General features: G+C 39.4%; 7 protein-coding genes and 1 pseudogene across 22 annotated transcripts in view; 5 read left to right on the top strand and 3 right to left on the bottom strand.

Annotated features, from left to right (window-relative positions):
- The window catches only part of EHBP1 (EH domain binding protein 1), a 255,661-nt gene extending 226,077 nt beyond the window's left edge, over positions 1-29,584 (top strand). For all 7 annotated transcript variants that reach the window (XM_084901054.1, XM_084901056.1, XM_084901055.1 and 4 more), the window contains 4 exons: positions 20,778-20,877; positions 22,020-22,093; positions 28,209-28,323; positions 28,519-29,584. In XM_084901054.1, the coding sequence (XP_084757180.1) occupies positions 20,778-20,877; positions 22,020-22,093; positions 28,209-28,323; positions 28,519-28,609 (380 nt within the window). In that variant the 3' untranslated portion in view covers positions 28,610-29,584. The remainder of the gene's footprint in view (positions 1-20,777; positions 20,878-22,019; positions 22,094-28,208; positions 28,324-28,518) is intronic.
- A 4,124-nt stretch (positions 29,585-33,708) lies between these two features.
- OTX1 (orthodenticle homeobox 1) lies at positions 33,709-39,353 on the top strand. The gene is made up of 4 exons (XM_084900937.1): positions 33,709-33,753; positions 35,832-36,036; positions 36,966-37,117; positions 38,381-39,353. The coding sequence occupies exons 2-4, from the start codon at positions 35,940-35,942 to the stop codon at positions 39,209-39,211; spliced, it is 1,080 nt and encodes a 359-aa protein (XP_084757063.1). The 5' UTR covers positions 33,709-33,753; positions 35,832-35,939; the 3' UTR covers positions 39,212-39,353.
- Positions 39,354-70,864: 31,511 nt separating this feature from the next.
- WDPCP (WD repeat containing planar cell polarity effector) lies at positions 70,865-432,850 on the bottom strand. Of its 3 annotated transcripts, XM_084901081.1 has the most exons (19): positions 432,016-432,850; positions 365,160-365,495; positions 237,040-237,124; positions 232,178-232,225; positions 231,308-231,358; positions 229,699-229,769; positions 229,355-229,414; positions 209,750-209,864; positions 207,355-207,488; positions 203,708-203,899; positions 189,631-190,240; positions 178,366-178,554; positions 174,634-174,757; positions 154,721-154,784; positions 135,208-135,310; positions 91,330-91,492; positions 82,849-82,928; positions 79,282-79,313; positions 70,866-71,576 (listed from the first exon to the last, which is right to left on the bottom strand). In XM_084901081.1, the coding sequence occupies exons 2-19, from the start codon at positions 365,175-365,177 to the stop codon at positions 71,526-71,528; spliced, it is 2,190 nt and encodes a 729-aa protein (XP_084757207.1). In that variant the 5' UTR covers positions 365,178-365,495; positions 432,016-432,850; the 3' UTR covers positions 70,866-71,525. The 3 variants fall into 3 exon arrangements, with proteins under 3 accessions (XP_084757209.1, XP_084757207.1, XP_084757208.1); XM_084901082.1 differs by lacking the exons at positions 365,160-365,495; positions 432,016-432,850 and adding an exon at positions 291,351-291,565; XM_084901083.1 differs by lacking the exons at positions 79,282-79,313; positions 82,849-82,928 and having other exon boundaries at positions 70,865-71,576.
- Positions 292,055-311,268, top strand: MDH1 (malate dehydrogenase 1). The gene is made up of 9 exons (XM_084901122.1): positions 292,055-292,193; positions 297,307-297,405; positions 297,966-298,062; positions 300,049-300,224; positions 302,287-302,409; positions 308,635-308,811; positions 309,291-309,404; positions 309,927-310,016; positions 310,927-311,268. Exons 1-9 carry the CDS (start codon positions 292,191-292,193, stop codon positions 311,050-311,052), a joined length of 1,005 nt encoding a protein of 334 aa, XP_084757248.1. The 5' UTR covers positions 292,055-292,190; the 3' UTR covers positions 311,053-311,268.
- Positions 379,687-381,099, top strand: LOC311630767 (heterogeneous nuclear ribonucleoprotein C-like; annotated as a pseudogene). The gene is made up of 2 exons: positions 379,687-379,998; positions 380,078-381,099. The product of its transcript is annotated as a heterogeneous nuclear ribonucleoprotein C-like (transcript).
- A 92-nt stretch (positions 432,851-432,942) lies between the features above and the next one.
- Positions 432,943-478,289, top strand: UGP2 (UDP-glucose pyrophosphorylase 2). 4 transcript variants are annotated; one of them, XM_084901104.1, is made up of 11 exons: positions 432,943-433,178; positions 447,270-447,519; positions 453,816-453,943; positions 454,752-454,859; positions 469,089-469,274; positions 470,763-470,896; positions 471,995-472,292; positions 473,496-473,693; positions 474,246-474,488; positions 476,070-476,174; positions 477,263-478,289. In XM_084901104.1, exons 2-11 carry the CDS (start codon positions 447,282-447,284, stop codon positions 477,368-477,370), a joined length of 1,746 nt encoding a protein of 581 aa, XP_084757230.1. In that variant the 5' UTR covers positions 432,943-433,178; positions 447,270-447,281; the 3' UTR covers positions 477,371-478,289. The 4 variants fall into 4 exon arrangements, with proteins under 4 accessions (XP_084757230.1, XP_084757231.1, XP_084757229.1 ...); XM_084901103.1 differs by lacking the exon at positions 432,943-433,178 and adding an exon at positions 434,540-434,952; XM_084901105.1 differs by lacking the exons at positions 432,943-433,178; positions 447,270-447,519 and adding an exon at positions 434,531-434,952.
- Positions 478,290-478,763: 474 nt separating this feature from the next.
- Positions 478,764-562,889, bottom strand: VPS54 (VPS54 subunit of GARP complex). 4 transcript variants are annotated; one of them, XM_084901062.1, is made up of 23 exons: positions 562,304-562,887; positions 542,435-542,590; positions 539,589-539,794; positions 538,600-538,678; positions 535,863-535,897; positions 533,095-533,226; positions 528,492-528,877; positions 515,647-515,773; positions 514,315-514,422; positions 511,045-511,100; positions 508,500-508,596; positions 502,785-503,125; positions 498,543-498,672; positions 496,149-496,330; positions 495,452-495,564; positions 493,076-493,139; positions 490,897-491,002; positions 489,902-489,989; positions 489,259-489,380; positions 489,065-489,145; positions 484,462-484,569; positions 481,848-481,942; positions 478,764-479,868 (listed from the first exon to the last, which is right to left on the bottom strand). In XM_084901062.1, exons 2-23 carry the CDS (start codon positions 542,568-542,570, stop codon positions 479,763-479,765), a joined length of 2,898 nt encoding a protein of 965 aa, XP_084757188.1. In that variant the 5' UTR covers positions 542,571-542,590; positions 562,304-562,887; the 3' UTR covers positions 478,764-479,762. The 4 variants fall into 4 exon arrangements, 3 of the variants coding, with proteins under 3 accessions (XP_084757188.1, XP_084757187.1, XP_084757189.1); XM_084901061.1 differs by having other exon boundaries at positions 539,589-539,830; positions 562,304-562,885; XM_084901063.1 differs by lacking the exon at positions 562,304-562,887 and having other exon boundaries at positions 539,589-539,633; positions 542,435-542,587.
- A 43,655-nt stretch (positions 562,890-606,544) lies between these two features.
- Positions 606,545-656,507, bottom strand: PELI1 (pellino E3 ubiquitin protein ligase 1). The gene is made up of 7 exons (XM_084901117.1): positions 656,139-656,507; positions 621,072-621,214; positions 618,557-618,686; positions 614,799-614,900; positions 610,765-610,962; positions 610,478-610,666; positions 606,545-609,004 (listed from the first exon to the last, which is right to left on the bottom strand). The coding sequence occupies exons 2-7, from the start codon at positions 621,140-621,142 to the stop codon at positions 608,438-608,440; spliced, it is 1,257 nt and encodes a 418-aa protein (XP_084757243.1). The 5' UTR covers positions 621,143-621,214; positions 656,139-656,507; the 3' UTR covers positions 606,545-608,437.
- Positions 656,508-827,500: the final 170,993 nt, after the last annotated feature.

Here is an 827,500-nt window from a genome sequence, read left to right on the forward strand (position 1 = left end):
CAGTGCTGATTTCATTAATTAGGAACAACAGCTAAGAAAGAGTATTCCAAAGAATTTTAAGAGTTCCTTACTAAGCCTTGTATGAATCTTTTTTTTAAATTGAGACTATTATGAAAGTCTGCTACTGAATGTTAATTTTATGTAATATAAATTTGTACTATTTTATTCCCTTTTTAAAAAATATGTTTTTATTGGCCCTAACTTGTGTGGCCTTAGTTGGTTGAACCTTATCCAATGCATTGGGAGGTTGCAGGTTCAATTCCCAGTCAGGGCACATGCCCAGGTTGCAGGCTTAATCCCTAGTATGGGGTGTGCAGGTGGATGTTTCTCACATCCATGTTTCTCTCTCTCTCTCTCTCAATTAATAATAATCGGGAGGGAGGGAGGGAGGGAGAGAGAGAAAGAGAGAGAGAGAGAGAGAGAGAGAGAGAGAGAGAGAGAGAGAGAGAGAGAGAGAGAGAGATCCCTGGGGATTGAGCCTACAACTTGAGCCTGTGCTCTGACCCGGAATCAAACCAGTGCACCAAAAGGAACAACACTCAACCAAGTGAACCACACCAGCCAGGGCTACTTGATTCACTTTTCAAAGCATTTGTGGAGTAAGGAAGGCTCTAACAATAAAATTTTTAATAAATTCCAATTATTAACTTCTAATATTATAAGTTTGTTTGGCATAATTAATACCCGGTGATATAAATGTTTGAAAATGTCAAGTCTTAGAGATCATCTAATCTAGACCTTTTATTTTACTGATGAAAATACTAAAGCCAGAATAAGAGACTGGCTCAGAGCTGTTATTTTCTGACTCCCATCTCAGCATGTTTTCCTTCTCTTAAGCAATACTGTTTGATATGCAGTTAATTTTTTTAAAAATTGAGTAACTAAATGTTTCACGAAAAGCAATGTAGGTTTTTAAATGTATTTTTAAAATTGTATTATTTGCTTTAGTGTATACAGAGCTAAATGAAGCCCTAATTTGAACCTCCTAAATAAACTAAAATTTTATAGTCTACTTTATTTAGCTCACATGAAATAAATATTTTATAGTTTAGACTCTGAACATTAGAGAATATAAAATATCATATATACAATAAAAAATACGTATTTTAAGATTCCTATAAAAATGGCATACTTTAATGTACTAAATTTGCACTGATTTTGTGATAATGGAATGCAATTCTTAGGTTCTACTTGTTTCTGCTTTTTAAAATAGATGGCTGAATATTGTTAAAATATTGTTGGAAATAATAACATTAGTCTTGTACCATGAACATTATATTATAGGTTAATTATAATGTGTGTTGAAGTCCTTACTAAGAATACTCATCTATATTGATTCTTTTTGATTCTTTTCACTTATTTTTCAAGCTACATATGTGCATAGTTCCTATTTAGCTTAGTAGGTTAATAAAAATTCTAGAACATTGCATTTATTAGTATGTAAATGCATTTACATAGGAATAAGTCTAGGTTTCCTTAAAGAGGGCAACAGAATTGAAAACTGAGGCCAACAAATAAATGAAAGTTTCTCTAAATCCATTGGATAATAGAGGCAGTGTTAAGGCTAACCATAGTGTTGAACTAAACAGAGGGATTACTCCTGGGTTTTGCATCAGTTGTTTTCTGCAGGGTGGCCTGCCTTGTCAAAAAAAAAAAAAAAAAAAAAAAGTTTAACAGGCAAACATTCACATAGGCACATTGAGAAAAGAAGTATGCTTAATTCCATCAAAGCTCTAAAAAAATCAATCATTAATTTATTCTACAATTGTTGGTCATTTGTGAAAAGCATCTGGCCTTTAAGTCATAGGATCCCAAACACAAGTACAATGTGAACACTTGAGAAGAAGCTTCAAATTTGGTATCATGTAAAAAAGTATATGAGTGTGTGTGTAGCTGTATCTCACTGTACTACTGCATTTGCTTAGTCATAATGCTTTCATTCCATTTTGCTTTTTGGATTTTGAAGTTATAAATGCAAATGTAATGTGCTTTAAAATTTAGAAAACTCTTAATTGGCAGCTTTAAAAAGTCCTGCTTTTTTACATGTCTTTTCATGGTTATTTAGCAGAGTGATACTTCAGCAGTCTTGGCATTGCATGTCAGAAATGGTTTCTAATGAAATTTAAATTCAAGATAGTAAATATATTTTTTAAATAGTTTCAGAAGAGACGTACCCTATTTTCCATATGGCTAAGTAATTGTTAAGATGTTTGTTTTAAAGCTGGACTTAGACACTCCTGACTGCTCTTTAATTTGATATAGCTAGTCCAAATGATATTTTTCAAGAAACTTTAGTAGAATGCAGTGAAGTAGATAAATGATTTTGCAGCTATACTCATATTGCAAAGTATAGAACTAATTCAGTCATTATAGGAATAGCATTTTTTTAAAGTAGCTTTAAAACCAGCAGTAGAACACCTTAATGTTGGGATACATTTAAATATTAAGCGTTAAGTTAGTCAAGTTTAATTTTCTAACAATACATAATAGGTTCACACCATAACCACAGATTTATACATAGCAGGGTTTTGGTTTTTGTTTTTTTTTTCTGTTTGTTTATTTATTTATTTATTTATTTATTTATTTATTTATTTTTAAAAGAATGTACCTTTAAATTGTAGAAGGCCTAGGAAAAGCCTTAAGGGGTGAAATTTAGAACCTAAAATAGAAATAAAGTTGCATCATTTTAATTGTATGCTTTAATATATTAATAATATGAATAGTTAAGTTATAAAAACTGTACCTCCCCATGACACATACCACTTAATCCACTGGTTTGTTACGTACCAAGGGAATAAATGTGGTATAACCAAATGCTACTATGTCAGAGACTTCATACAGAAATTATCTATTCTCTTACTGTTAAAATTTTACCAGATTACACATAGAATATATATTTTACTCACCACTGCTCTTTAACTTTCCCTGGACTTTAACAATTACAAATTAAGAAAAAATATAAATACTACTCATAAGATTTGATTCTAAGCAAAATAACGACTAATAATGAAAAAGTACTTTTCACAATAGGAAAAAATATAAATCTTTTGACATTTATCTCACTTATAAGTATGTTATTATAACAAGATGACCATGTTTTAAAATGTATATTGAAAATAAATCTAAATATGCATATGCCATATGTAGAATTCCTGTGTAAACCTGTTTAGCCCTCATTTCAAAGGTACTATTGCTATCCTAAGTACTATTAGAATACTAGAGATGAGAGAAAAATCACTTAAAACTGCATGTGAAATATAATGTTTGAAATGGTTCTTTGAGAATGTGCAGATCATGGCTTGCATAGGGACTCCTTCCACTCTCTGGGGAAATGAACTGTTGACATTCTTTTGGGTCATCATTCCAGATAGGAGGGCAACCACAAGGATTTAGCAGATAAATTCATCCCCATAGACCTTTATCCATTTCACTGCAACTGGAAACATTCATGTTGAATAGTAGCATTAATGTAGCCAATTTACTGTTCAAAGTGAGCTGTATGTTTAAAAAAGAAAGAAAAGAAAAAAAGAAGATGACGATGAAGAAAATCAAATGACTAGGGTAATAACTTATTTTAGTCTTCTAAGAGGTATTCTTTATTTACATAATTCTAAAGTACAAATCATTTTTTTCCTCTATTATTTTCAAAAATAGAATTGAGGTCTATTATAGTAAGCAGTGAGCTTTTGAATTTTAACTAACTAAATGAAATCCTGCATGTTGCTTGTTAGTCGCTTATAACAAAGATCAGAAAATAAATTATTGTTTTAATGTTGTGTTCTGAGGTGAATGGTAACATTTTTTAAAAATTGAAAATTATGTCATATAGATTCTGTTTCTGACTCTTTTTGGACTGTATGATTCAGGCAAAAGAGAAAAGCAAAGCTCTGGTAAATGCCTTGAAGGAATTCACTAAAATTCACACACATCTTCTTTCTTATAAATGATGGGGGGAAAAATATTTTTATTCCAACTGGAATGATACTATATGGGGCTGAATGTGTAGGAAAGGTTCCCACAATGCATTGTGCAAACCTAGAGCTAGCAAATACCCTGCTGCTTTGAACCCCTCCTCCCCCCCCCAACCCCCCCAAAAAAGACAAAAGCACAATAAAATAGAAAGCTTACCACCGGTAGCTTTCAAAACGACAAACTAGGCAAACTATACATCTCCACCACTCCAATTTTGTCAGAATGCTAATGAGCTTGCTCTGATCTTTACTCGGCTTCCCGTGTTTTCTACATCTTCAAGGACCACATGGCGCTAGCAAAATAAAGACAACTAAATGAGAATTTCGAATGCTTTTTGTGTTAGGACCTGGTGCTTTTCAGTGGACGCACTCGTTGAATATTCTCAACTTAAAAGAGTACAACAGGGGGTTGGGTATGAACTTTTTAACAGGAGGAAATTTGTACAGAAGTAAATTAGTGAGATGAGGAAAATATGAGAAAAATTTCTAATTAATTTCCACTCCATAATATCAATGACACCTTCAGCCCCACTCATCCTCTTCTAACAAGAGATGCTGATAAAAGATGAATGATTCTGTGTTGTTCGCAGTGAATGTTTAGTGGTTTTTTAATAGCAGCATTCTACATAAAAGGCACCAGGAAGTACTCCGCATTAGCAGTTGAGATCACTAGTTAATAGGATGATGTCTTTTAGCTTTTGTCACAAGATTATTAGAAAGGATGGGTTTCTGTTCTCATCGTTGCATAGTTTGGAGTGCCTGTTGAGTACAAGTGCTAAAATACAGGTTTCTCAGTATTGTTTCACATGTAAAGCAAAAAAGGCTTTTAATACAACACCTTTTTCCCTTTTTCCAGGTGATTTTGTTATTGATCTCTAATCTGCCCCTTTAGCTGTATTAAATGCTTGAAGTGTTCTGCTTTTCACTGTAGCCTTGATGCTAGCTATTTGTGTTTATAAATTCATTAAGATTAAAACAGGACCTATATAAAATATTTGATTCTATGACTTAGGTAATGGCAGATTATGTCGTTTTTATGGCTTAGGATATAGATAACAAAAAGTTAAAATTGTCTGAGTAGACACTATAAAAATATATTCTTTGATTTTAAGAAACATACTTTTATGAAATTTAAATTACATATTTATAAGAGACACTTTCCACTAGCTCTCTCTCTTCTCTCTAGCATTCACTGAACACTTACAAGGAGATTAGAAGTAGTCAGCTCCATCTCTCTTTAGACCCATATCCAGGAGGGGAAAACGAAAACCAAAACTGGGGACACTTTTATATACAAAGATATCAGAACTTAGAGTTAAACTGATTCAGTACAACTAATAAATAACCAGGAAAGAAAGTTTGGTATAGTAACACTTTCAGGTTTTGTGTGGAGAAATAAAAAATTGGCAATGTTTTTCACATTTAACACATGTATTTCTTTTTTTAAAATTAAGGTATTACATAAAACACATATATTTCTAATATTTCTATACTTTTAAAGTTTTATCTGACCCAGGAAAATTATATTTTTGTATGTTGAACTTTGTTCATATCACTTAAGAAATTGCCTCTTAATTTAGTCACACTGCTAACAAAATGAAGGGGCAGAAACCTTATAGTAATAGGAATAACTTGGACAACCATAATCAATAAAATCAACAAAAAAAATAAAAACTATTTTATATAAAAACAGAAGTTTTCTTAGCATCTGGTTATTCTATATTTTCTGTCATTTAACACAATATTTCTATGCTCTTTAAAAGTAAGAGAATTAGAATTCATGTAACAAAGTGTCTCCATTGTGTAAAGGTTCTTTTTTTTTTTTAGACATAGTATATCTGTTTTTACACAAATTATAATAAGAAAATAAGCCATATCATTGAAAAATATCCATTAAACTAACTGAGATGTGTATTTTGACATTTGGTTACAAAACCAAAAAAAAATTTTTAACTGTAATTTTCAAGAATGACATTTCTTTCTAAAATCATATGACGTACCATGGTAAAATAGAAAATAGAAGTTTTTAGCATATAAAATAGAATGTTTCCATTTGATCTCTATTAACATAAAATATGAAATGAATAGGCAAAATTATAATGTCTTTGCACAGGAACTTTTCATAAATAGAAACAAAATAAGTAAAGGAATTCGGTGCTATAAAGTAAGTAAAATGACCTTTAAGATTCTATAATAGTATTGATTTAGCCTGTTATTCCCCACTAAAATAATCACTACTGACAATTCATAGGGCACTGAATCCGTGTCATAATAAAGAAATCAGGTGGGGTTTTTTTGGTGTGTTGGAAAATTTTCTACAAAGTGAATGTTTAACACAATTTCCGGAGTCTATTCTTCAGTAGACTCTAAGAGTTTATAAAAATCCATTCCTCTCTGGAAGTAAAATGCTAACATAATTAGCGTAAATGTGGTGATGCAAGTCTAGTTTGAGAGTCTGTGTGTTTTCAACGATGTCAAGATTTTAGTCACTTTGTGTCATCTAACTCCAAGAATGCAAAATAATATAAAATCATTTTCTAATCGCAAGAAGTGACTCTATTTCATACAATTACATTCTAATTCAATATCCCGAAAAATAAAAAGCATGAAAGAACATGTCAAACAATTGGTCTTTGTCACATCCATGATTAGCAGAATCATAGCCAGGTGGAAGACATTCTAGTAGTGAGCCAAGGCCCAGCTTTCCAAGGTCTCTGTGTAAGCCTTCTCTCCCGTGCTCCTGTCCATTACGACCAAAGCCCATCTGTCTTCCTTTGCTGTTAGCATAATTATAGGAGAGGCTTTCTTCAATATTTAATCCTCAGTACACCATCATCTGAAAACACAGGCTCAGCCCTTCTAGTGGTGAGTTGGAACCTTGACTGGAATTCTCATTCTAATCTTTGCTATATTAATTCCTGCTTACTAGATCAGCTTCATAGCTGTCATACTCAGTTTCAACTTTAGTAGAATGAGGAGAGTATGGCTTTAAAAATGAAAATTGGGACAAGGAACCTAACTGCATAAAGGATGAAATTCATTTAATCTTCTGTGTCTTATGATTTTCATTTATTCAACAAATAGTTTTGAGTCTTATTATGCCTAAGGCACTATACACTGAGAGTAGAAACTTAACCCTGGTTAGTGAATATAATTAGTTAAATTTAGTAACACTGAATCAAGAATATAATATGGTATGGCAGCTAAGAGAATTGGGAGAATTAAGTTAGATACCTTATACCAAGCATTTGCACAGTGCCTGGTTACATATACCAGGTTCAGTAAATGTCAACTATTACTATTTATATGATCTGTTTAATACTTAAGCTTGTCAAGGTCTCCTTTAAAATAAAATAAAAAATACTAAAAAATGAAAAGAAAAAAAAAGCTAATCTGTTAGGAATGTTACCTATCACCATCAAGCATTAAATAAAATATTTATAGTAAATATTGAATTTTTTGTACATTTATATAAGTATATTGAAATAGGCCTTTGATTATTAAAAACAATCATGAGTAGAAATACAATGTAAAGTTTGTTTTAAAAGGAGTGTTTAGCCGAAACCGGTTTGGCTCAGTGGATAGAGCGTCGGTCTGTGGACTGAAAGGTCCCAGGTTCAATTCCGGTCAAGGACATGTACATTGGCTGCGGGCACATCCCCGGTAGGGAGTGTGCAGGAGGCAGCTGGTCAATGTTTCTCTCTCATCGATGTTTCTAGCTCTCTATCCCTCTACCTTCCTCTCTGTGAAAAATCAATAAAATATATTTTTTTTAAAAGGAGAGTTTACATAATTTAAAGTACTTGAAGTGCTTTTGCTCTTTACTTTTTTACACCTTCAATTTTAAGAATTGGTAATATTCCTAAATTCTTTTATTTCTATAGTCTTTTCCTTGTGTCCTACTTCCAGAATTTCTTTACTCTCAAAATTTGTTCTAATTCAAACATCTTTAATATCTGTTTCTATCTACATTTCATTATTTTTATTATTTAAAGAAGGAAAGTGTGTAAATTGTATCTAGAAGTAATAGAAATCAACTTTTATTGAATTATTCTCATTCATGCAATAGAAACGTATTTCTCCTCTCCTTGATACTCACTGTATTTCCTAGCTTTTTACTATCATAGTCTTTAAATATATAGGTAACATTTTCATCTGCTGACTCATGTTTGTTCATTTATCCACAAGAACAAATGTATATCATTTTTACCCATGATATTTAGAAACTATTTTCCACTACCAGAAATTTTGAATTGGAAATATAAAATATGATTTTTGAACCTAAGGAATTATCACCAGAATTTTTAGTTTGGAACATGTCTATTGCCTAAAGTGAAGTACATTCTTATTCTAGACTGCAATAAAAATTTTAACACTTAAAAGAGAAGAAATTCCAGGAAAATGTGTTTTTCTCAGCAACTATCTATGAAAAGAAATTTAAGCATTTGAACTGATTTGGCAGCAACATGTTTTTCTTCTGCATGTGAAATTAAAATTAAAATTGTATAATATCATGCCAATGCTAAAATAACATACATGGAATATCACCCCTTCTTTTAAAAAAAATCTTAGTGATTTATTTGTAAAAGGGCTAAGACAGTGGTTCTCAAACTTTTGTCTGCATAAAAAAACACTTGAGGAGTTTGTTAAAAATAAAGATTCTCAGGCCCTGACTAAAAGATTCTGATTCAGTGAATCTGCGGTGGGGCCCATATTCTAGATGATTCTAATATAGGTGATCCGCAGACCACATTTTGAGAAACGGGGGCCTATAATATGCTAAACTCACAATGTTACATGTGCCAAGGAAGTAGTAGAGCATAGATTTAAGAGCATAGACTTGAAAATCAGCAAGACCGTAGCAATTTGTCTGGATGGTCTAATATTTTTAAAGGCTGGTAAAACTTATTCCAGAAGCCTATTGGGCCCTAGCCGATTTGGCTCAGTGGATAGAGCATCAGCCTGCAGACTGAAGGATGCCAAGTTCAATTCCAGCAAAGGACACATGCCCGGGTTGCAGGCTCTATCCCCAGTAGGGGGTGTGCAGGAAGCAGCCAATCAATGATTCTCTCTTATCATTGATGTTTCTCTCTCTCCTTCTTCCTTCCTCTCTGTAATCAATAAATAAGTATATTTAAAAAAAAAAAAAAAGAAGCCTATTGGTATTTAAAATATATTGATACAGATGTAAATAAAATTTATATGTGTTCTTAGCACAGAGCCTGGCAAAGGGTTAGCTATTAAAAAGAGTAGTTGCTACTATCAGTTATAGTAATAATTTTATTATTTATTACTGATTTTATCTTTAAATTTTTCCTTAGCTGCTAAGAAACATTATACACCTCCCATTCTTTCATAACTCTTCTCTTCCCTCAACACACACACACACACTCTCTCTCTCTCTCTCTCTCTCTCTCTCTCTCTCTCTCTCTCTCTCTCTCTCTCCCTCCCTCTCCCAAGATGCCTGAAGAACTGGTTTGGCATAAGACTAGAAAGTTATGAGTTTCTTTTTTTTAACCCTTGGCTTATATATAAAAAGTAACTGATAATTGTATGAACATTTTCAAGTCCCTCTATTGAAATACTGAGTTTTGTAAAACACATACAGAAACAAACAACTTAAACATTGTATTTTAAGCCCAAACCGGTTTGGCTCAGTGGATAGAGCGTCTGTCTGCAGACTGAAAGGTCCCAGGTTCGATTCCGGTCAAGGGCATGTACGTTGGTTGCGGGCACATCCCTGGTAGGGGGTGTGCAAGAGACAGCTGGTCAATGTTTCTCGCTCTCTATCCCAGTCCCTCTCTGTAAAAAATCAATAAAATATATTTTAAATTTATAAAAAAGAAAACATTGTATTTTAAGAAATTTATTTTAGTACATCCATGTAGGAACCAACTTTACAAATGCATTATCTCCTTCTTGGTTTCATCCTGACACTATCCTAAGATGCTTACCCAAGATTTCTTTTCTTTTTTATTCTTTTACAAAGAATGGCATCAGAGATGGCTAAACATGTATGAATTGCCTCCTCAGTCCAGAGTTAAAATTATGGGAGTTTATGGAAGGATGCAAGCTCTGTTCTAAAACCTTTCTCCCAGTTTCCCAAAATGGACACCATTAAGAAGTACAGATGTTAATGTACAGAGACAATTGGACACATACTGACACTAACTCCTTAATCTTTGAGATAGAACTATCCAGTTGAATAGCAGGAACTTTCTTTTTATTGTTTATAGGCTTATAGAATTCTGCTTTCAAACCATTGTTCATTCCATTGTAGAGACATTACCAGTTTTTCTTGTAGTGGATTGTAAATTATGTCTTTCTTTTAGCTAATAGTTATGTTTTTAACATTTTTCGTAGACCTCCCAGTGCATTGCATAAGAAAACTAAACACGTATAGTCATTGCATCTGTTCCCTGTCCACATGTCATGTTTAAGCTGGAATGTGAAAGACATTCAGCCACTCAGAGGAGCTATTTCCTCAGGAAATGGTTACAGTAAAAGTTAAGGGAAAACTGTTGAGCTAATATCTATTTTTAATTAAATTAGATATTTTTAAATCCTTACTAGTACTGATTAATTTTTAATGTTTATTGATGGAGTCATTTTTTTTTCTGTACAGGTTTTGTTTTATTGGGGGATTTAGATGAATGTTGTAGAGGAAAATTAATAAAAATTCTGTGATTATTTCTACAACTGAAAAGATAACATTATATATATATATATATAGTGAACCATCAAAATCAAAGTATTAGGCCCTAGCCAGGTGGCTCAGTTGATTGGAGCATCGTCCAATACACCAAAAGGTTGTGAGTTCAATTCCTGGGTTGTTTCTCTTTTTCTTTTTCACCCTAAAATCAATAAGAACATATTCTCAGGTAAGGATAAAAAAATAAATAATTAATTAAAATTAATGTGTATGATTCTCCTGTTTTTACGCTGGTGCCATTGCGGGGGAGAGGATATGTAAATTCACAGTACACAGAGCTATGAGTATCTAACTTGTGAGTCCTGCTTTTACTGACTGGTTATTTACTTTACCCACCCCAAAGCCACCCAACCCCACTCCCCCAAGGCCAGTTCACTCTGAATTAATAGCACCACTTGGTGGCCAAAGCGAGGAATTCTGTAGAGCACCAACATTTCTGCCCCACCAGGAAACATGTTTCCTCCCACTAGACACTTCTGAACTGGAATTTGACAGACCTGTCCCTAAGTTTATCTTTTATGCTTTGGAAGGATCTAGTTCTCTAAGGAAAGTTAAAAATATACATGGAAGATACTTAGGATGATGTGATTTTTTTAAATTTAAAATAGAAATCATTTTGTATTTCTGGTATAAGGTAACTTCCACAAAAATAACTTATTAAAGTAATCATAATATTTTAATTTCTTGTGAGAATAAAATTAGAGGGAGCCAAAATTTAAAAGTTTTAATACAGTTTCTTTTTATTCAAGTTCTTGTTTTAAATCTCAATAAAGAGTTAAATAAAATTATACTGAATATTTTTAAATTGTTAGTGTAGACAAGGAAGCTATTTTGCAGAATTCTGAACTTTGTAATATCAAAAAGAATAAACAGACTTGGAGCTGACCATGATTTGGGGTGGGAATGTAGGCTAAAGTGTTTTAGATATGATAGCTCTGACTCTCTTTTTAAGTGAACTGTAGCTTTAGAGAGAGGGAGAGAACATACATAACAGAAGGACATGCAGCTAACTGCTGGCACTTAAGATTTATGCCAGAATCTGAGAATCTGAGAGGGACTCTTAAGGTAGCATAATATTCTTCAATCTAAGGAGTATCTAAAAATGTGTATCATGTTAAAAGAGGGAATTGAATTTATCCTAGGGATTAAATTCAGGAGAAAATCTGAAAATAACTATAACTTTAGTAATTCTAAAGATTCTGTAAGTCACACATTAGATTTTTTTTATTTCCCTCTGAATTTCTGCTGAAGGAACTGCTTTTAGCAAGAGAACCTTTGGAATAGATTTAACAGAACATGTGTAACCTTGAGAAAAGGGATGTTTCATAGAGGAGTGTCTCATTTGAATAGCTCCTTTAAGAAAGAAAGATGGATAATGGGCAGTTGATGGGCATCCATATTTGAGGGTAATGAAAAAGTTAGTGATGGTAGGATATATTTTGGTTGATTGGTCCAGTAAAATAGATATGTACAGGCATTGCTCAACGGAACTAACATCTTAAGACTTGCACCACACCGAAAACGGTTTAGCTCAGTGGATGGAGCGTCGATCTGCGGACTGAAGGGTCCCCGGTTCAGTTCCGGACAGGGGCATGTACCTTGGTTGCGGGCACATCCCCCGTGGGAGGTGTGCAGGAGCCAGCTGGTCAATGTTTCTCATCAATGTTTCTAACTATCTCCCTTCCTCTCTATGAAAATTCAATAAAATACATTAAAAAAAAAAAAAAAAAAAAGGCTTGCAGAGGCTGTCAGAGAAACTTTAAGATTCAGCCAGGAGGAATCGCTGTGCCTTGCTCCAGCAATAATTCTAGGAATCAGACAGGTAGGGGGAATCCTAAAGCTTGAATAAAGAATATGGTTCTGTACTGTGTGTGAGAGAGGTGGGGGAGGGGAGAGGGAGATGATTGTATGTATGTAGGGATGTTGGGGTGAAGAGAGAGAGAGAAAGAAGAAAGGGGGAGAATATAACAATAACAACCACTATTACATTACTTATATAGCATTTATTATAGGCCAGGCACTGTTCTAAATGCTTTACATATATTAACTCACTTAATCTTTTCAAAAACCTTTGAAGCAGAACTATTATCTTCATTTTACAAATGAGGAAACTGAAGCATAGGGAGATTAGTAATCTGCCCAAGTTCCCATAGCTCTTAAAGAGCAACACTGGAACTGGAATGTACCCTGATATTTCAGTGCTAGGCAGAGCATTCTTGTTTGGCCATTATTGAAGAGTCCTAAATGCTCAACTGGAGTCATAGTAGCTGATAGTTGCCCAACAAGTGAGCAGATCTATTCCTGGAATCGCCTGTTTCTGGAAAACATCAACCCCAAACTATAATTCAAGGATCTTACGGACACATCTGCACAGGAGGAAAGGCAGAATCCCTTTGACATCCCTTGATGTCCTGTTCTGAGATCATTGTCAAGTTCCAGTGGCCTTCATGGAAAGAGTAAACAAAATCCTTTCTACTAACTGATGAACTAAGTAGACAGAATGGGGATTTTGTTTATTTTTTTATCAGAAGTTTGAAGGTTTGCTTTTTGTTTTTATTTGTTTTGCTTATCAGAACCACTCTGAAGGCTTTGTCAAGGTTGACCTGAATTCTAAATAAAGGGCCTATTCTGGTAAGACTGGTTACCTATGAGTGTCAAATAGGATGGCTAAGAGTGGTGGTTCACAAAACAGACTAGATTAACTAACCACTAACTAGCTCTATTACTTTAAGTAAGTTCTATAACCTAATGTTATTGTCATCATCATTATTATTGCCAGTCTATGAGGAAGTTATTGGTTGTTAGTGATCTAATAAGAGAGATATATAACATAGAGTGGCCTTCTTAAGATGCTGTTGTTCCCAAGGCTTTAGAAACAGCACTGTGAACACGAGTCCAACATGAGTGTCTCTTGTGGATCCTTGTGAAAAGAATGGCTTCATTGAGACCATGAAGGTTGAGGGGCATCGGATAAGTTTGTACAGAGCTGAAACTCACACTAGTCACTGGCCTGCTCTTGAAAATCAGCATTCATTGCATTTGATTCAGTGTGGTGTAGCTATTCAAACCCTGTGGTGCAGCTTAGAAGGCTGCTTTCATTAGGCTTCTATGTTTTAAGAATGGATGTGGCCATAGACTAGAAAGGAATAGGCATAATTCCCTTCAGCTTTCCCTTACCAAATAAAGATATTTAAGAAGGTACAAAGGGTTACCTGGTGTCTGAACCCAAGCATGATCAAAGAAGGTACAGAGTAGAAGTTACTGTGCAGATAGTACATTGGGGTTTAGGGGAAACTGGAAGCTGGGGGGACACCCTGGGTATGATTTTTTAGGGACAGGTAAGGACTTTAAACAACCCAGGAGGAGGTTACCTAAAGGAGTAGCCAACTGACTGCATAATACATCTTTGAAGAAACTATTAGAAAGAAGTGTATTTGGAGCCTCTCTACCTGTTTATCCTTCTATATCTTAAAAATTATGTGTATTTAATTTTCCACACTCTCAACAGAACCTATTGTTATTCTCACCTGGCATTTAGTAAGTCAGCTATTTTGTCTATTATATAATTTTCATAAGCTGATTTTAAAGATGCTCTCTTAACATCAAAATCTTTTTCTGTAAAAATGATGAAAACTTACATTCTCAGTGAAGCTTTTTGTTTTATAAATATTTGGTTTTTCTTGTTGAGGATTTTCTCCCCCCTAAAATACATCAGTTTGTACTTCATATTGTCATTTTTTTAGCTTTATTTTGATAAGTAAATTTTTACATTTGTTCTATTAGCCCATAATTATTAACCTTAAAAGTTACCTTTTTCGTTTTTTAAAGAAGTATTAAGTAGTATTCAATGATCTACTTTGTTCTTATGTCTCTAAAACTCATTGCAAATAGCTAGCCTGTAGCTACATGAAGCATAGCCACATATTGTGCCACCATGGCTATGGATGTCTCTCACATGCACAAGTGACGCTGAAGACCCATTAGGGCATTCACTTTGTTTTTCCAGCTACAGGGAAGAGTTTGTACTGATTCACCCACATTTTACCTATCTCACTTATGACCAGTGACTTACTATAGACTTTGTTATAACTAAGAAACATTTAAAATATAATTTGTGCCCATAGAGTTTAGAAATTTACCTTCACCCTAACTATTCCTAATTACATGTCTGTCTCCACAGTACACTGAGCCCTTTTGAGAAAAGGGACCACATCCTAACCTAGTTCCTAGCTTTTATCATGTCATCATCACACTTGTCATTATTATCATCATAGTTAGCATTTTTAGCTTTGAGCACTATGTGTTTACATTTCTCATTTAATCCCTCTAATAACCATACGAGGTAAGTAACATAGTTATTCTTATAGAGATGGAGAAACTGATGTTTAGAGAAGTTCATTCATCTAAGATCAAAGGGCTCAGTCCCATTTTTAAATCAAACTGGGGGAAAACCATTATGGATGCAGATTCAGTGTTCATCTTATTATAAAACAACAGATCTAACTAGTCACAGTAACTATAGATGGTAGATAAATTTGACCTACCAGAATTGATAATGTTATCCACAAGAGTATCTTGGAATTAATGTAAGTAAACACTCATAAAGGTAGTCTTCAATTCAAAGCAGATATTTATTCTAATGTTCATTTATGAGTCAGGTGCTTTTCCATAAAATTCTTAAATTATAGATTGTGGCCCCTACTACTCTATACAAAACTATGTGCCAAGTAACAAAAAGAAAAAAAGAGAGCCCTTTTTCTTCTTAGATGTTCTACCAGAAAGTCTCACCTACTTGAATATATAAAAGTTCAGAAAGATCCCTTATATAACTTAGGTACCTGTGCATACATATTTAAAATCACAGATCTTAAAATACATTAATCTAGAAATATTTTTTTCTCTCCACTCCTTTTCAAGAAATACTTTTATTCAGTTCTTTGTGGTCATCTTTGACATTAATGTCTCTGTTCACTTTTAGAACCAGTCTTTAAGTCATTCCCATGACATGACAGTGAGAAGGCTCTAGGGCAGAGAGAGGATAGAGAGGAATCTGCCAAGTGCAGTCCAAACAAAAAGGGCTTCAAGAGAGGGGAGAGGTGACTAGGGAAGCTCTCCGTCCGTAAGCATGGCTCACAATTCACATTTCCCCGTATTGGAGTATGCCTAATGGGTTTTCCAAGTAGACTACAGTTTATTTGGTTGAATGATGCCTATAAAAGTGACTCACTGATTTATTTTACTTAACAAATTATTTTCAATGTACCTTAGAGAGACACAGTCTCTTAAGGGCCATGGATCTGATCACTAGTCAGCCATCTCCATCCACTATGGGTCCATGGCAAGATTTCAGCACTTCTTAATGTTTTCATGGTAGAAAACTTTGAGTTTGTTTATATACACAAATCTACATCTTTGTGTTTTCATTTTTTTCCTTGGATTCATCTTTTCAGCTAAAATTGTATTGTTTATTATTTTGTGTTTATGTAAGAATTCACTGTCTAAAATATATCTTTCTAAATAGATAACTTTATATGAAAGCTTAATTAGGAAAGTTAATTAGTAGACAGTCTTTTAAACAATTTTTCAAAAATTTAGATTTTTTACATCACTCATATTTATTTAAAAATTTACATCAAAACATTGCTTCTGAAAAATATAAATGAAAACTACATACAGATTCCTTGATGAATTCTTGAATGAAATTAAATCTTGACTTTAAGTAATGTGGGTTTTTTTAGGAAATGGAATATAAAAGTGGTTTCTATAGTCAGCTAACATGTATTAAATGTGTAGTGTTCTGTTTTATGCTGTTTTCTATTAAATGGTTTTTGTTTATGTTAGAGGAAGAATGATTTTTTAAAAATATATTTTTATTGATTTTTTTTTTTACAGAGAGGAAGGGAGAGAGATAGAGAGTTAGAAACATCAATGAGAGAGAGTCATCGATCAGCTGCCTCTTGCACACCCCCTACTAGGGACGTGCCCGCAACCAAGGTACATGTCCTTGACCAGAATCGAACCTGGGACCCTTCAGTCTGCAGGCTGATGCTCTGTCCACTGAGCCAAACAGATTTCGGCGAGGAAGAATGATTTGAAGTCATATTTACATAGCTACTTTTCCTGCCATTATCATTATTCTTGATTGTTTATAAATTTTTATAAATTATACTCCAGCTATAATAATTAAGAGAAAAACTGACAGTAATTTAAGATATTGTGATGTCAGAAAAGATGTTGCATTTCTGGAGGCAAAATAAAAAAACGTAAGTCTTTAAGAAAACAAAGTAGAAAAAAATATTTCCAGAGTTTTTATTAGTCTATATTTTTAAATATATATGATTGATCGACTGCCTCCTGCAATACCCCCTACTGGGGATTGAGCCCACAACCCAGGCATGTGCCCTTGACCAAAATCGAACCTGGGACCCTTCAGTCTGCAGGCTGACTTTCAACCAAACCAACTAGGGCTACTCTATACTTTGAAATGTTATGAGGATGTTTTTATTGGTTGTATAATAAACATGAGGCTATGTTTTAAAATAAGTATAACAACTCAGCCATGCTTTCACATGTATACTGAACTGTATTATTTTGATTTTTTTTTATTTCAAAATGGTCCGTATTAAATTTTTCAGTTTAATGCATATTAAAATTTTCAGTTCATGAAATTTAAAAAATTTAAATTTAAAAAAGTATTTGTGTCTGCCTCTTAATGTGACAAAAAGGTAGCTGGTAAGTACAAATAAAAAATAATTTTAAAATAGAAGTAGTTTAACCAGGTAAGGTTAAACAAGAAAAAATTATTTATGGCCATTTTATAAAATAATGATAGACTTCATTCTAAGCTACAATGTAAAGTGCTTTCTTCTGAGATTATGTATTGTGGCAGAAGCTAAAACTGCCTTTTTTTCTAGCAGTGCCAGAATACGGCCTCTTTTTCTTTTTTGCACTAACAAGACTGCTTTACCACCACAGCCCACTCTAAGTAATTAAATCAATCCTTTGTACTTACCGTATTCTCTTCTAGTGACGGTACTAGATCTGATTATATGCTTCATGCATATTCAAAGTACCGCACTGACAGCTCTTTAATGAGCTCTTACTTAATCAGTATGAACAATGTTCATCTTGTTCTTTTTTTCCTCATGCATTAGAACTAGGAACAGTTGGGAAAAATGAAACATCCAGCATTCATTTGAAAAATATATTGTACTTTGAAAAGTGTCTAAGCTGAGGAAGTTGCATTCTGCCCTTTAAAAGTCTGATGGACAAATTGGATTACTAGTATTGGATTAAATAACAAATGGTTAGAGGAGAAATGAGAAAAGCTCACTGTGATCACAGGCTTTAATATTTTTTGTTACTTATAAAGCTAAAGGGGTCTTTAACCAGTTATTAAAGTCAGGATTAATTTGTAATGGTTCAACTTACTGGCTTTTAAAAGCTTTTTGAATTTAAAAAATTTCAAATCCCTGAAAACAATAGTGTAATGATGTGTTAGAAGAAAATTTAATTTTTTTTATTGCTAGGCTAAGTATAGATTTCCATCATTGTGTACAATCTCAGATAAGGAATTTGTGGTACATAATTGATTTAACCTTAAATATGCTTTCTTTTCTTTTCAGTTAATTCATATCATCTATGTTGAAATGTATAATGTGTCTTTACATATTATTGTTAGGCTTATTTACTTTTGAAACATAAAACTCTGATTATTAGTTATTTCCTAACAATTAGGAGAGAGGGATTTTATCCTTACCTAGGCATGAATTAAAGTGAAAATAACATAGGACCACATCAGTATTGTTATTATCAAGGAAGCAGTCTTCCATTGAAGAAAATGATGCTAATTTAAGAGTAAGCTAGTTGCTTCTAGTATTCCTGAAAGCCTCAATTATAAGTTAAGTTAAACTCAAAACAAACTTTTAATGTCTGCATTTTTAGAAGCTACTTAGGTTATGAACACAAGAATTAAGTCTTTCATTAGAAAATAAAATATCATAGTAACTGCACCTATTAATATTGTACACATGTGTGATTTCAGTGATCAAAAAGGCCTTCACCAGGGTACAATTGGCCTTTTTCCAAATTGCAAGCTTTTCCCCAGCTTTTTCTTTTTACTCTTTCTTCTTTTGTTGCTACCCAGGGACTTGTTCCTATCGCAGCCTATGTCACATGACTAGTGTCAAGCCATCACATGGTCTAAAGTGAATACAAAACCAGCTACCCTAAAAGAGAGATTTAAAATGCTGTAAAATAATAAAGACTTTTGTTCATAACTCTAAAAGAAGCTATCTTATCTGCTCCCTACCATAAAGTTTTAATAGCATTTAATGAAGACATATATCCTCACTATTCTCCCTAATGATGAACAACAGATATCTATTTCACAAGGATGCTCTGAAGTGTATGTTTAATCTTTGCACACAGAACAGTTCTTTATACTCTATTTTCATTCTAAATTTCTCTTCAAATTTATATCAATGTGGAAATAGTTAATTAAATGATACATTCATAATTTAAGTATTTAAAAGAATGAAGTAGACCTTCAAGCAATATGACAACAGTACATCACTGGGTAATATACAGGGGTGGGAACAAGTAGGTTAATAATAATAAGTAATACAATAATCAATAATAATATAAGAATAAACTTGTTTCATGTACTCATAACTGTAAGCCTACTTTTGCCCACCCCAGTATGATATGATCTCATTTATGTTAAAGAAAAACCTGTACGTATCTATAGATGAGGTATACATGTGTGTGATAGACAGCTATCTCTGTGGTGTGGAAGGAAACATGCTAAACCTTACCAGTACTTACCTCTCGGGAAGGATGTTGGGGTGGGATTGGTGAAAGAGGACTTGACTTTTTACTCAGTTATACCTCTGTACTGTTTAAATTTTTAAAATGTATTTGACAGTTAAAAGAAAATATCTTCTCACAAAGAAAATATAATTTAAGGAATTAACTGGAATATTGAATCTTAGCTGGGATATTTATTTTTTTAAATATATGTTTATTGATTCCTGAGAGGGAGAGAGTGGGGGGGAGAGAGAGAAACATCAGTGATGAAAGAGAATCATTGATCGGCTGCCTCCTGAATGCCCCCTAGTGGGGATCGAGACTGCAACCTGGGCATGTACCCTTGACTGGAATCGAACCTGGGACCCTTTTCAGTCCGCAGACCAACGCTCTGTCCACTTAGCCAAATCATCTAGGGCAAAATTTTTAGTATGACCATTACTATATGAATAATATCAAATATATACTGTATATTATAATCCTTGATACAGTAGCCTTGGAGGGGGGGGCAGTAGTATAGATGATGGAATGGATATTAGCAAAAGTGAATTTGAAATGTGCAATTAGTAAGTTTATAATCTAAAATGTTAGACCATCTCTCTGTTCAAATGTTTTCTGATTTACTGACATTATTATGTTTATTGTTATGTGTTTTTTCACAAATAGCTATAGGCATTTTTTGTAATTTGGTCATTTAAAATAATTTGCAAGTGTTTACTGTATTAGAGATGATAACTTCCAGAGTGTTATATGCACATATGTCTTAGTTTACTCTGGGGGAGAAAAAGAAGAGAAGAAACAGGTTGTTACAAGTGGAAACTTTCACAAAATCTCTGGACTTCTCTGATCTTCCTGCTAGTATTGTACTTCTCATAATGATTTTTTAATATTTTTTCTTTATCATGACCATATGTCTGTCAGCACCATGAGTTCCTCACTGAACTATAATAACAAATCCTCTGGGGAGGATTTAAAAGTTGGAACACTTTTCTTTTAACACTAACACTATATTAGTGTCAGTATGATCTGTAGACATGTTGGGGGGGGCAGTATATTTAGACATGCTGCATAACAGCTTTAGAAGATTGAATTTTAGAAGATTATGAAATTTTAAATATCAATTTCTTTTTTCAGGCCTTGGACTTTAATCTTATGTTGTTATAAACTTTAATATGTACTGTCGGGGTAACTAAAATGTTTTCATGTTAGAAAAAAAAACATTTGTGCTAAACGATTATCTGCCTGCAAAAGTCATGTAACAAGAAATAACTTTTCCTGAATTATAGGAAGAAACACTGAAGAAGAAGAAGCTATGATGCAGGAATGGTTTATGTTAGTTAATAAGAAAAATGCCTTAATAAGGAGAATGAACCAGCTCTCTCTCCTGTAAGTACTCATGACTGCTTTTTTTCCCTACAACATCAGTGGATCTTAGGCTTTTGGATACTAGTTTCTTAGGGTTTCATATTTATTAGACTTACCTTTTTCTTTCCTTAGAGATTAAAGTCTATTTTATGTAAAAATGAAAAATAGTGTAAAAACAGTTTTTATCTGAACAGTAAGAATTTTAAAAATAGGGTGCTAGATACTGAAAAAAAAATGTTGGCTATACAGAGAGCCAATGAATATGAACAATTTTTGTGTTTAAGAAATAAAGCATTGTCTATAAAAAGACTTGGTGTGCCTGTTAAGTAAGGGTTAAAAGGGAAAGGAAATAAAATTGAAGTGTATTTAACATCTGATTCTAAGTTAAAAATTAAAGTAACTCTTAAGGACAAAAGTACCTTTGTCTTCTACAGATGATGTTATCTTAAATTTTGGGATAAAAGATGAGTGAGTTACAGAGAAGTGATCTTTTTATAATATAATTGCAAGAATTACAGTAAAGTGTAGACTAAACCAAATGTAAGCATTCTTAGTCTTTAGCATTTAATTTACTATAGGATCTAATGTTTGTTCCTTTTTGCTAACTAGCGGTGTTCTTATATTATGCCACCTAGTGTGGGAAGAAACAGGCTTATATGTTTTATTTTAGTGAAAACAGCTATTTCTGTCATTTCTGTGATGCCTGAACTTGGAAAAAGAATTATAAAGAAACACCAAAATTAACCAATCCCAGTTCTATAACCGTGTCCATATTAGATATGCACTTGTGGGGCTGCCATGCTTCTGTGTTCTTTTCATACGGAGTTCTAGACAAAAGCATGTTTGTTGTGAACTATGAAAACTCTTTGACAAAATACTCTTATACCTGGCACTTAGTACAAGAAGCATTGAAGAATGAGACTATTTATTTTCAGATTAAAATATATCTCTGTGCAATTCAAAATTGAGGGGGAAAAAATAATAGCCTTAGTAGATATTCAACCTGAGGAAGGTTTTAGATTTGTGTATCATTTGTTTGGAGTAGCTTAAAGTTAAAGAGAAAAGTCAGTTATGAGTCCTAAAATCAATGTAACCTAAAGGTTCTTTTAAGTGTTTAATGATTTAGTAATTAGCATATTGATGAACTTTTGCAACTTGCCTAGGGAAAAAGAACATGACTTAGAACGAAGGTATGAGCTGTTGAACCGGGAATTGCGGGCAATGCTAGCCATTGAAGGTAAGAAATGCTATGGTGGAGTGGAGGTATGTGAGAGACTTAAAAGAGTGTAATACACTTCTTGTCTCCCTAGGTGTGATCTGACTAGGGACCTACAGAATTTGCAAATAAATGCCTTAGATTAAAAAAAGCATTAGTCATATAAAACCTAACTTCCTTACTAGTAATTCAGATAGATAATCATTATACTTGCTATTAAACATCCGATATTCTTAACTTTTGTCAGTAAGCTTAAATTTCAATAAAATGGAAAATATAAGGAGTTAAATGATTTAATTACATAATATTATGTGCAATTTAAAGTTGTTTACACTTTAGAGGTTTGGGTAAGTAAGATTTACCATTTTGATTTTTCACATTTCAAATCTAAATTTTACCTTAATATTTAATTGATGTCAACACTGAAATATGTCACTGTCAGTCTACTATAGCTCCTATTAAGCGATTATTAAGGCAAAGATTGGCATAAGAGATAAGTGAAACACTTTCATACTTTTCATAAAGCTTTTAAATGAATTAGGTAGTAATCCTAAGCATAGTTCATAGTATCAGTAAACATTGGCTGTCTTGACTATAGCATTTACTATATGTGATTTTTTTTTAAATAATTAGGTGTTTTAGAATGCTGTTCTCTTTATACTTATTATTTGAAAATGTCTCATAGTTAAAGATGTCTGTCTGCTTAAAAGCTAATCCCTTGGGCTCTGTAAAATGGACCTTTTGTCTAATCAATGCAAATTGATTTTCCTATTCTATATTGACCTCTTAACCCATTGACTGTCCATGGTAATTTCCTTCTTTACCTGATAAGGTACCTGATCCATAATAAGTCAATTCTAATTAGTTCAAAAACTAGAAATTTAAGGTTATAAAGGGGAAGGCAAGTGAAAACATTTTTAAAATATTTTAATTATCACTGTTATTAGATAAAATACATGCTATTTATCTAAATAGCATCTTTTACACTTATAGAAGTTTTATTTTTACTTTTATGTACATTATCTCATTTGATAAATATGACTAACAGTATTTATACATACTCATTAGAAATCAGACTCATTTTAAAAGGTTTCAGATAGCTAATTTCCTTCAAGTGGCTATCCAAATGTATCAAATTATACCACAGATAATGAAAATTGTGTGTTTAATAGCAAGCATAATGATTATCTAAATAAAATTTGTCAAAAATATTTAAGAAGTTCTTTGAAACTTGTCATTGAAATAAAAAATAGAAGTATACTAAATGATATTTTTTCCTCTGGATATAATTTTTATAGTCATTGTATAATTTTTAAGAAATTGGAAAGCTGAATAGTTAGTGAAAGGTAGTTACTGCAGATATGTTTACATGGAATGTATATATATGTACAATTTAAAAATGTTTGTGTATATAGTATATGTAATATATAACTCATTATGCAGTTTATTCTTTATAGATTCATTATACATTACACTCAATACAGAGTATTAAGAATTTACCCACTCTTTCATGTATAATAATTCATCTCTAAAACACAACTTGATACAATACAGTGGACTTTTAAGGCAGAGATTGCTTCTATCCCAAAACCAGTATTATTACTATATACCATCTTAAAAGGAGGGCCATGAGACATCTAGAAGATCCCGTTTTCATCAGCAGTCCTGTCCCTACATATGAGACATACAATCTTAAATAATCTTACTTTTTTTCCTGCATGCTCCTGTACATATGGAAGACCGGTAGAAAGCCATATGTTTTTAAGAGGGGGAAAACTAATGTTTTTCTTTTTCAAATGATTTTGATTTATTTAAAAATAACATAATTGTCCTATATGTGGTTGTGCCTCAAATCTCTCAGCGAGTTTCTGTTGCTGGTGGAGGGGGAAAAGGAGACTTGAAGAAAGCAGCAGCCTGTTGATTACAGACAGAGACCCTTTTTTAGAGAGAGGCCTGTTGCACCCGCCTGGGCAGTACTCGGGTTGAGCTGTCCTGGAGAGGTACTGACCATCCTGATAATCAGTCCTGTGAAGACAGTGTCCCCTGAGCCAATCCTTAGAATGGACACACATGTGATTGGTTCAGTAGCCTTTTGGAGTGTTTAAATACCTAGAAAAACACACTAACAGCCAGCATTACTTGGTTTTGTTTTGCTTTGCATTGTTCTTGCCCATCTCTTTTTAAAAAAATACTTAGTAGTCATACAATGGTTTTTGTAATAAATAAACTAAAATATTTTCAAATAAATCTGCTGCTGAAACCAGGAGAAAAGCACGGAATATTAATAGCCATAGCACATGGAACGAAATATTAACAGCTTGGTTTGAAAGCAAAATAATAACATTCAACATATTAATTCTTCTGAAATCCATAATTACTCTGGTCTGTGTTTTACCTTTTTTTTCTTAAGTTTTTTTTTCATAGCAGGAGTTTCACTTTAATGTGCTAAGTTATAGCATCCCCTAAGCTAACAAACATCATTCAGATACTTTTCCTATAGTTTTTTTTTGTTCCAGATTACTTATGCCCCCTTGGAAAGGTAAATTCATTTCTGCGCACATTGGGGTGGGCTTTTAGAAAGTGGTGTGTGCATTTTCTGCACAAGAAATGGATCTTCTCTAGGATTTTGTACATCTTGATTTATTCTTGGCTTAGAGTTTGAAGTGGGTGCTCTTCTAAAGGGATTTATGCATAGGTTCACTATTTTTGTAGTTATGGTTTATATGATAAGCTTTTTATATTTAAAATCAATATGTAATCCTGTGGAGGAGCTTATCCCCTAAAACCCCATTTGTAAATCTATTTTAGCTTTGTTGCACAGCACAGCCACAGTCTTCCATAGATTGATTAGGTACAGAGGTAGAATCCTATCAAATGGCCTGCTCTGATGATGATGCAAACTCTTTCAGGATTGCTAGTTGACTGGAACTAAAGATAAGACTTGACTGCAATCCCCGAATGTGCTCTTTACAAAACTAGTGTTAATTTTCATCAAAGTGCCAGGCTTATTTATAGTGGCAAGGTGGAAGGTTTACTACAACAACTGTAGGTCCTTTCTATTAAAGTATTTATAGGTATTTCTTTTGCCTTTTTTCCAAGGTGATTATCAACTTCAGCAAATAAACTGAATCGGGGAATAAATAATTAACTCTATATATAAAAAAGAGGGGTTTTTTTTCAAATTAACAAAACAGCTCATTGCACATGGACATAAACAGAATCTTTTATTTCAATACTTTGGCTCAAATGCAGCATCAAAACTTAATCCTATTTGTTGTGAGGATATGGCTTTTGTAGCAAAAGTACATTGGAATCTTTAAATTAATCAGAACCCACATTGTAGTCTGTCCAACCCAAAGTCACCTCGCTAGCTAGCTGTGAGTGGAGCTATAGGTGAATAATCCTTTCTTAAAATGCAGAAGAGGTAACACATAAACTTACATACAGGTTTTTAAAACATAATATTATGTCTGGATGAAGCTATTTTAAAAGTTTTTTTTTTAATTTTTAAATTTAGACTTGCACATACAAATGTGATTTTGATCAGTTTTAAATGTATTAATTTTTTTAAATCATCAAAATAGTTTACTTAATTTCCCAAGCTAGCATTCAATTATGTATGTTTGTATAAATTTACTCCCATGAAAAGCAAGTACAAAATAAAAATAGTTTGCCACTGTAAAATGTACTCACTGCACATAGCTATTTCCTCTACAATTTAAATTCTAATATCAGTTAAATTTAACTGTGAAATGATAAAAATTACCTAAATATTCATAATTTTAAAATATTTTTGTTACAGTTATGGGAAATTCAGCTTGAAATTTTTTTTTAATTTTTCAATATATCAAGGGTTAAAAATTTTTCTCTCATGCATTTTGTTAAAGCCTTGTTTTTTAAAAATTAAAGAAATCTTGATATTTCTAATTATTGATTAAACCCTTAAAAGTCACTGGTCAAGTGTAGAGAAGGGCTAATTCAATGTCTGTTGTTAAAAAAAAAATGTTATTTAAAAAAAATGTAAGTTTCAATTTAATTATACTTTTTAAGTATATGGTGGAGAAAATTTCCCAGTTATAAAGCTCTTATTAAAATGTTTTGGAAATAAAAATTATAAATTAAAGCTTATAATCAGCATGATTTCTACAGGTTGGAATGGAAAATTAATATTCATCAAAACTAGTAATCTCAATAATTATAAAATTTAGTTACAAATCTTTTACAAATTTAGTGGGTTTTTCTCTGAGTTAATATTTCTAGAACTACAGTTACCTGAAATTAGACTAGATGAACTTTAAGATCTTGCACCCTGGAGAGCACTATTAAAATATCTACTATGTAGAATGAGACTGATTAAGAACAAGAACCAGATTAGAAAATTGTCCAGCATTCCTGAAACTCAGTAGCATTTTAATTCAAAGAATAAAATTATGATAAAATATGACCTTTCTTCAGTCTTGCTTTTCATTTCAAATTCTTACATTTAGAAAAAACTTGTCATATTAATAATTTATTCCTCCATGTTATAGAATATTTTATTTCTTTTTTAATGAGAATGCATTGTGACCATTTATTTGTGTGATGTTTTGTATCGGATGTGGATTATTAATATATGGTATGATTTATATATTTGTATCTATGTATTTGAGCTTATAATGAAAGGAATAATGATAAAATTGAATAAACCATACTAGCTTCTTGCTGCTATTCTAACCTTTATTGCATGATGATGTATCTAATTTTTAATTTGTAAATACAAGATAGAATTCCCTCTAGCACCATTTGCTTTCATAAAGCTGCTGAGCAGTTTGCTGTCTTGAATAAATTTTGCTTTGGAGGGGGTCGGAGGGATTTGAACCAGCACATTCTTGTGTGGTTTGTGAAGATTCACATGGTAACCAGCGGTGTGCATTGTTAGGTTTATCTGAATAAGCACCAGCCATGTGAGTTTTAACATGATTGCCCAGGGCAATGGAGAGAGGAGAGAAACCCAAAAGGATTGCACTTCTATTTTTTGGAAAGTGCGTTTGCTGGGGGAGGGGCTGCTTGAGTCAGTGGCCAGGATTGGGTTTTTTTGTTTTTTTGTTTTTTTAAGCTGGTGTCCTGTTTCCCTCTAGGTCCTCATTTGTTCTGCTATCTGCCTCATCATCTACTTCTTCTTTTCATTGTTTACCTTCCTAATGAGGGAGGCGGGGTAGACTGGGGATTGATTGACAGCTACAAGCCCTTACAGTCTGGCCAGAGAGCTGTTGGCTTTGGTTACAAAAGTGCTTTAAATGTTCGATTAGGTTCTGTTTTTATCAAACCAAGCTGCTGCTCATCTTAAGAAAATAATCAGACCAGCAAAGATTAGGAAATATATTACTGGTACCTAAAACCTTCAAAAAAAACTGCTCCTACCCATGTAAAGAACACTGCTCATCGGATTTTCTAACCTTTAACATGGGGTTTCAAAAAGAAGTATGAAATTTTGCCCTAGCAAAAGTGCTTTGATTTGAAATCACCCAGCCAACCTCTCCAAAAGAAAACTGGCTGTGATGCGATCGAGAGCTGCAGTGTAATATTGCAGAGCAAATTTATTTTTTACTTCAAAGAAAAATGCTAATTAGCCGATTCACTACTTTTAAAGTTATTGTGAAGCATATGGCGCCCAGTGTGAGATACATCCAACTGCTAAAACAGAGCGCAGAGGAAATTGGTGAAGAATAGGCGGAATGGGGTGAGGCTGGGGGCGGGGAGCCGGACAGGTTCTCAGGCAGATTCTAGCCCTTTCTGGAGGGTTTTATCGCCATCTCTGCTTCCCGCCCCTCGCTTACCCACATCCCCCACCGCCTAGCCTCAGGCGGCCTCCTCGGCCTCCAGCCCCCTCCCCCCGTGGCTGAGAGCGGTGCGCACCTAGGCCGGCCCGGCTCACACCTGGTCTCTCTCCGGTCCCAGCCCGCCATAGCCGGCTTCATCCGCGGGACATTTTAGAAAGCAGGGCTTTAGGGGTGAACCCTTATCTCGATGGCAAACTCCCCACAAAACACTAGTAGTTCTATAGAATGGGTTGTGGAGAAAGTCCGGGAGACTGGGAAAGGCGGGCAGGGGGGAGTGCCAGAGGTCCCGCGGTGGATAACGCGCCTCCCGCCCGCAGACTGGCAGAAGACGGAGGCCCAGAAGCGGCGCGAGCAGCTCCTGCTGGACGAGCTGGTGGCCCTGGTCAACAAGCGGGACGCGCTGGTCCGGGACCTGGACGCCCAGGAGAAGCAGTGAGTGCGGGCGGGCTGGGCGGAGGCTCTGCACCTGCTGAGGGGCGAGAAGTCTTCTCAGATTGCGGTCCAGAGGGTGGGCCGGGCGGCCTCCCGCTGGCCCCGAGGTATCCGCACCCGCTGGGCCTGGGGAGCAGGGGAGTGCCGCTCTGCCCTCCGCGAAGAAAATAATTTCCTTTCCTGTTTGACTTCCAGGGCCGAGGAAGAAGATGAGCATTTGGAGCGAACTCTGGAGCAAAACAAAGGCAAGATGGCCAAGAAGGAAGAGAAGTGTGTTCTCCAGTAGCAGCCGGCCCAAACTATATCCCAACATTTCAGTCTTGGGTCCACAGACAGGAAAATCAGACTCGTCGTCGTCCCTTGATTTAAAACTTAACATTTCATTTGGCTGAACTGTACTTCTTTGCTACACCACCACCACCACCCCTGTCCTCCCGCCTTTCCGATTTAAATATACAGAGCTCCCACATAGCTTTGTGTAAGGGGTTTTGTGTGAGTTAATCGTTTCCTTGAAATCATGTGAGATAGATTTGCACAGATAGCTGCCTTGTGAGTGATTGGTATTGGGAGTGTTCGAGAGACCACTCACAGAAGAAAGAAAGGAACACCCCTCCCTCATTTTTTGACGAGAGAAATTTTTAAACATTTTTTGTTGTTAATAGCATAATGATGGTGGGAGGGGGGTCCGAGGGGAATAAGAAAAATGTCATGAATGATTTTTTTCAGTCCTGCCATATGTAACCCTGACTCTGTTACCTAAATTTTATAGCTAGATCATATTCAATTTACTTATTAAACTGTTCTGTTTGCCAGTGGGATTTTCTGCAGTTGTTTTGCATTTCACTGTAAGGATAATAGAGTCCCTTTCCTCTGCTCTCCTCAGAGGATGGCCCTTTAACACAGCCCGAGACAAGTCCTGTGACTTAAAGGTGAGCTTTGAGGACGGGGCTAATTGACATGCATTAGTTTACAAAGAGCTCTTCTGAGAATGTGCCATCTTTTTCTCTGGGTAATTATTTATTACATCTCGCTTGGTTCCTACATTCTGTTGGCTCTCAACATTGGCTCAAGAATGCTGTTAATATTTATTCTGTATTGATAAAAAGTCTGTCTTGCCACTATGCACAAGTCTCCCAATTAATATTTTCTTCTCTAGCATAGCATTGTCATTTTTTGTGTGAAAATGGTTATCTGTTTATTTATTACAATACTGAAGTCATATATAAATTTTCAATAAAAGCAGAAACTTTCTTACCTTAAACACTCTGCTGCTTCCTTGCAATCAGAACAACACTGATTTGAAGAAAAGCTTGTGTATCTGTGAGACTTCATGTGGGAAAAATGGTCCTTTTGAACACAGGGTGTGACACACCATCCTGGAGGGGCCCTGCTGACACAGGCACTGGATTTGAAAAGCAATTAGTCATATTTTCCTGAGCAGTGTAAACTATCATCTTACGTAAAGGGTCATCTCTTTTAAAGGTATAAGGAAAATTTTGATTCCACAGCACTGGGGGGAAAAAAGGTAATATCTTGATGAATTTTCCACACTATTATTTTAAATTGTTATAATTTTGCACTCCTGTGAAGAACTATGACTTCTGATAACTGGCGAGTTCGTAGATGCTGAAGTGAAAGGAAGAGAATTGTTGAGGGGAGTGAGTGCATTCAAGTGTGTGTGTAAGAGTGTGTGTGTGGGAGAGAGACGGAGAGAGAGACACACAGAGACTGAGGGAAAAGGAACTTTTAGCAAGTTCCAGGCAACAGAAATTGGCAATTTTATGGTAGTTTCCCATTACTCCTCTAGAGAGGTGTCCGAGACAAAGAAGGCTAATTCAACAAGTCAGGAGACAGAGAAAACAGTTCCCTAGCATTTACACTTTGGCCTAGATCACACACGTACACACACGTAGTTACACATGCACACATACACACAAATTCCCCTCAAAAGTGTGCAGCGCCTTCAGTTGCCAGTCTTTCAAAATGGCAAAAACTTGCTACGGTAGAGTCTCTTCAGGGCAAGGATTTTAACAAGTTGTTGAAAAGTTATCGGACTCGGTGAGATCGGGTTGTGTCCTCTCTATTGGAGCAGGAGAAGAGAGGAGCAGCCCTCCCTGGGGAAGGCTCTCGGAAGCCGCTCTGAGCCGGGGAGGCGGCAGACGGGAACCGCCGGCCCGGAGCGGCCCGAGGTTCGGGCGGCCGGCGGGCCCACCCCATTGGCGCTGGATTCGGGGAGCCTTCCCTTCCCAAAGCCCCCAGAGAGCCAGCTCCCGGGCCGCTTCCGACCCCCGGGCTCCAGACGTGCCGCCCCGGCCCGGCTTCCCGGGCTTTGCTTTGTGGCGCCCGCACGCCCCGCAGCGGCGGCGGCGCGCGGACCCCGGGCCTGGGCGGTCCGGCCTCCCCCAGCGCAGGCGCCAGCCCGGAGCCCAGGAGGCCGGACCCGGAGCCGGGCTGCGGCCCAGGAGCCCTGGGCCCGGGGGGGAGGAGGGTGGCGGCGGGCTGGCCTGGCACAGCCCTCGGGCCCGGGCAGAGCTGCCGCGCCTGGCCCGCACCCCACGGCCCCTCCCCCGCCCCGAGGGTCCCCGGAGGCTGACCGGCCGCGGGTCCACCTGGATGCCGGGTCCGGGCCCCGGAGCCCAGCCCCACGCCTCCGGCAGGCCGGGCGGGTCCACCTGCCCGCCCCCTGCGATGCCCCTCTCCTCCTCCCGTGGCTGGAAGGGCCGCGGCTCCCACCTGGGCAAGTGCTAGTGACGCCGCCTGGTCCTCCACGCCGAGTACAAGAAACTTTCTCTCTCTCTCTCTCTCTCTCTCTCTCTCTCTCTCTCTCTCTCTCTCTCTCTCTCTCTCGTCTCTCTCTCTTTCCCTCTCCCTCTCTCCCTCTCTCCTCTCTCCCTCTCTCTCCCCCTTCCTCGTCCCTCTCCCCCTCTCCCCTCTCCTCTCTCTTTTTCTTCTCTTAATCCCGGGGTTTACGGGTTGAGCATTAGGAAAACTCGCCTGCGATGTGGGGATTAGATAAACACCCTCATTAGGGGTGTGTGTGGAGGAGGGATCCTGCGCCTCCATTCCTCCCGCTCCTCCGGGCCCCGGCGGCATCTGGAGCGGGAGCGGCGGGCCCCGCGCCGGGCCCTGGGGACCGAGCGCCAAGCGCATTCCAGCGCCCGCCGCGCCGCCCCGAACGCGGCCCCGGCCGCCCCGCCGCGGGCCACGGGGTCGGAGGAAGCGGGAGCGGGCGGGCCTGACTCCGGCCACGCACCGGCCCCGGGGGCGCACCCCGAGCCCCGCGCGCACGCCCGGGCCGGGCGACTCCGGGCGCGGACGTGGCCAGGACGCCCCTCCTCCCCCCGAACCCCGGGCGCCCCAGCCCGCGCCTTCCCCCCGGAGGGAAGGAGGGGGTGCATTTCGTTTTCTTTCTTTAAACCTCTGCGCCCGCTCCCAGCGGGGCGGGGTGGGGGCGGGCGGCGAGGGGGTGGAGGGCTCGGGCCGCGGCCCCGAGGGCGGCTCCCCGCCGCGGCCTGCGCGAGCCCGAGGTGCGTCCCGGGCCCGGTCCGTCTCCTCCTCGTTAAACTTTTCTTTCCCGCGTTCTGCCCTTTCCTCCCGCTTCTCTGATTGTTTTCCCTCCGTGTCTCTGACGCTCCCCCTTTTGTGAATGGGCCGCGGCGCCTTTGTTCCGAGGAGAGACGCCCGTGTCGCTGACTTTTGTGAACCAGAGAAGGATCTTGTAAAACCTCTTTCTCTCCCCCGCACTCCCCATTCACACCCCTCCTCCCGGCCCCTTTGATTCGATGTTCCCTCCTCGTCCAAAAGGAAAAAAAAAAAAAAAAATGTAATTTCGTGGGTCCGGCGGCCACTTTCTTTGAACATTAGCTCGCTTTCAGCTCCAACTTCAATTAGAAGGAGTTGATTTTGAGAGATGGACAAAAGGACCGGCCAAAGCCTTATTAAAGGTCCTCAGAAGATCCGCCGGGCCCTTTGAGAGGCAGTTACGGAAACAGTGTGCCCTCCATCATATTCTGTTACCGTATTTTATCCGGGCTCCAAAGGAGAGTGTCGCTGGGGGGGAGGGGCAGCGCTTTGATGAGCGGCGGCCGCGGCCCCTGTGCGCCCCGCGGGCTCCCCCTGCCCCGCGCCCGGCGCCCGCCGGCCCCGCGGCCCCGGCCCCGCGGCTCCGGGCCCGCCGCAGCCACTCCCGCCCCAACTTTCCTCCCGCCCGCAGGGCTGCAGGGGAGCGGCGGCGATGCGGGAAAAGGGCAGGAATTCCTCGAAAGGCAGGAAAGTGCCTCATATTCAGGAGGAGGTGCCACTGAGAAGAATTGCCTTGCTCAGGATGGCGCCCGAAAACACTTTTTTTTTTCTTTTTTCTTTTTTTGCGCTTTGCAAAAAAGTCCACCCAGGTGGATGCGCCTGAGAAGTTGTGTTCGGCTGGGACGCGGGCTTCTCCTGTACGAATAACACGGGGAGACCGGCCCGGAGGCGCCCTCCGCGGCACGGGGGGAGAAGATAAAGGCGGGGGGGGGGGGTCTGTGGCCGGGGGTCCCCCCGGGCTGTCCCTGGCCGGAGGAGGAAGAGTAGGAAAGAGAAAGTTTCCGATCAAAACCTTTCGATTGATTCGCCAGTAGTGTGTGTGTGCAAGGGGGAGGAGACGCGGGGCTCCGATGTTCCAGGAGAAGCGTTAAGATTTGCAAATATCCTCCATGGGGGGGGAGGGGGGCTGGAAATCCCAGGAGACACGGAGGACCGGCACGCGGCGCGGGGGCCGGCGGCGCCGGGCGGAGCTCGCACCCCGGGCGGACGGAGCAGCCTGTGCCGGCACGAGCCGCCCGCGGCGCCGTCTGCAGGTGGCGGCGCCCGAGACGACGCCGGGGCCCGCGGCGGGACGCGCGGGGCCGGGGCCGGGGGCCGGGGCCGGGGGCCGCTCCCCTCCCGCACGCGGCGCCGGAGTCCCCGCGCCCACACCCCGGTCCACGAGCCGGGTGGGCAGGCGCCGGGGGAGCGAGAGGAGAACCGGTTCTCCCGCACCTCGCCTCCTCCCGCCACTCCCTCCGGGGCGCAGAGAGGGCGAGGGGAGGGCGGGGGCCGGGCGGCCCAGGGACCGGCGCCCCGCTCCGCGCCCCGGGCTTCCCAGCCCGGCTCCGAGCGGCGTTTGCCAGCCGAGCCCCGGACTGAGCGCGGCCGGGGCGGGGCGGGCGGGCGAGGGCGGGGGGCGGGGGCGGGCGGGAGGGCGGGGGCGCGGAGGTAACCCCGGGCGCGGGCTGCCATTGCCCGGCTCCCTGTCACTCAGCCCGCGCGGGGCCCGGGATTGGCAGCCCGGCCCCGTTACGCACTCACCTCGCGTTCACATACCCGGGGAGGGCAGCAGAAAGGTGATCAATCTTCATCAGGCTACATTTCCAATCACCTAAACAACCGAGCAAGACAAGCCGCTCCGACAAGGTAAAGCGCTTGATTTATTTAGTTTGCAAAGTGCCTCTGCAGGACTCTCCCGGCCCCCCAGCCCCCCAGCCGCCTCCACGCTGGACCGGGAGTGCAGCGGCCACTGCGAGCCGCCCCCCAACTCTGCCCCTCTCACCCCCACCCTTTCCCCCCACCCCGAGGCCCCTCGGCGGGGTCCCGGGCGAGGTAGTGTCTGTCTCGGGAGCGTGTGGGGCTTTGCAAACAAAGTGTCTGTGCAATAAAGTGAAACCTGGAGGGACAGGCACAAAGCCAGTGGGAGAGAAGAGAGGGAGGAGGAGGGAAGTTGGGGAGAGAAAGAAGCCCGGGGGTCCCAGAGCCCTGCAGGCCGGCGGGTGATGGGTCCCCGCGCTGCTCCGTTTTGCAGGGTGGCCGCCGGCGGGTCGGTGAGGGCGCGGAGCGGATGGTGAGCGGCCCCGGCGGGCGGCGGCGGGCAGGTAAGGAGGGAGCCGCCGCGGGGCCGCCCTGCGCTCCGAACACAAGCGGGGCGCCCTCGCCTCCCCCTCTTCAGGCGGGTCCCCGCTTCCCAGGTTCCCGGCAGGTGGGGGGAGAGAATGGGGGGGCGGGCGGCCTGGCTCGCGTCTGGGTGCGCCCGCCGCCGACCCCGGGGCTCCGCCGCGGCCCCGCGCCCCCGCCTGCGCCGAAGTCACCGAGCAGAAGTCAGTGCTAAGTTTGATCAAAGTCTCTGCAACTCACGCTGCAGCCCAGCAGCGTCCTCGTGGCCCGAAGGTCCCGGCTGTTTCCCTTTCTTCCCCTTCCCTGCAAATGGGGTTCCCCAGCCGGGGGTCCCCCAGGAGCCGAGCGGGAGGCGCGCTGAGCTGGGACTTCTCACCCTGCGCTCCCCGCGCGGCGCCCGGGCCTGCGCGCAGCTGCCCTGCAGCTCAGGGAAGCGACAGGTCCTCCTCCAGGGCCCAGTCCGCTCCCCCGATCCACGCCGCTTCCTGGCTCCCCAGAGCGGTGCCTCGGGCTCGGGGCAATCGGGGGAGCCCAGCTCCGACCCCCCCGACCCCCCAGTCCGGGCCAGCGCGAGCGACGCCGCCGCCGGGCCTAGTTCTCTGGGGGCGACAGGGCGCGGGGGCCGCGGCTCAGCTCGCAGGGCAGGCGGGGAGCGCGCGGGACCTGCTGCCCTCCCGCCTCCCCAATCTGCCAGGCTCTTCCTTCGGGGCACAGTCCCCGGCCAGACCCCATTGCCCACACCAGGACCCCCAGGAGAAATCAGAAAGAAATCAGAACCGCTGGAGTTGGTGGAGAAAGGCCTGGGCTCGGCCCTAACCGGGCGCCCCTAACCTGGGGCCGGGCCTTAGAGCCGCCCGGGGTCCCGTGGCCCCTTCTGCGCCTTCTGGCCGGCTCTGGGGGACCTGGGCCAGTGAGTGCGGCCGGGGTGCAGGGGGATTTGGGGTGAGCACTCTCTCAGCGGCTAAGCAGAGAGAGAGGCCCACTGGAGGGCTGGCTGTGGGCTCCGGGCCGGCACAGCCTCCGCGTCCTTTGAAGAACCGTCCTCTCCTCCTCTGCGCCCTGCGTCTGGGGGAGGCCCAGGTGCTGCGAGCGCCTCACCTGGGTTCTCTGTCATCTCCATCGTGTCTTCTCACTTTCGAAAACATTTCAAACAAAATGAAACAACAGCCCCTCACCCCTGGGCGCCTGCCGCAGGGCCCGGTGCACGTTTGCTGTGCGGTGTGGGGCCGGCTCCGGCCCGCCCGCCCGGCTAGAATTTCCCTAGTTTTGGGGCCTCACACACTCCGAGGTTCAGACTCCGACCTCCCCGGCCCAGTCCAGCTTTTACCTTCTCACCCCTAGCGATACCCTCCGTGTCTCTCTGGCCCGTCCCAAGCGCCAAAGGAGGGGCCGCCGCCGGCCCAGGAAAGTTAGCTTGTTGGAGAAGTCTTGGTCTTTGGACTAAGAAAGGGCCTTGTCGAGCGGAATGGACCGCCCCGCGCAGTCCATAGCCCGTGTCCCCTCCCCACCCCGCGGCTCCTTGCCTCGGACAAGACCAGGAAGCCGAGAGAGTGGGCTGCGAATGAGAACCAACGACTCTGTCCTTGTGTCTCCTGTCTCCGCAGGCCGAGCCCCAAGACCCAGCAGAGCCTGAAGGACTGACAGCGCGGTGGTCGCCCCGCCTTGCGCCCGGCCCCCTGGATCCGTCGGGGCGCCTTCACCCGGCTGTTAGCATGATGTCTTACCTCAAACAACCCCCCTATGGCATGAACGGGCTGGGCCTGGCCGGGCCCGCCATGGACCTCCTGCACCCCTCCGTGGGCTACCCGGGTGAGCACCAGCCCCCACCCAGCCGCAGCCCCTGCACATCCCTGGGGACCCACAGGCTCTTGGGTTGGAGCACACAGTTGGCTGGGGAGCAGGCCCCGGCGGAGCCAGGTCTGTTTATCAGGCAGGGCCCGCTGCAGGCTCTCAGGGCAGAGTGCGCAGGGCGGTGAGGGGGGCCAGGGCGGTGGCAACTGGGCAGCGGGCACACTGGGACGGGGCCGTACCGACCCCCCTGCCTCCTGTTGCGGCCCCACCGCCAGCAGCAGCACAGCCATTCGTTTCCCCGTGGCTTTTTCTGGGGTGTGCACGTGTGAATCTCTTCCTTTGACCCAACGCTGAATGAGGAAACTAGACACTCTCCCAGAGCTGTCCCAGGAAGCGACTGGGTGAGCTGGGGGCTGAGGACGGGGATTCTCTCTCCCTAAATTGTCCTCCAGACCAGCCGCCTGCACCAACTTTTGTGCCGCTGATTGGATGGTGGGAGCCGGATTCTGGCTCTCTTGTCCAGCGCCGCTCTTTCGCTCCCATTTATTCCCTTGAAAAGTGTTTTCCAGGTGGTGGTTCTGTGCACCCCTGCCCCAACCTCCAGCCAAGGAGTTTGTTGGTGCGTGTGTGTGTGCGTGTGCGTGTCCGTGTGCGTGTCCGTGTGTGTGTGTGTGTGTGTGTGTGTGTGTGTGTGTGTGTGTGTAAGAAGGAAAACTGCATAATTCCTCTTCCTTTCTTAACCTGAGAGAGTTGGGGCAGGGGGCAGCCCAGCCTCAGAGAGGGTGGCTCGCACACACGCACTCTCTGCCACCTGTGGCCTCTGGGGCTCGGCCTCCTTTGCTGGGCGCTCGGCTTTCTTTTCCGACGTCTCCGCTCGGGGCCTGCCGGGGCCTGTCCAGCCCTCCGGGTCCCGGTGGCCGGCGCTGACCCGGCCCGTGTCCCCGCAGCCACCCCGCGGAAGCAGCGGCGGGAGCGCACCACGTTCACGCGCTCGCAGCTGGACGTGCTGGAGGCGCTCTTCGCCAAGACCCGCTACCCCGACATCTTCATGCGCGAGGAGGTGGCGCTCAAGATCAACCTGCCGGAGTCCCGAGTCCAGGTGCGCACGCGGGCGCTCCAGGTCAGGATAGGGGTGCGGGGCCTGGGGTCTGGTTTTGGGGCGGGCTTACCAGACGGGGCGGTCCCTCCCAGACCCCCACCCCCACCCCCCTATTCCCACTCTGGCCCTGAGCCTGGAAGAAGGGGAAGGGGACAGAGTTAAAGGAACTAGCTTAGAGCCCCGGATTCGGCCCTGGGCCCCAGGGCGCTTTGGGTATCAAAGGTCCCTTTTAGGATTGCGGGAGAACAAAGAGGCTCCGAAGGCAAAGTGCCCCGAGGGCCCCACACTGGCCCCAGTTCTTCCGCCTCCCCGGGCTGGGCAGGCTCCCCCGGGGTCCTGAATGCGGCCTCCGCCCTCACCCTGCACCCCGGGAATCCTGAAAGCAGAGGAGTGGCGCTGGGCCGGAGCCTGTGCCCTGTCTGGGAGGTGGCTCCGCGGGTAGTTAGTGCCGGTTTAATTAGACGCTTCCTTAGATGCCGAGTGCAAAACCGGGCGATGGGCTTGGCGATGAAAGAGCCCCCCAAAATATTGTTTGGATTATAACTCAGAACTCCCCTCGGGGGGCCTTGGGGAGCCTTTTATCTCGCCTTCTTTTCTCGGAGGAGCCTCGAGAAAGTACCAAGGATGAGTGCAATGCCAAGTACCAGGGCCTCCAAGATGAGGGAGAGACTCCTGATTGTACCATTAGGTCCCCCCCCCCCCCCCAGCCAAGGAGCCCAACGAAACTCTGCCCAGGCCTCCCTGCCTCGTCTCCCACTTCAGCTTCCTCCTTTGCTCCCACTCTGACCCCAATTCTCGCCCTGCCCACCCCGGGCCTCCCTCCCGGGCCGGCCCACTGGCTCAGGCCTCACACTTGGGGACTGCCCCCCACTTCCCGGCCTGCGCCTGCCTCCCGGCTGTTTGCTGCGCCCCAGCCCTGGCAGCCAGAGCTCCAAACCCACTGGGCTGCGGGAACAGCCACAGCAGCAGTCCAGAGGTGGCTGGACTTGTGCTGGACCCAGGCAGCTGTCCCACCCACGAGCAGAGTTGCTGTGTCACATCCCTGCTGGGCCAGAGGAGGTCTTGGAGCAGTCGGAGGGGGGCGGGCGGAGGAGCTGGAAGGCAGGGGCTGGGGCAGGGGCTGGCCAGGCCGGAGATGGGGAGGGGCGGAGGCCTGGGTAGGAGTTCCAGGCGCGATCCGAGGCGGGGTGGTGGGCCCGGGGGCGGGGAGATTCCCCAGCTCTCCTCGGCGACTGACCCTCTCTCCCGCCGGCCCCGCCGCAGGTCTGGTTCAAGAACCGCCGCGCCAAGTGCCGGCAGCAGCAGCAGAGCGGGAGCGGCGCCAAGAGCCGGCCGGCCAAGAAGAAGCCGTCGCCGGCGCGGGAGAGCTCGGGCTCGGAGAGCAGCGGCCAGTTCACGCCGCCCGCCGTGTCCAGCTCCGCCTCGTCCTCCAGCTCGGCCTCCAGCGCGTCCGCCCACCCGACGGCGGCGGCGGGCGGCCTGGGCGCGAACCCGGCGGCGGTGGCCGCGCCCGCGGCGTCCCTGAGCGCGCCGGCCGCCGCCTCGTCCATCTGGAGCCCGGCCTCCATCTCGCCGGGCTCCGCGCCCGCGTCCGTGGCGGTGCCCGAGCCCCTGGCCGCCCCGGGCAACGCGTCGTGCATGCAGCGCTCCGTGGCGGCGGGCGCGGCCTCGGCGGCGGCCTCGTACCCCATGTCGTACGGCCAGGGCGGCGGCTACGGCCAGGCCTACCCCGCGCCCTCCTCCTCCTACTTCGGCGGCGTGGACTGCAGCTCCTACCTGGCGCCCATGCACTCGCACCACCACCACCCGCACCAGCTCAGCCCCATGGCGCCCTCCATGGCCGGCCACCACCACCACCACCACCCGCACCCGCTGAGCCAGTCCTCGGGCCACCACCACCACCACCACCATCACCACCACCACCAGGGCTACGGCGGCTCGGGGCTCGCCTTCAACTCGGCCGCCGACTGCTTGGATTACAAGGAGCCGGGCGCCTCCGCCGCCGCCGCCTCCTCCGCCTGGAAACTCAACTTCAACTCGCCCGACTGTCTGGACTACAAGGACCAGGCCTCCTGGCGGTTCCAGGTTCTGTGAGCCCGGGAGCCGGAGAGGAAGAGGAAACGAAACTACCTGCGCTCCCTGTGGTCCCCCCGACCCGCTGCTGCTGCTGCTGCTGCTGCTGCACCCCCGCCTCTGCCTCGGCTTCCCCACACCTGATCGCTACGCCCCTGGAAGATGCCCACTGCCTGCACCGCCGCCCTCGCCTCCTGCCGCTGGCTGGGGCCGGAGGGGCAGATGCGCCCGCCCCCTCGGATGCAGGGACCTTGGATGCTTTGCGCTTGGCCCACAAGGTCTACTTGCTCCCACCGGACCCCGGATGCACCTCCTCCAGTCTCTCTGGACACTTCGCACGCACTGGCAGCCTTCGGAGGCTCCTGGCTCTGACGGGCTGATGGAGCCCCACACTTTTTATTTATTCTTCCTGGACCCCGGCGTCACCAACTGGCATGGGTTTGCCCATCGGAGAGCACCCACACTCTCCTCCCAGACAGCCACCGAGTGTTCTTCCCTCCTCTGCCCCGCCGTCCCTTCCTCTGCCCGGGGCCCGCTCCCCGCCTGCAGGCCGGAGCTCCCGGGCTGCTGCTCCTCCTCCTCCTCCTCCTCCTCCTCCTCTTCCTCCTCCTCCTCCCCCCTCCGTAAGATGGGGGGCGGGCAGGCCCAGGGGGAGCAGTCCTGGTCCCCCGCCCCGCCCTGCGCGCGCTCCCGCCCCCCCAGCGGGAAAGCTGTACAGAGTCGGTCCGTTGCAGGGACCCCTGAACTTTTTAGTTGCTGTTGGTTGATTGAACTGAAGCCTATCTCGTTTTAGCGCCCAGGAAATAGAACTTTAAGATATATATAAGCATATATATATATATACCTATACACACACACATATATATATAAAAAACAAAAGCAAAACTATGTCCCTCTGTTCCCCCTGCTTCCCCAAACGATGGCGCGTTTACTTCTTCAGTTGTTCAGAGCTGCCCTGCCCTCACACCTTTCTCCTGTTTGTATTTATTAAAACACCCTTTGGGCGCTGAGGACCGGAGGGAGGGCCCGGGGATGGGGAGGACGCAGCCAGGCCGGGTTACCGGGGAGGGGGCTGGGCTGGGCGCGGGGCTGTGTCCTTCAGGGTCGCAGTTCAGGTTTAGAGACAAAAAAAAAGGGGCGGGGGAGAGAAAAACATTTTATGGAAAAACGGAGGACAGGCCCAGGTCCCAAACCCCAGATCCCATCCCGCCAGCCCCTCCCGCAGCCCCGTCTTGTCTGGTGAGTTCCTAGTGCTCCTTCGCGCTTCTGGGTCCGCGGGCCGCCCGCGCCCGTGTGTCCATTCTGGCTTCGGCCGTCTCGTCCAGTAGGTGGGAAAGTAATTTGTAAATTTAATTTGTCCGATGTGAAGACCACAAATTACTTGTTGAAATGTGAGGCAGCCCCCCCCCCCCCAATCCCGTTTATCGACACGATTTCCCGAAAATAAACGCAAGTTCGTGACCGGCTTGTCAGTGTGGCTCTTCTGCACCCGGGTCTCCGGGCCCTGGGGGGCGGGGGAGGGGGAGGGGGTGTGAAGCCCGCGTGTGAACGGTCGGTGTGGAGCTGGAGGCCACAGGGCAGGGCGGGGGACGGGCAAGGGGAGTCCCCAGGAACGGGCCTCTCCCCCTCGGGCGGTGTGACCCCGCATCCCCTCCCGCCATCCAGGGCAGAGACAGGTGTCAGGACTCAATCCCCGGAGCCATTCCTTTCTCTTCAGAGGCAGGAGCCTGGCAATGATTTCTTCACCCTAATTGCTCGCACCAGAAAGGAGAGGGGAGGGGAGGGGAGGGGAGGAGGAGAGGGTCCGGAGGCGGGAAGGGATAGCTCTGTAATGCTCTCAGAGCTGAGCCAAAAAGAAAAAGAAAACAAAACGACAAAAAAAAAAAAAAAGAAAAAAAAGAAAAAGAAAAGAAAAAAGAAAACACCCAAGTGATCCGTGTCCTGCACGTTGGCAGCAGACACCCTTCCCTTCTGCGGAGCCGCGCCGGGGAGGGGGGGGGCCCTCGGCAGGCCGGGGGATCCTTGGGAAGCCTGGCCCTTTCCAGAAGGAGCCAAGGGTCCCGGTGCGACCTGTGAAGTTGGAAACGCAAACATCGACCACCGTGGGCGCTCAGGCTTGCAGCAGGAGGTCGGAAAGGAAGGCCCCCCTCCCCCAGGGAAGATGGGAATTTGTGGAGGGGGAGATGGAGTGGGGTGATCCCCCCAGAAACTCAGAGCCCAGCTCCCCCACTCTGGCCTGCAGCCTCCTGGGCGGAAGGCCGAGAAGCTGCCCACCTGTGCACGGGCAGGACGGAGATATGGAAACAACGAAAAGCTCCCCGCGGAGGGACCCACACACCCGGGTCTTCTTATTCCGAGTGCGGCCCTCGGGGAGGCCGCGTGTGGAGGCCGCCGCTCCTCCCGGGGCCCCGCGCCGGGCCCCGCGCCGGCGGAGACCCCTTCCCGCCGCGCTCCCTCCGCCGGCGGCCCGGCCCCTGCGCTCCCCCGACCGCCCGCCGCCCGCGCCGCAGCGGCCGCTGGGGGGCGCCCCGGGGCCCGCCGCCCCGGAGGGAGGCCCCGGGCGCGGCTCCTCCTTAAAGCCGGGCCCGGCGGACCTGCGTGGGCGCCCGACCCTCGGTGCGCGGCCGGCACCTGGGGCGCCCAGCCCAGACGCGCCCCGGCCTCGCCATCGGAGACCCCGGCGCCGGGCGCCCCGCGGGCAGGGCCCAGGCCGGTCCCCGCGGCTGCGGGGCGGGAGGAGAGCGGAGCCGGCTTTGCACCTGCGGGAGGGACGGCCGTGAGGCCTCGGAGCCAGGTACCGACCCGGCCTGGCTTTGGCCGCATCTGCCATGTGCCCACGGGCCCGGGCGGTCCGGACCTCATGCCTGGAGGCGGGTCCTGTGGCCCCGGCACCTCTTCTCAGTACCCGGTGCCCGCGCCCGCGCCCTCGCCGCAGGCCTGGAGCCGCAGGCCTGGCGGGATTCAGCCCGGACGGACGGACGGGGCTTCGAGAGGAGCACGTGCTGCCCGGGCCTCCAGCCTGTGCCAGGCCCCGGCAGCCGGCCGGGAGCTGGTGCGGGGCCTGGGGACGCGGGAGCTGGAGGGGGAGGCAGGGCCGCCGGGCGGAGGGGGCCGGGCGGACAGGTGAGCCCCGGAGGCGGAGGGCCTCCCAGCCCGGCCCCCTGGTCACCGCCGCCGCAGGTGGTGGGAGCCCCGTCCTCAGCTGCCCCTGCTCCGGAGGGAGGGAGGGGACGTGTGGGGTGTGGGGTGTGGGGTGTGGGGTGTGGGGTGTGGGGTGTGGGGTGTGGGGTGTGGGTGTGGGGTGTGGGTGTGGGGTGTGGGGTGGGTGTTCCTGGCGCATGGGGCGCAGGTAGAATGGGAGCAGTTCGAGGAGATGAGCAACTTGTTAAGACTCCGCAGTTTTCTCGCTTTGGGTTCAACGAAATCTTCCCGTTTCCTGTTCACAGTGGAGGTGCAGCCTGAAGGGAACGTGGGTGAGGGCCTGAGGGGTACAGGGTAGGTCCTATTGGGGATTAAAAAAAACATTAAAACCATCTGGAGAGAGCACCGCATTAACTTGCGGAAACTCTGCAAGGGTGGGCGCAGAAACCCGTTTGTGCGCTAAGGCTGTGTGGAGACATTTCCCTACATTGAGCGCGTTTTTTTCTTTTTAAGAAAAAGTCCTCTCACCTGCGAGGAAACACAGGTGAAAAGACTCTGAATTTAGTCAGCAAATTCGTGCCTGTTACAGAAACAAAAAACCCGAGTGGTTTCATTTATTGTATCGAAATGACTAGTTTTTCATGTATTTTGCTCAATATAGCAGTTTCCCAGGAAAGTTGAGATTTTTTTTGAAAGTTGTGGAAATAAATGATAAAATCCCTACTCCGGCAGCATTAATTAATGCTATTGATGTCAATAGGCACTGATAGGGACTAAGAATTTAGAGATATGAAAGTAAAATACATCTGGTATATGAAATATAGTTAATATATACACTATTGGTAAAGAAAATCTGTATCATTACTATTCAAGACCAAAAAAAAAAAAAAAGTCACTTGGCTTCTGTTGCAGAATTAATTTAAGATCCGCAACAAGATAGCTTTATAAAATCCCTTAATTGAAACTGAACTTCTCAAGTTATTTTATGTTTTCCACACTTCTCTCTCCTTTCCCCATACATCTTAATGTCTGCAACGAGAATGAAGAAAGTGCTTAAATTTAACCAAGGAATATTTGTATTCAACAATATCATACTTAAAGTAAAAACCACTAGCTAGAAAATGAATACCAAATAGTAACAATACTTTGCTTGTTTGACAACAAGAAACCTGATTCATTGTCTTTAAGAAAGAATAATTTAATTAAATTTGTGGGTCACTGGAATATACTTATTGAAAAGGAGAAGCTTTGGGGACACTCTGTTTAAGAGATGGTTCCTGAAAAAAGCAATTATGCCTCATAATCATCCTGTTAACATTTACTGAAAAAAAGATTGATTTTTTTTTTTTTTGGTGGAGAGAGAACATGCCATTTTGACACAATGATTATTTATTTAACCATACTTTATAAGTGAGTTAGATTTTTACTTAAAACACATTAGGTTCAGTCTTTTCAAAAGTTAAAAAAAATATTTCCCAGGAAACTTCTAGTAATTTAGGTAAAATGGCAATTATATAAGATAGCCAAAGTGTAAACTGCTTTTAAATGTATCCATTTTTTCCTTAGGAAAAGAATAAAGCAAGGAAGTGTATCATGTGCTCATAACTACAGTGTATATCCCTCTAATTATGAAATTATACTTTCATGTTTCTAGGACTATTGCTTCAAAGATTAGGATATGTTTAAAATATTCTAGAGTTTTTTTCTGATCAAGTAGGATTTAGGCTTGATTTGATTAATGTCAACCCACCAATATTTTAAATGTTGAAAATCTATTGTGTTTCTAAAAATTGTACTTCTCCTATCCCCTTTGGATAATTTACTTGGTGGCTAATATAATCAGAGACACAAAATTCCATTCCATTCCAGAGATCATAACTACTTTGTTTTCCAAAGGTTATTCTTTATTGAATAGCTTATGAAACTATTTTTAGAAAATTTTAGAAATTCTTTTAAAGTAGACTAAAATTAGTATTTAAGGAACTTGAGATTTTTTATTTTCAGGTTTGGAGTATAAACAAACAACTATTTTTGACATTTGGGTTAAATTAATTTAAATGTAGGGTTAAATGGTCTCAGATTCAACATCTTGGTGTCTAAAGAGCTCATAAAATATTTTAGGATGCAAATATTCTTATGTATATTCAAAGCTCTAAATACTTATAAGATATACCATTATCTGTCATAGATATTTAAATACAGGAATCATTTTCTTTTTAAAGTTTCCTTAAAAATTTTTATTGTGAAATAAACATACAAGAGAAAGTATAAGACAAATATATACACTTTAAAGAGAAAGGAGAACTATTAGGAGCAACAAGTTCTTAATACTTGAAAAGGTGGATTTGGAGTTGGTTACAATATCAGTGTTTAAATTTGATGTTACATAAATTATGTCTATGTTTTAGGGTTTTGTTAAATCCTTCAGAGTAGTGGCTATTAATATAAGAACACCTTTTTAAGGCAGAAAAATAATTAACATCATAGGATATAAACGTTTGTGTTTTATATTTATTTATAATTTTAATAAAAATGCACCAAAAAACTATCTTCTTGTTTCCCAATCATGGTTATTTGATTTTATCCAAAGCTATAGAGCTTCAGCTCTCGAATTTATTACTGATGACTCTCAAATCCATGTTTCTAGGTCAGATCTCTCTGTTGGACTTCAGATACCTATACATACACTAAAAAGAGGCCTTTGGATTTGAGCTCTTAGGAAGTTAATGATATGATATTAGGATTTGCTTTAAAATGAAAGAAGAAGAGAGGGGATGGGTGAAACAAGATTAGTCATGAGTTAATTGTTTGAAGCTGAGTGAGAATACATATAAACTCATTAAAGTATAGTTTTGTATAGTTATTTTGTGTCCTAGCTGGTTTCGCTCAGTGGTTAGAGCATTGGCCTGAGGACTGAAGGGTCACAGGCTCAATTCCTGTCAAGGGCACATGTCTCCATCCCCAGCTCCAGTGGGGGCGTATTGGGAGGCAGACAATCCATGCAACCAATGGATGTGCCTCTCTCATGTCAATGTTTCTCTCTGTCTCCCCCTTCCTTACACTGTATTTAAAAATCAATGGAAAGGTGAAGATTAACAAAATGATAATAATAATTTGGTAATAAAAAGTAAATATTAGTTTGCAGACAGCGGCTGTAGCAGTGTGTTGAGGAAATTGAGTTTCCTGTGCTTTGAAGCCCAGGTGGTATTACTCACAGGTACAGTATTGTTTTCTTCATCTGCTCTCATGCCGTGTGCGGTTGGTTGTTGTGAGGCTCAGAGTGGTTATTTACTCAACGTTGCATGGTTGGCGAGTGGCAGAAAAGATTGATACTCAGTCTTTTCTTTATTTCTCTTATTAGCATTTATTTTATGCTGAACTTACTCTCAGGCCATAAGTTTTTTGTTGCTTTTTAAAATATATATTTTATTGATTTTTTTTTTTTTTTTATAGAGAGAAAGGGAGAGGGATAGAGAATTAGAAACATCGATGAGAGAGAAACATCAATCAGCTGCCTCCTGCACACCTCCTACTGGGGATGTGCCTGCAACCAAGGTACATGCCCTTGACCAGAATCGAACCTGGGACCCTTCAGTCCACAGGCTGATGCTCTATCCACTGAGCCAAAACGGTCAGGGCATAAGTTTTTGTTCAGTTTCTTCTGATATATTTTTTTCTTTTGTGCAACCTGCTCTCAGGTTTAGGAAGAATCTGCACGTTTTCAGTAGGATCATCTCAGTGTGGCTGGGGGAGTTCACATACAGGTTAATCTGCACGTGAGCTCTGCAAGGTCTGCATCACGTCTTGGGAATATGTTCACCTGAGTGTGCTCAATGACCAGAGACTCTGCAGCTGCACCCTTAAGTTCAGCGTGACCCTCTGCTTCTGTAAGCACTTGCAGCAAAAAATGAAGCTCTCTTTGGGGTCACCAACCCTGCATCCAGCCCCACTATTTTTTGGCCTGGGCACACTTACCAGCTCCGCCACTGTGACAAAGGAATGCAAGGTGACCTCCTTCAGCTATGCATACCCTTGATGGCCTGGGCAGTTTCATGATTGTTTTTATTTTTTATTTTTTTAATGGGTTTTATTTTATTTTATTTTTAATATATTTTATTGACTTTTTACAGAGAGGAAGAGAGAGGGATAGAGTTAGAAACATTGATGAGAGAGAATCATCGATCAGCTGCCTCTTGCACACCCCCCACTGGGGATGTGCGGGCAACCTAGGTACATGCCCTTGACCGGAATCGAACCCAGGACCTTTCAGTCCGCAGGCTGACGCTCTATCCACTCAGCCAAACCGGTTTTGGCTCATGAGTGTTTTTAAAGTGAACTCGAAAATTTGATCCTCTTGATTTTGCATGATTTTGTGGAGTTTTCTGAGTCAAAGGAAGAGCGAACCATTTTCAGAAGTCACCTTGGGCTGCTTCTGAAAGAAGCTGGTGCTTGTCTTCCTATCCAATGTTCTCTTTGGCGATGAGAGCTACCTAGAATATATTAAAACACATCAATAAAAAAACCCCCATAAAAATCACTTGAGAATCAGATTAACAGATACACATAAGCAAAACATGCTTTAACTTCAAGTTGTAAAATTTGTTTTGGTAACTGGCTATTATTTCCTGGGTCAGTTATGCCTTTATATATGTTTCTAGACATCACCTCAATATCATCTTTATGAGTGTTCAGAAAAATATTAATAGAACATTAAGTGAGGTTAGTCTGATATCAGGCATTTTAATTTCTTACTAATTTTAGTTCTTTACTAATTTTAATTTCTAAGGAACTTTAAAATTCCTTACTGGTTCGTTTTTACGCATGGTGCTTTTTGTTTTCAGCTGAGGCTTTTTGCTCCTTAGAATATTGCTTTGCTACATTCTAGGGATTCTAATCCAGAGAAAGTTGTGACCAGATATGGAGTTGAGGTTAGATTAATATTTCTGTAGATGAGGCATCATTTGTTTGTAAGTAGATATTTAAAATCTCACTGATCCTCGCAAATCCGTCTTTTTAGGGTATATTTTCTCTTTCAGAGATCACATCACTGCACACATCTGGAATTTTTTTTTTTATTGAAAAGCAGAAGTCTCATTTATATTGTATCTTTTTAAAAAATATGTTTTTATTTGTTTTTTTTGTTTGTTTGTTTTTTTAGAGGAAAGAAGGGAGAGGGAGAAGGAGAGGGAGGAGAGAGAGAGAGCGAGAGAGGGAGAGAGGGGGGGAGGGAGAGAAATATCAATGAGAGAGAACATCAATGCGTTGCCTGCCTCTGTACACCACCTACTGGGGATTGAGCCTCAGCCCAGGCATGTGCCCTGAATTGAACCTGTGACCTCTTGATTCCTGGGATGGTGCTCACCTCACTGAGCCACACCAGCTGGGCTAAATTATATTTTTCTTTCTTCAGTTTTTAAGTGCTCTTTTTAAAAAAAATATACGGACTTTTGTTTATTGCTTTTTTCTTTTTTAATCCTTCCCTGAGGATTATCTTTCCATTGATTTTTAGAGCGGAAGAGGGAGGGGAAGGCAGAGAGAAATATCGATGTGAGAGAAGCACATTGATTAGTTGCCTCTTGCACAAACTCCAAACAGGGCCTGGGCCAGGGAGGAGCCTGCAACCGAGGCACATGCCCTGGACCAGAATCAAATCCAGGACCCTTCAGTCCACAGGCCGATGGTCCATTCACTAAGCCAAACTGGCTAGGGCAGTTTTAAGAACGCTTGATCTCATGCTTCTATTTCTGTTACTGACTTCTTCAGTCTTGATCTTACCTGACATTCAAAAAAAAAAAAAAAAAAAAAAAAAAAGGTCTGTTTGTTTGGAGAAGAATATTAGCAACTGGCATATATTTTCTCCCTATTTCCCCTCAGTAGAGGCGTAAACCTTATCATATACTTGGCTCAGCACCTGGCAATTCCTGATTTGTTCATTTTGGAACTGAGTTCACCCGCCCCCATATTATATCCCAGTCTATAAAATAGCTAAATCTTCATCCCAAGAGAGATCAGAAGTTTGCCAGGTTCCTAACGCTCAGAGGAACCTAAGAGATAAGCCAGCAGGTCCTCAAACAGAGTTGTTTTGTTATAACATTGATGATATGACATTAACTTTTGTTTAAGCCAATTAGCTTGTAGTAAAATTGGTTTCCTTCGTTTTATGTCGTTTCCCTTAAAGCTGCAGAACCTATAGCAAGAATGAAGAAGGACTCACTGTACACCGGGACCTGGGCTCAGTGGCGGAGACAAGGTAGGTCCCAACAGTGTTTGTTGATGAATGAAAGAGTGAAATCCAGTCATCAGCCTTGAAACAGATTTAAATGTAATTCATGTCAGATCCATTTTCTTTGTGGTATTTGAAGTTTTAAATGGATTGAATAGCCTGTTTTATTAATCTTTTAATCACTCTTAGAACCAAAATCTCTGTAGTTACTTCTCACTATTACATCTCTTGTTAAATGTAGACATTTTCAAAATTTTGTTCGTTCACATTTTGTTACAAAATATAGTTATAAGCCATAAAAGTTATATGCATGTTTTATCAAATGGTTATCAACTTAACCCCTGTAATCACTACTGCTGAGGTCAAGGAGTATAAAATTATTGGGATCGCAGCATTCCCGTGAGTATCCCTTGCCTGTTACAATCACCGCTGTGTCCCCAGAGGTAACCACTGTCCTGTCATTACAGTAATTGTTTCCTTTTCTCTTTTCTCTTAACCACCTGTATATGCATTTCTTAAATTTTTTTTGTGTATATATATGAATTTTTATGTATATATATATATATACAATATATGAATTTTATATGAATAGGATTATATTGCATTATTTTCGTATCTTTTTTCCATTTAATGTTATATTTATAAGGTTCATCCATGTTATTGTGTATATCTTCTTAATATTCTTTGCTGTATAGGATTCCATTGTGTGAATAGACCACATTTATTGATTTGCTTTTACTGTTGACAGACATTTGGAATGCTTCCAGGTTAGGACAATTACAATGGTGCTGCTCTGAACATTCTTTTATGTATATCCTGGTGCACATAAAGATGCAAATCTCTAGAGTATATGATTGGAGTGAAATTTTTGAGCCGTAGGGGACACATATTTCAACTTGACCAGACACTGCCACAGTTTTCCAAATTGGTTGTTTTAATTTATATTTCAAATTATGTATGAGAATTTCAGTTGCTCCATATCTTTGTCAAAGGTTAGTACTGTTAGACTTTTAAAATGCTGCCAAATTTGGTGTGTAGTAATATCTTGTGGTTTTGATTTGTATTTTCTTGATTACTGGTGAGATTGAGCCTCGGTTCTTACTTACATTTGTTGTCTATTTGAATACCTTTTTGTGTGTGTGTGTGAATTGCCTGTTCTTATATTTTCTTCTTTTTCTAGTAAATTTTTAACTTTTTGATTTTTAAGAGTTATTTACCTATTCTGCATTGTCAATTACAAATGTTACAGGTATTTTTCACACTTTGCATATTGTCCCTTCATTCTTTCTTATGGAATTTTTAGTAGCCTTTTGATTGGTGCCTTTTGTGTGTCTTATTGAGAAAATCCTTTTTTACCTCATGATCAAGAAAATATTTTCTCATTTTTTAAATAAAAGATTCATTTTTAAAAGACTTACCTTAAATATTTATCCTCTGACTTTTAGTTATACCCAGTATTTGGCAATGCTTCCTCCTCTCCCTTTTTGAAACTTCTGTTCACACGACTATAAGTATTATCTTTGTTTCTAATTCTAAAAATCTATATTTTTGGTATTGACTATACTTCTTAGCTGAGGTTCTTATTCCCAACAATCCCCTGGATCTCTCTACTTGAATATCTTGCAGATGTTTGCAAATATTTTAGTTTAAGCTCATTTAAAAAATACTTATTTTTATTTTTTTGGTTTAGATTAAATCATCATATAAGCCAAAACACATGGTGGAATCTTAAATTCTTATTTCCTTGCCTTCTCCAATCACATAGCCATCATGTCCAAGTGATTCTACTTCTGAGATGAATGTCAAATCCTTTCATTCCCTCCTGTCCAGTTCCTCCGTTACTACCCAGAGTTCCTCCTGGTCTGGTACAATAGCTTTCTAATTGGTTTTCCTGCCTTCTCTCTATTCCTCCGCTCTAGTCAGTCAGTCTCACTGCCACAGAGTCTTCCTTCGAAGACACAAATCACATCTCTTTCCTGCTTTTGTGGCTTTTCATTGCTCGCATTGTAACAAAATTCAAATTCCTTCACATGGTTTCTACCATTTCTCTACAGGAATCTCCTGTGTTAGTCACGCTGGGCTACTCTGTATTTTCCAAAGAAGCTTTGCCTTATGTCGTGCCCTTTTTCATGTTGTTCCCTCTGCTTCTTATACCTCTTCCCACTGGGAAAATCCTATTCTTTCCACCACCATTCCCAGAAGGAATTAATCCTGCCTGCCTCTGCGCTTCTTACAGCACTCTGTTCATACCTTTTCTGCAGTACTTATCATACTGCTTTATACTTATTACTTTATGTATCTGTCTCCCATGCGAGGCCATGAGGTTTTTGAAGGCAGAGAATATGTTCTACTTATCTTTCTTTCTTTTTTTTTATTAGATTCTAGCAGTGCCTGGTACAAAATAGTACTCAACAAGTGCTCAGATTAAAGAATTGTACTAACTTTAAAAGAGAAAATAGAAATGTGTGCACTGACTTAACAGTTGTGAAGCGGGAAAAGTGTTGATGGGGTACACTGAGCTTGGTTCCGCTGGAAAAAAAGAGAACATGCCCAGCCAGTGTGGCTCAGTGGCTGAGCATCAACCTATGAACCTGGAGGTCACGGTTTGATTCCTGTCAGGGCACATGCCTGGGTTTCACGCTTGATCCCCAGTGTGGGATGTGCAGGAAGCAGCCGATCAATGATTTTTCTCTCATCATTGATGTTTCTCGCGCGCTCTCTCTCTCTCTCTCTCTTTCTTTCTCTCTCTCTTTCTCTCTCTCTCTGTCTTTCTCTCTCTTGCGCGCGCCTTTCTCTCTAAAATCAATTAAAAATATAAAAAACAAAATGAGAATGTGCTGCTCTGACCCAATACTAACTGCAGGGGCAAAAATAATCTAAAAAACAAACAAACAAACATACAAACAAACAACCCACAAATCAAAATCGACTGAATTATCTTTATTTAAAAAATGGGACTTACATTTCAAACAGCCTTTGAATACAAAGTTAAATGATCTAAGTTTGTAAAAAGCAAGGAATTCCCCATACTGCTCAATAAATTTGTCTTTTTCAGAGAACATATGAATGAGCATGGTGTATCCCATTATGAGTTTTATAAAACCATGAACTTATCTCTGTTTAGACGGTGCTTGTTTGCTTTTCCTCTGGAAGGTGCTGGTAAATCAGGTACTCCTTAGGTTTAATCAGAGCAGTGACAGGTTAGCATTCCTGCATGTGTTAATTCTGCAGAGTCCCGTAAAAAATAAATAAATAAATAAATAAATAAATAAATAAATAAATAAAGATGAAAACTGGTAACTAGAGTTCAAATATTTACTTAGGCTCACTCAACTCACACAACACCACTGAACTGGGATTGAACATTTTTTAAAATAGTTCATCTGGAGGAAGCAGGGTTAGTGCTCAATAATTTTACTTTTCTCTCCTTTTATGCCAACATAACGGATTCCCTGTGTGCACAAGAGTATTCTAAATACACAGTGTTATTAGTAGAGGTATTTTAAGAGCAAATTGATTTTTCACGAAATTATAATATATTGTTAATAATCTAGCGTTCTGATTGCAGTAAGTCTTTAAAGAAGGTTGGAAAAGCCGAGACTGGTTTGGCTCAGTGGATAGAGCGTCGGCCTGTGGACTTAAAGGTCCCAGGTTCGATTCCGATCAAGGGCATGTACCTTGGTTGCGGGCACATCCCTGGTAGGGGGTGTGCAGGAGGCAGCTGGTCGATGTTTCTCTCTCATCGATGTTTCTAACTCTCTATCCCTCTCTCTTTCTCTCTGTAAAAAATAAATAAAATATATTTTTAAAAATAAAATAAAAAAGAAGCTTGGAAAAATTTGTGTGCAGATGAGTTAACTTCTGATGACGAATTTATAGATTTTGAAATAAATCAGCCCCTAATCCTAAAAGCAATTTTCAGATAAACATGGTCAGTTGGATATATGTGTTTATTTTCATTCTCTCTTGAAAACACACTGAAATGAAAGCCAGGGAATAAAGAAAGGCATAAACTCCATAAGGATAAAGAAAACATGGGAGGAGAAGTCAACAGAATGTTGGAAGCTGGGACATGGGTCGAGTGGTAACTGATTTAGTAAAGACAGTTGAACCTGCAGTTCCCTTCCACCTGCCACACCCGGCTGGCGGAGAGCGGACATCAGCCAATGGCTGCGTAGAAACTGATGGTTTCCGCCTGAACTCCGCAGGGAACCAAAGCTCGGTCTGGGTTGATCTAATGACAATACATCTGGTTAGACACTCTGAGCTTGGGAGTAACTGAACATTCGCATATGAATTATGCTATATAAGCATACATTATGAATGATTATAGGAATAAGATGATAGTATCTAAGGAAGAACCTTAATGGCTCTGTTAATTCAACAAGGGTATTATAATTCTGGATATTATGCAAATATATTATCTGGAGCTACATTGTCCAGGACTGTAGCTACTAGCCACAGGTGACTTTTGAGTTCTTGAAATATGGCTAGTCTGAATGGAGATACAATGTACGTATAAAATTCACCCTGGATTTTGAAAACTTAGTATACAAAAAAGTAAAATATCATAATTTTTTATATTAGTTGCTTATGGAAATATTTTGTATATATTGTGTTAAACTAAATGTATTAAAGTATTTCATTTTTAAAAAATTTCTAATGTGGATACTAGACAATTTAAAATTACATATGTGGTGCTTACTGTTTTTTTTTTCTTTTAAAAAAAATTTATTTATTAAGGTATTACATGTGTGTCCTTATCCCCCCCCCCCCCCCCACTCATGTCCTCACCTCCCTGCTGTCTGTGTCCATGGTTAGGCTTATATGCCAGCATACAAGTCCTGTGGTTGATCTCTCCCCCTTACCTTCCCCCTCCCCTATCTTCTCTCTGAGGTTTGATGGTCTGATCATGCTTCTCTGTCTCTGGATGTTTTTGTTCATCAGTTTAAGTTGTTCATTATATTCCACAAATGAGTGAGATCATGTGATATTTATCTTTCACTGACTGGCTTATTTCACTTTAGCATAATGCTCTCCAGTTCCACCCATGCTGTTGCAAATGGTAAAAATTCCTTTTTTTACCACAGTTTTTTACCATCGTGTAGATGTACCACAGTTTTTTAATCCACTCATCTGCTGATGGACACTTAGGCTGTTTCCAAATCTTAGCTATAATGAATTGTGCCGCTATGAACATAGGGGTGTATATATCCTTTCTGATTGGTGTTTCTAGTTTCTTGGGATATATTCCTAGAAGTGGGATCACTGGGTCAAATGGGGGTTCCATTTTTAGTTATTTGAGGAAACTCCATACTGTTCTCCACAGTGGCTGCACCAGTCTGCATTCCCACCAGCAGTGCCCGAGGGTTCCCTGCTTTTCTTTTATACAGCTGTGAAGAGAGGTGTTGACCCTTGGAAGTGGCTGGTTTATTAAGGTATTACATGTGTGTCCTTATTCCCCCCCCACTCCCACTCATGTCCTGGTCTGTCTCTTACAGGGGCTGTTTAAAAAGAAGGATCTCTATCTGACTTGTTTCCCTTAGCATAATACCCCCTAGGTGCCATCCATGCAAATGGCAAGATTTCATTCTTTTTGGTGCGGAGTAGTATTACATTGTATATTTATACCACATCTCTATTTATTCGTCTGTCCAGGGACATCTTGGTTGCTTATATCTTGGCTATTATAAATAATGCTGCAATGAACATAGGGGTGCATCTATATTTTCTAGTTAGTGTTTTGGATTTTTTTTTTTTTGTTTTTTAGGTAAATACTCAGAAGTGGAATTGCTTGGTTGTATGGTAATTCTGATTTCCATTTCTTGAGGAATCTTTGTACTGTTTTCTATAGAATCTTAAAAAAAAAAAAAAGACTCATAGAAACATCGATGAGAGAGAATCATCAATCAGCTGCCTCTTGCACACTCCACCACTGGGGATGTGCCCGCAACCAATGTACATGCCCTTGACCGGAACCGAATCTGGGAGCCTTCAGTTCGCAGGCTGATGCTCTATCCACTGAGCCAAACCGGTTTCGGCTCTTCCTGTTCTTAAAAGCACACCAGTCATACCGGATTAGGGCCCACCACATCATCTCATTTAACACTTATTACCTCGTTATTTGTCTTAACTCTAAATGCAGTCACATTCCGAGGTGGACCGGACGCTAGGACCTCAGTGTGACTTTTGGGGAGATACAGTTCAGTTAATAACAACATTGAGATCCAGCTTCCGGTTATTTCGGGTACAATGCACAGAACTGGAATTACTGGGTCGTATGCTAATTCTACGTTTAATTATTTGGGGAACTGTTGTACTGTTTTGCATAGAGGCTGCATCATTTTACATTCCCATCAACAGTTCACAAAGGATTCAATTTCTCTACATTTGTTATTTTCTGTGTGTATGTGTGTTTTAATAATAGCCCATCTTAATAGATATAAGAAATATTTTACTCTTTTCAATACTCTTATGAAATTGTTTTCTTAATGTTTTGAGATTGTTCAATGCTCATATATAGAAATTCAGCTGATTTTTGCCTGTTGATTTTTGTATCTTGCAACTTGGCTGAATTTATTTCTTGGATTCTTTAGAGTCTTCTAAAGAATAGTCTCCTAAATTCACTCATCTGTGAACAGGGAGAGTTTTATTTCTTCCTTTTCAATATAAATGCATTTATTATTATTATTTTTTTATGGCTAATTGCTATGGCAAGAGCTTCTGGTACTTTGTCAAATAGAAGTGGCAAATGGAGGCATCCTTGTCTTGTTTCTGATTTTAGGGGAAACCAAAGCCTACTTTTTTCTATAAAGTATAATCTTCCACATATGGAGAATGGCCTTTCATATTTGGATACATTTTCCTTAGCTTGGTTTGAGTGAAAACACTGAAGAGCTTATTACGAACAAGAGGAAAAAGGTATGGGATGGAAGGAGCTGGGATGAAGCTGAGAGGTGGGTATAGGAGAACATTACCAGGCTTGACAAGATGTTGAAACAAGGTGGGGCCAGGGACATCCCACCACTAGGAGGCAGTCCCTAGCTTCTCAGGGCTAGATTATTTTAATAACTTGTTCATAGATTATGACATGTATTTTTTATAAACTAGGAATAAACATAAGGTGAAAATTAAGTGCAATTCGTAAACGTTTCTGTGTGCTTGGCTTCCTTGACATAGGGCCCATGCAATGTATTATCTAGATTTTAAGAGTGTAAGAGGGTGCTACTGATGTTCCTGAAAAGCAGGTGTGAACTGACTGCCCCAAGCAAACTGAGGCATAGATTATCCTGTTTATAGAGCTCATCACATTCCTAGATTACAACTGTAATTAGCACTTCATCTTGGGACTGTTTCATCATGATGGCATATTGATCAATTTCTGTAAAGAATTGGCTGCTAAGACAATCTAAAGTTGTGGGTTTACAACTTTAAGAAATGTAAAATGAACGTAGATCATGAAGGATCATTTATGAAAAACACAGAGATCCCTGCAGCGATGACCTCTATTGCTGCATATAAGTGAATCTATTCTCTAAGGAGCGTGCCCTGTAGGCAGCCTTTTTGCCTGTTACATTGAGCCAAAGTAATCCTGACAGTGATGCAACTTTTTTTGTGATGATTGATGACAAGTTTATACTCCTTTCTGCTTACTGTTATCTCCTGAGACTTTATAATACCCTGTTTCCCCGAAAAGAAGACAGTGTCTTATATTAATTTTTTCTCCCAAAGTTGCGCTAGGTCTTATTTTCGGAGGATGTCTTATTTTCGGGGAAACATGGTAGCATCTCTGAGCCAATTTACTCAACCTGTATATGACAGAATTCATTTTCTGTAAGTAGTCTTTCTTTCTTATAGTGAACCCTCCTTTATAGGAAGATGCATGGGCGCCTTATATATAGGGCTGTAATCTTGGATATCAACCTAAAAGTGTAGGGATTTGTTTCATAATATACTAGTAAGCGGTCACGGCTCTGTGGTCTATAACATTTCTCCAATCTTAAAAAACAATTAGCCGATATTCCCAGGTTTTATCACCTACCTGGCAAGAATGAAGCTTCCTATCGTTTGTATATAAAGTAATACTCATCTTTTTTTGGCTGCTGGTTGTTCCTCCAGTCCTGTGGATGTCTCCCAACTGTAATGTCTCAATATTTGTTGCTTCTGGGAGTGAGCTCATTCATTTGGTGGTGAGAGATTCAGCTGTCACCTGTGTTGGCTTTTAAAGATATTCAAACTGATTGTCTCAATTCCATCACATCTAAAACTTAACTCGTCTTTGTAAGTCACACATCCCCTCTTTGCAACTCTGTGAGGCCATTTCTATCTGTCATTCTCTCTGTAAAACTGTCTGTCCTATATGCTATTGTCAGTCTTTTTTTTTTTTTTTTTAATTTATTGATTTTTTGTACAGAGAGGAAGGGAGAGAGATAGAGAGTTAGAAACATCAATGAGAGAGAGTCATCGATCAGCTGCCTCTTGCACACCCCCTACTGGGGATATGCCCACAACCAAGGTACATGCCCTTGACCGGAATCGAACCCCAGGACCCTTCAGTCCCCAAGCTGACGCTCTATCCATTGAGCCAAACTGGTCCCGGCTATTGTCAGTCTTAATCTTTACTGTTCTCTCTAGGAGTCTATACAGGCCTCATTTTGTCTCTTACTTTACATATAGGCTCCGATGCCTTTGGAGGCTTTTCATCATCTAGTTCCACCCTTCTCACTGATCCTTCCAGGATCTAACTTTCCTCCTTTCCTCCTCCTTCGGCGAATAGGTTGGTCTCCTCTTTCATGGTCATGCTGTTCAGTCAGTTCTGGACTGTATGACAGAAGGCCTACCGTATGCTGAGCCTTTCCTGACCATCCTCGCCTCCTAAGACTATTGCCTAATCACGAACAAGTGTTTCACAATGTTTAGAAGGTAGCTGGCATTCAGCTGTTTGTTTGGTGTTTCCTTCACTAGCCTGCCTGTTTTACCCCTCTTCGTGCTTTAGGGTAATCAAGTGCTAGGCATTTAACAAAAGGCTTGTGGTATGTTATGTTTTAAGCACCATATTTTCCAGCATTTACCTTAGCCACATCGTACTTGTGATTTGTTTTAATCTAATCGTGTTGTTGGTCAGTCATAGGTTGTTCTAATTCAAATCCTTATCTTCAGGGAACCAAAGCTTATACATCAGTGCTTCTCAATCTCACCAGACTGAACACTCACTTAAAAAAAAAAATGCTTTGTAAAATCCACTTTATTGTCCTCAAGTAAAATTTATAGACAGTACAACCTAACTAAAAATTTAATTCCAAAACACAATAAAGTGTTGGAAATCATAATCAGCAATAAAGGAAACTGATTTATAAGATATTAGATATTTACATCTAATATATATTCAATGTATATACTCAGGCATAACTACACTGGACATCCCAAGGAAGTAGTCAGATGCTTGCACTTGTAACAAAATCACTCTTGAAATGGACAGCTGTGTATGCAAACTAGAGGTGAGTTGTGTATATGTTTGAAATACCATAAGTGGTGTTTCATAGAGTGTGACTTTCTGAGATGGTGAAGTAGTCTTTAAAAAGTTCCAAACTTTGCATTCCTGAAAAATCCAGCACATGTCAATACCATGCAAGAACAAACTGTGCTTATATACGATATGGAGCTAGAGTCTAGGCTCATATAATTGTAAAGAAGTTTTTCCTTATGTGGCTTTCAGGAGTGTGGCAGTCACGGAAACGGCTCTTTTTCTATGGAACTGTGCTACTTCCACTTGCTTCTTGCCCCTTAGTATCAGTAGCACCTCACCCATCTTCATAATTATAATAACCAAATTGCCCCACAAGTTTCCAAAGATATATAAAAATTTAAAAATTTTCACACATTAAAAAAAAATCCCTTTTTCTAGGGAATGCTGCCCCATTGCAAAGAATGTTAGAAATGATTTTCAAATTAAATTAACATTTCTCAAACTGTGTTTTGTGATAAACTAGTTTTGGTAAGTTAATAGACTACCCAAGAGGGAGAAATATTCTATGGTCGAAGCAAAAGTTGTGTTTTTTTTTTAAAAAAAATCTGAGCTGCATGGTTTTCATAGCCTTTAATGCAGTGGTTCTCAACCTTTCTCATGCCGCGACCCTTTAATACAGTTCCTCATGTTGTGGTGACCCCCAACCATAACATTATTTTCGTTGCTACTTCATTTCTGTAATTTTGCCACGGTTAATGAATCGTAATGTAAATATCTATGTTTTCCGATGGTCTTAGGCTCTACAGCAATGGTTCCCACAGGTTGAGAACCGCTGGCAGGGTTGCGTCTAGTTGTTTATGAAAACAAGTACAGGAACATTCCATTGTCATGCAGAATCTTCTGCTTGATAGTTTCTCTAAGGTTACATAAGGTACAAATTAAGGAGGCGCAAGAAGCAATTACTATAAAAATTCCTGCACATCTATAAAATCCAAGGGCTGTCAACTAAAACATAGTCAAGTGATTTTAGGATATTTCTTTCAATCTGACACACAGGGTGGGGCAAAAGGAGGTTTACAGATGTTCGTATGGGAAATACCATAACTAACAAATAATAACACAAGAGTAACTGCGTTTTGTGTACTCACACTGTAAACCTACTTTTGCCCTGTCCAGTATAAGTATTCAATTTCAAATAATAAGAAACAAAAATTAGATTTTTTTTTTTCCTTTATAGAAAAATTCCAATAAAGTGACAAACTTGAGATTTGGGTCTTTAAAGATTTTTGTTGTTGATTTAAAAAAATATTTTTTACTGATTTCAGAGAGGAAGGGAGAGCTATAGAGAGATAGAAACATCAATGATGAGACAGAATTATTGATTGATTACTTCTTACACACCCCACACTGGGATGGAGCCCACAACCTGGGCCCCAACCACGCTGTGCGTTTTATTTTGTGTGTGTGTGTGTGTGTGTGTGTGTGTGTGTAATGCTTCATGCATACCTCTGCCTCAGGCCCATTGCATTGGCTGTTTAGTAATCCAGAAGACTGTCTAGGTAGCCACAGGCCTCTCTCTTTTCTACTCTCAGTATTTACTCACATGCCATCCTCTCAATGAAGCTGACTCTGATCACCTTACTTAAACTTGCTGTGACCCTTATATTGATACTTTTTCTTGCTATATTTTTTCCATAGCAATTATCACCTTCAAAATACTATATAATTTTTTTATTGTTTAAAGTGTTACACAGAGTAGTACATATATCCTTTTCTTTTCCCCCCACTGGCTTTCCCCCAGCCTCCCCCTATCCCTTATTTGCATGCCTTCATCCTAATTTATTTATTATATTTATTGTCTGCCCATTCCTTCCCCATTAGGATATAAAATTCATAGGGATTTTTATTTGTTCTATTTACTGATACAACCCCATCACTGGAACATGGCTGGCACAGAATAAGTGCTTAATATTTGTTGAATGAATGATTAAATGAAGAAATAAGCTCTTCTTATTTCATATGCAGCAAGTAGTTTGAAGAATCCCTTAGTGTATTGTTATCAGACAGTGGGCCTGGTAAATAGTGGATAGATATCTCAGTGACAGTATAGTTAGTCCATTTTTTTATGAGTTTATGATGGTGGATTTTGAATTAACATATATGAAAGACAAGCCTTGTGCTTTTTAAAACATTTTATTCAGTATGTATGCTAGTATTTTTATATGTTTTGGTACATTTTTCTTTGTATTTAAAATATTTTGGATATAAACTAAAATATAGAAATATAGTGAACCCTATGTACCTATCAGCCAGCTTCTATTGGTAACACGTGGCTAGCCTTATTTTGGTGATGTTTCTTCTTGTTCACTGATCCTTTCCTAAGATTATTTTGAAACAAAATGCAATGATGCAAAGACAACACATTATTTCATTAGTTAATTATCTGAAAGGTTTTTGATGAAGTTGAATATTATTACAACTCTTAACATTGCAGTTTATGATTAGTTTCAAAATATAAAATCTCTTCAATAAATGGTGCTGGGAAAACTGGACAGATACATGCAAAAAAAAAATGAGACTAGACTACCCACTTATACCATATACAAGAATAAACTCAATATGGATAAATACTTAGATGTAAGATCCAAAAACCATAAAGCTACTAGAAGAAAACGTAGGTTATTGTTCCTGATAAATAGTACCAAAATATTACTAAGAATAAAACATTATTCTTAGTAATATTTTGGAACTATCTCCTTGGGAAATGAAAGAAAAAGTAAACAAATGGGTCTGTATCAAACTAAAAAGTTTTTGCACAACAAAAGAAACCATTAACAAAGTGAAAAGTCTACCTACTGAATGGGAGAAGGGGAGAAGATATTTGCCAATGATAATTTGATTAGGGATTGATATCTAAAATGTATAAAGGGGGGGCAATGTCAAAATATGTACACAGATAATTTAATAAATAAATAAATAAAATAAAAAATAAAATGTATAAAGAACTTACACAACTTAAACCCCCCCCCCAAATCTAATAAAAAATGGACAGAGGACCTTAATAGATATTTCTCCAAGGAAGACATACAGATGGCCAATAGACATATGAAGGGATGTTCATATGCACTAATCATCAGAAATATAAATTAAAACCACAATGAGATACCATCTCATACCTGTCAGAATGGCTGTCATCAATAAATCAACAAACAATTGTTGGTAAGGATGTGGAGAAAAGGAAACCCTTGTGCACTGTTGGTGGGAATGCAGATTGATGCAGCCTCTATGAAAAACAGTATAGAGTTTCCTCAAAAAATAAAAAATAGGGATCAAGCCAGCAGCATGCGCCCTGATCGGAAATCGAACCTCCATCTCCGGGTTTATAAGCCAATGCTCAACCACTGAGCCGTGCTGGCCGGGTGAAACATTTGAAAGTTTTAAGTGTTGACTAGGACATTTAAAAATGTTGTATTATTTAAAAAAGATTTCTTGACAGACGAATCAGTATCTCTGCCAGTTTTTGCATCATTATTTTGGCAGGATAATATGCTTTAATGCCAGGATTCAGATATATGGTAGTTGGAATTATAGATGATCCAAAAATTCATTCGGAAACTGTGATCTATCTCCCACCCATAGGAAGTAGGGTGTGGATCACAAATAGCTAGGTGTATACTTGGTTTTAAAGCTACCCAAAATAAAGACAAGTGGTTCCTCCCAAGGGGCGGGGAACTTTTGAACTCCTGTAACTTTATGTATTTTAACAACATTCAAAGCCTTAGCACTCTATCAGGCCTTGGCACTGGATAGTGGCAAATACACAATAATGCTCAGCACTTTTTGAGGGGAAAGGCATAACTTTAAACAGTTCCTGACATACATGTTCTTTGCTTACGAGGGAGTCAGAATTACAGAAGAGAGGGGTTTGTTGGTGGAGTATGGCATCTGAGGAGGTGTCTGCAGGGCCTCCTTCAGTAGTGATGCGTACGGACGCTGGGCCACGTGGGTGAGGAGCGGCTGACATCCTGTGCTTTGCTAATTCATACCCTGTGCAGGGACTGCACCTCCTAGAGGAGGCACTTTTCTCTTGTGCAGGGGACCCGTGAGCCATCAGAGGCTGGTGGGTAGAGATGAGCCCCAGAGCTCAGGAGAAGTGATTCCTATTCCATAATTAGAGTAGGAACATAGCAAAATATTCAGTATTTATTTTATGGATGATGGGAAGGTACTTTAGTAAAACAGTTAACGTCTCATTATATTCATAATGAAAGGTTTACCAGATGCACAGAACACACTGAACATTTTAACTTATATATTGTAAAAAAATTAGCTTTCCTACTACTTGCAACTAGATAGTATATTTGTTCATACTCATTAAGGAGGACTGAGTGTTCCACAGAGCCCTACTGGATCTGACTTCTCCCTGCCTGTCTGCCACCGTCTCCTACGATTCATTTTCTTGCTCTTTATATTCCATCCACAGACAAGTCTTTTTATTTATTCTTCAAAGGCCAAGCTTGCTTTTGTTTTGGGACTTGTATTCTTTCTGCTTAGGGTTTTCTGTCCTCCCCTACCTTTCAGGTTGGTGTCTTTTACCCTTTAGGTCTTTTGTGCCTCAGTGTGGTCTTCCTTTCTTTCAGTCCATAACAGCAGCCTCTCCAGCTCAGTCTTTTCTACCATCACATCTAGTTTTTAAACACAGTGGTTATTACTATATATTACCATTTAAAAACAGTACTTATTGCTGTTTATTATCCGCTTCTCTTAGAATTTAAGTCCCCAAGAGCAAGGACCTTGAAGTTCCCACATAATTGATACTCAATAACATTGTTGAGTAAGTGATTAAAGTGGGAAAATATTGTTCAAAATATATTTTAAAGTTATTTTCCTTGTTATTTTAAATATATATACTTTATTGATTTTTCACAGAGAGGAAGAGAGAGGGATAGAGAGTTAGAAACATCGATGAGAGAGAATTATCGATCAGCTGCCTCTTGCACACCCCCTACTGGGGATGTGCCCGCAACCAAGGTACATGCCCTTGACCGGAATCGAACTTGGGACCTTTCAGTCCACAGACCGACACTCTATCCACTGAGCCAAACCAGTTTCGGCTATTTTCCTTGTTTTTATGTTGGCAGCATGCTCCTCACTTTTCCATATTTGGGTTCTGTAGTCAGTTTTCTTACGCTGCTTCTGAACTAGATAGCTTCCTGCGAGGCACATTAAAGGTTTCAAATTTAGGTTAAAAAAATGAATTGTTCCTGGTAAATAGTACCATGCAATGCATGGCTTAATTTCAAATTTTCTGCAGATTGTGACTGTGAATTTCAAGTGTCCATTGGCCGTTTGGGTCAGGGTTGGTAACTTGCAGTAGTACCTACAACCTGCTAGATTTTCCGGAAATATTGGTTGGCGATAGGTTTGGGCTGGTAAGAAGTACTTAAACATTTCCTAGCAAACGCTGTCAGCTTTGGTGGTTTAGAGACCAGTGCACACTTGCCTGGTTTTGAAGCGGTTACTTTAAATGGCCCCTTTGCAATTTATCCCATTTATCCCAGTGATGTTACAGACTGACGTCATAGTGCTTCTTGTAGACCAGCTTTCAAGCTCAGCTTCGAGTATCTGGTCAGGCAGCCCTTTAGCCAGCCTGGGGAACGGCTAGGCGTGGGGACAGGTCAGCTAAGGGCGCTGGAACGAGTTTGAGGAGCTCCTGGCTGATGCTCCTTATCGGTGAATTACGTAGGAGGGAGAGACATCTGCTCAGACTGAGAGGAGAACAGCAGGGTGTGAGGTTTGAGGACAGTCGTGGAGAATGGGAGGGGATTGACTAGAAAAGAGAAGGGTTGCTGACTGGGTGGAGTTGAGGGTCAAGCTGAGGTAGGTATAACACATTTCAGTGGGACCTGTCTATGTGTGTGAACAACTGGAATGGTAATAAAGAATTCCTTTTTTTTTTTTTTTTTTTTTTTTTTAATTCTCTACTATATGTTTGACAGTTGAAATTTTGAAAAACACTGTCAAATGGGGTTTTCAGTTCATGTTGATATGATATGAGATAAAACTACAACACAACGAGCAAGGGTAAAGGAACTATACAGTATATGATGGTAATGTTTCTACATTCCACTTGAGTTGTTAAAACAGTGATTCTAAAAAGACTGTGAAAAGTTGTTAGTTCACTGTAATACCTAGAACAGTGGTTCTCAACCTTTCTAATGCTGCGACCCTTTAATATAGTTCCTCATGTTATGGTGACCCCCCCACCATAAAATTATTTTATTTATTTTTTTCATAAAATTATTTTAGTTACTACTTAATAACTGTAATTTTGCTACTGTTAATGAATTGTAATGTGAATATCTGTGTTTTTCCGATGGTCTTAGACAACCCTGCTAGCTGTTCTCAACCTGTGGGTTGACCCACAGGTTGAGAACCACTGCTGTAGAGCCTAAGACCATTGAAAAACACCGATATTTACATTATGATTATATTTAAACTTTATCATAGATATGTATAGTAAAAAACATAGTATATATGTTTTCCTTGTTTTTGAAACTTATGAATATATATATATATATATATATATATATATAGTTTTTTACTATACATACATACCTATGATAAAGTTTAAATTACAAATTAGGCATAGAAAGAGATTGACAACAATCTATAATAATAAAATCATAATATGCTAATTAGACCTGACAGCCAAACAACCTTCTAGACGTCATTCTGGACGTCTTTCCGGATGAAGCCACCATGGTGGGGGGGGCTGAGGCAGAGGCAGATAAGGGCGATCAGTTAGGGGCAATAAGGCAGAGTGGTTAGGGGCAATCATGCTGGCAGGCAGAGGGGTTAGGGGCAATTAGGCAGGCAGGCGAGGGGTTAGGAGCCAGCATTCCCAGATTATGAGAGGGATGTCCAACTACTGGTTTAGGCCCGATCGGACATCCCCTGTGGGGCCCGGGTTGTGGGAAGGTGCAGGCTGGGCTGAGGGACACCCCCCCCCCATGCCCAAATTTTGTGCACCGGGCCTCTAGTAACCTATAATAAAATAAAACAATTATAATAATATATTGTAATAAAATTTATGTGAATGTGGTCTCTCAAAATACCTCATTGTACTGTACTCATGTTTTTTACCTAAAGGGAGCACTTTATGGCTTCTTAGCATCACTCCTCTTGTGCTCCGGGACCATTAAGTAAAATAAGGGTTATTTGAACACAAGCACCATGATACCACAACAGTCAATCTGATAACCCAGTTGGCTAGCAAGTGACTAATGGGTGGGTAGCCTCTACAGCCTGGAGACACTGGACAGAGTGGTGATTCACTTCCCAGGTGCAGTGGAGTGGGATGGGGTTAGATTTCACCACACTCCTCAGCATGGTGTGCTGTCCAAAAGTTCTGGATTATCTCTGGAATTCCTCATTTAATATTTTTGGGCCAAAGTTGAATGTATGTAACTGAAACTGTGGAAAGCGAAACTACAGATAGGCGGGGACTATTGTATGCTCAAATGATAGAAAGAATAAAATAACCTAAGATTAAGAGATTTAAAAGATAAAATTATACTACTGTGGAAGAGATAGGTAGATACTCAAATGGAATATTGGCATTAATATCCTGTAGGAATAAGAACAGAAAGTGTCTTATGGGCAGTACCTTGCTGAGAATTGCTGGGGCATAGAGGATGTAACTATTTACCGGTGCCATTGCTCTCCTGCCTTCTCACTTTTGAAAAATCTGTAGTTCTCAACGTTTTAAAGGAGATTTGAAAGATTTTTTTTTTGTTTCTTTTTCTATCATGTTTTTGACATATTTTATGAGTAATTTTCATAACCAAGGAATGTTTGGTTATAAAATAGCTTTCTAGCTATTCCTAATTTTCAAATAAAAACGTGGGGAGAATTGATGTAACAAAAGGGCATTTCATTTTATGTAATTACTGGCAGCCTTGAGGAAGCAGCCCTCTGGGACCAGCTGGCTTGACGACATTTCTCTTCCCATCCATTACAGACCGACTCTCCTGCCCACACACTCACTGGTACATGGCCTTATCATGACCATCTCAGAATGATAGCCTGAGACCCGGAGTCTATGTGGCTCTGGCTCTTCTTCCCACGATCAGTTTCCTTGTTCTAATTCCAAATTCCCAGGAGAGAGGAATACATTGCTTCAGCCGTGTTCTGGAGGTAGGGTTGGGAGTGGAGGGTTAGGATTAAATGGCACAAGGGTGATGAGCAGGGCACGTTTTCAGAGAGGAAGTTATTGGCATCTCTTGTATACATCCTGACTAATTTCTTTTCTTTTTTTTTTTTTTTCTTGGTAAATCCTCACCTGAGGATGTTTTTCATTGATTTTTTTTTTAAGAGGGAGTAAAATGGAGAAACATCTATGTGAGAGAGACATATGCACTGGTTGCCTCCCACTGATGCCCCAACGAACCAAAGGTGCCCTTGACTGGGAACCTAAGACCCTTCAGTCCGAGGGCCAACACTCTAACCACTGAACAACACTTTCCAGGGCAGTAATTTCATTTTTTTAAATATATATAATGTGAATGTTTACAGAGTAAAGCAAGGGCTCTTCTTTTTAGTCTGACAAGGTTTCCCTTATATGTGAATTATGTGAGCACGTCTCTCACAGAAGGAGAACATGCTGATTTCTAAGTAGAGCCCCCCTAAAGTGGATCTCTGTACTTAAGATTTTATTTTTTAAATTTTACATAAAATGTTATCAAGTGAAGACTTTTAATTCCACTTCATAAAAATTACATGTGACATTTATTTGACATTTATAAATAAAGAAGTTTATTCATGTTACATAGACATTAAAACCTATTTCAGGAAAATCATTCTTCTTCTATGTACATTTATAGTATTGCTTGTATAATTGTAAAATTTGAAATCCTCTTAGCATGCAGAATAGATTATGATATACTGAAGGATTAAGCTTCACTGTCTTGTGTCAGATTAATTCCTCATATATAGAGCAACACTTGAACTGACAGAAATATGGCTGCAATTCAGCAAAAAAGGCTCAATGGATAAATAATTTTATGCAGGATGAATGACATGCTTCTTGACTGGTTGATGTATACTTCTCCAAATTAAATTTAAATAAACATCATAAACTTTTTTTTCTCAGACTTTCATAGAGATTCATGGGAAATGTGTCTGTCGATTTATGTGGTGAAAAAGTGCCATTAAATATTGTTTGGATTCTTCCCCCTTTATTGGAGTAACTCACTTATTAAGAATACCTTTTATTTTATATAAAAGTTTTTATATTATTTTAAACTTTAATTTACTTGTCAGACAAGTACAGATGATAAGAACATTGTCTACTTGCTTGTGAATATGTTTTGAGTGAAACAGGTAAACATTATACATGTATAGGTGAAAGTTGAAATAGGGCATGGAAAATGAAGACAGCTGTTATTGCCTGGGTATTATCGTTTGCTGAAAATGTGGCAGCAGCTTCTTTATTGGCAGATGCAGCCTCTCCAATAATTTTTATATTTTCAGTCCAAACCTGTTCCTGAATCTGTGTAGCCATCGCTTCCTTGCAGTAGAAATGCTTGATGTCATTTGTTGAGGGGGATCCCTTGCTGAAGTTTTCCTGTAAGAGGCTCAGTGTTTTCCAGTTTAACACTACCGTGAACCAGAACACGCTTTCTGTCCATGCCTTCCATTCACAAATGTAATGCTTTTCCATCTTAACTAAGCACTTACCACGTACTGTGCCCCCAATATTTACAGCTTGAGGTGCAAAATAGCAAAGATTTCTTTTTTTTCCCTAGTTTCATGGATAGATTTATTCTTACCATCAATCTTAGCATCCTCAGCATATTCTTTCCCCCCCCCCCCCATTTCTAAGTCAAGAACTTTCACCTTATCAGTTAAAGAAAGTGCTTTTCAGCATCTCTGCCTTCCTTTGGCATATCAGAAATGCCAGCATCATGACTCCTGAGCTTTGGGGCCATTATTAGTTAAAATAAGGGTTATTTGAACAAAAGCACTCTAGTAACTGCTAAGAGATTGGCTACTAAGAGATTAATTGGCAGGAAGTGTACAAGGTGGGGCAAAAGGAAGCTAACAGTTGTTTGCACAGAAGATACTACTATATAATAAAAGGCTAATATGCAAATTGTCCTGTTGGGAGTTCGACCAAATGGGAGTTTGACCTCTTGCTATGACATGTGCTGACCATGAGAGGGCAGTGTGGAATTAAGGAAGGCCTTGGCCTGCAGTCAGCAGCCAGGGGAAGGCCCCAATCAGCCCTGATAACTGGCCAGGTCTAGGGACCCTACCCATGCACAAATTTTGTACACTGGGCCTCTAGTAATCCTATCTAATAAAGAGGGAATATGCTAATTGACTGCCATGCTCTTAAAGATGGCAGCTCCCACAGCCACAAGATGGCTGTGCCCAGTGTCCTCAGCCCCATTGGGGCACCTGTCTCTGGAATCCCCCACTCCACTAGCCAACCAGGGCCAGCCCAAGGTGCAGGTAAACCTTGGATGGTGGCTGCCCATCTGCTCAGGGCCACTCAAGGCTCAGGTAACCTTGGCCAGCAGAGGCAGCAGCAGAGATGTGATGGGGCATCACCTTCCCCTGATTGCCAGGTCACTTCCCACCCCTGAGGCTCCCGGACTGTGAGAGGGAGCAGGCTGTGCTGAGGGACCCCCCCACCCCCCGCTCCAGTACATGAATTTTCATGCACCGGGCCTCTAGTAAATAATACAAGAATAAACTCTGTGTTTTACGCACTCACAACTGTGAAACCACTTTGCCCTTCCTTGCATATAGTAGGTTGTTGAATAACATTGTTCACTATCGTTTCATTATAATATTGATAAGATGTGTAGGAACTTAACTCTTGTTTATATCAATAAGCCTACAGTAAAAGTGGTTTTGTTATACATCGTTTTGCTTAAAATTGCAGAAGCTATTGACATTGTTAGGTGAAGACTTACTATACAGCATGGATACACTAGACCAATGGTTGGCAAACTCATTAGTCAACAGAGCCAAATATCAACAGTACAACGATTGAAATTTCCTTTGAGAGCTAATTTTTTAAAACTTCTTCTAACGCCACTTCTTCAAAATAGACTTGTCCAGGCCGTAGTATTTTGTGGAAGAGCCACACTCAAGGGGCCAAATTGCCGCATGTGGCTTGAGAGCCTCAGTTTGCTGACCACGGCACTAGACAAAGAGCTGATTCCAGGCAGAGTAGGAGAGTGGGAGCATAATCTCAGTTTTGGTTATTTGTCTTATTAATGAACCCAAACCATTTCAGGTATTCCAAGCATAGTTTACTCTAGTAGCCATAGCTGATATGAATTATTGTGGAATTGTTTGGGGCCTGGGAATTTTGGCAAATAGCTGAAAAAGCTTGTGGATGTATTCCTTAAGGAGAAACGGTGACCTGTCAGTGCTAGTGCAGGCCAACCTTGGTATTCTTGTCTTTGCCACTCTTCTCACTTTAGAGCTGTGGTGGCTCATTCGTGGTCCTGCCAGTTCCTAGCAGAACAGGAATATCATTTTAGGGGAATGTTTAATAAACACTCCCAGGTTCCCCGCATTTGGAAAACATATTTATACACCATGTACACTGTGAAAGAAACTTGGTTTTCTATATTTTTGAGTTAATTTTTCCAGAGGCATGGGAAGTGGAAAAATGGGAAATTTAGTTAATAATTAAGTTTTACTTAGTTTCACCCAGACAACTGGTAAACTTATTATATAGAAAATAGTTTTATTGATATTATATTAATATCTCATTTAAGTGTTTACTTTTTAGTATAGACTATGATCTACTCACATAGGACCTAGAAATGGCACTGAACTTTTTTACTAGACTCTTTTTTACTAGTTGAAGAAAACAGTAGCTAGAAAAACAAAAGGATATGGTAGATCAAGAAATGTGGTTTGTATTTTTGGTTAATGATCATTTTCTAGAAAATCTGTAGAAAATGTTGCCATTTGACAAAAACCATATCTTAATACAATTTTTCTTTAAAAAATTAATTACCTTTTTAGTATGGCTCACGTACTAAATACAATATTAAAACTTTTGCAGAGCAGTAGAAAACTGAAAAATGTAACTTGAGCTTTTTTTTTTTTGTCATACCCTCAGGAAGGATACAGATGAATAGGAAATAGGGAGAAAAACCTAAAGTCTATAAAGCCTTCAGTCTAATTAGCTTTTAACAATAGATTTCAATTAGAATTTGCTACATATACAATATTTGAAAAAGATGTTCATTATTATAGGCTTATACTAATGAATGGATATCCAGAACTTTGAAAGGTCTGAAATGTTTACTCTGCTTGCAAGATAAGTTATCAAACTACAGTTTCATGCTGGCCTAATACCTGAGGCTCCTTGGTCAGAGATAAAAGACACTTTATTGCTCACAATAATAGTACCTAAGGTGTCAGGTTTTTTTTTTGTTTGTTTTTTTAAAATATATTTTATTGATTTTATACAGAGAGGAAGGGAGAGAGATAGAGAGCCAGAAACATCGATGAGAGAGTCATCGATCAGCTGCCTCTTGCACACCCCCTACCGGGGACATGCCCGCAACCAAGGTACATGCCCCTAACCGGAATCGAACCCGGGACCCTTCAGTCCCCAAGCCGACGCTCTATCCATTGAGCCAAACCGGTCCCGGCTAGGTGTCAGTTTTTTGGAGGGAGAAGGGACGTCCTGATTTCGTGGGCACCATTACTATAGAGCCGTGATCGGCAAACTGTGGGCTCTTTGGCCCCTTGAGTGTGGCTCTTCCACAAAACACCCCGGCCTGGGCAAGTCTATTTTGAAGAAGTGGTGTTAGAAGAAGTTTAAGTTTAAAAAAGTTGGCTCTCAAAAGAAATTTCAATCGTTGTACTGTTGCTATTTGGCTCTGTTAACTAATGAGTTTGCCGACCACTGCTATAGAGTGATGGGGGGGGGGGGGGCAGGTGCTGTCTTCGCACTCCGGGCTGTGTACAGGACAGGTATTGTGGACCTGGCAGTGCCTATCTTTTATCACCGGGTAAGCCTGCCTGCCTTTTGCTCACCAGGGGACAGAACCTGTTCCAAGGGGAGCAGTAATTCAAGAAACCCATGGAAAACTGTCTCCCAACAATGGGTCTGAGCTGGAATTTTTGCTTAATACTTTATTTGTGATGCAAATTAATGACATAAACAAGATCACAAGAGCAAATGTTTAAAATACTTAGAAGAACTAACTTTAAATATTCTACTCTTGAAGCACCAAATAATGCATAATTTAAGAACTTTCCAACATTTTACATTACTGAAAATAAGTAAAGCACCATAGCACTTTAATTAGGATCATTTGCCATTATGCTACATGTTTTTGAAGTAAATAAAACTTTATTTTGAAAATACTGAATTTAAACTCTTAACTAATTTATACCGTCTTTCCTCTTTTTTAATCCATATAGGGAGGTTTTTAGTCAGTAAAACACAAATTTCATATTATTTACACCAAACCAAAGTGAATCAATCTGAGAGAACCACCATCTCCAATTTCCTGAAAGCAAACAAATAAAAATAATTAAAATGATGTTTAAACAGAGAGTAAAAGTGACTTAATACTTATATTTTAAATATTTTTACTTTTAATATTTAAAAACAGTGAAACAAAATAAAAGTATAAATGCATTATACATGCAAACAAGAGAACTGTATGTTTATCTTACTCTTAAAATTTTGACACAGCATTCGTAAAAATCAGTGAAAGGAAATAATATTTCATGAGGCATGAAATGGCAAAGGAAGGAAAGGATGGCTGTTGAAACTTGGACGATTCTGAAGGCTCCTACAATGAAAAGTTGCAAATTGTGGGTCCTCGTTTCTGATCCCGCCTATTTGGTTTTACAATATTATCTGTTCTGCAGGTCCTATATCGCATATATTTCTTGATTTTGGTGTTTTACCAAGTATTTAACAGTGGCTCTTGAGGTAACGGTTCATAGAGAAGATAATGGTTTTTCAAGCCCTATATAAGATTTTACAAAGCTGCAAAGAGCTACCAACAAGAACCTCATCCTTTTCTCATTTCTTTTTCTTTCTCCCCCCAAAAGGATTTCTATTTTTTAAATTTAATTTATTGATGTGACATCAGTTAATAAAGTTATGTAGGTTTCAAGTGTACAGTTCTGTGATACATCACCTGCATGTGATATTGTGTGTTTACCACCCAAAGTCAGATCTTCTTTCCTCATCATACATTTGACCTCATTTACCCTTTATGACTCTCCCTGCCCTTTCCTTCTGGTAGCCACCAAACTGTTGTCTGTATCTGTGTTTTTGCTTTTGTTTTTCTTGTTTGTTCATTTGTTACTTCTAGTTTTATATCCCAGATATGGTGTTTTGTTTTTTTCCTGTCTGACTTATTTTGCTTAACATGACATTATCAAAATCCATCCATGTTGTCACAACTGGCAGTATTTCATCCTTTCTTATGGCTGAATAGCATTCTAGTTTATATATGTACCACATCTTCTTTATACAATCCTTGACAGAAGGACACTTAGTTGTTTCCATGTCTTGACCACCATGAATAATGCTGCATTGAACAGAGATGCAGATAGCTTTGCAAATAAATGTTTTCAAAGTTTGTAGGTAGATACCCGGAAGAAGGCTTGCTGGGTCATATGGTAAGTGTATGCCTAATTTTTAAAGCATCTTCTATGTTACTCTCCATAGTGGTTGTACCAGTTTACACTCCCACCAGCAGTGATTGATAGGATCATATGGTATCCACAACCTCTCCAACACTTGTTATTAGTCTTGTTGATAATAGCCAGTCAAACAGGTATGAGGTGGTATCTCATTGAATTACCATAGACACCACAGACACCACCGAAAAACAAAGGATCATACTAGAGTACTATGGAAGATTGTATGTTACCAAACTCAATAACCTAGAAGAAATGGGTAACCCTTTAGAAATATATAACCTTCCTAGAATGAATTGAGAATAATTGGAAAATATCAATATATATAGATGGATCGACAGTGAGGAAATTGAAACAACCACCAAAAAACCCCTGAAAAAGTAAAAGTCCAGGACCAGATGGCTTCACTAGTGAATTCTACCTAATACCGTGTTTCCCCGAAAATAAGACATCCTCCGAAAATAAGACCTACTTACAGGCTTCCTTCTGAGTGAAATATAAGGCATCCCCCTGAAAATAAAGGCCCTCCCCTAGGAGTCACAAGAAATTCACCAGGAAACTCAGGAATTGGATTGTTATGATGATGTTCCAGAAGATGATGACATGATTGTCATTGAATAAATGAGTAAATTCTTGATACTGTAGGATTCACAGTTTGTCTGGTTTGTGTTGACAACTACCGTACTACTGTACCGTATACAGGTAATAAATTTCCTTTATTTTCATTTAACAATAAATGTGTACCGTATTCTTCTTCATGGAAAAATAAGACATCCCTTGAAAATAAGACCTAGCACATCTTTGGGAGCAAACATTAATATAAGACACTGTCTTATTTTTGGGGAAACAGGGTAGTCAAACAGATTTTGTATTGATAGTCTCAAACTCCTCCAAAAAATTGAAAAGGCAATATTTTGCCTTCCTAACACATTCTATGAGGCCAATATAGTCCTGATACCAAAAACTTGACAAGAATAACACACAAAAAAAGAAAATATCTGATGAATACAGATGAAGAAATCACAAACAAAATACTAGCAGATCAAATATAAAATACAATTAAAAGAATACATCATGATCTAGTGAGGTTCATTACAGTCACAAGGATGGTTCAATCTACGCAAATCGATCAATGTAATACACTACACACATTAACAAATAAAGGATAAACACCATCTGATTATATTAGTAGATGCAGAAAAAGCATTTGACAACATTCATTAAAACACTGAGTAAAAAAGACCATATACGACAAATCTCCAGTTAGTATACTAATGATGAAACGCTGAAAGCTTTTCCTCTAAAATCAGGAACAAGACCAGGATATCTACTCTTATCACTGTCAATCAGCCTAAAACCGGGAGGTCTTGGCCAGAGTCCTCAGTCAGGAGGAATAAATAAAAGGCATTCAATTTGGAAATGAAGAAGTAAAAATGTCACTTTTTGCAGATGACATTGTTCTTTATATAGAAGAACCTAAAGACTCCATCCCCAACAAGGGTTTTCTGACAGGAGTGGAGAGAGGCCCGATGCACAGAATTCGTGGAGGAGGAGGCCTTCCTCTCCCCAGCGGCCAGCACCAGCCTCCCTCTGCACCAGGACCCGGGCTTCCTTCGCAGTCCTGGCTCTGTCCGGAAGAACATCCAGTCTAATTAGCATATTACACTTCCATTATTATAGATGATTATTATAGATTCTGAAACTGGAGGATGTAAGACTAACAGTGAGTGATATTATTTGAAAATAGCACAGTGGGGACATTTAAAAAATATATATTTTTATTGATTTAATAGAGAAAGGAAGAGGGAGAGAGAGAGAAACATCAATAGTGAGACAGAATCATTGATCAGTCTCCTGCACATCCCCCACCGTGGGGATCGACCCTACAACCTGGGCAGGAATTGAACCGTGATCTCCTGGTTCCCAGGTTAATGTTCAGCCACTGAGCCATGCTGGCGGGGCACAGTGGAGACATTTTTGGAAGTTTGGAGATAGCCTACTTAGAGTGGAAGAGGAAAAGGAGAAAGATAAAGAAGAGTAGGGCTGAGGGTTGAACTTAAACTAACATTTCATAATTGGAGACATTTTTCTTAAAGGTTATTCCTCAAGTTATATCATCAAAGTTCTTTTTGCTGAGAAGCCTTTCAGAAAGACATTAAATTATAGTATTTCAAATAGTTGTACCTCAAAAAACCCCACAAAAAACAAGTGTGGCTGGCAAGTAAGGGAAACATGTATGCAAGAGCTTGTGGATCCTGATGTACAGAAGAAAAAACCAAAAACCACACCTGGAGAATGAGTAACAAAAAGAATGAGTAATTTAATATTCCCTGGGGCCTTTGTGTGCGTGCTGGCTTTAGCTTTCAATTTTATTTTTTTAGCTTTCAATTTTAAAATAAAAAATTTTTATAAGCACTGGGATTTATAAAAATACATAAGATCCAACTCATAGTTATAAGCTACTATACCAAAATGTATTTTTTTTACACCACTCTGACAGTCATTGAGAAATGCGGGCTTAGCTTTTGGTCTTGTGCAGTAACTGGCAGAGATCCGAGGTAAATTATTTTCCTAAGAACTGGATGTAATTGTTGCTTGAAAGCCAGGTTTTGCCTATTCGGGAAGCATTGTCTGTTTAAGCAGAATAAAGAATTCTTGATATTCTTTAGTGTCTTCCTTCTCTCCAGGCCTTAATACTTCTCTTACGTTAGGAATTACATTTAAAAACGGTTAGAGCGTCATCCTGATATATTAAGGTTGCAGGTTCAATCCTCGTTCAGGGAACATACAAGAATCAACCAATGAATGCATAAATAAGTGGAACAATAAATTGATATATCTCTCTTTCTCCTCCTCCATCCCTCTTTCTAAAATCAATGAAAAAAAATAAGATTAAGAAAATTAAAATAAAATCTATCCTATTTTTAAAGAAGACTTCAGAGTATTTCTAGGTTTCCATGAAAGTCTGTTTCATGCTATAACACTGACCGATACTCTCTGTACTTTATAGCAATTTTTGATGATCAATGAAATAATGTATACTCAATTAATAATTAACAATAAAGTATATTCATTAAATTTGGGGAAACAGAAAGATACAAAATTTATCCATAGTCACACCAGACATAAGAAAACTATGGTTTCATGTGTATTTGCTTCTAGTCTTTTTTTTCCCCCCCATGTATACATTTTGTTTGTTTTTAAAACAGCAGAAATCATATTGTATTTACAGTTCTCTGTATTTTTGGTTTACGTTTTTTGGCTTCACTTTATTCTTCAATGCTCCCACACAGTCTTCGTTTTTAATGCCTAAATGTTATTTCATTAAATACTATAGTGCTCTTTAATCCTTCCTTTTATTTTTGTTAAACTTATACTGTTTCCATTTTCTTCTTTTTTTTTTTTTAATAAATAATACTATGAAAGACACTTAGGCATGCAGTGTCTTCTTTGTTTGGGAGTATTTCCTTGCTGTAGAGAGTTAGCAGTAGAATTAAAGGATAAAAATTTACGAAATTGTAGGCCCCTGGATGAACAGTATAGAAGTGGTAGTTTTGGTTTGTTTCTTTCCTAGTTCAGGAGGAGGTGATCATGTTTGGTAAAGGAAGTTGTAGTTTCAACAGAGTCTGCTTTTCATTTGATTGAGTTTTGAAACTGTGCTCACCCTGGACTGAAAGGCAACATGTTAATTCATGCAATAACTTCATACAACAAAAGGGTTTTCCCCAGTCCCTCGTTGGAGCTCTGCGTTTAGTTAAGTGTGTTTTCTGAGCCACATCCTGTTGCTGTTACCTAATGTTAGGCAATCCCAGGTCCCCTTTCTTTTTAAATGTATACAAACTCTCATAAGCAAACTCTGCAGACAAGTGAAGGTTTGCTTTGCTACAAACTGGATTTTGACCTGTTGCTCGTTTAATACAGATAGCTTTTATTTAAAAAATGTAGAAATTGGCAAAAGACCTAAATAGGTACTTCTCCAGAGATGAAATACAGATGGCCAACAGACATATGAAAAGGTGCTCAATGTCATTAATCATCAGAGAGATGCAAATGAAAAGCACAATGAGATGTCACCTCACACCTGTCAGATGGGTATTATGAAGATATCAATAAACAAGTGTTGGCGAGGATGTGGAGAAAAGACAACCCTGAGGATGTGGAGAAAAGGGAGCCCTCATGCACTGTTGGTGGGAATGCAGACTGGTGCAGCCACTATGGAGAGCAGTATACTAGTAGAATTACCTTGAAAAATTAAAAAATGGAACTGCCTTATAACCCAGTGCTTCCACTTCTGGAATCTATCAAAAAACCCGAAACACTAATTTGAAAGACTATATGCACCCCTATGTTCGTTGCAGCATTATTTACAATAGCCAAGACGTGGAGCAGCCCAAATGCCCATCAGCAGATGCGTGGATAAAATGGTGGTTCATTTACACAATGGAATACTACTCAGCCATAAAGAAAGAAGGAAATCTTACCCTTTAAAATAGCCTGGATAGACCTGAAGAACATCATGCTTAGTGAAATACGCACATCCGAGAACAAGTACCATATTATTTCACTTGTATGTGGAATGAACCAGATAAATGAACAAAATAGAAACAGACTCAGAGAGAAAACAGACTGACAGCTGTCAGAGGGGAGGGGGTTGACAGCTGGTAAAAAAACAGTGAAGGGATTAAGCAAAAAAGAGCTATGTGAATAGGATTTTTGTCTTTTTTTTTTTTTTTTCCAAAACCCTATTTGAGGACATGTTTAGTTTATTTTTCAGTTTTCTAACACAGCATTCTTGAGTGTGAATCAAGTGCAAGAAATGCTTCTAATTAGATAAATTTACTATGTGCATGTTTTGAAATATTAAGTCAGTAAGAACAATAATAATGTTTTGGAATTTATAAAATGCTTTCACATGACCTAATTTGACATATTCCTATGATATTACTAAATATAATTATTCCCATTTTACAGATAAGGAAGTAGGTATACAAAATGTGTGGCAGCCGAAACCAGTTTGGCTCAGTGGATAGAGAGTCAGCCTGCGGACCAAAAGGTCCCAGGTTTGATTCTGGTCAAGGGCATGTACCCTAGCATAGGGTGTGCAGAAGGCAGCTGATCAATGTTTCTCTCTCATCGATGTCGCTAACTCTCTATCCCTCTCCATTTCTTTCTGTAAAAAAATCAATAAAATATATTTTTAAAAAATGTGTAGCAATGAGGAAGGAGGGGCACAAAACTGGGACTGAGACAGTTGGCCTACAAATCCTGCATTCTTTCTATTACACCATTATGCCTCTCAAAGTACTCCCATTGCCTTTTTTTTTGTCTTAGCCTCTCCAAATCAGAACTAAAACTCAGTTTCAATATTGAAAATCAATAGTTGTATCCATAAAGAAGATTGAAACAATGATATTGATGATTATTAGTAGTATTAGTAGAAGTGAATTTAAGTTTACATACACTTTGGTATAAGTTTGAAATTATCCAGAATTAAGTTTAAAAATGTATTAGTTCCATACAATTAATAAAGTCCTACCAAATACAGTTTCCTAAGTTCAAATAGTTTCATGAAAATCCTGTGGTGAATGTGAAATTATCTCTATTTTGCAGATGAAGAAGTTGAGGCTAACAGAGATGCAATGATTTTTCCAAAGTTATAATGCTAGTAGTTGTGGAACTATCTTTCAAATTCAAGTTTCATAGTGAATCAGTCACTATAATCCACTATGGGTTTTTAATAAATGGTGAGGCTTCTCTGATTTACACCCGAGCTTTCTGAAATTACAGGTCACTGTTATTGTCTCTCAAAGTGAACTTCAATTTAATGTCAGTGTCATAATATGGAGAGGGACCTCACACGCATTGCTTATTAATATTACACATCAATGTGATAAAAGTGACAAAGATAACTTGTCATGATTACAAACCTTTCCTTTTTAAACTTAATCCTGGATAATTTCAAACTTATACCAAAGTATAGAGAATGGTGTATGTAAACTGCTATATTACTCATCACCCACTTTCATCAATTATCTCACATGACTTAAATTCACTTATACACCTCCTCCTTTCTTCTCACGAGTTATTTTGAGGCAAATTTCAGACATATAATTTCATTTGTACATAATCAATGTACACAATTTTATGTTTCAGAAATAAATATTTTAGGAATCACAACTTTGAAATACTGAAAATCTGAGTAGTGTTCTAGAAAGATGCTTCCACTTAATGTATACCAGTAGGCAGTTTCCTAAGTTCAAAACAATTACATACAGCCCTAGTTGGTTTGGCTCAGTGGATAGAGCATTGGCCTGCAGACTGGAGGGTCCTGGGTTTGATTCCGGTCAAGGGCACATGCCTAGGTTACAGGCTTGATCCCCAGTAAGGGGGGCATGTAGGAGGCAGCAAATCAATGATTATCTCTCATCATTGATGTTTCTCTCCCTCTCCCTTCCTCTCAGAAATGAATAAAAATATATTAAAAGACAATAATTACAGTATGCTTTTCTCTTGGAATTTAATTCCTACAAGAAACAGAAATAGAAAGTGTTTTACCTGTCCTATGCAGTCTTCTCTTATTTCTCCTTCTAAAGTAAAAGAGCACAACATTAATTATCTTAAAATCTAATAATGGACCTTAACAATATTTTTAATAAAATCTTTTAACACCCTCACTAAACAGAGAAATACTTAAAACAATCATAATGTAAACACATTAAAATACTAAAAACTCAGAGAAAGCAATAATCAATCTTCATAATAGTAATCAAGTAACAATTATTCTCCTACATACATGTTATGGCCAATATCTACAGCCTGTATTGTGCTTTTTCTCATTAAAATGGTGCCCTAAAACTCGCATAACAAGTAAGTTTCATCTCCGTGCCAATTCTGGTTGATTAGTGGTGGTTATCCAGGGAAACTGTGGAACTGTGTTGAGAAGTTTTAAGAGGATTGTTATTTTGTTTAGTGGAAAAGAATACTATGTTTGATTAATGGGGATGTGTTCTCAAAGCAGTAATATACCTACTGACCCTGGCTTAGTACATTAAAATGATGCTTTTAAAAGAGGCGTCCTTACTTAAATTTATGTCATTAGGCTAAGAGAAAAGAAGTGTAATTATGGCCTCAATCTAACGTCTCACTATGGATGGACATCGGGCAGACATCCATGCGCATGGTCTCATTCTTGAAACCAGTAACTGCTGGTATTTCTAAGTCCCGGTACAGTGCTCAGTAAGTGCGTGCATGCACCACCCATTTGGCACTGTGCTTACGTTAACTTGTACGTTTTCTAAAGCTCACCAGCAGCACTTTATTCCTCCTCGTAGTCCTAGCACCAGGAAGTGCCTTGATGATGATCACATTTCTATAATAGTGTGCGTCTTCTCTAAGTTGTCTACCCGTGTTCTCTCTTAACTGACTAGCTTCTTTACATGATTTTTCTGAATTCTTTGTCAAGCAGTTCATGGATCCCTTTCTGTAGGGTCGCTTACTAGAACTTTATTAATTTCCTTTGACGATGTTCTATTTGCCTGAATTTTTACGATGCTTATAGTCTTGCAGTGGTGTCTGTGAATTTGAAGGAGCAGGAGCCTCTTCTGTTCTTTACAGATTATTTTTGTCAGGTAAGACCTGCTCCTGCCAGGCAACCAGACTGACGGGCTTGCCTCCGGGATGGCGGCTGAGCAGGGCCAGGGCCAGGGCCAGGCCAGGAGGCTGCTTCCGGTCTCACAGTCACATCCCTGGTGGGCTGGCCTGTTACTTGTGCCGGTGTATCTCATGCCAGATCCCCAGGCGACTGGGGCTACGTCTGGGTCCATGCTGGCAGGCTCATTACTTGGGGTGCAGATCAGCATGTCTCTTCCCAGGCCCCTTGATGAGACTACCTCTGAGATGGCGCAACTGGAGCTGGTCATAGGGTTGCTTCCAGGTCCAAAGTTGGTCCGCAGATAGTGGACCTGTTATGGGGTCATACATGATGTGGTTCCTGCCAGCGCCATGGGGCTGGTAGTATGACCATGAGTGACAGGGGCTGGAGCCAGGATCCCAGGGGGACAGAGCTGTTCCTGGGTCTGCAGTCAGGTCTGTATTCATCAGGCCTGCTACCGGGGTGTGGGTGCGTCTTGGTCTTGGGCTCCACTAGGGTTTGCAACTTCCTACCTGGATTTTGAAGCTCTTGGAGTGGCCTTTTTGTTCATGGATGTTTGCCAGTGTAGTGTGGGGGCATGGGGGTCTCATATTCTGTTATGTTGCTAGTAACCATCAACTTTCAATTTCAACTTTAGTGCTGGCCTTGTTGTATACAATTAACTTTGCTTAAAATTCAAGGGAAAACAAACTTAAGAGGGAAAAATATCATTTTTTTTTCCTACTGAGAATCCCATATCTTTAAACCATTGATACAAAAAAAAAAAAAAAATCACTTTAAATTATTTACTCAAGGGCCATCTTTTATGAGAATCATTCCATTGAAATTGTGACTTCATAGGTGACAACAACTGAATAGTTGGAGTGACAGTATTTTGAGTCAGAGATGGGACCATATATTAACCCTTTGCACTCCGAACCATTCTGGACATTGGCTACCAGCTACTCGACGCTACTTTGCGAAACGTGTGTTGAATTAACTCAATTCCCCGTAATCACTAATAAACTGCAATGTCCCCTGAGAGGGGACATCCGAGTGATATGCTAGAATTCCTATGTCCCCTGAGAGGGAACAGCGGAGTGCAAAGGGTTAAACAGGCATTGTGACATATAGTAACTACCTTTGTCTTTTCACTGCCAGTCATCTGTGTGTTATTCGTGCTTCCATTTTCATAGTATCTCACCCAATTTCTTTTGCATGTTGAAATTGTACTTTGCGGGCCACCAACTCAGCTTGACTGGAGGTGATTACTTTGTTACTTTTTCATTTTTTATTTGGCACCAGTTTTAGGGAGTACATTACATGACTGCCTATGTTATGACTAGAGACCTGGTGCACAAAATTCGTGCACTGGCGGGTGTGTTCCTCAGCTTGGATTGTGAGAGGGCGCAGGCCACACCACGGGACTCTACTGGTGCATGATCAAGGCCAGGGAGGAACGTGGGAGGTTGGCAGGGCATGTCCAGCCCATCTCACTCAGTCCAGGTCAGCTGGAACCCAGCAGCAAGCTAACCTACCGGTTGGAGCATCTGCCCCCTGGTGGTCAGTGCACATCATAGTGAGCAGTTGAGCAGACTTAGCATATAATTAGCATATTACACTTTGGTTGAATGGCTGATTGGACAACCAGACACTTAGCATATTAGGCTTTTATTATATAGGACTAGTGGCCAGGTGAACAAAATTCATGCATGGGGGGGCAGGTTGTCCCTCAGCCTGGCCTGCACCCTCTCCAATCTGGGACCCCTTGGGGGATGTCCAACTGCCAATTTAGGCCCTATCCAACCAGCAGTCGAACATCCCTCTCACAACCCAGGACCGCTGGCTCCTAACCACTTACCTGCCTGCCTGCCTGATCACCCCTAACCACTCTGCCTGCTAGTCTGATCAACCCTAATTGGCCCCCCATCCCCTTTCTGGACTGATCACCCCTAACTGCCACTCTCCCCTGCCGGCCTGCTTGCCCCCAACTACCCTCTCCTGCTGGCCTGATCACCCCTAACCACCTCTGCCTCGTCCCCACCACTATGGCTTTGTCCAGAAGGTCTCCTGGTCTAATTAGTATAGATACTATGTACATTTCTCTCCTATAGAATTGGGCAAAAATCAGGTCACTTTTCTCAGTGACCTTCAGAGCCTGGTTTCTCATTGTAATCTCCAGGCCAGCAGCATATACATCACTTGAGAGCTTGTAGAAATTCAGAATTATGGGCTCCCCCCCCCCCCAAGGCCTAGTGAATGAGAATTAATATCATAGTAAGAGCCTCGCATTTATTTGTATGTTCGCTAAAATTAAATTTTTGTTATAAGCAGGTATTTTGCATTATACCAACCAAGTCCCAACTTATAGCAAACCAACTAGAAATACCCAGGGCTTTCTTATTTTTACTCATTTACTGAAAGCTCTCGCCAGGTGTAATCCCGCTTTTCTGTTACACTGTGAATGCTCTGGGTTCCGTGGATACCATTACCTTTCTTAAAACAGGCCTCATCCGGCAAAGCTTCAGCACAGGCGTCTTTGTCAAGCTCATTCCTTCTGTCAAATACCTGTCTGTTGTGTAAAGTTTTTTTTTTTTAAATTGGTAAAGGGTAAAAAAGAAAATTATATATAGTTAAATATGTTACAGATTTTTAAATATTAAATATTTTCAAACTTAAGAAGTCTAAAAAAATGTAATTAAAAATTTCCTTGGAACATTTCAATGATGTAATAATTTAAATACCATAATGTTAAAAACGGATTTTAATTTTCCCACCACTGAGTATTGTATAGGACATTTTGAAGAGTATTAAGTCCAACTTTAATATACAAATATTTTGTGCATAATTTTCAAGAATGTCATATAATTTGAATCACACATTATAATGTTTGTGACTAGCTTCTGTCACTCAGTATAATGCCCTTATATTCGTCCAGGATGTTACATGTGTTAATAGTTTGTTACTTTTTATTGCTGAGTAATACTTTATTGTGTATAAATGTACCGGTTTGTTTATTCACCTATTGAAGGATATTTATTTTCCCAGGTTTTGGCAATTATGAGTAAAATGGCTATAAACATTCATGTACAGGTTTTCATGTGACATGAATATTTGCTCTCCAGAAATTAAAACGCAAGAATAGCATTGTTGAATTAGATGATACCTTATGTTTATTTTTGTAGGAAACTGCTCAGTTCTTTCCTACCATGGCTGTTCCGTGCTATGTTCTCACCAGCAAAGTCTGAGAGTCCCATTGCTCGGTGCTTTGCATTGTCAGTATGATTTTATTGTACACATTTTGATAGGTACGCGGGGGTATCTCATTATCGTTTTAATTTTGCATTTCTCTCACGGCTAATGATGTTGCATATTTTTTCATGTGCTTATTTGCCATCCATATATCTCCTTATCAAAGTGTCTGTTCAAATTCTTTTGCCCATTTTAATTGTGGTGTATTTTTTTTGTTTTTTTTGTTTTTTTGTCTTATTGAGTTTTCAGAGTACTTTATACATTCTGGACACAAATACTTGATCTGTTATATGATTTGCAGATATTTTCCCTCACATGTAGCTTGTCTTCTCATACTCTTAACAGTGTCCTTTGAAGAGCAAAAGTTGGTAAAATCCACCTCGCCAGGTTTGTTTTATCCTCAGCCAAGGATATGTCTACTGATTTTAGAGAGGGGAAGACAGGGAGGAGGGGAGAGTGAGAGAAAAATGCTGGCAATTGTCTCCCCTATGTGCCCCGACTGGGGACGGACCCATAACCTAGGTATGTGCCATGATTCCTATCCCTCAACCCGTCGGTGCACCAGATGATGCTCCGACCAACTGAGCCGCCTGGCCAGGGCCTTTTACCAGTTTTTTAAATGGTGTCAAATCTAAGAATTCTTTGACTACTTCCAGATCAGGAAGATTGCTTCCTATGTTTTTTTCCCCCCTAAAAGTTTTACATTTTCTATTTCTATCTGTGATCCATTTGAGTTAAATTCTTTTTTAAAAAAATATATTTTATTAATTTTTTACAGAGAGGAAGAGAGAGGGATAGAGAGTTAGAAACATCGATGAGAATCATCGATCAGCTGCCTCTTGCACACCCCCTACTGGGGATGTGCCCGCAACCAAGGTACATGCCCTTGACCGGAATCGAACCCAGGACCCTTTAGTCCACAGGCCAACGCTCTATCCACTGAGCCAAACCGGTCTCGGCTAAGTTAAATTCTTGAATAGGGTGTTAGGTTCTTGCCATACAGATTTTGAACATGTTTTGTTAGATTTGTTACCTAAGTATTTGCTTTGTTTTGGAGCTATTGAAAAATGGAAAATTTTCATTTTCAATTGTTCTTTACTAGGATATAAAAAATATAGTTGACATTTGTGTGTTGGCTGTGTATCTTGTGACCTTACAAACTTACTTATTAGTTGTATGTGTTTTTTTGTAGCTTCCATGGGATTTTCACATAGACAGTCACATTGTTTGCAAATAGGGATGGTTTTAACTTTTCTTGACCAAGCTGTATGTTTTTTCTTTCTTTTCTTGACTCATTTCACTGGCTAAGACTTTCAGCACAAGATTGGTGAGGGTGGACAACTTTGTTGTGTGCCCACCCGTGCTCCCAATCTTAGGGAGAAAACAGTCTTTCTTGACCAAGTATGCTGCTAGCTGTAGTATGTTTTATCCTTTTTTTTTTTTTTTTTGTAGCTGTTCTGTAGATTGAGGAAATTCCCTGTTATTCCTTGTTTTCTGGAAAAAAATATTTTTAAAATTATGAATGGGTATTCAATTTGGTCAAGTGTTCTTTTGTGCACTAGTTGATTTAATCAACTAAATTTTCTTTAAATTGTCAGTATAGTAATTAATTTCATTGATTGATTTTTGAATTCTAAATGAACCTTGCATAGAAACCCCAATTACTCACAGTGTATTTTTTTTTTTTTTTAATATTAATGAATTTGTCTCTGGGAAGGGACATGCAATGCTTGGTGTACCTTGAAGCACAGGTAACAGGTCAATAGGTTGGTCTATAAAGAAAAAGCAGTCAAAACCGGTTTAGCTCAATGAATAGAGCATCGGCTTGGGGACTGAAGGGACCTGGGTTCGATTCCGGTCAAGGGCATGTACCTTGGTTGCGGGCATATCCCCAGTAGGGGGTGTGCAAGAGGCAACTGATCGATGACTCTCTCTCATCGATGTTTCTAACTATCTCTGTCCCTTCCTCTCTGTACAGAATCAATAAAATATATTAAAAAAATAAAAAATAAAATAAAATGCATGATTCTTAAAAAAAAAAAGAAAAAAAGAAAAAGAAAAAGCATTATAAGGTTGAATCAGGGCTTTTCAGGCCCATTTAGGGAATTTCCCTGCAGATCTGCCATATCTGCAGAATGCAATTCAGCAACCCTGTCCAGCTCTGTATTCAGTTGTACATGAAATAGCAAAACCAAAGCCTATTATTTAGTTACTAGAGGCCTGGTGAACAAATTTCATGCAAGTGTCTTTTTTATTATTTAATATGTTTGTATTGATTTTAGAGAAAAAGGGAGAGGGAAAGAGAGATAGAAACATCTGTGAGAGAGAAACAGTGATTGCCTGGGTACTACTGGGGATATAACTCACAACCCAGGCAAGTGCCCTGACGGGGAACGGAACCAGTGATCTCCTGGTGCGCGGGCTGATGCTCAACCACTGGGCCACACCGGCTGAGCCATGAAACAAATTTTTTGTTTTGTGCAAAATTTTCAGTTGTTTTGAAATCTGTCTGCATTATATGTTGGTTGTTTACATAGCTGACAATCAGTGAAAACATTGGTGAATTAACAATAGGTGAAAAGAAATGCTAGTCTTCAATGGGAGTATGGACTAAGTTTACAAGTACGTAGTTTTTTTAAAAAAAATCTTTACTGTTGAAATTATTACAGATGGCTCCTTCTTTCCCCCATTGACACCTTCAAGCCTGCACCCGCCCCACCCTGGCCTTCACCACACTATTGTCTGTGTCCATGGGTTATGCATATATACATATAAATTCTTTGATTGATCTCTTCTCATCCAACCACCCACCCCTGCCTTCCCTCTGAGATTCAACGTTTGCTTAGCATAACCCTCTCCAGGTAGAATATTTCGCATTATGAGGACTTTAACCACAGTTTTAGATAATAAGGATGTTCTATTGCTTAAGTTTTATGATATTTTCAATACAAAGTTATGAAGTTTCAATGCTCTAAGTTTTATGGAAGAAAAATACTAGGCAAATAGCACATTATCTCATGAAGTCCACTAACAAAGGATATAGGTTTCAAAATATATAACATTAACAAGGCTTTGTACATTAAATTATACTTCCATGTTTTTCATTTGGCTTAGTTAAAAAAAAAAGTACATTCCAGACCCAAACACTGACAGGATATATACATTTCGGAGTTTGGATTTGCTAGTTGTATACTGGAGAACTCCACGTCACGGGAGAGCTGTGAGTCTCCTCTGTGTCTCAGAGCTTTTCTTGAGACACATTAAAGGAACAGCAACATGTAACTTCTCTTCACCATAGGATTTACTTAGCGGGCCAGAAAACAAAGATAAGAAAATTCATAGGAGACCAGATTAGGCTGAGAGGAAATGGAAATCTTCTTTTTGTTTTTCAGCTCGAATTTTCTTTCTCACATGATCTTGATCAGCTTTCTGAAACATAGAAGTTCAGTGAAAACCTGTAAACATATCTAGGCTGTCACATTTTATTTTGACTTAATTCTCATTTGGATGCCTTGTGATTTATTTTTCATTTCTGAGGTAATACTGTCTTCTTCTTCCTTTTCTTTCTTGAGTTCAATGAACTTCATTGCTTCCTCCCTCCCACCATCCACATCCTTCTCCTCCTCTTAGTTTTTTGTCTTCTAATTCAGAGGCATTTCCATGTTGCTTGTTATATTTAATTTTGCCTCCAGTGTTGCAGTATTTTCCTACTTCCTGGTGGTTGTTTTTTGGGGGGTGGGGGTAGAATTTTCCTCAATTGATATGTGTAGGTTTTCATTTTCTGTTCCTTTGTAGTAACTTTGTATGGAACTGTTCATCTTTCTACTGTTTATTTATTTATTTTTATTTATTGTCTAAACTTTTACATGTCTCCTTTTTCCCTGATTGACCATCCCCTCTCCCCTCAGCCTTTCCCACCCTGGGCATGCCCCCACCGCCCCAGTGTCTGCGTCCATTGGTTATGCTAATATGCATGCATACAAGTCCTTTGGTGGTTCTCTTACCCCCCCCCCCCACCTTCCCTGACATTTGGCTCTGGATCTATTCATGCTCATCAAATTATGTTTATCATTATATCCCACATATGAGTGAGATCATGTGATATTTATCTTTCTCTGACTGGATTTTTGTGATATTATGATGTATTTTGTGATACTGGTTTAGTACAGCCTTCCATAAAGCAAAGTCTAGGCTCTTGGTGGTGTAAAGATATAAATAAATGGAATAGAATGGCGGATCCAGAAATAAGCCGTTCCACTTAGGGGCCAACTGATTTTTTGACAAAGATGCCACAGCAATGCAGGGGGGAAATGAGTTTTCCTGGGAAAATTGGATTTCCATGAACAAAATAATGAACTTAGATGCTTATATCACATTACTCACAAAAATGAACTCAAAATAAACTCAAACTACTAAAACTTCTAGGAGAAAACAAGAGACAAATTTTGTGTCTTTAGGTTAGAAAAAGAATATTTATATATAACACAAAAAGTACAACCAATGGAAGAAAAAACAGCTAAAGTGGGCTTTGACAAAATAAAAATTTGCATGTCAAAAGGCACTGTTAGAAATAAAGAGGCAAGCCATAGACTGGGAGAAATTATTTACAAATTGTAAATCTGATAAAGGACTTATGTTCAGAATATATAAGGAACTCATAATTGAATAAGAAGACAACTCAATAAAAAATAGACAAAAGTTTTGGATACTTCACTGAAGAAGATATACTAATGGCTAATCATCACATAAAAATGCTCAATATCATTAGTCATTCGGGAAATACAATTAAAATCGTAATGAGATACCACTCCACACCAACTAGAATGGTTATAAAAGACTGACGATGCCAAGCAAGGTGAGGATGTAAAGAAACGGGAGCCCGCATACATTGTTGGTGGGCATGTAAAATGATACAATCACTTTGGAAAGACAATTGGGAAATTTCTTAAAACTAACAATATAAACTTACAACATAACCCAGCATTTTCACTCTTAGATATCTGCCAAAGGGAAACAAAACATAAAACTATACAAACACTTATATGTGAATAGTTATAGCAACATTATCCATAATAGCCAAAACCTGGAAATAATTCAAATATCAATCAGCTGATTAGTGGGTATACAAAATGTGTTATACCAATGCAATATCATACTATTCAGCAATTAAAAAGGAATACACTACATGATGTGACATGCATAAACCTCCAAAATATAATGATAAGTGAAAGAAGCCTGACACACACACATACAAAATTGTGGACTCCATTTATATAAAATTTCTAGATTGTATGATTTTTCATTTATATAAAATTTCTCTAAGACAGAAAGCATACCAATGGTTGTCTTGGCTGGAGATGGGAGTGAGAATTGATTAGAAATTGACACAAGGGAACTACGTATATGGAGTGATGGAAATGTTCTAAAACCATACTATGGTAGTAGTTGCAAATTTTATAAATTTACCATTCATCACTGAATTGTATAATTAAAATGGGTAAATTTTATGGCATATGTAAATTATACCTCAGTAAAATTGTTTTATTTTTAAATTACTTTTAAATTTAGAAGAGCACACCAATTAAAAAAAAATATGTATTTTATTGATTTTTTACAGAGAAGAAGGGAGAGAGATAGAGAGCTAGAAACGTAGATGAGAGAAAAACATCGACCAGCTGCCTCTTGCACCCCCCTCCCCCCCACGGGGGATGTGCCCGCAACCAAGGTACATGCCCTTGACCGGAATCGAACCCGGAACCTTTCAGTCCGCAGGCCGACGCTCTACCACTGAGCCAAACTGGTTTCGGCAAAATTGTTGTTGTTTTTTTTGTTTGTTTGTTTTTTAAGTAAATTGGGGAAGGACTTCCAGGTAGCTGAACATATTAACAGTGGCTGCCTTCCTTTTCATATCCCAATACTTCCTCTAATAAACAGTATAAAGCAATATATAAACAGTACAAAACAGACTAAAGGGAGAAATGAAACTTCATGAAAACCACACTTCTGTCATGACTTGAAGATAGGATGTCAAAGATTCAAAATAATTGTAAATAGAATGGAATAAAACACCAAAGCCCAGTGTCTGATCTCTCCAATTCCTGGTGTTCTTGCAGATCAGAGCATGGACTGCATGAAAGGCCTAATATTAAAAGTACCCTCCAATTCAAAGGGACAAGTTTTTAGTTTCTGCTGAGGGGAGATAGGTGGGTGATCAAAGGCAAAAAGAGAGAGGCACCTTTGATGATGGGTGTGAAGGAGGAAAGAAGTATAAGGGAAATTTTAGGGTTCTGCAAGACAGAGAACCAAAAAGTGAGGTCACACAACTCTATCAGGAATGTGCAGAGTTTAATTAGCTTCTCTTTGGTTCTCTCATTCCCAGCATCTTCCTGTTCAATTTCTGGCTAGCCTGCATTCTGGCACTTGACCTAATAAGTAGAACTGTGGCCTTCCCTGTTCAATAATTATCAAGTTTGTTACTTTTGCCCTAGCTGGTTTGGCTCAGTGGTAGAGCATTGGCCTATGGACTGAAGGGTCCTGGGTTCTATTCCATTCAAGGGCATATGCCTGGGTTGCACGTTCGATCTCCAGTAGGTGGGCATGCAGGAGGCAGACGATCAATGATTCTCTCTCATCATTGATGTTTCTATATATCTCCCTTCCCTTCCTCTCTGAAATCAATATATATATATATATATATATATATATATATATATATATATATATATATATATGAACTCCAAGTCAAGTCAGCTATTGGTTTTCACAAAGCCTGTCATTCTTTACAAAAACTATAAGGTTTTGAACTAGCTTTGGGTGGTGGGAAGATGGGCGCAGTCTCCGAGAACACCACAGGTTGCCATATATTGTGTATTTCATATGATATAGACCCCATATTGATATCCATCACATATGATATATATGAAAAATGTGGTCTTTTTATAATTATTGCATAGAGTTGGGATCTTTAAGGGCAGCTGTATAAATTACAGACCAAACTATAATTCCTGCCCACTTCCTGCTTTGTAAATAGTTTTACTATACAGCCAATCTCATATATATATATATTGTATTTTGTGTGTGTGTGTGTGTGTGTGTGTGTGGCAGTTACAAGTAGTTGTGAGAGTTTATATGGCCTTCAAACATGATATATTGCCTTTTACACAAAAAGTTTGCTGACCTTTGCTTCAGAGTATGGTCATCATCATCAAATTATTATTTTCATTATAAGTAACACTATTACTTTATCTAGTGTTTTTAATTTCACATTTATTCTTATGTTTATTTTCTTAATAACCTAATGTAGCAAGCTGAATAGATATTAAATTATCATCAGATTTCAAAAACTAATGGCTAGCTTGCATAATTATAACATACAAATTATAATTTAAATTAAGTATTCAAAATTAATATCTTAATCTAATAATCTAACAATCCTAAAATTTAACAACAGAATACAAACAATTCAATACATTAATTTTATTTTGGCTTTAAATAACATTAATTCTAACAGTATCTTTTCTACATTCACTTTTGCCTCCATCTTGCCTGCTCTTGCATGACCAAAATACTGCAAAATCTTAGATGTGAGAAAACGCACATTTTTCTCTTTAACATCTGAAATTTCATTTCTTAACTCTTAGTTTGCATTTAAACAGGGAATGTTTAAATTGTTTAATACTAAATACTTCATGCAGCAATTTTCTTAGTTCAACATATTTTACCTGCTAGAAGAGACATTCAGTGTTCTTTGTTGATTAATGTGTCTGTGGATTGAACAAGAGGGAGGGAGTTTTTCTGGAAATGTGTCTTCTTCTTGATGTGTTAAAGATAGGCCAACAAATGCTTCATTTAGCATATCCCCTCTATCTAAAGGTCCCAGGAGTTCTGTTAAAAAATGATAAGACATGAGTCAAATACAGATACAGTGTGAATATGATTACAGGAAAGCTTTTATATGCCCCAATGAAACATTAAAAAAATTTTTTTTTAAATTGGCAATTTACAGTGTAGTGCACAGTGGAAAACCTATAGTCACACCCCCTATTACTTTTGTCATTCTGATATTTAGTTCAACCAGGGGTTTCTGATAATTAAATAATGTTTTTTGAATTCACATTTAAAAAATTCATTTCTAACTTGACTTCATAGTGTATCTTTTGTGCTGAGGTGGGTCTCTTGCGGACAGCATATATATGGGTTGTTTTCTTATCTATTCAGCTCCCCTATATGTTTTGATTGGAGCTTAGAATTTGTTCACATTTAAAGTGATTACTGATAGGTACACATTTATTACCATTTTATTCTTTATATCTACCCCCTCAATTTATTTTCCTTTTAAGGCCCTTTAACATTTCTTGCAATATTGGTTTGGTGGTAATAAACTTCTTTAGCTCATTTCTGTCTAGGAAGCTTTTTATTTTGACTTCAATTTTAAATGATAGCCTTGCCATGAGTAAGTAGTCTTGGTTGTAGGTTCTTGCTTTTCATCACTTTGACTATTTCATGCCAATCCCTTCTGGCCTGAAATGTTTCTATTGAGAAGTCACCTGATAGTCTTATAGGAAGTCCTTTGTAGGTAACTATCATTCTCTTGCTGCTCTTAAGATTCTCTCTTTACCTTTAACCTTTGAAATTTTAATTATGATGTGTCTTGGTGTGGGCCTCTTTGGGTTCATCTTGTTTGGGACTCCCTGTGTTTCCTGAACTTGTGTCTTTTTCCTTTAACTAGGTTAGGAAAATTTTCAGTCATTGTTTCCTCAAGTAGGTTCTCAATCCCTAACCCTCATTTACATATTGTATTTCAGAGGCACAAATGGAAGTCCAACAACCTAGATGCACACTTATGGGTGCTACTTTCCATTGTCATATATTCATGTGTTAGACCCAAAGAGGATATTTTTTCACTACAATGATTGTGAAAAGTGAAACAAGCGCCCAGCTGGTATGGCTCAGCAGTTGAGCATCGATCCAGGAACCAAAAGGTCATGGGTTTGATTCCCAGTCAGGGCACATGCCTGGGTTGTGGCCTTAATCCCCTGGGTTGTGCAGTAGGCAGCCAATTGATGATTTTTCTCTCTCATCATTGATGTTTCTATCTCTCTGTCCCTCTCTCTTCCTCTCTCTTAAAAAAGTATCAATAAAAACATATTTTTTAAAAGTAAAGCAAATATCCTTTTACTTGTGAATCTGTTAGAAGCGGGTTGGCTTGCATTCATAGTTGCAATTATGAAATCCATCCTACATAATGAAAGATTAATGTCGAGATTTTTTTCCACATGCAAATGTACTTCCTCATATGTGTGTATATGTATGTATATACAGGGTGTCCCCAAAAATGTATGTACACTTTGAATAAATTATTAGTTCCAATGGGTTAAATCTGAAAAGAAAGAAACATCAATTGAACTATTAGCCATTAAGTGTGTATACATTTTTTGGGACACTCTATATATCTGTAAGTTTCTTCTTGCCTTTCCATAGTTAATGCATAAATCAATGTCATAGTATAGCCCAATACTACATCATATACAATAAATAACCAAGTGAACTGTCTTGGTGCCATCACTGAATAATGTGGTACTAACACTTAAGTATCTAACGTTGTTATATATTGTGTGAATAAGAATTCTTTCATCATCTTGAGCACTGGAAAACCATAAGAAATGGTTTTATATGTCTGGTCACTTTATACTCTGCTGGAATTGAATTTAATGCAGTGAAGCTGGGTTTGGAGATTGTGCCTATTTTGAATTCTATTTACTTGCATCTTTAATAAGTTTCTTTCTGATAGCATTAACAAGACCTCTTCATCATGAATATCACAGAGAGTTCTTTTAAGTAACTGTGATGGTGCTGCATTTGTTTCTTTTCTGCATGTCATTTTAATCTATTCAGTGTTTTCCTTACTACCCCATCAATATCAACATAGTGCTGATGTTTTCCTGTCACATCTTTAATGACTGTAATGGTATCCACATCCTAACTAGTTGTACATTGGGCAGAGAAGATTCTCCTCTCTTTTATTCCTACCTCTGCTAAAGGAATAGGAATGGTAACAAAAACCATTATGATGTAGCATTGGCTTTTGTTGTTGTTGTTGAGTATCCTACTTCTGCCATATTCCGCCATGATTTTCAAGTAAAGATTTTCTATTGCCAAGTAAAAGAAGGGTTGCTGTTTTTCTGTTGTAGCCATCTGCCCAATGGTTGCTGGTTTATTGATAGGGGAAGCCTCACTAATGTCCTGTGGATCTGACATCCAGTTGGGCAGCACTGGAGCAGCCAGTAGGTGGAACCAGCCAAGGGTGTGGTGGTCCCTGCCGACTGGCAGGTAAGTGTGGAAGGCACATCTACTAAAACCCTCTCCAGTAATGTCCAGATGCTTCCTGCCTTCTATTGCAGTTTTCAAGGGAAACATCATCCATTAGCCCTGGGTGATGGGATAGTTATAGGGTATTTAATAGATACCTGCAAAACCCCTCATTGTGGTTGTTACATCTGGCTGCCAAGCCCGTTCTCACTCCTGACAAATAGGATGGTCTGTAAAATGTTCACCATCCCTTTTACTTGGCAGCTTGACTAGCTCCTCCTTCCAAATTCCACCCTTATTGAATGACCCAGACAAATGCAGTGACATATTAATATACCGTGCATTGTGAGATCCCATCCTTGACTTGTTGTCCCCTATGCATTTCTCTAACTGTGGGATTCTTGCTATGTAGTATGCATAGCAATATAAATCCTCCTCTTCTGCAGTGTTTGAATCCACACCTATCTACCGAACCCCAGGTACCATTACCAGCTAGGCTACCAACATAAGAAGGGGTATTATTGGCAATACAGCCACAGCTATTGGATTATTGGACTAATAAAACACGACTGTATTTTTTTATTAGAGAAAGCACGCGCGCACGAGAGCTGCTGTTACACCTTTTTATGCATTCATTGGTTGATTCTTATTATGTGCCTTCATTGGGGATCACACCCACAGCCTTGGCTATCAGGACAATGCTCCAAACAACTGAACTAACCAGCCAGGGCCATTGTGGTATTTTTAATGTACTAATTTTGTAAACCAAAAGCATTAACAAACATTATGAGCTGTTTGAACCTGGAGGTGTTTTCGACGGCGCCAAATCCCCAGGACCATTTGGCATGAACCAAATATGCTCACGAATGGTTTTGATAGGGACAGATTTCAAGGGCCTTTTGGTGTGGACCACATGTCTCACTGGACAGTGTGGACAGGACCAAAGGTCTGCTAATCTCAATTAAGGAGCAAAAGAATCGAGGTTCAGATCTGGTATGTTTGGCTCAAAGCCAATACTGTTCCATTTCTTCAAACAGCCCAAAGAAAAAGAAGTGAGCTAAGAGAACTGACTGCTTTTATACATTTGTCTTCTGAAATAAATGGAACTATTTCCTTGGTGATCTTACACATTATTCTTTAAATCTAGCTATGCTTTTGTTGGCCTTGTGCATTCTAAGGAGACATCTTTCCAGTCTGAAATCTCCAAAGGATTTTCAGGGTAAAACACATTTCAAGATATGCAATCACATGGAAGAATGAAAATCTTTTATAATATTGTTTGCAAAAATGACAGCTCTACTTAACAGAAGCCATTAAAATATTTACAAAGTAGCAGCTGCTCTTGTAAAAAAAAAATATGGCTTTTTGGAGGCATAAAAATAAACAAGTTGATAAGTACAAGATAAGCCATTTGTCGGCTTCTTTGTGTACATAGCACAATATATAAAAAAAATCTGATATTTACAGAGCAATTATTATATAAAGCCTTTTAAAGTTAAAAGAACACAGACTGTGAGAACTGTTTACAAGAATTCTTCATACTGATCTTTTAAACAATTTAGGAAGCCCACAAACATAATTTTTTAAAGAGATATTAGGTTTTAGATGTGTTTTTTAAAAATAAGTTTTGTTCTTAAAAATAACTTTACGTTCTATATATGTATGTATGAAATTCTCTCCCTATTCGCATTCTTCATTGAACTAGAATTTCATCCAGTGGTCTTATGAAAATAATTACAAAAAAAATCATAGGAAGCAGATCAAGAAAACCAAAATGGTTAAAAGTAACTGAACATTTGCATTTTTATTACCAATCTGACATTTTGTAGGTAAACTGAGTGGCTGACTTTGTCTTTTTAAAAAAGCAAACAATTATTAAAAATCAGTATTGTTGGTAATTTTTATTAGTTTTCTCAAAAGAGAGCAATGATGTGCAATTATTATAACCCTAGATTATTTACGAAGAAAGTGAAAAATATAAGAAAGTGGCTTTTGGCAAAATCTTGACAGTTACATGGAAGAGTGACTTTGGACATGTTTCCTTTGATATGAGCTTGTTCATTTTATTTAATGACTTCTACTTACTGGTAAGAGAATTATATGGGAAGAAAAATCTTCTGGTAATGGTTTCTAAATCTGTGGTATACTATTAATAGCTTGAGAAAACTACACATGAATTTCATTATTAAAATTTCAATTTTATTCCAAGCCTTTAAAAATATTTTGAGACTATTTTCCCTCCTTTCAAGTTCATTTTTTCTTGTACCTCCAAAAACAAGATCTTCCATGCTATTCTTAAGGAAAATAATACTTTTCTATCTTTTAGAAACTGAAAAAGACATGAGATTATTATGGTAATGGGGGAAAGTGTTGGGATGCTCAATTGTCAACAGCATGTCAAAAGTAAGAAAGAACTGGAGGAAAAAAGCCAAATGGTTAAGAGGTCAGCATGAGCAACTTTCAGGGTTAATGTTAAGGGGTTCACACTGCTAGTCTCAGTCATTTCAAAGTGTTGATATGATCTTTATGAAAGTCATGCCATCCATGTAAGAAATACGGAATACATTGATTTGAACAGTTATGTTTTCATTAGAAAATATGAAAGCACAAACAGAAAAAGCATGCACATTATTGATAATGTGTTATCACAGTGTTTTATGAATAAAAGTTTGCCTTTAGCATTGGGTCTCTCTTGTTATCTTTTGAGAGCTTTGATATATGCCTTCAATGGAAATAAATAATGAGAACTCATTCTTTGGGGAGATGTAAATATAATTGACTGTTGAGCAACCAAGCTTGAACTGCACGGGTCCATCTATATGTGGATATTTTTTCAGTGAACTACTGTTGGCTCTCCATGTCCATGTGGGTTTTGTGTCTGCAGATTCAACCAACTGGGGATCAAAACGGTATCTTCCATTTGGGGTTGGGAATCAGAAGAAGCTAAGGGTTGCACTGTTCTATGCCATTTTATATTAGGGACTTGAGCATCTGTGTATTTTGTTATCCATGGGAGTTCTGGAACCAGTTCCCTTCATATACCAAGGGCCAACGATAGTTAATTTTAGGGGTTATCAAAAGTTGTATGTGAATTTTCAACTGCATGGGAGTTGGTGCCCCTAATCTCGATGTTATTTAAAAGGCCAAATATATACATATATCAGGGTGTCTTTGGGCTAGATTTCTAGAAGTGCTAGTTCCATAACTATTACATCTTCATTGTGAATTGTATCTTTCAGCATTATAAAGTTATCTTCTTTGTTGCTCTTTTTGTCTGGATTCTCTTATCAGATTTCAAATATTATATATATTTGATTTCAAAAGAAGGGAGAGGGAGGGAGAGGTAGAAAAACCAATAGAGAGAATCATTGATTAGCTAACTCCTGCATACCCCGTACTGGGGATCGAGCCTCCAGCCTGGGCATGTACCCTTGACTGGAACTGAACCTGAGACCCTTCAGTCCGCAGGTCAACACTCTATCCACTGAGCCAAGCCAGCTAGGGAAAACTGTTCTTTTAATTTGTCTTTGTCCACATCTATATTTATCTTTTTTTATTTTAATATTTCTAGGTCACTTTCCTTCTCCCTCCAGTCCTTCCTTCTCTTCTTGACTGTGTGTGTGTCTGTCTATCTTGCACACATCATAGTGTTGGGATTTGCTTTGTTAGCTAATCTGAACTTTCTCTTTTTATGAGTTAAATTTACTCATATTTTGATCTTTATGTTCATCCTCAGATTTGCCATCTTGTTTCACTGCATTCACTCAGAGTCTATGTTGTCTGCCTTATTTAATATGCAGATATAATTTTTTAATACTTAGAAAATTTTCTATTTATTCCAAAAGTTTTATTTTATATCTATACCTTTATAAATTATTCTCGACATTTACTTGTTTTAGGGAAGCTCTGTCTGTTTGCTCCCTACTGTGAGCAATATGGGAATTAGCTACTTGTCCATTTTCCCCTTTATTCCTCTCCACTGTCAGGTTTGAAGCAGTATTTATCTTATTTCCAGCCAATACCAACAAGGCAATCATTATACTTATTCTGCTTTTGTTCTACTCATTCACCCCACATTTAAAAATATATATATTTTATTGATTTTTTACAGAGAGAAAGGGAGAGAGCTAGAGAGCTAGAAACGTCGATGAGAGAGAAACATCGACCAGCTGCCTCTTGCACACCCCCTACCGGGGATGTGCCCGCAACCAATGTACATGCCCTTGACTGGAATCGAACCTGGGACCTTTCAGTCCACAGACTGACGCTCTACCACTGAGCCAAACCGGTTTCGGCACACCCCACATTTTTTGATAATTGTACTATGTCACTGTCTCTATAATAACTATCATTTTTTAAAAATAGTGATAAAATACATGACAATTTATCATCTCACCATTTTCAAGTAGAGTCAGTCAGTTCCCTATTTAAGATGGTTCAAGTTATGATTTCTCAACTTTACAACAGAAAGAAAGTGATACTCCATCAATAGAAACCTGATAGACTAAGTTATGATATTTGGTAGATTATAAATGCATTTGATACATTTATTCAACTAATTACAATATTTTCAACTAAGGGTTTATTGGGATGTAACCCCATTATAAGTCAAGGAGCATATGTATATAGTTCAGTACTGTTAGCATATTCACATTGTTCTGCAATCTAGAACTTTTTCACCCAAGAAACCTGAAACTATATACTCACAAATGCCACTGCCCTTCCATCCCCTAACAACTATCTTTCTACTTTCTGTTTGACTGCCTTCAATATTTCATTATGAGTAGAGTCATACAGAATTTGTACTTTTGTGACTGGTCTCATTATTTAGTTTCATAGGTTGATGTATTTATAATGGTTATCTTATGTCGATGTCATCAGTCATTTTGGTTGCCTGAATCTCTTTCTTTAGATCTCACAGTAAAGGCTCATGGGAATAATAGGTTGTTTTGGCTGAATATAAAATATTTGGTTCACATTTTCTTTTCTTGAGTATCTTAAATATATATTCTGGAAAAAAATATTGCTATAAAAATTATCATAATCTTATTTCCTGGAATAAAGTGTTAAAAAAGTGATCATAATCTGATTTTATTTCCTTTATCAGTACTTAGTCTTTTTGTCTACATACACAAAGGATTCTTTTGCTTGTTTTCTTTAAAGTCCATGAATTTCCTTAATATATGTCTTGATATAGAAAATCTCGGGCTAATGTGCTATGCCCTTTCATTTTGCAGTTTAAAGTTTCTTCATTTCAGGAAAATTTTCTTTAGAGTTTTTTAGAATTTTCTATTGTGTTGCTTTGGTTATTCTTTTTTAGGAATTCTTATTAACATATTTTGGATCTTCTGTGCCTATTATCTCTATCTAGTACTTTCTCTTCAGGCTGTTTTTTAAAATCTTTTCCTCACTTTTTTCAGATTCAATACATTTTATTTAAAATACTCTTTTATTATTGAAGTATAATTGATATAGCATTATATTTATTTCAGATGTATAATGTAATATTTGATATTTATGTTACAAAATGATCACTACAATAAGTCTAGTTAATATCCGTAGTCTATTGTACATAGCTAACATTTTTTTCTTATGATGAGACCTCTCAAGATCCACTCTTCTATCTGATCTCAAACATACAATACAGAATTACTAAGTACAGTCACCATGCTGTACATTATGCAGTCTCCATGCTGTACATGAAACTGGAGACTTATACCCCATTTATCCTCACTCCTTTCCCCTCCCCCAGCCGACTTAGGCAATACCAACCTGTTCTCTATATAGATGAGCTCATTTTCATTGTTTTTTTTTTTAAAAAAAAATTCTACAATAAGTGAGATCATTTAATATCTTTTTCTGTCTGACTTCAGTTATCATAGTACCCTCAATCTATCCCTGTTGTTGCAAAGGGCAAGATTTCGTTCTTTTTTGTGTGTGGCTGAATAATATTGCAATATATACACACACATACACACACACACACACACACACACACACACACACACACAAATTAGCCAGGACACTGTAACATCATGACCAAACAGCAGAGACCTGAGGCTGCCGCGCCCCCCACCCGGCAGGACTTGATGGGGACACAGGCTGTGCCTCCTGCCCCTGGCCCCGGGAGACCCCAGGCTGCGTCCCCTGCCCCAGAGGACCTCAGGCACGCCCCTCACCCAGCAGGGCTCGACGGGGCCTCAGGGTTTGACAGGGCTGCGCCTGGCACCAGGCCGGGAGACCTCAGGCCATGCCCTCCGCCACAGTGCCAGGCCAGGGGACCTGAGGCTGCGCCCCCAACCAGAGGGGCTTGACAGGAGTGGGGCCAGCCAGGTCTGGGTCTCACCCAAGGGGTGGGGCCGGACGGGTCTGGACCTCCTGTGTTTCCAAGCATGTGCGAGTGATGAGCAGGGACTTGACTCTGGGTACCATGGCGTGCCCCAGACTCTGTCAGGAGGAAGATTTTCATATACATTTTACTAATTTTCTTCCTTTCATCTCTGACACTTCTATTATAGAGAAAGGGCAAATAGCAATATTAAGATATTTCCTCTAGCCCTAACCAGGTTTGGTTCAGTGGATAGAGCATCAGCCTGTGGACTGAAAGGTCCCAGGTTCGATTCCAGTCAAGGGCATGTATCTTAGTTGTGGGCTCATCCCCAGTAGGGGGTGTACAGGAGGCAGCTGGTCTATTTTTCTCTCTTATCGATGTTGCTAACTATCTATCTCCCTTCCTCTCTATAAAAAATCAATACAATATATTAAAAAAATATTTTCTTTAATTAATTCCCTTCTAATATGCACAAATTTCGTGCATCAGGCCACTAGTGTGTGTGTGTGTGTGTGTATCACATTTTCTTATCCATTCATTCATTGATGGACACTTAGATTGCATCCATGTCTTGGCTACGGTAAATAATGCTGCAATGAACATGGAGGTACATATATATTTAAAAATATATATATATTGACTTCAGAGAGGAAGGGAGAGGGACAGAGAGATAGAAACATAAATGATGAGAGAGAATCATTGATCCGTTGCCTCCTGCACACCCCTCACTGGGAATTGAGCCAGCAACCGGGCATGTGCCCTTGATTGGAATTGAATCCAGGACTCTTCAGTCTGCAGGCCAACACTCTACCCACTGAGCCAAACCGGCTAGGGAGCAAATATGTTTTTAAGTGAGTGCCTTTGTTTCCTTCAGATAAATACCCAGAAGTGGATTTACTGGATCATATGGCAGTTCTATTTTAAATATTTTTGGGAAGCATCACACTGTTTTCCATAGTGGCCACACCAGTTTACATTCCCATAAATAATGCAGAAGGGTTCCCTTCTTCATATCCTTGCCAACATTTGTTATTTCTTCTTGTTGTTTTTTTCTTTATAATAGCTATTTTCTCAGGTGTGGGGTGACCTTATTGTGGTTTTGATTTGCATTTCCCTGATGATCAGTGATGCTGAGCACATTTTCATGTACCTGTTGGCCATCTGCATGTCTTCTTTGGGAAAATTTCTGTTCAGATCCTCTGCCAATTTATTAATTGGATTGTGTGTGTTTTTTCCTGAGTTGTATGAGTTCTTTATTTCAGATATTAACCTCTTACCAAATACATGATTTGCAGACATTTTCTCCTGATCTGCAGGTTAGCTTTTCATTTTGCTGATGGTTTCCTCCATTTACTTTTTATTTTCAAGAATTTCCTCCTTTTTTCTAGTTATCATAAGGCATTGTGTTTTTGGTCTTGTGATTATTCTAGTTTGACCTTCATCTCTGAAATTATTTTCCTCTCTTTTTAAAAATTATTTTCTTTGTTCTTTCATCTTTAAAAAATCTTACTCCTCTAATTACCACATTTCTTAGTTTCTCTAATACTGATTTATGATGTTCTTTCATAACTGCTATCACTACTAATTTATTTAAGCTTATTTTAGAATATTAGGGTTTGTTTTCATCTGTTTGTGGTAATGTCAATTTGTAGTTTTTTCACTCTTTGTAGGGAAATCATTCTTCTGTTTTTTAACAGTAACTCTGTAGTTAATTTTTTAAACTGAGAAATTGGGTTTTCTATACATTTAAGATGGCAGAATGGGCCAAGATGACTTTATCTTCATAGAACTGGAGCATATGAGTCTGTTGTGTTCATCAAGTAGTCAAAAAATATGGTTTCCTATTGTCTTAGTCCATTCAGGCTGCTATATCAAGATATCCCAGACTGTATTGCTGATAAATACTAGGAATTTATTTCTTACAGTTTTGGAGGCTGAAAGCCCAATAGGGTATCAGTATGGTCCTATCCTGGTGAAGGCCCTCTTCTAGGTTGAAGACTGCTGACTTCTCACTGTCCTCATGTGGTGTAAGGGGGTGAAGGATCTTTCTGGATCCTGTTATAGAAAGGCAGTAATCCCATTCATTAGGCCTCACCCTGGTGAGCTAATCACCTTCTAGTCTACCATCACCTTAGGGGTTATGATTTCAAGGTATGTATTTTTGGGGGACACAAATATTCAGACCATAGCATCCATATTCTTCCCTTCGATTTCAACTTTCTTTTTCCTGTGGCCTAATTGTGCCTGTTATGCTGAATTTGGGTTCTTCTCAGTTTGGGAAATGTATCTAAAAATGGTTGATGTGTTATTTTTAAACATTTGTAGGACCCAGGATCCAATCCATTCCAGTACCTCCATACCTGCCCACAGTTCTATTGTATCCACAAATTACAACCATCAGTGACGTCTCCCGCTTCTGGTACTGTTCTGAGAATGGCCCTGCAAAATCATTCAATTAGTAACTGAGTTCTCCATCTCTCAGGGCCCAATAAAAGGCCCCTTGTTGTTCCTCTGCTTCTCCCGTTAATTTTTTTATTATGTGTGCACGTGCATGTCTCCCCACTTTTCTAGTCTGTATTCATACTGAAAATCAAGATTAAGTGAGCTTTTGCTCTTCTGCTCCATCAGTAGTTTCTGTCCTCTGTGAGCTTTACTTAGGACACCTACATTACCATTTCACAGGTGTAGATGCCAGTTCAACTCCCTAATTGTCAATGTCCTTGGAGTGGGTTGTGTCTGGCTAGTGTGACTGGGTGGTTAGAGCCAGAAGCAAGAGCCCCTTTGGCCTGTGGAAAAAACAGAGTATTGCTATTTCACAGGTGGCTATAAGGCTGCCCCATCCCCACCCTTTTGAGGCAGGGATGTGTAATCAGGGTGTGTGTGCACTTGTGCTGGGAGCCTCCCACTTGTTATATTCTACTTGAGTCTCTTCATTGTTCCAGAGTTGAGCTCAGCAAAGTCATTTTCCTTGCTGATTCTGCCAACCCGGTTCTCTTGGTTTGGTTTTGCTGGATAGTAGGTAGGGACAGTAGGAATCTTGTTCATCCATTCATGCATGCCACTAATTAGATGATGAGGCATTTGACAGCCTTAACAGAGTTGTAGTTACTCCCGTCATTTATCTGTGCTTCACTGAACTTCTGCACTTTGGCATTTAGTGCTCTAGGAAGAAATCAGATTGTGCCAACACCCATCGTGGGCCTTCAGAGTCCCATGAAGTTTTTAGTGCATTTTGTATTTGTTGGTGTTGTGTCCATACCATTATATTTTGGATAAGAGTATGTTTTCACTATATTTTGCTGATGTTGTCTATGGACTTTTGGGATTATTAGGGGATTCAAGGAGATTCAAATACTACACTGCTGCCATCTTCCCAAAACCCTCTATAAAAATAGGGAACAATCCAAACATCCATTCATTAAAACAGGGGTCTTCAAACTACGGCCCGCGGGCCACATGCGGCCCGCAGAAGAGTCTGATCCGGCCCACCAGGTTTTTTGGGCAGTGAGCGCAGCCGAGGTGTTATAGTAGGAATTAGTAGTTCATATAGTCCGGCCCTCCAGCTCTCTGAGGGACCGTGATCTGGCCCCCACTTTAAAAAGTTTGAGGACCCCTGCATTAAAACAATTATAGTATGTCCATACAATTGAATAGCTGTTGAAAAAAAAAAAAACTGTAGTATGTTCACACAATTGAAAAGTAGATGTTAAAAAAGAGAAGGGGTCAATCTACATATACTCACATAAAACTTTGCAAAATACTTTAAGTTCCTTTTAAACGGTGATTTGTAAAACAGGAAGTAACGAATGACCCCCATTTTGTTCAAAATATGTGAAAGGGGAAAAGCTAGGAAAATATGTATTACTTCTTAGTGAAGTGATGGGTTGGATAATACAGAATTTTTATTTTCCAAATTAAACATTCCATCAATGTTTGAATTTTATAGTATGTGTATGTATTATTAACTTTTGTCACCAGAAAGTACAATATATATATATACTGGTTATACTATAAAATTACATAACATAAAATTAACATACATATACGATTATAAATGTAATACATAGTTTACCATGTAACAAATCAATACTACTTGCCTCTGAAGAGAAAACTGGTGACTATAGAGTAGGCTTGAGATTAGAACTTTTCGCTAGATACTAGCGAATACTGAATCATGTTTGTATTTATTTTAAAAAATAATATGAGTAAAACTAACATTCTTATATATCCAGATTACTTAATTTGAAGATTCTTTAACAGGTCAGAGCAATGTTTGTTATAAAACTGTTATGGTGTCTTCAGAGACTTGAAAAATACACTAAAATAGAATTAGTCACTTGTATTCTGTATTTCAATTAGTTGCCAAAAGGAATGGGGTTAATATTAAACTTGTTTCCATTCTCCTTCATATGGATCTACATCCCCTTGCTTTACTGACACATTGAGGGCTCAGTTGTGTGCTTCAATATTTTATTAAAGAAAAAAAATGCAATTTAAAATAAAAAAGCACATACATTTAAACCTCCTCAAAAATAGGTAATTTAAGAAATGGCCAAACTTAATGGCTTTTCCCCCCCTAGAAGTGTATTAGCATAGGAAATTTTTAAACAGAATAAATGGAACCAAAGATTTTATATTAAAAACTAATGTTTTCTAATAAGGACTAACACAACAATAATGTGGTCTAAAGATATTGAATTAGGTTCATCTACAAGATATATTTTACGAGTAAATGGCATCACTTCCACATATTTATTCTGGCAAGTCATTGATAGGCTTTAAAAAAATCAATCAAATACTTTAAGCACGATTTTTAAAAAATCTCAGCGACATGTTTTTTCTTTTGAAGCATAGAAACCCACCAAACAAGAACCAAAATAATCCCTTAGAACAAGAGTCATAAACTATGGCTAGGCCAAATCCAGCTTCTGTTTTTCTGCAACCTATAACCTAAGGATGATTTACATGGTTGGGAGAAAGTCAAAAGAAAAATAATAATTTGTGACATGTGAACATTATATGAAATTTATATTTTAGTGTTCATAAATTATTTTATTGGAACTTGATTTCGATCATTCATTTACATATTGTCTATGGCAGCTTTTGCACAAGGGCAGAGTTGAGTAGTTGTGACAGAAATGACATGGTCCACAAGCCTAAAATATTTACCGTCTGGCCCTTTGTAGAAAATAATTTGCCAACCTCTGCTTTAGAATACTTCATTAACCTAGAAATGCTAGGTCCATTAGAATCATAGGTTTTGAATCATCTCTCCAGTTTTATTTTAGTTCTGACAGAGTGATCAACAAAACAATTGATCCTCAAATAGTAGTTTTTCATTCATGACTTAGGTACATTCTTGAGACCAATAAGTAAGGTATTTAAAATAGCTTTCTTTCTCCTGAACTAAAATCTTCCCTTAAGCTGTCATCCTAGAGTAAAAAGGAAGAATAACATATCATTTGGTGCTGGGCCACATAATTAATGGACCAGTGCACACATTGATAGGTTCAGATGAAAAGTGACTGAAATTTGAACTGTTAGCTTTCCCTTTCGTGTTACTTCAAAACTAGTCTGGGCTTTAAACTTCAGCTTACAGGTGTTTGTCTCTCCTTCCTTGTCACATAAATAGGCTTCTTGAGACATAGTTTTGTGGTTTGGTCCACCTCAAAAAAACAACAAAACAAAACAAAACCCCAAAACCCCAAAATCCTACAATTTAATCCAGATAAAGACTGGCCACTAATGTCCCTTAAAGTTGCCTCCATGCATTGACACCCTTCATATGCATTCACATATGAAAAATTAGAAGTGTCACTACAGAATACTAAGTTACCAAGCAATTACACAGAAAGGTCTTTACCTCAGTTTGAGCACTGACCAGAATTCAGGTTGGAATTCATGGTAAAAGGATTAAAACCTTTAATACTTATCTAAAGACTTAGACATCTGGATTATTACTTTATTGAAATTAGATCACAAAAGTTATTTTATTGCAAGTAAGGTTGTTGTTTTTTTTTAATCTAGAAAGAAAGAGATGAGGCATTTTCAAGGATTATATTGTACTTTTCAGTAAATTTGAATTTTTTGATGAGTTAATATTACTTTTATTATGGAGACTAATTAAGATTAAATTATTGAATATTCAGGACATTTGAATATTGCCAGTTAGAAGTCAGTAAACTGTAATACTTGTTTTCATCCTTATTTTGGTTCAAAATTGTGCAGTTGTTAGAGAAGTATGATGTAAATATATATATATGTTTTTGCATTAATTTTCATATTTTAATGTAAAATTAAGCATTTCTTATAAAATATAGCATGTTTGAAAACAGCGGTTGCCAACCTTTCGCCAGTGGTCTGAGGACTACCAGTTGGCGACCGCTGCTGTGAAACACAGATTTTTGGATATTTCTTTATAAAGATGGCAAGGGTCTCTAGTGAAGCTTTTGGTGTTAATGGCAATTTTTATTTAGTATGTATATTGTCATACTGGAACAAATTATTAAGATATTTTAGAATACGGGTTACGGGTTCAAAATCTGCCAACAATTAATAAAATTATATTCTTTGTCCTCAATCTGAAATAGTTGCTGATATAATAAAGGCTGAATTAGTTAATTGTGATGTCTAAATATATAACTTATATGCATGCAGAGTGTCACCAATCTTTCTTGCTTTGTTCTTTACATTTGGGTTTTATTATTTAGTTTTTTCCCAGATGGACACTTTTATGAGCCACAACATAGGAGCATTTTCTGAATTTACCTTTAGGCATTAAGAAAAAAACCCCCAAAACTAGCAGTATTATAACCTGACTTGTTTCAAATGTCACTCTGCTACTTTGAGTGACAGTTTATAATTTACAGTAGGGTGTGGCTAATAAAGTCACTGAAGCAGACATAAGCATAGGTTTTCCCTCATACACACTTCTGGCCTGTCAGTCACCTCTCCCAAACGCTCTGTTGCACAGGCATGCCAATAACCAAAACCACATTTCATCATCTTATACCCAAAGGCTTTGAAAAAGCCATGCAGTCCTAGTAGTGTTTGAGAACTCCAGAGTAAAGCTGGAAGTCCTCAAGCCCAGACTTCTATTCCATCTAAAGAGTAAAATTTCCTTGTGACTCATACAGTGTATTAAAGAATGAAAATTATAATTTAACAAAACTTTGGTTTTAAAGTACTAATTCTGCCTTGTTTTGTTATTTTGTTATTTAAAAAAAATGATTCTTAGAAATATTACATATGCCCCTTTTCCTCCCCATAAACCCCCTCCAGCCCGCCCCTTCCTCCAACCACATGTTCTGTGTCCATGGGCCATGCACATATGCAGAAAAGGTCCTTGGTTGATTACCTTCCACCCACCCTCCCTCCCTCCCCTGCCTTCCCTCTGAGATTCTGCACTCTGTTCCATGCTTCAAGTCTCTGGATTCACTCCGTTCATCAGTTTATTTTGTTACTTAGATTCCACAGATGAGTGAGACCATGTGATACTTGTCTTTCTCTGACTGACTGACTTCACTTAGCATGGTAACTCTCCAGGTCCCTCCATGCTGTCTCAAAAATTACCCTTTCTTTGAGAAGATTTGGATTATTACCTTATTGAAATTAGACCACAAAAGTTATTTTATTGCAAGTAAGGTTTTTTACCCTCGAAAGAAAGGGACGAGGCATTTTCATGGATTATATTGTACTTTTCAGTAAAATTTGTATTTTTTTTTTTTTTTGAGTTGTGAATCAAGTTTATTTGAAGTATAATTTATGAACATTGCTGGTAAGGCCAACCAGTGGCTAAGTTACAGCACAGCCTAAAACTTGAGTTTCATTTAGACCTGAGAAAGGATGCAAAGCTGATATTTCCTGCCCTGTCCTTCTGGCAAGGGTGTCTGATCAGTCCCCTGTATAAATAGCTGACACATTGTACATATGTCTGCACACAGGCCAGTACTTAATTAAATCATGAAATTATAAATGGTACTCTAGAGTATTATCTGCAAGTATTGTGCCCCATGAATATTTTATCTGGAGTTAAGAGCCACATTTACAGAATGTCTGAGAGAAGAACAGACATCGTAAAGCCCTTGGCGCATAGATGGTAATAAAAAATGTCAATCATCTTCATATTCTCTATTTTACTAAAATAGTTCCTCTAGTGTATAGGTTCCTTCAGCTTACTAGTTCATAACCAGTGGTTTTCCAAAGTAGTCGTATTGATTTATTCTGTCGCCACCATTGATGAGAGGCTAAAGCATGTGAAGGTCTTCTCCATATTTTACCAATATTTAATATTGTCAGACTTTTTTTTTTAAATTGCCAATCCAACAGGTAAAATGATATCTTATTATTGTTTTATTTGCATTTTTTAGGTTATTGGTGAAGCTAAAAATGTTACTATATATTTAACAATCACTGTGCTTCTTCTTCTGTGACATGTCTGCTTAGGTCTTTTATTTATTTTTCTATTTAAATTGTTGTTGTGTTATGTTTTCTTTATTTTTATTTATTTATTTATTTATTTTTTACATATTTTCTTGATTTTTTTTTATTGCCCCCCTCCCTCCCTCCCACACATCCCCTCCCTCCCCATAGTTTTATGTCCATTGGTTGTACTTATATGCATTTATACAAGTCCTTCGGTTGATCTATTATCTCCCCCTGATATCCCTACCCTCCCCACTGTAATTTGACAGTCTGCCTGTTGCTTTACTTTCTCTATATCTGTCTCTTGGTTCATCAGTTTATAAAGATCTTTATCATCCACCGATGTGTGAGGTCATGTGGTGTTTCTCTTTCGTTGATTGGCTTATTTCACTCAGCATGATGCTCTCCAATTCCATCCAGGTTGCTGCAAATGATGAGAATTCCTTCTTCTTTATGGCAGCATAGTATTCCATTGTGTAGATGTACCATAGTTTTTGGATCCAATCATCTGCTGACGGGCACCTAGGCTGTTTCCAAATTCTGGCTATTGTAGATTGTGCTGCTATGAACATAGGGGTGCATATATCCTTTCTGATTGGTGTTTCTAGTTTCTTGGGATATATTCCTAGAAGTGGGATTACTGGGTCAAATGGGAGTTCCATTTTCAGTTTTTTGAGGAAACTCCACACTGTTCTCCACAGTGGTTGCACCAGTCTGCATTCCCACCAGCAGTGCACGAGGGTTCCTTTTTCTCCGCAACCTCGCCAACACTTGTCGTTTGTTGATTTGTTGATGTTGGCCATTCTGACAGGTGTGAGATGGTACCGCATTGTTGTTTTGATTTGCACCTCTCGGATAATTAGTGACTTTGAGCATGTTTTCATGTGCCTTTTGGCCTTCCTTCTGTCTTCTTTTGAAAATAAAATTTGTATTTTTTGATGAGTTAATACTACTTTTTATTGACACTAATTAAGATTAAATTATTGAACATTCATGCTATCTCAAAGGTTACCCTTTCTTTTTTTACTGCTGCATAGTATTCCATAGTATAAATGTACCAAAGATTTTTAGAAATATATATATTTCTAAATTATATATAAAAATATATATAATTGATTTTTTTTACAGAGAGGAAGGGAGAGGGATAGAGAGTTAGAAACATCGATCAGCTGCCTCTGGAGATGTGCTCACAACCAAGGTACATGCCCTTGACTGGAATCGAACCTGGGACCTTTCAGTCTGCAGGTTGATGCTCTATCCACTGAGCCAAACTGGTTAGGCTGTACCACAGCTTTTTTATCCACTCATCTACTGATGGGGACTTGGGCTGTTTCCAGTTCTTAGCTATTGTAAATTGTGCTGCTATGAACATGGGGGTGCATACCTTCTTTACATTCTTTCTGAATGGTGTTTCAAGTTTCTTATGATATATTCCTAGAAGTGGGATCACTGGGTTACATGGTAGTTCCACATTTAATTTTTTGAGGAATCGCCATACTGTTTTTGATAATGGCTGCACAAGTCTGCATTCCCACCAGCAGTGTACTAGGGTTCCCTTTTCTCCACATCCTCGCCAGCACTTCTCATTCGTTGATTTATTGATGTTCTGACAGGTGTGAGGGATACCTCATTGTTGTTTTAATTTAATTTGGTGTCATATCTAAGAACTCTTCACTGAGCCCTAGTGCCCCCCATTTTCCTCTGTCTTATCTTTAAATCTATAATCTGTTTTGAGGGTTTTTTTTTTGTTTTTTTTTTAATAAAACACGAGTTTTAGTTCAAGGCACATTTGGAGGAGGGTGGCTATGGCTATCCAGTTGCTTCATCACCATTTGTTGACAAGGTATCCTTCCTCCAATAAGTGGTTTTGCACCACTGTCAAAAGTCATTGGGCATATCTGTGTGGGTCTATTTCTTGGTTCTTTATTCTACTCCATTTATCTATGTCTATTCCTCCACCAATACTAAGTCTTGATTACTGTCTATAATAATAAAAGTGTAATAGGCCAATTAGATCGGACAGCTGAACGACCTTCTGGATGTCATTCTGGATACCATTCAGACAAAGACGCGGCAGAGATGGTTAGGAGTGATCAGGCAGGCAGGTGAGTGTTTAGGGGCACTCAGGCAGTCAGGTAGAGTGGTTGGGGCAATCAGGCAGGCAGGAGAGTGGTTAGGGGTGATAGGCAGGCAGAGTGGGTAGGGGCCACCAGGCAGGCCAGCAGTTAGGAGCCAGTGGTCCAAGATTGTGAGAGGCATGTCCGACTACCGGTTTAGGCCCAATCCTGGGGCCTAAATCGGCAGTTGGACATCCCCTGAGAGGTCCCAGATGCGAGAGGGTGCAGGCTGGGTTGATGACCCCTCCCCGCCTCCTTCCCCCGTGCACAAATTTCGTGCACTGGGCCTCTAGTAGCTTATAAGCCTTGAGAAAGGTAGACTGTGTCTATGAGGTTTTTGTTCATTTATTGCTATCATATAAAAATGAAAAAATAAAAATCCCACATATGAGTGAAATCATGATTCTTAACTTTTTCTGACTTACTATGCTTAGCATGATATTCTCAAGATCTATCTATGCTGTTGCAAATGGTAGTATTTCATCTTTTCTTATGGCTGAGTAGTATTTCGTTGTGTATATGTACTACATTTTTTTATCCAGTTATCTATTCAGGGACATTTGTTTATTTCCATGTTTTAACCACCACAGGTAATGCTGCAGTGAACATAGATAGTGGTACATATATAGCTTTGAAAACGTTTTCAAAATTTTCTGGGTGGATACCCAAAAAGAGGGTTTTCTGGGTCATATAACAACTGTATTCTTAACCCTTTGCACTCCGAACCATTCTGGACATTGGCTACCAGCTACTCCGAACCATTCTGGACATTGGCTACCAGCTACTCGACGCTACTTTGCGAAACGTGCGTTGAATTAACTCAATTCCCTGTAATCACTAATAAACTGCAATGTCCCCTGAGAGGGGACATCCAAGTGATATGCTAAAATTCCGATGTCCCCTGAGAGGGGACAGCGGAGTGCAAAGGGTTAATTTTCTGAGGAACTTCCATACTATTTTCCATAGGGGTTGTACCAGTTTACATTCCCACCAGCAGTGATTGAGGGTTCCTTTTTCTCCACAACCTTTCCAACACTTATTACTTGTCTTGCTGACAATAGCCAATCTAATAGGTGTGAGGTGGTATTTCATTATAGTTTTGAATTGCATTTCCCTAATACCCTGTTTCCCCGAAAATAAGACAGTGTCTTATATTAATTTTTGCTTCCAAAGATGCGCTAGGTCTTATTTTCAGGGGATGTCTTATTTTTTCCATGAAGAAGAATACGGTACACATTTATTATTAAATGGAAATAAAGGAAATTTATTATCTGTATACGATACGGTAGTACGGTAGTTGTCAACACAAACCAGACAAACTGAATCCTACAGTATCAAGAATTTACTCATTTATTCAATGACAATCATGTCATTATCTTCTGAATTTCCTGGTGAATTTCTTGTGACTCCATTTCTTTCAGAATCAGTGGACCAAATCTCTCATGTTTAGCAATAACATTCTGAGACAGAGCCTAGGGGGGGCCTTATTTTCGGGGGGATGCCTTTTATTTCACTCAGAAGGAAACCTGTAAATAGGTCTTATTTTCGGAGGATGTCTTATTTTCGGGGAAACACGGTAGCTAGTAAAGTTGACCATCTTTTCATATATCTGTTGGCCCTTTGTATGTTTTCATGGGAGAAGTGTTTATTCAGGTCCTCTGCCCATTCTTTAATTGGATTGTTCGTTTGGTGATGAGTTGTATGAGTTCTTTATTTAACCCCATGCCAGAGCTGTTGTTTGTGCAAATATCTTCTCCCATTCAGTCGGTTGCCTTTTTGATTTGTTGTTGGTGTTCAGAAGCTGTGCAGAAGCTCTTTAGTTTGATACAGTCCCAATCATGTATTTTTACCTTTACTTCCATGCCTTTGGGGTCAAATTCATAAAATCCTCTCTAAGACCAATGCCCTTAAGTTTAGTATCTATGTTTTCTTCTACATAATATATTGTTTCAGGTTTTATATTTGGGTCTTTGATCCATTTTGAGTTAATTAACCAATGTCTCCCCAATAAATTTAATTAAAAAGAAAAAAAAGAGTAAAGGTTAACTGAAAAAATAGATTTAATGATACTTTTCTCTTTAAGCTTTTTTTTTTTTTTTTTTTTAAATTGTTAGCTCTTCCATATACATTTTAGAATGATCTTATCTCCATCTATCATTAATGTTGCTGGGATTTTGATAGGAATTGGGTTAAACCTGAAAATAAATTTACTATATTGAGTCTTACAATCCAATGAACACTGTGTCTCCACACTGATTTAGACATTTGACTTTTGCATAAATATTTTATAGTTTTCAGCAGACAAGTCTAATGTTTGTCACATATACAACTAAGTTTTATTGTTTTGAGCAACTGTATATGGTATCATATTTTTAATTTATTTCAGTGTCTGTGTCCATTGCTGGTCTATGGAAATATTTGATTTAAAAAAATTGATCTTTTACCCTGCAATCTTGGTGAATTCATTTATTATTTCTAGGAGGTATTATTTGGTTAAGATTCCTTGAGGTTCTCTTTGTCGACTATCATGCCATTAGAAAATAGAGTTTATTTCTTCCTTTTCAGTCTATGTGCCATTTATTCCCCCCCACCCCTATCCCTTTTTTTTTTGCCTTATTGCACTGGCTAGAACTTCAAGTACTTGATTGAATAACAGTGGTGAGAACTGCTATCTTTACCTTGTTCCTAGTCTGGGAAGAAAACATTCAGTCTTTCATTATTATGATGCTTACTGTAGGTATTTTGTAGATGCTCTTTATTAAGTTGTAGAAGTCCCTCTTTTTCTCCTATTTTTTCTGAGAGTTTTTATCATGAATGGGTGTTGAATTTTGTCAGGTGCTATCTGCACTGATTGCAATAATCATGTGATTTGTTTTCTTTAGTCTATTCTTTATTGGATTATATTGGTTTTCAAATATCGAATAATTCTTTCATGCCTGGGTTATCCCACTTTATCATGGTATATATTTTTTTTAATAGATTGCTGAATTCTATTTGCTGATATTTTGTAAAAGTTTTTTATTTACATTCCTGAAGAATACTGATAATGGAGTTTTCTTTTTGTACTCCACTTGGCTTTGGTGTCAGGGTAATAACTGCCTTAATAAGATGGGGTGGAAGGTGGTCCCTTCTCTATATTCTGGAAGAGATTGTGTAGAATTGGTGTTAACTCTTTAAAAGTTTGGTAGCCTTCTCTAGTGTAGTCATCTAGACCTGGAGTTTTCTTTTTTCTGCAGTTTTCATTTCACATTGGGTTCTGATAGTTTGTATTTTTGGCCAAATTGACCCATTTCTTCTAAGTTGTCAAATTTAGGTGTAGAGAGCTATTTGTAGAATTCCTTTCTTGTCCTTTTCATGTCTTCAGCGATACTCCCTTTTCATTCCAAATAATGGTGTGCTTGGTTTTGATTTGTGTGTGTGTGTGTGTGTGTGTGGGGGGGTGTCAGTCTTGCTAGGAGTTGCTCATTTTATTGAACTTTTCAAAGAACGAGAAATGTGTTTCTTTTATTTTTTGTTTTCAATTTTATTGATTTCTGTCCTATTATTTTTTTCCCTTTAGCTGTGGGTATATTTTGCTCTTCTTTAGTTTTCGGCTCTTATTTTTCTCTTCTTCTGGAAGTGAGAACTTAGGTTATTGATTCGAGATTTTTAATATAAGTGTTCAGTGCTATAAATTTGCCTCTTGGCATTTCTTTAGCTGTGTTCCAGAATTTTCAATATATCATATTTTCATTTATATTCGGTTCAATGTATTTTTAAATTTTCTTTCATATGTCTTCTTTTTTGACTCATAGATTATTAAACAGTACCCTTCTAAATTTCGTTGTGTTTGGAGACATTCCTGTTTTATTTAGCTTATTTTTTATAATTATTGATTATTATTGATTTCACTAAATCTCTTACTATTTATTTCACTAAATCCAGAGCATGCAGATTATTATTGATTTCACTAAATCTCTATTTATTTCACTAAATCCAGAGCATGCACATTATGTGATTTCAGTTCTTTTAAATTTGTTGAGGTTTGTTTTTAAGCTCAGAATATGGCCTATTCTGGAATATGTTTCATGAGCAATTGAGAAGAATATGTTGATGTCCTTGGGTAGTTGGTGGTATTGTTTGACTTCGATATCCTTCTCCATTTTCTGTCTAGTTGTTCCATCAGTTACTGAGAGTGGGAGTACTGATATCTGTAACTGCACTTGTGGGCTTGTCTATTCTTCTTTACATTTTACAACTTTTAGCTTCACTTATTTGGAAGTTCTGCTGTTTATTGCATACATACTCGTGTTCTTGGTGGATTGCTCTTTTATGATAATAATGTCTATGTTCTTGGTAATTTTCGTTGCTCTAAAGTCTAGCTGACAATAATACAACACTTCTGATTGCTATATTTTTTCTTTCAATTTTAGTTTGTAATGGTTTTAGATGTACAGCTTAGTGGTTAGATACTCATATCCTTTACATATTGTTTTGCTTGATTGATATTTCCAGTACTCCACCTGTCACCATACATAGTTATCACAATATTATTGACTGTATTTCCTATGCTTTACTTACTTACCCATGCCTGTTTTGTAACTATCAGTGATTCTTAGTCTCTTCACCTTTTTTTACCCAGTCTTCCAAATACCTTCTCTGGCAACCATCAAATATATCTGTTTCTTTCAATTTTGTTTGTTCCTTTATCTTTTTGTTATTGTTGTTCATTTATCTTGTTCTTTAAATTCAACATATAAATGAACTAATAATAATATATTAGTTTTTTTTTGATTGACTTAATTCACTAGGCATAATAACCTCTAGGTCCATCTGTACTGTTGCAAATGGTAAGATTTCATTCTCTTTTACAGCTGAGTAATATCCCATTGTACACATGTACCATAGCCTTTTATCCACTCATCTATTGATGGATGCTTGGGTTGCTTCAATAGCTTGGCTATTATTAATAACACTGCACTGAACATAGAGGTGCATATAGCCTTCTGAATTCATAAGTTAGATTTTCTTAACTAAATCCCCATAGGTGGAATCACAGAAGCTTTTTAGTTTGATGTAGTCCTACTTATACTTGTCTTTGCCTTAACTTCTGGTGCCAAATTAAAAAAAAAATAACAACAGCAAGACTGATGTCAAGGAACTTGCCATATATATAAAGAACTCCTTAAAATAATAAGAAAAAGGATAACTCTATAAAATAATGATCAAAGGTCTTGAAAGACACTCCACAAAACATATATCCGTATTTCCAATAAACTTATAAAAAGATGCTTAACTTCATGAGTCATCAGGGAAAATATAAATTAAATTTACAATGAATAAAATGAGTAAACAGTGTTGAGAATAACAAGTATTGGCAAGGATGGTGATGAAGTGGAATTTTCATATACTGATAACAAAAAGTAAATTGCTTCAGTTACTCTGGAGAAATCTTTGAAGGTATCTACTAAAATAGAATGTATGTAGAAATGCATAGGTGTATTCATGAAGGCCATGTGGAAGAATATAAGAGCCTCAAACTGGAAATAACTCAAATGTCCATCAGTGACAAAATGAATAAACAGACTGTAACATATCTATGGTATACAGGGGAATATAATAGTAATATGGGCGTATTTTAAAAAACATAATGTTAAGCAAAATACATCAGGCCTCAACCCTTCTCAAAAGACACTCTATTAGTCATCTGTATACATTACTGACAATACATATATTTATGAGTGCACCTATTTCTAGATAAGGATGCATGATTTTCTTCCAAGTAAAATGATTTGTTGCATTATAAGTCAGGAATGTTTATACTTTGTTGGTACAAGGATACAAGGGAGGTTTTTGGGGTGGTGACAAAATTCAGTTTAATTATCTATATGCTTGTTATATGAATGTGTTCACTGAGTTGCAGATTTATTAGTAACATGCATACTCGTTCAAATGTACATTATACTTTAACATTTACTTTAAAAAGCACACACTCATTTTCCTATGACAGAAACAATATTTGGCGCTTTAGAAGCAAATCTTGTGATCTAACCATATCCTTTGTTGAAACCCCATGCTCTGGAACAGGAGTTTGTAATGACAGCTAAGTAACTGCAAAGACTTAAGATAAAAAGGAAAAGTAGGTGAAACATAAATTTATTGCTTGAATTGTCTGGTCATAGATATGTAAACTAAATAGAGTACCTACCAACAGATACATCTAACTTGTTCATCCAGAAATACCCACTGGATGAACAAGTCAATTTCCTTTAGTTCTAGAGGAGTTGAAGAAATTTACCATATAAAGGAATAGAAGATTCTTCCCAGACCCCAATTTCTAGATATATCTTATTTCCTGAGCAAAAGACTTCCCTAAGCGTTTAAGCAATTGAACTCCATTCTTTGACAGATGATAGGAAAGAAAAAACGACATACTCCACAGGTCTTTAAAATATTGTTTTCAAGATTTCTTGAAATTCCTGACCCGAGTCCTCTTTGTGATATGTCACACCCTGTCACATCAAGTTACCTTACGTTGAATATACAGAAGAAAGGTTATAAATTCAGCATGCATACCACCTGACAAAAAAATATTTGCCAGCTATTTTTTCTGCTTAAATGAATGCTTTCAGATATATACATTATCAGCTTAGAAAAACTATAAATTTTATTAAAAAAACAAAGTCATTTCTATGTAGTATTACAATGCATATTTTTAAATACCTCTCTTCTAGAAGAGGAAAGAGTTTTACTAAAAATAACATGTTTCCATTTCACATTTTGTCTTCTTTTGCCCTGGCATATGACTGTATGTGCAAAAACTTGTTTTGCTTTCTTCTTAGAAACAGTCTTACCAGGAACGTGGTAACTAGTAATTTAGTCAGAAAATACATTAAAAAGAAAAGAACTAATTTAATTTTAAAAGAAAAGTTGCCCTGGAAGCATGTATGGTGGTCAGGTTACTATACCATTTATAATTTTAAAAAGTTAGGAAGATGTAAACACTTGTTTTTTTTATTACTAAGGCCAGATAAAGTGAGTTCACGAGGATAGTTAGGTAAGATAGGAAAAAAGAATCTCACAGAGGATAAGTAATTACTTTTCATACACACACACTCAATACTCTCCAGTAATATAAACTGTTTAGCTACATTAAGCAGATTTGCTAAACAATCCTTAGTTCTCAATCTCATATTTTGTTACAAATATAGCTTTAAATAGAAATACCCACTGGATGAACAAGTCAATTTCCTTTAGTTCTAGAGGAGTTGAAGAAATTTACCATTTAATAAGTGAAGGAACTACTTTGCTCAAAATCCAAGGTAAAGAAGTTCAGTTCCACATTAGTATTATTACCTGCTAACTTACTATTCAAAGGTGTTAGAGACCACATGAGATGGTGCACAAAACTATTTCCCCGCAGTATGCTATGAAAATGCTGTAAGTATGTACTTCTGACAATGTTAGTATACGATGGTGAACAAAGACAACAAAGAAAAGCTTTCTTACTATCCTTCTTAAATTCAAAAGACAAATGAATGAAATCCAAAGCAAAAACAAAACAAAACCCTCAAAAACAACAACAAAAACCTAACAAGCAGTTTTGGGGCAGCAAGTAATATGGAAAATAGCAGCAGACTTGATATATAGATTTTTAAAAAAAAGCAGAATGGCAAAGTGGTTCCAAGTATGTGATTTAAAATCAAACAGGAATTGTTTTAAATTCTGACTCTGACACCTCTGACACTTTGAGTATGTGTCCTTATTTATAAACTAGAAGCCCGGTGCATGCATTTGTGCACCAGTGGGGTCCCTCAGCCTGGCCTGTGGGATTGGGCTGAAACCGGTCCCAGATTGCAAGAGAGTGCAGGCCAGGCCGAGGGACCCCCCACCAGTACACGATTGGGCCTGGGGAGGGACTGTAGGATCGCTCCAGGATGAGTCCAGCCTGTCTTACTCAGACCCCAGCAGCAAGCTAACCATCTGCCCCCTGGTGGTCAGTGCATGTCATAGTGAGAGGCTGAGCAGCCTTAGCATTCATTAGCATATTTCACTTTGATTGGTTGAATGGCCCACTGATCGATCAGACACTTAGCATATTAGGCTTTTATTATATAGGATAGGAAAGATAATACTTAACTCTTACTATTGTAAATATGAAAAAACAGTAATTGCAGAACTTAGCACCATGCCTTGCAAATAATATGTGCTAGTAAATATCGTATTTTTCGGACCATAAGACGCACTTTTTCACCATAAGAAGTGGGGGGAAAACGTCCCTGCGTCTTATGGTCCAAATATAGCCTACACATATACTGTAAAAAAAGTTTTTTTACTTGCCCGGCTCTGTGTGGTCTCTGGGTGCTTGCCCGGCTCTAAAATGGTTCTAAATGCTGCTGTTTACTTTACAGGGTTGATTACATGTGTTTATGACTGTGATGTTGGGTTTTAATGCACATAAAATATTTTAGGACACTATTTATTTCAGAATCTTTTTTTCTTCATTTCCCTTCTCTAAAAACTGGTGCGTCTTATGGTCCGGTGCGTCTTATGGTCCGAAAAATACGGTAGTAGTTATTTTTATTTTTAATTAAGATTAGTCCCACATTGGCCAGGTGGCTCAGCTGGTTAGGGCATCATCTGGGTATGTTTTGGGTTAGATCCCCAGTTGGAGCTTGTGTGGGAGGCAACTGATGTTTCTCACATCAATGTTTCTCTCTCTCTCTCTCTTTCTCTCTCTCCCTTCCTCCCTCCCTCCCTCATCAATAAAAAATACCCTTGAGTGAGGATTTTTAAAAAAAGATTCGTTCCTTTCTTTTCTAACCAATAATATTTTATTTTTAGATTCAGCACAGTAGAGAAGTTAAAAACATGTTTTGAGAATACAAGAAAGACCTATGCAGCTTTCTGCATTATACTTTTTTTCATTTGTAAAATAGATACATTTGTGATAAATGTTGAGACTATTAAATGAGGTAATGCACAAAGTGTTCAACACATTCCCCAACAATAGTGAGCACTTGACAAATGGCTAAAATCATAACTCATGGGGTTTGCCTCTAGCTCTTGTACTGATCACTGTGCAACTTTGAGCAAGTCACCTAGCTCTTCTTTCCTTTTCTTTAAAACGAATATTTCAAAGTGGAAGGGAGAGAGGGAGAGAGGGAGAAGAGAGAGGAGAGAGAGAAGAGAGAGAAGAGAGAGGAGAGAGAAAGATCGATGAGAGAGAATCAGCAGCCTCCTGCACACCCCCTACTGCGAATGGAGCCCACAACCTGGGCATTTGCCCTAACTGGGAATCAAATCATGACCTCCTACTTCATAGGTCAACATTCAACTACTAAGCCACATTGGCTGGGCCAACCTTTCTGAATTTAATTTAAAAAAAAAGGGGGGGCGGTTATAGCAACACCTGTCCTGTTTATCTAGGGTTGCTGAGACAATAAAAGAACGAAGTAAGCACTTTGAAAACTATAAAGCCAATTAACAATGGATGGTGGTGTTACAGTTCTTGTGGAAGTTTTAGAGGTTAAGCACCATAAAAATAGGAATTTAAAAATCTAAAGGAAGCTGTGCTTGACTTTTGTTAGTTTTGCAGACAATACACAAGTGATGAACATTATAGAAGCAACATTTTTCTCGGTTGAGATTACTTTATTATGGTACTAAGGACCAGAAAAGTTACTAAATAAGAATATTTTGAGTACTCAGGAATAAGATATTAAGACTTGAATTTATGTACATTATAGTGTATGGTGAGTGTATTAAATGCCTTATTTGACCTCAGGAATTCACTTCTAACAGGAATGATATTATGTTTTTAGATTTAAAATTTGTAAAACATTTTAAAGATGAAAAACTATATAAAGTGGTTCCCAACATGGGGCACATGCCCCACGGGGGAGGGGAAGGGCAATTTGATTTTTAAGGGGGCAATTTAAGAATGAGTTAACAGTGAATTTTTTGCATTTCTTATGGTTCTAGGGGCCTCATATACAGTTTATAAACATATATTGTGACATATTTATGCACTTCAGTTCTCTGTTATGTTTTGAAACTTTATTTGCTGTTTTTTCATATCACTGTCGTTTCATTCTTCTATTTTTCTCTTTTATGGATACCATGCTCTTTGGAAGCTTGTTTAGACCAAGTTAATGGCCGTTAAGGTTTCCTCTATGTGAATAGGAGTTCACTTTTTGAATAATAAGAATTATATGTCACAGGGGGAGGGCATTAGGATTTTAGAGATGCTTAGATGGATATGGCCAAAAAAAGGTTGGGAACCACTGTTATAAATGCTTAGCATTTATTGCTACAAATGCCTAACAAGGTTAAGTTCCTCTTCAAAATGCAGCGACTTTTTGATGAGCTAGTTGTTAAAATAACTTGGCATGCCAAAAAGAGAGTTTCTGTATCACACCAGTGATTTCATGGATATAGCAATCATTAGAACTTACTAATTATAACCATTAATCATTCTTCTAGGTTATTATTGTCTCTCAAAATTGAGGCACTGAGAAGTGAAATAACTAGTTTGATTCTACGCTTCAAGCTGGAATAGAGTAAAGCCCAAGCTTCCTGAGCAGCACTAGTGCTGTAGAGTTGCCATCCAATATGGTAACCAGTACTGAGTGTGGCTATTTAACTTTTGACACATGGCTAGTATGACTGAGGAACTAATTTTTAAATTTTATATAATTTTAAATAATTTAAAATTTAAAACTGATACCGAGTTTAGTAGTTATACAAACTTTAAGAACATTTAGATCAAACTAAATAGCCCCAAAGTACCTATTAAACTAATTTAATGTAAATTTTATGAAATCTAAATATGAAGTATTTCCAATGAAAACTTAAAATCTTATCTGATAAGTGTTTTAAGATGTAGTAGTGTCCAGCAAGTGTGGCTCAGTGGTTGAGGGTCAACTTATGAACCAGGTCGCGGTTCGATTCCTGTCAGGGCACATGGCCCGGGTTGTGGGCTCCATCCTCAGTCTGGGGCATGCAAGAGGGAGCCGACTGATGATTCTCTCTCATCATTGATGTTTCTATCTCTCTCCTCCCTTCCTCTCTAAAATCAATAGAAATATATATATTTTAAAAAGATAGCAATTTTAAAGTTAAGTAGTTTGCATTATATATTTTTTAAAAATATATTTTATTGGTTTTACACAGAGAGGAATTGAGAGGGACAGAGAATTAGAAACGTCGATGAGAGAGAAACACCGACCAGCTGCCTCTTGCATACCCCAAACTGGGGATGTGCCCGCAACCAAGGTACATGCCCTTGACCGGAATCAAAACCGGGACCTTTCAGTCCACAGGTCGACACTCTATCCACTGAGCCAAACTGGTCCCGGCTGCATTATATTTCTATTAGATAACACTGCTATACAGATTTAAAGATATGCAATAAATTATATATGGACCTATTCCCTCTTGTATCCTTTCAATTCAATTATAGGAAGTTGAAGAATACTTGAATGTTAAAAATTCAGTTCTGTAGTTATAGAATCAGGAACAGTTACATAGGTCTTTCTTTGATATGTAGAGACTTGGCCTTCAGGAAGCATAATCTCAGAGACGTGTTGATAAATGTTTAACAACTAGAACTAGATCATCAAAAACCAAAACAAAATATTATAAATAGGGGCATGGCTACATGGTACAGACTGACAACTGTCGAAGGAATGGGGGAGAGGAGGACTGGCTGAAAAAAGGTGAAGGAATCAGCCAAAGGACATAACCCATACTCACAGACAGCAGTGTGATGAAGGCCTGAGGGAAGGGGGAGGTGTATCCAAAAAATATTACTAAGAGTGATGTCAAAGAGTTACTACCTATGTTTTCTTATAGAAGTTTGAGGTCTTACACTTAAGTCTTTAATCCATTTTGAATTAATTCTTGTATATCATATAAAAGAATTATGATTCTTTCTTTTGCACATATCTGTCCAATTTTCCCAATACCTCCAACTCTCTTCTTCTTTCTCAAGATTGCTTAGCTATTTGTGTGGTCTTTTGTGATTTCAGATAAATTTTAGGATTATTTTTTTCTAGCTCTATAAAAAATGCCAATATTTTAAAAAATATATGTTTTATTGATTTTTCACAGAGAGGAAGGGAGAGGAATAGTTAGAAACATTGATGAGAGAGAATCATCAACCAGCTGCCTCTTGCACACCCCTACTGGGGATGTGCCCGCAACCAATGTACATGCCCTTGACCGGAATCAAACCTGGGACCTTTTAGTCTGCAGACTGACGCTCTATCCACTGAGCCAAACTGGTTTTGGCAAAATGCCAATATTTTTAAAGGGATTGCAATGAATCTGTGGATTGCTTTGGGTAAAATGGACATTGTAATGATGTTAGTTCTTTCTATTCATGAGCATAGTGTAATCTTGCATTTATTTGTATCTTCTTCCAATTACTTTTTTCAATGTCTTACAGTTTTTCAAGTATAGGTCTTTTACCTCCTTGGTACAATTTATTCTTTGAAATTTTATTCTTTTTGATGCAATTATAAGTGGAATTGCTTTTTTAATTTCTCTTTCGATAGTTTGTTACTGGTATATAAAAGTATAACCATATTTCTGAATATTAATTTTGTATCATGCTACTTTACTGAATTTACTTTATAGTTCTAATAGTTATTTGGTGGATTCTTTAGGATTGTCTCTATATAGTATCATGTCATCTTCAAATAATGAGTTTTACTCCTTCCTAATTTGGATGACTTTGTTTTTGTCTGATTGATGATGACAGTGATCGTCCATGTGTTTCTGATTTTTAAAGAAAAAGCTTCCAGCCTTTCACAGTTGACTATGATGTTAGCTGTGGGCTTGTCATACGTGGCCTTTATTATGTTGAGGCATTTTCCTCTATCCTCACTCTGCTGAGAGTTGTTGTTTTTTAATCATAAATGGATATAGATCTTTGTCAACTGCTTTTTCCATATCTGTTAATTATATTGTTTGTGGTGTACCATGTTAATTGATTTACTGATATTGAACCAACTTTGTATCTCAGGAATAAATCCCACTTCATCATGATGTACGATCTATTAATGTATTGCTGTATTTGGTTTACTAATATTTTGTTGAAGATTTTCACATCTATTTTACAGTGGGCTGTAGTTTTTTGTAGTGTCTTTGGTTTTGGTTTCAGGGTGATGCTGACATCATAACGTGAGCTTGGAGCCTTCCTTCATCTTTATGTTTTGGAATAGTTTGAGACAAATGGGTATTAATTTTTCCTTAATATTTGGTAAAATTCACCTAGGAAGATGCCTAGTCCAAGGCTTTTGTTTGTTGGGAGATTTTGCTTACTGATTGTTTTATTAGTAGTTACCAGTCCATTCAGATTTTCTGTTTCTTCTTGATTCAGCCATGGAAGATTGCATGTTTCTAGGGATGTTTTCCAATCTGTTGACATAATTGTTCATAATATTTCCGCAAAAACTTCTGTATTTCTGTGGTATTGGCTGTCATTTCTTTTTTTTATTTTCACTTTATTACAGATATCTCTCTCTACTTCCCACTCTGCCCCCCTCCACCTGGCTCCCATTCTCCCCTCCCTCTGGCCACCACCACACTGTTGTCTTTGTCCAAGGGCTATGTATACATGTTCTTTGGCTAATCTCTTCTCCTTCTTTCATCCAGTCTGACCACCCCCCTCTACTCTGACACCTGTCAGTCTGTTCCCTGTATCCTTGCCTCAGGAACTGTTTTATTTTGTTAGATTCCACATATAAGTGATATCATATGACATTTATTTTTCTCTGACTGGCTTTCATTTCTGTTTTTATTAATTTGGGCCTTCTCTTTTTTTTTTGATGAGACTGGCTAAAAGCTTATCAATTTTGTTTATCTTTTCCGAGAACCAAGTTTTTGTTCCACTGATGTTTTCTATTGATTTTTTAAAAATACTCTTTCATTTCTTTCAGCTCTGGTTTTATTATATCCTTCTACTCACTTTGGGCTTGTTTCTTGTTCTAGTTCCTTTTGGTGTTAGATTGAGATTTTTCTTGCTTCTTGAAACAGGCCTATATTGTTACAATTTTCTCTCTTAGTACTGCTTTGGCTTTGTCCCTTCAATTTTGGGGTTCTTGTGTTTTCATTTGTCTCAAGGTAACTTTTTATTTCTTCCTTGATCTTGGTATTAACCCATTCATTAGTAGCATGTTATTTAGCCTCTGTGTTTGTGTATTTTTCAATTTTCTTCTTGTAACTGATTTCTATTTTCATATCATCGTGATCAAAGAAAAATGCGTGATATAATTTCAATCTTAAGTTTACTGAGACTTGTTTTATGATGTAACCTGTGGACTATATTGGAAAATGTTCCATATAAGCTTGAAAAGAATGTATATTCTGCTTTCGGGTGAAATGTCCCAAAATATAAACTTTTTTTTTTTTTATTGACTCTATTGGTGTGACACTGGTCAACAAAATTATACAGGTTTCAGGTGCACAATTCTACAACACATCCTCTTACACTGTATTGTGTGTTCACCACAAGTCAAGTCTCCATCTATCACCGTCTATCACCTGCTTACACCTCTCCTCAAGCACTCCCTGCACTGGTGTCTGTGTCTATGAGCTTTTTTCCACACAATCCTTCCACTCCACTTCCTCCCCCGCCCGTGACAACTGTTGACCTGCTATCTATGAGTATGTCTCTATCTTGCTTGTTAGTTTATTTTGTTCATTAGTTATTATTGGGTCGGCAACTAAGTAATTGCGGATTTTTTAAAGAAAATCAAAGACAATTTTTTCATGGAACTAAATAACTTTATTCTGTAATGTATTGCCCATTTTGATCAATGACCTTTTGCCATCTTTCAGGCAGCATCATAATCCCACGTTCAAAAAACTTCTGGTTTTCATTAGCAAAAAACTGAATCAGGTACGATTTGACATCATCATCATTATTGAAATTTTTACCATTCAAGGAGTTTTGTAAAGATCGAAACAAAAAGTAATCAGATGGTGCAAGGTCAGGACTATATGGTGGATGTGGCAAAACATCCCAACCATAAAGCTCCATTAATTTTTGCCGAGTGACCAAAGATATGTGTGGCCTTGCATTGTCATGATAGAATACAACACCTTTTCGATTTGTCAATTCGGGCCGCTTTTCTTCAACTGCATTGTTTAATTTCGTTAGTTGTTCAATGTAGACATCAGAATTGATCGTTCAGTTGGGTGGTAAGAGTTCAAAGTAGACAATTCCTTTGTAATCCCACCAAACTGATAACAAAACCTTCTTTTGATGAATATCAGCTTTTGATGTTGTTTGAGTTGGTTCACCTGGCCTGCTCCACGATCTTTTCCGCTTGATATTGTTGTAAACAACCCATTTTTCATCGCCAGTTATCAGTCGTTTTAAAAATGGATCATTTTCATTACGTTTCTTTAGCAAATTGCAGCTGCTAATGCGTTGCGTTAACTGTGATTCTTTCAGTTCGTGAGGAACCCATGTATCGAGTTTTTGAACATAGCTAAGTTGTTTTAAGTGATTTTCAATGCATGTATGTGATACATGAAGCTTCTCTGCAATCTCACGTGTTGTACTGTGACAGTCTGAATTGATTATTGCTTTGATTAGGGCGTCATCAACTTCAACTGGACGACCAGAGCGTTTTTCATCTTTGAGTGAAAAATCACCAGAACGAAATTTGGCAAACCAATTTTGACACTGCCGTTCTTTTAAGGCTTCGTCACCATAAACAGCACATAACTTTTTATGAGCTTGCGATGCGTTTTCCCTTTGCGGAAATAAAAAAGCAAAATATCAATATGACGAAAATGTTCCTTTTGATTTTCCATTTTTCAACGAACGCCAAACGAAAACTACAAAACAGATCAAAAACTTTTTTTTACTGATTAACAGCTGAATAGCCAACTATCAAATAACAAAATGTGTTTTACATTTGTACTACGTCTGCAAACTAAAAATTCAACTGAAGCCATATATGTGTGAAACCCGCAATTACTTAGCTGCCGACCCAATACATGAGGCAAATTGTATAGTACTTATCAAAAGAGCATACTACTGTCAATCTCTTGTACGAGGTGCCCTGTGAGGCTCTGGTACAACCTCCCTTTCCACCGGAGCAGGGTGCTCTGGGGACGTCCCTTTTGTGGCTGTGTGTGCCCTTCTGTTGAGGTTGAGTTCTGACTGCTGTTAGCATGTTAGTGATGGGAATGATCCTGAGGCTGATGGCTGTGAGGATTGGCCATGACTATGCAGCACACAAGTTACTGTGTGTAAATTGACCCCATAGACTAGAACTGTGGTCAGCAAACTGCGGCTCGCAAGCCACACATGGCTCTTTGGCCCCTTGAGTTTGGCTCTTCCACAAAATACCACAGTCTGGGCGAGACTATTTTGAAGAAATGGTGTTAGAAGAAGTTTAAGTAAAAAATTTGGCTCTCAAAAGAAATTTCAATCATCGTACTGTTGATATTTGGCTCTGTTGACTAATGAGTTTGCCGACCACTGGACTAGGAGATGCTTTCATGGACTAGGAGATGCTTTCATAGGGCTCTGCCAGCTGAGTCTGCCCTTTGGGTGTGTTGTTTTCAGAACTGATTGGGTTGTAATCTGGTGTAGTCTAAAGCCAGCCACCAGATGTATTAGTATTGGAGACTCTTGACAGGGGCTCCAGTGCACGCCAAGATTAGCCACAATTTGTGTCAGCTCAGGCCACCTCGTGGGATATAAAGTAATCTGCCATTGGCTAACACTTGTACTGGGCTTGGAGGCCACTGAGAGGATGTGCTGCAAACTGAGGCCAGATGCCACCAGTTCCATGCTTGGTCACACTACCATAGTGTGACCGAGGTAGAGGACTCTTTAGCCAGGTTTGTGGCTAATTAGCTGAAGCCATGTTCTAGGCCAATACTGGCCACAAGTTGTCCAGACTTGGGACCGTCTGATAGGAGTTACAGTGCAAGCTGAGATGGTCGTTGCTTGTGCCAGGCTTGGAGATGCTTAGCAAGTGGCTCAGGGCATGCTGAAACCAGCAGCTGCTTGTTTGGGGTTTGTGAGGCCCTGAGAGATTCTAGGGGTGTCTGTAGCACAAGCCAAGGCAGGTTGCTTATGTGAAAACTGCTAAAATTGGCTTGGGTGGTATCTCAGAGAATCACCAGGGCAGGCAGAGAATGTTAGGTTAACTCTGAACTCAGATTTGGTGCTCACCTGAGGCTGTCAACTGGAAAGAGGACTTAACAAAGGAGTAAAGGTGCCTCCCAGAGCTTTTGTCCTGGAATGCTGTCCCAAATCCGGCCCTCACCCTGGTTCCACCCATAAGTCTCTGGTGCTCTTTGCGCTGCAGTGCCCACACTGGAGCCCAGGATGAGTGAGCCTGTGTTCGGCCTCTCAAGAAGAATGCCTAGAACTTAAGCAGCCCTTGGTTTCAGCCCTCTGCAATCCCCACTGATTTTCATAACCAGATTGTGACTGCTCTCCTCAGCACTGGGGTCCCTTATTTCACAGGAGGGGCTGCCAGCAGAGATTCCCTCTGAATTATTAATCACCATACCAGTGAGGTGGGCCCTGCCTGGTTCACATCTCCACCCCTACTACAAATCTGTCAAAACTTTTTATACCCTTAGTTACAGGACTTCTGCTCAGCTAGTTTTCAGGTGGCTCTCAATAATGGTTGTTCTATAACATAGTTGTAATTTTGATGTGGCTTATGAAGAGGTGAACAGAGTGTTTACCTACTCTGCCATCTTGACCAAAAGTTACCTTAGTATTCTTAAAGTTTGTAGCATATTACTGTACAAATTGATTTGTCCACTACATTTTATGATTATTAATAGAATATATTTTTAGTGCACTACACACTAGCCAAGTTAACACATATTCTATGTATTCTTCATGGTTTTATTAGTTACTCTTAATGAAGGTTTTTACTTGAAAATTACTATATTATTTACCTGTAGAAAATCTAATTGCCAGTGATTTTGTCCTGGATCAGCCCAATTTACTGGCCCATCTGATATGTAAAGCAGAGGAGGTTTGAGGCATTGACTCCTTTCTGGAAAGGAGGTTTAAAGCCCAAGTAATTTAATGTTTATACCTTCCCCCAGGAAAAGACTTATCTTCTGTTAGCAACTGACAATTTTTCATAGGGTGAGTTCTGAAAAGATGACACCTTATTTCATAATATAGTGATCTAGTATTTCAGAATTGTTAAATACTTAAACAATGGTAAAGTTTGATCTGAAAGTAAGTACCTAATTTAGAGAAACTTAAGGTTATTAAAAACTGGTATTATTTAATATGTCACATTCTATGATTGACAACATTATGTCACCACAAAGAAAGGAACAAAGGTTGAGTAATCTCGCATTCTTAGGAAATTACTGAACTATAAATCTCTTTTAAGTTATACAAGTAATGTAGTCTTGTGTAGATCTGTGTAGCTAAGCAAAACAGTTAGTCTTTGATGTACTTAAACTTACGAAAGGTTTAGGATTATGTCTTTAGGCAAAGATGCCTAGAGGAAGGAAGGTATAGATCAAAACTGACATCATGACACAATAAATAGAAGATTGGAATGAATATATCTTCTAAGTCAAACAAGTAATGTCTCTCAAGCACAGTGTAAAGTGAACAGTTAATCACAATTTTAATTGGAGAATTCAAAACTTGTTTTGTATCTTAATTTTAGATAAGATACAAAAAAAAGCTCCCCATTACGCTGCCACCAGTATATGCATACTAGAGAATTTATATTAATGAGATATTTAAATATTAAATATAAGAACAAATCTTTACCTTTGTCCATGTATTATCTACTGAATAATATTTTCCCAATCATATCATGATTTTACACTGAAACAAAAGAGGCATTTAGGAAGAAGATAACTTACTAAAAATCATTTTTTGAGTGATTTTTTTTGACGCTGGGTTACAAAAATCAAGATAAATGATTCAAATTTTGTTAAATATATGCATAATAAAAATCAGAAATAGGATGATAATTAGTATGTTTTTAATATTATGTAGTTTTCCATTAAGCACAAATAACCTTTTATATCAGAATTTAAAAGATGTTAATTTATAGTTATAGCCTTTTATAGAATAGTATCTGCAAGCATCTATAAATATAAAAGCCTAAGTGACCATTTGACCAGTAGCTATGACACACACTGACCACCAGGGGGCAGTTGCTCAATGCATAGGCATGGAAACATGGAAGTGGGAAGAGATTAACCCAAGTTCGTGTATGCATACCAGAGGTCCAGTGTATGAAAATTAGTGCATTTCGTAAGGGAGTGGGGTCCCTCAGCCCAACCTGCACCCTCTCGCAGTCCGGGAGCCCTCAGGGGATGCTCGACTGATGGCTTACAGTCTGGCCTCCCTCTGAGGGGGGCAACCAGCAGGCCAACCCTGTCCCCCATCGCCCTGACACCAGTTGCCTCCCTTTGCAGGAGACAAGACCCCGCCAACTAGTCGTTCTGCCAGTCAGTCGATTTGCATTTATTATATAGGACTAGAGGCCCAGTGCACAGATTGGTGCACTGGTGGGGTCCCTCAGTCTGGCCTGAGGGGATCAGGCCAAATCTGTGTACCAGGCCTCCAACATCCCCGGAGGGATCCCGAATTGCAAGAGGGTGCAAGGCCAGGCTGAGGGACCCCAATGGTGCATGAATCCATGTACTGGGCCTCTAGTATGTGGTAAGTGTATTTGGAACTACAGTGCATTTGGAAGTGTTTCCTACCGTAACATGTGAATGTGTAGACAGTCACAGTAAGTGCAGCCGGGAATTATCTTTGAAGGTGGTTTTAAAAATATTTCTATAGAGGAAGGTGGCTTGGTTTTCTTCTTCTAAATACTATTCTTCAAATCTCATTGTAACAGATGAAGTGCTGGCTAACCGCCTCTACCACTCCTTCTCCCCCTCGGAGTTGCTATAGCCTTTACAGTAACAGACATTTTGCTGGCTTTGGGGACACCTCATTAAAGATTTTCCCAGACTTTCATTACAGTTAGTGGTACACTTATGAGCAGGTTTTGTCCAATTAGCAGAAGTGATGTGTAACTCCTGTGTTGTACCTTGACCAAGAAAAGAGATTGCCTTCCTTTTTTCTCCTCCTCCTTAGAGGTAGGGATGCAAATTTTCAAACATGCAGGTGAAGGCTATACCCTACAGATGACAAAGCAACACGATAGAAGGAGCCTGGTCATCTGACGCCAGGATACCTTACCAGTTTTGGAACATCTTCCAGGATTATATGTAAAAGGAAGAAAATTCTTTCAAGTCACCATGGTCTCCAAGTCCATTCTCTCTCACACCTAACACACATGTTGGCATTATCGCACCACTGGGGATGCAACAGTGAAGCTCATTTAACCCTGGTTACTCTGACTGACATTTAACCCTGGTTACTCTGACTGACATTTAACCCTGGTTACTCTGACTGACATTTAACCCTGGTTACTCTGACTGACATACTGCTCGAGGTCCTAGCCAGAGCAATTAGGCAAGAAAACAAAATACAAGGCATCCAAATCAGAAAGGAAGAAGTAAAACCTGTCTCCTTTAGCAGGTGAGACTAAAGTTGGAAGATACAAAATCAATATATTATTATTTTTCTATTACACTAGTAATGGATTAGCAGAGAAGTTATCAATAATAATGCAATTCCATAAAAATAATCTCAAAACATATTCAACTAAGGAGGTGAAAATATCTGTACACTGAAAATGACAACCCTTTGATAGATGATGCAAACAAATGGAAAGATACCCATATTCATGGATTGGAAAATTAATATTGTTAAATATCCATACTACTCACACCAGTTTACAGCTTCAATAGAACCCCTATTAAAATTCCAATGGCCTTTACACGGAAATAAAATAAACAGTCCTAAAATTTGCATGGGATCCAACAGACCCTGAACTGCCAAAGCAATCTTGATAAATAAGACACAGATAGAAGTATCTTTCAAATTTTAACACGAAGCGACAGTAGTAAAAACAGCATGCTATTGGGGTTTCTGGTAGAAGTTCAAGATGGTGGCAGAGTAAGTGGAAGCTATACTCATCTCCTAGGACCAATCTGGAATTACAACTAAATTAAAGAATAATCATCCTGGATAACCAACTGAAGACCAGCTGACGAGGAGTCTTATTAACCAAAGATTTATAGGAGAAGCCATATCAAGACTGGTAAGGGCAGAGACTCAAAAAAGGCGGGGCCTGCTCCCATGGGCAGCGGCTGAGGTTGTGGATGGACATCTTACCTGTGGGAGGTTCCCCTGAGAAGTGTGGGGCCCAAATCCCTAGCCCAGAGATGTGAAGAGGCGCTCACATAGCATCCAGCTGTGAAAAGCAGTAGGGTTTCTGTCTGCCAGGGGGAGACAGAGTCTGCTGCAGACACAGGCACCCTCTTAAAGGACCAATGCACAGAATTTCATTTGCAGCCACTTACATAGGACTCAGGTGGACTCAGAGTCGCCTGAAGAGGGCCAGGACCCCTGTGCTGAGCCATTCTTCATCATCTTGGGACGTCTACATAGTGTTCCCGATGTCATTCCTAAAGCTGTGAACTGACTATGAACCATTTTATCATGGTTTAATATTGGTATGCTTAATAATACTCTTTTAAATCATCATCATTCTTGATATGGTTAGTGTTAATGACACATCTGTTCTACTTATTCTGGCATATATTTCTTATTTTTAAAAACTAAATTTATTGGGGTGACATTAATTGGGGTGACATTAGTTAATAAGGTTATATACACTAAGTGGCCAGATTATTATGATCTCTGAATGCATAATAATCTGGCCACTCAGTGTATATATATATATCTCTGTGTGTGTATTAGAGGCCCGGTGCATGAATTTGTGCATGGGGGGGAGGGGTCTAGCCAGGGGGAGGGGACTTGGGCAGTTGGCCGGCCTGCCCGAACTCTTGGTCGAGGGGACAATTTGCATATTAGTCTTTTATTTTATAGGATATACACTGAGTGGCCAGATGATTATGCGTTCAGAGATCATAATCATCTGGCCACTCAGTGTAGGTTTCCAGTGATACATGATCTTTGCATTGTGTGCCCACCATCCAAAGTCAAACACTTTCTGTTACCATAAATTTGGCCAAGATATGGAAACAATGCAGTGTCCTTTGATAGAAGATGTGGTACACATATACAATTAAATATTCTTTCGATATCTTACATAACTTGTCCTCTTGTTTGAAAGCCAAAGCTTAATTACTTTCTGCTTTTGGAAAAGTTTGAGAGACCTAAGTTTAATTAAATTCAGGTAATCTGAAAGAAAATTAGCTTTCCCCAGCATGATCTGGGCTGTAAGGAAGAGACTATAATGAAGCCAGATGCTCTTTCCTAATTCCACTGGGAGACACTCCAGTTTTCTGGAATAAAGCTAGGGTAGACCATTCACCTTTTGATAGTTGCTGTTGTTATGGAATGCTATCTTTGTTAAGGGATAGTAATCAAGGCCAAAGAGTAAGTTCTAAAAACACTGAAAACTGGGGAGTAACGAGGTTTCAGTGAAGAAGAAGTAATTGGCCAGAAATAAAGCAGAGCTGAAACGGCACACCCAGCTCTCTGGCTAGGAGTTACCAGCTGGCCACAGCAACCTGACTGAAGATGCACAAGGTATGTTTGGTGCACAATGGAGCTGCTGCATTTTTCTGGTGTCTCATGGCAATCTCTCCATATTCCTTTTTACCCCTGGTAAATTCAAATAGCTTTTACTAGTAAATGCAGAGATGAACCCCCATTATATCTGATACCCTGGTGGGAAAGGAAGGTTACCTAACTAAGGAAAATTCCCATAGAATTTGCTAAGAATTAACCTTTCTCCTGTATTTTCCCAAATGGCTAGAGGGATATGGATGGAGGATATTTGTAACCCCATCATATAACATCATTCCTATTAATGTGGTATGGTCTCATTATTTAGTTAAAAGTGACTTCGCATAACAAATATACCTATCTCACAGAAATGTAAAGATTAATTTAGTTAATATCTGTATTTTTATATGTGTCTGGCCCATAGTAAACATGTAAAAAAATATTAGCTATTATTTGGAGGCACATCAATATAGTTAGGAAGTAATGAGATATAGTAATAGGTCAATTAAAGTTATATAGTATTGTATTAAAAGTATGTAATATTATATTAATACTATTTCTTATTGATTAGGAACAGAGATTTTGAAAGTGGTTTATGCATCAATCTGGAAGCCCTTCAGGGTTAGGGTAGATTGGAATCATCTTTCTGGTAAGCAATTGTCAGCTTTGGTATTAAAATTTATAGCTACCCTGGTGGTAATGGCTTTGAGCCCTCCAGTACCACCTGGAAGGCTGGGATAGGTGGTGGTGGTATTAGACAGAAGCTGAAAAATGCTCCCTTTTTCTGCAACAGCATTCCAAAAAACATACACAAAATGAGCTATCAATGGAGAGGAACTTTGCAGAAGTTCCACAAAGAAATGAAATCTATTACAGTTTTGAGGGTGCTTTGCCTAATCTGGGAATAGGAAATACAAGAAGAATACGAATGGGATGTCTAGAGATCAGGACTTCTAGATTTAGTCCCATTAGATAAACGGAATTTAGAAAAAGGTCACTGCCAAAACCGGTTTGGCTCAGTGGTAGAGCGTCGGTCTGCGGACTGAAAGGTCCCGGGTTCGATTCCGGTCAAGGGCATGTACCTTAGTTGCGGGCACATCCCCAGAAGGGGGTGTGCAAGAGGCAGCTGGTCGATGTTTCTCTCTCATCGACGTTTCTAGCTCTCTATCCCTCTCTCCTCCTCTCTGTAAAAAATCAATAAAATATATTAAAAAAGAAAAAGAAAAAGGAAGGTCACGTTGATATTATAATAGTTTTTAAAAACTATCATTTTTCTATATGATGAAGTTTTGAATGGTCCTTTAGATTCAAGTTAGGCTTTTTTATTTGTTCTCTTTGGAAGACTACATTGTAAAATGACTCTAGGAATTTCTAAACAAAAACAGGTCACCCATCAAATGTAAAATCCCATATGAAGAACTTTGATAGAGGGAAGAATTCTTTTGAGATATGTCATGTCTATGTGTATAAATAAAGGATTATATAAATTCCTGTTTTGGGCCAGGAATAGCTGATGACAAACTCTTTTTCTCTCAAAACCATATGAAGAGAACAAAATCCTTTTTGCTAAGTGGTGATTATTCACTGATCATGTTTTATATTAACACAATCCCAACTTACATATTTATATTGTACTACTTAGCCAGGCTTAATTCTTTTGTGTTTTTTTTTTTTTTTTAAAGACACTATCTTTACAAAGAAAGTAATTCAAATTAACCAACCATGACCTACAAACATAAACAGAAATGATACTGAATAAGTATTGATTAAAATAAAAAGCACTTAAAAAAACCCCAGCATGAATTCTTACCTACTCCAGAGGTTATTGATTCTGCATCAATGTCTCGAGCTCTTTTTCTTGCCACTTCAGCTAGTGCCAATTCACCCTTATCTAGTGCAAGGTAATGGATGTCCTTTGGAAAGAAAGCAAAAGAAAAGATTAGTTCAAAACGAATGTTGGTTAAGTTACAAAGGAGATTTTGAAAGGAAGAATTTATTGTTCAGATTACAAAGCAGACATGGCGTATAAGTGTTTTGTTTTTTTGCATTTTAATTATATTGAAATGGAGATTATTGCTGTAACTAATGACAATTATTTATACAAATCATTTTAAATCTTTAAATCAAATGTTTGACATACTCAGTTTTCTCAGGGAATAAAAATCTTAATTACTGTTTTCCCTGTAAGAAGATTTTAATGAAGAAAAACCTCAGCTTCTTCAAGATTCAGTTGTTTGGAATACTAGTACCAAATTTGTCTCTGATATTTATGTGCCTAACACGTATTACTTTAAGATTATTAATACTACTATTTGAATTCATTCAGTCAACCAATCATTGCCTCCTAAACTGCCAGTGGTTTTTGAGTACACAGCTCAATTACAATACCGATTTCAAAAAGCCCTGAGCACAGTGGGGAGGCCACTGTGAGTAACAGTTAATGAATTAAAGTGCTATGGAGTGAAAGAGAAGGAACTGATCCTTGATCTGAGTCTTGAAGGATAAATAAAAGTTATACTAGGCAATGGCAGGTCTCTCAATATGAGAAGAGTACTGGATGGACTTAGAACATTTCCAGAATGATTATTGGAATAATAATTTTACTGCAATCAAAAGGGAAAAAGAATGAGCAGTCAGTTTATCATGAAATATAAATAACCTGTAATCATGAAAAAATATAATTTCAAATTAAAATTTTAAATATATTTACTATTTGCAAAGTCTGTGGGGAGATAGGCACTTTACATTTACTGGGAATGTAAGAATTTACTATGTGGACCAGTTAAGAATGTGGGTTTTGTAACCAAAGAAAACACATAATCTCTAGCTACACATTTTCCCCATCTTTCAGGTATAATAATTTGTGGATACCATCCCAATAGAACTTTTCTTGTTTTGAGGCAAACCATTCAGAGACCCAATTTTCCACTTCTTCATACATTTTGAAGTGCTGCTCAGCAAGTGCGTGTGCCATTGATCGGAACAAGTGGTAATCTGCAGGAGCAAGATCTGGTGAATACTTTGGGTGAGTTAATACTTCCCAGGCAAGATCTTTTAACGTGTCTTTAACTGGTTTTGAACTGTGTGATGATATGTCATCACGAAGCAAAATTACTTTGCCGTGTCTTTTGGCATATTCTGGTCATTTTATGATCAAAGTGTGGTTCAAATTGATTATTTGTTGTTGGTAGTGATCAGTATTAACTTTTTCACCTGGTTTTAGCAGCTCATAATACTCCACACCTTCCTGATCCCATCAAATGCAGAGCATTTTCTTCCAGAAGCGATTTGGCCTTGCAGTAGATGTTGATGGTTGACCTGGATCAACCCATGATTTTGTGTGTTTGGGATTCTCAAAATAAATCCGCTTTTCATTGCCAGTCACAGTTCGATGCAAAAAAATACTTTCTTTTGTGCATTGAAGCAACATTTTACTGATGACTTTTTGGTTTTCCATTTGTCTTTTGTTCAGTTGATATGGCACCCATTTTCCTTCCTCTAAAATCTTTCCCATTGCTCGTAAATGATCAGAAATTGTTTGCTGAGCAATGTTTAATCTTTTTGCAAGTTGTTTTTGAGTTTGACATGCATCTTCATCAAATAATGCTTACAATTGTTGGTCTTTAAACTTTTTCAGTTGACCTGGTTCTTTTGTCTTTCACATTGAACTCATCACTTTTAAAGCATTTAAATCAGCTTTCACAAGTATTTTGAGATGGAGCATGTTCATCATAAGCTTCCCGAAGTATTCCATAATTTTTCTTCAAAATAAAATAATTAAACTTCTTGCAAATGCTTTTAAGCATAAAAATATCTATGATGTTAACACCTTCAGCAAATTTGACATATGAAGTTTTGAAGCTCGCTCTTAATACAACAAAATAGCATACATATCAAATCGCATATATATCAACATATGTGTAACTCCATCTATTGAAAAAAATCCACATTAACTGGTACATCTAGTATATAGTAGGGGTTGATAAACTATGGCGTAAGAACTAAAGTTGTTCCAGTGAGAACTAACATTGTCTGACTTAAAAGTAATGTCAGGCTATTATACATTTCCTGCACTGTCAAAGGTTAAAAAAAAAAGTGAGATATCCATTTCTACACAAATTCCCAGTAATATATTTTCCAATTTTAATTCACAGCAGAGTTTCTCAACCTTGATACAAGTGCAAAGAAATTTCCATATTCCAAAGTCTATTTAACAGTGTAATTGAAGAACTTTAATGGGAAGTGATTAATTTGCAATGTAATTATATGCTAAAAGGCAGACTAGTCTTTTAGCTAATAGAATTCCAAAAATGACCTCTCATAGATTGATATCAACATATAGCAATACCTATCTTTGAGGAAATAAATCTGTAAAGGTGAAATATGTAAAATCTCATCACAGATCAGCATTAATAAACATTTGCAACAGACTTTGATAACAAAGAACACAGATTTTCAACCCTAATTGAAATGTTATCTCCACCAAATTCAATTATTCACATTCATAGGCCTGTCTTACAAAAATTATACTCAATTATTTTAATTTTATCAGGAAAGATTTATGGAAATTTATTTCTTGGTATATATGCATATACTAGCATATACTATATAATAAATTTCAATTTTTCCTCTTGTGCCATAGCCTGCAACATTTGCTATCTGGCCCTTTACAGAAAAAGATTGCTGATTCCACATTTTAACAACATATCAGAATTTAAAATTTGCCTACATATTTTGGGAAATCTTCCTAAGAAAATTATATGACATTATATGTCCAAAATTGGTGATGAGAGCATAACTTATATAACAATGAAAAATTGGAAACAATGTAAATATACTCCAAGTATCATGATACTTTCATAATAGGTCCCTATATTCAATGAAAAAAATTAATGATTTAAATATGCCATTGTATTCAATTTGCTAGTACTGTATTTAAGACTTTCGCATCTATTTCATAATTAAGAAAAGTCTATGCCTTTTTTTATTTTTTTCACTGCTAATAATCCCTTAGCTGTTATCAATCATTGCCGAGTGACATAAATAAACACCTGATTAAAACAGACATATCTGTTTATGTCTGGAAAGATTATACACAATGAAGATATCAATTCTGAGCCCAATTAATCTGTAAAAATCAGTGGAACGTCAATCAAAATCCCTTCAAGGTAGTTATGGGACTTACTTCAAATTTAAAAACAAAGTCAAGATTATCTAAAATTTATTCTGGTTAACATTAAGACTATATAACACTGGTAGGCAGACATATAAACCAAAGAAAAAGAAATATACCCATATAAAAATGCTTTTTTATTTTGTGAGTGATGTAAGTGTTGGTTCTAAAACCTGTGGAACACAAATTACTTCTGGAACATTTCTCTCTTTCACTCTGGCTTCTTTCTCAATTCTATGATTACTCCTCTTTTTATTTTTTAATTGTTATAAAGAATTGGATCATTAATTTGAAGAAGGTAACCTTAACACTTCTGAAGTTATTATATCTATTCCATGAAGGTTTTCATTTCTTAATCTTTCCATTTGGAACATATTATAGTACAGTCTATTTACTTGGTTATACTTGTAGGCCTCTTAACTATTCATAAACAGGCATATCTCAGAGATATTGAGGGTCTAGTTCCAGACCACCACAATGAAGTAAATATTGCAATAAAGCCAGTCACACAACATTTGGTTTCTCAGTGCACATAAAAGTTATGTTCCAGTAAGTGTACACATTTTAGTTAATGTATTAGTTAAAAAACACTTTGTTGCTAAGAAATGCTGAGCATAATCTGAGTCTTCATGAATTGTAATCTTTTTGCTGGTGGAGGGAGGGTCTTGATGTTCATGGGTACCGACTGATTAGGGTGTGGTTAACTGAAGGCTGAAGTGGCTGTGGCAATTTCTGAAACAGGACAATGAAGTTTGCAGCATCCACTGACTTCCTTTCACAAGGGATTTCTCGATAACATGGGAAGCTGTTTGACAGCATTTTACCCACAGTAAAACTTTTTTCAAAACTGGAGTCAATCCTCTCAGGCCCTGATGCTACTTTACCAGCCAAGTTTAAATACTGTTCTAAACCCTTTGTTGTCATTCTCCACAGCATCTTCAGGAGTAGATTCCATCTCAGTAAGCCACTTTCTCTGCTCATCCATCAGAAGCAACTCCTCAGCCATTCAAGTTTTAGCATGAGATTGCAACAATTCAGTCACTTCTTCAAGACTCCACTTCCAATTTTATTTCCCTTGCTATTTCTATGATATCCGCACTGAAGTCTTGTACCTCTCAAAGTCGTCTGTGAGGGTTGAAATAAACTTCTTCCAAACTTCTGTTAAGGTTGGTTTTTTTGTTGTTGTTAATCCTCATCCAATGATATTTTCCCATTGATTTTTAGGGAGAGTGGAAGGGAGGGGGAGAGACAGAGAGAAATATTGACGTGAGAGAGACACATCAATTGGTTGCCTCCCATTCACACCACAACTAGGGGCAGGGATCCAGCCTGCAACACTTCAGTCCATGGGCCAATGCTATAACCACTTAGAAAACTGTCGAGGGCAAGGTTGATATTTGATAGCTGAATCAAGCATATTCTGAATGGAATCTAAAATGGCAAATCATTTCCACAGGTTTTCAAGTTACTTTGTCCAAATACATCAGAGGATTCAGCATCTATAATCTTACAAAATGTATTTTTTAAGTAATAAGATTTGAAAAATCAGATTTACTCTTTGGTCCATGGGCTGCAGAATAGATATGTTAGCAGCTTTGAAAACAGCAATAATCTTGTATATTTAAATTAGAGCTCTTGGGTAACCAGATGAATCGTCAATGAGCAGTAATATTTTGAAAGGAATCATTTTTTTCTGAGCAGTAGGTTTCAACAGTGGGCTTAAAGTATTCAGTAAGCCATACTGTAAATACATGTGCTGTCACCTAGGCATTGCTGTCCCATATATAGAGCATTGGCAGAATAGGTTCAGCATCATTCTTAAGGGCCCTATGATTTCTGGGATGGTAAATAAGCACTGGCCTCAACTTAAAGTTACCAGCTGCATTAGTCCCTAATAAGTGAGTCAGCCTCTCATTTGAAGCCAGACACTGAGTTCTGCTCTCTAACAATTAGGATATTTTGAATTAAAAACTTTAAGTAGCCAAACAGTGTGCTTAGCATGCTACTAAAACAGAGGTTTTGTTAAAAAAAAAACAACAGGGGCATAGATTATATGCATATATATTTTCTATAAATGAAGGATAAACCAAAGTGACAGCTTAAGGGAGGAGAGGAAAAATGTAAAGAAAGCAAAGACTGAAACTAGACTTAATGGTATGCACCATTTTTATTTTTTTTTTTATTTTTTTTTTATTTATTTATTTATTTTTTTAATATATTTTATTGATTTTTTTTTTTACCCCCTCCCTCCCTTCCACACATCCCCTCCCTCCCCAGAGTTTTGTGTCCATTGGTTGCACTTATATGCATGTATACAAGTCCTTCGGTTGATCTATTATCTCCCCCAGATCTTCCTCCCGTCCCCACTGTAACTTGACAGTCTACTTGTTCATATACTGTCTCTATATCTATCTTATGGTTCACCAGTTTATAATGTTCTTTATTATCCACAAATGAGTGAGGTCATGTGGTGTTTCTCTTTCATTGATTGGCTTATTTCACTCAGCATGATGTTCTCCAATTCCATCCAGGATGCTGCAAATGATGAGAAATCCTTCTTTTTTATGGCAGCATAGTATTCCATTGTGTAGATGTACCATAGTTTTTGGATCCAATCATCTGCTGACGGACACTTAGGCTGTTTCCAAATTCTGGCTATTGTAGATTGTGCTGCTATGAACATAGGGGTGCATATATCCTTTCTGATTGGTGTTTCAAGTTTCTTGGGATATATTCCTAGAAGTGGGATTACTGGGTCAAATGGGAGTTCCATTTTCAGTTTTTTGAGGAAACTCCACACTGTTCTCCACAGTGGTTGCACCAGTCTACATTCCCACCAGCAGTGCGCGAGGGTTCCTTTTTCTCCGCAACCTCGCCAACACTTGTCGTTTGTTGATTTGTTGATGTTGGCCATTCTGACAGGTGTGAGATGGTACCGCATTGTTGTTTTGATTTGCATCTCTCGGATAATTAGTGACTTTGAGCATGTTTTCATGTGCTTTTTGGCCTTCCTTCTGTCTTCTTTTGAAAATATTCTATTTAGGTCCATTGCCCATTTTTTAATTGGATCATTCATCTTCCTTTTATTTAGTTGTATAAGCTGTTTGTAGATGTTGGAGATTAAACCTTTATCAGTGGTAACATTTGCAAATATGTTCTCCCACACAGTGGGCTTTCTTGTTGTTTTGTTGATGGTTTCTTTTGCTGTAAAAAAGCTTTTTATTTTGATGTAGTCCCATTTGTTTATTTTCTCTTTAGCTTCCATTGCACTAGGGGTAGTATCAGTGAAGAAGTTTTTTTGGCATACGTCTGAGATTTTGTTGCCTGTGGATGCTTCAAGTATTTTTATGGTTTCCCGTCTGATGTTTAAGTCCTGTATCCATTTTGAGTTTATTTTTGTGTATGGTGTAAGTTGGTGATCTAGTTTCATTCTTTTGCATGTATCTGTCCAATTTTCCCAACACCATTTATTGAAGAGACTGTCTTGACTCCATTGTATATTAGTGCCTCCTTTGTCAAATATTAATTGAGCATAGTGATTTGGGTTGATATCTGGGTTCTCGATTTGATTCCATTGATCTATATGTCTGTTTTTGTGCCAGTACCAGGCTGTTTTGAGAACAGTGGCTTTGTAATACAGTTTGAAGTCTGGTATTGAGATACCTCCTACTTTACTCTTCTTTCTCAGGATTGCTGTGGCTATTCGGGGTCTTTTATTGTTCCAAATGAACTTTTGGAGAGTTCTTTCTAGGTCAGTGAAATATGCCGTTGGTATTTTAATGGGGAGTGCATTGAACTTATAGATTGCTTTAGGAAGTATGGACATTTTGATGATGTTGATTCTACCAATCCATGAACATGGTATGTTCTTCCATCTGTTTACATCTTCCTCTATTTCTTTTTTCAGTGTCGTGTAGTTTTCCGCAAATAGGTCCTTTACTTCCTTAGTTAAGTTTATTCCTAGGTATCTTAATTTTTTTGGTGCGATCGTAAATGGAATTGCTTTTTTAGTCTCTGTTTCTATAAACTCACTGTTGGTGTATAGAAATGCCATAGATTTCTTGGTGTTAATTTTGTATCCTGCTACATTGCCAAATTCATTTATTAAGCCAATTAGTTTTTTAATGGAGTCTTTTGGGTTTTTTATATACAATATCATGTCGTCTGCAAATAAGGATAACTTTACTTCTTCTTTTCCAATTTGGATGCCTTTTATTTCCTCCTCTTGTCTAATTGCAATGGCTAGTACTTCCAGTACTATGTCAAAGAGGAGTGGCGATAGTGGGCATCCCTGTCTTGTTCCTGTTCTTAGAGGGAATGGTTTTAGTTTTTGCCCATTGAGTATGATGTTTGCTGTGGGTTTATCATATATAGCTTTTATTACGTTGAGGTATGATCCTTGTACTCCCACCTTGTTAAGAGTTTTTATCAGGAAAGGGTGTTGGATTTTATCAAATGCTTTTTCTGCATCAATTGATATGACTATATGATTTTTATCTTTCAACTTGTTTATGTGATGTATCACGTTTATTGATTTGCGGATATTGTACCAACCTTGCATTCCTGGTATAAATCCTACTTGGTCATGGTGTATGATCTTTGTGATGCTCTGCTGGAGCCGATTTGCTAGAATTTTGTTGAGGATTTTGGCATCTATGTTCATGAGGGATATTGGCCTGTAATTCTCTTTCATTGAGTTGTCTTTATCGGGTTTTGGTATTAGGGTGATGCTGGCTTCATAGAAGGAGTTTGGAAGTGTTCCTTCCTCTTGAATTTTTTGGAATAGTCTGAGGAGGATAGGTTTTAGTTCTTCCTTGAATGTTTGGTAAAACTCTCCTGTGAAGCCATCTGGCCCTGGGCTTTTGTTTGCTGGAAGCTTTTTGATGACTGTTTCAATTTCTTCCCAAGTCACTGGTCTATTGAGATTTTTAGATTCTTCCTGATTGAGTTTTGGAAGTTTGTATTTTTCTAGGAATATGTCCATTTCCTCCAGGTTGTTCAGTTTGTTGGAATAGAGTTGTTCGTAGTATTTTGTAACAATCCGTTGTATTTCGGTGGGGTCTGTTGTTATTTCACCTCTTTCATTTCTGATTTTGTTTATTTGGGTCCTCTCTCTTTGTTTCTTGGTTAGCCTGGCTAGAGGTCCATCTATCTTGTTTATTCTTTCAAAGAACCAGCTCTTGGTTTTGTTGATCTTATGTATTGTTTTTTTGGTCTCTATGTCGTTTATCTCTGCTCTGATTTTTGTTATTTCCTTCCTTCTGCTTACACTGGGTTTTTCTTGTTGCTCCTTTTCTAACTCTTTGAGTTGTAGAGTTAGATTATCTGTTACTATTTTTTCTAGTTTTTTGCAATAGGCTTGTAAGGATATGAACTTCCCTCTCAAAACTGCTTTTGCTGTGTCCCAAAGATTTTGGATTGTTGTGCTTTCATTGTCATTTGTTTCCAGGATGTTTTTAATTTCTTCCTTGATTTCTCTGGTAACCCAGTCCTTGTTTAATAGCAAGCTGTTTAGTCTCCATGTGTTTGATTTCTTTGGATTATTTTTATTGTAGTTAATTTCCAGTTTTATGCCATTATGGTCTGAGAAGATACTTGATATGATTTCTATCTTCTTGAATTTGAAGAGACTTTGCCTATGTCCCAAAATGTGGTCTATCTTTGAGAATGTCCCATGTGCACTTGAGAAGAATGTATATTCTGTGGCTTTGGGGTGGAGTGTCCTGAAGATGTCAATTAATTCCATCTGGTCTAGTGAGTCATTTAGGATTGATATTTCTTTGCTGATTTTTTGTTTAGATGATTTGTCGAAGGGCGACAGTGGGGTATTAAAATCTCCTACTATGATTGTATTGCTATTAATCTCTCCCTTAATGTCCTCTAGCAGTTTTTTAATGTATTTGGTTGCTCCTGTATTGGGTGCATATATATTTACCAGGGTTATTTCTTCTTGTTGGATTGTTCCCTTTAGTATTATGAAGTGGCCTTCATTATCTCTTGTTATGTCCTTCACTCTGAGATCTAATTTGTCAGATATAAGTATTGCTACCCCAGCTTTTTTTTCATTTCCATTTGCCTGGAAAACTTTTTTCCATCCCTTCGCCCTCAGTCTGTGTGCATCTCTTTTCCTGAGGTGGGTTTCTTGTAGACAACAGATGTATGGGTCTTGTTTTCTTATCCAATCTGTTACCCTATGTCTTTTGATTGGAGCATTTAATCCATTTACATTTAAGGTTATTATTGATAGGTACTCATTTGACGCCATTTTTATTCTATACCCGTGTTCCTTCTTCACTTCTTATTTCTTTATTTTTACAGTAGACCCTTTAGCATTTCTTGCATTGCTGGTTTGGTGGAGATAAATTCCTTCAGTCTTTTTTTGTCTGTGAAGCTCCTGATTTCCCCTTCAATTTTGATTGATAGCCTTGCTGGGTACAGTATTCTTGGATTCAGACCCTTCCTTTGCATGACTTTGTATATTTCATCCCATTCCCTTCTGGCCTGATAAGTTTCTGTTGAGAAATCAGTTGCTAGTCTGATGGGGGTTCCTTTGTATGTAACTTTCTGTCTCTCTCTGGCTGCTTTTAAGATTCTTACTTTGTCGTTGTTGTTTGCCAATTTAATTATAATGTGCCTTGGAGTCTGTCTTCTGGGATTCATTTTGCTTGGGACTCTGCGGGCATCTTGGATTTGTGTGGGTTTTTTCTTTTCTATTTCAGGAAAGTTTTCTGTCATTATTTCTTGAAATACTTTTTCCATGTCTACCTCAGTTTCCTTTCCTTCTGGAACCCCTATTATTCGAATATTATTTTGTTTTGTTTTGTCCCAAAGCTCCCGTAGGCTCTCCTCCTGCTTTTTAATCTTTTTTTCTAGAAGTTGCTCTACTTGGGTATTTTTTTCCATCTTATCTTCTAGCTCACTGATGCGGTCCTCTGCTTCATCTAGTCTACTCTTGATGCTTTCTATTGAGTTCTTCATGGTAGCGATGTCACTTTTCATTTCTTCTTGGTTCTTCTTCAGTTCCTCATGGCTCTCCTTCATTTCCTCATGGTTCTTTCTCATTTCTTCTTGGCTTTTGTCAAATTTCTCTTCCATTCTTTTTAGCCATGCTATGATCATTACTCTGAATTCTTGCTCTGGCAGGCTGCTTACCTCTGGCTCGTTTACTTCCTTTTCTGGTGATGCCTGCTTTTCTTTCAAGTGCGGACTATGTTTTTGTCTCCCCATGGCCTCTCTTTTCAGGATGTCTGGTTATGTGGTATTCCTTCTCCTGCGTTGATTTTGAGGTACAAAATACAACACTACCAGGTACAACACAAGCGGCACTTAACAGGAATGTATTTACAATATTAATAACCTCTAATAAAGGTGACCACTAGAGAAAGGCAACTTAGGGGATAGGAGAGAAGGAATAAAGGTAAAAATAAAATAAAGAAAAATTAAAAAAAATAAAATTAAAATTAAAAAAAAAATTAAGTAAATTAAAAAAAAAGAGGGATAAAGAGATAGAAAAAGAAGAAGAAGAAAAAAGTAATGACAAAATGAAGCTGGAAAACAGGGAAAAAAAGAAGAGGGAGAGAGAGAGAGAGAAAGAGAGAGAAGAAGCAAACTAAAAGAGAAATGGGAAACAAACTATATATATGTGGAGAAAATTGCCATAGAAAAACCTCTGGACCCAGCCAATGCCAGTAACAATACTTGGAGATTAATACAAACTACAATATCCACTATTATTAAGTAAGGCTATGATATACAGAAGTAAAATAAACAAACAAAAACAGAGGATTTAAAAAAAAATACAAAGCAACAATAACAATACAGGAATAAGCATAACAATTTCACTAAAAGGCATAAAAATTCACAATAATCAACCTTCACACATACAATGCGAAAAGGATAGAGGGGAGAATGGATTTTTTTTTTTTTTTTTTTTAACTAGTTAATATAGTGCAGAGATTGGTATTTATACACTTGGATCAGGGGTTGGAACTTAGGTCTATAAGTATAGTGAGAGCTTTAGCAGGGGGTATAGAGAGAGAATAGAGGAAAAACTAAAGCCGGAAAGGGATAGGATAAACTGTAGACTAAAGGGTAAAGTTTAGTAAGAGAGTGATAGTGTAAAGGTTGAGTTGAGATAGGGTTGAATGATGCTATAGTAGAGATTAAAATAGAATGAAGGTTACTCCCAATGTAAAATAAAGAAAAAATAAAATGGTACTAGAGAGAGAAAAAAAAGAAAAGAAAGAAAGAAAAAAAAATAAATAAAAATTTTTTTTTAAAAAAATTGCAAAATAGCAGTAGTAATAGTGATAGAGATTGAAAAATGTAGTAATTGAAAAGGTAAAATCAAGTAAGGAAAAAAGAAAAAAAATTGTTTCTTAAGTAAAAGATATGAAAAATGAAAATTAAATAAAAGATGTAAAAAATGAAAATAAAATAAAGTATAGCAAAATTAGCATAAAAATGACCAGTACTGGTCACTCACTTCCTCAGTTAATGTATTTGGCACTTCTGATTCTCGGACCAGACAGTCTTGCAGTTCCCAGCTTTCCACTGCACCTCAGTTTTGTAAGGTAGTCCTTAATTTTTAGTAGACTATATCTTAGATATTTGTGTCCATTTATTTTTGATTAATTAAAAGACAAAAGAAAAGAAAGGAAAAAAAAAAAAAAAAAAAAGAAGGGCAGTTTGTAATTCAGCTCTTAGGTGTCAGTGTTTCCGGTTTGACCTCCCAGTCTTTTTGGTTGCTCCGGCCTTCTTTCTCTATGGCTCTAGCTGGCAGGGTGCCAGCTGGCTCCCAGACTATCTCTTCTGGCTCCGATCCCTTGTTTCCAGGGAGGCACTTTCTCCCTGCAAATTCCCCGGATATGCCCAACTAGGCTGATCTTCCCTAGTATTCCGAAGCTAGGGGGTGAAGGGGATCAGGCGCCGAGGTGTCCAGATGTTCCGCCCTTGGCGGGACAGCCGCGATTCTTAACACTCTGTCCCGTGTCCCCTGGCTTTTTAAAAAAAAAAAAAAAAAAAAAATTCCCGCTTCTGGGGAAGCTTATGCCAAACCCAGCACTAGATGTCGCTGCAGCCTTCTTAGGGCTCAGCTTTGCGGGCGCTCCATGGAGGCGGGGCCGGAACTCCCCGGCTACTGTGGCTGCCTGCACCGCGGGACCGCGATCTCTCAGGCTTTCCCCGCAATTTCTGACCTTTCCGTGGGTGACCGAAGAACTCCTTTGAATCCACGCGCCAGCGCCAAGTCGGGCGTCTCAGCTACTGGATGGACCTCTCCGCAGTGGGCTTTCCAGGCCTCAGAGAAGCCACTCCTTTCTCACAGCACCGCCGCCGCTGCTTCTGCCGCCGCCGCAGCCGCCGCCGGCCGCCGCTGTGGCAGTGTTGGCCACCGGCTGGAAATCCTGTCCAGCGGATCGCTGCCTAGCTTCCTTGAAACCTCTGCTGCCCCTCAGCTGCCAATCAACCCTCCCTGAGCGACTCAGATGTTACTTTTATCTGTTCTGGGACCAGAGTCAGAACAAGTCCGACTGTTCGGTCGCCATCTTCAAGCTCCGCGCCGGTATGCACCATTTTTAAAGATCTCATTTTAGAACCAGTTATAAAATAAAAACAAAAAGTATTCCACAAATATCAAAAACAAAATTAATGGACTCAGTATATCAAATTTATGGCATAACTTCATGCATAAAGCTATTTCAAGTCTATTTAAAATATAGAAATATTTTATCTTTTTGGGATATCTTTAAGAACAAAGGAATTGCAAAAAAAATCTTAAAATGTTTTCATGATTATGATAATAGGAATAATATTTGTAGAAATATTCAGCAACCATTTTCTATAAATGTTGTATAATAAGGTCAGCAAATTATAGCTTATGAACCAAACCCAACCAACAGTGAATTATTGTAAATAAAATGTTATTAAAATGCAGCCATATTCATTTATTCATATATTGCCTGTGTCCGCTTTCAAACTACAGTGGTAGAGTTAAATAGTTGTAACAAAGACTGTGTGGCTTGCAAAGCCTAAAATACTATCTGGTCCTTTACAAAATCCTTGTTCTAGCTTTTTTTCCATGGAAAACAATAGCAACTCAGTGAACTTAGTACACTAGCACCCATTCTCTGAACCTTATTGACTCTCTCCTACTAAAATCAAAACAACTTGTAGATACATATGGTTGATTCCAGGTTGGGGGTGCCTTGTCATACAACACTATCATACTACTGGAGTCATCCCAACAAAACTCAGCATCAATTTGGAAGGGATTTCTATGACTAAAGATGAGTGCAAAAATATTCCCAACTTTATACTATTTAATGGAATACAACAAAATCCAGCTTCCAATAGATATACTAGACATGAGAGTAAAAAAGAAAATGTGACCCTAACCACGAGAAAAATTGGCGAGGAAAATTTGTTCAGTTTTATCAACTATAATATAGGTATATAATTATTCAATAGAGTTATTATACCTATTAGGATTATTATGGAAATTAAATAAGGTAACTTATAGAAAGCCCTTGGCATAATGCCTGGCAGTTTGCAGGTGACCAAAAAGAATTAACTCCTTTAATTCTGTGATATAAAATGATTTTTTTTTCTTTTTTGCTGGTAATTACAAAGCACCTGGCATGCCCTTGAGCAAGACAGACTATAAATTTTAAGCAGGCATAAACACCAATATCTTCTACTCTTATGAAAGGAGGAGACTTGCATTGTTAATCTTACAAGATTAAAACAATTATTAAGGATCTGAAAATGTTTTTACTTTCTGGAAAATTAGTTAAAATGTGAAAAAATTAGGTCTTTTGGTTTAGCACTTTCAATATAACCAAGTGATAAACCCTAGTAAACACACTTTATATAATTTCATTTGATCCATTTTGGCATAAAATTGATGACATGTCATGCTTAAACATAGAATTTATGGCATTTAAGTCTCTAGTAATTAATGGTTCAAACATAATAAGTACCATACAGCAGGGAGTTATCTAGCCTTGGGAAGCAGCCAGTGCCGAGTTTAATACTTCACTCACCTTCCAAAAATATATTGCAGAGCTTCTGATTCTAGTTATCCAGATAAGGATATATCAGACCAATACTCTTGCTGAGAGCAACTAGAACAGTTGGGTGAAATACTTTTAAAAATTCTGTTTTTTAAAGGCATGAGAGAAGTACAGTGAGTATTTAAAGGACCAAGATCCCAGGCAGAAGCAAAACCCAGAGTATGAGCTTGACATTTGGTGCTGCTTTGCTTTTCGAAGCATTTGCCAATTTGTAACTGGTGGCCAACAGGCTGAGAAACTTAGCAGAAAGTAGTGTCTGAGAAGTTAAGAAACTGCAGAAAATTTCAGGTAGAGTCGTTGGGCTGAGGGTACAAAGTTATACGTCAGGGCCTGTGGAGGAGGCTGGGCTTTCAGCTAGGATTGCTGAGGGGCTACCCTCTTGATATAAGTATCAAGTGGAAACAAACCAGCTCTCAGACTGAAGCTCGGGTTCAAATAAACTCAATCCTAGAATGGTGGTGTTTAACCTTTGCCCTAACTCTCTGCCAGAAGCAAAGGAAAATTCTTTCTGAAGGTAAAATAACACTGTGTCCAACATTCAATTTTTTTAAATTAGCAAAACAAAAGCAAACTTAGAGAAACAGAGACCAAACGGATGGTTGCCAGAGGGAAGGGTAGCAGAGAGGTGGGTGACAAGGATGAAGGGGAATATAGTCAACAATATTGTGATAAGTTTGCATGGCAGATGGTTGCTAGAATTAGTAGGGTGACCACACTGTAACGTATAAAAATGAAGAATACTTATGTTGTACACCTGAATCTACTATAACTAAGATATAATATTGTATGCCCAAAATACTTAAAATCAAATAAATATATTAAAAGAGAGGAAAGAAATAAAGCCAAATGACCTTAAACAACAACAGAAAGACCCCTCAAAAAGACATTAATCAAGAGAAAAAAAATTATAGGCTTCCATTCTAAGATGGTGGCATAGGAAGACCCTGAACTCACCTCCTCCCGAAAACATTTAATTTACACCTACAGACAGAGCAGTTCCCCCCGAAGAACTGAGGTCTGACTGAACAGCTTCTGTACAACAAACAAAAGACAGAGCACACAGAAACATCTCCCTGCCACTTCCAGATGTGGGACTTGCCCCCTGGGACTCCCCTCAGCTCAAACCCTCCTTAGTTACAACTTCCACCCAGGTGTGGCTTGTCCTAGGACTTCCTGAAGACCACACGGGCTTCAGATACATCTGGAGGCTTACCTCTGGAAAGTCCTACAGCTCGCACCTGTTCTATCTTCAGCTTCAGGTCCCAGTGTGGCTTGCCATAACGACCAGTCGCTATGATACCCACTGTGACATAGTCTGCCCCAGGGGGTGGGGTTGACCGGCCAACCTTGCGGCCCCTCCCGACAGCCAGCTTGCCCCTGGTTGGACTCTCCAGATCAAGAACTGGCCTCCGGCAAAATGCTCCCTTCCTTCCCTGGCCAGCCCTGCCCTCAGTCAGCCCGCCCCAACATGATAGGCCCGCAGCCCCTCCTCCCGGCTGTCCATCCCGAATTGCACCCCCCCTACCCGAATAGGGGGTAGGGCTGGTTGGCCAACCTCCCGCAGCCCCTCCTCCCAGCTGACCTCATCCCTGATGGCCAACAGCCCCCCCCCCCTAGCACCCCCTCCCCCAGATTTGTCCCCTCCACCCCATCAAGGGCAGGACCAGCTGGCCAACCACCCATGGACCCTCCCCCAGGCTGCTGGCCCCCCATCGGCACCCCTCACCCCATTTGCGGCTGGGGCCAGCCGACCCACTGTCCACAGCCCCTTCCCATGACTGGCCCTACCCCCAATCGGCTCCCCAATCCCAACTGGGGGTGGGGCCCGCCAGCCAACTGCCCAAGGCCCATTCCTCCAGCTGGCCTGGTCCTGATCAGCCAGCCAACCTCCCGCTATCTCCGCATCCTGATAGGCCCAGCCCCCATCCGCCCTGATTGGGGCCAGGCCGCCAGACCCCACCTGTGCACGAATTTGTGCACTGGGCCTCTAGTGGATATATTATATAGGAAGGATGTATGAAGCATATGCAAGCTGAAATAAAGCTGGTATAGGTATACTACTCTGAAGTGAAGTTTTAAGACAAGAGTATAACTAGAAAATAGAATATTTCATAACAATAAAACTTACCTAATATTTTTAAAGAATGTTTTTATTAATTTTTAGAGAGGAAGGGAGAGGGAGAGAAAGAAACATCAATTGGTTTCCCCCTGCACACCTCCCTACTTGGTGAATATCATATACTCTTAAGTGTCATGTAATACAAATATTTTCATATGTCTCGGAGATTTAAAACTATGAAAAACCATTCCTGGGGTGGACCTGGCTGGCAGGCCATAGTTTGTGGACACCTGGTTCAGATGATCACATAGGCTACCCTGAAAAAGGAAGTACAATAAGTGCTGGGTCATTTCAGGCCCATTTTCCAAGGTCCAGAATGTTCATATTGATTTTTGAATATTCAAGGTCTGTGGATATCATGCTATATGTCTTTTATATCTCTGCCACTAATAGATGCTAATGCAAAAAGACTATTTGCAAATTATAGCTAATCCATATTTTTGGTGACCTTTTTGTGTTCCGTGTGGTGTTAATTTTAGTCTTTCAGGAAAAGATATCTTGGGAATAGAAAATAATTTATATTAGGGATAACCCTCTTTATTTTATAAACTTTTAAATGCAAAGAGGTGATATCTCTCAGTATGTAGGCTAGACCTATAGACCTCTGGCTAGATAATGATTTAAATAGGAATAGGTGATCTATTAGAAAACATGCTTTTAGCCGAAACCGGTTTGGCTCAATGGATAGAGCGTCGGCTTGGGGACTGAAGGGTCTCGGGTTCGATTCCGGTCAAGGGCATGTGCCTTGGTTGCGGGCATATCCCCAGTAGGGGGTGTGCAAGAGGCAGCTGATCGATGACTCTCATCGATGTTTCTAACTCTCTATCTCTCTCTCCCTTCCTCTCTGTACAAAATCAATAAAATATATTTAAAAACAAAACAAAAACAACAAAAACAACAACAACATGCTTTTAGACAATTTCCATGTGGAGCTTCAAATGTACATAGAAGATTCATGAACCTAAATGGGAATGTTGAGGCCGTAACGCTCCCTTAAGGCTCATAATGCTTACGATATACCTTGGGCTACAAATGAGTTACATTTGAAGAGTAAGGATGCAGCTTTCTGACAATGATTGTTCACTTTTACACATAAAAAGGGAAGGACTAGTAAACTTATTTCTCTCCTTCCCTTATTTTAGGTTCTTATCCTTTTCACATAAAATCCCTTAGGGGTTAGGGTTAGCCTTTCTGTAGAAAGATTTGGACTAGGAGTTCAAAACAACACGAAGACTTTCTTTATATTGTTACCGATTGACCTGAGACTAAATGCTGAAACAGGTATGATTAAAAAAAAAAAAAAAAAAAGTTTAGAAGATGGCTTTGATGATTGTGTATTAATTGTCAAAGCAGTAGAAATTACACAACAATGTGATATATTGAAAAAGTCTGCCAGACACTATTAAATATTCAATCTCTTCCATTCTTATCTCGGCTAGAAAAAGATTGGGACTATAGACATAAAAAAAATAAATAAATAAAGACATGAAGGAGATATATCCTACTGGAGTGAGTAGTAGCAGAGGTGAGAAGGTGGAGATAAAGAGGAAAAGTCAATACGATCTAAAAATTGTTGTAATTAAATTTCAGATACTGCGATGTCAGCATGCATAGATTTTGGGGAAAATAATAAAACCTTATCTCAATATACTAACATGCCTACTCAATTTGACATAACAAAATACAAATAACAAATAACAGAAGGTTCATAGTTTTGTAGAAATTAGAATTTTTTTCATGATCAGTGAAAGCACAACTTAATTGATAGAAAGTTAGAATTTAAATAATAAACTCAATCCAAAGACAAATGACCTAGTGTCATCCTATATAATAAAAACCTAATATGCAAATCGACTGAACAGTGGAATGACCAGTCGCTATGATACGCACAGGCAGACACTCAACGCAGGAGCTGCCTCCAGCCCCAAACGCCAGGCCAGCCACGGTGAATGCCAGCGCCCTCCGCCCCAGGCGCCCTGCGTAAGGAGGTGACCGGCGGTGGCGGCGGCGGGGGACAGGGTGGTGAGCAGGCAGCACCAGGCTGGCCAAGGCAGGTGCTAGTGCCTCCCCCACCCCCACTGCCCGGCCGGTCACCCCACAGACCAGCCCTGATTGCCGGCCAGGCCTCTAGTGAATTCATATTTAACATTCATTAAAGCATCAAAGCTTAATTTAAACTACAAAATGTCTTCATTGTGCAGAAGACTCAGATAAAAGAGCCTTCCAGTTTTTGTTGTTTTCAAGAAGCTTTTGTTTTGTTTCTTTGACAATGAACACACTGAGAAACCAGGAAAGGAACCCCACCTTTTTTGTTCATGTGATCTCACTGTGACATTGTGGTGAAAGATCTTATAAAATAAGAACCTAATATAGAGCACAAGGATCTGTAAAAAAAAAACCAAACAACTAGTAGATTTTACTGTTTGTAGCTAATAAATGGGAGGACTAAAGTGTATGTGAATTTATAACCTCTTTGGTCTACTTTACACAGTGGTCACTTTAAAAATACAAGTGAGAACATTCAGAATTTGTTACTTTGCACTAAAATCTAAGGGACAGACAGCCCGTTCCAGATGCATGGGAAATGTTTTACCCCATGTCCTGGCTTCTGTAGCTGTACTTCAGAGAACGGATTAGAAAGACATTTAAGCTTATTAGATGGAAAGGTGTCATCTCCTCACATCAAGGTACACGAGGAGAAAAGTTCAAGAATTATAAATTCTTAGAAAACACAAAAAATCCATTGGGCTCTGGCAGGGAAAATGTCAACAAGTCAAAAAAGACTGGATGGCTATTGACCACTTTCGTGAAGGCAAGGCTGCAAGCCAGGATGGAATAATGCTTCCCCACCATGCGTCTCAGGCACAAATGACACTAATCCTTTTTAATGGTCACAAAAGCTGACAACTTACTCAGCCTTAGAACTGAAGGCACAAAATCATCTCTGGCAATGACTCACCATAAACAGGTCTCGGGCACCGATGTCAACAGCTAACAGAAATGCCTTTTCGAATCTCTGGTACCTGTAAGGAAGAAATGTTATCTGTTAGTTGCAAGGAAAGAGCCATCTGTTTAATGTATTTATGTGATATTGTTTTTGTTCTTCTGGTGGCAAAAATATTTTCAAACCGTGGAGCCTTTGTCCACTGGGGCCTTTGGTGTGTGAAAGGATGGTGTGCTAAGGAGGCCCGGGCCTGTGGAGGCCCTTCAGGGCCACTTTCGAGAACAAGCATAACCTTAACTGGAGTGAGAGCTGCTGAACAGAGAAAAGATAGCTTAGGAAATACTTTTTTCATAACTTTTTACTATATTGTGCCTTGTAAAAGTCTGAGAACTTGGAGACTATGGCAGGACAAGAGTAATTAACACTTTAATTGTACTTTGTGTTCCTAAATTAGAAGTTGACAAGTCAAATACTGCATTATAACAAGAGTCATTTGTGAGTTTTAAAAAAATACATCTTAGGCTGCTGTAAAATGACAATAGAAGTGGTTTCAAACTGGTTTTAAAAAATAATTTTCTACACTCTTCGATCATTCTTTTTCCCTAGAGTATAATTTTGAGAATTTTCTTTAATTTTAGGCTAAGATAAATGAGAAGAAACTGCAATTTAAATCAGTTAGCTTTATAGAAAGTTTAAGATCTTGAGGGAAATGTCATGAAAACATACAGTTGATGAACAACTCGGGGGTTAGGGATGCCAACCCCCAGAGAGTCAAAAACCCACCTCTAACTTCGATTTCCCCAAAGCTTACTACAGTTGGGCCTTGTTATCCATGAGAAGACTGGTTTCAGGACACCCTGCAATACCAAAATCTGCAGATGCTCCTGTGTTATATAAAATGGGGTCATGCATATAGTCAGCCCTCCACACCTGCAGATTCCCAACCATGGACAGAAAATATTGTTTTCAATCAGCAGTTTGTTAAATCTAAGGATGTAAAACCCATGGAGGACCCACTGTATTTATTGAAAAAAAATTTGCATATAAGTGGACCCCTGTGGTTCGAAGCCATATTGTTTAAGGATCAACTCTGCGCAGGGTTTTGGAAGGGAAGATCTTTATTTTGCACGAAGGCTGAGACTTCCATCGGTAAAACTGTCAGTTTTCCTGACTCTAGAAATAAGCAGGTAAATTACCAGGTTCTCTGTTCTCTATTTTATCAGATTTCAAATAAAACATATAAGAAGTATGGAATATTAACAGATTACATAAATTTTATTAGTAAAATAGCTAAATTAATTACAATTCAAGCAAGCAAGGCTTATCTTATAACATATGAGCTGGACCATAAACACTTCAGTTTCCATGTTATGTTTGAGGACTGCTATCTCTTCCTGGCCCTTCTTACTAGTTTCTCCAGCATTTACCTGAATACCTTTCAACTACAGGAGATCAGAAGGCAATTGTGTTTCTTTTTGTTCCTGGAAGCTCCCGGTTCCTTATAAACCCAGTGCAGGTGGGATGTAATGAGGCAGAGGATAGAGGATAGAGGGTGAGCAAGTTTTACTACTTTCCCATACATTCACTGCCATTTTGCATTTACTCCCACCCCAGTGAAACTTTCCTGACAACAGTAATCATCCCTCTTCTAATGATAAACGTAAAGTTCACTTCTTACTGTGCATGCCCTTGGGCCGCCTCTGATCCTCCTTGAAAGCCTCTCTCTCCTGCATTTGGAGGTGCTATGCTTTGTTTTCTCATTTCTTAGATTTCATCTTCTTCATCCTCTTTCCTAGTTCATTTTTCTCTGCCTACTCCATGAGTTGGCAAACTATGGCCCTCTTTAACTTATATTTACTCAGTCCAGTCTCCCAATAGCGTTACCCACTCCCAGGGCACGGATAATTACATCAGCGAGTCACAAATCTCGAAGATCCATTTCTCCACTGAACTACAAACTCTTGTTTGCAGGCAGTTAAAATTAATCATGGCTATCATGTCCACTGGTACATCAATTTGGCAACCACATGTATGACTCGTTGAAATTCAAGAGATTGAACTTAAGGGGGACAAGTTAGGATGCACTCTTCATTCTAGGTGAGAGGTAATGATAAACATTATGATAAAAATGAAAGAAATAGCATTGGTATGTGGCCGCATGGTTAATCAGAAGTACCAAAAGAAGAACCCAACTAGATTGCCATAAAATATGTTAGAATATATCATAGGACTCAAAAAAAGAAAAAAGAAAAGAAAAAAGGAAATCTTCAACAAAATCCCTTGATTGAAACTAGAGTAAGGATCCCTGAGCAGAGAACAAATGGGGGTTGAGAAAGGAAGGAGGAGCTACACTGAGGGCCATCACCCTCAGGAAACTGACCTTGAACAAGTTTCAAGGTTAAAGGTGCTAAGTCTGAGTCTTCTGATTAAGGCAGGAGCAAAAATTTTCCTATGTTATTAGTGCCTCTAACTTTTGCAGAAACAATTTTAAAATTCATGTCTAGATTAAAGTACTTTTAAAAAAATATATATTTTATTGATTTTTTACAGAGAGAAGGAGAGAGGGAGAGCCAGAAACATCGATGAGAGAGAAACATCGATCAGCTGCCTCCTGCACACCCCCCACCGGGGATGCGCCCGCAACCAATGTACATGCCCTTGACCGGAATCGAACCTGGGACTTTTCAGTCCGCAGACCGATGCTCTACCACTGAGCCAAACCGGTTTCGGCTAGATTAAAGTACTTTTGATAAAAGCTCCCAGGATTACTATAAATTACAACAAATATGAGCTCACAAAGATCATCAAAACCACAAGAAAACAAGCTACCATAATGGAAAATTATAAAGTAAACAGATTTATATATCCATGGATTTCAGATAATTGAATTATTAAAGTTAGAATATAAAATAACTCAGAATATGACATTTTACTGAAAATAAACACATAACAAGAAACAATAAAAATTACCAGGTAGGTTTTTCAAAGAATAAAATAGAACTCTTACAAATGAAAATATTAATTACTGAAGTTAAATAACTTGGTACAGTTGAGAAAAATAACAAACTAAAATATATATAAATAAGGATTTACAATGTTATAGAGACAGGAGATAAAAATATAAAGAGTCTGAACAAGATAGAAATGAAAAGGTTTAACATGTCTACTCAGGGAATTCAATTAATGGCTGAGATTATATGAATCAATAAACACAAGCAGGATAAATGGAATGAAATATGTAATTATATGTTTGTAATGGAAATGCAGAACTCCAATAATAAAAATTCTTAAAAATTGCCAAAGAGAAGACAGATCACCTACAAAGGAACTTCAAATAGACTGACGCTAGACCTCTTTATGGCAACAATGGAAGGTAGAAGACAGTAGAAAAAGATCTTCAAATTATGGAGAGAAAATAAGCATCAATCCTGTATGATGTAACAGTGGAATTCTCTTACAACAATGAAAGCAAAATAAAGACCCTTCCAGATATACAAAAAAACTGTACACATTCAACCGATTTTCAATAATGGGACTACTAGGGAGCATGCTTCAGGAAAAAGGAAAATGACTTTAGGAAAAAAGTCTGAGAAGCAACTGCCTTTAAAAAAAGGATTCAGTTAATACACAGGTAGATAAATATGCACAGCACATAGACACACAAATGTTTTGATGTTTTTTAAGGTCAGACAATATTAATTAGCAATATCACGGAACCGGGCCACCTGGCTTCAAAACTTGCACCTTCTACCGTAGTGCTGCTCTGATGCTGCTAGAAAAGAATGAACTGTGTGCTCGAGGCCTATAGGTTCCTCTTCAGAGCAGGCCTCTGGTTCTTGGGTTTTCTGAGTTCAAGATAAGCAATGCCATGTTGCATTCACTGAAAAGGAATGATCAAATCCTACTTCCATGTTTGGTTCCATATCAGAGAGGAGATCAGCCAGCTCCCTGTTGACTGCTACAGTATGTTAGGAACCCCAAATTCCATCATTCTGAACCCTACAAGTTTAGAACTAATGTCATTCAAAAGTTATCACAAGTACATTTTCTCTTAAAGGGTTCTTACAAAATACCTCTAATGCTTGAAGTTCTGTGTTAGGAATCAAAGGGTTGGAAAATTGTTGGTATTAGTCCTTGATCTTAGGCAACTCAGTCTAGTAGGAGAGACAGCCATAAATAGTGATAACAACTATCACTTATTAAGTACTAAAATTTTATTTTCCTAAAATTTTACCATTTTAATTAATTTGAAACCCAACTAAAATTTCCTTCTACTTTGTATTGTGTGCCAAATTAACCACTGGATATAACTATTTTCTACCATATCTTTTTCTCTATTTATAGACTATTTTTAAAGATAAACCATTTCTGATTAGCTTATTACTGTTCAAAATAAGATATGAAAAAATGAAAGTTTTTTATTTGTTTTTCATTTTTTTGTTTTCAAAAATAAAGGTTTTATTAGGTTTTTTCATTAATCAATAAATACTGAGTGGTAGTTAGAAGCCTCTGGAAAGAAAACTTGAAGTTGGTTCTCTCCTTTTATCCCCCATATAAAAGATATATAAACGTACACTAAAAGGACACATTTGAAGTCATTTGGCTTAGGAATAAACAGGTCTATTTTCATCCTTTGAAGGGAAGGAGTATGTTTGGAAAGAGGAAGGCTCATAAAAATGGTGACTGAGCGGATCACCTGTGTGCCCGGGGGTTGCTCACTCACAGAGGCGCTCCTCTCTGTTCCACAACAGCAGGGGCTTGTGTTTGAGTTGTGAGCTCTCCTGGATCACACTCAGGGACTAGGCTAGATCAGCGGTCGGCAAAATCATTAGTCAACAGAGCCAAACATCAACAGTACAAGGATTGACATTTCTTTTGAGAACCAATTTTTTTAAACTTAAACTTCTTCTAACGCCACTTCTTCAAAATAGACTCGCCCAGGCCGTGGTATTTTGTGGAAGAGCCACACTCAAGGGGCCAAAGAGCCACATGTGGCTCATGAGCCGCAGTTTGCTGAGAACGGGGCTAGATCCCTGCCATTCTTTTTCTAAAGGCGGAAATGCAGGAATTTAAAGGTAGACGATTCTCTTCCCTTAACACTGTGTGCTTCTGCTTTGTTCACGCTTCTTTTCTGACAGCTCTATCTACCTCCTTTTCTAACAGCTCTATCTACCGTATCTCTCACCAGTCCCTGGTGGGTATGGGTTTGATGCTTACACTGGGAGGAGCTGCTCTGAGGTCTGGCCTCTTCCTTTGCAGAGCCCAGAACGGGGTGTGCTGAGGAGGAGGGGCTGTGGTGGAATGGGTACAGCTCTGCCTGCCTGATTCATTTTGGACCTAAACTGGACTCTATTTTATGTCGGGAAGTGTGAAGGCTTTAGAAACCTCCTGGCAATTCACAGGCATTGTTGAGGCATAATAAGGCAAGTTATAAGCTTCTATGATGCTGTTTACCTAACAAATTCAAATCGTCAATCTACATACTCTTTTAGACCTTTCCTTTCTCCTGGTCCCAAGCCCAAAATTTGGTTAAATAATAAAAACTGTTTTGAAACAATATAAAATGCTAAATCTCTTTATTTAGTTTAAAAAGGTGTTGGAACAGTGTTAAATATGCAACACTTTTCTTATAGATAAAAACAATATAATTTCTTCTATCCAACTTTATGGGATTACAGTGACAAGTAAGTTAATATATGGAAATAAATCTGCTTCAGACATTAATATGAAGCCATTTTCAATGTTTACTGCTGATACATTTTGAATGGTATTATAACTCAGTAGTAAAACAATATACAAACTGAGTAGATGTTTAGTTATATCATGAAATGAATAAATTTGAGGAGTCACAGAAAGCTATACTTGAAAATATAACCGCTGCAAGGTATAATAGAATGCCATTTAATATTCTGATTTAATCTGAGCTCAAAAGCAAAGAGGAAAGGAGCCTAGCAGCAGTGTCTCCTGCAGTAAAGAAGGCTGCTGAGCATAGCCTCCTGCTACGGTTTGAATGCTGCCCACCCCTCCCATTCATGTTTAAAACCTAATTCCCAACATTATGGAGTTAAGACCATCATGAGAGCAGAGCCTGGTGAGTGGGATTAATATGAAAGAGGCTCCCTCACCCCTTCTACCAGGTGTGGACACAGAGAACCAGGAAGAGGGTCCTCACCAGAATGTGACCTTTCTGGTACCTTGAGCTTGGACTTTCCACCCTCCAAACCATGAGAAATACATTTCGGCTGTTTACACCACCCAATCTGTGGTATTTTGTTACAGCGGCCCAAACGGACTAAGACAACCTCTGCCTGCCATACCCTTTCCCTAGCCTCCATCAAGTCCAGTGACACACACAGGAGCTCCGGGCCTTGGGAGCTTGTGTTCCTTACAAATAAGTTGAATCTGACACGAATATACTGATTCCTGCTACATCTGCATCCTAGCGTACCAGCTCTTTCTAATGAAAATTGGTGAAGTACTTCTCTCTGCAAAAATAATTTAAAGCATTCATTTAATATTTCAGTTCTGCTCCTATTTTACATGGATTTTTAAAAATTACCATTCATAATTTTTATTTGTGGACTACTTTACAGATGTAAAAATTTCCCCAGGAATTGCTTTATTGAATACGGTACTCCCGAGATATGAAAGGAAGATGGCTTCACTTCCCATTTTACAGATGAGAGCTTTTCGAAGATCTCTTAGTGTTTGGTAGAAAGTCATATTCCTTAAGTTCCACATGTAAGTGAAATCCTATGGTGCCTGTCTTTCTCTGACTGGCTTATTTCACTTAGCAATAATACTTTCTGAGTCCACCCGTGCTGTCATACAGGGTGACATTTTCTCCCTTTTGTTGGTAGAGTAGTATTCCGTTATGTGACTCTACCATGGCTATTATCTACTCATCTACTGACGGATTCTTGGGCTGCTTCCAACGTGTGGGATTTAATGAACAAACTGAACTACCAGGCAAATAAAGAGACTCATAGAGTAGAGAGCAGGCAGACAGCTCTGGGGGCAGTGGGGTTGTGGGTGTTGGGAAATGGTGGAGGGATTGGACAACAAAGAAAATAAAAAGAGAGAGAGAGAACTCATGGGCATGGATAGCAGTGTGGTAATTTCCGGGGTGGGGAGGATGCATGGGTAGAGGAGGAAGAGGGCATAGAGGGGATAAATGGTGATTGGAGCTTCGGGCAAAGTCACATTCCTTTACTCCAATTAACTTTTGTTTGTTTTTAATCCTTACCCAAGGATTTTTTTCCATTGATTTTTCGAGAGAGTGGAAAAGAGAGGAAAAGACAGAAACATCTATACGAGAGAGACACATCAATTGGTTGCCTCCTGCGTGAGCTCTGACCAGGAATCATACCCAGGACCCTTTGGTCCGCAGGCCGATGCCCTATCCACTGAGCCAAACCGGCTAGGGCTACTCCAATTAACTTATAATTCCACCACAAACAGTTTAGATACAATGCAAGTTCAATCCATCACTTTGTAGGTTACAACTCATTAAAAACAAACAAACAAACAAACAAAAAAACAACAACAGAAAGTTCTATATGGTCTACCTCAGTCTCTTAGAGCCACTTTCCAGACCCTGAGAAAAGCCCTTGTTCTGACAGAGCACTCAGCTTTAACATACCAGTACTCCTCATCTTCTCCCTGGGAGTGGCTACATCTCTTATCCCCTTTCTTCATTCTGCCCATCATCTTTATCCCATCTCTTCCTTCTTTTTTATAATTTCCATCTCTCTTCTGCCTCCTTTTCCCCCTTCTCCCTCCCTTCTACATTTATATATCAATACTATCTCCTCAATGTTGGAATCTTAGCATAATCTGAGCACATCATTCTGGCTCCTGCATCTACATTTAAACATCAACAGCGCCATTAAAAGATATTGCAGTATTTCTCTCATGCTTACAAAATAAAAATTTTCATTTCCAAAGCACAGCCACAAACTTTAAAAATGTATATTTTCAAACAATCCAAACAAAAATGTATATTTTCAAACAAACACAAAAAGATATTTCACCAGAGCATACAGATGGAAAATAAACACATGAAAAGATCCTCAACATCATTGGCCATTAGAAAAATGCAAATAAAACCACAATGAAATATCAGCACACATCTTTATAAATAGCTAAAATTAAAAATAGTGTAAATGCTGGCAAGGATGAGGAGAAACTGGATCTTTTATACATTGCTGATGGGAATGCAAAGCGACACAGCCACTATAAAAATAGTATAGCAGCTTATATAGTACTAAACTCACACTATTAGCATATGACAGCAAGCACACTCCTGGGCATTTATCAGAGAGAAAAACTCACATCTGCATGAAAACCTGCATGAATGTTCACACAAGCTTTATATGTAATAGTCACATCCAAATAACCAAAATGCCTCTTGATAAGTAAAATTCATGATTTTTAAAATTGTACTTGTAGAATAACACTTGTTTGTAGAGTCAGTTTGGCAGCTTTATGATGCCTCCTGCATGAGCTCTGACCTGCACCCTCTCATAATCCGGGACCCCTCAGGGGATGCTGGACTGTTGGTTTCGATGCAACCCTCACAGGCCAGACTGAGGGACCCCACCAGTGCATGAATCCGTGCACCTGACCTCTATTATGTATGTAAGATCTTTAGTTAATCTCTTCCCGCCCTCCCTCCTTCCCTCTGATTCATCAGTCTGTTCCATGTTACCATGCCTGTGCATTGAGCATCTGCCCCCTGGTGGTCATTATGTGTCATAGCTACCGCCCAGTCACTTAGGCTTTTATATATATAAATGTAAAAAGTGGTATCCATTCAAACATTTCCCCCCAAACAATGCTAAACAAATCAAGTTTTGCATCAAACTAAAGGGCAAATAATGGAAGTTTGTGTCTTCGTGCAACTTCTGAGTTATGAACTAGTTATCTGGAGAAATTTAAGCACTTGATATCTTATGGTTAGAGTCTCAACTATTAGATGATGTCAGTATATTTTTGTAATCATCAAAAGATAATCAAGAAAACTACTTTTCCTGCCTTATTTAAACCCTTATTGCCTTTCATTTTTTTATTTTCTAAATTCTTTCCATTTATTCCAACAAGAAAAATGCTTTAATTGCCACAATATGCCAAGCATACAGATTTCAGTTTTTTATTCTATTTTAATTATGGACTTAATACACATATATGTTCTTTTCAATATTCAACAATGAAGATACAGCAAAAATACTTTCAGAACCACCTCCAAGTCCCAAGCCCAGGTATAATCTGATGTGAACACTTTTATTATTATTATGAATTGTGACTTTTCCTACGTTCCAATTACATATTAAGCTTAAAAATAAAGTATTTAAAAACATAATAGTTTTAACAGGGGTTCCCCTAGAAATCTATATCCAGTGAGCAAACCTCCATTATTTCTTCCTCTCAAGGAAAAACTTTCCGTTTTAATAACCTCTTACTATTTAGCAGCTTCTCAATAGTCGGTGTTTATCTCTGAACACAAGCACAGTACAGCATTCTCAGCAAGGTGCTTCGGCTAAAAACAGATGTTAATTAAAAATGCAGATAACAACCCAGACACCTGTTCTTTCACACCTCTTGTGCTCAAGCCCCGGTCTGTCAAATCCCATCCTTTATTTCAATAATTCTCTGTAACCTCTCTTCCATTCCAGCTGTAGGTCTTTCACTGTATTGATCATTTAAACTGTTCTACTGGGCGAACCTATCAGGATGACTACACAGTCAGCTCAGGGAACCGGATGTGCTGCACTCTAAGGATAACTGTCAATTGTCCGGATTTGATACCTAAACAGCTTTAACTATGGGAACACGAGTTTAGTCAATCAGTTAAAATTGTGTATGTCCCTCTTCCATCTCTTGCAGATCTCAATAGTGTGTGCTCATGGCAGGGGAAGATGAAGGAAAGGCAGGCATGTATCCAGCACTGAGAAAGGCCAGGTCAGAATTTATAGTGACCTGCACTGTGATTATCTCAACTATACCTTTTTTTGTTTTGTTTTGTTAATCCTCACCCAAGGATGTTTTTCCAATTGATTTTTTAGAGAGAGTAGAAGGGAGGGAGGGGGAGAGAGAGAAACACTGAATTGAGAGACACATCAGTTGGTCGCCTCCTGCATGGGCCCTGTCCAGGGCCGGGAACCCAGATACATGTCCTTGACAGGCATCGAACCCACGATCCGCTGGTCTGTCGGCTGATGCTGTAACCACTGAGAACCCACACAGGGCTGAAGTCTATCTTGATTTTCAGGATGTCTGTTCTGCCTGCTGCTGTTTCTATTTTATTTAATTGAAGGGTTTAAACCATTTAGATATAATGTGATTTCTAATACATTTTTATTTTAAATCTACCACATTACTATTTATTTTCCATTTGTCCCATGTATTATTTTTTCCTGCTTTCCTGGCATTCTTTTGGATCAAACATATTCTAAGATTCTATTCTATATCCTTGAATATTATCAATATTTTTCTCCTCTTCTACTCTAGGAATGAACCTAAGGTTTTAAATGTCACTGAAAGAATTATGGGTGGGGCAAAAGTTGTTCATATGGTAAATAATACAATCAATAAATAATAATACAAGAATAAACTCTGTGTTTCGCATACTTACAACTGTAAATCTACTTTTGCCACACTCTGTATTTTACCAGACAGAAGGAGACATTTATTGGATGAAACAAAAACATTTCCCAGTAACCACCTGCTAGCATTTTATCTATGCAGAACTATTTATTAAACTGACTTGCTGCTCCACATGCTCACAAGGCAAAATTCTCAAACAACACAAAAATGCTTTTTCCCTAGCAAGTCTGACTAATGCCTTATTTGAAAAAAAAAAAAAATTAATCTAATCTAATGTTGTATGACTCATTCTCAATGCACCATTTTAAAATTAACACTGTAATTTTGAATGTTTATAATATTTTCGCCAAAATTAGATTTTACATATTGATCAAAGTTTGACCTACACTGATGACACACCTGAGAATGAGAAAGAAAAGAGCTGCGATTTCCTATCAAGCTACATGATCTAAAAAAATCTATGGACTCTACCATATATCATCACAGCAATCTGGCACATCACAATGAAAGAGGAAGGGAGAAGTGTGAAGACCCATGCTTTGGGTGACATTGAAGACAGTAACAATGATAGTGATCATACATGAAAGGAACTTGTAGCTTCAGATAAATCTTCTTGAATGCTTACACCTGGTAGAGAATTCATACGTAGGCCTGTGGGCTCCTTAAATGCAGACTGCCTTAAGACAGCTATGACCTATTAGAGAAACCCTTCAGGCCTCCGGGAAGTTATAGAAGGACTGTGTTTAGGTGAAGTTCTAGACAGTTTCCCTTTTCATTGAAAAGGCATTAGCAACAGTGGATGGGCTTTTAGGGTTTAAAAAAATGTATTAAGAGGCTTCTACTTCTAAGAGTGATAGAAATACCTTTTCCAATCCCTCCCTCTAAGTACAATTTTAAAACCTTGACTTGTATATAAAAAAAGCAAACATAAGAATATGAAAGGTGGAGAGAAGGCAGGCCAGCTTAGGAACCTGGGGACCCAAGGAACACCAGTTCTTTCTGCCTCATGTGTTCCAGAACTGAGATTAGAGAAGTCAGTGACCCAAACATGCCAATGGGTACAGAGAAGAAAAAGAGCCCAAACAGAAGTGTGATTTCTCTGGCCAAAGGACCAGGCAATGGACAGCACAGTAAGAGAGAAAACTTTCTGGAAATAACTGCTTTACACCAGCCAAACACCAAGCAAAACTGTGGCCTCACCCGTGCCGACAATAGCTGGTGACTTCCAACCTTGTCGGACTGTAACAGGAGTCCCACCCCCTCCCTTACCCGCCTTCCCTCAATAAGATGATGCCAGAGAAGGCTGAGTAGAAAAACAGAACTTGCATCCCTTCTAGGCAATATGGTACTGGGAATATTGGATAACCACATGTAAATGAATGAATTTGTATCACTACTTCACACCATTCTATATAATAAAAGGCTAATATGCAAATTATCCCCTCAACCAGGAATTCTACCTGGAGTTCAACCAGGGGGCAGGGCTAGCCAGCCAACCCCCCAAAGCCCCCCGCCCCCTATTTGCCCCCCAACCCCAAATGGGGGTGAAGCCAGCTGGTCAACCACCCATGGCCCCTCCTCCTGGCCGGCCAGGATCAATCGGCTCTGATTGAGGCGGGCCAGCTGGACCCCACCTGTGCATGAATTCATGCACTGAGCCTCTAGTCTATATAATAGAAGCCTAAGAGACCATTATGGCAAACAACCAGAACGACCAATTGCTATGACATGCACTGACCACCAGGGGGCAGATGCTCAATACAGGAGCTGCCACCTGGTGGTAAGTGCACTCCCACAGGGGGAGCACTGCTCAGCCACAAGCCGGGCTCACAGCTGTGGCTGAAGTGGCAGGAGTCTCTCTTGCTTCCATGGCAGCACTAAGGAGCAGTGAGCTGAGTGGTAAATAGCAGCGAGCAGGCGGGTGGTTAAGGAACAAGGGGTCCTGGACTGTGAGAGGGATGTCCAACTGTTGGCTTAGGCCCACTCCCCAGGGACATCCCCTGAGGGGTCCCAGACTGCAAGAGGGTGCAGGCTGGGCTGAGGAACCCCACTCCCAGTGCACAAATTTTATGCACCGGGCCTCTAGTATATAAATATTAACTCAAAATGGATCAAAGACATAAACATAACAGCTTAAACTATAAAATTCATAGAATGAAATAGGAGTAAATCTTCCTGACCTCAGATTAGACAATGGTTTCTTTATTTTTTAAAAACACTCACCTAAGATTATGTTTTCATTGATTTTTATAGAAAGAGGAAGGGAGAGAGAGGGGGAGAAAGAAACACTGATGTGAGAAAGAAAAATTGATCAGTTGTCTCTTGTATGCGCCCCAACTAGAGTCCACGTAGGTATGTGCCCTGACAGGAATCAAACATTCCACTTTTGAGTATAAGGGACTAAGGTAAATGCTCCAACCAACTGAGCTACCAGACCAGGGCAGGCAATGGTATCTTAAATACGACACCAACTGCAGAGACCACAAAAGAAAAAGTCAATATATTGGACTTCATAAAAAAGAAAAACCTTTTGTGCATCGACCACTACCAAAAAAGTAAAAAATGGGAGAAAATACTTAAAATATCTGAAAAGAGTCTAGTACCCAGAATGGATAAAGAATTCTCAACAATAGAAAGATAAACAGCCCAATTAATTGTTGCCCACCATTCCTTCTTGGATCTCCTATCTTCCTTCCTCAGGGAAGACTGTAGATTGATGTGGGGTTTCTGACCCCATCTCCTATTCACTTCAGCCCAAAGCGCTGTCTCTGACTCTCTGAGTATACAGCCTTTGTAAACCAAGCACCTCACTGCCAGCAGATGCCTTCAAGGCAAACTTTGAATTTGCTTACTCTTATGGAATCAAGCATCCTTGTCATTTCAACCTTTGAGTGTTTCCCTTAGTTTCCTGCCAGGTCAACCATGCTTTAAACTAGTATTTTAAATACACCATCTAGCATTTTCAGATTTTCTAACCAAGAAGCATTTCTCTGAAGAGCATTCTATCTTAATCTGTACATATTATTAGGTAGTTATTTTAGTATTAATATTCTTTGAATGCATTTCATATAATTGTTTTATTCACTGTGAATGGTTCATTACTGAAAAGTATAACTGAAAGAAGCCAATTTAAAAACTGAATTGGTTAATAACATTTTGTTACAAAACAAATAATTTTTGCTTATCAGTATATTTTGCATAAGCTAAGAACCACTTTCAAAAGACTAGTCTCTAGTCCCCCACCCAAATTCTAAGTGTAAATATTGATATAATTAATATATATATATATCCCCTCAGTATCTTATTATAAAAATGTTCAAACATTCAAGGAAGTTGGGAGGATATTTATTTACCACACAGATTCTATCACTGTCACATTACAATATTGTTTAATCACATATCTATCAATCTCCCTTTCTATCCATCAGTTCATCTCACTTTTTTATTGCACTGCAAAGGAAAATGCAGACATCGATACACTTCCCCACAAATATACCATAAACGGTATTTTTATTCCTAGATAACAAAACTTCCTTTCCTAATATGTTGCTTATTCTTTTGAAGTTTTAAAAAAGCATGACTCTCTGACACAATTACATTATACCATTTGAGTCAAAAAACAAGTCTTATATTTAAGAGGGAAATAAGTAAAATAAATATTAATCCTTTATATGTCCATGTTAGTAAAATTAGCTTCATATATGGCACATTCATTTGAAATGTTTTTTTTAATACCTAGAAGTTGCTTATAGTTTCTATCTATATATAAAAGCCTAAGTGACTGAATGAACAAACAACTGGTCGAACAGTTGCTATGACGTGCACTGACCACCAGGGTGCAGACGTTCAATGCAGGAGCTGCCCCCTGATGGTCAGTGTGCTCCCACAGCCAACTTCCCATGGCTGGCCAACTTCCCGCGGTCCCTCCCCCAGGCCAGCAGGCCCCCATTAGCCCCAATCAGGACTGGGCAAGATGGCCCGGATCAGTCCCAACTACAGGCCAGGCCAAGGGACCCTACCCATGCATGAATTCATGAACTGGGCCTCAAATTTATTTATAACAGAAGCTCTTACTTGTTAGTATTTCCCTTTTCAGTAATTCTGAAGTACTATTCAATTTCATGGAGGCTGAGACGTAAACAATCACCTTGTGAACTTAATTTAGGCAAAGCTGCATTGGCCTTTTCCGATATTGTGATTTATAAAAAGAAATATACCTTTGGTCTTTGTCTTATTCCTGGCACAGAGCTGCTAAAACTCATGGAATTTCCTAGGTGATAGAGCAAATGGATACCACCAAATGGCCAATAAAAAAACCAAGCAGACTCTGTAATTGGAAGTAGAAGATGAAGAAACTGTGTTGTTTCTGCCAAAGCAAGATCAGGAGCAGACTGTGGTACTGACCATGAATTGTTAATATCAAACACTGGAGTAAAGCTGAGGAGTAATGAAAGAATTGTATTGCCAAAATATAATGTAAATAACATTCCTAATAGATTTAAAATGCACATCAAATATAGATTTGCATTATTAAACCTAAGTGACCAAGAACCAGAACTGCAGACTGACACTGGAAATATTATTTGGAAAGAATGCAAAAAGACAATGCTGGAAGTAGAAAGGAAGGGGGGAAAAAGCTGCTTGAGACAAGAAAATCTGAAAATTGTCAGAGACAGGTAAGAGGCAAAAGCAAAAAGTGACCAAAGTAGGGTTAGAAACCTGAATGCAGTTTTTCAACAACTAACATTTAGACATAAAGAGAACTTTTACAAAAGTCAACGTAAGGAGATAGAAGAGAACAAAAAGAAAAAATCAGATATCTCTACCAGAAAATGCAGGAAACAAGAGGGAAATTCAAACCTAGATTAAGAATGCTGAATAGTAGTAAGGAAGCACATTATCTGACCAGAAAAAAAATAAAGGGAAGGGATGTTCATGGATTCCCCACTGAAATTCTCTACAGAAAAGACAAAAGGATGACAGATACTTCTGCAGACTATTCCTATAAGAAAGAACCTGCAGTTCTAAACAGTGAAGCGAAAGCTGCCCTGAATGAATTGGGAAGAGATAAATCACCAGGGGTAGATGAGATACAAAGAGAATTATGTCAAGCCACCAGCAGTGAATCTGTCAAAATCCTCTCAAAAAAGATGTTAACAAATATGGAAAACAAGACAATGGCCTACTGACTGGAAAGGTTCTCTATACCTCCCAGTTTTCAGGAGGAGGTGCCAAAGAGCACAGCATCGACAGGACCACTGCTCTAACTTCCCGTACACGTACATGATGCTCAAGGTGGTGCTAAGGCTTCCCCCTTAGATGAAGCAGGAAAGGTTGGATTTTCAGCTGGATTCAAAAAGGAAGAGGCACTTGAGACCTGATTGTGAGCACTTGCTGGATATTGGACTGCTCTGAAGAATAACAGAAGGTCAACTTTTGACTGTGTAGATCATGCAAAGCTGGCAGTTGCTCTGAGAGGGACGAGTGTGCCTCAACGCTTGATTGTCCTGATGTGTAACTTGTACTGTGGACGGGAAGTCACTGCCAGGACAGAAGATGGAGAGACTGGATGGTTTCCTATAGGGGAAGGTGCCACACCTTTTATTTCCTTATTTGTTTAATGTGTACACTGAACATATTTTTAAAAATCTGGACTAAACCCAGAGGGAGGAGGAGTTAAAACTAGTGAAAGAGATATCAACAACTTAAGATATGCAGGTGATATCATCTTACTGGCAGAATGTAGCAATGATCTGAAATGACTTCTGATGAAACTGAAAGAAGGAAGTAGCAAAGCAGGACTGCATTTGAAGATGAAGACAACAAAAATCATGACTACCGAAGAGATGCACAACTTGTAACAGACAAGGAAGGCACTGAAATTGCTTACCTCGGTAATCACCAATTTAAACGGAGACTGCAGCCAAAAAAATCAAGAGAAGTGGAGACTCAGAAGGGCAGCGATGGAAGAATTAGGAAAGATCACCAAGAGCAAAGCTGTGTCATTAGAGACCAAGGCTAGGCTCATCCACACCCTCATCTTCCTGATCACTGTGTACAGATGCAAAAGTTGGACAGTGATGGAAGTTGATAGGAAAAAAAAAAAAGATTCATTTGAAATATGGGGTTGGAGGAAAGCTCTATGATTCTCTGAACTGCCAGGAAGAGGGACAAGTAGGTCCTAGAGCAAATTAAGCCTGACACATTGGTGGAGACAAAACTGAAGTTGTCTTTCTTTAGACACATCATGAGAAGGCAAGGTTCTTTGGAAAAGATGATAATGCTGGGAAAAATAAAAGGCAGCAGGAAAAGAGAAAGATCAAATATGAGATGGACAGACTCCATAAAGGACAGGACATTGTGGGCATCACTCATTCATAGGGTTGCCAGGAGTCAGAGCTGACTCAAAAGCACGCCACACACACACACACACACACACACACACACACACACACACACACACCCCAAAAAGGTGAAAGTAGTCTTTTGTTATTCATAACAAGCTCATTTCAACCAGACCTGAGTTTATATGAATGAGGTGATTTTCAAAAGCCTCTATAGAGGGAGCTGGTTATCAGAAGAACCAACCATGATTAGAGGGTTGGAACTTTCAGCTCTGCCCCCAGACCTCCAGGATAGGGATGTCCATGGACTCCCCCTAACTATCCAAATAAAAACAAAATTGTATCAAAAAAATTTTATTTTAGTAACTCATCCAGTATAGTTGTCTATTATCACAAATTCTCACTATAATACTCACTCTTCTTATGGTTGCATGAAATTAAAATTAATCTAATATTTTATTCTTCTTAATCAACAGTTCAATCCGGACTCAGGCAATCTGAGTCAATGGCTTTACCAGTGAGTGAGCGTAAGCACAAACCTACTCTGCACAGCACTCCTTTTTTTCTCACCTTCAGTCCACAATTCTGTATGATGGTGCTTACTGTTTAGGACTCAGTCCATTATGTAATAATTTTTTTTAGAGTATTAAAATACTAGCTAGCAAAGTACAGGGAGTAATGCAAGTCTAGAACTTCATAAATACAAAAAAAAGTCTTTGGCCTGTTTCTCTTCCCTTAAGCAGGAGAACTTGGCAGCAGATTAAAAAAAGAATAGTTTCAACTTTAGCTATCTCATTTAATTTTCCTCCAAACCTACTTTTTTTCCCCTTCATAATGCCATGTATAGCCTACTGTCAAAAGAACTAATAAACACTCATTATAACAGAAATTTTAGCAAAACATGCATAAAAGGAAAAATGAAAAACCTAGTATATCCCAAGGGAAAACGTTCAATTCCAGATATAACCACACAGAAAAGCTGGAATCTAAAAATAAGAACAACAATAATAGACACCTCATCAAAGCAAGTAAAAAAAATAGAATATTGCATTTGAGGAAAATCAATGAACAAAAAAAGTGCACACCTGTAGCATACGCGAGCATTAGTAGGCTATGAGCATTCTAGGGCCAGGAGCACAGAATAATGACTATCACATTAAGAAGCATAATGCTAATGCACAAACCAATCCCTGCACAAAGTCACAGAGGCCAGAGACACAGCGAGGCCACCAAGAGTTTGCCCTAAAACGCCTGTTTCATTCATGTTAATCAGTTGTGTTCTTCAGGCAGGAAGGGAACTCATTAATTTTTCCTCAGAACAGGGAAAACAAAATAATAGTGAGAGCAGAGAACAAAGCCCTCGGTCGGACGACAGCCACAGTACCTTTGGCAGAGGCTCGTATATAGGAGACTGCCTCATTCAGGGTGAAAAGTCTCTTGAAAAATGCTAATGCAATTCAGATTAAAAGGCAAATTCAATTACAGATCACAACTCATACAACATATTAACATTTCTCAGCTTCTAAAATGACTGTTTTCCAAAGGCCCCCCTGTTGGGTGGAGATGAAAGTGCCACTTTATATATAGTTTACTCATTTGTCAACTGATACTATCCCCTTCAAAGGGTTGTTCTAAGAAAAAAAGAAGGGATTATATATATAATTGTTGAAAGAGTTCAATAGAGTTATAGCAAATTCATAGTTTAAGTAAAATTAAAATTCTAAACTCAATTCCTTTTGGTGCATGGAGCAGAAAATTTTATTACTTTCCGTTATAAAATATATCATAAGTAAAAAGTATACAAGATGTACACATTCAGCTAAAAGAATGGTTATTTTTAATTGACCCTGATATATACCCCATTCATCTTAACATCACTAATACCTTGGAGGCTCATATATGACTATTCCGCGTTTTCTCTTAACCTACTCTGCACTATCCTATATTTTGTGCTAATCACTTCCTTGCTTTCATTTATAGTATTTCTAAAGTAAACTATATGTACGAATACATATAGTTTATATGTATTTTTAAATATATGTATTTCTAAACTAACTATATCTACCGATCTATTATCCATCTCTGTCAACCCATTCATCTTCCATCCACCCGTTTTTTTAAACTTTATATATATGGGATATGCTATATGTACTTGTCCTTCAACTTTTACGTTACTTTTCTCAGAGTAACTTACTGACATTATCTAATTTTTCATATACCACCTAGGGTTAAAAAATTTTATTATATCCATTTAAAGCAGAGAAAAAAAGGCACAGTAGAGCTAGCAACTTGCCACAACACGAGAGGACAATGGACAAATCTTTCCACAGTAATTTTGAAAGTAAAGCAAACCAACGACCGTCTCAGAGCTTTTTATAGCACATTTGTATTTTTAGCTTCAATGAAACTAAAACATTTCTCTAGTGCCTGGAGCACAGTTAAGTTAGTTGTTTTTTTTTTAAGTTAATATTTTTAAATTGACTTTACCCGGCTTTCACACTAAAGGGGAAGTTATATGAAAGTGTGCTGTTGATGGACAAGCCCTAAACAATATTGAAATATATTAGTTAAAAGGAAAACAAGAATGAATTAAGTAAAGGATATCAAGAGAAGATTTGTTTTTACCCTTAGGGCAGCAGTTTTCAACTGGTGTGTCGCAAGAAGTTTTAAAACATGCCATACCCTGACGATGTAGTCAGGGACACTGACTTCTGACTACAACCAACACAACAATAGCCGTCCCATGTAAATGAATCAAAATTACACCTTATTTTTTGTCAGATCGACAAAAACTTTGTTTTGGTGTGCCGCAGCCTTTCAGTAATTAGTTTATGTGTGCTATGAGATGAAAAAGGTTGAAAATTGCTGCCTTAGGGTGTCATAAAACAGATAGCCATAACATGGGATATTCTAATTAAAGAACATGGCACCTTATATAGGCATTAGTTTAATACAAATCAATCCAAAGATATCATTCACCTGAGCAAGTGGTGGAAGAATCTCCTGGCATATTTGCTGACTTGGTCTCTGTATTCCAATATAGTTGTGTCCAGGAGTGGTCTTGTTGGCGCATAGAAGGTTCCAAGGCTTGCCTCGAGCTGTGCTGTGGAATTCAAACACAGCAGCACTAAAACAAGTGAAACTCCTTCAATTACAACAGAATACTCATGTTTGCAGTCAGTCAGGTTTTGCAAACTTGGATGAAATGTGAGCTTGTTGCAGGAAAGATGAAATTAAAATATGACAGCTGGTACAAAAACAAACCTGTGTATAAACTTTCACTTGGAGCAGAGCTGACAATAACTCTGAACAACGAAAAGCTGTCAAAACTGAAGAAATCCATAATGAATCAACCTCTCAGCACAAATGGGTAATTAAAAGTGACTCATCAAAGCAACACAGTTTGAACTAGTATTTCCAGTAAAATCAACTTGCTTTGTGCTCAACATTTACTCTCCTTAGTGGAAGGGCAAAAACTAACCTGTCTACACTGGGAGCTGAAATATTAGAAATCTTTTAGAAAAATAATACAAACAAAAATAGTCTTATGGTAATAGAGATTTTTACTACCTACTCAAACTTTAAAGAAACTGTGAAAGTCCCTTTATCTTCCCTAAATCCTGTCCTCCACAATAAGGCTGTTGGTTTTGTCCAGGTGTGAAAGCCAACACCCCTGGGAGGGATGACAGGCTAATCTGTTCTGGGTCACCTGACACCTTCCTAGGAGAGGGGGACTGGAGAGCAGGTTGTGATAAACCAGCGTGCTTAGAACTAGGAGAAAGGGGCACAGTCTGCCAACTTCACAGTTTTACCAAGACATGCCTATAGGGTTGTATTTCCTCCCAGAAATACAGGAAGGTATCTAATTACCATAGCGGTGTGCGTGTGCGTATATAGAGCACTACAGTTCACAGTAAGACTCCACTGGTTCTTATGCTACTTACTAGCGCTTGGTTGAATAAACAAATTTTTTTTTTTATTATTTAGCAAAATTCTTTAGTTTTAGGCATATTTGATTTTGAAAGCATTAAATACCTCATCAGAGTTAATTGCTATAGACTTGGCTAAGCTATAAGTAATTTCCTTTTTAATCTCAAATCTAGACAGCGAAGTAAGATGAACTTTACAGGTATTTTCTTTCAAAGCAGCAGTCAATTTAGATTAAAATTGAATACAGCAATGCTATTGTGAAAACAAAGCCAGATTCTCTTGCCATCGCTTGTTTTCTTGACAGCATGTTTTGTACATCGGAAACATTCAAGCCTACATGAGATACTCGTAACTCCCAGCACAGCTACAGATTCATTAGATAGCCCAGCTTGATGTTTAAGACAGAAATGATGGCCTCAAAGATAACCACAACATGGCTACAAATAAAAGAGCTCACTGGGTTCCACTAATAAAAGGAAAACAAATTACCATGTCAAATTTGTTAGATTCAGATAGAATAAATCTCACTAGAAAAGAATTCTGAATGTTTTAGAAATGTGTTTTGCAGTTACTTAGGGGGAAATGCATACACCTATCTAAATGCACATATTCTGATAACTAGCATCATGCAAGCATCTTTTAAATAGCCTATAATCATACAAGCTTTTTATTTCCCTGTCTCCCCAATGTGGTTCCTGAGAATATACTTTATTAATGCAAAAATCTGATAACGTCCATTTGTGAATTACCTACTAATCTTTCTTAGAACACAGAAATCTTACAATACAAATTCACTAAGGTGTTAGTAATTTCTCAGTGTCCTGAGTAACAGTAAATATTTTATCTTCTCCATATTTATTCAACTGTAAATTTAGGATCTCTTGTATAGTTTTGTGCACCATAACAGGTTTTCTTGGGGACTCTTTTCTTAAAAAAAAAAAAATATTATGTAACCAATCTTGAGAGTATACCAAAGCTAAGAAATCACTGAAATAACTCCCCCGGCAGAAATATTATAGTAATACCTAGTACCTAAAATTTTGAAGTTATACTCTTTTTAAAAAATATATTTTATTGATTTTTTACAGAGAGGAAGGGAGAGGGATAGAAAGCTAGAAACATCGATGAGAGAGAAACATCAACCAGTTGCCTCCTGCACATCCCCATTGGGGATGTGACCGCAACCAAGGTACATGCCCTTGACTGGAATTGAACCTGAGACTCTTCAGTCTGCAGGCTGATGCTCTATTCTCTGAGCCAAACCGGTTTCGGCAAGTTATACTCTTTTTATTTTTAACTAATATTTTAATACATACTGTGGGCCAAGCACTGTGCTAGGCATTTTCTCCTTGTAGAAATACTGGAATCCCCACAGATGAATTGGGCTGCCTCAGGAAAGCACATTCAAGTAACATTAAATAAATATTTATTGTGAGCCTCCTGTGAGTTGGGCCAAGTCCCCTGATGCAAACTTCCTGAAGAAATTTGTTCTTATTGATTATTCTTCTCTAAAATTACTAAAATGAAGGTTATAAACAGAATTCTATCTAAACAACTTGTTTACTTTATAAACAAAATAAAATAGAATAAGAACATCTATAAATATGCAAAGAAAATAGTAGGGGAAAAGAAACTCTCCAATAAAGACTTCTGGTTTGATATATGTCCTTGCAAACTACCTAGGGACAGTTTCTCATTAGCCATGATTTCCCATCATTAACGTAAATTTTTTTTGCAAAGATCTGAAATAAAGAAGCAAGTGGAAAAATGGTTAGGTGCATTTTACATTAAGTAAATCACAATAAAAACAACATACCGAGCCCTAACTGGTTTAGGCTCAGTGGATAGAGCGTCCGTCTGAGGATTGAAAGGTCCCAGGTTCGATTCCGGTCAAGGGCATGTACCTTGGTTGTGGGCACATCCCCAGTAGGGGATGTGCAGGAGGCAGCTTATTGATGTTTCTCTCTCATTGATGTTTCTAACTCTTTAACCCTCTCCATTTCTCTCGGTAAAAAAAAATCAATAAGGTATATTTTAAAAAAATAACATACTGATAAGTGACAAATATAAAAATTAATTTCATTGTATGTGGCACATATTTGTCCCCCCTCCTTTTTATTTTTATTTTTATTTTTTTTTATTACAGTGTTTTATCTCTCTTTGACAAACAACACCTGAGATCCTATGGAAAAATTATTTACTGGGGAAGGTGGGGAAATGGGAAACAGGTATCAGAACTACAAGTCAGAATGAAAATAAGAAGCAGCAGACTGGGCTGCAAGTATCACACACACACACACACACACACACACACACACACACAGACATACACACACAGTAAGGGGAAAGGATTATTTTCTGGACAAAAGACTTGGGGTATGAGAGAAAAATACTGATGTCTAACGTAAAGGAGCAATAGGAAGTTTGTTTGGGGCCCTTTGTCTACCAGACCCGAGAGAGTACATGAAATTCTTTTTCAAAGTTTGAAATCTGAGCATATTCCATACATGAACTTACACTGGAATATACAATGACTGCATTGGGAGCTCCAGCATAGGTATATACAGAAAAGTTGTTCTTTATGTTGATAAATACTACACAGTCAATACCATACAGGAGTAACTATTATATATCTGACTCTGTCAGTTTTAATAAGGCATTAGCATTTCTGTCTTAGTTTAAAATAATATCACTCAAAATCATACTCAAAAATAACTGACTCAATAAAAGATACTTTACGTATATGCAAAACCCTCTGACGGAACAGATTTCGAGTCTGACCTTCTCTCTCTGGGGTGAGCTTTTGTCTGAGAAGGTGGTTCACAATGGCGCTCATGCTGACGAAGCACTGGTGGCCCAGCGTGTCCCAGTTCATGCTGCTCAGGATGCTTATCGCCTCACAGACCTGGTCGTAGTGAATGTACTGGGAGACAACGTCCACCAGGCCCAGCTGTCCTCGAGTGAAGATACCTGTCACAAAAAAGCGTAAAACCAAGTAAATCTTTTAAAAATAAAAATTAGAGTAACAAAAACAGAGTTGAGTTTTTGATAAAGAAAATAAAACAGTAATAATTTCTTGCATAAGTGCTAGAAATATGAAATTTGGGGAGCCAAGACTAAAATGGCTCTGTGGTTAAATCTTCATTTTAAATAATACCTACCTCCTCCTCCCCCCGTTTAGCTTATCCTTACCATTTCAGCACATATTAACTAATTTATACTCCATGTAGGCAACTGCTTAACCTGAGTGGGTAAGCATGAGAATATTGAGGTAGACCTCCCTTCCCGGGCTGCCAGCCGGGGCCTTCCTTCATTCTGTGCCACCCCCTGGTGGTCAGCGTACATCATAGTGAGAGATAGAATTCCTTGTCTCCCGGTTAAACTCCCGAGGGGACAACTTGCAGATTAGGCTTTTATATATATAGATTGGCATTTTAGAGATTATTCTCTTCTACTGAAGTAAGCAATGATTATTTTTTTTTTGTATTTTTAAAAAAATATATATTTTATTGAGTTTTCACAGAGAGGAAGGGAGAGGGATAGACAGCCAGAAACATCGATGAGAGAGAATCATCGACCAGCCGCCTCCTGCACAACCCCTACCAGGGATGTGCCCGCAACCAATGTACATGTCCTTGACCGGAATCGAACCTGGGACCCTTCAGTCCGCAGACCGATGCTCTATCCACTGAGCCAAACCGGTTTCGGCAGCAATGATTAGTATTAATCCTGCTGTTGATCCTCTTCACAAATAATATTTACTATAAAACATATTTGTTTATCCTTTTAAATAAAAGAAAATCCACTTCTAATCTTAGAGAAACAAGAACACAAAACAAGTGGGGAAGCATTCTGATCTAGTTCTATTTTATCATCTTTTAAATATGGCTTATTTCGTTTAAAACTAACAACTTCTGTGTAAATGACAGCAAATACTAGGACGCTTAAGCAGGTTATTATTTTTTAAATCTTTAAAAAAAATGGTTGGCAATAAAATCTTTTTTTTTTAATTCAGTCAATGTTTATGAAATTGAGTGAGTCCACAAAAACTTCTCAGTACAAATCATCATGAAACTAAATGAGAAAATATGTGTGAAATTATTCGTAAGCTGTAAGTATATAAAATATCACTGCAATTTTTCATTATTATCAACATTTAATTGCAAAGGTTATAGGTTTCAGGATTTTCAAAACATACTAGTCCATGAGAAAAATGCCAAAATTCTTCATATTACTTCAAGTCCATTAAAAAAGAAAACCTATGGTATATCTAACAGAACTTAACTTGATAGGGAATCTGGGGAATTGCCTTGGTTATACTAAGCAACAAAACTTTGCTATTCTTTTTATGTTGGTAAAATTAATGAATGCCTCTGTCCAAAGCCTCTGTGAGCCTGCAGTCAAGCACGGGAAGTCCTCAGTGGCTCCTTGTCAATAGATATTAACGTGTAGGAACTTCGCAGGAAACTGAAAATATCCAAACCTTCTGATGCTATTTATACCTTATATATTACATCTAGCAAGAGAAAGAACTAATTTTTGAGAAGAAAAGCTAGTATATAATCATAACCAAATTGTGCAAAAGGTGATACAGGAAAAATCTTAAAAAGGAACCAAAAAAGGGACAAATGATGTATAGAGAAACAAATATATAAATAATTGCAAACTATGTTTCTGAAATGATGCAAGCCAGAAGACAACAAACACTAAGACATATTTAAAATGGTGAGAGATGGAAATGAATTAACTTAAAATTCTGTATCTTATAATAAAGAATTGAAAATTCATGAAGAAACATAATCTTCAATGAACCTAACAATAGAGCTCTGAAATAATAAAGCAAACTCTGATAGAACAGGGGGAAAAGTGAATTCTACAATTATATTTGGAGATTTCAGTACTTCTCTGTCACTAATTGAGAGAACATATAAGCAGATAGTCAATACAAATAGAAAAATATTGAAAAACACTATTCTTGAATTTGACCCAATTGACATTTATAAAACATTTCACACAATAACAGTAGTATATATTGGGTGATAAAACATAAATTTAAATGTTTTGAAATCATACAGACTATGCTCTTGAACCACACCAGAATTAAATTAGATATCAACATAGATAGCTGAAAAATCTCAAAATATTTAGAAATTAATCGACATTCTTCCCCATAAGAAAGAAGAAATTACAAAGAGAATTAGAAAATATTTTGAAATGCATAAAATTTTAAAAATGACATTTGTAAGGTGTAGTTATAGCAGTACTTTGGAGGATAATTTCTAGATAACTTTATTTTTTCTTTTTCTTGATATATTTTTTATTTATTTTTATTTATTAAGGAATTACATGTGTCCTTATTTGATGTATTTTTATTTATTAAGGTATTTCATATGTGTCCTTATTTGATGTATTTTTATTTATTTTTATTTATTAAGGTATTACATATGTGTCCTTATTTGATGTATTTTTTATTTATTTTTATTTATTAAGGTATTACATATGCCCCCCACACACAACCACCCCTCACTCATGCCCTCATTCCCCTGGTGTCTGTGTCCATTGATTAAGCTTATATGCCTGCATACAAGTCCTGTGGTTGATCTCTCTTCCTTACCCTCCCCCTCCCCTATCTTCCCTCTGAGGTTTGATGGTCTGATCATGCTTTTCTGTCTCTGGATGTTTTTGTTCATCAGTTTGTGTTGTTCATTATATTCTACAAATGAATGAGATCATGTGATATTTATCTTTCTCTGACTTGGTTATTTTGCTTGGCATAATGTTCTCCAGTTCCATCCATGGTGTTGCAAATGGTAAGAATTGCATCTTTTTTACCGCAGCATAGTATCCCACTGTGTAGATGTACCACAGTTTTTTAATCCACTCATATCGATATATATGCACATACTACATGCATATATAATACAGTATAGCCTTCTCTTGTGTGACACAGGTTGCATATTGGGGCTAGTAACTTAGTGGGGGGGATAGTGTAGATAGTTAATGACTACTTGTTTTTTAATTAATGAACACTTAGCCTTTCTATGTGCATAATGGCACAAGAGCTGGATACCTCAGGTGTTTGACAAACTGAGATGCTTGCATTCAGTTGCAGAGTGGGGCACCAGCCCAGCATTTGGCATTAAGACTGTCAAGGCTGGCTAGGTTTGAATCCTCACTCTTTCTCCTTCATCCAATGGGGACTTAACAAAAACTTTCAAAGTTTTGGTTTGGGAATTTATATATGTTTGTCTTTGGATGTATACACAGTTGATTGCTAAATATGGTCAGATTTCTCCTCACTGGCTGTTCCTAAATTCTTTGGATACATCCTGGTAAATTACACATTGTGAATTAATTGTCATATGTATAATTGTTGCATTTTGGATGTACCTAATTTGATTATTTTTAAGAAGTATTTCTACTTAGGTTATCTGTTTGCAGACTAGAAAATGAGAAAATATAATTGTGTGATAAGAAATGTAAAAAAAAAAAATCAAGCAGTAAATAAAATAGACTAAATCCCCCCAAAATGCTGGTTCTTTGAAACCATTAGTAAAATTGACCAACATCTGCCTAAATTGAGGAGAAAGAAAAGACAATATTGACAATAATCACTACAGAACTAGAAACATCAAAGAAGTGAATAATCTAACTTTATGCAAATAAATATAACTTACAGAAATGGGTTCCTTGAAAGACCTAAACTATCAAAGCTCATTTAAGAATAACATGAATGCTGAAATTGGTTTGGCTCAGTGGATAGAGCATCAGCCTGCGGAGTGAAAGGTCCTGGGTTCGATACCAGTGAAGGGCATGTACCTGGGTTGCAGGCACATCCCCAGTAGGAGGTGTGCAACAGGCAGCTGATCGATGATTCTCTCTCATCGATGTTTCTAACTCTCTAACCCTCTCTTTTCCTCTCTGTAAAAATCAATAAAATATATAAATAAATAAAAAGATGCTTTTCTCATTGAAAGCAAAGCAAAGCATCATCTCTGAAATGGTTTAAAAAAAAAAAAAGAATAACATGAATGACCCTTTATTATTTGAATTTGAATCCATAGTTTAACAAACCTTTACATACACATAACACACACACACACACACACACACACACACACACACACACTCTGCATGTCCAGATGCCTTCTCTTGGGAGTTCTCTCAAACATTAAAAGAAGAAATAATATCAACTGTATACAACTCAAAATATAAAAGGAGGGAACACTTCCCAACTAATTTCATGATGTTAGCATTACAATGACACCAAAAATGACAAAGACATTACAGAAAAAGGAAAAGTACAGATATCTCCCATAAACAGATTCAAAATCCTTAACAGAATATTAGCAAATCTACTATACATTAAAAAGATAATCATCATAAACAAGAGAGCTTTATCCCACAAACACAGGTTACCAAAACTTCTGAAAACTAATCAATGTAATTCACCATATGACCAAACAAAACATACAATCATTTCAACAGATGTAGAAAAAGCACTTGAAAAAATTCAGCATCCACTCAAGATAATACATCTCAGGAGACAAGTAGTGGAAGGGGACTTCTTCAACCTAATGACTTCATAGTTATAGTGAAAGATTAAATGCTTTCCAACAAAGATCGGAAACAAAGTAAGGATGTCCTCTCTTGCCACTTCAATTTAATATTACAGTGGAGGTCCTAGCTAGCATAGTAAGGCATAGAGGTTGGATAAGAAGATGTAAAACTGTTTTCAATTGCAGCTATGAGAGTCATTTATGTAAAAAATACTAAGGAATCAATAAGAAAATCACTACTAGGAAATGAATTTAACAGGATTGTAGAATATACTTTAAGTTTTATTTCCGTATAATACCAGGAAAAAATTAAAAACTGCAATTAAAAATACTATTTATAATAGCATCCCAAAACATGAACAAAATATGTACAAGGTCTTTACACTTAAAATTATAAAACACTGCTGAAAGAAACTTAAGACCTAAATAAATGGAGAGAGATCCTGTGTTTTGAGACTCAATATTATTAAATTGTTCTTCTACCCTAATTTGATCTATAGATTAAACATATCCTCAATCAGAATCTATGAGGTCTTTCTGCAGAAACTGACAAGTCAGTTTCAAAATTTGTATAGAAAGAAACCCAAAGATCGAGAGTAGCCAAGTAATTGTGAAAAAAGACAAAACTCGCCCTAGCAGGTTTGGCATGTTGGCCTGTGGACTGAAGGGTCCCAGGTTGTGGGCTCCATCCCTAGGAGGGGGTATGCAGGAAACAGCCAATCAATGATCTCTATCATCATTGATGCTTCTCTCTCCCTCTCCCTTCCTCTCTGAAATCAATAAAAAAATATTTTTAAAAAAGAACAAAGTTGGAGGATAACAGAACCTGATTTCAAGACACTATAATAATTAAGATAGTGTGATACTCAATTATATACAAACATATAGATCAGTAGAAAAGAGTTTATTCATACACACACACACACACACACACACACACACACACACACAGTCAAGGTAATTCAATGAAGATGAATCTTTCCAACTATTGGTATTATAACAAGTGAATATTCATATTAGAAAATAATTTTAACCCATACCTCACACCATATGCAGAAAATTTAGTTGAAATAGACCATAAGCCTAACTGTAAGAACTAAAACCATAAAACTTCTAGAAGAAAATAGGGTTAGACAAAGATTCCTTAGATGGGACACAAAAAACACAAGCCATAAAACATAGAAATTTAAGAATTGGATTTCATTTAATGTAAAAACTTCTACCTGAAGCATGCAGTTAAGAAAATGAAAAATACACTACACTGGAAGAAAATATTCACAATACTAGTATCTTACAAAAGGACTTGTAAGATCATCAAAAACCCTTATAATTCAGTAATAAAAAATCCAATTAAATGTGGGCAGGAGATTTGAAGATATCAGAGAAGATATGTGCCAAATAAGCACACAAAAAGATGCTCAACTCCAACATTTTATCAGGGAAATATAAACTGACATCACTACGCATCCACTAGAATGGCTAAAATTAAAAAGACCACAAATGCCAAGTGTGACTGAGGATGTGGAGCAACTGGAATTCCAAAACAGTTTCTTCTTAAGTTTAACATACACTTAGCATATGGCCCATGCATTCTATCCCTAGGTTTTTTCGCAAGAGAAATTAAAATAGATGTCCACACGAAGAACTGCACATGAACATACATGGCATTTTTAGCCATATTAGCTTAAATAGGAAAACAATCCAAATGTCCACCAACATGTGAAAAGCTACACAAATTGCGATTTATCTATATAATGGACTACTACTCAGTAAAGGAAAATTTACAGTTCTGTACACCAAATTGAAGATTTCTACAGATTAAATAAGTTCTAAAAGTCATACTATTTGTTTTTGAGAGTGACAGCCACATACACATGCACAAACACATACAACTTATTGCCTGTGATTTTCAAAGTCCTACAAAAGGGAAGAAATTAGCATCACTTGAACAGTTAACTTTTCCCAACTTTGTAGGTTCCATGAGAACATTGCGGGGGCACCCCAGGTAGATGGAATACTATCAACACCACTGTGGGAAGGAGGGAATGTGAGAGCACACGCTGTGATTGGGAAGCGACACCAGAGCAGCCCAGCTGGAGAGATAAAGCCTGAGAGGCCCACCAGGGCTTATCGGATCCTGAAGGATGTGAGGCTGGAGAATCCTTGACCCAAATCTACACTGTTAGATTCATTTGGGGTGAAGGGGATGGGAAGATTGGTAGGCAGAAAATTATAGACAAATGGACACTGTTTGATCATGGGAAAACAGGAAACAACTAGATTAAGGTAATGACAGCAGGTTGAATGGAAGATATCTTTGGATAGCATTTAGAAGGCAGAATTGATGACATTTCGTCACTAATTTGATATGGCATTAGGGTGAGAGGATTCCAGAATGACTTCTGACTTGACACTCCATCTGAATAACTGTACCACCCACCAACATGGAGAATACAGGAGAAGTAAGTTTGGAGAGAAAGATGATGAATTCATATCTGTACACAATGAGTCTGGAGCATTTGTGTGCATCCAAGGGGAGGTATCTGTAAAGACAGGTGAATTTGTGGATGTGGAGTCAGATGTGGTCGGGGCTGAACTCAGAGATGGGATATTAAAAATAAACTCTTAACACGTTAAGCGCCATATCAGTCACCGGTGACTGATACTACACTTTCCATCCAGAAGATAAAATAGGCTGGACACTTAATGTGTTAATCTGTATAAAATGGGAGGAGAGAAAAAAAAAAAATAGAACCTTTGAAAGCCTCAACATTTTCATAAGTAGACAGATAAAGGCCATAAAACATGAAATATTGCCTCTGGGATCATAGAAGGCAAGTATGATAAGAGTTTAATGATGGTGGAAGTAGTCATCAACCATCAAATGCTGAGAAATCATCAAGTAAATAAAATAAATACATGTGTCAATGAGGACAACCCTGGTGACCTTTCCAAGCACAGCTCCAGGAGAATACGAAGGACAGAAGGCAGAATCTGGTGCTGTGAGCAGAGAATAGGAAGTGACGCAGAGAAAGTCAGTGTTCACTAATATTTCAATGAGTTGACAATGAGAGGGAGGTGAACATTTATTTGATTAACAGGGGAGAAACTATTTTAAGGAAGGGATGTGTTTGTTTCATGGTATGGTTTGGCCTGTATCTGCTGATGTAGCCAGATTTGTGGGGACCTGGAGAGGGTCACAAATAAAGGTGTCAGAGGGAAAGTTGTGGGATCCAGAGTGGAAGCAGTGGTGGAACTGGTCTCGGAGCTCCTGTTCCCTTGAATTGAGAAGGTAAGATTTATGCAATTGTAGATAAGTGGTTGGTTAGTTGAGTTGGGTGGGTGGTGAGGAGCAGATAATCTTAATGAAGAGCCAATTAAAATGTGAAATTCTCCGCGAGTCTAAAGAGAGCAGCGAAGGTTGGAAAGGGCATTGATAAGAATGGAAAAGCTTTAATATATTTCAGTAGTATAATTAGGAACCCCTTTAAAAAAATTAATCCTAGTCTGTGTATGTGGAAATATGGGATCGTGACTGACTGTCAGGTAAAGAAATTCTAATTACACGTTGCCTTGCATAAAATAGTACACTTTGCAGCTTCTCTATGGAAGATGACACTTCTAGCTCCCTCCTGAAAAAGACATGTTCTTTGAGTTCTTCTAATAACAGCCGTGATGGCCTTTAAATCCCCAATGATTTGATTGATGATTATAAGGATTTAGAATGGAAGCTTTATCCTTGGAACAGTTTTCCTTCAACACTAACTTACCTATTCTGTCAAACTCCAAAAGTCTTAGCATGCTGGAACCAGGCAGGGCCACGTTTATATATGACAGCATTCTATTTTAAACTATGATCTATCTCAGCTTCTTAAATTGTAAGCTACACCTTTCATGTCAAATTTTCCAAAGGCTTGCATAACAAGCATATGAAAAAAAAACCACACACACACACTCATAAATGCTCCCCAGTAGAGAAACTGCACATGTAAATACCTGTTTATATATGCAGCAACTTGAATTATACATGAAAATTCCACATGGATGCCCAGAATCAGCACTGTGTTAATTCAAGAAGTATACTAAAATTTTTGGATGTATTTAGTAGCAGAGCCTAAGAAAAATCTGTCATATAAACAGAGTTTTCTTTTAAAAAAATCTGCTAGTTAGAATCTACTGTTTCAAGGAATCTATTCTTCCTAGGGAAAAAAGTAATCGGTAATAAAACAATCTTATAACACGTTTTTTAAATCCTGGGAAGCTCCATAATTAGATCCTTTAAAGAGCCTGTAAGACTGTAAATTTTCCCCATTCTATAAAATGTAAGTCATATTGAAAATAAAATATAAATGATAAATGTCAGTTGCAGAAGTTATCTATCACCTTTTCATTTGAATGCTTGACTTCTATTGGCTAACTCTCTTCCAAGAGCCCTTCTTGGGAAAAAGAGGTGACAGCCAACTCATTGCCTAATTGATTTAGGAACAGTGCCCAGGGAGACAGTCCAATTAAGTTTACAAGCTGGCAATTAGCAGGGAGCCCTCTAAATCCCTACACTGAGAGCCTGTTTACTTTAGTAAGAAGGCAAATGTGCTAGAGATAGGAAGAGAAAGCTGTGCTTTTTGCAAAGCTGTTGTTAGTAGGCCCACAAGGGAGGGCTGAAGAAGAGCTAGGTATATGTGGGCAGACAGCCTTCTGTTTGACAGGTAACTGGGTAATTTATAGTGTGTGTGTGTGTGTGTGTATGTGTGTGTGTGTTTTAACAGGCACGCAAAACATCTAACATCTACTTTAATGAGTGTTGTATATGGAGACATACAACTGTTAAAAATGCAGTGGGGCAAAGTTGAACTGGATTATCTCATAATAAGTGAAATTACAAACATTTTTTTCTTGGACAATATTAACATTATGAATAGATGTAGTTGCATTTTTATAATTCGAGAGAAGAAAAACATAACCCTCACATTATATCTGTATCTTTCAGGTTAATGAGGTCATTTTCACTAGATTTATTTCATGTGTTCAACTTCAGAGGCAAATAGATCCATACAAAAACAAAGTAAACTGAGAAGTACTTAATAAACATTATTATAATGTCTTTTAAAACTTAACTTTATACCAGAGCCAAATCCTGTCAGGGGGTTTAAAATGTATTCACATTTTAAAGTTTTCAAGTAGTAATAATGTGCATTAATTAAAGTCTGTTTTTTCAAACCTAAGCAAAGATCTCTCAAGAATTTTAAATTATATAAAACTACCTAAAGAATATCAGATATTTCAGGGGAGAGCTGGTAATGGAAAACCACAAAAGGCAAATATATTGCAACTGGAGGCCTGGTGCACGACATCCATGTACTGGGGGGGGCGTAGGTGGGGGAGCGCCCTTCCGCCCAGCCGGCGCCCTTTTCCAGGATGCTCTTTTGTCAGGATTCCTCAGAGGATGTCTGGATGTCCAACTGACATTCTTAGTGCTGCCGCAGAGGTGGGCCACTGTGCTCGCCAGCTGTTAGCCTGGCTTGTGGCTGAGCGGTGCTCCCCCTGTGAGAGCGTACTGACCACCAGGGGGTAGCTCCTGCATTGAGCGTCTGACCCCTGGTGGTCAGTGCATGTCATAGCAACCAGTCATTCTGCTGTTCATTAATTTTCATATTATCCTTTTATTATATAGGAGGATAATAAAATTTTGTTTTAACATTTCCTGAATGAAATGGGCTGTATGAATACACACATTTCATAATATTGTGAAATCCGTTTGAATTTTTTAGCTAAAGGGTAACAAAAAAGTTACACAAATATCTTTACCAAAAGCTAATTAAACATTTGCTTTCCTTTCTTTCAAAACACTTATTTTACAGTTCCAATCTGGTAAGTAATAGATACCTATAATCTAAAATAATTTAAAAAATAAAGTATTACAGTCCTACAAAGAATTTCTTAATGGACATATTAAGTGCTTTTAAAATATTCGCCAGGTAGCTCAGTTGCTTAGAGCATTGTCATGACATACCAAGGTTGAGGTTCAGTCCCGGGTCAGGGCATATACAAGAAACAACCTATGAATGCATCAAGTGGAACCACAAATCGATGTCAATGCATTTCTCTCTTCCCCTCTCTCCAAAATCAATCCATAAAAATTTTAAAATGCTAAACAAAATAATCACATACCTATTTTTTAAATATTTTTTTTTTGGTGGACAGTTTATTTTGGAAAGTGTCAAATGTGAAATTTCAGACTTTATTCATCACAATGAATACTTAGTGTAATTTCCGAATTCTTTAATATCAATGATATTAAAGAATGTTTCCTGGCATTTAGAAAATCATCCACAAAGCATTAAGGAAAGTACATGAAATGTATGAGAGGCAAGCATATTTATGGGATGACAAATAGAAAATACATTCCAAGAATAGTTTTATTGTCTTAATTATAATCTCACCATCGTAAACACTTTAATTGACTTACTCACCAACTCCGCTGACTTACCAAGTTTAAACAAAAGAACACCCAAAGGTCCTCTGTTGAACCTGAGGAAGAGGAGATCACAGATGTCCTCACTTTCGGGCTTTTGAGAAACCACCTGTGGAGCTACCCACTGCATTTGGACGAGACTGCTGGAAACACTGAAAAACGTACTGAACTGCAGCGTCTCCCTGGGTGAGCGGTCTTCGGCCAGGAGCTGGATGTTAATAGGGGAGAGAGCCATATCAAAAATTTGCAGCTCTCCTTGGATGCTGCCAACTAGCAGAATGGTGCCACTCGGGTAGCAGCTCATTAATGAAGGCAAAAGTTCAGCCTGGGCTAAGAGAGTCACTCTACGGTGAGTGTCATAAAGAACCACTGAGGAATCTTCACAGCCCAGAATCAGTTTGTCCTCAGTAACATTCCTGCAGCAGCTAATGGCCTTGGATCTCAGTGGTATTCTGGTGACGGAGATGCACTGGATTTTGTTCCGAACACATTCATAGATGCAGCTGTCAGCCATGGGCTCTTTGTCTGCACTGAGGGAGCGCTCCATGGTCAGCACCTGGTAGGTCTGTTTGGTGCCAAAACAAACATCCAGTGGATCCCATTCCGTGCGGACGGAACTCAGAACCTGTAAGAGATGAGTCATGTATGTTCACACACAACTTGGGTTTTCTTCAGCTGCCACACATAGGCCTTATATTAATCTAGTATCCTATTGAAGATAATCAATTATCACCTTAAACACTAGAAATATATAAGTATGTGTCACATAGAACACATATGTAAACACATATGTGGCACATACAGAGCATAGCTGCAGAAATCAAACGGTAAGATTTAACTTGACCACATTGTTTTAAAAAATCTAACTAAAAGACAAATATGTCCCAGTATATGTAAAAACAAATAAGGTGGGCTTTTAGTAAAATAGTACAGTTAGCAGAATATCTAAAACTGCTAAAAGTGTGATTGTGGGGTGTTCGGGTTTTACTTTCATTTTTCTCCTTCTCCTTAATCTTCTATTTTTATCATTGACAGTACAACTTGAAAGAATTAAGTGAGTCTCCTTCCCACACACTATCCTACCCAATTCTGAAATTACTGTTAAATTATTTACTAGAAATATATTTCTAATTAGTAGTATAGAGTAGGCGAATGGAAAAAAAACTTTAGAACTCTAATAAGAATCTTGTACAAATAGTTTACTGTCAGACAAGATATGAATGGTTAAATAGACAAATGACCAACAGGAAAAATAATAACGTAAATGTTTTAAAAATAAAAAAATTAAGACCTAGTAAGTAATATGAATTGTCAGTATTTGTTAAGCAAAAATTTAAAAGCATCTTTGGTGTAGAAGGGAAAGGCTACAAGAAATACCAAGGCAGAGGAATAAAAGCAAAAAACAGCAGGCCATTCAGTTTATTCATATGGAAATGTGGGAGGCCAAGAACCTGAAGAGCAGCATTCAAGTGGGTTTAGATATACACTGACACTGCAAAGTCTTCAAGGTCAGATGCAGAACTATTAAAAAAGCACACCTGCACACATATAATAAAATTTCATAGAACTATACACACACACGCACACACACACACACACACACACACACACACACACACGCACAAAAGCGCATATAAAGTCTGGTGGAATCCAAGGAAGACCTGTATCAGACTTAATCCAAGGTCGCTTTCCTGGATTTCACAGTGGACTGTGGTAATGTATCTAGTATTTACCCCAATACTATCATTTAGGCAATAGGGAGAAAAGCATAGGAAAGGAATTTGCTTTTAGCAATGTAAGCAATTATTTTAGCAGTTTCTCAAGAGTAAATGATTTCAAAATGAAAAGGCTTCTCGTTTGTCTGTTTTAAAGTGTATACATAAGGCTGGCTATTGGAAGCAAAGAGGGGGTGGCGGGAGGGGAAGGGTAGATGTTAATTTTCCGTTTTTTAAAAATATATTTTTATTGATGCCGAAACTGGTTTGACTCAGTGGATAGACAGAGCATCGGCCTGTGGACTGAAGGGTCCCAGGTTTGATTCCAGTCAAGGGCATGTACCTTGGTTACAGGCACATCCCCAGTGGGGGGTTTGCAGGAGGCAGCTGATGGATGTTTCTCTCTCTCATCAATGTTTCTAACTCTCTATCCCTCTTCCTTCCTCTTTGTAAAAAATAAATAAAATATATTTTTTAAAAGTTTAAAAAAATCTTTTTACTGATTTCAGAGAGGAAGGGAGAAGGAGAGAGAGAAACACTAATGATTAGAGAAAACCATCAATTGGTTGCCTCCTGCACAGCACCTACTGGGGATTGAGCCTGTAACCCAGGAATGAAAGGCGACCTCCTGGTTCATAAGTCAATGCTCAACCACTGACCCACACTGCCCAGGCTTTCTTTTCCTCCCTCCCTTCCTTTCTTCCTCCCTCTCTTTTTTCTTTTCTTCCCCTTCCATTTTCTTTCTCCCTCGTCCTCCCTCTCCCCTCCCTTCTTCTCTCCTTTCATGTGAATTTTTCTTTTAAAAATCCATTTTAAACATCATCACCAAATGAATCTTCTAAACTAAATGTTTTGCTCTTACTCTCCCATTCAAAGTCTGCATTGGCTACCCACCCACTAATGAATTAAAATGTTATTCCTCATCCTGGAATGCAAAAGCCTGCAGGACCTATATTTAAACTCATTCCCTTCCTCACACTCTGTCCTTGTTTTTTCGCGCGCGCGCGCGTGTGTGTGTGTGTGTGTGTGTGTTTCTGATAAGTATTTGGGTATGAGATATGTGTCAGGCACAGGTCCTGGGGTCCTGGGGATGCAGCAGTAAGTCCTCACCTCAGAGAATACACACTCCAATGGCTGAAAACAGGCAATAATTCACAAGCAAACATCCACAGAATGTTAGTAAACCCATGTACCCACTTCCTAAGTTCTATGAAGAGTAAAGCAAAGCAAGCAGAATGTGGAGCAGCAGGAACGGGGAGGGGAGTGCACACAGAGAAGTCAGGACAGGCCTTTCTGATGAAGGTGATCTGAAAGTGCAGCCATATGGGAGAAGAGAGCCCGGAGCAGAAAGGAAACAAACACCTTGAGGTGGAGCTCTTAGCCTGAGAAAGGAGCCAGCGAAGACTGGCCCGGGCAGAGAAGAGGGAGCAAGGAGGACAGTGGTAAAACTGGGAGAGGGAAACATATGCCATAGCAGCTTGGAGGCTACTTTGTAAGGACTGGCTTTTTCTCTAGATGAGATGAGAAGTCATAAGCAGAGGAGGGACAGGATCTGACTTGCAAATTCTAGTGTTAACTCCCACAGTTTCCCCTCCTTACCCTACTCTGAGTTCAAACTCAAACATGCCCTGCATTTTCCCAGCTCTGTAACTTGTGAAATTAATTAAACAAGGAGGCCCTAAGACTGATGTGGCTCCAATGCCATGATGGCCTACATAAGCAAACCAAAATCTAAGCTTGTAAATGCCTCAAAGTTAAAAACCAAACCTCGAAGGACAACCAATTAGGCTTTAAGCTATAGCCAGTCAAATAATGTCCTTTCTTTGCTTCTGCATTATCTACACTATTAAAAGAGAAATATGCAAATTGACCATACCACCGCAACACTCACCAGCCAATCAGGAGTGACTATGCAAGTTAACCCAACAAAGATGGAGGATTAATTTGCATACACAGGTGCAAATCGGCGAGGGTGGGGGGGCTGCTTATGTGCATGCGTGCCTGCACCAAGCATCCTGCATCCCGGTGACAGGTGTCCTCAGGAGCCAGGCTGCTCTGAGCCGGTACGCCTGTGCATAGGCAGGGAGCGGCTGGGGTCCTGAAACAACCTCCTGGCCACTCTGGGCCTATGCACACAGGCACAGAGCAGCCTGGGGCAGGGTGGGAACATACCCAGGACCCAGGTGCTCCAAGCCAGCATGCGTGCAAATGGCCAGAGTGGGAACGTCTCCTGCAGTGAGCGAGCAGACAGCAGGGCCCTGCTTACCTCTGGCCATGGCAGCAAAGAGCAAGCAGTCCCCTGTGGGGCCCCCACAAAGAGTAGACACCAGGGCCTGCAGTGGCGTCAGCAAGCAGGTCCACAGAGAGCAGAGAACCACAGGGAGCAGGCCTGTGCTGACAGTAGGACATCTCTTGAGGGCTCCCAGATTAGAGAGAGTGCAGGTCAGGCTGAGGAACCTATCCCCCTGCATGAATTTTGTGCACCGGGCCCCTAGTTCTCTATATAAATCTTTCCCCTGACGCCTGTCTGTGGAGTGCTTCTAGCCACTTTTGAGTCTGACAATGACTGATTAGAATAGATTTTTGGTCAAATAGCACTTAAAAGTTTTACTATGCTTTGGTCTATTAAAAACTTTACTTGTGTCCTTTGCCTGAAATTCACATTCTTCACCCAGTGCCTCAGTTTTTCCTTCCAAATACACTCACCCTTTTAGAACAAAACCAGAAGCTATTATAGTTTCTGGATTCCTTCCAGCTAGGTGGCATCCTTCCTTCCTTGGATCTCACTTCCATACTCCTTTCCCCACTCCAGCTTGGCCGATGACTCTCTGGTGACATTTGGCTTTTGATTTACTTTTTATTTAATTTCTTTATTGATTAAGGTATTATATATATGTCCTTATTTCCCCATTGCCTCCCCAACCACCACTCATGCCCTTACTCCTCCCCCCCTTGTCTGTGACCATTGATTAGGCTTATATGCATGCCTACAAGTCCTTTGATTGATCTCTCTCCTTACCCCCAACCTCCCCCACCTTCCCTCTGAAGTTTGACGGTCTGATCAATGGTTCTCTGTCACTGGATCTGTTTTTGCTCATCAGTTTATGTTGTTCACTATATTCCACAAATGAGTGAGATCATGTGATATTTATCTTATTCTGACTGGTTTATTTCGCTTAGCATAATGGTCTCCAGATCCATCAATGGTGTTGCAAATGGTAGGAGTTCCTTCTTTTTTACAGCAGCATAGTATCCCATTGCGTAGATGTACCATAGTTTTCTAATCCACTCATCTGCTGATGGGCGCTTAGGCTGTTTCCAAATCTTAGCTATGGTGAATTGTGTTGCTATGAACATAGAGGTACATATATCCTTTCTGATTGGTGTTTCTAATTTCTTGGGATATATTCCTAGAAGTGGGATCACTGGGTCAAATGGGAGTTCCATTTTTAGTTTCTTTGAGGAAACATCATACTGTTCTCCACAGTGGCTGCACCAGTCTGCATCCCCATCAGCAGTGAATGAGGGTTCCTTTTTCTCTGCATCCTCACCAACACTTGTCATTTGTTGATGATAGCCATTCTGACAGGTGTGAGATGGTACCACATTATCATTTTGATTTACATCTCTCCAGTAAATAGTGACTTTGAGCATGTTTTCATGTCTGTTGGCCTTCCCTCTGTCTTCTTTCTAAAAGTATCTATTTAGGTCCATTGCCCATTTTTTTGATTGGGTTGTTTATCTTCCTGTTGTTAAGCTGTATGAGTTCCCTGTAAATGTTGGAGATTAAACCCTTATTGGTAAAAAGGATTTAAAAGATATTGCTTCACCATGTGTCTGAAATTTTGCGGCCTGTGGATTCCGCTAGTATTTTTTTGGTTTCCTTTGTTACGTTTAAGTCATTTATCCATTTTGAGTTTATTTTTGTGTATGGTGTTAATTTGGTGGTCTAGTTTCATTTTTTTTTTTTTTTTTGCATTATCTGTCCAATTTTACCAACACCATTTATTGAAGAGACTGTCTTAACTCCATTGTATGTTCATGCCTTGTCAAATATTAATTGGGCATAGTGATTTGGGTTGATTTCTGGGTTCTACCGTGTTTCCCTGAAAATAAGACATCCTCTGAAAATAAGACCTACTTACAGGTTTCCTTCTGAGTGAAATATAAGGCATCTACCCGAAAATAAGGCCCCCCTAGGCTCTGTCTCAGAATGCTATTGCTAAACATGAGAGATTTGGTCCACTGATTCTGAAAGAAATGGAGTCACAAGAAATTCACCGGAAATTCAGAAATTGGGATTGTTATGATGTTCCAGAAGATGACATGATTGTCATTGAATAAATGAGTAAATTCTTGATACTGTAGGATTCACAGTTTGTCTGGTTTGTGTTGACAACTACTGTACTACAGGTAATAAATTTCCTTTATTTTCATTTAACAACAAATGTGTACTGTACTATTCTTCATGGAAAATAAGACATCCCCTGAAAATAAGACCTAGTACATCTTTGGGAGCAAAAATTAAGACACTGTCTTATTTTCGGGGAAACAGGGTATATTCTATTCCATTGGTCTATATGTCTGTTCTTGTGCAAGTACCAGGCTGTTTTGAGAACAGTGACTTTGTAATACAGCTAGATATCTGGTATTGAGATCCATCCTACTTTGCTCTTCTTTCTTAGGATTGCTGCAGCTATTTGGGGTCTTTTTTTATTCCAGATGAATTTTTGGAGAGTTCATTCTAGGAAGGTGAAATATGCCATTGGTATTTTAATGGGGATTGCATTGAATCTATAGATTGCTTTGGGTAGTATGGACATTTTAATGATGTTGATCCTACCAATCCATGAACCTGGTATGTTCTTCCATCTGTTTATGTCTTCCTCTATCTCTTTTTTTTTCAGTGTCCTGTAGTTTTCCACATATAGGTCTTTTATCTCCTTAGTTAAGTTTATTCCTAGATATATTAATTTTTTTGGTGCAATGGTAAATGGGATTGCTTTTTTAGCCATTCTTTCTGTAAGTTCACTATTGGTGTATATGAATGCCATAGATTTCTTGGCATTAATTTCTCTGCTTACAAAGCTGAATTCATTTATTAAGTCTAATAAATTTTTGTTGGAGTCTTTAGGGTTTTCTATGTAAAGTATCATGTCATCTGTGAAAAGGACAGTTTTTCATCTTTTTTCAAATTTGGATATTTTTTATTTCTTCTTCTTGTCCAATTGCAATGGCTAATACTTCCAGTACTATGTGGAGCAGGAGTGGTGAGAGTGGGCATCCATGTCTTGTTCGTGCTCTATGGGAAATGGTTTTAGTTTTTTGCCCATTGAGTATGATGTTTGCTGTGGATTTATCATATATAGCTTTTATTACGTTGAGGTATGATCCTTCTATTCCCAACTTGCTGAGTGTTTTTATCAAGAAAGGGTTTTGGATTTTGTCAAATGCTTTTTCTGCATCAATTGATATGACTATGTGATTTTTATCTCTCAATTTGTTTATATGATGTATCACGTTTATTTGCAGATATTGAACCATTTTGCATTCCCGAGATAATTCCTAGTTGGTCATGGTGTATGATCTTTCTGGATTTGATTTGCTAGAATTTTGTTGAGGATTTTGGCATCTATGTTCATGAGGGATATTGGCCTGTAATTTTCTTTCATTGAGTTGTCTTTATCTGGTTTTGGTATTAGGGTGATGCTGGCTTTATAGAAGGAGCTGGGAAGTATTCTTTCCTCTTGAATTTTTTTTGCAATAGTCTGAGGAGGATAGGTTTTAGTTCTTCCTTGAATGTTTGGTAAAACTCCCCTATGAAGCCATCTGGCACCGGGTTTTTATTTTGCTGAAAGCTTTTTAATGACTTCTTCAATCATCAGTTTCCAGGATGCTTTTAATTTCTTTGTTCTCTTTGGTAATACAATAATTGTTTAATAGCATGCTATTCAGCTTCCTAGTGTTTGAATTTTTTTGGATTGTTTTTATTGTAATTTATTTCTAATACTAGAGGCCTGGTGATGAAATTCATGCATAGGTGCAGTCCCCAGGCCTAGACAGCAATTGAAGCAGCATCTTGTGTGGAAGGGTAGGTACCAGCTGACCTCTGGGCAGCACCTGGACCCCAGGCCCCATGTGCCCCCCTCCGCCTGAGTTATGGCGACTGAGTCCCCAAGTGGAGATGTGGTAAGTGCAGCCAGACACCGTGGGCTGGGGTGCAGCGTGGGCCTCTGAACCATTTAGCAGTGCCACAGGGAAGCCAGGCGGGCAGCACACTCTCCCCGCCCTGGCCTCAGCAGACCAGCTCCTGCATGAACCCATGGTGAGTCCAGGCGGCCCTTGTGGTTCTGGCAGATGTGGCTCTGCTCTACCAGAAGTCCACTGGGGCTAGCAGCACCTACACTGCCGCCTGTTGCCAGTGCCTTGTTGCTGACATCTGCCATGTTCTGCACCGCCCCCTCTCTAAAAATCAATAAAAACATTTTTTTTTTAAAGGAGAGCAATCACTAAAAAACAAAGAGAAACATGTTAAACCACACCGTAAGTATGGAAGCAACAAAATGCAGAGGTAGCACATTGTACTTTCGACAGGTAAATTTTAAGGGGAAAAAGGATTGGAGGGAGAATTTGTAGATTACAAGAGATTTAAGAGATTCATTAAAATGACACATTTGTTTTAAGTAGATAATATTAATACTACATTTTGGGGGATGCATATTTAGGTAATAAGAACTATTAGGTTTTATCAGAAAGAGATTATAAGTCATGATAGAAGTTACTTTTGGGGACTGGGAATAAGTTGAAATCACAACAGAGTATGTTATGGTATTTCTGGGTGCCTGACCAAGTTCTATTTCTTAACCTACGTGTGGATACAGGAGTGCTTCTTTTGTATTAGTTTATTAAAATATACATTTATTTTTTGTGGTTGTCTTCACGTGTTTTATAATAAAAATTTTTTTTAAATCATCCTTAAAACAAAAAATGTTTGTTATTCGGCTGAAAGCTAATGCAGTTCTTTGGAAAAGATGCTTAAGTACTTTGGCTTTTCAGTTGGATGCATTTATAATGCTTTCTGATTGCTTCTTTTATCAAATTATACTGTATTAAAAGTTAGTCACATTTTTACTTTCCTATCAGACATTCCTCTAAATCACTGCAAAAACAATTTTTAACTTTTATGGGGGGGAAATTATCTTTGTAAGATTATATTTCTCTAGTCCTTAAAATAGGTTTTTAAGTTTAATAGCTCTGCTTATGTGTTGTTGTTGTTGTTTTATTATTATTACTTTCTGATAAACAAATTCAGGTGATCCGTTTTGAGTTATCTTGAAATTAACACTATACTCAGAAAGCATTACCAAATCCACATGGCTGAAAAGTTAAAATGTCTGCTCAAATATAAAGGGAAGGGAAAAATAAATTGTGCTGTCATCTCATTTTAATAGTAAATGTATTAAATAGTTCTAAGGTAATGGCAGAAACTTTCCAAAAAGAAATATAAAGAATATGTAAAATTCAAATAAAAACACTACCATGTTACACATGATAATCCACACATACACTATTAAAAACTATTGTAAAATTAATCTACTGATAAATTTTTTCTTTTTCTGAACACTATTTATTGTATATTTTTCAAAAGAAAGTCGTTTTCCTAGAATACATACATAACTCAGCTTTGTAGTTCTAATTAAGATATGTGCTGTTGTTTCAAGCTCTGTAGTGTGAAATTAGACAAGCAGTTTTCTAACATCCATAAAATAAATAAAAAAATGTTCCTGCTCTGACAAACAGATAATTCAGTCACAGAGAGCTTAGTTCTGTTTCCTTTGTTTTCTTTTTTTTTTTTAGCTGCTTGGTAAGCCAATTTTCTACTTAGAATCTACTGCTAAAACTCTCATTTGGTTCAGTATGTGGGCTTTATCTTTTCCATGGTCTGTTATGCCAAAAAGATGGCTTTTTTTTTTTTTTTTTTTTTTCTGTGCTGCAGAGCAGCGGTTCTCAGTTTGGATGCACATGTGAATCACCTAGGGAACCTGTAAAAGAATACTGATGCCTCCTCCCCTTTGGAGATGCTGATGTAACTGGTCTGGGTGGGCCCCTTTGTAAAAGCTCTGCAGGTGATGGTAATGTGTTGCCAAGGCAAGAAATAGCTACTCCAGGATCCTGCCAGTGTCCCTCCTCCCCCCTCCCACCACCAGAAGCAGCTTATTATCTTTTCTGATTGAACCTGAATGGGAAATGCCTTTTAAAAAATTCCATAGTTTAATAGATGCAAAGATTACATTTCTTCTCTATGAGGTTGCTTGCTACTTTGTTTTGTTTGAATTTTAGGGTTTAAGAATATCTTATACTTTACTCTAATATTAATTCAAGAAGTTTATTGGTCACTAGTGAAAAAAATGTAAAGACATATACCTGAACATTACTTTTACATGCTTGTAGTTTTAGTTCACGATATGATAAAAAAATGTGTCACAAATCATAAAGATTATGTCTTTAACTCAAAAAAAGAAACAATTATTTTCCAAAACATTTCTTCCAAAAGACATTCACCTTTTGCATATAGAAGTTCACAGGAGGTTTTGGAAAAGAAATTTTTCCAATTTTTCCAGTTTTATTTTGAGAGAATGACTGAAAGGGCCAAATCCGACACAACAGTAACTTGCCAAAAAGATGAATTACATATCTGAACATATTAGGGCTGAAAAAGGGGACATTAACTATGCAATCAGTGGTGGATAATTAAAAATCATGTGCAAGTATCAGATAATGTTTATTAAAATCTATTCAAATACTTATAAAAAATAGATGTTTCCAGAAATAACAATTATGGAAGACAACACAAGGAAAATATGGAATTCCTGAAAAACAAACAACGCTTGAAAAGTAGAGTCAGTATGAACAAAATCTACTTTCCTTGAAGACACCATACCTAGGCAGCTTCATCTGTGTGTTTTACCGAACATTCAAGTATGAGATAATGCCTTTGACTGTTTCCGAGAGAAGAAAAAAGCTAAGTAAATCACTTCATAGGGCTAATACAACCTTGATATGAAACTTAGAAATAGTAAAAGAAAGTAAAACTGTGTATCGATCTCATATTTGAGCAAATTGTGAAGCCCCTTTAATATCCCCTCCTTACTATCACCACAGAATCAATCATGCCCCATTGGCTGCTACTATAGCGTGCACATATGCTATCCACAGCACCATGTAACACTTCAGTGCATTTACATGTTTCATATTTGCCTCTCAATGCTGAACAGAAGATCCTTACAGGTAGGGATCGCTTTGCATTCATATCTCATGGCATAAAATACAGTGCTTACTCTATGGTCATGCTCAGTAGTTTCTGAGTGAGGTCGAAAGAGAAAGGGAAGGGCCTTTCAGGTAGAAACAGAGTAATGTGTACGGGCAGGAGGGGGAAATAATGAGGCAGTGAGTAAACCATTTGGCTAGAACACAGGTTTGTTTAAGGAATAACACTGAAAAGGCAAGTCAGGACCAGTCAGGGTGGGCTTTTCGGTGCTAAGGCTGTTTAGTTTCAGTATCTACTTAAGGCCTCGCAGCAGTCAGTGGCTAAATCAATGAGTGCTGCAGCATCCAGATGAGTACTTTTAGAGCTGTCAGGGAACTGGAGGTGACCTATCTGGTTTAAATCCATTGCTTTAAAAAGTAGGAAATGAAAAGTCAGAGAAAATAGGTGATCTACCTAAGGCCAAAAAACACTGAATTAGCTAACAGCAAGCAGAAGCTCAGGGGGACTAAACTTGATAAAGGCCACACAATTAGTATATTGTCCAACCAACAGACAAATCTAAGACTGTCCAACTCCAAAGTCCATGATCTAGATTACATCAGCAAATGAGGTTATGTAAAACATATGTACACCCTTTTAGAATGATCCTAGTTTCATGTAATCCACTCATCCTATATAATAAAGATGTGATATGCATATTGACCATCATTCCAACACATAAGATGGCTATCCCCATGTGAAAAAAGGCTGCCCCATGTGGACACAAGATGGCTGCCACAAGATGGCATTCAGGGGAGGGCAGTTGTGGGTGATCAGGCCAGCAGGGAAGGGCAGTTGGGAGGGACCAGGCCTTTAGGGGAGGGCAGTTGGGGCAACCAGACCTGCAGGGGAGGGCAATTAGGGGTGACCAGGCCAGCAGGGGAGGGCAGTTAGGGGCAACAGGGCTGGCAGGGGAGCAGTTAGGCATTTATCAGGCTGGTAGGGGAGTGGTTAGGGGGTGATCAGGCTGGCAGGCAGAAGCGGTTAGGGGCAATCAGGCAGGCGAGCAGTTGGGAGCCAGCAGTCCTGGATTGTGAGAGGGATCCCTGATTGGAGGGATCCCCAGTGCAAGCTGGGCTGAGGGACATACACACACACACACACACACATAGTGCACGAATTTTGTGCACTGCCCTCTAGTTCTATATAATAAAAGCCTAAGATGCTAAGTGTCCAGTCGGCCATTCAACCAATCAAAGCGTAGTATTTAATAATATGCTAAGGCCACTCAACTGCTCACTATGGTGTGCACTGACTACCAGGGAGATGCTCAGACCAGTAGGTAAGGTTACTGCTGAGGTCTGGCTGATCAGGACTGAGGGAGACAGGCCAGACATACCCTGGAGCCATCCTGTGGTCTCTCCCTAGCTGGTCAACCTTCCATGTCCTTCCTAAGCCCCGATCATGCACAGGTGGGGTCCCTCGGCCTGCCTGCATGCCCTCACAATCCAGGACCCCTCAGGGAATGTCGGAGAGCTGGCTTTGGCCTGATCCCACAGGCCAGGCCAAGGGACCCCACTGGTGCACGAATTCGTGCATTGTGCCTCTAATTCAAATAAAGGTAATTTGTGTAATGTATAACTAAAGGCTGATTTAATTATTTTTACCTTTATTATCAAACAGAACATTAATAGAATTATAATTAGCTTTATTACACTGTCATTTTAATGAAGTATTTTACTCGATTAGCATCGAGACCTAAGATCAATAAAATGGCGGCATGAACAGGGCAGAAGTAAATAGTAAAGCATTTCCTTAGCCTCAAAAAATCCACACCTAAAACATTACAAATGGTGTTAGTTATTGCAATGGAATTGGAAAAGTTCCCAGAAAAAGGTTAATTATTAATCAATCAATCAATCAATCAAAAAGGACTTTTCAGTATTAAAAGACAGGCTGAAAGTTTACAAAACCAGGAGAGGTAGGCAGTGATAGAGAAAATTTGGACTTGTTTATTATATTTCAGAATACTAATTCTGAGAAATACTTAAAGCCTGAAAGGTAACAGATTCAGAGAAAATATGGAAACACACTATTTTACCCAGGCAAAAGCTTTTTAAAAATAGGTGAAGCTTTTTTTTTTTTAATTTATAAAATATGCAAAACAGTATTTCATACTCAAAGTACTGGTCCAAGCTGGAAATACTCAGAGGTTCATGATAACAGAATCAATGTCAAGAATAGGACAGGACATTGTCCTTGCCTCTTAGATTAACAATCCTTTGGTGCTCTTGTCTGAGGCAAGAGGCTAAACCAAGGCCACTGCCTATGGCCTTCCTTATAAATTCTGCCCCAGCCTTGGTTTGGCACCACAGGGTTGTGCACAAAACAGGCATTTGACTGTTCATTGACTGACTGAAGTTCAAAGAAGGTGACTGATAACATAGCTTTGACTGACAAAATCATGAGCAAATAGGAATGACAGTACTAATAATGATAACAAGAACTAAAGCAATAGCAATCAGTGATAAAGAGTTTATATGTAGGTATTGCTCTAAATGCGTGTATTATCTTCCTTAACTCTATTTTTAAATTAACAAAACCACAGCATATTGACCTCAGTAACTTGCTCAAGGACAGAAAGCTAGGTAGTGGCAGAGCTAGGAATTGAACCAGAAGCCTTGCTCTAATCATTGTGCTATTCCAATTATTCTATCAGCCCTGAAACTGTCTATGTAACTTCTAGATAGAATACTTTTAAAAAATATATATTTTATTGATTTTGTACAGAGAAGAAGGGAGAAAGATAGAGAGCTAGAAACATCGATGAGAGAGAGTCATCGATCAGCTGCCTCTTGCACACCCCCTACTGGGGATATGCCTGCAACCAAGGTACATGCCCTTGACCAGAATCGAACCCGGGACCCTTCAATCCCCAAGCCGATGCTCTATCCATTGAGCCAAACCGGTCTTGGTGAGATAGAATACTTTTAAGAATACCATTTCATATTCCTTTTGAATATTTGGAAAAATTATAGGCTTAAAAAGCATGTGCATTTACTTCACAGGGAAAATTAATAATCCTATTTTATATGCTCTTCAATAAAATGTATATGTTTATTTAAATTACCTCCAGTCTTCCTTGAGCATAACCCAGGAGCAGCAGATTGGCCCTGTCCTTCTCAGAAGAGATAGGGGCCCATGGCCAAGCATCATCACTGACCAGTGGCCACCAGCAAACAACTGTATCCTGGGCACTATTGATGGCTAGCCGACGCCCCGTTGTCCTGTTTACTGGGCCAGGAATGTCATAATAGGAAATCTAATGGTTAAAAAAGAAAAGCAAACAAGAATCATTTTTTAATGCAAAATCCCCAAAGTATTATAAAAATGGAAGCATCTGTAAATGTAGATAAATGCAAGTAAATATGCATGTTAAACATGTGCTTAAGGAGGTGTCAGAATTTACCAAATTCTTTTGACACATTTAAAAAAGACATATGTTCAAAATTCTTTCCATTTTTAGCAGAGGAAAGAGAAAGGGAAAAATGTGAGTTAGGGAGAATTGGCTGTAGCAATCCCAATCAATACCAAAATGTACAGTCATGGTTGCTTGACAGCATCGACCTACACAGAGGATTTGAGACCAGCTATATTAAATGACAAGTTCAGTGCTGCTGACCAAGAGCGTCCGAATACTGTTTGAGACATAACATGTTATCAATGACTGACAACAATAAGAGGAAAAACAACGTGAGGCAAATATCACATTAAGGAATATATGAGACATATATACACATACATTCTGCATAAGAGGATAAGCCACAGCATCATGTGTAAAAGTTTATGCAGCTTCTGAGAATTATGCTTCTCTTTCTTAGAAAAAAAAAATTGTAGAATTTATTATTCAAACTATGTTATTTTGGAACATGGTTATTTGAAAACATAAGCACGGCACCATCTGGGTGACACATGCCAAGGAAATATAGATTGCACTGTATTTCTGCTTAAGGAATTAATGGAAGGTTGATAGCTTGGAAGAAAAAAAAACAACTATCTTGCCATTGCTGGTCAGCAATAATCGAACCACTTTCTGGGGATTAAGCGCATGGCTAAGCCTACTGGACCAGACACTAGCAAAGGGCAGGGGGTCTTCTTATCAGAGAAATGCTTCTGGAGCCAGTCTCACTACATGACAGATTGCTTTCATATTCCTGTCTGCAAGGCAACAAAGGATGGCAGTAATGCGATAATGCCAGAGTGCAATGGGTGTTAAGAACCCGTTGCATTTATGTATTGTATTTAGTAAATAATCAGGCTCATCCAAATTGTGATCTCACCACTCAACCAAGGCCATTAAAATCAAGGTTAATGCTTTAATAATCCTCTGCTATTTTTTTTTAATATGGTCAAAAGGAACTCTTTTCTATTTGCATGGCCATAATATTATTGACCTCTTCATCCTCTGAATGCACATCAAAAGGAACTGAAATCAAAGTAATTACCAGTGTTGTTCTCTCATGGTAAACATTTAGCTCCTTGCACTGTCCCTTCACTGTTAAATAAATTGAATTGGATTTTTTAAATGCAGACAGGAAAATTTGTTAAAGGCCAATAGTTTCAGGATATTTACCCTGCAATTTTCTCTGCCAAAATTATTTCACTCTGAAAGAATTAAATTATGGTTCAGCTGTAAAGAAAAGCAGAATTATAATACTCTACACTATTTCCTTGTTTTCAAATCCAAATGGGCAGTGACAGACAACGGGATGTACTTTATGCTTTGAAGTGCAAATTCCTATGTTTAAGCTCTCAATATCATTAGCTATCTTCTTGTTTTAGAGAAATACCACAATGGAATTACATGTTATTTTTATGTACTACTTGCCATGTAAACATATTATTTAAAAATGTCTACATGAGGAAATAGAGTTAAAACAAGAGACTGACACTTTCAGTTCTCATGTAATGCAAATCATGAATGTTATCTGAAATTTCATGTTTCCTATAAGTTTGAATGGCATCATATTCTATCACAATGGTATACAGGGCAAGTGAAATAAAGAAGTTTCTTAAAATATTCCTCCAAATGACAAAAGGAAGTTTTTACTAAGTATTAAATACCGAAATTGAAATATTGAACCAGAATATGAAATCCATGGGTTTTCTGAAGGGATTACTTCTCTAATTATAGAAATGAAAAGGAGTACTCATATCCGAATTTTCTAAATCCAAAGGCAAGAAGAATAAACAAATAATTCCTTTACTTAAGGTATAAAGGCCCACATACCAGGTCCATTTTCTACATCTTTTTATAAGAAAAGATTACATCATGACAGTTTCTCTCTGCTCTCACTGATGGATAACCACTGTTCTTTGGCTGAGAAGACTTCATTAAGCTATCCATCAAACCTAAGATGGAGAAACTAGTCATAGAGAAGTTTATATGGCAGCATTAGAAACACTTAAAATAGTCTGAGTTAATGCACATTGGTGCATTTTGAAGAACACTACTGATAAATAAATACCATTTCAAGTAAAGCTACAGTTAGCCAGTCTGGAAAATAACATCCCATTAAAAGTGTTAATAGCAATTTTTTGACTACCCAAAATATAATACATAAGTACCACTGACTTCCAGCTATTTCCAGCATATTACACAAAGTGTTACAGAAGCTCCACAAAACTGTTAAACAAAACCAAATTGTAGTTCAGTACAACAATGAAAATGTTATTTATATTTTATCCTGAATTAAAAATATTTTTTATAAAAATACATGTTTCTACTAAATAAAAGTTAGATCCTCCCTCACATCACTACCGCTTCAATCACATTATGAAATAATCTCAAATGGGCAAAAGGTTAGCTTCAATACCACTTTTTTAAAAACACACAGTTTCAAGCCACAAAGCTGACTTCTAAAAATCTTTGCCTTTGCTATATACTCTGTGGCATAGGTGTGCCTCCTCTTTAAGGAAGCTGTTCATCAGCTCCGTTCCCCGTGAACAGTGAACTGTCTCAAATCCACGTCACAGAGGCTGGATCAATCTTGCAAACACAAGTCACTGCTAAAAAGAGGCCTTGAACTGAAACAGCCTGGAAAATGTATTAGATACTCATCCTAGCAGGGTGAGTGTATGCCTTCTAAACAGTTTAAAATGTAATGTGGAAAATTTTAAATTAAAACACACCATTAAAAAAAAAAAAATCCTGCCTTAACAGATGTAAAGTCTCTGATTCAAAGAAACAAATTACCTGGAGTTAGTGAAGGGAGAGACTAACACATGAAGATTTCATTTTGCATTTTCTCCAGTTATAGTTGGAGAGCGGAATCTTCCCGCTCCTTGTTTATTATACTTTTCTATTAACCTTCGGAAGTGCCTTTTTTCTTCTTTCTTTTCTTGTGAAATAGAAGCCTGGTCAGCTAGCCTAGCTTAGAAAAATAATATGGGGGTCTTAGGGGAAAATAAGAATGGTATATATACTACCACTACCGACAAAACCATTTTCAAATGTGTAACTTGCCTGTTATCTGTAACTGACTTCCATAAGTACGATATAAATTGCTCTAAACATTCCATTGTTAGACCTTGAGAGGTTTCCATTGAGAGGAAAAGAGAAAACTTAGGTGTGGCCACTGTTTCTAATGAATCAAGCTTAATCCTATAATAACTCCGAAATCTAGAAATGTGCAAGAATAATGAGCATAGCATAAAGTCATGTGAAATTCATATCTTAATAATTAACAGTATGATGACTTAAATTGAAATCTCTACCTTATAATCCAAAGCTGAGAGTTTTTCCAATCTTTTGTTTACATCGGGAGAACCCATCTTCTTGGTAAACTGAATAAAACATAGTTTGTTTTGTGCCAGAAATGATAAGATGATAAAGCTGTCTGTGAGAAGCGCTTTAAGGAAAAAAAGGGAAGGTTTAATAATACCATCAAATAATAAGCTAGAATAAGATAACAATGAATTGATTTTTTCCAATGAAATATTACAAGAGGCTATTTTCACAAAATAAATGTTAATTGAAATAACTAAAGTCTCCTAAATATCATTATGAAAATTTACAAGGATATTAAAGATGCTGGAAATAAATAAGTATCAGTTTAATCATGCATGGATTTGATATTTTTCCTTCTTTTCTGAGACCGTTTCAATATACTCTGATGTTTGGGAACCACCAACAAATAAGATGTAGTTGGAAGTAGGGCTAGAAAGACCTTTTCACACCTGACTGTAAAGATTAAAACATGTTCTTTTATTTAACCTTAGCCTTTAATCCTGCGTTTATACAATATAAACCATCTGAGAATAAATTGGATTAACATATAGATCAGGGTTCCCCACCAATCTTACTTTTTTATTTTTAAATTTTTCACCAATGAACCTTCTTTTTGAGAGTATACAAGCTGAATGAAATAAAAGCATATTATTTCTATTATGGGCATTAAGTAAATATTTTTAAAGAAATATTAGCAAAAATACTTCTACAGCTTTATTTCTAAAGCATACAAGTAGGTAGATAATTTTTATGGGTTTCAAAAAAGGGCCATTAATGTTACATAAAATTGATAACAATAACTGAGAAATGTTTTATGTTGTTCCTAGCATAAAAAAATTATTGAATGTTTTATATATTTTTCTTTATGTCTACACCCCTCATTGTGCAAACAGTTACCAACAGCAGATCTACACAATTACAGGAGAATCTGGAGAACTGCCAAGAAATCACATTGTTATCATAGTCTCATGAGAGTGTATAAATAAAAGAAACAAGTGAAAGAAGATATCTCAGAGACACGAATAATGTTGAAAGTCTCCTTTTAATTCTTATAGAGGTGCAGCAGTGTGATAAAATCATCAGTCACTACTTTATTTGCAGTGTCAACAAAGGGGTAAAAATAAAACCTCTTCCACAGGGAAGCTTCCAGTCCTAAAAGGAAGGGAACATGGCACACTTACAAGCCGACCCTCAACGTATTCTCATCAGCAATGTTGCTGACCAGAGGCATCCTGCAGGCTGCTTTGCTGGAGGAGGATGGAACTGGGTCTGGCTTGTCCAGAGGTGGCCGGTGAGAGCACACAGCAGAAGGGCGGTCTGTGTTCTCACCTCTGTCTTTCCCATTAGACCACACTTCCCCTTGATTGTTCCATTTAAGACACTGACAATTTTCAGACTCTAATGAAAATGAAATCTGAGTCTTAGACCTTTTACTGTGAATAAAAGAAGATAATCTTAAAACTTCAGGAGTCAGTGTAGTATAGTGCAGAGAAAATGGGTTCTGCAGCTAGAACCCGGGTTCAACGCTCAGCTCAGTCACTTGGAGCTGTTCCTTAGGATGGCATTGGTGAGCATGTTCCTCCGTATATCAGCTTCTATTTCCTTATCTATAAAGTGAAAATAGCTCTTCCTTATAAAAGGTTGCTTTTTGAATTAAATAAAATGGGTAGGTTGGCAAAGCATAAAGCATCTTTGGGTTCAGTAAATGTTAGTATCCTACCTTTTAAATATCTGGCTTAAAATCTTTTTCTTATGTGCAATAGTATGTAGTATCACTTAATAGAATCCAGATTTATCTACTATATTTTGCATTGATGTTTGCATTGATATTTAGAAATAGTGCCCAATCACTATATTGTACACCTGAAACTAATTCAATATCATGTCAATTCTAACTTTAAAAAGAAAGAAATATTGCCCAGACGTTCTCAAAAGTTAATATTCATAGATGTTGGTAACAAAGAATCTTCTTAAAGAGGCAAAGCAAACATTACTAATATATATTTTTAAACTGGGGGCTGTGTTGACACATTTGGGTTACTTATTAAAAATTCACTTTTGAAAATGAAAAATATTTGAAATGTCAACAATAGGGAGCTAATTTTGAAAGTACACATCAGGGGGAAAAAAACAATTTTGAAAATATATTCGCATTTATTAAGAGTGAAAAATATTCAGAATATGAGCCTAACACTTGACAAAAACTTTGATATTAAATATTAGTCAAAACTTGTACTGGTCCCACAGGTTGTAACTATGCCATTACATGCAATTACTTGTGTTTGCAGGTCCCCAGTGGTAATAATTAGTCTACCTGTTGACACACTATTTCTCCTGCCCCACTGTTAATGTAAGCAATTGATTTGCACTTGGGGTAATTACCATCACTGATGGTGTCTGAGATGAGCTTCCCCACCAGGCTTCTGTCAATCACCACTTTCTCCAGCTGCGGCCCAGAAAGACTTAGGGACACCAGCACACCTGAACCAAAAAGGAGCTAAAGCCAGGTAAGAGGAGGGTGGGGAGAAAGACATACTGAGGATTAGAATCTTTTAAAAATATCTCTCCAAATGTATAACTTATACAGACATTTACACATGCATCTACACCATGAAATGCTCAAAAACAATCCCTGACAGATACAGGTGGTTAAATGACGCAACACAATCGGTGCGTTGATGAAAGCCCTATGCAAAATGCGTGCAGTCCATGTTTATTAGAAGTCTAATCTTCTAAATGCTTAGAAGCTACCCATGCAGAAGTAACTGCTTTGCATTGCATTCAGAAATGTAACATGTTCTATTAAAATATTTTGAAAGATTACTATTTATATAAAAAAAGGTAAAGATGTCTTGAGGTTTGAATAGTCATTGCTATGCAAGATAAAAAATATGCCACCATGACAATATAAACAGTGAATGTTAATGATTTATTTGCAATTTAAACCCCAATTTTACAAATACAGATCTTGTTTATCTAAAATATTAAAACACATTAAGTCAAGGTAATTAAAATAAAATGCTAAATTTTAAAATTCATAAACAAATAACACATACCAGAAACAATTTCTCCAGAAGAGACAAAGAAATGCAGTAAAGAACCAGGCTTTATCAATGCCAGTATGCCAGTGCTCACTCAACCACCCAACAAAAGATGATTCAATATCACTATTATGATTTTATGCTGCTCTTTTCCATTTGTGGCAGCATTATTCATTCATCTCCAAATGTTTAAAACTTCTGAAGGACTATGCATATGGGTATGCTTGTTATCTATGAGATTATGAAATATCAACATTGGAAGAAATTGTTTCACCTTCAAGGCAACAGACTCAAAACAGATGAATCATGGAATAGCATATGGCATAAGAGGAAAAAAATCAATTGTCAGTAAACTTATCGTGAACATGCCAGCCAAACCCAAAGACTACTGTGATTTTTAAACAAAACAGGAATTCCCCACCTACCTAGGCATCACGTCCTAGCTAGAGAGGATGATTCTGTGTCAAGTCATATTGGGGCATGTGTGTAAGGAGAGCAGCATGAGGGACTAGGGTCATATGAAAAAAGACCACTCTTCCCCCACTGCCGAAGAGATTTCAGGCACATGAATCAGAAAAGGAACTGAAGGGCCCCTTTGTATTTGACTGTTAGAATCCTTGTCCCACTCACCAGAAAGCTCTCTTTTCAGTCCTGTGCTAACAACATGACTTAATGGACTGTCCATTTCATATTAACATCCCTAATGGGGAGAAATGGGACGGTACTTAATCATCTTTATTGGGTTTGAAGAAAGCACATCTGTTCCAAAAATTTCAAATTACCTTTGCTACTGAATTACACCCAGCCCAGTAATATGCCTCAATGGGAAACACGGGTATTTCTATTTTGGGGAATTCCCCCATAAGAACATAGAATGTGGTCTTCACCCCTTAAATTCTCACTTCTCAGGAAGGCAATTTTAGGGTCATCTTTCTGATCTAGTTCTCCTGGTAACAAACATATTTTTCCTACCTTCCCCATTTATCCAAAACATCTCAAAAATAAATAAAGATAAATTTTAATCTGCTAAAACTTTATACTTACACTCTTAAGCACCTCTTTTCCTAGTTATCCAGAGACTACTAGCTCCTTATGGATACTGGCTAGGCATCTTTTATGTTTTTATATTCAGTGTCTAGAACAATGCGAGGCACAAAGTAGGTGCTAAGTTAATGTATAGGATAATAATCATAATTAACTTATCGTAGGGTCAGATAATCCATAATTGGAAGGAAACCTAGTTTAATCTTCCACTTCCACGTGACATGGAAGTTCCTTCTGCAGCATCCCTTCAAGTACCCTTCAAGCACCCAGCTCATGCTTGAATACTGCCAGACAAGGAGCTCACTTCTTACTGAAAAGCTATTCCACCATTGGGCATTACTTCATAATCTTTCTCAAAGGAGGTTCAGCCACTTATTTATACATTCAACTGATTCATCCCATAAATATGTATTTAGCACTTTGTATGAGCCAGGCCCTATTCTAGGTGTTAAAGATACAACAATGAACAACCAGACTACACCCTTGCCTTTACTCCCCTCAGGGAGCTTCCTTCAAGGCAATACATAAATAGTTTTAGTAGTATGATGTCGGACAGCAATAAGAACTACAGAGAAAAATAAAGCACAGTAAGGATGGGATTTTAGGAAGATGCTGTTTTAAGAAGGATGACTAATAAATAAAAAGGCCTTTCTGAAGAGATGACATTTGAGTACACACTCAAATGAAATGAAGGAACTACCCATATGGTTATTTGGAGAAAGTGAATTTGAAGCGGAGAACAGCAGATACAAAAACCCTGAGATCAGAATGTGCCTATAGAAAGCTCGGCCCATGGAGCTGGAGGGGAAGGAGGCAGGGCGGGCGATGGATATTCAGAGGAAAGGAAAGAGATAGTCAGGGGCCAGTTTGGGTCGAACCTTTTTTATGAGAAGCAGCAGAGAATTATAATCCAATTATGCTTTAAAGCAGAAATCAGGCAAGAATAGAAGCAAGGAGACAATTAGGGGGCTAGCCTAGGTGAGAGAAGATGATGGTCTGACCTTGAGCAGCAATGGTAAAGAAATGCTATGTTGAAAGATTTGAGATATATTTTAAAGGGGATTAACCAGGACTTGCTGAAGGACTGGATGTGACATACATGAGAAAAACTCAGAGGTGCTTACACTAAGCAACTGGGTTTGCTGAGACCAAGAACTGAGGAGAAGCAAATTTAGAGGGAATAAAGAATTTGTTTTTGGACATGTTAGGTTTTTGGACATTCAGATAAATATATCAAGTAGACAATTAAAAACGAGTCTGCACTTCAGAGTAAAGTGAGGATTGGAAACATATACTCAGGAGTCATCAACAATTTATAGGCAGTAAGTCGTAAAACTGAATAAGTGGAGAGGTCATAAGTGTGGGGCTCTAATCCAATCTGCTATTCTTATAAAAAGTAAAAAGAGAGACACCAGAGGGCTCTCTCTCTCCATGCACCCACACAGAAAGAGGACATTTGGCATACAAAAAGACAGCTGCTTACAAGCTAGGAAGAGAGCTTCACCAGAAACCAACAAGAGGGCTCCTTGATCTGGCAACTATGAGAGAGTAAATTTGTTGTTTAAGAAAAAAGAACAAAAGAGGTTCCAGGTCTGAGCTCCAGGGTTTTCCAATCTTTAGAGGTGTTAGAAAGTCAGGGTAGCCTTATTGACATCTATGTGGGGTACTACTCATTGGGATCAAGGTATGGCCATCATTTCAGTTCTCTTGTAGTCCACAGGTAACCTTGACACCAGATTTTATAATAAGAATGTATAACTAAATTAATAAGCTAATGAATGCATTTTTTATAAAACAGCCTGTGGGGAAGGATAAAGTTTCCAAGTACTGGTGCCAAATATACTTCTGGATGGTAATGAAGATAACTAGAATTAGGAAAAAATAGTCTGAAACTCAGGAAAAGAATATTCCAGTCCAGACAGGAAAGTATTTCTAACTGTTTATCCAAGTGGTTAGTTCTTAAATCTGCCAAAATTGAACAGGCCTATGTAAGATCTGGCAGGACAGGAAGGAAAAGGGCACTAAGATACTGTCCTATTCCACTGCAGAGGGAGATACGTCCAGAGCAGATGAGAAGAGATCCATGGGATGAACCAAAGAGAAGGCCCATGGGATTTCCCAATTTTAATGTTGGGTCCTTGTGTAGAAAACTACTAACACAAAATAGGAATGGAAACTTCCTTTTCTCTGTCACCCTCTCAGACAGGAAGTATCTTTCATTATTTCTGCTCTAATCCTGTTTCTTTCTATTGCCTTTATCATTTTCTCCCTCTCATTTTCTTCAAGTTTATACAGAGGTGTGATTTTCATTTAAGAAACTGGGAAATGATTTCCATGACCTTCAAATGGCTCTTCAAATTGGTTTCTCTTAACCCTAAGTCTATAGTGCTTAGATGAAGTACTCAATTGGATGTCAAATGGCACTGGGAGAAGAAAGAGAAAATTATAGCAGATGACATCATTAATAAAAAAAACCATTAATAACCACAATAATCTGAGTTTCGTTCACTCAGCAGGTCAAAAATAGGTGAGTGCCTCCTACATGTGCCAAGTATATATGGGAATACAATGATGAATATCACGCTGACAGAATAAGTGCAGAATAGTGAAGACCTAATCTCAGAGGGAAGTGGGGTTTTTGGTTAGAATAGATGACTGTTTCCTAGAAGAGCAGTTTATGACCCACAAAAAAAGAGAAATACATTACACTTGGTCTCAAGTATTGAAAAAGAGAGGGTACATTAAGTCTTTGTGGTTGGGCTGTTTGATGAAAGTGGTCACAAACAATCCCATTGCATTCAGATTCTCATAAGTTAAGAAAACTTCCCCCAAAATCTATGTGATTATCATCACATCTGGAAGGAAATTGAAAGTATATATATATATATATATATATATATATATATATATATATATATATATATATTTTCATGGTCAATACTAAAAATCAACAATGGGTGATAGGTTCAATCCGGGATTTGAGAATTAAATCATGTACAGGCAGCCAAGACTGGTCCCATGAAATCATTAGGAGACACATGGGAGACAGCAGGTACTAAACATGACAATTCACAGAGGCAACAAAGTATTAGAACTCGGAATAAATTACAGGGCTGAAGCAAATATTTAAAGTGTTATAGAAACACTCCCTGAGGCCTAGAGAATCTGCATACTGATAGTAACACCTAAAGCCTCCGCCCCCGCAAATCCAAACCATGGGATAAATTCTGGAGAAACTCGGAGAACTATAGACTGTTCAACAATTTCACATCTATAATGAAGAGTAGTTACTGATTACTTTAGAAGATAACCTGCTAGAAGAGAGATAACATATTGTCTGTAATTTATTCCTTCATTCAGTAAACATTTATTGAGCATAGAGGGAAACCATGCCTGACTAATCCATTAAAGTACAGAGACAAAGTGAATGTAGCTAGGACAAGGATAAAAAAATTAATTGACTCACTATAGGGAATTGACATAAGGGCAGGAAACAAAAGGACAAAAAATAAAGAGTTTTTCTGCATGTTAACAATGGAGTTTCCCAAGGAATTATTCAATATATGGAATAGAAACATGCCTGGAAATTTGCTTGCTAATTCTAACTCAAATTAAGAAATATCATTTTTTCACTTATTCTCATTGTAAAATGAGTGATGCTACACTTTAATCCATAATGTAATTTTAAATCTAGCATATATTATAATGATATACTTTATATACACATATTTTATACAATTATATACATGTAATATATATGTAATTACACATATAAAAATTACATAAAAGTAATTGTTCCTTGAAAATATATATAAATTTAGAATCATAGTCAAATTCTCAAAGGTAAACCATATATTTGCCAGTAGTTTTAAAGATCTAATTGAATAAAAACAGTGGCAGGAAGTGAATAAGAAATGCCAAACAACCCATTACTTTTCCTCCAAATTTTATAATTTACAGAGGACTTTTATATACTCTTTCTATAATGAATATAAAATGCCAGCACAACTCTGGTACATAATAAATACATGAGTTACAAAAACAGTAATAACTAGGTCAGTCCTCACACTAATTCACAGTCAGGCAGATAGAGAAACTAACCAAACATCTCATAATTTGTGGGCAAGTAGGCTAAGAAAAAATCCTATGTTCTTTCCTCGGCTGTTGACTTCTCAGTTGACTTCCAGACAATATCTCACCTGGTTTCCCTCTCTTTAGCTGCTACTATATTCTACACCAATCTCCCTCTACACCAGTGGTTCTGAACTCAGAATGATTTGGGCCGCCCAGGGACATCTGGCAATGTCTGGAGACACTGTGATTTGTCACAACCTCTATATGTTAGCCATGTCCACCGAGGCTCACCTAAGAGAGTGCTTATAAATAAATTGCTATAGAGGCAAATGAATTTTCCATATCTCCATAAAGCAGACCGGGGGAAGTCCTCAAATTCTAACACTTTTCTCACATATAGAAAGTAAGAATGAGAACTTGGTCAGATATCTTAAGTGGAGTGGTGGACATTGCCCAGTTCAGAACAGGATCTGGAAGAAGCGTGCTCTATAGTCTCTAACCAAGTTCAAGGCTATGGCTCTGATGACTAATACCAGTTGTCAAGACAGAAAGAGCCCCAGGCAGGTCAGAAAGCTGTGGCAGCTTGATACAAATATCCTGTAAGAACACCTCCTTGCTTTCTTTCCAAGTCTCTGCTCACCAATCAGCCTTCTTATCTTTAACTTAGTCTCTTGAGTAATTCATCCATCAGGTGGGAATGCCCCAAGCAAATGAGCAAGGTCTATGATGCCAAATATAACTCACTCTGTGAATTAGTAAACTACAATGACAGTTAATAAATCAGTTGCTTTGGAGTTTAGTTACTGTGAATGTTGTTAGTACAAGAAAACAAATGAAGATAACATAAGAGATAGATAAGTTTAATTAATCAGAAATTTTCTGCTGAAAATACACGGGGGAGGAAATTTTTAGAAGTTGCAGACATACATGAATAGCATCATCCCATTTTATTAGGGGAAAAGTAGGTATGGTATGTGTATAAATACATATTACAGAAATTATCTATATAAACACAAGAAAATTTAAGAAAAAATATGTCCAAACTGTTGATAATAGGTACCTCAAAGAAATAGAATTGGGGAGCTAAAGGCAAGAACTTTAACTCTTACCTAATAGATTTTAAAATATATATTTTAAATTGATTTCAGAGAGGAAGGGAGAGGGAAAGAGAAACCTCAATGATGAGACAGAATCATCCATTGGCTGTTTTCTGCACACCCCCTACTGGGGTTCGAGTCCACAACCCAGGCCCTTGCCCAGAATTGAACCTGGGACTCTTCAGTCCACAGGCCAATGGTCTATCCACTGAGCTAAACCAGCGAGGGCCCTGATAAACTTTTTTAAAATTGGGATTATGAATGATGTTTTACTTTTTATGTATTATTTGGTATTTTTCTATAAAACGTTTTAAAAATAAAGAAACAGTTCTTAAAACATGCCCATAAATATACTATTTTATATGTTTTCAAGGAGAAATGGTTTTAAAGAGATGCTTTTATGCCACCATGTGTTTCTAAGAAGTCAGAATTTGAATCACACTGAAAATGAACTATAATAGAGGCTCCTTATAAAGGAAACTGAACTGAGTCCCCCTCCTCTGCAATCTCACTAAAAAAAATACTAAGATACCTTTTTCTTATATTGCTTCATTAGATTGTTCACCCATATCCAATTTCTTTATGGACTAAAAAGATTATTCCTAACAATTGTAAGGTATCATACATCCAAATTACAGATTACCATGTACCTACTGAAAATAAGGTAGGTATAGATTACTGGCATTGTGTTGTACATTGCTATGTGTAGCACTTACAGAATATACAGAGAGAAATTCCATTTATTTAAAAAAACATATACAATGATGAGTGCTTGTAAATGCATGAAGGACTGTGGTTACCACAGAAAGAGGAATGAACTTCGGGTAGAGGGGCACTTTTACTTTTTACCATGTCTGTATGTATGCCATCTTACAGTGATCAGAAATAATCTTCATTTTTTTTACATTTTAAAACATTAAAAATGGGGATAAAGATTACCACTAAAACTTTTTTTTTTTCAGTCCCTTTGGTTCGAGATGACTATTTTTAATTGCTCGCCTTTACCCAAAGACTTCAAATTCAGCAGTAAATTCTGATTCTCTTTGATTTTTGTCAGATTTACCATTTTTAACTTACTTCCTTTTCCATTCTCTTTTACAGAACCATACTCAAAAGCTGCCCTATAGTATACACTAATGTAGCATTTCCAAAGCATAGTCCATGAGGTACTAATCTTTGATGATGTTCAAAAAAAGCAGGCTTGGCCACTGAATATAAGAGCCTCCTCTGGAAGACTATTCCCTCAGCTAATTCACACACACACACACACACACACACACACACACACAAACCCTTAATATGCTATGGGATACCTTCTACTTCATCAACACAGAGTATTATGATGGGTTTAAGGATAGCAGGGATTTCTTAGGATAAGTACTGTTAAATTGTTACTACTGCTTTTTGTTGAGTTAGGCACATCAAGCCACAAAAATCTTTAAAAACAAAAATCTATCACAAAATATTGAGCAGTGAGCATTATAACGGCTCCCAAATAGTTTGTCATTTTATCTTTAACAGAACCAGGCACAGTCCCTGCCCTTCTGGAACTCTCAAATTGATGAGGTATATAGTAATTAAAAAGTCACACAATAAATATTAAACTGGAACTGCGGCGAGTGCCAAAGAAGTAAATGGTGTTGTAATAGCAAATAATAGAGATCGAGTTTGTCAGGGAAAGCTTCCCTTAAGAAGTGGTAATCGGTGGCCTGAGATCAAAGGATAAGACTGTGTTACCTCAGTGAAAGGAGACTAAAGGGCATTTTAGGCAGAGCCAGGAACAATCCGTGCAAAGGCCCTGAAGCAAGAGAAAGCATGTCGAGCGACAGAAGCCTGGTAGGGCTAGGGCACTGAGATTGAAAGTGGGCATACTAAGAGATGAAGTTTAAAAGGTAAATATATTGGGACCAGTTCAGCTTGGCCTTTATCGTAAGAATAATGTGATGCTATCATTTTAAAAATTCAATTTAATGATTTGATTTTTGGAAAAGATAATACATTCATAAAGTTCCAGAAGAAGACAATGAATTATAGAGGTATACAATTAAATGTCTTATTCCTATTCCTGTACCCCTACCACCTATGCTTCCTACTCTGTCCTAGTTGATCCAAGTTTCTTATCTATTCTCCGGAGCTGTAGAAGAGTTTTGAGCAGGTTCGTTTTTTGTTGTTTTTTTTTTGTTTTTTTTAAATAACCATTATGGCTACAGTGTGGAGGACAGACTGATAGGGAGCAAAAATGGAAGCAGGAAGAAGAGTCAGAAGTGCTGAAGGAGTCCAGAAGAGAGACGTGGGGTGGCTCTAAAGTGATGAGCCAAGAGCGGGGGAGCCTCTGGCAGACGTGAGAAAGATTTAGAAGATAAAATGAACAAGAATCAGAGATTAGCTGGAAGTGCGTGGGGGCACGTGGCATGTTGGGCGAAGAACAGAATTATCTCAAGGATAAACAGATGACTTCCTGGCTTCTGGATTCCATAAGTAGAGGAAAGGTAAAGCCATTCTCTGAGATCAGAACGGTGGAAGAGAAACGGGTAGGGGACTCTGAATTCCACTTTAAAGATACTGTGTGTTGGAAACATTTTTTAAGGTGCTCAAGGGGAGACATCCAGTAGGCAGCTGGATTTATGGATTTGGGGCACTGGGCTGGAGGTCTGAGCTCCAGAGAGAAGCCACTAAAGCTCTGGATATAAATTCGATAACCTAGCAGTTCAGAGTGAAGAGAAGAGAGCTCAGAATTGGGCCTTGAGAAATTCTAACATTCAAGGACAGGGAAGAAACAGGGGCCTGAAAAGGAGACAGAGAAGAATGCCAGAGAGAGAGAAAAATAACAGAAGAGCAGTGCCCTGGGAACTAACAGAGAAGTAACAATGATAATATTTCAAGAAGAATGGAGTAGTCAGTAGAGCTAAATTCTCCCTCGTATTTTAGATTATCCTGTTTTTTAAAATTCTATTGGGCTTAGGAATATGGAGAGAGGGAGAGGGAGAGGGAGAAGGAGGGGGAGGGGGAGGGTGAGGCGGAGGGGGAGGGGGAGGGGGAAGGGGAGGGGGAGAGGGAGAGGGAGAGGGAGAGGGAGAGGGAGAGGGAGAGGGAGAGGGAGAGGGAGAGGGAGAGGGAGGGGGAGGAGGAGAGGGAGGGGGAGGGGGAGGAGGAGAGGAAGAGGGAGGGGGAGGGGGAGGGGGAGAGGGAGGAGGAGAGGGAGAGGGAGGGGGAGAGGGAGGGGGAGGGGAGAGGGAGGGGGAGAGGGAGGGGGAGAGGGAGGGGGAGAGGGAGGGGGAGGGAGGGGGAGGTTTTGTGGGTTGGGTGACTTTGTTTTGTTTTGCAAACTTAGTAGAAAGTTTTTCTTCTGTAATATTCAGGAGAAAAGCATAATTGAAGTTGATTGAATCTGATTAAGCAACAAGGAAATGGAGAATCCAAATAGTGATAATTCCTTGAAGAAATTTGATTATGGAGGAAAGGAATAAGACATATTTATCTCAGGTACCACTAAGAGTTGTGATTTATTTAAATAGAAAAGACTTGAGCTTATTTAAAAGTTGAATGGGAATCTCAAGGGACCCAAATAATCAAAACAATTTTGAAAAAGAAGCAAGTTAGGACTCACACTTCCTGGTATCAAAACATATTATAAAGCCACACTAATTAAAAGAGTTGATGTTGGCATAAAGACAGACCTACAGACCAGTGGCTTAGAATAGAGAGAGCCCATAAATAAACCCTCACACATATGGTCAAATGCTCTACCACAAGAGTATCAAGACCACTCAATAAGAAAAGGAGAGTCTCTTCAACAAGTGATGCTGGAAAAATCAAATAGCCACATGAAAAAAATAAAGATTGGTTTTTATATCAGACAATACACAAAAATTAACTCAAAATGGATTAAAGACCCCAAACTGCAAAACTCCTTGAAGAAAAGATAGGGAAAAGTTTCATGACATTGGATTTGACAATTTATTCGATATGACACCAAAAGCATAGACCACAAAAGCAAAAGTAGACAAATAGGATTCTATCAAACTTTAAAACTTTCATGTACCAAAGGACAAAATCAACAGAGTGAAAAGGCAACCTACAGAGTAGAAGAAAATATGTGCAAATCACATTATCTGACAAAGGGTTAATAGCCAGAATATATTTTTAAAGGTCCTATTACTCAACAACAAAAAATAAAATACCCCAATTAAAATATGTGCAACAAACTTTCATAGACATTTCAATGGCCAACAAGCATATGAAAAAAATGCTCAATATCACTAATCAATAGAGAAATGTAAATCAAAACAACAAGGTATCACCTTACACCAATTAGTATAGCTACTAGGAAAAAAACACAAAACAAAACTTAAACAAAAACAAGTGTTAGGATGGAGGAAAAGTGGAACCATTGTGCACTGTTGATGGAACAGTAAAATGATTGACCTCTATGGAAAACAGTATGGAAGTGCCGCAAAAGATTAAAAATAGAGCTATCATCTAATTCAGCAATCCCACTTACGAGTATACTAGAGGCCTGGTGCAGTGGAGGGGAGAAGGTCCCTCAGCCCGACCTGCACCTTAGAGGGATGTCCAAATGCATGGAGGCAGGAGAAGCCACCACCGCCAGTGCGCTCACCAGCCATCAGTGCAGCATCTGCTGGGTGGCGCTCTCCCTGTGGGAATGCACTGACCACAAGGGGGCAGCTCTTACATTGAATGTCTGTCCCCTGGTGGTCAGTACATGTCATAGCGACCGGTCGTTCTACTGTTTGGTCAATTTGCATATTACCCTTTTATTATATGGGATAGCCAAAAATTCAAACAAGAGTCTCAAAGAGCCGAAACCGGTTTGGCTCAGTGGTAGAGCGTCGGTCTGCGGACTGAAAGGTCCCGGGTTCGATTCCAGTCAGGGGCATGTACAATACGTTGGTTGCGGGCAGATCCCCAGTGGCGTGTGTGCAGGAGGCAGCTGGTCGATGATTCTCTCTCATCGATGTTTCTAACTCTCTCCCTCTCTCTTCCTCTCTGTAAAAAAATCAATATATATTTTTTAAAAAAGAGTCTCAAAGAAATACGTACAAACCCATGTTCATAGCAGCATTATTCACAATCAGATAAAATGTGGTATATACATAGAATGCAACTGTATTATTATTTTTTTTTCTTAAAGAAAATCTTGTCACTTGCTGCAATATAGATGAACCATGAGGACATTTTGTTAAATGAAATAAGCCCGTCACAGAAGGACAAACACTGCATGATTCTACTTAAAGGAGGTATCTGAAATAATCAAGCTCATAGAAGCAGACAGTAGAGGGTGGTTGACAGGCTGGGGGAGGGAAAAGGGAAGCTGTATTTAAGAGGTATAGAGTTTTCAGTGTGCAAGATGAAAAAGTTCTGGACATCTCTTTCACAACAACATAAATATACTTAACACTACTCAACTGTACACTTAACAATGGTTAATGTGATAAATGTTATATTGTGTTTTAACCATAATAAAAATGTTTAACTAAAAAAAATTTAGATTGATTGGGAAGATCCAGTTGACAGAAAGTTTAAATTTATTTACTTAAAAAGCAAGTATCTGTGACAGAAAGTTTTAAGCATTTTACATATATTAATTCTTAAAATAAACCTATGAGTTAGATACTTTTATCTTCATTTTATAGTTCATCACTTTGGCTTGAATAGGTGAAGTAACTTCCCTCAAGTCACACAGTTAGTAAAGCCAAAAGTGATACCAAGAAGAAATAATTTGCGCTTTCCACCCCTATGCTACACATAAGAGAAGTGACCATCATGTGGGGTCCTGAGAAGGCCAGAGTTTAGACCAGAGGTTCCCATACTTTCTCAGTCTATAGCACCCTTTGTATCTCAGTAATTTATGGTGCCTTTTGGCCAGAAATACCTGCCATCCCACTTAATAAACAGACTCAAACAACTTAATCATTATGTCCCAACAACTTGGTAGCCATTTGAGAACGTAACAGAAACTGAAAAAAATAATTCTGATTTAATTCTGAAATAACCAAAACTACATACTAATAAGTGGCATGCATTAATGAAGTTGGGCACTACACAACTTCTCCAACCTTGGAATCAGACTGGACAACCTCGCCCTTGTTCCTGTTCTAAGTTAATTGTTGAGTGGTACTTGCTTTTTATTACAGCAAGCACTAAAAACCCAGCTTCATAAAGATATGACGCCCTTAGAAGGAATGCAGCGTCATCTCATGTGATACTCTGCACTAAGTTGGAGCCACTGATCTGTAGAGTGCCCAACAGAAGTCTTGTGTGTTCCAAAATTTTTAACTATCCTGCAAAACTCCGGTGAAGTCACTGCAATCCTCAGGGTGCCTCATTGCACAGTTTGAGAACTGTGGGTCTCGATGGAATCCCTGACCTTAGATCGGAGTAGGGACTGCCGCCTCCCATGGCAGGATGGTGGACACAGACAGAGTGGAAATTTACATGCGTGGCACACAGTGTACTGGGACCTCACAATTCAACCTAGGATTCTCCTTAGCCCAAGGAGACTACCAAATGATAGGCAGTGCACTGCGAGGAGCCACTGTAAGTATGTTATATATAACACTATTCTATGAGAAGCACAGTTACAACTGCTTTTCATGCATAGTTACTTAAGTAGCACATCTGCTAACCTAATAGTAGTTGTTGTTGTTTTTAACTTTAAGATATAAATTACAAGTTGGCAAATGCACTTGATATGTTTTCTTTATCGGCTACATTGGAATATATATGTATAACATAACATTCTCAAATATCAGTAAAGTTGATGAGTTCTCACACCCAATCTTAGATGATTTTATTTTTTTATTTAAAAAATATATATTTTATTGATTTTTTACAGAGAGGAAGGGAGAGAGATAGAGAGTTAGAAACATTGATGAGAGAGAAACATCGACCAGCTGCCTCTTGCATACCCCACATAGGGGCTGTGCCCGCAACCAATGTACATGCCCTTGACCGGAATTGAACCTGGGACCTTTCAGTCTGCAGACCGACGCTCTACCACTGAGCCAAATCGGTTTTGGCTCTTAGATGATTTTAGTTTATATATTTCTAACTGGCTCATTCCAAATTGTGTCTCTAATAGAAAGTTCTAAATTTAAAGTAAGTCATGTTTTAAGTTTTTGTGTAAAAATTTTGTATAGGTACTTAAATATAATACATTAAAAGTTTTCTCATTAGCTCTGGCCAGTATGGCTCAGTTGGTTGGAGCATTGACCTGTATACCAAAAGGCTGCGGTTTGTCCAGTCATGATGCAGATCCAGGTTTCGGGTTCAATCCCCAGTCGAGGCACATTGCGGGAGACAATTGATGTTTCTCTCTCACATCGCTGTTTCTCTTTCTCCCTCTAATATAATTTTTTTAAGTCTTCTCATTAGCTAGTTATGAAATCAATTTTACTTTCCCTTTGTAAAACAGATAAATGTTTGGTATGCATTTGTTTCTACTTGGTAAAATATATATCAAAATCAAAATAAAGGAACTATATAATAAAGAGGTAATATGCAAATTGACCCTCACACCCTCACATCACAAGATGGCAGCCTCCACACTGTCATAAGATGACTGGAAGGGGAGGGCAGTTGGGGGTGACCAGGCCTGCAGGGGAAGGCAGCTGGGGGCAATGGGGCTGGCAGCTGGGGGCAATGGGGCTGGGAAGAGAGCAGTTAGGTGTCAATCAGGCCAGCAGGGGAGCAGTTAGGTGTCAATCAGGCTGCCAGGGGAGCAGTTAGGTGTCAATCAGGCAGGCAGACAGGCAAGTGGTTAGGAGCCAGCAGTCCCGGATTGTGAGAGGGATGTCCGACTGCCAGTTTAGGCCCAATCCCTATGGGCCTAAACTGGCAGTCGGACATCCCCCAAGGGGTCCCAGATTGCAGAGGGTGCAGGCTGGGCTGAGGGACACCCTCTCGCCCCAGTGCACATATGTTGTGCCCCGGGCCTCTAGTTTCTAAATATGTTGTGTCACTTAGAACTGCATTCAGGTGCATGTAACATAAACCTAAAAAAATAATTGCTTAACTGAATGGAAGCTTGTTTTTCCTAAGACAACAAGAAATCTGGAGTTAGGCAGTCCAGGGCTAAGACATCTCCACGCTATCTATCATCAGGTTCCAGGCACCTACTGTCCATTCCTTTCTCCTTTATTAAGTGGCTTTTCATCAACATCACTCCAGCAATTATCCCCTTTCCTGCATCAAATTTTCCCCCACTGGATCACTCCCATTAGCAAACCAGAAGAAATAGATATTATTTATCCCAAATAAATAAGAAAATAAACCTCTTTTGACCCCATCTCTCCTGTTCTATTTCTTTATTTTCCTTTATAACATAACCCTTTCTTATGTTATAAACCTCTAATTTCTTTCCTCCCATTATCTCTTAAAATGCATTCCAATCAGGCTTCTGCCCACACCATCTACTGAAACTGCTCATATCCAGGTTACCCATGACCTGCGTGTTACTCTATCCCAAGAATGTCAAACTTGTGGCCGGCGGGGCATGTGGCCTGCTAGTCACAAGTTTGACATGCTTGCTCCATCCAGCGGTCAATCTCAGACATCCTGTTACTGGTATCTTGCATACCAGTTATACCCCATTTTCTTCTTGGAATTTCCTGGACACCATACTGCCTTCAATGTGGTCCACCTCTTTGGCTAGTACTTCTTATTTCCTTTCTCCATCTCTCCAATCCCCACATGCTGGAGGACCCCAGGATCAGCCCTTCAATCTCCTCCCTAGGTGATCTTCAGCAGCCTCTTGGCTTTAATACCATCTGTGGGGTTTCCTCACAAAGTTCTTTCTCTAGCTCAGACCTTTCCCTGAACTACAGATTCCTATAACCAACTGTCTATTTCATTTCTCCTGAATATCTAAAGGGCATTTCAAACTCTGATATCCAAAACTAAGCGCCTGATGTTTCCTCAAAATTGTTCTCAATCTCCCCTTCACAGTGAATGGCAACTCTATTGCTCAAAAATTTCTTCTATGCTCCACATATGATCCATCAATGAATTCTGATGGCTCAAATTTTAAATTATACTCAGAATCTGGCCACTTCTCACCAGTTAACCACTACTGTAAGTCAAAGGCACCATTATGACTCACCTGGAGGATGGAAACAGCCTTTTAACTCATCTCCAATTTGATCTTTGTTCCCTTCAATCTGTTTCTATTACAATACCCAGATCGATCCAATTAAAAAGTAAATCAGAACAAGTTCCTCCTCCACTCAAAAATCTTCAAGGATTTCCCATCACACTTAGAGTTTAAGAAAAGTCCTTTCGGAGGCCTTTAAGGCCTTATATAACTAGTCTCTCATTCCCTCTGGCCTCAATGCCTATACTCTTCTCTATCGTGGTATAAATTTAACAGTGTCTTAATGTTGAAACTTTTATTACCTAAGAACAGTTTGTTAAATGATTTTGAAATTCAGATCAAGAAATTATTCAGCACTTTCTCATAATGAAATCATTCTGGGAAACTGAAAAACAATGAGAAATGTATTTGATACCTAGTAAAACTAAACTCTGAATTACACCTCACACTTTTATGGCATTTTAAACTAGGAATAGGCATAGTCTGGAAAACCAACTTCAAAAGGCAATTTTCATTCAGAACATATTGATTTATAAACTTACGAATTTGTTAGTGGAAAGAATCATTTGTAAAACTAGAGGCCCATTGCACGAACAGATTTGTGCAATAGGCTTTCCTTCCCTTGGCTTCCAGCCTGGGACGTAGGCCTTCACTCAGGCTGGAGTGTGCCACCTGGGACGTAGGCCTTCACTCAGGCTGGAGTGTGCCACCTTTTCTGCAGACTCCAGCAAGAGTCTGCCTTCTTCGTCTCTGCTGCAGGCTCCGGTTGAAATCTGCAATTTTCCTCTTCACTGTGGCCGGAGTGCCGCTCCTGTAGATCCCTTTGCCCCCGCCCTCCCTCTCCTATCAGATATTCTGCCCTACCCAGCCACTCTGCACCTGGAGCAGCTGGGCCGCCACCATCTTTGTCCTTCTAATTTGCATATTCCCTCTGATTGGCTGATGGGCGTAGTGAAAGTATAGTCAATTTACATGTTTGTCTATTATTAGGTAAGATTATATAATTTTTATGTAACTGGATCAACAACATGAAGTAAGCTCTGATAATGATGACAACCTATAAAATCTCATTGTTCAACCGAGGGAAAATCCAAGCACTGACTGCATCTTTTGAAATCCTTTAAGTTGTTGTAGTTGCCTTGCTGATTTCTAACAATTTGACTTTGGAGAGGAAGAAGACAACAAGATAAATTACATAAACCCTAAATTTGCCATGGAGGGCAAGGATGAATAAAGATTTACCTGATGCACAGAAGAGGGATCCTAAGAGAGCTTATGGTGATGATTTATTTACTTTGCAACTAAGAAAGGCTTAAGGGAATCTTTTAAACATTTAGCTTGCACCACCAAATTTTTAATTTACTGTACTATGAGAGATCTTTAGGGTAATACACATAGACATAGCTTTAGAAGACCTAGATAGCAGTCTTGTCTAGAAACTAAGAAAGTGGATGGATCATGTTAAGAGGTCTCTCAAAGGCACTACAGATGTGGGGACTAACCCAGACTTGTGGGCAGGGTGGAGGTAAAGTTACCTTGTTAAAATATATCACATCAAGAGTGTGCTTTTTGTAAAAGATCTATTTTAGGAATCTCTTATCAATCATAACAATAAAGCACAAAATATAAAAAAAGGTAAGTTCCGCCCTGGTCCAATGGCTCAGTTGGTTAAATTGTCTTCCCATACACCAAAAAGTTGCGAGTTCGATTCCTGGTCAGGGCACATACCTAGGTTGTGGATTAATCCCTGGTGGGGGGAAATACCAGAGGCAACCAATTGCTGATCACTGTTTCTCTCTCACATCTATGTTTCCCTCTCCCCACCTCTCTCTCTAAAATCAATAAACAATTACTCGCATGAGTATTTTAAAAAAGTAGACTCATTGGTAATAACAGCATAAGAAAATAGTACTTCAAGTGGCTGTAAATAACAAAAGCAATTTTGTACGTATTTATCATGCAAATTCCTTTTCTGAGTTGAATTAATTCACTAGTGAAGGAGATTCCTCTCCATGCTCCCCCACACATACATACACACAAAGTTGCTTATTAAATTAAAATGCAATAAAACCTATCTTAAAAGGATTGCCTATTGGGATGCTCCGCTGCATGTTTTAAGATAGCTGACATGTTTCAACTTACCCTGTGCAACGGTAAGGGTGGAGGCCATGAGACACACCTCATACTATAGGTGGTAGGCATGCCCTCCAGTCAAATAATTTTATGCTTGCTTTTAAGGTGAGTAATGGCATTGAGAAGTACATTTAAGTTGTACTAACTTTAAAACTTTCTGGAGCATATTTTATATTCAAGTTTTAAAGTCTGATTTAAACTTTTATGAAAACAAATTATGAATTTTTAAACAATCCTATTCTTTTGAATAGTATCCTAAATTGAATTTAAGAAGTATTATGGTTCTAAAAATATTAATTCAGCCTTGTTAAACAGTCTCTGGAAAATAATAACTTCTGACAGTTGAGGAGATAACTAAAAAGTTACCTTCATGAGTAAAGTTGATGAGTTTAAACAAATAAAATGAGGAAAACTAGATCCCACTAAAATGATAGTTTATATTCGAGTAGTAGATTAAGAGTATGTTCCTAATTACTACAAATTCAATGTTGTAGATTTATAGATAGAGCCATGAGCCTGAACTTCAGATAACAGTAGACTTAAAATAAGTCAAATTGTAAACAAATAAGAATTTAAATTGATACAGAATATTTAATTCCATAAAGCAATTATAATTATTAGTAGAACTGATGTACCTTCAATTATATGTATGAGTAGAATATCACTAATGATTCTTTTTATCATAAGCAAGTAAAATTTTTCTAAGCAAATAGTATTTTTAAGCCTATTTGTCCATTATTTTGTGATTAATGAACACTAATTATGATGATGATGTCCTGAATATAGATTTATTCAATATGCAACTCCTTATGTAGGTCTTAATAAGTGCTGTCCAATAAATTTTTTTTTTTTTGTAGAACTGAACTGTATAGATATTGTCTACTGAACACTTTAAATACGGGTAGTTCAACTGAGGAACTGAATTTTTAATTTAATTTAAATTTATATTTAAATAGCCAGAGGTGACTAGTGGCTACCATATTAAACAGGACAGCTTAGAAGCTTCAATAAATAAATAAATAAATAAATAAATAAATAAATAAATAAATAAATAAAGCAAATGTCTTATTATATTAGGTCTAACTCCAGTCTGTTGATTTCCATAAGAATGGCATTCACAAATGTTTACAAAGTGGTATGCCAAAACACCTTTTGTCCTATAGTTCTTCTTCATTCAAAAATATGATTACATTTATGCCAGTAAATAATAATACAACAGACAGACAATTCAAACAAAAAATAGCACTGGAAAGATTTTTAGTAGTGCCTATGGTGTGTCAGTACAACGATACTGATTAATGAGGTAGCCTGGTGGCCTGTGTCAATCTGTCTCATGTTAGTTCTAGAATGACTAGAATTCAAACTATGAAATATCCACTCCTAAGAAGTTTTTGTCCATTGCCTATCATAACACAAGAATACCAATTGCTGCATAGTTTTCAGCTCCATTGGTTAAATACTGCAAACGCACGTCAAACCATTTTACCTGACAGACATATTTGTTCTTCCATTTGCTCAGCACACACTGACTGTTTTGCATCAGCTCCTGAAGGAAACAGAAGAAGAGAGTGCAGTTGGCAATACACATGGTCATTATCAGTTAAAGTGCCTCTGATTTGCAAACCAAAAAAAAAAAAAAAAGAAAAGAAAGGAAAAGAAAAAAAAAGATCAGCATGCCATACAAAGATGCAACTGTTTTGAAACTCCTCACTGGACAAAAGCAAAGCTCTCAACACCAGGAGAGCCGATCCTTTATGAAAATTAAAGCTGTTGAAAGATGTTTTAAAACAGATTTGTTTGTTGCCATTTTTGAAACTTTTGGAAAGATACCTCCAACTCCTTGAGTGAGTCTCGAAGTTTTTCTGGGCGTCTGTTTTTGAGAGTCCACGGATAATCTCGTGCTGGCAAATAAAACATGTACTACAGTTAGTTAAACATGAATGAAGGAAACGCTACTGAGCAGTGTGCCTAAGGAAGATTAAAATAAAACACCTCCTTAATTGAGAGGAAGTGGGCTTCATTTCCATCATCGAATGACAGCCTTTTGAAAGGCTTTGTCATAAGAACAGAATTTTTACCACAAAACAATCTCCCTGATCATAATTTTATGATGACAACCAACAAGGCTCAGAGAATGCCTGGGAAAGTTTCCTAGGCTTGTGAACATGGTACTTAAAGGTAAATGACCCCCTTCTTAACAAAAAAATAACATTTTCTTTTATATAATTAAATGTTCAATACAAAAAAATTCCAAATTCTCAAACCTAAAAATTCCTAATGAGTAAATGAATACAGCGAGAAGAGAAGTAAAATACAAAAACAAAAAAAAAAAACCCACAGAAAAATGCATTTTAAATTAAGCATCAAAGCATCACATACCAAGATTAAGGAAAAAATGGAGACAAATCCAAGTTTTAACAAATTAGTCACTAAAATTGCTCTTTTTTTTTTTTATGTAAAACAATCCTCTTTAAAATCTCCACCACAATTCAATATTGATAAAGCTTTGCTGTGTTTTAAATACACTTAATTAAAAGATAAAATTATTTAGTATAGTCTCGATGTTGGCCTAAGTCACACTAAAAATAAGAGTTGTTTAAAAAAAATTAACAAAAGGTTAAATTGATTATAATTATATCTAATTCATCATAAGAATTAATCTTTGAATTCTCCTACATAATAATTTTAAATAAGAGTTCTACATATGTGTGTATGTGTGTGTATTTTGTGTGACTATACATGTAATATGTAGTATATAGATATTAAAATTTTACAGTAGAATTGCTGTGTCTTATTTCAGCAAGTTTATTTTAAAAACATAATTTATAATATGTAGAGCATATGTGCAAATTTTAAGACCTGTTACAGCTCCTAATAGAGTATTTTTTAAATTAAATATCAACTTGACCATTTAAAACAACAGAATAAGTAGGATTTTCAGAGCCACCTATATTCCAAACAAAATGTAAATTATATTTAAGCCATTAAAACTATACTATATTCTAGCATAATTAGATTAACATATTTAAATATTTTAGAACAGAAAACTAGAGAGAATAAAATGCTAATACTTGTCATTACAAATCTTATTTTCTTAAAATAGGTAAAACAATGGTTTAAGCATAGCACAATAGAATGTTATCAGAATTTAAGCACAATATATTTTAAATAAATAATATAAATATTAAGAAAGTTTACATAAACATAAAAAACTGGATAGAGATTGCAATGGTCTAAATGAGAAATTCCTAACAAATACAATTCTTATTCATTTGTTTATATGGCTAAAGAATGAGAATTTTTAATTATAAGAAATTTAGAAGGAATATAACATTTCCTACTTATACAGAAAGCTTAAAATATTTGTTAAACTGAATCTTCAGGGATGTTAAAATTCCAGTTTTATAATTATTCCATAAAATATATAAAGTAAGCTTACATTCTGCCAGTTTCTGCTTTGCTTCTAAGTTACCATGCTCTGTCGCTGATACTGTGGTGGAAGAGTTGGAAAGAAGAAAAAAAAAAAAGCAGAATTTTTTTTTTAAAATTTTAACACTTTGTATTTTTATATGCACATATATAATGTATTATCACACACATTGTTGAGATTAATAAATTATGCTCAACTTTTTAAAAGGCAGTTGAAAAAACGCCATAATTTAGATGCTTTTATTTCATGGAGGTATTTCCTAAATTTGCAGTGAAAAAAGGCTTATGTAGCACAACAGGTGGGCCAATATCCTGAGCTTGCAATCTCATCAGATATGGAAGGGAACTGCAACCGAGCCCAGAACAGAAGCTGTTTCAGTCTGTCATCAGAACCATGAAGTCAGCCTATTAACGCCAAGCCAAGCACAGAGGAAGCCCACACAAACCCACTTCAACGCAGACCAAAACAGGAAGTAACTCTAGCTAGAAAGACCTTTTGGCCCAGCAAAAACTTCTGGGATTAACAGGATTAATCAGATAAAGAAAATTGATCATTCACACAGAAATGCCTATTTCAGATACCAGGTGAGGATCCGGCAGGCCAGCACAGGGAGCCATGCATTCACAATGCCCTCTACTGGGACGCTGATAAATAAACGAGACTAGGCTGTCCAGTTATCAGGCTGATCAGCAGTCAAATGAACATTTTCACGTTCTTCTATAGCATTTTCTCAATATTGCTTTATTTTACATAGAACAGATGTCAACCTCGGCATTTTTCTAAAGAACTGAAGTGACTTAATTCTATAATCTATTAATGGTATACATAGGTTAGTATATTTTGCTTATAAGAATTAGTTGAGTAGAGAGGATACTTTACCTGGTTGATCCTTCTTGTCATAATACTGGTATATCCCAATATCTCTATCTACAGAAAGGAAGAAATAACATTAGATTACGGTAAAAAGTCCTGTAGAATAAGAAGCAAACCAGACTACATGGCAGGGTAGGAGTGAGAAAAGGCAGGGAGAAGGACAAAAGCGGTCTCTAAGTTACTAGAAATAAAGTAATTTGAAAGTATCTAGACATAGGTTCATGTATTCAACCTAGGAACTCTAAATTCAACTAGATATTGGAAAGTTTACCAACCTAATTAGAAAAGATTTACACAAAACTAAAACGGCATGAGGAAAAGAGTAGTAAAGAACTGCAATCGAGGGGGCCACCTTTTCTCAGTCACCCTTCCTCTGATATTCTTCACAGGGTGCTACCCCAAGGGAACTGCCACCCAGCAATGCTAAACGAAATCCGCGGATGGGAGAAAATGTCCCAACTCCTGGATTCTGAGCTGTGCTTTCTTTTCTCTGACTTAACTCAAGTCTGGTAGGGTGTGTAGTGGGGAAGCTGCAGGAAAGAAAGGGAGGATTAGAGTGAGGTGTGGACAAATTATCCGAAGCTGTTTAGACTTAAAGAAAAACCTTCCAAACCCATTCAAAGTCGGATGTTCAGCCGAGGCTACAAAAGAAGCAAAGCTAGGTTTCCTAGATGCTGAGAGTGATTTAATCAAGGAAGTCTGTTCTTACAATTTAATTACCGAAGAACAAAATAACTGTGCCCATTTTCTTACTATCTATGAATAGGGAAACATTTTTCTTTGAAGTAACATTTGTTTCCGTCCATGCAAAATATTTCTAGCTACTAACACAAGGACAGAACTGTTTCCAAAGAAGTGGAAGGGAAGCAGTACAGGCTGCCCCCTAGTGACTGACTACTCCAAACTTCCTCAATTTGAATGATGAAACTTCAAAAAAAGTATTACAGCTATATATTTGTATGTAGTTTTCAAAATAGTCAATCATGAATACTACTGAAGCTATATTTTATTCATTATGCTATTAATTTGGAATATAGTTTTAAAGAATGCAATTCATTTCTACTAGACTGAAATATCTAATAAGGCGTTATTGGGAAAGGTCCTGGGTAGGGATCCTAAGGTATTAGTAATATTTTTTTCTTTCATTTTCCACTATTGCTATGGCTTGATTAAAAAAAAAATATATATATATATGTGTCCTGACCTGGAATTGAATTGGTGATCTCCTGGTGCATGGGACAATGTTTAACCAACTGAGCCACATTGGCAGGACTGTAACTATTCTTTAAAAAGAAGTGTGACATATATATATATTTTTTTTTTCAATAAACTATAGATGTAAATTTTTCTTACAGATATTAATTTTCAGTGATTAATGTCTTAATATATATACATTTCTAAAATTTTAAATCTTAATGAAAATGTACTGTTTGACATTTTGACATTCTCCAGAAAATGTTCATAAAGCAAGACATGTTATTATTAGTTAATATATTTATTATTATTAATAAAGCCACCAGAATTGTACTCTGGTTGGGATCTTTTCATATATATACATTTTTATTGTTGTTTTTTTAGAGAGAGAGAAGAAGAGAAGGGAGAAAGAGAGAGAAACATTGATGTGAGGGCCAAACATCTATCAGCTGCCTGCTACACATCCCCTACCAGGATCAAGCCCGCAATCCGGGCGTGGGCCCTGACCAGGAATTGAACTGGTAACCTTCAGTGCATGAGACAACACCCAACCGAGTCACACCAGCAAGGGCTCTAGCTGGAGTCTTAAATTGAAGTATTTTCTTCTCTGATCATAATTGCCTACTTTTTTCATCTCTCTTGCTCCCTTACTTTCATATAGTTAGCTTTTATGCTTCTTTGAGATCAATCGCTTAATCCCTCATCTTCTCCTGGTCTATCGGCCCTTTCAATCTACAAATTCACTTTCTTAGTCTAGAAATATTTCTTTGGTAATCTCCTCCCCTCCTTTTGGTTGCTTTTCATGGAGTTAGTATTGGTTGAATTTTTGAGTTCCTAGGTTGAATAGCTAACATTCTCTTTCCTATTTATTATCTTTGTTGTTGTTTTTGTCACAGCATTCATTTTATTTTTCTAACACATGTATATTTCAACATAATTATGTTTTCTTAATTATATGTTCACTGGATAAACTTGGAGGGGAAAAAAACTTAAAAAAAGTTCATTGTGCTATCTTTCCATTCTTCAGAGACAGCCACTCACTAATAACATTTGTTGTCTCTCCTTAGAGTTTTTTTCTATATGTATTTTATTACTAAAATGCTATAATGAAAATACCATTGTAACATTTTTGTTTTACAATTGCTGGATTAATGGGTAAATAAACACTTATAATTAATGTTAAAAAATAAAATATAACCCTGGCCAGCTGGTTCAGTTGGTTGTATTATCCTCCTGTACACCACAAAGGCGAGGGCTCAATTCCCAGCCAAGGCTCATACCTAGGTTGTGAGTTCAATTACCGGTCAGAGTGTATATGGAAGGCAACTGATCAAAGCCATCAATCAATGTTTCTCTCTCTCTCTCTCTCTCTCTCTCTCTCTCTCTCTCTCTCTCTCAAATCAGTAAAAACATATTCTTGGGTAAGGATTTAAAAGAAATGATAAAAATAAAATACGAAATACTATTAATTTTGCCTGTTGTTTTTAAACTTCCTCTAAATGCTATCATATTATAGGAACTCCTCTACAACTTATTTTTAAATTTATGTGTCGAATATAGACATTCATCTATACTGCTGAATGCAGTAGAAATTCATTCACTTTCTCAGTTGCATAAATGTGTTTTCTATATGTATTTTGATTCTCCTGCTGATGGACATTTGGGTTGTTTCTAATTTCCTGGATTATGAACAGTAATACTGTAAACATTTTAATAAAAATCTCCTGGTGCATAAGTGTCAGGACTTTCACTAGGATGCATACCTAGGAGTCGAATTATTAGTCAATAGGTGACGTACTTTCAACTATACTAGATAACACTAAATTGTTTCCTATGATGGTTGGACCAAATTATACTTTCACAACAGTGAGATATGCTCACTTTCATTCTTTGATGTGTGCTTTTTCTATTTTCTAATAAGCTTTCTTTTACTCTTCTGAGTTTTATATTTTTTTCTGCTACCTATCTTTAATTCCCAAGATATGCGTATAACTTTCCAGTGTTTTCTGAAGCTTCTGCATATTGTCCCTTGCTGTTCATATTTAAAAATGAGTCACAGAAAGCTGATCGGGAGCTCTGTGTTCAGGAACAGGACTTGCCACCTGGTGGGCTTCATTGGTCGGCCAGGAACCCGGTGCTTCAGCCAGGAACCCATCATCAGTGTCACTGTGGAGAGTCTTCTCTCGGCCCAGAGAGGATTCCCTGAGCTCCTCCTTTCTTGGGAGAAGTCTGGTGGCTGCGACTTCCTCAGAACCAGGCGGGATTAGGAGGACCTGACCCACAGTACGTAGGCTTTCATCTCCTCCCTGCCTTCAGTGCAGCACCGCTCCCTCGCTTCTTCCACTGGGGCTGCGACCCAGGTTTAAAGCCTCCCTCATGGAGGATTTCCACCACTTCTCAAGCAGACTTTAAAGTCCCTTGGTTGTCACCCTCATACCACATCCCCATCTTCTGCAGTATCTGGCTCCTCAAACTTCGGTATCTTTCTAGAGTTTTGAAAAACAGACAGGCTGTCACTGGAATTCTGCTCTGTAGACACTCAATATTTAGATTTTTAAGCTTTGCTAATTCCTCCATCTCTTCTTCCAAAAATCAACTGCAATTGTCGCCTTTCCTATTCTTAGTCTTTGTGGGTTTATGTCTTCTTTAATTTGATCCATTTTCCCTTATTTTAGAAGAATTTGAGGAGGAAACAAATGTGTGTTAAATCCACCTGTTTTACTGGAAGTTCTATCTTTAATATTTTAAGCAAGGCAAAAAAATGAAATGAAAATGACATTCTTCTGTAATTATATGTTTGATATAAATAAATGATATTTTAAGACCCAGAGTCAAAGAAGCACAAACAGACTCTTGAACCTCAGAGGGAAGGCAGGGGAGGATGAGTGGGAAGAGATCAACCAATGAGAACTTGTATGCATATATACATAACCTGTGGACACAGACAATGAGATGGTGAAGGCCTGGGGCCCAGGCTGGGGGTGGGGAGTGAGGTGTGGGGAGGATGGGTACAGGCAGGAAGAGGTTGGGGGGGGAGGGGGTGGTAGGAGGACCTTTGTAATACTTTCAACAATAAAGATTTTTTTTAAAATGATACTTTATAAGGTAAATCCATATACATAAAACTGTTCTCTAAAATTCAAGAGTTGATTTGGGTAATCAAAGGGGAAAAAAATTTGTAAAATATGTTCCTTAATGATATATACTTTATTTTATAATACTAATAAGCATTGTTAGAACACAATTCTATTATCCCTTCTCACAAAAAACTGTGAAATAAAAAGAATATGAATTAACTGTATGTCTTAGCTATATGTTTGAAATATTACTTTCATATTAAATAGAAATGCCTTTTCCATTAGTTAGCCTGAAAATATTTATTAATCAGTCATTATGAACAATTCCAGCAAAAATTGAACATGTATGTATCTTAAAAGGAAAAACATTTTAAGCCAATAAAATTAATTTTCACAACAGAAAATCTAACAAGCTGAAAAATTAAGTTAAGCAGAGTAACTAAAAGAAATTATTTTCCATTAGCCAATTTTTCATTAAGAATAAAGAAAATAATGCAACTCCAGCTGGAGAATCTAGGCTCTAGCCTTTGTTAGTATTTATTTATAATGTTGTAACTTATATTTGAAAAATATTGAAATTAATTTGAGCTCATTTACCCCCAATGTGTAAGGTATTCTTCAAAGACCACAGGTGCAATTCAGTCAAGCAGAAAGACATCTGATAGCAGAAGGAATCTCTGTCCTGTTTAAAAAATAATTAAAAGGATGTGTCAATTAATTATCTCCGATTGCCAATAAAACCAAGATCTCTAGAAATAATAGGATCATTTCCCACTACTGATATTTGAGATATGGTTCATTAGAATAAACACTTTACATATCCTTGGTTAGCCATCCAGGAATAAACTCTAGAAAAAAGAAAAAATACTCTTTTCCTAGATTTACTATTGTCATCACATTGTGGTAAAAAGACTATATATTTGAGTTTGCAATGACGTGTGGTTTTGAAGAGTCTGGGTGTATTTAAAATTATTTCCTGTTTAAGCATTTTAAAAACATTTTTTTAAGGAAAGAAAGCATCTGTTAGGTAGTTATTAAGTACAAACATACTTTGTGGTATATTTTTAATGTACAAAGCAAATATGTACTCTCTCTTACATACAAATCAGCTAGTTAAAATAAAAAATAGCAAGGTAAATGGTATATAGTTACTATTATAAGAAGCACATTTATTTAGAATTAAACTATGTGAAATCATGTTAGTATTCAGATTAGTTTGTTATTATACTGCAACTCCATTAAACAACAACAACAACAACAACAACAACAAATATACATCCTGTATTTCCTCCCAGTTTTACTAGCAGGGATTAGTGATGGGCATTACTGCTAACATTTATTAAAAATATACATTTTATTGATTTTTTTACAGAGAGGAAGGGAGAGGGATAGAGAGCTAGAAACATTGTTGAGAGAGAAACTTTGATCAGCTGCCTCCTACACACCTCCTACTGGGGATGTGTCCGCAACCAAGGTACATGCCCTTGACCGGAATCAAACCTGGGACCTTTCAGTCCGCAGGCCAATGCTCTATCCACTAAGCCAAACCAAGTAGGGCTGTTAAATTTTTTTTTAAATTAAGTAGAACCTAGTCAATTTTAACTGATTGGAAGAAGATCAATCTGAATCAGTAAAAAAATCAACATTTTATAAATATCAATATTTAAAAAAGAAGTATGTAACTTTCAAATATTTGCTTGGAGATACATCTAATAATATATAGTCCATTATACATAGATTATATGTATACTGTACTACATATTAGAAATACATATATAGTAAACTACCAGCACTTTTTTTTAATTTCATAAATGAAATGTTCTTTCCAATAAACTTCTGAATAACAAAAGAAGCTTAAAAATATTTTAAGACATCTTTTACAATAGATGGAAAAATAAAATATCAGCTTCTTTAACATTAGGAGTGACTAAAAATATTTTCCATGCTATTCATGTGGGTGATAATACAAAAAACTTTAGACACAGTACAAAATTCTTAGGCCTTCCTTCACCTTTAGATTTGACTTTAATGCCTTTATAATCATCAAGAAACATGCTGTTCAACTAATAAGAAACTGTGCTAATTATTAAAACGGCAGAGTGAGCAATGTAGCAGCATAAAAAGGCCTGAGCCTGCCTGATACAGCATGCCTCTAAGAAATCTACAGAGAAGTTGTAAAATGTTAGCAGAACCTCAAAGAAATATAGGATTCCACCAATTAAATGATGATGATGACCTACCTCATGACAAGCATTCTTCTATACATTTGATATTTAATCCTCATAGCTACTCATTTAATCCTCATTGCTACTCTTTGAAGAATTGCCATTATCCTATATAATAAAAACATAATAAGCTAAGTGTCTGACCCATCAGTTGACCATTTGGTCGACCACTCGACCAGCCACTATGATGTGCACTGACCAACAAGGGGCAGATGCTCCGACCAGGTTAGCTTGCTGCTGGGGTCTGGCCAATCGGGACTTGGTGAGAGGGCCGGACATGACCTGGAGCCCTCCCACCAGCTGGCCAATCTCCAGCGGTCCCTCCTCAGCCAGCTGGCTCCCATTGGCCCTGATCGGGACTGCACAAGACAGCCCTGATCACTGGCCAGGCCGAGGGACCCCACCCATGCATGAATTTGTGCACCAGGCCTCTAGTCACTTGTATAAGGCGGAAAACAAAGCACAGATAGGTCACACAGCCAGTAAGTAGTGGAGACAGTCTAAAGATGCATGATGAAAAGTGATAGACTAAGTTGAAAAGGGTAGAAAGAAAATAGGCTATAATAATAATAATAATAATAATAATAATAGTAAAATCTGGATTGATCTGAATTCACTCTTTTCCTTATACAGAAGTGCCATAAAAAGTTAAGATGAAACAAAGAATCTTCCAATCCCTAGATCTGCCTGACTTTAACCAAAAGCAAGCTGCCTCTGCACACAGGTAACAGAGCCAGTGGACTGTATTACTATGAAAGAAGACAGTTCCTTCTCAGAAGGGAACAGGAGAAAAGAGATATTATGCAAATTACGAGTTTTTCAATTCAATTGAGTATTATTACCTTTCAGAGTTGTCACCTTAGAAGTGACTCTAGTGAGGCTGCTGTTACACAAAACATTACCAAAGCTGTGTTCTTTGGAAATTCTTTCATTAATTTTATGGGGATCATTTCATGACTAACAATATAGTCATACTTTGTTTTTAAACAAACGTACTTCCTGTTTTTTGAATATGTAAACTGCATCCTTTTCATTGGGATGGATAAGGTCTGGAATGTTTATTTAAATAATCAATTAATTAATTAAATATATATATTTTTCTTTTTTTAAAGCTTAATGTGTAGACTCTAGATTTTAATTGCCTGGTTTCTTATTCTAACTTCTTGGCTTACTAGCTAACTCGGATAAATTACTTAACTTCTCTATTTCTAGGTTCTCCCTATCCAGGACTGTATTGAGGGTACCATTATTCAGTTACCTTATTGTTGCCATTGTTGATGCTACTCAGTATGTTTAAGCATGTGCACATTCGTATGGAAAAAACAAAATATGATCTCTCACTTTATATAGTTATTTCATAAAATGAAATGAATGAATGAATACTAAGTATAATAGAGATTTTATGAAGGAAAAGCATCTGAATGTGGAGACGTTTCTATATAAAGGAAGTATTTGGATTAGGACATGTAAAGGGGTTAATATTTCAATGGATAGGGAAGAAAGGAAGTGATGAAACAGGCGCATACTTCCTCTGATATTGAGCATCAAAGTCACAAGTTCTAGACTATACTTGAAAATAAAAACTCGTGCTATTACTCAAATGTCTATAATTAGAATTTATGGCAATTTTGGCAAAGACAAGATTGGAGTTTAGTTAGTAGCTACATAAAAATATTTTTATCACACAAATTAAATATAGATAAAATTTTATAACTGAAATCAAAAGGGTAATATCTCTACTTACTCTTCAACAGAAGACTGCATTTGAAATGTTATTTTTCAGTTTAATTCAATAATAAATAATCTGTCTAAACTTTCCATGATGACAGAAATGAAGAATGGAATAAAATTTCCTTTGTAATCCACACTGGCTATTTCTAAGAGGCAGAAATGCTTTTAACTAAAATACCAGTAAGTCCACTATTCATATATTTACTAAGTTTTAAATTTCTAAACTCAGAAATCATGTTGTTTAGATAGAACTAAGCAAAATGAGGTCTATGGAGAGCTTCTTATGTCAAGTGCAAAGCCCTTAACCCTTTGCATTTGGATATAATGGGAAATTCTGAGAATGGTACAGTGTGGAGTCTATAATCTGGACATATCTTCCAGGTTAGCACCAAAAAGTTCATGTCTGGTTCCAATGAGGGTGGGAAGACAGAACAATGTATACTGGTAAGCTAGTTTTCAAAATGTTCTGATGTACAAAAAACACTGCTCTAGTTCCCACTAAAAAATAAAGGGCAAAAAGGCGAGAAAGACGTTCCACTTTATAAAGAACCCCTATGTGGTCCCACAGGGAACGTTTGTATAACGGAGAAGGAACTGTAGGGGTGGTGCCTGCAGAAAGCAAGCAGGACTGTAGCCCTGCGGACTAGTGGACTCATTGAGGCGATGGTATCCAGACAAACTGGGACCACACCCAGCTAGAGTAGACATGGTGGCCGAGGAGTAATCCATACACCAGGCGACAATCATTATTATCTGATAATGCAGGCCCAATGAGCAGTAGGTACGGCAAGTGAGACAATGGCAATGTCCAATAATGATCGGGCTTATTTATGAACATGTGACAACCCCTGTGGACTCCACAAAAGGTGTGTAATTAAGGAGAAGGCTTTGCAGGGACCATGCATTATCAGAGGGCAAAAGACAATCATGTATGGATTAGTCATCTTTCTTTTTCCATGAATGTCAAATATCTGCTAGTAAGACCATATAAAATTAAAGAGAACTGATGGAGTACATAAAACAAATTTGCAAAAATCTGTAATAATAACTAAATGGACATGGTGGAAGGGAACCAAATCAATATCCTGTTTAGTCCTCAAGATGTCTTACGGTCTCCACAGTGTGACGTTTTTTGGAAAGATGAGGACCTTTAAACATCTTGCATTTTACTCAAGAATGCCAGTGGTTGAAAAGAATTTCCTCGTTTGAAAATTCTGCCTGAAGGAAGTTATCAAGACTGAACTCGTATTATTCAAATATTGTATTAGTGCATAAATAGTTGTTTTGGAAGGGGGAAGAATTTCAGAAGAATGCTGGATTCTGCATTTTGGGAGAGGGGTATGAGAAAGGGAGTGCAAAGGAAGTCAGTCGAGAAATGCTGCCCTACTCAGTGCTCTCGTGCATTTCTCTGGGGACAAAACCCAATGTACTTGACTTGGAACTAGAACAAAAGTAGCTAACTCGGATATATTGGATGGAAATGAATGAAAGAATGAATTAATTAAAAATACAGCAAGCTGTCTTAATATTGAATAGGGAAAAGAATGATCCAAATGAAAAGAATAGCAGATGGAAGAACCGAAACAAATAAAAATATAAGCCCATAATTTTCATTTATTTAAAAATATTTGTAACATTTGCAACTTTCTGTTACTTTAATTTTATAAGGTAGTTGATTACCGTCTCAGATGTCTCAGAAGGTCATTCTGAATCCAAATTTCAGTCTCGAAGAGAGAATAAGAAGCAGGATTTAAACTGAGCATGAACTAAATTTAGATTTTGTTCTTTTGTGTGTGGGGGCAGTTGAGGGGGAAATCTATGATAGCCCAAATTTTCAGGACAGAGATGAGAGGATCCTAGAAAGCCCATTACAATAAATTATTATTTATTTGACTTAAGAATAATTGTTACCATATAAACTAAATTTTAAGAGAGTAACATGCAAAATAGAAACAGCTGTACTTAGATGCTATGCCTTATACTTTGATAATCTTTTAAAAAATAAAAACTATGTTTTAGAAATAAAGATTACCTTGTCACTAAATAAGTCTGCAAAATACTTGCTTTTCTTGGTTTCTGAAGTCAGCTATTTTGATTGCTTTGGGAAGAACTGAAAGCTTGAGGGCAAATAAGACCCTAATGTAAAACATGATGGGGAGAAAGAATTAACAAAGAGAAGACACCGGTGCAGTTTAACAAGGATAAATGACATTATGGCGCCAACATGACATTAGAGATGAAGGTGTATTAACAAAATGCCTCAAACAGCCTAAGGGACTATGTTGAGCATGAATTTAGAACATATACTTGCTATTTATTATCGAAAGATATTCTGAGGAACATCTATTCATCGATTCAAAATGTACAGAAACAAAGACAACTAACGAGCAGAAATTTAACATAAACCCCTGGCTAGTTGTGTTAGGTAGTCTAGTTATCATTAGATAATTTTCAAATTACATTAAACATAGTATATTCCCCATAATAGTTTATCTATTGCTATCAACATAAAATTATATTAATACCTGTAAAGCATATGCATGAATGTAGTTAATCTACATTATATTGATATTATTAAAACTAAAAAATTGATATATCCAACATTAAACAAAATAATTATAAAATTCATGGAAAGGACAAAGGAGTCTCAAAATAAAGAGACTTCAAGCTTGGTCCTGGCTGGGTGAGCATCATCCCATACACCAAAGGCTGCAGGTTTCATGCCAGTCAGGACACATACCTAGGTTGTGGGTTCCATCTCTGCTGGGGCGTGTATGAGAGGCAACTGATCAATGCCTGTGTCCCACATCGATGTTTCTCTCTCTCCTCCCCTTTCTTTCTCTCTAAAATCAATTAAAAACCTATATTCAGATGAGTGTTTAAATGAATGAAAGAAAGAAAAAGGGAAGGAGGGAGGAAAATTGATTGAGAGAGAGAGAGAGAGAGATTGATTGACTTCAAGTCTGGATTGAACCAATTATAACAGAAGACTGAAGTATTAGGAACACTGGGTCATTTGGACTTGAGAGTTCTATATCTAAATATTAATTAAATATCACACATACTTTGAGCATTTTAGGTATATGACATTTTACCATGAGTCATAGATACAAAGATTTATAAAGCAGAGTCTCTACTATCAAATACCTGTAATCTAGTACAGCAAATAATATAATCACAAAAAACAATAATATGGAGTTTGTGTAAGTGCTAATTTAGCAACATAAACAAAGGGCTATGGGTGCTCCATAGATGTTCTAGTTTGATTATAGAGAAATGTTCTTAGAAAGTAGAGCGCATTTTGATAGAGGGAAAGATAAAAAGGAGAGAACAATTTACAAAAGCATAAATTAGAAAGATACAAGGATTATTTGAGAAAAAAATAAGCAATTGGTTTGATGCACAAACAGAAGAGACAAATGAGGGCCACCCTAAGGAAGCCTCTGAATGCCAAACTTAGGAATTAAGATTCGATAGCCATTAGGTAGCTAACTGAGGAATAATGAAAAGTGTCAGGTCTGATAAAGAATTTTAGGAAGGGTAATCAACAGATGAGAATTATTGTTTGAGGATTAACTGTGTGGGTGGGAATATTAAGGAGGGAGGAATAGTTGATACCAGTGACCAGTTAGACATGGAATAAGTAACAGATAACACCAATATTCCTTAACAAAGACTTGAATTGGGATGGTGGCAGATGGGATGTAAATAAAGAAACAGATTTAAGTGATCTTGTGAAGAAAGAATCAACAGCAGATGAGGACTGATGAGTAGAGGGAGTGAGGGCAAAGGAAGAATCTGGAGTAACCACCACGGGCTGGGACTCTGATTACTGCAGAGATAGTGATGCTGGCTGTGAACATGGCCCCACGGGGTAACATGCCTCCATCATCATGTGCCAGGTAAAAGGGTTCCAGGGCATTCTGTTCACAATGACTGCCTCATTTCTTCAACGCACACACCTCCATTTTCCTAGCACCTGACCTGGCTGCTAGTCTCCTTTATACTTTAGCCTTCCCTCTCAGCTTGTAATTCTGTCTCTTTCTCTTCCTTAGACTACACTTCAACTTCTTCGCCATCCCAAAGGATCCACAGATACCATTTTCCTTGGCCACGCCTCATTCCCAGGAACCTCCTACTCACAGCTGTTCCACCCGGTGTATCCCAGGTTCAAGGACCGCACTTGACTTTAAACATACTCAGAAATAGGTTAATCTAGAACAGGAACAAGATTTGCTAATGTCAGTAAGTTGAATATTAGACACAGTGGGAATTAAAGGTATAAGTGTAGATATGGGTAGAAAATGTTAAACTGGTAGCTTGAAATACAGGCAAGAGGCCTAGATCATATAAAAACTATTGTGGGATTTTTTAAATAGAAAGAAAAGTTAAAACCACTAAGTAAGGTCCGAGAAGAACATTTAAGTCAAGGGTAGATATTTTTGTAATTCTCCAACAAGGAGAAAATGAAAAAGCCAAATTGATGAGAAAATAATGTATGTGTGCTTAAGTTAGAAGGATCAAACTTGTTTCCAAATTTTAATGCAGAGGTGACCTCAATATGGTTTAATGAGAAGTTATGTTTTATGGGGGACACAGACATTAAGTCTTCTAAAGCAGGTGTGGTTCTATTGCTCTGAATGCTGGGCTCCGAGCCAAAAATTTCTTAATTCTAATCCTGCCGTGACAAATTTACTCCAAATCATTTAACCTTTGCCTCAATTTCCCCACTTGCAAAAGGGATAATAATATTGACCTACATTTGTTAGAATGCTGTATTAATTAATGTTGTATAATGCTTTGAAGATGAAAAGTGCTGAACATTATTAGTGTGTGTTGCACAACTAATTGCCTCTAATGCTGAAAAGTTTATCCTTTAATTTTGTTCAAGCAGCAGTTATCAAATAAGTGTCCTAGCTTCCTTAGTGACATTTATCTTCAAATATGATTTTTAATTATTATTTTAAATATATAGGGCAGGGCAAAAGTAAGTTTACAGTTGTGAGTATGCAAAACAGTTTATTCTTATATTATCATTTATTAATTATCATATTACTTTCCATCCAAATAACTGCATTAGATCTTTTCTATATTTTATCATAAGTATTGTATCACAGCATATCAAATTCTAGATCAGTTCAGAAGCCTGGAACACCTTACCTAAACGTTAAGTGTAAATATGCGGGACATATTTAGTAATGCTCATCCACTGTAAGTTTTCAATAAATGCTAAAAGATAATACCTTAATTTATAAAATTTTAGATTTAACAAATAGCACTCAGCAATTAAACAATAGAAGCAAAATGCAAAAGCACAAAACAGTATGTTAAAAACCCTCTATCATGTCCTCGTTCTTAAAATAAGGTATAGAACCTAAAAGCACAAAAAAAAAAAAAGAAGTAGAATTTTTTAAAACCATTAGACACTCTGGCCTTTTATTTCTTTTGGGTTTTTAAATTGTGATAGTAATGCATATGCTTTTTAAAAAAAAAATGCAAAAAAAATATGGAAAGTACTGAGCGTTAAAATGAACATGTTCTCCTCCTTATCAACCTCCCCAGGCTGAAGGGAGTCACTGCTGCGCAGCACGGCCTGTGGCCTTCCATAATTTGATGAACTTAGAGTATGTCCACACCCATACTGACTTGGTTTGTATTTTGTAAAGACAGGATTTTACTATACATACAATTTGCTTTTTTATTTTTTTATTGAACACCATAGCATCGATATTCTCCCTCTTAGTATATACAGATTTATCTCATTGTTCTTAAATAACTGCAATGGATAGTGATCATAATTTAATTAACCACCCCCTTAATGGGAAACACTGTTCCTACTTTTTGCTTTACAAATACTACTATGAAAATATATGTGCACACCTTACGTTTTGGTTAAGTACTGTCAAATTGGCCTCCAAGATTGTACCAATTTACAGGTCCACCAATCACATGGCTGCCCAATGCCTTATGATCCCAGTAAGATGGAGTTTTATCCAAGTTTTAAATTTTTGCCAATCCGGTAGGTAAAATAATGGATCCTTTTAGGTTCCATTTTCCATTCATTAAAAAGATCAAACACATTTTCATGATTTTTTTTTAACAATTGTGCACTATAAATGTCATTTTTCTAGCTTTTTGCTCATCTTTTTATTGAGTTCTTTATTGCTTTCTTTGTATATGAATATTAATCCTGTTATATACGTAGGGCATATTTAGTCCTTTGTAATTTTTTCAACTTTATAAATGAAGAAAATGAGGTAATGTAGAATTCACTCTTAAAATTGGGAATAAAGTAACAGGAAGCTCTTTGAACTCAATGCAGTGAGTGCGATGCAGAGTGCCACAGCCAGATGATGGTTCTTCGCAGCTGCTAAAAACTGGTCCGACGATGCTATTTCTAGATGAAGCAAAGGCAGTAGATTCCTATGTCACAACAAAACCTGTGCATCATTCTAATTTAAAGGAAGTAGGAAGAAATTCTGTCTCTAGAAAAAAATAGCAGAAGTCCCTTCACTTTCCCAAAATAAATTGTGGCAAAAATCTTGATAGATCTCCTGTTATACTTCAATTTGGAAAATATTTCTCTAGAGCACTGTACAACTGTTTAATTCACTTAGTTAAATAGATCTTGTCAATTTAACATTTCCCTACTGTAAGCAGTTTTGACATTTAGACAATGTATCAATGGCTTCTTCACTGTGGCCTGTTTCCTCCTCTTCTTTCTACTCATTACATGCAACAAATTAAATTTCACTAATATTTAAAGACAGTATTGACCTTTGCATGGCCGTTTTCTTGGTTCCTGTTAATACAAACATCTTGTTTGCTGATGCTCATTTTAAATATTTTGCTGCACACAATTTCCAATATTCCTAAGAGACTTATATCTAGTTGATGTGCATTTTACCTATGACCTTGCAAAATAATCACAATGGCTTATAGAAGGCATTTTATAATAGAAAGAAAGTAAAATCTGCTTGCATAACTAATAATATGAACAACAATAAAATAATCTTTGCTTACCACCACCTCCAACACATGTACCCACCTTTCTGATCTTAAAAATATAAACTTAATTGTTTTTACATGACATATCTCAATCACAACAATAAAAAGACTAGGAAAATAAAAATGTTGGCAATATGATCATGATATCAATTCTAGGTTTTAATTCCATACTTTTATGCTACACTTGAATAGACAGAAAGAAATGTGATTTTTTTAAAAATAAACAAACTGAATTTCAGGAATAATTCCTAAAGAGCTGAGTAACAGACAAGAGAACACTGAAATGCTCTTATCTAAACTAATGCTATCTGCCAAAATAATTTGTCAATTTAGAGTTACTGTTTTAAAAAGTATATAAATCAAAGACTGTTGCACAGTGAGCGAGAATAAGAAAGATAGAGATCCTTTCTCTTCAAACAGGAAAGACAGTGAAAAATTCTGAGGTAGCCCGCAGCTATACCACCTCAACCTCGTCAGATTTCACTTGTCAACTCTCCGATGACAGATTGCCACCCCGCTCTAAAAAACTAACCCTAGGAGCTGTTGAAAGAAATGGCTTCTTATAAAGAGGGGAATATCTCGGGCAACTTGATAGTTGTATACTTGAAAATCCTTTTTTCCCCAAATGAAACCTGGAAAACTTTTTTCTTTCGCTTTTTATCGAAACTCAGGGGCTAAAGACCCCTCCCACTCTGGGGAAGTAAAAAGAGGGTAACGTTTTTTAAAACCCATTAAATTAACTTCATTATTTCATTTAATCCTCACAGTAACCTTCTGAAATTATACACTAAATTGTATGTATATGTGGGTGTACACATAGCGTGTGTGTGTGTGAGTGTGTGTGTGTGTGTGTGTGTGTAAAGTATTTTTTCCAGGCAGAGAATAATTTCTCCAAGTTCATTTGCTTCCCCGGCCCACATCCCCAAATGAAATCGGAGAGATTCTAACTCTCTTAGTTTACAGATATGAAGACTGAGGTCCAGGGAAGGACGTTCCGTCAGCTTGTCAGTGGGACGGTGGGACCAGAATCCCTGTCCACAGATAAGCTGTGCAGCGCTCTTTCCACTCTGCCGCCCTCTGCCTAAGCTTCTGCTTCAGCCCCCGGGATGAGCGTCAATGTAGGCTGTGTAATTAATCCATGTCGAAAGACAGAGACGGAGCTTATATTCTCACTAACTTCATTTTGCTTAGCAAGCTCTTGGAAGAAGTTACTTGAATGACTAAGAATTATTTTTAATTAATACATCAACATTTTGTAAATAAAATGATGTACTTAAAACATCTGATTAAAAGTAGGATTTCTTAAATACTAAAGAATCTTCACAGTATTTGTCTAGCAAACATCATAGATAATATAGAAATAGCTGCAACAAAAATTATGTTTCATGGCTATTAAATAAATTAATATCTTCCTTTTAAATTACTACATTTGATCAGAAAAGCTTTATCTCTACTTTGACTACCTTTATTTCATAGGCGCTCTCATTAAGTTCTCAGCCCCTCAGTCCCTGTGACAAATTCTTAATAAAATGCAAACCCTAAATACTTAGTTTGAGAATTCTGCAGTGAATCCTTTTATATTGTGATTGATTTTCCTTCATACTCTTTCTTCCCAGATTGTTTTTCCCCCCACCTTTATTAATAGTTTGTCACAGTGTTATCACTTACTTTTATTATTTTGTTTCAGTGGCTGAATGAAGAACCAAAGTAGGTAACTCGGGAAAATAGAGCCTTTTCTTATTGAAATGAAGGCTTGTGAATAACCACTAAGATCCCCAGAGAAGGGATCAATTTCACTTTAATATATTTAACACAGGCATACATCATCACAGCTTAAAATGTTAGCAATTCCCCAATGCAGTAGGAAATTATTACCTGATATTTAAATATCAGTAGACTAAAACAAGATCCTAGATTATGTTTTACCCTAAAGCCCATACAAATGGATTAATAAAAAAAAAATGTTTCCTATGCTTTCAAAACTGCACTGATATTAAGCTATGCCGTAAATAGGATAATGTATTTGAAAATATGTGGCAAATGATAATAGTTCAATAAATGTCAGTTTCCTTTTCCAGAATAGTCAATAACCGTAAAAGAGGCCTATTTCAATAATACAAAAGGAAAACTATTCTATTTTAGCATTTCACCGGGTATCATTTCATCTTCTATTTTTAGTTTGGTTCAACCTACATTTGCTAGCATCTACAAAGTACCAGCCACTAGATCAGGTTTTCAGCAGTATGAAAGAAAAAAAGACAAGTAATATTTGCACTTGAAGGGGTCATAACTTAGTGCGGGATCCAGTGGTAGGACAAGAACAAGAAATACAATTACATCATCCTATGGAAAATAAATTACAATCATGTCCAAGACAGTACAGGGAAGAGAGTTTATTAATTCTAGAATCTGACACAATTTCAATCCCCAAGGCAGAAGTTATACAGAGTCATATTTCAGGTAACCATGGGGATATATTCTAAGAAATGCACTGTGAGGCGATTTCATCACTGTGGGAACATCACTGAGTGCAGGCTGTATGGAACAGCTGATTGCTCCTAGGCTACAAACCTGTACACAGTGTCACTGTACTGAATACTGTAGGTACTTGTAACACAATGACATTTGTGTGTCTACACACAGAAAAGTTATTGTAATATGATATCAAAGATAAAATATGGCACGCCTGTATTGGGCACTTACCATGAATGGAGCTGCAGAACTGGAAGGTGCTCAGGGTGAGTGAGTGAGTGGTGAGTGACGGTGAAGGTCTAGTACATTACTGTACACTACTGAGATTACATACACCTGTACACTTAGGCTACACTGAGCTTAATAAACAGGCCCAGCCGGCGTGGCTCAGTGGTTGAGCATCAGCCTATGGGCCAGTAGATCACAGTTCAATTCTTGGTCAGGGCATATGCCCAGGTTTCGGGCTGAGTCCCCAGAGTGGGGTGTGTAGGAGGCAGCCGATCAACAATTCTTTCTCATCATTGATGTTTCTCTTTCTCTCTCTCTCTCTCTCTCTCTCTCTCTCTCTCTCTCTCTCTCTCTCTCTCTCTCTCTCCCCCTCTCCCTCTACCTTCCTCTCTGAAATCAATAAAAAATAATAAACAGTATTTTTAAAAATATATTTTATTGATTTTTTACAGAGATTAAGGGAGAGAGATAGAGAGCCAGAAACGTCGATGAGAGAGAAACATCGACCAGCTGCCTCTTGCACACCCCCTACCGGGGATGTACCTGCAACCAAGGTACATGCCCTTGACCGGAATCGAACCCAGGACCTTTCAGTCCGCAGACCGACGCTCTACCACTGAGCCAAACCGGTTTTGGCAATAAACAGTATTTTTATCTCTTCAAAAAATTAACCTTAGTTTACTAGAACTTTTTTACTTTATAAATTTAAATGTTTACACTTTTGTAATAACACTTAGTTTAAAATACGTTTTACAGCTGTATGAAAATATTTTTCTTTATATACTTATTTATAAACTTGCTTTTATTTTTTTATTGTTTTACTTTTCATTAAGAACAGACACACGCCTAGGCTTACACAGGGTCAGGATAATCGCATCACTACCTTGCACCTCCACATCTTGCGCTGACACAGGGAGCTGTCACCTCTGATAGCAGTGCCTCTTCTGGATCGCCTCCTGAGGGACCTGCCTGAGAGGGTGTCACTGGCCATGGTGGTTGGTTGGTTTCTTTTTTTCACCAAATATTTGCTTTTAAGCAGATAAAGTCCCATAAACATTTTTTTTCTATTAATGAAAACCTCCTGGTGTTGGGGTCCACATTTTCAAACTTTTTAGGAGCTTCTGAGGTCTCCAAAGGCTGCTGCTAACCCCTGCACTGTGCATTTCCTGGGAGGGGTTCTTCTTTTGCTCTGCGGTTTCCTCTTCTCCTGCTTCTTCTTCAGCTCTGTGCTCCTGTTTCAGTTCCAAACACTCCGCATTATTCAGTTCCTCAGGAATCACAGATAGGGGTACAAGGATAGAATAAAAATATGACTTTTATTTTTCTCCTTTCTCTTTTCTTTGCCTCCTTTTTGCTAACAGAATGTGTAAATAATTGATTAATTATTTGTATGTTTAACCTTGCCTGATTCTGACTAAGAATTTGTCGCAGTTCTCAGATGACCAGGCAAGAACAAAGAGACTCCTCACCCAGCCCTGAACTTACACGCCTTGCCACCAGGAATGCGGAAGCTGACCGGTTGGGTTTGAGAAGCGCTGGGATGACGCACACCCAATCACCGATGGACCGGCTTCAGAAGGCTGACCCTCCTGCATACGTTCATCAAGACCCAACACCCCCAGGGGGCTCCATTTCCAGGGCCACACATCGCCAGAACCCCCTTTGTACTCCTTACCCACATCCGCTTCCCCAATTCCTCTAGATAAACTCAGTCCGAACAAGCTTACGGGGGGAAAGGGGATGTTACGGTTTTTACCTGCCCCCTTCCTTAGGTTTCCTGCATCTGACATTATTAAACACACACTCAGCATCCAGTCCCGGCCTCTGCTGCGTGGCAGGGAGGTGACAGGCAGCACGAGGCCCGGGCTCGGTTGATCTCCAGTTACATCACCTCTAGGAGCTCTTCAGTGTCACTCTCATCCACACCCAAGATAAAGCTGTTTGCCATCTCAATCACTGCCTGTTGATTTTCACAACCTTCTCACCCTTGGCAAATCCTTTGAAGCCGTGGACAAACCTCTTGAGTATCTTCTTTCAGAACCGTTCATACGCTTCTTGGTGACATCACCCCAAGCCCAAACAACGTGCTCCATGCTGTAATCCTTCCAGAGCTGTGTTTTCTCAGTGTCTTCCTCAGTTGCAGCAACAGCCTGAGCAAATGTCTTCCCCAGGCACGAATCCTTAAAACCTGTTATAACTCCTTGATCTGTCCAGGAGAATCAAAGAAATGGTGTCTGGAAGGAGGAACACCACTTTGCTATTGGGATAAAGAATAGAAAATAAGAAGAGGATGTATGGGAACATTATCAACAAGAAGCAAAACCTTGAAAGGTCTGATATTCTTCAAATAGTACTTCTCCATTTTGCTGGGATAGCAATTCAGGAGGACATTTTGGAAGAGGAGCTGGGTCATCCATGACTTCTCACGGCTCCTGCAGTGCACTGGGAGCAGGCGCATCTTCGGTATGCTTCTAGGCCCGGGCTCTCACTTTGCCAGATCACAAAGGGTTTCCGTTTACAGCCTGCAGCACTGCCCCCAGCATGACTGCTATCCTGCCCTTAAAACCTGGAAACCCGACGTCGACTTGGCCTCCTATGGATAAAGTCCTCTCAGGCATCTGTTTCCAGAATAGGGAGGTTTCATCCATCTTGAATATTTGCTCTAACAAGTAGTTTTTCTCCACAATCAAGCTTATCTGGAGTTTCCAAAAATTCTTCAGCTGCCTTCATATCAGCACTCAAACACAGACTCGCCACTCGCTTTCACACTGTGTAATGAATAGCGATTCTTAAATCATTTAAACCGCCCAGAGCCAGCAGTAAATTCAACATGTAGTCGAGTCCAGCCTTTCCTTCCAACATCGCCATCATTTCCCTCCTTTGGCTTGTCGTGGTGCTGAGAGGGATATGCTTCCAGGCCTGGTCTTTCGGCCAGGTGATTACAACTTTCTCCAACTTTTGTACTCAGGCCCTGATCAAATTTTTGTCAGTCTCACTGCCCCCAATGAAGCACATCCTTTAGCAGCTTCCGTCATTTTGTTCTTGTTCTTCGAGATCACAGCTGTGGAGGAATGGAATGTGCGTGGCTGGAGAGCAATGACCACCCCTCATTTCCCACCTTTGTTGTCCTTAGTCACTTTTAATTTCATTTCCAGGGCAATCACTAGATGTAGCCTCTCACTGGCAACACTAGTAGTGGATTTTGTGTGCTTAAGAGCCGTGATGAATGGAACAATACAAGATTAAATGAAGCACAAGAGAAAATGATGCAATCAAGAAACAAGGTAAGCACGAGAGGCTGTGAGAGGCTGTGAGACGCTGTAAGAACTGTTTCACAGCAAACTTTTTTGATAGTAGAAAGAGTGCACTCTAAAATAAAGATAAAAAAACATAGTGTAGTAAATACATAAACCAGTAACATAGTTTGTTATCATTAACAAGCATTATGTACTGTACAGAATTGTCTGTGCTGTGCTTTTATATGACTGGCAAAGCAGTAGGTATGTTTACACCAACATCACCACAAATGTGTGAGTAACTCATTGTGTCACGATGTCATGATAACTACGACATCAGTAAACAATATAAAATTTTCAGTTCCATTATAATCTTATGAAAATACAATAGCTAAGATCTGAAAACAATCTAAGTGCCCATCAGTCGATGAGTGGATAAAAAAGATGTGGTAAATTTACACATGAAAAACTATGCAGCTATTAAAAAGAAGGATCTCTTGCCCTTTGAGACAGCATGGAGGGACCTGGAGAGTATTAGTGAAATAAGCCAGTCCGAGAAAAACAAGTATCACAAGATCTCATTTATATATGGAATTTACTGAATAATATCGACTGATAAAAGAGATCCAGAGACATTGAAACATGCAACAAACTAATGTATTTCAGAGGGAAGGGGGTTGAGGGAGGAGGGAAGAGATTAAACAAAACTTAAATGCATGTATGCATAGCCCAGGGACAAAGAAACTAGTTCAGGGAAGGCCTCAGAAGGGAGCAGGAGCAGTGTGGAAGGGGCCAATGGGGGAAGGAAATAGGACAGTGTAATATCAGTACTTTCAATAATAAGATTTAAAACATATTCCGTGCAAATGGAAGTGCAAAGTAATGGTCATGAGGATGCTCCTTGAACTCAGAGTCAGTAATTGGTGTTGCTGCCAACTTCTCAGGCTGCAGCTGTGTGACTAACGTACAGTTCAAGACTTGTCACAGATGGCACCAGCCAATGAAAAGGTGTCTGGGCAGTCAAAGCAGGGTTTACTATTTTTTCAGTAGTTAGTAGTGATTTTCTAATAAAGAATATTCTTTGATAATCATACTTTAACTACAAATATAGCTCAATACATAAGAGTGCATGGTGAATTTGGTATGAATAGTTACTATGAACCCTCTTTTCATGAACATTCCAACGTACACATATGTAAAGTACCTAATTTATGAAACTGATGTTTGGACATGACTTAGTTATTTCAAACATAATTATTCAATATTACTCAAAAGTACTTTCCACTAAAACTACTCAATAAAAGGTTTAATACTGTTACAGAGTGACAGTTGATTCCTGAAAACTGCATTTGTTTTGGTTGTTGTTAACCTTCCTATATCTAAATCACGGATTATGCCGTAAGAAAATATATACAATTTCCTTGAGAAATTACATTTACTTGTTTCTAAGCTCAGCAAATTTGGGAAATCTCCAGGGTCTTAGTGTTACTCATTTTATGTTAGACCAAAATGGGGGGAAAGTTCTCTTCTCAGCTAAGTAGGGAGCACCTACTGTATGCTGAGTGCTTTATACGCAATTACCACTCAGACTTTACAATAACCACATGAGGTAATAGTTCCCTATTTTAGAAAGCATAAAAGTGATGGAAACTATACTTTTAACACAAATTTGCCTAATTCTAAAACCCATCCTTTTGTCACTACATGCTGCTTCTATCGTAGGGTATTTAAAACAATTTTTTGAAAAGTTCTGACTGCTCTACCCCATATTCCATAGCCCTCCATGAGGCTCGGAGACTTCCTTCCAGAAGCCCATCCGAAGGGAAAGAGCGTAGCCAGCCACGGTGCTGTGAAGACACTCGGCCTGTGGAGAGGACCACATCTGGGGAGGGAACTGGCCTCTTGCCGACAGCCAGCACCCCCTTGCTAACCATGTGCATGAGCCTCCTGGGACTCAGATCCACCTGTTTTCTGACAACTGCAGCCTCATAAGAGATCCTGTGCCAGAACTGCCCATCTAGGCCACTCACAAATATCTGATGTATAGAAACTATAAGGATAAAAATGTTTATTTTTTTCAAGTTCTGATATTCGTTTATTAAATTTATGAATAAGTCATTGTGAATGTAATTGTCCTTTCTAATCTTATCACCAACTCTTTTCCCTTTTCCAACAATATGGAGTACACTATAGCTACACAGAAATATTCACTGTCTTACTGCAGAGGCAGAGAGGGGGGAAGAGAAAGGAAAGGAAAGAAGGGCAAAAGGAAAAAAAACACCCACCCTTTCATGTCTTTCCTATTAATGTCACCACCCTCATGTTCTCTTCTCCCTTCTTAGCTCTGCTTCTTCTGAAATATATCCTGACCCTTCTACTTCTTCCCATCCCCACTTTCACCTCTAGTCTACTCCGCCATCTTATCTGGCCTGGACCACTTCCATAACCTTCTAACTACTCTCCGTTCCCAACTTTTGAGCCTCTATTACCCATTCCCCATAAAATATAAAAATATCTTTTTAAATGTTAATATATCATGCACAACATATAATAATATAGTATTTAATAAAAATATAAGATATTTTTAAATGTACAAATCAGATCATTTTATTTGTCTAAAACTCTTCAAAAAGTTCCTCCTTGCATGTCTTAAAGTCCTTATATGGGCATGCACATGCCTGGCTGAGCTGGCCCCTCCCTCTTCTACATAATCTCCTTTCACTTACCCCACAGAAAGACAACTTGGGATAAAATTGCAAAGAGCCTTAAATAATACGCAACAAGTCTGAACTTTATCCCACATGTCAATAGTTTTCAAACTTTTTTTTCCCTGGCAGAACATTTTCCTTTAAAAAAAAAAACAAAAAACATTGCAAATAACTCCAATAGATAAAGTTTGTAAAAGTAGAGCAGTAAGGTCCAGGGGCCTCGTCCAACCACTAACACAAACAATATCCTGTGGCCAAATGGTTATGTGGCAGGAGGCAGGGGCATTCTTTAGTTCTCAGGTTTTAGCTGTATTGCATTGCCAGGATTGACCTGCTCTGGCTCAACTTCTCTCTCACAATTTGTCCTTTAACTCTTAGAATGTTTCTTTAATTTTATCTCCCAGATTATCATTCAGTCTGTAGGTAAGATCTATTACCTTGCTTTGTTCTGTGTGTGTATGTGTGTGTGTGTTTATTATTTTAACAATCACATTTTTAATTTCACAGTGGTCTGTTCTTGTTCCAGTATCATCTGAAAACTCTCTAAACTTATTGATTAGAACAGCAGTCGCCAACCTTTCGGACCTCATGGATCACCAGTGGACCGAAGGTGGTGACTGCTGGATTAGAACATTCTTCATATGCTTTTCTGTCCTTTGAGTTAATGTTTCATCCAAATCAGTTGTCTGTTCCTTTTGGCTCTTCTTCTTCCTGCGATGGGTTTTCTTATGTGTCTGGTGACCCTTGACGGTCCATTAATATTTTACAATGATGTAAACTGATTAGCTTATATAGCTGGCTCAGGTCTTCTCTAAAGCCAGAGGCCTTTGTTTTCCCCATTTGGTCCCTTGTGTCCAGGGGGGTATGTAAATTGCCTGGCCACATTAGGATGTACAGAAGAGCACACAGAGGCACGTGCAAGAGGCTCCAACTGGGAAAAAAATACTCCGATGTATTTTCCTCCTGGGCCGGACTGCCTTTCCTTTCCGTTTTTCCTCCCATCCATGTCTGTAACATTGATGAGTCCTCCCAAGTTACTTCATTTTCTACTCTTTTTCTTTTTCTTTTTTTTTTTTAATATATTTTATTGATTTTTATACAGAGAGAAAGGGAGAGAGATAGAGAGTTAGAAACATCGATGAGAGAGAGTCATCGATCAGTTGCCTCTTGCTCACCCCCTACTGGGGATATGCCCGCAACCAAGGTACATGCCCTTGACAGGAATCGAACCCGGGACCCTTCAGTCCCCAAGCTGACGCTCTATCCATTGAGCCAAACCGGTCCTGGCCATTTTCTACTCTTTTCTCACGTCCCTATAGCCACACTGGAATTCTTTCCAGGATAGGTAGTTCACCTTATGTTACGACTTCTGATTTTCAGAAATGGGCAAATGCCACTGCTGTCTTCTGTTGCTAATGTATATGTCTGTGCACATGTACTAGTATGTGTGCCTGTGTGTGAGAGAATATGTGTGTGTGTGTGTGTGTGTGCATGATTTGAGGAGAGAGGAAGAATTGGGCAAGGAGAAATACTAGCCTTCCTGCTTAAGACACAGACCTTTAGATAATTATTCCTTCTATCAAAGGTTTCCTCTCATGTACAGGTATTTTTCTCTTCCGTGCCATTTTGAGTTGTCATTTTCCACACTTCTGCTTTCTGTCTCTCAGGAATTCCTCACAATTTCTAATGGCATCATTTCTTTTTGTCTAATAGTGTTGAGAATTTATATTTTAACTAGAGGCCATGTGCATGAGAATCGTGCACGGGTAGGGTCCCTAAGGCTGGCCGGCAATCAGGGCAGATCAGGGCTTTCTGGCTGCCAGCCGGAGCCTCCCTTCCCCAGCTGCTGACTGCTGGCCAGGCCTTCCTTTGTGCCACACCCTGGTGCTCAGCGCATATTACAGCAAGCGATTGAACTCCTGGTCTCCTGGTTGAACTCCTGAGGGGACACTTTGCATATTAGACTTTTATATATATATATATATATTCTTCTCGCATTTGAAAGAATTTAGAAAAGGGAAGTAGTAGCATATTTTAAAAGGTATTTAGAAGGGGAAAGGGTCCTAGAATATTGGTAAATTAAGAGAAAAGATAGAGTGGAGTAATAAAGGCTAAAGATATTTTTAAAAAATTCAAACCTCGTGTCATGACCTGCCTCTCCAAACTCCTTATTTTACAACTTGCTCCTTAGCTCACCATAGTCCAGAAACATGGGCTTGCTTTCTGTTCCTCAAAACATCAATCTTATTACTACTTTAGAACCTTTGTGCTGTTCTTTTATGTAGAAATCTCATGCTTCAGATTTCTGTGCAAATATCATTTCTTCCTAAGTCTTCAACCAGCATTAATGCTACATAAAGCTGCTCTGTAATATTCCCTCACTGTATCACAAATATTCAACATATATTTGATAAAGAAAAGCTTTGGGAAAAGAAGACATAGCCATTAAGCTGTGACAGGCTATCTTTTTAGTTGGCAAGTAGGGTAAAATCTTCAGACTCCTCATGCTTCTTAATGTAAAGTTGGGAGGGGAAAAAAAGAGACATTAAAGCTTGATGACATTTTTTTAGAATGAAGACAGGCCTGTTGAGTGAGCCAGGGAGAATAGTGGGAGACCTAATGTCAGTCAGAAAAGGGCAAGAAAGTAAACTAGAAATGAACACCTCCTCTTTACCTTGTCCCTCTCACCAACTTATAAATACTGTTCTCTGTGGGGTTCTCTGCCTGATTTATATTAATGTCCTTCTTCTCCATTGCTATCGTTTGGTTTGGTCCAGGCTTCCTTCTCCTTCCCTGGGCCATTTCAATAATCTATCTAACAAGCCTGGCTTTGCCCCTACCCAACCCAATGATAATAAATCTTTTCAAACAACAAATATCACCATACCATTCCTCCATTTACATGACACTGAAGTTCAGCTAAAGGCAGAATCATTTAAATTTTTAAAAGCTGTGAACTATATCATACAAATTAAAGTATAATACATTTCAGTACTATTTAAGGAGTAATAAAATGAATGTACTGTACCCACTATCCAGCTTAAAAAATAAAGACCACTACAAAACCTTAAAATCGTGTGACCCCTCTGTATTTGCATCCCTTCCATTCCCTTCTCCAGAGATAATGAGCACCTTAAATGTCAGGTTAGTCCACCCTTTCCCATTTTCAAAATAGATTATTACTTATGTATTCATCCCTAAAGAATATATTGCCGATAGATGGATAAATAGATGTGGTATACCCAAACAATGAAATATGATTCAGCCTTAGAAAAAATGAAATAAATCCTCTTTAAAATCTTCCTGCGGTGCCCTATTGCCAAGAACACAGAGATTTAGCATGACAATCAAGACCTTCATAATAATTTACTTTTCTAGTCCTACTTCTAATACGAACCCTAGAACTGTCACTAGATGACATATAACTTGTTACATCTATGGCCTTATGCTTTCCTACCTTTGACTCTGCTCTTCCCTCTGCCTGGAATGTATTTCCCACCATCCAGTACCTTCTTTAAGCCACCTCCTCCATGAAGCATTCCTGTCCCCTAGTCAGACGAAATCGTTTCTTCGTCGCATGTTCCATACAGTGTGCACTTTCTACTGTGGTTACGCTTCTACTCTAACTGGCTGGTGGCTTTTTAATCACTTTCATCCTCTGGTTTTAGTGGCACTGCCCTCTCCGCACTTTCCTCCTACCGCTCTCTCTCCAGCGGCTACTTCTTAGTATTTTCCTTCTTTCATATGGTTCTTTATCATCTGTCCATCTCTTAAAAGTTGGATCCCTCAGGGTCTTATTCCTAATCCTCCTCTCTTCTCTTTATATCCTCCTTCAAAACATTTCACCTACTCCCAACTACTACCTACATGCTGACGACTCTTAGTCACTAATCTGCATTTATCTCCCAAGTATCTGCTCTATATATCTAATTTCTACTGGCCATCTCCACACAGTACTTCACATTAAGTTCACAGTTTCTAAACCTGAATTCATATTCTTTACTTCCAGACCCCTTTCATGTTTCCAATCACATCGAATAAGTCTCGTTCACCTAGTTACGTAAGTCAGAAACTTGAGCGTCACCATCGATACTAATTCTTCCACAAATCTCTACATCTTGTCAGTCACCAACTGTTACTGTTAGTACTTAAATATTTCATAAATTCATCGACTTTTCTCCATCTCTATTGCTATCAAAATACTTTATGACTCAATCACTCAGAAAGTCCTCACTTTGTACCCCTGCCTCTCATCTGATTCCTTCTAGTCCATTCTGTACACTACTGCCGGCACAACCTTTCTAAACAGCTTCCCACTGCACACCAAGGATGAAAATGGGACACACAGGACAATGCATAAATGATCAACCACTACTCACAGCTCCAGCTTCATCTCTGACACTAAAGTCTTGGAGTTCCAAGAGTCATGCCATGTCCTCCAGCTCCTCTTTGCCTTTGTACATATTATTTCATGGTAGATTCACTCCACTATCCTCTCTCCCTTTCGACCCTATACTTGACTAACCCTCACACATACTAGGCCCCAGGAAAGTTAACTTTCTCCAGGGAGCTTTCTCCAACACCAGGCATTGTTAATGGCAAAACCTAATTCCACCACAGCACTTTCAGAATAATGTTTGCTTTTCCAATCATAGCACTCCTCAACTTACATTTAGATTTTAATTACCTACTTACTTGTCTGTCTCCCATATAAGACTATAAGCAACTTGAGCTACCATAGCCACCGTACTTACACTTACAGAACACACTAGATGTTTTATAAATATTCATTGTCAAATGAATGAATGAATGATGCTTATCTCTGCTAAACAAGAACATACGTCCCCCAATGGCAAAATCTGACTCTGCTAAATTGTAAAAGTACAGCTCAAAATGCTAGGAAAGAAACCTCAAGAGTCATACAATCCAGACCTCTGCCTTTAAGCAAGTAAAATATAATCAATGTCTTAATTGTACATAACAATTATAAACTGTTGTTGACAATATTATTTAAAATAACATGCAAAGTTATAAAATTAGATGTATAGAATCCAAAATAAGATATTAAAGTAAAAACTCACTATGCATGAATTGGCTCATTAATATGCCAGTATAGAAAAATAAAAAACATTGAGAAATATGATTACCCTGAAGAATTGGGATGTTGTAACCTACTTAAAGTTTTTTATCATTTAAAGATATTTTAAATCATTCCTCCAAATAAAAAAAAAAAATTGCTTTTGACAAATTACTTTGGGTATTCCAAGGGAAAGAAATTCATACAAGCTTGAAAATGATTTCCATACCCCAACAATTTTAGAATATATGACATAAGTCTGCTTTAAATATGCTACACCACCCTGTATACTTTCTTTATAGTTTAATATCAGTTTAAAATCACTAGTGTCAACACCTCCTTTAAAAACATTCATTGATATATTATTCAAGGAAAATGTTGTTAAAGCATATATTATTTTGACATGTATTTTCAAACTGACAAGAACTCTGCAATTATAAGGGCTTACATTTTTTAAAGTAATAAAGCTGGCAAAAAAGATGAACTAGCCTGATAGAATTTCACTAATGATTCTGAGAGTCAGATTCCTATCATGAAGTAATAACACTTAAGAAAAGTAAATTATTTATTCATGGAAATCAGTCTCTCTTATTTTGTTCTGAAAAAAAAATCACATGAAGTGAAATGTAAAATAACTGTGGTTAGTGTCATATTTTCAAAACAATACAGTGCTAATCACTGGAATCATGGGCTGGTGTATATTTCTCAGACTTTTCTCAATTTTCCCCTTTTTAATTACTGAACCCAAGTCGGCTAGAACTCTAATAAACTGCTAAAAAAAAATATGGTGTCAACATCTGTTGCTAAAATATATAAAGGAAACCCATTTTAGCAACAATATATTTGATAAAAAGTGAAAATTTCCCAAAATATGCAGTTAATTTTTTTTAAATTTATACTTTCTTCTAAGACATTACTCCACAATTTTACATATAGAAAAACATATTAACTCATGGTAATCTGGATACTTTTTTGACACCTAAAGCTCCCTTTTCATTTGAAGTCAAAATTGTGCATGTATTACAAGGTGAAAGCATATAGAATACTTTTGCATTGCTAAAGCTTCTGTAACATGTTTGAGTAAAATGAGTATGTTGAAAAATGTCTGCTCCACAAATGATGGTTAAAAAGAAAAAATTCTGGTAAAACTTTGATTACTCCAACTAGTATCAAATTAATTTTAACAGTGAATTTCTTTCTAATAGTTGAACTATTATATATAAGCAATCAGAGAATTTGAACCAATAATTCTAATAAATATTGTCATTTATTTATAGACTTGATAAATAATTTCTTGAATGATTCAGAGAATTTTTTATTTCTTAGTGTAGCAATTTCATAATTTTTACTGGTATTCTAAATAGAAGATATTCTATAAAAAGTTTCGTCCCAGAAGATTTGTAATGAGTGTTATTTTGAAACACAAATTTTAAAAATTAGACTTTTAAAAACTATATAGAAACTGTTTTCTGTATCACTATTCAAAGGTAGCTTAAAGATGGTCTAAACAATTCTACTCAAGACAAAAATAAGTTTTCTATGTTAAAAACAATATTTAACTTACTAAAATTATTTTTATAAACAACAGGCATAGACATTTACTTGGCCTCTGATAATAACATTCTTATAAAACATCAAAATGTTTTTCTTTTATAATGAGATTAAACTCCTATAAAGTCAGAGTATTTACAACAAATGCAAACAAATTAATCTATGGAATTAAAAGGCAGTGAATTCAGAAAATTCATTACATGAATTTTAATTCATTAAAGTGAATAATGAATTTGCTTTAAGAGCAGGTTTTTATGTGGAGAGAGTATCTTGTTGGTACAGACCTCTCTTATGGATGGCTAAGGAATAGGCTTGGTACTTGTAAGAGGCCCCCCAACCAACCATTCAGAAATAAAGAAATGCTAATGGTGGACCAGGAAATACATGAGAGTGTGTTTTACATTGTACATGAAAATAATAATATCTCTATGTGATTGTTTATGTTAAATACAAAAATGCAAAAAAGCAGCGAGCTAGAACTATATTTATTACATATTTTCCTAATCAAAACAATTGATTATATATTTCAGCTTTTAATTGGACCCATTTTTAAAATAAGTTAAACACTATGATTTTGTTTCAAAACTGCACATAAACTATTTTACTATTAGATTTATAATCCAATACAGTGTCTAGTTAAGTTACAATCATACATATTTTATTTCATTATTTTTAATTGTATATGTTAAAAACAACTTCAGATTAACTTTCATAAATTTATTAACATAATGTTCTTTCTTGGTTTTTTATTTCAAAATCACTTAACATTATGAAAAACAGAGGAACATATTTTAAAATATATAGGAAATGTTTCACTTTTGCCTCAGTTGGTATTACAGCTGCAAATATTGGGTTTCTGCCCCTTTCTTCCCCCTCATTCTCTGATCAACAACTGTATTATTAAATGTTTAAAAGTAAGGGTGAAGAGTTGTGTAAAGCCAGACAGATCAGTTAGTAACTGCTAACTAATGAAACCACAGAACAATTGACCTTTTTTTGACATCACTTTTAAATCTCTTTGGGCTAAATTTGTAGTCAGCATGTGAGAATCAGTCACAGCAATTCCTTTACCCTAATGAGTATTCTATGTGTAACTCTCCATGCACCAAAAATAAGGCTTGCACAGTTTATCTTTCAAATATCTAAATAAATACGTACATATATGTATAGTACAAAATCCAACTTCTTTATAAAATCTCAACAAATTTATATAACACCTATATACATATTCAGACATATTTATACATTAGTAATATATCTACACAACACACACACATACTCACACACGTGCATGCATGTCCGTATCTCCAACACTCTAGCAGTCTTCTACACAGCTAAGAAGTTAAGTTATAGTCATTAAAAGGATTATCTAAAATAAGTGCCTGCATAGCAATATAGTGGTTGAGGCCTGAATAAGCTATATGTTTAATAGAGCGTGTCCAATGTGAGGATTCCATTCTTAAGACTGTATGTGTTGCCTAAATGAAACTGTTTGAAGCCTGAATATCGCATTCAAATGCTATAGGCCTGGGAAGGAAGTATTTTTTTTTTTCTTTCTGAAGGGAATGTGAGGCTTCTGAAAGTCTGACATATTTGGGAGAAGAAGTATAGCTCTGAACTAAATTAAGTATTCACAGAACAAGCACTGCAGCTGCGAGAGCAATTCAGATTTCCTGTCACCAATGTTTCAATTCTCTTTTAAAAGAATGATTTCCTGAGGTCAGAGGTTACTCCCAGTTTCATGGCCGTTCAGCCCCCTGGCTAACTTAGCGAAAATGGGTGCCATTAAAAACTGACAATTTTGAAAATGGATATATCTGCAAGAGCAGCAAGTCATTTTATAAAGGCTGCCGACTACTATAAAAATATTGATTTTTTTTTAATTTCATAAATTATATATATTTTAACTAAAACTAGCTTGCATGACTCAAATACTAAATCTATATTTTTTCAATAGAATATTAGTTACCTATTACATTCCAAAAGTTTCAAAGGGAACTGAAAATAAATTAAAAATGAAAATACTATATATCATCAAGTAAGCCACAAGCAACGGCCCAACTGTTTGGACTCACAGTAATCCCAAACCATCTCTGATGCATGTGTGTCTGTGAGTCTGTGCACACATATACCCTGATTTCACAAACAGACAGAAAATGACTCTTCCCTTCAAACTTCCTCTGCTAATTACCGATATAACCTATGATATTATATATTATAAAGAAGCTTAAATATATTATAAAACAAATGTGTAAGATGTAATGTACTCATAAGTAATAAAACATTATTACCCCAAAAGAAAAATATTAGTCTTGAAGTAATATAACATTAGAAGGAAAGAATTTTATAAAACAAATTTCCAAATTTCTAAAAATATAATTTGTGTATAGTTGTTTGTAAATGGAAAATAAGTTTTAAGATCCTAAGTTGTTTCACTATATTAGTAAAATGCAAAAATCAATTTTGTTTAACTCTGTCTGACAGAGGATTTATGATTCACAGTTAGAAAAACACACATAGTTGGTGTAATTCTGTCAGTTACGATAGCCTACTTAAGTGCTTAAATTGATTCTGATTTTTCTGTAATTATCAGTGAATATTTTTAAATAAGATAGCTTCATTTTGTGCTTCTAAAATATTGAAAGACATTTAAATACAAATGTAACTGAAATAGAAAACATGACTTTCTTTTAATTTCCAAAAAGAACTGTATCTCAAACTGGAAAGGTAGAAGAGGGAAGAATTAAGAATTAATTCTTAATTAAAAATTAAGAATTAAGACTTCAAATAATTATCTGCATAGAAATTACTTTCTTTAATATACAACTAAATCAATAATAGTTATTTTTCATTTTAGAAACTAAATCTTCAATTTAATAATTTAATGACCTGAACTTACCTAGAAATGTAAGGGTGTGGATTTTTTTTTTTTAATTTAATGGGTATAAGACAAAACATGCCAAGAGGAAAGCTACTTTTCAAGTTCTAACTGATCAACAATCACTTGATAAGATGAAACATATAACATTACGGATAATTGCTCAAATCCAACGGCATTTAGAGTGATTTGACATAGTAGAGGATAAGCCTATTTAACTGTAATCACAGAGCAAGTCAATATTTAAATACTTATAGAGAACCAAATTGAATCAGTTTTCTGTTTTGTATTATTTTTTTCTTTCTGTAGTTAATTGAGCTTAAAATGCAATGTAAACAATATTCAAACTTTGAGACCTTTGTCTCGATAAAAAGAAAGGCCCCCACTTAAATTCTGGAACAGTTAATAAAACAGAAAGATTTATCCACTCATTTTAATATTTTAAGAATTCTTACTTACAAAGTGTTTCCTCAACCAGTATTTTTATTTCATCCTCCAGCCTTCCAAAAAATAAAAAATAAAAAATAAATTGTCCATACTTCATTATATGGTCCTTGCACAATTGCACCACCTAGTGTTTAATAGCCAATAGTACTACAAATTCAGTAAAGTTTTCTCAGTATTTAAAACAAAATAAAAAACTCCCATCACCATCATGATATCACTACAACTATCATCCAAACTTAATTTTTCTTTGTTCCACTTATAAAAGCTCAATAGTTTGAGATACATGAAAATGTTAGACTTTAACTGTGATCTATTTAAATATGAATATACTTTAGGCAGAGGAAAGTAATTATCAGATGGCAATCTGAGATCAGTTGACATTTGGTCGTGTCCATAACATCCAGATTTCGAAAATGACCCTGGGTTCCAATAGCCCCTAACATTTATTTCTACTTTTGGTTTATAAGATTAATACATAAGATATATTACCATATTTTATTCATCAATAACTGTGTTGTGGCTATATTGCCAATAATAAACCTTTCTGCCTCAGTAACCTAGCTGGTAATGGCACATAGGTTAGGTAGATGGGTTGGGTGTAGAATCTTATAGAAGAACAGGTTTATATTAACTACTAGAGGCCCGATGCACAAAATTCGTGCAAGGGGCTCTGAGGGCCGAGGCAGCAGTCCCAGCTGCTACTCGGGCCCTTGCAACAGCAGCCGCAGAAGAACGTCTGGAAGGAGGACATCTGGTCTAATTAGCATATTACACTTTTATTATTATAGATGGACTAAACGTCTGCGGACATTTTGGACAAAACCAAATTTCAAGAACCTTTGTTTGGCATGGACCATATGTCTCCATGGAGGTATTGGAAATGCAAAAAGAAAAGAAGAAAAGTGAGAAACACAAGTGTGAAATCCTGTATTAAACCCATAATAATAATACCTTTTGAAGTCTCAATAATAAGATAGAATTGAAATACATAACAGCAAAAACACATAAGCCATGAAGTAGGCAAAAGTAATTAAAAAATTCTGAGGTCATTTTAATGTCTGAGAAGAAATCAGTGGTATTCATCAACCTTAGACCTTAAAAGGTTATTCTTAATGTTTAGGGTAATCACGGCAAGAACAGAAATGAGTAACTTCCAAACTAATGGAAGGAGAAAGTTGAGAAGAAAATATCAACCCGACAATGAGATATCACTACACACCTATTAGGATGGTGAAGATCTAAAACCACCAAATGTTAGTGAGGATGTGACACAAGGACTTCCATTCATTGCTGGTGGAATACTGCCACTGTGGAAGGCAGGTTAGCAGTTTCTTACAAAACAAAATATACTCTTACAATAATCTAGCAATCACGCTCTTTGGTACTTACCCAAAAGAAATAAAAATGCTTGTCGACACAAAAACATGTACATGAATATTTACAACAGCTTTAATCATAATTGCCAAAACTTGGAAGCAACCAAGATACCTTTTAGTAGGTGAGTGGATGAATAAGCCATAGCACATACAGACCACGGGCTAGGTATTCGGTACGGAAAGAAATGGGCTACCACGCCGTGGCGCAGTCATATGGATATTAGCCAAAAGACACTTCAAGAGTATTTCTAGAGAAAGAGAGGGTCAATTCATAATGATAAAGTTTCAGTTAACCATGAAAACATAATTTATAATGAGAATGTATCCAATAACGCAACCTCGAAATATATTTTTAAAAAGCAACAGAACTAAAAGGACAAATAAATAACTCTACTGTTTCCAATGGAATAACCAGGGAGAAAATCAGAGACTCCTATATAATAAAAGGCTAATGTGCACATTGTCCCTACGGGTGGGAGTTCAACTGACTGGGAGTTAGACATGCACTGACCACCAGGGGGTGGCACAGAACATGGTGGGTGAGGGCGACGTGGCGCTGGCAGCAGGCAGCAGTGGGGGTGCTGCCGGCCCCGAGGGGCCCCAAGGAGAGCAGGACCGCGGCAGGATGGGGGAGCAGGTGAGCGGGCAGCACCAGGCCAAGGCGGGTGTGAGCGGGGACCCCGATCGCCCCACTGGTCACCCCACAGGTTGGCCCTGATCACCAGACAGCCTTAGGGACCCTACCTATGAATAAATTTTGTGCACCAGGCCTCTTGTTTCTCAATAACCATGAGTGAAAGAAAAAACAGAAAAAATGTTATGTATTTTGAAATAAACAACAAAAATATAATTTGTGCTAAATATCTACCTAAAGAAGTTAAAAATAAAAGGACTTAAAAGTAACTTTATTCACAATAGCCAACACATGTCCATCCATCAATGGATGGATAAAGAAAAATCTGGAGTATATACACAATGGAATATTATTCAGCCTTAAAAAATAAAATTCTCCTATTTGCAAAGACATGGGTGAACCTGGAGGACATTATGCTGAAATGAACTAAGCCACAAGCAGAAAGACAAATATCACATGATCTCACTTATATGTGCAAACTTTAAAAAGAAAAAAAGACTCATAAACAGAAAGTAAATGGTAGTACTGGAGACTGGGCGTGGGGGAAAAGGAGAGATATTAACCATCCCTTCTTTCAGGAATGATTCTTTTCCCCATGCTCTCCAGACCAGTTTACTTCCTAGTCTTCTGACCATTCTTCCTTAAGTGCATCCTTTTTTTTTTTTTTTTTTTTTTTGCTTATATTTAGTATTCCTCAGAATTGTGTTCTAGGTCTTTTCTTCTTACTTCATTTACTATCTCCGCCAAGCAAACTTGTTTCAATTTTCAATTTTCTTGAATGGTACTACCATTCACTTCATTGCTCAAGGAAAAAAGTTACATATTGTCCTTGCTGCTTAAATCCAATAAATCACTATCCACTAAATTCTACTCTATAAATGTCTTTCAAATTGACCTAAATCTCTTCACTTCCTAAGTACCAGCATTTATTCTAAGATTTCAAAAACCAAGACCCTAAAATTCATTATTTCTTATGTACAACATAAACTATTCCTACTTTCATAAGAAAAATCAGGTTAGCTTTCATTTATTTCTAATATAATACATCTGTATACACTTAACTGTATTTAAGGGTCTGCTCTAACAAAAACGGGAAAACAAGACTTCTGATCAAGACTAAAGAGTAAACTCTGAGATCACCTCCTCCCATGATCACATCAGATTTACAACTAAGTTATAGGAAGACCATCGCTGAAAAGACTAGCTGCACGTAAGTCCTGCTAGAGGCCTGATGCACGAAGATTCGTGCAAGAATAGGCCTTCCTTCCCCTGGCTGCTGGCACTGCCTTCGTCCTGGCCTGGAGCCACCTTCTGCCTCTCGCCTTGTCGCATCAATTTGCATATTACCTCCTTATTGGCTGTGGGTGCAGCCATCTTTGTTGTGAAGGTATGGTTAATTTGCATATTCCATCTTTATTGGATAGGATGTGGTAGTATAATAAAAAGCTAATATGCAAATTGACCGGGAGTTCGATCAGGGCCAAATCAGGGGGCAGAGCCAGCTGGCCAACCACCTGCAACCCCTCCCCCTGGCTGGCCCCATCCCCATCTAGCCCCCCAACCCTAATCCTAGGTGAGGCCAGCCAACCACCAATGGCCCCTCCCCTTGGCTGGCCCCGCCCCCCGATTGGCCCCTCTCATCCCAATAGGGGGCGGGGCTGGCAAGTCAACCTCTTGCGGGAGTAAATGAATAAACCATGGAATATCCAAACAATACTGCACAGCAGTTAAAACAAATGAGCCACAGTGAAACACAGCAATATGGGTAAACCTTAGCAATATAATATTAAGATGTAGATTGTTGCCAAAAATCACTGTTTTTTCCCCCTCAACAGTGAGTTTACAGATGCTTATTACTTTTCAAAAATAATTAATAGCTGAAAGAGGAAAAAATAAGTTTCTCATATGGAAAGCTTTGGCTATTTAGCCTGGCAGTGTGGCTCAGAGGTTGAGTGCTGGCCTATGAAACAGGAGGTCATGGTTTGATTCTCAGTCAGGGCATGTGCCTGGGTTGCGGCTTGATCCCCAGTAGGGGACGTGCAGGAAGCAGCCAACTGATGATTCTCTCTCATCACTGATGTTTCTAATCTCTTTCCCTCTCCTCTCCTCTATCTGAAATCGGTTAAGAAAAACCACACACAGTTTTGTTTTGTTTTAATTTGGTTGATCAACCCAGCCAATATGGCTCAGTGGTTGAGCACTGACCCATGAACCAAGAGGTCCCCAGGTGGATCCCCAGTCGAGGCACATGCCCGGGTTGCAGTCTCAGTCCCCAGTAGGGAGCATGGAAAAGGCAGCTGACCAATGTTTGTCTCTCATTGCTGTTTCCATCTCTCTATCCCTCTCCCTTCCTCTCTAAAAAAATTAAAAAAAAAAAAAAAAGATGTTTCCTAAAATAAATCTGGCTGATCAAAAATATAACTATGATAATGGCAAGGAATCTTGACCACACTGATCTTAAATAACATTACATCAATTGACCCTAAACATAGTAAAAGCAAAATGCTGGCATAATATTTTGGCTCTCTGAAGCCAAATACACACATGTGAATTATTTGTTCAAATAAAAGGCACTCATTTTTCTAGATTTCTAGTTGTTCTTTTTTAACCTATCTCCAACATATTCTTTCTTTATTAACTCTACTAATCATAGTATACAGGTAAGCGTGGTACTTTTTCCTTTCTTTAAAACAACATTTTATATTCTATATTCTATTTAAAAGGCAAGTGCTGCATTATATTACCCAACGAAAACTGTGAAAATTTGTTCCACTAGCCGAAACTGGTTTGGCTCAGTGGATAGAGCGTTGGCCTGCGGACTGAAAGGTCCCAGGTTTGATTCCAGTCAGAGGCATGTACCTTGGTTGAGGGCGCATCCCCAGTAGGGGGTGTGCAAGAGGCAGCTGATCGATGACTCTCTCTCATCGATGTTTCTAACTCTCTATCCCTCTCTCTTCTTCTCTGTAAAATATTAATAAAATATTTTTTTTAAAAAAATTTGTTCCACTAGTATCATATTCAACCTGTATTTGGCATTCTTAAACAGAATGTTAAGAGATGGTGACTTCCATTACAAAAGATTAATTTTCTCTACCCATTCTCTTTTATGCTGTTTTTATTTTTTTTCTCAAGTTATTCAGAGATAAATAAATTTACTTACTCTAATTTATTTTTTAAAAATAATTTTAAGTGTATACAGTTGTCAGGAAGCAAAAGTAAGTAAAATGTCGATTTTAAAAGATTTATATCCATATTAAGTAACAAGTACTTAAATGATAACTGCATACATTAAACAATAATTCAATTTAAAAAATAGCTAGACACTGTCAGGAAGATTGTGAGGTGTAAATATGGCATCTCCTCTTTTGGAATTTACAAATTAATTGAGAAGACATAGGGTACAGACACAAACAGTAAAAACAAAAATGAAGATTTAATAGGAAACATAAAGATTAAATCAAAGAAAAGACATTAACCAACAAGCTGTAAGATTCCTTAAAACAAACACAAAAATCCCTGTGGACCCAGAGTGATCAGAAACTGCTTCCAGGAAGAAATAGAACCACGATGTGCTTTGTCAGATAAGAGAGAATCACCTGCAATTAAAACCAAATAATTTTTTTCAGGGTAAAATAAACAGGTATGTCTGAAGATGATTTCTATAGGGCAGTAAAGTTAAGAAAATTTAGAAAGATAGATACAATAAATTATAGAAGACCATCATGCCAAACGGAGGGGTGTAAAATGAAATTTCACCTGTCTGGGCTTAACGGCACTGAAAGGGAAGCATCCAATAGACTTGCACTGACACTGGGGAACGTGCTGACTATGTTAAGAGCTTTCGATCCCCTTGCACACCACCTGCAGGAGGTGGGTGAGGTTGGGGAGGTGAAGAATGGATATAAAAATAAGCTTCAGCCATAGCCGGCGGGGCTCCATTGGCTGGAGTTTGTCCTGGGTTGATTCCCAATGAGGGCGCATTCCCTGGTCAGTACACATATGGGATACCATCCCTCTCTCTCTCTCTCTCTCTCCTTCTCCCTCTAAAAATCAATAAAAATATCTCAGATGAGGATTTTTAAAAAAGCTAGGTTTAATTTTACAAGCTTTCCCCAACAATAAAATAAAAAATTAATAATGTGAACTGTTCAACTATTTTTTTAAAATATATTTTTATTGATTTTTTACAGAGAGGAAGGGAGAGAGATAGAGAGCTAGAAACGTCGATGAGAGAGAAACACTGACCAGCTGCCTCCTGCACACCCCCTACGGGGGATGTGCCCGCAACCAAAGTACATGCCCCTGACCGGAATCGAACCTGGGACCTTTCAGTCCGCAGACCGACGCTCTACCCACTGAGCCAAACCGGTTTCGGCCCACTATTAAATTCTATTTAAGAAATACGATACTACTCTTTTATTCTCTTTAATGACTAAGTACTATTTCAAGGTTGTGGGAAGTACTAGCATTTTCCCTAATTTTAGTACATGTCTGAGCCAGTTTATTTTTGCAGCTTTGAACTTGCTTCAAGGTTTGTCATTTAGTTAGGTCAGGGGATAAATGCCTAGAGTGTTTTGTCATTCAGAATACTATTTATCCTTCAAGAATCTGTTTAAAAATGCTTTATGCTTTTTAGAATATATTTTTAAGATTAAAAAAAAATCAAAAATCTCATGTCAACCTTGATTTATTCAAAGCATAAGCTTTCCCACTCACCTATATCAATCTGACCGTTAAAAACAATGTTTAACAGCCTATGTGAATTGGGTCATAGAGATACTCGACTTCAGAAGAGGACATAAAAAAAGCTACTGAGGAATAATTTAAAACTAAGAAAAAGTTGCAAGAATAGAATGATCTCATATATACTCTTGCTCCAGCTTAACAGTTACTCTTTTAAAATATATATATATATATATATATATATATATATATATATATATATTATTGATTTTTTTACAGAGAGGAAGAGAGAGTGATAGAGAGTTAGAAACATCAATGAGAGAGAATTATCGACCAGCTGCCTCCTGCACACCCCCTACTGGGGATGTGCCTGTAACCAAGGTATAATACATGCCCTTGACCAGAATCGAACCTGGGACCCTTTGGTCCGTAGACCGACACTCTATCCACTGAGCCAAACCGGTTTCGGCAATAGTTACTCTTAATAAACTTACATTCTCCCAGACACACACACATTGTTTTCTGAACTGTTAGAAATTAAGTTGTAGACGTGATGCCCATTACCCCCTAAAACTTCAGTGTATAGTTCCTAAAACCAAGGACACTATATAACCATAGTACAGTCATCAAAATCAAGAAATTAATATCAACATGATCTTATTTAAAAGCAGAGACTTAATTCAAATTTCACCAAGACTTCCAATACTTAATGATCCGATCCATAATCATGTTTTTCATTTCATTCAATGTGGAATACTTCCTCTTTCAGGACCTTGACATTTCTGAAGCATAAATGCTGGTTATTTTATAGAACGTTGCTCAATTTAGATCTTTCTCATGTTTCCTTGTGATTAGATGTGACTTATGTATTTTTGGCAAGAATACTACAGCACTGACCCAGTGCTCTTATAGGTTTGTATCAGAAGGCACACATGTTCACTTGTTTGGGGCTCGTAATTTCTATCACCTAATTAAGATGGCATCTACCAAAATTTCCCTCAGTAAAGTTAATAAGTATTTTGTACTTATTAGAAAGTAGTATTTTGTAGGAAGATATTTTGTAACTACGCAAATACCCTGCTTCTCATCAAACTTTCACTCACTAGTTATAGCATCCATTGATGATTTTGCCTAACTCAATTATTACTGTGAGGGTTACCCAAGGTGATCTTCAAATTCCAACATTTATCTAGATTTATTAGTTGGTGTTCTCCTATAACACAGAGAATTCCATTTAGCTCCACTTATTTATTCATTTATTTACATCAGTATGTACTCATGCATTTCAATTTATTCAATGAGTTCAATCTATCATTTGTTTTGAGTTCAACATGCCACTGATTTGGCTGATAGAGCTCCTTCAAGCTCATGACTGTGTACTTTTAACATAGTTTTTTGTTTTGTTTTGTTTTTTTACCATTCTTTCAACACTTCATTGATTTCTAGCACAACAAACCAATTCTCCAAGGAGAACTGACTCCTTCTAACAAAGAATGATATTTAGAAACCAAGATCTGAGCACTGGTGTATTCACTGTTACTAAATTGTCATTGCTTCCAGACCGTCTTAGGGGTCAGAGCTAGGAAATATATGTAGGTATATATACAAGTACACACATATACATACATATATCAATATATAACCTAATGCAGGTTCAGTAACTGAAAATATTGCATTTGTAATTCTGGTCTTACAATCATCCAAACAAAAAGATTTTGATACATATAAAATGGTTTTCACACAACCTCACAAAAGAAGTCTAATAAAGATAGGACAGGTGAGGAAAGAAGGCAAGTAAGAAGACCTCCTCTACTGATCCACTTGCCCAGTGGTCGGCAAACTCATTAGTCAACAGAGCCAAATATCAACAGAACAGCGATCAAAATTTCTTTAGAGAGCCAAATTTTTTAAACTTAAACTTCTTCTAACTCCACTTTCTCAAAATAGACTCATCCAGGCCGTGGTATTTTGTGGATGAGCCACACTCAAGAGGCCAAAGAGCTGCATGTGGCTCTCGAGCCGCAGTTTGCTGACCACAGCACTAGCCTGAAAAAGTGTCATGCTGAAACTCTCACACATGCATTTCATAATAACAGTTGTTCTGTCTTGTTAAAAAAGGGTATTATTTGAGTAATTACTGCAATGTGAAAATGAAAAAAATTCTAAAATACTGCTAAATAAGATCCATCACTGATTTGTAGATTAAAAAAAAAAAAGTCAAAGATACAAAGGACCACAGATTGTATAATTCCATTTATAAAAACCATACAGACTATGCAAATCCATAGAGACAAAAAGATTAGTTGTCAGGAGCTAGAACAAAGGGCAAATAGGGAGTGTCTGCTATGAAATTTATTTTTGAGGTGATAAAATATTCAGACTTACTAGTAGATAGTGGTGATGGTTGCAAACATTATGAGTATACTAAAAACCACTGAACTGTATAATTTAAAAGGGTGAATTTTATATGTGAATTATCCTTACTAATAAAAGGCTAAATAGTCGTCACACCCTCATGCGTGATGCCCTCAAGCTGTCACAAGATGGCTGCATGGGCACAATGGAGGCAGGCTTCCCGAGGCCTTGGGAATCTTCTGCTGCAGAGGCAGGACCCCCAGCTCCGGCCTACCTCTTTGGGGCAATCCATCGAGGAGCCCCAGATGGGTGGGTGGGGCCTACCTCTTTGGGGTGATTGATCGCAGGCCTCCAGCACTGTGAAAGGGCACAGGCCAGGCTGGGGGAACCCCCCTTACAAAGTGCACAAATTTTGTGCACCGGGCCTCTTGTTTCTCACAAAAAAAGGGAGGGCCAGCCCCAGCTGGTTTGGTTCAGTAGATAAAGCATTAGCCTGCAGACCAAAAGATCTTGGGTTCAGTTCCAGTCATGGGAACATACCTGGGTTGCAGGCTCCTCCCCAGCCCGGGCCCTAGTCAGGGCTTGTACAGGAGGCAACCAATTGATGTGTTTCTCTCACATCATTGTTTCTCTCTGTCTTTCCCTCTCTCTTCCGCTCTCCCTAAAAATCAATGGAAAAATATCCTCGGGTGAGGATTAACAAAACAAAAAAAATAAGAAGAAAGGGGAGGGCCAATAAGGCAGGACTTCCTAGTAGCACACCAAATATGAAGTTTGGAAGATTCTCGTGTTGCCAAAATTTTGAAGGCTTGTACACCAAACACGACAATAACATGTGATAGACAATAGTGCCATTTAAGGAGAAAGGTGCTTCATCAGAAAAGGTCAACTTGTTAATATAATTGGAATTTTTAATTTTTCTCTTCATTAGTTGGCCACAACAGGCTGAGTATGGAATAATTATTAAATCCTAAAATATTAGAATTAAAAACTGCAACCCTCAAAACTTACAGAAGATTGTCTTAAGACCACTCCTAAAACGTTAGTATTGTCTTTTTTTAATGAGCAGAAACCAAATGAACTTGTCACTTATGAACACATGGCCAAAAGCACAATTAGGTTCAGTAAGAATTGAAATGAGCCGAAACCGATTTGGCTCAATGGATAGAGCGTCGGCTTGGGGACTGAAAGGTCCCGGGTTCAATTCCGGTCAAGGGCATGTACCTTGGTTGCGGGCATATCCCCAGTAGGGGGTGTGCAAGAGGCAGCTGATCGATGACTCTCTCTCATCGATGTTTCTAACTCTCTATCTCTCTCCCTTCCTCTCTGTACAAAATCAATAAAATATATTTTTTTTAAAAAAAGAGTTGAAATGAATGTAGGGATGACCATTGGTCAGAACCAATAAAAAACAGGCTGGAAGATATAAACTTTGAAGATACATAGTAAATATTTTAAATAAACTGAGGACATTAAAGAAATACTCCAACCCCACAGGGTATGAATTGTAGTAAGACATCCAGGAACCACCTGAAACATGAAAATAAGGTGCCAGTGAGCCAGCATTGTGCCTATATTCAATTAATTTTTGAATCACTCATTGTCTAATTAGTGCCTTGCTCGTTGTAAAATCTCAAAGATTTAATAAACTATTACACTGCTACATGATCTAAAAAGCAAGCAAGAAACTGATGTATATATGCCCAGGAATCCCATATTAGTTAAGCATCTATATATATTTGAAAAGCACTAACTTTTTTTTTTTTAATATATTTTATTGATTTTTTTACAGAGAGGAAGGGAGAGAGATAGAGAGCCAGAAATGTCGATGAGAGAGGAACATCGACCAGCCGCCTCCTGCACAACCCCTACCGGGGATGTGCCCACAACCAACGCACATGCCCTTGACCGGAATCGAACCCGGGACCTTTCAGTCCGCAGACCGACGCTCTACCACTGAGCCAAACCGGTTTCGGCTGAAAAGCACTAACTTCTATTATAAGTTATACAACCATAGCGAAAAATTGTAAACCTGGCTGGGCATAATGAATAAAAAAAAAACTACAAACACAATTTAAAAGTTCAGAAAGAAGGCTGCTAAACCAAAAACACCTCCCTCTCTCTCACCATCCACAAGTGCAAATATAACCATCACCCACCGTCCTGTCTATTTCTGATAGTGTGCTTCTCTCCATCTCCAGCGCCACCATTACCGGCCACCACCACAGCGTATCACCGCCTCCCTGACTACATCCAATACCTCCAGGCAGATCCTTTAACATGAATCCTGCCCCTCTCCAGCTTCAAATCCATGGAAAATTCCCATCTGCTGTCCTTTCTACTTGGCCTGCAAACCCTGCATGTATTTTTCCAAATTCTCCAGCTTGACTGATGCCACAACTTGCTAAGGCTTAGCCTCTCCAGCTTCTTTTGGGTCCCCAACACAAAGGCTCTTTCCCTCAAAATGAGCTACCTGACTACAATAGAGGAGGTAACCCCAGCGAACAATTCAAAAGGCCTTTCAGACTCTCTCGTATGCCTTAAACCTCGAGTGTCTATACGTATGTAATTATAACCACTCAAGATAAACCCAAGAAAAGGGGTGGGGATGTGGCTCTCCACCCGTTCGTAGGGCCATTGTTCATCCATTTATCTCAATACTCAGCAGCTAAAGTCGCTATAGGAATAACTGGGTGCAAAAGCTAAGACCAAAATCATCTACAATTCTCATTTCCAAACTTTGCTTTTAGCAAACATGATTAATCTCATTGATATAAACATTACAAAAGTGAATGTACAAAAATATCCGTATAAATAAAATACCTTTTTTGTTCTATATATTGCAATAAAATGTTTTTAAATATTTTTTATCGTTGACAGTATTACAGGTGTCCCCCCATCACCCCTTTTTGTCCCCCTCCACCCAGACCCACCCCACCCTAGGCCTTCACCACATTATTGTCTGTGTCCAGGGGCTATGCATCTATGAATACAAGTTCTTTGGTTAATCTCTTCCCGTTCTCCCCATCTCTCTGCCCTCTAAGATCTGTCAGTCTGTTCCATGGCTCTGGACCTATTCATCAGTTTATTTTGTTCATTGGTTCCACATGTAAATGAGATCATGTGATATTTGTCTTTCTCTGACTGGCTTATTTCACTTAGCATCAATACTCTGCAGGTCCAAACATGCTGTGGCAAAGGGTAAGAGATCCTTTTTTTTTTATAGCTACACTAGAGGCTCAGTGCACAAAATTCATGCACGGGTAAGGTTCCTAGGTCTGGCTGGCCATCAGGGCCGATTGGGCCTTCTGGCTGCTGGCCAGAGCTTCCCTTCCCCAGCTGCCAGATGCCAGCTGGGGCCTCCCTTTCCGGGCTGCCAGCTGCCAACCAGGGCCTTCCTTCATTCTGCACCACCCCCTGGTGGTCAGCAAACGTCATAGTGAGTGATCGAACTCCTGGTCTCCTGGTCAAACTCCTGAGTGGACACTTTGCATACTAAGTTTTTAGATAGATAGATAGATAGATAGATAGATAGATAGATAGATAGATAGTATTCCATGGTGTAAATGTAGTATAACTTTTACCCACTCATCCACTGATGTTAACTTAGAAAAAAAAATTATTTGCTATTTAACAAAGCTACATAATGTATCACCAAACAGAAATAGTAGAGGGCGAAAATATGGAATGTTTTTATGAACCTGATACATAGAAGGAATTCAAAACATGCTTATGGCCTTCCCTACCAAACAGCCTGATTCTTCTCTCTTTCTCTTAGCCTTCATCTCACCGACACTTCCCTTAAACTTCCTACTCTACTCTATGGAAGCTCTTGTTTACCAGGCAGGTATATTGCAAAAAGGAGGCATAAGAGTAAAGGAAGGGCTAAAGGGCAGATAAAGCCAACAGATGAAGAATTTGGAATAGAAATTACCTGCCCAGGAATTGACCAGGGAAATACGTATAGGTAGATGATCATTATCAAGTTTACATAGGAGAGAGTAAAGTGTGTAGATTATATATGGGAAAAATAGAATACCAAGAGCATTAGAAATGGGAATTGAAGGTTTCTCATATTTCATATTTTAACAAATACTTTACTTTTACCTTACTGTTATTCATATAGCACATTTTACTTGCAATATACTGATCATGAAGCTTAGCTTAGGTTTCATTTTCTGAGGAAGCATAATATAGGAGATAGGAGGACAAGCTCTAAAGTCAGGCATCCTGGTTCAAATCTTGGCTCTGACACTTATCTATATATATAAAAGGCTAATATTCAAAGTATCCCCTTGGGACTTCCACCAGGATTCCAGGAGTTCAATCGCTTGCTATGACATGCGCTGACAGTGGTGGCATGGAATGAAGGAAGGCCCTGGCTGGCAGCTAGAAGGCTCCAAGCCCCAATTGCCAGCCAGGCCTAAGAACCCTATCCATGCATGAATTTCACGCACCAGGCCTCTAGTTATAAAATCTTGGATAAATTATTTAACACCACCATGCCTCACTTTCCTCAGGGTAAAATGGAATTAATAATAGCAACATATTTTCCATTTCTGGTGCTCTTCATTCCTCCAGATGATCAGCTTTCAATGTAGTATCCTTTCCCTTTAGTGTGAAGAACTACTTTTAGCATTTTTTGTAGTGCAGGTCTGCTAGCAACGAAGTCTCAGTTTTGTTTGTGCAATGTTATTCTTTCCAAGAATTGACTTCCCTTCAATTTCTTCCTGTTTAAGGTCACTCTCCATTGCCTCTAGAGAGTTGTGGATTTTTTTGTGTTTTGTCCAGAATTTATAATGGTTTTCTGCAGGAGGATTAGTTCAATATGAGCTACTCTACTATTGATATTACTAGAAGCAGCTAACATTTTAAGATGCCAGAAATGTTTTAAATATTCAAAAGATATTCTTGGACATGTAACCATAGGTAAAAGATGGATTACAATAATTCAAATTATAAATTCATAGCTGTCACTATTATTCCATAAATTGATTCATGTAGTCTATCAGGTTATAATTTAGCAAGCTACACTGTATCAGCATTATTTCTATTTTCCCCTACATACAAAAGATATACCTCACTCTGTCTTATGTAAATGTGATAATGATCATATACCTAGAATGGCTGCTGCTTCTACTAGAGTTTTGTGGGGGGTTTTCCTTTTCACTTGTTTAATAAGGAGAAACCAACTCCCGTTAACTTTAACAGAAAAGAAACTCACTGCATGAAAATCAGGTAGATCACAGAATCAATGGAAACTTAAGAGAAACAGTTTCCATAAAAAAACAAAGTAGGCTGCCGAAACCGGTTTGGCTCAGTGGTTGAGCGTCAGTCTGCGGACTGAAGGGTCCCGGGTTCAATTCCGGTCAGGGGCATGTGCAGGAGGCGGCTGGTCGATGTTTCTCTCTCATCGACGTTTCTGGCTCTCTGTCTCTCTCCCTTCCCCTCTGTAAAGAATCAATAAAATATATTTAAAAAAAAAAAAAAAGTAGGCAATGTCTGATGAAAATCTTAAGTCATATACTCTGACCCCATAGCCTTGGAAACCTATGAATACTCATCCCCATTCACCCTCATACAGCCACACTCTCCACAGCTGCGTCATCTAAGCAATTTAACATCATCATTCTCTTAAGAGTTAGTGTCCAGGGCAAGATTGTCTGATTCGTTCACAGTCTACCTACCAGAAGTAGACAGGTGGAGCCTACCTCACCATATTTAATATTCCCCCCAAATAAGAAGGATATGCAACTGTTAGCTCTACTATATTGTTACTATAAAATGCGGAGTATAAATAATTGGCAAGGGAGCAAACATCAGAACAAAATCATACAATACAAAGATTTCAAAAAAAATAAAATTGCTTCTTTTATATAGTTCAGTGCTTCTAATTATTTTGCAGATTAAAGTTATACCTAATTTAAAATCTGATATGTAAAGCTCTTACAAAACAAATAAAGCAAGGAGGAATTAATTGCATTAGAAGAGGATTCTTGCTTTTGAAAAATATTCATTGTTGGATTCCTTCAAATAACAGGCTCCTCCACTGCAAATAAAATAAGATTAAATTGATAAAATTTCCTATTTTTCTACTTTCTGAAGCAGGAAACAGGCTTTAACCATCCAACTTTTGCATGTATACCCAGAACATCATATTACTGATTTATAGATTTGTGCATTTTGGGGTACCCACCCTCACAAATTTACATCATTAAACTGAAATAATTCTGTGGACTATGAAACAGTTTCTATGAAACAGTATCCAATTTTGCCTATTCTACATTGACTTGTAAATTCATTTCAGCATTTCTTACTAGACTATAAATATGTGATACTTCAAACTGGCAACAGTATCATAATATAATTAATAATTTAAGTAAAATATTTTACTGTTCATTTTATATTTGTATAAAAGTCATAATCATATTCTCTTTAAAATGGAAAGACGAACATATACCACTGCCACCAATAATTCTATAATACAGTATTTAAAAATATGACAAAGGAGAGCTGAAACCAGTTTGGCTCAATGGATAGAGCGTCATCTTGCAGACTAAAGGGTCCCAAGTTCGATTCCGGTCAAGGGCATGTACCTTGGTTGCGAGCACATCCCCAGTGGGGGGTGTGCAGGAGGCAGCTAATCGATGATTCTCTCTAATCCATGTTTCTAACTCTCTATCCCTCTCTCTTCCTCTGTGTAAAAAATCAATAAAATATATATATTTAAAAATATGACAAAGGAGAGATACTTAGAACTGCTCTAAAGAGACTTAATATTATTGATACAGTAATTAGTTCTCTATATTACATGATAAAAAACCTAGAAACGCAGTGTTCTCTACCAGATACTATGTCTATTTGTCTCTCTACACATGCACACTATATATGTGTATATACACACACATATATACTACAAAGTATACTGTATACATATACTGTAGGCTATGTCTTATACAATATTTAGTACATATAAACTTACATTACTATACATATATATAGCACACAGTATAATGTGCATATATGTATATGCACATACCCTGTATATATACTATAGGTAGTATAAAACTGAGAACTATCCTAATATTAAATGGATAATTATTTCCACCACTTAGACTAAGAATCCAGAAAATAACTATGAATCCTGACTCTGATATTTTAACTCTCACCTAGTTGTGTATTACAATGAGGAGCACAATTAATTTGGCATTAAGAGTTTATTTTATTTTCATAGGCATGCAGTTAAGCAATTTTATCTTTTTTTATTAGACATAGATTGAATATGTACAAGTTAATAGCTTTCTCATAACCAACTTATAATAAAATCACGGGGACAGGCTAGAAGGGGTCAATGTGTGTGGGGAGAAGGGACATTTGTAATACTTTCAACAATAAAGATTTTAAAAAATAATAATAATATAATGTTTTCAGAAAAGACCATGATCTTTTAAAGCTTTCACTCTAAAGCATTTCAAAGTAGTTTCAAATAATAGTAACCAAATGCTTTTTAAAAATTCCTTTGTAATCAGTTCTATTCAGTATGGTAACTTAATTCATTTTAGGTGCATATTTCAAACTTTCATACTTAATCCTACCTAGAGAACAATTTCCAAAGTGACATTTCCTGAAGTCAGAAGCCAGACTTCATGTCTCGTGAATAATCTTGCCTGGTAGTAGTTTTAAGTTCAGTGAGTCTCTCTGCCCCTCTAAAGCGGCTCTGGCTGGCCTGGGCTTGTTGTAAATAGTTGGTTCTGTCAGACAGCTTTTAAAATGCCAACATAGTTAACGATTCACACGATGTACAAGGAAAGTATTGTACTTCAAAATAGAGATGTGTTTCTTCTTGTGAAATAAAGTTAATCATTTGGGTGTCTGCTTCAAGGAAATGGGATAGATTTATGTTCTCTAGAAAAGAACTGAGAGGATGTCTCATCTCACATTTCCCTCCCTTTATCTCGTTTCCAGCATGACCTAGAGATCAAATGTTTTATGTATGACAGAAAAAGAAACATATCATTAAAGGATGCAGACCTGCACAAACTAATGGACATTGAAACCTGTGAAAGTACAAAAAACTGCTCTGTATTTTTAATATCTGAAAATAATAAAATAAATTTATGTTAAATACAAATTTCCCAAGCTCTCTAGTATATCCCCTCTAACATTTTAAACAAATATACTTGATGTGGAAAGTGGAATTTTATCCAAATATCAAATATTATACTGAGTATTTGAACAGCAAACACAAACAGTCCTAATCCCAATCACATGTTGTGAAATGTTAATGTATTTAAATTTTTTAATTATACATGGAATTAAATACTGTACTTTAAGCAATTAGTTATTAATATTTCAGTCATATTAAATAGCAAGAATACATGAACAATTGATACTCAATGCAGGAAATTTTCACAGGTAAATTGTACATTGTGGGAAGTCTAGTTCTGGCTTTGGGAAAATGCAAACTGCTAGTCTACACATATATTCACCAAGTGCTAAGTAGCTCTTTCAAGAATAATACTAAATGATGATGCTGTGATAACAGAAAACTATAAGAAAATACTCCGAGTTACATTTATACCACTTAATTAGGCCAAATTCATACAATAGACTTAACAGTCATGGTTTCACACTATTTTTAGTGAATAATGTAAGGTAATAAATTATTGAAATCCTTGTCCTAGTTTTATACCAATTTTCAGCATTATCATTATGTAAAACTAGAGGCTTGGTGCACAAATTCATGCGGGGGGGGGGGGGAGGCGGTGCGGGAATGGAATGTCCCTCAGCCCAGCCTGCACCCTCTCCAATCTGGGGCCCTTCGAGGGATGTCCAACTGCAATCGACATCCTCCTCACAATCCAGGACTGCTGGCTCCCAACTGCTCGCCTGCCTGATTGCCCCTAACCCCTTCTGTCTGCCAGCCTGATCACCCCCTAACCACTCCCCTGCCAGCCTGATTGATGCCTAACTGCTCCCTTGGCAGCCCAATTGCCCCTAACTGCCCTCCCTGCAGGCCTGGTCCCCCCCTAACTGCCCTCCCCTGACAACTTCATCGCCCCTAACTGCTCTCTCCTGCAGGTCTGGGTCCCCCCAACTGCTTTTCCCCTGCAGGCCCAGTCGCCCCCAACTTTCCTCCCCGGCAGGCCTGGTCCCCCAAAACTGCTCTCCCCTGCAGGCCTGGGTCCCCCCAACTGCCCTTCTCTGCAGGTCCAGTCGCCCCCAACTTCCCTCCTCTGCTGGCCTGGTCATCCCTAACTGCCCTCCCCTGCATGCCTAATTCCTCCCAATTTCCCTCCCTGCTCTCCATCTTGTGTTGGCCATCTTGAATCCACATGGGGGCAGCCATCTTGTGTCCTGGAGTGACAGTCAATTTTCATATTACTCTTTTATTAGATAGGATAAATCAAATATCACAATATTAATATTCTGAAAATAACTCAAAGTAAATCACTTAGATTACATTGTCTAAGACAAAGTAGAGCTCTGCTCTGGCAGGAAGTTGGAGAGGAATCCTGATTTTAAGAACACATATTATTCCTTTTCATCGGAAGATCCTATGGCCAGCGCCCCTTGTCAGTATGGTTGGTGCGAGGGCAGCTTCCCTAAGTGGTTACCCTAGAGCCGGGGTAAGCAAACTGCAGCTCGCGAGCCACATGCGGCTCTTTGACCCCTTGAGTCAAAGACCACGGCCTGGGCAAGTCTATTTTGAAGAAGTGGCGTTAGAAGAAGTTTTAAAAATGTGGCTCTCAAAAGAAATGTCAATCTTTGTACCTGGCTCTGTTGACTAATGAGTTTGCCGACCATGGCCCTAGAGTATATAGTTGGCAATGTGTATCTGCATCCTGGTTTCTGGCACAAGAACTTTTAAAACGCGGGGCGTTTCCCGAGTGATAAGAGTGCCTTCAGTACGAGTTGACTCTGGGCTGCGATGCTCTTAGATGCCAGGAAGAGAAAGACCACAGCATGATTAGAGAGCTGGAACTTTTGGCTGCACCTCAGGGTCTATGAAGAGGAGAGAGCAGCTGGAGATTGAGTTCATCAATGATGGCCAATGGTTTAATTAAGCATGCCGACATAATGAGGTAATTTCTAAACTACAGAGTTTGGAGAACTGATGGGTTTCTGAACACATCGAGGTGTTGGGAGGGTGACACACCCAGAGAAAGCATGGAGTTTCTGTACCACTTCCCCCATATCTTGCCCAAAACATCTCTTCCACGTGGTACACGTTTTATAATAAAACAGCAATAGCAAATAAACTGTTTTCTCCGCTGTGAGCCATTCTAGCAAATTACTGAGCCTGAGGCGGGGTCACAGAAACTTCCAATGTATAGCCAAGTTGGTCAGGAAGTACGGGAGGGGAGACCTGGACTTGTGGTGGCTCTGAAGTGAGGGCAGTCTCGTGGGACGGAGCCCTTAACCTGGGGGTCTTGCTAACTCCCATTCGGTCAGACACCAGCTGGATGTCTGAGGAAAACCGGATCATTGTTTGGTATAGAAAACCCATATAGTTGCTGTCAGAAGTGACCAGTCTAACAATTCTTCAGTAAATTTAAAATAGGTGAGCTTGTAAGAAAGAGAGGAGCTTCTGTTTATCAAAAAGAAAGTAGGGCCGAGACCGGTTTGGCTCAGTGGTAGAGCGTCGGCCTGCGGACTGAAAGATCCCAGGTTCGATTCCGGTCAGGGGCATGTACATTGGTTGCAGGCACATCCCCTGTAGGGGGTATGCAAGAGGCAGCTGGTCGGTGTTTCTCTCTCCTCGATGTTTCTAGCTCTCTATCCCTCTCTCCTCCTCTCTGTAAAAAAATCAATAAAATATATTTAAAATAAATAAATAAATAAATAAATAAAACAGGATTTCACTATTTATTAATTTTAATATATTTTATTGATTTTTTTTACACAGAGGAAGAGAGAGGGATAGAGAGTCAGAAACATCGATGAGAGAGAATCATCAATCAGCTGCCTCTTGCACACCCCTTACTGAGGATGTGCCCGCAACCAAGGTACATGCCCTTAACTGGAATCGAACCCAGGACCCTTCAGTCCGCAGGCCGACGCTCTATCCACTGAGCTAAACCAGTTTCGGCTTCACTGTTTTTAAAAAAAAAAAAAAAGAAAGAAAGAAAGAAAGTAGGAACTAAAAAACATACTGGTAGGCATATGAACCTGTCAGAAGAGAGAAGGTATCTAAATTTGTAATGTATTTGTTTTGATAGACTGTATACTACTAAAAATTGTAATGATACAAAGTTCATTACACTTATAGCTGTGACAGATTAAAAAAACAATTTAACTTCAATTTATATTCATATTTTTGTGATTAAAAATGATGATAGTAAGATCATAGGAATTTTTTTAGTATGAAAAGCTATTGAAGTAAAATTAAATTATACAGGGAAATGTATTGGAAGTTTGAGATTAAAGATGAATAGAAACCTCAACTTCTAAATGTCAAAGAAAAGATATTTACCTATTTTTTTCAATGGAGGGTCATAGTAAAATATTTAGATTCCATTGGGTATTTTTCAAAGGACAGTTTTGTTTAAAAATTCAATAATTCATAGTAGGTTGGAAATTACAACCTTTACAACTATATAAACATGATACATTTTAAATGTTAAATTTAAAAATATGTGAGGGGACACGTAGTTTTAAAAAATGAATAAGAAGGTCTTAGTTTTCTGAGCATGGCTAGAATAGCTTGTACCTTTGAAGATAAGTTTCCTAAACTGTAAAATGAGCATAATATTCATTCTACTTCAAGAGTAAATTACATATAATATATATTCAATATGTATTCACTATATACTGTAAATTCACACACACACACACACACACACACACACACGCATGAGGGCGCGCTTTTGGTAAAATGTAATACAATATAATTAAATTACCTCCCTTAATTTTGAGTCCTTTTTATATGAACTAGACCTGTAATCGGCAAACTGCGGCTCACCAGCCACATGCGGCTCTTTGGCCCCTTGAGTGTGGCTCTTCCACAAAATATCATGTGTGGGCGCACACGTACAGTGTGAATGAAACTTTGGGGCCCATGCGCAGAAGTCTGTTTTTGGCTCTCAAAAGAAATTTCAATCGTTGTACTGCTAATATTTGACTCTGTTGACTAATGAGTTTGCCGACCACTGAACTAGACAAACCAAGGAAAATGGCACATGACAAACTCCAGCTGTAAGTCATGAAAACCTGATTCATTTCCAGGGTCCATATTTTAAATTGGACATATAAATAATGAAATTCCCTATGTGTCACAATTCTTTAAAACTAAGCAGGCAAATATGGGAGGGAATTACAAAGACAGATTTGGGAACCATTGCACTGAAATGTTTACTATAAGAGGAGCAGGAAATTAAGATTCAGAAGCAGTCTTTGAAGGGCAATCCTTACCCACTCAATCCCATGCGTGGGGGACAGTTTGCAACTTCTTAAATGTATAATAAGCACTTTGCACCATAAAGTCTAAGGCCTGTAGCAAGATTATGAAATATATGCCCATTTGGGGGGCCTCTACCTACAGTTCTCAGTAAGTCCACTTAGATGGCACCAATTACTGAACATTCTCCAGGCAAACCAAGCATACTAGATATCATAATACAACACACTGGAACAAAAGATAATTTCGCTAAGTATATATTTTATATCCTAAACTGTACTTAATCCTGCCTAAAGGTTAAGCCTGATAATTTAAATGATTTGGTAAACAATTTAATAATAAGCTATTTACCAAAAAATTGATAATATATAAGCATTTATTAAAGTGCTCAGTATTTTGCAACTTTTTCCAATCATTTTCCAATATTTAGTTTAATTTATATTTGTAAAGTTTCTGCTAAGCTAGGAAAGTTTGAAATTGATTAGGTTCATTAAGCTGATATTATTTATCCAACTTCCACAGTGGCAATTTTAAAGGCATTTTTCTTACACCCTGTGTTGTGAAGATATCATGTAGTGTTCTATGAAGCATATACAAATCTAAAAGACAGTCTGAGCTCAATGAAATTACCAGTCTTATCACTGATGCAGAAACAATGAAAACACTGATATAGGGAACAGCACCTAGATTCTATTGTACAACTAACATTTTACTATACAGTATTTCCTCATATTATTATATCTGCTTTATCTATATTTTATTTTTTATGTATATAACTATTCACCTGTCCATACATCCATCAATCCATCTTATATTTTTAATGAATTTCAAAGAAAGTTGCAGGCATAAGTATGTTTCACCCCGAAATACTTCAGCATATTTTAATTTAAACCCTAGTTAATAGGTTCTTAGCTAAAATTTACAAATATGAAATGCACAAATCTTAAGTGCATCATTTGCATATTTGTACAAACGCATATGCCTCTGTAACCCAAACTCCTATCAAGGCATAGACTATTATTGTCACCAAAAAATTTCCCTTAGACCCATTTCCAGTCAATCCTCATCGCAACTACTGTGATTTTTTTGTTGCGAATCAAAAATTAGTTTTGCAGATAATTTTTAAATTCAAAATGTAAAACAAAGAGTGATCAATAGGCTGAGGAATGGATGGATATATAGATATATCATAAAGTAAATATGGCAAAATGCCTAACAATTGTAGAAATTAGGTGTTGGGCATATGGGTGTGCCAATTACCAGCTGGTTATCTCTCAGCTCTAAATCTACCTTTCCTTGCCCTGCTTTGTGTCTCTGGAATGAGACTCTAACCATTTCTCCTTCACCACCTTAAGAGAGGGCAATGGAGTAACCCTGTAAGGTGGCAGCCGTGGACACTTCCCTTCCAGATTCTGGCCCTCCATCATCATCATCATCATCATCATTATTATTATTCAACATGAAAGCCCGAGGGCTTTGGAAGGAGATGGGTTTCATCTGTGGCCTCAGGTCCCGGTCTTCCCTGACAGTGCTCATTTCCACAGACCAGGTAGCCGTGGTAGACATGCCCTTCCCGAATTTTAGGAAGAAGAGGGCTCTCCCATGGGATCTTTTTTTTTTTTTTTTTAAATATATTTTAATTGATTTTTCACAGAGAGGAAGAGAGAGGGATAGTTAGAAACATCGATGAGAGAGAATCATGGATCAGCTGCCTCTTGCACACCCCCTACTGGGGATGTGCCCGCAACCAAGGTACATGCCCTTGACCAGAATCGAACCCGGGACCTTTCAGTCCGCAGGCCGACGCTCTATCCACTGAGCCAAACTGGTTTCGGCTCTCCCAAGGAATCTTGCTTCAACATCCTAAAAGGAGAAACTACTCTTTGCACCTGCTACTGCTTGGACCCTTAGGCTGAGAGCTCTTTTTACTCCACTGAATAGTTAACCATCCTTCTCTTGCTCTGCTTAACCATTCACCATATTCCATTTTCAAACAACCCGTATAGTTCTGTCTCTTAACTGAACTCAAGACTACAATAAAGGGTATTCACTGTACCGTGGCTGTTACACGCATTCAAATATACAGACACCCCAACTGAATTTCTCTCTCTCCTAACCCCCGTTATCGACAGAGTCTAAACCTGCCGGGCTATTTCAAACCTCTACATATAGCACATGCTTTTCCAGGGACAAAGGTATTCCAAAACAGTAGACAAGTGATGCTCGGTGTCACCCAGGGGACGGCTCTTCTTTCCCAGCCCCTCCGGAAGACTTGGGCTTGCTCAAGATCCAAGACGATGTAAAGTTTGTAAACATTCTTTCAAGCTGACACGCCGAGACTGCTCACGTGCGTTCTTCCTCGATAAAGAGTTAATGGTTAAGACAAGAATTGGGTTTCTTTCCTGCCTTTGACAGGACCCTTCCTGTGTAGGCAGTCGGTACCAGAAACAGCTATGCACGGCACAGGGACCACGGCGCCAAAAGAAATGCGCCAACACCAATGTGTTTGCTGCAGCTGCTCCTGCTCTGCTCGATGCCTCATTGCCACTAACTTCTAGCAGCTGCGCAACAGAACCTTCTGTGATGATGGAAATACTCCCCTTGCCGTCACGTGGGTTACTGAGCACTTGAAATGTAGCTTGTGTGACTCATGAGTTGGATTTTTAATTTTATTCCGTTTTAGTTCATTTACATTTTAAAAACCGCTTCCACAGCCTTGGACAACACCGTTCTAGAGCCTTTTTTTTTTTTTTTTTTTTAAGAAAAATCAGAAACTTAAAGAATATACTGTTTGCATGTTGGGAGTTTTCTGACATAGAAGTGGTGTTTGAAACCACAACCATGCAATTCATGCAACACAGATCACTTACGTGTTCACAAAAGAATACAGACACCTCGGTGTTAAGAGGTCAGCAGTAAAAAGAACTTGCAAGGAACACGGGGAGGGAGCAAGCGGTAACGTAAGAGGAAAACCAGAAAAACGTGGCTGAAAGCAATTCAAGGAGAAGTCATTCGGCCATAAATGCTATCGATAGATCAAGTTGAAAAGTTAAGATATTAGTTTTCTTCCCCACAATAGCAAACCCCTCCAAAAGTGAAGAACAGAAACAAAAAAACAAAAAAACTGAAAGATACCACTTGGAGTTCACTGACCAATGATAAAGGAAAACCACAAGTTATACTACCTTATCTAGTGTAGCTATAATATTTCATTCATATGCATTACATAGATGCTATTCCAGAACAATACAGCTCCCTTTTTTAAGTCCACAGAAAACAGGGTTTCAGAGGGCACGACAATTCTCTTGGGCAGTGTTAATTATAAATGAAAACCTCTTAAGTTGTTTTACCAGCTGAGACCTCCTCGAACAATCAGTGTCTCCCATTCCACTGCCACGCTTTGTATACTTAACTAGTGCTCTAAGCTTAGTAAGTAAGCTTAGAGCACTAGTTAAGTATACAATTTTACCTATATGTTCCCAAAAATCCTAGTTTAGCACTCCTTAGTTGGGATTCAAGAATCTGTAGTTTAACAACTCCACCAGGTGATTCTCATCGTGAGAGAAGTTTGGGAAACGCTGCTAAGGTAAAGATGGTTTGAAGAACACACAGCTTCAAAAAAAAAAAAAAAAAAAAAAAAAAAAATGGAGACAACTGTCAACATTCACAAAAGGAATGAGATCCGTGCACCGTGAGCTCCAGGACCAGGATTTGCCATTGAACTTGAGAAGAGTCGCATCTCACCGCGCGGAGGGGACCCTGCAGAGCGCGGAGCGGAGCAGGACCAGCGAGCCCGCGGCACCCGCCCGGTGCATGCCCCATCCCCACTCGGGGCGCGCAACTGCAAAACCCGACCCTGAAGTTTAAAGGAAAACCCCCGTCCTCCGGCCCGGGCTCACCTGCCTCCGGAGGGGGGAGACGCGCGGCTCTGGAGCCTCCGGCGGGGCGTCCCGCAGACCCCTCACTCCGCTGCCGGACACTCGCTGGGTGCGGGGTCCCCGGGAGGGAGGCGCGGGAGGGCGCGGCGCGCTGGCTCGGGGCAGAGTCTCGGAGCAGCTGCAGCCACGGATTCCTCAGGTCCCCCCAGCGGCCCGAGAACGCGCTGACTCCCCCGCCTCGTCGCTTAGCAACGCTAGAAGCCGTCCAGGCTTCCGGACACGTCAATGCCTCTCACCTCTCCAGCGGGTGAACAGTTTAAAAAAAAAAAAAAGATTTTGTTTCCGGGTCGAGGTGGGGGTGCTGTACACCGCGGAAGGTCTTTTTACCTCCCACATTTCCCCTTGGGGTTGGATAACATCTCGGTGGCGCACGTGTGGATGCGGTAGCCCTGGCGGTCAGACGCCACTCCCTCCATTTACACACGCCGCCCCGCCCACCGTCTGCCGCCCAAACCATCCGCCGATCGCCGATCGCCAATCACCGCGGCCGGCCCCGGGGGACTACTTTTCAACCTGCTGGAAGCGCGGAGGGGAGAGCGTGAGAAGTCCCTGGGGCCGCTGGGAAGTGTAGTTCGACACCTGAGGACATGTCGTTGGAGATGGCGCCGGCATCTGGGCAGCCTGAACTACAGTTCCCAGAGGGCGCCGCGGTCGGGAGCGGAGCATTTTCTCTCGTCTCTCTTTCACGGCGCTCGCTCGTCCCTGTTCGGCCGCGCCGTAGAGGTGACCTGACTCCCCACGTCTCATTGTGCGGGGGCTGAGATCGTGCAGGCGCTGAAATTGTCCGTGCAGTCTCCAATCATGGTGAGTGTGGGCCCCTGGATTTTGCTTTCGTTCCCTTATGCGGGGGGATTCTTGCGCTTGAAGGACTTTTGGGGGATGGCTGTGCAAAGCACTGTCCTCCGCGCCCTTTGGAAAACCCCGACTCATGTTCTGGGCGCTGTCGCAGTGACCCAGGCATTGGGAAGGGGTGGATTTCCAGCCGGGGCGGGGGCAGCGGGGGTCTTGGAAAGGACTCCAGAGAAATCGCTGCCCTTGGGAAGCTTGCGATCTCAGTCCTGCTGCATGGCGGGGGTGCAGAAAAATGAAGCTGTGCATGAATTGTCTCCAAGCAGGAAATGGGGTTTCATACTGGGAGGGGGTAGAGGGCTTCCTAACCTTTTTTTCCCTACTCTCATGGCCACAGTGTTTTTGTCACCAAGCCCTTGAAAGCCAAAGGCCCTCGACTGTAAAGATAGCGTTTACCTAGTGCTCCAGATTATGGTCTATAAAACGGGAGACGAGTTTCAGCCATCTCTAATTTAATGCCATTTAAAACCTGCTCATTTGTAATACTGGGACGTGCTGCAATGACAGCATTAGTAGCCAAATAACTGGTTGCAGATATGCTTTCCTGATCTGCATGTTGTGAAATCTAGAGCTACTACTTTTAAATGTTACACAACTTAACCATCTTGTCATGAAGATCTTGTCTCTGCTGAAAGGAGAAGGGGGGGGGGGATGGTGAGAGAACTCTGACGTAGTAATGATCTGCCCGACGTTTGAAGGTGACATTTGACATCACACTGAAAAATTGCTTCAGTGCTTGTATTTAGAGTTGAGACTGTTTTTTCTCTGTTATCTCAAAATATTTGAAATTGGTGGGGAGTGTGGGAAAATATTTGAATGGATTGGAAATTTTCCAGAACCTGAAAATGCTATTGATAGACTAAGTTGAAAAGGAGGGACAGATACTAATTCTCACTTAAACCTAGATTTCTCATTTCATCAAATAACATAATAGTCATTTAAATAATGGTTCAGTGGTTCTGACCTAATCTTGGCAAGAAAGCAGAGGTATTTATTATCAGAGAACTTCAGGCTTTGTAATTTTAAAATTGATGGAACCTTTCAAAGATCATTTTGACAAATCTCCCCACTTCGGGTCTTAAAATTGAGTTTATTGAACCCCAAAGAGAATGTGACATGCTCAAGGTCACACAACAGTTTGCCTTCAAGGGTCTCACACTCTTTCCACTTTACCATATTGTGTCATACAGATACTTATCAAGTCATTCTGAAACTTGATTTTAGTAGCTGAGAGTCTAGATGAAGGTGCAAGCTCATGCTGCAAATATAAACTAATGTATGTTATCAGCATTTGTATTACCTGAGAGCTTTATTCCTTGCAATTCAGAATGTTGGAGCTCTGGAAGGGAATTCGGAGATTATTTCTCTAATCTTAAAATATAGCCTGATGAGGTCAAATGACTTTCCCAAGGTCACCGGGAGATCCTGAGCCCCGTTGTTGTGTGGATTTGCTATGCAGTAGATCAAACCAGCCTCACCCCTGGAAGGTCACTGAGCACCAGATAACAGAGACCTTGATGACCAGTCCTCCTGCCCATTTGCCGAAATTGACAGCAAATTCTCACGTGACTGGGAATCACCTTTCCTTCTCAGGAGAATATATGAACCATCACTGAGCTAGAAAACAGCCATCTTCTGTAAGCTATTCAAAGCAAAAAAAAAATTTTTTAAAGAGAGAATTTTTTGCTTGCGTTCCTCCGTTCCGAAGGGAGTGACAGTAATAATAAACTCTATGAAGAAATCGGAATGATACTGTTTATCCTTTGTGATACAGAAGTATATATAAATTAGAAAGCAAAAGAGGAATACATGGGTCTTTCCGTAGAATGACAGAAGGAACACTTAAATTCAAGCTTTACAACTGAGACTTGAACACGTGTGTAGACAGACAAAGCCTGCATCTGTAGGAAGGTCATTAGTGCCCTGCCAAGAGCAAAGACAGTTCTTTGGATCTTGGCAGACTGCCCAGATATCTAAGCAAAGAATAGTAACCTGCCTTCGAGCTGTAACCTTGTGGAAAGTCAGCGGGAATCTCCCACCCTCCTTTTCAACGGCAATGTTCCGAAGAGCAGAAAGAACCAAATGTGCAGTTTGTTCTTTTCCTTTTGATCATCAAACATTCAGACACTAACTAGGCTTCCTGCTGCTCTTAACAGGATGGAATTACCTACCTGTGAAATAATTTGCTCAGAGATACAGAAGAAGGGAACTGCTGAGTTAGAATTACTAGCTGTTCATTAGTTGGCCACAGAGCCTTCACTAAGGACTGTGATGCTGTGAACACATCTTTATAATAGCTAAAATGAATACTAAAATTGATTGCATCATTCTGTTATAACCATCTGCCTGACTTTCTGGGAGATTAAGCTTTACAGATAGTAATATTCACTTTCCCCTCATTTATTATCCCAATTTGCTTTGCAGTGAAGTAGCATGTGTTTATAGTTTTCTTAATCCTTATTTTCATCCCGTCAAAAAATATTTGTTGAGCACTTTATGGACTGCAAATTTGAGTCCCAGGTGGAACGCTGTCAGCTCACATTCTGAAATGGACTGGTGTTGGGGTGGGGGTTGTTCACAGTCTAGTAGAAAATAACAGTCATGGAAATGGGAAACCACGGCTGTAAGGATCCTTAAAGGAAAATTCTGTGGTGACAAAGACCTATAATTACAGTTCTTGCTACGCACTGTTATTAATGCTTTGTATGGTCATTCTTAACTCTTACAACTACCTTATTTGTTAAGCAGCTGCTCTTACTATCTCCATTTCACTGTAGGGAAACGGAATACAGAGACGGTAAGTAACTTGCCAGGAACATAACGATACACCTAATGAGTTGTGGAGTCAGGATTTGCATCCAGAAGTCTGGTCTAAAGGCCATCTTCTCTACAATCTACTGCCTCTAACCCTCTGGCCTAAAATAGTACCAGGTATATAATAGAGGTTCAGTGATGTATTGATTAATAAGTGAAGTGAGAACAGTTCATCCATTGATTTATAAGACTATATATATCATTGGAACTAGCGACCTAAAATAATTTTGCTGACTATACCAGGGACTGTGGTGGTCATAAATTTCCAACTTTCTCAATGATGTATTCAAAGTATATAGTAATAAAATATCTTAAATACTTTTTGAAGCATGTTAGGTTTGCTTCTAAACAATTATTTTATAGTTCCAAGTTTTTGGTAGTAATTTTACCAGATCCAGCTATTCCTTCAGTAATTGCATTCCAACTGTGTTCAGGGCATTGTTCTAGGTAGTTGGAATACAGCAATAAATAAAATAGACAGGGCCCCTGTCATTAAGGAGTTTGCATTCTAAAGAGGGAAGAGGAATAATTTCTATCCCCTTTTTCTCACCCACTTCAAGTGGAGAAGGGGAAATGACAAAATTAAAAACAGGTAAAGGCCATATTATAGAAAGTAACCATATACGATGTTCTTTATAAAACTAAAGTCTACTTGGGAACATAGATGTGTGTTTGTATTAAAATTTGTTTATTTGGGGAATTATCGTATTCTATATTTAGAGAGATGGATGGAGAAGAGACACAGGAGATCAGGGAGAAACCTCCATAGTTTTCTCCTTTTTTTCCATTCCCATCCTGGTTTCATGTTTGAGGAAGAAATTGCACTCACAGTCTGCTATGATCAGATTCATTTCTCTACAACTGGGCACATATTTCCTGACCTTCAGAGGTTAGGGTTGGAAAGTTAGAAAGATTCTTCAAGGTGGTAGTCTCCTTCCATCCAAGAGGCATGTCTTCTCTGGAAGAGGGAATTCTAAATATATATTTTTTAAAAAAGAAGAAGAAGAAGAAGAAAAAAATCAAATACTTCTAATCCAGTCAGTTCAGTAGGCCACTTCTCTCACAATTAGCAATAGAGGCGTCACAGTAGACGTCCATATACCTGGCATTGTCAAAGGAATAGTCCACTTGATTAAACTTTCCACCTACTTAAACTTACCTATTGTTCCCAAACATGTTTGTTTAGCTCTTTTTAGTAGAACTAGTTCTCTTTTTAATTCTCTGAGCTTAACTTATTTTCATGACTTGGGATCATCACTTTGAATATTAGTTGTTTTTTATACATGTACATGCCCCTGTCGGGGGTCTGTTGAGATCTATAAAGCAACTTCTCTCTGTTGTAGCTGGTGTGCTCTTTGTACTTTTCTCCCTTCCTCCCTTTTAAAATTCATTTCCCTTTGGAATCAGGTTGTCAACTGTCACTACATGTTGTTGTTATAATTCAGATGTTATTATTTTCTCAAAAAATAAAGGTTTACTTTTCCTCCACCAATTAGTTAAGTTGAATCATGATTAATAATTTTATTAAAACTTTAGGCTCATGGTGAATGGAAAATTTTAGCCACTGTCACTCCTTTTCCTGATGTAGAGATTCTGTTGAGTAGATGGAGTGGGGAGTTATTTACGTAAGAGGATTTGTAAGGTTCTAATGGCCGCCAGGGTTTGTATCACCACATAATGCACTTCAACATTGGTAGGCCTGTTTTTGTGGTAAAATGTCCTTTGAAAAATGGATGAGATTATGTAAGTAAATCGAGAATAACAGTAAGAGTTAAACGACGTCACATAAACATGCAGCCAAAGAACACGGGTTCAAGAAGGTGCTTAGCTAATTTGTGCACACTGTATTTCCTGGGACAGATCTGGGATAAGTTAGTTTTCTACTAATCCACACACAAAGAAACTGAAATTTTGCATTAACTTTTAAAGTTTATTATTGTCTTATTATAGAGAAACTCCTGAATATCTTTAGGGTAAAATAGCACTTTTTTAAAAAATATATTTTTTATTGATTTTTCACAGAGAGGAAGAGAGAAGGATAGAGAGTTAGAAACATCGATGAGAGAGAAACATCAATCAGCTGCCTCCTGCAACCCCCCCACTGGGGATGTGCCCGCAACCAAGGTACATACCCTTGACCAGAATTGAACCTGGGACCCTTCAGTCCGAAGGCCGACACTCCATCCATTGAGCCAAACCAGTTTTGGCAAATAGCACTTTTTAATAAGATGTTAATGGGTCTCTTTCATTACAGCCTGAACCCGTCAGAGTCCTTGTGACTGGAGCAGCTGGTCAGATCGCATATTCACTGCTGTACAGTATCGGAAATGGATCTGTCTTTGGTAAAGACCAGGTAGGGGCAACTGCCTATAAATCTTAAACTGAAAAGATTGTCAATAAAGCTCTGCATTTAGTGCAAAGAAAGTTTTAAATAGTGAAGGAATGGGTAATCCCAATTAATGTACTAGGCACACTGCTATGAATGTGTATTTACACATTCTAAAGTGTTCATTTATCCATTTTCTTCATCCGTGGATAGTGAATTCTTCCTTCATGCCAAATACTATACTTAGCTTTCCATGAACTCAAATCAGATCTACAGATATAGGTGCCACGTCACTTCAGGTTGATATTTCTTCCATGTATTTATGTATTCCATGCATCTCTCCTTTAAAATTCAGTGTTAGCGATTCTTCTTACAATGTCTGTTAGCAACCATTGCTGGCTTTATAGCATTCCTTTTTCCAAAAGTGGCATCATGCTAGATACCTGACCTAAAATAATTATGACTAATTAGTGGAAATTATACATATATACACAACAAATAAGCAAAAATTTTTTAAAAGGTCTTTTTTTGTGACTAAGTGACAAAACCTACACTGACAGATACTGAACTTGCTATTTCTTTGACAGCCTATAATCCTTGTGCTGTTGGACATCACTCCCATGATGGGGGTCCTGGACGGTGTCCTCATGGAACTGCAAGACTGTGCCCTTCCCCTCCTGAAAGGTACGTCAGAGAGTGGAAGAGAGAGGGTTTTTTTTTTAGTACTTTATGTCTTTCAAAAACTAGATCTCAGTTTTTGTTAACCTGTCAATTAGAAATTATTTCATAAATGTAGTTTGGTTTGGTTTCTAAAATTTCAACTACTTGGTAAGATTTATACCAAAAATAAGTAAGCATAATTATATACCAAGAATAAATAAGGGTAAAAGCGAGAAATAGCCAGTGTAAAGTTCTTTTATCCACCATGCTTAAATATAACTCACTAGAGGCCCGATGCACGAAATTCGTGCGAGAGTAGCCTTCCTCCCCAGCTTCATCCGGAAGGACATCCAACTTAATTACCATATTGTACTTTATTATTACAGCTTTTACTAACCAAGTATAGTGTTGCACAAGGGTTGTACACCTGAAATGGTCTACACTGTGTTGTTATTTAAAGTCTGTTTGAATGGTAACAGTAGCATCCTGTAAGGGAAAACTTTTTTAACTCTGTCATCCAGACCCATTACTGTTATGTGGCTGGAAATGGGTTGATCCATATATAGATAGTCCTATCCCATCTGCGTCATCTGATGAAATATAGTATAAATTGTTATAATCATCTACTGCATAATTTGAAAAAAATCCACCAGGGCTCTGATTAAGAGCCTTTGAGAATCATTGAACTATTACATAAATGTAAGACAGAAATCTTCAAGTTGATTGAAAGGTTTATTGAAATATTAGGTCAAGTAATAAATTAATTTGAATGTTTAGCTTTACCTTTATCATGATCTTTTTCTTTTGATGAGGATTTAATTAATAATACTCTTCTAAAAGTTTGCACAAAGCAAAATATATACCCAAGGAAGCCATATTCAGAATTCATGTATATGTTCAATAAACACCAGAAAGGATACTGCCACCTAAATCATTAGGTTGCACAATTATGTAAGAAAGTACATTACCCTACCCACGCAGTTCAGCTGGCTCCCTTTCTTCACCTGTTTCCAAATCATCTTCCTCTTTGCTTTTCCCCTCTATTATTGTTTTCTCTGATGAGTTCCCTCTGCTCTCTCATGGGCCTGGGTACAGCCAGCTGGTCCTTGCTCAGCTGTGAGTATGACAGGAAGGGAGGGCTCAGCAAATAAAAATGTATGGCTGAGAAAAAAATGGATTTATTTTTCTTCAACTAGAGTTCATACATATACCTATTCCGGGGCTTTTAGCAGCCTGACTGTGACAAGTGTTCACTAATCTAAAAATGCATGCTTAATCCTGGTTGTCTTAGTCCATTTGGGCTGTTTTTACAAAAGTACCATAGACTGAGAGGTTTATAAACAACAGAAACATTTCTCACAGCTCTGGAGGCTGGGAAGCCAGAGTACAAAGAGCCAGCAGATCGGGTGTCTGATGAGAGCCCAATTCTTGGACCATAGATGGCCATCTTCTCACCGCCCCGCATGGTGGAAGGTGTGAGGCAGTGCTGTGGACACTAATCCCATCCGTGACCTAATCACCTTCCAAAGGCCTCACCCTTAGTGCCGTCATGAGGAGGGCTGGTTTCAACATAGTAGGAATTTTGTGGAGGACACAAACATTCAGTCAATAACTCTAGGCATGACCTTTTAATTACTTTTAATTAAAGTAATTTTAACTTACAGATTAGGTGAATTCATTTCTTTTTTTGTCTGTGTGTTATCTGTGGTTATTAGCCTGAATAACAAATGTTGCCTTGAAAGTTATCATACTATACCTTTGTATCATAATTTTTGAAATTGAGATAATTATTGAAATAGGAAAATAAAATAAATATATTGACATTTCTGCTGATACTATTATTGAATTCTAAATTGTCTTTCTTAGGCCCCTAAAACTTTTTATCAATGTGACATTTAAAAGAAACATTGCTACAAAGTGAAGGAGTTACCAGATAGATTCAATATGAAAAAGAAAGCTTCAAACTTTGGTGGTTAAGTGTTTGCATATTTATTGCCATGTTGTTCACAGATGTCATCGCCACGGATAAAGAAGAGGTTGCCTTCAAAGACCTGGATGTGGCTATTCTTGTGGGCTCCATGCCCAGAAGGGATGGCATGGAGAGGAAAGATTTACTCAAAGCTAATGTGAAAATCTTCAAGTCCCAGGGTGCCGCCTTGGACAAATACGCCAAGAAGTCAGTTAAGGTGACCATGCAGTAGCATTTGATAGGGCTTTTCATTCTGCTCTCAGCATTTATGGTCAACAAAATGATTTGCTTCCCACCCCCAGTCTGTGCAATAGCCAGTAAATCCAGAAACAGAGTTGTGCTTGATAAGCTCTCCCTTTCTGGGTTTTCCTCTGATGGTGTAGAAATCTATACTTAGAGTTGCTTGAAAATACTTTGCCTATTACTTGTAACTTTAAGATTTATTTGTAAACCCACAAGGCACAGAACTTTCTGGTGCCTTTTAACTGTGTGGGAATATTAGTTCAGACATTTGGATTGAGTGAGATTGTAGAGGGAGGCGGCTGTAAGCTGCATTAGCAGTAGGAGATGGTGGCTTCTGAATGCTCAGATTTTCTCAACTCAGTGATAGGCTTGTCAAGAGGAGTTGAGTCAGGATGACTTTCTGTTCTCTTTATGATCAAACATTTTAGTTCCTAAATTTGTCTTGTTATTACAAGAAAGCCTCCTTTTACCAAATAAATGTCAGTGAACTAAAACTTAGTTGTCACAGCAGAACGCTTGCTGGTTAGAGGTTTTGTTGATTTTGATATACTTCTTCTGTATCCTGACTTCAGAGAAAGGTAAAAGAGATTTATAAGATTTTTAAAATTGCAAGTTATAATATTCTATTATAATACTTCATAGACATCTGAATGTTTGCTTTCTGTAGACTTCGTTTTAAATAAGTAACTTTCATTTTCTGTAATCATTAGCAGAAAATAATAGAGGTGAGTTGAGTAGAAATCCAAAGGTCTCTTAGTAAGAAATTACAGGGTTATTTGTTTTGAATTTATTGGGGTGACATTGGTTCATAAAATTATAAGGTGGTTTGGATTGCTAAAATCCAGGCTGCTTGGAATTGCAGTATTATTTGCACAGTAATCGCCCTTCAGCCAAGTGTTTTTTGGGGAAATACACACTGATACGGAATACTTAGGAGCATAAAGTATGTCTGCAGCTTACTCTCAAGTGGGCCAAAAGTAAAACACTAAGGGATGGGGGTGGGGTAAAGAGAGGGAGAGAAAATGGAGCAAATTAGAGAATCTGGGTAAAGGAGATGTGGCAGTTAGTCCCTTTAATATGCTTTCATTTTTTCTGTAAGTTTGATATTATTTCACAGTTTTGTTTTTTTAATATATATTTTGTTAATTTCAGAGAGGAAGGGAGAAGGAGAGAGAGAAAGAGACATCGATGATAAGAATCATTGATCAACTGCCTCCTGCACACTCCCTATTGGGAATCAAGCGTGTAACCACATGCCCTGACCAGGAATCCAACCATGACCTGGTTCATTGATCGATGCTCAACCACTGAGCCACACTAGCCTGGCCACCGTTTTTCTAAAATGATCATTTCATTAGATATTTTTAAAACTTAAAAGTCCATGTGTACATTTTCCTATACTATATTGTAGTTCATTGTATCCCATGTCTCCCTTATTGAAAAAAAGAGCCTAACATGCTTTCTCCTAAAGATTGATTCAGTAGGTATAGAATGGACGGGACTTGGAAATCTGTATTTTGGAAAATATCTCCATTAATTCATAGGATTAGCAAGATTGAAAAACACTTTTCCTTCATAAATATAAATCATTGTCCCAAAGTAAACTGCTTGAGTAGAATTTCTTTCTTGTACTACTTTTATAAGAAGGAAATTTTTATCAATAAATCAAACTCGGAGGTGGAACCTTAGATTACTTTTTCTTCGTGGCAAGTAGATAAGTGCTGTCTGTTTTGGCACAAAACAGAACAGAAAGACATGTAGCTTAGATCTTGGACAGCAGCGCTACCTGAAAAGTGACATATATCTAATGGTGGTTTATTAAAGAAATGTTTTCAGCAGTCACAGTGTATCCTAACGGGGGGAGGAGTTTTTAGAAGGGAGGATAGAAACCTGCAAGATGCTATACTGTTAACTACATATTTAGCTGGCACACACTTGATACAAAGGCAACATTTTATACCTTTGTCAGCCATATGCTAAGACAGTTTCGTTAAGCGGTGTATGGTCTGTAACTGCTCTGACGGGTTTTATCCTAGGTCATCGTGGTGGGAAACCCAGCCAATACCAACTGCCTGACTGCCTCTAAGTCGGCACCATCCATCCCCAAGGAGAACTTCAGTTGCTTGACTCGTTTGGATCATAACCGAGCTAAAGCTCAGGTAAGAATTAACGTCTCAGGAATGTTCAACTTTATAAAACCCCTTTCTCTCACTTTTTGTTCTTAATATTTTTTAAATATATTTTTATTAATTTCAGAGAGGAAGGGAGAGGGAAAGAAAGACAGACACGTCAGTGATGAGAGAGAATCATTAATCTGCGGCTCTTGTACACCCCCCACCGGGGACACGTGCCCTGACCGGGAATGCAGCCGTGACCTCCTGGTTCAGAGGTCGATGTTCACCCGCTGAGCCACATCTGACCAGGCTTTTCTCTCACTTTTAAAGTGATGACGCTTAGTTTGTGCTTTTTTGCTGTTTTTTTATGAGTAGGAAGCTATTCTAATTTGTTAGGGAGTCTTTAAATCTGGTCTTAAGAGGACCAGAGCTGAACTTCCTATTTAATTTTCTCAAGTATATCTCATTTGCTACCTATAATTAAATATGGTTGCTAATGTCCTCTTAAGATGGTTGGTTAAAAAGTATTCACTTTGTCTAGATAATTTACATGATGGTACATAATTTAGGGGTTTGGGTTTTTTTGTCAAATATAAACAAGATTATAAAATGAAAGACTTTAGCTTTATGTATTTGGTTGGTTCTGCTTCCTTTTTCCCTACAACCAACCAATCAAATTCAGACTTTTAATTGTTAAATTTGTATTCTCATTTTTAATCTTATGTCTTTTTAATATTCTATATGTTTCCATAAAATTACCTACTTTTCACTACCTAGCTAGGTCTTAATTATCATATTTTCTTATCCCCTTAGGGGTGTCGAACTCAATCAGAGAAGGGGCCAAAATCTAAAATCCAGCCTAAATCGCGGGCCGAATGGTTTACTGAACAGTCATAAACTGACAGTGTCATAAACTGACAGCGGAGTGCAGTGATGACAGCGCGGTGCGGGCCACATTGCAAGGCCTGGCGGGCTGGATTTGGCCCGCGGGCCTTGTGTTTGACACATGTGCCTTACATTATGCCAAGGGGTCAGTAACCTGGGCATTAACCATAGCTTTTTAAAAAATTAGAGGACACGCCAAGACTGGTTTGGCTCAGTGGATAGAGCGTCAGCCTGCGAACTGAAGGGTCCCGGGTTCGATTCTGGTCAAGGGCATGTACCTTGGTTGCGAGCACATCCCCAGTAGGGGGTGTGCAGGAGGCAGCTGGTCGATGTCCCTCTCTCATAGATGTTTCTAACTTTCTATCCCTCTCTGTAAAAAATCAATAAAATATATTTTTTAAAAATTAGAGGACATGCCACTCGTCTGTGCTGGTTTCCCGGGCTTTCCCAGATCTAGACGACCCTGGTGCCTAGGAGTCATGGCACTAGTTCTAGTTCTGGGACATACGCTCTTTCTCTTCCCCGGTAATTTTTTGACCACCCCTCCTTATCCACAGGTGTATGAGTGTAGTCTTTTTTCTCCTAGAGAAGACAACTTTGTTTAGTTTCAAGAAAACTATTTTTACCAAAAGATGATGTGATGTCTGCTGTATACTGAGAATTGATCTTTCAGACCAGTGAAACAAGATAATTTGCTAAACTTCTACTCTAGGCTGAATACTTTACATGTAATTTTCCATTTTATTCTTTTTTAAAAATTTTATTATTGAAAGTATTATAGGTGTTCCTTCCCTCTTTACCCCCAGGAGCCCCCCTCCACCTGCTACCCTCCCCCTTGCAACCATTTAATTCTCATTGTAACCATATGAAATATCCATTATTATCACTATTTTACAGATCAGAAACCTGAAGCCCAGGAAGGTTAGGGTACCTGCTTAAAGTCATAGAGCTAATAAATGATGCCACCGAGATTTGCCTGATCAAACCCTCATGTGTATTCTTACATAATGGGTTCAAGTGACCAACATCAACTTACTAGCTCTGTCATCTTGAGAGAGTATATTCAGGCCGTAAAATGGAATTATAATTGTATCGATCTCAAAGTAGTTGTGCGGGTAAAATGAGATAAGAGCTAAGTTAAGCCCTTATAATGGTGCCTGTCACATTGTAAGACTCCATGAAGGCTGGCTGCTATTATTACTATTAATTTTTAGTATTAGTAAGAGGGATATATGCAAGAGTTGAGAAGAGCCATACCTCAGAAATATCTCCCTGAACATTCCAGTTAATTTAGAAGATTCTTAGGTAACAAACTTAAATTGCAAATAGTTCCTGAGAAGAGTTAGGCTGTGGGCTGGGTCTTTTTCCTTATTATTTAGCCAGAGTCTGGTGGCAGGGGAGGAATAGGAATTTGAATGACCGGAGGCAGGGGATTTGGGTGCTACGGAAACTGGCCCAGAAGAGTGGCATGGCCTCTAATTTGGCTCCCAGAGAACATGTGCTGTGTCACAGTTAAGGAAAAGTTATGGGTGTTGCCGTTGTAGATTCTGGATGGTTACTTAATTTCGTTGTAGGAAAGAGAAAGGTAAAATGACACCACAACGAATCTCCCATCTCTGCTGTTTCTCCTGAGGCCTTTTTGGAGGCCGGCATTGGAAAATACTGCTTCCAGAGGCACTACGAAGTGACACTTTGTCCCAGTGCCTGAAGCCATTTTCCTTGTGGGGGTGAAAGTCTGGATGAGGAAAGAGGGAAGAAGAAGCTGACTCATCAAACTTTAACTTTTGGCCCGTGTTCAGCGTGCCAGTCTGGCCCAGGGACAGCTTTTAGGAAGTTTTTGAAGAAGCAGTTTCTTCTTTAATCCAGTGACAAATAACAAACCCAGAGAGGAATTTTTCTTACGTGAACGGTTATTAGTCTTACGTGGTTTGTTTTGGAATTCAGAGGACTTAGCTACCCAGCAGTTGTTTACCACCTGCAAAACTCCCTTGTGTATTTACATCCCAGAACTGCGTATGTGCCTGCTGACAAGGTACTCTGGCAGTGAAACCAGTTAGCTGGCATCAGGGGAAGGAAATGGTTAGGGCTGGAACAGTAGTCAAACACTATTTAACAGATCGGAGTGGCAGGCACAAAAGTGTCTAAGGGAGCAGGAAACTGCTGTCCTGCATACGTGCTCATTTAAACCAGCTCTGACATGAATGACATTCAGAATTCACATCTGCCTGGTGCCAAGTACTGGACTTTGCTGTCCTGACAGAAGTGGATTAGCTCAAGAGATCAAAAGAACAAGAGGAGGCAGGCAGGCAACAGGCCAGGAGAAGTAAGAGGAGCCTCCTGTGGGGAGGAGAGGGCTAGAGGCAGTGTTTCCACTGTACTTCGGAGCAGCTGGAGCTGACATCCAACAGAATGTTCTGAGTGCTTGAGAATATACACCTTGGGTAACTCGCCCAGGTATAAATTCTCCTTTCCCTCTACAATGACAGCTAAATATAAATAGGACATTCTTCCCAAGTCCTTTCAGATCGTGGCACACAGAGAAAATGGTACTGTTTCACAATGCTACACACTCTACCCCAACCACTAAGCCGGTCAATAGCTGGGTACCCCAGAAGCCAGCCATCCATCTAATTAGTGAAGACTGATATGATAGTTAAAACTTGCAGAACTCTAGATGAAGCAGGGTTTAGATCAGAAGTAATTTAAAAAGTAAAAAAAAAATCCGTAAGAATTTTAAGTTAATTCTTAAAATTATCTATTCTAGGATTTAAGAAATCAGGCTCCGCGATCTAGGGGTGTAGCTTAGTGTTAGAGAGCGTTGTCCTAGGTTGCCAAGGTTGTGGATTCGATCCCCAGTCAGGGCACACACAAGAATCAACCAGGGAGCCCGGCTAGAGTGCTCAGTTGGTTGCACCACAAGGTTGCGGGTCAGGGCACATACCTGGGTTTGGGTTCATTCCCTGGCTGGGGTCTGTACGGAAGGTAGCCAATTGGTGTCTCTCTCTGCGCCCCTCCCCCCCTTCCTCCTTCCTCTCCGTCTCTAAAATCAATCAACTGAAAAGTACTTTTAAAGCCCTGGCTGGTTTGACTCAGTGGATAGAGCACTGGCCTACGGACCAAAGGCTCCCAGGTTCGATTCCGATCGAGGGCACATGCCTGGTTGGGGCTTGATCCCTAGTAGGGGGCGTGCAGGAGGCAGCCGATCAATGATTCTCTCATTGATGTTTTTATCTCTCCCTCTCCTCTCCTCTCTGAAATCAATAAAAATATAATAGATTTAAAAAAAACTTTTCTTTTTTTTTAAGCAGTTTCAACTCACTTTAAGGGTCATAATGAAAGTAAAGACAATTTCTTAACTTAGTAAATTAGTGTGAGATGAGTCAAGTCATTGCAAACATTTTAGGTGAGGGCCTTTTTCATCCTTATTTTTTTGTTTGGTTAATTGTGTTGTTTTTATTGTTTATTTTTTACTTTTTAATTTTGGAATAATTATAGACTCAGAAGAAGTTGCAAAAACAGTACAGAGAATCCCCTGGGCTCTGCTCAGTGGTGCCATCGGACATAGCTCTAGAGCAGGGGTCCTCAAACTTTTTAAAGTGGGGGCCAGATCACGGTCCTTCAGAGAGCTGGAGGGCAGGACTATATGAACTACTAATTCCTACTGTAACACCTCGGCTGCGCTCACTGCCCAAAAAAACTGGCGGGCCAGATCAGACTCCTCTGCGGGCCGCATGCGGCCCGCGGGCCGTAGTTTGAAGACCCCTGCTCTAGAGCATCATCAAAGCAGGACATTGACGACACACATCACCGCTAACGAGAGTTACTCAGATTTCTGCATGCTTACCTTTTTGTACGTCTTTATGGATGATTCTCTGACATTTAGTTATATATATTATTTATAGATTACTATATTTATAGGTTACTATAAATAACCACCATAGTCAAAACAGAACTGTCCCATCACCCGCAGAACTCCTAAAAACACAGAAAAACCTCTTTATGCTGCTCCCTCTCCTTTGCTAAGCCTGACAATTACCTGTTCTCCATCTCCGTAACTGTGTCCCTTTGAGAATGTTACAAAAATGGAATCATGGGGCAAGTAATCTTTTGAGATTAGCTTTTATCCATTCAGTTTAATACCTTTAATATCCATCCAAGTTGTATGTTCCACTTACACTTATTTTTCCATTTACTCTGTTTCTGTCATTGTGTGGAGGCTCCACAGTTTAACTATCCTTCAAAGACTTTGGGGTTGTTTCCAGTCTGGGGCTATTACCATCCTTGTTTTTAAAATTTCTTTAAAATATAAGAGTGTTTTTCCTTTCTTATATGGTTAATGCTCAAAAGGAACTTCGATGCAGTGCTGCTTTTATTTAATATTCAAAAGCTATGGACTCTGACACAACTGTTTTTTTCTCTTCCATGATTATAATAAGGAAAGAAAAATCATCCACATAGGGGTGTCGAACTCAATCAGAGAAGGGGCCAAAATCTAAAATCCAGCCTAAATCGCGGGCCGAATGGTTTACTGAACAGTCATAAACTGACAATGTCATAAACTGACAGCGGAGTGCAGTGATGACAGCGCGGTGCGGGCCACATTGCAAGGCCTGGCGGGCTGGATTTGGCCCGCGGGCCTTGTGTTTGACACATGTGCTAACACATCAGCTTTTAAAAATTGTTTTTGAACATTTCTTTCTGACTCATCATAAATTCTTCTGTCTAATTAGGAACAAACTATACATATAACTAACCATAATGTTTTTTTCTGCATGTTACCTTATCAGGTAAATAAAGAATCCAATTGGTTTCATTTTATTTTATTTAAATATTTCAAAACATAGCTTTTAAATCCTTTCTGTGGCCACTGTACTATATAATATAATTGATGTTTATGTCACCGCAAGGCCAACAGGATTCTAAAGTGCTTTCTGAACTTACAGCTAGAGATTGTTACATCTGTTATAATTTTAGCATTTTGTTATTTTAAACTCTTTCCTTCAGTTTCTTAGTCTGTAAAACCAAGGCAGTCAGACTTTGTTCATCTAAGTCCCTCTAACTCTAAAATTTTCATATTTAGGAATATTTGAAAATTAGTTCATTTATACATGGTATATAATAAAAATTTCACCCAAATAGAAACTTTCTAAATACCTGATTGCTCAGAAGTGTTAAGGCAAGTCTCTAAATAAGTAATAACAACAAAACCAGGGTCACATTTACATATTCAAGCAAGATTCACCTCTTGCTTTGTGTTTTATAGTTGATAAACCCATTATACTAATAACCACAAACTGTATGATGCTCTCTACTCTAAACAAAACAGGTCACAGTTTGAAATGGAAAGCTTTGTCTAAGTAATGCATTTGTTTTCTATTTAACTAGATTGCTCTTAAACTCGGTGTGACTTCTGAGGATGTAAAGAATGTCATCATCTGGGGAAACCACTCCTCCACTCAGTACCCAGATGTGAACCACGCCAAGGTGAAACTGCAAGGAAAAGAAGTTGGCGTTTATGAAGCTCTGAAAAACGACAGCTGGCTCAAGGGAGACTTCATCACAGTAAGAAAAATCTGGGAGCTTGCCTAACAGCCCGGCATAAAGAACTCTGAGAGACGCCACGTGCCTGGCCTGAGTGTTCCCCAGGGCTCGGGGAGGGAGGGACCCACGGAGGGCGGGTCTTCTGCAGCTGCTAATGGCGGCAAGCTTTGTTTTGGGGCCCTACTACGCCAGTCACGATCCATTCTGATCTAATCTGTTGCGTGGCAGCCAGCATTGATAGCCATCTGGTTATCTTTATGCAGAGATCAAATTTTTTGTATGAAGTAAGGTAAACCCTGTGGAGATTTGTAGTTTTTTTCTAAAAAGACTGGTACTTATAACTGCAGTGGGTTAGGAAGGCCAGCATTGGGTAGGTGCCTGATTTTGGAGGGGACACACGAGGAACGGTTGCAGTCTTTCACCCCAGGGTCGGTTTGGAAATGAGGAAAAGGCTGCTGTCACGATCAAGTAACACTGCTGTCTCTGCCCACCCCGCCCAGACTGTGCAGCAGCGTGGCGCCGCTGTCATCAAGGCTCGAAAACTGTCCAGTGCGATGTCTGCTGCGAAAGCCATCTGTGACCACATCAGGGACATCTGGTTTGGAACCCCAGAGGTGAGGGCTCCGTGGCTTGCACTGGCCTTCCTTCCACTTTTGTCCTCTGTGCTGTCACGTGAAAAGCACATAACCTTCGCCGTCAGGCAGGCTACGTTCATACGCTGGCTCAGCCGTGCACTAGCAGAGGAACCTGGGAAAGTTATCTAGTCTTTCTGAGCTGCCTTGTCATCTCTGACATGGGCTGTGAGGGTTAAGTGAGAAAATATATCACCTCGCACACATGGTAAGGGAGGTATTTTTTTCATCTTAAAGCCTATTTTGGTCATAGTTTCATCGCTTATGAAATGAGGATTTTTGTTTCTTGGACTTACTTCACACAATGATTGGAAGAGTGGAATGAGATAATATCCAAGAAAGTTACCCTGTAGAAGTGCCTGGTGATGGTTCCTTACACGGTAATGAAGTTATGTATATAGTAAGAAGGTGTCGCCTGTTTTAATTTCATTAGTCCGTGTGTCAGTTGGTTATGTAAGCCAGTTCCTAAGCACCATGAGAATGTAAAAATTGTTGTTTCCTCAGGGAGAGTTCGTGTCCATGGGCATTATCTCTGACGGCAACTCCTACGGTGTCCCCGACGACCTGCTGTACTCGTTCCCTGTCACAATCAAGGTGAGGCGTTTGGAGGTTATTTCCCCCTGTCCCCTACTGGGAAAGCAATTGTATGTTTTTATTAATCATTAGAGGCCCAATGCACAAAATTCATGCATGGGTAGGATCCCTAGGCCTGGCCAGCGATCAGGGCTGATCTGTGGGGTGACTGACAGCTGGGGGGGGGGGGGGGAGCAAGTGGGCGGTGCCAGGACAGCCACTCACAGGCCCCGCCCTTCCCCGCCAATTGCCTCCCTCTCTGAGGTGACTGGTGGTGCAATTAGGGAGCCCCCACTGGCACCCACCTTGGCTGGCCTGGGTCTTGCAGGCTGGGGGCGGCTCCTGCATTGAGGGTCTGCCCCCTGGTGGTCAGTGCGCATCACAGCGACTGGTCTTTCCATCAGTCTTTCTGCTGTTTGATTGATTTGCATATTGGGCTTTTATTATATATGCATAAGGTAGTCTAGAAAATTGTTCCTTTACTAAATTAGAAAACTTTCTCAGCTTTAATGAAAAAGCACAACTTCAGATCAACAAAAGACTGAAATTAATCTGGAACGCAGGATTCAACTCCTCCCACTAGACATACTTTGTTATGTCCCTAATATTGGATACTTACAAGTACAATCTCCTAAATGAAGCAAAAGTTCTCAGTATTGTTGCTGTTTATTATGATTATAAAATCATTAGTTTTTTTGTTTGCTAATCCTCATTTAAACAATTTTTTTTCTACAGTCAATAAGTTTTAAAATCAAGTGTTGAATTTGTATCAAAATTATCTGTTCATTAAGATCTGGATTTGATTTGCTTCTTTAGAATCAGACTTTAAAACAGATACTCTCTAGATTGAAGTTCAAACTAAGTTGTTACTTGCTGAAGGATCAATTCCAGTGTCATTGTAAATCTCTTATTTGCAATTATTTCCAAACAGAATAAGACATGGAAGATTGTTGAAGGTCTCCCTATTAATGATTTCTCACGTGAGAAGATGGATCTTACTGCAAAGGAACTATCAGAAGAAAAAGAAACTGCTTTTGAATTTCTTTCCTCTGCCTGACTAAGCAATCAAATCGATGTTACTAGATACCCCAGAGCTGAAGAAGCTAAAAGTCGTCTTTGACTCTAGTACCAAGTAATAATAATACTATACTTAAATCACTTGTGAAAAACAGCACATATTAAAGATTGTGTGCTTCTCAGTACAAATTTGTGACGGTTTATTATCATGGTGTTAGTGTTGCAGCATTCTAAATAAAATATATATACAAATGAAGATGATTCAGACTCTAATTTTTAGCTAATATTTTGTTTCTATTCATTCAGAAAACAAATTTAACAAATTTGCACGTTTCCTAGCTTGCCTATGGGGTTGTGATTTTTTTTTTTTTTTTTAAGCCAGAGGAAGGCAGTAAAGATGGAAAATGTCATAGGCAAGGCATAATTCCCTTACATTTAAATAGAATAGGAAAGTCAATCTCTGATAATGAATCAATCTACTCCGGAATATATTTTTAAACTACCTTTTTAGCTAATTAAACACCAATTATATTTTTTAAAGCTTAAAAGTTAGTCATGCTTTGTGTATAATTTGATTTTAACATTAGTTGTTAAATAGGTTGCAGATAATACTCTGTTAACAGTTTAATACCATTGTGTGAAATTAGAAGAAGCATTTTTGTGATAGAAGAAAAAGGTTATAAGTCTTCCCTTGAGGTATTCCTCTAAAGCAGATAAGGAATCTTTTTATCTCATAACCAGTAACTGCCACAGGAATTTATGCTCGTGGGATTGTTCTCAAGCTAAGCTCATTACTCAAAACATAGTGCTGTTAAAAAAAAAAAAAAAAGTATTTTCCCCCCCAAAATCCATGACAAGAATTGTCCATCCTTTTGTCCTTGTATTGAACTTGTACATAATAGACAATACAAATCTCCCAGGGCTTAATATATAGTGCTGTGTGGGTGCTCAAAAAGTTGGTGAGATGTTATTTGAAATTACCTATATCTCATTCCATTTGTAGAAAAGAAAAAGAAGTGGAAAGTGCTTTTATAACTCCTGTTAATTAGATGCATTAAAAATAAAATTTCAGCCAAAACCGGTTTGGCTCAGAGGTAGAGCGTTGGTCTGCGGACTGAAAGGTCCCAGGTTCGATTCCGGTCAAGGGCATGTACATCAGTTGCAAGCACATCCCCTGTAGGGGGTGTGCAAGAGGCAGCTGGTCGATGTGTCTCTCATCGATGTTTCTGGCTCTCTATCTCCCTTCCTCTCTGTAAATATATATATATATTAAAAAATAAAATTTCATACAGATTTACTTTAAAATTTTATATTGTTCTCTCTCGGGTCCAAATACATTCTTCCACACTCTGCTTAAGGGACTGGGCCTGGGACTCTGCAAGCATTTCTTTACCAGCCCCTCCCTGCTCCTTGTTAAAAGTCTGCCAGTGAAGGAAGGATGCTACAGGGGGACGAGGAGGCTGAGGAAGAACATGTACTTGCTCCTCTCCATTGGCTTCCTCTGTCATTACCTTCTCTTCACTTTTTATATAAGCCAAAGTAGAAGTTACATATCTTCAGAAAAGAAGTTAATTAGAAGCATAAAGATAAGGTAATTTCATGTAAAATTAAGAAGAAAATGTTACATGAAGATACAATGTAAGCTAAATTAAATTAACTCCAAAAGCTGTTCATCTCTATTTTATATTACCCGATTGGGTAAAATAGCCTATTAATTTCATTCTGTAAATTAATCTCACCAATCCTTCAAAATCAGGGATCACATACACAAATGAAATGGTAATACTCTTTGGAGAGACCTGGTAGGTTACTTACAGAAATGTGATTTCTCACCAACTGTGCTTTGTGTTTGGATCCTCATGTGAAATTTATTATCTCTTTATGCTATTTAATTCTGTCACCATATCTAAGAGGACAACGCATCTATTGCCTCCTCTCTAAAGACCAGGGCCCAGGCCTAGGGAATCATGCCCTGAAGCAGCATGGAAAAATGTTTGTGAAAAGCCCAGGCCTTTCATGAGCATTTGACTGGAACTTGAAGAAATGACACGGGTGAATTCTAGGGCAAAGGAGATTACATGTTAAAGCAATAAAGTTGGATTCAAAATGTTCCAGAAAAGGCACAATCTGAATAAAATAAACAGTAGGCTAATAAGCCTTGGCCTGCAGATCATGACCCCGTTAATATTGTCTCCTAAACAGAAGAAGATGGCAGCGATGGCTTAAAAAAAAAATAAAGTGGATGTGTTTCCTTAATGATAAGCATAAAAAGAAAAACCCTATAACCATAATGCCATTTAAATAGTTTTATGTAAAAATAATACATAAGTGTCAGAAAATCAATGAAATTGTGTTAAATGAAAACTAAAAACCGTCCTCCCAAGGATAAACACTTGAAACATTTTTTTAATCCTTCCAGGAAGAAATATACAGCGAAGAGACAGACAGTGAAATTTCTTCTGCTTACCCGAATCCCTCCCACTTACATCTCATTTTTGTCTCCTTGTTTACATTACAGAAATATTCAATGTACAACCCAAGTATGTATGTATTGGGGTATTTGTAATCTTTTTGTACATAAATTATATTTCATACACTATTCTGCACTTCTCTATTTCCCCCCTCAATATATCATTTTTTCTTTTCTTTTAAATTTCCTAGCATTACTTCAATGCCTATCATAATCTGGCCCCAAATGACACTTGCCAGCCCATCTTTCACTGCCATTCCCTGTCTCCAGTGTGCCTTCACTCTTGCTGCATTAAACTACTTGGACAGCTATAACGTTCATGGTTACAGAACTTTATTTTGCTATTTTTGGTTCATGTAATGATCTCTATTTCTCTACGGTGCATTATAAATAGTCAACCTGTGCTTATTAAGAGGGAAAATTACAAAAACGTCTGTTCCACTATCTTAAGATTAGTTCTCCAGCAGTAGATCTTAAGCTGAGGTTTCCAGAATTTGAGCGCATGTAACTTAATAGGGCAATGCTCCCAGGAGAAATCCCTCAGGAAGAGGGAAGACCAGGGGCAGAGAAGAGGAGATAGCCAAGCAATGGTGCATTGATCAGCCAGCATGACTCCCACCTGATCAAGTCAGGGACTCCTGTCCTGGGGTGAAGGGCGCAGTGCTTTCATAATCCCCAACCTCTCAGTCATGCCATGACTGAGTTTCCCAAACTTTTGACATATGTGTACCCCTTCTATAATTTTCATAACGCTGAGTACCTCTTGTACTCATGAGAATGTAGAATTAGGCGCAGCTAAGCACGGTGCATTGCATATCCCCACCAAATTCTGATGCAACGCGTGCCCCCACCGAACTCTTCCCGTACCCCTGGGGGTACTCGTACCACACCTGGGAAACCCTGGGTAAAGGGAATGGGTTGTGGTTATTTCCAGACATCTCCCACTCTCTGTGCTGCCAGCAAAGCAGCCTCCAGCAGCCCAGGCTCAATCCTCCATAGAAGAGCCCCAGGTGCTGACGTGGGGAAGCAAAAGGAGGCTGGAGGGGGCTGGAGTGTGGGTGGTAAAGAGACCTGGGTAGAATGTCATTGTTATTCACTCCACTCATCCACTTGGCCTGACTGGGTTCTAATGAAGCCCAGGGGAGCACTGTTATTTTATGCTCAGGGGGGAGGGCATTAAACCTGGTTCCGCACATGGTTTTATGTCTGCATGCTTTTCCACTCCTGTTTCTTCTCTTGTTTCATGGCCCTGAGAATAAGCTTCCTTATTTATTTCAGGACAGAGCTGAATTCATGCCATTACCTTTTTTCAGGCTTGGAATTGCCTTGATAATAATATTCTCAGACTTGAGCTGGGAAATTTCCAGAATAAAACCTCTCAGAGTCAATATTCTCCTGTTCAACAGAGAAATTAGTCAGTTCAAAGCACTGTGGGAGTCCCAGGTACACTGTTCAATTCCATCTTTGCTTAACGTACTGTAAACAGCACACTTAAAATTACAATACATTCTTTGGAGGAAACAGTGCAAGGGTAAGAAAGTAAGGGTGAGGATCCACTAAAATAGGAATGGTTCTTTAAGACCTTCTGTGGAGTTGATATGTCAGGCCTAGACCTAAAGAATAAGAGGAGAGAGGGGAAATTCCTTCTTCACCCCAAGGGAAATAAATGAAAAAAGCACTTTGCTTGAAAGTGCTTTTCCAGGAAAGAAAAGGACAATAGGCCTGGAGCAAACTGTAGGGTGGGTTAAAGGGGCTCAAAATGGAGTTGGGGAGGTAAGCGGAAACCACTTTGTGCCAAACCCTCACCTTATCCTGATACAAGATGCGAGTTTATTGAGACACAGCTTGCCTGCATTTTAGACCATCCAGAAACACACATGGTCCACACCTTGAAAAATAGTCTACAAAAAAATTGACTGGTATTTTTTTTTGTGTGGGGGCTGTATTGACAATATTATAGCATCTTGAGTTTTCATAAGGTTAATAATACCTACATAGGATTGTGGTACAATTAAATTAGATAATGCTTGTTAGATGCTTGACACTTAGTAGGTGAAAAACAAACCTTTTTCTGTTAACAGCAAAATGGCACCAGATATTAGACCTCAGTCCTTCAGTTCAGCTAAGGAGGAGAGGGGGAAAGGTGCAGGCAGGAGAGAGAAGAGAGAGAGAGAGAGAGAGAGAGAGAGAGAGAGAGAGAGAGAGAGAGAGAGAGAGAGAGAGAGAGAGAGGTCATGCCCAGACAGAGCCAGGTCTCATCAGATTGAGAAAATGCTCTGGAACAGCGGTCGCCAACCTTTCGGACCTCACAGACCACCAGTGGTCGGTGGAAAGTGGTCTGCTGCTCTGGAAAATGGCAATTTTGAAGTCCCTTTTATGCACTTAGAATCAAAGAAGAAAACGTAAGGAAGATACTGGAAATCCACCGGTGGTAGATTAAGAAGGCAGGAAATAGCAAAGTGTGTGTGAGAGACAGAGATGGGGAATTTCTAGGACTGAATAAAAAGCAAAATGAAAAAGCACAAACTTCTTTTACATGACTGGGTACAGAATAGTTGATAATTAACATGTACAGTAATAGAGATGATATGCGGGGAGGGGGGGGAGATAATAATAAGTAATTCTATGATCTCCATCTCTGGTAGTTTTGTGCTCTGGTGCCTGCAATTGTGCCTTCCAGGGATCTGGAAAAGAAAATTACTCTAATGTCTCAAAGGTATGTTATCCTAATGCGTAAAAACAACGGACAGGGCTCAGATAAGGTAAAACTGACCTTTGCTAAGGAAGCTAGAGGCCTAGAATATAATTACTCACTGACCTATCTAGCTAGGAATTTGTGATCAGGCTATCCTTTGTGGTCACTTTAGGTCACTGAGTTTGTCAGGCCTGCCATGTAGCCTCCCCACTCCTACTCCCTTAGTTTGTCAGGCTTATTACACAGCCCTTTTTTGTTCACAGTACTTAAACACAGCACCCTATGCATAAAAGAAAAATATATACAAATAAGGATATGCGTGAATCTGTGCAAAGAACTAAATGAAGTTACAATCCATACATTCTCCAACATGCCCGAAGAAAGGTGGGCTTGATTAAATGGGAAAACAAGTTAAGGTTAGAAATGGAAGCAACCCAGGAGCTTTTGCCATGTCTCTGTTCTGCTGGTGGGTCCTCTTATGCAGAACTGAGGGGCAACTAGTACACACTAGGGAAGACATTTTTAAGAACTTTCAACTAAGCCATTCAACATACAGAATAAATTCTTGCACATTAGGAAGAAAAAAAAATCTACACAGGTCATGCTTTTAAAACTCAATCAGATAATAATGAGCCATGGCTTGATGTCTTTGTTGGAGGAATAATGTAGACCAGTTGCCTTTCAACTCAGCTATCAAACTCAAAAATGTTTCAGAATTATCTTGAACTTAGAGATGGAAAAGTAAGATTAAAATGATGACATTGTTCTTTCAGATGAAATTATTTCATGTGTATATTAGAAAAATACAGATATCTTGAAACCACACCACTTTTAGGCGAGACAACATGAAAATAAAGAGGTGATTTGTTAAAATTCTTCCTCTGAACTATTTGTTGTCTCTTACGCTCTTTTTTTCATTTATTAAAAAAAAATGCATTTGCATTTTAGCTACTAAATCCTTGAGGATTAAGATAGATTTAAATGAAAGAGCAGCTTATGTAAATACAACCACCTTTGAGTTGGAAATGGAACAATTTTCTTCTCTGCTCAGATACCAACATCCCGTTGAGAAGAAGATTCTCCAAAATGCTCAAGCAAGTGCTTAGAATAAAAACTTAGAATAAAGCCAGCATGGAGTGGAGAACTGGGAAAGTGGGGAAGATGCTTGATTCCCTGAGGGGAAACTGCATCTTTGAATTTAATAGCTCAAGGAAGGTGCGATCTGCAACTTAGGTAGAAATGGACTTCATTGTGTTCCGTCAACACATTCAGTACAGTCAGGTGTAATCACTAATTTATTGTTAAGAACGTAATTACCCAAGTGTCAGGCCTATTTTGTTTTCTTCCGAATTTATTTGCCACAAATGTAAATGATAAGTGATTATCCCCTATCTTCATCACTTAGTCTCTGATCACCAGGCATGCTGGAGCAATCTCTCTCCCAATACACCGCTGGGCGCCAGTTATCACAATTCTGCATGTCCTTCATTCACTTTCCCAAGCACAGGCACCACAGCCCCTTTTAAAACGTGTTACTCTTGATAAAAGAGGGATAATCATTAGGTTTTAAATTGGCTTTAAATTGTATGTTGTGAGCGGGTCTGTTTCAACACTGATCCATGTTGAGAGGTAAAATTAAACAGACCCCTATCAGCTATCCCAGGAGGAGTTTCTTTATTCTCTGATCCTCTTTCTTGACCAATGCGCATTTCCCCCAACCCATGTCCACCTGCTGACCATTTAGGGAATAAGAAAAAAGAATGAAGGACAGAGAAGAGTTTTAAGCTGATATCAGTATGCTGGGTCATAGGTAGCTCAGATCATCCAGATAAATTACCCCCAACAGCTTCCTTTAAACACACACACACACACACACACACACACACACACACACACACCAAAACAAAACAAAACAAAACAAACAAAAAAAAAACAAAACAAAAAACAGAATGAATTTCAAGGCTTTAAATGCCCATCCTTCTTTATCTCCATTTATCCATATCCCTCCTACCCTTCAATACTTGGTTCAATTGTTGCTATCTCTATAAATCTCTGTCAGAGAAGGCTTCTTGTTTCAGTCTGGGTTCTCCAGAGACACAAACCTACTGTATACACATATAAGATGTGTGTGACATACGTTATAAATATACAAAGTCAGAGATTTCTTCTAAGGAGTTGGCCCATGCGATGTGGGGGCTGACAAGTCTAAAATATACACAGGGCAGACTGGCAGGATGGCAACGCAGGCAGGACTTAATGTTGCAGGATTGAGGCAGAATTTCTTCTCCGCTAAACCTGTTACTACTCTTAAGGCCTTCAAGAGATTACACGAGGCATACCCACACTATCTTTACTTAATGTCAATTGATTGTAGATATTAATCACAAAATTAATCTACAAAATAGCTTCACGGCAACAGCTAGACTAATTAGTGCTTGATAAATAACTCAGAACTATTGCCTTGCCAAGTTGACATGCAAAAGTAACCATCACAGCTTCTTGCAGGAGTGGTATTTTAGCTGAGCCTTAAAGAATGGATGAGATTTCTATGAACACGTGGTTTACATCAGGCTGATTTTCACAGGTTTATTATCTGGCCATGCATTACTAAGCCTTAGCTTCATATGAATACAGAGATTTATAAATCCATAGTCTGGCTCAATCAGTGAGTTAAATGTTGCAATTCTGAGGGATGGTTTATTCAGATGATGCAATACTGAATTGAGCAAGAGGCCAAAGGTTCTATACATGGATACTGGCATGACATTTTCAGAGCTGCTTTTGTCAAGTTCTGGCAAGAACAGAACATTAGCCAGTGGAATTTGCTCCAAAACACACACACACACACACACACACACACACACACACACACGCATGCACGCACGCACACACACACACACACACACACACACGCACACACGCGCATACACAGAGTCCAGTTAACTTTGGATCTTTGTACATGGCATCCACCAACTTGGATGGCATACCTTCTGGGTGAAAGTGGGTCCCAAGATTTGTGAAATTCACATGGCTCTCTTGCCTGTCTCAAATTCTCCACCATCTGCTGAAATTGATCAGCACTGGAGCTTCATTTCTTTTTTTTTTCTTTTTTTTAATATATTTTATTGATTTTGTACAGAGAGGAAGGGAGAGAGATAGAGAGTTAGAAACATCGATGAGAGAGAGTCATCGATCAGCTGCCTCTTGCATACCCCCTACTGGGGATATGCCCACAACCAAGGTACATGCCCTTGACCGGAATCGAACCCGGGACCTTTCAGTCCCCAAGCCGACGCTCTATCCATTGAGCCAAACCGGTTTCGGCTGGAGCTTCATTTCTTAGACTTTCTGAGAAAAAAGGTTTTGATAGCAAGAAAGGATAAAGACTGCAGGTACCTGAGGATGGAAGGATTCAGAAGTGGGATGAAGGTAATCTGCCAAATTTACTTTAAGCTAAACTACTAGTAGTACCCGGTTGACAATTTAAAGGCAATTCAGTGTGGACTATATATCTTGGTCCATTTGTTCTCAGACAAAACGTAGAGTCCAACCTGGCTGGTGTGCCTCAGTGGGTGAGCATCCACCTATGAACCAGGAGGTCATGTTTTGATCACCAGTCAGAGCACATGCCCAGGTTGTGGCCTTGATTCCCAGTGTGGGGCGTACAGGAGGCAGCCAATCAATGATTCCCATCATTGTTATCTCTCTCTCTCCCTCTCCCTTTCTCTCTGAAATTATATATATTTTCAAGTCAAGTGCACTGGTAGATATAATCCTTGGTAAGGAAATTTGAATGTGTGTTTATGGCCCTTAAAAGAGTAACTGCTATACATCTATACTCTTCCTCATCCTCTATAAAGTAAAAATTTAGATCATTTGACAAAAAAAAAAAAGAAACAATTGTTTTAAGACATTGGAGATAATAGGCAATATAGTACTACATCCAAGAGAATGAATTAAAAAGATAAACCCTACTATTGCCCTGTATTTACTCCTGAAAGTAATTTCTCGGCAGTGGCTCAGTTTATCAGTTTTCAGAGAAACAGATCCAGAGACCTGCATAAAGGTCCTTTTACGACAGTGACTATCAATCTGTACATACAAAGGTTGAATTCTCTGAGGCTGGACAAAGAACTGAGGAAAAAAAAACAATTACTGGGAAACTAAACCAAACAGTTCCCAAAATTCATACAGCGTTGAGACTAAATCAGGTTGGAAATACCTTGCTGACTATGTGAGGAGTTCAATAGAGACCTCAGATAGGTCAAACCTTTATAGTGGGGCTAAACTACACCTACATACAATAAGGCTGTGCTAGACATGTCCTAAGAAAACCTTCACAGCAAGTCTGGAAAAGATCAACATAATCTGCAAATAACTTCCTGCCAGAACAAAATCAAACTCTCTTTACAGGAATAAAACAATATCCAGCAATCCAGTAATGTGAAATGTCCAATAAAAATTAGTAGCCATTCAATAACAGGAAAGTGTGACCCATAACCCAGAGAAAAATTGCTTGATAAAAACAGACCCAGAAATGAAGGATGATGGAGTTAGTAGATAAGAACTTTAAAAGAACTATCAGAAATAATATAACTATGCTCATTGTTCTCTATGGGTCTGAATAGTGATCTACATCTCCATTGCCCTAAGTAGAGCAATTGCTTCACATTATAACTCTGATAATGGCACTTGGTTTTAAAAAATAAATAAACAAACAGTGTGTGTTTTAAATGGCTTGGATAGAGTTGCTTCGTATACACCCTGTACTAGTGTAAGTAGAGTGATCAAGCTCCAGATGATCTCTGCCCTGGATAATCCCTATTCAATGTCAAAATGCACTCCTGGAAAAGGACTGAGTGGGTGGTCTACGAAATTCGTTCCTGGGATGTGTCAGCTGTTTTGCAGCCAAGTACTCTTCTGCTCCATTTCTGTGATGGGGTAATCAGCCCTCTGTGCTGACTATGCAGAAGGGTCACTCGGATCCAGTAGTGACAGAAAGTAGCTTCATAAGACAGACAGTAGAGAATACAAAAGACAAAGTCATTCAAAACAGAATTGAGTATTTTAGTCAAAAGAAGTCCTTAAATATGATGCTTATCTTTGTTTACTATTAAATTGAGACACTGGAAATACATGTGGCCTAGGAGTTCCCAAAGTCAAGGGTTATCTACACTTCCTATACATGCCCAAATACCAACAATTTGCACACACCCCCCTCCCATTGTGTGTAATGACAGGAAGTCCAGTTGTTTATTGAGTTCTCTGATATGAGTGTTTCTGGAAACCCCTGGGAAAAGCTGACAAATTCTGTATGCTCTAACTGTTTTTTGTTAATTATTTCAACCAGCCGGCTTGCTCTGACACACTGCTTCCCTCTCTTCAGGCCACCTCTCACTAAAATGTTTTTTAATCCTCACCTGAGGATAAGTTCAGAGAGGGGAATAGAAAAGGGAGGGAGGGAGAGAGGGAGAGAGGGAGGGAGGGAGGGAGGGAGGGAGAGAGAGAGAGAGAGAGAGAGAGAGAGAGAGAGAGAGAGAGAGAGAGAGAAACATTGATTGGCTGCCTGCTGCACATGCTCCGATCTGGAATCAAACCCACCAATTTGGTGTACAGGATGACACTTCAACCAACTGAGCCACCCAGCCAGGTCGACTACAAACTTTTTAAATGCCAGGGACACATTTATTTATTTATTTACACCAACATGGCAAAGAGTAGGACTTAATACAAACTTGTTGAGATAATGACAGAATGAACATATTTACTTGCAAACACGACGGGAGGGGAAGCATAAAATCTTAAAATGATGGAGTTGCAGAGAGCTCTGTGGTCATACAATCGAATCTTTCCCAGTAAATATGGGGAAACTGAGGCATAAAGAGGACAAATGACTTGCCCCTTTGTGCCACAAGTCAATAGCCAAGAATGAAGAATCGGTACAAAGAGCATATATTTTAGTGTTAATTAGCTGGATTTGAAACCCAGCTCTGCCACCTGGCAAACTGGCCTTAGGCAAATAACTACTTCACTGAACTTTAGTTTCGTCATCTGTAAAGTGGTAATAATAGCTCATACCACTTAAGGTTTTTCTTTGTTTGTTTGTTTTAAGATTAAATACTGCTAGGTTTGCCACATGGTCTTTATATGTATGCATGTATGTATGTATGTATGTTTATGTATATACAGGATATATATCTATTCATATTCTGATAGAAAATACAAGATGTCTGGATCAGAGAACAGACATTTATTTCCTACAGAGTTTAGCACTGGTTTCCTAAACCACAATCCCCATAGGGCAACATGGTAAAAGCCTAATGCAACAATGTTGGTGCAACAGGGTTGCACCACAGGAAAGAAATCCCAAGTTATGAGACTTGGAGCTTATATAAGGCTGTTGATATGTGTAGATGAATGATAGCTAGATAGATAGACAGTTGATGATAGATAGATAGATAGATAGATAGATAGATAGATAGATCTTTACTCTGTAATATAAGCAAATGTCTCCAGGAGAGAGGGGCAAATGGCTCCTGAAAAATAAGTCTTTAAATCTTTCCAGAGCAATATTCTATCTCTAATTTCCTAAGCACATTTGCCATGAAATCATTCTTTAACCAAGTTTGACAGTTCTCTTTGTTTAGAAGGCCCAGGTGGTACAGAAGTGTGAAAATATTCATGGAGAATTGTATCCCAACAGTAGATATCTAAAAAATGTTAGCTTCCGTCAGGAATCCAAAAACAGAGTTCTTTATGCTACAAATGGCCTCTCAAACCCTTCCTCACAGATGCCACTGTTGTGGAGAAATCAAAGGCTCGTTCACTATAAAGCCGAAGGTGAACAGCTCCACTGACTATTTCATTTGGTGAGTTCCTGGCCTATAATTCAACAATCTGCGGGCTGATTTCTTGGGCTTCTTTCACACACATACTTTCTGCAGATGAGTCATTCTGGAGAGCAGCTGGAATGTAGTGAGATAACAGTTTTTAACGATTACATGATAGGTCCCTGTGCATGTCCCCTGCCCTCTCCCAACTTTGGCCCTACACATGGGATTACTATTATTTGGGGAAGTTTCATTATAGTGCAATCAGAGAACAAAGATATCGAGTTCTTCAAGAGCTCTGGTTTAGGCTTGAAATGAATATTTAGAAATGACATAATCTTCCAAACAAGTAATACAATGCACTCCTTCCCTAACCTAGGACTAGATCTAGAACTCTGGAAGGGAAAGTAAGAGAAGAGAGCAATAGTTAATGCAGGTGTATACTGGCTCCCAGCGTGGCCCCGACTGAGAGGGTAGGGAGGAAGCAGAAATAGAATCCCCCAGAAGGTGGCAATTGCAGATTAGAAATGAAAGATGACTAAATTAGCAACAGAAATGGAGAAAGGACAAAAGGGTGCACTAGGGAGGTTTTAAGATTTTATATTTGGGATTTATAAGACTTGATTGGAGTCCAGAGTGTATTTGGTTTCTAAGTTGGGTATTATGTTACTAAAAAATTTGGGCGAGGTTATAGATTAATAGGATATTGTAATAATGGGCTGTTAGCTTATATTTTGATAAAAATATTTGTGACATGTTATTATGGAAAAACTAAAACTGGAATGTTTCGATTTGGTAATTAATGTTGATTTAGTGTATTTGTTGATTTTTTTCCATGTTTTTAATGGAAATATTTTTTCCCCTAGTTTGGAAAGTTGATAGAACATTTGCCCAATATTAACACCCATCTCACACCAAACCCAAGCTATACTGAGAAGGACATTTGTGCACCTGGTAGTCCCATTGGACAGAAAATACAGTTTTGAGAGATTTGAGATAATTAAATCATGGTTATGCATACGATTGTCTCAAGGTCATTTTTATTTTTACAATTTTATTTATCTTTAAATTAAATTTACTGAGATAAAATTGTTTAATAACTTTATATAAATTTCAGGTGTAAAAGACTATAACTCAACATCTGTGTACTACCCCCCTGAAATCTAGTTTACTTCCTTTACCAGGTATTTGATCATCTTTATTCACTTTACCCTCAAGTCATCTTTAGAATATACAGATGGAGTGGTCCAGAAGGAATACCAAGTGGTAAGTAGAGGCTAAAGATCTAGGTTTGGGAATCATTGATATACAAATGGTCTTTGGAACCAACGTTGTATCCACCAAGATTCTTGGTTACAAACAACAGAAACCAATCCTGATTAGTTTAAGCAGGAAAAAGAATTTATTGGAGAGAATAGGTAGCTCACAGAATCTCTAGAAAGACAAAATAACCAAGCTCAGAAACCTTACAACAAAAAGCAATTCTCAAATCACATTGCAGGGTGGGCCTGCTGGTACCACCAACACTCAACACATGGCATTGGGCACTATCATCAATCTCTGTCATTGCTGCCTATAGACATTGGAAGTGCTATTTCCAACATTGTCAGAAGTGGTCCATGAAAGGTTCCTTATTCCTGCACTAGCTTCCAATTCAGTTTGGTGTGGGTACAGTTGAAATGCCTATGTTCTAGCTGCAAGGGAAGCTGGAACTGTGACTATCAATATGGCTGCTTAAATAGGAGGCAGGGTCTCTTAAGGTGGGAAGAGGGTTAAATGTGGAGTGTGGTCAAAAAGAATAACAAATGTCCACTCTAAGAATAGAAGCTGAGATTACAAAAGAGAAGATATGGAAGTAAGGAGAAAACACACTGGTTATAGCAAGCGCTTATTGAACACTTACATATTCTGCATTTTATATATAGGAAATAATTTATTCCTTAAAACAACCTCTCAATAGAAAATATTGACTTGCAGGTGGAGAAACTGAATTAACAGATCAAACACATTGCCCAAGGTCACCCAGCAAAAAGGGCTGACTCCAGAACATATGTAAGTTATACTGCCTCTCCATGGAGAGAATAAAGATGGAATTCTAGGAAACACAGACATTTATGAAGTAGAGAGAGAAAGCAAAATGGATGGGGGGAGGGAGGAAATAAATGATCAGAGAACTAGAGGGACCTCAAGGAGTATGCTCTGTCAGAAACCCTGAAATAAGAGAGTTTCACAGAATGCTGGTTGTATTAGGGTTGTTGTAATAAAATACTACAAACTGGGTGCTTAAACAACAGAAATTTATTGTCTCATACTTCTGGAGGTTAGAGGTCTGAGATCAAAGTGCTGGCAGGGTTGGTTCCTTTTGAGGGCTGTAAGGGGAGGATCTGTTCCATGATTTTCTGGCAGCTTCTATTATTTTGCTGGCCATCTTTGGCTTTCCTGGGTTTGTGGCTGCATCACCCTGATCTCTGCCTTTATATGGCATTGTATCTCTTCATATAATCTCCCCTCTTTGTATATCTGTCTCCAAATCTCCCCTTTTTATAATAACACCAGTCATATTAAATTAGGGGCCTAACCCACTCCATCTTAACTAATTATATCTGTAATGGCCATACTTCCAACTAAGGTCACATGCTGAAATATGAAGGTTAAAACTTTAACATATAAATTTGGGGAAGATACAATTAAACCTATACATAACAGTGGTCAGCTATACAAGTGCTACAGAAAGATCAAGAAGAATGAAGACTGCAAATAAACAATTAGATTTGGCAACTAAGAAGTTACGGAGATTCGGTAAGAACAATTTCAGTAGCACGTAAGGGGTTTAGGAGGGGACATGAAGGGAATGGGCATAGGTAATTCTCCATATAAGCTTGATGTGATAGGAAAGGAATAACCTTCTTTATAGAAGGAGGCAGACCCCTGTGTACTCAGTGGTATAAACAGAAATGGTATGGTCTTTTTTTCCTATGTGTTAAGCCAAATAAATCTTTAGCAATTGTGATTTAAGACCAACAACTGGTTTTGGGCAGACATCTGCATAACATGAGGTGGTGTGACTGTCACTCTAAGAAATTCCAAGAAGCATATATTTTTTCACACAGAGGCTTCTGTGTTCCAAAGTGGAGACATAATTTCATGTACTAAGGACCTTTACAAATACCCCTCCCGAATGTTAATGTTATTCAAATGAGTACCGTTTCCCCGAAAATAAGACAGTGTCTTATATTAATTTTTGCCCCCAAAGATGCGCTAGGTCTTATTTTCAGGGGATGTCTTATTTTTCCATGAAGAAGAATACGGTACACATTTATTGTTAAATGAAAATAAAGGATATTTATTACCTGTATACGGTACGGTAGTACGGTAGTTGTCAACACAAACTAGACAAACTGAATCCTACAGTATCAAGAATTTACTCATTTATTCAATGACAATCATGTCATCATCTTCTGGAACATCATCATAACAATCCAATTCCTGAATTTCCTGGTGAATTTCTTGCGACTCCATTTCTTTCAGAATCAGTGGACCAAATCTCTCATGTTTAGTCTAGGGGGGGCCTTATTTTCGGGGGGGATGCCTTATATTTCACTCAGAAGGAAACCTGTAAGTAGGTCTTATTTTCGGAGGATGTCTTATTTTCGGGGAAACATGGTATTAGAACACTTCAGACACTTTCCTTCCTTGAAAATGCTTTCTTTCCTCTGTCTAGAGATACTCTTCTAAAATGCAAGAGTTCAAAACCCTGCAAATTCAAACCGAGTTTTTGAGCTGTACAGCAGGAAGGAGTTAGGGCTTAGAAGGCCGATTTCAGTGCCTGCTGTGTTTTCATTTCCCTTTGCTGGGGCCAGTCCCTGTGTTTCAGAAACAGAGAAGTTCTGAAAACAGAGGTGCGTGACTGAGAACATGGAATTGCTCTCCTCTGTATGTTTAAAACTCCCGTTTGAAAGAAATGCTTTATTCCTTTTCAAACTTCCCTACTGTTTTTGGCGAATTCTTTTCTTACATGATTCCGCAGGACTGGATTTTGTGTGCTCCCGCCTTCAGGCTGGAAATTGTTTAGTCCTGCGTGCTAATGACTCTCGGAGTGTGATCACTGGCTGCTGGGGCCTTTTGAAGTTCCTGCTGCAGCCAAGTTGCTCATTGCTGGGCATTTTCCATCTCCTCCTGTTTCTTCCCCACCACTTTCATCTGCTTATCACCGTGACAGCCCACGCTGAGCGTGCCGGAACCTTACCATGAATGCTACCCCACACACATATGTCCACACTTCCCACGTTCCACGGACGTTCTCTGCTGGAGAAGCAAGGAAATCAACATTGGAAACTTGCCAAGTTTCCCACTGATAGAGCTAAACAGATCTACAGAAAAAGAGAGCTTAGATAGTCACAAAGCAAATGCTTTTTGTTTAAAAAAAAAAAAAAGGAGAGAAAGTATTTTTAGGAAGTTGATTTCATTTAATGAAATAGTGTCTTGACTCAAAAAGAAACGTCTCCTAGAAACATCCACACATGCTTATTAAAATGGTGCGGTCCCATCTTGATTGTAATGGTGATTTCAAGGGGTGCGTGCATCTGTTAAAACTCAACAAATCGTACACTTTAAATGAGTGCTGCTTACGATATGTCAATCATACTTCAATAACAAATTGTGTGGGCTCCAGAGCAGACTTACTTGTGTTTTGTGTGTGGTCTCTCACTGACTTTGTCATACCTCAGAATCTGGCCATTGATGTTCACACACCCGTTTATTCACCGTGGGGTGTGGCTGGCAACGGGCCTGTCCCTGAGGACAGGACAGGACTGGCAGGGGCGCTGGGGCAGGCAAATACCTCACACGGCAAACAAAGCGACTGGAAAATTCCCCTGAACAAACAGCCCTGTGCCTTCTGGAACACTGAAGCGGTGTTTTGATAGCACTTTAACAATAACAGCTGATTGCTTATAGGTCTGGTTGCTCCCCGCTTCCTTACGTTACAAGGAGTACTTTGATTATGCACATCTAAAAGCAGTTTGTTCAGAAACTTTCTGGTGTTTTCCTCTTGTTATGTTTTCCCTTCTTCTTTTCCTTTTTCTTTTTCCAGAGCTACATTAAGCTTAATGCCTCCCCATCCTCCCCACCCCCGCCACTTGAGTGTCTTTTGCAAGGTCAGACGGAGAACTGGGAGGTACAGGGAACAGATACAGAAACAGAGTCATTGTCTTCACGTTCTCCAGGCTTCCTACCTAATACCCAAGTGACCTACTGAGCGCTGTGCTGCACGGCTAGAAATCCCACCCAGGTTGCATGTTTCTTAGTGTGAGAATAAACAAGTCATCTTTTCTGTCAAAAAACAGTTCAGACAACCGCCATTTTGGACCGCGTGACTTGGCAGCCGCCATGTTGGCCGCATGGCTTGCAGCTCCCCGGGGGGGCTGCCATCTTTTTTTTTTTTTTTTTTTAAATATATTTTATAGATTTTTCACAGAGAGGAAGGGAGAGGGATCGAGAGCTAGAAACATCGATGAGAGAGATACATTGACCAGCTGTCTCCTGCACACCCCTTAATGGGGATGTACCGAAACCAATGTACATGCCCTTGACCAGAATCGAACCCAGGACCTTTCAGTCTGCAGACCGACGCTCTATCCACTGAGCCAAACCGGTTTCAGTGGAGCTGCCATCTTGAAACAGCAAAGGCCAATCCCTCCCTTTGAAGTATCCAATCGTGAAAGACTGTGTGCCTGAGTTCCAATCAGGAGCAAAGGACAGGTCGCATGTGTAAGGGATTATAAACCCAAGCAGCCCGCCTGCTTGGTGTGCACGTGCTTCCAGACCATGTGTGTGCACCCTTGTAGGAAGAAGTAAATATGTTTGCCTTGCTGCCTGGCTCCGGCGTGTTTTATATTCTACCAGAACCCCTGACTTGGGGGGCTCACCTTATTTCTAACATTAGGTCTCTCATGAGGTATTCACACACTTTGAACTCCTTCCTACTCCCCATTTTTACCTACCTGTCTACTGCTTCCCCAGGACACTGAACCCTCTCTTGGGTTCTCGTTATTCTGAAACCTCCATTCTCTAAGGCAGTGAGTGCTCTCCTAAGTCTACATGTGATGATTTAAGGGTTTTGGTGGAGGAGGCAACAGATGGGTGGCCACTATAAGGCAAGAAGAGATATCAGGTATCTCTGTTCCTAGAGCCCGCAGGTCACCTTCCCTTTGCAGGGAGTCACTGGCTGTCCCTGGTCACCTCTCCCTATGACACTGGAGTGGTCTCTCACTGGCTCCTACAACCCGACTCCCACTATTCCCACGCCTCAAAATTCCAGAATCAGTGTCCTCCAGGAACACTAAAAATATATATATATATATATATATATATATATATATATATATATATATATATATATATATATATATATATATACAGCACAAAAGAAACCAAACCTTTTACAACAACAAGCGGCAGAAAACTTTTAGCTCACATTATCTTGATTTTCCTGGATTTCACTTTAGTACAACTGAAGAATCATTCATAGTGCTACACCCCCACCCCAAGAGAACCACTGTTTATTCCTGAAGAAAATCCAGATCTGTACCTTAGAAACCCAGGCTATTGATAAAAACTGTGAAATCACACTTATTTATAATGTAAATAGACATTCATCAGCAGGACTCAAGATCAGGGTATCTGTGCTTCCCTCCCCTGCGGGCAATTCCAGAGTGAGTGGGGATGGGATGGTGGATGATTTGTTTATCACACACCCTATGCCCCCTCCCCCAAACTTTCCAGGACACTGGAAAGTGTTGTTTTCCTCCTTTTCCCTCCTCCTCTTTTCTACACACTGATTATTTTGTGGGAGATTCTAACAGGCAGGTATCAGGTCTAAATCTGACTTTGGTGTATCGTGCATAAATGAGTGCTGGTATAATTTTAAGGACACTAACTGCTCTCTAGAATAACTCTCCTTTCCCAGGAGGGAAAACACGGGCTCTGGAAACTGCTGCCAGTCAGATCCTAGTGATCTAAAAAGCTCAAACCCTGACAGTTGTTAAATAAACTTCCCCAGGATGCATAGGTCAGCAACACATTTGTTCTTTTCTGGTATGAAGTAGATCGCAGTGTCCCAAAATCCACACCCAGGCAAATATTAGTGGAAAGATTTGACATGGACTTCTCTGAACTCTACCCTTTCCCTTTGGAACTCCAAACTGTGAAATCTGGCAGGATACAAACAGCCGTGAAAAGTAGTAAAAAAAAAAAAAAAAGGCCTACACACAACATGGATATAAGCTTAAAGGCAAGCTAAGCCACCTGATTCTTCTATAATTTTTAATTTAAAGAATACATAAAATGTTATATACATTTCAAAAGTTCTTCTCGTTAGATACATTTACTCAAAAGTCCCATACTGTGCTTGAACCCTCTGGCTTGTCAAGACTCCTGCCCTCCCTGCAAGTGTTAATCAGTGGTTGAGGGTCAACCAATGAACCAGGAGGTCAGGGTTCAATTCCCAGTGTGGGGTGTGTGGGAGGCAGCCAATCAATGATTATCTCACATCTCAGATGTTTCTATCTCTCCCTCCCTCTCCCTTCCTCTCTGAAATCAATAGAAATAAATTTTAAGAGACGGGGAGAGAGAGAAAATGACATGCTAGATACCATGTTCCCATCTGCCCTTTATCAACCTACGTCAGCATCAGCGATCTAGTGAGATACGGCATCTGAGGTAATTAATCACAATTACCTTTGGACTGAGTTAACATTGTAAATAACAAGGGTCAGCAACCTCTTATTACTTAGGGTGATGGGGCAAATCTAAGGCAGAACTAACTGTGAGAGGTAAGAAAGAGAGAGAATTTGAAAAAAGGAAAAAAGAAAGAAGACTTTAGAAAAGGGAGGGGGGAGGCTAAATAAAGTTACTACTACTGAGGAAATTAGCAGGCCTGGTTGCCAATGCCAAGCATAAAATATTGTGCGGCGAAGGGAGTGAAAGAGATGATGCCCACTGCATAGCTGGAACCCTTCATTCTGTCCCCACTCAGGCTCAGCGTCAAGATTTTTAGAGACTGAAGTAGTCTCCAGAGTGTCCAGAAGGGCAGTTAGTATCCCCTTCCTTCTGCTGGCATAGTCCTCTCCCACCTGAGACGGCCATGAGAATGTGTCTATCAGACCCCCGGCTCCCAATGTAACTGATGGAGGGCCAGATCCTCTGCTCTGAAACCCATCACTAAGTTTGTTCTGAGATGCTCCCACTCAGTGACAGAATGCAGCAGGAGTGCTAAGCCAGGCCCACTTCTGGGAGACACAGGCATCTTCTGATGATTACCCTGATGGCGTAAGGGTTCCCTAACACACTTGCTCCAGGGGTCTTCAAACTACGGCCCTCGGGCCACATGCGGCCCGCAGAGGAGTCTGATCCGGCCCGCCAGGTTTTTTGGGCAGTGAGCGCAGCCGAGGTGTTACAGTAGGAATTAGTAGTTCATATAGTCCGGCCCTCCAGCTCTCTGAGGGACCGTGATCTGGCCCCCACTTTAAAAAGTTTGAGGACCCCTGGCTGAGCCTTTCTTCCCTCTCTCCTTCCCTTGGACTTATGGAATTTGTCAGCATTTTCCAGGGATTCCCAGAAACACTCATATCAGAGAACAACTGGACTTCCTACCATTACACAGGATGGGCTGTGTGTGCAAATTATTGTTATTTGGGCATGTATAACCCCATGATTTTGGGAACTACTATGTTATATATTTCCACTGTGTCTCGAGTAATAATAAATAAGAACAGACATTTTTAAGGGCTTCTTTTGATTAAAATTCTCAATTTAATCCAAATACTCAATTCTGTTTGAAATGTGTGTGTTTTTTCTTTTGTATTCCCTGCTGTCTCTCTCTCACGACTGGATCCAAGTGACCTTTCTGCATAGTCAGTACACAGGGCTGATTACCCCATCTCAGAAATGGAGCAGAAAAGTACATGGCTGCAAAATAGCTGACACATCCCAGGAAGGACTTTGTTAAACAAACTGATGTTTCTCTCTCACATTCATGGTTCTCTCTCTCTCTTTCTCTCTCTCTCTCTCTCTCTCTCTCTCTCTCTCTCTCTCTCTCTCTCTCTTTCTCTCTCTCTCTTTTTCTTTCTCTCTCTTCCTCTCCCTCTCCCTTTCTCTCCCTCTCTCTTCTTTCTCCCTTCTTTCTCTCTCTCAAATCAATGAAGATACTCTCAGGTGAGGATTTTTTTTAAATGAGGTATAATTGACATTTAACATATGTTAGCTTTAGATGTATATCATAATGATTCCACATTTGTATATATTACAAAATGATCACCACAACAACTCTCGTTACAATTTTTTTCTTGTGACGAGAACTTTCAAGATTTCTTCCTGGTGCTCTTGATAAATGCCTGCAGCTGCCACTAGAATCCACTTAGCACAGCTATAAGAGTGTCACATCCAGAGCCAAGGCTAGCCTGGTATATCAGCCCAGTTGTGTGATGGTAATGTCATATTGAATGAGTTATTCAAGTAATGTCATATTGAATGAGTTATTCAGTCTTTCTCTATTTCAATTTTCTCATCTTAAAACATTGCCAATAATGGGATTTACCTCATAAGGTGACTGCAAGATTTAAACAAGATAATGAATGTAAATGAATAGCACCTGGCACATAATGGATGCTTGATAAATATGTGTGTACTAGAGGCCCAGTGCATGGATTCTAGCACTGGTGGGAGTCCCTCTGCCTGGCCTGTGGGGATCACTGGACCTCCACATCGCTGCAGCCCGGCCTTACCTGCCAGCTCGTCGGGCTCCAGTCCGCATCCATCCCGCACAGCACGAAGTAGTGTGCTAAGCGGTAGGTGGCCAGGGAGGAACCCAAGCCCAAGCCTGGGCCCCGGCTGGGTGCCATGCCATTCCGCTCATCTGGGCCTGCTGCACCTGCCACCACCGCTGCTTGGGTGCACAGGGGGAGTATCTGTGGGAGAGGCTCAAGCCGCCCCAGTGTGAGCCCAGTGTCTGCCCATCTGTCAGCTAAGTAGCACTCCCACTGTGGAAGCGCACTGACCATCAGGGGGCAGCTCCTGCATTGAGCATCTGCTCCCTGGTGGTCAGTGGGCATCATAGCTAATAGCTGGTCAACCAGTCATCCGGTTGTCCAGTAGCTTAGGATTTTATATATATAAATGTAAATGTTTGTGTTCAGGGGAAGAGGGTTAGGATGGAAAGGAGATGTTAAGGTAACAAACCCACTTGGACAATTGTGCCAAAGAGAATCATTTAAGCAGAGGCCAAGTTGTGATTAGATATGCAAGAGATTTGTTGTGGAAATGCTTGAGAAGGATAAAGTGAGAAGGAAGAGGTAGGAAGTACTTGTATCAGACCACAATGTAGGTCTGATACATATAAAAGGAGAAAGGTAAGGAAGATTGTGTGGAATGCAGTGCAGTTCTCTTCAAGTATTGGCCAGGCTGCTACCAAACTTGCCTATTGGAGGAATCCCCATTAGATAAGAATGGTCTAATCTGAGAGCTCCCGCTGGCCCAGCCATTGAATAGGAGCCACTGGAGTCTGTGGGTCAGCATGCTCTCTACAAAATGCTCTCTTGACAGGACATCTGAAGGGGGCATCTCCAAGCTCCCACTCTTCAAACCATAGCTAACAAAACTCATTACTCAAAACCCATTCCTCACTGTTGTGAGGATAAGAGAACACTTTCTCCCATATGTCTGTACCTCTAGAGAAAGTTTTATTTGAGAAAGTTCTTCTTCCTGTGTCAACAAACTTGATCCCCACAGCCACTCCGTCACCAGACGCAGGGGAAACTCCATAAGGGCCTGACCCTTAGCTTCCCTTCTGAGGTAATCTTACCAAACTTCCGTCTAATTGTCCCCATGAATCTGTCTGTTCCATTTGCAGTGGGTTTTGCCTTTCTGCCTACTGGTAGTTCCTGTTGGATGGGAGGCTGGGCCTACTTTATGAGTTCAAGGGAAAAGATCTGGCTTTTCCTTTGAATATTGTTCTTGCTTCTCCAATTGTTTCATGTCCATAAAGCCTCAGGCCAGCCCTGCAACTATTTCTAATCTTAGCACTGGCTTCCAGAAACCTAACCCACATTAAGTTCCAGAGCCCCAGTAGTGTGAATCCAGTAACTGGAAAACAAATGTTTCTTTTTGTGGATAGAAAGAATAATGTGATTGACTTTAGGTCATTCCTTTTCTCTTTGGCTGCAACAATGACAGATTTAACAGGTGTTTTTTTTGTTTTGTTTTCTTTTTCTCCAGGTTACTATATAAACATATATAGTAACCAAACCTTCCCAGGGGCTTTGGGAAGTTTGACAAAGTGATTCAAAGTTAATCAGATAGAATAAAAAAGGCAGAAGAGTCTAACCATTTCTGAAAAAGAAACGCTACAGAGGGGAACTTTACATAATATAAAAACATTTTTTTAAAAAAAGAGTACTACAGCGGTTTAAAATGAACTGAACAGGGGTGCTATAACTGAATTCTATTTAGCTCTTGGATTCTCCCTTTTCTTGATGGTAGACAACACTCAATCTTGTCTCTTCATTTTAACTCAGTCAGTTTGGCTTAAAATGTAGTAAATATTCAAATCTTGCTATTTCACCCTGAGTTTACTGTTGTATAGGGCAGGGGTATTTTGTTCTTGTTCCAGCCTTTGTCAACATGAGAGTACAGCAAATTCTCACCCGCCCTCGTCTTGTAGGTGTTTTTGAACCCCAACCCAAGGTTGTTGTTTTGTGTGTGTGTGTGTGTGTGTGTGTGTGTGTGTGTTTTATCCTCTGGATCTCTCATCACTTTTTCACCTCCATTGGGAGCTCAGGAACTTTCCATGTCTTCCGGAACCACCTGGAGTAGGAGGCTCTGCCAAGTGCCCCTGAGGCCCATCTGCCCACACGCGCCCCTCAGCACGACTCATCTACCTCCCAGGCAGTGAGTTTCTCGGAATCCTGGCTCAAACTCACTGAACTCGGGGTTTCTCTAAGAGTTCTACGGTCTCTTTGATGGGATTGCCTCAAAGCTTTTGGGGTGTTTCTATTATACTTTTTTATTCTGGGCTTTAACTGTAGGTGGGTGGCACATATTTAGTGAAAAAGTTAAGGGGACGGTTCTGAAGTAAAGGTTCTATCCTTGATTTAGTCCTCTTCCTGATGGTTCTTCAATCTCTTGTTTCCTTTTCTTTTTATTAGGGGAAGTGGACACAGAAAATAAAAGGCTTTTTATTATACACGCACTCAATTTACTCTGGTTTTTAGTCTAAACTATACTCAGTCCTAAATGTTTGCCAGCTTTTCCTCAATCATGGATGCACAATAGAATTACTTAGGAAGATTAAAAAAAAGATATCAGTGCCCTGTAACTTAAAAAAATATCCATCAGCCCTGGCTGGTGTGGCTCAGTTGGTTAGAGAGTTATTAACTGAAAGGTTGCAGATTTGATTCCCAGGGCACCATGCCTAGGTTGGGGGTTTGATTACCTGATTAGGTGCATAGTGATGGTGACTAATCAATGTTCTCTCTCACACCGATGTTTTTTTTTTCTCTCTCTCCAGAGGAATACCTCAGTTGTTCCTGGAGAGGGGGTTCTTGAGCATTGCTGAAATAAGAATTTTCAGAAAGTAGAAGACTGTATTGGCATGGAGTTACATTCCTCAGTTCCCAATGTCCCACGCCATTCCTGAGAAAGGGGCAGCTGGGAGTTCGGCAGAGCTAGAAGGAGGGCCAGTGTCCAGAGTTTGTGCTCCATGTGGAGAGGGGTGTGGTTATGTTCCATGTTGCAGCCGAATGTACAAATAGTTGTTTAATCAACTCTAGATGTTCTGCCTAAGATTTTGTTGCAGTTCTCAATTGACCACGCAAGAACAAAGGGGCTTTTAACCTAGCCCTGAACTCACACACCTGGCCACCAGGAACACGGATCCCCATCAATTAAGTCTCAGAAACACAAGGATGATGCACACCTGATCACTGCTTGACTGGTTTTAGAATTCTGACCATCCTGTTCAGGGAACTCGCTACGAATACTAGTATATTCATTAAGACCAAAGACTCCCCACAAGGATTCAAATTCTGGGACAGGAAATCACCAGGATCCCCTTTGTGCTCCTTACCCACATTCCCTTCCCTGACTCCCCTGTATAAGCTTACTCTTAACAAGATTAAGTGGAAGGTGGATGTTAGGGTTTTTACCAGCCACCTTCCCAGATTCCATCATCTGATCGTATTAAACACGCACTTATAACCCAATCCCTGTCTCTGCCTTTTGGCTGGGTGTTGACAGGCAGCATGAGCTCTGGTTGACATCAGTCTTACACTCAACATAGGAGCACCTAAATATACAAAGCAAATATTAGAAGATCTAAAAGGAGAAATAGATAGCTGTACAATAATAGTAGGAAACTTCAATACCTCACTTTCATCAATAGATATATCATCCAGACAGAAAATGAATGAGGAAACGTTAGACTTAACTGACACATTAGATCAGATGGACATAACAAACATTTATAGAACATTCCACCCCAAAGCAGCAGAATACATATCCTTTTCAAGCACACATGGAACAAGGTCCAGGATATATCCTATGCTAGGCTACTGAAATTATATCAAGCATCTTTTCTGACCACAATGGTATGAAACTAAAAATCAATGATGAGAATTCACAAATATGTGGAGATTAAATAAAATACTACTAAGAGAGTCATAGAATAAATCAAAAGAAAAATAAAAAATATCTTCAGATAAATAAAAATGGAAATACAACATAGCAAAACTTATGAGATGCAGAAAAAATTATTCTAGGAAGGAAGTTTATAGCAATAAATGCCTATATTATAAAACAAGAGAGATATGAAATAATTAACCTAACTTTGCACCTCAAGAAATTAAGAAATAAATAAGCATTTAAAATATTTTTATTGATTTCAGAGAGGAAGGGAAAAGGAGAGAGAGAGATAGAAACATCAATGATGAGAATCATTGATTGGCTGTCTCCTGCATGCCCTCTAGTGGGAATCGAGCCTGCAACCCAGGCATGTGGCCTTGACTTGGATCAAACCTGGAACCCTTCAGTCCACAGGCCGACACTCTAACCATGAAGCCAAACCAGCTAGGACTAAATAAGCATTTTTTAAGAAGAGTAAGGCCTGCCTTGACATTTTCCCATTATTCTCTGTTAGTTCTTGGCTTATTCAAGGTTACTTAACTAGTTGTTCAATGTCATACAAAATTAAGATCTCCAGGAATTACCAGGGTCTATTTAACCTTCCTTGCCAAGGGGCCAACCTGAATTTATTAGCACACCATACTACACAGAAGGAAGAATGGATGTCATAAAACATCATAAGGCAACCAGCACAGACCTTTAAGGAAGACCGAAGACAGATAGATGTGAGCAGTATCCTATTACTGTATGTACCTATCATCTTTGCATTTCAGACGGTGGTAAAAACCTCAGAAAGAGTGTTAAAGAGGTCAGGAAGGTAGCATGAGTCGGAATCAGGCAGGTTTGGCTGAGAGAAACTATGAACAAAGGATGTTTAAGAGACTATCTGTCCCTTTCATTTGTCAGGCCGGTTCCACATTGTTTAAAGTATTTCTGATTGGTTAATTTTGCTAACTTGCAAAACAAATTAGTGAAGTAGGTGGGAAAGAAAATTATAGTAAAAACATATTTAAAACTATTAAACTCAGCTGCAAAGGTTAATGATCATAATTTTGCAAAAGAGAAAACTGAGGCACAATGCGGTCAAGTGATTTACTTAGAGCTGGGTATTCAATTCTTATTTAAATTCTGGCTCTTTGATCTTTTAACACCATCCCAGTAACTAACAACCTTGGCCCACTGCATTTTGGCAATACACGTTACAAAACATCAAGCAGGTTGTTCTAAGTTAATAGTTGTGGATATACGTAAAATTTATCTGTAATACTCCCATTGCAGAGCTGTTGAAGGCAAAAGTATCTACCAGAAATGGCAAATGAAATTACAAGGGAATGTCATGTTAACAGAAACCCCTCAGCCACATATTATAAAAAAGGATCCTATATAATCAAAGCCTAATATACTAAGTGTCCGGTCAGCCAGTCAACTATTCAACCAATCAAAGAGTAATATGCTAATGATATGCTAAGGCCGCTCAACCACTTGCTATGATGTGCACTGAGGACCGGGGAAAGATAGTGGACCTGCCAACCAGTTGCTATGATGAGCACTGACCACCAGGAGGCAGACATCCAATTGTTAGGTTAGCTTGCTACTGGGGTCTGGCCGATCAGGACTGAGCAAGATGGCCCAGACATGCTCTGAAGCCCCCCTGGGTCCTTCCCCAGCTGGCAACCACCCACATCACTCCCTGGCCCTGATTGTGCACCAGTGGGGTCCTTCAGCCTGACCTGTGTCTTCTCGCAATCCGGGATTCCTTGGGGAATGTCAGAGAGCCAGTTTCAGCTCACTGGTGCATGAATTCATGCACTGGGCCTCTAGTAGAAACATAATACTGTATATCAACTGAGGCATATGCATAACCTTAAAAATATATTTATTTACATAGCTCTGTCATGAATAACAGTAACATCAACAATGGCATTTTTTTCCACAACTACCTCATGTTGGCTCCCTTAGCACTCAGATTTTAGTCTCCAATACTATTTTCCATTAAAATGAACCAGGATTCTTAGAGAATAGCTGGTTTGGTTCATAATTTGGGGGCAGGAGATATTATGTTGGCTCTGAGACATCAGATTTTTGCCAGAAATAAGAAACTAAGTGTTCAGAGTACAAACGAAACTATAAAAGCGCACTTCATCTGAACAGGTTGTGAACATTTAAGCATCTAAAAGAACTGATAATAACAATAATGGTTAATTGGAACGAGGTAAGACTATTAAAGGCTATAATTTCAGAGTGATTCTGAAAGAGAAATGTTAACTAAAAGTGACAGAAATTTAGTTGTCACACAAAATAAGAATATAAGGTTTCCATTTACTTTGTTATTAATTTTAATAAGTAGAAAGATATTGATATATAAATATTATTAAAATTATATACTATAAAATATATATTATATATTTAAATATATATATTTCTACCTTACTAATGGGAAGAAGTTTATAAAAACTTGTTGCCTGAATGAAATAATTCCCAAAAATATAAAATCTACTCATTTTCTAAGTGGGATTATTTTCTCCATTTCCTATTGCCAAATTACTCTCATTCTGATATCTGGAAGAACATTTTCTGCAAGTTTTGTTTGAGTTACAAATCCCTATGGGAAGAATATGATCTTGTTAGAACCTGACTTATGCAAACACTTTTTAAATAGTATTTTTGAAAACACATCATTGACCAGCAGATGGCTCTACAGAGCAATAAAAATCAAAACGAATTAGGGTTCATACGGTATATGTGTTAGAAATAAATGCTGGAAATCTTTCACACACACACACACACACACACAGAATTATTTTAGAATCATATAAATTTAGATAGTATAAAAGAAAATATGTAACTTGCTAAGTTAGCCGAGGTAATCTAATGTTTTGATAAAAGTTTAGAAACAGATATTTTTCAAAAGTTCAGCATGAAGTTGTTATTATAAATATGTATTTAAAATTTTACACATTATTATACAAAAGTAGGTCAATACAGTTATCAAGAGCAAATCATCTAAAATTAATTGCTGCTTTTAAGTACTATCATCTAATCAAGGTAAACCAAGGTCAGGAATATGCAGCAAAATTGTGTATTTAATCTAAAAATAATATGATGTCTAAAAAAATGAGTGTACTAAAATTTCCTTTACATAAACGTTATGTAAATTTTAGTTTAAAAATGCAAAGTAACTAATACAGAATATAAGCTTCATTCTGAAAAATCTCTCTAGGAATAACTATCTACATCCTGACTTATATCTTAAAGACATATACTAATTTCCCTTAACATTCATATATACTACATGTCATTTTATAATCATGGTTCTAGGTATATATTTTCTCTAGATTTTCATTGTGACCCATCCTGTTTCATTTATTTATTAAAATAGCTAATATTTATTGAGTACTTGTTATGCACTAAGCAAGCTATTTTAGGGGCTTCATATGTGTGAATTTATTTAATTCTCAAAGCATCTCTATGAAATAGATACCATTATTATCCCCATTTTACAGATGAAAAAATGGAGACACAAAAATTAAATAACTAGTTCAAATTCAGACAGATAAAAAGTGACAAATCCGAACTTTGATGGCTAACCTCCAATTCTGCTGATCTTCCATGCATTCATCAGAAAGTTGTTTTTAAAAATATATATTTTATTGATTTTTTACACAGAAGAAAGGAGAGGGATAGAGAGTTAGAAACATCGATGTGAGAGAGACATCGATCAGCTGCCTCCTGCACACCTCCTACTGGGAATGTGCCCGCAACCACGGTACATGCCCTTGACCGGAATCGAACCTGGGATCTTTCAGTCCACAGGCTGACGCTCTATCCACTGAGCCAAACCAGTCTCAGCTCATCAGAAAGTTTTAATTGAGGGGCCATGGAGTATGCATTGCTCTCATAGATGTCATGCAAAAAAATATATATATATATACATATATATGCACAATCCTCATCTGAGGGGGCTATAAACTAGTTAATGAAGACAATAATATATTTACCTGGTATGATGCTTTATAAAATATAAAAGTATGTTCACATACCCATGAATATTAAATAACTCTAATATTGCAGAAGATGGTATAAGATAGTCCTATATAATCCTATATAATAAAAGGCTAACATGCAAATTGACCTAATAGTGGAACGAGCAGTCACTGTGACACATACTGACCACCAGAGGGCAGACACTCAACCAGAAGCCGACTCAAGGCTGACGAGGGCAGCAGCAGTGGTGGGAACTTCTCCTGACTCCATGGAAGCGCTAAGGACACCTTGGGGGATGTTCGCTGGGGGTCCTGGACTGCAAGAGGGTACAGGTTGGGCTGAGGGTTCCCCCGCTCCAGTGCACAAATGTCATGCACTGGGGCCTCTAGTATGTTAATAAAATACCACATTAGAGGTATAGACAGTGGTTTAATAATACAGATAGGCGAAAGAAAAGATGGCTATGGACTGGAGTGGGCAGATGTAATTTAATGAAGGTGGGGGGTATTGAGCTGGGCCTGGCCAATAGGAAGGACTTTGGCCAGCAGGGAGGAGGTGAGGAAGGTGGCACCCTGGCAGGGGGACCGAGACGTTTTTCTAGAGCCAACACAGAGACCTGGCCAGAAATTACTCAAGGCAGATGAGGGAGCTACAGTAAATAAGGTTGGAAAAGTTGATGGAGACAGTCTTTTGAGACCTTTTATGCTATAAGAATGTTAGTCTACAAGGGCAAGTAACTGGTAATTGCTCCTCGGAGCTTATTTAGTTACTACACATCACTACTGCATTTGCAGGGGAGCTATTGAAAATACTATTAGACTTATTAAAGGTCCTGCAACTGTATAAGTCTTCTATTGATTAGCAGACCTTCAGTAATGCTTATGAAGGAAGTTTTTAAAAACTAATTTATTTTTGAATTGAACTTATTGGATTAACATTGGTTCACAAAAACCATACAAGTTTCAAGTGTACAACTCAATGAAACATCATCTGCACACAGCCTCATTCCCCCATCCTCCCAAGCAAAGTCTCTTTCCATCCCCATTCCCCGCTTTCTCTTTTGCCCACCTCCATCCACCCTTCATCCTCCTCTTCCTCCAGCTATCACCACACTGTTGTCTATGTGTTACGCATATATGTTTTGTGTTTGTTTTGCTTAATCCCTTCACCTTTCATCCAGTCCCCCAACCACCCTCCCCTCTGACGGCTGTCAGCCTGTTCCCAAGTATCCATGCCTTTGTTTCTATTTTGTTTGTTAGTTTATTTCGTTCATTAGATTCCACATATAAGTGAAATCATATGGTGCTTGTCTTTCTCTGACAGGCTTATTTCACTTAGTATAATAATCTTCAAGTTCGTCCATGCTGTTGCAAAAGGTAAGATTTCCCTTTTTTTTTTTTTTTTTTTTTTTTTTTTTTTACGATGTTCCATTGTGTAAATGCTTTTTTATCCACTCATCTACTGATGGGTACTAAGGTTGTTTTGAGATCTTGGCTATTGTAAATAATGCTGTAATGAACACAGGGGTGCATATATTCTTTTGAATTAGTGTTTCGGGTTTCTTAGGCTGTATTCCTAGAAGTGGGATCTTGGATCAAAAGGCAGTTACATTTTAATTTTTTCTTTCTGGTCGAGTTTGGTGGTGCCCCAGAAGCAAATGCCACCAGATCCTGGAATCAGCTGTGGGGCGATTCAAATTTAATTCTTTGAGGAAACTCCATACAGTTTTCCACAGTAGCTGCACCAATCTGCATTCCCACCAAGTGCACATTCTTGCCAACACTTGTTGATTTATTGATGATAGCCATTCTGACAGGAGTCAGGTGATATTTCATTATGGTTTTGCTTATGAAAGAAGTTTACTGAAAAATTCAGAGCTATTTGATTTATGTATCTATACTAATATGGTTTCATAATGCTTTGGCATAATTTGTGATGCTTTCATGCTAATGTGTCTTAGTACATTTTTAAATTCTCCTGTGCACATATGTATTGGGCCTTTATCATTCTGCCTCCCCTCCTCAGTGAAGGTAACTGCTAATAGTAAAAGTTATTAACACAGGAGTAATGGATATATATATATATATATATATATATATATATATATATATATATATATATATGTATAATTTTAAAAAGGTTTAGTCTCCATGACAACGAGATAACCAGTCAATTCAATCACTTGTGTGACAAATAATTAGTAAAAGTTGTTGCCAGGAGCCATTTATAAATCCCTGGATCAACAATTAGTGCAGTGATTCAAGCAGAAATATACATTAGTTGGCAATATTGCAGAAAAACCACTAACTTTCTAAAAAGATTAGGTGGCCAGCCTTTAAAGCAATGGTTCCAAATGTGGTTTGTTGGGACACCTTATAATATGCAGTTTCCTTCTTTTTCTCCTTCATCCTCTCCTCAAGTATTTTAGGAGATGTGCTTACTGTTTAAGTGCTTTTTGATTTGAGAATTTTACTTTAAGTGGTAACACTCTGGGTGTTCAAAATTATGACTTGGAAGCCTTTGGGGAAGCAGGAAATAATTTCATTGTATTACCACCCATATATAAAGGAAATGTGTCCACGCATAAAACCTTTGGGACTTGATTCCATTTACTGACAAGAGTCTAGTAGTACTAAATAATTTGTATCAAAATTTCCTCACCTTTAAGAGTGGGAAGCATAGAAAAGGAAGTGAGATGGATTCTGAAAACTTGCTACCAATTGTAAGAACCATAGTTGAAATGTACCAGATACATATGAGTTAACACTGTTGGAAAGAGAAAATGACCTGAGATCAATAAATAGATTTTTCAAGTTTAACCTATGAAACCTAAAAAAAAAACAAAACAAAAAAAAAACCCACACTGATTATACTGAGGAGGGTTCAACTTCCATCTGGGCAAAGGTTACAGAGTTCTGAAAAAAGAGTGAAATAGAAAACAGTTATTATTTATTTTATTTTTTTAACTAAAAACTAGGAAACAAGAACACAGACAAATCAGAAATGAAATTTTCAGAAACAGCAACAGAGCTGCAAATTCAAACTCAATAAATGAAAGCGTAAATTATTTTGACACTATCTTATTTCTTTGGCTTATTTGTCTTCTTGATGTGAATGTGGGAATGAAAAATCAAAACAACAGAAGAGAGATATGAAATGGAAGGAGGAATAAAGAACATAAAAAAGTAGAGCACTTATTTTTCTCAGTTCTGTCTCATACACTTTACTTACATATTTTAATATTTCCAAGATTATATGTCCTGAATATATCCCTTTTAATACATATCCCTTTTTACTTTCTCATTAAATAAAATATACATATTTAGAAGATTTAAGACTAGGGTTGCCAAATAAATTCAGGATGGTCAGTATATTTGACTTCCAGATAAGCAATGAACAAATATTACATGGAACATACTTATACTTAAAAAATCATTTGTTGTTTATCTGAAATTCAACTTTAACTGGGCATCCTGTATTTTTGTTTGCTAAATCTGGTAGACCTCAAAAAGAACCACTAGTCTTAACAGATATGAATCTTCCTGTGTTTAATTCAGTTTATTAATATAAAATGTTAATTTAAATGTTGTATTGAAGTACAACGTGCATACAAAATAGTACACTTATGAGTGTACAATTCATTGTATTTTCACATAATGAACACAGTCATATAACCAGCACCCAGGATATTATCTCAGTTTGAAAAGTATGGTTCCAATTTTATCTGAAACATTTAAAAATCATGTGCTTATACATGGAAAGAAAAATTATTGTAAGGATATATGCCATAGTATTAATAATGACAGGTCAGAGTTTAAGTGGCTCTTATTTCCTTCTTTATAGTTTTCAATATTGTGTACATTGTCTGTAATAAGCACATAAGACTTTTTAAGTGCAGAAAACATTCTTTTTTATGTTTTTATTGATTTTTTTAGAGAGAGAAGAAGGGCGAGGGAGAGAGAGAAACATCAACAAGAGAGAAGCATTCGAGCACGCAACCCTAGCATGTGCCCTGACCGGAATCAAACCAGTAACCTCTTAGTGCATGGGACCACATTCAACCAACTGAACCACATCAACCAGGGAAGGAAAACATTCTTAAAACAAAACTGTTTCTTTTGGTAAAATCAGCTCAATAGTGATCTTTATTCAAAGCCTTCTGATGTGAACTCATGGAGAGCAGTCATATCCTATGGAAAGCTTACAAGGGACATGTCCAGATCACACTGTGCTTCAGAGAAAAGTGAGCTTCAAACTCATTAAATAACCTGGGAGGTAGGTTATCAAGCATTCTGAGCAGATGTTAGAATACTGAAGCTGGCAGGGACTTCAAGCTTCTGGAATCTAACCCCTCAGATGGTAGAAACTGAGGCTGAAGAGATTACTCATAGAAAGCTGGTTAATTGGGACATCCAAATTGAAAATGGCATTAGCCTTAGGGAAGATAAATGAGCAGGAAATTTCACAAGTCATTTAAAATTTAGCCACAAAATATCATGGCGATAACAAGAAAATATTTGAATAAATTTTTATCTTCTTGTAGCCAAAAAAGTCTGCTGGGATGCCCTGGCTGGTTTGGCTCAGTGGATAGAGTGTCGGCATGCAGACTTAAGGGTCCCGGGTTCGATTCTGGTCAAGGGCATGTACCTTGGTTGTGGGCACATCCCCTGTGGGAGGTGTGCAGGAGGCAGCTGTTTGATGTTTCTCTCTCATCAATGTTTTTGACTCTATCCTTCCCCCTTTTTCTCTGTTAAAAAAAAAAAAATCAATAAAATATATTTTTCAAAAGAAAATTAAAAAAAAAAAAGTCTGCGGGGAAAAATCCCTATAAATTTAATGCAGCAAAGATTTATGCATATAACTTGGGAGAATTCAAAATGAGCAGCGATAAAGAAAAATCTGCCACAGATGACATATGCCTCTTTCCAGGCTACGCTCACCAATAGGGCTGGGTTACATTCAATATTTTCCTGTTGGTGCCAGTTGAGGTAACTCAGGGTTCTTAGACTTTCAGTCTCATCTGGACTTCCTGAGGGAAGGGTAAATTGAAAAACTAAGAGTCTCTCACTCAGCCCCACCCTCTCAAGACATCATGATGAAACACAGGGTGGTGGAGAGGCTGGAAATCTCTAAACAACATGTTTTTCTCAGAGCTTGACCTTTGCAATGGCTGCTCCCAGGAACAGGGCCCATCAGTGAGACTTGCCCATAGAGCAGCCACTCCTACCAGCTTCCAGTCCCAGCTGGGGATTTTATCCTGCTGATCCCATGGTTTTCCAGCCTTCGACGTGGTGATGTACTACCTACCTGATGATGTTCTACCTACCTCTAGAGGGCAGTTCAGAGCAGAGCTCTTACTGACTTACAGATTGTTAAATGATTTGAAATGTCCTGGATTGCATTAGCAAAACAAAGCTATAGACTTTCAGAAAATGTCACAATTTTCGCTGCCTTCTCAAGGATTTGCAGGAGTCTAGCAGTCCTGTGTACAGACCAAATATGTACACAAGTATTTAAGCTGAAAGAAACTATGTGATAACAGCTGCTAGAATTATAACATGGCCCCCCCCGCCCCCCCCCCGCCCCTAAAAAACACCCCAGAGAATTGGAAGGGAAGGTTGATTCCAGCTGAGACAGTGAACAAAGATGGGCTCACTTAGGAAGGGAGGCTGCGGGAGAAAACACTCAGGCAGAGGAAAATGTCCGAACAAAAGTTTGCAGCTGTGAAAGAGTCATAGCACAGCAACAGGAGAAATTCTGTTTTCTAGAAGTGTCCTGTAGCCAAGCCAAGAACTGAGAAAAGAACCGTATTTCATCAACTCTTAGATGTCATAACTGCCATCAATAATAAGATGCACTCTGACTTCAGAGATATTTAATGTTCTTTTTATAAAAAAAAAAAATACATTTTAGAATCAATAAACACAGTTAGCTGGGGTCAGAATACAGAAGGTGTTGAAAATCAGATCAGAAAGGTATATGGTGAGGAATGGGGGGCCCCTTTGAGCAGGGGTGTAATAGTGCATTTACAATGACTGCTCTGGTTGCTGTGGTGAGGCCAATGTAGAACGCATTGTGCTAGAGCGACTACATGAGTACAGGACCAAGGGAATGAGAGGGGTGGTAGTGGGAATGAAAAAAGCCAGACGCAAGAGCTATTTCCAAGGAAAAATCAATCACGCAAACATGGGGAGGAAAAATGAATTCCAGATGAGTAATGAAGAAGGACATGCAATGCCTTTCATATTTTATTTCCAACTTTTTATGTTTTCTTATTTGCATGTTTCTCCTTTCCTGACTTTTGCTAGATGGTAAAATTTTTATTATTCCTTTTCTCTCTAGTGTTTCGATTCCCGTCTTTAATAGTGCTAATGGTTGTCCTTACACATTTTTATCCTATATAATAAAAGGCCAGTGACCATAAGTGTAATGACCGGAATGACCTATTCAACCAGTTGCTATGAGGTGGGGGGCTGGCGAGGGAAACCAGGTGGCTGGTGGCAGTGGCAGGGTGGGAACCCAGGGCCAGCGAGGGGAACGGGCTGTCTGGCGGGGGTGGTGGGGTGGTACTGGGGACTGGTGAGCGGGCGGGGATCAATTCCCAGTCGCAGGCACGTACCTGGTTGCAGGTTCTATTCCCATATCCCTGCCCACATTGATGTTTCTATGTCTCTGTCTTCCTCCTCCCCTCCCTCGTTCCCTTCTAATATATCTAAAGTTAACGGGGGGGGGGGGGGGGGGGAGAAAAATAAGGCCAGAGGGGGATGCACGGGTGCTCTCTTTTAGAGCTTTATCTATAAAATAGTACATGTTTCAGATAGAGTTGAGAGCCCTTGGAGAGAAGTGACTCCAGCAAGGAGGCTGGTGGGAGAGAATGCTGTCATCAGTTTGGTATAACCTGGAAGGATGGATACTTTCCATTGCAGTCATAGACTGAGAAGCTGGGAATAGATGGGCTACAGAAATAGCTTTAAAAGGGTGAAGGTAGCCCTGTGTCTGTGGATTGACAGTAAGTTTACGGATAGACGCTGAAACACGTCCTGACCTTTAGAGGCTGACACTGGAGAAGCCAGACTTCCCTTCTACAGAGCTCCCTGGGCACCTCTCTGGGCTTAGGGTACAGGATTCGTGGGCATGATAACATTTATGGACTTTTGTTTTTGTGGAGGCCCTGCAATTAATTTTCCTTGAACTGGAGACAAGAATAGTTCTTGGAACTTTCACAAGGTTGCTGTGATGCCCTGATTCCTATTTTGGTCTAATGAAACAGGATCTCATTAAGCACCAAAGCAACTTTCATTAGTCATCTGGGCCTTCCACGTTTACCAAGAACTTGCCCTCCACTCTGGCAAGAAAGAAGGGCTGTGTGTGCCAGCTGGAAGAACATCACCTGACTAACTCTCACATAAGGTGGAGGCCAGCCTGAATTTATACAAGCAGTGCACGCAAGCATCATCTAAAACTATTTTTAAACATTTTTTGTAATATATTTTATTGATTTTTTACAGAGAGGAAGAGAGAGGGATAGAGAGCTAGAAACATTGGTGAGAGAATCATCGATCAGCCACCTCCTGCACACCTCCCACCGGGGATGTGCTCGCAACCCAGGTACATGCCCTTGACTGGAATTGAACCCGAGACCCTTCAGTCCGCAGGCCGATGCTCCATCCACTGAGCCAAACTGATTTCGGCATCATCATCATCTAAAACTATTGCTGTGAATTATTAACTTGGATAAAATACATTTCTCAAGATTTTTAAAAAATATCAAGAGTAGCTTAATATATTAGGATGTGTGTTGCTGTTTTTTTTTTAACAGCTCAAGAAGATAAATTTCTGAGAGACTATTGACTCTCATACAAATTTCTTCTGTTCATAGAACATGGTAATCAAACTTTAGGGTTCTAATTAGCTTAGTAACTTAAGATGATAACCTGGGAGAGGCTGGAACTTAAGATTTTAAGTAAATTCTATGAACCAGCCGGGACCGGTTTGGCTCAGTGGATAGAGCGTCGACCTGCAGACTGAAAGGTCCTGGGTTCGATTCCGGTCAAGGGCATGTACCTTGGTTGCGGGTACATCCCCAGTAGGGGGTGTGCAAGAGGCGGCTGATCAATGATTCTCTCTCATGGATGTTTCTAACTATTCCTCTCTCTTACTCTCTGAAAAATCAATAAAATAAAATAAATATTTAAAAAAAAAATTCTATGAACCAAATCCTCCTGAATATGGTTGAAGCCTGAAGTGTCAGGTTCTCTCCTTGTTGCTACCACCATTTACTAGTATGTATGACTGGGTTCGAAAATTCCACTTGGGGGACATTTTGTTTCTCCACAGACATAATCATTACTCCCTTCTGTGAGTAATGATTTGTGAGCCTGCCTCAAGGAGAAGTCTTTTCCCACACGAGGACAGAGATTCCACACCGCCTGTTCTCCCTAATCTGTTCAAAAGTGCATCTGAGGAGCCCCAAACTGCCATACCACTCTGTCCTCTTTTGACCTTTCTACTTAAACTCGAAGCAGCCTCCAAGAGCATGTGACGCAGGCAGCAGAATGTCAGGGATCAGGGCTGAACTATTCTAGCACAGCGGATTAGCAGCCAAGGAGCGGTTCCTCTCACTCGGACTACCCAGGGTTCTCTGGGGACTCACTCCCAGGCAGCCATGCCACTCAGGCTGTGACAGCTATGTCATTCTGAGGGGGGAATTCTGAATTAGAACATGGCAAGATCCACGATGGATGAGCTCATTTTCTGGGTGCAGCATTTGGGCACATTACCTCAACTATAAGGACTTCAACGAAACCTCCAAGAAACAGTAGAGTTTTTGTTTGTAATTTCTTCCAACTTAACTCTGTTATGGTTGTCATTCCATTGCACACCGTGATCAGCACAGCTTGGTCAAGCATAGGGCTACAGGGACAGTATGAACTGTTTGCTACATCATGAGCTCTGACAGTGTAATGTGACCTTTAATGAGTACTACAGGATGGGTGTGGGGTGTATATCATCCAGTGTCCCCACTGTATCTTCAAGATCAATTTCACAAAAGGAAATGTCTATGGGGACATTCAGAAAACTGAACATAGGCATAGACTTTTTAAAAAGTCCAGTCTAGCCCTAACCGGTTTGACTCAGTGGATAGAGTCGGCCTGCGGACTGAAGGGTCCCAGGTTCGATTCCAGTCAAGGGCATGTATCTTGGCTGCAGGCACATCTCCAGTAGGGGGTGTGCAGGAGGCAGCTGATCAATGTTTCTCTCTCAGAGATGTTTCTAACTCTCTCTCCTTCTCCCTTCCTCTCTTTAAAAAAATCAATAAAATATATATTTTTTCAAACAGGTCCAGTCTATTTCTACAACAGGCAAATTAGATTGGTCTTCTTCCTATTTATCCACAACAGAGTAACAGTTTTTAGGTAAACAACTTCCTATGTGATAATTCAATGATAATTAAATTTTTACAATTAGTCAAACATTAATTAACCAATTAACTTGCATAAAATTAGTCAAAGTGTGGATCCTTATGCAAGGCAGGAAGAAAGAGAATCAAACCTGATTTCTGGCAACCTTAGACTATTTTTCAGGTTTTTCTCAGAATAAACATCATCAGAATTGGCTTCTTCCTTTAAAGCAATTCTATTAATTGGGTTGCAGCTAATTATAGTAGCAACACGACCAAAAGGCAATAATTCTGCATTGACTTAAGCATCTTAAAGAAACCACTGCAAAAATGTGCTTGGAGTTTGGAGCTGATTTGAGATTTCTTCTCCTGGTACTTCATGGAGACCGTGCTTACTTTTGTTGTTCAGGGTGCATTTTGTTCCTGTCTGTCCAGGAGCGGAGGTAAGTCAGCTCTGTGCCCTTTGATTTTCCAGAGAATTATCCTCAGAGACTTAGAGGGCTGTGCTCCTCTTGCTGCGACAACTTCATTTCATTAATGCTGTGTGTTTTCCCTTTCTGAAGTAAATGTAGGAAAAACAGTTTGAAAGTTCCTCAAAAAGTTAAACGTAGAATTATTGTATGACCCAGTGGTTTCACTCCTAGGTATAAAAACAAAAGAGTTGCAAAGAGGTACTCAAATACATGTACATAAATGTCCATAGCAGCAGTATTCACAATAGCCAAAAGATGAAAACAACTCATTGATGAATGGATGGATAAATGGTGGTATCAATATATAATGGAATGTCATTCAGTCATAAAAAAAGGAGTGTAATACTGATACACGGTACAAAGTGGATGAACCCTGAACATGTGCTAAGTGAAAGAAGCCAGAAGGTCACATATTGTGTGAGTCCATTTGTAAGAAATACCCAGAATAGACAAACTCACTGAGACAGAGAGCAGACTGATGGTTGCCAGAACCTGGAGGTAGTTAGGTATAGGATGCCCTTATGGGACAAGAAAATATTTTTGAACTTAAAATGAATGGTGGTTGAACAATGTTGTGAATGTATGAAATGTCACTGATTTATTTTAAAATGGCTACATTTTATGTCATGTGAATTTCACCTTAATAAAAATAATCTAAACATAACTACAAAACAGCAATTTATTCAATTTTCTGCATGAAGTATTCTGCAACTCAGAATATCCTTCCATCCAAGACAACAAGATTATAAACCATCGGTAGAAAACAACTTTACCAGTTTCTGACAATGAGAAGCTACTTCAGCCACATGTAACATGCCAGATTCATCAAGAGAAGGCTGATAGTTCACCAAGGAGAGATATACTTGGTTCTCTTATTTGCTGGCAGCTGTTTCAAACAGTTAGCCATTCATCTCTCTGACAGCTACAGAGTTTGAGATTAAATTTTTTCATGCTTCCAAAAATGTATTTCCAATAGAAAATTGATACACTGGTTCTTATGAAAAGAAACCTTGCAATGGGTGATCTGCAAAAGAAAAAATGACCTATTTCTGCTCATACATTCCATTGCATTTAAATTCTTAGTGCAAAGATAAAGTCAAGAATTCTCTACTTCTGGGGGTCAGGGGGTGTCAGAATTGCCATTCACCATAAAATCAAAGGGGCAATGACAATAATGAGGCTGGGGGTGGTGGTGGGGGGCAGGCAGTGAAAGGAAGAAAGGCAATGGTACAGGGATATAGTGTTCAAAGCATGTCACATGGTGTGGTGATCATCTGACCTCCCTTTCCAGAAGAAAAAGGAAGTAAACTTAAATGCAGAGAGGAGCTTCTATGCAGCATTAATCTTTTCTTGCTGCAAGAGTTAAAAGAGGCTGAAGGAAGACACTAAAGGATGCTACAAATTTCTTCAGGAGGTATTTAAACTCTATAAAGCGATGGCTGTGATGAGCTGTGAAGTGACCATTCACTTCTCTGACTCTGGGATAGCTGCAACAGATCAGATCCAGACTTTTTTTCTTTTTTTCTTCAGAGAAGTTAACTATGAGTCTGGTATCATTAACAAACCTCTCTGCCTGTATCTAGCATAATTCCCTTATGAATACTTGACTGTGGTCCTAATCTTTGGGGATAAGATACAAAGTCATTGTTTATAAAACAATCTTTCACAAACAGTTGAAGCTGACCGCAAATACCTCATCCCTACTATCCCAGATAAGTTTCCCACTCTTTGGGTTAAAGTATTTTAGTTCTTAACTTGATCATCTTTGTGGCATTCTCATCACAATTTTAAAACTCTTTATTATCCTTTGAAATAATCTATATGTTTGGGCAACAGAACCTGAGAAAAGAAGCGTAAAAGCTACCTGAATAAATTTGCAAAAAAACAAAAACAGACTCAGAGAAAGAGAAGCACCAGACTTTGAACAGACTTTCAAACCTCAGAGGGAAAGTAGGGGAGGGTGGGGGTAAAGGGGAAGAGATCAACCAAAGGACTCGTGTGCATGCATATGGGCCTGGCCAGTGGCCATGGACAACAGGTGGAGGAGAGGAGAGGGTATATGTAGGGAGGGGTTTGGGATGGGATTGGGGGGATGAGGACAATTATGTGATACCATAATCAATAAAAAAAATGGGGAAAAATTTGCAAAAAATAGCAAAGTCTATTTGAGTAGCTCACATACTTGGTTCTAAGGACAGGTGCTATTGTTCTATGAGCTACACAAAGGCCCTCGTTTGGAAGAGGCTGGGATGGAGATGAGGGGAAGCCTGGGAGCAAGGAGGAGAAGCTATGGATGCGCTGCCATGTGAATACTTTATTAAGAAATAAAAACTAGTCCTGGAGCCAAGAATTGACCCTCCAGCCAAAATTCCTCAAATTAGATACTATGAACTTAAATGGCCATGTCTTACTCTTTTTCTACATTCATATTTTACAAGGCAAGGGCAAAGAAACAACAAATGGTATACTTTTACACAGCCAATCAGTAGCAAAACTGAAGTTAGAATTTAGGAGTACTTCAATATCAATCTAGTGCCCAGTCTACTGAACTAGGTAGAATGCCTATATTTAGAAGCCAAGTTAATATAATAAATGCATTGTAATGATATTCACAGTAGCACTCTGCAAACAGTATCTTGTTATCTCATTTTGGTAGTAATTTGATGTTTTGATCAAATTGACATCTCCACATTCCCTTAATTATGAGATTTCTTAAAAAGACTTACAAAGCAATGCAAAGCCAGACTTTAAACTTCAATATTTTGGGTCTTTATGGCACAAAAGTTATAATGGTGATTGAAGTATGAAGTAGGAAGTCTCTGGACATCTCTTTGGTGGGGGAAAGATCAGCAAGTAAGTCTGTCAAAATCACGTGATACACTTAGTCTTAGGATTCTAGTATAAGAATTTCAGGCCAAAGGCTAGACTGGCTCCCATACCTTTCCGTTTCAAGAAGAATTACAGTGCATCACGCTTTGGAGCTAATAAAATTCTTAGCTAAGATCTGAGTCATATGGAAAAACAAATGAGCTGGAAAACAGGGAATAAACTATGATGAAATTTATTTTCAAAGGAAAAATTATAATTGCTTCATTATGAATGGAGGGGAAAAAGAAGCATCATCACCAAAAGAGCAAAAGATAAACAAGAAAAATGGAATGTGAAACTTGGACAAGAAAGTAACAAGATGGGTCTATCTCAAACTATGTTTGAAATCCAATTTTTTATAGGGTAAATGCCAAGCAATCAGCAGCAGTCCTTTTGAGTGAAAAGAACTCCAAGATGAAAGGAATCCATGGAATAGCAAGGCTCTGCAAACACCTGTTTTCCATCACCATGGGGAGTACAGCTCCATATTAATACTGAGGTTATAAATCATTATAATCACAACTCTAGGGAGGCAGTGGTTTCTAGCTTCACCCAGGATATTTGGAGAATTCTTGGAAGGTCACCGGGTTATGCCCATATAAAACAAGGACTTGGCCAACTGAAACACTATGGGTATGTTGTCCTGGCAACAAGAATAGGCAATGGGTTACCAAGCCATGCTGAGCATAGCAGGTGGCATCATGGATGGGCTTCAAAGTCAGTAGAAGTCATTAATGCAAGAGGCAATACCAAGAGTTACTCTAGGTCTTAAGACAAGGTGATAACCAAAAAGGAGGAACCAGATCATGGAGTCAAGAGCAGAACTCAAGTCCAGTGGCAACATTTGATTAGGAGCTGAAGCAGTAGTAGCCAGATATCTCAGACAAGAGCAAAGTGGGGAGAATTAAAAACAATTACCTAATATTTTATTTTTAGCTTCAATGACTTTTTTTTTCTTTCCAATTGACGTGGGTTGAATGATTGAATGATAGCCCTCGAAAAGATACGTTCACATAGCAACTCTTGTGACTGTGAATATGACCTTATTTGGAAAAAGGGTCTCTGCAGATGTAATTATGTTTAGGATATTAAGATACAGTCATCGTGCATTAGCTGAGGGGCCTGAGTCCAATGACAAGTATCCTTATAAGAGATAGCAGAAAAGAAAACACAGTTAAAGAGGAGGAGAAGGCCATGTGAAAACAGAGGCAAAGACTGGAATTATGCTGCCACAAGTCAAGTAAAATATGGAGCAACCAGAAGTTGGAAAAGGCAAGGAGAATTCTCCTCAAGAGCCTTGGAGGGAGCATAATCCTTCACGTCAGACTTCTGGCTTCCAGAACTGTGAGAGAATAGATTTCTATTGTTATAAGCCACAAAGTTTGTGGTCATTTGTTATGGCAGCCCTAAGAAAGAGTACACCAATTATACTGTGGTTCTTATGAAAGGGTACCAATGATGTCTATCACCACCATCTGTCTCCTCAGTCTTCCCAGCCAAACACACATACTGCAACAGCCCCAAACAAGGACCCCTAACGTAGCAGATGGGTGTGTCAGGGTACCATGCAGAAATATGCCTGTGCCCAATCTGTCCTTTAGATCTACTAGAATATCCCTCCTTCACGCCTAGCTGCTGAGTTTGTTTGTTTGTTTGTTACCTACTACAGAAGTAGAAGAAAGTGTATATACAGGGGAAAATAAACGTGTTATTACTAAGTAGGATTTTGTTTAAAGCATTAAATTTTTCAAAACAGAGCATAAAATTAAAGAGTCCTTAATAGTAAGAAGAATTAGTACCACAGTTTTTATTAACTTGGTTTTATGATGATCTATGGGGTGATGACAGAATCTCCTAAGATCAGGTTCAAATTGTACCAAGACAGGGCCATTCTATACACTGGGACTGTTGCATGTATTTTTTATTGTTGAATGTATTAGTTAAGTGAACTCCTGAGAATAAAAAGGGCCTGGTAATTTGGAACTGTGCTAAAAAAATTTTGTGTTATTCTTATATATCAAACACCCAAGCCTTCAATGAATAAATTTACAATGTGGGTTCCAATACCCAAACTACTGCAGTTACTCTAAAGCTAGACTATAAAGTCTCTGTACCCTGGGATCTTTGTTTTGCTCACTGTAGTGTCCTAAGCACCAAGAACAGTGCCTACCACTAACAGGCACTCAGTATTATTGAATGAATTCAAATGCACTCAAAATCCATTTAAAGAAAATAAAAATATCTAGTCTATAACCAAACATGTTATAGGAATCACAGATGAAAAGTATTAATGTTATTACAATTAAGTATACATTTTTCTATAATATGAATTCATTTTTAATCCTCAGTTATTGAGTGGATTTTCTATGGCTTGTACCTGTATGCTACCCAATGAAGTTGCAAACTCTGATCAGTTAGGCCAAGATTGTTGGCAACAAGTAAGTGGGATCAAAGACAGAATAAAACATGTCTGAATAATTTGTCATTTTATTTTATTTTGTTAATCTTCACCCAAGAATATTTTTTCCATTGATTTTTTTTTTTTTGAGAGAGAGAAAGAGTAGAAGGGAGGAGAAGAGACAGAGAGAAATATCAATGTGAGAGAGACATATTGGTTGCCTCCCAAATGTGCCCTGACCAGGGTCAGGGATGGAGTCTGCAACCGAGATACTTGCCCTTGACTAGAATCGAACCTTCGACCATTCAGTCCAATTTGTCATTTCATATTATTGCCACCTCTTCTCTTCCTTATTAGCACTGATAACTCCCTCTGCTGAAAGTATTGGGGTTAGAGGTGAAGCCAGAAATATGATCTGGTGTTTTAATAAAAAAAATTTAAAATCCAGATAAAAAGCCTTACCCAGTAAAATAATAAGTCACATCCCCTTTCTCTCAAAAGCAACTGATAGTGATAGAATTATAAAACAAGTATTCTTCATATTTTCTGATGGGGTCCCTTTAGATGTTCATTCTAATTTTAATTAATTGGTTTTGTGACTATACCTATGACTGACTATTTCTCCATTAGTCATTGGGTATGGCCACACTCTAAAGGACTGCTAGGCTGGCCACAAGAAAGCAAAATAAGAATAAGCCTTGTTTTCCCCCCATAAAGTAATTTAGTTGTGAATCTGGTGCTGGAGTTCCTCTCAAATGCAGTTGAGACTAACAAATGGGTGTTTATTGAGCCCCCATATGTCTGATACTACGTCAAGAATGGTACAGTGGTTAAAAGCATGAAATCTCAGGTCAAACTGCCTAGATTCAAACCCTGGCTGTGTGTTGTTCCCAGATCGGTTAGTTAACCTCTCTGTACCACTTATAATAATATCATTATTACAATGAGAAGCAGAAAAAAGGTGTATGTACCATAGAAAGAGACTAGACTGAAGAGAAAGGAATAATGTAATATGGAGTTGACAGGGTCAGTTCATGTAACCTGCTTATCTGACCTTTACACAGTCAGCCACGTATTTATTAAATGGCTTCTTTGTGCCACTTTAGTATTCGGCTAAAGTTTTTGACGGATTTGAAACTGAATCAGGCATGACTTCTGCCCTCAAGGAATATTTAGGCTACAGGAGAGAAAAGTTGTAATTCAGAGTATTCATCTTCGAAAATGCCGCCAGAGGGGGAGCGATAAATTATGAATTCAGGGAAAAGTGTGATTATTTCCAGTATGTTGAGGTCTAAATTCAACATGACCTGTTGAACCCCATCCCTATTTTTCCAATTGATTTTTTTTTAAGAGAGAGAATGGAAGGGAGGGGCAGAAACAGAGAGAAAGATCTATAATCTCTCAAATCAGACCAGTTCATTCAGAGTACTATCCACTGCCCCCAAATTGAAGGGCAGACAACAACCAGGAGGTTACAGATTAGGACAGGAAAGAAGCCAGAGGTAGGTAGTTACCCCAATAATGAGAAGATCTGAAATCTTTACCTAAGAGCCTGTTATATGATAGGCAAAATCAAATGTGATAGACTTTGCTCTAACCTCATTAGAACCATTTGCTAAAACCTGAAAAAAGAAGAAAAATATCATACTGAATCAATTATTCATAACTGAAATAATCACTTGGTTTTCGAAATGATTATATTATATTAAAAGTGTGGTTGGTTCCTACTCATGATATTCCTAACCATGAGAGAATCTAGTAGTTAACTGAATATATTTAGAGAAAGCTAAACGAAAATGAATAATTTTTAAAAATATTTTTATTGATTTCAGAGAGGAAGGGAAAGAGAGAGATAGAGACATCAATGATGAGAGATAATCATTGATCAGCTGCCTCTGCATGCCCCACATTGGAGATTAGAGCCTGCAACCTGGGCATGTGCCCTGACCAGGAATAGAACCATGACCTACTTGTTCATAGATCAATGTTCAACCACTGAGCACACAGGCTGGGCTGAATCATGTTTTTGAAAGGTGCTTATTTAGATATTCTCTTGAGCTCCCTGAAGAGGACTGTTAAAACATAGAATGTTTAATAAAATGTTCTTTCACATGTGTGAATGTATGCACCAGCCTGGGTATTACTTAACACAAATACACATGAGGCAAAAGTAGGTTTACAGTTGTGAGTACACAAAACACCAAGTTTATTTTTGTATTATTATTTTCCATATGAAATACTGTAAACATACTTTTGCCTACCCCGTATAATCATCTTCCTATTCCCAATAAGCTGAGAGCATCAAAACAGCCCTCAGCAACCCCACCAACTACTGTGAGGCCCCCTTTTCTTTACACCTGCAAAACTGGTTGTTCTCTGAAGCATTTGAGATCTTGTACTCCAGCATATGTAATCAGTTTGGCGCAAATAAACTCCACAGGTTTGGATGTTTCTTACATCAAAGAGGGTATCATACTGTTTGGGGTTTTGTTTTATTTTGGTATTCTGAATCTTTTCTATTATTTGTACCATTACTTAAACACACACACACACACACACACCTAAACAACAAGAGCCAGTGAGGATATGGAGAAAAGGGAACCCTAGAACACTCCTGATGGAAATGAAGATTGGTGAAGCCATTGTGGAAAATAGTATGGAGTTTCCTCAAAATATTAAAAATGAGCCCTGGTTGGTTTGGCTCAATGGATAGAGCGTGTGCCTGCGGACTGAAAAGTTCCTGGTTTTATTCTGGCCAAGGGCACATGCCTGGGTTGTAGGCTCGATCTCCAGTGGGGGAAGGGGGAGTGTAAGAGGCAGCTGATCAATGATTCTCTCTCATCATTGATGTTTCTATCTCTCTCTTTCTCTCCCTTCCTCTCTAAAATTAATAAAATACATTTTAAAAATATTAAAAATGGAACTGCCATTTGACCCAGTGATCCCACTTCTGGGAATATATCCTAAGAATCCCAAAACACTGATTAGAAAGAATATATGCACCCATATGTTCATAGCAGCATTATTTACCATAGGTGAGATCTGGAAACAGTCCAAGTGTCCATCAGTAGATGAGTGGATAAAAAAGCTGTGTTACACTTACACCATGGAACACCATGTTGCTGTAAAAAAGAAGAATCTCTTACCCAAGGATAGACCTGGAAATTATTATGCTAAGCAAGATAAGCTAGTCAGAGAAAGACAAATATCACATGATCTTACTTAGATGTGGAATATAATGGACAAAATAAACTGATGAATTAAATAGGTCCAGAGACATGTATACATGGAACAGATGGACAGATCTCAGAAGGGAGGGGTTTGAGAGGGTGGGAAGAGTTTAACCCAAGAACATATATGTATATATGCATAGACCATGGACATATTGCATGAAAAGGTCTGGGGTGGAGTAAGGACTAAGGTGTAGGGGTCCAAAGGGAGGAAAATGGGGGACATCTATAATACTATCAACAATAAAAAATGATAAATTAATAAAAAAAATAATCCCAAACTAAAAAAAAAAATCCAAGGTTAAAAAAAATGCTGAAGGGAATTGATATATGTTATCCTCAATTTCTTTTTAGTCCATTTTCAAGAAATATTCCAAAGCTAATTCTGTAGCATTTAGGGTTTTAACCAAAATAAAATAATTGCCATGGCTTACTATAATATATGCTACGCCAAATTTCAACTTACCCTCTCATTATATTTTTTTCAAGATAGAAAACAATATTATAACCCCAATGTGTCTCTTTCCATTGAAGCTATTTCTGAAAAAAATAAAAACTGAACTCTTGAACATAACAGTACTGAGATCTCTAATGTACATGCTCTAGTTCTTTGAAAACTGCTGCTAGGGATAGTAGTCATTTGCAGAGCACTTAAACAAGCAGGAGGACAAATAAGATAATCCGAACAAAAAGCTAAACATTAATACAACCTACAGAAATGAATCCCAAGAATGGAATATGTAAATTACCTTTTGCTTTTCTAAGCTTAAATCTTCCTGGTCAGAAACAGTTAACAGTTCTCTGACCAGGCTGCCACACCTGACAATTGTCATTAACTCAGAGCCTGAATAGCAATAGCAAAGTTATGTCTCATCTGACATTTCAAGTAATAGGTAATAAGGACATTTAAACAGAAAGCCCTAAAGCAAAGAGCTCTTTTTCTTTTTTTGTTTTCATTAATTTTTTTCTTTATTTTTTAAAAAAATTATGTGTAGTGTTTAGAAAAAACAAACAGACATATCTCTATTTAAGAATCTACATCAATAATCACTGCTTTTATAATTCAAACACTGTTTCAGACGCAAGAGTCAAGGAGAATAGGCAGGACTGCATAAATGGAGCTGCCATTCAATGCCTTGATTTATTTGTTGCAAATCTGTAAAATGTCAGTGAAGGTACCCTGTCTGCCTACTTCAAAAGGGTGTCATGAGGGGAGGCATCCTGGCTGTTTATATAAGTCAGCTCTGCACTAAAATCAGGTCAGAGGTGTTTGCTCATAGGTATTTGATGGGCCTTGGCTAATGCCAGCTTTCTTCTAACTTAACCTGGTGCCCAGGACTCGCAAGCTTGGCTCACAAGCTTCTACTGATGTTTCCCTACGTGCTCCACCATATTAGGGTATGTGAATGAAAGTTTCATGAACACAAACTGAAAATACTTTACAACTTACAATAAACCTACTCTGCATCTAATTAGTCATGAAATCTCTATTAAGAACCAGCATCAAGAATTACATATTTCTACAAAAAAATCCTTAATCTGTATTTTTCAAGAATGTACACTGTATGGTTTTGAACAAGATTAATTATACCCTCAAAGAGTGAAAACTCCATATTATCCATAATATGCTAATTAGACCAGACGTCCAGTTGCCTGCCAGTGGCTGGAGGGAAGCCGGGGTCGAGGTTGCCAGAGGGAAACTGGTTCCGGCAGCCAGAGGAAGGACGGCCCGCTCTTGCATGAATTTCGTGCATTGGGCCTCCAGTTCTCTATAATAGCAGGGTCAAAGTGAAACTCAACCGATCAATTATAGTGCTATATTTTACTAAATAATTTTTATTTGAAAAAATATATTCTAAGTACTAGGAAAACATTGACATGGAGATAGTATTATTCAGTGTTTTCTAACCCAATGTTGTCACAAAAGAAAATGTATAGAATTCTGCCTGTATGTTAATGGTTTTATTAAAATTACTTTATTATATTTCTATTAAAATACTGACAAAAAATTATCCTAAAACCATTTCTAATATACCTCATAAAATGATAAGATATATAGGGTACCCCCAAAAATGAATATACACTTTAATAGCTGATAGCTCAATTTTGAAAATGATCTGTATTTCAGTAAACACTGCCTTTATAATTTATTCAAAGAGTGTGTATACATTTTGGGAGACACCCTATATTTAAATTCCTGGGAAGCAGAGTTTCTTTGTAGAAAGAAATTCTTGAGTAAAAAGAAGTGTAAAATGATTCAGTGTTTATATTTTCTAGGTGAATCAATAGACCCAGCTAGGATGGCCTGTCCAAGGTCATTCAGTTAGTGGCAGGGTCAGAACCTGCATCCCTTGATCTCCAATCCAGAGCTCTTTCCCAGAACCTTGCTGCCAGGAAATTTCACCTCCATTCCAAAAACAAATCAGAAATATTGCACAATCGCATTTCTATTTTCTTATTTAACATGCAGAATAACTTTCATCGGCAGTTCAAGGCTTTCCCTCCTCCCCTACGTTAAAGGAATAGAACAGTTATAACCAAATTTCTACACAATATTTAAGTTCTCAATGACATTTTGTGCAATGGAAAAAAAAATGCTCTAAAAAAATTAAGATCACAGAGGAATTACAAATTTTGTCAAAGACAAGTGGCTTTTTGCTTTTCTTCCTGTGTGTGATTTTTTTTAATACTAAAATTCATCAAATATGGCCCATACTCACTCTTCCAACCTGAGTGCTTTCTTGACAGGCATTTGTTTCTGCATAGGAGGAATGGGAGAAAGAGCCATACCCCCAAACAAGGAGAAAAGCAGCAAGTATAACTTAGTTTTTATAATGAATAAGGTGGAGTACTTTCTTATGCTAGGGGAGAACCAGAAAAAAAGTAAGTGTGAACACAGACACCTATATACATAAATGTGTTTTCTCCCAAGGGACATTTATATACATTATCTTACTCAATTTTCACAAGGACCTTAGAAGGTAGGTACTATTGTTTTTATGGTTTTCACGTGAAGAAAATGACTTGCCCAAATGACTGACCCAAGATCATACAGCTAGTATGTGACAGAACAAGGCAGCCTGACTCCAAAAATCCACAGGGAGGAAAACTCTCTCCCTTCCGTTTCTGGATCTTTTATTCAAAATTTCAAAAGGTGTTGGAATGGTCAAATCAGTATGAGGAACAAGGAATCTCATAATGATCACAGTCCTCTGGAAGTACTATCCTATATAATAAAAGCCTAATATGTAAATTGTCCCCTCAACTGGGAGTTTGACCAGGAGGCGGGGCCAACCACCAGCAGCCCCTTCCTCCTCTGGCCAGCCCAGTCCTGGCTGGTGGTGGCGGCAGGTGGCGGGGGGGGGGGGGGGGGGGGGGGGGGGGAGAAGGGGTGTGTCTAGAGAGGCCCTGGCCAGCAGCCAGCACCCTACCCATGCACGAATTTCATGCACTGGGCCTCTAGTTTTTCTTATAGTTGCCAGAAGACAGGTGACTCACTGTGATAAGACAAAATTCTCTATGAAAGTGATTCTAGAACAGTGGTCGCCAACCAGTGGTCCATGGACCATGGGAGGTCCGAGAGGTCTGAAAGGTTGGTGACTGCTGGTTTAAGGAAACCTTTGGTGCAGCGGTCGTCAACTGGTGGTCCATGGATCTGAAAGGTAAGTGACTGCTGTTCTAGAGCAAGAAAGGATACTGAAAAAAGGGAAAAGAAAGAATGGGCACTAATAGGAGAGTATCATTAAAAAATTAAAAGGAGAATGACTGACTAGTAGGAATTATAGCTAACAATTAAATTATGACCAAATGTTGATGATCATTCTGATGAGTTCCACACACCTTTAGTTACCTGGACCAACCTTTGGCTCTTGTTTCTAATGACATGTGGGATAAAGGTGAAATATCCAAGTCCATGAAAGAAAGTGTTAGCATTTTAAAAGATAAGGAAGACTGTTTACAAAATGGAAGCTTTTTGCATGACTAACTCATAGCAATGCAGTTTTTAAATTGAGGTAAAATCCACATACCCTAAGTTAACCATTAGCTTTTTAAAAATGTACAATTCGGTTGCATTTAGTACACTCACTATGTTAAGCAACTATCACCTCTAATTAGTTCCAAGGCATTTTCATCACCCCAAAGGGCAACCTGTTCCCATAATAATGCAGTTTTACAGAAATACTCTTAGAAAAATTAGCCAAAGAGAAGAAAGTAAGACAAAAGTTCCAGTGGTATGGCAAGAAGTGGGACATAGCTAACTGATAAACCTAAGTAAAACGAAATATTTTAAAAATCTTATTTAACAAATATCTTGCTGAAGTATTGTTATGAATATACTGTGTTGAGTGTTGTACACAGTGGAGGTGGGAGGGAGAATGTGGAAGGTAGCAAAATTGAATCCAATCTGTTTGCTTTCTTCAAAAGAGGTGGCAGTTTAATGAAGAATTCAGGCATGTAATCCAATGGTGTGGGTAAGCAAAAAGGAAAGGGACTAGAGAGAGAAGGGTTAAGCTGTGAAAGGACGGTAATAGGTAAATTATTTGTTCTGTTTAGAAACAGAAAAGTCTTGTGCCATAGACCAATGATAATTTTCTAAGCTGTGAAATGGGTTAGGATGTCACATGGCACATGAACCAAATCCTGTGCTCAAGGAAAACATGAGGAATAAAGGGATCTAGCTAAGGCTTTATGTGACTATAGACCTTTTTGATGTTGTTGTGTGTAGATCCTCTCTCCAGAAAGTGCAGGCCAAATCCAAGAAACTTAAGTGGAAAGTATAAAAGGGGATGTTTTGCAATTATATCTATAATGGCATCATTTGGCCATGAAAGGAGTGTGAGCACTTAAAACAAATAGAGAATGAGCAGGACGAGCAGGTATGGATGCCAATAAAATTAAAAATAAGGAGGAATACAGTCACACTGAAGATATAAAGAATAGAACTGACATACACTCTGAAAGGAAGGGATATGTAACAACTGAAGATCAAGCTTCAAATTCCATCTGTCCAAGATAAATAGAAGAGGGATATCTTTGCAGAAGATATGATGAAGGATCATCAATGGAAAGTAAAGAATTGAGCACCTAAACAGTATGATAGGAAAGTATCAAAGAACTCTTAAAGGATATGCATATTTATAAAAGAATAAATAACAAATGTGAGTATTAAAAATCTATAAGAGGCTACAGAAAACAAAAATATAAATAAATATAGTTTATATTAATTATAAAGCAGAAAAATCTTACAAAATGTTTTAACAACTGGTTCTACAATAAAATGCTCAATATAGTGCAGCAAATACCATTACATAGGTTATATTTAAATATTTTTGGAGTCATCTAGCCAAAGTGTTTTCAAAGAAAAATTTATTGGTATAAATCAGAAGAAGGGGAAAAGATGAAGAACAAATATTTAAAAATAAGGCTCAAAAAAAGTAGAAACATGAAGTCAGGAAAAGTGGACATATATGGGTACAATAGATTAGTATGTGGGGAATGAAGCAAAGAAAGGGTCAGCAAAGGAATCTTGTCTTACAGAGGTTTGTGGTCTTCAGGTTCCCAAACATGTTTTGGGAAAAAACAAGTATGTTTTTAATAGAATTCAATTTGGGATTTCAGGAAGTATCTGAAAATCTGCAGTAGGCATTGCAGAAATGAAGGAAAGGGCATCAATCTTTCATAATTCTGTCAGAAAAGGAGTGGCTGTTTCCGAAGTTCTTTTTCCTTATCAACATGCAATAAACTGCCTGCCAGGGCCAAAGAACAGCTGGTCATCATGTTGTTGCATTTTACAGGTTGTTTCATTGTAGAGGGATGTTTTGAAAGAGGTGGATAAAAAAAGGAATATGTGCTGAGATTTTTTAAAACCTCATGTCCCAAAAACCTATAACAATCTTGCTGGGTTTCTTTTTTATTTAAAAAAAGAAAACCAAATGTTGAGATTTAATCTTTGAGTCTACCATGTTCATTGCACTCACATTACCTTAACCTTATCACAAGAAGCATTATGGAGTTTCTTTAAATGTTGCCAAGACCAAAACCAAGTCATAGATTCCCTTAAGGACTCAGTGCTCTTCAGTGTTACACAGAGTAACAACCAAAGCTCCAAAATAACATTTCCTTACCTCTGCTGGAGGTCTCATCCCCCACTTCCAACAGGCCAGGGAGCTCCCGGATGTCTCAGGTGTGCTCCAAGCACAGTTCTGCCAGCTGCCAAATGTTTACAATTCTACTTGCCTGCTGTAAGTGGCTATTGACAATGCTCCAAGCCAGGTTACCACAGCCTGCCATAGGCAATGCTACCGCTCTTGCAGCTGCTGATGTGTGCAAGGAGGCCTCCAAGGCCCAAGTCCAACTTCAAGGGAATCAGAGGTGGTGAGGGTCCTGGCACCAACACTGCTGCCCCTGGCACCAAAAATGGTCTCACAGATAAGCTGCAATTCTCCATGGCCTAAGAAGATCTGCAAAACAAAACAGAACAGGAGGAAAAAAATCCTTTAGCTTTTACTAGGTCTTATATACAGTTTCCCTGGGGGGTCACAGAGCTTGGGGACAGACTAGGTTGGTGCTCAACAGCTATTTGCTGAAAGAAGGAATGAGTCTGCAGGCTGAACTGCAAACAATCTGAGTGGCAGACATCATGATGTCCTCAGACATGTTCACCTTCATCTACTGCTCTAAAATAGCCTCTGTACCTTTAATTCTTCCTTCCATTGGGATTAGTTCTTCCTGTAGGTTACTAGAGTTGTTTTATAAATGGAATTCCAGAAGGCCGATCCCCATCAGACCCTAGGCCTGCCTACATATACCTGAATCCTAGGGAGGATAAAACTGAGGCAGGAGCATTCCTTATTATTATTATTATTATTATTATTATTATTATTATTTTAGAAAAGGGAAATACAGAATTGGTATAATTATACAAATAATTAAAGTTTTTGCCCGTTTAGTTTATTCTCATTATGACTTACAAATTAGTGACCTGTGGCCAAATCTGGCCAGAGGATTTTTTTAAAGCTCACATGATTTTTAAAGAACTGCTTTGATTTAGAATACATCTAGATAAGTGATTCTCATACATGACCATGCATCAGAAGCAAGCTTATTAAAACTGGAGGGCTTGTTAAAACTCAGATTACTGGTTCCATTCCCAGAGTTTCTGATTCGGTAGATCTGGGTTGAGGTCTGATAATTTGAATTTCTTTTTTTTCTTTTTTTCTTTTTTTGTATTTATTTATTTATTTATTTATTTATTTATTTATTTATTTATTTTTTACATATTTTATTGATTTTCCCCCCTCCCTCCCACTGATAATTTGAATTTCTACCTAGTTCCCAACACCAGACCAAATGGTATTGCATCTGGCTTTACTTATTTGCATTACTGCCTTGCCTCTGAGTTTGAAAACTCTGTGAAATCTCAATATTTTTGGTGAAAACCCTTTTTCAGCCTGATTCATGGAGGTGGATTCTATTACCCCCTTTTTATTAAAGTAAAACACATAAACATAATAGTACATGCATCTTAGGTATACAACTTATTGAATTTTCACAAATTATACACACAAATCCATAGATTTAAAAGAGGGAAGGGGGTTCTATGGGTGATCTGTTCATAAATTCCTAACTGGGCAGGTCACAGTGGGTAGTCATGCCCTAGACCCATGGTCTGCAAACTACGGATCGTGAGCCACATGCAGCTCTTTGGCCCCTTGAGTGTGGCTCTTCCACAAAATACCATGGCCTGGGCGAGTCTATTTTGAAGTGGCGCTAGAAGTTTAAGTTTAAAAAAATTTGGCTCTCAGAAGAAATTTCAATCGTTGTACTGTTGATATCTGGCTCTGTTGACTAATGAGTTTGCCTACCACTGCCCTAGACCTATAACTTCTGTAGTGAACAATTTTAAGCCAGTCCTGTCCATTGTTCTTGTGCATCTAGGTTAACACACCTTTGAGATGTTACAAATAATACCCCTCAAAGGGGGTGTTAACCCTCAAGAGAATACATAATCTTATGAACTATCTTGTAACCAAATCCCCACCTTGCTTTCTCACCTGTATGTATTTTTCCTCTTGAATGCAGAAAAGAAGCTACAAACTATTATTTCCTGGAGCATTTGAGATCTTACACCCTGGCATATGTTTTTTGGCTCAAATAAACTCATAAAAATTCTCTACAGGTTTGGATGTGACTCATCTAACAGACACACAGAGCAAGAAAGAGAACATCACCAGCTCCCAGAAATCCCCCTCATGCCTTTTACACAATCTTAATCCCAAGGATAACCACTATCCTGACTTCTAATTCATAGATTTGTTTTGCCTGTATTTGAAATTCATACCAATGAACTCATACAAGTATACACTACATTGTGCCTGGCTTCCCTTGATCGATATTATCTTTATGCGAGTCATTCACATTGTTGTATAGAGTTAAAACTCGTTCATTTTCATTGCTGTCCAGTATTCCACTGTGTGATCATTCTATAATTTACCCACTCTACTATTGATGGGATTTTGTGTCATTTACATTTTGAGGCTATTAGAAAAAGTTCTGCTACAAACATTTTTAAATACATCTTTGGCTGCACATATGGATGCATTTCTGTTAAGTATATACCTAGTAGTAGAATGGCTGGGTAATAGGGTATGTGCTCAGCTTTAGGAAATGCTGCCAAACACCTTTCCAACGTGGTTGTACCAATTTATACTCCCACTGGAAGTGAATAAATTTTCCCATTTCTCCACATTCTTACCAACACTTCATATTTCTTTTCATGTAAAGAAATATAGGCCTCCCTGGATTTAAATCATTAGTGTTTTAAATTGATTTTCACATGTCTTGAGTTTATTGCACAACCTTTATCACTTTAAACAATCGAGGCATTAATCTTTCTTCTATCCTATATAATAAAAGGCTAATATGCAAATTATCTTCTCAACTGGGAGTTTGACCAGGGGCAAGGCTGGCTGGCCAACTGCCCTTAGCCCCTCTCCAGCCGGACCCCACCCATCACAAATTTGTGCACCAAGCCTCTAGTCACCTTATAAAGAGCTACTTTAAATTAGTGACTTTGCTATCTAAGTGAATTTTCCTTCTGCCAACTATTGTCTGCATGGGAAGAGAATGAGTCGCTGTATTTTTAGCTGCCATCTAAAGGTGTAATCAACAGTACTTTGCATTTGGTGATTGGCAGATGTTGTTTGTAGTAAGTCTGTCTACTTTCTGTCATTTTTTTGGCCAAAGGTTCACTCTAATGATCAGTAACAAGTTTCTTATATTATGTAACTCCTCTTAATTTACTATAAAACACTGAGATGTAACCAGGACACCTTATGTGATGCAAAAACTAGCTAGAGAAACAATCTTGAGCCCGTGGGACCTTTTGTTTGTTTATTTAGGCTGGTTTTCTCCCCAGGATCTCTGGTAATCAAATGTTATAAGTAGACATTTTATATAATTATTTAATTATCAGAAAATGGCCTTTGCAGAATCAGTTTTATGATTTCACTATAGCTTAATGTTTATTTCTTTTCTTTGCTTGCCTACTTTGAGTGATTCCTAGTTTTGATGCATTGTATTTAAAATTTTGCTGGTTCCCCTAGGCAATTAGAATATTTATACTTGTTTCCTCTTAATATTTAGTTGCTTAACAATGTAACTTTTAAACTTTTAACCAGAAGCTGGATTAGTGGGAAATCAATGATTTTATCTTTCAAAAGAATAACAACTTTGATTTTTTTTTAAAAAATATGTGCTTATTTTTAAAAAGTTAAGTGATTAGAAAAGCACAACCTATAAAGCAAAAGATTACTCCCTGTTAGCACCATCTATATATATAAAAGCCTAAGTGACTGAACAACTGAACAACCAACCAACCAGTCGACCAGTTGCTATGACGTGCCCTGACCACCAGGGGGCAGATTGCTCAATGCAGGAGATGCCCCCTTGTCGTCAGTGTGTTCCCACAGCCAACCTCCCGCAGTAGTCAGCCAACTCCTGCGGTTCCTCTCCATGGCTGGCCAACCTCCCTCAACCCGTCCCCCAAGCCTGCCAAACTCCTGCAGCTCCTACCTCAGACCAATCCCACCCCTGATTGGCACCTCCACCCTGACTGGGGGCAAGGCCAACCAACCAACCTCCCATGGCCCCTCCCCTGTCCAACACCAGCCTGACCCTTATTGGGTTGGGGCTGAAGGCCAACCTCCTATGGCCCTCCCCCCAGTTGGCCTGGCCCTGATCAGTCCCACTACCCTTCAGTGCAAGGTGCCAATGTTCTAACCATTTAGCTTACTGGCCAGGGCAAGACTTCTTTTTGAAACCTACAAAATTCTAATAATATTAATAAGATATCTTTAGATTATCAACACAACTCCCCAGAGGGGGGGGGGGACATAAAAATGACAAAAATGTTAATCCATTGTTTATTGTATGCTCTGCACAATACCACAGATTATGCATGACCTTGTAGAATTCTGTGCAATGGACCAAGCAGCACCAGGGAAACTCTATACTCAGGCCTTCCATTACCAATACAGAGCACAATACTATCAATTGCATCTCATTAACTAAAGAATCGAAGAATGACATAATTGAAAATGAAGTGAAAATTTAATAAGGCCAAAGTGACCCAAGCCAATGAGAAGAAGGGAACTGACATTTCTTGAGCTTCTATTTTTATGCAAACTAGACCATTTACAGCTTCTTAATCCTCACACAACCCTGTGAAATGGGTATTTGTATTTTCTTGATACAAATGAGTGAACAAAGTTCTGAGGAGTTGTAATGGGCTAGAATTTGAATCTAGATCCGTTCGACTCCAACACTTTTCCTCTGGAACTGTTCACCTTTCCTGCAAGTTGCTATCCCAACAAAATGTCAAGCCATACACTAAATGAAGCTGGGGGGGGGGGGGGGAGGAGGAGGATAGTTTGCACAGCCTGCTCCATGGCTTCCCTATTTGATCACTGCTCAGAGTATCAGACTTCAGCAAGGTCATCAGTGATTTCCCAGAGTCACACGTAACACTACATAGATTTGGTTACTGCCTGTCCCTGCCACCTGATGCTGCCAGGGGAAATGGAAGAACAGCTGCTGGAAAGACATTAATTCCTTTGAATAGTTTGTGCCATTACCTACACTTTGGATTCTAAAGGGATTTTTGAAATACTGCAACTTAAAATATACATATTACATATATATAGGGTACCCTCCAAAATGTATACACACACTCTGAATAATTATAAAGGTAGTGTTTATTAACATACGTTTCATTTTCAAAATTGACCTATCAGCTGTTAAAGTATGAATACCTTTTTGGGGGATACCCTTTACATATATCAAGATATGTCTGGGAAAAAGGAATACGATTTTTTGAAAATTATTTTGTTGGTATTATGTCGACTTCTCAAATAATGTATATGAAATTTAATCCCAAATTATGAATACTTGGGTGACAGTTCACAGCATTTAGAGATCAAGTTCTATTTGAAAGGTCATGTGCACATTTGAGCAACCCGATACCAAGTGACCTTATTAGGGAGCTTACATTGTAGACCTTGTGATACTAAAAGCATTTTTTAAAAAGTCATGAACATCTTAAAGGTAAATATTCATTGTCTATGTGATATTTCTTACAATTTTAATACCATGGAAAATTTAAAAATGCATTCACCATTTGTCATTCTTAGTGATTTAAAAATCTCTCTGAAAAAAATGCTTGTATAGAAATCTTGAGAAAAGCCTTGATTAAAGTGTAATAAGCCACTTGATGGCAGGGACAACTTTTGTACGACATGCTATAAAAAAATCATCAATTACTCCAATTTATATTCACAATATTTTTCAGATGTATGAATAGTGGGGGTACGAAGGGATCATGGAGAGAGGGTCATTTCTAGTTTTATTTTATAACGGCAAAAACTGAGATAGAAAAGAGGTCATCTGTGGAAGTCTTGGTACTTTTGGATGCACAACACACTTGTAACTGGAGTCACTTTCTCTCTAAGCAGAATACTGTATTGAAGGAAGCCCTGCCTTCTCCCTTGTTTCTAATCTATTCTAATCCGAAAGCTGCAAGAGCTATGTAGTCTCCTCTTGGTCCCTGGCCTTCGTTTATACTGGTCTGTGGTTGGGAATGACACTTCATTCCTTTTTTTTTTTTTTTTTTTTTTTTTTTTTTTTTTTTTTTTTGCCTTAATATACTAATATACTCAATTATTAAAATTACTTACTGAACTAGGACTCAGAACATAATCACCTTAATGTTGCTGCCATCAAAGCAAGTGGATACCCTTCTCTGAATAATTATGTCCTTCCATTGTTAACACTTTTCAGACTTCTCTCAATGTTGGAGTGAAACGAGTTAGTCAGATCAAGGCACACAGGATTCAGACTCAACTCTGTAAAGTTGTAAGTCTCTCTTATATACTGAGGTAAATAATTAAGTTGCGACTGCTTTATAAAAATAAATATAAGAAACAAAGAAAAGGCCGAAATCGGTTTGGCTCAGTGGTAGAGCGTCGGTCTGCGGACTGAAGGGTCCCGGGTTCGATTCCGGTCATGGGCATGTACCTGAGTTGTGGGCACATCCCCAGTAGGGGGTGTGCAAGAGGCAGCTGGTTGATGTTTCTCTCTCATCGACGTTTCTAATTCTATCTCTCTCCCTTCCTCTCTGTAAAAAAAATCAATAAAATATTTTTTTTTTTAAAAAAGAAGAAAAAAAGAAAAGAAGTCAGCTTATATCCTAAAGAAGTCTGCTGTCTGAGTCTCCCCTTTTGGCTCCACAGCCTGCACAGCCCAGAAAAAACCCTCCGATTATAGAAACTTCCCATGCGGTGAGGTTTTAGGTCTCCCTTTCCCCTAGCCACCCCCACCTCCTGCACAAATAGTTTCACCATCTGTCTGTAACACTGCCTGAAATTCCACCATTAAATATATTCTTTCAGATTAAATGTGTTCCTACTTATTTTAAAAATCATAATACTTCATTGGATAAGTCCCATAAACATAACACAACTATTTATATCAACTATCTCTGATATTTATAATACTTCTGAAGATATTTTTAATACTTCTGAAGATACAGACAGCTTATTTAGTTCTGGCTGTTCATTTGGTATTGTTTAATATGTCCATAGACCAATACAAGACATATTTTTATCACATTATTTCTTTTGTCAATATGCTACACTTTGAGAATTTACAAAAAATAAGGAATTTGAATTGTTTTGGTTTTTTAAAATAAGTATTTCTGCCTTAAACAGTATTGTACATGTTGGCTCAATTCTGACTTTTTAAGATTGTTTTCTTATATAACCTTAAATTTCCCAAACTAGAAATCCTGAGTCAAAGGATAGCAGTTCTTTAATGTATTACTTTATACTTCTAATATGGTTAAACCTATTCCACTGAAAGACTATAAATTTGCAATGCTATTAACAACACAAGAGTGCCAGTCTCTCTGTATTATTGGGTTATTACTATCACTTCAGTTAAAAAATATGTACACAGTGTTAATGGACATAGCTAGAACTCATAAATGTTGATTTTATACTTCTCCCATGGGGAAGAATCTGCTTCCAACCTTATTCAGGTTGTTGGCAGAATTCATTTTCTTTTTTGCAACTTTAAAACTCATGGAAGTTTGCTTCTTCAAAGCCAGCAGAAGAGAGGAGAAAAAATATATATATAGATATATTATAGATATATATTTACATACTTGTATATTTATATATTTATATTTAAGTAAATATATACGAACATAGATATATTTGTATGTATATATGTATGTATACATATACATGCATAAATAGAGAAACACACACAACAATGGGCATGATAGCTCATCATTTTTGCCATATAACATAACCTAATCAAGAGAGTAACATTTTGTTACATTCTATTTGTTAGAAGCAAGTCATAAATTCTGCCTGCATTCAAGAGAGATTAATCAAAGAGTAATAACACGGGTAGAGATCATAGAGGCCTATTTAAAATCCTGCTTACCACAATAGTAATTTAGTATTTCATTATGTGTATATGTCATAATTTACTGTAGCTTGTCATATAGTCTACCACTGAAGGACATTTAGATATTTCTAGTTTGGAGCTTTGATAGCTAATTTTAGTGAACTTGGCTGGGCCATGGTGACCAGATATTTGAATGTTTCTGTGTGGGTGTTTTTGGATGAGATTTAAATTTAAATTGGCGTATGCTGAATAAAGCAGATTGCACTCCATAATGTGAGTAGATCTCATCCAACCAATTAAAAGCCTCAATAGAACACAGCACTGACCTCCCCAGAGCAGATTGCCTTTGACTTCATGTGGGACATTCATTGGCTCTGCCTTGTTCGACAGCAAATTGCCTCTCAACTCAAACTGCAGCTCTTTCCTGAGTCTTTAGCCTGCTGGCCTCCCTCATGAGATTTTGGACTTGTCAAGCCTCCACATTGGCATGAGCCAATACCTTAAACTCTCTCTCTCTCTCTCTCTCTCTCTCTCTCTCTCTCTCTCTCTCTCTCTCTCTCTCTCTTTCACACACATACACACATTATTGGTTCCGTTTCTTTGGAGGATCTTGACTACTATAGGGCTATTATAAATGCTTCCATTGAATGTTCTGTATATCTCCTGATGAACATGAGAAAGTTACTGGGGTACATACACAGCAGTGGAATTCCTTTGTTGTAAAGTATGCCTCTATCCATGTTTATGAAGTAGTGCCAAGCTGTTTTTCCAAGTGTCTGTGCCCATAAATACTCTCACCAGCACAGCTGAGTTCCCATTAATATAAATGCTCACCAAGATATGGCATTTGTTTATTTTTAAATTTTGTCAGTCTGATGGGTTATGAAATGGTATTTCATTGCATCTGCATTTCATTGATAACTATGTAGATTAAACATGTTTTCATGAGTTTATGGGCCATTTAAATTTCTTTCTTTTGCTAAATGTTTGGTTAAATGGTTTCTTGCCCTTTTCATTACTGAATATTTTGTCATTTTCTTACTGATTTGTATAGCTCTCATATATTCTAAGTATTAGATCTTAGTAAATATCTTCTGGTTTGTAGCTTGTCTTTGCACTCTCTTTATGATGTCTTTTGATGATCAGAAGTTCTTCATTTTAATATAATTTACATTTCAATCTTTTCCTCTATGTTTGACTTTCTTGTGCTTTCTGGAAGAAATTCTCCGGACTCTGTTGCCATGAAGATACATTACCTTTCTTTTGCCTCTGACTTATTAGTCTTTATTTTTCCAGAATTGCCAAATATTTTCTATATATGCCAGTGTCTACTTTGGGGCTTTATTTCTGTTCCATTGATTTACTTTTCTATCCAGTACCAATACTACACTATCTTAAGAACTAATGCTTTAATGTCTTAAAATCTTTAGCCCAAGTCACCTAAACTTATTCATCCTCTCCAAGAGTGACTTGGCTATTTTGGGTCTTTTGTATTTCCATAGAAATTTTAGAATATAATGATGAGGTTCTACTTTTTAAAAGTCTATTGGAGATTTGATTGAGAGTATATTGATTCTGTAGATCCCATTGGCAACAATAGTTATCTTTATGATATAAAATCTTCCAGTCTATTTCTTTCTTTAAAAGTTTTGCATTATCTTTTGTCAGGTGTACCAAATAGCAGTTAGGCAGTCGTATACTTTACAAAGTACTCAACTGGCACCATACAATATTATTGACTGTATTTCCTATGCTGTACTTTACATTTCCATGACTGTTTTGTAACTACCATTGTGTACTTTTCAATCCATCAGTCTGAATATTTAATCATGTCTTTTTAAAAAATTGATTTCATAGAGGAAGGGAAAGAGAGAGAGATAGAAACTCAATGATGAGAGATAATCATTCATGGCTGCCTCCTGCATGCCCCAAAGTGGGGGATCAAGCCTGAAAACCTGGGCATGTGCCCTGACCAGGAATCGAACCATGATCTCCTAGTTCAGTGGTTGGCAAACTCATTAGTCAACTGAGCCAATATCAATAGTACAACGATTGAAATTTCTTTTGAGAGCCGAAAACCGACTTCTGCACATGGGCCACGAAGTTTCAATCGCACTGTATGTGCCGCCTGCACGTGGTATTTTGTGGAAGAGCCACACTCCAGGGGCCAAAGAGCTGCATGTGGCTCTCGAGCCACAGTTTGCCAACCACTGTCCTAGTTCATAGGTCAATGCTCAACCATGCTGGCTGGCTTAATCACATGTCTTAATTTTTAATTATCAAAAAAATCCTTGCTCAGAGGAATAATATCTTCATAAATACATAATAAAGTAAGAAAGAAAGAAAATGCAAAGTTGGTGTATTAGTCAGGATAGAATAACCTATTGCAAAATTTAGACTCCAAAATGTAAAAAAGTTTGTCTCTCAACAGTCCAGGCTGGTGTAGGGAGTAGAGAAAATAGAGGAGAATGTTCTCCTCTACATGGTCATTCAGAAACTGGAATTAATGACAGCTCTATACTCCTTAACATGTGGCTGCCAAGATTGTCATGAGCATCAGCATCCAGTTGACTAGATGTGTCAATTACCTATTCCTGCATAACAAACTTTGTAGCATAAAACAAGAATTTAATGCTTATTATCTCAGTTTCTGTGAGGCAGGAATGTCAAAGTAGCTTAGCTGAATAATTATGGCCCGAGGTCTTTCAAGGAGTTTGCCATCAGGCGTCTGCTTTTATATGAAGGCTCTTCTAGGGCTGGAGTGTTTCCTTCCAATGTGGCTCACTTAGTGCTAGTTTTTGGCAGGTGGCCTCAATTCTTTGCCTCTCTACTGGGATGTGTGAATATCTTCATGACATGGCCGCTGGCTTGCCTCAGAGAAAGTGATCTACTAATAAAAGTGCAAGATGAAAGCACAATGTCTTTTATGACCTAGACTTGGAAATCACATTCCACAATCTGCAAAATCCTATTGGTTATATAGGTCAGCCATATGCAGTGGAGGAAGTGATTACATAGGGATATCAATGCCAGAGTCAAGCATCATTGGGGGTCATCTTGGAGGCAGGCTATCATCCTAGGGAAGCATGTATGAGAGGTTTTTATGGGCCAAGGAGGTTTTTACTCACATGACCATATCTGATAGCAGAAAAAGAAAGAATATATATTACAGCTGGCCAACCATGTGTTTTTTATTATAGTGGAACGAGGGAGGACGCACATCTGGCAGCCTCTACTACAATTGGGAAAATGAATTAGGAAGAGAAAATATTTAAGAGATGAGTAACAGAAATAAAACAACAAAAGTTGATCTCAGTGAGCAAATTTCCAACTATGTGGATCACGACAACATAATACTGAAGATTTTTTTTTTCCTGATTATATGAAATTGTTCCTGCCAATAGCATCTCAAAGGCACACACTTTTAAATACCAATAGGTTGTTTGAAAAGCCAACATCCTAGTCTTGGCTTTAATAAATGTTTTTAATTTATTTTAACTTATTACCTAAAAATAGTACAAAAATTAGCAATGTTCATTAATGAAACCCAATACAGATGCACAACAGGGAAAATGTAATTTGTACACTCACTAACTAGAAAACTAATAATTAAAGAGCAAAATATCCTATCCCTTCTTTGAGAATTTCCTTTGGAGAAATGGTTCCTATGCACTGATTTGGGTCATAGACAAGATAATTCCCAATGGATTTCCTGTAAAAAATAGTAAAGCCTCAGATAGAAGATTAAGTATTTAACTGCAAGGCATTTTCAATTAGTTTTGCTTAATGAGGAAGAGATAATCTCTTAGTTGTAACATGAACCTCAAATGGGGGAAATTTTTCTTCCTAATTTTCCCCAAACATTGTTTTGGCTTTGTATTATCTTCTGCATCAATGAACTGGAATTCAGAATGTTATGCATTTGCCCTAAATATTTAACAACTCTGAACTAGTTTAGTCCTTATCTCCACTGAGGACAGTATTACAGATGTCTCCCATCCCCACCCTCCTTTACCACCCTCCTTGCAAGGATAATATATATTCATTTTTAAAAACATAAGCTTGTTTGACTGTACTTGGTTGGAATGATAGAAGTAGTCCTTTATAAAACTTCTATATTCTTTAAATTGTTGTATGTTGCCTTGTTACTATAACAATTATGTTTTTTAGAAAAAATTTACTGATTGATTTTAGAGAGACAGAGGAAAGGAGAGAGAGAGAGAGAGAGAGAGAGAGAGAGAGAGAGAGAGATCAATTTTTGATGCTCCACTTATTTATGTATTCATTGGTTGGTTCTTGTATACTAGTACAACCTGACAGGGGATTGAACCCACACACTTGGTGTATGGGGACAATGCTGAGCTATCCAGCCAGGGTCTATAACAATTTAAGGAGACTATAGCCAGGTGCAGGACACTCACGATAGGAAATTAATCCCTCTCTGGGGAAAGGAGGCTTGAGAGCATGACCAGCTATATAACTGTTGGGCCTGGAACAAAATGAAAATGGGCTTTTGTTGGAAAAACAGAAAAAGTGTGTGTTGTTAAAGAGACTAAATTTTAAATCTTTTTATTTTCTTCCACTTTCTCTCTCAACCTCTCACAATGCAGTGTTTTTACTTTGCTAATGTAGGGCTCCCTCAGGCAATGAATTCCAGTGCAATGAATGGACCCTGAAGCAGGACCCAGATGGACCACCAACTGCTGGGTCCCTTCCTTCAGTCACTAGATCAAAGACAATCAGGGGTGAAAAGTCTCCCCTTCCCACTGGCCTACTGGCTTCAACCTACCATGGAAAAAGATCCCGGTTGCAGTAGATTCCTGCATCAGGGATAGGCTAGAGGCTCCTTCTGCCAAGTCTTGTCCAACATGCTGTGGAACTATCAGCCCAAAGTACTCATGCCTGCCTGACTCCAACTTCCCTGTGCCTGCACACTAGCCCCTCCACAGAGGGGCAAACACCAGCAGCCACTGTTGCCAGGGGGTGGTGAGGGGATGGGACTCTGGGAATCAGGGAACATGGGGGTGGGCAGTGGAGAACCCATCCTGGGAGATGTTGAGTGGTGGGATTGTGCGTGGGCCAAGGCTCCAAGCCCTGGGCACATGCTTTTCCACCCCATCAGACTTCATTTATCAAACACAACTTTGAAGATGAAAGTATTAAAAATTTCAACATGATGATCACAAAATATTAAACCCTAAGCATGGAGATCCTGTGAGGCTGCACTCATGAAAGTGGTCCTTGCTTGAGGGCTGAATGTGCCATCCAGAGTTGAAGCTGATAGTCATTATTGCCTATCAACTGATATAACCCTATTTCAGGAATTCAGTTGATTAGGTCTCAACTCAGAGAATTTAGACATGAGAGGAATTTATTTTTCTCCAACCCTTGCTTTCAACAAAATTCTGGAATCTCCCCGTTCCTGACTTAACAATTTCTAGGACTTCCAGGAAAAATAGATTCCTGACTTTCAGATTTCATAACTACTACTCATTTTGGCTATTACAACTCTATTTAAAGATTTTAATCTCATTCTCAGTTGAAATCTCATTTCCCCTCCTGGGAAAATGAGAACTGACCAGGGGCCCTGATTACTAGAGAGCCTGGTTCTGAGCTGTCACTCTCCTTTCCTCTTCCAAAGCTGGGCTTTGCAGTGTTGGGCAGGACAGACAAGTGACCCAGACAAGGATCTCTACCTCTCTCAGTGGGTTGACACTTCTCTCTGATTAACACTGTGGTTCTCTAGATGCCCTCTCTGTGATAGTCCCCCAAATGCTGTCTTCCTTGTTCTCATACAGAGAACATGTATAAGTTCTCTGCAGTGACCATGTCTTGCCTCTGAAGAATTCACACGTGTACCACACAAGAGGAAGATGCCACCCAGCTCCATCTATTCCACAGACAGCTACTACCAAGACCCTGGATGTACACCTCACAGCCTCTTATCATTGGGCTTCTTCTTATTTTGTTTTGTTAATCTTCACCCAAGCATATTTTTTCCTCTGATATTTTTTTCCAAGAGAGTGGAAGGGAAGGGAGAGACAGAGAGAAAGAAAGATCAATGTGAAAGACACATTGATTGGTTGCCTCCCGCATGCACTCTGACCAGGGCAGGATCAAGCCTGTATCCAAGGTATGTACCCTTGACTGGAACCCAAGACCCTTCAATCTGAGGGCAGTAACCACTGAGCAACCGGCTAGGCTAGGGCATCACTGTTTTTACTGTGCTCTCCTGCTCCTCTCCTACCCATTGGCTTGGGGTAGAAGAGCAAGTCTCCCCCTTTTCCCCAAAGGCAATGAATAAGCCTGATAGTCTCCCTCCTTCTAGTATCTTCCTATCATAGTCCAAGAGTGGGATCGGTGGTTGAAATAATGATAGGGATAAATCAGTTAGTTCAGACCATCTTAGGACTCTTGGAAAAGGTGTGCTGTCAACATTGTTGGTAACTGTCTTATAATGAATGTATGGTGTTAACCCATCTTGTTTGGGACTGGGCCCTAGTTGCTAATTCCTGGGCAATAGCACTAACCTTTAAAAGACAACAACACGTGCATCAAACAATTAAGGGTATTAGTAAAAGTCTTAACCTGGTTCTTCAAGACCATTTCAAGATCACCACTTCTAGCCATTTTGTGAAGAGATGAAGGCTGAGCAGTCGCAGCCGTGTTGCTGACCTTCTCCACGTAGAACCCGGGAGTAGGAGGTTCAGAATCGAACCTCTTCTCCCTTTTCCCTCCAGTGAAATTTTTTTGATCTTCAGCTACATTTTGGCTTTGTGAGGAACCGTAATCATCAAAGACAATGGCCAGCAATGTTACCAACAGGACATATCCTCGCTCCATGAACTCCTGTGTATTCATTGGGAATCTCAATACTCTTGTGGTGAAGAAATCTGATGTGGAGGTTATCTTCTCAAAGTATGGCAAAATTGTGGGTTGCTCTGTTCATCAGGGCTTTGCCTTCGTTCGATATGTTAATGAGAGAAATGCCCGGTTGCTCTGTTCATCAGGGCTTTGCCTTCGTTCGATATGTTAATGAGAGAACTGCTATTGCCCAGGAATTAGCAACTAGGGCCCATTCTGCCATCTTCTCCTGCGGTGCAGGAGAAGATGGCAGAATGATCCCTGGCCAGGTTTTAGATATTAATCTGGCTACAGGGGAACAGAGGAAAAGCAGGTGTGAAATGATCTGCAGCGGAGATGTACGGCTCCTCTTTTGACTTGGACTATGACTTTCAACGGGATTATTATGACAGGATGTACAGTTACCCAGCACTTGTTCCTCCTCCTCCTCCTATTGCTTGGGCTGTAGTGCCCTCAAAACACCAACGTGTATCAGGAATTACATCACGAAGGGGCAAAAGTGGTTCAATTCTAAGAGTGGACAGCGAGGATCTTCTTCCAAGTCTGCAAAGTTGAAAGGAGTTAACCTTCAGGCCATTAAGAAGGAACTGACCCAGATAAAACAGAAAGTGGATTATCTACTGGAAAGCCTGGAAAAAATTGAAAGGAACAGAGCAAACAAGCAGACTTGTCCTTCTCATACCCAGTAGAGATGAAGAAGGATAAGACAGAAGAGGAGCAGACCACCAGCTCCCTGAAGAAAGATGAGACTAATGTGAAGATAAGAATCCGAGGGGGGTGCAGAGGACTCTGCTGAGGAGGGGGACCTACTGGATGATGATGATAATGAAAATCGGGGGGATGACCAGCTGGAGTTGATCAAGGATGATGAAAAAGAGGCTGAGGAAGGAAAGGATGACAGAGACAGCGCCAATGGCGAGGATGACTCTGAAGCACATAGTGGGGTTTAGAAATGTTGTCCCATTATTTCTTTATCTAGGCGCTTGTCTAAGACCAAAATTTTCACCAGACCCTCTCCCTAGTACCTTCAGCACATGCTCACTGTTCTCCCTATCTTGACCCTCCCATGTTCATTCATTCATATTGCCCTGCGCCTAGTCCCATTTTCACTTCCTTTGATGCTCCTAGTAGTTGTGTTAAGTCTTAACCTGTAATTTTTGCTTTTAATTTTGGTATCTCTTTATGACTTAACAATAAAAAGGATGTATGGTTTAAAAAAAAAAAAAAAAAGATCACCACTTCTTTCAGGGAAGGATCGAAGTGTTCTTGATTGCTGGCATCCTGGACCAAATCAGGGCAAGCAGCTCAAAACCAGGGCACTATGCCCAAGTGCCTGGGCTGAGAGCAGAGGCTGGTGTGGAAGTGAGAACCTTTGGAAAACAGAGAGGAGTTGATGACAGGGAAGAGTGAGGAGGCTACAGAGGAGGATGGATGCCTTTTCCCACAGGTGTTTCTCTGTGGCCTGCGCAGCCCACTTATGTGAGGAGGATAAATAAATTAAAAGCAGACAATCTAAACATTTGACATGGCAAAGATATTTGCACACTGGGTAAGAGGAGGGTAAGAAAGAATGCACTCATTATTCTTTCCAGATTGTAGCCAGTGAATTAGGCATTTCTGGTTTGAGTTAAAGCTAGACTCTATAAGAATCACATAAAACTGAAAAATAGAACATAATTTGTGGAAAGCTTCATTCACTTATAAAAAAATATCTTCAATGTGCCAACCCTATTATGGATGCTGAGGAGTCAGCAGTGACCATGACAAACAAGCTCTTGACACCATGAAGCTCACCTTCATCTTCTGATGTAGCTTTCCACATCCAAAATATGATCATCTATATAATTAATGTGATTAGGCCATAAATTTTTGTGTGGGGGTGTGTGCCATATTAATCTCTGTATTTCTAGCATCTAATATCCTGATTGACACATAGAAGGTACTCAAAAATATTGGTTGACTGAATAAATGAATTCATTTTCAGTGAAAATAGCATCATAGCTTGAGAAATAAATCCAAAATGAATATACTGTTAATTTAGTATGACTAAAACTTCGTGAAACCAAAATCTACCTCATATGTTCTGAAATGTAACTACAATAACAAATATTTTGATTAACAAAGTTAAGTAGAAAAGTAGCTTTATAAAGGCTATATTCAGATACTAGTCAGAAGTTATTTTCGTTTTCTTCCATTATGGCTATTCCTCTGTGCCAACAACTTGCTGCTAGAAGTTGTTTTAAAAAACATGATCTTTAAGTAGTAGATTAAATCCAGCTGGCTTCAAATGATACCTGGGGTGGGGGGAAGAGGTGGGTACAAATGTCCACATTTCCAGGGAATTCTATGACCTCAGTGATGACTGACTGACTAACATTACTAGACTTTTCCCATGAGAGAAATTCTCATGTTCCCTGAGAATAATGGTTAATATTTTTTATTGAGGTAAAATTCTCATTACATAAAATTAACCATTTTAAAGTTAACATTTCCATGACTTTTAAATGCATTCACAATGTTGGGTACTATCAACCTCTGCCTAGTTCCAAAATATTCTCATCACCCCCAAATGAAACCCCTCACCCATTATAAACAGTCACACTGAGAATTATTTAATCTTTGTCTCCATGTAATAAGTATGTATCCTACCAACTCTATAATAGAGAAACAACATGGAAATTATTTTCCTTAAAAAAATAAGAAGTTATTATTTAATAATAGGGTTCACAGGGCCAGCCAGGGCCCAGTCTGTGACCCCAAAGGTGACACTCTTCTCACCTCTGATTTGAATGTGAGAGTAAGATCTGCCCTCCAAAGGGGCAGCAGTTATATCTCTGCATAGACCTTACAGCTTCTGAAAAAGTTGCCTGGGTGATCCTAGAAGATCAAAATGAAAACTGAGTTTTCAAGAATACTCAATGTTTTCAGACATATGTGATTTTAAATTATCATTAACCAGGCAATCAGGAAATATGGTAAGTAGTTAAAAAGTATGCCTTCAATGTCCATAAATAGGTTGGAATGTGAAAACGTCATAAACACCACACTAACAGATGCCAGGAACTGCCTCTCCACAACCCTGACTCTATTGAAGAGGAATGTGCTCGAGCAGGGACGCACGTATTTAGGGGGAGGACCAAGAGACCTTGTGGAGGGGGAAAAAAAAAATCCATCCTAAGGGAAGATTTTGGAGGAAGAGTTTGGACCATAAACAAAGTTTGAGTCACCAGAGGGCATGGCTTTTCTGGTTCCAGTGTTATATTTGTCATCAGACTCCTTCCCTAGCCCAGATTCTCTTGGGGCTCTTGTTGGTTTAGGACAGGGTGGGGGACATGGTGAGTAAAAAATGGAAAAAGAGCTGCTTTGCTAAAAGGAGGAGTCCTAAACTAGGCCAAGGCGGTTCATCCATTCAACAAACATGTGTGCAAAGAACTAAGTGCAGGGCATCTGTTGGACATGAAGGATATAATGGTAAACAGCCTTGATCTCAAGAAATTTACAGTCTAGAGGTAAATACTTAAGATCAAACTTACATAAATATGCCAGCCTGCATGGCTCAGTGGCTGAGCATGAGCCAGAAGGTCACAGTTCTATTCCCGGTCAGGGCACATGTCTGGGTTTCGAGCTCGATCCCCAGGGTGGGGTGTACAGGAGGTGGCTGATCAATGATTCTCTCTCATCATTGATGTTTCTCTCTCTCCCTCTCTCTCTCTCTCTCTCTCCCTTCCTCTCTGAAGTCAGTAAAAACATTTTTTAAAAACTACATAAATACTGATTAACGTAAAGAGTATGACAGAATAGTTCAGAAGGCCTTCACATTGTTTCACAGAGGAATCTAACGGGGTTTAGAAGGGCAGAGAAGGCTTCCGTGAGAAAACAACATTTCAGCTGAAAACCTGCAGGAAAAGGAGTTGGGAAGAGTGTGCAACCCTTTGTAAGGTGGGAGGATCTTGAGTTTGAGGCTAATGGACTTAAGTACACCAGCTGGAGAGGGAAGCAGCTAGACACAGCTTGTGAAGGAGCTAGCTATTGCCTGCACTTGCAGAGTCGAGTGTCCTGCTACCAATGCATCCAGCCCCAGGCAGGGTAGAGAGTCCCTCCTGATTGTAAGGCTGTGGGGTGTGATCTGAACTAGGGCCTTCAGGGCTTGGAAAAGGATTTGTCAGGTGTCCCATTTTTCCCTTCAGCTAAATGTACTAGAGGCTATATATAGTCTGGCCTCCTCACACGCCTCAGGCTTCTAGGTAACATTGTCCCCAAAATGTAAATTCAATCTCTTCAGGAAATTGCAGGATTATTCTAGAATCTTGATCAAGTCTCAGAGCAGGAGCTAAAACTAAGGCACACGGTGCTGGCAAGTTAAACTTTTGGATCAATGTGTTTCTCCATCTGCATGAGACACCCCTCACAATGTTAACTCCTCTGTGGAGGAAGGGTGTAGCCATGTTTGTGCTTTTCTGCTAGGAATGAACAGCCTGATGAGTCATAAAACTCTCAGCTACCTCAGAGCAGGTTGCCTAACAGATACTTGGTTAGAACTGCAATGGGTGGAACTAGCACCCCTAGCCATCCTGTGCTCCAGTGAGCCATGAAGGCTGTCCCTCTTATTTGCAGCAATATTCTGGTACCTGGCCCGGTGCACACTGCAGGGCAGGGAGCCAATAAACATATTTGTAATGACTGAGTGGAGGCTGAGCACAGGGCAGGCAGTTCTGCCAAACCACTTCCCGGCTAATCCAGAAGATTAGCTTTCTCTGCTCACAAAGATGTGAGAAAATAGCAGCTAAAGCAGTGGTTCTCATCCCTGCCTGCACATCCTGGGAGTTAAAAAGAACACAAAAAGTTTTATTTCAGATATGTTTTAAAGTATATTTATAAAAAAATTAGACTGAAAGTAAATATGCCCAAATATTAACTTTTGACAATGACTCCAAGGAAGGACTGTTACTTAAGAGAAAATAAAACAGCTTCCTGAAGTATAATAAGCATACAATGAACTTCATATATATACGCCGAAACCGGTTTGGCTCAGTGGATAGAGCGTCGGTCTGCGGACTGAAAGGTCCCAGGTTCGATTCCGGTCAAGGGCATGTACCTTGGTTACGGGCACATCCCCGGTGAGGGGTGTGCAAGAGGCAGCTGATCGATGTTTCTCTCTCATTGATGTTTCTCGCTCTCTGTCCCTTTCCCTTCCTCTCTGTATAAAATCAATAAAATATATATTTAAAAAAACAAAACAAAAACTTCATATATATAAAATGTCAACCTAAGTGTTAACATATCAATGCAGTTCTGAAACCACCACCACAATAAAGATAATGAATGGATGGGTCACCCACAGAAGCTTCCTCATATCCCTTGTAATAACCCTCCCCATCCCACCACCCCCATCCCCAGGCAACAAGTGATCTGTTTCCTATCATCATAGATTAGTTTGTGTTCTCTAGAATTTTTTTTTAAATCCTCACCTGGGGATATGTTTTTAATAGTTTTTAGAGATAGGGGGAGGGAGAAAGAGAAAGAGAGAGAGAGAAAGAGAGAGAGAGAGAGAGAGAGAGAGAGAGAGGAAACCATGGATGTGAGAAACAAATCAGTTGCCTCCTATATGCACCCTGACCCTGGATCGAATCTGAAACCTAGGTATGTGCCCTGACCAGGAATGGAATCTGCAACCTTTCCTGTATACAGAATGGTACTCAACCACTGAGCAACTTGGCCAGGGAGCCAACTTCTTTAATGAGACCAACATAATCTAATACCAAGACCTCACAGGGACAATACAAATAAAGAACACCACAGGCCAATCTCTTTTAAAAGACAGATACAAAAATACTAAACAAAGTATTTAGTATGCATAATAGAATATATCACAATGAAGTTGAATTTGTTCCAGAAATACAATGTTGGTTAATATTTGAAATTCAATCAATATAATTCATGACATTAATAAAATAAGTGATAACAATTATATGCTTAATTCAATAGACACAGAAAGAGCATCAAAATTTTAAAAATTCAATAATTGATCATGATAGGATAATAAAAAATAACAACCTCTTAACAAATTAGGTATAGAAGGGACCTTCACTAACTTGATAAGTGATAGATACAAAATACCTATAGCAAACATTATATGTAATTTGAGATATTGAAAGCTTTTCTCCTGAGATTGGGAATAAGGCAAAGATTCCCAGATACCACTGTTATCCACTATTTTTCTGAAGAGTTTGGCCAGTACAATAAGCCAAGAAAATATATAATAGATATAAATATTATAATGAAAGAAAAGTGATTACTTATTCATAGATATGATTCTATATGTATAAAATCCAAAAAAATCTTCAGAGAAACCAATAGCACTTATTTCTTTATATAGTTTCACTACTGACTATGTAATTAATAAAAGTGTATATATGTGTACCAAAAGACACTTACAAATGTTTATTATAGTCAGAAACTGGAAACAATCCAAATGCCCATCAACAATATAATGGAAAAATGGGTTGAGATATATTCATACAATAGAATACTATACAGCAACTAAAATAAACAAATCAATGATAAATGCAACAACATTGAGAATCTCAAAAGCTTTATGTTAAATGAAAGAAGCCAGACACAGAAATATATTTTGCTTGATATTTATACGACATTCAGAAACAGGATATAAAACTGAAACTCGTGGACACCAACAGCAGTGTAGTGGTTGCCAGAGGGAAGGGGGTGAAGGGATGAAGGAGGCCTAATAAATGGTGATGGAAGTAGATTTTATCTTGGGTGGTTAGCACACAGATCTTATTTCATAGAAATCTACGCCTGGAATCGATATGACCCTGTTAACCAATACCACCCCAATAAATTTAATTTAAAAATAGGCAAAACTAATTTATTGAGTTAGAAGTCAGGAGAATAATTACCATTTAGAGAACAGGGAGAGAGACTAGGAAGGGTACATGGAGGGGATTTATGAGGTGCCAGTAGTGGTTTATTTCTTGATGTAAGTGGAGACAATATGGATATGTTCATTGTGTAAAAATTTATCAAGCTGAGCACTTATGAATTTTGTATATATACAAATTATATATATATATATATATATTATACTTCAATAAAATAATTCCTAAATATATTTGTACAAGATATTGAAAGAAAGATTGCTTTTTTACTTATAGAGGCAAATGAAAGACTGTAGAATTAAAAGACTTAGAGAAATTTCAGGGATGATACAAAAATATTTTCGAGATCAACCAAACTGTGCCATTATTCTGATCAAAATATAATTACATAACTCAGCTCAACATTAGTATGAAAGAGAAAACAACTTTAAAATTTTTAAATTTTGTTGCTGTTATTGTTAATCCTCACCCAAGGATATTTTTTCCATTGATTTTTTTTTAGAGAGAGTGGAAGGGAGGCAGAGAGAGAAAGAGAGAAAAACATCAATGTGAGAGAAACACATTGATTGGTTGCCTCCTGGATCTGCCCTGGGGCCAAGTATTAAACCTGCATCCTAGGTACTTGGCCTGGACCAGAAACAAATCCAAGATCTTCAGTGTGTGGGCTGGCACTATGACCACTGGGAAACACAGGCCAGGACTTAACATTTTGTTTTAGCACCGGAAACGGATAAAAATATGAGCATTGTTTAAAAAATAATGGTATGAAGAATTATAAATATAATAAGTGTTTGTATATTTTAGAGACTTGAAAAAATATTATGTTAGAAGTCTGGGGAAAATTGAACCTCAAATTAAAAAGGCCTCTTACTCTAATAAAAATATGTCATAACTAAATACAAAATAAATTAGACATGATTTTAGATGAGATCAGTGAAATCCAGCAAATGATAGGTCAGAAATTACATAGGGCAAAAAATACTACAAAAATAACTTTCAAGGACAGCCAAATACAATAACAAAAGTTTTTATGGCACAAAATGTTTAAAATCAGTCTGAGAATCAATGAAACCAGGTCATCTCATGGGGCAAATGTAAAATAAAGAAATAGACGCAGACAAAACTTCCTTTTTCTCTCATCTTTACTGAAGACTATTTTAGAAAATATCTTCTAAACTCCCTATTCTCAGTGTCCAACCTCTTTCTCCCCTTCTACAAAATCTCCCCATGTAATCTTATCTATTCCCAATTTTTCAACCAACCACCTACCTGTGGGTCGATGTCCTTAAAATTTATCTCCAGCCCTCAACACCCTTCTGAGTTTCAGACCGTTCTCTTTACATTCTATTTTCAAACATACAACCTTTAAATGTCAAAAACCAAACTTGTGATCTTTTTTGGCAAACTTGTTCTAACTTGCAGTTAGTGGTACCATCTTCCTCCTAGTTAGCCAATCTAGAATAATCATAGATACATCTTCAACTTCTCCTTCCTCAACCCCTATACCAAACTGTCACTCCATCTGTTGCTTCTATCCTGGAAATCTGCTTGGCAGAGGTGAGATGGCTCTGTTAGGAAGCAGCCTTTGTAAAGGGATGCTAACTGCAACTCAACTATCTCCCTTAACACGTGGATCAAAATTCAACAAGAAACTGGGAGTATAATTTTGGGCTCATCCTCAAGCTCCCAAATATTATTTATCCAAAACTTGTCTAAGAGAAAATGTGGATCATTGCCTGAAAGAGACATAGATTATTCACCCTTTATTATAGACTGGATAATTTAAAGAATCCTTTTGTATCAATTAAAATCATCAGAAATCTTGGTGTTAGGTCCATGCCAAAGGGAGCCAGGCCAAGAGACGTTGTGAGAATTTAAGAAATTTTTTACACTCTCTCAGGCTGAGACCAATGTGTTGTGTCAGCCCCAAGGGGATGGGTGGGTTCTCTGATATAGGGTAGAAGAATGCAATATAGGGTCAGGGTATGGGAGCATGAATCAGTCAAGGGAAGAGAGTGCACAGGGAAAGCAGGTGGAAAAGAGTTCTTATCTTGCTTCTGCAGGTGCTTTCCATCTGCCCCAAGCTATGGGAAAAGGCTTATAACAGCATATATTTCAGAAAACATGTCCAATCAGGAGAGGTTAGGGGTAGTTCATCCTAACACTGTACCTATTTCTTGTTGTATTGGTCCCCTAAAAATTGGCTTTTAATGAACTGCATCGAATTGTATGTGGTCAGCCCATACTGAACAGTGCCTCTTAAAACTTGTCCAGGACACTGTTTCTCCTTCCTTATGAGGTTCTTTGGGAGAAATTCATGTCTAGCCTTAGTGCTAATATGCCTCTTAAGCAATTTGGCTCATTTGTATCATATACACATTGAATCGCTGGAAAGATTAGAGAGAGAGAGAGAGAGGAGAGAGAGAGGAGGGAGGGAGGGAGGGAGGGAGGGAGGGAGGGAGGGAGGGAGGGAGGGAGGGAGGGAGGGAGAGAGAGAGAGAGAGAGAGAGAGAGAGAGAGATCAATTTGTTGTTCCACTTATTTATGCATTCATTGGTTGCTTCTTGTATGTGCCCCGATTGAACCCACAACCTTGGTATATGGGGATGATGCTCTAACCAACTGAGCTACCTGGCCAGGGCCTTGTTTTATTTCTTCTATCTATTTTCAAGTTATCTATGTTGGATCCTTGTAAATGATCTTAAAGTTTTTCTGGAACAAAATGAAATATAAGGAAATAGTAGTCACTAAACAAATAACACAAACATTCTGGTAAATATATACAACATCCTACTACCTCCGTTGTTTTATGCAGTATTCTTCACAGTAGCTGCACAACAAATTCAAGGATGAAGTTTTATAAATGCTCAAATGCCCCGGCCTCTTTCAGACTTACTGAATAAGAGTCTTAAAGGAAGAGGCCCAGGAAAATAGAAACAAAACCACACAAGTTGCTCAATAAAAGAAATGATTGATAAAATACACTTCATCAAATTTTAAATCTTTTTGAAAGATACTGCTAAGAGAATGAAAAGGCAAGCAAGTGGTGTCCCCCTGTGGAGGGCAGGCACCTTACCCGCCCCTCCCCCCAGACGCATTTTCCTCGCCTCTCTTTCTCCTAAGCTCCAAGGGCTCTTCTTTTGCCTCTGTAACTTGTTTCCTGAGCTCATTTCTTCTAATGCTCACTTCCTCTATCTCTGCAATTTCCTAAATAAACTTTTGTTTATAATTTGAAAAAAAGAAAAGGCAAGCCACAAACAGAGAGGAAATATTTGCAAATCACACATCACATAAAGGACTTGTATCCAGAATCCATAAAGAGCTCTCAAAACTCAGTAATAAGAATACAACTAACTAGAACAAACATAGACAGAAGATGTGAATAACCACTTTACCAAATAAGATATACAGGTAGTAAATAAGCACATGAAAAGATATTCAATATCATTAGTCATTAGGGAAGTTAAAATCACAAAATGCAAATTAAAACCACATCTATTAGAATGTATAACATTTTAAAAATGACCATACCAAGCATTAGTAAGGACGTTGAGCAACCGGAGTTCTCACACTCTGCTGGTGTGAATGTAAAACAACCTAAATGTCCATCAACAGGTCAATGAATAGACAAATTACGGTACTCCGTAAAATGGAATATTATGCATCAATAAAAGGAATAAACTATTGATATATACAACAGTATGAATGAATCTCAAAATAATTATGCTGAGTGAAAGAAGCCAGACAAAAAAAGAGTACATACTATATATTTCCACTTATATAAAACTAGTGGCCTGGTGCACAAAATTTGTGCATGGGGGCGGGGGAGTGTCCCTCAGCCCAACCTGCACCCTGTCCAATCTGGGATCCATCTCGCAATCCGGGACCACTGGCTCCTTACCACTCACCTGCCTGCCTGCCTGATTGCCCCTAACCATTCTGCTGCTGGCCTGCTCACCCCCAAATGCTCCCCCTCTGGCCTTCTTGCCCCCAACTGCTACCCCTTGCCAACCTGCTAGCTCCCAACTACCCTCCCCTCCTGGTTTTCCAAAACGTGTAAACTGTTGTATAAATGGCTGCTTATGGTAGGATGAATTGCTATGGCCTCAAACCATAAAAAACACAAATTTTGGAGGAGACTCGGGGAACAATAGGTTAAAGTCTCACTTCTAATTCCTGCAGTAAAAGGTAGGTTTTTACGGTGCTTAGGTAATTATATCCTTTATGCTGGAAAGGAGCCAAAGTAAACTTGCTGAGGAATAAGGCAAATGCTTGTCCTGGCATCTTCTGGTTTCACATGAGCCTCAGAGACAACAGGCTGCTGCTGTGGGGCTCAGGCCTGGTTAGCCCTTGTCTGGCAGGAAGGGACACCTGCACCCTGCCTGAGAACAAACGTGATCTCTCTGCAAGCGTGTGTTTCCTGGGGGCAGAGAATAAGCCTTGATGTTGATTAATTACCCTTGAGAAATAAATGGTAAATGCTTTCCATTCTTGAGTGCAAAAATGAAAGGCAGTTTTACAAGAGAGTCTTTCAAAATCACTTTCTCAGGTGGGCATAAACGCTGTTGAAAAACCTTATTCAGCTTCAACTTCTGATCCACTGGGTGAGCGTGGAACTTGAAAGCTTAGTCTGGCTACCTGATAAATAAGATCTGTGTGTCTGAATTATCCTCTCACCTCTCTTTTCAAAAACATTCCAAGAACCAGTGATTGGGATCGAGACAATGTCCTAATCTTTGACATAGTTTTATAATAGTTCATCAAGTAGGTTATAGATCTACTATGAAGACTAACACAGAGCACCTGCCGCCCTCAAGCTGCTCACCATCTTTCCCCCAACTACCTACAAGATACCCACAACTGTTTTCTGGGTGTCTTACAACCTAGGGGACTTTGTCTTTAATACTTATTTCCAGCTCTGTGCTTCTGCACTCAGGTTTTCAGCTATGCACAGCTGTGTCCTTCTGTCTTGCATATGTGTTATGTCAAAGAATGATCTGTCCAGTCCTGCATATAGTACTTGGTTCATAGGAAGGCTGGCTCAATGCATTTCTGTTGTATAAGTGAATATTGTGTCCCTCAGCCCACCCTGTGTGAAACTTCCAGTCACTGTAGAAAAGCTAACGGAGCTCTAGCCAGTTTGGCTCAGTGGATAGAATATCAGCTTGCAAACCAAAGAGTCCTGGGTTCAGTTCCAGTCAAGGGCATGTACCTTGGTGGCAGGCTCCTCCCCAGGTCTGGGACACTTTGGGGCTTATGCAGGAGGCAACCAATCGATGTGTTTCTCTCACATTGATATTTCTGTCTGTCTTTTCCTCTCTTCCACTCTCTCTAAGACTAAATGGAAAAATATCCTTGGGTGAAAATTTAAAAAAGAAAAAGAAAGTAAAAGCTAGTGGAAAGGGTTCTCTTGTGGGTCATGGGAGACTATGACTGCCAGATTATAATCTGGGAAGAACAGATGGAAGGATACCCTGCCGGCGAGCCAGGCTGAACATTATTATCCTCAATTACAGAGAAGTACGTAGATATTTTTCCTGATACATGTTTTTTTCTTCTAAGCACAAAACTCCCAAGGACATACTTGGCCTAATCAGAGGTAGAGGCTGAGGTGTAACAAGTAAAATGCAACTTTATGAAGAGAATCAGTGTTTTAATCAGCTCGTGAGCTCTAATTCAAAGACACCCCCTGCTTTGTTTAACTATAGCAGTCTTCCCAGAACAGCACATCTTTCTTTGTTTCCCAGCACTGATGAAGAAGAAGAAGGAGGAGGAGGAGGAGGAGAAAGAGGAGGAGGAGGAGGAGGAGGAGGAGGAAGAGGAGGAGGAGGAGGAGGAGGAGGAGAAGAAGGAGGAGGAGGAGGAGGAGGAGAAAGAGGAGGAGGAGGAGGAGGAAGAGGAGGAGGAGGAGGAGGAGAAGGAGGAGGAGGAGACAAAACAAACAAACAAACAAAACACAATATGTTGGAGCTGACAACCAGATCAACTAATCATCTTATATTCTTCCTCTACAAAGAAAACCACTTCAAAAATGAATGGGATTTCCACACACAGCTGGAATTGAGCCAACATTGAAAACCTAGAGAATTAGGTCTGTTACAGAATTAAATTTGAGAGAAGTGTATTGATTTTTGAGCCAGTTCAATTAGTGCTATTTCCCCTAAATTATTTCTTCAAAGCTATGCCCTTAACAGCATGATACTTTTTCTTTCCTATATCATTTTTGTACTCAATCCCAGTCCAAATGTCAAGACTTGGACTAGCTCTAAAGTGTCACGTAGATATTTGCTGTGTTTAGTCATTCCACGACCGTCACGTATTTGCCATTACACGTGCCTGTGCATGCAGGAGAAGTTGCGTTTGCCAAATATATGTACCAGAAATGTTGAAATGGGTAGATGTCAGCTGACTTGAGAGTATGAATCATTCTTTTCCATACTGTAAGTTATAGTATCAGTGCATGCAATTTGGGTGTTTTCTGCATACTGTTTCCTCTGATCATGATTTAAGTCATGTCTATATTACTTGATGAAACACAATTTAGTGTCAGGTGTGGCCATTTAAGTGGATAGTCAGTGACAGACTTGCTTCTCAGTATGGGAAAAACAAAATGAAAGGGTGACAGGGTAAAGTGCACAGTTTTCATGGAGTGAGGTTGTAGAGCAGAATCTCTGTGCTCATCATACGTGCGTGACACCTGCAATATCATGAGCAAATCTTAGGCATTAAAATTTCTCCTGAACATTTAGATTAAAATGCCTTCACAGGTACCCCTTCAAAACTGCATACAGCCGTCCTAAAGGAAGGAACGAATTTAAATTAAGTGCTATTACATGCTGGGTGCTCTCTAGGATACTGGATAGTCATTAGCCAAAAACTTGACTATCTCTTTTCCCTTCTCACCCAAGATATTCCATTTAATAGGAGCAGCCTTATTACTGATGGCATCATGCCCCAGGTATCAGCATGCCAGTTATTCCCAGGCATGCCCAAGGGGTGAATGGTAGAGAGAAGATAAGTACAGTGTCCAAGTAGAGGGTGCATTTAATTTTCCCAGTAGCAGTACAAACTTCTTTATTTCATTCATTCTGAGAGGTACTCAGTGGTAGTTTTTTATCCATTAGCATTATTTATTGAGTGCTCACTCGAGGCAATGTACCGTTATTATGCTAGGTTTAGGAAAACAGAGGTAAATAAGACATATCTCTGACATAGCCTATCTTAAAGTGGGTATAGAAGGAACATATCCTAACATGATAAAGGCTATAAAAGACAAACCCACAGCTAATATACTCAATGGTGAAAAGCTGAAAGCTTTCCCTCTAAGATCAGAACAAGACAAAGATGTCCATTACTGTTACTCATATTATTAGAAGTCCCAGTAACAGCAAACAGACAAGAAAAAGGAATAAAAGACATCCAAATCATAAAGGAAAATCATTATATGAAAATGGCATAATACTTTATATAGAATACCTTAGAGACTACACAAAAATATTAGATCTAATAAATATATTTAGTAAAGTTTCAGGATATAGAATATAAGAAGTCTGTGCGTTTCTATACACCAATAATGAATGATCAGAAGGAGAAATTTAAAAATATAATCCCATTTATAATTGCATTAAAAAAAAATACCTACCCTGTTTCCCCGAAAATAAGACAGTGTCTTATATTAATCTTTGCTCCCAAAGATGCGCTAGGTCTTATTTTCAGGGGATGTCTTATTTTTCCATGAAGAAGAATACGGTACACATTTATTGTTAAATGAAAATAAAGGAAATTTATTACCTGTATACGGTAGTACGGTAGTTGTCAACACAAACCAGACAAACTGTGAATCCTACAGTATCAAGAATTTACTCATTTATTCAATGACAATCATGTCATTATCTTCTGGAACATCATCATAACAATCCAATTCCTGAATTTCCTGGTGAATTTCTTGTGCCTCCATTTCTTTCAGAATCAGTGGACCAAATCTCTCATGTTTAGCCTGGGGGGGGGGGGGCTTATTTTCGGGAGGATGCCTTATATTTCACTCAGAAGGAAACCTGTAAGTAGGTCTTATTTTCGGAGGATGTCTTATTTTCGGGGAAACATGGTAGTAATAAATTTAATCAAAAAAGTAAAAGATCTATATTCTGAAAATTATGACAATGAAGAAAGAAATACAAATAAATGGAAGAATATATCTTGCTTGTGAGTTGGAGGGATTAATTGTTAAAATGTACTTAGTACCTAAAGCAATATACAGATTCAATGCAATGCAATTTAAAAAATGTGCAGAGGACCTAAACAGACATTTTCCCAAAGAGGACATACAAATGGCCAAGAGACATATGAAAAAAATGCTCAATGTCACTAATTACCAGAGAGATACAAATTACAAAGATATTGAGGTACCACCTCACACCTGCCAGAATGGCTACCATCAATAAATCAACAAACTACAAATACTGGCAAGGATATGGAGAAAAGGGGACCCTAGTACACTGCTGGTGGGAATACAGACTGGTACAATCACTATGGAAAACAGTGTGGAGTTTCCTAAAAAAATTAAAAATGGAAATGCCATTTGACCCAATGATCCCACTTCTAGGAATATATCCTAAGAAGCCTGAAACACCAATCAGAAAGAATATATGCATTCCTATGTTCATAGCAGCATTATTTACAACTAGAGGTCTGGCACATGAATTCATGCACAGGTGGGGTTCCTCGTCCTGGCCAGCAATGGGGGCCAATCAGGACCATCTCACCCAGTCCCAATAGGGGCCAATTGGGGCCAGGTGGCTGGGGGAGGGACTGCAGGAGGTTGGCTGGCCATGGGAGATTGGCTGTGGGAGTGCACTGACCACCAGGGGACAGCTCCTGTGTTGAGCATCTTCCCCCCGGTGGTCAGTGCACATCATAGCAACTAGTCAATCAGTTGTTTGGTCGACTGGTCATAACAGCTGCTTAGGCTTTTATATATATAGACTGATCCGTTGCATGAAAATTTGTGCACTCAGGAAGGTCCCTCAGCCCAACCGGCGCCCTCTCACAGTCCAGGAGCCCTCAGGGGATATCCTACTGACAACTTAGGCCCGCTTCTCCAGGAAGGCAACCAGGTGGGCTGATCAGGGGACTACACCACCCCCATCACTGCCACTGGCCTCCCTGTGAGAGGTGACAGGGTGGGCCGATCACCAAATGCTGCTGCCAGCCTCCTTCTGTGGGAGGCAATCCAGTGGCCAATCATAGGACAGCACCGGCCAGCAAGACCCCACCTGCCCAATTGCCCCTCTACTGCGGCTGGTTGCTACCACCTCCCTCCTGCCTCCCCCATCGCCGTCCCCTCCCTCTGCCCTCTTGCATACACTTTGGCTGACCTGGCACCACCTGCTTGCTGGTCCTGCCCCCGCCAACTGGTTGTTCCACCGTTAGCTCAATTTGCATATTATGCTTTTATAATATAGGATAGCTAAGATCTGAAAACAGCCCAAGTGGAGAAGAATGGATTAAAAAATGGTGGTATATTTTTTTCAATGGAATACTATGCAGCTGTAAAAAAGAAGGATCTCTTACCCTTTGATACAGCATGGAGGGACTCAGAGAGTATTATGCTAAGCAAAATAAGCTTTTCAGAGAAAGACAGTAACACATGATCTTACTTATATGTGGAATCTAATCAACAAAATAAACTAATGAACAAAACAGACCCAGAGACATTGAAGCATGCAATAGCCAGCTAAACTGACTACTTAGTGTGAGTTCACATTCACTGCTTCTCCCTCTCTGTGTGGAGAGCTGAGCTCATTCATTACTGAAGAAGGATTGAATGTCATTTTTGTCAGTATTTTTTAAGGATACTAACAGGCATTTATAAATTAAGAATCCATAAATATTGAATTATATACACTTACTATTCTATTTTTTATTACTATTCTATTTTAATATTTATAAAGTTCTTAAGGAACACTGATGCAGATAATTTTTTTTCTAGAATGCTATATTTTAGAAAAGAATTATCATATTCCTCTCTTCTCTTTTTTTTTCCCAGCTTAAAAGTAGGTATTTTTTTGATACATACACTCTTCAACTTACCTGAAGCTAAAGACAGTAAATTCCTCTTAGATTCATTTTTGTTCCTTAATTTGAACCTTACAAGTTTTAATTTAGTTTATCTGGAGAAACTTGAATTGTTTACCATTGGGTTTTTATATGATTGTGTAGCAAGACAAAGACACTAAAAAAGAATACATCAAGACAAAATAGTCATAATTTACAAATACTTATCAGGAAAAACAAAGCACACATTTGGTAGCACAGCTTTATGTTTTGAAAACAAGATTAATGACACTGACCTGGCTTTAGGTAAATGTTTTTTTTAAAAGAATAGGTAGGTGCTTTCCACAGACAAATTCCTCACTTAAAATCTTTATGTTTCTGCCGAGACTGGTTTGGCTCAGTGGATAGAGTGTTAGCCTGCGGACTGAAGGGTCCCGGGTTCCATTCCAGTCAAGGGCATGTACCTTGGTTGCAGGCACATCCCCAGTAGGGGGTGTGCAAGAGGCAGCTGATCGATGATTCTCTCTCATTGATGTTTCTAACTCTCTGTTCCTCTCTCTTCCTCTCTGTAAAAAATCAATAAAATATATATTTTAAAAATAAAATAAAATAAAATCTTTATGTTCCCATTTCATTTTGTTTCTCTGTGTGGTAGTCAATTAAGCAGAAAATGAGTACTTGAAAAAAAAAAATTCAGTCCCATTATGAATAGTCCGTAGGAGGAAAGCTTTATGCAATTTTGCAGAAAGTACCCGAGTAAACATTTCAATCCGAACTTTCAGGATTCCTGGAGAAATTTTAATGCCTAGGATTTGTTCATGATACTGCCAGTGCCATGTACGTATGATGAGCACAGCCTCATGAGATCCTGCTCTGCATCCTCATTCCACGAAAATGGTGAACTTTAACTTATCAGCCTCTCACTTTGTTTTTCATATGGTGAGAAGCAAGTCTGTCACTGACTGTCCACTTAACTGGCCACATCTGAGACACTAGTTGTGTTTCATCAAGTAATACATATGTGACAGAGCATGATCAGAGGAAACAGTCTGCAAAAACAACAACAATAACAATAAAACCCAAATTGCATGCACTGATGCTATTGGATGCTATTCTTTCCACTTACAATATGGAAAAGAATGGTTCATACTCTAAAGCGATATAAAATTATACAAATGTGAGTACCAAAAGCACAGTGATTTTTATCCTATTAGAATACCTGATATATTCTAAGTGCGTAGAACCGTTTCTGGCAAATACAGGTGTTCAGTAAATATATATCTAGTAAAGGAGTGATCAGGACAATATCGTTGATGAAAGGGCATTATTTCTGGTAAATTCTTACATTCCCTGATTCATGGTTATTCTATCCCTCTCAGATGAGTACATATACCTTGACTTTTTTTTTTTTTAAATTATATGAACTAGTATATCCTGAGATCCTAAGGAAAATCAACATTGGACAGATTAATTTAAACTGGGGAAAGAAATTGGGGTACTCAAGATCTCACAAAATGAGGTACTAGGAACTCAAAAAAAAAAATTAGGATAGAGTGTCTGAGATAGGGCCTAAAAGGCAAAGGTGACTTCAGGGAAGAAGAGGCAGACATCCAAAACAAACATTACCTACTTCATAATTTTGCCTAGGGTCATCTGGATTCCTACACTCCAAGCAAAGCATATTTAAATAAGTAAAGTTCAAAAATAGACTGAGAAGTACCTATTGATAAAACTATTGAACAAAAAATATTAAATATTAAATGATTAAAGATATATTTTTAAAATTTAGACCAAAGTAATTTTTACTTACTTAAACACATCTCTTCTAAAATTTTGAAGAACCAAATGTGTGACTTATATTCATCGGCTGCTCCAGACCAAACTACTTTAAAAGATAAATTTATAATAAGCATACATCAGAGCAACATTGAATGAAATTAGGGGTAAACTTGAGGACTGACCAAAGTCCAACTTCTGTGAATTAATGTGATAGCAAATATTTTAAATAATAAATAAACATGGAATAAAATCTGTTTACTATGTCTGTTTGATTAATAAAATTGGGGGTCAATATTATATTATTTGCTTTTCTTTTAACCTTTGCTTGAACTCATGATCTACCACATCCACAGACGTTATGTTGCAACACTTTATAACCAGAATAATTACACAACCCTTCAAGTCACATGTACAAACCAGTAGTGTAATTTTCCAGACCATTCTATTCTAGTACAGTCAAGTATTACAAAAAACAAAAATGAGCAATATGTCATTGATGGGTATGACTCGTAGGACATTAGTCAACGCACTTTCCAATAGGAGTCTGATCAACAGATATAATGAGAAAGAGGAGAATTTTTCTTAGTAAATTTTCCAACTTCATATTTTTACACTTGACAAGAACATATGGTTCAATACTTTACAGACTTAGCAACGGTGGGAGGCCTGTGAAAACTGTTTGCTGCCACATCTTTAGGGTTTCTCTCAGAACTCTTTTAATGACTTACTTTCTTCCTAATGCTAAATACAGATACTGTCCAAGTATAATCAGTATGAATATTATCAAAAAGAAATTTTTATTTTTACCTAAAATACAAACTACCATAGTTCAGTTTTATAATGAAGAAGAAGAAGAAGGAGGAGGGGGGGGGAGGAGAAACATCTGCTTTCTTTGGGTTATACCAATTCTGCAAATGTTTAAAAAATGATGATTAAGTGCATACAAATTCTACTTTCTTGATTGACTTCACATTTTCAAATCCCACTTCTGTATTTGCTAATCATAACTTGGGCAATTAGTCAAGAGCTAGACTAACAACAAAGGTGACATGCTGAACCCTGCATCATTGAGCTATAGCCCTTTAAATATCTGTTCAAGGTCTGGATTGAGCAGTAGGGTAAGCTGGGCTCATGGTTAGCACCAAGCAGCTGAGAGAAGGAGGGTACTGTAGAGACTTGGAATCAGTTAAGAGCTGACCGATGAGAAAGTAAAGGAAGGCCCTATCAATGAATAGGGTTTTTAAAATAAGTCATCAAAAGAAAACATACTATATAAAACTTACCAACAGAAGAAAGTTAACTTAAAACTTAAGCTATATCTAAGAAAAAGAAGACCTTTTAGTAAGGGCAAGTATTTTTTAGTAAGAAAAAAAATCATATTATTATTATTATTATTATTATTATTATTATTTAGTATTTTTCCTTTAGGTTTAGTCTACACATAATAAGGCAAGAAAAAAATGTCAATACAGACTGTAATTAAGGACATTTTCTTTTTCTTTTTTTATTCAGGAAGAATTAAGTTAGAATAAAAATGAAGTAACTTTCTCTTCCTAAACACTGATTTAGCAATTGTTTGCCATGAATTCCTCAGCTAGGAAGCTGCTCAGCACATTTTTTCCCTTCTTGATTCACTCTCTGATTCACTGTGGAGACAGGATGTGCTAGTTCTGAACTTCACTGAGATCCATCATTTACCACCACATATCATTACTCAATTCCTGGTGTAGGGTAGGGAATACAGTAGGGAATTCGATGTATCATAAGTAGACTTAGAGTAACCTCATAAGCCTTGTATCTGGTAAGCCATGAGTGGCCATGTGTTGTTACTCCCTAACCCTGCCAAGTTGGCTGTTTCAGTTACTTCAAGTTCCTCCTTTAGTAGTCCAATTCATTTTTGGGGATGGAGTCTTACACCAAGCCCCAGTCCACTTGGCTGGACAGCTGATCTATCTCTGGATCTTGACTCCTGAAAGACTGAAGCCTATTTCCTATACTTGTAGCTTCTGACTAGGATTCTTTTCCTAAACCATGGAAATGTTGTCTTCTTATTTTGGAGCTTTGCTTACTGCCTGAATATCCACCTGGACTGTCACTAAGATTGGCCCCCTTTCACACTTAGGTATTAGGGAGGACCTAATATTAGAAAGATATCTAAGGAGCTGCTGTGTGGAGAAAGAAAGCAAAGATTTGGAACCTGACAGACATGGGGCTGATCCTAGCTCTGTTACTTAATTTGAGATAAATCACTGAACTTCTCTAAGCCCATTTCCTCATCTGTAAAAATGAGAGGAGTTATTCTTTCTTACGTGACAACTGTGAACATTAAATAAGATAAATAATCTAAGCATCTACTACAGTAACTGCATGTAAAAGCTGCTTACCGAATTATAGGTATTGTGATTACTAAGAAATTTAAGGGGAAAAAAACTTCATTCATTTAGCCAATAAAAGTTAATTAAGTGCCTATTAGCTGCGAAGTATTGTATTGAGTTCTGGGGGAAAATATAAAGGTGAAGATGAAATGGTTCTTTAGTGGGAAAAAAGAATAGGTAAATAGACATCTTCAACCAATATGCTGAGGATAGTGCAATGACAAACATCAACCTAGTCAAGGGGGTGGGGTGGGGGGTCTAAACTAGAAGAGCATCCTAAAGAAAATGACTGGTAATAAAGTAAGGGGGATAAAAGGTGTGTGCTCCTGGCAAAAGTGAAAAAGCTTGGTAGATTTGGGAAACTGTGTGGTTGAATAATGAAGTAGGGAAGTTTAAGTCAGAGAGGAAAATGGAAAGGCAAGTGGGGGTTTCTCCTGATGGCCCTTGTCGCTGAGCCAAGGAGTTTGGAATCAAACCTGATGGGTTTTAAGTAGAAGAGCAAAATGATCAGATTATGTTTTAGAAAAAATCACTCCAAAGAACTTGTGACATCTTGGATATGAATAACAGCAACAGCAAACCAAAACTACTTTAGAAGAAGCCTATATGCTAGTTAAACAGTGTACTCCATTCCTTTTCATTTTGTAATGTAAATGCCATGCCAAAATGATTCCAAAGGTATTAGAATAATAAAAAAGTTTTAAAAATATGTTTTATTTATTTACTTAAAAATGTAATTATACATTTTTAATGGTGATTAAAGTGAAATTCTAGGACCTTACATGTGCTCCCATATTTATGGTCTTAATACTCTGTGTATGCACCCCTGGTAGTCACAGGTCTGACTGAAAATGACTTAATAAATGGAAATTCTATGTAATGAGGTATGTCTACACCAAACTCTATAAATGTTATTGGCAACTTAAATAAAAAATTCTTAAAATTCTCAAATTTGTAAAATACTTTGTACTTTTATAATATATCTATATATCTAAAAGCCTAAGCAACAGTTATGACCAAATGACCCAGATGACCAGAACAACTAGTCGACCAGTTGCTATGACATGCACTGACCACTAGAGGGCAGATACTCAACGCAGGAGCTGCCCCCTGGTGGTCAGTGCACTCCCACAGCCAACCTCCCGCAGCCCCTCCCCACAGCCAGCCTGCCCCCCATTAGCCCAGATCAGTGGGCCAGCTAGCCAACCTCCCATGGCCCCTCTTCCTGACTGGCTGGCCAACCTCCTGTGGTCCCTCCCCTTTCCCTAGCTAGAAAACCTCCCACAGCCCCTCCCCCCTACCTGGCCAACCTTTCAGGGTCTCTCTCCCCAGCTGACCGGCCTCACCCCCAATAGGCCTGGTTCGCCGGCCAAGTCGAGGGACCCCCCATGTGCATGAATTCATGCACCAGGCTTCTAGTATGTATGCGCACATGTGTGTGTGTGCGCGCATTTGTGTGTGTGTATACACACATGTGTGTATATATACATATACATACACATATATGTACATATACATATATATTTGTATATGTGTGTATTTGTATTTGTATATATACATATATGTGTCACATTATATTTTGAATCCTAAATGTTGTCAGAAAATTTAATTTTTGAGAAATGATTGTAAAGGAACTTAAGTGAATTGAATTATTATTAAAGGCATCTGTTAAATCATACATAAAGTGAAATATTAGGTTAAAGGGTCAGATATTGGTTGTTGAAGCCTCTATTTCTCATGTGGTCAAACTGACCTGATCATAAAAAAGGCATGCTCCAGCCAGTACCCAACTCTGAATTGTTCCATTTCATATTTGTACTTTGCCATTTATCTTTTATCCCTTAATATTGCCTTTTATTTGTGTAGTAGATACTGAGATCATATCTTCCACATCTATCCCTCCGCTTGACATTGTGCATTAGTGATATGGTTGAAGGAACTGATCTGGGCAACTGAGGCAGGCCCTGATTAAGTCTGACTCAGTCAAGAAAATCTGATCCTAAATCAGGCAGTCTATTTTTTTGGAAACAGACTGGTTTAAGAATAGCCACATGACTATATGTAGGCCAATGAATCATGACAAAAAAATTGTGTAGAGACTTCTCGGACAAGTTTCCTCACTTTTCAGTGAGAGTCTTTTGAAGAAAGAGCTTTTTTTTTAAAAAAAAAAAAACAAAGAAGCACTCAGCTCCAATTGTGATTACTACTCTATGACCACAAGGAAAATAACTTAGGATATGAATGATATTATCATAGATCCTTGATGACATTGTTAAACTGTGATTCAACCAACTCTAAAGCCCATTGTACCTCTGGACTTCTGGTTGTGTGAACCACTCTTTGAGCTGGGTTTCTGTTACTTGTAGCTGAATGCATTCTAAGTGATACAATTTCCTACCACTTTTGCCTACCACTTTGCTTCTAACCTGATACACCAACTGGCTATCTTTCTTAGCTCTAACCATCAGGACTCTTCTATCTAGTCATTTCTAGTGAAAATTTTGGTTGTTTATCCAATATATGTTCCTAGCTTCTTCTATTGGACATTATCATGTAGGATAGTGCAGCCAGGTTCTGGAATGATTTTGTTTTATTATAATGTTGATGAGAAGAAAAAAAAAATCATTGATGAGGGGGGGGGAAAATCATTGATTCCTGGCCAGGAATCAATGATTTTTTTTTCTCATCAACATTATAATGAAACAAAATCATTCCAGAACCTGTTGTAGATCCTTTTCTAACATTTCTAGATATCCTGACATTTCAAAGGCCCAAACTTTGAAAACTACCTATAGAGTAAAACATTTCAAAAAGGTGGTCAGAAGAGGCTGTGGCTGTGCACCAGCATTTGTTTTTCAAACTACTGATGTTTATCATCAATTATCAATGGAAATGTGTCATTCAGCTTCTAAATTTAGGGAACTATGTCTCATGAGATTCTAACATTTTCACTCTGGCATTCATTCATTGGCAGACACAACAACCCTGAGAGCGGACAATGCTGTGAGTATGATCTATGAATTTCAAACATACAAGAAAAAAGAGTTTTCGATTCAATACTGAAAAAATAAATTTGGTCATCAGATTTATTACCTGCAATAAACTTTTAAATGTATTGTAAGCAATACACATGTGAAATATGTGCTAAAAATAGCATGGCATTTCTTTCTGGCAGAATTGGTATAGTGTAAGCCCCAAAATTTCATAATTTCATACTATATTGTTGAGTAATACAGAACTAGCATATATCAAAAGTTGGGAAACTTGGCTCTTTGCCTTAGTAACTTTGAATGGTGAGCTACATAATTTGCCAGCACTTACCATCTGCTGTAACCCCTACGCTCTTTCTTTTTCTGGGTGTTTAAAATTATTTTTCTGGGTACTTTTAAAATAGCTTTTAATACAGAAATTACTATCCAAACATTACATTTATTTTATATGTTTCATTACTTTTAAAAAATTAGAACATTCAGACTGCTATAATAAAATACCGCAGCCAGGACTTATACACAACAGAAATTTATTTCTCACAGTTTTGGAGGCTAAATCCGAGTTCAAGGCTCTGGCAGATTCAGTGTCTAGTGAGACTCTGCTTTCTTGGTCCATAGACCCTCCTTCTCACTGTGTCCTCACAGGCTGAAAATGGGGGGGAACTTTCTGCAGTCTCTTAGAAGAGAACTAATCCCATTCACAAGGGCTCCACCTTCATGACATAATCACCTCTGAAAGGCCCCCCGCCTCCAAAGACCATCCCATTGGGGATTATGTTTCAGCATATAAATTTTGGCAGGACACAGATATCAGTCCACAGCAGACACTAAGAAAAAACAAGTTATTTCTCTACTAGCTCACTTAATTAATATTTCTAAGAAGATTACAGTTCAGACCTGAGATCTCCCTAAATTACACTCACCACATACTAAATTCAGTGTTCAACTACATGTAAGGCATTTTCAGATATGCTTTGGGAATACAGATTATTGGACACAAATGCACACAACTCAGTGTTTAGTTTTATAGATATACTTAGCATCACTGACAACTAAATACCATGCTTTTATATTTATTTTCACACTGTTCTCTCAATCTTCTATTTCCATAGCTCTTCTATCACCAGAAAAGTACACGTGAGAAAAGTTGGCATTGAATTAAAATAGCTGATTTTTTTTTGGGGGGGGGGTGGGTTGAGGGGAAGTGTAGTTTCATTTTAAAACAGGTTTATCCTAAATGCTTCTGCACTTGGTAATGCAATTGTGACCAACTATAAAATTTTATCTGCCTCAATTCTCCTTTCATATCCAGAATAGAATTGGCACCAGACCTTTCCAAACATATTAAAGAGAAACATCTTTTTCTGTTCTTATTCCAGACATTTGGAGGTATAGACATGTCCTGGAGAACAAGCCAATTAATTGCTCATATCCTAGCTCTGTGTATGTGACCTTATGCTTCTAATTGCATGGTAGCCAGAACCCACCTTTGCAAATTAATATAGGTAAGCACTTAGAATGACTTAAAAGAATTCTTAATGGAATAGCTCTCTTCTTCTAACCCTTTCTTCCTTATCATATGTGACAGGAGCATATGTAGAATCCATCCCAGGGTGTCTCTGACTGGAAATCAGTGCAAAAAGAAAGCTAGCTATGTCATAGAACTAGTATATTCCACATGCTTAAAAAAATGTTTGCTGGTAAGTTGTACAATAAAGAATTTCTCCTAATATTTCTGAACAAATAAGAAAATGTAAATTAATAGGAAAGATAATGAAATGGTGGGTGTATACCTAAATTTTAGCTCTGTTGAACAATGTGAATGGCTTATTAATTCATTCAACAAATGGTTACCCAGCACTTAGTACATGCAAGATGTGATGGTTACCCAGAAGTCAGTCCCAACCCATTCTCTCTTGCCTCTCTCTAATTACAGAGTTGGAAGTGGACACTTATTTTCCCAGCCACCTTTATAGCTAGGAATAGCCAAGGAAACCATTATGGTCAATGGGAACTATTGGATAGATTATTTGAGAAAGATGTGTCTTGTCTAGTAAGAAAACACATACACAAAAACAAAGGAAGCAAGTCAAAAGCTCTATCAGTAGTGTCCTATGCTTTCTGCCTTTGAAAGTGGTTGTGATATTTGGAGCTTTTACTAATACATCCATCTTGTGATTATGAGTGAAGACAAAGGGAATCACAGATATACCAATCTAAGCCCTTACAATAAACTGCTAAATCAATGCCGACAAGCACCTCATTCTGGACTTCTGTGTTAGACAAATAAATCCCTCTTGCTTAAGATCTATTAGTGTGTTATTCTGTTTCCTATAGTTGAAAATATTCCCAAACTAGTAAAGGAGATTAAAGGGTCTGGACACTAAATAGAGAAAAACTGTGCACCTGAGCTCCAATCAAGAGCAAGGCACAGGTCACGTGCGTTGTTAAGGCACTCTGCTTCAGAAAGGAACTTGCAAAGATTCAGAGCCAAGTTCAAACAGTAAATTTTCAGGGGGGTAGCATGTGTCTAGCCAGGGACACCAGGTAAGCCAAGAGTCATGATTACCTGGGGTGTCTGTCAGTGATACTCTGGGTAGTTACATTTCACATATTGGAAGTTTATGAATTATTTTCAATGCTCAATACACTGCTTGCAATAAGCCATGTACCTCATTTTAAAATCTTACATATTATTTATTCTTTATATGCTGAAATTATAATTGAATCAAAAGGTATACAAATTTTATATTTTTCTCTATGTCATTTTACGGGGATTATTACTTACCAAGAAATTGTTGTCTTGGAATGTTATATTTTATAGAAAAGCAAGGTTTTTTTTGTTGTTGTTTTTTTTATCAAATCTATAACCATGCCACTTTTAAATTTTCTCATTTGTGGACAGCTTTATTCTGATGTATTTGTCGGTATATTATATGTTTAGAAAAATCCATGAAAAGGATTCTGACTTACTCTGAATTGAAGGCTTCTAAGCAAGTCATATTTTTGAACTGGGTGAAGATTTATAGAACTTCAAAGAATAACTGAATTCAAAAACTACTGGCAATTAATCAGGATAAACAAAAATAACTATGGGACTAAATGAATTGGGGATAATTATTCTTATGACTCTATTTAAAATATGGTTGACTTCTAAACCTTTTGTTTCCCAAATATAAGGAAAGTATTATAAAAAGCAGACATTCTGCATTGTAGGAATTAACAAACTGTTAACAGATTCATTTCACAGTGCACTCCCGGGAGACGAAGATTTCAAAGATCATGGCTTATAACCAGGAGATTTGGTGTCTTGGAAAAGACACCAAATAAAAAACTCTCTCCAACCTCCTTGGAGGGGACCTTACCAGGTATTACTAATTAAGGAGTTAGCTCAAGGATTCACCTTTCTCATTTTAAAAAGGCATCTAACTGTGAATGGATGTCTACTTCCATCTCTAACACCCATCTCTGTCTGTAGCAGAGATCAAAGACTTTTCAAGGACAAGAAAAAAACAACTGAGACTTTTCGAGGAGGAGAAGTCGCTGACCACAGAGGCAGATGACGTCAACAAGGCCTGCATACTCACAAAATGATGTTGCTTGAAAATTGTTTTTATATCATCTGATTGTTATTGATTAAATGTACATAAAATGATTTTCATATTATTATTATCCTCCTATGGTTTCCTAGTGGAAACAATATCTGCCTCCCCAAACCTCCTCCCTTATTAGATATGAAAATTTTAACTTGGATACCTGCTAATCTTTCCCACCTACTACACAATGATGTTCTGATTATCAGGTATGATAGTGAAATTAATGCTTTGTTGGCCGCACATTGGTCTTCTATCAATATAAGCTTTGGCACATTTTTTCTGGCTATTTCTACTATTAAAGGACCCACCTTAGGCAAAAACATCCAAGAATACCTCCCTGATAATTCCACTGGTAGATTGTATATGGATGTAATCTGGATGAATATTGTATAGCTATAGAGGTGGATGATGAATATCTAAGAAAAACACCTGGATATGATGGCCAAAGGCTTGCAGCAGCCTGAGCTATCTGTCATAGTATATCTTGTCCTCGGACACACCAGCCATGCTCTTGTGACTGGTTGTCTGTAAAACAAGAAATAAATCAATGGATCCCCATTCCAAAAATTATTGGGATCACTTGGTGGGTAGATATGTCTGTAACTACCCACTCCCCGCCCCATCCTTGCGTCCTGGATGCTTGTGGGAAGCCCTATGGAATACTCACTCTAGATCATTTGGGGGTCACCTTCACCCATTTAACTATGGCATGGGAAACTCAACATTTTTGGGTCCACTCAGTATACCCTAACTGCTCCCAAGTCATAACTACCCAATGGCAACAACATTCGTGGTGGATCCAACAACATTGGCCCCCTAAAAGAAGCAAAAGGGGAATACTTGGAGGAGTAGGGGCTGGCCTTGGTATCCTGGGACAAGCTGAACTTGGCAGCGAATGAAGAACGTCATTCATTAGAAGAGGATTATTTATCTCAAATAGGTCATATTGAAGGAATGCTGTTTCAGGAAGGAGGAAAAGAGTGGGAAGCAGCATGGAAAGACAATAAAGCCTTAGTTTCATGGACAGAACAGACTTAACAGACTATAAAAACTCATGCACAAACCCAACAATGGGAATCCATCTCACTGTATGATTATGAAAGTCAGAAAGGTGAATGGTTATGCCCCCAATCAATATGGAATACTAAATTCACCCAGTCCTGGCCTATTGTATCTATCCCAATGAATAATAATATATGGTATATGGGAAAGGGGCGTTTTTGCTGGGAAGGGTTAAAAACTCATCTGTTATATTAAGAGATTTTTACTGTAATAACACCAAGTTTACATTAAATAATACTGAAATATGGTGTAATACTGAAATTTTAGGCAGAATTTCATAAAAACTGTGATAATATTGATACTGAAAAACCAATGATTTGGGAAATTGGACTTAATCCTCCCCATGAAGTCATTTCTATGGAAACTAATTGGTAAGAAGAAAATTTAGAGCTTCTAGATAATGAAATAGTAGAGAGTCTTAATTCATCTGGCCAAACATATCATAAGGTACAAATGATAGTGAATGAAGGAAGAAAACATATAATTAGCTTAATAAAAAATTATAATGCATGTAAAGGTTTTTTCAGTTGGCTGGGATGCTTGTTCCCCTTAGACTTTTCCTTGTCCAATATTAGACATTTTCTATTCCTAATTGGTGCTACTGGTTTAGTATTGTTACTTTTGTTCCTGATATTTAAATGTTATACTAGATGCAGAAAAAAAAAACTTGACAAACAGCAAGAAGACTCGGATCCTGGTGGCTCAAAAATTAGAAATGATCCAGAATACTTTTTAACAAGGACATATAGGATTTGTCTGCCTCCCATTTATCTGCCCTTTTTGAATAATAATAATAATAATTTGATCTTAAATGCCATCTAAGGTTATGGTCTTGTCCCATCTTCAATGGTCCACCTGTTCAGCAAGACATGCTGACACTGAGACATTCTAGGAATGAGCCTTCCTAGCACCAAGGGACTCCATTATCCAACCAAAAGGTTGGTCATCAATGCATCCTTTGGTTTTATGTGTGGACGAAAAGGGGTATGTGTGGATGAAAGGGGCCACATGCTGACCTGACAAGCTCAAGGGAGACCTGCATCGCAGTCTTGCAAACTCAGAGACCTAAAGTAACCACAAAGGATGGTCTGAAATTAAACTTTAACTAAAAGCAGTTAGGATGGGCAGTTACATTCTAGGCCAGTATCTTCACTGACAAGATCAACCTTTACCTTAACTGAGCCTGTCTTTTTGCATGTATGATACCATAGCCTTGAAATATCTGGGTAACTTATAACTTCCCTTTTTCTGGACCTCTTGGGGCACAACCAAATATGTCGGGCACCAGAACAGATACCACAAATTCCTTCATTATCATTATCACGTTAATTGTTCCTGCACCCACCTAAGTATGTGACCATCGTTTTACTTTTTATCCAATCCCAGGGGTACCCCACCACCACCACCACCACCCCTGCTTTGCTTTATCCCACCTCCTTAATCTAACACCAATGAATTTCATGTAACACACCTGCATCCCCCATTTGATTGCAGTGTATAAATACAGATGCAACACGCCATTCTCTGGAGCATTATCTCAATTTGTTGAAGCTCTGCTTTTCGACATAGGTTGACAGTTTGGCTCAAATAAACTCACAAAAATTCTTAAAAAAAAAAAAGTCTGGATACTAATACAATTCGATAAATAATTCTAGCTGTAAAATACCTTTTAAAATGCCTAATTTGAATTTGACATTGTTTTGAAAATAGCACTTATGTATTTTTTTTAAATATCATATTAAATTACACTTCCTATCATTTGACAGTGTTATCATTCTTCTGTTAAACCTCATCCTGTGGGTAACTGTGTCAGAAATGAAGAAATTATGATTTCAATAGACTATGTTTGTCAACCTGATTTCATAAATAGGCCTATTAAAATTTAAAATGAAAGGAGCAGAATACTGTAAAAATTAGAATTAGTAAAATTTCCAAATTTATTCACTCAAAAGTTTCAAAGTAATTGCATTCCAAAATGAGAGGTCTATCTACACTTTCCAAAAAAATTAAGTAAGATTTTTTGATTTATAGACATTGCAAAAGACTGAGGAGATAATGACAGAGCATATTACAAAATTTTGTTCCTATTTTTAAAATTTCAAACCATTTTTAACCTGTCTAGAAAGTATAATGAGAACTGTATATGCTTTTCTCTCTTATACTTGCCAAGTATCATTAGGGCCTGCGTATTGTTTCAAATTGTTTTTATAAATGAATAGAGTAGCCAATCATCAGTTCCCAGAATTGCTGAATTGTGAGGCAATAAATGAGGCAAATATTCAATAAGAAACCATCAGTGTAATAAATAACAATCCTGGAGCCTTTCTAATAGATTTTTAAAAAGGAAAAGGGGACATAGGTAATACTTTTAACCATAAAGAATCACTTTTAAAAATAAATAAATAAATAAATAAATAAATAAATAAATGAAAATATATATTTAAAAGGGGAATCATTTATTAAACCAGTTCCTAAGACAGTTCATTAACAGGAACTGTTCAGCATTAATGGAAATTACGATGAAGAGTAAAGTTATCAGCATCTTATTATTTTTTATCCACAGCCACCATTTAGTCAGGAAACACAAGGTTAAAAAAGTATTGACCTGTGTCTGGAATTGGAGGATACACAGATGAATGAGACAGAGTCCCTCCCCTCCAAGAAGCTTTCATTATAGAGGCAGCCAGCCACATACACAGAAAGCCTCTAAGCCGTGTCGGAGGAGTTTTGTTAAGGTTGACCCTATTAGAATCTAAGGGTGGGAGAGACATCGGGATAAATGGCTTTATTCACTAGCTTATTAAGGAGCTGCATTTAAATCCCACACCATTGGAATGGTCCGTGTTATTGATGCCCATAATGAGATAAACGTCCTCAAATTTAGCCTAGGTGATGACTGCAAGAATGATTGCAATGAATTTTATAATAGCAAAAGAACTGACAGCCCTAACCGGTTTGGCTCAGTGGATAGAGCATCAGCCTGCAGACTGAAGGGTCCCAGGTTCAATTCCAATCAAGGGCATGTACCTTGGTTGCAGGCACATCCCCAGGAGCAGTGTGCAGGAGGCAGCTGATCGATATTTCTCTCTCATCGATGTTTCAAACTCTCTATCCCTCTCCCTTCTTCTCTGTAAAAAAATCAATAAATATATTTTAAAAAATAAAAAAGAACTGACAGAATGTAGTCAAGCATGTTTTTTTTTTACTTTAATCAAATATTGCTGCTATTTTAAAGAGTTAAAATCAGAATTTTTCTAATCTGAAACTTATTTGTTTCTTGATAGTATTTTAAGAAACAAAAACAAAGATACCTATTAGAATTCTCTATCTTGTCTCTTAGCAGTATTATGTTTTCAGTTATACAAATATTTAAGTCAGGTGTATTTGGATTGACCAATTATTACAGAAATTCCTGCCAGAATTAAAAATGTTATTATGGGTAATTATCATTAAAAAGAAAATTAATCGTATCTTACATTACGATAATTAGAACTAGAAATCAAAAACTATGAAGCTGAAAACATATCCACATTAAACCTTGTATGAGTGTATAAGAACATTCCTAGCAGCTTTATTCATAATAGAAAAAATAATAATACTTCAGATGTCTGTTATTAGGTGACTGGATAAATAAACTATGATATTGTGGTGGTGATATATCCAAAAGATATATCCTCTTGGAACCTATAAATTTGACCGTATTTGAAAAAAGAGAGAGAGAGAGAGAGAGAGAGAGAGAGAGAGAGAGAGAGAGAGAGAGAGAGAGAGAGAGAGATCTTTAAAGCTATAATTAAGGATCTGGAGATGAGATCATTCCCAATTAGAGTGGGCACATATAAGAGAGAGCAGAGAAGAAAGGCACAAACAGAGGAAAAGGCCATGTGAAGACAGAGGCAGGGGATGGAGTTAGATGATCAGAAGCCAGAGATCACCTGGAGCCACCAGAAGGAGGAAGAAGCAAGGATCTGTCGCTGGTTTCAGAGGGAGCATGGCCCTGATGACACCTGGATTTGGGGCTTGTGGCCTCCAAAGTTGTGAGAATAAATTTCTGTTGTTTTAAGATACAAAATTTGTGGTAGTTTCCTATGACAGTCTTTGGAAATTAATAACAGGCATATTCATACAAACTGTAGTATACTCATACCACAGAATACTATTTAACAATTTAAAAAAAAAAGAATGAACTATGCATGCCCTCAACAACTTGGACGAATCTCACAAAACTAGTTGAGTGAAAGAAGCCATACACTCAGACATACAGACGTGGTATGATTTTACTTATATGAAGTCCAAGAACAGGTAAAAATAATCACTGGGAGTAGAGATCAGAAGAGTGACTAACCTATGGGGGCAGGGGAGGGAACTGATTGGAAAGGCATTTGAAGGCACTTTCTGTGGGAATGGTAATGTTCTTCACCTTGATTAGAATGGTTATTACATAAGTGAATACATTTGTCAAAAACTAATCAAAATGTACATTTAAGAACTGCTTCATTTTATCCAATGTAAATTAGATCTCTAAAAAAATACTGAAAAACAAAACTATAAACAGGAGGACTAAAATTATACACTGAGGCAGTGGTTGGCAAACTATAGCCTATGGGCAAAATGTGACCTGCTGCCAATAAAAATTTAATGGGACAAAGCCAGGTCCAATCATTTACATATTGCCTGTGGCTGCTTTCAACCTACAAAGCCAGAGTTGAGTTATTTTGACAGAGACCGTATGGCCTGAAAAGCTGAACATATTTACTGTCTAGCCCTTTACAGAAAAAGTTTGCCAGCACCTGCACTAAAATTACAGTCTATAACTATGTCTATAGATAAGGAGGTCCATTCTTGTCTAACATTTTGTAATTCTCATTATATACAACAGTATGAATTAGCAGTGTTTGTTAAGACACTTGAAATATCATTCACCTAGGCACTTGAGTGAGATTTTGAGCCAAATCTTATCATTTTTAGTAAATTTTTAGTTCATTTTTCTTTACTGTTTTTAGCACAATTAACAGTTCACTACTGCACTGTTCAAAGTCATGGCCTTTTATTAATATACTAGAGGCCTGGTGCACAAAATGTGTGCACTCGGTGGGGGGTTCCCCTCAGCCCAGCCTGCGCCCTCTTGCAGTCCAAGAGCCCCATGATCGATCACCCCACAGAGGGAGGCCCTGCCCACCCACCTCAGCCCACCAGTGTGTGCCCAGGGCCTCCCTCTTTGGGGCTATCATGGAGTCTCCCATTGATCACCCCACCAGCCCGTGGCCTAGGCCACCCTCTGCAGGATGACCATAGGGTGATGGCAATGCCCCCGACTGATCATATTGCACCCGCCTTGGGTGGCCTGGCACCAGTGGGTGTCATAGCATGGTCACTTGGATGGTTGTTCTGCTGTTTGATCAATTTGCATATTATGCTTTTATTATTATAGACACATTAATTTACATGCCCTCTATGCAGTATGCTAGGAACTGAAGGAGTTCAGGACATACTACCCAAAATATGCCACTCTGGCATATTAGCTGTTTTGAGTTAAATGCATTTGGAAATACAGAATATTCAAGAAAAACACTCTGACTTTATTTATTTTTCTTAAAAGCAGAAGATGAAATTCCTATATGAGAGATGTCTTCCCCATACAAGTAGGAAAATAGCATTCTTATTATCAAGGACAAGAAATTAGGACCAAGAGAATTCTATAAAAGCAGACTTTGCTAAAATAATTCTTATCTTCTTTTAGCCTCCCCACATTATTTAATCACTTTTTTGTAGTTGCCTCTCTTTGTTCAACCTAATAAAAAAAAAAAGCAAGTAGGTTCTGCCATTTCACTGGGTCTTCACTCCTTATAAAGGCTCCCATGTCATTAAATAAATTGGTATGTTTTTCTCCTGTTGGATCTATCTTATGTCAATTTAATTCCCAAGGCCCACCCTAAAGGACCTTAAGAGAGTAAAGGTAAAATTTTCCCTCCCCTGGAATCTAAGGAACAAAATGAATTGACCAACAAAATAACACCTGAACTTAATAGTTGATTACAGAGAAATGAAGGAGAGAATTGGCAACAGCAGAGGGCAGGGCTGACAGAACTTATCCACTAGGAATCCCAAAGGGCCATCGGGTGGAGCTTAAGGAGGGTAGTTTGGTTGGCTATTTGCAGGCATAGTTTTCAAAGGGCTCTAATCTGATGATCTATGGGTCCTCAGGTATGAGTCTCTAAGCTTAGAAAATCAAATATTATCAGCCAGATAGGGCTTTTCAATGCCTTTAGAATGAAAAACAAAATCCTTAAAATGGTCTCCAAAGCCCAGAATAATGTGTCACTGCCTACCTCTCAGTCTTTTTTTCTTCCTTTGCTTCTACAACTTCTTTTAACAAAAGGCACATGATTCATGTGGCTCTTCAGAAGATTAGTTTGGCAGCAGTTGGGGAGAGCCTGAAATGGAGAAGAACAGTCAGGGGCCACTGGAAAACTTAAATAATAAGAAATCATTTAATGAATGCCTGAATTGGGACAGTGTCAGTGGGAATGGGGGAAGAAAAAAAAAGGATGAATTGTAGGTTAAATAAAACATTTATTATTCACTCAATGAAATACTGTATTGCAACAAAAATGAACAAAGTATGTTACATATAGCAACATGGATAAATGCCACAAACATACAAAAGAAGCAGGACACCAAAGGATTTAAACAGTATAATTTATGTGAAGTTCAAACAGTAAAAATACTGCTTTTCAGAATACAGTACTTATAGACGTGGGTTAATAAAGAAAAGCAAGGAAACAATTATCATGAATAAAGATAGTGGTTACCTACAGGGGGAAGAGAGAGGCATACAGGTGCTGCTGATGCAATTGTCTGTGTATTTTATATCACAATTTAAAACAGTTTTTTTTAAAGATGAAAGGTAAGAGAGAAGACTTGGAGGTTTATAGCCCTAGGTTTAAATATTGGTTTTGCTAATTATTAGTGATGTACCCTTGAACAGTTATTTAACCGCCCCAAGCCTCAATTTTTATTGGGGGAAGCTAACAGGCCTGCTATTAAGATTAAAGTTATCTTCTGTTTGATTATGTCTCCCTAAAGGAGTCACATCTGTAGACTGATCGGCTAGTTAAACCTCCCTCAAATGACTGAATTGATTAATTGCATGTAATTTTCTGTATCCTAGTAATGGCTATGAGTCTCCCAGTTCCTTTATAGGTCAGGTGGCTGGGCTTTCCAGCAGGTGGAGGATATTAAGCTGTCTACCCTCCTATCCCTATGGTTCACAATCTCCTGGAGAGGCTGTATTAAAACACAGCTTTCTGTGTCTCCTAGAGTTTCTGTAGTGAGGCCTGAGAATTTGCATGTCTATCAAGTTCTAGCAGGTTCCCAGATGATACCATTGCTATTTGTCCAGGGACAACATTTCAAGAGAAAGTCTCAGACAAACCTCTCTCATTCTTTAAACACCTGGTTCTAAGGTTTCCAAACAAAGTTCAGTCTGAACCTTGACTTTGCCTCTAGGATAGGAAGGAGGGGTGTGTGTGAAATTTTGCAATGTCTTATTAAATATGGGGATTTTGCTTTCAGTAAAACAAAACAAAACACACAAAAACATTCTTTTCAGGTAAGAGTTATTTTTGGCACATTTTTATATTTCGTATCTCAGCTATCCATTCCAATATTATTTCTATGCTTTATATACTTTCAAATTACCATGAATAATACAGACTTCACTTAAAGTAAAAAACAGCAAACAAAAAAACTATATGAACATAACTGAAATTTATTAAAAGGTAGAATAAATAACAGCATGAATGGACCTAGAGACCATTATGTTAAGTAAAATAAGCCAATCTGTGAAAGGCAAATATCACATTATCTCACTTATTTGTGGAATCTAATGAATAAAATAAATTGACTAACACAATAAGACCTGAAGCATGAAGGCTTTGAACAGACTGACATACCTCAATGTGTGCATAGAGGGACAAGAAGAGATAAACCAAAGAACTTATATACTTACTAGAGGCCCGGTACATGGCATCCGTGCACTGGGTAGGGGAAGGGGCATTCCTCAGCCCAGCCTAAGCCCTTTCACAGTCCAAGAGCCCTTGGGGGATGTCTGACTGATGGCTTAGGCCCACTCCTGGTGGCCACAGAGGGGAGAGAGGTTCCTAACGCCACTGTGCTTGCCAGCAATCAGCCCAGCTTCTGGCTGAGTGGCGCTCCCCCTATGGGAGCACACTGACCACCAAGGGGCAGCTTCTGCGTTGAGCATCTGCCCCCTGGTAGTCAGTGTGTGTCATAGTGACCAGTTGTTCTGCCATTTGGTCAATTTGTATATTACCCTTTTCTTAAAATATATATTTTATTGATTTTCTTACAGAGAGGAAGGAAGAGGGACAGAGAGTTTGAAACATTGATGAGAGACAAACATTGATCAGCTGCCTCCTGCACACCTCCTCCTGAGGCTGTTCCCACAACCAAGGTACATGCCCTTGCCCAGAATCAAACCTGGGACCCTTGAGTCTGCAGGCCGACACTCTATCCATTGAGCCAAACAAGTTATGGCTGCATATTACCCTTTTATTTTATAGGATATGTATAGCCCATGGACATGGTCAATAGGTTGGTAAAGACCTGGGAGGAGGGGGTTAAGGATTAGGAGGAGGTAGGTAAAGGGGGAGAAAATGGGAGACATCTCTAATACTATAAAAAAAAATTAAAAAGTATAAGATACACATTTATTTATAAAACTTAAGCAATCATTTTGTGGTTTTTAAGGTCAAATTATGAACCTATAACTTTAGAAAATCCACAGTCAATAATCTTAAAAGTGAAAATGTAATTATTAAACTTGTTCTTTATGATTCAGTTAAGTTCAATTCAACATTAACTTTTCATGTGACTAGTAGGTTCAGGGAACACAGAGGGGAATAAATGATGAAATCCTTTTGACCAAGTGTTTGTTTCCTTATCTCTCTCCCCCTCTAACCTATGACTGTCTAGTCCCTAGAGGGGGAGTTGCCTGACTGCCAGGAAGTCTGACTTGTAGTTTCACTGAGGAAGTGGACTTCAGTTGGCTTTTGAAGATACTAAGAATTGGGGTGAAGCAAAAGAGCCTTAAGGGCAGGACATTCTAAATAGAAATTACAAGACAAGTGCAAAAGGACTGACAGGGGACATAACTGTTGAGACTGACAAGCACCTCTGAGGCTACAGCTCCTGTGTTTACTTTGAGGAGGAGAGGTGGTATTAGAGTAAAAAGTTAGGTGAAGCCAGATGATGAAAGATTCCTTTTCTGTTCTAAGGAGTTTTCATTTTATCTATAGGTGGCTGGGAGCCATGGAAGCTTTTTAAGCAGCAGAATTATAAGATCAGCTATGTTTTGTGGCAATGACTTTAGGGTCACAGTACAGAGAGTGAACTACTTCCACAAAAGGTCATGTTAGGATTCTGTCACAACAGTCCTCAGGAGGTAGAACTCCGTTGTTTCAAAAATATATGATTTAACAGCAGCCTTAACTTGTTATATTAAACAAAATGGAACAATTGCTGAAAATGAATTAAAATTAAAGGCCCTAGCCAAAAGCCTAAAGTTCAAAATAAAAGTGCAAAATCGAGTATATCAAAGGATTTCAGAAACACACACACACACACACACACACACACACACACACCACACACTAGGTATGAAGGTAAGGAGTAAAGGTAGCCAGCATGACTCAGTGATTGAGCATTGACCTATGAACCAGCAGGTCACAGTTCAATTTGGTTTGATTCCTGTTGGGCTCAATCCCCAGGTCCCAGGTCTCCAGTGTATGGCATGCAAGAGGCAGTCAATCAATGATTCTCTCTCATTATTGATGTTTCTATTTCTCCCTCTCCCACCCCCTCTGAAATCAATAATATATATATATATATATATATATATATATATATATATATATATATATGGAGTAAAAATAGGTATATTTCCTTCTCAGCAGCTTAACTAATTAACATAAAATAAAAATTCAAACCATCTTTGTCTGAGGGCAGAGGGAGTATAATTGCTGGGACATATGTGGAACAATAATATTTTATCAAAAGAAGTAGAAAAGAGAATTAGAGTTTGTGAATCAATCAATTTAATCCTTAAAAGGAAAAATGTGGGGGATAATATTAATAGCTACATATAAAAGATGTCAATTTACATAGCACACAAGTAGTATAATAATTTCATAGTATTAATAGTCATAGGAAATGCTAACAAAGCACTAGGAAATAGGCTTATGTATTATTATTAAACTAAAAGAAATTGCAGTTTGCAGAGTGTCATAATAAAATTCAGCTTTGGAAATTTATTTTAAAACTTTGAAAGTTTCATTTTGTATTACGATTTAGTTATATATCCTATAAATAAAGATATATAGAAGCCACATTGAGATTGGTAGAAAGGGTGAAGATGAAAAACGGGGTGAAGATAAAAATTTTTAACACGTGTGGAGGTTAAAAAATTGGGAGGGATGCCCTAGAGTTTGTGGCTCAGTTGGCTGGAGTGTTGTCCTATGCCAACTTCAAAGACATCATGACACTTCTTCCCCTAAACATACCAGCAAAACCTAGGGGTATTTTGATACCCAATTTTATCATACTCAACTGACTCTTTCAAAAGCCATCCTGAAACAAACAAACAAATAAATGAGAAATGTAGAGCGAATAAGTTGAAATAAAGAGCATTATATCTGGTCAAAAATGAAGCTGAAAAACCACAACAAATTAGTGGGAAAGGGAAAGATTAGTCAATGAAATACCAGGATAACTGGTTAGCCATTTTTTGAAAAAAGAATCAATTGAATCTTCATCTGAAACTATAGACCAAAATAAAATCTAAATAAATTAAGAATTAATGGCTTTGAAAATGTTACTATTAGAAGAGAAAATAATCACTTGCCCATTTATTTATTTGCTTTTGTATTTATAATTTGCTTGAATTGATATGCTTTGTACAATATGAATGAGAATCAGGTAAGAAAATGGGAGTAAAGGAAAAATAAGTGAATTAGTATTTAACAATCTCTGATTGGGTAAAAACTTTTAATCTTAGTAAAGGAAAGTGTATGTTTTACTACACAACAATTAAAAGTTGACATAAACAGGGGTGGGTGCTCAGTAGTTAGAGTATCAGCCTATGCACCAGAGTGCCAAGGGTTTGTTTCTTGATCAAGGGCATGTACCTGGGAGGCAGGTTCCATCCCTACCCTTGGTGGTGACGTGTGTGGGAGGTAACCAATGTGTCTCTTTCACATCAATCTTTCTTTCTCACCCTCTCTCCCATCCCTTCCTCCCTCCCTCTCCCTCTCCCTCTCCCTCTCCCTCTCCCTCTCTCTCTCTCTCTCTCTAATATATATATATAAATATATATATATATATATATAAAATTTTAAGGTCCTAACAAATGAACTGGCAAGAGAAATAAATTTTTAAAATTAAAAAAGAAGGGATAAGTGACTTAGAAACATTTTTTTTAAAAGGTCAACCTCATTAACTAAAAAATGTTAATAGATTTAACCTTTTTTGCTTATTAAAAACAACCCCCCTCCTTTGTTTTAATGTGCATACCCAATTTTGTCAAGGGTTTTGCTAAGAAAGGGGCACTCTCTGCCTTGCTAGTGGGTAATATTTGGCAATGCCCACACCTTTTGATTCAGCATATGCATTTTGAAGACACCTTGCCAAGTGGAAATACATGTATTTAGGCTTTTAGTTGTTGTTGTTCAAGTATCTGTACTCCTACTCAAGCTCCATTGGATAATGTCGGGCTTACTGTTGGATCCCATGGAATCTGGAAAGCACCTAGAACCAAAAAAATTCTAGGGGATCAGTTGCTCTCCCTTATCTTTCTCTCATGGCATCTCAGATTCTTTCTGCAAGTCTTTCCCATTCTCTTTTTCCTGCTAACTTGTTTCTCTGGCTTATCCATAGTTTCTGATTTTACACCATGCCAAATGCAGTTGGCAGGGGGTTCACTTCAACATCACTCAGGAATCTAGGCTGATGGAGACTCCATCTCAATAGTTGCCTCCCCAATGGAGAATTGTGCAATGGCACTTGCTCTTAAAAGATCTGCCCAGAAATGATACATGCTATTACTCTTCACATTTCACTGGCCATAGTCACACTAACTCCAAAGTGAGAAGGGAAGAGCAATCCTACCAATATCCAGGAAGAGAACTGGAATATTTGTGAACAATTCCTGTGATTCCCTCATCAACATGTTTGTGTGTTCACTTAAACTTCTTGTTAATGTGGATTAAATTGAAAGTTAAGTTCCTGATTTTTTTTTCTTTTAAATTAAGACATGTGAGCATGTTTACTGCATAAAATTATACAAATGAGCACATATCCACAAAACACATGCATCCTGCTCCATTAAAAGCCAGTTGAAAGTTGAGAGGTATCAGTTTAGCAAATTCTCTGTTGAGGAAAAATAGCAAGTAAAAAGGCTTTCTTTTCATCCTAAAAAAAAAAAAATGAAGCAAAAAAGAAGATCTTGTGAGACCAATTGGAAAAGAGGAAGAATCTGAAGTAAACTTGGCCTTAGACCATGTTACATGCTACTCCTTCAACTTGTACAAATTAAGTAATAAGAGGTCACAACTGTTTCTTAATGGGGAAAACTGCAAGGACAGCAAAGCACCTAGGCGGTGAAGAAAACACAACAAAGAATATAAAAATCTATAGTTATGAAAATAATCAAGAAATCATGCTACTAATCCAATTCTGAAGTTTAAGAAACATCAAGTAACCCTGGCTGGCATGGCTTAGTTGGAGCTTTGGCCCGCTCACCTAACTAAGGGTCAATGGTTCGATTCTCCATCAAGGGCACAGGCATGTATTTGGGATGCAGGTTCCATCCCTTCTGCTGGTTGTGGTGTGTGGGAGGCAACCAATCAATGTGTCTCTTTCACATTAATGTTTCTCTCTCCCTCTCTTCTCTCTCTCTCTCTCTCTCTCTCTCTCTCTCTCTCTCTCTCTCTCTCTCTCTCTCTCTCTCTCTTCCCTTCTATTTTCTTTAAAAAAAAAAAAATCAGTGGAAAAAGTATCCTTGGTTGAGGATTAAGAAAAAGAAGAAAGAAACAGCAAATACTATCAAATGATTTAGACATATTAATCTGTTGTGTCTTTACACAAATAAATTACACAAATAAAAGGCTACCCTAATTATTTAGAGGTTTAATTCTGATGGGGAACACCTATTTGCTTTTGAATTGGTCTCATTTTTTAAAACAACTGATTCCCTGAAAAAATATTTTAAAGTTCTTAACCATTAAAGCAAGCTTCTCAGCTACACTTTGATGTGGTTATATAAAAGCTTCACAGCATTAATCTCACTAATACCAAGGTTACTGCAATCAAATTTATTTATAAGCATCAATTAAATTTGCTGTCACCATCCCACGTTATTATAATGACAAAGAGACTGAGTCATTTCATTTCTTCAAGAATAATTACATTTACTTAAAGATTTTAGTAAAACATTTATGATTTATTTCAACAGAATATTCAGGATCCTATATTAATAAAAATATAAGCAAAAAGCGTTGCATCTTGGCCTATAAATGATGTTTTCCCCAGTGGACTTATAAGTATTTTTAAAATACCATTAAGGGAATACTGGTTAAAGTTTATCTCTGACACATTTTTAAAAGCCTGCTAACAGCTTTGCCATAAAACTGATTTAGGGTAGTTGTATTTTTTAGTAACATTTAGAACAACCCAGTATTTAGTATAAATATTAGTATCAGCACACTATATTAAAACATAATTGTGCAACATTTTGTAAATTAGCTGCAATTTCAATAGCTCTGTTCACCAACCATGTTACAGAGTTATGTGTTCTCCTAAACTGTATGCATGTCATATATTATATATATATATATAACATAATACATACATATATATATATATATATATGTATGTATTATGTTGTTGTTTTTTATATTCTTCACCAATTACAACAGAAGAAAACTCTGCCTGTGTTATCTTTATTGGTATTTATAAAATATGAGACAGGGTTCTTAGCTCAAGCTGACCTCCCCATGCAGTTGCATTTATAATATCATCACAGTACTTTTCAAACTGGAGACTACATATCTCCTGTATTAGGGTTTGTTAAAAGTGGCAGAAAGTCTTCCACATGGCTTTGCATAGATTTAGCAGTTTGACTTGTTTTTAAAATATATTTTATTAATTTTTTTACAGAGAGGAAGGGAAAGGAATAGAGTTAGAAACATCAGTGAGAGAGAAACATTGATCAGCTGTCTCCTGCTCACTCCCTACTGGGGATGTGCCCGCAACCAAGGTACATGCCCTTGACCGGAATCAAACCTGGGACCCTTCAGTCTGCAGGCTGATGCTCTATCCACTGAGCCAAACCAGTTAGGGCAGCATTTTGACTTCTTAAGGCAGCTACAGTAAGAGGGCATTCCTGTCCTTTCAGTTGTTCTTCAATGGCTCTATACACAATGGCCATCAGATGGAATCTGTTCAATTTCCAACTATCTAGCTGCGAATATTTGAGCAAGTTTGCCACTTTCCAAATGTCTAGCTCCAGATAAGTTCTCAGTTTCAGCTTCAGCTATCCTTTCTTTTCACTCCTTTTCCAAAGCATTTTTTTTTTTTTTTTTGATCTGGTCTCTTTTGTGCTCTTTATATCTGAGGTAGACTGAAAGCTGAAAACCTTCCTGAGGCTTGAACATCACACAACATACTTCTGCCTCATTCTATTGGTTGAAAGCAAGCCACCGGGCCAATCAGGGAAAGAATCTACCTCAATGGGAGAAGTGACAAGGTCATAGGAACACGCACAGGATAGGAAGAATTAGAGCTATCTTTGCAAACACTTTATCACACAGAACTCATTTTAAAATGCCTCCTTTATTTAATGTTCTTAAAAGTAAATTTATATATTGCATATTTGCCATCTAAAACATGTTTCCTAAAGAAATAATGGGAAACCTCTAATATATACCTACATAGCACTCTACAGCTTTTTAAAGTTCATCACAAATATTTCATTTGATAATTCATTCAACAAATTCCAAGCACACTAATATACTCTGAGGTACAAGTTAGATATGGTTCTTTCCCTCAAAAAACTTACAGTCTATGGAAGGGAAAATATATATTTAATAGGTAATAACAATCAAGTAATAATAACATGAAATTAATGTTATGGGAATTCAACACAAGAAATAATTAGCAGTCAGACTCTGTGCCAACATTGAGTGAGATGATATTTATGATAATCCAGAAAGAGGCAAGGCAGGTAATTAGTTGTTATTCTTATCTTTTAAGTGAAGAAACTACTACCGTAGTAAGTAAGGCTCATAGAGTTAACCAAATAATTTATCCAACATTTTCAGTTTCTAAGTGGCAGAAGTAAAAAACAAACAAATAAAAAACAATAAACAAAAACAAAAAGAGGCTATTTTCCAACTGTTTTTTTCCAATATACTCTTCTGCCACCCTAGAAATCAATATCATTATTATTGCCTGAAACAAAAAAAAACCCACCATAATTAAAAAAAAAAAAAACCTATGTGAAGGTACATATTTTGTAAGGATTATTCTGAAGAATTTTCAGTATTTACAGATTTAGAGATTGATCATGTAATATATAACATGCCTAATCTATTGTAGTACACTGATCTATACAACAAGGAATTATGCTTGCTTCTTAAATCTCTCTATCCTAGAATCTAGACTGTGATCATTTGGGGTTCAGAAAAAGCCATTTAAAAAATAATAACTGAAGGGGCTCTTTAACATGACTATTTAAAGCCAACAAAAGAATTAGATGAGAGTGACTAAACTGAATTTCTACTGTAGAATGAAATATGCTATATCCAGTTTACTAAGCAATGAGCTTAATCAAGAATATACATGTTTTGGCCTCAAATTCTTTTTGGAATAAGAAAAGATATAAAGTATAAATAAATATGTGGAAATATGTAATGTATATCAACATATATATGTATATGTACATGCACACAAAAATTTCAAACAATTATCAATGTGTCTTTAGAACTGTTTTATTCCTTTTCACTAGGAAACTAGTAAAAGCCTCAAGCTAACAAGGCTTAAGGGAAGTTTTGATCTATATGAATCCCTTTTTTCTTTCATTGCCCTGTTATTCAATTTTTGGTTTCATATGGGCTTCATTGCATGTTGGTGTGTGTTAGAAAGGCTCACATATCAAATGGCCTAAAGCCTCTTAGTCTGTCTGTGATGCTCCAAATCCAGACAGTAGTCTTCAATAAATGTATTTATATTATTCAATTAATCTTATTTTTCAATTTGTTATCGTACTGATCCATGCAAAGCCAGAATGTCAATAGGCTTGCCGATCTCTAACAGTTTTCTCTTTAAAAATTTGGTTCATGTCCTAACCGGTTTGTCTCAGTGGATAGAGTGTTGGCCTGCAGACTGAAGGGGTCCCAGGTTTGATTCTGGTTAAGGGTCTGTACCTTGGTTGCAAGCACATCCTCAGTAGGCAGCTGATCGATGTTTCTCATCAAGGTTTCTAACTCTCTATCCCTCTCCTCTCCTCTCTGTAAAAAAAAATCAATAAAATATATATTTTTTAAAAATTTGGTTTAAAGTCCCTTCCTTCCTTCCAGTACTGCTTCAAATTCTCTCTCTCTCTCTCTCTCTCTCTCTCTCTCTCTCTCTCTCTCTCTCTTTGTGTGTGTGTGTGTGTGTGTGTGTGTGTGTGTGTGTGTCTGACCAGCAGTGATGGGAGGGATAATATAGACCAGAAACTTCTAATTCTAGTCTTCAAATGGCTTATAGCAGTGAAGCATGATATTGGATACCCTGAGTTGGTTGCCTCAAGCTGCTAGCAGCCTTTATCAGAGGGTGGCCCAAGAGGTACAGCAAATCTACAGGTGGAGTGGATGATGAAAAACATCCAGTAGTTCCATAGCTTCTTTCCCAAGGTGAATAACAGCATGCAATGCTTGGTAGCTGGCTGCTAGAGTAATGTCCAGATGGTAGAATAGCTCCTTGGCTGTGCTTAGCACATTGCATCCAGCATGGAGCTCCCGGATGGTGCAACTCTGATGGCTTTCAAACTCTGACTTCACAGGCATCAGACACTTCTATTTGCAGCTGATGTGGCCTTTTTTTTTTTTTTTAATATATTTTATTGATTTTTCACAGACAGGAAGGGAGAGGGACAGAGAGCCAGAAACATCGATGAGAGAGATACATCGACCAGCTGCCTCCTGCACACCCCCCAACTGGGGATGTGCCCACAACCAATGTACATGCCCCTGACCGGAATCGAACCTGGGACCCCTCAGTCCGCAGGCCGACGCTCCATCCACTGAGCCAAACCGGTTTCGGCTGATGTGGCCTTTTAATAGAATCCAAAAATAGTTCTGATCTAACGAATTCAATAACACACGTGATTTTTATGAATTAAAGTTTCATCATTATTTTAAAATACTTGATAGAAAAAAGTTCAATTAAATTTAAATGTTAGGGATAGTAGCATCAACTTACTCACCTAGAAGTACAGTCTATAGAGGGAAAATAAATATTTAATAGGTAATAATAATCAAGTAATAACAACCTGAGATTAATGTTATGGCTAGGCAACCCAGGAAATAATTATCAGTTAGACTCTGTGCCAATTATCAAATCAGATTTCATCCTGTGCTTGTCAATAAAAAAGAGCTGTTAGATTCTCTAATTATAATTTCACCCCATTATACATTTTGAATGGTTGCAAAAGAAATGGTTAAAAACAATTTATCACCAGTTGTACAAAGTTTTTCATGAATGATGACTCCTTTGGCTGATGAAACCAATTACCACAAACTGGGTGGTTTATAACATCATATGTTTATTTATTCTTTCACAGTTATGAAAGCCCAAAGTCTGAAATGAATTTCCATGGACTGAAATCAAGGTGTTACCAGGGCCACGCCATCTCTGGAGGCTCTCGGGGGAAATCATGTCCTTGCCTATTCCAGTTTCTGAATGTTTTCTTCATTCCTTAGTTCATGGCCTCAAATCACATTGCCTTTTCTCTTCTTGCTTCCATCATCACATTGCTTCTTTCTTCCTTGTCTTCAAATCTCTCTATATTTTACGAGAGGTCCAGGGCACAGAATTCATGCACTGGTAGGTCCTTAGGCCTGGCCAGCGATCAGGGCCAATCGGGGCCTTCCAGCTGCCAGCTAGGGCCTTCCTTCCCCCAGCTGCCACTCAGGGCTTTTCTTTGTTCCTCGCTGCCCCTGGGCGTCAGCCCGTGTCATAGTGAGCAGTCAAATTCCCGGTAGGTCAAACTCCCGAGGGGACAATTTGCATATTAGCCTTTTATTATATAGTAGAAGGGCACTTGTGGTTACATTTAGGATCCATCCAGGATAATTTCTCCATCTTAAAATCCTTAATTTAATCACAGTTTTGAAATCCCTGTTATCATCTGAGGTAACATTCACAGGTTTCAGGATTTAAGAACTGGATATCTTTGAGGGCCATTATTCAGCCAACCACAGTGATTATCAAGAATTTGAAGAGAATATCATTTTGAAAGTCTTGATCAGAAACTATGTGTAGCTATTTTTTTTTTAATGCTTTCATTGTTGCATAATTGACAGCAACATTTTTAAAATATATTTTTTATTGATTTTTTACAGAGAGGAAGAGAGATAGAGAGTTAGAAACATCGATGCGAGAGAATCATGGATCAGCTGCCTCTTGCACACTCCCTACTGGGGATGTGCCCGCAACCAAGGTACATGCCCTTGACCGGAATTGAACCTGGGACCTTTCAGTCCACAGGCCGACGCTCTATCCACTGAGCCATCTGGTTTCGGTTGTGTAGCTATTTTAAACATAAAATCCGATTCAAAGAATTTATGTTCATGTAGAAAGTTCAAATTTGTCATTAAAAATTTTGAAAAAATTTTATCCTAAAAGTTTTATACAAATTATATTTAATATTTCCCCTATTATTTTGCATTCACTTTTATTTTTATAATTCATGTCATTTTTAAGCAATTGATTTTTTAGCATGTCCAATATAGATATCCACAAATTCCCTCCAGATTACCCTAATTTTATTTACCCTAATTTAATTACCTAGACTACCTTTTTTTTTTTTTTTTAAAGGACTACCAAAGAATATTTTTTAAAAGAACTACCTTTAAAAAAAAAATACTACTCATTCATTAGCAATCTGTCTCACAGATATTTGTTATCTTTTCCAGTTAACACTGTTTATGTTTGGACTCAAGTGAAATGCCCTATTAAACATTTTTTAGAAGTCAGTTAAAAATAGTACCAGAACTTAACATTATTATACCACAGTTTTCTCTAAATATGTCATTCTCCTTTTCATTCTAGAAAGGGAAGAATAGTGTTACTTTTTTATTCCCTAATTTATATTACACATTTAACAATATATAATTGCCTAATTATTTAGGCCTCATTCAAAGAATAATCCTGAAAATCTTCTCTTTAATATTTAGTTAGAATGGTGAGTGTTAAATGTTTAAAATAAATTCCCTGAGACTAAGAAACAGAAGTTCTTTATCCTTCCCTTCCCAGTGGTGGCAATGGCAGGAAATTTAATAAGCTGACCAGAGGCAGAGATGTTTGGAAAACCATCAAAAGAAATTTGATGGGATGAACAATAGGGCATCTTTAATATGGTTGAAAGAGGAAAAAATAGAGTTAAACTGAATGCTTTCCTATTTGACAGCTCTTTTCTATGAGGATTTCAAAATCACTAAGAATAAGTAACCTCATTATCTATACATACATCACTACAGAAAAGAATAATGTCTATTCTATCTTAGTTTATTAAGGGATGTGTTATTTCTCTGTGTGTGTGTGTGTGTGTGTGTGTGTGTGTATTTCCAAATTATAATTACATAATGACCTATGTTTGTTAAAAACCCCAAGTGAATACAAGATTTTTAAAATGGTTATTCCTGTGCCTACTCACTAAAGGAAATAACTCTTCTGTCTCTACAATTAAGGGGGGTCTGGAGATGCAGTTTGGCACATGAGTGAGATACAGTTTCATGGGCATCACCAATTCTCATCAGCACTCTCCTCTGGGCAACATACAGAACATGAGAAACAGGAGACATGTTCGTAGTAAGAACATGTCTCCTAAGCAACTTTCAGAGAAGAATGTAGAGTAGAATTCTTGATGTGAACAAGATAACGCATGTTGTGGTTAAACTGCATTCTTGAGAGCCCGATGATTTTTAAAACTACTTAGAAGATTGGGTTTTCAACTCTTTAGATAATTATCTGTAATGTGAGACAACCCTGTTTTTAAAGCAGCTTAGTTATTCGAATTGCTACTGTTGTGATATACAAGTTATATAACCTTCCAATGGAATTTAATTTCATACTATGAACAAATGGAAGGATATGTCATAATTTAAATTCATAACTTGTTTCAGCAAACTTCCTGATTCATTAACAAACCCGGTGCTGGCAACAGGAAAGAATGAAGTCTTTCTCTTCCTCAAGTATTTGGAAACGCCATTCATTTTTAGACTACTCATTCATTAGTAGTCCATATCACAGATATTATTTGATATCTCTTTCCAGTTAACTCTGGTTATCTTTTGATTCAAATGAAATGCCCTATTGTTAGACCTAATCAGTAACTGGCAATTTCTGACCAATAGTAGCCCCCTTTTCTGCTTTCATGTGAGTGGCCTAGGATTTATGATGGATACAGGTGGGAGCCAATGCTATGTATGGAGTGTGGGCACCAGTCCGGTGTATAATTGTTACCTGGCCTCTTGGCGAAACACTTTAGGCATGACTGAAAATTTATGTGTCTAACATGTTTTCCAAAACTGCTTTATTTTCGTGTGTGTAGGGAATTGGGGTAGGATAGACAAAAAACCCAAACCCATACACATTACTGATCTGTATACTTATTTCATGCTTTAGCAATTTCTAAACCACCCCATTATTGGATAATGACTATGGTGGGTACTTAGCAAAGTTTACTGTTAAGTCATCAAAATGTTGCATTTGCTGCTTTATACTTTGGCCCACATTGATATTCCAGGTGGAAATAACTGAAACAAATACCTCTAAATATAAAATTTAAAAATCTTGTATACAGCTCTCAGAGTAAAGGATACAACACTGGAGTTAAGAAGATTTAATGGCAATAAATTGGTCAGTCAGTAAATACTTACGGAGTGTTTGCTATGTACCAGACACTGTGCCAAACACTAAATCTAAAGGGCACAAAACATGATGGTTAGAAATTGGGCAATAGTGATTGTCTCCTTGTTGTTGATAGAATGTTCCTATGTAACAAAATAGAAAATGATATGGCAAGGTTGTTATACATGCCAGGGCATGGAACTAGTTAAGTGAAACTGAATTTTCTCACGTTTCCAAGGGGAAGTAGAAAGAAGGAAAGAGAAAATTATAGGGAGAATTTGTATCATCCTTAGATGGTAGCATATGGTACCAATGAAAAATTGGCTATCAGGCTTCTTTTTAGTTTACAATCCATTATAGTTCATCCCTGCACACACACTTCTTCCCAGCCCCCCATCTTCATTCTCCTTTAGATACCCTCAAGTTTCTCCCAAGGTTTATCTGCAAAGCTAAGATTAGATTTCTTTTTAATTTTTTTATTTTATTGATTTTTTACAGAGAGGAAGGGAGAGAGATAGAGAGCTAGAAACGTCGATGAGAAAGAAACATCGACCAACTGCCTCTTGCACACCCCCTACCAGGGATGTGCCCGCAACCAATGTACATGCCCCTGACCGGAATTGAACCTGGGACCTTTCAGTCCGCAAACCGACGCTCTACCACTGAGCCAACTGGTTTCGGCCTAAGATTAGATTTCTAAATTAGATTTCTAATGATATAGATATCAGCATCATACATCTTGGCAGATAACTCCATAGTAGTGTATTATGAAAAAAAAAAAAGGATTAAACACACACACACACACACACACACACAGAGCGTAATTTTTCAGGTATTAAATGTATGGCTATATAGAGAAGTAGTAACTGCCTTCTGAACTGATTTGAAATTGCTCCATCACCATGGTATTTCTTCCTTAACCCCACATGATCTGCCAAGTGAGGTTGTTTCCAGTGGCTCTGAGGGAGTGGGAGGCTCTTTTACAAAATCTTTTGGGGTTCAAGATTAAAAATAAGCCACTGTATGAGGAAATTCCATTTACAGGGCACTATTTAAAAATAATATTTAGGAATATAGCTTGTAGTATTCTCTTAACAGGCAGCATCTGGGTGGTTATAGAGTTAACTATTCAAGACAGGTAGTTATATTTTTTTGGAAATTTCTTGATGCATCACATGTACAACATCCTTTGGTACCAAATCTCAATATATAATTACTCATAAATCAAGATGTCATTCTTACAAGTATTACCAAATGTTCTTTCTCAATTAAAACCTACTTCCTCTTCCTTCATCTTCTGCAAAGATAGAAAATAACTGATCTTCCTTTTTACAATAAACTTTGTATAATTAAAGATTCTTCAATGTCCTTTATCTAGTGAAAACCAAGCAACCCTAGAGCTGGAGCAATTTCTCTACTGTACACACAAGATGTGGAGATTCTGGTTAAGATCCTCAGTCTCCAATGCCATTCTTAAAATGTAGGCATCTGGATTGTAGATACTTCTTTGGTTTTATTTGGGGAAATTATTTTATAGCCGATAGGTCTTTGGATGTAATGTTTTTGGATTTCACATAAGAAACACAGTAATAAGAGTTGTATGTCAAATGAGTCACTGGCCTTTTCTGTGTTGTTTAACCTATACTAATAAAAGGGTAATATGCTAATTAGATTGGGAGACCTTCCAGGAGACCTTCTGGACATTCTTCTGCACAAAGCCATGGTGGAACATTCTTCTGCACAAAGCCATGGTGGCAGGGCCAAGGTAGTGGAGGTTAAGGGCCAAGAGGGGATTGCAGTTGTGGGTGATCAGGCCGGTGGGGGGCAATTGGGGTGATAAGGCAGGCAGGGGGGACAGTTGGAGGTGAGCAGGCCAGCAGGCTGGCAGGGAGTGCCCTTGGGGGTTAGCAGGCTGTGGGGGGAGAAGGGGGACAGAATGGTTAGGCAATCAGGTAGGCAGGCCGGCAGGTGAGCGGTTCGGAGCCAGCAGTCCTGGATTGCAAGAGGGATCGGGCCTAAACTGGCAGTTGGACATCCCTCGAGGGGTCCCAGATTGGAGAGGGTGCAGGCCAGGCTGAGGGACCTCACCCCCCACCCCCATGCACGAATTTCATGCACCGGGCCACTAGTGTTTCTATATAAATATGTGACACTCAAAATATTAAGTGTGTTTAGAGAACTGTCAATTTAGAAATTCTCACTTTACCTTTGTTGATTAGTGTTGTCCAAACTCTTGGTAAGAATCACCTGGTTTACTGAAGGCACCTAAGAGAGTGCTGACAATTCATCTGCCCCGATGTAGGTTAAATTGAGCCATGAAGTATAAAATCTAAGATGCACCCATGGACTGGTGCACTGAAGTCATACAAGGCCGGTTGTCGAGTGCTGGGCGGCCCTCTTGCACACCCCGGCCACTGCCAACCTTCTGTCTTTTCACATCCTCTCTCTTGGAGGACTTGGAGAAGATATATTGCCACGCCAGCATCTCTTGGAGGGTTACTTAAGCCATCTCCACTTTGATCGGAAAAGGAAACGCCTATCATAGCAGAAATCTCTACTGGAATAGGAACCGGACGTGGTGGTTCCGGGGGGAGAGCCTTCCTAGGGCACTTCCTTCCACGTTTTAAATCCCTCCTCCTGTGAGTGGGCCCCAATACATTCCACTGCTCACTCCTGAAGGCACCTTCACCCTCCCCAGACCCCATAGTGTGAGCGGAGTTTGTGAGAAGGGCCTGGGCTCTTAGGGGCCGCTGCTGTGGAGTGCTCTGCCTCTCTATTCGCCGGATAGGTATCTAACTCGTCCCCCTCCGGTAAGCGGCACCATATGTACGGACTGCAAAACAACCACTCCCTGGCTGAAGTTGTCTGTAGGAAGCTGGGTATTTACTGGTGAGACATCCCTGCTGCCTGCGCCGCCTCAAGTGCGGGAACCCACCACGCGCGGAATCCCCTCCTCCGGCTCCGCGCCCGCACCGGCCGGGCTTCCTTAGAGCCGCAGACGCCCCGCCCCCTGCCACCTCGGCACCTCTCATTGGCCAGGCCTGGCACCGCCTCCGCTCCTGACTGGCGGCTGCCGCTGTCCGTCCGTGCGGCAGGAGCGTTTCCGCATTGAGGGGGCTGCTCCCCGCGGAGGGGGGAGGGGAGTGATTCAGGCGAAAGTGGGGGCTTTCAGGTCTCCGGAGCCGGCAGCCGGGTGGGCGGAGGGCGCCGGCCGTGGGGCTGCCGCCGCTGGCGAGGGGTTCCCGGTGTGCGTGTGCGAGTGGGGAGAGAGAGAGAAGGAGAAGGGTGACATCCTCAGCCTGCGAGCCTTCTTCCCGGCGCGCCAGAAGCGGCCCCCAACTTCCCAGCCGCCGGAGGAAGAGGAGGAAGGTGGGTCTCGGCGGCGGCGGGGCGGGAGGGGCGGGGACGGACGTCCCACCCGCCCGGAGGAGGGTGTGTTCCCCTCTGAGAAGGGGAGAGTCTCTCTCCTTCACCAGCTGTGGCCGCCTCCCCCTCCCCACCCTCCCCCGCCCCCGAAGAGGGCCGAAGCTGGGGCTCGGAAGCGCAGGGGCTGGCTGTGAGCGGGCAGGATGGGGCCTTCCCGGCTCCTGTCCGCGGGGCTCGGGCGGCGCGGCTCTCCCCTCGCGGGCGGCCCCTCCGGGCGCGGGGGCGGGCGGGGCGGGGCGGGGCGGCTCCGGCCCCTCCTCCCGCGGACGTGCCCGGCGCCCGGGGAGGCGGGAGCTGGAGGCCGGCCCGCCCATGGGGAGTTCTTAGCTCCTCCTGGTCCCGGGGTGGTTTGGTAAGGTGACCAGATTGTAACATTGGTAAAGCGGGACACCATTGGGGAGGGGGCGGGGGGGGGCGGGGAAAGAAGGGGGGAGGGTCTTGATTAAAAATTTGGTCTCTATGGAGCAACAAAAATTTTCATAGAACGCAAAAATAGTATTGTAATATATATATATATAATTTTAAATTTTAACATAAGTGCAATTTACAAATATAATAAATAAAATTATGTATAGTCGTAAATATCACTTTCAAGGCTGGCGCTAGACTTTTTGCCGCCACTGAAATATAAATAATACGAGGTCTGTCTGCTGACTTCAAGGGAATTTACGTATTTATGAATTTCTGAATTATCTGAATAGCTGACTTGTAATGACGTCACTTGTTTAACTAGCTTACTAGCACGCAGTTACCAAATGTTTTCCTCTTCGTTGCCCATCCCCAAAACATGCCATTGTTCATTGGGTCCAAACAATGGTGGTCGAATTCTGACAGCTGATCGGCAATGCGAACTTTGATGAGCAGTTCTCGATAATCAGTTCTCAACAATGACTTGTTATTGTTAAAAGTTTAACATGATAACATTAACAAAAATAATATAAAACTCATATCCTGGCTAAATAGCCACATGGCCGAGGAAAAGCGTACATTCCCTTCCCGTTCTCCCGCCCGTTCCCTAGTTTGTGCATTCTTTCCAAATACCTTTCCAAAAATCGGGACTTTTTTTTAAAACACTGCGGGACGCGGGACAAATTGTTAGAAATCGGGACTGTCCCGCCGAAAGCGGGACATCTGGTCACCTTAAGTTTGGGGGCTGGGAAAAAATGGTCGCTCCTCCCTGGCCTCTGCCACCCCCTCCCCATCCCCGCTGGGGGGGCGCGGCCGGTTTGGCGGAGGACCGGCCGGAGGCTGGCGGCCGAGGGGAGGGGAGGCCAGGCCCGCGGTCGCCCGGCCCCGGAGGCGTGGGGACCCGGGGGCGGTGACACGGCCGCGCTGGGTCCGCCTCTTTCATTGATGAAATGTAACTTCGTGCGGTTTTACCTTTCCTGGGAGTCTCCGCTGGCCCTCGGCGGTGTCAGGCGCGCAGAGTTACCAGCTGACTCCGTCGCACCAAGTTTCTGCCTTTGGAAGTGGAGGAGATTTTCCTTTTTCTTTCTTTTTTCTTTTTCTTTTTGGGGGCAGTTTTCAATCGCCTTGACTAAATATTCCCTCAAGTGGCTAAACCTAGGAAGAGGAGAAAGAACACGTCGGTGGTTAGAGCAGGGGAGGAGGAAATCACTACCTGGTGGAGGGACTCCTCTAGGCGTTAACATAGACACTGGTAGATAACCCGGCGTATTTTAAAAGGAAATCCCTGCCATGTCGAGATATGTGCAAGGTAAGGCGCGCCGCTTCCTAGCTCCCGGGTGCTTCGGCGGGCTGTGTGCGGGCACCGGCGCTCGTGGGGGCGGTTTGGGGGTGGAAATGCTCATTGGAGAGGCTGTTTTGAGAAAAGCCTTTTGGTTCCTTTGACGTCTGAGCTTGGGCTGGCGTTCCAGAGACCTCTGATTTATGTCCCTCTGCTCCCCTGGGTTTAGTCCTGACTGCCTGAACTCAGGTTAGTTAGTAAGCGCTCTGATTCCTCGAGCTGGTGGCTGTAAAGGATGATAAAACAGGATTCTGGCTGCTGGTTCATCTGTTTTCTTTTCTCGGTCGAAGTTAAGGTAACTGTGTGTGTGCGTGCGCCGCCAAAATGGGGAACTGGGAGGGCCGGGCGACTGGCAGGTGGGTTTTGCCAGGACTGTTGTGCTGGGGGAAGTTGGACTCAGCTCCGATTGCGTTTGTGTACTTGGTGTGAGTCTCAGATTCATTTATTGCGAAACCTGGAGTAGCTCATAGAAGCTGGAGGTCATTTCAGCAGGAGAAATGACTTTGCTGCATTGCTGTGTGTGTTTATTTATTTATTTATTTATTTATTTATTTATTTTTACCGACTCTAGAATCTGCAAAGATTATTAAGGTTTCTTTGAAATTTGAAAATTGCCCTCTGAATTCTACATGTGTATTAAGAAGGGGTTAAGGAATTACTCAACTGATTTAAGCAGTAACGCTGCGTGTATATGTGCGTACTTTGTACACTTTGAAATTGGTGCTGTCTTAAACCAGTTTATAGCATGGAATTCGCCTTCTCGTAGGCAAGTAAACCTTTTTCTTTTTTCTTTTTTTTTTGTAGACCCCAAAGTATGAAAGCTTCAGCCATCTTGAGCACACAGCTATAGTAAAGTTCACAATCACTTAATGCGACTCTTAATAAATGTAGATGTACTTTGAAAAAATTGTCAGTAATGGCCCTCATTTGACCCAGGGAATAAAAATGCCCTAATAACTTTTACAACACTTTATTAACTCTTCTTTGAGTTTTGTATAAAAAAGTAAGGGAATCAGATGGCCTGCCTGTGGGAAATGGCCTGCCTTTAGCACTAAGCTCAGAAAAGCCACTTATCATTAGACTTTCAAAGTCTTACTATACCTTTATATGTGGTGAGAGATGCTTCGTATGTGTTTATTGAATAAATAAATGTCTGAGTCAGAAATAGCAAGGCAGAAGTAACTGTTAGAAATTTGCTTGTTTTGTAACAGCAATAACAAAATTTAATTGCCAGAGAACCGGTATTTTGCAAGAATATGCTATGCAAAAGTGCACCAAAGTCGCTTCTCTTTAAAAAAGTAGGAATATTAAACTCCAGCTGCTCCTTGTAGTTGTGTTTTAGAATAGCTTGCAAAGGTTTTGCGCCTTGACTGATTCCACAGCCTTTACTGTTAATGGCTGCCTTCAGGACATTCTAAATCAAGTGGCAATACAATACTTAAGAGTTTCTGTGAATGTTGTCATTTCTTTCCCTTGTCATCTATTTTTTATGTTGGAATATTTTTGTTTGTAGGAAAGTGACACATTTGTCAAAACTGAGACATCATGGGTTTATTACTACTACTTATTCAGACTTCAAGTGTAACCCCTTTATGTTTAATTAACTCTGATGCTCTTATAAATGATAAACCTAATTAGCTAATGACTTGGCTGACTCCATAGTTTAGTTTTAAAGTGTAAGGATTGAGATTTTTGTGTTGGAAATTTTTTGTAATATATCAAATTTTTTAAATCTTTGTTTAGCACTTATTGGTATTTCCACTCATTGATACTTAGGGCACACCACTCACAGGGGAAAGATTGGACAACTATCGGTCCCCTAACTCTGCATATGTTGTCTCATGTAAGCTTTGCAAGTCCCTTAGAAGTAGCAGGTTTTTTATCATGGCTTCTACGGTTGAGGAGATAGAAGCATATTGTCAATTCACAGATAGTAAGCACTGCAATTCATATCTGGGTAGATGAATCTAAAAACTCTTGTCCTTTCCAATACCTTTTGCCTCTTTCATTAAAAAAAAAACAACTTATCCAATGGCTTGTTCCTCCAAACTAGACTGCCAGTTCTCTTTGGGCAAAGATAGGGAAATACAGTATCCTGAAGTGGTTGATGCTCTAAAAGAATTTGTGATGGGTAATAAACTCAACACTTTCCATGTACTTTTTCATAGGTTAGCCTACATTTTTGGTTGTAGGGTTTGTTTGTTTTTTGTTTCTTGTTTTTTTTTAATAACACCTCTCAAAATTACATAGATGTTGAGAAGAAAAAAGGGTATGAACTCTGTTGCTAAGAGGTGAGCTTAGACTAAGGTGACCAGATGTTAACATTGGTAAAGCCAGGCACCATTGACCGGGGGAGGGGGGAGGACCACGACCACGGGAGAAACGCAAGGACGACACACGACTTTTTTAAAATGCCGTTGGACAAACTGTTAAGAATCGGGACTGTCCCAACAAAAGCAGGATGTCTGGTCACCTTACCATAAGTTGTTTCCCGAAAAAATTCCTGTATTTTGGAGGAAGATGCAGCAGTATTTAAATATCTTTTATGTTTCTGTGTCTCCAAGTGCTTTGAAATATCATTCTTCCCGCCGTGCGAAATAGAAAATTCACTATTACATTTCTCACATTTTACCATGTAATCGCTTTTGGTTTTTTTAATAAAAGGAAATTCACTTCTTAGATCATCGTTGAATTTGCATCCTCTTTTCTTACTCATTATGTTAAAAATCTAAAAAAAATAATTTAAAATTATATTATAAATTATTATAGACATATTGCTTAAAAACACAGTAAGTAGGTACATAATTACATAAACATTTTATTGTTATTTATAAATTAAATTAATTTGATTGTTATAAAGTAACTATATTTTAAAAATTATTTTAATTTTAATCCTATATTGCTAAATAACAACAATAGTAACTTGTATTATTTTTCCTCTGAATTTGCTGTAACGTAAGTCATAAGTGTCACTTTCAAGGCCGGCGCTAGACTTTTTGCCACCACTATAAAATATAAATAGTACGAGTACTGTCTGCTAAATTCAAGAAAATTTATGTATTTATGAAATAGATAAATTACTTATCTAAATTATCTGAATAGCTGATTTGTAATGACATCACTTGTTTAACTAGCTTACTAGCACGCAGTACGATGTGTACCGTCTGAGAGACAGTTATCAAATGTTTTCATCGTTGCCATTCCCAAAAATGCCATTGTTCATTAAATCCAAACAATGGTGGTCGAATTCTAACAACTGATCAACAATGCGAACTTTGATAAGCAGTTCTCAATAATCAGTTCTCAACAATTATTTGTTATTCTTAAAGTTTAACATGATAACATTAACAAAAATAATATAAAACTCATATCCTGGCTAAATAGCCACATGGCCGCCGAAAACCATATATTTCCTTCCTGTTCTCCCACCTATCCCTAGCTTGTCCTGCATTCTTTCCAAAAATCAGGACTTTTTTAAAACGCTGCGGGACGCGGGACGTCTGGTCACCATACCTTAGACACAACTTTTCTGAACCTCAGTTTCTACTTATATAAACATTTGGTATTATTACCTATTCCACAGGATTATTGAGAAGCTAAAATGAGATGAATTATGTGAATTTACTAGTCACATACTAGATGGCTAGTAATTTTTACTTTTCTTTCTTAAAGTGACAGTGGCCTTTCAGATAGCTTTGTCCACCGTAAGGATAATGTCCTTAATAGAAATAAATAGAAACACAGCAGGTATGATGAGTCTTTATTTTCCTTTCCCAGGTTTGGTGTTCAGGCCCCTAGCACGTGGAAGCTGATATGTGTAACAACAACAAAATGAAGTGTGGGGGATAGGGGAGAAGCTTAACGGAAATGTAAATACATACTTGGTGACAGTCTTTGTTTCAGTCCAGTCAACAAAAAAACTTCTGAGTGCTTACAAAGTACAATGTACTGTGTTGGGGTTTCTTGTGTATTCCTTACAGAGGAAACTTGAAATTTAGATGATGTGTTGTGTACACATGTTTTCGAATTTCCTGGAAATTGGGGCTGCTGTACTTGGCTTGAATCTCTTCCCCCCAAATCAATGTGCTTTTATAGGACAGCTTGGGCCTCTCCATTCTCAAATGTTTTAACCATAAGTTACGAGGTAAAAATGTTCATTTAATAAAACTACTTAATGTCAATTAAGGAGACTTCTCAGCATACCGTGTTTCCCCGAAAATAAGACCTAGCACATGGAAAGATAAGACATCCCCTGAAAATAAGACCTAGCGCAACTTTGGGAGAAAAAATTAATATAAGACACTGTCTTATTTTCGGGGAAACGGTATATGCCTTGACCAAAGGAAGGTTCAACTTTCTTTGGGCATCTTCCAAGCCTGTGTTCCTCAAGCACTTAAGATTTCTTTTCAGAGGAAGACCCTACTGATTCTAGGGCATAGTACCCTAATTTGGTGTATTCTACCTTCTGCCTACCTGTGATATTATTCTCAACTTGGTAGTTTTCTCCCCTTGAGGGATTGTTTCGGGGCCCCCAGTTATTCTTAAAAAAAAAAAAAAAAAAGTAAGTACTAGCTGAGTGAGAAGGGGCTTCTTATCTCTATTGGAGGTAGTAGAGGTAATCAGCAGCTATGACTTTATGCTAGGCTTGTTACTGTGTCATTTGGGATTTTGCTTTTTAAAAAGTTCTGATTGCTGTGGAGTTATCTCCCTACACATGATTTGATTCTTATAAATGGCGCAGGGACTTTTGTCACTAGCCAGCTAAGGCCATGTTATGTGCTTATACTGTAATATTAGAGGATCTTTTTAAACAAAACTATTTTTAACAGACCATTATCTATCTAAATTATATACTAGTAAACATGTCTCTTAATGTTCTTAAATTGAGGTACTCTCTTACATTTCAGGGGAAGCCATTTGAATATCTCTGTTAAAATTATTTGAGGCCTGTCAATGCTCCCACTTGTTGGAATTCTCTCTTTATGGCTATTCTGGTGATGCTTGTTTGGTAGATGGCAGCTCGCCAGGAAGAATCAGCTGAGCTAATAATAACCAGAGGGGTCTCGAATGAATACAGGGATGAGAAACATTCTGGGCCAGGTTGTGGAGGTCAGACGTTGGCCAGGTTCTTCTCAGATCCTGGGACCAAATTTAGCCTGTTGCTGATTATGTAGAGGACGTGGGTGCTTTTAGCCCAGGCAGTTTGTGACATGGATTTGAGGCAGGACTAGAGGTGGCAAAGCAATGACTACGGCACACTCCTCATTTTTTAAAGATGTGGCTTAGGATACATTATATTGCTAGAAAGTGAGGGATTTAGTTAAAGTCAGAGTCACAATTATAAGTGAGAAATTAAAAGAAACTGAGTTGAGCTGATGAAAACTTTGTTTTCCAATATATAATCTCTTATTGCCTTTGTTGTTAGTAACAAGGTTGTTTTTTTTTGTTTTTTGTTTTCTAGTAGGATAGATGACTTTTATTTGTGAAAGCCAATTGAAGAAAAAAAAGAAATTGACAAGGAACATTAGAGAAATAAATACTAGCTGGTACACTTCTCAGTAGTGCCATTTTAATCTTCTAAAGATAAACTGAAAAATAATTTTAAGAGGAAATTACTCTTAAGATGTTAAATTTGGGGCAGTAGGTGTTTTCTTATGATGTGGATTCATTCACATTCTCAGTGTGTTATTTTTCTTCATAGACAATTTTAGTAACTTTAATTAAAATAATAGGATACTTGATTTTATGTGAGGAACATTAGTTGGCCTAATAATGAAAATGTTTTAGGTAAAAGAATAATGTATTACAGTTTTTCAATTTCCACCAACTTGTATTTGTTACTTTTTGTGGAAATGCAGGAATTCCCAGAAAGTCAGATATATCCATTATTGAAAAGTTAATATAAATTAATACTTGAAAGTCAAATCAATTTGGATTATCTATAAAAATGTATAATTAAGAATTGACTGTGCTTCCCATAATGCTATTCCTTTTGATACCTAGTATTTATGCCATTGGAGAAAATTTCAGCAATGTTAGAATAAAATTGTGGGGGCAATCCTCTCAGGTTTTGGGATTTAATGAATGAGGAAATTCACTGACCGCCTTTTGATTGTATAAGATCTCTTTAGAAGCTGGAGTTTTTCTAAAGACTGGTGTCCTTTTGACATAGCCTACAGTTATTGTTGTTTTTTTCTAAAATATATTTAAACTTGGCATAATAGTCTTTGAATTGTGGATGTCTTGGGTAATTTAATGGGTTGTTCAGGTACAATGACTATTAGTTGAAATCAGATGTCTTATACCTCTAAAATTCTACTACCAGCCATGCATCTTTTTGTTAACTTATTAAATTCTTTGAAAGTTAGCTTGCTAAGCTACTGAAAGAAAATGAAATCTTGTGTTTTTTTATTGGGCTAATGTGTGAGAAAGGGGATAATACTTCATTTGAAAGCTGTTTCCCAGTTCTTTTGGTTGGTGATGCAGGCATCTCTTTTGGTTTGTTGCACAGTAATTGTCCAGGGCTCAAATTCTGCCTCTGCCAACAGACCCATTGTTTATTTTTCTCAGTCATTGCCAAATGAAATTGATTGTGCCCCCAAACCATTTTGATAATTAAGGATTGTTTTTGAGAACCAGGGAGAAACTGGCTGTGTTGTCTTAGTTAACTTACATAAACAATGAAGTGTTTCATTTTCCAAAACACTTCTAGATATTTGTTAATTTTTTGAATATAAATCAAGAGAGTTCCCAGTTTCTCTGTGAGTTCATGTGTAGCTTAAAAATACTATTCATTGTATTCATGTACATGCAGTAGTCATTATGTTTAATCCACTTTTTAATTATTAGTTACTAAATTGTAAGAAATACTATTGTAGGGGAGCCTTCCTTTAACAGTAGCACCACTTGCTCTTCCTTGACTATGGAGGCCTGCAGGCAAGGTGATTGGCCTTTGTGTTTTTCTCTGGTTGTTGTCCTGGCAAAGGCTGCTGTGATGTTTCCTTTATGTTACAACCCTGCCTAGAATTTTAAAACTTCGAGTATGGGAAAACAAAATAACATAATTCTATGCACTGTATTGGGTCCATTTATATCATTGGTAAAATGCTTCTTGGCCTTGGTAATAAAATATTTATAGAATAAATAAAAGCTTTGATTTTTCATTGCCCAGAAAATAAACTATATAGAAAAAAAAGTTGGAGAGCATAAGGGAATGCTTATTCTGATAGGTAGTTTTAACCTCACTTAGTAACACATGATAGACATAGTTGGGTTTTGTCAATTTTCATTACACCTGAGTTGGTAAACCATGTAAATGCACGGTAACCAAAAAAGGGGAGATCTTCCTCCAGGTTGGAGAGTAGGGCAGCAGGGTTTGGATTCCAGTGGAGCATTGCACTGCGTCCTTTGGCAAGTCAGCACCTCCCTCCCCACCCCCCGCCCCCACCACAGCCCGCCTCACCCCTTTATCCCCCAACCCATTCCATCTTCAAGACAAGGGAATTAGACTCACTCACTGACCTTAAAGCTTTTGGAGCTTAAAAGTTTAAGTGCACATATATAAAATTACAGGGCAGGCCTGCCAAATAAGTTTTTGGTCTTTGATGGTGATTTTATGTTGTATCCCTTTTCCTTACCCCTCAGCAAAAGAATGTGATAGGCTTCTTGGCATGTCTTCTTTCTTAACATCCATTAAATTTAATGCAAAGTGTTAACTAGTTGACAACATCTCTTCAGACTGTTGTTTTTCAGAAATGATATTTTCTGTTTTTGGTTTTTAGATTTTAAGAGCTACTTTGTTTTATGAGAGTAAGGTTATTCTTAATAATGAGAAATCCAGCTTAGCGATAAATTTTCACAGTTAATGTTTTTTTTAAAGTAAGCAGTGCATGATTAGTAAAAATTTCAATTAGCACGTGGCTCTGCATACTCAGTGCTGGAGTATTGGAACAATTCTCAAAAGTGTGGTGCCTCTTTTTGTTATAAAAAAGCATTTATTAAGCATTTTTCCTAATTCAGGCTAAACCTAAATATAATTGCCCAATTTTGTTTAATCTCTATCTAGAGTTATCAGCATTTATATAGGATAATAAAAATTGGGGGAAAAAATTAGAGGTCACTTCATCCATCTAAATTGCTTTCCAATTGGAATTTCTTTGACTGGGTTCTTGATACTTGACTAATCAGCCTCTGCTTGAGAAGCCTTAGGGACTTCAAGTACTCAGGATATAGTCCATGATTTTCTTAGCCCTCCTTTACTAGGATCAGAAATGACTGTTTGGCCTTATCAGGCACTACCTTCATGAAACTGGGTTCGATCTTCTGTCTGTACCCAGTACATAGCCATCATAATAGGCTCTTCCTCAATTATTTAATAAGCATTATGTGAGGATTTATTATGTCTCAAGCTCTGTTTTATAAAGTATCCTGTATAATAAAAGGCTAATATGCAAATCGACCAACAGTGGAATGACTGGTTGCTATGAAATACACTGACCACCAGAGGGCAGAAGCTCAATGCAGGAACTGCCTCCTGGTAGTCAGTGTTCTCCCATAAGGGGAGCGGAGCGCTGCTCAGCCAGAAGCTGGGCTCAAGGCTGGCAAATGCAGCAGTGGTGGTGGCAGTTGGACATCCCCCAGGGCTCCCAGATCGCAAGAGGGCACAGGCCAAGCTGAGGGGAAACCCCCCTCCCCCATGCACGAATTTTGTGCACCGGACCTCTAGTGATGTTATAAAAGAGTAGTAGGACTTACTATGTGAGCTTGTAATGGCCAACTTCGTTAAGTTTAGGAAGCTTCTAGGAGATTACATTTAAAGTGAACTCTGGCAAATGATATATTAGTGGCTACTCAAGCCACTAATATAAGAATTTAAGACTTGAACTCCCAATTTATTTAAACATTATGAGGTGCTTGTATTGTGTGCCAGTTGTTAAGGTAGGTGTTGGGGGAGCTTGTTCCCTTAAAGTATTGCAAACAAACACCCAAGCAAAGAAAGTTTTGAGGGTGTTTGATATAGTGCAAATGGAAGTGCAATAAAACTTTCACATAAGAGTTGTGGTAGAAAGAAATTCATCTTTGAATGTTCAGAAGCTACCACCTAGAACACTAGGAATGCCACTCTCAAAATAGCAGAGGCTAAAGTCAGAGTTTGAGCCTCTGGGGCTGAGGGATAAGATTTCCTGGAGGATGGGATAATTCTCATGATTTTAGAATTAACACTAGGCTATGAATTTGTAATTTTTCTCCTTGTTTCTGCCTACCCTTCTTTAAGTGTTGAATGACACTTGAGATGTGTGTTTGGAACAAACTTATAATATTATAGCTATGATGGTTTTAATTTCATGGAGCAGAAAAATACCAACTCAGTTGGCTTAAAAAATGAGGGACTTATATCACATGCAGCTTGAAGTAGGATATTCCAGAATTGGCTAATTCAGTACAAAAATTGCATGTCTTTCCTTCCTTCTGCTCTCTTATGCATAGCTATCTCATTCTTGGGTCAGCTTCCTTAAAGGTCACTAAATGGCAGAGGAAACTGAAGGTGAGAGATGGACACATGCTTATTGTGTCCAGGGATGGAAAAGACACTATTTCTTCCCATGTGTTTATTTTTCTCAGTGAGGAATGCTTTTTTCCAATGTCTTTTGGCAAACTTTACTCATTGGCTCACTGACTAGAATCATCTGTATTATGTTTCATGCTTAAACCAATCACCGGGAAGGTTTTAAAATCTGGGCCTGATGCCATTTCTTAAGCACATGGGGCCTTAGGGCAGACAATAGGTGACAGAAAAGCATTGGGATAGGGAGAAGAACAATGTGCATAACTGTTACAAACATATTAAGACGGAGAATAATCTATATCATAGCTACTCAAAGCAATACTGACAGCATTTACTTATTAGTAATGCATATTCTCCCCATTCCAGACCCACTGAGTCAGAATCTTTGGGAGCTTGCCCAGGGATCTGTGTTTTAACAAGCCCTCCAGGTGACTTGTATGCACATTAAAGTTTTAGAAGCACTATTGAGATGTCACAAATAGAGTAGGAAATTGCCGCCTTTAGGCCTTCTGCTTTAGCATTTTTTATTAGCTTTGGCTACTTGAAAGGATAGTTCAGCTTGGGTGTTTTTTTGTTTTTTTTTAAGACATGCCTGGCTAAGGAATTTATATCTATATTTCCCATCAAGTGAGGAAGAGAAGTGATATGATCGGGGTTGCAGCTTAGGGAGAACCAATCCATCTTGCTTGGTACCACCAGGTTAGAGTGACAGATGGGCAGACCAGGTAGAAAGCTGTTTTCATTATGACCATGAGAGGGAAAATGAGAGGGAAATTAAGATAGCAGCAGTGGCCGAAACCGGTTTGGCTCGGTGGATAGAGCATCGTCCTGCGGACCGAAAGGTCCTGGGTTCGATTCCGGTCAAGGCATGTACCTTGGTTGCGGGGACATCCCCAGTAGGGAGTGTGCAAGATGCAGCTGATCAATGATTCTCTCTCATCGATGTTTCTAACTCTGTATCTCTCTCTCTTCCTCTCTGTGAAAAATCAATAAAATATATTTTAAAAAAAAAAGAAAAAAGAAAAAAAGATAGCAGCAGTGGAAAGGGAAAGAAGTGAGTGGGATTGTGTTGTGGTTCAATTAAGAAGTATAGCCCTAACCGGTTTGGCTCAGTGGATAGAGCGTCAGCCTATGGACTGAGGGGTCCAAGGCTCGATTCCAGTCAAGGGCATGTAACTTAGTTGCGGGCACATCCCCTGTGGGGGGGTGCAGGAAGCAGCTGATGGATGTTTCTCTCATCTCATTGATGTTTCTAACTATCCCTCTTCCTTCCTCTCTATAAAAAATCAATAAAATAAAATAAAAAAGTATTGTATTGAATTGGATGTAATATTCAGGGGAAAGGAAGGAAGAGCTAATTGCAACTGAATTTCTAGGTCACCTAGGAGTGACTAGGAGAATGTTAATGCCATGGAGGGTAGGGAGATGGATTTAGACGATTTTGGCATGTTGAGTTTGAGGTACCCATTTGAGTATCTGGGTGCAAAAGGTTTAGAATATTATAGGGAATGTGAACCTGTAACTCATGGGGAAAAAAAGAATAGGATGAGAGGCACATATTTAGGAATTACTATTGATAATAAGGAGTTTGGTAAAGGAGTATTTGAGGGGAAAATGGTCTTGGGGCAGAATCTTAGGAAATCCCGGGAGTAGAAAACGAAAGAGGAGTATGATATGGAAATTGAGGCCTGGACAGAGATGTAGATAATGTAGCCTAATATTGGGTTATGGAATTCAAAGAAGAAAAGCTTTTCTAGGAGGCATACTCACAAATAACCGAGTTTAAAAGACGATAGTGTAACCCCAGAAAAGGATGGTTAGTTTTAATTGGCTATAAATCTAGTCGGTATGTATATGTCTTTAATTTTATTCGTGGTTATTTCTAGTTGCTACTACATTAAGGTGACCAGACGTCCCACTTTTGGCGGGACAGTCCCGATTTTTAAATTTGTTTTGCGTCCCTCGGCTTTTTAAAAAAGTCTCGATTTTTGGAAAGAATGCACGACAAGCTAGGGATCGGTGGGAGAACGGGAAGGGAATATACGGTTTTCAGCAGCTATATGGCTATTTAGTCAGGATATGAGTTTTATATTTTTGTTAATTTTATAATGTTGAACTTTAATAATAACAAATAATTGTTGAGAACTGATGATCGAGAACTGCTTATCAAAGTTGGCATTGTTGATCAGCTGTTAGAATTCGACCACCATTGTTTGGACTTAATGAACAATGGCATTTTTGGGAATGGCAACGACGAAAACATTTTGTAACTGTCTCTCAGACGGTACACATCGTACTGCGTGCTAGTAAGCTACTAGTTAAACAAGTGATGTTATTACAAATCAGCTATTCAGATAATTTAGGTAAGTAATTTATTTATTTCATAAATAAATTTTCTTGAATTTAGCAGGCAGTACTCGTACTATTTATATTTTATAGTGGTGGCAAAAAGTCTAGCGCCGGCCTTGAAAGTGACACTTATGACTTACGTTACAGCAAATTCAGAGGAAAAATAATACAAGTTACTATTGTTGTTATTTAGAAAGAAATATAGGATTAAAATTAAAATAATTTTTAAAATATAGTTACTTTATAACAATCAAATTAATTTAATTTATAATTAACAATAAAATATGTTTATGTAATTAGGTACCTACTTACTGTGTTTTTAAGCAATATGTCTATAATAATTTATAATATAATTTTAAATTATTTTTTTTAGATTTTTAACATAATGAGTAAGAAAAGAGGATGCAAATTCAACGATGATCTAAGAAGTGAATTTCCTTTTATTAAAAAAACCAAAAGCGATTACATGGTAAAATGTGAGAAATGTAATAGTGAATTTTCTATTTCGCACGGCGGGAAGAATGATATTTCAAAGCACTTGGAGACACAGAAACATAAAAGATATTTAAATACTGCTGCATCTTCCTCCAAAATACAGGAATTTTTTTGGGAAACAACTTATGGTAAGGTGACCAGACTTCCCGATTTTCAACTATTTGTCCCGTGTCCCTCAGCGTTTTAAAAAAGTCCCGATTTTTGGAAAGAATGCAGGACAAGCTAGGGATCGGCGGGAGAACGGGAAGGGAATGTTCGCTTTTCCGGGGCCAGGTGGCTATTTAGCCAGGATATGAGTTTTATATTATTTTTGTTAATGTTATCATGTTGAACTTTAAGAATAACAAATAATTGTTGAGAACTGATTATCGAGAACTGCTTATCAAAGTTCGCATTGTTGATCAGCTGTTAGAATTCGACCACTATTGTTTGGATTTAATAAACAATGGCATTTTTTGGGATTGGCAACAACAAAAACATTTTGTAACTGTCTCTCAGACAGTACACATCGTACTGCGTGCTAGTAAGCTAGTTAAACAAGTGATGTTATTACAAATCAGCTATTCAGATAATTTAGGTAAGTAATTTACTTAGTTCATAAATACATAAATTTTCTTGAGTTTAGCAGACAGTACTCGTTTTATTTATATTTTATAGTGGCGGCAAAAAATCTAGCCTTGAAAGTGACACGACTATACATAATTTTTTATTATATTTGTAAATTATACTTATGTTGAAATTTAAAAAATATATAATACTATTTTTGTGTTCTATGAAAATTTTTGTTGCTCCATATAGACCAAATTTTTAATCAAGGAATCCCCCCTCCCCTCGGTCAATGGTGTCCACTTTACCAATGTTAAAGTCTGGTCACCTTATATTACATTCTTGGAGTTTTACATTTACTTGGATCACAAGTCATTTCTTAGTTTAAGATGAAATGAGCTCTCCAGTTCTCTGACTTTGAGTAAGTACATCTATCTCAATGTGGGTTTCCAATGAAGGTTGTGACTGTTCAGAGATAATGGGTGGTAGCCTGGAGAGGGCTCCTCACTCTCTTTGTTGCTCTTGGTGGTGTTTTTTGTTTGTTTTCTTTTTCTTTCTTTTTCTTTGTGTGTGTGTGTGTGTGTGTGTGTGTGTGTGTGTGTGTGTGTTTGTGTGTGTATTTTTTTTGTTTTGTTTTGTTTTGTCAGCCTTGTTATGGTCTTTGCTTTGTGAAGCTAGCTTTCTGTTTTAGAGTGTGAAGTTGTTTTATTTGTGCCAGTATCATGATATTAGGGAAAGGTATGTACACTTCTTAGCTGCTAAAATGGATGAAATGAAATACCTGAATTAAGAAATGAAAACAATCACTTGCTAGATTGTATGTCTCCTACCTCTTGATTTATTCCTTTTTCTCCTCCTCCTTTTTGGTGTTGGTGTTGGTTTCCAGTTCGATAGAGGAGACTATGATGTGGAAATTTTGGTTCTTATAAACAAGGAAGAATTAGGAAATTGAGGTGGGGGGAAAACTTGTAAAAGAATTAGGAAATTGAGGTGGGGGGAAAACTTGGCCTGTTCTATGCCAGATTGTAATGAAGTGAACCAAGACAATTCTATTAAGCTCAGTTTTATGTGGTAGGCAGGGAGTTTCCTTTTATGTCATTGAGGATAACACAGCATCCTAATAGGAATGCTTTTGGAGGAGAGTGTTATTTAAAGACTTTGTGTCATGATTAAGAAGCTAGACTGGGAAGGAAAAATGAGCAGGGTATTTTCACCTCATTGTATTGGGCTGGGGCTCAGCATAAACTGCCTTTGTTTTGGGGTTCCATTAAACCTTGGATTAGTCATTTAACTATTTCAATTTTGTTTTCATATCTAAAATGTTGAGAGTAGATTAAATGCTTTTTCTCATCGCTAAAAATGTTTTGATTTATGACTGACATAATGAAATGTTTTATTTCTAATCTACTCTCTGTCTACGTCAAGGAGAATCAATTTCTTTTTATTGCTAGGAAATGAGGGACAAAACATTTTAGGAGGTTAGAAATCTTGCATTATTCAGGGGATTCTGTAATTGACCTTACATTAGAAACTCAGCTGTCATTGCCAGAAGTGTAACCTCAGAAGGGTAAGTCCAAAAGCATCTAATGTTTGTACTTCTTTTAATACCAGAAATTCCAGACCTTTCTTGAATTTGGGATGTACAAGATTACTAGAAAGGGAAATGGCTTCTAGCCCTGTGCCTCCTGGTCTTGATTAAGCACACTTATTCTTTATTCTTGAATATTCTCTATTCCTTAAAAGCCCTTATTATCTAGTCACTTAAAAAAAGAACCTCACAGGTACACTTTCCTCCAGGAAAGGAGAGGGAAACAGCTGTGGACGGGGCTGCAGAAGTGATAGGCATGTAATGTTTTTTGTGTGTAAGCGGTTCATGTTTGTAGAGGGGTAGAAGGAACACAAACTGATCTTCGTGTGAATTTGGTGCTATGTCGTACAAATGGAAGGAATAAAGGTACGGCCTATTTGTCACAGCAGGCATTTGAATCTGCGTCTGGCTTTTTGAATTCGTGTTTGAGGGTTGGACCTGCTGTAGCTGGCAGAGATCACATGTAATATTACATGTGAGCCTTTCAGTCAGTCTTCTTAGCTTGGCTTGATGGGGAAGATAGTGGCTTGGATTCTGTGCATTTTGGTCTTAAGTCACGTAAGGCTGATAGGCTATTGTTCTGCAGAGTCTCTAAAGTTTGTATGTGGTGGGGTGTTTTTTGTTGTTGTTTTTTTTCATTTTTTTTTTTTTTTTTTTTTTTTACTGTTCTCATGAAGCCAAATCTCAGACAGCTACTAGGGAGTTATTTTTAAACTTAGCAGTTACACTTAGTTTTATCTCATTTTGGCTTTTGCCCAGATATAAGTAAGTTAAATGTTTCCATCACTATATTTTTTAGGAATGTGACTGAATGTTGTTGGCCTTCCAGATCTAACTTCTACAACAAAGCAGCAAGTCTATAGGTGTCTTGAATCTAACAAAAAAAAACTACTCCACTTACTTTAAAAAATCATTACATATTAATTTCTTGATCTGTTTTAATCAATCTCTGACACAGACACAATTCATGTGTAATTTAGAGGTTTTATATTTAGTAGATAGTCTCCCCAAACTGTTTTCTAAACATTAATCTGGGAGTTGGCTTAAAGATTGGGGAAGAGAGAGCCCCAATATGAGGGGTGGCAGATTAGAGGACTTGTGACAGATTTTAAACTACAGCTAAGTTAGCCAAGGGATGAACATGTGTATCACATTGACTTTAGCTTAAAATGTTCTGGTGGAGGTTTTTGTTTGTTTGTTTTTACTACCTATCATAGTTATGCAAATGTGCTCATCTATTGTCATTGGTTTTTATAGACCACTAGAGGCCCGGTGCATGAAATTTGTGCACAGGAGGGCGGGGGTGTCCCTCAGCCCAGCCTGCACCCTCTCCAATCTGGGATCCCTCGAGGGATGTCTGACTGCCCGGTGGGATCGGGCCTAAGTGGGCAGTCTGACATCCCTCTCACAATCCAGGAATGCTGGCTCCCAACTGCTCGCCGGACTGCTTTCCTCATTGCCCCTAACCGCTTCTGCCTGCCAGCCTGATCACCCCCTAACCACTCCCATGCCAGCCTGATTGATGTCTAATTGCTCCCCTGCCAGACTGTTTGCCCCCAACTTTCCTCCTCTACTGACCTGATCAACCCTAACTGCCCTCCCCTGCAGGCCTGATTGCCCCAACTGCCCTCCCTTACAGGCCTGGTCCCTCCCAACTACCCTCCCCTGCTGGCCATCTTGTGGTGGCCACTTTGTGTCCTCATGGGGGTAGCCATATTGTGTGTTGGAGTGATTGTCAATCTGCATATTACTCTTTTATTAGGATAGAGGCCTGGTGCACAGGTAGAGGCTGGCTGGTTTGCCCTGAAGGGTGTCCTGGATCAGGATGGGGGTTCCCTTGGTGAGTGGGGCAGCCTGAGCGAGGGGCCTGTGGTGGTTTGCAGGCTGGCCATGCCCCGGGCTACCCAAGCAGAGGCCCTGGTATCTGGAATTTATCTCCTACAATTGAAACTTTGTAGCTGGAGTGGAGCCAAGCCTCTGCTGACTCCGTGGTGGCAGGGGATTTAATTACCTTCTGTAATATAAGTTTTGTAGCCGTAAGTGGAGGCCTGGGCTAGCCAGGGCGTGGAAAGCTTGGCTTTTTCTCTATCACCTGGGAAACCCAAGCCTCCCTCCTGCTTTCTCTGTTACTACAGCCATCTTGGCTGGGTTAATTGGCATACTCCCTCTGATTGGCTTGTGGTGTGGCTTGTGGGTGTGGCTTGTGGGTGTAGTGGAGTGATGGTTAATTTTCATATTGCTCTTTTATTATATAGGATAATCAAATTTCTACTTACTATTTGAAACATATCCTTAGGTTGTTTATGAAACACACATGTGTTTCTTATGGTGTTTTTCTTTAGCTCACAAAGACTTTGTTATGAACCACAATTGGGGCCACTTTGGTAGTTTTATTGGAGTCCATAAACTTAGTTGTGTTGTGATTTATGCCTGTAAAAAGAGCACAGTTAGAGAATGGCTATTTTAGGATTAGATTTTGTGTTCTCCCCAAATTTCCTCTTTTCTCTCTCTCTCTCTCTCTCTCTCTCTCTCTCTCTCTCTCTCTCTCTCTCTCTGTTGGATTTTAATATGATAGAAAGTGTGTATAAAAGATTTTTGAAGATCTATGTTAAATATCTCATTTGTTAGCATTTTTAGATATTAAGGAGGGGGAGAGGCTGTATATATTAAATATATTGCATCAGGAGTTAACATAATATACTAATTTCTGCTCTCAAAAGTATCTTAAAATATTTGTTATGTTGGCTTTAATTCTATCTATATAAATGTTTCCTGCTGCCCAGATAAGTAAAAGAATTTATGGAATGTGAAATATGATTCTGCTAAATTAACCAACATTTGTAGAACTAATTATTAAAGAAAATGTTTGAACATAAACTTCACAAATACATTTATAAAATAAGATTGAGTTAGGTATTGAGGATGAAGGGGGAGGTGAATAATAATCAGATTGTCCCTTATAAGAAATAAGGTAATATAAATACTTAAGTGTGTAAAATATCTGTGTTGGCATTTTCCTCTCAAAGTACGTGGGCCTACAATGTTTCCTTTTTCTGTATGTTTCTACTTTTATTTTCATCTAAAAGGCATTTCTGTCATCTTTAGCAAGATCTGTCTGTCACAGAGGTGCTCAGCTATGCCAGAAGCCCTGGTGGTCTTGTCTGATACAGATGAGTACTGAAAGTCTTGACTGAAATTGAGGACCGGAGTGGGGAAGTAGTCATGTGCCCTCCTCTTTTTAAAATTAAAATTTTGATGCCAAAGCAAGTAGAAGCAACTTGGAATTGCCATTATCTATTTCTCAAGGGATTCTTCTAGAAAGAAATATGAAACTGTAATGGCTCTCCTTCTAAAATAGAAGGGATTCCTTAAATTTTTCATGTGGCCCCAAGGAAGGAGTCTTTTGCTTCTGCAAAATTTCTAGACCCCTTGATTATCTTATGATGCAGCAGGAGTTCCATAAGGGCATGTTCCATAACACATATCCTTATTACCATTATCCCAGTTATTCTGATTTTACTCTAGTTTTAATGGCTAGGAAGGCAACATGAATAGAGATAGAATTATATACTCAAATGAAGATTAATCTTTTTACTTTCACCTGCCCCATCTTCCCAAAAGTGTTTAATATTTCAGATATATTAGTAAAGCATATAGATACATGAAATAGTCTAATTTAAGCACATTCTATATAATAAAAACCTAATATGCTATGTGTCCAGTCATTGTTCAACCAATTAAAGAGTAATATGCTAATGATATGCTAAGGCCAATCAACTGCTCACTATGACGTGCACTGACCACCATTAACTTACCAGGGGGCAGACACTATGAATGGTAAGTTAGCTTGCTGCTGGGGTCTGGACGATCGGAAGGAACTTAGTGAGCCAGGCCAGACACACCCTGGAGCCCTTCCATGGTCCCTCCCTGTCTGGCCAACCTCCCACGCCCCTTCCCGGCCCCTATCGTGCACCAGTGGGGTCCCTTGGCCTGGCCTGTGCACTCTCGCAATCTGGGACCCCTTGGGGGATGTTGGAGAGCCGGTTTTGGCCTGATCCTGCAGGCCAGGTCAAGGGACCCTATTGCTGCATGAATCATGCACCGGGCCTCTAGTGTGATTATATAGTCCTAACTAGTTGACACTACTGAAATTCTGTGAAAGGATGATGGAACTATAGCATTGAGCCCTTTTCATTAGCTGAAACACCAGAAATAAATCAGTTTTAACTTGCCAGCTGTTTAAATGGGTTTCTTATTTTTCAGTTGATTGTTTTATATTTTTGTTTTAAGATCTTAGCAAAGCAATGTCTCAAGATGGCGCTTCTCAGTTCCAAGAGGTCATTCGACAAGAGCTGGAATTATCTGTGAAGAAAGAACTAGAAAAAATACTCGTCACAGCACCATCACATGAGTTTGAGGTAAGGCCTCTATAATGTTTCTTGCTTTCATTCATCTATATGCTGAGTTGCTGTTGCTGATCATCCCATTTAAAATAAGCACAAGATGTAACGAGAACATAAAAAATAAGGATTGCTTAATAATTAAGAATTTTCAACATTTAGCTATTATAAAACCATTGTCTTTTTCTTAATTCTAGGAAGTTTCTAAAGTCTAAACAGAACAAAATTACACTTTATTTCTTCTGTGTTTTGATATCATTGGGTAGAGAAATGGATACCAATGTTCAGAGAAGTTAGTTTATGAGCCATATATCCTGATTGCCTTTTTAAAAAGAGCCAGTTCTAGTAGAACTATGCTACTTGTCAGCTGTAATAGAGATCCCACGATAGGCAGATAAACTTTTCTACTTACAAATCAATAGATTATCCTTTTCGTTTTCATATTTAATTTGTACTTAATGTTTTATAGTTGTGTTTTGTTCCTTTTTGTTCTCTTAGTGAAGATTTATTTTCACTGAAAAGAAACAGAGAAAGATATTGGTGAATAAATACAGGGAACTATTTGGATTTCCCATGGACCAAATGATGCTCAGAGTACATGACCCTGGTGGGAGAGGGGGAGGATTATTTGCTTGTATTCCTTGTATTCTTTTCAGTGTGGTTCCTATAAGCTTTTCCTCCCTCTTTAGTTTTAAATTGGGGATAAAAAAATTCCATGTTCTAGTAGTTTAAAAATTTATTGAGAGCATTTTAAGTGTATAATATATATGTTTTTATTAAATATTAAGCATTCTGCTAGTTGTAACAATGATTTCTGTTTTTATAGCACACTAAAAAAGACCTTGATGGATTTCGTAAGCTATTTCATAGATTTTTGCAAGAAAAGGGACCTTCTGTGGATTGGGGAAAAATCCAGAGACCTCCAGAAGATTCGGTAAGTTTTAGTAATATGTGGGAAAATTTAAGGTAATTTAGGACATTGGTTTAACTTTGGGGATAGAGTAACCTAGGGGATCTGTAAAAACCATCAGGAATATTCAGACACAGGAATATTGCTTTACTGTTCCCTCATGCTGAAACTACACATATAGCCTTCTACATTATGCCTTCCGATAGACCCAACTTTCCGGTTCTGCAAAAGGCTTATAGAAGTCTAATCTCCCTTTAATACCACCTTATAACTTAATATCCCTGACTGTGAAGCAATTCTTTGGAAAATTACTAAACGCACAGTAAGGCTCCCAAACCATCTGATTTCTTGCTGTCTGTAGGGTAATGTATAGATGCTAAGTATTAGTTGTTTGTATGCCTGTGTTGTCTTCATACTAGTCTTTAATGCCAGGGGATTATGTGTCATGATCTAACATTTGTTGAATGGATGATTTAAATGAAGTGATTGTCTAGAGGGGGGACCAAGATGGTGGCATAGGAGGACACTGACCTCACTCCCTCCCAAGAACACATCTGAGAGACAACTGAGAGCGAATTGAACATCTTCTGCACACCAGGCAAGTAAGGGGGGGAGGGGAGCCATTTAGAGTGACATTTCTCACATCAACCTGCATCAAAGGTGTGCATGTAAACATTGTCATAACAGAAGATCTATGTATATATTTTTTAAAATATATTTTATTGATTTTTCTTACAGAGAGGAAGGGAGAGGGATAGAGAGCTAGAAACGTCGATGAGAGAGAAACATCGACCAGCTGCCTCCTGCACACCCCCCACTGGGGATGTGCCCGCAACCAATGTACATGCCCTTGACCGGAATCGAATCTGGGACCTTTCAGTCCGCAGACCGAAGCTCTACCGCGGAGCAAAACCGGTTTCGGCAGAAGATCTATATTTTTGAATAGGAGTTGGCCACCTTGTTTTGTAAATAAAATTTTATTGGAACACAACCACACTCATTTATATATTTTCTAATATATATAGTTATATTGCTACAATGGCAGAGTCAAATATTTGTGATGGAGACCATATGGCCTGCAAAATCTAAACTATTTTCCTTCTGGCCCTTAATGAAAGACTAGGGGCCAGGTGCACAAAATTCATGCAAGTAGGGTCCCTAGGCCTGGCCGGTGATCTGTGGGACGACTGGCGGGGTGATTGGGGCCCCCTGCTTGCACCCACCTTGGCTGGCCTGGCGCCGCCTGCTCGCTGGCCCCTGGTCGGGGTCTGTGGGCTCAGAGCAGCTCTTGTGTTGAGCATATGCACCCTGGTGGTCAGTGCACATTATAGCTACCAGTCGTCCCACCAGTCATTCTGCTGTTAGGTTGATTTGCATATTAGGATTTTATATAGATAGATGTTTTCTGACCCCATTTTAGGTATAATTCTTTTCAGCAGATTGTTAGTAGTTTACTTCTTTGTTCCCCCAGAAAATTTACTTTTTTCAATTTGGATGATTACTTTTTAGACAAAAATAAGATCAGTGTTTTATACTAGAGCATGGAAGGCCAAGTCAGCATATACACCTTCATATGTCAACTTCATTGTTTTCTAGAGGCTGTGAGAGTGTCTTGCTTCTGGTCATGTGCAGTGTTTGAGCTTACCCATTGGGGATGGGGAAGGATGGGAAATAGATAAAGAGGTGAGGGGTTGCAGAAGCTGCTCATAAAGGTACTGAGGCTAACAGTTTATTTTAGCCTGTTATCACCTGGCTGGCAGTGACCTCTGGTGATAATAAAGTATATTCTCATTTATGTGAAAAATGTTCTCTAAAAAAGGCCATTTCATTTAATTAGTAACACAAGTTAAGTTGTTCCTAGTTATCATTGTCATTGTTCTTGTTTACTTTGAAAAAGGGTGAAGGAGTTATATTAATCAACTATTTTTTTTTTTAAGTGAGGCAGAGAATTGGCATACAAATATCATACCAATATGGTGTTTAGCTTCTATTAATAAAATAACTGAGAGCTTTTTGTATTCTTAGTCTATAAGTACAAAAACATTGAAATGTGTATGTTTAAATGACAAAGCATTCTGAGAAAGTTACAGTGTACATGTGCAGAGTAAAAATACACAGGTTTTCTTTTCTTTTTCTTTTTTAATGAATCATAGTATATTGTTCAGCTAATGTTTGCACGTCTCTTTGAAAGACTCACTGAAGGCAGTTTGGGCAAGGATCTGACATGATGTGACACAGGATGGTTTGCTCAGAGCATGGTGAAGACTTGTAGCTGCAGTCAGCTAATGCTAAAGCCATTAGAGACTTATTTGGTATGTGTGTGGAGATAAAATGAGGCCCCAAATGTAAATGTTTTCTACAAAAAGGAAATAGTGGCATTTAAGGAAATAGCCCTAAGAACATTGCTGGATACAAGAGTCTTAATATGATAATTTTAAAATGATAATATATAGGTTTACTAATCTAAGCAAATAAACTATAATAATATTAATTTAGCAAATATTACAAAATCTAATTTCCTACCTTTTGATTCCCCAGTGAATTGAACAGTCTTTAGTTTTCCCCAGGACTACCTTTCTTCACGCGTGCCTTTATATTTATAGGACCTTTATTTCAGGAAGAGGACAAGCCAAAGGAGACTTACCATGAGTCTGTGATTCTTAACTCCATTCTGGTTACTTATTTATTATTTCACTTTATAAATAGTAAATACATGGCTTCTTTAATGTCAGCCTCATGACTGACTGCGAGAGACCCAGGTAATGTTGAACCAAGGTCTCTAACCACTGCCCTTGTGTCCACTGCAGGGGACAGTCCAGTGCCACAGAGTTGAGCTCCTTGGGAAAATTGTAGTGTGGGTATTTGTGGTAGTGCCACTCTTTGAACATATTATATACTACCATTCCGGCCTCCACAACCCCTATCCTACAGAGTCTTTTTGGACCGTGGCTCATGTGTTGTAATACAGGTTATTTTAGTATTATTCTCTCCACATGTATCTTTTATGTAGGTATCTTGTGTCTTATAATTGGATGAGAAAAACGTGCTTGTGAGGTTCTCCTGTCCCACATCTTCATCTGTGGTACAACTGTTATGGAATTTCCCTATCTTTATTTAATATAGGATAGCCGTGAACTTGTAAGGTTGACACTGAGAAAATTTTATATAAGATGGATGGCCTCTGCCTTCCTCTAATTCTGATCCTTTCTGCCCTGTAATTCCTTGGGGATATTTTATTAAATCCTTTTTTTTATTTTTTATTTTAGGTTACATTTGGACAGCTGACTCTGTTTCTCCCATTGTATAGAATGAAACTGGAATGTTTACACCAGGCATCTCAGCCTGGGAAGTCTGCAGGGATTTTAGGCCCTTCATAGATTTCTTGAAGTTATAAGTAAAATTTATAAATGTACATATTTTTCAGAGCAGATTCCCTGACTGTCATCAGATTCTCAGAGAGGTTCATAACCTTTGAAGGTTAGAACTACTGTCTTAGCGTGACATTGAAGAAACAGTTATAGTATGCCGTTTCTCTACAAGGCACTAGCTTGGTGCTGGGGTTACAAAAATCAGTCTTGGTCCCTCTTCAGCATTTTGACTTCTAGTTTGTAGAGAAAATGGGTTCAGAAACAGCTATCTATACAGAACAGCATGGCAAGCAGTCCAGGGGGTGCCGTGGACACATCTCACTGGCATGGGGTGGAGGTAAGACTCTCTGGTATTAAGGTAGACTCTTGGGGTTAACCTGAAGGCAAGACTTCTCTGAGGATGGGAGGAAAATAAAAGAGAAAAAAAGGCTTTGAGAATAGAAGGAGTCTAGAAATAATAGGCGTATAGCATGCAGCTTGTTTTCCGGTGGTGGAGCATATGGTGGATGTGCCTGCTTCTCAAGTGTAACTTTTCCTGCCACTGCAGCTCCTGTTCACAGAAGCTACACTGGAGAGATGTCAGAAACTACACTTTCCATTTAAGAGAGACACTAATGTTGGAAGATTGGAACAGAATTTAAAAAGCATGCTTCATTATATACCACAGATAGTTTGGTTAGATTTTCAGTATTGTAAAATATCAACCCAAATAGTTTAAAAATACTTATTCTTGTTTTTTGTGTTTGTTTTTTTACATTGTGATAAACAAACCTTATAAGGTTAATCAGCATTTTAGTTGTTAAGTGTTTTTCTTTAATGTCAGGTTTATTGAGATATAATTTAAGTATAATAAAATTCCCATTTCCATCTTCCCATAAACACACAAGCTAAGTAAATATATATCTTTCTGAAATACTGCTTTTCCTTCTTTCAGACATCTTAAAAGGAAAAAGCTCAGCCTCCACCCTTAGTTTTATTGTCACTGGCCTTCCTTTCAGCCTTTATCTACACACACACACACACACCTGCCCTTTATCCTCCCATAGAACCTTTTTTGTATAACCTCTGGTCTTTCCCTCCCTCCCCCACTTACATTTTTTCCAAAGCTGCCCCAGTAATGTGAATGACATAATTAAGCTAAAAACGTACTTTATATTACTTTAGTCATTGGCTATTTGGTATCGCAGAGTTTAAAGCTAGTGTACAGCGTAAACAGGATGACATTAGAAGCTTCAGTTTTATTTTTAAGGAATTTGGGAGTATCCGTTATTTTGAAGCCTCTTTTGTTCGGTTAGATGAACGGAGGGTTGGCTTGTAGGAGAGACTCAAGATGTGGTTTCAGTAAGGAGCCAGTCCTAGGCACATAAGTTGGTTGGCTTTTGGACCCTCCCATCTCTCCTGTTTGAACTCTTTTCCAATCCCCTGGGTCATTCACCTTTGTCCTTTCTAACCCATGCGCCCTGGAGTGCTCTTCGAAGACTACTACCTTGACTGATAAGGATATGGCCCAGATGCCTCACCTGGCTGACTAATTTCGTTAGTAAAGCTGACTTCTGTAAAATGGTGATGAATATTTACCTTTTGTAGTGTTTAAGGAGCAGTTAGCACCTTCTCTTCATAGTTACCTTTTTGTAGGATCATTTGCCATCTGTAACCACCCAGCTTTTTGTTTGTTTTTGTCATTTGGGTTTTCTGCCAATTCTTTTACTGTCATCTCTTCTCCAGTTTACCAGGTTTAAAGTACACCATCATAATATTATAATTTTATATGTCAGCATTTGGGAAGTTGCTCCAGTTTTTAATGGTAGGGCAGTAAAAATGGAACTTCAAGAATAAGAAATAAAATGCTGTAACAATGGAATAAGTGAAAAACAATTATTATTACATGAGTTTTAAAACAAACAATTTTAGAATAGTTTTATTTATAGAACAGTTCCAGATACACCATTTTAAACCAGAAACCTTATATAGCTATCCAAGATGTTACCTATATCCCATTTTATAAACTTCCTGCTGTGTCCAATGAAGCATAAAATAATTAATGAAAATGCTGATAGAATTTTCCTTTCAAACTCAAAAACAAAGATGTTAAATATATTCACACTGTTGTGCAACCAATTTCCAGAACTTTTTAATCTTGCAAAATCTAAACTATATCCTTGAAACAATTCCCATTTTCTCCTACTCCCATCCTGACAGCCTCCATTCTGCTTTCTTGTCTCAATGAATTTGGCTACATACCTCATAAAAGTGGATAAAAGACTTTTCTTTTTCATCTTAGGTTTTCTTTTTGTTGTTCTGAAAATTCCCTGAGTCCTACCAATTACACTTCTGTAGTTTTACTTTCCTGGACAAATATAAGAAGGAACAGAAGCCTGGGAGATTGTTACTTGGCAGTGTTCTTGCCAATGGAAGCATAAAGCCAGCACAGCCTAAAGGAGATCCTGCTCTCTGAGGCCATCCTGTAGGTCATCAGACAGTATAAAGCCATTTTAGAAGCTTAGTTTGAAAAGGCAGAAATATTATTAAAACTTGCATTTTTCTCAGCTCAGAATACTATCTTAAACCAGGATTTACAGACCTTTTCTGTGAAGGTCCAGTTGGTAAATACTTTAGGCTTTGAGGCGAGGCAGTTTCTGTCATGATTATTCAACTCAGCCATGATGGCATGAAGGCAGCCATAGACAACATGTAAGCTAATGAGAGTGTGTGTTTCAGTGACACTTTATAAAAACAGGTGGCAGCCCGATTGCTTCTCGGACTATAATGTGTCGATATCTGTTTAAATTATTCTCAAGCTACATATGACTTGTACCTTTTAAGCTACATATAGAGAGACTGGGTGAAACCAATCCCTGTTAGATCATTAAGCTGCTTTGCAACTTGGAGCTGAAAGAAAAATTCAGTTCCACATTTTATCAAATTTATGCTATTGATTATAAGTTGTACCTTTTATGTATCATTAAGAAAGAAAAAAAGTGCAACCAGTTAATTTTAGGATCCTATTGTGTGATGCATCCTGGTTTCAGCAATGCTAAAATGTGGCGGGCAATGATGGGTAAGAGAGTGTGCCTCAATCAGTGATGTAGTGGTAACACCAGCAAACATTTGAAGTCTTACTGTGGGACACACACATTGTATAGCACTTTATATGTATTATCTCACTTATCCTCATAAGAAATTCGTGAAGTAAACGAAAAGGGTTTGGAGCAGTTAATAATTTGCCATAATAAGGAGTAGAGCCCAAGATTCAAACCCAGGCAGCCTGGCATTAAAGCCTGTGCTCAGCTGCTGTACTGTGCTGCCGCGTTTGTGTTTGGAGCAGTCTTTTCCACCAAAGGATACCATCCACTCTGGAATTGGTATTGTTTATTACAGTGATCTGACTCAGGTCACAGAGGAAGCAGCAGCTACATCAATCCCCTTGGCATGTCTTTGAAACGTCAAACATTTCTCAGGGCAGCCAACTACTGGTTTGCATCCTGCTGGTTTATGTGTCTGCTGATTTCCTCAAAGAATTACTAATGAACCTCTTCTGAAAATGTTTTTAAACTGATAAAAGTTTCTAAGCCAAGCAACGCTTGTGCTGGAAGAGAAGTCTTGGTTCTCAGTGCACAGGTAACATCTGTGATGCCCGCTGCGGAGGAGAGTGAGAGCCGCCTGCTAGGGTAGTGCATCCCCTCCGCATCTGTGAGCCTTGCATTGGAGATGGTGCAGTCCTGCAGGAGTGATGCAGACCTCACCGAGGATGACCTCACTGACGTTTGAAGACACAGGCAATGTGAGCCCTAGCGCTTTCCGAGTCTTGGAAAGTTCTGATGTTCTTAGCACGTCTGCATTCACTGACAGAGTTTGCCTTGGAGAGAACTGAGGTTTTCAGTACTTGCAGTCATTAAAAAGAAAAGTCAAAATGGAATGGCATCATGTAATCATCTCAAATTAAATCACAGTGTCAACGTACTCAAACCAAACAGAAGACTTCTCATTGAAATTCAGTTTGAAGAGAGTTAAAGTTTACTTTTTGCTTTATTTGCATATTAACTTTTATCGGAAAATATCATCTCTTAGAAAGATTATTTTTATATTCTGTGAATGAAATTTCTATTGCAGTGAAGTAAATAGTATGCAAAATATTTTTTGGGGGGTGTTTTCTGAAAGAGGGTCTATTCTCATTTTCACAAATGCCTGACAGCTCATAAAGTCTGAGAGTCTCTGGTCTGACCTGAGATGTGGAGGATGAAGAAATGGTCATTGGTGAAGGGAGGTTGCATGAGGGGGGAAATGCAGAGGACTACAAATGAGATGTGGCATGTTAGAGAGCTTACCTGTGTTCCTGGAGCACAGTTTGTTGGGGATAGGAGAGAAAGGGTGAAAGGCAAAAGGGCTAAATCATAAGGACCTTGAGAGCTGTGTCTTCCATTTAGGATTAGATTCAGTTATATTTAATAGTGAAACTCAAAATAACAAAAGAAACTCAGACAGAGACTACCCGGAGCTAGTATGACAGAGTGGTGATCATCAGGAGCTTGGGCTTCTCTGTTGTACCATTCTTCCTTCCTTGGTATATCTCCTCATGACCTCCTGGATGGCCACCTGAGTGTACTTTAGTCATCATGTCTTCATTCCAAACAGCAGGAAGAAGGAAGAAGGGTATGTCCCTAACATTTTCACAGAAACTTCCTGGGATTCTTTCAGCTCCCTTCCAGTTAATCACACTGATCAGAAGTTTGGCACAAACAGCTACTGGGAGGCTGGGTGATGTAGTCTTTTATTTGGAATGGTGATGTGGCCAGCTGAAAATTAGGGTTCTAAAATGGAAGGGAAATTGACTACAAATAAAGCATCAACTTTGCAGTCTGAAAAAAATAAATAAAAAATAAAATGGAAGGGAAAAATGAAGTTGGGATAGGCAGCTAATAACTGCTATGCCATGTCAATGTCTTTTTTTGGTGTAATAAGCAGATAAACGTGTTCAAGTTCTCTTTTTCAAAAGATTGCCCATTTGCAAGCTAGAGAGTAAAAAGACTGCTGCATTAACACAGGTAAGAGGCACGTAGGGTGCTGACTGATGGCAAGATTGACTTGATCACCCATCAGGTGTGAGTAGGCTCCTGGCTTAGCAGCTGAGTGTGTCTTGGTGCCCAAGAGACAGGAGTGACTGGAGCCATGGGAGTGGGGCAGATTGCCAGGAACAAGGAGGTCTACTTAGGATGGGCTTGAAAAGGATCAGGCAGAAGAGGAGGAAAATAGAGTGTGGTGTTTCAGAAGTCAAGGGGAATAGAGCATTTTAAAACTTAGGGAATATTCAATTATGTTAAATGCAGCTAAGAGTGCAAGTAAGAGAGGTATTAATGTTATGGATATGGTCTAGCAGTTCCAAGGATGTTGATGACCTTATTAAGAGCAATTTATTGAATGATGGAAAAAACTAGATTGTACTGAGTGAAGGAGTGTAAAAGGGAGGTGAAGAAGTAGAGGTGAATGTAGTAACTTTTGTCAAGAAGTTTTGCCTCTTAAGAACATGGAGAAAAAAAGGATGTGAGTGTTGGAAGGAATGAGTGAGTATATGTCGCCGTTTTCCTTGATTTTTCAATAGCAAATATTTGAATATGTTCATGCAGATGAAAGGAATGGAGAGGGGAAGACTGAAGCTGAGACTTGATGAGTGAAGAAATGAGGCTTTTGAGGGGGGCACTGGTGGAGAGATTGCCCTAGGGGGAGAGACAGCTCTTCTTGTAACCAGAAGGAAGGGAAGAAGTGAAGATGGAGGTGCAGGGAGGCCTTGAGGAACCGGTGCCTGAAAGTTGAGAGCATTATATATATGATGGTTTTTATTTGCTTTGTGAAATACGAATTTAGCTCAGCTTAGTGACTGAGAGGATGTTGAAGAATTTGTTGGTGGACCATGTGACAATGTAATGATTTGTCAGCTTTCCCTTAATGGGGAAAAAGATCCCTGGTCTAGGTATGACTTTGCTGTCATTAAATTAATCTCTAGAAGCTTTCAAACGACCCAGATTTTGTTACCTTTAGGAATGTGAAATAGACAATATGCCTAGTACAAAAATTGGCACTCAAGACACTGCAGAAAGGGTTGAGTGGATAAGCCCATGTTCTTGGGACACTTCCTGTACATATGGGGTGTCTTCTAAACCTGTTTTTCGGTTTACCCAGATCATTTTTTCAGCAAGCATGCTTTTGTTGGGGAAAAAAAAAAAAACTTTCACCTTGCAATAATCACACCCTTGTGAATCGTTACAGGGCAGGTACTGTTAGCTTGTTTGGGCTCTTTGGCATCGTCTCCAGGAATAGCACAAATATGCTACCAAGAACTGGGTTATACTCTTGCTAATGGGAACAGTGTGTCCATGACTGTGTGATGAATTCAGCTTTTCTTCTAACTGGAAACTAAGTTGTGAACAGACTTGGCAAGAAACAGATCATGGCAGACAGTTTTTTAAAAGATCTTTTAAAAAATCAGCTTCTGCAGAAAAACTTGATCGACGTCCTAGAGGGCAGAATAGTGTTTAAATCTTGCTCTTAAATAGATTGCCAACTACTTACTGTTGTTCATTCCCTTGAGGAAGTTGGGAATTTGACCAGTTCTTTTATCCCAGGGAGAGGAGAACAGGACTGGCCTCGTCTTGCACGTTTTGCAGGGAGCCTCACGGGGTCTCCCCACCTCACCCGTAAAGGTGCCCTCCTGTGTGTTTGGTTGGACTAGAACTCTTTGAACACCGAATTCTACTCATGGCTGGAAGAAAGAGAAACAGGGTGATTAGGATTGAAAGCACAAAGATCAAACTGGTAATTGACTAACGGATTCAGAGTAGCATTGTGCACATATCAGGCCGTGCATGGTACTCCCTGTTGTCTCCAAATACCGTCAATCTTTGACTGAATAGATGTCTTTGTGCATTCTCCTGAGAGAGCTGAGAAGGGGATAAGTGAAGAGCAGGTAAAAAAAATGTCTGTTACTAGGTGTGCCCAGTGCTGTTGCCAAGTAACTTTCTGACACAGATACCTGTGGCTTATGGAACTAAACTGAGGTCTGAGGGATTGCTCTGTGAGGTTCCTGGTGAGGGAGTGGACTGCATGACCAACAAAAAGAACTTCTGTTGGCATATAGGGTGATTTATGTGATGGAAAGTTGTGTTTAACCACTAAATTTAACGCATAATAAACTTTAGACAAAGTGTCCTGGCTTGCTGTAATCAAGCTGTTGGTGCCTTTCTTTGTGCGTGCGTGCGTGCGCGCACATGTGCATGTATGTGTGTGTGTGTGTGTGTGTGTTAATAAGTCCCCAAACGTGAAAGACCTCCAGTGAAGGCTTCTAACAGCAACACTACCCTGACAGTCTGGACATCTCTTCCCTCATCGTACCGTGTTACCACATACCTTATGACTCTTCTTCCCTTTCCCTCCATAGCTCTCCTCAGAAATGGTGTTTTAAGTGTAGGAGTTGGCATTTAGTCTTCCTGAGGTGTAAGCTAAATCTGAATACAGATTATTTGGTGAAATTCTGAGACTGAAGTTAACCATCAGTGTATCCTTAGTAAAAACTATGCATTACTATGCATTATGTTACTACTAGAGGCCCAGTGCACGAGATTTATACACTGGGGGGGGGAGGGGGGGGGCGGAGGGAGTAATGAGTGTCCCTCAACCCAACCAGCGCCCTCGTGCAGTCTGGGACCCCTTCGGGGATGTCTGCCTTTCAGCTTAGACATCCCTCTTGCAGCCTGACTCATTGCTCCTTAGCACTGCCTTGGAGGTGGGAGACTCCTGTCCCTGACTACCAGGGGGCAGCTCCTGTGTTGGGTGTCTGCCCCCTGGTGGTCAGGGCGCATCATAGTGACCAGTCATTCTGCCGTTCCATTGATTTGCATATTAACCTTTATTATTTAGGACCAGAGGCCCAGTGCATGAAATTGGTGCACGGGGGTGTGTGTCCCTCAGCCCAGCCTGCACCTCCTCCAATCTGGGACCCCTCAAGGGATGTCCAACTGCCAGTTTAGGCCCGATCCCTCTTGCCTAGAGTGACAGTGAAAAAAGTGCCATTCTGTTGATCTTGTGACTACATACTTAATTATGAACAAATCTCTTTTTACATTGTTTTCATCTTGAAGTAACAGCTTGCCCATCCTTCAGAGAAACTAGTCAATCAGAACTCAGTTGTTGAACAGTGTCTAAAACCCATATCCTGCCATTCTGCATTGTTTTCACGTGTTTCTGAAGAGCAGCATTTTCTTAGATTTATACTTTTAGAACAGTGTTTATGCTTGTAGTATTCTTTTCATTCTTTTAAATTAAAGGTGTGTTGTTATGTTTATTAAATTTAAATAAAGGGAATCAGTTTTCTGATTAGTAAGACTTCAGAACTTGTATTCTATTTAATATCTGCAAATGGAATAAAAAAGTTTTGTAAGGCTCAATTTGCCATATAATGTCAACCTATATCTGTATTCCAGGCCTTGATACCAGTCCTTCATATACACAAGTAAACGTTATTAAACATGGACCTTTTCCTGGAAAAACCTGCATTATTTGGGGACATCCTCAAATATATGTCACTTAAAAAAATGCAAAATGAATCTTGAGGACATTAGGCTAAGTGAAATAAGTCACAAAAAGACAAATGCTGTGTGTGTGATTCCACTTGTATGAGGTGTGCAGAGTAGTCAGGCTCACAGAGGGAGAAAGTACAGTGTGATTGCCAGGAGATAGGTGGAGGGAGGGAGGGAACGCACCTTGTTTCTTAATGAATATAGTTCCAATTTTGCAAGATGGAAAAAAGAGTTCTAGACATTGTACAATAATATGAATATACCTAATACTATTGAACTATAATATATACTTAAAATGGTTAAGATGGCAACTTTTATGCTAAGTATATTTACAATTTTTAAAAAAGAATGTTGTAAATCTGGTTCTTCCAACTTTGAGAGTATGTTGACTATTCCTGGCCCTTTGCATAATCATACACACTTTAAATTGGCTTACCAGTTTTCACACAAAGAAATTCTTGAGATTCTGATTTGAACTGCATTGATCGGTTTGAGGATAACTGACACCTTTATATTGGTAAGTCTTCTAATTTTTATTTATTTAATTAATTAATTAATTAATTTATTAATATATTTTATTGATTTTGTACAGAGAGGAAGGGAGAGAGATAGAAAGTTAGAAACATCGATGAGAGAGAGTCATCGATCAGCTGCCTCTTGCACACCCCCTACCGGGGATATGCCCGCAACCAAGGTACATGCCCTTGACCGGAATCGAACCCGGGACCCTTTGGTCCCCAAGCCGACGCTCTATCCATTGAGCCAAACTGGTCTTGGCAAGTCTTCTAATTTTTAAACATGATAAATACATCTGATTTTCTTTTAAGTTTTCTCAAAAGTGTTTTTTAGTGTTCCATATAGAACTCTTGCATATCTTTTGTTAGATATATTCCTAAATATTTGCTATTTGCTATTTGTGATGGTATTATAAAAGACACATTTTAATCAATGTTATCTAATCTTTAATTATAGGAACAATCTTTTAAAATCACCTTTAAAGTGTCTTAAGCATACATTCTTAAGCAAATGTGAAATACATTCACATTGTTGCACAACCAATCTTTAGAACTCTTTGTCTTGCAAAATTAAAAATCTATACCCATTAAACAAAAACTTCTCATTTCCCCTACTGGCATTCCTTGGTAACCACCCTCCTACTTGCTGTCTGTATGAATCTGACTATTCTATCCTGTTTCCCCGAAAATAAGTCGGTGTCTTATATTAATTTTTGCTCCCAAAGATGCGCTAGGTCTTATTTTCAGGGGATGTCTTATTTTTCCATGAAGAAGAATACGTTACACATTTATTGTTAAATGAAAATAAAGGAGATTTATTACCTATATATGGTACGGTAGTACGGTAGTTGTCAACACAAACCAGACAAACTGTGAATCCTACAGTATCAAGAATTTACTCATTCATTCAATGACAATCATGTCATCATCTTCTGGAACATCATCATAACAATCCAATTCCTGAATTTCCTGGTGAATTTCTTGTGACTCCATTTCTTTCGGAATCAGTGGACCAAATCTCTCATGTTTAGCCTAGGGGGGGGCCTTATTTTCGTGGGGATGCCTCATATTTCACTCAGAAGGAAACCTGTAAGTAGGTCTTATTTTCGGGTAAACACGGTAGGTGCCTCATATAAATAGAATTAAACAAGCATTTGTCTTTTTATGACCATTTATTTCACTTAAGGTTTGTCCATGTTACAGCATGTGCCAGAATTTCCTTCCTTTTTAAAGCTGTATAATATTCCATTTTATGTATACATCACATTTGTTTTATCCATTGATCTGCTGAAGGACAAACTTAGGAATGAATGGAGGAGAATGGCAAAGAATATTTTGGTTTTAGTGTTTGTCTCCTTTGGAAGAAGAAACAATGTGTGATCATCTATAAACTTCGCTGGAATTGAAGTAGATCTTGTGCGCCAGAAATATTTATAGGCTTGATGACTTTTGTGTATCCCATTTGTTATGTTGATGCGGATTGGGAATTCTGAGTTTTTGAAGGTAGTCTGAAAGGACTGCATGTTCTCACCAGCCAGCCAGATATGTGTGGACTGTAACTTTCCCCTTCTGGTACTCCGTTGTAAATGAACCACTGAACTACGTCCGTGTGCCAGGGAAGTTGCCAGTACTTGCTTTTGAATAAGAAGGGCTTATATGGGAAATACAACGGAAACTTTCCACAAAGAAAGCCAAACTCTTGAAGAAAGTCTGAAAGTAACCCTGGGATTGGTCTGGTTTAACCTTTCAGAAAGCTGATTGAATTACTTCTATAATTCTTTTTTTAATTTTATTTTACTTTAGATTCAACCCTATGATAAGATAAAGGCCAGGGGCTTACCTGATAATATATCTTCTGTGCTGAACAAGTTGGTGGTGGTAAAACTCAATGGCGGTTTGGGAACCAGCATGGGCTGCAAAGGTCCAAAAAGTCTGATTGGTGTGAGGAATGAGAATACGTTTTTGGATCTGACGGTTCAGCAAATTGAAGTGAGTAACATTTGGCCTTTCTCATGAGCTACTGAAGTTGTCTTTAGTTCTTAAGTATTATAAGCATTACTTTATAAAATATCAGATGTGGATTTGAGCTAGTCAGGGAGCTTGCTGTCTTTAGTCTCTGTTTTTATATATAAAAAGGTCTGGTGTTCCTTAGGGCACATCCCTAGGGTGATGTAAAAACTTTAAAATAGCTTTTGTGATTGCTGAAATCTCTGGACCTACTGTTTGGATTCCCTTTGATGTCCCCTCCTCTCTGCCTGCCTTTTTTTTTTTTTTTTTAAATTAAGATATTATATGTGTACATATCTTACCATTCCCCCCCTCCCCAGCCAGCCCACTCCCATACATGCCCTCACCCCCCAATGTTTTGCATCCGTTGGTTATTCTTATATGCATGCATTTAGTCCTCCCATTGATCTCCTCTCTCTCCCACCTCTCCCTAACCTTCCACTGTAATTTGACTCTCCTGCTTTCTAGGGGCAGCCTTTTCATCACAGCTGGGATGATAGAGCTTTATTAACCCCCTCTGGGGAGGCTTGGGAAAATTTCACATATCTGGTTAGATGTCATGGGCTAAGAACTTACTCTTGGTTTCTCTCTTACTATAAAGTCATTAATCACAGACCATAATAAGCTTTTCAGGGGCAATGGCCTTTTTTCATCTCTTCATCCCTATTTTCTAATATGGTGCTGACAACCACAGTAATACTAGCAGTAGCAGTAGCTAACATTTATCCAGCATGTACTTTACACCAAGTATTATTTTGAGCTCTTTATATGAATTGGCTTATTTGTTCCTTTCAAAAAATCTGTAAAGTAGGTACTGCCATCACCCCATTTTATAGGTGAGGAAACCAAGGCACAGAGAAGTTGATTTACTTGCCCAGGGTTCCCCAGCTAGCTAGTAGGTGCAGAATGGACAGTCCGAATTCTAAGACCTTGTTATCTTTCCACTCTGTGTTGCCTCTTAGCTCTTTCCAGAGATTAAAAAGATTTCAGTTGGGGTATGATGCACAGCTCCTGACATCCATAATCCTGAGATTAGGGAGCCACGTCTTTGTACCATTGTACTTTCACCCCACCGTGCTCTGGACACACACTAAATGCTTAGTCAGTGCTTGCTGAGGTCATAGGGCCCTCTGGCTGGGCACACTTTCAGTAAGTTTGTTCAAACCCTTGTTCAAACCTGGGCACTCTGGTGGGGAAGAAGGTGTCCCTGATCTGCTGACCTGCCTGCCACATCTTTGGGCCTCAGTTTACCATCTGCAAAATGTAGATAATAGTTTGTCTCAAAGAGTTGCAATTTAATGAGCAAGTAATGGTGAATAGCTTATCAAAATAGCTTATACTAAGAAGTTGTTTTTTTTTCCTCAAAACTAATATACTCAGCTACAATGTTTTGAACGTTTTGTGATTAATAAGAGTTAATTTCTTTATGCAAAAAAAGGTGGATAATCTGATTGTCATTTTCCTCCCTAGCATTTGAACAAAACCTACAATACAGATGTTCCTCTTGTTCTAATGAACTCTTTTAACACAGATGAAGATACAAAAAAAATACTACAGAAGTACAGCCACTGTCGTTTGAAAATCTACACTTTTAACCAAAGCAGGTACGAGTAAAAACATTAACTCTGCGGGGTGTCATTCCTGGGAAAGGACTTCTTTGTCTTGTTTAAACAGAGCAGCCTCAAGATGTACATTTGCCACAGATTCATGTTTGCAATGATCGATGCCGTTAGAGGCTGAGCATTGAGGTATTGCTGCAATCACTGTATGGGCCTGTACCTTCCAGTTCTTAAAGGACAGTCCTGCCCTGTCCAGAGTGCTTAGGATAGCTTAGTCTTTGTTTTCTGGGGGCATATTGGGCTCCAGGTGGGGCAAGGAAAATTTTTCTATATTCCACAATATTGATAACTTCTTTCCTATGGGAAGGAATTTTTTTAACATCCTAATACAGGCTTGGGGGAAATTTAATAGATTCTAAAGAAAATCATCTACTTTGGGGAAAGGAGAGTAAGTGAAAAAAGGAATTCAGAAGAATTGTGATAAAGCCCAGGCAACTGTGGCTTCCAATTAATGACAAACACTGGTCTATGTGAATTTGTGCGAAGGTATATTTCTCTGTACCTTTACTTTTTTTGGTGTTTTTTTAATCTATTTTCCAAGGACTCAGAGCACAGGTGTTCTGTCTCCACAGTCTGGTTGGTCTTTAGTCTGTTTCAGGCCTAGCTCCTCTTCCCCCACTGCCAGCCTCCACACGCGCTCTCACTGGGAGCAGGGAGGGGGCACTAACCTGCTATTGATTTTCTGTGAAAGAAAGAATACCTCCTCTGAGTATGTTCATAAGAATGGACAGCTTTTCCAAAATAGGTTTTCAGGGAAAAGAACTATCCCATGACCAAGTAAGTTTGAGAAAACTTACTTAACATATCTCCCCTCTTCGAGAGTCATAAAACATATCAATATCTTAAAAATATGAGGTGCCCTTCCATGTGTATGGGAAATTTTTTGTTTTGCAGCAAATATTACTATCAAGGAAACTGATTTTTGGACACAGATAGTGAGATTTTCTTAAATGGATTCACATCTGATTAAATTACTAATGACAGTCTGAAAACGAGGGAAGTTTAATTTAAATGCATTGTTTTTCTTAAAGGTCTGGAATGCTCCAAAGAGTTGATATTGAAAAAGAACTTTTGTTTTTTAAGGTACCCTAGGATTAATAAAGAATCTTTACTGCCTGTAGCAAAGGATGTATCGTACTCAGGGGAAAATACAGAAGCTTGGTACCCTCCAGGTCATGGTGATATTTACGCCAGTTTCTACAACTCTGGTTTGCTCGATATCTTCATTGGAGAAGGCAAAGAGTATATTTTTGTGTCTAACATAGATAATCTGGGTGCCACAGTGGATCTTTATATTCTTAACCATCTAATGAACCCACCCAATGGAAAGCCTTGTGAATTTGTCATGGAAGTCACAAATAAAACACGTGCAGATGTAAAGGTAATACTGAGAGGAAGCTTTTTGGGGATTCACATATTCATATTTCATAGGTTATGTAGTTCATACTTTTTTTTATTGGAAAGTCTGCAAGTGAAGCAGAACACATTTACGCACTTGATGTCATTGTAAGAGAATGAAATAGTGTTCTGTAGAGCACCCTAAATTCTGATTGATGTAACACTGTGTATACAAATCCAGATTTAATACTATAAAAACCATCATTTGGGGGCAATACTCTATATGGGCAATTTTAACTGAAAACATTTCCACATATATTTGTAACAAATCTGAAACATGTGAAAGCACTTTCAGTAAGTTTGTTCAAACCCTCATTATTCTTCTAGTTTGAGGCTTACATGTCTTTAAATTTGATTTAAAATTTTTTAAAATTTTTATTGATTTATTGGGGTGACATTGGTTAATAAAGTTATATAGGTTTCAGATGTACAGCACTATAATACATCGTCTATATATTGTACTGTGTGTCCACCACCCCAAGTCAAGTCTCCTTCCAGCACCATTTAAAATTTTGATTTTTAAACTTTGCATGTTTAGTGGTAATGACACTTGGCCTTTGATGAAATGGTATACAAGGTTTTAATAATGACCCCACAGAGAGTAAAAAAAGTGGACAGTGGATACTAAAGTGGTCAGTCCCTGGGCTGGGTTCTGTGCCTCTTATAAATGTCCACATCCCACAAGAGTGAATGCTCCTCCCCCCACACTGCTGTGGCCTCTGACTGTAAAAACACCTCCAGGCTGAGGCCAGGCAGGGGGTCACTTCTCATCCACTTGTGCCTGTCTTCCCTTTTCTCGCTGTACCCTAGAGCCATATTCAGAACGGGGTTATGGTAGGACTGGTTATTTGGTGATAGACTGTGGTTTGAGAATAAGGGGAATGCTGTCCCTGAAGCCAGCCTTCAGAAAGTGAGGACTTTGATGTGATATACTCCCAGGGCCTTTATCATGGGCAAGAGGGCAGATATACTGTGTAAAATGACAGACAGCCTACATTATTTTCTTTGGTTCTGTCTTCATAAGTATATTGCTTTGTATCACGGGTAGAGTCACTGCCAATGCTTTTTATTTCTGGGGGATTTTACTATCAGTATCTTTTCTGTAACATTCAGAGGCTATAAACTGTGGTGGGGCTGTGTTGGGAGGGGCGTGGAGCACTCACTCACTCTCCTCTGCCTTTTCTAGGGTGGGACACTCACTCAGTATGAAGGCAAATTGAGACTGGTGGAAATTGCCCAAGTGCCAAAAGCACATGTTGATGAGTTCAAGTCTGTATCAAAATTCAAAATATTTAACACAAACAACCTCTGGATCTCTCTTGCAGCAGTTAAAAGACTGCAGGAGAAGAATGCTATTGACATGGAAATCATTGTTAATCCAAAGGTAAGCCAAGGGCCATCTCACAGGTCCTGAGATCACTTTAGGCTACACACAGACCACCCCCCCTCCCTGCCCCCCCACCACACACACACACCCTCTGGCCTGCCCAGTGCATGAGTCACTCCTCTCTGCCAAGCTCCTCTCTCCATGTCCTGGCCCTGTCTTCGTCTGCACCAGCTCTGTGGTGTGCTGAGCCATGGTGCTTTTACTTGGCGCTGGGCTATGGTGGTGGCAGGAACACAGGGCCCAAAAGCAGAGGGCCTACCTCAGCTTTCTTGTGGCTCTGATACTTATAAGCCTTATGGCCACTGGCACCTTGCATAACTTTTCTAAACCTTCAGTTCTCTATCACAAAATGGAAATATTATCGAATGGAAGATCTGTGATGCTGAGAGGAGATCACATATGTACAAGTACCTGACTTATGGTAGGTGCTTGATAAATGTCACGTCTCAAAATTCTGTTTTCTTCAATGGATCTCTGAAACCACTCCCCACATATTACCTAACATGGAACTACATTGTTGAAACTTGTATACCTCTCCCTTTCTTACAGACTCTGGACGGAGGTCTGAATGTCATCCAGTTAGAAACTGCAGTAGGGGCTGCCATTAAAAGTTTTGAGAACTCTCTAGGTATCAATGTTCCTAGAAGCCGTTTTCTGCCTGTGAAAACCACATCGGATCTCTTGCTTGTGATGTCGAACCTCTACAGCCTTAATGCAGGGTCTCTGACAATGAGTGAAAAGCGGGAATTTCCCACGGTGCCCTTGGTAAAACTCGGCAGTTCTTTTACAAAGGTGAGTAATTGTAAAGATGTGATATACGTGTGAATTGGAATCCAGTCAGTCTCTGCTGCTGACCGGTCATATTTCTACATCTTTTGTGCCATTTAAAGGGAATCGACTTTAGAAAATAAAGCTGTAACTCACTTTTGAACTTGATTTCTATAGAGGAGAAAGGAATGTTTAAATTTTGGAACATTTTATCTATGTCTTTTCTAAGACTATTACTGCTTTCATCAGAAGGAGAATGTTAATTCTGGCTTAACACAGCCCCTACATGTACATGGCAGTGTTCTCGGTCCTGGGTATTTAACAGTAAATAATACAAGGGGCTTCAGCAGTGGAGCTGGCTCAAGGCAGAGAAGTGTCCAGGCACACGGATGGGGCAGCTGTGTGGCACACATTTCCGAGTGTCAGTCACAGGGTCTCTGACAATGAGAGAGGACTGTGGGAACCACCACCACTTGCTGAGATGATGTGCATTGTTCCTGAGACCACTTCCATCAGGAGCACTAAGGCATTTGTTAAAAAAGGCAGAGTAGGAGGAACAAGACATGCTCCCAGGAACAAGCTGGAATTACAAGTGAAATACGGAAAGGCTTCCTGAATAATCAAGGGAAAACTCACAGGAGAGGACCCTGATACCCAGGGACCAAAGTTAGAGATGGCATAGAAACTGGCAGGAGGGGTGGAGATGCGAAAGGATTGGCCAGGCACCCACAGATGGCAACTGAAGTCCTGGAGAGAGACCTCAGCTGTGGGGGTGCCACTGAGAACTCTGGGATCTAATCCCGAGGCTGGGCTCCCCTGCAGAGAGCGCCAAACTGAGGAGGATGCCCTAATAACCAGCTGTGAAAAGCAGTGGAGTGCTGTCTGCCAGGCAGTGTCAGCTGAAAGTTTGGGCACCTTCTTAAAGGGCCAATGCACAAAAATTTCCTGTGGCACCATACCCTGCAGGAGATAAGAACATTTGCTGCCTCGATTTGCCAACAGGGGCTGAGTGGGCAATAGCTAGTTGCTCTGAGGAAGAACATGTTTTAAGAACATTTGAGAGTATAATACCCCTGCTGGTCAGTGCACATCATAGCAAGCACCTGGGAGCCAGGCAGTGGCAACACCTTCCCCCCATTACCCCCCCACACACACACCTCCACTGGTTACCGTCTATGGGGTGATTGGGCCCCCGCTTGCACCTACCTTGGTCGGCTCCGCCTGCTCGCCTGCTCCACCATCCTGCTGAAGTCCTGCTTTTGTCGCCCGCCATGTTCTGCATTGCCCCCTGGTGGTCAGTGCACATCATAGCAAGCTGTTGAATGCCCCAGTAGAACACCACCCAAGGGAACAATTTGCATATTAGGCTTTTATTATATCGGATGTCTGATCTGCTCAGCTGTATTGTAAACTGTTTGATGGTAGGGACAATGTTCTATCCCCTGGTCTCTCCTGCACAGGATCTAGCATTGCAAGTGCTTAACAAATAGGTTCTTCCAATAGAAGGCCTAAACTTGACCATAAACAGAATGTTTCGTTAAACTATTTTATTTTAACCCTTAATCCATTTTTGAAACAATTTATATATTCCTATTTTTCTTTCAGGTTCAGGATTATCTGAGGAGATTTGAAAGTATACCAGATATGCTTGAATTGGATCACCTCACCGTTTCAGGAGATGTAACATTTGGCAAAAATGTTTCATTAAAGGTGTGTTATGAAAGTTATAGATCTTCAGCTTTATAAACATGTTTCATTTACTAGTCCTAAATTTACCTAATACTTTCTAGTCTGTACCAGATATTTACATTTTAAAAATGAAATAGCTTACTACAGTATTTAGTATTAACAATGTCTTCAGTTGATATACAGCATAATTAAAATACAATCATAATAGTTGTATATAGGAATCTTGTGGAATACAGCATTCAAATGGAAAGCAAACACTAATAAATAATTGGGCTGGCACTATTTTATTGAAATAGGACAACCTTTAAAATAGAATCACTATTAAATTAGCATTAATTCACTAAAGATGACTATTTGAATCTAAATGAAAGTAGAAAAGAACTTCATTTATACTGTGTATAATCTATTCCTATTAAACTAACCTATTGTCATCACTATTATAAACAATAGTCATTCACATTACATAGTACTTGGGTACTTTTATAATCATCATTCCAGACTAGCGTAAGAAGGACTATGGGTATAAGTATTAAAACTCAGAACCAAAGATAGAAGAGCTTTTTCTAATCAAGTATTTTTTTTTTAATCCCATACCTAGATTTCAGTTATTTAATGAAGATTTTTTTTAAAAACAAAAAAATATATGTATGAGGTATATCTATATTATACAACCGCACATATATAGAGAACTTTATTGTTGATATTGCCTCATTGAAACAGTTTCACTTAAGATATGAAAAATTTTTCTGTAAACTATTCTTAATAAAAACTCCAAACTGTTATGTAAATATAAACTAAGCACCCTTTAGTTTCTTTAATGCTGGTGGCTTTGCAAGTAGTTCTCTGAAAGGGCCAGTCATGTTGTGGCACGGGGTCCACTTCTCACTCCTGGTACCACCTCTGATGACTCGAGGAATCCAGAACTACTGCCAGGATGATACAGAGGACACATTACAGTTTTCCTTAACATGTTGTTTTTCAAGTTTAATATTGTTTATATAGTTACTCCATTATCAGTAGAGTTCTACATAAACTTGAAAATTGTAAGAAAAATCAATTGCATTTCAGCTTCAGTTGCAAGTACACTCTTGCTTTTTATTTTCCCTTAGGGAACCGTTATCATCATTGCAAACCATGGTGACCGAATTGACATCCCACCCGGAGCAGTATTAGAGAACAAGATTGTATCTGGGAACCTTCGCATCTTGGACCACTGAAATGAAAAAATACTGTATACACTTTATACTAATCATGGGCTAGTTTCTTACAACAAAATGTTCTCTAGCACTCTATAATAGGCAGGCACTTTGTGTTTACTGTACCTGCAGTGTTAATTTTTAAAGTAGAGTTTTCTGCAGTATGCTTTTATTTTAGTCTAAGAAAAGCACAGATGGAAGCAATACTTTTCTTCTCGGAAGAGGATCCTGGAAGTTCATCTTAAAGTACAATATTGTTTAATCTTAAAACTGAGGCAGCCCTGTTGTAAAATCTTTTAACAGAGGCCTCAGTGATGGTCACTTTGAATTGCTTGTGATTTCAAAAATAAAGCTGTGAAGCAATACATGTGTACACTTATACTTTTAATGTTAACTTTATGAAATGAAGAAAAATGGTATACTCTGGCTAAATAGTTAATCAGTTGGAAGATTTATTCTTGGAATATTTATACTCACTGGCAAGTTACCTAAAAAGTCAACTTTTTGCATTTCTAAGAATCTTAACCACATCATTATTTCCATAGGAATTAAATTTGAAGGTATTTATTAGTACCTTTCATTCAGTTCTAAACCTGGGTGCCTGCCATGCTTTCCACAGACTCTCCATTTACTGAAACAAAGTGGTGTTTCTTTTCCCGGCTGAGAGAGCTGGGGTGGGGAGAGGCGGAGCATTTCTTTCACATCATGTTCTCTAGTATAATGGGTGGGGGTAGAGCTTTTTAAAGTTCCCTTTCCTTGAAGCTTGCTTGTCACTGAAAAATGTTCTTGAATAACCTTTCAAATCAGGTCTACTACTGGTATAATTTGTTGCTTTATTCTAAGAATCAATTACATTTTTCAGTTCTCCCATACTTATTTTTTCAGTAGGCTGCTTGTTTCAAGTTTACTGTATACTATTAAAAAAGTCTTTTAAAGTCTGGTAATTGTTTACAGCTTTATTTTAGACAGACAGTTAAGAACCAATGACATACCTCTGTAATGAAAAGGAAAGAAAACAGGCTTTCCTTTAGGAGATCAAAGAGCACAAAATAAAACTATCTCATTGTACATAATCACTACAATTTAGGCACTCTGACAGGGTTAGGCAAGATTCCTGGTGTAAGGTGAGACACAGGCACTTTCATTTGTAGCGTGCTGCTGATTCTGTTTTGAAGGTGACTATTATAAGGTCTGACTCTGGCCGGTGTGGCTCAGTTGGTTGGAGCGTCATCGCGTACACTGAAAGGTTGCGGATCCCAGATGGCACACATCTAGATTGCAGGGTCAGTACCCGGTTACGGCGTGAATGAGAAGCAACCAATTTATATCTCCCTCTCCCCTCCCACAAACACAACATCCTCTTTCCCTTTCTCTCTTTAAAATCAATGAGCATCCTCAGGTGAGGATTTAAAAAAAAAGTCTTTAAATAAGTTACTCATCACCTTGTATTTCTGGCCCCAACACAGCAGCTTATATTTTCTATTTCTCCCTGGTCTTTGTTCATATACACATCGAAAGTAACTTAAAAACAAGAATCCAAGGGAGCCACACTCCACATGTTAAATGTTAAAATGAAAACTTGTAAGTAGGCAGAATATATAAAAATGTATTCTTACCTCTACTAGAAATAAAAAGACAAAAAAAACAACCCTTCGTATTTTTTATAAAAATACAACTATTAAACTTCAGGCTTTCATATACCACTTCTCAAAAGTATTTAAATTAGCTGCATAAATAAATGCTAATACCTTATTATTACTTGTGATCATCCTTTCAAGTATTTAGACTATTCTGGAAGGCTTCATCCAGTGGTGGTAGAGAGACTAAATATGCGTCACACAAAGCCTAAAACTTGGTCACTGAAAAAAAAAAATTGAATTCCTAAATCCAAGCAATCAAAAGATGTTTATTTTTTTATAGAAAGATCTGTAAAAAAATAATTTTCAAACAGTTTTACTTTCATAGAGAAAACTTTCTACAGAGATTGACTTAAGTTTTTAATATTTTAAATTGTACCATCATTAAATAAAGGTGGGACACCATATGAATTTCATTGCACTGGAAGAAATGCAAAGCATTTTTTAATATAAAGTATACAGAGCATTCTAGTCAACTACAGCTGTGTTACAGCTATGTGTTCTTTTGGATTTGGTCCAAAGAAACCTGAGTCTGTTTCCAGAGAGAATGAAAAATATAGACACCTGATCAGTTATTCTTCACTGAAGGAAGCATAAAATTGGCATTCCTTGTAGATCCCACTGACTCCCAGTTTCCCCAACACTGATACTTTCCTTTTCCCTTTGCCCTACCCCAGTTCACTTGGGTTCCAAGTTCAGTTCTTGAATCACAGGCATCCATATTTTCTTAAACACATACATCCCATGGTCAGGCTACCCAGTTTTCCAGTATGTCATCACCTCTTCTGTTCCCAGATCTCAGCCATATTTAGGTCCAAATCTTTAAGGCCTTTTAAGGCTTGAAGATTTCCAGTGTAAAAAGCTACATCTGCTGTGACCAACCTAAGCATTGGAGAGAAAATTATTTTTAATATCACACTTTCTATTCAAATAAAGTAGCATTGCTCACAGAGTCAAAAGTCCTATCCTAGCTGCTCAACTGTTACTTAAAATTCAGATTTCCTAGGAACAAAAACAAATTTCCTATAAATGTCAATATATCTTAGTAGGATTGCTGCTATTATGTGTTCTATTCCAACAATAAAAATGTTTTTAAAAAGAATAAACCAATGCAGGTTGGACTCAGTTTCATAATTCTGCCCAATAGATTTGTCTTAAAACAATGAAATAAAATAGAGAAAATAACAGGTTAAATTGGTTTTTGATCAGTTGCCACTAAGGCAGTGGTCGGTAAACCTCGCGGCTCTTTGGCCCCTTGAGTGTGGCTCTTCCACAAAATACCACACGCGGGCCCGCACGTACAGTGCGATTGAAACTTCGTGGCCCAGGTGCAGAAATCGGCCCGGGCGAGTCTATTTGAAGAAGTGGTTCTAATGTCGCCCAAGAGCCGCATGTGGGTCGCGAGCCGCGGTTTGCTGACCACTGCACTAGGGTATATATGTACGTGACTAATAAAATCACAGTACTCATAATCAATACAACAACACTTGATGAAAAGAGAATTACACTGAACTCAAAATGCCTATCCCTGGAAAAAAAAACATTCCTGGCAACAACATTTAAACCCAAATATCAAAGCTCCACACATAAAAACAGGGCAGGTGTGATTACGTTTTGAAAGATGTGGCCCACAGAAAAACAAACAGACTTTGATTTAGCAGTTTGTAAAAGACAGGAGGGAGTCCGGCTTTAATATTTTAATGAACACCTAAGTTCTGGATTGCTGAACTACTTACTACCTGGGGCAAAGGTATTCAAGTACCCTTAATATTTGCACTATATTCTAATTTATAAATACCTTATGCACTTAATGTTTCACCTTTTATCATATGTCAGAATTTACTAAGGACCATATTTTTTGTTTGAAATTAATCTAATTTAGGGTGCTTTAATATCTATAAATAATTCAAATTATACTTGTGATAATATGGTAAGTACACTGAAACTGACACCAATAGTTAAAAAACAAACAGCTTTTCTAAGGCAATATTGCTACATTAAAATTAAGCAAAATTAATATAAATCTACATCTTAAAATACTGTTATGTTTAACTTAAAAAACTGATAAAGAACATAAAACCAGGCATTTGAAACATATAGAACCAACAAAGGATTAGGTTGAGGTTATATGGAAAAATCTAAAATCAAGAAAAATGGACAAAGAATGTGAACAGGAAAAATCACAAGATGAGGATCTTTGAATGACTAATACATGAAAATATAACAAGCATTAAAAATGCAAATCAAAATAAAATACCATTGTCTTCCATCATACTGGCAACAAAAAATCTTAACAGCAAATGTTGGCAGGATATAGAGAGAGAAATGGTGGGAGTGTAAGCTTGGTACAGCCATTTGGCAGAACATTCTGGCAATGCCTAGTAGAGTGGAAATGTATTGTACATTTGCTCTAATCCACTTGTAAGTATATATCCTAAAGAAAAGTACGTACATATTCACACTTTTTTGTATCTCTATGAAGGAATTAGGCAGACTTTATCCTCATTTTATAAAAAAGGCACAAAGGTTAATTAACTTTCTCATGGTGACATGGCTACAAAGTAGGGCCCTGAGTCCTGTCTGGATAGGGAAGGCTATTGGGTAATCTAAACAGGTGCTACAAACCCACACTGCTTCAAAACAGACACATAAGGTCAGTTAAGTAATTGACCATTTATAAAAACACTTAACGGAGATAGATATAGATATATATCATCTCCACAGAGAGGGAAAAAGCAAAAGGTTGCTGATTTTATAATTTTTCAGCTCCAGAATGATTACAGTAGAAAAGGACAACATAATGAATAAAACCAACGTAACAATTTGATAGGGGAATAGTAAAAATATTTTGAAAAACATACCCATTTTGAGGTCCTCCATCATTTATCACATTTAAATGAGATAACTGCTTTTTCAAGTGGAATTTATAACTTGCATTAATTCTTAAAAATAACATCTGGAAAAGAAATAAAATTTAAGTTTCTTAAAGCTCTACTGAAATAGAAGACAAAAGTATCAGGAGTTATCAAATCAGAAAAAAAATTTAAGTAGCCTTTGTTTTGGCATATATCTTTAAAATGCTCCCTTGAAAATATTTTATTGCTAGTTCAGTATAAGTTTTTGCCCTTAGCTGGATAAAAGCTTTTTTCTCCCTTTTCAGTACTATTTCTTTTCGTAATATGACTTATTAATGCCTTTCTGCCCCTTAGAAGAAGTCATCTAAGATATGTAAATAGCATATATCACTAACAGGTAAAAAGAATAAAAAGAAATAGAGAGTTCTGTAAAATATTAACTACGAACTTGACAGAGAAAACAAAAAAAAGCCTTAACAGTAGAGGCAAGGACACCTTTATCCTTCCAACCTTGTAATATTACCTGGAAGTATTTTATTGCTCCTGCAGGCACACTTTTTAATGCAATGACCCAATAATTCTTTGGGAAATACCTGACCTGAAAGTCTATACAATTAATCTATGGAAAATGTTTTGTGGAATTACTGGTATTCAAGTGATAATACTGACATAAAATCTATTATTTGTGCTCAGCTTTGATAACAGTTTCCTTTAAATTATGATGTAGAGAAAAACACATGAGATACCTGTATGCCCAGCTCCCTCACCTGGCTAAGCCTTGCACTAAAATTAAACTCAGATGACATCAAGTTGGTCAGAAAGTAAGAGATAGGGGATCTTATTTGTGGAATGGAAAGGATGGCTTGGCTAAGGAGAAATGAGAAAGAAAAAGAGACCCTAGTGATTGTTCTGTATCTTATGGATCCTCTTCAATCCTCAGCCCCAAATCATGAGGTCAGTATGATTAATGAAAAGTTAGGGAAGCATGGTGACAGTATGTAAGATGGAAGCCTGAAGTGGCATGGGAAAGGAGATTAGCAGGAGCAAGAGTAGGCAAGAGTAACTAAGAAAGCTACCTTTGCTCCCAAATACCATTTCCATGCATCGAACCAATTAGAGACCAACTGAAATAACTTGTCTAAATAGCAAAAATCCCAGTGAAAGTTAAGTTTATATCCTAGTCATACAACAACTAGGATTGTATTATAACACTATCATCCTACAACTATCTGGTATAGAGGGAATGAGCTAAGCTACGGTGGGTAAAAAAGACTGAGAAAAAAAATACTGGAACCTTTGAAGTATTGAGAGAGAACCTAGGGAAATGGGAAGTAGCAATGTCACTAAAGAGTGAAGAGAGAGTCAGTCTCTTCCGCCCCCCCCCCCCCCCCACACCTCTCTCTCTCTCTCTCACCAGTGCCTTCCCCTGTCCCCTTCCCCCAGGTACATTTCTCTTGCCTCTCCTCCTCCAAATGCCAAGGGCCCTTCTTTTGCCTCTGTAACTTGTTTCCTAAGCCCATTTCTTCCACGCCTCACTTTTTCTACCTCTGTGATTTTCTAAATAAACTTTCTCTTATTTACAAAAATAAAATGAGAGAACTCTGTGATATTTCTGTAGATGAAGACAGTAGAGACAGTAGGTGGATACTTCATAGGTGGAAGGTGCTAAAAACTACACATTTTGCTTTTTCCTGGTTTGTGCCTATTATAGATCATTTATGCTTATTTAATAAATATTAATGACATATTAATTTACTTTATGTGTCATCTGATTATTAACTCTATCATTAATTCCTCCCCTATCCAATTTGGGTAATATAATTCATATTTGTTGATAAATGACAATTTTGATTTTTAAGGAAATAATGTAATGAGTGGTGTAAACAGAATCTGGGATCTCTGGATGGACAAATGGAAAATGTGCTTTTTAGAATTGCTAACCATATAGCAAAGCTATTGTATTATTGCTTTGACTTAGAGTAAAGGGCACTTTGAAATCAGAATTTTTTATCCATATTCCGTAAGTCAATATAACAACTTAAAAAAATATTAGAATATGAACTAAGCTTAATTGTACCAAAAGGATATAGAACACTCTAATTGTACATGCATATTATACTATATTATACTAGAGGCCTGGTGCACAAATTCGTGCACCAGTAGGGTCCCTCAGCCTGGCCTGTGGGGTTGAGCCGAAACCAGCTCTCCAACATCCCCTGAGGGGTCCTGGATTTCAAGAGGGCACAGGCCAGGCCGAGGGACCCCACCAGTGAACAATCAGGGTCAGGGAGGGACCACGAGAGGGCTTTAGGGCATGTCCTGCCTCTCTCGCTCAGTCCCTATTGGCCAGTCCCCCAGCAGCAAGCTAACTTATTGGTCAGAGCATATGTCCCCCCCTGGTGGTCAGTGCGCATCATTGTGACTGGTCAACCAGTTGACTATCTACCCCCCTAGTGGTCAGTGCATGTCATAACGAGTAGTTGAGGGGCCTTTGCATATCATTAGCATATTACGCTTTGATTGGTTGAACGGATGACTGGATGACCAGACACTTAGCATATTAGGCTTTTATTATATACGATATGCTATATAAAAAGTAATTTTAGGAAATACTACTCACTTGTGTTTGCTCTTCTGGAAGGAGGTCAATTATAGCTTCATGCATTTTTGTCATTTGTTTACAAATATTCCTGAAACAGGCAGAAGGAACAGGAGCTTTCACCTCATACTGGCAGGGAAAAATAAAGAAAATTATGTTAATGTCCCCACAGAAAAAGGTTTTCTGCCCCTACACATCTAACTAATATAGTGCTTAAGCTCACACTTCAACTGTGATCTGATTTACTCCCGAAATCTCAAGAACTCTTCATTAAATATCCTAATCTACTTTGAGAAAGACACATAACCTTGTGGCTAAGAGCACAGGCTACTTTCCTTAAGATGGCCTGCTTGGGTTCAATTCTCAATTCTTCCAGTTGTTAGCTATGTGACATTGGGCAAGTTCCCTCATTTTTTTACATCTCAAAGGGCTTGCTATGAGGATTTTAGAAATGGTCCATAAGAAGACAAAACAGTGCTTGATACAAAGTAATACTCAAAAAATGTTAGCTACTAATCTGTCTCAATATATAATGATGAATCACTAAAGTGGGCCCTTCAAATGAACAGATTATTTTTAAAACATGATTTTAAGAATGTGTCAACATGATCATATCTGAAATTACTTAACTCTGGTAGAATTAAAATGTTCTATTTCTTTCATAGGTAGGCCAATATAATAATCACTACAGGCCCTGTACATGAATCCATGCACCAGTGGGATCTCTTGGCCTATCCTGTGGGATCAGGCCAAAACCGGCTCTCCAACATCCCCCAAGGGGTCCCGAATTGTGAGAGGGCGCAGGCCACGCCGAGGGACCCCACCAGTACATGACTGGGGCCAGGGAGACCGCGGGAGGGCTCCAGGGCATGTCCAGCCTGTCTCGCTCAGTCCTGATCAGCAGGAGCCCAGCAGCAAGGTAACCTATTGGTCGGAGCATCTGTCTCCTGGTTGTCAGTGCACAGCATAGCGAGCAGTTGAGTGGCCTTAGCATATTATGCTTTGATTGGTTGAACAACCAACCAGGCAACCGGATACTTAGCATATTAGGCTTTTATTATATAGGATATTTACCCTAAGGTTAAGGAAAGACATATGTTTATATGTAAGTATATGGTTACTTATGTGTATTTATAATATGTGTATGCTTATGTGTGTATATGTGTATGTTTGAATGAAAGGGTCAGATACGCTGCTAACTGGAGTATGCAAAGATGAATTAGAGGAAAGTCCCTTAGCTAACTGGAGTATACAAAGATGAATTAGAGAAAAGTCCCTTTGGGGAGCTGACTGTCTAAAAATTAGTTGGTGTTCCAGAATGCAGACATTGCATGATATAGGTACATGGGTAAAGGACATTTTGATGGTCGCAGATATGGCTTCCTAAGCAGCACACCAGGACTGCTGAGTCTTTAAAGTGAAAAAAAAAATTAAGTAAAAGTGAAACAGAGAGCAGGCTTATGGTTGCCATATGGAAGGGAGGATGGGAGACAGAGTGAAAGAGATGAAGGGATTAAGAAGTAAATTGGTAGTTACAAAATAGTCATGGAGATATAAAGTACAGCATACGGAATACAGTCAATAATATTGTAATAACTATGAATGATGCCAGGAGGGTACTGGAAATATTGGGGGAAGAACTTTGTAAAATATATGATTATCTAATCACTACACTGTAAACCTGAAACTAATACAAAATAATGTTGAATGTAAACTGTAATTGAAAAGTAAAATTTAAAAAATTAAGTGAAAGTATTTCAAATAGAGTACATACCTCAAAGCCATTCTGCAATCTGATTAATACTTATAAAATGCAATTGTGTGATTCATTAGTTTATAAACTTTGGAGTTTTGCTTCTGCTTAAAATTTAGAAAGCTGCAAGAGCATGCTGCTACTACCCTAACCACAAGAAAAAAACTGGAATAATTTATAAATAACTTCTTAAACTCATCAGAGAGCAGAGGGCACAGAGATCAAGGAACTAATTCCAAAGAGTGACAAGGCCCTCTAAGGAGATGGGACTGTCTCACTTTGGGCAGAGCATAGGAATAAGAGGTAATCAACATAGAAGCAGATAAGAAAACAACAAACCTTTCAACAAATTCTCAAAGGCCAACTGTGGGCTAACATAGAGTACGTGAGGACCTTACCACAGCAGAGACTGCACTCATGCACAAGGGTCTTCAGTAAGTGCTTACCAGCAACACTGGGGTCAGGACAGGAGACCACAGAGAGATACATGCAAGCAGGAAGAGGTACCACTAAGAAAAAGTAACAAACGCCACCTACTTCTCTGAACCCTCTTCTTATACAAAGCAAAAAACTCAAGTCTCTGAGAAAAAGCACCAAACTCTGTCATCCCTGGAGTCTTTGTGTGAGGATTAGAAACAAAACATGCCTGTTCCAGAGGGAAGGAAGGAAAACACCTTAAGCCCAGGATCCTACACCAATCAATGCAGAGGTTGGCTACCCCTGGAGGAGGGGTTGGAGCAGAGAAGGCTTCACCTTTAAGGACTCACATGACCTGATTTCAAGACTTAGAATAATGTTACAGTAACAGACATATAGATCAATATTCAGACAGAATATAGATCAATGGAACAGAAGAGAGTACAAATTGTTATAAATTGACACAAAGATAGTCTACTGATTTTTAACAAAGGTTCCAATAAAAAAGATAATCTTTTCAAGGAAAGGTATTAGATGTGAAAGAAAAACAAAACTTTGACCTATACTTTGCACTACAGTTGTCCCTTAAACTAGTGGTTGTGGTCCATGAGGTCTGAGAGGTTGGCGACCACTGCCTTAAACAACACATGTGTTAACTGAGAAGGTGTACTTATTCACGATATCTCAACAGACTGTGATAATGCTTCAGAGAATGGCAGTTTCTCCTCTATTTTTATGCATTGCAATCAAGTAGGTGGGTTACACGAAATCCATTGGTGACAGATGAGAGGCAGGAGAAAGAAAGGGGGGGACCCCTAGGATTGGATAAAAAGTAAAAGGATACACATACTTAGGTGGGTGCAGGATAGTTAACAATCAACAATTATCATGATAACAATAACAACGAAGGGATTTATGGTATCTGTCCTGGCGCCCAGCACATTAGATTGTGCCCCAAGGGATCCAGAAAAAAGAAATTTACAAGTAACCCAGACATTTCAAGGATGCTATCATAGTTACAAAAAGACAGGCTCAGTTAAGGTAAAGGTTGACCTTGTCAGTAAAGATACCGACCTAGGAGGTAACTACCCACCATAACTGCTTTTAGTTAAAGTTTAATTTCAGACCATCCTTTGTGGTTATTTTATGTCTTTGAGTTTGCAAGACTGCCATGCAGGCCTCCCCCGAGCTTGTCAAGTTAGTATGTGGCCCCTTTCATCCACATTTGGTTATCCTTCTTTCCCAAAATTAAATTTTCAGATAAGAAAATGAAAAGCTAAAAACTGAGAGGCTAACCAAAACTAACCACTAAACTTTTTTTTGGTATGAATTAAAAATAGGGCCATACTACTGGGCAACTCCTGGAATAAAAAGTATATATGTCAGAGAGGGGCAAAAAGACACTTGTTAATAAGGGGAGAACACATGTCAGGGTAACAGAGGTCATCAATGGGGAAGGAAGTAGAGCAAACACTAAATCAGAATAGTCTGGGTACATTTTTTACATTAAAAAAAGACATAAGATATGGGAAATGGGCATTGGAAATTTATAAAAGACTTAAGAGACATAATAACTACATGTAGCATGTAGACACATAGAAGTCTTTGTTCAAACAAGTTATTGTGAAAAAAATTTGTACAATTGATAAGATTCAAATAGAAATAAGTATTAGAGGATATTAAGAAGTTATTGTGAATTTTGTCTGGTAGAGTGGTTATATAAGAAAGTGTCCTTAGTTTTTAGAAATACATACCTGAAGAATGCAAGTAGAAGGAAAAGCATATCAAAGTGCCTTGCTGTATAAGCTTACTCTAAACAATGCTCTTGGGCCAAAGTATAACTAAGAAAACCTTCAAATTTTCAAGTTATAAAATTTCTGCTTTCTCCCATGATACGTGTTTGAAAACTTAGTTCGAAAAGGAAAGAGTGACAGATAGGGCAAAAGTAACTGGGACTGATTAAGTGACATTTTTCTGAATATACCCTCCCAGTATAATTCAGAATTCTTTGGAAAATATTGCTTCTTTTAACATCCTATAGGGAATGGGAAGCAAACAAGAAACAAATACTGAAACTGATTACCTATGAGGAAAATAACAGAGCACCTCAGACTCCACATTTTTAAAGTAACACATTTTATCACAAATTACTTTTCTTTTCTATTTCGATCTTTGTTCTCTAAATTTTGTACTGGAAGGCTTTCAGACTAAAACCTATTTTTGAAGAAGGTACATATTTGTCAATGCAACTAATACAAAATTACTTCTGTACAGTGTTTCTTTCATCTTTGAAATCCTCCCTCCCCTTGGACTCCGATGAATATCAACTATTTGGGCAATCTGAAGATTTTATTGAGTTTTTTTCTAAATCCTAAAGAATTTGATTTGTTAAGACAACTATGAAAAAGTCACAATGCCTTTAAGCAAAGCCAAATAATTTATATAAATCATTACCTTAGATAACAGCTTGTCAAATAAGCTATCCATTATCGCTACAAGCTTAGCTGATATTTCAGCTATGTGGTCATGGTAATCCTGTAATGAGAAATAACAGTACATTTCAAAGCCCTTGGGCTACACCTAAAGAAATACTTAACAATCACGAATTAAATTTATGAAACTCCAACAGAAAATATATGAAAAAGTACCTTAGTGATATGATCAAAGTGCCTAAGCATGCTGTATTGCTTAGGCTGCAGCCGAGCTTCAAAATGAGCCCGGATCACAGGAATGTAGTGCACAATTAACTGCAAACAGCGTGAAGAAAGAGCTGAAGATTCAAGTGGTAGACATATCATGGAGAAACAAAAAAGGATATTAGTTTACTTTAGTACATATCAAATTAAGTAAAAACATCAATGAATTTTACACAGATCCCAATTTATTTCATAAATGAAGAATATTGTAGCAGAAAGCAACATATTTGGTATTGAATAGTGTAATGAACATGCTAATTTTCCAAATGGATTCAAGTTGTATTACTGGCATGAGGAAGCTGGTGGCACAACTGATTCTCTCCTGATACTCAGGTATCTTTCACCCCAAAGTACTTTATACATAAAGAATCTTAACACTTCCCACAGTGGTGCAACTTCCAAATAACATACTTGCTAAAGTGGAAATTCCTCAGAAATTAATTTTTCCATTATGGTAAAACATGAAAAAGTGAAGTAGCACTTGCTACTTTTAAAGCCTTTGGTCAGAGCCACAAGAACATCTACTAAAAACACAATGAGTACAGTAGCAATAATTACAACACCTCAGTTGTGAATTAAATTCAAGAATACATACCCAAATTTTTTGTAGTTATTGTTTTTAGTCCAACAACTTGCAGTGCACCAGCTCCAAGAACTAACTGACAACTTCTTGAATTGAAGTACTAACAAAGGAAGGAGAGAGAAAAAAAATCCAATAATTTATTAAAAATTATTCTTCATATGTTGGCAATGTTCTAAAAATACACATTTCTCTTTTCTCTCATTCACTGACCAATCTAGTAGGAGCAAGTAGGATCTATTTATGTAATAACAAAAAAAGGGGGAAGGGGGAAGGGTATTCCTAAATGATAATATTTATTGTCTGGTAAAAAAAAAAAAAAAAAAAAAAAAAGTTAAGAAATTCTAAAAATCAATTGTTCAGAAACTATCCTTTAATTTGCATTCACGAACTAGTTCAGTCATTTTCCTCAGTTATTCTTACTGGATAGTCCTATTTTCAAAAGGGTAGCAAAATCTCTCTGGACTACAATATGACAACTCTATTTTGGGACCAAATTAATTGATAGATTAGACATTTGAAAAAAATGAAAACTTTTCTTCATGTTAGCAGTTAAAAATATCTGTTAATATGAAACAGCTGAATAAAATTATCACTACATTTTTATTTCACATCAATGGTTCTGAAAGAATGATTTAAGAAAAATCGCTAACCTTAGTGAGATGAATTTTGTAAAGTTCAGTGAATTCCTTCCATGCACATTTGAAACCAGTCCAGGTTTTTTGACCTAAGTGGCCTCAGTCATGTTCAGCACCTAACGAACAAATCATCTCCTGTCTCCAATGTCATTAACAACTCTATGGGTGTAATGAGGAATCACTAAGTGTAGAGTGAGAAAGAAGCAGGTGGCCTTCTTCCAGTTACATGTGATTTAATCACAATAAAATGTCATAAAATTAATGTGTTAAAGATAACTTAAACTTTAAATGTCTTAGAGTTGGAAGATAAGTCACACCTAAAGAATTACTTCTACCAACTATGTTTCCATAACAGAATAAAATCATACCCACCTTCAATAAATCTGACAGACGAGTAAGCATGTCAGTAGTAACAGATGGGATATTATCCACACACTGGCAATATTCCAGGATAATTCTTATCAACAACAATACAGTTCTGTAAGAAAATAAAGATGATTCAGTAGGCAGTCAAAACATAAAAATCAACAATGATCTTGGTAACTGCTAAATTAATTGTTTTACCTACAAGCACAGCATGGTAAGAACTCATTGGGCTGGGGAGAGAAATTCCTAGGGTGCAAAATTAAGGAGGCACTCAATTTCAAAGTCATGTAATTGCAGGATCAGCACTTGCATGACACTGAGAATGAATACCTCCTTACATTTTGTGCTGTGGGCACAACTCTCTGTATGACATCTTAATTCTCTTCTATAAAGCAGATATCCCATTTTTTGGCCAATTCAGAAACACTGACAGAAAGATTACCCAGTGTTTCTGATTATGTAGTAGACCCTCAGTCATAACTGTTGAATTAATGGCAGGAACCTAGTCCAGATTTTCTTAATGAGATCAAAGAGAAGCTGTGGCTTCTAAGAACAACTTAACTCCTAAGATGTTTATTGGTAAGTCATATGAATAAAAAACAAAAGGGGCAGCTGGTTTGGCTCAGTGCATAAAACATTGGCCTGCAGACTGAAGGGTACTGGGTTCAATTCCAATCAAAGGCACATGCTCAAGTTGTAGGCTTAATCCCCAGTAGGCGTGCAGGAGGCAGCCGATCAATGATTCTCTCTCATGATTGATGTTTCTATCTCTCTGCCTCCCTCTCTGAAATCAATAAAAATATATTTAAAACAAAACAAAAAAACAAAAGGGGGTTCTTTGGAACAGTGGTCGTCAACTTTTCAGACCTCACGGATCACTGGTGGGATCTGAAAAGTAATCTCACAAGGTGATCTAATTATAAATTCCCATCTAGACAGGTTATGGTGGTCTCACTCCAGGCCTATAAATTTAATAAAGATTTATCTTTGCATTGAGCAAGCCCCATCCATTGTTTCTGTACATCAAGGTTAATAAGCCTTTGAAATAAGTCTAACTACACTAAAGAGAGCACATAATGTTGTTAATTGTCCTATAATCCCATCCCCACCTTGTTTCTCCCACCTCCATGTGATCTTTCTTCTGCTTCCTCTTTAATTTCAAATACATAAAAGAAGATGCAAAACTGTTATTCTCTAGAGCAGTGGTCGGCAAATTCATTAGTCAACAGAGCCAAATATCAATAGTACAATGACTGAAATTTCTCTTGAGAGCCAAATTTTTTAAACTTAAACTTCTAACGCCACTTCTTCAAAATAGACTCACTCAGGCCATGGTATTTTGTGGAAGAGCCACACTCAAGGGGCCAAAGAGCCGCATGTGGCTCTCGAGCCCAAGTTTGCTGACCATGGCTCTAGAGCAGTGGTTCTCAACCTTTCTAATGCTGCAACCCTTGAATACAGTTCATGTTGTGGTGACCCCAACCATAAAATTATTTTCATTGCTACTTCATAACTGTAATTCTGCTAATGTTATGAACTGTAATGTAAGTATCTGTGTTTTCCGAAGGCCTTAGACCCTACAGCAGTGGTTCTCAACCTGTGGGTCACCTAAGACTATTGTGGTTGGGGGTCACCACAACATGAGGAACTGTATTCAAGGGTCACAGCATTAGAAAGGTTGAGAACCACTGCTCTAGAGCATTTGAGATCTTGCTTCCTGGCATATGTCATCAGTTTGGCTCAAATAAACTCTTATAAAAATTCTCTATAGGCCTGGAAATTTTTTACATTGACAGTCACAAAAGATTCTTTAAAAATGAGAAAGTCAATAGCTCATTAGCAGGATATATCAGAAGTTGAAAAGAGAACTTTAAATTATTTGCAAGTATTTTCTTTCATTAATTTGATGGAAAGAGAGAGGAGGAAGAGAGGCAGGGTGGGAGAGAGAGAGAGAAACGATTTGTTGTTGCACTTATTTATGCATTCATTGGTTGCTTCTTGTATATACTATGACTGTGGATTGAACCTGAAATTTTGGTGTATTAACCAACTGAGCTACGTGGCCAGGGCTCTTTGGAGGGTTTTAAATTATTAATCTAAAATTTCCAACTCACATCAAGTGGGAACTAGAAGACGTATGTTTAAAATAATTTACTCAACTAATAAAGAAAAACGTGTCACTCACCCAACAACAGCATACTGTTGTCCCTCGACAATGAGAACTTCAGCTGGTTTCCTTTCCTCTGTAACTAGGGAGTAAAGCAAATAAATAAGGAAGATATAGGTACAAGATAAAATATTGTAGAAAAATTTAAAGTAGGAAAAAAAATGGAATAAGACAGTTGCTATATAGAGCCTAAAACTGCCTCATTTCTAAAAATAAATATCTACACCTCAGTAAACAATTTAGCACAGAGTAAATAATATACTGAGTTTGAAATCAAAGATATTTGGATTTGAGTTCCAGTACCACCAATTACTGGAATCATGACCTTAGGCCAATTAATTAACGTATTTGAGTTTCAATATCTATATCAATTAAACATGGATAACAACACGCTAGAGGAATGCAAGAATCAAGTCAAAGCAAAAAACACCCAACTGGAAAAGCAAAAAAAAAAAAAAAAAAAATCAAAAATATGAAGATAGTGTAAGGAGTTTCTGAGACATCTTCAGGAGTACCAACATCAGAACTACGGGGGTGCCAGAAGAAGAAAAAGAGCAAGATACTGAAAACCTATTTGAAGGAATAATGACAGAAAACTTTCCCCACCTTGTGAAAGAAATAGACTTACAAGTCGAGGAATCACAGAGAACCCCAAACAAAAGGAATCCAAAGAGGAACACACCAAGACACATCATAATTAAAATGCTGCTGAAACCGGTTTGGCTAAGTGGATAGAGCATCGGCCTACGGACTGAGAAGTACCGGGTTCGATTCCAGTCAAGGGCATGTATGTTGGTTGTGGACACATCCTCAGTGCAGGATGTGCAGGAGGCAGCTGATCAATGTTTCTCTCTCATCGATGTTTCTGACTCTCTATCCCTCTCTCTTCCTCTCTGTAAAAAATAAGATATATTTAAAAAAAATTTTTTTTTTTAAATGCCAAGAGCAAATGACAGAGAGACAATATTAAAAGCAGCAAGAGAAAAACAGTTACCTACAAGGGAGCACCCATACGACTGTCATCGGATTTCTCAACAAAAACTATGCAGGCCAAATGTGAGTGGCAAGAAATATTCAAAGTGATGAATAGCAAGAATCTACAATAAAGATTACTCTACCCAGCAAAACTATCATTCAGAATGGAAGGTCAGATAAAGAGCTTCACAGATAAGAAAAAGCTAAAGGAGTTCATCACCACCAAACCAGTATTATATGAAATATTGGAAGGTATTCTGTAAGAAGAGGAAGAAGAAAAAGGTAAAGATAAAAAAAACTATGAACAACAAATACATATCTATCAACAAGTGAATCTAAAAATCAAGTGAATAAAAAAATCTGATGAACAGAATAATCCGGTGAATATAATAGAATCAGGGGTGTAGAAATAGAATAGACTGACAATCCTCGGGGAGGAAAGGGTGTGGGGGGTGTGGAAAGAGACTGGACAAAAATCATACACCTATGGATGAGGACAGGGAGGGGTAAGGGTATGGGGTGGGGTCGGGAGGGCTGTGAAATGGGTTGAGGGGAGCTATAGTGGGGGGCGGGGAAGAAGCAACTGTAATAATCTGAACAATAAAGATTAAAAAAAAAAAAAAGAACATAACTATGAAATTATAGGATGTTGGTTTCAAATCCCAGCTCATCACATTTATACAAAATTTCTTAACCCTTGAAAACTTCATTGCTTCCTCATTTCCTCAATGTTAAACAATGTTAACAATAGCCCTATATAATAAAAGCCTAGGTGACATCACGCCCTTATGCGACGGCACCATAAGATGGCTGCCTTCATGTCATCACAAGATGGCCACCACAAGATGGCCAGCAGTAGAGGGCAGTTGTGGGAGATCAGGCTGGCAGGGTAGTGCAGTTGGGGGCAATCAAGCCAGCAGGGGAGGGTAGTTGGAGGTAATCAGGCCAGCAGGGGAGCAGTGAGGCATCAATCAGGCTGGCAGGGGAGTGGTTAGAGGGCAATCAGGCAAGCAAGCAGGAGAGTGGTTAGGAGCCAGCAGTCCCAGATTGTGAGAGGGATGTCCGATTGCCCCCATGAGGTCCCGGATTGGAGAGGGTTCAGGCTGGGCTGAGGGACACCCCCCCACTCTCGTTGCACGAATTTTGTGCACCGGGCCTCTAGTATCTTCATAACAGATTGAGTTTTAAAACTAGAGTTTAAAAAAGCACCTGGTACAGTGTCTGACATATGATTACCCATCAATAAATATCTAAACTATAAATCATCACAGATACTTTTCCAGTCAACTACTAACTAAACTGGGAGTATTAGTTCTAGGCTTGTAAGGAGGTATTGTCAATTAATGAAATATTAAGCATTCCTACAAAATAAACAAACAATATAAAATTGGAAGAGAGTGTGTGAAAAAACTCACATACCCCCTGACTTTTTTTCAGGTAAGGCAATCTTTCCATCTGATAGAGAATCAACAAGATCCTGAAATTCTGCAGGAACATCAGCTTGTTTCCAGCGCTCATTGTCTAAGAGGAGGCTATTTAAAAGTAAAAAGAAAGATAAACCTTAATAACATTTTAACGCCATTTTTCTTGTTTGAAAATAGCTGAGAAAATACATAAAATTTTTGTTATATCTTTTAATAATAAAAACTACAAATAAGTTAAATTCAAGTAGAGCTTCATGCAATACAAGACACTGAGTTTTTAAATAGCAATGACTATTAGCTGTATTGTTAGTACATAAGACTTAAAAGTGTTGAACACATTAGTAAATTGAAATCATTCATAAATAGTATAAATACTTTCAGAAAATATTTCTCTTTTTATATGTCTTAGCCTAACCAAGAAGAGTGATGAAACAATTATCTTCACTTTGAGTGTGAGAAAAAGGAAATCTATTAAGGATCTTCCTGATAAGTATTTTAATAGGAATAAGCATTCTAACTTCATTTTGAAAACCCCAAAAAATGTGATTTTGATTCCAAATATGCCTTTAATTAAAAAGGAAAAACTGTGTCAGGAGTTTGGTTGGCCAATCAGTTAAGTTTCTTCTGTTAAATATAATTGTTTTTGTAAAAAAAAAGGAAAAAAATGGACAGAATAGATATAGTAATGATACCTGAGCTTAGTTTTTCTCTCTTCATGAAACCTGTTTACAAATTTATTAGCTTGGCTCTGAAGTGCTCCAAGTAATGACATGCTTTTTCTTCCACAGATCTGTTCAGTATCTAAAATGAATGTTTCCATTAACCTAGAAAGTGTTATGAATTCCGTGGAATTTAGCTTCTCAAGAAAACCATCCTAAATTTAAAGATAACACAAAAATCGTGACAGTTAGTATATCAACAAATATGGATATGCTACAAAACCAGTCAGTTTGACAAATGTTTTTATTTTATTATATTTAATATATTAATTCAAAAAATTATTTTGAAATCATTATTTTAATGATTCTAATACTTTAGTCTCAAAAATTGAATGTAAAAAGCTTAAGATGTCTCAATTTTATCCCAACCCATTTAAAATACAGCATCTCAAATAAATTCACAATCTACACTAATAAGAGAAACATGCAAATTGACTGTATCTCTGCTACACCCACCAGCCAATCAGTAGCAAGTATGCAAATTAACCCAACCAAGATGACTGCGGCCACAAAGTGAGCAGGAGGCTTGGGTTTCCCCAGCAATGGAGGAAGCCAAGCTTCCAGCCCACTCTGGTCGGCCCTGGCCTCTGCTCACGGCTACAAAGTTTCAATTATAGAAGATAAATAAATCCCAGATACCAGGGCCTCTGTTTGGGTCGCTGGGGGGGAGGGGTGGTGGTGGTGGTGGTGGTGGTGGTGGTGGTGGTGTGTGGCCAGCCTGCAAACAACCACAGGCCCCTCACCCAGGCCACCCCACGCCCCAAGGAACCCCCACCCTGATCTGGAACACCCTTCAGGGCAAACCAGCTGGCCTCTACCCATGCACCAGGCCTCTATCCTATTTAATAAATGAGTAATATATAAATAGACCGTCACTCCAACAAACACAAGATGGCTGCCCCCATGTGTACACAAGATGGCCCCCACAAAATTGCTAGCAGGGGAGGGCAGTTGGGAGGGTGATCAAGCCTACAGGGGAGGGCAGTTAGGGGTGGCCAGGCCAGCAGAGGAGGGAAGTTGGGGGTGACCGGGCCTGCAGGGAACGGCAGTTGAGCGGGTGTGTGTGTGTGTGTGTGTGTGTGTGTGTGTGTGTGTAACAGACTCAGGTCTGCAGGGGAGAGCAGTTGGGGGGAACAAGGCCTGCAGAGGAAGGTAGTTAGGGGTGACCAGGCCTGCAATTGAGGGCAATTAGGGGCAATCAGGCTGGCTGGGAAGTAGTTAGGCATCAATCAGACTGGCAGGGGAGTGGTTAGGGGCAATCAGGAATACAGGCAGGTGAGCAGTTGGGAGCCAGCAGTTCTGGATTGTGAGAAGGCAGTCAGATATCCTACGAGGGATTCCAGATTGGAGAGGATGCAGGCTGTGCTGAGGGACACACACTCCCGTGCACAAATTTCATGCATTGGGCCTCTAGTATTATATAAAAACTAGAAGCCTAGTGCATAAAAATAGTGTACTTCGGGGGGGTCCCTCAGCCTGGCCTGCACCCTCTCGCAGTCTGAGACCCCTCGGAGTATGTGCACCTGCTGGATTAGGCCCAATTCCCCTGGCAGTTTTGGATCCCTGGCTCCTTACCACCTGCCTGCAGTGGAGGAGGGAGGCTCCTACCACTGCTACTCTGCTCGCCAGCTGTGAGCCTGGCTTCTGGCTGAGTGGTGCCACCTGTGTGAGCATACTGATGACCAGGAGGCAACTCCTGCATTGAGTGTCTGTTCCCTAGTGGTCAGTGCACATCATAGCAATTGGTCGATTTGCATAATAGGGTTTTATTATATATTATATAAAAACTAGAGGCCCAGCGCACGAATTTTTGTATGAGTATGGTCTGGCCAGACCTCCCTGATCAAGGTCGATTGGGCTGGTTGGCCGTGGGGAGGGGATGCGGCAATTGGCTAGCCAATCCCACCTCTGAATGGGGGTGGAGCTGGCTGTGGGAAGGGACCACAGGTGGTTGGCCAGCTGGCCCCACCCCCTTGTCAAACTCCTGGTCATGGGACAATTTGCATATTAGCCTTTTATTTTATAGGATTTCACAATATTCAAGTTTAACTAATTTTAATAATATATTGTTTGACTAGTTACACTCACATGTACAAATTAGCATTACTAATTTCAAACTAATTATTAAGGAATATTTCAAAGTAAGTCTTTTATTAAATCATTTATTTGAAAAGAATACTTGAATACGCTTTCCTATTTCTCTTATTTGGATTATTTTAACATCTTCTTAATAATTAATCTTACTAAGAGTTAAAAATATAATATGCATTATGGGGAACATAGGGACATAAACAGGGATATGATTTCAGATTTTTAAAATAATTACACTATATATAAAATATCTAAAGGTTTATCAAAACAACTAACCTTTGCTCTTGACATGAGAAATTTGACAGCTCGGTCATGGCATATGTCTGAGGCACTATACAATAACTCCTGGATATTATTTACCAGCTTTCCTAGTTCTAAGTCAGTTAATTTCATGTCTTCATTCACCCTGAAAATGATAAAAAATAGATTCTAAGTCAGGGAAAGTTGTGAACACATTGTTCTACATAGGTGACATACAAATAAAAAACAAAATGCAATAAAGTTCTCATTTTAGGAAAAATTGTGATGTGCCAAAAACTTTTTATTTTTTTTGGCGTGGTGAAGGATCTATCACTTAAACAAGTCAAGACAATACAAATATATTTTTCCCGAATCTTATATAAGAATAATTTTCTCTTTCTACTAATATTTTTAATAGTTAAGTTCAGACTCTGGTTGGAAACTTTGCAAAAATTACAACAAAAAAAACCCCTCTACTTGGGTATAAAGTGGTTGCTCTAATAGGTTGTGCACAGGTATTTAAGATAACACGGTGGAAGGAGGAAAGGAGGAAGAAATGTTATTTAATGACAAACAAGCTCTCTTTTTACTTATAATATGAATGTTAACATTCAGTTTAACTGAACTAACATCTCCTGAGTATTTACTGTGTATAAATGCTTGGCAATGTAGGGAAAATAATAGATCACTGCCCTCGGTGAACTTAAAATTGAACAGAAATATTTACAAGAGGTTATGTATCTTTTTCCAGTTTAGAGAAGGAAATGTATCACTTTTAATTTTTATACATTTTCCCCTGGTATATGTAAAGATCACTGATTCCATGGCAACAATTCAGTTTATATAAATCAAGTTAGTGCCTTAACATCATTTTCTTTCTTTCAGTTGAATTAAAATAATTTTCAAAGATATAAAGAGGCTTTGATGTATATTAATTTTTGAGGAAAACCACTACTCTAACTGGGTTAAATAAGGTATTAATGGAAGTGATTTACTGCTATCCTTCAAAATTATAATATCACTAAATGTATTTACTAATGTTCTAAAATGATAGAGGGGTTAATATTCTTAAAGTACTCTCACAAATAGTAATTTGTTTGGTTCTCACATTCTGAGGCAGGTAGGTAAATATCTTCTTTATAGATGAGGACACTGAATCTCTAAAGGTTTAAAGTGACCTACCCAAAATTATAAAGATGAAGAGGATGAGACCAGAATCCAGAATTAGTGTAATTTTATTTCTAATGTGCTAAACTGCCTCTACTCCAACACTTACTTTTACATAGATGGTTCAGTACTATTTCAATACCAGCTCCTACAAACTGCTTAAATTTCAAAGTTCAAGTTTATTATTAAAATAAAATGTTATTTTCTGAAGAATTTCTAAAATTAGTCACTATATAACCACAGAATGATAAATAATTTGGAACTCTTGACAATATGCTACCAAGTCACAAAGATATAAAAAGAGATCAAATGAAAAACAACTTATATCTTTAAAAAGTAGGATGACAATTCACAAATCCGAAAGTTTGTGTGTTTTTAAGTCATTTATTTAATTATTAGTAATTTTGCTTTTTAAAATGATTTTTAGTTTTAAGGCTAATTGGATTCTTTTTTATGTTAATATGGGGAAAGCTTCACAAGTGTTTCTGGGTATATATGCAAAAGAAGTGAAAGCAGTATCTCAAAGAGTTTTTGCACACCCATGTTCAAGTAATAGCACCAACAACAATAGCCACAAGATGGGAGCAACCCAGGAATCCAGTGATAGATGAATGGATAAACATTCATTGCCTATGCATAGAATAGAACAGTGTTCAGCACTGAAAAAAGTAAATTCTGACACATGCTACAACATGGTTGAACTTTGAAAACATTATGCTATGTGAAATAAGCCAGACACAAAAGGACAAATACTGGTAGTACTGAAGTGCTAGCCACAGCGATTAGATAAGAAGAAAAAAATAAAAGGAATCCAAAATGGAAAAGAAAAAACTGTCATTATTCACAGATGATATGATATTATACATAGAAAACCCTAAAGACTCCATCAAAAAACTACTAGATTTAATACATGAATTTATATCCTGGCAATGTAGCAGGATATAAAATTAATGCCCAGAAATCTATGACTTTTTTTATACATCAATAGTGAAGTTATAGAAAGAGAGATTAAAAAATAATCCCATTTACCATTGCACCAAAAAAATTAAGATACCTAGGAATAAACTTAACTAAGGAGGTAAAAGACCTGTACTCTGAAAACTACAGGATGTTGGAAAAAAAAAAAGATAGAAAAAAAAAAAAGAAGTGGAAAAATATACTGTGCCCATGGATTGGTAGAATCAACATCATTAAAATGTCCATACTACCCAAAGCAATCTCTAGATTCAATGAAATCCTCATTAAAATACCAATGGCATATTTCATAGACCTAGAACAAACTCTTCAAAAATTCACCTGGAATAAAAAAGGACCCCAAATAGCCACAGCAATCCTGAGAAAGAAGAACAAAGTTGGAGGGATCACAATACCAGATATCAAGCTACTAGTATTTTACAAAGCCATTGTTCTCAAACTGCCTGGTTCTGGACAAAAACAGACATATAGACCAATGGAACAGAAAAGAGAACCCAGAAATCAACCCAAGCCTTTTTTGCTCAATTAATATTTGACAAAGGAGGCAAGAGCATGACAGAGAAATGGAGTCAAGACAGTCTCTTCAATAAATGGTGTTGGGAAAATTGGACAGATACATGCAAAAGAAATGAAACTAGACCACCAACTTATACCATTCAAAAAAATAAACTAAAAATGGATAAAGGCCTTAAATGTAAAATGGGAAATCATGTAAGTCTTGGAAGAATCCAGAGGCAGCAAAATATCAGACATGTCATAGCAATATCTTTACCGATATAGCTCCTAGGACAATGGACACTAAGGAGAAAATAAATGGACTACACCAAAATAAAAAGCTTCTAGACAGCAAAAAAAAAACCATCAACAAAACAACAAGAAAGCCCACTGCATGGGAGAACATATTTGCCAATGTTATAACCGATAAGGGTTTAATCTCCAAAATTTACAGGGAACTCATACAACTTAACAAAAGGAAGATAAACAATCCAATCAAAAAAAGGGGCAAACTTCCTAAATAGACACTTTTTGAAAGAGGATATATGAAAACATGCTCAAAGTCACTAATCATCTGAGAGATGCAAATCAAAATGACAATGAGGTACCATCTTACACCTGTCAGAACGGCTATCCTCAACAAATCAACAAACGACAAGTGCTGGTGAGGATGTGGAGAAAAAGAAACCCTAGTGCACTACTGGTGGGAGTGCAGACTGGTGCAGCCACTGTGGAGAACAGTATGGAGTTTCCTCAAAAAATTAAAAATGGGACTCCCATTTGACCCAATAATTCCACTTCTAGGAATATATTCCAAGAAACCAGAAACACCAATCAGAAAGGATATATGCACCCCCTGTTCATAGCAGCACAATTTACAATAGCTAAGATTTGGAAACAGCCTACGTGCCCATCAGCAAATGAGTGAATTAAAAAACTGTGGTACATTTACACAATGCGATGCTATGCTGCTGTAAAAAAGAAGGAACTCTTACCATTTGCAACAGCATGGATGGAGCTGGAGAGCATTATGCTAAGCGAAATAAGCCAGTTGGAGAAAGATAAATATCACATGATCTCACTCATTTATGGAATATAATGAACAAAATAAACTAATAAACAAAAACATCCAGAGACAGAGAAGCATGATCAGTCCATCAAACCTCAGAGGGAAGGTAGGGGAGGGTGGGAGTAAGGAAGAGAGATCAACCACAGGACAATATGATCCACTTGGAAATTCATGTCTTTGAAAAATCAAAAGCTGTAAATCAAAAAGATTTTCACTACATACAAAATACAAAGTGACATAGAAGAAAAGAAAACTAGGTAATACTGATCTGAGTTTCAGGACAAGTTCTGTCACTACTGACTTTAAGTCATTTAAACTCTTTGAAATGAAGGCATTTACTTAAATGATTCCTTTCTAGCCTTAAAACTCTGGAATTCTCGATTACTTCCAAAGCTCATCTCCTAACTACCTTCCATACATTTCCAAAATATGTTTCATAAAATTGATTTTTTTAAAAGAAATTCCAAGACCAAAGTTTACATTGTTTTTCAATAAACTGAATAATCAACCTACTAAAACTATTAATAAGATGATTCAAAATCTTGTTAGTTGGCAGCAGTCACCATACTCACATAATGTCCACACCTCCTGGAGTAGCTGATGATGATGTCTGCTCTTTACTGGATGAAGAATCAGTAGTACATTCTGGTTCAGATACTGAATCACTGCTGCAGGGCTCACTATTTGGAGATGCATTTCTTTGAGAGGTAGTGTCAATTGTTATAGGTGTTAATTCATTCTCACTGAATGCATCACTTACAAATATGCCTTCCTGGATTAAATAAGCCACCTCTGTGTCCAGGGAATTATCCTTTGCAGCATTCTTCTGTTGTGAAATCTCCTCCAATTCTCTAGTTCTTTGGTTTTTGTCAAGAACTGAGAGAACAACAGTGTGAATGACATTTAACGTTGCCTACAAGAAAACAGGATACATTTTTAAAGGATTTAAAATGTCTTGCACCTAAAGTTCCTAAAAGTAAATTCTGTGTATGTACTTTTGAACATTTCATAAATGAGTCAATGTCATGTATATAACACTGTAAAGGTGACTTGTGAAAAAGAACTGCTCAAGAGAAATGGGTACCCTAAAGCTTAAGTAAACTTCTGTAGTTTAGTTGATTTTGTGAATTAAAATATCCATAAATATATTGCAGATTTCTCTAACCTCTTAGCTAGGTTACACTAAACATAACCTGCCTATAAGAAATCATATTTGTTGTTGTGCTTGCTTAAAAGAAAAAAGCCATATTCCTTACCATGCCTAACCTTAGATCCATTTCTCTCTCCTCATCTCATGCCTGTTTTCATTCACTCATCACTATGCAGACATTCTGGTTCTCTTTTTACTCGTCCAACTTCTATTGTTCCCATATCAAGGCCCTATGTTGTTTCCTCTGCTTGGGATGCTCTTCACCTTGACCTCTGCATAAGTGTTTCCTCTCATCACTCAGGTTCTTGAAAAAGTTAGTTCCTCAAAGAGGCCTTCTCTGACTCTCCTTCCAGCAACTCCATTCCATTACCCAGTTTTAAAAATACAACTTTTATCATTATATATTTAACTTTTTTAGTCTTTATGAACTATTAAGAAATAAGGGACTACTTGTCTACTTTAATATTCATGGTGGCATTCTCATAATTTGTTGCCCCCTTTCTAAAAACTACTGATTCCTTTTTTAAGATCTACATGGTTCTAGAGAAAGACTCCAACTTCAGGTCTTCAAAGATAGGATTTAAAGGTCTAAGCTCATGCAATCAGCACTTGGAACCATCCAGGCCTGAGCTTAAAGCTAAAGATGCATAGAAGACAAACTGATAAAAATACAGAGAAACAAAACAGAGGAAGAAGAGGAGGAGAAGGAAAAAAAAAAAAGGAGGAGGAGGAGGAGGAGGAGGAGGAGGAGGAGGAGGAGGAGGAGGAGGAGGAGGAATTAAAAATGGCAATAAGCACATAAAAAGATCAACATCACTCAATCATTAGAAAAATGAAAATCAAACGAAAATGAAGTACAACCTTACACCCATTGTGATGTCTACTATTAAAAAAAAAAAAGCAACAAGTGTTGGCAAAAATGTGGAGAAATTAAAATTGTCATGCACTACTGGTGGGAATATAAAACTGCAGCTATTATGAAAAACAGCATGAAGTTCCTCGAAAAATCACAAACAGAATTGTCATATGATCTAACAATTCCACTTCTGAACATATACCAAAAGAACTGAAAGCAGCTATGAGATATTTGTTCATATTGTGAAGCATTATTCACAATAGCAAAAGGTGGAAGCAACTCAAGTGTCCACTGACAGAAGGAATGAACCAAATGTGTAAAATATATATATATATATATATATATATATATATATATATATATATATATATACACACACACACACACACACACACACACACACACTAGTCTAATGGGATGTTACTTTACCTTAGAAATGAAAGAAATTTTGACACATGCCACAATGAATGAACCTTGAGAACATTAAGCTAAATGAAACAAACCAATCTCAAAAGGACAAATACTGTATACTTAGCCCTGGCCGATGTGGCTCAGTGGCTGGAGCGTCGGCTCCTGCACCAAAGGGTTGCAGGTTCAATTCCCAGTAAGGACACATATCTAGGTTGTGGGCTCAGTCTCTACCCCCCCGGTTGGGAACATATGAGAAGCAACCAGTTGATGTGTCGTCTCTCTCATATCGATGTCTTTCTCTCTCTCTCTCCCTCCCTTCCACTCTCTCTGAAAAGCAATAAAAAATATCCTAATGTGAGGATTAACAACAAAAAACTATATAATTACACTTATATGAGGTACCAATAGCAGTCAAACTCAGAGAGGCAGAAAGTAAATGGTGGTTGCCAGGAGATAAAAGGAGAAAGAGGGAAGTAATTGTTTATTTTATTTTATTTTTTAACTAAAGGCCCAGTGCATGAATTCATGTATGGGTGGGGTACCTTGGCCTGGCCAGAGATGGGGGCTGATCGGGGTCATCTCACCCAGTCCTGATTGGGGTCAATGGGGGCCAGCCAGCCTGGGAGGGACTGTGGGATGATTCCAAGGCATGTCCAGCCCTCTGGCCCAGTCCTGACCGGAGGGACCCAGGAGTAAGCTAACCTACTGTTTGAAGCATCTGCCCCCTGGTGGTCAGTGCATGTCATAGTAACTGGTCAAGCGGTCAAATAGTTGACCAATTGGTTGGATACTTAGCATATTATGCTTTTATTATATAGGATATGTTTTTATTGATTTCAGAGAGAAAAAGGAAGAGAAATAGAAACATCAATGATGAGAGAGAATCATTGATTGGCTGCCTGCTGCATGCCCTCTATGGGAATGAAGCCCACATCCCAGGTATGTGCCTGACCTGGAGTAGAACCACGACCTCCTGGCTCATAGATCGACACTCAACCACTGACCCACAATGGCCAGGCAAGTTATTGTTTTAATAGCTATAGAGTTTCAGTTTTTTTAGATGAAAAGTTTTATAGATTGATGGTGGTGATAGTAGCAAAACAATGTGAATGCCACTAAACTGTACAATTAAAAATGCTTACGGGAGAACCAAGATAGCAGTATAGGTAAACACCTTACTCGTTGCCTCCAACAATCACATCAAATTTCAACTAAAATAGCCCTGACCGGTTTGGCTCAGTGGATCAAACATCGGCCTGCAGACTGAAGAGTCCCAGGTTCAATTCCGGTCAAGGGCATGTACCTTGGTTGTGGGCACATCTCCAGTGGGAGGTGTGTAGGAGGCAGCTGATCAATGTTTCTCTCTCATCAGTGTTTCTCTATCCCTTTCCCTTCCTCTCTGTAAAAAATCAATAAAGTATATTTAAAAAAATTTTTTTAAACTAAAATATAGAACAACCATCATCCAGAACCATCTGAAAGCTGGATGAATAGAAGTCCTACAACTAGAGAAGTGAAGAAAACATGTTGAGACTGGAAGGAGGGGCAGAGGCACTAACCAGGCTGAATTGGCACCCACGTGTGCAGATTTTTTTTTTTAATTGGGAGGGAAATGCTCTCTGTAGAGGCCCCCGTGGGGAGCAAGGGGTCTCATCCCCATATCAGACCCCAACTCAAGCTCCCACAGCTGGGCAATGAAGTCCCATAACTAAGGGCTGTGAAAACCAGCAGAGATTGTGGCTGAGTGACATGGAGGCTGCTGGAGACCCAGATGTTCCTCTTAAAAGGCCAGCACATAACCTGAACTTACAAGATCCCGATTTCTCTGAGCTCTACTGTCAACACAAGGCCCTGGGGCACCAGACACATATGAGTAGGAACTGGATTGTTTGGCATCAAGGCACTGGGGAGTGGGTTTCTCCTAGATGGAGGTGTTCACAGGGGTCATTATTCCTATGCTGGGACCTCCCCTTTTGCAGGGCTGATTGGCAGGCATTTCTGTTTGCTCCAATGTAGTGATTCCCTGAGACCCCACCCCATCCAATCTGCAACCCCACCCATGCTCTTTGCAGCAGCTTTTGCATATGAATGGCCTGTCCTTGCTCAGGCTTCAGACTTTGCTAAAATCTCTCAAACAAGCTGTAGCTGGGTCAGGGAGCCCCAAATCTAGCAGACCCAGCACTAGTACCAGCCTGCCTTGCTTTACAGCTAAACCTTGCCTGGGCACTTTCAAGCCCGATACATATAGGAGGAATCTGCAGATCTCTCTCTAGCTCCTGACTTTGCACCTCCTTGGATCAAGAGCCAGTGCACCCAGTGGTCCTCTACACACTATGAGTGACACACTCATGTGGCAGATTCAATGAGCACCAAAGCCCACTGAAACAAGTCCTACTCTATAAGGGTATCTCTGCACAGCAGTTCTCCCACTGTAGTTGAAGCTGGTCTTCCCAGCCAATTGGCCTAGAGGTCAATTCCTCCCAGTGACACCAACAGCAATCAAGTCTCAACTACTACAACAAGACTGAGACACAGCCCACAAAGGGGGGCAACCTAGTGTGCCCAGCTCAGGTGAGTGTGGAGGCTAAGCCACTAGGCCCTGCAAGACATCTACTACACAAGGCCACTGTACCAACTCAAGGAGACATTGCAGCTCTACCAATTCACAGAAACAAATACAGGGAACCAGCCAAAATGTGGAGACAAAGAAACATGTCACAAATGAAAGAAATGGAAGAAAGCAAACTACTGGATATAGAGTTCAAAACCACGGTTATAAGGTTACTCAAGAATCTTCATGAGACAGTCAAGGGATTTGGTGAGATTTTCAAGGATGTTAGTGAGAATGCCAATTCTATGCAATGTGAAAATCCTCTATATCCAGATATGCAATAACAGAAGTGAGGATGTCGTGGTGGGAATATGAGGAAAAGTGACCTAGTTATTGATCAATCCACAGACACAGTTTTCCTATCTCTGTCAATAGGTGGAATCAACATTTTGGTAGGAGTCTAAATTAGATATAGTAAATAAAGTTTTATTAAACTTTTCCCACTCTAATTGGAGAGCTTATGCATATGACTTAGCATTACTCAAATGTCAGCAATGGAAAGTCATGTCATAGGTAATTCCCTAAGTCCCGAAGACTGTTAACATGATACTCAGGAGATGTCAGGAATGTTAACTAGTACATACAACATAATACTGACATATGATAATTTAAAAAATATCTCATTTCATAAATAGCCTACTATACTCAGTAATTCCTAATAGCTTTCTCTTATTAAAACACAATCCCAAACAAAATGTATTAGAGCATGTGACATCTTTTCTTCTCAAAAACGTTGTGCGGTATGTATTCTTTTCCTTATATTTAATGGCCTAAAAGTAAGTGGTTTGACTAAAGAGACAAAGTAATTAAATGTAATACATGAACCTTAATTGGATTCCAGATTGAAAAATGAAATAAAAACTTGCAATAAAGGACATTAATAAAGCAATTTAAATATGAAGGATGTTTTAAACTTCCATCAACACTAAATTTTTAGAAAAATTAAGTGGTTTAGGATAGATTTTTGTATGTTATATAATATTGGTCCTCTAGATAATCTAGAGAAATTCAAGTCTCACAGAATCAGAAAATATTATTGTATAAATTTAATGCCAAGCAAGCTTATTTCTTTTAATATCTAATAATCCAAATTATAAAAGGTACCAAAATATTCTGCAACACTTCAAATCTTATTTAAAAACAGGCCTTAGAAAAATTATTAAAACAAAGAAATTGTGATTCTATATATATTTATAAATCTATAAAGTTGACTTAATTTTAGGGAAATTTTGGATAAACTGATAATCATATAAGCTTACCTTAACTCTCTGTAGGAAAACTGTAAACTTAAAGAAAATATCCTTTAGTAGATCAAACCACTGAGGAAAATTCAACATTCTCATCTGATCTGCAAGCCTATAAAAACAAAGACAAAAATAATGATTGTCTTTGGGCCAAATGCTATATGAAGTAAACTTACAAATTAAAGGAAACTATATTAAATATTAGTATAGTTTTTATACTACCCTGTTTCCCCGAAAATAAGACATTAATTTTTGCTCCCAAAGATGCGCTAGGTCTTATTTTCAGGGGATGTCTTATTTTTCCATGAAGAAGAATACGGTACACATTTATTGTTAAATGAAAATAAAGGAAATTTATTACCTGTATACAGTACAGTAGTACGGTAGTTGTCAACACAAACCAGACAAACTGTGAATCCTACAGTATCAAGAATTTACTCATTCATTCAATGACAATCATGTCATCATCTTCTGGAACATCATCATAACAATTCAATTCCTGAATTTCCTGGTGAATTTCTTGTGACTCCATTTCTTTTGGAATCAGTGGACCAAATCTCTCATGTATAGCCTAGGGGGGCCTTATTTTCGAGGGATACCTTATATTTCACTAAGAAGAAAACCTGTAAGTAGGTCTAATTTTCGGAGGATGTCTTATTTTCGGGGAAACACGGTAGTATACTAAGTACTATATAATAACATAAGAATTATGTAATTTCATCTAGATACCTATGTCAAAAAATTGAGTTGAAGTCAATTACCAAACAACTTCTTGGTTAAATATCTCTAAGACTAATCTGGTTAAGTATACTGACTTATGAATCTTACAAAATAATTCCATGTGAGCATAATTCGTGACCATTGAGTAAAAAGCCAGAGAGAGATAAACCAATTTTAGTTTAAGATGGAGAAGAAATATTCTGAAATAAGTAAAAATAGGAACATAACATGTCCCTTAATAACTTAATAACCTACTTTTTCTAATTACAAGCTAAAAAGTACTTTTCCACATATGACATGGTGGCTAAGAGCATGAGCTATAGGCCCACAATGCCTTGGATCAAGGTCCAGCCCTGCCATTTACTAGCTTTATGATTCTGGACAAGTGACTTAACCCCTAAATGCTCTAATTTTCTCACCGTAACATGGGTGAAAGTAATAGAACTTACCTTGTATGAATGTTATGAATATTAGCTGAGTTAATTAGAAGTACATAGAATAATTCATGGTGCATAAAAAATTCTATGTATTAGCCAGTATGGTATCATTATATATATTAGTATAATATATAATAGTACAGCCAATATTTTATAGCTAACAACAATAACTAAAAAGTTAATGCAAAATAGTTACATAAAATATTTTATAGTATTACAATGACATTACTCTAAATTTTTAACTAATACTATTGCAGCTAAGAGTTTATTTTCTTTTTCTTTTGTTTCAAGAGTTTATTTTCCAAAGATATCCCTATACTTGAGATACAGGAAGTTCTCTATTTGAGGAAATATCCTAGGGAAGAAAACAAAAATAACTGAATTTCCATGTGTATAGGGCTTTAAAAAGAGTCCCAATAACTTAATTTTTCTAATTACTGCACTAGTGATTCCTGCAGTATTAGGGCTGCTTCAACTAACTCTGAAACTGAGTTTTCACTAGGTAATAGTATGTAAATTAAAACTCCACATCCTCATCCTATGAGTCTCACAGAGGAGTTTCACATTAGTCCATATTGTTATTCATATTTTAGGCCAGTTAATAAAGTTTACATATCTATTTGAATGAGAAATTCATAGTCATAAAATATTTATCACTATTCTCAAAATAAAAGAATAGGGATTACACTGGTGAAAATAAAGTTATAGACATGGGCAATTCAAAATCATGTACTCAACTTTTCAAAGCCAATTAGAAGCTGGGTTTTATTTGGCCAACTAATTTAAATTTCACACTGATATCCTCTGAAATGGGTTATCTGCAATTTCCCCCTCATATCTACATTGTATCCTCTTTACCCTGTCTGCCCTGGGAGATGATCTGCAGGGCTTGGTCAATGAGGAACCTTTACAAAAGATTGGAAGGAAGAGGTCTGGCCCATGTAATGAAGTTGACTGGGCGTAGTACTGAGCACTAAAAGACTGCAGGTTTGAGTCCTGGTCAGGGCACAGGCCCAGGTTGTGGGCTCAATTCTCTGTGGTGGGTGTGCAAGAGGTAGCTGATCAATATTTTGCTCTCACATGGATGATTCTCCCTCCCTCTCTCCTTCCCTCCCTCTCTCTTCTCTCCCCCTCTCCTTTACTTCCTTTCTCTTAAAGAAAAACCAAATCAATAAAAAATAAAATTAAAAAAGATTGGAAGAAGAAAAGGTGCCTATAGCTCTATCTCTTCTCCTTGAGGGGTTACCTCCAGATGACAGCCTCCCTCCAGTGAAGATAATTTCAACTACTGAATGTCTTTTTTTTCACTACCACTACAAATATTTCTCCTTCTGAATTCTATTAACTGCTTTCTTCCCTTAATAGAATTCAAAAGGAATTCTGTGACTGATATTTATACTTACTTCGTAACAGCATCTCTGTCTAGTTCTTCTATTTGTGAAACTTTATTAATCACACACTGCAAAATTTAAGAAAAAAATGTGATTAATGTGAATTCTAAGTACTGTATATTTAAAAGGGCTTCAATGGGTAGAAATGAAAAAAATTAAAAATTAAAAAGTGTTACTTTGAAAATACATCTTAAAATTAAATGAAAGTAAAAGGGCCTCAATGATTATCTTATCAGACTCCTCTTGTGTCTTTTATACATACCTCAAGGTGTTTAAAAAACTTCAGCATTACCATTACCTTATTAAATAATTATTCCAGGGTAGCTTAAATTGTATTAATTAAAATCTACTATTTAAAACAATTCAAAACATAAAAGAGCACAGAACTATAATACTTAGGAATAAGATATAAGCCCCATATTAAAATCACAAATAAGACAAATTTCTGTATGTTGATTTTGTATCCCATTATTTTAGTGAATTTCTTTATTAATTCTATTATCTTTTGATAGATTCTTTAGGGTTTTCTACATATAGTATCATGTCATCTGCAAATAGTTAGTTTTACTTCTTCCTTTCCAATTTGGATGCCTTTTATTTATTTTTCTTGTCTGACTACTGTGACTAGGGCTTCCAGTACTATGTTGTATTAGTGCTGAGAGTGGGCATCTTTGTCTTGTTCCTGATCTTAGAGGAAAAGCTTTTAGCTTTTCACCATTGGGTATGATGTTAACTCTGCGCTTGTCATAATCAGCCTTTACCAAGTTGAGGTAAGATCTTTCAATATCCACTTTGTTGAGACTTATCATAAATGGATGTAGAATTCTGTCAAATACTTTTTCTGCATCTTTATTAAAATAATCATAGGCTTTTTATCCTTGGTTTTGTTGATGTGATGAAACACATTGTTTTTTGGATGTTGAACCACACTTGCATCCCTGATATAAATCCTATTTGATTATATAGTATAATCCTTTAATGTTAACTGTTGAATTCAATTTGCTAGTATTCTGCTGACAATTTTGTTCATCAACAATGTCAATAGATGAATGGCTAAAGATGTGTGACACACACACACACATCCACGTAGTATTGTATTTTGTGTATATACACACAAACACTGGAATATTATGTGGTAATAAAAAGGATGAAATATTGCCATTTGCAAGAACATGGATGGTTCTAGAGGGTATTGTGCTACGAGAAATAACACAAATACAGTATAGTTTCACTTATGTGTGGAATCTAAAAAACAACAACAAATGAACAAACAAAACAAAAACAGACTTAGAGAAACAGAAACTAAAGGGATTATTACCAGAAGTGAGTAGATGGGTGAAAAAAGGAAAAGGAATACAATCTGTATTATTATGATAAGTTTGCACAGGGAAGATGATTACTATAATTAGTGGGGTGATCATATTGTAAGATATAAAAATGTTGAAACTAATATAACCAATATAATATTGTTTACCAACTAGACTTAAGTTTTTAAAAATATAATTCCAAAAGAAATTTATTTGGAAGCTACATTTTCTTTTCTTTTTAAATATATTTTTATTGATTTCAGAGGGGAAGGGGAGGGGGGGAGAGAGAGAGAGAGAAACATCAATGATGAGAAAGAATCATTGATTGGCTGCCTACTGCACATCCCCACTGGGATCTAACCCACAACCCAGGCATGTGCCCTTGACTGGAATGGAACTTGGGACCCTTCAGTTCCCAGGCCAGTGCTCTATACACTGAGTCAAACCAGCTAGAGCAGAAGTTACATATTCTTGCAATACATGCAACAGTTTAAAGTTGGGGGGGTGGGGGGGAATGCTTAGACTTCCAGAAAAGTCTGGGAATTAAAACAGCAGTTTTAAAAACTTATTTAAAAGCATATTATTCTTACCAAAAAAAAAATTGTACAAATTATGTTTATTGCTCAGTATTTTTTCACAATGAAATGCACCTGTGTAACCAGAACTCAGATCATGAAACAAACACTGTCAATAGCCTTTCTCCTGCTCCCATCTGAGAGAGTTACCCTTATTTCCTCCCCAAAGTTACCCCTATCCTGATTCTTGAAACAACAGATGTTTGAATCAAGTGGGTAGAATCATACAGTGTATATTCTTTGGTGTCTAGTTTATTTGGCTCCACATTATGAATGTGAATTTCATCCACATTGTCTTATGTAATTTATTTATTCTCATTGGTGTATAGTATTCAATTATATAAATATGCCACAATTCTGTTTATCTTTTCTACTGATGACAACATTTTTCCCCCATTTTTTAAATAAAAATAGTGCTACAATGAAATTCTTGAGATGTCTTAGGTGAGCTTATGTATGCATTTTTGTCAGGTAAATACTTTGGAGGAGAACTGCTGAGTCATAAGTATATATTTAGCACTAGCAAATAGTGCCAACAATTTTTTAAAGTGGTTTTAACTATTTTAAAATAGTGTTTCAGCCAGTGTTTGAAAGAGGTAAAAGATGGGGTGACTGTAATTTTTTATTTGATTTTATTTCAACATTAAAAACTTGGTATTGTACATTCAACTTCACGATGGTCAATTAATGCTAGTAAGTACATTTTAAATTGGTTTTTTTTTTCTTCATATTCAGAAAAATTGGTAAATAAGATTTATCTGAGTAAAAAAAGTCAAAACAGATCAGGAAAGACTAAAAAGTTTCAGTTTACAATTATGATTTCTTGGAGATCAAGTGTAAGATGAACATTTATCTACTGCTGGTGACAGCATATATTGTTAATTTTTTAAAATTTTAAAATCGGTCACTTTCTGACCAATAATTCCACTTTCAGAATTTAGTTACAAGGCAATTGTCTTATGTAAAACTAAACAAACAAAACTTTATACCACAGATACTTGTCACAATGTTTTTAACAACTTAAACTGCATATTTAAGTTGTTTTTGAAATGAAAACAACTTAAATATGCAGCATAAAGAAAGTATTAAGTTTAACATAATATAGATGAAATGTTATACAACTGCTAAAAGTCTAACTGAAATATATGAACAAATCAAAATAATATATGCAGGATGGTAATGATAATTAAAAATATCAGTAACAATTTATACTTGTAAATATTCTTAAATTATAATATTTTAGCTGATAGAGCTATGTTCTACTTTTCTACATTTTCAACTTTTAAATAAATGAAAAAATATTACTATTATACTACATATATTATTTCTAGGGTCATGTAAACACAAATGTCACAAAAGATTCTAAAGCAAAATATGTTAAATAAAAAATGTATAATTACCTGTTTAATGATATTCTTTGCCGTAATAATCATTTCTTCACTATAGATTTCTAAAAAATTAAGTTTTCTTTGTTTTAAAAGTCCAAAAACAAGGGATACTAGTTTTTCCTATAAAAATAAAAGAAAAAAATAATAAAATGAATAAATAAATAAAAGAAGAATGTGTAACTTCACACTTTAAATGCCAAATAATCTTAGAGATAGAAATATTAAACACCAAGGGTTTTATTTTTTGAGAATCTATACTACATATGGTATTTTTTAGAAGCCTGGAAAAAAAAATCCTTCTACTGCAATCTGGTCATCAGATTTTTGGAGGCAGTGTTCTAAAATAGATAAATCCTATTCCATAAGAGTGGACCAAATGAAGCTGGTTTAAGGGCAAGACAATACAAAAATATATTTTAGCCTAGTTTCAAGTAGCTAGAAAACATCTTCTTAAACCCTGATAACTAATAATACTCCATGATCCATGTGCTTTTTTAAAAAAATATATATATATAGATATTTTTTTATTGATTTTTTACAGAGAGGAAGGGAGAGGGAGAGTTAGAAACATCGATGAGAGAGAAACATCGATAAGCTGCCTCCTGCACACCCCCCACTGGGGATGTGCCTGCAACCAACGTACATGCCCTTGACCAGAATCGAACCCGGGACCCTTGAGTCTGCAGGCCAACGCTCTATCCACTGAGCCACACCAGTCAGGGCTCCATGTGCTTTTTAATTAGTGGTTTAGAAGACCGGAATGATGACCTGGACTATCTGTGGGGAATTAACTGCTGACAGGTAAAAATATATCTTAACTACTAGACTGCCATCAGGGCTTTTTGGAACTTTACTAGTTCTTGGCAATAATCAGCATTGAGAAGTTACCAGCTAAGTAAAGCCTGGGTACGATGTATTTGTATATGCATGTGCATAAAACATGTTCATAATAAGTGCTCAGTGAATGACTGATGAGTTATAAAAATAATCCATTTTTAAAGAGACATACTCCAGTACATGCATATACATGGATATATGTTAATTTGTTCATATCTACATTTTGAATTTTGTTTGTAATCTACATAGAGATCTCATTTTAATTCCAATTTCTAGTTAAGGTATAAAATTATTTTATTCTCTAATTTCACAGGATAATAAACAATTATGGTACTTGCTAAAGTCATATAATGAAGTATTTCATAGGTCTAATAAATTTAATGTAATTCTGAAATTTAATGTAATTCTGTTCATTATAATCTGAGAAGAATGTGTTCTAAACTAAGGATTTCGGGAATTAGCACCAAGCAATGACATCAATTTCATTCCGGTGCTCAAAAACCATACCTCTTCTAAAATTTGACAGTCATCTTCCAGTGGTCTATTTAAGTCACTGTGACAATAAGTAGAAAATTCTGCAATCATCATTTTATCTATCAGTTTTTCTAATTCACAAAGCTGTGATCCCAAATGCCTACAAAGGAAGAAGAAAATATTACATATTAAAAATCCCAATTCACTCCACAACTAAGGGAACTAGTAGCAAAACTTTTCTAACTGGCAGTACTTGTGCAATAATGTAATGCTTTAGTAAAATGGAGTCCATTAACTTAACAAAAATAACTGCAACAGTTCCACATCACCTCCCAAATTCTATTTTTCTCTTTAACTTCCAGTTAAATGTGTTACAGAAAACCTGGTACTAGAAATTCCATGACTGTTTTTTGGTCTAGTTTTACAGAGAAAATATTCAGATATTCTGAGTCCCTTCTTCACTAACCATTTACTGCAGGGGTGGAGAATTAAGTTTTAATTCTTTAAGAATTCTTTAATTCTTAAAACTTAATTATCTGCCAAGGGCCATTTGGATATTTATATCGTTCTTGGGCCATACAAAAGTATCAACTTAAAAATTAACCTGCTATATTTGGTCAAACATTTAATTAATTCACTTTTAATGCCTTGCAGGGCTATAACAAATGATTTTGCGGGTCTTATATGGCCCATGGGCTGGACATTCCCCACCCCTGCTTGAATATCAATGCCAGTAGCTCCCAAGCCACTCATTTATTCAGTAAACAGAAGCACCTACTATGTGCCAGATCCTGCTCTGGGTACATATAAATATCACAAGGACTATCAGGACAGATTGACTCAATTCAATCTCTGTCATCATCAGTTTGAGTTACTGTGCAATATCCCTCAGGTCCAAAGAAAATTATTTCAACTGACTTTAACACATAGTAATTTATCCATTCATCCACAAAGGATATATCTTAAGGAAAAGAAATCCTACATTACAAAAGTAATCATATTGTTAGTTCTAAGAGCATTCTAAATTACATTGTAGGATAAAACAAATAAGAAAGTATGTTGACATCATTAGGAACTACAGTTTTCAGCCTGTTCAAAAGGATGTATGAGTAAGACTGAAGAAGTGAAAACTCTACAGTCCTGAATTGAAACTACCAATATAAACTCATATTTTTTTATAAAGGGAAAATTATTCTCTAGCTCTTTCTACTACAAATTACCTCTAGTACCTAGACTATAATTTTAAAATACCATTTTCTACTAAGAGAAACTAGAGCTCTTTAGAAAAATGGCAGCTTGCGAGTCTAGGGCAGAAAATAATGTAGGAGTCTCTTGTCATAACACAAAGTAAGAAAACAATGACTACTGTCTCATGTCTCAATAATGAATTGGAGGAGATTCCTACAAAAGATAGGACAATTTGAACATTGATAAAAATAAAAACAGCAAAGAACGTAAACACTTCAAATATATATAAATTTATGTATTTATAAAAATATTTTTAAAAACTCGTCACCTTTGATAGATGTTGGATTTTCAAATCACTATTTTTTAAAAGTTCTAAATAAGGGGAAAGAATCTAGAATTTATTCTGGCTACACTTATAAGAAATGTTCTTCAGCCGAAACCGGTTTGGCTCAGTGGTAGAGCGTCGGTCTGCGGACTGAAAGGTCCCAGGTTCGATTCTGGTCAAGGGCATGTACATTGGTTGCAGGCACATCCCCGATAGGGGGTGTGCAAGAGGTAGCTGGTCGATGTTTCTCTCTCATCGACGTTTCTAGCTCTCTATCTTTCTCCCTTCCTCTTCTCTGTAAAATATCAATTAAAAAAAAAAAAAAGAAATGTTCTTCAGAGTTATCAAATAATTGTTACGTAGAAACACTGATTTAAGGAAATATTCCAGTTAGTAAATGAATAAAGAAGTATAGAATTAGAATATCATTATTTGGAACCCATAATAGATAAGTCTAGACAATGAACATCAAATTGCTGCTAATATCACAAAAAGAGAGACAACCAGATATATGCATCGTGACTGACAAACACACCACTACCTATTAGGTGCTCTTAAGAAAAAGTAAAACTTAAGTCTGGTCAAGACTTTAAATTTAACTACCAGTTTATAAACTTATAGGCAAAAGAAAAACACGCTAAATATGAGAATATAGTCAGCAAAACCCAGACTCTGAGAAGGCTCTAAAAGACAACTAACTCAATTTCTTCAATAAATATTTTGAAAGGAAGAATACAAGAAGAATGGAGAACTATAAATCAAGACATTTGAAATATATTAACCAACTGTAATGCATAGATCATATGTGGATCCTTTTTTCAAGAAAAGTTATAAAAATGAGTTTTGAGACAAACAGGAAAATCTGAACACTTACTAGATATTTGAAAGTATAAATGAAATTAGAGTTATGTTTTTAAAAATCTTTTTCTTTCAAAATATATCGTGAAATATTTATGGAAGAAAGGAAATGATGTTTTGAATTTGTTTCCAACATAGGAGTAGGAGAAGGGACATAGAGAAAAAAAGTTGACTATGAGTTTGTAACTCATGTGCAATACACAATTTATTTACCTTCATACAACTCTCGTCCTATAATTTCTTCTATTTTTTAATATGTCTAAGTTTTCAGTAAGTTTTAAAAAGTACTAACAGAGCCAAAACCGGTTTGGCTCAGTGGATAGAGCGTCGGCCTGCGGACCGAAAGGTCCCGGGTTCAATTCCGGTCAAGGGCATGTACCATGGTTGCGGGTACATCCCCAGAAGGGGGTGTGCAAGAGGTAGCTGATCGATGATTCTCTCTCATCAATATTTCTAACTCTCTATCCCTCTCTCTTCCTCTCTGTAAAAAATCAATAAAATATATATTTTTTTTAAAAGTACTAACAGAGAAGGATATAAATCTACCCATAATTTTACTATTGCTGGGTTGTTATTTTTTATGATAATCAGATTTCTTTTTAAGGCGCACTAGAGGTTACACTCAGGTATGTGTTACATTGAAAGAATAGGTATGAAAGAATAGTCTTCAACAAATCCCAAGAAAGAATTATGGTGAGAAGTCAATATGATGTTTTGGCATCAAAATAAAACTCTAATTTCAGCAAAATAACTTATATGTAAGGTTCTATTTGACCACACATATTGTCTTAACTAAGTAGCTTCATTTTTATGCACTCTATAACTTCTTTCAAAGTCTGATAACTATAATTTTAAAAAGGCAGGTATGAATTTTAATACTAACATCAATACTACATAATCACATTATATATACACAAAGATTTGTCTAGGAGAAACCAAGATGGTGGCATAGGTAAACACCTAAACTGCTGCCTCACACAACAATTTCAAAACTACAACTAAAAGACAAAAGGTCTATCAACCAGAACCACAGGAAAGCTGGCTGAGGGGAAGCTCTACAACTAGAAAGAAAGAGAAAAGAGCATTGAGACATGCACAAGCACTGAAAAGCTGAGGTACGGTGGCAGGTAATAGGATGTGTTGCTTTTTTTCAACTGGAAGGGAGATAAGCTCCCAATTCTGAAATCCAGTTTCTGGGGAGAAGCAGGAGATCCAACTTCCTACGGGGAGAAGCTGGACTGTCCGCCATCAGGTTGGAAAGTAAGAGTGCCTTTCTTGCAGAGGCGCCAAGCAATCATTTTTACTGCACTGGGGTGCTGGATGCAGGGACTTGGAAACTTGGAAACACAGAGAAGGCTGACTGGCAGCCATCACTGTTTGCCACGCCCTAGCCTAGTGACATCCTGAGATGCTGCCCCGCACAATCTACAAACACACTCAATGGATCAGCCTCCCTGAGGAAAACAAGGAAAAACAATTGCAATAATCCAAACAATAAAGATTTATTAAATTAAATAATAAAAAAAAAAAAGATTTGTCTCAACAAATCCTTAAAAAAAAACTTTCAGGGTTAAGATGCTATACAAGATTCACCTATTCATCCTTGCTCTAATTGTTTTTTATATTACTGACTGCTTTGAGAATGGATATCATAATAGTGGCCTCCGCGTTATTAACCTTATAAAATATTTAAAATAAATCTGTTAACAATTCATTTTAATAGCATGTATCCTTGCCTAGACAGTGTGGCTCAGTGGTTTAGCATCAACCCATGAACCAATAGGTCCCTGGTTCGATTCCTGGTCAGGGAACATGCTTGGGTTACAGGAGGCAGCTGACTGAGGTCTCTCTCTTATCAATATTTCTATCTCTCTAGCCCTTTCCCTTCCTTTCTAAAATCATTAAAAAACATTTTTTTAAAAAAGTACGTATCATAATAATCACATACAGTAATTCAGAGTGGTGAAAGAAATCTACTGAAACAATAAATAACCAAAATATCACTTTCTGAAAAAGCACTTATCCTATATAATAAAAGGCTAATATGCAAATAAACCAAACAGCAGAACAACTGGAACAACTGATTGCTATGATATATATGGACCACATGTGCGGGACATGGATGGTATTGGCCAAGGTGGGATGGTGAAGAAGATGAATGGAGTGAGCCTCTGGCGGTTACTAAAAAGTCTTTGCTCCAGCGTGCTGTGGTCCGGTCCCGCCTGGCACTCACACATGCCCGGTACTGGTCCCAATCACTTGGCACCATCAGTGAGTGTGAATGGCGGCTGCCAATCCTGATTGCCCGTGAGGGCTTCTCCACCTCCCCCTGCTCCTGAGGGACAATCGGGACAGCAGCCACTGCTCGCACCCACTGATAGCGCCAGCCCCGCTGGCACCTGCTGCTGGTGCTAGCCCCAATCATTCCAAGCTGTCAGTGGGTGCGAGCGGAGCCAGCGCTATCAGTGAGTGAGAGAGGCAGTGGCAGAAGTGGGGCTGCCAGCAGACAGGGGACTGGGGGCCATGGTGGGAGGGGCTCGGCAAAATAAATCCACTTTTCATCGCCAGTCACAATTCGATGCAAAAAAGGCTCCCTTTCATGCCGCTGAAGCAACATTTTACTGATGACTTTTTGGCTTCCCATTTGCCTTTCGTTCAATTGATGTGGCACCCATTTTCCTTCCTTTAAAATCTTTCCCATTGCTTGTAAATGATCAGAAATTGTTTGCTGAGCAACATTTAATCTTTCTGAAAGTTGTTTTTGAGTTTGACACTCATCTTCATCCAATAATGCTTGTAATTGGTGGTCCTCAAACTTTTTTGGTTGACCTGGACAATCTTTGCCTTTCAATCGAAATTATCACTGTTAAAGCACTTAAGGCATTTAAAGCAGCGTTCACAAGTATCTTGAGATGGAGCATGTTCACCATAGCTTCCCAAAGTATTCAGCAGCACTTTTCTTCAAAATAAAGTAATGAATTAAAATTTCCCACAAATGCTATTTTTTTGGGCACAAAATTTGATATTTTTAAGCGTAAAAATGTTAACACCTTCAGCAAATTTAACATGAAGTTTTGAAGCCTGAAGCCTGAAGTCAATACAACAAAATAGCATACAAATCAAATCACATATATATCAACATATGTGTAAATCCATCTATTGAAAAAAAATCCACATTAACTGATACACCTAGTAAATCTTTACATAAGAAAGAGCAAATAACAACACAGCACCCTCAAATTTCAAAGTAATTGAAATTTTTCTATATCAAAACCTATAAAAAATCAAGGTTCAAATATATTCTTAGGCCTATAATGATATTTTGTATTCATCTGCTTAACAAGCATGTGAATGTCACTAACTACAGCAAAACTTTTAGAGAAATTACTAGAGATCACAAATGATATATTTTGTAACACTGATTATTATACAGTTAAAGTGATATTACCACTTTAACTCCATATACTGCTAATAGCAGAATTTCATCCCATGAGTAATGGTTAAAAATATGTATGTCCTGCCTTGGCCGGTGAGTACCAGTCGTTAGAGTGCCAGTCCAGGCATCAAAGAGTCACGGATTCAATTCCTGATTAAAGGCATGTACTTGGTGTAGGGTCACCCCTGGCCCAAATAGGGGCACCTGCTGGAATCGATGTGTCTCTCTCACATCGATATCTCTTTCTCTTTCTCCCTCCTTGTCTTTCCTCCCTTGCATTCTCTCTAAAAACTAATAGAAAAAGTATCCTTGGGTGAGAATTAAATAGATATATATATTAACTGAAATTGCCCAATTTTGCAACAATTTAGCCAATAAAATAATTTACATTTTTAATTACAAAAATCAACAAATGTACAAAAGATCCAGCTTATTTATTTTTTTGTTAATCATCACTTAAGGACATAATTTCCATTTTTAAAAAGAGTGGAAGGAAGAGACACATCAATTGGTAGTCTCTTGCATGTCAATTGGTAGTCTCTTGCATGTGCTCAAACCTGCTGGGGATCAAACGTGCAACCCAAGTACATGGTCTTGACTGGGAATTAAATCCAAGAATGTTCTATTCCAGGGTGTATTCTCAACCACTGAGCAACACTGGCATGGACCAAAAAATCCACTTAGTAATTATGAATTATTCAATGATCCAAAATTTCCCACTGTTTAAATTACTGTCCACATTCAGAAGAGGGGATCAAACTGGATTTCTACGCTGCTAACAGATACATTAGTAGTGCCCTCTTTGAATACAGACAGAAGGATGTTTTAGCTGGAAATTTTATTTTAAAAAGAATAAAATTATATAAGAAGATATTACCACTTTAACTCCAAATCCTGAAAAAGCAGAGGACCCAATGGTAATTTAAAACCAAGCTTCTCAGTTCTAGTGCATTTTAGAGACTCCTAGAAAGCTTTGTTCATGGCTTTATTTCCAGTATTCTGTCTTGTGTCTGGCATGTAATAGGTGATGAAAAACCATTTCTGTAATGAATGAATCAATCAATCATTACATAATCCAGTGTGTGCCAATTTTTTTAAATGCTTCCTAAATAAATGTTCTAATTACATATCTTTAGTCAAAAAGAATTTATAATTCAGAAGAGAAACAAAATGTTGGCTGAATAGGCAGACATGTCCCGAGCCTTATCCCAGAGCGGATAGAAGGAGCAACTAAATTGAATACCACTGGCCGTAACGGGCAAAGCAGGCACAGCTGGTGAGACAATCTGCAGCCAGGGAGGTCAGAGGATGCCTGGGAAACAGTAAAATCGGGGATCTGGGCTGGAGAGAGTTGTGTGACCTCTGAGCCCAGAGGGTCAGAAGGAAGCTGCATGGCTGTCGAGTCCTTTGGGAACAGTTGTAACGTCTGACTGTGGAAAGGAAGTCCACAGGGCTGCTGGCAGCAGGAGATTCTAGACCGAAGCCCACAGTCACGAGAGGCTGAGCCCGGAGAGGGCAGCCTAAACAATTGCCCAAGCCTAGCAGTGCCGGGGGGGAGAGAAACTCGCAGTGGCGCAGCTCTTTCCCCTCCTTTTGGTCTTGGAGGTTTCAAATACAAACGTTCACCGTGGCTGAGATACAGGTGGAGGGGCAGAGTTGTGGTGTCTGGGGAGAATACAGGTCACAGAGAGGTGGCCAAGAGTCTGGCACTGGGACATACTAAATACTCTGGACCTAAGCAGCCATTTTCTCCTGAAGAGATAGCTCCTCCCTGCAGTCTCCAAGACAACCAATACAGCCATCCCCAGACTGTACCCTGAGTGGTACAAAAGACACAAAAAAAGTCTTAACAGTCCTGAGAGCCCTCAGGATGGGGCTGAGGAGATTCCTTTCCGTTCCAGAAAGCAACATGGCACCTTCCCTAATGACAGCCCCGTCAGAACAGCTGCTGGAGAGATCAGGCCTGACAGAGGCAGACAGGCCACGTAGACTGTGGGAACCTGCTGGCAGCTAAGGTGATGGAGACAGACACAAACAGAATAATGGTGGTCCGCTTAAAACTTCAACAACATGCTGACTACGTAACAGGAAACTGAGAAGGGGCAGATAGTACAGAAGAGTGGAATCTTAAACCAGCCCCCATGGGCATTAAAACTAGGCCAAAAGAACATTTCACTTTTTAAATTTTATTATTATTTTCTCTTTTTCATTTTTTTAATTTTGTTTTCATCTGTTTCTTTTTGCATTATTTTTCATCATTCTATTTTTACTTTTTATTATTTTATCCTATTTTTTTAATTTATTTTTTTCTCTTTCTTTTTATTCTTATACTCTATCTCCTCTATCCTGAACCAAGTTCCTCTCCATATTCATCCAATTCCTTAACCTTACTTTCTATATATAAACTCAGCTTCTACAGATTCTGTCCCTACCCTCTTTTCTGGGTGTTTATTGTTTCCATTTATTGGATTATCTATTTGTTCTCTCTCTCTCTCTCTCTCTCTCTCTCTCTCTCTGTGTGTGTGTGTGTGTGTGTGTATGTGTGTATACACACAAATATTTTTTTCCCCTTTTTCTTCTTTTTCTTTTCTTTCTTACCATTTTTTTCCCCTCCTTAATATCATTTGTGCTCTCTTTTCTCTCCGCTAATTATCTTTTCTCTGGTGGTTAGATATATTGGGGTTAATGGCTTCACAGGGGAGTTTTACCAAACATTCAAAGAACAACTAAAACCTATCCTCTTCAGACTACTGCAAAAAATTCAAAAGGAACACTTCCAAGCTCATTCTATGAAGCTAGCATTATCCTAATCCCAAAACCAGATAAAGACAACACAAAGAAAAAGGATTATAGGCCAATATCCTTCATGAACATAGATGCCAAAATCCTCAACAAAATTCTAGTAAATCAGATCCAACATTACATCAGAAAGATCGTACACCATGACCAAGTAGGATTTATCCCAGGGATGCAAGGATGGTACAATATCCACAAATCAATAAACATGATACATCATATAAATTGAAAGTTAAAATTCACATAGTCAAGTCAATTGATGCAGGAAAAGCATTTGACAAAAATCCAATACCCTTTCTTGATAAAAAATAAATAAATAAATAAATAAATAAAATAAAAAACCTCAGCAAAGTGGGAATAGAGGGAACATACCTCAACATAATAAAAGCCTTATATGACAAACCTACAGCCAACATCATACTCAATGGGCAAAATCTAAAACCATTTACCTAAGAACAGGAACAGGACAGAGATGCCCACTTTCATCACTCCTGTTCGACACAGTGCTAACCATAGTGGTTAGACAAGAAGAAAAAATAAAAGGTATCCAAATTGGAAAAGAAGAAGTAAAACTGTCATTATTTATAGATGATATGATACTGTACATAGAAAACCCTAAAGACTCCCTCAAAAAATTATTAGACTTAATAAATGAATTTGGCAATGTAGCAGGATACAAAATTAATTCCCAGAAATCTATGGCATTTTTATACACCAATAGTGAAGTTACAGAAAGAAATATTTTTTAAAAAATCCCATTTACCATTGCACAAAAAAAATTAAGATTCCTAGGAATAAACTTAACTAAGAACGTAAAAGACTTATACTCTCAAAACTACAGGACACTGAAAAAAGAGATAGAGTAAACAGATAGAAGAACATACCATGTTCATGGATTGGTAGAATCAGCATCATTAAAATGTCCCTATTACCCAAAGCAATAGATTGCTTTGCACTCCCCGTTAAAATATCAACAGCATATTCCACAGACCTAGAACAAACTCATCAAAAATTCATCTGGAATAAAAAAAGACCCCAAATAACTACAGCAATCCTGAGAAAGAAGAACAAAGTAGGAGGGATCTCAATGCCAGATATCAAGCTATATTACAAAGCCACAGTATGTTTTTCCACCTGTTTATATCTTACTCTATCTCTTTTTTCAGTGTCCTGTAGTTTTGTGAGTCCAAGTCTTTTACATCCTTTCCTAACACTATTTATTGAAGAAACTGTCTTGACTCCAAATAGCCACAGCAATCCTAAGGAAGAAGAAAAAAATGGGAGGGATCTCAATACCTGCTATCAAGCTCCATTACAAAGCCACTGTTCTCAAAACTGCCTATGTGTTTGCACAAGAACAAACATAAAATAGGAAAGAGAACCCAGAAATCAACTCAAACCACTATGCTCAATATATGACAAAGGAGGCAAGAGCATATATATATATATATATATATATATATATATATATATATATGTATATATATATATATATATTGGATTCAAGACAGGTTCTTCAATAAATAGTGTTGGGAACATTGGACAGATAAATGCAAAAAAAAATGAAACTAGATCACCAACTTATATCATTCACAAAAATAAACTAAAAATGGATAAAGGACTTAAATGTAAGATGGGATACCATAAAAATATTAGAGGAATCCACAGGCAGCAAAATCTCAGACATATGCCAAAGAAATTTCTTTACTGATAAAGCTCCTAGGGCAATGGAAACTAAGGAGAAAATAAACAAATGGAACTACATCAAAATAAAAAGCTTCTGCTGGTCACAAAACTCTGGGGAGGGAGGGTATGTATGGGAGGGGGGGCACTGTTAAAATATGTACACAGATAATAATTTAATTAAAAAATGTAAAAAAAAAAAAAAAAAAAAAAAAAAAAGCTTCTGCACAGCAAAGGAAACCATCAATAAAACAACAAGAAAGCCTACTGCATGGGAGAATGTATTTTTCTAATGTTATCTCTGATTAGAATTTAACTGGCAACATTTATAGGGAACTCATACAACTTAACAAAAGGATGGTAAACAATCTAATCCAAAAAATGGGCAACATACCTAAATAGATACTTTTCTAAAGAGGACATACAGAAGGCCAAGAGATATATGAAAACATGCTCAGAGTCACTAATCATCTGAGAGATGCAAATCAAAATGACAATGAGGTACCATCTCACACCTGTCAATAAATGGACTATCAACAAATGGTAAGTGCTGGTGAGGATGCAGAGAAAAAGAAACCCTTATGCACTGCTGATGGGAATGCAGACTGGTGCAGCCACTGTGGAGAACAGTATGGAGTTTCCTCAAAAACCTAAAAAGGGAACTCCCATTTGACCCAGTGATCCCACTTCTAGGAATACATACCAAAAAACTAGAAACACCAATCAAAGGATATATGCACCCCTATGTTCATATCGGCACAATTTACAATAGCTAAGATTTGGAAACAGCCTAAGTGCCCATCAGCAAATGAGTGGATTATAAAACTATGGTAGATTTACACAATGGAATACTACGCTATTGTATTCCTACCATTTGCAACAGCATGGATGGATCTGTAGAGCATTATGCTAAATGAAATGTCAATGAGAGAAAGATAAATATCACATGATCTCACTTATTTGTGGAATATAATAAACAACATAAACTGATGAACAGAAACAGGTCGAGACAGAGGAGCATCAATCAGACCATCAAACCTCAGAGAGAAGTGGGGAGTCTGGGGTGAAAAGGGAGAGATCAACCAAAGTACTTGTATGCATGCATATAAGCATAACCAATGGACGCAGACACTAGGGGAGGTGAGGGCACGAGTGGAGGGGGGGCATGCAATGGGAGGATAAGAACACATATGTAATATCTTAATTAATAAAGAAAAGAAAAATGGTGGGAAAATAATTTATAATTCAATAATAAACTTATTTTGAAGCTACGTTTTCCAGAATATATTAAGTATCTTTTAAGTTATAGAGCACATCCTATCTAATAAAGAGGGAATATGCTAGTTGACCCTCATGCATCTCTAAGATGGTGAAGCCCATAGCCAATAAGGAGGGAATATGCTAATTGACTGTTCCACCCTCAAAGATGGCGGTGCTCACAGCCAATAAGGAGGGAATATGCTAATTGACTGCCATGCTCTCAAAGATGGCAGCACCCACAGCCACAAGATGGCAGCACACAGTCCCCTCAGCCACACGGGGGTTCCATGCCTGCTTCTGGAGTCCCCCAATCCACTCATCTCCCCAGCAACCCAGGGTCATCCCGAGGCTCAGGAAAGCCTCGGATGACAGCTGCCCAGCCTCCCAGGGCTGGCCCAAGATGCAGGCAAGCCTCGGATAGCATCTGTCCAGCCGCCCAGGGCCACGTGAGGCTCAGGTAACTAGGGCTGACAAGGTTTGCGCTGCCGGAAGTGGCAACAGCAGAGGTGTGATGAGGCATCACGTTCCTCTGATCACTGGGTCACCTCCCGCCCCTGAGAGCTCTTGGACTGTGAGAGGGGTCAGGCCAGGCTGAGGGACCCCCGCCTTCAGTGCATGAATTTTCATGAACCAGGCCTCTAGTATCTTCCATAAAACTTCTTTGTAGTTATGAAGAAGTGTAAGGTTTGGATCGGTTTCCCAGCAAATAGAAACTTCCACAAGGACACTGCAAGCCTGCTGAACTGAATTAAATTTTGTGGCTTGCAATGGGTCTATCTATAAATTAAACATTTCCCATGTTCTCACATAAAATAACTAAAATGCTAAACTTAAAGATATTTTCAAAATAAAAACAGAAAAAACTGGGTCTTTCCCAATACCATGTGGAATTTTTTGGAATGTGAAAAAAATGAAAATCAGAAATAAAATTTAATATTAAATTAAAAATCTAGTCAAAAACTTTAAAAAGGAACTTAATTTTAGATATATTGGTATTTCTTCTGCTACCTGGATACTATCCTGACAAAAAATTATTTCAGTATTTCCAAAATGTTATTTTCAAAGTTGTAATTGGCCTTTCATTTATTTCATCTACTAGAAAACGTAATTTCACTTCTTCATCCAAATGTCCCTATAAATATTGATTCTTATGGGTTTTGTTAGTTTAAGCTAAGAATAAAATATCAAAATGATAACATTACTAAACAGATCAATCTGGAAGAAAAAATAACCATGTAACTTTAAACATATATTTCAACTAACCTTACACACTAAAATTTATACTTTAAAATTTTCTAACATTATTTCTAATGGTTTACTTAACTGACGTACCGGAAGCTGTGAATGCCCTGAAGTTCCTGCTGTAGAACCTCTTGTGTTGTTGATATTAAGTCCAATGCTCCAACAAATTCAGAAGCCGATAACAACACCTGTACTGTAGGTTGAGTCTGGTGTACAGTGGCCATTAACTTCAGTTTATTGTACACTTTAACACAATTATTTCTGCTAAGAGCCAGTCTTAAAATGTGTAGTGATCCTTCACACATTACTTTATCAATCTGTGCAATTTTATCTCGAAGCATTTTTACAGCCTGGGAAGTTTTCTTGAGGTAGTCCTGCAATTCGTGTTGAGAGGTCATTGCATGAAAAAATGCTTCTGAACGTAGAGAGATCTGGTGAGCAATGTTTACTTCCACAATATCCAGGTAATGGCTCAGCTTGAGAGGGAAGAAGAAAAAAATTATGGAATATTATAAATATACCTTCCTTGACTATCCAAATACTTCCTGAATATGATACAAGATTTCTACATGTATTTTAATCCCCTTTGGGTGAACTGTTTGCTTATGGGATCCTTGGTATTAGACATAACAAAATGGAAGAGAGGTAAAGATTTAGCCCAAAGATTAATAAGATATAAGACAACAGAGTAGAAGAAGGTGATTTACTGCCCTCCAAACACTAACCTCTTTCTAAAAAGTAAAAGTACATCACAGTCATCTCAGATTATAATTTTTATAGTTTCACAAATTCTAAGATCTGAGAATGAGCTCCTTTAAAACCCAGACATCATTTTCATCATTAACATACAAATCACTTACCTGACTAAAAGATGATTATAGTTAATATTTATTGACCTCCTCCTCCTATGTACCAGGCACTGATATATTACATATATAATTTTCTAATTTTAATAATCTTGTAATAAAGGTATTATTATCATTTTACAGATGAGGAAACTGAGGCTCAGAGGCATTACGTTGCTTGATAGTCATGTAGTTAGTAAGTGGCAAAACTAAAATTTGAACCCAGGTCTGTCTGACTCAAAAGCTAAAGTTGTTTATACTATATACCATGCTGCCTTGAAATGCTAAAGAACTCATAAAAGACCAATTGGTGGTCCAGTCACAAATTATAAAAAGTACTAAAATTTATTTGGATCTTTTTTTCAAAGCTTCTTATTTCACATCTCAAAAATTATTAGCAATTTGTAATATGCAGTTTATTTCCAATGTATTTTCTTTTTTAAAGGTTAACAAATACCTTAAATAATTAATTCATATAACACCACCAAGATGAATTCCTAGATTAACATAGAAATTAATGTTACTCTAAAAAAAAAATTAAAAATGTTTTCTAATTTCAAATATGGACTCCTAAAACTTGAGTTGCTTTTCTTCCTTTCTAACTGCATATGTCTTTCGATTTCTCTCCCACTTTCTCACTTGTAGGTACTTCAACCTATAGCAAAAATTTAAGCATTATTTCTGAACATCTCAGGAGAATTCATAGTGTTAAAGGGTGAATGAACTTTAAACACTTAAAACTCTTAAGACTGGAGGAAATATTTGGTCACCTAGGCTGTATCTTTAATACCATGCAGGATCACAATATCTTTCATAAGGCTCCTTCAGTAATTTATTATAATACTAGAAGCACAATGAACAAGATTCATGCAAGAGTAGGCCTTCCTTCTCCCAGCTGCTGGCACTACTTCACTCTGGCTCCTGGGACCCGGCTTTCCTCGCAGCCCTGGCTTCATCTGGAAGGATGTCTGGTCTAATTAGCATATTATGCTTTTATTACCATGTGTACCGGTTAATAATTAGTCTTTTGTAATCAAAGAAAACGCGATAATTTCAAAAGAAACATCAAAAGTGCTTTATTAAAGTAATGATCATTGCTAGCTATACATTTCCCCATCTTTCAGGTAATTTGTGGATATCATCTCAATAGAACTCTTCTTGTTTTGAGTCAGATGATTCAGAGACCCAATTTTCCACTTCTTCATACCTTTTGAAGTGCTGCTCAGAAAGTGCATGTGCCATCAATTGAAATAAGTGGTAATCTGAAGCAGCAATTCTGGTGAATACACCAGGTGGGTTAATACTTCCCAGGCAAGATCTTTTAACATGACTTTAACTGGTTTTAAAGTGTGTGATGGGGCATTATCATGAAGCAAAATTACTTTGCCATGTCTTCTGGCACATACGATCTAAGTGTGGTTCAAATTGATTATTTGTTGTCGGTAGCGATCAGTATTAATATTTTCACCTGGTTTTAGAAGCTCATAATACCACACCTTTCTGATCCCACCAAACACAGAGCATTGTCTTCTTTCCAAAGCACTTTGGCCTTGCAGTCAATGTTGATGGTTGACCTGGATCAACCCATGATTTTGTGCATTTGGGATTCTCAAAATAAATCCACTTTTCATCGCCAGTCACAATTCGATGAAAAAAGGCTCTCTTTCATGCCGCTGAAGCAACATTTTACTGATGACTTTTTGGCTTCCCATTTGTCTTTCGTTCAATTGATGTGGCACCCATTTTCCTTCCTTTAAAATCTTTCCCATTGCTTGTAAATAATCAGAAATTGTTTGCTGAGCAACATTTAATCTTTCTGAAAGTTGTTTTTGAGTTTGACACTCATCTTCATCCAATAATGCTTGTAATTGGTGGTCCTCAAACTTTTTTGGTTGACCTGGACATTCTTTGCCTTTCATATCGAAATCATCACTTTTAAAGCATTTGAAGCAGCGTACACAAGTATCTTGAGATGGAGCATGTTCACCAAAAGCTTCCCAATGTATTCAGCAGCACTTTTCTTCAAAATAAAGTAATGAATTAAAACTTCCTGCAAATGCTTTTTTTGGGCACAAAATTTGACATTTTTAAGTGTAAAAATATCTGTGATGTTAACACCTAAAACAAATTTGACATATGAAGTCTTGCAGCCAACAAAATAGCATACATATCAAACATATGTGTAAGTCCATCTATTGAAAAAATCCGATTAACCGGTACACCTAGTATAGATAAAATAGGTTACAAATAATAAATTTTCCCACAGTTGAAGTTTCTTGCATTTATACCCTTCTACTATTGTTCTTTTCATCTTCAATACAGCTGTTTCACTTATTTACCTAAAAAGCAATATTGGAGACAAAGGTACTAAGGTACATTGCAAGCTAAAATGGACTCAATTTTTAGAACAGTAAATGGAGCATGGGCAACTCCTTCAGGATAGTGTTATGCAAAAGGTAGTTTGTATACTGCTGCCAATCTGTGAACTATTTAGCAAGTCCATGAAAAAACAATGAACTTCACTAGAAAGTAAATCAACTATATCACTAAGCCCACTGCATTATTTAAAAACAAAAAAAACAAAAATAAAAAAACTTGCCTAATGAAGGAAGCAGTTTGCAATAATTTCTACTGCAAATGCCTTATTTCATTGCAGGCCAGCAAACTTCTTTGACCCTGGTTGTAGCATACCCTCTCTTTAAAGCTAGCAAGATAAAACAGCTAATGTCAATCATAAAGTGATCATCCCAATCAAACAATAAGAAAAGGAATAGTCATGATTCTTTTCCTACATTTTTCTCTTATCCTCCACAAGTTAGTCCTTTCTTCAGTTACTGAGCGCTGAACCTAATTTATTGAATCACCTTCCTGGGGAAGCTTTCATACTGCCAAGAGATGTCACTAGGCTATAACAAAATGCTTTCTTTTCAGTTTAGAACCACAGTCAGTTTTAGGAAAGCTCTAAACTAAGTGTAAAAACAAACAAACACAGATATCAAAGGTCTTTACATTTTTGATATGTGAGTTAAGATATTTTTAAAGTTCTACATTTAAAATGATGTTCAAGATGTTGGCTTCTGAAATATAGAATACTGTAAAAAAATTAAAAACTGCTGAGTAATAATATGCAAAAGACTAGGCTTTGTAAAGCTAAAAACATTTAGGAATATTAATATCATGGTTTTGCTTTAAAATAATAATCCTTAAACCCCGGAAGGTGGCTCAGCGGATGAGTGTAGAACATGAACCAAGAGGTCACAGGTTTGATTTCTGGTCTGGGCACATGCCAGGATTGCGGCTCCATCCCCAGTAGGGGGTGTAAAGTTGGCAGCCGATTGATGTTTCTCTCTCATCGATGTTTCTATCTCTCTCTCTCTCTCTCTCTCTCTCCCTTCCTCTCTCTCTGAAATCAATAAAAACATATTTGAAATAATAATAATAACCCCAATGTGTAAATGAGGACAAATAGTACCTCAGGAAAATCTGTTTTTTTTGTGTTTTAAATCATACAGAATATAAAATTGGCAATATGTTGCTCAGGATACGTGTAAAGCAATTATAATCACGTATGTTATCTATATATCCTTTTGACTGAAATTTTATCAACTGCTGTTTCAAATAATAAACACTCAAACAATAAGCTTTTTCCCCCCACCAGAACAACTTATATTCCATTGAATCAAAATACTATTACTTTTCCAGTAAATATTCAAAGGCTTATAATTATTAATAACAACAAAATGAAATTAAAAGAATGCTTACTAAGTAACTAAATCTGAACCCATGCCAAGTAGCACCGCTTAACTAGAATAAAATTTTCTATGAGGATAAAGTAAAAAAGAAAATACCTTTTCTTGTAGCAACTTTGAGGAAGCTGCATCACGATTTCCTTTTCCACCAGCAGTATTAAAATGAGACCATGGTAAAACTGAATTAAAAGTTAAAGAATCGTCCAAGGCAAAATCTGGTTTCATAAAAATCTATTAAAAAAATTCATTTCTCTCGATTAGAAAAACATTTTCTTTACATTCATTATCTCTTCTAAAATCATAGAGCATTAAATAATTAATTTGGATCTCAAGCATAAGCAGCAAAAGCAAGTGATAACATGTTATTTACATAAAATCTATAGAAAAATGTACAAGTAAAATCTCACCTAGGTAAACATGCTCATGAAAAATAGAAAAAAAATTTTTTTGCCTTAACCAATGGATGTGTAGAAGGCCGCCTGCCCTGTTTATCAGAATTCGACTTAGGGGAGATTTAGGGAAGTGTCAAAGATGGCGCCCCTAAATATTCCTTGACCTTTCCAAGCAAGTCTGTACATATGCAGATCCTTGGGATATTTACTGGAATCCTTATGCTTAATCCCTGGATACCTTTGCTTAGAGATTACTCATCCTACTGATTGCATCTAAAAATAAAAATTCCAATAAAGGCCTAATGAGGCAGGCAATAGAGGCTGCCCTGGCCACTAAAACCAAGGGCCCCTTATCCCTCTCTTTCACTGTCAAACTGTCTGAGTAATCTGTTCAACCATCGTTCAGGAGCTGTTGGTCAGCCCTGGCAAATGGAGATGATCATTTCATTACAATTTGATCAAATGCACTAATGTACTCCCACTGGGCACATACCAAAGGGAGGTAGTGTATGTGTGTTTTAAATGCCAGATATCAATTTCTCTATACTTATATTTCTACTTTCTCCTAAAATTTCTTTCAAAATTGTTTTTTAGATTAGACATACACTAAAATTTAAAATCATAACCAATTCAATTTTATGAAAAGCCAACTCCTTTTCTCTTATATATCACATCCATCTGAGTACTAAGTAGTATTCATTATATTTCCTAAATATTGCTTGAATCCTTACATTCCTCTATCTCCACAGCATTTCACCAATGCAGCTCTTCATTATCTCTGGATTACAGTAAATGGACACTTAATGATGTCCTTCGATAATTTATCCACTATACTGCTGTTAGATATCCCTTTAAAATGCAAGTATAACTGAATTAACTTCTCTGTTTAAATCTCTTAATAGAGTTCCATGACCCACAGACCAAGCTTTTTAGAATGACATTGAGTCCTTCAACTTTTGGACCCACTTACCTCTTTTTACCTTGCCACTATTTACAAGTTAAATTTGAGCAGTATTCAACTATCTTCCATATCCTCTTATGCTTAAGTATACATGTATTGTTGGCCTAGAATGCTCTTGCCTATCTTCCTAGAGAATTCAATCCAATCAAAGGGACAAACATGTCCCTGTGAATGACACAGAGATTAATCACCCCATCTCTGAACACAAATATAACATGTACACTTATTTATCTCTACTTCACCAAAAATTATATATATATCAATATTTATATATATATATATATATATATATATATATATATATATATATATATATAATATATATATATATATATATATCCTATATATAACATATATGCTATATATAAACATATCCTCCTGGAATATGTTCCTCTAAGATTGAATTCATAATTATTTTTCTTTGTATCCCCATAAGGCAAAAAACATGCTTTAATCAGTTAATTACTTCATTAATTTCTCTATTTTATTCTATTTACTGATTCATTTTATCTTTATGCAAAAATCGTTATGAATGTGATAGGGAAACTCTAGGGACATGAGTATATTTTCTAGTCACTGCTTTAGTATTATTGAAAGCATTGATTCATTCAATAAGTATTTACTGGTTGTCTAACTCTTATACTAGGCAGTAAGAGAAAACAAAAATAAATTATTACAGAGGTACTAATCTCAACGATCTTTAGACCAAGGCATATGATAAAATATATACATAAGTATCTTATAAGAGAAAGAATAACAAAAATCTTGAAAGGGAAGGCTGGGATCTAGATAAAATGCTATGCAAATTCAGCAAAGGGGCACATTATCTTCAGTTGGGGAGAAATGTATTCATGTAAAGTTGCCAGTTAAGCAAAAGAATGTAAAGAATTAAATATAGGGAGATGATGGAAAGTCTCTGTTTCCATCAGGGTTCAGGAACAGTTTAAGAATGGAGTCAACAAAAGAGTCTGACTGAAGTAAAAGATGTGTAAAGATTAGGAGGCAAAAGTTAAGAGTGTAACTACGAAGGGAAATGAATAATTAAGGACCTTAAAGTACAGGGTTTGAATTTTATTTTATAGGAAACAAAAAATTTTAAAAATGACTGCCCTCTCCTTTATGTTTCTGTCTATCTCTTCTCACCCTAAAGAGCAATTACCACAGACTCCTTTGAGAATCTGATGAATGCAATGGATTCTTTTCCCAGGAAAAAAAACAACAAAAAACCTCATCTATTACACAATTCTACAATTGTTTTCTTCTAAAGGAAATGTATTTTAATGATTTGGAGGGAGAGTAAGATCAACAAAATTCTTCTTTGAGAATGGAGAGACTTAAACATATTAATAAGTTTTGATGATGAAGGGATTGATGATGAAAAAGAGAGAAGAATGTAACAAAGTTACAGAAGAGGCAAAGTGAAGTGTCAGAAAATAGCTAAATGAAAGCTTCTTAAAGGCAAAATTAAAGATCAAATATTAAAAACAGTATTCTCATTTTTTAAGCTTTGTTACCTTAGGTACTTGCTCCAGATCTGTCCTGGATTTATCTATTTAAAAAAGGGGGAAAGGAGAACTTGATTTTTTTAACTTGTTTTCATTTTACTTCCATAAAATATACTTTGACAAGATTCAATACTATACTAGATCACAGCCAAATAACCACATAAGTTTCTTTGTTCAACAAGTATCTATAAAGCACCTCCTGCATCCTTAATAGTATACAAAGCACTCAATATGGCATCTGTGCAAATAATTGTAATCAGTTGTTTACTAGCAATAAAACAACTTAATAAATTTTAAGTAAGAATGATTAGTCTATAATGAATTAGTTTGTAATGATTAGCTACACAGAAAGTTAATCTTACCATGGTTTGGCATGCTATGTAGTTTTAAGAATAAATTGAATTCTAAAATAGGAATACTGTTTTTTAATTCTTCAAAATATCCACCATTCCTTCCAGAATTTCTTCTGATCAAAGATATTTTTAAATATATTAATTTTCTTCTTATACATTTTAGTTTGTATCATATACAAATTTATCTGTGCCCATCTGATGTGACTCAGTAGTTGAGCGTTGACCTATGAACCAAGAGGTCCCTGGTTGGATTCCCAGTCAGAGCACATGCCCGTATTGCAGGTGGCAGGCTTCATCCCCAGTGGGAGGCATGTAGGAGGCAGCCAATTGATATGTCTCTCTCATGGATGTTTATATCTCTCTATCTCTCTCCTTTCTGCTCTCTCTAAAATTGATAAAATGAAATAAAAATTACCTGTAATTGAACCTACAATACTTTACCTTCATCTCACCAGTAAGACCTCAGGTAAGATACCCTCCTTTCCAAAAGTAACCCATTCCCTCATGCCTCTTCTGTGACCTTACTTCATTTACCCTGCCTCTCTCTGTATCTTCAACCTCTTTCTCCTCCTAAAAGCATTTTCCTCTCTGCATATAAACATGTTTCATTTAAAAAAGAGAGGGGTGGGGGAGGGAGGAGAAGGGAAGGAAAAATAGGAGGAAGGGAAAGGAGAGAAAAAGATAAAACATAGGGCCTGGACTAGATTGAGGCAAGGAAACCTTGGTGCAAAATTTTAAAAATCACTCACTTTCAGGGTTATGCAAATGCCTCTCTTGCCTCATCTAGTCCTGGCCAAGCAAAAACATTCTTCCACTCTATTCTCTCTGTAGTCAATATCCTATATCTCAAATCTTCAAGTTAAATACACACTCTCCATTTCTTTCTCTTATACTCACACTTTAATATATAGTGTTGAGGTTTCTGTAACCACAGCTCCAGTTTAAATGCTCTCCCTAAGATCTCCTAAATTGCTTAATCCATGAAGACTTCTCAGTATGCAAACTGAAATTCTGTGACAATGTAGACTAATTATTCTCACTTCTTTGAAATTATCAAAGGTGGAACTCTCTCTTGGTTCACTCTCTTATCTACTTCTGCATAGTCTCTTTCACAAGTGCCTAATTTTCTATCTGCCCCTTAAATGTGACAGCTTCCTAGTGTTCTATAATATTATCAGTTATTTTCTTCCCACTATTCACATCCTGCCTGGGTTATCCCATCCATGCCCTTGGATTCAACTACCATGATACTGTTTAGCATATTGTCTATGATAATGTCTACTATACCTACATCTCCAGCCCGGATCTCTTTCTTGAGCTCCCAGTTACTTACCAAACATGTTTGCAAAACTGCAACTAAACCAGCCTCTATCTCCTCCAGAATTTCTCCTCTTATATTGGCTATATCACTGAATTGCACCTCACCTAGCCAGCTGCCCAACCAAGAAACTAGGGAGTCATCCTTGAGTCAACTTGTTCCATTATCAACAACTAACTGACCACCGAAACCTACTATGCCTCAATCGCTCAAAGGCCTAATATCCTCTTCATTTCATTATAACTGTGAATTGGGGCCACATGATTTCTCACTTTTATTATTGCAATAGTTCCAACTGTCTCCTTGACTCCAGTACTCATCCAAAATTTATTATCCACAACTGTTTACACAGTGAAATGTATAACATAAATCTGATTTTATCTGGTTAAAAGGTTTTGTAGCTCTATACTGCTTTAAGAAATATTCTTAGCATGGCATACAAGCTCTAGATCTGACTCCCACCTATTTTTTCAGCTTCTTTTCTTGTTCCCAGTAGAGCCAACATACTGAATTCGTGCAGTCCCTTGGACATGCTAATTTATTTCTTGACTCTATGGTTTTATCCAAACTATTCCTTTTTTCTGGAATGCCTTTTACACATAAATATTTCTCAATAGCTAGTTTAAAACACAGGCAATCATCATCAACTCTAGAAAATTTTCTAAGCTAAATTTGAAGCTATATACTATCTTGCCATGATGAACTTATTACTTGATATATAGTGCTGCAATTTTTTGGTTTATTTATTTAACTTTACCCAGGAAACCATCAGCTTCTTGATGACAGGGACCATTTCTAATTCACCTATTTTTTAAGCAATAAGCAAAGTATCAAGCACATAGATATTACATAAGTATTTGTTGAATTGATGACAACACTATCATCAGACCCAAGAATTTTCACTTAAAAGCTTTTAGAAAAGATTTTAACAGTAAGCTATAAAAATTTTACTGGAAAGAAAAATTATGACAGCCAACAAGGTCCCCAAGTTAAGATTTTGTTCATTAATATTATTCTCTTCTACAAATTTCACATATTCATCTATGTATTATCTACAAATAGCATATATTCATACCATGACTATGTAAGAGAGTCCTGTCAAAGGTATCTTTAGGAGGACAAATGTTCTTGCATCTTTCGTGAATCTTCTCTCTCTAATAAAAGGAAAATTAAATAAATAATATAATCGATGCTGTGTGGCAATACAAATATTCAAAGCATTAAAATCTCAACAGAAGATAAAAAATTAGTTCTATGATTTTTAAATCACTAGCATTTGAACTTAAATACATATAGTAAGTATGCTTAATAAACTAAACATCACTGAGATGTATGAATACCTATTTACTTATATTCATCCCATTTCACATAATTAGTAAAATCTCCATAAATCTGGAATAAGTGGGAAAGCAAATGAAAAATCCTTACTTATATGACAGAAATCAATTAAGAAAATAATTTTTAAAAGCAAGGAAGAAAATTTGAAAACTGATATACCTAAAATAGATAATTATTGACACCTTCTCTCTGAGTAAAGAAAAATAATTCCATTCTAATTTCAGATTAGATAACCACTAATGACACTGTTATCTTTTCAGAAGTACCATAAATAGGATACATGGGAAAGTGGAGTGTGGTAATAAAAAAACACTGGGCCAAGAGTGTTCAGAATTCTGATAGTAGTTCTGACAGTATGGAACTGTCTGCCAAAGAGGCTGTGCATTCTGCATCCCTATCCACAATGAATGAGAATCCCTAATAGTCCATTTCTTAAACCTCACAAATAGTCTGGGCTTTACAGGTCTAATAAAACCATTTTTTCCTTGGTAAGTAGGGGAGGTTTCATGCTGAATCTTAGCATTAACAGGATTATTTCATTCTGAAAAATCACCAGAGTAAGAAAAATATATTTACATAAATCTAAGCAAAGAATTAAATACAACCCAGTACAGAATGTATCGATATATGAACAAAAAATAAACAGATTCCTCAAAGATTACTGGTAAAAATCCATTATAAATTACTTTTCACCTGACTATAACTAACTTCAAGATTAGATGTTACCTGAGAGATTTCCTGTTGATATACTGTAAAATGTTCCTTGCTGATCTGTGGGAGGTAGAATGAAGGTATGACTTCAGTGTCCACAAAGTCCAATCCCCATGATTTTGTGAAGAAGTCAGATTCTCTTTTTGCTAATCTAGGATCATTTAATGCTGCTGGGAGATTTACTTTGGAATGATATATAGTCCATTTGTGTTGATCTGTAACTAGAGATGGAGCAACACATAAACTGTGTGAATCACCTGCAAAAAAATAAACAAGAGAACTCTATAAAATAAGTTCTATGTTTGAAGGTATACCCTAGAAAAATAAAAATGCTTAGATTCTACATTATACAAAGCAACTACACTCTCTTCTACGGCAAATGTTTTAATAAAAATCAATCAGATTAAATAAACTTGAGCTTTCAGCATCAATTGCTGAAGGAAGAAAAAAACTATAAAGATCAAACATGCAAAATTTGAGAGCTGTAGTCACAGGGTAGGGTAAATGGTAAAGAAAATCTTACATTAATTCCTTTCCTTGCTGTACAATTTATCTTTTTTCAACATAGAAACTTTTCCACCTTCAATTGAATATCTTCTATCCCTTAATATTCCATTTTTCCCCATAAGTAGAGCTCTTTTTTTTTTTATTGTACTATGGCAGACAGTACTAGTTCCATTTTTTTTTTTTCTTATCCTATCTAATAAAAGAGTAATATGCAAGTTAACCATCACTCCACTACACCCACCAGGCACGCCCACCAGCCATGCCCACCAGCCAATCAGAGCAAGTATGCAAATAAACCCAACCAAGATGGCTACAGTCACAGAGAGCAGGAGGAGGCATGGGTTTCCCAGGCAATGAAAGAAGCCCTGCCAGCCTAGGCCTCCACTCAAGGTTACAAAGTTTCAATTATAGAAGGTAAACAAATCAAAACAGAAATGGTGGCGGCCAGGAAGCTGGAAAGAGCAAGAGGCCAGAGTTGCCCTTGGCAATGGAGGAAGCAAAGCTTTCCATACATCCTGGCTGGCCCAGGCCTCAACTTCAGGCTACAAAGTTTTAATTATAAAAGATGCATAAATTCCAACAGAAATGGCTGCTGGCCATGGAGGGAGCAGAAGGCTTGGCTCCACTCCAGGCAACAAAGTTTCAATTGTAGAAGGTAAATAAATTCCAAATACCAGGGCCTCTGCTTGGGTCGCCAGAAGGCGTGGCCAGCCTGCAGACCACCACAGGCACCTCGCCCAGGCCACCACATGCCCCAAGGGAACCCCCACCCTGATCCGGGACACCCTTCAGGGCAAACCAGCTGGCCCCCACCCATGCACAAGGTTTCTATCCTATCTAATAAAAGAGTAATACGCAGATTGACCATCACTCCAACACACAAGATGGCTGCCTCCATTGGACACAAGATGACCTCCACAAGAAGGCCAGCAGGGGAGGGCAGTTGGGAAGGACCAGGCCTGCAAAGAATGGCAGTTGTGGGCAAACAAGTCTGCAGGGGAGGGCAGTTAGGGGTGACCAAGCTGGCAGAGGAGGCAAGTTGGGGGTGACAAGGCCTGCAGGGAAGGGCAATTGAGAGGGACCCAGGCCTGCAGGGAAGAGCAGTTAGGGATGACTAGGCCTGCAGTGGAGAGCAGTTAGGGGCAAACAAGCTGGCAGGGGAGCCATTAGGCATCAATCAGGCTGGTAGGGGAGTGATCAGGCTGGCAAGCAGAAGCGGTTTGGGGCAATCAGGAAGGGAGGCAGGTAAGCAGTTGGGACCCAGCAGTCCTGGATTGTAGGAGAGCAGTTGGACATCCCTCGAGGGGTCCCAGATTGGAGAGGATGCAGGTTGGGCTGAGGAATTACGCCCCCTCTCCCCTGGCCCCGCCATGCACGAATTTTGTCCTCCGGGCCTCTAGTAATTAGATAAATACTGCTGTGGCATTAACCATAGAGGAAAGAAAAATACAGTTGATTTCTGTTATCCACACTATTCTAGAAAGTCACTAAACACTTAATTAGCAAATACTGAAACACTGACCCTGCAGTTAGATTCCTGCAAGTTTTTATGGTCAGAACATTTTCATCAATTGATCAATACAGAATCACATGCATGTGTCTATTTAAAAACACATTGTTTGCTATATATTTAATATAGTTATATACACTTACTACATATTTAATATATAACATATATTATCTGTTCATTAACATGGAACTTTAACTTATACCTGAATGAAGCTTGTATGACATGCATATTTTCCTCATAAGGCACATTACAGCTTTGTATACTTAGGAATACTAGAAAACACTTCAGCACTATGTTTGAGAATATTTTAAAAAACAAAATCACCAACAAGATACACAAAAATACAAAAAAAAAAAAAAGGTAGCACTAAATAGACCACAAAAAGAACACTTGTAGCTGAAACAATAAGGCAGAGTGTTGCCTTGTTCAACCTCAGGTAGAACATATACATTGGGTAATTTAAATTTTTCACTCCTCTCTGCATGTTTGCAAATGACCACAAAAGTGGCACAAATATAGAATTCGGGGTTACAAATAATTTTTAAGGTGTAGGCAAATTTGCAAATATGGAAATCACAAATAATGAGGATTGACTGTAATATGTTTTAACTAAAGAACTTTTCGAACTGTACATTTCAAAATATTTTAATAGTTTATCTAAATACTTCTTTTATAGAAATGGATGAAAAGAACTATATTCTAATCTCCTAATCTACTTATATCCAAATTATTTATATCTCTTTAGTTTTAATATAAAATTTACTCTTTTAGATAACTATACGAAATCCGTCTACTCCTTTACAGTTAATATAAATCCTCAACAACAACAACAAAAAAGCATTACCTGTGGGTTCCTTGGGACACACATCTGGCAGTGACTGCACAGGTCGAATGTGTTTTGTCGGATCTACCTCTTTTTTAATGAAAACATCACTGCTGCTTCCTTGAGGCACTGGTGAAGAACTGTGGCTTGAAGCCATTGCATAAAATCACCACTCAGCTGAAAATGAATAAGAAATAATAATCAAGACACTTAAATCAAAATTCATCTTGCTGGAAGCAAATTTCAACAGTTCATAATTACGTAAGAAGTTCATCAGACAGCTGATGGACGTTGGGGCTTTAGCAGGGCTGGTAATCTGCATATTATCTAAATAGCTGTAGGCATTTCCCCTAACCTGATCATCTTTTCCTGTTTACTGAACCCTACCTCTGATATGTATATCTGCTTTGCTAAAGGGAAAATGTGTTAATAAAAAGTCATGGGTCTGGAGATTGGAGATTCGGAGAGCCCACTTCACTAGAAAGTGGAGCCCCCCCTGGTTCCCCCATGCCTCCCAAATTTAATTCTTTGTTTAGTCTCTTTATTAATTTACATCACAGCCCCTTCTCTAGATTCCTGAACCTTAGCTGTGAAAAAGACTGCAGCACATCTAAAGGGAAGGGTAAAAGTAGGTTTATAGTTCTGAGTACACAAAATACAGTTAATAAAGTGACTGTAATAATCATAAAATGTCTTTTTCCATACTAAAAACTGTAAACCTACTTTTGCTTCTCCCTATATAAGTATTATACATGTCACAAACTTTCTTTCTTTCTTTTTTAAATATATATTTTATTGATTTTTTACAGAGAGGAAGAGAGAGTGATAGAAAGAAACATCGATGAGAGAGTCATCGATCAGTCGCCTCTTGCACACCCCCTACTGGGGATGTGCCCACAAGCAAGGTATCATGCCCTTGACCAGAATCTGGGACCCTTCAGTCCGCAGGCCGACACTCTATCCACTGAGCCAAACCGGTTTCAGCTTGTCACAAACTTTCTTTCAAAAACAGATACAATATTCAAAATCCCCAAGTACACAATTTGAATATTTTCTATTTGTGAGTCACTCAATACTTACTTAGTTTGCAAAGAAAGTTATTTGTCCTTGTTTAAAAAGTATTCTTCCCCAAAATGACCTATCCTTAGACTTTAATCCAAAGTACAAATAAATATCCAAGCTGCAACCAGTATAAATTAAAAAACATCCCATTCATTCAACAAGTATATAGTAACTATACATTAAAGCAAAATGGATAAGTGCATGGGTTTCTGAAATGGTGACTGCTTTATGTACCAGTAGTATAACCCTGAGGAAATTTACTTAACCTTTGTGAGCTTTACCTTATCTGTAAAAAATGGGGATGAAAAGAGGTCCCATCTCATAAACACTTTGTAACGAAGAAATGGATACATGTAAAATAAACCATTTAAAATTATGTCTCAAAGTTTGTGTTTATAAATGTTAGTATAATTATATTTATTATTACTATGTGGCTGTCACTATATTAAATGATTATGAAAGTATCACTCTTCAAGGTGATTGCAATTAAATTAAGCAAAACACTAAGCAAAATACCAGTTAACCTGTGTCTACATTTTGTAGTAAGTGCTGAAAGAATTTGTGGACAACATAATATAAGCTACAGTGTCAGGTATGACATTACAAATGAAGTAGTACATAACTTGGATAAACATGTGATATTCTATTATTAGAGAATGAATAATTTTATATTGCTGAACATACCTATCAAATAGCAGGCATTGAATAAATATTTTTAATGAAGGAATAAATAAGTGGATATAAACACACGCTTATAGCTGAAAGGAAACAAAGATCACCTAGTCAAAGTTCCCTCACATTGTAAATAAGACTAATTGTTTACAAAGATATCTGTGGTTTAACAAGTTTTTAAAAAAAATCCAATTTAGGAAATCTGGTGAATAGAAAAATAATAATAAAAAAGAGCAGAGACATAAGGTAGGACCAGTGACAAAAAGTTCATCCGTTCTAATTCTTGTCCAGTTTGGTGAAAACTAGCAATTACATTTCCCAGACTTCCTTGCATATCTGTCTCAGTCCTTCTAATGCAAAGGAGACATTTCCAATTACACCATTCACTAAGACCATCAGGAACAAGCTACTAAGAAGATACAGAAAGATAAATAACTTCCTCATGGTCCCTGAACAGAAGGCAAACAACAGCATGAATAAAGGTTAAGGGACATGGTATAGTCATAAGATTGTGTGGAAACTGACTTGGCTAGAGTGAAATATTTACAATGGGAAGTAATGTCAAATAAAGTATATTTACACACACACCCCCACCCACAGTCTATATAGTTGTTCCTCTAAGCAATAAGGAGCAACAAGCTTTTTTGTCCTGTGGACTTCTTTGACAGTCTGGTGAGTTCCATGGGACAAAAAAATACTATCATGAAAATATCTGAGAAAATTAATTAGGGCCTTGGTTTGAAAAGAATCATTGGCTTGCTGCAGTTATATCCATACACATTAAGTGTATGGTTATTTCTGTATAAAAGCATTTGCATATTTAGGAGAGAAGAAATATCTAAAGGATAGGAAACATTGTATGAAATAAAATACTATATATTAAGCATTTGGTAAAAAGTTGTTTTTACCAAATGCTTAATATATAGTATTTTATTTCATACAACTTTTATTAATTTCATCAAATAAAATGGCTAAAATAAACACATTTTGACACTTTAAGTGGTAAGCTGCCAATATATAGAAAATGTATTTATACTGAACATCCATTGCTTGATGTCAGATAAATTAAATATTGACTCCAACAATAGTACTCAACAATTTCAATTTATTTTTCTTACCTTCATGTTGTTTTTAGCAAAAAGAAATCCTAAGTGCCATATTAGAAAGCCAGAAATACTTCTGGAGATAGGAACTTGTAGAAAAACATTTCTAGGTTCCTATAAGTTATTTCTGTATTTGGGAGGATAAGGGGAATCACTTTATTTACTCATTAAAGATTCTGAATTAGGAAACATTTGCAGATTTTCTATTTTTTTCTTACAACTAATTCTTATGAAAAGGACAATCTCTAGTTTTAAAGGGATTATGTGAAATTAGGGCATTGCCTACATAAGTGAGTCTTATGAAGGAAGAAAGGAAAGGCCAATTGAATATAACATATTGAATAAAAATTAATGAACGCAGAGTGATACCTGAGTGGAGGGAAGAGACAAGGAAAGGCGGTGGAAGGGAATCAGTTGAGGTGAAAAAAGAAAAACTCTTTTTCACAGAAAGCTAGTAATAAATGTGAAAGAATGACTGAATTAGAAAGTCATTGTTTTGTAACCCCCAATGTAAAATCCAATTCAGGCAAAAATCATCAATGTATTCTAAAGCCATTAGGTGAAAGGTTTTTCAGAAACAAAATTCACCTGATATCAAAGTATCACCCTACAGATTACTTAGCAATGCAAAGGGAAAAATGTATCTTAAAATGGAAAGATCTCCACCTTAACTAAGTCATCAAACTTGGTATTACTAAAAATAGAAAGACAATTCGATATTATGTGACTTATGAAAAAACAATATAAAATAAACATCTATGACACACACACACACACATATATATATATATATATATATATATATGTATAAAGAGAGAGAGAGAGAGAGAGAGAGAGAGAGAGAGAGAGAGAGAGAGCGCGCACGCACGCACGTATGCACACGTACCAGGGTCCGTCATATCCAAAACTGACCAAACACCAGGCTAAGGTCCCGGCCGGCACTGTGGAAGTCAGGCCTGGGTCTGTCTGCAGTGGCCTGAGAAGTAGGCAGAGGATAGACCACTGAGGGTCTTATATACTATAGCAGGAAGCTTACATTTTATTCCATAGGAGGAAAAGAAAGAATGTCAAGCATGGGAGCATCCTGGTCTTGCTTTCATTTTAAGTGAACCATTCTGGTGGCTGTGGAAAGGATCAATTTAGACAGCTGCAGTGTTTTTGGGCCCAAGAAAAAGAGAGACTGATGCTGGGAACTGGGATTAGACAGAGGCAGTGGATCAGAGACATACTTATGAGGCAACCTGATGGAATTATGTAGCTGATTACACAGGGATGAAAACAAACGAAGCAAATGGTATTAGCCCGGGTTTTCCAGTTTGGGCAACTTCGTTGAATGGGTGATTCTAATAATTGGGAGAAAGTATCGAGGAAAAGGAACAGTGTAAGGGAGCTTGCTAAGTTCAGCAATAGCCAAACAATTAGAACAGAAGATAAACTTAGTACTCTTTCTTGGCTGCAGTGTTTGTTTTTCTGCCTTCAGCCACCACCATGTAAGGCTAATGTGCCATCTTTTGTCCTAATCTACGATATTATCCATCTACTACACATTCCTATCACCTAAGTTAGCTTTCCTGCATGATCCTTTAAATATATTTATTGAAGTCATTCAATGCTCTGAGTGTATGGGGACTTTCAAGATGTGAAAACATTATGAGCCTCTATAAATTGATAAAGAGATATTGGGTGCTCAATTTTTAATAATAAAAATCAAATACTGAATGTGGTCATGCCAGAGGCATAATTTTAATGAGTCTCTTTACTGAAGTGTCACACTTCAAAAGAGATCCTCTCAAATAACACAATGAATGACACTCATCTGGGTTGCCTGTTAAAATGTAGGACCACACCTTGAAAAACATTCCTTCCAGAGCTCATTTTGGTGAATAAATCTCCCTCTAAATAAAGCAATTTATAATAACAAAAGTATAATATGCTAAGTAAACCAGACAACCTTACAGATGAAGCCAGGGCTGCGAGGGAAGCCCAAGTTCTGGGTGCCAGAGGGAAGTCGAGGTTCTGGATGCCAGAGGCAAGCTGTGGCTGGCAGCCAGGGGAAAGCAGGCCTACTCTTGCACGATTTTCGTGCATTGGGTCTCTAGTACTATATAGTCAAGGTGTAGTATGCAAATCAACCAATCCGCAGAACAACCGGTCAGTGGGGGGCAGGGCCGCAGAGCAGGTGTTGCCAGGCCAGCCAAGGCACATGCCAGCGGGCAGAGGAAAAGGACAGGGATAAGGTGGTGGTAAGGGGGGTAGTGGTGACCAGCAGTGGTGGGGTGAAGGGGACCAGCGCCATCCCCTGATCGCCCACCTGGTCACCTCCTGCGGAGTGAGGCCATGGGCGGCAGCAGCAGCAGCAGGGCGATTTGGGGCAGGGCCACCCAGCACCATCCCCATAGAGGTATGCCGGGGTTGCCTCCCACAGGAGGAGGCCACCAGTGGCTGTGGAGCAATTTGGGGTGGGGCTGTCCGCTTGCCATCCACACCATTCCGATCGGCCCGCTTGTCACCTCCCACAGAGCTGGACATCCCGAGGACTTCCAGACTGAGAGAGGGCACAGGCCGGGCTGAGGGAATACCCCTCCCCCACCGGGTGCACAAATTTTCATGCATCAAGCCTCTAGTTTAGTCATATTTTTGCTTCTCAATTATTGCAAATCTCTCTAAGCAATAAATGAGCATAAATATTGAGATACTTGCAACAACTTAATATGATGTGAAACTATCTAAAATTTCTGTTCGTGGCAAAATTGCAGGAAATGATAACAGCCCTGTGAAGGGTTTCCTATGTCCTATATAATAAAAATGTAATATGCAAATGGTCATTATGCAGTGAAGTGTTACTGGAGGCCTGGTGCATGAAATTCATGCATGAGGGATGTGTGTCCCTCAGCCCAGCCTGCATCCTCTCTAATCTGGGACCCCTCGAGGGATGTTGAGGGATGTCCAGGGATTGGGTGTAAATGAGCAGTCAGACATTCTTCTCACAATCCAGGACTGCTGGCTCCCAACCACTTGCCTGCCTACCTGCCAGATCGCCCCTAACCGCTTCTGCCTGCCAGCCTGATCACCCCCTGAGCCAGGGGTCCTCAAACTTTTTAAAGTGGGGGCCAGATCACGGTCCCTCAGAGAGCTGGAAGGCCGGACTATATGAACTACTTAGCAGATCCACCAATACAAATACAGGGAAGCAGTCAAATGTGGAGAAAAAGAAACATGTCACAAATAAAAGAAATGGAGGCAAGTAAACTACTGGATACAAAGTTCAAAACCACAGTTATAAGGTTACTGAAGGTCTTCATAAGAGCTTCAAGGACTTAGTGAGACTATCAAAGATCTTAATGAGAATGTCAAAGGCATGAAAAAGAACCAATCAGAAAGTAAGCTTACACTAACTGAAATGAAGAATAATATATAAGGATTCAACAGTAGAGGAGAGGATTCCAAGAATCAAATCAATGATTTGAAATATGAGGAAACAAAAAACACCCAATCAGAAGAGAACAAAAAGAAAGAAGAATCCAAAAATATGAAGATAAAGAAGCCTCTAGGACAACTTCAAGTGTACCAACATTCATATTATGAGGGTGCCAGAAAGAGAACAGAGAGCAAGATACTAAAAATCTATTTGAAGAAATAATGGCAGAAAACTTCCCCTACTGGTGAAACAAATATACTCACAAGCCCAGGAAGTGCAGAGAATCTTAAACAAGAGGAACCCAAAAAGGTCTACATCAAGACACATCATAATGAAAATGCCAAAGGGTGTGTGTGTGTGTGTGTGTGTGGGGGGGGGGGGGGGGGGGCCGGGATGGATGTCAATCAGGGGAAAAGGAGAGGTATTTAAAACTTTAAATAATAAAAAAAGAAATGCCAAAGGTTAAAGACAAAGAGAGAATCTTAAAAGCAGCAAGAGAAAAGCTGTTAGTTACCTAAAAGAAAGCACCCAAATGACTATCAGCTAATTTCTCAACAGAAACTTTGCAAGCCAGAAGGGAGTACCAAGAAATATTCAAAGTGATGAACAGCAAGGATCTACAACCAAGATTACCCAGTAGCCCTAACAAGTTTGGTTCAATGGATAGAGCTTCGAAGCCTGCAGACTGAAGGGTCCCAGGTTCGATTCCCAGGTTGTGGGCACATTCCCAGTAAGGGATATGCAGGAGGCAGCTGATTGATGTTTTTCTCTCATCAATGTTTCTAGCTCTTTCTCCCTCTCCTTTCTTCTCTGTAAAAAAATCAACAAAATATATATTTTTTAAAAAGATTACCCAGCAAAACTACCCCGTTTCCCCGAAAATAAGACAGTGTCTTATTTTTCTCCCAAAGTTGCGCTAGGTCTTATTTTCAGGGGCTGTTTTATCTTTCCATGCACTTGGTCTTATTTTCGGAGGATGTCTTATTTTTGGGGAAACACGGTATCATTTAGAATTGAAGGTCAGATAAAGAGCTTTACAAACAAGAAAAAGCTAAAGGAGTTCATCACTATTAAACCAGAATTATATAAAATGTTGAAGGGTATTCTTTAAGAGGAAGAAGAAAAGAAAAAAAGGATAAAAAATATTAATAAAATGGCAATAAATACATATCTAGCAACAATTGAATCTAAAAAATAAAAAATAAAAAAACGAACAAGAAAATGAACAAAATAGTAGTAAACTGGTAAATAAAACAGAATCAGAAGCATGGAAACACGGAACAGACTGGTAAATCTCAGAGGGAAATGGGGAAATAGGGGAGGGAAGAGGTTAACCAAAGATCTTATATCCATACTAGTGACCCGGCACACGAAATTGTGCAACCTCCCCCACCCACATTCGCCCTGCCCACCCACCTGCTGCCCTGCCTTGACACCCTAATCTCTCCACCCAGAGCTCGAGCACGCCTGGCCCTGCCCCTAATCCCTCTGGCCTTCTCTGGCCACTTCAAGCCGCCCTTGGTCCTGGGAGTCACCTTGGGCTGGTCCCGCTTCCTCCAGGAGCCTCCCGCTTCTGTCCCATCCCTGGAGCAGCTTGGCAGCTCTGCCCATCATGGTGCCGGAGGAGAGCATGGAAGCCTCCCCCCCCCCCCTCCCCCCCCCCCCCCCCCCCCCCCCCCCCCGCTGCGGAGGTTTGAGCGCCGCTTCCTGCTGGCACGCACGGTGTGCTCTTTTCCCTGGCAGGTGGGCAGCGGGTGCGCTGAGGGTGAGCAGTGGGTGGTGAAGGATTGGTGAGAGGGGCGCTATGGGCTCTCACCCTGCCCTCCCTGCCACAGGATGGTCCCACCTCCTCCGGGCGCCTCCCCATTTCTGCCCCATCTCAGGAGCAACTCGGTGGCTCCACCCTACCGTGCATGCAGCCTCTTGCTGAATGGTCATTATGGCATGAGAGCATCACGGCCATTAGCATATTAGCTCTTTTTATATAGAGTATGTATCACTTACGGACACAGACAATAGGGTGGTAAAGCCCTGGTGCAGGGGCAGGAACCAGGTGGAGAGAAAAATGAGGGTGGAGGGGAACGGGGACATCTGTAATACTCTCAACAATAAAGACTTTTTTTTTAAGTTTTAAAACAATTTCAACTTTAGGATCCTGAGCCTTCCCTTTGGTGTCCTTTGCTTGAGTGATCCTAGTTTGGGGATAGAGAGCAAATGAATATGAGCAGATATAATTTAATATCAGAAAAGTAACCAAGCATAGAATAGAGGACCTCAAATCCATGCTAGCTAAAGGAAAGAAAAAAAGTCCTGGAAAATGATGATAAAACTAGAGAGCATGGTGGCCTAGAACAGAAGCTATTCTGATAACACAAACTGTACTTGTGGGAGAAGAGAGGGATGAGGAGGTAGAAAGTTTGGAAATAATGCTTTGGAAGACATTTAAATAAAGGCCAAAGTTGAATCCTTGGGAGTGGATGAGATAAAAATTACAATTTCTGAGTTGGATGGCTCAACTTTCTACCTAATATATGAATCCTTTTTCAAGGGGTCTCTCTGCTTTCACCTGAAAGCCTTCAATAATAGGGAATTGACTATTTCAAAAGCAGATTATTGGTATAAAACAACTATATTGCTTTAGGAAAAAAAAATATTTCTTGTCATGAACAGAACCCTGCTTCTATCCAATGACATAGAGTAAATAACTCTAGTTACAGGAAAGTAATATTACAAAGGGAGAACGTTTGGCTAATGAGAGCTCAGAGCAGGGGGTGGGCAAAAATACATTTAAGAGGAAAGGAAGAAAGCTATCAGAAATCCTTATAAGAGCCAAAGAAAAAGTGTCTAGAGAAAAGGGTGAACAGAAGTGTCAACATGCTGCAGAGAGAGCAAGATCAAGGAAATTACTAACTTCAAAAAGGATACTGGGTTAGAAAAAATTTAGGACAGTGGTTGGGACAGAAGCCATAGCACAAGAAATTAAGTAAGAGATGAAGTAATAAAGGCAACAAGATTAACATCTCTTTGATGGTGAAAAAAAAGAGACTAACAGTTGAGCAAGAATATTTTAGGCCATGGGAAACCTGAGCATATTTGTAGGCAAACAGCAAGAAACCAACCAAAGTATGAGGTTAAAAAGGAACAAAGAAAAGAGGTGGAGAAAGATGAGGAAGAGGAAAAGTAGATACACATGGGAATGTGGGATTGGGGGGAGGGATGGAGGCAGAGAGAAAGAGACTAATCACACCCAGCAACTATGAGGCACTTTAGACTCTGCCCCACCTCAAGAAAGACAGAACTTTGTCAAGGCAACGGAGAGAAAACGAACAAGCTAATCCAGAAAAGTTGCCTTCCACCCTTACTCCTCTGCCTAACTGCCCTTAAGGGAGTGGGGGGAATCAGCTGGAATTTGAACAAACCTGGATTTCCTCACTCCCACTACTAGTTCTAAAGTTTCCGTGCTGCCCTAAGATCAAAGAGTTCATTGAAAATATATTACAAATTAAAGAAGTAAAGGCAGCAGGGGAGAAGTAACCAATGTTAATACAGTAAGAAGAATTACCTATATATTATCAGTAATTTGACTAAATACTATACAGTTCATAATTGCTTGATTCCATTCAAATTATTTTGTTGGTCTTCCTAACAACATAGCAAGAAACACATTTCTAAATGACTAGTGAATGAATGAATCCATGATCCTCATTGTGTGGATAAATATACAGGTTCAAAAGTATCGGTTTCAAGACCATTTAAGCCCAGCTGGTGTAGCCCAGTGGCTGAGCATCAACCTATGAATCCGAGATCACAATTCAATTCCCTGTCAGGGCACATACTAGGTTTCAGGCTCTATCCCCAGGAGGTATGTAGGAGGCAATGATCAATGATTCCTCTCATCACTGATGTTTCTATCTCTCCCTCTTCCTTCCTCTCTAAAATCATAAAAATATTTTTTAAAGATCATTTAACTAGTTAACTGTGAAGATGGTATTGGCATTCAGATTTCCTGATTTTTTTTTTTTTAATATTTTGGTTAATCCTCACCTGAGGATATTTTTCCACTGATTTTTAGAGAGTGGAGGGAGAGGGGGAGACATCAATGTGAGAGAGACACATGGATTGGTTGCCTTCTGCACACACCCGGACCAGGGCCAGGAAACCTACCTGCAACCAAAGAACGTGTGCCCTTGACCAGAATCAAACCTGCGACCCTTCAGTCACTCCATCCACTATGCCAACCGTCAAGGACCAGATCTTCTCATTTTAATTCATGCCTCTGTCTCTACATTACACTGCCTCTCAAAACAAACAAAAAAGTTATTTCACTACTGTCTCTCATACACTTCAATTCTTCTTTTTCTCTTTATCAGAGCAATTACTGATCCAATAATAATTATTTACAGTAATAAATAATTATCATTTATATTCATCTTACGTTAAAAATAAAGGTAGCGATAATTAACATCTGATTGTGATACCAATTTTTAAGACCATTTTTTTCGTTACAAAGAATTTTATAAAACTGGAACTGCTAGGAAAACATTTTTCAAGTAAGAGACACTATATATATTTATCAGTATAACTTAATATGTTTTCTTAGCAAAGGGATAAATCTTGAGCTTCATCTGAGATTGGAACTTGCAAAATTATTATTTGCATGTTTTACATAGTTTTTCTCTGGCAGTGTTCTGCAGCCAGGAACAAAACAAAGAGATTATATTGAAGATGGATAAAGGGAGGAGATAATTGAAGATATAAGGGAGATTATCTCTCTATATAAAAGACTAATATGCTAAGTGTCTGACTGTCCCATCAGTTGTTATGATGTGTACTGACTACCAGAGGGCAGATGCTCAATTCAGGAGCTGCCGTGACACGCACTGGCCATTTGCAGAGAAATGGCATCATGGACCTGGTGCCCACAAAGCAACCCTCGGCTTCCCACAAGTGATACACAGGCCCCACCACCATCCCGGAGTGATAACCCACCAAATCACAGCCAACGCTGCCAAGACCTCAAGGCACAAAATATGGTCCACAGCCCAGTGCAGCCCAGAAACAGTGGCTGTGGGCACCGGGTAATGATTCACATAGCAAAGCCTGGCTTCCTCCCCCTAGGGACTAGCCTCCTTGGAATTTCTCCAGTCCAGTTACATGACTTGCTTTATAGCCACGTGGAAACATTTTACACTTTAACCAAATGTCTGTGAAGTGTTTTCCCATGCCTCATCTCATTTGATCCTTATAGAATTCCTAGAGTAGATAAGAGGGAGACTTGATGAAATCTTATTTTCTTTTCATTAGCTGGAAAATGGAGATTTGGAAAGCTTAGAAACTTGACCTTACTGAAAGGAAGTAAGAAATGACTTCAGGTTTTCTCACTGCACAGAATATAGTCAAACACTGCTATAGTTAAATATTTTACCCTTTGTTCTCCCTGCGTGATCTACAAAAATAATTTGCTTCATGTTGATATTTACTGCTGTGTTGCTGACAATTACCTGAAAGAGAAGTTGGAGTACTTCACTAGCTGGAAAAAGTTTAGTTAAATCAGAAAGCAGGTCTACTTAAGCAAGTTTACTTGCACATGCAAAATACATATAAAGATCTCGCTGGTGCCAATCACAATCATGTGTTTCGTTCTGTCATTGTCAATTGTGAATTTGGTTGACACTTCTATTATAGAGAAAGGGCGAATCACGATATTAAAATATTTCTTCTAATTAATTTCCTTTAAAAGAATTCGTGCACCAGGCCACTAGTTGGGATATAATTGACCATGGGATCTAAGTTAAGTAGGGAAGCTAGTAAGGCTGAACTGAGCTAAGAGATCCAATAATGCGGAGGAATGTAGAGGTAATGTCAAGCAGTGATTACTCAAAATACTAATTTATTGTTGATTTGGGGTTATAGTAGTAATGAACTTTATAGTTACTTAACTTTAAATGTTAAGCTAACATTTTATATTTTTGTTTCCAAACCACTTGCTGACCCACTGAAGATGAGTTTCTAGCTTTTTGCTTTATTTTTTTCTAAAAGGAAATTCCTTGGCCCAACTGGCATGGCTCAGTGGTTGAGCACTGACCTCTGAACCATTTACAGGGCACCTACCTAGGTTGCAGGCTCGACCCCCAGAAGGGGGCGTGCAGGAGGTAGCTATCAATGATTCCCTCTCATCATTGATGTTTCTCTCTCTCTCCCTTCCTCTCTGAAATGAATAAAAAATATATTTTTAAAAATTCCTTGAAAGCATCATTTGTTACTTAACATTCATAGAGCACTTGTTTAGAATATCTGAAGATCCTTGACTTAATCTTGTATTGGGGGAGGAAAGGAGAAGCTATAAAGAATTTTGAGACAAATGAGAAAATTTTAAGTATGGACTCTATGCTGAATAATATTGTTGAGCAACTGTTGTTATTTTTAGATGTCATATCGTATTGTGGTTGTGTAAGACAACCACAGTAATAGGAAGATGCATACTTACGTATTTAGGGATAAAGCATCATGATATCAACATTCTGTTTTCAGATTTGACAAAAGGAAAATGTGTGTGTGGAGGTCTTCACTCTACTATCCTTTTGACCTTTCTGTGGGTTTAAAATTTTTTTAATAATAATAAACCAATGAAAGTTTTCCAAGAACTAAAGATAAGTAGAAATGTGACATGCAAATGGAAGGGAGGAAGAGCGTGACAAGGAAAACATTCCAAGAATAGGAAACTATGTGCAAAGGCTTGGAGGGAAGAGAGAGCCTATTGCCAGAAACTACAAGTAGGTCAATATTTCTGAGAAAGTTATATATTTGGGGGAAGGAGGGAGTTACGGAGAGTCTTTAAACTGGAGAGATAAGTTGAGAAAATAAATGAATTTATAAATTTGTTTAAAATAATAAGGAATATGGATTTCATCTTGAGAATAAAAGTCACAAATAATTTAGTCGCCCTTTAGAAAGATCACTAATTATAGCACAGAGAATGTATGTACTAGTATTAGAGAAGTCTAAGACTAGAAGAGACCAGATAGCAAACATGCAATAATCTATTTGAGAGATGAGTGTAGCCTAATCTCAGATAATGGTAGAAAAGATGGAGAAAACTAGATAGATTCAGATCTTTCTGCAGTTCTAACCTGTTTTCAGTATCTCACACCCAAATCTATAACTGCCTACTGGGCATCTTCCCTTACAAGTCTCACAGATACCTAAAATTCAATACATCCAAAATTTAAACTCATCTATCATCTTTACTCCTCTCTTCCACCTGCCAATAATTTACTCCTTCTCTGGCTAGTTAATGGCAACACCAATTATGTACTTTACCATGCTGGAAACTGTAGAGCCTCTTGACTCTAATCTCTTTACAATCTTCAATTTCTATACCAACTTGGACTGTCCTTTGGATTCTACTTCCAAAATTCATTACAAATTCATGACTTGCTCTCCATTCCAACTGCAACTGCTCTAGTTCACAATTTTATTTGCGGTTTAGACTATTGTGAGAGTCTCCTACCAAAAGTCTTTCTTTGTTCTTAATCTCAACTTCAGAATCATCTTTCTAAAATTCATATCTGATTAGATCACTCTCTTTAAGTATTCTTTGATAGTGGTATATGTCAAGTCTAAAATCTTTACAAACTGAGCCCAACCTACCCTTCAGGTTAGCCAACTTGAAAAGACACAACCACACACACACACACACACACCACAGCGTGAACTTTCTTGACATAATTATTTTTATTTCTAAAGTTTACTTTATATACTCCACAGGAAAAAAAAAAACTCATAAAATGCGATGCATCACTAAAATATTCATACACAAACACCCACCCGCTAAACTTCCTTTTAGTCAAAAAGCCAACTATTTGAACATAAAATTCTCCAAATTAGTGGCATTTTTTCCCCCTAAAAAATGCCCCCTACTTCCTATAATCCAATTCTTAAAGTCCGCCATATTTTTTAAAATTTATTTTTATTTATTTTAGAGAGGGAGGAAGAGAAGAGGAAAGAGAGGGAGAGGGGAAGAAAAATACTGGTAGAGATAGAGAGAGAAAAAAACAAACGAACAAAAAAACATGGTTTGATTGTCTGCAGCAGGTGCCCCAATGGGGATCAAGCGAGCAACCTAGGTATGTGAGCTGACCAGGCATCAAACCCAAGACCTTCCAGTACAAAGGACAGAAGACACTCCAACTAACTGAGCAACACTGACCAGAGCAAGTCCACCATATTTTAAGTACACCACTTGATTTATTCTGAATATTGTCTCAAACTATTCTACTCTCTCGCTACCCCAGAAAAAATTTCACTGAAAAGCTCCAACTCTGCTTACCTGCAGCCTTACTTTCGACTGTGAAGGAGAGTTGGCCAAGTAACACAATTGTAGGAAATTAGATTTCCCCCCATTCATTTCATGTATTTTAGTTAATTCAATTTTAAATGCTACAGAACAAACTATGGACCACTGGACACGTCGAAAATAAAAGCATTTCTTTTTGTGGGAAAAGATGTTGAAAAATAACAGAAAAGGAAACAAATCTAAAAAGATAGAATTTACAAATAGTATATGGGCTTAAAAAAAACCTCTTGTTTGTTCAGGCAAATCTTCATATTTGAAGAGCACTTACCAGTGGTAGAAAAGAAAAAAACCCTTCAGATCTAAAGGAAGGCATGAATGGCAAATGAAGACAAAAATAATTATTCCCAACAAGGAAATTAATCCAGATAACTGTAGCTTACTCTCAAAAAAAAAAAAAAAAAAAAAAAAAAAAAGGTTAAATATTTTTGTACAAATAACTTCTGCAAAATTTAATTCCGAAATATTATATTTTCAAATAGCATATTTTGAAAACAAGGTAACCTTTTCCTGATAACTTAATTTCACCATTATAATAATCAATTTATACTGTTTTATAACAGTGATAATCTTAGGAAATCAGTTTGTCCCTATATTAAAGTTTCTTTTTTTTTAAATACATATTTTATTGATTTTTATACAGAGAGGAAGGGCAAGGGATAGAGGGTTAAACATCAATGAGGGAGAAACATCAATCAGCTGCCTCCTGCACACCCCCTACTGGGGATGTGCCCACAAGCAAGGTACATGCCCTTGACTGGAATCAAACCTGGGACCCTTCAGCCCTCAGGCCAATACTCTATCCACTGAGTCAAACAGGTTAGGGCAAGAGCTTCTAATTGTGGTAATAATACTAGTTCTTTTGCTAGTTTGTTATCAATATATTTTTAGAATTTCTCTCTTCTCCCTAGAAAGGCTGTTAGCAGTCACTGTTCTCTACCTTACTATCTATATTATTTCTGCCTTTGGCACCTTCTCTATCCCTTTCTATTCTGATTCTTCTGAAACAAGTAACTAACTTTTTTAAATTGAGATATAATTGATATAACAATAGTTTCAGGTATAGTAACTAACTCGTACACACAGGTGTTTTATAGCTGACATAGCACCTTAACACTCATTACATCATTCAAGTCTCACAATAACTTTATAATGCAGGAATTATCATTATTCCTATTTTATTGATGAGAAAATTGAGGCTCAGAAAGATTGAATAATTCACCTAAGGTCAAAAAGCAGATACATAGCAAAAGTTATCCCAACTGTCAATCTTTTCTTCTTTCACCGCCAAATTGAGCTGATAAAAACAAATTAAAGAGCCCAAACTGAGGCCTATAAGAAAAAAAGATAAGATTTATGTATAAACTTTGAAACACTTTGGACATTAATTTTAAAACAGCCTACTTCTCTTTTTGTTGGCATTTGATGCTACCATGAAAAAGAATCACTTCTAGATAAACAAACTACTACTATACTATGTTTATTTCCAATGTTAAAAAAAACTTATGCTCCAGTAACCAACAATTCAAAACATAATAGTTCAAATTTACAATAAAATAGAGCTGCCATTTCTGGGGGGAAATTTTTTTCTTCACAGAGGAGGTAGAAGAGGGTATAGTGGGAATAAATGATGATGGAAGGAGACTTGACTTGGGGAGGTGAATACACAATATATAGGTGATGTATTATAAAACTGTACACCTGAAACCTATATAATTTTATTAACCAATGTCACCCCAATAAATTCAATAAATAAATAAAAATTTCTTCAGGTTTGAAGACAACAAAACAGACTAAAGAATACCTTCATTGAGAGAAAGACAAATATCACATGATCTCACTTATATGTGGAATCTAATGAACAAAATAGATCCAGAGACATACTAGTAGAAGCATGGAATAGACTGTGGAATCTCAGAGGGAAGGTGGAGGTGGTTGGGTGAGATCAGGTGGATGGGGGGAGGAAGAGGTTAACCAAAGAACTTGTATGCATTATGCATAACAGACAATATGGGGCAGGAAAGGGGGTGGGCTAGAAGGGGTCAATGGAGGAAAATGGGGGACATATGTAATACTTTCAATAATAAAGATTTAGCCGAAACCGGTTTGGCTCAGTGGTAGAGCGTCGGTCTGCAGACTGAAAGGTCCCGGGTTCGATTCCGGTCAGGGGCATGTACGTTGGTTGCGGGCACATCCCCAGTAAGGGGTGTGCAAGAAGCACCTGGTCGATGTTTCTCTCTCATCGACGTTTCTGGTTCTCTATCTCTCTCCCTTCCTCTCTGTAAAAAAATCAATAAAATATATTAAAAAAATAATAATATTTAAATTTTTAAAAAAGAATATCTGTATTGAGTCATAGATTTCCTTTTACTTTTGTCTCAACTGCCTCCCCCGCTTCAAAGAAAGTTGCTAGAGAACCTAAAAGTTTAATCTGATCCACCAATCAGTGTCCAGAGCATTTTACCACCAGCTCAGGCCCTTACCAGAATCATGCAAACCACAGTTTAGAACAATACTACTGACATTTTGGGTCAGATAATTCTTTGTTGTGTGGGTAAGGTATGTCCTGTTCAATGTCCTCTTCAATGCCCTGTTCAACATTTCTTGGCTGGATGCCAATAGCACCCACCTTCAGTTGTGATGATAAAAAATGTTTCCAGACACTGCCAAATGTCCCTTGGAGGCAAAATCACTCCCGCTTGAGAACTAGACTTAGATGTTAGGGCCCTGGATCTTTGTAAAAGGAGGTCTTCAATCAGCCCTGTTAATTATAATTTTGTTTTTAAGTTTTGATTTTAATTATAATTTTTGTTTTTTAAAAAAAGTTCAAGAAGATACTTAAATAATATATATGCCTGCCTCTTTAGAGTAAAGCATTTGTAGAGAATTTTGTAACATGGATTTCATCTATGTGTATACATTAGTCCTCCCTCTGCTAGTAAAATGTCCAGTTCTCTCATTCCTCTGCTAGTAAAATGTCAAATACAGTACATACATGCATGCATGAATGCATACATATACAAGAGAACTTAAACAATTCTAACTTACAAATCCCTATTTCTTGCCCTTCATGACCACATTGTGGTTTTTGAACCATGCATCCAAGAGATTCAAGCTTCCACTCTTCAGATTTCTTGCCATCTGTTTGTGAAGCAAGCAGGAAATAAGCTGATGACCTTTAAGGTATTTTTCCTATCTTAATATCCTAATACTCTCAGGTTTTACTTATTGACTTCCAGTTGACAGACCACCTCTTACGATCACTAAAGCCATTCATGCTTTTTTCTTTCTCCATATGTATATTAATCTATGCTGAATATAACCAAAAAGTATGTCAGTTGTTTAAAGCATCGCTTAGTAATGGTGACCAGTTGCTTATTCTGACTCAAATATTTTAAACATATGAAGTTTAAAACAAAAACTTCTCAAGCTATGAACTGATACCATTTATACTAGTATGAATGAACCACAGAGGCAAATATTGAGATGAAAAGTAGATCAGCAGTTGCTTAGGTCTGGGGTGGGGTGGGGAGAATGGGGAGTAACTGCTAATGATGAGTTTTCTTTTTGGGGTGAAAAAATGTTCTAGAATTGATTAGGGTGACTGTTTTTACAACTTTGTAAAAAATCTAAAAGCAGAAAAAATTAGTTTGTCAATTTTAATTGATAGAAAAAATGTGATTAAGGACAAACTGCAAATTTGTCCATTTCATGAGTTTTAAGATTTTATTTTAATTCTGCAATTATTAAAAATGTAATACCTATTCAGAAATAAATTTTAACTTTTCTAGAAAATCAATATATGCAAATTAATCTTTTCCTAGTAAACTTTGGATGATTTGAAAGCAATAAAAAACATTTCAGAAAGCTAAATGCTAAAGTAACAATACAAAATATATTAACATGGTCAACAACAAGGGAACATGAACAGGCTATAGTTTTGTTGTGATACATTCTTTATAAAGAAAACCATTCAAATATATTTCTTTTTTTTAAGTAATCCTCAGACTATAAAGTCTGTCCTGGTAATGTAATAATTCTGAAGTTTCCAGAGCATAATTTAAAACTAGCCAAATAACATTAAATTGCAAACATCTAATCTCCAAACCCACAACTACCAACTACCCCAAATTTGCACATATTGATATCTTTTTACCCAAACTTATTATGAACAATGATGATCACAATGAACCATCAATACCTACTGGTCCAAAACCGGGACTCGAACTACTACTATAGGAATAATCAAACACACAAAACCCCATTATTCTTTCTGTTCTATCATAAATGCTTAGAAATAAACGATCAAGGCTCTCAAGTACTTTTCCAATTAGAACTCTCCATAAAGTCAACCTGAATATCCATCAAAACCTTCCATTTTCACAGGAACACCCTTCTCAGCCTACCATCATGTCATCACTTGCCTTGTAGTAAAACATTTACTAGGAAGATTGCCCTGGGGTTTGACAAATCAGAAATAGAGCCAATTAAACACACACACACACACACACACACACACACACACACTCCAAACATTTTAACTCTTCGAAAGGAAAGCCTCAATAAATAATAATAATAATAATAATTATTATTATTATTAATAAAGCTGGTTAAAGGGGAATTTTTTTTTTAATGCAACCTGGCTGGGCCAAAACTCTAAATATACCATCCTGAACTCAGCACCTGGACAGGCCAAGAGGGCAGTGATCATGGGCAGCCCAGGGTTCCCTCTCGGCGGCGGGGAAGGCCTGCCTGTGCATCAGAGCAGCGCAGGGAAAGCAGCAGAACTGAAGAACATGAATTATTGAACAAAATACTGCGAGTGAAACGGTCCAACTGCAAAGCATTCAGTTATCCTTTGGGTTAGCCTTCTCCCGGAAGAAAAACGATTTTTTTTTTTAATTTAAATTATTCCAGTGTAGTATCAAAGGGGGGCCAGGGGCCCGGCTGTACAAAGAAAGTTTGGGGGCAGCCTCCGGGGAGGGCGGCGGAAGTGCCGGAGCCCGGAGCCCGGAGCCCGGAGCCGGGAGCCCGGAGCCCGGAGCCGGGAGCCCGGAGCCGGGAGCCCGGAGCCCGGAGCCCGGAGCCCGGAGGGTGAGGCCGCCCCGGGGCCGGAGGGGAGCCCGACTGCCGGCCGGATCCCAGGCGGAGAAGGGAGCTCCCAGCGGGCCGGGAGCCGGGGAGGAGACGGAGGGGGTGGGGTCTGGGTCCCTCTCCCCGGAGGAGGTCGCGGGGAGGGTGGGCCGCGAGCGCCGGGGCCGAGCGGGGCCGGCGACACCTACCTGCGGTCCCGGGCAGCCGCCCCGAGCGCGGCCTAGTGCATCGCCGCCGCCGCCGCCAGCCCTCGCCGCGCCGACTGCTGCTCCGCGGCCGCGGCCGCCGCCGCCCGGAACCCGGAGCCCGGAGCGCCCGAGCCCGAGCCCGGCTTCCCGCCGCTGCCCTTGCCGGTGGCCCGTCCGCCGGGGGAGCGCAGGGCCGCCCTCCGGCGCCCAACGCCGCTCGCGGGGAGAGAGGCGGCCGCGGCGGCTCCCTCACGTCTCTCCCGGCTGTCCTGTCAGCCAGCAGTCTCCCCCGGGTCCGCAGCGCCGCCTCCGCCGCTGCTGCCGCCGCCTCTCCCACATCCCCGGCCGCCGGAGGGGCCGCCGCCGCCGCGCCGCGCCTCGCCGCGACCACCGCCGTCCGCGCGTCCGCCCCGGCTCCCGGCCGCCCCGCGCCCCGCGCCCCGCTCGGCCCGGCTCGGTCGGGGGAGCCCGCGCCGGAGGCCGCCGCAGCCCCCGGCCCACAATCCACCGCGCGGCGCCGCCGGGGCGGGAGGGCCGCGGCCCGGCCGGGAGCTCGCCGCCTCCCGAGAGGCCACGGCGGCGGCGCGGACGCGGCCCGGGGCCCCCGGGCGGGAACCCCCCGCGCGGCTCCCCTGCGGCCCCCCGCATAGCCCTGCGCGCGGAGAGGACAGAAACCCGCGCTGAACCCGTCGTTTCCCCGCCACGACCCTCCCGCCCGGAGCAACCTGGGGCTGAGCCCTCGCCCATGCCCCACACCCACCGACCCACAAAAGTCCCAACATCACCCGGGACCAAGTCAAGGAGATTTTATTTCCACAGTAGTCCCCCTCTCACCCCCTCCACGTGAACGCTGTTCTGAGTTTCCCTAATAAATATCCTTGGAAAGGTTAAAGGTCACGCCTTCCCCAACCACCCGCTGGACCCTGAACACCGCCTGGGGGGGGAGGGGGGAGGGGGGAGGGGGGCTCCCCCACCAAGTCTTCCTTTCCCTCTAGTTCAGGCCTCCCTCCCAGTCGCCTAGCACACTTCTCTGGCACTGAAAATCAGTTATTCCCTAAGTGTGTATATTATTCTTACCTCCTCATGGTGATTAACAGTAATCCAATTCAGCTTGGTTTCAGAGGGCTTTCAATCTTTTTTCAAAAAATATATATATATATTTTTTTATTGATTTCATAGAGAAAAGGAGAGGGGGAGAGAGATAGAAACATCAATGGAGAGAGAATCATTGATTCTCCTGCATGCCCCACACTGGGGATCAGCCCACAACCTGGGCATGTGCCCTTCACCAGAATCCAACCAGGACCCTTCAGTCCAACAGGCCAATGTTCTATCCACTGAGCAAAACCAGCCAGGGCTCAATTTTTTTTTAAAGTATGTTTTTATTGATTTCAGAAAGGACGGGAGAGAGAAACATCAAGGATGTAAGAAAATCATTGATTGGCTGACTCCTGCACCCCCCTCCCCACCCCACCCCTCACCCGCACACACATTGAGGATGGAGCCTGCAACCCCAGGCATGTGCCCTGGAATTGAACCCATGATCTCCTGATTCAAAGGTCCACACTCAACCACTGAGCCAATCTAATAAAAGCCAATCTGCAAGAAAGGGAATGTCTTTGAATATTTTTTAAAAGAGAGGGAAAAAAAATGCCCTCATTCATTTGAGTACTTGATTTTAGGACGATTTCTCTCAATTTTGAAACTATTTCTTTGTCTAAAAATATTAAAGTTTCATGCCTTTATAAGACAGTATGTTTTTACAAATCAAAAGTGAAAATGTAACTTACAGTTGGTAATTGAAAAAAAAAGTTCATACAAGTTTCACTTCTAAGAAGTCACTTTGAAAACTGCAAACATAACTGAAATATGTTTCCCACAAAAGAGCTAACGTTGGGGGAAGGGAAGGACATAAGAGAAGGAAGAAACAAAGTTCATTGAAAGATAATCCTTACATTATTTTTTTTTCTAAATTCAATTCTCCACAATTTTTATGTGTTGATTTTAGAGAGGAAGGGAGGGAGGGAGAGGAAGAAGGAGAGAGAGAAAGAAACATCCACTGGTTGTTCCACTTATCTATGCACTCATTGGTTGGTTCTTATATGTGCCCTAACCAGTATCAAACCCAAAACATTGCCTATTGGGAGATTGCCCAAACCAGCTAAGCTACCTGGCCAGAATTTTGTAATCAGGAGAGTGAGATTATCAATTCCCAATATGAAATAAATTTAACTATAAAATAATAAAGAAATCTATCTAAGGCCCTGATCTCATTTAAAAAAACAGATGAGTTTATATTATGAAAATATTAAAGAAAGATTCATCAAATTACACCTAAGGCCAAAGAGGAAAATAAATTCAGTCTAGAATTAGTTCATAGATTATATTAAGAAATGGATTTAGCAAGTTCCCATATTTTGAACCTGCATCACAAAATCAACAACCATTGAAATGCTGCCTTAAAACCTGGTAGTTTGGCCCTGGCCAGTGGTTCAATTGGTTGGAGCATTATCCAATGCATCAAAAGGTCATGGGTTCCCATTCCTGGTCAGTGCACATACCTAAATTTCTGGTTCAGTCTCTAACTGGGATGTCTTTTTTTTTTTCTCTCTCTGTCCCCCTTCCTCTCTCTCTAAAATAAATAAACACATATCCACATATCCTCAGTTGAGAATTTAAAAAAAAAAAAATACATCCCTGTTGGCTTGGCCTTTCAAAAACTGTTTGTTTGTTTGCTTGCTTGCTTGTTTTCCTGTTCATTGAATTTATTGGGGTGACATTAATAAAATTATATAGATTTCTGCCCAACTGATGTGGCTTGGTGGTTAAGTGTTGACCCATGAACCAGGAGGTCATGGTTTGATTCCCAGGCAGGACATATGATGCCCAGGAGAGAGAGGGCAGGAGGTAGCTGACCAATGATTCTCATCAGTGATGTTTCTGTCTCCCTCTCCCTTCCTCTCTGAAATCAATAAAAAAAAAACCCCACAAAAAAAATATGTATTTTAAAAATTATATATTAGGTTTCAGGTATACGCTTCTATAATACATCAATTGTGTACCCAAGTCAAGTCTCCTTCAAAAACTACTTGCATTTATACCCTACCTTGTTTTAAAAAAGAATCCAGGTTGCTCTAGTGGGCACTTGCTTTAAATAATAGCCGGAAGGTATCCCGTAAGCACTAGAACAAGACAGACTGGTTTGCTTTACTTATTATCCAGCTGTAGATAACATACCGTAGGAAGAAAATGCACATTCATTATTGTGCTCAGTTCTTTCAGGAATCTAACATGGTATTAACTTTTACTTTTCCAAACAAATCATAATCATGAATCTAAACAGCAAAGTAAATGCTAATAATCAGGTGTATCAAAAACAAAACAAAAAAAACTGTTAACGGACAAGTAATTTAATTTAAACAGATCAACTTCAAATTAATTAATATGTTAGTTATCCCTTGAATCATTTCAGTATTAGAAAGAAAAGTCAAATCACAAATATGTGTAGATATACTATTAGTATTCATTTCCAGAAAGCACAGATAACAGAAAATTAAGAAAAACTGATAGAAATCATCATTACCCTAAAAAGAAGAAAGTATTTAGTTACCATATTATTAACATACATTTAGCATAATATTTCATGTGATAATAATATACTCAATAGTTGTTGGGAGTAGGCAATATACAAGTTTTTCATATATCGTCATCTGATTGTATCTTCTAAATTAGTTGCTTGATTACTTTGGAAACAATTATTTAACTCTTAAATTTCTCTGTCGATTCTCTTTGACTCTGTTACTCTAAATTTCCATTTTGATTTATCATAATAATGACAACCATTTGCTAAGAATTTACTGTGGTCTAGATCTAGGGAAAACCAAGGTATATAGTGTATTAGTTTTCTATTCCTATGTACAAATCACCACAAACTTAGCAGTTTAAAATAACGCATTTGTATTGTGTTACAGTTTCTGTGAGTCAGGAGTCCAGGCACAGCTTAGCTTGGTCTTTCTGCTCGGGGTCTGTGAGCAAAGCATCCGTTAAGCTGTGTTCTCTCTGGACACTAAGGAAGAATCTGTCTGCAGGACTACTCAGGTTGTTGGCAGAAATCCTTTCCTTCTGGTTGTAGGACTGACAGCCCTGGCTTCTTGCTGGCTGGAGGGTGCTCCTAGGGGACACCTGTAGTTGCTTACTATGTAGGTTTTCTCAAAATGGCTGCTTACTTCATCAAACTGATAAGGAGTGTTTCTAAACTCTCTACAGCGAGTCAGCTAGCAAATTAGAGTGATATTCTATCATTTTTGCCATGTTCTCTGGTTTAGAAGCAAGTCACAAGGTTTGCTCACACTCAAGGAGAGGGGAATTGCACGAAGTTGTGACTACCAGAAGATGAGAATTTTGGGGGCTATTCTAGAGTCTCTCTGCCACCTACAGTAATTAATTCCACAGGCTTTGGAATTTAACTAATCTTTGGTTGTTGTCTTTTTAATATATTTTTTAAATTGATTTGAGAGAGAGAGAGAGAGAGAGAGAGAGAGAGAGAGAGAGAGAGGAAGAGAGAGAGAGAGAGAAAGAGAGATGGAACCAGGGAATTAAACCAGGGACCCTTCAGTGCACAGGTGGATGCTCAACCAACTGAGCCACACTGGTTAGGGCAACCCTGGTTTTATTTTAATTCATCTATGACACTTTAGCAATGTGATTTTGATCTCATTTTCTAATCCTTTGTTTATTCATCTGCCAAATAAGAGTAACAATCTCACCCTAGCCAGTTTGGCTCAGTGGATAGAGCGACAGCCTGCAGACTAAAGGGTCCTAGGTTCAATTCTAGCCAAGGGGTTGTGAGCTTGATCCGGCCCAATAGGGGGCATGCAGGAGGCAGCCAATCAATGATTCTCTTTCATCATTGATGTTTCTATTTCTCTATCTCTCTCCCTTCCTCTCTGAAATCAATAAAAAATATATATATATATATTTTTTAAAAGAGTAATAGCCAAAACCGGTTTGGCTCAGTGGATAGAGCATCGGTCTGCAGACTGAAAGGTCCCAGGTTCGATTCCGGTCAAGGGCATGTACATTGGTTGTGGGCACATCCCTGGTGGGGATGTGCAGGAGGCAGCTGGTCGGTGTATCACTCTCATCAATGTTTCTAGCTCTCTATCCCTCTCTCTTCCTCTCTGTGAAAATCAATAAAATATATTTTTTAAAAAGTAATAATCTCTTCACATTATATTTTTCTCACATGTAAAATGAGGAAAATTTACAACTATAGGGATTCATTTAATCCCTATAGTTGTTGGCATTAAATGAATACTGTAACTGATAACAAGAAAAGCTCGATAAACACTGATGGTTTTCTTCCTTCTCTCTCTTCTCTTTTTAATTTTGATCTTGGTCTGATAGAAGTTCACATTGGCATTTCTACCTGAGAGAGAGAGAGAGAGAGAGAGAGAGAGAGAGAGAGAGAGAATATTGTGTATGTATACCTGTGTCTAGGGCCATGCAAAACCAACTCTAGTATCAATACCTTTAAAAATAGGACTGTACTGCAAATGATATATCCAATTCAAACTAGGCAAAATTAACAAATAACAAATCCAGAACATTAGAAACCTAATTATTACACATAGAGGCTTTCAGAGTTTAGAGAACTTTGTTGGATTGAGTCCTTCCCCCACCCCAATCATACTTATGCATATAATACAAAAGGACATACTGTTCATGGTTCAGGGTTTGCATTCTAGCTCTGCCATTTTTTAGCTGGGTAATCTCAGGCATGTTGAGATCTCTACAGTTCAGTTCTCTATGGGGAAAAGCTGTAGCCATTTCATAAAGGTGTTGTGAAGATAACATTTAAAGTACTTAAATAGCATAGCTTGGTGCCTAGCTCATAGTTAGTACACAAAAAGTGTTAGATATCAAACTCATTCTTATAATCTTCACTATCTCATTATTATTAAGAAGGCATTGTTGATGAAAACCACAGAACAGGAAGTGGCAAGACATGACTATGAATGAGGTGGGTGAAATGAGGCATTCGAGAAGCCACAAGATCTCAAAAGTCTTCACAAGCTAAACAGCCACAGTATTATAAGTGGTCGGAAGGTATAAAAAGTCACAAGTCAGAAACAACAAATAGGAATTAGGGGACAAGGTAATACTGTGTATTTTCAACCAAACTGTGAGGAATGCACCTAAAACATTAGCAAGAAAGAGCACATGAAACAGGTAATTTCTACCTCATACATGAAGCCTTTATATATTTCCTCCTGGAGCAGAAGTCAACCATTGGTCCATTTCCCTAAAGGCGTTAGATATACATATATATTAGAGGCCTGATGCATGAAGATTCGTGCAAGAATGGGCCTTCCTTCCTCTGGCTGCCAGCACTGCCTTCACTCTGGCTGGAGCCACCTTTTCGCTCCCCCCAGAGCTGCCTTTCTGCCTTCCCACACTGCCCAGAGGTCCATAGTGGCGCCTGGGTATGCAAATCAATCTGCCATCTTTGTTGGGTTAATTTGAATACTCACTCCTGATTGGCTGATGGGTGCTGCACAGTCAATTAGCATGTTCCTCTTTTATTAGTGTAGATATACTATTTTATTAGTCCCATTATCATAGTTTTTCTTATATTACTTTACACAGCATTTGGTTCTTTTACTGTTTCATTTAGTTCTTATCTATGGAGGCTTTGTCTAACAAACTAAGTTGTAAGTATTTCCAGGAAAGGGTTTTCTGTTGTTGCTGCTATTGTACCTTTTAAAATATCCCTACAGAATATGGAACAATATACTACATAGTAGGTTTTGAATAAATGCCTGTTGGATTAAAAAATAAATATGAATTATTCCCCCTAGTAAATGGTATCTGGGACAATGAATATTAATAATTCATAAACTTAATAGATGACCTTGATATCATAATGACTTTTTCATATCCCAAACCTATTGTGTCAGCAAATCCTAGTACTGTAGTTCTACCTTCAGATATGTCTAAACTAAACACGTCTCACCATTCACATTGTATCTGCCTTGGTCCAGCCCTTTTTTGCAGGAAGGGCCCCTAACTACACCTATTGGGCTGTCCACTGCTCATTACAGAAAGCACCATTCACAGAAACTGCAGGGTAACTGATGACTCTTGGAGTTGTGTAGTACTTGCCTGAATTATTGCTAAAGTCTCCTAGCCTTTGTTTCCCACCAGTCTATCCTCAACACAATAGTCAGCTTGATCCTGCTAAAATTTAAGTCAAATCAGGCAATTTCTCTACTTAAAACTCTCTCTCCAGTGGCTTTGCCTCATTCATAGTAAAAGATAAAGTCCTTTCGAGGCCCTATGTGATCTCATTCCAGTCTTCCCTCTCTAACTTCATCTTTTTCTACTCCCCCATTTCTCACTCAGCTCTCATTAGATTGGGCTCCTCACTGTTCCTGGAACATGCCAGTCGCACCCTTACTCTTCCTTCTGACTGGAATGCCTTCCCCCAGATACCCAAATGACTACGTAACTCCCTCACCTCCTTCAGGTCATATTCAGGTTTTACCTTCTCAGTGAGACATTTCATGATATCCATGTTTCTCATGGTAACACGCCCCATCTGCTTTTCACCTTTCTTTTCTCCTTAGCCTTTCTTATCATCTAACCCCGTATGTTTTACTTAGCTAGTGTCTGTCTTTCTCCCAAAGGAATTCAAGTCCATGAGAGCAGAAAATTGTGTCTTTTGTTTACCACTTTACCCCCTCCCCAACCCCTGGAACAATGCCTGGTGCGTGTTGAGAGCTCAATAAATATGTGTTAAAATATTGACTAAAAGATAAAGACAAACTCCTGCTTGTAAACACAAACCTCTTCCTTCTAAGCACAAAGCACTGTGAGTATCTAGGTAGTCTAATGTCTTGAAAACCACTTGTCATTGATATGTTATAGTGCTCGAGATTTTTGTAAACTACTAATCATTTATTAGATTTGTGATAAAAAGATAAAGATGATATCGTTGGCTTATTTTACAATTTAAGTATTTTATGTAATAACTATATGAAATTATTTTTAAAACATACAATTCTATAATGAAGTAGAACTATATGGACAAAATGTTACAGATTTATTAAGAAAATTTTTCATTTAAAATTTTTCTAGGAAAAGGAGAAATCTTTTTTAAAATTATGGGCAATTTAGAAACCATACATTTCCAGAGAAACAGAAACCGTAGCTGGCCTCTCAAGGGATTTCCTCAGAATCACTTCAATACCAACTAATTACATGACTCAAAATCAGCCATCACTCAGAAAGAACCCCCTGAGCAGCAGGGAAACAAATTCTTCTACCACTATGTAATATGTTTAAATAGAAAAAAATCAAACAGTGAGGAAATATTTTACAAAGCAAAATAAACAGAGGGAAAAAAAATATGAAACCAGGACACATTCAAAACAAAATCCAAAGTAAAAGATTAATATAACAATGGATTGCAATTATAGAATGGACTTTCCTTGAATACCAAAATGCATTAGAAAGGCAATTGAATTCTCATGCCACTGTCTGGTCATTTTGGTTCCCATTTCACCAGGAAGTGAAATGTATGTCTTTTCTCCCCTTATTTTCTTTAGATCTACGAATTCCTCAGCATCAGTGAAGAAAACAAGTGCTCAATCAGAATCTGATTTCAATCTAGTAGTCCTATTACCAAAAATCTAACTTTCAATTTAGGACAGCATTTTTTTCCCCTTCCATCATTTTATCTACTACCTTTTAAGGATCTACATCAAATAAAAATAATAAACTCAAAAGAACAAAAACACTGTAGAAATCAGTGACTTTTAAAACAGAACAGGCCTCAAGGAAATGGAGATCAAAAGGCTGAGACAGAGAGCTTTGAGTGGCGACAACCTGTTTCCAATCAGACACCATGTTTACGTCTTCCAGTCCCATGCTCTTTGTCCCCCACTAGCCTGTGGGAATGCTACAGCAACCAAAAAGCAAAGAATTAGGTTAATTAGAATTACTTGTTATTTGAATTAAAAAATATATTTGATTCTCCCTCTCCTCCAAAGAAAAGATGAGGCTTTCTCTAAAGTATGGAATATGAAGGTTCTCATTACTTACAAGAAAAAAATATTGTAGGGAAGATTCTGCTTGGTAATAAGTATTTAATAATTTTGGAAATAATCTATGTAGATTAATTTATTATTTTAAGGACTCCTTAGTAGCTTACAAACCCAAGAGACAGTTCCCATATTTGGTTGCAAGACAGTCTTTTAGAAAAATGTATGCTTTAGTCCTAGCCAGTTTGGTTCAGTGGATAAAGTGTCCGCCTGCAGACTACAGGGTCCCAGATCAAAGGCATGTACCTCAGTTATAGGCCCCTCCAGGGCCCTGGGGCTGGGCCAAGCCCTGGTTGCGGGGCATGTAGGAGGCAACCAATCAATGTTTTTCTCTCACATAGATATTTCTCTCTGTCTTTCCCTCTTTCTTCCATTCTCTGTAAAAATCAATTGAAAAATATCCTTGGTTGAGGAGAAAGGGAGAAAGGGAGGGAGGAAGAGAGGGAGAAAAAAGAGGGAAAGAGGGAGAGAAGGAGGGAGGAAGAGAGGGAGGGAGAGAGGGAGGGAGGGAGGAAGGGAAGAATTTATTAAAGAAATTTATAAAAAATATAAAACAATGCTACTCTTCAAAAGAAAATGTATGGTTTATTTTAATGTATTCTTCCTTCATAAATACACAAAAGCCTATTTTCATTCTTCTAAGTTTTATCTTTACATCGCAGTTCAGTATGCACAGCAAAAGAAATGGAAAGTGAGCATAAGGACACATTTACAAACTATAAATATATTTTTGTCTATTAAAAATTGAAAGTCAAACTCCTGAAAGTTTTCCCTCCACAGATGGCTACAACAAGCACATATCAAAGTGCAAACAAAAAGTTTGTGTAAACGGCTCTGTCTTGATGATTAAACTGGCTCACTGATGCATGCCAGTGAGTGGTGCTCCAATTGCAGATGGTCAGCATACCTCACTGGTTAATGGTAGCTAGAGGGAAATTGCTCTCCTCTCTGTCTGATTCTTTTCTGCCCAGCACACCTGCTTGCATTTTGCTCTGGTATTTTAGAGGCTCCCTCAGTTACTCACTATTTGCCCCCAAACCGGTTAATTTTTGTCAATCTCATGATTCCTCTCAATGGTCAAATATATATTCTGATTCTAAATCTCTTATTATAATGAAGAGGTAGGAAAATGTTCCTACACCAATAGTCCCTAACCCTCTGCACTTATTCTCAAATAGACATCCAGACATCAATGAATATTTATCAAAGATGTTTCTGGGTCCAGGATGCTGATTCAGTTCATGCTCTCATAGCACTCCCAATCTGGGGTGGAGTGGAGGAATACAGAAGAGAGATATTAAACAAATTATAGGAACTGTTCAACAACATATTGGATATATGTCATGGAAAGGTTAAAAAAAAAACTATGAGAACTTATTAAAATGAGTGTAATTTTATTTCATTTTTTCCTTTTTTATTGTATTCATTGGGGTGACACTGGTTAACAAAATTATACAGGTTTAGAGGCAGACCAGTAGACAGAGAGCAGGCTGTTGGGAGAGGGGTTGTGGAGGAATTGAGAAAAAAAGAAGGAAAAAAAAAAGATGAATGTAATTTAATGAGGGTGAATAAAGAATTCTCCAAACTATAGCAGTATTTACACCAAAAAAATTGAATAGGAGCTAGCCACAGAAGGGAAATAGCGATAGTGAAGAGTCCCAGGTAATGGAGACAGCCTGCAGAAGGAAGCAATGAGGCACGAAGGTTGTAGCTGAGCAGAGGAAGGAGAGAAAAGGCCATGTGAATGGCATGAGATGAAACAGAACAGGCCAAAGTCAGGGAGTTATAGGTCACGTTGGAGTTTGAACTTCATTACAAGCTATGATAGGGCTTTGGGCAAGTAGGTAACATAAGATGTTTTTAAAAGATCCATTTAACCGTTCTGTGGAGAATGAGTTCGTGGGCTGAAACCAACCAGTAATATTGCTGGATACAAGGTGTATTGGGTAGAATTCTGAATTTTAAGTTGCCTCCCAAAATTCCAGTCCCCTTTTGCACATGCCCTACATAGTCCTCTCTCCCCCTAAGAGGACTTGTGAATATGAGATTTCACTCACGTGATTAGGTTATGGTATATGGCAAAGGTGAAGGAAATTTGCAGAAGTAAATAGGGCCATTAGGATGATCTACCTGAGTTAATCAAAAGGAAGATCATCCTAGTGGCCCTACCTAATCAGGTAAGCCCTTTTTATTTTATTATTTTATTTTAAAAATATTTTTTATTAATTTCAGAGAGGAAAGAGGAGGGAGAGAGAGATAGAAACATCAATGACATGAGAGAGTCACCGATAGGCTGCCTCCTGCACACCCCACACTGGGGATCAAGCCTGAGACCCAGGCACATGCTCTGACTGGGAATTGAACTGTGACCTCCTGGTTCATAGGTCAACGTGCAACCACTGAGCCACTCCCACTTGGCCTAGGTAAGCCCTTTTAAAAGAGAGTTTAGAGTTCAGAGATATTAGATCTCAGAATATTTGAAGCAAAAGGAAGGTTTCCTGCTGGTCTTAAAGAAACAAAATGCCATGTTTCAGAAAGGGCTCTGTGGCAGGAAATTGCAGTGGCCGTTAGTAGCTAAGAGTGGCTGTTGGATGACAGCCAGAATGAAAGGGAAACCTCCACCCTATAATTGCAAGGAACTGAATTGTACCAATAATCAGTGAGTGAGCTTGGAAAAAGACCCACTGCCTGAGATGAGATCATAGGCCTGACTGACACCTTGATTTCAGCCTCCTGAGACTCTGAGATGACCCAGCTAACTTGTATCTAGACTACTGACTCATGGGACCCTGAGATAATAATTTTGTTTTTTAAGTTTATGAAAATGTGTTATACAGCAATAACAAATGAATATATAAGGTCAATGCATAAAAATTAAATGGCTTTTCTACATATCAGCAAAATGTTTTTTTGTTACTATTTACAATGGCACAAAAATATCAAATGCAAGAATAAATCTAATAAAAAATGCAAAACTGTTCTATACAGGAAACTATAGTATTTCATTGAAAAAAAATTAAAGATAACCTAATGGAAATATGTGCATCATTCCACTAGGATTATGCATTATTCCATATGGATTAGAAGTTTCAATGTCAATCTCTTCAATTTAATTATAGGTTCAGTGCAATCCCAATGAAAATCCCAACAGATTTATATATGGAAAATAGCAACTGGACTCTAAAATGTACAGTTGACCCTTGGACACCACGGGTTTGAACTGTGTGTGGGTCCACTTTCACTAAATATCTGTTTTTGATCCATGATTGGGAGTCCATGGACGCAGAGAACTGACTATATGCATCAACCTACATCATTTTCTATAGGGGCCTTGAGCATCCTCAGATGTGGGTATCTCAGTGGGAAGGAGGGAAGGTGTTCTGGAATCAATCCCATCCAGATACTGAGGGACAACTGGGGATACTTAAGTTTTGGAGGAGTCAAACATTATAGATTGTGGTTTGTTTGTTTTTTAACTGCACAGGGATCAACTCCTTTAACCCCCACATTGTTCAAGGGTCAACTGTATATGGAACTGGCAAAGGGCCAAGAATAGCCAAAACACTCATAGAAAGAAGAAAAGATAGGAGGATGTAGTCTTACCAATTACCAAAGATCATTATAAAACTACAAATGTAATATAGTGTGGTATTAGTATAGTAGCCAGAGATAAAAAATTAAAAAATTAAATCAAAACAGAAAAAAACAAGTGATTCAATAGGAAAATGGGCCAGACACTTGAATAGGCACTTCTCAGAAAAGGATCTCCAAATGGCCGTATGAAAAGATATTCAGCCTCATGTACAACATGACATATTACATATCCACACTTAAAAGACAGAACATACTAAATGTTGCTTAGAATGTAGAGCAACAGATACATCCGGGGTGGAAGAGTAATTGGTACGATCACTTTGGAACATAATTTGGTAATATCTTCTAAAGCTGAACATGTTTACACTCTATGACCTAGCAATTCTACTCTTAGGAATATATCCATTAGAAATGCATGTATATGTTCATCAAACACCTTTACAATAAATTCGAGGGACAGAAGCCAGGCACGCAAAAATGTATACTATATATTTCCATTTATAGAAAATTCAAAAACTCAAAATTATGGCTAAGTACGTGCATTAACTTTGTAAAAATTCTTTACTCAAACACTTGTTTTGCGCATTTTTTATGTATGTGAGTGATATATCAATAAAAAAGATTTTTAAAAATAAAGCCAAGCTTCTTGCCCTCATGGACTTCATATTCTACTGTGAGGATCCCTGCTCTCCTCCATGCTGGCTGCGTTCGGTCTTAGGCTTCTAGTCCCAGCAGCTCTTAGTCTACAACTTCCCGTGTTCAAACCAGTGACCAAAGCATACTTACAGGCTCAGCAGAAGTCCCACGTTGCCTCTCTCTGGTTCTGTCTGATAGGGCGAGGCACACCCATCCCAGTCACTGAGGCCAGCGTGAGGGTCTAAGTAACCAGGGCGAAATCACAGCCAACCCTGAAACCAGAACGCAGTGGAGTCACCGTCACCAGAACACATCAGTCAGAGCCAAGGAAGATGTGGTTCTCAGGAAAAAGACAGGAAAAAAAAGTGGGGCTCCATTTCAGAAGAGGAAATGAACGTGGGCCGACAGGTCCGTCTCGTGCAAATGAAAACCCAGATTTGCTCCTTCGTGTTCGGCCAACTTCCCTTTCCTGGCTTTCCTTTTCCCACACGTGTTTCAGTGACTGGCCTTGCTTCCCTCTTCCACTGGGATTGCCAGCGAATCAGCTGGGAAACAGGGCTCTCTCCCTGACCCCATCTCTGTTTCTCCGGATCTGAAAACTACAACGTCACAAGAAGAGTAACAAAGAGAAGCAAACCTTGGAAAACCAGTTCTATTGCTACCCACCTTTAGAGGCTCCTCTTAGGAGGCTCAGAGGCTGCCTCCTCTGGCAAGTTTTCCTTACCACCCGCTTCCTGATCTGAGCTCCCCAGAGCCTCTGACTCTGGGCTGTGATTTTCTGTTAGCTTATCTTCCCATTGCTCCCTGCCTGCCTTCAGCCTTTATCTCCGTGTGGCCAGTACAAAGCTCATTGTCTGGGACGTACCAGGTGGAGGATCAACAGATGTTTTCTGAATGACTGAGTGCTTCATATCTCGATTGCATGTAATCCTGCTAACAGCCCTGTGAGATAAAGGTGACGAATCTGCTGCTTAGAAGTAAGTGACCTGGTCAAGATCACACACAGTTAAGTGGAATCAGGATTTGACCTTGAATCTATCTGATGCCAAAGTCTGAGATCTTGGCCTCTGCATTAGTCAAAAATGTTTATTTATTTGGAATATGGTTCAAATCCTAGCTTGCAAAAGTTTTGCCTAAACAGATCCTACCTGCTTTTCTAAGCCTTTTTGTCATTATTCAAGTTCAGGCACCTTCCCTCACAGTTCCTGAACAGACTTGGGTTTTCCTGCCTCAGGTTTATGCTAGGTTCTGCCAACTCTGCCCACTAAAATCTCATCACTTCTTCAAGGATAAGCTCAGATGTTATGTCTTTTACAAAATTTTCCCTTATCGTTTAGCCAGAAGTGACAGCTTCCACAGCCTCTAAGTTTTTATATCATTTATTTCTCAAAACATGAACATGACATTTTTTACATACTAGCTTCTGTTCAAGATATCAGTGTACTTTTTGTTTCTATATTAGACTACTTCATTATGGCGTGACCTCTCCATGGCTCCTAGTACAGTGACTTGCACATGGTAGACTTAAAAAAAAATTGCTGGATGAATTAATGATGGTAGAGGTGCCTTTTGGGAATGCCACTCATTTCCCTCCCTGTCTAGGGCTCAGGACTGTGCAAATCATTATTAAATCTACCTCATATCCCCTATCCTCCTCAGATCCCATAGTCTGTGTTCTCTCTGGATACTCAAAAGGAATATTCAGAGCCACCAGCCATCACGTTGGCAAACTGAAGGATAGAAGGAGACTTTGATAGCTTTTAACAAGGTGGTTTCACAAATAGTTTGAGAATATGGTTTTGTGAATAATATGTTTTAGTTTAAAAGGACAAGGAAAAAAAGCACAAGAAGTTTATTCTGGGTGTTCCCAGAGCTAAGGTAATTTGGTCTGCTAACAGTAAAACTTCAAATTAACCGGAACCCAGTTAACTGATATTAATCGGCACCCCCACTTACACACTCTTGTAAAGGAGAGCGAGAGTATTTGCTTTTCGTAGAAAGAGACAAGTGACGACAACAACAAAATATCTATCAGGCGTGTGTCCAAAACAGCAACTAGCACATGTGTTCTCCTCTCAATAACAACATCATTTCCAGAAATGAAACAACTCAAAATTTGAATCATGCAAAGAGATTGAAAGATAAAATGGCTTAACCAGAAATTTCATTTGATCAGCACCTGTCATTTCCCACAAACCGTGCTATGGTGAGCTGCCTAGGAGTTGGCGGTAACTATAATAGTCCTTAAAAACCAACTTTGCACACTTGTTCAAGGGAAGAATTAGACAACAAAACTAGAACTGTACAGCATTAAAAAAAATAAAAATAAAAAAGGCCAGAATCCCATGTGCAGCTGGAGCAGATTCTGGTGTGTGCGCCCTGTGTCGTCTGTTAAATTGCAGGGTTCTCCAATGATCAGGTCTCAAGTTTCACTGCAGCCACTGCTCAGAGTGATTATTGAGCCTGCAAAAGAGAAAAGACTAGAGAGGGACATGATTGAGGTACTGAAAGCTGCGATTACAGAGGGCACATGAGAATGGATCTGTTCCTCCTTGTAAGCTGGTTAAACAATACCGAAACAAGAGGATTTAAAATAAATTTTAATGTCCACGGTAATACCAGAGAAGTAAGTATGATTTCACACAGAATTTTTATATTTACTTACTTATTTAACATATTTTTATTGATTTCAGAGAGGAAGGGAGAGGGAGAGAGAGAAACATCCATGATGAGAGAGAATTATGGATTACCTGCTTCCTGCATGCCCCCCACTGGGGATGGAGCCCAAAATCCGGGCATGTGCCCTTGACTGGACTAGAACCTGGGACCCTTCAGTCCACAGGGTGATGCTCTACCCACTGAGCAACACCAGCTAGGACTCACACAGCATTTTTATTTTTACTTATTTTTTTAAAATATATTTTATTGATTTTTTACAGAGAGGAAGAGAGAGGAATAGAGAGTTAGAAACATCGATGAGAGAGAATCATCGATCAGCTGCCCCTTGCACACCCCCTATTGGGGATGTGCCCGCAACCAAGGTACATGCTCCTGACCGGAATTGAACTTGGGACCTTTCAGTCCGCAGACCGATGCTCTACCACTGAGCCAAACCGGTTTCGGCTCACACAGAATTTTTAAAGGGGTACTGTTCCCAATGGCAAAGGAGGGCATGGAGAAAAAGGCTAAAATGAGATATATTTAAAACAGAGTAATCATATACATTAGCATTTAATGACAAACTCAACAAAATCAAATTTCAGGTGATTAAAACCCAATAATCCATGAGCACATACTGAAGATTCTGCTGGAAGAACTCAATAATAGTTATTATAATAAGTAAGGGTGGAAGCAAATTCGCATGGTGAGCAAAGTGGTCAGTATGTCAAATCTGTTCTGACGATTTGTTCACAGCTACCTCCCCATTATTTATAAACACACACATAGACACACAAAACACTTCCTATTTCTATTGATGTCCTAATAATTTTGACCTTTTTCCTTAATATTTTTTCAGTCATATAATTACAGTCAGATGCTACATAACAACATTTCGGTTCTCTAATAATTTTGGCTCCTTTTCTCCACATTTAGTCTGCCATGTAATTACAGTCATGCACTACATAACATTTCGATCTACAAGGACCTTCAGGTGCTACAGTGGTCCCATCTATAATAATAAAATAATAATATGCTAATTAGACCAGACGGCCAAACGACCTTCCAGATGACATTCAGGAAAACCTTCTGGAGGAAGCCTGGGCTGTGAGGGCCAAGGCAAGATGAGGCTGTAAGGGTGAGCCCCTTGTAGGAATTGTGTGCATCGGGCCTCTAGTAGGATTATAATAGAGCTGAAAAATTCCTGTCACCCGTGACAGCATAGCTGTCGCAATGTTATGGCACAACACATTGCTCATGCGTTTTGTGGGTGATGCTGGTATAAACAAACTGCACCGCCAATCATATAAAAGTATAGCACATACTATTATGGACAGTACAGAATACTTGATAATGCTAATAAACAACCATTACTGGATTATGTATTTACTATACTATATCTTTATTGTTTTTTTAGAATGTGCTCTTTCTACTTATGAAAAAAAAAAGTTGACTGTACAGCAGTATGCCTTGTTACACCATCAGCAGCCTCATATAGCTTGTGTTTACTGTCTCTTAATTGCATCATTTTTTTCTTGTGCTTGAATTAATCTCATGTTGTTTTTATACAGTAATGCGCTGTATAGGTTTGTAGTTTAGGAGCAATAGGCTACATCATATAGTCAAGTGCATAGGAGGCAAACCATGTAGGTTTGTGTAAGTGCAATTTGTGATGTTAGTCTAAAGATGACACATTTCTCAGAACACATTTTGCTGGGCATGACTATATTTGACTCTAGTCTTTTATACCTTCTCCTTTCTATCCCTGCTCTTACCACTCAAATGTTTTTGCTTTCAGGAGAATTTTGATAGATATTTCCAAATTACCCTTCCAACGTGTTTATATAAATTTATATTTCCACCAATAGTTTAAGGCAGGGGTCTTCAAACTACGGCCCGCGGGCCACATGCAGCCCCCAAGGGAGTCTGATCCTGCCCGCCAGGTTTTTTGGGCAGTGAGCGCAGCCAAGGTGTTACAGTAGGAATTAGTAGTTCATATAGTCCGGCCCTCCAGCTCTCTGAGGGACCATGATCTGGCCCCCACTTTAAAAAGTTTGAAGACCCCTGGTTTAAGGGAACAACTGGGTCCTCAAACAGCCAGTAATGCTTGGTATTAACCAGCTTTTTTATCTTTATCAATCTATTAGATGAAAAATAGATGACATCTCATTGATATTTTTATTTATATTGCTTACATATGTAGCTAATGCATTATTTCTTTTTAAAATAAATTTTAAATATATTTGTATTAATTTCAGAGAGGAAAGGAGAGGGGGAGAGATAGAAACATCAATGATGAGAGAGGATGATTGGCTGCCTCCTGCATGCCCCCTACTAGGGATCAAGCCCAGAACCCGGCATGTGGACCCTTTGGTCCACAGGCTGATGCTCTCTCTGCTGAGCCAAACCAGCTAGGCTAGGACTACTTATTGATGCATAACACATACACAGTAAAATTAATAGCTCCATTAACTTGCACAAAATGAAAACACTCCTATAACTACTGCTCATGGCAAAAAATTGAACATTACCAACACTCCAAAAGCCCTCTTTTTGTGCTCTTCAGGACTATGGTTGGGGAGGAAAATATTTTCCTCAACCCTCTGGGACCCAAGGCTGGGTGTGAAAGTTAAACTGATAAAGACAGATTATAAGGCAAAAAGAATACAAGTCTGTTTGATATTAGTTTTTAGGTGACATAGAACCTTCATAAGGAAGTGACGACCCAAACAAACCTGAGTATTTTACACTCTGTGTGATGAAGAGTGGACAGTCATGGAGGAAGCGCAGAGGATGGGGAGCGTGAGGTACCGGTAACTGTAGGAACAGGATGAAACTTAGCAAGGCCTGTTTGTTAGGATTCTTCTTGGAATCCCTTTATCTTCCAAGATAAGAACGGCCCTTTCCTCTGGGTGTAGGGAGGGCACCTCTCACTGGAGCGTTAATGATTGTTTCAGAGGAGAACACTGGGTGGGAGAAAGGGAAAGGTCAGAGGGAGGTGTTTTCTCAAACACCTTCAGCTTAAAATATTCAGGATGCCAAGGTGCCCAAGTGTCCTGAACCGCTTCACTTCCCTACCCCCAAAGTTAACCACTATCAACTTCAATCCGTTTTGCCTGTTTTTGAACTCTATATACATTGAATTACATGACAAATTTTACATCTATAAATGGCAGCAAATTATTTGCTGTTGGCTTACTTCACTTAACGTTATGCTTGTAAGATTATTTGTGTTATATAAAGCAGTAGTTTGTTTGGTCTCATCACTATAGAGAAGTCCATTGTATGAAAATTCCTTAGGTTTTTAACCATTCTATTGATGGATATTTGAGGTGTTTCCCATTTTTAGCCATTGCAAATCGTGCTGCTATGATCATTCTTGCACAAGTCTTTTGCTGCACATATGTCTATATTTCTCTTGTGTGCATACCTAAATGTAGCATCACTGGGTGGGAGGTATGATTATGTTCAGTTTTAGTAGATTCTCTCAGTTTTCTAAAATGTCTGTACCAAGTTACACTCCCACAGCAATGTAAGAGAATTACACTTGTTCCACAGCATCAACCCTTGGCATCCTCAGATGTTGCAAGTTGAGTTCCCTGAGAAGTAGACTCTGAGAAGATTATCGTGCAGGAGTTTTATTTGGAGATGCTCTTGGGATCTACCCAGGAGGCGCTCTTGGGATCAATATGTGCAGAAGGGAAAGAGAGTGGGCAGGACTGGACAAAGGGAGAAGCTGGACGTGGTGCAGTTTCAGCTGCCTCAGCTGACCCCACAGAGAGCCCATGCCTTTGGACCATTGCATGGCTCCACCCGGCCAGCATGGCTGCTCTATTTAATGTCCGTTATATTAGCTCTAAATCTGATGGTGGAGGATGACTGAAAACAACCTTTTTTTTCTTCTTGTTGATTAGGTCTCTTCTGTGGTAGATGCTTTCTAGTGGATGCGAACAAGCAATCTTCATACCTACTTTAGAACCCACTGCCATGTGACCTACTTTATAACCCACTGCCATGTGACCTACTTTATAACCCACTGCCATGTGACCCTCCCATCCCGGATGTCCTCAGACCTGATCTTCCACTCTTTCTTCTTCCGAGCCCTGACCAGTTGGCCCAGCCTTTTGCCACTGCTTATGACACTCTGCATATTCTAACCTCTGGCCACCTCTCTTTCCACACAAAGTGGACAAGTACAATTAGATAAAATAGTTATTAAAGCACCTGGTCCGTGGTTCTCAATGCCCAGGTTATTTACCCCAGGCCAATTAAATAAATAAAAATATTTGGGAGTGGGACCCAGCCATCAATATTTCTTTGAAGTATTCTAGGTGATTCCATTGTCCACAAGTTTAAGAACCATTGCTCAGGTGTTCCACTTTCTGCTAAAACCTGAAAGACGATGATCCTCAAACTGTTGTACGTTAGAATCAACTGGTCAGCCTATTTAAAATGCAGGTTTTAAAGCCTCACACTCAGAGATTCTAATTTAGAGGACTGAATTAAGATCTAAATCTTTGCCGTTTTTATTTTTTATTTATTTATTTATTTAAAAAATATTTTATTAATTTTTTTTTTACAGAGAGGAAGGGCTAGGAATAGAGTTAGAAACATTGATGAGAGAAAAACATCAATCAGCCGCCTCCTGCACACCTCCTACTGGGGATGTGCCCGCAACCAAGGTACATGCTCCTGACCGGAATCCAACCCAGGACCCTTGAGTCCGCAGGCCGACGCTCTATCCACTGAGCCAAACCAGTTAGGGCAAATCTTTCCACTTTTTTAAAACAGCCACCCAGGATAGATTATTCTGATGCAAGTGTATCAAAGAACTAAGTATGACAATTTCTGATACAAGTTCAACAAGTTCATTGCTTTCATGGAACTTAAATCTCATAGAGAAGCAAGTTATTTTAATTGGTGGCAGCAGGAATTTTAGCAAAGAGTGTTGAAATATTACTGCTAACGGATTTTAGAAATCAGATAATCCATTATCCATTAGGATGATTTAAATAAATCTGTACTTGAAAAAGTCTGAAGTGTTGTGAGACACTAAGTAAGCTTATATTTAAAGCTCTCCATAAAATATTTGGTTTCTTTAAAAGCCAGGTTACACTATCAAGGGTGTTTTCAAAAGAACCACCCAAATTAAAATTACAGAGGGCTCTTGCTGTCCTTAGATGTATGCTCTTAATATTCATGATGGGTCTTGCTCAGTGAAAGCCCATGCACAACTGGCAGCAGCAATTTTCATGGTCAAGAGCACTGCCTCTCGAACTTAATGTACATAAGAATCACCTGGAGCTCTTGTTTAAAATGCAGATTTGGATTTAGTAGATCTGGGCTTCTGCATTTCTAACTACCCGGTGCAGCTGGTCTGGGGACTCCAGTCTGAGTAGCCAAGTTCTAGGGCCGTGGTGGCAAACTGCGGCTCTCGAGCCACATGGGGCTCTTTGGCCCCTTGCTTGTGGCTCTTCCACAAAATACCACGGCCTGGGTGAGTTTATTTTGAATAGACCACAGCAGCTGGTGGGTGATAAATGGCAGCAGGGTGATGGTGAGAGTGAAGAAAAGGAAAGAGAGTTTTGGGATTTTTGCAGAAAATCAGAGTGCAAGGTGCAGGAATGCTGCCGTGAAAATATCAATGTTTATTCTTCTCTCATCCTTTTACCTACCAAACAGTTGCCAGGGCTGTGAAGAATGAAGATTTACAGAATTAGAAGGATCGGGAATATAATAAGCCTCTTAGCAGAGATTTTTATGAACAGTGCTCCTGAGTGCTGAAGAAAGGATGCTCTTATAATCAGAGTCAGAGTGATGCCAGTTGGACGAGTCTGTGTCTTTGCCCTATCAGTGTTTCCCAAACTTCTCTCATGATGAGAATCACCTGGTGGAGTTGTTAAACTACAGATTCCTGAATCCCAACTAAGAAGTGCTAAACTAGAATTTTTGGGAACATATAGGTAAAATTGTTGAGTTGTGGGGATGGAGGCGTGAGAGTTGATGATGCTAATCTTCCTACTCTCACTTATGTTAGTGACTGTTTCAGAGGAGAACACTGGGTGGGAGAAGGAAAAGTCAGAGGGAGGTGTTTTCTCAAACACCTTCAGCTTAAAATATTCAGGATGCCAAGGTGCCCAAGTGTCCTGAACCGCTTCACTTCCCTACCCCCAAAGTTAACCACTATCAACTTCAATCCGTTTTGCCTGTTTTTGAACTCTATATACATTGAATTACATGACAAATTTTACATCTATAAATGGCAGCAAATTATTTGCTGTTGGCTTACTTCACTTAACGTTATGCTTGTAAGATTATTTGTGTTATATAAAGCAGTAGTTTGTTTGGTCTCATCACTATAGAGAAGTCCATTGTATGAAAATTCCTTAGGTTTTTAACCATTCTATTGATGGATATTTGAGGTGTTTCCCATTTTTAGCCATTGCAAATCGTGCTGCTATGATCATTCTTGCACAAGTCTTTTGCTGCACATATGTCTATATTTCTCTTGTGTGCATACAATTTTACCTACGGTATATGTTCCCAAAAATTCTAGTTTAGCACTTCTTAGTTGGGATTCAGGAATCTGTATTTTAACAACTCCACCAGGTGATTGTCATCATGAGAGAAGTTTGGGAAACACTGCCCTCCATTAAGGAATTAAAGGGAATGCCTCCTGGTTTGCCCTCCTCCTTACACTCCTGACACACGGGTGAAGGTAGTGGGGTTGTGCATATGTTAACTTTGAATAGAGGAAGTGGCAGTTCAGTGACCTTGCTAATGTATTACAGCAGGTGGCAGCCTTTCCTCGGGAGAGAAGAAAGAACTAGTCTTACCTAAGGCAGAATTGGTTTCGGCTTTATAGCTCTTCTTTGATGTGGCTTACTAACAGAGGGAAGAGGAGCAGGGACCTGGAGCCTTGGAAAAGCGGGTCTGGGCTCACTTCCCGGACCCAACTCTATAGCCCCCGGCTCTGGGTTCCTCAGGAGCGGCCCTTGGGGAGCCTGGGATGCTCAGACCCAACACCAAGTGCGGTGGGGAAGGTGCATCTATTTGAGGCTCAGAAGGGGCTCTGGGCAAGAGTCTGCAGGGAGGGGCAGACTTTACCCCAAAACACAGAATCAGAAGAGAGCGGGATTACCCTGCTGTGTATTGTGGGGGAGGGTGTTTGATAGCAGACGTACGCCCTCTTCAGTGCAGATCTGTAAAGCGGCCTTTTAAACGAATCTGCCAAACATGTTTTGAAAGGTTATACGTTCTTCTCATTCAAGTTTGCAAAGTGCTTAATGGAAAGCCCATCTTGGCAGCTTGACGCCGGAAATATATCCAGTTTGTTTCTACTTTCTTAATGGTAGAATTCTATTTTATCATTTGTCAGAAAGGTACTATGTGGGAAATGACGTTATTCAAAACTTAGTGTGGCCCTAACTGGTTTGGCTCAGTGAATAGAGCGTTGGCCTGGGACTGAAGGGTCCCAGGTTCGATTCTGGTCAAGGGCATGTACCTTGGTTGCTGGTACATCCCTAGTGGGGGGTGTGCAGGAGGCAGCTGATTGATGTTTCTCTCTCATCGATGTTTCTGTCTATCTCTCTCCCCTCCTCTCTGTAAAAAATCAATAAAATATATTAAAAAACAAAAACAAAAACAGTGTGAACGAGGAGACATTTACGGAAGCCCCCACAGATGGATTTGCTTTGCACCTAAAGATGACTGGGGTGATGAGACGGTGGCCAGCACAGACAGAAACCAAGGGATTAGCGGTGACTATTTAAGTTAATGAAAACGAAACAAAATTAAAACTAAGCGTTACATGCCTCAGGTTAAGGCTCAATATGGCTAACGTTTAGCATTTTGCAGAGTACAGATTATTGCCCATTTCTATGATCATCGCAAGTTCTACTGAACAGCTTTGAGCTGGAGGAAAAAACCAGGAGCACTGCCCCGTGGAAAGGTGGGTGGGTGAGAGCAGACCCTTCCTGCAGTGCGAAGCGTTGTAGTGATAATTCTAAGCGGGGCGGCAGTTTCAGAGGGAGCAGGCCACACAATCCTCCCGGCAGCGTGTGCCTTTAACGACGCCGCCTCCAGGATCTGTTGAAACCTCCCTGCAGGCTGGGCACCAAGGACCGTCGTAATAACTTGGCAAGGACCCAACGAGGCTGGTTCTCTTATGGTCACAATTTATAATGACATACGAGGAAACCGTGGCAATTTGTCCACGGTTACCTGGCTTGTAAGGTTCCGCTGGCACTCAGACACATGTTCTTCTAGAAGGGCGGTAATTATTAGAGAGAAGACATGGAAAATGACTAGCACACTGGGAGAAAAATGTACTCTGTGTGAGTGAAATTGAGAGCCATTTTTCTCCTAAGACAGGCCCAAATCTTGGATTCTCCCTCGCATAATGGTCTCCCTCGCCGAGGGAGGCTCTGCGCCAGCTCTGATAGAGGAACAATGGGCCCCTGTCAGCCAGGATGTGCGCCACTTCCTTCCCCGCCAAAGCGAAGTCTGGGCCGCACAAAGGACGTTGGTTTCTCAGAAGCTCACCTTTCTAGAAACAAGTGTACGTGGGTGAAAAATCTTGAAGTAAACTATCATTGTTTGAGATGAAAATGAAGACTAGAAGTACCTATGGAAAAACGCTGTTTTCCCTTGGTGGTAAGATGACAAAACAAAATTGTTTTTCCACGTCTGTTCGGCTGTGTTTTGTAACCTTTCTACGGGAATATGTGGAATAAAAATGTTAAAAAGCAAAGCCAGATACTTCATTGTAAAAGTTGTTAACTATTTACCGTAGTTTAGGCTTTTTGATAAGATTATAGCAGATACTGTAATACGAATAGCCAATAGAAAACCTTTTCAATTGAATGTTGATTACTTCAAGTCAATAGCAGAGAAGATGTGGAATTTAATGAGAAGGTTAAAAGAGGGCACCAAACCATGTCCAGGTACTCACCTGTTCTCCACAGATGGGGCCTCAGTTGTTTTGTGTCCACGGCCCTGTAGACGGCTGCCTGAAGTCACCCAGTTCAAAGCGAGGAACAGTCTGGTCGATAAAACGGAAACTCTACAGGCAAAATTGGAGATATTGTGGGTTTGCTTCCAAACCACCGTAATAAAGTGAGTATCGCGATAAAGCCAGTCATAATCTTTTTGCTGGTGGAGGGTCTTGCCTTCCATTTGTGGGGGGGGGGGGGGGGGGGGGATATGCAACACCAGTGAAGCATAATAAAGAGAAGCGCAATAAGATGAGGTACTAAGCATGTATTACTTTTATCATCAATAAACACAAAACGGTCTCTCAAATCCAAGAAACTTAGTTTGGAAAAGAAAAGGAGTATCTTTTCAAATTGTACTAGTTGTCTTTCCCTGGTGAGGCTCATTATGCGAGAGTGATGTTACCATGTGTGGGGGAATGGAGGTAGGGAAAAATAAAAAGGTTGAGAGCTGGTCAGTGAGAGTACTAAGTAAGGTGCTTTTCCCCTATAGAATTCTGAGACTTTGTGATAGTTTTACTTTAGCAGTATGTTTTTATATACTTTTAGAAAGTTATATTCTTTTCAGTGCATGTATTATTACATTTTAAAGTTAATTTTATTTAATTAAAAATAAATAATATTTGGTGTGCTACTAAAGGATATATTTAAAAATATATATATTTTATTGATATTTTACATAATAACTTGAGAGGAAGGGAAAGAGATAGAGAGTTAGAAACATCATGGCCCCTACTGGGCATGTGCCCGCAACCAAGGTACATGCCCTTGACCGGAACGGAACTCGGGACCCTTCAGTCCGCAGGCTGATGCTCTACCCACTGAGCCAAACCGGTTTCGGCTAAAGGATATCTTGATAAATGTTTATTTTTTAATTTTTTATTCTAGCAAGAGGAAGGAAAAGGGAGGGAGAAAGGGAAAGAGAAAGAGAGAGAGAGAGAGAGAGAGAGAGAGAGAGAGAGAGAGAGAGAGGAACATTGACCAGTTGCCTCCTACATGCCTCCTGGCCAGGGATTGAACTCACCCCTTCTTTTTGGTGTACTGGGTGATGCTGAGCCACACCAGCCAGGACTTAATTTTTTTTTTTTTTTTTTTTTAGTTAAACCTACGTGAGTCCATTATGAAATAATAGCCAAATAAAATGGTAGCCCAAAATGTTTTCAAATATCTTAATGTCCTGATTGAATACAATTTATAGACTCATTCACTTTAATGGGCATATAAAGGGATTTTTAATTACAAAAAATAACTCAGAAGGATTGAGTGATCATGTAACACCAAAGAATGAAGAATTCAGTCCTCACTCCCTCATGCCCCTGCTCTCAGGCTTTCATTTAAAAGCAGTTTCCGCTAACTTTGGAAAGTAATTTAAATTAGGTGGCTATCGTTTTAAAGCTCACGAAAAACAAGAATTCCCAGCAACCATCTGTTTAGGCAGGCAGTTGGAGATAAGAAAGAATGAGCTGAGAAAAGGCACCAGATCCATTCCACAGGTGGTTTTCGCAGCTGCAAGGCCGGGTGAGACAATCCCTTCTCAGAAACACGGAGAAATATTCAGCCTTGTGCGCTCGGCCTCTGCAGGAGGACAGACCTGGCTGCCTTCAAAAGGAAGAGTCCAGGAATCAGACCAGGCTTTGCTTTCTGTTTGATCGAAGGCATTTTGAAGCAAACAGAATCCTGAGATCAATTCACTTTTTTTTTAAATGTACATATGTACACACACATACACACACACACACACACACACACACACACACACACGTGAATGCATTTTATTGCCTGATGATGCCAAATAATCCACCTTTGCCAACTAAATTATTTTTGCAGATATCTTGGAACTACTTGTCTCTATTCTGCTTTTCACAATTCGATAATATCCCAAATAACTCTCCTTTTTGCTTGATGGGAATAACCAAGCCAGGGTCCCTGATTTGATACCTCAGCATGCTCATTCTTGGTCTCACACTGCACTTCTAGTTTTATACAGAGAGCTGTATTGAGGCCTTGGTTTTTAGAGTTCCGTTTACAGGTGTATCCTCCACTCTCTTTTATCCCCACCCTCTGATTTTTCATGGGTGTATGTATGTTTTGCTCATATCCCCAGAGGCCTGGAAGACATGGATAAGGTACTCACACAGCTGTTTACATGATCTTAAGAAGCAGGCATTGCATCTCATGTATGGGTTGAAAAACTTCAAAAAGATAAAGTCTAGATCTTTCCTTTTCCTTTTATTTTGAATGGTAAGTGCAAAGACTTGAGTTAATCACCTGCCTCACATGATCATCCACATGAGCTCTTTCTTATTTTATTTCACTTTATTTTCTCTCTTTATTGATATTCTTTCTCCAAACAATTCAGTTATAGAATGTTGACACCCGGCTTGTTTCTTTGACAACAATGGTGTTTGTTTGTTTTCTAGGGTAATTCAACAGCCAGTTTTATTTATAAGTAAATCTGTCGTGAGGTTGACAAATACATGAGCTCAGCAGGACCTGGTGACTCTTGGCTGCATAAATGACACTGAGTTTTTGAATCACAAAGCTCAGGTCTACATCTCAGAGCAGGGGTACAAGTCACTCTACCGAAGAAGCCTGGCTTGGCCAGTGAGACTTCTCCACTCACCGTTCACGGTGCCAGGTGAGGATGGAGGCTGCCAATCAAGGTCTGTCACCTGGTTTGAAATTTGTCCCAGTGCAAACTGCTTGTGTAAGCCTACAGCTGCATAGCCTACAGAGTTCTCAATTCATACTTCTAGTTTGGATCTGGCTGTGAAATGGCTGCTGAAATGGGGCATGTGAATCAAGTTCTCTGGAATTCAGTTTTGTTCCTTGTAAAGGGAGAGAGTTGGTAAAGAGTATGTTAGTGGCTATGTTGAAGAAGCACAATTCTCTGATCTAATCAAAACGCAACCTTACTGCCTGGCCAAGGTGGCTCAGTGTTTGAGTGTCGACCTATGAACCAGGAGGTCATGGTTTGATTCCGGGTCAGGGCACATGCCTAAGCTACGGGCTGGATCTCCTGTGGGGAGTGTGCAGGAGGCAGCCGATCAATAATTCTCTCTCATCATTGATGTTTCTATTTCTCTCTCCTTCTCTCTTCCTCTCTGAAATCAATAAAAAACAATAATAAAAAAAACCCCAAAAAGCAAATGCAGCCGAAACTGGTTTGGCTCAGTGGATAGAGCATCGGCCTGCGGACTCAAGGGTCCCAGGTTCGATTCCTATCAAGGGCATGTACCTTGGTTGCGGCATATCCCTAGTAGGGGGTGTGCAGGAGGCAGCTGGTCGATGTCTCTCTCTCTCATCGGTGTTTCTAACTCTCTATCTCTCTCCCTTCCTCTCTGTAAAAAATCAATAAAATATATTAAAAAAAACCACAAATGCAAGCTTATTCATTTATTTCTGTCCCTCTGTTCCTTTGCGTATATATAAAATAGGGTGTGTGTGTGTTGGGGTGGGGGAAGAGGCAAGTTCATCTTTCTCTACTCTGGGATGAAAATTCTGACAGGACCTTAAATTTCCCAGCCACTCTGACATCGATTTCAGTTATAAGCACAGTCTTGATGCTGAAATTAGATAAGTCCAATATATTAATCAAAACCCCAAATCTGAGTTTAGGACACATCCTTTACTCTTCCAGCCCCAAATGGCTCTTCTCTGAGAAGCTGAGGTGGTGGGGAGGGGGTGGGAAGGCATGTTGGATAGTTCCTCAGCACTTCTTGTCAGGTGCATTCTGGACATCTTCCATTTGCTCCTGAGATCCCCTCTTCACCCTTTCCCGCCTTCCTCTCTGCCGGGGGCTGAACTTCATGGATTTACTCCTTTCCCCTTTCGATTCCAGTTGGGTTTGGCCCATGGGGAGTCCAGAGGAAGAGAGAAGAGGTCCAGGCATCCATGTCCTTGGCTTTTCCCCAGTGAGGTTGCCTTGGTTGGCTGTGTCAGTCCTTGCTCCTCTCATGGTGGTCTGCTCCAAATAATACCTGCTTTCCAGGTTCAGATAATCACTCGCCGCCCCCCCTGCCCCCCCCCCCCCATCCCATGCTGCTGATTCTAACCCCTCGTTCCCAGACTATTCCTTTGGTTTCCATTATACCCCACCAACTGCCTTGTAAATAATCTCTTTGAAAAAAGCCCTCCTTCAATTATCCTAATTTAAGTATGCCATCTGTTTCCTATTAAGACCCTAACTACTAGTAGGGAAAAAAAAATCCATTAAAATTCATATTGCATAGCAACACTTGAAGTTAAAAAAAAAAAATCTATTTTCTCAAATTAAGTAACTCACATTACAAAGCTTCCTCTTAAATAATTTGCTTCACAATATTATTGTCCAAAGTCATTCAACAACTACAGTGTTGCACTGGTCCATTCTAGGTTCAGAAAAACTACAGTTGGTGTTTCTAGTCTTCCCCGATGCATCTCCCTCTTTCAGGGCTCTCTTACTGGTAATCTCTCCCACTGGAAGGAGCATGGATCTTATTACTTTCAATACCTTGATAAATTCATCTAATATATGTCCATGAACGCGTGCATTTAAAAAGAGAACTCCAGGATAAAAAAAATGAAGTGCTAATGGTAGAAATTTCAGACTCTGTGACAGCAGGAATGGGAAAGAATGCTTGACCTCATCTCTTCTGACCAAGACAAGGCCCCATTTCCCGGCATCTCTGCTCTAAGTCGCGTCACCTACAGCGGAGTTTTGAAGTCCCTGCTTCAGTGTGTGTGCAGCTCTTCAGGACTCTCCAGTGAGTCAGTTATTCAAATTTTTAGCACCTATCAAGGAGAGCTTAGTTTCCAGTGTTGAAAGTACAGGACACACCTAAAGCTTGCTGGTAATTTCACAGGGTGCCTGAAAAATCATTACCATTGCCTCCCTTTTTACATCTTGCCTCGATCAACTCTGCTTCTTCAGCCACACTTAAAATGAAAGAAATCAAGTAAACAACTTTTAGCAATCAGGGACCCTAAAATAGCAGATGATCTGCAGCAGGGTAAGCACACACCAACACACCCGCAATCATCCAAATTTTTTACCTGGCAAATAAGACTAACAATTTATACTTTGATCGGACTTGATTATCCGGAAAAGCTGCTTTTCTGTGGCCTAAATGTAGATGATAGTTCTACCCTGCTTCTTTCTAGTATCCCACTAGAAAGTACCATTAAACTTATAATCCTCTTACAAAGAAGTTGGTAGAATTGAATGGTTCCTTTTAAGAGGCAAACCACTAGAGCTTGTGGAGTTAAAAAAAAATGTCTTCCTTTTCCCCTCTGATGGAAACCATCTGGTTTCAGTCCAACAAATATTTCCTGAGTGTTTACTATGTGCCAGGCACTGTTTCATGCAAAAAACAAAGTGTTGAAGAAGGCAAACTGAGTCCCTGTCCAAGGGGATTCCATTCCAAGTGAGGGGGAGGTTGGTAATAAACATGTGAACAAATAAATAATACAGTTCCAGGGACAAAGTGATAGGAAGGAGATAAAATGAGGTAACTGGTAGATGATACTTGGGGGTGTGATGTGGCTCCTTGGTGACCTCAGAATTGAGACCTGAAGGCTCAGAGGCAGCAGTGTGACAGTCTAGGGAAGGTCTCGCCTAGCAAAGAAACACCAAGTGCAAAGGACCTGGGGTAGAAACGAGCCCGGCAAAAAAAGGGCAGTGTGGCTGGAACAGAATAAGAGGGAATTCCTAGAAGGAAGATGAGAAGAGGCTGAAGAAGGAGACAAAGCCGAGTCAAAGCATAGTGGGAAGCTACTGAAGAGTTTAAAGCAGGAAAGCTGGGAAGTATATGATCTACTTTATATTAAAAACAAAACAAAACAAAACAAAACAACAACAAAAACACAGGTCCAGCCCTGGCCAATGTGGCTAGGGGGTGAGAGTGTCGGCCCACATACTAAAGAATCATGGGTTCGATTCCAGATCGAGGGCACATACCTGGGGAGCAGGCAACCAATCGATGTGCCTTTCTCACATCGACGTTTCTCTCTCTCCCTCTCCTTCTCCCCCTTCCCTTCTTCCGTTCTTCCCTTCCTCCCTTCCACTCTCTCTAAAAATCAATGGAAAAAGTATCCTCCAGTGAGGATTAACAAAAACAAACAAACAAAAAATGGTCAAGTCTGGCTACTTTGTGGTGAATGGATTGTAGGAGATCAAACATAGAAATGGTGAGATCAGTCAGAAGGCAGAAGTCCAGGGACAGGTGGCTTGGCCTAGGGGTTTAGCGGTGAGGCTGCTGCTGGCATGAAGCTTTTGTAAAAATTAGAAGATGTCCCCCCTTCCCTTTAGTGGTCCCCAGGAGCAGCTGGATTAAATGTGGGGTGTGAAGCAAACAGAGGAATCCAGGTGCAAATCAAGTTTGCATCTGAATAATTGTGTGGATAATAGTGGAATCCATAGTTCAGTCTTCATCATGTTCACTTTGAACGGTGAAATGTTCACATGAAGTGGGTGTACCTGTGTCACAACATAGAAACTTAGTAACACTTACCATGCTGATGTTGGCTTCCCTTCAGCCTGCCCTGGAAACCTTCTGCTGGCGTAATGGAAACAACAGCTGTGAGATATTCAACCTACAATTTACCTTCTCAGTAAACCCTTGTCCTTGGCTCCCCACCCATTGAGTCAATGGCATGCATTGAGTCATGGGGAGAGAAAAAAATACCAGCCAAGAACGCATTAGTCATCATTTGGCTTTGATTTTCAAAATATGACTTTAAAAAACTCATAGCAAGAGTTTGAAACCAAGTGCTTTTGATTAGAAAAAGCCAGACTTTGTTGAAACAAAGAAAAAAAATGTATTTGTATACACCAATGAGACGGAGGTTGGAGGATGCCCCTGAACAGATCGTAGATAGTGCCAGGAAGAACACAGGATATGATGGCAGAGCCATTGTCCCGTGACTGCAAAGGAAGATAAAAGTTTAGCAGCAGGAAGTGGGGCGATGCAAAGGGTACAAGCACAGGGTTGCCCCTTTTGATTGGTGGTGGTAGTGGCGGGGGCGGGGAGGAGGGTGTGTCCTAAAGAAGTGTGTATGGCTTTCCATTGGAACTGGGGCAAATACAGGGAAGGGGAAATGCTATGGTTAGGCAACCAGAGGCCTTGAGACAGTGCCTCCAGTCCCTGGAGGACTGTGCATGGTCTGTAGAAGGTCCAGTGGAAAAATGATGAAAGGGCTGGAAGAGGCCTGACCTAGCATCAAGAAAGTACAAGTGCATGATCACTGAGCATGGTGGCAGGGACAGTGGCTGTCAGTAGCTGGAATCAATCAATGTCGGCCCAAAGGCCAGGGAGGCTGGGAGGCCAGGAGGTTGAGTGACTTTCCTAGTAAGTCCCCTGTAAGTTCCCCTCCACCTGGGCCACATTTTGGGAAAGGGAAGAGGGAGAGGAGAGTTCTGGGATAATGGAAAAACCCTGAAAGACTGATTTCTCAAGGGAGACTGTTCTGAAATACCTTTAATCTGCAAGGTCAAATGTTTTTCAGGAAGAAGTCATTATAGACTATAAAATTTAGCCATTAAAGTACGATGTGTAAGTGCCATGACAGAATATATATATATATATATATGATAGAAATATACATACTAAAAGATCACATATATGATCATATATACACACACTAAAAGATATATATATATATATATATATATATATATATATATATCTTTTAGTGTGCATATTTAAAGATCTATATTAGGAAGGTTGGTATTGTTATTGAATGAAGAGAGCTTGGCTTGATTTACCTCAGCCAATAATGAAGGGGTGTGGGAGGAAAGGGAAGGGCAGGGATTGATTCTGTCAACACTGGTTGCCTCCAGGGAGAGAAACTGGGGGACAGAGGAGAGAGTAACGCATTTTTCTCTGTACACCTTTTGTATGTACCCTTTTGCATTTGTATGTACCCTTTTGCATTTGTACCATTATTTGCAACGTGGATCTCATTTTGGGCTTTCAGATTCACACATTCAACTACCAACATCACAGCATCATGGCTATCTTATAGTGGTCTCAAGCTACGTTTATTCTCTGCCTCCATTCTCCACGGTAAAGCACAGTGATCTTCCAGAAGTGCAGGTCTGATCCCATCATTCCCCAATTCCCTACGACTATGAGACTAAAAGCTCAGCACCTGGCGTTTCCTGTCAGATGTGTCCCCTGCCCATGTCTTGGCCTCTTCTCTTGCCATTCCCTCCTTCTACTCTCCACCCAGCTACATTTAATTTCAGTTCCTCAAACATGTGCTGCTCTCTATTGTGCTGCGCCTCTCCACAAAATCAGCTGTTTCCTCTGCTGGGTCTCCTCTTCCCACTGCCTCTCCATCCTGGTTACGTGCCTGTTCGGTCAGGTCCCTGGTTGGCATTGCTTTCATCTAGAGAACTTCTCACGTCTGGTTCAGTGCCTGTCCTATGTGCTCTTGAAGGATCTTTATTTCTGTCATGGCACTTACACATCGTACTTTAATGGCTTATTACTCACTTTCTTCTACTAGGTTTTCGGCATTGTGAGGGTAGGCACCATGTCCATTTTATTCATCTTTATATCTCCAGTGCCTCTCAGTTAGTAGATGCCTAATATATTTTTATTAAATAGATGAACCCAAAGTAGGTACTCAGTATTCAATGCATGCTTCCCTTTCCAAGTGGATAAACACATCTGACTAGTCAGGCAATTAAGAGATAGTCATTGGGTCCCACTGGCTTGGCTCAGCAGTTGAGACTCAACCTATGAACCAGGAGGTCATGGCACATGCCCAGGTTGTGGTGTGGGTTCGATTCCCAGTGGGGGGCGTCCAGGAGGCAGCTGATCAATGATTTTCTCTCATCATTGATGTTTCTATCTCTCTCCCTTCCTCTCTGAAATCAATAAAAATATATATATTTTAAAATGGCTCTAGCCTGTTTGACTCAGTGGATAGAGCATCGGCCTGTGGACTGAAGGGTCCTGGCTTTGATTCCTGTCAAGGGCATATATCTCAGTTGGGTTGCAGGCTTCTTCTTGGCCCAGTCCCGAGCCAGGGTGTGTGCAAATAATTGATGTGTTTCTCTCACATCAATGTTTCTCTCTTTTCTTCCACTCTTTCTAAAAATCAATGGAAAAATATCCTTGGGTGAAGATTAAAAAAAAAATAAAATAAAAGATTCTCTATCTTTGCCCGGCTGGTGTGGCTCATGATTGACTGTCAACCTATGAACTAAGAGGTTAGAGTTTGAATCCCCATCAGGGCACATGCCTGGGTTGTGGCTCACCACCTCCCTCTCCTGCTCCAGTGCAGAAAGCAGACAATTGGTGATTCTCTCTCATCATTGATGTTTCTATCTCTCTTTTCCTCTCCTTTCCTCTCTGAAAATAATAAAAACATATAAAAAATGAAGGTAATAATAAAGAGATAAGTCAGTGGAACAACCAGTGTCAAGGTGAATGAAAAGAAAAAAAAAAAAAAGAATTCTGTCCTCCAGACCTCTTTATTTAATTTTTAAAAAATCACTAAGTTTACCAGAGCACTATAAACTGTGGTGCTCATGTAGGGGAAAAGATCAAATTAAAATCAGCTCTCACTGTCCAATTTAAGTCATCAACAGCAAGGTGTGTCATAACTGTCAGCAAAGACACTCATCACTTTCCCACTCCACTCCAGAGCTCCTCTCTCCTATCTTGTGATCTCAAGGTTGCTAGGAAATTAAAATAGCTCTTCATCCTTCTTGAAGGATGAAGAGTCCGGTTCTGCTCAAATATTCAATGAATATTTCACTGAAGGCTGACTATATGCAAGACATCCTCTTATTTTTTACTATCTTCTCAAGAATTTGCAAGTATTTTATTTTATTTTAAATATATTTTTATTGATTTCAGAGAGGAAGGGAGAGGGGAGAGAGAAATAGGAACATCAATTATGAGAATTATTGATTAGCTGCCTCTTGCATGGCCCTTACTGGGGATAGAGCCAGTAACCCAGGCATGTGCCCTTGACTGAAATAGAACCTGAGACCCTTTAGTCTGCAGTCCGATGCTCCATCCACTGAGCCAAACCAGCTAGGGCTCAGCAATTATTTTATTTTCTCACTCAGACCTCCCACCTTTAAGGAGGGTTCCTTATTCTATTACCAAAGACTCTCTGGTCTTTAAGAAGCAGAATGAGCTGGGACCGGTTTGGCTCAGTGGATAGAGCGTCGGCCTGCAGACTGAAAGGTCCCGGGTTTGATTCCGGTTGAGGGCATGTACCTTGGTTGCGGGCACATCCCCAGTGGGGGGGGGGGTGCAAGAGGCAGCTGACCCATGATTCTCTCTCATCGATGTTTCTAACTCTCTGTGAAAAATCAATAAAATATATTAAAAAAAGAAGCAGAATGAAATCAGATAAGTAGTTTCAGTCCCAATCATACAGGTTCAAACCACATTGCTGACTGAAGACCCCAAAAATAATTTTGCTCTTAGCTGTTTTTCTAGTCGTATTCATCGTGATGCATTGCACGATTGCACCATTCTCTCACATCCATTCATTCTAATATATATTAGTCCCTCGTACATGCTTGCTGCTCATAGAATAGTTTTCCTCCAAGAGAAAATAATTGGTCCAGAAAGGGGATCAAATTTTAGATTAACGAACTTACTCCACTATCTCAAATTTCACTCAGAGAACTGATATCCTGAAATCCCACAAAAACATAGCATTACCTGTTGGCACCCATATAAGTTTATTTTACTTAGACAAAACACCGGAAAACAAAAAGCAAATGCTGGCATTTCAAAGACGCTGTGTTAGCTGGAAATGAACCCTGCAAACAGAAGCAAAAGCCAATGGTGGTGTCACCGCAGAAGATCCCATTTTGTTTAATTATAGCTAGTTCCCCAAACAAAGACTTCTATCACCTCCTACATAAAAAGAAACCTTAAAAAAACAAAGTCACAAACCATTTTTTTCTCCTGAAAATGTTCATACTTAATGAGGTGTGAGCCTCACGTTTGTGTGTAAATCTTCTCTAGCAAATGCTGGCCCCTGTGGTTACAGGCATGCTTACAAATCAGACCAAGGGTATTTGGGAAATGCAGGTTAATTGGTAGCTCAAAGTGTCAGCCATAACGAGCAATGATAATGACCAACATAAAATTAATGTAATATTCTCAGAGTAAAAATTTAACCGAGTACATGTTACATCAAGCCTTTCAATCATGTCTCTCCCATCTTGTAGTATATTTCACTGGTAAGCAGGCTTAACTCATCATAATGAAGAAACGCATGAAAAGGTTAAGATCCACTTTCTATCTGAATTCCCACTAAATCAAACATTTTTGCAGATCAAAAAGATGTTCAAACCAGTGCCACATGCCAACATATAATTAAGTTCCAGGTAACAGGTAACCAGGAACTGCTCCTCTGAATTTGTTGTTAGGGAATTTGACATGTTGGGTCACTGCTTTGTCTCCCAAACTTTTTCTTTTCAGAACTGTTGCAGCTATAAATAATATGGAATATCTTTTCCACTAGTCATTGAATGATTAAAAATGTCCTTAGACGTTTTTAGATAATTTTATAATTAAGATTATCTGGCCTTGCTGTATTGCAGAGGCTACTGAGCTCCCCAACTGAAGAGCCATAACTTTATTAGTCTGAGACCATCTGCTTTTATTTTTTAAAATATATATTTTATTGATTTTTTACAGAGAGGAAGAGAGAAGGACAGAGAGTTAGAAATAACCATGAGAGAGAATCATCGATCAGCCGCCTCCTGCACACCCCCTACTGGGGATGTGCCTGCAACCAAGGTGCATGCCCTTGACCGGAATCGAACCGGGGACCCTTCAGTCCGCAGCCCAATGCTCCATCCACTGAGCCAAACCGGTTTCGGCTGAGACCATCTGCTTTTAAATAGGACCAGCACCAAAGTCTAAGAAACTAAAACGAGGTAGAACAAGTATTAATTCACTGATGCCAAAGAGTTGGATTATCTTGGTCCCATAGGATAGCAGGTAAGGAGATTCATGACCACAGATAAAGCCGAGGCATGGAACATAAAAGCAAGCTACAAAATTACAGGAGATGCTGGCCTCAGTATCACTGGATCCTTTCTGAAGGAGGATTGCTTATCTGCCATTTTTTAACTCCCCTCCACTCACTTAGCCCCTAGTTTATTTACAGTGAATAAGTGCCTATTGTTACCTACTCTGATAAAGGAACATCTAAGGACTGGTATCAGAGGCCAGACTGGATTAAGCCTTGTCTGAAGAATTCATTCTGTTCGTAAAATTCCACCCAGACATTTTCAATGGTCCTTTTGTATTTAAAGAGGAATTAAAACACTTTGGTAAGTAAATATGGCCATATTTGAAGTCAGTAGCAATAATGAAACCATAAAGCACTTTCAGACAAACTCCTGATTGTTAACTCTCAGACTTTCAGAATCCTTTAGCCTAAAGCTGTAAACACTCTTTTACTGCTTCTCTGCAAAAGGCCATATCCCAAGAGTAATGTCTCTGGCTTTCATTTCATCACATCACAAGTATCACGTCACAGCTGTGTTACCTCTGCAACTAGATACCAGCTTTGCATGGTGCACCCAATTCAAGGACTCTTGCCATGGTTGAGTTATTGGAATACAACTAATCAAAAATATAATTAACATTTGCATTCATGCAGTGTAGCTGATATAAAAATTATACTAACAAACTTGTTAGAATTTACATACTCAAATGAACAGTTTCTTTTTATTTATTTTATTTATTTATTTGTTTTTTAAAAATATATTTTATTGATTTTTTACAGAGAGGAAGAGAGAGGGATAGAGAGTTAGAAACATCGATGAGAGAGAATCATGGATCAACTGCCTCTTGCACACCCCCTACTGGGGATGTGCCCATAACCAGATACATGCCCTTGCCCGGAATCGAACCCAGGACCTTTCAATTCGCAGGCCGACGCTCTATCCACTGAGCCAAACCGGTCCCGACCACTGTTTCCTTTTAAAAAGTCATCTTGAAAAGCTATACTTATTCCAAAATTAGGAGCAGCTGTTTGGTGTGTGTGTGTGTGTGTGTGTGTGTGTGTGTGTGTGTGTGTGAGAGAGAGAGAGACAGAGAGAGAGAGAGAGAGAGAGAGAGAGAGAGAGAGAGAGAGAGAGAGAGAGAGAGAGAGAAAGCGAGAGAGAGAGAGAGAGAGAGAGAGGGATCTTAGAAACTGTCTTGTCTCTTGATATGATTCCTTCCTATAATTCCCACACCTGGACATTTGGATAATTACTATGGGGCCATAATAAGTTCTCTAACCCTGCAATCCCTGTGCCACCTCAACTTTGGAAGTAATTACTTTAGGGCAGTGGTTGGCAAACTCATTAGTGAATAGAGTGGCAAACTGCGTGTGGCTCGAGCCGCAGTTTGCTGATCACTGCTTTAGGGCACCTATCATGTTCCTAAGACCCTCAGTGAGGAATTCCTGCCATTACTCCTCAAATGCCACCTGGCCCATCCCTGCTTTGGAAGCTCTTGGATCCATTCTGTAGGAGATTCCTCTTCTTGCCCGTGTGCCTGGCCCATTTCAACTCCTGTCTCTCCACCTAGGGATCTGCCCATCATAATTCAAGATTTAGACAACTTTGTGGGCACTTGGCATTCAGGTTACTATTATTATTCAATTATACTGTGAATTAATAAAGATTCTGAGTTGCTTGACAACATCATAATTTTAGGGAAGCATTACAATCACCATATTTCAAATAACTCATTTTCTGAAGGTCATTTGACAAGGAAACCAACTAAAGGTAGAGTATCTGAATGTGTTGCATTCCTGCAGAGAGTGACATGCAAAACAATTGTGCTAACTTCACAGTAAACAGAAAAGTAAAATAAGAGCTTTGTCATTGAGTGAGCACTCATCTTGGCTGAATGACTCATATAGAGTACTGAGGAGCTCTAAGGAAACTGCTTGGAGAACTTTTTTTTTTTTTTTTTTAAACTTATGGTTTTATTGTTTGCTTGTGGGCACCGAGCCTGAAACCAAGGCATGTGCTCCAGCCACCTCTCGGTGCATGGGACAACATCCAACAAAGTGAGCCACACCAGCCAGGGCTGCTAGACAGCTCCTGATTATCTCTTCCTACTCTTGTCTTTCATTTTCAAACTAGGCAGCCGATTAGTGAAAAGACTTCTGAAGCAAACCATCACCTACATTTGGGAGCCATTGTTTAAATGACAAGAGCTGATGACACTTGTGATTTAAAAATAAAAACTATTCAAGTGCCATGTATTTACTTCTGTTTCAACAAACAAAACATGGCAATTGAATGGAATCTTGGTGACTCAGGTTCATGATAGTCAAGTATTAGGGTAGACACCGGAGCCCGGGCTTCTAGTACCAGATTTATCAGTTAGTAGCCACTTCATCGTAAGCCCTGGTTTCTCGAAATCTGTCACTTATGTTAAGATCCCTTCTAGCTTTTATCCTATATTTTTATTAATAGTTATGCAGTAAGGATATGGTACAACTTTAGGAAATTGTAAGGTGGGTAGGCCTTAGTTTTTCCTTTAAAACATGGCTGCCTTCTGCACCTTTCCTAACCATTAACAAGCTCAAAAACTTGACTGTATGGCCCTAGCCAGTTGGGCTCAGTGGGTAGAGCCTGTGGACCAAAGGGTCCCAAGTTCGATTCAGGTCTAAGGCACGTACCTTGGAAGAAACCGGTTTGGCTCAGTGGATAGAGCGTCAGCCTGCGGACTGAAAGGTTCTAGGTTCAATTCCAGTCAAGGGCATGTACCTTGGTTGCAGGCACATCCCCAGTAGGGGTGTGCAGGAGACAGCTAATGGATGTTTCTCTCTCATTGATGTTTCTAACTCTATATCCCTCTTCCTTCCTCTCTGTAAAAAATCAATAAAAAAAGAGAAAGAAATAGAGTTCAAATTTCAATCAAATAAAAAATAAAGGAGGGGTGGGGGTTGGGAGGAGCAGCAAAATGTGGTGGCTGCCTACACAAATATGGAGTAAGACTTCAAAGGTCCAAACTGACTCTAGTTACAAACCACGTGAACCTTGGGCAAGTTACTAGACATTGCTGTGTCTGGTTTCTATTGTAAAATGGAGAGAACAGTTCCTAGCTCATAGTGTTGTTATTTTTTTTATTTATTTTTAATATTCTGAACATCCTTTTAGCATTTTTTAAAAACTAAGACATCTCTCTTTTTCTTGCCTACTTTTATTTTTAAAATATATTTTATTGATTTTTTACAGAGAGGAAGAGAGAGGGATAGAGAGTTAGAAACATCGATAAGAGAGAAACATCGACCAGCTGCCTCTTGCACACCCCCTACTGGGGATGTGCCCGCAACCAAGGCACATGCCCTTGACTGGAATCGAACCTGGGACCCTTCAGCCTCCAGGCCGGCGCTATCCACTGAGCCAAACCGGTTTCAGCATAGTGTTGAGTTTTAAATAATATCTGTAATATACAGGGTAGAACAAAAGTAGGTTTATAGATGTTTGTATGGAAAATAATACAATGATAAAAAATAATAAAAAAAATAAACGTTCCCACACACATCTGCAAACCTACTTTTGCTCCACCTTGTACTTAGAACGGTGCTTTTCGAACAGTGCCTGACTGACACATAGCAAACACTCAAACATTTGCCGTGAGGGATTATCTTATGCTGTAGTTTTTAAAATATATATTTTATTGATTTTTTACAGAGGGTAGGAGAGAGTGATAGAGAGCTAGAAACGTCGATGATTGAGAAACATGGACCAGCTGCCTCTTGCACACCCCCTACCGGGGATGTGCCCGCAACCAAGGTACATGCCCTTGACCGGAATCGAACCTGGGACCTTTCAGTCCGCAGACCGACGCTCTGCCACTGAGCCAAACCGGTTTCGGCTTATGCTGTAGTTTTTAAAAAGTATATATTTTTTTTATTGATTTCAGAGAGGAAGGGAGAGATAGAAACATCAATGATGAGAGAATCACTGATTGGCTGCCTCCTGCACGCCCCCCACTGGGGATCAAACCTGCAACCTGGGCATGTGCCCTTGACCAGATTTAAACCAGGGACCCTTCAGTCTACAGGCCAACACTCTACCCACTGAGCCAAACCAGTTAGGCCTCATGCTGTAGTTTATCCTTTAGCATACATAGCTGGGTTTACAGTCGAGTCAGCATTCCTATCATGTCATCTAACGGAATGTTTGGACATGATATTATACTTTACTTTAGGAAAATTCATTTCTATCTTATTTACTTCTTTTTCTGCTGACAACATCAAACACAGGCATATTTCCTTAAGAGAAACTGAATATTAAAATCGGGCTTATATAATAGGCTTAAGAACACTGTAAATATTTAAATAATAAAATAAAAAATAAAAATATAAAACACAACATGTAGTTGGCCACTGCCAATAAAGATTTGAAGTAGCAAAACATTCAATTCACTAAAACTGAGGACTTTTAAGAACATAAATGCAAGAGCTTAAAGACAAAAGTGTACATGAGAAAGGAAGACAACTGAATCAGAACTTTTTTGCTAAAGGAAGTTACCACTGCAGTTGAAGACAGAACTTCATTTCCTGAAAGGGCCGCCGAAACAGAGAGAGAAACTGGAGAGGTGTCCCAACTCCATTTCAACGAAAGGAAGAGTGCCACTAATCAGGAGGAATACTTTTTGTTTGTTTCTAAGCAAGCAGAGAATATATGGAGAATACCGATCACAATAAGTAACAAGAAAAAAAGAAAAAGCAGAGGTTTACTTTGGCAAACATCTTGTCTAAAAGCAGTCTCAATCTAACGTCCAAGCTAAGTTCCCAATTCCACAAGCAGCGTACCCTCCCCACAAACCATTCCGCTCATAATCTTCTCCACTGCAATAAACGACCATTTTATCCTTTTAGCTGCTTAGGCGGAGCTGAGAAAACCCTTGACTCTCCTTTCACTCCCATACCTGATCTGCCAGCAAATACTGTCAGCTCTTGTCACCTTCAGAACATACCCAGGTTCTGACCACTCTTCAAACCAACTCCTCTTTGATCCACATCCCGTCACCTCTCTCCAGGATTATTGCATTGGTCTCCAAACTGGTCTCCCTGCTCCCACTTCAGTCTATTTAAATCTTTTAAAAATAGGAAAAAAAATAAAAAAAAAAATAAAATAAAAATAGGGAGGGAGGGCATGTATGGGAGGGGGTGGGCAATGGTATATGTATAAAGATAATAATTTAATAAAAAAAAAATAAATAAAAAATAAAAATATGTCAGATCTCGTCTCTTCCCTGTTCAAAATCCTATGGCCCCCATCTTACTCAAAATAATAGCCAAGTCTCAGAAGATCCTCCAAAATTTAGTTTCATCCCCTGCCCCACTTACCCTGTCGCTCTACCTACTACTCCTCTTTTCATTCGACAGAACCACACTGGCCTCTTTGCTATTAAAGAAATACTAGAGGCCCGGTGCATGACATTTGTGCACTTGGGGAGAGGTGTGAGGAGGAGAAGGTCTCCCTCAGCCTGGCCTGGGCCCCTTCACAGTCCAGGAGTCCTTGGGGAATGTCTGCCTGACAGCTTAAGCCCACAGTCCAACATCCTTAGCACTGCCAGAGGCAGGCCGCTGCGCCCCCCAGCCATCAGTCTGGCTTCTGACTGAGCGGCGCTCCCCCGTGGGAGCGCACTGACCACCAGGAGGCAGCTCCTGCATTGAGTGTCTGCCCCCTAGTGGTCAGTGTGTGTCACAGTGACCAGTTATTTTGCTGTTTGGTCAATTTGCCTATTACCCTTTTATTATATAAGATTCCAAGCATGCTTCTTAGGACCCTTATAATTATTGTTCCTTCTGGCTAAATGTTTTGCTCCTAAGTAGCCACATCCTTCAGATCTCTATTCAAGTACCACCTTTCCAGTCCATTTAATACTGCAAATACTCCACACATACACTTTGTATCTCCCTCTCTGCTTCATTTGTCCCTTCAAAACTGCTGTCATGCTTTACCTTTTATTTTTCTTATTCATTTCTATTTTCCCCACTAGAATACAAATCCTATGAAGAAAGGGAATCCCTTTCTTTGGCCCCCTCATCAATCACTGTTTAGAATAGGGCTTGGTGCATAGTGGATATTCAAATAACTGTTTTAAGAATGTGTGGATAAAACGGCCTTAAAGTATACTTATGTAAGAGTGATTCCAAAAGTGGGAGTGGGAGATAAATAATGCTGTTCAATTATAGTATACTATTTTGATGATTAATACTCAGAACATAAACACAAGAGTGGGTCACATCTCTTTTAGCCAGTGGTCTCTATAGTAGGGTAGCACAAGATGATCCTGACCCATTGAGATGAGGGGGCCAAAGTGTCAGAATTTTATTTATTTTATAAATTTAAAGATGAATTTCCGTGGTGCCCTTACTCATTGTATGTTTTAGAAGGCCAAGCTTCACACATGGTTCTTGTACTATCCTGAGGGAAGAGTAGAGTGGGAATACTCATGTTAGATGTAATTATATGTTTACATCATTTCTTATTCTATCCTGTTTAACATGTATTAGACTTTTATATGATGAGAATGAGCAATTTCAGCTTCAAGAAGATAACCTGGTAAAGACTCCTCCTCTGGCTACTTACTGTGTCTTGCTTTATAACCCTAACATTTTAGATGATGGGAAGTTTAATCCTCTGTACAAATTAAGGAACATTTAGATATTAAGACGTTTAGGTATTAGATATTTATAAGAGTTAAGCCATAAAAAATATCTTTCTTGAGAGTGCACTTAGGAAACTGAAATACAACTCTTTTCCCTTGGCCAGAATACTGGCATTGCCATAATACAAGCCTGTAAGTAAAAAGTGTTCCATTTGGCATTGGCAAAGTGACAGAACAAAATTTTCAAAATGCTTAAACAGAAAAATACTTGACTAATGATTTAAATTACCTGAGTTTTCAAAATATGAGTTTGATGTGACATGAACCAGATTTTTTCCAGGTGGCAGAGGAATTTAGGCACTTTATAATGAAGATGAATCTTTTCTGGTCATTGAGGCACTATTTAAACAGCCTAGGATGCAACTTGCAAGAAGCCAACTCTCTTCTAAGACTAAACGTAGTAACAATGCAATCATTAATAAGAGATGCTTTCTGAAGAGAACCAGAGATTTAAAATTGTACCTCAAATGCAAACTCATCTATTTCAAGTGCGTAGTTTTGAAATGTGCAGTAGCCTTGTCTGCAAATTATCACTTCTGATTTCCCATTCTAAGTTATGCAAAGACGAATGCACAGAGACAAATTCAAATATCTATTTTGAAAAGTATTTACTTAGTTTGAATAAATTAATTGCAAATAAAAATTAGCTACAATATATAGACTGAATAGAAATGACTAGAACAAATACAACACAGGACTTGATTTCCTTGCATTAGTCACAAAGCATGTGACAAGCTAGAAAACTTCAAAATTAGTTATATTTCTTTGAAAAGGGGGTAAGGTAACAGCAGTTACTGATACATCACAACTAATAAACTTATAATACAAATTTCCTGACATGCATTTCCTGAGTGAGTCCACATGATAGTTTTTAAAAACAAGGAAATTTTGACAAGTTGAAGTAAAATAAAAATAGTTCATGGCTTCTAAGCAACAGGTTTTGTTTGTTTTTTTTAACCAAAAGAAAATTCAGAACAGCATTGTAATAGAATAAATTAAAGCTATGCTACCACATACAAAATTTTGCTAGAGTCAATTAAGTATTATACAACTTTCAAACTAAAGGAAAACAAATAAAAAGATTAAAATAAGAATTCCGTCTAATCTAAAAGTGTATTGATTTATATAAGTGCCACAGAGGGTTTGATGTAGTGCAGCTGTCTGTACTTTCCTTGTGGTGCATTAAAAAAAAAAAAAGAGAGGAGGGTAGGGAGGAGGAGGGATAGGAGGAGAAGAAACTTTTTATTGTTTCTGAGAGCAAAATAATTTATTGGAATTAGAGACTAAACAGATCATGCAAATATGTCCCTCCACTCTGCTGTCGATGGTGCTCCTCTGACAACCAAACATTTCCTTAATGCTGGCAGCTTTCCTTAGGATTCAAGCCAGAAGCGAAGGCTGATCTGTGAGGTTAAAAATGGGGGGTGCACTATCATTATTCAACCCTTTCTATCTCTCTAGATTCCTTAATGTCTGGATAAGGCCCAAAACGGAATAATTAATTATTTAAGCATTTCCTTTTCTAAAAGCAAATCAAGTCACTCTCCTTTCTTGTTAATTTATGCTTTTCCTCATGAGAATGATTTTTTTTTTCTAGAAACAGTGAACAGATGAGCCACAGTTTATATCTAAAAAATAAACTTGCCAAATGTTGCTGATACTAAAAACAGATTAGTTATCACGGGAGAAAAATAGATAATCTAGATTAAATTGCATATTCAAAAGGAGCGTATAAAATGTTTCTTAGCATTAAGTTTCTGTTATAGTACTACACTTGAGAGGAACATTAAGGAAAAAAACTCTTTTCCCAATCATCTTGAATGTGGTTAAAAACAAACACCTTTTACACAATGGTAATTAATATAAATTTCATTTTACAAAGTATTCTACTTTACCAAAGTCCATATTTAGATGGGGGTGGGGAAAGAGGCTCTTTTGCCCATCTTCCTAACTTTGCAAATCCTTGAGCTATGCTCAACTAACCTACCATTCACACCAGGCGTGTGACACCATCATTACCATGCTAATCTATCAAGAACGTTCTAAGGCATTTTCTATAATAAAGATAAATAGAAAAAAAGTTAATATACACGTTGCTGTAATTTACAATGTTTGCAATAAACTGTAAACTAACATAGTTTGAACCAACAGTACCCTCAGTTATACAAAACAATTTTTCAACACTGAGGATGGGTGATTCAAAAACACTAAAATGAAGGCATCTTATTAGACTGTCTTTTTTCTCCTCAAAATAGATTTTAAAAAACTCAGAATTCAGAAGTCAGGTACTTTTGTAAATTCCTTTGCTTGAGTTTTCCACATTTTTGCTCAAAAATTGCTACAATTTATTATAAATGTTTAAAAAAATTCTTCATCTTAATGGAAATGACCAGATCAGAGAAACCGTGACATGTACAACAGGTTGAAAAACCCAACTCACTTAGCTTATAAATGTATAATGCAGTCCTGGAGGACAACTGTCTGTTAGTCTAGAGGTCCTTGGAAAATAAGTCTGATGTAGCCTTGTTCACCAGCCAACTGATGTGCACAGAAGGGACAGGCTGCGTGAAAGGTATGAGTACCATGAGGAAGTGGGATCTGGGACCAATAGGCAGTTGTCTTTTCTGAGCACACATGCCCACATGGGCTAAACGCGTGGGTTGGAGGGCCGGCGTCCACATAAAATCCAGCTTCACATCCAAGCCACAGGGGGACATAGGGACCAACAGACCTACACATAGGGCATTCCCGATCTTTTCCATCACGTTCTTCTTTGTTTCCCCAGTTATGATAGCCATGCACATGGCCGCAGTTTAGATAGACCCAAGGTTGTTTCTCATCAACAACATCTTTCCTCTTCATACTAGGAAATGCTAGCGTGTTGAACCCTACAGGGCACTGAGGTCGTGCTGCATTGATTTCCTGTCTTAAAGCTTCTAAATGCTTCACTGTTGGAGTGTGGGAAAGGCCTTCTGCAGTACGCCACAGCAATGTTGCACCACAAAGGTCAATTAATGAGCCATCTTGTAACTGATTAGTTTCAATTTCCACCTAGAGGAAATAAGAATTTTAAAAAAAAAAAATCAGCATTGTGCTTTAGATATTTGCATAAGAGTGTTGGTCTTACATGTATTTCTTTTAAGCCTTAAAGACTAGAGGCCTGGTGCACGAAATTCTTGCACTTGGCAAGGGGTGGTCCCCTCAGCCTGGCCTGCACCCTCAGTCCATGTGCACTCGGGGGATGTCCGACTGACGGTTTATGCCCGCATCCCAGGGGGAGCAGGTCTAAGCAGTCAGTTGGACATCCTTAGCACTGCTGCAGAGATGGGAGAGGCCATTGCCACTGCACTCACCAGCTGTGAACCTAGCTTCTGGCTGAATGTGTACCCCCTGTGGGAGCACACTGACCACCATAGGGCAGCTCCTGCATTGTGCCCTCAGTGTGCCATAGTGACTGATCATTCTGCCATTTGGTTGATTTGCATATTAGCCTTTTATTATATAGGATAATTTATGATTAAAACAAAAGAGATGGCTGCATGAACAGGTTAAGTACCATGGAAAAACGGGAATCAATAGGCAGCTGTCTTTTCTGAACATATGTGTCCACACAGGCTTATTTTCTGAGGCTAATCAGTTGGTCGAATATATCCAATAAATATCATGGCCAAAGATAATATAAATATAAGTAGAAAATACAGAGTGCTGTTTAATTTAGGAAAGCTTATGTTTTAAAATATCCTATATAATAAAAGGCTAATATGCAAATAGACTGACAGCTGATCACTATGACAGCCACTGACCACCAGGGGGCACCAGACCAAGGCACAGCGCCAGTCACAGTTATCAGGGCGAGCCTCTGGTGGTTACTGAACATTCTTTGCTCCTGTGTGCCACAGTCCTGCTCAGCACTTGCACCCATTGCGGCGCACGGTGATGGCCCCGATCGCTCGGTGCCGTCTTGGGTGCGAACAACTTAGGTGCAAGCAATGGCTGCCAGCCCCAATTACCCTTAAGGGTTTTCCATCTCACCCAGGTCCTGAGGGGCGATCGGGGCAGCAGCCCTGCTCGCACCTGCTGCTGGTACCAGCCCCAATGGCTCCATGCCGTCAGAGCTGGGTCAGCGTTGTTAACGCATGGGAGCAGTAGTAGCGGTAGCGGGGCTGCTGTCAGACAGGGGATTAGGGGCTGTGGCAGGAGGGGTCGGGTGGGGGCGTAAAAGATTGGCCAAGACCCGCTTCTGTGCCCACCGCAGCCTCCAGGCCCACAGTTCCTTTCAAGGTGCACATATTCATGCACTGGGCCCCTAGTATTAACATAATATGGAAATAAACTGAGTGTCCTAATTGAATTATTGAAATATTATCCTATAGTATAGTATTTAATAGTCAATGTATGATAATCAGACTTAGTATTATGTATCAACAAGAGATTTAAGAATTTTGGGGAATATGTATTGCATTCAGTCCAACTCACCCTATATATTTACTGTAGCTAAATAAAGAGCTACAACTTAATACTTACCATTTTTCCTCTTTGCTGAGCTGATCTGGTTTCACGCAGGCTGAATACATTTCCACACACTGATATTTCTCTCCATATTCCAGGCTTGGAATCTTCCATGAACCCATTACGTGGATGCATAACAAGAACGCCATTAGTGGTTAAGCCATCCATCTGCCCATCTGATGTCTTCCATTTGGCAGCCTTCTCCTAGCAGGAGTAAGAAGAGTGAGAGCTTCCGCTTATTTGTAATTTGGAAATACAAGTGATTATAAAATAATGCATCAGATAGAAAAAAAGCTTTTTACCCCAAGAAAGATGTTTTTTGATGAGTCAAAGCCTGCAGCATAAATCCGTGCTGTAAATGGAGGGTTCCGTTCACATATAATTCTACAGGCAAATCTTGATATAGTGCTTTGCACTGACTGTGTATCAGAATTACTTTGACTTCCAGGAACTGTGTCAGTTACTACAAAATCAATGGGACTTTCAGTCGACCGACCAATCTAAGGGAAAAAGAAATGTCTATAAACCCATTCAAATGAACACAGTGGAAAACCCATTCAAAAAAAGGCACAATAAGGTGAAATCATTACGCTTCTGAAACTTCTAAAGCTCAAACTTATAGTTAACTCTGGGGACATCTATACCCTTGAAAACTAATCTAACAGACTTGCTCTGTTATAATAGTCACTTAGAGCGTAGAATTAAGTGAGAAGTTATGACCCAGAATATATGAAACCCTCAGAGAATATAGAGTTTAGGATGGCTGAGATTTCTAGATGGCTGCAGATTTTAATTTTAACCCACTTGGATAAAAATGTCTATCATATACTATTCTATCTTTTTTAACAGAATATAGTTGACATATAAGTAAATCGCTTATGATGACTCCAGGATAATACACTAAGAATACTATTTATATTCAGCTGAATTAGTGATATCTTTAGGTGCTATAAAGGTGTACAAGAACGCTGATCCTTATGTTAAGGCCTTACATAGTCTTGATTTGAGGTCTTATATATACTAATACTTTTTTTGGGGGGGAGGGGGGGGCCTTTTCTGCCAGGTTGTCAGTTATAATTTCTTGCTGTTGGGCATATTTGACTCCAGCACCATACCCGCCTCCTCTATCCAGCTACTTTTATATAGGTTGAGAAATCAAATAACCAAACTTCAAAGAATAGTTTTTCAAAAGATTACTGCTAAGAGCTTAAGGGATTCTCCAGGGAGCAGAGAAAGGAATGTCAGTGCTTTGCCTATCTGACATTTATTTTATATGCCTAGATGTCCTTTTAATTTTTTTTCCTTGTTCTTGGCCATATTTCAGAGACAAGATTCCCAGATAAAGAGTTCTGGTGGGAAAAGTATCAGAGAATTAAAAACAACTTCAGAGTACTAGCTAGTAAATGAATGAATTTCATTTTGAAAGATCAAAGTTGAAAAGAAAAAGGAAATATGTGGGATGGATGACAGAACAAGTGTTACAGGGTTTCAAAGTAAACATTTAAAATTATCAGTACATTAATGTATTTATTATAAAGTAATACCATAAAATTGAAGAATGTAAGTACAAAAAAAAAAAAAAAAAAAAGACCCTCTACAGAGATGATGACTTTTAAAAGTCATTCTTTGCATAGTTGAGCCTCAGGAACTCCTCATATCAGCATACTTTCGGATAAAACTCTTTAGTGTTTTGTTCCTATCATCAAGTATAAAGTATTTAGTTTAGAGAATTTTAAGGGGAAATTGGTTGGCTAACAAATGTAAGATTGAATATCCCTTTTTCCTATTTTAAAATGATATCCAAAGAAAATGGTCTCAAACCTTTGAAATAGTTCCAAAAACAAAAGGCTGTTTTAGAGCCAAAAGATGTAGACCAAGGATTGGACTGAGAATTGATACTCAGAAGCAGCATTTATTTGGAAAGAGAGATTGTTCCAGAGGAACTGATATTTGATCTAGGTCTTAGAGAAGATTTCAGACATCAAAGCAATATTGGTCATGACAGGTAAGAAAGAAGAAATCAGAAATATCTATAAAGGGAAAACCTACATGATTGTCCTCAGATGCCAACATAGAATTGTGTTAAGATAAACTTTAGTAATTCCTCCTCTTTCTAATTGCCACTATTAACTTAAAAAATATAGATCTTATGTCTCTTCACACCCATTAAAAACTTCAGGAGTTCCTTACAATCTATCTGAACTTATCAGTTTCTTATTTCTGATAATAATCAAAAACTAACTTCACAATTTGCCTCCCACCTCCCAATCCAGCCTAATTTCCTGTTATTTCTGTTCACACAAAAGTGTATTCTAGCTACCAGTTGCTTATTCATCAATCTTCTACCATATGTGTACTTCTTTGTCATTTCTTTTGTCAGTATGCTTCTATTAGATGGACTGGCAAAATTCTACTCATCGTGATAAAAAAAAAAAAAAAAAAAGGCACTACCATAAAGCCTTTCCTCACTCTTCTTCAACCCATGAAAAGACTGTACTTCTTAGACTGCCAATGTAGCAACTGTAAGTAATCAACTTGCAGTGTCCCCTGTATTTACTTCAGAGTGTCAAGCAATGCACAGAGTTGAAGTTTGAATATCTGATGTCTTGAACAATAAAGGTTCTTGCTCAGTTTAGAAGGTAAGTGGATTCTTGAATGCTTACAAAACTAGTTCCTCAAATATTGGCTAATTTATCGAGGTACTTTCTGATATATTTCAGGTTTTATATATAGAAATGTTCGTATCATCCATAAGTATAATGCCTGTAGAAAGGATAGCATCAGTTTACTATTATTGAGGGAAACTCTATTCCTTTATGAAAAAGACAAAACAAAAAAGGCCATAATCTATTTAAAAGTCTTTATAAGATGGCGAAGAGACTATTCCATAATTCAGGATGGCTGGTTTAATCACAATTTTATAATCAACTAACTTTATAATCTTTGATTCACAAGATTTCAGTAACTTTATAGACAAAAGATAAGGAGTAAACAAATACAAGGAAATTCCTAAGACTACAATTCTAGTTTATGATCAAATTTCTAGGTAGCATTTTGATTTTTAAAAAGCTAATTAAGCCCATTCATTTGAACTGGTTGTCAGTAAAATGAAATGTGGAAAATCATCCTAAAGCTTTTGTTAGGTTCTCATTAAGATACAAACCTTCATCTTCTTTAAAGTTGTTAATTATTTAAAAATTTTTTTTTTTTTTTTTTTTTTTTGTAAAAGCAACAGCCATAATCCAATATTAGACACACTTTTCTAAAAAAAAAAAAAAAAAAAAAAAAAAAGTCTAAAGGGCTGGGGGGAGTGACTTCAAAGAAATATTTACTATCGGTTATAATTAAAGACATCTCCAGACCTTTTCACATTCATTTAATCTTATAAAATAAAGGAAAAGTTAAAAAGTCATTTTAAAATAATAACTGTAAAAGTAACATTATTAGGTACTTAAGTTTTTGTTTGTTTGCTTCTCTCCCCCCCCCCCCCAAAAAAAAAACAAAACCTAAGCCTTTACAAAACACATATTAAGGGAGAAGACATCATAAATTTTGTTTACATCTTTGGGTTTGGCTGTTCAATCATCTGTCAGTTTATAAAAACACTAGAGGCCCGATGCACGAAATCTGTGCAAGAGCGGTCCTTCCTTCCCTGGCTCCCGGCACCAGCTTCCCTCTGCAGCCGGGACCCGGGCTTCCCTCACAGCCCCGGCTTCGTCTGGCAGGGCATCCAGTCTCATTGGCATATGATACTTTTATTATTATAGATTCTTATACCATCAATTAGTATAAGAGAATGAAAAAACTTTTATTGACCAAATATGTGCTGAGAAACAAGTCATATATGTTAGAAACAGAACTACCTGTACTTTTTATTGCCTACATAGAGGAATGTGAGACAGTAGTGGGGGGAAAAAGGTCATAAACATGTGCAGAATATTTCTTGGTTCCTTTTTTGGGGATAATAATAGTTAATAGTACTACATCTATATTATAGCTAAGTGTTTACTTACCATCTACCTGGTATACCTCTGACCACTTTACATGCACTAAACCATTTACTAGGAAGACTCCTAATAGTGACACAAGGGAAGTTTTATTAACCATACTTTAGGAGGAAACTGAGGCATACAGTGGCTAAGTAATGCTTAGCAGGAATTATAATTTTAGAGACCATCCCTTAACTATGCTACACTGACTTCTATATATGGGGTTTAGAAAACAATATATAAATAAAATACATGAAAACATGATCATCCTTAATCTGAAGAGAGCAAAAGTCACCGACAACAGGCTTTGACTTTTTTATGAAAAAAGAATTCACACATTTTAATACCTGAAACATATCAGTGTTGCTGTCATGAGTATACTCAACCACTACTGTCTGGGCCCGAGATAATGTATATGATATGCTGTGCTGGTCCTTGTTGCTTATCGCCTAAGAAAGAAAAGATTAATAGCAAATCAGATTTTTTTTTTTAAAAAGTAACCTATCAATAGGACATATTTCACCCCTCCTGCACCCCGCCCCCCGACAATTTAGATTAAAGATTAGTAACTCTTGCATAATCTCAGTTGTGACAGTAGTTTCTCAGGTTCAGTAGGGTATAGAAGAATACTTTGAAGTAGTTATAGAGTAAGAATACAGTTTCATTGTATAAAAAGAATAAAATCGAGTCTCTCTTGTATTTTAAATTATAAAGTAATCAAAATTAAATTCCATGTAGAATCTGAAACCAGTACTCAGTACTGTTCTGATAAGAAAAAAATATAAAATCCTGTAAGATAAGAGGAATTTTATTTTTAAAGTAACTCTAAGAGTTATAATGCTAACCAATAAGGAGAGTTAACTGGTTTACTTAGCCATTCTGTGACTCCAGATGACAAATATTTGCCATATGCTGGGCTAGATACAGAAAGATTCATAGAATGATTAAACATTACCAAAGGAAATACTGTACCAGACTTATCCCAAATGAAAAACATTGCTTAAAAAGAACTTTTCAGTTTTGTTTTCAGGCATATACTATGTATATGAGTTGGAGATAATTTCAGAGTGGGGAAAACCCAAACAAAGGAAGTTGAAAGAGGTTAAGAGGAAAAGAGATACAAAGAATGATTATACACATAGAGGCTAACTGGAAAAAAAATAGTTTATTAGAGCTTTGGCATTTTAAAATTTTACTTGCTTTCAATTTGTAGCTAATCTGTAATAAACAAAGCCTTAAAATAATAGCTTTAAAGTTAAATAAGATTGTGAAATTTTCATATACTATACAAAGAGAATAAACAAATACCTGGGTACTAACTACCCAGCTTTATCCAAGTTTAATAATGTAATTTTTTACTTCTGATCTTTTAAAATAAATTAAATTCTACAGATACAATCAAGGCTGCTTGCTTGCATGTCCCTCTTAACTTCCTTTCTTTTTATTTTTTTAAAATATGTTTTTATTTATTTCAGAGAAGAAGGGAGAGAGGGAGAGAGAGAAATATCAATGATTAGGGAGAATCATTGATTGGCTGCCTCCTGTAAACTCCCTAATGGGGATTGAGCCCACAACCCAGGCAATGTGCCCTTGACTGGAATAGAACCCAGGACCCTTTTAGTCCGCAGGCCGACACTTTATCCACTGAGCCAAATCAGCTAGGGCTCCCTTTTTCATAGAGATATCCAACCTCAAGAATGCAGCACAGATCATCCCTATGCATACGTTTTTTGGTTATTTTTTTTTTACTATACATTTATGTATTCATAAATATTGTATAATTGTTTTATAGGTTTAAAAACCTACAATTACTTTAACTCAGCATTAAACAACTGGCTAATCAATCACAGAATTGCTCAGTATTTTGGAAGTTCTTAACGGTTAAAGAGATTTAAAAACAGAGGTTTTTATGTACTTTGAGATGGTAATCCCTGTGTACTTTTTTAAAGCTATTAAACCTACTCTTAGATTCAGAACAAGAACTATGTCAATTAAGTTCTCACTGGACTGGAAGGCAGGGTTTAACCGTTCATCCCAGATGACTACCAGACTAACCAGTTTTCTTCATGACCTCATACGACATCCCTCCAAAACTGAAATAGTAAAGAGTTCATCTTTGATCCCTAAAATTCTTATTGTCCAGTAAAGATGAGAAGGAGCCAACAATGAAAACATGAGAAGTATGACAGTAAAAAATGCAAAGAAAAATACAGAATAGAATATTACAGATGTAGGAATTAGAAATATTTCCCCATGATAATTGCTCTTAACCAGAGGTCATATTAGCTATGTAAGGGGCATCTGGAAATATGTAGGTGCATTTTTGGGCTGTTACAATGATTGTGGGCTTAAAAAGTTATTGTCCTGCAATATATGATACAGTCCTAAACAAAGAATAATTGGCACATCCAAAATGCCAAAGCACTCCAGTGGGCAAATACTGAGAAGAAGTTCCTCTGATTAGATCAATAAGTTGTTCAACTTCCATCTGTTTTCTTCAAGGAGAAAAAGAAAAACACACCTAAAAGAAACTATCTCTTTTTTACATTCACTGGTTCTCAAATAATAATAGAGGGGGCCTGGCCAAGGCGCGAGGACTGTTTTAGACACCACACTGAGTATAAAACAAAGCCAGAAATCCGACCAACTCCAGGGGCTGGAGCTGTGACCTAAACCAAGGCATTATATACCCAATTCTCTGTCTCTTGTTATTTAATTTACAAAGATATACCTCAGATGGTATAATACTGGTGTACATCCTGAGGATGCTTGGCTAAAGATATAGATACTTCCATAAGTCAAAGATCTCTTTCATTTTTATTCATTCACCATAGTATCAAGTTGAGTCTGTGTTAAACAACTGGAAGTACAGGAATTTATAGGAAACTAGAGGCCCGATGCATGAAGATTTGTGCAAGAATGGGCCTTCCTTCCCCTGGCTGTCAGCAAGGCCTTCACTCTGGCTGGAGCCACTTTTCCTTCTTCCCATGGTGCCCAGAGGCCTAGAGAGAATGGGCAGTGCGACGCCTGCACTGTTGCCATGGAGATGATGCAAGCATCCCACCCGGCTGCTCGACTAATGTGGATGCAAATTAACCCACCATATTTGTTGGCTTAATTTGCATACTCTTAATTGGTGGGCATCATGAAGGTACAGTCAATTTGTATCTTTCTCTTTTATTAGTGTAGATGTGGAGATCTAAAATTTCCCCTAATTGTCTATCACTTGAGGCAAAGTGCAAGTGTCCTGAAATGGTGGCTCAGGTTCTAAAGATTTTGGTAGGAAAAGAAAAAGGGGCTAAAAGCATTAGGCAAGTAGATAGAGAAGTCAAACTGTAGATAAGGTTGAGTATTTGCTTTTTCATAGCTTTGGTTCAATTTAATAATTATGGATGTCTACTTTTTTTAAGACACTATGCTAAAACCTATGTAGGTCACAAAACAAAACTATAAACAAACAAAAATAAGCATATCCATAGAATCTTTGAAAAAAAATGTTTAATTTAAAAAATTGCCTCATGCAGCCTAGCTAGTGTGATTCAGTGGTTGAGCATCAATCCATGAACCAGGAGGTGATGGTTCAATCCCAGTCGGGGCACATGTGGGCTTGATCCCCAGTAGGGGGAATGCAGGAGGCAGCCGATTAATGCTTCTCTCTCATCAGTAATGTTTCAATTTCTTTCTCCCTCTCTAAATTTGCCTTATCTAAACATGCTTCTAGTACCTGAATACAATTCTATACTATAATACATTCCTTACCAAGCTTAGGCAAGGACCCTTTAAGTAGCAGCAGGAATGCCCTACTTCTCAGGGCTGACAGCTGCACAATTCTAAATATTAGATAAAGCCCTAAACCTACCCTGCCCTGGTTAAGAGATGTTTCTAATTTCCACCTACTGATCCTCGTTTGTCATTTATAAAAAAGTTGATGCCCTTTCATATGGCAGCCCTTAAAATATCATGTCTCCAACGTGCGTTCTCCCATCCAAACAAAAGAAAACCTTTGGTATAGAATGTGAGGGGAATGCTAGAGAATATAAACTACATGTACAACAAGTCTTTCAATTTCTCCAAGTTAATTTACAGTTTTTGTTTTGTTTTTTACCTTTGCAGCCTGAGGAGTACAAGCAATATGCACAGTGCTGGGCTTCACCCCATTTGCCTTAGGTCTTTTAAGTAAAGCAAACCTACTTTTCCTTCTTCCTCTATCGCCGTTTGGGAGAGACCCATTATACCTGATAGGAGAGAAAAAAGATTAGGTGATCTCTTGTAAGAACCATACAATTCTAACAAATGTGTTACTTTGCCTTATAGGATCAATACCCAATTATCTATTAGCACAATATAAGTATCTAAAATTCTTTTTAGCAACTGCTGATCCCCAGTTGCCTGAGTATAAAACAAAATGAGATTCCTTCTGGCCATGTTCTAAGTCACATAGAACTACTGTTTGTATTATACATATAAAGCTAGAATTTGGATTGTGTATTTGTCACAATCTTTTTTTCATTATTACTTTAAGTTACTTATATTTTTCTTCAAAAAGGTGATTAGTGGCATATCTGACTCCTCATGACTCATTCTATTTTTTCCTAAAGGTTAATGTTTGCATGTGCTAATCTAACCTTTAAAAGTACAATATAAATTGTTTAAAATAGAATCACCTTTAATTGTGAACCAAACACTTTAAATAGCTGAACTTTTGAAATACGGTATTTTTAGGCTTGTTTGTTAAGTCTCAGACACTTGAACATACACATATATATATTCACATTATGTTGTCAAAACCTGTCCAACTGAGATGCCTGCTAAGCAGCAGTTAAACATACTTTTGTTGTTCAGACATTATGACCATTTCTTCATGATAAGATACATATATGTTCTGTAGGTAAGCAAGTACGCAAGGACTGAGCTACTAGGGCAAAAGTTCAAAACAAAACATCTGGGTGTTTACCATGTAGTAGGCACTCTTCGGTCCTACCCCATACGTCACCTCACTTAATCCATCCTCATAAAAAACTCTGTGAGACTAGTATCACTCTCCACTTTTACAGGTTAGGAATTAAGTTATTCCTCAGAGGATTGAAGTTCCTCAGAGACTCAAAGGAATTAAGAAAGGTCACACACGTACACTGGCAAAGCTAGAATTTGGATCCAAGTGTTGGTCATGTTTTTTTTTTCATTTTTTACTGCTTCATTATGGCATAAGCAGTAGCTTAATAATAATTTCTCTTCATTCACTTTTCCCCCTCCCACCTTGAAAGCATGGTCAATCTGGGGGGAAATGAGGCAGGGAATAGACAGTTTTGAGGTTGGAGGACATTGTGATTGTAAAATGGCCTACATTAGTGGTTGTCAAGGAGAAGGGAATTTACTCAAAAACTGCCATATGTAAAAATTGTACTTACTTTTAAAAAATACATATATTTTTATTGATTTCAGAGAGGAAGGGAGAGGGAGAGAGAGATAGAAACATCAATGATGAGAGAGAATCATTGATCATCTGTCCCTGCATGCCCCTACTGGGGATTGAGCCTGCAACCTGAGCAAAGGTCCTTGACCAGAATCAAACCTGGGACCCTTCAGTCCACAGGCTGATGCTCTATTCAGCTAGGGCTGTACTGACTCTATAAAAAAAAAACCAACCTAGAGGCCTGGTGCACAAAATTCATGCATGGGGGAGGAGGGGAGAAGATGTGTGTGTCCCTCAGCCCAGCCTGCACCCTCTCCAATCTGGGACCCATTGAGGATGTCCAACTGCCCGTTTAGGCCCGATCCCAGGAAGTCAGACATTCCTCTCACAATCTAGGACTGCTGGCTCTGAACCACTCGCCTGCCTGCCTGCCCTTAACCGCTTCTGCCTGCCAGCCTGATCAACCCCTAACCACTCCCCTGCCAGCATGATCAATGTCTAATTGCTCCCCTGCCAGCCTGGTTGCCCCCAACTGCCCTCCCCTACCAGCCTGGTTGCCCCCAACTGCCCTCCCCTACCAGCCTGGTTGCCCCCAACTGCCCTCCCCTGCCAGCCTGATTGCCCCTAACTACTCTCCCGCCAGCCTGATCATCCCTAACTGCCCTCCTCTGCAGGCCCAGTCACCCCTAACTGCCCTCCCCAGCCAGCCTGGTCACTCTTAACTGCCCTCCCTTGCAGGCCTAATCGCCCCCAACTGCCCTCCCTTTCACGCCTGGTCCCTCCCAACTGCCCTCCCCTGCCAACCACCTTGTGTCCACAAGGGGGAAGCCATTTTATAATATGTATTGGAGTGATGGTCAATTTGCATATTACCTCTTTATTATACAGGATTGTAAAAAATTATAAAGTCAGTCAAAGCAAATTTTTCTAAAACAAGGAACAGGAAAGACAAATGGAATGATTATGTGACTCTATACAAATACAGTTTTTATTTCATCTTTAAGGAGCTCTGTCCTTTCTGGGGGTGAGGGTGAAGCAGTATTTGTGATAGCATAAAATTGACAATTAAAAGAGTCTCCCAATTTAGTAATATTAACCTATAGCTTTAAGTCCTTTCTGGAAATAGGTAGGGTATAAATTCTAAAAAAGTACCTTTAAAGTTACTATATATTATTCAATTTTATGTCATCAGATGAGGAAATCTTACCCTAGGACAATGAGTTCACCATATTTTACTGGTGCTTTGGATGGATGATTTTCTTGATCAGGAGAAAACATGAGCTTGGCTGTCGTCTTTCTCAAACCTTTGTTCACTGGTCAGGAGCCTTGGGACACCTTTTGCATTATTTCCTAGAGGGGAAAAGCTTTCATTAATAACATGAACAATAAATTTCAGTTTAGATAATGTTATTTTCCAGCTGACTTTGTGAACACAGTATTATGCACATTATCAAATATTCAAAGTATGAAACATTTCCCCCAATAATGGCTATATTTTGATACAACTGTTTAAATGTATTAAAATGTACATTTGGGGACTTCCACCTCCAGGAAAATAGAACAGACATATTTTCCCCTATTATTTTCACTACGTACAACTAAAAACCTGGACATTAAATATAAAACATAAGAAGAGCCTAGCCAGCATGGCTCAGTGGTTGAGTGTTGACCTATCAGGAGGTCACGGTTCAATTCCTGGTCAGGGCACAAGCCTAGGTTGCAGGCTCAATCCCCAGTGTGGGTGTGCAGGAGGCAGCCAATCGGTGATTCTCTCTCATCATTGATGCTTCTCTCTCTCTGTCTCCCTCCCTCTCTGAAATCAGTAAAAATATATTTAAAACAAACAAACAAGCAAAAGATTCTGAAAAGCAGTGAGAAGGCAGACCAGCTAGGAATTTCAGGGTCCACGGAATGACACAGTGGTGAGTTACTCTGGTTTTCTTTTTGCCAAATATATCCCAGATTTAGAGTTAAAGAATCCAATAACCTGAAATGCCAACTAGCAGATTAAAAAAAAGTCCCAACAAAAGCCTAGTCTCTCTAGTCAAAAAACAAAAACAAGAAAGGAGTAGCCTTAGCAAGACTGAAAACTTTTGACAATAGCCACTCTACAGCCAAACACCACAGAAAACTGGTTCTACCTCTACCCACAGCACCAATAGCTGAGTGGAAGCCTAGACTTGGATCTCATAAGGCCATAACGAGAAGGCCCAACTTCCCAATTGGTGCAGGGCAGACCAAGTAGGGAGCCAGACTTTCACGCCTGAGAGTTGGTGACATGCCCCCACTTCTACCCTAGCAGTGGGAGACTACATGGGGAGCCTGCCTGGACTTCCACCCTTACCCAGCAGTAATAATAAGGATCTCCTTTCTCTGGGTGTCAATGGAGGCTGAGTAGAGAATCTCGACTTCTATGCCCACCTGGCAGTAAAAAGGAGGTGCCTATTATTCTCCTACCAAAGTAGTGTCAGGAAAAATCAGTGGAAATGGGAGGTTTAGATAATATCTTGAGTCTTAAAACATAATATGAAAATGTCCAGGTTTCAATAGAAAATCACTCATTATATTAAGAACTGAAATATTTAAAACCATGCAAAATTATAAGATGACAGAGGTGTTAGAATTACTCGATAAAGATTTTAAACAATGACAAAAATTACTCAATAAGCAATTACAAACATGTTTGGGCAAGTAAGAAATAAAAAATCTCAGCAAAGAAAAACTCCCTGGACGGTCTCAACAGCTGAATGGAAGGGACACAGTAAAGAATCAGAACAGAGGAAAAATAGACTGAAGAAACAAAACAACAAAAACAGCCTCATGGACCCGAAGGATTACAGCAAAAGATATAATATTTGTATCATTGGAACCCAGAAAGAGAGGAGAAAAAGTGAAGTTGAAAATGTACTCAAAGAAATAATGACTAAAAATTAACAAATTTGCAAAAAGAAACGAAACTAGAGATTCAAGAAGCTGCACAAACCATATGCAGGATAAACCTGAAGAAATCCATGCCAAGACACATCATAATTAAACTTCTGAAAACAAAGGGCAAAGAAAATATTTTGAAGGCAGCCAGAGAAACTATACCTTATCTATGGGGGAGAAAGTAATTAGAATGACAGGGGATTTCTCTTCCAAAATTATACAAGTCAGAAGAAAGTGGTATATTGTTTTCAGGTGTTGAAAGAAAAGAACTGTCAACCCAGAATCCTACAGCCAGCAAAACGGGGGAAATCAAGACATTCTCAGAGGAGGGAAAATTAGAAGAAATTCTCAAAGCAGAAAATAAATGATAAAAAGAAGGAACCTTAGAACATCAGAAAGGTAGAAAGAATATGGTAAGTAAAAATATGGTATGTTCATACAAAACCTCTACACAAATGTTTATAGCAGTTTTATTCATATTATGTGGACTAGTATGCAGCAATAAAAAGGAAATAAACTACTGGTAGATCAAACGACATGATGACTCTCTAGGGAATTATGCTGAATAAAAAAAAAAACTAGTAAACTCCAAAAGTTACATAAATGATTCCACTTATATAACTTTCTCGAAATGACAAAAGTATTGAAATGAAAACAGATTAGTTGTTGCCAGGAGTTAAGGAGGGAGCAGGAGTGGGAGGTGAGTAGGAGGTAAGTGGGCGTGGCTACAAAGGACAATAGGAAGGATTTCTGTGGTGAAGAGTCCTTTATCAATATCAACCTCCTGGTTGTCATAGTTTACCATAGTTTTCTAAGATATTAACATTGGGGCAAACCAGGTAAAAGGTACACAGAAACTCTGTATTGTTTCTTCCAAATTCATGTGAACCTACAATTATCTCAAAATAAAGTTTAACTAAAAAGTATAAATTTGAACATAGGTATGGAAAACAAAAGCCTGACACTTTGATAAGTCAGAAAAATGACTATCATCAACAATCTCATCTCTATTTCATTAGCAGTTTAATGGGACTAGGTATTTCCTGTATCTGTTTCTTTCCCTGGTCTTCCTATTAGCCTCATTACAAAGGTTTCACAATAAAATTCTTATGCTAATCCATAGAGGTCTCCTGGTTTTGTAATTCCACCAGTAGGCTTCATAGGAAACTCATAAATGAAAAACACCTACTTGTTTTTTCCCAAAGTACAGTAAAATATAGCCTGTATACAATAGCACTTTCAGACAGAAAACACAGAATATTTATAGCCCAATGAATAAGAACAAAGAGAAAGTTAGCCAGTTTGACCTCTTTTTTATCCCTTATAACTAACATAAACATTTAAACTAGCAATTCAGACAAATATACTACTTTTTATTGTTAGTAAATTAAAAGATGCTTACTAAATTATTTTAAAATAAAACATACTTAAAATTTTCTTTTTACTTTATTTTTTTTAATCCTCACCTGAGGACAGTTTTTCCATTGATTTTTAGAGAGTGGAAGGGAGAGGAGGGATAGGAAGAGAAAAAGAAATCTGGATGTGAGACCTCTATAACAAGAGGTACTTTGTGATTGCCTCCTGCACACATTCAACCAGGGTCAGAGATCAAAACTGCAACTTGGGTTTTTGTCCTTGACTGGGAATGGAACCCTCAACTTTTTGGTGTGTGGGCCGACACTAGCCACTGAACAACACAGGCCAGGGCAAGAATTATTTTAAGAAAAACTTCTTCATTCAAATACTCTATAAAATTCTTTCATCTTCCCACATGAATTTTAGTAAGAATTAATTGAACTTAAATTTTAATAACACTGCTTCATTTTGATTTGCATTCCTATTTAGAGTTTCTATTTTTTAATTTACAGTAGCAAATAATTTCCTTTATATTACATGGCTAGCAAGTATTCATGTTCCAGTTCTAGCTCTCTTTGAACAAAGCAATCTGCTTCCTCATCTCTAAAAATTAAGGGATTAAAGTAGACTGAAGACAATTTTGGAACGAGAAATATATGCGACCATATGGTCCTAAAATAAGTATTTATAACTAATGTGCACATAGCGCTATAGATTTAGTCCAATTGCTACTATAGCAAAAGAAGCAACTTTTACCTTAGACAAGGAATTAAGAGTAGGGCTGGCATATACCAACTAGAGTCCTTGGCCACATTAGCCAAGAAAAACAACGTATTTCTAAGTATACTTATTCTTACTCTGATCAGGTCCTTAAAAGGCCTCATCTTGGGATCTTTTATCAGTGATATCCAAGTTTCAATCATAGGAACACACTGAAAGCTGGATTCTATTTCTGTACCTAAAAATTGAAAACCTATAATAAAACACTTGGATATTGAATAGTATTGGTTATAATAACCAATTGGTTAAAATACCCCAATATAAAAGGCATATAACCAATATACATATAACTGGCAGTTTTAAACTATGAATAAAATGTGCTTAGATAGCTATTTCTCCTTGAATCTTTTATTGCAGGTTCTAATACATACTGACAGGTGACTGTTGTAAAGAAGTTTGAATCTCTGTATTTTGAAGAAAGATGCTCTTCACATTGGTGTGGAATCTTTAACAAAGCCCAATAGCTAGATATTGCTCTAGCACTCACTCTCTTTATACACTGAGTGGCCAGATTATTATGATCTCCGAACACATAATAATCTGGCCACTCATTGCATATCCTATATAATAAAAGACTAATATGCAAATTGTCCCCTTGACCAGGAGTTTGATCAGCAGGTAGGCTGGCCAACCACCCATGTCTCCTTCCCCTGGCCAGAATGGGCGGACTCCACCCATGCACAAATTCATGCACCAGGCCTCTAAAATATAAACACACACACACACACACACACACACACACACACACACACACACTCTGAGTGGCCAGATTACTATGCCTCTTACTGGGGACTGAGCCTGCAACCCAGGCACGTGCCCTGTCCAGGAATCAAATCATGACTTCCTGGTTCACGGGTCAATGCTCAACCACTGAGCTACACTGGCTGGGCTGGCTAATGTGACATTCTAATCATTTGCTCTTAAAGGCCAATGAACTACAATTATTTTCTTATCAAATTTTCACCCAAGGAAAGACTTTTTATAATATAACAGAGGCCCAGTGCACGAAATTCATGCATTTGGGTGGGGGGGGTCCTTCAGCCCAGCCTGCACCCTCTCGCAGTCCAGGAGCCCTGCCATTGTGGGGCCCCTGACCAATTGCATTGCACCTGCCATGGCGGCAGTCAGTGCTGGGTTGACTCGGTGCCCGTGACCCAGGAGGGACTGAGAGGTCAGCAGTTCAGCCCGCTCACCAGTCCCTGCCCACCCGAGCCTGCTGAGCGCACAGCCTGGAGTTCAGTTGTCCGTTCGGTCGTTTTGGACGTTACAGACTCTGGCTCTTTATATTGTATATTAGGGTGTCTGTTTCACATAAAGGAAAACTGGGAAATGAATCTTTGTCCAAATTTCTCCCTCAATATAACACATTTTCTTTTATTTACATTGTACACAGCCTTTTGCTAACTACCTACTAAACACAAGCACAAAATTCCTGCCCTGAAAAGATAAAAACCTAAACAAATATTAAACAAGGGACAAACAGACCTTATGTAGATATTTACATTCATCTTTAATACTTCTATTTTTGGTGGGCAAGTGAGTAGGCACAAAGAGTGTTGAGGAAAAAAAAAGGTAAATATTTTAGGAAATGTTATGATGCTTTATGGTGAAAAATATAATGTGGATTGTATATATTATCTCTGGTGAAACAGATTTCCATCTATACTAGAGGTCCTTTGTGGTTGATTTCAAAAAGACAACTCAAACAGAAAGAATTGTTTGGGCATATCTGTAGTGAAGCCATTTTATGAAACCAATTTAGCTGGTGATTGAAGGAAGTTACATTTTCAGCAGCTTCTTGATAAGAGTGAAAAATTAATCACCTTCTTCCTTCTTTCACAATTAGCAGGATTAATGAGCAGCAGCTTTCCATAAAAGGAGAGAAGGGATAACAGAAACAATAGCGTCAGAAGTAGGATTATGAGGTTATTACTTTTGTCAGTGTCTTTAGCTTTTTCAACACAGCAGTGAAGGAAGTAAAGTCCACACTCCAATTCCCATGATACAAGGCACTCCCTGGGTAAACTCCCAGCCTTCCCCTTAGGGTAGCCAGATAACATGCTAGTCAAGACTTTCCTACTAATTAACAGGGCTATTGTGATATTCTATCACCTACAAGGATAACTTATTTTCATCCTGATAGGAAAGCAATTAACATCTTTCCTACCTAAGGACAGTATTTGTTCCTCCTAACTAGGGTTTCTCAACCTTGGCACTGCTAATATTTCGACATTGTGAGGATTTGGCTAGTGATTATAGGAAACTCAGCAGTACCACTGGCCTTTATACCCCAGAGATGCTAATAGCATCTCTAGTTGTGATCATCAAAAATATCTCATATAGAACTGTACACCTGAAACCTATATAATTTTATTATCCAAACTAGAGGCCTGTTGCATGAAGAGGTTCATGCAATAGGCCTTCCTTCCCTTGGTTTCAAGCACTGGTTTTCCACCAACACCTGGGACCCAGGTCTTTGCTCCAGTTGGAGCCTTTGCTGCCGACTCAGGCCAGAGTCTGCCTTCTTTGTCTTTGCTGCAGGTTCTGGCTGAAGTCTGCAGTCTCTGTCTTTGCTGTGGCCGGAGTGCCGCTCCTGTAGATCCCTTCGTCCCCATCCTCCCACTTACAGCAGGCATCCTGCCCAGCCACTCTGCCTGGAGCAGCTGGGAGGCTGCCATCTTTCTCCTTCAATTTGCATATTCCATCTGATTGGCTAGTGGATGTAGCTGAGTGATAGTTAATTTGCACGTTTCTCTTTTATTAGTGTAGATAGAGGCCTGATGCACAGATTTGTGCACTGGTGAGGTCTCTCAGCCTGGCCTGCGGGGATTGGGCCAAAACTGGCTCTCCAACATCCCGCAAGGGGTCTCAGATTGCAAGAGGGTACAGGCCAGGCCAAGGGACCCCACCAGTGCACGAATCTGTGCACTAGGACTCTAGTATGCATATAAGATCTTTGTTTAATCTATTCCTACCTTCCCTCCAAGATTCATAGAATGTTCCATGTTTCCATGCATATGGTTTCTGCTCCTATGTTGAGCATCTGCCCCCTGGTGGTCAGTGTGTGTCATAGCTATTGGTCAGCCAGTTGAATGGTCAGCCAGTCTCTTAGGCTTTTATATATTGTATATAGATGTCACCCAACAAACTCATTAAAAAAAAAAAGTTTCACCTTCCCTTCATCCTGTGAGTATCACTGCTCTAAATCTCAAATTGGGGATGACAATTTGTTTTTAGGAAGGGAATTTGCTGTATTTTTTGGCACAGTGCTTGCCTCATACTAAGGTATTTAACAAATGTTTCCTTACTAACATCATTATACTGTTGTCTTAAAGGGCTATTATTAACCTTGTGTCAGTAAAGGGAATGGCTTTAAAACATAGCTGCAATTTCAATATTTCATTATAACTGATAAGAATGACTGGGAGAGAGAACTGGATCTATCATCATACCATGATGGTGGTTAATTATTAACATTTCTATGTATTTAGATATTTTAATAATGAAACAACCTCTCCCAAATGAAGGAAAGGAACTGCAGCTGGGTGACTGTAGTAGTAGCTATAAGGCCAGTGCTGGGTAGTCTGACGTTTAAAGTGTTAACTTTTGGAGGCCAGATAAGGAAATATCTTCTTGACCTAGGGGACTCATGTCTAGAAGAATTAAAAAGGGGTGTCAATCTGAATCAGTCTTGGATAGAGGTCTATAATGTGCTTGCACAGAATGTTATTTAGCAAAATGCTTTCACATACGATTATTTTATTTGACTCTTACAATAGCCCTGTGAATTAGTCGGAAAGTCTTATTAACTCAATTTTCCAGATAAAGGAACAAAGTGTGTCAGTCAGAAAGGCCAGTGGCTAGTTCAAGGCCAAACAGGTGATATCTGGCAGAGCTAGAACTAAATCCCACATACTGATTCAACATACATTAACTCATTTAATTTCTATCACAACTACATCAAGAATATTTATTATTTTGTTCCTAGAAGTAGCCTGGGTATTCTCATATCACTAATCACACCCTAGACAAGGTTGGGTGGGACTGATTCCATACTAAGAAGAAGAGACCCTATTAAGGGACTATTTAGGAGAGAGACTAGAAATAGGAAGTACAGCTGTGTAAAACATACCCTAATCAAGTTATACTCCAGCATACACTAGTAATAACTATTCAACTACTAGTATTACTAGTGCCTTTTGAGATTATTTGAACCTTTGTCACTTCCTCAATGTTCCTTGTATTTGTCAACCCTGTTTCCTGGTAGTGATCAACGATAAAAACTTCAGTAAATAAAGTGGACTTTGCATGTCCATTTAAAAAATGGGGAAGGGAGCAAGGAACCCAAGAGGAAAAGCAGGGCATTACACTAAGGCAAATTCCTGGGTACCATCAGGAAGAAACACCTGTTAGAATTGAGTCCAGACATTCTAGGAACAGAAGGCTTCATGCACTCCCTGCGAAGTAACAGCCAAAACTGCAGAGTGTTGTTTAATGGGGGTTTAAATACAACTGCACCTCCACACCCCAAAATGATCACTAATTCCCCACATCTAGAAAGTGTATTTTAAAAACACAACAAAGGATTAGAACATGTTTATTTTTCCTGCCCATACTTTTAAATTACCAAAGTTCCTAAAATGATGATACGCTTCTCAGAAAGCAGAACTAGAAATTCCCCGTGGGTTAGCCATTAAAACCTTAAAACAAAACTCTGCAGAAAACACCAAATTCAGTAGGATTAGATGGTTATTTGGAACAAAAACATTGGATAGAAGTATATTCATGGGAAATCTATCAGTTACTAAAGTCAGCATCCAACGCTGGCAGTCAATTCATGCTTATGCTACCCTTTTCTCATAGTTGCCAACACTGGGTTCTGTCTCTGTACCAAGCACTGTTACAAGCACTTTACCTGTATTAACTGGTTTACTTCCCAGAACAACCATGAGACAGAAACTGTAATAAACCTCAGTTTATAGATTAAGAAAACTATAAATTTGTCATTCAAACTCTAGCCAACACTCTGGAAATGCTGAAAATATGAGTAGTGGGGAGAGTGAGAGAGAGAACCACTTTGAAAAACAAAATTAAACAAGAAAACCCCCCAATTCTTTTCCTACTATGTACCAAGAATTAAAGAGCAAAAGATTAAATAAATGCTATTGCCCTAACATGGGAATAAACTTCTGTAATACTAACAATTTTAATCTTTTCAATAACTCAATAAATCATTTAAAGCTGTTTAAAAAGTTCCTTGGATAAAATTTAAACTTGGAAAAAATGAGTGAAATAAATTTGTTTCCAATCAATGTAAATCAATACCAACTTATGAAATAAAAAGAATTGGAACACTGAATCCATGGTCATATATTTATATCCCAGGAGTAAACCATATTAATTTTATGTAGATTATGGGTCCTTCCAAAAAAAGTATTGTATAGTGATTATTTTGGACAGGTAAATTACTTTCAGAAATAGAGTAATATGGGCTTTCTTTAGTCAACATCAGACCAACCCAAATTGACAAATGTTCTACAAATAACTATCAGAACTCATTAAGGGTGCCAAGGTCATGAAATATAAGGAAAGGCAAAGAAATCCTCATTGGAGGAGTTTAAGGAGATGCAATAACTACATGGGATCATGAACTGGATACTGGAACAGAAAAAGGACATTACTGGAAAACCGGTTAAATCCGAATATGGTCTACAGTTCAATACTACAGCTAATAATATTGCACCAATGTTAACTTCCTGGTTTTGATAAATATACTCTGGTTATGCAGATTGTGAAGCTGAGTACATTTTATATATATCCTACAAAATAAAAGCGTAATATATGCTAAGCGTCTGACCATTCTACCAGTTGTATGACGTGCACTGACAGGTAGGTTAGCTTGGGGGCAGACACTCCGATTGGTAGGTTAGCTTGCTGCTGGGGTCCAGCTGATTGGGACTGGGTGAGCCGGACCAGACACGCCTTGGAGCCCTCCTGTGGTCTCTCCCCGGCCTAGATCAATGGTGCACTGGTGGGGTCCCTTGACCTGGCCTGAGCCCTTTCGCAATCCGGGACCCCTCGGAGAATGTTGGACTGTTGGTTTCAGCCTAATCCCCGCAGGCCAGGTCGAGGGACCCCACCAGTACACAAATTAAATACATATATACATACTAGAGACCCAGCGCATGATTAAATCATGTGCATGTAGGGTCCTCTAGGCCTAGCCTGCCATCAGGGCCATGTCTACCACCCATAACGCTCCACAGACACTGCCAGTGCTCTAGGGGTGATGGGGAGAAGGAAGGGAGGTGGGAAAGGGGTTGGGACCCGCCACTGCTGCAGCGGGCCTCGCAAGTTAATTTCTGCTTGGCTGGTCCCCATTTCTCTCTCCCCGGTGTTGAATGTCTGAGCCATTGGCTGCTCTGAACTGTTTGGCTCTTTTCCTTGGTAACAGCTTTTACCTTCTGCCTCAATTCCTCTCCCAGCTCCTGCCCTTCTCCTGCGTGCCACTCCCCCATGCCCCTCCCCCCAGCATTGGGAGCACCTCCGCTCGCCACCTGGGGACCTGTGCTGTGCTCCCTGTGCCCATCTCCTGCGCCCTCTTTGCCATGCGGCCTGCCTTGCTGCGATTGGAGCCTGTGGACTGCGAGACCAAGAGGTGCTCCATGCACCTCCAGGTACTGGTCTTTGGTCATTACGGTGTTACAGCCATTGGCTTTTTATATTTATATATAGATCTGTATATGCGTACTTAATTCCTTTATTCCCCATATTTCCTGTAGGCTAAATTATTTCAAAATAAAAAGTAACAATAATAATAATAATAATGGGAAACAAACAAAATAGCCTTTTAAATTTAATAAAAGGCATTAAAATATGAATTTAAGATTCAAAGTTTGCTTCCTTTCAGCCTTCTCACCGCCTAAAGGTGCAAGATTTCCAAACTGTATTTGGTCTTGTCAAGTCACAGTGTCTGCCAGGTCTCATGTCCTCTCTCTTGATGTGAAACTGCACCTACCACAGCCCCTTTGGTCAGGAGTGTTACTATAAAGTGTGGCCACTCACTGGACTGAGCAATACCTGAACCAAAGTGATTCACCAACATTCCGAGCAGAATTTGATAGAACCATGCTTCATGGGTTTTTCTTTGAGGAATTAAAAAAAAGTTATGATATAAGGGCAATTTTACTATTGAATGATGTAGATAGTTTTATTAGAAAACATTTTGTATATGCAATTACAACACAGCTTCTGAATTAATGCTGTATACTGAACTCTTTAACAGTATTTGAATTTATTTGAGTTCCATCTACCTAACTACATGAATCCTAGTCTTAAAGAGTTTATGAAAGGGACTGGAAAAAGGAGCTGGGAGGAAGAAGAGTAAGGAAGCAGTAGCTCTGGGTAATTTTGATACTTTCATTTTAAAAAGCCAAGAGAGTGAAATACTTTTCTGAATTATTCACGAGTGATTTCATTTGTGATAGTGTTTTCTTCAAACTACAAGAGACACTTATGAAGGACTAAGTAAACTATGAGTATACCCAGGGCCAATTCCGAATTATCAGATCTATAAAATTAGCTCTGTAGGCATATGATTTTTCTCATCTTATAAAATAATGACAGTATTTCCCACACCTCATAGAATTTGTCATGAGGCCTGAATGAGAACAACAAAGCTGGACTGAAATTTGGATGTTGAGCCATCTGCTTGGTCCACTCACTAAATACACAAGTCATACAGAGACTTTTGGGTCTCTTGAAATTATTCAAACTATGAAAGGTAAGCAAGTGATTTTCAAGGAACAAATGTAATGGAAAACAAAAAAGTATTTAAAAAATACCTAATATATATTTAGTTAGGCATACAAAGTATTAGAGGTCCTAATAATACTTCATTAATTTGTAGTGACCACTTAAAATTTAATTATTTTCTCAGAGATTCATCTTTATTTTTCAGTATCTAAACAAATGTTATAATCTGTTCTGTGTAGTAACTTTGAAACCATGTAGTTAATTCTACTTTTTTTACTGGTCTTAATATAGAACAGGCCCTGAAATATAACTAAAGGCCTCAAAAATTATTGCAACTTGTTTAAAGGTTGAATGCTACATAAATGTTTGATTCTCAATAGGGGGAAAGATAGCACTTCTAAATAAAATAAGATTTAGTATATATAGTCCCTGCTCTTAGAGGAACATTAGGTCTTTTGTAGTTTCACAATTCCATTATAAGCTCTATTTAAAAGGTATGGGGGAAAATGCAGTCAAAAATTCAAATTACAATTGAATCTCCAATATTGTCTTTAACAGTAAAGTTAGCTACTGACAGGGAAATCACCATAACAAAATAACTATTTCACTGTGGCCCGTGTTTCTCAGTGACAGGAGCGTTGGTCCATGCACCAAAGGGTCTTGGGTTCGATTCCTAGTCAAGGGCACATACCTGGGTTGCAGGTTTGATCCCTGGCCCTGATTGGAGGGCGTGCGGGAGGCAACCAATTGATGTGTCTAAGATCTCAGTGTTTTTCTGTGTGTCTGTCTCATCCTTCCTCCCTCCCTCTCTTCTACTCTCTCAAAGAATAGAAAAAAATATCCTTGAGTAAGGATTTAAAAACCCACAAAACAAACCAACAAACAAAAACTTTTTCGCCTGACCAGAGTGACTCAGTTAGTTGAGCATCGTCCTGTGCACCTGCCAGTTCTATGCCGGCCAGGGTGCCTAGGGAAACAACCAATCAATGTTTCTTTCTCACATTCATGTTTCTCTCTCCCTTCCTCTCTCTAGGCATGTTCTTGGGTGAGGATTAAAAAAAGAGAGAATAATAACTGTATCTAATCTCACCAATGAACAAAGGCTTCCTCTTATGCGAATTCTAGTTTTCTCTTTGGTTTATGAAATGTTCTGAAAAGGAGCAGCTGATCTTTCTTTGACCAAATCACAATGTTTTCTCCATAAATTTTTATAGCAGCAATTTAGAGATATTGTGTGTGGGAGGCTTGGAACATCTATTTTTTAGCAGAATGAATATTTTAAATCACTCAGTATGGTATTCCCATTTAACTCTTTTCATTAGGAAAATGGTACATACATATAGCTTGGATATTTCTATAAATGTTCTCTCTCCACTCTAATTACTGTTATATTTTCACATTACAAACACTCCAGTTAAGTAAACAGTGATCAATTTAAATTATGATCGTAATTTGTAACTTTTCTCTTGTCACTGACAACTTACATTTTATATATATATATATATATATATATATATATATATATATATATATACACAAAAGAGAGTATTTCCCCCTCACAAATCGATTAGAAAATGGTAAAGAATAAACACACAGCACTGGGCAATGTCATTATTTTAGCAAGCAGATTCAGTTTTTCATAAATTTCCTTTAGAAAGAAAAATAATATCAAGTCTATCTTTTCTTTTAATCAAATTAAATGACTCAGAAAAAAACAACCCTGCTAGGAACGATCATTGTTCATCTTTTTTAGCAGGAAGAGATGGTCCCTCTGCCCCCATAAATCACCAGATCTAAAATCATTAAATCTCTTCCCACCAAATCAGAACAACAAGATATTCAGGTAGAAATATCACATAAAATCCTTATAAAGCAAGATTCTCAATATTTTAAAAATTCTTTATATTTTCCCTCCCCTCTGAAAATGTTTAAATAGTAAACTGCAGTTATCCCAAAGGCCTAGATCTCTTTGAAAGCGACTCAGGAGAAGAATTATGGTTAAAAAAAAACTAGACTCTGAATAAACTGTTAACAGCTAGCCAAAATATAATGACAGCACCGTCATTCTGGCTATCAGGTTCCAGCAATGTAATTTTCAAGTTTAATAATTCAAAAGAAAGCAACAGATAACATTAAGTTCTAAAACATGTAAAAACAAAACAAAACAAAAAACCCCACACCAAATACTGTAGCTTGGATTGGAAAAACATTGCAAGGGAAGAGTGTTCAGTTTTCTGTCGACAGGCAATCAACGCCCAGTTATTTTTCTTATGCTTTCTTTAAGACTAATTATGGAGGTGAGAGCAACAGTGTAAAGCCTCCCTAAATACACAAAAGCCTTAGAACTTGAGATTTATTCAATCTTTTCCCTAAAATGGAAAATGCAATTCATACATTACACATGTCTAAAGCTGAATGTGAAAAAAATGTGAATCAATTAAATATAAATGATCTAATTATGATTCAAATCATTCCTTTCACAAACTTACCTGGAACCTTGAAGCCCTGACAATGTTATACTTAAAATTAAGCCACAGAACACCTACCTCTTCATTCCATCGCTATCGCAACAAGCCAGACAAACAACCTTCTCACCAGAGGATAAATCCAGATAGTATTTAAAGCATCTCCCAATTACACTTGGAATCACACACTGAATAGCTGTCTGCTCAGTGTTCTTTCACTTAAGCATCTCATAATGTGTGTGGGTGAGCCTGTGTTATGCAAAATAGGTAAACACTATATAATTCTAGATTCTATTGGCTGCAGTAAGAATTCATTTCTCTCACCTCCTCCTTAAGGAAGTCTGTGGCCCAAAAGGGAAGAAACGGAAGTAAGCAAGAAGCACAGAAAAAATTCTAACATGGGCTTATTTTCAAGTTATGGAATTAGGTACTTCAAAAGGAGTTCTTAAAAGGCTAACTTAATTAACTATATAAATGCTTAAATGCTTTATAAATGTCAGAAGTAGAGGTGAGATACTAAACTACCTTTCCATTATAGTGTAATAGCCTATTTGAATAGATTTATTATAAAAATCTTTTAAAGAATACTCCTTTGAAAAAACACACGAGAATCAATATAATTCATGTGAAGAAAGAGTGCCCTTTTAGCACTCAAATACATCAGATATTTTGTTTTGTTTTGTTTTGTTTTGTTTTAAAACATTATACAGCCGAAACCGGTTTGGCTCAGTGGATAGAGCGTTGGCCTGCAGACTAAGGGGTCCCAGGTTCGATTCCGGTCAAGGGCATGTACCTTGGTTGCGGGCACATCCCCAGTGGGAGGTGTGTAGGAGGCAGCTGATCAATGTTTCTCTCTCATCGATGTTTCTAACTCTCTGTCCCTCTCTCTTCTTCTATGTAAAAAATCAATAAAATATATATTTAAAAACAACACAAAACAAAAACATTATACAGTATATTACAGGATAAGAACAGGTGAAAATTCAATCATATTTTCAAGTGATCATGCTTCTTTATTTCTAGTTTTATACTTTAAAATAAATCAGATTAATTTGCTGCTTATTAACATGGAGGAATGATAGCAATACCTGGAGATGAATTGGGAGAATACAAGCTTCATCAAATAAGCTACTGAAGTTACCACGCTTACTGAACTTAGCTGCTTTTAGATTATGTTACTTGTAAGCTTCATTTGAGGAGTTATTGCCTACTATTCCAAATGCTCTCATATCTTCTCTTAAGAAATGTGTTTTATTATGGTAAAGGGTTGGAACTAGTCTATTCCTCTACATAGCCAAAGGTGAACTTGCTTTGTGCTTAATTACATTTAAGATAAAAACAAAGCACACTTGCTAATTTAAGTCACAAGAATAAATCATAATTCATACCTGTTCAATAAGTTGTATATGTAAACCATCTGTTTGAGTGACTTTCAACCATTTTCATCTCATGGAACACAAACTGATTACAAAATTCTGAAGCACACCAAAAAAAAATATTGTATATTTTGCTAAATATAACCCAAAAATTAATAATAGTAATTAACTAGCCTCTTTGCTGCAAAGTGACTTAAATTCTCTGGCACACCAGTTAAAAATTGCTGATCTATACTATCCACTCATTAACTGACACTCAATTTGAGTCTAGGGCCCATATTCTCTTTCTCTCTTTTTTTAAATCCTCACTCGATGACATTTTTCCATTAATATTTAGAGAGTGGAAGAGACAGAAATATCAATGTGAGAGAAACACATGGATTGGTTGCCTCTTGCATGTGCCCCTATCAGGGCCTGGTCCAGGGAGGAGCCTGTAACCAAGGTATGTGCCCTTGACTGGAATCGAACCCGGAACCCTTCAGTTCACAGGCCAATGCTCTGTCCACTGAACCAAATGGCAAGAGCAGGGCCCAAATTCTCTTATATAAAAACACTTTTGTTGGCCCTAAGTCATTAATAATACCATGTCACTGAACACCTTGGCTCAAGATGAACTGCCCTCTACTTACACCAAGTTTAATTCTGTTTCTTCCCAGCATTCCACAACTGTGCCACATCCCCTGAATCTGTTTTTTCAGTAAACCTGCATGTTTCTTTTGCTTGTTCTTGTAGGCAGCAGGCCCACGTAGGTGACATAATCTGCTCAGGTATCCTGCTTTTGTCCATTATAGATATACATCCAGTCCAGGAAAGATATCTATACAAATGATCTGGGCATGTTCTATCTAAAGATTTTGCTAATTGGTGAGCCTGCCTTGGTCATGTGATTCTAGTCTGATGAAACTGCTCAAGAAGCCGGACATGACAGGTCCAATACTCACACTAAGCAGAATGTAGCTGTGACTATGTCGCAACAAAACCCAAGGACTTGCCATTCTTTAGACCAACATATTGACTCCCTTATTAACTGTAGGAGTGTATTTCTTGCTCAGCTCTTAGGGCAACCAAGTTATCAATAGCTCTTATGTATGATCATGAACTACTTTAATGATTAAGAGAGCATGCAGGGGTCTTCAAACTACGGCCCTCGGGCCACATGCAGCCCCCAGGGGAGTCTGATCCTGCCCGCCAGGTTTTTTGGGCAGTGAGCGCAGCCAAGGTGTTACAGTAGGAATTAGTAGTTCATATAGTCCGGCCCTCCAGCTCTCTGAGGGACCGTGATCTGGCCCCCACTTTAAAAAGTTTGAGGACCCCTGATTAAGAGTATAAAAACTCCTTATGTATATCAAGCTCTGTGTTTATACAAAATAATCTGAGGAAATATATTTTTCTTAAAGAGCTCTAAGACATTACAAACAAAAATACTCTATATTTTCCAAATATGATGAACTATTTTTATAGGACAAAGACCCATAGTCATAAGGGAGAGAAGGGCTAGAATTAAATTTTTAAGTGTTTCTTTCCCAATCTGAATTCTGATTTTTTTGGTAAAGAACTTTATTTTTGCTTTTCACATGTGCCTTATTTACAATGATGTCTGGTTAATAACACCATGAGGCCATTTAAATACAAAAAAAACTCCAAAACTTTACTTAGCTTTCTTGGCTGATGGGACAAATGAACCTGAATCTAAATGACCTTTCCCCTACTCTTATTCCATATTTGGCTTGGCTTACAACTTCCTTGTCTTCATTTACAATGCCTGAACTTCTGGCAATTATCTCAGTTGAGGTCAGGGACCAATGTTAAACTTCCAATACCCTAAAAATGTTTAAAAATCACTCCAGAAAAAAACAAAACAAAGTGCACTTACCTCACAATTTCTAGGCCTTTTCAGTTGTTTCTCTTTATCTTTTTTTTATGGTCTTATTTTTCTTCTTATTTAGTTGTAGCCTAGGTTTTGATTTCACCAACAGAAGTGACCTCCTAGAGCTTGCTTCTTCTCTAATGATCTCAAGCAATGAAGTACTCATTCCTCACAATCCCTTTGCTTCTAGCCACACCCACAGCAGGTGTGTAAATTCTTCATCCCTTAGTTGCACCTCACTGGTCATACTAAGGTCATGTTCCTCTAATCCGTAAGGTAAACTCACAAACAAGGCATTTGCTATTCTACAATAATTCTTTCCTGAATTAACTACATGTGTCCAGGTTTTTACTTGACCAACCCACTAACTTCAATCCTTTTGAAGAAAAGTACATTGCAGCCTAAGATTTTCCAACAAGGCCTAATTCTTCCTTGTTGGAGGCAGGAAGAGAAAAAAAAATCACTGGTTCTACTGTAAGCACATTTTAAAGCTGGAAAGAACCTTAAAGAATATCCAATTCAACATGCTTAATTTTCCTTTCAATTCCCTCATTTTATAGATAAGAAAAAAAATCTATATCCAGGGAGGCTAAGTTATTTGATGAAGGCCATGGGGCTAAGTAGTAGAGTTAATAGATCTTTTTGATTTCTTCATTAGTTTCATTATTTTGGAGGCAATACCACAAATGCTAAAGAATAGAGCAGTGAGCCAACAAGTAACTTATATCTCGCTTTATGTAAGTATTATCATGAGATGGCCAAATCTTCACCTTTAGCTCTATTCTTTGCTATGTGTTGATTACAATTCTACATATTAAAATATATATATATATATATTTTATTGATTTTTTACAGAGAGGAAGGGAGAGAGATAGAGAGCTAGAAACATCGATGAGAGAGAAACATCGACCAGCTGCCTCCTGCACACCCTCTACTGGGGATGTGCCCGCAACCAATGTACATGCCCTTGACCGGAATCGAACCCGGGACCTTCCAGTCCTCAGACAGACGCTCTACCACTGAGCCAAACCGGTTTCGGCCAATTCTACATATTTTTATGGTCCGTCCACTCCTCCCTCCACCCCCCCCCCCACCCCCACCCCCGAAGAAAGAAGGAGAGAGAAACAGAAACATCAATGATGAGTGAGAATCATTGATCGGCTGCCTCTTGCATGCTTCTTACTGGGAATTGAGCCTGCAACCAGGGCCTGTGCCCTGACCAGGAATTGAACCATGGCCTCTTGGTTCATAGGCTGACACTCAACCACTGAGCTTTGCTGGCTGGGCTGCTGTTCCAACTTTATACCATAAAAAGAAAACTGAAAATCAGACAAATGAGAGCAATGATTGGCATATCATGGAGATTTGTTTCTTTCTGCTCACCTGATAGGCCATGCCCCCCTGAATTGACTGTTCACACTCCCACTTTGTGGACTTTGCTAACCTAGAAATTGCCTTAACCCAAAGAAAGAAATCTAAATACCAAAAGTATTGCCACATAGAGGACCTGAATACATACTTCTCCAAAGAGGACATACAGATGACCAACAGACATACAGAGGACATACAAGTTACCAACAGACATATGTAAAAATGCTAAAAGTCACTAATCATTAGAGAAATGCAAATTAAAACCACAATGAGATATCACCTTATACCTGTCAGAATGATTATCATCAATAAATCAACAAACAAATGTTGAAGATTTGGAGAAAAGGGAATCCTTGTACCCTGTTGGTGGAAATGAAGATTGGTACACAAGGGTACCCTTTTCTCCACATCCTCCTGTGGAAAGCTGAATGCAGTTCCTTAAAAAGTTAAAAATGCAATTTCCTTATGACCCAGTGATTCCATTCCTAAGTAAATATCCAAAGAAACCCAAAACACTAATTCAAAAAAATATATGAACTGCTATATTCATTGCAGTGTTATTTACAACTAGAGGCCCAGTGCGTGAAATTCGTGCACTGGTAGGATTCCTAGTGGCTGTCCACTGCTGGCCAGGGCTTCCCTCCTTTCCCCTGGCCAGCCCAGACAAACTCCCGTTCGAGGGGACAATTTGCATACTACACTTTTATTAGATAGCATGCCCATCAATAGACAAGTGGGTAAAAACGTTGTGGTACATATTCAATGGAATACTGCTCAGTCATAAAAAAGCAAGATATCTCACCAATGACAGTATGGATGGATCTAGAGGGTATTATGCTACGTGAAATAAGCCAGTCAGAGAAAGAAAAATATCATATGATTTCACTTACATGTGGAATCTAGAGAACAAAATAAAAAAACAGACTCACAAAGAACAGACTGATGGTTGCCAGAGGGAAGGGGGGTTGGGAAACTAGGTGAAAACAGTGCAGAGATTAAGTACAAACTGGTGGTTACAAAATAGTCACTGGAATATAAAGAACAGCATAGGGAATAGAGTCAATAATATTGTAATAAGTACATATAATGCCAGATAGGTACCGGAAAAATTGGGAGAAACACTTTGTAAGTTTATGATTATCTAACTAATATGCTGTACATCTAAAACTAATACAAAATAATATTGAATGTATACTACAATGGGAAAATAAAATTTTTAAAAAGTAAAAAGAAAAGTACTGCCATACATAACCAAAAGAATGAAAAGAAAATTTGCATCTGTCCTGGCTAGTGTTGCTCAGTTGGTTGGAGCATCGTCCCATGCACTGAAAGATTGGGGCTTCGATCCCTGGTCAGGGCACATACCGGGGTTTTGGGTTCAAGCCCAGCTGGGGTATATGAGGAAGGCAATGGATCGATAATTCTCTCTCACATTGGTGTTTCTCTCTCTAAAATCAATAAAAAAATAATCCTCAGGTGAGTATTAAAAAAATTTGCAAGTCATCTGATACAGATATAACTATATTTAGATACAAATACATAATGAACCCTCAAAATTAAACAAAATATAAATGATAAAATTAAAAAATGATGAAGGATATGAACAGAGATTTTGCCAAAAGAGAAATACAAATAGCCAATAAATACATGAAAAGATACTCAGCATAATTAGCCATTAGGAAAATGCAAATCAAAACTACAATGAGATATTACTTCACACTCCCTAAGATGGGTATAATAAAAAAGACAGATAATAACAAGTGTTGGCAAGGATATGGAAAAGTTGGAATCTTGAGGTAGGAAAGTAAAATGGTATAGTCACTTTGCAAAAACAGTTTCGCAGACCCTCAAATGACCAAACATTCCACTAAGTTATCATATGACCAGGTATTCCACTCCCAGGTGTAATAAAAACATGTCAACAAAAAGACTTATGCACAAATGTTCACAGTGAACATTAGTCATAAAAGCCAAAAAATGATATACCCATACAATGAAATATTACTTGGCCATAAAAAATTTTGGCCAAGTAAATACTGACACATGCTACAACATGGATAAACCTTGAAAACATGCTAAGTGAAAGGACTATATAATGTATGATTCCATTTATATGAAACTAGAGGCCTGGTGCACAAAACTGATGCACAGGTAGGGTCCTTAAGCCTGGCTGATGATCAGGGCTTTCGTTCTGCGCTGCCACCTGGTTGTCAGCACACGTCATAGCAAGCAATCAAACTCCCAGTCTCCCGGTGGAACTCCTGAGGGGACACTTTGCATATTAGCCATATATATACTAGAGGCCCGTTGCACGAAGAGATTCATGCAATAGGCCTTCCTTCCCTTGGCTTCCAGCACTGGTTTTCTTCCACCTGGGACCCAAGACTTCGCTCTGGCCAGAGTCTGCTGCCTTTGCTTCCTATTCATTCTAACTAAATCAATTAGGTTATTCACACATTTATTGTACATTTGCTAAAAATTGTGTTGTCTTTTTTTTTTTTTTGTATCAATAAAAAGCAATCTTATAATAAAGGTTTATCTTGTTTTTTTGGGAAAAAGCCAGGGTTCTCAAATTCACTGTGTTACTTTGCAACTCTTGCTTCACTTTCCTTCAACATTGTGTAGGTGGAAGAAAGAAACCAAGACATTAAGAACAAAATGTGAAGTCAAGGGAAATTTTTAGACAGCAATAAATTGTGAAAATGACTTAAACTTACTGTCAGAACAATCTTTCACAGAGAAATATAAATGCAAGTACTTTAGTACACCCTTGACATTCAATGAAAAATACTAGGCTCAGAATACCATAAATTCAGACCTCCTTTGTTCAAACTAATTTGAACTCTTTTTCATATAAATAATACCTCAATAAACAGAAATTAAAATACATTTTGTCTCTTTGCTATTCTTAATACTTAAAAAGACAAATTCTTAATAATTCATTCATATATTGGGTCGGCAACTAAGTAATTGCGGATTTTTTAAAGAAAATCAAAGACAATTTTTTCATGGAACTAAATAAGTTTATTCTGTAATGTATTGCCCATTTTGATCAATGACCTTTTGCCATCTTTCAGGCAGCATCATAATCCCACGTTCAAAAAACTTCTGGTTTTTATTAGCAAAAAACTGAATCAGGTACGATTTGACATCATCATCATTATTGAAATTTTTACCATTCAAGGAGTTTTGTAAAGATCGAAACAAAAAGTAATCAGATGGTGCAAGGTCAGGACTATATGGTGGATGTGGCAAAACATCCCAACCAAGCTCCATTAATTTTTGCCGAGTGACCAAAGATGTGTGTGGCCTTGCATTGTCATGATGGAATACAACACCTTTTCGATTTGTCAATTCGGGCCGCTTTTCTTCAACTGCATTGTTTAATTTCGTTAGTTGTTCAATGTAGACATCAGAATTGATCGTTTGGTTGGGTGGTAAGAGTTCAAAGTAGACAATTCCTTTGTAAACCCACCAAACTGATAACAAAACCTTCTTTTGATGAATATCAGCTTTTGATGTTGAGTTGGTTCACCTGGCCTGCTCCACGATCTTTTCCGCTTGATATTGTTGTAAACAACCCATTTTTCATCGCCAGTTATCAGTCGTTTTAAAAATGGATCATTTTCATTACATTTCTTTAGCAAATCGCAGCTGCTAATGTGTTGCGTTAACTGTGATTCTTTAATTTCGTGAGGAACCCATGTATTGAGTTTTTGAACATAGCCAAGTTGTTTTAAGTGATTTTCAATGCATGTATGTGATACATGAAGCTTCTCTGCAATCTCACGTGTTGTACTGTGACAGTCTGAATTGATTATTGCTTTGATTAGGGCGTCATCAACTTCAACTGGACGACCAGAGCGTTTTTCATCTTTGAGTGAAAAATCACCAGAACGAAATTTGGCAAACCAATTTTGACACTGCCGTTCTTTTAAGGCTTCGTCACCATAAACAGCACATAACTTTTTATGAGCTTGTGATGCGTTTTTCCTTTGCGGAAATAAAAAAGCAAAATATGACGAAAATGTTCCTTTTGATTTTCCATTTTTCAACGAACGCCAAACGAAAACTACAAAACAGATCAAAAAACTTTTTTTTCTGATTAACAGCTGAATAGCCAACTATCAATAACAAAATGTGTTTTACATTTGTACTATGTCTGCAAACCTAAAAATTCAACTGAAGCCATATATGTGTGAAACCCGCAATTACTTAGCTGCCGACCCAATATATTGGCATAAAAATAGAAGGAACTATCTAAATGATTATATCAGACTAAACCCTAAGTGTATTTTCTACTTCATTTCATATTTTTGGTGTTGGAAAGGAAGAGACCCCATAAGAGATATCTTATTTTTCTTTTTAGTAAAAATTAACTTTTCGCAGAAACTGGTTTGGGTCAGTGGATAGAGTGTCAGTCTGCAGACTGAAGGGTCCCAGGTTCGATTCCAGTCAAGGGCGTGCACATTGATTGCGGGCACATCCCCAGTAGGGGGTGTGCAAGAGGCAGCTGATCGATGATTCTCTCTCATCGATGTTTCTAACTCTCTGACCCTCTCTCTTCCTCTCTGTGAAAAATCAATAAAATATATTAAAAAAAAAAACAAAAAAAAAAACCTAAACAAATAAAGCATACAAACTGCTCTTTCCTAGACAAGTGCTAATCCTTAAAATGGAAAAGGAAAACACTATCATGTGTTAAGGACAACTACTTTCTGCTGCCCAGAAAACAGTCACCCTTTCTGTGGTATAATAGCATCTTCACTTCCTTTTTGGAAATAGTTTAGAGTATATGGTGGAGCTGATTACACCCTCAAACTTGATGGTTGGGCATAAGGCTCAGTCCCAGCCAGAGCCTCACATTCCTCTCCCTACAAGGGGAATGGGCCAATGAGATGCAGTGAGACTTGCTGGGCTCTTTCCAGATACACATTACACTGAGGATTCAGGGGCCAAAGGGACTGAAGTTATCTTTTGCTCAGGTAGGGCTGAGGAATAGAGCCAAAACTAAGAAAACAGTGCTAAGAAATGTACGGAAATGAAGTCTTAGTAATATTGTTTGAGTCTTGGGTGGAGCCACATCTATCCTGGACCAGTTCACACAAACCAATGTCTTTTCCCCACTTAAGCTAGTTTGAGGGGAGTTTTATTGACAGACCGACAGAGTCTTATGATAGAAATACTATTTTAAGTGTATTCGTTTCCACAAAAGTAAGTATACGAGGTCACAGAATTCAGTTCCAGAAAAGGTAAAAACAGATTCTTCCCCACATGATTCTGGTTTTTCAAATCCACTCTTTCTGAAGAACTCCTCTCTGCTAAATTCAAATGCTACAAGACTTTATATCTTTTGCCTTAAAGTGAATATATATATATATATATATATATATATATATATATATGCGCGCCACAAATGAGTAAGAATAAAAAAAATCAACAGTGGAAAAAAGAAGTATGGGGTTGGTGAGGGGAGTCATCTATAGAAGCTGTAAATAGTAACCAGATGTGCTTTTTTACTAAAGACCTCAATGAGAGTCAAAGACAATATCTTATAAACTTAAGCAGATTCAACTACATACAGACTCTAGTATAATACAAAGACACCAAAATACTAAAATCAAAGTTCCTATTTGAAAAGCAGCTAATAGAATTCAAATTCAAAGGAAAACTCTTTGGGAAATTGAAACATCTTAGATTTTGGACAAATCATTATATAATTTTAAAAGAGGTAGTAGTTAAACTTACCAAAAATATTTCTTTTAGGCACTCTATGTTAATACTGAGCCCTCAAGTCATTCTGAAAATGTTTAGGAAAGTAAGACTTAACAGAGTCTTGGAATGGGCCAATGAGATGTTTGGGCCAATGAGAGTACATAAACCACACTTAAGAGTAATATAAAAGTAGTACTTCCTTTTTCTAGGAATTTTGATGACTTAACTGCTAACCAGAAAGGGAGAAGAACAATGAACAAATAATAAAATGGAATTAAGATGTATATTCTTGTGTTTCCCAGATTATACTGAAGTGAGGTCTTCATTTTAACCACCAGGTATGCACACTATAATGAATTACAAGACTCTTATAACAATGAGACCATTAATATGGAGTCTGTCTAAGAGAATGAGATAAATTATTAGTCGAAATAAAGTAAAACAGAGTGATTAAGAGAGTTCTGGAGTCAGACTGTCTATGTTTGTCTCTTGGCACTATCATTTAATAGCTGTGAGACTTGGACCAACATCAGTAAGCTTCAGTTTTTGTATTTGTAAACCTAAGATAATCAGTAATAATATTAACACGTATGCAGTGCTCATCAATCCCCAGTAGGGCATGTGCAGGAGGACATCAATCTATGATTTTTCTCTCATCACTGATGTTTCTTTCCCTCTCTCTTCCTCTCTAAAATCAATAAAAACACATTAAAAAAAAAAAAAAGTAACGACATTCTAAAAAAACAACGAAAAACTAAACAAAACTCTTTTGAGAACAGTAAGAATTTCATTGTGGCTTAAACACAATAATGAAGGGAAGGTGAGGAAGCAGCTAGAAAAGTTAAGTTAGGGTGACAAGTCGCATTATTAAGGACTTTATAAGCCAAGACAGAATTTGAAACAGATCTAATAGGAAATGGGGACCCAAAAAGAGGACTGACGTAACTACATTTATTTTTTCACATTCTCTAACTTGACAAACTAAACTTATGATTCCACCCTCTGCTCCAACCTGTCCTACCCCTAATCTTATCTGTTTTAGTAAATATAACACTATTAACCCAGTAATTGCTCATACTAGAAACCTGGTGGCCTTAAAACTGCCTTCTCATCCTCGATGTCTGGACCATCCCTATGTCCTAGCATTTCACTTCTAAAACATACTCAACTCCTCCACCTGAGGCTTCTACCTCAGCCTGGAACAATGTTACCCTGCTCTTTGCTTGGCTGTCTCCAACTCATTCTTGAGATAGTAGCTTTAAGCATTCAAGTGTTAAGAACTGTTTTCTCTGACAAACCAATATAACCCTATTATTTTCTCTCATAGCACCTTGTCCTGATTAGTTTTTAGTATCAATCTCCATCCCTAATGAGGGATTTTCATTAGGAAAAAAATACTAGCCTTATTTTGTTCTCTCATTGTATACTCAATGCCTGCACAGTACCTTCTACATCAAACATGTCAAGCTCACTTATTTGGCCCGTGTTAGCCTTTTAGTTTGACATGCTTGCTTTACATAGTAGATGTTCAAGAAATATTGGTTTTTAAAAAAGAAATTTTTAGAAAAATAAGCTTGAAAGCAGTATGGAGGATGTGTGCCGAGGAGAAAAAACAGGAGGACATGAGTAACATGAGCAGGCTAATACCAGCTGGATCAGATGAAAGACTATAAAGAGCTTAACTTAGCTAAGATGGTAGAAGTGAGGACAGAGAAAAGCAATACTTGGAAAACCAATGCAGAACCAACAGGTTCCTCACTTGGGCAAGTAGAAAGTGAGACATTAACTTCCATCAAGAATGTACAGATCAGGAAAGAAAAATAAAGAGGTCTTTTTTGACCACGGTAAGTTTGAAGAATTTTAGTTAATATGTCTAGCAGGCAGTTGGAATTTTAAATGTGAAACGCAGGAAGGAGGTCCTAGGCTGAGGACAAATCATTCTCTTCATAATTGGTGCCAGGCATTTTACAAAGATATTTACATATTCATTTTTAACTTCCAATGATATTTTTTCAGAGATAAATATTATCATCTCTGGTTTTAAAAAAATATATTTTTAATTTATTCTTTTAGAGAGACAGGAAGGGAAAAAGAGAGAGAGAAGCAATGATGAGAGAAACATCATCAATTGGCTGCCTGCTGCACATCAACTACTGGGAATTGAGCCAGAAACTTGGGATGTGACCTGACCGGGAATCGAACTGGTGACCTGTGGGTTCTAGGTTGATATTTAACCACTGAGCCACATGAGCCAGGCTCATCTCTGTTGTTTTTAAAAATATATATTTTTATTGACTTTAGAGAGGAAGAAAGAGGGAGAGAGAGAGAGAGAGAGATAGAAACATCAATGTGATTGGCTGCCTCCTGCACGGATCAAGCCCTCAACCCAAGCATGTGCCCTTGACTGGAATCAAACCCGAAACCTTCCAATCCGAAGGCCAACACTCTATCCACTGAGTCAAACCAACTAGGGCCATCTCCGTTTTGTAGATGGAATATTTATATTATCAATTATTTAGAAACTGGTGGCCTGGTGCAGGTTCTATTCCAGGTCAGGGCACATATCCAGGTGGTGGGGGTGCATGAGAGAGACAACCTATGGATGTTTCTTTCACACGTAGATGTTTTCTCTCTCCTTCCTCTCTATAAAATCAATTAAAAGAACATTTTCATGTAATGGATAATAAAAAGCAACCCAATTAAATTTAGCTGGGAGGTAAACAAGTCCTCAGAATTCACAAGTCCTATAATAAAGACTTACATGTACTTGTAAGTATATTAAAATTTTTTAAATAAAGCCCAAACCTATAGGTTGTATCTTTGTGATCAATGATCACTGATTCAAATGGTTTTCTGACAATTTTACTTCATGGTGAGTTTTTTGATGTGACCATTTTTCTTGAGCATTTAGCCATGATGACTCAGGGCACCTAGATGCCATGAAACAGCTTTCAATTTAAGAAGTGGGAGGAGAATGAGGGGGCATATTGAATCATTAACAGCCTACTCAGTTCTGAAACCTAGCAAATCCTTTCTGGAAGCCATTTGAAAGACAGCTTCAGGAGGCAAATTATGGCTAAACCTTAAAAGACTGGTATATAAGAGCTGAACTATATGCAAATAATTGGCATGCTATTTCTAAAAGAGACACAACAAAGAAGCTTTAGCAAACAGTGATTTTGTTTTTGTTGAATGAGTGTGAAAGATGGATTGGAAAAAAAAAAAAAAAGCCTGGTATCACTGAAGTCACAGACCTTACTTACAATTCATTGCTCCTTTGAACTGATAGGACTAGTTTAGAGACTGAATCATCCCATTTTAAATGAAAATTACAGTAAAGTATTACATAAATTTAAAAAGCTTTCAATTACATGAAGCCTGTCTATAGGACTGTGGTTTCTAATTAGAAGCAGTCAGTATTTTTAAACAGAACTTAACAGAATTGCTCATGAATGATAAAGTTAATTCGTTTTGTAATTTGGATTTTTGTAATTTTATAACTTAACTACTTTTTGGTCCTTTTGGTACATTACAATGAGCATCTACCAACTAGCAAAAGATCAGGGCCAATCAACTTGTAACTTATTCCATGGAAAGAAGGAGAAGTTAATAAACTTCTTTACCACATTACTAATCTTTCTATCCTTTCCTCTTGACTGTCAAAAAGATGCTCAACAGAAGTCCAGGCATAGTTCATCTGTAAGACCATTAACAAGTAAGCTAATATTACAGTGATGATGAAGACCCTATTTCATATTTTTGGAAAAAAAAATAAACAACATACACCAAGAGGTGAAAATAGCTTTTGAAATTCCACCATGGTGGTTAATTCCACTACCAAATTTTGCTGGTTTAGGAATAGGTTCTGGGTAGATACAGGGTTAAGCCATGAGAATTTCAAATCAATGAGTTTATTGCTGTTTTTGACATTATTCAGTTCAAAAAGTATTGCATCCTATAGGTCACACAGTTATTGGTGCCTGACTGGATGGAATACACCATCTCTTCACCTAGAGCACACACCAATAATAAGGGCAGGAAAAGATAAAAAGAAGCTACACAGTTAAGACAAAATTAGGAAAAGTGCCCTTTGCATGTGACTGTTTTAGGGCCTTAATTCATTCCAAGCCTAGTTTATAAGTTTATAAAGTGGCAGGCAAATGTAGAAAGTACCGTGGAAGAGCAATGGGCACTGCTAAGCTGGCCATGGAAGAGGAACAGAGCTAGTGGCAGAGTGATGAAGAGATGAACCTGGGACAGAAGTGTGAGAGGCAGGAATGTGTAATACAAGTATCTTGCTTCCCTTCTATCTCTTCACCCCCCATCCTAAGTTATTTATTCCACAAAATTGGAAATGAAAACCAGATTCATAATCCTACCCCCAAATCAACAGGCTATTTCTAAATGAGCCACACATCAGTAACGTCACAATCATAAAATTTCAAAGTCCTTTGTGAAGAACTGCTGCCATTTTAGTTTTCCAGATTAATCCTGTTAAAGACTTTCCAGAGTTAAAGGAAAGCACAGGAATTAAACATGGGTTTTGTGTTCTATGCTAATAGGTTAGCGATTAAAGCACATTAAATAATCCAGCCTCAAGAGCTCAATCCTGGCAATATGTGGAATATATGGAGAAAGGGTCTAAATATCTATCTACAAACACACATAGTCATATACATATGTATGTACCAAAGGGATAACAAGATTTGAGAACCAGAATTCATTTTGCTAAAGGTGTGCAGGTCTTTCAGTTCCCCAGGGCTATTATACCAACAAGGAAGTTATACAGTTTCGTTACATTACAAATGCCACCTTTTCAGTCTTGATGCATGACATAAATGAAACTTATCTGTAGAACTGTTTTGAGTATTTAAGTATTAAGAAATGTGCATCGTCTTCTTGGGTATAAGTGTACATGTTTTGATCTTATCAGACAGAACTTAAATTAAGTATCCAATTAAGTATCATCTCTTCCATATCAATCAATAGGTTATATACTTATTCCAAATAATGCTACAATTATCCCAAACATTATTAAAACTCCTTTTCAGTCTAGGGTAGATCTGAGTTTTAGAAACACTGTCTTCTCAGAGTGGATCTGATTTTTAGCAATAGCTTGAAATTGTTTCCTATTTTCTGTCAAAATCCTTTCTGAGTCATATCTGATAAATAAAATGAGATATCATGTGGTTAATCCTTCTCCCCTACCCCTTTTCCTTAAACACAAGGAACAAATATAAAGTATATAGAATAATGAGCTATTTTCATGTGTGGCAATTAGTTTAGAAGTCAATTAAAAAAAAAGTTCCAAATATTTTAAATAATCTAGTATTGTTCAAATAAGGTATAGCTTCAAGGGTGATAAAGTACACTTACTTTAAATAGATGTATAAATTAAATATCCTTACTTCAAAGCAAGGATGGATAACCCGGCCCTACCCTACACAATCTGTCCTCATCTACTATCCCGTTATCTTTTTGACTTAATCTCCCGCTACACTCTCTCACTCTAACCCAGCCACACTGCTCTTCTTGTAGTTTCTTGCATTCCAGTCAAGCTCCAGTCTCAGGGCCATTGTACTAGCTGTTCCCTCTGCCTGGAATGTGTTTCCCAAGATTGCCTGCACCTTCTGCAGGTTTTTACTCAAATAACTATCAACTTGTCAATGAGGTCTTTCTGATCCTCTTCCCATCCCATATATATATCCTCTCTTCCCCTTCTCTATTTTACTTTTGTGTATGCGTTGTGTGTAAAACTGTTCATTATGGAAAATTTTCAAACATACACAAAAGTAGAAAGAACATTAGAAATCTCATATATCTATCATGTACCTTCAACTATTTTCAATAATATGGCCAATCTTGTTTCTGATACTTTACCCTTGAGATTATTTTAAAGCAAAAATTTGCCATCATAGTTTAATTCATAAATATATTATATCTCTAAAGGTAAGGACTCTGTTTGAAAACTGTAAAACATTGTCAAATCTTAAAAACTTTACAATTCCATCATCAAATATCCAGTCAATGTCCTAATTCCCCAACTTAGTTTGCTAAAAGCAGAATCTTACTAAAGTCCCTATTTGCATTTGGTGGATATGCCTTTTAAGTCTCTTTCAATCTTAGTTTCATCTCCCTCTCTTATTTCTTGCTATTTATTTCTTGAAGAATCCAGATCATTTGCCCTTAAAAATTAAATATTTTACTTATATTTATTGTGTATGTTATTAGAATATAAACACCACAAGGCAGGGATTTTAGTCTACGTGATATCAGCATCTAGACCAGTGCCTGACACATAAAAGATATCCAATAAATACTTACCAAATGAGTATGTGGCATTAATGCCAAAAGTCTACCGCCCACCCAATAGCGAAATCTTCTCTTTTCCTGCCGTGTCTGACTTAGGAACCCGTTTACTGAACATTAACACTCCAGGCAGCCACCACCGAGCAATCAGATTTGGTACCAGGGTGAAATCTATTTGCTAGCTTTCTTTAGTCTTCTTCAAAATAAGTGTGCTTTTATCTCCAGATTCAATATATACCTTTATGTTTAAATTGAGCTGAAGTTTAGAATAATAAATTATTGACTACCATCTTGTCAAGTACGTTGAAATGTTTCTTAGCTTATTTTACAATTTAGAGGGGGGGGGGAAACAAATTGTAGCAAAAAAAAAACACAAAAAAAACTGTAGAAGATGGTGGAAAACTGGGGGTACCACATATTTGCAGAATTAATAACATCCCTAGAGATTCATTATAAAATCAAAACCAGCAATACAGTTTTTTGAAAAGGAAATAAGTTACATGTGTATTGAATTAAAAATTTAAAAACACACTCAATATGAATGGTCAAGATTAACTGGGGGATGATCAATGTCAGGATTGTTCCACTTACAGGCACTAGAAACATAATCTACTTTCCTGTGAATGGTATTTTAAGATGTATAAAAGTATTACAGGGATGATTCAAGAACTACTATGTAGAACCGTATTTTTTCTGAAAGAGTTTATTGTGGGGGAGAAAAACTCGAAAAACTAAAACATCTTGTACAATATTCTGAAAAAAAAGAATCAGGTCTTCTTAGACTCATTTATAATTCATTTCTCTTCAATTACCTGATGAAGTTCTTTTCCTCTAAGTTTCATTTCTGAAGAAAGCCATGTTAATTTAAAGGCTCCAATCAGATGTTCCTGTTTCCATTACTTATTTCTATTTAAAAGGGGGAGTGGGGGAGCAGAAATTTCCTGACATTCACTCAAGAAATCTTGTGCTTTCTCTGAATTACTTGCAAATTCACTCAGCAACAACAAAAGCTATGAAGGACCTACTGCGTGTAATATGTTAGGCAATTATTTTTAACCTTTGGTAAGAAATATTGGGAGTGATCTTTCAAGATAACATTAAAAAAGCTAATGATATAACCTGAAATTATATCTAGTTCTTTCCGTGAACAATATTTTTTGTTTTGAGGTTCCCACGCATTAATCTGGGGAAATTTTTCTCTGGCAAAGGTCAAGCTTAAAGAAAAACAACAGTAAGTCGCCACTACCACATGTGTAAAAAAACAAAAACAAAAACAAAAACAAAAAAAACTCCAACAACCCCAAATCCCTGGAAAGAATGACTTTTATTATCTTTTTCTGTGTGATCTATTTAGAGCAAATCTGAAAAAGATGGCTAGAAATCTATAAACAGAAAGTGCTGAGTGGAATTTACTGTTTATAGACTTTAGCTAGAATTTTATACAATGTTGCCAGGACTCTTTAATATTGTACTCTTTGAAAACATCTTCATCAGGTTTCCTCCATTTGTTGATTTTCTCCTTTCTTTCCACTGGCTAGCTCTTAAATTTGTTTTATTCTCCTCAATTAAAAGACATTAATGTAACTTTTGGAATAACATGATTTTTTTTCCAAAGAAACTCCTAGAACCATCTCAGTGCTGCCATATACTTGTCATAATGAAATTTTAATATATAGTTAAAATGTTTGATAATTCACATGAGCATTTCTGATTTAAAAAATACTAGATTAGGTTCATACTTATGCACCACGTAAGATGTGGATATATATGAGAAGGTTAGAAAGATAGTTTTCAGTTCTAAGTCTTTTGGCTTAAAACCTTTACCAGCTACAGATGCTTCTATCTGAAAAGAGTCATTCACAGACTAGGATGACTCTAGTCCGCATCATATAACCTATCGGACAAGGTACATTCTGAAACGACAGAACCTTTAATGGACAAGGGATGTTTTGAAAACCTGAAAGGAAGCTGAAACAAAGTCAAATGGAAACATACCAGGACTTCTTTTCCTTTACCATTCAGCAGAACTAGAGACTCAGGTCCCTGCCCTGTACTTTTCAGTCATTTCTTTTAAGGGGTCCCGAAGAAATCAGTAAACCTTCAAAGCCAGCCTTCACCGGTCAACACTCATTTCTGCACATGGACCCTAGTAATTGAGCAAAGGTATTATGTTAGTAGCTTCCTTAAAGTTCAATGCCTCTGGGGAAGTTTGGTTTATAAATGCTACAGAAAAAGTGCAACACAACCAACAGTAAGATGACTGGAATGACAATTTTAAGGAGAGCAAAGGTTTCATCCCCCCACCCCCACCCCATGTCTGCCACTAAGACACAAGTTCCAGCTCACTTTTTCCCCAACTCAAATACTATTATTACATTGCAGCACTTCTATAACAGTAATAAAAACCTAGGTAAGAGTTTTCACTTTAAAAGTTATATATTTATTAGATGACATTATAACCACGCCACTACATGCAACTTTCCATACATTTAACTGTTCTATGTTCCGATCGTTTGTTTTAAACTCAAGTTCTCTTTTAACATACTACAGAAAGGGAATTGGTTAGGTGGTTGGGGAAAACTATAAAAATAACAAATGTCTCACTTTCCTTTTCTGATGGAAACACAGAATCTTAAATCTGGGGGCAACTAGGTAATTCAGGATAAGTCAAAGCACACACCATTACTACAGTTCTGATAATCATCGTTCACCTCCGGAAATAACTAGTAGAAAAGATGCTTAATTTCAATTTTTGGTACCTTCTAATTTGGCTCAACTACCAAAAATACATAACTTGTCCCCAGAGTTTAGTATTTTCCTCCAGAAGAGGCTGTTCGCATGAATAAAAAAACATAAGGAATTCTTAAGTTGCATTTGCACAATAAGGACAAGGTTTTTGAGAGATGTAAATCTGATCACTCTGAGAAAACATTTTCTCTATTAGTTATAAAAAAAATCATAAACCAATACAAAACGGTAGCAACGGAATCTCTTCCCCAATTTAAAAATTTTTAATCCACATCACTATGCAAATGAATAATTTTTAAAGATAATTACGTTTCTGCTCGATCACAAAATACATATGCTGTGTAGAAACAGACAAAGCCAGCTCTGAAACAAAAGATCAGCTGCTAACAAAATAACGTTCTGTAGAGTAACTGCACAGCCTTTCCACCGGCATAGAGAACCTTCTCATGCACTTAAAGCTTCAGTCCTTAGCTCAACATGCACCTACGGATAAAACCCTCATTTAATAATTTGTTGATCTACTGCTGGATGGTTGCTGGGTGATGTTAAAAAAAAAACCAAGACACACGTCCCTGTGTGTAGGGATTCAGTTTTGTCAAACCTGCATTTAAAAAAATCTCTGCCCTCCCACTCCCTTGATCCTTGCTGTCTTTGCCTGGAAGAGACTGGCCTGTACAAAAAAACAAAAGTAGATGGTTGGAATGAGTTCATGATTTACTGTGTTTCCCCCCCACTCTGGGCCTTTTCAAAGAGTCCTTTGAGGTTCTAAGGTTCAAACGCTCGGTCAAAGAAGAGTTATTGTTTGAACTACCTAACAATTACCCAGACTTCTTTCGGACTTCAGCTTAACCTGTAAGTGAAATGAGCATGTATAACTTTTCCACGGGGCATCGGGGGACGAGTCCCAACTCAATAAACGCTCTCAGGTCCTCAGGACACCAGGCGCGGGGTGGAAACCAAGCGTATACCCATCCATTAGCGTGCTGTCCGGGCCTCAGTTTACCCGCTTACAGACAGGCACGGGCGTCCTAACACTTGTTTCATAGCCCCCCCCCCGCCCCCCCGGAGTGCCCTTAATGAAATGTTTTTAAAATGCGCCGAGATCCCGGGGATGAAAAAGAAAGGCGAGAGAGAGAGAGACGCGCAAGAGAGGATGACAATCATCACAACAATAAAAAGCATGACTAACTTGGAAGTCTGCGTTATGTAAGAAAAGAGAAGTTGGGAGATCCGCCCGGAACAAAAGAAAAGCCCACCGGCCCCTTTGTCTCCCCCTTTTTTCCTGTCTCTCCTCCCCGCCAGCCCCCGCGCAGCTCCCCGCCCGCCGCACGCGGCCGGCGCGGGGCGCGGACTGGGCCCCGCGGGCCCCGCTCCCGGGCGGGCGGAGGGGGAGGGCGGCCGGGCCGGCTCCTGACAAAGGCTCTTCCTCCTCCAGCGCGGGCGCCGCGAACTCCGCTCCCCGCCGCCGCCGGGGCCGCGCAGGAGGCGAGGGAGAGGGAGCTGGCCCGCCGCCCGAAGAAGAAGCCGCCGCCGAGGAAGTTGCGCGCCCGCCTCGCCCGCATCCCTCGCCGGCCCCGCCGCGGCGGCGCGCCGAGCCCACTCACCGGACAGTTGGCGGCGGCCGCGATGCCAGCGCCGCTCCGAGGGCCGGAGCGGGGAAGCGGGGGGGGAGTGTGCGGGCGCCGGGAGCGCGAGCAGACAGCGCGGCGTTTTCGCCGCCTTCCTCGCCCGCCAGCCAGCCAGCCAGCCAAGCCAAGCCGGGCGACGGGAAGTTGGCCGCCGAGCCGAGCGCTGAGGTGCCGCGGGCGCAGCAGGGACGGGCGCCGGGCCGCTCGGTGGGGCGCTCCCGGAGGACTCGACGCAAACCCGAGCGCGCGGGGCGACGGGTGCTGCTGGCGGAGGCGGCGGCGGCGCCCCCCGACGGTCCCTCCGCCTCACACAGCCTCTGGGTCACTGACACCGTCTCCGAGGGAGGGAGGGGAGGGACCAGGAGGAGGGCGGGGCCTGAGGGCGGGGTCCGGGCCCGGCCGCTGCGGAGGGCGGGGCCGAGGCGCCGCGAGGCCTCTTGGGAGTTGTAGTTCTCCTGCAGAAGCAAGAAAGGCTACATTGTGGAGGATGCTTTCCGCTCGCTGGGCGCTGCGCATGCTGGGGTGGGGGGTGGGAGTGGAGACGGGGGGGGGGAGGGGGGGAAAGAGGGGGGAGGGGGAGGTTGGGGGAAGTTCGGCCCCCAGTGTTACTATGGTCACCGACACACTAAGGAAGAGAACGTGTTCAGTGCTGCTGCTCACTGAACAAGGCCCTTCTTGTATGATGGTGCTGTTAAGAGAGCCCGCCCTGTGTGAGTCTTTCCTCCATCGCTCCACCCCCAACTCCTAGCCTCACAACTCACAAGAGCCCAAGTGAAATCTCATTTCCTCCTCCCCATATTTCGGTCGTCCCTGCTGCTTAATTTTATTCCACAAATCCTAAATCACAAAATACCCATTTTCTTTTCCTCCTTCAAGTGAAAACTCTCTGCCTCAAATCCATCCCCCCTCCCACATAGTCCCTTCCCGTCCGCGTTCCCCCCCCCCCCTCCACACACACACACACACACACACACACACACACATCTTAAAACTTGTAGAAATGTAGCGCCTTCTTAACAATTAGGTTATAAAACTGTTAGGAACCTCATCGCTCTCAGAGGTTCGCCCCCCACAGAAATTATTTTCACTAAAGTAGTCACCTCTAATTTTAAGGCCAGCAAAAGTAAAGTTCAGGGTTAAGATGGTTATATTTTACTTGATCGGTGTGACAGTCCAGATTATTTTAAGGGCTACAATTTTTGAGAAATACAAATTTCAAAAAAGTGCAGATTCAGAAGCTAGGTGGGAAGTTGGAAATTGTTTGCTATATATATATATATTGGCAAACTCATTTGGCAATGAGAGAAGTCTGAACCAAGGGCTGAGTATGCTGTTGGGCTGGTCAGCTAAGTCTACACCCACAGATGGTGGGGGAGGGTGGTGAAAGGCAGGACAGGACTGACTAAAGTCAACTTGTCTCAAGCTCTTTGGTTTTCTTTCTCTGCCTACCTAGTACCTCAGACCCTGGAAGAAGAAAAAAAAAAAATAATAATGCTTAGAAATCAGAAACACATTTAAAGTAGGAAAAGCCAAGGTTTTTATTTTCATTATATTTTTAAATATAGTTTTATTGGTTTCAAAGAAGAAGAGAAAGGGAGACATAGAAACATCAATGATGAGAGAGAATCATTGATCAGCTGCCTCCTGCATGCTCCCCACTGGGCATCCAATGTGCAACCTGGGCATGTGCCCTTGACCAGAATCAAAGCCGGCACCCTTCAGTCTGCAGGGCGATGCTCTATCCACTGAGCCAAACCAGCCAGGGCAAGGTTTTTACTAGTAAATAGAGTCTCAAGATCAGAAATCTTTATGTTTGCAGACCACATAATTACTCATTCAAAAATATTTATTGAGTATATCCTAGGAACTATATTAGAACCCAAAACAGGGATACAAAAATGTAAAAAAAACCACTCCTTGTTTTCAAAGTGCTTACTGTACAGAGGAGGACACAGCTAAATAAGCAGACTTAGTGATGTAATATGCAAATTGACCATCACTCCAACACACAAGATGGCTGTCCCCATGTGGACACAAGGTGGCCGCCACAAGATGACCAGCAGGGGAGGGCAGTTGGGAGAGACCAGGCCAGCAGGGGAGGGAAGTTAGGGGCAATCAGACTGGCAGGGGAGTGGTTAGTAGGTGATTAGACTGGCAGGCAGAAGCAGTTAGGGGCAATCAGGAAGGCAGGTGAGCAGTTGGGAGCCAGCAGTCCTGGATTGTGCCTAAAGAACATCCCTCGAGGGGTCCCAGATTGGAGAGGGAGCAGTCTGGGCTGAGGGACACCCCCCCCCCTCGCATGAATTTCGTGCACTGGGCCTCTAGGGTAATAGGAAAGTACATCAGGTGCTTTAATACACAGCTATCCCAAACTCAGGTAAGGTTGGGGGGGTGCTTCAAAGAACATTTGAACTTGAGGATGACTAGGAGTTTGTATATTTTTGGTAGAGGAAGGGGAAGAGAGAAGTGATTGAGAGCATTGAGGTGGTTGTGGAGAGCAGCAAGAGCAAAGTGCTAGCGTCATGAGACGGAAGAGTATTTTGATTTAGCAAAGAGTTCAGTAATGCTGGTGGTAGAATGAGGTTGGGAAGAGTGGCAAAAGGAGACACAGAAAAAGTAAAGAAGACAGTTTAGTTCATGAAGAATCTAGTACAGCATGCTGAGGAATGTGTACTCTTTTCTGGAAGCAATGGAAAACTCTGCCAGGATTGTGAACAGATGAAATTTTGATAAGATATGCATCTTATACATTTAAAGAAAGATACTGGCAGGAGACAGAACTGGGGTAATCAAACACTATTTGAGGGATAGAATTAATAGAAACTAATGAGTAACTGCTAGTGTTTGGAGATAAAGAGTGAAGGAAAGTTATCTATTATGCTGCTTTTGGTTGCCAGCAGCAAAAACAAAATAAAACAACAACCCAACTCTAACTGGTTTAACCAATAAACCAGTATTGACCTATCAAGATAAAAAGTCTTGAGAAAAGATGAGCTTTAGGGCTGAATAATTCATCAGCTCAGTGGTGTCATTTAGGACACATTTCTTACTTGTTTTATTGCTTTCCCTCCCTTAGTATCAACTTTATGGTCAAATGACAGTTGCCAACAATTCCTGTGGCTGCAAGTTTTGCCAGTAGATCCAAGAAGAGAAAAGAACAGAGTCATTTTTTGAAACTTTCTTAGAAAGAAGAGAAAATGACTTTCCCAGTAGCCTCAAGAATTGATTCTCGTGTCTCCATAACCTAAAAATGGTGGCAGGGCACGATATGAGGCTAATTGTCCAAGGGTAAAGACACATGCCCTGTTCCTAGACCCAAAGGAGCTTTCCACAAAGCGGTGTTGAGGAGGTGTGGATATCCCAATGACAGTTCAAGTGATTATCCAAAAGAAGAAGACTTGAGGGTGAGAATGGGTTGGAGATGGGGACCACAATATCTGCTACAGGGAAGAAGGATAACAGATTTCTGATTATGAGCTAGTGTTGCCACTCATTCAGTTAGGGAATACAGGAGATTGAACAGTTTTTGAGAGGAAATTTGATGAGTTTGGACATTTAGGTGGAGAAGTGGCATGAGTAGCATATATATATATTAGAGTCATATGTCATATATATATACACACATGCATACATACACACACATGTATATGCCTTATATATATGACATATGACATCTAAATATATAAAGAGCCAGTGTCTGTAATGACTGAACACTGGAAGTCAGTCCTGCAGTCCAGAACACTGCAGGCATGGCGACCCAGCACTGACTGCTGAGGGGGGCTGCAGATCAGGCCCAGAGAGAGTCCCGGAGAGAGAAGCAAGGTCTGATCTTTAGCCTCCATGGCAGCTGTTGATCAGCCCTTGCCTCTCTTTCTCTCTGTGCCTTTCCAGCAGCCATAGGGGCTGTGGCTCTCTTTTTGAAATTAACATTTTACCTCCACCATACAGTTCTGCATAGATATTCAAAAGATGCAGTGTTTTGAATTCAGGACTGTTCAGATAAGAAAAACGAATAAGGCTCTAATTACCCCCAGCTCTATCTTCATATCTAGTTTAACACCTCTACTTCCTTGCCCAAAGCAGCTATGTTGTTGCTTAGCTACACTCCCTTTTTTTAAAATGTGTTTTTATTGATTTCCGAGAGGAAGGAAGAGATAGACACATCAATGATGAGAGGGAATCATTGGTTGGCTGCCTCTTACACGTTGGACCAAGCCCGAAACCCAAGCATGTGCTTGACTGGAATCGAACCTGGACCCTTTGGTCCATAGGCCAATGCTCTATCCACTGAGCCAAACCATCCAGGGCTAGCTACACTTTCAAATTAGGTATAGTCATTTACGTGAGAATGTGAATCCTGGGGGACTAATAAGTTAGTTTTTGTTTGTTTTTTCTCTCTTAAATTATAAAAAGTTTTTAATCTTGGGAAGTTGCTCAGTAAATTGCAACAAGTTTCCTCCACCACCTGACTACATAAAACCTCTGTTTCTACTATCCTCTTAACATACATGAAAAGGGTACTCAGGATATAAAATAAGGAAAAATCACAATATTGACAATTTTCTTCAAAATATCATGCAATACATCTAATTTGCTAGTAAATGATGCAGAAGAAATTGGACACACCAACCTTATAATTTGAAGAAACTGCTGCAAACCTATTTTTCTCCTTTTATTGAAAATGTTTCATCTGCTGCAAATAAATATATCTTTTCATTTCAGTAAAAATTTCTCACATCTTATACTGACAAATAATTAGTTCATATGTGCTAAAAGTTGTTTTTCTTGTTTTGTTGTTTTACTAAAAGTTCAGGCAGATTTCTTTTTGGAATTGGGAAAATTCTAAACTGCCTATTAGACTCTTGAGATTCCCAGATTTGAGAGTAATAAAGGTGTGTGTGTGTGTGTGTGTGTGTGTGTGTGTTCATTTTAGTATTCAGATAATAGGTAGGTGTCTCTCAGAACTCTTACCTCCCAGCATTCCTCCACAAAATAAAATTATCTTTTAATGGCCTCAAAGTCTCCAAATAGCTCAGTCAACATGGAACATGCTCCTATTTTAAACCTGTGAATGGCACATAATTTGAAGGCCTGGGCTTTCACTCAAAAGATTTGTAGGCCCCAAATGCTGGCTCTGACATTTTAGATATATTTGGAAAATGTCAAAGACAAGCTAGTTAAGATTTTAATGTTTTAAAGAAATATGCCTATCTACCAAAGAATGCAGTCTATATTCTGAATATTAGTGCAATCAACAAGTATATAAGCAATTATTTTGGAACTTTAAAAAAATAATAAGATAAGATAAGTAAAAAGACTCATGAAAGGAAGATTGTGTTTCCATCCCTATTTATTTTTTTCATGGAAAAATGACATATTTTTGCATCTCAAATTTTGTGCATTTATTCTTTCATTGAATGCTTATTGAGCATCTACTATGTGCATGCTCTGGATACAAAGATTAATTTGACATGTTCCCAGCCTTCAAGAAGCTTATAATCAAGTGAATAGATAAGTTCAATATAATTTACAGGTGCTTTTCTAGAAGTATGTTCAGGAAATAGTAGGAATGTAGAGAAGGGGACAATCAATTTTACAGTCAAAAAACATCTCAAAGAGAAGATGGTGATTGAGCTGAATCCTGAAAAATGAGAAGGGGCTCACCAGGAGTGCCAGGCATTTCATTAAAGCTTGCACTGTGAGAAAAGACATGAAGAGTGACACAGGTGGGCTCATTCAGAGACCTACAACGGTTAACTATGGCCAGGTCAGAGTGTGATGTGGACCCTGAATGATGAGGTTGACGAATATACTGGAAGCAGATCACAGAAGTCCTTGTATGTCATGCTGTGCCAAGGCGTTTGGAAATGAGGAACTGTCAGGAGATTCTAAACAGAGGAGTGACATAAGTCATATTTAGGTTTGAACACATTGATCAGTTAAGAGACTATGCAATAACTCAGGTGAGAGATGATGGACAAGCTAAGTAGCTGTGGAGAATGAAAAGAAGAGAATAGTTACTAAAGATGTTTAATAGGTAGAATAAACAGGACTTGATTGCTGGTTGGATGTGATAAGTGAGGGAAAAAAGAAGAGGGAAGGATAATTTTGAGATCCTGAGTATGTAACTGAGCATTATATATCAGAGGTATTCATTAATAAAGTAAACACTAGAGGAGAAGCAACTTTGTGGATCAAGCTCTAGGTATGATAAATTGGACTTGAATTCTGGATCGAGCCACAATTTTGTAGTTGAGTAATTTCAGGCCTCTCAGTTCTTTCAACTGTTAAAGGGGATAAATACTATATTAGTCAGAGTTGTTTAGAGAAAAAGAACCAACAGAAGAAATAGATAAATAAATTATATATATAGATGAAAGAAAGGAAGAAAGATAGAAGGAAAAGATGTATTATAAGGAATTGGCTCACATGATTATGGAGGCTGGCAAGTCCCAAGATATGCAGTCAGCAAGCTGGAAACACAGGCGAGGGGATGGGGTGGTTGCAGTTTGAAAGCTGTCAGGCTTAAAATCCAGGAAGAGCCAATGTGTCAATTTGTGTCCAAAAGAAGGAAAAGGCCCATCTCCAAGCTCAAGGCAGTGAGACAGAAGGAAATTCTTATTTGCAGGAGGGTCAGCCTTTTTGTTCTATTTAAATAGGCCTTAAATAGATGGGGCCCACTCCTATTAGGAAGGACAATCTGTTTTACTCCACCAATCCAAATTCATGCAAAAAATATCCTCACAGACGTACCCAAAATAATGTTTGAAAAATATCTGCCCCATGGTCCAATGAAGTTAACACATAAACATTACTACCACAAGTACTTAAATGGTGGTAGTAAAGATTAAATGAGATAACATATTAAATGAGATGCTTAGCACAAGTAAGATCTTCATAATGTGATACATGTTAGCTAGTATCATCATCATTTCTCTATAAGCATGTCAAACTCATGGCCAGCGGGCCACATGTTTGACATGTTTGCTCTACACACTCTTCCTGGGTGATCTTACCCACACTCTTAGATTTAGTGATTGCATGAATCCTAAACATTTATTTCATGCCTATTGGATAGCAACACAATTCCCATTTTAATTCTCACTACTTCATCCTCTCAATCTTTCCTAGTTATAATAGTTATCTCTAGTTATATGAGTTACTTTAGTAAGTAAAGTAGCAAGTTACTCCCTAAACTCCTCAGATATATATCTGATCCCACTGGGGATCAGCCCCCAACCCACCATGTGCCCTTGACCAGAATTGAACCCAGGACCCTTCACTCCTCAGGCCGACGCTCTATCTACCAAGCCAAACCATCTAGGGCTAAACTCCTCAGTTTTTAAAAATCTCTTGGTAAACCTGACTACAGAAATCTTGGACTTTGCCAATAGAATTTTTCTATTTGAGCTTTCCCTTTCTGAGGATTGATTCCTCACAACTAGCTCTCCCAAACTGGTCCTGCTTTATTATTTTCTCCTAATTCCCCCATACAGTTTCACATCCTGCCTTACTCATCTGTCCCCTCCTGCTTGTCCTGCCTCCACAGTTACCTCTCAGAGATCAGTTTCTTTACAGCCCCACCCCACTGTGTCACTGTGCGAAGCTCCCAGCCTCTCCACCTGAGTCACCACACGCCCCCTTCTAGTGTTACCAGCCCAGGTTCCTGCCCCCAGCCTCTCTTCTCAGATAAAATCAGCATTGCTCATCAGCAGAGATACAGTTCCATCCATGTGACTAGACTTAGCCAGCCTGCAGTTTTTCAATTTATGGGAGTATGTTTCCAAAATGCATTATTTAAAAATCCGTTATAATTTAGAAAGTTTCAAAATATACAGAAGGAGAGAGAACTTTCTAATGAACCAACTCCATGTACTCATCATTCAGCTTCAACAGTTTTCAATTCCTGGTAGATCTTGTTTTATCTCTACCCTACCACACCCACTGGCCTATTTAAAAATAAATCTCAGATGCCACATAATTTTATCTGTATTTTCATACGTGTCTCTTAAAAAGTGGGTATTGTTATTTCAAAAATATAGCTATAATATAATTATCACACGTAAAAATAAAAACCCTGAATATTTCCTTAATATCCTCCAATATCCAGACAGTTTTTATGAATTTGGATCCAAAAAGGAATATATTCATGCCATTGGTTGTTATGTCTCTTAATCTCTCTCTTTTAAAAAAATACAAGTATATATTATGGAAAAACTTCAAAGTAAGCAGAACAATATATTGTAGTAAACACTCAAGTTCACAATGATCAACAGTCTGTCATTCTTTATCAGCTATACTGCCACCTACTCCCCAACTTTCATTGCATTGTCTTTAAAGTCTTTTGAGGTAAAATGTACATATATTTAAATGTACAAATCTTAGCTGTACAGCTTTTAAAAAATATATTTTATTGATTTTTTACAGAGAGGAAGGGAGCGGGATAGTCAGAAACATTGATGAGAGAGAAACACCTATCAGCTGCCTCCTACACATTCCCCACTGGGTATGTGCCCGCAACCAAGATTCAGCTGCCTCCTGCACATTCCCTATTGGCATGTGCCAACAACCAAGGAACATGCCCCCGACCGGAGTCAAACCTGGGACCCTTGAGTCCGCAGGCCGATGCTCTATCCACTGAGCCAAACCAGTCAGGGCTTAGCTGTACAATTTTCACAAATGAATGTACCAATGTAACCCACAACCCTATAATCACAAGGACATTTACATCTTCCTAAATGGTTGCCTCGTGCCTCTTTCCACTCACAGGATACCATTGCTTTGATTTTTTGTTTTATTTTTTATCTTAGATTAGTGCCTATTCCACAATTTTATACTCTCATATCAAGCTTCTCAGGATAAAGCCTGTGAAATGCATCCATGTTGTTGGATTAGTTTGCTTCTGATAATTGCTATCACTATTAAATATGTTTATTCGTTTTCCTGTGATGGACATTGGGTCAATGCAAGTTTTTGGTTATTGAGAATAAAGCTGCTGTGAACATTAATATAAGAACCTTTTAGAACATATGTTTCATTACTTTTGGATACCTTTCTAGGAATGGTGTTACTTAGTCAAAGAGTAGGTTGAGGTTTAACTTTATAAGAAACTTTTCCAAAGTAGTTTTACTATTTTACATTCTCACTAGTAAGGTATGGAATTGCTGCATATTCTTGCCAACATTTGGTATTGTTAGTGCTTAGTTCTCTTTTAAGCTTCGAGTCGTGTATGTGTATGTGTGAGGGGAGAGGGAGTCTGGGGGAGGTTATTCAGTAGAATTTCTTATCTGGATTTTGCTGATTGCATCCACATATGTTTCACATATTCCCCTTTCCTTTGAATTTCCTGTAAATTAATAGTTAAGTCTAGAAGCATAATCAGATTAAAGGTCAGTTTTGGCAAGACCATTTCAAAGGCAGTGTTGTGCACTTCCATTAGAAGATTCACAGTGATTTGTGTTCTTTTATTTGCCAGTATGACTTTGTGGTAGGTTTCCAGAAATACGATTGTTAGATCAAAAGGTAAATGTATATATAATGACACTAGATTTAATTTATAGGATTTTAGGGGCTCCTCCTATATATAATAAAGATGTAATATGCAAATGGTCATTACGCCGTGAAGCATAACAACCGACTGTGTGTAATGACCGGATCACGGATCAGCAGGAAGGTGGGGAAGTGAGCTACAAGAAGGTGGTGGAGAGCTGCAGCAGGGTGGGGCAGCGGGCAGATTGCTACTGGAGGGAAGCAGCGAGCTACTGGCAAGCTAATGGCACACAGATTTGTGAACAAGGCTACTAGATTTAACTATCACGTTATTTAAGGCAGTATTAGCTAGTTGCAGTAATTTTGCTACATGGAAATGCACACACACACATGCCCAGTCAAATCTCATTATTTGTGGTAGTTAGATTCTATAACGTCATTGTGAACACTGAATTACAAATATTGAATCATTTCTCCTAGAGGAAATACAGGGGTAAGTTCCCAGGAGCATCTGGTTGTGACATTTTAGTTAACTGATCAATACATAACCTTGTTTCATGTGTATATATATTTAAGGACACCTTATGTAGACCCACAGTGTAGCTCAGTTGGTTGGAGCATCATCCGATACATCAGCAAGTGGTGGGTTTGATTCCCAATTAGGGCACATATTCAGGCTGTAGGTTTGATTCCCAGGGAAGGGCATGTTCAGGAGGCAACCAATCCATGTTTCTTTCTGGCATTGATGTTTCTCTCTCTCTCATAAGAAATAAATAAAGACACCTTATTTAACATAAATTGTTGATTCATTAACATTGCATTCACAAACAACAACACTATAACTCATGCCTGAATGAAGCTTATCTAAACACACTTCTCCGTAAAGCAAAAATCACAGTTTTCTTGCACTTCGGAACACTAGAAGCACCTCAGCATTATGTTTGTGGGCTCTTTTAAACAATAAAATCACCCACAAAGTGCACACAAAAAAATGGCACTAAATGGACCACCAAAAATGCTCTTATTTGCAGTCTGAGAGCTGAAACAAGAAGGCAGAGCACTAAGAATGAGACCATCAGGTGACTCAAATCTCAGCTCTTCTGTGCATATTCATGAATGACCTGCAAGTACAAGTATGGATTTGGGGGTTACAAATACATTTCAGTGAGTAGGCAAATTCACAAATATGTACTCCATGAATAATAAGGATCAACTTTATATATATATATATCATGGTTCTCATCTGTTCCCAATCCACACAAATTGGGCAACTAAAAAGAAGAATGAACTTTCTACTTTCAGCACACTTGATGGGACTATATTCCCATGAAACTTGGGTTTGGTGTGGTATTCTGCCTTCAAATATGTATAGACTTAAGGGTAATCCTAAGTTATTGAGTTCAGAGAGAACATATTCAGACTATAGGGAAGGAAAATTGGATATGTTAAACTTATTACTAAGTAAGAACCCTTCCGGGGGAAGGGGGAGGAACAATATGATATGTAGAAGTGAAAATTGATGAGGTCTAGAAACATAAGTACATATAAGTGTCTAAGAGAACTAATAATCTGACTAAAAAGAAAGAGAAGATTGAGGGCTGTGTATCTTAATAAAAGGCAAAGAATCCAGTTTTAAGATATTCCAGAGAATGGAAAATGAGAGACATATTACCTACCAAAGACGTCTGGTGACTAGAAAAACCAATTTACCTGAGAGCCGAGAAACAGAGGTGTGGTGCAAACACACAGAACAGACTTTGCCTCGCCACTGAAAAGGAAAACAATCCTGACTTGAAGGTGTATGTAATAAGATTAGACCAATTATCTCCAGAATATGGGTAAAAAGAATTGTCTCAACCTGGGTGTGAATCTTAGAGAACAATGTAAGAGTCTGAATAATTGAGCAATATCAAATTAGTGTAAGAAATAAGATGGCTTGTCATTTGAGACATCATGAAAGGACTGAGAGAGAATATACTAAGCAAAAACAAACAAACAAACAAACAAACAAACAACAAAAAACATTCAAAGAAAGACAAGTGTCACATGATCTCACTCATATGTGGACTCTAATGAACAAAATAAACTGACAAACAAAATAGAACCAGTGACATAGAAGAATGGGACAAATTGTGGAATCTCAGAGGGAAGGCAGGAGAGGATGGGTGGGTGGGAAGACATCAACAAAGAACTTGTATGCATACATGCATAACCTATGGACACAGAAAACAGGGTGGTGAAAGTCGGGAGCTGGGAGACAAGGTAGAAGGGGTCAATGGAGAAAAAAAGAACATATGTAATACTTTCAACAATAAAAATTAAAAAAAAAAGAGCTAAAAGAAAAAGAAAGAAAACTGAATGCCCATGATTTACATATTGACATAGATTTGATGCCCGTTAAGACCTCTGTAAGTTATAGTCATACATTTTGCTTTATTACTAAGCAAATGCTGGAGTCAAGAACAGGGTGAGGAATACTTCTAGAGACACAGAAGACAAAGGACTATTCTCCAAATATTAGCATGGCAAGTACCTTTCCCACCTCCAACCCCTAGTATTATTCTCTGGGTGGCAACAATGGAAAAGATACTTCGGACTTTTGCTTCAGACTCACTCTTAAGTTTTCTTTCTAGGTCAGATATCCAGCATCAGATATTTCCTGGAGTCAAGTCTCAGAGACATTCTAGTGTTATCTTGGGACCCTTCGCCACAACCCTGTACCCTGATGCTGAGAGACTCCAGCCTCCTTCCCAGTCTCAACCGGGACTCCTTTAAATTCTTCTATACTTCTCTCTCCAAAGATACTCTCATAATAACATGTCCTAAACCATGGGTTGCTAGCCTGGGTTTCTTTTTGTATATTGGACATCTTGCTTGCACTCACTGGCTTCCCTCTGGATTTAAGAATTCCAAAGATTAGATCTAGGAAGTTAAAAAATACCCCTTGATATAGAGGACAAAAAGGTGCTGAAAAAAGCCCATTACTATCATAGATACCTACCCTTTATTGTCTGACTGTTCAGACTTAACCTTATTTAGGAAAACTAATTCTTATCTTCCAGAAGACAAGCATTCATGAAAACTCTGTCACTCCGAAGTAGCTTAACTGATTGTTAAGAATAAAAAGGAATTCAGCTGAAGCGGTTTGGCTCAGTGGTAGAGCGTCGGTCTGCGGACTGAAAGGTCCCAGGTTTGATTCCGGTCAAGGGCATGTACATTGGTTGCGGGCACATCCCCTGTAGGGGGTGTGCGGGAGGCAGCTGGTCGATGTTTCTCTCTCATCGACGTTTCTAGCTCTCTATCTCTCTCTCTTCCTCCTCTCTGTGAAATATCAATAAAATAAAAAAATAAAAAAAAGAATAAAAAGGAATTCAGTAAAACCATTGTCCTGATCACTTAAAGTAGTTGAATTGATATAAAATAAGAAAATAAGTCCTTTCATAATTTCAGGGTCAGTTTGAACTTTTGTTTATTCAATTTCTAAATTTCATTGTTCAATTAGAACCATATAATGCTACTTATGAGATTATTTTGCTATCCAAAACTATTTGTTGCTATTCACTGCTCAATCATAGCTATCTACCCTTATCTTTGACTCTCCAATTCCAAATTACTGCAGATAATTCAAATGGAGGAGTAGAGTGGGCTATGGGTTGCAGATAACTAGGTGACATGTAATAATAATGAAAGCGTCATATGCTAATTAGACTAGACAACCTTCCAGATGAAGCCAGGGCTGCGAGGGAAGCCTGGGTCCCGGGCGCCAGAGGGAAGCCCATGCCAGCAGCTGGGGAAATGAAGACCTGCTCTTGCATAAATTTCATGCACCGGGCCTCTAGTGTAATAATAAAATTAGAACAGGTCAAATTACTTTAAAGACATGTCCCAATGTAAAGTTCTGAGAGGTATCAAAGGTCCTGATTAGTGATCCTGTGGAGTGTTAAATTACAGTCAGATCTAAGCACGGGAATGGTCTTTAGCTGGCAGTTGCTGTTGCCTCTCACCTTCCTCCTTGAAAACATGCCTGCTATGTTGCAATTATTGAACAAATGCCAAATACAGTCTGGGATGTTCTGCTCTTGCCAGAAATTGCCCTCTCCCCGAGCTCTCATCGACTCCCTGGGAAAGCTTTCAAATTTCCAGCCTCTAGCGTGCTACACCTAAATCCTGGCCAACCAAACCTAACCAGCATGTGGTTCAAGTGGTCCCTCAGATCACTTGGGTGACCAAAAATGTCCTAATATTTTTTAGGAAAACCTTACTTTTTATTTCAAATGACAGGTAGGTACATCAGAGAGTTTTGTAAAGGTGGATATCACACTCATTAAAAACTTAGCATTTAATTAATAAAGATGAACTGATTCGGGGTAGAGCTTTGGATTGGCTTCAGAAATTTTACAAAATATGATGAGTTGATAACAACATAGAGGGAGATCTACTCATGAAGATTCATTATGTCAGAGGTATTGAAGTTTTTTTTTTTCCTTCTAGTTTAAGGCTTCATATAGCACATATAGACTGCTTAATGTGTAAATTAGAGAAAGAGTGCGTCATATTATTAGGACAGCATTTCAATCACAGAAGAGAATGTATTTCTCCGTTTAAAAACATTTACTATAATTATATTTTCTAAGAAATCATTTATATATTGAATTAGTATGACAGGCCTTGTCAAAGCAACAATTGAGTAATTGGCTTAGAATAGTACTTTGCACACTTAGATGAGTCTCAGATAGTAGAGTCATTAAAAGAACATAATATCCTGTTTCCCCCCCCTTTACAGGAAAGAAAACATTTTAGCAATAGCAATGTGAAGACAGGATGTACCTAATTCTTGCTTATTAAAAAGAATGTTTAAAGGGAAGCTTATTTCCACCTGCTTGACTTCTCAGAAAAGACCAATCTTTTCATTTCCTTTCCTTTTCCTCCTTACAAAGTTTAATTGGTTCACAGGTCCCAGACCTCAGGGGACAATGCCATTTTTCATTTTCAATGTCACACATCCTGTGTATGCTAATACCCAGGCACACACAATAGTATGATGTTAGTGGCTCCTAAGACATACTTGTTTTGGTGTCATATTTGAGTTACATATCCTTTGTGATGTTATGACATACTTCTTATGTAGCAAATAAAGATTTGAAATTGTCTCCTTTTTTTTTTTAGATTAATGCATATAGTTGCACAAAAAAGTTACATATTAGTGTCATTATTACTCTCATATTGTGACCTTGAAGGTATTTTTAATGACAAGAGCATACACAGATATCAACTAGTAGAACTCTTTAAGACAGTCTACATACTCATATAGAATGTGTCTAAAAGCTGCCACAAGAAGCACAAAACTCAATTCATGTCAGAGGACTGGAAATGGGAGAGCATTTTTTGTCTGTATTTGAGTTCCTGGTGCTGTGTCTTTATATAACTAAGAAATGATGTGAATTCACATAATCATGGACAACAGCCAAATCTTCCACAAGGTGTTGTGAGTGTGCGTTATGTTCATGTGTAGATATATCGAAGTTTTCTATCTTTGTAATTCATAATTTTTTTTATGTCTAAACAGAAACAAATACAGTATAATGTTTGGTCATTATTTCTGATGTGTGTGATAATAATTTGCAGTGACCATTTAGACAGACTAAAAATATATGAATTAAATGTGGTTCTTCTAAAGGAATTCTTTTTTTTAACTCCTCTCCACCTTAAATATTATTTTTCTTTTGTGTTTATGTACACTTTAGAGCATGTACATGGTCAAATTTGTCTATTCCCATGTCTTCCACTACCATCCTTGTGTTGACTCTGACTTTTTAGATTTCTCTCTTGGGCTCCAGAGGAGGGCAAACATCTGCAGCTGGAGATCTCTTCATGAATGGGCCACAGACAATATGTTCAAAATGGAATTTACCGTATTTCCCTCCAGATTTATGAATGGAATACCTATAAATACAAAAAGATGAAACTATCCTCTGAGCCACGCTTGATCTTTTACTTTTCCCTCATCATAACATTTAATTGATTTTTAAAATTTTCTCCGTTTTGACTCTTAATATCCCTGTAATATTATGTCCTCTTCTATCCATTCTCGCGGTCACTGCTGCTTGTCAACTCTGGCATTATTATTCTCTCTGGGATTGCTGTCACAGAATCCTAATGAATCTGCTTCTCTTCAGTTTCATCCCCATCTAATGTATTCTTCACCTGTTGCCAGAATGATCTTTCTATGAAGCAAATCCGATTATCTTATTCTCTGAATAAAATTTTGAATGCCTTCCCATTGCCTTTGGGAAGAAGTCCAAATTCCTTAGCACAGCATGCATGCTCTGTAGGATCTGGTCTCCACACCAAACCTCAGTGCTTGCTGCGTTCCTTTTGCATTATTTATTCCTACAGGCATTACAAACTTCCCTGAATGTACTCTCCTCAGATTCTCACTTGTTCTGTACGTGCCATCCTCCTGGATAACTCCTACTCATCCTTTAGAAGTCAGGTCCATGGCCGTCTTCTCCAAGAAACCTTCCCGGCAGGTGGCTATAATGAATGTGATGGTATGTTTTGGATCTTTTACCTCCTCAGAACTGAAACACACACTCATTCCACACCTGCTGAGAGTATGATAGGCCTTAGCTAAACTTCATTTTTAGAGATTGCCCTTTGCTGAAGAGAGCCACTTGTTTAAGATTATGCCTTCCATCACAGCTGAACTTCTTTTGGCCAGTTCAGCTTCTTTCACTTCCCCCTACAGGTGTTGATCCTGATAGCAAGCCTCCTGCACAAAAAGCTCAATCTTAGACTCTATTTCACAATGAACTGAATAGCAACATTGGTTAGGACCCTTATTACCACTTGCTTATTCCTGTAACTCTTATTCCATCACATCATAATTATCTTGTTTATTTGTGGGTCTGTGTCTAAATATAGTAACTTGAGAACAGGAATTTTCAATCTTGTCTTTTTTGTCTTCACTTCCTTTTTGTTTTCACTCATTAAATCTTTTTGAATAAATGAGTGTGTAATGATTGCATAAGAGATCACCATCTTTAAAAGCCTTGGGAACTTTTCTAAAACCAATTAAATCCTTTCTGAACCTTTTTTTCTCCTGGTATAGTCCCAGAAAATCTGGATGTCTTTCCCAAGATGTAGTATAGGTTTATTGCTGCTCCTGTTTCATGAAATTGTGAGAAGCCTGGATATGGAGGTCTGGAGACCTAGATTGAATTTTCATAGTCATTATAGTTGTGTAACTTTAGGCAAATCATATAATCTCTTCATGTCTTAGTTTTATCAGCTGGAAAATAGTAATATCTATCCCATAGATACTACTTGGTGGTAAATAAATGAAATACAGTAATGTCTGTGGGAAGTGATGGTTCATAGTAGATACTCAGTATATTTTATCTTCCCTTCTTTTCTGTTTGGGTTAAATTTACTCTTCTTATAATAATTTCCAAAGAAATAAATTGCGTAGATTGGTCCTATTGAGATTATTTCATTAACCCTCATTACCTCTCCCCCGCCCCCCACAACCAACTGACAAAAATCCATCATTATCTGCTACTGTTCTTATTTTAGAAGGTAAAAAAGAACTGTCAAAAGCATCTACTCAGCAACGCAAGTCCCTACTTGCTACAAGTTTTATTTTTTTGTGAGGTATCAAAAAATAAGTGGTAAGAGGTGTGTCTAAGAGTGAATCAAAGTGAATAAATGACATGAATGTAACAGTATTTGATGGGTTTCAGCGAAGCATAGTAGGGGCTAAAATGATTAGCATAAGGCACCCAGAAAAAGATAAAAAATGTGGTAGTAAGATATCCCTAACTTAGGTACCTGATTCACATGTATTTCTGGTTGTCTTCTTCTCAGTACTTGGAAAATCACATTTCACAGCTTCTTTGCAGTTAACCGTGTGCTAAGCTCCAGCCAATAGTTGGGAGTAGAAGTAATAAATCACATTGATAGAAGTGACAGTCTCCAGATTTGGAGGAGATTCTGCAAAAAGTGATTCATGTTGCCAGGACCGGTTTGGCTCAATGGATAGAGCGTCGGCTTGGGGACTGAAGGGTCCCGGGTTCGATTCCGGTCAAGGGCATGTACCTTGGTTGTGGGCATATCCCCAGTAGGGGGTGTGCAAGAGGCAGCTGATCGATGACTCTCTCTCATCGATGTTTCTAACTCTCTATCTCCCTCCCTTCCTCTCTGTATAAAATCAATAAAATATATATTAAAAAAAAAAAAGTGATTCATGTTACTTGTTGCCACCACAATACTTAGCCTTCAGTATTGTGCATTAAGGCTCAGAAGAACTCAAGATAAATCTGAATAAACAAAACATCTCAGGAATAACAGGAACCATAGCAGTTATCCCAGAAAATATAGCTGGATGGTTACTCAGGTCCCTTGCTGTGGATCTCTGCTGTCCTACCACTACAGGAAGTTAGCTTCTCCATTTGAATTAGCTTTTTTTTTTTCTCTTTCTTTTCTATATGTGTAGACTTCTGCTCTCACTTCCAATTGCCAGATGTCTTTCTCTGCTTCATTGCATATCGGCATAATTCATCTTTCAAAGAGATAAAACTTAGTTGGTCCAATTTGGACAAACATCAGAAAGTGCTCTTGAACCTGCTAGGTAGCTGACAAATTGTTTTTCCTTAAATTCAATGTCTACCCCGATCTAATTAGCAACAACAATGGGATTAGGTCATAAAATACAAAACAGGGCCACCCATGATTAAGGAAAAGCTTGGGGCTTTTCCTCACTGTGAGGAACTGTGGGCTGGTTAGATAGCACCTGTTAGATAGGTGCTCTAGATATTGTAGGCACCATATTGGCCTGTCCAGGAAACTGAGATACAGATCGTTGGGGTCAGGCTATTGCTCCCATCATTGTATTCACTGGGTATAGAACTAGTTGTACGAATGTCATGGCCTTGACCTAGAAATTGACCTGTGACTTCCAGGTTGAGACAAAATTTTCATTGAGCTTATACTTCCCTAGATGAAATAGTAAAAGTGGGTCAAATGCAGGAGATTTTTTCACCTTTTAAGTACCTGCTGATCGTAACTAGTTATTTGATTTTGAAAATATTTTTTAGTTGGTAAGATTCACAAAAGGCAATAGTTCTTTTAGGGAAGTGTAATAATCAGTAATTTAAATATGGGTTTGATGTTAAAATGTAAATTAGGGACTATAAATTAGGGACTTCACCCTGAGCATTTGGTTAACTTATTCATAAATATGAAATAAAAGCTTCCCTTTGCTTTTAACATCACCATTCTACCTGCCATAGTCTCTTACAAATCCTCTTTTTAAAGATATAGTACTCTATGGTTGGAATTTATTTATTTACCTTCTTGAAATATTTATTTCATTTTAAACTCCTTTCCTTAGCTCAGCCACTATTGCTTAACCTTCCCCTGAGGCACCATCTTATCTTCCATGTCAAATGGCTTCAACTCCCTAACTGCCTTCTCCTCCACTACCAATCAAAACCTGCATTGCCTCTGAGGTGATCTCAGTTAGGTTTAAGATAAAATAAGCCAATTAAATTCCTATAAACTAAACTAACACTTTCTAGTAAAGTGACGAAATAAAAACACAGAACACATTTTTTGATCAAATGTCTCTTCCTACTTCTCTTTATATTATCACAGTTAGGTTCTTTCAGCGCTCTTTTGACTCTACAAACAAAATAAGAGTTCTCCAACACTAGCTCATGGTCAGAGACAACGACACATGGTAGAGATGGTAGATTTAATATTTTTTGAAAACTATTACCACATTTCAAGTAACTTAGGAGGCTATCATTTACAAAATGTATCCCTATTTCAGGATGTTAAGCTGTGAAAAAGGTGTGCCATAGATGCCAGTGAAGTATGTGACGTTATATGGTAGACTTTGGGTAGTTGTATTGGGGGAAAGTGGCAGTGAGGGAGTGAAGTAAGCACTGAACTTTCAGTGAGACCAGGTTTGGCTTTCCATCCTACCCCTTTTAGTGGTGCCACCTTGGGCAAGGCATGTAAATTTTTTGAGCCTAAGCTTTCCCGTCTGAAAATGGGGTTAACTACAGGGTGGTTGGACGTTTTACATAGACATTGTCCATGGAAGGTCCTGACACATAAGCACCCTGTAGAATTAACGAGATTCTTATTGTGTCAAATGGATTGTTAGAGGATTGGAAAGAGCTCTCTGGTTGAGAGAGAAGAGCCTCAGCCTTGGAGGCCCAATCTTCTTTGCATTATTGTTGACTTGATAATGATTTGCTTGTTGTCCCTTTCTTCATTCGTTTCTTCACTCAGCATTATTTTTTGAGTGCCTATTTTTTCTCAGACAGTGAGGATTAAAAGGAGAATAGGACATGGTATTTCCATGGATCACAGAACTTTGTAGGGAAAGAAAGTTATGTAAGCAAATAATTGAGGAGTATGAAACTATTCTTTAATAATTTGGAACATTTCCATTGAAGAAAACAAGTTATATTTCCAATTTATTCTATGATTTATATAATGTTGTGGAAGCATGGGTGATCTAAACTAAAATCTATGACAAAGAAAACTGCCTTCTTCTTACTTTTCCTTCTTGTTAGAGTTGATTTTGGCATCAGGACACATTCTGTTTTTCTTCTGTTCTCACACTCTGCATCTGATAACTTGTCTGTTAAGCAAGTATGGGAAGTAGCTAAAGCTGGTTTGGCTCAGTGGATAGAGCGTCGGCCTGTGGACTGAAAGGTCCCAGGTTCGATTCCAGTCAGGGGCATGTACTTTGGTTGTGGGCACAACCCCAGTGGGGGATGTGCAGGAGGTATCTTATTGATGATTCGCTCTCATCAATGTTTCTAACTCTTTATCCCTATCTCTTCTTCTCTGTGAAAAATCAATAAAATATAATTTTTTAAAAAAGTTTGGCAAATAAATGGTCAAGAGGGAGAAGCAGGGGTTAGCATCAGGGAAGTGGTAATCACAGTCATGCCGGAGGCTACAAATGGGAAAACAACCTAGGAGGCCAGAGTTTGGGTGGGCAGAGAACTAATAAGGAAAAGAAGTGTGACAGGGAGTATCCTCAGTGGCCAGATTATTATGATCTCTGAATACATAATAATCTGGCCACTCAGTGTGTGTGTGTGTGTGTGTGTGTGTGTGTGTGTGTAAATTAGAGGCCTGGTGCATGAATTTGTGCATGGGTGGGTCCAGCCTGGCCAGGAGGAGGGAACATGGCTGGTTGGCTGGCCTGCCTGCTGGTCAAACTCCTGGTCAAGGGGACAATTTGCATATTAGTCTTTTATTATATAGTATATACACTAAATGGCCAGACTATTAATATTATGCATTCAGAGATCATAATAATCTGGCCACTGAGTGTATATAGGAAGAGGTATAGGAAGAGGACAACTGGTTATAAAAACAAGTATGGTGTGCCCTTGCCCTTTATAGCCTAACCCCTTGACTAGGGACTGTGACATCATGGAATTTAGAGGAAGGATGGGATGGTTTGTGGCAAGATTATTAAATCTCCTATCACTGTTCTCTTACAAAACCTGTTCTCCAGTACAGTCTTGCCCAAAATATACTGACCAACACTTAAAATGCAAGTCAGGAGCAGCGCAGGGGCAGTCATGTGGGATGGTGGTGAGGATGAGATGATTTGTCCTTACTCTAAATCAGGTATAATGTCCTCTCACCTCCATGCACATCAGGACATTTGAAGAGTTCCTTCTGTACCCTAGACAGGGTATTTTTAGGATGTTAGCTGCCTCATAATAGAAACTAAAACCCAACAAGATTTTAAATGAATTTCTGTGCTTCTTTGGTAGCTGCATATATTATACATAGTAAATATCTAGGGTAAATCAAGTAGTCACATGGGAAAATATTTCACACCTCTATTTTGGAATTTGCACAAAATTTGTCACATCCCTCATGTTGAATATCACAGTTAAATTGATTATCACCCCAGTTGAACATGATAATCTATAATTAATTATTAGTCATTGCTCTATTGCATACAGATTTTTTCACTCACGGAAAAAATCTGAATAAAGGTTGCTGAACTTGATAGTTATCACTGACTTATGCAAGGTTGTAAAAAAAATTGATTAACAAAGGCTAAAAGAGTGAATAATTTGAAAAGTTATTAGGTACTTTTAAAAAAAACTCTAATAAAATTTTATTTATTTATTTATTTATTTAAAATATATTTTTATTGATTTTTTTACAGAGAGGAAGGGAGAGAGGTAGAGAGCTAGAAACGTCGATGAGAGAGAAACACCGACCAGCTGCCTCTTGCACACACCCTACCGGGGATGTGCCCGCAACCAAGGTACATGCCCCCGACCGGAATCAAACCTGGGACCTTTTCAGGTTTTCACAGTACAGACTACCATTTTCCAAATTCAATTATTAAGAGTTCATAACTAATGGTGATATCATAAAAATAAATGAGATTTAATCCATGTGAAGAAAGCACTTATCAGTCCGCAGACCGACGCTCTACCACTGAGCCAAACCAGTTTCGGCTCTAATAAAATTTTAGATTCGGTTCCTAGTAAAAGGGCATTTGCTTCCTCAACAATTAAGCACTAGAACTTTGCAGTCCTCTGTGTATATGAACCATACTTAAAATTCCCCCTTGTGCTAAAAAGGAAGTACTAGCTGAGCAAATAGAGCTGGGAATGCCACTATGCCATGTAGTTCCAATTTCCTCCCTGCTTCCTTCTCACTCCTCATAGGCTTTTTTCTTGTTTCCTCCCTACTTATTTATAATCTTTAAGCCTTGCTTCTTTTCTTTTTCTTTATTTCTTATTCCCTGTCTGTCTTCAAGGCAAGGCTGTATAGTGGTTATTAAGAGCATGGACTCTGGAAGCAGATTAAAGTTTCCAATTCTTGCTTCACCAAGCAACGAGTGACCCGGGTAAACTACTTAATCTCCTCGTGAGTATCTGTTAAGATCCAATGAGGGAGCTGCACCGCTCTCGTGGGAGGCACTGGGGAAGTGAAGGTCTAAAGGGGGAATTGGAAGAGTAATGATGTCACCCATCAGTCCATCTGAGGAGGTGTGCATGTCCAATTGCAGAAATGGGATTATGTGTAGGTTGCTGGTGGAGAAATCTGTGGGGAGCTCTTGCCTAAGAAGTTCATATTCAAGCATCTAATGATGTGCATATGATCGGTGAGATGAGACGTTCCAAAAAGAGCAGGAGGTAGAGTGGAGGAGAGCAGACAACCATAGACAGCTGGAACCTACTGACACCTCTATGTCTGCCCATAACTGCATCTGTCCATGATGACCGTCAGAGAGTAATGGCTACTGCTTTAGTTCTGCCTTCCAAATCTCATCCAAATTCCTCTTTTAGCAAAATCAAGCCCAGAACCATACAGGGAAGAGAATTCTGAGGAACCCAGGCCTAGAGAAACCAGGTTTTCACAGTACAGACTACCATTTTTCAAATTCAATTATTAAGAGTTCATAACTAATGGTGATATCATAAAAATAAATGAGATTTAATCCATGTGAAGAAAGCATTTATCATAGGATCTGACACCTTGTAAGCATCTAAGAAATATTAATTGTCATTTTCTTTTGTTTTTTATCCATTTCCTTTGATGTAGCACATATCTACCTAAACACTATTACCAAATTTCTCAATGTCATTATCACTGTATCATCAATGTTCAGGATAATTAATAAATGAATGATGTGGGAGGTGTCACAATAAAATAGATATTATTTACTGAGTACTTGCTAGGTGACATACACTGTACCTTTATATGTATTAGCACATATGATGCTAATCACCCTTATGAGCTAGATATCATCACATTAAAATTTGAGGAAATTGAAGTAGACAGATTATTCCCTTGCCCTAAAGTGCACAGGATTTAAACATAGTGCCAGGTTACAGAGGAGTCATGGAAGTCCAACCATTTAAAAAATTCTGTTCCCATTAAGAGTGGGAATACCACCAATAGGATGATCATCAGAAATATAGCACCTTCAAAACTTATGACTTGTTATTATTTTACACAAAATTGGGACAAACTGTAAATCTGCTCTCCTTCAGTTGGATTATAAATCAGTGGTCAGCGAGAATTTGATATGTGGCCCGGCCAGTGTGGCTCAGTGGTTGAGTGTCAACAAATGAACCAGGAAGTCATGGTTCAATTCCCAGTCAGCACATATACCTGGTTGTGGGCTTGATTACCAATAGGAGGCATGTAGGAGGCAGCCCAACAATGATTCTCTCATCATTGATGGTTCTATTGTTCTCTCTCTCTCCCTTCCTCTCTGAAATCAATAAAAAATATATATATTTTTAAAAAGAATTTGATATGTGGCAGTGTTGGGCAAAGTAGCTTTGATCAAGCCAATGGAAAATTGAAACATTGGAGGACAGATATGGAGAAAAGTTGAAGAAAGGTTAAAGTTAGTCCATAATTATATATAATTTTACAACCTAAAACTTACTCTAAATCAATGCCCTGGCACTTTTTAAAGCATGACCTTATAACTGTTACTGGAATAGGAAATTCCTTAAATTATTTCAGTCAGTAACCCCTGCCCCAATCTCAAACTGTCTCCTGAAGCAAAAACTCCAAATTTGCAATCCCACAGATTGTACTCAATGGGCTTTTGCTATCTTTCAACTACTTAAAACACACACACACACACACACACACACACACACAAAATAGGGGGCTTATCACAGTTCCCACTAATCTCTTCTTATTTATATGTCACATACTTCACTCATTGATGTTACATGCCACAATCTGGAAGCCATTTGAGCTTCTAACTCCTACTAACTTATAGTCAGGAGGACAGATCTCAAAGGGATTGACTGGTCATGGATTTCCATATAAAATCAGCAGAGATGAAGGCCACAAATCTTCCCAATTCTATTTTCTACTCATTTTCCAACCCCTTCCTTAAAGTTCTCCATGAGTAAACTTCCTGTGTGACATTCTGACAACCCCTTCTCAGAGGCAAGATCTGAATTGCTCAAAAGCCAGTCGGTGGAACCATACAATTTCACCTTTACCAAATGTGATACACGTTTTATAAATGTGATATTCAGTACTTAGACTTAAATACTAAGTACTGATAGAGTGAACTGGAAAACCAAAGATTGTTCCAAGATAGGCACAGGTTAATCCTTGAAAATGCACTTGAAATTGGGTTGTGCACTTGACAGTGTAGGGCTTGATGTTTTCAAGTGTGTTATTAGGGAAACACTTGATTTCCTATGGTTTGGAACACTTGCGGTATGAAAAGTTGATGGTACTAGAATGTGCCAAATACTAATGTTCTAGCTATGTTAACAAGCATGTTTGGCATTGAGGTGGTTACCTGTCAAAATAGTGCTGCTTTATGAACTGTCATTGAAACCCGGGACATGAAAATGATGGTGTGGTAAAAAGTACATGTCTCAAAAGCTGGTTTTGGTACTATATGATCCAGATTGACAAAAGTTTGTGATATGTAATTTGGAACATGTGGGTACAGTTAAGGTAACCATAGTATTTACTGGGTAGAATCTTCTTTGTTTTTATAAAAATATGGAGAAAAATGGGATTACACAGGGTGTCCCTGAAAAATGTACAGTGGTGCCTCGCATAAAGAACGCCTCGCACAGCGAACACTGCACACAATGAACTTCATTTCATGATTCATACAACGAACTTCGTTTCACACAACGAAGTCGCCCGAGCTTCCACGACCGCTTTGCCCGAGCTTCCACGACTGCTTGTGCCTTCGTGGACCCAGGAAGAAGCAGTAGTTGATGACACAGAAGTGGTGAAGGACATCATCACAGTGGCCCAAAGGTTGGAATTAGAGGTAGAGGAAGAGGATGTAGAGGAGCTTATTGAGGAACACGAAGAAGAGCTGACAACTGAAGAGCTCCAAGCACTTCTGGTCCAGCAACAGGACAATGCTCAAAGGGAAGCGTCATCTGATAATGAGGAGCAACAATCAAACAATCAACCAATCCCAACTGCTGACATCAAGAACATCCTGGTCAAATGGAAAGCAGTTCAGGAGTTTACCAATGCCCACTATCCGGATTCAGCTGAAGCAAACAGGATCAACGATCTTTACTCCGATACTCTTGTCCGTTATTTCCGGCAGATGTTGGAGAAAAGAGAAAAACAAACGACTTTGGACAGGTTTTTCATGAAACCATCAGCCAAAAAGCAGAAAATGGATGAAGATGTGCAAGATTCGGTAGACTCTACTTAGTCTGTCTTAAAATTAAAAAAATGTGTGTTTTTTTTTTTAAAAAAAAAATTATGTTTTTAGATGTATCTAAATAAAAATAATAACAAAAAATTTATCTTTTTTATGTCATCTTAGCATATTTTATGCTACAGAACGAATTATTTTTTTAACATGTATTGTTATGGGAAAACGCATTTCACATAACGAACTTTCCGCATAACAAACTTGCTCCTGGAATGAATTAAGTTCATTGTGTGAGGCACCACTGTATACACAACTTAACAGCTAATAGCCCAACTGATGTTTCTTTCTCTTCAGATTTAACCCATTGCAATTAATAGCTATTTAAAGTGTGTATGTCTTTTGGGAGGAGGAGGGGAGTCTAGCAAGCTAAAAGAAGACATAGAACCTTGCTTTTTACTAAGAGAGACAAAGCTTCCTAGGTATTCGAATTTGCAAATTTTCCCTGCAGGTACTCAAATAATGTGGTTTCCTTATAACATTGATGAGACATGATAGGAACTTAACTTTTGTTTATGTCAATAAGCCTAAGGTAAAATTGGTTTTCTTACATTTTGTTTTGCTTACAGTTACAGAGCCTATTGCCAATGTTAAGTGAGGACTTACTGTACCTGAGTCAAGCATCATATTATATTCATCATTCTCATCCTTTTTTCTAACACTTATATCACTAAAGATGCTTTTGTTTGTGTGGGTTTTTATTTTTTTAAATATTTTATTGATTTTTTACAGAGCGGAAGGGTGAGGAATAGAGTTAGAAACATCGATGAGAGAGAAATACCAATCAGCTGCCTCCTGCATACCCTCCACTGGGGAAGTGCCTACAATCAAAGTACATGCCCTTGACTGAATCGAACCCGGGACCCTTTAGTCCGCAGGCTGATGCTCCATCCACTGAGCCAAACAAACCAGGGCTTGTGTGGGTTTTTAAATAAAATTATTACTTTTAATTAAACATAAATGTTATAGTTTTGTTCTCGTAGCCTCTGGTAACTTTCTAGTCTCTGTCCTCAAAAACAAAGTATATGCTTATAGCCCATAAAATAAGATAACTATAACTAGAGTCTTGTGTTTTAAAAAATGCTTAAATTGTTGAAATAAAAGGATCTCAATAAACACACTGAATATTTGGAAGACTATACCAGTTTAACACATAATGACAAGTTCAGAATGAGTGCAATCATGCAGTTAACATAAGTAAATTAGTACAAATTCAAATTCCTCATACTCTAATGGTGACTTTTAAAACACATTATACCTTTCCTATTTTTATTCTTGGCAAAGCGCAGAGAGGCCTGGCCTGTGTAATAAATGCAGTTTCAGAACAGTAGATTTTCTCAATTTCAAGAGTTGCTTTGTATGTTCAGGAAAGTATATAGAACTAATCCCTTGGACCCTCACAATTAAATCAGCCAAATGATGTGTCAATGTGTTGGAAGAAAAAAATAGTAAAACATTAGATTGTACTCAATTAATGAGTGGGAAATAATTTCATAGGAAAGGGGATTCGGTCACATAGTTAAATATTAATAATAGCAAAAGTAACAATGACCTTAGTGAGCCTGGGAAAACAGTACTCTCCTTGGGCCAGCATTTCAGAACTACTGGAGCTGTGTGGACCAGTAGAGCTTTCTACAATGACGGAAAGGCCCTATAATCTACACTGTCAAATGTGGTAGGCACTAGTCCTTATTCAACTGAGGAACTGAATTTTAAAGTTTATTCAATTTAATTAATATAAAGTTATATTTAAATAGCTGCATGTGGCTAGTGCAGTTCCAAAGTGTTATTAATAAAGCCTCTTTGAGCAATTTATTTAATTAACTCACTTATGTATACTTTTACACTTATTAAACAGAGTTTTTTAAAAGCATCTTCTTTGTTTCAGGCATTGAGAATATAATGGTGAGCAAAACTGGCCCAGGCCTTGCCCTCATGGAACTGTATTGTCTCATGGAATAGATGAGCATCAGTCAAATAAGCACACAGCTGGTGGGAATTAGTAGAACATGAAAGTTATAAGATTATCCGAGGTAGCTGATGTCTGTGAGGAAATCAAGGTTTCCTGAGCTCTTTAAAGTCTTCTGATTTTCCCCAAGAGAGTGACCTCTGACCTAGAATCTGAGAGCTGTTTGGCCCCATGAAAGGGATAGAGTTTATCAGATGACTGTACAAGGATCCAGCAAGATCGGTAGAAACAAATTTAGATAATTATCATCCTGATTACACATGGAAACAAAATCATTGTTTCTCTTTAGAAAGAGGATCACGAGCCTGGTGTCAAAACTGAAAGCAGAGCAGTGGATCGCAGTACTTCCAGGGAGTTCCCAAGTCGTTCTGTTTCCCAGGGTATAGAGCCAGAAGAGCTTGTCTTTTATTGAAATAGAATGTAGGAAACAACGCACACACAAACCTATGTATACTTAAGAAGTAAGAGACTGGGTGAACTACATCTCCGTAAAGAACTATTTTGATGTTCTTGGAAATCTACACCTCTACTGAATACTACCTAAGTTTCTTATATATATTTTTAATATTTTTTGATTTTTTTTTTTTTTTTTTTTTTTTTTTTTACAGAGAGGGATAGAGAGCTAGAAACATTGATGAAAGAGAATCATCGATCAGCTGCCTCTTGCACACCTTCTATTGGGGATGTGCCTGCAACCAAGGTACACGCCCTTGATCGGAATCGAACCTGGGACCCTTCAGTCTGCAGGCTGGCGCTCTATCCACTGAGCCACACCGGTATTGGCATAAATTTCTTATGTTGACAAACTATCTGTCTTGCAAACATGGCATATGAAACAGCCCCAATCTCTTCCATTTAAACATTTCCCAGTGGTTATCTGGGAACAGATGATCTCAGGGTTCAGAAAACAAAGCCATCCAAAAGGAGCATAAGTAGTGAGCAGAAGCCAGTTTCATGTAGAATTCAAATCTCCTTGGGAGTTCCAGCTGATAATCTAATTTATCTGTGAAATGATATATGATAATTTGAAAATAATTATGTACTCTTCAACGAGAAGCCACTAAAGTGCGACAGCACAGAATTAAAGTAGCACATGACACTCTAATTTTACCCGCTTGTAATTTTAATTTAGGGTTTGGAGTCAGGGTGGCACTTCTTCTTCAAAACATCCTAATTTTGGTAAAATATTCAGACAGAATATCTAAAAGATTATACTCTATCATCTTAAAAAGAACATAAAAAGTGTATCGAGCACTCCCCCCCCCCCCCCCAAGGCAGTATTTCACAAATCTGTTCAGTTTTATGGAATGCTGCCGGATGGCTGAGTGCTATCCTCTCACATTCCCCTCTTGCTCTGGTATGCTCAAGAGCACTGAATTAGGCTATAGGCTTGCCCAATTCAAAATCTTATTGTGGCCTGGCCAGTGTAGCTCAGTGGTTGAGCATTGACCCATGAACCAAAAGGTTACTGGTTCAATTCCCAGTCAGGGCACATGCTCAGGTTGTGGGCTCTATCCTTGGTAGGGGGCGTGCAGGAGGCAGCCTATGGATGATGTTTCTTTCTCATCAATGTTTCTATCTCTCTGTCCCTCTCACCTCCTCTTTCTCTAAAGATCAATGAAAACATATATTAAAAAAGAGAAGAAGAAAAAAAGAAAAAAAATCATATTGTGGAGTGTTTTTTTAATTAACAGTAATTACTACAAATGGGACATTCTTGGGGTAGGTGGGGCGGGGGGTAGTATGCTATATAGAGCCACTGAGAACTTTTGGGTCAATGCAGTTTTGAATGCTTTTGTCTCCCCTACGAATATGGACACATAGCCCTCCCTGAGCCTACGTGTAAAATCGCCATGAGTGATGGGAGAGATGGGACCCTGCTGCACAGTCCACAGACAGCCTGGAGCCTCTGAACTTTGTGGATTGTGCTGAGTTAAATTTTCTATTAAACCCACACTGGCTATGTTTTCATCAAGACATGTGCTCACTCCCTCCCCAGAGGCAGGCATTGCAGCTAGGAATTCCTAGGTTGTTGTTATCCTACTAAAGGCCTGGTGCACTGGTAGGGTCCCTAGGCCTGGCCAGCGATCAAGACTGATTGGGGCCTTCCGACTGCTGGCCAGGGCCTTCCTTCCAGCTGCTGGCTGGGGCCTCCTGTCCCCGGCTGCCGGCTGCTGTCTGGGGCCTTCCTTCAATCCTCTCCACCCCGGTAGTCAATGCACGTCATAGCGAGTGATTGGTCTCCCAGTCGAACTCCCGTGGGGACAAGTTGCATATTAGGCATCTAGCTAGCTAGCTAGCTAGCTAGCTAGCTAGCTAGCTATATCTCTATTGATAGATAGATAGATAGATAGATAGATAGATAGATAGATATAGATATAGATGCACAGTCTTTCTAACCTGTTTTCACACTGGAGAAGTCTTGTTGTGTAGGCTTCTGTGTATGGACGGGGAGGTCGGGAGGAGTAGTGTTTGGGGAAGGAGAATTCAGTTTATTTCACTGGTGGTCACTCTTGCCTCTCTGTCCAGTCAGTCCTCCAGGTCCATACCATTATATTATACACTTGAGGCCTTTTGCATGTGGTTTACTACACAAGGAAATGTTCTTGTGGGATACTTTAACTTTTTGTAATGCAAAATTTCAAATATCTGAAACCAGGCACTTTACCATAATGACACTCTGTACTCCCACCACTCTGCTTCCATCTGATCAACTGATGGCCAGTCTTAGTGCATCTACGCCTGCACCCACTTGCCCCCCCTGCCAATCTGGTAGCCCCTAACTATGCCACTTCCCTCCCCCGCCGGCCTGGTCACCCCCAACTGCCCCCCTTGCTGACCTGGTCACCTATGCAACCTGCTGTTTGGTCATTTGGTCACCCCCACTGCTCCCCCTGCCGGCCTGGTCACCTCATGCAGTTTGCTGCTCAGTTGTTACTGTGAGGGCGTACTGATCAATTTGCATATTACCCTTTTATTAGTATAGATACTTATAAAATTAGTGATCTGATAGAAAATTAATATATTTCCTTAAGGCATGTAGAATATATAGAGACTTTTTTTGTAACACTGAGTTTAGTGACATAGTAAGAAACTACACCTAAAGGCACAACTTGCATAAGGCACTGATAGAAATAGCAGCATCAAAAGGGTATAAAACATACACATTGGACAATCACAAGTGAAAAGTAATACTAGGGAAGTGTTTAGAACAGTGCAATGTATTTGATGAATATGGAATAGGGATTCACTGGAAAATATGAAGGCTGTGGTGTCAAATGCCCAGTATATGAAGACACCCCGAATCCGAGGCGGTATCCAGTGCTTAATTAAAAGGTTAAAGATTTATGCGATCTGAAGAGAAACCAGAGCATCCAGTGCTTAATTAAGTCTAAGGAAAAACAGTCTGGCATACCTCAAAGAGGGTATATACTTTCTTCTTCTCCTTCTCGTTAGAAGTTATGGCATTTCCTGAATTTATTCATTCCATTGGCTACCCCAATACAAAAGCCTAGAAAGGCTTCTATTAAAATATTCTGGTTGGCTATTTGAGGCATGACCAATTCGTGTCAGATATTCAGGCTTCTGTGTGACTTCAGCCAGGGGCAGGCATGTGGCTATCCGGAGACTAGGTTTGGGAAAACAAAGGAGGTTGAAGGCAGCTGGTGTTCCAGGAAACCCCACAGTATAAAATGTACAAGTTAGGGTTAGGAAGGAGGGCGAGTCAGATGAAAAGAGTGAGGGGAGGGTAGATCTTTGCAAGCCATTCAATTGATCTCTTATTAATTGGCCTGGCCCTCACCCGTAGTGTGACCTTGGACAAATGACTTAACCTTTCTGGGTCTCACTTTCTTCATTTGTGAAACGGGGATAATGAAAGCACCAATGTCAACAGGTTGTTCAGAATTCCAAATGAATACAGTAGTTCCTCATATCCATGATTTTGCTTTCTGTGGTATGTTACCTGCAGTCAATCACAGCCATAAAATATTAACTGGGACATTCCAGAAATAGACAATGTGTAAACTTTACATGGTACACTATTCTGAGTAGCATGATGAAATCTCTTGCCTTTCCATTTGGTCCTTCCTGGATGTGATGTGAACCACTCTTTTGTCTAGTGTGTCCATGCTGTATACGATACCTGCCTATTAATCACTTAGTGGGCGTGAGAGTTATCAGAGCAACTATTGTATCAGCGCAGTGCTTGTGTTCAGATAACCCTATTTTACTTAATAATCGCCCCAAAACACAAGAGCAGTGATGCCGGCAATTCGAATATACCAAAGAGAAAATGTAAAGTGCTTCCTTTAAGTGAAAAGTTTAGGGGGAAACATAATACATCCATGTTGGGTTCAGTACTGTCTGTGGTTTTAGGCTCCCAATGGAGATCCTAAATGTACCCTCCTCTGATAAGGGGGAACTACTGTACATGGAAAACATTTAGGTCTGCACCTGGTCAAAAGCACTCAATAAACATTAGCTCTTGTTACCTGTAGCTCAGGCTTGTTTCTATGATAGTTTTTATTTTTATTTTTATTAGTTTATCTACAGTGTGTACCAACACAGGGCTGTTTTGAAACATAGAGATTCCATGGGTATCACTTCCTAGTTTGAATAAAATCTTTTATGCCCGTGCTGGGGAAGGTTGGAAATCCTTAAGAAATAAGTGTGAATTACTTGACTAATTCATCGTTAGAACAAACAAAGAGGATGAAAACAAAAGGTTCTCCTTACATGTGGACTCACTTGATAACGTAAGACAGTGGCTTACCCTCACCTATTTAAAAAAAAAAAAAAAAAAAAAAAAAAAAAGGAAAAGGCAATTAAAGAATTTCACAAAACATTCAGTTGCAAATCCTGAAGAAACAATGCACATTTCAAGAGCAAGTTCTTTCTCCTGCAAGGACACATTCTCACTAGGTCTTGGGTCCGCCTGCATTGGGCTTTGAGAGAGGGTGCTGGCTTGAGGCAGACCTCTGTGCCAATCTGTACAGGGACCTATTACAAAGTCAATGAGAAGAAGAAAATGCTGTGGCTTCCAGATAACTACATGGTTAAGAACTCGTAAAACCTGAAATTCAACGTGTGATCTAGGTCAGAACATGCCTTTGAGAACACAGAGAGGAGAAGTTATTGTGAGTGTGATATGTTAGCTGGCCCAATAGGAGATGGGGGACAATAATTCAAGTAAAGTTTTTTTTTTTAAATATATTTTATTGATTTTTTTACAGAGAGGAAGAGAGAGAAATAGAGTTAGAAACATTGAAAGAGAATCATCGACAGCTGCCTCTTGCACACTCCCTACTTGGGATGTGCCCGCAACCAAGGTACATGCCTTTGACCGGAATCGAACCCGGGACCTTTCAGTCCGCAGGCCGACGCTCTATCCATTGAGCCAAACCGGTTTTGGAAAGAAAAGTTGTTTTTTCAAAAAATTGTTTAAATCCTGGGGTGAGGAGAAACTTAACCTTTTAGGTTAACTTTCACTACCTCCTTATCAGAGGACTTAAAACACTTGATAGAAGGTCATTTTAGATATAAACTAGAAATAACATGGAGGCATAATTATTATAGCCAAAACATAAATTGCAAACAAAGTTTTATAGAGACTTGGCTAGTTTTGGTCAGGAAAAAAAATTTTTGGTATAGTTTTGCTGGAGTCTACCTTCATAAGGTAACCTGAGAGAGAGACTAATATCAGAGTTACTAGAAAGTCATTATTTCATCGTGTTCCTTCTATAATTAGTCTATGATTGATAGGTCTCTGATGAAAATTAACCCTGAGAAAAGCATCATAGGAAACCTGGGTTTTAATCTAGGATTTTGCAAATTCATATCACTGGCAGTGTGAGCTAAGGAAGCAGAATAGGCTAAACTGAAGAGGGTTGTTACCAAATTGTTTGCATTCAATCTTAGTTTTCCTCATCTTATTAAAAAATATGTTTTTAGGACAAGTCTTGTGAATGCTTCATCAATAGAAAAAAAATAAAGTTATAAATTGCCATAGTTCATAAGGAAAGAAAGAAAAAAATGTTGAACTTGACACTTCGCATGTTTAGAGTCAGAACCTTGTAGTTCAGATCTTGCCCATCAGTGATGGTGTGATCCTGAAGAGGTAACTGAGTTTCCCTGTATGGACTTGAGGAAATAACTTAACCTTTCTGATATAGATTAGGGATACGTTATGGACATTGTGTCAATGACTACACAGCAAAAAATAAAGAAGTGATTGCTGATTATTGGGTGTAGGTGACCAGTGAAGATAGCAAAGCCAGCCAGGAGAAGTCACATTGGCTGCCCTCGATTGACTGCCTTGGTTACTACCATGGCCTTAGTGAGCCAGCTGAGTGCAGACCTCCCTTCACTTTACACTCAGCAAATTTGACTTCTGAGTTGTTTTCCTCCCCTGTGAAAATGAGCAATGTTTATATTACTAAGGTCTAAAAAAAACTTTTTTTAAGATAACTAAAAACCAGAGAGTGGAAAATTTTCGTTTTCTGAGCCCTCACTTTCTATTTCCTTCTATCACCTAAAGGGCAGCCCCCACTCCCTTGGGCCACCTGCCTCCAGCCAGGTAGCTCTCCACTTGAGTAGCCTCAGATCACCCAGAGGGCTTGTTCAAACAGATGACTGGACCTCACTCCCAGAGCTTCTGATTCGGTGGGTATGGAGTCGGAGCTGGGAATTTGCGTTCCTCACAAATTCCCAGTGCTGCTGACACTGTTGGTCCTGGGACCATACTTTGAGAACCACAGAGGGAACTGGATTCCTGTCAGCTCCATATACCTCCCACCCCATCTTTCCCCAAGCTTTCATCTCTGCCTTGGGCCATTGTTCTGTCACTGCATGTCTTGTATGACAATCCTGGCCTCTAGCTCCTCCCTCTGGGTGGGCCCTACCTGGAGGCGATGTGAAAGAGGCCTAACTTCCCTACACCCCCTATACTACAAGATGGGGAGACGTGTGTGTGTGTGTGTGTGTGTGTGTGTGTGTGTGTGTGTGTGTGTGTGTGTTTAAATAAAATGGTAGAAGAAATTAGAGGGAATTACAAACAGAAATAGATAAAATGAAACTAAAGCTAAATATGATTGCTCTAGTACATTGTTCGTTAACCTTTTTTTCATTATAACCTCCTAAAGAGACTTTTTTTCCTACTTGCAACCCATCCCACCTCTCATCCTGGCTCCTGAGAAGTAAACACCACAGATAAACTGTATATTTGTTTATTTACCGTAGCCTTTTGGAAGGTAACAAACCATTGTAATAGCTAAGGTTTCTTTCATCCACCAAGAATTAATTTTGCCCCTCTGGAATGGGGTATCATCTCCATTAAAAATGCATGTTTTAGTAGAGTAAGGTAACATCACTAAGAGAGCTGTAAGTTCCCTTTGTGGACACATTTTTTAGTTCTTAACCTTGCTCTCCTGTTTCAAAGACTCCTCTGCCTCTTCTCTCTGAAACTGGCCCATTCTTTAATTTGCTAGTACTTATGTCCTGCTCTTCCTTGCCACTCCTCTTTTTAGGAGAACTCCCTTCCCATTTCTCCCTCTCAGGTCTAGAAAGTGAAAAAAGAAAAGAGGAACAACAACACCATTTCAGAGATATACAACCCTCTGTTTTCCTTCTTAGTTCTGTACCTCCTGGCCTCAGGGGTGAAACTCTCTGCCAAAGGGGAAATTCTATTAAAACCCAGTACCAGATGCTTCCTTCTGTTTGACAAGGTAGTCTGATGATACCACAACCACATTTCCTAAGGCCTGAATTATTCAGTCAAGAATAGTCGCATGGGGACTTGAGTAGGACAGTTAATAGCAGACTCACTCCAGTCCTCCAGGAAAGGTTCCCTCCAAGATTTCTTCACTTCTGGGAGGTGCAAAAGTCTCTTATTCCCCCTGCAGGCTCCCCCCATCTCCATGCGCGTGCGCGCGCGCACACTCACACACACACACACACACACACACACACACACACACACACACAATGACAATCTTACGGACTCAGTAGTCTCAATTAAAAGCAAGAGTAAGCTGAAACCGGTTTGGCTCAGTGGATAGAGCGTCGGCCTGCAGACTGAAAGGTCCCAGGTTTGATTCCAGGTTCAATTCCGGTCAAGGGCATGTACCCTGGTTGCGGGCACGTCCCCATATGTGCAAGAGGCAGCTGATCGATGTTTCTCTATCATCGATGTTTCTCTCTCTTCCTCTCTGTAAAAAAAAAAATCAATAAAATATATTAAAAAAATAAAATAAAATAAAGAGCAAGAAACCCTTTTTATTTTCTTCAAAATACAACATATATCCCCAAACCCCTATGCCCAAAAAGGAGAAAGAATTTTACACTTCTTACACAAAACACTTCAGTTTCTTTCTCTTGTGGCCAGGAAATACCCTAACCCCTACAGTGAGAAGCCCATTAGAACATCTTGCCGAACAACAGAACCCTCTACTGTGACTAGAGCTTGGAAATTAAAGCTTTTTCTTTGTGTGGGGCCGTTATTTACCTCCCTGAGCTCTACATAGAAAAGAGGACATTCTGGCCTGTTCTCCTCCCATGCAGAATTAACACCTGGAGATGTATTATTAGGTGGTGGTACTGGAAAACTAGTCACACTTTAAAAAAAAAAAAAAAAAAGGAAATCCATTTTGGGCATAGGAGATGTATATATTTGTGCCTAAATGGAAAATGGAGTAAATACCAGTTAATTCACTGGATTAAATTTCATATATAGCCCAGGTGGTGGTGGGTTGGTAGCCAACACCCAAAAAGGCAGATGGCAGATGCTTGAATTGAAAACTATATCTGTGGTGACTGAATGCTACATGGTGGCTCCATTCTAATGGCCATCCCCTGCCAAATTAGTGACTCCTACTTCCTGGCCTAAAAAGGACATTAGAGGTCCCTTAATCAAGTCTGCCCATTCTACACTAAGAAGTGAGACCCAGAGGTGAGATCCTGGCTTGTACATGGTCAGCCAGATGAAAACGAAAGAGCCAGAGGTCAAACCCACGGTTCTCTGATTCCAGCCTAGATGGTTCTTTCCACCACATCATTGCTGCTCCTTATGGTTCCTTCCTTTTCCTTTGTTATAAGGTAAGGATTCTGTTTTCTTCACAGATACTACTGAGATGTGTAAAGTCTCACAGTAGATAGATCTGAAAGGTCTGTTTAGGTTTAGATCTCAATTTTGGGGAAAATTTAAGGGAAACAGAATTTTTTGTCTTCTACCCTGTTCCCCCGAAAATAAGACAGTGTCTTATATTAATTTTTTCTCCCAAAGTTGCGCTAGGTCTTATTTTCAGGGAATGTCTTATCTTTCCATGCGCTACGTCTTATTTTCGGAGGATGTCTTATTTTCGGGGAAACACGGTAGGTGTGAGGATGAGGAGAGACCAAAGAGGAGGCTCAGAGGCTGAGGAGGCTTCTCTATATTTTTAGGAATCTCAGAGTGAGGTCTGGAAAACATCTCCCTATGGTTGCCACATGACTGCTATGGAAACCAAGAAAGGAAACAAGGAAGCTAAGGGTAAAAGATTCCCTTTCCTTCTCAAGTTCCTTTTCTAGCAATCGAAGACGTAAAACCAAAATTCAATGACATCAGCATCTTTGATGAGAAGGAACACAGAAGTGGAAGGTATGTGAGAAGGGAATTAGCAGCCTGAAGGCAGCCTGCCTAGCAAATGCAATGTAGGCATCTAGCAGTTTTAATTAGTGAAAGTACCATCTGAATGTGGCCTTCGTTGTAGCTTTGGCTTCAGAGTCATCTGAAACTTGACCAGATTCACATCAACAAAGACATATTAAGCACTGATTATGTGCCAGGAAAATGTTGTGGGAAATCCAAAGATAAACATGGCACAAATCCTGCTTTCAACAAGCTTATTATCTAAAAACAGAGAGAAGGGTTGTATATAAACCCCTCAGGGGCAGGACAGAATGTGACTATAATATTAGCGGTAAAAACAGAGCTCTGTGGGAGCCCTGAGCTATGGCTGCAAATGAGCTCTTGGCCAATACCTTGTGCACCTGGGCCCACCCTCAGAAGGTTCAGAGCAGGCCAATGCAGAGGGCCCATGATAGGGAGTGGGTGGCACTTAGTTGAGAGATATGGTAATAAAGAGGTTAGTCAGTTGACTGCATTGAGGTCAATTTTCCATCTTAGTCTATAGATTTGCATTCCTAATTTTGGTGAGGTCCCTCTTTCTTCTTGCAAATCTGGGCTTGTAAATGACCCATTGTTCTTTTCATTTGGGTAGTTAAGCAACTAAGTGATTGCATATGCAAATTCAGGGGTCTGGAGACAAAAACAACTGTATTAGTGGTTGCATAACCCCAAACTGGAAATGGAAAATTAATAGGCATCCTGTGAAAATCATTACTAATGTTTTTCTTCTGAACTATTAAGAAATAAAATTATATACTTGGTCTTCAGAACATGATAGATGGGGTAAACATCTATCTTAGACAGGAACAGAGCAATTTTCTAAGTAGCTGATGCCTTGTTATTTGAGTAAGTAGGCTCTGTATTAATAATAACAACAACAAAAATAAAACCAAGCCATGAGATCCTGCATATTTTTTGGCTCTTCCAATTTCAGTAGAAGTGGGTCTAGAAATAAACCCTAAGCATATCCAGGACACGGAACTTGACATTTTGTATGGCAGAAATGATACAGAGATCACCAAAATGTTATCCTCTTGCTTCCCTAGTGGAGTTGTTGGTGGGAGGAGCTGCCTAGTTATTTAGTATAGCATAGTATAGCACAGTTTTCACCATGCCCTATCTCTCTGACTCCCTGCATCCAGGTGGTCACCAATAAAATGTGACAGGAAGGGATATGCGTCTCTTCTAGGCCCAGGATTTTCAGACGTAAATGGGGCTTCTCCATTCTCTCTTGCCCATCTGCTGGCTGGCTGCAGATGGTGGAACCACAAGATAAAAATAGCCTGAGTCTGAATGATCACAAGGAGGGGAAACTGCTTACAAACCAGGAGCACTTGTATCAAACTGTTTCATGAGCGAGAAACAAAATTCTATTGTTTGGGAGATTGTATTATTGTCCCCAACTATCTGCTGCTGTACCACTACCAGGGTCTTTGGTGGTCAGTCTCCCTGGAGGAAAAGTATGGTTCCTACACATAGATACTGGGCTTGGTCATAGGACTTGCTTGAATTGGCTGGTGGGTTATGAACAGAGTGGCATAGACCATGTTGGAGCAGAAGAGTCAAGAGCTGTGGCATGACTCCACCATTATACTTTTTTTTTGTTTGTCCTGAGAACAGCAAGCTTCAGAGAGAAGCTGCTTTGTTAGCCTAGATCCATGTAGCCTGGTCCCTGATGAAGAAGACATATGGAGCAGAGCTGCAGCTAACACAGTCGGCATATACCATGAGCAAAAGATAGATAAGCCTTCGCTGTTGATATGGGAATTGCTTGTCATGGAAGAACGACCTAGCAAAGGCTGACCAATATTTTGTGCTAGCACACTGTCATTTTGATAGTTATTTAGTATAGCATAATATACTAATATACACTCTGAATTTGGAAGAATTAAGTATGTAGAAAACTGGAGAGTGGAGAACAGTAAAGAAGATTTTTAAAAAAGTACATCTAGAGACAAAATACTGTAATGCAGTGGTTTTCAACCTTTCTAGTGCTTCAACACTTTAATACAGTTCCTCATGTTGTGGTGACTCCCAACCATAAAATTATTTTTGTTACTACTTCACAACTGTAATTTTGTTACTGTTTGAATCATAATGTAAATATCTGTGTTTTCCGATGGTCTTAGGCGACCCACAGGTTGAGAACTGCTGCTGTCAAGTCAAAACCACCGGTGAGGAACCACAACATGAGGAACTGTATTAAAGGGTCGCTCGCGACATTAGAAATGTTGAGAACCACTGCTCTAAAGGAATTAAAAGTCTTATTAAATATGAATTGACAATTCATAACCAGGTGAAACTGCAAACCAATAAATTCATTTTCAAACACAAATTGGAAACAAATCATCAAGCCCCGGGACCAACTTCTGGCCCAAATGAGCTCTCTGGCTCTTGCCAATCGAAAGTGCTTGACTGACTGAAGAAATAGATTGAGGCCCAAAGAAACAGATGATCCCACAAAGATTCCTATGTTCCTGGAACCCCAGGACCACCTGCCTCTGCCTCCACCCTCTGCCTTGATGAAATATCAGAGGAGAGGGACACCAGAGGGTGTAGGCAGCTAGAGATAAAGGACCATTTCAACTTCTCATTTTTACATGCGCCTAGTAGACCCACATGACCGTTCCCTTTGCATGAGGCAGTAGGAGAAAAAGGACCCTTTTTGGAGCTCCAGGACTCTTGGAGACAGGCTTGCTCGGTGAGTGTGGGGCTGAAATGTGGGAAAGGGAGGAAAGGAAAGCTTGTGCTGGAGCCAAAGTGATACAACTGCCTAGAGGCCCCACCAGCTAATTCCTAGGCATCTTGGCAAGGAACTCTTATCTCTCTTGCTCAACAAGATGATTAGACGTCTGAGAACTGAGTAATTTAAAAACATCACAATGAATTTGGTCATAAAAAAAGGAACTATGTTCCAGTAGGTTAAAACAAAAGCCTGTCATTTTTGGAGGTGGTGTTATTTCTTTATTATGACCAGAATTTTTTTCCACAAACTATTAAGTTTATGGACCATAGTGAAGACATAAAGATGATTATTCACAAGCTAGAGAATAAAATTGTTCTTGATAATGTCTGACTGAGTTGTGGAAGGCAATAGGTTACAGCCATTCTCCATGCTTTCCACTGAATCCACCACAGGAATGTAGAACTGCAGGTCTTGTGCTATGTGCTCTTTTAAAATTCTGATTGGCTCTGTCACATCACCCTCTGGCTGTAGTCTTGCTCAGGTAATATTGGTCATACATTCAACATATTCCATTTGGCAGATAACAACCCCCCCCCCCCTTTTTTTTTTGCTATTTCTTTTCATCCTCACCCGAGGAAATATTTTCCATTGATTTTTTTTTTTTTTTAAGAGAGTGAAGGGGAGAGGAAAGGGGAAGGGAGACAGAGAGACATCAATCAACTCACTGCCTCCTGCATACCAGGGGTCAGGGATTGAGCATGTAACTGAGGTACATGCCCTTGACCAGAAATCAAACTCACAACCCTTCAGGCCGAGGTCTGACACTCTAACCATTGAGCCAAACTGGCCAAGGCTATTTCTTGGCTTGGTAGCCTCTAGGTGTTGTTAATAGATGTATGCGATATATTCAGATGACTACGATATATTTGCTCATATGTATTTGGTCTTTGTCCATAGTTCTTGGCTCTTACTTCCCCAAAACTCTTGGAATATCCTAAGTGAGGAAAGCAAGGAAAGTGTCTTGTTATGTTAATGTTCAACTTTTGGAACCTACCTAGGGCTGGGTTTGGTTGCCTGTGGAGTCAGCCATGTGATTAGAAGGATGAACCCTTCAGTGCCTCCACTCCTACCCACCATCCACACACCCACCTCCAGGGAGGGAAGAGCGGCAAAGGGACTGGAGGTTGAATCAATTGGTAGATAACTCCCATTTTTTTTGCTATTTCTTTTATTTTTATCCTCACAGAGGATATATTTTCCATTGATTTTTTTTTTAAAAGAGAGTGAAGAGGATAGGGGAGAGGAAGGGAGAGAGAGAGAGAAAGAAAGAGAGAGACCTGATGATTTAATAGTCATACCTATGTTATGAACACTCCCTAAAAGCCTAAAAGGATAGGGTTTGGACAGGGCTGTAACACTGGGAGGTGCTGCTGCGAGAGTGGTGAGTCTAGAGAGGGCATGGAGCTCTACGCCCTTCCCACACACCTTGCCCTATGCACCTCTTCCTACTGGCTCTTCCTGAATTATCCTTTTGTAATGAACCACCGATGTAGTAAGTAAAATGTTCCTCTGATAGCTGTGAGCTATTCTATCAAATTAATTGAATCCAAGGAGAGGGGGCGTGGGTACATCTGATATATAGCAGGTGGTCAGAAATACTATAGGTAACAACCTGAGCTTGTGACCGACATGAAAAGTGGGGACAGTCTTGTAGGACTAAACCCTTAACCTGTGGAATCTGGTTCTGTCTCCGGGTAGACAGGGTCAGAATTGGGGTGAATTCTCGGACATCAGCAGGGTGTCTGAGAATTGTTTGTTGGTGTGGGGTGGAACCGCCTCCCCCACACTGGAATCTGAGTCTTAGAACCAGTTGATGTCTTCTACACAGGAAAGGCGTGTGGCGAAACCAGGCCCTGGCGCCGCGTCTCTCTGCATGTGGCATTGCACCACGTCACCCTGGCTACCATCAGTCCCGGACTACTCCATCAGCTCCAAACCCAAAATATTTTGGTGGGCAGCTTAACCTTTACTATTCCAAAATTAGTCTTAATTTCCTCTTTGCTTTATTAAAAATTTAATCCGAAGTATGAAGGTTAGGAGGCTGGTGTATTGTGTGAACTGAAACTTTGGCAGAAGTGGTAAAGACTATATCGGAGGATATGTTGGTTGAAGGCAAGAGTTAAACTGTGCCTTGTTTGGTCTTGCAGGTTCCAGGGAATAAAATGGATATAAAATAATTAGGTAACAACTTTCCTTTCTTTCATCTGAAAGGTAGTTAATAAACAGTCAGGCCCATCTGGTTTCTACCAAAAATATATTGAAATATTTGAAAATAAAGCAGCAAACGAAAAGAAATCACAAACCCCGATGTCAACAAAAGCACAAGAATTGTGATTCCAACTTGATACTTTGTTGAAGGTCCTTCTACATTTGTATTGCTAATATTTCTAGTCTGACCTCTCTATTTTCCCAGAAGAGCAAACTGGAGGTGAGGGAAGTAGCAGGACAGAAAGCCATAAAAGTGGCCGAATGCCCCGAAGGGAAATAAGAAACTAAATATTGACCTTTGTTCTTTCAGCCGGGACTGAGGACTCTGGTGTTCCTAAGGATGTCATTACCGCTGCCCTGGCATTGGTTAATCTGATCTGCAATTCAGCTGTGGCCCTGCTCAGCATTGAAAGAACACTTTGTTCAAGGGCTTCAGCTGACAACCAGAGAGCTTTCTACAGTGAAGGTTACAGTGACTCCATCACACAGCCCTCTCCACGTGTTATGTAAAATATGCAGGGTATGCAGGGCTTCGAGGCATCTAATAAAACTTGCAGTAAAAAATAAATAAATAAATAAATAAAAATAGACACAACTAAAAAAAAAAAGATTCAACATACACATTCAAATTAGTAATATCTTTCAAAGAGTCATATGGGGAAACATACTTATTCTAGTAAAGACGCCATTGCTCAAAGCATTTTGGAGCCCTTTATTTTAGAGTTGCCTTTAGGGCCAGGGTTGGAGTTCATGCACAACTTAGCCCATTTACCTCAGTGTTTAGCCATGACACACAAGGATGATCACTTATTTTTCCTCCCCCCTGGACTGAACTCCAAATAATTTGGGGTATTAAAAACAAAATCAAATCTATTCATTTATACATCCATCCATCCATCCATTCATTTATTTAATAAATACCCATGGAGTGCTCCGGAGTGCCAGGCTGTGCGTTAGAAGCTGAGGATTCGGTGATGCACAAGACAGTCACAGTCCCTGCTTTGTTGGAGCTGATGTTGTAATTGGAAAGACAGACCAAAACCACCCCCACCATGTTAACAAACACATTTAAAAAATACTTGCCAGTTGGGATAAGTGGTGTAAAGGAATCAGATAAGGAGCTGAGTTAGAGAAATAAAAAAGGAACAAGAAGAAACCAGCCTGCAACATGGGAAAGGTGACATCCAAGCACAAATTCAGCATTATAAGATATCTATTTGTCGCCATTAGGAGTCTTCAAATGAATAAGCTTAAATTTTGGAGGACAATTTTGAAGCCAGAGTGAACTGGACAGAGACCACTTTCTCCCCAGCAATCTCTTTTTTTAAATTTTATTTATTTATTTATTTATTTATTTATTTATTTATTTATTTATTTATTATGTGTAGGATATGGGAGTGTGACCCTAATCAACAAAGTGGCCTTGAAAGTGGTATCAGTTATAACACAAATAATCTGTGTTACTGAATAGTTTGGAGCTCACTTTGCAGCCCTGATCAAGTGGCAACATACTTTTCTTTTTCTTTTGGCTTAAACAAACCCAGAGACAATTTACTTTCTCCTCAGTCAGCAAAGCCATCTTGACGGTTGCATCTGGAAGGCTCAGGATCTTCAATCCTTCCTCTGCTAAGGCATGAAAGACGTCATCAGGTTCCCATTGCTTTATGCCATGTCCATTATTTGCAGGATAAAGCGGAATGGCATCTGCATCCAGCTAGGTTCTTAAGCCCTTCTCCAGGATGATGCCATCAGTCTTGAAAAAAGATTCTGAGGCCGTGCCCTGGCTTCATGGGAAACCAAGCTAAGAATCTTTAATGATGCCTGCTATGGGCATGGAAGGGGTGGGGGTGGGGGGTAATATAATATCAGTTTGCCCGTTATTGATGATAAGTTTAATCATTAGATTAAGGTGGTGTCTGATGGATTTCTCCATTTTATAATGTATCATTCTCCCTTTGTAATGAAGAAGTGCTTTGAGGGGTGGTATTTTGAGACCATGTGAATTTTCTGTTCTCTAACAACATTGCACTGCCAAATGACTTGTCCAAGTTCGTAGCTAGAAAGTAACATAACTGTAACAGGAAGCTATTTCTCCATCCCAAGTACTTCACTCCTCCACATTTGTTTCATTCATTAGTACATGAACATTTCAGGTGGAATATGAGGAACTCAGAAAACAGAAAACATAGGAGCTATTAGGCCTTTACTGCTTATTAAATGTATTGGATATTAAAACTGTCATTAGATACCCCTATTTTGTGGGAAATAATTAGATTTCCTTTGATGTGGCTAAGGAATAAATGATAATACTCCTAGATAAAAGAATTATTGTTATTATTAGTTAAAAGAAACATGGCCAATTCTCCTGCCTCCAAATATTCTTACACAGGCTTACTATTTTCCCTTCTTCATTTTGAAAGCCAGTGTAGACTTGTTGGACAGAAGACTCCAGTGGAGTGACAATAACTTTCTTTAGAATCATTAGCTATAACTCTAAATCAGGTGCTTCGTTTTTTAAAACCACACTGTGGTGGCTTTTGTATGAATTGGATCCCTGTTGTTGAGCCTTTTAGGAGCTGTCCCAAAGATTTCCCATAGCAGTATAGTCCACGGGGTAACTTTATTAGGATAAAACATTCCGTAATTTAATGAGTTTGTAGATTTCTTATTCCCAGAATTTAAAAAAAAAAAAAAAAAAGCACCCCTCTATGAATGGCAAATTCAATAATTATCACACTGAACAGAGTTTGGCTCTAACCAACTGGCGCACTCTCTGTAAGACAGCAACATGATTTGATATTTATAAAGGGCCCATTTCCCACCCCTCCACTCAGACACTAGAAATTCATTAACTATAAAGCCTTGTATAATTCTGTAAAGAAACACTTCTCTGGAATGTTCCTACTCTCTAAATTAGATATTGAAGAAGAGACATTTTTTTGGTGCAAGCTTTCAGCTTTCCCTGAAATGGAGGGGCTAGTTATGACCCAGAATACAAAACTGGCTTGGGTTTCATGAAATTTAATGAATAATAATAATAATAATAATAATAAAATGCAAAGAATAAGATAAAATAACAACAACACAACAGAATAAAACAACAACAACAACACAACACCTAAATCCTGGGGAGAAAGATGAGAACAGGATATGGACCTAGTTTATACGTGGCATAGGCCTCCCAGCCTCCTGACATTAGTTATATATATTTGGTTTGATTTGGATTGAAAACATGAAAGCATAATTTTTGCCATAACTAAACATCCTTTTTCAATAGTCCTCTTCACAAGTGCCCAAAGAAATATAGAGCTGGATAAGCATAATAGCTTATATTCATATTCTAGGTGTTCTGCATAAATATCATTTAACCTTCACAAATGCTTTAAAGAGCTACAGTTATTGTTTTCCTTCACAAAAGATGAAGAAAAAAAAGGGTCCAGAAAGTTTAGGCAACATCCTCTAGGACAGTTTGGTTTGAAAACCCAGACAGCATGACTGCTGATCCTAAAGACAGGCCACACCGCCTCCCAAGCTCTGCTGCCTCTGGGGTGGGGAGATGTATGGAGCTTTTCATAGGAGGATGGCTGAGAGCATCTCTTGAATATAATGATTACTTCCCACGGCAATCCTTTGATGCAGCTTTTAAACAAGAACTGGTGGTCCATCAGATAGGTAAGTGACTTGCATAAGGCATTCCTTGTGCTCTTGGGAGATTCAGGCAGAAAGTGAAGAGGCTCTTACCTTCCCTCCTGGGACTCCACTAAGGGCTAGTAGTGCTCTTCTCAATGCCTCATCTTGAGAGACAAATAGCATTCTTCCCAGTCAAAGTGTACTCATTCCATACTTGTTCTACATTTCTCCCCAGGGGCCAGCATTCCTGGCAGGGAAAATGAAACCAGGATAATAACCGTTGTAGAGATTATGAAATTACTTCTTATCTGAATTGAGACTCTAGCTTTTCTTTAGTGTTTTCATAAACCACCCCAGACTGATAGAACTATTTTTTATGACTCATAGATATAATTTACTTTTCCATTTTTATCCTCTTTACTTTCAAGGAGAAGATTAGATGATGAAGTAAGATCCACCCTGTATAGTTATGTGGGATTTTATTTAACCCCAACACTTCGACTGTGGACTGAAAAAAAAAAATTACTTAGCTTAGTGTTACATATAAGAATGCTTGAAAAAGTTTTGCAAAACACAATCTAATTATAAAATCCATTCATTTTAACAAGCATGTATTGAATTCTTTCTAGGTATAAAGCACTGCAATAGGTGATGAAGTTACAAAAAGAAATAAAACATCATTCCTGCCCTCAACACACTTATACTCTTGTGTGTGACATTGTGCGACTGTTCGTCTGGGTCTGCCTGGAACAGCCTTGGTTTACACCTGTTTCCCAATGTAATTATAAATAGCACCCCCTTTCATACTCAAAAGTGTCCCAGTTTTGGGAAATAAAATTATATAAACCCTCAAAACTATATATCCCACCAGATGATGTGTTTGAAATACTTGTAATTCTTGGATATAAATAAACAGTACAAATCATAAAGGTCCAAAAAATTGGACTGACACTCTTGTCTTCATTTTGGAATCACTATTTCTGTCACAGATGAAATAAGTTCATTGGGAAAGTGTAACATTTATTTTCACATTATTTTAAAAAATGCAACTACTGTTCCATCTTTAATAGGGAGAATGGGATACGTTGGCTGGAAAATTTAAGAAGGTGAGCAAATTCTATGATGGGTTGAAGTAATAGTATGCATCACACCCTCACCTCCAATTTCGGTAAGAATCAAAGGTGAAAAGGATGCAGGGGCCTTTCCTGCAAGGGCTGTCAGGTGGGAGCGTCAAAGCAATGGTTGGAAGCATCTGAGGCCCCAAGCCTCTGATCTTAGAATTCAAGGTGGCATCTGTCCTTCCTCCTCTTGGACTCTTGGTTCTCTACCCCATTTCTAAAAAAGTACTGGACTCATTCATTGGTCTTTAATGCTACCTGTGATGTGCTTTTGTGCAAGGTTAGTACCTGTAGAACTTCTGAGGACACATCATTTTGTGTAGTGTTGTCTGAATATGTATATGTATGTATTTTGATATTGAAGACAGGCTATTTTTAGTGTCCTTTTGGGTATGTTTGGAGAAAGTCTGAACTGTTGCTATGCTGCCATGGGAACAGTATCCACGTAATACTGACATGTTTACAATTGTTTAAAACACTATAAACTTCCCAGGGCAAAGGCAAACAGCTCACTTCCATCAAAGTTGCTCTATGCTCTCCTTTTTTATGAGTTTATTTATTACCCTCAGTTCCATGCTGGAATCTGGTTAATTTGTGCCTGCATTAAAGGGCTTGGTGTTTTTCTTTCTTTCTTTTTTTCTGATGTGCATTATTATTTAATTGATTTCATGTCTATAATTACAACAGAGCTTGAGAGCAAATGAAAACTTACCCTTGAAATCAGAAATACTATGTGGTCTTGGTAGGGATTGGGAATTGAATATTTCCTAGGCTTCCCCGCCTCATTGCCCCCAATTGGAATAAAACCTCTTGAGGGTATGTGGGCAATCTATCTAGAATTTGTAAGTGTAGGAGACTTTGATAATCATTTAAATATAATCAGTATTTAGAGATCAACCGAAAGACTTGTATGCATGCATATAAGTATAACCAATGGACACAAAACTCTGGTGAGGGAGGGCATGTATGGGAGTAGGGGGGGGGGGCAATGGTAAGATATGTACACATATAATAATTTAATAAAAATTTTTTTAAAAATCAGTATTATAATCATTTTTTTTGTGTGTGTGTACAGAATAATTTTAAAGGCTGTTCTAATTGCTTGGAAACATACAAACCCAAAGCCAGGAGTTTTCTGACTTATTCCAAGCATGGGAAGAAGTAGGTGGCTGAGAATCTTGGCAGTGTTTGGAGAAAAGAATCTTAACAAAAAGCCACATGAATTAAAGTCAATAAGAACCATGTTTGTTTGAAGATACCAGGAAAGTGATTTTTGGCAGAGTTATTTTCTAGGAGACAAAAGTATTTGAAAGTGGCATCTGCAATTGTGAATCATATGCTGATTAGTCCTGACTACGTACAAGGACACACACTTTGGTAAAGCATAATATTTTATAAGGTTTTAAACCCAGAGTTACTTTCTCCTTTAGAAGCTCCTCTTTTGCCAAAACTTGATACTGGGTAAGTATACAGTATGAGAGATTTAACTGTCATGGAGGAGTCTACTTCCCTCTCTCTCCCACTAAAATCTCACTTTTGTCATCTTCCCGAAATGGTCATTGTAAGTCAATGTTAAAAAACACACACTATGAAAGTCTTTTGATGACTGGGAATGACTGGTGGGGAGCTGGGCCTTAATTACATGAAGAGATTAGGGAGCCACAGAGCCAGTGGTTCCCACCAGGCCTCTTTGCAACAGCATTTGTGTACTTTCTCTGCTACCACTCGTCAGCGGATATTCCATTCTAAGCCCTTCATGGGACAAGGTTAATGTGACTTTTTTCTTCCCTGTGGGAAGAATTTTTCCCTGCCTACTGGAGCTTAGCAGCAGCTAAGAAATGTGACCCCAAGGTCACATTCAGATGAGAACTCAGTAAAACCTGGTGGCTTGGTATTCTACCATGGAGGGGCAGGGCGAGGGGAGGGTGTACAGGAGGTCCAGACTGGAAGTGGATCTGGCTTAGCAGCTGCTTATGTCAAGAGGCTAGGAGTTGCGGCATTAAGTTCCCTGGGTTGGGAGCCTGGGAAGATTGGGTGTCAGGTGGCTCTGGCCACTGGGTTTCTTTGGGGGTTACCCTGAGGATCAGGATGAAAAGGGGAAGCTGGGCAGGAGCAGCAGTATTGGCTTTACACGGAGCGCACCCCAGGCAGCCACCTAATTGGCTTACTCCAGTTCAGATTTCTCTTCAGAGGCAGGTTTCCGTTTCTGTTCTATTGCCTCTGAGGGGATTTCCCAAATGAACCTTCTCTAAGCTTTCTTAAGAGACTGTTTTTGAGGGCTGTTGGGGAATTTCCCTCTTCTGACCAAACTGTTGCTCGGCAAGATGGTATTACTGATCTTCATCTGGGGATTTTCTCACAGGCGTTTTGCTACTTCCTGTTTCCCAAGAGCCTCTGCTCTCTGGAAACTGAAGAGTTATCAAGGGGACAGATAGGCTTTAGGAAAAAGGGAAGAAGGGGTGCTTTCTCCCCTCCTTCAGTTCATTGCTATAGTGACATCGGATGGAAGATCAGGCCCCAGGAACGTACTGATGGGTTCAGATTGACTACACTACGTGCTCCACAGGAACTTGGGTTGGATGGCATGATCACAAATCTTCAAAGTGATTGGTGTGTTAGAATATCTCTCCCGTATTTGAAATGGATAGAAACTCTTTTGTTAAAAGAAGCCGTTAAGAATCATTACTTCTTTTAGTTAATGACAATGCTCCATCACTTCTTGGGTGCTTTCTGTGTGCCATGCATGGTGCTAAGGGCTTTGCATGCATTTCTCATTTATTCCTGGCCACAACCCAGAGAAGTAGGCCTTATTAAGACCATGTGGTGGATGTGCAAACCGAGGGTCTGAGAGGTTTGGTAACTTAGCCAAGTTTTCTTGGCTGGTGTTAGGTAGACCTTCAAGGCGCTGGGATCTCCAAGCCCAGTCTATATTCATTCATCTATAAGTTTGTACCAAATTTGGCATTGTTTCATAGGTCTTTTAGATACTATAGCCAACAAAGCAGTGAGGATGATCCTGAGAACAAGCAGCCTTCCCCCAACCCCAAACAAGGGGTGATAATATTTTAAGGGGCAGTATTGATGGTTGTTAGCTTAGCTCTGTGCACCTGCTAAGCCCTGTTGCTATATGCTCATCATTTTAGCATGGCCTGGAAAGAACTGCAGATCCAGGAGGTGGTAGGAATCCTCTATAATAAAGAGGTGATATGCATTCCCCAAGGAGTCCTGCACTCCCTCACAAGATAGCTGCCTACGACCAGGCTGACAGGGGGGTTAGTGAGGGATGACCAAACAACTGAACAGCAGGCTGCATGTGGTGACCAGGCTGGCAGGAGGGGGCAGTTGGGGGCAACCGGGCTGGCGGGGGGGGGGGGGGGGGGCAGTAAGAGGCGACCGGGCTGGTGGTGGGGGCAGTTAGGGGAGATGGGGCTGGTGGGGGGGGGGTGCAGTTGGGGGTGACCAGGCCCACAGGGGGGGTAATGAGGGGTGACTAGGCCAATTGAGGGGGACAGTTGGGGGCAACCAGGCCTTCAGAGAGGCCAGTTGGGAGTGACCAGGTTGGTAGGGGGGGGGCACTAAGGGGTGATCAGACCAGCATGGGGGGAGGCAGTTAAGGGCGACCAGACAGGCAGGCAGGTAAGTGATTACGAGGCAGTGGTCCAGGATTGTGAGAGGGATGTCCAACTGCCAGTTTTGGCCTGATTCCCAGTATTGGGCCTAAGCCAGCAGTCAGACATCCCCCAAGGAGTACTGGATTGGAGAGGGTGCAGTCTGGGCTGAGGGGATTGCCTCCCCATCCCCCGTGCATGAATTTCATGCACCAGGCCTCTAGTCAATATATAAAAGAAACTCCAATCAAGCAAATAATTAGTCCTTTTTCTTAAAGAACCCTTCTATTTAACCACTGCTCACAACCTAGCTGCTTCCTACCCTAGGTTTGTTCATTTTATCAATGTTCTTAGGAATAATTCCCCCACAAGGACAGGTCCCAGAATACCTCTGACCCTGTTATGGCCCAGGGAAAATAATGTTCTAGAATTGACCTACCTCTTTGATTCTTTTTTTTTTTTTTAAATATATTTTATTGATTTTTCACAGAGAGGAAGAGAGAGGGATAGAGAGTTAGAAACATCGATGAGAGAGAATCATCGATCAGCTGCCTCTTGCACACCCCCTACTGGGGACGTGCCCGCAACCAAGGTACATGCCCTTGACCGGAATCGAACCCGGGACCTTTTAGTCCACAGGCCGACGCTCTATCCAATGAGCCAAACTGGTCCCGGCCTCTTTGATTCTTGATTGCTCTTAAGCCAGGTCAGTGTCTGTGTGTGTGTTTCTGTGTGCTTATGGTATGAGTTCTCAAAGGGGATAGATTACTACCACAGCTGACCTATTCAGGGTTCTCCCAATATTCTTGGCTACCCCAGAGGAGTTATTAGTACAGGAGAGGGTCTACCAAGATCGATGTGGCTGTTCTTGGGAGTTCCCAAGGAATGGGAGATGTGCCTGCTGCGGTGATGCCCCTTGCTCTTTGCTTTAACTCCTCCTCTCCAGGATCTCGCTAGGAGGGATCCTCACCCAATCTCCATCCAAATCGTGAACTCTGACAGCTACCAGCTGCTGAGAATTTACTAGCCGCCAAATGATTTACCTACACGAACTCACTTGATCCTCACCATGAAGGGGCAGCATTGATAGTTGGCAATCAATACTCACCCATGAAGGCAGGCAAAAACGATTCCTATTAATTCTACCAGTGAGGAAACCAAGGCTCTGGAGTGTTTGTTACTAATGAGCTCAAAACCACGTAGGTAGTAAGCTGAGGGCTGAGATTCAAATACTGCTCTGCCTGATTCCTCCTGGTGGCTTTGGGGGAGGGGAAAGCAAGCCTTGTTTTTGTTTATTTTTTAATCACCAGGAAAATATAGCCTTAAAGCAACAAACATACAGGCTCTGCCCTCATTTCAAGTGATAAGGTAGTACAAAGAGAACAAGATTCTAATCAGCATGATGCCATTGCCGAGGACGGAAGGTGGCTTCCTTATCTTCACTGCTGCCAGGGCATCTTCTCAGGAGCTCTGAAATGTGAGAGGCTAAGTGAGCAGGGCTAGGTTTAGGCTTTCATGCCATTTGCTTGAGAAACAACAGCAACAACAATAACAGGACTTTCTAAATCCAGTACTTTATAACTCTTCTATCTCAAGAATCTGTCTTTCAGTGTTCATTCCCAGACAGGGGTACATGTTGTAACCAAAAATCCCCTTTCCTTTCAAGGACGGGATGTCACTGCTCTTCCCACCAGTGTCCTGTGGAAGAGCAGAGGAAGGCAGCCTGAGGGGCCACCAGGGCAGGCAGCCAGTGAGAGGGAAGCACTGCTTCCCAAATGCTGTGTGGCGTGTGCCTCTCACATGCCACGTGGGGTCCAGGCTGAGCAACGTGATGTGCACAAACCTCAAGTGTCTTGGTGGAAGAAAAGGCTCATCTTCTCAAAGTCCTAGTCTCCACGATCCTTCTCCCCGCTCCACAATTTAGTCAATGCCAGCCCCTTGAATAGTCATAGAAAACTTAGCAAAACAAAAATACCCACCAAATATATGTATTTTTTCTTTTCAAACGAGGTATGACCTCATGGCTATTGCTTTATAGCCTGTGGAAGATGGTGTAGCGTTACTCCTGGTACATGGGAGGTGGGTAACAAACATAAATCCATCAGACCACAGGCAGTTTGCTAGCAGGGGAACCTGCCAGCCTATTGCTACCTGTGTACCAAGAGCCATTTGGTACCTCAGAGGGCTCTGGCTTGGTATGGCGAGGGGATCCATACCACCAAAACGACCTCTCCCTGCATGAAATCCGGGCTCTAGAAAAACCTCGTGCTACCCCGGGCCCATAATTTGGTGCCACGTTCTTCCATTTCTGTTTCTAGAAATTAAAATGTGTCATGGAGCCGAGCGTCCAATGGCAAGCCACATTAAACTTTCTGCAATTCTCGACTTCTTCATTTTTATTTATTTATTTATTAAATATATTTTTATTGATTTTTTTACAGAGAGGAAGGGAGAGAGAAAGAGAGCTAGAAACATCGATGAGAGAGAAACATCTACCAGCTGCCTCCTGCACACCCCTCACTGGGGATGTGCCCGCAACTAATGCACATGCCCTTGACCGGAATCGAACCGGGGACCTTTCAGTCCACAGACCGATGCTCTATCCACTGAGCCAAACCGGTTTCTTCATTTTTAAATTTGGCTTAAAAGACAACACTTTCCATTCTTTTAAGCGGATTCCTGCCTCCATCCCTAGTGACCACAGACAAAGGGTCTCACTTACCAGTGAATGACAGAGGGAAACCCCTTTATCTCTTGTGAGCAGCTAGCTACACACGTGCCCCTGCATCCATCTGGTCCTTGGCTTGGTTGTTGCAATGCAGGCGCAGCAGGCTGGCTGGTCCTGGAACTTCTCCTGAAGCACCGGTCACCAGGGCCAGAGCACGGCAGTTCTCCATGCACGGGAGCTTCCGGTGCATGGCGGCCTGGCTGCCCCACAGCAGCTGGTGCTGCATGGGAGCTCGAGGCCCTGTACCCTCCTCATGTTGGGTCCTTCCAGCCCGGTGCTGTGCCTGTCTCTTCAGTGCCCGGAAGGACCTCGGAGGGTGAGCCCACTCCTCACTGCCACTCCCGGGTCATCGCAGTCTTTGCCGGCCCCGGAGCTGGCGCTCTAAGTCATTCTGCTTAATATGGCCGCCGTGTTGCTAGCACAGCGATGAGTTTTCCCCATAGTGTTTTAGTCTAATGGATGCTTTATAATTCTGAAAACTAGTAGTTAGTAGTAGTTTTAAAAATTGCCATTCGCTGTAAGTTTGTCTCTGTAATGTATTGAGTATGATTTTAATATACTAAGCTGTTCTTATAAAATGAAACTACTATAGCTAGCCGAGTTGGAATGATCCATGTCAGTAAAAAGATACAAAACATATTCCTTTTACTTAGAGATGGTCCTTACCTATGATTGAGGAAGCAATGTTCAATTTTATCCCTTTGAGGATGTTTTCAAAGCTCTTTGAATTAAATCAGATTTTTAACAACGTGTTTCAGATATTAGCAGTGACTTAGGTATCAAACAATTATCAGCAACAATAGTTTAAATGTGATAAATTTCAGAATAGCAAAGAAATTCCTGCTGTTCCCCCTTCTCCAAAAGGAAAAACACACACACACACACACACACACACACACACACACACATATATATATACACACACACATACACAAGCACACACACTCACACATACACACACACACAGACACACACACACATACACACGTTTGGGTTTGACGTTAGCCTTAGTTGTTAAAACAAAATACCAACATCTGAGACAAAATTAGTGACTATAGTTAGATCTGATTTCCAAGACACTTCTTCTTCCCGCTTCTTCCCAACACTCACAGTGTCCACACACTTTTCCTAGTATTATTGGAAGAGAGGCACTGGAGGTAAGGAGAGTTTCTTAAGGTTCTGGGCAAAAGTAGCCAAAGAAGCTGAACTCATGCTTACGTGTGGTATTCCACATGAGAATGGTGGCATTTTGAGAAGAGATGGGAGTAAGAAACACCGAAGCATTCATTAATTGGAGAAGGCTCTTTTGCATTAAGGACCTTTCATAGTGGAGATGGTTTCATAGTATGCAAACCTTGTACAGAAACATTATTAACAGTTTGTTAACTAACTCCATAGTAAATAACCACGTACAGAACATGCTTTCCTGACTGAAAAAAAATAGGGCCTTCATTTGGTAATGATTAATTTTTCATATTAATACATGAAAATATTTAAGAAAGAGGGGTATAGCTCTATTTCTTTGTTCTCTTTTAACAAACTTTTTCTAAAAGGTTGGCAATAGTTCCTGCCTCTAGTTGATTTCTTATTTATCTTATTTATTAATAAGATTTCTTATATATCTTATTTACTTAAGATATATAAGATATATAAGATACATAAGATATATAAGATATATATTTAAGATATATAAGATATATATTTAAGATATATAAGATTTCTTATATATCTTATTTATTTTAGAACTTGCTCCATGCATGTGTTTCTCCCATGAACTGCTTTTTTTTCAAAGACACCAAAGACCTGCACTTTCCTAAGCCCACCAGCCGTTCTCAGACCACAGTTTAGGTGTGTGTCGGTAACAGTTGACACAGCTGATTACTCCCTCTCTTCTGAAAGCTTTCTCACTTGGTTTCCAGGACCCACCCTTGCTTAGTTTTCCTCCTCCTCATGGGGCATTCCTTCTCAGTCTCCATTGTTGGTCTCTCCTCTGTTCCTTCATCTCATAATCTTGAAAGGTCCCAGGGCTTTCTCCTCCGGCCTCTTCCTTACTCACTTCCCTGGTGAGCTCACCCAGTTTCCTGATCTTAAGTATCATCTATAAACGGCCAAATGTGTATTTCCAGCTTAGACTTCTCTCCTGAACTTTAGACCTTCATCCAACTGCCCACCTGATGCACCGAATTCTAACTCCCGTTCTTCCTTTCAAGGTCTACATTGCCTCAGATGATGGCACCTCTATTTTTAATTAGTTCAGGCCAAAAACTTTAGAGTCATCCTTGACTCCTCTCTCTCTCTCTCTCTCTCTCTCTCTCTCTCTCTCTCTCTCTCTCTCTCTCTCTCTCTCTTTCTTTTCTCACATCCAAATCTTGTTGGCTCCTCATCCAAAATATATCTGGAATCCAACCACTTTTCATCACGAACAATTTTTAAAAATTACCTGTACTCCCATCTAACTGTTATGGTCATCTCTACATATTTGCTGCTAATAATTTCCTATGTCCATACAACTATTCCTGCATCTGAAGGAATATCAATGTCACTGATTGTCAATGGAAACCCTTGGCGATGGGGACCCTTTCTGATCATTCTGTGTATACTCATTGTTTAGCATAGAGCCTAGTACAGACAGATGCTTGAAAAAACATTGCCAAAAGAGTAAGTTAATAAGTGGATTTGCAGAGGATCTAAGACATTGGATTAATTATTTTGTTGGTTCACAGGGAGAGGCCAAAGTCCCAACACCTGACAAACATTAGCTGTGAGTGACTTCCTCTTCTGCCCAGACCTCTAAGAGCAGCACGAGGGAGGGGAGGGGATGGGAAGGGCCAATGGTGGCAGTTACTCTTCTGCCTTGCTTGAAAACAGCAGCACTAATTCCTCTCACGTCTTCACTCTTTATCTGCAGATTACCTGGGACTAGAGTAGCCTTAAATCTCTGAGACAGACTGAATGCTAATAAATCCTAAAATAAAATTGCAAATTGGGTTTGGAGTTTGTTGAGAGACACAGGTTTGTTGCTAATTTAGATGACAAATCTCATAGAAAATGAAACCCCAACGTTAGGCAATTTCTAAGTGAAACACCCTGTCTTAGAATAATGGCCATGTGACATCATCTGTGTACTTTGATAGAATTTGAACAACACTTTATTGCTCAGAATAATGTTCTGTTCTTGTCTCCAAATAATACTTGAGTACATGCTCTTGTGCTCCTGAATTGTAGGAAGGGTGTTGCCCTGACAGCTGGCACACTGTCTGCAAGCGAGGCTTGGTTTTGCAGGAACTTCTCGGGCACTAAAAAATCCCTTTTCCTGCCCCCGCCCCTGCACCCCATTCATTCACTCGCAAGAGACCTGAGCCTTGTTCTTTTCTTTTCTAAATCTGAATGGATTGAGTCAGGCTTGTGCTGTCACCATGGAGGACAGACCATGGCAGCAAGGAGAATATTATTTGAATCTTCTTTTCATAGCTAGGAAGCTGCTATGAAAGGGGTAGTAGGCCCATCAATCATAACTTTTTCAAAATTACAAATCCTTTGACAGAGACTGTACAAGCTATCATTGCAACAAGTAGAACTGGGACCAGTTTTTTGTTGTTGTTGAACAAATACACCTGGTCATTTTGGACATTTTGTTTTGGTAGTTTAGCTAGTGGGGCAAGGTTCCTGGGCTTAAATAATAGCTTTCCAGCATTTCATGATTCTAAGTCTGAGTCTGAATTTAAGGAATGGTAATCTGTCTCCTTTTATACCACAACTATAGAATGCCACAGAATTTTGTCTGAAATGACATGAGCTAGTTGTCCTAGCCTGGGAGATAGTTCTTCATTAGGACACAGCACAGCCTTTATTTGAAGGCCATACACACAACAACAAATAATGGCTGTGTTTGTGTATTTTTCTGTTTCTTTAAAGCATTTAAATTTCAATTATGGGAGTATAAGACATGAGTTGTATTATTAAACTCTCCTTTATGTTCCTTCATAATGACGACATTTTTTTTTCTTTCTGAGTTAAAAAGAAACCTTTTTTAAAGCTTAAAAGCCTGTGTATTCTAAAAATGAATGGACACTATACAGAGACTGTGACCACTATGCTATTTGTCCCTTATTATGCATTCTCTTCTCCTCCACAGTAACAGAACCTCTGACTTTTAAGCTGGGAACATAGATGTCCAGAAAAAAGGTAGCTATTTCCTAGTTTTTCTTGCAAAGGATTCGGTGAAATTATTAGATAGCAGCTTCTGAAACTTTCTTAAGTGGCAGTTGGTGTGTACCTCCCGCCCTGTCTTTGTCCCTTCCTCCATCCTGTTGCTACAGTTGTGGACATGCCAACAGGAGCTCTGGCTGACGTCCTGGATTATGAAGACAAGGGATCATTGCAGTCACTTCCTCGCAAGTCTCCCTGCTTCTGCCCTTGCCCCTTGTGTAAAAAGGCTCGGCTCCAGATGGATTCCTTCCATTTGTAAAAAAATATAGGTACATCTTTTTCTTTTAAATTTTATGATTTTCCACAGAGAGGAAGGGAGAGGGATAGAGAGCTAGAAATGTCGATGAGAGAGAAACATCAACCAGCTGTCTCCTGCACACCCCTACCGGGGATGTGCCCGCAACCAACATACATGCCCTTGACCGAAATCGAACTTGGGACCTTTCAGTCCACAGACTGACGCTCTATCCACTGAACCATATACATTTGAATATTTGTAATCTCTGAGTATTTTCTCCTTCCTTTCTCAAATAATTATTGGCCACCAAGCTAAGCCTAATATGCACCTATCACTCTTCCGGTGAGATGAAGTCTCTATTATCAATATGTTCATAGATTAAAAGGGGAGGAAAATAAGAAAGTGAATTATAACAGAACCCAAGTTTGTTCAGGTTTCACCAGTCCATGAGTACAAGCATGGTCCTCCTAAGACCATGGTTGGCAAACTGCGGCTTGTGAGCCACATGCGGCTCTTTGGCCTCTTGAGTGTGGCTCTTCCACAAAATACCACAGCCTGGGTGAGTCTATTCTGAAGAAGTGGCGTTAGAAGAAGTTTAAGTTTGAAAAATTTGGCTCTCAAGAGAAATTTCAATCGTTGTATTGTTGATATTTGGCTCTGTTGACTAATGAGTTTGCCGACCACTGGCCTAAGAGAAACAGCCCGGATTTGGCAGGCTCTGTTCCATTTACATGTGCAGGAACGTAGTCTCCTGCCAGGCTTCTCACATGGAGTCTCAAACCGACCACATGCTTTTCCATTGCAGGTCTGCCCTGTTGAAATGTGCTGCTTTCAGGCTCACGGGCACCAAGTGTCTGGCTTTTGGTGGTGTCGTTTTGTTTTTGTGGTTGCTCTTACTTTCAGAACTTTTATATAATGGCAGAGGAAGGCAATGCTATTTGTGATACAAGTTTAAAGCTTTTCGTGTTGTTTTCAAATAATCCCAGAAAACAATTTAACAGGGGGAAAAAAATCTCTGTGGTAGGCAGCCTGACTGGCAGCCAGTGTCTCTAGAACAGTTTAGAGTAAAGCACTTCTATTGTTTTCCAGACCGGCCTGATCCAAAAAAGAAAAGGCTGGTTTAGCCTGGTAAGCAGGGTAGAGTTACAAGACAGGGGGAAATGGGCCAGGGGAGTAACTGAGACCACACTTTCTTCACAAGCTCAGCCATTCCTCCCCACCCCTTTTCTGGGGTAGATTTGAAAAGAACATACGTTTCTGCAGATGGTCATCACACAGCTTTGTCCGTTTTCTTCAGTGTCATAGTCTTTGGGCCTAGAACGGGCCAGTCACTTACTAGCAACTCAACACATATGTTATCATTGAATGAATGAATGAATGCCAAAATAGGGTTAGTCCTTCAATCTACACTTCACTGCAACCCAGCTGTCTTCCATGGGGAGAATGCCTCTACCTGGACGCTTTTTCTCCCCAAGTCCTTGATAACACAGCCTTTTCCAAATTCTCTTCCAGTTCCTTTCTCTAAGAACTCAGGCCTGGTCCCTGGGTCATTGCTGGGAAATAGACATACTTAAACCAAACTATAGCTTAAACCTAAACTTAATTTCCAGACTTAATTATAATATAAAGTGATAAGAGCTACACTATATACACAGAGGGACATAGTAAAGGAGATAGACACACACAAAAAAAACAACCCTGAAAATAGCAGGAAATCAGAGGGAGGGATACAGATGGTACAGAAAAGATGATGAGTAAAATGTTGCCTGCTTCACTGAAGCCGGTTTGGCTCAGTGGATAGAGCTTCGGCCTGCAGACTGAAGGGTCCTGGGTTCGATTCCGGTCAAGGGCACATCCTTGGTTGCGGGCACATCCCCAGTAGTGGGTGTGCAGGAGGCAGCTGATCGATGATTCTCTCCCATCGATGTTTCTAACTCTCTATCCCTCTCTCTTCCTTTCTGTAAAAAAATCAATAAAATATATATTTTTAAAAAATGTTGCCTGCTTCATATTTTTGCTTTTTATCAGGCCTGAAAATTTTGTCTTTATAACCTAACTGATACCTCCTCCTTCTTGTTTTATAATTTCCTCTTTCCAAGTACGTTATGAGTGCTAGTTAAATATTTGTTGACAAAGAGAATTAAGACATTAGTGGAATGCTATTACTTTGGACCTCGTCTTCCGCCTGCCCCAGCCAATATTTGCTTTTCTGTATTGATTGCTCTGTGGTTACACTGGGCTACGAGATACTGGATAATGAGAACTCAATAGACCCTCATTTGTTCAAATCAATCACTACCTATGGACTATACACAATATGCCAACCATTGTGCTAGATGGAAAGCCACAAATATTAACAAGGCATCGTTCTAAAAAAGCATGCAGTGTAGCAGTAGTGATAAAGAATGTCAAATAACTATAATGTAAAGCAGAAAGAGATCCATGGTGTACTAGGACAGTGGTCGGCAAACTCACTAGTCAACAGAGCCAAATATCAACAGTACAACGATTGAAATTTCTTTTGAGAGCCAAATTTTTTAAACTTAAACTTCTTCTAATGCCACTTCTTCAAAATAGACTCACCCAGGCCATGATATTTTGTGGAAGAGCCACACTCAAGGGGCCAAAGAGCCATATGTGGCTCGAGAGCCGCAGTTTGCCGACCACAGTACTAGGAGGTCACATAACTTGCTATGAGAAAGAACACAGGAAGGAAAGAGAACTCAAGTTTATGAGCTCTGAGACTGCAACACAGAAGAGCTCTGTGAAGCATGAGCATGATTTTAACCAGTGGAGATGGGCAGAGGAACCATGTAGAAAGCAGGGACTTCACGAACAAATAGATAGGAATGAAATTCAACCCACAAAGGAACCAGTATTTCCTCTCATTTCTTTAATCAATCATGTGTCACTCTCTTAAACCATAACCAGTACAATAGTGGCATGGCATGCTTTGCGAGTTTGCACTGGAGAAGGGGGTTTCAGTGAGCACGCTGTTGGCAGTATTTTAAAAGGAAGATTCAAGTACCTGCTACATGTGGATTAGTCCGTCCAATTCTGCATGCAAAGCAGATGGCTGGTAAACATTTGCTCCGTTCCTGGTATTGTCTGCCTTGTAAGTGCTAAAGAGTAGCTGAAATGGAGAATTCTATCACATCGAAGGAATTTTTGCCTATCATGTGTTTATAACACACCATTGACGGATGGGCAGGCTCCCTGCTCCCCGGGGCTATGCTCCAAGTGCACACACATCCCAGAAGGACCAGCCTTTCCCCTGGTGCTCTTAAGAGCCCGGAAAGCCATGGAAATCAATACATACAGTGATTTATCACTGACAGATTAACATTTTCTATCGATTTCTCCTGGAGGGGGTATTTGTGCCACCCGAGGATCTTTATTCTCTTAATAGACAACTCGGCAACCCGTTGTAATTTTAAGTGTTGAGATGCTTTGGCAACATTTTTTTTATGGAACACACAGAGGAAAAATACACAAGAGACCCTGGCTAGTTTCATACTCTTGCTGAGTTGCACAGAGTTGGTTGCTCCTCGCCTGCCTGTGCCGACTATGGGCCTCGGGCCCCTGAAGCAGATAGTCTGTCCCTGGCCGTGTATCCAGGCTCTGCTGTCAATTTCCAAGCACCAGAAGTCTGGTGGGCGCCTCATCATTTTTTTTTTTCTTTCTGGAGTCAGTGGTACACTCAAATGCAGTCTGAGGCTCCCCATCTCGAGTCCAGCAAGCAGCTGGTATTTGGAAGATCCATCAAGCAGGCTTTATACCAGTGATTTTCAAACTTGAATGTGTACACAAGTCTCCAGGAGGCAGGGGGTCACCATTAAAGTGCAGATTCTGACTCTGGGGTGAGACCTGGGACTTGACAGTTCTGACACGCTCGCAGGTGTCACCTGGAGCGCTACCTTAAACGCACCCCTCTCCGAAGGACAGGTGGGGGGACAGGCGGTGTGCTGAGCACTCAGGAAATGAAGCCCCAACCAAGTGTTCCACCAGCATCAGGAACAGAACCCGAAGGGAGAATGTGCGCTCTTCACCGGTCCTTCTGGACGTGTTTCTTTGAGGCAAACTGGGGATAACAGAGGAGGGGAAGGAAAAAGAGATTGTTCATCTCTCTGCCCCACACTTTTTCATCCCCTGCTCTGTGCCAGACTTTTTAAGCACAGGAACTATAAACTAGAAGAATAAAACAGGCGGAGAAGTAGCCTATTTTGGAAAGGCAGACATGGAAAGCGTTTATTTTGGGCAGGTAGCTTCTATTCCAAGAGTCCCTGTGAGGAACCAGCCTCTCCCCGCAGAACAACATTACCTGCCATTGTTCTTCATGTTCAGAGATTCTCCTGGCAATGATGTTACTATTCCTGTGCGAGTCTGGCAGGAAGCCCTAAGATGTGACCTAATTTCCAAATAGCTTGTCCTTCTGGCGAGCTGTTATTAGTAAAACCTGCTGTGGTTTATGACTCTACCCCGTAGACTCTGAGGAAATAGAAGGGCAAAGGAGATTCCCACCTGAATGAGTTTGTGCGACTCGACAAATCTCTTTGGAATCATAGCGTATGTCCGTTAAAGGAAGAGACGGTGTAGATACCAACGCGCCATCTTTTCTTTCTGAGAGAAGGGATCATAAAAGCCTGAGCGTGGCAGATCATCAGATAATCTGGTGTTAGCTTGAGAAGGCCACATCCTGGTATAGTTATGGTGATGCTGCCCAGGGGGGAGACTGTTGATGTATGGACCCGTTTTTATCATCCCTTCCCTCCTGAGTGGATCTTGAAAGTTAAATTATAACATCGCATTATGCTTAAAAGGGAGGGATGCTTCATAGACAAGGCATTTACTGAGCTCTTGAGGGACCGCTGTGCACTGATCAGATGACAGATGGTGTGCAGCTTTCACAATGTAGGAGTGCTAGAAGGATGTCGGGTCACGGTGAAGCCATGGAAATCAGAGTGAAATAGGCTGCAAGTTGTTCTAAACCTGGCGTAGGAAGAAGAGGTACCGGGAAAATATACTAACCACCCAGGGAGAAAAGGAAACGGTAGCAAGAAATAACAGTACTTTAATGTTTGAAAAGTAGGTCTGCCCCCCCCCCCAACCCCCCATTCAGCTGTGGGTCACCAGTGTCTCTGGGCCTTGCAGGTACAGCAGGGGAGAGGTGTTAGGTGATCTTTAAGTTCCTTCCCAGGCCTGTAACTTTTGAGTGCTTATTACGTACTGAATGCACCATGCAGCATACACCTTCACATGCATTGTCATTTAATCTCTGGTAGATTTTTTTTTTTCCCATCCCCATTTTACAAAAAAGAAATTAAGGCTTGGAGAGCTTGAGAAAAGAAACCAGGCCAAGTTTACACAGCTTATAGGAGGCAGAGCTGGGATTCGAACCCAGGCAACGTCACGGCATAGGTAATGCTTTCAAGCTTTCGAGTGCATTGCCTTTATAAGAATTTTATGAATAAAGGAGAAAGGAATATATATTTTTTAAGGAATATATTATTTGTTACTCTCTTCAAAAATCAGTGTGTGTGTGTGTGGGGGGGGTGTGTGGGGGGGCTGGGGTTCGTTACAATATTTGTTCTACACCTGTTTGAAAATTCTTGACATATGAGTTTCATCCTGATGAGAGAGGCTGTTGTAAGTGGTGCCATCATTTAATGTCCAAGAATTTAACTCATGAGATGAGCAACACACGCCTTCCTTCTTCCTTACCCAGGTCACTTAGCTGCAGGCACTGAGAGCTTCACTCTCCAGGTCCTTGGATGGAAGTGGGGAAGAGTCCGTTCTCATTTAAAGTAGCTACCAGTTACTGCTTTCACACTGCAGTCCCTCATTTTGTTCTTTGATTTCCTCCCACTAATGTTATTTTTTTTATTTTCAAGTTGTAAGTAGGAATCCCTTTTAATGGAGGGATTAATGGAATAGATGTCCTCAACAAAGTTTCTAGTAACTTCTGTTAAGTGACTTGAATTCGATCATAAGATCACCAAATTAACATTCCTGCATAGACTAGTATGTGAGAGGTGCCTACAAAAGTTCAACAAAACTTTTGTATTATCAAATGTTTGCTATCTCCAATCTAGTGTGATTAGGATTCCCCAATGTGGGGTAGGGGAAGAGGAGAAACTTTATGTAAATGAACAATTTGCAAACTGGGGGAACACAGCCTCTGGTTTAATGGCAAGTGTACTTCACTGAGACAAAGGGGAAGCCTGATGATAGAGAGGAAGTGCCTGCCCTGGTCCTTGATTGGTCAAATTTTATCCAAATGAGGATTCCAAATTTGCTGGTTTGATTGGTCCAAATAGCACTGACTTAACTGGTCTGGTTGGCTATTATAGTAATGCTCTGATTGATTGGTAAAGATGCAAATGAGAATATAGCTGCCCAGCTCCAAAGATGCAAATGAGAATATAGCTGCCCAGGTCTCATCATGCTAGTCAAAGTCGGATTCCAGGAATTCCTCTAAAGGGGGGGTGGGGTGGGGGGGATGGGGGGGGGGTACCGCAGGAGCGCAGTGCAGGCCTACAGTTCAGCCCGTGGCTTTTTCCTGAAATACCGTGTGTCTCGTGAGAGGCCCCTGTGAGCCATGCCTGCTAACTCTGGTTATGAATTTAAGCCAAATTAACTACAAGGAGTCCCTCTTGGCAGATAATGCCTTCTTCTGGCTCACAGAGGTTTACCTGGATAAAAGGTATAAAATATGCACTGAATACCCAGCTAATAGTTCACTCTGGGTCGTTTTCGTGTTTCCCAATGTTAGAAAGAGAGCTTGTCAATGAGGCACCAGCAATTGCACGTTGTTGGTGTACTGTAGAGGGGACATTTTAAAACTTGATCCATTGCAAGGAGCAGCGATGTCCCTTTATTAATCTGACCTTGCCTAGATGAGCAATTTCGGATTTCAGTGTCCATGTGCCCCCTCCTCACCGGAGTCCTCCAAAGCAAGCCCAGGCAAAACCAGGCTCCCCCTTCCTTCTAACTCGCTTTCCAGAAGACCCTACAGTCCTCTCATCCCTTTGAAATACTGTCTCCAACCACAAGGTATCCTGAATATTCATCGAGGGGAGTGGCCCCGCTGCACACCCGCTCCTGACAGCTGAGAGCGCTGAAAGGGCCAGCCAGCTGCAGGCTGAGAAAACAGTTCTCGTTGTGTGTGCTGGGCTGACAGGCTGTCCAGCCTCAAGCCTACTCGAGACCGCACATTGTGCAAGTGTGGAAGGGGCTCTGCCAAGACGAACGGGCTTTTCTGAGGCAGGGCGCAGGAGCTGAATCCAAGGGGTGTAAATCTCCCTGCCACCCACCTGCCAGGGCCTGTGAAGTCCCATTGATAAAAACCCAGGCATTGTCCTCTTCAGGAGTCTGTCCCTTTGAAAGAATACAAATACCCCTTGTGTAAGTAACCGCAGGCTTCTTATCCTCTGGTGGCACCTCAATTCCACCCAGTGGAGACTCCTTCTTCTGCCTTCTCAGGGTTAATCACAGTGGCTCCTCACTTTTTTTTAATTCTTTATTTTGAAGATCATCAAGCCATCTTATTTCTATCTCCCCTCCTCTCCACCGTTCTTCACTTAGTAGTAGAGCAGAGTGGTTAAAAGCCAAACACCCTGAGTTAAAATTCCAGTTTGACCACTTAGAATCTGTATGAATGTGGGACATCAACTGCTTTTGCCTTAGTTTCTTCATGTGCATATTGGAGGTAATAATACTATTTATCACATGTTGACCTAAGAATGAAATTATCTACATCTACATCTGTTATATGATAGTAAATTATTATATAATATAATACTAATCATATAACATATTAATGTATGGTGGTCACATGTGTTTTATAAATATATATTTATAAATAAATATATATATATATATATGTGTATATATATATATATAATGTTTGAACAGTATCAGGAATGTTTTAAACACTCAATAAATGTTATTATTATTATTATTATTATTATTATTATTATTATTATTTTAAATATGTTTTTATTGATTTCAGAGTGGAAGGAAGAGGAAGAGAGAAAGAAACATCAATGATGAAAATATTGATCAGCTGCCTCCTGCACTTGACCCCTGGGGATTGAACCTGTAACTGGGGCCTGTGCTCTGACCGGGAATCCAGCTGAACCGTGACCTCCTGGGTCATGAGTCGATGTTCAACCACTGAGCGATACCAGCTGGGCTTGTTATTATTTTATCTTTTGACTGATTAAGACCGGCTGAGTGTAAAACAGAGTGGAAATTAGCAGGTACTGCAGGAGGGAGAGCCCCACCAAAAGCAAAGTGTGAAAGAAATTTCCTTCACCAAAGTCAAGGTGAAAGTCAGGCTGAACCCAGAGAGAACAGGAACAGGAGCCAGCAGCGGGAGCTGGGATGCAGCAAAGAAGGGAGTGCCATTGGGGAAGCACTGGCCATCTGTGTATCCTGTTTTGCCCATTTTAAAATTAGATTGATTGTCATTTTTGGTGTTCAGTTGTACACTTTTAAAAAAAATAAATTTTGTTTATTAGATGTATCATTGGTGAATATGCTCTCCCATTCAGTGGGTTGTCTTTTCATTTTGTTGATGGCTTCCTTCACTGTGCAAAAACTTTTTAGTTTGATATAGTTCCTTTTATTTATTTATTTTTCTTTTGTTTCTCTTGCCTGAAGATCTATATATCAGAAAAAATATTGTTATGAGAAATGTCCAAGATTTTACTACCTTTTTTTCTTCCAGGAGTTTTATGGTTTCAAGTCTTACATCAAAATCCTTAATCTATTTTGAGTTTATTCTTGTGTATGGTGTAAGAAGATGGTCTAGTTTCATTTTTTGTATGTATCTGTCCAAATTTTCCAACACCATTTATTGAATAAACTGTCTTTACCCTATTGTATATTCTTGCCTTGTTTGTCAAATATTAATTGACTATAAAGGTGTGGGCTTATTCCCCCCCCCCAAAAAAAAAAGCTACTGAAATTATGGGTTTCTTTATCATCTCAGCAGAACATATCCTCTCCTGACTAACAATACACATGCCATGCTCTTTTTCAATTTTGGTGTCTCTATATTTACATTATGCCACTTGGAATGCCTCCCTATGGAATGCCACGCTGCAGTAAATTGCTACTATCCTTAAAAAATCTTCCCTGTGCTCTTATTGCACTGTGCTCAGATATTTGGCCTGAGTGATTGGATGGATCTTGAATATGAGAAAGAAGAAAGAGGGGTATGTTTGGTAGAAAGGAAGAGCTTCATCATTTGCATAATGAGTCTGAGAATGGGATGTTTAGGCAGAGATGTCCAGAAGGCATTTAGATATATGAGTCTGCAGCTCAGGATAGAGGCCCGAGCTAAAGGCTGGTACAGAGTTGGGAGTCATCAGCATGGAGGGAGAAGTGGACACGTTTACCCAGGAAAACTCTGTAAAATAAGATAAGAAGAGGATGGAAGATGAAAAGGTGTAACTTAGGAAAACCCCAACATTTAGGGAAAAGCAGAGAAAGCAGAGCCTTTGCAAACTTCCTTAACTTCACAGTGTCCCCGCAGGCTATTTAGGTTTAAGCACGAACTCTGGAAAACTAGGACTATATTGTTGATCCAAATTTACAAATGCTATGTTTAATTTTGAAAAACAAAAAACAGGGTACTGTGCAATCACAGCGGTTGAGAAGACATGAGAATGTCTTTGAAGGTGGAATTGCTTGCTTTTATATTAAGAAGACTTTCCTGTAAAAGTTTAGCTTTGATCATGTTAAAAGAGAGCATAGATTGGTAAATTTAATTTGGAAGCCTACCCTGGCCTTTTTAGTCCTGGCTTTCCTCAACCTGGTCTTCTGACTTATGTCAACTCAAAGGACTGAGAAAGTTTCAAGGGTTTTTAACTTATCGTCCCTATGCTCTATTTTGTTTTCTCTCTCTCTCTCTGTGTGTGTGTGTGTGTGTGTGTGTGTGTGTGTTTTATCATGTGATTGCTCTTTGGAGGTAATTATTAAATTGTTCTAAATGCTCAACATAATACCACAGGTATTTACATGGCATTTGGACCGCCGTCGTGGGTCAAGAGAGGTATAACTGGAATGTATTTCAAGGCAAACCACTGAGGTTCTTTCAACCCTGATACTATTTAACATCTATAGCCTTGGCGGCTCCCAGGCCCAGGTCTCTGGGGTAGCTCTCTCTCTCGGAAGTGTAACTCCCTTTGAAATCAGTTCCTTGCCAAGAAAGGACGGTTTCCCTTTGATACGAAGATAAAGATTATATCAACAATTATATTGTCAAATAAAATTCCAAATGCATTAAATTGTGTTGCACTTAATTAAACTTTTTCTTAAGTCTTTGGGCAAATTTAAGTATGTGTATGACATCTGTCCTCAATCTTGGGAGTCTGTAGTAAAAATCACAGTTTATATGCTATATAAATATACCACCATGCAGTATGTAGTGTATTTACTGAACATTATATATATATTAAAAGCTCTAACTGAGGGCAAAATGAGAACAGACAATGAAAGGCAGCCTGCCTTGTGTCAAGGGCACCACTCCAGGGTGACATCTGCTCATGAGCTGCTGGAGAGCATTTTTCTCATACTGGAAAAATTATCCTTGTGATCTGCAGATTGAGTGTCCTGTCCATGTGTTTATTAATTACTTTACATTTCATTTCATCAAGTGGTGAGAACCTTCACATGTCCTCTAAACGTATAATGCTCTGCTATTCATAGTTGAGTCATTGCTGTAACTAACATTTTGTTTGTCAGTGTATCTCTGAATGCCTATTATGGACTAGTCTTATCAGGGCTTACATAACATCTTCAATTTCCACATTAACTCTACAATATAGTCATTACAGTTTTTGTTTTATAGGTGAGAAAGCTGGATCTTAGAGAGGTTAGTACATCGATTCAGGTCACAGCTTGTGAGTGATAGAGTTGGAGTCAAAGCCAAGACTGTCTGCCTCCAGAGCTCATGCCCTTTCTGTGAGACCTTGATACGTCTCACTCAGTCTTCCTTCTGCCACCTTAGAGTTCTTCCTCATAGCTTCTCACATGCACTTGGAAGCTCCAAGTTCATGAGCCAGCACCTTGGGAGAGTTTGGTGAGTTCATTTTGAGGGACTTGAAAATTCTCTGACCCTAGACTTCCAATTCCACTTTTCTTGGAGTTCCTGCCTCCCTAGCAACTAGCCTTGTCGGTGGCTGACCAGTTCAGTAGTGGCTGGGCCCTCTTCTTGGCTCTGCCTCTAACTCATAGGGTGATGATATGAGATGTCACTTAACCATTTCATGTCACTGGTTCTCCAAATATAAAATGGAGGCATATTAAGAATCACCTTTTTTCTTGAGGGCTTCCACTGACTAGCTAATTAGGCCTGGGGCTACATTTTAGAACCATGAAGTATATCAATTCAAGTCAATAAATGCTTATTGAGTGCTAGCAGTGTGGAGACCAGGTGGAGGCACGGTGCTCCTGACCTGCTGCGGCACTGTTCTGAATATTTCCTTCATTTTGCATCTCTGTGAGACTCCAACCCACCTCTAAGAATGCCTTTATCTCCACCCACATGTTTATTTAATTCCTCTCTGTGCCAAGACTTACTCCTGAGTGCCCACTCTACTTTGTCTGCAGGGGGCTATAGCATAGTTCCTTCTTGTCCTATAGGGAATTTTGTTAGAATTCAACCAGTTTGGAAAATAACCTCTTCTTACTCTACTAAACTGATTCTGTTTCTCTGGGTTGGAGCAAGCCATGGTCCATATAGATCTACACTATTAGCCCAGAGGAGCATACTTTTTTTTTATTTTAAATATATATCTGACACAACACTGAGTCTTCCCACAGTGAGATCATGATAGTGACAATAGAACTGGCATGTGTTTGGAGCTCTCTGACAAGTACTTCCAATATCCATAAGCCTGAGAGACAGCATTCCTGAGATTCCCAAGCCAAATCTTCCTTGGTTTCTGTGCCAGCTCTTGAGATAGCAGCATGCTGTGAACAAATCCAGGATTGGGTTTATCCTGTCTGGAGCCAGCTCTCCAAAGGCTGAAAGTTTGCCCTAGTATATTGGTCTTGTTTCCTTATATTTCCATTGAGGAGTTTTTATTTATTTATTTTTTAAAAATATATTTTATTGATTTTTCACAGAGAGGAAAAGAGAGGGATAGAGAGTTAGAAACATTGATGAGAGAGAATCATCGATCAGCTGCCTCTTGCACACCCTCCACCGGGGATGTGCCCTCAACCAAGGTACATGCTCTTGCCCGGAATCGAACCTGGGACCTTTCAGTCCGCAGGCTGACGCTCTATCCATTGAGCCAAACTGGTCCCGGCTCATTGAGGATCTTTTATTGATAGTAACAAGGCAGGTTTCTGGGACTCTGCTATGAGCAGTTATGGAGTTGATGGATGCGTGTACTTTGCTTCTATTCCTTTTGTGTGCGTGTGTGTGTGTGTGTGTGTGTGTGTGTGTGTGTGTGTGTGTGTGTGACCTATCAGAGGGAAGAGCACATTTGGCTGGAAGCCTGGGATAATTTACTTTCTACTATTTGGGAGACATTAATTAATGTAGTGAATGTTTCGGATTCTTAGTTACCTTAGGAATACCAGGGGAAGTTCTCCAAAGAATCTGCACCATAGTCAAAGATGGATAGATAGTGCGTGCCAGAAATGAGCAACACTGGGTGCCAGGAGCAAAACTGCTGGAGAGAATTGGTGGAGGAGTCATTGACCGTCTAAGGCACATGTGTCAAACACAAGCCCCGCGGGCCAAATCCAGCCCGTCAGGCCTTGCAATGTGGCCCGCACCGCCCTGTCATCACTGCACTCCGCTGTCAGTTTATGACATTGTCAGTTTATGACTGTTCAGTAAACCATTCGGCCCGCGATTTAGGCTGGATTTTAGATTTTGGCCCCTTCTCTGATTGAGTTCGACACCCCTAGTCTAAGGAAAGGGCAGTGTGAGTCTTAATGCATCATCTCATCAAGTTTAAGCAGTAACCACTTCATGAAGCTTTGGCCTGTGCTAGGTAATAACCAGTGACTTGAACTAAAGGAAGAAAATTTTACCATTTTGGAAGAAAGATAGCAAACAACTGAACTTGAAAAAAAAAAAAAAAGAAGTTGGGACAATACTGTGAAAGCCACTTCTCCTCTTCTGGTATCATTTTTGGAAACCAAATTTCACTAAAAGTATGAAAATGGGATAAAGCTTTTGAGACAAGCTCTTGTCTATTGGACTTTTTCATCCAAGATCCCTTAATTATCAGATCCAAATACATCTCAAGGCCTTTGTTTTCTCTACAAAATGTATTCGTCCAACACAAGTAGGTTTGAAAGATTAAAGCCAGCAGGAGAAGATTTGACAGGTTGGGAGTGTATTAGTGTTTTCTGAGATTGAGATCACTTAAAAAAACAGTTATTTATATTTTAAATTTAAATTATTTATTGTTTAATGTATTACTTAAGTCTCCTTTTTCCCCCATTGACCTCTCCCTGGCTGCTCCCAATCCCAGCACATGCCCTTCCTCTCCCCCGTCACCCTGTCTGTGTCCATTGGTTATGCTCCTATGAATGCATATAAGTCCTTTGGTTGATCTGGTTAGGATTACTTTAAAAAAAAAAAAAAAAAAAAAAAAGCTTTTCAAAGTAATGTCTGGCATGATAGAAGGCCTGGCGTCACAAATAGCAATCTTAGACAAAGCAGTTCAATAAGGTTTATTAGCTGCACTTTTTTTTTTTACTGTAGCATTTCCTTATCTGAGGTGCAGTTGCCCTGTAAGAATGGCCACTACTGGCTGAAGTGCATCCTGAACAATAAGATTTCCTTTAGATGAAACATCGTGGTTACTCATCTTTTATTTCTAGCATTTGCTTTGGAGGAGCTTCTACTGCTCTCAGAATGTCAGCCAAGCTGACTTTCCCACAGACCCTGAGTCCTATTATTTATGGGATCAGCGATTTTATTCATTATTATGTCACTGTAGGACTGGCTTCATGCTAATTTTAGAAGCTCTTTTCTCTTTGGACCAGACAAGTCATCAAATGGCCTGGTTTGCCTTTGGGGAGGTAATAAATCAAAAGTATTTTTTAAAAATTACAAATTTAAAAAAGAAATAAAAAACATTTAGTTTGACCTTTTAAAATTCTAACTAATCTAGAGAACTAGAGAATTTTCTTAGAAATATAGCAGAGATGCCCACGATTGCTTTATAGAATCATCATTCAATTTCATACATTTAAACCCCTCCCCACCCCAGAATTAGAAGAAATGCTGTCACAAGTATTTTAAATTTTCACTGGCAGGAATGCACCCTGGGACCAAGTTCCTGCCATTCCCAGATGGCACCTTTAGAATTTCCTTCCATTTAACATTGCTACCATTTTACTGCTTTGACTGAGGCAAGATGAAGAATCGGCAAAGCAACTCAGTGCAAGTAAATACGAATGCTATTAAATGTTTCTAATTTAAAAAAAAAGTTGTTAACTTTGTGCTCTGTGAATTTAAAGAAATAAATGATCTCAGGCCTGGGTAAAATATGTGTGAATCCATGTTTTTCTCAAATAGAAAGGTTGGTCCACATAGCTTGTTCCCTTTAATGTGTTACATTTATTCCAAGTAAATAATAAGGCATGTGCAAACATTTAGCTACAAGTTGATAATAGCAAAAAATTGGTAGTAACCTAACATTTAGGTTTCCCAACCTAACAGGAATAGTTAAAGAAATAATGGCACATGCATAAAATAGGATCTTGTAGCCACTAGAAAAGAAGTTGCAGAGGAGCATTTAATGACATAATAAGATGATCAAAATGTACTGAGTGGAAAATGCAGTTCACAAAATAGTACATAAAGCATTAGTGTTTAATCTCTTTTGATCACATGACTTTTTGAGAATTTGAGTAAAATGTTTACCTTGGGTTTCCTATCTCCTATCTCCTTTTTCCCAGCTACTGGCAGCATCTCACTGTTTCATCTTGGATGATCTTTTCTGAGCTTTGCTCCTGTTAGTTTACCCATAAAACTTGAGTTTCTCCATGGTTTGCAAGTTAGGTAAATCATGTAATACTGGACTTTGAAACTTTCCCTTACATTTTATGTAAACAAAAAGCTTTTATGCATAACTCGCTGACGATTAAATCTACTGTTCGTTGCAGGTGATTTTAATGTTCTTAGTGCTCATCTTGATGGCCATTCGTTCATTCATTTTCACATGTAAAACACCCCGTGCAGAGCCTGAGACGTAATAAACAAACGTGTAAGTAAGAACTGTTATTTTTGTCCGCATGCACGATTTATCCACTCAGATCCTATGGAACAACTACCTTGAACATGGTTAGTCAGTGGTGAATAAGACAGATACGGATCCGCTGTCCTTCAGCTTCTTTATGCTCAGTGGGGGAAATCAGACATCAGTCAGCCACTAAAGAAAACAAGGGGGACGGTGCTGCTCAGTGGAGATCGCACCATGCAGGCACATATTGGGGCCACTCAGCCTTTTCTGAGTGTCATGAATACGAGGACCCTAAAGGTGAATTGAGATTAGATCGGACGGTGGAGTGGATGGAAAGTAAACAGCATTCCAACAGAGGGAACAGCATGCGCGAAGGGCCCTGAGTGGACACTTGACCCGGATTCCTGTAGGTTTCTGTCATTGAGGAAAGGTATATTCTTAGTCACTGGCAGTCAAGAGAGGTGTAAGTATAACTCCTCCAGAGTGGACTTCATTCTGTTTTCAAAGTTTATCTTTCTTAACTCTATTTAGAAACAGAAGTCGGGATGTCTGCTGTAATTATAGTGAACTTCCCAGTACCTCCATGGGTATGTAGAATGCGTTGTGTGGGAAGTAAGCCAGTAAGGTTTCAACTACAACTCTCACATTTGAACACCTGGCTCTCAGTTCTAAACTGCCTTAGTTGTCCTTGAAATTTCAATAGTGTTATTTCAAATTCTGTACTCATAAAATCCAATTGAATTCAGAGTTCTGGGTTCATAAAGTCCTCAATATTCTTAATCTTTCATGCTACATCTATAATTTTGGTATTAAGTTGGGTTAATTGAACACAGGACAGCATTTGATCGCCATTAGTTTTCTGGGGAGGTAAAGGTTTTGCTTGCGCATAGTGTGTATAGATGGTATGACTTGCTTCCTTTGAAGCCCTTTTGAATATAAAAATAGATGAAAGTTAATCAGGAATTACAGGTATGGTAGATCATTTTGTAGGTGCACTTGATTGGAGTAGACACTCTTATCAAGTTTCAGTTATACCAAATTGTTTAACAGGCTTGAGTTCATAAAAACCAGACTTTCTAGAAGAGAAAGTTCAGTATAAGTTCAGAGGCATGTGACAGAACCACTTTGCAAACATGATTTTCCCATATTTAAGCAATACTACCCCCCCTCTTCCTACATAACATCATGTAAGATAATATTGCAAACAAATGCCAAGACAAATGCTGAATTATTTATAAGCACGGGCTAGTGATGTGTACTGGAGAGAAGAAATAACAAAGAGAAATAATAATGTTTCTGAGACTGATAGAGTAAAAGGACATAAGCTAATGTGAGTGAACAATATCTCTAGAGATTTACACCCACAGGAAAGCTGTCCTGTCACTTGGTTCATGCAGATCTTCACTTGAGAATAGAAACAATAGAATTACTTGCACTGTATTATTTAATGTTTTATTTATAACTTCTCAGAAATTTCCATAACCAACATTATTTAGTCACAGATGTCTTCACAATTCAGGATCACAGGCTCTGACAGCCATATTTTTTCCCCACAAGGATGATTTGTAGTATCTCTCTGATGTTTGACACTTTGGAATCTTCCGGTTCTTGCCTATTCACTATTGTATTTTTTTACAACAGACTACGTCAGCAATGGCCATTAGAAAATTAAGACACTCTATTCTAGTGCTTTTTTTCAAAAGAAATATCTAAAGACTGTTTGTTTCTAATGACTTTATTATTTTGTTGGTTTGTGTTTTTTTTTTTCTTCAGATGTGAGTAGCCAAGACAGTATTTAGATTTTGGCCATAAACCAAGAGGAAATTTCAATGGTTGCCACTGAGGTTGGTGTACAGAAGAGCCAAAGTCTTAAGAAGGCCCTTTCTCTTTTCAGAGTTATTTTAGGATGGACTTGTGCTCCCCAATTCTTCCTGATACACTACATTGACTAAATCCTCCTAATGTTTAAGGACCAAAACCATATTTAAGTTAAATCACAATTTTAACAATTAAAATATTGATAATTCTCTCTACTCCTAATTAGGATTTAGAAGGTAACACAATGTATTTTCCCCCATGCTGGCAGGGACGCTTTTATGAACTCAGACTTGTCTTTCTTTTACTCTTTTACCACAAGTGCCTAGAACAGTGCCTGGCTCAGAGTAGGTGCTCCACAAATGTGTTCCCTTGGGTGATCTGTTGGATGAATCAAAAAGTACCATCTACATCAGTATTAGAGAATGTTTGCTAAATATGATGATTTTGGTTTCAGTGTTTGATAATCCTGGCCTTTTCAGGCCACGCCCTCTGAGAGAGAACTCATGAGCACTGGGTGATAGATTGGCTGGTAATAAATCCCCATGCAGCTGAATCACCGCCATCCGTGCTCCAGGCCTGCTCCTTCCTGTGACAGAATCCAGATAACTCACACAGAGTCCCCTAACATTTGCGGAGGCTGAGACACAAGTATCAAGAAAGTTACTTAGCCAAAGCCTATTTGGTTCAGTGGATAGAGCATCGCTCTGCGGACTCAAGGGTCCCAGGTTCGATTCTGGTCAAGGGCATGTACAATACATTGGTTGCGGGCACATTCCCAGTGGGGGGGTGTGCAGGAGGCAGCTGGTCAGTGTTTCTCTCTCATCGATGTTTCTAGCTCTCTGTTCCTCTCCCTTCCTCTCTGTAAAAAAGTCAATAAAATATATTTTTAAAAAAGAAAGTTACTTAAATGTTTTAAATCAAGATAATCAATTATAAAATATTAGAGTCCTGGTGCACGGATTCATGCATGGGTGGGGTCCCTCTGAGTGGCCTGTGGGAATTGGGCCCCAGCTTTTAGCCCCAGCCTTGCAGTCCCACAGCTCTGCCTGGCACCCTGCCTTGGCCTGGTGCCTCTCCCTCACCTGCTCCACCATCCCACCTGCAGGGAGATGGATCGGGGCCAGGCCCCGCGCTGTCCTCACCACCGCCACTGGTTGCCGACTGATTGGTCAGGGCGATTGGGCCCCTGTTCACACCCACCTTGGCCTGGTACCATCTGCTCACCTGCTCCACCATCCTGCCATGGTCCCGCTCTCGTTTGGACCCATGGGGCCTGCAGCTTCACCACTGCAGCCCACTGCCAGTGCCACATTGCCAATACCTGCCATGTTCCGCGCCAACCCCTGGTGTGGAACATGGCAGGTATTGAGTGGTTGAACTCCCGGTCGAACTCTTGGTCGGACAATTTGCATGTTAGGCTTTTATCATATAGAAATGCTGTTCTTTGAACCCTAACGTGGAAGACACACAAAAAATTGTCTTTCAGCATTATTGCAAAAACAGTATTTTGTTATGCAGTGATCTAAACTGTGAGAGGAAAGGCTGGGCACATTAATTGTCCTCTTCTCTTACCTAAGTGCTTCAGCCGCTCAAATCCACCCCCACCCCTCAAGGAGCGTTCATCTCCAAGAGGTCCAAAGCAGCAAACCCACAATCTGCGATGGCATCTGGATGCAAGGCAAGAGATGCAGGGAGTTGTTTCTCTGGGGCCTGAGCAGAGGAAGCCAGGAGAGCAGATGTTTTGGGTTAGGGTCTCATTGTGCTACAGCTGAGGCCCAGAGCCTGCACGGCAGAGCTGCCCATGTGTTCCTTACAATCTTTTCTTCTTTGTGATTGTGACATATGGGGCCCTCCAAAGCATGGTGCCCTCTTGCCTGCATCTAGGGACAGTCTGTCTTGCAGATTCCTCCTGGAAGCCATTAAGGTTTTCTTGTAATTGGCCCTGGAGCCACTCCTGCTCTGCTGACTGCAGACGTAATCTGCTCTGACTGAGGGTGAGCTTTCTTTCTAACGATGCTTTCATTAGTGCCCTGAATGGACAGACTTATCTTTTCTATTCCCTAACAGACGTCTTTCTGGGGAACATGGAAGGAGCCGTAGAGTTGGCTCAGAGGATATTTGGGTGGCATTAGCCTGTGTATTATCTGGAAGCATCCTTCCACACCAACAGTCAGCCAGAGCCTCCGGGCAAAAGCCAGGCATCTGGATCTTTGACCTCATCTCCGTCCCCTTTCAGTTCCAAAGTCCTCTTTTGTTTTTCTCTTTTTTTCCCCCCTTCAAGGCTCTCTGAGTCCTCTAGCAAATAAACAGGCCTCCTGCTACCCACTTTAGTAGTCAACCACCTGAGCTGGACCAACTGGTCAGCATTGCCTGTCCCAAAACCCTATCTCCACAGTTTATGCTCAGCTATACTTTCCAACAGTAGTCAGACAACAGGTCCAACTACTTCTTAAAGTCACCCTAAGTTCCTAACGATAAACGCACATAAGCACCGGAAAAGACACGTGTCTTTCTATTCCCATGGCTAGAGGGCATCCGGCCAATTCACCTGAGAGCTGTGCCAAATGATTTACACAGACGGTCTGAAGAAAGGGAGGGGGGCTGTATGTGTCATTTAAAACTAGGATTTCATCTTTCAAAAGACTCTTCCAACCGACTCTAGGTTAAGCTTGTTCATTTAAACAGGATTTATAGCCTGAAATTCACATCAGGGTGATACAAGTAGTTTTATGGACTCCCCGGTTAACAAAATATGTGTGGACAGGGAGACAAAGGTGACCCAGGCCTTTATCATGATTTGGGTGAGACAAAGCAAAGTGTTGCAACAATCAAAAGAGAAACCTTGGGCCTAAATGTACTATTTAACATCATTAGATTGAAAATCTTGGTCCCTGAATATGCAGAGACCAATATACGTTCCATTTTAAGAGAAATGTAGCTAACTTGTCTCAAAACTTGGGGACCAGGGTGTCTCCTTTGGATGAATTGCACTTCAGTTCTCTCCTGATAAATCAATACCTATGTCATTAATTAGGTATTATCACTGCAAGGACTGTGATCCAGTTGGAATGCTATCTTCTAATTTTGGCCACCTCTTGGTTCATTTGTTTATGTATTTCACTTTTAAAATAAGAATTGAACATTTGCTATGTTCCAAGCATGATACTAGGCCCTTTCTCACTAAGGAGATCCTATAAGTCAAGTATCCATGGATTCATTTTACAGATGACAGAGCTGTAGGGAGGAGAGGGTGTGTAATTTGCCAACAAAGCTCACAATTAGCAAATCTCAGAGCTGGAGTTTGAGCCCCTCTCTGTCTGATACCAGGACCCTTTTCACTAAAACATCAATGATGAGAGAGAATAATTGATTGGCTGCCTCCTGCATGCCCCCTGCTAGGGATCAAGCCCGAAACCCAAGCATATGCCGTGATAGGGAATCAGACCAGTGACCTCTTGGTTCCTGGGTCAGTGTTCAAACACTGAGCTGCACCTGGCTGGACAGGACTGAGGCTTTTAACCTGAGAGAGGATGAGAAATCACCGGAGGGTTGTGAGCCTAGGACTTGTGTTTTGGAAGGAAGGCTCACTCTGGCTGCTGTGCTGAGGATAGACGGTAGGTGGGCAAGGACAGGAAGCAGAGGCACAGGTCAGGATGCTGTTGCCTCCAGGCAGGAGATGATGGTGATTTGGACCCGGAAGAAGAGAAGATGTGGAGGTGGAGGGAGGTGGTTGGATTCTGGACTTATCTTGAAAGAAGAAAATAACAGGGTTTGCTGATGGTTTAGATTGAGTGTGAGAGAAATAAAATAATCAAGAAGACCTTTGAGGTTTGTGTTCTGAGCAACTGGAAGAATTGTGTTGCCATTAACCAGGATGGGAAAGCTAGGAGAAACAAACTCGGGATGCGGGGAGGGGAGATGGAGAATTCAGTGACAATACTATCTGCCTTGCCTCCCTCATGGGTTTAACTGTGATGATTTATGTGTAACTTACCCTCTCGATATGCCTCATTGTTCCCAGCACTGGAAGACTCGTTCCCTTCTTATTCTGAAGTGGTCTTATTCTGAATTGGTCTGTTCCATGCACATTCTCCTTTCTGTCACTCAGGTGGTTCCAGGGGTGGGCGAAGGGTTTCTAGCACAGGGACTCTTGGTTCTGAAAGGGATTATCTGAGCTATGTTTAGGTGGGTTTTAGAATAGGTCCTCACAACCATGACTCAAGTATGACTTAACCGTTAATACCTTTAGTTCTCCCTAGCAGAATAGTGTTTCTAATTTTTCTTTTATATAGCAACTGATGTTGCCATGCAGATCTCTTGGTTGCTATGAGATGGTAACATTACCCTGCCCTGTGATTGGCCGGGGCCTCCCATGCTGTGTGGTTCTCACTGGAGCGGCTGACACAGAGCTGTTACTATGGTGAACTTTACAATTTCCTTTGATTGGTGGATTTCAGAAATAGGTCATCAGTGGAATTCATTATATTCTGTAAGTAAAAAATAAAAAATGATATTTATCATACCTTTTTCAGGTCAGACACCTACATGAAGGAAATGTGACACTTAACGACATAATGAATCACAGCTGGATGATTTAGGAACCTTCTGAGAATGGGAGAGTAATAACGATCTGGTGCTAAATGTGGGTGGGAGATATTTTCCCTCCCGCTTTGAGTTGATTATTCCGAGTTAAGGGTGCCAGGCTGACCAGAGTTGGGGGTGTGGGTGTGCATGGGCTAAAAGGTAATGTTCCTTCTCCCTGTGGGATTGAGGGTGATGCTGGGGGCTGGGGTGGAGGGCAGGAGGGGCATGGGCTGCAGGCTGTACTAGTTAACACTGCATCTCAGGTGTTCCTGTGGCATCAGGAGGGTGCTAAGACTTCCGTCATCAGACTCCTCCGGAAAGGAAAGCTTCCGACTGCTCCTGGCTGGAGATGAGCTGACACAGGGGTCTGAGAGTTCACGGAGGACTGCTGAATCCTCCTCTCTCCCACCCCATCCCCAGTCTCACCAGGTGGGTAGGCAGGTCCTGGAGAGTCAGGCCTCTGCTCATCTCTACTCTCAACAAATGGGAAAACAGTGGGAGAATGGGATTAAACCTTCCTAGTTTTGTAGCCTAGCTCCCCTTTCTACAAGAAAAAGTAGAAGCAAGTTGGGAGAACCTTGGAGGAGGGATGAATTATTTTAAGTGCATTAGACCTTTTAACATTTGATTAGTAAATCCCGTTGGGAGTGATGGGTGGTAGGGTGGTGGGTGTGGGATGAAACTGTAGGGAAGGGAGAGAATCAGGGAACTCCAAAACAAAATAGGTAATAAATTAGCTAGGGCTAATATTTAACATCCAGAGTGGGACATTACTAATATTTCTATATGACAAAATTTCTTTTAGTAAAAATCATGCAATGAAAACAATAATAATAATGGGCGGAAAAGAAATGTTCTTTTATAATACTTTGCATTATATCAACTAAATATTAAAAATAAAATAAATAGTATGATCTCCAAAATAAAAAATTATGGAGTAATACTTTTAACTTCATTTATATGTTTTTAAAGAAAGAGATGAAAACTTAGACCTACATATTGGTCTTTTGCAGTAACAAACAGTAATCTTACAGTTTTGTTTTTATAATTAACTTCAGCAACTTTGTCAAACTTGTTCATATCCATAAAGGGTTCTTCGACACTTTTTAATAATTTTAATTTTGAAAGGCTTCTTTCACATGAAGCAACAGATTAAATAGATAGGAAAAGTCTTAAATGTGGGGATATGCTTGTCAGAGATGCATAAAAATCCAATTTCACAATAAATCCCAGAAAATGTAAACACAATTAAAAACTCCAAGTGGTCACATAGAATAACAAAATTAAAACAACTCACGTTCTCTTTGTCTTTACAATGACTGTGCTATCGTTGTTTAATTCAAATCAGTCATTTGAGCACAAGAATATGTAAAACCAGAGAGATTGGGGAACCAAAGCAAGCTTTGTCATGTGCTTATTCTCAAAATAAATGTGTAGAATGAATTCTCTGAATAAACTTCCATGTAGAATATGTTACTAAAGGAGACACAATTAAAAAAAATGTTCTCGATTGAAGCACATTATTATTAAAACTCAACAGCAATGGTAGAAATTGTTTAAAGCCTAGGTCAACAAAGATATTATATTTTGTTGGTGTTGTTGCAGGAGAGTGGTTGATTACTGACACTGTTTAGAATTGTTTGCCATGGTGATAATAGAAAGCAGACTGGCTTTTTAGTTGGATTTATTATTGTTTTTGAGTCCTCTGCCGGCCACGCACCCCTGGGTGGCCTGTCCCCAAGGTGACCACCCTCCCCCCCCCCCCCATCCTTCCTCTGGTACCACTCTGGAGCAGGACCACTAACTGTGTCTGGCTGGAGCCGGAGATTGTAGTAAAAGGTGGTAATGCATGAGTCTGAAGGGATGACAGAGAGATACCAACATGCGGTTTGGTCATCAAATATCTGGTAAATTCTCTGACTCTGACCCTGTCACTACTAAACGGGTTTTTTTTCCTTCTTATCTCATAAGAAGAAGAAGAAACAACCAAGCATCATTAGTTTAAGTGCTCTTTTCTCATAAAAGCATGATCCATTTCTGCAGCTTTGCATGCTATTTGTGCTAGCCCTTCTGTAGCCTACCACTTCCACCTGAATGCTTTGTCATTCTGTGGCATTGTTTTTGACCGCTAATGTCATTTGCGCTGAATTCAGCATTTATCTTTACTGATAAAACAAGACATGCTTTGCTGAACCATCAGAACCGGCTTAGTCCACAGGGCAGTGAAATGGGAGGCATGAAGCTGCAGGAACCATTTTAAAGGGTAGAAGGATTGGTAAGGGAAGGAGGAAAAAAAGATCAGAAGTCATGACTTCGCCTTTTAGGTTTCTTATGAATGACACTCCTTTTATTTTTCCCCGTCACTTCATCAGACAGATATATTTACAATCACCCTTGTATGAATAAATGGTTGCCTGGGCAGGGTGATTTAAAAGCTCTGCAGTCTGAAACTCTACCATTAGTTCTGTGTATTTCTTTAGGTTAAATATTGTTTGCTCTCCTCAGACCTCTGGTAAGTAGCTGCCTCTAAAGTGCAGATACCTCTGGGAGAAGTAACACATCAAGTCTTTTAACACTTTAGTGTAAATGAGTCTATTTGATTGCTTCCTCTGTTATGTGATCAGCAGGATGGGGACACTGGGGACTTAGAAATTCATGGAAACACCTCTCAACCATGTCTACTCTTGAATGTCTGCCTTGGGGTGGGGTCGGGGGAGAAACAGGAAAAGGCACCCTGTTGATGATAGGTCTGAAGGAACTTCATATATAAAGGATAACATGCTTTATTTTCATTTCCCTCACAGGAACATCCTCCTGGCCTGCAACACAGCCTCTCACTTTGCCCCAAGAGCGCTGGAGGCTTCATTGTATCATTTGCGTCTCATTTTTATTCCACTAACATATGTCTGAGGAGAGGGCCCTTTAAGATTTCTTCTTGGCTCTGCTTCAGGCTCCGTAATAGCAATGGACCCACGCTCCTTAATAAAGTGAGGACAGGTGGCAGCGGTCCAAAGTGGCCTCCATGAAATGCATTTGTAGGAGTGACTTTCAGCATGCATTAAAGAATCAGGAGCCAGCCAGGACAAAAGCTCAGATTGATAGCATGCCTCTAAGAAGGGTGCCTGCACCAAGGTTTAAAAAAAAAGAACAAGGGGGGAAAAATCATTTAAAAAAATCTACTGAATTGAGTTAATGTTCTGTGCCAGTTTCTGTTCCTAGGAACGTCCTGTGTGTGTGCACGTGCATGTGCGTGGGGGGGCCACGTGTGCACGACTAGTTTCACACAGCTGCTACATGAAAAAAATTACATGGGCAGGTTGTAGAAATGATGACAGAGACTGTGAAGGAGGCAGCCGAGAGGGTGTCTGCAAAGGTTTTCAAAAGCAAATGAGGTGAGCTTGACTTTGTGGATAATTTGCCTCCTCTCAAGGTTGAAAAGTATTTTTGTGTCACGGTATATATAATTCAAGAACATTTATTAATTATCCATCTGGATGGTTCTGTTCATAATGTGTATTTATTCCAAACACAAGTTGTTAATAGGAATTACTAAAACTGATTTGGATATGAAATAAAGTCCATTATTCAAGAGCTTAGAATTACATAGTATATCAATGTATTACAACATAAATTTATACTCAACTTCATGAGCCATTGTCTTTACTATATATAGGTATTTTCTCAGGAATATGTGTATACATTAAATATTTTTAAATAAAATCATATTTTGATTGCTCTAAAAAATTAGAAGTCCTGTGGTGAAACTTTCCTTTCTGAAAAGTGTAAGTTAGGAATGAGTTGGTCTTTGACTTGGTCATTCTCCCTCTATGGGCTCAGTTTTCTCATCTACAAAATTAGAGGGTGAGTACAACAAGGGATTTCTAAGACTCCTTCTCAGCTTTACCCTTCGGGATTCTAAGACTTTTGCAGTATGAATAATCATCTCATAATTTCTCCCATCATTTTTTATTGGGTTATTTATTCTGGGCTGCCTTCATTAAAAGAAGTTCACCTCCGTTGGTACTAATAGTTTGAATTTGTTATTCATTTTCATTATTCTTTTGGGATGAAATGAGATGAGTCATAAGTGAGGAGGTCACAAAAGCACATGCAGATCAACAGGAAGACAAAGTCAGAAAAAGAGGTAGTGAGACGTCGGCATTAACTCCTAAACAGCTTGAAAGCAAGAGCAGAGTCCCTGCTGTGTGGGCACAGCTCTTGTCCACTGCGCTGTCACCATTGGATACCCGGCCATAGGAGCTCAGTGATGAGCCTTTCCTAGAACCCGGCAGGCCTCACATGCAAGGGACTGTCCTGCAGGAGAGAAAAGTCTGTGAACTGTGTGAATTACAGGAAGTGAACATTAGGGCCAAAGTTGGGGCAGGGCTTCCCCCACCTCTACCCTGCTTGACTATTTCTTCCCATACCCAAAAGTGTCTTTGAAAGAGGGGTGTTTTTTTTTCATTCTTAGTTTCCATTGTGGAAAATGAAAAGCCTCTTCCTTGGGGACAGTAAAAATTAAGTAACTTTGTGCCTACCAATGGAAATTGGTGGTGTAAATCCATTCATCTGAAACCCATTGTATTGGCTAAAAATATTAACATAGTTTGAAGGCAATTGACAACAAAATATGATCTGCCTCTGAAGCACACAAATTAGCCAATGTGTAGATGTATAACCATACCATTTACAGAAAATAATAAGTTGGTTTACCTTAGCCATTTTCTGAGTACCTGCCCTTTGTCCATTGTGCCTGGGATGAAGAGATCAAACCTTCCTTGCCATATTGTAACATTCCTGAATACCCCTCTCTTATGGATTAAATGTTTGTATCCCCCCATTTCAAATGTTAAAACCATACCCTCTATCCCGCACCATGTGACGGATGGCATTAGGAGGTGGAGCCTTTGGTAGATAATTAGGATTAGATGAGGTCATTGTGGATGAAACTCTCATGAACAGGATTAGTGCTTTTATAAGAGTCATGAGAGGCTTGCTTCCTCTCTCTGCTCACTGACATATATTAGGATATAAGGAAAAGTCAACAGTTTGCAACCCAGTAGAGGACCCTTACTAAGATCTGACCATGCTTGCACCCTGATCTCAGACTTCCAGCCTCAGAACTGTGTGGGAAAAATTTTTATCTATAATAATAAAATCGTAATATGATAATTAGACTGGACAGCTTAACGACCTTCCAGATGTCCTTTTGGATGACTTTCCGGATGAAGTCGAGGCTGTGAGGGCTGAAGCAAGCCACCACAGCTGTGAGGGCCGAGGCAAGCTGCTGCAGCTGCGAGGGCCAAGTCCCTTGCAAAATTTCATGCATCAGGCCTCTAGTTATTTATAAGCATCCCAGTTTATGTACTTTGTTACAGAAGTTGAAACTAAATAAGATGCTATTTTAGTGGCAATATTTTCCAGAACCACATATTTCTCTATTTTCCTACCTAGGATGTTGTGATGTATAACAGCACATCAGTAAATTCCAGTTTATTTTTTGGTTGATTATAAAGCAACAACCATGCCAAAATTCTCTGTTTTGGATTTAGACTCTGTCAGGCAATAATTTTCTAGTGGTGGTTGTTCTCTAATACAGCCTTCAATTCATAGTCTGCTGCTAGATGATTTGAACACTACTGGCTCATCTATCCTATAGTCTCAGCACAATACTTATGGCAGCTGGTATCATTTACTAGCAAGGGAAGTAGAGTGTATTTTTTTAGTTTTTTGTTCATTGGTGACACTACTCTGTTTATACATAATATCAAAAGATTGTTTTTGTTTATAATCATTTAAAGAAACCATAACCCTCTTATAAATTGTTTTAACAAACTCTTATCTCATCAGAAAACATACTTTTGCTATATTTTACCTATAGAATTATGGCTGAATTGAATCAGGTAACTACCATAAAGGTACAATCTAACCTGGAGTAGGATATACTCCTGAAAACATGGTAGAATGTCAAAGTTTTCTAAGATATCTTATTTGTCAGAAGTTGATGGCGAGGGACCCAGAACAGCTATATGCACTATATAATATTGTGTCATGAAAATGGTAACTAAACCCCAAACCATATAATAAAATGGTTAAAACCCAAATCGCCATGTGGAAGAAAATAGAGCTTGAAAGGGGAAGGTGTACAAAAGGTGACAGGAAATTGTTGAAACAAACACACCTGCTAACCAATTTTTATGTGGACTGTGGTGGTAGTAACTGTCAGCATAAGATTGGAAATGATTTCAGTGCTCCTTTGACACACTGTATGAATGCAAGACAAGGCATCTTTAAGTTGAATGTGTTTTGTGTAAATTGAACCTTTCAGTCTGAGGGTCCATTTGTATGCCTGCCTTATAGTCTTGTTCTCAGTGCTACTTGGCTGTGACACATGAAAAAGGATGGCTAGGATTAGCTATGCTCACTGCTCACTCTCCTGCTTTCCTGGGTTGGTAGCTCCAAACTAGTAAGTTGACCTTACTAGTCTCTCTCAGGGTTAGTTGGAGTTGTTCTTTTGCTCCTGGGTCCATTCTTCCTCCAAGTCCTATAAAAACACAACTCAAAAGAAGACTGTGAGCTCTTGCTGCCTTTGATCTCTGAGCAGGAAAGGTGACTATGATATGATCAATGAGCTCAGTGGAGCTTTGCCATTGGCCTGTGAGATGATGTTAGCTCCCAGAACATTTAGAGGAGGAATAGGGGAGACCCAGGATGGTGGTTGGACTCTTGGAAATGTGTAGGTTTGAAGGCTATACATTTCCTATCCCAGCAGGATTGCCTGTCATGGAGTGACAGAGACATGCTGAAGAGGATGGCTGCCCACCCATTCACAAAGAATAATCCCACCCCTCTGCAAGCTGTATGTTCCCTCTGATCCAAGGATGTTCCCATTAAATGTGGCGGCACCTGAATTAATGGGGAAAATGGGCTTGTGTGAGGCTTAGCCAACGGGGAGAATCAGGTGAGAGGAGGATGACTGGCTCCAGTTCTCTAGCTCAGTGACTGTCATTGCTAACAAACTGAGTTTACACTGTGACTATTACCTTCTTGGTAAACTATGCAGTGTTTGTTGTCCCATATGAATTCAGTTTTTCTCAGTCAGCTTTTCTTTCTTTTGAGAAGGGAGGTCTCTGAACTGGGTGGCAAAAGATGATTGAGTCAGCTGTGCCAGGACAATGATGCCTTGTCTGGATGAAGGGCTCGAGCAGGGCCTGGATCTGGACAGCTCAGCTTGGTGAGCTGAGTCCTGGCCCAGGGTTGGGTCAGCTGGGGAAGGAATACCTTTGTATAATTAGTCTGAATTTTTCTAGCTTGCACAAAGACCCCTTAAAGTGCTAACGGTACCTGACCACCATCTAGAGAGGGTCCAAGAGCCATATGCAGTGGCATCCTGGTATTCAATGTGCTTGACCAATGACAAAACCTTGACCTCTAAGAGTTTCATAAGTGATTGTGCTTCTAACTGCTCTCGAAGAGGTCTCAGGCTCCCTCCAACATGGATTCAAAGAATAAACCCTCTACCCTGAGAGGACTCCTAACACCTAAAGTTTCCACTTGAGCTTATCTCCAACGGCTGTTTGATCTAGGGTGAGTCATTTAACCTTTCAGACCCTTCGTTTCCTTACCCCTAAAAAGGGGGTGACAGTTTTCACATCAAGGGATTGCCTTGAGGATTAAACAGAGAATGTTCTGGAGAACATTTTGGGATATAGTATCCTAAAACTATGCAAATGCTAGGAGGGATCATTAATTTCATGCAAGCTCAGCCTCTGATTCACCTCGGGATGGGAAACCAGATGTTCCTGTTCCCCTTTTGTACAGTGGCCACTTCAAAGCCTTGGTAAGCCTTTAATAATGCCGATGCAAATGGAGTCACCAAGTTCTGAAAGCAAGGCTGCAACATGAACTCTGTGGGAGCCTTCTTTCCTTCCTCTTTCTTTCTAACCCTAACCCAATGATATATTTTTATTGATTTTGAGGGGGGGAGGGAAAGAGAGAGAGAGAGAGAGAGAGGGAGAGAGAGAGAGAGAGACAGAAACAGAGAGAGGCAGAGAGAGAAAGAGGAAAAACATCAATTGGTTGCCCCGGTATGTGTCCCGAACAGGGATTGAACCTATTACCTCGGTATGCGCCCTGACCAAGAATTGGAGCCATGACCTTTTGGCGCATGGGCTAATGCTCCAACCAACTAAGCCAGGGTGCTGGAGACTTCAATATATAATACTACTCATGGGAACTTCAAAGAGAAAATCTTTGATGTGCCATAAAAAAAAAAATTATTTTGTGAAGTTGAAGATCCATGAAAAAGTAAAAAGGCAAAAGATTAGGGGACAACCAAAGTCAGAAATCTGTCTCTCTTTAAAAGGACCTTAAAAAGTTTTTGTTAATTTATAAATGATGAGAATAAACATTTGAGTCAGACTGAGACAAACTACAGTCTCTCCAGTGTGTTTCCCACTCCAGAATGCCATCTGCAGACTCCCAACTCCTTTCAGACCAGTCTCTCTTTAAGCCTTTCTCCAAGCCATTGTGACCCTCTCAGCTTTATTGAAATCCTTAATAAAGGATTTTATTAAAATCCTGGGTTGACAGGTAGATGGAGTACATAATAAATGAACTTAAGAAATTCTCCCACCCCAAAATATCTTCTGAGTATCCCATGGTTACTTTTTTGAAATTCTGTAATTAGCCATTAATTCCTTTAAACTAAAAAGTTACCTCCTATCAAAATTCAAGTGATCCCTGGAAGATTATCATAATTTAAATGGTCATACCTTAGAGTGAATGACTTAATTCGGAAGCCAGCCAACTTTTCCTATAAAGAACCAGGTAATAGATGTTTGAGGTTTTGTGTGCCATGAGGTTCCTGTTGCAACTGCTTAACTACTTAAGTCATTGTAAGGGAAGTCGGCCATAGACAGTACATAAGGAATGATCATGGCAGGTTTCTCTAAAATTTTATTTCCAAAAAGAAGAGTTAGGCTACATTTCCCCTATAGGCTATAGTTCCTCACTCATGACTTAACTGAAACTTTCACAGGGAGCAACTAGTTGGCACCTGGTGAGGGAGAAGGGGGGGTAACTAGTAGGGTGTAAAGATGTGGGTCAAAGAGCCACAGGGAGAAATGAACACCATAAGTCAAACTTCCTAAGAATTAGTCTTGTTTAGACATTTAGATAATTTTTTTTTCTGAATTAAAATTATTTTACTCAATCAGTTTCTTTACAATATAAATTTCTACAATATTTTATTTGGTGAGTAGGGTACACAATTTTTCACTCACTTTTATGTCATTTAGTATGTCATTGTTATTCAGTTTATTAATATTATATCAATTGTATATCAATTTAGTAGTCAAGGGACAAGGCCACTTCCATTTTACCATTTAATAGCTTAGAATACTACTCACGTCATGGAAGTTACAAAACATTAAAAGGGAAACACTGTTGAGTACAAATGGATTTCAAACTGTATTATGCTCTACCCTCCCTTTGTTTGCCTTGAACACTTTTGGACACTCGAATTACACTGTGGATGGACTGAGAAGTGAATGCTATTCTGACTTCCTTCAAGTTGTGCGTGAAAGAAGCTTTTCCTTTTTTTTCAACCAGACAGCATTTTATTTCAGAATCAATGGTGGCTGAGACATGGTGCTTAATCTTAGCTGTGACATGTTCTTGAAATAAAAAGAGAATTATTTGTAAGCCTTGTCAAGTCTCATTCCGGTGTTGAGTGTGCCCATGGGGGAAAGTGCATGATGCTCACAGAAGTGGCACTGCTTACCCGCACTGTCTAAGGTGTGAGCTTGGGTGGTGTTCCAAGCGCTGGGCAGAATTTGACCTAAGACATTACTCCTCTTTGCCAGTCCCTCGGGTGATGAACAGTCTGACATGAAAGATGATAAATTTAGAATTAGGAATGGAGCCTGCAGCGGTGGACCAGGCTGGAATCAAAACCACAGCCTCTGAGAAGACTAAAGCTGACCACTAGGGTGGAGAGAGGACGGCGGGTAGAGTGGGAAGGGGCGGGGCATGGAGTCATTACATTGGCATCCTCATTTTACTCTGAGACATCCTGGCTTCACTCCACCTTCGGGAATAAGCTCAGTGCCTTGGAGACAGTCTAATTATCTCTTTATACATTCATAAAGAAGTTTATTTTTGGTAAAGACACTCCAACTGGAATGTGCTTGATTGGTTTACGTTGGAAAAGTAATTTGGGTCTCATCATCCAAATTGCATTAAAAATGCTGAAATGCCTTACAGTTACTACCTAGTCTTCTTACTGTAAAAGGAAAATGGAGTATCAGAGATTTTTAAGCCCTTCCCTTTGATCCTCCAAATAGGACCCATCTTTGTTTCTAAGCTAGATAATTTTCTTATGCCCAGTGATTCAGGCTCTCTGCTCTGAGCCTCATCCAGCAGCCAGTTGCTCAGCCCCCACCCTGGAATTAATGAGAGGGCTCTGAATGCTCCTAGCCCATGGGCTGCTATGTCCTGCCAGCACTGTGGTGTGATTGCCCAGTTTCTAGAGCACCAGGCTCCTGCATTCTTCTTGGGCCCATGATAGTGAGGAGAAAGTGGGGGGAGGGACCATGACCCTTGCTGTTTAAATGTGGTGCATGAACCAGCAGCCCTGGCACTGTCTGAGAGCTCATTAGAGATGCAAAATCCAGACCTACTGAATCTGAGTTCACATTATTTGCAAGATACCAAGAGGTTCCAATGTATAGTCAGGTTTGCAAAGCATGCTCCAGAGCCTCTAGTCCTTCTACCTTCATAAGTCAGGTCTTGAGCCCTGAGCCACCTTTCCACCTATTTTGAATCTGATATCCGAGAATAACCCTGCTCCACCTGTCACTGGTGGATGGATATCTCCATCCTGCTTCCCACAATTGGAGGCCCTTGAATAATCCCACCTGCCAAAACTGGCCTGCATTTTTCACTCCCCGGAATTTCTGTTCTCAGCACCTCCCCAGGAGCACTACTTCTGCTCCATCCTACCCTGCGTTCCTGCCAGCTCCCCTCCTGCTTGGGGTTTACATGCCAGAGAATGGAGGAAGGAGTGGAACTTCCTCCTTAGAACAGACTTCAACAAATTCAAACATTGATGAGCACAGTTCAGAGAGGAAGTAGAATCAGCTGAGAGATTTGGGGAAAAGGGGGTCAGTTCTGGATGTCTCACTTCCTGAGTAATTTGAGGTCAATATCTGACCTCTAGTTAAGTCTCCCTTGCCTCAATTGTCAATTGTCACTTACTGTGAAAGCCATTAAACCAGTTTGGAAGCTTAAAGGTTCTCTATGCATTTGATTTTGAAGCCAGCAGAGAATTACAGTGTTGACTTTACTAGAAGTCTAATGATCTCTTTTGTTTTTATTAAGCGTGAAACCCATTAACCTGTCATTATGGGATATCACCTTGGCCATGGAGTCAAATGATTGAGTGGCAGACCTTTAATAGTATACTCTGTAATTATAAACGCTATTTTCAAAACTCCACATTTGATCATTTCTGAAGAGGGAAGATTTCTCACCATGAAAGCCATCTATAGGCTTGGACAGCAATTACTCATATTTTCTTTTCCTGGCATTATGACCATAGGAATAGACATGGATTGGTTCCAAAAATAATCTCAATTTTTTTCTACTTAAAGTATGTGAATTTCTAGATTCATTTCCCATGTCTCCAGAAGTGAAGAGCATGTAGTCATAAATTGAACAATGAATTCCAGCTTACAATTTGCTAAGGGTCATTTTCTTGACTTGTCTGAACTACCACATGGTTAATTTGATTGCCATTGTATTCAGATGGCCAAGAAATGTGCAAGTCTACTTGAGCAAAATAAATGAATTATACAAGAGAATTGACTTACATGTGCCTGGAATAGTCTGCACTACCACACCACATAACTCCAGGGAGCGCCATAGTTGGCCATGTTCAACCTGTAGGACTGCGTGTGGTGGTCCTCTGAACATTCTTTTCCTGATTCTGTGTAGATGGGCCCTTGTTATCCATCTGTTTCAGCTCAAATATCACCCCCTCAGAAAGGCTTCCTTGCCCATTTAATCCAAAGGAACTGCATCTTTACTCCCCATTCTGTTTATTTCCTTTATGGTACTTACCATAGTTTAAAATGATCTAATCCTTTAGACTATGTTTCTCTACACCAAACTGGAAGGGATGTTGTCTGTTTTGTTAGATACACAGTAGATGCTTAATATGTATTTGTTGAATGGGTGAGTGAGATATGTGTACCTGAAGCAATGCCTATAAAATGGGAGATTACTTTAGGGGTATTTTATTCTATTACCAAATGGTAAATGTTTTTCCATGGTTATTCTTCTTGACAATTTTATTTTGTATAATTTCTTCTGTCCTACTTTACTCTGTCTTGTCTTCCTCTCCCTACTATCTTCAGGTACAAATAATGACCTAAATCTCCCCAAAATGAAAGAACCAATTGGTGTTTGAGTGCCTGTTTAATATCATGCACAAATACAGAACAGTTACAAATACAAAGTAGTGAAAACCATGGTCTTTACATCTATGATGAAGTACCAATGATATTTTCTAATTATTCAAGCTATTTCTTAAGGATTGATAGGGGGTGGAGCTATCTTTCTTGACTGTCCATTCTTTCCTCGGAATCAGAAAGATATTCCTTTCAAATATATTTTTTCTAGTACAATGAATATTTTAACACCAATTTGATGAGAGAACACAAGAGTTGTCCCAAGGAAATGCATGATTAATTACCAAACTAATTGTACAACCATGACTGCTACAGAAGCCTGTGGGTTTGTTTAGCCTGAGATAGAGAAGACTTTATGAAGGATATTAAAGGGAACAAGTGGGATTTCTTGTTTGAACCTAAACTCTACACCAATAAGATTAGAGTATTTCTAAGTACATCTAATGAGCCAGCTGGGCAAGCAGTAAATTTTCAGGGATGCCTCTGTTGAGGATCAGGTTAGGAGACTGAGAAGGACTCTGGTCTGAGCCTGTGAAAGAGGGAAGATGCCAAAAGGGATGATTTTAGGAAGAATCTGAGTCACAAGATTGAGTGTAGTGTCCCTTGGAGTTCAGGTAACAGAGGCTTGGCCTAACACCTATGCTTTGAGGAATCCAGGGGCCTCAGGGCTGGCACCTTGAGAGTTGAGTCTTAGGGTCAGGAGAAAGAACTTTATAGTACCCATGGAGGGTATGGGCAGAAGTAGCAGTCTCAGATAGAAGCATAAATGTGGGGCATAATGGTGATTGGAGCAGGAAATGAAAACATGGCAAGGGCCTCACATTTGTGGCATGTTATAAGTACATGTCAAATGCTGACTGAGATGAAATTTCTGGGTGTGACTTTGAGGGACCCTGGAGTTCTTAGGTCACTGAGATGGGGCAATGTAAGGTGCTGCTACTGCTGTGATTCATAGCCAATAACCAGACAAACTTGAGTGATAAAGTTTGAATGCAAATATTAGAAGAGAATAGATGGGCCCATACTGTGGTGGAAAGGTGTAAACAAAAGATGGGGAGTGAGAATGTGTACGTTGTATTCTAGAAACGGGGTCTTGTAGGAGGGTGATGGTTTAGCTTGTTTCCAGAAGTAAAAGGGCCTGAATGGCTAAGATAAGAGGGCTGATCAGAAAGTGAGTGATTCAGGAAGCAGGATTCAGGGAAATTTACCTGGCCTGGGAGTTAGCATTCATTTTTAAATTTGCTTTACCGGTAGAAACTTTTTGTGAAATAAAATCTAATAGGATGCTTTCTAGGTATGAAGTAAATCAGACCAGAGTGATAGAAAGGGAGAAGATGATGGAAGGGGCCTAGGGTCCACGGTGATGCTCCAGCAGTTAGATCTTGGTAGTGGGAAAGTTGGTGAGTTTAAACTTGCTTTTTTCTAACCTGTATTTTCTAAAATAGAGTTATTAGTTTTGCAATTAAAAATTCCAAAGCTTACTATAAAACCCAAAACAATGGATTATTTTGCTTTTAGAATCAATTCATAACTCATCTTCTTAGAAAAAAAAATTTAATTTTACTCTGGGCTTCACAAGTGTCCTTCTAGTACATTCGGCATGATCTTTGGTAACTGTGGATAGATTTACAGAGGTGATGTCTTAGTTCATCCAGCTGCTGTAATAAAATACCATAGACTAGTTGTCTTATTAACCACAGAAATTTATTCTCATAGTTTTAGAGGCTGTGAAATCCAAGTACAGGGTGCTGGCCGATTTGGTGTCAGGTGAGAGCTCACTTTCTAGCTGGCTGTCTCTCACTATGTCCTCATATGCAGAAGGGGTGAGGGCACTAATCCTATTCATGAGGGCCTCACCCTCATGACCTAATCACCTCCCATAAGGCCTGCTTCTAAATGCCATTTTATTAGGTATTAGGTTTCAACACTTGAATTTTGGGGGACACAAACATACTAAGTCTCTATATAGTAAGTCTATAAATAGCAGGCACCTACTGCTCAACATGTGTTAATGTTGCCTCCCAAACCAGTTTGTAAACTTATTAAGGTCAGCTTGTCTTAATTTATGTAGCCTTCTTATTTATCAACTGGTGCTCAATAGATGCCTATTAGCTAAGGAAGGATCCTTCTGCTAAACTGAGAAGGTGTAGGACAGGAAGCTCTCAGGTAGCCATTAACTCCCTGTTGGAATGTGACCTACAGTTTTAGAAACTTTCGTATGTATCTTGAATATTGACTTGTTTTAAAATCAACTGCCAGATTTCTACTGCTCTCTGAAATGGCAGGGACGTTGTTATATTTTTAGTCCTAGCTAAAAGAGACTGCACCTGAGAGTGTGGAAGGCTGAATGCTAACACAGCTCAGCCAGGAGGAAATGCCAGGGAGACTGGTAACATGTGACACATGTTACTCTCAGGCTTCAAACCTGCCAGATATGCGTCTGGTCACAGGTATTTCAGGTCACACCTCCACCTTCCCACTCAAGACTGTTTTACTATCTCATCCTCTCTCGTTCTGCCCAGAGAAGCAGAGAAGTCTGTTGTCATCTCTCTCTCTCCTGCTCTCTCTCTATCTCTCTCTCTACACACACACACACACACACACACACACACACACACACAATGGCAGTGTTTACTTTCCTTTGTTAACTTTTTCAATAAGCCTTTACACATCTATATATTTTAGTTAAATGCCAGTCTCTTTTGGATCACTGAACATGCAGAGGTTTTCCTCTATCTCCAGCCTTGGTTCTCCTAAGTGACTAAAGAGAAACAAACAAACATGAACAAAGAGACAAACAGAAAAAAAGAAGAAAAGCAGTCCCTAAGGCCTTTATGCTGAAGACATTTCCTTATGTAACAACAACAAAAAGTCCTAACAAGTGGCGACCAGAATGGCATAGAGATGACTGATCCTGTTTAATATTAATAACATTCTAAAGGAAGTTGTGGCGACAAGTCAAGGATTAGTATTGCTAACTACTAATATGAATATCTGATGTATTACCACCACTGGGCTTAATGGGATTCCATAGTCTCGGGCACTGTCATCAGGTCACTGCGTTGCACATTGCCCGTATTGGGTAATCAGAGATGAGTTTTGCAATGGCTGAAGAAAACAAAGGCCTAAAAGCAAGGAGTTCCAGCAGAGAGGAAGGAAGGAAGGCTTCCTTCCACCTAAAGGCTCTCAACTCAAAAGAAAAAAAAAGATTAACATGAAAGGTGTTTCTCAGAGGTGGGTCCAAAGCTGGTTCTGGTTCTAGCAGCCTCAGGCTGGGTCTAGCTTTGAGGACACTTAGACCCAGAGTGACTAAAAAGAATTAACTGCATCCTCCCATGAGCTTCTACCAAGCTGTGGCCAGAAGAACTACTCATCTGTTCTTATGTGGAAGATCATTTAGTCATGAGACCTGTGGTTTGCCTCATTCTCCACCTCTGGAAGCCGACCAAAGCTAGCCCACCTGGGACTTCCATCCTAGACAACGAGGAACAGTTCAGGTGAGCGCTGGGGCTTTAGGAGAAGCTGGGCTTATGGGTATCCTCAGGGCAATTTTGAGTTCTGGGATTGTCCCTTGGCCCTCTCAGGGTTCTGAGAACCAACGAACTGAGTCTGGGTTGTGAGATATCCTTTCTCCTTACGAAGGCTTATTACTTTTCATCTGGACCAGAACTAGAAGATGATTCCACCTCAGGGGCCAATTCCAAATAATTAGTAGTGGCTCCTGGAGTCCTATGTTGAAAATAATTTTGAGTTTTTAGGAGGAGAGCATGGTTGTCCATAAATGGTGATTGCTGTGGGCACAGGAGGGAAGCTGCAATATGCATTCTGATCTGAACCATTACATTAGCCTTCTAAGTGATATGCTGACCTCTATTTTCCTTCAGGAAAAAAAAAAGAAAATTAATCTTCAAAAGCATTATTTGATAATGTCCTATCAAAAATTTTCAACTCTATTCCACTTTAGCAATCTAGACTTGTTCTGCCTCTGTTTATCTATCTATCTAACCTCACACCTATCCCTTATTCTTCCAGCTCCATCACCCATTTCCCCCCAGTCCATCTGCCATTTATCTCAACTCTTCTTTTAGCCCATCATGGCTGGATCCCAGGGCACAACTTTTCTGTCACTGTCTTACCATCAACCTCATTCTTTTCTTTCCCTTTTTTTTTCACTGTGTTGGTCCCACAAACCCTTTTCTATAGATCAATCCAATTATAGTTGACCCTTGGACATCATGGGTTTTAATCGCGTGGGTCCACTTTTTTCAGATTTTTTTCAATAAATACATGTACTGTTTTCAATTAGTGGTTGGGAGTTTCTTAATGCAGAGGGTTGACAGTATGCATTGATCTATGCCATTCTAGGTAGAGGACTTGAGCATCCACAGATTTTGCTATCTGCAGGTATACTAGAACCAATTCCCTGTAGACACCAAGGGAAAACTAAATTTTGGGGGATTCAAAAGTTATACTTAGATTTCCAATTGCAAAGGGAATCAGCACTCCTAAGCTCTATGTTGTTCAAAGGCTAACTTCATTTTCCTTCTTTGTACCTATCTGAGGGCTCCTGAATGTGGCCAGAGGAATTCACACTCTTGTGGTTTGGGTTCAGCAAACCACAGTGTCTTCTGACCTCACTTGGGCTCTCAGCACAACCATTCTTTCACAGGCTCTTTCCTCTCCTTTTTCTCCCAGCTGCCACCTTCACCACTATACCGACCTGACCCCTCCCCAACCATGATCACACTTCTCTCAGCAGATGACCAAAGCTTCTGTTTTATTCTGTTTGGGCCGCTATAACAAAATAGCATAGACTGGGTGGCTTAAATAACAGACATTTATTTCTCACATTTCTGGAGGTTGAGAAGTCCAAGATCAAGGTGTCTTGAATTCCATATCTGGTGAGAGCCCTTTTCCTGGTTTTCAGATGGCTCTGGTCTCTTCCTGTACTGTAAGGATGCTAATCCCGTCATGGGGGCTCCATCCTCATGACTTCATCTAAACCAAATTACCTCCCAAAGGGCCCACCTCCCCATAGAAACACATTGGGGGTTAGGGTTTCAATATATGAATTTTTGAGGGACACAAACATTTAGTCCATAACAGCTTTTATTTCATGAACTCTCTCAACTTCCACCCTTAGAACTTCAAACTGTTCTACGATCAAACTCACTTTCCAGCCCTCTCCTCAGTTTTCAAAGGGGAAAAGCTGCATTTTCTCCTTCCCAAACTGTCCTCTTGGACTCTGGATCCAACCACTCTTGGGCCTTTGCTCTATGATTTTCCTTCTCCCTACTTCTGAACCTTCCCCTACAACCATTACCAAGTCTCTCCCTTCTTAAAATAAAAATCTCTCTCCCTCACAGCCAAGCTCCTGGAAAGCCCTTTTCTTCATGACCCTGTCCACTTACCTGTCTTACCTGTCCACTTTGCAGCAGACCTTATCATTTCCTTGGCTTAATGGACATGAGGCCTTTCTGGTTCTTCTATTTCCCCCTTGATTAGTCTCCCTCAAGCCCTACTTTTTATGTTTATTTATTTATTTATTTATTTTAAAATATATTTTATTGATTTTTTACAGAGAGGAGGAGAGAGGGATAGAGAGCTAGAAACGACAATGAGAGAGAAACATCGACCAGCTGCCTCCTGCACACCCCCCACCGGGGATGTGCCTGCAACCAATGTACATGCCCTTGACCAGAATCGAATCTGGGCCCTTTCAGTCCGCAGACTGATGCTCTACCACTGAGCCAAACCGGTTTTGGTTCGGCAAGCCCTACTTTTTAAATGATAGATTGATCCGGAGACTTGAAAGTGGGTCTGTTCAAATGTCAAGCGCCTTGCCATGCTCTAGTCCTCTCATCCTCTCAGAGCTGTTACCAGACGAACAGTGAGTTACCAGGTGGCTCTGGAAGGCGGACCATTGACACACCTAGGGCTGAAGAGGATGGAGAAAGTAGCATTGTTCTCAACAGAGGGAAAAGTATAAAGAACGTTCACATTCCACAAATTCCTTATCTGCACTGCTGCTTCTATAGCGTGTTAGTTCTGACTAAACAATGTGAAAAATGTGAATTTCCTGTTTGAATGAGATGCCTTGTATTTAACTACAAGTATTGTCACGAAAGGTGCACCTAAATACCTATATACAGTGAGGGTAGCAGCCAGAACTAACCTGCCTGCCTGGTTCAGGGAACTGGGACATCCAAACGATCACCAGAGCTTTGCTCTAAAGAGGGCCCAAAGCCTGATGGGCATGGCTTTGTGATTGAGCATAGACTTATGAACCAGGAGGTCACAGTTTGATTCCAGGCAGGGTTCATTCCCAAAGTCTCAGCTTGATCCCCAGTGGGGGCCTGCAGGAGGCAGCCGATCAATGATTCTCTTTCATTACTGATGTTTCTATTTCTCTCTCCTCTCCCTTTCTCTGTGAGTTCAATTATATATATATATATATATATATATATATATATATATATATATATATATATATATATATATATATATGAGGTTCCAAAGAAGGAAGACCTTTCTCCAAATCCTGGGCTTTGGGGTTGGAACTTTCATGTAAAGGAGAAGAAAAAAGGTAAGACTCCCCTCAAATTCCTTTTTGTGATGGGAACCTGGCCTGAGTGATCATCAAATGGAACAGTAGACTTAAAACTAGCAGGTCTATGCTTTCAGAAGCCTGTGGGGAGGCATGCCTCTACCCTGAGCTAGAAAGTTCAGACTCCAGGCAGGAATCACCAAAGTAGCCTTCCTGAGTTTTGGTGAGTGTTGTCATCTTGGGAACCAGATGGTACCCAAAATCAAGTACCTCTTTGTAACTTTGTTCCCCCCCCCCTCCCCCATCCTTTGGCCAGCGAGGCCTAGGAAATAAGCTACTCTTGGAAACAAAGCCCGAAGGTAAACAACAGAGAAGCTCACCAACCAGTTGGAGAAGTTCCACTTCCTCTGCAGAATGTGGGTTTGGGAATAATAATGCTCTGCTTCATAAGCTGCATTCCATCTCGAGAGCCCAGTGACTGTGACCATTCATCTCCGCAGACAATTAGCCTCTTAAAGTCCTTTCCAAGCTGGGAGCCTCTCGTGTCCGCCCCACACCAGCTCTGAGGGGGGTTTTGGGTGATGCTATGCAACAGGGAAGTGGGTCCCAAGATGTGAAAACGCCATCAGGCCCATCATTTGAGAAACTATAGTGCTTATTTCCTAAAGTGCTCAGTCACTCTTAGCCACTGATTGCCTCCTCTGTGATTGGGCCCAACGTGAATTTGAGTGAGTCACCTCTTGAGGCAGGGCAGACACAGGAGAGAACAGCAGGACTTTTTCCTAATCTCAGATTTACTGATTTACTGGCTAAATGAATTTGGCAGCTGGTGGGTGTACCTTGTACCTCATTATTTTATAATTTTTTTAAAAAGAAGTCGTCTTGGGAAATAAGACTTGAGTTGTTTTGGTAGAAGATCAGTAGTTGTGGCTCATCTCAAAATTTTCTCAGCATGAATACAAGGGTTGTTCTTTCTCTATACTAGATGTTACAGATTCTTTCAGTGCTTAGTGCCTGGGCACAATTCCCACTTTCCCTCAGTTTCCAGCTCCCAGTGGAGTTATGGAGTGCAGAAGGAGATGAAAAGGCAGCATTTGGGAGAGCTACCCACCCAGCATGAACCCAACCCGATTCCAGATGACTTGGCTCCATTCTGAATAGGGCTTTCTTATTGTTTTTCTTTTTTCTTTTGAGATTGTTTTTCATTAGCTATTGTTTCCCTAAGTGGATGAAAACTAAAAACTATGGGTATTACATTTTAATTGGAGCCAGTACTGTTCTAACAATTTGGAATGTAACTGTTTTGTGTGTTGTTTTTCTTGAGAAGTCAACTTGCTGGCATGAAAATAATATTTGCCCAAATTTTCATATGTTGGTGCCGGAAGGTAGGGAAAGCCATTTATGTCCAAAATAAAATATTTTCAAAAATAATTAAATAGTGGACTATTACTCAGTTCCAAATTTCTTTGATTGGCAACAGATTATGTAGGTATCACCACCAAACGGGTGCATTATATTTGTAATAATATCACTCCAGAGCACTCTTAACTGTACTCATTAAAAGAAACCATTCTTCCTAACACTAGACCATCCAAAAGGAATGATTTTAAAGAATTAGTCATACCCATTATTAAGAGCAGAGCCAGAATATATGTGATGTGATACATTATCATACATTTCTCATTTGTGAATATAAAGACATTCAAGAGGACTTAATTTTCTACAAACTTAGGAAAACAAATTAGAATTACTATTCATACTAAAGATCAGCTCTTTGCCTCATCACTTAGACATATTAAAATTACTATTTATAGAAATTATATAGTTTTAATTATACTAACATTTTATATTCTAGATTATTTTTTAATATATATATATTTTAATATATATTTTATTGACTTTTTACAGAGAGGAAGGGAGAGGGAGAAAGAGTTAGAAACATCGATGAGAGAGAAACATCCATCAGCTGCCTCCTGCACACCCCCTACTGGGAATATGCCCACAACCAAAGTACATGCCCTTGACTGAAATCGAACCTGGGACCTTTCAGTCCACAGGCCAGCGCTCTATCCACTGAGCAAAACCAGTTTCGGCTAGACTATTTTTATAATTATCTTAGCCAATAGATTTGTAACTATTTTATGTCTTTTGTTATTTAGTGATATTCTTCTTGTAATTTGGAATGAAATACTGATTATTACAATGTTCTTTGAATTGTATAAGCCATCTACCTTTAAGACTGGACAATTCATAAATTCATTTCCTACCTAAACACAGGAAATAAATAGGATATTTCAATATCAGACCTACACTATTTCAAAGAACCTGTACTTCATCTTCAGAATTCTGGAGGGGGAAAGCGGAACAGGTGAAATGGTTTGCTTTTACTGGGACAGAACGCAGAGGCGCCCGCTCCTCTAGGTGGTCAAAGGTGGAACCACATTGACCCATCAACCTTTGGATATTTAAAATCTGTCTAGTTCAATCCTTTCTAATCCCTGGAACATTCAGGAGTGCAAAATTAATAACAATGAGAGGGGGAAAAAACTTAAAAATATAGTTTTCCAACTCAGTTCCTTGGAAGAGAAGTAATAAAGTTGGTCATTATCTGATCAAAGCTTCCGTTTCCTTAACTTACAATCTTTTCATTCCTATCATGCTTGTGTTCTAGACATCAGGGTGTTAGGCTGGTGTTGTCTGTAAATTTCCCTATCAGGTAAGCAAGGTATGGGAGGTGCTGAGTGAAATGTAAAACCAGAATTGCCTGATTCTTGTTTTTTGGTTACATACAGTGTAACAGAAACAGAAGTGGTGCTGCCCCTTAGGATGTGAGTTAAAACACTTTAAGCAGAGTTTTGTGATTGTATATTGATCCTGGCAGCTATTACTTTTTCTCTTATTAACTATGCCTTTAATTCCCATTTTTTGCTTCCAGAGATGGTTAAAGTACTGGCCTCCGGCTCCTACTTGATCGATCCCTTAATCGCCTGGCTGTATATTCACTGCTATATAGTTGTGTGTAGAAGGGATATGAGGTTGTAAGTCACACCTATACAGCTGTAGTTCCAAAGACATGGCTATAAGGCATAGACTGTATCCCTGGGCAATAGAGCATCTGGCCTTCAGGAGCATCATTAAGGACATGGCGACTGGCTGGTCTTCCAGGGATTCCACAGCCACAATGGCTACCATGCTGAGGGGCCTCTAGCTTTGTCATTACTCCATACCACCATGGAGTGAAAGCACTTCAGAATGGCTTAGAAAGCAAAAAAAAAAAAATGTATTTGCTCATCACAACTTAGTCACCTGAGTTGTGATGAGCAAATACAAGAGTGGGATGGCTTTGGGGAACTGAAAGATAGTCATGAGGGTGGAGTGCAGTGAGTGAGGGACGGTAGCCCAAGGTGAGCTTTGGAAGATGAGCAGGGGCCTGCTCATGCAGGGCTGTGTAGAGCATGCCAGATAATTTTTATTTTAAGTGATAGATGTTAAGTAGTCCCATGTTTTGAAGATCACATTGGTTGTTGTACAGAGAATGGATGAGGTGGTGGCTTGCCTTCAGGTTAGGAGAATGGTGGAAAGGTTATTGTAGTCTTTTCCAGGTGAGAGAAGACAGTGGCTCGAACCAGTGGAGCAAGTGCATGGATTCTTGATATATTTTAGTGGTAGAATTAATAGGTCTTGCCTTTGGAGTGGGTTTGGGAAGCAAGGGGGAGTGAGGGGTCAGTAAGAACACTCGGGTTTCTATTTGAGCAAATGGAATATGGAGCCATTTACTAAAGCAAGGAAGTCTGGGGAGAAAACAAGTACATGTGAGGAAATCCAAACTTCTGGAAATGTGTTGTGGACATAATACTTGTTTGAGATACTTTAGAGACAACCAAATGGACATGTCCAGAAAGCACAGGCAGTCTAGAGCACAGAGGATAGGTGTGGGTGGGAGGTCAGAATATGGATGTCCTCAGACAGCCTTTGCTGCTTTTGTTTTGTTTGCCTTTGCTTCCCTTGACTCTGCACCTGCCCAACTTCCATTCATCATTTAGGTCTCAGCTGAAATGTCACTTCCTCAGGGAGGCCCCTGCCCCCTCCATCATGATAAATCATTATAAATTAGGCTCTCCACTAGACTGTCTCTCCATTTAAATTTTTCCTTTAAAGCACTTATCATGGCCCGAAGTTAAATATTTATGTTTGTTCTTCACAAATGAATCTCAGTTCACATTGAGATGCTCTAGGGAAAAAAATAAATAAATAAATAAAAATAAAAAAGACTTTATAATGAAATCATTTGGGCTCCAGATTTCAGAAAAAGAAAAGAGGGCCCAGAGCTGAGTGCAAATAACTTGCCACATGGATGGGTTGTATGGAAGAGTCAAAGGCAGCCAAGAAGGAGCTGGGAAGAAAGCAGAGAGTCTGCGGTGCCTCAGGAGACAGGAGATGAACATGTTTCAGGACTGATGATGTGTTATTGTGTCAATTCTGCTGAGCACTCGAGGACAAAAAGACCGAAAGGACTAGAATGTACAACATGGTGTGCATGGGATGCTTTGTAATGGTCATTTGCGTGAAGCAATCTGGATGGAAGGGAAGTCACAGAGAGTAAAAGCACAAATGAAAAGGAGGAATGGGAAATAATAGGTGATGTTAGTTGTTCCAAGAAGTCATGCTGTTGGGGGAGAGAAAACTAGGGCCGTACCTAGAAAGGAAGAAGAGGTTAAAGGAGGATATCTTAGAGCTAAGTGATCCTGAAGTACTAGTATATCTCTGTAAAGATGGGAACAGTGGCTTGAGGGGTGGGATGGGAGAAATAAAACAGAAAAATTAGAGACAAATAAAGAAAAGGAAGGGAGAGAGCAGGTAGGAAAGTAGTTACACAGAGAATGGAACCAAGAAGACTTTGAAACACACTTCCAGAGCAACCCCCAGCCATGCCCAGATCAAGACGTACAGCCAGTAGGGCAGAGAGGAGCTGTCAGCTGTGCTTATGGAGAGGGAAGCCATCACTCTGGCTAAGTAGTCAGCCAGTCTGTCGGCAGCCAGACCCTGGCCTCTGGCCAGCCACATATTGGGACCAGAGTAACAAGTCTCCTGGCAGAAGCTGTTGAAAAGGAAGGACGGTGTGGGTGAGCGCTGAGCAGCGGGAGGGCAGCCAAGACTGACTTCAGAAGGAGTAAACTCAGTGGGAGACTGCAAGGAGAGACCTAAGAGATGAAGCCCAGCTTCCCCCTTGTTTCTCTTACCTACATACGGTAGTTTGCAACTACAGGAGTAGTAGGTCTGCAATTGAACACATGTGTTCTATTTTACCTCTCAGTTCTGCCACTTCAGGGTGACTGCCCCTGCAGCCGCCTGTCCCTTCTGCAGGGACAGATAGGCACAGCTGCCAGCTGCCCAGGAAGAAGAACCAGAGCGATGCTGCAGCTGAGGGGGCCTCTGCAGCCCCCATGCTGGCCTCCCCTTGGAGGTTGAGAGCCCCAAGCAAAGGAACAAAGGGATGGTCCTGGTTGCCCTGTGTGAGGCCCAGGCTGACTGAGCCGCAGACCACATAGAAGAGCAGACCTGGGCTCCTAGATCTACCAGAGACCCTGGAGAGGGACATCTGCTACAGCACAAACAAACAATCATTCGGTGTTGCCACCAGCAACATTAGGCCAATGCTTTTCAAACTTTAACTTGCAAGAGAATTATGGGGGGCTGGGGGGGGGGGGAGGAGAAGGAGGAGAAGGAGGAGATGGAGAGAGGAAATTGTGTCAAGATGCAAATTCCAAGTCCATAGATCTGGGTGAGGCCTGGGAGTCAGCATTTCTGACGAGTTCCAGGGTGATGCTAATGCCACGTTCCTCTGACCACACTCTATAGAGCAAGGCTTAAGAGACGCCATGGGGGTTAAGACCTCTCTTCCCTGAAAAGTACATATAAGCTCGTCCACCCAAACCCTTCATACCATGTGGGAGGCCATTCCCTTGGGGTTTGCCACCCCAGGATATCAGCACCTACCCCTCATGCTTATTGCCAAACTGTTGCCCATCCCCCAAGCCTACCCAAGAGGGTCTTAGAATTCAAAGGCTATCAGAATCATCTAAGATACTTGTTAAATATGCTGATATCCTGTGCTCATTTCCAGAGGCTCTGATTCAATAGTTGTGGGGCAGGGGGCAGGGATACACGTTTTCAAGCTCCCCAGGTGATTCTGACCCAGGTAGTTTCACTGAACACACCTGAGGAACACCAAATACGAACACCTCGGTTCATTGTTTTTGAGCTGACAAACCTGAGGACTTGAAGCAACGGAGCTGTGGCTGAGGAAGGTTAGGTGCTGAGGTTGGTGCCTCCCAAACATTCTCTAGTGCGATTTGTTTGCATGTACCCTAGCCTTCAGCAGATCGACTGCTGCCCCCTGGGGAGGTAAGAGCCATGTTTCAAGCATTGGTGATGGATTTGTACAGGCTGATCCTGGCTACTAGGAACATCTCCCAACTAGCTGCTCTGTTCTTTCTTTCATGGGCAGGTGCTTCGGTCTTTCAGACACTTCCAAGTCTTAAGACAAATAACCCTTTCCCCTGCTAATGCAGCGGGCAGGAATCTTGTTCCACCATCCAGGGGCCTGAGGAATGTCACATGAGTTTGCTTTCTTTACATTTGACTTTGAGTCTCTGGCCCGCCAAGGCTGGTGGGAAATTTGAGCGCAGTTATTGTTGGCGATCTTAATTCCTCCAGGACGGTGTGGAATTCTGAAGACCCTTAGATCTTTAGCTCACACTGGTCCCTTGTCCAGGCCCCCGAATCAAGTGACTCTAATCAGAGCTGCTGCGCTGTACCTGGTTCTTGGTGGAGGCTGGGGACGCCTGGCGTGGGATCAGCCTCCCAGGTGTCCTGTTCAGCACCTCCCTCTGGGAATCTGCCAGGTTCCCAGGACTCTGTGTGAGAGCAGGCCAGGGGGCAACACACCCTTTAGGAGCTGGGAGCCTGACACCTCCCCGGCCTCAGGGAACCCCCGTGCCTTTCTTCCCTTCTCGCTTTGAGTAAATCTGCCAAGAAGCGCAGTCTTTCAAAAGCCAGAAAGAGAGGTTTTCTGCAACATAAACCACTTTTGAAGAAGTGTCACATTTCCAAAAGGTTAAAACGCATAGCTCTCGTGTAAATATGAAATGAACACATGCCAAAGACTGTATTCAACCTCAGTTTATGAGGGAACTGGTAAGACATTAAAAATTGGTCCAAAGGGCCTTTGAGAATCTTGTATATTAGGCAACTTAGTAGATTGCTGGGTTGGATGAAAAACTGGTTAATGTCCAATAGAGCCATAAGCCATAACTCTGGGGGTTATCTGTTCTGCTGGACAGAAATTCTTTGCATCTCTACCCGGCAAATGTCTATGTTAAATTCACCCTATAGAGTTATAAAATAGCCTAAGTAAACAGAAAGTCAAGTCCAACAGTGCACTAAAGTAACATCTAGTACTAACTATTGGGGGGCCAATTTCCAAGTTTTGGACAATTTTTCTGGCAGAAAAAAAAAATACCTGCTTAAAATTACGTCCTTGAAATGGGAGAAGGAAAAATAATAGCAAGAACAAACCTCAAAATAATATCTCAATTATCCCAATCCAGAAACACAGGACCCCCGTTAATATGACCTCAATATTATGCGAACAAAGTATTATGCCTTTACTCTGCCTCACCCAAAACTCCCCTTTCCTAGGAGGAGAGGGGAGTGATAAGGGCACTAAACTTCTTCCTGTCCCACATAAAAGCCCTCTCGCCTGTCCCTGAAGCATTTTCACAGATCCTTTTGAACAACGCTAGAAAATCCATTGAAGCAGAGGACAGAGGGAAAGCCCACCCCCTCCACTCGCCGTCAGAATCTGTACTCTTTCTACAGTTTGCCCAGAGCCTGGCTACATCAGAGGACAGAGAGAAAAGAACTGGATACACTGGGGCAAGTCATACGTGTGGCTGCACATTGCTACACAGAGGGCAGCAGGCAGAGAAAGGCACCTGTAGGGAGAATTCTCCTTCCTGAAGTCTGTGCCTTCCTCTGTGCATTTGTTCTGTGAGCAGATAGTATTAGCTTTGTAGCTCTTATTGAGCTGTGCTCCTCCCCATCCCGGCGCCCTCTGTCCCATCTTCTCTTTGTTTCATATGAAACTCATTGGGAAGTCAGGCTTCGGGCAGGAGTCATTATAGTTTCTGGCAGAGATCCTGGGTGGGAGGTCAGAGAGGCCGTGAGAAAAATGTCGAGCCACTGTTCTGACCGGATGTGTCCCAAGATGGGAAGAAGGTGGGTCTCACAGAAGAGAAGCTGTTATTCATTCCCAGTCTTTTTGATTGGAAGCCAAAGTTGCACACAGAGGTTAGGGAAGGGAGTTCATCCCAAACCTCTACAATATTCAGCTGGCCAGATTTCCTAGTGGATCCTCCTTCTGAAATGATTGCTTCCTGCCACTGGAACAGTGGTCGGCAAACTCATTAGTCCACAGAGCCAAACATCAACAGTACAACAATTGAAATTTCTTTTGAGACCCAAATTTTTTAAACTTAAACTTCTTCTAAAGACACTTTTTCAAAATAGACTCACCCAGGCCGTGGTATTTTGTGGAAGAGCCACACTCAAGGGGCCAAAGAGCTGCATGTGGCTCGTGAACCGCAGTTTTCCAAGCACGGCACTAGAATTATGGTTCTGAGACTTTAGCATGCGCTAGGACAGTGGTTCTCAACTTTCTGATGCCACGACCCTTGAATACAGTTCCTCATGTTGTGGTGACCCCCAACCATAAAATTATTTTCGTTGCAACTTCATAACTGTAATTTTGCTACTGTTATGAATCATAATGTAAATATCTGTATTTCCCGATGGTCTTAGGCTTTACAGCAGCGGTTCTCAACCTGACCATCGGAAAACACAGATATTTACATTATGATTCATAACAGTAGCAAAATTACAGTTATGAAGTAGCAACAAAAATAATTTTGTGGTGTGGGTCACCACAACATGAGGAACTGTCTTAAAGGATCGAGGCATTCGGAAGGTTGAGAACCGCTGCACTAGAATCACCTGGACAGCTTGTTAAGTCAGAATCCTGATCCCAAACTCGAGAGTTTCTGATTCAGTGGCCCATGAATTTGCATCTCAAAAGTTCTCAGGTAATACTGAAGGTAATACTGACCGTGGCTGATCCAGGCAACACACTTAGACAATGACTGCTTCTCAAAACTCTATTATAGACATGAATCACTCAAGGAATCTCATTAGAATGAAGATTCTGATTCATAGGTCTGGGGTGGAACCTGAAATTCTGCATTTTTAACGAGTCCCCAGATGATGTAGATACTGCTGGTCCTCAGACCACACTTTGAGTGGCAGGTTTCTAAAGCAGTGGTTACCCATCCTGGCTGCACATTAGAAAACATCTGTAGGAGTTCTGAAAAATCCCCATACACAGGCAACAGACCACCAATTAAATCAGAATTTCTGAGAATCAAGTCTAGGCATCGATAGTTTTTAAAACACTCCAAATAAATGCAATACATAGCCAAGACTGAAGACTATTAGTTTAGAACAGTGGTTCCCAGACCTACTGCATATTTTAAATTCATGGGATGCTTTTACAAAATACCTATTCTTGAGTCACATGCCTAATGATTTCTAAGCTGGTCTTCCCAATCTGTCATCACACACACACACACACACACACACACACAGGCATGCCTACATGCATCCTTTGTCTTCAATATATCCTTCTTGCCTTCAGAATACAAACAAAAAGTCAGAGTTTCTAGAAATAGAACCTGGGGCCTTAGTATTTTAGAAATAAGTCCAGTGATTCAAATGTGCAGCCACCGCTCTAGCCGGTCTCGCAATCACATTCCACCTACTCTTTAACCTTCACCCACTAGATGTGGTCTGTCCACCCAGGCATGTAGAAACCTGCCTTGGGCAGTGGCCTCTGGTTGCTGACCGCCCTCACTTGGCTGCTCAGCCTCCTATTCCCCCCTCCCCTTTTATTGCTGTCACTGTTTGACCCCTTACATTTATTCTTTGCCTACCCAGAGCTGCCTTGGGGCTCCTCTGAGATTCACCGAATGTTGGACCCTCTTCTCTGTGTACTGGCCTTGCTCCACATGCTCCCATACCCTGGCTTGACTTTTGGCTCTGTGCACACTCCCTATCTCAGCTTCTGCCTGCCCCCCTCCCTCTAATACTGGCTACCTGCTTAACCTCCCACCGTCCGGATCTATTATGTAGACCTTGGGAAAGTATTGGCCTCCAACGTGTGAGGTAGGCGGGGGCTGCCCTGTGAAGCAAAACAGCCATTGCCTGTGGGGAACTTTATATTCTGGTGTAAGAGACAGTGATCAAACTAATGTAAAATGACTTACAGTGCTGAGAAGGAGAGGGCACAGTGCCAAGGATGTCTATGGGAGAGAAGCCTTGCCCGAGGAGTGATATTTAAGCTGAGATCTAAGAGAACAGTGGGCGTTACCTAGGTGAAGAGGAGGAGAAAATGGGAGAGAAAGGGATGGCATGTAAAAAAGGCTAGACTGTAGGAGGAAGATGGCATATTGGGAGACTAAAGGCCTGGGTGGCTAGAGCAGAGGGAGAAGGAGGTGTGAGACAGCATTAGACATTCTATAACTTGTGTGGCGCCCACTCCCTGGCCAAGGTTCAGCACACAGTAGCCATCATTCTGGTGTGGTAATCAGGGTAACCAGTTCTAGGAGGCCGCACTTCGCATAACTGGGCAAGTTGTATGCCCTGGGTATGTATGTAGTGAAATACACTTTTCCTCTTTCCTCTTCCTACCTCTTTCCCTGGGGTCTCTCCCTTCTTTCCTATGAAAATGGGAACAAATCTACTGACTATTAGAGGGAGAGATGTCTACTGTAGTTTATTTTAGCTGGCCAGGCACAGGCTTGGCATCCAGAAGAATGCTCAAAACAATCCTTTATTTTTAGATTCAACTTGTGCATCTTCTGATCCTTCTGCTGTCCACAGGAGTTAGAGGTCTGGAAGGAACTCCTCTATTCCACTCATGTGTTCTTCACATCCTCAGCAGTTAAAGTGTTTCCTTCCACCTTAGCTTTTGTAGGCCAGTATGATCTCCTTCAGCCACCAGAGAACAATAACAGACCTTCCCTTTGGAACCCTCATGTACAATAAAATGTTCTGGGTGGAGGCGACTGACCAAAGTGAAGAAGGAAGTGTCCCAAAGGACTCTGATTCAGCAAAGAACTTCAGAGCTCCGAGTCTAAGGATGTGCTCCCACAGAACATAGGTGATTCCTGAGTGCTGAGAATGAATGGGAACCAGCCTCTGCACCCGGCCCAATGAGAACAGCATAAGCCAAGGGAGAAAAGATGCTAACAGAAGTAACTATAATTAAAAGTAGAAAAAAGTAACGTGTTTAAAAAAAAGCCATAACTTCCTCAACTTGAAAAAGTTGAGGTATCTACAAAAAAATTTCAGTTAACACCATACCTACTTAATGGCGAGAAACTTAAAGCTTTCCCACTAAGATCAGGCACAAGGCAAGGATGTTCCTATTCACCACCCCTTTTTAACATTATACTGTAGGTCCTTGGAAATGCAATAAGGTAAGAAAAGAAAGGAAAGTTATATAGATTAGGCAGGATGATAAAAAACTGTCTTTGTTTAAATATGACATGACCATTTATATAGAAAATTGAAAAGAATGAAACAAAAACAGCAACAATAACAATAAAAGACAAAACAACTCCTAGAACTCATAAGTATTTATAGCAAGGTTGCACAATACAAGGTTGAGATACAAATTCAACTGTTTTTCAACATACCAACAATAAACAAGTAGAATTTGAAATTAAAAACAAAATATCATTTATTTTAGCACATTCCCAAAAGAAATATTTAGGTATGAATCTAAAAATTAAATATATATATACAAAATATATATTCAAAATTCTGATGAATGACATCAAAGAACTAAATGAATGAAGAGATAGTCCATGTTCATAGATAGGAAGAATTTGTATTGTCAATATGTCAGTTCTTCCCAACTTGACCTATAGAGTCATGTAATCCTAATAAAAGCCTTGATCAAAAAAAGTTAGCCTACAGAGAGGATGCATAAGGGGGATAGAGGGAGAGCATACCTTTACTTTCTAAAGTGGCTCCATGAGATCCACTCTTTCCTTATAATTCCTTTTTTAGTCCATTTAGTGTGTTTTAGTATCTTGTAACCAAGGACTCCTCAACCAAGATAAGTAGGAGATAAGATCAATGAGGGCCATAAGCACATGGAAAACCTAAAAAGGGCTGTGAAGACTAAATGTGGTAGAAGTAGGTTTTGCCCCTCTTACTGAAGGACTGTTTAATTTAACCTAGAGTCTATGAATTCCAGAGAGTAGCAAACAAGGTCTGGTGAGGAGATGCTGCATGCCTGGAATTCCATGTACCACTCCAATTTATAGCTGGCCTGTACATAGATTTGATAAAATCTGAGATTTCAGTGAAAGTTTAGTAACCAAGGTAAGAAAATTACCTGGGACAAATGGCTCTGAATCCTCACAGCCTCTTATCAATGATATGCCTTTAGATAATTCTTTATGCTATGAAATAATTCTTCCATGCATTCATTGACCCTGCAAATAATTATTCATGGACCCTGCAAATAATTATTTAGCACTTAAAAAGTAACAGGCATTGGAAATGCCAAGACAAGTAAGACAGGGCAGTGAGTGCTGTTCATTCATAGAAATTTGACAACTTGTAATTATATGCATTTGTGAGATTCTTGGTTTAATCTCTCTCCCCTCTACTATGTCAATTGTATAATGGCAGAAATATGTATTTTGTTCACTCTTGTATCCTAGCACCTACCTGGGTCCCTGGTACACAATGCACTTAATACATATTTGGTGGACAAATGACGAATAAAGGGTTTTCGTCTATTCAAGATTTAGAATTGGCTTAACCCTTATCATATCCTGCCCCCATAAAAGGAGATCTTTATAGGAAAATCAGGAATAGTACATTTTGAAAGCTAGGTGACTAATATCCCACAGTGTTTGAAAATTGTAGGCTCTGTGACAGGTGCCTGAGCTAACAGAACCTGGTAATTAAAAATTCTCCCTGTAATGTAGATCTTCAGTGTCTAGGGATCTTCCTTTTCTGGTGCCTCTCAGATTAAAATTGCTCTGGAGAAAATGTGCATAAAATATAGCTGATCCATTGACCTTGAGGAAATGGACCATGGAAAACAGAATTGAATGTGAGAAAGGATCACCTCTACACTGGCAAGCGGAGGTGGGCAGAGAGGACAAGAAACTTCTGGTACAGCTGTTCAGATTGTGTCCTGCACATGGACACCCAGTCAAGGGAGTACGGAGGGGCTGCAATACAGCCAGGCTCTCCTCTCTGGTAATAAACCCTGACAAGAGGCTGCGTCAAAGGTGCCCTAAGCATCAGAGGTGGCCCAGTGAGTGTTCAGGTTCTTAGGAAGACTGGCAAAGTAAGAAGGGAGGGTGTGGAAGGAACCTGCACTTAGCATTCAATCAGAAAGCAGTGAGGTGGAGTGCTGCCCGCTGTAACGGCCGCACTCTGTGAACCATAGCCCCCTCACGCATTCACACCTCTGTACTTCTCTCTGGCACATCCAATTCTAGGAGTGACAAGGGCTTTCTGCCGGTAATAGCAGGATAAATGTGAGGACATATAAGACCAAAACTGTCAGCAAGAGGAAAAGAGATACCTTGCTTTCCTTAAGATGAGGGGGATGGGATGGCAGGCAATGGGGCTGTCTGTCTAGGTCTCTATACTGGCTGGCAATATAAAGCTTTCTCTCCTGGAATGTGCATAGGCTCTACTGACACCAGAAAGAACTCGGGTACACAGCCTAATAGAAAAACAATTTAGTACCAAATAGCTTTTTAAAAAAATAAAAATAAATAAATAACTGCATTAACCTCTATTCTACTGGTACTCTTCATGGTGCATGGAAACTCCAGAGCTATTTCTGGCTCAGGATGCAGGGGTGCTGATGAACAGTGGGGCTTCTGCAACTGATTGCTGATAGGACCAAGCTGTTGCCACCCCGCAGAGGTGCTAGGGACAGGCAGCTTGACTGCACATGGCCAGCACATGTTGGGTGGGTGGGAGGACATCTGGCTGATTGGGGTGGGGGGGGATGAGGAGGATGGAAGGGGCTCTGAAACTCATTTTGGGAGCAGTAAGCTGAAGACACTGTGGCTCTGTGTGCCTCCTACACCACCTTTCTTCCAAAGCTCTAGGCTCAGAGGGAACCGAAGAGCAAAAACCCTAGGGCTATCAGTGTAGCTTCTATGGTTGTTTCTCTTGCTTCAGATCTGGAATGTCATTTCAGGGGCCAAGATACAGTTCTTCTTCCTGATGGTGAATATGACTAAAGAATGAATAATCTTGCCGAAACCAGTTTGGCTCAGTGGATAGAGCGTCGGTCTGCGGACTGAAAGGTCCCAGGTTCTATTTCGGTCAAGGCCATGTACATTGGTTGCGGGCATATCCCCAGTAGGGGTTGTGCAGGAGGCAGCTGGTCGATGTTTCTCTCTCATCGACATTTCTAGCTCTCTATCTCTCTCCCTTCTTCTCTGTGAAAAATTCAATAAAATATATATTTTTAAAAAGAGAATTAATAATCTTAAGGAAAATGGTCAAAATTTAAAAAAAATATTTTTATTGAGTTCAGAGAGGAAGGGAGAGGGAGTGAAAGAGATAGAAACATCAATGATGAAAGAGAATCATTGATTGCCAGCCAGGCTGAAAGTGGTCAAATCTTAAGGAAAGTCATCGAAACATCATGGGGAGGCAGGAGAGGGAGAAGGATTGATTTCAACTACTATAAAATGTCACCACCTGACTTTGAAATCAGATGAATTTGAGTTTAATTCATATCAGCAATGTGACCTTGAGCAGCTGCCCAATCATTTCCCTCATCTATAAAGTGGGGATAAACCTATGGGTAGTATGATTGCAATACTCATCTATAGAGTGGAGATAATCTTATGGCTAGTTTTACTTTGGTGGAGGGCAGCCCCTGCATGACCAGTTCTCTGTCCAGAATTCTAAGCACTCCCTTCTTTGGAGCCATTCTAAAACCCAGGATCCTGCTGACTCTTGCTCAGCCTCTCCTAGGAGAGTATTTGTTGTTTTCTTTAGTCTTTATATTTTACCTTAATAGAAAATTTGCTATTTCACACACTCAAAGAACAAGTAGAAATGTGACTTCCATTACATATGTTACCTTACTTACATAAATGAAATCCATACACTGCCTTGTTTTCAACAGCATAAAATACTTTTGCTTTCTAGGATGTGGGATGTCAAACATTGCTCCCCCTCAAAGCTATGTCTGAAGTGATACCACCATATGCACTGAAATGAGTTTTGTAATAATCAAGCATAAAAATAATTAGCTCCATGCTGGCATGTAAGAGCTAAAGAAAGAAGTGGCTTCGTGACAGGTATGTGTTTGCAAACACCTCACTTGGGTACAAAGATTGACCAATTCCTTTCTAAATCAAATTACATCTTACCTTGAGTTTTCTCTCTCTACATCTTATTTATTATTGGGTCTGGAATATTCCCTTCAAGTCGTGAGAAGGTCTGATGAAGCTTACACAGAACAGAACTTTCCGGAGGCTCTCTGGTCACTCACTAATGTGCTCATTGTCCAAGCACCCAAAAGGGGCTGCTCTCCTGCTTTCATTCCTTGTTTAGGTTCACAGCGTTTGGGGTGGCTGGAAGCTATACTTCTCAGCACCCAGGTCTACCATCTCCCCAGTCCTTTAGCTCATGACCTACCTACTCTCCTCTGAGACTGAGTCCTCTATCTGGGCGACTGCAAAGAAACAGGGAGTCTACCACTTGAGAGCCCCTGAGACTCATAGAGCCCAAACCTTCCTTCTGTTCTCCAGCTCAGAGATGATCTCCTTTCCCTTGAAGGGATGAGGGAGCTGGAGAGGACGGCTCAGTCCCCACTCCTCCGAATACCAAGTAATCTCCCTCCATGGGGGCAATTTCCTTTTTAACTCATCTTCTTATTCTATTACCAACTTTATTTTTGAGCAGGATATCATCTTATCACAGGAATTTAGGACTCTTTTGCCATATTTTTATTTTAAGAGTCATGAACACTCTCAGAGTTCCATTCAATCTGACACCAAAGGAAGACCTAAACCCATCGAGCAGAGACTAGCTCAGGTCCATTGAGAAGCAGAGCTCTGTCTTCTAATTCTTTGTCTTAATGTAATGATTTCCTACTCCCTTCGAGATAGCATAGTTCTTAACTTCACTGCTATCCTCAGTGAAATATTCTCTGCTTACCATTCTCTGTTAGAGAACTTTCATAACTCACCTATAAGTTATTTCACTTGACTGCACTGTGTACTGGGGAGAAAGAGTGGCTCTATTTGGTCTACCCTCTCAAGAAAGGAAACATACTTTCCTGGGATTTTTCTGCAGAAGGCAGCCAGCAACGCAACCATGTGGCCTCTGTGTAAAACATCTGACTCTCTAACCAGTGTTGTTAAATTTTGTTTTCTTACTCAGCAGGAGGCTCGCTGAAAACTGACATTGTATTGCTGGCTGGGATCACAACTCTGCAAATAATTTCTTACAGTATGCAGTTTTTCTCAAACGAGTCAAGCAAGGTCAGCATGATGAACATTTGTCTGATAGCCTCTGGAGTTAATGAGCATTTTTGTTTATTTTGACGAAGGGAAGAGAGTAGGGGATGAAGACCCGAGATTGCAATCCAGAAAAGTTCTGCTATTGGCTATCCCCATAGATGTTTCCATCTATGAAGGAACTGGCTAATAAAACATATGCAAACTTTGTAGTCTTTAGTAGGTTTATTTCTGCTATTGTTAAAAATCATCACAGTGTTAAAGAAGTACATGTACCCCTGTTGACAATCCAAATAAATAAGGAAGCCCCAAAGGTGAAGAAGGTCGGGAATAGCTCCGACAGACATGGCCAATGATAGAAACACACAACACTTCTTTATCCCACCCTCCAAAGCTCTGGCTCATTTCTGAAACCAGGTTGACATTCTACAGAAAGTTAAGAAGAACTTCAGCTAAATATGATGAACACACAAGTGGAAGCCCTTCACTTACTCCAATCATTTAAGAACTGCTGGGTAAAATACAATAAAAATGTTTTTAATATGTAACTAAGCATGAAGTCAAGAAAGGAAAATCATTGTTGTGAAGCAAAAAGAGCTCGAAGTCAGAGGTGAATAGGAGTTGTACTGTGTGTAAAGTGATATCTAAATTAACATTATCTAAAGAATGTGCAAGCCCGTGCTGTGATATTAATGTTAAAAACTCATATTGACCTTGATGTAAAAATATGAGTTCATTGAAAGATAGACTAAAAAGACTCCAAATGAAATACAAATTATGTTCAAGGATAAGAAGACCCAAAATTGTGAAGATCAATTTACTCCAGCTTATCTGTAGTTTCAATCAAAAGTTCAAAGAAAACATTCTGTGGATATTCTGCAGAAAAATCCCAGTGGTTTAAAAATATATATAGAAGGACAAATAGCAAGAAAGAGGAGATAGTCCTGAAGAAGTAGAAGAATATGGGAGAGTACTTGCTCTCCAGATATCAAGAACTTACTGTAAACCCTAGCAGTTAAGACATGGGGGGAGAGAAGAACTGTTGGAAGGTGTGGGGGATGGGAGAGGAAATAGACAAAGAGCCCATTCCAATGGAATGAAAGAGAGCTTAGAAATAAACGCACCATAGGAGAAAAACTTGATTCATAACAGAGAAAGCATTACAGATAAGTGAAGAAAGTAAGGCAGCAATCAAAAATGAAGCTGGGACAATTGGTTAACCATATCAAGAAAAAAAATCGAACGATTAGTCATTTGAATACATAAAGAACCTCTCTGAATTAATAAGAAAAAGACAACATAATAAAAAAGGAGCAAAAGTCATGTATATCATTTCATAGGAGGAAACAAAATGACTGATAAGTTTGTATAAAGAGGAATAACATTGGAGTCATCAAGTCATTGACAAATACTTCAGCTCTTCCTCTGGGCACATGGTAGAGGTTAAACATGTGACTTGCTTTGACCAATGAAATGTGAATGGAAACTTGACATTTCTATAAGCAGTTGCTTGCCCAAACCCTCCTCTCTTTTCAACAATTGGACAGAATTTCCTACCCATGGCATACCAACTGGTGATAAAGATATGTGACAAAGCTGAACCCATTTGTGGTGAATATAATAAGCATGAATGAGAAATAATATTTTTTGTTGTTGAAAATTATTATTATTTGAGGTTGTTTCCACAGCATGGACCTAGATCACTAGTTCTCAAAAATTGCCGCATATTAGAATAACCTGGAAAACTTTAAAAAGATGTCAAGGTTAATTCTAAACCAATTAATCTCTGTGAATGTGGCATTAGAATTTTTTAAAGCTCCGTAGGTGGCCCTGATATACAGCCAAGGTTGAGAATCAGGATCTGACCAGCCTGAAGGAGGCTATAAAAAGGAAACTTTCAGATCCCACAAAAAGAAGAGCTCTTAAAATGTAAAGCATAGTAGCAGAAATGAAAAATTCAGAAGAAAGGCTGGAAGGTAAAATTTGAGGAAAATTTCCAAAAGAGTAGAACAAGAGGACAAAGAATTTGAAACTGAAAAAGAAAAAAAAAAAAGAAAAAAAGAAAGAAAGAAAATTGAGAAGGCCTGCCCAAGAGATCCTACATCTGCAAAAGAAAAAAGGATGAGTGGGAAGGGGAGAGGTTCCAAAAAGAGAGAATAGAAAAATTGAATGAGGAAGAAATAATGTAAAATTATTTCTCCAAACTGAAGGGCCTAAGCTACCAGAATGAGAGGTCAACGCATGTCATAGTGAGTGATCGAACTCCTGGCCAGATGAACTCCTGAGGGAATACTTTGCATATTTGGCTTTTATATAGAGAGATAAATTAATATGAACCCCACAGATAAAAGGCTCAATTCTAAAGACTGCCCCCACTTTATTGTTTTTAAGATATGGAATTTTTTAGATGCCATCAGAAGTCTGCATCCCTCATACTTCAGACAACAAGCTAAAAAATAGGGGGTTCCCATAATCTCCTCTTTAGGTTCAATAACCTACTAGAATGGCTCATAGAATTCAGCAATACGCTTTACTTTCATTTACTGGTTTATTATAAAGAATATTTTAAAGAGTATAAGAAAGCAGCCTGATGGAGAGGTACATAGGACGAGGTCCAGAAGGGTCCCTGCCCAGGAGCGTCTCTCCTGTGGAGTTAGGATGCACCATCCATCCTCCTGGCACAAGGATGTGTCCACCGACAAGGAAGCTTCCAAACTCCATTGCTTAGGAGTTTTTATGGAGATCTTAATTCATAGACATGATCAATTATGAACTCAACCTGCAGCCCAGAGGTTTCGAGTGGAGCGGAAAGTTTCAGGCTTCTCATCAAGGCTTGGTCTTTCTGGCCACCAGCCCCCATTCTAAAGCAACCTTGGGGTCGGTCAAAAGGTGCCTTGTTAGAACCAAAGATCCTCCTATCAGCCCTATCACTTAGGAAAATGACAAGGAATTTAGGAGCTCCGTCAGAAACTGTGAACAAAGACCGAATATCTTTCTATGATACCATATGAGGTCTCAAAAATGTATCTCCCAAGCACCCTTTCTCAAGAAGCTATGGAAGGAAACACTTCTTCTAAACCAGGGGCTAAACCAAGAGAAAGGCCAGTGAGTGATTCAGCTTCAGAGATGAGCTGAGGCATCCCCGTGTGAGGGCGGGAGGGGAGCCCACGAAGGCACATGAGGAAGCTCCAGGCAGGTCCTCCAGGAAGGGGAAGGATGACGGGATACCTGCTGTGGAAGGCTGAGAGGAGGTTTAAACAACTGTCAGAGGGTTGGGGTTAAATGAGTGATAAGTTCATAGAAAACTAAGCAACCGAAAAAAGAAACAAACAAACAAACCCACTATTGATTCCATGGAAAACAACCTGTAGCAGGAAAGGAAAATTATTCTTAGCCCACTATGTGGCCCAGCAACCCAGGGTGTTAACATAATAGCAACAACCTAAGCACAGAATGCTGACCTAATCAAATTAGGATATAACTTGTAAAAAATGAAACACAGGGAAGGATGGGTGACTGTGGTGGAGCATGAAGGTGAAAGAGAGCTGTGCTCTTACTTTCCATAATGTGATGGCAATATAATGGCACCAAGAAAAAAAAAAAAACAGACAAGAAAAAAACAATACAATTATGTTATTTGGGACAGAGTCTTAAATCCCAAATAATTAGTTAAAAGAGTTGAAAGTAACTTCTCTGAGGCGGGAGCAGAGGATTGCTTTAGAGGACTATTTCACTCTTTGAATGATGAGCATATATAACTTTTTAAAAATAAAAACTGGCCCTAACTGGTTTGGCTCTGTGGATAGAGCACCGGCCTACGGACTGAAGAGTCCCAGGTTCGATTCCGGTCAAGGGCATGTACCCTGGTTGCGGGCACATCCCCAGTGGAAGGTGTGTAGGAGGCAGCTGATCGATGTTTCTAGCTCTCTATCCCTCTCCCTTCCTGTCTGTAAAAAATCAATAAAATATATTTTCAAAATAATAAAAAAATAAAAGCTGCTTATCTGGCTGACAAATAATAACAACAAACAAATAAAAAATAAATAGAAAATCTATGAATAAAAAGCATTGCCGTTGGAGTTAAAAGCTCAAGAGGTGGATTAATTGAGGAATAGTTACAGCTCTCCTCTGGAATGTTTTCGTCCAACCAATAAAGCAGGGAAATTAAGAGCAGACTGTGTAGAGCAAGGGCCATGGGCAGGAAAGTAAGGCCGACTGAGCAGAGCAGGTGGTTTCTAAGCCAGTTACCATTGTCCATCCCTCTCTTTCTCCTCTGTAGTTTGGCGAATGTCCCCAAAAGAGGAAGGGCAGCTAGCCATGCTTTTCCTCTCCAACCTGGAGAGGGACTTGATTTTCAGGGTGCCCTGCCCCCTCCCCCCAGCAATGGCCATTAGCAGTAACTTGCACTGGTTTTAGCATTTTACATGTATTACTGCATTCACCTTTTATCCTCACAATCACACTATGAGGTAAGTATCATTACTCTTGTAATTAAAACTGAGGTGCACAGCATTAAGGAACTTGCTTGAAGTCACCCATTGGTGAGTGATGGATTTGGGATTTGAACCTGATTTTCCTTGTCAAGCTCTTCCCTGTACCTTGAATTTTTAGTGCCTCTTCTCTTGCCTGCACACCTGGTGTTTTATGAATTTTACCAGGGGAGGGAAGTCTGTTTGCTCATCATTGTTTCTCTCAATACCCCAACTATTGTGTGATAATGTGTCTTATTACAAGTACGCTGATCCCTACATGAAGTCTCCAATAAAATAGCAAGGAGTTTAAATTTGAAAACAGGTTAAGGATCCCTCGTGTAGACAAATGAGTGTAAGCTGCAAGCAGTTTGAATTCATAAAACAGAGGAATGCATAAATGCTTATTGATTTTATTTATTCCCTACCTTATTTTTTTAATATGAAGCAGCTTCCAAAAATGCCATATAAAGAAGTAGATAAAATGCGAGCAAATTAAAAAAAAAATAGTCAAAGAAAGTGGGTAAATGAATATGCCAACTGAAAAACTTAAGAAGGTTGCGGTGCCTAAAAATAAAATCCAGTTCTGAGCCTCCTGGCAGCCACGATAAAGAGATGCAAGTAATTGCAAAATCTCATAAAATAGGAGAGAGTCAATTGAGTGTTTATCTCATGTACAAGCTAAGTATGTGATAGAGAAGGAAGAGTAAGCAAAATATCGTATGATTATATATTGAGTCACTGTGATTTTGGCAAAAGTTACCACGTTTCTTTCATCAAATGAGGAAAGTAAATTTGGAAAAGCTTCACATGGCCTCTCTGTGTCTGGCTTGAAGCTATTTGGCTCATTTCTTAGGCTTACAGCATTAAAACCACAATGCAGATTGCTTTCATAAGTCGTTAGAGCCAGCCTTAAGACGAGGCAAGCTAATGCAGGGTAAACAAGGAACCAACCAGCAGAGATCCAGGTGGGACTTGAACCCAGACCTGGAAAAGTGGGCTATGAATATATTTCCCGGGTTCACAGGGCTTGTTGGCAACCCCCTTCCTCTGCCATGTGGAGGAATGCATCGTGCAGATTTTGGAAAGCTGTGGTATTCTTAAGTCAAATTGGGATGGAGCCCAGGAGTAAACTGGCAGCCAAGTGTACCAGACATTGGAGTTGAGAATAGTCTTTGGATGATCCTGGGATCCTAGGGGACCGGGGAAGATAGCAGCCATAGCCACAGTGATATTTAAGAGAAGAGAAGACAGCCAACCAGGGAGAAGTTCTTTGTCTGCACCCCTTCTTGTCTCCTGTACCTGATATCCTAGTCCTCCTGCGACCCTCTCTTTCCTGGGAAATTAGTGTTGACTCTCATAGAAATACTCAGAATTCAATAGGAATTTAAATGACTATTTGAAGTTACCAAAATGGGTCTCCCTTATTGGAGCTGAGTCCACTCTCGGCATAGCCATCACACCTTCCTCCAGCAGCCACCCGATCTCTCTCTGCTACAGCCAAGCTTTTAGGAGGAGCTGTCTACACTTGCTGTCCCTTGTTCTAGTTCCTCTCCAATATTCCAATGAAACTGTTCTGGGAAGAGTAGCTAATAGCCTTCGTGGTGCTAAGTGGACACATCTCAGTTCTTGTTTTCCTTGGTTTCCTTGAATTAGGGGATTATCCTCTCTTTGGAAACACTCACTTCTTTTGGCTTTTGTAACTCCACTCCACTATCTCCTAATTTCCCTTTTTCAAGCTCTTCCCCTGGGCCCGAGTTTTTAATGCCCCTTCTCCTGCATCTAAACCTGGTGTTTTGTGAGTTTTACAAGGGGTGGGAAGGTCTCTTTGCCCATCATTGTTTCTCTCAATACCTAGCAAAATGCAGTGCATTATAGGAGGTGATCAATAAATATTTTTGAAGAAATGGAAGAAGATAATTTTTGTTCATATTTATTTGGAATTTTTATTCAGAGGACCAAAAATAATATTGGCAGTGGTTTACAATGTTAAAATATATTGAAACTTTTAAATTAAATGAAATAATGAAAACCAAATAAAAGTGGAATGACATTGACATACTAGCTTCTTATGATGCATTAGTTATAGCAATGGAACATTAAATTTCCTGCTGATTTTCCTGTAGGCAAAACAAAATGAGAAATGCATCAAGTTAAGTAGTTCTCATTGGCAAATAAATAAAAGGAATTGGCAAATAAATAAAAGCATTCAAATTTGAGTATGAATAAAAATAGTTTCTGGTACTGAATTTTAGTTTATGTTTTATCAGTTACCTTTATAGGGTAATACATTGGGTAGTGACTTTGTTCATTATTTTTCAAAATACACAGATGCTTCTCCAAATTGTTCTTTTAGAAACCTGGATGATACTAATAGGAAGAGAGGGCATTTCCAGACAGATGATAGCTGTCTTAGTTAGGAAAGTGGATTGAGATTGGGTAGAATGAGCTCCTTCTGGGTACCAGCCACCCAGAAGATTCATTCATAATGTGAACCCAAATATCACGGCTCTCTGGCCCTTGTTGGAAAGCCCAAGGAAATTTTTAATATATATATATTTTATTGATTTCTTACAGAGAGGAAGAGATAGGGATAGAGTTAGAGACATTGATGAGAGAGAATCATCGATCAGCTGCTTCTTGCACACCCCCTACTGGAGATGTGCCCGCAACCAAGGTACATGCCCTTGACCGGAATCGAACCTGGGACTTTTCAGTCCACAGGCAGACACTCTCTCCACTGAGCCAAACCAGTTTTGGCCCCAAGGAAATTTTGATGGAGTCTAGAGAGACTAGTTCTATGGATTTTTACAGGGAAACACGCAGAAATCTTAATTTCATTGTTATTCTGAGATTCAATACTATGGTTCATAAAAGCTCCAATTTGGAAGTGGGGGAAATCTGTGTTCTGACAACTGAGGCTCTTGGAAGCCTATAATGTTAAAGTCCCAAAGGGAGGCCAGGTAGGATTTCTGCTCATTGCTTCCCTCTCCTGCCAGACTGGGTTAAATCTGACAAAGTCCAGAGCACCAAAAATGCTTACAATTGAAGTCCAAAGAGGTAGAAAGAAAAACATCCTCCTTCCTTCTCCTTCTCCTTCTCCTTCTCCTTCTCCTTCTCCTCCTTTTCAGTCACACTCTCAGTGTTGTGTGTGTGTGTGTGTGTGTGTGTGTGTGTGTGTGTGTGATTTTTAGAGATGGAGGAAGGGAGTGGGAGAGAGGAGAGAAACATTCATGTGAGAGCAAAGCATTGATTGGCTGCCTTTTGCATGCCCCCTACTGGGGATTGAACCCAAAACCAGAGTGTGTGCTCTGACTGGGAATCAGTCAGCAATCTTTTAGTGCACAAAACAGATGCCCAACCAACTGAGCCACACTCGCCAGGGCAACCCCAGATTATTCTTAACCCCCTCTCAACATCCAACTTAAAAACAGAATTCTGAATGGGAGCTGAGAGGCAAGACTTTCATTGAGGATTTTTGGAGAAAGCCAATAGTATGTTGAGGGACCCAACATCCTGGCACACAGGTGAGAGAAATGAAGGATGCATCTTCTTCCCCTCATAAGAGAGGGGATTAAGGAGAATTTAACGTGTCACTTTCGATTTGGGAGACACAGTGGATTGTACCAGCACGGAAAACCTATATGGTTTGGCTAGCAACCTTGGTGGTAGAGGGAGGAGAGAGGGTAGGCTGAGTGGGTGTAAGGCAAAGGAGTGGGTGTAAGGCAGCAGACTGTGGTAAAGGGACCTCAGCTGAGAGAAGCAGAGATCTCACTAAATTTCTAGGAACCAAGGAAGCATAGGCAACCATTCCTATCTAGACACATTGACCCTCCTCTTGGGGACCAGGGTGGGAGAACTCACTGATGCTGAGGAGGTTTCTGAAAAAGACTAAACTGTACAGGGCAAACCCTGAGAAGGTTCATCCTGAATTTCCCTGTGCCCGAAGGGATCCTGGGAGACAAAACGAAGTTTGTGTGTGGCACCTGCCCCAGCAGGGACACAGGCACGCCCGGGTTTGTTCCTGACCTGGAACTGGGACAACGAGGGTGAGGGCGAGGGCGAGGGGTAGAGTCCACCGAGGGCAGGCCCTTCCCCGGGGGCAGGAGCAGGAAGCCCAGCTCACTCCCTGGCACCCGGGAGCTGGGCAGTGAGGACGATGGGGGAGAAGCTCCAGGCTCCTGGCAGGAAGGCTGGGGAAGGGAGTGAAGGGCAGAGCCAGGGCTGAGCTTCTGATAATGCCCAAAAGTCAGGCCTAGCCACCGGGAGCCAGGCAAGGAGGTGAAACGGTGGAGGGCAGATCACTCACCCAGGAAAGTAAGCTCCCGTGATGCACGCTGGGACCCCAGGCTCTGGGAAAGAAGACGCGTTTAGAACCCGAATCAAAAGGAGGTATAATTAGACTCTGCGAGCAGACACACATGGACGGGTCCTACCTGCCCTCACGCCGCTGAGAGTGCCCTGAGCGCTTTGGAAGAAAGGCGCAGCAAAAATAGGAGGTCCTATTATTATCATCTTAATTATAATTGGAGCCTACAAGTCGAGTCTTGAAAGACATTTATAGCACACCCTGATTTGTTTAGGTCAGCTTCCCAGAAAGGAGGGGGGAAATACTTGCGCATTTTTTCATTTAGGTAAGAAGCAGGTCCACCGGCTCTCTGGAGCGCCCCTATTTTAAGGGTGCCCTTTGGGGCTCAGGTATATATATATATATATATATATATATATATATATATATATATATATTTAATTTTATATTTTATTGATTTTTTACAGAGAGGAAGAGAGAGGGATAGAGAGTTAGAAACATTGATCATCTGCCTCTTACACACTCCCTACTGGGGATGTGCCCACAACCAAGGTACATGCCCTTGACCGGAATCGAACCTGGACCTTTCAGTTTGCAGGCCGACGCTCTATCCACTGAGCCAAACCAGTCTCGGCGGGGCTCAGGTATATTAAAGGCTGACTAGGACCTAAAAGCTCTACATGGTAGAAAATAGACTTGTTTTTTTTTTGTTTGTTTTGTTTTAGCTTTGGAGGGCTCCTGGCCAATTGGAAGCGTCTACCCACTGTGAAGTAATTCGGCTGGTGAAATAGCTGGTAAATTGTCCATGACTCAGGACTCCTTGAGAGACAAGGTCTGCACAGCAGGGCAGGAGGGGAGGGTGCTGGACAACTATCTAAGGGAGGCTGAGCAGTTCTTGATGATTCCAAGGCTTATTGTCCGGGAAGAGGACGATCCAGACTTGCCAACTTCTTCTTCCCTTTGGTGGCGGAGCAGGGCCATAGGAGGAAATGGCTACCTGCCTATTGAGCTAATGAGAAAGTCCACGAGAGCATGTTAGGGTGGATGGGCCCGCTGTGGATTCCAGGCACCCACGCTGCTCATGTGCCTGGAGCGCTCTGGGAATGGACTATCTGATTGGCAGAACCACTGGAACCACAGCCATGTAGTGCCTATGTGGACCAGCTTGGTCGACTGGCTTTGTGACCAATGAAGACAAGTGTTGCGTAACAACAGCTTATGAAAAACCGGTTTTAAAAAAAAAGTGTGTCTGTGTCATGGTCACGGAGAACTTCATGGAGATGCAACCAGAGGTTATTTTGCTTCTATCCCACCTCCTATCCTCAAAATGTGGGCTGCCCAGAGCCCCTTTCATGCCTTGCACTGCCCCATCTCACACTCTGAACCCGTTTCTCTCTTTTTCTTGTCCTCGCCTGAGGATATATTTATTGATTTGAGAGAGAGAGAGAGAAATGTCAAAGTGAGCGAGAAACATCAATTACTTGTCTCCCGTATGCACCTCAACGGAGAATCGAACCTGCCACCCTTTGGTGTATGGGATGACGCTCCAACTAACTGAGCCATCCAGCCGGGGCTGAACTCATTTATTGATCCTCTTTCCCTTCTTCACCCAGTTCCCACATCCCAAACTTACCCATCCATAGTTAGTCTCTTCCTTAGGGACTCTGGTCGTTTGAAAATCAGCAATGTTGACTTAACGTATCCCTTTTTCCTGATGACATTTACTCTACCTTGTGGAGACGTGTCTCCCCTAGGAGGCTGGTGGGAGTGTCTGAGGCACCCACAGCCCCACAGCGGAGGTCACTAGGTGGAGGGGACAGCACCAGACACACCAAGTCTGACACATCTTGGAGCAACAGGATTTTTCCTCCAATACTGCTTTGAGTTTTTGGCAACTGTCCTTAATCAGGTAAGTTTTCCTCTTTCTAAGGTTCTAATCCCTAAGTTTGTCATGACTCACATTGAAAACAAATTATAAACCTTAATAAAACTGATTTTTCTTCTTTGATCATTACATATTTTTTTCACTCAGAAGAGTGATTTACTGAAGTCAAGAGCATTTTGTTATGCCTTCTGAGTAATTCTGTGCCAAAATTCACAAGTGTCAAGAGGACACGGTTATTAAGAGCAAACCATACACCCCCTTGTCTATTTCTCCACAGGCTCTAGCCTCGGGGGTCAGAGCCAAGTGCCAGCTCTTCCTACTTCCTTCACAATGTGGTCCCTGCCAGCCACGAGGACGCTAGTGTGAATGTGAGAATTCTTGCTCTAAACTGGCTAGACACATGCTTTGTAAATGTCATTTCTTGGGATCCTGTTTTAGCTGAGAAACCAGATTTCACCAGTGGCACTGAGACGAGCTGGTGATGCTGTACAAGTCCTGCAGGGAGGGGCTCTCTTGATGCCCTTTTCAATACAAATGATATCCTTCTCATATTTACGAACCTTTTTGGGACAGGGTTAACCCTCAATATCGCTCTATAAATTTGACAAAATGAAAACCCAAGTCTGTACATCTGCAAGCTGCTTAACTTCATTTTCTGCCTTATCACATTTGATGCAACTGCTAAGGTAATAGAAAGTTTGAAAACTCTCTGCTTTCTAGCAATGGGGCAATATGGGTTCAATATGCACTAAAAAACAGAATGAAAAATGCATCATATACTTAAAATACAGATGTTTATATAGCAGGATGGCAATCCTGGACCTTCCCCTTTAAAAAGTAATGTCATAATACAAAAGGTATCTTTGACGATGTAACGTCAGTATCACATAAACCTTGAGTTCTCAGTTGTAAGGTAAGAGATGTTACCTGAAAATGGAATGAATTGTATTCTTTTAGAATCACTAGATATATCATTTTATGTGGGTAGGTTTGCAATAAAAGAGTTCAGCTGGCAGTTAAGCGCATCCCCTAGGAATTTATTCTCAGAGAAGTACACTGTGCATACAATATTCAGTCAGATACCCCACTATGTTTTAAAATGAGATTCATTAAGGTTTATACTCACTATAACTAGTATACATGTGTATTTAAATGAAATTTAGTATTCCCACTAAGTGCCAGATTTAGCTCAAATGTGTCATTTTGGCAGGCAACAACAATCATGTTCAGTCAAGTTAAACTTTTCTGTTGCATGTTCAGTATTAGTAAAGTTAAAGGTAGGGTTGAAAAAATGATCATTTATTGTTCAAATTACAATAAGTTCTTGATTGCCTGGGATCCAAATGGCTAGAAACATCAAATACCAGAAATGCTTTGGAAACATTCTGTAGTTTTTATGATGTGACTAGTAACCAAGTTCTTGAAGAGATGTATGCAACTACAAAAACAGAAGCTTCCAGGCTGCACCTTAATAGCTGGTTTCACCCCATGATGATCACCATCTACAGTTCAGAGTCCTCTGCTCTAGGTTTTGTGCTCATAGGAGAACCTGGGTGGTTCTGAAGAGTCGATGCATCCATAGAGCAAAGAGGTAGAAAATGGTAGTGGTGAAGTGTGTGGACTCTGATGGCCACTGACCTGGGTTCAATTCCCATTTACTTGCTGTGTGACCTGTTAATCTTCTTTAACTGCAGTTTCCTTACCTGTTAATATGCAAATAAAGTCATATCACAGAATTGTAAAAAATATATGAACGTAGAGTGCCTAGCATAATGCTAGCACATAGAAGGCATTCAATAAGCATCAATGATTATTATTTCCAAACTAAAGGCTCAGTGCACAAATTCGTGCACGGGTGGGGGCCTGCCAGCCCACCTCGATCGGGGCCAGGTCAGCAGGGGCAGGGAGGGGCTGCTGGAGGTTGGGGGGGCCAATTGGTGCGCATCTTAGTGACCGGTCTTTCTGGTCGCTTGTTGCTTAGCTTTTGCATTTATATACTGGTAGATGTTCTTTTCCAGGTGGATCCTAACTTTCAATCTATGCTTTAACCTGACCGAAGAAGTGATAAGACCATAGTAGGAGGGTTGCCATAGAAACACTTGTCACTTTTCTGTTGCCCCAGGTGCAGCTCCTAAAATTCCATCACTTGAGCAAGTGTAAACAGAGTATATTTGGATGTTGAGCACAAGTGTTACTATTAGCGGTAATGTCAGCAAACACCTTCCTGCAAATGTTACATGCTCTGCCTCAGGAGCCAGTTGAGCTATGGGTTTCTGGCCCATCTGAAACCCAGAATTCCCAAGCTCCTGCTCCCTATGGCTCAGACCACCAGGCTCACCATTCTATGTGGACCCTCTGACCAATTACAGGTTTCCTCACTTCTCCTGATGGTTGTGTACTCTAGATTTCAGGGGAGCAGATGTCCGTTAGCGCAGGCCAATGCGGAGAACGCAGGAAGGGAACATTTGTTTCTCTGCCCAGCTTGGCTGTCAGGTCTTTGGGAGCTGGCCAGGGGGAAAGATGGTGCCCTGGGGAATTGCAAAACCAAGTGTCAGCTGTCTGGATATTGCAGGCTATACAGACTTCTGGGGGCATGCATTTCTTTAACATTCAAGCAGAGTGGCAGGAACCCCCATTCCACGTTCAAATTCTATATAATTCACATGACATCCAGCTCTCCATCTCCTCCCCACTAAACCACATCTACCTTTGCAGACCTACCAGCTAAGCAAAGGCCTCTTACTCTGGGGATCTGCTCTTGAGCTACATAAAGACCTGATAGAAGCTTTGAAAATCACATGGTCAAAATCATACAGGACTCCTGTTCCCCATAGTCTCTGTAAGAGACAGGAGGACGGTATATTGGTTAGGAGCTCATTAAAGCAGCTCAATGTCAGAGACTCAAAACAGCAGTGGCTAAATGAAATGGAATTTTAGCTTTTCTCACCCATAGATGTCAGAGCTAGAATTGGAGCACTGCTGTCTGAAGTCATTCTTGGGGACCCAGGTCCCCTTTATCTTATTGCACTGCTATCCCTAAGTTGTTGTCTTCATCACCTGGCTCCAGATGGTGCTGGCTACATCCCAGTCCAGCCAGCAAGAAGGACTAGAAGGCAATGAGGAGGGCACACCTCTTCCCCTTAGGGCAGAGGTCAGGAATGACTGGCCTGCAAAATCCTTTGGTCTAGTCCTGCCAAGGCATTAGGAGTGAGTTCATTAAATGTTTGACCAAATAGAGCAGGCAACTTTTTAATATATATTTTTATTGATTTCAGAAAGGAAGGGAGAGGGAGAGAGAGATAGAAACATCAGTGATGAGGATGATCATTGATTGGCTTCCTCCTGTATGCCACACACTGGGGATTGAGCCCACAACCTGGGCATATGCCCTGACCAGGAATCGAACCTTGACCTCCTGGTTCATAGGTTGACACTCAACCACTGAGCCATGCCCCCCAAACTAGCAGGGTAATTTTTAATTGGTAATTTTGTATGGCTCTAGAATGATGTTATAAATATTCCAATGGCCCTTGGCAGAAAAAAAGGTTCCCCATCCCTACTTTAACCTGGAGGTCATCACTTGTCCTGCAGGCACATTAGTCTTGTTTACTGGAGGCCTCTTAGGTAATGAGGGCCCATGCCATTATCTTTATTCTGAAGAACTACTGGACCCTGACAGCTGGATCACCTGGTCTCCCTGACCCTTAACTTCTGGGTGCCATGTGACCTTAGATCTCCTCTCTCAAGACCAGGAATTTACAATGTGTGACATCCCAGAGCCTCTGGACAGTGAAGGGTGGAAGTGAAAGACTAGAATAGAATAGAATAGAATAGAATAGAATAGAGTGAAGGAGGAGACCAAGGGTGCATGCAAATTTCAACATTAGTCCCTCAAGTCAAATATCTGTGTTAGGGCTCTTGGGGAACAGGGGAAAGCATGAAGTTGCTAATTCTAAAACTTTGTGGAGTCACATACCCATGTGAGAATTTGAGTCTGTCTCTTCAGAAAAATGCATGCACACACCAAAATATCCAAACATCATAGAAAGTTTATGGGCCCACTTAACTAAATCATGTTACCCTTTGGCTTGGTGTCCCAACTGGTCACTGTGGCTTCTTTTAAGTTTTATGAGAGAGCATTATCAGGCTTAAAGAAGCTCTCTGGTTCACCAAGCTCCTTAATGGCCAGACTTAATAGAAGCCAGTCGTAAACTGATGTCACAGCATCATAATGTCGGTCCCATCCCGATTTCTTTGTTTCTGGGAACACGGAGAACTCTTTCTCTGGAATTACACCCCAGGGATGAAGGCGGCCACATCCACGGAGGCTGAGAAAATACCCGAAGGTTCAGCCAGGAGTAAACATTACCCAGATTGGGAGATAAGAAAGTGAACACGCATGAGAAATGAAAATGCATGCGGCTCAAGGCCCAAACTTTCAAATGAGAAAATAAAATTCCGGATTGGCAATCTCCTTGGGGAGGAGAGCTCTTTGCCATGTTGTGGGAACAAAAGGTTACTGCACGGTTCACGCTTTCTCATTAGAGCGCGGGCTGAGGAGGGGCTTCCTGAGGCCTCTTGGCTCCAGTGCAGGGAGGGAAGCGTGAGTGGAGGGTGGAGGGAAGCGAGGCGCTGGCCGCCAATGCAGTGACAGTATAATTATGACATGCGCTGTGTCACCTGGGGCTGCCATCCAGGACACTTTCAGCTCTTCCTGCTTTACCCAGAGCTGCAGCTCCCGGGGCAGCGGGTGTTCGGAGCCTCGTAGAAGCCCTGTCCTCTGAAATCAATGCTTCTCACCCCTGGCTGCACATTAGAACCACCTGGAGAACCATAAAGCTGCTGTTCCCTGGACACCACCATTTGACTGGTCTGAAGTGGGGCCCCGGAGTCCCAGGAAAGAGAAGCTCCCCAGGTACTTTTTTAAAAAATATATTTTATCAATTTTTTTACAGAGAGGAAGGAGAGGGATAGAGGGTTAGAAACATCGATGAGAGAGAAACATCAACCAGCTGCCTCCTGCACACCCCACCAGGGATGTACTCGAAACCTATGTACGTGCCCTTGACCGGAATCAAACCTCTGACCATTGAGTCCGCAGACCGATGCTCTATCCACTGAGCCAAACCGGTTTCGGCTCCCCAGGTACTTTCAATACGGAGAACCACTACCTTAAAGTGCGGCAAAAAATAATCGCACGCATTCTGTTGACCTATAGCGAATGTAGATACTTAACCATCAGAGAAAAGCCAGAAGAACTGTTCTTTCAACAAACAGGAACTGCCTTAGAGCTGGGAAAACTGCACTGTCCAAGGAGGTTGACGAGAAAAATGGGTTTGTGGGTCTGACATCTGTCCTCCTTTCAGTCATTAAATAACAGAGCCCGATCGGCTTCGGTGATGAAACTGAACTTCAGTTAAATACTTAATGAGATGAGATTTTCCCAGAGAGAATTAATCAAGAATGAGTTTAATTCTATTCCAATTAGGTGTGGGTTAAACAATGCACCACATAAAAATTCAAACCAAACAGAGACGAAAAGGGAGGGGTTGCCGGCAGCACCGAGGTTAGAGAATGTCTCTGGGCTCATTGCTTGGCACTAAAACCCAGTGAGATCGCACTTTGACGGGGTTTCACACCATCCCAATGAGGTGTAAGGTCAATGTCACTTTTCCTCCGACTAGAACCTGTTTTCAGGAAGCAGACAGAGGGTTAAAGGGTGACATCTGGAGACGATTGGGTACAGAGCAGTCAGTGAGATGGGTGTCTTAGTTTGGGGTCCCCAGAAGCATGTTCTAAACAAAGATTTGTGGGCAGGTTGTTCATGTGGAAGGTGATCCCAGGATATATTGAAAGGCAAAGGAGAAGGGAGACAGGGGAAGAAAGAATGGCAAGAAGGAATATGTTACCAATCAGTTACCACTGAAGGCAACTGGGGGTCCCTCCCATTGCCTAGCCATCCTTCGTCACCCCAACGGGGCCTCCACCAGTTTGTGGGCTGCCTCCAGAACATTAATTCCCCTCTTCTGGCTCCCAGGACTAATATGTGGCCCCCAGGCAAATAAAGACTCAAAGAGACAGAGTGGCAGGTGTGTGAAAGAAGCAGCCTTTGGCACGAAGAAGTGAGAGCAAAGAGAACACAAGCAAGGCACCAACAATGTCAGCCACAAGGGACGATATTGAGAAGCAGCGTTTAACCATCCATCCAAAACCAGAATGGTGATGAAACAGCACACACATAACAATTCCGAGTTATGGCTTGATTCACACATTTACAGATTTCTGTGCAGTGGTCTTGCTGAGAACTGGGGGTATACCAACCTACCATATTTCTATCTATCTGCCTTCTGAGCAACGCAGTCACTGAATCCAGGAAGCACTGTTTCCTCTGACCAGCCAAAAATGTGTTGTGCTGAAAACTTCTTTGTTTCGTTCCCATTCCCACTCCAAAGTTCAAAACTCGATTGTGGGGTAGCAGGTGGGTCTGGGTCATGGGATCCCAGTGGAGAGACATAATTTGAATATGTAAAGAGATGGCAATCACTGACCTTGCCAACCCAGGCTATGCCGTGTCCTCCACTCCCAAACCAAAGCATGGATTCTTTAACACTAGCTACCTGTTGTTTCTTTCTAATAACCACGTGATCAAACAGTTTCTCACCAGCGTGAGAGTAAAACATGAGCCAGAATCTAGGGTTATGGCCAAGAGAGGGTAGGCACTGTCTCAGGTAAGTGAAACTCGAAGGTAGCCATTCTATGTGTAATTCTTTGACATGGCTAAACAAAGACATCTGCTCAATGTTGGGGTTTTAAAAAGTACTGGTGCTGTCCAAAACCAAATCATCTCACACCATCCCTTGCCTTCGTTTCACAGGGCCGGAATTTGTGTGAAAGAGTCAGGGAAGGAAGCAGTGGGGTGGGGGTGGGGCGGGGACACATGAACCATGCTCCTGTGTTTGCTCCATTTGTTTACTTGAGGGAGTACCATCCACAAGACTGCCAGGGGCTGCCGCTTCTCTGAGAATTCTCTTGTGTCTTACTGCCCTGCCTCTCAAAATCTTTGCTTCATCCCTTCAAGTTAGCAACACATTGTAGTATTGGAGGCAATGAAGACATCTGAACCATAACATTATCTCTTTTTCCTTGATTTTAGAATGCCCAGAAATACCTGTGACATTTTTAGTGCTTCAAAAAAAAAAAAATACTTTCATTATAAGACTCACATTTTAATGCATTATACTTTCTTCCAAATTACGATTTTTGGAGACAGAACTAAGGTAGCCTTAGAATCCTATCCAGTTCTGGAGGAATACTTTAAAAATTCTCTTTACGGACGTTTCTGATTATAAAAAATAATTCACCTCATAAAAACCCAAACCAAACAGAGCTCAAGAAGACCGCGGGAGTCCCCGGTGGTCAGGGTGGGGGTTATGGGCAGCACGAAGTCGGGAGGGTCAGCTGGGCGTGTCACTGGGCAGTAAAACCCAGTGACCTCGCACTTTGACAGGGGCATTCACATCCAGATGGCCTCACCGGACTGGCCTCTTTCAAACCCTCTGCCTCCTGAGAATGGAGAGGTGGAGGCAGCAGACTCCTGGCCTGTCCTACTAGACATGTCACGTGCTGTCTCTCCGTACACGTCCACTGAGTGCCAAGCACCGAGGAGACATCGGTGAGCGGGGCAGACATGGTCCCTGCTCACCGTGATCTCCCCTCGCCGCTGCCGGTGGTGAAGGAAATAGACTGTCCCAATTAAGCCCCAATTAATTGATTATCCATCTAGATTTAGTGGGACAAATGCAGGTGACCAGGAGTCAGCAATAACGGCCTATCCCTTGGTGCTTCAATGGCTAGACAGCTGAGCCAAACCAGAACACAGGACACACAAGACAGAATGAGTATGCAATCACACGGGGTTTAGTTACCGATTCCTAGTGGGTCCTCAGCTCCAGCAAAGGCCACCAGCGATGCACACTGAAGGACAGACGACGAAAACAGAGACAGGCAGGCGGCCGCAGCTGGTTCAGGCTCACCCAGCAGAGCAATCAGGGGCTTGTCTCAGGGGGCGACGTGGAATCCTCTTTTCAGGCAAGAGACCACAACTGAAGCTGGTCCCGGGGTTATACAGACCGCCGTAAACAAATTGTGTCCTTATCAGTGTGGGCCAGTCGTTGTGCCTTATGCTGGGAGCAGGATGTTTACACTTTAAGGGCTCAGAGCTTTTACATCAAGATACTAGGTTGTTCATTAATTTTGGGAGTTACAGAGTATTGGGGGTTTCCATACAGCAAACACTTCACACAATCATTATTTCATACACTAGAGGGGTTACATTATTATAACATTGACCTAAATCACACAGCCACACTCTTCAAAGCACAGTGGTAATCAGTGATGAGAACCAAGAGAACATACAACAAAGGACTCCGCCCTAGAGTGGGGGTGAGGAGGACTCCCCCGAGGGAATCGTGCTGAGGCCCGGAGGAGGCAGCATTAACAGGGGGAAGGGGAGCCCTGGGCAAGGCAGGTGGCAGCGGCGTGCGCAAACGCCCTGTGGAAGGAGGGAATCTCTGACTCTGCAGGGGCCTGCGGGGCTGGGGAACTGATAAGGGTGGACACTGCCATTGGATCAGACAGGGCTTATCAGCCGGGCTTGAAGGGTCTGAGAAAGCTCAGGAAGGCTTACGCAGGATTTGTGAGCGTGTGGATGCGTAGGAAGGGGGGACGTGTCCATGCCGGTTGCAGCTGGAGGGAGGAGTAGACAGGGAAGAGGAGTGGCAGCATTATGGAGGGGCACGGCCCCAGCTAATGGGCTGTTGCAGTTGTCCCGGCCAGAGCAAATGAGGCTCGCCTGAGGCTGGCCTGCGCCTCCAAACCCTCTGACAGCTACAAGCAGGGCATTACTCTTTCTGCTACTGGCTTCCAGAAACCAGTCCTCCGTGCCAGCCCAGTTGTATCAGCTCCCCCGAGGGAGCGTCCCGGGCTGCTGTACCCCATTCTCCTTTAGCAGGAGGGGCCCACGCTCCTTCAGGGGACTCCGATGTGTTTCTCCATTTCTCTGCAAGGATTGGCTTACACGTAGCACTCAGGTTAATCCAGTGCCACCACTTCCACCACTGTGGCCTTGAGCAAATGGCTTCCACCTCGTCAGCCTCAGTTTCACCCTCTGTAAAATGGATGTGATCTCTTTCCTCTCGGGGGACCTCCTGGGATGGTTTGGACGATCTAATGAGAGGATAAACTTGAAAGCATAGCAAGAGCTTTCATTGTGGAAAAGGCATTCAGATTTCCTTACTGGGTTCTTTGGACCTTTTTCCCCCTCGGCTATATTAGATTGTGAAGGCTTTCTAAAGGCACGGATGCTTGGTTCCAAATGCCCCCTCCCCATTCACTGAGGTGAGGGTTCCCGCCTTCCTCCCCTCCCTGAGAGCTTCCCTCCTTCCAAGCAGCACTGCCGTTTTGCCGTTTCCCCTCTCGCCTCCTCACGTGGCCGGTATACCTGCTCCCTCTGCCTCCGGCGGTACAGCAGCCAGCATTTGCTATGTGCCAGGCACAGAACTAAACTCTTTACACATAATATTAAAAAACTACCCTTAACACCCCCTTTTAAGACCTGAGGAAACTGAGCTTTAAAAAGATCACTTAATTTACTGGCAGTCACATGGCCAGAAAAACAATGAGCTATTTAAACCCATTATCCACTCTGTTACACTGTTATTTGTAGGAATGCAGGGTGGGGGTCCTTCTTCCTTGGGGCATGGCTCCCAAAGCTAGGGTGGCCTTTATTCTCATTTTCTACCTGACTTTTTTTTTTTTAAATCTTTTAAAATATATATATATTGTATTGATTTTTCACAGAGAGGAAGGGAGAGGGATAGATTAGCCAGAAACATCGTTCAGCTGCCTCCTGCACACCCCCCACTGGGGATGTGCCCGAAACCAAGGTACATGCTCTTGACTGGAATCGAACCTGGAACCCTTCAGTCCGCAGGCCAACGCTCCATCCACTGAGCCAAACCAGTCAGGGCAATTTCCTACCTGACTTCTTGATCTCTGTGTCCCAGAGCTTTGACCAGGAAGCTGAAACGCCACCTTCACCAGAGGAGCAGGTAGCATCAGGCAGTGGCGCCTCTCCTGGTGAGTGTGGATTTACCCTCCGGCCTCAGGAAGTCATGGAGATGCTCACAAGGTTGTGAGCTTCCTGGGGACAAGGACGCCTCTCTGTAGAAATCACACAAACTAGGTGTTGGTAGTTTGTTGGCAAGATGACTAAGGAAAAAAAGCATTTATCAACCTGGTACTGACGGCTAACACTCTGCTTTGGATTAGCGGCATTAACTCAGATGAGTGCTTTACAGTGTATAGCATGCAGCAATATAACACGTATCCCTGGAGATGATTTTTATCCCCTTTTAAAGGAAGACAGAGTTCAGCTTGGGAGAGGAGGTGACGTGTGGTACTGTGGAGTGATCTGAGAGCGCTAGAACTGGCGTCAGACAGATGGGTTTGAGCCTTGAGCGAACTATCTATCACGTGGCTGTGTGCACTGAACTAGGCATTTATGCTCTAGCAACTCCGGTTTCCTCATAGGTGACATGAAGGTGATGATAGCACTGTTTGCATAGCATTTCCTTAAAGAGTAAATGAGATCATACATAAAAGTGCTGGGGACATAGTCAGTGCTCAGTGAATATGGCTCTGGCTAGTGGCCCCAGAGCTGGTGAAGTTGGTCATCGTATTTCAGCTGGATGTTCTTTACCCCAGATTTGAAGTCTGTGTCCGGTATGTTTATATTGAACAAATAGGTGGCGGAATATTATAGAAGAATTTATGGCAATATTTACCTAAAGAGTTGGCCTTTGACCTGATGAAAACCTAAAGTAGCCGAAACCGGTTTGGCTCAGTGGATAGAGCGTCGGCCTGCAGACTGAAAGGTCCCGGGTTCGATTCCAGTCAAGGGCATGTACCTTGGTTGCAGGCACATCCCCAGTAGGGGGTGTGCAGGAGGCAGCTGATTGATGTTTCTCTCTCATCGATGTTTCTAGCTCTCTCCCTCTCCTTCCTCTCTGTGAAAAATCAATAATATATATATATATATATATATATATATATATATATATATATATATATACACACATACTTTTTTTTTTTTTTAAGAAAGGAAACCAAAAGTAGGAAGGATGATCCCTGCTACTTACAACTAGGGCATCCAGCATAGTAACGCTGGCTTGTTGTCACCAACTGATTGCAGTCCTTACCTGAGGCATTACTTGAGAATAAACTGTCATCCACTTATTCAACATTTATTGGGCACCTACTGTGTGGCAGCCACTGTGCTGGGAGTTGGGGCTGTGAGGGTGAGCAGAAAAGGCAGAGTCCACATCTGTGTTAGGTTCTCAGTCTCATAGGATCACTAGAGAAACCACACCTCTGGTGGGACATGGGACTAGTCTGGCAGGTGGTGACCAGGGTCTGTTATGACCCATTTTCTCTTAGTGGAAAAGCTCTAAGCAAATCCCAAAGCCCATTTCTTCTTGGAGGAAATACAGACAAGAACTGGTCGTAGAAATAAAACCAGAGAGGAGGGGTCCTTCTTTGGCTGGGACCCCAGGGCCTATGAAAACATCACCCAAAGGCAGATGCCCCCTAACTGGAGGGAGGACCCCATGCCTTGTCCTGATCTAATCTGACTGCCCATCCTTTTAAATGTTGTCCCAAAGGATGTGTATTCTTGGCTAGATGGGATAGAAAGGGAAGCTCCTTTGATTTTTCATGATGAGACTTATTTCCCTTCAATGCAGATTCACAGAGCGGTGGTGGATTAGTCCAGAGATCTAAATTATCCAGAATCAACAATGGGAAAGGTACAACAACATTTATAAGAGCTAAACACTTATGGTCTTATCCTCTTCGCTACTTATATAAAGACAACCAGAGGTTATTTTTAGGTCTTCTCCCTAAGCAGTGTGTTTAGTTGCAAAGAAATGTGTTAGCACATCCAGGGCATATTTTCTGAGTGTCCCAGGCCCAGCACTGGAGCTGGCAGAAAGAACCCAGGTAAAATTTGTGTCATACCTTTCTATTTTTAAGATAGGACTTGCTTCATAGAGTCAGTTTGGGGACCAAATGAGACCCCAGTGCCTGACATGTCACAGACATTTGCTAGCCATTTGTAGTGGATGCCTGGTGTTGGTCTGTCTGACACCCGTATCTCCTTTGGGAAACAGTCTCCTTCCCAAACCACATGGCCTTGGTGGTCATACTGGTAGAACCCAGACTGGGCTGGTCATGGCACCGTTTCTCCCACCTGCAGCAGGGGAGAGTCAGGCCAACACGCAGAGATGAGAGATGGATGGACAGAGAGAGGATCCTGGCCTATTTAGAACCAGCTTGAGTCCCTCACTCCAGGTTCCTACAACTTCCTATTCAATTCTGTAAGCACCTTGGGCCAAATCACAAAGGTGAGCACCAAGTTGGAGTTGCGTTTCTGTTGGGATCATGAAGCTGTGAGGGCATGAAGCTGTAGGTCCCATGACAGGAGGGTGGGGCGGGGCAGTGCCCTTTCAGGTGCCCACAACTGAGAAGTGAGAATGCTCTCAGTGCATTCCCTGGGTCTCAGTCACTGCCCTTTCCACAGGCTGCCGAGCACCTCCTTTCACCCTCCTCTCACGTGTCCCGGCTGGGTGACATCATGTGGCTTACCACTGAAAGTCCCACTTGCCTTCTGAGACTCAAAAACACATAAGCTGAGAACTTATCACTGGGACCTAGTGACAGGAGCATCTCACTCGTTTAGACGAGACCCAGGCCAGTGTCTGGAGGAAACCAGAGTGGGCATAATGAGAAGTGGGTGTAAACTGGAAAATAGACATTAACCCCAAGGCAGTTTCTGTGTTCTATTCATCTTTGGACCCCACAGGGGCTGAGGACAGCATCAGGTATAGCAGGCCCTCCAATAATCCTGTTTCATTATAATGCTGGTGAGATGCCATAGGAACCTCACTCTTATTTATATCAATTAGCCTGTGATAAGTTTATTGTTTTTTTATATGTTATTTCCCCTGAAATCGAAGAACCTATGGATGATGTTAAGTGATAACTTACTGCACTTTATTAAGTTCTCTATGAAGGTCTTCGTAAAGGGGATGGAATCTGACCAGGCCCATCGTTAGCTCCTTGTGGTTAGAAGGCCACTGAGGTCCCGTGGGGGCCGTGCTGTTTGAAGTCCTGCACCTTGAAAAAGTACAAGACCTGCCTCCTGCCTGCCTTCAAAGAGCCCCACCAGAGAGAGGGAGGTGAGAAAATTGATGTGCTGGGGGGGTTTGCGAGTAGGAGAAATGGTTCCATGTCCACAGGTGGCACTCTCCACTGAGAGGTTGGAAAGGCCATGAGAGTGGGGCTGGCCCAGGTTCCAGACATGGAAAGTGGTGTGAAGATCAGGCAGCTGTGGGTCCAGGTAAATAAGAGCTTTAGACCTGCAAGGTCAGGGAAATAGGATTGAACACATAAAATAAGTGTCTCGGCAGGCACCGGGAGCTGTAGCAGTTAGGAGGTGAGGGAGGGTCGTGGTGCAGTTTTGCTAACATGCTCAGTTTTGTTGACGTGGTGGCATTTGAGCTGGACCTTGACCAACTCAAATGGGATGCAGGGTGAGGGGTGCCCTTTGTGGAGATGGAGTGGGGTGGGCAAAGTGTGGTCCCTAACCAGCAGCATCAGCATCCTTGAGAACTTATTAACAAGGCAAATCCTCTACCCACCCCAGAGCTATTGATTCAGAAACTCTAGGGGTGTGACCCAGCTGGCTGTGTTTTAACAAGTCCTCCAGGTGATTCCACTGACTGGCCTCATGCAGACAGCGCCCGAGGGGGCCAGGCAGGCAAGCCGAGCTGGCATCTGATTGCAGGATCCCAAATACTAGATTCTAGGGCATTTTCCCCATAGCACTGAGAAGCTACTAAAAGTGTTTGAACAAGAGCCATTCATTCATTCATCAAATAACAATTATTGAGCACCTATCAGATGCAAGGCCCCACACTGGGCACTGGGGTCCATAGTAAACACACCCACATTAGTTCAAGGCAGCATTTTAAGAACAGGTTTATTTGGAGACAGGATTGTTTCTTTGTTTGTTTGTTTTAACTGATTTACTAAGTGTGCTCTCCATAAACAACTCTGCAGCTTGTCTCTGCCATCACACGTTTGCTGCTAGACCTTCAGCAGTTTCAGAAGCTGGTGAGGTGAACTGATGGAGGGAAAACAGGCAAACACACACAGAATGGAAAGGAGTGGGGGTCAGAAGGTACAACCTCCCACTGACGGGATAAATAAGTCCTGGGGATGAGATGTACAGCGTGTGACTACAGTTAATAATACTGATTGCATATTTGAAAGGTGCTATAAAGGTAGAAATCTTTTTCTTTTAAGCTTTAAAAAAAACATGTTTTTATTGAATTGAGAGAAAGAGAAAGGATGAGGGGGAGAGAGAAACATGGATTGGCTGCTTCCTGTGCACCCCCTACTGGAGATCAAGCCGGCGACCCAGGCATGTATGTGCCTTGACTGAGAATCCATCCGGGGGCTTTTGGGTGCATGGGAAGATGCTCAGCTGAGCCACACTGAGAACTTTTAGATCTTAAAAGTTCTTAACACAAGAACAAAAAGGTGTAACTACTAGTATGTGTGGTGATAGGTGTTGGCTAGACTTATTGTGGTGATCACTTCACAAAAAATATATATTGCAAATCATTGTTGTACTTCAAAACTAATTTACTTTTCTGTGTCAATTATCCTATCTAATAGAGGGGATATACTAATTGATTATCATGCCTTTACAAAGAGGCAGCGCCCATTGCCAATAAGGAGAGAATATGCTAATTGACTGCCTAGCCCTCAGAAATGGCAGCACCCACAGCCACAAGGTGGCTGCACCCAGTCCCCTCAACCTACTAGCTGCCCAGGGCCAGCCCAAGCCACAGACAAGCCTCAGATGGCAGCTGCCCAGCCTCCTAGAGCTGCCCCAGCTCAGGTAACCAGTGCCGGCTGAGGCTTGAGCTGCCAGCAGTGGCAGCAGCATAGGTGTGATGGGGGCATCACCTTCTCCTATGGCCAGGTTGCCTCCTGCCCATGAGGGTTTCCAGACTGTGAGAGGGGGCAAGCTGGGCTGAGGGACCCCTCTCCTCCAGTGCATGAATTTTCATGCACCAGGCCTCTACTATCTCAATAAAAAATAAGAAGAAGAAGAAATGAAGGGGCGAGGATCAGTGGGAGAAGGCATTTTCTTTCAGGTCTGTGCTGCCTTCCAGAGAGCTGCTGTGTTACTGAGTTCTCAGCTGGACCTGCAGCCTTTGACCTTGCTATGAGAGGGCCAAGGAGCTCCAGGTGTCTCTGTGTTTACCTAACAGTTTCCGGAAGCTGTGGGCAGGCAGGGTGGGGTGGAGCGGGGAGGGGAAGAGAATGAAGGAGGCAGGCTGTGGGAGGCTCTCCCACATCAATTCTGCCCGCTGCTGGAGGAAGCGGGAGTGTGATTTCAAAGACCTCCAGGCCTTTCATCGGGATTAAATGAAACAGGCCCATGTGCTCTTCTGCGAGGTGGACATCCTCAGGACGCCTGTCAGCCCTCTCTCTGGTTTGAACAAGGGCCAGACTTGGGATGAGGATGAAGATGCTGGAGCACCTCCTGGGCCAAGTTTCTGGCCACACAGCTCCCCTCTGGGGTTCCAACCAGGAGGGCTGAGCTGGTGGGTGTGGCCCTCTGCTGAGGCCATTCAGGAGCAATGAGTTCAGGCCAGTGATGGACACATTGGGTGGTGAAAGACAGGATTCAGAGGAGCCCCAGGGCTATACCAGATCAAGCTTTGGCTCCCTGGCTTCTAATAAAACAAGATTTCTGACCTCCCTTCACCTCTCTGTCTCTTGTGTCCACACCATGTCAGAATCCCTGAAAGATTCCAATTTCTCTCCTTCCCCAATAGAGCAATGGTCCTATACTTCACACCAGATCTCAGGGTACAGAGGAAAGGAACAGAAAAAAAAAAACTATTCTCCCTGAGAGACCTCTCCCTGCCCAGCATCGCCCATGCCACCAGCCCCGTGTCCGGTTGGTTTCCTTGTCCTAGGCTGGACAATACTGCACACAGCAGCCTGCCTGGCCCAAGACCCTCCTCTCCTCATCGCTTCCCGGGGATCATCTGTAGGAGACCAGCATTTCAGAGAGCGAGCGCCACTTTAACATCTCTGTAGGCAGCGCCCACTGTCATCTGCATCACGGATCTTATTTTAAACTAATTACATTACCGAGGGGTGGGTGGGAGGGAGGAGAGGGGATAATTATAATCGGGGAGAGTTTTTTTTTTAAAGACCTGGTTTCAAAAAATCTCAGACTTAATTTAGTCAATTCCAATGACTAAATTAAGTAAGGAGAGTTCCTTAGCTGAAGATGGTTTGCATTATGTCCTTAATTACCACTTCATTTCTACCCGCGATCATCAATAGGGATTCTGGGGACTATGGACTCGGAATAAGGGATGGATCCTAATGAGGCCTTTGTTCTCCCTGAGCCTCTCTGATGAAGCTCTTCCCTTCTCGTTGGAGAGGCACAGAGTTTGCCACTCCGGGTGGAGACACCTCAAATTAGAAACAGGGCGTGGTGCGGTGAGGAAATCAAGAGGGTTTCACACTGGCTCCCCCCTGGGGAGAGAGGATGTTGCACTCCCCTCTGGCTCCGGAACACTCTGCATCGGGCATTTCCCCTCCCCGGGCATGGCACGCACTAGCTCTTCCGGCTGCTGTGAATGATTCCTGTGCCAGCCACGAACGTCCACCTTTTTTTTTTTTTTTTAAATATATTTTATTGATTTTTTTACAGAGAGGAAGAGAGATGGATAGAGAGTTAGAAACATCAATGAGAGAGAATCATCGATCAGCTGCCTCTTGCACACCCCCCACTGGGGATGTGCCCGCAACCAAGACACATGCCCTTGACCGGAATCGAACCTGGGACCCTTCAGTCTGCAGACCGATGCTCTATCCACTGAGCCAAACCGGTTTCGGCGAACGTCCGCCTTTATTGGTCGGCAACCAAGGACAGCCTTTCGGGCCTTACCCTTGTCAATGACGGGTGTCATCATATAATAGATCTGCCCGCTTCTGCTTTTCCTGCCTCCTTTCAAGGAAGTGCATCCAGCGGTCCCTGCCACGGGGTCTTTATGGGAAAAGCTGTTTCCCAAGATCATTTAGCTCTCAAAAGGTGATGAGCCCACAGGGAACTGGAGACTGTGTGTGTGTGTGTGTGTGTGTGTGTGTAAGATCCTATTTGTAGGAGACAAACTTCTTTTGGTGTGGCGGGGGGGGGGGGGGGGGGGGGAGGGAGGGCAAAGAGAATACAAATCTCCTACCCAAATCTTAAATGCCCATTGTTCTTTCCTATGGTACCTCCCACCCTGCAAGGCTTTTCAAAGCACTGGCGTGAGTATTACCTTGAAGGTAAGAAAAGATGTGCCTTCATTCTACAAAGACTGAGAAGTTAGGTGACTTGACCAAAGTCACTCAGTTGGAGGTGACAGTGGAGATTTAAGTCCAGGTCTCTCGGTCCCCTGTGCCTTCTGTTACAAACCACCTCCCACGGGCTGTCGGCAGCCTGAACATCTACCCCATCTGTGGAGGCCTCGGTGGTCGGCATCCACTGTAGCAAGTTGTCCCACTTAAACTTTATTTCTGAGTATACCAGAGGGAGGCGTGTCTGTTTGGTGGAGAACGGTGGAGAGAGTTGGGAGGGAAGGGAAGAGTGGAGCCAGCAGGAATATTTCCAGTTTTCCACTGGATCAGGCCAAGGCCCAGGGAATCAGGACAAATCCACGATTCTCTTGACATTCTGAGTGCTGACCAACTCCCTGCTCTTTGCTCTTTTTATTCCCCTGGGATGGTTTCCCAGCGTGGAGGAGTGTAAGCTATGGAAGTATTTGTGTTGGGGGGTGAAGAGGGAGGGGGGTGGGGAGCAGGACAGATGCTGTGAGGAAGAAAAGCATTTACAACAAAGGCCCAGCCAAGCCTTGGGGTCCTAGGGACTGGCCCAGAGTAGGAAGTGTCCTCTGAGCCGCCTGGATATTGTAGCTCCCTCTGCAATACCCTCTCATGTTGCAGGTGGAACACTCTGTTTAAAATGAGCAAAATTTTAGAGCTAAATAGCTCTGGGTTCAAATCCCACCTCTGCTTATTAGCTGAGAGGTCTTGGGTAAGTCACTTAACCTCCCCAAGAATCAGTTTTCTCATGTAGTATAAAAATGAGAATACCGATATCACTCTCTGGGCTGTTCTGAAGTTTAAGCGAATCATCTAAAGCAAATAGCAAGCGATGGCTTTAATCAAAGCCACCTCTACTAATCCGTGCAGGGTTGGAGGCCCCCAGGGAGTGGGAGGATGAAAAAAGGGGACTGCTTGTCCTGAAAAGACAGTGGCGAGGAGCCGCAGCCAGCTGGTTCGGTGACAAAACAGCTTGCACGGACTTTTGTAAATAGCCCATATGCCGGTGCTGGGGGAGCGCCGAGAGACTAGTTTGAGAAGCAGAAAAGACATGAAATAGCATCTGTATTTTTTTCTTTTCTTAGTGTGAGCAAAAATACTCCAGCAGACAAACCCAGGGACGGGGACTCTAAATATTACTTGTGAGTCACCCCAGCTTCTTTCCAAGAGAAAGACACTCACATCCCTCCCTCAACACCCCTTCTGTGACGCATCAGGACGGCAGCTTTTTTGCTTCTCCCACCGAAATCCCAGTCCCTTGTCATGTGCAGGAAGGAGGGCAGCCCTGTGCGCCAGGAGTGTGTTTCCTCCTTTCATTCCCTCTGCTGGTGAGAGCCAGTTTCCAAACCGGCTCGAGACCAGGACGCACGCCAGGCCCTCCATCGGACACTAGATGGCGCTGGACCCCACGTTATTCAGCAACTCTAAGCAGGCACCCTTTCCTGGGAAAGTGTTTCGCTGTGAAGTCCTCTCCTTCCCAGAGAAGGGGTGGGGGTGTGTGTGTGTGTGGAGCGGGGGGGGGGGGGGGCGGAGGAAATGGGAAAGCGCTACTTCAGTTTGTACCACAAGCATAAAGCGCCACCAGGAGCTCACCCCTGGCTTTGCCCTAACCGGGCCCAGTGCGGGTGTAGCTGGGGAAGGCGGCTTCCAGGCCAGAGGCTGGAGACCCAGCAGTTATTGGCTGAGCTAAAAATAACCTTAGGAACAAGTAACCATTTTTTTCAACTTCTGCTCTGCCCAGAGGGGCAGGAAGGAAAAGGCCTTTCTCCCTTTTGGAAGGAGGTGGGGTGGAAACACAGAGGCAGATTCTTTGTGACAGCTGCCCAGCATCTGTCTGCCCTTTCCTTGGGGGCAGAGCTGACAGGACTTCCACCCTGACCCCAAGCCATTTCCTTCCAGGCCCTGCCCCCTCTCGGGCTGAGACCCATCCTCAGTGCTCCTGAGAAGCCGAGTTGTGGGGTTGTCTCCTGTTTCAGGGACCTGGGCTGAGGTTGCCATCAAACACCCGTTTAATTTCATTGCTCGGAGAGCACACCCTCCTATATACTGAGAGCATATTGGAATCCCCACTGCTGTGACCCCAAAGCTCTTAAGAACAGTGACAACAAGTGGCAGCTATAAAGCGATTTCCAGTTTGCTGAGCATTAAGAGCGCACTTTATTCCTGGAGAGGCAGGTGAGTTGCATTTTCTATTTGCAGATCACATGACTGGCACTCCAGGGTCTCCTTGGAACTGTTGGCTTTGAGGCTGTCTCTTTGAAATGATGATGATCATTGTTGCTTACTATCGTTTTCACTGTTATGTTCCCTTTGATGTGCAAGAGGCCAAACAGAACTCGGGTGTAAAGACAGCTTTGGCTAATGGGTTTCGTTTGGCTGATACCACATGGACCGAGAAGGGCTGAATGTGGAGACGCACTGAAGGGAGGTGCATGCCTGAGCAGACTCTTGACCTCTTGGCCGTGTGGGAGTTTCCAGGGGTGGGAGGTTGGGCTCTGCAGAGTTTAGGGCAGGTAAGCAGGAGGGCAGGTGTGCAGGCAGTCCTGCTGGGAAGGCTATGGGGTGTCCCCATCCATCAGCCAATCACACATTCATAGGCACCCGTGTAACAGAGTGATATGCTCTTTCTCTCTGTCTTAATTCTAGCCTGTATTTCTCCCATGACCTCCAGGGAAATGGCTCCTGCTACAGATACACTCATTATCAGGGGAGTTCTGCTGGAGGCTTGAGCTTTTGGCAAAGACTTGCAGGTGCCTTGAGACCACATCAGATCAGCAAAGGTCAATAAGCCAGGGAACACAGATTGAGAGATTTGGTGATCTTCCTTGGATCCCTGTTGGCCTCCAGATGGCACACCCCTCTTGCCCTGCCCCTCCTCCCTTCTCTTGAATAAAAGATGCCTGGATTCTAGGCTCTCTGAAGATGGATTTGCAGAAGCTGTAAGGCACCCTCTCCCCTTCCTCCATCTTCTAGAGCTGGCGCCATCGAGATCAATAAACTTCTTATGACTCCTAATTCTGGTGTTTTGAAAATTGGCCTTTGAAGCATCGGGCACACAAACCTTGAGTGGGTAACACCTACCATTTATACAAGAAATGGTGTTCCTCTGTGAGGTCACAAAGATCTTTTAAGTCTTTGCTCCAAAGAGCTTACATGCAGTATCACTGGGGACAAGTACGATATAGACAAATAAAAAGAAAATTTATGACTCAGGGAAGTCCTAGCTAGAGTCTAGAAACCCAATGTCCAGGTTTGGTTGTGTGGAGCTTCCTTTTAGAGCAATGAGGAGGGAAGGGGTTTGTGGGACTGGGAGTGGGTAGAAGGAAGGGACTGGTCAGTATTCCTGGTGGCTGTGGCTACACCTTATCACCTATCTGTATATATAAAACCCTAATATGCAAATAGACAGAATAGCGAAACAACTGAAAAACCAGTTGCTATGATGTGCAGCTTGAGAGCCACATGCGGCTCTTTGGCCCCTTGAGCGTGGCTCTTCCACAAAATACCACGTGCGGGCACGCACGTACAGTGTGATTGAAACTTCATGGCCCATGCGCAGAAGTCGGTTTTCAGCTCTCAAAAGAAAGTTCAATCGTTGTACTGTTGATATTTGACTCTGTTAACTAATGAGTTTGCTGACTACCTAGGTCCTAGGAGCAGGTGAACTGTTTGCTTTCCAGCACTCTCCTCCCCGCCCCGCCCAGTTCTGTCCTGAGAGTCCTGGCCACCTGCTCCTGACTATCCTCCTCCTTCCCACCCCCACCATCACTCACCCCCACGGTCACTGCCACGGTTCTGGTCCTCATCACACTGGCCTGAAGGGCTTTCCTTTTAAAAATGAATACCATTGTTTTCTAGGAGAAAAAGGCATATGGAGATGAATGCACCTGTACAAATCTAACAAAAAGGATTTATAGTGGAAAGTAAATCTCTCTTCCACCATAGGTCCCCAGCCTGCCAGATCCTCCCCCAGAGGCAGACACTGACCCCCACCTTCCAGTCCACCCCTGTCTCTCTCTACTCACCCAAGCCTCGTCCAATCACCCTTTTCTGGTTTCCAGAATTTTGGTTTTTTAAAAGCACAAATGGGTTCTCTTGCTCCTGATTGTCCTCAGGATACGCAAAAAATGCAAGCTCTTTGGCCCAGGCTATGGCCCTTTCCATCAGGGCCCAGAGCTATCTCTAGCCTCATCACCCCCAAACCCCACTCACAAGCTCAGTTCCAGCCGGGCTAACCACTTGCAGCAGACTAATTAGTTTTTTGAGTAGATAGCACATCTACACACACACACACACACACACACACACACACACTACACACACACACTCCTATGCCCCCAAAGATAACTGCTGCTCACTAATTTCTTGTGTGTCCTCCCAGTAATGTTTATGCAAAGCTTTTAAAAAGTGTATTAATAATATCTCAGAAACCTTTCCATAGAAATGATCTTCCATTATTTTTGTGCCTCTGTAGTATTCAATCACATGGGTAAACTCTAATCCAGCAACCCTTTTCTGTGAAGGACCAGAGAGAAACTATTTTAGGTATGGTAGGCCATCCAGTTTCTGTGGATACTGCTCAACTGTGTCATAGGGCAAAAGAAACAGCAGATAATGCGTAAACAAAGGGGCATGGCCGTGTTCCGATAAAACTTTACTTATGGACACTGATGCGAGAATTTTGTATAGTGCCCATTTGTCATAAAATAGAATTCTTCAATTTTTTTTTCCAACCGTTTAAAAATGCTGAGACTATTCTTAGCTGCAGGCCTTTCAAAAACAGGCAGAAGGCCAGCTGTGGCCCCTTAGTGGTAATTTGGCAGTCCTAACCTGTTCTCTATTAATGAACATTTAAATGGTTTTTAATCTTTTGCTGCCATTTATAAGCATGTACATATGTCACTTCCTATGCTGGCACATGGTATATCCACATACAGGGTAAGCTTAAGAAGTGGAATTGCTGGCTCAGAAGATATAGACATTCATTTTGATAAACATGGCTAAATTGCCCTTCTAGGGGCTGTGCTAGTTGACATAACCACTAGACTCTATGGGAATATCTGCGTCCTTACAGCCAAGTGTGTATTTTCACACTTGGGTTTTTGCCAATCGGATAGGTTTAATAAAAAAGGCATCTTAGCATTTTTCTTATTACGAAGAAGGTTGGAGATCTTTTCATATGTTTAAAAGACATTTGTAATTGTTTTATCTGTGAGTTGTCTTTTCATATCCTTTGCTCATATTCACGTTGTTCTTTTCTTTAGAGTTTTGCTTATATAGCTTTATAATTTAAAGGGATTAGCCCCTTGTCTGCTGAGCAGCATATATTCTTTTCATTTCATTTATTATTTTACTTTGCTTATACAGGCTTACTTGCTTATTTGATATGCACAAACTTGAAACATTTTTATTTTATTTTTAGTAGCTGAATTTATCAATTTGTTCTCTTATAGCTTGTGGTTTGGGACTCATAATTAGGAAGAAGCTTCCCACTCTAATATTATGAAAAAATCCATCTGCCTTTCCTCTTGTTACTTTTGTGGTTTTGTTATTTACATTTAAGTGTTTAATCTGTTTGGAGTTTAGCCTGGTATTTGGTGAGAGGTATGGATCCAAATTAGTTCTTTTTTTCTATCTGGCTACCAAGGAATCTCTACAGCACTTATTAGTAACTGGAATTGGCACGCCACCTTCATCATGTACTAAATATATTTATATTCTTCCTACACTGTTCCATTGGTCTGTCTGTTCATGTGCTAGTACTATAAAGTTTTTAATTTTCAAAGTGCTATGGATGTTTTTATATTTGTTGACTACTTCAGGGTTTCTCTACCTCTGCGCTACTGTTATCTTAAGCCAGAGAGACTTTTCTGCTGTGGAGGGCTGTTCTGTGCATCGTGGGATGGACAGTAGCATCCTTGGCCCCCACACATTAGATGGCAGGTATACACACACACACAGACACACACACACACTGCACACACACACACACACACACACACACACAGTTGTGATGAGCAAAAGGAAAGGAAATAGTTTCCAGATGTTGCAAAATGTCCCCTGGGGATGAAGTTACCCCTCTTGAGAACCCTAGGCCTAGCCATTGATCATTGCTCTTTTTTTCTTCATATCTTCCTGTTTATTCTTGTTTACTTATCACTGTGTTTGCACACGCCGCTCCCTCTACCTGGAATGTCTTTCTCCTACTCGTTTTCTCATCAGAGTTCAGCTCCCAGCAAGGGTTCTTGGGCCCCTGCTGCACCCTGTGAGCCCGTCCTCAAAAGGGCACAGCCACGTTTGTATGCAGAATTTCTACTTTCTTTATAACCGTGTTCCTGGTTCCATGGAACATTGCAACATCACTCTCATCCCTTGACAGAAAGTGCCAGGGACATTAGTCCATGGTTTTCTTGGGTGACCTGCACGTTGTCACCTTTCTAGATGGAATCAGAAATACCATCCCTGGAAACAGCTAGAGGGCCTGTATCCTGGAGTTTCGTTTGGCTCCTTTGCCAAGGCCAGCCCACCCAAACCAGTGAGCATCAGGAAGCTGGCAATATGGTGGAGAGAGAGGAGTGGTTACCTCCAGCCCAACCGGGTGCTTTGCTGGTTAAGCAGTGACCTAAGGTTACCTGTCAAGACTCATGCCCAGGTTGCAGGCTCGATTCCCCAGTAGGGGGCGTGCAGGAAGCAGCGATTGATGATTCTCATCAATGGTGTTTCTCTCCCTCTTCTTTCCTCTCTCTGAAATAAAAAAACATTTTTTTTTTTAAAAAAGTGATTACCTCTGGAGGCAGAAGGAAGAGTGAAAGAGGTGATGAAGGGGGAACTTCCAACTTGGGGCGGTGGCATGCTTCTGAACATTTGGATGTTTACAGTAAGAACATATTCACATATCAGATAATTAACTCCTTTGCCCCAGAAGAAGAGAGACAAAGAAAGAACTATTAGTAATGCTGAGGAAGGGAGGGAGACGGGGAGCGGAATCAGTGAAAGAGCCTTTTCATTTTGTGCTCTGTGTATTTCTGTATTGTTCGGATCTGTGCAGCTGGCGCACACTGGTATTTCTTGTGTAGCTACTTTTTATCATGCAAAGTTTCACTTAGGCACTCGACGGCGAATCGTTGGTGACGATTTGCTAGAAGCTGAACATTGAGCTCCGCACCAATCTGATGCAATCCTCACAATATTCTGCCAGTTGCATAGCATCGTCCCATTTCACACAGGCGGAATCTGTGACCCAAAGACCGGGTAGGGAATCAGCCCAATTGTCCACCTAGCTAGCCAGCCCCAGGACAGAGATCCAGCCAGGTCTGCCTGATTGCAAACACCATGCATCCCACAGGAGGCCTCGGTCATGGGCACTGTCAGGAAGAGGCTCTCCTGTCTTCCTGCTAGAAGAACCTAGTCAGGATGGAAAATGAGAGACACGCACAGATGGAGAAAAATAGGCAGCAATCCTTAATGGAAAGAAATGCTCAGAGAACTGACCCTTGTCAAGCAGAATGACACCAGACAGACAGACGGACAGCGATGGTTTGGTGCACCCGAACACTCATGCACATTTTCGTTTGGTTCTGCACGCCCAGAAGCCTCATGTCACACTGCAGCTCTGTTCAAACGGCTCTAATAATAGCCCCGTGGAGTCCTGTGGTTGGAGGAGACGGTGAGAGGTCACTGCGTCTGGCTCCTGCCTGCAAGAGGGAGAAAAGTTTCTCCTCATGGGAAAACGAGGCAAGGAGCAGCTTAAGTCACTACATCAAAGCCAGTTCTTCACCCCCACCCCCTGCAGCAGCAAGGAGTTGGAACCATATGCTGGAGTCCAGGGCAACGACAGTCTCATGAGTCAGCGTGTGGGAAATGACATTCATACTGAGGCTCTTCACCAAGGAGACAACTGCCCACCTCTTTTCCAGCTGCAAACCATCTGGTGGCAGGGAGTGTATCAGCTGGGAAATGCCCTTCTCCAGTGAGGCATCTGGAGGAGGACTGGGGACAGTCAGAGGGGCTTGGGTGTCGGTTGCTCTTGCATTGTTGTTGTTACCCTTCTTGCAGGTACCTACTTCATCGGGATGCGGCTCCGTTAGCACACCAGGTGCCCTATGGAGGATGAAGGGTCTTGCAAAGGATTGAGAGGATTTCGTCTGTATAACTCCACCCAGCCAAAGGCTGAAGGACAACTGCTGGCAATCCTCTTGACTAGTTTTACACTTGAAAAATAAGAATGGCTGAAGCTGTATCTAGAGCTTAGGGCTTTGAATAACGAGGATGTGATGCAGAAAGCCCATCCTCAGAGGGGAGGTGGCTCCTCAGTCATGGGCAAGGAAGGACTGCTGATGGCTGAGCGAGATGAGAATGAAGATAAAAGCCTGACAGTGACCCCAGAAGCAATCCACAGGGCAGCGATCAGTGTTGGGTCACTGTGGTCAACGAAGCAAGGACGTGGTTCAGGGACTCACCTCCAGTACAAAATTTAAGGGGACACAAAAAAACTCAGCAATCACGGGAAATATTTTAATGCCATTAAAAAAATATTTTTATTGATTTTTAGAAAGAGAGGAAGGGAGAGGAAGAGAGAAACATCAATGATGAGAGAGAATCATTGGTAGGGTGCCTCCTGTATGCCTCCTATTGGGGATCGAGCCCTCAACCTGGGTATGTGCCCTTGACTGGAATCGAACCCAGGACCTTTCAGTCCTCAGGCCGACGCTCTTCTCCACTGAGCCAAACCAGCTAAGGTTAATTGCCATATTTTTTAATGCAAAAATAAATAAATAAATAAAACCTCATGGTGAACAAAATATTAAAATTTTAAATAAAGGCCCGTGCCAGGCTGAGCTGTATTGGAGCCTGAGGCCAAAGGAAAGATGTGAACACACACACACACACACACACACACACCTTATTAACTACATTTTATAAATCTATTTATTATTTTAGAGAATTGCCAAGTCTGGCAGTTTCTCTTGACTAAGTGCCAATCTTAAATGATTTCAATTCGTTGACACAGACTTAAACGATAGTAAATTCTATTTGGGTATCAATCAAATATCTAAACTTAGTTTTAATATACCTACGTTTCAATCTTTCAACATTTTTTTCCACTACTTTAATATTTGGGGGAAATTAATCATTAAAATAATGCATATGAGGATGTATAGCTTTCCTTCTGCTTCATACCCCAGCATGGCCCCCAGGGCTCTGGTGCTAATAAACCACATTAGATGGTCACCAGTCAGAAACTGGGTGCATCTGTGTCAAATGTGGAGGAAGTTCTTGCTGATACTCCTCCCCTCCGTCTAAGGAAGTCTGTCTCCCTGCGGTTGCCCTTTAGGATTGGGGAGCAGGGCATCATCTCATTCCAGGTCACACCTTTCTCCAAGGCTGTGAGATTACTGAAAACTGAGGATGACATTATCCCTCCCTAATTGCTTGACACGTGAGAGACTCGAGCCTCTGGGGAGGGGTCACCTTGAGTTGAAGGCCAAGGGCTCCTTGCAGGTCTTTGATACAGAACCTATGCCGGTGAATTCTGGACACCGGGTAACATTAAGAAACACTGTTTGGAAGGTTTGGGCTTGAAGATCATGAGTTTTCTTGTTTTTTCCTTATATGTATTTTTAATATATATGTTCCCATGGTTCAAAATTCAAAAAGATATACAAAGAGAAGCCTTTCTCTTACCCTTGTTCTATACAAATAGGCAATAACTTTTACTAGTTTCTTGCCAATTGGGACTTTATTGAAAAATAGAATTAAAATAGGTTCTATGGGTTAGATTAGGACCCACCCAACTCTTTGGGGATGAGATAATCTGGCTGGTAGAGTTTGCTGAGCAAAGTTGTCATGTTTGTGGTTGGCACTGGCAATTCCAAGCCTGCTTCGTGCTTGGGTGCTGCCAGAGCCCAGGGGCAGAGGCATCCAGGCCTCCCTTGCAGGTTGGCACAGGGGCTAGTGTCAGTGCTACTGGATACCTCAGAGCCAAGCCAACAGGGAATCGGCCTGAGGCCGTCAGCATGGTTGGGGTTTTCCTCCCGTGACATCTCTGGTCTAATAATAATCCCCAAAGGAAAGGGTATCAGTGTTTCCTAGAAACACATGACAGCGTTTGTAATCTGTCCCCATCAACCGCAAGCAAACTTCTGCATACTCAGGATGACACACATCCTTGCAGCAGGAATGACATTCCAAACCACAAACACAACTCTTTGTTTTTATGGTCACCATGTACCCTCAAGATATTGTTCCAAAGGCCACTGGTGTCCTTTGCTCTCAGTTCTGGCTGAGGAGATCACCGAGAGAAAGGGAGGATCCACGGGCTCAGAGCTGGATTGTCAACAGAAGAGGGCCGGGAGAGATCTTAAGACAACCTGGGGAGAAATGCTGACGGAACCACCATGCCACGTTACCTTTACACGGTGCCAAGGCGTCTTCTCCTCGTGCCTCTCTCAGCTGCATCCATACTCATCACTCTTCTCTATAAAGTTGTTTCCCATTGAGTCACCCTCTCAGGTTTGCTGGCAGACTCTCAGCACCTGGCTTTGAGCCCAAGGGCCCTTCCTAGCCTTCTCCACGCATTCTCTCCCTTCCCAGGGCCCTGTACACTTGGTTGAAAACTCGAGTGGTGTGTGAACTCCCTAAGCTGAGTGGACAAGGAAAGCAGACTGGACCCCATTGCTCTCTCTGGGTCCTCTGTCTAATGTGAATTTAGGAGGCCAGGAGACGGCAGGGTAAAGAGAAACCAAACAGAACTTGTGGTTCCACTCTTGGGCAGCAGCATGTCATTGCTTACCTAGCCTGGAGTGAACACGTTTTTGTTCACTTCAACCCATGTTAATTAATGTCTTCAGGACAGTGACGGTCGCTGTGGGGGACAAATTTAAGAGCAAGAATCCGCCGGGACCGGTTTGGCTCAATGGATAGAGTGTCGGCTTGGGGACTGAAGGGTCCCAGGTTCGATTCCGGTCAAGGGCATGTACCTTGGTTGCGGGCATATCCCCAGTGGGGGGTGTGCAAGAGGCAGCTGATCGATGACTCTCTCTCATCGATGTTTCTAACTCTCTATCTCTCTCCCTTCCTCTCTGTACAAAATCAATAAAATATATTTTAAAAAAAAAAAAAAACGAAAAAGAAAAAGAGCAAGAATCCTCTGTTGGGGAGGAGAGACAAAGCATGGTAGCCAGTATTCAGAGAACTGGGAATGTCTAGAGAGCTCTGAAAAAATATTAGTAGCCTGTGAAGTTGTCAGAGGTCAATGCTTAAATGCTGAAGGAAAGGGGAGCAGAGGTTGGATTCTGAAGGGAGGATACTAGATGAAGCAGGATCCCAAGCACTTTCCCTGCTTTCCCCAAACCCGGGGAGCCTCTTCCTTCCTTCATTTGTGCATAGTTGCACCCACTTCACTATGGACACTCAAGAACCATTAAAATGATGTCTTTTTCTGCATAGAGGGGGTAGGCAAAAGTAGATCTACAGTTGTTCATATGGACAATAATACAGTAATAAATAACAAAACAGAGAATACTCTCTGTTTTGCACACTCATAACTGTAAATCTATTTCTGCCCACCCCCTGTATGCAGTATTTTTCTGCTATCCTCAGATAGCTCTCCCTCAAGTCTTGAGAAAAAGGTTTTAAAAATCCAAACAACTTTTTTTCTGGAAGTCTAATTTCCCCCGCTAGTTGTCCGTTTCCATGGATGGAATACAGTGATTCTCTCGTGCTGTGTCTAAGGAACATTTTATATTTTCACAAATCGTCACATCTGTTCTCAGCGGGGTCACTGGCTGTCTTCTGTCCGTGAGTGGGGTAAAGACCAGATCATTGTTCCATAAAGTTAGACAAGTATGGAGGAGAGGGGTGTTGCTTTGGCTTTCTTGACTGTTTGCGACACTTGCTGTACTTTTCCTACAACTCTGCGGATCTGATGCCACACCGATAGAATGTTCCTATGTACTCTTGCTGCTGTCTGCAAGTATTTATTTTCATCTTATAGATTAAAGAGAGCTCAGGTTTCTATTTTTTAATAAGTGTGACCTAGATAGTGCTAAGCAGCACACACTTCACCAGTATCGTTTCTGATTTGATATAGTATATCTAAAAAGGCCTTTTGAAATTCCGATTAGCTCAGAGCGGAGGAGTTTGAATCGTTTACATTTCACTGCCAGGAATCTTGCTGTTAAAGGAGATTTCTCCCAGGCCCATCCCATTAACACAAACCACCTGGGTGGGAAGAACCAAGAAATATTTTCTCGCATGGCTTAATTGAATAAACTTTAACTTCCTTCCTTTGCACATGAACTGCTACTAGATCTCTCTCATCTTAGCAAATGCCTGTCCCTCCCTTCAGCAGGATGGCTCCCCCAGGGACTTCACTCTTTAGACTATCCCCTTTCTCCTTTCTGCTGTCTCAATAGCTCCCCCTCTCTTCTGAGTCATTCTAACCTGCACAAAAATAAACATGAAAAACTCCCCATCTTTCATATCCCCGGTTATAACACCACTTCTCTGTTCCCCAACATCCCCAAACTTCTAGAATGACTTTTCTGCCCCCGGCTGAGCCCGAGACTTCTGCCATCACATGGCCATCAACATGAACGTAGTGAAGACCCCACGTGACTACCAAGTTGCTTAGTCCCATGGTCAGGTTTCAGTCCTAATTCTTTTTCCACTCCACCACTCCCTCCTCTTGGACCCCAGCTTGGCTTCTGGGTCAGCCTCTCCCCTGGCATTCTACCTCTCTCCCTGCCCACATCTGCTTGGTTGGCTGCACCCAACTTTTACTGTTGGGGCATCTGAAGTCAGGCTCTGCTCCCCTTTTATCTGCATCCTCTCCTGGGTCATCTCATCAGTGGTCCAGAGGTTGAAATGCCCTCTCTATGTTGTTGGCTCCTCAATTTCTCTCACAAGCTAGATTCTTCAACCCAAGACTAGTTCAGAGAACTTCTTGTTCATGCGCCTTCTCCTTATTGAAGGTCTCAAGTCTGACCAATCCAAAACAAGGGGTAACATAAATTTCTGAGCATTTTAGAATTAAAGGAATTTATTCTTGTCTTCATCCTGAGTGATGATGCCTGCTGATAAAAAAAAAAAAAAATCTGTGTTTGAAGTGTGTGTGTGTGTGTGTGTGTGTGTGTGTGAACATGTGTGCGGCAGTTAAGAGTTCTATTCCCACTTACCACGTGTCCAATGTCTTGATAAGCAGCGGTATGTCAGTTTCCCTGGGTTTATTTCAATTGAACTCTCTGCCTGTTCCTACTGGTTCTATTACTTTTGAATCATGACCCTAATATCAACAAAATTTCATATCCCATACATTGCCTAGAATTTTGGGAAATGTTCTATAAACTATGACGATTGACTTGCTGGGGCCACAGGCAAGGCCATATCCCTTCATGTGGGGGTGGGGAGAGGGTTTCCCCGCAAGAAAGGAGATGTTCTCAATGCCTTTCAATCCCAGGGCAGCTGGTTAGCCTTAGGTGTGAGAGAGGCAGTCCTAATCCCCCTCTGTATTCCTAGTAGCGGGCAGGTCCCCGAGTTACCTACACATAAAACAACATTTGAAAACTTTGTGTTTGTCAGCTTACTCATCGGTCCATCTCCCATCCTGGCTGTCCCCCAAGGGCCTCACTCCTCTAGAGCAAGATCCGAGACAGGGGCTATGAAGCTCCATCCAGTGGTCCTCCATCCTGCTTCACTTTGGGATTACTAGGGGAGCTTTAAATAACGCTGATGGCTGAGACCTTTCCCAGAGATTCCGAATCACCACTTCTGGGTAAGCCAGGGGCCTGGTTACTGGTGGTTTTCAAAGCTTCCCAGGGGATTCTGAAGCAGAGCCAAGGCTGAGCACTTTCCTCGGGGCCGTGTTGGCATCGGCTTCCCAAGGTTTTCCTTCGAGGCAATTGATTTCCAGCAGTAGGATTTCAGCCGCAGAGAACCCCAAGTTTGCATCTATCAGATGACATCTTCCCATGATCTCCAGGGTAGCTCTCCTTTCCCCCACAATGGACTGTGAGTTCTTTGAGGACTGGGCTTTGTCTTGGCATCTTTTTCTCTATGTCCAGTGCACCATGGAGCTCCATAACTGCTAGCACTCTGAAAACATGGAGGTCCCTTAGTTGGTCCAAAGGTTGTGGGTTATTGTTAAGCTGAAAACATGGAGGTCCCAAGCAAGGTGAACTAGACAGCACCAATCCCCATGCCCTGGTGTTGACCTTTGGAGGCTCTGCAACATCAGTACCCTGGGTGTGCACTTTGCATCACAATGCATTCCAAGCTTCTGTCTCCCAGGTTCCCATGCAGAGAGAGCACTATGAGATTGCTCTCCTCCATTGTTCTGCTGCCTCCTCCTTCAGGGTGGGGGAAACAGGTGGGTTCCCTATTTGGGATTGTCAATATACAGGATATAGACATTCAGAAGGACAGGTAATAAGAGGAAGGAGAAGGAGTGGGAAGGGAGGGAGAAATATTCTGAAAAAGAAGGCCTTGGATTCTGCCATGAAAACGCCCTGGTTCCACTAAAAGCTTGATCCTGAGAGGACTTCTAGGGCATGCCCATAGTGATGCCAAACACTGTCCCCAGGCTCTCCACCCTGCCACCAGCGTGGGAGCCCTTAGTCTTCTGCTCTCAGGCCCAGCCCGTCTCAGCTGATTCCTGTGGGGTGCTAGCTGCCCCTGCACCTCCACATTCTCTGATGATGCTCCACCCACGTCCTCTCCGTCCCTCTTCCCGGCTGTGTGCTTCGCTTGGAACCTGCACCTGTGGCTTCCTCAGCGGCCTGCCCTGGGGTGAATGGAGCCACCTCCCCCTTCAGGAGCAGGAAGTGCTGGGAAGGTGTAAGCCCCCAAGGTCACCTCTAGCCGGGACTGATGCGGTCTGAAAGCTCAGCAGCCTTCCCTCCAGGTGGAGCAAATGCTAAGGTGTAATTTCAACGCCAGCGCTGGGTGAGGGAAGGGGTGGGAGGGAAACAGGCCGATGCCGAACTTCACCTGAGGTCACAGCCTTACTTGGCTGCTTCTACTACACCTACCGCGTCTGCTTCCTCAGTCCCCTGTGATTTCTTGTGGGAGCCCCGCCTTCTTAATCACGTATGCACAGACCCCAGCTCTGAGTCTACTCCCAGGAACCAGACGTTAGACAGCGTAGCTGTGAAATTCCACTGACATCTCCGGGGAGAGCTCACTTGAGGTGGCAGGACATTTGTGGGTCAACAAATGCCTAAAGCAAGCATGTCAAACTCAAAGGCTAACACGGGCCAAATAAACAAGGGTTAAGTTTATGTGGGCCACAAAAAAACACAAGCTTCAATTTTCATAGAAACGTAGGTTTATTTAGGAAAGTATAGTATAAAATAGAACCAGAACAATGATAAAAATTAATGTTTTCTTACATACCGTTATATTGGCTGGGCTGCAAAAATATTCATTGTGGGCCACAAGTTTGACATGCTTGCCCTAACGCACATGTGTCAAACACAAGGCCCGCGGGCCAAATCCAGCCCGCCAGGCCTTGCAATGTGGCCCGCACCGCGCTGTCATCACTGCACTCCGCTGTCAGTTTATGACATTGTCAGTTTATGACTGTTCAGTAAACCATTCGGCCTGCGATTTAGGCTGGATTTTAGATTTTGGCCCCTTCTCTGATTGAGTTCGACACCCCTACCCTAACGGAAGAGGGAGAGATTCCAGAGGGCAGGGCAGGGGCACGGGCCATCACTCACCTCCCACAGCCTTGCTTACTACACTCAGTGACTTCAGGGCTGGCAGTGGGCCTCGCTCTCAGAGATGGGACTGTGGCCTCTGCCCTGCTCACTCCCACGTCACAAGCCTGTAAGGAGCTGGAGTTATCCAGAACAGAGGTGGCTCCCGGAAGATAGGTAAAAGGATGAAGGAGAACATCCTTGGGGAAAGAAACAGGATAAGCAACAAGGAGGAAGTCCTCTTGGGCTTTCCTTTCTTCCATGGGGCCAGACCTGGGAACACAGCTACAGCCCACACGGAAGGACAGATCCTCTCGTCCACCTGTAAAGCCCTCACCCCGTGGCTGGCACAGCCACTGAACACAAGCCCTTTCTCTTTTCAGTAACGCCTGCTCCCATAAACCAGAGCACACTAAGGTGAGCGTAGGTGGTGACTCCCACGGGGATGATCTCACCTGAGAAGCCACGTTCCATGAATTTCAGGTAAAGATGCTCTAGTGAGGAGATGCACAGTGCACAAGATTCCCTTTATGGAGGCTCTACATTAGGGGTGTCGAACTCAATCAGAGAAGGGGCCAAAATCTAAAATCCAGCCTAAATCGCGGGCCGAATGGTTTACTGAACAGTCATAAACTGACAATGTCATAAACTGACAGCGGAGTGCAGTGATGGCAGCGCGGTGCGGGCCACATTGCAAGGCCTGGCGGGCTGGATTTGGCCCGCGGGCCTTGTGTTTGACACATGTGCTCTACATCATTCCCTACACACACACACACACACACACACACACACACACACACACCTCCTGTGTCCTCTCCTCCATGCACTGATCTCAGCCAAGATCTGCTGGGCCAAGGCAGGTGACCAGGTTTTGAGGCCCATGGTAAAGCCAGAATCTAGACTCCAGAGTGTCCTGCTTGAATAAGCCCTCGCCGGCAGCCTGACACACAGCCCTCAGCGCATGTCACAGGAAAAGTGGTGGGGTCGGGAGTAAGAAAGTGAAGCACCCCAGGGCCCTGGGACCTGCCTGACAGTCACCCCAACTCTCCCTCCCGCTCGGGGCTCAGAGTGTGACCTGACTGGCTGCCTCGGGAATGCAGGCGCCTCCCCCACAGCTTTCACAGGAGAACAGCTGACCCGCCTCTGGTGGGAGGGAGTTTCTCCCTGGGCCCCAAAGGGATGCTCTCTCCTGCCTTCTTCCTCATTCGTAAGTTTGTGCAATCTCCCTGCCTGGGTCATGCCAGGTGTGGTCCTCACTGGAGTTCCTCCTCCGCTCCTGGGCGTCTTGTCCATCACGAACCAGGAATGTGCTTCCTTCTCTCAGTATGGGGAGATCCTCCTCTCTCGGTCGGTCGGAACTTCACTGACACTTCTCCCCACAGCCAAACTCAGGCTCAGGAAACCTCCAGTAGGAGAGGCAGAGCTCCTGGGGCTACACTTCCCTCCATGGAGGAAAAGCAGTAAATTCAAAAGTCAACAGCAACTCGGCCAACCCTTGGGACCACAGGGACACTGCGTGGATTTCATAAGGCACGAATGCACCTTGCTGAGGGGATGAGAGGAGGCTGAAATTCCGACAGAGCTCCATTTGCCACGCTGTGTACTCTGGTGTGGAACAAGATACATTATTTTTATTCTTTACACAAAAGCACCCCTTGCCCTGGCCAGAGTGGCTCAGTGGTTGAGCGTCGTCCTGTGCACCAAGAGGTTGCCGGTTCCATGTCCTGGTTTTGGGCCGGTGGGGGACATGCAGGAGGCAGCCAGTCATGTTTCCCTCTCACAATGATGTTTCTCTTTCTCCTTCTCATTCCTCTCTCTCTAAAAATCAATAAAAAAATTTTAAAAAACAAAATAAAAAACACAACGCACCTCTCACTTGCTGGGCTGTGTACCCAGAAGGGGCACCGTTTCCTAATTCATACAAAAGCTCCCTATAATCTAGCCTCTCACCTGGCCACCTTATTTTCCTCACCCTCGTCTCCCTAGAAAAGTTCTACTTTCTGCTGTCTCAAAAGGCAACATCTTTCTCTGGTCATCTCGTCCTCTTCTGTCTGAGGATGGTCTCATAGTCTCAGGGACCTACGGCCTGTCACTGCCATTGAGGAAGTAACATCCACGTGCCCTCTCAAATTCTCCATCCTCAGTGAACAGCAGTCCCACTCAGTCTGGACAGAATTGCCAATGCATGTTTGCCCATCCCTTCAGCCTGGTCTTCCTCCTTTGCCTTCCACAGTGTCCACCCAGCAAGATCATTTTTTTTATGAGGCCTCCTCCTGCGGAGGTGACAGGGATGAGCCTGAGAAGACCCCACCCCTACCTGCTGCCTTTAGAAATGGCGGGTGGAGCTCATGGCCAGGCCTGGCTCCAATCCCCCTTGCTCTTCTATGTAATATTTCTTTCCCTTTGTCTTCCTCTGCTAGGCTGTGAGCTGGAACTAAGCTCCTCAGTTGGAGACAGTGCCCAGCACAGAGAAGAGATTGAGCAAAGTTTGTGGAAAGCACCTGCTGGGGTAAATGGCCCTCACCGGCTTTGGTGTGTCTGCTGCAGCGAAGCCACAGTTGTATGTCAGATGCTCCCTTTTCCATTTTCTCCTAGTTTTCTCTTTGCAACTTCCCTCCTCAGCTATTTGCATGAGGCAGACATGAAAGATTTGTTTTGGGGTTGTTGGAACCCCTCAAGTTTAGCTCTGAAGCCCCCACGTGGGCAGACCTCCCTTTGGCCCCTCTCAGGGGTAGAAGTGGGGGGTTAGATAGAGGACTTGGAGCTGGTCTGGTCCTACTGCTTAGGGCTCACCCTGCAACCAGAGACTTCCCCAGTGGCACAGGAAGGCCTGGGACTGCTCGTCCACGGCAAGACTAGAAGCTTGTGTGCCCTGAGTTCAGGCTCTGCCAAGCTCACAGACAGGCTTTGGCCGGTTCCTATGTCATGTAGAGCAGTGATTTTCAACCGTTGTGCTGCTACACACTGGTATTCTGCAAGAATTTTTAAAACATGCAATTTTAAAAATAAACATGACTATTGAGTCAGAAGCACTGATCTCTTTACCCTTAGGGATTGTTAAATTAGAGAGAGAGGGGGAAGGGCCAACACAATAGCCATCTGTGTGAATTAATCAAAATTATACCTTTTTTTTTGTTAAATCAGCAAAAAATATATTTTTTTGGTGTGCCATAGAATTTTAGTAATTAGTCTATGTGTGCCACGAGAATGAAAAGGTTGGAAATCACTGTGTTACAGGGATGGGAAACAAGAATCAGAATGACTCAGGTCTTGATTTGCAAATATATTTCTTCTCTAAGAGGAATTGGGGTTTCTTAGAAAATAGCCAATTCTATGGTTGGAGCAGAGGAAGTACATGAACCTGGAAAATCTTGTCCCAAAGAGTAAAAAGGCACTCAAGGAATGATGGGAACTTGACAAAAGACACAAAAGTCCACTTTAGAGAACTCCCACTGGATGTATCAGGAACAATGTGAGCATTCAAAAAACGATGTAATGAATTATAATCTATTTAATAAGATAAAGAATCTACCATACCGATATAAATAAATTAATAAATGAATTTCCCTATAAAATAGTTACTTGTTATAAAGGGAAAAATAATAATTGATATGGTAGAAACTGGAAGACATCACCTTAATCAAGTGATCAAAGTTAGTATCACCAGTAATGGGACAAGGTGAAATCATGTGCCACCTGATAAAATGCAATGGCAAGCACACAGAATCATCACTGTGACATGACTACCCAAGATGCATTACATGAACCTATTTGTGTGGAAACATGAGACAAACACAAATTCTATGAAATGAGTTGTCTGTGATCTTCAAAGGTGTCAAGGTTATGAAAATCAAGGAAAGTTGGAAGAATTGTCCCAGAATGAAGAAGACTAAAGAGACTTGACCACTAAGAACATATGATCCTGGTCTGAATCCTTTTACTATAAAGAACATATTTGAGACAATCAGCAAAACTTGAATATTGTATAAAAATTAGATGGTTGTAATGTAGCCATCTTATTTACTGATTCCAATGGGTGTTTGTGGTTATGTAAAAGATTGTTCTTATTTTTTAGTAAATACACAACAAAGTAATCAGGGATGTCAACCAAGACATGGGAGGTCGGAGTGAAGAACCCCCAGGGCTCCTTGCATTGCAAAGACTTGCTGATTGCCCCGGTACCCCTTTAGAAGCTTGAGAAGAAGCAGATGGGTTTCTCCCTGTGCCTTCTCACCACAGTGTAACTTTGTTTTCTATGGAGTCTTGGTGAAAGAGAGCATCTGGCTTCTGAAGGAGTCAAAGCCTGAGCCTCTTCTCCCTGCTGACAGCTTCAGGGATGTTTTATCTGTTATCCTCTTGAGCTTGGTATACAATTGAAGAAAAAAAACAGTTTCTCCTAACGGATTAACACAATATGAACTTTGTGCTGAGCAGAGGGTAGAGCAGGAAGAGTGGCATTTTGACACCAGGGCCTCACGTTTTCTTTGGGGATGAAGATAATGCACAATTTATTGACTCGGGCAATTGTAGGGCCATGTATAGTTGAATCGCTTTGGTAAGCCTTCAGGTGCTGAACTCCTGAGAGCCGTTGTTACAATAGATGTAATGGTTCTGCCTCCATGCTGTCCCAACCTGGAGAGACTATGAACCTGGAGAACCTCTCTAACAGCAGGGAAGTCTGTCTCCCAAAGCATGATGTCCTCCTCCCTGGGCCTTCATTAGCAGTTGCTTGAATGTTTCATGAGCTTTGCTTTTAACCTTCCAAATTAGCAGTGGCATTTTTGTTTCTGTCTTAGGGGGCTTCAGCAAAAGAAAATCATCCAGTCTGGGTTTGTTCTCCCTCAGCACGTGTCACTGTACATCTGATCCTGCGACCCAGCACCTGCACCAGAACCTGACCCAGAGGAACCCAGCATTTGTAAAGCACCTTCAGGAAAAGTATGGTTTTCACGAACCAAATGGGCAAAGATCACCTGCTGAGAAGCAACTGAAGTTGCTGTTGCTCAAGAGAAGACAAGGAACCTGATGCTCACTGCACAGGTGGCATTCGTGCCAGGCACTGCACTGGGCTCGTCTGTGTTAATGCACTGAATTCTAAACCAACTTGTACAAACTAAAGAGACCTGTTCTTATACATAAAAGGAAGTTGAAACTTCTGTTAAGCAACTTGTCCAAGGTTATCTGTCTTACAAGAGGGTGGTCAGTTTTTGAGATAAGCGGTTTTGATTTCAAACCTTGTTGATTCACACTTGCCATACACAGGGTGGGTAGATGGCCCCTGGATCTTTCTTTTTTGAAACTGGAATGACAGGAAAGGAAGCAGGGTGGGTACATCGTGGGACTAACAGCCTGGAAAATGATGTATAAGAGGGTTTTTAGCTCTAGAGGTGGACACTTCTATTGACCTTGGGGAAGGGTACTCCTTGGTTGGGGACTATCACCACCAGAATGGGATTTTCAAATACTGAGAACCAGTTGCAGATGAGGGGAATGGCTTCATGGGAGGCTTGGGGACCTGGCTGTGGGTAGCTGTTTCTTGAACCCAAAGGAACAACTTTGGCATTGGTAAGAAGAGATACTAAGGTTGTGCAGAGTCCCAGGCAAATATTTTTTGGGGAACCTGTGTCTATAGAAACTATATGATTTTAAGACGTATTACTAAGTGTGTGGTCTGCATCGGAGTTAGCCTTAAAGATTTAGAATAGTGGGCAGAAAACAGGGACTTGTGTACATGTTTCTTGTCAATCAATAAGCCTGTGCACTTGAAGATCCCTTATAAAGTCCAACTATCATAAGGGTAGCAACGCTGCTGCTGCTCCTCGCAGTTCCGTGGTGATTTGGAACCCTTAGTAATTAAACAGTAGCATTGTTGCACCTGCTGGCCTTTTAATATCTCACTGAAGGTTTTTTAAATAAAGTTTAAAAAGTAAACAATATAGGTCTTACCACTATTCCCTACTACTGTTATTTAACTGGCTATAGCATTACCTGTGCCCCTGCATCACCCATCATGCCACCTGCTGCCAATCCCTCTCAAAGGTTGTTCTTGGCCTCCTTGATGATGACCACAAATGGGTTTCTTAGCTGGTGTGTGCAGGAAAATGTAAACAGTAATTTGTTCTCTAGCATGTTAAATTCATTGGTAGGGATTTTATAGCTAAAGCATAGGAAAAAAAAAACATCTTCTGATCTTGTCTTCTCTTAAACTCATTAGGCTGTAATCACTGCGTTTCTAGAATGTGATTTTCTTCAAGAGAAGGCCCCCCTGATTGCAGACACCACCAGCCATCAGGGAGTATGAGTGAGGGTCCCAGAGGCAAATCCAAATCAATCTCCTTCACGTAAAGTCAATCCCTTATCCCACAAGGCTTAAGACCCACCTCCTCCGGAGAGAAATGGGTCTAGAAACGCCATTAACATTGCAGAGCAATCCCTTGAGGAGATTGACAGGCCACCCAGGGCTCTGACCATGGCCTGGAGCCTGCCTAGAGGTGTGGTAACAGTGATGAGGAGGGTTAGGATACAGGATGCCTAAGCCACTCCTGCAGCACTTGGGTGCTCTGCCCTGGAAGTGGCACCTTGGTTTGTGCACCCTTGGTGCAGTATCCACATTGAGGGAGATGCAACTCAGAAAGCAGTAAACTAGGCGCAGTCAGTTGCCTCACAAATGACTGCCAAATAAACCTGTCCAGATCGGTCATGTCAGCTCATCCTGAGGAGTAACATTCCTGGAACAATGGCCCTTGTGTAATTAACCAAGTTCACAAAGTGAACTAAACTCCAAACCGTCTGCCACGTTCCAATACAATGAACCAGCTAAAGGCTAAGCTCAGACAAAATTTAGGTTAGACCTGTGAATACAAGGGGGTAATGCAAAATGGAACTGCCTTGAATGTCTCCAACTTACTCATCCACAGAGTGGAATATGGGTGATGCATCCCTCACAGGGAGAAGAGGGGAGATGACAAGGCTGGGGTTCTCTACGTGGGCTCATCGACTGGTTTGCTGAGGCCCAGCTTGCTGACAAAATGGAGGTGTGGCCATTCACAGAGCTGGAATTTCAAAGTGAATCCTCCCTCCCAGCCATTCCTTCCTCTCCACTTCCAAAACTAAGACTAGGGCCACCTGCCCAGCTCCTCTAAAGAGTCACCTACAGTTTCCCATCAGCCGCAGTCCCACTTCCCTTTTGGAATCCTCACTTAGTTTCATAGGAAGTTCTGTGCCTTTTGCTTTTGGCCACCGAACTCAGAGATACACTTGCCCCCAAATACCCTGGATGTATAAGACTTTGTTGTCTGGATGATCGATTCTGGTTGGTCCTTTGCCTCCTCCTAACACACTGTGTGTTTCCTGTAAGCCACATCTAATCCTTTGTGGAATGAGGTGGGGTATGAATAAATTAAAAATTCATAAAGCCTGACCTTGAAGCTAAATTAAAACAACCCACATCTCTTCTGTAACCCCACCCAGCAGGGGTGGCTGATACAATGGCTCTTTCTTCCTGAAGAAAGAGTGGGCAAACAGGAGTCTCTGGAGGTGATGTTATCTAACCTTCTTTTCTGACTCGTCATTCATTCATTCATTCATTCATTCAACAAGTATCTATTGAGCACCTAATACATGTCAGGTGCTGGGGGAAATAAGCAAGGTACCTGCTTTTATGGAATCCACATGTAGTAGGGGAGACAGAGAGAAGCAAGTAAGCAAAAATCAACTACCACCACCACCACCACAAAACACACCTAAAACTAGAAAATCACATGATTTTTATATAGATTTCTATAGAGCAAAATAAATGAGGGTAGGGTGATTTTTTTGTTTGTTTTAGCTAGCATGGTCGGGGAAGGTCTCAAGGAAGGGGGATAGTTGAACAAAACCTTAGTGAAGGGAAGGAAGAGCCGAGGATGTTCTGGTGGAAGGGTTTTCCAGAGGGAACAAGCATGCAAAGGCCCTCTGAGGAGAATGAGCTGGATCCATTCTGGGAATTGTAAGGAAGTTCAGGGGATGGCTGGAGCATCGAAAGAAAGGGGGGCAGTGGTCTGAGGAGAGAAGCCAGGTCATGGAGCGCCTCGCGCTGCAGTAAAGCATGGCAGGGATTTACTCTGAGTATAATGGGAAGCTGATGAAACCTTCTGAGCAATGGAGTAGGGTGAATTAATTTACAATGTAAAAGATCTCTCCGGCTGCTGCACGCTGAGTAGACTGAAGTGGAGCCAGACGGAAACAGGGGGTAAGTCAGGAAGGCCCTGCAATGATGTGGGGTGGGTTGGACCAGACTGTTCGTGGAGGCAGTCAGATTTTACTAAGGAAGAAAAATGCCGTTAATTAAACTACGGCATGCGATTGCATGATACATTCTGAATTCATAGATATTATCATGTATCTTAGAATTGATGAGGTATGGTATTTGATAAGTAGAACCCAAAAGCCTTGCTAATGGATCGGGTGTAGAGGAGTGAGGGGGAGGGAGGAAAAAACCAACGATGATTCCGAGATGTTTGGCCTGAGCAAATGAGTGAATGAGAGTGCCATTGACTCAGGCGGGGGAGGTCTGGGAGGGAGACCACCGGGGCAGTGGGAACGGGTTGGGGGAGATAAGGGTGTTTGTTTTTTTTTGTTATTTATTTATTTTTTTTTGGTGGTGTTTGTTTTTGGCTGTGATGTATTTGAGCTTACTCTTAGACAGCCAGGAAAGTGGGAGTCAGGCTTAACCTGGAGTTTGGGGGAGTTAAGGGCTGGATTTATAAATTTGGGAGTCCTCAGCATTGAAATGATGTTGGTAGCCATGAAAGAATACAATTGCTCTTTCATCCTTTTCTGGAACCCCACCCAGAGACCTCTTACCCCACCATGCTGCAGAAAGCAAAGGGCAAGAATAGGAACATCTTATGCCATATTGCATCCTAAATAGAGTTGGTGACATCTCCCTTGAATTAGAAGTGGTTTCATTTGGCCCACACTGAGGTCATTTTGCCCAGGAACTGGCAGCATCAGCCCTGGCGTGGCTTTGTACCAGGATCTGCTGTAATCCAGGTGGGGCTCATCACCAGAAGGCACCTCCACGGTGCACTGGGAACTCCAAATGAGCTCAACACTGGAGTACAAGGCCAGGTGTCAGGGATACAAGACTCCTCACTTCACTGTAATCTGGTTTTCATAAGCTCTTGCAGTCACACCACAGCATCACTATCACTGCCTTCACCAGCAACACTAGCACCATCACCACTACCATAGTCATCACCATCACCATCAACATCATCACCATCACCATACCACCATCATAATAATTATACTATATATATATGTATATATATATATATATATACACACACACACACACATATATATATATATATATGGTACCCATTGTATGGCAGACACTGCTCTTAGCACTTTCCACATAATAGCCCATTTATGTTTTACATCTAATATATAAACTTATATACAACATATAAATTTAATTGATATGTAAATGTAAAGCCTCCGGTTTTTACATAGTAGCCCATTTAAGTCTCAGCAATGATTAGGAGATAGTGCTATTCATCATCATCCCCACTGTACAAGTAAAGAAACAGAGGCATGGAATGGCTGAATAATTTATCCAAGGTTAATGAGCTGGTAAGTGGTAGAACCAGAATTTAAACCCAGGTGGTCTGGCCCAAAGTCCACATGCTTAGCTACTGCTTTCTGTGGCTATGTTCCTGTAATGTGTCCTGCCTCTTATGCCAGGGTTGATGGGGGCAATGCCTGGTCAGGATGTTAAAGGGCGGGCTGTGCCCTCCCTACTCCTTTCCCCCATACAAGATGGTGGTGAGCCATCTTGGAGAAAACAGATGAAGGCAACACCTGAAATTCAGCAAAGCAACCAAAATAGAAGGGGAACCTGGGTCGCTGACAGGAGGGAGCCCCTCTATCAGTCCTGGACAGTTTAGAGGAGAAGGACATCCACTTCTGCTTGGTGTGAGCCTCTGTTATCTAGGGTCTTAAGGAAAAAGCTGGATCGATACCTGTAATGATAGAGTGGGCAAAGTCAATCTGGAGAGCAGAGGCTTGCCAGCAGCACAGCCACCTGCCCCCACCTCAGACGCTGCTGCCTGCACCTTGGACATGCCAAGGGCCAATCTCTGGGGTTGGAGCTTTCTGGAGACTAGAGCACAAGCTGCACAAACCAGACTCACAGGCTGGAGGGGAGGAGGGACCATCTCCCAGACAACTAGGTAGCAGTGTTTTTATTTATGTAGAACCGTAAGTGCCCCAGTCGTTTTTACGAGCACACAGCAGAAAATTATCAAACCAGAGCAAGGCTTCCTAAGCAAAGAGCTGACACTCCACAAAGAGTCCTCATCTCGCAAAACAGGGCGTGTGTATGTGTGGAGAAAGTAAGATTGCGGGAGAAACTAGATAGGCAATCTAATCTGATCTGAGAAAGAGAAATCGTGAGGAGGCCAAACTGAGTTAAAAGGATCGATTATGGTGGTTTGGGAGGTACAAAGAAGGATTTAAAGTGCTTTTTTCAAATCACCTTTTCATTGAAAAATTAATATAATAGTGGAAGACTTTTTGAAGCCCCTATAACTTCACTAATCTTAAACAACTTAAAAATATTTTCATATAGCCATCCCTTCTGGTCTTTGTATTCATAATCAGTTTATCTACACATTTATTCAATTTTTTTCCACTTCTAATTATACTTCCTCATATTTCTACATACCCATTGCAGTTGTTGGGAAAGTTATTTGCCTCACAAAGCCTCAGTTTTCTCATCTTTAAAATGGTCCATTAATACCAAGAGGAGTCGTTATGAGGATTCATTGATGTGAAGAGTTTTGAATGCTTAACAGAGTGCCTGCCCCATAGTTACTGTATCCCAGAGCCATCCCTTGTCCTCAGAGAGTTAGCTGAAGTTTCCCCAAAAGTTTGATTCAAGGACCCTGAGAGTTCAAAACATCTCCTACAATCCTGTGAGCTCCTAACAATGAATTTCCTTAAGCTTCTCTCTGCCTCCACACTCTTTAAGTACTTCTCATCTGTTCACCTCAAACCCGTAAAGGATTAACTTAAACGAAGTCTTGGCTACATAAATAATCATTTGGTGGAATACTAGACAACAACAAAAAAGAACAAGCCATTGGTCCCACAACAACATGGATGGAGCTCAAGGTCCTAATGTTGAGTGGAAGACAATAGACATAAAACGGTACAAACTCTATGGTCTCCTTACATAAAGTTCTCAAACAGGCAAAACTAATCTGTGGTGATAGGTGTCAGAAGAGTAGTTACCTGAGGGGGAGATTCCTGGGAAGGGGAGCAAGCGCAGCTTTGGGGTTCAGGTAATGTCCTATATCTTGATCTGTGAGATGGTGACACAGCTGTGTTTACTTTTATCTCATGTTTGTGCAGTTTATTATGCTTTCTACTTTAATTTGAAAGTGTATTTATAAAGTGAGGATTTGAGCTGTCATAGAAGAAAATTCCAACACAGGATGCTTGGCTTGCCCTGACCACTCCAGCCCAACTCCGCTCTCTGCCATCTCCTCTGCAGTATCCAAACACGATCTTCCCCTTTCTCAGGCTGAACATCACAGAAGGTCCAAGGAGAACTGAGTCTGCTCTTCTGTGTTATGTTAAGGAATCTCTCATCCCCACCCAAATTCTTTTCTCATTCCCATCATTGCAATTATCTCCTTCATATGAGGATTTTTCTTTTGGGTGAATTTTCAGGAGTGAGAGTACATTTTCATGACTTTTCATTCACATGACCACGTAGCTTTCTTAAGGTGGCTATACCCAGTCATAACACTCAAGACTTTTTATACACACCCAACAATTTAGTTCTTTCTGGTGTGCGGACCAGGAGAAAATATCACTCCTGAGGGCATTGGCCTGGCTACGCTTAAAGTGTGATCCTGCAGGGAAAAATCTCCCCAAAGTGCTAATACTTCTCAAGAACATGAGATGGCATGTCATTATCCACATTTATGCATTCCACAAACACTAAGTGTCTCCCCAGGCCTGGCACCATGCTGGGTGCTCGGATGAGTGTTGTGATGGTGTGGAACCTACACGGGGATCTCCACTTTCTGGTATTGTGATCCACTGTTGAGGGGTCCACTTGTGTTTGTGTTGGCTTACACAGACACAAGAAAACCCTTAGTTTCCCTGTGTACCATTGTTAGAGGAGACAAACCAAACTCAAGAAGAAGTCTAGAGTCAGAAACATCCATGAAGGGGACTTTTCAAGCGCAGCTGGAGCTGAATCCCACTGGACATCTCTGAAGTCTAGTAGGACAGTCACCTCAAAGTTGTCCCACCTGAGTAGCTGTGGTGGAGGGG

Source organism: Pipistrellus hanaki (genome assembly GCF_964339955.1).
Source record: "Pipistrellus hanaki genome assembly, chromosome: 12".
Lineage (NCBI taxonomy): Eukaryota > Metazoa > Chordata > Mammalia > Chiroptera > Vespertilionidae > Pipistrellus > Pipistrellus hanaki.

Bases quoted from the DNA above. Each gene is read 5' to 3' on its own strand.
- OTX1 (XM_084900937.1), top strand. From the start codon at position 35,940: ATGATGTCTTACCTCAAACAACCCCCCTATGGCATGAACGGGCTGGGC. The intron at 36,037-36,965 runs GTGAGCACCAGC...GTGTCCCCGCAG, and splicing joins CCCCTCCGTGGGCTACCCGG to CCACCCCGCGGAAGCAGCGG. The intron at 37,118-38,380 runs GTGCGCACGCGG...GCCCCGCCGCAG, and splicing joins TGCCGGAGTCCCGAGTCCAG to GTCTGGTTCAAGAACCGCCG.
- PELI1 (XM_084901117.1), bottom strand. From the start codon at position 621,142: ATGTTTTCTCCTGATCAAGAAAATCATCCATCCAAAGCACCAGTAAAA. The intron at 618,687-621,071 runs GTAAGATTTCCT...CTCTCCTATCAG, and splicing joins GGTGAACTCATTGTCCTAGG to GTATAATGGGTCTCTCCCAA. The intron at 609,005-610,477 runs GTAAGTATTAAG...TATTTCCTCTAG, and splicing joins CTCAGCAAAGAGGAAAAATG to GTGGAAATTGAAACTAATCA.
- VPS54 (XM_084901061.1), bottom strand. From the start codon at position 542,570: ATGGCTTCAAGCCACAGTTCTTCACCAGTGCCTCAAGGAAGCAGCAGT. The intron at 528,878-533,094 runs GTATTTTCTTTT...TTCCCTCTCAAG, and splicing joins CAAAGTTGCTACAAGAAAAG to CTGAGCCATTACCTGGATAT. The intron at 489,146-489,258 runs GTACTTTTTCAT...TTCTCATTACAG, and splicing joins ACTTTGATCATATCACTAAG to GATTACCATGACCACATAGC.
- MDH1 (XM_084901122.1), top strand. The intron at 297,406-297,965 runs GTAGGGGCAACT...TTTCTTTGACAG, and splicing joins CTGTCTTTGGTAAAGACCAG to CCTATAATCCTTGTGCTGTT. The intron at 308,812-309,290 runs GTAAGAAAAATC...CACCCCGCCCAG, and splicing joins TCAAGGGAGACTTCATCACA to ACTGTGCAGCAGCGTGGCGC.
- UGP2 (XM_084901103.1), top strand. The intron at 453,944-454,751 runs GTAAGGCCTCTA...CTGTTTTTATAG, and splicing joins CACCATCACATGAGTTTGAG to CACACTAAAAAAGACCTTGA. The intron at 470,897-471,994 runs GTACGAGTAAAA...TTGTTTTTTAAG, and splicing joins TACACTTTTAACCAAAGCAG to GTACCCTAGGATTAATAAAG.
- WDPCP (XM_084901081.1), bottom strand. The intron at 178,555-189,630 runs GTAAGTCAGCGG...TTTTTGTGACAG, and splicing joins TGTTCTTTTGTTTAAACTTG to GTATCTTCACTCGAGGACAG. The intron at 154,785-174,633 runs GTGAATGATATC...TCTTCCTTACAG, and splicing joins TTCTTCCACCACTTGCTCAG to GTACCAGAGATTCGAAAAGG.